This window comes from Felis catus, chromosome D3 (genome assembly GCF_018350175.1).
Source record: "Felis catus isolate Fca126 chromosome D3, F.catus_Fca126_mat1.0, whole genome shotgun sequence".
NCBI lineage: Eukaryota > Metazoa > Chordata > Mammalia > Carnivora > Felidae > Felis > Felis catus.
In genome coordinates, this window is record NC_058379.1 from 35,793,106 (window position 1) to 36,946,538 (window position 1,153,433).

The 1,153,433-nt window shown below is 42.0% G+C and overlaps 2 protein-coding genes and 5 long non-coding RNA genes across 22 annotated transcripts; 4 read left to right on the top strand and 3 right to left on the bottom strand.

The window, feature by feature from the left end:
* Positions 1-97,704: 97,704 nt before the first annotated feature.
* PTPRM (protein tyrosine phosphatase receptor type M) lies at positions 97,705-895,783 on the bottom strand. 10 transcript variants are annotated; one of them, XM_019814992.3, is made up of 35 exons: positions 894,999-895,783; positions 697,199-697,321; positions 593,826-594,097; positions 565,397-565,475; positions 544,657-544,772; positions 520,236-520,410; positions 514,054-514,347; positions 412,611-412,919; positions 403,890-403,999; positions 394,403-394,604; positions 390,826-390,928; positions 366,513-366,786; positions 365,403-365,439; positions 358,830-358,904; positions 328,266-328,398; positions 246,698-246,849; positions 242,177-242,251; positions 241,920-241,946; positions 237,793-237,804; positions 236,895-237,082; positions 198,829-198,916; positions 182,006-182,082; positions 179,223-179,259; positions 155,911-156,008; positions 129,418-129,534; positions 128,647-128,697; positions 124,208-124,362; positions 123,756-123,891; positions 121,683-121,832; positions 120,783-120,956; positions 119,639-119,770; positions 116,106-116,231; positions 114,004-114,167; positions 107,136-107,271; positions 97,705-98,453 (listed from the first exon to the last, which is right to left on the bottom strand). In XM_019814992.3, the coding sequence occupies exons 1-35, from the start codon at positions 895,069-895,071 to the stop codon at positions 98,400-98,402; spliced, it is 4,524 nt and encodes a 1,507-aa protein (XP_019670551.1). In that variant the 5' UTR covers positions 895,072-895,783; the 3' UTR covers positions 97,705-98,399. The 10 variants fall into 10 exon arrangements, with proteins under 10 accessions (XP_019670551.1, XP_019670554.1, XP_019670552.1 ...); XM_019814995.3 differs by lacking the exon at positions 358,830-358,904; XM_019814993.3 differs by lacking the exon at positions 241,920-241,946.
* On the top strand, positions 481,081-497,196 carry LOC123381101. 2 transcript variants are annotated; one of them, XR_006587619.1, is made up of 2 exons: positions 481,081-481,196; positions 494,537-497,196. It is a non-coding gene; the product is annotated as an uncharacterized LOC123381101 (long non-coding RNA). The 2 variants fall into 2 exon arrangements; XR_006587618.1 differs by lacking the exon at positions 481,081-481,196 and adding an exon at positions 486,842-488,195.
* Positions 895,784-906,691: 10,908 nt separating the features above from the next.
* On the bottom strand, positions 906,692-977,066 carry LOC102902579. Of its 5 annotated transcripts, none has more exons than XR_006587942.1 (11): positions 976,354-977,066; positions 958,505-958,560; positions 953,439-953,554; positions 950,234-950,366; positions 934,249-934,310; positions 927,242-929,049; positions 923,490-923,572; positions 921,450-921,510; positions 917,327-917,465; positions 916,775-916,915; positions 906,692-906,878 (listed from the first exon to the last, which is right to left on the bottom strand). It is a non-coding gene; the product is annotated as an uncharacterized LOC102902579 (long non-coding RNA). The 5 variants fall into 5 exon arrangements; XR_006587941.1 differs by having other exon boundaries at positions 921,450-921,557; XR_002737278.2 differs by having other exon boundaries at positions 921,450-921,557; positions 927,242-927,360; positions 976,354-977,030.
* On the top strand, positions 968,878-976,856 carry LOC123381208. 2 transcript variants are annotated; one of them, XR_006587940.1, is made up of 4 exons: positions 968,878-969,441; positions 970,677-970,819; positions 971,035-971,189; positions 973,902-974,040. XR_006587940.1 is itself a non-coding variant. In XM_045041692.1 (3 exons), exon 3 carries the CDS (start codon positions 971,282-971,284, stop codon positions 974,084-974,086), a length of 2,805 nt encoding a protein of 934 aa, XP_044897627.1. In that variant the 5' UTR covers positions 968,878-969,441; positions 970,677-970,819; positions 971,035-971,281; the 3' UTR covers positions 974,087-976,856. The 2 variants fall into 2 exon arrangements, 1 of the variants encoding a protein (XP_044897627.1); XM_045041692.1 differs by having other exon boundaries at positions 971,035-976,856.
* A 2,211-nt stretch (positions 977,067-979,277) lies between the features above and the next one.
* On the bottom strand, positions 979,278-1,007,255 carry LOC123381317. Its single transcript, XR_006588195.1, has 2 exons — positions 1,006,467-1,007,255; positions 979,278-979,798 (listed from the first exon to the last, which is right to left on the bottom strand). It is a non-coding gene; the product is annotated as an uncharacterized LOC123381317 (long non-coding RNA).
* On the top strand, positions 998,241-1,022,676 carry LOC109493330. The gene is made up of 4 exons (XR_002147527.2): positions 998,241-998,455; positions 1,002,175-1,002,374; positions 1,008,684-1,008,790; positions 1,022,148-1,022,676. It is a non-coding gene; the product is annotated as an uncharacterized LOC109493330 (long non-coding RNA).
* A 31,748-nt stretch (positions 1,022,677-1,054,424) lies between these two features.
* Positions 1,054,425-1,056,547, top strand: LOC123381279. Its single transcript, XR_006588110.1, has 2 exons — positions 1,054,425-1,054,796; positions 1,056,103-1,056,547. It is a non-coding gene; the product is annotated as an uncharacterized LOC123381279 (long non-coding RNA).
* Positions 1,056,548-1,153,433: the final 96,886 nt, after the last annotated feature.

Here is a 1,153,433-nt window from a genome sequence, read left to right on the forward strand (position 1 = left end):
TACACAGTTAAGGTTGTGATCAGGTGAGTGGCCTGGGGCACAAAGAGGCAGGAGAAGGGTGGCTGTCCTGAGAGGTCTTCAAGGTGGGGAGTGGGCCACTGGAGCACTTCTGAGTCAGGCAAGACCCCACAATGAATTCGCACAGAGGCAGGAAGAGCTAGTGACAACCACAGGCCCTTATCTCTAGGGCTCGGAAACTCACAGGAAAAATGAGAATTCCAGAACAGAAAGCAGCACGGGGTGACATCAGCCTGTAAACAGGCCAGCAGTGCCTTCAGCCAAGCCAGGGAAAGGGTGGGGTTTCCTGCTCTGTCCCCTGGCCAGTCTGGCGACCCTGCTGCCTTGTTGAGGCAGGAGGTCAGGCACTGTCTGCCCTCACTCCAGGAGACTGCATGCAATGTGCTAAGATCAAGGCCAAACGGAGCTTCTTGGTTCCTGGCAGGATGAGATTACTGGGCTTGGTATCAAAGGTTCCAAGGTTACTGGAGCTGGCAAGCCCCTGCACAATCACTGACCTGTGGTTAGAGCTGGGTCCCTGGGAATCACCACCATCTTGTAATAATGAGTAATAAAGCCGTGAGCACATCACATAAACTGCCTCATTTAACGCAAGCACTGAGACATCTCTGAGGTAGGTATCGTTGCTCCATTTTCTGGAAGCAGAAACTGAGAGCATACAGAAGTTAAGTAACGTGTCTGAGTCTCAGAGACAATAGGTAGTAGTAGTGAGCCCAAGTGTCCGTGTGTAAAAGCTATGCTCTCAACAGCTCACAGACGGGGCCAAAGTTCTGTGCTTCACTTCCTCACGATGTGAATGGAAGTACTGAGATGCTAAAGCAATCCTTGTCCCTGTTTTGAGAACTGCCATCTGGCTTTCTGGCTCCTGAAGGACCCCTGCCCAGGACATTGGCTCTCCCACACATCAATGAACAATTCTGAGGGTCTTTTAAAAATATATATATAACTTCGATTGCTGTCTTTTCCCTACTGGAAAAGTAATTATAATGTTCCTAAACAAAAGAAAAAGGAAAAAAGGAAAAAAAGAAAAAGGTAAGCACTAAGAAGAAAATGTGGATCACCTTCAATACCTACGACTCAGCAATAATGAAAGCTTATCTTTGCTTTAGAGTCAGAAGTGATTTTGTCTCCTAAGTATGTGTATATATTTACAACAATGGATTCACATTATGTTTTGCAATCTTTCTTTTTTAACCTATCTACGTAGAGAACATTTTCTACAATATGCAGTGTTCTACAGCATAAATTTTAAGGCCAGTCTGTATTTTGCCATTATAAGTAATCTCTTATTTGGGGATGGTCAGGTTGCTTTTAACTTTTTCACTATTATGGAAAATTATTTAATGAAGATTCTGTAATGAGATCTATATGCATATTCATGAATATTTTCAGATGATAAATTACCAGATATGGAATTCTGGGTTTAAAAGTGTTTTTAAAAATATGGTTTAAAAAACTTTATATGAAAGCAGCATACTCTCATTGCATATAATGTAGAGAATACAGAAAAGTTGAAAAAAAGATAAAAGTCAGTATTTCCATAGTTACATTTCTTTCTCCCAAACAACCATTAATAATATTTTATTTTCTCTAGAGTTTTTCTATGCATTAAAAACATTATAATCAATTTCTTTACATAATTTTGCATTCAGTAGTTTTCATTTTATGTGTATAGTATTGTATTATAATGATAGTATATATTATAATTATAGTATAGTATTATGCAGTATAATTAATGTGTACTCAAAACTTTTCCCCATACTCCTCAGTCTCAAGGATTTTCCAAAGGAAAAATGAGAAGCTTCTTGAACGTTATGGATATTTATAATAAACAAACCTCCCAGGACCATTTGAGGGGCTTCCTCTGAGCAAGCCTTTGAGTTTGAGTAGGAATATGGCATGCTTATTAAAAGATCATTCTGGAGGCTTTGGCAGGGCAGACGGAGGAAGAAAGTAACCAGGGGCGCCAGTCAGGTGAAAGTGGTCCAGGCAGGTGAAGGTGATGGTCCCATGGGGATGTAGACAAGCTGGGTTGGCTTTGGAAAATCAAACTTGCTAATAACCATAGCCATGGTAGATGTGTGGTGTTGGAAGGGAGACACAGGCAGCAAGGAGTGTAGCTTGAGTTTAGATTTAAATAGCTATATGGGTAGGCTGTCATTTACTGAGATAGGAAAGCTGGGAAAGGAATAATGTTTGGGATATTAGTTTCCTATTAGTCTGGGAAGATGGAGGCTTGCTTTGGATTTAATTTCACTTTAGAACATAAGGAAATGGGTAAGTCTGACCCACCCTCAAAGTCAGCTATGTTTTCTCTCTCTCCCCCTCCTGTCTCCCCTTGTACTTTGGGGCAAATTTATCACATTCTAACTTCTACTGCTATTATTTTAGGACATGCCTATATTATCCCTACTGGAGTTTTAAATTTGTTAGTACAGGTGTGCTTTTAATTTCCCTTACAGTTCTGTATTCCTTTCACTGCATGATACAAAAGTTAAGTGGCTGATTTGATATTTCTTTTTGGTTTTTACTACAAGCATTTATAGCTATAAATTTCCTCTTAGCACTGCTTTTGCTGTGTCCCATAGTGTTAGCATGTGGTGTTTTCATTATTATTTGTCCCTAAGTATTTCGTAATTTCTCCTGTGATTTCTTCTTTGATCAATGGATCAAATGGATCAATGGATCATGGTTAAAAGCATATGTTTGATTTCTACAACTTGGTGAATTTTCTAGTTTTCCTTAGGTTATTGTTTTCTAACTTCATCATGTTGTGGTTGGAGAGGATACTTTGTATGATATCTATCTTTAAAGAAATCTATTGAGACCTAATTTGTGGCTTAACATATGGTCTATCCTGGAAAATATTTCATGTGCACCTGAAAAGAATGTATATGTTGTTGCTGCTGGGTGGTTTTCTGTATCTGATTTGATTTAGTTGATTAAGTAGTTTAAGTCCTCTGTTTCCTCACTTATCTTCTACCTGATTGTTCTATCTATTTTTGTGAGTGGGGATACTGAAGTCTCCATTTGTTCTTCTAAAACTGTCTTTTTCTCCCTTCAATTCTGTCAGATTCTTTGATTTATATATTTTGATGCCCTGTCGTTAGGTGTGTAAATGTTTATAATTTTTATATCTTTTTGTTGTATTGAACCTTTTATTAATATGTAATGTATTTCTTTGTCTCTTATAAACATTTTTTTACATGTAAAATTATTTTGTCTGGTATTGATATAGCTACCCTTGATCTCTTTTGGTTACTATTTTCATGGAATATCTTTTTCCAAACTTTTACTTTCAATCTGTCTGTGTTTTTGTGATCCAAAGCGAGTCTCCTCTAAACAGCGTATGGTTGGATCAGGTGTTTTTATTCATTCTGCCTATCTCTTTGGATTAGAGAGTTTAATCCATTTACATTTAAAGTAATTGCTGATAAAGAGGGACTTACTGTTGTCATTTTGCTATTTGTTTCCTGTATGCCTTATAGTTTTTTTGTCCTTCATTGGTTGCATTACTATCTTCTTTTGTGTCTAGTTGATTTTTGTAATGAAATGTTTAAATTCCATTCTTATTTCCTTTTGTATATATACTATAGCTATTTTCCTTGTAGTTACCATGGGGATTACATTCAACATCCTAAAGTTAAAACACTCTAATTTGAATTTATAGCAGCTTGACTTCTTAATATAAAAAACTCTGCTTCTTTATAGCTCCAGCCCCACCCCTTTGGTGGTTAATGTCACAAATTATATCTTTACACACACTGTGCTCCAAACCATAAACAAATGATTCTTTTAAACGCATTACTTTCATATTATGTGGAAAACAAGATTTAGAATTACAAAGTAAAGTTACAATAACACAAGCTTTGAGACTAATAATTTTTTCTTCAAATGTATTAATCATATAGAAAACAAAAAGTACCACTGCAAATTATTGTTGCAATAATACTAGCTTTTATATTTGCCCATGTATTTACCTTTACTGAGATCTTTAATTCTTTATCTGGATTTGAGCTACTGTCTAATGTCCTTTCATTTCACTTTGAAAAACTCATTTTGGCATTTCTTGCAAGGCACCTCTAGTGGGAATGAACTCTTTTAGCTTTTGTTTATGTCAGAGTGTCTTAATTTCTACCTCACTTTTGAAAAGTTTATTTATTTTGAGAGAGAGAGAACATGTGAGCAGGGGAGAGGCAGAGAGAGAGGGAGAGATGAACCCAAAGCAGGTTCTGTGCTGTCAATGCAGAGCCCAATGCAGGGCTTGAACCTATGAACCATGAGATCATGACCTGAGCTGAAATCAAGAGCCAGACACTTAACCACTGAGCCACCCAGGCACCCCTGTGCCTCACTTTTAAGGACAGTTTTGCCAGATGTGGGATTTTATGTTGACAGGGGTTTGTTTGTTTGTTTAACACTTTGAATACTGCCACTCACTGCCTTCTGGCTTCCAAAGCTTCTGATAAGAAGTCTGCTGATAATCTTATTGAGGCTTCCTTATATGCAATGATTTGATTCTCTCTTGCTGTTTTCAAGATCTCTCCTTGCCTTTGGCCTTTGAAGGATTATAATATGTCTTAGTGTAGATCTCTTTAAGTTCATTTTAGCTGAAGTCAGTTGAGCTTCTTGGATGATTATATGTATATCTTTCATCAAATTTGGAAAGTTTGTAGCTATTATTTCTTCAAATATTCTTATAGCTTCATTGTCTCTCTTCTTCTGGGATGCCCACAATGAGTATGTTGATCTTCTAGATGATGTCCCACAGGTCTCCTCTGTTAACTTTTATTCAATCATTTTCTTTCTCTTCCTCAAACTCAATAATAATTTCCATTGTTCTATTTTTAAGTTTACTGAATCTTTCTCTGCCTGCTTATATTTGCGTTTGAATCCCTTAGTGATTTTTTTTTTTCATTTCAGTTATTGTATTTTCAGCTCCAGAATTTTCTAGTTTCTTTTTAGGGTTTCCATCTCTTTCTTGATATTCCATTTTGTATATTCATCGTTTTCTTGACTTCATATTTTTTTTTTAGTTTTTTTGAGCATCTTTATGACAATTGTTTTAAAGTCTTTGCCTAGTATATCCTCCATCAGGCCTTTTTCAGAGACAGTTTCTCTTGATTTTTTTTCCATTGAATGGGACATACCTTCCTGTTTATTCATATTCCTTGTGATTTTTTGTTGTTGTTGAAAAGTGGACATTTGAACCTGAAATAATATTATTACTCTGGAAATTGCATTCTCTCCTTTCCTCAGGGTTTGCAAGTTTTTTAAACAATCATTCTTATATTTGTTTTTTTTTTTTATTATTGTAGGCTGCCTCTCTGCTGAGGGTAAGCCTGAGCTGTAAACGCAAGGTCCTCCCAGGTCTTTTCTGTACTTTTCCCTGAGTGTGTGTGGCCACTTTCTTTTTTCCTATACATGCAGTTGTTTTTGAGTGTTTTCATCTTTAATGTCTGTTTCCCAAAAGGAGAAAAAGAGATAAATAAAGGGGGATAAAGGCTGCCAACCTTTTAAATCCCCTGGAAGTCACTTCAGCTAGAGGGAGAGAACCTTGCAACAGAAGTGGGTACTGAAACAACAATGGCTGCCCATTTCTTTGTCTGTACCTCTGTGATCAGAAGCAGCAATCAGCAGTCAGAGCACAAATCCTTGATATCTAGAAGATAGTTTTCCTTTTTGCCCATGCTTACTCTCACACATTGGGTGCAAACTGTCCCAGGGACATGTGCACAGCTGTTTGCCACATGGCTGGGGGTGGGGAAATGAGCAGCTACTACTGTGCCAAAAGTTGAAATTAACCAAAACCGACCACAATTTACCATCTAAATCTTGCGCTGGAAGTTGCAAACTTTCAACAGACTCCAGAATTCCAAAATAGTTCTATCACACATATTCCACTAGTAAAATTGTTGTCTAGGTGGAGAAACAGATTCCTGGTACTCCCTAGTCTGCCGTCTTTCCATACCTTACTCTTCTTGACAGATATACATGTTTCCACCCCATGGGTGTACCATGAATATGTATGATCAATCTCATTGCTTTTTAGATTTCATAGTAGACAATGTTGGTTGCCTTCCTAACATCGCTTTCTCCCTTTTTCCATCCTAACATAATCCCAGATCCCTTCAGTTACTTATCCCCTTCACTGCTCTGAAAGGAGATACTGATCATCCTAAGCCCATTGGAACTTGGCTCTATCCTGGTAACAGTTATTGGTCCAGGAACATACATATAACCTAAACTGATCACCCAGATTGAAGATTAGGGCTTAGAGACCATTCTTAGGGGAGAAGGGCCACTCTCTGCCCTGTGTTCTTTCTCTCCCTTGTGAGTAGGTATGAGGGAGCATGTGGCCATCTTGCAAACATGAGAAGAATCAGCTGACCCAAGAAATGGCAGTCCTCAGTGAAGAAAGACCCTGATTCTTGATGACATTTTTGAGTTGCTCCTCATACCATATCAGGGCTTTTCACCTATGGACTTGCAATTATGTGAGAGATGAACTTTCCTATTTTCTTAAGTTGGTGGAGTTACAGTTTCTGAAACTTGTGTATTCTAATTGATACAGGGTTGTTAGGAGGATTGAATCTGTTCATATTTGTAAAGTGCTTAGAATGGTGCTTAGCACATGGCAAGTGCTATATTAGTGTCTGTTGAATAAATAAATAAAATACAAGTTTTCCCACTGTCTTCAATGATAAATAATGATACCACAAACCTCTTTAACATGCATGTATCTTGAAGATTTGGGAGGAAGTAAAACTACTCATTAGGATCCTATAAAAGTGGATACATATCATTATACATTTGTCCAAACTCACTGACTGTACAGCACCAAGAATAAACTCTAATGTGAACTGTGGACTTTGGGTGATAATAACGTATCATTGTAGGTTCATAATTTGGAACAAATGTACCACTCTGGTGCCAGGATATTGATAATGGGGAGGGTGGTGCACGTATGGGGACAGGAGGAATATGGGGAATCTCTGTACCTTCCTTTCAATTTGCTGTGACCCTAAACCTGCCCTAAAAACATTCTTTTAATAAAAAAAATTGTTTGTCATGTGTATAGCATGTTCTCTGATACTATCATTCTGCTTCCAGAAATTTATTCTAAGAAAGTCATCAGAGACGTAAATAATACTTTACATGTACAGATATTCATTGCACCTTTCAATAATATACACCCAGCATTCAATAATCCGGGACTGCTAAGTAAATGTTGGTATAACTATGTGATGGGATAGTATGCAGACATTAAAAATCATGAGCTATTAAATCACAAAGGAAGTTGGTCATGATATACTAAGGAAAAAAAAGATCACAAGGCAGTGTTGACAATGTGATCTCAATTTCATGTATATGGCAAGGAGTGTGTCTACGGTGTGGATTGCAAAAGCACCTGTAGAGAAAAAGATTGGAAGTAGGCACGGGAAATGTTGGCCATAGCTATCTCTAGGTTATACAGTTGCAGTGGCCTGTATTTCCTTTTCTACTTTCCTGTGTGGTTTACATTTTGTTTTAGAACGAGCATGTAAAACATCCTTTCCCACAAATAGTAAACACAGTCAAATTATTCTCTATTAGTAATTTTTATAGAACTTAGGATATTCTAGTTCACAACAAGCCAAAAGGAGTCTAGAAAAATGCTATGCTACAGAAGTTGGATATTCATTTGATTTATTTATTTACTTATTTGTTATTTTTTATTTTAGACACACAGAGAGAACGTGAGGGGGGGAGAGGGGCAGAGGGAGAGAGACATATTAAGAGCGAATCTTAAGCAGGCTCCACACTCAGCATGGAGTCCCACATGGGGCTTGATCCAACGACCCTGGCATCATGACCTGCGCTGAAATCAAGAGTCGTATGTTCAACCGACTAAGCCACTCGGGTGCCCCTGGATATTAGTGTTTAAAAAAGACATCCCAATTCTTTGCATTAGAAGTACACTATACACTGGCTTCTGATACGGTGGCAGGTCTGATAATCCTCATTTTGGAGAGATAAACTATGCACTATTCTCATGGACCTAACACAGCTGAAGTTACTTTTGACTTAAGAATAGCAGCAACACTGAGTAGAGTCTGGACAAAACAAAACAAAACAAAACAAAAAAAACCCACAAATCTCAATTTTAAAGTTTTATTTTTCACAGTCACAAATGACTCATTGACACTTGTAGTGAGAGGATGTTCGTGAGCTGGAAGCCACTGGACTGTTTTTTAGAAACATGTAATTTGAAAATTAAAATGATCTTGTCCATTTTGGTTTAGGTGGCAGTTTGGAAATTAAATGGTTTAAGCTGAAAGTGTGTGTGTAAGCACCATGTCTTCCTTTTAATCCTATTGTAGTTTCTAAATTTACTTCTAATATACAAAGGAGCTGGGAATTAGCCTGATACTCAATGGAGCAGAAGACTTACTTATCTCGATGAGAAAAAGAAAGATGCTGGGGAAGCTGCCCAATTTTGCATTAAAAAAACGACAGCAAATTGCCTTGTGGATGAATTACATACATTTGGACCTGTGCTCACTGTTGTTTGGGTTGACTGTTTTTATTGATGCTTTCCACTTCTCCCTGTATGTGGGCAAAGCCTTGTCGTTAGCCTACGTTTGTCACCCTCTGAAGAATTATAGAAGCCCAAACAACCTTCTGTAATTCCCTCTTTCAGAAGCAATTATGTCTTCTATCATCACCTGTTTCCTTGTGCATCACGAACACATTCCACCATGGAACCACCTGCCAAACCGTTTTAAGTCATATCTTCAGTTTCCAGTGGTTTTAACGAAAAGGGTCTTTCCCTAAAAACCCCTTTCCTTGGGGGCTGGAGACTCTCTAGACCTAACTGGGTCACCACCCTCACAGATAAAGCAACTTCATGGTTGCATTTATGGTTTTAGGTAATAGTCACCGTCTTTGTCTCTATTTTGCAACTAGAGGGAAAATGTGTGCCATTTTAAGTTTTAACGGAATTTCTATTGCTTGCCTACTTTCTTACAGAAATGCTGAAAAACCTGAAGTGATCTCCCTGACCACTTAAGGTGGGGTTCCTCAGGGCTCAGGCAGACCCAGGCACTTCCCAAACCTTTGGGAAGGTTTCTTCCCAACCCTTCTTCCCAGATGATCACAGACGTTCCCTGGACTGTAAGGACAATCTTTATGTCACCGGGTCCCAAATGCATGCCTTTCCCCTAGACTTCCCCTCTGAGATAGAAACTGACAAGTTCCACTGCCAGCTTCCACAGACGGGTACCCTCCTAGACTGCAGTGTTGGAATGGAGGCTGTTTGGAGGTCAGGGGAAGCAATGGAGATCGTATTTACTCTTTTCAGTTCACAGGGGACGAACCTGAGACGCAAAAGGATTCAGGATTATGCACAACTGTCCGAAACACTGCAACATTAACATGTCTTCAAAATCTCTAATTTCCCCTCCAAAACCAACTCCTCACTCCCCAACTTTTCCTAAGACAGTAAATGGCACCAAGATTCCCCCAATTATTTGAGCTGGAATCTAAGAATCAGGCTGGATTCCTCACTTTCATAACCCATCTGCCAGTCCTGTTGGGTGTCCTGGAAAAGCAACTTGCATTTGTCCACTTCTCTCTCTGGCCGCCGTGTCTACCTTGTCCAGCCCACCATCTGCCTGGACCACCACGGAAGCATCCTTTCACTTTTGCTTTGATTCTAACCCGTTCACCAAAAAGCGACAAAAGTAACCATGTTAAAATGCAACTTGGAACCAAAGGGGGCCTGAGAGAATGACATCTCAAAGGCTCCGAGCACAAAGGTGATGGTGACCCAGAAGACCTGAGGGGCCCCAGGGAGCTGGTGGGTGGACTGTAGTTGCTGATGGGGCACGGGGTTGCAGCTGGGGGAGTGGGGATTTTGCCATCTTTCCTATGCCTGAAGCTGTGTGCTGCCAGAGAATACTTGGGCAGTAAGTATCACCTGTCTGCTGGGGGCGCCAATGCCAGGCATTGTTAGTCATCATGCCTCTCTAGGTTCCAGTCACCATGGTGTCACTCATTACATGCAGGAACCTAGACATAGCCCTGGGCCCCTGAGCCTGGCGATGAAAGGGCTGGATGAAAGATCACTGTGGTTCCTTCCAGCTCTGTCTGTCAGTCTGTGATGCAGGTGGGGCTAGGGCTGGGGCTCACACTGTACTCTACTCCCAGAGCCTTTCCTGGCAGCCAGAACATTTGTGAATTAATGTCTTTCAATTTTATTGGCTGGCCTACTGCATCCTTTTAAAGTAACAGTTTTTCTTTGACACTCTCATCTTCCTTCTTTACTGTTCTTTTTCTTCCTGGCAGCCTCTATCCTCAGTGATCCTTGGGTGTTCAGGCTGCTACTTGGCCATCAAGGACTTCCCTGATTTCTGACATTGTTCCCTGTGCCCTGCATGGGCAAAAACTAATGCTGTAAACTTCTCCTCTCCCCCTGATTCCATTAAAACTCTGACTCTTGGGGCATCTGGGTGGCTTAGTTAGGCATCCAACTCTTGGTTTCAGCTCAGGTCATGATCTCATGGTTCTTGAGATCCAGCCCCATGATGGGTGCTGGGCTGATAGCACGGAACCTACTTGGGGCTCTCCCTCTCTCTCCCTCTCTCTCTGCTCCTCTGGTGTGCATATGCTCTATCTCTCAAAATAAATAAACTTAAAAAAAACCTTAATTGTTAAAAAAAAATCCACTTTGACTCTTTGTCATGAAAAGACTCCCATTTTATGTAAAGAGTACAAACAAACAAGAACAGGTCCCTGCCCACACTCTCCCTTTCCACCCCCAGCAAAAATCCACAAGGGAAAGAAAGTCAGGATTGCTGGTGACAAAGCTTTAGAAGGTGGAGAATAGAAGGAAAAGTGCTAACTGACTTAGCAGTCTGGAGAAACGAGAAAACTGTACCCAGACTCGGGGATATGCAGAAGCAGTCTGATTCAGAAAATGAAACAAAACAAAAACAAAATAAGGAAAGTCTCAGGAATTATAAGTGCCAGGGACCTGGGAAAATAGAGGTACAGGTGGAGCTATAGTGGGGCTGTTTGAAAATTTGCTTGGGAAACCATGAGCCCCCACGTGGCCTCCCTGCTCCATGCAGCTGAGGGACTACCTCTCCCCAGCCATGGCAGGAGGACCAGAGTATGACTTGAAGAGAAGTTGGACCAGAGGATGTCTGGAGTTGGGGATACCAGGCATGGCTGAACTCAGGGCTGCAGCGCTGGGAAGAGGTTGGTTAGATAAAAGAATATATGCCAACAGATGAAAGCCTTAGCTTCCTTCCCCATGTGGCCCTAGGGATGTTCACAGCCAGACTCACATCTCCCAGGGTCCCTCCTAGGAGAACCTAATTGCACCAAGAGAAAAGACCAAGAGATGCTGGCAACTGGTGGGGGTGGGAAGGTGCTCAAATGCAGTGACCAACCCAACACATTGCACAGTGAAGCCCAGGGGTCAGTAAATAATACCCCACCCCACCCCAGGGAGCTTCCAATGAATTTTTGACTGTCTTGCCCTCAAAGAAGGCAGCCAAAGATCGCCAGACAGCAACATGAAAGACAGAAATCAAAACAAAGAAAGGAAGGAAAGTCAGAGGATAGTGACAGCAAGGAGAACAGAGTAAAAATTTTTCAGAATTATAACTCATATATTCATAGCTTCACAAAGCAAGAACAGTGGGTCCATCCCTCATCAGGAAATATTAAAACTCTGATAGCAGACATGAAAAATTAAAAAGAGGAATTGGTGATAAAATGATGATAAATCTCCTATAATGTAGAGCAACAACAAAAGATATAATATAGGAGGAAAATAATGAGAAACTTGAGTGACCATTTCAGGAGGTACAACAAACAAATAATAGGCATTCCAGAAATGTAGAATAGAGAAAAGGGGGAAGAAAATGATCACACAAGGGATTCAAGATTTATCGGAATTGAGAGATAAGTAATGGTGTCCAGTCTGAAAAAGCTCATTGAATATTAAACACAATGTAGAGGAAAAGGTCATATGTAAAGGTACAGTAGCATAAGCTTTCAGAAAAAGCTTTTAGGAAAAAGAATTGAGTCTTAAACTTTCCAAATTAAAAAAACAGGTGGCAGAAAAAGGATCAAGAATTGGGATGGCAAGAGACTTCCCAATAGCAACATTGGATGTTAGAAAACCCGTGGAACAATGCTTTTAAAATTCACAGGGAAAATAAATCCTAACTTCAAATTCTATTATCTAGTCAGATTATCAATCAAGAATAAGGGTAAAGGACGGGTGTCTGGGTGGCTAAGTCGGTTAAGCGTCCGACTTCAGCTCAGGTCATGATTTCGCAGTTTGTGTGTTGGAGCCCTGCACTGGGCTCTGTGCTGATGGCTCAGAGCCTGGAGCCTGCTTGGGATTCTGTGTTTCCTCCTCTCTCTGCCCCTCTCATGCTCATGCTCTCTCTCTCTCTTTCTCAAAAATAAATTAACATTAAAAAAAAAAAAGAATAAGGGTAAGGGAGAGAGACTTAAGATGTGAAAGTCTCCCAATTTTATTGTGTATGTATTCTTTCTCAGAAAGCTACTAAATGTCCTTCACCAAAATAAGGGAGTGAGCTCAGAAAAGGAAGCCATGGGGCACATGCAGGCAGTCTGTTCCAGGAAAGGCAGTTGACAGGGAGACACCCAGTTTATAATAAGACAGGATGGTGATCCAAGAAGGAAGTCATATTAAAAAATTAAATTGGGAAGACTATTTGATGTGTTTGAATATACTGAGAGGAGATTATATAAATGACAGAGAATTTGAGGATAAATTAACAAAGGAAACTCAGAAAAAAACCACAACAAAATGAGTTGTAAATGAAGAGAAATGTAACTAGTGAATGCATATGACTCAGCTGTGAATAATACTTAATTATCATAAGAATGTGAGCCTTAGCTAGCGCCCCTGGGCTCCTTCGAGATTGTGTGTGTGTGTGTGTGTGTGTGTGTGTGTGTGTTTATGTGGGTTGGGGTAAAAAAAAGTTGTAGTTTAATCTTCTATAACAGAAATCAATAAGTACTATCTAAAAGTTGAAAGAAAAATCGAGAAATCTCTGTACTCACAGTTTATTTAGAAATATGGAAACAAGTTGGGGGGGGGGGCTCCTGGATGGCTCAGTAGGTTAAGCGTCCGACTTCAGCTCAGGTCATGATCTCACAGTTTGTGAGTTTGAGCCCCACGTTGGGCTCTGTGCCTTCAGATTTTGTGTCTCCCTCTCTCTCTGCCCCGCCCTCACTTGCTCTCTGTCTCTCTCTCTCAAAAGTAAATAAACATTAAAAAAATTTAAGCAAAAAAAAAAAAAAAAGAAAGAAAATATGGAAACAAGAACCAAAGATAAAGCTTAAGAGGTTGCTTTATATGGAGTCAGAGAAGACTGGAGAAGGGGACTTCTCTGTTTTTGTTACAAAATTATTTGACGTTTTAGAGTGCTTATATACATAAAACTTTGCTCAGCGGGGATGGAGAAAAGAAAGGAGGATGAGAGAACAACCTGATAAATTAGTTCATATCAAGATAATTATGATCCATAACAGTTTAATGCATTACTGTTATCAAGAGCAGGTGCATTTTAAAGGTGAAAAAAATTCATTTACACTTTAAGCCAAGGAAATGAATTAAGCCCCATAACGGGTAAGTGGGGGATACATGTGGGTGCCACGTAATCTGAGACTACTCTATGCCTTGCAAATCACAAGTGGGAATGGGTGGAGCTTGGATAGCTGGAAAAAAGAAGGGAACTTACTCCAGAAGGTGAGTGAACCACGAATTAAGCACTGCCCTGTTCATCTCCTAATCTTGAGAGCTTGCCCAGCAAAGCTCCTATGGCACCGATAGATTCGTATCATTGGAATCAGGTAACTTCTTCAAAGATATCCCAAGATTCTAAGTCCCTTCTAATACATTTAGCTTTCATTTCTAAACACCTATTGAATTTTGAAAAGTTAATAAAAAAATTCAATCATCATAATATCTTTCTATTTACAGAAGTTACTATACTCTTCTTTTTAAATGATTTGATAGAGATTTTTATTAGATTTTCTCCAGGCTCGGTAGCAGTTGTAATTAACAAACCCAGCTGTCATTCAAACCAGAATACATCAAACCCAAAGGCCACAGAGCGTGTTCACAGGCAGTGCTGTGCATGTCTCCCTGAGAGTCAGATAATGCCAGGCAAGAGGGAGGCCTATACATATCGCATTCCAGAGCACTGACATTGACCTACACTGTTTGACAGAAACATTAAAACACCCAGACATCTGACACATTCTGCTGAAATTTCTTTTCCCAAAGGTAGGCAGGCTTCGGGGCTTGAGAACTGTTGCAAATTCTGAAATGTCTCCTATCTGTTGTTACTGTTTTCTTGTCACCCAGGAAAGGCTACATGGCTTTTCCTCCTGGCTTTGCCAGTAAACTGGTTGTACAGGAACATGGATAGATGGGCATGTGATTCCTAAAGCTTGAGAGATTTCCCAGACGTCAAGCTTTCGTCCTCCTCCTTGCCTGCTCTTTCCATATTGTTCACATCTCCCTACTCAGAAGGGTCCTACAAACACTTACATGGTGGATTTCACTGATCACCAACAAGGATTTGTCCCGGCTGCCTCTTAGCAGTGCTGATGTACTGAGAAACACTCCCCGCGATGCATTTCCTTGTAACAAATGCCACGCAGAACCACAAGATGGCTCTGTAGCTACAGCAAAGGATTTGCTAAATCTCTGCACCGCCCCCCCCCCCCCCCCAAAAGGTGCCTACTAGGGAATCTTTAGCTGGAAGCAAGTACTTGCCAGGCCTGAGCGTGGTGCTGTAGATAGTGATGACAGGTATGCTCCATCCTGAGTAAGTTCTAGAGAGGTAGTGCTTTTTTTGTTCTTTAATGGTTTTAAAAAAAATTTTTTTTTCAACGTTTATTTATTTTTGCGACAGAGAGAGACAGAGCATGAATGGGGGAGGGGCAGAGAGAGAGGGAGACACAGAATCGGAAGCAGGCTCCAGGCTCTGAGCGATCAGCCCAGAGCCCGACGCGGGGCTCGAACTCACGGACCGCGAGATCGTGACCTGGCTGAAGTCGGACGCTTAACCGACTGCGCCACCCAGGCGCCCCTTTAATGGTTTTTTAATTTACTAGGAACTTTAATGTGTCAAATAGGATACCAACCCCATATAAAAGCACATCTGTATCCAGATATTTTGTACAGGACTGTTCCAGGAGCCACCATTTTTTTTCTTAAAAACATTGTTTAACGTGGGGGGGGGGGGGGAGCATCAGCTGTACTTAAAACAATCTTTGAACAAAGCTGTACTTTCAACAATCTTTGTCCTAGAAATCCCCCCTCACTGCAGTTTTCAAAATGGGTTGGTTTCTGATATAAATAGGCAAGAAACACACCGTTCTTATGACCTGACTCAACTGGAAAGCACTTAATTCAAGGTCTCAAGAGCGAAGGCAGTTTCTGGAGGCTCAGGTAGCTCTTCATTTTCACTATGGAAAACAAGAGTTTTCCTGAAAAAACTAAGTGCAGTGCTGTAGTGACCTAAGAGTCATGTCTGTGTGGGTGGTTTTTGGCAAAGCTACCTTCTCCCTCAGTGGCCATAATGACGTCTATAACACACGTTTACTCGGGCCAGGAGAGTTAGCCGAGCATGAAGCATGAACCCAGGGGTTTCCAGACTGAGCAGGTGGGTGGTCGTCTCTTCAAGTGGGTGTGGCATGAGAGGTTCTGCCAGCTTGGCCCCAGAAACCTGTCACATTCGCCCGCTCCCTAGGCCATTTTTAAGGAATTATACACATGCCCCATTCAAAAAAGCTCTGCTCACAGTAACTGCCATTTAATGTTCTTTTCATCTGCTTACGCCCCTTGTGTACCGAGGCTCCTATACTCTCTATCAAAAGCCCCACATCACCTTAGCGAGCTCACTGTCCCACAACAGTCCAGCTCCCGAGCGTCCCTATGTCCTGAAAGTCAGTGATCTGAGTCTTGATTCCAGGTCAGCCACCCACATCCTGGACCTTTCTAATTCCCAGGTGACTCCAATTCCAAAGATCTTAAACTCTACTCTTCCTATTAAGGTCCTCTAAGCCAGTGGCTTGCAAACTTTAGGGTACATCACACTCTCCCAGAGGCAGACTTGGAACCCAGCGGGCTGGACCCCATCCGCGAAGGTTCTGATTCATCTGGTTTGGGGTGGAGCCCATAAATTTGCATTTCTGGGAAATAGCCAGGGAATGCTAATTGTCCTGATGTGGGGCCACACTTGAGAATCACCACTCTGAGAGTTCTCAGCCCTGACTGCATATTCGAATCACCCAGGGAGCTTTATAAGCCAGCTATGCCCAGGGACCACCTTGGCTAATTAAACCAGAATCTTGAGAGATGGGCATTCCTATGTTTTTTAAAGCTCCCTAGCTGATTTGGAGGCGGAGTCAGGATGGAGATTTACCGCTCTAAGCATCTCGACTCCACGTCTGCTTCCTCAGTGTTCGCCTTGCCCAGCAAAATTGCAGTCCTAGATCAGTCCAACATTCTGCTGTTTCCACTTCTAAACTTGGGCTGCTGAGCACATGTAATCACGCGGATTCGGACCATTACAAGTGTAGAGTTTCCAGTCTCCATTGGGTACTCAACGCTGCTCAGCCAGTCCTCTGATGGGTCCCCTGTCAGCTCTCTCTCCCAGGCTCCACGACAGCACTTTCTTCTCCAGCCTCCTCAAGCCATCTGGCTCAGTCACTGGCGTCTGCCAGGCAATAGAACCTCTGAGCCTCAGTTGTCCTATCTGTCAACAGGCAGTAATAACTGCCTGGTGGAGGATGTCCTCGGGATTAGAGACAGTGGCACAGTGCCAGATGTATGAGGAACTCACCAACAGTATAGTTATTGTCGAGTCATGGTGGTTGTTGCTTACTGTCCGAAGATGGTCCCATCACCAACTGCATAAATGGCCATGGACCCTTCAAACCTTTCTTGTTTGCCTGCTGCCAAATTTTTATTATCTCAAAGTCATTATCTTCTCTTGTCCTTCCTGCTCAGGTCCATTAAATTAGGAATTTTAGCTTTCTGGAAAGATTCAGAAGTTGGGAAGAGGCTCTCTGCCTTTGTCTGCACCTCCTCACTCAGTCCCACCAGGGGGTGAGTTTGGGAGAAGGCATGAGTCCAGGGGTCATGTCCATTTCTCTCTCTCTCTTTCTGGAATGGCCATTCCTGGGAAGCCGGGTATCTCCTCCTTGGTAAGCAGCTTTCTCTGACACGGGATGCTGTGATCTACAGCTTGTCCTGTGCCCTGATGGAGGATGACATAGGTCCTCTTGAGTGTGTGCTGGGTGAGGTGGAGAGCACAGTGGGAGGAAACGTTGAGTCCCCAAATAAACCAAGCTCTCTTAGCATAATAAATCAGATGTGAGTTTCTGGTGTCTCTTGCTCAACCGGTTACAAATAGGGAGGCAAGGAGCATGGGACCGTGATTATCTTCCCCAAACCCTGGTAGGAGTCACATTTTCCCGTACCCCTCCAAGGCTAATTTGTCCATTTGTGCCCCGAATCCTGCACCCTCTCACTTCCTCAGGGACAAAATTCTATCAATCATCCCTTCTCCCAAATGCTTCTTTATCCTCTTCCTTTTTTGTAGATTCTTTCTCTACAGCATTTCTATATATTTAGATTGATTTATGTTATTGATTTATATTAGTTATTTTATCGATTTGTAAAATATAAATTTATTTTTGGGACAGAGAGAGACAGAGCATGAACAGGGGAGGGGCAGAGAGAGAGGGAGATACAGAATCCGAAACAGGCTCCAGGCTCCGAGCCATCAGCCCAGAGCCTGACGCGGGGCTCGAACTCACGGACCGCGAGATCGTGACCTGGCTGAAGTCGGACGCTTAACCGACTGCGCCACCCAGGCGCCCCTGTAAAATATAAATTAAAACCGATTTGCTTATAATTGGTGAGTCGATTTACTTCCTCTTCTGGCTTTCCTCTTGAGAACTGTTTGACCACTCTTTCTCCGACCCTTTTGAAGCCTCCCTTCCCTCTTGCCGCTCTGTCAACGCTGGTGTCCCCTCCCTCTCCCAGCCCGCACTCTTACCTTCCTGGAGCACAGCGTCTCCCATGGCCTGAAACCACCAACAGAACCCTCCCATCTCTCCCTCCCAGAGGGTACTCTGGAGCCCCAGGACCACACACCCTGCTGCTGTGGCCTGGGTGTCCCAGAGGCATCTCAATCCAAGTCCCAAACTGACCTTGCTGTCTTTGGCCCTCACCTTCCCTGAAGTCCCACCATTAATCCCAACAAGGGAGGAAATGCTTCAGTGCTGCCCACCCCTCCGTCAGTGTAGGATGGAACCCGAGGGGCTTCATGACCTTCCATCTCACTGCCTGTGACCTCTTCTCCAGCCACCCCGACTTGAGCCTACATACCCCCCGGAAATAGGGCCCCCATGGTTCACCCAGAGGCCAAGCTGTTTGCACCTGCCCTGCTTTGCTCCTGTGGTTGACCCTGCCCAGCCTGGCCTTTTGCATGTAGTCTGAAGACTCAGTTTGCCATCATTTCCTCTCTGAAGGTTCCCAGGGCCCCATGCTGGCTGGGCTGGGTGCTCCCTTACGTATTCCCCTGACACCAGGTGTGGGGGTCTAGCATATTGCTTAAAGCATTGTGTTGTATGTTTCTTCCCCCCCTCTCTCTCTCACACCCCCCAACCCCCATAGAAGCTGGGAGCCCTTTGAGCTCCTTCGGGATTCTGCATCTCCAGTGCCCAATACAGAGCTTAGTACCGGTAAGTGCTCAACAAACGTTTGGTCTCACAGATGTTCAGGCTCCACTCAAGGGGTCTGAAGGCCAGATGGGAGGATTACATAACCCCAGCTCTGCAACGTAGCAGCTGGGTGACTTTGGTTTTCATTTCTGTATCCAGAAAACGAGGTGGGGATTTTAGCTGAGTTAGTGTTTGTCCCATGATTAACCAGTGGCTGGTACTCAGTAAGCATTGTTACTGATGGGGGTGTAACCAAGATTCCGTGAGGATCTGTTTACCAGGCCATTAAGGAGAAGGGGGGAAATGGCTTTGCTGCATGTCAGAGTAAGGAGAGAAGAGGAGGGAGAGGAAGGGACAGGGAGATGGCAGTATAAGGGGAAGTCTGGGAAAGTGGGTGAATAACATACCTTTTTTCGTCAAGAAAAGCAAAAGCTTCCATTTCTTTTTCCCAGTGCCTTATTGGGGCACATGTATGTGTAAGTGTATGTGTATGTGTGCATGCAGGTGTGGGCTCCTGTGTGTGTGTACGTGTGTGTGTGTGTGTGTGTGTAAATGGCACAGTGTGCTTTTTGATATTGGGAGTTTGAGCATGAGTCTGTAAGAAGATATGTCTTATTATTAAACTACTTCAAATCCTAATCCCTCACTTATTAATCAGGGAATATAATGCTTCCTTTATAGAGATACCACAAGAATTAAGTTGTGCTTTTAAAGGTTTTTTTTTTTTTTCCAACCTCTTTTTGAAGGGTTTTGCATAAGAATAGAGCATTCTAGTGATATCACGAGTCAGGCCTGTAGGCCTCAAACTATGCATCTTGTTGAATTTTTAATATACATTTTTCATTCTTGTCCCCACTGGCTATCACAGATAGAAAAATATACAATAAGCAATAATAAAGACATATGGAAACTGAGTCAAAAATAAGTCAAATAATAAGAGGTGATATCATATGGCTCTATTATAAAATAGATCAGATATCAGTGAATGTGGAAGTTATTTTACTTCATACAGTCATAACTTTGTGAATTATTTTTTCAGATTAAAAGCATTCTCAGTCCAACAAGAACAAAAAAGTCAACACCGTGTTCTCTTTTAGATTTGCTAGACTACCTTTCAAAATAACCTGGCTGTTAGAGTTGGGGCATGGAGTACTGAAATTACTGAAGAGGCACGGACTCCCTTCGATTTCCTTAATAGGACAATTATAGTGACACATCAGGTTCTGCTACCTTTTGCATGAGGCCAGACCACAGATTGGGGTATCCCCAACCTTCAAGGATGATAGCTTGTCTTATCTCACCTAGACAGGTAGGATTTAAGAAGCCACATGCCTCACTCGACCAGTAACCACCTTGGAAGTTTTCGTAGACGCGGCCAAGTCTTAAAGTCTGTTGGCTTCTCTTTTCAATCGCCAGTACTCAATAAAAAAGTAACACACTCTTTCTAACTCCTTAGCATCAGGTGGACATTGGTGATTATCTTGGCTTCCCTCTCTGGTCATGAGTGCCGTCCTGGCCGATAAGGAAAGGAAGATGGCAAGTGGAAACGTATGGAGAAGAGTGACTTAAGTGAATTGCACAAGATGTAAGAAATGGGAGGGCTTTAGCCATCATTAACAATGTTCATCGACGATAAACTTACTATCTAGGCTTGTGGGTCCACCCAGAGAGGCATTTGCTATTCATCTATTTATTCATTATTTTGTCAACATTCCTGAGTACCACACCATATGGATTATCTAGCAAAAACATCAAATCGAATCAGATCAAATCACATCTAAACTCTGGCTGCTTTGGATAAATCCAGATATATTCTTCTTTCCCAGGGCCTTTGGTGTTTTCCCCTGCTGTTATGGCTCTTGCCATCCAAAGGCTCAACCTGGTTTTCCAAGATGATGACAATGGGGTTGGAGATGCAAAAATTCAAAACTAGGTTACCCTAGCTGCCTAACTTGCATATTTGAAGATACAATATCACCACCTCCAGTCCCTGATTAGCTTAATGAATCTGGTCTTCTGATGGCTCTGAAGGAAAACGTATTCCTGAGTACAAAGGGTGGTCAGGGTTTCATTATCTCCTGGAAACTGGGTGCCCAATGAGGAAGGCTTCATCCAACTGAAGAATTCACCAATGAAGAAAAGAGGTTTCAAGGTTTAAATAGCCTGATACCATGTTTTGTCATCAAAGGTGCTAGAAAAAAATTCAATACATAGCCTCATCCTCAAAATATGCCCCCAAATTTACCAGCTTATTCCTGCCCCCTCTTAGGACCCTGAATGGCAAAGTAACTGGCCTTTTATAAACTTGGGTTTATAAACCCAAGTTTTTTCTCTCCTACATATTCTAGCCTTTTTCTCTCTTACATATTCTACTGCTGAAATAGACCTATTGGGATGTATTTGAACAAACTCAAAGTACAAATATCCTTTATCCTAGAATGAAAGCCAATTTCCTAATTTTCTATAGACAACTGTGTGAATTTTGTATTTGTAAAAAAAAGTAAATTTTATTTTATTTTTAGTATTTTTTTCTTTTTTAATGTTTATTTTTGAGAGAGAGAGACAGAGACAGAGAGAGACAGAGTGTGAGCTGGGGAGGGGCAGAGAGAGAGGGAGACACAGAATCCAAAGCAGGCTCCAGGCTCCGAGCTGTCAGCGCAGAGCCCGGTGTGGGGCTCGAACTCACAAATCGTGAGATCGTGACCTGAGCCGAAGTCGGACACTTAACCCACTGAGCCACCCAGGTGGCCCCCAAAAGTAAATTTTAATGTAAAACACTGAATAAAATATTTCCTGATATGCCAAAGCACACCAGACACACTACTTCGATAAGGAACATAAGTGTCCCCTCCAAGAGTCTTAAAATTAGCTCACACTTTTGGTCAACTAGCAGCACTTAAGAGAACAGTGGTGGTTTATGTGCCGGGGAAGCTGCATCAGAGCAGCTGGCCGCTGGAGGCAAGGGGAGGAGAGGGGCATGTACCCATCATGTGTGAGGAGGGTATCAGCTGAGCAGAGACCAACCCAAGTTTTATAAAAGGGCACATTATAGGTTTTTCCTGTTGATCAGTCAGAGACTCAGTAGTGGCTGAGCTTCCTAAGACTTCAAAGCGTGCAGTGACTCATTTGATCCCTCAGTTCTGCTGGTGGGAACTCTCGAGCTGGCCGTCCTCGTCCTGGGAATTATCCATGCGGTCTGTTCAGAGATGGTAAGACTTCCCAAGCGTGGCAAGTCCCAGAAGATGGCACAGATCCACTACAATAGTGGTATTTTTCCTTCTGGGGGAGAACAGGGTGTTTGGCAATCACTATGGTCTGAAGCAGTCTTTAGACTATGGGAACGGGCAGGTCCCATCATGTACATAGACTAACGGACTACCATTTAATGTGACCTGCCCCTGTGCCGGCCACCGTAGCACACGCTTGATGTGTGTTTTCTCACTTAACCCTCCCAGCAAACCTGAGAAACCGGTGTCATTATCTAGATTAACACACGAGGAAACGGGCTTTGAAAAGCTAAGTGGCTGAACCGGTGATGTGCTCATACACGGACACACAAAAATACGCAATAAGATAAGATGACCCTGGTGTGCAGCGTTTGTGGGTTTCCGTGGTACCGTGTACCAATGGTTCACCCGTGGCTCACAAAACTCATGCATACTTAACTATCAGCTCCCCAACCTGGGTGATGCCGGCTCCAGCATCACTCTGGCTGCTGTGTGAAGGCACTTCTGAATAATCCCTAGACCCCGCCACACTTTATAAAAGTAAGCATGTGTTTACTGAGGGCAAGGCCAGTATTTGGAGCAGTTCCCGGCTGGACGTAGGAGTGAAGGATTAACGATTCACTAATTCATACAACAAATATTTATTGGTTCTGCAGGTTCACCTGATAACCAAGGCCAACAGGATTTTATTTCCTGCAAAAGGATTTTGCCTCATGTAAGAGTGATAGGTTTCATTGCTTCCTGGAGGGCACCCCATAGCCAGCTATAATGTTGCAGTTGGCTGCTAAGCACAGGAACACAGGGGAGACCCACTAAGAAGCCATCGCTCCATGCTCTTGTCATCCATGTGTTAATTTCTATGTCACCCTGTCAGTGTCATCCTCCAGTGTCAATGGCTTAGCCCTGTACCAGATCCTTAGTTCCTCGGCAGGACTCAGAGAATCCACCCACTGAGTACCCAACTCAGCATCTTGCACTAAGTACGGGCCCATCAAACTAACGGTTAGGGACCCATCAAACTAAGTATACTCATTTCAAAAAGTGTGCGTCTAGTTTTGATGGTGCCCCAGACAGTTTTGTGTGGGTCTCAATTTTGCAGCTCAGAAGCGTCATGCACAGAAAAACCCATCTCCGTTGTGATTACAGGGCAGATCGCAGTGTGCTGAGATAATAATGGCCATGAGAGAGCTCGGGGTGAGGTGACCTTACCAGTGTTTGCAAGTCCCATGTCCAGCCTGGCTCCCAGAACTCAGATATCCTTCCCAGGGAACTACCCAGCAGAGCAACAGTCAGTCCACAGATCAAAGTACAGTTGTCCCCCTTTATCTGCAGGGGATGTTCCAAGACCCCCAGTGGGTGCCTGGAGCTGCAGAGTGTACAGAACCCTCTATATACTATGTTTTTCCCATACATACACACCTATGATAAAGTTTAATTTATAAATTAGGCACAGTAAGAGATGAACCACAATAAGATCAGCACAATTATAACAATACATTACAATAAAAGTGATGTGAATGCGGTCCCTCTTTCAAAATATCTTATTGCGCTGTATTCACCCTTCTTCTCTGATGATATGAGATGCGAAAATGCTTACACGATGAGACGAAGTGAGGTGAGTGATGTAGGCGTGTGACATAGCGTTAGGCTGCTATTGACTTTCTGACAATCTGTCAGAAGGAGCATCATGTGCTTCTGGATGGAGGTTGATCGTGCGTAACTGAAACCACAGAAAGCAAAACCATGGATAAAGGGGGGACCCCTTTATGAGAGGTACCCCTCATCAGCAGTGGAGAGCAGCATTCTGGAACTTGGAAGAAGGCTGGTATAATGAGGACTCCAAAGCTAGGCAGAGAGCAGAGCTCCCCAGATCCTCTGCCAAATGCTAGATCTAATGAGCGTGGCGTCAAGGTGGGCGCCCCCTTTTAAAAACCACAAATGCCGGCAGCTGGTCTCCGTAGAGATCATGGCAGGAGTTCTGCTCTCGGTTCGGAGGACAGCCCGGGGAAAAGCCCTGTTGTCGCTCAGTTTCTGCACCGGGTTCTATATTGTGGGGTTGATTTCTTTTGTATCTGGCCACAGAATATCACATTCCTTCTTCTTGCCAGGTGACAAGGCTGAACCCACTTTTTTTCTGGTGACAGCTTCCAGAGCGGTGGCCAAAAGTGCAGAGCTGAGCATATGGAAACCAAAGGCTGTTTCGGGGAGACGCTGTGTGCTTTGGGGAGAGTCGGTTGGTATGTGGGCTCTATTGCCAGGTAAAAGTGACAAGAGCTTTGGGATGGCAGCTGGCCACAGATGTGGAAGTGGTTCCTCTTTCCCCAGGTATTTTATTCGGCTCATAACCCAGCAGACAGAAATGTGAGAAGGATAAGTATTAGGTTTGCATTCACACTGAGCATCCTGGGATTCAGCAAATAGGGTGGAGAAAGTGGTTTTGGTGGCTCTTTTTTTTTTTCCCAGAAAGATTCAGGGCAGAGCAGAGCATTTTTCTCCCCCTCCTATTTGCTTGATTTAATGTTAGCCCTGATCCCAACAGACAACTAGGTTGGATAAGAAGACATGTCAAATCTGGTAACAAGGAAAACATGGCTGTGATTCCGTCATATATCAAGATTGGGCCCCACTATCAGGGTCGATATCCTGCCTGCCTCTTTCAGGGACAGCCAGGTGGCGATGTGCTTCTAGAAGCTTCTAATCTTTTCTGGAGACCCCGCACGTTGTCTGTCCAGGCTCTTGTTATCCCTTCTTTTCTTTTGACAGTGTTTGGACCTCACGGAGAGACAAATCACCAGTGTCCCGTTTCCAGTTTATTTGATCCCCTCCCCTTCGAATTAGAAAGAACAAGTTCAGAGGAGAACTTGTCACCAGCTCCTCCCACAATCTGGACTCACCTTAGAACACTAACAAGCATGCAACCAGCGGCCACGAGGCGAATCGTTTCTAAGAATAAAACGTAACTCTGCTCCCTGACGCAGGTTTCCAAGCCTAAAGCTTTGCTTCCGGTGCCTGCGAGCGGAAAGCTGCATCCCAGACCAGTGACTGTCACTCTCCCCGCCTGGTTTCATGGCACCGTGTTCCTAATGTGCAGTCTGGGCAGATAACTGCCTTGTTATTGAGAAGAGGCTATTCTAGCGATAACGCTAATATCGAGTGTGCTGGGAGGAACCATTTAGTTGTTTCCCCGCAGGGCCTCCGTTCACCTGCTGCTCTATTTTACAGTCCACTTCCATCGTATTGCAATCGATAGACACATCAGCATGTTCTGCTGCAACCAGGCACATCGGCAATCCGGGAGGTGGGCTCCCAGAGGTCCCTGCCATGGCACGTTAGGCAGTGGGCCAGTAGGTTCACATCCGAGGAAGCTCTCCATCTCATTAGCTTCTCCCTGTACAGCGAAAAGCATGGTCATCTAGGTTATAGCAATCAGGGCAGAATTGCTTGCAATTGTGATGGCCGATGCACCAGATTGCAGAGACTTTAGACAATGCTGTTCTGTGAACGGTCGAGTTTTAGAGCAGAGCTAACACAGGGATGGGGAGGGGATTTATCTGGCACAGAGGTTTTGGTTCTTGTTACCATGTTCTGAAGGGGAAGCAGAGAAACACTTCCAGGTGTCAGCACTAGACCATCAACAATCCCGAGGAAGCTCTTGGCTTAACAGCAAAACGTGACATGTTCCAAGAAAAAAAAAAAAAACACAGAAAAATGTATTTTGCTCTGCTAGGAATCCTGGTAGGGGCTTTAAAAGTCAAATAGGATCTGAGAGTCAAGAAATCCTTTTATCTGTACGGTTAATAAAGTGACCCTGAGGCTAAGGCCGAAAGGCCTGTGGTGTCTGGGCATATGTGGATGGACAAAGGGTAAATTGTTTCGCCAGGCGATTATCGATCCTGCCGTTGATCTAATTTTCAGTGGATCATTCATATTCTTAACTGAAAGAAAGCCGGGGAACCAAATGAGTAGGTGACAGGCTTGACATTCATGAACACAGGATTTGCTTTCTATGGATACAGTTCAGTTCAACACACTGAGAATCTGCTCAATTTCAGCCACGGTGCTTTGCCAGAGATTGGTCCTTGAAACCTCCCGGTTGGCGAGAAGGGTAGACAGACACTGAGACACGATTTCAATATAATGGGAAGCATGACGGCAGTATGCACAGAGGGCTCCATCAGCCCTCATCCCATTCTGGGGACTAGAGGCAGCATCCTGGGTGGGCGATATCCTCAACTGAAGCTTAGTCTTTACCCACAAAGATTCCCGGCCATGGGCTGGGAACGTTGTTTTCTGGGTGGACTTGGTTCAGCTGGTCCAGTGACATCCCCTGCTGGTGGCAGAGACTCATCACCACTACGTGTTTATAGCAGCGGGTGGAGCGGGGGGTGGGAGGCTTCTGGGATTGGACTTTTACCAGCTGTGAGATCTAGGGCCTGAGGGCTGGGTGAGAGATTTCTGGAGAAATCTGCAGGGGAAAAGTCAACACATCTGCACGAGATACCCACTAGGCTACAAGGAGCCCGTGTTCTTCCTGATAGGAGCTTCCAACCTTGGGGCTACGAGTGAACCATCTACAGCCCGAAGGGCCCCATGCGAAACTTTAGAGGCAGTTTCCCTTTGAGCTTTTGTAAAACATGCAGGGATTCCCAGGACTCCCTCTTTTGCCTTCCTGGCCTCAGGAAGGGGTAGGTTCTGAGCACCCTCTGTGTGAACTGGTTGGCAGGGGGAGACACAGTTCCTCAGTTGTCCTGGTCCAGGTTTGCCTTCCTTCTGTCCCTGTCTTCTCTCTGGATGGGTTTCCTGCAGAGACAGCTTCTGGGATGTAAACCTCGCCCCCGGAGGCCTAAGGAAAGGGCCAGGGCGAGGGCTGGCAATGCCTAAGTCCGGACCCGACTCACTGCACAGCTGAATTGTTGGAGGGTAGCCAGAACCCCACAGGCCCGCTTTCCAACTGATGGCTTATGTCCTCCATTCTTCTCTGCACCACTTCTCTGTCTGGGGGTGCCATGCTGGTGCCCATTTGCTCTTCTCAGAGTGCCCGGTTCTGTTCAGGTTTCCGCCCTGACACCGGACAGGCCCAAACTTCAGGGAAAGCCCCCTAGATGACCAAGGGGCAGGCCGGGAACCTGGACACTGGCATTGGTTCAGGAATGGCCACAGGACTCCCCACAGGGGAAGTTTTGGGGGGCCCCTGAGGAGGACGATTTTCCTTGTTCTAAAGAGTGAGCCACGGGGCGCCTGGGTGGCTCAGTCGGTTGAGCGTCCGACTTCAGCTCAGGTCACGATCTCGCGGTCCGTGAGTTCGAGCCCCGTGTCGGGCTCTGGGCTGATGGCTCAGAGCCTGGAGCCTGCTTCCGATTCTGTGTCTCCCTCTCTCTCTGCCCCTCCCCTGTTCATGCTCTGTCTCTCTCTGCCTCAAAAATAAATAAATGTAGGGGCGCCTGGGTGGCGCAGTCGGTTAAGCATCCGACTTCAGCCAGGTCACAATCTCGCGGTCCGTGAGTTCGAGCCCCGCGTCAGGCTCTGGGCTGATGGCTCGGAGCCTGGAGCTTGTTTCCGATTCTGTGTCTCCCTCTCTCTCTCTGCCCCTCCCCTGTTCATGCTCTGTCTCTCTCTGTCCCAAAAATAAATAAATGTTGAAAAAAAAAATTTAAAAAAAAATGTTAAAAGAAAATTAAAAAAAAAAAAAATAAGAGTGAGCCACTGCAGGGATGTTCATTCCCCCTGGGGATGGGGCGGAGTGGCTGAGGCCCAAACTGGCTATAGCATCGGCATCCCAGCTGCTTAGGTATTGGTGAGGCGGAGGCTGGCAGGAGGGCAGACCAGGAGGACCCCACAGGTAGAAAGAAGCCAGAGCCTCCATTAGCCCCACTTTCCCTGATGTGGGCCAATCAATCGATCGTAACTGTTGTTTCTGCTGATTCCAGCGAGCTTTTGTTTTTTGTTTTTTGTTTTTTTTTTTTTCCCAAAGCATTCCAGTGGAAGTCATCTTTTTCTCACTGAGCCTTCCAGAGCTTCATTTAAGGTGTCACCATCCTGACTTACCTGAAGCAGCCTGGCCTCCCTGGTGCACCTTCCACACATGGCCAGAGGGAGGCGCCAACACGCACGACTGTCCTAGCCCTCTCCTTCTCCCAGTCTCCAGCCATTGTCCACCCCTGAGAGCATGGGCCATCTAGGTTTGTCTCACCTCCTACACCACCTGCCGCTGACCAGCTCCCCCCCAGCTCTCCCCGTGCGGGAAGACTTTGGGATGAACTGTACATTCATCCACTGCTTTCCCTGGAATGCCCTCCTCACTCCACCATTTGCGGGGTGACCAGCCCTCCCTGCGTTCCCTGGTTTGAGTGAGGGACTCAAAGTGCTAACGCCGAGAAAGCCCAGGCTCATCGGGATGAGTTGGTCGCCCTATCTTCCCACTCCGTGGAGTCCTACTGCAAAGTCGACCTGGATGTCCCCTGTTCCATGTAACTAGACAGTGGCCCACCAAACACTCCATCACTCCTCATTCTGATGCCGAAAGCCTTGCGTTTTCTACTCTGTTATGTGACTCCCTAATGACTGCTTGGCCCAGCTGTGAGAACAGAAAAGAATAAAACAGGGTGCTAGAAATAAATATATGTTTAGAAAGTCCCATCCATCGGAAGGTATTCGAAACTCCCCATCGTGAAGTTGTCTTGCTTAAAATGTGAATATGATTTTCACCACATTGGCAAACTTAATCCATTTTCTGTCGGGCTAAGGAAAAAAGTGCTGCTACACATTAAAACTAGCAGAGACCAGGGTGGGTGCTTCTGCAATTTACACGCAGGTACTTCCGTGGGGGGATTGGAAACCATGGTCTGTCCGTAGTTCCTCTACCCCCAATGAGCATAATGGTCACGTCATATTAGCCAGTCTCCTTTGGCACACGCCCCAGTCTGGTGCTGATGTGGATGACTGATGTCTCGGATACAGGTCTATTAAAAAATGCCTAAGCTCTTGGCCAAGAGAATATAAGAACATAAATCACATGTTGCTTTACACAGAAATTGCATGTTAAAAATTTAATAACCACACGGCCCTCCTTCTCCCATTACCTTGGGAGGAGAACGTTCCCACCTACCAACCCTGGGAGGGACTGGAGATTGTTTGTCCGGGTCCCCCAAAGTGATATAAAAATAGTAAAGGCCATCAATAGTGATTGATTGATTTCAATAACATAAATAATGGTTGTAATTGCAATTGAAAGAGAAATGCTTTCCTCTTTGATTAATCTGACCCTCGGGGCCACCATTAACACAAGCACATTAGAATGCTAATCAGGACATAAACCCGGGGAAACAGCTGCAACTCCTCAGGAGTGGACCTCCGCTGGTCTTCCCCACCGCTGCCCCTGCTCTCTGTCCCAACCCTTACGTCTCAGGCACTGTCACCCGGAACACCCCTCAGCCAATCAGGAAACCCCACACTTCATCTTCAAAGCTGGCTCCTCTTTCACTAGAGAAACATCCTGGTTGGTACTTTAAATAACTCTTTTGTTTTAAAGGTTTATTTATTTATTTTGAGAGACAGCAAGAGAGAGAGGGAGGGAGAGAGAACCCCAAGCAGGCTCTGCACTGCCAATACAGGGCCCCATGAGAGGCCCCATCTCAGGAACTGTGACACCATGACCTGGGCCGAAATCGAGAGTTCAGCGCTCAATCAGCTGAGCCATCTGGCACGGCCTGCTTGGTACTTCGAACGTTGCCCTTGGCGATTTTAAAGCTCTGTGCGGCCATCAGTGGCTGGGTGGGTTGGCTATGTGGCTGAATCATAATCCCCAATTTACAGATTCCTGGGTAGAGATGCTGAGGTTAAGGGACATCCCCAAGCAGCCAGCAGGGGGGAGGCAATAACAGAAGCAAATGTGTTCCCCCACACCCTACATTCCAGCTGTGTCGCCCCTCCTGGACTGCTTGCCCTGTTGAGGGACCCTACTATTCCTTCTCCCCCTGTCATCCTCAGGGGGGGATCCTTAGGGATCCCCAGGGCTCCTGGGCCACTCATTGCCTTCTTTTGCCATCGTCCCAGTGGGACCTAGCACGCCCAAGACTGCAGAGTCGCTGCTTTGGATGAACCGTTTGGGTCTCTGCAAGTTCCTTTTCCCTTCTTTCTCTCTCTCTCTCTCTCTCTTTTTTTTTTTTTTTTTTTTTTGAGAGAGAAAGAGAGAAAGGGAGAGAGAGAGAGAGAGAGAGAGATCACGAGCGATTGAGTGCAGAGCCTGACATAGGGCTGGATCCCACAACCTGAGTTGAAACCAAGAGTCAGATGCTCAACTGACTGAGTCACGTGGGTGCCCTGCAAGTTCCTTTTTCTACAGCAGTAGGCGGGCCTTAAAGTCGGGAACTGAATCAAGGGGACTGACCAAGGAGGCCAGCCAGTTTTCATTGCTTGCACTCCCGCTCAGAAACATAGTCACTCCGTCCCTGCTCTTCGAGAAAGCTGGGCCCAAGTGCAGAGTCACGTTAGAGAGGGGAAACAGGCAGAACGCATGCAGGGGAGACCTGTGAGCTGGGTGCCCTCCCAGGTCCTCTCCCAGCTCCCTCACATGTCTGTTCTCAGAGAGTTCCCTCCCGTGTGGCTGACGGTGGGACTCTACTCCTGGTTGGCTGCAATTTGAAATGAGAGGTCTAGGGTGCCTGGGTGGCCCAGTTGGTCAAGCGTCTGACTTCAGCTTAGGTCATGATCTCACAGTCTGTGAGTTCAAGCCCCGCATCAGGCTCTGTATTGACAGCTCAGAGCCTGGAGCCTGGTTCAGATTCTGTGTCTCCCTCTCTTTCTGCCTCTCCCCAATTCATGCTCTCTCTCTCTCAAAAATAAATAAAACTTGAAAAAAAATTTTTTTAATGAGAGGTCTAAGTGGTCTAAGTTGAAAGAAGACATCTCTCAATGAGAACATTCTGGATCTTAAAGGGGAAAGGGCATCCAGAGGGGAAAAGCCAGGGGTTCTATTTTGAACATGGAGGAGTGGGGGCGCCTGGGTGGCGCAGTCGGTTAAGCGTCCGACTTCAGCCAGGTCACGATCTCGCGGTCCGTGAGTTCGAGCCCCGCGTCAGGCTCTGGGCTGATGGCTCAGAGCCTGGAGCCTGTTTCCGATTCTGTGTCTCCCTCTCTCTCTGCCCCTCCCCCGTTCATGCTCTGTCTCTCTCTGTCCCCCCCAAAAAATAAATAAACGTTGAACATGGAGGAGTGGACTGGCCACTGTGGGCTGGTCAGCATGCAGGACCAGGGGAATGTCAGCTCCAGGAACATCTGGGAGCCTATGGCCTTCCAGGCACCCCAGAAATCACATACCCAATGGATCCCGGTCCTCAAAATGCTTTCACAGGATCTAAAAGCACTCTTTGCATAGGTAAACTATTAAAATTCCTTCCTGAGGGAATCCATGCTTGAAATGTCTTCACTTGAGTCCTAGGCACGTTTGTGCACGTGTGGTTTCTTAATCTGTTTACAGAAACTGGAGGCTCCGGATCCTTCTGGAAAAAGAAGGTTAAGGCCACTTGAAAGGAGGAAAGATCTTCCTTTTATCTGATTTTCTTTATATCTACGTACCAGTGCTGTGTCAGTGTCGAAGCTCTCTTTTTATCCCCATGCAGTGAGTAATGACTTCTTTTTGATAATTTGTTCAAAACTTAGCAGCTTATACATTCTGGCACCAACCAACCGTCTTGCCCCTGACGGAGACCCTAACTGGGTTCCAGAGGGTCGGAGAGAGACGGTGGTGCCAGCTTTCCTGCCCTGATGGAGAGAGAAGACTGTCACATCTGTGTCTTCACTGTCAGGACCGAGCGAAACCAGTTTTCGTTTATTTTTGTGGGCAGTAAATTCTGGCAACCCCACTTTTGTGTGCGTCCATCTTCTTCTTTCTGGGTCCCGGTCCGAGTGTTTCTCCGCGTCTGTGTTTACTCCTTTTTTGTTTGTGCTCCTCTCCTGATTTCTCCCTCTCACGACTGTCCTGTTACTTTTCCCTGATCACAGTATGGAGAGGAAACGCATGAAAACTTTTTGCTTCATTTATCGCACGCGTTTTTCTGAAATTACAAAAGTTGAATGGACTATTTCTACTCCTCTTTCTGTCTCTGAAAACGAAACCCAACAACTCGATAATGACCCATCATCATACACGTGGCCCCCGACCGGCTCTCTACTCACAACCCAGCAGCTTTCTGGAGACTGTTTCTTCCATTGCTTAGGGACACTTGCTAAGTTCATCTAACAGGAAGTGGAAAGGCTTGAGATTTTCTCAGACATTATTTCCAAACGGAATGGAGTCGATAATACAGCAAAGAACAGAAGAGCAGTTCGTGGGATGTTTTCATTCTGATGCTTGAGGGTTGCGAGGAGTTTAGAGCACTGTTCAAGGAGCCAAGACAGGATTCAGCTGTCCGCTTTTCGGGCCCGCGTCACAGGAACATACTCATTCAGTGCTTCCTTTCTCGCCAAGCCAGGCTCCAACCCGGCACTGTGGGGAGCTTACTTTCCCAAGAACTGGCTCTGTGCAGGAAAACTGGACAAAAATTTATCTCTTTTGGTCTGATTTATTTCATTTAGTGTAATACTTCCTAAGTCCACCCATGGGGTCGGAAATGGCAGCAGCTTGTCCTTTGTCATGGCACGGAATATCCCAGGGTGTGTGTGTGTGTGTGTGTGTGTGTGTGTGTGTGTGTATACCCCATCTTCCTTCTCCGTTTGTCTATCAGTGGACACTCAGGCTGCCATGTGTGGAATCTAAACAACAAACAAAACGAATCAACGAACAAAAAGCAGAATCAGACCTATAACTATCGAGAACAAACTAATGGTGGCCAGAGGGGAGGCCGTGGGGGGATGGGCAAAATGGGTGAAGGGGAGGGGGCGACCCAGGGGTCCAGTTATGGAATGAATAAGTCACAGGAATAAAAGGCACAGCATAGGAAACATGGGCAATGATATTGTAATCACGTTTTACTGTGACACACGGTAGATATGCTTCTGGTGAGCACAGCACAACCTATAAGAGGAGTTGAATCACCCTGTTGTACACCTGAAACTAATGCAACATTGTGTGTCGACTAAACTCAAATAAAAAAAATTAAAAATAAAATAACACAAAATTTCTTAGCGATAGGAAAAAAAAAAAAACTAGACAGAAACACCCCTTTTCACCACACTCACACGCATAACTACGCTCGCATCAAAGTTCTCCAAGTCTAAAAGGGGATGTTGTGTCCTTTACCTTCAGATCCAGGATGCAGAGAGACCATCCTCAAAGTTGGTTCCTCATCATTCACTTCAGCTCTGAGGTCCAGGGATGCAGGATCAAAAATCATTATTATGTCACCTCTGGAGAATGCCAGTGTATACAGTGACCCTGAACATCAGTAATTTGCATGGGAGAGTTATCAAAGGCAGAAGTTACATTCAGAGATTTGTACTTAGTATTTCCTTAAAAAATTTCTTAAATTGTTCATTTATTTTTGAAGGAGAGAGAGAGACAGAGCGTGAGCTGGGGAGGGGCAGAGAGAGAGAGAGAGAGACACAGAATCCGAAGCAGGCTCCAGGCTCTGAGTTGTCAGCACAGAGCCCAACACGGGGCTTGAACCCCCAAACCGTGAGATCATGACCTGAGCTGAAGTCAGATGTTTAACCGACGGAGCCACTCAGGCGCCCCTGTACTTAGTATGTCCATTGGTAAGTGAAAACTTAAATACACACACACACACACACACACACACACACACACACACACACATATAGTTATTCAAATGTGTTCAGTATTACATGGAGGACAAATGGATTCTTCTTGAAAATAAAACCAGAAAAAGAACACTAATTGGGTAATTTGATATCTTTCATAAAAAGGCAGAATTTTAAGTATGTCAGACCGTGTAATTCATCTTCAGATTTGAAGACATTTGAAATAATTTTCTTTCGAGAAGTGATAACCATGATCTGCCTTACCCGACAGGCAGGTTGGCCACCCCCATCATTTCTAGCAGTCAGCCCCACTTTCCTGTTGTAACAGTGTGGAGAAAGTGGTGTAAGGTTTTCTGCTTCACAGGATGCATTTTCACTAAACCATGGGGAAATGCTTCCAGCATCGACATGACTATTTTTTGTTACCATCAAGCCCACAAAAGACAATTTTTCAAGATCACACTTATCTATGCCTTAGATTTCATGTGTCAAATTGCAGTAATTTCTTAGCAGAGTGAAAAATATTCACTGCTCAAAAATAACATTAGAGTATTTTGTTGTGGGTTGTTTTTTTTTTTTTTTTTTTTTTTTTCCTTTCTGGGCAATCACTAAACTTCAAATAGCCACTGGTGAATAGCTTCCCTCCCTATCCTCCTGTCAGATTAAAAATAAAACAAAAAACAGAAAAACACCTTCAACTAGTAGGAAATATGACAACATACACAGCATTTAAATTCAAGCCAAGAGAAAATCTTATTCTGCTCAGGGCTAAGGAAAATACCTTAGTAAATAAATGTCTCCTATAAGTAAAACATTTTTTTCTTTCTTTTCCAATAGTCTACCTTCTTGAGAAAGGGCATTCCCCCCCCCTCCTAAATTTGGGGTACAGTAAAAAGAAATCAGGCCAGGATATTTCCAGGAAAATCATTCCGGTGAAATGATTTCACAATTCTTTATAGCACAGCATGGCTTTGAAGTTCCCCAAACAAGAGAACTGCCTCTCTCACTCTTAGTCCTGAAGTCCCACAACCAAGAATCTCAAGCAGTCTTACAGTCCTTCCAGCAACTGATAAGTTTCTAGCTGCTCCCAGAATTCCTTGTTGCATTCATGCACTGTCTCCCTTACCTGAAAAATCTTTTCCACTGGTCACTTCCACTTATCTGGGCAAGGAGTTCTGATTTAAGGGAATGATGTAAGGATTCCATGGCAACTGAGGTGTTTTTCTTCTGAGGGACACGGTCAGCACCACTCAAGGCAATGAGTTGAGGGCCGAAGCTGTCCCTCGTGGGCGGGTCATCAGCCATGTGACCATGATGAGGAGAACAAGGAGCAGCTCAGCTTGTCCTGGAGGAATGCCTCGTTCACCGAGAGCGTGGATGGCTGGGAGGGGCAGGGCCCCCAGCTGATCATTTGGAAAATGCTCTCACTCAACTCTGAGACTCCCCTCCGGATCAGTGTCCCAAACTCCGAGGTGCATAAAATCACCCAGGGTCTTGTGAAAATGCAGACTATAGTTCGGTAGGTCTGGTTATTCGCGGTTCTGGCAGGCTTCCGAGTGCAGCTGCTCCTGATTCTTGGACACTTTTTGAGGAGCAAGGTGCCTGAGAACGGAGGGTTGGGGGTGCTCCCTGAGACGTGGACCACAGCATCAACGGGAGCTTGTCAGAAATGCAGATTACTCAGTCTTGCCCAGACCTAGATAGAAGGTTGGAATGTTGGTGTGGGCCCAGCTGTCTGTGTCTAACAAACTGCCTGGGGGAGTCCCATGTGGGCTGAAGTTTGAGAAACTGCTTTAGAGCCATGGCACTCGGAGGTGGTCCTCAGATGGGCAGTGTCTCTGTCACCTAGAAGCTTGATAGAAAAGGAAGTATCTCAGGCTCCAGCCCAGACATTCCCGAGCAAAGTCTGCATTTGCACAGGATCCTCTATGATCGGTCTTTCAGATAAGTTGTGACGAGCCTGAGCATTTAAGGTAGGCACACAGTTGGAATCTGAGGTTTGGCTGTCATCCAACGTGTCTTGGCCCATCTAAAGCCTTGACCCCCGTGTCAGCTGCCTGCAGTCATGACCCCGTGCCAGCCAGGATAGGCTTCTGCCAGAGGCCACAATGCTCAGACCTAAGCCTCTCTGTCAGGCATAACTGGGTCCAAAATGTCACATGCATGCCTGGCCACATGCCTTACACATCACAGCCCCATCAGCACTGGCATCCAGCTAACCAGGCCACCAGGCCATCGGTCAGCAGGCCATGAAGCTTTTCACTATGAAATTTTTTCTTCTTTCTTTCATTAGAAGAATACACGTCCAGGCTGGCTTAGTCGGTGAAGTCGGTTAAGCTGGCTCAGTCGGTTAACTCAGTCATGACTTTGACTCAGGTCATGATCTTGTGGTTCATGGGCTCGAGCCTCGTGTTAGGCTCTGTGCCAACTGCTCAGAGCCTGGAGCCTGTTTCAGATTCTGTGTCTCCCTGTCTCTCTGTCTCTCGTCACCTCACACTCTGTCTCTCTCTGTCTCTCAAAAATATATAAATGTTAAAAAAAAAGAAGAAGAATATCTATTGTGGGAAATATGATGAAGTATAAAGGAACGAAAGTCCCCCCAAAATCCCATCACCCAGAGAGAACCATCATTTACATTTTGCTATATTTTCTTCTGGTCTTTTTGTCCATTTATTGTTAGAACTCCACCTTTTTTCACTTAATATGGTTTTAGGCCTTAAAAGTGTTTTATAAACATAATTTTAATGCCTATAAATACTCAACTGGAATTACAGAAATTAATTTTTCTGTACTAATGTTAGACATTTGGGTCATTAAAAATTTTTCTTTCTATACATGCAAGGATCTCACTTCTCCTTCACAAGCTTTGAATACTACTGTTTCTGGAATATTTGTTAATGTGATGAAAACCAGTATATTGTTCTGTCTTCGTGCTTCTCCACATGGGGACAAACGCTTGTCCATTACTGCAGCCTGCTGCTGTGGGATAGAACTTGTTGGAACCATACCTGCTAAGGTAACTTTACTTTCTTCCCTTGTGTGCCCTTAGAAAGCTCCCCCAGGTTTTGGGCATCCAGTGGCCACATCCAGCCTTTTTCTTTGGGATCTCCTCAACCCTCCAGAGCACACCATTGCCTGAGCCAGGTTCACTATTTGACCTGGACCTGGTCATGGGCAAATAGCTCCTAGCCTATCTCTTCCTGTAGGACTTTAGTCCCAGGTGAGTATGAATGTGAGTGTGCGTGTGTGCATGGGTGTGGCAATTGAGAAGAGGTCTTACCTCCTGGAAGATGCAACTCCTATAGCAGGGTGTGCAAGGCGTAGTGAGGGGACAGGTCTTGATTGTAACTCCTGCTTACTTGTTGACCAGGTGTTTTGGTACAGGTCAACCCACACGAGCATATAAGGCAGCCCTGAACTTAAGCTCTCTAGAGGTTCTTCATGAAAACTAGATGTGAGAGAAGAAAGTACCTCCTCTCTCCCCCCAATGTCTCTTTCCAGGAAACCTTTTTTCTAATCTTTACATTACAACAACTCTTGCTGCATGTGTACTGAGCTAAGGACAGCATGCGTATAGAATTTCTCCCATCTTCTTTTGGAATGAGGAAGTCCCTGAGACCGACACTCACTTTCACTTCCTGTCCCAAATGTTTATCATCTATTTGCCTTTTTCATTCTAAAGCTAGATCTTCCTGGGGCGCCTGGGTGGCTCAGTCGGTTGAGCGTCCGACTTTGGCTCAGGTCATGATCTCGTGGTCCGTGAGTTTGAGCCCCGCGTCAGGCTCTGTGCTGACAGCTCAGAGCCTGGAGCCTGTTTCAGATTCTGTGTCTCCCTCTCTCTCTGACCCTCCCCCCGTTCATGCTGTCTCTCCCTGTCTCAAAAATAAATAAACGTTAAAAAAATTTAAAAAAAAATTAAGCTAGATCTTCCTGTTGACATTGTCTCTGAATGCCCTCCTCCTCCTCCTCCTCCCTCCTCTCAGCTGTTGCTTGTGGCCTTGGAGCTGGACCAACCCACATCTCTCTCGGAAAGGGCACAGCTGCCATAGTATGATGCGTGGAGGTCTTTCACTTTGAACCCAGAAGAAGGATGAGGAGAATGGGGTCGGAGTTCTGGCTTAAGGAGAAGAACCCCAGGTGAAGAGACTCTACGTGCCTTGGAAGAACAACAGGAAAAAGGGAGAAGTCATGAACCACCAGGTCTAAATGACAGTCATCTAGGGGAGAAACTCAGTAGCAGTTTCTTCCTGGCATTAAAGACCATAAGCAATAAACAGAAATGACAGTCAGTGTTCCAAACCCTGCTGCTGTCATACCTCAATGTGAGAGGGGCAGCTCTGAGACCCTGACAAGGATCTAACAGTAGTGATGGCTATTTTACTACCGCTGGTAGCTAAAAACAGTACAGAGGATTGTTAGGATTACGCTTTTGTTCCATAATTTAGTTTCTAAGTGACTCTCCATGCTGTTTATCACCATCACCAAAAGTAATGCCTTTTCAGTATTCAAACTCATCGGTCTTCTGTATACATCTGGGGTAGGGTTGGGGTCTGCAGGACCCCACTAGGAGGAGTGGGGAAGAGCGGCTTCTGGGGGAACAGAACACTCTTCTTCTCTGAGCCACTTTGTGTGCTTTGTTCTAGTTTTCTCTCCCAATGGCACAGGCTTATATGTTGATGATCATATCAGAAAGCTGGGGGGCGGGGGTTGGGGTGGGAAATCTCCCTGTAAACTTCCTTAACACCAAACATACCAGCTCACTCAAGCATCCATGAGCATCAAACACAGGCTCAAGTCCACAGAAGATGCCCAGGGCCATTGATGGGCAGGGTCCAAAAATAAAACCAAACAAACTCTTTTTTTGTTTAATTTTTTTTAAACATTTATTTATTTTTGAGACAGAGAGGGAGCATGAACGGGGGAGGGGCAGAGAGAGAGGGAGACACAGAATCTGAAACAGGCTCCAGGCTCTGAGCTGTCAGCACAGAGCCTGACGTGGGGCTCGAGATCATGACCTGAGCCGAAGTCGGATGCTTAACCTACTGAGCCACCCAGGCGCCCCAACAAACTCTTAATCTGAAGTAGTGCAAGTGACTGGATGGGCTTGATTATTTTGGCCAAAGACAAATGTCTTTCTTTAAGGAGGCAACCTTCAAAGATAAAACCGTTGGGTGGCTCAGGGGGTTAAGCAGTTAAGCGTCATGATCTTGGCTTGATTTCGGCTCAGGCCATGATCTCAGGGTTTGTGAGTTCGAGCCACATACAGGCCTCCATGCTGACAGTGTGGAGCCTGCTTGGGATTCTCTCTCTCTCCTTCTTTCCCTCTCAAAATAAACAAATGAACTTTAGGGGAAAAGAAAAAAGAAAAAACAGTTGAACAAACTGATTAAAAGGAAACTTCAAGCCCTCTTAGTGGCTGAATCATACTTCAATAGGATTTCTGTAGGTGTGAAAATCCTCCACAAACTACCATCCAGTGTTCAGAACACAATACTATGAGTGACAATCATTTTCTCCTAAAGGAGTTTTCCTTGAAGTTATGTTGCTTTTTTTTTTTTTTCTCCAAAATTCTCAACACAGTCTAGGGAGGTGTGTTTTATTTATGTTTCCTATATGGTCAGGTTTATGCTTGACAATTATAATTCTTTTGAATCATTGTATAATTCTTCCTCACCAAAAAGTAACACTGTGTATAACACAGAATTATATTCAAGCATAGTGATACAAGCGAACATAAAAGATTTGTAGATCACCCGGTCACTGAAACTGCCATCACTGAAGAGCGTTGATGAGGTACCGCGCAGAGGTGTTGGGTGGCCTCTTATGAAAAGCAGAGACCCATGGACGGGAGGTCAGGCTGAGTACTACCCTCCTCCTGAGAGGCGAGCCCAAATCCATCCACACCGGGGTAAGTCTGGTGACTTCTGTTTTGCGGAAACCCATGCTGAATGGATTTAGACAAACAAAAGGGGGGATAAACCCTTATAGCACAGCAGCCTATGATGACAGGAACCGCATTTCTGCCTGTAACCAGTGGGGGCGGATTTTACAAGGTTCTCCTATAATTGGGGCGCCTGAGTGGCTCAGTCAGCATTGGACTCTTGAGTTTGGCTCAGGTCACGATCTCACAGTTCGTGAGTTCGAGCTCCATGTCAGGCTCTGTGCTGACCATGTGGAGCCTGCTTGAGATTCTCTCTCCCTCTCTCTTTGCCTCTCCCAGGCGACTTCCCCCTCTCTCTCACTGAGAGAGAGCCTGGGTGGCTCAGTCGCTTAAGTGTCCGACTTGGGCTCAGGTCATGATTTCACTGCTGGTAAGTTTGAGCCCCGCATCGGGCTCTGTGCTGACAGCTTGCAACTCGGAGCCTGGAGCTTGCTTTGGATTCTGTCTCTGTCTCTCTGCCCCTACCTCCCTCAAGCGTGCACGGTCTCTCTCTCTCTCTCTCTCAAATATAAATAAACATTAACAAATTTTAAAAAAATCCCAAAGTTCCCCTATGATTGAAAAGACCAAGATTTCAGCCCAACTTGTCATTTGACATGTGGCCAGACTTCACCTGTGCAATGCAGAAGTTCCCGCTGCCCCAAGACCAAAGGAAGTGGGTGACTAGACATTTTGGCCAAATTTCTTTTCAAGTGCCCGGGGCTTTACACACAATGACTGAATTGTTCACTCAAAGAAGGTCTGAAGCCTCATGTCTCTCTGGAACCCTGGGGTAGGGAAGGGTATCTTTCTCCCCTCTAAGCCAACATCATCCCCAAAGAGGAAATTGCTGCTCTGGGGTTGTCACGTGGACTCTAATGGATTTCTTTCTGTGGTCAGATATTCTATTGTAAGTAACTCTGGATGTCACTGTTCTCTTTCTCTTTTTGACTTAGATTGTTGCTTTTTTTGAAAGATTCTATTCCTTGGCCCTGCAAAATATATGCCTACTTCGTCTTCTTTTCAACTGTTTTCGGAATCTTTGAGGATAACCATAATGTTTAAATATTTGCATGTTCAAGCTTAACATATGGAGCTTTCTCAACTTTCCCTCCGTGGCATAGGTTCTGCTATGTGCATTGCAACCAGACAGTCCTGACTTTGAAGACCTTGGGAAAATTACCAATTTTTTTTGAGCCCAAGTCTTCTGTTCTGTAAACTGGGGATAGCAATGCTGTAAATTGATTATTGATTGTTTTCTAATGTTTATTTATTTTTGAGAGAGAGAGAGAGAAAGAGACAGAGCACAAGCAGAGGAGGGGCAGAGAAAGAGGGAGATAACAGAATCCAAAGCAGGCTCCAGACTCTGAGCTGTCAGCAGAGCCCAACGCGGGATCACGACCTGAGCCAAAGTCAGACGCTTAACCGACTGAGTTACTCACGTGCCTTTATTATTGATTGTTTTTTAATGTCATGGGTGAAAAACCATTTATTTAGGCTCACAATGTTGATGGATGGTTCTTCTGGTTTAGGTTGAATTGGCTAATCTCAGCTGGGCATGTACATGTGTGTAAGGTCAGCTGACAGGTTGTCTGTATGCTGGTTGGCCCAGGATGGCCTCATTCATGTGTGGTGGCCAAATGTGACAGAGGTGACTGGGCTATATGCCTCTCAGACTGGTCAGAGTTTGTTTACATGGGCATAATGTTCTAAGAAGCCTGAGTGCCTCCCCGCTTTTGAAGCCTCTGCTTATATCCCGTTTACTAACATTCCATTTGCCAACGTGAGTAACATGGCTGACCAGATTCAAGGGATGGGGAACTGGACTCTGCTTCCTTACAGGAAGGGTGGAGAATTGTGGAGGTGTTTACAACCTATCCCGTATGTCAACCCCATAGGGATGACACAGGATTAAATGACGGACAAAATGCAAAGGGCTGAGTGCAGAGCCTGGCACGTAGCAGGCATGCAAAGTTGGTTTTCCTCCTCCATGACACTTCATCACCTGGTGAGGGGGGAGGGCCCTGCAGACCCAGTCTCTACAGAATTTACCTGTCAGGGATGATGATAGGATTAATTAGATCTAAAAATTGCCTGGTAAAGCTCCATTAGTTCTATGGAGATACGCAGGATGTAAATTTAAGGTGTTATTACATTATTATGGCTTTCTCATCCTGGCTGGGGCTGCAAAATCAAGACTATCAAATATTATAGGCCCTTCGTTCTATTTTTACTATCAGAGTACCGGCTAATAAATTTAAATGGGAGAGACGGAAAAGTAGGATGACCTCTTTTCTACCAATTGCATCCATTGAGAATTCTGGTCTAAACTTTGAGAAGTCTGTCTTTTTCTACGGGGAGGAAATGACTTGGTAGTTCAGATTCACGGGTAAGGGTTTCTGCAAAGGTGGTAAAAATAGTCTGTCTATGGAGCTGATTTCTCCTTGGTAAATTTTATCGAAGGAAATTTAATGGCGACCAATCTGAGCTGGACTAGATTTTGTTTTTTTCCCTGTCCCTTTCCGTTGTGTCTAAGTACATACATCCCTTTCTTTTTCTCTTCTATTTCAAAACACGATTTTAAAATATTGAAGTAATATTTCTCTTTCCCTTTAAAATGCTTGTTCCAAGCCAACAACTTAAGCCTTCTTTTTTTTTTCTCTCTCAGCGTTTAATCTGTAATTTTGTAGGTTACACTCATTTGCAGATTTTAGAAAGTGCCTTTTATTCTTCTCTAAGTGTTAGAGCAATTTAGATTAATGGGCCTCGGACTCTTTGATACCCATTTTTAAGACATTTCAAAATGTGTAGAAGACGATACCCTTTCATATGTGATAAGTAGAAATCTTGGCAGACAGAAGACTTTTTTTTTTTTTTTTGGTACAAAAGAGATCTTGGGAACTGCAGAAAAATTGCAGAAAAGAGAGAAAAGATCTTCCATATTATAATTTCCTTCTTTTTCCTGTGCTTGGGGAACCCCGCCCTTTGCAGCTTATAGGAAATGGGAAAGGATATAGCATGAGGTCAAGTCCACAGAGAGGGGACAAGGGGGGGCCAGCCTGCTGCTCATCGCGAACCACCCCCACACTCTGTCCCTAATGGTCGCCACTTGTTCCCAATGTTTACAGAGTTTAATTTCTACCTCATACTCCCTTTATCAGTGCAGGATGGCTCCGTGAGGACCAATGTTCTCTTATAAAGAGAGTGGCCCTGGCCCCTGGAGGGTATGTTGGCTGATAGAAGCCCTGAGTGGTCCTGAGGGCCTGACCTTTGTGCAGCTCCGTGAGCAGGAGCTCAGCTCTGTGGGACACAGAAGCGGCACTGACAACTGCCAGTCACTTCCTTTGATGAGGACTGTCAGATCTCAGGTCTCCACTGCCCTTGAGGGGGACTGAAGGGAGAGCCGGCCACACTGCTGGCACAGCTGGAGCTCAGCAAACCTCTGGGTCTGTGTGTCTTTGTGCATGCACTTCTGTCCCTTTGTCTGTCTGGTAGACAAATGTTGCTCTGTTAGTGGTGAGGAGAAAAAGTGGCAAAGAAGTCGCATATTTGTTTGCTGCACTTGGTCACAGACTCAGCGTCTTTCTTTCTTTCATTGGGACAAATGCCAGGATGTCGGTGAATTATAATTTGGTGCCTATGTGAACAGGAACACCCCAGACAGACACCCGGAGAGGGCTGTAAACAGCGGAGACTGGGGGCTCCATGCTGGGTGGGGGAGGCCTCCTGAGGGACCATATTTATTCGCCTTGTTAGCTCCGGTAACACCTTCCATCAGTTTCACTGTGGTGTGATCAGAACGATGTCATTTCAGAGCCAGGAGGGGTCACCCCAGAAGTTCCTGACAATAATACCACCGGGGACACATGGTTTTTCCCTCCAAGGACGTCACTTTTTTTTTTTAAATCATCAATTCCTCTATTTTATTCATTTATTTTTAAGTTTTTTTTTTTAAATTCATGTTTGTTAACATACCGTGTAATATAAGTTTCAGGTGTACAATATAGCAATTCAACACTTCCATACATCACCCGGTGCTCATCACAGCAAGTGCCCTCCTTAACCCCCATCACCTGTTTCACCCATCTCCCCACACCCCTCTGGAACCAACAAATCATGTCCGTTCTCTATAGTTAAGAATTGTTTCTTGGTTTGTCTCTCTCTTTCTCCCCCCTTTGCTTGTCCACTCTGTTTCTTAAATTCCACATAGGAGTGAATTCACATATTTGTCTTTCTCTGATTGACTTATGTCACTTAGCATTATGCTCTCTAGCCCCAACCATGTCATTGAAAATGGGAATTTTATTCTTTTAAAAACATTTTTAAAAATTTTGATTTCAGAGAGAGAGAGAGAGAGAGAGAGAGAGAGTGCAAGTGGGGGAGGGGCAGAGAGGGAGAGAGTGAATCCCAAGCAGGCTCCAAACTCAGCACAGAGCCCAACATGGGGCTCAATCCCATGCCCCTGGGATCATGAACTGAGCTGAAATCAAGAGTCAGATGCTGAACTGACTGAGCCACCCAGGCGCCCAATATTTTCTTCTTTTTTATGGCTGAGAAATATTTATATATATATATGATATATATATATCATATATATGTGTGTATATATTATATACATATATATATGTATTATATATATAATATATACATGTATATAATATATTATATATACGTATTATATATATTGTATATATACATATATATGTATATAATATATATATAATATATATATACTACAACTTCTTTATCCATTCATCAGTCGCTGGATACTTGGACTGTTTCTGTAATTTGGCTATTATAGATAATTCTGCTATAAACATTAGAGTGCATGTATCCCTTTGGATTACTTTTTTATATTCTTTGGGTAAATATGTAGCAGTGTGATTGCTGGATTGTAGGGTACTTCTATTTTTAACTCGTTGAGGAAACTCCACACTGTTTTCCAGAGGGACCGCACCAGTTTGCATTCTTAACAACAGTGCACGCAGGTTCCCCTTTCTCCAGACAAAGATATCACATTTTGAGAGATTTTATTAAATCTGCATAGTTATGTTGGAACTGAAGACAACCCAGAGCCTCCAAAAAGTTGAAAATCATAGTGCATCTCATTTTTGCCGATAGGCTTTTAAACTAAAAAAAGTCAAGTAAATTTTTTTCTTTAATGTTAACTAAAAATATATCAAAGATTCTGGGTGGTTGAAGTAATGGCAGTTGCATAAATCTGAATCTCCCAACATGTCCTCCAAAAGTCAATGGAGAGCAGCCTTCAGAAGAGCAATGCAGGCCAGCTCTCAGCAGAACCGGAGCACAGAGAATTCTAGAACCCGTGAGCAGAAAAGTAAATGTCCAACCTTAGCTACTTTTCATGCTCCCACCTCAAGACGGTGGGAGACAAGAGTACTCTGGGAAAAACAGAATGGAAGAGGGAAGAGGGAACCTAGGGGTAGAATTAAAATTGACCTAAATATCCAAAAAAAAGAGTCCTTCTGAAGAGCAGGAATGCCCAGTGAGCAAACATGACCGGAAGGGACAGTCTTCAAAAAAGCATTGCTTTAGGGGCTGGGGTGGGGGGAAGCTATAAAGGAAGGGAGATGTACCCTTTGGAGAGTGGGTGGCATGGAAGAAAGAAGTCAGAGGAAGAAAAGGTTTTAGGGCTCCGGGCGAGAGGGGAGCAAAGAAACCATCACACAATCCCTCCCCTATTCCCCTTCCAAAAGAGCCATCCATCCACGAAACCATACCGTGGCATAGGCATAGCGACACCAGAGGTGCCCTCCAGCAAGGAGTCTCGTAAGTCGCGCAGCAGAGTGAACTTGGAAAACAGACTGACTATGTGTCACACGACTTGAAGCCAAAGAACCCTTTAGCTGAGAAAAATCTACTTCCCCCAAATGATTACAAAACAGAACATAAAGGTATAACAAAGCCCCTGAAACTGACTTAAATTTCATCAAGCAAGCATTTTAGAATACAAGGTCCCGCCTTGAAGCAGAAATTCAAACGCTAAACCCAGAAGCAGAGAAAAATAAGAAAGGAAAAGAGAGATGATTGATCTCAGGGAAGAAAAGGAAAGAAAAGACAAAATGACCTCGGAAATGAAAAAGAAGCTGTAAGGTATGTAAGGGAGAATAGGCTCAAATGAAAATTTAATAAACAGCATTGAAGAAAGGGAGGAAAGTGGCTGAGAGAATGATAATGGTATACAGAAAAAGGCAAAAAATGCTCAGAGAGAAAGCAACCAGAGTGCAAGGGAGGCGACGAAAAACAACATACGTGATGGGAAACCATGAAGAAGAAAAACAAACAAATAAACAAACAATGGAACAAAGCTAACATTGAAAATTATAATGCAAGAAAACTTTCCAGAAATAAAGGGAACCTTGAATCTACATATTAAAAGGACCCACTTAGTACCTGGGGAAAATGGCCAAGAGTAACCAACCCTGAGACAGTGTCTTAGGGAAATTATTCAAATGTAAGATTAAAAAAAAATCAAGGCTTCTAAGAAAAAGATAGCATAATTTACACAAGCAGGAGAAGAAGACTTGCATCAGAGTTCCCAAAAATGACAAGTAAGGCAACAAGTAAGCAGTATTTTAAAAAAATACTGGAAATACATGTATTATACATGGAAAATATGAATCACAAATCTATCAAGCCAACCCATTCTTCAAGTGTGAAGGACGTGGAAAACGTTTTAAACAAACAAGAACGTAGGGGATGCTCCAGCTGTGAGGCCTTCTGGAAGAATCTATGAGCTGAGGAGCTCCATCCGGTCAAGAACTGGGTGGTGACCATGGGGAGGTATGGGGAGAGTGGCACCCTCAGAGAGCACACCAGCTCTGCCCCATCCCCATACTTGCTCCAGCACCTCTGCCCTCTGGCTGTTCTGGGGTTACTTCCTTTTACAATAAACTGGGAGTCTAGTCTCTGTTTGGATCCAGCAAGTGGCCAAGTTCCCTGCTTCCTGCTAGGAAATTACCATGTGAAAACGTCCAATCCCAAAGAACATCGCAGGACTCTGGCTTCCTTCACGAGCACCAGCCGGACCTCCGAAACCACGACTGCGTGCAACTGCACTGGAAATTCGTCACACACCCCTATGGGCCCGAGCCAGCCTTGGAAAATGTCCATGCAAAAACTACAAGACTCGTGGCACAGGGTGGTGCCTTTGAAGAAGTGACTAGAGTCTTAGGGACAACCCAGAAGGATGTCCAAGGGGCCTGCAGCACCCTCGGAGAATTTGCCTCCCCCTTGCAGTCTCCCCATGTCTGAATGTGCAGCAGTCAGGACTGTATGCGCCAAATGGAAAACAAGGAATATTCCAGGAGTGAGGGAAGGAGAGAAGTGAGGCAGAATTCGAGAGAGAAGGGATCTTCCTCCTGTGGCATCTTGGGGACAGTGAGGCTTGGGGATTTGCTTCTCATAAGACTTGCTCAGGATGTCAACAGCTGCGGCTTGCGTATTTATGCCAGCCGTACTTTTAAATCAGGGCTGGGCTGACAAAAATAACCTCAGGGTGTTTCCATCCGTTGAAATTGGAACCTGTGAAATGCTTTCCTTGTTTACAAGTTGGCCAGGTTGCAGTTTGTCTTTGTTTTTAGTTTAGTTTCGTGTTTTGATGCCTGTGCGGTGTTCCTGATGGTCGCTTTGCAGAGCGGTTGGGTCTCGGGTGACATTGCCTGTCAGCTCCCTTCCTGTCCGTATCAGCAGCTAACCTGGCCTTGGCTTTGCTTCCTCCATCACCTCCCCTCCACCACCGCCGAGGCCGAGTTCCTTTTCTTCTATTTGCAGGTGCTTTAAAGGTTCTTATTGGCAAAGCGTCAAGTTAAAGCAGCACCACTACCCCACCGACCCTCCACCCCTGGCAAAAAAGGAACTGAAGGGAAAAACTTGAACAAAAGGACTTACAGTGAGCACCTCATTTGTATAATTGTAGGTCCGTGACTCCAGTAAGTCGGAATGAGGGCCGGAGAATAGTATTTCCTATGCTATAGGTTATATGTTATGTGTTATACATATCCTATCAAAAGTGGAGGAGAAGGGAGCAGAAAGGAAGAAAGCAAAATAATTTCACTGATTGTCGAATAGGCAATTAGTAGGAGACAAAACAAAATCAAATAACTGGAAACTAGTGGCAGTTAAAAAGGTGTGAATGCAAAAGGCAGCCACTAGTGCAAATGTTAAGCCTTCCTAAATACCAAAAGAAAATTAAAAGCTAAAAGAACAAAGAAGAACATCACACAGGAAAAGAAGCAGAGCCCTTTCAACATAATGTGGTGATTTTAACATAAAAATAATATGAAAGAGTTGAGATCAAACACAGGCTTCTGCCTCCAGAACAAATATTAAGATAACCCTTGTTCTGGGCTTGGACAACTCAGCAATATAAAGCTGTCAGTTCTATTTTAATTTATAAATTTAATACAATCCCAATAAAATACCAACAAGCTTTTCAAACCCAGCCAAGCTGGGGACGCCTGGGTGGCTCAGTCGGTTAAGCGTCTGACTTCTGCTCAAGTCATGATCTCACGGTCCGTGAGTTCGAGCCCCGCATCGGGCTCTGTGCTGACAGCTCAGAGCCTGGAGCCTGCTTCGGATTCGGTGTCTCCCTCTGTCTCTGCCCCTCCCCAGCTTGCACTCTGTCTCTCCTTCTCTCTCAAAAAAGAAAATAAAACATTAAAAAAGTTAAAAATAAAATAAAAAACAAAATCCAGCCAAGTTGACACTAAAGCTTATATGAAAAAATAAACACGCGGGGACAGCCAGAATGTTAAAAAAAGAAATGTATGAAGAGAACCACCCCTATCAGACATTAAAACATTCTATAAAACCTTTATAATTCAAATGATTATACTGGTGCATGAGTGGACCAAAAAAAGCTGTGGAATAGATCAGAAAGACCAGAAATAGACCCAACTATGTGTGAAAAATCTTGTATGTGGTAAGGGTGGCATCTTAAATCACTGGGACAAAGGTGAACTTACTGGTAAATGATGCTGGGACAACTGGTTAACATTTGGAAAAAGACTAAAAAAATGAGATCCATATTTCACACCACCCACAAAAAGAAATGGGGTTAGGGGTCCAAATATCAGCAGTGAAATCACACAATAACCAGAGGAAGACATGGACGAATTCCTCTATAACCTATAACCTGGGTAAAGGGGAAAGCTGTCTATCACTCAAAAGCAAAGTGAACTAAAAGAAAAGATTGGTAAGTTCAAGCACATAAAAATAAAAACGTTTGCATATCCACCGAAAATAAAAACCTGAGAGAAAATATTTTCAACATATATCACAGATGAAGAATTGCTTCTCCATATACATATGATAGAAAAAATGAGCAAAGACATGAATAGTCACAAAAATATGTAATGATGTTCCTTAAATACGGGTAAGACAGTTTAACATAGCTCTTAATAACAGGAGGGCAAATTAAAATGAATTAAAATATACTATTTCCCGGGGCACCTGGGTGGCTTTGTCATTTGAGCATCTCACTTTGGCTCAGGTCATGATCTCAAAGTTTATGAGGTCGAGCTCCATATCAGGCTCACTGCTATAAGCACAGAGCCTGCCTTGGATCCTCTGTCCCCACCCCCCCTCTGCGCCTCCCCCACTCATGCTTTCTCTCTCAAAAATGAATAAACATTAGGGGCGCCTGGGTGGCTCAGGCGGTTGAGCGGCCGACTTCGGCTCAGGTCATGATCTCGTGGTCCGTGAGTTCGAGCCCCGCGTCGGGCTCTGTGCTGACAGCTCGGAGCCTGGAGCCTGTTTCCGATTCTGTGTCTCCCTCTCTCTGACCCTCCCCTGTTCATGCTCTGTCTCTCTCTGTCTCAAAAATAAATAAAAGGTTAAAAAAATTTTTTTTAAAAAATAAAAATAAAAATTAAATAAACATTAATATATATATTAATATATACTGTATACATATATACAATATATACATATATACATACATACATATATATGTACATATATATGTACATACAATAGTACATATATACAATATATATACTATTTCTCACCTATCAGTTTGACAAAGTTAAAGTGTGTACTCTGATTCAAAATTCATATATTAAAACCAACTGCCAGGGTGATGGTCTCAGGAGGTGGGGCTTCTGGGGGATGATTAGCTCATGATGGTGGAACCCTCATGGATGGGGTTAGTACCCTAATATAAGAGACCCCAGAGAGCTCCCTCTCCCGCCCCTGCTGTGAGCACACAACAGGAAGTCTACGACCGGGACAGGGCTCTCTCTTGAGCACACAGGTATCTAATCTTGGACTTTCAGCCTCCAGAACTTGGAGAAATAAATTGTTATTTATAAGTCACCCAGCCTGTGGTATTTTGTTACAGCTGCCTGAACAGACTAGGAAAGTGTATGGACAAATTCTGTTGGCCAGACCGTGGGACTGAAGGATCCACTTCCAAGTTCATGAATGTTTGCAGGCTTCTGTTTCTGCTGGTTTCTCATGGTTCATGAGATCAAGCCCTGATTTGGGCTCTGTGCTGACAACATGGAGCCTGCTTGGGATTTTCTGTCTCCCTCTTTCTGTCCCTCCCCTGCTTATGCACTCTCTCTCTCTGTCTCAAAATAAATAAACTTAAAAATAGCTCTATATCGGTTATAAAGGGGCCAGCTAAAATGTGATTATTATATTTAAGAAGTTTTTAAGAGGCACCTGGGTGGCTCAGTCAGTTGACCGGCCGACTTCGGCTCAGGTCACGATCTCACTGTTCGTGAATTTGAGCCCTGTGTTGGGCTCTGTGCTGACAGCTCAGAGCCTGGAACCTGCTTCGGATTCTGTGTCCCCCTCTCTCTCTGCCTCTCCCCTGCTCGTGCTCTGTCTCTGCCTCTCAAAAGTGAACAAACATTAACAACAACAACAAAAAAAAGAAATAAAATTTTAAACCTATTTTTTGATTTTTATTTATTTTGCAGTTGGGTCAATGGGACTATGCCCTGTAGGATTGCAGGGGGGGAGGGGTGCACGTGTTTTATGATTGCTCAAAGGTCTCTTTCATGGTCATTGTTTGGGGTCTCCACAACCACTCTGAGAAATGCCAGACCACCCCCTCCTCATGTGAGCTCTGCAGGACTGCAGTTGGATTTCTCTCAAACTCCTTCAGATTTTTAGGCCTCAGTTTCCTCATCTGTAAAATGGGTAAGGGAGGGGTGAAACTAAAAAGTCTGAGGCCTTTAAAAATCTGTGATGTCTACATCTGGGCAAAGTGTCAGGACCCTGCCCTCTTCGTCGTAACCGGGCGCCGGGTCTGTCTCTGGGCACAGCCAGAGGGTACACCCTCTCCTACAACCTCACTCCCTCCTTGTCCTTCCATCCATTTATAAGATCTTCCTTGCTCCTCCGTTGTGAGCAAACAGGTAAACATTTTTGTGGCCTGTGGCAAGATTCCGGCCACATATCTGGAGGGGCTGACTGTGGCTCTCCAGGGTGACGTCCGGCTCTCATGTTCATGGCCCATTCACTCTGGCTCTGAGCTGCCCACTGCCTGTGTCAAACATATGTTTCAGGGAGATTGAGGCCTCAGGACAGATTGAATGTTGAGTTTAATCCTTAAACTTGGTTGTACAGAGCCCATCTGTAAATGTGTTTTCAGTGTATCCCTTTTCCTATTTGGATTATAGAAACACACGTCCTATACATGCACTTGTGACGGGATTAATCTGTATCATGCTTGCCTGGGGTGGGTGTGCAGGCTTTTGTCCTAACTGTCACATTTTGTCACATTAGTCTGGGGCAGCACAGCACCCAGGCAGGATTTTGTCCCAGCAGTTCAGCTGGGTTGGTTAAGCCTGCAGCTCTTCAGGGCTTTAGAGAGGCCAGACACCCGAGGCCCTTGGCTTCGGAACTCAGCAACTCCCATAAAGACAGTCAGTCAGGATCCAGACAGGGGACAGGAAAGACACAGAGATTTGAAAGCTGAATGGAAAGAATCATTAACTACTACAGGGGACTGAAGTAATGGGAGAGTGGCTGGGAAGAAGCAAAGAGAACTTCAAAGATCACAGACACAGGAGGCAGCCACACCCCAAGGGCTGAGAAAGAACACCTGTGGAGGAGGCCCTCACCCCGTGGGGAGTTGAGATTCAGCCCTCGTTGGGGGTAGAGGGCATGGTCGCAGCTCACAGGTGGCTGGAGGTGTGACTGAGGTGCTTCCCCAGCAGATGGAAATCTGCCTTCTGAGATACTGGGGAAGCTGTCCCCAACGACGGGCTGCATCTCACAACTTGCAGCAAGGTTGCTCTCCAGCATCCTGAGGATGGCTGCTCTTGCTGGCCTTTGGACTGGCAGAGGCCTGTCCTGGAGAAGCTGCCTGCTCCAGCGGCCTCGCGACCGGTGCACACAGAACCGGAGAGAAAACGCCTTCTTTAGCCCCTTCCCTCCAGCGCCCTCTACGGACAAAGAGTAGCATTGCACCCGCTGACCCTGGAAATATTTTGCAGGTCCCACCTCCATTTTTTGCAGAGTAGGGCAATACATTTCGAATTTGGAACCGAGAGGCAGTAAGTTGATAACTGGTATACAACTAAGTTACTTGAATTCACACAAGTCAAGAGGAGTGAGATATGGGAAAGGCAGAGGCACTCTTCCTCTTCCCGTCCAGGAGGAGGTCAAGATCAGTAGTGGGATCAGGGCTGCTGTGTAGGGCCATCCAGCTTAAGCACCTCATAACTCCGGGGAATCCGTTCACAAAGACCTCACCGGGAATGGCCCCTTGATGTTGCACCTCTTGGAGAAGTCCTAATTTGGAGAAGTAGGCCGTGTTGCCAGACGAGGACCAACGATTCCCAGGGAAGGGACGGAATCAGTGGCAGAGTAAAGACTATTGATCTGGGTTGAACAACACCAGGCCACAGTCGTGATGACATAGGGTAGCCTCACTTCACCTTGCTGAGACCGACGAGCTGTCTGTTCTTGGGAAAGTTACTTCCTCTGGGCTTCAGTTTCTACAACCGTAGACAAAGGAGCTGGGGCTGGGTACTTTTTTAGGTGCTGTGGGCCCGGCAAGTATACACCTTTGCACTTCATTTATTCATTCACCTACTCATTTATTGATTGACTCAGCAGCAGATTCACTGTGAAGCTATTGACGTCAAAGCCTCAGGGTTTCTGGCCTGCATGGGCCCCCTTCCAAAGCCCTTTTTTGTACCTGTAAGTTTCATTCTTTTTCTCCAAGCGAACCCCCCACATTGTATAAGCTTCATGTTGCCAAAAACCTGGATCTGCTCATGCCCTTCAAACCTTTACTGAGCACCCCTTCCACGGTTAGATACTGCACCAGCCCCAGCGATGCCTGCATTAGCTCCTGCCTCTGTCACATAACAGCCGCATTGCCTGGAGCAAGTGCTCGTGTACAAAGCCCAGGTTCTTGTGAGGGAACATGTGCAAAGGCACTGGGCACTGAGCAGGTCCTCTAGCAACAGCAGCTCTGTCCCTACCTGTTGGAGGAAGGGGACGCTCTGAGAAGTTTGGGCAGGAGTCTCAGAGCTGAGATGTATGCCATAGCACACGGGGCTGAAACGGAACCCCTGAGGCACAAGTTGCAGAATCAGTTCCTGGGTAATATGTCCAAGGACCTTTGAATTAGAGAACAAGGGTGAGGGCATATGGGCAACTGGACACCCCTCACTAAGGGAAGCTTTCTGTGGAGGCTAAGATTTGTTCCTGGGAGAGTATAGAAGGAACCCTGGGGGGGGGACCTGGATGTCACTAAGGTGGACAGTAATGCTGCGGTGCAATCTCATTGATGATGAATGAGAACCACATGCCTGGTAGGAGAGGGGACTCGGGGAGGTGGCTGCTAGGACCAAGAGCAGAGGCCAGGCCAGCAGCCGTCTTTCCCAGAAATAACCACCCCTTGGATGGGAGGGTCCTGGGAAAATGTTTTTTATGGGGTCTCTGTCTATATAAATAATTCTACTTAAAACATATTAAAAACTCAAGCCCGTGTGAGGTTTAGTGACTGATTGTTGGACATTTGGATTGATGGGTGGGAGGAAATACTTCCTTATTCGCTGTCTAGTGTTAGGATTCTTTGTGGTGTCCAGGTACTATCTCTTCACATTCTTTCTTGTCAAGTCTCCATTCCCGGCGCATGTCATAGCCCATTTTGAGCAAAAGCAGCCATGCACCCACAAGTCACAATGCCATGGTTCTGGGCACCTGTTTGCTGGCACAATGGAGACCTCCTTGCACTTGTGGCCCCCTAAGATCATTCCTGTGATGCTGCTGCACCGTCCCTTGGAGCCATGTCCCTCCACCACCCATGTGCTATGGGCTGGATTGCGTCCCCCCGCAAATTCGTATGTGGAAGCCCTCACCCCAGCACCTCCGAATATAACCGTATTTGGAGATATGGTATTTACCAAGTTAAAGTGAAGCTACCGTGGCAGGCTGTACCACAACTTGACTGGTGTCCTTAGGAAAAAGGTGGAATTTGGTGACAGATTTGCATACAAAGAGAACGCCACATGAACTTGAAGACAGCCCTTGATGAGCGAACCAAGGAGAGCGGCCCAGAACAGGTTTTCCCCTCGAAACCCTCAGAGGGAGTACCTTGGTCTTGTTCTCCCAGTCTCAAGAATTGTGAGATAATACACTTCTGTTGTTTGAGCCCTTAGACAGTGGCACTTTGTCACGGCAGCTCAAGCTGACTCCTGTACCGAGAATACCGCCTTCCAACCGTGTCTCTCTTGACCTATTCAGGCAGAAATGCTGAATCCCTAGAACGGGATCCCTGCCAATGTTGACTGCTATCTTAGTTCTTAGTCTTTCTGGGGGGCTGCTATAACAAAGTGCCGCAGGCAGTGTGGCTCATAAAAGGCAGACATTTATTCTCACAGTTTGGGAGGCAGGAAATCCGAGAGCAGAGCACCAGTGTGGCCCGGTTCTGGTGAGGGCTCTTTTCTGGGTTGCAGATGTTGACTTCTCCTTGTGTCCTCAAGTGGCGGCAAGAGGGTGGGAGAGCTCTGGGCTCTCCTTCGTAGGAACACTAATCCCATTCATGAGGGCTCCACCTTCCTGACCTAATCACCTCCCAAAGGCTCCACCTCCTAACACCCCCTCGGGGGGACGGGGGACGATTGAAATATATGGATTTAGGGGGAAAACACGCAGTCTGTAACAACCGCACCAGGGATGTTAGCCAGGGACCCCCCCCCCCCAACCCCCAGAGCGAGAAGATCAGTCCCATCCTGCGAGGAACACTTGTCTCTCATGTGGCACACACAGCACAAGACCAAGCAGGAGGGCAAGATGTCACTACATTGATGGGGGCAGGAGAGGACGCAGATCAGATGGGCGCACTGGTTGCACAGTGGCAGTCTCTGAAGTGCCGGGGAGAGGGTGTGGGCACCCAGGGGGCCCCTGCGGCAGTGGGGGTGGGGGCACCTGGGTGCCAGCGGTGGGGGTAGACGGTATGGTGAAAGATGCTTGCAGCTGCCCCTGCCCCTTTGGCTGCTGTAGTCCAGAAGTGGCAGTGCACAGGAAAAGAGTTCAAGGTGAAGTTCAGGCCCAAGGATGGGTGGTAGACTGTCACTGTCCTAGAATTGGAACTCTTCCTGCACCCCATGTGAGAGAGTCGCTCAGAACTAGCTGGCAGCCCGTTCGCACAATCCCACACAAAAATACCATGCAGGCCAGCAGGAGTGATCTCCATTGTTGGCGCAGGCATCTGGCCCAAAGGCATGGGGGAACCCTACAGGCTCCAGTTCTAGAACTCCTTGTGGCACCTGGCGAACCCCCGCATAGGATAGAGGGTCAGAGCGTACCCAGAAAGGGAAGTGGAGATGGGGTCCCAGGGGGCTTGGGCATCCTGCCTGGACGGTCCTGCTGCCCTGACTGGTCCCAGGCACCAGATGGAGACTTAGACGTTTTCCAGGAAGGTGTAGCTACGGGGTCCCTTGTGGAATCTGTTCAGGGTGCACCTGTCCCCCCACAGGGCGTGGATGGCCTCCGCTGGCCGCACCCACCAGAGGAGGCTTAGACAGTTTCTAAGTAGGTACTTTTGGCTGCTGGGACTCAGGTAGGACCCACCAAATCCAGGCTTAGGGAGCCCTGCCCAGACCACACCATCGGCCTTGGCCAGTCCCAGGCACCAGAGAGGGATGGAAATTCTTTTTCTTTAGCTTCTAATTTCAACTGCTTCTTTTATTCCTTCCAGCTTGATTGAGGTATGATTGACAAATAAAAATTGTACATATTTATAGTGCATGACGTGATGCTCTGCTATATGTACACATCATGAAACGATTACCACAATCAAGCTAATTAACATTTCTATCACCTCACATAGTTACCTTTGCGTGTGCATGGTGGGACCCTTTAGGATTAGTCTGTTAGCAAATTTCAAGTAGTAGTATAGTATTATCAGAGACAGAATTTTTAGAAAGTCACTCTAAAGGGTGGGAGGGAGGGGGTGGACAAACCCCCCAAAAGCACAGACCTGGGGAAGGGTTTCAGCTTGCCTAGGTGTACAGGAGGTACAGGCAGGTCTGTCTGGTGACCAGGATGTTCTAGGAAGCTCTTGAATCAGAAATGTAGTGGTCGACAGCACGGTCTTGACATTCAGACACACCTGGATGGGGACCTGACATTTCTACGTAGCTCTGTGACTTCGGGTAAGTTACTCAGTCTCTCTGAACTTCAGTTTCCCAATGTGTTAACCCAAGGGGGCAGAAATCATCCCATTGGCTACTGGGGGCTAAGTGTGCATGGTCTGGCCTTGACTGCCTGAAACCGAACTCTGGCTCTGTTGTCATTGGCTACCCGTGCTCCCTGGGCACATTCCTTAGACTTCCTATGCTCAGTTTCCTCACCTATAAAGTGAGGATAATAAAAGGACCTATGTAATGCGGTTTGTGAAGATTCAATAGTTAGTACAGTAAAGAACTCAGACCCACAGCACATAGCAGGCCTCGCACCAGTGTCAGCCATTGTTACTGTTACCTGGGTAGGCTTGCAGGATTCCAGGCCTTCTTGTCTCAAGGCAGCTTACGCCATGCCTGGCACAGAGCACACACTCAAAGGTCAGCTTCTAAAGGTCTCTCTGCCCATCCCCCAGTCCAACCCAGTCCATCTCCATGGTGGGTGGAGGGATCCCGGGCTGGAGAAGGAACTGGGTCGTCCTCTCAGCCAGGCCGTGTGGGAGATAGGGTTGACCACATGGGGCCTTGCTCCCCTCGCGGCCCACCGGGGGCCCTGAGGTCTTCTCAGCCCAACAGTCTGTGCTTTCATTCCACCCCCCCCCCCCCCACCCCGGGAGTGCCCACGCCAGACCACGTTAGACAACTCCTCCAGAAGTAAAGCTCTGGGAGTGAGCCGCCCAGGAAGGTCGTCAGAAAAGCCAGACGAGCAAAGAACACAAAACTGAAGGTCAGAAATGGCAGCAAGGAAAGAAAAGCACATACAATGACGTGTTCTCAGAAGAGGAGAGGAGATAAAGAACAGAGAGCCGGGACAGGAGCGCCGGGGAAGGAAGATCCAGAACAAAACGACTGACGGAAGCCCTGGGGACCACACTGCGCTGGCATTCTCTGTCCTGCTGGGGAGCATCCACGAGGCCCATTTCTGGCCGCCCAAGGCTGAGGGGAGAGGCCAAGTGTGGTCTCTTGTTCCTCGCTCCCAGTCAGCTGCGGGCGCTTCAGAGAGCACTCGTAGCTGGTCGTGGGCCCCGCACCTTAGAGATGAGGATGTGTGTCCAAACCTGCGCTTGTGGAAACCCAGGGTCTGCTTCTCAGGAGTCACACTAGGGAGCAGAAGGCTGGAAACAGATGCTGGCATTCCTAACACCTGATACAGGACAAAGTATTTTCCTTGCTTCCTTCTTCCTTTAGTGTCATTTAAAATATAATAATCAGATGGGACGCCTGGGTGGCTCAGTTAGTCGAGCACCTGACTTCAGTTCAGGTCAGGATCTCACAGTTCGCGTGGTGGAGCCCCATGTCAGGCTCTGTGCTATCAGCACAGAGCCTGCTTTGGATCCTCTGTCCCCCCCACCTCCCCTGCTTATACTGTCTCTCTCAAAAATAAAATAAACATTAAAAAAATTAAAAAAAATACAATATAACAGTAAGAGCAAATGCATAATGCCAGGCAGAGTTCTTTTATTTTTTATTTTTTATTTTTTATTTTATTTTTTTTCAATATATGAAATTTATTGTCAAATTGGTTTCCATACAACACCCAGTTCTCATCCCAAAAGGTGCCGTCCTCAATAACCATCACCCACCCTCCCTTCCCTCCCACCCCCCATCAACCCTCAGTTTGTTCTCAGTTTTTAAGAGTCTCTTATGCTTTGGCTCTCTCCCTCTCTAACCTCTTTTTTTTTTTCTTCCCCTCCCCCATGGACTTCTGTTAAGTTTCTCAGGATCCACATAAGAGTGAAAACATATGGTATCTGTCTTTTTCTGCCTGATTTATTTCACTTAGCATCACACTCTCCAGTTCCATCCATGTTGCTACAAAGGGCCATATTTCATTCTTTCTCATTGCCACGTAGTACTCCATTGTGTATATAAACCACAATTTCTTTATCCATTCATCAGTTGATAGACATTTAGGCTCTTTCCATAATGTGGCTATTGTTGAGAGTGCTGCTATAAACATTGGGGTACAAGTCCCCTATGCATCAGTACTCCTGTATCCCTTGGGTAAATTCCTAGCAGTGCTATTGCTGGGTCATAGGGTAGGTCTATTTTTAATTTTCTGAGGAACCTCCACACTGTTTTCCAGAGTGGCTGCACCAGTTTGCATTCCCACCAACAGTGCAAGAGGGTTCCCATTTCTCCACATCCTCGCCAGCATCTATAGTCTCCTGATTTGTTCATTTTGGCCACTCTGACTGGCGTGAGGTGATATCTGAGTGTGGTTTTGATTTGTATTTCCCTGATGAGGAGCGACGTTGAGCATCTTTTCATGTGCCTGTTGGCCATCTGGATGTCTTCTTTAGAGAAGTGTCTATTCATGCTTTCTGCCCATTTCTTCACTGGGTTATTTGTTTTTCGGGTGTGGAGTTTGGTGAGCTCTTTATAGATTTTGGATACTAATCCTTTGTCCGATATGTCATTTGCAAATATCTTTTCCCATTCCGTTGGTTGCCTTTAGTTGTTTCCTTTGCTGTGCAGAAGCTTGCCAGGAAGAGTTCTAAATACATGTATTCATTTCACTGAATCCTTTGCACGACCCTGTAAGTTGCATGATGATTATCCCCATTCCGCAGAGGGAGAAACAGAGTTGCAGGGAGGTGGTCTAACTGGTTAAGGTCATTCAGGAAGCAGCGGAGGTAGAATTCAAACCAGGCGCTGCCCCCAAGCCCCCAGCCATGGCAGCACTCCATACGTAAATGCAGGACAACCTAGGCTTTGTTATTGTTGTTCTTTTTAAATTGTATTGGCAGTTCATTTACTTTGCACCACAGTAAACTGCTGCTGTGTGATGAGAAGGGCAGCGGAATTTCTGCGCCTCTGTAGTTGGAGACGTTTACTGGTTTGATTGCGATTTAATGAGTAGAAATAAAAAAAAAATACTTTCAGTGTATATACATTATCAGGTAATATATATTCAAAACAGGACATTCGAGAATTAAACATCTGCTAAGATGCATTAATTTGTGTGGGAAAGTTATTGCCTCATTCCGATATAAATTTCCTGACAAAATCCATCACTCTGTATTTACAAATCGGCTTTCCGCTCTGGGCGGGAGGAGCCTCCCTCTGGATGGATGAAGCGTGTTATGTGGCATCAGTAGGGCTAAAATGTCATTAACCGCGAGGAAGATAGGAATCAGAGCAGAGCCCTGGGTACAGTGATAAAGTTATGAGCACGTTTCGTGCCTGTTGATGGAAGAGTTGATCCTTGCAGCCTGTCCTTGGTTCCTGCTCTTGCCAGGGGACCCCCTCCCCCCACCCCCAGCTCCCTCTTCCCACCCTGAGGAACTGGATTGCAAATCACACCAGTGGTGTTGTGACAACTGGGTGACGCGGACTGTGTTGCTGTAATTAGTCTATCTGAGCAGGCAAGTTTATGACCGAGGAGGGGACCGCTCATGTGTCACCCCCAGGATGGCAGGCTGGGCCAGGAGGCACTGGCTCCTGCTATGGGGATGTCCTGGTGCTTGATGTCTGTTTAGGGGCACAGATGTCTGCCTCTGCCACTCGGCTCGGCCCCCTCGTGGGGAGCACGAGGGCCGAGTAGAGGAAGGAAAAGGGGAAGAAAAGAGGAAGTTTGTGGGAGGTTCTCTCTTTCTAAGGACGACAGACCCCAGGCCAGACAAGGATCACTCCAGAAGTAGGTCTGGAGGCCACACTTCTCCAAGAAGACAACACCTTCCTTTACTGGGGCATAAAGGCCCAGGCTTCTGCTCGTCCAGCCCAAGGACGGCTCGAGGTGTCCAGTTCAGAGTCTGTGGGGCTTCATGGAAGAACAGAGGCTTCCTATTTCTTGTGCTCAGTTTAAGGGATAAATGAGGTTTGGAGCCAGTGTTTTATATTACTATAGAAATATACATAATCATATAAATAGATCTATAGCTACAGGTAGTAGTTCTTCATCTAATATATCTATATATCTAATATGGAGAGTGATATAAAGAGGTTCATTTATTATTTTTTAAATTTTTTTTAACGTTTATTTATTTTTGAGACAGAGAGAGACAGAGCATGAACGGGGGAGGGTCAGAGAGAGGGAGACACAGAATCTGAAACAGGCTCCAGGCTCTGAACTGTCAGCACAGAGCCCGACGTGGGGCTCGAACTCACGGACCGCGAGATCATGACCTGAGCCGAAGTCGGCCGCTTAACCGACTGAGCCACCCAGGCGCCCCAAGAGATTCATTTAATGAGACTCACAATCAATTATCCAAAAGACACCGGGTGCTGGTTATGTGCTAAACATCCTACTAGGCTCTTCGGGAAATTAAAAATGAGGTCAGCACGCCCCCAACTTTAAGGAGTCCCCACAAAGCACCTACATATGGACACCGTGGCAGCAATGCCAGTGATGTGCGAGCAGCACACGGGCGGATGTGGAAACACCTGCCCGATGGCAAGTGCTCTGAGTTGAGAGGAGTCAGAGGTGATGGCCTGAGTGGGCTCGAGGACCCCCTGGAAGAGGTGGGACACATGATCGCCTTGGGTGGCGGGCAGGATTTGTATGGGGACTGGACCCTGCATATGACCTTTCTTCCCTGACCCCAGCCTCGTAGGAAGAGGATGTGCCCTGAGTCACTGACTTCCAGTGTGGAGCCCAGGAGCATTCTGGTTGGCAGAGCAGAGGCTACGGGCCATGTGGTGATGATTTACGGGCAAAATCCTGGAGCAGGCACAGAGGCTCAGCTGCTGTTAGGGAAAGAAGGTTCACTTTGAGTAACAGATATATTGCTGCAGAAAAGTTAGAAGAGAGGACAAGGGAGGGGGAAGGAGTCGGGGAGACTCACCCTCATTCACAGGATCTGTTTTAAGCTCTGAGTTGAGGGGCACCTGCGTGGCTCAGTCAGTTAAGCGTCTGATGTCAGCTCAGGTCATGATTTCAGTGGGTTCGTGAGTTCTAGCCCCACATCGGGCTCTGCATTGTCAGCACAGAGCCCACTTTGGATCCTCTGTCTCTCTGTCTCTCTCTCTCTGTCTCTCTCTCTCTCTCAATCTCTGCTCCTGCCCTGCTTGCTCTGTCTCTCTCAAAATAAATAAATTAAAAAAAAAACCCACAAAACTCTGAGTTGATAACAATAGCTACCATTGATCAAGTACTCTTTAGGTACGTTTCATACCTAAATCTGAATGTTTTTGGTTGCAAATGACAGAAAGCACACTTGAAATTTGTTTAAGATTTTTTTTCATTTTTCGTTTTTATTTTTTTAATTTAATTTTTTATTTTTTAAAATTTACATCCAAATTAGTTAGCATATAGTGAAACGATTTCAGGAGTAGATACCTTAATGCCCCTTACCCATTTCGCCCATCCCCCCTCCCACACCTCCTCCAGCAACCCTCTGTTCTCCATATTTATGAGTCTCTTCTGTTTTGTCTTCCTCCCTGTTTTTTATATTTTGTTTCCCTTCCCTTATGTTCATCTGTTTTGTCTCCTAAAGTCTTCACATGAGTGAAGTCATATGATTTTTGTCTTTCTCTGACTAATTTCATTTAGCATAATACCCTCTAGTTCCATCCACGTAGCTGCAAATGGCAAGATTTCATTCTTTTGGACTGTCAAGTAATACTCCATTGTATATATATATACTACATCTTCTTTATCCATTCATCCACCGATGGACATTTGGGCTCTTTCCATACTTTGGCTATTGTTGATAGTGCTGCTATAAACATGGGGGTGCATGTGTCCCTTTGAAACAGCACACCTGTATCCCTTGGATAAATGCCTAGTAGTGCAATTGCTGGGTCATAGGGTAGTTCTATTTTTAGGTTTTTGGGGGAACTTCCATACTGTTTTCCAGAGTGGCTGCACCAGCTTGCATTCCCACCAACAATGCAAAAGAGACCCTCTTTCTCCACATCCTCGCCAACATCTGTTGTTGCCTGAGTTGTTAATGTGAGCCATTCTGACAGGTGTAAGGTAATATCTCACTGGGTTTTGATTTGTATTTCCCGGATGATGAGTGATGTGGAGCATTTTTTTCATGTGTTGGTTGGCCATCTGGATATCTTCCTTGGAGAAGTGTCTATTCATGTCCTTTGCCTATTTCTTCACTGGATTATTTGTTTTTTGGGTGTTGAAGTTTGATAAGTTCTTTATAGATTTTTAATACTAACCCTCTATCTGATATTTCATTTGTAAATATCTTCTCCCATTCTGTCGGTTGCCTTTTAGTTTTGCTGATTATTTCCTTCACTGTGCAGAAGATTTTTATTTTGATGAGGGCCCAGTAGTTCATTTTTGCTTTTGTTTCCCTTGCCTCAGGAGACGTGTTGACTAAGAAGTTGCTGCGGCCAAGGTCAAAGAGGTTTTTGCCTGCTTTCTCCTCGAGGATTTTCATGGCTTCCTGTCTTACATTGAGGTCTTTCATCCATTTTGAGTTTATTTTTGTGTATGGTGTAAGAAAGTGGTCAGGTTCATTCTTCTGCATGTCGCTGTCCAGTTTTCCCAGCACCACTTGCTGAAGAGACTGTCTTTATTCCATTGGATATTCTTTCCTGCTTTGTCAAAGATTAGTTGGCTGTATGTTTGTGGGTCCATTTCTGCGTTCTCCATTCTGTTCCCTTGATCTGAGTGTCTTTTCTTGTGCCAGTACCGTACTGTCTTGATGATTACAGCTTTGTAGATTAGCTTGAAGTCTGGGATTGTGACGTCTCCTGCTTTGGTTTTCTTTTTCAAGATTGTTTTGGCTATTCAGGGTCTTTTCTCATTCCATACAAATTTTAGGATTATTTGTCCTAGCTCTGTGAAGAATGCTGGTGATATTTTGATAGGGATTGCATTGAATATGTAGATTGCTTTGGGTAGTATCAACATTTTAACAATATTTGTTCTTCCTATCCAGGAGTATGGAATCTTTTCCCATTTTTTTGTGTGTTTTCTTCAATTTCTTTCGTAAGCTTTCTATAGTTTTCAGTGTATAGATTTTTCACCTCTTTTGTTAGATTTATTCCTAGGTATTTTATGGTTTTTTGTGCAACTGTAAATGGGATCGATTCCTTGATTTCTCTTTCTGTCACTTCATTGTTGGTGTATAGGAATGCAACTGATCTCTGTGCGTTGATTTTATATCCTGAAACTTTGCTGAATTCATATATTAATTCTAGCAGTTTTTTGGTGGAATCTTTTGGGTTTTCCATATACAGTATCATGTCATCTGCGAAGAGTGAAAGTTTGACCTCGTCCTGGCTGATTTGGATGCCTTTTATTTCTTTGTGTTGTCTGATCGCAGAGGCTAAGACTTCCAATACTATGTTGAATAACATTGACAAGAGTGGACATCCCTGTCTTGTTCCTGACCTCAGGGGGAAAGGTCTCAGTTTTTCCCCCATTGAGTATGTTATTAGCCTTGGATTGTTCATACATGGCTTTTATGATCTCGAGGTATGATCCTTCCATCCCTACTTTCTTGAGGGTTTTTATCAAGAAAGGATGCTGTATTTTATCTAATGCTTTCTCTGCATCTATTGAGAGGATCATATGATTCTTGTCCTTTCTTTTATTGATATGATAAATCATGTTAATTGTTTTGCGGATATTGAACTAGCCCTGCATTCCAGGTATAAACCCCTCTTGGTCGTGGTGAATATTTTTTTTAATGTATTGTTGGATCCAGTGGCTAATATCTTGTTGAGGATTTTTGCATCCATGTTCAAAAGGGAGATTGGTCTATAGTTCTCCTTTTTAGTGGGGGTCTCTGGTTTGGGAATCAAGGTAATTCTGGCTTCATAGAAAGAGTTTGGAAGTTTTTCTCCATTTCTAGTTTTTGGAACAGGTTCAAGGTGTTAACTCTTCCTTAAATGTTTGGTAGAATTACCCTGGAAAGCAATCTGGTCCTGGACTCTTGTTTTTTGACAGATTTTGATTACTAATTTGATTGCCTTACTGGTTATGGGTCTGTTCAAATTTTCTATTTCTTCCTGTTTCACTTTTGGTAGGGTGTATGTTTCTAGGAATTTGTCCATTTCTTCCAGATTGCCCATTTTATTGGCATATAATTGCTCATAATATTCTCTTAGTATTGTTTTTATTTCTGTTGTGTTGGTTGTGACCTCTCCTCTTTCATTCTTGATTTTATTTATTTGGGTCCTTTCCTTTTTCTTCTTGATAAAACTGGCTAGTGGTTTATCAATTTTGTTAATTCTTTCAAAGAACTAGCTTCTGGTTTCATTGATCTGTTCTACTGGTTTTTGTTTGGTTTCGATAGCATTAATTTCTGCTCTAATCTTTAGTATTTCCTGTCCTCTGCTGGTTTGGGTTTTATTTGCTCTTCTTTTTCCAGATCCTTAAGGCGTAAGGTTAGGTTGTGTATCTGAGACCTTTCTTTCTTCTTTAGGAAGGCCTGGATTGCTATGTACTTTCCTCTTATGACCACCTTTGCTGCATCCCAGAGGTTTGGGGTTGTGGTGTTATCATTTTCACATGCTTCCATATACTTTTTAATTTCCTCTTTAACTTCTTGGTTAGCCCATTCATTCTTTAGTAGGATATTCTTCAGTCTCCAAGTATTTGTTACCTTTCCAAATTTTTCCTTGTGGTTGATTTAGAGTTTCATAGCGTTGTGGTCTGAAAATATGCACAGTATGATCTCAATCTTTTTGTACTTACTTAGGGCTGATTTGTGTCCCAGTATATGGTCTATTATGGAGAACGTTCCATATGCACTGGAGAAGAATGTATATTCCGTTGCTTTAGGATGAAATGTTCTGAGTATATCTGTTAAGTCCATCTGGTCCAGTGTGTCATTCAAAGCCATGTTTCCTTGTTGATTTTTTTGATTAGATGATCTGCCCATTGCTGTGAGTGGGGTGTTGAAGTCTCCTGCTATTATGGTATTACTATTGGTGAGTTTCTTTATGTTTGTGATTAATTGATTTATATATTTGGGTGCTTTCACATTTGGTGCATAAATGTTTACAATTGTTAGGTCTTCTTGGTGGATAGACCCCTTTATTATGATATAATGGTCTTCTGCATCTCTTGATACAGTCTTTATTTTAAAGTCTAGATTGTCTGATATAAGTATCGCTACTCTGGCTTTCTTTTGTTGACCATTAGCATGATAGATGGTTCTCCATCCCCTTACTTTCAATCTGAAGGTGTCTTTAGGTCTAAAGTGGGTCTCTTGTAAACAGCATATAGATGGATTTTGTTTTCTTATCCATTCTGTTACGCTATGTCTTTTGATTGGAGCATTGAGTCTATTGATGTTTAGAGTGAGTACTGAAAGATATGAATTTATTGCCATTATGTGTCTTGTAGAGTTGGAGTTTCTGGTGGTGTTCTCTGGTCCTTCCTAGTCTTTGTTGCTTTTGGTCTTTGTTTATTTGTTTTGTTTTGTTTTTTCATCTTTTCTCCCCTCAGAGAGTCTCCCTCAAAATTTCTTGCAGGGCTGTGTTAGCGGTCACAAACTCATTTAATTTTTGTTTGTCTGAGAAACTTTTCATCTCTCCGTCTATTTTGAATGACAGCCTTGCTGGATAAAAAAGTCTTGGCTGCATATTTTTCTGATTCAGTACACTGAATATATCCTGCCACTCCTTCCTGGCCTGCCAAGTTTCTGCGGATAGGTCTGCTGCAAACCTAATCTGTCTTCCCTTGTAGGTTAGGGAATTTTTCCCCCTGCTGCTTTCATGATTCTCTCCTTGCCTGAGTATTTTCTGAATTTGACTGTGATATGCCTTGTTGATGGTCGGTTTTTGTTGAATCTAATGGGGGTCCTCTGTGCTTCCTGGATTTTGATGTCTGTGTCTTTCCCCAGGTTAGGAAAATTTTCTGCTATGATTTGCTCACGTAACCCTTGTACCCCTATTTCTCTCTCTTCCTCTTCTGGGACCCCTATGATTCTGATGTTGTTCCTTTTTAATGATTTACTGAGTTCTCTAATTCTTAAATCATGCTCTTTTGCCTTAGTCTCCCTCTTTTTGTCTGCTTCGTAATTCTCTGTAAGTTTGTCCTCTATATTGCTGATTTTCTGTTCTGCCTTGTCCATCCTTGCCGCCACTGCATCCATGATTGCAGCTCAGTTATAGCATTTTTAATTTCATTCTGGCTATTTTTTACTTCTTTTATCTCTGCAGAAAGGAATTCTAATCTATTTTGGGCTCCAGCTAGTATTCTTATTATCGTCGTTCTAAATTCTGGTTCAGACGTCTTGCTTGTGTGTGTGTTGGTTAAATCCCTGGCTGTCGTTTCTTCGTGCTCTTTCTTTTGGGGTGGATTCCTTCATTTTGTCATTTTGAATGGAGAAAAGGAAATTAATGAGGTAGAAAAATTGAAATTAAAAAAAATTAAAATTAAAAATTTAACACCCACACACAAAAATCGAATAGATGATGCTAGATCCTAGGTGTGTTTTGGTCTGAGTGTTGAAAGTGGTTTGACAGATTAGAGGAAAAAAGGGGGGGGGTGGAGAAAAAGAAACAAAGGAAATCGTTTGAGAATTTGAAAAAATGAATACACTGAAATAGACTAAAATGAAATGATAGGGGTAAAATAGAATTTGAAAAAATATACACCAAAGTAAAGAATATAGTAGAAAAAAACTAAAGAAAAATATTTTTAATAAAAATTAAAAATGAATATGAATTTTTCATTTTCTGTATTTAAGAAAAAAGAAAAGAGAGAAAAAGAGAAAAAAGATAAAAAAAGAAAAAAAGAAATCGTTTGAAAATTTGAAAAGGTGAATACTTTAAAATAAAATGATGGAAGTAGACTAAAATAAAATGATGGAAGTAAAGCAGAATTTGAAAAAATTACACAAAAGTAAAAAATATAGTAATAAAAATTAAAGAAAGATATTTTTAATAAAAATTGAAAATAAAAATGAATTTTTTCTGTGTTCAAGAAAAAGAAAAGAATTGTAAAAGTGAAAAAGGAAAAGGAAAAAGGAGGAAAGAAAATGGAATAGATGAACCTGTTAACAGATTGAAGTACGACCTAAATTATTTCATTTTCCCCTAGAAGTCAGTCTATGTAGCTCTTTATAGTCCATAAATTAAACCAGCAGTGAGACTTATGTTCTTGAAGAGCAAAGTTGGCCCAGTTGGGTGGGGCTCAGTGTAACAGCTCCGCTCTCCACCAGATGGCGCTGCTAGCCTATTGGGGTGGATTGTTGCGGGGCTCGTAGGTGCGTATGCGCATGCGCGGGATTGGTGAAAATGGCGCCAGTCAGCTACCCAGTCTGTTCTGGATCGGCAATCGTGCACCCGTCCTCCAACTTCAGCTTTCGTCCACTCCCCGCTTTTTCACTCTCCGTGACCAGGCCCCAGGCAGTAGCTCTCTCCCGAGTTTTGTCTCAGATGCGGCTGTTTTCCCCGGCCCCTTACTTCTGAAGGACTGCCGCTTTGACCCATTCCGCGCTTCTGTGGGAGGGTCTCACCGAGCAACGGCCGAATGCTGGCTGCACCCAGGAACGCCTGCTGGACCCTGCTGCTGCTGGTGCCCCGAGACTGCCGCCAGGTACCAGCCCGCCCCAGAAAAAGTTTGGGAGACAGTGTACCAGCCGCATTTCAGGGATTATGGAAAATCACAACACACATCTGGCACCTGGCTTCACCCTTAACGACCTTGCCCCAGCACCAGCGAATGTGGCCGCCTTCCGGGGTCTGCTGGGACCAGGTGGCTTCAACAGTCTCTACCAAATGTCCTTCCAGCAGTGGAACCGCTTTTCCCCGTGTGGCCTGAGAACCTCCCGGACCCCACTCTTCCTGGGGATTCGCCCTTCCCACCAGAGCACTGCCAGGTAGGGAGCTGCAGAGTTGCAGCCTTTGCGCTCCCCTTGTTTACGGTCTTAATGGAATTTAAACCCTCTCCTTTCTCCTTTCTCCCTTTTTAGTTTACTCCCTGCGGCTGTTTCCCATTTTCCACTTTCTCTCCAGCTGCTTTTGCGGAGGGGTGCTTTTCCCGTATTCTCCCCCCTCCCCAGTCTCCGTCCTCTCTATGCCCGCAAAAGCGGTTGCTCCCCAAATTCAGCTCTCCGTGCCGTGTACCTGCTGAATTCTGTGGTTCAGGTGGTGCAGATTGTTGTGTTAATCCTCCAATCAGTTTTCTAGGTGTGTAGGATGGTTTAGTGTTGGTCTGGCTGTATTTCATGGATGTGAGACACACAAAAAACTTCCATGCTGTTCCGCCTTCTTGGCTCCTCCCCACTGTTTAAAAATTTTTTAGTGTTTATTTTTGAGAGAGAGACAGTGAGCAGGGGAGGGGCAGATAGAGAGGGAGGCACAGAATCCAAAGCAGGCTCCAGGCTCTGAGCTGTCAGCACAGAGCCCAATGAGGGGCTTGAACTCACAAACTGTGAGATCATGACCTGAGCCAAAGTCAGATACTTGGCCGGCAGAGCCACCCAGGCACCCTGAAATTTGTTTGAGTAAAAGGAACTTCATGGCTCACATAACTAAAATAGTGTAGGGATCAGATGTGCCTGTAATGGGCTCTTTCCCTACCCTGCCCCCTTCCACGATCAGCCTCTTCTTCAGGAAGGCTTCCTTGGTAGCCAATCGCTCTCAGGGTTACAGGACTCAGAACCTATACCCTCAGAACAAAAGAACATTTCTCTTCCCCAAACCATCCAAGTCCTGAGCTTCACTCTGATTGGACTAATCTAGGTCACCTGTCCTAGGTCCCATGATTGGGATTAAGGCAATCAAGTCCTGACCTGGTCAATCACACCCAGCACCATGGTTGCCACATTTAGAAAAGATGCCGGGGAGCAAGTGTCCTGAAGTGGGCGGGGGGCGGGGAGTCTGCAATGGACACGTGATCTCATTTAATCCCCAGGTGGGCACCATGGCGTGGTGATTAGTTTTCTTCTCTTACAGATGAAGGCAGTCTGGCTGACAGGCAAAGTGAAGTACCACGTGTAAGATCACCGATTTATGAGGGAAGAGCTTGGATTGAATCCATGCTTTCAATCACCGTATCTTACTGTCCCTCATTTTGGAGACAGTTAGGTGCATGGCTGTGTGGTGGGAATAGGCTGGAGTGACTCAGAAAGAGACACTTTAAGAAAGAAACAGCAGGAGGGGTGCCTGGGTGGCTTAGTTGGTTGGGCCTCAATTCTTGGGTTCACACCTCAGGTCATGATCTCAAGGTTTTGTGGGTTCGAGCCCCACTTTGGGCTCTGTGCCAGTGGCATGGGTCCTGCTTGGGGGTTCTCTCTCCCTGCCCCCCCCCCCCCCGTGGTCGGGGCGAGGTGAGATGTACCTGAGAGCAGGAATCGGCTACAGAGAAGATCTCTGAGACCTGACCTGACAAGCTTGGGGAGTGCAGAGGAGAGCCACAGTACTGGAGTCCAGATGGCCGTGCAAATGGCAGGTCAAACCTGAGGGAATTTGTACCTGCTAGTAAAATATCCCATTTCATAAAAACGAAGAAACCATTGATTCTAAGATACACCCATTTTGTGGATCTCTGAGTAAGAAAAACTGCCAATAACAGACACTTGGCTTTTTTAGCACTCCAAATTTTTCTTTATACTTATTCTAAGAGCTCATTTGGACTTCATAGATGTAGTTTTTTTTTTTTTTTTTTTTTTTTTGGTCATATGTCACTCTTGTGCTTAAAATTAGGCAAATCAGTGAAATACATTGGTTAGAGTATTTTTTTATTATTATTTTTAATGGTTATTTATTTTTGAGAGAAAGAGAAAGAGAGACAGAGTGCAAGCAGGGGAGAGCTGGGGTGGAGTGGGCAGAATCCGAAGCAGGTTCCAGGCTCCAAGCTGTCAGCACATAGCCCGATGTGAGGCTCAAGCTCATGGACCTCGAAATCATGACCTGAACCAAAGCTGGACACTTAACTGACTGAGCCACCCAGATGGCCCTGGTTAGAGTGTTTCTAAAACTTCTCCGCATTCAGCATCAACATTCAACATTCAATAACATGGAGTCCCTTTTGGGTTCAGGGCATAGGCTGTGTTTCCCGTGGTGACTAGGCCTTAAAGGGCAGGAGAGAATAACATTTCTGATAAAGGTATTTCTAGGGTTTGGTGATCTCCTGGCCTCCAGCTACATTTTTAATGGGGATCAGCAGTTTGTTCTCACGGATCACCCTTTGAGAGTGCCTTCCTTTGTTAAGTCACTTGGTCATTGCCTTGCAAGAAAACATGAAATTGCAATGTGAAATATTTGCTTCACTAACATCAAATTCACGCCCCACTGCTCTGTGCCCATGCTCATCACATACACGGTATTTTCTCATTTCAAGGCCAAATCACAGCATAATATTTTTGAGAATATTTTTAAATAGCAATTAAACTCACTGGGTGTAGTACCAATAACGCCAATAACTCAAAGTGACGACCACAGGATGAAGGCTGTCATACCTGTCACTTGCCTGACAGTGTTGTGAGAAACATCCCTATCTGAATCCTATAATGTGCATTATCGAATTGGCTCAGTATGACAGTCATATAAGCTTGCATTACCAAAGTCAGGAGAGCTCATGGAAATAAAGGTGGAAAGGCTGTCAATGGGTCTAGCCTCCACATTAGAGTCACCTGGGGACTTGAAAAATGACCTATGCTCAGGCCACATCCCCAGAGATTCTTTTATGTATATATGTAATAGTTCTGGAATGGGGCTCCCTGCATCGGAATGGTTTAGAAGCTCCCCAGAGGTGACTTTGATGTGCCATTAGGGTTCTGTGTTGGTTGACCAAGAGGTTCTAAGGTTTTGGGGAAGGGAGGAGAATGGCTCCTATCACGTCTGCCCCTGCTGCCCGGGTGGGTCCCCCAAGAGCTGGTTTCACCCCTGCCCCAATATGGTGGCCATTTTCTACCAAAGCACAAATCCTTGAAGGGCACATGAGGATATAACCCTCAGGATTCCCCGGCCAAGGAAAAAAGCAGATTGTCCCTGTCACTTGCTCTGTGGAGCATCTAGGAAGAGTGCCACAAGTGTTCCAGGACAAGAGGTCTTTAGGTTTTGTTTTGTCGCCCTGACCTCCATGGGGACCAGACACAAAACACTGTGTGGTCCTCTTTCCACTTCACCCCCCAACACACACACACACACACACACACACACACACACACACACACTCGGCTCTGTCCCAGATATGCACACCTGAGGACCCATTTCTTATGTGCCAATCACCTTCCATAAAGATGCCCGGAAAACAGGGCACAAATCCTCCAGCACGTGTTGGCATTGGTATTGGCTCAGCCACCAGTCGGTGTTAAATCCAGTAGGACCTTGGACTTCCCGTTCAGACACGGCCGATTTTTAGGAGACACCCCCTCCTCAGATCAGATACTGGCTGACTAAGCTGGGAAGTACCTGCAGCCACGGTCTGTTCAGCTGGCTTTGCCCTTAGGGGCACAGTGTTCCATGCCCGCTGAAGCCCCTTCTGGGGGCATGGAAACTGGGAGAGCAGTTGAATTGGAAACTAAGGGCTCCAACTCCCTGCCTGATTCCTTGGGAAAGTGGGAAAATGCTTGTGCCTATGTGGGGGGTCAGCATGGGGCCCTGTGGCCAACGCTGCCGGTGACCAGAAGGGGAGGGGCAGGCATGGGGCAAGACTCCAGTCAGAATGCGTGAGGGGTAAGTTTTCCTCCCCCGCACTTCTTTCTCCATGCCTGCTGTCCCTGACCTCCTCTGTGTCTGGGACGGGAACGTGTGTTCTGCATTCAACCTCCCAGGTCTTGGAGATGAGTTGTAAATCCCCAAGGTCATCTTTCTGCTGTGGTGTTCCATGTTTGGAAAGTTCCAAATACAGACGTTCAGCTTTATATATAATTGTCAAGCCAGAAGTGATTATTTGCTTTACTCAGCATTTCAACCATATAAATCTTTGATGTATAACTTTTGGGGGAAGAAATTAATTATCTGTAGCAGAAATAAACCTGTGGTCTAAGGATGGGCCTCAGGGTGTCCACGGACATGAAAAATGTAATGTTTGTGGGAGTGTGTGTGTGTGTGTTTTGAATGAGAGAGTGTTTAAACTTTTTAGATTCTCAAATGGGTTGGTGACCCCCCCCCCCAAACAGTTAAAAACTCATTTGTATATAGGAAGGCTCATTTGATCTTGTTATCTTCTCTCTGACATTGATGCCAGAACTCTGTGGCTTTGGCAGGTTAACAGAATTTACCGAGGGGCCATGACAGAGTCCACCGTTAGTCACAGGGAAGCATAAACTTCACATGAGGAAGAAAAAGGAAAACATAGGGCTGTAGCATAAAACTAAGACCCGCTAGGCCAATCCCAGCATTATTTACCACAGCTAAAAGGTGGAAACAGCCCAATGTCCATCAACAGAGGGGTGGATGAACAAAATGTGGTCTGTACCTACACGAGGACATTATTCAGCCTTTGAAAGGAGATGGTGACACAGACTCCAACGTGGATGGACCTTGAGGACATTTGCTAAGTGGGATAAGCCAGTCGTGAAAGGACAAATTCTGTATGATTCCGCTTACATGTAGGACCCAGAGTAGCCAAATCCACAGAGACAGAAAGTAGAGTGGTGGGTGTCAGGGGCTGAGGGGAGGGAAATAAGGGGAGTCGGTGTCCTATGGGCGCAGAGTTTCGATATGGGCTGAAAAAATGGATCTGAAGGTGGATAATGGTGATGGTTGCACATAATGTGAATGTACTTAGTGCCACCGAAGTGAACTTAAAATGGTGAAAATGATCAACTTTACATTATGTATATTTTACCACAACAAAAAAAATGAAATAAGAAGGCTCTCGAGGCCAATGTCAAAATGCCAGCATCCTGTATGTGTGTACGTGTTGCAAATCGGACTCCAAGCTTTTCAGCAGCCACGTATCAGGCATCTTTCCTTGGAGAGTGAGGGGCTTGCCTGACTTATGAAGCAAAACACTTTGTTATAATGGCCACTTAAGTACTGACAATTAAAACCAATACCTATTACACGGTCATTTAAACGTGTGACAATTTGCTAATGCTTTTAGAAGCTAATGGGATTGGAAAGAGAAGGTGAGTTATGTTTAAATGGATATGTATAATTTAAAATGAGGGTAATATCCAATAAATTGGTGTTTTATGAAATAGATGGAGGGCTGCATCCAGAAGACGGGGAGACTTGGGCGAGGGGACACCCACCCTCGTTAAAGCCAGCAGGTGAGCGGGACCCCAGCATTCTGTCTCCGGTCAGGGAGGAAGAACCAGCACTTGGGTTGCAAAAACCCTGATCTAATAGGTTTCCAGCACCAGGAGAACCTCTCTTCAGCCCGCCAACCAGCCAGGGGCTATTAGGTCTCAGGATCTGGGATCTGGTGACCCAGATGCAGAAGCCCTCACATGGCCCGCAAGTTGCACACTCCCTTGCCAGGCTGCAGCCGGCCCCCAGGAACTCACAGCTGCCCTTGCTGGCCTGGCTCTGGGTACCAGAGGTACCTGCGGGGTGGAATCCTACCTGGGGTGCTGGGTCTTCTGGCGTTACCTCCTGAGGGAGAACTAGGCTGATCTCTCAGGTTGTCAGCTCATACTCTCTGGGGGTGCCGAGTGGGCCCCAAAAGCCATCCTGAAGCAGCAATCGCCTGCTCACCCAGGGATACCAGGGTGCTCCCTCATGCTAGCTGCACTCTGGGACTGAACTCTCAGAAAAGGACCCCTTGCATGTCCACCTAGAGATGGCTCCCCCAACCCCCACCTCTACACTGGGCCCACCGTCCTCATTCAGTGCATGCATGGGGACCACTTTCTCAAAAGAACCATTCTCAGGTGCCATGGCCAAGGCCAGGGCAGGGATTCCTTGCCTCCCAGGAGCTGCGCTCTTTTGGCCTGTGGGGACGGGGAAGAGGAGGGACCGTCCTCAGCCTCCCCACTGGAGGAGCTTCCGTCCCAGTGCTCCCACAGGACCCCACACTTCCATCCTTTGCCAGGTTCAGGGAGGAACAAGGAGTGGGTGCCGGGCAAGGTGGGTGCGGTGGGAAACCAGGGCACATCAGGTGCAGAAGGTGAAACTGCCAATCAGTCTTTCAAATCCAAGAGGGCCCCTCTGTGCTGCCGGGCTGTGATCTGAGGGGGCAAAGCTGAGCGTCAGAGTGAAGCCTGTTTCTAAGCTCTTCCCAGGTGGCCAGAGAACTTCTGGGTAGATCAGAGGCTCAGGAGCGTGTGGGCACACCTCCGCCTATTGTATGTGTCAGGGTCTGAGCTGGCCCAGAGCGGGCTTTGACTCCGCTCCCACTCAGGGCGCTTCCATCCTTGCATGACTGGGCATGGCCCGGGGAGCCAGGGCTCCCAGGAAGCTTGCAGTCTGGTCTGCTCTCCAAGGCCACTGTCTGACTCAGGCTGCAGTGAAAGCTCTTTCCCTGGCACTCCTCATGTGTTTACAGGCTCGCTGCTCTTAGCTGCCTTTTTCTTCATCCTGTGAATTAGCTGCAAATCCACTGTGTCCCACGTGGGAGCAGGTGAAAGGAGACACCTCTGTGGAAATGCCCTGGGGTAAGACTGCCAAGGCTAGGCTAGTCGTAAGACAGCAGTTCGTGTTCAATGACGGGGGGAAAGAAGGGAAGGAAAGAGCCCACGTAGCTTCTCAAAACACACCAGTTGCCAGGAAGCATCTGATTGAGTTGTCTGGATGCGGAAATTAAGACAGAGAGATCTGCCCAAGATCAAACAGCCAAAGAGCCGAGTGGCCATGGCTTGAACCGAGGAAGCTGGCTCCAGAGCCCCAGACCCTCCAGGGAGGGCCCGGGGGACACATGCATGCAGCTGACCTGAGTTCAAGTCCTGCTATGGCCCCTTGGCGATGGTGCAGCCTCAGGGAAGCCACACCCCTTCCCCACGATCAGTTTCTGCATCTGCAAAACCGGGCTGGTAAAACCAGCTTCCTGGGGGCATTTTTGGGGAATAAAGGTGCTGTCCACCACAGATCTGGTGCAGACAAAGGGCCCCAAATCCAGTCTTTTGTACATCAGGAGCAAGGGGGCAACTTTCAGGGATGTTCTTAATTAAGTTGCTATGGTAATTACATTTTCATTCTATTATTTATATGAACATAGAGGGATAAAGGGGCATCTTAATGTTGCTTTAATGAACCAAGAGAAAGCCTCTACAGACGCCAAGCAGTGCATCTGTGGCTCCATTGTGGTGTTATCTCTGTTTACGGGCCCAGCCGGCTGCTCTCTGAGCTCTCAGGCCTGGGGGGCCCATCTCATTCGTGGGAACAGTTGGAAGAGCCCAGAGTCCATGCTGGATGGCTGTCCAGATGCCGCAATATGTCCGCCCACTGTAGTTAGTTCTGTTAACGAAAATTTTATTTACCGCAACTTTTACTTCTTTCTGTATGAAAATCTTTCTGTAGATCCTTATGTCTGATAACCTTATCAGCTGCGGTTTACATTCACGTGGCTCTTTTTTTTAATGCTTTATTTTTTGTTTATTTATTTGAGAGAGAGTGTGTGCGCACTGCACGCTCAAGCATGAGAGGGGCAGAGAGAAAGTCTTAAGCAGGCTCCACACCCAGCCTGGAGCCCGATGAGGGGCTCGATCTCACAACTGTGAGATCATGACCTCTGCCACTTTGCAGACTGAACCACCTAGGCGCCGCTAGGTGCCTCTTCTAATGTTTACCAAGCCTTCCTATTTCATTTTGTTCCATACCACATCCTTGTGGGAAAAATGGGAAGGACCCTGCCTCCCCGCATGTGGGGGAATGCAGGCCAGGAAGTGGCCAGCCAGGCAGCCCCCAGTGGACGGTGGCAAGTTTAGTTTCATTTCGATCAGACAGGGGGCATGGGGGGCTGTGGAATAGAGTCTCTGCTCTCCTAGGAGAAGAGTAAGTGGTGTGAAAGGCTGTCTTGTTCTTTTTATTATTTATTTATTTATTTATTTATTTATTTGGAGATCAAACCAATTGTTTTTATTTTATTTTATTTTTTAATTTTTAGACTTACATCCAAATTAGTTAGGATATGGTGAAATAATAATTTCAGGAGTAGATTCCTTAGTGCCCCTTACTCATTTAGCCCATCCACCCCTCCCACGACCCCTCCAGCAACCCTCAGTTAGTTCTCCATATTTAAGCCTCTTATGTTTTATCCCCCTCCCTGTTTTTATATTATTTTTGTTTCCCTTCCCTTCTGTTCATCTGTTTTGTCTCTTAAAGTCCTCATATGAGTGAAGTCATATGATTTGTGTCTTTCTCTGACTAATTTCATTTAGCATAATACCCTCTAGTTCCATCCACGTAGTTGCAAATGGCAAGATTTCATTCTTTTGGATTGCCAAGTAATACTCCGTTGTATATAGATACCACATCTTCTTTATCCATTCATCCACCGATGGACATTTGGGCCCTTTCCATACTTTGGCTATTGTTGATAGTGCTGCTATAAACATGGGGGTGCATGTGTCCCTTTGAAACAGCACACCTGTATCCCTTGGATAAATGCCTAGTAGTGCAATTGCTGGGTCATAGGGTAGTTCTGTTTTTAGGTTTTTGGGGAACCTCCATACTGTTTTCCAGAGTGGCTGCACCAGAGAACGGCTCCGTTCTCCACTAGATGGTGCTGCTAGCCTACTGGGGTGGAGTGTTGTGGCGCTCTAAGTGCGTATGCATGGGAGCAGTGAAAATGGCGTTGCCCCCCTACCTAATCTCTAGTATTTGAACTCTGTTCTCCCTGATCAGCAATAGTGCACTCATCGTCTGTCTTCAGCTTTCGTCCACTCCCCACTTTTTCACTCTCCGTGACCAGGCCCCAGGCCATACCTCTCTCCCGAGTTTTGTCTCAGATGCAGCTGTTTTCCCCGGCGCCTTACTTTGAAGGACTGTGGCTTTGACCCATTCCGCCCCTCTGCGGGAGGGTCTTACCGAGCAATTGCTGAATGTTGGCTGCACCGAGGAATGCTTGTGGGACCCTGCTGCTGGTGCCCCAAGACTGTGGCCAGGTGCCAGCCTGCCTCAGAAAAAGTTCAGGAGATAGTGTCGCAGCAGCGTTTCAGGGATTATGGAAAATCACAACACACATCTGGCACCAGGCTTCACCCTTAACGACCTTGTTCCAGCACCAGCGAATGTGGCCATTTTCTGGGGTCTACTGGGACCAGGTGGCTTCAACAGTCTCTACCAAATGTACTTCCACCAGTGGAACCACTTTTCCCCATGTGTCCTGAGAACTTCCAGGACCCCACTCTGCTCCTGGGGATTCGCCCTTCCCACCAGAGCACCGCCAGGTATCAAGCTACAGAGTTGCAGCCTTTGTGCTCCCCTTGTTTATGGTCTTAATGGAATTTAAACCCTCTCCTTTCTCCTTTTTTTAGTTTAGTCCCTGCGACTGTTTCTAATTTTCCACTTTCTCTCCAGCTGCTTTTAGGGAGGGCGCTTTTCCCGTATTCTTCCCCCCCCCCCCCCCCCCGCCATCTCCATCCTCTTTCCACCTGCAAAAGCACCTCCCTGCTCACCACGGCTTCTCGCTCCCCTACTTCAGCTCTCTGCGCCACCTACCTGCTGAATTCTGAGGTTCAGGCTGTGTAGATTGTTGTGTTAAACCTCAGATCAGTTTTCTAGGTATGCAGGATGGCTGAGTGTTGGTCTGGCTGTATTTCATGGATGTGAGACACACAGAAAATTTCCATGTTGTTCCGCCATCTTGGCTCCTCCTGTCTTGTTCTTTTTATAAATACACTCAGCAAACATCCAATGACATTGGGTTTCTAGGATGACTCATGATGTAAATGGTGCATCAGATTCTTACAACTCAATAGCATTGAGGTGGCCACACCATTTCTCTTAAAGAAAAAGGTGAGGGGGTTCAATGGTTCAGTGTTCCCCGCCCCACAGCACATGATTATCCAATCATATTGAAAGGGCTCTGTTAAGCTACATCTATGATTTAGTGGGTTCCAGCTCAGCACTAGCACAGTAGCAAGAGCTGGAGGTTCAAGGCAGGGTCAGAGACAGGCATCTTGTAAAGAGAAGATAGGTGGAAGAGAAGTCCCGGCAGATGGGGAGTATTTGTCATAAGAGCTACTATCTAGCCTCTCTTGGGCTGACATTTCCATATGCTGCCTGACATGGATGTTTCCTGAAGGATGAGATCCCCCTGAGACAGTCAGTGAGGGCCCCAGGGGTGCTGCAGGCTGCGGTGAGCTGGAAGGATCTGGAACTGGTCACGAGGGTCTGGAGGTTTCCACATGCACGTGTCTCAGCCAGGTTCTTACCAGTCATTTGCATTTGTCACTTCATGCTGCTATGAAAAATATAAACACTCTGATTCCTACCTGAAATCCTACAAAGGCAAACCTAAAAACCAATGGGGGCTCCATGCAGAGAGGAAATTCAAGCCCACAGAACCCTCGAGGACCTGCAGAGGCAAAGGCTGTGATTGGCACTGGGACCGAGGGGGCAGTGTGGTGGAGAGGCCAAGAGGGATGGTTTAGTGTGAGCAAGAGGCAGAGTATGAGCCCAGCAGGCTCCCCAGCCTGGGGGACTTCTGTACCTGGAGGCTTTACCTGGAAAGGAAAGAGGAAGAAAAAAATTTTTTGGTATTATTGTGTAAAACTATACCAGACAAAATGTATCATTTTAACCATTTTCTGTTTGGTTGGGTTTTTTTAAAAGTTTATTTATTTTGAGAGAGAGAAAGCACACAGGGGAGGGGCAGAGAGAGAGGGAGAGAGAGAGAGTCTTAAGCAGGTGCTGTCAGCATGGAGCCCTACACGGGCTCCAACCCATGAACTGTAAGATCACGACCTGAGCCGAAACCAAGAGTCATATGCTTAACCGACTGAGCCACCCAGGTGTCCCAGTTGGGTTTTTTTTTTTTTTAACTTCTGTAAATTCAGATAATTTTTTCCTATTGTGCTAAAATTGAAATATAACATTGTATTAGTTGCAGGTGTATCACATAATGATGTATATATTGCAAAATGATCACCATAATAAGTTTAGTTAACGTCCATCACTACGTATAGTTATTATTTTTTTCTTATGATGCATGCTTGTAAGATCTACTCTCTTAGCAACTTTCAATAGTACAATATAGTATTGTTCACTACAGTCACTGTGCTGTATGTTACATCCCCATGACTTACTTAGCTTATCAGCAGAAATTTGTTCTTTTTGACCTCCCTCACCCATTTCGACCACCCTCATCCAGGGTGGTGATGGTTGCACAGCAGTGTAAATGTACTTAATGCCACTAATCTGTACACTTAAAAATGGTTAAGGGGCCCCTGGGTAACTCATTCGGTTAAGTGTCTGACTCTTGATTTTGGCTCAGGTCACGATCTCACGGTTTGTGGGTTCGAGCCCTATGTAGGGATCGTGCTGACAGCACCTGCTTGGGATTCTCTCTCTGCCCCTCCCCTGCTCTCTCTCTCTCTTTTCTCTCTCTCTCTCTCTCTCTCTCTCTCTCTCACACACACACACACACACACACACACACACTCAAAATAAATAAACTTTAAAAAATATTTAAAAGGGTAAAGTTGAGGTTACATATATGCACCAACAAAAAGAAAAGATAAACAATATGTATAAGGAACCAAACCTTGATTTGGGCACAGAGTAGGCAGTTGTACAAATGGTAAAAGAAACAAAAGCAGAGCTGTTGCGGGTCATGGTGTTCACCTTTCTGTACAGGGGCCCAAGATTACTCCCTGGAACAAAATTGGAAAACGGAATTAGCCCAATCTCCTCAATTTACTTACAGTTTAAGAAACTTTACGTCATCAATAAGATCATTCTCCTTTCTTCCAAACTACCTCTCCACTGCCAACTTTAATTCTGATCAACCAACCACCCTTCTGGTTAAGATTGTGCACTGTTGACCATAAGGAACAAGTTTGAGGTCTGTTTGGTGAGCCCTGGGCCCACATGGGGCCATGTGCCCTCTATATTTGGGGCACCAAGTCTCCAGCCTCTAAGTCCTAGCCTCTGCTCTTGGTCACCTTGAGTGAAAGGCCAGGTTAGAATGTTCCTCAGGAGATATCTGAGCTATGCTTCCAGCTAGACCTTTTGCTATGGGTTGACCTGTGTCCCTTGAATGATATGTTGAAGTCATAACCCCTAGGACCTGTGAATGTGACCTTACTTGGAAATAGGGGCCACTGAAGATGTAATGGGTGAAGATGAAGTCATACTGGTATTAGATCGAGCCTTACTCTAATATGAGTAGTATCTTTATAAAAAGAGAGAGGCACACAGACACGCTAGAGAAGATGGCCATGTGGTGTCAGACACAGATCTTGGAATGCTAGAATTGCAAGCCAAGGAGGCAGGGAAGAAACCTTACAGGTTTCATAGGAAGTGTGGCCCTGCCAATACCTTGATTTTTGTACTTCTAGCTCACAGAACTGAGACAATACACATTTATGTTGTTTGAAAGCTCCTGATCTGTGATGCTTCTCTGGGGCAGGCGCACAAGCCTAATCCACTGTGCTGGAGTGGGGAACTCACACGCGGACAGACCAGTGGACAAATTCAGAGCTTCACTCATTCACAATCGACACTCAGGGTGTTTGTCTCATCTCAGTGATATTATTTACAATGTATTTTTTTTAGCTGCCTCAGTTTTTAATGTTGAATATATTTTAAAAGGAAGCTGTATAACCCTGTAGTACATCAATCTTGGGGACAAAGTCTTTTTTTTTTTTAAGTTTATTTATTTATTTTGAGAGACAGAGACAGGATGAGTGGGGGAAGGAGAGGGAGAGAGAGAATTTCAAGCAGGCTTTGTGGAGCCTGTACCCACGAAACCGTGAGATCCTGACCTAAGCTGAAGCTGAGCTGGACACTTAACCGACGGAGCCACCCGGGTGCCCCACAGTCTCGGTGACTGATGGAATCATATGTTATTAGACAGATCAAGTAACATGACAAAACACTAAATTTGGAATCATCATGTGAATGCATGGATTTAAGAAATATCATAGGCAGTTATTTTGGGGAAAATGTCCCAACTACATCAACAGAAACAGCATTTCTTCCAACATTGGCAGGCTCCTGCACACTCGTGGGGCCCAGATTTTGGTTTCTAACACCCTTCTCCAATGAAAAGAAAATGATTAAATTGAGGGTGGCATGCATGTTTTGGAGCAAGGATAAAAAGCATTAGGATAGGTAATATACAGTGTAAAAAAAACAGTTATTCCAAGAAAGGGTGTGTTTAATAGGGAAAGTGTTACCTGTGGTCTCTGTGGATATCCTGTTTTGTTGGGGAGCCTGTGTTTATTTGTCAGATATAGATGTGGACCAGCAGGAAGGAGTGACTTGAAACTGGTGAGTCACTACAATAAGCCCAGTGTAAAAAGGAATCATGCCACGGACAAGAGAGCAAGTGGAAAGTGAAGTAGCCATAGGCCAGCTTTAGTGATCCCACGTAGTAACCAATTAAAGAATATCCAAACATGCATTCCCAGATAACAAATTAGCCAAATGTCCTTAAAAGAAGAAAAAGCGAACCCCAGACTTACTCCCTTTTTTCTCAAGGAATGAAGCCTCTGGATAACTCTGTTAATTATAACGAGATACTAATAAGACATATGTCCCTGAGCTTCCAATTAGGGGTGAGCCCAGACTAACAAATCTTAATTATTGCACAATAAGTAGATGCCACATACAAAACCTAGAGACCAGTTCATCACTGGAAAAGACTTCGAGTCTCAGAGTCAACATTGTCAGGGAAGATAGGAAGCGAAACGTCCCATGATAGAACATGTACAGCTACCTTGCATTAAAAAGAAACTCACTCTGATGACCAGTGGCTCAGGTTTGAATGAACTTGGCCCGTATGACCATGCATTGACCAACAATCAATGGGTTGCCAGCACAATGTCTGCCATCTCCCAGTGGCATCAAAGCCATATTCTCTTACTGTGGGGTCTGGCACATTTTAGAATCCTAGAAAGGTGTAAAATACCAGTTATTGAACTGATAGAGTTATCAGAATCCTAGGACAACGTAAAGCATGTGATGCTGGGAATGTGTAAGGATAAGAGTAAGCATCAACAAAGAAAACAAATTAAAGCCACAGTATCAATATCATTGTAATAACCTCATTTGCTGTAAGGGCATTTGTAAGTTGTGTAGTTTTACATTTCTTGTGTAACGATTTGCATTTAAAGACTCTTTGAGGGGCTCCTGGGTGGCTCAGTTGGTTAAGCGACCGACTTCGGCTCAGGTCATGATCTCTCAGTTTGTGAGTTTGAGGTCCACGTTGGGCTCTGTGCTGATAGCTTGGAGCCTGGAGCCTGCTTTTGATTCTATGTTTCCCTCCCTCTCTTCCCTTCCCCAGCCCATGCTCGCTCACTCTCTCTCTCTCTCTCTCTCTCTCTCTCTCTCAAAAATAAATCAACGTTAAAAAATTAAAAAAAAAAGTCTTCGAATATTAAAGGGAATTAATATGTTAGATTCAAGATTTTAATTAACTGTCTAAAAGTGCTGGGTTAAGTTTGTAATCTAGGTTTTTAATTGATTAGGAACATTCATTTTGCTAAATCCATAATTTTTTATTTGTTAGTAGTAAGTAATTGTAAATATTTAGGGCAATGTTGGTTGTTTAATATCTAAAAGAATGCTAATTGCCTAATAAATTCCTAAGATTAATAGTTGGGCCACTGCCTAAGTTACAATTAGTAGTGGGTATTCCTTTCTGTGCATGATGCCCCTCAGACACTAAGAAATCCATCAGCAATGAAAATGGAAAATCAGTACTTTACTAATACATAGTAAATTCAGAAACGTTATAAAAATAAATGTGTATCTTTACACCAGCTACAATCACCTCATGAACCAGCTATGGTTTCTGTGCCACACTTTGGGATACAACACCTGGGTAGAAGGTTCCAGAACCCAGAGGATAATTAAGAGCATTGACCTAGGTATAGATCTAACCTACATTTCTAGGTTAGACATTTTTCTGGAAGCTTCTATTAGGTACCCAAATTGGAACCTACATCAGAGGTACTGAATTATCCTTAAAAACCTAAGCTAAAAATAACAAATACTTATTATCTTACACAGTTTCTGAGGGTCAGGGATCTGGGGGAGGCTTAGGTGACCGTTTCCAGCTCAGTGTCTCCCATGAGGTATAGGCTGGGGTGCAGTCATCTGAAGCCTTATTTGGGGCTGGAAAATCCTTTTTCCACTTAATCTGGAAATTGTTGGCTGAGGATGCAGTCCTTCACTGCTGTTGGTTGGAGGCCTCTGCTCCTTACCTGCTGGGCTCTCCAAATAGGTGTTCCTTGGGGCAGCTGGCTTCCCCCAAGATGAGTGGTCAGGGAGGGGGTGAGGACCTTGTAGTGCCTTTTCAGGACCTCACCTCAGAAGTCACACTTTCCCTTCCACTTTCTCCCGTTCGTAAGAAACAGTCTCAAGATGAGGGGAATTCGATGCCACCTTTTGCGGGGAGGCTATCAGAGAATCTGATATTTACCTATTTGTAAAGCCACCACAGGGCCCTCTCATCACGACAGCGGGGGACGAAGCCAAGGTTGTTATCTTGGACGTGGAACACGACAGCCTGTGCAGATGTCCCCGCACACCCAGATTTCCTCTCAGAGCGTGTGACGCGGGGCTGAAACATGCTGAATCACCATCGTCATTTACATGCCATTAGCTGGAACTGAAACAGAGTGAAAACAGACACATTGTCTGCTAATTGCCTGAGTTTTAACTTCTCTACTTCAGAACACGCACACTTCTCTCTGCTTTCCCTTTTTCCCCTTCTGTCAGGACCAAGATCGATACCAATGCCTTTCCTTCTAGCGCAGGCAAGCCGGGCTTTCTAGCAGTTTCTCCAGTAAGGGCAAATATTTGTGGGGTTTTGTTTTTGGTTTTGGTTGTTTTTTTTTGTTGTTGTTGTTGTTTTTAATGTTTCAGAGTTTGTCAAGTCCCAAAACATTGTCTCCAAGTATACAGGACTTGCCTGTGTATTCCAAAGGGCGGAGCGACTCCTTTATCTACTACTGATCCTACCAGTCTCATCAAGCATGACGTGGCTTGCCCTGGAGCTCCTGTCTGGTGTGCAATGCACACATCGAATGGGTAGAGAGGGTCACAGAGGGTTACGAAGGAGATGGCAGAGTCCTGAGAGATGGAGCAATCTAGTCTGCAGGGCCAGGGCAGGGCTTTCTGGAATGCGGCAGGATATCTTTTGAATTGGGGTTTCCTTCCTGTTGGAGTTCTGGTTTCTTTCTCTTTCCCCATGGAAGCAGGGACTGAGGTGCTCCAACCCTGGCCACGGGGTATCCTTGTGGGTGGGAGTAGAGTAAAAGTTGCCTGTGAGACCCTCCCAATTGAAGGGATTTGTTCTGGGTGTCCTGAGGGTGGGATGGGGGGTGCAGAGGAACTGGGAGAACCAGCATCCAGAGGAACGATGTCTCAAGACTGGGTGGGGAGAGAGAGCTGGGGATTCTTGGAGATTCAGTGCAGGAGGCTATGCAGCCATCCGTGGTTGCAAACCAAGGTGGTGGCAAGACCCCAGAAGGGCTGGCTGTGTGATACTCCTGGAGATGTGACCCTTGACGTCTGGCTGCCCGCTGTGTCCTATGGTTCAGAGAGGTTGACATGGCCTGATGATCACATGGATTGGATGAGGTCTTCCTGGTTGTCATCTGGGCAAATGGTGGGGGGATCTTGACTACTAAGACTGGGAATTCTGTACAATTTGGGGGGTGGGTAGAATAAAAGCCGCAAGAAAGATTGAGATCTAATTTCTATCTGGTCTGGCATGATGGGGGCTGGAGTCAGATATAAGTTGATTTGAAAACTAGGATGAAGCTTCTTGAATCCCTCGAATTTGTAGTCTGAGCCCTCCGGCTCCATGGAGGGAGAAACATTTAAAACAAAGCTGAAGCTGAAGGTTGGGCCCAGGAGAGGAGTCACAGGAGGGAGTGGCTTTCAAGGCTGAGGGAAGAGCATGTGCGAGCGTTTTGACCTGAGATGTAGGAGGTTGTGAAAGAAGACGGTGGCCCAGAGGACCAGAAAGGCTGCAGGGGTGAGGTGACTAGGTCGCGTGAGGTGGACTGAAGAGCCACAGCTTTACCTCGAATATAATGCAGTGGGTGGGCAGGGAAGTTAAGCAGAGGTGGTGGGGGTGATAGGATCACTTTGGCTTTCTAGAAGATGCTCTGGATGAAGCTTAGGGAGTGGATTGGAAGGGCCATGATCAAACACCAGAGAGGAATTTTTAGGCCATCATAGAGGCCAGAGAAGAGGTGCTTAGAAGAGTGTTGTGTTTGTTTTGGTGGTGGTGGGCAGGGGGATGATGGATATGAGAGATAGTTAGGAGATAGTCTGACAAGCTCATGTTTCCTAATGAAGCACCTGGGGGAACAGGATGTCAGACATGGAGGCAATGAGAAGGAGCTCCCAGGAACGGAGAGGAAGCAAACCCACCATCCATCCGCTGTCCTGAGCCCTCAGAACCTATCTCTTGAAGGATTATTTCTCTGAATTTGGTAAAAAGGAAGCAAGGATGGATGTAGAGATAAATACACTTATGGCTGTGAGGCGGCCCATTTATTTTTCCTGTGAATTAGATTATAACGGCATTGTTGCCCCACAGGTGGCTTGAGTGCAGAAAGTCTCAAACTATCTGCCATGGAGAGTTAGAAGGAAAAGACGGATCCTGAGAATTTATAACAGCAATAATATGCCCATTTGTGTAATTTTTTTTCTGCAGCTTTAGCAGCTTGGGTGTATTACAGAAAGCAGATGGATAGGTTTCTTTGTTTATGTTCAAAGTGGGTTTCTTGTAGGCGGCATATAGTTGGGTCTTGCTTTCTTATCCAGTCTGTGACAATCTCTGACTTTTAATTGGGGCATTTAGCCCATTTACATTTTAATGTGATTATTGATATAGTGTAGTTTAAATCTACCATCTTGCTCTTTGTTTTCTATTTGTCCCATCTGTTCTTTGTTTCAGTTTTTTTGGTCTTGTTCTGCCTTCTTTTGGATTAATTGAGTCTTGTTTATGATTCAATTTTTATCTCCTTCATTGGTTTAGTAGCCATAACTCTTGTTGTGTGATGTTAGTGGTTGCTGCAGGGTTTATAGTAACTTTACTAAAGCATCTTTAACTTACTTATCACTGTTTACCTTTAAGATTCTTGAAGGTAGATATTCTACCACTTTGGGTATTCTAGAAGAATCTTACAGCAGTATACCTCCATTTCTCCCCTCTCTGCCTTTATGTGATTGTTGTCATACCTTAATTTTCTACCCGTTATAAATCACACATTACCTTGTCATTATTAAACAAATGTAAACAGTCCATTATCTTTTAAAGATATTTAAATAATAACAAAAAGAGCTTTTTACGTTTAGCCATTATTCTTTCCAATGTTCTTCATTTCTTTCCATAGATGCAGATTTCCACCTGAGACATTTGCTTCATTTCTTATATTCATGAGTCTTCTGATATGAATATTTTCAGCTTTTGTATGTCAAAAAGTGTCTTTATTTTACCTTTGTTTTGGTAAATAGTCTTGCTGGGTATAGAATTCTAGGTTGACAGTTTTTAAATCCATTCAGTATTTTAAATTATTGCTCTACTATTTTCCGGCTTTTGTTGTGTCCAAAAAGAAGTCTGCTGAAATTCATAACTTTCTCTGCTTGCAGTGTATTTTGTCGCTGGTTACTTTTAAGATTTTCTCTCTGTCATTAGTTTTTAGCAATTTGATTTTGATGTACCGTGGTGTAGTTTTCTTTATGTTTCTACTGCTTGAAGTTTATTGAAGTGTATTCTACTGCTAGAATCTGTGTCTTTATAATTTCCATCAAATTTGGAAAATTTTTGTCCTTATTTCTTCAAATATTTTTTATGTCCCTCTTTTCCCCCACTCTGAGGAGACTCCAATAGTTCATTGATGCACTGTTCATTTTTTTTCAATTTTTTCTTTCTTATTTTATTTTGAACGGTTTCTATTGATGTCTTCAAGTTCACTAATTTCTTCTTCTACATTCTAATCTGATATTAACCCAACTAATCTATTTTTTTTATCCCAGGCTTTGTAGTTTTCATCTCTTGAAGTTCTGTTTGTGTCTTTTTTACATCTTTCATGTTTTTGCTTAAATATGCTAAATATTTTCTCTAGCTTTGTGATAACCTGGAATAATATAAAATAATGGCTTTAATGTACTGGCCTACTAATTCCATCATCTGTTATTTTTGGGTCAGTTTCAACTGATTGATTTTTCCCTCTTTTTGTGTGTGTGTGTGTGTCATGTTTTCCTTCTCTGTCTTCCTAGTAATTTTGGATTGCATGCCAGATACTGTTAATTCTATTTCCTTGGGTGCTGGCTATTTTCGTATTCTAGTAACTATTGTCGAGCTTTGTTCTGTGATGCAGTTAAGTTACTCAGAAAAAGTTTGATCCTTTCAGTTTTTTCTTTGCTAGGCAGGATTACAGCTGTGTTTAGTCTAGAGATAATTTTGCCCCATTTACCGAGGCAAAATCTTTCTGGGTTCTCTATCCAGCGGGAACAGGAGCTAATCTGGCCTTATGTGAACTCTGACTATTGTTACCTCTAATGATTATGGTAGTTCTTTCTTTGGCCTCAGATAATTTTCTTACATGCTTCTCCTGATTAGTACTTAGTGGAAGACTTGATGAGGGAAATCTGCAGATGTTCAGAACTCTATACAGCTCTCTCATCTCTGCTGCCCTGCCCTGCCAACTCTAACCACCTTTGATTTTTTTCAAACTCTCAGCTCAAATTAGAGAACTCTTTTGCAAAGGAAAACCACTGGGCTACACTGGATTCCCCTGCCCTGCACCATTGTCTCGAAATTCTCTTCAGGCTTAAATTGGTACAATTCTAGGGTTCCCTTAATTTATATTCTGTTTCCTTTACTACTTGATGTCCAGTGTCTTGAGAAACATTAAATTTTTTAAATGTTTGTTTGTTTGTTTGTTTATTTATTTTTCAATATGTGAAGTTTATTGTCAAATTGGTTTCCATACAACACCCAGTGCTCATCCCAAAAGGTGCCCTCCTCAATACCCATCACCCACCATCCCCTCCCTCCCACCCCCCATCAACCCTCAGTTTGTTCTCAGTTTTTAAGAGTCTCTTATGCTTTGGCTCTCTCCCACTCTAACCTCTTTTTTTTTTTTCCCCTTCCCCTCCCCCATGGGTTTCTGTTAAGTTTCTCAGGATCCACATAAGAGTGAAACCATATGGGATCTGTCTTTCTCTGTATGGCTTATTTCACTTAGCATCACACTCTCCAGTTCCATCCATGTTGCTACAAAGGGCCATATTTCATTCTTTCTCATTGCCACGTAGTACTCCATTGTGTATATAAACCACAATTTCTTTATCCATTCATCAGTTGATAGACATTTAGGCTCTTTCCATAATTTGGCTATTGTTGAGAGTGCTGCTATAAACATTGGGGTACAAGTCCCCTATGCATCAGTACTCCTGTATCCCTTGGGTAAATTCCTAGCAGTGCTATTGCTGGGTCATAGGGTAGGTCTATTTTTAATTTTTTGAGGAACCTCCACACTGTTTTCCAGAGCGGCTGCACCAATTTGCATTCCCACCAACAGTGCAAGAGGGTTCTCATTTCTCCACATCCTCGCCAGCATCTATAGTCTCCTGATTTGTTCATTTTGGCCACTCTGACTGGCGTGAGGTGATATCTGAGTGTGGTTTTGATTTGTATTTCCCTGATGAAGAGCGACGTTGAGCATCTTTTCATGTGCCTGTTGGCCGTCTGGATGTCTTCTTTAGAGAAGTGTCTATTCATGTTTTCTGCCCATTTCTTCACTGGATTATTTGTTTTTCAGGTGTGGAGTTTGGTGAGCTCTTTATAGATTTTGGATACTAGCCCTTTGTCTGATATGTCATTTGCAAATATCTTTTCCCATTCCGTTGGTCGCCTTTTAGTTTTGTTGGTTGTTTCCTTTGCTGTGAAGAAGCTTTTTATCTTCATAAGGTTCCAGTAGTTCATTTTTGCTTTTAATTCCCTTGCCTTTGGGGATGTGTCAAGTAAGAAATTACTACAGCTGAGGTCAGAGAGGTCTTTTCCTGCTTTCTCCTCTAGGGTTTTGATGGTTTCCTGTCTCACATTCAGGTCCTTTATCCATTTGAGTTTATTTTTGTGAATGGTGTGAGAAAGTGGTCTAGTTTCATCCTTCTGCATGTTGCTGTCCAGTTCTCCCAGCACAATTTGTTAAAGAGACTGTCTTTTTTAAATTGGATATTCTTTCCTGCTTTGTCAAAGATTAGTTGGCCATGCGTTTGTGGGTCTAGTTCTGGGGTTTCTATTCTATCCCGTTGGTGTATGTGTCTGTTTTTGTGCCAATACCATGCTGTCTTGATGATTACAGCTTTGTAGTAGAGGCTAAAGTCTGGGATTGTGATGCCTCCTGCTTTGGTCTTCTTCTTCAAAATTACTTTGGCTATTCGGGGCCTTTGGTGGTTCCGTATGAATTTTAGGATTGCTTGTTCTAGTTTCGAGAAGAATGCTGGTGCAATTTTGATTGGGATTGCATTGAATGCGTAGATAGCTTTGGGTAGTATTGACATTTTGACAATGTTTATTCTTCCAATCCATAAGCACAGAATGTTTTTCCATTTCTTTTTATCTTCTTCAATTTCCTTCATAAGCTTTCTATAGTTTTCAGCATACAGATCTTTTACATCTTTGGTTAGATTTATTGCTAGGTATTTTATGCTTCTTGGTGCAATTGTGAATGGGATCAGTTTCTTTATTTGTCTTTCTGTTGCTTCATTGTTAGTGTATAAGAATGCAACTGATTTCTGTGCATTGATTTTGTATCCTGCAACTTTGCTAAATTCTTGTATCAGTTCTAGCAGACTTCTGGTGAAGTCTATCGGATTTCCCATGTATAATATCATGTCATCTGCAAAAAGTGAAAGCTTAACTTCATCTTTGCCATTTTTGATGCCTTTGATTTCCTTTTGTTGTCTGATTGCTGATGCTAGAACTTCCAACACTATGTTAGACAACAGCGGTGACAGTGGACATCCGTGTCATGTTCCTGATCTCAGGGAAAAAAACTCTCAGTTTTTCCCCATTGAGGATGATGTTAGCTGTGGGCTTTTCATAAATGGCTTTTATGATCTTTAAGTATGTTCCTTCTATCCCGACTTTCTCGAGGGTTTTTATTAAGAAATGTTGCTGAATTTTGTCAAAGGCCTTTTCTGCATCGATTGACAGGATCATATGGTTCTTATCTTTTCTTTTATTAATGTGATATATCACGTTGATTGATTTGCGAATGTTGAACCAGCCCTACATCCCAGGAATGAATCCCACTTGATCATGGTAAATAATTCTTTTTATATGCTGTTGAATTCGATTTGCTAGTATCTTATTGAGAATTTTTGCATCCATATTCATCAGGGATATTGGCCTATAGTTCTCTTTTTTTACTGGGTCTCTGTCTGGTTTAGAAATCAAAGTAATTCTGGCTTCATAGAATGAGTCTGGAAGTTTTCCTTCCCTTTCTATTTTTTGGAATAGCTTGAGAAGGATAGGTATTATCTCTGCTTTAAACGTCTGGTAGAACTCCCCTGGGAAGCCATCTGGTCCTGGACTCTTATTTGTTGGGAAATTTTTGATGACTGATTCAATTTCTTCACTGGTTATGGGTCTGTTCAAGCTTTGTATTTCCTCCTGATTGAGTTTTGGAAGCGTGTGGGTGTTTAGGAATTTGTCCATTTCTTCCAGGTTGTCCAGTTTGTTGGCATATAATTTTTCATAGTATTCCCTGATAATTGCTTGTATCTCTGAGGGATTGGTTGTAATAATTCCATTTTCATTCGTGATTTTATCTATTTGGGTCATCTCCCTTTTCTTTGTGAGAAGCCTGGCTAGAGGTTTATCAATTTTGTTTATTTTTTCAAAAAACCAACTCTTGGTTTCGTTGATCTGCTCTACAGTTTTTTTTTAGATTCTATATTGTTTATTTCTGCCCTCATCTTTATTGTTTCTCTTCTTCTGCTGGAGTTAGGCTGTCTTTGCTGTTCTGCTTCTATTTCCTTTAGGTGTGCTGTTAGATTTTGTATTTGGGATTTTTCTTGTTTCTTGAGATAGGCCTGGATTGCAATGTATTTTCCTCTCAGGACTGCCTTTGCTGCATCCCAAAGCATTTGGATTGTTGTATTTTCATCTTTGTTTGTTTCCATATATTTTTAAATGTTTTCTCTAATTGCCTGGTTGACCCACTCATTCTTTAGTAGGGTGTTCTTTAACCTCCATGCTTTTGGAGGTTTTCCAGACTTTTTCCTGTGGTTGATTTCAAGCTTCATAGCATTGTGGTCTGAAAGTATGCATGGTATGATTTCAATTCTTGTATACTTATCAAGGGCTGTTTTGTGACCCAGTATGTGATCTATCTTGGAGAATGTTCCATGTGCACTCGAGAAGAAAGTATATTCTGTTGCTTTGGGATGCAGAGTTGTAAATATATCTGTCAAGTCCATCTGGTCCAATATATCATTCAGGGCCCTTGTTTCTTTATTGACCGTGTGTCTAGATGATCTATCCATTTCTGTAAGGGGAGTGTTAAAGTCCCCTGCAATTACCACATTCTTATCAATAAGGTTGCTTATGTTTGTGAGTAATTGTTTTATATATTTGGGGGCTCCCGTATTTGGTGCATAGACATTTATAATTGTTAGCTCTTCCTGATGGATAGACCCTGTGATTATTATATAATGCCCTTCTTCATCTTTTGTTACAGCCTGTAAAGTCTAGTTTGTCTGATATAAGTATGGCTACTCCAGCTTTCTTTTGACTTCCAGTGGCATGATAAATAGTTCTCCATCCCCTCACTCTCAATCTGAAGGTGTCCTCAGGTCTAAAACGAGTCTCTTGTAGACAGCAAATAGATGGGTCTTGTTTTTTTATCCATTCTGATACCCTATGTCTTTTGGTTGGCGCATTTAGTCCATTTACACTCAGTGTTATTATAGAAAGATATGGGTTTAGAGTCATTGTGATGTCCATAGGTTTCATGCTTGTAGCGATGTCTCTGGTACTTTGTCTCACAGGATCCCCCTTAAGATCTCTTGTAGGGCTGGTTTAGTGGTGATGAATTCCTTCAGTTTTTGTTTGTTTGGGAAGACCTTTATTTCTCCTTCTATTCTAAGTGACAGACTTGCTGGATAAAGGATTCTCGGCTGCATATTTTTTCTGTTCATCACATGGAAGATCTCCTGCCATTCCTTTCTGGCCTGCCAAGTTTCAGTAGAGAGATCGGTCACGAGTCTTATAGGTCTCCCTTTATATGTTACAGCACGTTTATCTCTAGCTGCTTTCAGAATTTTCTCTTTATCCTTGTATTTTGCCAGTTTCACTATGATATGTCGTGCAGAAGATCGATTCAAGTTCCGTCTAAAGGGTGTTCTCTGTACCTCTTGGATTTCAATGCCTTTTTCCTTCCCCAGATCCGGGAAGTTTTCAGCTATTATTTCTTCAAGTACACCTTCAGCACCTTTCCCTCTTTCTTCCTCCTCTGGAATACCAATTATGCGTATATTATTTCTCTTTAGTGCATCACTTAGTTCTCTAATTTTCCCCTCATACTCCTGGATTTTTTTTTATCTCTCTTTTTCTCAGCTTCTTCTCTTTCCATAATTTTATCTTCTAGTTCACCTATTCTCTCCTCTGCCTCTTCAATCCGAGCCGTAGTTGTCTCCATTTTATTTTGCAGTTCATTGATAGCATTTTTTAGCTCCTCCTGGCTGTTCCTTAGTCCCTTGATCTCTGTAGCAAGAGATTCTCTGCTGTCCTTTATACTGTTTTCAAGCCCAGTGATTAATTTTATGACTGTTATTCTAAATTCACTTTCTGTTATATTGTTTAAATCATTTTTGATCGGTTCATTAGCTGTTATTTCCTAGACGTTCTTCTGAGGGGAATTCTTCTGTTTGGTCATTTTGGATAGTCCCTGGAGTGGTGCGGGACTGCGGGCACTTCCCCTGTGCTGTCTTGAATAACTTGTGTTGGTGGGCAGGGCCGCAGTCAGACCTGATGTCTGCCCCCAGCCACCGCTGGGGCCACAGTTGGACTGGTGTGTGCCTTCTCTTCCCCACTCCTAGAGGTGGGATTCACTGTGGGGTGGTGTGGCCCGTCTGGGCTACTTGCATACTGCCAGGCTTGTGGTGCTGGGGATCTGGCGTATTAGCTGGGGTGGATCGGCAAGGTGCACAGGGGCGGGAGGGGCAGGCTCAGCTCGCTTTTCCTTCTGAGATCCGCTTCAGGAGGGGCCCTGTGGCACTGGGAGGGAGTCAGACCCGCCGGAGGGATGGATCCACAGAAGCACAGCTTGGGTGTTTGCGTGATGCAAGCAAGTTCCCTGGCAGGAACTGGTTCCCTTTGGGATTTTGGCTGGGGGATGGGCGAGGGAGATGGCACTGGCGAGCGCCTTTGTTCCCTGCCAAACTGCGCTCTGTGGTCCCGGGGCTCAGCAACTCTCCCTCCCTTTGTCCTCCAGCCTTCCCGCTTTCCAGCAGAGCTGTTAACTTACGACCTCCCAGATGCTAAGTCCCGCTTGCTGTCGGACCACACTCCATCAGGCCCCTCTGCTTTTGCAAGCCAGACTCGGGGGCTCTGCTTGGCCGGCAGGCTGCCCCTCCGCTCGGGCTCCCTCCTGCCAATCCGTGGAGCGCGCACCACCTCTCCGCCCTTCCTACCCTCTTCTGTGGGCCTCTCGTCTGCGCTTGGCTCCGGAGACTCCGTTCTGCTAGTCTTCTGGCGGTTTTCTGGGTTATTTAGGCAGGTGTAGGTGGAATCTAAGTGATCAGCAGGACGCGGTGAGCCCAGCGTCCTCCTACGCCGCCATCCTATTTTTGAGAGAGAGAGAGAGAGCAAGCAGGGGAGGGGCAGAGAGAAAGGGAGACACAGGATCTGAAGCAGGATCTGGGTTCTGAGCTGTCAGCATAGAGCCTGTTGAGGGGCTCAGACCCATGAACTATGAGATCATGACCCAAAGTCAGACGCTTAACTGACTGAGCCACCCAGGTTCCCCAAAAAACAATACAAATAAGTATATTTCCCCCAGTATTAGTTGTTTAGGAGGGCAGTGCAGTAATCTTTGTTACTTTAGCTTGTCTGGGATTGAAGGTCCTGGATGAGTTTCTCTAAAACCGACCTTTTGTAGGATAGAAATGATTGAACTATAAGGAGTCAAGAGTATTGAGGGTGTTGGCAAAACTGGATGAGGCTTAAGTTGTATTGGGAAAGAAGGTAAGAAGGAGACAGGTCATACTCAGAAAATGGACTGGAGGGCTTCAAAAATTCAAAGCACAAGGATGGTAGGAAGAAGGCAAAGAGAACCTAGCAGTTGAAGATGTTGGGGTCAGAATTTGGCATGTTTATTTAAGATTTCAGAGGGGTAGTTCAAAGTGATAGACCACAGGATGTGGTTATCATTTGGCTCAAGTCAAGTTTGAAGGGCAGTTAGAGAAACTGACCACGTATTTGAAATGTGGAAGAATGACTTACCTCTTCTTGGGAGAGTTTCAGATGGGGCCATTTCCTTGGGAGTGGAGGAAAGAGAGCCTTATGTTAATCCAGGCCATGGGGGGTGTTTACTGACCCTTGAATAAAGGTTCCTTAGAGCAGTGAAAATGACTAGAGGTTATATCAATAGTAGAAGCTGGTGGGACAAAAATGTATAGCTGCATGGAGAGGACAGCATAGGAGAGTAGTGAGCTTGGTTGGCAGGCTAGGCATTCCAGGGATAAGATTTTCTATGTTGCAGCTAACCAGCCTGCATAAGTAGAGGTGCCAGAGGATGTGGGAGGTCTGAAGCAGGCTGGCAGGTGGTGGCCAACCTCTCAGATGGCCCCCAAGGATTCTCACATCCTGGGATTTATGCCCTTGTATATCCCCTTCCTGAGGCTTCCTGCCAGCAACCAGCACCAACTTGCCAGGTGCATGAGTGAGCCATCTTGGAAGTGGGTCCTCTACTCCCCCTGCTTCCAGGATACAAGACTAGGGATGGCAAGGATAGAGAAGGATACTTCCCCTTGTATCTGGGAAGTATCTGCAGCCCTGACTCAACATTTGGACAGTCACTTCATGAGTGACCTTAGAGCCAGAATCATCCAGCTAAGCCACTCCTGAATTTCTGCCCCATAGAAACTGCATGAGATAGTAAGTAGCTATTGGTATTTCTAGCAATGTGTTTGTTCAGCAGTAGATAACTAATGTTGATTTTGGCACCTGGAACTGGGATGTCTTCACAAAACCTAAATATAGGTATGAGTTTGGATCCAAACCATGAGCAAAAGCTAGAAGGACAGCAGGGGGAGTGCTGGTGGGCAGCTCATCCACACTGTCACTTACCTGCTGCTTCACCTTCTTGGCACATGGCAGCAGCTGCTTCTGAGTGTAAATGCTGCCTCATTTCTGCCTTCTGCCTCTTGCACAAAATGACCCCCGAGGCTCGGCTAACTGAGAGTGCATAGAGAATGGCAATCCGGGAAACACAGCACAGTGAAGCCAAGTGAACATAGTGCAAAGCCACCATAACATGCACATGGAAGGCTGTTACGATGTAGTCCCTGAACGGGACCATGTCAGAAGTCCCAGCTGTCACCAGCATTGACGGGTCTGAGAGGCTGAGGATGACTCTGTGGAGGAGGACCCAGAATACTGAGAGAAGAAAGAGAAGGGATGCTTGGCCGGGGGGTTAGCTTCTTTTGTTGGCCAGGGGCAGAGAATTAACTCTGTGTACTGAAAGAAACGATTCTCAGCCATGCTGCAAGGTCTCATGGGAAATCAGAAAAAGCCACAAAATGTCCCTTTTCTTCTATCACTATTTCTGCTAAGAGGTGAAACCAAGGGAAAGATAAAATCCAAGAGATTCAGAAGTCTAGAGGAAACTATTGGCTTCAATAGGAGATCAAGTTTGATGATATAGGGATTGACGAGGAAATGGGTTTTGCGTTGTGAGACTCACAAATCTCAGGCCAGTTCAGTGCCATGTTGAACATCTCTTCTCACCCCACCTAAGCGGTTGAAGACCCAAGCCATGACTTTGTAGAAGAGAACTGAGGGTGCCGCGCTTCCCCTCTTGTCACAGGCCAGCTGGCACACAACGGAGACACCTTTTCGTATGTATTCATCCCTAGTCTTGTATCCTGGAGAAGACATGTTGAAGAGGTACACAAAGAGCAGTTTTTAACATTTTGGGAGCATATCAGACAGAAGTGCACAGGGATGCTGAGAGCACATGGTCTGGGAGAAGCCCAGCAGTGAGGCGTTTGGTCTGGATCCCTAGCTCCGCGCGGACCTGCTCTTCCTGCACATGTGTGGGGTCCACCCCCTTCAGGGGCGCTGGGAAATCCCTCCCGTCGGGACAGTATGGATCGTGTACTTGCAACACAGCAAAGCAGTGCAGGTGTCAAACTCAGTCCTCTTGGTGGACAACCTCTGCTCTTGTCCTTAGTCACGATGGTCCCCCGAGCGGGCAGGAATTACCACCCTCAAGTCTCCCCACTTTCTGGAGTGGGTGATGGCTCCCATCTCCTGGTCTCAGCAGGAGGGGCATTTCCTACACTGTACACTGTAACAAGGGTATCTGTGCTCCTGCTGCTGCCCTCTGCCTCCCCCAGGCCCTGGAGGCACCTGGCACTGGCCACCTGGGGTGACAGTGGACAAATTATTTAATCTCTTCCGACCTTAGTCTCTCCAGCTATAAGATGGCTCTATTACTCTCTTGGGGAACACCTGCTGCTCTTGGGAAGGCACCCTGCACAGTTTTCAGATGTGTAATTGGGTGTTTGGTAAAAGTTCATCCTCATCATCTGTTGGAAATCATTTAACATGGCCTGCAACTCGGTTGGAGCTCCTATTGTAAGTGCACAGCATAGCCTCCTCCTTCAGAGGTCAGGCAGCGCCCTCGAGGAGCGAGGAGCAGGCTGTCCTGTGTGATCTTTCCCTCTGGCAGGAACTGTCTTGTTGAGCTTTGTATCCTGCTTAACTGCGCTCTGATCCCTTTAGCCTTCAAAAAGTGTTCTCTCAGCAAGTTTCAGGTTTAAATGAGGCCTGGAGAGGGCAGAAGTTGCCCCTGCTAAGGTGAAACAGAAAAAGGAAGAGGTTGCCCTGGTCATCAAGTCACAGCCCTAGCATCCACCCAGCACACTCTTCAACAATGTGCCCAGCAGGTTAGGGGTCGGGCTACCCTGTGGCTTGTGTTTCCTAAGCCCCAGGGAGGACCCCAGGATGGGCTAGGATATCTCATTGCCAGAATTTCTCTCTCAAAAATCCCAACTCTACCTGCTCCAGGCCAGCAGACCCCATCTCCGTGCCAGGGGTCTGGGGTGACGGGAGCTGCCCCCACCACCGGGGCGCTGGGACACCAGGAATACAGCAAGACTGGTCACGGGTCTTTATTTATTGAGAAAGAATTCACACAAGGTCACATCATACAGTCAATCCATTCCTGCGCTTCATAAAAATGATTGTCACTCACTGTGCTTCACAAAAATTTCTTTTAATGAATAAATAATTTGATGAAATCAAAAATATTTACAATATAAACAAAGGGGAAAGCTTTGGATCCATGAATCTGATCGTCGAGCTTTGCATTTTTGAATTGACTTCCTCCCAAGCTTTTCCCTTGGAAACAATACAAATCTGATAGAAACAACAACTCATACAACATATCTTTGTTCATTATACGTTTATCTGTTAGTCTTGGAAAGGTACATAAGCTTATATTATGCAACATGTTAAAATACAAATATTAACTAAAATAATATATTATCATAATGCCAGGTAGCATTCTCCACAAAACAAAAATGTACACTCAGCTGTAACAATAACAAAGGGTTCACGGGCCACAAAATAATACCCCAAAGGTACAAATTTCCTTCATAAGAATATAATTGTGCTCTTCGATTTACCAGATGTCTACGCTGCTCTAATAAGCCGATGCCTAAGACAGTATTTGACGACTCTGCTGTGTGTGTGTGTTTCTGTCAGGCAGCAGCATTGCTGGGAATTGGGCAGTGCAAAGCAGTTTTATAAACGCTTTCTTGGGCTCTTAAAAAGAGCCAATTATGCAAAGCAAAATAAGCATAGTGAGAAGTCTTCATCTCATCTACACAAATACCATGGAACGTCTTGGCTTTGTGGGATGAAAGGGTTGGTTTGCAGAACTGTTTATGCCGTCAGCCAGAATTCAAGTATTCCAGGGCCACCTCGTAGCAGAACTTGTACTGATCCTGGAAAGCAGAAGTGAGAAGATGTCAGCTCCTCGATTCCCAAATGCTGGGTCCATTAAAGCAATTATGCCAGATTAGGGTTTTAATGGAAAGAAAACAAACTGGGAAGGATCTGAATCAGACATGAATCAGAAAGTCACGGCTGTGAGCTGCAAACATATCCATTGTCTGGAGATGTTCTGCACAAGCCCTGATGCAAGGTATTTTGACATCTATGTTCACTAGAATTCCTGGAAAGTTCTAGGCAACTGGAACACACATACAGGTTTGTCCCCATATAAACGTTTACAAAGTATGGGAAAATCAAGAGGCAGAAGGAAAAACAAATGAGGTCTGGGGGAAGAAACATCTTTGTGATTTGCTCATACCAGGGGTCTCAACAAATAAATGTGTCTTCACTCCTGGCCCAACTATACCTTCAACTTTCAGTCAGCAGGATGTCTTCCATAGAGAATTTATCAAGCACCTCTTAAGTCCCAAGCACCTTGACCTGGTCCCCTGACTTTGAGAAGTCTATGGTCCAATGAAGAGGTTGAGACTGGTACCCAAGGACAACACATGGCATGGAGCTGAGCAGGGCCTGTGAGTGGTACCCCAACATGGGTGCCGTGGAGGAGGGAACAGAACTTCCCAGGGGAGATCTTCCAAGAGGTAGCAGGTAACAAACTGCTAATTCCCAATGGGGGGTTAAAACAGGCATACCAGGTAGAAGAACAGGATAAGGAAAGACCCAGGGGGCAAGTGTTTGATACCCTCTGGGAACCGCATAGCAGTTGTTAATCAGGCAGTGAAGTCCTTTTTCTGGAGCACAGCTTTCTCACATCATGGACCTTGGCCTGAGGAAGGCCCGCGTGAGGTCCTGGCCCAGGGAGGGTCTCAGGCGGAGGACGCGGCATTCTGCACCCGTGGTTGTATGATGGACGCTCACCCGGGTGTGGCCTCTGAGCCAAGCAGAGGGACACAGGGGTTGAGCATGCTTCCACCTGCCATCCCGCAGCAGTGCAGTGTCTGAGACAGAGAGGCTCAGCAGCTAGAAGGCTCTCTTCCCACCTCAGTAAGGAGATTCACTTTCACAAGTTGTAAGAGGGCACACCACTGTCTCACTGCCTGACACAACGGCTGCAACCAAAGAAATGGATCTCTTATTTTTGGGTTTGCCAAATTAATTCAAACTAAGTCTCCATTTTTTGGATATATGTCTAATTAATTAGTCATGGAAGCTTTGTCTTCACCTGCATTTTGTTCTCTAAAGGCCCCACTCGTCCAACCTATCTGAAGACCAGAGCCATACTTTGTCCCCTTGTGTGTAACACACGAGTCCTTAGCACAGAACCTGACACACAGCTGGGGGTGTCAAATGTTGGCTGTATGTGTAAATGACGACACAATATGGGCTTTAGCAGCACAGTGCACCCCGAAGGCTAGAGACTAGGGATTTTAAGATGCAGCTTCCGTCCTTCAGGAGTTTACAGTCTGAAGGGGAAGACAGGAAGCAAACAGACCATGTCAATATACTGATGGTGCCCCAAGCTTAATACGTCAATCGCAGTAACACCCACCCGGATGGCTATGATTAAAAGAGACGGACAAGAACAAGCGTCAGTGAGGATGGAGACACTGGCATGCTGGTGGGAATGTGAGGTGGTGCAGCCCCTTTGGAGAACCGTCCGGTAGGTCATCAAAAGGTTCAACAGAAGAGTTCCCCTCTGACCCGGCGGTTCCACTCCTAGGTAGATGCCCAAGAGAGCTGGAAATATGGCTGCACCAAAGCTGATTCATATTCCAGGATCTGACACTTTAATTTTCAAAAGAGTTGAAAGAAATCATTCGCGTTTCAAAACTCTAAAAGGCCAGGTGGTCAGATCACTGAGCCGACGTGAGTGCTCAGTCCTGTTCTCCTGTCTCCTTCACAGAGACCATGTTTTTCATGGAAATCTGAGAGATCCAATTACTTATTGCATAAACATGGTTTTGCATAAACCTGGTTGTGCAATTTTAGTGCCCACTAGAAACCATCCTTTTAACATACAAACATGCATTTAGAGGGTAAGGTAGCTCCCGGCCTCAGGCCACGACCCCTTTCGGGTTTTGGGCTTCATCACTAAGGGGCTGCTTTGTCGGAAGCCCTGTCCTAGGCATGACTATAATTTTCAAAATGAATTTGCTATCATCTATCTTGTCCCTCCTAAGCACACTGTCAATCCCAAGAGATTCTGTGATGACTGGTTTCTGAATCAGAAAAATAAGGGGGGCTGAGAAGAAAGACCATAAATTGTTGCATGCCCTCCCCCAAACACCTCAGGAAATGCCTGAAATCCTCCTGTGTTGGAAACTGATTACCCTTGATCGCCAGGTACAGGCCTGTCTTCTGCCGTTTCTTCTCTCAGCTCACTTGCTTCTGAACGGTATAATTAAGCCGCACGAGCTACCCCTGTGCCTCAGGGGGGGAAAAAAAAGAACATTTCTGCCTTGGTCCCAAGTTCTTCTGATTTGAGTGACATTAACTGGCTTTGGGCATGAGGAAGTGACAGGAGCAGGGGTTATCCTCGTGCAGGACCGTAACCTGGGCAGCCAGCTATTCCCTTCCAAAGCCCTTGACCCCACTTTTGTTGCAGACCTACCGTCCTGTTCTCATGCAGAGGGAGAAAGTGAAATCGAAAGGAGCACCTAAGAGTGAGGTTATGTTTTAAAAGCCCCCCATGTCCCCGCTCTGCTCATTCACTGAGGGTGTCATGAGACCATGAGGCCTGCCAAGTGGCTTTGGTGGGGGGGCTCCCTGAAGGGCTCGAGCTGTAGCCGCGTCAGGGCATGCTGCCCTGTGTTGTGTCTGAGGAACTAGGGGCCCTGTGGTCCCTCCGGGAACCTCCAGTGCCCCACGCTGCCTGCCTGAGAAGATTCAGAGAGCAGTCTGAATGCTCTGCATGCAGTCTGCATGCAGGCTCACCTGGGGTAACCCTTCCCCCTCTGATACACTTGCTTTTTGAACCTAAAACAAATTTCACCGTTTCATCTGGGTCCCGTGCTAATAGGTCCTACGGTCTGGAAAAACCCTTTTACCCATGTTCCCGCTTGGAGGGTCAGTTGGTCCCCAGGGTGCCAACAGTCATGGGTGGAGCCGTCTGCTTCAATGTTTCAGGGAGGTTCCCAGCCAAGGAGACCCCTTGAGGAGACAGGGGTGTGTCTGACAACAGGCAGAATGGGCCATTCCTCTCATTTATGCCTTTAAAAATGTAGGGAGAACGTTCTTCCCTCAAAGAACGTTCTTCCCACGCATGGTGGTTTGTGCCTGGTTTGCTGTTGAGACTCATCAGTGGGTAGCCATGGCCTCCCCAGGTTCTAAGAGCAGCGAGGGGAGCTCAGGAGGGGGGAGCGTCCAGGTGCAGGGAAGAAACGTGCTGTCACTCAGCTCTGTCCTGGGCCCCTCCAGGAGTTCTGCTGGTACTGAGGGGGCAGCCAGCCCCTGACTCAAGGAGGTCAGAGTCTAGGGCAGGGGTGGGGAGATTAGTTCCTTGAGACTGCAGGAAGACTTGCCATGGGAGGACTCAGGCAGAGTGGCTGCTTCTCCAGGGGCTGTGTGGCTGGGCCAGGGAAAGTGGAATGCCTCCCAGTGTCTCCAGAGATGGGCCTTGTGCCTCTCTGACTCCCCATCTGGGGCCTACATCCTCCACTCTGACACTGACACCCCCAGCCACACCCACAGACACTTATACTGACATATACCCACCCCCACACCCCTATAAATGCATATACACCTACACCTACACACCCCCCCACGCCCCCCCACATGCACACGCACACCCCCCCATATACATATACCCACATGTATATACCATCATCCTCTTACATATGCACAAACATCTACCCCCTCACACCCCTACACATGCATACAGATCCACACCTCCACACCCCCCACATCCACCCCTACACATGCACACCCACACCTCCACACATGCACACACACCCACATATACATAAATATATCTACCCACCCATACACCCCCTTACACATACACACACATCCACCCTACACATGCATATGCACATGCACACACCCCCACACACCTCTACACATGTGCATACATCCACGCCTACACCCCCTACATGCACACACACCCCTATACATGCACACGCACTCACATATACATACACCCACAGATACATAGCCACCCACACACCTGTACCTGCGACACCCCCCCCACTCACACACACACATATACCTATACACATACCCCTCTCCCCCACTCCCCACACATCCTCCCCCCACCCCTTCAAATAGCCTGTATGTTTCACAGTTCACAGGTAGACCTCTGGAGGCAGTGTATATGCAGAAGTTATTAGACTCATTGTGTCCTCTGCATGAGAGGGAGAGCTGCAGGCCCTAACCGCATGCCATCTTGCAGGGAGTGCCTTATACCGAATATTATTTTAGCATACAGAAGGGGCAGGTGGGGCTGAGTCTAGTAGCCAGCTCTAAATTACAGATGTTGGGAGATGCTGGCAGAGGACTGGGTCTGAGCAGGAGGGCCGGAGGGCTGGAGGTAGGTTTGGAGCTGCCCAGCAGCCGGCATGAGGAAAGGGATGGCCTGTTCACCCTGCTGAGCCCTGGTCTCCCCTGCAGCCCATCGAGCTCACTCGCCTTGGGCTCCATCTGCCATAATTGGTCTGGGGCATGGCCTGGGCCTTGGCATTTGTGACAGCACCTCAGGCGATTCCAATGTGCAGTCCTGGCTGAGAGCCATCCTAGACTGGGCACTAAGTTTCTTAACCTTACTACACATTAAAATTACCTGGGACGCTTTTAACATCCTGCTGCCACAGCCAGACCCCAGATCAACTGAATCATGGTCTCTGGGGTGGGCCCAGGGCTCAGAATTCTTTAAAGCTCTCATTAAAGAAAGTCAAATTTCACTCATGTGAGGGTTTTAAGATACAAAACAGATGAACATAAGGGAAAGGAAGCAAAAATAATGTAAAAACAGGGAGGGGAACAAAATCGTAAGAGACTCTTAAATATGGAGAACAAACAGAGGGTTACTGGAGGGGGTTAGGGGAGGGGGGAATGGGCTAAATGGGTAAGGGGCATTAAGGAATCTACTCCTGAAATCATTGTTGCACTATATGCTAACTTAGATGTCAATTAAAAAATAAAAATTAAAAAAAAAAGTCAATTCATAGAAACAGAATAGAACGGTGACTGCCAGGAGCTGGGGGTGGGGGAATGAGGTGATGTTGGCCAGGGGTACAAATTTTCAGTTATAAGTTCTGAGAATCTAATGTGTAGCACCATGACTATACTTAATGATACGGTATTGTATATTTGAAAGTTGCTGAGAATAGATGTTAAGGATTCTCACTAAAGACACACACAAGTCAAGTATGTTACCTTAGTGGAGCGATGGATGTGTTAATTACCTTGATCTTGGTAACCATTCTACAATGCATATGTATGTCAGATCTCATCACATTGGCCAAAGTTCCCACCACCTCCCAGGGGAGAATATGTTTCTTTAGGAAAGATCTGTTCCCTAAAGGCTGTTTCTCTGTTAAAACAGAGCCCTGGAAACTTCCAAAGCTGACTGAGGACACAGGTGAGAGAGGAGATGTTTGTTGAAGCAGCCTGAATTTTCCTGAAATTTCAAAGGAGCTTAGGGGTTGGGGATTCCATCTGAATCTAACCAGGCAAGTAGAAGGTAGGAGGAAGCCCTTTCCCCCATCCCCCCACCTCACCAACTGAGCACATCCAGTGGGGCCCAGACCAGGGCCCTCCGCAACCCTATCCCCTCTGCCTCCCCAGTCAGGACAGAAGTGCACCCCAGGAGTTTTGGAACCCACTTCATCATTCTAAGAAAAGGCAGCCAGGAAGACTCAGTACTCTTGGGATTTTCAGCTGCTGGTATAACATTTTGTGTTTAGGAGAAACTCAGGTCTCAGATGGTCTTTTATGCCCAATGAAATTATATTGGGTTTAATGTCTCCGACCTGAATTAATTAGCCAACATACACATATGAGTAACAAACTAATAGAAATTGTACTTATAAGCAAAAACAAACAAGTGACAGGAGTCCTTTAATTCAGGAAACTTCAAGCCTACTGAAAAGAGCATGGTGACATTTTTTTCTCCGGTCACCAGATAGTATCTATTATTTTGCTAACAGTCACTGTGACAAATTTATCAGACATTCTTCCAGGAAATTGAAAACTCTCCTTATATTTCTCAGCCACTGACCTTATCCTCAAACTGTGACTGACCCTCAGAAGTTTGGGCATCTGAAGATCCTATTTTCTCTATTAGAGTAACACATCATCACAGAGGCACCTAAATTATTATAGAAGAGAGGGCTCCCTGCTGGTCCAACCACCTAGATGTTCATTCAGTTCACAGAGAATCACCTCCATCGTTTAGTCTGCACCACTGATTTGGAAAAAGCCACATTGTTTCTGCACATAAAAATTCGTGAGTGATGAAAGCTGCAGCCAGGGCCATTAGCGGAAAGGCCTGGAAGGGTCTATTACTAATGACCTGCTTAACTCAGGCTGTAGTGAGAGGGAAATGATATATATTTTTTTCATCAAGGTCAGCTTTGCCCAAGTTCCAACAAAAGTCTAGAAGCTACAAGTCTGTCCCTCAGTCTGGGCGGTTAAGTGCCAATGAGGTCGCACTATTTTAATTTAGGCGTTGGCTTCCATTTTCTGCCAACCTTCTTATCCATCCCAAACTCAGGCCTCCTCTGACTGCCCAACTGCTCTATCTCAGTGGCCCCCAGCCCAGAAGATTGAGAATTCCATGGTGGTGCAACTCTTTAAAATTCCCATGGGTGGTGCCAGGGAGTGAGATAGTTCTCTGCCTCTGGGAGGGGCTGTTTCTAGTGAAGCCTGCACAGGGGACAGGCCAGCCAGTCTGTCAGCCCATCCACATGAAATCTGTGCCTCCGTATAAGGCACCGAGCATGGGGTCTGGCACATATTAAGCACCATGTGAATGCCAGCTGCTCACTGCCCCCTCCCCTCCTCTCCCAACGCTAATACATGCCTGCTGGCTGCGGGATGCCCTGTGGACACCTGCACTCTTGAGAACCACTCTCTCACCTTTGCAGTTTTTGCAGTTTTCCAAAAACACTTTCATATATGTTGGCTCACAGGATCACCTCCATAAGCCCACCTTATCCCTGGTTTCCATAACTTGGGCTCAGGGAAGTTAAGTGACCTGCCCGAGGGGACCTAAATTGCCAAGTTAATTTGTCTGAGGTCCCTTGACTTGAATTAGTAGCAGAGCTGAGATTCGAATTTGGGTGTTCATGGGTCTCCAGTAGGGAGGAGAGGAGAGGGCAGCAGTTTGCGGGACGCAGTCCTTTCTCCACAGAAGCCAAGGTGCTAACTGCTGATGGTTTGGGAGTCTGCACTTGGCCAAACAGGCGCCCCTCTACCAAATTCCTCAGGCAGCAAGTGCTTCTTGGACACGGAACAGCCCATCAAGCAGGACACATGTACCTGCAGGAAGCAGACGCCTCTGCAGAGTGACCTGTGGGAGTCGGATGTGTCCTAGGAGTCAGTTAGCATCAGTCTCTATCATTCCCCAGCCTGGGGCACTGCTGTGATGACCAGGAACCATGGCTACTTCCTCAACGCTACTGATCTATCTATCTAGTTTTTAGTGTTCGTTTTTTGATATAGAATGAGACAGAGTGTGAGCAGGGGAGGAGCAGTGAGAGAGGGAGACCCAGAATCTGAAGCAGGCTCCAGGCTCCGAGCTGTCAGCACAGAACCCAACGCGGGGCTTGAACCTACAAACTGCGGGATCATGACCTGAGCCGAAGTCAGACGCTTAACCAACTGGGCCACCCAGGTGCCCCTACTTCTTCAACTTTACCTTGAATCTCGACTAGCTTTTCGGTGCCTTTATTATATTTTAAAGTTGAAGCCCACTGCTGCAGTACTGTGGGCCGGGAAACGCGGGCTTCCCAGGCATGGCGGCACCAGCCATCCCTTCCTCCCTCTCCGCACCCCAGGCCATTCTCCAACTCTGGGATCAGTCCTACTGTTTCGTTCAGCTCCTCCTTCCACTGACAGAGGTACAAATGACTAATCTAAAAGCTTCTTCCTTGACGTTATTCTACTGTTCTCCAGTCTCGGTGGTTGGCATTTCAATAGCTGCACACAAGAAAGAGATTTCCTGAAATACTCTAAGCAAATAGCTGCACATAGTCCTTTGTTTCTCAGCTCCTTAATCCTCTTCTCATATATGGCCACCAAAATTAACTGCAACATTCTGGGTGCCAAACTGAAATCACAGCTTTGACGAATGTTAGGTGATGAAGCTATTTATAAAATATATAATTTGAAAATCTGGCATTTCGCGTAGTAGGATTCTTCTCCATGAAGACGAAGTGCTTAGGCACGTGGAAGGCACTGCCAGGAACGGGAACTAACAAGGATGTTCGCTTATGAGTTTCAATGACTTCCCCATTTCCAGTGTGTGGAGATGAAGCCTCCCCGTGAAAAGCCCAGGGAGAGAGGAAGAGGGGAGAAAAGCCCTCGCCAGCCCGGAGATCACATTATGTTTCTGAAAACGAGCATCCTCCCCTCCGTGAATCAGTGTCAGCGCAAACTCGGAGGGGGCGAGTTGTCTTGCACTAGCCAACCAGGAAAATACCCCATTCTGCGGGACAGAGGAAGGGTCCTACCAGGAGGTCCACCATGTTGGGCTTGTTGTTCCTCAGCGTCTTCACGGCGTGGAAGACGTCGACCGTCCTCTGGTGCCGGAGCATCTCACAGACGATGCTGATGGCGCAGAACGTCCCGCTACGGCCTCCCCCGTTCCTGCCGGAAGAGAAATCAGATGGTCCAAGAGAAGGTCTGAGAGCATTTGCTCTCACGCTGCATCCTCACGTGCCTCCTGAACCCTGGAGAGCAGGCAATGGTGAAAGTCTCAGAGGCCAGGCGATCACTCCACTAGGGCCAATTATTTTAATTAAAGCAAATGGAGTTAATGAGTCTTAGCACTGGGCCCATGGGTCACCTCACTGGAGGTGATGAGAAACTGGCACATTCTGCTCTCCTAGCTTCACCTCAGATCTCAGTTATACAATCTCATAAAAATTTACCAGTTTTTACTGAAAGGGCCCACTGCAGGAAATTTCCAGCGAACAAACACCTTATCTGCTATCTGCCAGGAAAGCTGGTGATGAGTGTTCAAAGATGGACTTGGCCTTACAGAAGTCCACTAGTATTTCATTATTAATCTCTAAAACACAGGAGCTCTTTCTGAATGAAACTTTTCATTTTGAACTAATTTTAAATGTGCAGAATTATCGTAAAAACAGCACGGAGGGTTCCCTGGCATACCCACCTCCCCTGATGCGAACATCTTACAAAATCATAGTATGGGATCAGAACCAGGAAGTTACCACTGGTGCAATACTATTACCTCAACTACAGGCCTTAGTCAAATGTCACCAATGACCTTTTTCTAGTCCAGGGTCCAATCCCAGACCCCCACTTGCATTGACTTGTCCTGGCTCCTTAGTCTCTGCTACCTGTCCATCAGGTTCTCAATCATTCCTTTTTTTTCTTGGCCTCGACACTTTTGAAGAGTACTGGTCAGTTTTTTTGTAGAATAAAAAAAAAATTAGAATGTAGATGTAGAAAGTGGCCATGGTGCCCAACTACAATTTGAGAAGTCATTACAAAATACAAATTGTGGAATGTGGAAATGTAGAACTATGTCCCCTTCTCATGATTGGGAATGAAGTTACGCATTTTGGCCAGAGAACCACAGAGGGGCTGTTCATCCTTCCAGGGATTCAGGATGCTGAATGGCTTATTTTGCTGGTGATGTTGACCTTCGTCACTTTTTAAGACGGTGCCTGAGAAATGTTTTCCTATGTAGTCGTTATCTTTCTCTTTGTAGTTAATATCTTGGGAGATACTTTGGGATTCTGCAAATATCTCAGTTCTCCTCAAAGTTTCACCCACTGGTTGAGGATCCATTGGTGGATCCTGTCTGCAACAACGATCATTGTGGTTTTGATTTTCTACTTCCCTGTCCCCTTCAACATTCTACTGTGAGAGAGTGCTGTCTCTTCTCCACTATTTGACTAATTTATTTGCTTATATCTTTTATCTTTTTATCTATGTCACTTTATTTTTTCCTTAAATTTTTTTTAATGTTTATTTACTTTTGAGAGAGAAAGAGAGAGAGAGAGAGAGGGAGCAAGTGGAGGAAGGCAGAGAGAGGGAGACACAGAATCTGAAGCAGGCTCCAGGCACTGAGCTGTCAGCACAGAGCCCAACACCGGGCTTGAACTCATGAACTGTAAGATCATGACCTGAGCCAAAGTCGGATGCTTAACTGACTGAGCCACCCAAGTGCCCCTATTTATGTCACTTTAGACTTACACATGTTAATTTTGTTCAATGAGCTAAAATCCAATAGTATCAATATTTATTTTTGTTGCTGAAATTGTTCTGGTTTTGGCCATTAGGAGCTCCATCAGGCCTCCATTATTTTTTGAGTACTTTCTTACTCTCTGGGACCACAAGGTGTTCCAAACTCATCTTACATCTTCCCTGCACCAGCTCTGAGATCAACCACTTCTCCAAGGAGCTAATGGATTGAAAGAAAAATAAACACAGTATCATTATTACACCTAAGATAATATTACTGTGTCAATAGATAATTGAATTTCTAATTATTGTTCCAGTTTCCCAGACTGTTTCACAAATTTTCTTCCAGTTGATTTCTTCAAATACACGTCCAAGCAAAGTAATTGGTTGATATAGCTTGAGAGTTCATTTTAATCTATAGGTCCCTCTTTGTTCTTTTTTTCTGGGGAATTTATTTGTGGAGGAAATGGGTCATCTTTCCAGTAGAGAGCCCCATATTCTCAGTTGTTCTCATTCATTGCATCTCTGTGAATCATTTAACATGTTTCTTTCTAATCCTTATATTCTATAAATTAGGAGTTGGGTCCACAGCTTCCTAAGAATTAATTTTTTTAAAGACAGGATACCTTATAAGCATACTTTTTTAGGAAGCAGGAACAAGATATCACGTTGTTCTTTGTTTTGTGATTTTAAGATGGATCATTGTGTTAGAATGTCAGTTTGGTACATTAAGTTCAAAATCAGTTTTTTTTTTTAAATTAAGTATAACAGACCTACAATTAACAGTAGTTAATGATATGTACCACACATGGTAGTACATATCTTAGTTAATTTCCAAATTCATGTTCCACGTAACCACCACTCAGATCAAGACACAGACCGGGATCAGCGCCACCCCCCCCCCTCCCCCCCAGACCTCCTTCAGACTCCCTCGTCATCAATACCATCAATTCCCCAAAGATGATCTCTGTTCTCACTCCTGGCATTGTAAACGTCTTCGGTCTGTTTTCAGATTTTGTATAAAGGGAATATATAGTATATACTCTTTTGAGTCTGGCTTATTTCACTTAATACTATCTCTGTGAGAATCATCCATGTTGCACCACTGGCTTCTTCTTTTATATTGCTGAGAACAATTCCGCTGAATGGATCTACTACTGTATAATTTTAATCACCTAACAGCTGAGGAATATTTGGGCTGTTTCTAATTTTCAACATTATGAGTCCATCTGCTCTAAAAATGTCTCATGGTGCATAAATGACTCATTTCTGTAGTCGTGTACTTGGGCGGGGAAGAGCTCAGAGAATGTATTTATCTTTAGCATTTGGTATTGCCGTCAAACAGATCCCAATCTCCGTGCCATCTGTCCTTCCTGCCAGCGGTGTAGGGGGTGTTCCATTTGCTCTGCATCGTCACCAACACTTGGTATTATCATTTACTTGTCTTTTATTTTTTATTTTATTATTTTTTCAATTTTTCTTAATGTTTATTTTTGAGAGACAGAGATAGCATGAGCAGGGGAGAGGGCAGAGACGGAGAGAGAGAGGGAGACCCAGAATCGGAAGCAGGCTCCAGGCTCTGAGCTGTTAGCACAGAGCCCAACGCGGGGCTCAAACCCACAAACTGTGAAATCATGACCTGAGCTGAAGTCGGACGCTCAACCGACTGAGCCACCCAGGCGCCCTTGTTTGTCTTTTAAATGTCACCCATTCTGCTGAGTGTGCAGGGGGCGTCTGGTCCTGGTTTTAATATGTATTATCCTGGAAATGAATGATGCTGAGTACCTTTTCTATGTTTATTGGCTATGTGCATATTCTTTGTTTAAAAAAATGAAGCTCTTGTCAAGTCTTTTGCTCAAACAACTGGGTCTATCTTTGCTTCTTTGCTTGCAGTAGTTCTTAGGCATTCTGGCTCCGAGTCCTTTGTCAGATGCATGTATCACAAAACCCTTTGCCCATGCGGTCTTGCTTTTTCAGTCTCCTTGGTGTCTTTTGATGAACCGAAGTGCTTAACTTTAATGAAATCCAATTTTTCAATATTCTCTTTTATGGCTTGTGTTCTGTCTTGGGTATCATCATCTTTGGTTACCTCATGGTCATGAAGATTTTCTCCTGGAAGCTTCATTGTTTTCCTTTTCACATGTTGGTCCATGATCCATCTGGAAATGATTTCTGTATGTAGCATGAGGAGGGAGACCAGGTATGTAGGCTGTTCCCCCCCACCTCCCGTAGTACTGTGGGGTCTTAGTTGTAAATCAGGTGACCCTGAGGTGTGGCTCCATTCCTGGATTTTCTCTTCTGCTCCATTAGCCTACTTTCTGTCTTCGCACTGTTAGCCACACTGCTTTCCCCCCACCAGCTTTTCACCTGATGCTTTCAATAGTTCTTGATGACCATTGTCTACACCCGTATTTTCATGAAGGGTTACAAAATGGTGATATCTTAATTCTATCCGTTTCTTCTGGCTTTATGAGCTGGAAGACGTATGAAGAAAAAACAACAACCCTGTTTGCTCACTGTGAGTATATGCGTGGCTCAAGGAACCATTCCACTTGTAGCATGTGGAGGTCTGTTTCAGGCAGGACTGCTCTGCCCACAGCCATTAGGAAGCACTACGTTATGCTGAATACAACATTCTTACCTCAGAAATGAACAGCAGAGAGCTTTTGTGGTTCAAAGCATTCTTTCCTGGACTATGTTGGAAGATACGAATTAAACTGAACTTTCTCACAACTAAAACAATCATTTAGATTTATAAATCGAAACAGTACACATTCTTCCCAGGCATGGGTCTCATGCCCACCGATGCCAAGAGAGCCAGAGGCAGCCCCATGAGAACCAAGGGGACTTCAGGACTGGGAAGAATGTTTCCCAAGGAAAGATCAAGGTTCTTTGGGTTGGCAAGAGGGCAGAAACAATGGGATGCCTGCCGCCATGCACTGTAAGGAACAGCCTCCCGTAGACATCATGGAGAAGGGCAATGCAATTGCTTAGTTTTGGGGTCACAGCTGGGCCTTGGGAGAGTATAGTGGGTGGCTGTCTATGAGGTGCAGTGATTTAAGGGGTCTTTGTATCTTCCCCTCAGGCCTGTCCTGGTGCCTCAACTTTCCCCGGTGTGACTTAGTCCTTTGGGTTACGGCACTGGCCCCTGTTAGAAAGCTACTAATCAAAGCGGGTGCCATGTACGCATTATACTCCTAGTTCCAGATACTGGCCGACTCCAGACACAGAAATGGGTGTCTGCAGACTGTTTTGAGTTTTTCGAAAAACCTAATGGAAATAATACAAACCCTAACTAAATTGTCAGTTTTCCCTGCTGGGACTGTTATCAACTCACACTGGTGACCCTCTGATCATATTCTGATCAGAAGCTCTATCTGCATTTAGAAGAAATAAATTGGGGGATGTGAGCTGTGACTCAATCCTCCTTGGCATTTTCTTGGTAGAGATGTTTTTTAATGAGCTGGATCCAGGAGAAGGAAGGGAAAAGTAAGCGGGCAGGACAAAGGATTGGAGGCTCTGGTCGAGGGTAAGTGTGAACAGGCTCATAAGACTCTTTCCAAGGGCATATTAGTTTCTGTAGGATGAAACTCTGCCACTTTTTGACTCCTGGGAAGCAGGGCAGAGTTCTGGGGTGTCATGGACCCTCCTGGGCCCTGGGGGGAGGGACACAGCATGAGATACAGGCCTTGAGGGGAGAGTAACCGGGGTCCTTAGGCAAGCTTGTCGTTTTAACTAGGGTTGGTCTTCCCAGAGTTAAACCTTGTTTCCCCTTCCGTTTGGGAGAGATCATACTGTGGGCTTGTAATGATACTCCCTTGAAAAGAGACATAAGCTTATAAGTTTCCACAAATTCTCTAAATACCTTCCCTAACTGCCATGACTTTCTAATTGCCTGCTCCATTAAGCCAATCCCAGCTGGCTGATTAGCTACATATCATCACCAATGAGAAAATGCAGGTGATGGTGCTTTGAAAAGCAAGGCAGTCTCTTTTCAGTGGCTCTCAACCTTGGCCACACACTGAAATAATCTGGCAGTCTGAAAAAACACAGCTGTCTGGGGCCCATCCTTAGGGATTTTGATGTGATTGCTTTGGGTATGGCCTGGGCATGGTTTTTTGTTTGTTTGTTTTTTTCATTGATTAAAAAACTTTTTTTTACATTTATTTATTTTTGACAGAGAGACAGAGCATGAGTGGGGAAGGGGCAGAGAGAGAGGGACACACAGAATTCAAAGCAGGCTCCAGGCTCTGAGCTGTCAGCACAGAGACCGATGCGGGGCTTGAATTCATGAACCCTGAGATCATTACCTAAGCCAAAGTCGGATGCTTAACCGACTGAGCCACCCAGACGTCCCTGTTTTTGTTTTATAAAAGTCTCCCCAAATGATCCTCAATGTGCAGTCACAAATGGTATTCAATGCTCTGTAGCAGAGGTCTTCCCATTTGAGCACCCCCTAGAACTGCTGGTCTAGAGACCACACTTTGGAGATACGGGCTCTAGCCAAATCTTCCCAATATATGTATGTATGTATATATATATACATACATACACATATATATATTTATATTCTCAGGCAAAAACCAAGACATAAACAAAATTCTCTTCAAAGACAATTCCTTTGAAAGACAGTTCCTTCGAAGCCTCTGGCATGATTTCCTATAGAATTACCAGCTAGTGTGCTGATACACCTGCTGTTTGCCACCACCAGTTTTGCCGAATCGGAGCGGGGTGTGGGGGGCCTGATCTGTAACATCTGCTGACGTCAGTGTCATAGATACTTCCACTGGGGTTGATTGCAAGTCACCAGCAGTTTAACTACCAGCTCAGAAAACTCCCTAAACTTACCGATGGACTCTCAGGAGCTGGTAGGAGCCCAGTGAATCCACCCAGGTGTTTCTTTTTAAGTGGGGGGGGGGGGGGCGATGACCACAAGGTCAGGGCTTATTTTTGTAGCAGTGACACCCTATCCCAATGCAAAATGTGCATATTTTGTTTTCTGGAAAGCAAACCGAATTCTTAACGAGGAGGCAGATCATCTCCATTCATCCAGGCCTGCTTATTTCTTCTCTGTTTATAGAGAGGCAAGGGATGGTGAACCATGGGGGGGACAGCGGAACGCTGGCCTGGCCCTTCCTAGGTGCAGAGCCCTCCCTTAGCACTTACAAGCAGTGCACAACCGTGCGGCCTTCGCCCCCGTTGTATTCCTCCTGCCACTTGTCCACCTGGCGAATGAGCTTCAAGAAGGAGCGCTTGGACACCGGCGTGTCCCTGTACATGGGCCAGCCCAGGAACTGGAATTGCTGCACCATCCGGTATCCATCTTGGGGCTGCGGGGAATCAGGCAACAGTCAAGGAGGTGAAAGGACACAGGCATCATTTACTGGTGGGATTCCAGCAGGCTGAGTCCACCTGCTTGGACTTCTCAGCAAAGCAGGCCATTACTAAGGGAAAGGCCGGCCTATAAATAACGAAGGAAGCTTCCACTGGCCTGAAGCGTTAGGCGTTGTAACCCCGAGCCGTTATAAAAAAAACAGGTGTTTTAAATGACAGGCCAGACAAATGAAAGCGAAGCAGAATGGTTACAGTTTTGCAAAAGCCAAGTGACAAATAATGTACAATGTGAACACTGACCTCACTGGGCAGTAAGGGGTAACATGGGTTTACTTTAATTGCAGGTAATTGGAGGGGAGAGAATAATTTATAATCTGGAGGTGTGTGGGAGCTCAGGGTGATAGAGGTTACATGGCGTTTCTTGCAAACACAACATGGTTTTGTGTATTGGTGTGAGTCTTGCTAAGATATCAATAGTCAATTAATCTTTAGTCATAATTAAATGGAACTGGAGTATTCAAAGAAAGTGTTAGAGAAGTGGCAGCGGTTTTAATCTGGCTGCGGTTAAATCACTTGGATCACATCTCCTGCAGCCTTTAGCACCTCTGACACGGGTGACTGGTCTTGCTCGCTGACACTTTCTTCACCCAGCTGGCCTTTCTCCACTCTCTGCCCTCTGTCTCAGTCTCCCTTCCTCCCAGACCTCTTGCTGATGGAAACCCCAGGCTCAGTCCTTGGGCCCCATGTCTTCTCTCCCTCTCACCTGATGAGTTTATGCAGTCTTTCAAAACTCCAGTGAGTTGTCAAAGTCATCAACAAAGTCAACGTCATCAAAGTCACCAACATCTCTGGGTTGGGCCTCTTCTAAATGTCCCCCCTCATAGATCTGGGCCTATTTGACACTTCCTCTTAGGTACCTGATAGTCATCTCAAACCTGGCATGTTTCCTGACCTTCTCTCTAATGCGTGTCCCCCTACCCCAAACAGTCCCATTATCCCCACAGCCTTCCCCAGCTTGGTTAATGTCAGCTCCAGTGGTCCATTTCTCAGGACCCAAATCTTGAGATCCACTCCTTATTCCCTGGGATTCAGCCTATTCCCAAATCCTGTTGGCTCTGCTGTCGGGATATATCGGCATCTCTCCGTCTCGGGTACCTCCAGTGACTGCCTTCATCTTGTTGTCACTTCTTACTTGGATTATGATAATGGCTTCCTGATGGGTCTGTTCTCAACACAGAAGGTACAGTGCTCTTTTTAAAGGTAAATTATATCATGGGATTCTTCTCTACTCAAAACCCTGTAACAGCTCCTTATTTTCTTTAGAGCAAAAGCCCAAATCCTAGAAGTGGCCTGTGAGGCCCTACGCGGTCTCTGTCTCCCGCCGCCCCCCCCCCCCGCCCCCAACACTTGGCCACTTTCCTTCAAGGTGGATAACTCCATCAGCTAGTCTCACCTTGGCTTACTGTGCTTCAGCCATACCAGCCTCCTCACTGTTGCTGGACCTCACCAGACAAGGCCCTACCCCAGGGCCTTTGCACTGACCATCGCTTCTGCCTGTAAAGCAGTCTCCAAAGAGATCCGCATGGCTGCTCCCTCACTTTGGTTGGGTCTTTGCTCACACAGCACCTCTATTTAAAGACAGAGACTTGTTCTACCTCCTGGCCCAAGTGCTTTCTACCTCTCCATTTTTTCCCTATAGCACTTATTGCTTCTAACATACTGTATTATAATATCTGTTATATCTATTATTTATTGTCTGTTTTCTCTCATTAGAATGTAAGCTCCATAATGTCAGGGAGCTTTGTTTTGTTCACAAACACCTAGAATGTATTCCAAACTCCTAAATGGTAACTGACCAAGTGGGCACTCTAAATGTTTGGTGAATGAGAAAATAATGAAACCAGAACATAAGTGAGGTTGGCTGCGATTCTTACTCTGGCTGCATTATAAATACGGAATATCCTGCTGATGATGTCTTCTTCTAAGTCAGCAGAAACAAATTCCACTTGGATGGGGCCATGTCTGTGAACTCCATTCTCTGGCCAGTACTGCGGACACAACTGAATTCAAAACACAGAAACACGAGGTTAATTATAGGAATAAACTGACTCCTAACAGTTCCAATGAAGTCACTATTGACATTCGCTAATTCTTAACACTTCTTTGGTGCACTTTTTCTTTCCTTTCTCTCTTTTCCTCCCAGGAAGTAGACTTGAGGACTTTCTTGTTGGCTGATTCCTCAGCTCCACCTGTCCTCCTAGTACTTCCTTCTTCATTTTCTCAGAAAGTATCTTTAAGCCATGAACCATTCTGCTTTCCAAGGAGGCCACATGGATGCTGTTCAACGCATCCCGTTGTCAGATCTCTTCTGCATTCGTAAAGGAACTTTTGTCAGGCCCTGGGGAGATGGCACTGGCTGCCATTACAAGAGCTAAGATACTTGAGAAGGTGCACACACCTGTTAACACCCATATCTCCATCCTCCCCCATGTGGGCTTGCTTTGTAACTTGTAATCACTTTTGGGAATAGGGCCATTCAGTGACAAGATACTGATAACAGTGTTGGGTTGCATTTTCATGCTCTGGTCCAACCCCTCCCAGCTCAGATCTAGAAAACCTGATATAAGAAGAGTCAATGCTTTGCTGTTTTATCTAGAGGTGGTTTTAGTTAAAATCACAAATTTCCTAGAGTCTCAAGGGCCAAGTATTGGTGACACCAGGTAACTAGAACTTTGTGTGAATGTGGCACACAAGTTAGCATGGAAGGAGTGATGCTGGGAAGGGGAGCTTATGAAAGAGGCACCTTCGTTTGCTATGACCCCACAGAAGTATTAAGCTTGCAGATAGGTGGGGAGACCACCTCCCGTGACGTTTCCCTCTCACAGACCTTTCCTAAAGCTTTGAGACGCTACTAGGCCTTTAAAGTCTGGAATTAAACTTCTTTTGGGACTTGGTATCCAGTGATGTTTCGGGGAGCAGAGTTAAACTTTTGTCTTTCGGATTTACATGAAGGACAAATGGCTTGTGGGGAGCCCAGAGGCAATTACTTCAATATTTTACAAGTGGTTTCTACTGGGCCAAGCGCAGATGAAAAACATATCTCATTTTAAGCAGAATGATGTGCCACAAAAGGAGAATCCACTCATCGAATTTCCTTGTTTGGATGACTTTTACTTTCCAAAGTATCTAAAAGCTCATCGTCAAAGGTTGCGAAGGTTGATGAACGCCCAAGACCGCAAGGTAGTTTTCAGTTCACAGTGGGGCAAATATTACAAATATTACCTTATTACAAATAAGGTGAAGGCCTGAACTTTACGATCGAGAGTGAGCGTCAGTTACCTAAGCGTACTTCCTACCTTAGCTGCGTCTGCAGTATTTTAAAAATCACATTTATTTATTTTAAACTAAGGCTTCTGTAAAATGCCCCCTTCCTCCCCAGCACTTGCTGGTGACAAGTTCTAAAACTGCCGTGTCAGATGATAGCATGCTGATGCTTAGTTTCCCTTTGTACCCAAGGGTAACCACTGTGAAAATTAACGAGTATCGTGATGGGAAGCCGAGATGGTAGTAAAAGTCCTAACATGCACATTTGAACTGTTCTGCCCATTTTTTCCTTCGGACTGAGTTAGCTTTACTTTCTGCTTGCTCTCTCGGTTCAAGCCCTGATCAGAGCTCATCACTCACACCAGAGAAACATGAATGGCCCGGGCCGGCGCGTGGTTCCTGGCACAATACATTCTGCACTCAGCCCAAGTAAACCGTGTAGAAAATGGCTTAAATGGTGCATAACACGTCCATGAACCGGACCTATAAATACTTAAAATAGTTGAGTGCTATTCTCGTACGACTGCAAAGACTTTAAGTTCAAATGCTCAGTTTAGTGTTCTCTAAATGACTATGTCCCAGGAGCCCCTTCTTCTCACTCTGAAAATCAGCTCTGTCTGCTGAGCGGAACTGGACTCTTTGTCTCCCCTACCAGGGTCGGCCGAGGCTTGGTTTGAATCCAGACAGTTCAAGCTTAGCATGCAGCTTCAGAATTCCAATACAGTCGTTCAAGAAGAACTTGAGGAAATCACTCATGTCTGGTTCACTAATAGGAACCCCCCCCCCAAGTTTATCACCACATGTCAGGATTCACATTAGGGGGAAAAGAATGATTCTGAAGAGGGAATAGTCCCTTGTCCTGTAACACTCTTTCACTGAATCTTGAATAGTGAAATTTAAGCCATGGCATTGTGAGTTAGAAGATCAGGATCCCTGGTGCTATTTTGAGTTGGGTCTTTGAAGTTCCCTGAACTGTGGTCTGCTTGTCTTTAAAAAGTGGCTGCATTCTCTCTTTGGGAGGGGATCACTGTGGAAGACTTCTGAAATATTTAAGCTTCTTAAGCAAAAAGGACTAGATAAGGACAAGGATGATCGTTATTATTTCATCCACTAGCTCTCAGGCGAGAACCCTAACAATATAGTGTAGGGCCTCACACACAATTAAAAACATTACAGAATCGAAATGAGTGTCCGTGGAATTTATGGCCGATTGATGACAATAAAATGGATTTTAGGAAGGAAAATTCTTGTCCAGTTTGGATGCCAAAATACTTCTGACCTCTTTTTTTTCTTTTTTAAGCTGGTCTCTACCAGATAGAAAATTAATTCCGTTTCAGAACACGTTTATTCTTAAAACACGAGAAGTCCACAGGTCCCATAATGCCCTCTGTCACTGGTTAAGTGGGAGACTGGTGTCGCTGTACCCAAACAGGATAAATTCAGCTCCTAAAGGGACACTGTGCCAATGCTCGCCTGACAAGTCCCTTTAAGGGAATGTTTCTGACCCCATTACTAGTACCCAGTCGTTACTGTCCTGTTCTTTCTCTTTTGGTGTGTAAGGAAAACAGCTATGGGAAAGCCCCATGTATCATTCTGAGCTTCTCTTATGTTCGAGTCCCGGTTTTGTTTCTTTTTAATATCTTTACCCAAGTGTTGACAAAAGTCATTTTTGTCCCTTAAAATCACCGTCACCCTACCATGACGATCTCTACCTGCAGGCTCCAGGTGAGCCTTGCCAGGAAGTACACGGATCCTCCCGGGGCTAAGAGCTGGGCTCGTGCTGCTGTGCTGTGCTCCCTGCTTTGCTGCCTCCACTTGGTTGCAGGTGTTACGATATCCCCACCCCCAGCAGCTCTGACTCCGCCCATTACCTGTATCTCTCTCTACTTGGAATTTCCATCCTCGGGGAACAGCGAATTTCTGACCCTGTCTTTCCCTGTCACTTCCACCATCTATGATCTCTATCTGGTTTTTCAGTTTCAGACAACTTTTGGCCCCGTCCCTAATTCCGTCTGCTTTTGACGTTTGTGTTTCAGCTCCCGCTCCCAACCCTCACCTGACGTTTGCGAGCTGGCACGGGGGCCTGTGCTTCGCAGTGTGCAAGCAGAACGAACAGAAATTTGACCCTGGGCTTGAGTCTCACCTGGGCAGGATCCACATCATTTAGCATAACCACAGACGTGCAGTGATAATCCAGGACCAGTCTCCAGAAGTCTTTCACCGTGTTTGGCAAAGGATGCTGGGTGACTATAAAAGCCGAAGGCTGTTTATAGCTCTGCAAACGCAAACAAGAAAGATCCAGATATACCCAGGAAAGTGTGAAGGGAGGAAGCTTCCGTTATCTTGTGCACGTGGAGGCTTGTGACACAGGACACCGGACACATTTAACAGCTGCTGAATCCTAGCATCACTGTCAACACCAAAACAGACTAAATATAAACTTATCTGTGGAATGATAATGACAACATATTCTCACTTTGATACCCAGAAAACATAGTAAGTATCTCTTATAATTTTTTTGCTATATCTGCTAGAAAGGCAATATCGGCCCTATCCGTGATTATTTTAATGCAGAACGTTTAACTTTACAAAATATGCACAATTAAAATACTTCTACTTTTCCTAAAATCTGTTCGAGTGTCATTTATACATGTGACGGTGTTACTTATTCCTGCCACAGAAGGGTCCACATGGCTTTTACAGCTCTGGAGAGCTTCAAGTGAGTTTAAGTACCTTTTTACTGCTATCGCACCCGTGGAATTAGAGTTTCCATATTAGCCCCGCAAATATCCATTTACTTTTCCCATCAGTTGAATCGCAAATGTTCATTCAGTTAGAAGTAAACAGACTGACAGGAAGTAATGAGTTGTGTGCTATCTATCCCGACAGACCATTTTTTCCCCATGTTAATTACTGCCTAAATTAGGAGGAAAGGGAATGAAAATAATGCTGCAAACCGTATTATCCCACTTCACTGCCTTAGAGACTTAATAGCTGTCTCTTGCTCTCCGGCCAGCGGGTTAAAAATTTAAGTGCTCAGAGAGTACCTGGGGCATGTTTCATTTGTCAGTACTTCCCGGCTGGTGGTCTCCGAGAGACCGAGAATGTCGCCCCCGACGCAGAAACATACGTGGAATCTGAAATATGCTGTTGGGAAAACAGCGTGTGTCTTACAAGCAAGCAAACGAGGGCCAACGAGTCGAAGGAGAAGACCCAGGCCCCGCTCGGCCATGCTCCCCTTGAGGAACGGCTTCCCGTTTCCTTCGGGGCAGGGCAGGCAGGCTTACGTCCATGAGGGCCGCGTTGATGTAGTTGCTACTCTCCCCGTCGATGGTGATGAGGAAAGGCAGGCAGCGGTCCGGGGGCAGGATGTCCATGCAGCGGTTCTTCTCATGGTTCCGGGGCAGAAGCGCGATGCTGCAGTCTTCCACCCGCAGTGTGGGCGTCACCATGTTCAGGGTCTACACGACAGCACACAGGCACATGGGGAAGCGAACGCTGGACGGCACACCGTCTCACCTTCAGACTTCAAGTTTCCTGCAGCTGACTACCACACAGACGCTCCCTGCCCCCTATTCAGACAGTTTGATGTTTACTTCTCTTCTCTCTCCTTGGATCTGGTCCACAGACAGCACCCATCAGATATAAGGGCCACCATGGATCTGCTGGAATACTGCCGTCTGGTCTGACTAGGGTCGGACATCTGGGTGCTTGGGACTAAGAGGTTGGATACGGTTTGACTTAGAGTCAGGTACACTTGGACTGGACGTGGATATGAGGACGGCCACAAAGAACTCTTGCCCAGCAAGTGCCGCAAGCGCATCTTGCCTGGTTTGGCTGCACCCACGTTACCCTGTAGGACCGCCTGGCAAAGGGGAGAGATCGCTAGACCAGGGGTTCTCAACCGGCTCACTTTGCTCCCAGGGGCCACTAGCAATGTCTGCACACGTTTCTGGTTGTCACGACTGGTGTGGTGGAGGTCTCCTGGCATCCAGTGGGTAGAAGCCATGGGTTCTGCTAAACATCCTATAGGACAGCACCCACAACAAGGAATTACCCGGCCCCAAATGTCCATAATGCTGAGGGTGAGAAGCTCTGTGTTGGCTCAAGGGTCCCAGACTTGACTTTGAGATACTTCTGAAGGAGCAAAGTCATAGGCATCTGCCTCTCCCTTTCGCATGACTTACCCGGAACTCCTCTTTAATCTGGCTGGAGTTAGTCTGTGGATCCAATTTGTTCATGTCATAATACAGAGACCTAACTTGGGAAGCAGGGACGGAGGTGTCTCCACAAAGACAGGCTTCCAGGATGGCATCATGGATAAACACATACTGCTCCTGGAGAAGCAAAGGGGATTAGTTAGGAATGGAGAAACCAAGGTAGGTCAGGAGAACTAGAGAGGAAGGGAGGATAGCCCCCCACGGACAAGATAATGTGACAGCGGTCCATCATGGACAATGCATTCCTGGCACAGGGACACCAGGTGTAAGGACCTGACTGCTCCGTGACCGGGGCGGGGGGGGGGGTCCCGGGACCAGCAGTGCTGATGCCCACGTGGGATGGCCAACATGTTACTGACCGGCCATGTGTGGAGCGTCACAGGAAGAAGAGACACAAGGGCTCAACACAGAAGCATGAAACAGACTGATCAGAGTCGCTCAGACACTGATAAATACCGGAGTAAGCACGATCATGCCAGAGTAGCTGTGGCTTCACTACCTCTGTAATTCTGATTCCACGAGTTTAGAACTCAGTATTTCAGGTGAGCAAATAAGCAGAATCTTAACCTGTATATAATGAAAGGAGGAATTTGCTAACCAAATCAACAGTGCAAAGAAGGTCCAGGACGACTTGGTAGCACTATTGAAAAATAAATAGTTCTGAGCACTTAAAACTACTTGTTTTGAAACAATGTGATAATGACAAAAGTCTTTGTGTGTCCCGAGAAGAGTTTTTGATGTATGTACAAGTCCACAGCTTACAAACTCTAATTCTGAATGGGCACTGACTTTCCCTATAATAAATCAGCAAAGTTTTACAATATTTATTATTCACCTTTAATTATGTGAGATGTGAAAAGAGTTTATTTTTTACTTTAATTTCTATCAAGAACTAGGACTCTTTTTTATGTTTATTTATTTCTGAGAGAGAGAGGGGGGAGAGAGAGAGAGAGCAAGCACACAAGCTGGGAAGGGGCAGAGAGAGAGGGAGACACAGAATCTGAAGCAGGTTCCAGACTCTGAGCTGTCAGTACAGAGGCCAGTGTGGGGCTCGAACCCATGAACCATGAGATCATGACCTGAGCTGAAGTCTGACATTCAACTGACTGAGCCACCTAGGCGCCCCCATAACTAGGACTCTTAATCCTCAAAAACAACACCTCAGAAATGGATCAAGAGAGACAGGGGATGTGGCAACATTTAATCAGTTGTAAAATCCATTAAAAAATACATTATTATCTCTAAAGCTAGGAATCCCTCTACTAAAGAAAAAAAAGACCATGAAAGCATTTAGAGTTTTTCCTATTTTTATTTAGGTTATTTGAAAAAGGAATTAGGTTTTTGTAAACTTTAAACGGGTGGCTTTGTAAACTTTAATGCAATATCTAAATGGAAGGGAATCTTATTTATTCTTCATTCTGCTGGTCTACTGTGGGTGTAATGCCTACTTAAAACAAGCAAGTATCAACTAAGACTATGAATTCTTTCTCTCAAACACTTAAATTCCTGACACACCTTCAATTCTAATTTATTGAAGTCCCAGTCAGTATAGAGTATTTCTACAAAACACGCAAACTCCCATGATGCCAAGCCACCGGGCAGAATTTTTAGGGACAGTAGGAGAGGAACGAAATGTACAGAGATTACCCTTCAGCCATTTGGCAAATGCCTGGCTATTCTCAGGAGTGGTCTTGCTCTGGTTACCAGCTAGTTTAAAAGATATAATAAAAAGAAATAGTACTGAATCCCTGAAGCTTAATGTAGAGACTCTACTGGGGCCCTTGATACAGAAGTAGGGGCTAATTTAGGCTTCTGGCTGCAGATTCTGTTCCCCGGGAGAAGCCCTGGCCTTTTTTGTTTATGAAAGGAGAAGAAAAAGAAGGAAGGGAGGGAGGAAAGAGAGCGCCAGGTGTATGACTTTTTCTCACGGGGACTTCTGGAGACAGAATTGCCGGAGTTTCTTCCCCCCTCGGCTCTGGGAGGTGGGGTGCAGGAGGCACGGGGGACCAGACCCCGAGGATGGGCGGGGCGCAGCCGTACCTCTGTCTGTACCATGTTCACTCTCCGTGACCGCAGCTCCCGGACGCAGTTATAGATGTCTACCACGCCTTCCCTTTCCGCCATGTCCAACATGATATCGATGACGATGAAGCAGCCGGTCCTCCCCGCACCCGCGCTGAGTGAAAAGGGGGCTCTGTCAGCTGAGGAAAAGGGATCCCTGTGCTGCTCCTTCTTTTACATCTTTACTATGGTGGAAGTCACACAACATGAAATGAACCACGGGAAGGAGTACAGATCCGTGGCATTTAGCACCCTCACAATGTATCACCTCTATTCAGTTCCGACCATCGCTTCTCGGCCTTTTGGCTAAGATCAAGTGTAGTTCCGACCACCACCTCTATCGAGTTCCAAAAACGTTGTCATCACCCCAAAGGAGAGCCCACGGGCTGCCCACTGCACTCCCCCGGAGAGGCTCCGGGCGCTCGGCTTACCTGCAGTGCACCACCAACGGGCCTGCGTTGGGCGGGCTCTTGGACTTGACCTGCCGGACGAACCCCAGAAGCCCTGTGGCGTGATAGGGGACCCCGTGATCTGGCCAGCCAGTGAAGTGAAACTGTCTGATCTCTCGGATTTCGTGAACACCTCTCTGCCGTCAGTCGGTCAGCACAGCAAGGAAGAGAACAAAGGAAAACAAATGGTGAGCGACTGGGAGCGTCCGGTACCCTTAAACAGTCAGTGGGCCTAGGGCCAGGAAGCTGTGCCTTGTGGGGAAGAAGGTCATTCTTAGCTGTAACACACACCTGGAAAGCCTTATTGTAGGCAGGGGGGATGCTCGCGGGGGCGAAAGGGAGGTGATGTTTGGGGAAGGCGCTAATTTACAGGTGCAACCACAGCAGATGGCTGCATCTCTGGTTCCTTGAAATTCCTTTCTACAAAGTAGGCTCTGTTCACAGTTTGTGTCACTACGGTGTGCAGTGCAAGTCCACAGGGATAGAGAGGCACAGAGCAGGGACCTGAAGGACACCAAAGGTACTTGTGCGCTCAAGACCAGCTCCTGAATGCAGGAGGTTTGTTTAGCTCTTCCGTGTGCTGGTATGTCTTTGTACCGGGTGCCCGCTGCTGTGGGTGCACAGAGAACGTCACGGGAAGAATGAGCGAGGACCACTTTCCAACTGGATAGGCCAGAGAACTCATTTCCACTTGCACCTCAAGTTTGTGAGGTTTCTGACTGGGGCAAACATTTAATCCACGCATCCAATCACCAACAGTCTGAGTGAATGAAATGCTTCAGGCATGACTCAAGATGCTGGGGTCACAGAGATGTGAAGACAGCGCCTCCTGCCTTCGAGTGGCCATGACAGTTGCTTGTGGGGAAAAGGGAGGGTGTCTGGAAATCAAGAGGCATTTTGGCTGCAATTCTATGTTAGATCAGTAAACTGAAAAAGGTGGGTTGACTCCAAGTGAACTGAAGGGAGACAGAAAGAAAAAGACTCTAAGTGTCTTTTTTTTTTTAATTTACTCTTGTTTTGAAAATAATAAAGTTGATTTACATGCATCAATTTTTTTCTAACTATGAACCTACGTATTAAGGTTCTGTTGTAAAACAAAAATCTGTTTTTTGTGTTTTTTTTTTAATGTTTATTTATTTTTGAGACAGACAGAGACAGAATGTGAGTGGGTTAGGGGCAGAGAGAGAGGGAGACACAGAATCAGAAGCAGGCTCCAGGCTCTGAGCTGCCAGGACAGAACCCGACGCGGGGCTCGAACTCACGAGCCGTGAGATCATGACCTGAGCAGAAGTCAGACGCTCAACCTACGGAGCCACCCAGGCGCCCCCACAAAAATCTGTTTTGAAAACAAAAATTGCTTCCGGAATCAAGGCTGGATTGTAAATCTGGGATCAAATAAGAGACGAGGTCTCTTGATGACCTCGTCTCTTAGTTGATGACCACTTACTGAATACCATCTCTGTGTTGGGCCCTGAGTTTCGTTTTCTTGTATCTTAACGTTAAATACCCACTAACCTTGTCACATTCACCATCGGTCATTGTTCACACATACTTAGCAAGCAGAGAAGAAATTCAGAATTTCTAATGTGTTCGGAAAGACTAGAAGAGGCAAGCAGTTACAGGTTTTACAAGAAGACTTGTATGCCGTCAAGGTGTTCCCATGTCTCAGTTTAATAACCCACAAATGCTGAAGCTTTACTTCTCTTTGAAAATTATGCTATTCTTTAATGGAGTTTAAGCATTAAGGAATTAATTAAACCATCAGGGATTCAGAAATGAAAATCAACAATGTCATCTACTGAATATGCCCTGTGACTTGGAGCGCCTGGGTGGCTCAGCCGGTTGAGCGTCCGACTTCGGCTCAGGTTGTGATCTCGCGGTTCGTGAGTTCGAGCCTCGCGTCGGGCTCTGTGCTGTCAGAGCCTGGATCCTGCTGCAGATTCTGTGTCTCCCTCTCTCTGCCCCTTCCCCGCTCATGTTCTGTCTCTGTCTCTCAAAAATGAATAAACGTTAAAAAAAAAAAACAAACCTAAATATGCCCTGTGGCTCCAGAGTAGTATCACTCGGTGGTTGGGAGCCTACATCTCTTGTTACTGAAACCATGTAATCTGCACCAGTCCCTAAATCTCTACCAGAAGACAAATGGTTGAGCCTGTATCACCCACCAAACCCCTTAGAAAGCCCCCTTGGGCTTTACATGTGACGACTGGGGCAGGGGTGGTCCCATGAAATGGGAAAGCCTATAATATACATGTATTTATTCCAAAGAGGACAAGAGGGCCTTTATTTCTCCCATACACGGTTTATTTTTAGTTTTTGAGATCTTCTCTTCCTAACTTTGCTAAATTTCAGCTCCAGCATCCTCCAAGTCTGGAACCCCAGCCATCAGGAGATGGGCCCCCCACTGATCTATGACTCATTTTCTGAGCCAGGCAAATGCCAGTTTCTTGGATACAGAAAACATTTTCCTTAAATAAACCTCTACCCTCTAATATGTTTACTATTGACGAGATTAGCAAAGGTGATTGCTTCTGAGCCAGCTCTCATTCTTGTTGATCGACGTGGCAATTTCTCCATTTTGCTGCTTTGTAATATATTTTGGGGGGAAAATTACCAAAGGTGATCACTGATGGCAGCCTCAATATCCCAACTTTGTATCAGTTATATTTTTTGTTTACTTTTTGTTGTAACAAGGATTAATGTTACATAAAATATAAATGATATTTACTTCCTTTTCCACGTAAACACAATAGGAAGGAAGAACCCAAGACGTAATAGTGCCTAGCCCAAAGGGGGTGCTTAAGAAATATTTGTGGAATGAATGAATCACCAACTATATGTTCTGCGTGTAGCAGGTCAAACAGCAGGGCAGTATTCCTACTGCCTTCTCTGAGTTCCAGGCATCTCCCGGGTAGAGAGGCTTTGGTGGCCATTGTCAACCTCCTTTCTGCCAGGATGGTCAGGGCAGGGCATAGATTCACCCGGCAGCCTAGATCCATGAGACTTTTGAGCTGTCTTCCTCCTGACAGAATGGCAACTTTGCTATTTAAAATCTATTTAGCTTTGAGTCATCAGCTGCAGGAGAAAGGAAAGATGACAATCCCATGCATAACGAGAACTCTTCAGTTTCAAATTGCAATTGTCTGCTAGTTTTGCAGAGTAGAGCCCAGATCCATTTTTCACCTTGGGTCCCTTGATGCAAAATACTCTCAAAATAGAATCAGAACTGCAGGCCTCTCAAAGTACATGCTTGACTTTTTTTTTTTTTTTCCTTCTTCTTCTTCTTCTTTCTCTTCTAATGAGAAAGTTTAAAATCTACAAGAAATGATCCACAGAAGTACTAATGATTTGTTTTCCTTAACGATTTCAATTGCCCAGTTAGAAAATCACTAACATGTCATTTTGATTTCTCCCAAATCCTTAATAAGCTCCTCATCCTTCCCTTCCTTCCACTGATTCTCCGCTGGTTGTCTGATGACGAAAATAACTGGGTATTTCAGAAACATTTCTGTGCAGCTGGGAATGTAGGGGAGTACAATAAGAGGTTAAAAAAAGAGCAAAGGAACAAACAAACCCTTCCTTTAGCAACAGAGATGCATTTTCAGCTTATTAGAGAGCCCACTATTGTTCAAAGAGCTCCATGTTTAAGTGATGGCTGTGGATGATTTTTTTTTTTAAAGAAAAAAATATCCAGGGTCTTTTATCACTATCTGTTTTAATGCAGTTATTCATGAGTGCTCTTGCCAAGAGCCATACAAAAATCCTCCATGTTTTTTTTTCCGATCCTGCCTAAGAAGGAAAAAAAAAAAAAAAACCCCGACATCAAAGCGTGAGGTTCAGAACTTGAAGAACTGAGTCAACCAGAACTCCACATTCTTTGAAGTCTCCAAGCCTCCTGCCTGCTTATTAAAAAAGACAGGCTAAGGAAAAGAAAATGCTAAATAGTATGAGAAACAGATTAAAATAAACTAAAGTCTTTTCAGCCTTGTGATTCTATGACAAATACGGATTTGAAAACCGGGATGGGTAGTTCAAAACATCAGGGTAAATTAGCCGAAAAGCAGATGTGGCAATTTCCTTGATTTTCCAAAAAGGGCCTCGTTAATCTAAAAAGTGCACTTAGATGCGACGAAAATTAGAGTAAGGAGGAAGGCCAAGGGCCAACTGCCCAGCGGTGTACTTTTAGCCCAGGTCCTCCAAGGCCACCTGCTGTTATTAAATCAGAACAAACTTTCACTGAACAAATCCGCGACAAAACTGTTACTTCCGGCGCAGGGCTCGGTTAGGGACAACCAGCTCTTGATGGAGAAGTCTGCGGACCTCCGAGATAAAACTGTGTGTCCCCTTCACCAAAGGCAAGCTGAGGACTGGAAGGCAGAATGTTTCTCAGCCACATCACCTCCACTCTCCCCACAGCCTACCTGTGCCACTTCTGTGGATGGACTGCAGTTTGCTTCACTTCCGGCCCCTCCCTATGTCAGCAGAAAGAGGGGGAATAAGGAAATTCCCTGTTATGCCCTACAGTGCTTCCCAGAGAAGAGGCCCCATCCATGCACATGGGATGAGGCAGAGTAGAGCCATAGCACAGCATTCACGACCCAACACCAGCAAGTACAAAGGCTAAAACCAGTATGACAGTGAGGATGAATGAAGGGGCTGGTTCATGCAACACGTCCCACATCTACTTATGTTTCCAGGTAGGTCACTTCCGCTTGGAAGATCCAACAGTCCACACGGAACTGTAGGCTTGAAAAGCCTCAAGGAAGCAGGGGGGCGGGGCAGCAGGGGGGGTGGTTCCAGGAGGGGTTAGGACCTGTGTCTCAGCACTGATACTAACTCACTACTGGGAAACCCATATGGACGTACGACATGAAGGACATTTATCAAACTGTGAACAAAGAAAGAGCGATGGGCCGAACAATATCAACCAGGTTAAATGGAAGAGGGAGATAGATCGGCGTTATCTTTTGATTTGGTAGCAAAACATAGATTCTTATGAAATGGGCATGATTCGCTTCAAAGATGGAACTGAGCTATTATAGAATCCAAAGGCAAGATGCAATCTTGAGAAATCACTAGATAGAGCCTACCTGCATTCAGGTGTGACCAGGTATAAATTATCCTAGAGAAGTTAATGAGGCTAGCACCACTAACATCTGACCATAGCTTTTCCAAGTAGTGTGAAAACTTACCTTTTCAACAGCAAACGTTCTTATCACATATTCTGCCAGTAGTTCTGTTTCTATGAGGGTCACTTTAATGTCTTTATATATCTCTGTGTCATCTGGCCAGTATTTGCAGCATTTGACCTTTAGAAAACACAAAGGAAATGAAGGCTTTAGGGTTGTCTTCCTTTTTTTTTTTTTTTTTTCCTGTTCTGTTTTCTTTTTTGGAGTTCCCCAAATGATGGGCCACAGTATGACGTACGGGATAAAATTTGCACAGGAAAACAAAAGTTAAGTTGTCCACCTAAGAACAAGGTTTATTTTTTTTAGATCACCTGTGCTTCTTTTCTTACCCCAGAAGAAAATGAAGTTTGAGTTCTAAGAGTAGTAAAGCCTAGGAAGATCATCTAAAGTTAACAAGTTATATTTATACTGCAAATATCCCAGGTACCGTGGCCATTCATTTCCTGTTTATCTCTATTCAGGGAAGCGCCTGGAAAAATAAACGGTAAAAGGTAGTTTACAACATTTTTTAGCTCCTCTGAATTTAAAATTCCTTCTAGGTCAGAAGCTGAACATTTTTGAGGAGGCGTGCGCAGGAAAGAGCCGACTGTAAAGATTAGAGATTTTTCTTTTTCCTGAAGAAGAAAGTCACTATGTGGTTTTCCCACGTTAAAATTACACATTCATTTTAATCTAAGTAAATTCTATATACAAAACTTGGTAAAATATGAGCCGTCTTCCCGTATTACCAGAAGCCTGTAATCTAAAGATATTTCAGGTGGAAGAAATTTGTTGGACTTGGCCCCTTCTAGAAATTGATTTTTCATCCTGTAGCTCTCCCAGAGCTCATGGAAGCCTGGAAGAAGAGCAGGAGGCTGGGCCAGGCCAAGCGGGCTGTCCCTGGAGCTCTGTCCTTAGCCTTTTGCAATTCTGTCCTGAATTCCCGACAGCTTTTATCCATTCCTGTCGCTGTTCCTTCGTGGATGACTTCTGTACCTCTGGCCCTGTTTCTCCAAGTACTGAATTCAATTTCAAACTTGTTTTGTGGGCATTTCCCATGGAGGTCCTGCCAGCACCGCCACAAAGGCAATGTGTCCAGAAGAGGATCCCTGGTCCCCCATCAGCTGTCCTCCACTGACTCCCCAGGTCAACGACACTATGATTTCTGTAGTTACCCAGGCACAAAACCTGCCTATTCCTTCTCCAAAACCAACGGCCAAGTCTAAGAGGATTTTTGAATTCTCTCTCCAATATGTTTTCTGACTTTTTGTTCCCTCTGTCACAATCTTAGTTCAGGCTCTGGTACTTCCTACGTGGACACTCTCCCCATACCAACCCAGAAGAACCTTTCCAAAGTGTAATCCCAGTGGCATTCACTCGCTCTGCTCAAGAAGCTTCTATTTCCAATGACTGCCCGTGAAATCAGACAGAAATGAAATTTAGCCCGGTATATAAGGACCTTTTATTTATTTGGCCACAATGAACATTTTCTGCTATATCTTTTACTACTGTCCTTTTTACCACCATATATTTGATGTCTAAAGACAAATGGTTTGCCCAGATCGCAGCTACTCATCCCATTCCTTCTGCTTGGACTATTCTCCCATTCGTACCCTCCCAGCTGAAGATTCTATCCGTTCTTCAGAGTACATCTCAAATGCCACACCCCTTCAAAGTGTTTCCTCTAAAGATGTGAGCTCCCGGACCTCTCTCTCTTCTTGATCCTCTGATAAAGCGTGCCTGTTCTGTTAGTAGGACCCCCTTCTTACACTGCCTGGTCCTGCTTATTACTGGTCAGCATGCAAAGGGTGTTCAATTGCTTATTTTTGCAAGTCCTGCAAAATCTGCCATTGTATCCCCTACGTGCTAAACTAGATCCATGTAGAATTGATCTCATGGAGCAAATCATAGGATCAGCGTAGGAAGGAAAATCCCAGATTGGGAGAGTTTACAAGCAGAAGTGTGGGCTGAGATGGCCTTTTCCAGAATGCCAAGCACCTTGGTACACTCATGTTTCAAGTGCGGGACAGGAGTGGTCATTATCTTAGCTGCTTCCTCAGGAAACTTTCTGGCAGCTGATTCAGTTCAGTTCTACGTAAGCTTTATTAGCTTTACTTGGCAAGATGTAAGCCAGACATGTTCGGGGCTGGGGACACAGTGGAGTGTTAAGGCAAAGACAGTCCCTGTCCTCATTAAATTTTTAGTCTCCTTTGGGAGTCTTTTTTTTTTTCCTCCTGGAAACATTATCTGTGACTTTATAAACTATAGATATAAGTATTATGGCTTATATATAATATGCCAAAGATTTACATTATGATGCCTTTGCTGCATTTAAAATACTCCAGAATAACAGGGATAATTTCTCCAGTTCCTCTCCTACACGTAAAGTGGATCTGAGCAGACCATGCATATTTGCGGTGATGTCTAATTTGACAGCAACCCTAATTTCGCATACTGAACACACAATTACTTCACAGTGCTTCACAGTGCTAATGAACAAAGACACTTATAAGGTATGTACGGGGGGGGGTCCCTTCTATATTGGGAGACTTGCTTTACCCTTTTGTGATTCCCGTTACGCAAGCCGAACGCAGTGCATAGCTACAAATGGAGTATATATGTGCACTTCTAAAATTAAAGTTTTCGATGTTATGAACATACAATTAAAAAAAAACCACCTACGTATTTCTCTGAAAATTACAAGAGAATAAAAACACTCACACCTGCATCCTATGTGTACTGGGTATATCTTATCCAATAAAGACGCCTTGTTTGAATGCAATCGATGTAGGACATATCGCAAGGTCATCTTGCATTTTAGTCCCTTATCCTCCCCATCTAAAGATTTTCAACAGATACGGGTGCCAGGGGCTTCAACACCTTAGAGGCGGGGACACCAAAAGCCCCTGCAATGTACTGAAGGCTTAGCGTTTCTTTTTGGGACCGTTCTTCCGATTCCCTCGGGCGAGCTGGGGTTCCACAGGGAATGTCACCCCTATGCGCCCTCCGTGGTGGGCTCTGCCTGCTCTCCCCTCCACATCCCCTGTGCCTCCCATCCCCCTCTCCCCCCGCCCCCACCGGTCAGATGCAGCCGGGGCGCCCCACGCATCTGCGGCAGGAAGCGGTCCTGGGGGCCAGGAGGTGGCCCTGGGGCTCTGGCTACAGCGGCGCCCCCCAGGGACAAGTGCCGCTGCCTTCCAGGTGACCCGCGAGAGACCCCGGCAGCTCTGAGTGCTCCCCACGCTAACTCTGCGCCACATGCATCACACCACCCGTGACTAGCAGAAAGGAAGCCTTGGGGTTGCTTCCTTCCAGAAGGCATTACGGGCAGAGCTTTGTCCTGTGCGGAGCCACCTGGCTGGGCGGGCCCAGAAGAGGCCCACGAGCCATTTCGAATCCCGCCCTCTCCATCTCATCTCCCGCAATATCCTGAAATGGCTTGCCACATCTGTTTTTAGCCTACTAAAAACCTTTCTAAATTGGGTTCCTTTTAGTGTCTTTTTCACTGCTTGGACTGGTGTCAAGTTATTATTTTGCTACCAAAAAAAAAAAAAAAAAAAAAAGCTAAGAGGAAGATAGGCTTTTCTAGATGCAGCCTTTCCATGCCTGGGGAAATCTGGGGCCCGAGTCACCTCCTGGCCTCTAGGGTCTGCATACAGAGATGTTAGGCCCAATGGTTTGAGGGGCACCTGTTGGAGCCCAGGGACCGCAGAACCAGATGCTTCTTTCCTCTGATCTCTCGCCAGGCTTGGCTGCCTTTTGCAGCGGGGGCTACCTGCCCAGCTTCTAGGACAGGCTGTGCCTCCCATGCACTCCGATTATGGAAGGCAACAGTCTCCATCCTGGAAAGCAAGGCTCTGATCAGGCTCGTCTAATTACCTGGGCGCCCCAGGGCTGGTTCCACCGGGTTATCAACCAGGCATCAGCCTCTGGGCGCTGCTGCCCGCCCATCACCAGGGAGAGCTGCGGGGGTGCAGGAGGAAATCTCTGCCTCCAAGATGATGTGGGCGTGTCTTTGTTGGCTTTAAAATTCACAAACATGAAACAGGACAGAAAGCAGAATAGTTCCGGCATTTCTAACTGCCTAAAATAAAGAAAAAAAATCTTCGAAGCTGATCATTTTCAACCAGCAGCCCAGATGATCCCATATACAGTCAAGTCAAAGGACCCCTAGGGGTTTTATGCTCCTTAGGCTGGCAGCGCATTACCATTACCGACGGGGCATCCTGACATCTCTTGAGCAGGTTCTCAAACTTCAGCAGGCAATGGAATGCCCTGGAGGGCTTGTTAAAACAAGCAGGGCGCCACCCCAGTTTCTGATTCAGTGTGGGGCCCCAGAATTTGCATTTCAGACCGGCTCCCAGGTGGTGCTGCCGGCCTGTGGACCACACACCGAGTAGCCGGATTCGGACAACAGGCAAGTTGACTGCCGAGTCTGGCTCTCATTAAGGCTGATATGGGGCTGGGTAAGGACTCAAGTTTGCTCCACCTTTGGCTCTTCGTCTGTAAAGAGGGGATGATTTCAGTTCCTATGTCAGTCATTCGAAGATTAAGGGAGGGATTGCCAAATTTGTCTGCACATTAGAATCACTTTAGAGGGTGGTTATTAAATTCCAGAGCCCAGGCCGTGCTCTGTGCCAATTAAATCATTATTTCTGGGGTGAGACAGAGGTATTAGTTCCTTGTAGCTTCCCAGGCGACTCCCAAGTGCAGAGAAGTTTGGCAACCACTGTATTAAGGGATATAATGTAGTTAAAACATCTGTTCCAGTGATGTTTCATTCAAATAATGGATATTCTTCTTCTTCTTCTCCTTCTTTTAAAGTTTATTTATTTATTTTGGAGAGAGAGAGAAAGAGAGAGAGAGAGAGAGAGAGAGAGAGAGGCGGGGAGAGAGGAGAGACAGAGGATCCCAAGCAGGCTCTGCACGGTCAGCACAGAGCCCAACGTAGGGCTTGAACTCACGAACCGTGAGCCAAAATCAAGAGTCGGACACTCAACTGACTGAGCCACCCAGGCAGCCCTTTTCATTATTAAGTGATAATTTTGTGATCTGGACTACAGGTGATCATGGGACTTCAGAGGGCAAGAAGTCCACAAAAAGTCTAGAGAGGTGAAGTGGGTTCTCCAGAGAAGGAAGAAGGAAAACGCTTTGACATGTGTGCCTGGTTTCTGAGGGGAAAACAAAACCAGTAGAGATTCCAGGGCTTCCTTTACTGTTCTTTCCCTGCAAACAATATTCTGGGGACCAGGAGGATTGGGGAGCAGTCCAGTCTTCCACGAGGGTGGTTTGATGAACTCTCAACAGAATTTAGGAAATGGTGTCTGTGATTTGCAGGGAGGAGATTCCTATCCAATAGAGCTGGGAGGAGTCCCAGAGAGAGCCAGCTTCCAAACACTCATTTTCAAGACCATTACAGCTGCCGCACAGAAGGCTTTCATGCTTGGATTTCAGCACTGGAAATCACTGCGTTCTCCTGACTGCGGCTGCACAGAGTGGCTCAGGGAGGGCAAGCGACTGGCCAGAGAGAGAGAGAGAGCCAGCACGGGTCAGGGCCGGCCTTCCTCCTGTCCTCTTCATTCCTTCCATTTCTCCTGTCCGAAAATAAAGAAACAGAAGAAAGGCAGGCACAGGGAGGGCTAGGGACTTGCTCCAGGAAATGAGCTAGATGGGCGGCGGGCGAGGGAGAGGCTGCAGACCCAGGCGCTGGCCCCAGGTTCAAGGCTCTCTGCGCGGAGGGAACTCAAAGTGGATTATAATTTCTGCCAGGTCTGGCTTCAGGAACCGATACCAAGTGGAAAGCAATAATTTTAGCTACCTTGCCTCATCAGGAGCAAGAGAGGGTATGCTGGGCGGGTGCTGGGGGCTGGAGGGAAGAACAGAAACCATTGCTCATTTTTATCCAGGATCACAAACTGCTGTGTTTCTGCTGGTGCCTTCTGTATCACCAACCCTAGCAGCTGGCAGGAAGGAGCCTGGGGCAGAATGGGAAGGTCTATTTACGTGCACTGTGCATGGGTCCCAGGACTCGTTTTGCTAAGAAACTCATGAGTAAGAAGGCTTACGGAATTGAATGTGAGCTCTTAAACTGGGGGCACCATAGTGTGATCTAATAAACACATCTGTAAAGGGGTAGAAGAGAAGAAAAAGAAAAAGAAAAAGTTACTGTTTAAAGTTTTCATTTGTCAAGAGGTTTTCAACAGCCTTTTTTTAAAAAAAAACAAACAAACAAAAAAAAACAACACAAGAGCCATCCAAAGACAGAACGACCACAGTCCTATGTTCAGGGCCAACTGAGTACAGCTCTGATAGAGATCTGGGGTAGCAAGAGCTAGAACACTGCTACAAGCACAGTTACCAAAAAGAGCCCTAGCCAAGAACAGCTGGCAGCCAAGATCCCAAGAGAACAGATTTATTATGACCCCTCCCCCAATTTTATATAGTGCTCTCGCAGCAATAAAAACATTCATTCATTTAAATACCCTGAAAATACAGATTGCTTAGGTCTCAGTGTGATGGAGTCATATAGACATATAGACAAGCTTTATTTTTCTTGCCAGTGAGCTTGTGGTGTCGTAGCCAGTGACTTACGCTCTGGGAGCCCCAGTTGTCTCCCGCGGAAAAGAAGACAATAGCACTGATTTCTTAGGGAGGTTGGGAAGATCACCTGAGATAATACATATCAATACTTTGCACAAGTACCTGGCTCATAAGAGGGTCTCTAGTTCCTAGTTCCTACTTCCAGACCTGCTTCCTATGGCCCTGGGGCTTCCCTTGGGCAACATCCTTGAAAACCATTTGGAAACTGGCACTAGATCGTGAACTTCTGGAGGTCGGGAAAGTTTGAATTTGAGAAAAGCACTTCACAGCCTGAGTAAATCCCCCTTTCACGCCTTCAAGCTCCTGTTGAACTCCCCTCCCCACCCGCAAAGCTTCTGGCTTTCTATCTGGTTTGCCAACCACACCGATTAATTAATGTTGCATACACTGCCTATAATGACGCACAAGGCCACACCCATGTCCGTAACGTTTGTTTTCACCAACCGCGAAGAAACGCATGGGCTGATGTGACTCTTGTGGCATTTTAAATGTCCACTTGTAGACCACCTGAGGAATCTGTCTTGTCCCTTTTCTCTCTACTTCATGTGGATGAATAGCGTCCTAGACCTAGAGTCCAGCTAGATCAGTAAGCAACAGCTCTACATATATCCAGACGGCTTGTCCTCATTCAGTAGATCTGGCTTTGACTTTTAGCTATTCCCCAAATGTAAGTCCTCCCGCCATAGGAGGGACATTCCCCACTGCTAAGGACAACAGAAAGAGCGAGTCACATACTCTAAAGATCATTCTGAAAGATGAGTTTCAGAAACCTTTTAAGCAATGATAACATCACGTGCATATCTATATCTACATCTGCATCTATATTTATATCTATGTATCTCCTGAGGCGATATTTCTTAGAGCGAAATCTGATATATTTTTTGAGAAAAGAATCCATATTTTTGTCTCTCATTGGGAGTCTTCATTTGTACCAGGGTAACAATTTAGATCTACACGGGACTTCTCAGTTCATAAAGTTTTCTAACTGTTGACTTGGTGCGAGTCGCAAAAAGAGCTCTGGCTAGACCATACGGAGGTTACCATCATTCTAAGTTCTAGAATGATCTGATTGCATGCCACCTTGCACTAATTTTGTGGGGCCGTAGCATTATCTCTATTTTATGAATACATAATCTGAAGCTTGGAGATATGAAAAGATGGACTTAGAAATTTAGGTGGTCGACACTGTGCCTTCGATGTAGCCAAGCCTGTGTCTGAGCTCACGACAGTGGCATCTAGGCTGTCCTGCCAATCATCCAGACAGCCTCAAAAGCCCATGATGAGCAGAACCCAAACCAGGCATCGCTGGGGTAAACAGAGGAATGAGCTATGGTTCTAATGCCTGTGAAGAGATAGGTATGTAAATTACAAATCTGACTCTGGCTCACAGCAGAATGAGAGGCAAGCTTAGTAGTCATGGATACATTCCCCAGAGCCAACTGTTTGGGTTCAAAGCTTGGCCTCTTTTTTCGGCTGTGTAACCATTGGCATGTTACCAAACCTCTCTGTGGCTCCGTTTCTCCCTTTGTAAAATGGGGATAATAATAAAGTTTTATCAAGATTAACTAGATTCTTGTTTGTAAAGCTCTGAGAACATGCTTGGCACAAGTGAGTGTTTGTGAAAACTAACAAATAAAAACTGCTATTGGAAGTCAGAGGAAAGAATATTAATTCTAAAGGAAGAGATTCAAACCTGTACAAGGGAGACTACATCACAGATGAGAACAGAAAGATGAAGTTCAGTTTCCATGGGTGGACGGACTAGGGAAGGCGTTCTAAATGGTGAAAGTTGGCAGAGGCATCTCCAGGAAGCCTGAGCGGTCCGGAGTCCCTGTCGGGCTGGCGGGAGGGGGTGGTGGTGCCCGGAAGGATGGGATTCTCCCAACAGCAGTAAGGACAGTTCCCGTTTCATGGTCTCCAGTTGTTCTGACACTGTCCTGGCTAACTCTGGTGCGATGATTTAAAATAACAGAAATGGTGTAGGGATAGAAGGTGTGTATTCGAGCAGCGGAGGAGAATGCAGAAAATGGATTTCTGCAGGACCCACATTTTTAAAGGGTACTTAGTCCCTTTGTGTGAGCGTGCATAATCACTGGAACCACCTCGGGGCTCTGTGCAGCCGAGCCAGCTGCCGTGCAGGGTGGACTGCTAAGTGCAGAGTGCAAGCCGGACGTTGGGATGTATGTATGAGTGGGTTGGGTACAGGGGAGCTAGGGACAGGCGATTGCCCAGGTTCACGTGTCAGGCATCTCTGTCACCAGCCGCTGGGTAGACAGCGGACAGAGGCCTGCAGAAGCCAGATAGGGTGATCACCATAACGGATGCACCTCAGGGTTCCTAGAGCAGGTGAGCTCAGCAACTTGGCCAGATGCCTCTCCTAGGCTTCCAGGATGTGACCTCTTGGGATTAGTTACAGACCAGAAATGTTCTTGAAAACACACCCATACACACATTCTGTTAGGCAGAGGTATCTAACATTTTATTTTTAAGGACCAGTGATAAAAAAGGCTTTTCTAACCTCTCTTGAAAAATATATTTAATGATGACACAGCAGAGTGTAATGGCAAGAGGCTCGGTTGGCACGCAGGAGGGCTTGGGGCTAATTCTAGCTGTATTACAATCTAGCTGTGTGACCCTGTGAAAGTCACAGGAACATCCTGGTCCTCGGTTTCCTTATTTGCAGAAGAAGGTAAGTAGATTACACGACTGTTAAAATGATCTCAAGTTTGAGAATGATCCAATTACATGACTCTAGAATGAATTTCTTTGGAAGCCACATTGCATTAGTGGTCAAGAGTGTGGTTCTGGAGTTCCAGTCGTGAACTGACAGTTACCAGCTGTGGAACTTTGGGCCAGTTTCTTAACATCTGAAGTCTTTAGTTTATTATCTGGGAAATGGGGACAGCACAATGCCTGTATCACAGAGCCATGGTGAGGGTCTAGAGACCCACCACAGTGGTTAGCCTGTGAGGAATTTCCACTGGCTCTTAGTGGGGGTTGGCATTGTGCCCTCTTACCATTGTGTCAACACCTCTATTACTAAAAAGGGAATAGCTCATAGTCTAACATACCGGGTGCTCTATTGATAACACCAGCTCGCACTCTCTAGTCTATGCCAGGATAAGGAAGACAATGAGTTTTAATTTCAGAAGCATGGATCTGGGGTAAATTCCTCTGAGATACTCTGGGATATACTCTTGTTCCAATGAATCTCTTTGGGAAGGTAAATAGCTCTAAGGGTTAAGGAAGCACGAAAGAGGATCTTCTATGAGTCACCGGCCTCCCTGGGGGCCTCAATATCTTCATCTGTTCCTTTGCACTCTTCCTTAGGTCATCACAGGAATTGCTAAACAGAGCAAGAGACTTTGAAGAATTTAGGCACCTGCCTAATTCTTGACTGTACATTATATAAGTGTATCCTAAGTTTGGGAAATAGGTGATTCAACCAGTTGAATGGATCGAAACGTCTACAAACTCACTCTTGTTTTTGGACTCTCTACCCTGTAACATCAGAAATGAATCTATCATTGGTGAGATGATGAACGTACCATGCTTTTCTAGAAGAAAAATTCTCTGTCCTTCTATAATTTTAAGTGATAAGGGTTCTGTTTCTATTTCAAGGTAGAGAGTCTGAAGCTAAGAGAGGTAAACCCCAAAAGAATGAAGTTGTGCATAGTCACAAAACCATTCACTGAACTATTTCGCGTCTTTGGCCCTCTTCTCTGGGAGGCCCCCAACATTTACTCACATATTTACTTGGCCAGATAACCCCAAGCCGTAAAAGGCAGAGCAAGGCCTCAGAAGATGAAGTTAGCAGGGCGAAAAAGTAGATGTGGGAAAAACTTTTTGCATTCCAGATAGGACACCATTTACTGTGGGTTTCAACAAATTATTCAAGAATAGCATATACCTGCAGTGTGCAAAGTAGGGGAAAAACCAATTTCCGAGTGCTCATGTGAGCAGAACAAAGGTGGAGGCCTATTGCAGCCTTGAGATCATCCCATATTTCATGCAATTACACTGCCAACAAACTACAGCTGTATGCTGTCTATGCAGGTACAAATGTGACCGGGGCTGTGCTATAAAAGCCTCAGACGAGGATGCTCTTGTCCCAGGTGCACTGTCCATCTGCTACACACTCGGGGCCTCCACACTCTTAAGCATTTTATAGACGCCAGGGCAGGTGACCACCGCCATGCACCCCGGAGACAACTGCAGATAAAGTTCGTAACAGAGTGAGACGAGAGAGGGTCTAAGGCCAGCCCGGTAAAACAGGGAATATGGTGGAAGGACCGACACAGATGAACACGAGGATTTTCCAGGACCTGCCAGTTCAGCAAGCGACAGGGCTTGACAGTAATGACCATAAAAGCCAGCACTCCGACAAAGTCATCTCCATGGGTTTGGCCACACGGAAAGAGCTGAACTGCACGCAGCTGACAGTTACCCAGGGAGCCAGGAGAGTGTATTTGGAGAAACACTTGTTATTCAGACCTGCAAATTTGCTTTCATCCTATAATATCCTGCCGCTGTGGCAATATTGGAGATGGCTGATAGGAACGCATCAGATAACTTAGAGCGGGTAAAGCATTGGCTCCAAAGCCTGATTTATAACTCATCATCAGCTGGGTAAAAAAATCACTTCGCCTTTTTTTTTTTTTTTATTGAAAGGGACATAATGGATTAGGACGAACTGTTAAGAACTTAATGCAAAAGGGTTCATTAGGTGGGCTGAATGTGGATTTACTTCTGTCATAACCAACAGAGCTGCAGTGAACTTCATTCACGTCCATAATGAGCGTGTTGTACGCACATGTGTGACTTAAGATTTCAGCCTGTTCTCCCAACATGGAAGAAATCAAGGGAAGGAGATCAATAAAGAGAAATCTCCCTTGTACCAAATAGGTTATTTTGCATTAGCTTGTATTCTTTTGTAACTATTCTTCCACTTCTTCAAAAACATTTACTGACTATTTTCTAGTACTTTCTATGTGTCTGGCCTTTTGGGACTCACAGATGAGATAGGCTAGTCTTTGCTCACAGAGGCCTGGGGTCTGGTGGGGGAGGGCAAAATGGTACCCAAAGGTGTGCTGTTCTCTCTTGTGTGCAACTGTGTGATTTGCCTTTAATATTGGATTGTAAATGTCTTTTTTTAAACCTTTTAAAAAATTTTTTTATTTTTATTTTTAAGAAAGAGAGAGAAAGAGAGAGTGCTAGCGGGGAAGGGACAGAAAGAGGAGACACAGAATCCAAAGCAGGATCCAGGCTCTGAGCTCTCAGCCCAGGGCCGCCCATGCAGGGCTTGAACTCACAAACCGTGAGATCATGACCTGAGCTAAAGTTGGACACTTAACCAGCTGAGCCACCCAGCTGCCCCTGGATTGTAAATGTCTTAAAGGCGGGGATCTTCCCTTCTGTTTTTCTGGCCCTCACCGACAGCAGGTTGAGAGGTCATCTGATACCTGCACGTTAAGGAATTGTCCCAGAAGAGCCACAGGAGAGATGGACAAAGACTCCAAGGGGTTAAGATTTCTGCCGTGGATACCATCAGAGAAACAGGAGGTGTGTGAAAAAGATAGGAGCCTGATCCTGTCTTCCCCACAGGAAATTCATTAATTCGCTGCGACAATGCATACAGAATCCAGAAGACACAATGGTCTGCACTTAGAACGAATGACAGCTGGTTGTTCCCAATAAGGCAGAGAGCATTTCTGAAACTGAGGTAAGGATGTGCAAGTAAGGGAAGGAGGGAGGCAGAGAGAGAGAGAGAGAGAGAGAGAGAGAGAGAGAGAGAGGATGGTAGAAGGAAAGAGAGAGATACGAATATATTTGGGAAGAAACTTGGATCAGGTACAGGGATTGCGGCAGTTCTGAAAGAGGTCTAGTCTAGTTACCCAAGTGAGCAAATGTGGAGGAGGGCAATAGCTAGTCTTAAAAAAAAATGTAGGTATTACACACATACACACACACACGCTCATATAAACACACATATTTATTTACAGGCACGCTATTAGAAATTTTCTGGAAGTTGGGGTTAGCATTAGAGGTATCATATTTTACATAAAAAACTTCATTACTTTAAGCCTTAAAATGCAGTACTTAGAATTTAATTTAAAACATGGGGTGCCTGGGTGGCTCAGTTGGTTAAGTGGCCGACTTCGGCTCAGGTCATGATCTCAACAGTTTGTGACTTCGAGCCCTGCATTGGTCTCTGTGCTGACAGTTCAGAGCCCAGAGCCTGCTTCAGATTCTGTGTCTCCCTCTCTCTCCCCCTCTGCCACTCATGTGTCCTCTTTCTCTTGCTCTCAAAAATAAATTAACATTAAAAAAATTAAAAAAAAATTTTTTTTTTCAACATTTATTTATTTTTGGGACAGAGAGAGACAGAGCATGAATGGGGGAGGGGCAGAGAGAGAGGGAGACACAGAATCGGAAACAGGCTCCAGGCTCTGAGCCATCAGCCCAGAGCCTGACACGGGGCTCGAACTCACGGACCGCAAGATCGTGACCTGGCTGAAGTCGGACGCTTAACCGACTGCGCCACCCAGGCGCCCCTAAAAAAATTTTTAAAAAGGACATAATAAACCTTCACTAAGATTGAAGAATAAAGTTACGTGGTTTTCTCCTTGCTTTATTCTGAGAGTATCTGTTTCCTTTAGTCTCACATTTTTCAAAATTGTCACTCAATTTAGTAGTCAATGAAGTGTCTCCTAGTGAAATGAATTTATTTTATAACTGTATCCATTTTTGCATGTCCTTTATACCACAGTTTACCTTTCAATTAAATAAATTGGCTATCCAAACTGGGTTGATGGGCCTTAAGTAACAATCAGGGTTCTCTAACGGATCTGGGGAGAGTAAGATAACTATTTGCATGCATAAGGAGATAGTTTTCCAGATGCAAAAGTCATACTTGCAGCTACACAGAACATGATGGGGTGTACATAGATATCTCTATTAGATGACTGCAAGAGTTCTCCAAAGGAGCCACATTCTCCCCAAACCCCCTTCCTGCGGCATGCAAGGAGACAGGTGTGGTTCTGCTGGCCAGAAATGTGTGTGGAAGGGAAGACTGCTTGATTGTGCCAGTTGCTAACCCAAGGCATCGTTATAGACATTTTTGAGAACTTTCGAAAAGAGTACCTTCTCTCAAAATCCTAATTTACTGTAGTCAGATTAGATCATTTTGAAAAGAAAGTTTATAAATTATAAACCGAGCATCTTTACGGTCTGCACAAATTAAATATACATAGAACACCGACAGAATTCGTCCCGTTGGTACTTAATCACCCACTGCAGTATTCTGCTCCAGACCTACAAAATTCATGTATACTAGTGCGGAATAAATAGGAGTGGACAGCTCTGTCCTGAGGAAGCGACCCTCCTGTCCTTCTACTGAATTCATTCCCTTTTGAGAATCCAGACTCCACACTTTCCTCCCCGCTGCTGGTGTTCAGAGAGGAGGCAGTGAGCGCCAGGGAGGTCCGGAGGCCACGGGCATTAAAACAGATCTGAGCTGCACATGCCATCTGTTATTCAAATGGGTCTCCAGCCAGAACGTAAACAAGAAACATACAAACGTTCCTCATATAAACACGGAGTTTTAGAGGTCACTGGGCCCATTTCTGTTCATTGCGAGGATGCGTAAACTAAGGCCGGGCGGTGAGAATCCGCTTGGTTTAGTCCCTGAGAGATGCCCCCAAGGCCCTAGTGTTCCCCTCTGTCAGTTCTGCGAGGCCTCTGGCTCCCGGCTGCCCCAGATTCCTGTGCCGCTTGGTCCTGCTGCCACCGACCTCATCTTGCTGACACCTTCCCCGATTCGTACCTTCTTCCTAAGACAGGAACATGCCAGCTCCTACTCTAGGCTGCCCCCCTTCCCCGGCGTTCCTGGGCCTCCCTAAAATAGCGATTTGTCCAACTTCCTTAAGTCTCTCAGCCCAGGGCCTTGCTCCTATCGTCACCGGGGAAAACGGACACCATCAGGAGAGGGTGCTGGTTCAAGTTTTCTCTTTATGTTTTGGTTCCGTTTATCTAAATGCACCCTCGTCTGTCTCTGTTCTCCTGGCTCAGAGGAAACGCTGTCATCTCTCATAAGGATGAACTGAAGACCAGCGCTCTGGATGCCCTGCTTCCTGCCCCCTCGGGGAGAAAACTCCCTTGGCTGTCCACGTGCTGATGTTCAGTTTCTCTCCCTCTCCCGATTCTTTCCTCAACCCATAATACTTTCAAAGGCCTTCCACCTTTAAAATAGCCTTTGATTGTTCAATGGTCCTCTGTGTGCTGCCATATTTCTCTCTCTCCCCTTCTCAGCTAAGCCTCTGACGAGCTCCCACTCCGTCTGTGTGTTCTCGTTTTCTGCCGTGGCCTTGACTCTGCAGACTGCCTTCCGTCCTCCCTGTCTGTTGTGCCTACAGGTCATTAGGTCACTCAACCTCCGTTTCACCCACTCATGCTCTCTAATGTGTTCTTGACTTCCTTCTGGGGAACTTCTTCCTCCCTACGGGGTGGCTTGCCATTTAGGGGCCCTGGCCAGCGAGGGATGAGCATGTGAACCAACCTGGAGGAGTCAGATGCTCTGGTCCCTGTAATGTGAATCCTGAGCACAGTGAAAACGGGCCGGAAGTTGTCGGCATGCGTCCTCTCCGCGCCGGCACCTTGACCAGACTGGCCATGAGGCCCCTCCACTCACTGGCCCTCTGGAGTTGGTGCCTTGTTTCCTGTCTGTTTGCAAGCCGTATTCTTCACATGAACGTGCTGAGCTCCTAATGTTCTTCCAGTAAATTTCCCTTTGGCTTAAATGAGCCTGAGTTGATTTCTGTTGCATATAATTGAAGGGCTCTGATGGGTCTTCCCTCTGAAGCTACTCAGGCAGAAGGTTACCAAAGACTTTTCCTTGTTACATTCAATGGCTATTTTTTTCTGCCTTCCATACTCTCCTTCTGCAGAACCTCCACTATGTCCCCTTTTCCATGTCATTCTGTCACTCAGACCTTCAGGGGCTGGCTCTCTGCTTCCCACTCCTCAAGTGCACACCTAGCTCTCTGTGATAAAGCGTCCATTCTTGCCATGTTCATTTTGAACACATCTCCGCAGTCTCCCCTGGGGAAACTAAGGGAAACTATGTCTCTGCCTAGAGCACCCTTTCTTCCCTTCCTTTCTTCCCTTGCTGATTAAACCCTAGTTGCTGCCCTGCACTGAGCTCCATACACCACATTCCTCCGGGAAGCATTTATTAGCAAACCCCTCCAACGTCACCTTCCAGTCTGACGGGAGGTGACTCTTGTATGAACTACCCGAGCATTCTGAAACCTCTGTCATAGAATTGGGTCCCCATGTTTGCCTCCTCATTCCTGTGGACATGCTTAATGTATCTTTGTAGCTCTGGCCTCTTGTGTCTACATACATTGACAGGTATCCTGCACTGGCTTGTTCCCTGAAGGAACCCTCCCCCCTCCACCTTGTCAGTGATTTTCCTCTGTCCCCTTGCCCCTTTCTTTACCTGTAGCTTTCATCTTTGCTTCCAATTACATCTTCTTTTCAGACTTCCAACTCTGCTCATGTCCACCGCACCACCACCACAACTGCCTGCCCACATGGGTGCTCTCCCCATTATAGTCACATCCTGACCTTTTCTCACCTCTAGGTGCTGTTCCATCTCCTTTCTTTGATTTACGTCTCCAAGAACAAGCTACGTACCAAAGACAGGGAGTGGGGGCCTTGTGGAATTGTGGAGAGAGCATGGCCTTTGGAGTGAGACATTCTAGACATTCCAGCTCTGTGGCCTTAGCCAAATTATTTAACCTCACTGAGCCTTAGTTTGCTAACTTTGAAAATAGAAATCTTTCTATGTATCTCATAGGGTGGCCATGATAATTCAAAGAAATAAGGCTTGTTCAGTCATTTAGCAGAATGCTTGGCACAGAATAGGTGCTCAATATATTTTGCTGACCTACCTTTCCCTAGAGGTACCTGGCCTCTCTGCAGCTTTTGTCAACACTGCTTACCTTCTCCTTCTCGTTGAAACTGTATCATCTCTTAGTCACGATTGTGGAGTCTCTTGGTTCTTACCTTATTTCTCTCATACGTCATTTTCAGTCTCCATTCTGAGTCCCTCTTTCCCTGTCTGCCCCAAGATACAGATATTCACTGGTACTCTGTCTTTAGTCCTTCTCTTCTCCCTGTTTTTCTGCCCACGAATGCCATGCTTCTGTTACAGTGGTTATCACTTTGCATTATAACTTTTTGTTTGCCGGTCTTTCTAGCTCTTAGATCATGTCATCTCTTTCCATCTTGTTATCCTTCGTCTAGTCCAAAGCCTAGCACACAGTAGATACTCCGTAAACGAAGAGAGAATCACACATTTAATAGTCTCTATGTCTTCAGCACATGTATCCCTCCAGAACTTTCTGGAAAGCCCCACATTGTTCATTCAGCATCTCAAAGTCAGCATGTCCAATATGAATCATGCTAGTTTCTTCCTAAACTTGCTTTTCTTTTTGGGGGGCTGAGGCAGAGAGAAGGGATACATACTCATTCTTGGTCAATATTCTTTATAGCATTCCAAGTCACAATGGTAGAAACCTTGTTGCATAATTCAGTTCTTTTCCCTTATTAGCATCCCCAAATCACACCCAAATTGTGTGTCTCCCATAAATTCCCAATGCCACGGCCACAACTCAAGTGCACATCATCTCTCACTGAGAGTCTGAGAGTCTTGCTCCAACCCGACTTTGTCTCCATGCCTTCGGTTACCTTTCTGCAGTGGCTGCTAGAACTACCTTTCAAAAGCACTAATTAGAACACACGATTCACCAGCTCAGTGCCTTCCGTTACAACAAACACAGCACTCACTTGCTGCGTCTACCTTTGCCTCTGCCTTGGAAGGCCGCAACTAGCCCTCCAGACTCAGCTGTACTTCCCCATCAGATCTCACAGCTGTGTCAGACTACTCGCTCCTTCCCATCTTGCCATCTACTCCCTTTCTGTGTTTTCCTTTTTTTAGAAATTCTTTTTAAATGTTTATTTATTTTTGAGAGACAGAGTGCACGCAGGGGAGGGGCAGAGAGGGAGACACAGAATCCAAAGCAGTCTCCAGGCTCCGAGTTGTCAGCACAGATCCCGACATAGGGCTCGAACTCACAGACCGCGAGATCATGACCTGAGCCGAAGTCGAACACTTAACCGACTGAGCCACCCAGGCGCCCCTCGGTGTTTTCTCTACAGTGGTTGCCTGTTCCTTGAGGACAAGTGCATCATAAACATCTTTGTATTTCTTAATGCCATAGATACAGTAAATATATCATTAAATGTTGGAGACCCTGGGCTGAAAAGGGAGTAGAAAGCCAACCTTTGGGTTTAATTTGTGAACAAGACAAACTGGGCTCTTTCATGAATTTTCTAACTTTTAAAGAGGGGAACTGAGAAAATCTTTGGGCAGAGGAAACCTCAAAGGCTCAGTGGGGCAACTAGGGAAGCATCCTTCCTGGACGAGCTGGCTGGCATGGAGGGGTCTATAGAGGGTCCCTCTCCTCCTGCTGATAGCTCAGTCCTTTGCCTCCTGGGTGATACACTGGGGGTAGGTGATGTGAAGTGTGGCAGTGCCTGGGTGGGAATCATCACATACTATAGTGCCAACTACCTCTTTTCCCCCTAGTTTTTGTTAAAGTTACAGAGGGAGGTAAGGCTTGAATCAGCTACATTAATATGATCTTTGACATGGTTGATGGTAAATCGAAATGGAGAGGAAGGTTTGTTGAACAAGTATAAATTAATCAAAGGCTAGTATTATAATTATCCAGGTCATAAAATATCATCTTAAATATCCAGTTCATTAAAAAGATCTATAAAAGGCAATGGTGAGAGTTCAAGACAGAAAAATTTTAGTTATGTCTATAAAAAGAACTTGTCTCTTCCCTTTCAGGTATGAGTTTGATGTCTTGGAAGAACTCCAGAGATTTTATACAAATATTGTTGGTATTTTGTACCTTTAGGCATTACCTATGTTATTCTTACTATTAACCAATATTTCCACATTTTATAAAGGGGCGACCTTGCCTCTCTCTTGCTTCGTTCGTTGATCCTAAATCTGGTGACTTTTGGAGAGAAGCAGATGTTCTTTGTTGTACATGACCGGGGGCACTTGGAATCTTAATATACCTTCCTTGCATGTGAATTAGAAAGTTAATTCTGACATGAAGCGCTCATCTTACACTTCTTTCTTTTGTTATTCTTTTAGTGACAAATGTTACGAAAGAAATCAGAGGTCAGCCTCTTTGGTAACAATCTTTAAAGCATCCATTTAGGTGGTTCTGTGCATCCTCTATATTGAGAGAGGCTAACAACTCTGGCCTTCACTTCCCTTAGTCCCAAGACCCTTTATCACCTGTTATCAGAACTATTCAGAGCAACTCAAAAATAATTTTCCAATATGACTATCAGACCTCATTTGGATTTTTAATAAACAGTCACATTCTAATGAGGTCTTCATAAAACTGACTAAATATGTTTAGAAATCATTAGCTTAAATTACCAGCGCAAAAATCTCCTTTGGGAGTCCCGCAGATTTGGTTATAAGACTTTTGGCAGATGGATTAGCCCAACAGCACAACAGAGTTTCCGAATCTCCACACAAACGATGTAAATGGGAATGCCTGGGAAACAGGCGACTGGATAAAAAGCGAAATGTCCCTCAGGTGGGTTCATTAAAGAGGGAAAACAATCACAGCACATTCCAGAGCAATTGAAATGCCAGGTGTGCAGCCGTCGGCAGGTGCCAGGCAAACTGACAAGGGTCCCTCCCCAGAACACACCGGCTGAAAGGGGATGCATGGCGGTGACAAGGAAGTCTCAGATAATGACAGGTCCTGGCAGATGTACCGGGGACCCCGCTGGAGGGAAGTGCAGCGTAAGTGTCTTCTGCACCAGGTGTGGCAACCGGGAGGGCTTCCCAGAGGCTCCAGCACCGGCAATTACAGCCGCCTAATGCAGAGCGCTTCAGGGCAAAAATCAGGGGAAAGCGGGTTCCCAGCTCTGACTTAATGAATCAGCAGCAAGTCTGTGTAAACAAACAGGCATCCGCTTAGCTCATGCCTAATTCATGAAGGACACACCATGTGCGGTAAACATGTTAAGTAGGTAGTGGTGGCCCTTAAAAACCGTGTCATTTTGATTTCTTCGGTGGTTTGTTGTTGCTGTTTTTAAGCATGGAGAATGGGGAAGTAATCTCTAAACAAATGTGCAGGATTAACAACGGGAAGTGGCTTGGAATAAAGGGCAGTGCCTTTTCCCGGAGGGAATGTGACCTCTTGTCAAAACCCCCGCAAATCACACCTGACATTTCAAGGACAGATGCCATTAAATTCATTACTAACTGAAGACAGACCGATCCACCGGGCTGATGGTAACAAGGTGAGGATTCTTCAGGGCTAACCGCATCCCTACAAACCTGGTAGGGATGTGGAAGGATTTAAAAAAAAAAAAAATAAGCTTACCAGACCTAAAATGATGGGTTTCTTTACTCCTGTGGGCTTCCATTTCTGGGTTAATCTGAAACCTAGTCACCCTCCCCCCTTTTAGCTGCATACTTTTCGCTGGAATTTCCATGGTTACTTGTCCGAAGGAATTGTTTCCAGCAAGAAAACCAACAGTGACTGCCCTGAATGGGATGGGTCCAAGTGCCTGATGGAAGGAACAGACCATCACCTCAGGGCCTTTATTTTTTATTTCTCCAAAGCCAGGTAACTCAGAATGAAAACTAGCTCCCTGCAACATGGGCCATGTCCACGAGACAGTGGGCTTTAGTGCGTGAGTGGTTTTGTTTTGCCTTTTGTCATTGTAGTAATTTCATGGCACGGTCTTCTTTTGACCTTTCCGCCAAAGAACTATACTGTCCTCATCCCTCCTTAAAGTAAAAGGGTTATATGAAACTAGCTCACTTCTTCAGTCACTGTGTCCAGAGGAGAGTAACCTTGGGAATTTCAATTAGGCGAGAAAAGACCATGTATGCCTTTATTTATCATTTTCTTAAAACCCGTAGTACTTGTTATTTTAAAATGATCTACTTTTCAGACTAATTTACCTTGGGATTATTTTCAGTGGGCTCTGATGCAAATATGTAGACTCTGAGGGGGTGAATAACTTTCAAGGCTGTGACAGCAGTCCGCAGATCTTTTCTTATCAGGCACAGGCAGTCAGCAAATATTTGTGAAATGAAGGATTCCGAATCCATCATACATTTCAGGGAAAGAAACCCAAGTTCATGAAAACAGGAAATCTGTAGCTTGGCTGTTTCACATTAACCTAGCATAGGCTAACTGCTCTCCGACACTAAGGTAGAAGAAACCTCCCTCATTCATTTCTTTGGGCAGTTACTCAGTGCCAGAAGGCAGAGACCAAAAATTCTGGTGGCGTTGAACTTTTTTTTTTTTTTTTTAGTAGTCATTACTGCTTTCATAGCAAAAGAATGAGACAAAAAAGGTAAATATAGACATCACTGTAGGTCTTAGGTTTGTTGGTGGAAAGGTAAGGGTGTCAGGAATACCTGTATTTATGAAGTCCTTAGAATGGGGCGGGAAGTTCTCTAACCACCTGACATGTCGAAACTCACTTAATCTTTACAAGAACCCTAGGAAGCAGGTGCTGTGATATCCCCACTGCCCAGGTGAAAGGTGGGTGGCAGAGACATGGGGTGGCCCCTTTTAGGCCAGGTACATGGTGAGCACCAGTCTCTAAGCCAGCTCCCCTGCTCTGTCTACCAGCAGAGGGAACTGAGACAATAAACAGTTTTTGTATTTTCAGTACATAAAATACTGCTTTGTATGTTTTTATACTTTACATAATGGTCTCAGAGCGTCTACCCAGTGTCTTGTCACTTTATATCCTTTACGTAGAGAAAGTTTTACATTTTTATATGGTCAAATTTCCCCATTCTCTTCTTAACACGTTGAGCTTTAGGTATCGTTGAAACATTCTTTTAAAAAAAGGCCATAAATATTTTCCTTCATATTTTCTTCTACAAGGTTTAAAGCTTAATTTAAAGCTACATTTTGGGATTAAAAAAATTTTTTTTAATGTTATTTATTTTTGAGAGAGAGAGACAGAGACGGAGCATGAGCGGGGACGGGCAGAGAGAAAGAGAGACGCACACAGAATCCGAAGCAGGCTCCAGGCTCCGAGCTGTCAGCACAGAGCCCGACGCGGGGCTCGAACTTACAGACCACGAGATCATGACCTGAGATGAAGTCAGACGCTCAACCGACTGAGCCACCCAGGTGCCCCTACATTTTGTTTTTTATTTGGCATTTGTTTTTGGTGTTTTATGATTTTTTTCTTTTGTCCACACCGATGAGCAAATTTCCTAGCTCAGTGTATTGAAAAGCTCGTGTTTTCCCCACTATTTACACATTTTCCTACATATGGCTATAGTCAACATCTGGGCTTTTTGATCTGTTGGTCTATTTCTCTCTTCCCAATCTGTGGTACCTATAGGTTTCTATTTTCCTATGTCCTCGTCTGGTTTTGATATCAAGGTTATACAAGTCTCTTAAAGTGGGGGAGAAGTCTTCCTTTTCTCTTCCCTTCGAATAATTTTCGTAAGATTTGAATTATCTATTCCTTGAATATTTAGTAGAACACACCTGTTAATACTTTGGGGACTGGTGCTTTTCCCTGAGTCAATTTTTAACCAGTGTTTACTTTTTAATTAATGCCTACTCAGACTTTTTAAGAAAAAAAATTTTAACGTTCATTTATTTTTGAGAGAGACAGAGAGACAGAGATGAATGGGGGACAGGCAGAGAGAGACAGGGAGACACAGAATTGTAAACAGGCTCCAGGCTTGGAGCTGTTACCTTGGAGCCCGACACAGGGCTTGAACTCACAAGCCATGAGATCATGACCTGAGCCGAAGTTGGACGCTTAACTGACTGAGCCACCCAGGTGCCCCGTAATTTTTGTCCCATTTTGAATCAGTTTTGGAAAATCATACTTGTGAAGAAAATTACCCAACTTCTCTAATTTTTCAAGTTTGTTAGCTATTCATATTATCTATTATGATAAAAGAATCTTTTTCCTATTTCAAATATTGAGAGTTTTTGGCTTTTTTTCTTGTACTTCAGACTGCCAGATGTTTGTCTATTTTGTGAATCTTTTCACAAAACCCTTTTGATTCTGTTGATTTTCATGATTGTTTCTTTGCTTTTAATTTAATAATTTTCCGTTCTATTATTTCCTTTTTTCTTTAGTTGTATTCTGTTCACGTATTTTTTTTATTAATTTTTTTTTACATTTATATTTATTTTTGAGAAACAGAGTGAGACAAAGCGTGAGCAGGGGAGGGGCAGAGAGAGAAGGAGACACAGAATCCAAAGCAGGCTCCAGGCTCCAAGTCATCAGCACAGAGCCTGACGCGGGGCTCGAACTCACGAACCATGAGATCGTGGGCCGAAGTCGGATGCTTAACCGAATGAGCCACCCAGGTGCCCCAACACGTATCTTTTTGATTTAGATGCTTGCTTGGTCTTTCTTCTTTTCTAATGACACTTAAAAACATATACACCCTTTTAGGTACCATTTTATCTGCATCCTACAAGTTTACTCTATGATACTATGATTCACAGTTCTCAGTAAGTTCTGATTCACATCAGGGCATTTTGCTTTGACCCATGAGTTGGGGGAAATGCTTTCTCATCTAGATCCTCAGTGAAGACTAATTTGTCTCTTTCTCACTTCCCTGTTCCGGTGCCCAGCTGGCTTCCCTCTTCCACCTCCCTCTGCGACCCCCTCCACTGTCCCTTCTCTGAGTGCCTACCTTTTGTGAGCTTAGGTGTCAGGTGGCAATCTCGAGTTCAAATTCCTCGTATTGCACAGGCCTAACACATTATCTCCTGTTTTTGGGTGGGTGTAAAAGCCAAGATCCGAAATCATGAAGTCTGAGGTCCCCCACCCTCCCTCCAAGACTGACGCACCCCACCTGCCCAGCCTCCAAAGAACAGTGGCAGTGTCCGCTCTCCGTCTGGCCTCTAGCTCTCACTCTTCTGGTTTCTAGTAGTTTCCTTTCTCGAAAGCTAAGCCAAATATTTTTAACATACATATTTACATATGATTTACATGTAATATACAGTTATTAAAATACATATTTATATTTTATCTAGAATTTCTAGATGTTTGTAGGAGGAGGGTTTTCAGGTTATTTAGTTTGCTATTTTTGCTAAAATTGAAAGTACCTCCCACTTCTGAATGTCTCTCTTCTTGATTTGCACCTCCTGATACTTCTGAAAATCCTTTTTTTTTTTTTTTTTGGAAACAGCTTTACTGAAGTATAATTGATACATGATTACAATATACAATGTTTATTTTTTAAAAATTATTTTTATTTTTGGGCACCTGGGTGGCGCGGTCGGTTGAGCCTCCGACTTCAGCTCAGGTCATGATCTCACAGCTCATGAGTTCGAGCCCTGCGTCGGGCTCTGTGCTGACAGCTCAGAGCCTGGAGCCTGCTTCGGATTCTGTGTCTCTCTCTGCCCCTCTCCCACTCGCGCTCTCTCTCTCTCTCTCTCTCTCTCTCTCTCTCAGAAATAAAAACATTAAAAAAATAATTATTTTTATTTTTTAAAATGTATTTATTTTTTTGAGAAAGAGTATGAGCAGGGAAGAGAGAGAGAGAGAGAAAGAGAGAGAGAATCTCACGCAGTGTGGAGCCTGATGACACTGAGTGTGGAGCCTGATGACACGAGGCTTGATCCCACAACCCAGGGATCATGACCTCATCTGAAATCAAGAGTGGAATGGTCAACCTACTGAGCCACCCAGGTGCCCCCAATATACAATGTTTATGTGCACAACTTGATGAGTTTCAACATATGCATACACGTGGTATCATCACTATTTCCAAGATAACAGACATATCCAATGCCTCTCCAAGTTTCCTGTGTCCCTTTTTCTTTGTTTTTGTAGTAAGAACACTTAATGTAAGATCTACCATCTGAACAAATTAAGTGCACAAAACTGTATTGTTAACTGTATAAGCACTATTTTGCATAGCAGACCTCCAGAACTTACTTATCTAGCGTAACCAAAACTTTGTACCCATTGAACATCAACTCCCTATTTCTCCCTCTTCCCAGTCCTTGGCAACCACTATGGTATTTCTCTGCTTATATGAATTTGACTATTTTGGATAATTCATAGAAGTAGAATCATGTATTCTGTGACTGGCTTATATGATGTTCTCCAGGTTCATCCATGTTGTAAATGGCAGGGTTTCCTTCTTTTTTAAGCCTGACCAAGAACCTTAAGCAACAACTCCTTTATGGTTTCTGCCCCAGTATTTCACTTCTAGGCTAATCTCCAGGCTACCTTTGCTGCTGAGGGTCAATCTCACAATGTCAACCTTTTCTATGAAGTAATGGGTTGGCTGAGTGGATTAAGCATCTGTCTCTTTCACCTTGGGTTGTGATTCCAGGGTCATGGGATCGAGCCCTGTGTCAGGCTCTGTGCTGGTAGTGTGGAACCTGCTTGGGATTCTCTCTCTCCCTCTCTTTCTGCCCCTCCCTATCCCCTCTCTCAAAATAAATTGAAGGGGCACATGCACCACGATGTTTATAGCAGCACTAGCAACAACAGCCAAGTTATGGAGAGAGCCTAAATGTCCATCCACTGATGAATGGATAAAGAAGATGTGGTTTATATATACAATGGAATACTACTCAGGGATCAAAAAGAATGAAACCTTGCCATTTGCAACAATGTGGATGGAACTAGAGTGTATTATGCTGAGCTAAATAAGTCAGAGGAAGACAAATATAATATGATCTCACTTATGTGGAATTTGAGAAACACAACAGATGAACATAGGGGAAGGGAAGGAAAACTAAGATAAAAACAGAGAGGGTGGCAAACCATAAGACACTCTTGAGTACAGAGAACAAACTGAGGGTTGCTGGAGGGGAGGTGGGTGGGGGGATGGGCTAAATGGGTGATGGCCATTAAGGAGAACACCTGGGATGAGCTCTGGGTGTTACATGTAAGTGACACATCACTGGGTTCTACTGGAACCAATACTATACTGTATGTTAACTACTAACTTGAATTTAAATAAATAAATTTAAAAAAACTAGGAAGTTATACCAACTTACTTCATAAGGTTAAAGTGACAATTAATGAGATGACACATGCAAATCAAAGTACATAATAAATTATAAACTTTTACTTAAAAAAAAAAAGAACTAACAGATTCTTGAGTTGAGCACAGCCATGGAATTGACCCTCTTATAAAACAAAGCAATTGCACCCTGTGTATTTCTCCTTTATAAATTTCACTTTGGAAATAATCCTATAGCGTACCACTACCTAGGTTATAACTGCTTAAGTATTTCCCGCTTTAATAAAAACAGCTCTCGTGACCAGTTCCTACAGATAAAGTCATACAAGACTTCAGGGGGAAGACGACGATCTCTATTTGACAGGTTCAGAAACAGAGAGGCAGGAAAGTAAAATCTAAGCAGGAGGAGATGCTGGAATGCCAAGCTCAGGACTGCATCCAGTGGCTTACCCTGTTTTCAGAGTCAATGTTCCGGAGCTAGGGAAAGCAGTCGCGTCTAATGCAGCACCCATTGTGTTTTGACACCCAGCAACAAGTGTTCTCGCGCTTAGAGGTGTTTTCATGTGCTCAATATAGCCAGATAACAACTGCTTTTAAATCCTGAGTGCCTTGCCTGTCTGTTGCTATCGCAACAAATGAAAGCAATTCAGTCTGTGTTTACTGATAATTTATAAGCAAGTGCAGCAAGCGACAGGAGGAGGTGTCGTAGTTAACGTTTGCTAAAGTACACACAATACTTCAAAAGCCTATTCTGGCCTTACTCCACGTTACCAACTGAGCAAGGAACATGTGGCCGTGGAGGCGGACGGCCGACTTACCCTTCCCACTTCCACGAGGTTGGTCACCATTATGATGCTTGCGGTGTTTTCGTGCCACACCATCCTCCAGAAGTCATAGATGGTCTCTTGCATTGGTCCTGCAGCAAAACAGAACACAGACTTTTTTTTTTTTCCTCTTTGTAAGTTTGCAACTGGCCAATTTCTGGGGCTTGCAAATAAACCTATCAAGGCTCGCATGCAGTCCCCTCACTTTTATAGATGGACTTAGCTCTCCTTTCTAGTACCGATGCTAGTGTTGATGGGTGCCCTTGCTCAAACAGCACCTCCAGAGATACTGAATTTTTCATGCATGGTTGAATTTTCGCCTGTCATCAAACGTCTCTGCATTTGAGCTCTTTTTACCTCTCTTAAACGACTGCTGTGAAAGAAAGTTATTTCTCCATCATTTAGCTATTTATCTCCATAATACTCAAGAGTGAAATTTTAAAAAATGGATAACATCACTCTTCCTGCTAACAATTGGCAGATATCCCAGGGAAATGGTATATAGAATGAAATGAGCCTCTGTAGGAAAAATGGCCTCTTCTTGTTTCTAATATTTTTCTTATTCTGTGCCATCTGTCAAATTAATCCTTTTTTTTTTCACCTGACTTCCAAAAGTGAGAGAGAAATTAGACTTTTAAGCAGATGTACTTCCTGTCACTGAACGTGATCAGTACCTCCTTGCTCAACTCCCGGGATCTGAGTATTCCAAAGCTCTTATGGACCCGGGAAAAAGGGGAGGGGGGAGGCGGGCATTACAAAATGCCAGTTCTATAGAAGCAGGTACAGGAAGTTGGAATATAACATTTCTTCGAAACCAGATTTGCAAAAACCCTAATCTCTACTTGATGCTCATGCATGTCTGAGGGTGTAAGCATAACAGTACAAATCTTTAAAGAACAAGGAGAAATGCAAGGAAATGAGATGAGCACAACCTCAAAGGCACAAGAGCCACATGATACGTGGGGAATCATACAAATGGTCAGGCACATGCTGGGACCAGGACCCGGTTGTACTATAGGATCTTGACAATGCAGATTACTGGATCTGGAACTCAAATATCTGACTTTGAGATCTGCCTCTACCTTTTCACTGGCTGTGTGATTTTGGACAAGTTAGCCACCGTAAGCTTCAGTGTTTTCATCTTTCTTGATCTACATACTGATTTCAATGACACATCTCAGGGTTATTTTGAGGAGTCGTGGAGTTAATGCATACGTAGGCATTTTATAAATAGCAAAGCATGAACACGAAGACAAGGTGTGTTCAAAGATATTTATAAGTGGTCCTTCCTTGGCTAAGGCTTGGACACTGAGTAATGGTGGCACAGCCGGGGCCCCCCTTCAGGTACCTCCCATTCATCTTGACCAATTATCAGCTGGTTCTTGGGTAATTTTTCTTCTCCAGTTTCACCATCAAAACCTCCTTGCCTTCTGTCTACAACACAAGCTTCTATCACTCCTCCTTGCTGCTCTGACTACACGCTCACCCTTCCCGGAAAAGCTGACTCCACCTCCTGATGTCTCTGTGTCTTGTCCCCTGAGGGGTCCAGGCCCGCCACCTCTCATGAAGCTGTGCCCCGCCATTTCAGCCCACGCACGTGCCATTCTCCTGAGGTATGGGCTGAGGATTTCAACGACTTCAATCTAAGGTTACAGAGGGGACACGTAAACACTGGATCCCATCCATCACTACGTTTGTAGCCTGTGGACAGGAGCATTCATTGTGTCCTGAACCGCTTGTCGCTTATTCACAAGAACAAATACACCCTGAGTCTATCTTTGTATACACAGATAGCCTTCCCAACATGACTCCCCTCCCCCTCCGCAAAGAGGTGGCCCAGGCACTTTCTGCTTCCTTCACTAGATACACGGGCCTGAGCCACCTAGTCTGCAAGTTGCGGCAAGAGTCCTGATGACCATGGCTGTGGTGGATGAGTCAGATGTTCCAGCACTGTGGATGGCATATGCCTGCAGAAGAAAAGCCACGTCTCCCTTCCGTGCCCAACAGGAGTCACTCCAGAGCTATTCCAGGCTGTGGGCCAGTTCCCAAGTGCAGCTCACTTCCCCTTTCTGAGCTTTAGACTCCCTTGTGATTATTTAAGAGCCCCCTGGAGGGAAACATGGCTGTGGCTGTGGTTTTACTACAATTTCCTTAGTGCCTTATGGAACACCTGGGACATAGCAGGAGCTCAGTGAATAAGTGAATCAAGAAGTGAGCCTATATGCTTATGTATAAATTGTATTATTTACTATTAAACATACTAAAACATATCTCAGGATTAAGGAATATTAATAGATCATATTTACATGATTTCCTTCCTCGACTTCTATTTTGGAGACTCTCTATAGAAGCTGGAAAGCACATCGGCTTCACTCCTTTCCAGTTCATTGAAAGGGGGCATCTTCTGCAAGGGGCTCTTCGGAATGTGTGAGAGCAGTGATCAGGCAGGCCTCAGAGTGCTGTGACTGGACTACTGCTCCCAACCACCAACCAAGTCCCTCCTCTGTTTCCCAGACTCAAGGCTTTGCCTCTCAACTTAACTCAGTCCATTTCCCTAGGTAACCAGAGTGCCGTCCTGGCCTCCAGTAACTGTTCCCTACCGAGGGCAGTGGTTCTCAACTCTAGCTGCAGGTTACGATTATTGTGTAGCTTTTAAAAAATTCTGAGATCCGAGGTGCCTGGGTGACTCAGTCGGCTGGGCGTCTGACTCTTGATTATTGGCTCAGGTCATAATCTCACGGCTTGTAAGTTTGAGTCCCGTGTTCCCTCTGCACTGACAGCACGGAGCCTGCTTGGGATTCTCTCTCACTTCCTCTCTCTCTGCCCCTCCCTGTGCTCTCTCTCAAAATATTTAAATGTTTAAATTTAATGTTTAAAAATCTGTTTTTATGTTAAAAAACATGTTTAAAAATATGTTAAGAAAACTATGTTTAATGTGAAAAAAATTTTTTTGCTGTTTAAAAATGTTTAAGAAATGTTTAAAAATTTCTGAGCTCTGGGAAGCTTGGGTGGCTCAGTGGGTAAACGTCTGACTTCAGCTCAGGTCATGATCTCACAGCTCGTGGGTTCGAGCCCCGCATTGGGCTCTGTGCTGACAGCTCAGAGCCTGGAGCCTGATTCAATTCTGTGTCTCCCTCTCTCTTTGCCTCTCCCCCACTCATTCTCTGTCTCCCTCTAGCTCAAAAATAAATAAACATTAAAAAAAATTCAAAAAAAATTCTGAGATCCTAACCTGAAAGACTGATTTAATTGGTCTGGGGTGAGGTTAGGTCTGGGTGTATTTTCAAATCTCTCCTGGTGGAGAACCACGGATCCAGAGCATCAGAAACATTCGGCTCTACCTTCTGACCTATCAGGTGGTCTCATATGGAGCAGGTGAATTGCGGAACACCGAAGATTTGTTTTGAATCTACTAATTAGTCTAACTCTGGGTACCAGCAATTTGAATGGAGAAATCCCATTTCTCTCTGATTTAGAAGGAACTTCGTACATAAAATGTCATCTAGGAACATGGCTGTATCACTTCACCAAGGGGGCTCAGAGGCTATGAAGGTGATAGGGGTTTTTAATGTTTACAAAGCTACACATGGGTTAACTTTAAAATCAAGGGCATTTATAAGCATTAGTGGTTCACTTGGGTGATTATATAAATGGTATTCTTGACGATTTTCTTACTTGCTGCCTTAAAAAAAAAAAGATTGGGATAGACTAAAAAAAAAAAACAATTAGGATAGAAAAATTAGACTAAAAAAAAAAAAGACTGGGCTAGAAAAATGAAATAGGTGATGTTCTTTTCAATGCTAAAATTACAATCAGTATCCAGAGGAACTGTAACAGTTTGGGCTAATATCTGAAAATGAGGGGCGCCTGGGTGGCGCAGTCGGTTAAGCGTCCGACTTCAGCCAGGTCACGATCTCGCGGTCCATGAGTTCGAGCCCCGCATCAGGCTCTGGGCTGATGGCTCGGAGCCTGGAGCCTGTTTCCGATTCTGTGTCTCCCTCTCTCTCTGCCCCTCCCCCGTTCATGCTCTGTCTCTCTCTGTCCCAAAAATAAATAAACGTTGAAAAAAAATTTAAAAAAAAAATGAAAATGAATTTGAACACAAAGATTATTCTGAGTTGATCCCAGGAAGAAAAAAACATGCAAGGAGAGGGTCCCCATCTCCCCCGGTGTAGTTTTGGCTTGGTTTCCTGGTCTCTTCTCCCCTTCACGTGTGTGCCACTGTGCTGTCATTTGAGAGCAGCCCCCTTTCTGACACACCACATGACCTCCCTGATCTGGTGACCATGGCGGTTCACCAACAAAACTGTTCGGGGGTGGGCACCGGAGAGTTTTGTCCTCTTGACTAATGATGCAAGATATTTTCGTGAATGTTCATTCAAATCTTGGTTTGTGTTTTCATGCTTTTTTTGGAGGGGAAGGGGACTAAAGGAAGAAGGAAGGCACCTGAATTTAAGGTTTTTAAAAAAAATTTTTTTTAACATTTATTTATTTTTGAGACAGAGAGAGACAGAGCATGAACGGGGGAGGGGCAGAGAGAGAGGGAGACACAGAATCTGAAACAGGTTCCAGGCTCTGAGCTGTCCGCACAGAGCCCGACGCGGGGCTCGAACTCATGGACCGCGAGATCATGACCTGAGCCGAAGTCGGACGCTCAACCGATTGAGCCACCCAGGTGCCCTGGAATTTAAGGTTTTTAATGCAAAATTGATCAGTCCTGTTTTTCTTTTCTTTTTGAAATTATTCCAATTATACTGAATAATGTATTTCAAATTATTTCCCGAGACACGAATAAATTATGACTCAGAGATACATGTCTTCTAACAAAAATCAAAAAGCATGCCAGAGGCCAGCACAGAACAGGCTTTACTGATACCAAGATCCACTCCCTTTGATTTTGGTAGCTCCTGGTGGGGTCTGAGTGACCCTGGTCACCATGAGCCTCCAGATAAATGCCCGGGATACAAGGCGGTTATCCCTGGCACCCGTGCCCTGACAGAGCTGAGATTTAGGGCAGAACACCAGGGGAGAGTCAGTATTCCTCTGCCTTTGTTGTCTGTCTCCCAGAAGCTGGTGTGGCACATGCCCTTACCACGAGGACAAATATAGAGAGGTCACTGGGGATTGCTTCCAGGGTGGACAAACAACTAAACTCCTAAGACAAGGAATCTACAGAGGTAGGCAAAGGACTCCGGAAAACCTCCCTCACTCGAGGGACGGACGGCTGTGACCGACAGCCCTAGGATGATTTCCGCAGTTTGTGTCTGGGTGGGAGCCTCTGAGATTGCTGTGGCTGCATTTTACCGATGTTTGCACAACAGGCAAGAAAGTTCTTCCCAGCAGTTGTCCCCCTAGGGACTCAAGCAAGTGCAAGGGAAGGTCTCAAAATTTCAAGAATACCAGGCCGATAATACATTGTTTCCCTCACAATGCTGGACTCACGTGGACCTCTGCTGAGAAGAAAATGTGTGCAGGGGCCATTCCTACCACCACGGAGCCCGGAAGGAACAACAACAACAACAACAACAACAACAACAACAACAACAATAAAAAGGTCAGGAGGGACTAGAGCACAATAAAAAAAAAATTAAAAGCAATGGCAAGCATCAATGAAAGACATTCAAGGATGGGCTCTATTGAGTAAGGTGAGTTCTTCAGTTCATGGAAAGTGAGCGATATTAAAAAAATCGTAATTTCAAATCTTCAGAGAAGACTTGTATCCCTTTTCTTCATGTTCTAATTTCTATATGGTGTGTTTTCTGTGTTAATCAGAACCGCCAAGAAATCAAGGTCCTTAAGCTCACAGTGGCATATTGGAGTTTTTTGAAGGGAAGAACGATAGTACAAATTCAAAATGTGATCCCGTCATGAACAGGATAATACCTAACCTCTTTTGGGCACCTGCTGTTTCTCAGGTCCCGTTTGAAGTAGTTTAACGTGTAACAACTCGTTAAAAAGTAACTCATTAAAAAGACTGCATTCCAGTGTAACAGGTGCATGTTACTGGAAGGAGAGGGGCCCCGGGGAAGTCAGGCAGATTGTCTGAGGGCACATGGCTCGTGGGTTGCAGAGCTGACATGTGAGGCCTTACCCCACTGTGTGACGCTGCCTCCGTGGCAACGTCAAAAGCGACTCAGAAGGGTTCTAACCGACAGGGGCGTGCGCGCAGTCATCATGATCCCGGCAGGAGGATCACAGAAGAAAACCCACGTCGACCACCTGAAAACACCTCTTCAAACACGCATAATTTTAATCAGGGTGATTCCTGCCTTCCAGCCTCCCATGGGTCCCCCTGCCACAGAATCAAATCCAACTTTTTGAGTATGGCCAGCCGCAGTCCCCTTCTCCACTGTCCCTACTTCTCCTAGGTCCTGAGCTGCCAGCAGTCGGGAGCATTTGCAGTCCAGAAGCCCTCCTCCGATTGCTATCCGTCTCGGCTTGGCCCACTGAAGGTCACCTCCTCAGGCAAGTGTTCCGAGACCCAAACCATGGCTCCCTGTTTCTTCAAACATTTACAGTCAGTTGTGATGCCAGTCTGTTCTTAATGTACGTCTTCCTTGGAGGTCTGTGGACGCGGACCTGCCCATTCGGGTCACAGTTTCTCTGTGCCCAATGGTCTCATACCTAGCTTGCTTCCCTCATTCACACCCCCTTGCTGGCCCCTGGTGGGAATGTGAGCGTGCAGCCTGTATCTATAGGTGAGCACCCAGCCTGCTCTGTGCCAGGCACCCTTTGAGGTGTAGAAGGGGTGCCAAGGTGAATTACAGAAGAATAGCCCCTACTTTCAAGAAGCTTGCAGTTGTAGAAGGTAGAGAAAAGTCAAGGACATATTACATTCTCATTTAAAGGGAAGTAAAGTAAGAATCCTAAGATACTTGCATTTCAAACTGAGCTATGCACACTTCTGGAGACACATGGAGATTTTCCATGGGGTACATGATTAGTTTTAGAAGGATTCATTTCTAGATACTTAAGTCTATACGGACGCCATCAACACTGATCTCCCCGAGAAGGAGCCCCATGCACAACGGGCTTTCTTGCACTTGACAAAACTCTTACCCATCTCAAAGACTACTGTGGGGTGCTGCTCAGGTCTGAAACAAAGCAACTGACTGAAATACTGACTCTGAAAAATCACAGGGCTTCCTGCCTCCTTTGTCTGAAACAAATTTCTTTTTAAAAAAATTTTTTTTAACGTTTATTTATTTTTGAGACAGAGACAGAGCATGAACAGGGGAGGGGCAGAGAGAGAGGGAGACACAGAATCTGAAACAGGCTCCAGGCTCTGAGCTGTCAGCACAAAGCCTGATGTGGGGCTCGAACTCTCGGACTGTGAGATCATGACCTGAGCTGAAGCCAGACGCTTAACCGACCAAGCCACCCAGGCGCCCCTGTCTGAAACAAATTTCTATTATGGGTAAAACTTGATGTTAGAAATGGAGTATTTTTTTTTTAAATAAAGAGAAAACTTTATTTGTTAAACAATGCCATTGAAACCTGTATTTGATCATAGTAGAAGTCGGGGTGGGGCGCCTGGGTGGCCTAGTCGGTTAAGCATCTTGACTTCAGCTCAGGTCATGATCTCATGACTCGTGAAGTCTGAGCCACATGCTAGGCTGTCTGCTGACAGTTCAGAGCCTGGAGCCTGCTTCAGATTCTGTGCCTCCCTCTCTCCCTCTGCCCCTCCCCCATTCTCGCTCGCTCTCTCTCTCTCTCTCTCAAAAATAAACAAACATTTAAAAAATGAAAAAAAAATTGGAGTAATTTGATACACATTGGGATGCTCTGAATTCAGAACACTTGAAAGCAGTAGAGGCTGGTAATACTTATTCTTTTAAATGGAGGTGGAATGTTTGGCTTGAGTGCCATATTTTTCTGGATGAAACCCGTGGTTGGAGGTTTCATGTGTTTTCTTTCAGGTTAGATATGCTTAAGTCTATAAAGCAGTCAAAATATATTTATCACATATCATAAAATGTTTATTCTAATTACATCAGTCCTCATTTCATCTTAGAAAACATTTAATACTATCTCCTTTTAACAAGTAGGGAGTCCAGCTACCAGAAGGTCAAGTCCAGAGGGAGCCGCTCAGCTCTCCTGCAGCAGGCAGACAGATGTGTGCCCATTGTGGAGGGACCTGTTTTATTTACTGAACAAAAATTCTCAAGAAACACGACTATGTCGAATCTGAACAGCAAACAAAGAGTAAATAGAGAGATAACGCAACGAGTAATGAGAAAGGCACATTTTAAATATCTTAGTCTAGGTGTATCAAAAAATGTTGAATTGTTCCAAGGATGGCTCCCTGGACATGTAGGCGGCTGGCAGAGACCAGCAGTGGACATGTCCAGGCAGTGTGGAAATGTCTGGAATCCCTAAGACAGTGGTGGCATGGCTCCACATGGTGATTCCTCCGCAGCATGTGGCGTATGGGGGGAGGGAGGTCAGAACAGTGGTGGGCAGGGTGACTGGCCTCCGGATGGCCTTGCGCAGCTGGCACACTCAAGGTGACCTAGTGCAGAGATGGGGATCCCACCTGAATCAGACCGGGGAGACGGGCTGCCTTTGGAGGGCGGTTGTGGACAACACTGAGCTGGATTCTTGCTCACCCTGGTGCAAAGGAGCTGAGGGCCTTGGGCTGGAAAGTAAAGGGGACTTGGGAAGCAGGATGACAAAGACAGTGAACAATTAAATGAGGGGCAGTGATGAGCCCCTCGGGCCAGGTGTGTCTTATGTGTACTGTCTCGTTTACACATCTCTGCAACTGTGTACTTTACTATTTTAAGATGAGAACCAGACTTAGGAGAATAAGTGCCTATTTGTTTGTTTGTTTTTAGGTATTTTTGAGAGAGAGAGAGAGAGAGAGAGAGAGAGAGAGAGAGAGAGAGACAGAGCATGATAGGGGGGTCGTGGAGAGAGGGAGACACAGAATTGGAAGCAGGCTCCAGGCTCTGAGCTGTCAGCACAAAGCACGACCGGGGCTTGAACTCACGAACCACAAGATCATGACCTGAGCAGAAGTCGGATGCTAACCGACTGAGCCACCTGGGCGCCTTTGAAGCTGGGATTCCAACTCAGGTCAATACAATTGCACTTAAAAAAAAAAAAGTTTATTTATTTTTGACAGAGAGGGAGACAGGGCATGAGTGGGGGAGGGACAGAGAGAGAGAGTGAGAGAGAGAAGACAGAGAGGGGGAGAGAGAGAACCCCAAGCATGCTCCACACGGTCAGCACAGAGCCCAATGTGAGGCTCCATCCCATGAGCCGTGAGACCATGACCTGAGCTAAAATCAAGTACTGGATGCTTAACTGACTGAGCCACCTGGGCGCCCTGCACTTTTTAAATTTCAGAATGACCTCAACAGACCTGAGTGGAAGGCTCGTTTGTGAACATCAGTTCTCCACCTATGTGACATGACTGGTCCTGGGCGTGGGAGGGGGGCTGTGTCTGGTGTGGGGTACACACCGAATGGTGGAAGTACAGAGGGAGAGGGCAGGGAACCTAAGGGCAAAGTGGCTGCAGAAAACCGAGGAGCCCTTGCTTTGGGCACTGGCCTGGCTTGGGCTCGGTCAAGTCCTTCAGCATCCAGTTCATTCCATTAGGACAGACAGCCACCGAAGGTGGAATACGAATGTGGAAAAAGACAAGCCTAGGATTTATGCATTTATTTTAAAGCTCTTGCTCATAAATAAAAGTGGTCCTAAATTTTTGATCCATTATTGTTATTGTTGCTGCTGGCAATAATCTGAATAAGTATTATGGAGTCAGTTATTCAACATTCGGAGCATTAGATGTCCCTTCAGTGGTTTCTGAATAAGTTTTTATTAGAAAACTTTATGTGATTTTTCAGTATGATAGTTCTGTAATACATCTATAATTTTACATTGAGTAGCTTTTCATTTGTAGCCGTAGTGAAATGTAAAAGGTAAAATATGCCACCATGTCTTACGGACTGAATCTGCCTCGTGTATCACAAAAACGATAATGGTGACACAGAAAACAGTCGGCTTCTGCATTAATAATCCTTAACAATACTTACTTGATAGGTGCATTTGCTCTCCCCTGAGGCTACTTATGTTAAAATCATGGAATTTTTATGAATAATTTTTGGTTTCAGCTGCAGAAAGTGGAAACCGAAGTTGAGACGGCTGGGTGCATGAGCTGTGATTTGCTCATTTTCCTGAATTGCTAAGAATATCGCCCCCTCCCAGATATTACCGTTTTAAAGCAACAACAGAAATCAATGAAGAAATTAGGAGCAAACACTGAGGACTGTTGTGTGATGGGGAAAACCTGGGAATACTTTCTTTAACTAAATTCAAAAATATAACTGGTAGCAATGATAAAATAGGATTTCCAAGGATAGCTCTTACGGGAAGCATTCTCTACGCCCAGAATTACAGGGTTCGGAATGTTCACCAGCCTACTGGAATTTTCACTTAGTGACAGCAAAAGAGAAAATTGGCATAAAGTACACCTTTTTAGAAGTAGTGTCAAAAGCGATGACTTAAATCACGCTGTTAAATAGCGTGCGCAGCTACTGATTTCGGTGGTTCTCGCACAAAGATAGATCCCTTCTTACCCTGGAGGAGGCTTCCCCACTGTGGGTCTTTCCCCTTTGCCTGGCCCACTCGGGTTAGCAGCTGCTTGCCAATTACCCTGTTTCTGCTAGATTGGCTCCCAGGTGCGTGCTCCTCTTACAACCTAAAATGAGGCACACGCTTCCTGCCATATCCATGAGCAACCATCCCATTCCCTAAAATTGGCCTTTCAGGCTGAAATCAGAGAGTGTGCCAACATTAACTGTGCAAATATTCGGGGTTTTCCCTAGATGATAAGCGTCGTGGAATGTGGGCTTCCAGGTGCATTACTAGAACATATGCCATCCTGACTGGACCCCAAAAGGTCACGTCGGGTTTAACTAAGAGAAAATTGGTACAAACCAAACCCTAATGGACAGGCCGCACGCAGATTCTAAAACAGCCCGGGAAGCCTCTGTCTGTGGGTCACAAACCTTCCACCATCATCTCTTTATTTTTGGTTAGTAATGTGTCTTTTGTCTTACTCACTCGGTTTAAAGAGTTATGAAATATTTAACGACAAAAAGTATAACGAATGATATAGTAGATACTCTTTGCTATGTCTTAACAAAGAGATACATTTAATCGGTCCCAATTTTCTTCCTAAGAAATACAAGGCACTTGGTATTTTGAAATTCTAATCTCTACCTTCCCATTTTTCATATTCGTATTGTCTAGTATTCTCAGTTCCAGTATGAGTCCACCCTACCTTCTTTGGTCATTATTAGAGTTCCCTTCTTTTCTGTTGTAAATTTTTACATACCTTCACAGTTTTTATTGTGGTTTTCCTTAATTTATCCCTGCTAGGATACATTCCTGCATTTCCACGCCAGTCTTAATTATGTCACAAGTCACAGCAAAAATAAAGAAGCACGTTTTTTTCAAAAAAAGGAAACTGAAAACAAAATGAGTCAGGTATTCTTCTCCCCTACCAGGAATTTTAGGACCTGGAAATAAGGAAATAAATGAAAATAGGGGCTCTGTCACCTAAGTTTGTCATAATATTTTTAGAAGTTTTCTTTCCCTAATAAAAGCCACACGTGTTAAAATTAACCTAAATAAAGCATTTCGAAAAAAAAATCTATCCGATCACCCTTGGGAGTCTTCAAATAAGTTATTTTCGACACACAAGCATGTACACACTTTTAACCATTTAGATAAATTTGTGGAATGATAAGATCCCAAATCAAGTTTAGAGAATAACTTTGGCTTCTCTCATACCACATACGCCATATGATGACTTAAATTACAATCTTGGGTTTTGCTAAAGAAAAAAATACCAACATATTTTTCTCTATGAAAACGCTGGCACACAAACTCAAAACTAAAAAGGTTTCGAAAGTGATCGAAGTGTTCTAAATGTGAAGCAAGCGTAGAAAAAAAATCTGTCTATATGTCAAACCTAAGTGGAATAAGGTTGGTCTGATTGTGTTGCTAGGAATTTTGTTTTGGAAACGTGTTAATACATTATTGGTGAAAAATTTTAATATCCTGTTTGCTTTCCCCTGGGTAAGTAGTGAGGCTTTGGGTGTGGGTCAGGGTAGAAGTCACCTTTACCTGAAGCGATGGGAAGGATTATTTGCGAGTGTAGTATTTATGGTTTCTTGCCTGCATATAAATATTTCACTGGGTATCTCCCTATATTTTAAAGAACATAACCATGGGGTGCCTGGGTGGCTCAGTCGGTTAAGCGTCTTGACTCTTGGTTTTGGCTCAGCTCATGATCTCACGGTTTCATGAGTTCGAGGCCCCCATCAGGCTCTGTGCTGACAGGCTGTACGTTGCTTGGTATTCTCTCTCTCCCTCTCTCTCTGCCCCTCCCCTGCTTACGCGGTCTCTGTCTCTCTCACAAATAAATAAACTTAAAAAATTTTAAAGAGCATAACAATGATACTGTTATATAATTTAAAAAGAACAGTAATTCTTTAAACTCATTGGACACCCATTAACTATGGACTCCTCAGTCCTTTTCCTAAGCTGACACGCAGTGCTTGGGGACACCTGCATTTCCTGGGAATTTGCTGTGTGAAATGGATCTCAGAAGTGGTCTGCAGGAATTCCTTTTGCTTCAGCTCCACACTGCTCCTGGCTCTTCAGTGCAGATTGTAACTGACCACTTTTAGGCATCCGGTTAACCCCTAGCCAAGCAGAAGGTGGTAACCGTCTAACCAGCCCACCCAACGCACAGGTTGAAGGAGGCCAAGAGCACCCATCTTTCCCTTTATTTCCCCCCTCTGCTCCTCTGTCATTATTATTCTCTCTTCCACGAGATCATTTCTCAGCCCCATTGTTCTCCAGGAGTTTCTCAGCCTTACAAAACTCCTCTCTAAAATATCCTTATGTATTCTTATCTCAGAAAGTGGTCTGGACAAAGCCTGTTGCGAAGAAACCTGTCTGGCCTTTGCAATATGGCTGTTTTCACTGATTACAATCTGACCCTCTGTGTGCTTCAGGGAAGCCTTCAGAACACCAAGGCTGGTGTCCTTTGCTGCTATCGGAGCTGCTCAATTTCTGCAAGACTTCAACAATGGAAGGAAAATAGATTTCTCCAAGCTTGTGATACAGCTTATTGTCTTTCCAACCCATGTCTGTCTTTTGTTTAAAGATGATGATACTCTTTGCACTTTGGGGAGGATGCAGGATATTGGTGAAAATATAAGTGGTTCCCTTTGAGACATCCTTCTGGAAGGAAGCATTAATTCATGTAGAATTATTCATTTTTACGAAAACTATATGGGTACACACTATTCCTGGGTTAAACCTGAACTGCCTGTGTGTTACTGAAAATGTGTCTCTTGGAATTCATGTAATGATAATGATAAGATAAGAATCATAGCTCATATTTATTGAATGGTTGCTCGCAAAGCTGGCATCTGAGCCTAGCCAGCCTAACTCTGGTATCCACGCTCGTTAGCCTCTCTTTTCCACTGCCTCTTGGACGGGAGAAGTCTTGTCCTAGTTACTGACATAAAAAGTGTTTGTTAGTATATGGAAGGAATTTTAGGACCCCAGTTTCAAAGATCTGATTGTGGCCATACTGCATAAGCAAAGGAATATGTGTGAATGAAACCAGCAAGGGGGTGACTCTTAGCGTGACTTGTACCTAAAACTAAAATGTTCCAAAGCATTTCTGGAAACTCCATTTACCTAGATGGAACCATTATGTGGATTTTGTTCTTTTGGGATGACAGCCAGCCCTCCTCTAAGAACCATGCCTTCCTAGCAGGTGCATAAACATTTTCGGCTCCCGGTGGTACCACTGTGAATGGGAAGGCAAAGGCTGCTATCATTCCTGACAGGGAAAGCTGAACGCTAAAGGCAGACAAATCAGATCTGAGTGACAGGGGTAAAGATTAGGCCTCCAAAGAGAAACTCTTATATAGAAAAGAATGAAAGGATTGGTAGGCAGCGTGTGGCAATAATGCGCTCTACACTGCAGAGATAGAGGCCCCGCTACCGGAGGGACCTTCGGTCCTTGATCCCTGGGAGGGCTTGTATGGCAATATTGCCTGAAGAGCTGGGAAGAGGCGCATGAGAAAGTGTTTGTAGCCTCAGAAGGGAGGAACATGACAGATGTTCACACCACAAGAGCCTCTTGCTGGCTGAGTCACAGAGCATTCATCAGGCCTGTCTCCAAAGAGAACCCTCATAAACTCATCTTGAGTACTTGTTCATTCTGTGAAGAGGGGAACAGAGAGAAGGCAATCAAGGAGAAAAAAGAAGAATGGCGGCCCTCAGAATGGAGGGGTTTGGTGACCCACAGGATCTGGCTGCCTTCTGTCAAGGAGACATAAAGCAAAGGGAAAAACCTATGTTCATATGCTTCAGGGGCCACTGGCAGAGAAATAAAAGCTTTCATTAGTCTCTAAATCCTTTAATTAAGCTTTTCTCAGTATACAAGTGGGATCTGCTTTTATTTAAGAAAAAAGAGAGTAACTCTAATAAATGAATAAAATAGAGAGAAGTTGATTCCCTAGACATAGCTCAGTGTAGGCAATCTCAAATTTTCAATGGCAGCATGGGGCACTGCATGAAGAAATTTCCAGAAGCATCCTTTTGAGTAAGAAGGCAAGAAACAAAAGCAACTTGCGATGGCCAGAAACTTCCTAAATTGTCTGCTGCACACTTCTTCAAAACTGTGTCGCTGTGTGATACAGGAACCTGATCGTGACAGGAAAGTGGTTCCAGTTCTGCACTGGGTCTCACTTTTTCACCTGCTATGGAGGATGGGTGAGGGAGAAAAATAGCCTAAAGTCGTTCCCAAACCTGGTGTTCTTACAAAATCAGAGTAGCGCCGGTTGTTTATTTATACACCAGCACGATGTAATTCCTGAGGTCACTGCTGTATTCCCAACACGGTTGTGAGGCAGACACTTGGTAGGTTCACAGAAATATTTGTACAATTTTGGATAAATTAGGTCTGAGAGCAATGTCTTTGCTTTGAAAGGGTCCATGATGTTGCAGGCCCAGGAAGGCAGCACCAGGGCTTGCAGCCCTGGGTATTCAGCCAGAGCTCTATATTTTCAAAGGGCTGATCCTGGAAGAGAGATGTGACCTCCTATTGTTTCTTCGCTATTGAACAAAAAGGCCCTCAGGAGATCAGAAACACATTAGGTTTCTCCCATGTTGGACACTGCACGTAAATGTATGCCATCTGCATGTAAATCTGCATGTAAATCTATGTAAATATGAACGTCAATCCACACAGTTTGCAAATACTTTTGTATACATGACTCATTGGGACAATATGGATGAAAGTGACTTACATCAAGTTTTGCTTTAAGGTCTGTTTCAATGACAAAACAGGGGAGCTGGGTTTCAAGACTTTTAGAGTTTCTATCAGCTTGATAAGATTCTAGAATTTTCTACCTCAAATGAACACCTGTAAATTATTCTTATAGATTTAAAAGGCATTTGAAACAATCCAAAACTGAGGGCTTGCTTGACAGCAGCATCATTTTTCTTCAAATTATTCTGTGTTAATTTATGTTCCATTACTCGAGGGACCTGTTTGCAATAAGGCATCTGTAACAATAGGGTGGATGTCACCTACTGCAATCTATTTTTGGTTTTATCTTTTAATTTGCAACCTGTCTTTAAACGTTCTCACTACTAATGAGCGAGTTTATTAAGAGCATAGGGTGAGAAATGTCTATGGTCTGACCTTTTGGCTAATTGGCCAGTCTCTGTTGAAATTAATCTGGTGAAGAAAAATTATAGTTTCAAAGGAAGTTTGTAGATAGGCTGTTAATTGCAATTGTTCATTTTCCCTTGGAAAACTACGCATGGAGAGTAACCTGCAGTGGACCCTGCATGGAGAATTTGGCACTGGGAATATGGAATATGTAGACCTCATGAGGGGTCACTGTTTGCCCAGGTATAAATGACACATTCTCAAAGCCTCCCTATTTCAAGTTGACAACTAGAGAATCCTCCATTTTACCAGGTAATACTTTTAAATCAGCCTCAAAGAGGATATAGTAAGTCTACAACTCATTGGCAATATGGGAACAGCTTAGCTGGGCAGAACAACGTCAGGAAATGTACACACTGGTATTTGAAAGAATAAAAACCAAAGTTGCTTGCTGAAGGCTTAGCTTTTGATTGAAACATTTTTTTTTCCTCTTTCAATGGTATCGCGAAATCATTTCAAGGGTTCATTTCCATCTGGAGGCCAGAATGCAGGAGACGAGAACTTATTCATAGAGTGTGTAGAACTTGCATCAACACTGGGAAGTCTCTGCCCCAAGTATGAGTTGCCAAGGAGAGTTAAGTACACCTATTCTAAGCACCATTACTGACTGCTTCAGAGGCTGGAGGGAGAATTTGGAATTGGGAAAACAGAAACCATATTTATCTTTCTGAGAATCCTTATTTAAAATGTTCAGACCACATGGAGTATGCGGCAGAAATGTAGAAGAAAAACAGATCAACGGCAAACAGAAGGAAGTCACTAGAGCAAAGCTTCAATTGTAGTGTGGTAGTTGAAGATTGGGTGCTGTTTCTGCTATAAACCTTCGTTCTCCACATTTTGGTTATTTTCATGTAGAAGTTTGCTCCTAGCTCAGTCTCTGAAGGACATTATTTTTAGGCTTCTCTTTTTCAAATTATCAGTAAATAATAATCATGGACAAATAAAATTGATTATATAAAGTGCTTATGGGGGGGCGCCTGGGTGGCGCAGTCGGTTAAGCGTCTGACTTCAGCCAGGTCACGATCTCGCGGTCCGTGAGTTCGAGCCCCGCGTCAGGCTCTGGGCTGATGGCTCAGAGCCTGGAGCCTGTTTCTGATGCTGTGTCTCCCTCTCTCTCTGCCCCTCCCCCGTTCATGCTCTGTTTCTCTCTGTCCCAAAAATAAATAAAAAACGTTGAAAAAAAAAATTAAAGTGCTTATGGAAGGTGGGATATGCAGAAGTAGGGTCAGGGCGGAGAGAAGCTAAGTTGTTTAACAGAATGGACTATCTCCAGAAACACTGCCTTGATTGGCTGGCACATCGGAAGAAAAAGTGTTCATGAGAACTGGAGTTGACCAGCTGTAACTCTGGAAAGAAAGAGTCGCGGACGTTGGAGATCATGGTCCCCAAATCCACCCAGGTCAGTAGAAGCTGTGCCAGGCTGACATGAGATGTCCTTCTTGCCTGGTTGGAATGTTCTACTGCCTAACTGGTGTCTGGCCCAGTGACTCCCAATTCATTTGTTCATTCATTCCTTCCCTCACTCACTCATTCTTGTATTCTCACTGGGCATCTGCTTGGTGCCAGCTCTCCAGGCAGTGGTATGTGCCTGTTGAATCAACAAATGAACTCTGCGGCCCTTCTTCTGATGCCAGGACACGAGGTAACCTTCTGCCAAGGCATCTTCCTCTTTAGCTGGCCTGCGACACAGTTCTGTCTGATGGACAGTGGTATCTCTCATAGTAAATAACTATCCGGTAACTGGTTTTCTGTATCAGTTCTTGTGGTCTATGCCAGTGTGACTGGCATCCTGAAATATGACACTGAGCATCCAGAGTCTCTGTGAACAAAAGATGTGCTAACTTCAGGTTGTTAAAATCCATGCATTATACTCTTCTTGAGTATAGGTGCCTTGACCCCCCAGTTTATCATTTATTTTGTCCGGGATTGTGCTAATTTGACAGGCTTGGCTACCCCACTGGAGCTCTGATCTCAGCCTTGATCTTGCTGCCACGTAGAGTCTCTTTCTCTCACCATCAGTGTTAGCTCCTGGGCTAGTGGGTCTTCAAACAGGTGCCCAGAGGCCTGCTGGGGAACAGGGAGACTCTGGACTCTCAGTGTCCTATTTCAGGACATCTAAGAAGACAGTTTTAATGAAGAGATATTTTCAGATATGACTGTATCATAGGAAATTTACTTTTTTGGGGGAGGGGGAGCATCATAACTTGGAAGGAAGGTTCTCGATTATGAGGGGTGAGCTTCAGTACGTGAGAAAGAGCACAAGCCCTGAGCCTCTTCTTGAGGGCAAGAATCACACGGTATTATGCAGTTCGAAAGGGAGGAAAAACAGCCAGGACCCTTGTGGGCTCACTGCAGGCACTCAACTACACGTGAGTTCTGTTTTCAACCCCTGCTTCTCCCCAGGGCCCTCTTTCCTCTATTTGTGAAATGAGACGAGTAATACCCAAATTAGAGGATAGAAAATTAGTTATACCACAAAGCCTATACTTAATAGGCACTTAATATTTATCGAATGAAAGGACAAATGAAAATGCTGAGTTTCTAACTGTATTACATGAAGCAAAACTACTGATATGTATTTATCACTTTTTATTAAATGAGAAGGAACACACTTAAAAGTCAACAGTTTTGACACTACAATATATGTGATATTAGAAAAGATGTTTTAGTTGTATGCAACTTAGACTGTTGACTAAAATAAAAGCTACACTTGCAACACGGCCCTTATTGTTGTCTGAGTCATTTGTTTCTACCCCTAACTGTTCCCTTTGTTTCCAGTTTTCTCTGCAGGCTAATTCCATACTAACTAATCTTAAAGCACTGCTTTCACCCCCACGTGGCTCAGAAACATCCTTCCTTTCCTTTCTCTGCCCTTCATTTCATTACATAATACTCCTCATTCACAGCCTTTTAACCAATGTCCTCACCTTACTTGTCATTCTTTCTTACGCTTGTAACTCAGGGCTTTTTTTAAAATCTCGGGCGTACGGATTTTTTTCAGGCTGGATTTAATGGTTTGTGAACACCTGCATGTCTATGTAAAATTGTGTGTATGTGGGAGTTCTTCCTGAGAGAAGATCCATTTCAAGAAGCGACCAAGGAGACCCAAGATGCCATGGAGGTGAAGACCCTTTCTATCCACGGTCAGGTCTCCCTCGTGCCCTCTGCCAGGGCTCCATGCTCCTCCCTGACCTTGGTAGCCTACCTGTTCATCCTGTCCTCTTCCTCTGACAAAGGAAACTTCTTCAAGTATGACTGAAGACCTGCCTCCCCCACTCACCCCACTGATGCCCTTTCTCCTTTCTCTGGCTCCCAGAAATCCCAGCCAAGTGCTAGTGCACCACCACATGACTAGGAGGTGCTCCCCAGATTTCATGATGCCTGTCGGCTCCCCTGAAGAATTACAGGCAGGTTCCTCTGGCAGGATCCTCTGATATTTGGGTACACCTCCAGCCCACAGAAGAGCCGGGTAGTGAGGAAGAGGGACAGGCCATATCCATCACAGACTGACAGCATTTCCTTCCCCAACTACCTGACACCATCTTTCCTGAGTTTCTAAAGCAAGAGTCTTGAAGTCAGTTTTAAAAATAAAACCAGGGGTGCCTGGGTGGCTCAACTGGTTAAGCGTCTGACTTCGGCTCAGGTCATGATCTCATGGTTTGTGAGTTCGAGCCCCGTGTCAGGCTCTGTGCTGACAGCCCAGAGCCTGAAGCCTGCCTCAGATTCCGTGTCTGCGTCTCTTTCTGCCCCTCCCTTGATTGCGCGCACTCTCTCTCTCTCTCTCAAAAATAAATAAACATGAAAAAAAATTTAAAAATAAAACCAAACAATAATAAAAAGATACTTCTCCAGGCCTCCCTCATTTGCATACCACATAGCTGGCAGGTGTTCTCCTGAATCGTTTTGCAGGAGCAATTCTAAATGTGTAAAGCTTCCTCCAGCTCATGGCCCACACTGTGGTCTCCATGGGGTATCCTTTGATAGTGAAATATGATCAGTTCTGGGTAATCCTACCCACCCGTGTGCTCATCTGCCCCTCACTGACAACCCTGCTTTTGAAATCCCAACTCTGCCTTGGCCTTGAGTACAGACATACAGTAACAGACATGACTTACTCTTCTGATTCCTGGTATGCCAAACCATAGATCCTGAATGTTACAATTATATTAATGGATTGTCAGGCAGATCTGATGAAGTCAATACTGGGTCATTAATATATTAGTAGCAGATGGAAAACAATTAAACAGAGTGGGGACAGGAAGGACATACTGAAAAAAGCCACAGATCTGGCTTTTTTGTGGTCCCTTCACTTTGCAGAAACAATACCGTTATCATCAAAGGTCAAAGTCAGTTACTGGTACAAAAATCAATAAAGTGGAAGCAGGGGAGGAAGAGATCGAAGAGATAAATTCATGACATGTCTTCTAGACTGAAGGGACTTGGTGAAAATCTACATATTTTAAACTCATGGGAATAAAACTGGTTGTCGCTAAATTGGAACATTCATGTAGTTTCATGGGTTCCTGCTATGAACAGGTTTTAAAGAATTATATCAGCACACAATAGGAAAAAAAAGAACAAGGAGAGTTTTTAAAATTGCATCTGCTTGTTAGACTTTATCATCCATTTTGTTGGATTCTTAGAATCAGACGCTTGTGGGCCTTTCTTTCTTTCTTTCTCTCTCTCTCTCTCTCTCTCTCTCTCTCTCTTTCTTTCTTTCTTTCTTTCTTTCTTTCTTTCTTTCTTTTTTTATGAAGGCGATCCATAGGCATGTTCTAACTGTCCTTGCCAATTACTGCAGAGGATCAGAAATCTTTATTACTGGCAATCTGAGGCTATCAGTTACATTATGTTTGTGTAATATACTAGAAGAAAGCCTCTAACTTTCTAACCTAAACATCATGGTCTGAATACATTACTCTTAATATGATGCGTACTGTCTTGATTGAATGTTAGACTAAAAACATTTGCTCATTTCTGCCCCTCGCCCTGAGCCAACAGCAATGATGTAAGTATTGCCAGTTTTCAAAGTGTAATCTGTAGATCACCCCGCACTGGCAAAGGTGCCATGCTCTGGTAAACAGGGCATCATATAGCATCCTTCTCCATTAAGGGCACTTGGGTGGTCTACTGCAAAGCGATTACATTTGCCATTTCTTAGCTGCCAGCAAATATATTTACTCATTAACACTTGATGGGCTGAATGCTCCTGAAGAGGGCTACTGAGCAATTAAGTATGATTCCAACTAATTCCGAAGGTACCAGAAAGTGGCTTCTCTAATGGTAGTTTTCTGCAAGAATGATCTCCCTCAGAGAGAGAGAGGGGCAGAGAGGAAGAGCAAAGGAATGCCAGGTGAGGGGCCACATGTAGGACTTTGGGGGTTTCAATCTCTACTTTGGCTAGCTGTTGAGTAACATTAATGTTGAGGTCCTTGACTTTGAAAATTCAAATAAGATTTAACTTTACATTCACGTTATTTATAGAAACGTGGGCTGAGAATCAAGAACTCAGTAGTATTTTGTATATTTTATGATCAAATTTTTGCATATATTTATAAACACTGTTAGTTCCAAGTTATCAGCACGTTGACTAGATCAGATCTGTTACGATCCTTACTTTGGAATATTCTGGAATCCATTAGTAGGGATTTAAGGAACTAACAAAGGGTTCCTCTAAAAGCATCAATGGACTCAGCTTAAAAGCAGCAGGGTATACAGAAGGCAACCAGGACTGGACTCAGAGCCCCTGGACACACGTTCTTGTTCTGTCCCATCAGGTGGGAGTTTGTGCTAGGTATTGCAACTCCTTAGCAATTCCCATGTAAAGGTCTGTCTCTTGCCAGTTCAAGCTGGCCACTCCCCATGTGACCTTTCTTCTGACTAGCCAAGTGACCTTGGAAGGAGCCATTACTGACTTCATTTCAGGTAAGGAAACATATTGAAGGTTAAGTAGGTCACCTAGACCCAGGCATAGAATCGAAAATGGTGACATGAGACTGCGGACTCTATGTATGGTGCCACCCAGGTACTGGCCAAGGCTGTCGGGATTAGGACAAGGTCCCACAGTGGCTCCATTTCAGCCATACTTGGAGCTTTTCTAAACCAGAGCCCTGCTGTCCAAAACAGCCAGTAGGGAATAGCCAAATGAAGCCATTTAAATCCATATTAAAATCTGAAATTCGGTTCTTCATTCATAGTAGATACTTTTTGAGTATGTATTAGTGGCTACCATATTGACCAGTGCAGATACAGATTTCCAGCAGTAGATAATTTTAGAGTGTCTATTAGCTGCTACCATATAGACCAGCACAAATACAGAAGGTTTCCACCATTACAGAAAGTTATGCTGGATAGTGTTGCCCTAAGTGTTGGAATTCTGCTCACTGGCTACAACCTAGGGCTCATTAACTGAACCTGACCTCAGTCTTTAGCTACTTCTCTCTCCTCATGGTCCATCAGACACCTCCAACTCTCCTGCCTCCAAACCTAGACTTTCCACAATGTTCTTGCCATCCTTTATTCTCTTGATCCTTGATATTCTGTTGGGCACCACCTGCCAATCCCTGACCATTGGCAAGTCATACCCTTGTGATTTCCCGGCTCCTGTTTCTGGGATATGATGCAATACTGGAAACAATGATAAAATAACAAAATGAAGAGAATGCACGCTCTCAACCCTAACTGGGTCCTTCCTGATTCTCGGCTTTTCTTCAGTTCATTCAACAGATGCAATAACTCATCCCTTATGATGCCTCGTTCCCAACAACCTCAGCTCTCTCACAATCCTCATTCTCCATAGTCAGTGTCCTGGAAAGACATCACAAAAGCTCTTGCCATGAGCTTCTCCAACATTTTCCTCTAGGTTTCTTCTTGTTTCCTTTAGCCAAAGTGATCCACCCAGTGCTTTTCACCTGGGAATACTGATTTCCTACTTTCAGATCTTTGCTCATGATGTCTCGGCCATTTAGAAGTTTTCCTCCCAAACTCACCTTTACCACAAAGAAGTTTATGGATCATCCCATCTGAAAGTAACTTCTTTCTTCTCCAAGTTTCCCTAACATTTTCTCTGCCCCTCTCGCATAAATTTCTAACTGGTGTTGCTTGTCATAATGTACAGGTCACCCCGTACCTTCCCCATCAAACCACAACCGATGTGAGAGACAGTAATTGATGAATTCAGCTTGCACTCCCGGCAGCAATTGGCACAGGTCTTTGTATAGACTGTACTCAGCACAGATTTATTTAGTGATTATCTATATGCCTAGTTATGAAGATGTCAGATTCACTCTGAAGGCAGACAGAATTAATCCAATAATGAATTGATGAATACACTTCTAAAGATCACAACATCAGGTTCTAACTAAATGATCACATTCTGATGGGAAAACAAGGGTGTATGTGTTGATGACTAGAACTGCAATAAATGGGGCTAGAGCAGTGGGGAATATCATTCTGGGGCATGACATAGGGACGAAATGACAGAGAGTAGACAAACAACCAAAGAAAGGCATCAAGGCTCTAGCAGACTTACCTTGGGTAGCGATATAATGATTGGGTCGATGATAACCCTAAAAATAAATGAGAAAGAATATTTGACAACCTTAAAACGGTAAGCGGCACAGAAGTCGCCCACTAAGTTTGCCAAAATGAATGCACATACAAATACCAACAACCGCACCAGCTGAAAGTGAAATGGCCAGACCCAGTACCGCTTAGTGCCTCGTAAAAAGCAAAGGGGGATCAAAGCTAACAGTTCTGTGGCTCACACATGGGGTGGGAGTAACGTAATCAGACGCCGGCTATGAGACGATGGGTGAGCAATCAACACTAACAACTTATGGATTCTCTGAAATAACACGACCACGACTCTTATTAGATTGCAAACAGGCTGGGAATGTGCACTAGGATTTCATGTGTGTTCGGGATGCTATTGGCAACATGCCAAGGCTTTAACACACATCCTGTTCTACCGGTATAGGCAGCTACATCAATAGTCATACTGAACATCATTCTTAAACACTGCTAATGCCATGACACGCTGCCGTGGCAAGGGCCAGAAATGCAACGAGGCAGAAATTCTGCAAGGCCCCTTCCTTTTATCGTGACCCTGTGAGGAGGGGTAAAGATGAAAATTGAGACCAAATACAGAAGGGAACAAAGAACGTCACAGGATCAATATCTGGGGAAGATAAAACCAATTTAAAGAAAATTACACACAGGTAACATAATATCGCCACGGACCTTAATATTTTCCATTTCTGTTCCCCGAGATTACCTAATATAGTGTGCCTGAAGCCAGATGGGAAACAGGAGAAACTTGGAGAGGAAATACAGATTTCTCAGACCATTTCAATGGGTATCTGGTAGATTTTTTTTTTTTTTTTTTTGCTTTTAAAACAAGTCATTGATAATGAACAGCAAAAGCAAACACATTCTTTTATACAACTGACCTGCTGTGGGTATAGACTCTCGACAGATATTAAATAGGATTATGAGGATAATCACTCATGTCTTGCCAGCTGATAAGTTTCACAAAGCAAGACCCTGTCTGATGTGCGGCTCCATATGTCCGTTCTAGCAAGGCGCTAGGAGATAGGAGGAGCTCATCTATGAAACAGAAATAATCCACACAGTCCACGAATGACCTATGTTGCTAAACACAGTGGTCATTTCTCAGTCCATTGTTTTTGTTTGTGGTCTGAATCACACACAGTTAACACTCTAATACGTACAACAGCAACTGACATATAATACAACACGTGGCTCAATAAAATCTTATTGACTAAGTGAATAAAAGGGCCCTGAATATTGACTCTTTTCTCTGTTAAAATTAAAACTAATTAATCTGGTATTTTCATTACTTTTATGTCTTCCCTCCTCTGTAGCTCTACCTGCCCATTCTTTAAAGCTAAGTTAAAATCACTTCTGCCACAAAACCTAATCTGATTACATTTACTCCTTCAGGCAGTGATTCATCAAACACTTATTAAGTGCTTACAGAGTTTCAGGGCTGTGCCAGGCGCAGGGGGTACAAGATGCATAGGATACAGCCCCTGTGCTCAAGAGCCCCCAGGGGCTCTAGGAGCTGGGACTGGAGCATGAACAGGATTCCCTTGGAATCTCCCAAGGGAAGGAGTGTTATAGAGAAGACATTTCTTACGTCAGCTTCTAAACTCTGAGGTCTTGGGGGGGAAGGCAACAGGTCTTGGCCACCTCTGAATTCTCCCACAAGGGACTCACTAAACATCTACTGGATAAAGGAATAAGTGCAATGTATTTTAGGAAGGAACTCGGCTTTAACAGAAAAAGATATCTAACTTGGGCCGTGTGTGTTCTGGACCATCATCCAATGTAGCAGTGTAGGGGGCTTCATTCGAGGAATGGGATACGAATTACTCTTCAGACAGTCCTCCTGTAGGCCCTACCCTCAGATCCATCACCAAAGTGTCACAACCTTTCCAAGCAGTACTATAAATAACCTCCTTATGTTTATTTTTTAGGTAACTCTTAGAGATTGTGATGCTAGTACTTTTAGTAGCATCTGAATTATACTCAAGTAAGAAGATGAAAGAACTCACGTGTATGGGTAAAGCCTGTCCGTGGAAGTACTAATGGACTAGAAGGCAGTGTGATGGCCAAGGCAAGCACAGCGTGCCCTGGGAACTGCAAGGCAGCAAAGGTCTGTTTCACGTGAACCTGAGCCTTGAAGGCAACAGTGACTTTCCCTTCATTTTCAGGCTACTTTTGAGTTCATGCATTCTTTCAACTGAAAACATGCTGTCTCCTCAGGAATTTATTCTAATGTAAGACATTAAGTTAACATGATGCAGGATGAACAAAGAAGCAGTCTTCAATAATTAAACAGCCTACATATTTAATGACATGTCTTGTGTGCATTCGATGTCCTGGTTAAACAGCTGCAGACTACTTTGAAGGCAACTTAAAAGTGCAGTAATGACGAGAGATCGCAAATCATCGAATTAGGAATTAAGAGAGTTTTATCTTATTAATATGTAAACGGATTTCTTTTAAAGTGTCAAATAATCTAAGTTGTTGACAAAAACATGGAAACGCTATCCTTGGTCCACAGCAGCACGGAAGACACAGAATGTCACAGAGGAGTTCAGCAGCCAGTAGGCCGACTTGAGAACAGGAGAGGCCATGTCTCCACCGTAAAGTTCTGCAGGCTGTGAAGTAACGTTAATGTGTTTGTTTCTGGATTTGGAGCAGTGAGTGCCCACCAGTACCATGGCAGACACACGATGTGGAATGTGGCAGAACAGTTGGGTTTACTGACGGTTTCAAAATACATACATCGATATAATTTCCATTGATGTAGTCGGAGTTGGTATCTCCTTCTATGGTCTGTAGTCTCACCCGCGAATGATCATCTGCAAAGGGAAAATAAAACAATGATTTTTTTTAAATGTTTTAATGAAAAAAAACCTCCCTGCATGACCAGGGGAAGGGCAGACAGAGAGGGAGACACAGGATCCTTAGCTGGCAGGCTCGAACACATGAACTGTGAGATCATGACCTGAGCCAAAGTTGGATGCTTAAATGACTGAGCCACCCAGGTGCCCCAAGCAAACAATGAATTAAAAGCAATCTGTTGGGCTGCTTAGAGCCCCAGAATGCAAGCACATTACATAGAGATCATTCACATCCATGCTGCTTTACCGATAAACAAAGAATTAAACACTACACACCTATTACACTTCCTATTTTGCTCTTGAAGCTAGGAAGGATTTATAATTATTTGCATTTTGCAGCAAATATCGTGAAGTTATTCTTTGACCATTTACAGACGTGCTGCGTGGGTAGAGGGTTGAAACTTCTACATGGAGTCCTATGAATCACAACAGAATTATTTCTTGGACTGAACGTAGAGCAAGTTCACTAAATCACATACTAACCCTGAGATTTTGAAGGCTTCCTATGGCCCCCACCTTGACAAATGATGGCTATAAACCACGGCCCAGCCCTCTGGAGGTGCGAACATGGACGTAACCTCAGTTGTTGTCCCTGAATTCCCTACACCGCTCTCTGCACCATGTGTGTGAGGTCCAGAGTCAGGCATGTGGGTCAGAATCTCCACTTGTGATTTGGGACAAGGTACTAGCTCTCCCTGTGGTTTAGTTTTCTCATCTGTAGAATGGGGATTAACAGTGCCTGCCTCACGGGATCATTGTGACCATTAAAACAAAATAGAAAAGAAGATTAGAAAACCACCTGGTATATAGTAAGTGATGGATAAATGTCAGTTGTTGCCCTTATCATGTGCTGTGGAACAGACATGCAGACGGTTCTCACGATCTGTACCGCTGATGCCCACACAGATGGTAACAACCCAGAAATGGACCCACATGCAGGCCAAGTTTCCCTCATGGTGACCTGCTCTAAGATCCAATTTCTCAGAGTACATTTTGCTTAAACCAGAGGTCCCCATCCATATTTCTGCAGGTGGCAATGGGGGAGGCGAGTCATTGGGGTGCTGGGTATGTGTGGATTGTCCCGGCTTTTGCATTAGGAGAGCCAGTGCTCACACACAGCTACAGCAGGGCTGTAAGTAATTCAGGCAGTAAAGCCATTTGAGCCTCCCGAATGAAAGATGCTCCAATAGACCTGAATCATGGCTGTTCTACACACATCAGGCTTTAAGTCAGCTCCTCTGAAGGGAGATTAGGTCTGCCTCCCCGTACTGCTTGATTTTCCCTGGGCAGTTTTTTTAAAAAGGCAGGCATCACATTAGAGCCTCCCAATCTTCAGAAGCAGCACTGTCTTAGGATCTATTGTATCTCCTTGTCAGAATCGCCCCTCTTTCACACTTTATTTCTCTTAGAATCTGAGGATGAATGCCGCCCATTCCCTGTGATTTATCACCCCTGGGCCTCTCAAATTGTTCTGGAATGTTCTACATGGGGACTTCAATCTCTGATAAGACTGCACTCTCATCTCCCATAAACAGAGCCTTTGAAATAAAGAGTTTCCCCATCATCTCCTACTGTTCGGTTGGTTACCTCCCTCCTTCCCTCCCTCCCTCACTCTTTTTTATTTTATTTTATTTTATTTTTAACTTGGCAGCTATTTCTCTAGATTTAATCGTTTTACTCTCCTCCTGATGGGGAACCCACAAGACATATGTACAGCGTATTTCCTAGGCAGACTGAGATTGTTTTTATTTCTCTTTATGTGCATGGTAGTATCCTTTCTTCATTCGAAAGTTGATTCTACTAGGTTATGACCTTTAGGGGTCAGAGACCTCATGGTATTCATTCCGAATAACCCTATGAGCACCTTTCCCCGAGGCCACAGTGCCGAGCCCCGGGGCCCCTCTTCACAGCACTGTCTGCAATGCACAACCACATGCAGTGGGCCTAACACACAGCAGGTGAGCATAACGCATGGAACTCTTCACCTTGCTAATGAATACCGTGTCTTGATGGTCACTGCCTCAATGGAAGAAGGGGCAAGTTGTGGTCAGGCGAGGTTCACGGGGGCTGTCTGGAGTACTAGAATGGTCCTGAATGTTTGCTTTACAACCACCTATTAAACTGTATTTGGATGCTGTATGCCCTGTTCTGTACATATATTTCACTATTTAAAACTAAAAGAGTCCAGGGGCACCTGGGTGGCTCAGTCGGTTACGTGTCCGACTTCGGCTCAGGTCATGGTCTCACAATTTGTGAGTTCGAGCCCCGCATCGGGCTCTGTGCTGACAGCTCAGAGCCTGGAGCCTGCTTCAGATTCTGTGTCTCCCTCTCTCTCTGCCCCTCCCCTGCTTGCATTCTGTCTGTCTGTCTCTCTCTCAAAAATAAATAAAAATTAAAAATAAAATAAAATAAAAGAGTCCACCTTGAGGGTATTATGCTATGTGAAATACGCCCAACACAAAAGGGTAAATACTACATGATTCCACTTATATTAGATATTTAACATAGTCAAATTCATAGAGAAAGAAATAACGGTGATTGCCAGGGGGTGCAAGGAGGTGGGGAGTAGGGAGTTAGTGTTGAGTAGGTATAGACTTGCAGTTTGGGAAGATGAAAAAGTTCTGGCAATGGGTGGTGACGGTTGCATAACAATGTGAATGAACTCAGTGCCACTGAACTGGACACTTACAAATGGTTAATATGGTAAATTTCATGTCATGTGTATTTTACCATATTTTTTAAAAAAGGGGGAGTCCACCTTCTCCACCCCTCCCTTGTAGAATATGTCTCCAAGTTCCACTCTAAGCCCGGATGTCCTGAGAAACAGCACCTCCCAAGGTGGGACTTATAGTCTTGAGCCCTTGGGAGTTCCCCTGCTTCTTCCTTTTCCCTGATGAAATAAAGGCGGTGGTGGCCATGCCTCGAGAGCTTGCCGCTAGAGGACAACTGTCAGACATTAATGTGTACTCAGGAGATGGTTTAAGAATTACTGAAATGAGGTTTAGGAGGTATTTTTTCTTTCAGTGATAAAATGTGCAAGTATGGATAAGTCAGTGTATCTTAAGGCAGGGAGAGAGATGTTTTAGCAGTGGGAATGGGCTTAATATCTCAGACGAAGGAGTTGGCTGTGGAGAAGAACAAAAGAACATGAATTCTGCCCAGCCAGATTAGGCTGGGCATGGCATGATTACCCTCTTGGCTATACTGGGTCAGCCCTTATCAAAGTAATCCTTTGCCTTCTGGCATGCCAATGAGAAAATCACCTTCCCTCAACAGCAGCAATAAAATGAGAAGTAAGGTCTCACTATCACTCATACTGAGTCAGTGAAAGTGAAGGCAAAAGAAGAAAGTTGATACGTCCCTCCAGTCAGGAGAGCCTTCCCTAAGCTCCTGCTGGATATCTGAAAATGCCTCCGTGAAAGAGACGGTGATTCTCAGGCATCCTCTTTTAGATCAAGTTCTCAGTTGGCTAGGAAAACAACAAATATAGACTGTTGAGGGGCAAACAAGTCAGTACATGGAGGTTCACTGCCATCTTTTCTTGAAATCTCATTCACTTTAAATCACAAGCCAATTAAGAAGGCTATCATATAGCAAACATTCTTTTAGGAAAACTCAATTCCTTCTCCTAGGGCACTCCTGAGGTGAAATAGTATCAAATGACAATGAGGAAATGCCTATAGGACATTTCCAGCATGTGACAAATATGGGAGGCTCTTAGAAAAGGGATCCACAGAGATAACCACTGACCACTGGTTGAGCCCCTATCCCTACTTTGTTTTGGAGGCTGACCAGCTGGGAGAGGGCCTTTCTCAGTACCAGAAAACTACCATTTGGGTTGAAAGGAAGACGTTTGGAGAATTCACCTGTTTGGGTATAAAAGTTCGAAAAATCCAATGGTATTTGTGGCTGACAAAAGGTCAACTATTCATGAAGGCCAAGGAGTCAAGACTATAAGGACTTGGTATTTCAGGAGACAGAGTCTAGTAAGGTAGAAAAGACCTGAGCTTTAGAGTTATACATTACCATCCTTGTTTCTCTCCTGGTATGGGTGTTTTTTCCTTGGTTATTCCAAAGCCATTTCATGTTGACATTGTGTAGTGTTTAGCTTAGGTGGCCCAGAGACCTTGATGTGAATACTGGATGTACTACTCCCCTGAAGCATGAACTTAGATAAATTCTGAACCTCGCCGCGCTTCATCTGTAAGAAGAGGCTGACGATGGGCTACCTTCACAGGATTGTTAGGAAGACCACGTGAGAAGTACGTGTCCAAGTGCATGGACCACAGGACAGTTCCCATCAAAAAGGAATTATCCCTCTCATGTGAATAAAAGTGACATCGTTATTGCTTAGCAATTCGAACCACAAAGAGCCCAGGATGCTTGTTTGGAGGTCAGCAGAGCAGGGGAAAACTGTGCACTGAAAGCAGCCAATCTTTGGGAAAGATGAGCTTGAACTAGTTTTAAAGAGGAAATAGGAAAAAAGGTTTGGAAACAGGACAGATATGCCTAAACAGCTCCTACAACTTAGTACCCTGGCATCTAGTCAGCAACTTATCTTTTTATTTAAAAAATATTTTCCTAAATCAAGGTATGATTGACTTATAACATACTAGTTTCAGGTGTACAACAGAATGATTTGATATTTGTATATGTTGTAAGACAACCACCACAATAAGTCCAGTTAACATCTGGCACCATACAAAGTTAAACATTTTTTTTTTTTATCGTGATGAAGACTTTAGGATTTACTCTTTTGGCCACTATCATGTATATACGACAATATTGCTGACTGTAATCATCGTGCTTACATTATTACATCCCCAGGCCTTGCTTACTTAATAGTTGGAAGTTTGTATCACTTGACCTTCTTCCTCCACTTCACCTACCTCCACCCCCCCCTCCTTCTAGCAACCCCAATATTGTATTAGTTTCAGGTGTACAATATAGTGATTCGATATTTATATACATTACAACATTCTCGTCATAGTAACTCGAGCTACCATCTCTCATCATAATATTATTGCTTATAGTCCTTAGGCTGTACCTTTTATTCCCAAGTCTTAATTTATTTTATAACTTGAAGACTATATGCCTCATTAATCTCCTTCACCTATTTTGTCTTTCCCCCCACCTCCTCCCCTCTGGTGATTCAGAGTTTGTTCTCTGTATGGGTCAATTTTTGCTTTGTTCTGCTTTGTTTGGTTGTTTTTTAGATTCCAGATATAAGTGAAATCATCATTTGTCTTTCTCTGTATAACTTATTTCACTTGGAATAATATCCTTTAATTCCACCCATGTTGTCACAAATGGCAAGATTTCATTCTTTTTTATGACTGAATAGTATTCCATTATCTATCTATCCTCTATCTAATCTATCTCACATCATCATTATCTATTTATCCACGATGGACACTTAGGTTGTTTTCATATCTTAGCCATTGTAAATAATGCTGCAAGGACATAGGAGGGCATATGTCTTCAAATTAGCATTTTTGTTTTCTTTTTTTTTTTAATGTTTATTTATTTTTGAGAGAGAGAGATAAAGAGCATGAGCAGGGGAGGGGCAGAGAGAGGGAGACACAGAATCCGAAGCAGGCTCCAGGCTCTGAGCTGTCAGCACAGAGCCCAATGTGGGGCTCGAACCCATGAACTGTGAGATCATGACTTGAGCAGAAGTCAGATGCTCAACTGACTGAGCCACCCAGGAGCCCCTAATTTTTTTGTAATGTTTATTTATTATTGAGAGACAGAAAGAGACAGAGCGTGAGCAGGGGAGGGGCAGAGAGAGAGGGAGGCACAGAATCTGAAGCAGGTTCCGGGCTCTGAGCTGTCAGCACAGAGCCCGATGCGGGGCTCGAACTCATGGACTGAGATCACGACCTGAGCCAAAGTTGTACACTTAACCGACTGAGCCACCCAGGTGCCCCTAGTGTTTTTTTTTTTTTTTTCTTTAGATAAATATCCAGTAATGGGATTGCTAGATCATATGGTAGTTCTACTTTTACTTTCTTGAGGAGGCAGGTTCCATAATGTTTCCATAGTGGCTGCTAACTTACATTCCTACCAACAGGACACAAGGGGCCCCCTTTCTCATAGCTTGCCAACACTTGCTATTTCTTGTCTTTTTGATAACAGCTATTCTCACAGGTGTGGGGTGATATCTTATTGTGGTTTTGATTTGCATTTCTCTGATGACTAGTGATGTTGAACATTTTTCATGTGCTTGCTGGCCATCTGTATGTCTTCTTTAGAAGAAATATTTATTCACATCTGCTGCCCATTTTTAAATTGGATTGTTTTATCTGCTGTTGGGTTATGTGAGTTATTTGTATGTTTTGGATATTAACCCCTTATCCGATATATGATTTGCTCATAGTTTCTCTCATTCAATAGGTTGCCTTTTCATTTTGTTGATGGTTTCCTTTGCCATGCAGAAGAGTTTTATTCTGATAGTAGTCCCATTTGCTTACTTTTATGCTTTTGTTGGTTTGGCTTTTAGAGTCAGATCCAAAAAATCATCACCAAGACCAATGTCAAGGAGCTTAGCACCTACGTTTTCTTCTAGGAGTTTAATGGTTTCAGGTATTACATTCAGGTCTTCAGTTCATTTTGAGTTAACTTTTGTATCTTGTGTAACATAGTAGCCTACTTTCATTCTTTGGCATATGGTTGCCAAGTTAATAAATATAAACACCATTTATTGAAGAGACTCTTCTTTTCCCATTGTATATTCTTGCCTCTTTTGTTGTAAATTAATTGGCCATATACATGTGGGCTTATTTCTGGGATCCCTATTCTGTTTCATTGATCTATATGTCTGTTTTTATGCCAATACCATACTGTTTTGATTACTATCACTTTGTAATGTAGTTTGAAATCACGGAGTGTGATGCCTCTAGCTTTTTCTTTCTCAAGACTGCTTTGGCTATTCAAGGTCTTTTGTAGTCTCATACAAATTTTAGAATTATTTGTTCTATTTTTGTAAAGAAATGCCATTGGAATTTTGATAGGCATTGCACTGAATCTATAGGTTGCTTTGGGTAGTATGGACATTTTAACAATAATAATTCTTCTAATCCATGAGCATGGACTATCTTTCCATTTATGTGTGTCTTCAATTTCTTTCATCAATGTATTAGAGTATAGGTGTTTTTCCTCCTTGGTTACATTTATTCCTAGATATTTTAATCTTTTTAATGTAATTATAAATCTGATTGTTCTCTTAATTTCTCTTTCTGAGAGTTTGTTGTTTGTGTACAGAAATGCAAGGGGCAGGTGGGTGGCTCAATTGGTTAGGCATCCGACTTTGGCTCAGGTCACGATCTCACAGCTTATGGGTTTGAGCTCTAGGTTCAGCTCTGTGCTGACAGCTCAGAGCCTGGAGTCTGTTTCAGATTCTGTGTCTCCCTCTGTCTTTGCAACCCCCCTCACTTGTTCATTTTCTCTCTCAAAATGAATAAACATTAAAAAAAAAGAAGTGCTAAAGATTTTTGTATTTTGATTTTGTACCCTGAAAATTGTGTTCATTTATTCTAATGTGTTTTTTGGTGGAATCTTTAGGGTTTTCTATACATGAAATCATGCTATCCACAAACAGAATTTTACTCTTTCCTTTCCAATTTGGATACCTTTTATTTTTATTTCTTTTTCTTGTTAACTGCTGTGGCTTAAACTGTTAATATTTTGTTGAATAAAAGTGGCAAGAGTGGGTGGGCATCTTTGTTTTGTTCCTGATCTTAGAAGAAAATTTTTCACTTTTTCACCATGGCGTGGGCTTTTCACCATTATGTTAGCTGTGGGCTTGTCATATCCGGACTTTATTATGTTGTGGTATGTTCCCTCTATACCCACTTTGTTGAGAGTTTTTATCATAAAAGGACACTGAATATTGTCAAATGCTTTTTCTGTATGTTTTGAGATGATTACATGATTTTCATCCTTCATTTTGTTAATGGGGGGTGTCACACTGATTGATTTGTAGATATGGAGCCATCTTTGCATTCTTGGAATAAACCTCACTTGAGTATGATGTATTTATCCTTCTACTATATTGCTGACTTTGATTTGTTAATATTTTTTGAGGATTTTTGCATCTAAGTTCATCAGGGATAGTAACTTTTGTTTTCCATCCTTGTTTCTGCGCAGTGTAGCATGGGGGTTAGGATCACAGGCTTTGGAGTCAGAATCCCTGGGTTTGAATCCCAATTCTGGCACTTTCTAGTTGTGTGACTTCGGACAAGTTATTTAACCTCTCTGTGTCTTAGTTCCTTTAATTGTAAGATGGAAATAAAAATAGTGTCTACCATGTAGAGTTTTTGTGAGAACTGAGTTAATATCAGTAATGCATTGATAAGTGTTTGGCACATAGTAAGAACTAAGTAAAAGCGAGCTGTCACTTGTATCATTATTGCCGATAATTTAATTCAAGACTTGATAATATTTTACCTGCAATATTTCACTTTTGCCTCCAGACTTTCCTTCTCTAGTGAATTCATGCTGTGAGCTGCTTTTCTAAAACACAATTCATTCTGTCCTCACCTAGTTGAAACCATTCAGGGATATCAACAGGGTCTCTGTTGGGAAAGATCACTGAAAAGATGTGATCAGTGGATGACCCATGAGTTGGGCCTGGGCACTTGAAGTTCCTCACCCATCTCCCACTCGGAATGTGGGTTCTGCTTGTCTTTCCTGCTCCCAGAGGCTACTCCAAGGACATAGCTTTGAGACAGTGATATGGTGCTGAGAACATTTGCTCAGTATATGCAACTAGTAAGGCCTCTTCATAAACCTTTCAGATTTGGCAGAGGGATGCAAGGATCCACTTGCCTTGCTGCCGTCCAAGACGAGCCTTGGAGGTAAGTTCCCTTTACTTGTTAAAACTCCCAGCTACCATACTAGAGTGTCCTTCCTCTTCTGTGGTCGCTCCCTGCCCTCTGTGTATGGGAGTGGTTTCAGATTTACCCAGGAAGCTCCCAAAGGGTTGTGAAGCAACAGTCTTCTAAAACAATGGAATGTGATACAATCATTAAAAAGTATTACTATAGCTTTAATTTCCTTACCTGGAAAGATCTCTGTGACAGACTGTGGAGTGAAGTAGAGTGGGTTACAAAGCAACGTGTCTTGTAAGAGTCTGTTTATATGAAATAATTGCATATGTGTGCAGAAACGCTTGGTGGGATAAGTGAAGGGTGCGTGGGATTTCTGCAGGGTGGGAAAATTTGGAGTGATATTTATTTTCACCTTGATGATTTTGTGTACCCCTTTGTGTACACAGTTTATACTGTCTTTTTATTAGTTTTTTTATGTTTATTTATTTTTGAGAGAGACAGAGACAGAGAAAGAGAGAGAGAGAGAGAGAGAGAGAGACACCAGGGGAGGAGCAGAGAGAGAGGGAGACACAGAATACGAAGCAGGCTCCAGGCTCTGAGCTGTCAGCACAGAGACTGACGTGGGGCTCGAACCCACAAGGGTGGGATCATGACCTGAGCAGAAGTTGGACGCTTAACTGACTGAGCCACCCAGGTGCCCCTATACTGTCTTTATAATCAGCAATGAAACAATAAACTTATTTTTATTTAAAAAATAAAGCCAACGAATTCAAGGCAGAGAATAGAAAGAGATGAAGGAAACAAAATAAAAATATTAGTAGGGTTTGAACTTAGTGGGTGAGGTTCTGAGCAATTTTCCCAACTTTTTGTTACTGTGTAATTTTTCTTGAATGTGTATGAATTGCCTTTCTAATTGGGGAAAAAAAGTACCTATTTAGCCATGGATGACTGGAATATGATCAAAACCCAACTAATGTTTATATTATAATCACAACTCAATGTTAGCCCATCACAAAAGGGAACAAACTGACATTCTGAGAAAGTCTGCATAAAGGCCTTGTTAATTCCTCTCATTCCTTTCAAAAAAGCCTTTACCGTAAGAAATAGGGCAAAAATAATTTTTTTTGGGTAAGAAATAGGCACATAAAGACCTGGTATAAAGCATAACAAACCACTGCTCATTACTGAAAAATTATAATCTGCTGGTGCTTTTCCCCATGTACATACGCTTATGTATACATGTGTGTGTTTACGGATGTGTGTACGCATGCATTTATGTATGTGTGTATTCATACATTAGAGGTGGGGTAATTGACATTTAAAGCAGGTCTCCATGCTTTATTCTAAGCCCCTAAAAGCGGTTAATTATGCCCTTTTGTCACATCGCATTATATTTAAAACACTTCTAAGTAGCTTCAAATATTTTAACATTTTCATTTTAAACACAATGGATATGGGTAATAGCCTTGCAGTTGTAACTCGTATGTAATGAGATATCACTATAGCAGCGGAAGTGGAGTGTGTCATTGATAATATTTCACCTCCAACCACTTCTCTCTTTCTGCTAAATCTTGATGACATATTTAAGGTAAATCAGAATCACAATGATTTAAGTAACATTTGCCCTCTGAGAGGAGACTCAAAATTAACTTTAATTACAACTGATGGCTGCAAATAATGGCTTTGCTCCTCCTGTGGTTACACTCTTGCCAAGGACCGCTGCTGCATTGGTTTCAAGGTGCAAGATGCAGGAGGGACCAGTGACGGATGGGAAGGGCTCAGCGCCCTACCCCTGGGTGACCTGTACGCCAGTCTGGTGTCCCTACTTGTGCCCACCACCTGGACGCTCAGGCCACGCCAGCTCTGAGCACCAAACAAATAAGGAACCTTCGAGTTTAGTGGTAGGTGACTCAATGTGCATCTTTGCTCTTGCTGTTGATTTTATGTGTTACTTAGTCTTGCCCGTGTCCTGTTTTCACCTAGACCCTCTATCAGACATGCTCAGTCTTTAATCTTCAGCATCCTGGTAGGACCCCCCTGACTCTTCTTTTGCCCAATTCTTCTAGATTTTTCTCTCTGCTTTCCTAAACATGGTGTGTCAATTTGTTTCACCCTGATTCTCATCCATCTAAATGTTAATGTCAAAGGCTCTCCATGCCGGCCCATCTTATCCAACTAACCCCTTGTTCCCACCATCCTCTCTTCACCTGCCTTTATTCCTAAACTGGATCATGACAGGAGTGGATTCATCAGAAGCGACTGTGGGAGAGGCTCATCTGGCAGAAAGAAGCACATTACTGTGGAACGAAACCCCGGAAGAGTGGTCTTCAGCATGAGCATCAAGATTGGGTTACTTGTTGAAAGAATTGGGTGGAATAGATGGGGTCACGTTTCACTCTTCTCTCAGATACCCCACTATGAGCCGGGAAAATGGGGCAAGAGGGCACGGGGAACACAGTGAGGATGAGAACCAAAGCTCAGAAGGGACCCCCTTCATGGAGTTGTTGCCCCTCCTGTCATGTCCTCAACTCATTGCCTCCTCACCCCCTGCCCACTCCATTCAAAGCACCGTTTGCTAATTTCATGAGTAATTCTCATGTTGCTACATCAGTCTTCACTGCACTGGAGTCTTCAACAGGACGCTCCTGATACCCTCATTGTCTCTAAAGGAGACAATGCTCCTTTCTACATGTTAGGCAGCCTTGCCTCAGCCTCACTATTTCCCATTATTGAAGCTCCTCCAGGCTGGGTCCTAGGCTCTCCATGTCCTCCCTGCTTGCTCCACAGATAATCTTATCATGCCAGTGGTTTCAGCCACCATTCTATGCTCCAAGATTCACTAGTTTATATTTGGGCCCAGACCCGTCTCCTTTGGGTTCCAGAGCAGTCCATACAACTAGCTACTGGACATCTCATTTGAATGTTTTGCAGGCATCTCAGTGTATCCCCAGATCCCCAGATTCAATTCATACACTTTCCTTGCTACTGCCAACATCATGCCTATTCCTGAGCTCCCCGCCAAATGTGCTTCCCTTTCAGTGTAACCCACTGGAGTAAATGGCCCATCTTTCCACTTGTCCATCTGTCCATCCATCCATCCATCCATCCATCCATCCATCCATCCATCTGTCCATCCAACCATCCATCCATCCTCCTGTGAGTCAGAAACAGAAACATCTCTGACTCCTCTGTCTCCCTCACCCCACATCCTGTCCATTCCATTTGATCAATTACTTCTCTGGAGTCCCTCGATTTCTCTTCTTTCTAGTCCACATTATCATTGCTTCTCACTTGGGCTACCGAGAAAATCTCTTAACCAGGGTCCCCTTCAAATTCATTTTTTACTTTGCAGTCAGATTAAATTTCTCAAATGCAAATTTGATGAACAATCCTCACCCCTCTCCTCAAAACACCCTTTGATGAGGTTTCCCTTTGCTTTTATAACAAACATTAAAATCCTGAATCTTCCCTAGAAGGCCCTGCAGGTCTGGCTTCCATCTCCCTCTACCCCTCACTGGCCTGACCCCCACTCTCACCCTGCCCACCTCCGGCCACCTGCCCTTCCTTTAGGGCCTCAGACTCAAGGGGTCCCCTCGTGTGGAAGATCTGTTCATGTGATGCACCCCCTGTCTGCAACATCCCCTTGCTCTAACCCTTCATTCAGTGGTTCTCCATTTCACATCCTCCGGGAAGCATTTCCCCACTGCTTCAACAAGTCAATCCTCACACGACAGAGTCTCATGGTACCTTGTCCCTCTCCTTCGTGGCCCTTAACTTTATTTCATTAATTTGTATAATCGTTTAATTCCTTTGTATAATCATTTAAGTCTCTCCTCCCCTGCCTTCCCTGGAAAATGCCAGTTCTTCACATTTCTACCTTTCCCCTGGCTCCCCCTGCCCCTGCTCCAGTGACACTGGCCTCCTTGCCATTCCCAGCACCGCACCGCACCACACTGAGGCAGGCCTGCCCCTTCAGGGCCTCTGCCTGTACCTGGCTCCCCTCCTTACCTGTCTCAGGCCCTGGCTTCCATCTTATCCTCTCAGAGAGGTCTTTCTTGACCACAAGGTAAAAACGACAACCTCCGCCCTAACGCGTCTCCTTCCCCTGCCCTACTTCCTCTGTTACACACCTCGCTTTCTATTATTCATATTATACAGTTTACTTAGTGACTTTTTCTGTTGCCCCCATAAGAATGTCAGGTGCTGTACAAGCAAGGAATTTTGTTCTGCTCCCTGCTCTGTCTCTGACACCTAGGATAGTGCCTGGCATGCAACAAGCACTCAATAATATCTGTTGAAAGAGTTCCTTTAGCTTGGCACAGAGCCTGGCCCATGGCAGACCAATACGTCTTTGTTGAAAGGACCACAGAAAGGGAGGAGGGAGCCTCGGAAGGGCCTGCAGATTCTGGCTCCTTATCTTCAACTGCCAGTCCCCAGAAAAGAGGACCCCAGGCTCCAAGGGGCCCCCTTAGCCTGGAGATTTGGTGTGTATCTTAAGCTCAGAGTTAATTATAAGTAGGAACCGTGGAGAAAATTGCCACGGCTGTTTTTGTGGTATGGTGAAAGGGGTATTTGTTTATATTTGAAAAGGACTAGCCCAGCAAATTTACAGTGTAAATAAGGAAAAAGTTTAACTTAAGAGCAAAAGCCAATCAACAGTTTTTAAGCACCATTAAAACCATTTTATATGCAAACGATGTTACAAAACAATGAATGTGATCATTAAGAACACTTCTTATGTTCTCTGAAAAGCACTAACAAGAATTTCTAAGATACGTTGACGGAACCCTCAGTTCCTCATCATAGTCAGTGGTCATTCCCAGGGCCTGGGTGCTAGGAAGCAGACTTCTTTATCCGTAAAACCAACTTTTCAACAATTATATCATTCCTTAGGGTGCAGGGTGGGTGGTAATACTCTTCCCCAAGCCTATAAAGAAACTACTGATATGAGTGCCTATGTAAGCAGGATTTGGGTAAGTACTGATTTTATAGGAGACTATAAATTTTTATTTCAATAATGTTGGGAGGCAGGTTTGTTCTGTTTCCCTTCCCACCCCATATTCCGATGTGCTGGCCAGTGCCCTCCAGCGAGCGGTCCCCTAGACCAGGCAGGATGCGGACAGCCATGTCAGCTACTGCCTTCCTCACACTTGGCCTGTTATTAAATGTCCTCTGACATCCTGTTCCCCTCAGAGCTCATTCAGAGCTAGGTGACAACTAATGAGAATAGACGGACAATGGATACACCCATTAGACCCTGTCCCCACTATCCTTCTTAGACAACAGACATGAAAGCATCAAAAAAGAGCTTCTCAGAAGACCCTCAACAGTGGCAGCTCTGGAATTTCTCTACGGGGTCTGCAGGGGTCAGCCTGGGGGCTGGAGGAACAGCTTGAAACTACCTTTGGACGGCAGGTACCCAGCTTTTACTTAGTTGGTATATTTATTTGGGGTGGCCTGGGGAGACCGGGGAGAGGGGCTAAAGCCTCCTGAAGCTGCCTCTTGTCACCTACACTGGCCCCTTGCAGACCATGATGCTAATGGAGAAAACTTCAAAACAGTAGGAAGCCAGAGGGGACCAACCATCTAACCATGCACCGGACAGTGGTTGTAAGAGATGCTCCTGGACTGGAATCCTGCCTCCACGTGTTATTAACCTAACCTTTCACTCAACTGCCTCATCTGTAAAACAGATACAGTCACATTACCCATTTCATGGTATCGTCACAGGAAGTGAGTTCACATGAGTTAACACATGGGAAGTGCTTAGAGCCGTGTCTAGCACGTAGGAAGTGCTCAATAAGTGTTCGCGTTTATTCTTTTTTTTCATTGATCATTCAAAACTATTCCTTGAATGCCCACCAAGTGCAGGTATTAAGCTCTGCCTCAGGAAGGAGCAGGTTCAAAGTTATACTGGACAGCGGCCAGCTGAGCACCCCTATACTCACACTCACTGACACAGCCTTCTGGATGCACAGCGGGAGGCCCACATCTGGGATATTGTGGGGACGGCAGGACATAGGCTCACTGACACCCCCTTCCACCTGGCATGGAGGGAGGCCCAGAGCATGCTATGAACTCCCTATTTGATCTTGTGACTCCTCCTTGGAGCTTGTTGTAGAGCTGAAGGAATTCCTGGAGAGAACCCCGAGAGCCATTATGAGAAATCTGCATTCTTTGAACAGTACAAAGCTTTAGTGGCTCCCTGAGAATATGAAGGAACTTGGAAGGATCTATAATGTTCAAGCGATTCTTCCCATGGCAAGAAATAATGTTTTTCTTCCCTGAGCCTTGACATCACCACACCCACGGCTCCGGCACATTGCCGTGTCACTGCAGGGTACTGGTGTCACAGGGCTCTTGTTACCTGCCTGGTCTACCCTGTCCTGCGGGCGGGGACATCATCCCTGTCACCTGGGAATCCTCACTGTGGGTCTGGTGTCTGGTGCTCCCTAAGTGTTGACTGAATCCCCTGAAGGGCAATGAAGCCTTGGGTCTATCGGAAACATCTTCTCCCTAAAAAGGACTCTGACAGGACCACTGGAAACACGGAGTAAATGAACAGACAGAACGCTCGAAGCTAGCACGTGTCACCCGCAAAACCGGTGGTTGGGACTTATGAGTGGCCAGAGGGAGAACAGAGCCAGCTCATGCGCACTCAGGATGCTTCGTTCCTATTACGTGTAAACCCCGCCCCCTCCTTTCTCACAATAAAACACACACACCGTTGCTCTGCACTGTCCGATATGGGGGCCGCCAGTCTCGTGTACCATTTAAATTCAAGATGATTAAAGTTAAATACAATTTAAATCTCAGTTCCTCAGTGCCCCCCGCCACATTTCAAGTGCTCATGTGGCGTGTGGCTACTGGTTCATAGAGCGTCGACACAGAAGACTTCTACAGTCACAGAAACTTCTACTGGGCGGTCTCTCCTGTCCTTCCAAGAAACGTTAACTTAGACGCATACAATGTCGCTGTACTTTCACAATCAATAAAGCTAATGCATTGTTCCCTGGACTGTGCAAATGTTTCCAGTTGGTCCTTTCGGTAGCAGCAAGGCACGCGCTACACACTCTCCAGTTCTATTTTCACATCGTTTGTTTGAATTTACGTTATCTTCAGAAATAGCGTTAATCCTGTTAGTACTTGTCAGTACGTTGAGGCGGTCCTGTGTGACTTGGAGCAGTTTAATGCAGGGGATGGATGGCTCCAGCCCTGGGAGAAGGAAACTCATCAATCCACCACGCGTCTCAGCATCGTTACGGCACATTAATGAGGCTGGGCTCCATTTAAACACCGTCCGAGGCATTATGGATTGGCACCATTCAGCTTCACAGGAACTGGGAATTTCTGAGATAGAATCCTCACTCTTTTGCTAATGAGTGTTGCGATATGGGGACTATCATTTAACTTGTGAGTTTCGGTTTCCTGTCCTTAAAACGGGGCTATTACTGACCTACCTAACCCAAGTGTCTGGAGGATTAATGAGTTAATGCTTGCTGAGAACTCTGAGCCCCGTGCATTAAGGCTTGTTGCACATCATTATTTCCATTCATCCTCATGTAGCAGCTGGGAAACATTAGACTATTATGCTTCCTCCTAAAATGCATTTTCTTCCTCAGCATTTTCACATTACCTACATCACCCAAACCTTAAATCTGAAAGTAAAACTAGCCCCACAGCAAGACACATTGACGGAGTGGGGGTATTTAGGTAGTTTTCCCTTTCTTGAATACAAGCATTACACCGGCTTTTCCAGAAGGATGAAGGCGGTAATTGCACTGTAAATTCTCACTGCGTGAGGCTGGTGGTCAATCTTAGCAGATGCGAAAAGAAAGTTATACCACAGCACAATCACGCTGTCAACACTTACATGCAATGATATTCCCATATCTGTTCTTCATTCTGTTCTCATCTTTCTTAGCGGAGTCCCATGGTGCAGACTGCCCTTCAAAGAAGCTCTGGAAGAAAGAGAAAAGTGACACGGAGAATTACAATTTGGTGCAGTAAACACAGGATCTTAATGATGGAGGATGTTCTTAAAAAATGTACAGCAAGGGTCAAGAAGGGAAAAGGATGTTCACAGGAAAGAGAATGGATTAAATACATTAACTTTTTGTTTTCCTTTACTTGCTACATTACAAACATGGATGGGGGCTGAAGTGTGAATTCACAGTTTATCGCACAAGCCTTTAAAATGGTCGAGTTCAGCGGCGCCTGGGTGGCGCAGTCGGTTAAGCGTCCGACTTCAGCCAGGTCACGATCTCGCGGTCCGTGAGTTCGAGCCCCGCGTCAGGCTCTGGGCTGATGGCTCAGAGCCTGGAGCCTGTTTCCGAGTCTGTGTCTCCCTCTCTCTCTGCCCCTCCCGCGTTCATGCTCTGTCTCTCTCTGTCCCAAAAATAAATAAAAACGTTGAAAAAAATAAAATAAAATAAAATGGTCGAGTTCACCCTATCCGACTTTAATCAATTTAATACAGAAAAAGAATGAACATGTCCCTCAATGTCTTAATTATATTACCATTTCTCATTATTCTCTTCAGAGATGCAAAGATGTCGTTTTTCTTCCCAATCGCTAACTGAAAGAAGGTGATTTTTGGTTAAAACTGTCAAGGTGGGTAAGCTGTGACTTCATGCCTTCAAGGCTAAAATCCTGTAATAAATCCTGCCAGAGTTTTCTCTTCCTTTTTAATGGAGCTTAGATGTCCATTTATTTAAGGACTTGGCATTATTATGCCCAGGGTCTTTAATCTTCATGTTATTAGTCAGATATATATTTTTCCTGTTCAAATGATAACGAATATATCCTTTGGTATCAGTTGACAAAGTGAAAAAAAGTCCGAGACTTGTATTTCCACTTCAGTTCACCTTCCCTTTTATCCTTGTGTAGCCAAGTGTATAGAGAGGGAAAGGAAAGAAGGACAGAAGTAAGAAGCGGTTAGTCAAACTGATTTCTTCTCTTTGCCACAGCTACTCTTCCACTTCCTTCTTGGTACCCACTGGGAAAGAAGAGGAGAGGAGGAGGGAGAAGATAGAAAGGTAGAGCGGATGGATGAGAGCACCATTCTGAGATGCTTCAGGGCCAGAGGATGTGGTTTCAGGAACTCACACCCTCAAACATGCCCAGGGTGGCTTTTCAAGTTCTCTCTTTAGAACTGAAACTCCTCATCTGTCCTCCTTACAGTGTTTGGCCATCTTGTCCATTTCCGACCATTACCAATATTTAGTGATCAGTCTGTGGTTCAATGGGACCTACTTAGTATCACTTTCTATGGGTCCAGTTCTGGCTCATTAGTAAAACTGCATTAGTATTGCTGCAGGGGGTAAGACCCACCTGCTCAGAGGCCCCATGAGGGAGCCTCACCTCCTGGCGTGTTGCACAGACCTGACCACGAAGTGGATGGTGTGCAGCTCATCCTACTGTATCTGCCGCCAGACTATAAACTCCCTGAGGGCAGGGACTGCGTGGTTTCATTGCTGTCTGTGCACAACCTCTGCCTCATGGCAGGAATCCAATAATTGGCTATTAAGTGAATGAGCGATCACAGTGTTTGGTGATGGATGAAGCTTTACTTGTGTAGCTTAAGTGTGCGAGGGGCTCAAATACCTGGGAAACCTGCCTATGTACCGTGTGTGAAGTCCACGCCTTTTCCTGATGTGTATTGATCCTGCTGTTAACCAAACAGCTCACTGACCACCGGAGACTGGCTGGAAAAGAGCCCTATCCCAGCACTGAACCACTGGTATCAGTCCCTCCACACAACAAAGAAGCAGGGACACTCCATTCTGTAACACGCAACAGTGAAAAAATAACACTGCGAACATAAGCATTACAGTTTTAAATTGCCTGTCTTAATTTAAGGTACCTTAGTCACGATCATCCTTGACACCTTATTACCGTAATAGTTCTTACATTCTATTTATCATTTTGAAACAACATGGCAGCAGACGAGGATCAGACGTACTATTACCTATAGTTCTATTAACAGAGTCACAGCATACATTGTTAATTGAAGGGTGAATACCACATGATGTAGGACAAATTACAAGGAAAAACATTTTCAGGTTATTAATAAATTAAGTCAATAGAAATACCAGCAATGAAAATCACTAGTTAATTCCCTCAGGAACAAGGCTATCATATGATAAAGGATTTATTCAGACATGTAACTTCTATTCTGCTATGAAATACGCATTTAAAAATAGCTTCAGGGCTTTTAGAGTCAGACTCTTTTTCTGAATAGTGTCTTTGTTACCCTATGAATGACAATTATTTTACAGTTGAGTAATAACTATTATCTGACTGCCCTCATAACAGTTTAATTCTACTTTGAGTTTGTCATGATGTAATTGCCAATTTCAATCCCCTTTGCCTTTTCCGGCCATCTAAAAGTTTTCAGGTTTTGTTTTTTTGTAGGAAGATGAAGAAGGGAAAAGTCTTCCAGGAGAGTCCATGGCCTCTGGTGAACACTATCCTAGGGCATGTGTACGTGTATGTGTGTGCGTGTGTGCGTGTGTGTGTTGGGCACACCCACGTGCACACACATACACAGAGAAAGAGAGAGGAGTATCAGCAGTGTACGAGGGGGACAGGCACTTGTACAACTAGTAAAAATAATGCTCCTAGGTCACCTGAGGCAAAGCCACATGAATCCCTTCCCTTTCTAACAAGAAGATGTTCTCCTGTGGGGAAGGCGGGCACATCACAGCTATTTCTTTAGCATTTGTGACAATCACAGGCCTTCCGATAGCCCTTGCTTTAAAAAACAGTTATTTTAACCTCGTGTTTTCAGGTAACTGGTGGCCAGGAAGCAGACAGAAACAAACAATGAAACGATAACCGATCCCCTTACATTTGATCATGGCATGTAGCTCACGGCATGTTTTCCTAAGGTGGGGCCCAAGTCCAAGCCCACTTGGGGCCCACTTCCAAGCACTTACTATTGTGTACTTATTAAGTGCTTGCAGAATGAACGAGTCCACTGTCTCAACTAAAGCTCAGGAGAGCGGTCAGGCACGGAGGGATGTTTCCCTGCTCTCAAGTTGAGGGACGTGAGATGTAGAAAGAACACAACCAGCTCATAACACACAGGCCTGGGTCAGGCCTCAATGGTTTTTGACTCTTAATCCACGGATTTTTCTGTTCCACACCTCCCCTGACAAGGACTTGAAACCCTCTTTCAGTATATGTGGCCAATGATTGCTTTCTACATCTTGATCACATCTCCTTGTCTCTAAATGAAGGTTTACAACAAGAGAATAGAAGAGATGTCAAGTAAACTTCATTCACTCTTACAAAAACAGAAATTTTCTGATCTTGTTGGATAATGTGATCATGGCAGGGAAGCAGCAGCAGGCGAGCAGAAATGGGAGGGCATTCTTGCAATAAGCCTCTTCACCTTCCTATCCAGGAATTATGTGAATTACTTGTAAGCAGACAAGTGTATTATTTTCTTGAAGGTGAAACAAAACACAACAAAAAGTGCTGCTCCATGAAAAAGATGAGGTGACTAGTGTTATCCACTGCGTCCTGACTCCTTATGGACATTGTGACCAGTCTTGCGTTTTCTGGAAGAGTTCTGATTCCATTTATATAGCCAATCTCCCCCTGAATACATCTGCAATTATTAGAACCACAGGTCCTTGTCTTTGGCTTAGAAAGTAAGAAATATACCTATGGGGAGTACAGAGAGAGGAAAAAAGGGCTTTCTGGATTGACTAACTTGGCTTCTGTTTCCTTTTGTCAATAGTGATGATGATTTTTTATTTCCTAAGATGGACCCAGTTTTAAATGCTATGGCTTTTTGTTAGCATACATCACCTGTTTCAATTTCTAGTTAGAAAATAAAACTTTATCTATAGCTCTAGGGCCATTGGGCGTTCCAAGAAACGGTGACATGATATATAGGTCTTCCACACTGTGAGCCCCTGCTTTCCTGGTTTGGGAATTCTAAGCAAGAATCATAATCAAAGCAGGAATGCAGTTCATCAAGGCTCTAGAATATTGCATCCCATCTGGTCCATAGCGAGGCCTGACACAGACTCCTCATTCTCCCAAGCGCCTGAGCCTTTTTGCCCACTGAGACGCACCCTCTTTTTTTCAGACCATGAGATGGACCAATAGTCCCCAATAAACCTACCAGTGAAATACACCCGAGGAAAATGAAGTAATTTTGCGATGCAATCATTCTATCAAGTCCTATTTCACTTAACTTTTGACTTTTAAATACATTTTCTCCAGTTTTACTGAGATACACTTGACATACAGCACTGTGTAAGTTTAAGGAGTACAGCGTAATGGTGTGAGGTACAAATCTTGTGAAGTGATTCCTGCTGTAAGTTTAGTTAGCGTCCACGAACTCAGAGAGGTACTTAAATATCTTCTAATAAATTAAGCAAATCAACCCACATTTCATTTGATTTTCTTCTGTGGATTTTTTTTTTAATCTGGGCAAGGTTCTTCAGCTATCCTTTTTCTTTTTTTCTCATCTTCAGGACGGTCAAAAGTTATGTGTCCCTTTAAAATTACATAAATTGACTGCTTTGAGAAGACCTCTACTCTATCTTTCGGGACGTGAGTAGTCACCATGTATTTTACGTGGTATCTACTAAGGGCTGCTCCTATCAGATTTGTTGAAAGTAAAGCCAACGAGGTCTTGAACCCTCCTGGTGCTGAGAAAATAGAACTCTGTTCCTTGAAGGAATCAGAGGATTCCTGAGCACATGCCAATGTCTGGTGTCTGTTTGGGGGCGGGGGAGGGGGTTCTCTGCTTACCGCCCCTTATGTTTCCCTGTATCCGAGACCAACTGTTATGTTCAAGTTCAAGTACAAACTCCAACTCCTTGATCTCTCGTCTCATACTATTTGCTTGACGGTTACGAGCAGGTTCATTAAAATCAAATTTAACCAAGGCGCAGGTGTGCTTTTGAAAAAGCGGTCCGGTGAGAGACAGTGGGACAGCCACATAAGGACAAGCTTGGGAGACCGACGATGACGGTCCACATTCCCAGGACACTTTTTTATAGGAGGAATTTAAAATACAGTATGGACATTTAGGCAATATTTAGTGTTTAGCACAGATTTTTAATATGCACATACAATTTAACACGCCAACAATGGACTTTTTATTACGAAAAAACATTTTATGTATTTTGGGGATTTAAGTTAATGGTCTCACTGCACCTTCTGTTAGAATTTTCATAAATATACTTATGCTTTGGCTCTACTTAAAATGTAATTAAAGTGTTTCCTCTGACTACCTTAGCTCATATATACTGAGAAAAAGGCAGCAAACCTGGGAACCACTCTGAAAGAGTAATAAGTCTCAGAAACAATAAAAATGAAACCAGGCAAGCTCCAGTGAATACCAATGACTTCTCCACTCTAAGATGCTGTGCTCTCCATGGGCAGAGAGCAGAAGGAAATTGAACATCCCGCATACAGTCATTTTTTTCTGAATGGGGAACATGTCTTTGTGATTCAATAACCTCCTCCCCCACCCCACATACCACTATCATTTTCCATGAGATATAATTATACATCTCAGTTGCCCACCTCAAGAGAACGTTACTCCAAAATGATGCAGTCTGTTACAAACGCCACAGCTCCCAGATATTAAAAAAGGAGAAAAAAAAATCCTATTCAACTGAAAAGCTGCCAGGAAGAAAGGGATGCAGGTCAAGGCTGTGCATAATGTACAGTATGTTTTCAGGCAGTGCGGGGTCAAGATTTTTTCAGAAAGCTTCTGAAATGGAATTTTTCCTCCCTTTCTCATATGAATAAAACCGGGCACATAAAATGACTAAAGTCGTCACCCTGAAAGAAGGAAGATGAACTTGCTGGGGCATGCAAAGTCTCTGAACTTTCTTTGTTTTCTGCACATGCTTCTTCTGCTTCTTCCAGGCACTGCATTTTATTAGGGCCATGTAAACATGTAAACCATTTATTGCTATCATACGAAAGCAGTTGAAGACACCTAAAATTGCCTGATGGCTCAGAGTGGAGTGGTGATGGGAAGGTGGCCCCAAGATGTGCTCCCGTGTGGTCTGCAGTCACAGCCATTCTCCTGTGTCCTGGACAGAGGCAGCCGGAGGGAGCATGTGATGCATTATGGGCAAATGAGGTTGGGGCAGGGTAAAAGCCCAAATCTAGACACACAAACTGTGTTATGGCTAAACCACCTGAAATCTAAATGTGAACACCACTTGGCATTTTTTTTTTATTTAAAAAAAAATTTTTTTTTTCAACATTTATTTATTTTTGGGACAGAGAGAGACAGAGCGTGAACAGGGGAGGGGCAGAGAGAGAGGGAGACACAGAATCAGAAACAGGCTCCAGGCTCTGAGCCATCAGCCCAGAGCCCGACGCGGGGCTCGAACTCACGGACTGCGAGATCGTGACCTGGCTGAAGTCGGACGCTTAACCGACTGTGCCACCCAGGCGCCCCACCACTTGGCATTTTTAAAGAAGTGGCTAATCACTCTCAGCGCTTCAAATGCCCATGTTTCACTGAAACAGAGTCCAATTCCCAATTTTGCAGAATTTTTCTATTTTGCAAGAGGATCCAGGCATGCAATGATCTTGGCAATAGTCACACTGCCTTTCTTTACCTAACGTCTCTTTCTCTTTTGACAACGGAATTGAGGTTTGCAGCCTGAAAATATTATATGATGTTTCCATGCCCAGAAACAGTCAGCAAGCAGAAGCTAGGACCTGGACCCCAGCTTTGAACCCTGTGATGCCCCTCGCTGGCCACAAAGCTGGCAAGAACACGTGGCTTTGTGCCCACTGCATTGCACTGTGCACACAGCAGTCTGAAGTCACTCTGGTCGTGGGTCATAAGCCACCAAGCATTTCTAGTTTCCGTTCTTTGTGGAATAAGCCTCTTCGATTACACACAGCTCTGCGTCATCCGCGCAGCAATTTCCTCAGGAGATGTGAAGCCATGTGCACTCTGGAGGGATCCTCAGTCTACCTGCTTTTCTTGAAATGGGCCTAATGCCAAAGTCTCCTTTCTTTCCACCTTCAGAATCACTGCGGTAGTAAGCTCCTGCTAATGATGTGACATATCCCTCAAGTGTATGGAAGCAGAAAACAATCTGAACACCACTGATCAGAGAGAAGTACCACTCTTGAATTGAGTGACGGAGGAAAAGTGGGGACAATGTTAGCTGCACAGCAGTGGCTCTTGCTGAACCTTCAGTGGGCGGGGCCAACAGCCCATGGAATTACAGAGACTGAGGCAGGTAACACAGGTTAAAAATTTCTTTTTGAATATTTATTTTTGAGACAGAGACAGAGAGAGAGACAGAGAGAGACAGAGAGAGAGAGAGAGAGAGAGAGAGAGAGAGAGAGAGAGAGTGAGCCAGGGGTGGGGGCAGAGAGAGAGGGAGACACAGAATCTGAAGCAGGCTCCAGGCTCTGAGCTGTCAGCACAGAGCCCGATGAAGCCCAAACCCATGAAGCCATGAGATCATGACCTGAGATGAAGTGTGATGCTTAACCGACTGAGCCACCTAGGCGCCCCATCGTGGCTTTAAAAGGGGGGCTACTTTGATGTATCTAGAGTGAGTTGCTGTTGAGCATTAATTTTAAGAGGCAGAGTGTAGCTGTTTGCGGATGCTCAGCCCTTTTTGTGTCCCGCATCCTTCTCTTTGAACTCTGGAAGAGTGCTTAATGATGAAGTTCTAGGTTCTTAGCAGTGCCCAGCGACCCCTCCAGTGTGGGATGGCTTCTCTGGGATGGACGCCTGTCCTCCCACACACATGACAAAGCTCGCACCCACTGATGATGCAGAGGCCACTTAGAGTTTTGGGGAGTCCCTGATTCCCGGGCACTTGCCCTCAAAATGGCTCTCAAGGGTCAACCACGAGGATGACCTTTCTCAGTTTGAAAACTCCAGGGCTGCTTTTGCACGTAGATTTTTCTAGATGGTCCTGATGGGTGCTCTGCTGCTTACACGCAGGGAGGACAGGCATGGCACACGGATTTTATAGCACTGTTTAATTCAGTATATACAAGTTGGCCAAAGTCTACGTCTTTGAGTTCGGCATTGCCTATCTCTTGGTCATGGGGGACATCATAAGATCAATCAATTTTGCCAAGATTCTGGAACTGGGACCTGGCCCTTTCCTCACTGTATTACCCGCGCAAGTCCAAGGACGCCACGGTAATTGGATGTAGTGTCAAAACAGTGATGCCAGTGAGTGCCCTGTCACAGCAGCACCAACAAGAGGACTGCTTTATTTTAAAAGCCACAGCAGCACCAACAAGAGGACTGCTTTATTTTAAAAGCCGGTGAAAGCACCGGGTTCAACTGTTTTTAAAAAAAAAAATTTTTTTTAACGTTTATTTATTTTTGAGACAGAGAGAGACAGAGCATGAACGGGGCAGGGGCAGAGAGAGAGGGAGACACAGAATCGGAAGCAGGCTCCAGGCCCTGAGCCATCAGCCCAGAGCCCGACGCGGCGCTCGATCTCACGGACCGCGAGATCGTGACCTGAGCTGAAGTCGGAGGCTTAACCGACTGCGCCACCCAGGTGCCCCGGGTTCAACTGTTTTGTAGTTTCTCTAAATCACTCTGGGCCGGAGTCCTTCCTCCAGGATTGCCACCCACAGTTCAGAGAGAGAGCAATTTTCATTTCCTCTCAGATGCAGATCTTGCCAGGGTTTGAGGTGTTAATACCTCTCCAGAACTGCAATTTCCTCTACCTCCGCACCTGCCTTTGTGGTTTGTCAGGAAATCAGAGTGTCAGAGAGAGTGATTTGTCAGGAAGCCTGGGCTAAAGGTACCCAGATCTTCAGAGATGAGTAAGAGCCCCTTTTGGGAAAAAGGAATTTCTAAGACACGGAGAGAACAAATAGCTGCTTCTGGAGAAGTCTAGCTGGCTCCTTTCCTTCTGAGACCGTCAGAAAAGTTGAGCTCGACTTACCTCTTGCCTGCATGATTACAGAAGGAGCGTCTTGCCTGGCTGCTTTTACACACTTCCTCCAGGGTGAGTTTTTAAAACACACTTGGGCACGTGGCACTTTCCTGTTTGAAACCCCAGCCATGTCTCCCTACTGACAACATGGCAGTCATAAGGACTGACAGACTCCACGTGTGCAACACGCTTAATGCACAGTGAACGCTCAATCAGGGTGCTGGCAATTACCGCTCATGTTCTCACATGAAAGCTTCAGGCTTTGATGGCAACAAATCCTTAAACTGACTCCGCCGCTATTTTTGTTACCGTCTCTCTGACAATAATCCTTCCCATTTTTTTTTTCCCTCCAGGGGGTCTGTATTTTTCCTCCATGGATTCTACGAAGTACGCAGAAGTGGGGGGATTACTGTTTTGTTCTTGCCCCCTCTTAAAAAAAAAATTGAACGTCCTTTCCATGGTGTTTCTTGGAGAGCTGTAAGTTTGAAAACGTCCTCACCTCAGAAATCACGGCACGTAAACTCCATCAAATGTGACTGAAAGTCTAAGGATACATTTTTAGATATGACAGATTTGGAAATGAGTAAGCGTAGCAGGGAAAGAAACTTTAATGAGAGGTTTGTGGCTCTTTTTGACATCTATTAATTTACAAAATCTATCAGAACAATTCCCAGGCTCTTCCTGCAGTACCTAAGTCATAGGCGATTAAAGAGAAAAAATTTAGAAGGGAGAATTACTTTAGAACTTTGGAAATCAAGATTAGAAATACCTTTTCAAGTAGTTTAGTGGAGAATAATTGCATTTTAATTTACGCTGTCAAAAGTTCAATTTCTACTCTTAAAAGTGAACATTTTTATTGAAAATTATAACCCATGATGAAATTAGAGTCCTAGCTGTTTTCCTTTACGGGCTGATGTTTTATCAAACATCATTTCTTATCGAAGATTGGGGACACTATCACTTTAGAGGTCCGCAGACTACTGCTGGTGAGGAAAGTCTTAGCTTTCAGCCCTAGTCGATGGGCGTGAGGAGGAGATTCCAAACAGAGTCAAAACAATGAGCCTGCACCAGGCACAGAACAGAGATCCTGGCATGGTAGAAATTTCCAGGGGTTGCTGACCACCACCCCTCACTCTCCTGCCCTGAGAGACGGAGCCACTCATAGCCTCCATGGGGAATCCTCAAATAGCTACTTCATCTTTCAGAACAGATCAAACGTTATTGGTTACAATCATCCTACCATAGACCTTGGGTGGAATTCTTTGTTCATCTGACTGTACTCCCTACAAACTGTTGTCATTTCATCAAGATACTTTGGGATTGGGAAGTTGCAAGTAGGTGAACACAAAGATGAAACAAGACTCTTGGGGCTGCCTGGGTGGCTCAGTCGATTAAGCGTCTGGCTCTTAATCTCGGCTCAGGTCATGATCTCACGGCTCGTGAGTTCGAGCCCCATGTCGGGCTCCACACTGACAGCGGGGAGCCAGCTTAGGATTCTCTCTCTCTCCCTCTTGCCCTGCCCCTCCCCCACTCACTCATGCTCTCTCTCAAAAATAAATAAATAAACATTTATTAAAAAAAAAAAAGAAACAAGAATCTGGAAGGCAAGGGATGCTGGCTAGCCGCAATCCACAAGTTCTTAGCAATTTGAGTCACGGTGTACCACCTTTACGATTTCCCTCGCCCCGATCACTTTCCTCTAATTTATTTAGGGATTTAAATGTAACCCATATATTTAAAGACAGTACACTTATTTGGAAATGAAATTTCCTATCAGTACAGTAAATGGAAAGCCAAGATACTCACTGCAGGTAAAGATAATAGAAAAAGGAAATAGAATAAAAACCAAACAGTGGGGTTAATTTCAGCCTGGCAATACTGCTTGGATGTCTTCTGATTCTTTGTTGGGTTGAGAGAGATGGAGCAGACACTCTAGCTCCAAATCAAAGCTCACTGATAATTCAGGACTGAAGAACTACCTGGACAGGAAATCATTTTCTCACCCTGTAATTCAGTGCTGTGAGTAGACCTCCTAGAAAGGCACCTTGTACACCATTCGTTGCTTGCATCTCATGCCTGGGGAGAAATCTGAACTCACCGTCGATCTTGGCTCACAACACAGGGTATAGAAGAGGAAAGAGTATAGGATCCAAGACTAGAAGACTTGGGTTGAAGTCCCAGCTCTGACTGATTCCTAATGTGATCACAGGTCAGGTACTGAATGTGATTTTCAGTTTATATAGTAGGAATACTATAACAATTTAAATTACTTAACAGGATGGCTTTTAATATTAAAACCAATGAATTTCAAGAAAAAGAACATGTAAGGAGCTTGTACACATGAAGTGCCACACAACTGTCACGTTGCCAGTATAATGTATGTAACATGTAGAGCTTTAACAGAAAAGCACAGAGCACAGGTCTCTAACCTGACCATGAGCCTCACAGGGGAGGACTGAGCCTCTGCATATCCTCAGCATTGAGCATGTCCCTCCCACATAGGAGCAGCTCCATAAGCACTAATGAATCAAGAGGTGACAATTACAAATCAGAAGATTCCTACGTCATAAATTTGAATTTAATATTTTTGAGGCCTGCTTCTTAAAAACGTTTACAAAATTATATGCTCCTAACTAGTTTTAAATAAATTACCATCATGACTGAGAAAGCAATACTGAAAAGGCACAGTTCAGATGGAGGGCACTGTACGAATTTTCAAAATCCCTCTAACGTCCTATAGTATATATAGCTTTTGTTGTTGTTTTTTAGAATTACAATCTGCTGAAAGGACAACAATTAGTTTAAGTGAATCGAGGTCAGATGCTAAAAGGAAGTTGCCAAAAGTTGTATTTAGAATCTGCTGATGCTTTAAAAAATGAAGTCTTGGCCCACATTCAGGGAACCAGATATTAGATTAAAACCTTGGGGGCACATGGTTCAATTTTTTTTTTTTATTTAAGCCTACAAGGTTTGGGATTGAACTAAAAATAAGATGTTTCATGTCATTAGAAGTACTGCCTTAAAGTATTTTAGAGAAGGCAAGAGACTTGAAAGCAAATTAAAGTAAATTTGAGGGTCAGTTTCAAAATGCAAACAACAAAGATCTAATGCCCTCAGAAGACCTGTTACCATCCCCGTCATAAAACAGAATGAACTTTCACACAATATCCAGAGACTGTTGTTGCAGCAAAGGAAATTCTTGAAAGGGAATCTGAATATTTGCCAAGACATGTGACAAGGAAGAAACTTTGGCTTAGAAGATTTTGATTACATAAGTATTCTTCTAGTGAAATCACAATAAACTATCCATTCAGTAGTATTAATAAGAACGGATAATGGTAAGAACAGAATAGATGACATTAATAATAGCACAAGATAGTGCAGCACACTTGCTATGTTCCAAATACTATTGTAGGTTCTTTACCCATAACATCTCAGATGTACTATTGTCCACAAGAATACCGATGTTCTTTAAGACATTGTTGATTCTCGGTTTATGGCTCAGCCAAGCTCCCTGAACAACCCAAAGGGATTCCAAACCTACTGCCCAGTTCCCAGTCACCCTAACCACACCAAGAGTGCTCAATGGCACAAATGGCTAGTGGCCACGGTACTGGATAGTTCAGATTGCTTACAGAAAGTGTCACGCTCAATCGATTTGGCAGTCATGAAGGTAATCTCTGCAGCATGCATTCTACTGTGGGTGAGGCAGACAGAGCGGTTCCGGGGACAGACAGCAGAATGGAGGATATCATTGTGGACCTGCCAGGATGTGCCAGAGCCCAAGTTTGTACTAATGAATGACAGGAAAGGCTGAGAGAGAAACAAGAGAAGCTAAGAAGCTAAGCTAAAAAGGAGGAAACCAAAGCAACGTTAATGCAGGTCCAAGAAGAGGGTACCATAACAGCTGTCGTCAGTGTCTTCCCATGTCCCAATTCTGTGGGATATGATGCTGCTCTAGGAGGGGGTCCTTCCTTTCCTTGTCTTGCCTTGAAAAGTTGATCTGTTGTAACTCAGCTCACACCCACCTCTTCCATGAGTTTTCTTCTCTGGTTCCCAATGATTTTTTTTCCCCTTCCAAAATTCTATTGTAGTTATGAGTATGTGCTACTTAACTTTTCTTTACTGATCTGATATATAACCTTTTATTGTTTTATCACCACAATCAGATTATGTGTTGCCTGAAGAGAGGGTCCATGTCTCCACTTTTAACCTACTTAGCACAGAGCTGGGTACAGAGCAGGTGGCTGTAGGCTGCAGGGTTTCCTTAATGACTACCAAAGCTAGTGAGCAAGGCACTACCAGATGCAGAAGATCATGGTGGTCCCATGATGATGGAAATATTCTACATCCGTGCTATCCAATACAATGGTCACCAGCCACTTGTGGTTATTGAGCACTTGCAACAAGGTGAGGGTGACTGAGGAATTGAATTTTGAATTTTAATTTAAAATAATTTAGATTTAAATAGCCACGTGTGGATAGTAGCCACCATATTGGAGAGCTCAAGTTAGGATTTATAGGGACAAACCAATGGGGCTGATGGGCAGGAGTTGCTGGAGGATTCCTTGGAGGAAACTCTCAAGGGAATCCCCTTGGTTGGGTCTCAAATTTCAAGATCTCTCAGACTTCCTGAATAAGACATGTGATCCTATCAGGGTCATGAGCTGAACTGTGCACCCCTCACCCCCAAGCAATTCACATCTTGAAACTCTAATCCCCAGCACTTCAGAATGTGACTATATTTGGAGGCAGGGCCATTAAAGGAGCAGTTACTTTAAAATGAGGTCATATGGGCGGGCCATAATTCAAGATGCCTGGTGTCCTTATAAGAAGAGGGCATTTTTACAGAGGGATGACCATATGAAGAGGCATCAAGAGGGTGGCTATTTGCAAGCCAAGAAGAGAGGCCTCAGAGGAAAACAAGTCTTCTGGCACCTTGACTTTGGACTTCCAGCCTCCAGAGCTGCGAGAAAATAAATACCTGTTGTTTAAGCCAGTGCTACTTTGTGGTGGCAGCCTTAGCATTCTAAAATACCTGGCACGCTTTGATATGAATTGTTTCCAGTTATGGAGGCAAAGATATCAAAATGAAGTGATTCTGATGTGTAACCCAGAATTCCAGTGTACTAGTTTAAGATGGGGATATTCTCTTTCCAAGTGTCGGCTCCAGCCACGGTGCCATATGTAATGACACTGCCTGGAAAACCACTTGTTACGCTCAGGCTAGCTCGGTGCACACCGGGCTGGAGTAAAGCAAGTGGAATGCTTTGGGAAGATACGTCACCTCAGCGTAGGAAACTGAGAAAATCTGGTTCTGGAAGACAGTTCTCCTTCTGTGGGCTGATGCTGAGTGCTGGACGTGCCCATGCAATTTCTGCTTCTCTGAACATCTTTCCCGGAGTGAGCATGCGTAGTCTTAATTTTTTGGAGGTCTGTTGTCCCTGATTTCTTAGTCAAGCCATAGGGCACGCAAGCAGGGAGACGTCCTGTTCCCAACACCACAATCCTGCGATGTGTTGATTAAAACAGACCTACTCACAGAGGCAGACACACCCCACTGCCACAACCTTCAAAACACAGCATCAAGTGAAAGGCAATGTGGTCCGCTTATCATGGCTCTTAGCCCACTCGTCAGGTGAGGCTTATTTTGTCACGATGGGCAACTCCGGCAGCTAGAGTTAATTAAGAACTATACGGGGATGCCAAAGGGTCCCGGCAGTTAATTAAGCGAGTCAGAAGATGGTCTTCTTGCTTTCTCCAGATCTGCCTGTTACGTCGGGTCTCAAAGCTATGAAGTCTTGCGTGTGCCAACTTTTCCATTTCGTATTCCTAGTGGCAGAAGATGACCCACGAGAGGTCATTACTGCATGGCCATCCTTACAAAATGCTCACATTTAGATCATCCTTGACAGATGAGAACATTTTCCAGGATATATCTTCTTTGAAAAAGGCGATTTCACAACCTTCCTAAAGAGTGTGCCTATGTAGACATGTTTTCAAACGAGGCAGCTGCAAAACCCTTTGAAAAGAGGAGTACGCAGTGTATATCATCTGCATAAATTCGTCTCCGGGTGGAAAAACCAGGTCAAGAAAAGGAGTGAACATCTCAACAGATAGAGTTTGGGACCGATCAAGATAGACAGCTTTGAGCAGGTGCGTCAACAGTAAGCCTGTGCCTTACGTCCCGTACTCGTGTGTGAGGGTTGTATTCAGAGTTCGGCAGGATGTGGTGCGGCATGGCCCTTTTCTTATTTTCAGCGGCTTTTCTGCACGTACCCGAGAACTTCAAACGAACTTCTAAGCAATTACATTTCCAATGAAACGTACAACGTGATCAGGTCTTTCATTTATTTATTTTTTCATTTTGCCTCTGCTCTCACGACAGCAGCAATCCCTCGATCAGAAGTGAAGGTGGAGGTTTAATGACTTTATGTATAATTTAGTTTTCTGCAATATGCCTCTTCACTTTCTGTTTTGCATAAGCTGAGGGAAATATGGCAGTTTATCAGATCTGCAAGGGCATTGAAGATACGCATTTCAGCTCTTCCTTTTTATCCTACAACGTCCTTCATTAGAACTGTGCAGTCAAGTGAAATTAGCTGCTGTAAAATATGACAAAAGTTCAGCCCAGGAGATAGCAGGTGTTTTTGGTTTTGCATTGCTCCCCAAATAAAAATTTTTAGGAAGCTTTGGCTGCTATATAAATATTATCTTTACAAAGACGCCAGGCCTTTCTAACATTAGGTCCACTGGACATTGATTTAGGTGGTTTCTCAGACTGCAGATGGAGTGTGTACTAAGCATATATAAGAGGATGGCCAAAAAAGAGATAATGGGGTCCAACCCATTCAGAATGCCAAAACCAAGTACTTTATATTAAGAAACCAAAATCCCACTGTGCAGACATCTTCACGTTTTTCCATAGTTTTTAATTTGTTTTTAAAGTTTATTTATTTATTTTGAGAGAGAGGGAGAGCATGTGCAGGGGAGAGACAGAAAGAGAAGAGGAGGGAATCCCAAGCAGGCTCGGTCTCGAACCTCAGTCTCGAGGGGCTCGATCTCAGGAACCATGAGATCATGACCTGAGCTGAAATCAAGAGTCAGACACTTAACCAACTAAGCCACCCGGGCGCCCCAGTTTTTTCTTTTCATATCCTACTTTTCTTCCTACTCATGTGAAGTTACAGGCACACAAAATATATTGGCTTTTCCACTTGAATCATTGTTATATGAATACTTTAAAAGCAATTACGGTGCTAGAAACAGAAAAGATTTTAAAAGCTGTAGTTCTTCTAGTAGCATACCTGTGATAATCAGTGGAACACTTTTCAGGTCACCATGCCAAGAGAACTTTAAAAATACAAAAACACGTATGTGTGCACACACACATACACACACACACACACACACACACACAGGTAAAACAGCAAGCTGTTAAAAATCTTGATCAATGAAAGCTTTGCATTTACCCTGGGGAATTTTAATTAGTTAGATTCTGAAAGTTTGTATAATTGGGAGATGGGCTTTTGAAATGTGTTTCTATACTGAACATTGACAAATAATTTCCATGTCTACTTGCCACCATTCCTTTACTTGATCACACATACTGTCTTTACTGGAAAAAGCATTACAGCATTTTGAGTGGGACATGCATCCACCAGCGGCCAGCACCAAAGGATGAACCCGCTTCCCTGTCTTTACCTTTTCCTACATTGCCTCTTCGGTGTTGACTGGGCCAAGTCTACACTCAAGTCTGACTTGCAACACTTTCAAATAAAGTGCAAAGTGTCTACACATAACAAATAAAACAAGATCAGTTTGCAAGATAAAAATTCTTAAATCAATACCCTACAGTCATGCAGTCAGTAAACTTAATTTCTAACATTTCTTGCCTTTTGCTTATATTTTAGGAAATCGCGACCTGCCACTCACAACTGAAAGAAGGTTGCCAAGCGGTGCTTGGATGGCCCAGTCAGTTAAGCGTCTGATTTTTGATTTTGGCTCAGGTTGTGAGCTCACAATTTGTGAGTTTAAGCCCCCAGTGGGCTCTCTGCTGTCAGCACAGAGCCCACTTCAGATCCTCTGTCCCCCTCTCTCACTCTCCGCTCCCCTGTGCTCTCTCAAAAATAAAGACACATTTAAAAAATATTTAAAAAAAATAAAAGAAGGTTGCCAAGTATTCTGGGTATCTGATGCACACAGAATCCCTTTTCTAACTATCTCCTTTTCTCCATCCCTTCAGGTTTTACAGGCCCAGAGTATGTGGGAGATGGTGAAGGAGATTCTACTTCCTTCCTGTAGTCAGAAGCTGGCATGGGCCCTAGGGCAAGCTGTGCTGGCTTCAAATTCCACACTTCTCATGAGTGTTGCAACACGGGTAAGAGATGGAACTCTCTAGGCCTTGGGTTCCCCATGTCCATAGTGAGGAGGGTGTGGGGAGCTCTAAGTAAGATAATACATGGAAATGCCTGGTCGATGCTCAACTAACTTTAGTTGCTATTATGATAAAAGTGTTGATTAGTTTTACCACCACCATGAAGATGCCCACTACCTGGTTCTAATGATTTCTAAAACCATGAAATTATATTGATTAGGTCGCTAAACTTCAGCATCACGGGCCTGTGTTGACAAAAGACGATCGTATGATCGTGAAGAGTTCCTTGCCCTGAACAGTCAACCACTGTGGCTACCAAGTGCTATGCAGAGTGCTGGACACTGCAGACACACACCAAAAAGGAGAGGGCCTCATCCTTGGGGAAGATACAGCTCAGGTGTTAACACTCATGAAACAGAACGAACAGGGCAGAGCAGAAAACAGAGGCTAAATTACAGGGCCCAGACTCTCACTTGTGGTAAGGGTTTGGAGAAAGGAGAGATCTGTGAGGTCTTGATGGGTCGGTGGGGGAAGGCGTCACAGAGATGGGACTCCAGCTGGTCCTCAGAGAACCAACCAGAAGAATCTGGGAAGGGAGAGGGGAGACAGAAGTGGGCTTTAAGCAGAGGCAAGTGATGCCAGCTACGAAGACAGAGCTGCGGCAATGTGGGAAAGGGAGGAGGTGATCTGACCTGAGTGGAAGATTTTTTACTACAGAACAAAGGCTACTAGGACAGGTGGGGCAAAGCTCACTGACGGGGGGTCGGAACCACCTAGCGCCTCAGACACTGGAGGTTGCTAAGCATGAGGGAGTGAATAATATCTCAGCGGGTGACATATTATTCAAGACAGCGAAGACTTGTCAACTAACTCAATTAGGGATGGCGACCAGGTGGTTCTGGAGGTGACCCAAGAATGGAAGGACCCAGTTTTGGAACACAGTAAAAAAAAAATCTATGCTTTCACAGAAATGTGTATACCAAGCACCATTCTCATGACAGCTCTATGATGGAGACATCAATTCCCTTTGTAAATGAGGAGCTGGAGGGTTTGAGGGGTGTGCCAGAAAGACAAACATCGCAGCACCCTCATGTAAAAGGCAGCACCGGAGGATGCCGGGAGATGAGAGGTCTTAAGACATTCTGCCCTCATGTAAGCCTCACCTAAACGTCAGAACCATTTCTCTACTTACCTGCTTTCGTATTTGCTTTCCTGCAAAGGTCTGAACACATGAGAAACTCTTGGAACCATTAGAGTCTTAGTATTAACCTCCTCATAAATCAGGTGGACGTATCTGAAAGAGGATGCTTTGATTTTTATTAGCCACTTAATCACAGTTTTAAAATCTGCTACTAATTTTTTAAGGAGTCACTTTCTTCCAGGGTCTACTGGTTGCAGATTGCAGAAGAAACATGCTTGCCACAATGACTGTGGGCTGAAGGATGATCACGTATGTCCCATAAATTAAGGGGAGACCCTGCAAGTGAGCCTTCAACACGTGATGCTGGAATGGCATCTGATGTCAATCAAAATCCCAACGAATTCTTCCTTGATTAATAATGTATGCAAGCTCTTGCAAGAGTATTTCCTGAGGACAGAGAACTTCTAGACCATTATTTACCCTTGCCTTAAGTTTTCTAACTTTGCTTAACAGGGTGTTCTGGCACTTATAATGGTGCATAAGTTCTGTCCCCAAGGTTCTGAATGTCTACTGGTATTTGTGAGGGTCCTTGTGGGAAAAGTGTTTATAGGTCTAATTATTTACCAAATGCATAGAGGAATGTCACAGTGAAAAATGGCCTTCCGAGAGCAATGCCAGCACAGCTCAAGCACTGATTAGATTGTTTTGACATAATTGCCAGTTCACAAGAATCATGACAGCCACTACTCAAACAATTTTGGAGGGAAACCTATTGGAAAGAATCAAATGGGGAAAGCACTGGAAAAGCAATTATAGAGAATCATTTGTTTATTTTATGGGAAGACTGATGTCAAATATTGGCATTTAAAAAAAAAAGCATTAAAATTATCTGACCAATGCAGTCATCATGGCTGAACTCAAATACATAAATTTAAAATTTTTATTTAGTGCAAAATAGATCAAATTCCATGTTCTCCAACCCACCCTATGCTCTCTAAAATGTTGAAGAGGTCAATAATATTAATAAGATCTGTGCTAAGCTATAAACAAAAATTTGGACAAGCAATCGGACATCGAGACGCTGAACAAAGCATAAACCACGGAAGGCTCCATGAAAGATTTACTCCCCAACGAAGCACGGAGCTGCCTGACAGTGAGCAATGGCAGCCAGCTCCACCTGCCAGTGACACCGGTGCTCAGAGCACAGTGACATTGGTTACAGGCACACTGGGAGTGGGTCAGTCGCCCTGCCGTGCAAGTGCTGGGTGATGAAATGAAACATTACCGGACCTAATGCCAGCAGTCAAAACTAACGTCCGGAGGAATTTCCGAAGGGCGAAGGAAAATGGGCAAACTATACGGGGCTCTTCAGCAAAGTACTTTTCCATTCAGTTTAAATAGTTTATCCAGCTCCATTTTTTCCTCCTAGCTGCTCATCAGACTTAGGGTGCAAGCTGTATTCTGTTTCAATACAGGCAGCCATGGGGCGCCTGGGGGGCTCAGTCGGTTAAGTGCCGACTTCGGCTTGGGTCACGATCTCATGGTTTGTGAGTCTGAGTCCCGCGTCCAGCTCAGAGCCTGGAGCTTGCTTCAGATTCTGTGTCTACCTCTCTCTCTGGCCGCCCCCACTCATGGTCTATTTCCCTCTCTCTCTCAAAAAGAAAAAAGAAATAAAAAAAAAAGAAAGAACCATGAGTGCAGCTTTGTTTAAACACAGGCAGTCATGAGTCGCAAACACGAAGAGTGACAGACCCACGTACACCTGCTATTACTACTGCAGCTGCTGATTCCCTCCAGCCTCTGACCATAAAGATGTTCCCACTAGGACGATTTTGTTAGAAAATGAGAGCTTGTAGACAAGGATCTGAGCAGTGGAAGGAAGAGGTGGAGGGATGGCAGTTGCAGTGGGGGACTGTGGCCCAGGCTGCGGTCCTGGCTGGGGGCAGTGACGAGAGAGAGGAAGATGAATGGTGCGCCTCAGGGAGGCATAAGGGAAAGGGTAACTGAGCACATGGGGTGGAACATATAATCCCTTTTTTCAAAACCCTTGCAACCACAGAGGGAAACTGTGCTGGCAAGGTGCTCACACAAATGATCAAGACAGGAGCGATCCATGCGATAAAGGAAAGTGAGGACCGTTCACTTCGTTTCACACGCATGTCCTACGTGGAAAGGCGAGGAACAAAACCAGCGGGCACAGAGGTCAGGAGTCTTCTCTCGGATGAGAGAAATGCCGTATGAGGCTCCTGCAGAAAGCACCTCTGATAATGGAAAAAAATATACGATGGCGGCCAAGTGTGACAGTTGTCATCAGTACCTAACAGCAAAGGCTAGCAGAGGCCTAGGACGTAAGGGAGGCACGGCCAATATTGCTATGTGCAATTGTCTCGTGCCACCTTGCAACCTGCAGCCATTGGAACTATGTGACAACCAGGCTGAAAACATGGTTGTAGGATATAAGGAAGATATGCAGTCCAGGGTAGGTGCCTGGGTACTCCTAGAGGGAAAAACAAAAAGGAACTGTCTTAAGTACAGAAACCCAGATCTAGTCATCTCTTTCACCCTCGGGGCTAGCTTTGAGGGTCCTTAGTAAACACCTGCTGGGAGCATGAATGCACAAATTAAAGAAATACTACCTGGCGATGCTCCAAATCCCAGGTAATCTTGGTTGTCAGGAATTTCCTTACCATGAGATATTTAGAAAGAGATCGATGAGGATAAGGTTAAACGATTACATGCAACCTAGATTTTGAAACTTAAATATGCATGCTCAAATTTCTATAGTGACTAATAAAACGAGAAGACAGTATGTAATTTTCAAACTAGTAGAGTAAAAATAGAATGAGACAAATAAAATTGCAGTGAATTAAAGCTAGGCAAAGAAAGCTGATGGGGAGGAAGATGTGTAAGACGAAGTACAACAAACGTAACTCACAAAACAAGGTGATGGAAAGGAATTCGCATATAGATCAGGGTGCACAACAAATTAAAGCTGTACTAAGTGGTAAACTGGTTGAGTGTAAAGGTAAAAGCGTAAGGCTGGGTTGACATAATAAAATACAGCTCTATGCTATTTAAATAGAAAGGTTGAAGATATATACAGGAAAATGCTAATTAGAAGGAAGCTGGCATACTTCTATTGAAATCAGACAAAATAAACTGTAAGGACAAATGTATTATGAAAGACAGTAACATCACAGACTAATGATGAAATGTTCAATTCACTTGGAAGAGACTACAGTTCTAAACTTGTATTTATGAGAGAGCTTAGCTGCAAAATACATGCCTTCTTTTACCATGCCTCTTTCAGTAGCTAATAGATTGCACAGGCGAAAAGCAAGTAAGTATACAGAAAATGTGAACAAAATTTCTAAAAGGCTTGACCTGAAGACAGTATGGAGCACTGCACTCAATGCTGTTGTTAAAATACATAAAATAGTTAAGAAAATCAACCACGTGTAACGTTCTAAATAGCATCCACAAATTTCGATGAATTTCCTCCGACCGTAGCGCAATTAAGTTATGAATCATTAATAAAAAGACAACAAAAAAGATTTCCTGTGCACTGATAAATAAAACACATACTCATGCACCCACATGCTCTAAATAACTTACGGGTCAAAGAAAAAATGGTAATGAAAATTAAAAAAAATTAAAGGGATAATACTCGATGATCACAGTACTCAACTCTTCAGGAAAAAATGATAGCCTTAAGTAAATGCTTACATTAGAAAAAAGATAGAAAATTTATGTGTTTCACACTCTGTTTAAGAATAAAAGCAGGGGCGCCTGGGTGGCGCAGTCGGTTAAGCGTCCGACTTCAGCCAGGTCACGATCTCGCGGTCCGTGAGTTCGAGCCCCGCGTCAGGCTCTGGGCTGATGGCTCGGAGCCTGGAGCCTGTTTCCGATTCTGTGTCTCCCTCTCTCTCTGCCCCTCCCCCGTTCATGCTCTGTCTCTCTCTGTCCCAAAAATAAATAAACGTTGAAAAAAAAAAGAATAAAATCAAAATAAACTCAAAGAAAGTAGAAGGAAATTAATAAAGAGCAGGAACAGAGGAAATCCTTAAAAATGCAATATCCAAAATCAACAAAGCCAAAAGTTAGTTCTTTGAAAAGACTAATAATAAAACTAACAAATCTCTGGCAAGAATATTCAAGAAACAAGAAAAACAGAAGGTGCAAATAAACATTAATAATGAAAAAAGGAAAAAAGGAACAAGAGTACAAATTAAAAAGATCATAAAATATTAACAGATACATGCCTCTACATAACAAAGTTAGATAAAATGCACAAATTCCTATGAATGTATTAACTATAACTATTGAAAAGTTAATAAAAATTTTACCAAGAGGAAAGTGCCAAATCTAGTCATTACTACAGGCTACTTCTAAAGATAATTTGGGGACGCCTAGGTGGCTCAGTCGATTAAGCATCCAACTCATGATTTTGGCTCAGGTCACGATCTCCCGGTGTATGAGTTTGAGCCCTATGTTGGGCTCTGCGCGGACAGTGTAGAGCATGCTTGGAATTCTCTCTCTCCCTGTCTCTCTGCCCCTCCCCTGTTCACATTCTCTCTCAAAATAAACAAATAAACTTAAAAAAATATTTTAAAGATAATTTGAATCTTTCAAAAAAAAATACGGAGTGCTAGCCCATTCATTTAAAAAAGTAGCTATACTCTTCATTCTAAAATGTAAAAACGGAAATTGAAGGATAAATAAGGGGTTAGTCTTATTTGTGAACACAGACGCAAAAATCCCTAGTGAACAGTGTTTAGCAATGTTTCATACGTATCATGGCTAAGTTAGATTTATTCCATGAATGAAGAATTGGTTCAATATTAGGATATTGATTATATTAACGAACTCATCACACTAACATATTAAAGAAATCAAGTAATTACTTTAGATCTCAATAAATGCTGAAAGACATTCTATCAAATTCAATATTTATCTATGGTAAATAATGAATCAGGGATGGAAGGCAATATCCTTAACCTAATCACAACTAATTATTAATCATCACAAGAATTTCCTCTTAAAATCAGGACCGAGAAAATGATGCTTACCAACCTAAGCTTTATTCAATGTTGTACTGAATATGCTAGTCAGCTTTATAAACAAGAAAAAAAATAGATAAGATGTATAAGGACTAAGAAGAAACATGGTTATTAATGAGAGTCGGCATGATTTCCGCACAGAAAATTCTGGAATAATCTACAGACAAATGATTCAAATAAAGATAGTTGAAAAATCACAGAAGCAATATACAAAAGGCAATAGCGTGCGCGTGTGTGTGTGTTTGGGTGTGTGTTTGTGTGTGTGTGTTTGTATACATAAACATATATACACACCCACATACACCTCTATATATTTATGCATATACTCTATATACTTGCAATTAAAAGAAAATGTAACTTTAAAAGATATTATACTACTGCCATAACAAAAAAGTACAGACAACTAATAGATGTAAAAGATTTTATGGAGAACTTTTTGAAACTTTACTAAAAAATATAAAAGACCCAAATAAACAGAGATACAAACCATATTAACAAATAGGAAAATCTAGTATTGCCAAGAGTTCAATTCTCCCAAGATCGACAAATAGATCCCATGCAATTCCAAACAAAATTACACAGAGTTCTTCATGAAGCCAACTGTATAAACGTCCACATTTTTCATGGACAAGGTGATTTGCAGATTATGGAAGCACAAAGCCTAAGGATTGCCAACACATTTGTAAAGAAGAACAAGGTAGGCCACAGTAGAGCTCCTACAAGTGAGTAACTAAGACTTGAACACGGTGGTGAAAAAAAGAGGCAAAAGGATATGAACAATTCACAAAAGAAAATTCTCAAATGGCCAGTAAACATACGAAGACATATTTAGTTTCAAATGGAACAATAATGAGATACTCTTTTTTCACTTGTCAAACTGGCAAGGATTAAAAATAAAAACTGACTGGGGTGCCTGGGTGGCTCAGTCAGTTAGATGTCTGCCTTCGGCTCAGGTCATGATCTCGTGGTTCATGGGTTTGAGCCCTGCGTCAAGCCTCCCTGACAGCTCAGAGCCTGGAGACTGCTTCAGATCTGTCTGTCTGTCTCTCTCTCTCTGCCCCTCCCCTGCTCATGCTCGGTCTCTGTCTCTCAATAATGAATAAATATTAAAAAAATTTTGTTTTAAATAAAAACTGATTGGGATGCCTGGGTGGCTCAGTCGGTTAAGCGTCTGATTCTTGATTTCAGCTCAGGTCATGATCTCATGGTTTATGAGTTTGAGCCCCCCACGTCAGGCTCGATAAAATAAAAATAAAATAAAATGAAACTGACTATTGCTCATTGTAGTGCAGGTAGGTTGAAGTAAGCATTCTTCAAGCATTCTTGAAGGAGACTATTGATGATTAATGTGATTTGGCACAAACCTTTCTGGAAAGCAAGTTGTCAATATGTATTAAGAACCTTAAGCACCTTATACACGTTTAAAAAAAATTTAATGTTTATTTATTTTTGAGAGAGAGACAGAGTGTGAGTGGGGGAGGGACAGAGAGAGAGACACACACACACAGAAAGTGAAGCAGGCTCCAGGCTCTGGGCTGTCAGCACACAGACGGACGCAGGGCTTGAACTAACAAACCGTGAGATCATGACCTAAGCTAAAGTCAGAAACTCAACCAACTCAGCCACCCAGGTGCCCCACACCTTATACACTTTTTTTAAGTTTATTTTGAGAAAGAGACAGAGACAGAGTGAGAGAGAGACAGAGAGAGAGCACGCGTGGCGCACTTGGGGGAGGGGCAGAGAGAGAAAGAGAAAGATAATCCCGAAAGAGTAGGCTCTTTCATACCCAGCAAGGAGCCTGGTGCAGAGCTTGATCTCATGAACTGTGAGATCATGACCTGAGCCAAAATCAAGATTCAGATGCTTAACCAAGGGAGCCACCTAGGTGCCCGGCACCTTATACACTTTGAACCAGTAATTCCATTTATGGGAATCTATCTATAGAAAATAATGGCAGTAAATGCACAGAATAACTCAGAGCAGTGTTCAAGACAAAGACATAGGAAACATTTGTAATACAATATTAAGTGGGAAAACATGGTATGAAACTATATAATGATTTTAATGCATTAAAATATTGGATGAAAATGTACTGAAAATTAATAGTGGGTTTATGGGTGATTTTTATTATTTTTTTTTTACATTTCCAAATTTCTTTCAAAAATTATGTGTTGCTTTTAAAGGAAACCAACAATAACAATAAAATCGGGACCTGGAAACCTTTAAAAGCATATTTTGTTCGTGTGTCTCCTCCAAATGTTTTTCATCATTAAAATGGAGAAAAAAATAAAAGCAAGTGTACTCTTTAGGCAGATAAATTACGTTAATTGGATTTATAGTCTATTCTCTTCATGTTTCAAGAAGTAAGCTTAAAATACATGTAGTGATCAGCCAAGTGAAATACTTTGGCCTTAGAACTGGAAAACACATCATTACCCAAAGCACATAAATACAATACATATAAAAACATATACTGCATATTTATAATTAACACTGACTACATTATAATTGTTCAGTATCTCTTGTATAATTTCCTAAAAGTAAACAGATAAAAGGTTTTCCATGTATCCCTAAAGGGAAACAATAAAAGATAAAAGGAGTGAGAAGTTTTTTAAATGCATAAGATACTGAGTAATATGGGCGAATTTCAATATGGATGTAGAACTTCTTTTATTTCAAAAGATTCAAAAGAAGAAACCAGAGAAGTTAGCACTTTTACTTTCTTTTTAGTGATATGGCAGGTCAAAAAGATTATGGGCTCTCATTCAACATTATATTTTGGTCTGAATAATACATGTAACAATAATGTGAGTTTATACCACATGAAATGTGGAATAAATTAAGTAATTCAAAACATTTACTCTGTAGATTTCCTTATTATTCATGATCCTTAAACACTGGGACAGTGGGGATTAAAGATAGATTGGAATTACGACTGTAAACACATTTCAGACATTGTGACGGCTTCATACAAAAATAGTGTACTGATATTATTAGCATACCCTCTCATGTCAGAGTTCTTAGTGTTTTGGAGATGGGATGGGGTTTAGAAGTGAGACTGGGAAGGGGTTGAGTTGGAGGAATGGAGGGGAGGAAAAGATAGAAAGTTCGTATCGGGAAGGTAACCACCCCATTCGGAAATACTGAATAAATTCACCGTTGGCAAGGGAGAGCCAGAGAATGACCTGTGGATCCTGAGTGCTGGCACTCTACACAGCAGTGACCGCCAGGCTGTGGCTCTCAGTGTGCCCGCTGGAAAAAATCCCATCCGTGGAAACATGTCAACCAAGCGGGAAGTCTGGCATCCCTGAGGGGATCACTAATATCACATTAGTGAGCACTTGGTGTTCACAACTGACTGGACTGCTTCAGGGAAGTTGAGTGATTTGCTCAAGGGTCCAGCATTAGGGTCTGTCTCAGTAGACTCTTCAGCGACATGACAGGTTGAAGACTGGGGACCCAAGTCTTCTGCTTGCCAATCTATTGTCCTTTCTACTACACAGCAGTACTGTTTGGAAAAAATGATTGATTTTCCAGCTAGTTATTTTTTGTATCATTCAGTCAAAGCTTAAAGGTGTTGGTTCCGCCTGAAGGTCAGAAATCCAGTTAACAACACTGTCATCCTTGTGTTGTATCATCTCATTGAAAATAAATTTAACACCTTTCAGAAGGGATCTTTTAGAAGACCTTGGGCTTTCACACACAGCTCAAGTTCACACATTCATTTTCTCCCTCCCTTCTTCCCTCTATTGGGTTGGCTGGCAGTAATAATCGAGGGAAGCAGCATATAGAATCCATGCTCTCCAAGGCTGTAGCTTGATTTTAGCTTATAACTGGTCCTGGTGAATTTCCAATGAGCCAGGCTGGCTGGTATCTACAGGATGAGTCTCCTGTATTTTCCCGACAACAAAAAACTAGAGCAGGAGAAGAGCAATGTTGGAGTGACCTCACTCTCAGATCTGGGCACTGAGCGAGATTAATGGGTAGCATCTGCAGCTGCCGAAATGCTGAAACGTATCAGCGTTGGCACTGACAAAGGGACCCCAGGGCTGGATGGGTCCTCTGCCAAAGGACAGAACACTTCAAAGCAAACAAAACCACAGAGAGGAAAAATAACACTCCTGCCATGAAATCACAAGTCATAGCAATAAAGCACAAGGTTAATTTCCATAGGTTTGTAGCTCTGTGGTGTTGCAGGAGGAAGGGATTGGCACAATGGAAAGAACACAGGCTTTAAAGTCAACAGACATGGGATAAATTCTACCATTCAATAGCAGCATGGCCTTTTGACATCATTTCCTCATCTGTACAATGGGTATAATAATGTAATAGCTTTGTGGTTAGAAATATCCCTGTGCACGTGCGCGCATGTGTGTGTGTGTGTGTGTGTGTGTGTGTGTGTGTGTGTGTGTGCACGTGAATCTCTGTATGGTACTGAACACATTAGGTATTAGAGGGAGGTACCGTCAACATCATCATCATCAAAACGCTAAGAGCAAGTAAGACTTTATGAAAAGTCTACCCCTCAAAACCTTGCTCCCAGATGAAATATGTCCATGGAAACACAAATTGCTTTTATGAGCTCTGAAAGTTTGTATGATGATATACAGCATCTCTCCTGGAATAGTAATGTTAAAGTCTCACCTAAATAATCCTACATTGTTTCTATTTATTTATTTTTAATTATTTTTTAATCCTTATTTATTTTTGAGAGAGAGAGAGAGACAGAGTGCGAGCGGAGAAGGAACAGAGAGAGGGAGACACAGAATTGGAAGCCGGCTCCAGGCTCTGAGCTGTCAGCGCAGAGCCCGACGCGGGGCTCGAATCCGCGAACTGTGAGATCATGACTTGAGCTGAAGTCGGACGCTTAATCGACTGAGCCACCCAGGCACCCCAACATTATTTCTATTTAAATTAAATAAGAAATTTAAAGCAAACAAGGGTCACAAATATTCATTCTAAAATTTTTACACACATGGTTGACATTCAGTGAGTGAAATGAACAGATGGAACCATGTCCATTGGTACTAGTTTTAAATAATTGGTTACTGGTACAGTTCTACTTGGTCAGCACAATTTTTTTCTGGTTGGCTGTTGCTAATTCGCTCAATCCTATATGATGATTTAAATCACTGTGAGCATATATGTTGTCATCATTCTTTTTTTTTTTTTTGAGTTTGTTTATTTTGAGAGAGAGAAAGAGGGAGGGAGAGAGAGAGAGCATGAGTGGGAGAGGGGCAGGGAGGGAGACAGAATCCCAAGCAAGCTCCATACTGTCAGCACAGAGCCCGACATGGGGCTTGAACTCACAAACCATGAGATCATGACCTGAGTCGGATGTTTAACTGACTGAGACACCCAGACGCCCCTATTTTGTCATAATTTTATCCACCCTTAATTTAATCTTCCCTTCTAAGGGTGTATGTGTTTAAACACACAGAAATCAATTTAGCAAATATAATGTAACTTCCACTTAGCAGTATTCGTCAACTATCTATTGAATAAGTCAATTAATATATAGCCTGCCACATTATCAGTTAATATATTGCCCACTGTATTATCAGTTAGTATGTTACCTACTATGTTACTTGAGCTCAGAGATAGGCGACTATGGAGGGTCTGGTTGTTTCTGATTGGGAGATCCAGGAAATTGCCAGGAGGAGGTAATATCTGAATTGGGTCTGAGGGCATCAGGTACATGAAGAAGGAGCTGGAAGTCACTCTAAGCAGGGGCCACAAGGTGAAGCACCGCCCAGAGACATGAAAGTACTTGGGAGTGTGAGAAATGATCGTAAGGCACATGGTGGAAAGTGCCTGCAGGTAAAATTAAAGCCTGAAATGCAGGCTGACGTCATGTCGTGGAGGTCCTACTAGTATGCTGAGGAGTTTCTAATTTATGGAAGGAACCCACAGCACAGTTTTGAGCATCAAATGTGATAACACGTGTGTTTTACAAAGAAGATTGACCGCAGAGGAGAGAAGAAGGGAGACAAGTTAGGGGACTCTTGTGATGGCTCACACAAGACATGAGGACCAGGCAGTGGGGTTGGAGAAGAAGGGCTGGATGTCGGAATGGTGGGGAGGGTAAGCATTCATGACTTGTAACCTGCTGATGTGGATGTGAGGGTGAGGGAGTGGGCAGTGACGACCGAGCTAGACCGAGTTAGTGGGTGGTGACTCCATCCAACTGATTCTGACGCCCATGAGGTCAGTGAGAGCTAGGACACATGCACATTTACAGCCCCTTCTGCGACGGGTCCTGTACCTAATGGCATCTGACACTAAAAGCATGTTAACAAGTGGGAAAGGTACTCAACTTCTCCCAGGGTAGAAAAGAAAATTCTAACAACGAGCTTCCAAATGGGAAACCAGACAGTTGACCAGAGGCGCTTCTAACAAAACTGGCAAATGTCTACCACCATCAACGTTCATGGGGGAGCGGTGAGGCAGAATCACAGGAAATAACAATTTTTAGTCAAATTTTCTGACGTTTGAGCTTGTACATGATATTATCAGGGGTACGGGAAAAAGGCAACTGAATTAAAGAAACCAGCTTACACATACGAGGTCCTGAAAGCAAGTGTGGCAACATGAAGCACGCGACAAATAGAACAGACCCTTTTCGAGTCACGGTGTAGAAGAAAATAAACCAAGTACTCCCACTAAAATCAACCCTCCCTATTGCATTATTTAAAAGTACGCAGAAACTTTTATCTATTAAGACAGGATCTATAAACACATGCAGTCCTCTTGTCCCAAATAGCTTGAAGCAGCTTCAGAATTTCAGATAGAAGTTTTTTATCATTTTCTTGTGGACCGGCTGAGCATCACCGTAATAATTAAAGCAAAAAAACATGTCAAAACTCACTTGGCTGCTACAGCCATCGGAGGCACAGCTGTTGTGATTCTTAATGCATTTACAGTGCTTGCCAATGCTTCCCCCGACTCCCCATCCTTAAGCTTTCAATGGTTTTGCTTTGTTTGTTTTGTATCCTGTGGAACAGAAAATAACCTGCACTGATTGTGGCAATTGATTGACTCAGCTGGTGCCTCCGAATATGAAATGGGAACTGAAAAGCACATCTGAAAAGTGCGTGGGCTGGAGGTGAGCGGGGAGGGGGTGCCTCCACCCTGGACCGCGCACAGAAGCACGGACCAGCCGTGCCAGGCAATGGTTCTATCAGCTAAGTAACACACAGCAGCTTTTATTCCACCTGCCCCTGCCTCTGTTTTCAAAACCCAACAAAGACGCTGATGCGCACTGGTCTTAAAACTTTTCTAGAAGTGTGTACAATTCTCCCTATGCCAACCAACCTCCAGCAGGGGAGAGACAGGCACCACCAGGGAGGGCTGTTCTCCCCCACTCTTTGGTTGTCCCCTCAAAGGATCCACATCTGTCTTCCCAGCCAAGGGCACCTCCAATCTAAGGGACATCTAAACCTGATCAAGGAATTATAACCGCAATGTCCACAGGCTGTGGGTGGTTTTCACGGGCTGGTTTTCTTTTAGGTTTCTTTGGCTTCCCTGAGGTGGGAGGCAAGTTAGCAAAAGACGGACTTGGAAGGGCAACTGAGATGTTTAATGAGACTTCCTTCTGAACTTGGCCACAACTTGGAACAAAAGCACCGAATGTTAACGTTGTGCTTCCACGTAACAAAATCAGCTATTTTAGTTAGAAAAAAGGGGGTGGGGGAAGGATGAGAGGGGAAAATATCCAATCCATACATTTCGTTTTTAAGCGTTATAAGGAGATAAATGCATAGGCTGTACTTCAGCCTGTAGATTTTAGCATAACATCTTCAATTTCCCAGTTTCAATTGAGCTGAAAAACATTTTCCATGTTCAATTATAAAATTAAAAACCAGTGCTCGTACACTTGAGAAATATATAGGAGAGAGGTAGGTGGGGTTGAGAGTAATAGTTTCCTAAACAGATTTAGGTATATATGTACACACTGATTTTCATTTCCAGAGCAGGCTGCAAAGAGTTACTTAGGTTTATAAGTTTTAGCTCCAGTAAATGGAAAATAAATTTTGGTGCCCCAGAGCAATATTGATTATTAGCTAACGAAACAGTACCATCTGTGTTTTTTAGGACGCCCTATCTGGGAGTAGTTTTAAATTGCTGTCCTTCCTTTATCTTAATTTTATAATGATAGCAAAATGTGCTCTTTCAGAATTAAATGACTGTGGTCCTCCATAAGGTTAATGTCCTTCCTGCTTGGATCCCCAAAGGGATAGAAATTCGCTCTCCAACCCCACGGGGTCCCCAGGGAGGCTCTCTGTGGCAGTAAGGAGCATGCTGCTAGCTCAGTAAGTGACAGGGCCCAGGAAAGCCATGTCTAGGATGGGGCCTGTAGGTTCAGGGAGGAACAGCAGAGTCACCTTGACTCCAGCTGCTAAAGCCCCACGTCTGCAGGGGCAGGATGGCTCAGTCCTACCTCATGATCCTTGTGCACAGCTATCTCCTTTCTCCTATTTTTGGCACAGAAAACCCACAGATTTTCCCCCGAGGGGTGAGCGCAGACGGCTCTTTGCTTGCTGGGAAAAAGAACAGTTCCTCTTCGGCAGCAATGTAAACAAACTTGCCCTTTCTGCTCGGTCTTTCTCCCGAGATCCCTGATCCGCTCTGTGATGACAACCTGCCATTTTCTGTCCAATTCAGCATGTTTACTTTTTTATTGGGATTCATGTCTGAGTTTCTTTTGAATCAAATTACTGCATTTCCCTGGTGAGATACACCATATGACGATCTTGTTAGAACAAAATCAAATATAAAATTTGCGCTCAGTGCTGCTCGGTCTCATCCCCCACCACATGTTTTCCCTGTTGTTTGGACACACTTCTGTCAGCTACTTGAACAGTAATGAATCCTCCTCATGTTTAGGACGATTTTCAGACATTGCCGTCTTGGAAAAGATAAAGGCGAATTGGTTGAAACAGTGTCAACAGAGAGCATGTCACTATTTCAAAACTATTTTACAACGTACATCGCTGGTCTTCCCCAATATACATGGGTTGAAGAAAACCAGAAAGACAAACGGATTCATTTTGTTGAGTCAAAGCCGCAACTGAACACTTTCTTGACGTTTTATCCCCAGAGAGGTATCGTCATTCATTGCTTCAGTGAGTCCTGAAGCCAAGCATTCCATAGCATCTTTTTGAATGGGAACGGGGCGTTGTAGTTCACGTTACATTTTCTGTAAATAGTTTCCCTCTCTCCTTTACTTTTCCTGGTACTGATTATTATCTTTCAAGCAATTCCTGTGTGCCTCGTACAAATAAGGTTTACAAACTAGGTTGTGCTAAATAGTGCAGAAACGAGTCTCCATCCAAACACCGGAGAGACTCATGTTACCCGAGTGTTTCTTCGCTTCTCACGGCTTTCAGAGTGACGTTCAATCAAGTTTCTTGGTGGGACGCTTTGTGATCAGACCCCTAGCCCTTCCTGGGATTTGGGTTCACGGCACTAATTGCCATTTCTGAGTATGCCACTTTGTCTTGCTTTTGTGTCCACCTGGAGTCTCCCTCTTCCACTTTTTCTTAGTTAACTCTCACTTCTTCCTTCCTTCCTTCCTTCCTTCCTTCCTTCCTTCCTTCCTTCCTTCCTCCCTTCTTTCCTTCCTTCCTTCCTCCCTCCCTTCCTTATTTCCTTCCTCCCTCCCTCCCTCCCTTCCTTCCTTCCTTCCTTCCTTCCTTCCTTCCTTCCTCCCTCCCTCCCTCCCTCCCTCCCTTCCTTCTTTCCTTTCTTCCTTCCTCCCTCCCTCCTTCCCTCCCTTCCTTCCTTCCTTTTAAATTTATTTACTGTCAAGTTAGCTTACACACAGTGTAACCTTGACTTCAGGGGTAGATTCCCGTGATTTATCACTTATATACAACACCCAATGTTCATCCCAACAAATGCCCTCCTCAGTACCCATCACCCATTTCTCCCTCCCCCCCACCCCTCTCCTCCATCAACCCTCAGTGTGTTCTCTGTACTTAAGATTCCCTTATGGTTTGCCTCCATCTCTGTTTGTATCTTATTTTTCCTTCCCTTCCCCTATGGTCTTCTATTAAGTTTCTCAAATTCCACATATGAATGAAATCATGATATCTGTCTTTCTCTGACTTATTTTACTTAGCATAATACTCTCCAGTTCCACCCATGTTGTTGCAGATGGTAAGATTTCATGGTTTTTCATCACCAAGTAGTATTCCATTGTGTATGTATATACACATCTTCTTTATCCATTCATCAGTTGATGGACATTTGGGCTCTTTCCATAATTTTGCTATTGTTGAGAGTGCTGCTATAAACATTGAACTCCCACTTACTTTTTGAAGAAAGAGTCATTCTAGCCCAGCCTGGTACCCCTAGGCTCAGCAGCGTGCCCCCAGTGTCAATGAAAGAACTGTTGCAAATCTATTTTGTGGGGTTTAACCTGATGGCTGCGCCACGGTCCCTGCATGGCTGCTTCCTCCAGCACAGTGAGCTTCCCATTGGCAGGGCAGAAAGTTTTCCACATCCCCAGCACCCAGCAGCAGCAGATTCACAGCACTGGCTTAGTACACGCTGGTGAATTAATGAGTGCAGCAACTTGTTGAATTAACCGCCCCTCTTCCATCTTTGGCTGCCAAAGACACCACCAGAAACTTATTTTAAAAATAAAGAGCATTTTGTGGTCTGTAGTCACACCATTCCCTAGGACTTTCCTAATTTTGATATGAAAATACTCTTTAAGCAACAAAAGGTGACAGCATATATTTTGAAATACTTATTTTCTCAAAGTCTTTGTCCATAGAATCAAACCTACCTACTTCCTTAAGTTACTTTTTAATGGGAACTTTTTTTAAAGTTTATTTGTTTGATCGCTTCTCGGCCTTTTGGCTCAGATCAAGTGTAAAGTTTATTTATTTGAGAGAGACAGAGACAGTGTGAGCAGGGAAGGGGCAGAGAGAGAGGGAAAGAGAGAATCCCAAGCAGGCTCTGCGCTGTCAGCACAGAGCCCATTGTGGGCATTGAACTCAAGAAACCGTGAGATCATGATCTGAGCCGAAACCAGGAGTCGGACACTTAACTGACTGAGCCATCCAAGTGCCCCCATTTAATGGGAACTTTTGATGATACCTCAAACATGATAAGGAATCCACCTAGTGCTATAGATGAAGCGAAAATGTACTGTTGCCATAAAGTGATTGGCTCATTCTATCCTCAGAGTGCTGACCACAAGAAATGACAGAGATGGACTGAAGCCACAAAAATGACACAGTCTCCCTGTAAAGCCCATTGTGTGAAGTCTTCTCTTGGATCCCTTATAAGTTAGTATGTTTCTCTTTTACTAGTTAAACCTTCAACTAAGTGCCCGATTCAATTCTAGTACTTATGATGCTAAATGAGTTAATCCCCACAACAAGCTTATGGGGTTGACACAATAGTTACTCCATTTTATGGATGAGGAAACTAAAGCCCCAGAGAGGTTACGTAGCTTGCCCGAGGTCACACAGCCAAAAAGAGGCAGAGCTGGGCTGGAATACAGGCAGTCCGGCACCAGAGCCTGTGTCCCAAACCATAGCCTCTCAGGACTCGATCTGTGAGAGTTGACACCACACCAGGCAGACAGGGCACTCCTGACTTTCGGAGTCGATAAAACGAAAGAATGCATACTTGACCACGTGGTTCACAGAGGTGTGTTGCATTAGAGTTCTAAAAGCCAAATAAACTCAGAAAAATACACGCTTAAGGGTTTTCCAGGTTCACACTAGAGTAAATGTCCCCTGAGGATTGAGAAAGTAAAGCAAGGTAACTATAACCGGGGCCTTGCCCTGCCCTGTTGATTCCTGTCTGTTCAGTTGTGCCTCTAAAAACATGAGGGCATGGGATTCAGCGATACACCAGGAAGGGTGGCCAGGGCAGGACTTCAGGTGGGACGCCCGGGGGGTGACCCTCGTCCCTGCAGCACCCCGCATATGGGTACCCCTGCACAAGTGTCACATGCCTTGTGCGTGTCCTGCCACAGCCCCCTCTCCTATGTCAGCGCCCCACCCCCACCCCGCGCCGCCCCATGGTGGCAGCGGGAGGTGGGGAGACTTAACCTGAAAGTTACAGAGTGCTAGGATTATCCCCAAGAGAACTCTCCATTTTGCAACTCTCCCCATAATACTTTCCTGTTTGTTCCTGCTTCCCTCGCTAGTGTAGGTTCTTTTAAAATTTTTCCCCTTTCTTCTTCTTTCCTTCTTTAAAAGAACCCAACCAACTGGTAATGGTTTGGGTGTTTAAAAGTATTTGAAAGCATCTCTATCCCCAGTTTATTGAGATATAGTTGACATGTAACATTGTGTAAGTTTAAGGTGTGCAGTGGGATGATCTGGTATACATATACGTTACTTTTCAGCAGTCTTCTCTGATCCACTGAATGTAGAGAAAAAAAAAGTTCTTTGAAATGTAATTAATTAATACAACATTTTATTTCAGAGTGTAGCAATCCTTAATAAATCATCAATTATAATAGGTTTAAAATGAGTATCTGCTGTTTTAGTTTGCACTTATAAATCATATTTCTTCAGGAAATATGAATGGGAAATGATTTTTTTATGCACTTTGAAATAGGCATCATCTATAGTGTGTTACAGGAAGTCTCGAGGTATTTTGATACAGTTCATGAAAAACTGGACTCAGGTTATTTTATGAATTGTTATTTGAGCCTATAACTAATCTCTTTGACATTAACATCTTTAATAAACATTTGAGCAACGTATGCACTCAGAATATTGGAGAGAACTGAGACATTATCTCTGTTTGTTAGGCTTCTATTTTCTCCCTAACCTAATTTTGTCTTTCATAAGATATTAATGCTTTTGGAAGCCTTCTTCTTAATCCTATTAATTCCTAAGCTAGCCTTTAAAAGTGCATGAGGAAATATGCACAGGCAGTCAGTTTCACTGAGTTAGAAGTTACATTGCTAAAGGTAGATGTAAGAATTTCAGGGTTGCTAAAATGCCGAACTTTATCTGAAACTACTGCCTGGACTTAAATCCAACCCTCAAGGCCTGGTTTGCATTAGTCTCTGTGGCTCAGCAGCATTCTGAGCCGAGGTCACTGAGAACACACGAGGATGCCCTTGTCAGTAGAGCAGAGCGTGTGTGTCTGTCCATTTGTCCGCATTGGCCTAAAGAGCCAGCCTTAAAGAAGCAGAGCAGTGGGGCAGCTCTGGCAGCTGTAATGAAATCTTTGGCAACTCAGCTGAGAAACGGAGCTAAACTCAAGACAACGCAGCATCTGGGGCATGAAAGGAAGTATCATGAGGTCCCTGAGAGGAGAAAGAAGCAGAGCTTGAAACTCGTAGGGTAAGAGGCGGGAGGAAGTGATTTTTAAAATACCCTTTTTATTTTTATTTTAGAGAGAGAGAGTGGGAGAGTGAGGGAGAGGGGCAGAGGGGGAAAGAAAGCATCTTAAGCAGGCTCTGTGCTGAACTCCAACGCGGGGCTTGGTCCCATGACTCTGGGATCACGACCCGAGCCAAAATCAAGAGACAGACGCTCAACCCAATGAGCCACCCAGGCGCCCCTAAAATACTCTTAATTCCAGACAAAATGTTTCACAGCTTTGAGGTGGTTAGGTAAAGGCAGTACCGGAAACATATTCTAAAACGTAAAAAGCTGCGATGTATATATAACCTTGTTTTTATTGTATGTATGCGGCTACTTTTTCTTCACCAATGAGTGTGAACTAATTTTACTCACTAAGGTACACAGAGAAGTCCTCCCCCTCACCAGCTCCCCCCCCCCCGCCCTGCCCAACACACACTCCAGTGATGGTACGCCTCTTTGAAACAGACTTCTTCAGATCAGTTCATTGTCTCCGGTTCCTGAATGACTTGCCAACGGAAGGAATTAGCTAACGACGAGGTGGTAAAGACAGCCCTGCATTTCAGGTAAGGTAGGAGCATGTCGCCATGCCTGGAGATGCTCCCAAAAGCTGCCTGCCCTAGATCCCGCTACAGCCACATGCTCTCTGGGCTGGAGGGACAACAGCTGTCACAGCCGTGACACGAGCCAGTGCCTTCACTGTGGTCTCGTCTCCAGCACATGACATCACTGGTTGGCCTGTAATTGTGTTAAGGGGACAGTTTCTTCCCGGACAGCCAGCACAACAGCATTAGGACTTCACATCATTCTTAATCACACAAAAAGCCAAGAAGGATAATCACGAATGGGGGAGAGAGACCCTGGCAGGCCTCTGTTCTTGCTGCGCTTCTGGGGAATAAGGGAAAGGGATCCTCCCTCTTCTCTGCATTTTACGTATGTTACCTTCCCAGCAGTAAGTCTCCTTGCCAGGTCGAAACGGGTGTCTGGATGAAATACAGGGTCCCGTCGCCCCGCTGCAGCAGTAGGGAGCACAGTGCCTGGCAGCAGGCCCGGGGGGCCAAGAAGGAGCCCCGCGCGCGGAGCTGGCTCTCACCTCGTATTCCTCCTTGAAGCCGTAACCCTCGGCACACTTCATCTGCGTGATGTGTTGGAGCAGGTCTGCCACGCGGATGGCGGGGTGAAGCTGCCCGGTCTGGTAGGGCACGTCGGCCGGCTCGCGCTTCTTGTAAGTATGGGACTGCACCAGGCTGCTGGTGTCGCTGGCCATCGTGTGGCTTTCGTCTGGGAAGAGAAGGCCATGAAGGGCGTGAGGGAGGCCCAGCGGGGCCCCCGAGAACGCGAAGAAGCTGCCGGCGCCATCCCTTCCACCTACGGCCACCACAGTCCCTACGGTGGTGGCCCAGCCAAAGAGGAAAGTTAAATGTTTAGAAACCTGAATGGGATTGGCGATTCTGATAGGCATGAGGCAGAGATCTCCGTTTTTACAAAGCAGTCCAAACGATATATCGCTTTCACAAAGCTAGTTGGGAGGAACCCTTCAGCCTTTGGGTGCTGAGGTTTATGGAAGTTTCAGCCTGAAACTTCACCAAGGCCTGGCGCGAAGCCAGCCTTGTATTTATTCTTCCAAAGATCCGTTGACCAGTTTGTATGATGAAGTAAACAAACTCCGTACAAATGTTCCGTGAGCAAAATAAAAGTGCACAGAATGGGTTGGCTTATAAAGCTAGCGATGAAAACATGAACTTGACACATGAAATCCAAGGAAAGCGGAAATCGAAAACGGAACTGGGTCTGATGGGTCCCTTGCATGCGCCAGTGACAGAAAGCTTGACAGAAGACTGTGGACCAGCACATCACACATGGAATGTTCTACAAGAGCTAACATGCAGGCCGGCACGCAGCAGAACCAGCTGGCTTTGTCCGAATCTACAGATAAGACACACACTCCCGATCCCTCCACACCTTTTCCGTGGGTGAATGGGGGAACTTACCATTTATTGGCACTTTTAAGAAGGTACATATCAGGAGAAAAGAGGAGGAGAAAAAGGAAACAGGGCATAAGCAATAGTACTGTGTGAATAATTACAGGTCGTTTTAATTCTGTGCTTTACTTTTATAGTTAAGTTTTCTCTTCGTAGGTGATCAGAGGTCAAAGCCTCAAGTCTCCCATCACGTTAGGATGGGGGTGTCTTATTTAAACACTCAATAACAAAAAGGAGGCTAAAATAGTATCATAATCGCTTTTTTATCCCCCATGAACTAAGTAACGACTAGATAAAAGTCTTATTTGTACTTGACACATTTTCTCATTTAAATTCCTCGAACAGGCCAAACCAAATGGTACGACAAAACTAATGTCAAAATTTGGTCAAATAAGCCTAAAGAGGCTATATTTTAACGGAAGACTCCTAGCAAATTAGATTAATGAACTGCAGAAATTGTAGCTTTGAAAAAAAAAAAAAAAAACGTCTTACGCAGGAAGGTGCTATTAGATTAAGAGTTGGACGTGCTACAGGTTAGCTCATTATAGTGCTGAATCCCTTTAGCCGTTTTGTGACTGAGGATGTGTCTCACAAAAATACAATGCTCCCTTCACTTAAAACGAGAATGTTAAATCAAAATTGAGTTCAGGTATAAAGAATTAAAACATCCATAAAAAACGGGTATGTTCATTTTTTAAAAAAATTACCAGATTGTTTATCCATATAGGGAATTCAGCCATGGGTATTCTTTCTTTCTTTCTTTCTTTCTTTCCTTTTTTATTTTTTTTAACTGAGAGATTCAGCTCCAAAGGAAATTTAGCTCAAGGACACTCGGTTAGCTGGGCCTGGTTTTCAAACCTCAGTACTATCTGCATCGCAAAGCACCTGGGGATGCATGGTATGAAAGGTGGGACACAAGTGTAGTTATGTTGCTGTTGCTGAAATGGCACCTGGGTCACTACAAGGTGGCTAAAGACACAAAGACAAAATAAAAAAGGGTGGTAAGTTGATTTTATGAGTTGGTCTCTCATTTGGATTTGCTTTGAAATGTAGCCACTCGGATGTTCCCATTTTATTAGGACAGCCGCGAGTAAGCCGGGATGTTTTCACATCACATTTGCTTGCTGGCGACTGCCAAGCTCATCAAGGGGGTGCAGGGTCCCTGCTGAAGTACTGAGCCCGTGGAGCTTTTAGCCACTCCAGCAGGAAGTCCTGTTCTTTATACTAAAATAAATGGAACATTAATTAGTTTCCCCCCTGTGCATCTCTCCTTCTCTCAGTTCTGTACCTTTTGGGAGGAACATAATTAAATGGCCTCCATTGTGGACTGACCTTCTAAACTTCCCACACAACTCTAGTCCTAGGGCCAGGCATTCTTGGAAGGTTTAATTCCCAGAGCGACAACCACTGTTACCATTATGCTCGTCACCACCCCGCCCCCACCCCTGCTGCATTATGATCTCGGCCTCATAACTAGCGTGCGGACCCATCTTTATGCATTTAAACGCTACCGAGGCCATCTAAGAAATGAGTGCTATTATCGAGTACATAGATATTGAGGGGGGAATAGAAGGTTTCTCGTGCCATATGTGTTACGAAACTGGGTCACCTACCCTACCCTATTAGAAATTTTTGATTCCACCAAAATTAGTGATTCGTGATTAAAATTAGCAATTTAATTAGTGATTTTTAAAAAGAATGATCACTGATAACATATATATCATTTGTCACTGATTTCCTGTTTGCCTAAAAATTATCCACTAACAATGTTTTTTCAGTTACAAACTTTGCCTAAGAGAAAATCAGGAACACAGAACAGTTCTGATGGTTTTTGAAGAACTGTGAATTAATTCTACCTATATCCTTTAATAGATTATCTTGAATTCTCAACAAACCAGCTGAAAGAACTAGAATTGAAATGAGTGCTATGTTTCTGAGTGCTATTATATCTACTTATCCCGATATCAGTATCTATTAGCATTTATTTACCGAGAAAGACCTATATCTATCAATCTATCTATCTATCTGTCTACATAGCTACCTATCAATCTCTCTCCCTCTCTCTCCCTTTCTCTCTCTCTGTCTCTCTTTTTGTCTTGTCAAGACAATGATGTAAAGGTGTACTAAAACTCTGTGCGTTAAGCTGGGCACCTCAGCACATAAGAATAAAAGGTGGAGATAACAGAGGATCTTAGGGTGCCAAGCTCCAAGTCACAAAAATTTTGTGAGCATTTGCTCGTCTTAATTGTAAATTGCAATAGCGTTGTTCCCCAAATGTGCCAGAGTAGATGGACAGCTTATTTTCTTCCCATGGTGTCAAGGGATAACCTCATTAATGCTTACTATGGGATATACAGACTCACATTTGCACCAAACTCGTGGGGGGAGCAGTTCGCAAGCACTGCCGTGTGCTGCGTTGGTACATATGTAAGCCAGACGTGATCACACTTACTTGTCAATCTGGCTGACTTACTTTTCACAAACGTACATCATGTTTGCTACTTGAATTGTCTGTTCAAGTGATTCCCTTTTGGTAGAGAAGCCTAACCAAGTTTAAAAGATGTCATTAGTGTTTGTAATAACAAAGCAGCGACTTTAAAAAATGATATTTGTTTAATAAGCTTATCTTAATCCTGCTGTGCAATCTGAACGTTTTCTTCCCTCTGAGGGTGCACAGCTCAGCCCTCCCTACTCCAGCTCCCCCAAGGTCAGAACGTCTACTGGAGGAGCTGCAGGATGAATGCCACGGCACACAAAGAAATCGCAAATCTTCGCTTCTCGAAAGATTCTGCAAATGTCATCTGCATGTAGATTACATTGTTCGGGTGCCTAAAATTAGCCTGTGCCCCTTACGTATGAAAAGAATAAAAATGCAGCCTTCTCCCCATATAGCTGGCACTCTAAGGGGGGAAGGGGGGTTGGTGAGCTCTGTTTGTTAGCCCTCAAAATGATGCAAATTCAAAAATTTGCGTTTATGTCCCTTCTTAAACTTCTAAGTTCCTATGGAACTCAGGCCACAAACTTGCTTAAGCCCAGAAAACATCGTAAGGAAAACAAATGACCCTCTATGCGAAAATCGTAACAACTCAGAGAAAAGAGAAGCACAGGGGGAAAAACTGCGTTGCAAAGATATCAACCCTTGTAAAGAGAATTAGGAAGCAGAAAGTCGAACGGCTGTGGATGAAAGTCTTGCTACGGTGAATTGGTATATACCTTGAAGTCGTTTGTGTTGTGCTCCTTTTCGGTAAGGTAAGTAGTAGAAAGAGAACACAGCTGTGATACACTTGGGTTATTTATGCATCTCAAATGCAATAGCAGCTCATGTTGGTTTGGTTACAGCCAGGTAATGCCATTTCTCCAAAACCCTCTTACATGGGACAAACGGGATTTTTTTTTTTTTTTTTTTTTTTTTTTGCAGCTCCTGGCTGGGAACAGCTCATATTTTCACTGCATTCTGCCCCACTGGGCTAACATTTTATTTCATTTCTCGTGACATCTGACACATAATACACCATGTGATTATAAAGTGCCATCTTGTCACTTTGCTGCTGAGAACATCAGCTCCTTTGAAATTCCAGCACGTGACAGACACTTTGGAATGCTGGGGCAGGGGCCGTGAGTGGCGTGGAGGAGGGGTAGGGGGCCAAAACTCGACTGTGATCATTTTTCTGCATAACATTTGGCATAATCAGAAAAAATGCTATTTTTGAAATTGAAGTTTTTAGTGCTTAGTGATAAGTGAAAATAAGAAGTGATTTTTACTTTTACGACCTCACATTACAGAATTCAGCTCTTAGAAATACACAGCTGAGTGATGACATACTGTGTTTTTCCTTGGGATCAAATCTGACTTGAAGTTCTGAACACAGAAAGGGAAAATACTAGAGCTGGGATCGTTCATTTGAGTCTTTTGGTATCATTTCCAACATAACATGAGGCTAACCCTTCTTATCAATGGAGACTGTTTGGAGAAAGTCTTTTTATTATCTCTGCCCTCCCCCCAGGCCACCCGCCACCCCCTTGTCCTGCTTACAATCACTGCATCATATAGACTAGAACTCCAGGCTCCTACAGAGTGGCCACTGTCTTTGTAAATTACTCCTGCAATAAACTGTGATAAAGGGAAATGTTCTCACCTAAAATTGCAGTTGGCACAAATGGGTCTGTCATACATCATAAGCAGGTCAATGCAGAGAAAGTAAAAAGAGAGAGAACAGTAAATGACTGATGAAAGGCCCCCCACTTTTCCCGCAGAAAGCCATAGAAAGCATCGGGTTACAACACATCACACATATTAAGCTCCTAAAGCATCATGGACAGCAAAGTGAGAGCGTGGACTGATACTGATTGCTAAGGGGTTATGCACGGATGCAACAGTGGAAGAATCTGTTACCTGGGTAGTAGGAATTGGGCACCGATGTGCTCAGTGTATTCGTTTTCATTGTGAAGGATGATGGTGAAGACACAGCTGTAAAGGAGAGAAGAACTAGTCAGCAGTTGCAGGAGGCAAAGCCTGAAAACACAGCCCTCCAAGGTCACTCAGAAGGACACCATACTGGTAGAGACTTGACTGAAGAAACGCCAGACATCTACTGAAGCCTATGTGGTCAATCTTATCATTCCCTGCTGTCTCCAGGGAATCACTTGTATTTTAGAGGCAGGTACCCTTTTATCGCTTAAAAGGTTTTCTTACCCCACAAATGAGGAAAAACCCCCATAACCTCTGCCGCCATTTTGAATCGAGAAAGTCATTAGACTTTTATTTTGACTTCTAGCCTTTGCTTGTAGAATTCTAGCATCACACCAAGTTGTTTTTTTTTTTTCTTTTTTTAAACTAAGGGTATGAGAAGGTATCTACACGTGGCTTTTGAAGAATTTTAATGCCAATTTTTGCAGTTTGCTAACTCCTCTCCTTCCTCCTATTTTGGATATTCTGAGAACTTTCCACAAAGTTATGACCTGGCTTATGAAAAATAAAGGTGATGTTTCATGTGCACTATATTTAAGACGAAGGTGCATGCCTGTATATAGCTCTATTAGTCTTTTAAATCTTTATAAAAAATGCTTATTTTTCTTTGAAACTTTCCTCCGAAAGATTGAGGATTTAACTCTTAGACCTCTTCTCTCTCCCTGTTATGGAGAGGGGAAGTCAATCCCATCCAATTTATCTGATTTCATTTAAAGTGGATACTTCCTTTTCTAAAAGTAGTTTGTGAACTCTCTTCAACATCTTAATTGATTAGTGCTTTACAATCACTTTAATTTCATTCAAGTGTAAAGATAAATGATTTGACTGTGCTCAAGTGTTCAAGCTGGTTAAACGTAAATCTAAATCTTAACTTTCTGATGTAGTTGTATGATTTATTTGATGCTAAAGTTTTGGATCAGGACACTAATACCCAATTACATCATTTAATTATGGGAAGAAGTACTAAAAACCTGTGTTTAGGTACTAAACACAGTACTAAATACAGTACTAAAAACCTGTATGTTATCTTTATTCTGCTGACACGTTAATATATTTTAGCTCTCCTAAAGCAGTTCCTTCATGACGGTGTTTTTAAACTTCTGTTTATATTTTTAAAATGTAGAATTAATAAATGACAGACCAAGAACCAGAATCCAGACTGCCTGTCATTTATAAGATATTTTTCTAGGGGCGCCTGGGTGGCGCAGTCAGTTAAGCGTCTGACTTCAGCCAGGTCACGATCTCGCGGTCCGTGAGTTCGAGCCCCGCGTCAGGCTCTGGGCTGATGGCTCAGAGCCTGGAGCCTGTTTCCAATTCTGTGTCTCCCTCTCTCTCTGCCCCTCCCCTGTTCATGCTCTGTCTCTCTCTGTCCCAAAAATAAATAAATGTTGAAAAAAAAATTTTAAGATATTTTTTCTAAATTAAAGAGGTATCATATTTATAATGCATGTTTATGGTAAACTGCTAGGAAAAAAGAGAGCAACTGATGAAAATAAGAACAAAAAACCTGAGTACTTATAAAATGTGCTAGGGTCAGCGAGAAGAACGCCTATTACCTGCAGACATTTTTATGTCATTGGTAAACATGCACAAAGCAGATACAAAATAGCCGTGTTTATTTTCACTTTTTAAAAAAATGTATTTTAAATACTCTTGTCTTTTGTAAAACTTAAGCCCAATCCCACCATACACATTTATTTTCCCCCTGGCATAACATATTAAAAGAAGATGGTACAGGGGCACCTGGGTGACTCAGTTGGTTGAGTGTTCAACTTCAGCTCAGGTCATGATCTCACGGTTTGTGAGTTCAAGCCTGGTGTGGGGCTCTGTGCTGACAGCTCAGAGCCTGGGGCCAGCTTCGGATTCTGTCTCCCTCTCTCTCTCTACCCCTCCCCTGCTCACACTGTTTCCCTCGCTCTCTGCCCCTCCCCCACTCACACTGTACCTGTCTCTCAAAAATAAATAAACACTAAAAAAAAAAAATTAAAAGAAGATGGTACAACTCCCATTTGCTTTGGTGGACAGATCCCCCGTTCTCATAAATATTCTTGTGCTTATTTTTAAATTTTCCAATTTCATTTTTTTTTCAGTGTCTCATTTCTAAGAGCTACTTGCCTCATGACCCTAAAAGATGTCAGACGTACCCAGACTTGCAATTGGTTTGGGGCTGGACGCCTAGGGGTCTAATGAACCCCTCTCTTGCACATTTCCTCCCTCAGCAGCTCGCCTTTTATTTTGAAGGCACTAAGACAGCACTACGATAAAGTCTGCTGTCAGGGTCACTCCTGATGGTTGGGGATTCGATGGCACCTTGTCATTGCTCAAAGAGTGGGGGACAAATGGAACGCCTACTGCTGTGTTTCCTCCTCCACTGGCTTTATTGACAGGAGGCACAAAATAATGGCTCATGGCAGATGAGCCATGGAAGCTGATGCTGGTTTCTGCAGCAACCTCTTTGAGCATTTTTGGATTTCTACAGATACTCTCACTTTTTGAAAAGTAACTGCCAAATTAAATTTCCTGTCCAGAGGCAAATATCCCCTGTTGTTCAAACTTCAAAAGCCTAGAAACTACTCATGTAGGTTTCCACTCTGGGCAGGTAATTCCTAGTAAATTTATGCGTGAGGAGTTTCACCATGAAATAGGAAATTTGGAACATTAATGGGTTATCCTAGAAAGTGAGAACACCTTTCTGCGTGGCCTCTTGCATAATGACATTGAAGAAATGATCACTACTACCAGGATTCTGACCCTGTTGGTGGTAGGCGGGACTCTTCCCATCCCAGCCCACAAGAGTGCATCGCAAATTGTTTTTATTTGGTCACTGAATGCAATATACATACATATACATGCATATACATACATACATATACATACATATATATATGTATACATATATGTATGTATATGTATGTATGTATATGCATGTATATATATGTATATATATGTATGTATATATGTATATATATATGTATGTGTATATATGTGTATATATGTATATATATATGTATGTGTATATATGTATATATATATATGTATGTATATATATATGTATATATATATAAACTATTTGATACAAAAAAAAGAGAAGATTCTATGAAAAAAGGGGGTGTAGTTTGTGGGATACTGGAGTACTATAGATTATGTCACCTGCACTGAAAATGACACCAAAGGGCAAAGAGCAATGACCGAGGGTGAGGAGAGCCACCCTCCTCACTGGGGTGACAGCTGACAGACATGCCTGCTGAACCCTTGCTCCACCGGGCAAGGTGTGCATGTAGAAGAATAAATGTAGTGCCTCTAAGTAGGAAGAGGTAGGCAACTACAGCCACCATAAACAGAAAGCAGTCAGCGGCAGAACTCTCTGGAGCCTCACTGAATGTAGGAGAAAGGCAAAGTGTGGGAGAGGTGGACACTGACCGCACAGTGACTGGAGAAGGGGCTGGGAGATGGGGGGAGGCGCTTGGGAGCTGCAGAAAAAGAACAGGCCAAGTGGGTGGTCAGGGCGCGGCATACATTGTCCACGCTGGTATAAGGCTTCTCCCTGCTCCCCAGCCCCTGAGACCCCAATTCTGTGCTTCCCAGTCACGGTTCCCGCCTTTCTGCACGGTGATAGCTGCATTTTTGTTCCATCCTCTTGCTGAATTTTGCAGCCAGCATCAGCAGCAGTCTGTGGGCATGGATTTCACACAGGAAATAAACCTCTGACCTTGAACCCAGCATGGCCATGCACTACAGAATCAGGCATCCAATGTGGGACTTACTTCTGGTCTCTGAGAAGATCACCAGGGACACAACAACTGCTCCTTTTTGTTCTTCATATACTCAATCTGATTGCTAGCTTTCTAAAATAATGCCTTGTACCTGGATCACAGGTGGTAGTACGGGAAGGTATTAGCTGAAACTCGGTTTACCCACCTGGTGTGAGATGGAAGACTTGTGAAGTGCAAATACAGTTTAACTTATTAATTGCCGCTAATAGCCCTATAATAAAGGCAGAACCTGTCAGCTAAACAAATAAACAACTACCTTGTTACTCAATTTAGCGAACTGTTTTCGAACAGGCTTCACTGTGCAATTCCACACCTGGCTAGCTTACGAACAGGAACTCAACAACAAAAAGGTTGATGAGAAGCAGGTGCCTTCTCCTTCAAGAAAAAAAAAAAGCCTTCTCATTAATGCTCTCTAAGGTTTATAGAAACTTAATTGTGGCTACCTGTGCTCCCTGCTCTGGTCCTACCATCTTCGCAGTATCCTCCGTTCCTAGGCAATCCAGCACTCCCAGAGAAGTTTTCGGAATCACTGAAGGGGATGGTGAAACCAACAGGGCATAAGGATTCTTCAGGGAGTTTTATTTTTTTGTTTGTTTTTTTAATTGCCCAGGACTATCCAGCATCCTGAAGAACCACAGAAATGTATTAGAAGCTAAGAAATGTAGGTACTTACATCTCCCGTTCAGATTGTGTGTGTCCATGAACGAGAACGCCTCGTCGCAGTTGGTGCCTTGCTCGGCATAGCTCTTGTCCATTGAGTTCACCATCACGGTCATCTCCTGCCGGGTGCTGCTCATTGTCTCCTTCCGCTTCTTGGCTAGTTTCCTTAGGACAAAGAGTTCATTATATAGACATGCAATGTGAATGGAAGATGGGGCCTTGACATGTGTATTGAGTGCAGGAATAACTTCTATGGAGTTATTGGTATTCATTCAAAACATCTATTTATGGTGGCTTTTAGATGTCAGGTTCTCTGCCAACTGCACGGACACAGAGATGAAAAACAGCCTCTGCCCGTCCTCAAAAAACCCACAGCGACATCAGGAATATACAGCCTAAAATATTACTTTCTGTGTTCCTGCTATACGCTAAATTAAAATGACCAATGGCCCTAGCACAATACAATCATAATCTATTTTACTGAGAAGCTTCTAGAGTTACTTTTTACTATATTTTTTTCTACATTCAGTGTCAAAGAGTAGATCTCCTAGTAAATATCTGCCAAACAAAACTGAAATAATCCAGGGACGGATCTAGGAGGCGTATTGTAGAACTAAAAAACAAAAGTAGGCAAGGAATGAAGAGAGGAGTGCAACTGGGTGATGTGCAGAAAGGGAGAAGGCATGACACACAGCCTACCCAGGGCAGGGGAGCTCAGGCCTCGGGTGCATCGGATGGCATATCCTGACTTCTCAGATGGCTGTGACATGACTAAATTCCCCATGACTCCAGACTAGTTCCTCACCCAGGCAGGTCAACAGAGCAAAGGGTAATGAAATTTCAAGGTGTTGGCGTCCCGTGGAGAGTTTACCAAAGGAATAAGTCCCTGTGTCCCCTCCCTCCATGGAAGAGAATACAAAAAGGTCAAGGAAGTTAGAGAGATTTCCCATTATTTTAGAGACACAGTTTAATTCTGGCCTCTGCATCCTGCTCAGTGACCGTCAAAAGCTCATAATCTCAAGTTACAGATACCTGGACGAAGCCATAAAAACGTAAGGGAAGTGACACACAAATAAAAAGATGAAGCAAATTTTTTACAACCTCCTTACTACCGGAGGTTGTTTTATGTACCTGGGACAGCCAAGAATAGAATGAGAGATGCTTAAGAGAAAGGTATAAAGTGAGAAGGTTTAAGACTATCGCACCATAATGCCAAAGATATTACGTCCTAAAATATTCTAATTCCGCCAAAGCACTCAGCAGCATTTACAAAAGAAAATGGCAGCTATTTCTAGTAAATCATCTTGACTCTGATTGACCTAGGACACAGCAGAATTTAAAATGAGTCACATAATCAAAATCACGCCCATATTAGGTGATTGCTAATGCAATGTAAGACATTGACAACATTAGACCATATGGATAATCTTTATTGTCATTTCCAAATGCCACATAATCCAAATGCTTTCTTGCCTGTAGTTATAATAATCTTTTAATTTCATACTTTGAAGGCAGAAGGGTTGCATTAATAAGTTGCCCTTTTTATGACTAAAAGTTGTGGGAGAACAAGATCCATTTTAAACAGAAAAATGAAAATCATCTATAACTTCTATGACAGCGTTAAAGTTGTAAAGATTTTAAAAAGCAACCCGGAGTGGCTTCTCTGGGAGCTGGCATTCTTCTCTTGCCAGCGTGCAGACCGTGATGGCCTTCTCTGAAGCCCACCCTACCCCCCACCCCCCGCCTTATTTTCTAGCCTGCCATGCTAGTCTGAGCTTGGTTGTTCTCAACAGGTGTTCTGGACAGAGGCAGCAACCGGGCTCAGGTTCCGCAGCTGCGGGTACAATAACACATTTTCTCTGCACTTCTGAATCTGGCAGCTCATTGGGAAAGCATTCTTAAGCCAGGTCCCCCCAGGAACACTGAAGTGGAGGACTGAGATAATTAGCTCCATAATTCAGGCAAAACATCCCCTTTACAAAACATCCCCTTTATGCCGGAATGTCTTTGATTTGTTTTGGACTGATTTATGCAGATACCTGCCTCAATAGTCTGTTTCGTTCTGCCTATGAAGAAGGGCTTTGCCAAGTTCACCAACCTTCCCGCTTTGTCTTTTCTTGTTTGTGTTCTAACCTAATCCTTATAGGTTAGAAATGACAGCGAATGTGCTTCTGGTGGTGAAGGGGGTTGGGGGATGTGTGCACCAATAAAAGCTAAGCTTTGGACTGGAAAAGATCTATCTCCTTGCTAACCCTCCCTCTGTGTGGATGAATGTCAGTGACGTCAAGCTACGTACTTCATTGCTGATCATCTTTAAGCACAAAAGAAACCCATTAAGGACCCATGAGAGCCAGCTCGAATCAGAGGTCCTGTCAGAGACCCACAGCTTTAAGTTTATATTAAGCACATACTCTGTTCATGAACCTTTTTCAAAACCCGGCTCACAATGCCCTTAAGCTCTAGCAGATGGATCCTCCATGGAGGTCCCAGACACTGTAAATTTCGGGAAAAAACAGAAATCCAGATTTTATGTGGACTCCTTTAATTTTTTAAATGTTGTCAAATCATTCAAATTCGAAAATTAAAGCACAATGTGGCCCCAACAAAAGAATACTTCTGCTCTCCATTAATGTAGGAGCACTTACATACGTATTAGAATGGAAGGGAGTGGAACTAACATATAATGCCCAATAGAAAGTGTGTGACAGTACTTTACAAGTGTTATCTCATCTGATCCTAGTAATCCTGTAAGAGCTCTTACTTCCTAATTTACACATGAAGGAGAGGGGCCTCAGAGAAGTAAGGTGACTTATCCAAATGTCACAGATGGCACCCCAGATTCCTTGACCCCAAAGACACCCATTCCAGAACAATATGTTATTTCTAGTGAAGGATTTCATTACATTTCCTTACAAGTTACATTAAAATTAATACCAACTTGTATGAATACTCTATCTTCTCATAAGTAAATATAATGCTTTGGAAAAGTAAGCTTAACTTACCGGCACCTAGCCAGTTACACAAAGAGATGGTGTTCAATATGCTTGCTAATGGAATTAATCATTTTCGTACCACAGTATTATTTTCTACAACCTACGTATCAAAAGTAGCTTGCTTGGTTATGGAGGTTTTGAATTATTGCTTGGAATTTTCATTTTTTCTTATACACAGACAGCTAAATGCTGTGGTCCATAATTACAGATTGCTGAGGAAGGTTGGATTTAGAACTGAGGCTTGGAAATGACTGTGGATAAATGGAAGTTTTTTTTTCTCTTTTTTCTATTTCTCTTTTAAGCTTTGTGTTTCAGATCTGGATTTTTTTTTAAGTGAAAACTTCTAAAACTGTCAGAAAAACTTTGTGAACATAATGAAATAAAGTGTTTTGTGCAGGGAAACCCCTAAAGTGAAAGGACTTTTCTCTGCAATCTTATTTAAAGACACAAGGAAATTTATTTCCCATTTTGATTTTTAACAGATTGTTGCCTAAAATATTTTTAATCTCCAATCTCCAAATGTAGTTCCATTAATCTCAAAGGCCCATAATAATAATAACAAATTTCTAACAACATCTAAAAATGGATCATAAAAAATTAGAGAGAAGACTTGTTTACAGTCCAACATGTAAAGAGCTTGGAAGTCATCGGTCTGTTCTAACAAGTAAAAAGCTGAACAAACTGAAAATCAAGAACTCTTCTTAGCTTTTTGTCAGATAATTGAGGTTACAGGACAAACTGCGGCTCCCAAAACCACAGAGACAAACAGGTGAATACAAAGAAACCTACCCCACCAGAACAGAAACTGATGAGCAGAGAGCTCTGTGACAACCAGCACCAGAGTAGGAAAGCTTAAGCCATAATTAATGAATTAATGAGGCTCAGGTGGACAAGTCTGAGACTTAAAAACTCTAGAGGGGTGTCTAGTCTTAGGTACCCACACTTTTGTGAGTTGTATCCCTAAGAGCCCTACCAGATCATCAAGGTAAAGATTGGAGGAAAAAACCCCTAAGCTTCCAGCAGAAGGAGACGGAAAGCAGCCACTTTGAAATACACCCAGAGGGGCGCCTGGGTGGCTCAGTCGGTTAAGCGTCCGACTTCAGCTCAGGTCACGATCTCGCTGTCCGTGAGTTCGAGCCCCGCGTCGGGCTCTGGACTGATGGCTTAGAGCCTGGAGCCTGCTTCCGATTCTGTGTCTCCCTCTCTCTCTGCCCCTCCCCCGTTCACGCTCTGTCTCTCTTTGTCTCAAAAATAAATAAAATGTTAAAAAAAAAAAAAAAAGAAATACACCCAGAGCAGAGCATTTCTGTGCTTCTTGAAAAAGATCGCCCTCGAGAAGAAGAATTACTAGAGCCTAACCTGTTGGGGTTTTATCAAAGCCTAACCTATCTGGGGGAAAAGAAATCTCCAATTCCAGCTCCCTACAGCCATCCTGTCCCACCCAGTGGTGGATTACTGAGAAGCACTAGAGAAGGTCACAGCCTAGAAGCACAAATTCACTAAAAGACTAAGACCTAATCATAGATCTATAGAATGCCTTCCCTCCTCCAGTACCCACTATTACATTACTAAAGATCTATCTACAGCAGTTCCTTTTATCCAGTACATCAAGTCTGGATGTCAGTAAAAAATTACAAGGCATATTAAAAGGCAAAAAACACAGAAGAGACAGACCAAGCATTGGACTAAGACTCAGATGGCAGGGATGTTGGAATGATCAGGTAAGGTATTTACAATAACTATGATTAATATGCCAAGGGCTCTAATGGAAAAAGTAGACAACATGCCAGAACAGATGGATAACACAAGCAGAGATGGGAATTCTAAGTAAAAATATAAAAATAAATGCTAGAGATAAAAAAAAATCTGTAACAAATGCAAACAATGCATTTGATGGGATCATTAGGAGAGTAGACATGGCTGAGGAAAGAATCTCTGAGATGAAAGATAGGACACTATAAATTTCTAAAACTGAACAGTAAAGGAAAAAAAGACTGAAAAAAGATAGGATACCCCCAAACTATGGAACAACTACAAAAGGTGTAATATACATGTAGTGAGAAACCAGAATAAGAAGAAAGGAATGGAAACAATATTTGAAGCAACAGTGATGGAGAATTCCCCCAAATTATGTCAGACACTGGAATAAATCAGAGAAGCTCAGAGTATACCAAAAAGGATAAATACCAACAAATCTACACCGAGGCATATCATATTCAAACTGAAAATACTTCAAAGATAGAGAAAAAAATCTTGAAAGAAGACACAGGGGAGAAAACAGCTTACTTACACAGGAGCAAAAATAAGAATTGTATCTGAATTCTCCTCAGAAACCATGAGCCAAGAAGATAGAAAAGTGACATATTTAAAATAGTGAGAGAAAAAAAAACCCCAACAACCTAGAATTCTGTCTGTACCCTGTGAAATTATCCTTTCAAAGTGAAGGAAAAACAAAGATTTTTTCTCAGAAAAAAGTTGAGGGAATTTGTTGTCAGTAGATCTGCCTTGCAAGAATTTTTAAATGGAGTTCTTCAGAAAGAAGGAAAATGGTATAGATCAGAAATTCAGATCAACATGAAAAAGGAAGAGGCCTAGAGAAAGAATGAAAGTAAAATAAAAACTGTTATTTTCTTATTTTTAATTGGTCCAGTAAATAACAGTTTCTCCAACATAATAATGGCAACAATATAATTGATGATAGCTTAAGTAAAATAAACTATATAAAATTACGCTATCTGTGATGCAGAATAATGTCATGTGAAGGTAGAGTTGGATTAGTAGTAAATGTATATTGCTAAGTATAGGGTAACACTAAAAAAGTAAAAAAAAACACAGAAAGGAAAGAAAATGGAACAATATAAAATGCTCAATTAAAACCACAAAGCCAGAAAAAAGACTGAAAAACAAAAATAGGAAGAAGGGCAATGGATAGAAAGCATACAAACATGGTAGAAAATAATTCAACAATATCAATGATCGCTTTATGTATTAATGGTCCCAACACCAGTTAAAAGACAGAAACCATCAGAATGGTCACAAAACAAGACCAAAATAATATGTTGTCTACAAGAAACTCACTTTAAAAATAAAGATACATACAAATTAAAAGTAAACGGATGGAGAAAAATATACAATATTAATATCAATCAAAAGAAAGCAGGGATAGCTACATTAGTTTCAGACAGAGCAACGTCAGAGCAAAGAAAGTTATCGGAAGTAAAGAAGGGCATTACACAATGATAAAGAAGTCACTCATCCAAGAAGACCTAATCCTTAATGTGCCTAACAACAGAGCGTCAACCCACGTGATGCAAAAACTGACAGACTGGCAAAGAGAAATAGATGAATCCACTATCACAGTTGGAGACTTCAACACCCCTCTATCAGAAATGGACAGATCCAGAAGGCAGAAAATCAGTAAGGACATGGTTGAACTCAATAGCATCATCAATCAACTTGATACAACTGACAGCTATTGAATACTTCAGTTGACAATGTTAGAATACACATTCTTCTCAAGTTCACAGAGAACATTCACAAAGATAGAACATATTCTGGGTCATAAAACACACCATGATACATTCAAAAGAATAGAAATTATGCAGTGTTTACTCTGAGACCACAGTGGACCTAAATTAAGAATCAGTAAGAGAAGTTAGCTGGACAGTCCCACAATGAATAGAAATGAAACAACACTCTTTTCAACACATGGCTCAAAGAAGAAATCTCAGGAGACATTAAAAAAAATATTTACCCAAGGGATACAGGAGTGCTGATGCAGAGGGGCACTTGTACCCCAATGTTTATAGCAGCACTCTCAACAATAGCGAAATTATGGAAAGAGCCTAAATGTCCATCAACTGATGAATGGATAAAGAAATTGTGGTTTATATACACAATGGAATACTACGTGGCAATGAGAAAGAATGAAATATGGCCTTTTGTAGCATCGTGGATGGAACTGGAGAGTGTCATGCTAAGTGAAATAAATCATACAGAGAAATACAGATACCATATGTTTTCACTCTTATGTGGATCCTGAGAAACTTAACAGAAGACCACGGGGGAGGGGAAGGAAAAAAAAAAGTTAGAGAGGGAGGGAGCCAAACCATAAGAGACTCCTGAAAACTGGGAACAAACTGAGGGTTGATGGGGGGTGGGAGGGAGGGGAGGGTGGGTGATGGGTATTGAGGAGGGCACCTGTTGGGATGAGCACTGGGTGTTGTATGGAAACCAATTTGGCAATAAATTTCATATTAAAAATAAATAAATAAAAATAAAAAATAAAAAATATTTTAAACTACATGAAAATGTACACACAACTTATCAAAATTTGTTGGATGTAGCAAAAGCAGTGATTAGAGGGAAATTTCTGGCATTGAATGCAAATATTAGAAAGGAATAAAAATCTAAATCTAAATATACAAAGAACCTTAGAAGGCAACAACAAGAAAACAATCTGATTAAAAAATCCTTAAAAGACCTTAACAGATGCCTCACCAAAGAAGACTAACAGATGGCAAATAAGCATATGGAAAGATGCTCTAGGGATGGCTGGGTGGGGTTGAGCTTTCAGCTCAGGTCATGATCTCAGGGCCCATGAGTTCAAGTCCCACACTGGGCCCAGTGCTGACAGCAAACAGCCCACATCAAATCTTCTGCCCACCCCGTCCCTCCCCTACTCGTGTGCTCTGTCTCAAAAATAAGTAAAAAACATTAAAAGAAAAAGAAAAGATGCTCCACATCATACGTCATCAGGGAGTTGCAAATTAAAGTAACAAGATATGATTACGAACCTATTTGAATGGTCAAAACCCAGAACACTGACAACACCAAACGCTGACAGGGATGTGGAGCCACAGGAACTCTCACACATGGCTGGTGGGAGTGCAAACTGGTACAGCCACTTTGGAAGGTAGTTTGGCAGTTTCTAACAAAACTGAAGATACTCTTATCATATGAGCCAGCAATCAGACCCAAAAGAGTTGAAAACTTACGTACACACAAAAATCTGCACACAGATGTTTATAGCAGCTTTACTCATAAATGCCAAAACTTGGCAGCGACCACAATGACTCTCAGTACGCGAAAGGATAAATACATGCTGTGCCACATCCAGACAATGGAATGTTATTCGGCACCAAAAAGACATGAGCTGTCGAGCTATAAAAAGACACGGAGGAAACAAATGAACGTTATGAAGTGAAAGAATTGTCAATCTGGAAAGGCGACGTATTGGCCTTTGTCAATGCAGGTTTATCAGTTGTCTGAAGGGTGCCAACATAGTGCAGGGTGTTGGGAGTGAGGAAGGGTTGTGTATATGGGGCAGAGGGTATAAAGGAACTCTGCACTTACTGCCCAATTTTGCCGTAAACCTAGAAGTGCACTAAAAATAAAAAAATTACAATAATGCCTACAACAAAATCAGAGGGGGGAAAAAGTTATAGCCCTAAATTTCCAAACTTGAATAAAGGTGGGGAAGGAAAGAAGTGCTGAGATGAACTCATATTAAATGTGTGGTACTTCATGTTCATTACATTCCATGATTTCTCTTATGTTTCTTGGTGTAAAAAAACATGGGATGGGGGTGAAAGAAATGGGAGAAAACTTCTTGGCAAGTTATTAACTTTGTGATGGTTATGAATCAGAACTGGTAAAGAAGCATGGTGAAGAATGAACTCTTTAGCATTGGTGTCTTACACAATGGCTGCCAATCAGGACCCAAGTGCAGGATGGTGGGAAAGGAAGCAGGGGCGCCTGGGTGGCTCAGTGGGTTAAGTGTCTGATTTCCATTCAGGCCACGATCTCACAGTTCCTGGGTTCGAGCCCCACACTGGGCTCTGGGCTAACAGTTAAGAGCCTGGAGACTGCTTCAGATTCTATGTCTGCCTTTCTCTCTGCCCCTCCCTTGCTTGTGCTCTGTATCTCAAAAATAAATAAACGTTAAAAAAATTAAAAAAACAAACAAACGAAAGGAAGCAAAAAGAACTCTTCCTCCCCTCTCCTCTCTGAAACTGAACAGAGTGGAAATTGTGAGAGGATCGGGTTGGAAGGACATATTGTCATGAGTACCAAGCAAATTCAAGGGAAAGGAATCCAAGGCTCAACCTCCATAAGGATTCTAGTCATTCTGTTTATCGAGACTCAGGGTGATAGGACGTGGTTCACCAAAGAGCATGGCTGCTGCCTCCTCACCCCTGTTAGGGATCCTGCCATGTTGGGTTATATCAACAAAGATAGTGATTGAGAATTGACTTAGTAGCACTGACCTGAAGATCAGTGGTTGGCTATAGAAAAGGTGTCTTCACTTTAAAATTATTTGTCAGTTAGAAGTCTACTGCGATGGCAAAACTTGAGGATTTTCAAACTGTATATAGACATAAGAATGAAGAGGCAAATGGCTTTCTGGTCCTGGCTTCTACAATTAACTGTGTGCTCTGACTTAATTAAGGACTGGGGCGGAGGCTGGAACCGAGAAGAAGTATTTAATTTTTCTCACAGTAGGGTTGAAATAGATATTGGCTGAGTCGAAGAATGCATACATTATACCAAATTGCTAAGATTCAGCTGAATAAACCTAAGTGAAAAAGGGGCTGTCTCCTTAAAGATGGATCTGAGAGAATTACCAGATAATGTTGTTTTTAAAGGTAAAATTTTAAGGGAAAAAACAACAGTGGTCTGACATTTAATTATTTCAATTCAAAAGAACTAGCACTACAAAGACTAATAGAAAAACAACGATAATAATTATAAAAACTCATGTAGAACTTCAGATACACCGGGAACTTTACGTTCATTAACTTCTGTTTGTGCCTACAACAGCCCAGTGAGGAAATTACTATTATCACTCCTATCTCAGAGAGACGGAAACTGAGGCACAGTGGGATGAAGTTTCCCAAGGTCACATGGCTAGAGAACTCCAGACACCTGTCATTGTTTTCCCATGTTGAGATAAAATCATCTCCATGAGAGTGTCATTGGCATCACTGACGAAAATTTATCAGATGCTTAAATCTGGATGCCAAAAACAATGGCTATTGACCCTGCCGGCTGGGACTTTAATAGTTATTGACTGAGGTAAGAGTGTTCTTTTATCATCACTGCTAACTGTATCATCATTTTAGAAATGCACTCGTTCTGTCTCTTACAGACACATTACTGCAAAACACACTATCTGCCCGGCTGCCTCCTAGTTTTCACTGACCAGTAAATACTGACTAGTAAACATGGTGTGTGTTTATCACAAAGAATACAGTTTCATGGTAAGACAAGTCAAGATTTCGTTGGGTCTCTTTCAGAGTTTACCGCCTGACTGTGTGATGAGATGAAATGATAGGCTGATGTGGCAAAAGGAAGACAGAGGAGGGCTGAGATGCTTGTCTTCCTACCGTGCAACTGAGAAGTGGGGACAAACTGTACTAACACATCCCTTTAGGCCACAGCTTCATTTCAGGTGACCTAGTGATGACGATGTCCTAGAATGCCTCACTGGCAAGTCAGGGCATCTGCAAAGGAACACGCACCAGCAAGAGAAGTGAAAAACAATGGCAATCTTGTAGGCAAGTAGCTGCCAGAATCTCTCTTTGTACACACACACACACACACACACACACACACACACACACGCATAACCCTGTGTATTTCATGTTGAAGAGGCTCAAAGAACAGAGTTCTAGTATACACATTTAATAAAAAAAAATTAGTCTTTCTCTTCCAAATTTAGACATTGAATAGGAAGTATTCGGAAAAAAATGACCTTCCTCTAAACTAACTTGAAATTACATGAATTACAATCTCGGATCACTTCAAAATCATGACATACATCTTTTCTATGACTGTGATGACAGTCATTAGCGTGAGTTATAACAAATAAAGGAATTGGAATTCTAATGTTATTTATTACAACGAAAGGCATTAAAACATGTGGGAACAAAACCAATTTCAATATTCTCACATATTCAACACTATTTTGGGGATTAACAAAGTTATGAATAGAAGAAGCTGCTATTTTCTGAATTGGGCCTGAGTACCTAAAGCTTCTGAACAGTAGAGGTTCAGCTGATGAAAAGTAAAGTTTCCCCCACCCTTGAATTTCAAAGGAACATCTGATGAGAAAGCATCACCCATATATGGTTTGGGAGCCATTGTTTTCATAACTCAGCCAACAGGTATTTTACTATGTTACTTGGCCAATGTTAGTGTCAGCTGCATGAGAACAGGGCTTTGCTCTGTATTTCCTGTCCTAGAACTGTCTCTGACATGGGGTAGGCACTCAACAAATATTTCTACTTGTTCCTAAAATTCTGAGTATCTGATTAATCATGATACCTTATTTCCTGATCATACAAAATACAGGAAGACCATAATTGTGTGTGTGTGTGTGTGTGTGTGTGTGTGTGGTGTGAGAATGATAGAGAGAGAGAGAGAGAGAAACTCTGACACACACGTAAGACTTTGAAGGTACCTTGGTTAGAGCTTGCAGATGACATGTATTTCTCATGGCTTGAAATACACAGCCAGTTCATGTTGCTGCAAATGGCATGATTTCATTCTTTTTCATTGCCAAGTAGTATTCCATTGTATATATAAACCACATCTCTTTTTACCCCTCTCTTATCAGCTTTTTAAATAATTAACTTACATGCACTAAACTGCATCCGTTTAAAGTGTATGATTCAGTGAGGTTTGGCAGCATATTTGCCCTTGAAGCCATCACTCCCAGAAGATGCCTAGTATCCTTTGTCCATAGCCCCAGGCAACCACTGCTCTATATTGGTAATCGCTTACATGGTCACCAACCAGTAGGTTACATTTGATATAAATGGAACCATGCAGATTGTACTCTATAGTGTCTGACTTATACTCTGCGTAATTTTGAGATTCATCCAGATTGGGTTTATCAGCAGTTAACAGCAGCAGTAAAGTGCTGCTATAAACAACTAAAAGGTATTATGCTCAGTGAAGTCAGGCAGTCAGAGAAAGACAGATACCATGTTTTCACTCATATGTAGATCTTGAGAAACTTAACAGAAGACCATGGGGCAAGCGAATGGGAAAAAATAGTTACAAACAGAAAGGGAAGGAGGCAAACCATAAGAGACTCTTAAATACAAAGAACAAACTGAGGGTTGATGGGGGGGTAGGAGAAAGGGAAAAATGGGTGATGGGCATTGAGCAATTGTTGGGATGAGCATTGGGTATTATATGTAAGTGATAAACCATGGGAATCTACTCCAAAAACCTAGAGCACACTTTACACACTGTATGTTAGCCAATCTGACAATAAATTATATTAAAAAAATAAGAAATACACAGCCAGTTTGTGGGTGTAGATGTTTTTACCTTTTTCTAAGTGGTGACAAGGAATTAAAAAAACACAATGTTCCAAAAATAATTTGAATTTAACATTATTCCTATACCCACCTGGGAGGAAAAGGGTCAATCCTGAAATGCACTTTATTATCACTCTCCTCCATTTTCATCTATGTGCTCAGGCACCTTTCTCCCTTCCCTAGGTTTTCTTTCCCACCAAAGAGAAATTCCTTGGGAGCCTCTCAGGCTCCCGTGTGCCCCTCATTCTATATTTGGCTCTTGTGCCTGGACAGTGAGAGCTCTTGTCTTATAATCATTTGACTCATGATTTAAGCTGAATTGCTCTGACCACATGCTGTAGCAAGGACCAGCACGCGTGCGCGCACGCACACGCACACACACACACACACACACACACACACACACACACACACACATTCTTCTCTCCAAAATCCACCTGCAGACAGTGCCCTCTTGACAAACATATCCTCCTCTTGGGAGTAACTCACAGCTCATATGAGCACCTAAGGTAATTTCCCAAACCAGCCCAAGATTTTTAAACACTAAAAAAAGTCAGTAGTAAAAATAATGGATGCAGTATCTGTCATCCTTAGTAATATTTTGTTTAGTTTTATTCCTCATATCAGGGCAATATGGATCCAGAGGGACTGGAACCAGCCACGGCACAGAAAATATGAGACGGGCACAATCCACAATAGAGCAAAATGGGAATAAAGTGACATTAGTGATGGCGGGTCCCTACTCCGAGGCAGCTTATGTTGCCAAATTCCATGTGTGCACATTAACTTGAAATTCAATGGTTTCAAAAATGTCACTCTGCAGCGAGACTAAATTGGTGTCCTGTTGATCCTCTATCAGACTGTAAGTACAAGTGAGAAAGGAATTTTTAATGCATGTCACATTGGAATGATACCTCCAGTTTCTTCTTGATGAAATTTGTTAAGCTCACTAAGAAATTGGAGTGCCTGTGTCTAACAGAAACAGAGCAAGTTGTTGCTGTCCACACATAGGGAGACCGGAGACCAATGAAAAAGAAAACTGCATGTTCTGTATTCTAATTTAAGCAGTGATAATACCATAAAATCCAGATGACCCCTTGGATATGCAGAACTAAGTATCCAAGAAGCTCATAAACAAATAGGATGAAAGTTCTGAACAAAATCATTCTATTTCAAGTTTAAACTATAGCTGCTGGTTAATTTATCTTGGAACAAATACAACCTCTTTCTTTAGGGGCTCTAGCAATCATCATGGAACAGAGCAACTAAAAGAGATTATTCTAGAAGCACTAGCTTTCACCCACAAAAGGATGTCCCCTTGTGCTTGGATCCAGAGGTCATTCACTAGGCAGAATATGGCCCCTTGAAGATTAATCTCTTAATCTCGAGACCTATGAATATGTGTTACACTACATGGCAAAAGAGAATTAAGGTTGCAGATGAAATTGAGGTTGCTAATCAGCTAATTGTAAGATAAAGATATTATCCTAAATTATCTAGGTGGCCTGATGTAATCATGGGGCTTCTTAAGTGGCAGAATAATAGGTCAAAGATGTGGTATGAAAAAGACTCAACCCACCTTTGCTGGCTTTGAAGGAAGGCGTCACAAGCCAAATAATTGAGTGGTTTCTAGAAGTTGAAAAAAGCAAAGAAAGAGATCCTCCCTTAGAGTCTCCAGAGGGAATGCAGTCATGCTAACACCTTGATTTGAGGCCAAGGAAATCTGTCAGACTTCTAACTTACAGAACTAGAGATAATAAATTGTGTTGTTTTAGTCACCAAGCTCGTAGCGATGTGTTATAGCACCAATAGGAGGCTAATATAGCTGCAGTTAATCGGTGCTCAGAATTTTAATATTATAAATATTATTAAATTATTAAATATTCAATATTTAATATTACAGGCATTTATGTGGACATCTGACTGACCGTTTGGCTTTTCTAAAACATATTTATCAATCATTCTTCCCAACCCACGCCTACAGTTTCTCATGAACATATCCGAAATGATCACTTTTTGGTCAAAAATAGTCCTTCCTTCATGAAAAAAATATAAAAATCACACTTAAAAATTTTTACCTGTGATTCTGAATTTGTAAGTTTCTTACAGATAAAGGCAAAACAAAATAGATTTCTTGTAGTATTTTGGTATGCTGGTAGTGCAAAGTTCTTACTCGGTAATAAAAATGTGAAAAGCGGGGCGCCTGGGTGGCGCAGTCGGTTAAGCGTCCGACTTCAGCCAGGTCACGATCTCGCGGTCCGTGAGTTCGAGCCCCGTGTCAGGCTCTGGGCTGATGGCTCGGAGCCTGGAGCCTGTTTCCGATTCTGTGTCTCCCTCTCTCTCTGCCCCTCCCCCGTTCATGCTCTGTCTCTCTCTGTCCCAAAAAAATAAATAAATGTTGAAAAAAAATTAAAAAAAAATGTGAAAAGCAAATAATCTGGCCTTCACATGCTGTGTGTGTATATGTGGAGTGTGTGTGTGTGTGTGTGTGTGTAGGGGGGATAATGGGAAACAAAGGGAATTTTTTTCAAAATTAAAATGAAATCTTCAAAGTATCACCAAAGTTGTTCTGAGTTAGTATTTTTAACAAATTGTGTTTTCCAACATACTTACAAAAGTGTTTGCTAATCTGATGGGTATAAAAATGGTATCTCATATTGTGTTGATTTCCATATACTTGATTGTGTGGGAGGCTGATTATCTTTCAAATATTACTTAGCTATACGTTGCTATCTATAAAATGCCTATGTGTATTTTATATCCATTTTTCTATTTGCGTTGTCTTTTCTTATTGATGTCCAGATGTTTTTTATATTTAGGCCACTAGTACATACTTTGATATATAAATATTAACATTTTTTCCAAATCTATAGCTTATTTTTCAATTTTATTTATGGTGTTTTTGGTTTACAACAGTTTATAATTCTGATATATTCAAGTGTATCAATTATGTCTATTACAGTTTTGAAGTGTTCCCTACCTGAGGTCATAGAGGAGAATATCTATATTTTATTACATACTAAGGACCTTTTTCTTCCTAGTGACAAAGACAAAGGGGATGGGTTAGATGCTGGCTTGTCGCATATGGCAGAAAGATAAGCTGACAACAGGGTAAAAGATGCTGGTGAAAGTAGTTGCTGTAGGTCCAGAAGCATGGCTGTCTTGCTTCAGTGATCACCCTTTGCAGCCAGATTGTGGTCTCTAACTGCCATTTCATACTAAAAGAAACCAGAGTTTCTGGAAGCAATGGCTGGTTCCAGTCATGGGGAAGACAATGCACAAGAAGCACTGAGAACCTTCAGTCGTGCCAGGAAATAGGGAAGCTCTCAAAGATTTCTGGAGTAATGTCAAAAGAACACAAGGACAACCTGAAGGGGCTCCTACTGACCAAAGATTAGATACTTTGAACACCCAAACACGCATTACTGTAAACTATTCCCAAATATCAAACATGTTAACATCTCTGAGCCCATCGTGATATTGTTGGCCAATGTATAAAGTTGTTATGGCACCAATTCATTCTGAAATTGGAAAATAAAGGGAAGAAACAAAACACTTATCTCAAGTTCCTGTATGAACTGTATTTTAAGGTAAGCAAATAGTTAAGTAGAGAATGGTACTTAATAAATACAGATGGAATGAAAGAATTAGGGTGTCACCATTTTGAAATCCCTAATAAAATAATAGATCTAGGCAATCATCATCAGTAGCTTAAAAAACCATTAAGCGACAGGCTGATGTGGAACTTTATAATGGATGGATCCGGTTGACAAAACCACTACCCACTAATCAATCTGAGTATTATGCACTTCCTGATGCAAGGTACTAGGAAGTACAAAGCATCACCTATGAACAACTCTTACCAAAATAAGAAATCTGAATCTAATGAAGAGTCTAGCTCTTGCCCCAGTTAATAGACAATACAGATAATAAAAGGACATGTTAAATGACACTACAAGAATGCATCAGCCAAGTTCACAATGTGAGAAATTCTATAGGATGAATGGTTTACTCAACAAACAAGGTAGAGTACAAAATATTATTCTATGTTCTGAATGAAGAATCATGTATGAGAAGTTAAGTGACCAGGACAAAATCCAGGCCTCCATTACTTTACTTCATTGTTTCTAACACATTTTGACCAAGACCTCTAGCTTGACAAGCTCATAATCAGAATGAACTTTCATACAGGCGTTTTGATTTTTCCATGTTTTAATGGAAATTCATAGAAATAAGAACTGAGATGCACATGCCATATGAAGTCGGTGAATGGACTGCTTCTAACGCAGAGTTCAAAAAGTAACAATAAGCCTGATTTTTGAAATAAGGAAACTAAATTTCCTTTTAATTGAGCATTTTGTCTTGAAAGGGCGTTCTCCTTCTCACTGACTATCTTTCCCCTTTTCCTGTGATTGAAGAGTCACAGGACTTAAGTAAAAAGAGAGAAACTGAACCCTAATCAGGTGAAAGCTGTGTGATTCTTTGGAGCAAATAACACAGACATGAAAGACATTTCCTGCAATGTGTAACAGACTTTCAAATTATCTTTCTCTAACTAATTAGCATTTTAGAAAAATTGGGTTTAATCATTAAAGAAGACATCTGTTTATCTGGGAGCTGTCTCGTGGACAGTGTTGGCAACTTTCAGGGGATATGCACCCAGCAGGTACTGCATTTTCTTTTGATTTCTGATGCAAAGAGAAAAACTCTACCATCCCCCTCTGAACCCCCAACTAATTCAAACATAATGACTTGTCTGTGTCATGCAATGGTGGTCTTCACTCACATCAAAAGAGTTAAAGGGGTACAAACACTGGGTAGAAGGTATTTGAAAACTTCTCTTGCACATACTATATATACAGAGAAGAGACTGGTGACTTTGTTTCATTTCTAAAACAACTGTTTGTTCCCCTCCATATTAAATGGCATGACAGCAGACGTGCATTGACGTTTGACATAATTCCCAATCGTATGAGGCGTTGTCTTGAGCAGTTTGATCATTAAGGCTCCTGGGGGTGGGGGAAACAGCAAAGATGGGGCCCGTCACATGCAGATTTCTTTTTTAGTCACGTAAGTTTGGATTGCTTGGGAGTTGTGCCAGGCCATGTTCTTCTGTGAAGGGTCTCCTCACTGAGGCAAGGAGGATCCTCACTATGTCACTTGCCAATGATGTTTAGAACTACAAAATGTGTGCAAAAAGGATCTGTAGTATTTGACACTCACATATTAAGATTAATAGGGTTAAAAACCTTTTGCTAAACTATCCACTGGAAAGATTGGTTGAATTTCTATCCATCAACTCTAGGCCACTGATACGAAGCCCTGTTGACATTTCATTCTGACAAGATACAATAATCAATTCTCACAATTGCTGCATCTGGCTATGCATGTCAGAGCTTATTCATAATTAGCCAAACGACTTTCAGAAAAAAGATACACAAGGTATGAGCTGCCTATGGTGCAGTCCTGGTGTCACTCTGTGGAAGGCTTGGGAGGTGAAGCTGAGAAGTTGAACAAATAATTCTGAGACAAGAAGAGTTATGCTGAGCAGGAAATAATATATTAGGGATTATATTTTAGGAAAATGAACTTTCCATTTTCTCTTATCACCTCATACTTCCATTACCTCTGCCTCTCCTGTCAGATGAATACTTCTTTTTAAAAAGACTTTTCTTAAGCATTTATTTATTTTTGAGAGACAGGGAGAGACAGAGTGCAAGCAGGGGAGAGGCAGAGAGAAAGAGAGACACAGAATCAGAAGCAGGTCCAGGCTCTGAATGGTCAGCACAGAGCCCAACGTGGGGCTTGAACCCACAAACCGTGAGATCATGACCTGAACTGAAGTCGGGTGCTTAACCAACTGAGCTACCCAGGTGCCCCCAGATGAATACTTCGTATTTCACTGAGCAAAGAGCAGCAACCCTCCTCCCCTCCTCCCCTCCTGCACATACTTGGCCGGAGGCTTTCTGTATGAAAGACAGAGAAATTTTGTCTGGGTCTCCCCATATCCAATGGGAAGAGCATACCACCTCCTTTCCAGGGTGATTAGGGGGGTTAAGTGAGAACACACGTAAAGCACCCTTAGTAATACTTGCTAAAAACTTGATAGATAGGAAGGGAAATGAGACCTCATCCTTTTCTAACAGCTGAATGCTATTTATACAACACTGCTGTTTCTTCTCAGATATCTGGGTATCCATAAGAGATGTCTTTCTCTCTTTCCCAGTATTCATTCATTCAGCATTTTATGGGCAACCTCAGTGAGAGGTGCTAGCAGCTTAGGGTATGTATGGGGTGAAGATGACAGTCCTTGCTTTGGAGAAACTCGCAGCTGCTAGGATAGATGGGCATGTGGGAAAAGCCGAGGCAACAGTCAATAAAGCGTGTTTAATATAGCCTCCAAAAAGTATCAGGGCACACAGGAAAATGAGGGAATACACTCTGGATTATCATTTGGATAAAGCTTTTCTTTGTGTCTATTCCTATCCTACTCTGCTATGACAAATTCTCCTGATAGCAGTTTACACAATAAACATCCTCTCAAATCAGCAATAGCTAAGGGGAGAAAAAAAAACAGAGGAAAAAGAGTTCAAGTTCATGGTAAGCAAAATGCCTCAATTTTCCAAGGGCCATCACTTGACTATTACTTCACCTGATTATTCTCACTTTGTACTACCCTAAGGGTTTGGTGCAGTATTTGATGACTAAACTTTCATTCTGATGGTTCTCATTAATGACTATAAAGGTGATGTAGTGTTTAATAACATCCATCAGCACATAAATGCTTACATTTGATCCAAAATAAAATTAGGTATTAAAAATATTAATGATCTTTGGATAGGTAACTCAAGAGATGATCAAGAAAACACTCCTATTATAAAGTGAACCAGTAATTATGGTCACAGGTGTCAAAAGAGATATCCAAGAGCTAGATTAAGTCTTAGCTCTTCTCCCCAAATGCATCTTATTCAGGAGAAACTATAGCTTTCCTAACTCAAAAAAATGATGTGGATTTAGTGGACCCATTTACTATACTTTGTGTTTTTTTCCCTGATTCTCTGTTGACAGTTACTTCTAATGGGACAGGTCTCCATGGGGAATGTTGCAACGTGGCCAAGGGGAACATTTGGTGTAAATTTCTTAGCTTTTTCAAGAGAAAGTGAAAAATGGATCCCTTTGTGTGTGTGCATGAGTGCACGTGCATGCATGCATGCGTGTGTGTGTGTGTGTGTGTAATGAAAACAGGAGTATTTTATGACTGCCCCGTGCTAGATAAAAGGATTCCGATAAATGGCTTGCATTATGTAATGTCTGAATGGCCAAAAAAGGAAGTTGGTATGCATATTTGAAGGACATGGGTTCAGAAACAGCAGAACCACTTTAAAGTTTCTGAATTCATTACTTTCCCATGCTTTCTTGGTCTTGTTCTTCCCTCCCTCTGCCTTTAATCCACACTGTTTCTTTAATAATTTCATGTTAAGTTTCGCAGTTCTTCTTGATAGCAATCTAATGATCGTACCGTGTAACGCTTCCACAAGCATTGTGAGCTGGTAATGCTCACAAGCTGAGCATCAGAAAATCGGAGTGTGCGTAAAACATTTCAGAGAATGCGTGCCTTCACTGGAAGCAAGGTTGACTTCAAACATCCTGTGAGGCTCCATATTGCTGTGATGAGGGAAGGAGCCCCACTGCTCAGCACTCCTTCCATACTCCTCAGCACGAGAAAGGAAACCCTGGCTTTGATCATTTATGGACAGTTTTTCCTCTTCCTGCATTCTAAGAGCCATGAGTCATTCCTCTTTTCCCAAGGACAGGTTCACAGCGGCCTGAATTTCTATATACTCTCTGGAGGGCATTATGCCACTGTTGCACGCGAGAACAGCCAAGAGAAGTTCCGGGGTGTGTGTTGCTCCTTGATTGCTCCTGTTCTGCTCCTCAACCCTTTTCCTTTAAGCCCACAGAAGGCTCTGACAGCCACTACCGCCGCTTCACGTACAAAATCACGAACACGGAAGACGGAGAAAAAGAAGAATCGGAAAATTTTTCTTTGCATTGAGCACCATACTGCCCCTTTGTCATGGCTCCCCAAGTCCCCCGTAAAAGTGCAGCAGTTAATCTGTTTATTCGCAACCACCCAGAGAAGTTTAATAGACAGTTATGAACTAATTGAGTGCGTCTGTGGTGCTGTCTCCTCATTCATCTTGCTTATTCAATTTAACTCCCTTAGTCTTCCATAAGGCACAGTGTCCCTGCTGCTCAAAACAGTCGCTTGCTGCAAGAAAAGCCCTGGAACAACAGGAAGCTAATAGTTTAACTGTTCCTCTAAATTTGTTTGACAAAACTGACATTTAGTGCATTATGTCACGTTGTCGGTAATCTGCAATTTACCCCTGGGCGTGCAGTGGATGCTCATTTTATTTACCTCTCATAGTTAAAAGCGTAATTAATATTCCACTCTGTAACAAAGATTAGAGATTTGACAAACATTGTAATTTAAATTCTCCATTATAGCAAACATTAAAATCAAACATCTTCCACACGCCCCATTGCATAAAGGACACGTGTAGCTGTAATTTAACTTTTTAGTTTTTAATACCACAAACTAATTTCTGCTGTCAGTTTAATGAGCTGGAAAACACAAATCTTGCTCTCCGTGTGGGCATGGGCTGTGAGAGATGAACCAAAGGCACACCAATTTCTTTCAAAGCATATTTCTAAAAGCACCGAGCAAATTGTGTATGTGTAATCTAGTAAATGCAACGTGATACTATGGATTCCTGAAACCGTTTGGTAGCTTTAAGAAAAGAGCCACAAAAATAAAGCATTTCAAGAGAGAAACAGAGAAATTACTCTGATATTTTCTAAAGTAAAGGTGTGTATGTGTAAAGGATATATGGAAATATATGCAGATACTGACCACATACGAAACCAAACAACAACGAAGCCACCCTTGTGCTTCAGGAGACTCAGGAATGAGCAAGGTGGTCGCTATGATGTCCCTCACCGACACAGAGCCCTTTCCAGAACACCAAAGGTAGAACAAGGTGGCCAGCCTGCCGAAGGAGTTCTCGGAGAAACACTATTCTAATTCATGCTAATTTTCCCTGGGATCTCAGCTTCATAAATTTTATGTGACTGATTAAAATTATTGTATGTAGAATACCTTCAGGCAGCTAAAATGGCTCATTAAACAAGGAAGCTAGCTGGGAATTATCAGTAATGTAACAAATTTGTATACTATGAATTTGATGTCTTTAGAAAGAATGTAGGAGGAATATTTAAGCCCCCCTCCCCCCATCATAGCCCAGCTCAGAGGGAAAGGAAGAAATGCCTGGATCTCCAAGAGGCTCAGGCTTCTCCCGCTCTTCCTCCCTGATATGCGGAAACCCACTGGCTTGCCAACTTCTGCACAAGACTTCATTAGTCACTGCCAACTTCAATCTGCTTCAGTTATTTTACATTCAGATCCCAGGAGGAAGCGTACTCTCTGGTGCAATTTCAGGCTAAACCAAAGATAAACTGATTCACTTTAGAAAACGACAAGCCAGCATGTCCCAACTTATCCTAACATCTCACAACACAGAGTAAAGTATGTGTAAATATTATTAACCTTGCCAAAGTATTAAATGAAAGAGATACATATATTGCCAAGGAAGAAGGTTTCCAAATGGCCTAAGAGTCAAACAGTCCACACAAGGCCGTTTCCATAAACAACTCAGCTCTGGAGCAAAGCACTTCCATTTCCTTTCTCCCAGGGTGTACGTACGCAAGGGCCCTTCTAATCGATTTTCCAGAGAGAAGTCAGTTATTCTCCAAAGCATCCCATCTTCGCTGTATTGAAAGAGTTACTTGATAACTCCTGATGAATATCAACAGCATATTGGTTTATGCATTTAAAATAAAAATCTTTGCCAGCTCTTTGTAAAAAAAGAGACAGAGAGAGAGAGAGAGAGAGAGAGAGAGAGAGAGAGCGAGCAGCCATTTCTATGAAGTGCCTGTAATTTCTTTCAAAGTGCTTAGGCATGCCTGTGGAAATAACATGTCACCTTATGACTCAGGCACAGTTTGTAAACCAGTTGGGCAAAAAATTAAAACATGCTTTGTATCTAAAAACAAAATTTTGAAAGAGAGAAACCAAATGAGAGATTTGGTCTTTCAGGAAAAAATACAACACAAAACAACCTCCCTCACGCACACAAAAAAACCATGAAAAATGAGTGAAAACAAACTAAAACAGGTAGACTATCAACACAATCACACTGAATCAGAGAAAGAGTAGCAGAAAAAAAGGAATCAGCAGGATGTGTTTTCTTCACTGTACAGGATATTGTGAGGTTTTATAGATCGGAACTGTTATTGCTGTTATGTGTAGATATGACCTGTGGTTCTAGAAATAACTTACTTATTTATTGAAATGAATTAAGTGATAGCCTTTCAACCACAAATTCTCTTTATGCAAAATTTTAGTTCACCTAAAATGTCTATCTCCAAATACCTGAGGTCATTGGGAGAATTTACGATACAGTGGATATGAATAGCCAGACAATCCTATTGGGATAAGTTTTTTTTTTTAATTTTTTTTAACGTTTATTTATTTTTGAGACAGAGAGAGACAGAGCATGAACAGGGGAGGGGCAGAGAGAGAGGGAGACACAGAATCTGAAACGGGCTCCAGGCTCCGAGCTGTCAGCACAGAGCCCGACGCGGGGCTCGAACTCACGGACCGTGAGATCATGACCTGAGCCGAAGTCAGATGCCCAACCGACCGAGCCACCCAGGCGCCCCTTGGGATAAGTTTTAAAGAGAGAGAGAGAGAGAGAGAGAGAGAGAGAGAGAGAGAGAGATTGATTGATTGATTTAGGGTCAGAAATAGAAAACCAAGGCAAGGTAAAAATGGAGCAGAAATAGAGGTTTTTGCAATAAAGCCAATCAACATGAAGGAAAATGAGGAAGAAAGCAGGGCCACAGAACTGCGCTCTCTGTGAGGGGGCACCCTGGCATGTGTTTTAGCAGAGGCTAAGTAACCATGGCTATCATTGGTGGGGAGGAGGTCATGGGAACTACGTTGTAGGTTACATAAAGGTTATTCCAAGCTTTTTTCATTCAAAGCAGCCAAGTTACCCTGCATCTCAGGGAACCAGATAACAAGTGGGAGGTAAGGATAGAGGAAAGAATTAAAATGAGGGAATAATTGAGTCTTAAAATCAGAAGGGCTTTGAACAATTGTGTGTAATGCCCAACAATGGGACAATGGCTCTTACTATGCATATTCTCAGGAATTAGGGAAAATACTTTTACAAGCATCTTCATGAAATTTTGGGAGTGGCAGATCCTGAAAAGTTCCTGCCAAAAAAGACATGGTAAATGACAATTATTGCCTAATACTGATTATTACTATTTAAAAATATTTGTGCAATTCATGGCCTGTTTGTGTGGGGCTTCAATCTTTATTGTGTTACAGAATAGAGATGTAACTCTTAAGGATCATAGGTCACCTGTTCCTACTGCTTCTCAATCTTGTTCCTTAACCATAAAGGTATACTTTTAAAGAGCATTAAGTTTCAAATTTCATTCTAGTTGCTAGGGTTAATGAAGTGGTCAAATGGTACTAGTCAAAGAACATCAAGTTTGATCCTACACATGTATCTATTTAAGTCATTAACAAAGATGGTCTGAATTTTGTAGGAAAAGTACAAATAAACCATTGAAGGCTCAACTGGAGTCTGGATTTAAAAGATCAAAAATACAGAGTCACTGAAGATTTAAAAAAAGGATCAACTGAAAGAAAAAGAAAACACAGAGTGCTAAAAAATACAAAATTATCACTTAATGCAGTCTGTATTTTTTTTAATTTATATCCAAATTAGTTAGCATATGGTGCAACAGTGATTTCAGGAGTAGATTCCTTAATGCCCCTTACCCATTTAGCCTGTCCCCCCTCCCACAACCCGTCCAGCAACCCTCTGTTTGTTCTCCAGATTTAAGAGTCTCTTATCTTCTGTCCCCCTCCCTGTTTTTATATTATTTTTGCTTCCTTCCCTTACGTTCATCTGTTTTGTCTCTTAAAGTCCTCATATGAATGAAGTCATATGATATTTGTCTTTCTCTAATTTCCCTTAGCATAATACCCTCCAGTTCCATCCACATAGTTGCAAATGAGAAGATCTCATTCTTTTTGATAGCCGAGTGATACTCCGTTGTATGTATGTATGTATATATATATATATATATATATATATATATATATATATATACCACATCTTCTTTATCCATTCATTCAGCGATGGACATTTGGGCTCTTTCCATACATTGGATATTGTTGGTAGTGCTGCTATAAACATGGGGGTGCATATGTCTCTTCGAAACAGCACACGTATATGCCTTGGATAAACACCTAGTAATGCAATTGCTGGGTCATAGGGTAGTTCTATTTTTAGTTTTTTGAGGAACTTCCATACTGTTTTCTAGAGTGGCTGCACCAGCTTCCACTGCTACCAACAATGCAAAAGAGATTCTTTCTCTGCATCCTCACCAACATCTGTTGTTGCCTGAGTTGTTAATGTTAGCCATTGTGACAGGTGTAAGGTGGTATCTCATTGTGGTTTTGATTTGTATTTCCCTGATGATGAGTGATGAGCATTTTTTCATGTGTCGGTTGGCCATATGAATGTCTTCTTTGGAGAAGTATCTCTTCATAGTCTTTTGTCCATTTCTTCATTGGATTATTTGTTTTTTGGGTGTTGAGTCTGGTAAGTTCTTTAAGGCAATCTATACTTTTGTTGTCATAAAGTTTGGGTAATAACCAAATCTTTTAACCACAGTTTAATAAACAAAATTGGAAACAACTATCACTCCAACTTTCAAGGCTGTGGTTCTGCTACCTAATGTTATTGCTGATTCATGGTGTCACTGTATCCTTACAAATGCACCACCAAACAGAAGTAGACCCCTTCTGGGGCACGTGGGTGGCTCAGTCGGTTAAGAGTCCAGCTTCGGCTCAGGTCATGATCTTGTGGTTTGTGAGTTCGAGCCCCGCGTTGGGCTCTGTGCTGACAGCTCGGAGCCTGGAGCCTGCTTCTGATTCTGTCTCCCTATCTCTCTGCTCCACCCCTGTTCACGCTCTGTCTCTGTCTCTCTCAAAAATAAATAAACATAAAAAAAAGCAGACCCTTTCTTATAGGACTTCAGGGGTTGTAATATCATTCAGTGATCATAGGAAGACCAACTTTCTGAATTACTAAGGGTTTCTGTATGCCTTTCATGAAAGCCAGGCTCATAGGATCCTGGCTCCTGACGGAGAAAGTGCCACCACCACAAACACTCTCTGGGGAGGGGCTGGTATTTTAAATGGGGGAGAATCCCAGTGGCTTTGGGAATTCTTTCGGTCTCCACCATCATCTGGGCCTGGATTTAGAGTGTTACATGACTACTCTCCATTTCAAAGTTTAACCCGGTCAAGAGTAGTACAAATAGCTGAATCCCAGGACTCTTGTTGATGACCTGCCATTTGTGAACTATCAAAAGCATGCTGACCAGGAATCCATTTTATGAAATCTCTTGTCAAAGTCCTGGCCACAGAATGCTAGGTGAGTGTGAATCTGACCGTGCTGAATATTTCATGTTGAACACAGCCTCCTCAGCATTAAAGCTCATATGAGGCCAAGAGTAATCATCAGTCATTTTTTTTTATCCTGTTAATCACCTTTCAGTTTTCTGCATGCTACGTATTTCTTTTACACACTCATTTGTTTTATGTTGCCGCCACTAGAATGCAAGTTTCTCTAACTTGTTCACTACTGCAGTCCCAGCCCCTACGACAGTATAGATGTCCAACAAACGCTAGCTGAGAAAATGAATGAATGAAAAAGGTGGAACTCTGACAACCGTCTCCCTCTGAGTTTCTATAACCTATTTATCATCTTATCAACAGGGTCCTATAAACAACTGCTGCAAACATGCCACTTTGGGTGAACGTGCTCCAGTCATAGAGCACCTGCTCTCTTTGTTTCCCCAAACCCAAACATGGTTCTACCCCAGGAACTGTGTTGAGCCCCCCTTTCCAATAAAACTTTCCCTTGCCCATAGGGGTTTTGATAGGTGGGGTTTCTTTAGGTTTATAATTAGTCAGGGGTAGTGATGACTGGGTACAGCATCCTTTACCACCTTGGGTGTGAGGTTTCAGAACACTGTAATCAGGACGCTATAGATCCCAGAGGACTCGCTCATGTTAAGGTTACCCTCTGCGGCCTGTTGAGCTTTACTATACTGAGGCCTTACCGCATTAGGTCATGTCTCAAGCATTTAAGAAAACATCTATGTTTCAAAAAAACCTCATTTTGCCTAACTGTCTTTGGAATGTCCGTGTCTGTGGACTCTCCATACGTATGAAACTAAATTTGATTTTCTCCTGTTATGCTGTCTCTTGTCAATGTGATTCTTAGTCTGGTTAGAGGGACCTGGAAAGGGACAGGAGATTCTTGCTTGCTGCCATTTGAAACCCAAACTAAACGTAGTAGAGTTTGCGTGTTGTATCTTCAAGTTGGCCTTCTGGAATATTGGCAGACAGAATAGCCTGAAGGCCAGAAGACGAGAGATTGGCCTGAAAGTGGCTAGCAAGAACATTCAGGAGGTCAGAGAAAGGAAGCTGGAATGAAGACAGCGGTTGGACAGAGGGGGAAAGGGAAGCAATGTATTTTTCCTTTGTATTTATAAGATGTGCACGTCAATTAAAAATCTTATATAGAATTCAGACAATAAGTTTTTATCTATAAATTACATATAAGAAACTATACACATAAACACACACATACTAGGGAGTGACAGGAAGCATTACATTTATAATTAAGAAATACAGTAGCTATTATTCGTAATCCTGGAGAGCGAAGAAAGTCGTTCCTAGGTGTGTTAATGAATGCATTACCTGCAGTCCACACAATCATTGTCATCCTGGGGATCACATTTGCACATGACGTTCTCTCCTTGTACCTGCTCGTTCCTCACCCATCCATCTGTCACATTTCCATTCCTTGTTTATAATTTCCTTTCTGAAGTTGTTCCTGGTCTCCCTCCCCTTGGCAGAGGTGACCTTTCCTCCGCTGGGAATGTTCCCATTGCCTCTTCCATGGTCCTCTTTCATAGCACCAATTGTTTTGTTCTTAAGACTCTTTTCTTTACTGGACTGTGATTTGTTTGAGATGACAGTTTCTTTTTTTCTTTAAAAAAATTCTCTACCCGTTCATTCAACAAGGTCTTCCTATCTTCTCATGTCCTCACTTCTTTTCTGACCCAGGTCATATCCCACGGCCAGTCATGACAATGGCTCCCTCATGCACTCAGCCACTAGGCCCCCCACCTTGTCCATCACATCAAAAAACTCAGTACTGGATTGCCACACCACTCCGGTCTCTGCCTCTGTTTTCCCAGGGCCTCCTCCCTGTGTCTGTCCACCTTGTCTTTCCACTATATGTGTCTGTGCCCATAGTTCCCCTTTTTATACAGACGCCAGTCATACTAGATTAGGGCCCACCCCAATGGCCTCATTTTAATTTGATCACCTACACAAGGATCCTATTTCCATGTAAGGTCACATTCTGAGGTATGGGGAGTAAATACTTAGGAGTAAACCTAACAAAGACAGTGAAAGACTTTTATACTGGGAACTACAAAACACTGATGAAAGAAAGGAAAGCAGAGACAAATAAATGGAAAGACATTCCATGTTCATAGACTGGAAGAATTAACATCGTTAAAATGTTCACACTGTCATGATCTATTTATAACATAGCAGCCACATTTAGCTTTTTAAAAGAAACTGAAGACATATCTAGAAAGTGCTTCTGTTTTCAAACAAAAATGGAGTATCACTCCTTTTTTCAAAATTAATAAAAGCTAAGGTCTTTACAACACCTGCTATGTCCTTCATGATTCCATCAGCTTGTGCATTGGCTCTCAGATCTTGTCCCCAAAAATTCTTCCTCTTGCCCCTTCTGTTGCAGCCTCACTGGCCTTCCAGTTCCTTCCTCTGCCTGAACTCTCTTTCCCCTGACATCTGGGCTCACCTACTCTCCCTCTTCAGTCATGTGTTCAAAATGGAGGCCTTCTCTGGCCACTCTCTATGTCTAATCTCTTCCAACTTATCTCCTCTCCCCTCCCCATCTACCTTCCCAGCTTTATGTTCTTGAGAATACAGGTAAGTTACTTATTTTCTTTATGGTCTATTGTCTCTCATCAGAAGGCAAGCTCTACAAGAGAAGAAATTGGTTAGTTCTGTTCTGCAGAGCTTAGAACACTTCCTGGCTCGTTCTAGTTGCTCACTTGCTATTTGTTAAATGAATAAAGAACACATAATTCAGCATCTACACATGTACTTGCCAACGTGAATGTGTTTACTGTAGGATTAAAATGACTCACTTGCACCCCAAATGTACTGTATACTGAATGGCGTAGCTGCACATGTACTTGGGCATGCATGAGGTCAGGAAGGGCATGAGTTTGAAAAGACCCCGGGTCTGTGATTGTGATTGCTGACACTGTCTAACATTTGTTGTACCTTTGGTTTCTAACTCCTTGCTCACTTCCTCTGAACCTGGCATTTCCTGTTTTCCCTCCCACGGACGCTTAAAGACTTTAGACATAATATCTAACTTAAAAATATTTGTTGACCAAATGCATACCTTTCAAATTGCTAAACTTTTTTGTTTTTTGGTTTTTTTTTTTCAAAAATTCCATATATGAGTGAAATCATGGTATCTGTCCTTCTCTGACTTACTTTGCTTAGCTTGGTATATTCTAGTCCCATCCACGTTGCTGCAAATGGCAAGATTTCATTCTTTTTGATTGCTGAGTAGTATTCCATTGCATACCACATCTTTTTTATCCATTTGCCAGGTGATGGACATTGGGGCTCTTCCCATAATTTAGCTATTGTTGATAGTGCTGCTATAAACACTGGGGGAGGAATGTTCCCCTTTGAATTAGCATTTTTGTATCATTTGGATAAATACCCAGGAGTGCAACTGTCGTAGGGTAGTTCTATTTTTAATTTTTTTGAGGAACCTCCATACTGTTTTCCAGAGTGGCTGCAGTAAGTGGTAGAATTTCAACCAAAAGAGCCCCCAAAGGGATTTTCACTTATGTGTCATCTAGGATTTTGCTGATATTTGATGGTAAGTATTTAGAAGCAACCATTGTATCTGAAATATAGGCCTGAATCACTTCACCAGTCACCGATGCTGTCAAACTGATGAGATATGATGGTGTCATGTTGACATATTGGCAGCTCAGGCCAAGTGTGGGGGGGGGGGCAAAAAATGACTCTGAAAAGGGCATTTAGTTCTTGGGAGTCACAAAGTCATTTGAAAATAATTGTGTATAAATGCATGACTGCAAGTTTCTTAGAATAATTTCTCCCCTTACTATACAAGATGGGTGCCATTATAGCTCTCTGTTCTCTATAAAGTTTTCATTATTTTAAACAATGCTGTTTCTTGATAATTGTGTGCATTGATTCTTATGCTATTCCAACCCCCATTCACATTTTTTGCCCTGGGTATGTCAACTCCCTTCTAAGTGCCTCTTTAGCCCCCAAACTGTGGACAATACCCAGACCTTCCTCAACACAGGCCCCATCTGAACACTGTTCTTCACATCAGCACGCGCGCGCGCGCGCGCACGCGCACACACACACACACACACACACACACGCTTTTTATTCAGCAACTTCATTTCATTAGCTGGTCCAGGGATAACACTGGCATTTACTGATTTATCAAATCATCTCTTTGGGACTTTGCCCTAACTATATTATTTGTTCTGTTTCAATAAATTGCTAAAATAGATGAAAGTTTACTATACTTTTTCTAAAGATAATTTTCATTAAACCGGATACAGAAAGTAGAAGATTAAAGAAAATACAAATCACTCATAATTTTACCACTCAGTATAATAACTGCTAACAGTTTGTGAGATTTTAATTCAGTATTTTTTAACATATCTTATGTTATTTTTTTTAAGTTATTTACTTATTCTGAGAGAGAGAGAGAGAAAAAGGGAACAAGTGGGGGAGGGGCAGAAAGAGAGATGGGTTTAGAGGATCCAAAGCAGGCTCTGTGCAGATAACAGAGAGCCTGATGTGGGGCTCAAACTCAAGAACTGTGAGATCATGAGCTGAGCTGAAGTTGGACACTTAACTGACTGAGCCACCCAGGCGCCCCTTAGCATATTTATTAAAAAATGTGTTTTTTTTAATGTTTATTCATTTTTGAGAGAGAGGGGAAGAGAGAGAGGGAGGGAGGGAGGAAGGGAGAGAAAGTGAGAGGAGTGAGTGAGAGAGAAAGAGAGAAGAGAGAGACCCAGCATGAATAGGGGAGGGGCAGAGAGAGAGACACACACACAGAACTCGAAGCAGGCTCCAGGCTTCTCACTATCAACACAGAGCCTGATGCAGGACTCGAACCCACGGACTACGAGATCATGATCTGAGCTGAATTTGGATGTTTAGCCAACTGAGCCAGCCAGGCACCCCTTTTTAAAATAAAATTTGCATATTACTGTTCCAGTTATTTCTATGACTTCCACATGTCACTAAAATTATTTTGAAAGCATAGGTTTTAATGACTTAATGATATTTAATAAAATAACATTCATTCATGCTGTGATTAGAAATTTAAGTAGCTTCCAAATTGTTCACGGTCATATGTAATCCTGTGATGAGCATCTTTATCTCTAACTCTAAAAATTCCCTTGGAAGAAATTCCAAGCAGCATTGGATTAATTGGAATTCCCATTTAAAATAGTACTGATGCAAACTATAAATTACTTTAAAAGACTTTTGTACCAATTTCTACTCTTGCCAGAAAATGAATGAGGATGCTCTTTGCATTATACCCTATTGGATTTTAAAAGTAGCTGTTGGGGCTCTTGGCTGGCTCAGTTGGCTGAGTGTCCAACTCCTGATATTGGCTCAGGTCATGATCTCGTGATTCATGAGGTGGGGCCTCACGTCGGGCTCTGTGCTGATGGTGTGGAACATGCTTGGGATTCCCTCTCTCTCTCTCTCTCTCTGTCCCTCCCCCTCTTGCACACCTATGCTCCTGCTCTCTCCCTCTCTCAAAATAAATGAATAAACAGTAAAAAAAAAATTTCAAGCAGTTGTCAATTTTATATGAAAAATACAGAGGGGCGCCTGGGTGGCTCAGTCGGTTGAGCATCCGACTTCGGCTCAGGTCATGATCTCACAGTTCGTGGGTTCGAGTCCTGTGTCAGGCTCTGTGCTGACAGCTCAGAGCCTGTATCCTGCTTCAGATTCTGTGTCTCCCTTTCTCTCTGCCCTCCCCTACTCACACTCTGTCTCTCTCTGTCTCTCAAAAGTGAATAAACATAAAAATACTAAAAAAAAAATAGAGTATGTTACTTTCTACATTTGTATATCCTTGCTTATTAATGAAGTTGAACAGCTTTTAGTACATATACTAATCACTTGCATTTCCTTTCTATACATCAGTTTCCTATTGAAGTCTAAGTGTGTCACTCATGGATGTGAATGGATGGCAGTAAGAATACCAGCCATTTGTTGCTCACAAAATATTCAGCTTGGAAAGGAGTCTTTGTGGCCTCCACTGCCCTCCCTCCATTCATCTCTTGGAGCATTTGCACTCTACCCCCATAACACCTAATCTCTCCCATCCTTCAAGGCTCAGTGCCCTGCCGGACACATCTAATCTTTTGGTCCCTGGTGACCTCATTTATCTCTGACCTCCAAAGCGACCAGCATCCTCGCCTCATCCTATCTTATTTAATTAATTACCTTTCAATATATAGGATGTCTTCTGAGATCCATGAGGTAAAACACCATTTCTTACACTGCACTGATTTCAGCACATTGACACTCAACAACAGTGAGCCTAATCTCTGGACACTCAAACATAATGTCATGCCAAAAAAAAAAAAAATAGCACTGATTTAAAAAATGTTGTAATTTTCCTCTCACTGAAATATATTTTCCCGAAGAAGGAAAATATCATCAAATAGAAACAACTCTTGGATAATAGAAATTTGTTATGCATCTAGATGAGATTATTTTATGTTACACAGTACAAGCTGACATTATGTCCTGAGATGAACAAGTAAGTAATTATGTATGAAAGCTAGCAATGTGTAAATGGTAATATTTTTGGCAGACATGATATCCACTGAACAGAGTGGATGTGTCAAATTATTTTTATAACTCAGGCATAACATATCATTCCAAATAGAACTATGTATGGATCACAGAAATATAGCATATTGCTGTATTCTAAAATGCCAAAATATTTCAAGTTATAAAAGTACATAACTAATTAAACATATAATAAAGAAATAAAATCCAAAGAACTTAGTGTAGTTTATTCCTAGTAATGGAAACCATATGCGTGTTTGGTAAACATTTCTAAAACTGAAATATAAACATAACCTAAGGCCATTCATGCATGTAGGAAAAACAGGATGTTTAGAGAAAAAAAAAGGTGACCTAATGGAATTTGTATTTAGTATCAAATAGCCAAGCTTGATATATTTTCCTTCATGGACAAGAATCGAATTGGTAGCATTGAGAAATGATGGTTTCTTTGCAGACTAAGTGCATAGTTCTTAAAGCTTTCCACTAAGTCGTTTAATATTTCAGCTTTGAACTTTTGATCGCATTCTTAATTTTTTTTATGATGAACATACAGCTTGTTCCCAAGGCTAGAATGTTGTCTAACTATCAAGCAAATTCAATGAACTCCAATCATTTAGCCATATAATATTTTAGCTGATAACAATGTAAGAGCAGTTCTACAAAAAAAAAAAAAAAAATCTAAACACTTAACCGCAACGTACACAGTAGAATATCACTTAATGTTCACAAATGCCTATGAGACAAATAGAATGCGGACAGAATGCGGCACATGCCGATAGCCCAAATTCTTTCCACACTCTGGGCAGAAGAGTCACAAAACCGGACCCATGAGAGAGAAAACAAGAGGACGTAAAATCTAAAAAAAAAAAAAAAAAAAAAAAATTCTAGTTTCATGATGGGAAGTGTTACTTTTTTTAAAGTTACCACATAAGGATTACTTATGAAGAAGAGCTCTCAATCTAGTCATTTTCTGTATGAGGTCCAAATGCAGCTTTGGACAACTCTTAAGTGAAGCAGAGTACAGGCAAATGGCCCTCCTGCCACAGGCCCTTCACCCTGGCCCATTAGTGCTGCCCTGCACGGAGGCAGTTAGCAGGCTGTGGGCCATTTCCCCGAATTTCCTCCCTAAAGCTGTAACTGACACCAAGACATAAGCTTCAGTTTTCTTCTCTCCCTTTTTTTTTCCTTTGGTGTTTTCTAAGATGGCATTATGCTTCCCAAACGAATCTTCCTTTTGTTTATATACCAGTGAAAAAAATCCAACCGAATTACTTTACTAAACAATTAGGGGAATTTACAAAGAAAACAAGCCAGTTTAATTTCAAAATGTGAAGAGCCCATTCACCTTCCCACACAATAAAACACTCATGGAGAAGGGCAGGCTACACCCCAAAGTATGAAAAGTGATGACAAAGAGTGTCCCGTTTGGGGGGCTGCTCTTCTGAAAGTCCGAGAAAGTAAGGGGCAAACAATAGTGCAGCTCACCCATCCCCCATCCTTTCCACTTAAAGCAAGAGCACGACACGGCAAAAGTTGGCAACTCTTTTCGGAGGATTTGGCATCAAGTGATTTCAATTTCTTGGGTTCATTTTGTTAAGAAATAGAGAAGAACCTCTTACAGTTAGCTGGCAGTTTGGTTTAAGTCTGCATGCACGCAGGGGCGCCTGGGTGGCTCAGTGGGTTAAGTCCCCAACTGTTGATTTCAGCTCAGGTCATGATCTCAAGGTTTGCGGGTTTGAGCCCCACATCGGGCACTGTGCTGACAGCACAGAGCCCACTTGGGATTCTCTCTCCCTCTCTCTGCCCCTTCCCCACTCATGCTCTCTTGCGTGCGTGCTCTCTCTCAAAAATAAATAAACTTAAAAAAAAAAAAGCCTGCAGGGGTGGAATGATCCACAGTATGGAGGATGCAGGAGAAGGCCAGTAGGATGGGTTTTCCACCCACTCCTTGAAAGGGAAGGTCTCAGATATGCTCGCCTCCCCCAGTGCCCATACCCTTTATTCCATACAAAAAAAAAAAATTCTCGTATTTATCATCAGGAAAGTTCACTTAGAAACCTATCTTTCCTTCATTTTAAAAAAATAAAGAATGACAAAAATGTCTGTGTAAGAACATATGTATAAGCACATATGTACACATGTAGGTACATATATACACTTATTTTGCTGAACCATTTGTAAATTGGTTGAAGACATTAGGACAACATACCCTAATACTTCAGCATGTATCACCTAAGAACAAGGAATTTTACAACACTATAGTATCATCACTCTGAAGAGATCTAACAATGATACAAAAATATTATCTAATATATATGCATATTCAAATCTTCCAAATCATCCCACCAACGTACTTTATAGTTGTATTTTTTTGTTTTTGTTTTTTTGCTTAGAATCAATCAAGAATCATGCACCACATTTACTGTCATGTTTCTTTAGTCTCTTTAATCTAGAACAGTCCCTTGAATTTTTTCCTTTCACCACGCTGACCTTTTTGAAGAATACAAATATTTCTTTCTTTAGAACAATTTTTTTCATGTTTATTTATTTTTTTAGAGGGAGAGACAAAGAGTGTAAGCAGCAGAGGGGCAGAGAGAGGGTGACACAGAATCCGAAGCAGGCTCCAGGCTCTGAGCTGTCAGCACAGAGCCCAATGCGGGGCTCGAACTGTTGAACCGTGAGATCATGACCTGAGCCGAAGTCGGACGCATACCCGACTGAGCCACCCAGATGCCCCCAAATCAGTTTGTTTTATAAAAACTTCCTGGAATCTGTTTTTTTTTGAACATGACACATATTGAGGAATTCACTCCATAGAAGTTTGTACCACACTTTTCTTAGTTCCAGTTATTGTAAAGAGCAAAGGAACATTACGAATTGAATATATACAGTAACAGTTACATCATGTGGCCTTCAAGATCTAAGAACAGTGTTATACTAGGCATTGCACCACATAACTGCATCGGATGGGAGTCCCTCTCTGCCTTTCCCTAAAATAATCTAAACTCACGGTAATTACACAGATATGCATTCAGTTTAATTCACTGTAAACAAATACATATATTTCGTATTTGCAAATGAAGTAAGTGCAAACTCATTTTTGGGGGTGATGAATGGGAAAGTAATCACAGCTGCGTGCGGACAGAGGTGAGCAGGTCCCTCAGGCAGGCGGAGGAGCGCGTGCGGGGACCGGTGTACAGGAAGGGAGACAAGGGGCGAGCGAGACGGGGAGGTTTTTCAGATATAAATAGGAAGGCCTCCTGGAATTAGGTGCAGCTTTAGTTCTATTTTATTAAGATAAGGTGATTGCCTAGGAGAAGGGGAACAACAGCACAGCAGAGACAGTGTAAAGGAGAAAAATACTTAAAATAATAGGATGATGCTCTTGAATCCCTGAAGAAATAAAAGGCTGTTAGGAGACAGGGATCTGATACGGTGGACAGGTGACATAAATTACCAGCAGCTTGCTAAACGTAGCGAGTTCAGGAAGAAGTCTGCCGATTTCTTATCATTTCCGAAAAAAATAAGAGGAGAATAAATGAAGGCGTGAAGGAAGAATTCTAAGTTTGACTGAAATGAAACACGCATTTTAAAGGGCAGGGCTATTCAAGATATAGACACGCCTGTGGTTTATGGTGTGTGTGTGTGTGTGTGTGTGTGTGTGTGTGTTCGCATACAGATTCCTGGATATGAGCTAAAAGGTAGGCAAAAGAGTAGACGTGTTTAATTACTGAATGGACATTATTCAGTCTTCTTTGGGCTCATATTGGATCCAGAATAAACAGAATATGGTAAACATAACACAGCACAGAGAGGCATCTCCTCTTTTGAACACGGCTTCAAAATATTTATTGTAAAACACACTTGTATAATATTTAAAATTGTGACCAGTAGGCACTGCATGGGAGGGTTGGAAAAGTGGGATTATCATCATTATTATATAGAAAATAATCAAGAGAGTATGCAGCTGGGGGAGGGAGAGGGTAAGATGGCTGGAACTGGAGCAGGTCCGATCAAACCTCTCTTTCCAATGCTGCCTGACCTCTGGGGGCAGAGGTAGGGCTAGCTTCCTGTTCCTCCGGCAGGTTCTGACACAGGCACCTCAGATCCTCTTTTGCTTACCATCCCTATACAACCCAATAACAATCGGTAAGTTTGGACAAGTCAGTCCAGCCACCCTGGGTAAATACATCAACTTAATGCTGTGTTTATAATTGATTCTGGAATCTGGCATTTTCAGAGGCTGTCAGTATTTCAGCCCACGTAACTGGGCAGGCAGTGTTGTATTCAACAGAGATGATGAGGAAGCAGGCTGTCAAGGTGGTGACAGCCGCAAAGCCAAGGCAGAAAGCACTTGCTTCCTTATCCAGAAGACATAACCCCTCTGGCTACTTAATGTATAGACTGTTGGTCTCACCACTGTTGAACCAGCACTAAGACAGTTCCAAGCCCAAGTAGGTGCTCAGGAAACATCTGCTGAACGAATGATTATTGCAGCTGGTTTATTTTGTTATAAATTGGGGGAATGTCTTTAAGAAGACACAACTTCAGTTTAAAATTAAGATCCAATTTCTAACCATCGGTGGCAAAATTTTCCGTTAATGGAACGAAAGCTCATATCTCCCTAATTTGCAGTCTAACCAAAGGACCTGATCTTCCAGTGGATATCCAGTGACTGAAAATTCCAGAAGCAGAGTACACGTAGAAAAATGGGGGCAAAGAGCAGGGCTGACCTGTTTCCACCCAACGGACTTGGAACGTTCTCGTTCTACCAGGCTTCTTAGGGAATCCCTTAGAGGCTGGAATTGCTGGAATGAGCTTCCAGCAACTGGTGAAGTCCTGCGTGAAGTTTCAATGAGAATGTGTTTGGCAGCCAACCACCTTGGCCCTATTTTCCTGTCCTACAGTTAGAGAACATTATCTTGTTCACCAACCATAACAGAAAAGCTAAACTTCATCTTTAATTATGTCTGAACATTTGCCTGTTAGGACTGCTTACATACTGCTCCGTAAGGCTTTTTGTGTGTGGTGTGAAAAGAGAAAATGCTGATATAACTCAGAACTATATTAGTGAAACCACAGGACAGCATGTGGCCTGATTAATCTTATGAACTCAGCATTAACATATTGCTGGAACATAATGCAGATTATAAATTTATGAATGTTCAGTACCAGCTCCCAACAAACAGAAAAGCTTACTCCTAAGCAACTTCCTAATTCTGCTTCTCTTCACCTTGTCCTATGAACAACACTAAAGTGCCAGAGTAGGGGCTCATGAAATTCCACAAAGTGATAGAAAGCAACAGTTTTTTTTTAGTTCTCCCATCCTTTCATTGTAAATACCTCCTTCCAGCAATTTAAGTGTTGCTGACCACATTACGAGTTGTATGAACAGTCAGCTGAGTGATTATCAGTTATACTCCATAGATGCCTAGCTTAATGGCACAGCATCTGTGGAACACCCTATCTTCCATTGAAACATACGCTGGGTAGGTAGGAGTATTATTATTAAAACAATACATAAGAACCTTGAAGGATTTGCCTTGTTAGATGGAACACTGGCCTGAGCTAACAAAGACCATGAACGCAACGTTATCTACTGCCTTGATATTCACTCGAAGAGTCAACACAGAGGGTTTTTTTTTAATGTTTATTTTTGAGACAGAGGGGAAGGGCAGACAGAGAGAGGGAGAGAGAGGATCTGAAGCGGGCTCTGTGCTGACAGCAGCGAGTTCGACGCAGGGCTCGAACTCACAAACTGCGATATCGTGACCTGGGCCGAAGTCAGATGCTTAACTGACTGAGCCATCCCGGTGCCCCAGTCAACCAATAGTGTTGAGCGCTTGCTGTGGGTACAAACTATTCTAATCTCTTAAAACAAACCAGAATCAAATACTGTCCTTACCTCAAAGCACTTGGCATGGGCATGGGCATTTATTTGCCTCTCTACCTACCATGCTTCCAATCAACTACTTAAAGGCAATCGAAATTTAGAGTTATTAATGGCCCTCCTGTTTGCCTGTTTGCATACACTCAGGTCAGATTGTTGTCCAAGGTGTGAGACAGGTGCCTCGTGCAATTCTGAATCTCTGAGGGCCCGTGGCGGTCCCTGAGTGTTCTCTGAGTGATGTCATGGTTCAGGACAGTGGCTTCTAACCCAAGTTCATGGAAACATGGCAACATCACACACCATTTACAAATATCAGTGCTGGAGTCCCTCCAACGGACAAGTTTCCCCAAACTGCTTTCTGACATAACCTCATGGTCTTTCTCACCATAATTGCTGTCAAAGATGAACAACAGTATGAAAGCCAACTACAGTGAGGATTTTCCTGTCAACCCTCATACTGGGCACGCGTCCTAGATAGCTGAACATTCTAGGCAAACGTCACGTGCAAACTGGACTCTTTCTGAGCACTGCAGAAACCAGTGTGCTGAGGTGTCGTCCCCCCGTGTGACTGACATTCCCTTGTATCGACCGAGCACTTTTCTCCCAGGAGATAAGCACTGCTCATTTCACTTCCTCCTACCGGCACCTGGGCACAGTCAGAGCATTCCAGAACAGAGGGGTGAAGCTTTACCTGAAAAAAGAGATGGGACCTGACGGCTTTGGCTACGTTTGTGGTAAAGACCTTTGACTGAGCCGAGTACCCGAAGGCAGGCTTCCCTACACGCCGTGGGAAGGACTCACATGGAAGGCCTCATCCCAGAGTTCTTAGGAAGTGCTGGTGCAAGGTGATCCCACAAGCCTCCCCGACCACCAGTGCCATCCACCCGAACAACAGAGCGGACTCTGGAGGACAGCTAACTCGATGCAAACAGAGGAGTTTGTAATTCTACGTCCTGAAGTCTTTCCCCCTCGTCTGCCACGGACAAAGTACTTAACTGGAAAGGAACACGAGCAAGTAACACGAAATCGCTCAAGCTTAGGTAAAGACTCAAATGTGCCCTTTTCACTTTTTCTCCTGCGATGTCAAGACGGATTTTACATTTTTCCCCTACCATCGCACGGCCCATTCAGAACAGATAGCTGGTGAGGTGCTGGTAGAGCCTCTCTGTGGCACAACAGCTGCTGAGCCCTGCTCCAGGGCAGTCATCCCTCACTAACTTTACACCGATTTCACGTGTGAGGGAGTCACAAAGCAAAATAGACACTTGTGCCAGAGACCAGAGTCCTGTCCCGGGGCAGCCGGAATCTCAGGTGCCGGAAAGGCGGTCCTCCCAGGAGATCTCTGTCTCCTGAGAAGAAGGATTTGTATGCCTGACCCTCCCTGTGATAAAAAGGGCCCTTGCAGCTCAGATCGGATGAAACCGAGAAACACAGCCCAAGTCTTGGTTTGACCGACACTATTTCATCCTGAGCACGTGGCATTTCCAGACAGGACTGCATTGAACAACACGGTATTTCAAAAGCAAGAAGAATAAAAAAGCAGCACAAACATGTCATTGAGCAGTGGATTTCTACATTTGCTTTGAACAGACAGGATATGTCAGATGAAGGCAGCCGTGGCTGTACTATTTCCTGCTCACATCATTTCCAGAGGCCTACATCATAAATCATGCCGCTAATCCTGCAATCACAACAATAAATACGGCCTAATGAAGGAACACCCATTGCTACCACAGACCGATCAGGACGTTCCTACTGGTAAAGGGCTGGTCTGTTTCCACGCTGGAGCCATCGTGCTCCGCTGTTGCTCATATAGGGCCCTGGTTTCTTTACGAATGAACTTCCACAGACAGAACTTTCTGGAGACGGATAGAACGTTGCTATTTAAATTTTTCTTGTTTTCCGCATGTTATCTCTTTGTTGTGAACAATCTTCTCACACTTCCTCCACCGATGACAAAACACTGTTGGCAAACAGGGTAAGTCTATCACGTTGGTCACCATCGCTTATTGCGTTGGCTGTCTGACTGTTACGGATGCATGCTGCCTCGAAAACAGACAGAAAGTGCCAGAGGAGGTTTGGGGACAAGGCCAGAAAGACGAGGGAAAGGAGAGGACACAGGAGCTTTAGTGCTGAATCGAATATTCTAAACCTATTTTCAACTGTGGTGTTTAGACGTGTAACATAAGGGGGAGAGGTTAGGAGGTGGAATAGCTGGAAATAAAAGTTGTTGCTTGGTTTCACAAATGTCCTTGTGTAACAAAGAGGACCTTTGTAGGGCTGTGACATTACAGAGTGTCCCAAAGAGAAGACTGTTCGCCATCGGTGCAAACCAGATGTACCAGATCAGTATGGCCTGGTGCCTTTTCTTAACATGGCACCCGCGAGAATTCAAAATTTAAGACGTGGTTATGTCTGAAACAATTTAAAAACCAGCACTTTTGTAAGACAGGCCAAGACGCAGAGAGTGGCCACAGGCTGAGGGCCCTGCCCCCACAGCCAACGAGCTTGGAATGGAGTCAGTGCAGGAGCCTCCCTCTACACCTTGGCACGCAGCCCTGGTTTCTAACCCAGGAAGCCCTCTGTCCGTCCCTGCCATCCTGCATCTTAATCAAAGCAGAAGGCTGTGCACTGCTGGTCTCCATTCCCTGCTCCCCACACGCCGGGCCCCATGACAAAAGCACCCGAGTCTGCATAAGAGGACACACTGGGGAGGGCAGCTGGCCATGGGCCCCAGGGCGGGGGTGGGCGTGGGGGTGGGGTGCTGCTTATGCTCATTGCAGCTCCCCATAATTCACCTGGAGAAGGAAACCCTTGTCCTGTCATCTGGTCATATTTTTTAAAGGGGTTTGGGAGGTACACACCTTTTGTTGACTTGACTTTTAGACCGGAAAAGCATAAAACCGGAAAGAATACAAATATTACAAGATCAACTTCTAAGCAACGGGAAGGAAAAATGCAGCTGTATGAATGTACTACTTACGGCCTTCTTCCCCCGCAACTTTTTACCTTGAAAATTCTCACGTCTACAGTAAAGGCAAAAGAATGGTACAATATACATCTGAATATCCTTCACCCAGATTCAATAGTTCTGAACATTTGCTTTCTCTTTTTCAATATCTGTGATCATCTATATATCTTATATGTTTTTTTTTTTCCCAGAAGCATTTGATAGTTTTGGATATTACTTAAATCCCTAAGTACCACTCCAGCATGCATCTCCTATATTAATTACCACAATCCCACTATCACAATTTAGAAAAATACTGATTCTATAATGTCATTTAATACGCAGTCTGTATCATTTCAATATCCCCAACTGTCCCCCAAATGCCTTTTTAGGAAAACTCTGTATCCAGGCTCAAACACTGCTTTTGGTCTTATCTCTTTAGCCTCCTTTAATCTGGAACAGTCTACCTGATGTTTTTTATTTCCCCTTTTAAAAAACACAGTTTTTGAAGCATCCAGGCTGGTTGTATTGCACAATGTCTCTCCTTCTAGAGAGATATTTGATTGTTTCCGGATTAAATGTTTATACCATAACTGCTACACAGGTGATTCTGAGCCCTTCTAATCGCATCACGTTAGGAAGCACGTAATGTTAAATGGTGCCACTACTGTCTTTGCTAAATCTGATGAGTGGGCCATTGATCACCAGATCTTTCCATTGTAGAGGCTCAGTTCCCCCTCATAAGATAATCTACAGGGTGACAATTTAAGATTGTGTGGCTATTCTGACTCCCAGAGTCTCTCTCCTCCAGTCTTTTTAACAAGCACTGATGACTCTCATCTCACTCAATTATCACATTGGGTTTTGTAGAATGGTGATCTTGTAACTCCTCTCACATCCATATTTATTCACAGGTATTACTCTGTAAAGAAAAACTTCCCTTGTCCCTTTCTCTCTACTCCTTTGTATTTTTTTTTAATTTTTAAAACTGTACTAAAGATACATGAATTTTAAAAACTGTGACATAGGGGCGCCTGGGTGGCTCAGTCGGCTGAGCATCCGACTTCGGCTCAGGTCATGACCTCGCGGTTTGTGAGTTCGAGCCCCGCATCGGGCTCTGTGCTCACAGCTCAGAGCCTAGAGCCTGCTTCATATTCTGTGTCTCTGTCTCTCTCTGCCCCATCCCCACTCATGCTCTGTCTCTCTCTGTCTTAAAAGTAAATAAAACATTAAAAAAAATAAAAACTGTGACGTGTTATCATCAATTACTGCCATTATTCTTTCGGATGTTCAGACTGTCCCGAACTTGGCCTATGCCAGGCCTTTCAAACTGGCGCCAGTGTCCTTCTGACATTATCCCATTACTTGTTGAATAGAACCTTGCTTCCTGGCAGAAGATGCTACAGGCTCACCTGGTTTTTCCTTGACCTAGACCTGGAAATAGTCACTTCTCTGAGAAGCCCTAGTTTTTAGGGGGGGAACAGAAGTTAGAAATTAAGATCTCGGTGTTATGGATGGCCATTGCAACTGGAGTTTCGTGGTGACTAGGTCACTTGAGCAAATGGAACGCGTGATATGTTGTATGCATTATAGATTGTATGTATTTAAATTATGACATCATACTAATATGACATCATACTAATATTTCCAACTCAAATTCACAGAGATTTTCCTGTTTTTTTTATTTGCTTCTTTTGTCTTGCAGGGAAAACTTTGGTCCTAATCATATTCATACATTGGCTTCTTTGCTTTATCCTCCTATATATAAAAATTTATAAAATAACAATAGCAGTATTACTATGAAAAATAAATCTACTAAAAAAGCGTAAGATTTCATTTCAGATCTTTTTGTCCTCAGAATATATCTAAGAATATACAGCCACAGTTGCCTTCAAAGTTACTTGAGTTCATTTTTTTCTCTGGATGGTAGAATTATTGATTTGATATATGCTTAGCTCATCTGTTTCCATCTACATTCAATCTCAGGACTAGTTTGTTTCATATTTTTAATTAATTAAGCTTTTTGGACTATGCAAAACAGTTACATGAGTCAAAAGTAAAGACTATATAAAAATTATACTCAGAAAAGTTTCTTGCTCATTACCTTTTATACCCTTTGCGGCATTCCAATTCACCTATCCACACAGGTAACCATTTTCAGGTGTTTTGGGCTTATACTATGTAACAATGATGTGTGCGTGCGTGTGCATGTACACACGGTGTGTGTGTGTGTGTGTGTGTGTGTGTGTGTGTGTGTGTGCTGTGCGCTGTGCTAATACAAACACACACATATATTTACTTACTCCCCTTTCTTTCTTATCAGAATGTATCACTCCATACACAATCACTTGAGCCTCATATTTCACTGACCTTTTCAAAAAGGTGGCATTCTAATCCTATCGTCCCTTCTTCACTTATTAGCTGGAATCCTTCTATAGATTTTCCTTTGTCTCCTTCTCTGGCTGTCACCCCATGGTACTTCTGTTCGGAGCAGTGTTTCTCCATTGCTTTTATAGATGTGTACTGCTGTAGTGGGTGGTTCCATAGTTTCTCAAAGCTTTTCAATAAGATGGGCCATTCAGATGGTTCTAGGGAGTTTCGCCATGAGCGTCTTTGCTGTAAGCAGTTTTTGCTGCATAACTAATTGGCCTTAAAGCAATTTTGCCATAAAAGATAAAAAAACATAACTGGCTGGCAGTTTGCCTTGACTGTTGGTTTCATCAGCCGGTTGACCATTTGCTTTTATTTCACTGTTGATGCAGCACTCCCATTTTTTCCATTACATAAACAGCTATCGTAATGGTCTACACAGCGGCACAGACGTCTGAACCCACGTTTTCCACAGAGCTTGGGGAATGTCTATCAACGGACATGTGACAATACGCCAAGAACAAACAATAGTGAAGAAAGCTTTCGCAGTGCAGTGCAAAGCCCAGTTACAAATATGCATCCTAGCATCTGGAAACTGGTATCTCGTGTAACAAAGGAAGAAATTTCAGTGAAAACAGAAGTGCAATGATGAATGAGGAGATGGACCAGCAAACCAAAAAAACCAAACAAACTGTATAACACCATGAAGGAAAGACTTTGAGGACAAGTGCTAAGGTACAATCCACAAAATAAAATCAGGTATTTGCACAGGATTGCCATGAATCTGTATACATTTCAAACACAAACAGTATTCAAATGTTGTGTATTTTGCCACAGTCTTTTTAGTTTTGTCGTTCATTTTTCTAATTTCATTTAATGAAATGTCCCTCTTTTATTTTTCATGATTTTATCTTACCCTATTTTATTTGTTTGTTTGTTTATTTATTTATTTATTTATTTATTTATTTATTTATTTATTTATTTATTAGATTTTCATTTTTCAGAGAGAGAGAGAGAGAGAGAGAGAGAGAGCGAGCTGGGGAGGGGCCAGAGGATCTGAAGGGGCTCTCTGCTGATAGCACAGAGCCTGATGCAGAGCCTGAACTTAAGAACAGTGAGATCATGACCTGAGTCAAAGTCAGATGCTTCAACTGACTGAACCACCCAGGCGCCCCGATATTATCTTTTACAGCAAAAATGTCTGATGGCCAATCACTTATGTGACGAAAATCCTGGCAGCAAAAATGCTTGCAGCAAAGATGTTTACAGTGAAAACACTGGATATGCATTCGGACATCCCCCTGTGTTCTACCCACCTTAACCTTAAACTCAACCTCCAGGCACACTGGTTCAGTATCAAGAGGCACAGCCTACTCTAAGAGCTATCAACCTGAAGAGCATCCTACCAAAGCCAGGGAGGCAGGTGAACTCGGTGGCCACCGTAGCTGGCTGGCAGAGCTGGAAACAGTCTCAGTCTCACTGCAGCCTCCCTGGTAAGTCCTTCCATGGCAAATGCACACCTCTCCAGAGGCCAGCTTGCTTTCCTAATCCTGTTTTTAGTAGGTGTCCACTTAAGAAGACATTAATTAGTCTTTTAAAAAAATTAAATAAAAAAAAATTAGAAAAAAAATAGGGGCGCCTGGGTGGCTCAGTCAGTTGAGCATCCGACTTCAGCTCAGGTCATGATCTCACGGTCTGTGAGCTCGAGCCCCGCATCGGGCTGTGTGCTGACAGCTCAGAGCCTGGATCCTGCTTCAGATTCTGTGTCTCCCTCTCTCTCTGCCCCTCCCCTGCTCATACTCTGTCTCTCTTTCTCTGTCAAAAATAAATACACATTTAAAAAAATTAAAAAAAAAGAAGGCATTAGTCTTTTCTATGCCAGCCTACAGCAGTTAAGGTACGACTTATTCCATGTGACATTTTCACAACCGCATACAATTTTTTTTTCATGAAGAGGAAATTAAGTCTGGTTGTTAGGAAAAAAAATCTGCCATGACTAAGTAGTTTTCCACATTTTTCCATATATATTCACTGGAAGTAAAACTATCTGCCCTCAATAAAGCCATCATTTTGTATGTTACCTTTGATATCTACATATTTGAAATCTAATTTACCTGTACATTAACTGCATTTTATATGAAATTACTACCTATAAGCAGAACTTGGGTTTATTATTTCCAAACAGACTAAAATATAAGACATTCAAATATATTTTAGTCACGGATTCTTTCTTTTAATGTTTGTTCATTTATTTATTTTGAGAGACAGAGAGAATCTTAAGCAGGCTCCAAGCTTCCAGCACAGAGCCCAACACCGGGCTTGATCTCATGCTTTGTGAAATCATGACCTGAGCTGAAATCAAGAGTTGGTAGCTCAACCGACTGGTTCAATTGACTGAGCCACCCAGGCGCCCCTTAGTTACTGATTCTTAAATATACTGTATTATCTTTGTGTTTTTGAAATGCAAAGAAATCTAGAGCAAAGATTAGAAAAAGCATGTTAGTGGCTGGAACTGTGCTATCACTTGAAAAAAATGAGATAAGGCAAACCTAGTCTAACACAGTATTATGTGTTTCAAATGTGGTATTATTAATTTTAATTTTTAAGTAAATAATTAAAAGTAAAAAAGCAGCTATAAAAGAGGGACATACTCATAACAATTTATAATACAGCCAACTTATATGCCAATAAATTAAGTTTACTAATAATATCTCATTGTGGGGCACCTGGGTGATGGTTAAGCGTTGGTTAAGTGTCCGACTCTGGCTCAGGTCATGATCTCACAGTTTGGGAGTTCGAGCCCCGCACTGGGCTCTGTGCAGACAGCTCAGAACCTGGAGACTGCTTCGGACTCTGTGTCTCCCTCTCTCTCTGCCCCTCCCCTGCTTGTGCTCTCTCAAAAATAAAAACACCGTAAGAAATTTTAAAAAGTAGTATCTCATTGTGTCTTAAAAGATGATTCTTTACACTGTCTTGGTGGGGTGCCCAGGTGGCTCAGTTGGTTAAGCATCTGACTTTTGATTTCGGCTCAGGTCAGGATCTCACGGCTCTTACCTTTGAACACTGCATCAGGGTCTGTGTTGACAGCATGGAGCCTGCTTGGGGTTCTTTCTCCCTCCCTCTCTGTCACTCCCTCCACTCTCTCCCTCTCTCAAAATAAATAAATAAAGATTACGAAAAGTTAAAGTGTCTGGGTGATGAGCCACCCTGTGATCTCTCTGGGGTCAGGGCAGCTGAAGAGGTGACCCATGGGCAGTGACCACCTCCGCACGTCTCATGCAGTGGGTTACATTCCCTCTACTCCACTTCAAGGAAGGAATAAAACGAAGGTTTCACATACCGGCTCTGAAGAATGCCAATCCCAGGCACAGATACATAGTTCTCAAAAATTTCTTTGTCATTGTCTCACTTTGGGCTGAAGGTCCAATAAGAAAACTGGCTGACTTAGCAGAAATAGTTTAGCTTTTCAAGATACTGTCCACACTGATGTGCTGCAGAGTTAGTATGTCCTTGTCTTTACCACTTAGAAATACCAGTAACCACCCCTGATATGAGCTGATCGCTCTAAAAAACAAGAGATGCTTTCTCCATTTCCCTTTGAATCCCTAGGTCTTTGAATGAATAAAACCAAAATGATATAGACCCAGTAATCTTTAGAAAGGCATTTTCTTAAAAATTAGTTGACTGTGGCCACGACTACTTTTATGAATCCAATGACTTTTAACTGGGAGAGGTGTCACTTTTTTTTTATGTTATAAACGTTCAAACACGTTTGTGCAACACCCCGGAAGATTCTTAGTAGGTCTGGGGTGGAGTCTGAATCTTTGGATCGAAGACAAGAAGTTCTCCGGGTGTCTCTGATGCACACTCCCTCATTTAAAAAAAATTTTTTTAACGTTTATTTATTTTTGAGACAGAGAGAGAGACAGAGCATGAACGGGGGAGGGTCAGAGAGAGGGAGACACAGCATCTGAAACAGGCTCCAGGCTCTGAGCTGTCAGCACAGAGCCTGGCGTGGGGCTCGAACTCACGGACTGTGAGATCATGACCCGAGCCGAAGTCGGCCGCTTAACCGACTGAGCCACCCAGGAGTCCCACACTCCCTCATTTTTAAGAAAATTACATGTTGTCCATTAAACTGGCTGTAGTGTAACCAAGAGAAATTGCGCAGTAAAGACCATCTACTTAATGGTCTTTCCTGTGAAATCATTTGTGCTTGCCAAATTTCAACAAATAGAGCATTCCTCGGTCACTGTCTTTCAAGAGCTCAACGCAAACACTATATATGCAAACCGTGACGACCTGGGACAGATCCTGAAGAAGGACATTTTCTTTAACATTATGGTAATGCGCTGTTATACACAGGAAGCATTAGGCACCCTCTTTATTATAGAACAGCATTATTCACTTAAATATCTCCTACAGAGTTTGCTTCAAAATTATGAGTTGGTTCAGTGTTATAGCGGGCAGGAAAATGTTGGCTCCTGTTATAATAAAGGACTGTAAAAATTCCAGCTGTGTGCATCCTTTGTATAAAGCGCAGAAGGAGCCATCCTCTGACTACACAGTATTCAAATTTTATGCACAACCATGGCTAGCTTTATGCTGTAACTGTGTGCCTTCTGGATTTGTTTTGTTCTACCTTTTTAAAAATGAGACACTGTGCTGAACATTTCCTTTCCACCTCTCCGTCAATATCTGAGAAATAATTAATGTTAGCAAGTTTAATTTATTTTTGGATTTAGGAACCTACACTTTCTGACACTGTTTCTTCTGTTTACGGAACGAAATCTATTTTTAGGCTCATGGGATGGAAAGCTTGTATACTTTCAAGAATGGCTGGAAAGACACAGAAAGAAATATTAGATATAAGCATCTGAAATTGCCATCTGCATACAAATCTCCAAGAGGCTAATGGAATGAAGCATGATGTACTGTTCAATGCCCACAGGAGAGATGCTCTTCAAGGGTAAAACAGCTCATAAAGAAATGTGTGTGATTCTCATGACAACCGACCCGAAGTCCACATGCTCTCCAGGTGGGTGCAGATGCCACACCTGGTGTTCGGCTTCAAGTTCAAGCTGCCGTATTCTGGCCAGCTTGGTGCACAGCACTGCCATTCTTTCTGCGAATGCCTCCCCCTAGCTGCCTTCTATCCAACTCCTGTTAATTTCACCTCTTAAATCTGTCCACTCTTCTCCCTCTCCTCATCGCCAACTGGTCTAGGCTTCAGTTTTCTTTTGCAACTGCTTCCCTACACATCTCTTGAAGCCAGCCTGGCCCCACTCCAGTCTGCTCTCCACACTGTCACCAGAGAGCTTTGAAAATACAAACCTGTTCACATCATGCTCTGACTTCAAACACAACAGCAGCTTCTGTTCCTTCTGTTCCTCCCAAACTCTACCCCCTGACCTAGAAGACATCCTGTGGTCTGGTTCCAGCGTGCCTCCCCAGCCTCCTTGCCTGACAAGCTCTGCCTCCCTCCCTGAGAAGCCTTCTCTCCCTGGCCTCTTCCTGATTACTCGGACTTGGCATATTCCCTCTTGACCCAGGGTCCATGGCAGATGTTTCCACCGCTTAGAATGCTCTACCTTTAACTTCATCTAATTAACTCCTTTCAACCTGTAGATTTCACGGGTGTCTCTTCCTGAGAGAAGACTTCTCTGACCATGCTAAGTCACTGCCCCTGTTAAGAGGTTATATAGACAGAATACCCTGTGCCTCGCCTTCTGGTATACCAGTCATAGAGCATTTTCACATTCACTCTGTGAATATTTTATTAATACCTGGTCTTTTCAACTACAGTGTGAGGCCCAGGAAGGTAGGCTTGAGGTTGCCTTAGGTTACCACTGTACTTCACCTTGCATTGTGCCTGGCCCACTGAGTGCAATATGGTGGTGAAACAAACATTTGGAGTTGGCTGGCTTCAGTTCAAATGCTATGGCCATCATTGGTCAACTGTATGACTTTGCACATGTACCTACGTTTCCTCAGCTGTAAAATGGGGTAAAGACAGAGTTTGAGGGGACTAAACATGTTAATTACATAACCACCTTAGAATGGTGCCCAGCAGGGGCGCCTGGGTGGCTCAGTCGGTTAAGCGGCCGACTTCGGCTCAGGTCATGATCTCGCGGTCCGTGGGTCCGAGCCCGGCGTCGGGCTCTGTGCTGACAGCTCAGAGCCTGGAGCCTGTTTCAGATTCTGTGTCTCCCTCTCTCTGCCCCTCCCCCGTTTATGCTCTGTCTCTCTCTGTCTCAAAAATAAACATTAAAAAAAAAAAAAGGATGGTGCCCAGCATACAGTTTTACGGAAGCATTTGCTATTACTGCCCCACTGCAACTTCCCTTACTGTTGTTATCATTAAAGGCACCAAAAATACTGAGTGAGCGATTTTCGAGGGAATTCTAAAGGCCACACATGAGAGTGGTCATCGAGTAAGATCAAACTATTAAATATCAAACTACAAAACAGGGGCACCTGAGTGGCTCAGGCCAACTCTTGATTTTGGCTCATGTCATGATCTCGTAGTTTGTGAGTTTGAGACACACGTCGGGCTCTCTCTCTCTCTCACTATGCCCCTCCTCTCCTTGTGCTCGCTCTCTCTCTCTCTCTGCCTCTCAAAATAAATAAACAAACTCAAAAATTTAATAAATAGATGAAAGATGAAACTGTTAAATACAACCAACTGTTGGTGTGGCAAGATGTTTGTGACCCACCATGAAAATAATGAGCTACACACACACACACGGAAATGTATGAAAAGATGATCATCAGGATGATGATGGGGGGGAAGATAGGAAGTTATTTTCCTGTTTTCTTGGTGCTTTTCTGCTGTGATTGAATATTTTATAATAGACATGGATTAGCTTTCCAAAGACAAGAAAGCTATCAATGCTATCATTTGATTCATTATTTTATTCCTCTAGCATGTCCTTTTGAGTAGAGTAGAGCAGTTTCCAAATAGGATTACCTGTGATGCTTTTTAAAAAATAAAGTTCTCTGCTTATTCTCTATTTGGGGCAGCATAAGGTAGGGGCTAGACATCTGTGCATCGAAAAGTTTCCTCAGATGGTTCTCATTTGGAAGTAAATTTAGCAACAAGGGAGTTCAAGAGAAAAGGGTACTCAAACTGTAACTGTCCAGTGTTCCTAACAGGTCTCTTTACCTCTAAAATATTTAAAATACACTAAAGCTTAGCTAAAACAGTATCTTAGAGCCTTAGCCCTGCCTTGGAGGTGAAAACTTCTTTCAAGTAAATGAGATTGGGGCTCCTGGGTGGCTCAGTTGGTTGGGTGTCTGACTTTGGCTCAGGTCACGATCTCATGGTTTGTGAGTTCGTGCCCCGTGTCGGGCTTTGTGCTGACAGCTCAGAGCCTGAAGCCTGCTTTGGATTCTGTGTCTCCCTCTCTCTCTGCTCCTCCCCTGCTCAAGCTGTCTCTCTCTCTCTCTCTCTCTCTCTCTCAAAAATAAACATTAAAAAAATGAAAAAAAAATAAAAGTGATAAATGTGATTCTTTAATATATTCAGCAACTATAAATACATCCACACCCCCATTCAATTCTGTTCTGCAGTGAACAATCTGAGGGACTTCCTTTCATGATGTAATCACGGCACAGGAAACATAATTAAATTAGAATAAGAACTGAAAATATCAAAGGCAGCTGGTAAGGTGAGCCAGAGACCCATTATAATTAAAGCCCCCAAACTAGTGCTGCTCCTTTTCATTCTAAAACCGAATCAAAACATTTTAAAAGAACAAGCTCCCTTTGATTTGCAGTTTTTTTCTTTTTTAAGAAGTATTAACACACTGAACTACTTTTAGGATGCCCGGCAACAAGAGCTATGTTTGCAACGTTGGCGGCTCTGACGAAGGAGAAGTGGGTCCTGAACTAGTAACCTGGGGAAAAGCCGAGGCGGGTTCACCTTCCCTCAGGGGCCCTGGGTTTGTCTGAGTCAGCCAAAGGTCATGGGGAGTAGCCAATGGAGACATTTCCCAATGCAATTTTACTTTTCTAAGATGCACGAGCAGCAGAAAATAACTAACTCAGGCAGAATCGCAGCTGCCCAAGGCAGTCACCTTTCTTGCACCAGGTCATTTGCCTTCTCCACTTAGTCCGGTTCAGCCTCATTGCCTTTCAGTGCATCAGCCCCGGCTTTCGTGCACTTGGGAAGGACAAAGCGCTCGCTCTGATCCTCTGCGAGGCCCCCACATCTTCTAGTGAGGCACGGCTCCGCTCTGGTCGGTCGTGCTGCTCCTACCTACATCCCTTTCACAGAGGTCTCTGCCTTCTTGTGACAGGCTCAGCAGGGAGCAGCCCTGCCGGAGGACGCCTGCTCCTCCTGTTCCCCCTCTTGGTCCCTGTGTTCCTTCCCAGTCCTCAAGAAGCTCTAATGCGTCTTCGTCTTGGTCACTGCCATGGGTTGGTCTTAGCAGACTGTGATCACTTAACCAACAGCATCCAAAATGAAGAAGATTGGGGTACAGATAGAGAAAGACAAAAGCACTCTTAACTCTTACGCTTTCCTCCCCCAATAACTTGCTCATTATTGCAAAATTCCTGATGCAATTTTTGAATCGCCAGAGAGGTCAAGATTTCCATTTATTTTGCTCACTGCTATATTCCCAATGTCTAGAACAGTGTCCGGCATGCAATGGACTCGCAATTTGTTGAATGAATACATAAATCAAGAGGCATGGAAAACTTTGTAAAGAAATGCTAAAGAAACCGCTTATTTTGTTGAGTGGATGATGGGCTGAGAAGGCAAATACTGTGAGTCTAAGAAAGCTTTTCATGCATTTATTTATTTTTATCTTTTTAAGTAGGCTCCATGCCCAGTGTGAAACCCCAATATGGAGCTTGAACTCACGACCTTGAGATCAAGACCCGAGCGGAGATCAAGAGTCAGATGCTTAATTGACTGAGCCACCCAGGCACCCTGCTTTTCATACTTTTAAAAAGGTAAAAAATACCCCAAAACTTATAATAATTTTGCTTGTTCCCAAAGCATATAGGTACTTGAATGAGTAAAAAGAAAACACAACTCCTCAGAAAGGCGGGAGAATACGGAGTTGGAAGAAAAAACACAAAAAGAAGTAAAAAAAATAATGAAGAAATCACCATATGTACAAAGAAAGGACAGACAGGAGAAAGGGTAAGAAGAAAAGATGGGAAAGAAACAGATGTATTTCTGTTCAATCTGATCCACAAATAATTAGAACTAAAGCCGTCAACAAGGCTTTCCAGCTATAGTGCAGGATATTCTGAATCAATTCTGTGTGGGTTTGCAGTCCTTAGAGATGACAGCAGCTCTTGTTCCTCACTGGGGCTGACTTCCCTTTCGGAAGGTTACTGGCCTTGATCTTTTTTTCCCTGACTGGCCATTGGTATTTTGCTAATCAGAGCAAAATCCTTCTTGAGTAACAATGGGGTATGTCTGAAGCTAATCTTCGCATGACCTTTCTCTCAGCCCTTCATGCAATAGTCATTTGGAAGTTCAAAAGACATCACAAATTACCATCCTGTTGGTGATGATGTGCACTTTGGTTCCCTTTATTATTATTGGTGTTAAGCTTAATAATTGACAGCAACATTCTATAATGGGAGTACTCATTTTGAGATTTTTTTTTTCACACCGTGACAGCTAGAACAAAGAAAATCATGTTGTCTGTATTTATATTTGCAAGAAGAATTATGGGAATTACAAAATGGAAGGGCCTTAAAAAGTCTCCAGATCTAACTCCCTGCCTCCAGGCACATCACTCTGAAATCTCTCAAGATAGATGGTTATCCAACCTATTTTTAGAGACTGCACTGGATAGAGATTACACAGCCTCCCTTGTTAGCTTGTTTCCAAAAAGAACTTCTAGATTATGTCTAACTGTACTCTTTCTCTCTATTATACTGCCATACAAGAAGCAATTCATTAATTGCTCAAAATACGGGATGAATCTGCCCTTAGGAAACTATTAACAATATAAGCTCATAAATTTTTAAATTTCCCAATTTGACCCTGGATGGACTAAATCTTTAATTTTTAAAACGCTGTGAATATTGCCTCTCTTAATTAACATGCAGAGCTCCAAACTCTTAAAAATGCTGCTTCCCCCTTTCTCAGTCATAGAAATAACACATGCTTGTCTTTTTGGTCTTTGGCATTACAGAAACGAGAAGCAAGTAAGAAAACACAGAGCAGCAAGGGCAGACAGCTCACAAATAAATCTGCTTTACATTTTCAGTGAGAAAATGTAATTCTCTGCCTGTGAAACAATCCACACTAAAATATGCAACGTTTCAAAGTGGAAATCCCTGCAATTCTAATTCTAAACTATGTGCAGCCAAAAAAAAAATTACCTTCAGATACCTGTTTCATTCAGCATGCTAAACCAGGCCACCTTGCTTAAGGCTATTAGTTCCTTCACGGAAGCTGAATATAACCAGTCACAGTTCGCTGGCTTTCAACATTTGGCCCAATGTATTAATAGGTCAAGACCTTAAAACAAGAAAATTATACACTAATTAAACTCCCAATTGCAAATGTCACAAGTTGGTGTGGTATGTGGGTATTTACAGATTGCTAGTGTGATTATACTATTATATTGGCATAGTAAAAAACAGCATCTTCCAAAAGCAACACAAAAATAAAGACAGAGTGATTATACATTGAAGTTTTTATAGGAATTCTGGAGGCTTTTTTTAGGGGGGGAGTGTAAAATTTCAAATATATAACTTTTATTTCTAATTTCTCATGGGACAAATATTTATTAACTCCAGTTGTAGAAATCCTGCTTGAGCACAAAACATCACTTCATTACTTCAGATTTTAGGTCACTGAAAAGCCAGAGAATAATATTACAAATTAATTTTTCTTGACGATGGTGTAACAACCGTAATTAGCAGCAAATCCTTTTGCCCTATTTGCATGTGCTGAATTTGCCTTAATTACTCTGCAGTCTAATTACGAAGCTCAATCTAGAGAGGAACGCACAAAAGCCAGTGATGCAGAGAGCCGAAGACTGCTTATTCCACCTCATGGATTTACTGCTTTGGAACCCTACTGCAAACCAGTTGGAACAGACTCTATTTGGGAGGGCATTAACATGTAAACAGTGTCAGGGACAAGATGCATGGCGCAGAGCGGCCATGCTAATGGAAAGTGATATTGAGTTTACTAATTCAGATAAAGGCACCCAGATTGCGTTCTCTCCAAAGCACAGGGCCTGTCAGAGAAACAAATGCGTGGCCCATGTTGCAATTAATTTGATTCTTGTTCTTTTAAGGCTCTCCTTGTAGATTTAATTAAAGCTTTCACACACTGGGCACATTCAAGAAGTATGTGAGTTTAATGGCTTCTTTTGAATGAAAGCAGCAGTTGGAAGTTATGATTCAAACAGTAACAGGCAATCATAAGGACAAACCTATTTTTAATAAGAAAGCACGCTCATTCTTACTCATGTAGCAATTCATTTTTTTTTTTTTTATTTTAAAAAGGGACGGCAAATTGTACTTTCTCCTTAGGTATTTTCCCCCTCTTCTTACCGCCTTACTATTTCTGAACCAAAAGAGTTCTCTACACTCTGTTGGGATCACACTTCTGATAGGTCGATAGCTTCTTCTATCAAGTTAGCTGTATTACCCATTCTTATGTTGCACAATCCCAAACCCACTTGGCTTTGCTTTGATCTTTAAGTTCACTTCCCAAATCACACTCATTTTGCTTGCTTGGTAAATGGATTGACGTCCCCTGATGGAAAGCAATTCTCTTATGACCTGACTTGTTTCGATCACTCTGCACACATACAACATGAAGGAGCAAACTAGGCACTCTGTTACAGCAAGTGCTAAGAAACATTATGAAAATGATAATTATTATTATCATTTGCAAGAGAAAGAGAGAAAGAAAGAGAGAGAGAAAGAGAGAGAGAGAGAGAGCATGAGTGAGCAAGCATGAACGGGGGAGGGGCAGAGACAGAGGGAAAGAGAAATCCAAGCAGGCTCCGCACTGTCAGCACTGAGCCCAACGCAGGGCTTGGACTCATGACCCTGAGATCATGATCTGAGCAGAAATCAAGAGTCGGACGCTTAACTGACTGAGCCACCCAGGTGCCCCGAAAATGATAATTATTAATAATGATAATACTCCAACACATACTGTTTTACATTTTGTAAATCTGAAAATTTCAACCTAATTGCCACTTCCTCCTAAAGTTTTCATAATTCCTGCACCTGAAAGGAAATTCTCCTTCTGAACTTGCAGAGACTTTATCTATATATCCTATGGTGTTTTAACATTTTCAGTCCAATATTATCTTTTTGTATGTGGCTTCTGTTTCCCATCAGATATAATGTTCTTGAGATTCTTGGGTTAGTCTGATATGTGTTGTTCCCACGACCCCTAGCTTAGTGCCTTGAATAAGCACACACTCAAGTATTCACTGAATGAATCCGTGTGTCACCTGACCTCTCTTAAACCCTGAACTGAGCACAATTCCTTAGTAAGAATGATAAAACAAGTATATCATAAACTGAGAAAAAAGTCTGCGTGCTTGTGTGTCCACATACACACATAGCTTTGTTTTCTGTACCATCACACTCAGATACAATTAATGATAGTGTCTGGTGAGTCCATCCAGGCCCCATTCAAGATCAGCAGAGGACAGTCACACAGTACCAGGAAAATCAGAGCCACAGAATAAGGTTCCCTTGAGATTTCCCTTCTGCTCCCATTGGCTATCCTGAGGCTAAGCACCTTGTTCTTGTGGGGTTTAAGCCAACACTCTGACAGAACTTTCCCCACAATTCTTTCACACACAAGGAATATTGGAAGCTGGCTCAACCCTCTAGGGCAGTAAGGATTTCCGTATCACCTGAAAACATGTTATACACTTTCCCTCCACCCTCTATTCTAATCCAGTATGTCAGAGGTTATGACCCAGAAGTATTCACTCTCATAATCTCCAAGGTGAGTCTGAGGCAAAGGTGTCCTCCGGCCACACGTTAAGGAACACAGTTCTGTGCCCTGAAACAGCTCTGATCTGTATAATGCCGAGTTTCCCAATGTGCCAAAGAGCCAGCTACCACTTGGCTGTGAATGGCAGTAAGACCATAAAACAGACTGGATGATCTAGATCTTCCATGTGTTGCAGGAAATGGGTTAACCCGAGGTAAGAACGGGTCTAAACTTGAAATGTTACGCAGGAGTAGTTGGGTTTGTTTCCACTACTTGCCATTATTCATCATGTAAATGAGTGGCGTGAGGGAAAATATCTGAAAATGTATTTGTCAATCTTTATTATTTTATGTTTTCCCTTAAGCCAATGACATGACGTGCATGAGGCTAGAACACTGATGAGTCCTTATTTCTCGAAAAGGAGTAGCTGAGGGCAAGAGCTGGTGCATGGAGAGTATATTCAAGAAGTTCCAAACTTTATTTGTAGCCAAAATGGGGACTTTATAGAACAGGAAACAAGTTTCCCTATTCATTTGTGGCTACAGATCTGACAGACTGGAGTGAGAGTCATGGAAATGAACACAATTGGACTAGAGTTCTCATAGGAGCTATCTGTGTCTTAGTTTGTTTAATCTATTTCTTTGTTGTGAAGATCAGAGCTGCTAATGTTCTCCAATCAGTTATCAGTCGTGCTAAGGAACGAGAAGCATTATCTGCAGTTCTTGACCAGATCCAACAGAGAGCAAAAGAGGTCCTACAATTTGCCAGAGGTCACGGTGACTTAGTGGCCGTGCTGAGACTAAAATCCAGTCCTCTGGACACACATGAATGCCTGTTCATCCAAACCAGGGTGAGCTTAATCATTTTCAGAAGCACCTTAACATTTTTTATCCAGTAGGATTCCCTTGAATGATCCGGAAAGACAACTCCTGTCCTATAATGGGTACAAATAAATCTATGCAGTCTGTGGTTTTAACATGACAAGAAATACCTTCTTTCCCTTAGCTTTCAACCTCTTTTCTAGGATCAACTACTAAGGATTGTCCCGGGACTAGAAAGGATTACATAAACGAGATTTCCCCACGACGTTGTCAACTCCTATCCAAAAAAAAGTATTTAGAGGAAGCCGATGACTTTTAATTTCATTTTGTTAAAAGTTAATCTAGGTTACACGGAACCTTTAGTTATTTAGACAGAGAATGTCCCCATGGACATGAATCTTTGTGGGCTTGACTATCCATCTTTACACACACACATTTTGTTTTAATTGGCACGTACATTTGCAAACTTAACACAGAACTATTCTAGACCCTTCTTATCGCGTGTGGCTCTCTGCGGAGTGCTCTCAGGCGCTGGTTAGGATAGGCAACGCAGAAACAGAAAAGCTCTGTAAAAAAGGACAACTAGAAGGTTGTCTTATTAGGAAAAGGGATACAGAGGTCCAAACCTTCAGTTGTAAAATAAACAAGCCAAGGGGATAAAAAGCACAGCACAGGGAACACAGTCAATAACATCGTAATAACTTTGGTGACAGATGGTAAGTAAATTTACCATGGTGAGCATTTTGTAATGTATATAAATGTCGAATCATTATGCTGTACACCTGAAACATATTTTTTTCTAGAAAAAGAAAAGAAATGAAAAAATAAAATAGGACCACTTCTTCAGTGAAAAAAACTGGATGATGCCCAAAAAAGTGTTTAAAGTTGAAGTAATTACTTGTAGAGAAAAAAATCTCTCTAATAATTGTCTTTTCTAAAGAGAAAAATAAACATTTGAACTCACAAGTTGAAGATTTCTTTTTCTTCTTTTAATTTTTTTTAACGTTCATTTACTTTTTGACAAGGGGGGGAGGGGCAGAGAGGGAGATACAGAATCTGAAGGAGACTCCAGGCTCTGAGCTGTGAGCACAGAGCCCAACGCGGGGCTTGAACCCACGAACTGTGAGATCATGACCTGAGCTGAAGTGGGACGCTTAAACAGCCAAGCCACCCAGGCACCCCAAAGATTTTGTTTTTCTTTGAGAAACAATCTCTTGCTCTGACATTGGTTAAAAAAAAGAAAAAAAAGGTAGGAGTCCTAAAGCATTAAGAAGGAATCTAATTGTCAGGGCCCTCAAAATGACACATAAGAATTTCATTCTAAGGAGACTGTTTCCTTTGCAACACTCTGCTAGTTCAATCCTGATGTCCATTATCTGATAATACTATTGAAAATAGGAATCCAGCAAAAACATATCCAGCGGAATTATAGGGCTATTCAGAGGATTAACACTGGACCACAATAATGACCCAGAAAAACTTCAGCCCCTATTCCCCACCTCCAGATTCAGACAATTTTTCTGGAAAATCCAAAGGGCCCTGGGCTAGACACAGCCTCCTATTATTCTAAACGAGCACAGGACATGGGTGCAGACACATTTATACGAAACCTGCCATGTCTTCTCTTGCCTGCGATTCGCTTTCACTGAGGCCCCAACATATTCCCCCCCTCACAGAGGACTGAGCTGTTTACCAAGCAACATTTCCTCATTTCTCATAGTCTCACATCCATGGCAGACCAGTGGCATCTGGTTCAATATTTCATTAAATCCTCCTGAAAACTAACAGTTCAATCTATTAGAAAACTACAGTCCCTAAGCAACATAAATTACCTAGCAGGCTGGGTTTGCAGCACACCGCACAGCCCGTTTGCTGCAGAGACATTTATAGCTGTAGACTTTCTGCACATTCTAGATGCAGGAAGCATAGCCTTCATAAGCCTCTCTCAGACAGTAAACACTGAAACTTAAAAAAAAAAGTTTTTAGCAAGAAAAGGTTATTTAGGTCTGGAATGAACAGTTTTTGTTTCGCCTTAATTGTCCAGGAATTTCATGTCGAAACTTTTCTTGGGAAGGTGAGTGTTTTGGCCCTCCTGTAGCCCCAGGACCTTCCACTTCTTTCTTAGCCCTGAGCAAAGTGACTGAGTGACTCAGAAGTCAGAATAGATGAGCAGGTTCATTCTGGACCAGTCTTGGCAATCAGCGGCCTGTCCACACCACCTTCAATTGTAGTCGGCCCTTGAAAAGTCTAGAAGCGTGGATGCCTTTGATGGCTGTCGGGAGGGATGGAAAGGCTTTCTACCCCAGTTATAATAGAAATGCCGGGATGGACACGATTGAAGTGCCCAGACCGGCCCAGAGATTAATTTGTCAGGAATCTTCCTGTAATCGTCTGCTTCCATGAGCTTCTCCCCCTTACCCTGGGCCACGAGTCTCAACTTTGATTTGTGATCATGAATGAAAAGGTAGGCAAATCATTGTGTATCACTTTTAAGGGCCCCAAACAAACTAGCGTTAGCCCCAAGACTGCCAGTAGGTACTTTCGAGGGCGGCTACTTTTTTCGTGAGTTTAATGTTAAATGTTTGTCGCACAGAGGAAACGGTCAACCAAAGCTTTGAGAACAACGGATGCTTAGCCCGCATACGAATTTACTGCGTGGTAGTTTGAGGGAGCCGACACTGTAACTGACTGTAATTGTGTGGCTGGCACAGCCATCAATCACCGCTCGAGCTTTTCTGGGCTGAGCACTTTCTCCAGGCATCTGGGGCCTGTCACAGATTAAGACTTCCTGCTTAGTGGAGCTCACCTAGCTGCACTAGAAAAATATAGATGTTTTCAAATTAATCTTGTGGCCCCTGCATTGTCAGTGACATGTCATGAAATTAGCATAGCTGACATCATTCAGTGAAGCAGTCCCCAGAAAAGTCACATTAAAGCAATCTGCAGAAATTGCAAATTGGGATTCACAGCTGTGGATTTCCCTTCCCCCCTACCCACCAAAGCATTTAACTTATCTGAGCTTCTGTTTTTTCATCTATAAAATGAGAGGTTAGGAAGGGATGAGCTCCAAGGCTCCTTGTGGCTCTGGAAATTCTATGCATCATTTAGTTTGAACAATCTTGTGTATTAAATGCATTCCAACTGATAGTAATGTAAAGCGAATACTTGCATACTAAATCATGTTTCCAAATTACTTACACTGTTGTTTCAGGAATAAGCACTTACAGAAAACAAAGAATGGATTCAACAACAAAAAATTCACATTTCAGGGAATTAGTATCCATTCAGCCTATGTGAATATATAAGTTTTGCAGGAAAAAAAAGGCACATTCACAATCAATCCATATCATTCTGCAAGACTAAATAAAAGTACATGCATGTGCCACACTAAATTCCTGCCCTGGGTGAAATTCTTACCAATCCTATAAATTATATGGAATCTCATGATAGCTATAGGTTAGGCAGTTAAGATGTGTTTCTTCTTCGTTGTTGCTAATGTTGTTTCTAGGTCTACATTTCTGCTATGTGGGAAAATTACATGGAGATACACTTTATAAAGTGTTCAGAGAATGCACTCAGCAGCAGGAAGGTAGTTCTAAATAAATCCATTATGTTCACCCTTCCCTCACCCCCTCAACACACGAAAAGTTTTTGTCTTATTAATTTGATAAGCGATAATGGCCTTCTTCAACATGGTATTTTTGCAGATGTGACTTTTGGGGCGGCCACTGCTAACATGTGTCTGTCATATACCACAGCAGGACTTTCTAAATTAATTTTTCTGGGGAAGGGAGAAAAAATAATGAACAGAAAATGGTAGGGGAAAATGGGACACTTGTCTCCTGTGTTTCTCACTGTGATAGGTCAATGACATTTATCCTTCTTAGGCTTCATTTTCCTTCCACATGCTGACAATATTTCTTAAAGGAAACTATCTCTAAGGGGGTTGATGCGATATTTATAGAGAAATTTAATTCCAAAGTCAAACAGGAATGCAATATATTTTATTTAACTTCTTCCATGGAGACTAGGCAGAGCTTACATGTATGATATTGAAGTGAATCTGGATTATGGGTAAGCAAATGTCCCTGTCTATAAACTACCTGTGGTGACAGGGGATCTGTATGACAGTGAGGTGGGAGGTACAACATCAAGCTCTACTTTGGGGGGGGGGTTCCAATGCGATGAGATTTGTCATTATGTAGATTGGTGTTACTATGAGAGGGGTAAGTGGCCCACAGATCAGCTTTGTTCTGTCCAATTCAGCACTTTCCCCTTATATAAACAATTTATGATTATCTATTGTTTTATCTGGATCTTTTCCCTCCTCCATTAACACAAATAATTGAGTGTTGATTCTACTTGTAAAGGGAACTTTAGAAAATAGTTATTTTAAGAAAAATGACTATGGAGCTAACTTATTTTTCTCACTAATGAAGAAGAAACAGTCTGCAAATTACCAAATTCAGCGAATTTGCAAGTGAGAGGGAAAAAAAATTAAAACTAAGAGTACCGCATGCACTAAACGTAGCCTACACATTTGTTTTTGCTAGGTTTAATTTAAAAGAGTTATGATATTTCAAAGTACATTTTGTAAGGATTACAAAACATGTTATGAAGACCTTACCATAGTTTCCTATTACTTAGTCTTGGCTATAAGGCAGTCTGGGGCTGCCAGGTTTAATGTGAAAACCAAACAGTTTAGGGGCGCCTGGGTGGCTCAGTCGGTTAAGCATCCAACTCAGGTCATGATCTCATGGTTCATGAGTTTGAGCCCTGCGTCGGGCTCTGTACTGACAGCTCAGATCCTGGAGCCTGCTTCGGATTCTGTGTCTCCCTCTCTCCCCCTCTGCCCCTCCCCTGCTCATGCTCTGTCTCTCTCTCAAAATAAACAAACATTAAAAAAAAAAACAGTCTGGCATAAAATGGAGATTTAGACGTGATCAAAGATGAAAATATACCCTCATCAAATTCATTTAAAAATAGTTAATAGCGCTCAGGAAATACCTTTCAGACGAAGATAAATACTGTAATACAATGTTGAAATAGATGAGAAAAAAAAAAAAACAACAGCATAGAGATGCCAGTAAATATTTTTAACTGAGTGCTAGAAACATACCCTGCGCTGTCTGGCGCTGGGAACCTGAGACCGTTTCCTGCCCGGCAGAAGAGAATGCAGATGGGAATAGTTACAGCTGGGAACCAGCAAGGAAGGGCAGGAGGGCTGGTAGGAAAATCAGGTTAGAGCCCAGTGCTGCCCAAGGGGCAAGGTGTAAGTCACTTCAAAGGCTTAACATCCCATTTCCCTACATCATTGCAAGGTAACGTTTATCTCAGCGTCAGATGCCACACTAGGTCAAAAAAAATAAATAGGCGCCGCATGGCATCTTTTCGGCCAGGACACTGAACTTGAGGTCACGGGTGCCTCCGCTACCACTGAACTTGAGGTCACGGGTGCCTCCGCTAACACTGAACCTGAGGTCATAGGTGCCTCCGCTACCACTGAACTTGAGGTCACGGGTGCCTCTGCTAACTCAAGCAAGTGAGTCCTGCTCAAGAGGAGGCCCAGCAGAGACGAAACAAAGAAGCCAGAGTATGTTCCGTCCACAGCCCGGCAGCCTTGCCTTCTCCTTTCAAAATCTAACATGTCCACATGTGAGAAAAGGCAAGGGGACTGCTGGAAGTTTCAAGTTCCAGGCTTTTCTATGGGTTGGAAATGGTACAATTATGGACTTCGGAGTCCTAATGGTGAGCCAGCTGATCAGGGCAAGGCTGAGAAGCAGCGAGCCTGGCTCTCTGGGGCAATGTGGTGTATACACGGCAAAAAACAAGCCTTGTTTGTCATGAGTCATGGACTTAATGTCGTATGTATGGGCTGAAGGTGGGTGAATTGTCAGGATTTCCATACCAAGTAGTCCCTGCATTTGGGTGAGACAGACTGCCAAATCACCTTGCATTTTCACAACGTGGGTACCACGGGGCTTGGAAATTAGTTATGCATGAAGAGGGCCATTCGTTGGCTGTGCATTTCAAGGCTGCGGAGATGCCTGATGCATCAAAGGCTTCTGAAGGAGCCTCAGGGGCACGGGTGCCCTCTCTGCTTCCCGACAGGAGCTCACGTCCAGGGGTCCAGGGGCAGCTTCAAGACTGCCCACCTGGCTCTGCAGGGTTCCTCTTTCACATGAGGTGCGATTTTCTTCTGTTGCAAAATGTGTGAGGTGAGAAACATGGGGATACTGGCCAATAAAGGTCATGGGATTCTCTTGTGGCTTCTTTCCAGCTCTATGGGTAGGTACAGGGTCCATCTTTTCCTATCTCTATTCCATTTCGATGAAAGAGCCATCATGGTTCAGAACGGCAGCTCTGGAGACAGGTGGCCTGACTTCGCCTCTTGGTTCTGTGGCTTACTGACCTTGCTACTTTAAACAACTTACTTTTCTCTGTGTCAGCTTCCTGGACTGTAAAAACAGGGTCCCGGTCCATATGTCACAGAGTTGTTACAGGCCTAACGGTGCCAATACTCATAAATAACTTATCACACGTTGGTTAATAATCGTTGCTATCATCACTGTTGTTGTCATTATTATTATGTAAGTAACAATATGGATGGAATAGCTATTTAGAAGGGTTAAGCTACGTTCACTCATGGGTGTGTTACTAGTAATTTACGTATTTGAAGGTAAATTGCTTTTATCTTTCTTGGGGTCATTATCATCTCTTTTGGTTAATAAACTTGTTTCCAGGGAAGATGAGCTGTGTACAAAGTTTCTCACAGATGTCGCATATCATATATACAAACATATAGTGTCTCAAAATAAGATGGTTGAGAAAAATCCCATGGGTAGGGCTCTGTCTTCTTCATGGTGACTCCAGTTACTAAAAGGGGTTCAGGCTAAGGAGTTTTGAAGGAAGAAGAGAGTGGAAAGCAAGAATAGGCTTTGCTCCTTTCCTGAGCAATGGCAGGAAGTGAGTGTAGAGTCCGCCAAGGCTCTTTTAGAAGCTGTGTGGATGGGTCATACGGGTGGGAAGAGGACAAGGGGGCTCATGTATGATAGGACCTGCTGTTACTCACTTTTTCAATGACCCACAAACAGTTCTGTAGGCTGGGTTACAGGAGATAATTAAACCACAGTTCCTGCCCTCAGAGAATCTCCAGTCAACTCAGGGCCACCGGTCTGCTCCATATAAAAAGGCTCTTACAAATAGTCAAACCAGAGGATAACACAGGATCCACGAATTGAGGCTTCATTCAACCAAGAGGAACCCTAGTCGTAAGTTTTAGGCAGCATATACTGAATTGATTTTGTTTTATTTTTTTTAAACCAAATCCATGAGACTGAAATTATACAAAGTCTGAGGCCTGCATGTGGGGTGCAACGTGGGTTTGATTTGAAGCACTGCTAGCTTCTAGAATGCTGGACACAGTCACATTCTGTTTGTAGACGATCTTTGCCGTAGCCACCATCACTCGTAAAGAAAAGGAAACAACTGCCAGTCGTGTAAGCCACCGACCTAGCACTACCTGTATTTCATTCTTTGGTGTCTAAAGATAATGCAGAGGGACAGACTGTTTTCTTCACTTGGGACTATACTCAGTGCATCAGCAGTGATCTGGGCACACGTGTCCTGGCTGGTTCCAGGTTGATGGCCAGCCTGCCTTGCTTCACGGGTATGCTGGTACCAATTCAGGAGGTGGTTTTCAGAGGCACCTATGGTTTTCTCACTGTCACCACTGTTAGTAAAACTTCTGGGATACTTCAGGCTGCACTCTTTGAATATGGCTTGATGTCTTCCTGTGGTCCTCCTAGACTCAGATAGCCATGCACCAGCAGCATCAGTATTCGCTTGGCATGAGCTGCACAAAGAAACGGTCCTGGACAGCCCAGGCCTGACAGCCCACAAGGCCGACAGTCCATTACAAGCCCCGTCTGCAATACTGTAGGCTGGGCTAGTGCTCTGAGGCTGAGCGTTGATTGATGAGGGCAGAGCTGAGTGCAAGACCTGCCTAAACATCATTCTGTCCACCACTGAACAGTAAAACATTTTGTACTGTGGTCAAACATCTATAACACAAAATTTTCTAACTTAACCATTTTCAAGTGCACAGTGCAGTGGTGTCACGTGCCCTTGTATCACTGCGGAACCATCAGCCCCATCCATCTCCAGAACTTTTTCATCGTCCCAAACTTAACTTTGCACCCTTTAAACAGTGACCCCCTTTCCGCCTCCCCTCAGCCCCTGGCAACCACTGTACTAGGAATGTGACCACCCTAGATACCTCATATAACTGGAATCAGACAGTATTTGTCCTTCTGTGACTGGTTAATTTCACTTAGCAAAATGGCGTCAAGGTTCATCCCTGTTTTAGCCTGGATCAGAATTTCCTTCCTTTTTAAGGCTGAATAATATCCCACTGTATGTGTATACCACTGTTTGTTTATCCATTTATCCACTGGTGGACATTTGGGTTGTTTCCACCTATTTGGGTATTGTGAATAATGCTGCTATGAACCATATGGGTGTAAAAATATCTGTTCGATTTCAATTCTTTCAATTATTTTGAGTATATACCAGGAAGATGTTTTTATAAATAAATACAATAAATAAAAGTGCTGCTGCATTTCTGGATCCCAGTGTAGTACATTTTCCATTTCATGCACAACTCAAAAAGGGATTGCCTGTTGCTAGAGAAATCAGTTCAACAGATTGTGTTTGCCAAGTCACAAAATTACCTCAGGAAGAGACTTCGTCGAGTGGGCTCAAGTTATCACAGTAAAAAACATTTCAGAATCCACAAATTTTGTTTTCTAAATTTTTAGTTTCTCTCTCTTTTTAAAAAAATATTTTAAAAATACTTATATTTGAGAGAGAGAGAGAGAGAGAGAGCACGTAGGGGAAGGGCAGAGGGAGAGAGAGAGAATCCCAAGCAGGCTCCACACTCAGTGTGGAGCTGGACGCGAGGGTTGATCCCACACCCTGGAATCATGACCTGAGCCAAAATCAAGAATCAGAGGCTCAATCGACTGAGCCACCCAGGGACCCCTTCTTAGTTTCTCTCTTACTTTATGGGTCTTCATTATGGCTATTTCATTTACCTTAGTTTAACTTGATTTGTTACTTGTTCAGAACTCCAATTTCATTGTTGTGGGTTCTTTACATATTATCGGTAACATTAGCAACGTAAGTTCTGAAAGAGAAATGATTGCTGAGTGCCCTCAATTTAAACTGAAAATGCTAGAGCTAATGCTCTGGTCAGGACACTAATTAAAAGATATTTGAGAATTCAAAACTTCGTAAGCCATAGAACACATGGTATTAAAGTAATTGTTGGTAACGTCCTTTAGCTCTGTTAGCAAAAGGACCTGAACATCAATAAAGAGTGTCACATTGCACATAATCAGATCTATAATTTTGACCTTTGAAACTGAACTTGTTAATGATGTTCATTAATCAGTCACATTCTTCCTCTAATCGGCTTCTCCCTTCACATAATGATTTATCATTTCACTTAGCAACTTACAACTTCAGTTAAATTTTGTTTCCCTGTTGTTCTTCCCAGCAGTGGTGATCAAAAAAGTAAAAGGGTGCACAGAATAAGAACGAATCATTTAGGTTGCATTTCTTTGTTAAAACGTTGTCCGGGCCTCTGTGCTGGGCACACTTCCCTTGGGAGTAATCGCTAAGAATCTGGTATCAGCTGTGGACAGCAGAGGGGCGCTTCAGACCGACGGTGGAGTGACAGAGCCTCGACCTCACCACTGCAATACTGGTAACTATGTCGCGACTTGAGGGGACACTCAATAAGCTAGACTTGCCGAAGTTCCACGTTAAAAAAAAAAATCAGTTTCAGAATTAAGGGAGAAGTTTGGGGACAAGAGTTAGAAACTGTCTGGAGACCTAAAGGGATGTATCATCTGAGTCCATGAACCAGCACAGCAATTAGGGTGTAGAAAATTAAATTGTTCTTGAAGCGAAGCCGGTGGAGTTCAGGTACCTGAGCAATTTCCTGCCAAGGAATGAAAGTGGGTTGGTCCGGCCTGACGAATGAGCCGCATCATGGTCGTGACTTGACTCGTAGGCTGCTGTGGGCTCTTCAGGAGGTGCTAGCTGCTGGCTGAGGATGGGGTGGCAGGGCTGTGGGGCACGTCTGTTAGATGTGCCCCGAGGGCTCTGGAATTTGCCACAGATAAAAGCAGCAGACCATTTTCATAACTGTAGCTTGCTGTCAAGACGAAGCGGGGTCACCATGCTGTGGATTGGACACGCGGGCAGCTCAAAGCTGCAGGGCACTGGAAACTATTTAAATTTGGATTCTCTTTCTTAAAGACAGGTTATAAAGGTGCATGTGTGTGTGTGTGTGTGCGCGCGCGTGCACACGTGTGCTGGGGTGGGGAGAAAGGAAATATAGAGAGATATACTCTTTCTATTCTCAGATTACTACAGATTGGTAAATATTACTCCTCAAGCTCAGCATAAGGAAATCAATAGCCATAGTGTTATAGGGCCACAGAGCCCCTGTTCTCACGTGATCTCCAATTTTTGCTGGCTTTGTCACCCAGGCTAGACTAAGCAGCAGAAGAACCCAAGCGCCCAGGGCACAGTCCATCAGGAAGTCACCTTAGGAAGGAAGGCCTTGCTGGTGTGGGCTGGCTTCCCTCCCGAGAGCCCATCCACAAAGATGAGCATTGCTGAGCGTAGCCTAGTCCCCTCTTCTACACTGGGGGAATTTTTTTTAATGTTTATTTATTTTTGAGAGAGAGAGACAGAGACAGAGCACGAGCTGGACAGGGCAGAGAAAAAGGGAGACACAGAATCCAAAGCAGGCCCCAGGATCTGAGCTGTCAGCACAGAGCCCGATGCGGGGCTTGAACCCATGGACTGTGAGATCATGCCCTGAGCTGAAGTCAGACACTCAACCGACTGAGCCACTCAGACACTCCTGGGGGAATTGTTTTAAAGGAGCAGAAAGATGATTAAGGTGACATCTTATCAGTGAAAACGCTAGAATAGAGATTACTACCGGAAGTTCATCTACAGTCCAAAGATCTCAAACCTGGACTAGAAAGACAGGAGTTAACAGTATCTCTAAGTGAAGAAAGTGGGGACATGCCCCAATTATAAATTGGAGGCACACTTAATCCAAGCCACCTGGCAACATCACCCACAAGCTAAGTGAAGCTCAAGTTGTTGTGTGTTTCCGAGTATGAACCACCAATTTACAAAATGCTTTGCAGGCCAGTTTTGCTATGTGAGGGCATCGCAGGTATTAATGAGAAGCTGGGCAGAGAAGAGGCATGGGTGAGGAGTCTATTGTCCTTGTCTGGTATAAGACAAAACCTATAGCCAGAAACATAGGTGATGGAAAATTGTAAAATGTGGTCCTGTAACTGTGTCTTGCTTGGTTTATCTTAAAATAGAATTAGGAATCACAGATTGGTGACTAGAGACCCATTTTATTTGGCCAAAATTTAAATTTAAAAATTGACTGATGGCCAATAATAAAAAACATTACAAGATTTAATAAAACCAATTGAGATTTCTTGCTTCCCTGAGTGGAGGGGACAGGAAGATCTGTGACAGCATAGTGTACCTGACCGAAACTGAATGGCAGAGGCCTTCTTGAGATACGCTCTCCACCGGGGCCTCACCTTTACTCACCTGGGTCTTTTTTTTTTTTTTTTTAAGTTTATTTACCTATTTTGAGAGAAAGAGAAAGCACGAGTTGGGGAGGGGCAGAGCAAGAGGAGAGAGAGAGAATCCCATGCAGACTCTGCACTACCAGCATGGAGCCAGACGCGGGGCTTAATCTCATGAACCCTGAGATCATGACCTGAGCCGAAGTCAGACACTCAATCCAGTGAGCCATCCAGGCGCCCCTCACCTGGGTCACCTTTACAGGCCCCACAGGCAGTTCTGATTTGACCCTTAAACTGTACGTACTGCCACTTTTAAGACCAGAATTCTGAGTCAACTCTAGCTTGACAAATCAAAAAAGAAAAATCTCAAGTATTCTATCTGCAAAACTATACAACCAACAGATGCAAGTTCAATTAAGCAATTCTCAACAAAGACACCCTCATGAATTTCCAAGTGTCCCCTAAGGGAGTAATACTACTCCCACATGATAGTCACTGAGCAAAGAATTTCAGTTAATACTATGTCAGCACTTCATTTTCAAAATCTTAATATATTTATGGGTCACCTGGGTGGCTCAGTCGATGAAGGGTTTAACTTCAGCTCAGGTCATGATCTCACGGTTTGAGAGTTGAAGCCCCACACTGGGCTCACTGCTGTCAGCGCAGAGCCGACTTTGGATCCTCTCTCTCTCTCTCTCAAAAATAAATAAACATTTAAAAACACATCTTAAATATTTCTGAGATTGCTCTCTCTTCCTTCCTTTTAAGTAAAGGTTAAGGCTGTACCCAAGAATTAGGCACTGATAACTGACCTATTCTCTTAGGAGTGGCTGATTTCTTCAATGACTGAGCTCAGACTCTGGATCCATGACCCAGGCTTTTAGGCAAATCGGGGAAAAAAAATACAGGCCATTTTGATAGTTCCCAGTAACTATATCCTTACACTGAGCTGTTGGGTAAATGGCTTTTTCCTGATTTTGTTTCTGTTAATGTTTTCTTTCTGACATGAGGACAGTGAACCAATGTTTATCATACACTCCAATCAGCACACACTCAAAGGAACAATTTCCTTTGGTGGAAAGAGCTATTAGTGGCCAAAGGGCTGGAAATGAGAAAACCCGAATGAATTTCAGAAAGCCCAGGCGTAGCTACTGAAGACAGGAGTCTGAACATTTCCATCGTAAACCCACCGAAAGGAAGACCTGACAAACTGGATGTTTTCATTTATTTAGGGCCTATGCTCACATGTAAAAAAAAAAAAAACTCATCCTGAGGCTGTTTATTCATTTTTTGAATATGATGATTTTTATCTAAATTGATGTTGGTTGTGAAAACTATCCAAAGGAGTACACACTTTATAAGAAATATTTCAGAGGTGGTTTAAACATAAATAATAATTTAAGTAAATCATAGTTATGAACCCATTTTTCTTTTAATTGAGCTGTATCTCAATTTAAATCTATTCCTATTCATTGAAACTGTTTCAATACATTAAATTAACAATGTAAATACAGTGAAACCTTGGTTTGCGAGTGTAATTCGTTCTAGAAACACATTTGTAATCTAAAGCGTTCCTATATCAAAGCAAATTTCAAGAACTATTGGCTCAGTTGTGATCATGTGACATTTCGCATCATGTACTAGTCGTATTGCAAGACATCACTCATTTATCAAGTTAAAATTTATTAGAAATATTTGCTCACCTTGCAGAACACTTGCAGAACAAGGGACTCATAATCCAAGGTTTTACTGTAATTGTTACACAAACTTTAAAAAATCACGCTATTCAAAATAGGGAATCTGTCCACCAGAAAACTTAAAAAATAATCTTTTTAATTTTTTTTCAACGTTTTTAATTTATTTTTGGGACAGAGAGAGACAGAGCATGAACGGGGGAGGGGCAGAGAGAGAGGGAGACACAGAATCAGAAACAGGCTCCAGGCTCTGAGCCATCAGCCCAGAGCCTGACGCGGGGCTCGAACTCACGGACCACGAGATCGTGACCTGGCTGAAGTCGGACGCTTAACCGACTGCGCCACCCAGGCGCCCCAAAAATAATCTTTAAAAGAATGTTTTATTTATTTATTTTGAGAGAGAAAGAGAGACAGACACACAGACAGACAGACAGACAGACAGACAGGGAGGGGCAAAGGGAGAGGATCCCAGGCAGGCTCTCAGCTGTTAGCATTGAAGCCCAAGGATGCAGGGCTTGATCCCATGAACTGTGAGACCATGACCTGAGCCTGGTCTTAACCAACTGAGCTACTCAGGTGCCCCGCAAAACATCTTATGCTATTATAAAACATACATCTCCCAAATAAATAAGAAGCCAAAGCAATTCAAAGTCCAGCGTTGCAGTGAAGGGCTTGCATTAAAGAAGAGTTTTTGTCTGTAATTGCTAAATAACCTACATGCCTACTACCTGCAAAACACCCTGAAGGGCATGAGAGCAGAGTGCCAGAAATGGTTAGAAAAAAAAAATCACATCACAGCTTTTAAAATGCTGTAATCTAACAGAAAAGAGAGAGGAGACCCAGGTAACTCAAGAGTCTGCATGCAAGGAAATGTATGTGAGTGCTGTAATGAGGGGGTGAGTAACGAGGGCACCAAATCCTAGCGTCCAAATTGGAATTCTGGTGTTCAGGCAGGTGCTGCTTCAAGTCGCCTGGGGAACATAATTAACGTCCGGGAGTTGTGTTCATGCCTGCTCTTACGCCTGAGTGATAAAATGGGCCATTCTTAGACACGATAACCAGGGCTACATTTTTGCCAATTTTATGCTTTGTGTTGTTTTCACAAACAAATAGAAGTATGTTGAATTTAATAAATAAGTCAAGTTTTGCTTGTTGCAGTAAAAGCCATAAAAATAGCTTCACTTCAGTTCTACCACAGCAGTGTCGATGGGGAAACAGCATATATGAAAAAAAACAACAACAACTACTTCCAATGGATCTAGTGAAGCCCTGGGCACCTTAAAGGCAAGGGCATTGGGCAAAACCATGCCTTTCCTATTCACCTCAATACACTGTTTAAAAGACTATTGCATCTGGAATGCTGAGATCTGCTAAGAGAGAGAGAGTGAGAGAGAGAGTTAGAGAGAGAGAGAAGGAGGGAGGGAGGGAGGGAGGGAGGGAGGGAGGGAGGGAGGGAGGGAGGGAGTAGCATAGTGGTCCCTCTCTATCCTCTTTAAAATTTAACTATATGTAATTTTCTATAAATGAACATAAGTCAAAGATTTCAGATATAACTCCTTTCCTTGTTAAAAAGAAATTTAGATCTATGTTAGAAGAAGAGGGATCACAAATGTTGCCTAAAGAAGCAGGTTAGACAACGGCCAATTTTAAACACATATATATGTATATATTTACATGTATATACCTATTTCTCCTATACTCTTTTTCATTACTGTTTCAGTCACCAATATAAAACAAAAACAGAAAGAATTGATTATTTATTTATCTATCTATCTATTTATTTATTTGTAAAAGAGAGAGAGAGAGAGAGAGAGAGAGAGAGAGAGAGAGAGAGGAAGAGGGGCAGAGGGAGTGAGAGAGAGAGAATCTAGAATCTTAAGCAGGCTCCACACTCAGTGGGGAGACCAATGCGGGGCTTGATCCCACGATCCTGGGATCATGACCTGAACTGAAATCAAGAGTTGGATGCTCAACCGACTGAGCTACCCAGGCACCCTGAAGAAATGATCATATCAAGTTTGAAGTCTTGGATTCACTAACCAAGATGACAGACTTAAAGTCATCCTCAGCTTTCACACCCTGGGCACTTCCCACTCTACAAACTGGAAAGTGAAGTCATGTCCACATAAATGGAGACATACACTCTTTATGAAACAGGAGAGCCTGGGTGGGACTGAGCTGGAAATATCAATGCATACAACGCACATCATCTGGGGAGATCGCCTGTGGAGAATGGTCAATTTTGGTGGTAAATATCACCTCCCTCTTAACACCCTCTTAGGTACTGTTAGACTTAAGCTTTAGAGGGAAGACAGACCAAAAAAACAAGTTTTAAGAAGCTATGCTAATGAGTATAGGATAAAAATGAGCTGTGTTAGAAAGTTACAGGCACTAACAACACAAATCAGCAGGACAACTGTACCCTGAGATGGCTGCTAAGAACCCCGCTCAATGTGTGCAGGTGGGGAGCTGGTGCCGAGTAACAAGGCATGAGGGTCCACACTCCAGATAGTTCCAGAGGTTGATCCTGACCTGTGGGAGTTGAGGTAGTTGGCTGAGCAGGATCTAAGGCAGGTGCAGGGACTCCAAATAGATGTGTGACATTGCTGAGCACACCAGAGAGAGAAATGCTGCCCTTTTGTTCTGACCCCGGAGGAGGACTGCTCGGCCCCTTATTGGATCTGGGTCTCATAGGTCTGGATACACAAAGTATTTGTGCTGACTGTCAAGACCATGACCGCTCTGGAGAATTTGGGGCTTAGAGGGAGCTCCCCAAGAGCAGTCGTATCGATGCCCCAGGACTCTGGCTTACTTCCTTCCCTGTAAGCCATAGTTCATCCCTCCCCTTGGCTGAGCAGTGGCCTGTGCAGAAAGCACACTGCTGGGTGAGTTTGGCCCAAGAGTGGTTTTCCCTCGTGCTCGCAGCTGTAGCACCTGCCCCAAAGCCTGGCCTCCAACTACAGGAACCGTGAGCTGCCTTCCTTGTAATAGCTGTGTTCCTTGCTATCCTCACAGTTAAAGACCCATGTTCTCCATGGGCAAAGGAGAGGTGGATTCCCTCTACAGGACAGACAGCCTTTTGTCCTGCCTCGTCTCTTGAGTATGGAAACAAAAACTTTGAGGCATGCGTGCAATGCACATTGAACCTAGGGTCAGCTACGGCTCATATACTGAGGTAGCAGATTATGTATATTGTCAACATAGGTAATATTTATTGGGGCCAGCACTTTGACAGTAGAAACTCATTTTCTTCTCCTAACACTCCTACGAAGTAAGTACTCTTATTTTGCCCTTGGTATACCTGGGGAGACCGAGGGACACAAAGCCAAGCGGCTTGCCCACGGTCACACAGCTTGGAAGCCACAGGGTCAAGGTATGATACAGGTAGGTGGCTGTGCCTAGGGATGGCTGGTAACTCCACTCTGCTCCCAGACTCTAGAGTTGGTCTCTGATGAGGAAGGCCTGGAGTGAAACACTCCCTTCCTTCACGGCTTACTATAAAACTTAACAAAGTTCTCTCAGTCACTAAACCAGACAAGGATACAGCACCCTCAACTATTGTGAGTTACCCGAAGGAAACCTACTGTTCCAAAAAGGACACAAAAGACACACACTTGAAAGGATTTAAAAAACACTTCTATAAAGGAGGAAGTGGAAAAAGCTTTTAGTTAGCTGTTTTCCAAAGCATGCTGGCAGATTTCAAATCTTTGCAGACTTAGAGTGATGGTTAACTGTGGTAAGCTGATGACTACACTGTGTTTCCAACTAATGGATCCGGGCAGTACCTGAGTTTGAACAGAGCAGGAGGCATCTCTGAGTTTAATGCTGTGGCCATAAGCAGTGGAGCAGGGTGGTTAACAACCAGATACATTTGATTTATGCCAGGCTCTGCCCTGTACTACCTGCATCACCTTGAACAATCTCCCAAACTTCTGGGCCCCTATGCTATTATTTATCCAGCACCAGCTATGTATATGAGTTATCTTATTTAATCTTCATGCTCCCCTGTGAAGTACACAGTAGCCTCATCACCACATTTCCCATTGCAAAAGTTCAGAGATGGTAAGTAACTCATCCGCATTTACACTGCTAACCAAGTAGGGGCTGGGATTCAAACCAGATCTGTTAAGGTTCGAAAGTCCAGTGGCTGCCCCTTACCATTCTCTGACACTTTTCTCCTATAAAATAAAAATAAAATAAAAAATTAGTGCCTATATTCCCCACCCTCCTGTTTAAAATAAAATCTTCCGTATAAAGAGCTCCCAAAGAACCCTTAATGGAAGGTAACAGAACATAGTCAAACCATTTAGTTGAGTCCAGAAATAGTGTCTAATATAGGAGCTATTAAAATAATCACATAAAGTCCAGGTTAGAGGAGGCCTTGAGAAAGGTCAGTTTGTTTAACTTACCTCTGTACCACAAGCCCATCCAGTTATCATCTAGAAAACTGAAGGACATTAGCTGATTGACAGATCAGGATGACATACACATCCTTATTTGTGTACCCAGATATCCTGTCTCATGCGTGCCAAAGCTTGTGCTGGAGCAGTAAGTCCCAGCATCTGGTTATTTATACAGCTGCATATCAAGTACACATATTCTAAATAATAATCACAAAGAAACTTTCTCATGTAGTTTCAGAAAGTGTGATTTTGAAACAATAGAGCATCCAGACTTAAGACATTTTCCACATACGACTCACACTGAGCTATAGAGGGAAAGAATTCCTATCTCATATGTAAACAAGTATAGCAGAAGAGCTATAGATAATGTCAACTTGCCTCCAGCCTCATGCTGCAGGCATCCCTTTGAAAATAGAGCTTTCATCAAATTTTCTCTCTTATCTTTTTTGTTTCATGGTGTCTTCAGAAATACTTCCTATTTTTTATTGAGATTTCTTTCTCAGTATCAGTATTGTTTAAATATAATAGAATGGGCTCTAAATATTTAATGGCATGTGCTGCATTTGCAAAATGTACACTTGTTAAAATATGTTCTGGAAAGAGATAGAGATAGAGTGCTTCAGGATTAAAACAGTTACATTTACCTAAAACAGGTGTTGTTGTAGTTGAATAGCTAACATTTGCTACTTTGACTAAGAGTGCATATTTCCTTAATTATTTTCATAGAGCCACAACTTCTGTAATTTCTACTTACCTCAATAGCTGAGACAGGAATATTACCGTAATTAATATAAATGTTCTCAAATTTCTAAAAGATCTATATCAACTTTAGAAACAATAGTAAATATAATTAAGCAGGGTAAAAATGGATGGTGTTTGTATGCTAAATTCTGTCAAACATGTTATTGAGATAAATTATTCCCTATGAAAAATGTTGAAAATGCAGGTATTTTCATTTATAGAAATATATTTAATTATACATGGATGAAAAATGATAAATACTAAGTATCTCCTACTCAACTTATTTCATATTAATTTTGAAAATACAATTGACCTTTGAACAACACAGGGTTGAGTTGTGTGGGTCCACACGGATTGTTTTTTTCAGTACTGTCGTGTAAATGTATATTCTCTTCCTCATGATTTACCAAATAACATTCTTTTCTCGAGCTTACTTTATTGTAAGAATACAGTATATATAGAACATATGACATAAAAAATATGTGTTGATTGACTATGTTGTCAACTGACAGTAGGCTAGCAGTAGTTAAGTTTTGAGGGAGCCCAAAGTTATATAAGTTTTTGACAGCGGGGGGCGGGGGGGAGGGGGGAGGGGTGGTCAGTGCCCCAAACCCCAGTGCTGCTCAAGGGTCACCTCTACATTGTCATATGACTCTGTATGAAACTTTAATTTCATATCCATCTTCTACCCTTTATCAACATTTGCTGCATCAAAACACTGCACCCTCCGAAGAACACACATTTTTGCAAAAGAGAAAATAAGAAATTGCTTTGCTTATAGGATAAAATAAAAAATAAACGTAAAGGTTTTGTGAACAGCTTTCAAGGCAAAGGTGGTTTCATAGTACATTAGTCCAGGTAAGGTTCCAATAAATTAATATTCATAAACAAGTTAACAATTAGTCATTCATTTGTGGTAAGTTTGTAAAACATTATAGCCAAATAAAACTGATGGTTATCTCAGTTTTCAGTCATTATTGCCTCGATGCGAAAGAATTCCATGAGTTAACATGAATCGAATGGATTTTATGTATTAGGGCCTACCTTCAGCAACTACTTTTTTTTTAAGTTTGTTTATTTATTTTGAAAGAGAGGGAGAGAGAGAGAGAGAGAGAGAAAGAGAGAGAGAGAATTGCAAGCAGGCTCTGTGCTGTTAGCGCAGAGCTGGAGGCGGGGTTCGAACTCAGAAACCGTGAGATCATGACCTGGGCTGAAACCAAGAGTTGGAGGCTTAACCAACTGAGCCACCCCGGCGCCCCAGCAACCACTTTTTATAAAAGGCCTACCCTTCAGAAAGCAATATGATCTGAGCTAAGCTTATAATTGGCAATGCCTCCTAATTAAATTTGCTGTCCCCCACCTCCCAGGGCGCTCAGGCCCATCTGGCCTGGAGTGCTGATAAACACAGACGGTAACTACTGACTTTTCCTTAGCAGGACAGACTTCCAATTGTATTTCCAGAAATATTGATGAGTTTGTTTCAGCACCCTTTCTCCTGGGCCCAGTCTGTCTTTATGACCAATGGCACACATTTGCGCGGGCTGTGGCCAAGCGCTGAGGGCAGAAGCAACGTGGACTAACTCGCCCATGCAGGAAGGACTCCGACTCCGATTAGCATCAGGCTTTAACTGCACCTGAGGCAGTTCTTTTCCTTCCCTCTCTCTCCTTCCCCGTTTTCATTCCCCTCCCTGCTCCTTCCTTTTAATTGAGTGCCTGCTGTGTGACAGCAGGACACGGGGCTAAGAGATAAGCTCTTCACCAAGTAACACTTCTAGACTTGAGCCAACTGAACGAAGACAGTCTTTGGAAGAACTATGGAGTATGTTTAAATAATGAAATATGGCAATAAGCCACCCACTGTATTTCCAGAATAGCAAACGTACAGTGTCACCATAGGCCACTACATATGGAACACCTGGCCAATTGACTGGAAGTGGGAGGAACTACAGAGATCATCCCATGTTATGCTCTCAATTCACAAATGAGGACTCCAAGGCCCAGAGAAGCTCAGAATCACAAACTTAAAATAAAGACCTAGGGATTGCAAATCTAAATTCGGCGTTCTTCTGCGTGTGGTGGGAGGTGAGCAGAGCGGGTGAAGGGGGTCAAAAGGTACGCATTTCCAGCTATAGAATAAGTAAGTCGGGGGAAGTAATGTCCAGGCCTAGTGAATAATACTGTAGCATATATTTCAAAGTTGCTGAGAGGAGATCTTGAAAGTCTTTACCACAAGAAAAGAAATTTTATAACAATGTGAGAGGGACATTAACTACATTCATTGTGCTGATCAGTTCACACTATATACAAATGTTGAATCATGATGTTATACACCTGAAACTAATACAATGTCATATGGCAGACCTCAATAAAAAAAAAAATTCAGTGTTCTTCTAACCAAAGAGTGTGGCTTATTCCCTATCAATGATACATCTGCAACTTATCCATTGTTAACATGTTGTTTTAGGGGCGCCTGGGTGGCTCAGTTGGTTAAATGTCTGACGTTTGATTTCGGCTCAAGCCATGATCTTGTTGCAGTTTATGAGACCAAGCCACGCATTGGGCTCATGCTGATAGAGTAGAGCCGGCTTGGGATTCTCTCTCTCTGTCCCTCCCCTGCTCACATGTGTGCTCTCTCTCCCTAGATAGATAGATAAAATATCATGTCTTAACTATTTAAAAATACAACTTAAAATTTAGACTAAAATTTTGGAGAAAAACCCTGAACACTTAGAATTTGTCAGAATTCCTATTAAATATGACATGACTATTCAGGTCTAAATCTTGTAAGTTTTATATTTATAGGAATGATATATTGGTAAATTTACCCCACAGAGAGCATATTCTGTATTTCAGAAAAAACAAATACAAAAGTGGCACATGATATGAAAACAACCTTTTTAAGATCATTACCTAGTAAATAATCATGTAAATTTGATATGAGTTATTGGTATTTAGTCTAATGTTGTATCAAGACCATATGTTACCGGAGGCAATCTCTTCAAATGCATAATTTATAACATAACCTCCATGACTACCTGAGAGACCTAGGTAGAATAATGAATTAATCCAGCAGAAATAGACCCTTGGAGGATGAAATGACATTTAGCTAAGGTCACAAGGGCAACTGGATTAGTAGTTTCAGGCTATTCCTCATAGAGAGCTTGCCAGATGACACAGAAATGCAACATATTCCCTCAACTAAAAATAAATCCCTTCAGAATGTTTAGTTTGAATATCCAGGCATGGAAAGGCCTAGTATTACTTTGATTTTATAGTGAATAATATTAAAAAAAAAAAAACAGGATTAACCACTGGTAGCAAAGAGAAGTCTTCTGAATGAACACTGAGGTGGGGGGGCAATGCAAAACATCTGGGAGAAAAATGCATAAGAGGTGATGGAGAAGTAAGAGAAGAAGAAATAAAAAAAGAGAAAATGGACAGGAGAAAGAAAGAAAGAGATAAATAGCTAGAGAAGAAGGATAAAGAGAAGGAAGTTACAGGGAAGTGAAATGAAAAGAAAAAAGAAAGAATTAAAAATGAGGAGACTTCCATTATAAAACCAATAAGTCATGGGACATAATGTACAACATGGCGACCATAGTTAATAATCCCAGGTTGCATATTTTAAAGTTCCTAAGAGAGTAGCTCTTAAAAGTTCTCATCACAAGACAAAAAAATGGGAAGAAAAATAAGAGGAGAAATTAAATGACGGGTGGAAAAAGAGAGAAAGAAATTGAGGATGTAAAGCAAGTGGGAAAGAACTGGCAAACTATGGGGACTCATTAGTAACGTACAGCTGAGACAGAGTGATGGTTTGTCCTGAGGCCTATGTAGAACAGTAAACATAAGACAAAGGACAGAGCAAGAAAAGATGCATATGTGTGTGTGTGTACAGATAGATAGATAGAGGGGCGCCTGGGTGGCTCAGTCGGTTAAGTGTTCGACTTCGGCTCAGGCCACGATCTCACGGTTCGTGGGTTCTAGTCCCGCATCGGGTTCTGTGCTGAACACTTGCTCAGAGCCTGGAGCCTGCTTCGGAGTTTGTGTCTCCTTCTCTCTCTGCCCCTCCCCCACGCATGCTCTGCCTCACTCTGGCTCTCAAAAATAAATGTAATACAAAATTTTTAAAAAATAGATAGATAGATAGATAGATAGATAGATAGATAGATAGATAGATAAGAACTCACCCCTTAGATACTGGGTTACCCAAGGTTTACCCTTCATCCTTAACTTCCTTCTCACTCTACAATGACACTGAGGGATCTCATCCAAATCCAGGGCTTCAGCCCGGCACAGGGTGCTGACCTGACTATGGAAATTGTTATTCTGAGTCCACACCAGCACAACCAACTGTCCTGCGGACATTTCCACTAACCTTAATAGGAACAGTGAACTGAAAAAGTGACATGCCTACCTCTCCAAACTTCGTGCCTGCCTATGTCTACTTCCCATACTCCGCATTTTCTGACTTGGGAACATCTTCCCTAAGTTGTCTAAGTCAGTAACGAGGCTCTTTCTATAATTGCTCCTTTTCTCTGGGCTTCTGCCTTCAAACTACAACTTACCACCTAATAATTCTACAACTTACCACCTAATAATTCTAAGGCTGCCCCCTCCTCATCCAACTGGTCTTCCTGACTTGAGCTCTTTTCCTTCCTCATGGTGCTCAACCCTAACATCAGAGTGATCTTTCTAAGACAAAAATTACATCACATTACCACCTGCTTAAAGGCCACCAGTGGATCTCAGGACCAAGACCAGCCTCCTTAGATGACAGACAAGATTTTCAAGACCTTGCTTTGCTGACCTCTCCATCCTCACCTCCTACTATCCATGACTTACTTCCAGTCTATACTTGTTTTTAAACTACAGAGAAAAGGATTAAGACCTAGTAGTATCTCTGGAGGGGAAAATTCATGCTACTGCTTACCACATATTTTTATGTTGATAATTTTTGCATAAATTGAACATTGTATCATTAAGTTTTTACACATTTCTATATACAATAGACACAGTATATTTTTTAAGTGTGGGAGGTGAGGATTGCTTATTATAGCCACAACGGCTATAGCCACATTTTCCCCTCCCCCACACGACCCCCCAGCTAGACAGAGCCATGTGACAACATTTAATGAGTTTTAGCTCTTGTTTTCCGTCACACCATGGCCTGGGCTCCTATCAGGCTGTTTTCTAAGAGTCCCTTTGTCATGGGGTGTTGTGCTGATTAAGCCCCTACCATGGTGCCTACACGAAACATGGGCTTGATAAATTCACCATTATCTTCATTATAATGAGAAGGAAATCTCTTCTTTCTCATGTCCTTGAGACCACCCACTACATTAGTACGTCAGTAATCGGTAATAAAAATTCCCTGACGGATAGAGGTTTTTAAAGATTTTTGTAGAGCTTTACGTACCAACGTGTGGGAAGACACGGTCTTAGGTGACCTTGGCATGATATACTTTGCATATTCATACAACTCCACAGCCATTACTCTAAATTTTGCCTCGTAACCTTCAACGCTATATGATGAAAAATACCAACAGAGTCACAGATGTGTCTTAGCCATGAAAACCACCTACACACGCAAAGCAAACTGGCAGACGACGGGGTAGAACCACATCTCTGGCAACAGCTGGGAGCTCACCTTTTCTTCATTACCAACACAACTCCAAGGAAGATAATGACGAACAGCAAGATGCCGGCAATGACTCCAGCAATTTTGACCGTGTGGTCTGTTTCCTTCTCGGGTTCTGGAACTGGCTTCGGGGTGGCAGCTCCTAAAGATGAAAAGGAAATGAAAAAGGACAGACGGTGGGTAAGAGAATAAAGATGTTATGTTTTAAAAACAAAAAAAAAATTGCTGCATTTAACAGGGTAATATGACTTATCAGAGCCAGCAGACAGACAAGCTTTTGATTTTTTTTCAACAGCTTTCATATGCACCGAAAGGAGGGTAATTGTTCATATTGTTCTTCAATATTTTACTAAGCCATAACAGAAGTTGGGTAGCACCCCCAGCGCTGACCCTTTTAGAAGAGACTCTTCTCAAACAGTTTTTTATATTTTTATTATCTCTATTGGCTCCCTGCCCTTTCTGCCGTTTTAAAACTTGCTAACAACACAATAGCTATCCTAAGCCTTTATCCAAATTTGATTTGCTGGAACATTTTCCTCAATTATTTTTCATAAGTGAAGCAGTAATTCTATAACGTATTAGCCCAAACACCTGGAAAAGTGAGATAAGCTCATTTTCCATGCATTTTACCAGCAATTGTTTTTTTTAACACAATAGAGATTTTTCCCCTGCCTTTGGAATTCTAAATCTAGGTCACATCTGGTAGGCAAAAGACTCCTTCTAAGCAATTTATGCACAAAGTGGGAAGCAGCTGATGATCACACTACTGGCACTCACATTTAATATCTGTTTAAATGAGATAACCAGAGCCTTCCAGTGACTACTGTCTTAGCTCGCCTGCTTTCCCATTTCCCAAACGTTTGTCCTGTTTATGGCATAACGCGATGGAATGTCAAATCCACGTCTGATGAAATATCCATTTCCTCAGCTAAACGAGTTCAGGACGAGAAAATACTAGGAATGTAATGTTCAACTCACTACGCAGAATCCATTTTTTTTTAAGGGCTTCTACTCTCTTAATCAGAATGTGACAGTGCTGAGCATCTTAGCCATCAAGCCACTGTCCTCACCACATGGTCAGGACAGATCATTCTGAAAGCAGGAATTTTATGGCCAAGTCTCTCACCTTAGAATTTTCTTCTGATGTTCCTTGGTAAAAAAAAAAAAAATGTAATTGAAACTGAATATTGATATCGCCCCTCTCTACCCTTTCACTGGGTTTCCCGTTCACGCTTCACCTGATTCTTGATAAAACTTAGCCCTCCCTGTGTCTGGTGCATTGCAGGCTGGGCTTATTCTAAGATGAGTCGACACAGGGAACAGGGAGTGTCTAGCTAGAACTTTCCATCTGTTTCCATTGGAAACATATAAACTATGTTTCTTTCAAAAGGTATTCATATTAAGATTTTATAAGAGATTCTGCATCTTGAACCCAGCTGTGGCCATCAGACAGATGAAGCTAGTCAAGACTGGGGACAGGCACAAGGCAGAAGATAAGTTTCCATCCACGCATGCTTTGCGATCAAAGTGACAATTGTAATGAGAGCAGGCATGATGTAAAAATCACTCCTTATCAGATACAAACCCTTCTGCATAGCCTGTTTCAGGTCATTTTTATTTCTGACAACTTCAGGGGGATGTCCTGCTCTCTTGTTTGAATGGATATCCCTCAAAACTAGTTACCCAGATAAACCTTAAAACTAATAATGCTTACTACTTTTTAGTGTAATTACATCTTAAGTATACCCCTCCAATATGTCACTGGAACATACAGCCAAGCAGTGGGTTTGCAGGATATTGTAATATTAAATAAATTGCTAGGAAAGATTTAAAGATAAAATATGTACGTTATAAAAAGATGAAAATTTTTAAAAATCCGTGTAAAAATAAATAACACGTAAAATTCACAAGAGGGAAAAAGGGTGCCATGCTTTTGAATTTTGGCTTTTTTGTTCAATTAAAAAAACTTAACTTTAAAACAATAAAATGAAATTGGTTTATTCTACCAAATGTTGGCATATTGGCATATTGGGAGCCATTCTATTTATCTCAGTAGTTAATAGATTTCAAATGCTCCAAATATATTTTCTAAATAACTGACTGGCTGAGTTTCTTTGTAACTAAATTATGCCAGTAAATACAGCACTTGGGAAAGAGATTTAGAAAAACTTTATTTAGCCTAAAATACTGAAGTATAAAAAACAACACGGATACAACCCATACATTGTAAACAGTAAGGGAAGAGTTTGTCTTGTCAACGGTCATGTTTGTTTCTGTTAATTAAACAACTGGTTGTGTTTGACTTGAGCCAACACTTTGGCCTGCTCCATGAGAACTGGTGAATACTCTACACATCTTTAGGACAGGAAAAGAGTCTCCCTCGCTGCCTTTCATTCCCTTTGGAAAGCAGACAAGCCCATTGCTATGCAGCTAGCATAAGCTCCATATTATCATTCTTTAGCACCTACTTTTAACTCATTTCACATTGCAGGTCAAGAAAATGAAATGTTCCATCTCCGCAGGACACAGTTGCAATGAGATTATGGCGGCAATCACGCAAAATGGGAGAGCAACTCAGAAAAGGAGAGGAGGGCTGCCCCGAGCTGTCTGGGAGCGACCCTCCCTTTGCCCGCAACAGGGCACGGCCACCAGATCATTGTGACAGTGCCAGAGTGAAGGGGATGATTGGAATGTCTGGGTTGGGGACTGATCCGGGAAGCAGCAACGTGCATACAAGTTGGGATGACATAAGTCACCAGGCTGAGGTAATCTCACAGAGGTGTGCATCGTGAATCTCAAGTTCACGCTGGGTGTCTGCCATTCCTGCCTTTGGCTGCCTGCCCTGCCCTTTCGGTCTTTCCTGAAATGGAGATCTTTACGATCCCTTTCCACAGGATGCTCTTTTCTCCACTTTTGTTTTTTTGGAACCATGTGGTTGTGAGCTGTCAGCCTGGGACAGAGAATAATTTGTGACAGAATGTGGTTGCAACGGATAGCTTCTTCCCACCCCCCCCCAAATCTATGAATCTAACAGTATAATTTACAAACTGCTTGGCAAAAGAGTTGTTTTCATAATATTTTCCCCTCTGTCTTGTTATTTTCTTGCCAAGATTCTAATGGTATGAACTTTCATTCTTTTTTTTTTTTTCAGTATCAATTCTAATTCTTCGTGGAAAAGCATTTTTTTCTCTTCCACTGTGTGTTCCCTTTAGAGTTAGTTTACTGCATGTGTAGATCCTTTTGAAGGGAATAAATTCTAATGTATGCATTTAACAGGGGGCATTATCTAGGCTTGAACGTATTCATTAAAATGATGAATAAGCTAAATATTTCAGCGATTGAAGGTGACAGGCTGCTAAAATCGTAGAGCATAATCTTCACAGATGCCCACTCTACTGACTCCTCGTGATAGCTCTGGGTTTTCTGTGTTTTGTTTAATGGCCAAGAAAATGATAAAGGGTGGTATTCCAGTAGACGTGCATTATTTAAGGTTTCAGATAAAACACTTAATGGGAGAAATCTTATAAGAAAGGGGATTATTTTATCCCATGCAGTATTTGGTTGGTTTTCAACTTAGCCGAAAACAGTGAGTCTTGGCCCAGTGTCCGATGTTAAATAACAGCAGCACGCCAGGCTGAGAACACGATGTACTCAGCCACTGGTTTGAGGTTTGGGCCCAATTTGGACTCCGAACTGGCTGCAGAAATTTTTCCAGAAGACCCAAGGATGCCAGCCCAGAAGGCCATGAAAGCCACCACTGCTGCCTGGAGTTACTGATCGCGTGGCCCACAGCACTGGGACTGCCTCACCTTGAGAAAACAGGAAGCCTTCCTCATAGCAAGAGTGAAGAACAGGAATAGCCCAGGGCCAGCTTAGCTCCCCGCAATATCTGCATCATGGGGACTAGTGCTAGGCTGTCCTTCAATGTGGGAGAAAATCAGCAATATCCTTCATTTATTCACTAAGTATTTATTGAGTACCTCAACGGTGCCATGCGCTGTTTTAGGGATGTAACAGTGAACAAATGGGTATGATAAAAGCCTCTGTCCTCATGGAAGTTATACTCTTGTGGGGAAGGGCAGACCCAGATGGAAACAAATACTGTCTGCAGGATGTTAATCGGGGCCAGCCTCCAGAGAAGCATGCTCTTCGAGGTGGGGACTGTGAGGGTCGGGCAGGTGCTACTCGGCTCTGACCGAGACAGGAAATCGGAGAAAGAATGACTGAGAAAACAACATTTGAGCAGAGACTTGAAAGAGGGAAGGGAGTGAGCTCTACTGACAAGCAGGGAGGAGGAGCATTCTAGGCAGGAAGAAAAAGTTAAAAGGTACAAGACGAGACTGTGAAATACCGAGGTGGGTCTGCAGTGGACACACTGGCAGAGTTGGGGGCACCTCCACAGATCCCCGAGGGGACTTGGCTTTTTCTCCGCAAGAGATAGGAGCTATGGGAGGATTGTGAGTGCTGGGGTGATGTGACCTGGCTTGTTTTAACAGGATCATGCTGGGAGAGGGGTTTAGAATAGAGCACAGGGGTCAATGGTGGGCACAGGAAGATCAGTTACGAGGCTATTGCAATGATCCACGCAAGAGATTAGGATGGTTTGGAATAAGACTGTAGCGGTGGAGGTGGTAAGACACGGTCAACCTTGAGGTGTATGTTGACATGGAGCCTTCAGTGTTTGCCCATGAACGTGTGCTGGTAAGACATCCAGGTTTCTGACCCGAGTAAGATGGAGTTGCCCTTGACTGAAATGTAGGAGCCTGAGAGGAGCAGTTTGGAGAGGTAGGTGGGGAAATGAGGGATTTGGTTTGGGGCTAGTTTTGAGGCATCAGCCATCCAAAAGGGACATCACGTAGTCAGCTGGCAACAAAGGGGAGAGAGAGATCCAGGTAGATAAGGGCATAAATGTTGGAGTTGTCAACAAAAAGATGGCATGTAAAGCCATAAGGCTGAATGAGGGCACTTAGGAGGGGAACTGGGGGGACAGGTCACAAGGAGGAACCAGTAATGGAGACGACAAGGAGCAGCCAATTGGCGAGGGATGGAAACCAGCAAGGAAGAGGTCAGTGAGAATTCACACAGAGGGAGCACCAGTGTGGACAAGCCAGAGAAGAATGTAGTTTTTTTTTTTTTTTAATTTTTAATGTTTATTTTTGAGAGAGAGAGAGAGAGAGGGAGAGAGAGAATGAGCAGGAGAGGGGCAGAAAGAGAGGAAGACACAGAATCTGAAGCAGGCTCCAGGCTCTGAGCTATCAGCACAGAGCCCAAAGTGGGGCTCGAACCCACAAACTGTGAGATCATGACCTGAGCCGAAGTCAGACGCTTAACTGACTGAGCCACCCAGGCACCCCTGTTTGTTTTTTAAGACGGGAAAATGTACAGCATTTTTGAATGCTTATGACCCAACAGGGAAATTTTGACGAGGCAGGGGAGAAAGGAAGACCACTGGAGCTTGAAGGGGCAGGAAGGGATGGGCCTCAGTGCCCAAGGGAGGGACTGGCTTCAGCCACCGGGCAGACACTTCACCCAGACAAACAGGAAGAATGGCAAGCACGGGCACAGAGGTCTGGGGGTGAGCGGATGTGGGTGGTCCAGGGGCAGGACATTTGAATGGCCTCTTCTGATTGCTTTGTTTTCCCAGCAGCAGAAGCAAGATGGTCAGGTGTGGCTGCGGATGAGGGAGGAGGTGTAGGTAAAGTGGGGAGAGAGCATACGTTTTGAAATAGTTGCCGGTAGCAGTGGTAAGGAGAACGGATGAGGCTACAGATATATGGGACTGGCCGGTGACTAACCTTGAGTCTCAGAGCACACTGAAGGGTTCTGAAAACAGAGAGAGGAAAGAGGCAGGGATGCACTGAGTGGTATCGGGGTGAAGGTCTAGGGGAAGAAGGGAGAGCTAGATACGTGGGCTTGCTGAGAAAGAGGCATCATGAGATGAATCCTGAGGGTCTCAAGGCAGAGGGTGAGGGGGAGATGTAAGGCTTGGGGTAGAGGCTGTGGGTTTATCCAGGAGCACAGAGCTCTAGGGCTCCCTCCTCATTCCTCATAACTAGAATGAAGAAGAGGAAGAGGAAGAGGAAGAGAAAAACGCAGAGGATGACACTACTCGGAATTATATCCCAAAGGTGGGGAGGGGCAGGACAAGTGGTCAGAAATTCATGGTGGAAACATTCCTGGAATGGACTTGCTGGAGCAATCCAACTCCTGTGATAAAGCTAAACTTGGTTTTCACAATCTGCAAGTTAACAACTCCTTCCTGAGTACCTTTTATGCTCAAAGTACCGTAACTAGGATCTGCAGGGGAATTCAAGGTGAGTAAGAAGGCTGGTACCTCATTCTTCAGCGCACAATACCAGAAGCCTCGTGAAGTGCCATGAGTGAGCTACAGAACCCAACGGGGGGGAGAGTGGATAGGAAGGCTTGGAAAGGCTCCTTGCCAGAGGTTGTAATATGAATGGGCTCAAAGGACAGGTTGGATTCCAAAGAAGGAGGCCTCGTAAGCCAAGACGGAGAGGTGGAGGGCACAAAGATATCTCTGTGATCAGATACGCACTTGGCTGGGCTGAAGCCCGGGTGCAGGTTGGGGAGTAGTGGAGGACAGGCTTGAGAAACTGAGGCTTTATGGTTTGCTTACTGGCTTTGCTTACCGTCTAGAACAGCCTGTACCGAATTTAAGAAACAGGAAGCCGCAGAACATAACAGAGCTGTGCCTTGCGAAGAGGAAGTGGGCTGTTCTACGCAGGCTCATGGAAGAAAGGAAAGGTCGGGCTTTCAGGGACCATTGGAAAGGCTACTGCCTCACACGTCTGAGGTAAAGGGGCGAGTGGAACTGACAGGGCACAAGGGACTCACAGAGGGCACCCTGCTGGCCGCACACTGGTGCGCTCAGGTCTCAGACGCCCAGCACGGGGTGGATGCTGGTGCCATTTATGGAAAATATGCGGTCGGCTTCCTGCCAAGGAAAACGTGTGTGTGGGTTCAATGTTTAAATGGAATCTAAGCCACCAAATGCTCCATTCCCACCACATGTGAATGGTTTCGGTGGCAAACCAAATACCAAATTACCACTCTTGGCATTTGGAGGGAAAGGGGAGAAAAAAGTTGGGGGCAGCAACTATAGGAACCGTTGGCAAGAGAAACCGAGGAGGTGGGGCCGCCTTTCAAGAGGAGACAGGAGGCAAAACAAAAGTAGAAAATAAAACGGCAGCTGTGGAAACATGGGAGATGACTGTCCCCCCAAGCGTGCTTCAGAGCACTCGGGTCCCCAAAGATACTCTAAAATGTCAACTGAGGAAGCCACAGCCACTCTGTGCTGGCACTTTTAGGACTTCACAGACTTCGGAAGCTATTTTAGTTACTTTTCATAGGGGTTTGGTTTTCACCTTTTGTGGAGGTAGATTTCTTTTCTTTTTCTTAAAAATAGCAACATCCCGGCTTTAAACATGACTGCGAGGCAGTTCATTCACGTCTTGTTGCTCAGAGAATTAGAATTCCTTGCAGTCTGTTTTTCATTTTTCTCAGCTGTACCTTAACGTTATACATAATCGCGAAGCATCTCCAAGATTTTTCATTTAAATTACATACCGTTGTTTTTCTTCCTGGGAATATAGAGTCAATCACTACTCTGGAATAATCTCCCTTCACACTTTATGTATTATTTGTAACCTGATTATGCTTTTGAATTTATAACTCTTCCTTTGTCCCTAATTTCTACCGTAGGGCATGCAGAACATGCATGGCTTACGAGTAATACTCAGAAATATAATTTCTCATATAAAACTGAGCTACGGGATTGTTTGATATATATACTCTCTAAAAAATTAATCTACTTTTTTATTTTTGTTCTAATTTCGTGACAGTTACTGCTTTCATTTATTGATGTGGCCAACACCCTGTGGGTAAGATGATCTATCAAAGCCTTATCACTTACTATCTGGGCACTAAAAGTTTCAAAAGAATTATTAGTGCTGTTCCTATTCTGATGAAATAGCTTTATTTTTTCCATTTGCATTTCTCAAACCATGGTCAAGTAATAAAATGAGGACACAACTTGTCAATTATAAGGTATCAACTGTGTTCACTTTTCAGACAAAGTGGATAATCCATAAAGGGAATGTGAGTGGGTGTTTTTGAGGATGCACCTGTTAAGAGCCCGCTTTGGTTGAAATCAAACTTTAAAGGCATTAAAATAAAAATGTGCTGTCCCTCAAATTTTCCTCCAGACGATGTGTCTAGGGTCATGATCTAGCTTATGTTTTTAGCTCTTAAAAATCATTCCTGTGGGAGAAAGAATCCTCATAGCTTCCTGCACAAAGTAGTAGCTGTTTACCCAAACCCTTTGTAGCTTTTGCTGCTGCCTAAAATTGGTCATTCACTATTTTATCAAAAAAATAAGTATACTTAATAAATCCTACGTGGTTGCTAGAAGAAATCATTATTTCTGAGATTCAAAAAATGTACAGAGTCTAGCGCACTGCACGCAGAAACGTGAGGGGCTTTGCACATGGCCAGTAAGCTACCTGCACCAAAGGTGACCCTCAGAAACATAATGAGGATCCTTGGGCTCTTAGGAGAGATTCGGGTCACATAATCCACCCCCCCCATATACTCATTTAGTAAGCATACAACTTTTCCTTAAACAATGAAGTTCTTTAATAAAGGAGGCTTCTATTAATTGTGCCATTCTGTTCAATATTTTCTAGAACAGAAGTTCTCCATGTATAGAGAGTTTAAGAACATTTGGAAGTGTTTCTGAAACATGCAGATGGCTGGATTCTCCAGGGACTCAGGATCAAAGGTCTGGGGTAGGACCTAGGAACCTATATGTACCACCCTAGGTGATTCCCTATACAACATGAAGAAAAATTCCACTTGAGAGCCTCATCGGTCCTAAATATTTGGTGAGGAAGGTATTCACAGACAATGGCAAAAAGGGAAAAATATTTAATTGGGTTTTGATTTTAAAAACACCTCCCAATATATTCATGTCTCGCTTTGTCAGCAACTTTCAGTGCACTATTTTATTTTTTTAAAATTTTTAATGTTTATTTATTCTTGAGGTGAGGGAGGGGCAAAGAGAGGAAGACACAAAATCTCCAGGCTGAGCTGTCAGCACAGAGCCCGATGTGGGGCTCGAACTCACCCTGAGCCATGAGATCATGACCTGAGCCAAAGTCAGAATCTTAACCACCTGAGCCACCAGGCGCCCCAGTGCACTATTTTAAATGATCTTTTGACACAATTAAAAGGCAAACTTACGGAGGCATCTGGGTGGCTCAGTCGGTTAAGGGTCTGACTCTTGATTTTGGCTCAGATCATGATCTCATGATTTGTGAGATCAGGCCCCATGTTGGGCCTTGTGCTGACAGCATGGAGCCTGCTTGGGATTCTGTCTCTCTCTCTCTCTGTCCCTCCCCTGCTTGCTCTCTCTCTCTCTTTCTCAAAATAAATAAGCATTAAAAAGAAAAAGACAAACTCATGGAATCAAACACTAGTCTTAGGAGTAGCCATAGGAAGTAGAGATTGAACGATATTGTTAATTGTAAAGGAATTTAAGGTATGCCAACTGATTGCCCAAGTGCTACGGCTGACCTTTTTGAAGTCCTACTTTATATAAGATATACCAGGTATCTTATATAACTTTATTTAATATTATATCATGAGGTGTAATCAATACCATTTTAAACATGAAGAAACTAAGGCAGCAGGAGCGATCAGGATAAGTAGCTTGTCCTCAGACAGTGAGAAGTGAGGGGCACTGGGTCCAGGCAGGTCTGTGAGACTATGCCTGCTTCACTGCATCGCAACTTTTCCCAGTAACACGGAAAACTTGGGCGACTCCTGCTAACACTCTGAATGATAACACTCAAGTTGAAAATTATCTTGATCAGCTGTAAAGAGGAGAACCTCAGAAAAGAATGAAAACATACTACCGAAGTGCAGAACAATGCAATAAGGAAATTAAAATTCTGCAAGAAGAGGAAGATAAATATATGAGGACATGGGCATCCTGGGCCTAAATGCAGAAAAGAAAGGCATGGTAATACAGTCCGTGTGATTTTGAAAATGCCCCAGAGAAGTGGCAAGCACATGACCCTGCCAGAACACAATGCACTGGTCAAGGTAGAGACGCTAAAAAGGAATCGAAGAAAAGAAGCACCAGTGATCAACAGGGTAGAAAAGAAGGACCATGCAAAAAGAGACAGGGAATTAAGATCATTTATCTAACCAAGGAGGAGACCAGCAGGTGCCCTGATGCAGTCTTCCACTGGAGCTTTTCAAGAGTAAAGGAGTATTTCTTACCCACCTTTGACTTCTAGCGATTAGCACAATGCTTTTAACACAGTGGTCACTTAGTAAGTCTTTACTGAATGAATGTCTTAAAACCAGCCGGTATTTATAAGGAGAGTAGTGACCACATGGGACCTATGTCTGTATGCAGGATATTTTTGAACACGTAGGTTTAAACAAGCATGGGAGCTCTCGTTTTTACAGAGAAAAGCTGTGTCTTTTCTTCTCTATATTCTTAGTGCCTAGAATGTAGCATGTACTCAATAAAAGTCAGAGCCAGTTAAATGACTTTTGGTTTCCATAAAAGGGCATCTGGAGCCTCGGCACATAAAAATGAAATGTATTACAAAGGAGCGTTTATTCATTCCTATCCTTGGGTTGAAGAATAGTTACCTGACATGAGATAGGTCAGTTCTCACCCCCCAACCCAATCTATAAAAAGTAAAAAAAAAAGAAAAAAAAAGTTATACTCTCTTTATCTTTTCTTCATTCCTGTCACCATGAACCTGGCTTATTTCCCTTCTGGACTTTTGTACTTGACTCCCAGGTAGACATCCCTTCCAGTCTCTTTTACACACTGCAGCTATATTGGTCTTCCCAAAGAACTGCTCTAATCAGGTCACTCTTTCATTTAAAAACACAACAAGAAACCCAAGAGTTTCCTAATGCTTCTTTCAAAAGGCAATCAAGGCCTTCCATGAGCTAGCTCCAACCCCCTTTCCTAACTATATACCCTTCTTCTTTTCACTTTCCTTTATCTATGTTCCAACCCAATGGACATGTTCAGTTTTCTCCATACATCCAACATTTCCCCTTCTCAGGGCTCCTGCTGCTCCTTCTCCATGGAAACATCCCCCTATTCACTTTTGATAGGTTCCAACTGTGCCCATTTTTCAAAGGCCACCCAGCCCAAATATTGTTCTCGACTGCTTTGTAGGAAGTACTCCCCATCCTGCGGTACCGCTATAGAACCTTGCTTTACCCTTCTTGCATGGAACTTATTTTTACCCTCAGTTCAGTCATTTTGGCAAATTCCTTCTATCATCTGCTAACATCAGGGCCTTGAGACAAAGCTGTTTTGGCTTTTTGGCCCTCATCTGACCTGGCCCAATATCTTATTATGTATCCACAGTACATGTGAGAATACATGTGCTGAATGAAGACCTGTCGTGATTAATCGCATTCTGAAATTGTGCTCTTTTCATAATCTACCTATTCTTTTCCCATTTATGTTCTTAGGTAGCACGATGGATATAAAAAGAAAGAAACAAGAGACAAAAATGGAAGTATAATTAAGTAAAGATGACAACAGGCCTAATTTTATGGTCTTTCCTCTACTGACCTCCAGCATGTAGCAGGGCGATTAGGAAGATAAAACGCATCTGTAGCGATCTTCAAATAACCTTACACGGGCATCCAGACAATATCCAGAGAAAGAAGGAACATGTCTGAATGCTGGTTCCACTGAGCACACCAAGAAACAGCCAGTACACGGAAGAAGCCAGTAAATTTACTGGCCAAACTATCATCAATGATAAAATGCGATTAATAGAATAAAAAGAGCATGGAAATAAATACTAGTGACAAAATGTTATATTTTCAGCGCCAAAGCAGTGAAATATATATCCATCAATGACGAGAAAGTTAACTGGGTACGTATCAGAGAGACAGGAAATGAGTATCTGTCAAGAATAAAGTGTTATGAACTCAATATTCGTAATGATTAAGTAGCTATAGACCATTTTTCACCATCATATATGGAATTTGTTTTAGAAGTCTTTCAACTGGCCAAAATTTCTGCTGGAGAATAATGACATGGTCTGGGCCTTTTTAGAAAGAAAAAAAAGAGAAGCTTATAATAAGATCATGCTAACATGATTTAAACTGTTAAGAATAATTTGATTTAATAAAATGGTTATGTCATTTCTATGACCATGCTCTGGGAGTATTTTTTAACTTCCTTGTTAAAAAAAAACAAGGAAGAAACAAGGTAGAAATCTGAAAATTCTCTTTATTAATCCCCTAAACTGTCTAAAAGACACATGTAACCCACTTTGACGAGGTCTCTATACGTGTGTGCATGCACGTATTTGTACATAAATATACACCAGTATCTAAACAAATTATTCAAAGACATAAAAGGAGAATCCACTAGATTGGCAATATCAAAGGTAATTTTGTTTATCATGTTTACTGTGAAGTCATATATAATCTTGGGTAGAAAGGTAAAATTAAACCCTGCAAAGACAGGCGAAATCCCAAGTAATAACTGATATGCCAGTATATGTTCTGACCAAGAGCACCAACTGAGGAAGCTGTTATAATTAATAATAAACCACAATTAATAATTGCATCATTAGCAACACCAATAAGTAAATTAGACTGAACATCAATTACATTGCTGAAGTGATGTACTGCTTGAATATTTACTAGGAGTAAATGGAAAAACTCATCAGAGATACTGATAGATGTGCTGAACAGGTGCCATTTATTAACTCCGAGACAAGTGCCAGGCTTACTTACAAAGACTGTTTCTCAGGGATAGTTATTTACTCTCCTAAAGGAAAACAACATGTGGAAGAAAACTCGCATTGCTTCTCATTCGCTTATGAACTACTGTGTATTTTTCCAACTTTATATTCAATGTCTAAAAAAGTTATTCAATGAGATAATCTAGAAGCCTTCTTAATGGAGTGCTATTAAAGTGCATCCTCTCATGCTCCCTTGAGAACTGATGTAACTGAAGGGCAAATCAGAGAAAGGTGTCCACATATACACCAAGGACAGTGAGGAACAAAGGAACTCCAAATGGCCAGGATGACAAAGGGAGCCTGGCATTTTATTCTATGGCACAGGGAAGAGCAGAATAGGTTATACACTGCTTTGGGCTATTCCTGCTTCAAATAAAGTAGTTGTCTTTGAAAATGTGGTAACGTTTTCATCATTATCATCATCACCATTATTGCCAGTAGCAAGATAATAGCCTGGGTCATGCTGATGCAGTTTACATCCCAAAGATAGGCAAAAGGAGAATATCATCTGTGGGGGACTCATTACAAGCCTTGACATATGATAGAATAATAACGTTCCTCTCACGCTCCAGTGCTCCTGGAGACCACAGTATGTGCATGGTGCTCATGTAAATAACACCCTCCGCAGCATCAAGAAATCCATTCATTTTCCCATAAGTTCACATTTGCACCTTTCAGAAGGGCTGCAGCCCTCAAATTTGGGAGTGGCGGTGGCCCAGGTTAATGACCTAGTTCTCCTGGAAGATCAGAGAGCCATAAAACAATCTTCTATTGGGATAAGAGCAAAGCTACCAAAGAAGTTGCTAGCAATGGCCAATTCCTCCTCTTTACCCTGAGCCAGCTTTGTGCAGGTCCTTTCTATCTGTCATTGTATTCATTCTCCCAAAACCTACCAAGAAGCTAAGAAAAGTAATCTCTCTGTTATGCAGATAGGGAAGCTGAGATTTAGAGTTTAAGAGATTTGTCCAGGAAACCTGGACTTTGGATTCATTAACTTCTATCTAAAGTAAGTGTAACAGACAAATAAGCAGAAAATAAAACAAATTCTTTCTAAATTATGTGCATTGAGATCCAGAGTTCCTGGGTGAACCACTCTACTAAAATCCGATACAGAGACTCGTTAGGCCCAGATTCCTGTCGGATATGTTTGAAAACTGCCCTAGGAAATCATGTGATTTTGAAAATGATCTTGGAATCTAAACCTGAGGGCCCTCAACTCACTGTTCCCCATGAGCTGGTCAAAGGGACGCGTAATTCTTACACCTTTCTCTCACTTGTACTCACTGGTCAGACGAGAGAGGACAAGGACCATTGCAAACCGGAGGTTTATCCTAAGCAGCCCTACTACTGGCATGAAATTTCTTTGAAGTCTGTTGTTCAATCTTTTCAAAAAATAAAGATAAAAAAGCATGCAAATGTTGCATTTTACTTCATGGCATGTTGATTTTTAACAAAAATATTGTTTTGAATGATTTATCAAGTAAAGTGAGACTCCCTTGGCCCTATATCTTCATGATGTCATAGATTCACATTCGACAAGCACATGAGATGGGAAAGCGGCCAGACAAATACAATTCTGTAAAGGAGAGCAACCTCTTTTCCCCCTGTCCTTAGGACAGCTTTCCTGGAGAGAGGATGGCCACATGGTTAAGAATATATGATGGTTACACTAAAGGAGGCTGACCAGGCATGAAAACCAAATGACATAACTGACCTACCTAGACTAGATCCTATAGTGGAGGAGGGAAATGTACAAAGGGCATGTTAGGTTAACTGACAAATGGGAATAAGAACAGTAAAGTACTGAATTAATGTGAATTCATCAAGTTGATCACTGTATTATGATTACATAATAGAATATGCCTATCCTTAGGAAATATGCACTGAGATATATATTTTTTTTTTAATTTTTTTCTTCAACGCCTATCCATTCTTGGGACAGAGAGAGACAGAGCATGAACGGGGGAGGGGCAGAGAGAGAGGGAGACACAGAATCGGAAACAGGCTCCAGGCTCTGAGCCATCAGTCCAGAGCCCGACGCGGGGCTCGAACTCACGGACCGCGAGATCGCGACCTGGCTGAAGTCAGACGCCCAACCGACTGCGCCACCCAGGCGCCCCTGCACTGAGATATTTAGGAGGTGAAGGGTCATGACATATGTCAGTTGTCCTTGAATCCTTCAGAAAAAAAAAAAACTGATGTATGTGCGTGTGTGCAGGCACACACACATGCAGAGAGAGCAAATGATACAGCAAATAGGGTAAAATGTTTATAAGAGGGAAATCTGATAAAGGATATACCAGTATTCTCTGTGATATTTTTATTTTTGCAACTTAAAGTTTGACATTATTTCCAAATAAAAAGTAAATGTGTTCTGTGTTTAAAAAAAAAAAAAGTAAAAGAAAAGAAAAAAGAATATATGGTGGCTAAGCTAGAAATGCCATGGTTTGAGTATGAATCAGATTATTACCCAAGATCCTTTCACCTTGGTAATGAAGATGACAATTCTAAAAGTAGCGTGAGTGTTGGGGTGAGGTGGGGGGGCGGATTTTAACATGTTGGAATTTTAAGAAGCCTCCCTCTCAGGGGTGCCTGCATAGCTCAGTTGATTAGGCCTCTGATTTCGTCTCAGGTCATGATCTTGGTTCAGGTCATGATCTCGGGGTTCGTGGGTTCGAGCCCCACGTTGGGGTCTGTGCTGACAGCTCAGAGCCTGGAGCCTGCTTTGGATTCTGTATCTCCCTCCCTCTCTGCCCTTCCCCTGCTCGTGCTCTGTCTCTCAAAAATAAATAAACATTTGGGGCGCCTGGGTGGCTCAGTCGGTTGGGCGGCCGACTTCGGCTCAGGTCATGATCTCACAGTCCGTGAGTTCGAGCCCCGCGTCAGGCTCTGTGCTGACCGCTCAGAGCCTGGAGCCTGTTTCAGATTCTGTGTCTCCCTCTCTCTCTGAACCTCCCCCGTTCATGCTCTGTCTCTGTCTCAAAAATAAATAAACGTTAAAAAAAAAAAATTAAAAAAAAATAAATAAATAAACATTTTAAAAAATGAAAAAAAAAAAATAAAAAGAGGCCTCCCTCTCAGTCCACTAGAGTCGCTGAGGACCCTGTCTGGCATTGACTGATACTGTCAAGAGGGCAGATGAAATGAGGCAATCTCGTTGAAGGGACTGTGCTTTTTCTCTTTTCACTTGCCCATCCTGACTGTCCCCTGACTCATTTACAAGGTCAGTAAAGCAAGTGAAATAAGAATTCTTTCTCTAAAAGGGGAAATTTGTTTATTCTAGATCTATCCTTGATATTTTCTTGATCTGTTGATTCTTCTACATCCTGCTGGGTCACAGTCATGAAGGAATTTCTGACTCCTTCCCATCCCGATTACGTATATGGGATCATACCCATAAATACTTAAAAAAAAAAAAAAAGAAAAGAAAGTCTCTCACAAATACTAAGTATTTCACAGGATTCTAAAAATACTCATTTATGAAGGAGACTAGTTTAAAGCCAACCAAAACAGCAGAGCATGGCCCTTTGCCTACAAATTTTTGAATGAAATTGAAGGATTTCTTAGACATAAAACTGTCACAATTAATCTTGATGCCTTATATTCTAAATTGTAGTGACTTTTTTCTTTTTTTTTAATTTTTAGAAACGTTTTTCATTTATTTTTGGGGGAGGGGAGGAGCAGAGAGAGAGAGGACGACACAAAATCTGAAACAGGCTCCAGGCTCTGAGCTGTCAGCAGAGCCTGACGTGGGTCTCAAACTCATGAACCATGAGATTATGACCAGAGCTGAAGCTGGTGCTTAACCGATTGAGTCACCCAGGCGCCCCTGTAGTGACATTTTTTTTTAAAGCAAGGGATGAAAGGAAGGATGTCATGAAGGAAGGTATCTACCAACAAGTAGATACCTCTGAATAGCTACTATGTATCCAGGTCCATGCTGGGCACTAGGGTGAAGAGAATGACCTAGAGAAACAGATAAGTGCCATTCAATTTTGATAAATATTTTAAAAATATCCAGGTCCTTTCCACATTTACTACTATCAAGGATGAACTAACTTAATTTTACTATAAAATTTAAATAACATCTTCCCATACTTAAAAAGGTAAGAATAATTTAATGGATAAACATAATATCTTTCACGCAAAAATCTTATTTTTCCCCCACTATGCTGAATCTTTTCCCAAAAACTTGGTTTCTTTTGAGCTTGAAACTTCACTTGCAGCATCCATGTTGGCCATGTACAATGCACCAGATTAACAGTGAAATTAAAAGGTAGATTTCCTAAAATATAACATTTTTCAATTTGTGCTTTTCAGGCCAGAAAGCTCTATGCCTTAAGCAAATAAAAGTTAAATACATTGTTTTATTTTCCTTTATCATCCTGCTGATAGAAGGGAAAATGCAAAAGGATATTTAAAACTGAAGTTCTTTTATATTGAAAACCGTTACACAGAAATAATCTTAAGTTTATGTAGCAAAAATGGAAAACAATACCGTTTTGGTGCAATATACATCTTTTAAAATGTATTATTTCTGAAATTAAATGCTTGACATTTGACTCAGTATTTCCTTCCCCAAATGACAAGGAAAAAGGAACAGACTGTCCCATGGCAGTCCTGTATCCCCTCACCATTTTCTTGTAACTATACTGTTTTATAGATGAAACTGCCATAGCAAAATGACAAATATAACACATAAAAGAACAAAAAGGGGTAATAAATCACCAGTGACACTACAGCCCATTAAAATGCATTCAGTTGGTGTTGCAGAGAGAATAAAAATTTCCCCTCACTTTACATCCTTTGTAGCTAAAAGGGAAATTTTTAGAATCCTCAAGCAACCCTTTTAAGAGATGCCGAAATTCCAACCAAATTCTCCTCTTGCTAACTTTCTCTGTTGGCCTCCATGGCCAAAATATATAGCGCTGATGCGTCCTTCATTGTTTAAGAAAAATTGCCTAACATGAGGCAGCCTGTGAATTACTAATCACCCATATTGATATGATAATGCGCCTGAAAAATCAGGATATGTAATTAATTGGAAAATGTTTGTTCTAATTCAGCCACTGTTTCCTATAAATAGATTATCAGCTTAAATGAAGAGGTTGGCTATTTTTATTTACGAGGAAGCCTAATGGAGGCATTATCTTCCCTTTATTTTTACCCCAAATTCTCTCAAGATATTTATTCGAAGCTCCGGACACTGAGAAGGACTCTGGTATCATATAGATAGTATGTTTTTAGAGCACAACTGAATATATGCTAACTTACTTCATTACGCATTTATCATTGTTACAAATGGTTCAAGAAATTGGTGGATTTTGTTGACGCAGAATATTTAGTCAACTGTTGATGTTGGTTTTAACAAAGATCCTTTCTTGAGAGCAAAGAGTACACATAACACTTCTCTGAATTCTCTGCATCTCTTAACACAGAGGTAATTACACAGCCAGCTTCCTGAGGGGCAAAGGAGATCTTCATGTAAGGGATGAATGGGTGACACTTCTCTCCTAAAGTATGGACAGTGAACATGTTTGGAGCAGTGCAGAGCCTATGTCCCTAAAGCTGAATATTTCAATGATGGCAAAGCTGTAACAGTTCCATTGGGATGGACCTGCATGTCTGAACACAGAATGTCTATGTGACCCTGGTCTATGACCATGAACGTCTATGTGACCCTGGTCTATGACCACGAACGTCTACGTGACCACGGGACGTCCATGCGACCGGTCTAGCCCACACCTCCCTGAGTCACAGGTGGGAGCTCCTCTGTGATGCAGATACTATTTTTCTTAAAAAAAAAAAAAAGGGGGGTGTGGAAATCAGTTCACGCCTTTAAGGGAATTTTATCTTAGTCTACAAATGAATTCATTCCATCTGACATTTATAGCTGGTCTCTGAGGGTCTTTCAGGTGCCCAGCACTGAGTGGCAGGTTGTAGAAGATACCAAGATAAATGAAATACAGCCCCTGTAGTAGTAGATAAAAACATTTCTGCACATATTTCCTAGTAGACAAAATGAACTCTCTCCAAGACAACACTTTATGAATCTAATGACTGAACTCTTAAAAGGGCAAAATATAACTGTCTGCAGCTAACAGTGGTGAGATATATTCAAACAGCATTGCTGAGTTTTATTACCCTTTATGTTCTTTGTCAGTTTTAATTCATACGAATACCCTGGTAAATAGCTCTCAAAATGAATAAAGTGGATCACTCAGGCAAGAGGCTGAATGAAAGCATTCCATCTCTAAGGTACTTAAAGTGTTCCTTTGATATGTTTGAACCTGTCCCTTAAATTCCCTATCGTGCACTCTTCGATGCCGATCGAGGATCATCAGGACCCCAGAGCTGGCACTTAGGCTGCACCAATTTTCTGGCATTTAGCTCTTCTATGCATGCTCAATCCATTTCTACTCACTATCCTTTTTTCTCTAGGCTGGCAGACGTTCCTCCATTTCTTAGAGTTTTACTCCAGTCTTTTGGCCTAATTTCATCTGCCCTCCAACGTTTCTAGTGTGCCTAGCCAGAGGAGCGTGGCCTCTGATTGTCTGTACGACCTGACCGCTCACCACACATTCGTCTCACTCTCTGCTCTCCCGCCATGATGGCCTTTTTGGCAATGTTTCAATTTTGGTCATGCTACCTCTCACCACAGGACCTTTGCACTCGCTGTTTCTGCCCCAGATTAAGCTCAAGTTCAGTAAACAAACACACCATCTTCAAGCTGCATCTGGTCCTCTGTGCTACTCATTGCAGCTGAAATGTGATTTTAGTTATGTCTTCATTTTATAAATAGAGAACCTGGGTCCACAGAAGGGCAGATGATGTCTACTTGCACTGAGGCCTGTCCCAGCTTATTGCTCCTAAAGATTACCCAAGACCTACTGGATGGGTCTGACAGGTGGAGGTAGAAAAGTGGTCAGATGAGGTCTGGGGAGCTGGAAGAAACAGATGATGCTGGTGCGAGTGAGTAGGCCACTCTCGAAAACAATAAAATGAACATTAAAACTTTCTTATGGTTCTTGCTAAAATAAATGGTTGGTTAAAATTGTGCTTTTTCAAAATGGGTTGAGGGGCACCTGCGTGGCTCAGTAAGTTAAGCATCTCTGGACTTCAGCTCAAGTCATGATTTGATGTTTGTGGGTTCAAGCTCTGTGGTGTTAGTGGAGAGCCTGCTTGGGATTCTCTCTCTCTCTCTCTCTCTCTCTCTCTCTCTCTCTCTCTCTCTGCTCCTTCCCCATACACACACATGGCCTTGCGCTCTCTCTCTCAAAATAAATAAACACAAAAAAAAAAACCCAAAAATAAAAATGGGTTGAAAAACCATGGGTTTGTTTTATTTGCAGTATAATGGTCTACTGACTCAAATATATACACATATATATGTATATATTCTAAAGAAGACATGAATTTTGCAACTAACATAAAATCAGTCAAGAGTAGGCAAAATAAAAAGATTCTAAAAATTCGTATCCTCATCAAAATTTTTCAAAATTTACTGATGATATAATGAAAGCTACAGAACACCTGGGAATAAGTTTAACAAGAAAGGTCACCAACTGTTCAGTCATCTGGTAAATACAGTGGACCACCCGCTAGGTGCCCGGGCGGCTACATCGGGAACAAGACAGAGAGATGAAGCCCTGCCTGCCTGGGCTCCGGGAGGAGACACACAGTCATCAGGGCACTTCAAAAAGAAGCAGAGGGGCGCCTGAGTGGCTCAGTCGACTGGGCCTCCGACTTCGGCTCAGGTCGTGATCTTGCTGTCTGCGGGTTCGAGCCCCACATCAGGCTCTGTGCTGACAGCTCAGAACCTGGAGCCTGCTTCGGATTCTGTGTCTCCCTCTCTCTCTGCCCGTCCCCTGCTCACACTCTGTCTGCCTCTCTCTCAAAAATAAACATTAAAAAATTAAAAATAAAGCAGAGTGATGAGTGGGACAGTGGTCTGGGGGCCAACAAGGCACTGACTTCAAGACGCTGGTCTAGGGAGACTTTTGGGGGGAAAATATGTCTACACTGAATCCTGAATGTTGCGAAGAAGCTGAAAATACGAAGACTAGGGGAAGAGTTTCAGCAGAGGGTGGAGGGAATGCAAACTACCAGAGCAGGATCTGGCATGCTGCTTTGAAGAGAAAGGAGACCAGCACTGAGCGTGGGAAGCGACAGAAGATGAGGGCCAGGTTTGAGAGGGGCCAGACCGTGCGGGACCCTTTGCTGGGCGACAACTTCTGAAGTTGATGCTAGTGCAGTAGGAAGCTATCCAAGGGCATTAAGAAGAGAAGTGATGGAAAGGGACTTCAATTTCCAAAAGTCAGTCCGGCTGCCATGTGGCAAATGAGTCAACAGGGAGCCATGAGAGTAGTTAAGACACGTTTGCACTGGCCCCGGCTGGTGTGGTGGCCATGAGAAGGTGAGACATCATCGAACCTAGAATACATTTTAGAGGGAGACCTGACAAGGCTGGCCCTTACAGAAAACTCCAAATTTGTATTACCAGTCTTATAACAAGATTTGCAATTGATGGAGAAATCGATCATATTCCTAAAGTTGTGGTAACACATAGATTCGATAAGATTCCAATGAGAAGTTCAGTGGCATTTTTGGAACCCAACTGCCTGGGGTGCACTGGAATATAAATCAGAACACGGCAGATGAAGATGTCTGCCCTTAGGGGGCTTATATTGTAGGGGGGGGGGAAGACAGAGCATGTAAGGTGAGAAGTGCTGGAAAAAGGAAGAAAGCAGCAGCCTAAGTGGGGGAAGATTGCATGGAAAGGATGGGGAAAGGTCTCATGGAAGGCTGCAGCATGAAGACAGGTTAAGTATTCACGGCAGACCTCGTGGAGAAGGTAGATTTGAGCCAGGACTACAGGAGGTAGGGTCAAGTGGATATGTGGAGAAGAATATTCCCAAGCAAGGGGAAACTGGGAGCAAAAGGTCAAGGAAAGGAGCGTGGCTGATGTGGCCAAAGAACCACAGGGAGGTCAGGGTAGCTGGTGTGGAATAAGGCAGAGGAAAGAAGGTAGAGAGTGAATCAGAGGAGTGGGGCCATCATTTAAGGCTGTAAGGACTCCAGGCCATTGGAAGGAAGGACTGATAAGCAGACAAGGAGGGATGTGAGGGATTCTTGACAAAGAAGATGGAGAGAATTCCAGTTTTATCACATAGGAAACTATCCAAAAAAATCAGTATAATAAAAAAAAGTTATGCTAATAATGTAGGAAGACCCAAAGAGGACCATAACATAGTGCATATACGTGTATCGTAATATATGACAATACGGCATTTCACTGCTGTGAGAAAATAATTGTTTATTTAATAATGAGAGCTGGTCTAGCTGTTGTCTATCTGGAAAAGCTAGCCCTCTCCATTGGCAATACACCACACCATATCGGTGGTAGTTTCTAGACGGATTCAAGAGCTAAAATTCAGGTGAATGGCTGAATAATCAGAGATGTGAATACCTTCTCCAGCAAAACAAAAACCTTGGAGAAATAGAAGAAAACGGGAACATATTCATTATCTGAAAATGAGAATTTCTTTATGCCAAAAGACACAGTAAAGTCAAAAGAACAGTGATTGCAGGGCGCCTGGGTGGCTCTGCCCAGGCGAAGCATCGGTTAAGCGTCTGACTTCAGCTCAGGCCATAACCTCACGATTTGTGAGTTCGAGCCCCGCGTCAGGCTCTGTGCGGACAGCTCAGAGCCTGGAGCCTGCTTCAGAGTCTGTGTCCCCCATTCTCTCCACCCAACTCCCCTGCTTGCACTCTGTCTCTCTCCCTCTCAAAAATAAATAAACATTAAAAATATTAAAAAAAAAAAAAAAGAACGGTGACTGACAGGAACAAGTATGAACAGATGCAGAAGAAATGCACGTGGCCAGTAAACACAGGCGAAGATAACCAGCTTCAGGAAACGTCAGGAGACGTTAGCGCACCATACAGGAAACATGGCGTGGTAGACATCCAGTGCAGGGGGAGCACTTAGCAGGCACTTAGCGGGAGAATGGGGGAATGAATTGCTACTATTGGGAAGGAAAGGAATATGGCCCTACATATAAAATAAACTTGCCCTTTGACCCGTATTTGAGAGTCATTATGAAATAAAGTTACAGGGGCCCCCCGGGGGGCTCAGCCAGTTAAGTGTCTGATTTCGGCTCAGGTGGCGATCTCGCGGTTTGTGAGTTTGAGCCCTGCGTCGGGCTCTGCGCTGACGGCGTGGAGCTTGCTTGGGATTCTCTCTCCCTCTCTCTGTCTCTGCCCCTCCTCAGCTCTCTCTCTCTCTCTCTCTCTCTCAAAATAAATAAATACACATTAAAAAAAGCAATAAAGTGACAATGGAAAGAACACGTACAGAAGGTTATGTATTCCAGTTTCTGGTGGTTGTTGCTGTGAGTAGGAAAAAATCTAAAAGTGGTGAAAATCTGAATGCCCATTAACAAGGGACTGGGTGAACAGATCTTCACCTGTCCCTACAGAGGAACAACTAGGTAAGAGAATGTCCTAGATTGATATATATTGGCCTGAAGGAGAAGCCTAATAAGTGTACTTTACTTAGTAAGTGCAAAATGCAAGTGACAGAGTTAAGTAAATACACGGTAGTGGGAAAAAAAAATCTGTATATATTTGTATATATTTACATAGAGAGAAAGACGGCTATCATAGGGGCTGGGGATGAGGTCAGTCTAGACTTAGAGTAAACGTTTTCAGTACATCTGAGTTTTTATATGCTTTGTTCACTGACATATCTCAAGAGCCTCACTCAGTGCCTGACATATAGCAGTTACTCAGGAAATACATGCTCGGTGCATCAGTGAAGGAATAAAAGGGTGTACATCATTCCCATACTTTAAAACAATGTGTTAAGGTAGAGAAACGATAATAGCTAACATTTACAGAGTGTGTACTAAGTACTTTACTTGTGGACGTAATTCTGACAACTTTACTGTGGGTAAAGCTGTGGCTCCCACTTTACAGATGAGCAAACTGAGGTACAGAGATTCAAAGTAACTTGCCTAAGGTCAATCTGCTGGTAGGCAACACAGCTGAGATGTGAACCCGAGCAGTTTAATTCTTCACCTGCCCAACAGTTATGCTACCCATAATGGTTTAAGAAAAAAAAAATTTTTTTTACATTTTTATTTATTTTTGAGAGACAGAGCACACGTTGGGGAGGGGCAGAGAGAGAATGAGACGCAGAATCCAAAGGAGGCTCCAGGCTCTGAGCTGTCAGCACAGAGCCCGATGCAGGGCTCGAACTCACAAACTGTGAGATCATGACCCGAGCCGAAGTCGGACGCTTAACTGACTGAGCCACCCAGGCGCCCCTATGCATAACGGTTTTTAAATAAGTTGCTGCCCAGCCCAGAGGCCTGCATGTGAAGTAGCTCCCTGAGGCTTTCCCGTGGAACCCCACAGAGCACTGTTTGAGAACCATTTGACCAGATAATTTATAAGGTTTCCACCCCTGATGGTCTCTGGCAACCAATTAATGAGCATTTGTGGAACGGGGGATTTGAGATCGTCACCTTTTTTTCCCATTGTACCTCCCCCCACACAGTCACCACCAAACTTAGGTCCTCACTTAGGCTTCCATCTGAGTCAGCCCTTGACTCCAGCTCAAAACCCATAGGCTGAGACATACAGAATTTAGCACCCTCCTTCATTCTTTGTAAAGATGGAGGGACACGCTTGTGTTCTGCAAAGATGGTATTTGCCATAGGCCTGCTCCTCAGCGAGAGTCTGAGAAATTTCCTTGGGCTGTTGCTGGTGAACCTCAGTTTTGGTTTCTATTCCTAAGGAAAAGGTGTCCTTCTCTGTGACCCAATGGCTAGGACCCCCAGGGGTAAAGGGCAGGCCTAAAGTGCCATGGTTGGCAAAGAGCTGCCCACCCAAGGGGCGCCTGGGTGGCGCAGTCGGTTAAGCGTCCGACTTCAGCCAGGTCACGATCTCGCGGTCCGTGAGTTCGAGCCCCGTGTCAGGCTCTGGGCTGATGGCTCGGAGCCTGGAGCCTGTTTCCGATTCTGTGTCTCCCTCTCTCTCTGCCCCTCCCCCGTTCATGCTCTGTCTCTCTCTGTCCCAAAAATAAATAAAAAACGTTGAAAAAAAATTAAAAAAAAAAAAAGAGCTGCCCACCCAGGAGAGTGGGCACAGCAATGGGAGGGGAGGCCTGACCAAGCCAGCTTAGGGCTCAGGCTGAGGGAACCGCTGGGTGGGAGCACTACCATTGCGTGTGCAGGGGACATTCACTGATCAGCAGAACATATCAAGGCGGGATTCAACATACCTCTAGTTGAAGTAACCTCTGCTGGTTGTCAAATAACACCCGGAAGTATGAAACCAGGAGCCAAGAAAGCAGACAATGAGATTTTCTCAGGCTGGGGTTAGTGTGATGTGTGGTGGGGACAAGGGAGCAAGGGGCCAGGAAGGCCCAGGTGTCAGTGAGAACCCAACTTAAAGGGCTGCATGGGGTGTCAGGGCTGGGGGTGGGGGAGCAGGTAAGGCCTGAAGGGCTCAGGAGGGGAGAGACGAGAACACGGGGCGAAAAGGGAGAAGTTCAAACAGACACTGAGGTCAAAGGAGCCCAGGGCTCAAGTCACAAAGGCTGGGATCAGAGTTCTGTCCCTGACTTCCCTGCGTATCAGTGCTCTGAGGCCTGTGTACTTGAATCTAATGCCTTTGAGCTTCCTTTTCTCAACTGAAAAGTGTGATGATGTTCTCTCAGGTGGCCATTGTGAGGACTTAGCGAAATAATGCCTGTGGAGGTTTCTAGCACAGGGTCTAAACCACAGGAGCTTCTCTGAATATGCTCAGTTGCTTGACTTCCTCAGCGGGGATCTAGTTCAGTGACTTCCATGTTTTATATTTTACATTAAAAAAAAAAACTCTATTTGCTTTAATTTTTTTTATGTTGTATATATTTTTGAGACAGAAAGAGACAAAGCATGAGCAGGGAAAGGTCCAAGAGAGAGGGAGACACAGAATACAAAACAGGCTCCAGGCTCTGAGCAAGCTGTCAGCACAGAGCCCAACACAGGGCTCGAACCCACAAACTGTGAGATCATGACCTGAGCCGAAGTTGGCCGCTTAACTGACTGAGCCACCCAGGCACCCCTAAAACTCTTGCTTTAAGAGCCACATTAGGGAGAAAAAGAAATTCCTTGGGATTTATTTCATGATCGCTTTGCAAAGATTCTCTCTGTGACCAAATTGGCAAAGATGACATTGGCAAAGATTCTCTCTCTGACCAAATGCCAGCCAGGGTCCTCTGAGCCCTTCCTCCCCTAGGCCTCACCTTGGCCTGTAAGACTTGAGCAAACACTGATGGTTTTCTAACTGCTCAAGGCTGCATACCTAGGTGACCCATGTCCCTTAAAGTGCCTGCCTGAGAAAACTGAAGGCTGCCCGAAGAAATGATGGTTTGTTCCAGTGACACCTGAACACAGGGCTCCTGTGTCCCAGCCCCGGGGGTGGAGGAGAGGGAAGCAGCTTGACATTGATAAGTGCCAGTTGGCCAACCAGATGGGTGCCTCCTGGACCAATACACCCTTCCTGCTTTTTATAATTTTTCACTACACTGACTCTACTGAGCCCCTGCTCACATCCCCCCTTCATTCTCCCTTTAAAATGCCAGCCCCTCAGGGAGCCTGGGTGGCTCAGTTGGTTAAGCGTCCGACTCTTGATTTCCACTCAGGTCATGATCTCATGGTTCATAAGTTTGAGCCCCACTTCAGCTCTGCACTGACAGAACAGAGCCTGTTTGGCATTCTCTCTCCCTCTCTCTCTCTCTCTGCCTCTCTTCTGCTTGCTCCCCCCTCGACTCTCTCTCTCTCTCTCAAAATAAATAAACTTAAAAAAAAAAAGTCAGTCCACTCTGCACAAATCAAAATGGAGCCCACCTCTATCCCCTATAGTCAGGAGTTACTGAATATAATCTGTTTTTACAGCTTCAATGTCCAGCTGTATTTATCTCTGACAATACAGATATGCTACATATATCTTTTTTAAAACTTGGAATTTTGTGGGAATAGTCTTTGGCTAGTTCTCTACTTTTTTTAGTACTAATTATATCTAGCAAGTAATTCTACATGCTCTGATATATCTGATTTGTACTTGAATCCCAGAAGCCACTTTGTTTATAAATATTCTAGGATACAGATCTTATCATATTAGATGTATGGGTTAACCAAATGGGATGATAAAAAAATTTGTTTAAGGAAAACATTCTCCACAGCATTTCAGAGCTAGCTGGGTTATTAAATCATAAACAGAAATATCTTAATATAAAATAAACAGCCTAGAGATATTTATAAAATTAACTAAAAAATCTTAAAGAGAAATTTCTAGCATGTACAGCTTTTAATTTTCTTCCTAAAGCACTTCTATTATTACAGACAATTAATCACATAGTAAAGGGAACAAAGTAGAAACCAGAACCATTTCCAATTTCTAGAACTTTTTCTATGTGCGCTCTTTAGAGTGCTTTTGAGGTAGATGGGACCTTTATTCCAGTTATATATCGTTTCCTTTCATAATCTCCTATATCCAGTGGTTTAATAAAGCATTTTTTAAAATCTGTGGGTTGCAACCCAATAGTGGGACATGAAATCAGTTTAGTAGGTAGTGACTGGAATTTTTTAAAGAATGAAATAGAATGAAATGGAACAGAATGGAACGAATCAGAGAGCGTCTTATTCAGCATGTAGTCTTGGCAGTGAGGTTTCCAATGCTTTCTCTTCAGTTAAACTTCTGTGTATGTGTATGTGTGTATATTGGATAATGATGTAGTTCACCGTTGATTGAAGACAAAAAATTTCAGAAACACTCCCCAGTGCAATGGCAGGCCTGCTCATCAGACACCCCAGCATTCTGCCGCCTGATCTGCCTTCGTTCAGTGAATCAGATCAGCTAGTATTCACGAGCATTTTGCTGTGTCCGGAAGTCCTGGCATGGACACCAGGTCACCAGGATGCTTGTTCACTTTGGTGTTTGACGAGCGAGTGAGGTCCCATCTGGGCCAAGGAAAGCCCAAGCGGCATGTGCCACATTCTGGGACAAAGGAACTATGCTGCGGAGGACAATCTCATCAGAGCTTCCTAGTGTAAGTACAGCCTTGAACAGCACTTGTAGGAGTAGGAGGTCAGCACAATTAAAACAAAATGAACAAAAACACTGCTGAGGGCACTTCACAATGTATCCCTCATGCATCTCCTGTTGGCTTCTGGAAGGCACCATATTGATCTAATAAACAAAACCACAACTGGCCAATCGGTCACAGATGTGCAATGTTCAGAATCGTCCCACTGACCATTTCCTAAGCTGCTGCACACGATGAGAAAGGTTTTGAAATACATGTCCTGTCTGCCCATTAGTTCCCAAACTATTGTCCTTTCCTAACTGCTAAATGACCAGCATGATAGTGATTTTTCATTCCTAAGAACATGTGGGTACGTAGGTTTTGATGTGACTGATGCAAAATGCCTGATGCCAAGAGCCTGGGCAACCACACAAAGTAAAACTCTTTATAAGACTTAGTAGATCTATATCTTGGCACACAGAGGGTGCTCAATAAATGTCAGCTAAGTGATTGAATGCATTAAGTCTCAAGCTTGCAGTATGACTCATGAATAAATCTATTAAAAAAGACAGTGTTACTGCTATCACAGTTGATGGCTGATGCAAATGGAAAATGCAAAAGAAATATTACTTGATTTTGAATTTATCTGGGTAAGATTACCCATCATTAAAACAAGCAGTAAATACTAAAAAAAGATCAGGAGTAGTTTTTTGGTTTTTTTTTTTTTTTTTTTACTTTTTTTTTTTTTTGAGGCTTATTCTAACACTCCATCATTTTAATCCCTAATAAACCAAAGTAAATGATGGAGCTCGCCTGCAGCCCTTAAAAGAATGGCGGCCATACACTCGAGCAATGTATGTGTCCTTCACAGACTAGTTCCCAAATAACAAGATACCCGGGATCTGAAAGCACCGTGAAGGAGGCTGACTTATGAGCTATCTTCTTACTTATGCAAGTTTTGGAGAGAAATCTATGTTCAGAAGTTTCACTTACTTCACTGCCTAGTAAACAGCATGCTTAATATGAAGGTTGTAGATACAGCTAAAGCCTTAGAAGGGGGCTATTGAACTACATTGCCCATAAGCACTTGTTTTCGGATAGTGGGGCCATTTTTATTGGTTTGCTACAACCATAGGGCCAGTTCAGACTCAGCTGGTAGTCAGACTTGAAGGTTACTTTCAAGATGGACACCTAACCCGACCATGGGCCATGGGCCAGTCCTTAAATACGAAGGTTTTAAAACAGAGGACTTAAGAAAGATGCTACACTACTCCGTAAGTACTTCTACTGTTGGGAAGAGAACTTCAGAAGTTCAGGATAAGAAAGGGTCTGTAACAAGCAGAACTTCAACCCGTAAAAGCAATATGCTTAGAAGAACCTTGAAAACAAAGAGAAGCAGAACTATCAACAATAACCTTATAGCTTTTAGGCCCCGAAACAGAGGACTGAAAATATGTGTGGAATTCCAGTAGGGAAAGAAGTAGAATTAGCCTCCATTTCGTTACCTTCCAAAAATGAGTCTGTAAATTTGCTGAGTCTCAGTTGCTTTTATTTTTCCAAAATAACAAGCTCACAGGACAACGTAAACATTTGTAAATTCTTACCATGAGTTAAGCTATACTTTTTTATTTTCTTAAATGTTAGGGTATATTCCCTTGTTTCATACACTCAAAACAATTGCTGGAGTGGAAATTCTATGGAAAACAGCTGAGTTTTAACCATGCCTATACTACATGCCATAAACTACAATGTTGATGATGTCTCTGAAACCAGAATTTGAATCCTGCCCACGCAATTATGTTAGAAATCTTGACAATGGCTTGTCAAAAATTTGTCTTCTGGGGTTCTCTGACCACTCACCTTCCATCTGGAGTCATTTACTGGACTCTTTTCCTATAGGAGTTTATGCTGATGTCCATACACCTTTAGAGAGAGTACGGAACGGACAAGCTAATTTCTCTTGGCTACGTTCTCTTTCTGTGTGCTGCTTCTTCTATATAGAAGCACACAGTTTAACTCCATGACTCTAAGCCATTCGATTTTCTAAAAACTTCCCTAAGTTATTCAATGCATTTGACTGGCAGATGCACCACTGCTCTATATAAACACTTCGAAACAAGGCTCTATAAGGAATGTAGACAGCTCTGCTCCAGTTGTACGTACACGCAAAGCTGTTTGAACAGCGTCACCCCAAACGGCTCTGGGTGGCTTCATCTCAGGACTGTGTATGGCTCCGTGCGCGTGCACACGAGACCCTACGAGGTGGGAAGTAAAGCTCGCTCACCCTGACACCACAGGGCCTTTCTAGGTGAATCTGCATAACTGGGCATACATCTTTATGTACTCTGATGGAAATCCTGTTTGATGGCATTGCTATCGCAAGTCCAGCAAATTTCATTCTGTACAACATTAGGCTGGAAAGGAACACACCGACAGACAAACACACAATGAGAACATGCAGTGGCGTTGTGCTTAATGCATGGGTATCAATGTGCACACACAGAAGAGGCCAAGCACATCACTTCATTTAATGCGGGCACAGGTCTGTACCAAGAGCCTGACACATTGTAAACAAGCCTTAAGCAGAGGAGGAAATGTAGAGGGGAAACAAAGCTGAGAAAAATGAGCAGGAAATGGGCAAGATGACTCATCTATACTTGAACATCTGACCTGTCAGCTGGTCGTCGCCTGCGGCAGGGGCGATGCGAATGTAAGGTGTTGTAAGCTGAGTCACGATTATCGCAGCTATGGCAAAGGAAGATTCCCAGGTCAGCATGCATGAGGGAAGAAAAAGCCAGACTGAAGCTAGGCTAGCAAGGAGAATCTCGATCAGTATATCACATTGTCTCAACTTTGTTCCAACAACAACAAAAAGAGAAGAAAAGAAAAAAGAAAAAAAAAACATAGCAAAGTGTTGAATTTTCTGGATTCTTTTCCCTTAAACAAGTTTTTGTCAGGCAGTTAGATTTCTAACTATGACACAGTTGCAAGCTTTGGCTGATATTTTGGGTAGGTCAACCGAAGATGTGGGGGGGGGGGGCGGGTAGTAAAAACAAAACATACGCTCTAAATAAGGCTCTAGACTGAACAGTGTTTCCAAGTGCTGTTGAGTGTGGTGTATAAGTGATTCGCTGCTAATTCTGATGATCCAAACTTTAGGCTTTTAAAATTTATTAGGTTACTTGAAATTCTGCTGCTGAAGTCACAATATTTTCTCTTCTTGCTAAAATCACCTTTGTGGAGAACATGATCTTCTTTCATTAAAGACATTTTTCTACAGAGGGATTTCTCTGATAACTAAATTTCGCGGAGAATGTTTCCATTTAGGAACCTTATTTTGTCACATTAAGGGACTGGGGAAAAATGCACCTCAAAGCATTGGTCGGTTCAAAAAACAAAAACTAATAACTGCCTTTGCTGTAGTCGTCATGGTTAACATGTGACCACAGACACGATTAAGATTCTGGAGGCAGACCAGTCGAGCTTCTTGGTTTGGCTGCACAGCTCAGCAGTTGTGTTTAAATGGTTAACATTCATGACACACAGATATCGGGGAAAAAAATAGAAAATTAAAACGTCATTTCTAACATGATACAGCTGGAAAATGATGCAAAGAAAAAATATTGGAAAATTAAGGACAGGCTTACATGAAAGATTACTAATTTACATGGAACAGCCTGGGTGCTATTAGAAATGTGGCAGCGAGTAAGGAAAATAGATCATCTACCATCTGCAGACAATTAAACCCAAAACTGCTGCTGCATAATATTTTGAAACATCCCTCTGCACCATTCAAACGGTGCTGCTTCTTGTAACTAGACAATTGTAGCAACTGGGTTCAAGAGTGGGATAATCGTCTTTCACACGTTATTAATGAAAACTTTCTAGTCTTGCTAAGTGAGATGAATAAACTACCAGTTGGGTCAGAAAGTGGAGAAACCCCAGGGTACTACGGAGATAATTTTCTCGATAGGATAGAGTATGCAGTTTTGCATACTGAGATGGCAAACTGTAAACAGTAAAATGTTATTTCTAAGCCTTGTTACAGGGTCGGTACCAAGTTTATACATAAAACATTTGCTGGGTCACAGACTGTTGTTCAACCAAAGTTCCTGTGTGGTGTCCTGTTACTCACAGGAGAATGTGACCTACTCTGCTTTTTGAGAAAAAACTATATTGTCTTATCAGAAACAGAGCACCTATCCAATACTGAAAAAGGTAAACAACATGGATGCAAAGTTACTTGAAAATGGCGAGGTTGGGCAGCCATGTCTTCACAACTAAATGAAGGGCAAATTGCAGTCAGAGGCTCAAAGCCCCCATAGAAAAAGTACATGATAGGTATCAGGAGGGATTTTTATATGATCTCTAGGTTCTGCATGGTAAAGTGTCCATTTGTGACTATTATTTTTAGTTACAAGGACAAAACTTGAGTCTGCTACAAATTTTCTTAAAATAGGAGTCAGCCAGGCCACCGCCTACTTTTGCAAATAAAGTTTTATTGGAACACAGTCAGACTTAACTGTGCACACATCACCCACGGCTGCTCTTGCACAGCAATGGTAGAGCTGAGTAGCTGTGGCAGAAATCACATGGCTCACAGAGCCTAACATATTTACCATCTTCCCTTTACATAAAAATTTGCCACCCTCTGTCTTAAAAGGTCAATTACATTGTTTTACGAAAGAGAATATTGCGAAATTTGGTAAAATAAAGTCAGATATTCCAATCCTATGCTATGAAGACAGTATCTAATAGTTGATAAATTCAGGGTCTCTTTTGGGTCCAAAAGTATGTATGGAAGAGTAAAAAGTATATCAGACTTACAAAGTACCATTTCAGTTGCATGCAGTGGGGTCTTGTGGAATCTGATGAACCAGTATTTACCAAACTCTTTTGCGTGACTTTCGTGTTCCTTGGAAAATTGAGTTTGGGTCAAATATTTGGGAAACATAGCGTTGAACAAAGTTAAACAGGTTTCTTTTCCTTGGTAACTTCTCAGGGGCCTGGCTATATTCATGATGTATATTAGGAAGACCATTTCAGATCAAGCAAAGAAAATACTTTCTCTCTAAAATGTTGAATGACAAATGTAGATCATATCTATATTTCTATTTCTAAATCCATAGCTAAATGATAGCAGATTTGCATAGATGAGTGGTCTTACTATATAATTTGTTTTCTCGTGTATTGAATATGAACAATTAAAAGGAATCTTAATTAGCTGTGCATGTCAACATTCTTTTCAGCTCTTTTATCGGTGTGCTTTCGTTCTGTGAGCATTGTGGCCTAGAAACGATGGTATTTCTTTGAACAAAACCGTGAACAGGAAAACAGTGTAGAGAAACTTCTCAAAGAGCCTAGTGATTAAAAAAAGAAACATTCAAATTTCTGAGTCTAGTTAGAAACTGTATTGGGACAATGGAAGTCCTTCAAAGTTTTCTGAAGGTCTTCCAGCAAAGTATATGCATGCGCATTGGAGTACAAATGTAAGTTAAATAAATTACTGAGCTTAAAAACAGTGAAGCGTATTTTGCACAAAAAATTCACCTTAAAATATGACACTAGAATAATAGTTTGTATTCTTTCTGTTTAAGACTTACAGTGTAACTCCTATAATGCTTTTGGAAAGAATTTAGCATGTGTTTTCATGAGGTTTTTGTTTTGATTTCTAGTTACCCTACCGTCAGCCAAATCATAGCAAACAAAGGAATAAGTACACACATCTGACTCCAGCCCCCATGCACTAAAAACAAACAAACAACAAGTGATATATTTATGTACCTAAGAAGTCTCACAGATTATACTATGCCTAACTTTTAGTAGGCGCTCACAAATGTTTTAAAATGAATGTGTAACAAGGAAGATGCCAAATGACTACACTGTCTAGGAGAAAGATTACTGGCATCGTGTTATGGAAAATATTATTGTATGGAAGATCGATGCAAAATATGCCGTTTAAATTGATTACTGTATCAATTAGAAAGAATGTGCCTCATTTAATATGAGAAATCTAATTTACTAACAAGAAAGGTTTTGATATTTTAGTGTATCCTGTCCATTTAGAATTGATAATCAACAAGGCCTTCCAGAACTAGCATAAAAGGAATTTTAGCCCTTCTACTGACCGCGAGGCAGCCGTTAGGTATGCAAAAGTCAAAGAAAACCCATATACTAACTGCTAAGACACAGTCGGACCAGGTGGTCTTGAAAAGAATCCAACTATAAAAATGTGAATGTGATTAAAAATCAAAATAAAACTAAGAGGATCTAAAAACAGTTAAAAGCTATTCTGTTAACTCCACCATACAGGTTGAGGGTAACATCCAAACATTATGCATATCCTATAGCTGTATGGTGTCTTTATCTTTTAACTGAAGAGACAGAATATTCTGTGATGAGTTTGCCTATAGCCAACAATCAAAATACAGTCACATATACCTATGAGGAATCTAGATATATAAATGAAAGGATACAGGAAAATACAGGCAATCCCCCACACATTTGGAGATAGGTAAGAACATACCTTAGGTTTTTTCCCCCATGTCTAATTTTTATAAGGCTTTATATTAGTGTCAAAATATACCCTTGGAATAGGATTAAAATAATCACAACATTAAATTTATAAAGAGTATGAAATATATCTTTAAGAGACATACCCATACTTGAAATTACAAACTAGCTTCCTGTGAAAACAAATCCACCTCCATACTTTCTCTATAAAGATACTTGTCAACAGTTGTTTCATGAGAACATCAACATCTCTGTAAATTCAAAACGCTGCTTAGGAGTGTGGCTTCGTGCCTGAAAATGCAATTAAGCCACCACACTGTCAGCAATATGTGGCCAAAACACAGAAAGTTTGAACTTTTTTCAATTGCAAGCATCCTTCCTGCAGGGAACCAATAAAGTTATTAGAACTGCCTATTTCTCTGTTTTTGACTACGTAGTCAAGATGGAATGGCTTCCTGCACCACTGAAAGAGCTTTTAGCATGAATAAAGAAAAATTATCTGACTGTAGCAGTGGTGAAACATTAGACTGCGCTATAAAGGAAGTTCACTGAATCTGTACACGTAGACCATAATAGAATAAAATAAGACCAGACAGTGCAGATTTAACCTGCAAGGAGAATATCTCCCAAGGTTACCTCCTATACTAAGCTTTTACGAATGGAAGGACAATGTTACATAATGACTATTAACACTGGTTTCCCTCTTTCCCCAATAGAGTTTATTTGGATAGAGTTTGTGGCTAAATAAACGTTTGCAAATGACTTAGAAAATATGAGTGGGGAATATTCAGTCAATCAGGTCATCTGATTGCCTAATCATCCTTTGGTGAATTGAAAAACAAATTACAATATTGATTAAATCTAGCTGATGGAAGAAAATGATCCAAATCACCATCTAATTCAATCTATTGTGAAAACAGCCAACGTCAGATTTCCATATCTACGAGGGTGTTATTTATATAATTATTTAGCTATGTAAATGAACGTGATGACAAATTTCATTGCTTTCAGAGTGAATTAGGCAGGGACTCAATTTTAATAAAGGGGAGAGCAGATACTTATACAATGCAATACTACAGTTGGTCTGAGGCTCTGCTGGGTGAAAAGCCGTGAAATACAGAGGAAACTCTGTGGGTAGGAGTTCAAAGGTTCGGGATTAAGCCTTGACCCACAAATTATCAGCTGAGTGACCCTGGTAAGTCAATTCACCTCTAAAAATATGCATTTTCTTCATTTAGAAAATAAAAACAGAAATACCTGCCTCCTTTCTCACAGTAATGTTGAAGAACTAGGTGAGACAGGTATGAAAGTGCTTTCAAACATTTTAGCTGCGATTTCAGTGGAAGGCATTATAAATTAGGCACTGCGGAAGCGGATTTACTCTTTCAGACCTTGAGGGTAAGGCAAATTCAGTACAACAACTGGAGCACGGGTGGTGGTCTGGATGGAGGCCTAAGAACATTGCTACCTCATTCAAGGGCTTCATAATCCTTAGTAATTAATAGCTAAGATCGTATTACAGTTTATGAAATACACCAATCTCTGTAATTTCATTTATTGTTAATTTATCCCTAGAAATAAAGGCACTTAATCAAGAAAAATATGATACTACAAAACCAAATGTTTCAAAATCAATACAAACAGATTCTTAGAACTAGAACATGAGCCCATGAGCACCTGGCAGTGTTTGGCACAGACCATGAAACCAAGAAATATTTGTGGAGCTAATGGAATAAAAAGGTCCTGGATCGTCATGAAATTAGAATTCAATGTGAATTTTGAACATGCAGATGGATGTCCATGATATATCAAACTATACTCCCTGCAAGGGAAACAATGAAATAACAAGGTATTTCTACCCAACAGAACTCAGGTGACTGTCTCTGGCCTGACTACATCTAGTGTGACAGACCCAAGGATGCCTTCGTGCCATCATTTCTAAATTGAGTCACACATGATAAGTTCATGGTCATGGGTCACTTGTGATGGTCTGAGAGGGTATACTTAACTACAGGTGTTAATTTATAATGCCTCATTTTAATGTGGGATTTTATATTTCTCAAAGCATTGTCTCATACATTTCCCATGCCCTGGTTAAGATCACACTCCAAGGTGAACAAGATGACATCACAGCTCGTGTGTGCACATACAACCGTACTTGGTTCTTTAGGAGGCTGTGTGTGGTGAGCTTATGAAGGTTCAACCCCAGCCACTTCTACATCTTGTCCTTGATCACATTTTCCCAGGATTTTAACCAGGCCTGGGAAACAGAAATTCCACTAAAATCACCCAGTTACTGGGTTTAATTGCCCCGTGTTCCGTGAAAAAAGCCCATGCAGACTCCATTTGGGAGAGCTCTTATCACTAGGTACTTGCTTAAAAACAGCAGGCAGTATTTTCCTACTTTGCATACGAAGATTCATTAGTCACAGGACTACTGCATATGCTACTATGGTTTAAAAAACATGTACTGAAAGCACATAAACATTAATTTTATTTTAAAGAATTTTGAAAAGGCTAACCACTGAAAACTCCTTGGAACGCAGTAACACGACTCCTTATTTAAAAAAAGTATTGGCATGAAATAGTATTAACTGCTAAGACTCTAATACATGCACCCACAGATATACACGCTTATTTCAACGAAGTTAACCTTACAAGAAGTTCTGAAATACCATCTAAAAATTTAAAGGACATAAACTGGGAGAGCATCCCACAATTTCAACCTACCTTTTGTGGCCACTCGGACACAGTCTATTTTGGTTTCCTGTGTCAAATAAAGAGGGGGGAAAAATTACTATTTGTGCTTTATTTAAAACAAATAAAAATATCTGTAGTTCTATTTAAATGCTGATAAGAAAAGAGCTCATTGTTCCGAGTGTGGTGTTAATCACACAATGATGAACTGCACTTAGATACATGCTCACACGATGATCACACCTTGTACCATGCTCAGATACATTTTCTGGCTCTGGAGCTGGTGGCCATGGGCATTTCTGGAGCGGGTGACAAATGAGGAGCTACACATACAATGTCTCTGCCTGGGGGCCCTGTCTTCTCCAGACCCTTGCTCACTCTGTGCAGATACTACTGGAGAAGAACTCTGGGTCCTGGATTTCCCCCCTTTTCACTGGCAAAAGTCAAGTCAATGATACTTAGACCCATGCTGTGAAGGAGGGAAACCATCATGGTGTCCAGAAAACTCCCATTTCTTTCTAAGGAGATTTTAATATCTTACCAGAGTTCTGGGTCGGTCTGAACAGAAAGGGGGAAAGAATTCAGGAACGACTCCATAGTTTTTATTTTGCTTTCATCTAATCTTTCTAAAGCTGCTTTCTTTCTCTCTCTCTCTCTCTCTCTCTCTCTCTCTCTCTCAAAAAAAAAAAAAAAAAAGATACCTAATTTAGTTACAGCTATAGGAAGCATAAACTCTTCTGAAACCAAAGAAATGGGACAGAATATGCTAGAAAGACAGATGTTGTGTATCTCACAAAATTTTAAATGAGCTGAATGTATGTGTTGTAGCTATACTACTTCCCTGTAAAATAGTAAGCGAAGCAGAATTGCTAGCCAACTTTTGGTACCAAGTAAAAACTGAAAATAAAAACCATCACGCTGACAACATATTCTCCCTACCAAAACAAATACCAATTTATTCATTTCTTTCCATAAATTTCTCTAGGTGAAAATAAGTTTACAAAGAAAAAAAACCACGTACATTTGTTCCAAGTAAACACACACACAAAAGCATGACTTTATTTCTTACCACTATCGTCCTTAATCTATGTTCACATTAATAACCCTAAATAGCCCAGGTAAACAGCCAGCTATAAAACTTACCCCATTGGCTCTACTAGCAGCTTGGAAATAAATTCTGTAGCTTTTATGGGGGAGAAGGGGAGTGTTCCAGTATCCGTTGTATGTCTTATTATCACCAATAGTAAAAGGCTGAGCAGCTTGGAGACTGTTTGCTGGGAATTCTGCAGCAAAGTAATACTGTGAATTCAGTATTGATGCATTCTGGAAGTGAATTGGCACGGGGTAACACTTTAAGATTTCGGTTGTCTTTTTAGTTCTTCGAGGTCGTTCTTCCTCAACAACTACTTGATAGACACTAGGGAGGAAAAAAAGTATTGTCAGTGATATTTTATGATGATTGAGCTGATTCCCTTTGATTTCAACTGCATGGACCCGCAGGATATCCAAAATAAAGAATGCACTGGATTTAGTCAGTAAGAAGTACTAAGTACATAACAGATCCTCCCTTAACACTTGCTCAATGAAAGAGAAGGAAGGGGCTTAATATTCTCCCACAGAACTCTCTCACTCCAGGGGCGCCTGGATGGCTCGGTCAGTTGAGCGTCTGACTCTTGATTTCGGCTCAGGTCAAGATCCCAGGGTGGTGGGATTGAGCCCCACATCGGGCTCCGCGCTGGGTGTAGAGCCTGCTTAAGATTCTCATTCATTCTCTCTCTCTCTCTCTCTCTCTCTCTCTCTCTCTCTCTCTCTCTCTCTCCCTCTACCCCTCCCCTGCCTGTGAGCATGCTTTCTCTCTCAAAAATAAAAAAGTTAAAAATCTTTAAAAAAATAGCTCTCTCACCCCCCAATAATACAATGTGGTTGAGGGGAAACAAAGTTCACCAAAACTACAATTTATACACATGTATAACAATCTCTGCTGTTTATGTGAGGCAGACACTAAAATAATGTTTTTCTCACATATAACTGAAAATGAATTTATAGAAAATTAACTCAGTTTACCTAACAAATGAAATTATATTAACTGTAAGCTTATTTTTAAAAAGGCAATGTAGGGGCGCCTGGGTGGCTCAGTCGGTTGAGCATCTGACTTCAGCTCAGGTTATGATCTCATGCTTCGTGAGTTCGAGCCACATGGAGGGCTCTGTGCTGATAGCTCAGAGCCTGCTTCGGATTTTGTGTCTCCCCCTCCCTCTGCCCCTCCCCTGCTCTAGCTTGTTTTTGCACGCGCTCTCTCTCTCTCAAAACCAAGTAAACATTAAAAAATTAAAAAAAAATTAAAAAGCCAATGTATTATTTTCTTCAATGACATCTGAAGGGATGCATGTGACGTTTTAACAAGTCACAAAACACAGTATATAACAATTCACGTTAAGCAAGGTTTAATGACCCATATTCTCCTACATTCTTTTGCCCCTCACCATATCAGATCAGTGGAAAGAGAGGACATAAGAAGATCTGAGAACACAGACTGGAATTTTAGATGCCAAGGCCTTGGATCCTGAACTGGGTTATTTGAATTACATATAAAGATTAGATGGGGATGGCATCCTCTGTAGATGCCTGTATGGACAGGAGTTCCAGCACCTACCCGCCTTCCTCCCTGCCCCCTACCAATGTCTGAATTTCGAAGTAACCACAGGAGAATGAGACCAACTTTGAAGAGACGGGTGTTTCTGTGAAGATATATACTTTAAGGGCATGATGAACATTTGTGTAGTTTGGGTGGGGAAAAAGAGTTTCTGACAATGAGAAAAACTAACTCTTGCCAGCAGCTTTCAAGAACTGAATCCAGAATAGATTGGCAAGGAAATGCATCTTTTTCTCACTGTATCAGAAAAGCACCAGGACTCTCTCTGGAACAATGTTGCAATCCTAGAGTTGCTCACACTGGGACTCCTTAATGCTGAAGAAGAACCGGTGAGAGGAGCCTACCATCCCCAGCGGCCTGGGGAGGCCCCTCTTTGGGTCTCGCCCTTGTGTCCTCTGAATGTGCATTCAGTGAAATCACCTATTTCTGGGAGTACAAGCACTTAGCACGTTCTACTACAGGCATGCAATCCAGCAGCTGCTGTTCGGTTTGTAATCTTGCCCAAAGAAAAATCAATTGTTGTAGAACATCAGAATGATTGCTCAGTAGACAGGTGGTACAGTAGGTTCACAGTGTAATGATAATGCGAATTCTGAGTGTGGTGTAAACATAAATAAATAAAAACAAGAAATAAGACTCTTGCTTCCTAACCTCCTAACATCAGAGACTTTCTATTGGTTATGTTAAGTTGCTCCACCAAATCTGATGTAATTCTCAGTGCATGATGGGTCTGACATGAAAGGACGCACGTAGGAAGCATCTTCCTCTAGGGAAGACAAGAACACATATGGAGATAAAGTGGACTCGGATTTCTTGCCCCCTTCTCCCTGACTTCTTACATGTATAGTTAGATGTGGTGAATTTAAAATATATCTGCAAATTCTGACACTTCTCCCATCTAGAATGAAATCATGCCATTTGCAGCAACATGGATGGAACTGGAAGGTATTATTCCGAGTGAAATAAGTCAGTCAGAGAAGGACAGATATCATGTTTTCACACACATGTGGAACTTGAGAAACTTAACAGAAGACCATGAGGGAAGGGAAGGGGAAAAAATAGTTACAGAGAGGGAGGGAGACAAATCATAAGAGACTCTTAAATACAGAGAACAAACTGAGGGTGGATGGGGGGTGGGGGGGAGGGGAAAATGGGTGATGGGCATTGAGGAGGGCATTTGCTGGGATGAGCACTGGGTGTTGTATGTAAGTGATGAACCATGGGAAACTACCCCAGAATCCATGAGCATACTTTACACATTGTATGTTAGCCAATTGGACAATAAATTATATTAAAAAATAAAAATAAAAAAATAAAGTGCTTAGGTGTCCAACGACAACAACAACAAAAGAATGGGCTTGGCCAACCTTAATGACTACATACAACGAAAAGAATATAACAAAGGGGTCATCGGTAACTCTCAAGGTGCTGGTCAGAGAAGGCTATGCATCTTCAGCCAGGTTCCCCAGGAGAGCTAGCTTTCTGGGAGAAGAAGCCAGCCACCACGTAAATGGTCCAATGACCCTGAACCTGCCACACCGGAGAGGCCACCTGCAGGCACTCTGCCCTGCAGTCCCGAAGAACTCCCAGGCAACAACTGGCATCACTGACAGCCATGTGCGTGGACCATCTTGGAAGGCTCTGAAGGCGGAGCCTTCAGATGATGGCCATCCTGAGACGCCAAGCAGGAACTGCCCAGCCAACCCTCTGCTGGCCCACACAATCGCCGCAAAATAGAAATGTTCTTCTAAGCCGCTGAGTTTTGGAGTAATTGGATATGTAGCAAATATTAAAGCAGGTCATACAATAGCAAGAGTAAGGGGTCAAGGTCAAAGCAAAAGACAGCACAATGCAGACAACAGTTGATTCACGAAGAAGTTTAACCTAGTCTGCCACTAAATACATACAGCACTGAGAAAATGTGACTGTTCTCTTGAAACGCCTTTTGTAGGGCTGGGGGGAGAGTGGCATGTGCATTGATCTATGCTCTTATCTGAATTCTGCTAACAACTGGGGTTTTAAATTAACTCCTTTGGGTCTTAATTTGTTTTTTTTTTCCCAATGAAATAAAAGAGTTAGAGGGATCTATAAGGTGCATTTTATACTTTTATTCATCATTTTAGTCAGCATGCAAGAGCTACTCTCAAAAAAATGGATAAAGCAAAGGAATAATTAACTACTTTCCAAAGGGACTCTCCATTAAATAAAATGATGTTTAACACTGGCTCCCTTTTATCAGCTTTTCCAAATTGTTTGCTACATGACACTATTTTCAAAATTTCACCTTACAAACAACTCTGGAAAACCTGTATACCAGACAAAGTGGAAATGCGAAGATACACATGAAGAAAAAAAAGTTGCAGAAACTATTCCATACAGGAAGTGCTAGGTGGGGAGTCTGGCACACGCAGGCTTTGTTTTCCCCTTTTGATGATGCAAGAACTGAGGTTCGGAGGTGAAGCGCCCATTCCATCCGGGGCTCACAGCTGATGAGGTCGCAGACGTGGTCTCATGACCATCAGACAAGGCAGTAGTAGTAGCACGACCTGTTACAAGTCCTGGTTAAGGTGCTCATTTGAACCGTCTATGCCACAGGCATCTTGCCCCGCTTTTGCGGTTACAACCAACACACAAACTGGTTCCCACCTACTTCCCATCATCAATTTCAGTACTGTTAGAGAGATTCTTTCTCTTTTATCACATCAATGGGGCTACAGATGGAAAATACACCTTTGACCTCAATTCATTCTCCCATCCCTCTCCGAGTCATTAATAACTTCCAGGGAAGACATCCCTGGACCTTGCAGGGAGGCCAGCACCTGACTCGTGTCCTGTTCAGCTCTCGATCCCAACCAGGAACCTCGGTGCCATCGGTGACAGTGATCACTCATTTTTCATGTCTAACTCCTCTGAAAGACTAGCACCGTCGCTTCCAGACTGTCCGAGTCCCACCATGTTGAATTCTATCACAAACACCTTGTCCTCTCTTCCTTTGCCCCGGCCTGGACCCAAGTTTGTTACTGAAATGGTGTTCTCCCCAACACCCTGAAATACTCTGCTGCTCTCAGCAGATGACCCTAATTCATAAAAGGACTGACCCTACCTCATAAAAAGAGTGAGTCCCTCTCATGAACCCTCTGTCGGGGGCTCATGATCTGCTCCCCGATTGTGATGTACTCTTGCTCTGCTCACACTCACCAAAACATACTTCTTGTAAAGACTAATAATCATTTGTGTCTATCAACACTTCCAAAAACCTCAAGTTCCTGGAGGAAAAGGTCTACAGTTTAGTCATCTCTGTGTCTCAGCACGCTTGGAATGAAGTGGGCCATGAGATACATATTTTTGGAGCATGATATAATCCAGAAGTAATTTCTAGTTTATATGCATTATATATAGTAGTAGGGAAGAAATACACCGGTAAGCACAAATATGCTCTGTTTTACTAAAATTTAATACTAAGTTTACTTTGCGTTCATTTCTCAAATACCCAAGAGCTAACAGAAGAAGAAATGATCAAGAAACAGGTTTTACGATGAGAGAATGCGGGGTAGATTGTAAGTTTATTCAGGATAACTCAGAATTGAATAATGAGCCCTGAGAGAATCAAAAGCTGCCTCTCTGTTTTCCTACCCTCTTCTCAAACCTTCACCTCTCACTTCCCATCCATCTTTTCCCCAACTCTGCTGTGCGTGTGTTGTGTTGTGAGTGTTGTGTGTGCATTTACTCATTTATTAACTCAAGGAATGTTCTTGAGCACCTACTATGTGCCTGGCAGTACTTTAACTTGAACAATTCAATGTTTCACGTTCCCTAAGGAGAGAAAATTTTGTTTTGTAATTTAAATACCCTCTAAGTGAATACGGGCAAAAAAAAAAATTTGATTTTTCCAAGCAGGAATTTTATGAGGGTTAGATGAAAACTTGAGAATTAAATGATTATTTAGTGGACCCCCATTTTTTTTCAATATATGAAATTTATTGTCAAATTGGTTTCCATACAACACCCAGTGCTCATCCCAAAAGGTGCCCTCCTCAATACCCATCACCCACCCTCCCCTCCCTCCCACCCCCCATCAACCCTCAGTTTGTTCTCAGTTTTTAACAGTCTCTTATGCTTTGGCTCTCTCCCACTCAAACCTCTTTTTTTTTTTCCTTCCCCTCCCCCATGGGTTTCTGTTAAGTTTCTCAGGATCCACATAAGAGTGAAACCATATGGTATCTGTCTTTCTCTGTATGGCTTATTTCACTTAGCATCACACTCTTCAGTTAGTGGACCCCCATTTTAGCCAATAGCCAATAGATCTGTTATGTTATATACTCTACTCCACTCATATTACTTTTTAAATGGTTACCATCTAGTCATCTTCAGATATATTAAAGGAAGAACTAAGTTGACTAGAGCAATTTCAAACCCAAAATGTCTTTTCATCCTGGCTCCACAAGAGAAATTAGATTTGCAAGCATCCAGACCTCAAATCTATTTGCTCTTTAATAATTTAAGCACTGAAAGGTCAAGCAGCTCTTTTCTATTCCCCTTTATCAACGTCCAAGCGCTAATGAAAAATAGCTAAATCCTATCTGCTGCCCAATTGCCACACATTGCTGTCTCGCTGATGGAAATTAACACATTATTGGCACCTAGGTCAATGGCACCTCAACAGAACTCTCTGGCTGATAGGCTTTTCATCGGTGCCAATACCATCATTTCACTAGTGAATTTCATAAAATCTGTGCAACCCCAATTGTAATCTCAAAGAGTAGCTTTGAAAATCTTACTCTTTGAATGGTTTTTCTAAAAAGATTTAACAAAGCAAGTTCTCAAGGATCGAAAACCAAGCAGAAGTTTCTCGCTTAGTGGGCTGACTTAAAATTCTATTATCCTTTTAATGTATTACTCATGCTCCTTTTGTTTATTAAAGTCACACCATGCCTATCCTTATCCCACTCTTCTGGAATTTAAAGTTACATAAAATCTTCCTATCGCTTTTGCAATCTGAAGGCATGATCCACAGTGAAGATGATTCTGCCAAAAATGTGGCATCACTAGATCATAACTTTCTTCTGGAATGAAATTTAATTTAAAGTTTCATTTATGCGAGGCTTTTCTACAACAACACTCTAAGGCTTTTATAAGGAGAATAAGGAATCTGCATTTATACAGACTGGCACACGACGACGTATAACCTAGAAAAGAACATCAGAACATCTTTCGTGTATTCTGTTAAACCTGAAAGTTCAAATGTGATGAGATACATTTGGTGTTTTCTAACTTTGAAGACGTTGAGGAGAAGCCTGCTGTAGAGTTGAAATTGACTTTAAAATTTGGGTCTTAATTCATTTCAAGATTAAACCCTTAGCTGTAAGTCCATTTTTCTTATCCACTTATTCTATTTCTTATCAGCATAAAATATTGGAGGGTTATACAACTGGATAACAGAACAGAGGGTGAGGGAAAGGGGAGAGAGGGAGAGAAGTTAACGATCCATTTCATTGTTGCTTTTGCTAATCTTTTAAAGTCTGCACTTCTGATCATTTCAGACTTAGACTTCGAATATTGTTCATTTCATGGTACCTCATAGTGCCTTTTAGTTTAATTTGCAATTTTTGGTAAAACCATCTCTTCTGTATGTACAAAAAAAGAATACAGACTAGCAGTACTATCTTCCTGAAGATTATTTTTTTTGAGGGTGGGAGGGCGATGGAAAAGGAAAGTATAAATTCTATGCAAAGCACGTAATATAAATGTGTGATTAAAGTTTATTGCCACGCAATAACACAGAATTTATTTTCTCCCTGTTCTTGGTTTGGTCCTTCTCTTTTCGTAAACCTGTCAGCACTTAACTGGAATGACACCCTAATCAAACAGCCTAGTACAACTAAACTAAGTTTTAAAAATACTGTCATCAGTTAAAAGTTAGGGGGAAAAAAGGTCAGTTCACTATGTCCCATGTGTTGATCATCATGACTAGGATTCTTCAGAGATCTTCACATAACACTCGTAATGCAAGTAGCTGACCTAACACGGCGCTGTTCACTGAATCAGAAATGCCGACTGGCACCCAGTTGTGCACAGACGGTGGGCACTGTGCAACATGCCTCGCAGCCTCAATAGATCTGGGGGTTGAGTATTCTACGTCAGCGACTTTAATTTCTCTTTGTCCTGCTCTCTTCTAGGTAAGATTGGCCATAAATTGCTTTGGAATATTTGCGGGCACCACAAATATGTTTTATGTTCTCAGCCAAGATTCATCATAAGGAGCGAGCCTCGCATCCGCAAGTTACCGTCGTTCTGTGGGTGCGTGTGCGCGTGTGTGCATGCGTGTATCGTGCGTGTGCAAGTGTGCCTGAGCATGCGTCCAGGACCCTGCTGCTCTGCCAGTCAGTGATAAAATCTGATACAATAAAATATTAATTACAGCTGAAAGGTTGGGTGAGAAATATGAAGTCGATTACAGTTCCATATCGTGCACAAAGGACAGGAAGAAAAAATCGTTTAGTTATGGAGGTTTGGGATAATAAAGTAAAAACTAAAACATTAGACTCAGGCTGAGCAGCTCTGTAAAAGGCCACCTGTTATTAATCTTCACAACAGGCACCACATTTCAAGTAAATGAGTCCTAGATGGAACCTCTTTAAGACAGAATTCTCCCCGTTTTAACAAATGAAGCCGTTTTCCTTTGCAGATTTTATTTCCCCTAAGCTAATCATAATCGAATCATCGCAATTTCATAACAAACATATGATTATAAAAATTATAATTCAAGGTCAGCTACTACTATTAAAGTGTGTTTTCTTAAAGAGCACTAGTGATTTGAATAAAAATGGAAACTGAATGCCACCAAAGCCACACTAAATGTTTTCATTACTGCATGTTTGTATTATACTCAATTCGGAATCTTTCAGTCCCTTGAAGTCCTAAGACTGCAGGCTAGGTAAGCTGGAACAGAAATGTCACCATCAACGAGGCAGGTGAACCAAAGGGGGTACCCTTGAGAGAACAATGAACTGAGAGTCTCCATACCACAGGCAACTGGGTCCAGCGTTGCCACTAAATCACCGACTGACCAGGAAGGTCCTTTCAAGTTCTGACATCTTATGACCCCTGGCACAAGATCAGGCGACTCTCCACATCAATACATGAGAAGAAAATTATTTCATTTCCATGCCCTCCACCCTCCATTTTCACAATATTTATCATGTGTCAAGCACTGTGCCAGGCACAGGGTAAGAAGAAAAGGAGGAACTGGTCACTCACTGCCCTTGTCCTTGAAGACCAGCCTAAGGGCGTCAGAAATAGGTCGCTCCAACAAAGAACTGCTGTGACAGGCACCTGACATGGGTTTGTACGTAACACACACACACACATAGCACGTACACAAACCCTAGCGTAACGGGACACAGGGAAGGAGTGACAATGTTTATGCCCAGCTCTTAGAGCATCTGCTTCATGGAGGACATCTGGGCTGGACCTAGGGCCCAAACACTCCCACCGCTAACACCCAAATACGGCGGTACTGCCTAGGGCCACCAGCTGTCTCCCAAATTAAACATAAAGGGATGGGAACAGAAAAGCTAATGTCTTTAGATTCCCTACACAGTCCCCATTCTCTCCAACCACTTGTGCAAACAAAGTTCCCACAAGCTTTCCCAGCACACTCACTAATGACTGCCTGCAACAGCTTCCAAGAGCCCACAAGGACTCTACATCCAGAGTACAGAAGACTGCAGGGAGTGGGCTATGCCCAGCCCCGATACCTCCTGAAGTCCTGGCCGGTGTGCCCCAAGGGTTCCCCAAGTTACCTCAAGAGCAACCCCCAGAGTGACAGGGCTTTCCTTACAATTTCAGTACTGCCCAGCTCCTGGCAAAAGTGCACCTTAGGGTGTGACGACGAGCAGGGTTCCTCATCTTGACTCCCACAGCTTCCAGTGATGCCTGAGGTGAGGGCCAAGCACCTAGCGGTCTCTGCTCTCTGGGGGCGGGAGGGTGAAGACGCCCATGGGCACACAGTCCTACGCTCTGTTCCATTCTACCTCTCTCCAAATCACTGTCAGGCAAATTTGCAAGTACTCTTCCTGCCCTGTATAATCACTCCTCAGGTCACAAGATGCACAATGTCTTAAATTTAGGACTGCAATTGATATCCATTTTCATCACGCAGGTCAAATCAACGTAACTCCAGGTGGGCATTGCTGTGCTTTGGCGGGGGGCGCGGCTGCAGAGTTTGGGCCTGAGAACCGTCTCCGGCTGTTCCTGTCCACAGGCTGCCTCTCTCTGCAGAAGGCCTAGCTGAGCATGGGGGCGGGGCACAATGGTGCACCTGCCCTGGAGGCCCCGGTAATAAGACTGGCGCTCTGATCTAATACACAGAATCCTTCAGAGGAGATTATGTTGAGGAAAAGAACATTTGAAAAATAGGGGGAGGAAAGCTGCGCACTATATTTTCATGCACAAAAGCAAGTTTGAAATGGAGTTTGAGGGAAAGTTAAATTAAGTTTCATTGTATAAACGCTCAAATTCATCTACTCTATTATTATTATCTTCCCCTGCCATTTTTAAAGCTTCTTTTCAAGGGTTCTTGAAGAACAAACTTAGTTTCCAAAATGAATTTTCAAAGAGATGACTGACATTGTCATCCTAGAAGCAACATTAATAAAAATGATCTTTGTTTCCCGGCAGTAAAGGAATCCAGAGTATTATTTTTTAATACAATAAAATTCACCTAAAATCATGTGGGGGAAGGATGGTAGTGGTGGTAATAAGAGATTTAGCACCTTTTGTTAACACACAGTGTTGCAACTCAGCTATAATAAGTAATAAAAAAAAAAAACCCAAGCCAATATAGTAATAAAAAATTGAAGTTTTACCAGTGAATGACATTTTGGTCTTTGTGACTATGGGTATCCCGATGAAAAAAGAAAAAACAAATTAGGTAGGAAGTCAGATATTTAGAACTCTTTTTCTAAAACAATTTTAGCACCAGATAGAGTCTTTCAAAAAGTTCAAACACTGGCAAAAGAACATTTAGCCCAGAGGGTTTATGATGGTCCTGCAGTTCTCATTTCTTCAATAAATAAAAGGGAACAATTAAAAAAACACTAATAAGCATTTTAAAAGAAATGGTATATTTTTTCTTGATTCTCTGGAGACTATTAAGAATGGGGAACTGAAGAAGAACATGCACATCAACAAAAAAAGACTGATTAATTTGATTACAATGATCCAAACCACTAAAGCAAATTTGTTTAATCCATGCCCTTCGAGTGTTTGAAACTGTACCATTAAACACTGCGTAAATCAAGGGCGCCTGGGTGGCTCAGCTGGTTAAGCGTCCGACTTCAGCTCAAGTCACAATCTCACAACTTGTGAGTTCGAGCCCCGCATGGGGCTCTTTGCTGATGGCTCAGAGCCTGGAGCCTGCTTCAGATTCTGTGTCTCCCTCTCACTTGCTGCCCCTCCCTCACTCATGCTCTGTCTCTGTCTCTCTCTCAAGAATAAATAAACATTAAAAAAAATTAAACACTGAGTAAATTGTAATGGCATTGGGCTTCACCAAAAGAAGAAGAAGAAGAAGAAGAAGAAGAAGAAGAAGAAGAAGAAGAAGAAGAAGAAGAAGAAAACAATAAGAAAAAAGACCCTCCTAAAATTAAGTAACAGGGATAAACCCCAAAGATTCTGATGATCATAATTTAAAGTTAAAGGTGTAATTAATATGTTTCTTAACGCTAGAAGAGACAATGAAGACAGGATATTAATTTGTGGAGTGGTTCATCCATGCAAAGGAAGGTGTAACCAGTCTGGTTCCAGAAACAATCTGCAGGGAAGATGTCTGAGGGCTGACGAGGGGACGGGGCGGGGGGGGACTCCTGGGAGGAAGCAGGTGCCTGAAGTTCACATGGCTTCGCAGGTCATGTGATGCTGTGCAGGGGAGAGTGCTGGCTGTTCACCTCCACAGACCTCACTTCCTCCCGTGCACAAGGATGCTGGCATCTGACAAAAAGTCTGCTCTTGACGATTAGGAATCACCTCATAAAGGACCAAGCATCGGCCTGATGCATTAGAGCTACTCATTCCAAGTCTCAATGATTATTCGTTTTTTATTATCATAATTATTTTTCCTGTAGGACATACTGCTCAGATCATAACTGAGGTTCAGGAATATCATAGTAGGACCTGGCAAATTTCCCAAGATGTGGGCAGAAGAAAAGGGGCCACCAGGTTATCTAGTTATTGTTATCGCCATCAGTAGAGGCCAGAATCACATCAATAATAAATAAGTAAAGCTTTCCTATGTTGAGCAGATAACATCTGTGCTGATACCACCCTGAGTGCTTTTGCTGACTGTCATTAATTCTCTCATGTCCTCTGAGGTAGGTTCTTACTCACATCTAATTGATGAGGAAGGAGCATGAGACTCAAAAAAGTTACATCAACTTGTCTAAGGTTACGGCACAAATAAGCACCGGGATGTAAACCCAGGACCATCAAACTGCACACTGTGGTTGGCGGCATTGTTTACGATTCTGAAAACCTTTGTGCCCTCCTTCCCAGGAAAGAGCTATTATTTGTAACTACTCTAACCAATAGTGGTTGATGGAACCAAGGGTCTTCTGAAACTTCGATGCTTTTACAGAATGAATGTGTATTATTAATACCACACACACAGTTCTTACAGCTTCCATAAAATTACTGTCAGAATATGGGTTACCTTTAGAACATAGATCCTATTCAAGTGATAATCACAGTATATGGGCATTGAAGTTAAAGGGAAGTGATGCTTAGAAATTTGAAGTTTATGGGGCGCCTGGGTGCCTCAGTCAGTTGAGCGTCTGACTGTTGATTTCAACTCAGGTCATGATCCCAGGGTCATGGGATCGAGCCCCATGTTGGGCTCTGAGCTGAGAATGGAGCCTGCTTAAGATTCTCCCTTTCTGTCCCTCTGCCCCTCTCCCGCACTTGTGTGCATGCTCTCTCAAAAATATAAGCACATACATACATAGATTTGAAGTTTTATTACTAAAAGCATGATATAAAGGAAACAAGACTAAATAGCAATCTAGCCAACATGCTTTGTTAAGCAAATACTGATATCATAGTTTTTACCCCTTTATTTTATTTTTTTTAATTTATTCTTGAGAGAGAGAGAGAGACAGACCATGAGCGGGGGAGGGGCAGAGGGAGAGAGGGACACAGAATTGGAAGCAGGTTCCAGGCTCTGAGCTGTCAGCAGAGTCTGACGTGGGGCTCGAACGCACAAGCTGTGACATCATGACCTGAGCCAAAGTCGGACACTTTACTGACTGAGCCACCCAGGCACTCCAGCTTTACCCCTTTAAAACAAAATTTTTTTGATGTTAGTTTTGAGAGAGAGAGAGAGAGAGAGCAAGCACACATACACCAGTAGGGGAGGGGCAGAGAGAGGGAAACAGAGGCTATGAAGTGGGCTTTGCACTGACAGCAGACAGCCCCACGTGGGGCCCAAACTCACAAACTGAGAGGTCATCACCTGAGTTGAAGTCAGGTACTTAACGGAATGAGCCACCAAGGTGCCCCCATAGTTTTATCCTTTTTGAGCACTTAAGTTTACAAAGAGCTGTTGCCTGTATCAGTCTTCATGACAATGCTGTGAGATAGGCGGAGCATGTGATGGACTCCAATGTTAGAACCGAAGAAAGATTCGAAAGTTCACAGGATGCCCCAAGCTCACAGACCCAAGGCTTCTGGTCCATGCTGAATGTTCTTTTAATTAAAAAAGAAAACATTTTTTAACGTTTATTTTTGAGAGAAAGACATAGTGCAAGCAGGGGAGGGGCAGAGAAAGTGAGGGAGACACAGAATCGGAAGCAGGCTCCAGGCTCCGAGCTGTCAGCGCAGAGCCCGATGCAGGGCTCGAACCCACAAACCGCGAAATCATGACTGAGCCGAGGTTGGACGCTTATCCAACGGAGCCACCCGGGTGCCCCTGAGTGTTCTTTTAATTAGATGAAGTCCTATGAATGATTTACATTTAGAAATACCAGATTCCACTCACTCTAAGTAAAACTTCGGTCATTTGGAGAAAAGTGCGCGTGTAGGCACCTGCCAGCCTCCTTCCACCCAATAACCTCTGCGTTTGGTGGGAGTCATGGCGCCGAAACACCCACCCGGGTGACCTGGTAACTTTCTGCCAGGATGCCTCATGGGCCCATTTTCCTTCCTCTGTGGCCAAATGTGCAAATGCAATCATATCTCTGCCCCGTGATTTACGTGTGTTGAGGGTGGCAGGTGGGCAGAAGAGGGAAGAAGGAAGAAGATTCTTCGCTAAAAATACATCAAAGCTACCTGGCATATTCTCAGTGCTGAGCGTATATTTACATCTTTTCAGCCAGAGGATAGCCTGAAGGGGAGGCTGACCCAGGAAGGGACTGGATGATAGACACCTTCCACATTAAACAAAGTCTGGAACTATCCTGAGGGCAGTGGCGAAACCCTGATAGATTCTGAAGCCAAAGAGCCAAAGACCCCTGCAGCCACACTGTGCAGTGGGAACTGGAGAGCCAAGAAAGGCAAAAGTATGAGCTGAGGCAGTGATGAGTAAAAGAGAAAAGGGGGTGTCAGTGACCTTGAGAAGTGATGGCAGGATAGCGTCCAAAGGAGTCAGTGCAGATGTGCAAGATTATAGGGACCGTCCTGATGGAATGTGAATTTGGAGTAATGGCTTATTTGAAAGTGGCTTTTCTGAATTTCTCTTCTAGTTAAAAAAAAAAACCAACAACGAATTGATTCAAGGGTAAAGATAGGGTATTCTTTCATGCTTCTGTGCTATACGGATGGGACATGGTATTTAACTTTTATTTAGGGATGAAAATATAAATTTAAAATCCTTCTCCTTCCTGATACGTCCAACCAGTTAAAAGGAGATTTCAGTCCTTTGGCTTCTTATCTGTGAAAGTTTCAGTGATAATTACTTTTGCTCAACAAGAAGAAGATGAGGTTCAATTCAATAAACATTTATTGCACACTTAATTAGGTTTGAGGTACTGAATGATATTCAGGAACTAAATTATGAAAATCATTTTGTGATCATTTTGCATTTTCTATTACATTTACATATATTTTACATAATGATTACCCTAGGAAAATGCTCACTTTCAGCATTAAATGCATAAATCTAATTAATACTCCTGAGTGCTGGTCAAACCTCATTTTTCTATATGTGTGTGTTTTTAATTGTGTTTACTAAGATGACCACTGTTTACATCTCTTTACTTTCCCATGTTCCAGGCTTCTCTACAGGTTGTTCCTCTTCTGGGTGGACCTACACCTGTATCTAACCCCCCACTGGCCACCTCCTACTTCTCTTTTGCGTTTCAGCTTAAAGAGCATATCCTGATCCCCTGTTGAGATTTTGTCCTCTGTTTGATGCTCTTTGAGTACTCTGGACTTTTCTATCCGGCTTGATCAGTAGATATTCGGTGAAAGAAGGAAGAATGAACAAATAATGGCCAAAGGTCAACTGTGAGATTTCCTGTAACACTTTGCAAGGCTAGAACTGGCAAGAATTTTAACTCGAGACGAATAATTGCAGAGAACGCTTATCACTTCTCATTGAGCAGAAAGCACAGCATTGACACTGGTCAGGAAAACACTTTCAGGGCAAAGCAGAGAAGCTGAATGCCTGAGACACAGAACAACACCAAAGGGATGTGGTGATACGGGAAAACTCACATTGCTCCCTATCATTCTGCTACCAAACAGGTTGAGGAACTGAGTGGTAATTAAGTAGCTGAAAACCAAATACAGGTGACCTTCGGGCACCATATAATAATACACTTAATAAAATCATTTTTGATGCAACAGAAGGCATGTCAATATTTTTGTGTGCTTTGATGTTCTCATCATACACAATTATAGTGAAGGTATTTATAAGTGCTGGTTGATGAAATGTTTCTGCTGAAGAGGATGATGCAAGACATTGTTCCTTATATGGCTATGCTCCCAAAATAGGAAGTGCTGTCACATGAGGAAAGTGGTCAGATGGTCTCTGGGTCCCTCCTCAGCTCTGAAAGCAAGGGGGCTATAAGCAGCACTCCTGGTTGGCTTTCTCTCTCTGCCCCATACGTGACTCGATCAGCCTCTTCGAGAACCTGGGATCTTCTCTCTCAACTATATGTGATTTTAGCACCTTCAAAAAGCAAAAGGGAGGCATCTATATTCAAATCAATTAGTCTTTGTCAGAGTTTCCAAGATCCTCACTCCCCAAGGCTATCAGTCTTAGCTCGCAACACCTGTAGAAATTCATCCCTTAAATTCCCTGGAATCAGTAACTGTGATTAGGAAGACCAGCAGCTCCTGAGAGCAAATGGCATGGCAGCTTTGTGATTCATAACTAAGGGGATGCAGTGTTCCGTTCAAGGCATTTGCAACCTTTTGGTGTTCTGCGTATGCAACTAAGACTACTTGTCAATGATTTCACTGTTAACATTTAGATGGACCAGATAGATGGGGGAAAGACACATCATGTCCCTTTCTCAACGGTCAGTGGAAGATGAGATCAACCTGTATGCCTGCCTCTGTCACCCTGATGGATGGTTTCCAGGCGGGTGGTCAGTCTGGAGCGGGGAATGTGCTCAACTACTTCCTCTCACCTTTGGGAGACAGCATGAATAGCTTTTGGCCACTACTGTACGTGACATTCAAAGGCTTTCATGTAATCTGTAGTTCCGATCTCAGACACCTATCTTTTGAGAGACAAGCATGGGTTCCTTTGGGCATAGCAGAAACGAGTTATCACATGATCAAACATTCGGGTCTTCCCTGTTCCCAGCCGAGAACTAGCCATGGCCACCCACTAAGAAAGATCTAGAAGCTTCTCAGCAACTGGGATTAATAATGCCACATTCTACTGCTTATGAAAATCGGTATTTAAAAATATTCATACAATTAGCAATTTCCAGGAAGTTACTAGATAGTCACTGCCAAGATTGGCTTTAAATTTCTAGTATTCTAGTGTCTACTTTAACAATACTCTAAACAGTTCATATCACCAATTGCTTTGGCTAGTTAATAACGCTTTTTCCTCTAAAAAGGACTAAATGTTTTTGATTCCTTTAAATCCTGTCTCTCATAAAAATTGGCACGTGGCACTTACCAGACCCCTTCCCTTCATGCCTAAAGGTGAGCTATGTCTTAACTGGGCCCAGTCAAAGGAACAGTGGGAGGGCTCAGCACATCCACCAGCTACACTTGCTGGGAAGCTCTCCTATGTTCCTTCCCTGGCTAATCCCATCCCCCATTGCAGGGCTGATCTTCCTTACATTTTTCTCCTTTGCCACTCACTGCCTGAAGGCTACATCTCTACTCCTGGGCGTGGAGCATAAGGGTGCCCAATCTAGCCCCGATCTCCCTTGTGGCTCCCCAACCTCCCCATCCTCCACTGTAGCTGTAACACCCTTCCCATTCCCAGATGAGGCCAACTTGCTCAGTCCTCCCTGGCCTTGTGGAATTCATCTGTCTTGTCCCTTATTTATTCCCTGCCATACACTTATCCTGCCCTGCAAATACCTCCCCATGACATACATACATGACCAACCTTGGGCAATATCCAGCTGCAAGATTCAGCTGCTGGGCTCCAGAGCTCGCTCCTCTGAAGCCTTACCTGACCCTCCTGTGTACAACCCCTCCCCTTGGGCTCACTGTGCCAGTACTTATCCCTGCAATAGGGGGAGAGAGGACACACTGGTCGCAGCTAGATTGCTAACTCCTGAAGAAAAGAGCCCCTAACAGGCTCCTCTGTGTTCCCAGTACTCAGTAAAGTGCCTGGAACCTAGTGAGCGCTTAATAACTATAATCCTAACAACTCCCTGAGATAAGGTGATATTACTTTGCTCTGCAATGATGAGAGACCTGAGGCTCACAGATGTTAAGAAATGTAGTCACATAGTCATAGTCACGTAGTCACATAGTCACACAGGTAGTTGTTAAGAGAGCTGGGATTTGAAATTACGTTTATTTAACTTCAGAGTATGTCCTTTCCCTATATCCTGCGGCTCATTTTAAAAGTTAGGTCCACGATTTATGTGACACATAAAACAGAGTAATTACTTGAATATTACTCTTTCTTTTTTAGAATATGCCAGAGGAGGAAAGAGTGATTCTGCCTGCCTAACAGGCATGACACCTGAAACTATCTTATGTTTTCGTCCACAATGATCTTGATCAATTATTGATAGATCCAGTAGTTTCTAATTAATGTAGGGCAAAGCGTTGTTTAGATATGGAAATTATACATGGATTTATAATAGGCTAATTTAATATGAAGCTACTTTTAAATTTATATTACAGAAGCTTTGGAACTTAAGGTAAACTGCATTGTGAGGTTTTACATTATAGTTTTTCCTTTCTCAAAATAATAGTCATTCCAACAAGAAAAGGGATACAATTTGGGGGAATAAATAATTAAAAAAATGTATCTGCAAATCACTATTGAACTGGTTCCTCTGACCCAAGATCAAATTCTTGGACAACTCTATTCTGAATAAAAAGATAAGTTTTAGAATCTAGGGAATAAATTCTAACATATTCTAACATAATCCTAATGATTGTACCATAAAATGGTACTTGAATCACAAGTATTTTTTTCTTTTTTTAAGGAAGGGGAAGAAGAATCAGATTCTTCAAAGGTGAACAGAACATTAGACACCATTGGGCCAAGCAAGTTCCATGTCTCAATGACTCTCCATTGGTGCCATATTGTGAATTTCACTTTCAGGATGGTTGTAAATAGAAGACCCATTTCCTTTTGTTCTATAGTTAACTTTATTCAGTAGAGCTGGCCATAACCATAATTAGGTAATGATTCAGGGGCCAACAGGGAAACATATAACCTTTTTAAAGACTTGTACGACAGAACTGGAGCAGGGAAGAGTTCATTACCTATTTATAATATCAATTCCCAAAGACTTGCAAATGCATACATAAATAGGTAGCCAGATATAACCAAAATTTAACATGTAGTAGAGATACCAGGATTTATTGTAATGCTATTATTTATGACTTTATTGATAGAGACAATTGTTAAATCCTTAATTTATTTTTCATGTAAAATTAAGATATTAGATTTGAAAAAAAAATGACACAAAGGAAAAGCTGGCGAACCAGAGTTTGTCCTATGTGGGTATGTGGGGGGGGGGCAGGGGACACACCACAAACCATCTACTGACACAGTTTGGAAGTACTGCAGTAGAAAAACACTTGTATGGCATTAGTATGTGTGAAATACAGTTTGGAGTGTTGTTTTTTTTAAACACTACTTCCATTAATCCTCACAAGAACATCATTCATCATGTTGATTTGCTCAAAGGCTCCTTGCATGAAGCAGAAGAAAACGAGATGCCCAAGCAGGTGGTGTTCATAGAGTAAAACTGTCTTTCCTCGGACTTACTGATGGCAGACAATCAAATGGATTGTTGCTATCTTAAAAAAAGTCTTTTTTTTTTTAATTGGTCTTTGGTCTTTACATCCTAATATAAAACTTTCTAAACTATAATTAATTGTATGCCAACAAGTATAATTTCTAATAGAGGAAACATCTTTTTTTTTTTTTTTAAAGTTTATTTATTTATTTTGAGTGAGAGAGAGAGAGAAAGTGCATGAGAGCTGGGGAGGGCAGACAGAGAGAAAATCCCAAGCAGGATCTGTTCTGTCAGCATGGAGCCTGACACGGGGCTCAAACTCACAAGCCGTGTGATCATGACCGGAGCCGCAATCAAGAGCTCGACACTTAACTGACTAAGCCACCCAGGTGCCGCTCTAAGATAAGAAACTTCTTAAAACAAAATGCATGATTATCTCCTATCATTCATTAGTCATAATGATCTCTTTCCCTGCTTTTACTGTCGAAAGATCCGTGTCTCTGTCCATCTGAGGTGGCAGTTTTCACAGACTCCCTGACACTCTCTTGCCGAATCCCTTTAAGAAAAACTTCTATGTGACAACCAGCTGGGAACATGAGTGCAAGCTGATGGCCACAAAGAAGAATAAATCTCATTTTCCATACAGCTCGAGGATCAAATCAGACATTTCTAGGAAGTGTAACAAATTTTCTTAAAACCCATACAATTGCTTTACTATTTATCCTCAATGGAATGAAAACCTGTCCTTCACCTTGTTCTAAGAACACAGCACAGAGTTTTCAAGGAAAAAAAGCTCAGTTATGAGAAAAAATAGCATCCTTTAATACATTTTTAATTATCTGTCTGATTTGTTTCAAAAGAATATTTGATGAATAGTTTGGGTAAATCAAGCAATACTAGAAGTTAACAATGAAGCACTAAGATCCGTGCACGTTTTGCTGGCTAACTACCTAAGACAAAGCAGCATCAGGAAAAAATGACAGGAGATAAATGAAAACATCACATATTGGTAAAGTCTCCCAGGGTAATGAATTCAAGGTGAAATCTAGTTAATGAAAATCTGGCCACATTATATAAAAGTAAATAAATTCTCGATTTATATATGAAGCTGAAGTTTTCATATGGTACGTTTTTTTTTTTTTTTTTCAAAAAAAAATCACAAGTATTGTGGATGAATAAAACATGTATGCCTGTCTTCTACTAGCAGAAACTATTTCCTATCTCATTTGAATCTTACTTGCCAGGACCCATGCTTTAAAAAAATAAGGCAAAATATTTCTTTCATTCCTTCCTTATGCCCTCATCTCTTCCCCATTCATAATGCAGTGAAGTTCCTATTTGCTTTAAGATTGTGGCCCTGATTCTCAGCAATGGGAACTCGTCACAAATTGCTTTTTGTTCTTATTTATTTTTATTTATTATTTGTTATTATTTTTTTTACAAATTGCTTTTTAGCTATAACTGTCGAGGAAGCGTTCATTGCAAAGACCACCATAGTATAAGAAGTTACCAATGACAAGAAAATTACAGCATTAAAATAATTAGGACTAGCTTTGTTAGAAGAACAAGGTGTGTATTCGCATGTTTCAGCCATCAGTTTTAATGTTTTGGTTGTTGCTGCGATGACTGCCCACCTCTCATCCCCATGGACAGACAACTGTAATAGATGTTTTCCCCACTTGGTAGTTTCTCCTGAATGAATGAATCAAAGAATGAGTACTTACAATGGCAATTTTCTAACATTTTACTGAAATGAATATCCGAACGTTTAATTAACATATTCAAGCGCTGAGTTTTAATTAAGAAGACATATAGCTCCCACACATTTATGAATAAATTGAAGCAACAATGCCTAAAGAACAAAAATGAGAGTCATTTGAAAACACCATCACCCAAGGCTCAACCATGTGATGGAGTCTCATGCTGTAGACCATTAGAACGTATAAAACATCATTAATGAGGGATATTGCACATAGCAGATATATATCACAAGAGTAAAATCACAGAGAGCGTATTTGTTAGTGCAAGAAAAGCACACAGTTTGTGTAAAACTCATCCTTTATTTAGGGCTGCTATTTTGCTGGCAAATTACGAGGATTTTCTCTGTTGGATTGTGTCTGCATGTAATGAACGGTGGAGAGAAGTGAGAGAAATGAGGTGATTCTAAATGAGTCAAAGAAAATTAAGCTTTTCCTTGTCTTATTAAAGAAAAAAAAAATTGAATCCATGAACAGACATTAAAATTCTGTCCCAGGTGCTAGTTTACTAGTTGGAATGATGGAATTTGTGCTCTTCCTGGCCATCTCGGGATTTAAATAATTTTATGTGACAGAGCTGATGTGTTGATCAATAAAAAGACAACAATCGTTTACATGGAGAGTTTAGTGCAATTTTAAGAATCTGCATTAAGCAAAACGAGTGCTTGTAGTGGAATTAATGCAGAACCATCTTACTTAGTGAAGTGCATAAATGAAGTAGGACTGAATTTTTAACACCAATGATTATGGATTAAAGAAAACTCAAATCAATTGAAAGAATTGGTTTTGGAAATCGCACAATGACAGTATTTTTGAGCACATAATACTGTGCAAAATCCAGGAAAGCAAACAGATGTTCACTTTCATTTCCCTCCTTCTTCTAGTATTTATCTTATCATTTGGGAAAAGCTTTCTTGTATTGCAGTTTGATTACATGTGCATTTTGCAAATTTCCAGATGTGTTCAAATGTTTTAATCTACATTATGGCTTTATATTTTAGGTCCCTATGATTCCCTAATCAGAGTTCTTATTTCTCTAAGCATTAAATGAAATTGAAAATTTTCATATACCCCATTTAGTTTGAGAGTATTATGGATATTTTTTCCAAACTAGTCTTTCTAGATATTGGTCTTGCATCGACTCAATAGATAATCAGTCCCATTATGTTGTACTATAATACCAAATCCCTTGGAGAGAATATTCACTTTTCTGCAACAAAACAAAACAAAACAAACAACTTTTTGACAGGTGAGGTCGAGATAATTTCCCTTCTCAAATTTGTGCCAATCAGACTAACCCATTTAAGATAAGAGAAGCATCCTTTCACTTAAGGTCGTATCTGTAGTGGGTTTGCCTGTAATGTTTACTTAATAGTATCCCATAAGAACTGATTCTGAATCTAGCATAGATTTAGATGATGAACATAGACAGTACATTTATTAATTTCAAGATGCTAATGTTGTGGAAGAAGATATAATAGAGACAGAATGAAAAGTGACCCTGGCAAATTCAAGGAATGTTTAGCCAATAACAAGATGATGTCTAATCAATGATGAGCTTGGAAATAGAGCATCAAGACAGCTGTGGAGGAGGGTGTGCTAACATAAACTGAAATCTCAGCCGAGTCAGAGACTGGCCCTCATGAAATGATATAAAACTGTGGTGAAGCCAGATATTTTGGACACTTGGATAAGCATTTGAATGTGCATTTTTATAACATAATAAAAAAGAGCCTGAGGATATCTCCAATTAACTATTTAGGGCTCCAGAGTCTCCAAAAACAACTAGAAAGGTGTGAACGAAAACAACAAGGTATATGATAGAAAACACGAATAGTAGTTTGGAATGCAAGAAGCACTTTAAAAAAAAAATAAGGAAAGGAGAATTGGGGAGGGGGCTGATATAGATTGCCCAAAGGAATATTATTTGAAAATTCAGAAAGATCAACAGAGAGACGTGGATGAAAATCTGACTGAAAGGGTTTGAAGGAAAGAGGCGAGAAGAATAGAAAATGAAAAGGAGTTTGTGTGAGAATAAAGTAGAATCGGAAATAACTAGCTGTTTTGGAGAAATGGTTAGGATTTCAGATTCCTTCCATTTGGAGGCATTGAAAGTGAGTGGCCTCTACCCTTTCATTTTATCATGATGTTTCTGGAGAACATTGACCCCTGACCTAAAAGCCCACAGTACTGAGTCTGGGCCCCTGTTAAATTGGTCACAAGAAAATGACGCTCTCAAGGCCATGGCCAGAGCATCAATTTATCATTTAATAACACTTCAGCTTTCCGGAGTGAAACCAAGTCTGACTCACAGCCATATGTACACCTGGATCTCAGCCAACCATCTAATGAGCATGTGGCTTGGGTCATTCAGAATAGGGCACGCAGCAACACTGCACTCAAGTCAACCCAAAGGGCCAAGGTAGTGTCGGTGGCTATACTTTTCTAGCAGTAATAGTATCTTAAATTCGTAAGAAAGCATTCACTTACTTCAAGGTGTTCTCACAAACTGCACTTAGGAGTGGTAGTCCTAAATCCCTTACGTGAACTACTACTATGTTGAGTAACTCAACAACAGAATAGACTAAAATTATGTAGATTTTCAAATGCAAATTTCTGTGGTTCTACCCTAATCTGACTTTACCATCAATTAACGCTATTCTGTTTTTACTCTTGACTCCGTGAATTGAAACCTGCACATATCTGATCAGGTAGAAAGAAGTCCAACTGATTGTCCTCTGATATTGTAGTGAAAACGTGATCCAAAACAGCTGGGTTTCAAAAGGGTAATGGACTAAAACTCTACAAAAAGACTATGGCAAATAATCCCTACATAGCCTTAAATGGGAATGTAAATGTTTCCTTGGAGTATGTTCTTCAAAATAATAGGTTATTTTGAAGGGGATCTATTCTGATAGTACAGAATATCTAAATCCCTCCGAAACAAGTAGAAATTTCTTTTATATAGATTAATGAGCTTATGACAAGTTCATACTCAAGAGTTATTCAGGCATTCCTTTGCTCCCTCCTAGGAAGAATAAATTTATTTTATTCATTCACTGTACAAGTTACACTTGGTAATATCTCAGCTGTATAAATCATCATGGAATGAGAAATGGGGCCTACCTGTTGGTAATAAATATGTTCAAATAAAGACTTCACAATGCTTTTTCCAATCATCTGCTTCTTTTAAAAAACAACTATATACCACTTATCCAATGGACAAATTAGCCCATTTACCATAAGTTAAGTGACTTAAAACCCCAAGTAAACAAACAAACAAGCAGAAAACCCACAAATGTCCATTTAAGGAGTAGAGCTCAGGATAAAAATGTCATCGGCCCTTGGGGAACTAAATTTCAGCGAGCAATTACTTTTTAGAAGTACAGCCACCTCTCCACAGACTAAGGCTTTTGTTCCTTATCTTCAAAGAACAATGCACTTGCATCTGAATCAAACTCCATACACAATACTTGGTCACCCCAGTTCAAAGCACTTTCCCTTTCTAATCTAATTAGAGCTAATAAAGATACTGGCTTTACAAGCTGACTGATGTTTGTAGCAAAACCCCAGAAAACACGTTCAAGAAAGTAATCAATTTGATTTTAGTTCCTAACTCTCTAGAGCCAGCCCACCCCTCCTCTGCTCAGTACCTGACAGGTGCGCCCCGGCTGTGTGCAGGTTTCAGCATGACTGTCACTGTGTTGTCCGTTTGATTCAAAGGGGTCTCCAGTTCATAAGCCGGCATAGAGGGTGCTGGGGGAAGAATGTGTGAGATGGGAGACTCATTATATTTCTGGTTGATCTTTTCAGTTTCCTTCCTAGTTCCATTTCCAAAGAACATGAAGAGCACAGTGCACTTAAATTGCAGCTACAAACCAACGACGGGCAGCCTTTACATACATGCCCTACACAGAATACGAGGAAGCACTTCTAGAACCAATATATGTTGACTTCTTTCATGTTGCGTTTAAGTTGGGCGGGAGCGTGAGGGGGCTCGGGCGGTGTTAGTTAAATTTTTTTTTTCAACGTTTATTTATTTTTGGGACAGAGAGAGACAGAGCATGAACGGGGGAGGGGCAGAGAGAGAGGGAGACACAGAATCGGAAACAGGCTCCAGGCTCTGAGCCATCAGCCCAGAGCCCGACGCGGGGCTCGAACTCACGGACCGCGAGATCGTGACCTGGCTGAAGTCGGACGCTTAACTGACTGTGCCACCCAGGCGCCCCTCGGGCGGTGTTAGTTAATATTATGTCTTGATTTGCATTCTCGCTGAATGGATGTAGTCAGCGAGCTGTGGGCTTAGAATCTGTGTACTTGTTGGTAGGAATGCTTTTCTTTAAAAATGACTTTAAATGCAAATTTAAGAAACAATCACTAGGATCATAAGACTGAACATTATAGCTCTCCCATCTGAGTCAAGGTGGAAGGCTGTGTGGGCCAGAGATCCATTTAGGGATCTGCAGAGGACCACAGGAGACACGGAGGCTTGCTGAAATCAGTGACCACTAGTGGGCTCTCAGGGAGAGCAGCAGGTGGAGAAGACACGGGAACTGAAGTAAGAGAGGCCTCGGTTGGACTTTTTGCTGTTTTGCTTTAATCAGCACAAGAGCTGAGGCACATCAATTATCTCTGGAGCTTCAGTTTACTCTTCTTTCAAAACAGGAGAAATTACCCTCTAGGGTTATCATGGGAATTCAAAGAGATAATAAAGAGAGCCAGGCAAATATAATTCTACAAATGTTAGTTCTTTTTCTCCACTCCACGTGAATCCTATTTCCATTTCCTGGCATTCTTTGTTTTCTAGATTGTTCAGTCTTATTATGAGAAGATAACGACAGAGCTCTTCAGTAATTTTGTCATCGCCATGGACAAGAGAAATCATTTCATGAAGCCTGTGATGTGGGAGGGCACACAGTCTTTTTAAGACCCACAGGTGTAGGTACCTGATGAGAACGCTAGAGATCAATTTTTTTTAAATACAGTTTTAAAAATCTCTTACATATAAAAAGCTTTTATGTAAAAGACATGGGTTATATCTCATTTCCATTTATTGGATTTTCTCAGCATTAAAAATTAACTCCAATTCTATTAAAAATTAACTCCGATTCATAACACAGAATTACATTTTGTATAGAGAATAGTTCTCTATTTGAGGTCCACGAAAGTAGAAAATTGGGGCCCATAAACTGTAATTTTCTTTGAACTATAAAAATCAAATAGTTATTCTTGATGAGTCTGCAGGCTAACTAAAATGTCAACTGCCTTTGTTTCTGGATAGAACTGTATGAACTTGCTGGGCTAACAGCGGTCAGACTCGTATCAACCAGAATTTTTATATAACAAAAGTAGCAAAAAATGAATTATTTTTTCTAAAAGAACATCCTCTTTAAGATAATGATCTTTAAGGGGTGCCTGGGTGACTCAGTTGGTTAAGTGTCCAACTTTGGCTCAGGTCATGATGTCACAGTTTTTGGGTTCGAGCCCCACGTCAGGCCCTGTACTGACAGCTCGGAGCCTGGAGCCTGCTTCAGATTCTGTGTCTCCCTCTCTGCCTCTCCCCTCCTCACACTCTGTCTCTCTCTCTGTCTCTGTCTCTCTCTCTCAAAAAATAAACATTAAAAAAAGTTAATAATCTTTGAAATACAGTTTCCATAGGGGAAAATTACCAAAAGGGGGGGGGCAGGGGCCTGGAGATACATATATTTGCACACATTCCCACCTTATTCTCCATCATAAATTCAAGCAGCAGTGATATCATCTTAATTACATCCAAGTATCAATGCATTTAATCAAGATCAGAGAAGGAGCACATGGAAAATTACAACCAGAAACCATATTTTCTGATTCCAAATCTAGTGGTTTCTCTACTTGCTCAGCTCTATACACTATGCCATTTTCCTAACCTCCCAAAGACTTCTTCCTCTTCTTCCAACTCCCCATATTGTTATCACCTGATGCTTTCTATGAAATATCAACATATATTAAACTTCAAGTCAAGTTTGTGCTTAGAAATAAAATCTTACACGATCAAAAATTTCCCCATAAGTTATAGCTGCTTAAAACCAATGTCCAGGGGTGCCTGGGTGGCACAGTCGGTTAAGCATCCGACTTCACCCAGGTCACGATCTCGCCGTCCGTGAGTTCGAGCCCCGCGTCAGGCTCTGGGCTGATGGCTCGGAGCCTGGAGCCTGTTTCCGATTCTGTGTCTCCCTCTCTCTCTGCCCCTCCCCCGTTCATGCTCTGTCTCTCTCTGTCCCAAAAATAAATAAAAACGTTGAAAAAAAAATTAAAAAAAAAAAAAAAACCAATGTCCAAACCTAATAATGCTTATAGTACTCGAGCTGTAAGCAATTCCCTGTCTCCGATTCTAAGCAAAAAACTTTCCAAGAACTAGAAATGAGGGACAGTATATGTGAAAATCAGGCTAAATATTATTTAGCTAACACTGACTGACTGAAAGAGTTACTTCCCTCACCTGCCCCCTGCTCATCTACCCCCAACCAAAACAGGCAAAGCCAAAACTCAAATACTTCCCCCACTCATACCCAAAGGGGAAAAGAATGGAAAAAGGGAATGTCCGTGGAATTGTGTTTATTGCTGTTACAAATCCCAGAGCAGATGGCAACTCCATTTCCTCTAGTCTGAAGCACAAAGACATTTTCTGCACAGTTGCACATGCCCAGAAATTCTTCTCAAATTATGTCTTTGGTTGGATGGTGTAATTGAGTCTCTACCAGCAAAAAGCTGGAGGCTGTAAGTGCCTGGTGCCACCCCTCTGTCGTTGCAAAGGATGGGCAACTACTAATGGTGAAGGTCCCAAGGAAGGTCCCTTCTGGAAGCAGACTCCATATAATGCTGTCTATCTGCTGAGCGCTCAGTCGTTCACAGCTCATTGCAGAGATCTTTCCACCACTGCTGCTCTGGTAACTTGTACTGTGAAGGGGGTAGGAGCATACAGACCAGAACCATCGCCCATGCTCCCGTTCTCTGATGTAAACTGATAAAACATGGCTGCTTCCTAATGCAGGAGGATCTTAAGCTCCCAAATTGTAAGTATTTGCAGTATTTCATTCAATTCCAGGAATCTGATTTTCATACATACCAAAGTGGGAATCTGAATACAATGTGTAAGATGGTATGAGCTTTGTGTCCTTGACAATGGGAATGAAAAAGTACAAAAATGCTACTTCCGATAAAAGACATAACTCATGAATGTATATATAATACCTGATATTTTGGTGGTAAACTGATTTGTTGCTGGAGGTCCAAATCCCTTAGCTGTGCTAGCTCGGATAGTAAAGGAGTATGTGGTCCCCGGATACAGTCCAAAGAATAGAAAATGGGTTTCATTTCCCAGTTTCGAAACTCTTCCACTTTGATTGGATAAGTCTATTTCTGGGTCAAAGGAACTGACAGCTTTGTAGGTGATCTGCAAGAGAATAAGAATGTGATAACATATCTGGAGCAGATGGACCGGGATCACATCTTTATCCAGTAAACCCTTGTGATGTATGCACTGTCAGATGCTTTATGATAAGCTCTTCTACTCACTCAGACTCTTCAAATCCTGGATCCGGTGAAGGGGCGCAGGAATTCAGCCAAAACTGTTATGAGTTATTACTTTTATAGACAGAGGAACTGAACGCCAGTAGATTAGAACATAAAGGATGAGTTCAGGTTTAAGCTAATACCTTGAAGTTGTTTGCTTTCAAAATGTCACTTTGGAAAACTACATTACAGTTGGCTTCAAACAACATCACAAAATGTACAACTAGCTCAAACAGATAAGGACCTTACAAGGGGAAGGCCTCCTCTCTCAGCCAGTGGCCAGTTTGATTTAGCACTGAATAGGATTATTGTCTACTGGAAACTAAGGGCACTTTTAAATGTGTTCATCAATGTGGGCAAAGATATCTGCTCTCAAAATAAATCCCAGACACACGTCAGCAGCTCTTGATGGTATGACTGTGGTGCTCGTGACGGGTCTTATTTACTTCTTTTCTTTAGAGCAACCCTGTCCAAGAGAACTTTCTGCATGATAGGGAAGTTTTATTCTGCACTATTCAGGACAGTAGCCACCGGTCACAGGTGGCTTGAAATGTGGCTAGTGAGACTGAGGACCTGAAAATTTGATCTTAATCTTAATTAACTAAAATTTAAATTTAAATCACCATGCACGACTAGGAGCTGCCATTTCAGGCTGAGCCACTCTAAAAGCTTTCATATCTTTGCCACGTAACTAACAGCTGTTCAAAGCACATTGGATGAGTCTGGAATGCATGAAAATAAATATGACATAGGTGTCTTTAAATCTGTCCTTTCAAGTGATTTTTAAAAGAATTTCACTATAAGTAGTTCATCACCTATTCACGAACATGCATTTTAGTGGTGATTACTAACTTCTACTGGTTATAATGACATAATTTTTAAATGTGGCATACTCAAAAGTTTTAAATTGCAAAACCGAGCACTTTTCCTTGCTTTTAAATAGGTAAACTTACTTATAATTTATGTGCATGAACACTAACACTGTTATTATACGAAGTGATAATTGACATTCTTTCTTCTTATATTTATACCATGTCATTATAATTAAGGAGACCTCTCTGGAAGAATATTTAGATTGAATCATCTCAGCTTTGGCAAGAAAATGTTTGCTGTATATATTAATCACCGCGGTGCATGCCAGTCTCAGAGTCAGGTGGCATATCTGTTGTTAACCCTTTAGCAGACTTCCCTTATAAGAGACAAGACCCTGTCTACCACCAGCTGCTGTGGGAGGGACTTTAGCGCTGTCACCCCTGTGTGCTTAGTTGCTTACTTGGTCCTTGTTCTGACACTTCTCGAGAAAAAGGTAGTTCAGAGAGGGCAGCTCTAAGCTCTGATGGCATATTCACTCCCCAAAGTTCATTCATTCATTCACCCATTCAAAACCTATTCATTGTACGTCTCTGGTGCACCAAGCCCTGTGCTCTGAGCTGGGATCTCACTGGGTGATTGGGACACGGTACCTGACCCGGGGGAGGTAACAGTCTGGTAGACAAGTAGAGAAGCAATTTAACAATTAAGATACAGTATAATTAAAACGAGGACTAGCACCACCCATCAGGGCTAGGTACATCTCCTTGTTCATTTCATTGCCTTACCAAAGAGTTTAGTGGTACACAATCATATATGGGACAAAGTCCAAACTCCCTACCTTTGGGTTTAAGACCCACCAACATCTTCTTCTTCAAACTTATTTCTGCATACTTGACACCATGGTATTATATTACCTTCTGTCCTGGTCGGGGGATAAAGATTTACTGTACCACAAACACTGGGCTTTTCTGACGCTGTTTTTCTTCATAAACTTTCACCTGCCTGGAATGTGACAGGGCTATCTGTGACCCATTTTCTCTACCTACTCTGATTCACTCATTCCATTCCAATATTGATGGAATAGCACTAACATCGTGAGCACCACGGTCAGCAGGTGGACACAGGTCCTGCCCTCAGATGGTTAAGAAACTGGACTTCAGTGGGTGGAGCAGGGAGAGATGCAGTATGTAAATTAATAATTTAAAAAAAACTGCAATTCAGTAGATGAGACAAACACGGAGCTAAGATAAAGAATATTGGGGGCAGGGACGGATACATGCACAGCCACCAAGAACCACTGGGGAAGGGACCACTGAGGGGATGACAGTTAATCTGAGGGGACTTGAACTTGTGAGAGAGCCAGCTGTGCCAAGAGTTTGGGAAAGAATAGCATGAACTAAGGCCGTGAAGCAGGAGCATTCTGTGCACAGTCAATGGACAGAAAGAAGGTCCGTGTGGCTGTGGCCCAGCAGGTGAGGTGAGCGTGGTCCCTCAATCAGTGGCTGGAGGAGTGGGCAGGTGCCATAACATGCAGCGCTCTGTACCCTAAGATAAGAAGGATGGATGCACACACGGGGGAGCCTTTGAACATTTTTAAGCGTGCAAACAAAATGATCTGACTGCCCTTAGGAGAAGACCGTGTTAGCGGCCAAGGGGAGAAGTGGTTTGCTGGAAGGAAGCAGTAATGGTAGTAGGGAGGCCACTGGGAGCTTCCGCAGAGACTGTGAGGGAAACCTCTAGTTCCTGTGCTAGTGCAGTGGCCGGGACTAAGGTGAGCACTGTGAAGAGTGCAGTGAATGAAGATAACTGGCATACTGGAGAGTGAAAATGGGCAGAACTCCGTGACAGACTGGATGCGGACACTATGAAGGATAGTGTCAAGGATAGTGTCCACGTTTTGGGCTTAAGCAAAAGATGGCCCCGCCTTTACTGAAATGGGATGGAATGAATGAGGGGAAACGAACTGCTGGCTTGTGGCCATACCATGCATTGTATAAGCTGGGATTTGAGACGTTTGGCCTGGAAATAGAGATGTGGGGGTGATCAGCATTGAAATAGTATTATTTAGGAAGGGATGAGGTCGTTGGGGAAAGGATTTTAGGGAGAACACTGATATTCAATGTAATCAATGGTGGAGGAGGAGAAACCAACAAATGAGCCAGAAAGGCCAACAGAGAGAGCTGTTATTGAAATCAAAAGGAAAAAAAAGGGGGAGGGGGAAAGGGGTCTTAAGAAAGAAATGCTTTCAAAGACACTGGGAGTTCAGGCGAGACTGGAGCAAAACATGTCTGCCCGCCCATGGTTAAAGTTAAAGTTCCCATTTTACTTCTCTGGAAAGCCTTCCAAAATCTGGCCTAACGATCATTGGACCAGCTGAATGCCTGATGTTGTCACTGCATTCGTAAGTTCATTTGGCCATACATCATGGAGCACTGTCACAGCTCTTCTGTAGTATTAAATCATGATTTAAATATGCCAACGGAATTGGAACTTTTCATGTAATTGTATCTTCTTTCTGAGGAGTGATTGATGTCTTCTTCTTTCTGAGCCCATGGTGATGAGTAAATATTTGGCACTCAGTAGATATTTTCCTAAGAAGACTCCTGGGGAGAAGAGGTGTGTGCATGCACTCACATAAATGCTCACATGACCGCAAGTAGGATGTGGCCGCCCCCACACTGACTACAGCGCAGAAAGTAAATGCTTTATCAAAGGACCCATCGTTCCACTGTACTCACCTATGGCCATGGTCAACAGGATAAGCTAGATGGGGCTTAGTAACAGTCTTTCAGGCACAGCCATTTGAGAAATTGCTAAGACTGATAGATCCTCTCTCCCCCACCCATGCACACTAACTCATGCATGCACTCCTAAAAATTATGGATCCTCTCCCTAACAAGTAAGTATGTTGTATATATGCGGACACAAAATGTCAGAAAGGTCATCGATCCCCCTCAAAGCCATCCAGAGCTCTGGGAGTTCGAATACCAGGAATAAAAAACCGGCTCTTCAGGAACAGGAGCAGTCAACTCTAGAATCCACTCCTACCATAGAGTGGAGGCTCCATATACATTTATCCAAGCAATTACTTTAACGGACGCCAAAAAAACAACTCTACACTCACACCCAAAAGTATCATACCATGTCCTTTTGGCATGTGTTTTTTTTTTAATTTGTTTATTGTTTATTCAACTCATGTTTATGAAGTTCTATTAAGTAGCAGGCTGTAGTAAAGCAGCAGGAAACTCCCAGAAGGAATGCCTGGGATTGCTTCCACACTTGCACTGTGGCTGAGGGATAAGGCAATTTTCGTGCAGCCTCTATGAAAAACACTGATGTTCCATGTTGGGTCTAGGCAATTTTATACAATTTCCCCAAGTCAAAAGGGAATGCAAATAACACAGGTGGGGGGTTAGAGTTAGGTGAGATGGGGGTCAACAGCAGCTTGTATTGGATGATTTCCGATTTGTATGTAGGTGCCTGAAATATTCCCAAATTGTCTTCCCCTCCTCTACTTGTGGTCTCAGGTCCTAAACTACAAGATTCATAGAAAAACAAAATGGAATAACATGCCATCTTTGACCAGGAGGGGATTCAAAATCTTCTAGGAAGGGTGAGTTGATTGGAATTTCAGCCAGGGTTAAATACAGTCTTTTAATGGAGAGACAAGCAATCGGAGGAAGGAATAATTAAATCTGATTTGGGCGGGGGGGGCGGGGGGGGGAGAAAAGAACCTAGAATATTTCAGGGAAAAGTATAATATTTGGATGAAAAACTGAAATATAAGCAGAAGTCCCAGAGGAGGAGAGAAGAGGGGACAGTATCAAGAAGAAAGAAGGAAATGATAGAAAGAAGGTGTGATGGATTAAAATTCCATATACATAGCTCATTAAATTCCAGAAATTCCAGGAAAAAAATAATGGGAGATATGGTAATAAATGTAAATTGGAATTAGATCATGGAAGGCCTTGAATATTAAAACCAAACTTCTTAACAGGGCCCTTAAATTCTACTTCTTTCTATTCTATTACCTATCTTAGTCAGTAGGGATTAGTTGAGCCCAGTTATCCAGGCTAGGGATCTGGACATGTCTTCAACTCTTGATTCATCAATACTTCAATCATTTGACAAGCCCAGACCATTCTACTTTGTTTGCTACATACCCATACAACACTGCACTTTATACTCTTCACACATTAGATTGGTTTATGGCCTCAGGTTCTAAATACACATACACACACGCGCGGGCGTGTGTATTGGAATTAAGTTTTTATCTTAATTCTAGTTAGTTACTAAACAGTGTAATATTACTTTCAGGTGTAGAATTTAGTGATTCATAATTCCATACATCACCCTGTGCTCATCACAAGTGCCTTCCTTAATCCCCATCAGCTATTTCACCCATCCCCCTTCCCATGTCCCCTGCGGTAACCATCTGCTTGTTCTCTACAGTTAAGAGTCCTTTTCTTGGTTCACCTTTCTCTATGGAAAGAGAGAGAAATGTGTGTGTGTGTGTGTGTGTGTGTGAGAAAAAGAAAATATCCAGGACAAGAACAGTATGTCAATGATACATATATTTTTTGATATATATATATATATATATATATATATATATATATATATATATATATATATATGAGCTGTGTATCTCCAGAGAGATAGAAAGATATGTATGAGTGTGTTTGTGTGTGTGTGAGAAAAAGAAAATATCCAGGACAAATACAGTATGTCAATGATATATATATTTTTTGATTATATATATATATATATATATATATATATATATATATATAGGCTGTGTATCTCCAGAGAGATAGAAAGATATGTATGTGTGAGTGTGTTTGTATGTGTGTGTATGTGTGTGTGTGTGTGTATGTGTGTGTGTGTGTGTGTGTGTGTGTGTGTGTGTGTGTGTATATATATATATATATATATATATATATATATATATATATATTTCAAAGTTTGTAGATGCGTTACTCTCATGACCAGGAGTCTGGAGTTTACTTACTAGGCAATTGAGAGCCATTTAAAGAAAATGCTTGGACATGTATATATCCCCGAGTACTGTGTACTTGGGAGTATTACTGGCTGAAAGTTCTAGAAATAGACTTGATATGCAATGTTTACATTTTGAAAGGTTCTCCCAAATTATCTACGTAAGAGATGCATGTTCCCGCCAACAGTCTAAACACATATGCATTTCCCCGCATCACTGTTTAACCCTTGATATTATACAGACTTAAACTTTTTGTAGCACTTATTTCATTTCTGAATCATTAGTAAGATTGGGTAGGTACCTTTTCACAAGCTTACATGCTACTTGGATTTTTTTTTCCTATGAGTTGTCTCCTCTTATTCTTTGTCCAGTTTTTCTAATGGAATGCTTTGTCTATTTCTTATCAATCTGTATCAAGTCTATACATTGCAGCCAACAGCCCATCGACTGTTATAAATGTTGAAAATAATTTCCTCAAGTCTTCTGTCTGTATAACCACTTTCCGAGTGGTTATCTTTTGTCATTTACAAGTTTAAATATTTATATAGGTAAATCTGTCAATCTTTTAAAATAGAACTTTCTGGTTTTATTGTCAAGCACAGTAAGATATATTATAGAAATGTCCTTATTTTTCCTAACGTGTTCTGGTAGTTTAACTTTTGTGTTTAGAACATGACTCCATTTGGTAGGAGTTTTTTTTGTAGGGTGTGAGGTAGATGTCTTATATGGCATACTATTCTTGTAAAAAATGCTGGATTTGTGAATATTTATTAAATTTTATTGATCTCTATTCATAAGTGAATTTGCACCATAATTTCTACCTCATAACATTTTGGAAGGACATGATCTAGTTAACAGTTGTCACCTCTGTAAAGTGCAAGGAAGAAGCAAGGATATTATTTTGAATACTTCTGTACTTAAAATATTCCTTCAGAGAGTGATATTACATTTCTAATTTAATAAAATAAAAATTTTGATTGCTGTTGAGGAAGGCTGTAAATGTCAGTCTAGGTCTCAGGCAGATGACTGATAAAAATAAAGGGCCGATCAAAAAGTAAGGGATGTGAAGGGCTAAAGCCTAAACAAAGGTGGGGAGAAGAGAGAGGAAAGGCTATTTCGAGATGGACCTTAGGGGAATAAAACGGAGAGGCAAAGAGTAAGATCAGAAGAGTGCTTTCATGCTGTCAATTGCCAAAACATCTGGCAGAAAACAATGATGTTGACATTTTCTGATCATTAATGGTATGGTGTATCTTTCATAAGAGGTAAGGAGAGAACCTGAAAATAACCTGAACCCACAGCATATTCATGTACAACATGTACTGCATTCAACCTGTTTTCTCTTCTTTTCTGCAAAAAGGATCCAGCATACTCCCTGCCCTACGGAAACATCTGTATCATTTGTTACTAAGTTTTTTCCAATGAGGATAATTTACCTTGCCCTCTGGTTTTTACCTATAGTCAAATGTGTTTCTATGACAGAACGTACTGTTCCTAAGATTGCTGGGTTTTTTTGTTTGTTTTTGTTTTTGTTTTTCTGGACAACTGTTCCATTTCCTTAGCATGATGTCAGTCCCCAGAGCCTCTGGTCCTCCGAGGAACATTCAACAACAGTCCTTGGCTCCAGGAGGAAGCCGTGCCTATCATTGACTCTGGCACAGGCAGTACATCTTGACTAAAGAAGAGCTTCCTCATGAGACACCATGTAAGCCCTATTTTGAGAACAGAAACCCCCTTTCCTACTTCTGGAAAGCATGGGGGAAAGACAGAGAAAGATTTGGTGGTCAGAAAACGTACACATTTGACATTTTCCCTTTGGTACCTAGAAAAATGAACCAGCCTGTGCTACTTAACTATATCTGATGTTCAAAACCCTGATTTATGACACATTCACGTATCCCCATTATAACAGCATTTAGATCCGTGTTCAGCTGGGAGACCCTGGCTGCTGAATTCAGAGAGATTAATAGCTTCTTCTTTTGAATTATTTTTCCTATTGTTTTCATGTTAAAGTTACTTTTTACACAAAGATGTATGCTCAGTGGGATCAGAAAGAAAGGATCTGGCTATTATTTTCTGTTTGTCTAGATAGGAACATGTGGCTTCTGGGACAGATAGACTTATTTCTTGGAACTTAACATTGATTCAAAGGCTGTTATCTTTTCTCATAAAATATTCTGTTACTCTTAGGTAGGAATTTCCAAAGCTGAGGCCAGAAAATGGTCCTGGGGCCAAAAAATATTAACTGAAAGATTCTGATCATTGAGAAAAAAAAATATGAACTTGTTTGATTTGATTATAAAACTTAGCTCTCAAAAGGCTGAGCCATCGATGTTCCTAACGCTGAATTCTTTCACAACGAAGCAACCAATGAACAGCATCAATAACTTAACATGAAAATCTACTTTTTCTTTTCTCTTACTTTGTTTAGCTTTCAATTAAAAACATTATTATTGTTATTAATTTTTGCATTTCAATACCAATTTTCAAAAGGTATAAGGCAACATAAATGTGAGGCTCGTTGGGTCAGGGAGGGGTTTACCAGTGATTACTGTCTGACAGCTAATCTGCTCAGGCTTTTGTCAGGAGTTCTGATAGGTATTCAAGCAGAGGCTCCACCAGAGGAATAGTCGCGATTTTTAGAAACCTAACAACATATAATTTTGTTACATTTGCATTCAAATACATGCTAGCTTAAAAAAAATGCACCTGCTTGTTTCTATGACAATAGGCACAGCGAAATGATGCTCGTACAGATGTGATGATGACTGTCACCCCATCACTGCTGTTATTTTTTTCTTGAACAATTCATCAAATTCTTCTCTGCTCTCTACCATTCAACCATTTGATATGCCTCAGTAGACAAAACTGTGCCACGGAAGCCGAAAGGATGTTTTGCTAATACTAAGAACCAAAAGACATTATTCAATTGTTATCCCTGAGACAATGTCTATTGACTTTGCTAATTGGATAATCACCGTTCTTCTATAATTCAGTAGTAAAATATTTTATAGCTAGCAAGATGGGGTTGCCTCCTAATCAATGCTCGTTACAAAATACTTATTGTTTTTAATACAGGTTATTTTTTAAAAATATTATGTTGTGTCTTTACATATAATAGCATATAGTCCAGAAACATCCAAAGCATTATAAATATACACCCTGAAATGATACATTATTTGAAAAAAATCAGTGTTTTTTTTTTTTTGCTTCTATGCAGTAACCATTATAACTATCAAAGACAATAAACTTCTTAAAAGACATGATGCCATTATGCGTTTTTAAAAATACTAGACAGTCTAGCTACATGGAAATTATAATAAAAATTAAATTACTAATGAATGTGTATACTACCTCATATAATGTGATGACACCATATGTTTGAATCGGTTCCCGCCACTGAAGAAATATCTTCTCTTCAAAAGTACTTCCTTGGATGGATTCAGTGGGAACAGCGCCTGGCACTAGAAGCGGGGGGAAATCAATAAAAGTTTGAGTGACCCCCCTCAAAATTAGATTTTTCTAGATTTATTAGATTTTTAACTCTCAATTGAGACATAAGATTTAATAGGCCACAGATACATTCAGTTTTCTTTTAAAAATACAAAATTTAAAACCATTTAAATGGTTTTAGCACTGTCTTTATAAAGAAAATAATTCCATCATTTTTTTTTCTTTAAAACATGAATCAATTACACAAAGATCAGTAATTACCTTTGAAATGAACTTTTGTATCCTTCAGAAATAAGGAAAAATACAGAGCAATAATAATTCCCACACACTGCTTGTGAGAGTGGAAATTGGTACAGCCACTTTGGAAAACAATTTGGTAATGGTAGTACTTAGTAAAGTTAAAGAGGCATGTATCATGTGACCCACTTCTAGGTATATTTCCGAGTAATATTCTTGCACATATACACCAGGAGACATACAGTTATTGTCAATACAGCATTTTTAAAATGTTTATTTTATTTCTTTTGAGAGAGAGGGGGAGAGAGGGAGAGAGAGAAAGAGAAAGAGTGAGAGCGAGAGCGAGAGCGCTCATGCGTGCAGAGCAGGAAAGAAGACAGAGAGAGGAGAGATAGAATCCCAAGCAGGCTCCGCCTTGTCAGCAGAGTCCAACTCAGGGCTCAATCTCACGAATTCTGAGATCATGACCTGAGCCAAAATCAAGAGTCAGGAGCTTAACCGACTGAGCCACCCTGGTGCCCAACAGAGCATTTTTTAATAAAAATAATAAATTGGAGACAAACCAAATGGTAGGAAAGAAAGTTTTAGTCATACAATATGGTACAAAAAAAGACTGAAAATAAATGGCAGCTATGTACATTATCATGGATGGATTTTATATTTATAATTTTATATTTTTATATATTTTATATTATTGAGGAACAAAAGCATGTGAAAGAAAAATAGATATGAACTGTTGCACTGATCTTTAATGTGTTACATATGCACAAAATACATGTTTTAAAACGATGTGATATAGATGAAATAATATGTAATAAATATTTTTTAAAAATATTTTATGTATTAATGATTACAAAAACTGGGAATTTTGATGCCATTGTAAAAAATGTTTATTTATTTTGAGAGAGAGAGAGAGAAAGAGAGAGAGAGAGAGAGAGGAGAAGGGACAGAGAGAGAGGGGGAGAATCCCAAGCAGGCTCCACACTGTCAGCACAGAGCCCAAAATGAGGTTTAATATCACAAACTGTGAGATGATGACCGAGTTGAAATCAAGAGCAGGACACTTAACCAACTAAGCCATCCAGGTGCCCCTTTGGTGTGACTTTTTTAAAAACCTGAACTCGTTTCCAAAAAATAAATCTAATGGGCATAAGGGAAGGTGGAAATTTACCTGCCAATTTTCTATAAAATAACATTTAATATTGCTTAAAATATTATTTATCTCCTCTTCATTTAAATTCCTTTTTTGCACATATGCTTTATATTATATATAATTTAGTGTATTGGTGTGTTTATCCTATTTAAAAACTAGTATACGTGTAGTATTTCTACATATACTTGAAGGTGCATGATCAAATTTTTTGGTGACAGTGTGAGTAATCAAAGAGTGGTAGGAGAGGCCTCACACTTCTCAAAACTTATTACAAAGCTATTATATCACGACAGTGTGGTATTGACATAAAGATAAGCGTACAGATTAGTGGAAGAGAACTGAGAATACAACAACAAATCTCTACATTTGCAGTCAGGTGGTATTCATGAAGGGTGCCAGGAAAATTTAATTGGGAGATAATAACCTTTTCAACAAATGGTGCTGGGACAACTGGATATCCGTATGCAAAAAAATGAAGTTGGATTCTTACCTCACACCATATATAAAGTTTACATCAAAATAGATTAAAGAGATAAATGTATGCGCTAAAACTACAAAACTCTTAGAATGAAACACAGGTGTCAATATTCATGACCTTGGATTAGGCCACAGTTTCTTGGACATGACACCAAAAGCACACATACACAAAAAAAGTAGATAAAGTACATCATCAGAATGAAAGCCTTTGTGCTTCAAGTGGCATTATCAAGAAAGTGAAAAGGCAACACACAGAATAGGAGAAAATTTTTGCAAATCGTTTATCTGGCAAGAGACTTGTATCTTAAATACATAAAGAACTATTAAAACCCAGTAAGAAAACAAATAATCCAATTAAAAATGGGCAAAGGGTCTGTATAAATACTTTGCCAAAAAAGATACACAACTGGCCAATAAGCACATGAAAAGATGCTCAACATCAGTAGCCAGCCAGAAAATGCAAATCAAAACCACAATGACATAGTATTTCACACCATTAAAATGGGATAATCCAAAGGCAAATAATAAACATTGCTGAGAATATGAAGAAACTGAAACCCTCATGTTGAAGGGAAGGAATATAAAATCATACAGCTCCTTTGAAAACAACCTAGCAGCTCTTCAAACAGATACACACAGATAAATGTACCGTGTGAATTCCACTCCTAGGTACATACTCAAGAGAACTGAAAACATATATTACTCAAAAAATTATACATGAATATTAAATATTCATGTATATTAATATATACATAAATATTTATATTTATTTCATAAATAAAATCATGAATATTAATATATAAATATTAATAGCATTTTATATTATATATTAATATATATTATATATTAACATATTAATATATAATATATAATATATACTTATATATTAAATATATTTATATATTTATATATTAATATATAAATATTAATAGCATTTTCATAATAGCTCAAGTGGAAACAACCCAAATGTTCATCAACTCATGAATGGATAAACACATCTCAATACAGTTTAAAAAGGGGGTTAGAGAATGCTTTAGATTCTGGGAGGATACGAATAGACCTTTAAGAGTTGGTAAGATGTCCGAGGTTGGAAAGGCTGCCTAGAATTTCAGAAGGACTCATAGGTAGTACACATTTTTTTAGTTGAGGGGCTACTGAGGCAGATGTAAGATTTTATAGTTATTTTAAACACAGCTAAGTATAGCGTGGCAGAAAAAAAAAGATACAGATTCAGATTCAGACGTGAGGACTGGGTTATGATTTAAGACTTTTCAGTAATTATTTATTTATGTATTATTTTTGAGGGGGGGAGGGGCAGAGGAAGAGGGAGAGAGAGAATCTCAAGCAGATTCCACATCCAGCACAGAGCCCAATGTGGGACTCAATCTCATAACTCTGGGATCCCGACCTGAGCCAAAATCAAAAGTCAGACACTTAACCGACTGAGCCACCCAGGCACCCCAAGACTTTTCAGTAATTAAAGTGTACAATTTTGGACAATTCACTGAACCTCTTTGGGTCTCAGTTTCCTCATATCTAAAATGAGGAAGTTGGACTAAGTTCACCTCTACCATCCAAACTCTAAATAATACATAAATATGAAAATAATTGTTTATCTCAGGTTGAAGGAACTGATGTGAAACTATGCAGAAATAAAGAAAACCAACACATTTAAGAAGTTATAACACTGATAGGTTCTAAGAAAATTCAGAGTCCAGAATTTAAGATGGTAATATTCATCAATCAGAAGCTGAAGTAAAATGGGCCATGCCAGAGAAAACTCTACTTAGTCTCTTCCTCTTGACCTTGAAAGTGTTTATTATGACATCATCATCAGTATTCTCGTGGTATCAAGGCAAATATGAGTGGTTCTATTATTCTGAGATGATATTTCCTAATTGAGAATACTTACTAATCTATGTATGTGCAGATGTAAAGAGGAGAAGACTTAGAAAAAAATATATCTTTGGTTTCATTCAGTTAGTTTAAATCATAGTAAAATAAAATGGGAAAGTCAAAATTATGCTGAAGAGAGGACAACTTAAAGGGGTAAACTTATTAAAATGTACTAGAGATCCTGTACTTGATGGCACTGTGGACATGTTAACAAGAAAACCTAACTGAGATTCGTATATATATCATATATATGGATATTATATAAATATACATGTACACTATATTTATAGATAATTATATATATAATATATGTACATATACATGCATATATAATATATAAATGAATATATATAAATGATTAAATAATAATAAATAATATATAAATGAATGTATATACATAATATACATATATATTTTTAAGGTCAGGAGCAGACAAAGTAAACTAAAATAAAATACCGGAAGAGTTGAATAAATTAGGAATAACAGTGTCTCACAGGAACTTAGGTCTACTACCTGTTTTCAGAAGTTCTTAGAAATTCAGGATTTAGGATAAATAAGCTTTAGTTTCTAAGTTTGTGGAACTGGGCTCTATTCTTGTGATACCTTTAACAGTGATAAAGAGGTAATTTTTTCCATGTACTTTCTCATGAAATAAATACTCAATAAAAATATTTTACCAGAGTAAAATTCATAATGTTCAATGAACTGTACAGCCTTTTATAATGGTAGACACATAAAGTGACCACCCCATTTTTTTCAAACTCAGAAATGACAATTATTCTATTTTTGTCTTTTTTCTCTTTCTCTGTTTTCGAAGTCTTTGTTGTTAGGAAATAAAATTTGAAATAAAAGCTTTTCTAATTAACTGCATGCCCGTGTGCTACGGACACAGTAGAATTTTTTTTGGAAGTCATGCATGCCCCAACTTCTGGGACTAGCAAGGTAATTTACACAAAAAGGTAAGTTATTCTTACGTCATGTTCTGATGGAACTTAACAGAACTCCCATCTCCTGTCCTTTCTCAATTCGAAACCCAAAAGTAGTGACTGGGTTCGCTCACGTGGCTTTGGGTAAGACACACCTGCTCGTCTCTAGAAAGGACTACATATCATCTTCCCTCTCCTTGGTTAAAACATTACTGTTGATGAAAACCTCAATGAGGTGATGATCAGCAAACTTTACTGTTTTATCTAAAGACGAATAGAACACTTCTGAGTGTTTTATTTCGCAATCTGTATCGTGCCTATTGTTACAGAAGAAGAATAGAAGGCTTCTTCTCTCCAGTTTGTAGTTAAGAGATGAAAAGATTAAATATAACAAAAAGAGGAAGGAAAGGTCACAAGGAGTTGCTTTGAATCACTGCAACAATAATGATCGCTCATTAAAGGCCTCTCTCTGTCAGCTACAAATGGCTCTCTATGTAAATTTCCTCTAACTCTAATATGCTTGACAACTCTTATTATTCTCACTTTTCAGATGAGGGAATTAAAGCCCATAGATTAAAAGATTCTTATCAGGTGCAAAGGAGGTCAGAGGGGTGAGAGTGCTACAGGCTGGAGGAGTTGGAGGCAGCTTTGTGAAGGACCTGAAGCCTGAGGAGCCCTTTGGAGGGCAGCAGAGGAAACGGAAGCGAGATGCAGCCAGGTGGACGGCAGGCGGCGCTGGAGAGCAGACCTGGAGGAAGAGCGTGGAATGGAAAGGACATGGCCTACCAGACCTGCTGCTTGGGTGACATTCTGGGCAGAATGATCTGCACTGGAGGAAGAGTCACTAGTTCTAGAGTATGAGCCAGGAAAGCAGAAGACCTTGGAAGCCAAGATTTAAACAAAGTCAATGACAGCTCTGTGGAGAGAGTGACACGATACAAATGTATTTTTATATTGTGATTAAAACGTTTTTATTTCAAGTATAATTAGCATACAGTGTTATATTAGTGTTAGGTGTACCATATGATTCCATGATTCTATACATTTCTCAGTGCTCATCAGCGTAAGTGTACTTCTAATCCCTTTTATCTATTCCACCCATCCCCACCCCCCCCCACCTCTCCTCTGGCAACTACCAGTTTGTCCTCTGTATTTAAGTCTGTTTTTTGGTTTCTCTCTTTTTTTTTCCCCTTTGTTCATTTGTTTTGTTTCTTAAATTCCACATATGAGTGATTTGATATGGTGTTTGTCTTTCTCTAACTTATTTCACTTTGCATTATACTCTCTAGGGTCCATCCATGCCATGTGGCAAGATTTCATTCTTTTTTACAGCTGAATAATGTTCCATATATTGTCCATCTATATGTGGACACCTGGGTTGCTTCTATATCTTGATTATTGTAAACAATGTCACAATAAAAATAGGGGTGCACATACCTTTTTTAATTAGTGTTTTCAATTTTTTGGATTAATACTCAGTAGATTTACTGGATCATATGTTAATTCTATTTTTAATTTCTTGAGGAAACCCCATAATGTTTTCCACAGTGGCTGTACCAGTATATGTTCCCACCAACAGCGCACAGAGTTCCTTTTTCTCCATATCCTTACCAACACTTGTTATTTCTTGTGTTTTTGATTTTAGTCATTTTGACAGGTATAAGGTGACATCTCATTGTGGTTTTAACTTGCATTTCTCTGATGATGAGTGATGTTGAGCATCTCTTCATGTGTCTATTGGCCATCTGTGTGTCTTCTTTGGAAAAATGTCTCTTCAGGTCTTTTGCCTGTTTTTATATTGAATTATTTGTTTTCTTGGCACTGAATTGTATATGTTCTTTGTATATGTTTGATATTAACCTCTGTCAGCTATATCATCTGCAAATATCTTCTCCCATTCAGTAGGTTGCTTTTTTGATGTTTTGATTATTTCCTTTGCTACGCAAAAGCTGTTTATTTTGATGCAGTCCCAACAGTTCAATTTTCCTTTTCTTTTACCTTGCCAGAGGACACATACCTAGAAAAATTTCTCCACAGCTGATGTCAAAGAGAGAGGACTCAACTAAATAAAATCAGAAACGAAGGAGGAGAAATAACAGAAATGCAGGAGTATTTTAAACATGTTCTGTGGCTGAGTAGGCAACATTAGAATGGGCAAAAGCTGGAACCACCAAGGAAGGTTAGAAATTTCAGCATGCAGGGGCGCCTGGGTGACTCAGTCGGTTAAGCCTCCGACTTCAGCTCAGGTCATGATCTCACAGTCCATGAGTTCAAGCCCCACGTCGGGCTCTGTGCTGACAGCTCAGAGCCTGGAACCTGCTTTAGATTCTGTGCCTCCCTCTCTCTCTGCCCCTCCCCTGCTTATGCTCTGTCTCTCTCTGTCTCTCAATAATAAATAAACATTAAAAAAAAAATTAGGGGCCCCTGGGTGGCTCAGTCAGTTAAGTGTCTGACTTCTGCTCAGGTCATGATCTCACAGCTCGTGGGTTCGAGCCCTGTATTGGGTTCTGTGCTGACAGCTCGGAGCCTGGAGCCTGCTTTGGAATCTGGGTCTCCCTCTCTCTCTGCCCCTCCCCTGATCATGCTCTGTCTCTCTCTGTCTCAAAAATAAAACAAAAACATTAAAAAAAATTAAAAAAGAAAAGAAATTCCAGCATGCAATAACGAGGATCCGGATATAGGTAGTGGAAATTGAGAGAAAAGAACAAGTTAGTATTTTGGAAGTAGAAACAACAGGAGTTAGAACCAAATTAAGCATAGAAATATGGAGGTGGGGGTCAGAGGTGGCCAACTGATAATGTTGACATCTTATTCCACTTTTCTGGAAGATGGCCAAGAACTTGGAGAAACAGAGACGGGGCCCCAAGTCTCAGCCCTGATTGGGTGACCTGAAGGAAGCTAACATTCCTGACAAAAATAACTGCAGTGAGACAACTATCTGAAAGCAACCAGCACAGGCAGGGCTTGATGGGGCTACAGAAAAGAAAAGAGAAATCTGTGGGATGAGCTCATCATTTACTCTGGCCGGTTCCCATAATCGGTGATCAAGGATCACTGCATAATCAGTTGCGTGAAGAAAAAGGAAAAAAGTGAAATATCTTTTGCCCAGGAATAAGTAAGTGTATTCACTTAATGGGCTTCTCAAGTTCCTTGCCATCTTATTCTGATGCCTGGCAAAGAAATTTTAGGCCAAATATATGATATGCTACCACCATATTTTATGTGCCATATGTACATGTTATTGTGCGCGAGGGTCCCCTGTATAATCAATGTAAAAGCTCATTTGTGTCCATGCTCTGGGATTCAATGGATAATTTTACTATGTTAAATTATTTTAGAGGTTTACTGCAACTCTGTATTTGCTTTCTTTGATGAGTTGCTAGTGACATGCACTGCCTATTTGTTAAATCCTTGTTTATTGAGGTAATATCCAATTATAATATTGGTCCCATGGGAAAGTATCATCTATTCCATGGCCAGCAACCTAATGAGGTAATTTCTCAGCACTGTGCTGAAAAGCAAGGGCAGCCTCTATTTTGTGAATTTTTATCTGAACTATGAAATATGTTTCAGAATGCCATGTAAATATATTTAAATAAGCATTTCATATAATCTCCTACCCAAACAACAACTCTTAAGTCTAGCATGATAATAAAATTTGAATGAAGAACTATTTAGAGCAATGTAGGATAATTACATATAGAAAGGCAACTGTACGATGCATAAAGAATTAAAATAAACTTCTGTATCTTTACTCCTTTACCCTTTTACATCGGTGCTTAAATTCAGAGGCACAGATACACATTTATATTTTTCAACACAGTAACTCATTCCTTCGCTTTCATTACAGAGATCTCAACCTAAAAGAAGTAACGGGCTGTTTCTTTGAAAGAATATGTATTTGATGTAAACATATCATTTAAAAGTACTTACAGTCTTCATCTGTCTGTACTATGAGTTCTTGACTTTCTTTCCGTCCCTCGGGATTCATGAGGATGAGTTTCACGCTGACGTTGGTGTATGGTGAGAGGTTAGTGATCGTATGTTGAGGGTGTGAATTATCTGTGTCCCAGCTTACTTCTTCTCGCACTTGCTCCTGCCCTCCCACTTGGTAACAGTAGTGGACCGTGAGATTATAGCTATGGCAGCGTGTTACATTATATCCGAATGGCTCCCAGCGGATGGTGATTTGTCGAGACTTGACTTCCACCACTTCCAGTTTTCTTGGGCCACGCATGGGATCTAATACAGAAAAGAAAAGGAGGAACAAGAAAACAGAAGAGAAATGAATTGTAAGAGGTCGGTGAAGCCCAGATGTCACACATAGTCTTAGTTGTCCCGAATATCTGGTCTCTTCCATGATAACGAAATCCCTAAATCGTAACTGGGCATAAAGCCACCCAGAATAAAGAGCAGAATCTTCAGTGGCTTCTGCTGTGAGGTGTGGCTCTGTGTCTAAATTCTGGTGATTGGCATACAAGATGAGATCAAGAACGGTTTCTGGGAGGTGTCCTTAAAAGGAGCTCACCATCTTTTCTCCTTCTTCCTTCCTGTTTGCTGGATTGAGGATATGATGTTTTTCGCTCATGCCAACAGGATGGGCCATGAGGCACATAAACATTAACCATTCGAAGCAATGATGAAGGACCCAGAGTTTCTACTAATCACTGAGTTACCATTCTATCCCTGAACTGACAACTTCCAAAACTTTCATTAGAGGGAAATACAGTGCTTTTCTTTAAGGCTCTTCTCCTCTGAGGCTCTGACACATGAAACCAATCTCGATGTGAATTGACAAATATGTTTTATCTTTTGAAATTAATTTACAATTACGTAATTGGAAAACATAAGAGAAAAAGCTTGAGAACTCAGCATGAAATAACCTAACGATTAGAGAGCATAAACCTCTGAGCAGGACTCCAGGCCTTTTCTGCGTTTTGATTTGCGTAGAATTTTATGCAATTACTCTACAAGTAGTTCTTTCCTATCCCTGACAACGTCTTCGTATTACTGCTGAGCCCAAGCTCCAGATACAGAGTTTCAAACTTAGAAATCTAAATGATTTGCAGGGACTATATACGTATTTTAAAAGTTTTAAAAGAAAGAATATATACAGAGAAAGCTTTAACTTGTTCATGGGATGATGATGAAAACCACAGTACTAAATACATAATATTTGGGGTGCCTGGGTGGCTCAGATGGTTAAACATCTAACTCTTGATTTCTTATGGTTCAAGAGATCAAGCCCCATGTCAGGCTCCTTGCTGTTAGCTTGGGATTCTCTCTCTCCCTCCCTCTCTGCCCCTCCCCTGCTCATGTGCACGCTCTCTCTCTCTCTCTCTCTCTCTCGTCTCTCTCTCTCAAAAAAACAAACTTTAAAAAATAAACATGGGGTCCCTGGGTGGCTCATTCCATTAAGCATCCGACTTCGGCTCAGGTCATGAGCTCATGGTTTGTAGGTTCAAGCCCTGTGTTGGGCTCTGTGCTGGCAGCTCAGAACCTGGAGCCTGCTTCAGATTCTGTGTCTCCCTCTCTCTCTCTCTGCCCCTCCCTCCCCTGCTTGTGTTCTCCCTCTGTCTCTCAATAAAATGAATACATGTAAAAAAGATACATAACATTTATTGAGCACTTACTATTTGCTATACACTTTTCTAAGCAGTTTACCTTTCGTGGATTTGCTCATCTAAAATGCTCTGTTTTGGACTATCCATAAATATACTTACTCCATATATTCTGACTTTTTGTTTTCCTGAATTGTGGTCATCACACATGAATGTAAAGAGATCCATGATTGGTAAGGGAAAATCAGCATGAAAACTTGAGAAATAATAGCTATTTACTGTATGTGCACTTATTCTGTGTGACTTGCTTTCTATACTGTCTCTATTCCTCAAAGCAAACCTGTGAATCAAGTGCTATTCTTCCCAATATACAGCTGAAAAAAATTGCAGCCAAGGTGGGTCCAAGAACTTGGTTCAAGGTTTCACTATGGCTCTTGAATTCATATACGTCTGACAACGAACCATGTTGCTTTAACTCTCTACTGCAGAGTATCTACCAAAATAAAGAAATTATTAGATTTAAATTAGAATGTTCAAGATATCCCCAAACCCACCTAAAACATGACCACAGACTGTAAAATATAATAAAGATCGCATGCATTTAATCTTTGAACAAAAGTGCTTGTGAAGATTCTTTCCTCTTCTCTTTCTAATTCCATAGAAGAGGGGTCTATGCCATGTTCCCCATTTCAGCTTTGTCAGAAAACTCTATCTATACTTTGTGGCTACTGGAGATTTGTCTGGACTGACATTGAAGTTCATTTCTTGATTTCCGTTTGTGCACAAATTCCTTGTTTTCTCCATCACTTAGGACGTAGGGAGAACCTAGAACTACTAACTACTTCCTTTCCGGTGACCTCCAACAAATGAAAACAACAGAAATGATACCTTGGTTTTATATGTGCAAGATGGGATTTATCAGCCAGATATCTGCTCAAACCATAAAATGAGGTTAATAATGATCATCATGCTACTCTGTCCTATAGTAATTCTAGGAACCAAGGACGAGTGAGACAAAAACTCCCCCAGAGAATCCTGAGTGGCATCCTCATGGAATGCACCTTATTACTAAATCAATGTCTTATATTTAAATTGCTAGTATTAGGGGAAATATCATAAATAAGTTATTTGTAAATAACATTGACAGTTTTTTCCAGTCTCATGACGTTTTGCAATGTAAAGGAAATGTCTAATTTTATATAATGCTTTGTTAGTTGAATGTTTACAAAACTTTTAATATGCTCCAGATCCCTTATACATAAACGGGTTAACAAACATCTCTTTGCCCCTTTCCTTATTAATCACAGGTATCCAAGAGAACTGTTCTAAAGCATTTTCCCAAGGTTTTCATCAATTCTACTTACTAATAAAATGACTAAATGTTTCAGATATTAGTTTAAACAATGCAGTTCTAACTTAATTTCCATTAAAAAAACTACTTTCTATTACATAAACAGGCCTGCATCATTTCTTAGTCAAGAAAATACACACATGGACCAAGTTCTTAGTCAAGAAAATACAGGCGTGGACTAAGTTCCAGGAATAAAAAAGCCAAGGGTTCAGTCTATTTACTGGTCAAGTTTTCTTGAAATGCATGCTGGCTTCCCCTCTGTTAATACCTCTAAAAATTCCATCATGGTAAAATCATGTCTCAAACTTGCCATAAATTTGTCAAAGAAAACAGCTAAGCCTAGCACAAAACAACCACATCTGTGGCCAAGGTTCCAGAGTTGCTACTGTCAAAAGGGGTAACTAGCAGACTAGAGACAGAGGCTGTTTGAGGTCTAAACCTTAGATGCAAAGAGGCGTGTGCTCATTGGCTTGAATCTTCAAGATTCTGGTCCACCACCAGAACAACACTATCTTACAGAAGCTGTTACAAACAAGATATCACCATTTATGTTCTCTTGGGCCTTTGCCTCGAGCATAATGCTGTTGTGTCTCCTAATATGTCCATGTCAAAATGGCAGGGGCACATCATATCAATGGGGGCCAGGGATGAATGTCACTTTATCGCTCCATTCCAGCCATCCCCTGACTTCTCCAGGAGTGGAAAACTTAAGAGAGAAATTGAATCAATACCATGATGCAGAGGCTCCTGGGTAGCTCAGTCAGTTGAGTGCCCAACTCTTGATCTTGGCTCAGGTCATGATCTCGTGGTTTGTGGGATCAAAATCTCCTGCACTGATGGTGTGGAGCCTGACTGAGACGTCCCCTCTCTCTCTCTCTCTCTGCCTCCTGCCCACCCTGCTCACACACACACTCTCTCAAAATAAATAAGTAAACTTAGAAAAAAATACCACAACGCAGGCAACGAGGTCCACCTTAGATGGAGAGCTGTCATTTCTCTCACCAGGGCCAGAAGGTAAGAATTAGTTAAGTGAGACGGGAAAATGGGAGCTGGTAACATAAACTGAACGCTGTGAGTTGCCAACTACCTGTGATGACATTCTTTTTTGAGGGTAACGTTGACAGGATAAGTACAAGGACTAAGGGAATCTGACAATCCTTTCAAGTCATGCTAAGCAAATGGCCTGATTTTATTGCTTTTTTTCGTTTCTTCTGCCATTCTGAAAATCAAGCTCTGATCCAGAAATGGTGTATAATGGTTACATCTTAAGTTAGTGTTTTATAGAACCTTTATCTTCAATGCGTCTGCTGGAACCATTTCGATTAGCGCGCTGCTAAGTGTGAATGAGGCATTCCATGGGGACATTTACTCCAGTGAGTTATACTGATGATCGCTGCAGACTTTGAAGGGCATTGTTGTAGAAATATATCACACCGTAGGCAGTAAATGGCAACTTCATAACCAGAAATGTGTAATTTCAGTCGGCTAATTACAACTCATACTGCATTTCTAGGAGCAGAATGTGAGCACTGCCAAAAGCACTTGGAATATATTACTACCATTATATGTGCACAAAATAAATCTCTTAGGGTTAGATACCAGGGTAATTAATTATATTCACAGGACCACTAGGCAGATATTTGCTTCTGTTTCCTCATGATCCTGGAGGTGCTACTGGGGATGCGAGTCGCTTCCAAGGCCGTTCTTCTTCACACTCACACCCTTGGCCCACACTGGAATGGGTCTCATGACAGGCCCCACTGGCGTGAATCATGAGGCCAGGCAGCCCAACCTGGGCCCAGTGACTCACGATAAGAGACTAGAACAGCCTCCCTGAGGAGAGCAATGGCTGTCATGCCTGAAGCTTAGTCAGGGAGTTCTTACCGCTTCCCAGGCTGGCGGCAGCATTTTTCATTCTGTTCTCTTTCTGCCAGTTCCAGCCAGGTTTCATGCAGAGAAGTCTGACAGTCACAGTCCTGACCTGGGGGACCAGCAAGCCCAGTACTAGCCTCCGGCACTTTAGCATCCTATTTAATCAGTGATCCTGGCTCCTTCTGCACTCAGTCCTGTTTTCCTACGAATAAGGGCAGAAACTGACTGGGAGGATCAATTTCCACTGCGGGTTCAATTCACAGCTCATTTCTCTGGAACTCTGCTCTTTACTTCTATTACAACTACGGTGCTTTTTCAGAAACTCAATTTCAGAACCTGTGAGAGATATTTGGGTGTAATTTTAGGATCCTGTCATTGACAATCAAATACATAGATTACAACCAATGCTCCCGCTAACAGGTTTCTCTTTTCTTCCTCTCCATGAACTATCCAGAGGTCTATTACAATAAAAGCGGTAACAACCGGAATGGCATGGTAGGTCCCCTTTGGCACCTTCAGCTACTGTGTTTCTGCCTTGTCAGTCACACAAAGGGAGACAAAATAATAATGCAACAGCTTTCTTTACTAGCCAGTTAAATCAGAGCAAATACCTGTTTAATTAATATTATATTGGCTTACCCAAGCACTCGATATTCCTCAGAAGCAAAGATTCCAGGCACACGGCACTGTTTTCAAGTGACGTAAATATAGTCTTTGAGTCAGTCAATGTTTTCCAGGGTTTAAAAAGTGTCCCTTGTCAGTGAAGTTGAAAATTTAATTCATAAAATTTATTAAATTTAATTTATGCTACCTTGCAGGCATCTATATATCTGGGATGTAATTGTAGAAGTTAAAAGTCACCATATGAATAGTCTTTTCCCCCATAAAACTTTTCACAGGTATCATGTGAATTGTTTTTGGATTGTATCATAATTAAAATCAAGAAATGTACTTGAAAATTGTCTATTTTTCTGAAATATTTCACACAATGCTACATAGAAAGAATAGTTTCTTGCCAAACACAAAAAAAACCCTAAATTTCAAACATCATACTGATTTAAGAGATGAAAAAACAGGCTCACTGAACAAATGAATGGAAGTATAGCAGTGCTAAGGCTCGCACATAATCAAACATTCTCCTTGCTTCCTTGGTCGAGGACGGACATATTCTTCACAGTGTCCCATGTGCTTTCCAAGTGTGGGTTTGAACTTGGCCTAAATGATAAAGGTATGTAATCGACTGGCCCATGTTGCTGGAAAATGTACTATCCACCTACCACTTTTATTGATAGTTTTCATTTCCCTCCCAGGAGAAAGCCGAAATTCCTATTCACATTGTAAGGAAAATGTGAAGGATTCTTGCATGACAAAGTGACTACTCTAAGGTGAGACCCTCAGGAAGGAGCCTGAGGCTGCATACACACACTCTAACTAGAAGCAACCACTTACAGCCAGGGGGAGAATTCTCTAGTGGTGTCAGGCGATACTTGAAAGAGCAGAGTGGGAAGATGCTTTGCTTAGTGTTTGGTTTGCACACTAAAAAAAAAAAAAATCTATCTACCTATCATCTATCTATCTCAGGTGTTTGGTTAATCACCCAACGTGCATGCTTTGAGGATAATTTCACCAAATCTTTCAGGGTAATATTTTTTAAACAATTTTTTTTTTAGTGTAACGTTCTTAAGCAAAGTTTGTTGAAAGGCAGGTGGAAAAAAGAGGCAGTGAACAATTTACTGTTGACAACTTCTGAAGAAAAGAAATTTATGCATTGACAAGGCACTCAATAGCAATAGCCTTTGTCATATTTTATTCTGCCTGCATTGATTAACTGCACAGAATAAGGCCAGAAGTCCCACAATGCTTGAAAGACATTATTCTGTTAAGCATGAGTATTCTTTTCATTGGCGTTAATTTAAGGTCGTTGAAATTTTAAGTAATAAAACCTTGGAAAAGCATTGAAAAGTCCTAAGTAAAACAATCACCTGTGCACCTACTAACATCAAATGTGTTTTTGTGTTTTGCCTCAGATCAGTTTTGACGAAAGAAATAAAATACTACTGATATAAATTCTTGCCACTTTCCTGCAAGCAATCCCAAGGTTATTATGTTTCATTCCCAGACATGTTTTTATACTTTCCTTACATATATCTGAGATGATTACAATTTTACATAAATGCTACCATTCTTTGCAACTTGAAAATTCATTCAATGTTAGCCAAGTTTAAAAATATAAATCTAGTTATAATTTTAACTGGTGTATAGAATTCTATTAAACAAGCCATAGCTTACTTATAGGTCCCTCCATTGAGAACAGATAGGGTGAGTCTACTTTTTCTCTGTTACAAGCACCGTACAAGGAACATCCTCACACACATGTTCCTTAGCCACCATTTCCCTTGAGTAAACATAAAATGTGGGACTCTTGGCCTGTAGAGTTTGTACATCTTCAAGTGTACTAGATAATGCCGAATTGCCCTCCAAAAGGAAAACAACATTCAGACGTTCCTTTCCCCTCAGCGAGATTCTATTTCAAGGCTAAAAAGCTAAAGCCCCTTCCTGAGGCGAGATCTTGAATTATCGGTATTGGTTCCAGTAAAATGTAAATAAGCAAAGTCTACTATGGGACCATTTTAGGAGCTGTCTCATTTATATGATATAATCTTTGAAATGGAAATGTATTATGTACAGAACTATCTTCCTTCAGTGATAGCAACTCTGCATGGCACGTGTTTATGTTAAGAGTCTCTCCCAATAACCATTCATCACATCATTATTATGTGGATCTGCCCAAAGCAAAATAAAAAATTCAAACTCACCACATAGAGAACTAGATAAATTAATGAACTGATGGATAATATATCCATAAAATAATTGTTAATTTTTCTGATGACAACAAAATGGCACATCATTTACTATGAAGGACTCTTTCACTTCCACACAACTAGATCCAGCATATGTATTTTTTTAATTGCAAAGAATGTAGTGTATCTCCAGTGGCACCTCACACCGTGTTCCCTGTCGACAATAAAATAACATGATAGCTGCCTACCTCCTCTCTGCAATCTAAAGAATAACCCTTGGGCCAGGGGCAGCATAGGGAAGCTAAACCTGAGGGCTCCAGGTTAATCTCAGATACTTGGAAGTAGCTCAAGTCAACAGTAGTAGTCGATAGTCAGTACTACCACTTGGATTCCAGGAGACAAAAACATAAATGTTCTCGGAACAAAATCATTCCTCAATACGGTTTTCAAAGATAAAGACCAGCCAAATATGAGCTCATTAGTGGAGATCACCAAAATTCCCCAGAAAACTGCCACAGTGAGTCAGCAGAAACAGGAAACAACAGATGTCGATGTAGACGAAGAGTATAAAATGGGAGTACCACTTCCAAATTTAAAAATGTAATCACAAAAATAAGCATGCCACCATGAAAAGCAACCAGCTGGATTGTGAAAACAACTAAAGATAACTTTTAGAAATAAAAGATTAAAATACAACAAAAACTCAAAGGATGAATAAAACAACAAGATTGGACACAGCTTAAGAGAAAGTTAATGAACTAGAAGATATATCAGAGAAGAATATCCAGAGTGCAGCACAGAGAACCAGAAACAGGAAAGCAGTAGAAACTAGGAAAGAGAGATGCAGAACAGAATATGAGAGGCTGACTCATTTCTAATCTCGCCGGGAGGAGAACAGAGAGGATAGAAGGAGAGGCACACTACCTGAAGATATAATGTCAGAAATTTCCAGAACTGACAGAAGACATCAATGAAAATATAAAGAAAGTATAACATGTACAAATTAGGTGCACACTTAGACATCATATAGTTTGACTACAGACACCAAAATCAAAGAGAAGATCTTAAAAATATCTGGAGAGAAAAGACGTATCACTTACAAAGTAATAGCAATTAGGTTGACAGGAGGTTTCTCAACACATCCATGGAAGGCAGAAAATGGGAACAATATGTCCAAAGTGCTGAGAGAAAACATGCCAACTTACAACTGTATATCTAGCAAAACTGTCTTTCAATAAGTAAAGGTCAAAGGATGATTTCAAAGAATCAAAACTGAGTAAGTTTACTACAAATAACCTACATTCAAGGATAAACTTCAAGAAGAAAAAAAATGATGTTTGAAGGAAAGTCTGAGATGCTAGGAGAAATGAGGTGAGGAAAAATATCTAAATTTGTATTTGTAAACTAATAATAATGTCTAATGTGAGAGGTTTTAAAAATAGCATGGAATTAAACTACTAACAATAAGAGTAGTGTAGACAGAGAAGGCAATGCTCAGCGTCGAAATAGTACAAGATCCTTACATCACTGGGAACGTGGGGGTTTAAGTTATTAATTATAGGCTTTTTTAAAGTATGCAGGATAAATTTTCTACAGTCAACCACAACAAAAATAGCAGTAGGTAACCTTTTGCAACTATAAAGAATAATAATTTTTAAAAACCTCATACATTCATAGGAAAAACAAATAAGTCAAATACCTATACGAGCAATTCTACTTGTTGGTAGAAACATGTCCAGATACATCACAAATCACAGTAAATGTAAATGGAAACTTGTCAATTAAAACATCCAAAGAGTTACACTCAATGTAAAATCAATACCTCGCTATATGTTGTTTAGAAGGAATAAATCTAAGACACTTGTACATGGAAATCTGAAAGTAAAATCCTATTAAAAAAAAAGGTGATTGGCAAATACTGACCATAAGAATCACAGAATAGGTGCAGTAAGGGACACAGAGAATCATTACATAATGACAAAAGTTTTAATTCATCAAAAGAAGAAAACATTCATCAAAAAGATAAAAAGAACTGTAAATTCTTACGCAGCCATAAGATAGATAGTCTTAGAATGTATGAAGCATTTGATATCTTAATACAAAACCAAACAAGGATAATGTGTATGAGCAACATATTTCATTCATGCATCGATGAGTAAATTATGGACAAAATATTCAAATCCACCGTATACGTAAAAATGATAATACTGCATGACCAAGTTAGATTAATTAGGATGGTTTAACATAAAATGTCTATAAATGTAATTCATCACATTAACAAATTCAGGAAGAAAGACCATACGATAGTTTTAACAAATGCAGAGAAGTGTATTTGTCAAAATGTCCACTCACTAGAAGGAAAATTAGCAAATTAAGAACAGAATGAAATTTCACATGCCTGCATCAGCAAGTATTGTTCTGAATGGTAACACACAAAGGAACCACACAAAGATGCAAGCTATCGCTGAGTCTCCTGAATATTTTCCTGAAGGTTCTAGCCAATGTAGTAAGAAATAAAAGGTATAGGGGTGTCTGGGTGGCTCAGTCAGTTGAGCGTCCGACTTCAGCTCAGGTCATGATCTCATGGTCTGTGGGTTCGAGCCCCGCGTCGGGCTCTGTGCTGACAGCTCAGAGCCTGGAGCCTGCTTCTGATCCTGTGTCTCCCTCTCTCTCTGCCCCTCCCCCACTCTCACTTTGTCTCACTCTGTCTCTCAAAAATAAATAAATGTAAAAAAATTAAAAAAAAAAAGAAATAAAAGGTATAAAATTTGAAAGGGAGCGTGCCTGGGTGGTTCAGTCAGTTGAATGTCCGGCTCCTGATTTCAGCTCAGGTCATGATTCGGGGGTCGTGGGATTGAGCCCTGCATCAACGGCATCAAACCCTGCGCTCTGCACAGCGTGGAGCCTGCTTAAGATTCTCTCTCTCTTTTAATAATAAAAATAAAATAGAATTTGAAAAGGAAGAAAACAAAACTCAAGTTATACACAACGTAAATGTCAGCACACACGTAAGATCTACAAATTATAAGCAGCAGCAAATGTTTAGCAAGGTGTGTAAATATACAATTAGAGTTAAAATCCTTCATAGGGGCACCTGGGTGGCTCAGTTGCTTGAGTGTGCGACTTTGGCTCAGGTCATGATCTGGAGGTTCATGAGTTCGAGCCCCACATTGGGCTCGCTACTGGCAACCTCTCAGGGCAGAGTCCACCTCAGATCCTCTGTCTCCCTCTCTCTGTTCCTTCCCCACTTGTGCTCTCCCCAAAAATAAGTAAATATTAAAAAAATCCTTTGTATTTCTACATATTAATAACAAACTGAATCACCAATTTTACAAAAGACAATATTCACAAAAGGACCAAAATATATAGGTGACTCAGGAACAAATCTTGCAAGAGAACAATAATAAAAATCCAAAATTCTGTTGAAAAGCATTCATGGGACTCAAAATAACCGCAGAGCTAGATCATGTTCATGAACAGGCAGACTCAACATTGTAAAAGTATCAGCTCTCCCTGACGTACTCACTGGAATCCGTGCAATTCCGATCAAAACCTAATTAGGGTTTTGAGAAACTTGATGAGTTGATTCAAAACCAAATACACAGCCAAGGCCCCCAAAGAGCCATAACACTCCTGACCAAGAACGGAGTAGAGAAACTTGTCCAATTAGATGGCAAGAGTTATTTAAGCAGAGTGGTATTGCCGAAAGAACAGGCAATATTCTGCATTCTGCCTAGAAGGCAGCTGATAGGACAGAGGTAGAAAAAGTTGTTTAATGTTTGTTTGTTTGTTTGTTTGTTTATTCTGAAAGAGAGGAGGGAGAGAGAGAGAGAGAGAGAGAGAGAGAGAGAGAGAAAGAGAGAGAGAGAGAGAGAGAGAGAGAGAGAGAGATAGGGGCAGAGCAGGTGGGGGGATCCCAAGCAGGCTCTGTGTTGTCAGCGCAGATCCCGACATGGGGCTCGAACCCACAAACCATGAGATTGCGCTGAAATCAAGAGTTGGAAGCTCAACTGGCTTAGCCACCCAGGTGCCTTGATAGAGGCAGAAATCCTTATTCTGACTCCTGGAATAAGGACAGTTAGTACTGGGGAACCTGTGTATCCACATCAGAAAAAAAAAAAATAATGAAAGGAGATTCCTATTCTTCACCCCACACCACACAAAAATCAATTCTTCCTGAAATTAAAAGCTTAAAGATGAAAAACCAAATGTAAAATGTATGCTAAAGTATGTGGGTAGTTATCCTTCTGATCTCAGGGTGAGGAGATGTTTTTAAAATAATAAACAAGAAAGCACCAAGTGTCAATGAAAAGCTTAATTGTTTATACCACATTAAAATCAAGAACGTATGTTTATTAAGCTGTACCATAAAAAAGCTAAGATCATCTTATTCTTGTAAAAAAAAAAAAAAGAAAGAAAAGAAAACCAACCAAATAGACCAAGGACAAAAGATATAAATAGGCATTTCATAGAAAAGTGAAAAGGTACGCCACTGGGCAGAAGATCTTGGCAACCATTTAACAAAGGACATATATCCAGGATACAGACAGAATGTCCAGAGATCACAAGAAAAGGTGGTAACTCAAAAGAAAAACGGGTGGAAACTAAGAACACGAGTTTCACAGAAGAGGAAAAAATAGACCATTACCATAAAAATATGTTCAAGCTTCAGGGGCGCCTGGGTGGCTCAGTGGGTTAAGCATCGGACTCTTGGTTTCGGCTCAGGTCATGATCTCACAGTTTCATGAGTTCGAGCCCCACGCAGGTCTCTGGGATGACAGCATGAACCCTGCTGGGGATCCTATGTCTCCCTTTCTCTCTCTGCCCTCCCCTGACTCGTGCTGTGTTCTGTCTCTCTCAAAATAAATAAACAAACTTGAAATAAAATGTTTAAAATATGTTCAAGCTTCATATTATCCTGAGAAAAGCAAATTATTGAAGGTTGTAGCAAGGTTCCATTTTATACCAAGCAGATTAGCAGAAATTGAGAAGTCTAGTCATACTAACTATTGGCAAGATATAGGTTTACACACATACCACTAATGAGAATGTGACACGGGACAGCTACAGAATGCCTGGTATCATCTCATAAGATAGATATTTGAATGCCCTGCATTCAACCTAGCAGTTACAGATTCAGGTATACGTCCCAGAGTAACACTTTAAAACTTCTCTGATAATAAGAACATTCTGGAACACTTTTAAAATATCAGGCTTCTTAAGTCTTTCCTCAGAGATTCTGATTTGGTGCTCTTGTATTGAACCTACACAATCTGCATCTTGATGAAGCAGCCCAGGTGAGTCTTATCCCCAGAGAAGTCTGGGAAATAGGCCTAGAACCCTGCTACCGAAAGTATGGTTCTCACACCAGCAAACAGGGCCACAACATGGAGGCTCATTAGAAACACAGATGTCCAGGCCCACCTCTCACCTCCCAGAGTGGAATCTGCCTTTGCATGATACAGTTTAAGAAGCTCTTATTTAGATTATTTTTCAGAGTGAAGGCTGGGTCCGTAGGTCTTATACTCAAACTCACATTTGTTTTAAAGAAAGAGAATAGGGAAGAAAACCAAAGAACGAATTTCAGGTCCAAAGGTGAGGGCTGTATTGTGCAAATTTTTTGTTGCAAATTCACAGGAGTCTGTGTAACTGCAATACAATGTAAAATCCATTTGACATTGTAGCAAAAGAGTTTGAAAGACACATCCCTGGAGTCATTGTTCCCTATGGGCACCAGGAAACGCCTACAGAAAAGGGTTTTTTAGCAGCACTGTTAACAAAGGAAGAAGAAAGGAAAGTGTGGAAACCCAATTATCTACTGACCAGAAAACAGTCAAATACTCATACAATGGAAAATTACATGGTGGGGCACCTCGGTGGCTCAGTCGGTTAAGCGTCAGACTTTTAGCCCAGGTCATGATCTCACGGTTCGTGAGTTTGAGCCCCGCGTCGGACTCTGTGCTGACAGCTCAGAGCCTGGAGGCTGCTTCGGATTCTGTGTCTCCCTCTCTCTCTGCCTCTCCCCTGCTCATGCTCTGTCTCTCTCTGTCTCAAAAATAAATTTTAAAAAAAGTTAAAACAATTAAAAAGAAAAAAAGAAAGTTACAGGGTAGAGAAAATGAAAAAAAGCAAAAATGAACCTTAGAAGTACAGAACTGGTACAAAACTCAAGTCACAGAAGACCACTGGGATATAGTTTTATAAAACTGAAAAAAAAGCAAAATACAATTGTTTAAGCATACATACAGATGTGATAAAACAACCAAGTAAGACATGAGCAAAGGAAGACTTGACGTGAAAACTCAGGACACCAGTCACCTCTGACTTGGAGGCAGATGGATGCAACGGGAAGAAGCATGCAGTTAGATTAGATGCAGTTTCTAGGGATGTTCTGCTTTTAAGCTGAGGTGTCCATTGTTCTTATGCCACACAATTTATGCAGGTTGCATATATTCTTTGGTTTCTATCAAATATTATATTATAACTTCAAAAAAGATTACTATAGAGAAGCCATGAATATTCTGGAAACGTTGTTGGCTCTCTGAAATTTCCTTTCTGGAGAATAGTGGATCTTTGGTTCATGGGAGGAAGACTATGGTTATTACTAAGCAGACTTGAGAGAGGCAAGATAATATCTCATTAAAGGTTTAGCCATTCTGGGGGTGCATGAGTAGCTCATTTGGTTGAGCATCTGACTCTTGATGTTGGCTCAGGTCATGGTCTCACAGTTGGTAAGTTCGAGCCCCTTCTCTGCCTCTCTCTCTCTCTGTTCCTGCCTCTCTCTCTCTCTCTCTCTCTCTCTCTGTCTCTCTCTCTCTCTCAAAATTACTAAATAAACCTGAAAAAATATTTAACCATCCTGTATAGACACCCTGGCACCCTGGATGGGGACCTCTGACTTGAGAAGCATCACAAAGCCTTCTTCCCACAAAGTGTCATCAGCTTCACAGCAGAAGGCCTTCATCCCTGAAACCTGACCTTTGGGTCCTGCAAGCTGTGTCTCAATCCTGTGCTCACCGCGCTCTGACACTCATGGTTCAGGTGTTACATTCATTCCCCCTGCCCAAACTTCTGAACCTCACTCTCTTTCATTCTCGGATACTCACAGGGAGGTTTAAAACTGAATTTGGGACTGCCACAGTAAGGGAGAGCACCGGGGAAGGTAACTGCCCAAGGCCATGGCTAGCCCATATGGTATCTTTGTGAAAATTAGAGAGAGAGCCTCTTCCTCAAAGCACTTTTTGTCATCAGCCGGAAAGCTGCCACAAAAAAATGCGCACATTTATGCAGCTTATGCTATGAATTGGCACCGTGTGTTTACACAATTCAGGACTTGCACAACTGTATGCTGTGGCCTTGTTTGAATCAGTGTGTGTGTGTGTGTGTGTGTGCGCGCGCGTGGTAGTCAAAATGTGCAAGTTACGTGATCAAAAAGATATGCTTTCTACCTGATATTTATCTATATACGTATACATGTCAGATGCTACACATATTAAAAGTTCTTAGAGAAGACATTTTAGTGAAAAATTTCAAAACTTATGATACACCAGGTCTACAGAAATAAATGTGCTGTGAGGTAGCATATTGACAGAGGTATGTGGATTTTTTTTCAGCCAATTAATACCACTGATGCCTTTATCAGTGATAAAGGCATATCAATATTCATATATACACGTAAAGCACTACAATTGCATCTTCACAAAGGTACGATTCTAGTTATTTCTCCCTAATCTTATCTGCTCCTCATACACTGCCAGGATGCCTTTCATATGTGACAGTTCATCTGAATCAATCAGAGGACTTCTAATTGCTGCTCTCTTCTCATATGAGTCAAAATCAAAATGTTTTCATTAGTCACTCACAACTATCAGATTCCCACTTTCTGGGGCACCTAGGTGGCTCAGACAGTCAAGCATCCAACTCTTGATTTTGGCTCAGGTCATGATCTCATGGTTCATGAGTTCAAGCCCCACATCAGGCTCCATACTGACAGTGCAGAGCCTGCTTGGGATTCTCTCTCTCCCTGTCTGCCTTTCTGTAAAAAAACAAACAAATAAACTTAAAAGAATCATTCCTGCTTTATGCACCATTCAGGCAAATCTATATGCTGTAATCCAAATAGGTTCTCCCTCCAAAATTAAATATCTCTGTCCTCAGTAATAGTCACCTTTTTATCTGCCAAAAAGTATCCTTCCAAACTTAATTCTTTTCAAACGTGTTGAAAATCAATCCCTTTTACCCTTTTACGACTATTTCTTCTTAGTTAAAATAAAAACTCACAGACATTCATAGACCCACACGGTCAAAACTCTACCATTCATATGTTGATTATGTTTTATTGTGTTCCATAACAACCAAGTTTGTTCAATACTGCTCTCATATCTAGTAAGAATGCTTTATCCTTATAAGATGCCTATTTGCTAATCAACACATTTGATAAAAGGATACTAACACAGAATTGTAAATGACAGGCATCCAGCTCAGTTACTTTGTTTTCCTAAGTCAATCCAGGGAACAGCTCCCTCCCTTAAGTATTTACTGATGTTCTACAAAAAAGCCCTTCCAAGTTCTGTGTGTTGACTTGCATCTCTGTTTCACTTTATTGCTTTAAGAAGTCATGCCATAAATATGGCTTCCACTAATCCCTGACCTTGTCAATATTTTGGCCTGAGCTCCCTGGTGACATTTCCAAAGTGTCAAGTTCATCCCGATAGAAGGAACATTATAACTCTACAGCAAAATTAGAATCTTCAATTGTTTTGATGCAGCTGGAATGAACAAACTACAATTCATCCTATAGATGAACTTTACAAGAACACTCTTGTATGAAATAAAAATGAATCTGCAGTAAAAGACTTCCTTGGTATTTATTTCAGACTACATAAAATAGGAGGAGGCAAAATTATTTCCACAGAGTTTTACAGAACTGTCAAAAATTGGTTTGGAATGGGTTTTGACCTCTTCTGACCCTTATCAATCTGTGAGACCCACAAAAAGCTCTGGGAGTTTAGATGTGCTGTTTTACCCAGAGCAAAAGAGTACCCCAACCATTCACTCTTGGTTACAGAAATAATGTGACTCGTGTTGGAAAAAAGTCAATCATATACAATTTTAGTTCCACCAATAGGAACCATCCTCTCTAGTTACTACTAAGCAGATACATATTATTTAAAACATTTTTACCTGTTCTGAGACTCCTATTTGGTGTTTCTGATTGTTTATGATTGCATAGTTTTCTGTTTGAGGTTGTTTATTAGTCTGGGCAAATGGTTCCACAAAAGACCACTCCACCATGCTAGATTGATCACTATCCTAGGATTCGTCTTAGCTTTTACCAAAAACTTGTTTGGGGGAAAAAAAAAGCTTTCTCCAATTTAGAGTCACATATGATTGACAAGGTTGTAATTAAAAATCTGTTTTCCATCCTTCTAATCTTCTACGGACACCTGGAATAACGAGAAGGTAGAACACACAGTTCTAGAAGGACTGCAGGTTGCCAACATCCTACTCAGGATTATAAATGCAGGGTAGGCAGAGGAACTACCATGAAAAGAAATGAACCAGTTTCTTTTATTTTAAAGAGGTAAGAAGAAAGAAACCAAATAACCTAATTGGAAATGATTTCTGTTCCCTTAAACAACAAAAAACTTAAAAAAAGTGTTCTTTTTATAAAATGTAGTTTACTTTTCTGCTGAAATCTCTCCAGATTTTGCTCTCTTATTAGCACCACTTTAGCTACCCTAGAAGTTTTTGTGTGGGGTTATGCCATTTTCCCACCTTTATGACTTTGCAATGCTATTTTTCTAAACTTTTCACATAGTAAGGATCAGGGAATATGAGAAAGCTCAATTTTCTGATTTAAAAAATGGAAAGGCATCATCCATGTCGTTGCAAATGGCAAGGTTTCATTCTTTTTTATGGCTGAGTACTATTCCATAACACACACACACACACACACACACACACACACACACACACACCCCCCACATCTTCTTTATCCATTCATCAGTCAATGGGCACTTGGGTAGTTTGGCTATTATAGATAATGCTGCTATAAACATAGGGATGCATGTATCCCTTTGAATTAGTATGTTTTGCATTCTTTGAGTAAATATCTAGTCATGTAATTTCTGCACCATAGGGTAATTCTATTTTTAACTTTTTGAGGAACCTCCCTACTGTTTTCCAGAGTGGCTATATGTTAACTGGAATTTAAATAAATAAGAATAAAAGATGTGTTTTGTGTGTGTGTGTGTGTGTGTGTGTGTGTGTGTGTGTGTATACATGTATATACACCTTTTTATTTTACCTTTTTCTTACAGCAATGAAGTAGTATCTCATATGGTTTTGGTTCTCATTTTTCTATTGGCTAATGATGTTAAGCACTTTTTCTTGTGCTTACTGGTGATCTGTATATACTCTTTAGAGAAATATCTGTGCAAATCTTTGGGCCATTTTTAAGTGGCTTGTCTTCTTATTGAGTTCTAAGAGTTCCTTATATATTCTAGATGCCAGTCTTTTATCAGACATGATTTACAAAAAGTTTCTCCCTTTCTGCACATTGTCTTTTCATTTTCTTGATGGTGCCCTTTAAAACACAAACATTTTAAATTTCATGATGTCCAGTACATTTTTTCTTTCATCACTTGTGCTTTCACTGTCATATCAAAAAAACCTCACTGACAACATGGGCCCTCCTTGGGATTCTCTCTCTCCCTCTCTTTCTCTGTCCCTCCCCTGCTCATGTGCTTGCTCTCTCTCTCTCTCTCTCTCTCAATAATAAATAAATAGACCTAAAAAAATGAAGTATTAAAAAAAAGAAAATAAACTGACTATAAATGTAACAACGGTTTATCTAAACTCTCAATTCCATCACAATGATCTGTCTTTCCTTATGCCAATGCCACACTGTCTTGATTACTGCAGTTGTGTACCGAACCCATTCTTTTTTTTTTCATTGAAGTACAATTAACAGAGTGTGATATTAGTTTCAGATGTGCATTATAATGATTCAACAATTCTATACAATTCTCAGTGTTCATCAAGATAAATGTTCTCTTGATCCCCTTTATCTATTTCATCCATCCCACCAACCGTCTCCCCTCTGGCAACCACCGGTTTGTTCTCTGTAGCTAGGAGTCTGCTTTGTGAATTAAATTCACACATCCCCCTTCCATCCCTGGGAGATCCAAACACTCTTAACCCCAACCTAGGGGAGGTCAGTTCATCGGTGGTTGTAGAAAAGAATATCTGTGTCCTCAGGACCACATCCAGAAGAAGTTGACCAAATATTCTCACTTCCTTTTTCAAAAGTCCTCATTCTGAGTCACCTCTTCTCACATGGGAAGGAGTGAGACGGACAAAGATTTTGTGACCAAACTCCAGCCAGGCTCCCCTGAGCTCTTCCTCCCCTAGGCCTCACCTTGGCCTGTAAAGACTTGAACAAACACTCAAGGCTGCATCCCTAGGTGACCTGTCTCCCTTAAAGTGCCTGCCTGAGAAGACTCAAGGCTGCCCAAAGAACTGATGGTTGTTCCAGTGACACCTGAAGACAGGACTCCTGTGTCCCAGCCTCTGGGGGAGGGGACCAACCTAACCTGGATAAGTACCAGTTGGCAAACCGTATGGGTGCCATATGGACCAACATACCCTTCCAGATTTTTGTAAATGTTTGCTTCCCTGACTCAACTAAACCCCTGCTCAACCCCTTCCATTCTCCCTTTAAAGGCACAATTATCTTGAAGCAAATCCAAATTGAGTTTAATTCATGCCGGATTCTTTTCCCTATTGCAATAGTACATGTATGATTAAAATCTGTCTTTACCACTTTAGTGTCTGGATTTATCTTTGCTAAAAGGAAGGACAGGCAAGGGCCAGGGACCAAGTCCTTTCCCCTCTATGGAAGCATCAGGAGTAGAGAATAGCCATTCCCCAAACATAGATAATGTAAAATAAATAAATAAATAAACAAACAAACAAACTAAATATATAACATAACTAAAAAAAAAAGGAAAAAAGAAAATCAACATACTATACACAGAGCTTATTTCTAATGTAAAACACAATAGCAAGCATATTTTATCAAGACATTAGTATAGGACCAAATAATAGAAAGCAGAGATAATCCAGGTAGAGGGGACCACAGATAAATGAAGACACAATGTCAGGTGATCACATGCCATGTCTATATTGGAGACTAAAACAGAAGTGTCAAGTTAACATTAGGAAATTCTATCATTGACTAGCAAAGTCCTGGGTACAGAATGGGATCCAGGAAAATATGAGGCATATTAATAAGAGACAGGGTCAGGCACTGCAGTAAGACAGGCATCCAGTTGCTTGACATGTAGTATAAGTTGAGATCCGATCTGCTCACTTATCACTAGGGTAGAACAAGTTGATAAAGCAGCCTGAACAAAGTGACGAGGTGATGAGCTGCATGTCCTAGCCATGAGGTCAGTCAAGGTCCTGGAGACGGTGAAGAATAAGGGGCCCTGCTACAGGGAGTGGAGCTCTGATGAGCCTGTGAAGCAGACATGGGTGACCAGCCTGTGGCCAGTGGAGGATGGACTCGAGGGGGAAGGGTGCAAGGTCAGAGGTCCCACAGGCGGACTTTATTGGCAATGGTAAGCTCAGCCTGTACCAGGAGAATGGCCACCTGAGAAACACGTCTTGGAAACACAAACCATGAAATGTAGTTGATTAGATGGTCAGGGATGGGAAAGAAGGATGGGACAAGAGACAGGAAATACACAAATAAGAAAATCACTGAAACCGAAGGCAGTCTTTCCAGGACAGTGACAAAGGGGGAAGGGCTTGGGTCGTGATGCATCTGTTTTCTGCATGTGCAGTGTCCACAGAAGTCCACAGTGTCCACAGCATGGCACTTAGGATAAACCTGAAGTTCAAGGTCAAGGTTAAAGGGCAGGAGGTATGTGACTGTTCAAGCCAGTAACATAGATGGCGGTTCCAAGGAAAAGCATTTACAAGGACGAGAGAAATAAAGGAAAAGACCCCATTAGCTGAACTTCATTTTGTTTTGATTTTAGGTTTTTCTTTGAAGATACCTCAAGGCATTTACACTCCCATATGAAACCCACAGTAATAAGATATTAAGAGTTATAATTTTTAAACCATTCATTCTTTGATACATGTCCTTTTCAATATATTAGTTTACAATAGGTTTTACTTGAGTTTGAAAAGAAGGTAAGTTTTTAATCGAGCGAAGAATTTTCAGCTCTGAACTAGAGTCAACTGGTATTTGGATTTTTATATTTGGTACATACTTAATAGTTACACATTTTAGAGAATGCCTCATTTAAATTCTAATGTATTTTAATAAGGAATGAAAGGAAATATCACCCAGTATATTTTTTTTCTTAAATTACCCCTAGTGCTTGATTACTCCTCCACAATCAAAATCATGTCTTAAATATGAATGATACAAAACAAGACTACATACAGCCTGAATGTCTAACAGAGGGATTTTAGCTGCTTGTTTAAAATGACATACCTAGCTATTCAGTAATCACTTTATAATAACCCCTTTCATTTCCAAATCTACTTAGCCATCAGGCAGTAGTGAGCGAAAAGCTGGCAGCAGTTTTTACAACTGCACATTAGTTTTACATTTCATGACAAGCTAATTCTAGAGAGTTCTAAAGAGAGACAAGCATGGGTTCTTGTGATTTTCTTTCCTTTGCATGAAGGAAACATGTGTCTAGCTGCTAAACGAAAGATAAAAGACTACAGACATATACTTTTCACTTCACCCTTATGTCAGAGACAATTTGCCTCAATTATACCCCAGGTACTGTGGTACATATCTCAGTCAACAAAAAGTAACGAGGCTGACAATTACCCTTCGACTCAAGCCAGAGACTTGCAGGGGTGCAGAATACCAGCCAAAACTGAACTTAATAACGGCACAATGACAGGGTCTTCATAAGAGGTCCTGGGCTGAAGGGGCACCTGGGTGGCTCAGTCAGTTAAGTGTCTCACCTCGACTCAGGTCATGATCTCACGTTCGTGGGTTCAAGCCCCGTGTCAGGCTCTGCACTGACAGCTCGGAGCCTGGAGCCTGCTTTCGGTTGGGTGTCTCCCTCTCTCTCTGCCCCTCCCCTGCTCACACTCCGTCTCTCAAAAATAAACATTAAAAAAAAAAGAGGTCCTGGGCTTAAGAGGTGCATAAACATAAATGAAGAACTTCAACCTACACATTTCAGAAGGCAAAAAACATAACCACACTGTATTAAAAATGATATATATGCCGGGCCACTTTTAAGTTGGTCACAGCAAAGGCATTTCAATGTAGGCTATTTAACTTAAGGTCATACCCTAAGATGCCCCTAAGTAAATTCAAAGACCCATCTAGTGTCGTATGTGTGTTCGTATCGCCCCAAATGGCTAAAAGAGTAAACTGATTTCCAAGGCATTAGTTAAGCCAATCCATGAGCCACACCTGAGCAATACTTTAAGCTCCTGGCTTAAGCTTTGAAGGTTGCCATGAAAATCACCTGGTAAGATGATAAACCACCGTATAAATCTTCTCAGGTTTCAGCTGCTCCAGCCTTGCCAGGAGAGCAGAGGCACAGATGTGGTTTATAATGTTGCACACAAATAAATGGGATATGCTATTTCATACATCAGTCTGAAGAAGATGTAGCAGGACAGTCAGTTTCCAGCCGCTAACACAACTGCATTAATTCAAAGTCATTATCCCCAGCAATGTTAGCTAAGTCGAGAAGACAAGATTGCACTGAACCAAAGTGACAAGACTACAAGGCCATATAAATCTATGCTAAAGAAATGTTATCGATTAATGGTTCATGGCCGCCTAGCGGAGTTAATGTTTTTCTAAATGGATATATTCTGATATGTAGAATCAAGCTGAGCCAAGGGATGTAGAATGAAATCAGCAATGGCAAATTAACTCTCAGATGCGGGAATTGATAAACGAACGATATTCGTCAGATCAACTGGTGAAAGAAACTTTGAACCGCTCATTGCATTCAGGCCCAGAATGAACAGAAATAGCTCTCTCGCCACACAATTGTGGTTCACCGTTTTAAACATCTGGCAACAGGGCAGAGCAGAGCACAGCGGTGAAAACTGAAAAACTTAAGATTAAAAGGTAACACATGAAAAGAAATTCGCTTTTACTTTTTGACTGACTCTTAACTCTTTTCCTGCCTCCCCCTATGAAAACCTGTATCACTCAAAACAACCTGTGGTTCTTTTCCGGTGGGGGGATGGGTGAAAAAGGGAATGGGGATTAAGGAGGGCACTTGTGATGAGCACTGGGTGTTGTCTATGTGTGGAATCACTATATTGTACACCTGAAATTAAAACTACACTGTATGTTAACTGGAATTTAAATAAAAACTTAAAAGAAAAAAAAATGACCTGTGGTTCTTTTCTTTCAAATTCTATCACTACCAATGACCATGATGTATATCCTGTCAACTCCAAGTCAGCTCTTGGTTGACTTCCTAAACCATTTTAATGGTAGCACAGACTGCTAGCCCGAGGCAACCTTATACCTATTTGTACCCAATCATAGTACAGGAAGTAGGAGTGGCTGGCTCTCCCTTTGGGGAATCACCCAACTACCAAAAAGTAATTACGAATGCAAACACTATCTGGCCGAAAATGAGGCGAGCAAGTTCATGCCTGGCTGCCACACATCCAAACACATGGTACAGATTCAGAGAAAGTATGCCAGACAGCATACCTCTCATGGGCGAACATGCACCCTCCCAGAGGTCCTGCTGCAGTCCTGAAGCTTGGGATGGGTTACCCATGAGGCCAAAGCTAAAAGAAGGGATTGCAGTGGGTAGGAATGATACTACCACCTCGCTCCCTAGGGTGCTAAGGACAAGAGGAAGTTGCCCTGAGTTGGAGAGGTGGGAGGCATGTCAGAGCCCGGGGAAGATGTACATGGGAAAGAAATGGTCAGTGAGGGAGAGGCACCCACACTCTATGCACCCAACCCTCAACTTATGAGGAAATTATCCACTAAAGCTTTCAATTTTGGCCATCTCATGAAAATTCTTACTTCTTCGGTAAAGCTATGAATGAAAAAAGATTCAATTATTAACCCTAACTTCTTCTATCCCCTTGTAATATGTCCAGTTGACAATATATCCAAAATATTTTTCTTCTTCTATTGGGGCCTTCATTTTGCTTTGTTTTTTTCAAATGTTCATTTATTTTTTTGAAGGAAAGAGAGAGAGTGTGAGTAGGGGAGGGGCAGAGAGAGAGGGAGACAGAGAATCTGAAGCAGACTCCAGGCTCTGAGCTGTCAGCACACAGCCCCACGTGGGGCTAGAACTCACAAGCTGTGAGATCATGACCCAAGCTGAAGTCAGACGCTTAACCGACTGAGTCACCCAGGTGCCCCTGTTTTTTTTTTTTATTTTTTGACCAGAGTATGGGTATCCACAACTCTAGGAAATCTCAAGGCCTCCTCTAGATTTTATTTATTTTTTCTTAAAAATTAATTTACTTACTTTGGGAGAGAGGGAGAAGCAGAGAGAGAAAGAAAGAGAGGGGATGTTGAGCAAGCTCCGTGTTGTCAGTATGGAGCCGATGTGGGGCTCGAACTCATGAACCTTGAGATTATGACCTGAGCCAAGATCAAGAGTTGGACTCTCAACCAACGGAGCCACCCAGGCACCCCTTCTTTTATTTCTTAAGTTTATTTATTTATTTTGAGAGAGAGAGAGAGAGAGAGAGAGAGAGACAGAGAGAGAGACAGAGAGAGAGATTGAGAGATAGTGCAAGTGTGGGAGGGGCAGAGAGAGAGGGAGAAAGAGAAAATCCCAAGCAGGCTCTGCACTGTCAGTGCAGAGTCCCTTGTGGAGCTTAAACTCATGAACCTTGACGTCATAACCTGAGCTGAAATCAAGAGTCAGATGCTTAACCAACTGAGCCACCCAGGCTCAGCTCTTCCAGCTTTTTCTAAACTGCACACTACCTCTGAATATCTACCGTGGAAAACAATATAGATCTAACCATGTTTAAATACGTGCCAAGTACCACAGTTTAAATAACAGTGTTAAAAAGAATGTCAACCTTTTTCGAATATTTATGTTCTAAGCAGTATTCCAAGCAGTTTATACATACATACATATATATATATATATATATATATATATATATATATAAGCAAAACTATTAATTAAATATTAAAGAAGTAATTCTAAAATTGTACTTGAAACTTTGTGGAAATAAAAGATTAAGATCAACCCTCCTTTAATGTAAATAAGGAAGCAGAATTGGACAAGTATCAAATTGTTGAGGAGAGAAATACAGTAATCTTTAAAAGTTCCCGGAATTTCTGATGAAGCTTCATTTCCTCATGAATGGTTTATATGCATACAAAATAATATACAAGATTTAACGGGTATTTGCAACACTGACAACTGCATTTTATTAACTTCAAAGGTTGGCTTCTAGACAATAAATCCAGTATGTTCTAATAATACAGGTATTAAAAATCTGCTACTCACAGAATTATGAATTTGGTAATTACTTCTGAGTTGCATGAAATCATAAAATGTATCCGGTTTTCTCTAACATAATTCTGGTAAAAAAATAAACTAAGGAAGGTAGTTGCAGCTCTTTATTAATATTAAGACCTTTTCAAGGTGTTACAAGGACGTGTTTTACCACCGATTACATTGTTAGAACTAACTCTAGCAAATACCCTAATTCTGGCTATGTGTATAACTGTAATCACTTTCCAGTTTCACAGAATTAAAAGGGGGGAAACAGGGAGACTCTCCTGATTAAAAAAAAAAGACTTGGTTGAGTAAATGAACACTGGAAAACCTACTAATAGTGTGACAATATTATGATTAGAAATATGGTTACCTGCTAAAAATTCGAGAAGCTAACTGCAGAAGGGGGAAAATCCCAGAAAGCCAGTATATATTTTTAAAACTGTAGGCTTCCCACATTCATCAACCCATGCAGCTGTTTCCCTCCTCCTCAAACCAATGAAAATTTGATTAACGTGACAACAAACCTCATTCTAAATTACAGAGATGTTATTAGAGTCAGGGGGAAGGCAGAGGTAGCTACACCTCTCATTCTGTCTGAAGATTCACAAGCAGCATTTGGGGGAAATCTTCAGTCATTCAACAAACGGCATATGAGTATATGTGTCATGAATCATAAGGAGCTCAGAGTCCATTACATCAGTCATACATAAATAGTTTCAGTACAGAGTAAGAATCTCAAGAGTACAAATTCTTTTCGTGTTCTTTCAATGGCAACACATGAGAGGGGGAAGAAAAGTGCAAAAGTATTAAGAGTAAACATCAGTGACCCAGAGCTAACATAAAACAATGCAGCTCTAACTCAGGACTGTTCCAGATAACCTTTTGGGTAGGTGGGCTTTTCTAGCAGGTGCAGTCGCTCTTCCAGACCTCCTCTCGCTTAGATTGGAAGTGCACTGCTACAGTAGTTCACACTCAGCTTTTAAAAAGCACTGCAGGGGGCGCCTGAATGGCTCAGTCAGTTGAGCATCCATCTTCGGCTCAGGTCATGACCTGACAGTCTGTGAGTTCGAGCTCCGCATCGGGCTCTGTGCTGGCAGCTCAGAACCTGGAGCCTGCTTCGGATTCTGTGTCTCCCGCCCTCTCTGCCCCTCCCCTGCTTATGCTCTGTCTCTCTGTCTCAAAAATAAATAAAAACATTAAAAAATTTTTAAAAAGAATAAAAAGCACCACAGACTTAACCGAAGAAAATATCGTTCATTTAAAAGTTTTGCCACTCTGAATTGGATTGAGAAAAAAGTCATCAGAGAATTAGAACCTAGAAAGATCTGCAATACTATTATAGGAGGCACACTGACCGTCCCTGACTTAATGATGGTTTGACCTAAGATGTTTCAACTTTACCATGCGGGAAAGCTATACACATTCAGTAAAAACCTTACTTTGAACTTGGAATTTTAATTTCTTCCTAAGCTTGGGATATGCAGTAGATACTCTCCCGTGATGTTGGGCAGTGGCGTCAGCTCCCAGTCAGCCATGAGATCACCAGGGTTAAACACTGATAGACTTACGGCCCTTCTGTTTGTCACTTTCAGTGCAGTATTCAATCAATTACATGAGCTATTCAACACTTGATTGTAAAAATAGGCTTTGTGTCAGAGGACTTTGCCCAGCTGTAGGCTAGTGTAAGCATTCTGAGCACGTTTAAGGTAGGCGAGGCTAAACTGTGATATTCAGTAGCTTAGGCGTATTAAATGCATTTTCTATTTATGGTATTTTCAAACGATGACAGGTTTATCTGGACATGACTCCCATTGTAAGTTGAGGAAGATCTATGTCTATAAGAGTGGAGAATTCAGACTGCTTTATTTACATATACACTTAACTCATTTCTCAAAATGAGAAATGTAGTAAATCAAGTGAAATGGGTATTTTTTAAAGTTTTTTACATCTATTTATTTTTGAGAGACAGAGCACAAGTGGGGGAGGGGCAGAGATAGATGGAGACACAGAATCCAAAGCAGGCTCCAGGCTCTGAATTGTCAGCACAGAGCCTGATGTGGGGCTCGAACTCAACGAACTGTGAGATCATGACCTGAGCCGAAGTTGGATGCTTAACCGACTGAGCCACCCAGATGCCCCTGAAATGGGTATTTTTTAATAACTTCGGTTGACTAAACATAGTCTCACACTTGAGATGTTCAATCAGCAACAGAAAATGATGGGATGCTGCCTCAGTAATAAACATCAAAATTGTATCTGAAAAGAAGAAATCCTCAAACATCTTGAAGAAGCCATTATCTGAGGCACAAAAGATTTTTCCTCATAAGTACATTCTGAGAGCCTGCAAAATTAGTAAAGATTTAAGAAATTTATTTAGATTTGAAATGCTACTTTCATAAATTTAATATGTTTGTACTTCCTAGTTTTTGTCCCACTGAAATGTAATTATTTTTATTACAATACCTATATAACATGTTTTAATACGTGTGGGTCATATCACTCTCTCATGAATGCTTCTGTTTCAAAATTTTTTGGATGTGTTTCCTATGTCTATAATCCTCCAGATAAACTTTAGAAGTATTTTGCAAGTCCCTACAAGCTATTGGGATTTTAGCTGAAATTATATTAAATTTAAAAGTTACTTTTGGGAGAACTGACATCTTTAAAATATGAAGATTTCCTCCATTTATTACAGCATTTCTTGTTAGCTTTTGTCCTAGGCATTGCATACTTTTTAGTAGGGCTGTAAATGGCATCTTCTTTATTACATTTTATTCCAAGATTATGGGAAAGCTGGGAATCGCAGTGAAAACGACAGTAAAAGCAAACATTTATATTGTACTAATCATGTGGCAGGCACTGTTCCAAGGCTTTAAATATAATAATGTATTCACAGATGAGGAAACTGAAGTGTGAATATTAAGTGACTTGTCCAAGATTATATAACCAACAGATAAACATCGGAGCCACGATTTGAATTCAGGCAATGTAGCTCCAGAGTTCGTGATTTTTATAGATTTTATTTTGTAACTATGTATTTTACTGGTCTCTCATAATCATTTTAATTAATTTTAGTTATTTATTATTTTTAATATTTTTGAATGTTTATTTTTCAGAGGGAGAGAGAGCGACCGCACAAGTGGGGGAGGGGCAGAGGGAGAGAAGGAGACACAGAATCCGAAGCAGGCTCCAGGCTCTGAGCTGTCAGCACTGAGCCGGACATGGTCTCGAACTCTCGGACCATGAGATCATGACCTGAGCCACATCGGACACTTAACCGACTGAGCCACCAGGTGCCCCAGTTTTAATTATTTTTCAAGGGCTGCTTCTACATTTTCCAATAAGAGAATACTATGAAGAAAAGTAACAATTTTATTCTTTTAAAAATATTAAAATTTTCCCCTTCATTTATCAAATTGATAAACAGTTCCTTAATACTGAATAGCTGAATCTTTTTTTTTCCCTTTTTTTTTCCTTTTACTGCAGGACATCAATGATTATGTAGCTGGTGTGTTTCGTACGTAATAAACGTGTCATCAGTCATTTCTCTCTCGCTCCTTCTACCTTCTTGGCTAACTCAGGCCCTCATCATCTCCCGAATGAGACCAAGACTGGTTAGCCTAGAAAAGACTAGAAAAGAAAAAGACCTGCAACTCCTGAATTCAACCACGGCACTCTGTTAACTTCACTGTCCACATCTCCACACACCTGCCAGATGCTTGTGACAGTCCCTTTGATGGTAAGGCCCACCTCTTCCTCCTCTGCCTAATTTTCCTCTTTGTATCAGAGCCTGCAGCACCGCAAATGTGCCTCCCCTGTAACTCTCCTACATCGTCTTTCTCGAACGTGCTCACTACGGATGCAAGAGGAAGACTTTTTTTTTGCCCTGACTTTTTGCAGAACCGGCTTGCTGTCCAGACTGCTTTGTTTCTGGCATTTTCATTAATTCCACGCATATTGTATCTGACAGAATTACTGCTGTGTTTGTTGACAGGACCCTCTGGCCTCCAAACATCAAATGCATGATGTTCCTATCAAACTTGACACCTGTTTTTCATTCCCAGGCATTGATTTTCTACCCACTAGCCAACATATTTCATAGGAAAAACTGTTAGCACTATCTGCAAAGTATTGATTGCAGCAACACTGAAATCCCTACCTGAAAATTTACAGCCTTAATTTCCAGTAGGTTATATCAGTTATCTCCAAGTGGGTGAGGATTTAAGAGTGTGATCAACATGTGCTAACTAGAATGTTGACTACTGGACAGCCTACACTGCTTGAAACTTACTAAAAAATTGGGAAGACAGAAATACATGCTAAGCAATTGTTTAAGTTCCTCAAAGATCTGATGAAATGGCCGCTGTTATCCAAGGAAAGGATGAAAATACGTACAAAGCATAAACTCTTTCAAAAGAAAAGAAAGGAAAAGAACCCAAAAATAGGAAATGCAAGTTTCCTTATTGCAATATAGGAACGAAAGACTGGGTAGTTTGCAGGTAACCTATTCCAACGTTAGAAGTAGAAAGTCTGTGTTTTGAAAAAGGGTGACACAGAATTTATTACATTGTATATAAAACATACACAGATTTACCAAGATTTAATCATTTCATTCACCATTCAACAATTATATTGAGGACCTACTATGTGTTGTTATTAGATTAAGAATTTTCTCTGAATCACCTCATCTTGTCCTCATCTTATTCATAAGGTTGAAACTATTTTTCATACTTTTGGGGAAGGGACACCTCACTTAGGAATTCCCTCTGTGTTCTATCGAGAGGAGACAGAAGAGGTTTTCAATAATGGAATTAAAAGGACCTACTTTTTCAAAATTTATTATTTTAAAATAGACATATAACCTTTAACAGAACCCCAGGGTCAGCATGCTAACCTATTACTACAGGTATGTGTGGTACAGAAACACCATGGACACTCATATACAGTATTCTGTACATGAGGTTTTGAGTAAATTCTCACTTTAAGGAAACGTGGCAAGGGGAGAATTATTAAACAGTTATTTTTTTTTAACGTTTATTTATTTTTGAGACAGAGAGAGACAGAGCATGAACGGGGGAGGGTCAGAGAGAGGGAGACACAGAATCTGAAACAGGCTCCAGGCTCCGAGCTGTCAGCACAGAGCCCGACGCGGGGCTCGAACTCACGGACTGCGAGATCTTGACCTGAGCCGAAGTCGGCCGCCCAACCGACTGAGCCACCCAGGCGCCCCTAAACAGTTATTTAGAAGTGACTTTGGGTAGTCAATGGATCAGGTTCTAGGCCCGCAAATCACTTTCCATTCTATTCTACATACAGCAATAATTACTGAATACCTAACCATTAGACCCACCACTGTGTTCAGTGCTGCTAGGAATATAAAACTTTGTGTGTTTTTGTGGTCGGTATGAATCTAATATACATGGAACACGTGGCTGAAGATGGTACATAATGTCCACATTGTACTATTCTAAGAAGACAGACATAATACAGGCTGGAACTGGCTTTACAGCTTACAAAGATGATTGGTATCTTGGCTCTCACTTAAAGGAAGAGATGGTCTGAACTGGTTATTCGAAGAAAGAAGGCATTCTAGGTAAGGACAACATCACTGGCAAAAGCTTGATGTGAGATTAGCATGTCTGGGTCAAGGACCAGGACCAGGTATACAGACTGCCTCAATCACGGGGAAGATCAGATTACCCAGGGCTGCACTCAAACTTGAACTTCATCCCTTGGATATCAGGAACCCACGGGAGGAAAACATTTAATTCAAGAACTATTTACTGAAGCTTTACTGTGTGTCAGGCACTATGTGGATGCTCGAGACACAAAATGGAGGAAGACATAATCCCTACTTTCAAGGAGCTCACATTCAGTGGTGGAAAGGGACATTTAAACCTGTAAGAGTTACAAAACAACATATCAGGGCAATGACAAGTATATTCAAGGTACGAAAGAGTGCAGAGAAGGAAGAATGAATTCTGAAATGGGACATGAGGGAAGAGTGGTAGGGGGTCAATGCAAGGAAGGCTTCCCAAAGAAGGTCACATGGGAGCCAAGAGTAGAACAATAGACAGATGGTGGCCAAGCAAGCAAAGCTGGGAGGGACACTCCGAGCCTGACAAAAACATCAAGGAGGTCAAGGTGGACTTGGGGTGAAGGAAACTAAAAAACTGAAATCAGAGAGGAAGGTACTGCAGACTCCATTTAGGAAACACATGCACAATCCTTTGTATAAGGAAGCCCAGCCCAGAGCTTCGGAGGAAAAGAGAATACAGAATCTGCAATTTCATTTTTCTGGAGCGTTGAGGTGGATCACAATGTTCTAGAACTAAAAATCAACGGGCCTGAATTGAAATGTTTCACCACGGGAGATGTTACTGCCAAATTATTAAAAGGCCTAATGAAGGGGGCTCATTTTCAAGACTGAACTCATAACCTTTGCACACTTTGTCTCCCTCCATTATACACTCTTGGTAAAAACTATTGGCATTCAGTTAGTTGAATATGCTAGAAATAAAGAAGTCAACTTTCATACCTCACTTATTCCCTCTCCCTTCCCCATGTATGCAATTCAAGTTCTGTGTTTTCTTTCCTAAGAAAGAAATGTCCATTCCATGGATGGACGTCTATTCCAACATCACAAAGCTACTATCTTTTACCTAGACTATTACAATGAGTAACTCCAGTGTCTGATATAGTAGGTACTATATAAATACTAGTTTAATTAATGAATAATTTATTGAATAAAGGAACTGATAAGTAGGGGTCTAGGAGGCAGCACAGATAATAGCGTATTATGTGGTTTTAATGGACAAGTTGATCATGCCCATAAATTAAAAACACGTTGAAGGAACTATCTATAAATATAAAAATGCACATGTTGTATCTATATTTATGAATACATTTTTCTATAGTGATACTAAGTGCCAAATATTATGCTAGGATCTACTGGGTGCTCTCCAAAAACCAAACCAAAACAAAACAAAAAGACAAGATTATCAGATTAGGGATTTCTCCATCTAAGAATGATAATCAGAAGAGATAATCAGATTGGAATCTGTTTAGAAAGAAAGAAAAAATGGCCTTATCAAGCAGGATGAAGACAACCAAGCAGTGGGCAGTGGTACAAGGACACATAGAAGGATGAGGGGGTCGCCTGGGGGGCTCCGTCAGTTAACTGTCCAACTGCGACTCAGGTCATGATCTCATGGTTCGTGAGTTTGAGCTCTGCATCGGGCTCTGTGCTGACAGCTCAGAGCCTAGAGCCTGCTTCAGATACTGTGTCTCCCTCTCTGTCCCTCACCCCCCTCTCTTTCTCTCTCTCTCTCAAAAATAAATAAATATTTTAAAAAATTAAAAACAAAACAGAGAAGGAAGAGGAAGGAATGGGAGTTGGGAAAGAGAGAGAGGGGAACAAATGGGACTGGAAGAAGAGCAAGTGGTGGACAGATGGAAAGAAACCCTAATATTTCCTAAGATTTTTTTTAAGAGAGAAAGAGCACAAGGGGGGAAGAGGAAGAGAGAGAGAGCGAGAGAGAGAGAGAGAGAGAGAGAGAGAGAGAGAGAGAGAGAGAATCTTAAGCAGGCTCCATGCTCAGCACAGAGCAGGATGTAGGGCTTGATCCCATGACCCTGGGAACATAACTTGAGCTGAAATCCAGAGTTGGACACTCAACCAAATGAGCCACCCAGGTGCTCGAAAGCCCAAAGATTTTTTTTATTAACAATCTTTCCAAATAGAAGAACTTTCTTTGTGTCTAATCAACTGTCCCCCTAAAACTATAGTAAACCTATCACTTTACCCTTGGTTCCATTTGTCAAGTTTTCCATACTAATTCAGAAATTAATTCCTCTTTTAAATCCAAATTTTTAAAACTTAAGCTCCTTCCATTTTTTTAAGATTCAATTTTAAAGTAATATCCACACCCGACGTGGGCTTCAAATTTACAACCCCCAAATCAAGAGTCTCACGCTCCACTGACTGAGCCAGTCAGGCGCCCCAATCTCCTTCCAGTTTTACGTTGATTTGTGTTTTTGTTTTTCTATTTTGATATTATTATTTATTTTGCTATGTGGCAAGTCTCTTTAATGTCTAATAAACAGATATTTTTATACATGTATATATTTGGCTATGAAATATGTTAGCAGAAATGAGCAGAATCTGAATAAATAGAAATTTATTTGACTCACAAAATGACTCACAAAGGTTATTACCTCACAAATGTACATATTTCCATACAAAATATATTCCAGAGGAATATAAAATCCTAATAACTCTCATATGCCAAAGATGTAGCGACCTCCATTTTCTGAAGGGATAAATTTCTTATTTTAGATTATAAGATAATTATCAAGCCACCTCTCTCTACATAAAAACTGAATATAACCAGGAACACAAAATAAGTCCGTCCAATGTATTTATATTAAGATCATAAAACAGATTAAATTCTATGTCACTCAAATTCTAAAAGACTAATCCATAAATGGATAGATCAAGACTTGATCAACTTTAACAATATTGTACAACGTTTTGTTAGAAGAGAATTTTGTGTTTTTTTATAAAATTTTTTTTTTCAACGTTTATTTATTTTTGGGACAGAGAGAGACAGAGCATGAACGGGGGAGGGGCAGAGAGAGAGGGAGACACAGAATCCGAAACAGGCTCCAGGCTCCGAGCCATCAGCCCAGAGCCTGACGTGGGGCTCGAGCTCACAGACCGCGAGATCGTGACCTGGCTGAAGTCGGACGCTTAAACGACTGCGCCACCCAGGCACCCCGAGAATTTTGTTTTTTGATGAAGAAATTTAGTATTATCAAACTCAGACAAAGGCCTTCTATTTCATAATCATAATACAAAAGATGGTAAGTTAGTACCAATGAAAATTTGTGTACCATTAAATATCAATAATTTGGGGGATTTGGCATCCATATTTTTAGAAGATTATTATTTTTAAAATATTTATTATTTATTCTTGAGACAGAGAGAGAGAGCACAAGTAGGGAAGGCGCAGAGAGAGGGAGGCACAGAATCTGAAGCAGGCTCCAGGCTCTGAGCTGTCAGCACAAAGCCTGATGTGGGGCTTGAACACACAGACTGCGGAATCATGACCTGAGCTGAAGTTGGATGCTTAACCAGCCAAGCCACCCAGGTGCCCCTTAAAAGATTATTTGATGGGGAAATAGTTTGCTTCTAAATATATCACCAGGTAGCTTGTAATACAAGCTCTTTATTCGGCAAAGACCACATAAGTCATATTTTAAATGACATACTTTCATTTATTTTAAGCATACCAAAATTTGCAAATATTAGAACTAAAATAAAACACTAAGAAGCTAGAATGAAATTAAGTAAACATAACTACTGTTATTGTTCATTTTACTTTTCTTGAGACTCTTAATAATGTGTGTGATCTTGAATCCTAAGTTTTTTGTGCTTAGCATATTCTTATTTCACCACTCAGTACTCCCAAGTATTGTTTTAATTCCTCTATACCATACAACTTAGAGTTCTAACACACATCAGGTATTGGGAAAAGACTCAAAGACTTGGCTATGTCTAAGCAAATGGAAAAAGAAGCTGATGTTTGATACCATCTGGTTTCTCTTCCCTAAATCTCCCCATCTCTTGGTATACCATTCCCAGAATGTACCTACCGTACAAGGAAGCAAAAATAACGTTACAAACTTGTAACCCGGAGGTGTGCCGAGAGACCCTGCCTCTGCAATACCAAAGAAATGTTCTTCAACACAGTACTCTAGTCTAAGGGGGCCCTGTGTCTGTTGTTAGCAATTTCTCTGAAGATTCTTGAGTAGGTAGGAATATATTTTCTCTTCGTTTTGGCTCTGAGCTCTTGGTAAATTCCTTCTGTCAATGAATCTTGTGATTGTTTCCAAGGGCACTGGTGCTGACAGATACTCACTAAACAAACACCTTTTCTCCTGTGCTCTCTGCTGAAAATCTTTTTCACACAGGCATTTACATGGATAACGGGTCTTGTGGAAGTTCTCGGGGGAATAAAAAGGAACGATTTTATAAAAGACCCATGTAGTAGAGAAATAAATATTAATAAGGATACATCCTTTGGTTCTTTATTATCCTGAACCTCATCCCTGTCTCTCCTCCCTCCTCCCATCTCAAATCCCTGTTTTTACTTGGAATGGGTTAGCTATCATTTCCTTGGCACCTGAAAACCCACGGCCTTGGGTTCCATGCCCAACCAGGCAGTTTACCAAGGTGTTTTCCCCAATGAAGTCCCTTCCCTAGTCTGGGGCCAGCTATTGGAATAATTAATTTCTTATGTTTATGCAGTTGTAAAATACTTTATATCATATGATACCCAGACACAGCAAATACGTACACAAAAGTATTTGTTGAAAGAATCAACGAATACCTTCTCTGAGTGTTTCCTTTTGCAGAAACTTAAAGAAAATGGCAATGATTAACTCAAAAGAGGAAACTTCTTGTTGCGTATTAGACAGAGTTTCAAGAGAGAGTTTCAAGAGGTGGTCTTCCCATCCCTCCAGTTACAACCTTTATGGCCCTAGTAGAGGTTAAAGGAGATCCAGAAGTGTCCAGGTGTTTTCAGAACAGTTTTTCTCATCTTCGAAATTTGAGATCACTTAAGTCAGTTCTTTTCAAACATTTAGACAAAAGTACTGCTCACAAAGGAAAAAAGAACAGAGAGATCTGAGGAGGCTGGAAGAACCAACTTGTCGCAAACACGGTGCTTCCCTGGACTCAAAATTTTATCTTAAAAATATACAGACTTGGGATTCTATTCCATAAAAAAATATATTTAAAGTTTATTTATTTGGATACAGACAGAAACAGCACAAGTGGAGGAGGGGCAGAGAGAGAGGGAGAGAGAGACAACCCCAAGCAGGCGGTGCACTCCCAGCACAGAGCTGGACACAGGGCTCGAACTCACGAAACCCCGTGAGATCATGAGCTGAGCCAAAATCAAGAGTCAGATGCTTAACTGAGCCACCCCGTCTCCCCTCCATAAAAGTATTTTGAATATAAGATAGAATTATTACTTATCATTGGTTAAAATCACTATGTTAGCAAGGTGCCACTTGTACCCCATAGTTTTGCATGTGAAGTAGGACACAGGTCTCCAAGTTTGTCCAGTGCAGTCTTAAGTACAAAAGTGACTTGCTGAAACATAGTTACCTGTTAAGTAGAGCGCCCATATGTCCTGGTTTACAATGGATGGTCCCAGGTTTGAGCCTGTTATTCTGGAGTAATTATTAGTAGCCACACATATCTGAGTCTGGATTACAAAGTCAATGGCTACCTTGTCTATCAGTGAGGAAACTGCCACCATATTCTAGTCTGATAGCTGTCTTTGGCAGAATGACCATACGCCATGGGACAACGAGAATGACAGCCAAGAATGACAGTAAGGCTGTCAGGAATTTGACATCTGAATATTTAATTGAAATAGTCACCTAAAATGAAAGGGAAAATCAACTAATAAAGTTCAAATCAATGGATAGGGTCACTAATACTAAAAAAAGCTGGAAATTAACAATGAGGAAATAAAGATAAAAACAGAGCTTATCTCATAGCAGATATGTAAAATCACTTCTGCCCTCATAATCCACAGATGAGACTTCCTAATGCACATACAGCAGCTTCTACTATTTTTTTTATATGAACCCATAGGGCCAATATAAAGGCATGCATCTAGGCCACTGATCAATAAACACATGATAAGTTGAAGCAGTCATATTGATTACTGACTTTGCTCTCAATCTATTGATTAAAATAATAGAAAAATGCCTTCACCAAAGAGGATAAACCCAAAGTCAGAAAACTTCACTTGTAGCAGATTCACACCTGTGTGCATATGTATGTATGCATGTATGTATGCTGATAATTTACCATTATAAACTGGTAAATAATTAATTACCCATTTTTCACTTTGCACATTATCCACTACAATTTTTAAAATCTCCAACTCCAGGGGCTCCGGGGTGGCTCAGTCGGTTAAGCATCCGACTCTTGATTTAGGCTCAGGTCACGATCTCATGGTTTGTGAAATCGAGCCCTGTGTGGGGCTCTGCGCTGACAGTGTGGAGCCTGCTTGGAATTCTCTCCCTCCCTCTCTCTCTCTGCCTCTCCCCTACTCGAATGGGCACTCACCTTCTCTCTCTCTCTTTCTCTCAAAAATAAATAAGCATTAAAAACTGTTCAATTCCAGCCGTTCTTAATAAACTTAAAGCCTTCTTCTTTGAGGATAACAAAACTTGCCTAACACTGAACTTTTTTCCACCTTTATTGTTGATACAACTGACATATAATGCTGTGTAAATTGAAGGGGTACTGTGTGATGATGTGATAGAAATATATATTGCCAAGTGATTACTTTAATAAAATTAGTCAACACATCCATCACCTCACGCGGTTACTACTTTAGGGTGTGTGGTAAGAACTTTTACATTTACTCTCTTAGCAACTTTCCAGTACACAGGACAGCACTGTTAACTATAGTCACCATGCTGTACATTAAATCTCCAGAACTAAGTCATGTTTGAGTCAGAAGTTTGTACGCTTTGACCACCTTCAACTATCCCCCACCTCCAAACTTCCCTGCACCTAGTAACCGACAATCTACTATTTCTATGAGTTGTTTTTCTTTTTTTTTTTTTAGATTTCACATATAAGTAACATGATGCATTGTTTGTCTTTCTTTCTCGGTCTGACCTATTTCACTTAGCTTAACGGCCTCGGGGTTCATCCATGTTGTTGCAAATAACAGGATTTCCTTCATTTTAATGGGAGAATAATATTCCATCATATATATATATACATATATATATACATACATATACATATATATATACATATACATATACACACACACACACACACACACACACACACACACATATGCCATGGCTTCTTTATCTATTCATCCACAGGTGGACATTTAGGTTGTATCTGGGTCTTGGTTAGTGCAAATTATGCTGCGATGCACACAAGAATGTAGATATCTCTTCGGGATCCTGATTTAATTTCCTTCAAATATATACCCAGCAGTGGGACTGCTGGATCATATGGTTGTTGTTTTTAAAAATTTGGTGGAACCTTTCTACTGTTTTCCACAGTGGCTGTACCAATTTACAACCCCACCAACAGTGCACGAGAGTTCCCTTTTCTCCACTGTGCTGCCAGCAAGTGATAGCTCTTGTCTTTTTGATAACAGCCATTCGAACAGGTAAGAAGTGATATTTCATGATGGTTTTGACTTATATTTCCCTGATGACTAGTGTTGTGGATCATCTTTTCCTGTACGTGTTGACCATTTGTATATCTTCTTTGGAAAAATGTCTATTCAGGTCTTTTGCCCATTTTTTATTTTGTTTTTTTTTTCTAATTTTTTTTAACGTTTCCTTATCCATTTTGGGAGAGAGAGAGAGCACATACTGGCAGGGAAGGCACAGACAGAGAGGCAGAGAGAGAATCCCAAGCAGGCTCCACGCTGCCAGCATGAAGTCCCATGTGGGGCTCCATCCCAGCAAACTGTGAGATCATGACCTGAGCAAAATCAAGAATCAGACCTTTTACCAACTGAGCCCCCCAGGCACCCCTGCCCATTTTTAAATAATATTATTTGTATTTTTGCTATTACGTGGTGAGTTCCTTATATATTTTGGATATTAATCCCTTATCAGATACTTGCAAATATTTGCTCGTATTCCATAGGGTTGTGTTTTCATTTTATCGATGGCCCTTTTTTCTGTGCAGAAGCTTTTTAGTTTGATGTAGTTCTTTTTTTTAATTTTTTTTTTCAACGTTTATTTATTTTTGGGACAGAGAGAGAAAGAGCATGAACGGGCGAGGGGCAGAGAGAGAGGGAGACACAGAATCGGAAACAGGCTCCAGGTTCTGAGCCATTAGCCCAGAGCCCGACGCGGGGCTCGAACTCTCGGACAGCGAGATCGTGACCTGGCTGAAGTCGGACGCTTAAGTGACTGCGCCACCCAGGCGCCCCTAGTTTGATGTAGTTCTACTTACTTGTTTTTCATTGCTTTTGCCTTTGGTGTCATTCCAAAAAATAAAACAAAACAAAACAAAAACATTTTTGAAACCAAAGTCAAGGAGCTTTTGCAATATGCTTTTTCCTAGGAATTTTATGGTTCCGGTGTTACTTAAGTCTTTAATCCATTTCTAGTTAATTTTTGTTAGTGGCATAAGAAAGGAGCCCAATTTCATTCTTTTGCATGTGAACTCTAGCTCTTCCAACACCATTTATTAAAAGACACAACCTTTAATCCATTGAGTACTCTTGGCTCTCTTGTCAAACATTAACTGACCACATTTGTGGTGGTTTATTTCTGGGCTCTTGATTCTGCTCTATTGGTCTACGTGTCTATTTTTATGCCAGTACCATGCTGTTTTGATTACTGTAGTTTTTTAAACATAGTATGAAATCAGGAAATGTGAGGCCTTCAGTTTTGTTCTTCTTTCTCAAGATTGCTTTGGCTGCTCACAGTTGTTCGTAGTTCTATATGAATTTTAGGATTGCTTCTCCTATGTCTGTAAAAGATGCCATTGGAATTTTGACAGCAGTTGAACTGAACCTACAGATGGCTCTGGGTATAGTATGGATATCATATCAATATTATTTCTTCTAATTCACAAAAACAGTATATATTTCTATTTACTTATGTCTTCTTCAAGTTCTTCCATTAATATCGTATAGTTTTGGGGACACCTGGGTGGCTCAATTGGTTAAGTGCCCAACTCTTGACTTTAGCTCCGGTCATGATCTCACACTCGTGAGATGGAGTCCTGCATCAGGCTTTGTGCTGGGTATGCAGCCTGCTCTTCAAGATTCTGTCCCTCTCCCTCTGCTCCTCCCCTGTTGCACACACGCTCTGTTTCTCTCCCCCCCCCAAAAAAAAAACCCCACAAAACTTTGTATGTTTTCACAAATTTATCCATTACTTCTAGATTGTCCAATATGTTGGCATATTAGTGTTCACAGTGGTCTCCGGTGAACCTTTGTATTTCCGTCATATTGTTTGTTATGTCTACTCTTTCATTTCTGAATTCACTTATTTGACTCTTTATTTTTTCTTGTTTAGTCAAGCTAAAGGTTTGTCAGTTTTGCTTATCTTTTCAAAAAATCAACGCTCAATTTTGTTAATCTTTTCTATTTTTTTACTATTCTCTGTTTCATTTATTCCTGCTCTCATCTATTTTTTTCCTTCCTTCTCATAATTTTGGGCTTAGTTTGTTCTTCTTTTTCTAGTCCCTTGGGGCATAATGTTAGGTTATTCATTTGAGATCTTTCTTTTTTCTTGATGTATGAGTTTTTAACTATAGACTTTCCTCTTAGAACTGCTTTTGCTATCCCATAAGTTTTGCCATGTTGTGTTTTTGTCTCAAAATAGTATTTTCTTACCTTTGATTTCTTCCTCTTTCATCCACTGGTTGTTCTGGAATGTGTTGTTGAATTTCTACATACTGGTGAATTTTCTATCATTCCTTCAATCATTGATTTCCACTGTGGCTGGAAAAGATACTTTATATAATTTCTATCTTCTTGCATTTGTTGACTCTTGTTTTGTGGGCTAAAATATGATTGGAGAAAGAGTTCTGTGTGCACTTGAGAAGAAAGGGTATTATGCTTTTAGATGGAAGGTTCTGTATATGTCTGTTGGGTCCATTGTTTATAGTGTTGTGCAAATCTGTTTTTTCCTTGTTGAATCTCTATATGATCCACTCATTATTGAGAGTAGGGTACTGACAATTTCAACTATTATTGTATTGGCATTCATTTTTCCTATTAATTCTGTTAGTATTTGCTTTACATATTTAGGTGCTCCAATGCTGGGTGCATTGATACTTACCATAAATATCTTCTTGATATATTAGTTACTTCATCATTATATAATGATATTCTTTGTCTCTTGTGATCATTTTTAGTATAAAGTCTAAATATAGCTATTTTTGCTTTCTTTTGGTTACCATTTGTTTGGAATGTCTTTGTCCATCACTTCTTTCTCAGTCTATATATTCCTTAAAGCCTAACTCATGTAGGCAATATGTCTTTGGATCTTGTTTCTTTAAATCCATTTAGCCATTCTGTCTTGTGTTTCAAGAATTTAATTCATTTATGTTTAAAGTGATTATTGACAGGAAAGTACTTGCTATTATCGTTTTATTAACTGTTTTCTGAATATTTTGTAGATCTTTGGCTCCTCACTTCCTGTCTTTGTCTTCCTCTGTGATTTGAGGACTTTTATGACATTATGCTTTGACTCCTTATTCATAATCTGTTATACGGTTCACAGATGTCCATTTCTTTAGAGTCGATTATCACAGCATTATTAGTTTCTTTTGGAGACATCATATTTACCTGACTATGATCCTTGTTTCCTTGCTTTGGTATCTGCCCATTTGGGGAGTGGTTTTCTTTTCTAGACTTCATAGGTTCACGTCAACAAAGAAAGATCTTCATAGGTCAGCTGAGCTTGGGGTACTAGAAGGACCAGCTGGTATCATCCATTAAGTAGGAAGGCTTGTGATTGATATCTTTAGTTGAATGAGGCCATTGTCCATGCTCCAAGGTCATGGGGTGATGGTGTCACTGGCAGGGCTCTGTGGTTGGGTGGGTCTGCTGGTTCTGCTCCACATTCAAGTGGGGCTGCTGAGTCGCTGTGGGTGGGGCTCCCATGGGTCAGGTGGGGCTGCTAGCTGGACTCTGAAATCACTTCTGTTTGGGCAGGTTTACAGGCTGTGTTCCCTGGCAGGACAATGCCTCTAGATGGACTCCATGATGGGGCAGGACTGTGGGCCGTACTTCATAATTGCTTGTGGGCATATGGGGCCTCAGGCTGTGATTTCCAACCAAATGGTGCCACTGGCTGGAATTGTGTTCATGTAGAACTACAAGCCAGGTTTTGAAGTCAGACAGTAACTCAGGCTGTGGTCTATAATAAGGCCATGCTGAGGTCGGGTGGGGTTGCAGGCTGGACTTTGTGATTGGGTAGGCCACTGGCTGTGCTCCATTGTTGGGTGAGGTCACTAGCTGTGCTCTCTTTTCAAGAGCGGCCTTTTGTATTCCCTGTAGTTGGGTGAGTCTGGAGACTGTGGTCTGCAGTCAGTTGGGGTCCCTGTCCAGGTTGTCTGGTTGGGCTGGGCCACAGGTTATGCTCCATGTTTGTGTGGGGTCACTGGCTGGGATCCTGCCTGTGTGAGGTTCCAGGCTATATTCAGCAATTGGGGGAGCCCCAGGATGGGCTCTGGTACTGGGTGGTGTTGTGGGCTGTGCTCCATGGCTGGGTAGTACTATAGGCTAGGCTAGTACTATAGTACTACTGTACTGCGGTCGGTAAGAAGGCAGGGCCATAGGCTGTGGTCCACATTTCCTGTGGCCATGCTTCCCAGAGAGAATACCAAGCTCAACCGTAAGTTTACTTCTCTACCTTGGAACATAGGATGGGCTCCACAGCCAGTATGGCCCATTGGCTGGGGATCCAAACCAGGCAGCACTTCCAAGTGGGTCCCTTGGCCAGACAGGGCCACCAGCTCAATTCTATAGACGGCTGTAGCCACTGGCTGGGATTTCTGCATGGGTGCTGCTGCAAGCAGGGATGCGGTCCGCCAAGAACTGAGTGCTGGTTGCTGTAAGCTCCATCTGATCCCCAGCAGATGAGCTCTGCAGATGCACCCAGTGATCCCTGATATCCAAATTGGCCTACCAGGGAGCATCTCATAATGCTGGGAAAGCTACATGTCCATCTTGGTTCTCTTTTTTCCACTGAAGAAACCATATGCCCAGGGAGGCCCTCTTGGTGAGGGTCTGTGCTGGCCTGGGGCAGGGGTATTTGGTCAGACTATCATCTTTCTTCCATGTGATCCTTCTCAGTATTGTGGTCTGGGGGAGGGGGGTGCTTCAGTTTCACACCCAGGTTCTAAGATTTTCAAAATGGTGTCTTGTCTATGAATAGTTGATAGCTGGTCTTCTCATGAGGGGGACTGAAGTCATGAATGGCCTATGTCCCCATCTTGATGTCACACTGCTGAAGTTTTTCATTTAATTTTCTAATTTTCTAAGATTCTTCACATCATTTAGTTTAATTCTGAGGAAAAACAGCAGACAGCTCTAAAACTGTTCGTTTATATACCAATTTACTGCAATGAACTATAAAAACAAATTTAGTGGGTTCTTAGAATAAAATCCTTTGTGTCAAATTGTGAATGCAAACTCACATATACCAACCGTACTTAAAATAAAAACTATACCTATTATTATCTTAAGTTAAATATAGATAATATGATAAGTGTGGTCTGTTTTAAAATCGATCAGATGATACTACAGATCTTTTACATTAGTATATGATTTCAGCAATCCATGTTCCTAGGAACACATAAGTACATTTTTATTACCTGGAATTAACATATCCTCCAAATTCGACCTGGATAGAATCTTCAGTTTCTTCTGTTTGTCCATTTCTCTCAGGCTCTTCGCCCCTTTCCTTCCTTCCTTTTTCTTCTTTCCCTTCTAGATGGGGGGTGGGGGGTGGGGTGGGGGTCTGTTCATCCCATGAATGACTGTCACTGTTAACTCACAACCCCTTGACCCTTGTCTTCTCATTACCTTCAAACAGCAGGCCCTGGTTCCTGTGTCAGCCTCCCATCTTCTGACTTCTCATTCCTGTGTTGCAGACTTTGTAAACTGCTGGGTAGCTCTAAATAACGATGATACCCTATCATCTGGGGCTGAGACCGCATTCAGAAGCTTCTACTTCTCTTCTATCTTCTCCCACTCCCTCAGGAGCTTGCCCAGTTTCTAAGTTAAACGTTCACCAAGCATTTCATATCCACAGCACTTACACGATGCCCAGGAAAGGTTAGGCACTTAAACATCTTTAGATGAACGGCAGCGGGATTTCTTACATATTAAGGAATTGGGAGATCATTCCTATGGCTGAAGGATACAACTGATTTTACATTGTTACACATGGAGAATGTGAACCTTGGGAGGAAGCTATAGAGAGACAGACTTGGGATCTAGAGGAGGGCAGCTCAGAGCCACCTGCTACTAACATAAGGTGCAAACGTCTCACCCATTTGTGTACTTTAGTAACGGTGGATGGACTCCGTCGTGGTTTCTGCACAGAAGGCTGTGGCTGAGGTGAGAGGAGGATGTCTAAAAATCCCTCCAAGATTCAGATTCAAGAGAGATGTGCCATGAGCCGTAAAATGAGAGGAACTACGTGCGGAGTATAATGAGCAAAACTCAGGCCTCACAGAAATTTTTTTAAAAAATGCTTCCCAAGATTCCTTTTTCTCCCTTTGCACGGCATACCCCAGACAGTTCAGTACCACGCTCTTGCCAATGTATAGTGATAGAAAGAGAAATGCTAGGAACAACATATCAGCATATGCGGATGGCTTTAGGGGTTTTTGCCAAGTTTACGATTAGTCTTTCTAACGGGTCCTCTCTACCACAGAGGTAAGTCGCAGACTTAACTTTATTGAAAGCACCCTTGTCCCTGGGGGCACAATTTGGGAGCTATGGACAGTCTCTTAATCTTCTATAAGACCTCCAGGAAAGGAGACAATGGCCCTCAGAGAGAAGAAAAATGAAGACAGGAAGCAGAGATGCATGACAGAGGGAGAGAGTATTAATTTACATTCCACACAGGTTACGGGTCCTGGATCAGTCTTCCCTGTGGGGCATGTCTGTATTCTTACCATCTATGTCTCTTCTCTGCTTAAGCACTTATCATTTGGGTTTTGTAACTCAGAGCCAAAGTAGCTTAACTAGTATTCCACAGCTCCTGTAAGACTGCGTGAAGCAGCCACCTCAAATGAACCAAGGCCTAGATCAAGGACTGTCACCATGGACAGAAAGGTTTTTTTTTTTATTTTTTTTAACATTTATTTACTTTTGAGAGACAGAGCTTGAGCAGGAGAGGGGCAGAGAGGGAGACACAGAATCCGAAGCAGGCTCCAGGCCCTGAGCTGTCAGCACAGAGCCTGACGCGGGACTTAAACCCATGAACTGTGACATCATGACCGGAGCCGAAGGCGGATGCTTAACCGACTGAGCCACCCAGGGGCCCCAGAAAATAAATATTTCTTATTGCCCAGTGCAGTTTTCCAACACAGCATGGAGCAGGATGGACATGAGGTATTGCTACTTAGAAGACTGCCATAACATAACAACTTTTCTCTAAGCCCTCCTGACAGGTGTTTCTGGCCAGGATAGCCACATATTTATTAGCAGAATTTACTTAGTTATTACCAAGTCCCATTACTGCAATGGAAACGAAAGCTCAGAGAACACCACTGGAATGATGCCCAGGAAGCTTCGGTGATCACAAGTACCAGAGCTTTAAAAAAAATCATAGTCCTGTACAGAACTAGTCCAAATAATACTTTGCTGAGCACATTCGGATTCTGTGCTCATCTGCTACACAGAAACAATATGCAAAATCGGTGTTTACCGCGTTGGATGATTGTCATCTTTTTCTTTTAATACCACCAATGAACAAATCTGTCCAACAAAAGTGGAAGAAAAAATTCTGGAAGAATAGCTTGCAGCACAATATAAATATACCATAATTGGGCTGGAAATGCACTAAGAGACCAAGAAGTGGTTCAGCTGATTAAGCAAAGATACCCACAATCCTATGTAGCACAGAGAATGCTTCGTGTTCCATAATGGTCCTTAAAATTCTCAGGGGATCTAGAAATATTTTCAAAAGTATTTTCACCTTGCTTAAATGTCATTAAAAAAAAACCAACCAATAATATGGAGCATTGCTTAACTCTTCCAGTTTTTTTCTTCCCCTCGAAGTTTGAATATTCACAGGACCAGAAAAATTCTTTTTGATCACATGCATTATCCTTCAGACATAGTTCATAGTAATGCTAAAAAGACTGTGCCTTGGCTCTCTCTTTCTCTCTTCCCTCAAACCACAAAGCCACGTGAACCCACACACAATGAGAATCCTACAAATGTGATTCAAATTAAATGAACGGTTACTTGGACAGAGGACTGGGACGACTTTGGCATAGGCACATAAAAAAGATGGGTAGGATGTGGCTTAGTGACGTGGAGAGTAATGAACACAGATACTTCAGACATTTTTTTCCAGAAAGACTTCAATGAAAAAAGCTAACAGGGGCGCCTGGGTGGCTCAGTCTGTTAAGTGTCCGACTTCAGCTCAGGTCATGATCTCACAGTTCGTGGGTTCGAGCCCTGCATCAGGCTCTGTCCTGAGAGCTCAGAGCCTGGAGCCTGCTTCTGATTCTGTTCTCCCTCTCTCTCTCTGCCCCTCCCCCTGCTTACCCTCTCTCTCTGCCTCTCAAAAATGAATGTTAAAATTTTTTTTTAAAAACTAATGAGGGTTAGTATCAACAGTTAATTATAAATTATTCCTATATATTAAAACTCATCTTTAAGGCTTCTCCTTGGTAAGATTTTCATAGCATTAATTCTCATTACCCTAGATTATTGGAAAAAAGTAATAGTGTTCCCTTATTAAATAATAATCAAGTCTCTTGAGAGAATCTTTTCTTCAGTGACTTTGAGTCACAGGGATTTAAGTCACAAGAACAATCTCAACAGCTCAATGTTTAGATATATAATAAACTTCAAGTCGGCCTTCCAAAAGTAAAACATGATCTCTAATCCTCCTTATTTAATTCCATGACAGTCAACAAGGGATAAGAAAAAGCAGAGGGGATAAAATGTGTTTTCTTTTCCACTGCTGCATAGCTTAAAAATATTGAATAAGGTACAGAGGGATGGAGAAACCACAGACAAAAAGGGCCAAATTCAAGCACAACCAAATCACACTATGGTCTACCATTTTGTTAACTGTGAAGGATAGTATCTTTTATGTGTTTTCCCATATGGATCCAAACTGAAGAGAGAAATTTAGGTAGAGTTTTCTGATTGAGAATGGTACTAAATATAACAAATTAATTAACCTCATTTACTTCTTCTAAGTCTGAGTGATGCATGTTATCTCTAGTCATAGAGGATGAAAACAGGCGCCACCAAATTAAGTCACTTGTCCCAAGTCATGCAAAGAACGAGTCACAAATTCACTCCAAAGGCAAACCTTTGCCTTCTACCGCACTTCCTTCCCTCATTCATTTTTACAGAGGGAATTTATACTGTACAGTCAAGAGTAAGTGTGCTTCTCCTATAAAGAATGAAGAGGACTGATGATATGCTCCCCGGAAGGCTTTTTTCTGTTGTGTTTTTATTCAGTACTTTTCTACGAAGTTTAAAGCCTGTCACGGACGTTACCTTATTAATCTTCACCATTTATCTGGGTACGCTAGTTTTGGATGTTGTAACCGTTGTTATTACGAGCGAGAAAATTAAAATGAGCAGTGGTGAGCAGAATGTCAGCGTGTGAGTGGCGGTTTGGATGGGAAGTCTTGCCACCTAATACATAATCCAGAGCCCTAGCCACTAAATCTGGCTTTTTGTGATACGCATACAAGGCCAAGCGACTATTAATCTTTAATGAAACCAAATGTCAACTATACCATTCTGAGTCATCAGTTTCCAGCATAATATTCAGTATATATTCAATCTGATGACCACACACTCATACATTACAGTTGAAAGAAAATCCAATTTCCTCCTATAATTACATAAATTATTTTTAACATGTCACAACAATTTTACATGAGAAAGGAAAATAAATTTATCCAGCAATTGACCCTCAAATATTTTGTCCCTCTTTAAGGAGTCGATCCCCTGATATGGTAGTTAATTATTTTTCCTTTCCTTAAAGAATTCTTAGGAAGAATGAAGTTATTTTGATAAATGTCTCCATTCCTGTTTATCAGGAGCAGATGTCTGTGTCTGCCTGGAGGATAAGTCTAATGCTCTGTGACAGTGAGAGAAGCAAGCAAATGACCACAAAACAACCTGTGTCTCTGCTCAAACTGGGTTCACGATATCGTTTCCTCTTTTTACAAATTCATGGAAAACAAAAAACTGCCATTTAGAAAAGTTCCTATAGATTCCCCAATGACTCCTAGCATTACTGACAATCAGGCTCCTATTTTAGTTGGATTTTGATCAAGAAACCAATATTTAAGGTGGGCCCTTAGTAAAAATAACAATTATTTAAGAAAAACACACACATCAAGGTCAGGCTGTAAGCTCTCAATATATGACACATCCATTTCACTTAATGGATTCACCTCGATACTTCAAAACAAAAATAAAACGTACGTTAACCCCTCTATGCCTCTGTGAAGTTCATTTCTTCAGGCTGGAATACGCACCCACTTTTCTTATTTATCAAGAACACAATCTTAATCATGCTTTAAGGCTTGGCAGAAAGACATCCTTCCTCCTCAGGTCAGTCTTTGCTGCCACACTATGGGCTTGGGCATTGGCTCCGCTTGGGTCATGTCATGTTTTAGTAGTTCCTCTACTTTTTTTTAACGTTTATTTATTTTTGAGACAGAGAGAGACAGAGCATGAATGGGGAAGGGTCAGAGAGAAGGAGACACAGAATCCGAAACAGGCTCCAGGCTCCGAGCTGCCAGCACAGAGCCCGAAGCGGGGCTCGAACTCACGGACCGTGAGATCATGACCTGAGCTGAAGTCGGCCACCCAACCGACTGAGCCACCCAGGCGTCCCTAGTAGTTCATCTATTGAGCAAGCATTTTTCATTTGCTCCCTGGTAATTTATATGTCTATCCTTCCTAAGGTTGTATACCCCTTGAGAGGTGGGACCAGGCATATTTTATCTCGGTACACACACCCCCTCCCCCAGCACACTTCCCTCTTTGTTTCTCAGATAGGTTAGCTACGGATGCATGGCAAATGCAGTACAGTGACCCCTTGAGCTGCAAGATTCTTGGGTCTAGTCAGGGCTCCAATGGCCATGTAAAGGTGTTATATGCACCTCAGGCATGTCACCGTAAAATGGGCCAATGATACTGGTTTCTGGTAAACTGTTTTCCTGACGCCAGAGCATAACTGAAAATACACTTTGAAAATTATGTTTTGCTATATTAGTATAAAGAATCCTACGTGTGTGTGTGTGTGTGTGTGTGTGTGTGTGTGTTTTGGAAGATGAAATGTTGTATACTGTGTGAAACACTGGAAATGATAAGTACATGGTCTGTATAATCACTTATTTGCTCCACTTTAATTACAAACATGCTTGAAGAGAATACTCTCAGAAATCAGCAGGAAACAGGGGCGCCTGGGTGGCTCAGTCGGTTAAGCGTCCAACTTCAGCTCAGGTCATGATCTCACAGGTCATGAGTTTAAGCCCCGAGTCAGGCTCTGTGCTGATGGCTCAGAGTTTGGGGCCTTCTTCCAGTTCTGTGTCTCCCTCTCTCTCTGCCACTTCCCCACTCATACTCTGTCTCTCTCTCTCTCTCTCTCTCTCTCTCTCTCTCAAAAATAAGCATTCCAAAAAAATTTTTTTAATTAAAAAAATAATAATAATCAGCAGGAAACAGAATGTACCCAACTGGTGTCTAATTTATAGATGAACAGAGTAGGAAAAAAATTCATTAGAGATGAATGTACCCATTCACAAAAGTAACATACAAAATCTTCACCATGACTATGGTAGCAACCGTGTAACCATGAGTAGCAGGGAAGTAACCATATCTACTTATGCATGAATACTGGCCAGCGACATAGATGGAGGAAAGTTAAGAGAAGCAGGATCCTAACCTAAAACCCTCACTTGCACTCTTGGTTTAAAATGTGTGATTGGCGGGGCACCTGGGTGGCTCACAGTTGGTTAAGCCTGACTCTTGGTTTCGGCTCAGGTCATGATCGCACTACTCACTGTGTTCGAGTCCCGCATCTGGCTCTGTGCTGACAGCACAGAGCCTCCTTGGGATTCTGTCTCCCTCTCTCTCTGCCCCTCTCCTGACTGCTGTCTCTCAAAATAAATAAAACTTAAAAAAAAAAAGTAAATGTGTGATTGGGGCACCTGGGTGGCTCAGTCGTTAAATATCTAACACGTGATTTAGGCTCAGGTCATGATCTCAGGGTCCTAAGATCCAGCCCCATGGTGAGCTCCACATCTCAGCATCTCCGCATCAGCCTCCATGTGGAGCATGGAGCCTGCTTAAGATTCTCTCTCTCCCTCTCCCTCTGCCTTTCCAGCCCCACTCTCTCAAAAAAAAAAAAAAAAAAAGAAATAAACAAACAAAAGAAATGTGTCATTGTTTTCAGATTATTTATATGGACAAAGATGTTGTTTTATTTTAATTTTATTTATTTTTAAAGTTTCTTTATGTTGACAGAAAGAAAGAGAGACAGAGAGAGAGAAGAGAGGATCCCAAGCAGGCTCTGTGTTGTGAGTGTGGAACCCAATACGGGGCTCGAACTCACAAACTGTGAGATAATGACCTGAGTTGAAATCAAGAGTTGAATAGATACTTAACACCCAGGAGCCCCAGAAATGTTGTTTTAAAAATAAGTGTCCCTTTCTAGTGATGAAATGGTATCAACAGCTGCATTAATTATATGCTGTTGTCAACTCTGCTCTCGTCAGAAATCATTACCTTTTGAATGCACCAGAAAGAATCTGCTTATAGAGGGAACTGATAATGCTCTAACACTTTCCTTAAAGTGTTTTTTTTTTTAATTGAGGGAAATTAGGGTGTTTACATCAAACACTCAAGGGCAAAAACCCAACCGTCTCTTTACTTCAATCAATCAGCAGAATTCTAGTTCTCTCCTCTTTCCCTGTCCAACCATCTAGCCCCTCCACCGATGAGTTCTTCTCATAGTAACAGTACTTCAGGACCACCTCAGATTTGCTCTGATATCTCATTTCAGTGTTCACACACACACACACACACACACACACACACACACACACACACAGGATCCTAGTTAATAGGCTATTCTTCTTTTTTTTTTTTCCTAATTGTAGAGAAAGAGAAAGGGAGAGCATGTGCATGTGTGAGCAGCAGGGGGTTGAGGGAGAGAGAGGGAGAATCTTAAGCAGGCTCCACACTCAGTGCAGAGCCCAATGTGGGGCTCGATACCTGGAATCATGACCTGAGCCGAAATCAAGAGTCCTTTTGGACTTTCAACCGACTGGGCCATCCAGGCAACCCCAGGCTACACATCTTAGAAGATATTTTACCCACTATCTTTTGTTAATTGATTATACTTATCTACCTTAGGAGATTTTACAACTAGCTTTAGTATTCATTGCAAGGCTGGTTGTGGTAAATTCAAATTCTTCCTATCTCGAGGCACCTAAAAAGTTATGGGGATTTTGGAAAAATGGGGGTGGCATTTTCAACTATAATTCCAATTTAAAAGGCTTTAAGATGATGCATGTTCAAGTATATATTATCTTGAAAATAATTAGTAATAATCTTCTTTCAAAGCTTAGGAGCATCTACATAAAGATCATTTCCTTTTCTGCCACTTAAGTATTTAAACATTCTTGTCACAAATCCCATGGAAGGGATTTGCTCTAAATCACTTTTAGAAGTATCATACTAAGTCAAGTACAGATCCTCCTTTTCCATGATTTTGCTTTTTGTGGTTTCAGTTCCCCGTGGTCAGCCGAGGTCCAAAAGATGATCCTCCTTTTGACGTATTGCCAGAAGGTCAGTGTTAGCCTAATGCTGTGTTACATGCTTATGTCATTTGCCTCACTTTATCACAATCATGTAGGCATTTAATCATCTCACAACAACATCATAAGAAGGATGAGTACAATACAGTGAGTTATTTAGAAAGAGAAACCATATGACATAACTTTTATGACAGTGTATTGTTGTAATTGTTCTATTACTGTTGTTATTAACTTCTTAGTGTGCTTAATTTATAAATTAAACTTACTCATAAATATGTAAGTATAGAAAAAAAACAGCATACACTGGGTTTCAGACATTCACTGGAGGACTTGGAACACATTCCCTGTGGATAAAGGGGGCTACCATGAACTCGATCAAAGTAAGCTAGGTTGTCAATTACAGTGATTAGGTTGCCAGAGATTCAAGTCCTAATGAGTTATTCAAAGCATTAGGGACATTTTTCTTTGTTGAATTTGAAGCTATGTTTCACATTTTGAATTAAGTATTAAACATTAAAAAAATGAGAAAATCCCGGGGCGCCTGGGTGGTGCAGTCGGTTAAGCGTCCGACTTCAGCCAGGTCACGATCTCGCGTTCCGTGAGTTCGAGCCCCACGTCAGGCTCTGGGCTGATGGCTCGGAGCCTGGAGCCTGTTTCCGATTCTGTGTCCCCCTCTCTCTCTGCCCCTCCCCCGTTCATGCTCTGTCTCTCTCTGTCCTAAAAATAAATAAACGTTGAAAAAAAAATTTTTTTTTAAAAAAATGAGAAAATCCCATTTAATACAAAAACAAAAAACAAAAAGCAAAAAACAAAAAACAACCAGGGCTTGGAAAGCATATTTATTCTGTCAGCTTTAAAATAAAATAAAATAAATTACAGAAATACTGTGAGCAGCAATTTTTCATTTTGTCTTATACCTGTTCTTTGGAGAGGACCTTTGTGTTAGGCAAGAAATTGGGGTCAATGTTGAATGATCGGTACCCGCCCCTGTATTTGTCGTCATGCAGAAGTGTTGTGCCCTTTCTTACTTTGGCTGAGTCAGCAGTAGGCTCACTGAACTACACGCACAAGTGTGGATTCACTAATTTCTGAAATTCAGTGAGCCTGTTAAGAATAAGTTCTGCTGATGAACACAGACAACACTCCCAGACATCGAAAGTGAGGGGCCGAGATGAGCAGAGCCCTTTTCTCTGAGGCACCAGTTAAGTAGTGGAGCTTGAAAAATACATTCTGTAATTGACAAACTCCTCTGGATTCACAGCAATGCATTACTGGAAAGCAGTGGAAAGGACACTGCACACTGGCACTAACAGTCCCCCCGTGGATCTTGGGACAGAATTAAGGACTGAGGATTTCCACCCAAAAAGCTGGGAATTGCAGACTGAAAAGCCAATCAGATCAGGAACTCAACTCAAAGGGAGGAGAGCTCAGAACCTACAGGGAACTTACTATGACCCATTACAAAGGATTGCTAAAAAGGAGATGGTGGGCCCAAAAGGGAGTCACTTACACGAAACCCCACAAAGACTTAACCTAACTGCAGCTTTAGTTTCTCCCAGAAATGTAACCTTTAACCTGCCCACCTGGAGTTTCCTGGTTAGACCCCCTTTTGTTTCCCTTAGGAAGACGGCCTTGCCCAAAACAATTCATCTTTTGCTAATAATTTCCTTGTTTCCATTCCTTCTTTGTCTTTAAAAATCTCTTTCTTTCTGTAGCCCTCTGGAGCTCCTTCCTATTTGCTAGAGGGGGTGGCTGCTGTCAGATTTATGAATCATTCAATAGTGCCAATCAGATCTTTAAAATATACTCAGCTAAATTGTTGATATTTAACAGATTTGGTGGCAGTGATGGGACCAAAGGAGACTTCCAACAGCTTTAAAGACAAGGAGAAACACTGGTGTGGGGAGTTCACTGTCTTCCTCACTGTTCTCTAGGGTCCTGGTAAGTTCCCTCTAGGTTCTGAGCTCTGCTCCCTTTGAGTTGAGCTCCTGATCTAACTGGCTTTTCAGTCTGCAATTCCCGGCTTTTTGGGTGGAAATCCTCAGTCCTTAATTATGTCCCAAGATCCACGGGGAGACCGTTAGTGGCAGTGTGCAGTTCCCCATCCATGTGACCACTCCCCACCCCCTCACCCCCCGGCTCTAGCTGTAGTCCGTGTTTGTTCAGGTCTGCTGGCTCAACCCTTTCCACAGTCCAAGATTCCGTGGGGATCGCTGGTGGTGAGTACACAGCCGACCACTGGCCATTCTGCAGTTAACTCCTAAATCCCACGCCTTGGTTCTGTCCTCAGATTCCAGGCTTTGAACTGCTGCTGGCAGCTGCAGTTCTCCATGTATGTGGAATAAGTCCATGTGCTGTGATGTCTGCTGGTTCAATCCCTTCCCCAGCCCTTAGCTGGTGTCCCCAGTTTTCTTTCCTCGGTTACTGCTGGTTGTAATCATCATGCACATGGCTCTAGGCTAACTGCTAATGGAAACCTCAGAGGCTTTGCCACAGAAATCGATGGGCACGGGCTGAGTGTTTAAGAGCTGCTGGAGTACTTGCCACCTAACCTAAGACTCTGTCCGGTGTTAGGATAAGTTGGTCATGGGATCGGTTAGATGGACACAAGGTCACCCACCAACCTTAAAAAAAAATTTCTATACAGTGAGGTACACCATGAATAAATAAATAAAATAAAGTAAAATAAAATAAAATAAAATAAAATAAAATAAAATAAAATAAAATAGATCTTTAATTTCTAAAGAGTCAAGCACACCACCTTCTGGCACATCTGCTTATTTTATGTCTAAGAACTACAGTCCAGGAAGCCATAAATATCTATTAAAATGGTAAAATCTTACAGTGTCCTGAAAGCCTGGCTTGGGAACCATCAGGTTGTGGGCCCCCACACACGGCAGAACAAAATACGGGCTAACTCCGGCTAAGGGTCCTACTAAACTGCTGCCAACCCTCAGGGAAATGACAACGGCCGGTATGAGGAATGTTCCAATTACATGAGATCATTTAAAAAGTGCGCTTAAAAAGTCAGGGTTCCCAAATTAAACAGAATGGGATACCTGTTTTCATTGGTATGCAGAAACTTCTAAAAGGGTTTCAAATTTCCAAAATAGCTTCATTGGAAGATTTGTCATAAAGGGCTAATGACAAATTAAAGACAAGAGGACTCCATAACAAGAGACTCTAAGACTGAAGCTGTTCCAACCACTTCCTCCGGCCTTTATCTGAGCACTCGTTCTAGTTATCTTCAGTTGAATCTTTATGTAACTGTGCACAGAAGTCAGCCAAGGTAATGGCCTCGCAGACACCCCCATATCTGCCTTCAAAGGAGGATGTTTGAGCCCCTCTCAGATATGATGAGATTCTAAGGAACTTTCTGGTAAACTGCTATGTTAGTCTCTTAAACAGCCAGGGGGAAGACTAAAGTTTAAAAAACAAACAAATAAAAACTTTGCCAAATCCTAGTAAGTATCAGAGGTATGGTCTCCCCTTCAAACCCTCCTCAGGACCTTCCAATGGGGTCCTGAAAAAAACTGATGGAAGCCAAAGAAAGGCCAACTAAAGGCCTTCTCTGCTAAGTTAAATGCACCTGAGGAAAAGAAAAACATTCCAATATAGTAAGTCCTTAGATACCCACGCTATATCCTAATGCTTTGAGAAATTAAAAGCAACTGCCCTTATCTTACAAATCATGGCAAAACCAGAGATGCAGTTCTAGAGGTAATTCAAAGTTCACGCATTCATTCTACCAACCCCCAAACCTCCCCTCTTTATCTCTAATCCCTTGTTAATTACTGGCCTTAAGAAACCAAAATCCTTCTTGGGGGAACTTGCTTTCTTTCCCAGTGCCTTTGAGATGAAAATATTAGAAGTACAAACCTCAGGGAGGTAACTGTTATCTAAAATAGAACTATAGGGCGAAAGTTTATTTGAAATTTACACAAATGAAAAATCATGTGTCTTCTCCACGCACATTAGTAGAAAATACTTTAGTCATCTGAGCAGGTAACCTTAACTTGTTCCATCTGCCAGAAAAACAGTATGGACCTAACTGTTCCTTAATAAATGGGTGAATTTTATGTTATCATATCCATCTTAATTTTATGTTATCATATCCATCTTATGGCTAAAAATTTTAAAACAAAAGCTATAAGGTCTGTATTCCTATGTTTATGCATGTATATATCGATTATAAATGTGTGGCATTTTCTACCTCTGAATGGTATTGCTAAGATTAATTTGTTATGAGCACCATTTAATTTACTTAAAAAATAAGCACATGATAAATTAAGCATTTCTCAATCTCAGAAATATAACAGACATTAACCAAAATGCTATTCAGATTCAGATGATCTGGGAGGATATTCAGTATTACAGCTAAATTAGGCTTGTTGATTTAGTAAAAACAGGTATATCTTTACAGTTTCCCCCTACCTGGGCTTACTAATCAAATAAATTCATGCTATCTCTGTTACAAAAGGTCAACACAATAATAGGTTGGGATTATTTGGCTGATTTCACCTCATGAAGCTTTTGTGGGTAATCTAAAAGTAATTAAGAACAAACAAAATGAACAAAGAAAAAAAGAAAAAAGAACAAATACACTGAATAGATGTAAGCAGGATAAAAATTTTTAAGCAAACTTTTTAAATAGTTTTCCCAAATCTTTTTGGTAACCTGGAACCGAAAAGTTTTGCTAAGTGATGAGTTACGTTAAATTTACTAAACATCAGATAATTTCCACATATGATAAAATACTGAAACATTAATTACTGAACATGGATTTATGCATCTTTGGCTTCCTTTTACAGAGGAACTAAAGACATGTAAGTCTATCAGTAAACAAGTTTTATGCCACACTGAGAAATTTTCTGTGAACACATTTTAGAGGTCATATTTATAAGTCTGCCAATTCACACAGCGGTACTATAAAAGGCAGTTCTCAATTGTTTACTTCTTAGTTTCTAAGGGCTATGAATTCTAATCAACATATGTGATTAAAGCTACTAGAAATAATAAGGAAAACATCTCCATATGTAAGAAGAGGTGTGTGCTTCTTTAAAAAAAATTTTTTTTAATGTTCATTTGTTTTTGAGAGAGAAAATGTGAATGGGAAAGGGGCAGAGAGAGGTGGGGACAGAGGATCCGAAGCTGACTCTGCACTGACAGCACAGAACCCAATGTGGGGCTCGAACTCACAAACCATTTGATCACGACCTGAGCCAAAGTCAGACATTCAACCAACCGAGCCACGCAGGTGCCCCAGTGTTTTTGGTAGAAGGCAGGAGAAATGAAATGCGAGGATGATTATTTTGAGGGAAAGCATAAAACAAAATCTGAATGTAAAAAAAAAGAAAAAAGAAAGGTAGGAGAAATGAAATGCGAGGATGATTATTTTGAGGCAAAGCATAAAACAAAATCTGAATGTAAAAAAAAAAAGAAAAAAGAAAGGTAGGAGAAATGAAATGCAAGGATGATTATTTTGAGGCAAAGCATAAAACAAAATCTGAATGTAAAAAAAAAAAAGAAAAAAGAAAGGTAGGAGATTTTGAGGGAAAGCATAAAACAAAATTGGAATGTAAAAAAAAAAAGAAAGGTAGGAGAAATGAAATGCAAGGATGATTATTTTGAGGCAAAGCATAAAACAAAATCTGAATGTAAAAAAAAAGCATAAAAACAAAAGAATGTAAAAAAAGAAACCTTTGTAGAAGGTTTGGTTTGTGAAAAAGGAATCATTGAAAAGGATTTCTGAAGTGTGGTTAAACTGGCTAAGATTAAAATGAATTTATTTAAGAATGAGATTTATCCTAAAGTATACTGGTGCAAAACTAGAATTTTTTTTTTCTTTCTTAAAAGTACAAACTTTTATTAGATTACTGGTCTGCTCTTAATAAGAAACTGTAAGAAAAGGTTTTTCCTTACCTTTAATGTTATCTGCCTAGAAACACAAAAATTCTATGTTTTGTCTTTATTAGGTCTTTGATTACTTTAAAGAAAAAACACAGTCTTTTCAAAGTTAAAAAAAGCTAAGGGTTTTTACAACTATTTCACTTTCTGTATTTGCTGCAAAGTCTTAATGTCACTTTGGTTAAATGGAAAACTAAGCATTTTTTTCACAATGACCTGTGATCCAATCTGATCAAGTGTCCACACCTTTTGATATTTTTGACAAACTTCCCCCAAATCAAATTCTAAATGAAGTCTTTCTGACCTTGAACTAACATTGAAATTTCCTGAAAGGACCCTGTAATATCTCAAAGGATTTGTTCTCTCTCTTTATAAAAAGGGAGATGTGAAACTGATCAGGGGCATTAGGTATGTTAAATTACATGACAGACACTGTTGAAAAGTAATGCTAAGCTTTCTTTATGTTGTATAGATGTGTGTTCTAAGTGTTCCAGAAATTATGCGAAATTCCTGGAAATCTGATATGTCCTGGTATAATGTGAAATCAGTTAAGATTCCAGTTACTATCTTACAATGCTGTATGCTATGGAAATAACCAAATTTCCTTGTCAATTCTATTATAATGAACTCTTATCAGAACTCTAATGATAAACATTGGTTACAAAAGTGTCTGCAAAAATTACTTCATCCTCAGGGAGATTCACGGACAAGACTTTTGACAAATGCAGGTTTCTGGTTACCTTAAGATAATAAAAGTGAACTGGGTGAGAATTTCTGGAGCCAGTGGAAAAAGTGGACTCAAGCAGAACACAAATAACATGGGACTGAATAAACTGAGGAGGACAATTATAATTTTTATGACTTCTTGTTTGAACTCTGGTTTTCTAACGTCTGCTTTTCCAGATTTAAGGAGGCCTTTTTTCTTAGGCTATCTGTAACTTACGGCAATTCGGTAAAATACACCATTGTAAACAAAGATGAAACATTTACTTTTTTTCCCTACCTATCCCTCCAAAATTTAGAAACTCTTGCGTATTCTTTTCATGGCAACACACTTAGCTATTTGCATAAGTTTAGAGAGAATCTGTTCTCCTTGTAACAGGACACAATTGGAGATACAAGTTATATTACCAATGTTTTAGCTGGATTGTCATAGCTGAGCGAGACGTACCTAGACTCAGATGTGATCACACAGCTTTAAAACTGCTTAGAAAAAACTAGCCTGGTAATTTGTTTACAGGTCTTGAAAAGAGTTTATATGGTCAATCACTATTCTTGCCAGTTTTGTAAATAATCAGCCAAGTTTAATACAAATGAATTAGTTTTACTGTGACTATCTTTAGTAAAAAATGGAGATGATGTGTAGAGACAAAAATTGTGTTTGCACCTTTGTCTACATTAGATTCTGATCCTGTTAATTGCCTCTTTGAGGTTTTGTTATAAACCTGTAAACTGGGCTGAGTCCTGAATTCTTCTTGTTTCCTCAAGTATGCAACTACAACTCTCCCAACTAACATTTCCAATTTTCTCCTACCCTTCTGATTTGGAATCACTAAGAACAAAGGCTACAATTGAATCTCCTTAAAAGGGACTGTCCCAGGTCATCATCTTCATGACCCAGATGGCAGCCAAACTTCAAGGACTTGAACCTTGGATGTATATCTCACAGCTAAAAGAGGTCCCACCTGACATCTGGTCTTACACAATTGCTAGACACTTCCATATCAAATTGACAAGGGAGAGAAGTAGCTGATATCAAGATAGACTGCTTGCTCTTAAGACACTGGATTAACATTCCACACTCCAGCATGAAACCCTTTCTTCTTCCTTTTCCTACCTTTGTTCTGGCACTGGCTTGCAAATGTAACATCATTATTCATATATTACAGGCCATTACTAATGGGGATAACCTCTGGACTTTAAAACAACTTTTTATTTCAGGCTCAGAGTAAACCTAACTGATCCCTGGCTTGAGTGGGAAAATGCAACAATTCCTGAGAATGAATCCACCCACAGGGCCACCTTAATAGGAAGAGGTCTGTGCCTTCACAGGGCTTGTCTGTCTGATGGGTTTCACTCTCCTGGGGCCTATACATGCCTGGAGAGTTGTTGCCCCGCTGGGCAATGCTGAGGTTACCCACCTGTGCCCCTGATATTGCACAAGCAAAATCAGACATCTCACTGGTTGGCTCCCCTGGATTTACAGGACACGGTCACGTGACTCAGGATTTGCTTTCTTTGGCAGGGCCATACTTCCAAGATATTGCAAATTCCATGGGTAAGACAGTAGCTGCCCTACAAAGATTCTTAGACTCTTGCCAAAGTTGTTCTTGATGACAGGCTAGCCCTTGATTACCATTCAGCTGAGCAAGGTGTCTGTGCTGTGGCCACCACCGCCTGCCGTACTTGGATCAACACTTCCGGGGAGTATGAAACTCAGTTCCATAAGATCACTGAGCATGCCTCTTGGCTTAAAAAGGAGACTCCTCCACTGGCGTCTTTACCACCAAGCATGCAATCCACCACGCGAATAATCTCCCTCTTTAGAGAAGAACATCAGAAAAGGAACAAAGAGAATGAATGACCTGGAGAGTGTGAACCTGAAGTCGTGGTCTGTGAAGCTCACAGGGATTAAAGAAAAAAAAAGACATGACCTAGGAATACCACACAAAGGATCAACAACATTTCACAAAAAGTTACAGGTACTGCAGAGCAGTAGCTGAGAGCAACGCTAAGGTCTTAACGTTTTGATCACACTTCTCAGGGTGAGAGTCTGATCATAATGGGAGAGTTGTTAAAAAGGAGACAGCGGCCAGCACCCGGGTGGCTGAGTCAGTTAGGTGTCTGACTCTGGATTTCTGCTCAGGTCATGATGTTACAGTTCGTGAGATCGAGCCCCACGTCGGTCTCGGCTATGACAACAAGTGGAGCCTGCTTGGGATTCTCTCTCTCCCTCTCCTTCACTCTACCCCTTCCCCCCTTGTGCTAAATCCCACCAAAAACTTAATATCTGACCTGCCCTGGCTATGACTTCAGCTTCTCCCAGAAATGTGACCTTTAACACGGGAATGTGGAGTTTCCTGGTCAGCACTAAGGGTTACCAGCTGATAACCACCTTTCCCCTCAGAAGGGGGACTTTGCCCAAAACGACGTGTTTCTGTTTCTCTTCCCTCTCAGCCTTCGAAAACCTTTCCCTTTCTGTAACCCTTTGGAGCTCCTCTCTATCTGCTAGAGTCTCCGGATGTTGCCTGATTCATGAGCCATTCAATAATGCCAATCAGATCTTTAAAATACACTCAATTGAAGTTATGTTACTTAACAAAGTAACACATTTGTTATTTTGTTTTCTACCACTAAGTTTTGACACTAAGTATAGACTTGTTTCAGTGTATTTGCTGAATGCATATAAATGCATGTGTTATATATATATATATATATATATATATATATATATATATATATATATATATTCATTCTGTTATACATATTCTTATATATATATTCTTAATATATATTAATATAATATACATATTCTTAATTCTTAATTTAGACCTGTCTACAAATTTTCAAACAAAACACAATGTCTTTGTATTTAGATGTATTCTGTGCATTATTCTTTAGTCTAGTACCCACTTTAACATTTCATTTAGCAGTAAACAACTGAAGCATAATGTGTCCATAAAAGGCAATTATCCTAACAGTTCTAATTATGTTGTAACACTTGCTCTTTTTTCCTTAAGTGTGTGTGTATACAAATGTTTGCTTTCTTCAAGAAACCAACTAAAAAAAATGTAGACAGAAAATATGTTTTTAAATAATTCACTCATTCAGGAGAATGTCAATTTTTCAAAACAAAACAAAAAATCTTTGGAATCACAAATAATAAAAAATAAAATTTCCAGTCAAGAGATAGCTTAATTATTAAAATAAGTGAATCCTTGGCTTTCTTAATTAAAAATTATATACATATATAATTTATCTATCACCAGGAATTTACATAATCAAGCTTTGAAAATATCATGTAATAGTATGTATATATGTATATATAATATATATATATTATATATACATACACATATATAATATATATATTATATATACATATATACATATATGTACATGGTCCCTTATTAATTTCTTATATTCTAACAGGTAAAAAGTTACTGAATGTCCTCAAAATCCAATTAAATAATCTACACCAAAATAAAATATCATCCTTCTTACATTGCCTATGTTAAAGAAGAGGAAAACTAGAACTGATACTAAAACCTCTGTTTTTTCTTTTTCATTTTAAATTGAATTTGTTGTTTATGACAAAACCTTGAATTTCGAGATGGCATGTGTAAACATAATTTTCACTAATGGATGTAAAAGAACTCTGTGCCTATAACATATATGCACCTTTCCCTAAAAAGACCGACATTCTTAATGCTAAGAAGTATTATCTCTATAAGCAAAGTGATATAACTCCTACAGTTTGATATTTTTGAAACTGTAGAAAAACCTTGTAGAAGCCCAAGTAGATTTTCTTCCCTGAAAGGACATGTGGGCATTGAACTAGTGGCTGGAACAAATGGCATTCCTCTGTCAGGGACGTAAACAAAGGGAGGTACATAAGGGGCAGGTGTTTTCTTTCTTTCTTTCTTTTTTTATTATTTTTTTAATGTTTATTCATTTTTGAGAGAGAGAGAGACCTAGCATGAGTGGGGGAGGGGCAGAAAAAGGGGGAGACACAGAATCTGAAACAGGCTCCAGGCTCCGAGCTGTCAGCACAGAGCCCAACACGGGGCTCAAACCAATGAACCGCGAGATCATGACCTGAGCTGAAATCAGATGCTTAATGGACTGAGCCACCCAGGGGCAGGTATTTTCTAAACTAAGGAGACTAAAATCTAGAATTTTGGTTCCTACAAATTAAAAAAAAACCAGTTGTTATTTAATATTATTTTCATACTGCTTTCTGAAAGTTTTCATGCTGTTGAAAACTGAACCAGTCCTTCTAAACATGAATGTACTAAGAATAGTGCTTATATCAAGGTATGCATCAAGGTATGCCCTGCAGGGAAGGGCTATGACTGGTGAATGCTTCCACTCTTAGTCCTTCACCCGCCCCACCCCCAAAGAGCAGGCTGGAGCCTTCCACCAATCGCCCTTGAGTGGTCTAGCTCTTTCCCTGCATTTCCCACTCATCCATACTCTGGGTGAAACAAAAACATACTTCCTATTTGAGAGCCACAATATTCAATGAATTGCGATTCCCTTTGTCAACAGAGAGTATTTCCAAATACAACAGAGGTGTTCATGCAAAGAACACAAATGATATCATTGGAAGGCTGTGGAATGCCAGAGGACATCTTGGTAGAAGCAAAGTAACCATTCTCAAGAAATTCTCCACAACTCGTCAATTTATCACAGAAACATATCCTTTAGAGCTTCAAGAAACAAACAAAAAGATTTCTATAATAACCCTTAAGTTTGAAATAAAAACAGATGTACTATTTCCCAGAGTTGTATGGAATCAATAAAGAAAACTTGGTGTCTAAAACAATAAACTACCAGAGGTCTAATTACCATTTTGAAAGAGATGAGAACTTGCTATCGTGCTGCGAGTTTCACAGATTAACGTTACCTTACGGTCATATCTCTTCACTCAAGGCAACTGTGATCCCACAGACTGATCCACTAGAGAGTAGCCAGAAATACAGAAAAGAAAATACAGCAACAACAAATACTGATTTTCTTCTCTAAGAGAGGGAAGGTGAAATATGAGAAAGAAAAAAAATGTACAAGAATATCTTTCATTTCATACTTATTCTTGTAACTATAATTTGGTCATTTTACTAGAAATGATTTTAAGATGAGTTACTCATAAATGTAAATTTCTGCTTTTAATGGTGAAGGAGGTATGTCTGCAAAGACCAATAGTTAAACATTAAATTGTTGTTAGTTGTGTTACAAACGTAATACCTTATTTTTATTTTTTTTAATTATTTTTTTAAAGTTTATTTGTTTTGGAGAGAGAGAGGGCACCAGTTGGGGAAAGTCAGAGAGTGGGGGAGAAAGAATCCCAAGCAAGCTAGCTCCACACTGTCAGCATGGAGCCCAACGTAAGGTTCGAACTCACAAACTGTGAGATCATGACCCGAAATCAAGAGTCAGATGCTTAAACGATTGAGCTACCCAGTGGTCCCATAAACATAATAGTTTAAACTTTGTTCTTGGTATTCCCGTTTAGTTCATTAGTCACCACAAGTCCTGCATATCACCTGAAACAATTTCCTGAAGCAATTATTTACTAATGGTTAAGCAGGCCTTCGCATTTGAAAGTTAAGGTAGAAGGAGCATATAAGGGGATTGTTGAAACAGGTTTCATAATTCTGCAAAAGTCCCTCCAGGTTACAATAGTTGGCTTTGGGCAAAGAGTGACTCGGACCAAAGCATTAGAAGCACAACTCACTGGAAATTACTGGATCTTTCATTGAGTCTAAAAATGGGTTAAAAGAAACTTACTGGTATAAAGTGAAACCATGCAAGAGTTGTTTTTTTGTTTTGTTTTGTTTTGTTTTTTTACTGGGGCTAAAAGCTGCAGATGGTTGGCCGTGAAGAACTGATCATCAGAAAATGTGTCCCAGACAGTCTCTCCCGTATAAGGAAAGACTTGCCTGCTTCCCAGTGGCCTGCCAGCAGGCAAGCCCAAGTCCAGGGGTTTGGATCATCGATGTTCCTGCTGCGGTTTTCTGCTGCCAACATTTGTCTATCTCCCTTCCAGCCTGAAGTGGACATGATCTGCTCTTTTCCATCTTTCCTCGTATAGCTTCAACCCGATGAAGCCCTACACTGCTCTGCAAGCCCCAATATTCCCCTATTTTGCTCAATATTCTAGTCCTTTCTGGAAAACCTGTTTCTTTGGAAGCAGGCACTCCCTTTATTCTAATTTGGATTTTCCTAAATCAAAATACTTTCCTCTTCCTAAGTATCCTGCATTATGGGAAAGGATCCTAGGTTGGGCACTATAGGGCCTCTCTCTTCTGGATCTTTCTTTTTTTAATACCAGCTTTCTCACATTGAAGATAATGTTGACAAATTACTCCCATGGCATCAAACATCTTCCCAGTAGAGTCTCACCTCCAGCTCACAGCTTTCCCCTGCCCTTCATCTCCTCCAGCCTATAATCTCTGTATGCGTATGAGCCACATGAAAGGTTAATCTGGCTCAGAGATCCCCAATCCCCTCCCTCTCTCTATTTTTTGATCTTTGATTCCAGAGACATCTTTAGCCTCAAATTATGCTCCACCCAACATCTTTAGTTCTTTTTTTTCATTTATTTTTTCAATAGATTTTATTGTCAAATTGGTTTCCATACAACACCCAGTGCTCATCCCAACAAGTGCCCTCCTCAATGCCCATCACCCACTTTCCCCTCTCCCCTACCCCTCCATCAACCCTCAGTTTGTTCTCGGTATTTAAGAGTCTCTTATGGTTTGCCTCCCTCCCTCTCTGTAACTTGTTTTTCCTCCTTCCCTTCCCCCATGGTCTTCTGTTAAGTTTCTCAAGATCCACATGAGTGAAAACATATGGTATCTTTCTCTGCCTGACTTATTTCACTTAGCATAACACCCTCCAGTTCCATCCATGTTGCTGCAAATGGCCAGATTTCATTCTTTCACCAAACTCCACACCCAAAACACAAATAATCCAACATCTTTAGTTTGGATCCTATCCTCCCCAGTCCCAACCTCTCTCCATCTCCAATGAGTCTACAATTTCTTTGACCCTCAGTGTTTGCCTGCCCCTTCTGCCTACTGTCATATACCCTAGGGAGAAGCAGAATATGAACATTTCAATATTTCCTTCTCCACTCCTGCTCTTTTCAACATGGCGAATCCTCTTTCTGGAGCTGAGTCTTTTGTGATGCAAAGAGTCTGGCTCGGCTGGGAGCCTGCTGCCAACAAAGCCAGAATGGTATGAAAAAGTCAGAACATATTTGAGGTCTGTGTGTTAATGATGCCGGTAGGAACAGAAATTCCATAAAGGAAAATAGTAAGAGATAACACTTAAAAGAAGGTGAACCCAGATAAGAAAGCCCATTACTTTGTACTTAACCTGTGACACAAAAGTTACTGAAGACTTTCGAGCAGGGAACTGACTTGACCAAAGAGATTTTAGGAAAACAAATTTGGTAATAGCATCAAAAAAAGGGAAGAGAACAGGAATCATCTTAAGAACAATAAAACCCTATAAAGTCACTTAGTCTAGAATGTCCTCTAGTCTCCGCATTACATGCAATTACACATCTGCCATAAAACATTCCTCAGAATAGACAGTCTCTGATTTTCCACTTTTGTGGGTTTCAGGATACAACAGATATTTATGTGTAAGAAATGCCCAACAAACACTCATCCGTATACCTGTTCTTGAAATTTCATTCCCAAATAATTTAGTGCTTTACTATTAGTAGGAGTGCAAAGTGAGTTTACATTCAAATAGGTATTACAGTTCAAGTGAAAGATAGAAGTCAGGAAACTGGCCACATAGTTTAACTCTCCTGTCCCCAGTCCCAGTTTCCCTCATTCGTTACAGCAAAGTGAATTGCTCTGTTTCAAAGTGGAAGGTGCAGTGATGTCATTCAGTCCAAATGACATGCTTTCCGTAGCAAAAAAGTAAAGCTTAAAGCCAGGGGGATTGATTTGATTTCTTAGCTATTTGGTGGCTAACCGGGATTCTAACTAGAGCAGGTAAGGGACCCTACTACCTAGTGACCCTAGGTTCCAGGGATGATGATGATGGTGATGATGATGATAAACAATAAAAGTTACAGAAGCCGAAGAAATATAGCTGCTTCATTTATGGTCTCATGATGCCTCATCTTTTAACCAGAATCTTTCAAAATGACAGTTAATACTCACTGAGCACCTTACATGCCAGATATCATTCTCTATGCTTTACATACTTTGCCATGAAAACCCACCTAGGACACAAGATCCATTTATAAATGAGGAAGGCTGTTGTAGATGTTGCCTTGTGTGGGAAGGTCCTTGCTCTCCCCACCCCCCCATTTATCGGATACCTCTCCACATATCGCCTGCCTTTCCAAGCTCAAAGCCTTCTCCTGGGACCACTGCTAACCCAAACATCGCCTCTGCGGGGCTAGAGTGCAAACCCGTGGGACCTATGGGTGGTACACTGCCATTCATCCCTGGCTTGAAGCCTCCTGACATTCTTATTAAGCATTTAATTTTTAGCCTTTGCTTTTCCCTCCAGACTTTTTTTTTTCAACGTTTTTATTTATTTTTGGGACAGAGAGAGACAGAGCATGAACGGGGGAGGGGCAGAGAGAGAGGGAGACACAGAATTGGAAACAGGCTCCAGGCTCTGAGCCATCAGCCCAGAGCCTGACGCAGGGCTCGAACTCACGGACCGCGAGATCATGACCTGGCTGAAGTCAGACGCTTAACTGACTGCGCCACCCAGGCGCCCGCCCTCCAGACTTTAAACTCTGAGTGGGTAGGATTTAACTCTGCTACCTTTTTGTATTCCCAGTGCCTGCTGAATAACACACACAAAAACTAAGGCAGAAGAAGGGAGTGACAGCAGCATGGATCTCTAAGCACTTGCTGGTTTCCATGGAGTTGAGCATGAACAAGTCGGGGCATTTGGCAATAATGCTTTTGTTTTAGCAAGCCTCCAAAACTTCAGGGGAAAGCAAAAAAAAAAAAAAAAAAAAAAATCACGTCCAAAGCTACATGAAATCAAAGAGAACAATCTGTTATTTTTTTTTTCTGTCAACCAACCACATTATTAAACCCTAAATCACCCCCAATACAAAGAAATAACATTACCAGTTATTTAAGTTTTGAACCAAGGCATTCGAGTGCTAGGATAGGCAACCCTTTCTTCTCTTATTCTCTAATTATCTATCCCTAAAAACAATAAGTAAAGACATTTTAGTTAAAATTCTAAATCAAAAAGGGGGCTTTTCTCTTAAGATTTTTAAGCTGAAAGATCTAACCTTTCACCAACCTTCTTCGTCAGCCTGTAATTTTTCCATAGTTAGTCCTGTCAGCGGCTGTTTATCGATTTTGCCGAAATTTATTCTGTATAGCAGAGCACTGAACTGCCGACCTCCCACTGCACACGTACTCTGCAATTTCAGGGCGAGGAGGAGGAGGAGGGCCTGAGATTGCCTAGAAGCAGAGTAACCACATTATCATGTGATTAAGCAGGCACTGTCTCTAATACAAAGCCACTTCAGTTGATTTTCCATTCTTCAGACAAAGCCACCTGCTAATCCCTCATATGTAGTGCAGCGATAATTCCCACAGACATGTTTCTTAGATATTACACAGACTCTAATAAAGAAGCAAAGATGTGCTGTCACTTTAAAAGTGAGGACATCCACACATGGGGGAAGGCACCCAGCAGCTTAGGCATCAGAAGGCTATTACTGAGGGGGATTCAAATTAATAAAAAGAACCAGGATCGATTCCTCTTCTAACAAATCCCTAACAATCTAACACCAGAAACAATCACACTGTATGAAATCACGTTATCTACAGTTTTCCACTCAGTGGTAACTTTCAATGGTTACAACTAAGATTCCTGGTGGTCAATGACAATTTCACGTTGAATCTCAAACACTGGGGCCCACACCACTATTCTATACTGTTAGCTCTCTTCATGCTCCACAATACAGGACCTCAAACACGGCATCCAAACATTTGACTAATTCCAGTTTTTCCTTATCTATGAAATCAGAATGAGCATAGGTCACAAAGGCCCTCTTGGTTCCATTCTCACCTGATGGCTTCCAGGGGACCCTGAGGTAAGTCACTTGACTTTGCTGTGTTTTCATTTTGCCTGAAAAAGAGATCGGCTATTTACCTGACTCACTCAAGGATGTTCCGGTAATAGAGACAGAATTCTGCATCAAGTGCTTTTCAGCGTAAGTTAGTAGGGAAAATGAAAGGTAGTATTTGTGTAATAAGTATTTGTCCATGAAATTAGTCCCATGGTCCAAACTTGCCCGGTCATAAGAATTACTCTCTCGTGAAAATGCAGAATCCTAGGTCCTGCGCCTGAGATTTGGAGTCAGCACATTGGTTGTGGTCAAGGGTAATCGTGCAGAGGACAGAAGGGCAAATACGTTTTTGTTCAGTGTCCTGGTTCTTATGGAATTTAATACACAGTCATCTGGTTAGAGTGACATTATTTAATTTTTGGAGGGAAGGGTTGGGATCCAGTTTTTCCACTGGGGTGAAGTTCACAAATACCCTGCAAAGAACTGAAATAGAAATTAAACTCATAAAGTGTTTCGAGAACAAAATAATGTAAGTTAACTAACTGGGATGTGTTTCCTGAAATAAGGCTTCAGACCCTCTGGACTGGAGAAGAGAGTCCAGGGGCACCTGGGTGGCTCAGTGGGTTAAGCACCTGACATTGGCGCAGGTCATGATCTCATGGTTCATGGGTTCGAGCCCCGCATTGGGCTCTGTGCTGACAGCTCAGAGCCTGGAGCCTGCTTCAGATTCTGTCTCCCTCTCTCTGTGCCCTCCTCTGCTCACAGTCTGTCTCTGTCTCTCTCTCTCTCTCTCAAAATTAAATAAACATTAAAAACATTTTTAAAAGTAATTTAAAGGAATACAAGTTCTTACTAGATTTAGCTCTCATCTTTTGAAAACAGGGCCAGGAACATACCAGTTTCCACTATCAGAAAAACCAACAGATAAGAGAAGCAGGACAGGAACTTGCCTTCACCACATGCACTTTTGCCCTCCCTACCACGATCTCTTTGATGCAAGGACTTTCTAAAATATTTGTGATTAATCAAGAATAGGAAGGCCAGACAGGGAGCCTCATAATGTAATATGCCAATGTTTTCTGCTAAACATTCATTGTGCCGACAGGACCACGGCAACTCACGAGGGCCTCACTCACAAAAACACCGATCAGGGCTATGAGCTCTCCCCACACAACACGCACAGTTATTATAGAGTTTATATTCTTTGTAAAATAAACTTTCGTAAAGAAGTTGAAATTTCTCTGGCATCTCTTCAAAGTGTTTATAAATGTTTACATGGCACAGAGGGCATGGGCTAGGAATTCACACAGTGGTAGTGATTAGCCGCGCAAAAACAGAGTTTTCTAATTGATAATCAAACCACATGTAAACCTGTGCCAGTTGGCAGCAGGCCAGCAGGAGCTGGTTCGCAAGGTCTCAAGTTCATCCTTCCAACAAACCCTCATTCGGGCCTTCAACGGCCACAGGCAAGCATCAGAAGAGGAAGAGATCACAATCCTTCGTATGTTTTGCACATTTAAGTCACCTTAAAACCAAGTAAACTCGGTTCCCACTTACAGGTAGAGCTCCACAGATCCATTGGAGGGAGGGACACTCAGAAAGATATCCCCATCTCCAGTAGAGGTTTGCCTGTTGGAGCTCCTGAAATCACTTTGGTAAGGAAAAAAAGCCACTTGTCTCAAAATTAGAAATTAAAGGGGCGCCTGGGTGGCTCAGTCGGGTTAAGCGTCTGACTTCGGCTCAGGTCATAATCTCGTGGTTCATGAGTTTGAGCTGTGTATCAGGCTCTCTGCTGTCAGCGCAGAGCCTGAAGCCTGCTCTGGATCCTCTCTCCCACTCCCTCTCTCTCTAAAATAAACATTAAAAAATTAAAAAGAGAAATTAAAAGGCTTATAATATAAAAGATGGATTGAGGCAGTGCTTAAGTATAAATGAGTTCCAGCTGCACAATAATTATAATACAATAATGTCAATACAACTTGATAACTGTAATCAGGGGGTGCAAAAAAGCAGGCACCCCGGGAACTACTAGGCTTCTAAAACAGGCAAGGCTAGACCTGATGTAACAAAAACTCACTTTTCTACAATGACAAATACCATTGACAGTCGTGGCAGGAATTCTGGATGCAAATCTATGTCCCCCATTCATTAGTAAAATTCAGGGGTAGTCTTCAATTTGCGGAACCACACTTTATCCATCTATACAATGGGAATTATACCAACCACGACCATTTCTCCGGGAACTGGATGGAATGACTTCTGTAAAAGCATCTGAAATGTATACAGCCATGTATCAAGGTAAAGCAGTATTTGTGCGTGAGGAGGCTAGAGCCAGAGAGGAAAAACCTCCCAGATATGACTTTGTCCAAAGTGAGCCTGTTTGCTTTAACAAGATAAAGATTCAGTACAGGAAGCTCTTTTAGTTACGCAGCTATTAAACTGGTAGCTCCTCCTGAGAGGATTTTGTTTATTTGTAACATAGTTGATACGGCTATCAAAGGGGATTCCTTAATTGAGGTGTTCCTGTTCCACAGCTTTGTTACCCTGCCTTTAGGTATATTGTCCCGCAACTCACCAGCCATACCCAATAGACCATCCTTTTAAGAAGCTCTGAAATAAATTTAACATTCAGCTATACAAGTCGCAAACATGATTTTGGAAAATACAATACAGTGTATGCTCATCATTTACATAACCAGACAGCTGGAGTCTACCGAAATGCAAATTTTGCCATTACTTAAATGCACCGCGAAAATATTCTTCACTGAAAAGCAAGGCTAAGGGGGAACCAGTTAAGGGAAAAGCATCATCAATGCGTACAATCCTTGAGTAAACAAAAACAAATTCATGCTTCCTGTAAAAGTAGGCTGAGTTTTTTCATATGATTCTGGGTTTATTCTGACTTATGCCATTGAGTCATGACCTTTCCTCACTGTTCCTTCTGGATTTGTGAAATCTATGGCAATTAGTGGTTAAGGTGTCTCGTCTTGCCCTGGTGCTATAAGTTTCTCTTCCCCTCATTCTGACTTTCTTCTGTCATGTTGGAAGTCAGCCATCTTCTAAACTGAATTACTGGGGGTTGGAAAGGACACTAACTCAGACTCACACCCACCCCATCTTTGTAGTACTCAGTTCCAAGCCTGTGAAGACATCTTTTACTGACTTACTGTGTTTTTTAAGTCCACTGGCTACGCAGGCAAACAGCCAGTCAAAATATGCTAACTAGTGCCAAATGTTATCAATACGAATTGCCTGAGCAATTTTTCTATCCAATTCCCTACAAGATAGACACTACTCCCATGCAGAGACACACACACACACACACACACACACACACACACACACACACACACACACACAATTTACATAAGAACAGGGAAAATCCACGAACTACAAAATTACAGTGATTCTATGCATCTCCTTCATTATTTTAAAACAAGAGGCTTATATAACATGCACCCTCTCAACCCTCACTGTAAATGACAGGCTGTTTCCAATTTAAAGCTCAAATCACTTTTAGCCTTCAAAACAATTCTCAATTCACCGTCAAATCGGACAAACTGATTTGGATTAGAGAAATTCAATGCACAGCTGAGACTCCCCCACTGTCACTCGCTCTTCAGGCAACATGGGGCTCACGGAGGTTAACAGGTCAGTCCCTGAAGAAAGAATTTCCATTTTCCAGAGGTATGCAACTTCTATACAGGCAACACCTGGCCATCAGAAAAGTTAAAGGAAGTGCTTTTCAAGTCTGGAAGAATTCACTCAGCTCCCATTTGCCAAGAACTATTATTGTAGCCTCGGAGCTTCTGGCAGGAAATGAGTGGCTGAACTTGGTGTTCCCATGGGGAAGAAAAGGAAAGTGAATATTTCTTTTTTTTTTTTCCCCATAAGTTTCCTTAAATAGAATGGTCATAGGCAAAAGGCCAAGAGGCAGCACAAGGAGAACATAATCAAGGTCACCTTGTATGTCATAGGTCCTCAAATGTGTACTGAATAAAGCCGTGGAACTAACTCCCAGAGATTTAGTTTAGAGCTCTGAGCCACAGCTCTGACAGTTTAGCGGAAGTTTACCTCTCGCTTCGCCTCTGTAATCTTCAAGATGGCAGGAGGGAAGGGTCTGGTCTGTCCCTCATTGAGCAGATGTAAGAAGCTCAGAGGAGACCTTCTGCAAGTGTAGAAACCATGTGCTTCCACCCGGGAGTGTTCCTCCCTCTATAACCTGGAGAACGCTGGTTCTGTTGTCTAGAAATGGGAGGCCCACTCTGCCTGCTCACTTTCTCAGCCATGGCAAAGTGAGAAGCACTCTGAATAATCAATGCTCCAAAGCAAATGTCAGACTATTTTGCACATTTTTTTTAGGTTTAAAAGAAAATTTTAGGGGCGCCTGGGTGGCTCAGTCGGTTAAGCGTCCGACTTTGGCTCGGGTCATGATCTCACGGTTCGTGGGTTCGAGCCCCACACCGGGCTCTGTGCTGGCAGCTCAGAGCCTGGAGCCTGTTTCAGATTCTGTGTCTCCCTCTCTCTCTGCCCCTCCCCCACTCGTGCTCTGTCTCCGTCTCAAAAAGAAACATTAAAAAATTTTTTTTTAATTTAATGTTTATTTATTTTTGAGAGAGTGGCAGAGTTTATTTATTTTTGAGAGAGTGGGGGAGGGGCAGAGAGAGGGGGAGACACAAAATCTGAATCAGGCTCCAGGCTCCCAGCTGTCAGCAGAGAGCCCGATGCGGGGCTCAAACACATGCACCGTGAGATCATGACCTGAGCCGAAGTCGGATGCTCCACCGACTGAGCCACCCAGGTGCCCCAATTTTTACTTTTTGATCCCAGTAGACAACTTTTAGAGGATAGTCCTTCGTATTTTGGTTTTTAATAGAAGAGGAAAATTTGGAATTAAAACACACTCCCCAAACCCAACAGTCTCCGGAGTTGCTGGTAGTGTTGGCGAGCAGGGAGGCATGAACATTTTTTACCCCTCACAACAGCCTGAGGATTGCGATCATGGAAAGATGAAATTCACTTCATCTCACCTATTTCGGGAAGTGCTTACTTACTGGGTCTCAAACGTTAGAACATCTCAGAATCACGGTAAGGACTTGCTAGTACAAGACTGGTGGGCACGATCGCCCAGAGTTTCTGAGTCAATGCCTCTGTGCCGGGGGCCTGAGAATATGCATTTCTAGTAAGTTCTCACATTATGCTACAGCTGCTGGTCACGGGACCACACTTTGAGAACCCCTACATAGTATTCTAGGGCTGGTCCTCACAAGAACAGAGAAAGCTACACCCAGCGCCTCCCAGCCACATCTCTTTCTTACCAGCACTTTTTATCCCGCATCAGGCATCCGATGACCTAATGTTGTGTCATTTCTGCCACTGGCTCCAATTCCTACCAATCAACAGCAGGTGCTGGTGGGTGCTAAGGAGGCAGTCTATGTTTAGGTCAAGGTCACATCTGCTAAGGAACTGCCTGCTCTGCTCCCTGAATGTATCACTCTGAAGGCAGGATATTCATTCCCTTCTCCATGCTTGCTTTTCAGTGTTCCCAAGGTTTTTAGAAACCAAGCTCACATAAGAAAAGAAGACAGAGGGGCGCCTGGGTGGCTTGGTCGGTTAAGTGTCCGACTTCGGCTCAGGTCATGATCTCACGGTCCGTGGGTTCGAGCCCCACGTCGGGCTCTGTGCTGACAGCTCAGAGCCTGGAGCCTGTTTCAGATTCTGTGTCTCCCTCTCTCTGTGACCCTCCCCCGTTCATGCTCTGTCTCTCTCTGTCTCAAAAATAAATAAACATTAAAAAAAAATTTTAAAAGAAAAGAAGACAGAAACTATATGTGTATATGTGTACCCAGCACTCAGACACCTAAATATCTATTAGCCACACATCCTAGGTGTGTGGTTTTATTGCCTTGGGGTAGGGCCTCATAAATCTAAATAGAACTTGAATCTGAGTGGACAGATGACCTGAAATTTTCCTATTATCCATCCCATGTGGTCTACTGATGGCCAAAGTAATCAAGAGTAGTTTTCAACATTTAACAATAACTCTTTTTAAATTCTGAACCTTGATGACATTAGCTGAGACAGCAGTGCTCGAGGAAAGGAAAACATCAATTATAATGCACAATAGGCACTGACAGTGACCTCTGAGCTAGAGACGGAAATGTATGTGTTAACATTAGTAGATACTATTTGTTCAGGAAGGCCATCCTTAAAGCCTTCTGCCTACAGGTTTTCCACATGTCTGACAGTTACCTGACATCAGCGACCTCATCAGGCCAACTTGCCGCTGGGGTTCAGGCAGGGACCCTGCCTGGCTTTTCACTGAGAAAAGGTCCGTGTGGAGAAAGGGGTGTGTGGCTCTTGAGCAATGCAGACTTGACTATGGGCTTCTTGGAATAGTGTCTTAATGATTTCTAATTCTGGAATATATATCTGAGGATAGCCCTCTGAAGTCACAAGTCAGTGTGTGTGAAGACTGGTAGAGAGGCAAATCAAAAACCACATCTTTCATCCAGACTTCTGTCAGCACAGGAAGTATTGCCTGAGTCGAGTCTCTCAGGTGATTATTGTTCATTTCCAGTAGAACTTCCAGAAAACCGTTCAGGTCAGGCACACACACGCTCACACACACTCCGCTATCACTATGGTTCTGGTCATTCAAAGTCGAGGAGGTGGGCAAGGGAAGTTGAGCAAGGGAACCGGCACCCCAGGCGGAACCAGAGCTCCAGCCTGGAGTTCCTGGGAGGCTTACAACTTTGTCCCCTCAGAGAGGACGTGGGAATGAAAATTGCCAGCCCTACTCAGCAGACAGTTGTGATGGCTCATTCCGGCGCCAACGCCGTCACGGGAAGTCCGGACGGATGCGGCTATAGGGCTGTTGAGCTCAGGGCACGTGCTGAATCAAGCATACCACGCGGCTCTCTAAAGCTTCCATCGCTCACTCTTCTGCCTCAGATCGGACACTTTCAGCTTGCTTTGAAATGTCAGTTTTCACTGAAGAGCTTGGAAAAGGTGTTCCGTTTCTGTGGGGCCCACCACATGGCTCTCCAAAGTATTCCAGCCACCATTCTTCGGGTGTCTTGAAGCCATTTGCTGCGTCCTGACTCGAGACGTTGATTCAAGTGCCTGCCACCCCTGAAGAAGGTGAGTAAGTCTTCGGAAAAGCAACGCGAAATGTTAGCTGTCGTGAAAGCCGACTGCTCTGTTGACTTCATACACTGGAACATGTAGTGTATGCTGCCATCCAGAATGGATTGTTTTCTTCTCTCTTCCTATGGCTCCATGATGTATAGTTTGCAATGAGTGAGACAGCCTTTGTAAGGTACGCCTCTATGTTTCTGTCAAACTTGGTCTTAAAAGGCAGGTCAAAGATCCTTAGACGAATGCCCATAAAGATAAATGTTTATTTGTAAGCATCCTATTTCCAGCTGAGTTATACAGGGTGATTATATCTTTGCCTAACTAAGGCTCTGTCCCAGACTGATGATTATTATTGCATAAAAATGTGAATTGGGGCTCTCATAAGAAATAGGAATCCTGTTATTCAAATATACTTGTAAAAATCCAAACACATTTTTTAATCGATGCATAGTAAGGCTATAACAAATCAGAGAGAGTGGCACAAACAAATGGATTTGATTAATAACATACATATGTCACTTTAATAAATATATTTACTCATATAGATTTTTGCCTAAAATCTGCACAATTTTCAACTATTTACAAATTGAATATGTGTTTCTGGCATTCATGATTGTCATGGTAATTTCACGTGTCAAACTTGACCGGACCGCAGGATGCCCAGACATTTGGCCAAACATACTTCTAAAGAGTTTGTTCATCTTGAGAACCTGAAACATCACCTATATATCTGGTGGGTTATTTCCTACATAATTTCTGTTAAGTTATGGGCTTCCTATACACGAGCCTTTATAACATTCACTGCTCATGTTTTCCTGGGAGTCAGGAACCACGTGGATCATCAGCAAAAAATATTAGTGTCAAATAGTTATTAATGGAAACAAGATCTCCTGAGTTAGGCATCTAACATCTCATTAGTTTACAACAGAACCAAACCAAAGACAGTCTATGTGAAGTTGCTAGAACTGGTTGCTACTGAGAAATAGAAATCCACGTGGGGCAGCTAGTTCCTTTCCTTAAGGAAAAGTCTTTGCCACAAGGATGTTAATGAAAGCAAGACCCTGGGTTCGATTATGTGCTACTGCCTTGCAAACAAGTATTTGTTTCACTTTACAGTTACTTCTGAAGACTGCCTTAGATTTGTTTTTGTCCCCTCCCTCCCTTCCATTCTTCCTTCGGTCCTTCCTTTCTTTTCTTCCCTCCCCAATCATGAGCTATTTTCCAGTCACAAACAACAGCAATTGCATTAACATTACCACCAAAGTCACCACAGTCCTCAAGCACTTTAAAAGCACAGCATCGCTGGAATAAAGTCTACAGCTTCTATGTGCTTTACTTGTCAATTACAGAACGGTGACGAACAGACTTTAAAAGAGGGTAGGGTGAGGGTCGCCTGGGTGGCTCAGTCGGTTCAGCATCCGACTTCAGCTCAGGTCACGATCTCACAGCTCGTGAGTTTGAGCCCCGTGTCAGGCTCTGTGCTGACAGCTCAGAGCCTGGAGCCTGCTTCGGATTCTGTGTTGCCCTCTCTCTCTGCCCCTAACCCACTTGCATTCTGTCTCCGTCTCTCTCAAAAATAAATAAACATAAAAAAAAAAAAAGAGGGCAGGGTGAGAAGGGTTTGTAAAGAGAATTTTTTTCACTATCCCCAACTCTTTCATAATACTTCCCTAGAAGTCAGGGCATATGTAGAAAAGCAAATTAGGAACACCATTCATGGTTTTTGTCATTCTCAATTTCAGTACATTATATTAACTGTAAGAATATAAATTCACCGATTCCACTGAAGTACACTCAATTATACTGGGTCAGTAAGCTTCAAGCAGACTATGAGCTTTATCTGAATCATTTCCATGAGGTCTCCATTAGCTGCAACAATCATTCATATAAGAAACCATTAAAAACACCGTCACCTGTAAAACCTGGCACACCGAGACAAGCTTCCTGCAGTCCACCCGTACCCCTGCCCCAAGGCCCCTCCATCATTTATTTATACACATGGAAATGGGCTGACATGAACATAGAGCATATTCTTGAGAGGAAAAAGACAACTTATAAAAAAGTGTGTGTAGGAGAAAGGTACCCCTCTGTCTAGGTGATCACTGTGTAGACTGCCTACACGTGAGCCTCCTATGTTAGACTATAATCTCAGATAAACTGGCTGCAATGAAACACCTAGACAACCAAACACGGTACATACTTAGCCCACACACAACCACACACATGCAAACCCAATAAATATCAATTGGATATATATGAATGCAGTAGGCAAGGCATATATAAACATCTAGAAAAGGTACCATGTTCTCTAACCTTCATTATGTTCGCAATAGTTATTTACTCTGTGGTTGAACTTCCCCATGCCTCCACTGAACTCAGCCTAAAATTTCATGGGGCCTAAAGCCAACTCGTCTCAAAACTCCTTAGAATCTGAACAGACTCTTATACATGAATGTTCAGGGCAGTGTTGGAAAGAACCCAAATGCCCATCAACAGGTGAACAGATAAACAACGGAATATTGAATACAACGCAATACAATGAATTATGAATACAATGAATACAATGAACTATGAATACAACGGAATATTATTTAACCATAAAATGAGCAAAATTTTGGTATGTGGCACAACACAGACGGACCTTTCAAACACTATGCTGAAATAAGTCAGACATGAAAGAATAAGTACTGTATGATCCCATTCATATGAAGGATCGAACAGGCACAATCAAAGGGTCAGAAAATAGAATGGAGGTTACCAGTGGCTGTGAGAAGAGAGAAGTAGAAATTAGCTGGGGATGATGAAAATGTTTTGGGGATGATGAAAATGTGTTGGGGATGATAGCAGTATTGTAGGTATAGACAGTGGTGACAATTAGGCAATATTGTGAATGTATTTAATGCCACTGAGTTGTAAACTTGAGGATAGTTAAAATGGTAAAAATTATGTTATGTGTGTATTACCACAATAAAAAAAATTAATAGCCCTTACTAGGGATTCCTAGGACTTTTAATCAAATCTAGAAAAGTTTTATTCAGTCTATTCAAACTACAAACTTATAAAAGGATTACATCTATTTCACCAAAATTTTTAGGTTATTGGAAGGATCTCTAAATAATTTTACTTTCAAATATGTATTTGCTTTTGAGGACATCAAAGGAGAGTAAAAGGTTTTTTTTTTTTTACTTAAAACTTCAAAAATAATAAGCATTGTGAACGAAAATAAATGAATCCTAATAAAACACTTTAATCTTTAATGATATGTTTTAAAAATTAGCATGATATTAACAAGAGCATTAAATGCAACCGCTTTTCATGGGTTTTTCTTTTTTTCTTCTTAAATGTTTACTTACTTATCTTGAGAGAGACACAGAATGCAAGTAGGGGAGGGGCAGAGAGACAGGGAGACAGAGAATCCCAAGCAGGCTCTGCACCATCAGCGTAGAGACCGATGTGGGGCTTGAACTCACAAACCATAAGATCACTACTGAGCTGAAATCAAGAGTTGGACACTTAACCTACTAAGCCACCCAGGTGCCACTTTGTGGGTTTTTCTAGACCAGGTACAATAGAAATCAAAACATCACCCAGGTCCATTTCGACATCAGCCCTCACTCTGTCCTGGAGACCGGGAGTCCCCACTCCCTGCCCGTGTGTCCAGAATCACGGACAGCCGCTGGCTGCAGGTCTGCCCTTTGCTCACTGCAAATTGGTTACACAGTGGAATGACAAGAACACTGCCAAGAAATACTCAGGACTGTTCTTCCCCGTCACTGATTTTCACGTCTGTTACATATTAAGTATTTTGAAGTGACAGCTTATGCTATTAAAAATTTAAGAACAATTAGACATAGTAAATATTTCTCCCCTTGTTTCTTTACCAGTGGCTTAGACAGCTTCACCCGGCTCACATAATCACAAGGGAGTCACCCTTCTTCTAATTATAATGTAAGAATAATCCTTATAAACCCGTCTTCAAACACAACCTAACAAGGGCTTAGTAAACTTTTACACACGTTTCTCCAGAGGTACACTGTGGCAAGTAGGGAAATATAGATTTGGGGATGTAGTTACAGCTTAAAAGTTGTGTTTAACTGACTGTCTGAATGTTGGAGTTATCTACCATATCAGTTTCCTAGGGCTATCATAGCCAATTCCCCCAGACTGGGTGGTCTGAACAACAGGAATTGATTTTCTCACAGTCCTGGAGCCTGGAAACCGGAAATGCCTGCTAAGATCAGGGTATCAACAGAATTGGTTTCTTCTGAAGGCTCTGTCTCTGGCTTGCAGACGGCCGTCTCCCACACCCCGCATGTTTGTGTCCTAATGGCCTCTTCTTATAAGGACACCAGTCATATTGGATTAGGACCCAACCTAATGATCTCACTTTAACTTAATTACTTCTTTAAAATCCCCATCTCCCAAAACAGTCACATTCTGAAAACGGGAAGTTAGGACTTCCATATATGAATGTGGGGGGAAGGCGATTCAGCCCAAACACCTATTCAGAACAACACTAGTAATTACTGTGTATGAAGGTATTATCCAAGTTCAGAAATGTTTGCTCAATTTTGACCATCCCACTCCACACTTAACCCCCTTTGCTTACTGATGCAGGGTAAACGCTAACCCCCGCCCGGTTGCTGAATCTCTAACAAACCACAGCTCCTTCACGCAGGGGGCCTTGGCTGGAGATGTGCGTCCCCTGCTCCCAGTGGTGGGTTTGAGCTTCCAATCTGCACTGAGACAATACCGGCTCTTTCTGGCACACAGAAGAATCGGGAAACACTGCCAGGTGATGGCTGGCAATGACAGATTTGAATAAGTGCCATTGTGTTTCTCTGTTGCTCTAAGAATGGGCCAGAACCACTGAATAGAAAATATTCCTAGGCAACCAGGTGCAAAAAAGTCAGGAATCTGCTTTTCTCTTTCCAGAGAGAATGAAAACGCATTTCAAAAACCCTACAAAAGGCTTTGATTCTGTGTGTGTCAGACTGAGCTAAGCTGCTTTAAACCCTGTTACACAGTACTGAGGACTTGAACTATAGGGGATCTGTTATCACCTTCATTTCAAATTCTGATAAGCTCTCCAGAATTTTTTAAAATGTTTGTAGCCCCTCTATTTGAGCATTGGGCCTCAGACAGCTCTCCTTTTATCTTCCAACTTCAAAGAATAATTTTGAAATAAAGGTTTACTTTCCTGTGAATTCTGAAAGTTTCAGACCATCAGGGACAATGGAATGACGTTTCTAGAAATGTATCCCCGACTCTGAAAGAACTCACATCTGTATTCCAATTCCTTTTCCTGCATGGTGGTTAGGACAACTATTCCAGAGTTCACCTAGTCCAAACACTATGTCAAGTTACTCTTCGCGATGGTAGATTTTCTACATATTTTCTAAATTTGTTTCAATCTGGGGGCACCCGGGTGGCTCAGTCGGTTAAGCATCTGACTTCAGCTCAGGCCATGATCTCAGCGTGAGTTCAAGCCCCCACGTCAGGCTCTGTGCTGACAGATCGGAGCCTGGAGCCAGCTTCTGATTCTGTGTCTCCCTCTCTCTCTCTCTCTTTCTCTCTGCCCCTCCACTGCTCACGCTCTGTGTGTGTCTCTCTCTCTCTCTCTTTCAAAAAAAAAAAAACATTAAAAAAAATTAAATTTGTTTCAATCTGAAAATTTTAGTTCCCTAGCAGTGAAGTAGCTATGCCCTAATAGATAAGAACCCTCTTTGGAGCCAGACACATAGGGAACCGTATCCAAGTTTTGTGTGGCCTCTGAATATCACTTAACCTCTTGAGACATCAGCTTCCTGATTTGAAGAATAAGGACACTGTTACTACCTCACAGTCATTTGGGGGATCAGGCAAAAAAATGGATGTACCGTGCCTTATAAATTATAATGCACTAGTGACGGGTACTGAGGGGGTGGCATTTTTCTTGATTCTTCCATGACTGTGATTGCAGTCCTCACTGCCCTTTAAAACCACGACGTGGCCTCATGGCATGGAGCTTCTTCATACCTGGCTTTATTTGGAGACTATTCCATAAGGACTGCTGAAACACACTGCTTGCTAGGCCACGCTATAACAATTTACATTTTTATTCGTCAAGTTAACAGTATTTCAAGGCAAATTGATCACCTACCAACCTTGATAATGCCGATTTACTATTATGGGTGGATATCTCAAATGTCTCTTGCTCTTTAGCATTAAATATTGAGTGGAAGTGGAGCTTTTATTGACAGCTTTATTACTTTATTTTACTACCACACGTTTTTATGTGACAGTAAAGCAGCTAAACACACATTAAATACGTGCTGATAGAACTTGATAATGACCTTCCACAGATTATTTTCTCCAAAAAAGCTGGTGGCAAGGAAGACAGGAAAATGTGTGAAAAGGAGAAAGTGGCCTGACCTAGACAGAACTAAATGTCCCACACGTTCTTGAGCACCTTGTGCGTGCCGGGGAACTGAGACGATATGGAGACATGAGACGGAGACACGTAAGCCTATGTTTTTGTCTTCTTTATCCTACAGACTAATGAAGGAGCCAGGGACAGGAAACATATCTGGAGTACAGGAGACTCAAGCGCCCTAATAAAGATAGGTTCAAAGTATGACACAGGACAGGGGCAGGGTGCTGGTTTGTGTGGTAGAAATGACAAGGCCTCATAGTCTCTTTATATAAAGGATATGCTAAGTGTTCGGCAAGCAGAGGAGAAAGGAATTTCTGGAAAAGGGAATGGCACGTGAAATGGTGTAGAGATGTGACAGAGAACCACTGTGCTCTGGGAAGCGGTAAAGGTCCAATGTGACTGACACAGAAGCTGTCGGGGAGGGGCTGGTCAGGTGCCTGGAGTCCTGAGTGCGAAGTCCCTCGCAGGCCTTGCTAAAGCTCCCGGCTCCAACCACCTCTGGAGAAAATTCCATACATGCAACATCCCTTTGGGCACAGGTGCTATATCACGTGGCAGCCACCCCTCAGGAGGCAGCCTGGGGGTCACAGGCATCAACTGGGAGATCAGTTCAGGCAGAGAAAGGTTGGTGGGGACCTGGGTATTGGCCCGCCTGCCCTCCACTTTGACGGATGTAAGTGGCTCCTCCGAGGAAAAAAACTCATCACTCACCACTCGTTAGATGCTAATCCAGACTCTAAATGACACGGATTCATTCACTAAGTATTTGCTGAACGTGCACACTGGGCAGGTGCTGCGTGTACATCAGTGAATACGACAGATACTGTTCTTGAAACCTGGAGGCTTCTCGTGTAGCAGAGAGATTGGAGGTTTGAAAACTGGCTGTGGGGGAATGCATGTCTCCCTCCCCCAGAGAGAGCTTAGGGAAAGCCCCCCTGAGGAAGGGATCCGTGAACAGAGGTCTGAGGGGCAGATACATAGGGGCAACAGTGGGGGAGCCTGGCAGTGGGGGCACCACCTTCACGGTGCTTCTCAGGCAGGAAAGAGCAGCTTGAATGGAGAGAAGGAAGTACTATAAATGGGAAGGGGAGACCGCAGAGGGGCCACTAGGGAGGGCTGAGGGCCAGGGAAGGCCAGAGCCGGATGGCGGGGACCTAGGCCAGCTGTTCACTCCCGTTCCTCACGTGCCTTCGATGCCCCAAGCACTGCAAGATGATTAAAAAAAAAAAAAAAAAAAAAAAGCCCTGGCCTCCCCGCGCTTACACTCTGGTGGACGGAGACAGACCAATACACGAAGCCAGCACCCGGTGTGTTGGCCTGTGAGGACAGGAATGGAGAGACTAAAGCACTGGAGGGGACAGGAGCGCTCAGGGCCGCAGCATGGTGAGGAGTCTGTACTTACTTTCCTGTCTTTCTGTGTAGACCTGGTATCGTTACATTTGCAGCTTTATTTTTATTTTTAAAGTTGACTTATTTATTTTGAGATAAATGGGGGAGGGGGCAGAGAGAAAGGGAGAGACAGAGAATCCCAACCAGGCTCTGCACTGTCAGCACAGAGCCCCACGCAGGGCTTGAACTCACAAACCGTGAGATCATGACCTGAGCGGAAACCAAGAGTCGGACACTTAACCGACTGAGCCACCCAGGCGCCCCTACATTTGCAGTTTTAAAGAGCTCTGATTACAGGAGAGAGAAACTCCGGAGGGGAACAAAAGGAGCTTGTGATGCTGAAGTGGAGGGAAACACTGTGAGCCAGGGGTGTGGCTGAGGCCGCACAGTGGCATTGCAGATAAACTGCGCGAACACCCACATTTTTAGGAAAAAGAATGGGGGTGGGGGGATTTGGCAATTGATTCCACATAGGAGGCAGAGCAGTGGAAAGAGTCAAGGGTGAGTCATACTTTTCTGGCCAGAACGAGTGGGTATGCAGGATTACTACTGAGCCGAGAGACACTGGCAGTAAAATATTTGCCTGGGAGGAGAAGGCTGCCGGGCAAGAGGGAGATGCTTGGTTGCACTTCGGGGATGAGGAGTTGCAGATACGCAGGTAATGCAAGCAGGGTGTCCAGCACCCGTGGAGGCAGCAGTGTGTCCAGCAGGCAGTGTCTGGAGCCCCTCCGGGCTGGGCTGAGGACAGGGCGGGGGACCTGCACGCACCCTGGGACTGACCAAACCCACATGTGGATGAGCTGGCCCTGCCCTGAAGTCCCTCTCAGGTGGGAAGAGGAAATGGGTCCAAAGCAGCTTCAACTGACAGGCCAGCGCAACCCATCCCACACCCTGCTGAGACCCCCTCCCGGCCTCCCCTGTGTACCCTCTCTGTGCGCTGCCGGCCGAAGTCGCCATGACAAGGGACCAGGAGTCACAGCACCAAGACGCCGGAGCCTGTGCCTTCCCATCCTCATTTTTTACTTCATACTTCATTTCTGCTATTAATTATTCAAAGCAATACCACTTTCTGAGCATAAACTGCTAGAAAAAAGAGAAGTAACGGACATGTATTAAGGGCTCTATGTTCTCTTTGGGAGAAGAAGGTTTCATCTAAACGTTTTTCATTTGGACTAATAAATACTTTATGTAACATGTTAACTATTCATCTCAAATGGAACACCTCGATTCATAATCTTTCCAAAAGAGTAACTCAGGTATACTTTTCCAAACCTATTATTAAAATGCTTCCAAGGTGTCCAACTGATGACCTTATCAGAAGGAATTATAAATTGCTAACTGCTGGATATTTCTGCTTCCCAATCTCCAATAATTTTGTATACAGAGTACTCTATGTTGCTGATTTGTTTTAAAGTCATTCTGAGAAACTGCAGGATGCTATCCTAGAATAGAATATATGTATGTTTTATATGCTTAGGCGGGTTAGACAAAGGTGGTCAGGAAAGAAAACTACAACAGAGGGTCATTGATTTCTTCTGATGGCTGGACACAGATCATCTGCAGAAATCACTGCTCTGCCCTCACTTCTGTTTTCACCTTGGCTACATTGAGAGCTTCGATAGTCACAATGAAATTAAAGACCGAGCTTACAGATAGGTCACCCAGGCAACATTCAATTTTCTTTGCCACAGGCCTATGGCTCAGTGAAAACACAGGGGTAGTACCTACAGCCATGTTCTGTCAGCCTCACATAGTGAAGCATTGCTTTTTAAAAGGTGCTATAGCCCATTTGGAGAGAAGGATGTGCCTTTGTTTTTAAAAAATTATGAAGCAGTATTGGAATTGATATGAAAGATTCCTCTGTCCCCTGCTTACAGACCCTTCATGATAGTTAATATCTCAACCTTACCCTTATGATATAAACCTTTTAAATAATTAAAGCTGAGATTTGATCAGGATGCTCTACAGGTAAGATATAATATTGATGAGATATAGAACAAGAGTTATGATTTCATAGTGCTATAAAGAAATTCTTTTTAAAGCACAAAAGATACATACTGATATTTCAAAACAATCCCCCCCCAAAAAAAAAGAAGTATTACCAATGTACACCTAATAAATGAGCAGGTCAAGTTTGCTAATGTGAGGATGAGACATTTAATGTGATCACCTATAGATCCTTTAGGCTAGAAGACATGTGTAATACCTGATGGTCAGAGTTCCACTTTATAAATTAAAACAAACTGACACCCGGCCTCAGAATTGCAGCAACAAGCAAACACACAAATTGAGAAGTAATAGAGAAGGTCGCCTAATCTTGCATTGTAGTTCTTAGATTTACAGCTCAATGACCCTGGCAGATAATTATCTTTTATTCCTTCAAGTAGCTCTTAGTGCTGAATAATCCTGTCAGTTTCTATCTGTATGCTATATACAACTAACTACCCCACACAGTTTATGTCAATTTCATCTGCTTCTATCTTGAAATGAGAGATTTTTATGTCCTATCACATCTTTAAATCAACTCTGAACCAGGGCTGTAGGCTTGACTCTGGAGCCGGGTTTTGTAGTGAGGCAAAAGGCAGAGTGCACCTCAAGCCACAAGCTTGCTTCTGCAGCCACAGATTTGCTGTGCACTTGCACAAACGGGCTCACTGTGCACTTGTGTAAATAGACTTGCTGTGCACTTATTAAATAGACTTGCTTTGCACTTGAGCAAACAGACCCACTGTGCGCTTGTGCAAAAAGACTTGCACGTGTGCAAGGAGACTCACTGCACTTGTGCAAACAGGCTCTCTGTGTACTTTTGTAAATAGAATCAGTGCGCACTTATGTAAACAGACTCATTGCAGTTGTGAAACAGACTCACTGTGCACTTGTGCAAATAGACTGATGTGTACCTGTGCAAACAGACTCGCTTCACTTGTGCAAACAGGCTCGCTGTGCACTTTTGTGAACAGAATCCATGTGCACTTGTGCAAACAGACTCGTGCACGTGTGCAAGTTGCTTCAGATATCCAGGTTTCAACTTCCCACTCAACAAAATGTAGGAGTCAAATGAGTTACTAAGAATTCAATCTTTTTTTCTTCTTAGGTACATTCTGTCAGGAACTGCAAAGGGAGTGAGATTTTACCCAACTTCCAAATTAACAAGTTACCTGTCCCAGTTCTATAGACAGAAGATGTGAGATTCCTAGGTCAGAGACAAAGGACTTTATTACGAATGGCACAGGAAGTGACATGAGCTTCTGGCTCCTGTGGGTTCCCCATGCCCCCAAAGTCCCAGGGTCCAAGTCATGCTACACTTGCAATAGGTTTTTGTTACATCTGAAGAACCATGGTGTAGGGAATCCAAATCTTTTATTACGTGTGTAAGGAAACGTGTCTGCCCTTTGCTCCAGAGAGAGATATTATCTTTATTATACTGAACAGTAATATAGCGTGTTCTCTGCTCCAGCGGGAGGCACTAATTCTGTCTTTCAAGGCTGTTCCCTGTCCAAACATCCTTGAAAATACAGCCCAGGACAAAGGGCACTGGTGCCTCTGCTGGGAAGATATGGAGAAGCATGAGAGGCCCAGGGCAAATTGCATCCCAACATCTTCTAAACAATTCAGGTAATATAAATTTCTCCCATTATAACTGACCTCAAGGTTAGATCCACACTGAGTATAAAGAATGGATTTCCAATTAATCCCTATAGTAAACTTTTCTAGCATCCCTAGTAAAATCAAGGTGTTTTTTTAAATTAAAAGCAAGGTTCTCTGCAGATATCAATTCTGATTCACAGATTGTACTTAATATTTATTCAAGATAAGAAATAAACCTTGCCGAATTTCTCAATAGTAATTTGACTATAAATACCGCATTCAATTCATCAACTTGCATAAAGTACCCTGTTGGTTCTTATCCAGCATTTATTCTCCTTCATCCTTCCCACTAGCTCCCCAAATCTCTAATTTCATTCAGCTTTTGTTCTCCATGGCCTGTGGCTCAGGGAGAGCTCATCCCATCTCCAGACCCAAGAATATACCTTTTTTATTTTTAAACCAGTTTTAGGTTTATAGCCAAAACTGAGCAGATTTCCCATATATGCCTGCCTCCCCACACATGTGCGGTTTCCCCCAATATCTCCTTCCCCCACCACAGTGGTATGTTTGTCACAACTGGTGATCCTACGTTGACACAACATTATCAGCCAGAGTCCATAGTATACATCAGGGTTCACTCTCTGTGTGGTACATTCTCTGGGTTTGGAAAACGTATAATAACATGTACTCACCATTACAGAATCATGCAGAGTATTTTCACTGCCCTAAAAATCCTCTGCGCCCCACCTATTTATCCATCCCTCCCCTTTAAACCTTGGCAACCACTGAACTTTTCGCCGTCTCCACAATTTTGCCTTTTCCAGAATGTCATATACTTGGAAGTATACACACATAGCCTTTACAATTGGACTTTTCACTTAGTAATATGCGTTTACATTTCCTCCATGTCTTTTCATGGCTTGATAGCTCATTTCTTTTCAGCAACGAATAATATTCCATTGTCTTGATGTGCCAGTTTCTTTAGTGTCTTCCTGAAGAACATCTTGGTAGCCTCCAAGTTTTGGCAATTATAAACAAAGCTACTGTAAACATCCAGGTGAGGGTTTGGGGGCGGTTATAAGTTTTCAACTCCTCTGAGTAAATACCAAGAAGACCTATTGCTGGATTGCACGACAGGAGTGTATTTCATTTTGTAAGAAGTTGCCAAGCTGTCTTGCAAAGTGGCTGTACTGTTCTGCATTCCCACTGGCAATGACTGAGAGTTTCTCTTGCTCTACATCCGCACCAGCGAGAGGTTTTGTCAGTGTCCTGAGTTTTAACAGGTGTGTGATACAAGGGTATATCTGCATTCCTCCAAATCAGCAATTCTCAACCGGCAACATTAGCACCCTCTGGGAATCTGTTAGAAACATACATTGCTGAGCCTGACCCCAAACCTACTGAATCATAAACTATGGGATGGGACCTGGAGATCTGCCTTTTAACAAGGCTTCCAGGTGATTCTGATATACATTAACATCACTAAACTACATTAAAGTTTGAGAATAAGGACACTAAGCCAACTATTTCACAAAAATCTCCTGGCAATTATTATTAGTCCTTACTGGCCTAATAGATTGAAAGAAAGGAATGATATTCTAAATTTGGGGAAATGTTTCTCTTCCCCTTCTGACAGATTTGAATAAAGCATATTTTCCTAGTTGCTTCTAAAGGCCTTCTTATGACCATGAAGAAGACCAGCCTTGGGGTGAAACCAATGCAAGGGAGATTTGGAAAGAACTCATGTCCCGGGTAATACTACTGAGAAATCAAATCAACAACCTGTAAAGTGTGACTGATTTATCTATGGATTTCCTGTTACTACAAGTTCATAAGTTTCCTTATTAATTTATATGAACTGGCTTTATGTTACTTGCAGCACAAAGCACCCCGATAAAAAAGATTTATTTGTAAAGTCTGCCCTAATGTTTATGGTTACTGTCAGAACCTCCTCCCTACACTGTTCGGGTAATCTATGCAAGCCTTGCTTCACTTAAATATGTGCATGCATTGAAAACCAATGGCAGATTTTATTTTTATTTTTAAATGTTTATTTACTTTTGAGAAAGAGAGAGAGAGAGAGAGAGAGAGAGAGAGAGAGAGAGAGAGAGACAGACAGAGCATGAGCAGGGAAGGGACAGAGAGAGACGGAGACACAGAATCCAAAGCAGACTCCAGGCTCTGAGCTGTCAGCACAGATCCCAACCAAGGTCTCAAACTCAAGAACCATGAGATCATGACCTGAGCTGAAGTTGGACGCTCAACTGACTGAGCCACCCAGGGACCCCCAAAAACCAATGGAAGACTTTCTGAATTAGAAAGTTACATCCATGAGGGCAATGTATTCATTTGTTTTTCTCATCATTTTGGGCTTCTCCCAAAGCCTAGAGGATACCTGTCAAATCATGGAGTCTTAGTAAGTATTTGTCAAATTAATAAATGAATAAATAAAGGAAACAAACTAAAATGAGGGATGGAGAGTATTTTGATTATGTCTACTCAGCTTTCCTACTCAGTATCCTTTCAGCTGATGTCCTGGTGGTCAATTGATACCTGCTGCATTCCTGGATACCACATCATATAGCATCTCATAGCAAAGGTGAGAAAAGATCATTTTTCCTTGTACATAATTAAAGAGCAAAGGAACCCTTCCCAGAAGACTCCCCAGTCCTGTAGTCTTCCCCGCAAGACTTTCTGACCAGAATTTCACAGACTGAAGATCTAAGTGTAAAAACTCTTTAAAATATTCAAAGACAATGTGGGAAAATAACTTCTAAAACAAGACTGGAAAGTGAGTAGCCACAGGGAAAAATAAGAGTTTAATTAGCAAATGTTACTTCATATCTGGCTATCTACTGATAATAAATTCACTTCCATTTGGATTGATTTAAATTCTAATGACAGTTTTATCATATATTAAAGTATATGGATAGCCCTGGAGGGTAAGACTGATAGATTTAACTACATAAATTTAAACATTTCTCTTTAATAAAATATACCATGAATAAAGTCAAAAGGCAAATAGTAGAATGAGGGAAAATATTCAAAAAACATAGGACAAATGGTTAACAATCCTACTATATAAAACACTCCTACTAAATGAAAAGGGAACAATTGGAAAAGTATCCTAAGGATAGAAATAGGTAAGTTCATAATGAAGTAATATAAAAAGTCAATTAGAAACACGAGAAAAAGTGAAATGCAAATTAAAATAGTGATGTGCCATATCTGAGCTAATAAAAACAAAATTTAAGAGATTAATATTCACTGCTCAAAAGTACATTCAGAAATCAACTGTCATACATTGCTGATGCTAGAACCTTCTGGACAGTAATCTGACAACATCTCCTAAAATCTTCAATGCATCTATCTTTGTCCCACCAGTCCTACCTTAAAACTGTAACCTACAGAAATAAAAATATTTTAATATAAGGAAATATATGTACAAATATTTATTGACATATTCATTTTAATAGAAAACAATGACCTCCCTACCCATCAAAAAAAGGAGAGCTGAGGGGTGTCTGGCTGGATCAGTGGGTACAGCATGCAATTCTTGATCTCGTGATCGTGAGTTCAAGTAGGCGTAGAGCTCACATAAAAAAAGAAAAGGGAGGAGAGCTGAGTAATTAAAGTACCCATATTCCAGAAAAATAAATAGCTACTCCTCAGAATTAAATTATATATATATATATAGTACTAGACTCTAGCAACTGGAGAGATGTTTAGTAACTATTGACAAATGTGAAATAAAATTGCAGAATACCATGTACAATATGATCTCATTCTGGTAGAATGAGCAGTAAGGAACAGATCTGGGACATATACTGATATTTATATGCCTATACGGGCATAAAGAGAGATGTGCAAGGAAAACACTTATGTATTATCCCCAGGAAAGAAACTGAAAGAAAGATGTGAGCATCTATTAACTTCTGTATTGTTTGCCGCCTTATATGGCACTTATTACTTCAGTAATTAAAATAGACAAAAAGATACAGACATTAACAAATAAAATGTTACTTTTGATGATTCATGATCCAACTTAAAAGCAATATAGTCTCACGAATAGTGAAATAGCAATATATAATATTTAGCAGAAATATATATTAACATCTGTATCTTTTCTATTGCTAATTTAAGCTAGAGAGGGTTTTCAATGCCCACTGGAAATCTGTGTCTACAGTCACTTTTCTAGATCTATATAGAAGAAGAGCTGCTACTTGGTCAATAGAAATATTTTATCTGAATAGTTCTATTACTTATATTATTCCTTCTACAAGTGTAATAACATGGTTGGAAGATCAGCAATTTTGATATCAAACAGTTCTATTATCATTCTTATTTTAAGAAAAGGTATAACGATACTTCCTAATAAAATTTCTTGTATTTATGGTTTTAATCTAGTTGATATGCATTATTCATTTTTAAAGTTATCTATTCCCTCACAATTTATTCTAATATGTGATGTAATTACCAGTTCTTTATATTCTTAAGATTTATAAAAAATATTTATAAAAAAACAAGCAAAGGAGCATGGTTGACCCTCGTAAACTAAAATCTTGACATATCATCAAGGTTTCATAATTGTTGTTATGACTGTGCAGGTCTTAGTTCTCACGTATTTTACTTATTAACTTAGCTTTTAACCACACGAACAGCCTTATCCTTACAGAACAGAGCAGGCAAGTTCTAATTGGAGGCCAAATGCCATAGAATGTACTCTGATGAGTTATCTGTCCACATCAACGGGGACAAATATGCTGACAGCTGGTTCGATAAGAGAGGAATGAATCTGGGCATGCCTAGGGAAGGATGGGTAGAGGCACACAGGAGTATGAGGTCAAAGATGAAATCCATCTACTGTATTTCCCAACGCCTGACCTTGGTTTTGGACATGCTGCATCTGAGGGCTCAGGTACAAACACGTGGTATACCTGGGAAGTTAAGAATGAGTGAACTTTTCCTAGGATGTTCTGAAGATAAAAGCCATTCTGAGACTAGATCTTTCTGCTCTTGGGTCAGGGGCATAGAACACAGGTTAGCCTGTCTCAGAAAGTTTTCACAGTGGAAGATTTTTCCTGTGTACCTGAGTTATGGAATTCCATCCAGAGCATCAGAACCCTCATCTCTGATCTCATTCAATAAGGATCCCCAAACTACCTGAGGTCTGTGGCTCAAGGGCAAAAGGAAAGACGTCCCCCCAAAACACTCATACTCCACAGGCTGCCTTGTTGCTCTAATCAAACTGTGGTTGTCAAGCTTGGCGTGTTCTGGGCCAACTTAGAGGTGACAGGGTCGGGGGCAGTACTCTTCAAAGGTTTAAAGTGTCAGAACATTCCTCAAGTCACGACTAATAATAGCAACACACCGACTATCACAGAATAACGATGTCTCGCACGTGAAGTTCAAAGTTACCCTATTTTCTTTGCTACCCTCCAGTGACTCTGGGCCGTATGCGGTTTTCTACCCTGACGACACTTGAAAGAGTCCAAACGCAACATTCTCCCAGATTCCAGTGAACGTGTAATCATTTTTTGACATTAGCTTGAGGACATACATGCATGTTTTGTGTTACTTACAGCAAACTGCAACTTGATGTAGGTGTGCCAAATAAACCCCAATCTGCTCGGCTTAACAGTCCTACTGGAGGGTTCTGCCATGGTAGTACTATCCTCAGGTGGTGACAAGTTTATGAATTTTATAAACTGATCAGAATCCGCTAGCAAGCCTACTTCGAATTCAGGGCGTGCCATGTGACCGAAGTATTCGGCTAGTCGTTTTTCATGCATTAGCCCATTTCGTTCCCCTGGCAGTGCTATGAAGAAGAAGGTGCCAGGGACTAGAATTACCTGGAAGGTTAGGTCCAGAACAGAGAAGTAATTTGTTGAGCTGTTTTTAGCTATTAGTATCAGAACTACCCGAGTCAGTCAGACTTTAAGGTGAAAGAGGGGTGCCTGGGTGGCGATGCCACATGCCCGTGGGTTCACACACAGGGAAAGTGCTGACCCAGTCTTTAAAGGCAGCAGGATCTGAGGTGGAGGTTACTATGCAGCCTCTGGGCATAAAGACGTGTACACACCTGCTGATTATATTATAATAAAAAAAAAAAAAAGAAGATGCAGCATTGCCACGATGAGTCTGTCCTCTGCCCAAATGCAAGGATGCTACTTAATGCAATGTATTTACATCTAGAGCCTCATAGGGAAACTACTTCGTATGCCCTTTTAATGTTTATAATTAAAAAAGGTTCTTAATGGTTTCATGTGTTGGAAATGCATTAAAAACATGATGCCCTTTGGCAGAGCTGTTTCAGAAGTAGAACTAGAACACTACTTTTTCCCCTAGTAAATAAATTTAAATTAAAAATTAATTATGTTCCATTCAGTGAGGTCTCTGGCCTGTATTTCCCATGAATAGCAGCCATTGTTAGATCTTAGAGAGGCTCCCTCCTGCTCATCAGGGCCCATGGGTCAACCGTGTAAGTCCAAATTCCTATTTGTGACAGTTTTGTATGGAAAAGACAAATTAGGCTATCCTTGATACAGGAAGAAAACAAATCAGGTTTTGGCAGGGGTATTATTATTATTATTGAGAGAGAGCACAAGCAGAGGAGGGGCAGAGAGAAAATCTCAAGCAGGCTCCACACTAGCCCATTGTGGAGCTCGAACTCATGAGCCGTGAGGTGAGATCAGGACCTGAGCTGAAATCAAGTGTCAACGCTTAACCAACTGAGCCACCCAGGCAACCCTTGGCAGGGTATAATTTCAGATCAGCCCCACTGCAACCAGAATGATTCTTTTTCTCCCACAAGTAGAACTAAGACACAGAGATGCTGGCCTTCAGTGGAATGCAAGTATCACACAGTCTGGGCATCATGTAAGGCCCGCTTGCTGAGAAGCTATCACTCCTCTTTTCCCATATGTGAATCTCATTCAGGTGTATTTAAAACCAGTCTTGGGGTGCCTGGTGGCTCAGTTAAGCGTCTGACTCTTGATTTTGGTTCAGGTCATCTCATGGTTTATGAGTTCGAGCCCTGCATCGGGCTCTGCACTGACAGTATGGAGCCTGCTTGAGATACTCTCTCTCTCCCTCTCTCTCTGACCCTCCCCTGCTCTCAAAATAAATAAACTTTGAAAAAATTAAAAATGAATAAAAATAAAACCACTCTCTCCAGTGTCACATTTAGCAAACCTGGGGATTAACATTTCAAAACCAATATTAACCAAAATCTCGTGAGATTTAGACAAGAGCAGGTAGGACAGAAGGTACTACTACAAAAGTACACTAAGAGACGTCCTCAGGGTGTGTGTTGAAAAACCACATGAAACTCCAGCCCTGTAGTTCCACAGAGCATTTCCATGGTCAGGGCCTCTGAGCCCTTGCTCACGTATACATGTGTTCATCAAAGCCCATGGCAAGGACACACGAGAACAAATATACACAAATATATTTGTTCTCGTGCAACAGAACAACTTCTGTCACAAAGAACAGGAGATACATGAAAATATTCCACAATGGGTTGGGCACAAACTCAAACTGTCCCAGACCATAGAGTATCTGAAGGGGTAGGGACCCAAAAGCACATGGGAAACATGGCCCACGTCTCGTGTCACTGAAGATAAGAGGGCTTTAATTACATGTTATGGAAGTAACTGAGCAGACCAAAAAGAAATTTTAATGTAACATATGTTTGGAGTTTCTTTTTTTTTTTTAATGTTTATTTATTTTTGTTTTTTTTTTTAATTTTTTTTTTAACGTTAATTTATTTTTGAGACAGAGAGACAGAGCATGAACAGGGGAGGAGCAGAGAGAGAGGGAGGCACAGAATCTGAAACAGGCTCCAGGCTCTGAGCTGTCAGCACAGAGCCCGACGCGGGGCTCGAACTCATGGACCGTGAGATCATGACCTGAGCCGAAGTCGGACGCTTAACCGACCAAGCCACCCAGGCGCTCCAATGTTTATTTATTTTTGAGAGAGACAGAGCAAGCAAGCGGGGAAGGGGCAGAGAGAGAGAGAGAGAGAGAGGAAGACAGAAGATCCCAAGTGGGCTCCATGCTGACAGCAGAGAGCCCAATTCAGGGCTCGAACTCACGAACTGTGAGATCATTACCTGAGCCGAAGTGGGACACTCAACAGACTGAGCCACCCAGGCGCTCTGAAGTTTCTATTACAATGATGTAAAGGTTCCAATGAGGTATACATAGAACAAATATACACCTCTATGCAAATAGGCATAAAATGTACCCACCTTTACTAGTTTAAAAGAATGGTACATTGTAAAAAACAATCTAAAATTTCTTGTATCACTCTATTCTTGACAAACAGAAGGTCAACAGCTGACAGGATGGCTGTACCATCTGCGACAGTACTTCTAGAGTACTTATTTGTACTTTGACTCTCTGGAAGCACAACAGTACTACCTGCTTTAGTAGGCAAGGCTTCCATGAGTCATAAAGATGAAGTGTTTTTAATACATTGAGCACTCAGGTCATGATCTTGCGGTTCATGGGTTCGAGCCCCACGATGAGCTCTGTGCTGACAGCTCAGAGCCTGGAGCCTGCTTCATGTGTGTCTCTCCCTCTCTCTCTCTGTCCTTCCCCCACTCATGCTTGGTCTCTCTCTCAAAAAAAATAAACACTAAAAAATTAATACACTGAGCATTACGAATTTCATTAAAAGCCCAAGTTGGTGCTTAAAGTCTCAAAATAGTTTACAAAAAGTCACATAAACTAAGTATAAACAATATAATTATCAGATTAATTAAAAAGGTCCAATCACACCTGCTATAATATGAATGAACCTTAAGGACATAACGCCAATGGAATAAGCCAGTAACAAAAGGGCAAATTTTACACGATTCCACTTACAAGAGGCACCTAGTAGTTACATTCATGGAGGTAGGAAGTAGAGTGGTAGTTGGTGGGGCCTGGCGAGGGGGGTTGGGGAATTTGTATGGTTACAGAGTTCCAGTTTTGCAAAAGGAATCAGTTCTAGAGAACTGAATGTACTCAGCATTATTGAACCGTACACTTAGAGATGGTTAAGATGGCAAATTTTATGGAATGTGATTTTACCACAATTAAAAATAAAAGATACTCTAATAAAAAAATCTCCTGCTTCCCTCCATTCTCTAGCTCCTCTGTCTTTCTGTGCAGCATTTACGATAGTATATATGTATGTATATATATTTGTTTATTGACTGCACATTTCCTCCCTCACATACCCCAAAGAGATCAGCTCGGAGGGTAGACCTTGTCCAGTTGCTCTACCCTCAGAGCCTTGTAAATTTGGGTGTTCAATAAATATTTCATGAATACATTTTTTTTTAAGGCGCATTCTTTTTTCCAGATGCTTCGTTACGTTAATTCTAAAGAACATATTTCGGTTCAGCTTGTTTTTGCTTTTGCTTTTTTCCCACTCTTACCGATCTTAATTGTTAGGTCATTAGTTTACCACCATCCTTCTTTAACTCCTGGGGCCAGCTATTAGCAAGTCACTCAGCCACAGTTAAACAATAACCAGGATACATAAAATCAAGATCCCAAAATAAAACATAAAAAGTCCACTGTGAAAATTAATCTAACAGCATCTCCCATTTCTCTTCTTCAAGGAGCTACCAATTAATGGCTTGTGGGATCTAGCTGTACATAATTATAAGAATACAAGATATAGTAGAAAACACAAACTAAATTATATTTTGCTTAACTGGATATACTGAAGTAATTTCAATTCTCCGAGGTTACCCAACTATAGCTGAACAGCAAAATTGGAAGATATGTGGGTATGTGTATAAATCTTGAAACTTGCTCCTTATCGTAATCATTTTTTAAAAAATACCCTACATGCATAAGCAGAATATATTTATCATTTGTAAAATACCTTTACAGATAAGATCTAACCTGATTTTCATAAACACCTCGGATACAGTCAGAGCAGGTGTCATGGCCCTTATTTAAAGATAAGGAGACAGAACCAGAGAAGCTAAGTGATTTGATCGAGGTCACACGCACAGAGCCTGTGCATATATTTGAAAATAATTCTGAGAAACACAAGGAGCAAGAGCTCTAGAAGCGTGCTACAATTCTTGAAAGAAATCTGACCAGGTAATGAGATTGTGTCTACTAGCCGCACATGAAAATCAATTCCATTGCCCAGAGAAGGACAATAAATACTGATCATGCCGTTTTAATGCAAGAAGTCAAATACATTTTCATGGGTGTCACCAAAACACGACAGGACAGGTCTCAGTGGTGTGGCACAGAAATGAAAACCGAAAACTTGTCGAAAAGAAACAGATCTCATAGAAGAAATGAGAGAAATGACGTTTGTCATGAATGCAGTGCTCTAAGGCTGAGAATTCTATGAGCTGTTATATAAAACGGGTCCTCAGATTTTCAATTTACCAGGTAAGTAATTATTTGTAAAACATCCAGGGCAACAAAATCAGGTTGTTAACATCTAATTATTTTGATTGGAAATGTTTAAAGACTTTTATTTTAAATGGCAGTTGACTTTTATTGACCATTTGCTATATGTAAGCTTCTACTCTAGATACCTTAGACACATTAGCTTGTGAAGGCTTCATGGCCATACTACAAGATATATATTTAAAATTTTTTTTAATGTTTATGTATTTTTTGAGAGAGAGAGACTGAGCGTGAGCAGGGGAGGGGCAGAGAGACAGGGATACACAGAATCAGAAGCTGTCAGCACAGAGCCTGATGCGGGGCTCGAACTTACAGGCTGTGAGATCATGACCTGAGCTGAAGTTGGACGCTTAACCGACTGAGCCACCCAGGCACCCCCAAGATATATATTTTTATTATCATCCCCATTTGATGGATAAGGCAGTGAAAGTCCACAGAAGGTAAGCAGTTTTCCCACAGTCACATGTATAGCTCCGGGCAGAGCCAGGACTCAAACCCTGGCAGCCTGGTCCCAGAGCCTCCATTTTCGACTACTACCTATGGCTTGAGTAACTTCCAGCATTATCATTTCATAAAAAGGATATTTTAACACAAAAACCAGGTGCCGTATCTCAAAATAAGAGTCATCTCTTCAAATTTAATTTACTTAGCACTAAAAATGCAGTATTTTCCCCCTTTGAGCTTAGATTTTTGTAAATGTCATCACAGACCTCCACTAGTCTGCAGAACAGGACTTGACAAGCACGAGAAGGGAATATCTGGACACAGATAAAATAAAAGTGAAAGTCAAAGACTTTCAGGGTAAAAACATATGATGGACCATCTCATTAGAAAGAGAACAATGCAAGAATCACAGAATCTTCATGTTGAAGAGATCTGCAGGGTCAACCAGTTCAATCCTTTTCTGAATACAGAAATCACCTTCTACAATGTCAGGTTCTGCTTGAAGGGATCAGCCATTGCAAACTCACCATTCATGATTCAGTTCTTCTCAAATTTGCACAGGCCCTCTGTTCTTCTCCACCACCTTTCTAAATTCTTTCCATCATTCCTCATTGGTAGAGCAAGGTTCCAGAAACTTTCCTAACCTGGGTGCTATCCCTGGAGTACAGTCCATTTCGTGCTCTCTTGCTTAAAACTCAGGGATCAGAAATAAGTGTGATAATTACAGTGAGGCAACCTAGCACCGGTACGTTAAGATTATCACCTCCTTCAACATGGGTGTTTGGCTTTCTTAATGCAGCCTAAAATTATAGTAGGTTTTGTTTTGTTTTGTTTTGTTTTGTTTTGTTTTTGGTGGGGCATAGGGCTGAGGAAATAGCATTATAGAGTGGTATGGGTCATATTATGGATTCCCACACATTTAAGCCAAATCCTCAATCTCTTTTTTGTATATTCTGCTGCTAAATTTTATTATTCTAATTCTACAGTAGTACTGTTGGGATTTAAACCATACAGGATGAAATGTGCAACTATTCCTACCACACATCACCCTATCAGATTCATTCGGTGTTCATGTTCAAGCCCGGCCACGGACATTTTCCATCTACTTGGCGGCACGCTTAAAGCCTCCCCACCCCACCCCCGCTTATAAGCTCCATGACTCGCTCCTTGGGAGCCCCAAACGCCCACAAACCATCTGAGTGACAGTCTGGGACCGTACCACACTTTTCAGTCTATAGTCTGCAGCACCTGTATCCTGCCTTGTAACTCAGTCCTGCCTTCCACGACGTCCCACTGCTTATCAGCCACGGCCACCAGCCTTTTCTTCCCATTTTCTCAAAAGCCTCAGGTCAAGAAAGGGTGAACCTGTATTTCTTCATACAGTAAAGAGAAATTGGACTTCACTTTCCTCGCCCACCTATCATGCCTCCCCCTCTCATTTCTAGCTTTGACTCTCTGACCTAACATACTTCTATTTCCCAAGACCGACTTGTCCAACTGCAGGTCTTTCAACCATGTTCAACACCAGCCCATGACATTGACAGAGTAGTTCAACCTGAGGTTGCAAACAGTAAGATGAAAAAGCGTGCTTTATCATCAGGCTTCCTTGCTTAAGTGCGGTTTAAAGCCTTTTAAGGCAGAGTGTTGGTGTGCACATATCAATTCAAAATTGGTTTTAATCTCTTCAAAAGGACTGACAAGGTGTTCTAAAAGGCACGCCGTCTCTTTGAGAGTTATACATGTACACATCAGGCAGCAGTAAAAAAAAAAAAATACAAGCACTATATTCAGGGGAAATGTACAGAACAATTGTGTCAATAGCTGAAACAGGCAGAAAACCAAGAGAAAAGACAAAATCTGGAAGGAAGAACAGGACTGGAAACATTACGTAGGCGGGGTTGTCAGTGACGAGAATGGAACAGATGGTATCATCTCTCCGGTCTAGACAATGGAATTCTACCCTTTATTTTGGACAGAGAGGGAGACTATATATTGCCATGCTCAAAATAGGATTCCTTAAAATCACACTGAGGTGAAATCATACTAAACGTACTGCGAACGGAGCATGCTTGGAGGGGAGCGGGTCCTTGTGGGCTCCCATTGTCCCACCCGTGACAGTATCTGCCCTGGAGACTTCACAAGGCAGTTATCAAATCAATAACAGATTTGAGAGCAATGCCTCTACTGCGAAATGATATAGACAGTGTTATACATGGCCACTGGTTGCCCTGCAACAGATGATAAGACAATACAAGAAATTGTTTCACAAAAAAAAGAAGGGCAGTTTTATTCAACTAAAAAGAGGAGACGCCATCATTCGGAGAAGTGAGGAAGAGAATGGGTTTTCAAACTCCTTTCTCCTTGGAGCCATCAGCCAGGGCTGTGTGAAGGGCCCGTCCAGAACTGCTGTTTACTCCAGAGACCCTGCATGGCAGGTGACTTGAGCACCCGATGGGGGACACCCATTTGGCTAGAACAGGCCCATCATGTATCCCCGGGGAGGGGGGTGGGGAAGTAGCTGTTCCCTTTTCTAATGGGATTTTAAAAAACCACCACAACAACACAAATACAGAATTCTTCCATAAAGTTTTGAACTTGTGGAAACAGTACCCACTCCACAGTATAAAGAAAAAACACTGAAACATCTACACCTGTTCAGATTTAATCATTTCTCCTACCAGCCAGGGTCAGACTGTGCTGAGTACCTTCAAAAGTTAAAAAAAGAAACGAAACATACTGATGTGTCTACTTAAAGAATGTTAGCTGAGGACTCAATTAATTCCATAAAAATTTATTGCATTTCCTCACCACAACCCACAGTTCAATATAGGGATTCTTCATCTAAATGAGGAAAGAACACTTGAGTATCCCCATGTATTATTTCTCTCCCCTTCCCTGGCAGAAAGTAGCCACACAGAAAGCACTACACCTTCTCACGGGAGCTTTCTTCAGGTTTTGATTTTTCTAAGACTCTACATCTCTCCCTCCATCCACCCCACTTTAGTTAAGCTGCAGAATGGGCTTGTCAATTAGAACAGTCAATTAGAACTTTATAATCTAATCTTGAAGAGTGCACGCAGCCCACAAATCACCCTTGCTTATTTTACAAATGGGCCCCACGTCATTGGCAAGCAGCCCCTCCATTAAATATCCATCAATAAAAACACAGCTTTAAAGCTATCACTAAGATGGAATCTATTATTCCGGTGCCCCTCCAGGCTAAAAGCGCATTAACTGTAAACATAAAACAAGGGGGCCAGGGTGAGAGGATGTGACCTATGAGCAGACATCATCAAAGCAGACAGTTTACGTCAACCTTAGGGAGAATTCCTATACAAACTAGATGATACTCACAGGAAGGTGTAAATAAAAAAAAATAGGGAAAAGGAAAGAAAGGAGGTGAAGGCTGCCTGGAAATACCAAGCCTTGAGGTCCCAAAGTCCTGTTGGGTTACTGTTCCCGGGCGAAGGGAATTATTTGTTCCTGCGGAGGATGCTGACAGAGCTGGGGAGCAGGTTAATACCTGATAAACACCGTGCTGTAGGTCAACGCCAGAAAGGCAGTAACAAGGAGTCCCAGGTCTCCCTTACTCACCGGCACACTTTGTTCTTGTCCGGAGAGCTGGCCCAGGAGACCCAGTGCCGCCCTCCCCGGGTCTGGTGAGCAGCACGCTGATCTCATACTCGGTATCCGGGTCCAGGTGCCCGATTTTGTAACTCGTGGAATCCACTGGCTGCCGGTCGTTCCAGCTCCCGCTTGCCGTGCAGTATTCCACCTCTCGGGCAACAATGGGCCCGTCCCCATTGATGGAGTTGGCATTGAGTTGGATCCACAGGTAGGTTGCCCCCACGGAGGCGAGCTGGGGAGGAGCGATGGGAACAGGTGGTTCTGAAAGGCAAACCACAGAGCTATCTTTCAGACACTTGGCTCTTCAGTTTTAAAAGAGCTAAATGTGTGCGGCGCCTCGCCGGCTCAGTCGCTTGAGCCCGTGACTCTTGGTTTCGGCTCAGATCATGACCTCACCCTTTGTAAGATGGAGCCCCCTGTCGAGCTCTGCGCTGACAGCGTGGAACCTGCTTGGGATTCTCTCTCTCCCTGTCCTCTGTCCCTCCCCCGCTTGCTCTCTCTCTCACTCAAAATAAATAAGCTTAAAAAAACTTTAAGTAGCTAAACGTGCATCATGTATTAACGTACAGAAGCCATGAATACTTCGGGAGTGAACTGATGAGAATAGTTTGGTTTAGGTTATTTTTAAGAAGTGTACTGGTGCAGCTTTTCATAATGTTCAAATTTGTGAAGTAAACCATCTTTAAAACCTAAGATCGCTCAAGGAGGTATACCCCCAGGTTGTTTTAGGACACAACTCATTTTTCTCATACACCTACAAAGGTGCCAAAGGGTTTTTTCCCCACTAAAAGTAACTTGCTAAAAAGCTCTCTCAGTGGTAGTACTTAAGCTCCACGAGGCACTCTACTGCCAACTTCCTTACTGAGAATGTCTTTGAAATCATCAAAGGTGCCAGTTATCTAGAATATTAAATTCAGTTTCCCTATATTTATATCCCAAAGATATCATCAGTTTGAAAACACGGCCGAAATTATAGTTTATCTCGGCATAAATGCATTTCCAGGGTGACCTGTTTCCCAAAAATCCACCACAATGGACTCATTCAGCTACAGGAGGAGTAAGAAGTCTGGGCAATAAAGCCTGCCTGCCACTGCTGCTGTTCAAGGAACCTTCAGGAATGAGTCTGATTCAAGCAGAGAGTAGAAAGAAAAGCTCTAAGGCAAAGTGCAAGCTGTGCTCAATTTGGTAAAATTCTAGGCAGTCAATAGTTAATACTCTTTAAAGCCAAAAAAAAAATCTCGTTCATTCTTTAAAATCAGAGATGGACTCTTTCTAGATCATTGTCTGAAAAGGGAGAAGTAGGTAATTTTTTTTTAATAGCATTCCGAGTTTATTAGTGAGGTGCTGGTTGAGTGGCTTGCCAGGCACCAAATGAAGGCATCCTGTGTGCCCAATGTCACTAGAAGTGGTGCCACACATGATACTGAGAAAGGAGGTAATGTACAAAATAATGTATTTCTATCTTAGTGAATCTCTATCCAAGAAGAAATGTAAGATCTAATTTTGTTTTCAAGAATGTTTCCACAGGTGGTTTGTGCCTGTGTGTATGTGTGTGTGTGTGTGAGTGTGTGTATTTCAACTCCTCATTTAGCTCATGAGTGCACAAAAAATAAAGTCTGCTATATTCCACTACTGGCTTATGCTAGCTTGCATGATGCAAATTCTGTCATCTCCAACAGCAGACACAGCCAATTGACCATGATCATATTTCCTGCTGAAAGGGATCTCAGGGCAGCCAGGACCACCTGACCTTGGCCCTTGAGATGACACCTGGTAGATGCCTAAACTAATCTAATATAAACAGCAACATCAGTTCTCTTTGGTGGATGGAGTGTGATGAGTCATATCGGCTTTCTAAAATACCTGGGAAATCTCATTACACCGAGTCAAAATAGACACTAAAGGATGAATCGTATTTGGAGGCCTATAAAATTCATGTAAACTTACTAAACTATGTTCCTATTGTTCATAAACTACAACTTTGTGCTAGCTCTTCATTTCTTTAAACAGTTCTTACTCAACTCATCGTGATTTAACATCAATTTATATCATTAGGCGATTCCTTGAACCGAGACATGAAATGGGCCTTTTATAGCATATCCTAAGGCAGTGATGTAGCCAGGCTGAAAGAGCAGTTAATTACTTTGAAGTTACAAATGCTAGCAAGGGTTGCTGAGCTGCCATTCAAACTACAACTCAGGGGCAAGGCCACGAAGGTTAGTTGAGCACACCCATTCATTTAGGATATTGTTAATAGTGTCCTAAAATAGACAAAACTTTAGTGCTTGTTTGACCTGAGAATATTTTCTCTATTAATTCCCCATGAAGAAAAGTACCAAATATGTGAAATCAAATGAAAGATTCAACTAGAACCTGCAAACAATTGCAACAGACATCCCAAAATACTTGTGGGTTTGCTGGAAGAATCAGTCCCAGAATAAGTCAATGTATAAATTTTGAATACATTTTCCCAAAGGGAAGGAAGGAAGGAAAGGAGAAAGGGAGGGAGGGAGGAAGGAATTCAATCTATACCAAGTGATAAAAAGCAATTTAAAATACATGACCAATTGACAGTGAAAATTATGATCAAAAGAGTTGAGCCTTGACGAACACAGTGTGAACTGCATAAGCCCACTTATATGCGGATTTTTTCCAGTCCTGTAAATGTATTTTCTCTTCCTTGTGATTTTCTTAATAACATTTTCTTTTCTCTAGGTTACTTTATTGTAAGAATACAGATATAATACATATACGAAATGTGTGTTAATTGACTGTTTATGTTATGGGTAAGGCTTCCAGTCAACAACAGACTATTGGTTAAGTTTCTGGGAAGTCAAAAGTTATATGTAGATTTTCAACTATGCAGGGATCCGTGCCTCTAACTCTTGATTCTTCAAGGGTCAACTGTAATTCCGAACCAAGCCAGCAATGAAAGAATTTATGCACATACAGATACATAAACATACAGCTAATAGATATGCATGTGAATCCCTAATATATCTCTCACATAATTAAATAATATTGATATAGATGCATACACACAAATTATGGAGACTCTATTAAATATTTCTTTTTCATGTTCCAGATTTCAAAAGCAGTGGCAGGCATGAATAAGATAGGAAAGAAGATAAAAAATGACTTGGGTTTCATTTGGGGGGTTGGTGCCAAATCAGCGCATGATCTCAAGAAAGTTACAAACTCAAAAAAAATTAAGAGAGAGAAAGAGAGACAGAAAGAGAGACAGAGAGAGAGAAGAAAAGAAAGAAAGAAAGAAAGGAAGGAAGAAAGACAGAAAGAAAGAAACGAACTCTATGGACTTTAGTTTTTCCCATTTTTAGGAAATCACTACTCCAAATATTACATGCATATAAAAAAGTTAAATTATATACTGGTGGCCTAAAAATGTCATTGCATTATTTCAAAGTAATTATCTCAAGTGAATACTTTATTAAGTGTAACATGCTAGTAAAATTCAGCATGTTATCTCATTAAAAAATAAAATATATGAAAAATATGGCTGTAAAATTATAAATGGAGGGGCAACTAGGTGGCTCAATTGGGTAAGCGTCCAGCTCTTGATTAGTCTTGATTTCAGCTCAGGTCATGATCTCATGGTTCATGGGACTGAGCCCTGTGTTGGGCTCTGTGCTGACAGCGCAGAGGCTGCCTAGGATGCTCTCTCTCCTTCTCTCTCTGCCCCTACCCCACTCATGTGCACTCTCTCTCTCTCTCTCTCTCTCTCTCTCTCTCTCTCTCTCTCTCTCTCTCTCCCTCTCTCAAAACAGAAAAATAAACATTTAAAAAATTACAAATGGAGGAAAAGTCAATTTCAGATTTGAGCCACAACTGCAAGCCAATAATCCCTGGCTTTGACCGTGTGCAGAGATAGAAAGAGGTGTCTGGACATTTTTATCACAATGAGCCAAGCTACCGCTCCTCGTCCTGACAGGAAAATGTGATGCATCAATATGAATAAGAACCCATCCATTTTTTGTGTTCATGTTTGCTCTGGAAGACTAGAAATTTATGATTTACTTATGCCACCAAACAAATGAACTTTTCCACAGGGGCAATTTTTAGGGAGGTTACTAGATTTATGTTATACTGTTGATAAAGCAGATGCCTCAAGAACATGGCTGGTCATAGTGAAGCGCGGCAGCAACTGTCAATAAGAAAACGGAACATAGTCACGAAGAGCTAAGCCCAGATGAACATTAAGTAATAATAATGATGATAAAGAGCTCAGCCATGGAACACTGAGGCTGCTGCTTTACTGGATTTGTTGGTAAATGGTGTCCATTTCTACATTGTGACTCCTCGCTTCTCAAAGAGCCTTCTACAAAGTAGGGTGTGCATTACTCTGAAGAATTTGTTTTCTTACAGCTATTAAGCCTAAACTCAGGGTCGCCTGGGTGACTTGGTTGGTTAAATGTCTGACTTTGGCTCAGGTCACGATCTCATGGTTTATGATTTCAAGCCCCGCATCGGGCTCTCTGTTGTCAGAGCAGAGCCTGGAGCCTGCTTTGGGTCCGGTCTTCCTCTCTCTCTGCCCTTCCCCCACTCGTGCTGTCTCTCTCTCTCTCTCTCCCCCCAAAATAAATAGACATTCAAATAAATAAATAAACATACAAACAAATAAATAAATAAAATAAACTTAAACTCAAATACTAGCCAGATCAGCCAAAGTTTCACCATAAACCAAAATTCGTAAGAATCTGACATGGCAAAATATATTAGTGGAGTAGATATTTCGATGTGCAGAACATTAGTCGTTGCTGCAGATTAATACTGCCTGGGGGGAGCCTCGCCAATAAACATTTCTCTCATAAGCCAGGAGTGACTAATATTGGCAGCAGTGATTTTACAACGGAAGCATATGCCAAAATCATGCACAGATTTTATAACAGAGGCTATGTCCCCAGAGATTTTCATTCAATATGGGTGTGGTGGGGGGGGGGGAGAATAGCTGGGCAGACATTTATATGTTCTAAAATTCAGAAAGGTGGTAATGACAAGCATCTCTAAACATGCATCACTGACATATAGGAGCAGAGGGTAAGAATCACCTTGCCCTCCTCCTCCTCCCCGTCAAGGCCCTAACAGGTGCTGGCTTCTCACTATGTACCTGTTCTAAGTGCCATTCATATGCTTTTTGCACTTGACCTTCCTAATCGCCATATGATGCAGGTGACATTATTGATGTCTATTTTATACATGAGGCAACAGAAACACAGAGAGGCTAAGCCACTGGCCCATGCCCGCATAGCTAGTTCTGGGGTTTGAACCCTATAGTCTTTAAAACCGCTTGCACAGAGAAATTTGCTGATAAAAAGTACTAACCCATCCAAAAGAGATCAGTTTTATGTTTCATATTTAACAAATGCAGGGGAAAAAATGTCAAAAGCGGGCATCATTCTGTTCTCCTAGGACAAAACAGCAATGGCCAGCCAGAAATTATCTAAAAATGCCTTGTAGTACCTCTAGAACTCCAAATTATTCTGTCTGAGACCAAGAACAGCCCCAGCAACTTTAATATCGTAAACTCCCCAGCCCACGAAAAAAGCATTAGACCAGCAGAAGAAACTTACTTCCCCTCTTTCCCCCCTCCTCAGACTGCCCTTTCCTGAATATAATGACTCAATTTTTCAGTCACGCAAAATATAGTAATGGAACGTAACTGCAACATTATGAATGTTAACTCAGTATTATCAATATGGCTTGTGCGATATGACTGAGCATTTTTATACTGGCATTGCTTCATTTTATTAACCACCCTGCTATCATAAACACGCTGGCTGGTGAATATTTGCATTTTAAGTGATTTTCTATCAGTAAAAAAAATTTCATTCCTTAAAAAAAAAATTTATAGGTTGTAATCTCTGTATACAGAGTCGGCAGAAGAACTTGCCAAGAGCACAGTCACTGCTTTGTATGCAACTAAACCAACATAAATAAAATGCATTTTTCAAAAATATTGTGCACGTGCAAAATTTGTACTTAAAATGCAATCCATCAATGTAACCCGTCACCAAGCTACTGTTTGGAAACAGACAAGGAGAAGTTTGAGCTTTAAACAAATAATGAACTCACAACCATCTGACATGTCTATTTTAATAGACTATTCAGGGGTATAAAAAGACGTTAAATACCTTTAACTACCAATTCTGCGTAGTTTGATATTCCAACACCTCCTTCGGTGCGAATCATGCAGCGATACTTTCCAGCGTCCCGTTTTGTTGTATTCACGACATTAAATGAAGCTATGAATCGCCGGGAACTAGTCACCTTTATTTCCTTGAGAGGAGCATCTCGTACATCGATGCCCTGTATAATTGGGGGAGGGGGGACAAAAAGAAACAATATCAGCTGTCATATGGAAACACGAAGACACCTGATAGCATATTATCCATGTCATTTCCATGTGGATCTTGGTTTAGTTGTTTATTACCCATGGGCCCTAGTTCCAGGAAAACACCCGGCCAGGAAACTGAAATTCTGCCATGGTCAACACTTTTGAGATTGAGGGATGCAAAATGAAGTGTGCAGAGATGTCTTACATTTGCCCCTTCAAGATATTAATTATGTTGAATGAAGTCACCAGGAGGAGAAAAAAATGCATATGGAAAAATTCTTTGTTTCACTCCCAAACGATCACCACTTGGACTTTGCATAACACTTTATCCTATGTTTTTATGCTTGGCTAGAAAATGAAATTAATTCACACACCACCCTATTGCTGACCTCATTTTATACACGAACAAATAAACAATTTATTAAGAAGGACATTAAAAACATAAGTAGGTATTAGCATATTGCTTACCGAACAGGTCTGATGGACTATTCTAAGCTTTATTATGTTCTTCAAGGACATACAAAAACCAAATACATGCTTAATATTACCTGAGTGCTACAAGACAAGCTTCTCCCTTTATCCCATAGTCTCAAAACCACATAAAGCATGTTCCCTTAGTGCACCAACCTTGTCTTACGCCATCCCCAGCACATTAAGCACATCTTTAGTTACGCACCTTTGGAAATCCATTCTATGCTTCCTATAGTTTAAAGCTTCAAAAGAAGGCTACAGTATTTCGGTTCTTTTTTTTAAATGTTTTTATTTATTTTTGAAAGAGACTGAGAGCACGAGCCAGGGAGGTGCAGAGGAAGAGACAGAAGATCTGAAGCAGGTTCTAACAGCTGATAGCCCAACGTGGGGCCTGAACTCATGAACCATGAGATCATGAACTGAGCTGAAGTCGGATGTGTAACTGACTGAGCCACCCAGGCACGCCAAGCATTTCAGTTCTATAACAGTGAGTTACAATTATCAGGAAAGAGGCTATCTCGAATATGTTATTTGCAAAGATTGAGTAAAAAACAGTGGGCACAGACGTCACAGCTAAAGCATGATGCCAAGCACTCTGTCCATCTGTTTACCCAGAACTCATTTTGGGTGCCAACCAGGTGCTATCAACTGTGTGAAGACACTAGGCTCACAGTGGTGAGTGACAGAAGAGTGGCTGGTGATGCCCACAGCAGTTTAGTTAGAGGGAAGTAGAAGAGACTGGAAATGAACACAGAATCACGAATGATGGCCAGTGGTGGGTAAGGGACAGATCAGATGACTGGCAGAAATCACCATCTTTAGATATGGTGGTTGTGGGAGGCCAGTCTGAAGAAGTGAGCTGAGATGTGAAGGGAAAGGAGGAGCTAACCAGGCAAAGGGGGATGGTGGGAGAGAGAAAGCATTCTAGTCAGAGGAAACTATGCAGGAAGCCCGAGATGGTTAGAAAGAAATGAAAGCTTTGGATGAGGTTAAGGCAGCCAGTGGAACAGGGGAGGGAAGGAAACCCCCGTGCATTCAGGGACTTGCAGGCTATATTAAAGTGTTTTTATGCAGGAGTATGAAAATGCTAGGCTACACATAATAAAACTCATCTATATTACTCTGTGATTTATATTATGCAAAGTCTTTTAAAGGCTTTTAGCTATGATTTTTTTCTTTGGCAGTATGCCCTAATGGATATGAATTTGGAAGTTAGACTGACCAGGGTGCCCTGGCTACCTTTAAAGTGATTTACCTTCTCAGAGCTTCCCTTCCCTCATCTGCAACAAGATGATACAACTCACTTGCAGGGCAGTTGTGAGACTCCAAAGATATATACAAGGACACTGGCTTCATGACTGGCATCACACATCCCCACCCGAATTCTGGACTAATTGAGTGATGAGTTCAAGGAGGAAGGTGGACAGGCTGTCAAAATACCACTTTTATTACTAATGAACCTGGTATTGCAGAATATGGCTGATGTGCAGTTAACAATGGGCTTGCTAATAGTGAAGCACAGAATTAAACAGACTCACTCACCCAGCCACAGGCCACCTTAGAAAACCACAAGGCCTCCCGTATGTTGGGTGCTGCTGTAAAACTCACAGGATGGAAGAACAGGGCTCCTACAGGGGTTTAGCTCCCAAAGAAGGGGCTGGGCTCTGCATGCTCACAGCTTCCTTCCCAGGCAGCTCTTGCTTGGGCAGGGAAAAGGCATCAGAGTGCTGCACTGGTACAGTTCCTGCCATTGGGAAGGAAACATCAGGAGTGGGGAAGAAGAGTTCCACCAACCTCACCTTTCGTATTACCTGTCAAAACAGCTTTGTTAATAGCTTAAAAAGTTATAAATCAGAATATGAAGTTCCATATATATGTTACATGTTTTATGCATGTCCTGGCTTTTACTAATCCCCTGAATTTGGTCTGATGGAGGGCACCAAGAAGTTAGGAAAACAAAACACAGTAAAATCGATCTAGCATTATTAATTAATATAACGGGGGAAGGCATTCCTCTCTGTATTCTATACAGCCTCCCATCCTTCCTCGCAAAGAAATAATCACATTCTACCACTAGGATTACCCTTAGATCTACTAACTCTATAAAATTCAGTTTGTCTTTTTCCAAACCAAAACCCAAACCAAACAAAATCTAATCTCCAGTTTTGAAAAAAAAAAAAAAATTAAGCCCTAAAGAAAGGCAGAGTTCCTATCTGTATTTATTAATAACAGCAACAAAAAGGGCTATCTACTTATTTATTTCCTCGCTTGTGGCATGAATCTTGTCAGAATACACCTCGATGGTAATCCTGGAGTACTTTTCCTACTAGAATAAGCCTCTTTCAAAAGAAGGTTCATTCAAAAGAATTTTAAAGTATATACTTATTGATCACTCGCAGCTATTCAAGGCTATACTGAGAGCGCTCAAGTTTAGGAAAACCTCCTTTTTGGATTTATACACATGTCGAGAAGAGTTTTACTTCCTAGTTGTCTTCACGCCACAGATTTATTCTTTAATATAAACAGCTTCAAACGAACAACCTTACAACTCTAATACATGAATTCTCAGGACGGGGGCTTTCTTTTTGAATCCCACATCCTGAAGTCATACAGAAACAGATTTAGTTTCTTCAAGAGAAATAGTACATAGCAAGGAGAAACCGAGTGCTAACTAGTAATCATTTTAGCTTAGGATCCGTATCAAATCATCTCTCTTGCTCAAATCTGCAGGTCATCTCGTATTAAATACTTCAAATGTATATGGATCCAAGCACCCATTCAACCAACACTTAGTAAAACTCTTTTATGAGGCAGGCACTGTATTGTATAGGGGGAGCATGGAGTTAAAAGAAGAGTCCTTTACCTAACTGAATTTACAGTCTGGCTAGAAAAACAGACAAGCAAGGCAATGATTCTAGTAAAGAGCAACGAACAGCAAAACACAGCAAACTCAGAAAAAGGGAACCACACTGGTGAAGGCTGTGAAGGTTGGGTCAGCATTCTAGAAAGCACTACCAGAGGCCAGGCTAGAGTATGCACAGGAGTTTCTCAGGAAGGAAAGGAGGAGAAATGGAGCCCAGTGAGTGAGAAGAGCTTTGCAAAAGTCAACAGCCAAGAGAGCAGGGCACAACAGAGGAAGTACAACTGATCCCATGCAGCTAGAAAAAATGCAGCTGGAATGACAGGTGATGAAGCCAGAAAGATGAGCACAACACAGGCCATACCAAAGAATTGAGGATTATAGTTCATCCTGATGCCAGAAATGGAAAGATTTTAGGTAAAGGGGTGACATGAACACATCTATGGGTACAGTAACAGACTGAAGGAAAGAATGTGGGGCCCCAACTGATGTCAAGGGAAATTGGTAATTCTGTTTAGAAATCACAGTAACAAATGACAAAAAAGAGGGATGAGAGAGAGGAAGGAAGGATTCTAAAGACATTGAGGAAATCAAATCGACAAATAGTGTGTTATTATACTTTAGTAACATCTTCCTCTTCTAGGAGAATATAATGTCCTCAAGGTCAAGAAACAGATCTCATTCATTTGGTGTACATGAGCGCACGAGAAATACAACTCAATAAATATTTGCTGACTCTAAAAATCATAACCCCAGTGGAAAAAAATGTTCCATAGGCAGAATAGAAATATGAGGTTGCTAAACTAACAGATTTATATCCCAGATCCTAAAACTGGACAACTAGTCTTTATTTACAAGGGAGACCAATACGGAAAATAAAGATATTTTAGAGATTCTGTGTGTCCCTCAGTCAGCAACACTGACCATTCATCATGACTGTGGTAGGCAGAGTAATTGTCCCCAAAGAGGTCTACTGCCTAGTTCTCAGAATGTGTGAATATGCTCTCTACACATCACAAAAGGAAGTTTGCAGATGTAATTAAAATAAGAATCTGGAGATGGGACTATTATACTAAATTATCCAGATGGGCCCAATGGAATTACAAGGCAGGAGGAAGGTAGGGCCGAATGCAGAAGAAGGAAATGTGACCACAGAAACAAAGGCTGGAGTGATGGGCTTTGAAGATGGAGGAAGGGATCATGAGCCAAAACCTGAAGCTACACAAGAAAGGGAACAGATTCTCCACCCTCCAGGAGAAACCAGTCTTGCTGTCACTTTATATTAGGACTTTTGACCTCCAGAACCGTAAGATAAATACAGCCATTACATCTGTGGTAATTTGTTAGAGAAGCAATAGGGCATGAATACAGTGACCATCAGGATAATGAAAAAAAAAAACCTGTGGCTTTTCGAAGATGTACAATAGTCATGCATCCTGATTTCTCAGAGCTATAAGCAAATCCTTTAGATAGGTTTAGGTCTTAGGGGCTAGCAAAAGCTCCATTCACAAGTCATTACCGTAGACAAAACAAAATAAGTTAAAAGACTCACACTTCTCAACTTCAAAACTTAGGACAAAGCTACAATAATCAAAAGCATAGTGTGGCGCTGGCATAAGGACAGACACAGACCAATGAAATAGAGAGCCCAGAAACAAACCCGTACACATACAGTCAGTGGATTTTCGACGAGGGTGCCAAGACCACTCAAAGGGGAAACAATAGTTTTCTTAATAATTGGTGTTAGGAAAACTGGGTATCCACAAGACAAAAGACTAAGGCTGGACTGGTATCTTTCCCTGCATAAAAAAATTAAATAGATCAAATACTTAAAATTAAGATCTAAAACTGTAAGTATCTTATTAGAAAACATGGGGGGGGGGATGCTTCATGATGTTAGATTCAGAATAGATTTCTTAAATATAATACCGAAATCACAGGCAACAAAAGGAAAAATGAACTAGACTGTATCAAAATTAAAAACAAAAAACTTTTGTACGTCAAAGGACACTATTAAGAGATTAAAACAATATGGAATGGGAGAAAATATTTACAAATCATACATAAGATAGGGATTAAGATCTTGAATATGTAAAGAAGTGCTTTAACTCAACAGCAACAACAAGAAACAAACAATCCGATTAAAAAAGGGCAAGGCATTTGCAATAGCATGGACAGACCTAGAGGGTATTATGCTAAGTGAAATAAGTCAGATAGAGAAAGACAAATATCATATGATTTCACTCATGTGTGGGATCTAAAAATTATATTCTTAAAGATGATAAAAAGAGAAATGAATTTTTAAAATCTAATATTTGTAACTATTTTGGGGGGAGAGGGGATAATGGGTGATGGGCACTGAGGAGGGCACTTGTTGTGGTATGTAAGCCACTTTGACAATAAATATTTAAAAAAAATTAAAGATAGCTTTAAAAAAATAAAAATAAAACCTAATGCTTACTACAGAAACTTTTTTAAATACAAAAAATAAACAGACATTTAAAAACTATAGATAATCTAATCACTTAAAGATAAATATTGTACATATTTCAGGGTATTTTAGTTTACTTTTTCCGACACATTATTTTAATTTAAATAAAATACGAAATGGTGGTCATATGTGTGTGGTTTATCTCTGTGATATCTACAGAAATTTTTACACCCTTAGACGGCTTCAAAAACATGCCTTTTAATGTTTCCCACTTTATGGGTATAGCTATTATTTATTTATATATTTCTTTATCACTATACATTTAAATTATTCACATATTTCACTATTACAAATGATGTTTAGGCAATCTCTATTCCCAAAATTGTAGGTTTAAAGAGAATGAAAAATTTTAAGCTTTTTTTTTTATATAAATAACACGGAAGGCTTTACAGAGAGTTAATATCTATTTACAAGAATTGTTTTTTAATGAGAGTGAGTTCAAATGGTTCCTAAAATCAAGTTATTTTCTATCTCCTTTCAGATATTACAAACAGATCAAACAGGACAGAAAACTGGCCTGAATCCCTGATCTTTTCTTACAATATTTCCAAAACAGTATAAAGTAGGGGGGAAAAGAACCTCTCCGCTTATCTTGGGTAAAAGATCAAATATTCAGAAAAAAATCACATTTATTTTTGTGGTACTGCAGGCTTTCCACAGTACAAATTCAGTTACTCTCTTCCTAGATAGCATTGTAAAATTAAAATGAATCCCATTTTTAATATTTTCAAGAATGATAAATTCTCTGTAATATTCTGAGGTGCAGTGTATACTGACCTCTTTCCACAAGGCAACGATATTCCTTGAAATTCACATCTTCAATATCCACAAGTGGATATTTCTAAAAATGGAACAAATAAACCAGACTAAATAAGATTAAGTGTGCTTAAGATAATTTAACTGAAGAGCATGTAGAACTACTAAAATGTATACTTAGAATTAGGGATGCATGGCAATATTTAAATATCTTTAAGATTAATCACTCAGATTGATGCATCTCATTTAAATTTGTGGCATCATCAGTAATTTCACACAAGCAGAAAATTCCACTGCGAAAATGTCTGGAACAGCTGCCTGAAGTCTGGCAAATATTCAGGCATCACGTAACGTGAACCAAATGAGCAGAAAACAGACCACAAAAGCCTAAATGAGGCAGGGGAGCAAGAGGAGAAAAAGGTGTGAAGATGGAAACAATACAAGTAAAAAAGAAGGAAAAGTGAGATGTACAAGGGAGAGAAGGCGGGGGCATTCAGTCATCCCCCCTCATCTCCAGGGGGCGTGTTCCAAGAACCCAGCACAGGCCGGAAACCCGGGTAGGTGCTGAACCCTGTAAACACTATCTTTCCCCTACACATACATACACACCCATAATAAAGTCTGGCTTATAAATTAGGCACAGTACGAGATTAACAACAATGACTAATAACAGAACAATTATAGCAATATACTGGAGTGAAAACGTGAATACGGTCTAATGTTGTGCCGTACTCACCCTTCTTGTGAGGTTGTGAGGTGACAAAATGCCCACGTGATGGGATGAGGGGAGGGGAATGACAGGGGCATGTGACACAGCATTAGGCTGCTACTGACCTCAGTGTATGTCAGGAGGAGGAGCATCTGTTTCTGGACCACGGTTGACTACAGGTAACTGAAACTGTGAATAAGGGGGGTGGGGAGTGCTGTAGTGTAAACACAGACAGTCAAAAAGAGTAGAGAGGGGTGCCTGCATAGCTCAGACGGTTAAGTGTCCAACTCTGGATTTCGGCTCAGGTCATGAGATCTGGGTCACAGCTCATGAGATCGGGCCCCACGGCAGGCTCTACATTGACGGCCCAGAGCCCGCTTGAGATTCTCTCTCTCCCTCTCTCTCTGCCCCTCCCCTACTCCCTCTCTCTCTCTCTCTCTCTCTCTCTCTCTCTCTCTCTCTCTCTCAAAATAAATAAACATTTAAAAATAAAGGAGTGAGGGGCGCCTGGGTGGCGCAGTCGGTTAAGCGTCCGACTTCAGCCAGGTCACGATCTCGCGGTCCGTGAGTTCGAGCCCCACGTCAGGCTCTGGGCTGATGGCTCAGAGCCTGGAGCCTGTTTCCGATTCTGTGCCTCCCTCTCTCTCTGCCCCTCCCCCGTTCATGCTCTGTCTCTCTCTGTCCCAAAAATAAAATAAAAATAAAATGTTGAAAAAAAAATAAAAATAAAAATAAAGGAGTGTTGGGGCACCTGGGTGGCTCAGTCGGTTAACTGTCCAGCTTCAGCTCAGATCATGATCTCACAGTCTGTGAGTTTGAGGCCCGCGTCGGGCTCTGTGCTGACAGCTCAGAGCCCGCTTCGGATTCTATGTCTCCCTCTCTCTCTGTCCCTCCCCTGCTCATGATCTGTCTCTCTGTGTCTCAAAAATAAATAAAACCATTTAAAAAAATTAAAAATAAGATAAAAATAAAGGAGTGGAGAGAAGCTGGGTGAGGTGACAGAAGAAAGAGGGCACACAGCAGAAGAAAGGATCAAAGATGGCGGGGACAGAGGCAGCAGGGGCACAGAAATGAGAGCAGACCAAACGCCCACACTGGAGAAAGAGTTGTAACTCACACAGGAAGGAAAGACCCACTTCCTGGACGATATTTATTTGTCTCCTTTGAAATTCTGACACTTACATTTTAATAACAGTCTCCTTGTTTCCTGAAGCTGAAAAAACTCTGTCAGGTCCCACCGTAACTTTAGGTTCTATATTAGCTCAATGATTGATAACATGCATGAAGAAGCAATTCACAGCTGGGTTGATGGAGGAGACATGAGAGAATGTCCTGAGATATCGGGGATGGGGGGAGGAGGAGACAGTAGTCACCCTTCACTTTGTTAGTGTCAAATCCTATTTCTTGGGTTGTTAGAAAGGAGGAAGACAGAATGTTTACAGCTGTTGGCAAGGCACCAGGCGGCATCGCCTGTGACATCTCTGTAGACAAGAGGAGAGCGATGTGGGACAGATGCCAAGAGGGCTGGATGGACTAGAAGCCTGTGAATGGCCGGAGTCTTTGGCTGCTTGTCAGCATGGGTGCTGAAGCGTGTTTCTGGAGCCTTGGCACAGGTTACATCCTTGACTCCTCCTCCTCCAACACGTCTATTAATGTCGTTGACAGAGTCACAGGTATCTTTGTCACATGCACAGGTGACAACTAACCAGCACGTGAATGAATAAAATGGGATAAAGGAAAAAGATATCTACAAAGCCTAGCAATGAATTTAAATTAACAAGACAAATATCAATCAAAATAAATGTAAGCCAATCTTGTACATCCTTGACTCTACAAGTGGGTAATTAGAGACGTGATTTTGGACCACCTTCATCACTGTATGATGTATATGAAGACTGTGAAGTAGATTTTTGTCAAACTTAATTCCGCTCTCAGTCGTATTAATAGAAATAAAGCGTCTGGAGAGGCGGTGCCAGGAGACAGCATTCTGGGCACCCCGTTTTCTGGAGCATACGAGAAGTAGGCTTACGCAGAGGAAGGTACAGCACTTATCTCCACAGGTAAGGAGCTGGTGAGCACCTGGAAACAGAGGACCCAAGAGGAAGAGGACAGCCGCCTTCCAAAATTGAAAGCCCAGACATGCAACGCAGGCACTGCCTTGGAATGTCACGGCCATGGGGCTCTACGACCTATCTGAAACTCTTTGGGTAAAATGTGGTCCAGAATTCAGATTTTTCATTTGTTTCATTTTTTAATGTTTATTTCTTTTTGAGAGAGACAGAGGGTGAGTGGGGGAGGGGCAGAGAGAGGAGGAGACACAGAATCCAAAGCAGACTCCAGGCTCTGAGCTGTCAGCACAGAGCCCAATGCGGATCTCGAACCCACAAACTGTGAGATCATGACCTGAGCTGAAGTCTGGAGCTTAACTGACTGTGCCAGCCAGGCACCCCATATTTATTTTTAATTTTAAAAAGGTTTCTATACTGTATATTATGGGATGCCCAGAAGAGTCGTATGTGATGCTGCAGGGACATTGATATTTCTTCATCAAAACATGTGACTATAAGGACCAAAAACAAACCATTAAAAAGTTTCAGGTCAGGGGCGCCTGGGTGGCTCAGTCGGTTAAGCGTCCGACTTCGGCTCAGGTCATGATCTTGCAGTCCATGAGTTTGAGCCCCGCGTTAGGCTCTGTGCTGACCGCTCAGAGCCTGGAGCCTGTTTCGGATTCTGTGTCTCCCTCTCTCTCTGACCCTCCCCCATTCATGCTCTGTCTCTCTCTGTCTCAAAAATAAATAAACGTTAAAAACAATTTTTAAAAAGTTTCAGGTCAGGTTTCATCAGCAAGCAAATTACAAAACTGGGCAAGTTTTGCTACTAAATTAGATATGGAGAACTTTGCATTTTAGATTTTGGAATAACAGTGACCTCCAAGAATGTACACAACCAGTCCTACCCACCCCCCCACACACACTCTGATACCACTCTGCCATGACTCCCCACAAGTCTGCTGGATACCTGGGCTCCAGCCACACCGGGCTCCGTGCTCTTTCCCACCCAGGCGCGCTCCTCCCTGAGGTCTCTCTGCCTTGGTCCTCCTGAAGGCCCTCCCCAACTTATTCCCATAGCCCACACCTTCATCTCCTTCTAGTCCTGCTCAAGTACATTTCAAAGGAGGCCTACCTGGGCCCCAGATTTAAAACTGAAACCTCTCCTGCATGGCACGGCTGATGCCCTATATCCTGCTTAGCTGCTTCTATTAATGCTACTGAGCACTTTCTTACATACTACATAGCTTATCACGGTCATTGTCTATCTCTCCCTACTAGAATACAAGTCCCATGGTGGCAGGGATCATTGTCTCCCCCTACCCCCACCAGAATACAAGTCCTACAGAGGCAGAAATCACTATCTTCATCCCCTACTAGAATACAAGTCCCACAGAGGCAGAGATCATTGTTTTCACCCCCTACTACAATACAAGCCCCACAGAGGCAGAGATCTTAATTCTATAATATCTCTAGCACAAAAAACATGCCTGGTGCATCCAAGGGAAGGTTGATGGCTATATCAAAGGGACTTAGGCATTGAATGGGTGACTGAAAAAGTTGATTTTTAAGATGCTTTTTGATCCACAGATACGCTTCCTCAGGTCAGAAATAAACAGGGAAGAATGGGGAATAACGGCCCTCTTTTCTCTGATATAGAGTGACAGAAAAAGGCATGGGATTCCTTTTCCCATGTGTCTTTCTCCATGACAGGAATGGCCAGATAGGACAATGTGTTCACAACCTCCGGTAATTCTAAGCATCTCAGAGCCTATGGGAAACTTTCTGCTATTCTGCAGACTGCAATGATGAAAATGTACACTAGGTAGAGACAGAAAATTTGCCAGAAGTTTTCTCTGAATTCTCCCCGAGTTAGGAAGAGGCTACCCTACCAAGGACTGGCCCTCCATGTTCTCAAAAGCATTACAGCAGGACAATGTGGCATCACCAAGATGGGAATCCAGATTGCTCTGTAGAATATTAGAGCTCGTAGCGAAAGAGAACCTTGGACATGATTGTCAGGAACAAAGGCCCATACCTAATGCACAGCCTGGCACCTACACGTCCAGGGTTATTAAGGAAATAGCCGACCCATCTTTTGTTACCTTAATGAAACAACCATAATGGCCATGTCTGAGAGGAAATGATCTTAGGGGGTTAAATCCAGCTTTGTATAAAAGCAAGAGTATCTTTAAACTTGCGTGTATTTCAATTTGAGCATGCTACAGAAAAAAAAGTACTGACAGTCCTTTAAATTAGGCTTACAACCTTCTTTATGCAAGGGACTCACTGTAGGACTTCTAAATGAGCAGTAATTTACCATCAAAAAGATACATATTAAGTCTCTTGGAAATAGTTTTGCCATAATCAGAGCAATGATTGAAAGAAATTGAGGTCTGGGACGTTAGCAGCATTTGGATCAGATTATTCAATCCCAGGCATTCTGAAGGCGTTCTGAGCGCACAAGCCTGGAGGAGATACTGGCCAGTCACCCTTCCTTAGCCATACATGTGGGGATGAAATGCACCTTCATTTATCCAACAGGGAAAATTATATTATCCCACTTGCAAATGTGCTCATTTGTATGATACTGACTGAAATTCTTACCACTGGGTTCATAATACTATCAGCAGGGCCCAGGATAATTGTGTTGAAAACATTTTATGTAATCTAAATCCAATAATAATTGAGTAACTCAAAAATTCTACCTTCTGGAGCCCATTTTTTTTTAATTTTAATAACTAAGATACTGTTGACCTTTGATTTCTAGGCCATAACCAAGCTAACCCAAATATTTACCAATTTGGAATAGGAGAACCATAAGTTCTTACTTTTATTACCATATACTATGAATATACATCGACAAGTATACTTAAATTGGCTAAAAAAAATATACGGATAGCCAAAGTAACATGGAGATATCCAAAGCTGCATATTCTTCCAACATGTGATAGTCTTATAGTCATTTTCAAGTAAAAATTTGATTACGGAAATTTATAATCTCATTCTGATAGATGTAGTCCATTTCATTATATATTTGTAATATTTCAATAATGTTACTTAAATTTTATAGAGAAGTTCATCCAAATAATATAGGATATATACAGTAACTGCAGTAGTTAGAAACCAATGAAATTACAAGTCGTAAAGTCAAATATCCAGCTGTTGCCTGGATTAACCCAGCCACGGGAAACTAAGAGGCATGACACTGACTGACATTTCCTGTTAGTTTCAAGGTTTGGGTTTGCAAGGCATGGGATTGACTTTTAATTCTAAAGCTGTAATAATGGCTCTGTAATATGAGAAAGACGGCAGGGCCTGCATCATCATTCATGATCTAAAAGACGGGGCTAGTCCTCAATATGGATGGCTAAGAACATTACTTTTCCCAATCAATATGCCGTACGGTACACAACTCTTTCTGAAAACATAGCTGAAAGAAGCTAAAGATGCAAGATAAAGGAGGCTAAAAGCCTCATGGGTTTGGAATTTCAATTGAAATTGTCAATACGATCTCAGGACAAGTTCTTAAGTGTATGTATGTGTGCATATGTATATACCCAAGCTGAGCCCAATGCGAAGATCCAGAAACAAAAGAGTGTGATAATGAGTACCTCTTATGCTCAGATTGTAATTTCTAATGATCAGTTCCCAGTAAACAAGAACCAAGGATCCCTGGAGAAATAGCTAATTCTAGGTCATCGAGGTGGAAAATGTGAAATATAGGCCTGGAATATATTGTCAGAAAGTAAGAAAGCCATCTGACATGGCCCACAACAGGGGTCACCTACCCTGAGTAAGCCCTACTTCTTTGAGCAGCAATAAAGATAATACGTAAGATAGATCAGAACACATCGAATATGTTTAAATCCGTAAGTTCAGGACAATGGCAGCGACGACAATGGTGGTGATGACAATGCCCATGACGTTGGTGACAGCAACAATATTACTAATAACCCCCTTGGTCACTTTTTGGTGATGCCAGTGAACTGCATCATTATTTTTGAAAGCTTGCTGGAAAAAGACAAAATATCAAGCGTTTATACCATCTTCCCTTTATCATTTACATAGTAGGGTAACCAAATATTTGATATGGGAGAGCTTTTCTTTTTAGAAGTGTTCTAGCTACTGAACCAAGAAGGGAGGATATCACAGAACCAGTCTGCAACCCTTGGTGAACTAATGAATGTAGAAATGGTCATCGTTGGCTGATAACATCACAAAAAGGGACCTAATTTGCAAGAAACACAACTGAAGAACACATTAGCTGTCACTCCCAGAGGGCAGCAAGCAAAACCCAAAATATGGGAAACTGTATAGGACCAACACAGTTTCAGCAACAACCACTACCATCACAAACAGGGAAATGGATGGAGAACCTAAAGATAAAATGGACTTAAGAGACTCATCGTGCCGTTGTAAAGTGTCAACTATACTGCTATCACGATGCAAACAGATTGCTAAAAGAAATAAGGTTATAAGACAGTCAAGGAAATCTGAACACTGGCTGTTTTTCCAGGGCACACTCGGTGTCTATCATTATTATTTTAAGGGCTCTTATCTTTAAGAGCAGGGGTCTGAGGCTAAACCCTGCCTGTTACCTGTTTTGTACAGCTTTAAAGCTAAGAATGGTTTGTACATTTTTTAATGATTAAAAACACAAAAGCAAGAATAATATTTTCTGACAACGAAAATCACACGAAATGCAAATTCCAATGTCTGTACAGAGAGCTGCACTGAAAACAGCCACCCTCGTTCATGGACGTGTTGTCTGTGGTTGCCTTCCTGCTACAAGAGCAGAGCTGAGCAGCTGTACCAAAGACTGGCTGGCTGGCTGGCAAAAATTGCTATCTGGCCCTTTACAGAAAACGTTTGCCAGCCCCTGTTTTAGAGAAACATTTACAAGTTAAATGATACAATGACTGGGATTGCTTCAAAACAATCAGAAGGGGAGCAGGTGGAAACAGAAAGTCAGCAATTGGCCACCTATTGTTAGGTGGTGAAGCTGGACGCTGAGTGTATTAAGTTTGCTACATTATCTCTCTACCTCTATACATATTCACAGTATCTACAATAAAAGTAAAAATAAACTTTTCTTCAAAGAAGCAATTAGAAAATAATCTCTCATTTCTGTATTTCTGAACAACTAGTTTAACCATGATTATTTCCCCAGGAAAACAGATGATTTTGCTGCCGGCTCATAAATATTCCAGTGCTGTAGAACTATTTTGTCTAGATGCCATCCACCTCCTGCAAATGCATCAAGCCATTTATACGATCAAGGTACCACCAACAGTAGAAGAGAAAATGCACTTTGACAAAGGGGAGCCATAACCCAGATCAGGCTGGCCTATTTGCATAACTAATGAGCATATGCCCAGCACATGGAAAGTGTGTAATATACATTTCTTGAGGGAAAGTAATCATGGGTTTCCAAATCTTAAGAATAAACAGAAACTCCATTAATTAGTCACTTGTCCTTTGTGTTTAGTGGACACCACTTCTTATAACAGAGACAAACAATTTTACTACTCTTGGACAATAGCCAATCTCTTTTCTTTTGAATGAAGGGAAGAAGGATGGCAGTTTTATAAGTAGGAGAGAGACAGAAGAGAGTAACAATCTGCGCTACGATTTCAAAGTTCACCCTCTGTAGGAACTGCCTGGCTGCCACTGTGCCGGTCAGAGATGTCGTGGTCTTGTCTCACACTGAGTCACAACTAGACTAAATGCAGCATGCTCTGTTCTGTTTCCCTTCTACAGTCCGAAAGAAGTTTTTCAAATCAAAGCCCACCCAAAGTTGCCAAATTTTCTTTCCATCTCAAGGAAGGAGTTAAGGAAACTTCTCTCTTTCTTTCCTCTGTACATGATTCCAGATTACAAGACTGGAATCTTCTAGGACTTTCCAGAAGGCCACCTAAGGCAGATGTATAAACCTCCTACATAAAACATTTCCATGTTTCCCACTCCTTCCAAAAGAGACAGAATAGGAAAAAACTAGAGATCCTAATAGTGTCCAAACTCTCCAGGACCCTCAGTCCAAGGCCTGGATCAGTAAAAACGAGATAGAAAGGCAGGACATTAGTATTCTCAGCCCTCAATCACAGAAATTCTGGAGCACAGCCATTCCTGTCTTCTCATGACAGAGCTGTGGATTCTTAGAAGCAAGAGAAACAAATGACCCATTTGATGAATATGAGAAAAGCAACAGAAAATTGCTTTCATGGGATTTATGGCTCTTGAGTCCAAAGTAGGCAATCCTTAAGGGGACCAGCTGATGCCTTTCTTTTCTGCCCTCCAAACTGAACCATCCTGACCTGCAGTTTTCACAGCACAACTTCCCATCCTGGCCCGGAGACCTTTGGATTGCAGTGGAAGACAAAGCTCTCCAACTGCTTTTTCTGGGGCATCCTTCTCAAGGCAACAGCAGTTTACATCTCTTTTCATTGAGTTGGGTAATATCACAAAATAAAATGTATTAATTAATGCCTCCTGGAATCGATCTAGGTAAGTCATACTGTTTTAATGTAAAATAAGCCTTTACCTTTAAATTCAGCTAATCCCAAATCACACTAAATTAAAACATAGGGCATATGCTTTGAAGGTTTTTGGTGGTCTCAGGCTGAATGTTCCGTATTGTACTATATATATATATGTATGTATACATATATATACATATATGGATATATGGATATTCAACTAACTAAAACAATAATGGATATAATTTCAACCACTCAAAGTTTTAAGGAGCAAATGGTTCCTATAGCAACTGAAGATAGTCATCTTTGTGCATTCCTGTTATTTTCTATGATGGTAAGTGATGTGAAATTTATGCTTTAATATATATGGTATAAAATAGCCAAGTTAAGCTTGCCAAGGGAACCATAATTTTACTTCTTTTCAAATCATTTTATGGCTTTTATATATAACAGCAAAATTGGTCTGATACACAGTTCCGATTTTTTCCCTCACGATTTATAAAGGAAACTAAAAGCCACCAAGAAAGGTTGACCAAACATACACATTCCCTAACACAAAAGTGAAGGTAACATCCACACACATGAATACAATTTTAATTGTAAATTCTGATAAAAGCCATCACTTGAATTACCACATGATGCTTATGAATCCACAAGGAAATGTTTGGGTCTTTGTACTATGCAAGAAACATTATAGTTAAAGATGTACATTCTGGAATTAGATGGTCTGTTTCAAATCCTAGCTCTTGTTACTACCAATGTGCTACTGGAAAAATTACTAAAACTTCCCAATCCTGTTTCTTCTTCTATGAGCATGTAAGAGAGCGCTCCCAGGGAACAGTTCAGAGAAAAAAAAGTACATGTACATAGCCTAGCAGAGTACTTGCACACAGCAATGTTCACTCAGTAAATGGAGTTGTAATTCCTTTATTTCAAACACATCCGTTGAGGGGCTCTGGGTGGCTCATGCAGTTAAGTGTCTGACTTTGGCTCAGGTCATGATCTTGCAGTCTGTGAGTTCAATCCCTGCATCAGGCTCTGTGCTGACAGCTCAGAGCCTGTAATCTGCTTCAGATTCTGTGTCTCCCTCTCTCTCTGCCCCTTCCCTGCTTGCAGTCTCTCTCTTTCTCTCTCAAAAATAAACATTAAAAAAATCAAACACATCTGTTGAAGTCAGTAATATAAATGCTAGTAATATAGTTTACAATTTATTCATTATCAAATCAAATTCTGTAGGTCAGAGGACGTATCCTCTTGAAAACCATTTTAAATTACAAAAATCTAGATTTTCTCTTTTCTCTCAAAACAAAATAACAAAAACAAACAAACAAAACCCAAAGGTCTAACAATCTAGCTGAGCAAAATGTGACAAATTTATTAAGCTGGTGAAAAACACTATTTTCACAACTGGGTAACTCATACCCAGTTAAGTGGAATTATGTATCAAACTCTCAAAAGAAAAAAAAAATCTCTAGGCCAACAACTAAAAAAGTTTTAATCCTAAGTGAACATTATTTTTAGAAATTCAGTCTTCCCAAATTTAGAGCTCACACTGAATTACATTCCACACCAAAAAAAGAAAAAAGAAGGAAACAAAGAAAGAAAAGAGGGCGGTGGGTTCATCCATCAATTTCTATGACACAGCTCTATTGTCATAGTGAGGGCTCAAACACATTATCCTTGAGAGGTATATTTCTATTACCTTTAACTAAGGTCTTGGGACAAGGCTTTTTTTTTCCTAAGGGGTGAATCAGAAAACAAAATTTTACAACAGAATAAAAAAACACGTATAAGAAAACGTATAAGAAATGAAAACGTATAAGAAATGAAGGTTTAGGAAAGATGATATATTAACCACATTTGTTTCCAAAATTACTCTAATGCTGCATGATAATTGAAGCATACTCTGAAAAATCAGCAAAAGGGACACCACTAGGTTCTATATGTCCCTTCTCTTTTCAAAACCATCCCTTGGAGACGAATCATTCCCATATAACAAGCATCTCAGAAAGAACGATTTTGCGCCTGTTTTTTGTGCCTGTTTTGCTGGTCCAGCGATGGATCTCTTAGACTCACCTGGAGGAGACACATGATTTGTTCAGGCAGCCAGTAAGCCAAGTGCCATGAGCAGGTTTCTACTGAGCATTTGTTATATGATAGGTACAATTCTAGGTGCTACCTTGCAACCGATGTTTTTAATATAGTACATCATAGTAACACCATCCAATTTCCTTTTATATTTCTACGAACAGGTGTGTCTTTTTTTAAAACTCGTATTTTTGTGTTTTTTTAAATGTTTACTTATTTTGAGAGAGAGAGAGGGAGAAGTGGAAAGGGCAGAGAGAGAGGGGGAGACAGAGAGTCCCAAGCAGGGTCCGCATTGTCAGCACAGAGCCTGACGCAGGGCTTGATCCCACAAACTGCGACATCATGACCTGAGCCAAAATCAAGGGTTGGATGCTTAACCAACTGACCCTACCTATGCACCCCTGAACAGATGTTATTTTATGAAATCATTTAAAAATGTTATTCTGGTGCCTTACTTCTAACAAACACTAAGTTCTATGTGCTAAAAAAGTAAAACTCAATTATGTTGCACTATGATGGTCCCAAAGTTAACACAGATATTTTTCACAGTTAACCTGAACATATTTGGTTAAAGCAAAACAAAACAAAACACTATTATTAGAAAGACAAGTACTCAATGAAGAAAAATGTCCACATGATGAAACTTACTAATTTGTAAATATTTTTAGGTTTATAATTGACCTTTACCAGCAAGTGAAATTGTATTTAATACACTTCATAATAAATACCTAATATATGATAGTGGTAAAGTTTCCTACCTTTTCTGAGTTTTCATTTTCTCATTTATAAAATAAGGAATTTAATTTGAAGACTGTTCCACATTCTGATGTTAATGTAATTCTGTGATTCTAAAAAGTAAGCTCCTGAAAAAGGATAGGGGCCCCTAAGATCTGTTGACAGAGAATTATGATTTTCCAGGTTTCCTTTGCCAGGGACTATTCACCTAACGTGTACATGTCAGTTCCTGGCTTGATCAGAGCTGCCATATTATCTACTGTTAAGAAGACATCTACACTGCCTCCCTGATTTCTGCCATTTGTCCTAGAGGCTGAACCGCTTTCATTTCCCACCCACTTCTGAGTTTGATGTGGGAGCCAAAGGCTACAGACCAAACGTTTGCGTCTCTCCAAAATTTATAGGCTGAAACCTAATCACCAATGTGATGCTACTGAGGTGGGGTCACGGGGAAGTGATTAGGTTTGGATGAGGTCATCAGAGTGAAGTCTCCATGATGGAAGTGGTGTCCAGAAAAGGGGATGCTGAGAGCTTTCTCTCCACATGTGAGGATGTAGTAAGAAGGATGTCTGTAAACCAGGGAGCCAGCCCTCACTGAAACTTTACCATGATGGTCCCCTAATCTTGGACTTCTTGTCTCTAGACGTGGGAGAAATGTTTGTCGGTTAAACCACCCAGCCGGTGGTAGTTTGTTACAACAGCCCAAACCAACGAAGACACTGAGTAAGAAGGGGAAGGAATTTGGAGGAACCTCCATAATGTATCAAAAATGAATTAAATAACAAAAATTACAAAAATGCCCAAACTACAGAGATTCAGGGGAAGAGGGCAAGGTGGTCTGTGTTCCCTAGAAAAGAAGGTGCACAAGCCATCTTCACATTTGTGACCATCAATATTAGCCTTGGTGATCATCTTTATCTATTTATTGACAATTTTAAAAAGGTTATAAACACTAATCTCAGGAGAAACAGTATTATGTAGGAAAATAAAAATTTAAATATCTAAGGGGCACCTGGGTGGCTCAGTCGGTTAATCAGACCCCTGATTTCGGCTCAGGTTATGATCTCACAGTTCCTGAGATCGAGACCCATGCTGGGCTCCTGCTGACAGAGCAGAGCCTGCTTGGGATTCTCTCTCTCTCTCTCTCTCTCTCTCTCTCTCTCTCTCTCACTCTGTCCCTCCCCCATGCCATTCTCTTTTCTCTCTCAAAATAAATAAAGAAAATAAAGAAAAATCAATTAAAATAAAATACTTAAGAAAGAACAACAGTAATCTTAATACAATCATAAAGGTTTTTTTAGGACTACATAAAAAACACGTATGTCAGAAATTGCCTATCAGCATAACATGTAACTAAAACAGAAGAACATCTAGGGGCACCTGGGTGGCTCATTTGGTTGAGCAGCAAGCTCTTGATTTCAGCTCAGGTCATGATCTCATTGCTCACGTTGGGCTCCCTGCTGTCAGACCCTGCTTGCTATTCTCTGTCCCCCTCTTTCTCTGCCCCTCCCCTGTTTGTGCACGCGTGCTCTCGCTCTCTCTCTCTCTAAATAAATAAACTTAAAAAAAGAACATATAAAATCCCATTTTCTCTTCTCTGTATTCTATATCGACATATACTCCATGATATGTTCAAACGGTAGGCTCCGCAGTGATCAGAATGTTGACAGTAACGGGCAATACTGTCGTGTTTGGGTGCTTGAATGATTTTACACATACATTTCATCTGAGCATCTCCCACAGTTACGGTCCCTGCTGTATGCATAGATTGCTGTATCTGATAGCATATAGCAAGCATCTTCGACAAATGCACTGCACATCACTTTTGAACTACAAAAAAAAAAAAACAGTTTTGTAGATGCGGTCTTCCTACTGTTCATTGTCTGGAAAGTAGGAAGTCTTTTGCTTCTATACTAATTGATGCTTGTGAACTGTGCTTTACTTTGCTATTCTGTATTCTAGAACACCCAATTCTATGATGACAATAACCTGTAGCCCACAGTTGAGATGGGAGAAAATGTAAGCAGATGGGACACATCTGTTAATCATAAACATTTCTTCATTAGTGTCATCATCAGATTTATGTGTACCGTGTTTTTGTGAAAGGCTCTGACAGTGATCATATTTAATCTGTATTTTAAACAATCAAGCCACTGGCCATTTTTCATAGAGGTGGATCGATATGGACATGTAATACATATGCATTTTGGGCGGGGGGGAGGTCACGGTGGCTCCCTGATGTTAATCATGCAAGGTCAGTCACATCCAAATTCTTCCAACAGGGTGCTAAGTACATATTACCTATTCACCTAGCACTGGGATAAGGGAAGATGGCATAGCATGGTGGAATCAAGCATCGGTGAGGTAAAAGAAACAGAGGTACTAGCCCCAGCCATGCCACTTACTTTGGTGACCCTGCACAATCCTGTACCCCAAACCCATCTATAAAAGAAGTCGAAGACCATGGGATACAAGGATGAAATTCTATGCAAATGCCTGTGGTAGAACTCAAAATATGGTAATACAAGTAAACCAAATTATTACAAATGATTATACTCCAAAATATCAACGTTCCCCGGTGAAAAATGTATTATTCAGTTCAAAACCTTGACTTACCATTGAGAAGATTCAAATTACAGGAGAAAAGAGCTAAAAATATTTTTCTCATTCATTTTTCTGCCTGGATCTCAGCGTTTCTTTGAGGATGTGAGTGACTTTGTATGCAGACAAGCATTTTTGAAACTGTTATAGCAATGGGGTAATGAAGACATGCCCATATTCGTACCTCTAGACTAGAAAGACCTGGTCCATGATTCCAGGTTTGCTTCTCCCCACAATTTCTACTGAATGACCCGAGGCAAAGGCCAGGGCATGGGCAAGAGGAGGGCAGGAGGGCTCCGTGAAACCATCACGTGCTGTAAATCCTCCTTACCGCTGGAAGCCACTCTGCACAAATACAGTTTAATAGAAACCATTCTTGCAAGTGAAGGACACTGGTCTTATTTCCTCAGTTATTAATAAACACCTCCCTACAAGATGCCTATGCAACGAGAGGAAATAAATCATTCAGCAGTAAAATTATTCTCACATCACAAAGATTCACAAACCAAATAGCATGCCATGTCCAGGAGAGACTAAGATTCACTGAGAAATTTCAAAGTCACAACACCTCTGTGTGTATCATGCCCTTTAGGGCATGACCATGTGGAAAGCCGCAGGGCAACAGGTGGTCACCGATGCCAAGAAGGGCAAGGAAAGACTGGGTAACAGATGATGGAAGGCATTAGTGGATGGATTGTAAAAACAATTTATCAACACTAATGATCAAATTTAATAGAACAAAAACAAGAGTCTGGGGACATGGGAAATTCAACATGACAGTCAGCTCGAGGCGACTGAATACAGATACCAGTTATACAACATTAGGTTTTGGCTTTTTCTTTCCTAATTTGGAACATGTGTTGCGCTTTGCTTCAGACTGGTGATCGTCAACCCCGGGCACACACTGGAATCACCTGGGGAGCCCCAAATGCAGGGCCCTACCACAGACCAATTAAATCAGAATCCTGATGTAGATCAGGAAGTTTTTAAAAACTCCCCATGTGACTCTCATGGAGTGAGGGCTCAGACGCTGCATTTAGACCTGTTTTTCAAAACAACAGCTAGCTCTCTCCCTATTATGTGACAGATTCTCTTTTAAAAAGTCTCCCACTCTGTAGAAGAAAGTAGTTACAGATCCCCAATGCCCAAGGCAATGCTGAAGTTGAACCAAGGGCATCCCAAACCCAGGACATTTGCAAAAACAAAAAAAGTAAATTGTATCCTCAATGTGCCTGTAAATTCTTAGGAATATCTAAGACTCTGTTGAGGCCAGAGCTTAGATTTTATATTGTGTTCTCTGAAGTAACATTAACACAAATATCAGGAGCCCCAAACTATTTTCCATGAAAAATTAAGATTTCTAGAGATTAATCAAAGATGACAGGATAGTGTCATTTTTAGGAGCCAGCTAATGCATTGTGGAAAATGCCAATTAAAAATGTCTGTCTCATCAATTACCATACACAGACCATCTTGATGGAGTTAAATACCAAACAACCGCTAACTAAGAAAAATAATTTTCAGTCTCTCACATCAAGATTCTAAAAGAACTGGGAAGTGGGATATAAAGGAAGAAGCAAAGTCAAATACTGATGATCAGGGTTGAGCACAGTTCTCATGGGCTGCAACATCTCTTACAGTAGCGAGTACAAACTTTTAGAGAGAAGAAAATGGTAAAGATGAATTTGGTGCATGCAATCTCAGTCCTCTGCTTACATTCCTCCTTCCTGGCCAGGGATGTTCTCGCAGGGAGAGTAGCAGATGAGAAAACAATGACATCAAGGTAGAAGGGTGAGGAATCACGCAGAGGGTCCAAGACTATTGAAGAATCCTCCAGAACATATTCCCCAGTTGTCACCATGTTGTTGAATACGGGGAGAGGACATGTGGCCATCTTCCATCTTCCCCAGAAGTGGAGGAATAAAAACGACCATTTACTTCACTTGTGATGACAAAAAGGTAAGAGGGATTTCAAAGTTATAGAGTGTCATGCAAATGTGACATGGCACAGTCACTGTGACACTGAAGAAGAGGGAAGAGAGGAGGAGAGGTTATACACACAGAGGAAAGGTCGGCATGCGTGAAGTGGAAGCCATGATGGAATGGAACAGATACACAAAGGGGTTAAATCATGAAGTTAGCTCAGCAGCAAACTAAAATAAGTATATAATTAATCAAACCAAAACAAAGTCAACTACAGGATCCATAAGGAAAGAGGGGTGGGTGGGAATCAACACTAGTCCCGGTAAAGAGTGAGCATCCTGCAGATCAGTGCATAAAAGGAAGAAACAAGAATGAAACTGGAGAATGCCACAGGTTAAGGGAATCAAACTCAGAGCCTAAAGAAGCGGGTGGCATTCTGGCTAGAGGGGACAAGTCACTTAATCCCACGCATTCTCTCAGAATTCCCACGACCGTGGACAATTCCATGAAACCATCTGCCACGCAAAATATGAATGGGGGAATTTGAAGGATTGGAAAACAAGACACACAAGTTATGACTACGCTAAAAACGTATGCTTAAACACTTAAAAGTAGAAGATATGTTGTTAATTTCTAAGCTGAGGCTTTTCCCCTTGTGGAAATTCAAATTATAAAAAGGCCTACAAGCGTGTGTGTGCACTCGCACATGTAAGCGATGCTCTGGGTATTTCTCCAGAGGAAAGGTAGGGAAGAGCTCTGTATCTGGTACTTTAATATCCTGCTCTGAAAGTACTTTGACAACCAGATCTTCAAAGCAAGATGGCTAAGCAGAAGTGAAGGGAAAAAAAAACAGAAAAATGTTTTAAAGGTCTATGAAGAACAGTTCGGTTATCTAGAATTCTTAGTAATCTGATAACTTATTAATAAAGAAGGAAAGGAACAGAGACAACTCAGGGCATCAACCTTCTATCAGCAACGTGACACTGACCCGGACCCCCGGGCCCCTTCCCAGAGGGCGTGTACTCCTGCCTCTGGAGGAGACAGAGAGTTACCATACCTGCAACCAGAGCCTGTCGCCCGCCACAGTCCGGCCGATGGCACTGCACTGGAAGGTGGCAAACTGGCCGGCATTGACTTCCACGTTCTGAATCCGCAGGAAGTGGGGAGTTCGGGCTACATGAACAGAGAGAATTAAAGGCATTAAAAGAGGACATTTGTAACTTATCTGTGACTTTTTGAATCTATTTGCAATTTTGGGCCTTCCCATTTTGTTTACCTTTGAAAACACACGGCTTTTGCTTATAAGAATGCTTCTGAGATTTCATTATGATTGTAAAGGGTATCATGGAAGGTTTTGGTGTGCTCTGAAAGAACAGAGAAGCCAAGCATTCTGGGATAGAACCAAGAAGACAGAGGATATTTTATTGTTCCTGCTGTGCAAATTATCACAACTCAGCAGTCTTCTTGTAATAACAAATCTGTATTAATAAAGATTACACTGAAGCCTAGTTGATGTTTTGAACAAAAACATATTAGATATTTATACTAGCAACATGAAAAGAACAGTAAGAAGTTAAATGATGTTGTCAAGGAAACTTTTTGAGCCGAGTACAAAGCTGTGCGTAATATATATTTTAATACAACTAATTGGTATGCAGTATTCCCTATGTCATACTTCCCAACTACCAAAAATACTATCCCCATAGACGGACTCTGTGGAATTAGGTTGGGACTGCCACAGCACAGCAGTTTCTGCTGATTCTTACTCCCAATTCAAGAGAAAAGAATGATTCCAAATGCTAAACAACGTCAAGTCTCATACAGTGTCCATGGGGGACAGCCCTCTGAATAAAGGATAATTCTATTTGATCTGAGAAGCCCAGACCAAATTTCTGCAACACACTGAACGCGTGTGTTAAGGAACTGCTATGACAGGCCAGGAATTGCATTTTATGGTATCTTCTATTTTTGTTAGGAAAAAGTCTCTTATCACAGCAATGACAGTATAAAAGCAAGGGTCTGGGAAGGGGGAGGTTAGGGGGTAGAAAAGGAAGAGAACAGGATGCTGGTATTTCTGGGAGGGATGGATAAATATTCTGGACAATAACCAGAATAAACTTATTATGCCAGCTTTTCCCCACGGTCAATGTGTCTTTAGGCCATGTCTAGACACATTCAAAGAGTCATGCCCCACTACTGAGAGCCCAAACGTGATAAACTAGCACTAATATTAGCCTGTGCAGAACAAAATTAAGAATGGAAGTGGGTTACTACTCAAGAACAAAGAGAAATGCATTTTAATATCAATAACGCACAAGGAAAAAGCCCATTTTACTAATGTGGAGGCCACCAGTAATTCGAAAACTGCATTCATGCTGCTTAGCATGCAAAATGTCCTAAATAACTTCTAAAAGAGCAGTATAACCATGGGTCATTGTTTCTAGTACAAATGCATTAATTTAACGTCCTCTGACCTATTTTTCACTACCTTAAATTATCCTTGGCCAAGAATAACACGATGTCATGGTTTTTAAAGACCTCTGTAAAAAGTCCCTAAGACAAATTTCTCTTCTAGTCTCTGTTCCCAAAAAGCTGAAAGAACTTTGGTTTTAGCAAATGGAAAAAGGTAACATGTTTTGAGCATCACGGACCAGAACATTTCCCACGGAATATGCACAAGCGTTCCGTGAGGTAGGTATTCTTTTCCATTTTGCAGATGGGAGATCTCATGGGTACTTGCCTACCGAGTGTCAGAACCAGAGAGCGAACAGTTCCAAAGCCCACGCACAGCCCACTACGGCACTGCCTCTGCGAGCCTCCCACCTGCGTCTGCGTCCCCCATGCTCTCCCACTGAGAGTGCCTCCCTGCCTTACTGTTGACACGTTGCCTTCTTTCATATTATCTAAATTGAGTTTGTATTATTCAGTGAAACTGAATTTACATTCTTTAAAATTGTTTACGTGCGGGGCGCCAGGGTGGCTCAGTCAGTTAAGCGTGCAACTCTGTCACGATCAGCTCAGTCACGATCTCACAGTTCCTGAGTTTGAGCCCCGTGTCAGGCACGGCGCTGACAGCGTGGAACCTGTTAGGGGTTCTCTCTCCCTTCCTCTCTGCCCCTCCCCTATTTTCTCTCTCTCTTTCTCTCAAAATAAATAGACTTTAAAACATACAAACATAAAATAAAATTATTTACTTGCGATTTCAACTTCTGTAGAATTCTCTCCCAACCTCACCTCTGACACAAACGAACAAACTTTGCTACACAAAATTGTAACAATTATTTTCGATTTACCTACACTAGCGGTTCCCAATATTAACAGGGATCATTAAGAATTTGAGATCTGACTAAATTAATAGGACTACATTGAAAGCCAGAAAGCTCTTTGCTTGTCAAGAAATCATATAAGCAAATGGAATATTCTACTTCGAAGCCAACACAACACATCCATTATGATACATCTGTCCTCACCTGGAAACTTTTTGAACTGTTTTTCGCCTGTAAAATAATTCTAAGCACATTGCCCCTAGCTACATGGACATCAAACTACACCACGTACAAAGCATTCGAAAAAAAGAAGAAAAATACGGAAGTAGTAACTCTTCTGTTCGCTGGTGTGTGTAGAGCAGATTTTAGCTACTTCACAGGGTTTCGAAGGTAGCTCATCGGAAAGGGTTATGCTTTGCAGCCTTTAATGACACACACACACACACACACACACACACACACACACACACACACACACACAAACTGCCCTGCCCTGCTGGCTCCTGAGGGAGCTGTTAGATCCATTTCCTGTCAACCTTCCTGAGACATTGGTGGAGCCCTTTGTTCAAGGGGTCTGCCAGTCACGCAGCCTCGGCCTGTCTATAGAAACTGCTCTCCTCAGTTTATCAGCAGGCCCCTAAGAGGCCCAACAGCCTTCTTTCCTTCCTCTTCCTGACTCGTCTCCCAAGGGAAAATGCTTTCGGCCACAGTGATTTTTTTCCAAAACTTCCCCAAAAAACTTTCAAAATTCTACTTTCAAAACCCTTTCCTTGAGCTTTTTCCTTTGTTCATTCTTCTTTGGGCTCTACTCTAAATGTCGATTTGTCTCAGATTTAGAACTCTGTCACTCCCCTTTTCCGAGCGTATGTACTGGTAGGTGCCCCCTGCTCCGATGGAGTTAACGTGAGGCTTTTCAAAACGAGGAACCTGTGACCAGATCACTGAGCTACACTCCTGTTAGCCACAAAGAAAAGTTCTCCATTTTGGGGAGCCTGGGAGCCACTCCAGTTAATTGGGTGCCCCCACAAGGGCAGGCAGGCCCCTCCAGAGTCAAACCTGACCACACCCCAGATGGAGGGCATCCACACCAAGGAAAACAACAACAGCCATGTACTCCTCCTCGGTCAGCTGAGTGTTGGAGCCAGATCCACTGATGGGGTCACACCAACATGAAAACTCACAAGCCACGTGTGCACAGAGGCTAAGAAATACTACAGGGAACTATTGTCCTAGGAACAGATTGTGTGTGTGTGTGTGTGTGTGTGTGTGTGTGTGTGTGTGTGTGTGTGTGTTTTAAATCAGAACCTTCAGTCCAGTGACTGAAAAACTGGGTCACAGGAGAAGTAGGGGCAATTGAGAATGATAGCTGACTTCCGATTTTATGAGATGGACCCAGTATGCAGAAACTCCGGACAGCCATGCTCCCTAAGAGTAAAGAAGAGTTTTCTAACACTGAGACTGACAGAACATGGTATGAGCTGGCTAGTGTGGGAGCCATATGTGAAGACAGAGTTTGCAGTTGGCTGGGCAGAGAGGTAGGTAGACTGAGCACCCCATTTGCGACTGGCGTCTTACAGTCGCCATTGTAACCTCTTCCCCCATTGCCCTAGTAGGGCTTCACCTGCAGCAACGGGGACCTTGCTTTCTTTGTCCTTGGATATTTTGGGTATGAGGGCTGCATCTTCTGTGCCCTCTTTGGAGACAACAACTCTTGCGTCCATGGATAAACTGTAAAAAGGCTTATGGTTTGAATCATATTTAGAATGAGTATACTCCCTGAACCTGGGTTAGAATCCCAGGCTTCCTTGTTTGGAAGGTGCCTCTTGGGCTGGAAGTTCTTCTGTCCAGTTTTGGTTTTGGCCTCTCTCCTCTTCCTATTTGATCCCTCCTCTCACTGGAATTGTTCAGTCAGCTGACATGCCCCTTTTCAAATCTCTGATGCCTACATGCCCCACCAGTGTGGGGCTCACTCTGTCTGCTTCCTTTCTTGTGGGCATGCCTTTACGAAGGATAATTTAGAACTGTGATGGCTCCTTTGAGAAAATCTCCGAAGCTGGCTCCCACATACACTGAGCACCCCCACTTTCATATTCCTGTGGATTGTTAAAGACACTATGTTGCACATTCGGATAGCAGGACGTCTCACTAATATTGCCCTCTCCTGTCCCTCTCATGGTCTCCTAGTCTGCTCACCTTTTGCTGCAGGCCACTGTGGTAAGTTGGGTCCCTAAGACAAGGTTTTTGAGTGTGTCGCCATCTTTCACGATAACTTGCATTAAAGGGATACTACACCTGAACTGCTCTTCTGTAGTTTTACCCCCCACCCTCTAGGATCAGTTTCAAGCCTGTCCTGAAAGTCTGCGAAGTATTTTGAGTACCATTGCTGGTATATCTTTGCATGGGTAAGCTACTAAAAATTAAACATTTAAAATGTCCATTGCAAAATCTCCACGTGTTACTCATATATGTCCTAGACCTTGGATTCTCACCCTGCACCCTACCTATGACTCCTTCCTCTCTCCTTTTTGTCCCTCCCCACTCCCCAATGCCTCCAAATTTCTCCAAATCTCTCTGGTTTTTCTCATGCACTACAAGTGAGTGCACTACAATTTCTCAACCAGAAGGGCCAGTCAAGGTGTGTGGGACCAACAGAGCCCACTGCCCACTTTTTAAAAAAATTTTTTCTTGTTTTATTTATTTTTGAGAGAGAAAGAGAGATAGACAGCAAGCAGGGGAGAGGCAGAAAGAGAAGGAGACGGAATCTGAAGCAGGCTCCAGGCTCTGAGCTATCTGCACAGAACCTGATGCGGGGCTAGAACTAACAAGCCGTGAGATTATGACCTAAGCTGAAGTCAGACGCTTAACCGACTGAGCTACCCAGGCACCCACCACCACCCACTTTTCTTCCTACAGATGTAGAAATGCAAGGAAGAGTCTCTTTCACATAGTAACGTTTCTCTTCCTGCTATAATCATTACAGATTTTCAGCCCTTCAAAGGCTTCTATACCTTCTGAGTGGTGCAAGGGGAAAGATAAAATACACTAAGTTTGAATATACATTTAGTTTGAAGAGTAGGTTTCCCATGAACTAAAATAATTTTCAGAGAATGAATTTCAAATCTTGAAATTTTGAATTTTATTCCTTATTTAGCATGGCAGGAGAGTTCTTTTGGAACACCAAGGGTGGGATATCATACAGTTTTCTTTTTCCTTTTTTAAACACATAATATGTTTCCAAACTGCCTGAGAAATAATATAACTCATTCTTCCCCAAATCTGAATGGCCTCCAAAAACACCTAACCTGGACCAACTTAATTTACATATTCTGCCTCCTAATATGGCTAATATATTTAAAGAATGTCCAATATATTGGCAATCAATTCAATTTCTTCCTAGGATTTGTGATTTAAATAACTTATTTTTCACTTTTAGGAAATATTTTGAACAATAAATATTAAAAATAGAAAAGTATTTAATTTTTTAATCATACATAAATTTATCTCTAAGAAGCAACTTTTAAAATATGCATGCATTTCTGCACACTAGTGTTTTGTTTTTGTTTTTGTTTTTTTAATGTAACGTGTCCAGTAACTTGTTGAGGAGACATATAGCATGTTGACCCAAAGCCTGGGCAATCTGAGGAAGGCTGGAAACTGATTGACCCAGGCTAAGAGTGAATTCAGGAAGGTTCATAAAGATTATTTATTGCACTGGGGAAAAAGACAAATTAAAAGCCAAATCATGAGAACGGTTAAAAATGGGGTAGGAGTGGGGCGCCTGGGTGGCTCAGTCGGTTAAGCGGCCGACTTCGGCTCAGGTCACGATCTCACGGTCCGTGAGTTCGAGCCCCGTATCGGGCTCTGTGCTGACCGCTCAGAGCCTGGAGCCTGTTTCAGATTCTGTGTCTCCCTCTTTCTCTGACCCTCCCCCATTCATGCTCTGTCTCTCTCTGTCTCAAAAATAAATAAACGTTAAAAAAAAAAAAGTTTTAAAAAAAAATTTAAAAAATGGGGTAGGAGTGGTGAGGGGGTTAAATGAAAGTTAAAAAAAAAATTCCATTGGAACCAAAAAGGAAGCTTCTAGCACCTGATAGAATCCTGGGAGCATATTATGAGCAGCTATGTTATTCATGGGTTGCTCTGAGGTCTCTGGTGGGAACTTTGGCTTTGCATTTCACTATCAGAACAACCCCTTGCCATTATGAAAACTGAACTCCATCTAATATGGTCTATTGGTCTCTTTCTCCCCTTTTGAAGCAAACATACACTTAAAAAATTAATAAAATGTCATCAGCATTTTCCCTTGTTAAATATTCATCTAAAACTATTTGAAATTCTGCCTGATATACATCAATCATTCTCAACTGGGGCAATCCCACCCCCCACCCGCCAGGGAACATCTGATAATGTCCAGAGACATTCTGTTTGTCACAACAGAGATCAAGATGGTAGGGGTACTACAGGTATCTAGTGAAAAGAGGCCATGGATGGTGTTGAACATCCTGTGATGCACAAAACAACCCCCACAAAAAAGGTCAATATTGACCACAAGGTCAATATGGTCAAGGCTGAGAAGTCCTGATACATACGGCCCAGACAGACAAAAGCTTACTGGATCATCCTGTACTGTTGAACATTTTGGTTTCCTATACATAATGCCAAGATAAAACTTTTCATAATTAAATCATCATATATACTTTCTGTTTCTCCCTTAGCATAAATTTTTAGAAACTGAATTTAATAAGACAAAAGAAATGCAGTTTAAAAAGGCTTTTGACACAAATTGCCAAACCGCTTTCCTTAAAGCATATAACAATTTGCATCTCTACCAGAAGGGTACACAAAAGTGCTCTTTTCGCCGCCCCCTCAAAAATACTAAGTGTTAGTTTCTGTAATCTGTCTTGAGAAACTTATGAACTATATGTACTCTGCTCTATCAGTTAACTTCATAGTAATAATCTGAATATCACAATTGTCACTAGTTCTGCCATTGATCTGTTCATCCACTGGAAGTCCACACTTGGAAACCTACTTTCCTAAGGGCCCTGTTTCCAGCAATGGCTAACTGCGCCAAAAACAAAAACACAGAAAAACTCATTTATCAACACAATCTGCTAATACTTACTGCCTCCAGTGGGCTGTTTGTTAGGATATAACTTACATTTTTAATTTGGGGGCCAAAGATATGATCTTTGGATCAAAGGTTATCACTTTTCCTTTAGAATTGTTTTGGTCTTCAAAACAGCTTTCTGAAAGACTGCCAGTGCATATTACTCACATGGTAAGGTTAAAAGTCCAAGGAATTTATGCCTCTGTCCAAACTGTATTTGGGGAGGGCCCTTCTCTGGAATGGGTTGACTGTCTTTAGTTTGGGAAAGAGCATTGCTTGGTTGAGAAGAGGACTGCCAGAAAAAATAATCTGGCTAAGATAATAAAAGCCACAACTCAAATGGAAACCAGATGAACACATGCAAACTCATTAAGCATAAACACTTTTATAAGAAACTTATCCTTCTCAGATTAAACATAATTAATTGACCTAAATGGAAGATAGTAACTCATCCAACAGGGTGCACAAGACAAAGGAACTGTGGAATTCTATTTTCCAGATCAGTTCTTCCAAGAACATAAAAGTCAAAATTTCTAATAATGGCATTTTTTATTTTTTCAATAAATGTTAAAGGCTTATATAATATTTCCAAAGTTTTAAGATGTCTGGATTCTCCCTGTCCAGTGATATGAATTCTAGAACTGTTTTCGATTGGGAAGGCCAATCTTTCTTAAGTTTTGGATTTATGCCATGTGTGTTCAAGCATTCAAGCATCATTATTTTAGCCCCTTATTACCTCTGAACAGAAGCAAAAGTTCCTCAACCCAAGCCTTAATGGGGACGGACACACACACACACACACACACACACACACACACATAATTTTTAAAACAGGGATTTTATTTTTAAAAAGTACCTATTACATAAGGTTGGGGAAAAGATTAAACAAGATGATGCCAGGAAGGTATTCCGTGTGCCTGGTACCCTCAAAAATGTTCATTACTGTTTAAAATAACTAATCTACCACTGGAAACTGGAAAAGATCCCAAGAAAAAAGTCTCTGCAGCCAGAGAAGTTTTGCTCCCATGCTGAGCTGTATGCTCTGAATCCTGCCAAACTATCTTAATTGTAACACCAGGTATAGCACCATTAGAGTAGAAATTTTCAATGTATCCCATATTCAAAAAGAAAAATTCTCTCTCTCTCCCCAAATTTATAGGCCCATTCGTCTCCCGGATACCCTTTCAAAATGCTATGCCAGCTTTCTTCTAAAATCTGCAGGATTTCTAGAAACGAAATATCTTCCATGAATATCAAACAGGAGTTTTACTACAACTCTCCTATTTTCTCATCTCTGCCATATTCTGTTGCTTATTATTAAGAAAGCAGTTTTTAAAAGAACAGAGGTTTTCATGTATTAATTGACCTCAAATCAGCCTTTGATCTCAAAGCCAGAAATTATTGACCAAGATGCAACTCTTTTTGTAGATGTTTCATATTATTGATCCTTCAAAGTCTGCACCAAAATGCTAACAACAAAATCAAAGAACGGTAATTTTCGAGATCAAAGTGCAAACTGAAGTGGGGCAAAAGAGGACTGGGTCCTAACCCTTTTTTATTTTCATTTGCATTTTAATGTAATGACATAGGTTGAAATGAACTGGAGGCATTCCCAAAATGCCAAAGTAGTCAGCTGCTTTCTCTGTGTACTTGTCCTCAAACAAGGAAGCTAGTGCTAAGAACAGAATGGTACTGCCCACACTGAAAAACAGTACATTCTACAAACATTTTTCTTCTTTTAGTTTTAAGACAGACATTGATAAATTGTAAGAAATCAATGATTTTAGCATTTAATCTGCAGCTAATGTATTCTAGTGGGCCCATCAGGATGCAGTGCCTAAAAACAGGAACGATAATAACAGCTAACTTTCATTGGTCTCTTAGGATGTGCAACACTGTCCTAGGTTCATTATATTCACTTCATGTAATACATGGCAGGTGGGTTTTTGTTTTCAATCTTTTCATTATATTATTATGTTTTTGAATTGGAAGAAAAATAATGGAGCACGATTCTGTGTAATTTTTAGAATTTAGAATTCAAGGTATCATATATGCAAATCACTTTGCACTTAATGTGTTATATGACAACATATGAAAAAGACCATACACCATAACCAAGTGAGATTTATCCTAGGAATTCTAGGTTGATATAACATCCAAAAATCAATCAGTATAAGGCACCCTACCAACCAAATAAAAGACAAAACCACATGATAATCTAATGGATGACAGAGTTCATGAAATGGCGTATTGATATTTTAAGATGAAAAAGTATATGAAAATGGCAGTAGTAAAGAGATCACTCTGATCTTCCCACACCCTTTGCCCCTGAAATAGGCCATAAAATTCTACTGTGAGAGGTACCTCCCTATACCAGAGGACAGGAGCTTCCTTATAAAGTAGATTCTACCATACATTAGAAATAAGTGACCTATAGAATAAGACATTGAAATTACACAATTAGAGGGGAAAAAAAAGAGTGAAGAAAGCTACAGGGCTTATAGGGCACAATGAAAAAACAATATTCATATCATGGGAATTTTAGAAGGGAAAGAAAAGAGAAAGAGACAGAAAGTGTATTTAAAGCAGTAATGGCTGTCAACTTCCCAAACCCGGGATAAGAAAAAAACATTTAGATGCATGAAGTCCAAGAGATACCAAATAGGTTGAACTCAAATAGGCTACACCAAGACCTATTAAAACTTACTGTAAAGATTAAAAAACAATTAAAAACATTAAGAACAGCAAGAGAAAAGTCAGAAGTCACATACAAGGAAACCCCCATAAGACTAGTGGATGATTTCTCAACATGAACTTTTGAGGCCAAAAGAACATGGTTGATATACTCAAAATATTGAAAGAAAATAACCTCCAATCCAGAATTCTATGCCTGGTGAAGCTGTCTTTCAGAAATGAAGGAGGGATAAAAGACTTCCCTGAACAACAAAAAGCTGCGAGAGTTCATTATCACCAGAACTACCTCACAATAATACCAAATGGACCACATCAAACTAAAAAAACTTTTGTACAGCAAAGGAGACCACCAAAAGAACTAAAAGTTAACCTACTAAATGAAAGAAGATATTTGAAAACATTATATCGAATAAGGGTTGTATTCAAAATATGTAAGAAAGTCATACAACTCAACACCAAAACAAAACAAAACAAAACAAAACAAACTAATAATCTGATTTAAAAATAGGCAGAGGACCTGAATAAGCATTTTTCATAGAAGACATATAGATGGCCAACAAACACATGAAAATATGTTCAACATAACTCATCATCAGGGAAACACAAATCAAAACCACAGTGAGATACTATCTCACATCAGTCAGAATGGCTAGTATCAATAAGACAAAAAATAACAAGGGTTGGCAAGGATGTGGAGGAAAGGCAACCCTTGTGCATTATTGTTGGGAATGTTAATTGGTGGAGACATTATGGGAAGAAGTATGGAGTTTCCTCAAAAATTAAAATAGAAATACCATAAAATCCAGTAATGTCACTGTTGGGTATTGACCTAAAGAAAACAAAAACATAAATCTGTAAAGACAGAGGCACCTTATGTTTACTGTACCATTATTTACAATAGCCAAGATATGGAAGCAAAGTAAGTGTCTATAGATAGATGCGTGGATAAAGAAAATGTTCTATTCCATAATGGAACAGAATATTACTCAGCCATAAAAAAAATGAAATATTGCCATCTGTGACAATACACATTGGTACATAGAGTATTATGCTAAGTGAAATAAGTCCGACAAAAAAAAGACAAATTCCATATGATTTCACATATTATGTGGAATCAAAAAAAAAAAATAAATAAACATACAAAATAGAAACAGACTCATAAATACAGAAAACAAACTGGTGGTTGCTAAAGGAGAGTGGGGGGATGAGTGAAACAGATTAAGAGGTACAAACTTGCAGTTATAAAATAAAATCATAGCAATGAAAAAATAAAGTCATAGGAATGAAAAGTACAGCATTAGGAATATCATCAATAATATTTTTAAATAATTTTGTATGGCTACAGATGGTAACTACGCCTTACTGTGAGCACTACATAATGTACAGAATTATCAAATCACTATGTTGTACACCTGAAACTAACACACCATTGTATGTCAACTATACTGTAATAAAAAAAAGAAAAGAAAAGAAAAAGAAATGTGAAAGGGTGTTCTTTGAATGGAAGTAAAAAAAGGCTAATTAACATCATAAAAACATAAATGGTAGAGTAAATCTCACTGATAATGGTAAATTTATACTCATTGTTAGATTCTGCAATATGGTAATAGTAGTACATAATTCACTTACAACTCTAAAAGTTATGAAAAAATGAACATAGTAAAAACAACTGTAAATAGAATGATCTTTTATTAGTTACACGATATAAAAATATACAAATTGTAACAACAATAACCTAAAATGTGAGGGGGAGGAGAAGTAAAAGTGTAAAGTTTCAAAATTCCATTAAAGTTAAGTTGTTATCAATATAAAATAGGGTGTTATAAGTTTAAGATATTTTATGTAAGCCTCATGGGAATTATATAGAAAAAAATGTTAGCAGTTTCATGAAAGAACAAGATAAAGAAGTCAAAATATACTGAAACCAAAAACATCAACACACACACACACACACACACACACACACACACACAAGACACCAAAATCAGAAAAAAAGAACAATGGATCTACAACCAGAAAGACATTAACAAAAAGGAAATAGTGAGTCCTTTCCTATCCATAGTTGCTTTATATGTAAATGGCTCAAAAGACACAGAACATCCGAAGAAAGAAAGAAAGAAAGAAAGAAAGAAAGAAAGAAAGAAAGAAAGAAAGAACCAACAATGTGCTGCCTCCAAGAGATGCACCTTAGCCTTAAAGACACACATAGGCTGAGAGTGAGGGGATGAAAAAAGACATTTCAACGAAATGGCAACCACAAAAACAAAAACAAAAACAAAACAAAAATGCAGCAGAGGTGGCTATACTTAGACAAAATAGACTTTAAACTAAAAATGGTAAAAAGAGACAAAGAAAGTCATTATGTAATGACAAAGGGGTCTAACACATCAAGAAGATACAACAATTTACATACATAGTGGTGAAGCACCCAATGGCAGACTTGAACGACACTCTAGACCAAATGGACCTAATGAACACATATAAAAAACTCTAGCCAACAACAGCAGAATGCACATTCTTCCCAAGCACACATGGAATACTTTCTAGGAGAGACCACAAAACAAGTTGGCCACAAAACAAGTCTTAGCAAATTTAAGAAGACTGAAATGGTGCCAAAAATCTTTCTGACCACAAAAACATGAAATTAGAGATCAATAACAAGAGGAAAACTGGAAAATTTATGAACACGTGGAAATTAAACGACTCTCTCCTAAATAACAAATGGACCAAAGAAGACATTAAAGAAGAAAAAAAAAGTTTCTTTAGACAAAAAGGTAAACACAAAATACCAGAACTTGTGGGATGCGGCAAAAGTCATTCTAAGAGGAAAGTTCACAGCAATAAATACCTACATTAAGATGCAATAAAGATCCTAAATATACAACCTAACTCTACATCTTAAAGAACTAAAAAAGAACAAACTGAGCCCAAAGTTAGGAGAAAAACGGAAATAACAAAGATTAGAGTAGAAGTAAAGGACAGAAAACATTAGAAAAGATTAGCTAAACTAAGAGCAGCTTCTTTCAAAATATAAAATTGACAAACCCTTAGGTAGACTAACCAAGGCGGGGCGGGGGGGCGGGAGGAAGACCCAAATCAACAAATTATAAATGAAATAGGAGACCTTATAACTGATATGGTAGAAATTCAAAGGGTCTTAGGAGGCTAGTAAGAGCAACTACCTGCCAACAAACCAAATAACTTTTAAGAAACTGAAAAATTCTTAGACAGCTTATCGAGAGAAAGTCAGGAAGAAATAGAAAATCTGAATAGACCAATTATGAGTAAGGAGATGAATCAGTAATCAAAAAATCCCCCAACCCAGTAACAGGACCAGATGACTTCACCAGTGAATTTTGCCAAACATTTAAAGAAGAATTAGCATCAATCCTTCTCAAACTCTTCCACAAAATTGAAGAGGAAGAAATACTCCCAAACTCATTTTATGAGTCCAGCATTATTCTGATACTGAAACTAGAAAATAACACTAGTAACAAACAAACAAACAAACAAAACAAAGTAGGCCCATATTCCTGATGAATATAGATGTAAAAATCCTCAATAAAATACTAGCAAACCAATTCAGCAGCACATTAAAAGGATCATGCATCACGATCAAGCAGAATTTATTCCTGGGATGCAAGGATGGTTCAACATAGGCAAATCAATGATTGTACCACATTAATATATCACATTAATAGAATGAAAAGAATCATATAACCATCTCAAGAGATGCAGATAAAGCACTGCACAAAATCCAGTATCCATCCATGATAAAAACTATGAATAAATTATACACAGAAGGAACATAGCACAGTAAAAGTCACAAATGACAAATCCACACATACTACCACACTGAATAGTAAAATGTTGAAAGCTTTTCCTCTAAAATCAGAACAAGACAAGGTTGCCACTTTTGCCACTCCTATTCAACATTGTTCTAGAAGTCCTAGCTAGGGCAGTCAGACAAGAAAAATAAATAGAAGTTATCAGAATTGGAAAGAAAGAAACAAAATTACCTCTGTTTGCAGGTAACATAATTTTATATAGAAAAAAATCTAAAGACTCAACCAGAAAACTATTATATCTAATCAAAGAATTCTGTAAAGTCCCAGATTACAAAATAAACATATAAAGATGAGGAGAACTTCCATGTACTGACAGCAAATTTCTAAAAAATAAATAAAGCGATCAATCTCACTTATGATAGCATCAATACTTGGGAATAAGTTTAGGTAGGGAGGTAAAAGATCTATGTGCTGAAAACAAAACATTGATTAAAAAAAAACTTAAAAGACACAAATAGGGGCACCTGGGTGGCTCAGTCTGACTTCAGCTCAGGTCATGATCTCACAGCTACGAGTTCGAGCCCCGCATCGAGCTCTGTGCTGACAGCTCAGAGCCTGGAGCCTGCTTCAGATTCTGTGTCTCCCTCTGTCTCTGCCCCTAACCCATTCTCATTCTGTCTCTGTCTCTCTCAAAAATAAACATTAAAAAAAAGACACAAATAAATGGAAATTTCATGTACATGGATTGAAAGAATTAATATTTTTAAAATGCCAATACTACCAACAGTCATCTATAGATTCAACGCAATCCCTACTGAGATTCCAATGGCATCTTTTACAGGAGTAGAAAAAACACTCCTAAAACGTTTATGGAATCACAAAGGACCCTGAATATCCAAAGAAATCCTAAGAAAGAACAAAGCAAGAGGCACCATGTCTCCTGATTTCAAGCTAAACTATGAACCATAGTCATCAAAACAGCATGATACTGGCATAGAAATGGACAAACAGACCAATGGAACAGAATCAAGAGCCCAGAAAAATACCCCAGCATACACAATCAACTAATTTTTACAAAGGAAGTCAAGCATACTCAATGGAAAAAAAGACAGTCTTTTCAACTCAATGAAGAAAAGACAGTCTTTTCAACAAATGGAGCTGGGATAAGTGGATATTCATATGTAAAAGAATGAAATTGGACCCATATCTTACACCACTCACAAAAATTAACTTGAAATGGGTTAAAGATTGAAATGTGAGATGAAACCATGAAACTCCTGGAAGGAAACAAAGGAATACAGCTCCTCGGCATGGGTCTTGGTAATAATTTCTCAAATATGACTCCCGAAGTACAGGTAAAAGAATAAAAAGTTAACAAGTGGGTCTATATCAAACTAAAATCTTCCGCACAGCAAAATAAACTATCAACAAAGTGAAATGAGAAACTTGTAGAATGGGAAATATGTGTGTAAACCTTCTATCTGACAAGGGTTTAATATCCTAAATATATAAAAAATTCATATAACTTAAGAGCAAAACAAAAACAAAAACAAAAACAAAAAACAAAAACAAAAGAAAACAAAAACAAAAAAAAACCACCTAATTAAAAAATGGGCTAAGGACCTGAATAGACATTTCTCCAAAAAAGACATACTGAAGGTCAACAGGTACATGAAAAGATGCTCATCATCATTAGCCATTGGGGAAATGCAAATTAAAACCATAATGAGGTATCACCTCACACCTGTTAGAATGACCATCATCAAAAAGGTAAAAGATAACAAATACTGGGGAGGATATCTGGGGAAAAGGAAACCCTTGTGCACTGCTGATGGGACTGTGAACTGGAGCAGCCACTGTGGAAAACAGTATGGAAGATCCTCAAAAAATTAAAAATAGAACTCTCACATGATCCAGAATCTCACTTCTACCAGTTTATCCAAAGGTACTGAAAACACTAATGGAAAAGGCATCTGCACCTCCACGTTCAGAGCAGTTTTCTTTACAACAGCCATGACATGGAAACAACTTGAGTATTTATCAATTGAAGGTGTAGAATATATGTACAATAGAATGCTATTCAGCCATTAAAAAACAACAACAACAACAACAACAACAACAACAACAAACCAAGGAAATTCCTCATTTGCAACAACACAGATGGACCCTAAGGGCATTATGCTAAGTGAAATAGGTCAGACAGAGAAAGACAAATACCTTGTGATTTCACTTACATGCGGAATCTAAAACAAAACAAACAAGAAAACAAACTCATGGGAAAGGAGATCAGAGGGAAATGGAGCAAGGTGTTCAAAAGGCACAGACTTCCAGTTATAGGTAAGTACTTGGAATGTAATGGACAACAGGAATACACACTGTGTGAGACAGCAAAGTTGTTAAAAGAGTAGATCCTGAGAGTTCTCATCACAAGGAGGAAATATTGGGGGTTTTTTTCTTTCTTCTTTTTGTATTTATATGCAATGATGGATGTTAACCAAACTTATTATGGTAATCATGTGATGATATATGTAAACCAAACCACCATGCTGATACCTTAAACTTTTATAGTAATGTATCTCCCATTATTTCTCAATAAAATAAGAAAAAAGATAAGTCAATTAGAAATGGCAAAGAATCTAAGTTGTCATTTCTTTAAAAAGGTATATAAGTGGCCAATAAACACCCAAAAAGATGCTTAACAAGATTAGCCATTAAAGAATCAAAACCATAAAGAATTATCACCCCAAAGTCACCAGGGTGAAAAATAAAACACAAATAACAGATATTGGCAAGAATTCACTGCTCCTCGGACTGTAAAATGGTGCAGCCAATTTGATAAACAATTTCACTGTTATCCACAATGCTAACCATAGAGTTATTACATGACCCAGTAATCCTCATCTTAAATATATAGCCAAAAGAATTGAAAAGCCTGTAACAGAAATGTTTGCCACGGTATTATTCCCAATAGCCCAAAATTAGAAAGTCAAATGTGCCTCCATTGAGGAATAGGTACAGAACATACGGTATGTCATACAATGGAAAGTTTCTCAGCTTTAAGAAGGAGAAGTACTGAAATGTTCTGTAACACACAGGCACCATGAAATGTTGTGCTAAGTGAAAGAAGCCAGACAAAAAAGACCATGCATTGTATGATTCCACTTAAATGAAATACGGGAAAGCAAGCAAATCTATAGAGACAGAAAGTAGATTAGTAACTGCCTAGGGCTGGGGGTAGAGGCCAAGGAAAATGGAGACTGACTTAACAGTGGGTGCAAGGTTTCTTTCTGGGTGATGAAAATACCCTAAAATTGATTGTGGTGATGGTTACACAACTCTGTGGATTTACTAAAAACACTGAACATACACTTTAAGCAGATGAATTGTAGGACAGGTGAAATATATCTCAATAAACCTGTTAAAATGCAGCATGGCTCGTAAAGGCATAAAAATATATACGGGCACTACAAGGTAATAACAGAAATACCCAGACATGCAGAGCTTATAACTTACTTAAAAACAGGAGACAACATTATGAAGCTGATAGGTGCTCCTACTAGGATTATTGAACCAAATTCGAAATATATTTTTAGCATGAATACCAAATACAAAAATTATCTGTGTTCATTAGAAGTGGTCTTAAGCCATCGAGCTGCTGATTCTGCACAGCCATATCCACATTTCATGCTGAGCCTGCATTTTATTGTCACTACATTAAAATCAATTTTATGAGCAACTGTATACTCTTAACAGAACAAGTACTTTTAAAAAATGTTGAAATGCCTACTCATAAACCTATATGAATCCAAACAGGAGCCTTTAGAGTGAAGTAAATAAATAAAGTTCAGCAGTTTTGCATCTCTTTGGAAAGCATAATTTTGGATATGAAATATTTATGCTCCTTTGTGATTTAAATCTAATGACCACCACGATTTCAAAAAAATTGATTATTATTTAGAAATCTTGATAGGAAAGCCCTTAAAATATTATCTGCAAAGCTTTACATTTTAAGACCAAACTATTGCCTTCTTTAAAATCTTTATTTGCATGTTTTCCCCATAAACCTAGAGATTCAGGAAAAAATAACTACAGAAGAGCCATCATCAAAACCATTTAAACTTACAGTTCAAAATGCTGTTGTACCATACATCACCTTGGTACAGAGCCCGTTTTGCAATTCTGTGTCTCTTAAGAGCAGTTTGCAAAGCCAATTAGGTATTAGCACCAGTATTCTCCAAAGGCGAGACCATAAACACCATTTCTACGACTACAGGCACCTGGGCTCGGAAGGAATGAACGAAACTGCAGGAAACACATTTGGGGAAGGTTCTGATAGAAGGACAAGCATTGAGACTTTCTATCTTACTGAAGACAGTGAGTGATTCGTTTTCTGCAGAATGGGAGCTTTTTGCTGGCCAATGGCCAGATGTAGAACAAACCCCAAGATAGAACAAGACAGACCCCTGCAAACTTGGCCTCATCCACTGCACCTGCAACAGGGCAGCAATAACATCTGCCTTGGGGTGAAGTTTGCCCTGAGTGACAGGGAGTGCTCAGCACATAGTAGGTGTGCAGCATTACTGTATCTATTTTCTTTAACCTCCTGGTAAGAGGTGAATCTGAGACAGGATCAACTGTGCACATTAGAAGATCCCATGGCATTTTTCTAAGCCCAAGGCTATTACTCCATGGACCTGGCTAAGTTCCAACTCAGGTAATTATATTCCACTTCCTAAATTTTCCCTGCTGTTCCAATCAGGTACAGCATCATTCGTTTTCCTGCCTTTTCAGAAAAAAAAAAGGGGGGGGTGGGGAAATTCTTCTTGAACTCACCAATCTTGCTGACGGAAGAAAGGCAAATGCAATGTGTCACAAAAGTAATGTCTGCTTCAGTAAGGAACGACGTGACTGCAGTGTTTGAACTCTGGTGTTGTGGCATGCTCTGAGCACCAGGATAAAGATCTCAGAGAGAGCAAATCCCTCTGGATGAAATCAGATGACTGTGTTCCGATACCCTCATCAGATAACAACCATGAAGGGCTCTCTGTAACTACTACAGGGAATGATCTCATGATCTCTTCAATCCACGCAATAAAAGCAGAGACACTCCTGCAAGTGTTTATATCTTTAATGTCATTGTAGATATAACCATTTTCTCATGAGTTTGGGTAAGGACCATCAGCAGAAATCCAAGAATGTATGAACCAGCCAGTCTCTCTTTAATGCTGGGGAGACCCTAAAAATAAAGCAGGCTGCCATCCCTCACATAGCCAAAAGATTTAAAGTCTGACAAGATCAATTTTGGGCAAGGACAGAGGGAAAATAAAACTCCCATGCACTGCTGGTGGGAATATAAACTGGTGCAGACTTTTCATAGCAATTTGGCAGCATCGAGTAAAACTAAAAGTGTTTCTATTCTACATTCCAGGAATTCTGCTTCTAAGAATGTATCCTACCAAGGGTCTTGCACGTTGTACCCAGAGGCACATACATGGATCTTCACTGCAGCCATGTTTGTCGGAGAAAAAAACGGGAGCAAAGAAACTAAATGTTCATGGAAAAACAGAAAAACAGAGCGCAGTATATTCATCTGATAGAGTATCACAGGTTCACCTAAAGAACATAATGCTAAGTGGGGAAAAAATACAGAGTAATTTATATGGTTGGATATGATTCATTAGAATTTACAAAAGGGCAAACATTACTTTCTTACTTTTTATGAACTATACACTGACTGTGGGAAAAAGCACACCCACATGCATGCACACACACAGAGGTTTTCAGCATTTTGGATCCTCAGCTCTGAAACCACTCATCTGGGAGTGGAAAAGTCTCCATTGTAGGTTTCTTCGTAGGAGTCTTGGCCTGACCCCCAGGATAGAAGGTGAAAAAGCCACAGTGTGCTTTCCTAGATGACCCTGATTTCCAGCAAGGGAATGAGCACATGATCTAGCTGGCCAACTTTGACAGTCCCACTCAGGGTTTTGAGACCAAGGCTGAGGGGAGAAAGGCGTAGAGACAGTGACAAATGTTGAGGCAGGTGGCAATGGTCAGAGAGCAGGTTGCAGCACCCTAACCCCCATGGATGGCCCCTCAGACATAGGTGCCAGCATGGCTCTGGCTACAGAGCCTCCCTTTGAATCTCTACCCACTCCTGGAGCCTAGATCCATGTTCCCCGTGATTCTATTTGCCACCAATTCCCTTTCTTTGCAAAGCTTTTCTGCTTCAATCAGCTACATCTGTTTCTGCTGCTGGTGGAATATGAACCTTAGAGATGGAGGGGGCAGCAGCTCGTCCCTGTGACACCCCCCTCCCCCCAAGGAGAGACAAGGGAGAAACGGGACTGGCTATGTGCCATATTTTATTGATTTAAGGACAACAGTTCAGACATAAATATGACAGCCTGTTAATAGCTGTTCATACTGAGCGGTAAAAGGAAAAGTGTGTGTTTGTCACCCATGGGACTTTTTTAAAGTATTAATTTTTAAAAGATGAGGACCAGACTATTTCTGGGGTCCCCAAATGGTTTAGGTAGATTTCTTGCATTTGACGGGTCCCAGGCCTTTTTGGAGCCATATTGTTTAAAAGTATACGAGTAATGCACTAGACATAGAAACAAAATGCACAGATTCTCAATCTTTAACCTTGTGCTACCGTCTAAAAGGGAAATCTAAAAATCTTTACAACGATGTCTGAGTCGACCAAAGTGGCCCATTAGCCTCCAGTCCTGATCGTCATTTCAGAGGCGCTTAGATTCAATGAATGACACACAAAATGGATGTTTTTGGACTTCTGGGCTGGCAAAGCAATGCCTGAAGACTTGTTAGGGAACTCGTTTCGCATCACGTCTCCTCAGGTTTTAGTGTCTTCTCTTAATCTGGAGCATAAAAGTAGCCCCCAACGTTGAACCCAAACGTGCAAGAGTTGAGGCAACTTACTACATGGATGTCCTAACACCTTCACTTCATCAATAGCGAGGTAGCCTTGATGTCCAGAAGTTATCACTTCAAAAATCACCTGGAAAATTAAGCAAGATTTATATTATTCACACATTTGGTCAGAGTTTTACCAAGTGTGCTGACACGTAAGACACGTAGTCTGTCTGTCTGTCTTTCTTTCTTTCTTTCTTTCTTTCTTTCTTTCTTTCTTTCTTTCTTTCCTCCATTCTTTCTCTCTTTATTTTCTTTTCCTTCCTTCCTTCCTTCCTTCCTTCCTTCCTTCCTTCCTTCCACCCATCCATCCATCCATCCATCCATCCATCCATTCATCTATCCATCCACCCATGCTTCCAACAAATATTAGTGGAGCACCTAATATCTGCCAGGCAACACTTCAGGTTCTAAGATGACAAAGATAAATAAGACACAAACCCAGTTTTCAGGGGGGTTATTGAGAAGGGATGGGACAGACAGCATCCCACATCAAGGATTCACCTCGTAAGGGAGGTAATACCACGGTTAAGAGCTGATGTTTAGAAGACAGAGGCTTAAAGTCATTTACCAGAGACAATGTTAAGATTTAAATTGCTTTGGGGTGCCTGGGTGGCTCAGTTGGTTAAGCGTCCAACTTCGGCTCAGGTCATGATCTCGCGGTCTGTGAGTTCAAGCCCCACGTCGGGCTCTGTGCTGACCGCTCAGAGACTGGAGCCTGTTTCGGATTCTGTGTCTCCCTTTCTCTCTGACCCTCCCCCGTTCATGCTCTCTCTCTGTCTCAAAAATAAACATTAAAAAAAATTTTTTTAAAGATTTAAATTGCTTTAAGATAACACATTTTCTGGTCAACTCCTTTGAGGGGATTCTATGACTACACTGAACCGTGTGGGGCCCTAGGTTTTATACATCTAAAATGAAAAAACCACTGTAAGTGCTGTGAAAAAAAAAAGTACAGGGTATTAGAGTAACATGTACCAAGAGGACCTCCCATGAGGAGGTAGCACTTCAGCTAAGATCTGAATATGAGTGAAGAAAGACAGTAAGGCTTTTTCCAGGGTATGTGCAAAGGCCCTGAGCTGGACATGACCAGAACCATGAAGAGGAGCATTAGGACCTATAGCTATAAAGATGAGCTGTGACTGGGTTACAAAAGCTCCACTCACAGAGCAGAGATTCAAAAGAAGACACTATATTAATAATATAAAGATGCTTGGGCCCCTGGGTGGCTCAGTCAGTTACGCATCCATTTAGGCTCAGGTGATGATCTCACAGTCCGTGGGATCGGGCCCCGCATCAGGCTCTGCACTGACAGCACAGAACCTGCTTGGGATTCTTTTCCCCTCTCTCTCTGTCCTCCTCCCTCCCCCTTCTCAAAAATAAATAAATAAGCATCAAAAATAACACCATTAAGAGGTTACACCTACTGAAATTCAGATGGCAGAGGTATGAATTAAGAGGACAATGATATAAAAATCTCTATAGTAGTCAAACCAAGAGGTCTTTGGCAACTTTTTGATTGTGGGAAAGGTGAGGCAAGAAAAGAAGGGCAACATGCTGTTAAGTTTTCAGAACGAATGACATTTTTGAGATGGTAGAACCACTTCAGAGAAATTGAGGCTAAAGGAGCAAGAAAGGACTGGTAAGAAGCTATCGATGTTCTTACTACGATTGTTTAAAGTTGTCTGTTGTCAGCCTCTGATTAAAAAGGTCCACATGACATCACTTAAACCTCCATTTACACATACCTGCATCAGCGAAGAAACCGTGGCTCATGCAAGGTACATATGCTAAGTCTTAAAACATCCCAGTAACTGCACTTCTTGGAAAATTTAAAATTTTCATTCTCATAAAAACCAATACAAAATGAGAAGCTTTATTCATAGTAACCAAAAACTGGACACAGCCCAGATGCAGTCAAATGGTACGTGATAAAACAGACAGTGGTACATCCACAGCATGGAATATTACTCAACAATAACAAGGAAATAACTACTGATGCACCCAAAACTTGGATGAATCTAATAATGCTGATGAGTCCATGTATGTAACATTGTGTAAGGTAAAAGTTTTTGAAGGGAGGGCAGATTAGTGGTGGCCAGGGCTGAGGGATGGTGGGAGAAGGGATGGGAGAGTCGTTACAAAAGGACAATGTGAGTAATCCCTGTGATGTTGTGACCTTTAAGGTCTTCACTGTGGTGGCAGATGCAGAAACCTACTTAGGCAATAAAACTGTATATAGTTCAGGGGCACCTGTGTCCAACTTCAGCTCGGGTCATGATCTCACAGCTCATGAGTTTGAGCCCTACATCAGGCTCTGTGCTGTCAGTGCAGAGCCTGCTTCGGATCCTCTGTCTCCCTCCCTCCCTCCCTCCCTCTCTCTCTCCCCCCAAGCTCCCTCTCTGCCCCTCCCCCACTCAAACGTGTGCTCTTTCTCTCTCAAAAATAAACATTACAAATAACTGTACAGCGCATAGCAGCTTTATTTGCAATAGCTAAAACATGGAAGCCACCAAGTATCCATTGACAGATGAATGGATAAGCAAAACGGGGTAAATACATACAATGGAGTATTACTCAATCCTACAAATGAAGGAAATTCCTGTACATGTTATGACACGGAGAAACCTGGAGAACATTATGGAGGTGAAATGAGTCGGCCGCAGAAGGACAGATACCGTAAGATCCCACGTACGAGTTACCTGGAAGTAGACAGGAAGTAGAATGGTAGTTGTCAGGGCTGGGAGAGAGGGATGGGAAGTGACTGTTTCGTGGGTGCACAAGCGGAAAAGAGTTCTGGAGATGGATGGTGGTGTTGGCTGCACAACATCGAGAAGGTATTTAATACCCCTGACCTATACACTTCAACATGATTAAAATGATAAATTTTGTTACTTGCATTTTACTAAAACAGTGAAAAAATGTACAGAACTACACACACATGCATGTCCAAGTCCATGTAAAAGAAGAAATCTGGAAAAGCTCTGTAGATTTCAACAATGTCACCATCCTGGTTGTGATATCATACTTTTTGGTTTGCAAAATGTTACCATTGGAGGAAACTGGGTACTACGTATACAGGAATCTGTATCATTTCTTGTTTTGTTTTTTTTCATAAAAATTTGTAATGTTTATTATTTATTTTTGAGAGAGAGAGACAGACACAGCATGAGCAGGGGAGGGGCAGAGATGGAGGGAGACACAGAATCGGAAGCAGGATCCACGCTCCGAACTGTCAGCACCGAGCCCAACACGGGGCTCAAACTCACGGACCACGAAATCACGACCCGAGCTGAAGTCGGACGCTTAACTAACTGACTGAGCCATCCAGGAGCCCCATGTATTATTTCTTGTTATCGCATATGATTCCACAATGATCTCCACAAAAATTTCAACTTAAAAAAAGTAAATGTAAATTACACAGGATGTGTTACATACACTGAATAGCTACCACTCCGTTCTCTTATTTGTTAGTTCGTGTGAAAATTCTTTAAGGAAGAACTAAGAGATTCAGATAAAAGATAATTGTTAAAAACTCAGTCTTTCTGATTCCGGACATCATGTATCATGCTGCTTTTGCTACTACACATTGCCTGAACAAACACTTCCACCCTACGACTGCATTATTTATGTGTGTGCGATGGATGTGAAAATGGAGAAAGCCATCAGCAGAGCCCCAAATGGAAAGGCTCGAGGGGCTCCCTAGACAAGAAGTCATCCCAGAAACACCCGCGAGACTAGACGACACTGGGCTACAATGCCAACGCACTGAAATACAAAACACACGGGAGAGGAGAGGCCCAAAGTAGAACAGAAATGAAATAAAACGTTGTCCTGTTCGTAAGTGTATCTTTTTTCCACTGATGACCTGGAGAGAGGCAGAGATGTATGCACATTATTACAATGGGATCTGGCCTACTTCTCTCTGTGCTAAAGTCTAGACGACAATCGAGGGAACAAAAAGCAGATCAACACTGAGAGCAAGTAGGGGAGAAAGCCCTCCGGACGCCCTCAAAGCTGGGCCCCTGTGAAATGGTCCTATCCTGCCTGGCAGGAGGCAGCAACAGCAGGCAGTACTGAAGCAGCCAGCTGCTCTGCTCAGAACGGCCACTGCACAGACCAATGTCCCTGACCATCAGCTACCCAAGAACTCCATAGCTCTGGTCACGAAAAGGGTATTTTGAAAGCCCAAACCAGAAATGTTCATCCAGGGGCACCTGGGTGGCTCATTTGGTTGACTGACTGACTTTGACTCAGGTCATGAACCCACAGCTCATGGGTTCAAGACCCACACAGGGCTCTGTGCTGACAGCTCGGAGCCTAGAGCCTGCTTCCGATTCTGTGTCTCCCTCTCTCTCTGCCCCTCCCCGGCTCACACTCTGTGTCTTTCCCTCAAAAACAAATAAAAAATTTTTTAAAATTAAAAAAAAAAGAACTGTTCATCCAGCCTTCCCTTCTCCCAGCTGATCCCCCTTCCCTCTTCCCTCCCTCCCTCTCACTCATTCATTCACTCACTCATTCAAGTCTCCACTGAGTGTCCTTTTTACTCCAGGCACTGGCATAAGTACTGTGATAAGCACCATGAACAGAACAGATGCAAAATTGTCCTTCTTACCAAAAACTGTATTTTCACATTATCAACTATAAGAGTTGAAGCTTCTTATAAAAAGAGAATGATCTGTATTTTTAAAGGGATATGTTAACTCTCAGAATAGACTGTACATGTAAAACATGCTCATGTGGATCTATTTTTGAAGTTTATGTGCTAAAATTTAATGCACAATATTTCATTTAAACCAATACAGCACCATGGCCCTAAGAAAGGAAGGAGGAGAAGAAATTAGACATCTCAATAAGTCACCCTAAAACCTCTGAATCTGGTTTCTCACCCATCACTTCAATAGAATTTATGATGACCCTCAAAAGTTTTACACTCAATGATTCAGAGTCTTACTGTCCAACTATTAATAGGATATTTACTGTAAGCTCTGAGAGGGATCCAAAAAAAAAAACCAAACTAGACAATTTTATGGAATTCAAGCTTTAGTTCCACAAAAAATAAGGAACACAGACAAGAACAAGACAGGAGCCAACTAACAGGTGGGAACAATAAGGGGCTATTAGGACTGTGATCTTTCTCCACCATAGAACTGTCACCTCCTCATTACCAAACCAACCAGGATGCCTCGGATCCAGCCAAGGCAACCTTCCACCCAATTTTTCAGCCTGCTCGTTAAACTCACAGCTGCCCCAGAAAGGACTTACAAGTGTCTCTGCTAGACCCGAGGCGGTGAGTGAGTGTTCAGCAGCAAGCGAGATTCCCGGCAAGACGACTTGCCAGGGGAGGCCACAACAAAAGAATCTTCGGCTTATTTCTGAAACTTTATTTGCCCCCCTTGGTCTTCTAGCTGGAGTACCACAAAGCATCCAAGTGCAAATATACCAAGAGAACAATGGACTTCTCCTTTCAGTTAATGAGAAGTTCTGGAAGGTAAACCTCTAAAACTTGGCAGGTTCCCACACTGACTTAATAGTTCTCTAAAAATAACCTTCATAGGGGGCGCCTGGGTGGCTCAGTTGGTTAGGACTCTGACTTCGGCTCAGGTTATGATCACCAGAACACCATTCCCAAGTTTGAGCCCCACTTTGGGCCATGTGCTGACAGCTCAGAGCCTGGAGCCTGCTTTGGATTCTGTGTCTCCCTCTGTCTCTGCCCTCCCTGCTCACACTCTGTCTCTCTGTCTCTCTGTCTCTCTCTCTCTCTCTCTCTAAAAAAATAAACATTAAAAAAATTAAAAAAGGAAAAAAAAACAGATTCACTCTGTGGTTTCTAACAAACAAGAGGGTTCAAACACACAGCTAAACACCCAAGGCGTCTTTTAAATAGGTTTCTTAAAAACAGACTTTAGAATCTCATGAAAAGGTTTCCTTGTCTTGAAGTCTTGCTACCTGGCAAGTTTCCCATTTTGTACTTTTTTTCTAACCAGTGCCCTTACCAAGAAACCTTCAGAAGGAAAAATATTTTTGTCTGTTTTTGTTAAATGAGGAAGCATGCTATTGAAAGTACAGGTATAGCTCTAGTGAAGTATAACAAGTGTAGGCAGAACCCAGAAGGAGTCCCTGGGATGTCTGAAGATGCCAGCACACTGGGCCAAAAAGACTGAGGTCCGAGGAAGGAAGTGACATGAGAAGGCCAATGGCGCCACTGGAAAAGGAAGTAAGAGAGGCGGGTACAGCTGTGCCCACGCTTACTTTTATCAAACACAACAAACTACCTTGACAATCTCTATTATAAGTGAGGTTTGGGTCTCTTTAAGAAACACACAAAGCCTTTTCTTTTTGAAAAAATTTAAAAACAAACTTCATATACTGTGCATGTCTATGTCCCAAGTATCTTCTGTGCATATTATATAATTTTCCCCAGTCACCCATACAAGGTAAGTAAGTACATTCCCTTTTAAAGATGGGGAGGCTGACTCAGAAAGTAATTAAGTAATTTTTCTGAGGTTACAAAATTAGTATATTGCAGAGTCAGGGTGTAATTCTAGGTCTATTTTACTTTGCAGTCTGGACACTTCCTGTTACTGAATGCCTTAACTAGCAGGCATGGGAGACTACATATATGTAGAATATACACACATATACATATGCCTAACCTATACATACATACATACATACATACATACATGCCTCTCTCTACACACACACACACACACACACACGCACGCACACACACATACTACATAATCATGCATTCACACACACATAAATATATACATCTTTAATGTGTGTGTGTGTGTATGTTCTAAAATTTTTACTTCCAGATTTAAGTAAGGAATCTTGTAATCATCTATTTGACCTAGAAATGTAGATGCAAGGAATGGTTATAAGACATAGCTTTAACAACATAAATCTTAAGACAGAGGTCAGCAAACTATAGTCAACAGGCCAAATCGGCCCCAACCTAGTAAGGATGGTTTTTATAGTCTTCAACTGCGGGTGAAAGTCAAAAGAAGAATAATATTTAGCAATACATGAGAATTATGTGAAATAGAAATTTCTGTGTCCAAAAATAAAGTTTTACCGTAACACAGTCATGCTCATTCAATTGTGTATCGTCTATGGCAACTTCACACAAAAACAGCAGAGTTGAGTAGATGCCACAGAGACCATCTGGCCCACAAGGCCTGAAATATTTACAACTACCCAACTTCCGGATTTAAGAGAAAACTTTCCCGCTTGGCTCCCCAACAACTGCCATTACCCTGGATAACAAGAAAACATGCATCAATGCATGCTTGTCATGGACTGCAACACAATGCATAGCTTGTCACGGCCCAACACAACATGCCCTGCACTTTGTGTGGGAGCAATGCATTCCAGCTGTGTGGCAAGGGAGAAACCCTCTCCTGGCTTGACTTGCTTCAACTGTATTACATGGGTATTGATTTCAATGCCGACTCAAGCTGATAGTACCATTTCAATTATTTATTTATTCATCATTTATCTATTTATTTTTAACAGGGGCTGGGAACACGAGTGGGGGAGAGAGGCAGAGGGAGAGAGAGGGAGAGCGGGATAAAGAGAGTGAGAGAGGGAGAGAGAATCTTAAGCAGTCTCCCCTCTCAGCACAGAGCCTGACCCGGGGCTCAATCCCAAGATCCTGGGATCATGATCTGAGCTGAAACCAAGAGCTGGACGTTCAACTGACTGAGCCACCCAGGCGTACTCATTACCAATTTTTTTTTAAAAAGCGTAATTGCAACATAACAAAACAAGACCATAGACACTGATTAAGGGGCACCTGGGTGGCTCAGGTGGTTGGGCATCCGACTTTGGCTCAGGTCATGATCCCACGGCTCATGAGTTCGAGCCCCGTGTCAGGCCCTTTGCTGACAGCTCAGAGCCTGGAGTCTGCTTCAGATTCTGTGTCCTTCTCTCTCTCTGTCCCTCCCCTGGTCATGCACACGTGCTCTCTTGCTCTCTCTCTCTCACTCTCTCTCAAGAATAAACATTAATGGGGCGCCTGGGTGGCTCAGTCGGTTGAGCGTCCAACTTCGGCTCAGGTCACAATCTCATAGTTTGTGAGTTCGAGCCCCATGTCGGGCTCTGGGCTGACAGCTCAGAGCCTGGAGCCTGCTTCGGATTCTGTGTCTCCCTCTCTCTCTGCCCCTAACCCACTCGCATTCTGTCTCTGTCTTTCAAAAATACATAAACATTAAGAAAAAAAATTTTAAAAAAAGAATAAACATTAAACAAATTTTTAAAAATTGATTACTTTATAGACCTCAAAACACTGAATAAAAAATTAAATCAAATTAAAAATAAAATAAAACCCAACTATTTTAGCAGTCAAATCTCCTACAAAGCAACTGAACTACTGAGAATGTAGAACACTTTCATATTAAAACCTGACCCTCAGCATTCTATACAATGTTCTTTGGCATGAGCTATATTTTGGTGAAATGTCTTTGTATTTACTGAGATACATACAATTTTAGGAAAAATGTCTTTTCCATCTAAACTGTGATTATTTGAAAAGCTGAAAGTTAAAGTGGTTGATCACAAAGTCATCCTAGCTTATTCTGGAAGAATTTTACCAGCACACAGTATTTAATCTTATATCTCTGTCCTCCTCTTTTTTGGATTTGGTTGGACAAAAAATATAATTAATCCCCCTTATTTGCAGATTCCGTACTTGTGAATTTGCCTACTCACGAATTTATTTGAAACCCCCAAATCAATACTTGCAAAGCTTTCTTGGTCATTTGTGGATATGCACACAGTGACAAAAATTTGAATGGCTCAAGCCCCACATCCCAGCTGAGGTCAATCAAGGCAATGCTCTGCTTTTTGATTCGGTTCTCACACCACAAACAAGTGTCCTTGTCCCAATCTACTTAGTGCCACTTTTTTCATATTTTTGTGCCTTTTATTGGTGATGTTGCTATTTATAACGGTGCCCAAGCGCAGTGCTGAGGGGTCGTCTAGCATTCCTATGCACACAAGGCTTAAGCTGACTTACTGTGAAAATACATGTGTTAGGGAACTTTCATCTGGGCATAAGTCATCATTTTGGCTGTTCAGTGTTAAAAACCAACAATGAGGGGCACCTGGGTGGCTCAGTTGGTTAAGCGTCCGACTTCGGCTCAGGTCATGATCTCACAGTTTGTGAGTTCGAGCCCCACGTCAGGCTCTGTGCTGACAGGTCAGAGCCCGGAGCTTGCTTTGGATTCTGTGTCTCCCTCTCTCTCTGCCCCTCCCCTGCTCATGCTCTGCCTCTCTCTGTCTCAAAAATAAATAAAACATTAAAATTTCTTTTTAAAAACCCAACAATGTACATTAAGTAAGGAGTCTTTAACAGAAAGACTCCTAATACAAGGTTATGTGTTGATCAGTTGATGCAAATGCTGTGACCAGAGGGTCTCAGGACTAATCCCTTATTTCCCATGGAAGCAACCAAGAGTTGAGTGTTCACTAATTCAGTACTCACTCACTGTGACTTCACAGAACATAACAACCATGAATGGAAATCAACTGCATTAGCGTGCCTGGATTCACATTGTGCCCTCATTTCTATTAACGTACTCGGGCACAGGAAGGACAAAATGCTCATTTTTACCGATGCTTCCCAAATGGTAAAGAAATGTAGATGTAAGAAATGGGATGTAAAGAAATGTAGAATAAAGAGAATGGATATCTGTTCGATACCTCAACAAATAACCTCTCAGGAGACATGGTGTTGGATCCCCATTGTTTTTGGAGCCTTTGGGAAAAGCCATTTGCTCTAAGGTAGGAAACTGTCAGTTAAACCACTAACTAAGGCTCTTTCACTGGCTCATGAAAAGCCATCCTGGAGGGTGGCCTGCGAGGGGCTTGACATGAGGCTATCCTTCAGATGCCTTCCAAACAAGAGACGAAAGCAGTTTAACACCGCAGCCTCCCCTATCCTCCCTGCTTCAGTGAAGGGCAAAATTAGATTTCCATGCTGCCACTTTTCCTTGCTATGTGTGAGCAAAGAAAAGGGGTTTGCTTACCAACACAAACACTCACCACGGAAAATGTGTTGGTGGAAGCCATTTGTCAATTCCCCAGGACAAACGGGATGAAACACTGTACGTCTGTCCTCCCACCCAGAACCTGGGAGATCCTTTCTGTCTTCGATTTAAATAAAAAGCAAAGGTGGACCATCCTCATTCACTAAAACATACATAATAAAACTCTCCATAACGACAAAGAGTCAAAGCCAAACTGCAACGTATGTGACCTTAAAAAATCAGGAACAAAATAGTGAAATACTTGTTTATTTGGACATATTATCAGAGTAAAGTAAAAGCCCACTTTCCCAAAGCTAAAGGTATTCAAAGGACAGCAGGGGTCTCACTGGAGTGAATTATTGGGGGCTTTGTCATGCTAATTTAAGTCATTCTTACATGACTTCATCTGCTTTTCAACCAATAAACATGGCTTTCCTCACTTTTTGTTTTCCCTTTCACATTTAAAAGTACTAGTGTTCTTTTCAAATCTTTTCTAATCATAGCTCAAGTACTCATTCTATAAAACAAGATGTGGAAGAAAACTAAGGTTGAGGGGGAAAAATAGGAAAGTTATAAGGAAAAGGGCAAGATGAACAAGAAGCAACAGACCACAAAGAAGTTTGAGATGGGGACCCAGAACAAGTACCTATCCTTGATCATCAAATCATAAGTACAAGCTGAGAATGAAACAGCGATATAGTAAGTTTTGAACACACGTGAATTGCTACACTTCCCAAATGCAGCTCTAGGTCCCTACTAAAGTGACAGCCAAGTGTGCTCCCACTGATTTCTTGTAACACACTGTTCATCTTTAAGCAAAAAATGCAGAGGACAGGGACCTCCAATAAAGGCAGCAGAGTAGGAGGACCATAAGGTCACTTTGTCCCACAGATACAACTAGATAACACCCTCATCAGTATAAATATCCCAGAAAACAACAGAAGACTGGCAGAACAGACATTCCACAGCTACATATAAAGAAGAGGACATACAAGAGGTAGGAAGGATGGAGGGGGGTGTTGCTAAATACACCATCATCATGCTCTCTATGTGCAAGGTGCAATGTATCCACCCCTGTAAAACCCTCCATATCCACCTTGCTGGGGAGAAGTGGATTGTTAATGCCTGAGCCTGCTACCACCCCAGCTGCCAGCACCCTAGGGTTTTCCAAACTCTTCTCTCCTGAACTATCTGCTCCTCTTGCGGCCAGTTTACCTGAGTTTGTGCGGGAACAATGTGGGCGCACCCAACTAGGAGCTGTGCTTCCAGCTGTTCAATTTCCTGGGGATTCCTCCGGTGGGGTGGGAGGAGTTGGCCAGGGCGGCCACGAGGGCTCACGCATTCTTTCCTGAGTTAGGGGCTGTGACAGGTGGATAACAGTTTTTGGCAAGCCAGCCAAGAAGGGCATGCAGCTTCAGCACGTGATTGTCTTCACAGACTCCTGACCAGGCAGGTGCCTCGGCCCCTGCCGCTGCTTAGACTGCCTTGGAAGGGTAGAAAAGGTAAAGTCCCAGCAGCTGTTGGGGCCACTTGCAGGGAAAGGTCCCTATCCTACCCTTGCTGACCGGTATTCTGCTTCATGTGCGGTTTGAAAAGAGAAGTAAGTTTGGGAAGCACCGAGCTTCAGTATTCTGGGTAAGTTGCAGCAGTACTGATCAGTTTCCCATTTCTATTTGGGAGCAAAACTGTCTAACACTTGGTACCCAGTGGTGCAAAAACGTGGTTATAAGTCTAGGAGTCCCAACTTCATCTCACCAAGGAATTTGGCTCCCCTATGCAGGAATACGGAAGAGTACGCTGTTTGGTTCGGTTTCTTTCACTTCCCATTCCTTCCTTTCTTCTCTTTTGGGGGTGGGAAATGCTACTTCCATCCCCCCTGACAGTCCCTTGTGGTGCACTTTGGCGGCACGGTCCACATATGGCTATAAGCCGATGAGTAGGAAGATGATTTTCTTACTGCATCACTGCATGGCTCACGTACGTACATACTAGAATCAGAAAAAAGATCGGCCTTTGAGTGGGTCTGAAAATTACCATACTATCCTCCAATTAGAATTATTTTATCAAAGATCTGGGAAATGAAATGACATTCTTATATGTTCAGGCTTTTATGCTGGTAGGTAACAGAGATTCAGCACATAAAGCTCATGATGCAAAGAAAGACAGGTTAAAGTGTGTGAGGACAGCAGGTCAAATGAGGAAAAAGAGAATGAGGAACACACCTTGTTACAATCTTTGGACCCCTGCCCTGGAATTCTACCTACCCCAAATGTGCATGGAGCCCCCTCTGCCCTAGTTTCTCCTCCTCCTACTTATGCCCTCAAGGGGAAAGAATGGCCCTCCTTTTTAAGACCTGCTAAGACACCAAATGTGGTCAGGAGACCCCCCCAATATGGAACAGGACGTTTCCTTTGCAGCCTTATCCTGTAGGGATGAATCCCCAGAGACAGTCTGCCAGATATTATTGGACATACAGTCCTTTCTCTACTTCAGACCTTTTAAATTGGAAAAATTCAAACCATACTTGTAGAGAGGATCCTCAGAAAATGTCTGAAATCGTTTGCCACTATTTTTGTCATTGATAAGCCTCCTTAGGCAGATATGCAGACCCTTTTTTAAAAATTTATTTATTTTGAGAGAGAGAGAGAGTGAGTGAGCATGAGTTGGGAGGGGCAGAGAGAGAGGGAGACACAGAATCCCCAAGCAGGCTCCGCATTATCAGTGCAGAGCCCGACGCGGGGCTCGAACTCACGGCCGTGAGATCATGACCTGAGCTGACATCAAGACTTGGACGCTTAACTGACTGAGCCACCCAGGTACCCCAGATACGCAGACTCTTAAGTATTCTATAGACAATGAGCAACCCGCAGTGACTGATTAATAAAGCCCATGAGGAGGCTCAGCATCTGACTGATGAAAATCCAGGTATTACCCCCTTACCAGCAGGGGCAATCCTGGTGGCCAAACCTGGCTGGGACCCGAATGTTGCTGAAGGAATGGTTCTTCTGAACCACTGCTAAGATATATGTTTACGGAACTAAAGTGAAGGGTCCCAAAGCAAAAATGTCTTAATAAAGTCAAGGAAATTCAACAGAAATTAAATGCTGATCCATCTGAGTTTCTGGAGAGGATTTATCAAGCCTATCAAAAATATTCCCAGTGAGGATCCTGGGGCTTTTGAAAATTTGAAAATGGTTAATCTGACCTTTATGGGACGAAGTGCCCCTAATATAGGAAAGAAGCTGCAAAAGGTCGAGGGAGCGGTAGGGGTGAACTCTTCTTGGCTGGTGCACATTGCTTTTAAGGTGTTTAGCATTAGGGAGGAAAAGCATATGAAACAAGGAAGTCCATTTCTCACAGCCCATAGTCAATGGGAAAAAATGGAGAAAATGAACCATACTTTGAAAAGGACCATCACAAAGCTGTGTCAAGAAACTCACTTAACATGAGATAGGGTACTGCCGCTTGCCCTCTCCGCATGAGGGCACCTCAAAGTGGGCTTGGATTGAGCGCCTATGAAATTGGATACGGGAGACCATTCCTGGCCTCTTGAGTTTCGCCCCCTCTACCCAGAAGGGGGCCAAAGAAAAATTAAACAAAATTTAACGCTTGAACCAAATATTAACCATGATTCATTAGTTTACTTCCACTAGGACAGCCTTCTTGCTTCAAGAACCACTGCATCTGTCTCAACCTGAGGATAAGATCTTATTAAAGACTTGGAATGAACATGGACCTGACCAAGAATTAACTGAAAAATGGACTGGACCTTATGATGTCCTACTAGTCCCCCATTCCCCTTGAAATGGGACAAAGTGAAGCTATGGATACATCACACTAGAGTTAAATGGTGCCTGTACAATGATAAGAAGGGGGACCTGGGTGGCTCAGTCGGTTAAGCGTCCAGCTTCGGCTCAGGTCATGACATCACAGTTCATGAGTTCAAGCCCCGCATCAGGCTCTGGGCTGACAGCTCAGAGCCTGGAACCTGCTTCAGATTCTGTGTCTCCCTCTCTCTCTGCCCCTGCCCTGCTCAAGTTCATTTTCTTTCTTTCTCTCTCTCTCTCTCTCTCTCTCTCTCTCTCTCTCTCTCAAAAATAAATAAACATTAGGGAAAAAAAAGAAAAGGAGAAGACAGAAGAGATCACCAAGCTGTTCCACTGGGAAAGTCACCCTATTCAAGACTTAAAATATCTCTTTAGAGAAAAGAACCCATAACAACATGTTTCTTCTGTGCTCTGTATGAACCATGTCATCTTTCTCCCTAGGTTGGAAAAATAATGGACTAGTTGGGGTAACCCAGGCTTTGGCCTCAACTACATGTGCTGTCAATTGTTGGATGTGTCTAAAAGCCCAATCAGTATTGGACCATGGAGACCCGTTGGTCCCCCCTGTTTACAATACCTCAGGAGTCCATGAAGGCAACTGGTTTCCAATCGTTAAGGCCTGGACAATAATGTATAGGGTTAGAATAATTAGATTTTTCTCAAGATGATCAAAAGGTACCCCCATGTCTTACAGTCCCTCTAATTAATGTACTAAAGGAAGTAATTTTCAAAGGACAAAACCGGGAGTATACTTCCCAATTAGATACCACATGAAGGACCAACTCTCTATGTGTAAACAATGCTGTGTTTCTTTTCCAGCTATGGATGACATTCACAGCCAAGGTCGGCTGGGCAGAGGCTGGATGGGACAAGTTGCCCTTTGGGTGAGCCGATTCTCCCACTTTTTGTCATCGTGCTCTGGCTGGATTTGTTTTTATTTGAAAATTAAATGGAGTCCCCTGGGCCATGGACTGTGTTACAAATTCTTCTACCATTATACATTATCTTCTGGCCACCTTGGTGACTGCCTTCTCCTTTCATCCTGCTCAAGAAACTTAAGCATTGGGCCAGTTCCCCACAGGTATTTACCAGACTAGATCATGACCTCCCAGGCAAAATCCCTGATGGAGATGAGATACTTCCTTGGCTATACATTGTTGCCATGGTGGCAAGTGGGGGGAAGGTTGCTGTGCATCATCATGTGCTTTACGACTTGTCTCAGATTCTAACCACCGTGGCTAATGATCTTAAATCATCAGATTCCTGTACTAAAGTCATCCTGGATAACTGTATATCCTAGCTGAGCAAGGGGGAATTTATGTCATTGTTCATCCATCTTGCTGTGCCTGTATTAATGCTTCATCAGAGGTGGAAACAAGCATCAAGAAAATTAGACAGCAAGGTACATGGTTACAATAACCATGGGCCAGCACACCCTTTCCTTGGATGGAATAGGGGAAAGAATCAGAGATTGTTTTTCACGTTGATTTTCATGGATACCGACAGGTATAGAATCTGTCCTCAAAGAAATAACCAAAATGGGCTTGACCACTGTGCTCTCAAGTAGCAGGGTTCTATTTGGGATTCAGACTTCTTGTGATGTGTACCTGTGCTACATTCTTTCAATTCACACTCTTGAATGAGTCAGAAACAACACAGAAACAGGTACATTTCTTCCACTGAAACAAAAACAAAAACAAAAACACTTCATCTCCCTTATCCGGCAGGAAGTAGCCAGTTGGAGAATGGCGGTCATACTCCCATAAAAATGGAAGGAAATATTGACGGTGGAGATCTGTTAGCAAGCCCTCTTGCTTAACTTTACATCCCAACAGTTAAACCCAGAAACAGACCTCCTGACTCATGCTCTAACTGAATCCCACTGTTCTTATTTTTTAAATTTATATTATTTTTGATTCCAGTATAATTAACATACATTGTTATATTAGTTTCAGGTGTACATTATAGTGAGTGATTAAAAAATCTGATATATTACTCATGTTAAGTGTACCTCTTCATTCCCCTCACCTATTGCACCCATCCCTACACTGACTCCTCCTTTGGCAACTACCAGTTTGTTCTCTATAGTTAAGAGTCTGCTTTTTTAATTAAATGAATACCAATTCGACATATTAATGAAATCATATGGTATTTGTCTTTCTCTGACTTACTTTACTTTGCTTAGCGTTATACCCTCTTGATTCACCCATGTTGTTGCAAATGGCAAGATTTCATTCTTTTTGAAGGATAAGTAATATTCCAGTATGTATATGTGTATGTGTGTGTGTGTGTGTGTGTGTGTGTGTATACACATACACATACACATACACATATACATATACTTCCCACACTTAGCGCAGAGCCTAATGCAGGGCTCAAACCCACAAGTGAGATCATGACCTGGGCTGAAACCAAGAGTCAGATGCTTAACTGACTGAGTCACCCAAGTGCCCCTTCTGTTTATTTTTTAATTAGATTATTTGTTTTTTGTGTGTGTTGGGTTGTATAGTTTTTTTTTTTAAATAGGTTTTGGATATTAACCTCTTATTGGATATATATATATATATGCATGCCACATCTTCTTTATCCATTCATCAATGGATGGACACTTGGGTTGCTTCTGTATCTTGGCTATTGTAAATAATGCTGCAATAAACATAGAGGTGAATACATCTTTATGAATTAGTTTTTTGTTTGTTTCTTTTGTGTAAATACCTGGCAGTGGAATTACTGGATTGTATGGTCATTCTATTTTTAATTTTTTAAGGAAACTACATACTGTTCTCTACAGTGACTATATCATTCTATATTTCCACCAGCAGTGCATGAGGGTTCCTTTTTCTCCACATCGTCACCAACACTCGTTGTTTCTTGTGTTTTTGATCTTAGCCATTCTGACAGGTGGGTCTGATTTGCATTTCCCTGATGGATGGTGGTGATGTTGAGCATCTTTTCATGTCTGTTGGCTATCTGGATATCTTCTTTGGAGAAACGTCTCTTCATGTCTTATGCTCATTTTTTTTTAAAAGTTTATTTATTTTGAGAGAGAGAGAGAGAGAGAGAGAGAGAGGGAGGGAGGGAGGGAGGGAGGGAGGGAGGGAGTAGGGGAGGGGAAGGGCAGAGAGAGAATCCCAAGCAGACTCCACACCTAGCACAGAGCCTAATGCGGGGCTCAAACCCATGAGTGAGATCATGACCTGAGCTGAAACCAAGAGTCAGATGCTTAACTGACTGAGCCACCCAGATGCCCCTTGTTTATTTTTTAATTAGATTATTTGGGGTGTGTGTGTGTGTGTGTGTGTGTGTGTGTGTGTGTGTGAGAGAGAGAGAGAGAGAGAGAGAGAGAGAGAGAGAGAATTGCATAAGTTTTTAATATATTTCTGATATTAACCTCTTATTGGATATATCACTTGCAATTATCTTCTCCCAATTCAGTAGATTGTCTTTGGGTTTATTTTTGTTGTTGTTGTTCCTTTCCTTTGCTGTGCAAGATTTTATTTAGTTTATTTTTGCTTTTGTTTCCTTTGTCTTGGGAGACAGATCTAAAAAAATGTTTTTATGGCCAATGTAAGAGAAATCATTGTGCTCTCTTCTACGACTTTTATGGTTTTAGGTCTCACATTTAGGTCCTTAATCCATTTTGAATTTATTTTTGTGACTGGTGTAAGAAAGTGGTCCAGTTTCATTTTTTTGCATGTAGCTGTCAAGTTTTCCCAACACCATTTGTTGAAGAGACTTTTTTCCTATTGCATATTCTTGCCTCCTTTGTCAAAGATTAATTGACCATATAATCATGGGTTTTTTTTTTTTTTCTGGGCTTTCTATTCTTTTCTATTGACCTATGTGTCTATTTTTGTGCCAGTACCATACTGTTTTGATTACTACAGCTTTGTAGCATAACTTGAAATCTGGGATTATGATAACTCCAGCTTTGGTTTTCTGTTTCAAGATTGCTTTGGCTGTTTGGGGTCTTTTGTAGTTCCACACAAATTTTATGATTGTTTGTTCTAGTTCTGTGAAAAACACTGTTGCCATTTTGATAGGGACTGCATTAAATCTGTAGATTGCTGAGGGCAATATGGACATTTTAACAATATTAATTCTTCCAATCCAAGCGCACAGAATCCTAGTCTCACTTTTTATCTATTTTCTTTCTACTGTTCAGTTTGATTGCCTTCCATTCCAGCTCACTGATGTGTTCTTCTGCTTCCTCTAGTCTACCATTTATTCCTTCTAGCATATTTTTAATTTCAGTCATTGATTTCTTCATCTCTGATTGGTTCTTTTTTATATTTTCTATCCCCTTGTTGAGGGTCTTACTGAGTTTCACCACTCCTTTCTCAAAGAGAGAGTATCTTTAAGATCATTCCTTGAAATTTTCTCTATCAGGCATACCACATATCTCCATTTCATTTAGCTGTCTCGCAATTTTGTCCTGATCTTTCATTTGGGAGATGTTTCTCTGACTCCTCATTTTGTCCAACTCTGTGTCTGTTTTCAGAAAGTCAGCTATGTCTCCTGTTCTTGAAAATGGTGGCTTTATAAAAAAGAAGCCCTGTAGTGCTCTTCAGTGCAATATCCCCTGTTCACCAGAACTTGGCACATTAGGAACGTCTCCTATTTGTGTTGCGTGTGCCCTACTGTTGCGACTGAGCTGCGTTTGTTTTCAGTCCAGTCATCTGCAATGGCTTTCTTTGCCTGCTGTGGGCAGGGTTTGGTGTCTGCTTTGTTAAGGGGCCAGTCTGGGGCCTCCTCGGACTTGAGTCGGGTCAGATCAGACGTTTGCCAGAGCTACAGTTGTACCAAATGCCAAGGTGTTCTCCCCTGCACTGTCCCCTGAAAGGATTTCATTGGTGGGCAGGACCTGCAGTCAAACCACGTCTGCCCTTGGCCCACTGCTGGGGCCACGGCTGAATTGGTGTGTGTCTGGTTATCTTCCCCTCTCCCCAGGTCAGGAATCACTTTGGAGTAGCATGAGCCCCTGCCAGGGCTACCTGCACAATGCCATGCTTATGGCATTGCTTAGGATGGACTCCTGCCAAGGGCAGGTTAGAGGGAGAATGCAAGAGTCCACAGGAGAACGCAAGGGTGGGGCACACGGTGCTAGCAAGGTTTGTGCAAGGGTGCTTTTGGGAGACCAGAGCCAATTTGGAGAACTCTGTTTTTGATGTGCTCTTCTCCACAGTTAGCTATGGAGAGCCTGTTCTGCCAGTTGTCAAGTCATTTTCTGGGTTATTTACACTAATTTAGGTTTTATTTAGCTGTACCCATACGCCATGGTGAGCTTAGAATCCTCCTACTCCACCATCTTCCCCAGAATCGACTTCTTTTGGTCTACCCTACTCTTCTTATTTCTTATCAAACTTTTTTGAGGCACTGACGAAAACATTTTGCAATGACTGGAATATTCCAACTGCCACACCAGAAAAACCTTGATAGTAGCAGAATGCTAGAAAACCACATCCCACCTGTCCCCTTCCTTGGCCACGATCACACACTGAACACATACCGACCCCCACCCGTGATCACATGCTCTTTCCCTGCTCTCTTGCATGGAGCCCCAGATTTCCTCCCTGTAAAACTCTAGGTGTCCGTCTTGTGAGCAGATAGGTGCGTTGTTAAGGTTTGAGCCTGCCACTTCCCCAGGACGCAAGCCCCTGAACTAAATTTCTCCCTTTCTCTTTTCCAAGTCTTTGTCTCTTGAGTTACTGGCTTCTCTCGTAAGGAGTTTATCCAAGTTTGTCGGGCAACAGCACTGGCAAACCCAGCCAGGGACTATGCTCTCAATTTGTCCAGCCCCTTCGGGGTTTCCTGGGATAGAGCAGCTGGCCACAGCAGTGCTCCAGCGCTCACCCATTCATTTCCTGAGTTAGTGTCTGTGACAGATCGATGAGTAACATGTGCAATAAACGTAGACAGAGCCGATGCTACTCAGAGTCGCTTTCTGCGACTTTCTAGCAAAATAAGTGGGCTGAAGGCAAACACAGCAAATAATCCAAGGCAGCTGGGTAGGAAACAGAGGTTGGAGTTCAGTGTGAAAAAGATGAAATGATCCAGTCATTCCTACTCCCTCAGCTCCTCATTTACCACGAAAGATGTCTGACTGGTAAAGGGCCAATCTTGGATTAGCCTCTCCCAAAGTGCAAGATACTTTGTGTCCTCACTGCACAGAGAATTTAGAGCTGGTCTTAGATGGAATCCATGCATCATCTTCTCCCGGGACCCTTCAGTATATCTCAGAATTTGTTTTAACTGGGAGGCTCTAGACAAACAGTAGGACTCTCATCATTCTGACTTGGTCCCCACATTACCTCTTGTCACCACCCACCTGCCCCCACCCCTTTATTGAGAGGCATGGGGAAGGGGACTTCAAAGCCATCTATGCTTTTTTTTTTCTCTTCAAAGCAACCATTTGTCTTAAAGATCACTGCTTTTGTTGCCTCTGACTGGATTCATTATCACTGTATTCTAAAAGTAGGGAGAAGGTGGTGAGTAGGTGATTCCCCAGGCATCTCTGGGTGCAGGCAGGGGTTAGGAACCCCGAGAAATCAATACATAGCCTCCAGAAATTTGAAGGGTGGGAAAGAGAAGACAGAAGAGAAAGATACAGAATCAAAGGGAAATCCTTCCCCACCCCCTTCTCTCTCTCTCTCTCTCTCTCTCTCTCTCTCTCTCTCTCTCTGTTTTTTTCATTAGCACAATAAAGCAAGAGGGTGCTTGTGAGAGGAAAATACTATTCTTAACATGGCAGGAAGTCAATGTCTAAATCAAAGGAAGTGGTCCTAGCTGGCAGTCCTTACCTGCTGCCACCCACCCAACACAGGAGCACGTTGCAAGTAGCAGCAATGAGGACAAACAGTAATTAAGAAATTAAATATGTGTTAATCACCAAATACTTGACAATTCATGTTTTCATGAACAGCAATTAACCTACAATTAGCTGTATTCCATGCAGCTTACCATTGTGATCTGTACCTGTAGAATACTACTCTCCTTTAAATAGGAAAAGGCACATGTGATGAGCGCTATGGTGAGGATACTTTGCTAGGAAACATTTTGAAACTCTATAAACACCTAGTAAAGATAATGTTAGGGGAAAGACTAGGAAAGCAAGGGATGCCCACGGAAATTTACTGTTTAGCAAAAGGAAAAAGGGCAGCTGTGTCTAGTTTTAGCGAAAACCTCCCCAAAACTCAGACTCTGACCAAGCTGAGAAATGACTAGTACGGAGTGGCCAAAGCCCAGTGAGAAATGGGCATTCTTGACAACAAGGAGAGTAAAGGATGGGACAGAGGGAAGGAGCCCAGTGGAGCAGTCCCCAAGATGGTCATCTGGAGCATGGGACAGATTCCAGAGCAGGCTGATGCCAGTAACACTCAGGAAGCCTCACCTTGCATTTTTGTATGACAGCAAGTTCTGGAATGTTCTGGGGGAAAGAAACCTGGTTCATTTTATTTCACCTAGTTTCATGGAAGGATTTGTTCCTGTAACCCTTCTTTGAGTACCTTCTGCCATTCCACTTAACACATGTAAGGAGTGACTTAGCAGGGAGAAAGCACTCAAATATTAGCTGTTTCCGTTTTTCTGTCTACCACAATTCTTAATCTCAACAAACTACCACCATTTATGGAAAGGCTAGCACATCCTCAATGTGCTCTTCCATTCATCTTCACTCTCTGCACAGTCTTTATATTGAGTCTCATCATTAGTGAGGTTCTAAAAGTTTAAGTCACTTGCCCAAACTTACAAGTAAACAGGGCTGGTATTCAAATGCAGTTCTGTTTGACCCAAAGCATACGTTCTTTTACTACACTCTATGATGCTGCCCATTCCTAAGCACTATGAAATTCCTTTAAAAGTTAATTCATCGATCTTAACTCATTATATCAAAACTACTTAATACAGTGGGAAAAAAGCAACTTTTAGAAATAAAGTGCTGTAGGAATATAAAATATTTTAATATGCTAACATTTCAAGTATATGTTCACTTTATACCAACGTTTTAGATCTCTGTAACGTATTCCTGCAGCCTAAATTCTCTAACATAGAAATGATGTCTGGGGAAAGCTGAGTCCCTGTGCACTGAGAGAGGGTCTCTCAGGGGGTACCCCTTTCTTCAGAAAAGATAGGGTACTATCTTGTCCTCAGCTTTTGGGCCCAGAAATGGCCTATCTGTACCCTAAGAATGCATCATTTGGATACTGACTCTTACAAACCATGTACATAAGCAAACTGTCAGACACATGCATGTACACGACACCAGAAAAATATTTCTCATACTTTGCGATTAAAAACGTAATACAGTTGACCCCTGAACAACACAGGTATGACCTGTGTGAGTCTGCTTACACCTGCATTTTTTTCAAGAACTATGAAACAGCACTACAAACCTACTTCCTTTCTAAAGTGAAATCCTGCACTCTGAAAACTAGAAGACACCGATGAAAAAAACTGAAGATGCCCCAAACAAATGGAAAGATATCCCATGCTCATGGATTGTTGGAATTAATATTGTTAAAATGTCCTTATTACCCAAAGCAGTCTACAGATCAATGCAGTCCTTATCAAAGGACTTATGCAGTCCTTATCAAAGTACCAGCAGCATTTTTCACAAAACTAATACAAATAATACTAAAATTCATATGGGACCACAAAAGACCCCATAAAGCAATCTTGAGAAAGATCAAAGCTGGAGGTACCACAATCCCAGATTTCAAGCTGTATTACAAAGCTATAGTAACGAAAACAGTATGGTACTGGCACAAAAACAGAGACAGAGATCAATGGAATGGGATAGAAAGTCCAGAAATAAACCATGCCTATGTGGTCAATTAATCTACAGCAAAGTAGGGAAGAATATATAATGGTGAAAGTCTTTTTTTTTTTCAACGTTTTTTATTTATTTTTGGGACAGAGACAGAGCATGAACGGGGGAGGGGCAGAGAGAGAGGGAGACACAGAATCGGAAACAGGCTCCAGGCTCCGAGCCTTCAGCCCAGAGCCCGACGCGGGGCTCGAACTCACGGACCGCGAGATCGTGACCTGGCTGAAGTCGGACGCTTAACCGACTGCGCCACCCAGGCGCCCCTATGGTGAAAGTCTTTTTAACGAATGGTGCCAGGAAAGCTGGAAAGCTACATGCAAAAATAAACAAGTAAAACTGGTCCCCTTTCTAATACCATATACCAAAAAACCCCTCAAAATGGATTAAAGACCTAAATGTGAGACCTGAAATCTTTATTATTTTCTTAATAACATTTTCTCTAGCTTATTGTATTGTAAGAATCGAGCTTATATTACATATAACATGCAAAATACGTGCCAATCAACTGTTTACATTATTGGTAAGGCTTCTGATCAAGAATTGGTTATTAGAGAAGTTTTGAAGGAGTCAAAAGTTATACATGAATTTTCCAGTGCATGGGAGGTTGGCGTCCCTAACCTCCATGTCATTCAAGGGTCAACTATAGTCACACAGAGCATACATCCTCAGACCAGCACAGAACTTCTTATAGATAAATATATCTGGGAAATTAGTCCAAAAGCAGATGAGCTGATGCATGATTCCCATTTTTAAGAGCATCAGGGTATGACAGCCATCTCCTCAATGAATGTGTGCTGTCCAGTGGACTGGGGACCATAATGTGCCAGGAAGCTCCTCCTCTGGGCAATGCTGCCAGCACGGACAGCTTCTTCCTCTAGTTTTTTTCTGATCGTCTCCAGTTAAGCTGACACCTTGGGCCACCAGGGGTGGAAAAAGGATTTGGTAGGTGTTTTCCTTCTTATTCACCTTTGTTACACAGTTTGTCTTTCTCGTCTCAACTGGGAAACATCATTCAGGTCTCACAGGGTGATTGTAAGGCCTAATGCTCTGTGTTTGGGAAGTTTCCTGCTGATATCTCTCTTGGATCACCTACAGAGTACCACTTACCTGATAGCTTGTGTTGCTATCACAGTAATGATTCCAGTGTGTTTACTGCCCAGCAGATAAAGGAGAAATACGAAGGAAGTACTACTTTCACTATGCCTTTAAAACTTTAAAAACTAATGCTTGGTTGGAGTGCTTAGAAATTAAATCAACAAGTGTACTTTCAGTGGCTCTAAACCCTTTACAGATGTTGATCAGCTGATTCTTAAAAAGTTAGCAATGCCGTATTAAAGAACCTTTACAGGGTCACCTGGGTGGCTCAGTTGGTTGAGCATCTGACTTCAGCTCAGGTCATGATCTCCTGGTTCATGAGTTGGAGCTCCGCATCAGGCTCTGTGTTGACAGCTCAGAGACTGGAGCCTGCTTTGGATTCTGTGTCTCCCTCTCTCTCTGCCCCTCCCCCACTAGTTCTCTGTGTCTCTCTCTCTGTCTCTGTCTCTCAAAAATAAACATTAAAAAAAATCTTTACAAATCCACTTGTAAATGTATTTTATTTTTATTTTTTTTAATTTTAGAGAGCAAGCAGGGGAGAGGGGCAGATGGAGAGGAAGAGAAAATCTTAAGCAAGCTCCATGCTCAGTGCAGAGCCTGATGCAGGGCTTGATCCCATGGCTCTGAGATCATGACCTAAGTCAAAATCAAGAGTCAGATGCTCAACTGATGGAGCCACCTGGGCGCCACTACCAGTCCACTTTTAAATCCAAAGCAGAAAGCTATTCCTGATTAATCAACCAGTGAACCAAAGAGCTAGAGTGAGAATTAGGTTCTGATTGGATTTGGTACGTTAGGTACTGCTCAGTAATGTAAGAGAGGTGACAGTGGAAAGTAGATAGACTTGGGGGGTGGGGTCGGAGGTTCACAACTGGGGAGGTGACGTATTTTACTTAAAAGAACTCAAGAAAGGAAGAATCCATTGAAAATCACAATGGCCTGATATATAGGACCACCTCACTTTCACTATAGTTCCATAATCCTTTTTTAAGGGCTGATCTTCCAAGACCATTAAACTCAATAATTCCTTTAATTCCAACTGTCTGCACCAAGGCTGTTATGGACTGAATGTTGTGTCTACCCCCTGCCCCACCATTTCATCTGTTGAAGCCCTGATCCCAACATGATGGCATTTGGACATGGAGCTTTAGAGAGGTAATTAGGTTCAGATGAGGTCATGAAGGTGGAGCCCCAATAATTAGTGTCCTAATAAGAATAAGGGAGACAAGAGCTCTTTCTCTCCAGATGCACACACAGAGGAAAGGCCACTGAGCACACCATGAGAAGACAAGAAGGCACCATCTATAAGGCAGGAAAAGGGCCCTCACCAGGAACTGAATCCATGAGAATCCTACAGGACTTCCAGGCCCCGCAACTCTGAGAAAAGAATGTCTATCATTGGCGGCACCAGTCTATATTTGTCATAGCTGCCCAAGCTTAGATAAAGACAAAATAAAACTTTAATATATGCATTGCAGCCCATGTCCAAACTATAGCAATGCATTGGATTCTGGAGGCTGTCAGGGGCCCAAGAGAGTTCACTCCTAGAGATTCTGGGTGGCAGTGCTGACATGAAAGAGAAGAAGACCAGAGCACAGATGAGCAGAATACCTTCTGGTCTTGCCTGGAAGATTGTCCTCTGGCCCCAGTCCAGCAGATGCCTGGAGACTAAGTCAGAAACTAGTGCAGGTTCCAGGGAGGCAGTGGGAACATCACAGACCTATACTTATCTACTTTGGGAAGGTCTCCTACAAAAGAAATTTCTAACAACATGTAGCCTCCTAGCCTAGTCCATTATATAAAAAGTCTTTTGAAGCCTAGCTTAGCCAAACCCACTTCCCCTGCTTCCATTTTATGTATTTATTTTTTAATAATTTTTTAAATGTTTATGTATTCATCTTTGAGAGAGAAAGAGAGAGCACAAGTAGGGGAGGGGCAGAGAAAGAGGGAGACAGAATCTGAAGCAAGCTCTAGACCCTACGCGGTCAGGGCAGACACGGGGCTTGAATTCATGAACTATGAGATTATGACCTGAGCCAAACTTGGATGCTTAACGGACTGAGCCCCCCCCACTCTGTTTCGATTTTAATACTATGCAAGAAGAAACTTTGTCCCAGAGGCCATATTTTGTTAATTATATGACTGAGTGCTCATATATTTATAAACAAAATTTTATTTGTTAAATAGGATATTTTCCCTATGGAAGAAAAACTATATTTTATTCTTTGGGGTTTTATAAATAAAGGCAGTAAAATATACATTGAAGAAAATTTAGAATATGACAGATAGTAGAAAGAAAAAAAGTTCAAATCACCTGTTACCCTACTAGCCAAGGAGATACCACTTTTTAATATATTTATTTCAGCATATACTTTAGTCTTTATTTTATATATGTATAATTATATATATATGTATTTAAACATATATATAAGTATTATATAGAATATATAAATAAGTATATAACATATAAACATATATATATTTTATTATATATTTTTAAAATTAAAAAATATATAGGGGCGCCTGGGTGGCGCAGTCGGTTAAGCGTCCGACTTCAGCCAGGTCATGATCTCGCGGTCGGTGAGTTCGAGCCCCGCGTCAGGCTCTGGGCTGATGGCTCGGAGCCTGGAGCCTGTTTCTGATTCTGTGTCTCCCTCTCTCTCTGCCCCTCCCCTGTTCATGCTCTGTCTCTCTCTGTCCCAAAAATAAATAAACGTTGAAAAAAAAATTTTTTTTAATTAAAAAATATATAATATATAAAATTTAAACTGTGAAATTTACTGTTTTATACCACTTTTCCCACTTAACAACATAGGCTTAAATAGGTCACTATATGGTTTTCCATAACATTATTCTTAATTGTTGCAAAATGCATTTTAGTACTGAGGCAACATAAATTAACTAACCATCTAATGTTGGAAATAATACTGTTTCTGAGTTTTCATTATTATAAATAAACTGCCATGAGTATTCTTGTAATTAATAATTTGCAACCATTCTCTGTTATTTCCTTCGGATGAATTCCTAACAGTAGATTGCCAAATTTAGATCTTTCTAAATTGTGTTTTAATTTTTTTTTAATGTTCATTTTTGAGAGCAAGAAAGAGAGAGAGAGACAGAGTGCAAATGGGGGAGGGGCAGAGAGAGAGGGAGACATAGAATCTGAAGCAGATTCCAGGCTCTGAACTGTCAGCGCAGAGCCCAACACGGGGCTCGAACTCACGAACCATGAGATCATGACCTGAGCCAAAGTCAGATGCTTAACTGATTGAGCTACCCAGGTGCCCCAGATCTATCTAAATTTTTAACTTTTATAATGTATTGCTTAAGTGTCCTTTTAAAAGATTTTTAACAATTTACCTGTGTACTATTTAACAATTTACATGCATACTACTCAAAACACATTTATTTATCATTCATTAAATTCTAGAAATTATTGTAGGTAAAGGGTACAGAGACACATTAGGCACAACATTGAAAGCCATTCGGAAGACAAGCAGACCTGGAGAGGACTCAGTTTTCCCTTCCCTGAGTCTAGCCAAGCACCTCAATTAAATATGAGAGAGGACCTTGGATACATGTTCCAGCTGGCTCTTGAGCAAGCCAAAGGAATTAAGAAAGAGAAAAGCAAAATATCTCAATCCTCTTAATGAATCTTCTTAGCGTGAAATTGAGTGTTCTCAATATCAAGTTATTTTTTAAAAATTTGTTAATGTTTATTCACTTTTGAGAGACAGAGTGCAAGCAGGGGAGGGGCAGAGAGAGAGGGAGACACAGAATCTGAAGCAGGCTCTAGGCTCGCGGAGCTCAAACCCAAGAACTGCAAGATCATGACCTGAGCCCAATTCGGATGCTCAACTGATTGAGCTGCCCAGGAACCCCAAGTTATTTTTTGAAGGTGCTATGGACAAAAGGGGAAAAAAAAAAAAAGGAGCACCAATGTCCTTGTCACTAATTTCCCACCTTTAATCCTGAGTCAGGATGCTCTTGTGACACAAGTCACTCTCTGACAGCAGGGACATGACATCAGGTCCACTTTGGTACCACTTTTTAACTGTCTCTGCCTCCACCATGTACTTACTTTAACTGAGAATTCCAAGTGGGTCATGTGGGTCTTAACAGAACATCCCAAATAACAGGACAGCAGCTGCTCCATGACAGGACTGAGCCTACACACGTTATCTTCTTCCCGTTGCTTACAGGGATGGGAACAGGAAGCTGCCCCCTGCTAGCTGGCCCATGAGGCTCACTTCTCAATGACTCGTTTGCTCCTGACAGTAACTCATGAGCAATAGGGCTTCCTCTTCTAGAATCAAGTGCTACGTCTCCATGGGTCAGATATGGCTAACTTAATATAGTGCTTGCAGATAGTGCTTCCTGCCCTGCTGCAGGCCACTAAAAACCACTTTTTTGCCTTGATTTTGCTTTTAATTTCTTAAAATATCTGCATAAACAAGTTGAAAGGTGTTTTTTTACTCATTTCTCAAGGTCATGTACAAAGACTGAATACACTCCCTTATCAAATAGCACAAGCTTTCCTAACATTGGTATAAAAAATACCTACACTTCTTATACATTCTTTGTTTATACGAATATAAAAAAAAAAACTATTTCAGAAGATGCATCAAAACAGGAAATGCAAACAAAGAGCATACCTGATAAAAATTCGGCCAGAAAGTACTAATGGCCAGTTCTGCCCTGTTCCATGTGCGGGTAGGGTCTCCAGATATATTCCAGATAGGATTCCCCAAAGCTCCGTTGTTGACCTTCACGTAGACATTGAGTAACCCAGGAGCAGCATTACTCTTGCTGGATACAAAATAGTGAAAATCAATACAGTGGGTGTCATTTTCTTTGAGTTGAGGTAAGAGAAGGTGGGCCCTCTGCCCCTCAGGTCTCCCAGATGTGTTCACCAACATGAAAGAACCTGCAAAAAGAAAATCAAAGGAGAGTTACAACCTGAAATACTACTTTCTGGCCATTTCTCCAAGCCACTGTCATTTACATGGGTTGACACTGCGATGCCATGTGTCTTACTTACGCTTTGAGAGTCCCATCCCTTTCATATCTTTTCACCCTAAAGCAGTCTCAAGATCCGTGAATGGCGGTGGGTGGGGCACCTGGGTGGCTCAGTAGGTTAAGCAGCAGACTTCAGCTCAGGTCATGATCACATAATTTGTGAGTTCAAGCCCCACATCAGGCTTCATGCTAACAGCTCCGAGCCTGGAGCCTGCTTCAGATTCTGTGTCTCCCTCCCTCTCAGCCCCTCCCCTGCTCGCGCTCTGTCTCTCCCTGTCTCTCCCTCTCAAAAATAAATAAACATTTAAAACAAACAACAACAAAAAAATGATGAGTGAATGGGAAGTTTCCTTGAAGTTACTGCAGTTAGCCTTCTAAGTAACAAAACTAGGCATTAATTTGCTGACCTGCACTGATCATCTGGTAGTCACTAGCCACAGATGGCTATTTACATTAAAATTAACTTAAATTCCATAATATTAAAAGCTTAGATCCATTGAAAAAAAATTTAAAAAAAAAAAAAATGGGGGGCGCCTGGGTGGCGCAGTCGGTTGAGCGTCCGACTTCAGCCAGGTCACGATCTCGCGGTCCGTGAGTTCGAGCCCCACGTCGGGCTCTGGACTGATGGCTCAGAGCCTGGGGCCTGTTTCAGATTCTGTGTCTCCCTCTCTCTCTGCCCCTCCCCCGTTCATGCTCTGTCTCTCTCTGTCCCAAAAGTGGATAAACATTGAAAAAAAATTTAAAAAAAAAAAAAAGCTTAGATCCTTGGCCACACTAGCCACGTCTCAAGTGCTGAATAGGCACATCTGGCTGGTTGCTACCACGTTGGGAAGCACAGATACTGAGCTTTTCCACCATCTCAGAAGGTGCTATGGGACAACGCTATTCTAGAATGGTGCCACCATTTGGTGATTGCAGCCACTTTAATATTCTCGTGCAACCTACAGAAGCAGATTGGTCCGATATGCGGAATCTTAGAAAACTTTACTGGCCCTGTGACACTCCTTGCCATCAATGTAACTCTCTTCCAGTTCAGCACCACCACCCCTGCCCCGTTGCTATAACAGCTGACTCCTTGATGGGGGCGGTGTTTTCATGACCGGTATGACTGAGCATACGGATGTAATCATCATTGCAATCGGAGGATGGTCATTCTCAGACATCTCCATGAGCAATTCGTACCTTTATAAATACAGCACTAGCCTGCCCATGACTGCTGAAGAGTTTCCACATGGATTCAAGCTATTCAGATACCCTGGCATCAACTGTGTCACATGGCCCGCCCCATGTCTAAGGTCAACAGAAATGGCAATTAAAATAATTATATGAATATTATATAGTACATAAAGAAAAATAAAAGCAAAATGTTCTAGGATAAAAGGGAAAACATGGCATTATAAAGCCTTTTAGGCAGGGAGGAAAACTGTATTGAAACTCTGAGGGGAAAGAACACCTAAATCTGGAGCATAAGGATGAAAAAAGAAATACTAGTCACATGTGACTGGACTCATGATTTCTACTGAGTAAGAAGACTATTCCCACCCTCCCCCCCCCCCCCCCCCCCGTTGAGTATACCTTTTAAGAACTTCCCTCACTGTGAATCATAATTTTCAAGAAGATGTGTGTTTGTATGTTTGTGTGGGTTTACTTTAATATATACCCAGCAGATATCTATAAACATACATCCACTACTAGAGAAAGTGTGAAATTTTTATCTTGTCTACAAGCTGTGATTTCCTAAACAGCAAATGGAGAAGACCACCTTTCCAAGAGAATTATTTTAAGGACTGAATAAAAAACATACATGTAGATATATCCTTTATAAATTAATAGGCTAGTTAAGGGATCAATATTGGACAATGGTTGCTGATGGCTGTTACCCTAACCTCGCCACCCCATAAAGGGAGTTAGGTAGGGTTAATGGTATTAATGATAAACAGAAACTGAGTGACAGAGAGATTAGGAAGTAGTTTTATCCAGGTTTCAGGATGAGTTAGTGGCCAAACCAAAACTTTGAGCCTCTGAGTTTCCAACCCATTATTCACCCTGTTACACTCCAATAAGCCCATGTTTCTTCATGTGCCGTTTGAGCATATATGAAGAAAACAAACCCCTTCACGACAGTGAAGGAAAATTATAGTCGCTCTTTGAAAACAGAGCAATTTTTCAGGAGATGAATGTTACGCACCTGGAAATATGAAAGCCAGGCCACAAGGGAAGGGTTATCTATGGAACATACATTCCAGTATTAAGGAAGAGCTGCAAATGTGATTTAAGAATGAGTTGGGGGTGCAGAAAAGGAACAAGTGGCAAGAGAATATCATTGAAATGATCTGGGTTAGCTATATTCTACAAAATGTACAAAAAAAAAATCTTCAAAATACGCAGGGCTGACCAACCCCATCACAAATCTAAAGCTGGCTGTTGGGGTTTATAACATAAGTTAAAAATCTGGGGCACCTGGGTGGCGCAGTCGGTTAAGCGTCCGACTTCAGCCAGGTCACGATCTCGCGGTCCGTGAGTTCGAGCCCCGCGTCGGGCTCTGGGCTGATGGCTCAGAGCCTGGAGCCTGTTTCCGATTCTGTGTCTCCCTCTCTCTCTCTGCCCCTCCCCTGTTCATGCTCTGTCTCTCTCTGTCCCAAAAATAAATAAACGTTGAAAAAAAAAATTTAAAAAAAAAATCGTACTTTTCTCCTCTAATAAATAGAAGCAGATTGATTCCATATTTTATCACGCCGGGCTCTGTTGCCTGCAACACAGTTGCTATGTATATTTCTACTGACAGGGCTGACCGTGACCTGGCCTTAAGGCCAATGCTGAATCACTCAAACCTTTAGTACTGCCACACGGCCAAGAAAATTGTTGCTTGCAGAGTTACCATCAGTGAAATTTGGGTGGCCATGGGTGGTAAACATGGCAACAGGCAAAGAATGGCAAAAGTGTGTGTGCCTCCGTATCCTGCAACATCTAGCTTGTGTGCCTGGATGAAGCTGAAACAGAGAAGTCTCTTTTTTACACGTTGGTATAAACTGGTTAATTTTCTACCATTAGCGTTCAGGGACTCACCTGGAATCCCCCAAATACTATCTTCCTCGCTGTGCAGCCCAGCTCCCATCATACTCCATTCCAGCACAAAATGTGCCATCAGCTTTTGGAGCTGTCTAATGTATATAGAACTTTTTAACTTGAGGTCGAGGTGAAATTCAGGTGTTTTAAGTTACAAATACTCAAATGATCCTAACTTTTATATCCCTTTCTTCTTTTTAATCTTTCTGAGCCAGAAAATAGTGTGTTTTGTTACACAGTGTGCTTCTGTAGTGCAGATGAGCTCAAACAGGATTAGCAAATAGAGGAATGACATCCATGTAACACAGAAGTCCTTTGGATTCCTGTGTGACTTTCTGCAGGATATTAAGGTTTTAGAGGGATCTAAATAAAGGCCTCCATGATGACCTTTAAACAGAGCTACAACCCCACACAAGTGCCTTCACTCAGGGGAAGAAATGGCAAGAAGTTCAGTGGTTTCAAGAGCCATTCTCCACTCTGTGAAGCTTTTGATAAATCTGCAAAGAGCAAAAGAAGAAACTGTGAAGCTTCTGCTCCCATCTTGAGTTTGAAAAGGAAATAACACTGACTGATGAAGAAGACAATCGGACCACAAAAAGAAATAAGAGGCATCCAAATCAGCAAAGAAGAAGTCAACTTTCACTCTTCACAGATGACATGACACTCTATGCGGGAAACCCGGAAGACTCCACCAAAAAACTGCTAGAACTGATACATAAATACACCGAAATCGCAGGACATAAAATCAACGTACAGAAATCGGTTGCATTTCTATACACCAATAATGAAACAGCATAAAGCGAAATCAATCCCATTTACAACTGCACCAAAAACCATCAGATTCCTAGGAATAAACCTAATCAAAGAGGTAAGATTAGAAATCTTATGCAAGAAATTAAAGAAGACACAAAGAAATGGAGAAACATTCCATGCTCACGGATGGAAAGAACAAATATTGTTAAAATGTCTATACCACCCAAAGCAAATTACACATTCTATGCAATCCCTATCAAAATAACACCAGCATTCTTCACAGAGCTAGAACAAACAATCCTGAAATTTGTGTGGACCCACAAAAGACCCCAAACAGCCAAAGTGAAGTTGGAAAAGAAAACCAAAGCTGGAGGCACCACAGTTCCAGACTTCAAGCTGTACTACAAAGCTGTAATCATCAAGCAGTATAGTACTGGCACAAGAACAGACACACAGACCAATGGAACAGAATACAGAACCCCAAAATGGACCCACAAATGTAGGGCAAACTAATCTTCGACAAAGCAGGAAAGAGTATCCAATGGAAAAAAAGTCTCTTCAGCAAATGTCACTGGGAAAACTGGACAGCAACATGCAGAAGAGTGAAACTGGACCACTTTCTTACACCATATACAAAAATAAACTCAAAATGGATGAAACACCTAAATATGACACCCAAAACCATCAAAATCCCAGAGGAGAACACAGGCAGCAACCTCTTTAACCTTGGCCACAGCAACTTCTTACTAGACAGGTCTCCAGAGGCAAGGGAAACAAAAGCAAAAATGAACTAATGGAACCTCATCAAGATAAAAAGCTTCTTCTGCACAGGAAAGGAAACAATCAGCAAAACTAAAAGGCAACCAACAGAATGGGAGAAGATATTTGCAAATGATGTATCAGATAAAGGGTCAGCATCCAAAATCTATAAAGAACTTATCAAACTCAATACCCATAAAACATAATCCACTGAAGAAATGGGTAAAAGACATGAATAGATACTTTTCCAAAGAAGACATACGGATGGCTAACAGACACATGAAAGGATGCTCGACATCACTCATCATCAGGGAAATACAAATCAAAACCACAGTAAGATACTATCTCATACCTGTCAGAATGGCTAAAATCAACAACTCAGGAAACAACAGATGCCAGAGAGGATGCAGAGAAAGGGGAACACTTTTGCACTGTTGGTGGGAATGCAAACTGGTGCAGCCACTCTGGAAAACAGTATGGAAGTTTCTCAAAAAATTAAAAATAGAGCTACCCTACGACCCAGCAATTGCACTACTAGGTATCTATCCAAAGAACACAAAATTGTTGATGCAAAGGGACACATGTACCCCGATGTTTATAGCAGCGTAATCAACAATAGCTCAATTATGGAAAGAGCCCAAATGTCCACAGACTGATGAGGAGATAAAAAAGATGTGGTGTAATTGTACAATAGAATATTACTCGGTGATCAAAAAGAATGAAGTAGAGAAGATAACATTTTAGCAACACAAGCATTTCCTGACAGTGCTGCCCTATTGTCTTCTGAATTTACTGAAGAAAGTACCAACACTCAGGTTTAGCACAATCTGGAAAACCCAGAATCCTAGGGGTAAATTCACACTTGTACATACAGAAAATGGCAGGCGGGAGGGATGAGATGCCTTTTAAGTGTTGGAATTTATCACCTATCATATCTGAAAGTCAAGTCAACTCGCCCACGTTTAAAGGATCCAGAGCATTTATATTCAATTTTAGGCTATTAAGCCTGTTTCGAAAAATATCCCTCTATGGCTGAATGTTTAATTTTCACCTCCTGCTTCAATGTTTTGACTGTGAGGAAATGCATTTTCAAAGACTAATTGGGTCTCCCTCTGTAGGTACTTTCTTACTTCATTTTTTCCCCTACAAAAAACACTCCAACTGGGCAAATAAATAAAAGAAATCAGAATTCAAATTAGCATAGGAGTTCTGTTTGTGTTCGAATAACAAAACACCCTTAAGTCACAAGTGTGGAAGCAGAGAACATAACATCGCCTGCAAATGGAAAGAGTTCCACATAAGGGAGCCAGCTTCAAAAGGGGCAGTTTTTAAAGCACGCTTTGAAAGTCTTTAAGAGTAAGGATTTTGGTTTCTCTGAAAAGGAAAACTCTGTTATGAGAACATACGATATTCTTGAATCCTTGGGTGAATTAAATTTAGCTTAATCACAACCACCGGCAAATGCTTTTGATTGGACTATCTTCCATCATTGTTTGTGACAGCAGCAAAAGCTACATATAATTAGTTATTCCTTTCTACCCCATCATTAAAATTTGCACTGGTGTGGTAGAGGCTCTAGAGTTTTAAAGGCTGAGGAAGCCGCGCGAATTCTCTTACGTTTCAGAAACTTTGTGCGTCAACAAAAAAGGGAGCGGTTTCCGTCGTCCAGCAGGAAGAGAATTATTAAATACTTTGGCTGGCAGAGAAGCAGTGTTTTATGAACCTGATAGGGAGCAGATTTTCCCCCTTAAAATGTGTCTCTTTGGCATGGGGATTATTTTGAGCTGGTTCTTCTTAAGAAACAGCACCCACGGGGGGGAAGCTCTCAAAACTGAGTAGGAGTTACCCTGGTGCAAAAGACACTTACAAGGGGAAGGTCCATTTGTAACAGTGTGTCCCCTTTCTGTATCAAGAAGAGGGGGGTGACAAAATTTCTGGAAACTCTTGTCAATGAAGAAGGCAAAGACTTAACATTTTACATAACAACCTTACCCTTGTTGACTATGCTTTTCCTTCCCAGACTTGCCACCTCCAACATCCTCGGACTTTAGCTGAAGATAGTATTTAAGACGATGGCTTCAGCCATTTCCTTTCAAGGGTCTCGCCCATGTACAAAGGAAGTATACATGATATTAAAGTTCTGTTGGTTTTCTCCTGTTAATCTGTTTTATATTAATCTAATTATTAGACCAGCCAAAGAACCTAGAAGGTTCTGTGGAGGAGCAAAACTTGCCACCACAAAGTGTGTCCCTATGACATATGGATTATTTTTGGCTGATTATTTTTAAGAAATGGAAGGCTCAGGAAGAGACTCTGACTTTTCCTCTAACTGCCTAAAAGAATTTAGATAGATGAGCTTCTCCAGGAAGGGAGACATCACCACAGATGGTTATACTATAATATGAAGTAGGTGTGGTAGAAAGGGAAGCCCTTAGAAAAGTCTATTTCTTAAAATTCCTCGCTATGTCTCATTGTTTCTGCATGACCCCGCAAACATTCATCTTCCTGTGAATTGTCTTTCTTCCCTTTGACTTCTCACATGCCTACCCCTTTCTCCTCAGCTCTGGAGAGCATATAAGCCTCAGTTTCCTGACTGCCTGTGACCCTCAAATTCATAATGGAACCCCCCGTGCACATGTAATTAAGTTTTATTTTCTCCTGCTAATCTGTCTCATGTCAATTTAGTTCTTAGGCCAGCCAAAAAAAACACTTGAAGGGCAGGAGAAAAATCTTTCTTCCCCAATGAAGGCAAGAAAGAAAAACCGTCCGCTCTTGCAAACTTAAAAGCCATTATAAGATTCACTTCTTAAACCTCTTAATTTTAGTAAAAAGACACAGACCATTGGCCTCTCTCTTCCTCTGGCTGTTTTGTCTTCATTTTTTTTTTCTCTATGGTATCTTCAAATTTATAGGCTTAAAATCCAAAAGCTAAATAGAAAGTTTACAAGTTCCACCTTTGCTAGTACACATACTGACTCTAGTTTACAAGGCCATTATCTCATTATCTTCTTCCGACCTATGATACATACCAGTTGTAACAATTCAGTTATCTAGAGCAGTGCTTCTCAAATAACCCATGACGAAGGGTCATTTTTTTTTTAGATACCTGATGCAGCTCAGATCAAATGTATCTAAAATGCAATAAATATGGTTTTCTAAAAAAGAAGAAATAAAAAACATGCAAAATGCAAACCCAAATTTGTTGCTGGGTTAAATAAATGTGAAATCACTCTGTCAAATTCCTATAAAATTTTCTAAAGACTTACTCTCAATTTCCATATTGGTCATGGGCAGGAACACTACATGGCCTAGCTCTGATGTGTAGACCCACCAAGTGGCATAGGCTTAAAGTTTGAACGGTATAACATTCTGGGTACCCAAGTACCAAAGTGTACATTTTATTCTCAACAGGGAAGAAAAAGACTGAGAACAGACAACCTGAGAGAATAGAAGAAAAAGAAAATTTTCTGATCTCTTAACTCAAAGATAAAGGCGATCAAGCCCAGCCCTTTGGCTATGAAAGACATTGGTAGAAGAAAACACAAAGGGAGAAGGAGAAGCAAGTGGAGAAGCGAACAGACAAACAGGATCATGGGAAATGGAAAGACACCCTAAGGCTGAATTGAGAAAAGAGCCAGCTTTGAGGCAAGGAGGAGAGGAAGAGAACGCCTCCAAGAACATATTTTGGCGGTTCTTAAGGAGAACGGGAGAATGCAAGGACATAAAATGTGCCACCCAGTGCCTAGGCCAGGTGCTACGTCTATTCCACCGCATTAAATCCTCACAACAGTAAACACCCGCAGCAACACAGAGAACAGTGAACTTGCCAAAGGGTCCGCCAACAGCATCTGATTGAGCTAAAGGGCATCTGAATTTTTTACATTCAAGCACTAAATGCAATGCTCTAAAGCCAATATTCTTCAAGCATATTGACTCATCATAGTACCAAATACACTGCATCTGATGCTACGTGTGCCTACATAAGTTTACCTACATACACACACACACACACACACACACACACACACACACAAAACTTCCACGAAGAAATGTGTGTCACTGTCTTTCTTATCGTGTGTGTGTATTATACTCATCTTTCCTGTCCTCCTCTGCTTCATTCTGCAATGTACATGAGTAAATGAATGCTGGGTGCAGCCCACAGCTGACTTCACGGCGTGCGGACGCTTCAAGGTCACACCGCACACAACTCTTCTCCCAATAACCAAAACCAACAAGATCTCAACTGTGCTCCGCCTCCTTCGTAAGGCAGCTTTTCAGTTTTCATTTGCGATTTTAAATTTGACCTCGTCCTTCAAGTATCAAAATACCAGCTGACATCCCCCTCCTGCTCCCTCAGCCAGTACTAACAATGGTCGTAAAGAATATATCTTTTCCGGTGAGAAACCTCGTGAAATAAGGAAGCTGAAAGCCTGTGGAGAAGTAAATGAACTCAGGGAGCAAAGCTCAAAGGGAACAAAGCCTCTGTGGGGAGGTGCCACCGTCACTTGAAAAATACTTATTAGCACTCATTTCGGCCTGAAGAAACCACAGCCGCAGCCACATCCATAGTCTATGGACCGGATGCCAAGCAGCGTTCTTCAGCTCCTGCCTCTTCTGTGTCCCTTTCAAAGACTCCATCCTGGTACAAACGTGAAATACTTATCTCGCAACTACTGGAGAATAAGCTTTTAATTGAAAAATAATCGTCTTTTCACCAAATGTCATAGCTGCCTTTCTATTTTGCCCTCTCTCGCCTTGCCTTTCTCTTGGATTCTCAAGTATTACAAATGGCAAACCATTTGTTAGCCGCACGAATTTTTGCCACGGACCGCATGGGCTGGTGAAAATACGGAAAGATGGTAAGGAAGTAACATCCGACGACAGGGAAGTCCCAGCAAACCTGCGGACCGACTACCCTACTTCTTCACCTCCCTGGAGTCCAGCGGTGCTCTCGCTGGGAGAGGAGGTGACAGGCTCGTGTGGCAGGGGCCTTCTTACGAGTCAGACCGGCTAGCACACGGCCCTCTCTATCCCCCCGCCAAGGGAATCCCACATCAATCTAGGTGCTATAAAGTTAACAATAAGCATAGCTAAAGCATAGCATGCTCTTGCATAATAAGCAGAATTACAAGCATAGCATATAGTGAAAATGTGCATAGAACACTTGCTTCAAGATATTTATTTTAAATTTGTTAATTATTCTTTTAATGTTTTATTTTAGTTTTGAGAGAGATAGAGTGTGAATGGGGGAGGGGCAGAGAGGGAGAGAGACGCAAAATCCGAAGTGGGCTGCAGGCTCCCAGCTGTCAGCACAGAGCCCAACATGGGCTTGAACTCACGAACCACAAGGCCATGACCTGAGCTGAAGTCGGATGCTTAACCGACTGAGCCACCCAGGCCCCCCTTCAAGATATTTATTTTAAATACCCAAAAGATATACAATTGTCAGTTAAGCGATTCACAGCATAATGAATGGGTATTATTATGATTGATTATTCATAAAAATACTGATCTGATCAAAATAAATTCATTTGCCTTACCTGGTCACTTTCAGCCATAGTGGGATACACATGAGCGCCCACTATAGACTGGGCATTTTGAGGACTATGAACAATAACAATTCCTCCAGCAAGAACCTCACAGCTTAGCTGTAATCTAAAATATTTTAGATATTCTGTAGTTAGCACAGACAGACAAAAATCCCACAGAATTCACAAATCTGATCCATTAAACTTACCAATATCTACATAACCATAACCCCAAGGGTCTGTAAGATTTGTGGACTTAGAACTGTGAAACAAGAGTTTTGAGACACAGTTACCATACGAGGCAAAGCAGGGAGGAAGAGGCTCATGGGAAATGGAAGAAACCCTGGGGGTTCCATCCAGAGGAGTAATGTGGTCTCTTTTCGTAAGAAGAGTGAAGTTTTATTGAGAACTAACTCATGTTACAGTATGTCATCCAAACGGCTTCAGCGACTTAGCTGGAAAATACTATGTGAGTGCTTTATAATTTGTAAGTAAAAAACAAACACAGAGTAAAGCAAACACAACCTTTTTACTAGCTGCCGACGCTAATGACTGTATCTTAGAAAACGAGCCACAAGTACAATGGAGAAGTGACAGGTATACTTACCGTTGAGAACTTTCTTAAGAGACTGCTTAATTCCCCATTCGTCACGTTTTTTATTGATTGACATCTTTAGAAACCAGTTCATTTTTGTTCTAAATCTCAGAATGACACAAATCATCACAATGTAAGCTTCTGCTTGTTTTTTGCCCCTAAATTACTGCTGATTTTGAGACAACTTTTTCTTCACATGTGTATCTGGTGACAGGCTAGCAGCTAAACGGTCTTGCTTTAAGAAGAAATGCTACAGTTAGCTTCTCTATTAAATATGAACCAAACTTAACTTTTAAAAATTCATCACCTTTGACATTTTTGATTTAACAGAAACCTGCTAGGGGTGCTCAGAAGAAGTTAGCTAAACCATTGTTTGCCGTAGAAAATATTTCTGCAAAACACTCCAAGGGTTCTGTTAGCATGGATGATTGAGAATTCCCCATAATCCGGAAGAAGAAACCAAAGATTTTGCTCAAGATGTTTCATTGCTCAAGATGTTTCTGGCCAGAAGCCAGAGCCAAGCAGTGACACGCACTGCCTGATCAGAGGGCAGAGAGAAGGAGTTATCAAAACTGGACAAGGTTAGTCAGTAGAGGAAATGAAATTGACCTCCACATTAAACGGCTGATAGAATATCGAATTTATAAATGATCTAAATAGAAGCCTGGAATTTAAAGAATCTGTGGGATCAATTAATCAGACACAACATCAAGATACGAATAAATAAATAGCAAACGATATGAAAAGGCAACTTGCATTAGCAAAAATATAATTAGTGAAGAGATGTCTTGGGAAAACAGTCATCCTCACGATTAAATCAAGAAACTTAAAGCAAATGTCGGACATAATTTTAAACGTAGGCGTCTTGGACATATAAAACTTTCAAAACCAAACGTTTGTAAGGTTCGGGTGAAGCCCCTGCAGGTGTTCAGAAAGGAAACACTGTCATTTATTATAAAATTCCAACAGGAAAGACCGCAAAGAGAGTCGTGCTCTTTGCCCCTCTAAGATCAGGCTAGAAGAGAAATCTCACCTACACATCTTACTTAGCCTTACGTGACCTTATGGAAAGTACTCTAAACCTGAGATGATTCGTGTATAATGTAAAAAAGGAAGACGTTTGAGGGCCAGGTGGGCCAGTGTGGGTGAAGTGCTCATATCGTGCAGGACAGCACACAGGGGCTCCCTGAGCTCGGTGGGAAGAACTGAGCTCTACAGCCACAGAGTCTACACTTGGATCTTGACTCAGCCATGTCCTCGATGCCACTGAGCAAGTTAGCTAACTCCACTATGCCTCAGTTTCGTAGTCTAGGAAGTAAGGATAAAACTGTACCCATTTCAAAGAAGCTGTTCAGTGATTCAATGAGATAGTTGACATAGAATCCTTCTGAGCAGAGCGCCTGGCGCATAGCAGGCATGTGCCAAAATCTGGCCTTGCCTCCAGTTTTCATCCCAATGTATCTGGCCTTAGCTTAGGAAGATGAGACAGCTGAAGGCCTACTTCAAGGTAATTGCTGGCACCCCTGTAGTTACACGTATCAACAACCGCGTGATTGCACAGTCCGCCACCATCCATATCTGTTCAACATAACAAGGTCAGCAATACAAACCCGCTATGGCATTCGGATTTATTTTCAATATCTAAACATTAATTTTCAAATATACATAGTCATTCCAGATTTAACTCAAGGTGAAAAATCTAATGTGATTAAATGTTAGCGTTTTACCAAGTCCACTGAGTTATAAATGTACGTTTTTTTATTACAAGAGTAAAATGCTACCTACAATAATTAGCGGTGATTGCAGAAGCGGTCGATTGCATTTACGAAATTAATTATTAAAAACTTTCAAATAGTTACGTGGGTATATATATTAGCTATTAATAGGAGTAATAAGAGCTGACATACATATACTATTTACTACGTACCAGGCATTCTTCTAAGTGCTGTACATACATTAACTCTGAAGATAAGATAGCTGAGGTGTACAGAGGTTAAGTAACTTGTTCAAGGTCATGCAGCTAGTTAAATGGTAGATGGGAGATGTGACCCAAAGCAAAGTGACTCAAACTCTGTGCTCTTGAGCATGGTACCATGCTGCCTCTCAGTTTATGAATCAGTCCCTTAGTTATTTTTTTATTTATTTTATCTTTTTTATTTTAAGTTAGATAATTTTAGGAAGAACATTATATCCCCTTGAGTCAATGCATCTATATATCATATGTAATATATATATAGTATGTGCATATACATTGTGTGTGTGTGTGTGTGTGTGTGTGTATGTGTGTATAAAGAAGTAAAGCCCAATTCTGAGAAACTTAAGGATCTAAGGGAAAAGGAAAATTTGCTCACTACCGGGTGAACAAGTCCCAGCAAGCCTGCTGGAGGAGAGGGACCCTGGAAGCAGACATACGTTTTCCCACCCAGGTCCCAGTTAACCTTACAGCTTACTGCTGATGCGTAAAGGAGCCCAGCCAAGAACAGCCACGCACAGCCCCCAGATCAGCAGAACCACTCAACCACGCCAAGCCCAAATTGTTGACCCACAGAATCGTCAGCTACAGGTATTATTTTAAGATACCAAGTTTGGAGACAGTGTATTATGCAGCAAAAGCTAACAAAGCTGGTTGTTAGGTGAGGACTACACAGAAATATGATTTCTGCCCTGTGTATTATGAACATTTTCATCTTTAAAGTTTTAAATGATAAAAAAAGTTTAAAAGAAAAAGCTCACAATATCTTAAAAAAAATTTTTTTTTCAACGTTTATTTATTTTTGGGACAGACAGAGACAGAGCATGAACGGGGGAGGGGCAGAGAGAGAGGGAGACACAGAATCGGAAACAGGCTCCAGGCTCTGAGCCATCAGCCCAGAGCCTGACGCGGGGCTCGAACTCCCGGACCGCGAGATCGTGACCTGGCTGAAGTCGGACGCTTAACCAACTGCGCCACCCAGGCGCCCCAAGCTCACAATATCTTAAATGGCCACACACTTATCCCACTAAGATAATGGTATATTTCCTTCAAAACTCTATTTTATACATACAAACATATATTTACATACCGGAGGTGAGTATTTTCTTTAGCCTTTTCCTATGTTTTTCAAAGATAGTAACCTGACATGTTCCCCTGCAGTTGGCTTTGTCCTTTAGTCAATAATATAACATGGGCCGCTCTTTAGGCCAATATGGACATATGGACCCTGCTCCATGTTTTTAGTACCCAATGCTACAAAGTATACTCCAATAGCCATCCATATGAATCCATATGAATTAATTTCTGTAGAATAGGATCCTGCTGGCCCAAGTTGCTGGCCAAATGGAATTATACTTTTTAAATTTTTTTAAAAAAGTTTTAAATGTTTATTTATTTTTGAGAGAGAAAGAGCGTGTGTGGGGAAGGGGCAGAAAGAGACAGAGACACAGAATCCTGAGCAGTCTCCAGGCTCTGAGCTGTCAGCGTGGAGCCCAATGCGGGACTCGAACCCACGAACCATGAGATCATGACCTGAGCCAAAATTGGACACTTAACCGACTAGGCCATCCAGGCACCCCTAATTTTCCAATGTTTTGATTTATTGGATATAAATACTAAACAATTGTTCCAGACGTGACAATAGGAATGTTTTATTTATTAATAATAATGGTCAGTGGTTTACATAAAGTGGCCCTGTTACTTCAGACTAACAGTAGACTCACTAATGGCACAGAGGGTTTGAGCCCAGAGGAAGCGGTCTCCTGGCCTTCTCTGTTCTAAGTGAGACAGCGATCCTGACTTCGTCTTCCCATTAGAACTGCTGTTGTCTCTGAATCTCTACTGCATGTGTGCTATGTGTCACTCACTCTACTAAGTTCTCCATACCTGTTCTTTTATTTGATTCCCTCAACAACACATTGAGGAGAGTATTATCATTATTTTACATTCAGAAGGGCTAAAATCTTCCCCAGGCCGCACAGAAAAATCAGGATTTTAATCCAATCAGTCTGATTCTAGGGCTGATGTATGCAAGATTTCATAGCACGTTGCAAAGTCAGGTAACCAAATATCTGTGGTGCCTGCTCTCTGGAGAAAATTACAAATAGAGGAACAACAACTTCAAAATACACTAGAAGCTACTAGGAATTGTAACTTTTAAAACATAAAATGAGTTGACTCTCAAACCACAGGAACTATTCTCTCACTTAAGAACAGAAATTAAAACCCACCATGCTTAAGATGACAGTTTGGAGCCAAAACTAGTTCTGTTATTTTTTTCTCAAGTAACCAAAGAGGTAAGCACCATATGCAAAATAAGGAGATAAGAATAAAATCTATTTCTTTGAAAACTACCAAGGTTTACTGGAAAATATGAATTTTAAATAAGACATTTAATATAGTATAAACAATTAGATCAACCCCTGGAGCTCTTCAGAAACCCAGAGGATACTGTTTATTCTTGTTGCTTCCTAATGCAATAAAAGGATGCAATAACACTCATGTGGCTTTACTTAAAAGTGTGATTTAAGGTCAAATCATTCGAAACAGATGTCCACTTTCCTTCTTTTACACAACCCTAGAGAAGGCAAACATCACCTGCTAAGTGCGGAAAGAGTCTGGGGGGTCAGAATCCTAAAGGTACTTGATGGTCCTAAGTACACTCCATCGTCTTCTTCAACAAAGAGTCCCCCATTCACATGTTATGTCAAAAGTCACCATGAGAATCATTCCCAGCATTTATCACTGTACAAGTAATACATTCACGGGGTGCTGCTAATGACATGGAAAGAAATCTTGATTATCTTAGGTATTTGTATTCAAGACCAAGGTCTCTTTCACTTAACCAATATTTTTGTGAATAACTCACACAGGCATTGCTCTTAATCCAGATGAAGAAACAGACCACGCAGACATAAACACACTGAATAGAATTACAAAGTAAAATGAATGTAAGTGCACAATACTATAACTTTTTTATGTTAACATATAGGTGAAACATTAGGAGTAGTAGACCAATGATATTGGAGAAGGGGAAGGATAAAAGGGACATTTCAAGTTACAACCACAGATTTTTTATGTGTGAGTGGATACCGAGAGGCTAAGAAGCTGAGGGTTTCCAGTATGATTCTCAGCCAAAATGAGGTAGATGAACAGATTCCATACTGTGCTGACAACTGAATGCTACCTGACAAAAAGTAAAATAGCACATTTTATACTTCTATATCCCCAACCTTGTGTATTACCTGGTATAAGGAACGCACTCTGTTAGCTGCTGAATTAACTTCTGGAATACATTAGAACCAAAAATTCAATGGATTTATTTTAATTTCTTTTTTAATGTTTTATTTATTATTGAGAAAGAGACAGAGTGTGAGTGGGGGAGGGGCAGAGAAAGAGGGAGACACAGAATCCGAAGCAGGATCCGGGCTCTCAGCGGTCAGCACAGCAGGCCTCGAACCCACGAACCGTGAGATCATGACCTGAGCTCAAGTCAGACGCTTAACCAACTGAGCCACCCAGGCGCCCTGAAATGGATGTATTTTAAAATCAATCCCTGTATCTTACCAGTAGGAATATTTTTTTCTTTAATTTTTCCTTCATGTGTGTTTATCATGTATATAATTAACATGCTAGGAAGAAGCACCACATTTTTGGCATTTTGCAAGTACCTTGATTCTCTTCTGAATTTCTGAGGAAGGCGTTCAAGGTCTTACCAGTCTATAATTACAAGCTTATCTTCTTTCACTTCTGAAATCTATTAACATGTCCTGAGTAACTACTACGTGCGAGGCACTGTAGTAGGCATCATGGAATTCAAAGTTGAGTAATGACTGAAGCCCCATTCTTAAGTCCAGCAGGGTGGGCCAAGAATTAGGTCTGGCAATGGTGTCAGCAGTGATGGAGCTATTCCAACAATCATTCGGGGCACAGAGAAAAGGGGTGTAAAGTGAACTCAGAGAGGTGGGTGTTATTGATGGCTCTCACGAGCGAGCTGAGTCTCCCTGGATGTACAGTTAGCCAGAGCACTGGAGGAAAGAAAATGGTATAGGGGCTCTGCGTTAGTTCATTCAACAAACATTTGTGAGGCCCCTACAGATAACTGGCACTGATACTGAGTATGAGGAAGACATGTCCATGGCCCTTTGGAAGCATCAAGTCTAAAAGAGTAGGCAGCCACATAAGCAAATAATCCGAATGCAAAGTCACAAGTGTATGTCAGAGATACACTCCAAGTACTAAGCAGTAGAGAAGCCGCTACAGAAAAGAATGGCTAATGTAACTTGAGCATTACTGTCAGGGTCGTTTAAGAACTAAACTGGACCGTCACCGGGAAATTTTAAAGCACCACAAAAACAGAAATAACAGTCTTCCTTATCTTGAAAGATGGAAGGATCCTTGCAATTCACTTTCTTGGCTGTGCAGACTGTGCAAGGATTAACCAGCATTCAACAACTGAAATCAAGATGCGATTTTTGACCCCACGAGGAGCAGCATTTCTGCAGTGGTTTTAGAAATCACAGTGTGTCTTTCCAGGACAGCAACCGAGCTCTTCCAGAAGTAATAGTGGCTCACATTAAACGCTTTGTTCTTTACACCTTGGTGCTTTGCTTTTATAAAACTTCTTTCAAGAGCTGCATTGCTGCCTTAAGTGGTCTTCCAGGGAGTTGAACTCCCACCTGGCACACAAACAGGTCAGATACTTTCAAACTAAACATCACTGTGAGGGGTTTGAAAGGTACTTTACCCCCATGAGAGTTAACTGCCAGAGAGGCAGTTCTTTCGGAGAGCATTTTAGAGAGCATCTTTAAACCTTTTCATTAGGCAGAATGACTTCCCACACCCAGAGGAGAAAACTGAACTAAAGGAAAGAATACTTAAAAATGCTTCAGGAAAAAAAAAAAAAAAAAAACCAACTTAAATGGTTTTATAATACATTCAAATAAAAATCACTCTGTTGGTTTTATATTTAAAATGATCTATCTGACTTTATGGCAGTGAAATGAAAAGCACCAAGTTATTTATCAGCAACGCGAAAAATTAAGTCCTAGGGAGTGAGGATACCAAAACAGAAACCCTGAATGGATAAACAAATGCCCTCCAGGCCACTCACTGATTCTATCAGGTATCTGTGAGATTTGAACTAAAAGAGATTCTAGATCTGTAACCATGAAATGTTACCCGTGGTAGGATAACCAAACTGTTGGCTGCACTTAAACCACAGAAAGCATCCAATAAATGTTTGCATTAGAACATGCTCAGAGAAATCAGCACTCCTAAAAAAGCCTTTGGTTTAATACCTGCCACTTATGGGCTACTTTAGGACCAACAAGATCATTTCTTTCCTAAGGAAGCTTAAAATCTAAAACATGTAAATCCTCATCATTTATCTACCCACATGAAGCCACCAAACTGAGGTCAATTAAATCAAACCTGTAATTTATATTACCTTTTTATACCTTAAAAAAAAAAAAAAAAGGCAAGCACTGAAGTGAAAGGGTGGTGAGATTCTGATGACTAATGCTGTCGCCAAATTTTTCCCATCCAAACCTAATGGCGGAAAGATAAGTATGACTATGGGAAGCTCTGCAGAGTTTCTATAGAAATTTCCCTCCCTCCTCCATAGAAATGAACAGGTATGTACATGTTGGAATTTTTTTCTGGCCAAAGTTTCTCCGGTGATTTCTGAAACCTAATCGACTTAAGAGAGGTCATAGGGTCTGCCTCTCTAATCCCCAGGTAATTTACCCCAGCAGGCTGCATAGGGAGACCTGCTGATGGGGATAACATGATTCTGTATCAATGAAAGGGGGTGATTTCCTCTTAAATGCGAATGAAGGTGCAATGATCCAGAGACTTGGTCCCATTACTGAGGAACTGCACTTAGCTTCTTCAAGAGCACAGGGATATCATTGATAGTCTTAGCACAACGAAGCCCAACAGAAGTGTCAAGTTCACCTTCCTCACCCCATTTTACATCTCCTACCCTCCACCTCCATGTCCCTCCATTCATTTACTTAAGAATTTCTTCAACTAGGGGCACCTGGGCGACTCAGTCAGTTAAGTGTCCGACTTTGGCTCAGGTCAAGATCTCACTATTTGTGAATTCGAACCCTTCATTGGGCTCTGCACTGACAGTGTGGAGCCTGCTTGGGACTCTCTCTCTCTCTCCTTTCTCTCTGCCCCTCCCCCATGTTCTCTCTCTCTCTCTCTCTCTCTCTCTCTCTCTCTCTCTCTCTCTCCCTCTCAAAATAAATAAACTTAAAAAAATTTCTTCAACTAAAATCAGAGTCATCCTTGGGAGGAGTCTATGGCTAAAATTCAGAGGGTCCTTGCACTTGCATGAGAACAAAATTACATTTTAATATTTAATACTTCTGATTTTGGCATTTCCTTTAAACATAGTATAGGCAATAAACCATAATCATATTAGCAGCACTGTGACTTTATCATCAGATAGAAAAGCATGGAGATTTCTCCTATCATATGACCAAAGTAGTTATACTAACTACTTTGAAATTACCAGAGTTGATAGGTGTATTCAGATCAGTGCAATGATATATAAAGACATTCTTATTATACCACAGGATGTTTTTAAGGATTTGGATTCGTTCATTTCAATTTAATTGGTTCCATTGTAACCATACAGATTTATTTGATGCATTCGGAACTGTGAGAAGGGGCTCACCAGCTGCTGAGGCTGTCCACAGCATAGAAGCAATTACAAACTCATGTTCTAAGCGTTCACCTCTTTGTGATTCCCCTTCCCTTAAGACCATCTGCACTTTAAAGATGTTTTCCAAAAACATAGCATTTCAGGCCCCTAAACATAATATAAACCTGGAGGAGAGTTTTTTCTCCCCAGTATTCAATCAGACATATAGCCTACAAATTCCTGTCTGCTTTGTTTTTTGGTTTGTTTTTTCCTGGTAGGTACTGCTGTCTCCAACAACACTTGAGCTTCCTGGATATATGAAGGTTCTCTCTCTCTCACTAACACAGATACAGATACACACACACACACACACACACACACACACACACACACACTAGATCTGTATGCCCAGCTGAGTCTTGACCTCCCAAAACAGACCACATCCTCAGAAGGAGAATCCACTATTCCCTCCACACAGCAGTTAAACAGAAGCCTTCAACGTGTGACGATTTTTAGAGTTGCTCTGCGTATATTTTGTAGTTTTAAGCTCATTTCAATTTTTCCAAAATAAGCTGTGGAAAATGCTTATTAGGTGCAAGTATAAATATTTTAAAATATTACACTGTCACTTGCGAAAGCCTGCTGCAATAAGCCAGACTGCATTCAAATATTAAAGACATGAAAATCCTCAGTGAAAAATGGTTAGCCTCACTTAGTTTTCACATTACTATAAATACTGAGTGTGTTTCGTTTTAATCATGATTCTGTTTACTTAGAAACTTAAAAGCACAAAGCAGAAAAAATTTTAGGGCATTTACTGAACTTCCAACTTCCAGTTAAAAAAAGAAAACCTTGCAGGGAAGGCTGAGAGGCCGAGAAATCATATATTCAGTCACTCTGAATACATTTACTAATGGTCTAGACATTGAGCGAGGAGCCAGACTCACTGCAGACTGGATGAGACCCTGGGTCTCAGGGAGCCCTGTGTCATCCTGTAGCAAAATGCAGATGTGTTTGAGGCATACTAGGAATATGGCATGCATGTAGGATGTTCAGGGTAAGCACAAAGGGGTAGGACAAAGATACAGGGTAAGTAGGAGGGATGGGGTAGGTAGGAGGTCAGATGAGAAATGGCTTCTTTCTCAGAGGAGGACTTTTTTTTAAGTTTATTTTATTCATTTTGAGAGAGAGACAGAGAGACAGAGACAGAGACAGAGACAGAGACAGAGAGAGAGAGAATATGAATCCCAAGCAGGCTCCACACTGTAAGCACAGAAACCCCACACAGGGCTCAAACCCATGCGAGATCATGATCCAAGCCGAAATCAGGAGTTGGATGCTTAACCGACTGAGCCACCCAGGCACCTTTCAGAGGAAGACTTTTTTTTTTTAAATAATTTATTGTCACGTTACCTAACATACAATGTATACCATGTAGTCTTGGCTTCAAGAGTAGATTCCTGTGATTCATCACTTACCTACCACACCCAGTGCTCATCCCAACAAGTGCCCTCCTCAATGCCCATCTCCCATTTTCTCTGCCCCACAACTCCCCACCCCTATCAACCCTCAGTTTGTTCCCTGTATTTTAGTTTGCCTCCATCTCTGTTTAAAAGTTGTGTTTGCCATCTGACCTAGAGAATCACAAGAATAAGGAATCCAGTGGGAGGCAACTGAGAGCACTGATTGGTATACCTCCTTGGAAATGGCAGGGGCAGTAACCAAAGGGCAGGAACCAGAGGGCAGGTGATGGCCTATAAAATAAAGACTGACAAGTTGAGATCCAGTCAACAGTACGCTTACTGTGCTGAAGGGCATCACAATCCTGGGGTAAATTTGGTGCAAATCCTTACATGTGAAATAAAATTATTCCTCTTTAACATATATCTCAAATAATTTCCCTGCAAGGTAAGTAAACCTTGTTTCTGCTACACACGAGTATTCTAGAAGGACAACACAGACAAGCCAAAAAAGTGAGGGGAGAGGCTGAGCAGTTGATTCTCATGTGGCAAAGCCAGGCATTCTCTGATTTTAGCGGCAGGGTTTCCCAAATCGTATGTACCGGGTCTTTGCCTAGAATCCATGGCTGAAGGAGACAGACCTGACCACATAAACCCGTCTGTTTATCTAAATCTGTTTTATCCCTCCCAAATTAAAAGAGGAAAAATGAAGAAATCTGGTAGAAATACAGTTCAGCAAAGATGAGAAAATTCTCCACAAGCTTTCTCAAATATGAACCCCCAACCCACTGGTCCTCCACCTCTACTTCAGCCAGCCTGACGTCCCCAAACACAGGGCCTTAGAAGGCTTGCTGGCTTGTATGGGAAGGCAGTGAGGAAGGCAGGAGTGAGAGGGAAAGACAGGGGGGAGAGCAAGAGAAGGGAGCTGGCTGGTCATGGGCCTAGACAGTTTGCACGCGCTCCACAGGCCCAATAGCTGTAAAAACCCCTGAATCTGCAGAAGACAGCCTGTCATGGGGAGAGAATTTCCTCCCTAGCTCTGGTCTCCTCCAATGGTCAACGTCTGCCTGATGGGCACCAACCCCCCATATTTCGAATTGGTCCCCTGCTCCTCTTGTGGCTGATGCCCACTGCAGAAGTGGCATCTACTATGAGACTCAGGGGTGCAGGGAGCATCAGTGGGTCACAGGGAACATTGAACCTTAGAGGCACAGGCAAGCCCAGATGCGTGAGGTGAAAGTGGTGGCTCGTGATCACGAGTGACATCGGACAGGCATGGCAGCAGGCCAGGCTGGCCCAGGGAGTCACCATGATGGCATGGCTGCCACTATGAAGCATCAGGTGGAATCTGTCCTCTGTGTCTAGAGAATGCAGCAGATACCAGGCAATCTCCCTGGAGGGATATCAGTGAAGTGTATCAGAAAAGCGGGACCAGGAGGTGCCTGGAAGATGGCAAAACCCGGGTCCAGCACAACGTGTACATTAACATACATATCAAATACCTGTACATAGATGCATATCTAATGTAGACATTAAACATTTGGCTTCAGGGGCGCCTGGGTGGCTCAGTAAGTTAAGCATCTGACTTCGGCTCAGGTCATGATCTCATGGTTCGTGGGTTCGAGCCCCATGTCGGGCTCTGTGCTGATAGCTCAGAGCCTGAAGGCTGCTTCAGATTCTCTCTCTCTCTCTCTCTCTCTCTCTCTCTCTCTCTCCCTCCCTCCCTCCCTCCCTCTGTCCCCCACTCATGTGTATGCTTGCTCTCTCTCTCTCTCTCTCTCTCTCTCAAATATAAATAAATAAAACATAAAAAAATAAACATTTGGCTTCAGCTTCAGTTTTTATTAAATACCCACACATGAACCACTTAGAATTCGCACTGCAGAGGCTTACACAGGACATGGAACCTCAGTGGAGGTGTTCTCCCTTGATTAGTGCTATTCCAGTTGTGAGTTAGGTGAAACTGTTCAAATCTCACCTGGAAGCCCGGATTTCACATTTCCTGCACTTTGGAGAGGGCTTCAGCAATTATATACCCCAGGGACTCCCTTCTCTAATCAAATGATGCAGTATTTTAAAGTAGTCACATGATTAGCACAAGTAAATTAAATCCCAAATTGTTCCTCTCTTGATTGAAGATTGATTGGCCACTTGTCCACTGGAATGTCAGCTCCAGGAGGACTTGTTCAGAGGTATCCTCCGCATCTCAACACACCACCTAGCACCTCGCAGGTGCCTAGCTAACCATGTCACAAGCTTTATCTAGTGTGTGGAATGCATGAAGCTAGCCTACAAGGATCGCGTGATTCCCCATTATAATAACTATAGTTCCTTTTCTTACACCACGATTTCCCTCTAAAACATTTCTAGGCATTGTGCTAAGTATTTTACATGTATCAACAGTTTTATTAAAATAAACTAGATCAGGGGTACCTGGGTGGTTCAGTCGGTTAAGCACCCGACTTTGGCTCAGGTCATGATCTTGAGGTCCATGAGTTCGAGCCCTCCGTCGGGCTCTGTGCTGACAGCTCAGAGCCTAGAGCCTGCTTTGGATTCTGTGTGTGTGTGTGTGTGTGTGTGTGTGTGTGTGTGTTTCTGCACCCTACCCCCCCACCTCAAAAATAAATAAACTTAAAAAAAATTATAAATAAATAGATAGATAAGATCACGTTATATTGGTAACTCCCATCACCATAATAAAAACAGGCCACCACAAGGTCTTAATTTTGCAGTTGCTAAGTGTCACAGGTCAAACTGGCATTGGTGACATAATCTGTACTGTGACCTTCTCTTGTACCTCATCTTTATTTACCATATTTGATAAGAAAAGTAAAGCCGACATCAAATTCATAATAAACTCTAAGATGAACTAAGCCTAATGGGATTTGATTTAATATTTGGAGTACTAAGAACCAAGGAGAAGAAGCCCTATAATGTGAAAAGTCAGAAAGAGTCAAATGGAAGATTCACCCTCTCTTTCTCTTCTAGAAGCAGTTTTACAAAAGAGAGAGAGAGATTAAAATAAGTAAGCCCCTTCTCTCTGCTCCATGTTTGTAAGGATCCCGTCATCTGCTTCTCTATTTCTGTCTGCAGCTTTAAAGAATGCACAGTATGATGTAATCTTAGCTTGACTCCTGCCCACACCCCCAATGTCTGTGTTCAAGGGCATTGTTCTAGTGCTATATTGACGCACACAAGTCGACTGTGGAAGCAGCTATATGCAAGCCAAAGAGTAGGCCTACTATTTGAAAGGTAATGTGACGGAGTCCCAGGAGGAGGGTGAACAGCCCAGAGGAGAGCGGGCAGTGAGGTCACCTGCCTGAAGACCAAATGGGGGAGACGGAGCTTTCCTGCCAAAGGCCCATGTTTCCAGCCACAGGTACCCCAAAGTGAAATGCAAACACACATAGAACCTCATTCCTCTTTCAGCAAATTAACTGTGCATTTGTTGTAATACTTCTTTTTTTATATAATGTTTATTTATTTTGAGAGACAGTGTGCGAGCGGGGAGAGGGGGAGAGAGAGAGGGAGAGAGAGAGAATCCCAAGCAGGCTCCACGCTGTCAGCAGAGTCTGACATGGGCCTCGAGCCCACAAACTATGAGACCATGACCTGAGCCAAAATCAAGTCGGACACTTAACCAACTGAGCCACCTGGGTGCCCCCTGTAATAATTCTTTCCTATAATTTTCAGCCCTTGCATGAACATTTTCCTACATGCAGATTCCCTGAAGTTGCTGTCCCAGCTGTATAGCAAGACTACCTATTAGCACACCTATTAGATCACAGTGCCAATGTCTCCTGGGCTGCTTATTTTAACACAATTTTTAAACACTGCATCTGGTTACTTTATTGCAAGGCTTAAAAACCTGGTCTCCCAGCTGCTTGTGAGATAAAGCCCAACATCTTTATCGTGGCACAAAGGACCCTTCAAACGGGGCCCAGCCTACCTGTTAAGAACTGCCATCTGTCAACCTGCCTGCCATGTGCCTCTACTCACTCACCACGGAGGCCTCCCATAGTTGTCTCAGAGCACAGAGAAGCCATAAACTCGTTCTCTCTGCAGAAGTCAAGAAGGGTTTCCTAAAAGAGAGGGCATCTGAGCTTGAAAAGTGAAAAGGAAAGAAAGAGGAGAGAATTGTGAAAGTTATCTGGACCCACAGGTTTTCCAAAAAGTGGCCTTAGGAGCAAAGGCAAGGGGAGGTCTGCTGGAGATAATGCTCCTCTTTGTGAGTTACTTACATATCAGACTTGTTTGAGATAAGTGTTGCCTATGCAGGAATAGATATTGCCCTTGCTCCCCGGAAAATGTAACAGCTGGCTGCAGTTTGGACAGATAAATGACACTTGAATGACTTTTTAAATTGGTCCAATACTTAATGGGCATTACTTAACAGACTTATTAATTTCCACTTTTAGACTCATTACTACTGCTGTATCACATACCTCTAAGTGTGTATGTATAACATATGACGATGTTTTCTTGATAAACCTTTGTTATCAGGACAAATATATTGTTTTCAAGACCAGCATGATATAAACAGACACAAATAAGAACAGAACAGGGACCCGGAAACTTTTCCATTCCTGTGGAAAGTAAAAGGGAATCCAGAATATTGGATTATATTAACTTCGCTAATCATGTATCCACTATGACTCAATATTTGAAAGCAGGATGAGGATGTGTAGCACCTGTAGGGCTTTACACACACTGAACGATTTAATAATTAAACCAAGCCAATGAGCGGTATTACACCCCTTTTGCAGAAGCTGAGAACTGGTGAATAACTTACTCTGGCTCACCAAGGCCAGCAGTACCCACATCCAGGTATATCGGATTCCCAAGTCTGTGACTGTTCCATTGCGCCCTACTCACTGTGAGGATGACGCTTTCAGCCACATTCCCAGGCAACGTTAAACATCTGAATTATGCCATTAATTCTTACTCTGATTCTGTGTTTGCTAGATTACCCAAATGTCCCTCCAGGTAGTTAGTGTGCTAGCCGGAGGAAACTAGTGTCCTCTCTGATTGATGGTTATCTTTTTTTCATTGCAAAATAATAAATTGGAATTCAACTTGATACAAGTCTTTTGGGAGCTCAGTTACTAAGAAGCTGATCCATTCTTGTTTACAGACCAAAAAACCTCACATAGTCAGAAGACGCTGCAAGGTGAGTTTGGTATTACTTCCATTTCACAAATGATATTGTAAGATTTAGTGAGAAGAACATTGCCCCAAATTATTCAGCCACAAAGGGGTAGAGATGGGATCCAAGGGCAAGTCGGTTTTTGAGTCTTTGTGTCTATTGTATCATGGCTGGTCACCTTCCATCTTTATGTGGGTCCCATGCCCTAAGCATGGAAGGGATGAAAGAAAAGGCGCAGGGAGAAGCTTGGTAGGTGGGAAGGAATCCCCTAAGACAGGGGCGTGCTAAGTACAGATGTGGATCAGGCAATGTTTCCGAAGCCACAAAACCTCAGTCCCATGCCGACAACACTGTATGACACCATGTCTCATTAATCACTGTTTGCTACACACATCACATAATGTCTGGGACACTGCTCAGTACAGCTGAACTATTTTTTCCCTTGTGATGAGAACTTTAATATTCACTCTCTTACCAACTTTCCCATACATCACACAACAGTGTTACCTACAGTCATCATTCTGTATATTTCATCCCTAGTATTTGTCTCACACCCCAAGTTTGTATCTTTCAACCACCTTTCTCCATTTCTTCTTCCCCCTACCCTCCGCCTCAGGTAACCACAAGTTTGATCTCTTTTTCTTGAGTTTGTTTTTAGTGGGTTTTTTTTTTCAGATTCCACACAGAAGTGAGATCATACAGTATTTGTCTGCATCTGACTTTTTTCACTTAGCAAAATGCCTTCAAGTTCCATCCATGCTGTTGCAAATGGTATAATTTCCCTGTTTTTTTTTTTTTTTATTGCTGAGTAATATTCCATTGTACCACAACCTCTTTATCCATTCATCCATTGATGGACACTTAGGTCACTTTCATATCTTGGCTATTGTAGATAATGCTGCTATGAACATGGGAGTGCATATACCTTTTCAAGTTCATGTTTTTGTTTCCATCTGGAATTCTAATATTGCAAATATTATTCCTCTGCATTGTGTCCTGAAATTCCTATAGGCTTTCTTCATTCTTTTTGTTTCTTTTTTCTTTTTGCTCCTCATATTTGTAATTTAAAATGTCGTGTCCTCCAGTCACTGGTTCTCTCTTCTGCAAGGTGAAGTCTACTTTTGAAATTCTCCATTGAATTTCCCAGTTCAGTTATTGTTTTTCTTTTTAACTGTAAGATTTTTGTTTGCTTTTCATGGTTGCTATCTGCTGATCAAACTTCTTATTTTCTTCATGTGTTTTTCCCCTAATTTAATTTCATTGTCTGTGTCTGTTGTCTTGTAGTTCACTAAACTTCCTCAAGGGGATTATTCTGAAGTCTTTGTCTGACAGTTCATAGATCTCCATTTCTTTAAGGTCAGTTATTGGAGCTTTATTAGTTTCCTTTAGTGATACCGTTTTTACCTAATTTTTTTTGTGATCTTTGATTCTTTACATTGGTATCTGTGCTTTGGGTAATCAGGTTCATCTTCCAGACTTTATAGTTTTTCTTTGGCAGAGACAGTTCTTCACCAGTCAGCTCAGCCTGGGTTTCTGAGTGTGTCTGTTGGTAAAGTCCTTGGGCAGGTGGGACCTGCTATTTTATGGTATAGTTTTGGGTGAGGCAACTGTCTGAGCTCTAAGGATGGGAATAGGGGGATGTGCTGCAGGCTGAGAACAGCTGGACAGGACTGCTGGCTTAGTGCCTTTCCCAAGTGAGGCTACAATGCCCAGAGTTTCTGGTCAGGCTTACTAGTTGGTTGGGACTGGGTACTCCATTTAGTAATAGATGGAGCCAGGAATTAGCTTCCCTGTCCTGGCAGAGTGGCAGACCAGGCCCCAGGGGCTGTATAGTTCAGTGGGGACCTGAATCAGACCAGAGTATATGAATTTGCTGGTCAGGTGAGGCCACTGGTTTTGCTCTATGGATGGGGCAAGCCACAAACTATGCTGCCTGTTCAAGTGTCAGTGCACATTGTAGGGCTCTTGAACAGGCTACACAGCTTCTCCTGTACTCTGGTTAGGTTTCCTGGTGAGACTGGCTATATTCAGAGAGGAACAGGTATACAAATTAGATTCCCTGCCCAAGTGCAGCAGGAAAAGCAACTCTAAAGCTACTGAAGCTCTTTGTGTCTGTCTTAAGTCAAACAGACCACCAGCCTAAGTTCTCTGACCAAACAGGGTCACAGCTTTGCCCCGCAAACTACTGGCTGTGCCCGAGCTTCTCTCTGCCCAAATGCCACAGGCCGCATAGGGTTTTCAATAGCCCTTCTGGTCAGGTGGGCCAGGGACCCACAGCAGGTGGTGCTCTGTCTCAGCCCCCCTGCCTGGGCCAGAAGGAGAGGGGTCTGCCCTGAACTACTCTCAATTTCCCAATTCTCAATTTCCTGTTGGGAAGGGCTAGGAGCTACCCTAAGCCTTGACTACCCCTTCCTTTGCATTGTAGGGTAAGCCTCCGCACCCAGCACAATCTTTGTTCTGGAGACCAGCTCTGCCTTCCTGCCTATTAGCTCAAGTACCACTGGGCCAGGCCACACAGTTTCTAGAAGTTGTCACCAGCCCCTTCACAGGGGGTGGGGCTATGATTCAGCCCTTCGCATGCGCATGGGCAACCAAGCTCTAGGGCCGGCAAAACTCATCACTGGAGATCCAAATAAGACAGATCTATACCCCAACAAGTTCCCTGGTCACAACGCACTCCTGATTTGCTTCTGCTAGGTGAACAAATTTGTTGGTTAGAACTACCACTGGGGCCTACAGGTATGAACTTGGTGTGCCATGATCTGTATGCTGGTGGTGGCACAGCGCCCCCCCCCACTTCTTTATCACAGTCAGATACCAGTGGTTGAGCCCCCCAGGTTCCCTTGCAATTCCTGTGGGGCCAGATCAGAGTAGATGCTTCTATAATGCTGGCAGGGGGCTGATTGTCTCGCTGAGTTCTTTCTTCTCACTAGAGAAGCCTCAGGCTCAGGGGAGACTTCTGTGCGTGGTGCTCATTGTCCCGGGGAAGGAGTAATATGATGAATGTGTAGCCGCTGCTTTTATTCTTCTAATGCAGCCTGTCTTGGTCTCTGTGGTGCAAGGTGCTCCAGTCTCACCCCTGTGTTCTTGGATTCTCTCATTGGTGCCTTGTCCTTGAACAGTTGTTAGTTGCTCTTCTTACGGGGGGGGGGGGGGGGGGAGGGAAGTCAGGAATGAGCTATTTTGCCTTCTTGGTGACATCACTCCTTATGCTTATATTTTAATTGCAATCAGAGATTTCAGGAGAGAAGAGGCAGTACAGCTGAACTTTAAGCGAAGACCCTGATATACAGCATTTTAACAACTTAAGAGGCCATGTACATAGAGGCTAATAATTTTCTCCACTGGGGAGAGAGAAAGGAAATGAACATTGTAGCATGAGTCTGTTAAAATATATGTATGTGTGTGTGTGTGTGTGTGTGTATACATATATATACATATACGTTAAATGTATATATACGTAAGATAAATATATATCTTACATATATATATACATATATATAATATATAATATATAATATATAATATATAATATATAATATATATATGATATATATGTATATATATATGTAAGAATATCCTCATAGCAAATAAAGCCATAAATTTTCCCCTGGCAACTTTTCAACATAAAGTCGTCATCTGTCTACAAGGTTGGGGGGTGGGCTAATGCCTGAAGACAGGGGATATTACTACCTACCCTCCAGGTATATGTATGTAAAATGGTTCCCTAGTGAAACTTATTTCCCAGGAGACAAATCTGTCCAATAAAGATCAAAATCTGGTCTTCTGAACAAAGTAAAAGAAAATGAAGCTTCTCTTCCACACTCCTTATATAATGTTTATACCAAAAATGTCTCAGTCATTAAGAATCCAATCTTTTTTTTTTTTAATTTATTTATTTTGAGAGAGTGCACACACAGGAGGGGCAGAGAGAGAGGGAGAGACAGAATCCCAAGCAGGCTCCGCACTGCCACCATGGAGCTCAACATGGGGCTCAAACCCACGAACAGGGTGACCATGACCTGAGCTGAAACCAAGAGTCAGATGCTTACAGAACAGACGAACACAAGGGAAGGGAAGCAAAAATAATATAAAAACAGGGAAGGGGACAGAACATAAGAGACTCTTAAATATGGAGAACAGAGAGTTACTGGAGGGGTTGTGGGAGTGGGGGTGAGCTAACTGGGTAAGGGGCATTAAAGAATTTACCCCTGAAATCATTGTTGGACTATAAGCTAACTTGGGGTTTAAATTAAATTAAAAAAAAAGAGTCAGTTGCTTAACCAACTGAGCCACCCAAGAGCCCCAAAAACCCCTTCTTAAAAATAACACATCAGGGTACAAAATTCTAACACTTCTAAAGTGTAAAAAGTAAAACTAAAAAGTCTTTCACTCTCTTAAACCTTTAACTCCATGCCTCAGACATGACCAAATGCTAAGAAACTCGTATGTGTACTCCTAGATATTAGATTCATCTTTAAGTAGTATTTTAAGTTTGGGAGGCAAGCAAAAGAACAGTTCTGGTGTGGTACCTGAATTTTCAAGTAGTGGCCAGTGTCTCATACCACAAATTTTCCTTCCGTAATGGAGTTTCAAGTAAAATGAAATTAGGCTCCATTACATTTTCCACACTACATTTTTTGGACAAGACCTGTCAAAATTTTACATAGAAAATTCACTTGATTCCTACAAAAGTTAAGAGGGACCTTTGCAGAAATGTAAAGGAGTAACATACCGGATCCTCATTATTTCTGCTTTAGCTGAGATTGGATAAAAAGAGGTACGAGACCAGAACTGGAAGTTCATAGAATTCTTTCCCTAATATGCTCTTATTTCTCCTATATTTCAGCAATAAGAAAACCAGAGGTCACATGGTAAAAAAAAGAATGACATTTACTGGAAAATGGTAGACGATTTCTTTAAAAAGCAACTACATCTATCATCTCCTTTAGCTAAAGGAATTATTTTCTTTCATTCTCTTATGGTATATAAAAACTAATATTGCTTCAAATTTCTGTTCTGTAGAACTTCAGGGGGAAATCCTGAAATGCATCTCAACAAATAGCCAATTCAGCAGTCTAGGTCCAACAGATAGAGAAAGATAATTTTATGGCTCATTTTCTCTCCAACACCTGCTCTCATTAGCCAGGCTTCTTTGAACGAAGAGACAACCAGACTGAAAACGTAATCCCACTGACTGACAATTTAGAAAATCAGTTTTCATTGAAGTTCAAAGCTGTAAACCTGATTAGAAAAAACTGCTCCCTGATTGAAGCTGTTTATCTTGGTGGACAACAGCAGTTCTAATGAGAATCAGCTTGGTAAAGAATATTATTTTAAGCTCTTTCAAGAATACTTTTTTTTTCAATTTCTATATTTCCCTTCCAAAGGCACACACATGCCTCCATCATTTCTAGTCAATGAGGATGCTTTCTTTAGGCAATGATTAACAGGAATATGGGAAACAAAACGAAGAAGAGATTCAAAAACCTACTGTGATTTTCTTTACATTCACATTTCTGATGCACTGTGTAATACCAAATAATAGGGAATGTGGGCTTCTCACTCTTCCTGGATTCTTTCATTTTATCCAGCTACTTCTGGAGCCAATGTACGTCTAGTAAGATTTCCACTAACGCACAAAAGCAAACAGTCATACTACCAATTTTGGACGTTACCTGGCACTCACGGGTGTGGCCCGTGGAGCACCAAGTTTGACCCCTGGGAGAAGCAGGCCAAGTCTGTTCTCCCTCACCTTACATCAAGCCCTATGTCCCATTTCCTCAGCTACACACCTGAGGTGACAGACAACTAGCCCTAGGTGTCCAAGTCCAATGACACGGACTTAAAGCTTCATAAAGATGGAGTCAGTGTCAGTATCTCCCAATGCCCAGCCAGCTATCTGCTCTGCCTTGGACAAATCCTATTCTTTACAGTCAAGCTGCCAGAAGACTAGGTAATACGCTTTCATAAATTTTGAAGTTGAACTACTAGGTAGATAACATTTAAAAGGGTTCTATTTCCTGGTTACGTTCAATCTTCCATCACCGTGGAATTTCCTATTGCTACTAATGCCTCTTGCCTTAAGTCAACTTGTTTTCTGATTTCAAGTTAGTACGTCAGCTTTTCTTTGGTTTAGAGGATGCACATTTATTTTCGCCCTTTCTTTACCTTTTTATGTAACATATGGCATTTGTAAGTGGCAAATAGGCTTCTTCTTACCCCTGTCCTTTTTATCCAGGCTGACAAACTTTGCCTTGGCAGAGAACTACTTTGTGCATATTAATATGATTTGAACTGTTTGGGGGCTTGAACTTTCATTGAGCCATGTGTTCTTTGTTCCTTTTTCTCCCTTTCATTTCCCCTTTCTGGATTTAGGGTTTTTATTATTGGAGTGTCCAGTCTGGTAGCTTTTATTTACATATTTTTTTTCTCTATGCTTTTCATGATTACCCCAGAGATTACAATATGGCGCCCTGAACTACTGAGGCTCAACATCAATTTGTACTGACACCACTTCCCAAAAATGCCAGAAGTTTAAAATACTTCTAATTCCATTGTATTTTTCCTGACTTATATGCTGTAGCCGCCATGCATTTTAAATCTCTAGGTGAGACCCAGAAAGGTACAATTATTTTTGTTTTTCACATCCGTTTTTACTCAGATTTAAGCTCACATTTACCCTTGCCATGATTCCTCATTGCTTTGTGCACCTTCCTGCTTCACCTAGGATCATTTTTCTTTTGCCTAAAGAACCCTCCTCCCCCTTAGCATACCTTTAGTGCCATTGTGCTGGTAACTAATTTCCTCAGCCTTCTATTCTATGCTTTGCATAAAAATAACTTGGTTTCACCTTCCTTAGAAGGAGAATTTCATGTTTGTAGATATTTTCTCTCAGTACCTTACAGGTGCCATTTCACGGACTTTTAGCTCTTCTCATTTCTGTTGGGAGGCAGCTGTCAGTTCTACTACTGCTCTTTTGAAGGGGACGCATCTTTCTTCTCTGGGTGCTTTAAAGACCTTCTCTTGTCTTTGGTTTTTAGCAGTTTGACTAACACGTGCTTAAATTTTCTTAGCATTTCTCATGCTAGGTTTGTAATTCTACATTTGTGGCTTGATGTTGTTTGTCAGTCTTGGAAAAACTTCTGTTGTTACCTACTTAAATATTATTTTTGCCCCTGTTTGTGTCCGTCCTTTCTGGGATCCAATGATGCATACTAGACCTTCTATTTGCCATGTCTTGTGTTTCCTTCCTTTTTTTCTTCTCTGAACTCCAGGCTAAATATTTTCTCTGTCCAAATTTTGGGTCATTGGTTCTTTCGGCTATGAACGATCTTCTGTTAAATCAGCCCACTGGGTTTTTATTATGAATTTTATAAATTTATTTATAAAATTAAACTTTATTTATAAAATTTATAAAATTATTTATAAATTTATAAGATTAAATTTTATCTATAAAATTTATACAATTATTTATAAATTTATAAAATGTATTATAAAATTATTTATAAATTTTCAGGGTAGAATCCCCATGTGATGGGCTTTTTATAGAATCAGTTCTCTGACATTTTTCCATATTGCCATTCAAGTCCTTCAATAATTTAATCAGTATTATTTTAAAGTCCTTTGATTAATGCCATATTTAAGTTAAATAACCCTAATATCTAGGTTACCCAATGGTTTCTACCTCTATGATTCCTGCCTTATTGATTTCTAGTTGAATCCTACGTTTTGGGGTACCTGGCTATTTTTAATTGAATAGCACTGTAAATGACAGATTACAGAGAAAATTTGAGAGTCCAGTGGATGGTCCCTTTCTCCAGAGAGCATTTACTTTTGCTTCTGGCAGATGGATGGTTTAGGAACAGATTATATCATTCCAAGACTGCAGTCACCCTGAAAACTAGCCTTCTTCAGGTTCATCCCTATTCTCTCAGCAAAACCTATTGGGACCCCAACTCAAAGTCGGGCTGTTTATCAGGCAGGACCTGAATTCCAAAGCTTCTTAGTTTTCCACAGGCTCCAATCTACTCCTCAGCCTCCAGATGACATTTTTAATTCCACAAATGCCTGAATGAGGAAAGTGGCACCAAATACTAGGCTCACCTTTTGGGGGCACCTTTCCTGGAATGTCAGCCCCACAAATCCTTGTGGTCTTACAAATCTCAACGCTTTCGTGGAGCCTGGGTGGCTCAGTCGGTTAAGCGGCCAACTTTGGCTCAGGTCATGATCTCACGCTCTGTGAGTTAGAGCCCCGCGGCGGGCCCTGTGCTGACAGCTCGGAGCCTGGAGCCGGCTTCTGTTTCTGTGTCTCCCTCTCTCTATGCCCCTCCCCCACTGGCGCTCTGTCTCTCTCTGCCTTTCAAAAATGTATAAATGTTTTAAAAATTTTTTTTTTTTTTTTTTTTTTTTTTTTTACAAATCTCAACGCTTTCAAATGAATATCCTTCAATCCTTCCAGAGTGTCCAGCTGTTCTAGATGAAGAATAGGCCAAACAAGCTGACTGCCACTGCTGGAAATAGAATTCCTACACTGTCACTTAAAAGCTCAAGAACAAAGGCCAGAATCTTAAGTTCTCACTTCATTTTCTCCCAAACTGCGTATCTTTTAAAATACACCTTGCGACAAACTGTTGTAAACAGGCATATATAATGTAAGACCTTATTCCAGATGATGCAAGGGTATGTGAACTACTCACATCTGCAGATTGCCTGGGATCAAACCTCAGGCCCTGGAGAAGTTACTGCAAGTGTATATCCATTTCACTATTTGCCAAATAGGGATGATTTTACTCCCTGGAACACAGGTAGCTGTGAGGATATAAAGAAAGCACTTGGAAATATTTAAGAAAGTACATTCCATCATATGTAGTAAAAACTTAAGAGACATCAGCAAACTTACAATTATTATTATTAAAACAAATATTAACATAAGTAGCATCTTTCTTTCATACGATGCATTTGTAAAGGCAGTTCCTTGGTTTTTACTGGAAGTTTCTCTCTTAAGTTGGCTACTTCTGATGGCTCCCTTTTGCTTCCATATTTGGCTCCCAACGTTTGCTGAGTAAAGTCACATTGCATTGCGATTTCTGCAGCCTGGCCTCTCTGTTCTTTTAAGTTATTCCCCCACAGTTTCCACCTGTACTTCACTATTTTAAGATGTTTTCAAAAAGTCTACATTTCTTAGGCACAAAGGAACACATTAACAGCCCAATTCCATTCATTTCACTTAAACTGAGATACAGACTAAAAGCTCGAAACCCACCTTGTAGTTGGTGACAGGCGGCCCAGAGGAATGCATCAGTCAGCATCTTCCCTCATTTCCTACTCAAGAATTGGAGCTATATTTTTACATTTTTAGAGATTTACCAGATCTGAATATTTCAACTGTGCTTTTCATGTCTACAGCTCTAAAACAGACAAATCTAGGATTCCTTCTCTTTGCTTAATAAAGATGGCAAGGGCAGGAATGAGCATGGGGTGCATGAGGGAGGCACAGGGAGAACGTCATTAAAACACACATCAGACTTTTTCTGAGAGGAGCACTTTTTTGATAACCTGAAACACTTTGGATCCCCACTGAAATCGACGAGACTTTCTGCCCACAATCACAGACATATGGATTTCACCCAAAGTGAAATGAGCAAAACATCACAGTCGGCCACTGGAGGAAAATCTATTTCCCAGTAAGAGGGAAAGTCAGAATCATTCTGGGTGCAATATATTCCACAAAGAATGTATATATACATATTAATGAGGCAGATGCCACCTAAGAACCAGCCAAATCAGCCATATGCTCCCTGTGACACTGGAGAGGAAAAGAACTGAGAACTTTCAAATTCCTAAACCAGAACTGAGGCTGAAATATACTTGAGAGTTTATTTGTAAGGAAATTTGCCACATTTACAATGAAAGCGATATAACTTCCAGAAGTTAATGTGCTACTTCATATAATAAATTATCACCGTTTTAAACGAAAACGAAAATATTTCATTTCAGAAGCAGTGGGTTTATCCTCTTTATTTTTTGTTTTTAAGCAACTCCTTGTAATTCAGAACTTAGTGAAAACAAAGGCATTCAATAACAGTAAACTGCATCTTTTTTCCATGCGAAATATGGAGGTTTGCCTGTTACTGAAGAAGAAAAGGTGATCAGCATCATGACAACCCGCATGATGAAACTACATCAAGCATTTTTCTCAATGGTTCATCTGACCACAGAAACATACAATCTCTCAGAGCTGCCAGGCCAGTCTGACTCTGAAAGAGTCTACTTATTTAAGTACGGATGCAAATTAAAACTTGATCCCCAGTCCAGTGTATCCAGCAGATGACTATGTGGTACCTCGTATAGGCGGGGCACAGTGCCAAGTGGGGAGGGGGTGCAAGCAGTAGACAAACTCCTGTAAAAAGAGGTAAATGTAAAAATACAAGCGAGGGAAACCCATGGCTACAATTTTTGAAAAGTAATGTATTTGAAATCCTGATTCATTAAGTCATCAACGTGAGGGACTTGTGATATGAAACGCTTGTCTATTTTCACTTCGTCCATTTCTTGCTTGAAAGAACTCTCTCTATGTGAGTAGCCACTCTCCCTCTTTGGTGACAGATGACACGTGTGTTTGCCCATCATGCCCTCCTTGGAGAAGACTCTCCAAATGCACATAGTCTGTGTCAGTCTGTCCATCAAGATGACCAGATGCCTCAGGCTGGCAAATAAGAATTCTCCATCGCCTAGTAACACTGAGGGCATTGTTTGGATTTGGGTATGTGATCCTCTCCGTGCAATGTGTAATATGAACGCCGAGAGGAAGAAAGGTGGCCCCTTTCGTTTTTCAATCTTGAGTTTTACAGAGATAAGCTTGAGGTCATCATTAGTCGTCTCTCATACCACAGAGAGAAACTCTGCCAGAGAATAAAGCCACAGCATCGGGGGAGTTGAACTGAGCTACAGAAAAGGAGAGAGAGCCTGGCTGGCATTGTTTGAGCTTCTGAATCCAACTGTGCCTGAGGCCATTCTCTACCTCCCCCACTCTCAACTATATAAACCAATAAATTCCCCTTTAGGATTAAGCTAGATTTGAGATTGGAAAACTACAATCAAGCAAGGAGACTGGAATACCCTTCTACATCCAACACTAAATACCACTCTGCCAGTCAAGAAGCAACAACTAGATAAATAGCTACAAATTAAATCCTTCTGAGACTCATCGACCTGCTTGGTGTTCTGTCCATGAAAATAAAGTGAGACTCTGAAATTGGTAGAGAGATTGCACAGAGAAGGCAGATTAATTCCAGATATATTAGAGAGCAGAGGAAATAGAGTTGAAATAAGGGAAAAGGCAAGTGTTCAGAAGAGGAACCAACATCAGCTACAGGCCCAGAAACCCTTGTAAGATTAGGGATTAGAATTAGGAGCAGACAGCAACTACTCAGAATGGCTGAGTGGAGTTTCAAAGGCAAGATGGAAAGTGAGACAATGCCTTATGGCAGCTACAGCATGCAGGACTCAGTCAGGAAGCATTTGAGTGCCTTCGAGTGCTGGGCACCTGGCTAGGCAGATGAGACAAGGTTAATAAAACATGGCCCAAGCCTTCCAATCCACTGTGGGACAATGACACAGAAACCAGTAATAGCAACGCTGTAACTAAGCATTATAATCACGTTACACACCAGTTATTGCTATGTATGTAGACGCGTGGGGTGGGGGTGGGGGTCCCGTGGTCCCAGATAAGGAAGAGGGCACAGCATAGACTGTTGCTATAATGATACCCTAACATCCTAGAGAAAACAGTTTTTACTAGTTGTAGGAATGATGGGAGACCATCAAAGGTGCTTCCCGTTACCTATAATTCCTGTGGAAAGTAAGTCATTGTTTTCTTTGCTGCACAATGATGTAAGAATAATTCTTGATTTAGTAATAAAACCAAACAAATCAACATTGAACACATCATGTGTTCTATCTCATGAGAGATCTACGACTACCAAATACAAATAATTCATCTGGCCTTCCCCCACCTCATTCTGTTTCAAGTGTGTATAGTAGGCACGGATAGGCTGCCCAGATCCCTCCTCACCCCTAGGACTGAATACTGAACACTGCTGGCCATTAGCTGTTGGTCTCTAATACTGCCTTGGATGGAGAAGAGTTACCCTGTCCAAGGTGACCCACAACCAATGACTGGTCAACACTAGGGTATAAAGATTCAGCCTCCTTGCCCCCAACTCAGGACCACTCTGAAAGGCCATGAGAGCTTCAGGGGTTAAAGATGGGTTTGGCTGAGGCTTCAGAGCTTCAGAGCTTCAGAGCTTCAGACGGGATCCGCTGAGACCTCTGCTGAGAATGCATTGCAGGACTGGGCAGGGAGAGAAGTAAAGCTGCTTTTTCCTTTCCCTTCCCCAGACTCGGATCCCAACAGCACCTCTTAAGGGATATGCGTCACGCTAATATGGATCCCAAGGAGCCCAGTCTGCAACAGTAGGCCGTGTCTACAGACACTGGGAACACCACAGGGAGTCTAGAAAGAAGGAAAAGAAACTTTTGTTTCTAAATTTCCACTATGGAAAGATGAGGGGCAGATATAAAAAGGTCCAGCCAAATTTCCAGTAAAAGAGAGTTTTGCTTACAACTGTAAAAAAGAGAAATCAAGAGCAATAGAAAGATATTGCTAATCAGGCTATTTCATTTATCCCATAGATATTTAGGTTATAGGGTACTGAAAATTTTTCACAAAAGAAAAGCGTTGATAAGAAAATCCTGCAGGACCCGTGTGGTCATGAGAAGATGAGATGCTTTACACATGAATGAGAATACAAGTCAAAGTCCATCATTTCATAAAAAAGTGATGGAATACACCACCTAACGTAGGTGAAAGCATCCAGGTCTGGGCATTTGTCATGTTTTCATAAAGTTCACAGAAGTACTGCACATTCATCTGAAACGTACACAGTGCAAGGTCCTACAACAATTCTGAACATGGCTGGTCACATTCTAATTGCAGTTTCAAGAAAGAGCAATTTCCGAAGCTCACACTTTTCTAGGATAATGCTCTTCTAGGATGGACGATAATGAATTCCACCCAGCAAACAACTTTCAGTAATGAAGCCAAGGGTGCACCTGTCCTTAAATAGAAGCTCAGAGAGAGTAATCCAGGGCCGCAGAGAACTGTGCCATTCTACAAGAGGCTAAGGCTCTTAATGGCATGCCTCATGGATCCTGTCCATTTCAGAGTGCCATCCGTCTCTAAATGTCCGGAGGGTGACATTCCTCATCAGAAGCTCGAGGGCTTAGCTCAAAGTGATGGGTGTGTTTTTTCCTCCAAATAAGTGAACCTTAATTAAATTCAGGGGAAACCCACCAGGTTTTTTTTTAAGAAAATAGGACTGATAGAAACGCTGACAGCTCAGATTAAAATAGAGACAGTTCTAATGAAAAAGAGACCACTGAATACTCCATCTACTCCAAGCAGATATCAGGTTGGGAAACATACTCCAAAAAGTTGGCCACTTCTTATGGAAGAGGAAGAATGACTGAGACAGAAGCCAAAAGTCATGGAGAATCATTTCTAGATGGTAGGACTGAGTCCTAATCAAGGAGCTGCATGGCACGCCAGGCTGTGTTTCTGAATTTCTGTGAATTGGCAACTCCTGTGTGTTTTTCCTTCCAGCCCTTTTTCAACAGAAGGCCCTCTATGGCAGTTCCCCCGTGGCTGCCCACTGTTGCATGTTGAGGGTGGGAGGGGATGCAGATAACTTGTCTTCTTAGTTCACAGATCTTCAGTCTGAAGAGATCTGGATTTGAGGAGCTATACGAAACCTCACCAGAGGCGGTTCCTCTGCACCTGAGCCTGATTTAGAGGGTGAGATCTTGGACTTGGAGCCTATGCTTTTATGAAATGAGATTTTAGTTCCTGGCAGTGGAGGTGAGTGTACTGTGCATGTGGGAGGGACGTGATAGGGATGGTTATGGTCAGAGGATGCTGGGCAGACTGCATTTTCCAATGACGGCTACACCAGTATATATCCTGTTTCACGCACTCTTCCTAAAAGGTGATGTTGACACGCCTCTGCTGAAAGGTGGGGTCTATGTTCCCTCCATTTCAACTTGGAAGGCCTTTGCAGCTGTGGTGGAAGTGATTCTGTGTGACGTAATAAAGCGCAGTGCAGTCCCCACCTTTCCCCCCAAAAGATGCTCGCCTGTCCAACCTGGTCACCATGTGGTGAGGAATCCCAGGTCATGTGAGGAGGCCATACGTGGGTGCCCTAGCCAGCAGCCACAGCAAGGTCCCCAGCTGACCACCATCGACTGCTAGACACGTGAGTGAGCAAACCTCCAGCTGATTCCAGGCCCTGGCCTTTGAGACTTCCCACTGAAGCCCCAGACATTGTGGAGCAGAGATCAGCCATTCCTACTGTGCCCTGCCTGAATTCCTGACACACAGAACCTCTGAAAGATAATAACGATTGTTGTTTTGAGCCATGCATATTCCTGTGACTCAAACTATGAATGTTGATTGTAAATTCCATATGAAAATGTGCCTCTCAATGTAATATAAAAATAAAAGTTTCAGTATTTTTTATGCCTAGCACGGTATTAATTTCAGAGAGTTCCTCATTCTCACAGGCTTAAAAAATGCCAGCCTATGTCTGAATTAGCACAAATTAATGATGACAGGGACAATCTATTGATAGGTGTGGAGGAAGCCTTCTGCTCAAACACTTATCATAAATTCAAAAAATGCACAGGGATATTCTTTCATAGGCCCAGACCAAACTTTGCAGGACAGCAACTGAAGAAGGCATAGTCTAGACCAGAAGTACCAGTGCCCAAGGGTCATACCAATACAAAACTATCACCAAGGCTTGGATTGATAAGAGGCAACAGGGCTTAATGGTAAAGAGCTTGAGCCCTGGAATCCAAAAACCTAGATTCAAAATCTCATCTTTTCCATTTATGAGCTGTGCGACTTGCCTCTCGATAAGTTAATTAACCTCCCCGTGCCTTTGTTTCACCTGTAAATCAGGATTGTAGGAGTCAGGGTTCTCTAGAGAAACGAAACCAATACTACATATCAGTTATATGATAGAGTATGTCAGAGAGACAGAGATTTTAAGGAATTGTCTCAGGCAATTGCTAAGGACAGCAAGTCCAAATTCCACATGGCAGCAGGCTGGAAACTCAGGCAAGGTTTCTAGGTTACAGTCTTGAGGTAAATTCCTTCTTCAAGAAACTCCAGTCTTTTATTACAATTTAATTTTAATGTTTGTTTATTTTTGAGAGAGAGAGAGAGAGAGAGAGAGAGTGAGTGAGCACGCACGTGCGCCCGAGTATGAGCGGGGGAGAGGCAGAGAGAGAGGGAGAGAGAGGATCCGAAGCAGGCTCTGTACTGACAGCAGACAGCCCGAAGCTAGGCTCAACCTCATGAACCCAGAGATCATGACCTGAGCTGAAGTCATAAGCTCACTGGACTAAGCCACACGGGGCCCTTAAACTCAGTCTTTTAAAACCTTCAATTGATGGGATGATGCCCACCCATCTTATGAAAGGTTATCTGCTTTACTCAAATTCCACTGATTTAACTGCTAATCCTTATTGGAAGTCCTCTGATTTAAACGTGAATCACATCTAAAAATACCTTCAGAGCAACATCTAGGCCTGAGTTCAACCAAACAACTGGGTACCCGGGTCTAGCCAAGTTGGCATACCACATTAACCACCACAGAGATAAAATATAGTACCTACCTGATTGGGTTTCTCACTGGGGTTCAGTGAGATAATACCCATAGGTCCCTAGCACAATGCTGGGCAGATCACAAAGGCTCAATGCATGCTAATTAGTACTGGGATAACCATGGCATGGCCTGGTCAGCCCTGGTTTATACCCGTTGTTCTTACATAATTATAAAGAGCACCCCTGTGTCCCTTGGTTATTACTTACAAATTACTCTTGCAAACCAGGGGATCAGTAGCCTCATGCTTCACCCCATCTTTATGTGAAAGTGTCTCTAAAGGAAAAAAGAAAGGGACGTTTCTGCTGGACATTTCTGAGGAAGCAGGACCAGATCATCATCCTCTTCAGCCCTGGGTGCCCTCATCTGCTCGGAAACTAGACCCTACATTCACGCTTGTCACAGCAACTCACTCTCTGAATTAGGACTCAGCAAGAAAAGCCAATTTATGTTTATCATAACTCCATTTTGAACATTAGGAGAGTACACCATTCAAGGGAAAAGCAGGGGGGGGGGGTCTTAAAGGTAAGCCCAAAGTGTCGGCACTTAAATGGGTCAAATACTTATTACGGTGACTCTTCCTCGGGTTCTACAAAGATTAAATAGTACATACTCCGGTAACATCAGAAATAGTTTAAATTGACCTAGGGTAGTAAAGAGAGAAAAAAACAAAAACAATGCACTGCAAATATCCTTCTATGCCCACAGGATAGGAATTTCAAAGTGTAAGTTAAATAGTTTTATTTTTCTAACCCCATCTCTCACTCCCAAGCCAAAGGGCTCATTTTTCAAACTTTCTGAATCTAAAGTTCAATTTGGCATCCTTAGAATTCTCAAATCACCCAGCAAAGGCCATTCACGGCATCAACAGCATTAAGTCACTTTCTTTTCATGATTATATTCCTGTCAGAGTATTTCACCCAACTCTGGTGCCAGATAATCTGCAAATTGCTCTCTGAATAATCGAGTGCTGACCAGGCCTCTCGTTAAGCAATGACTTGAGCCCAAGTATCCTAATCTGACTGACCTAAAGTTAAAAATACAACTATTCTGTTCTTGTAAAGAAGCATTAAGCAGAAGAGAGGCTCCAGAATAATCCCTAGGTCTTTCTGAATTACACAGTCTGAGTTATATTATGATCACTTACAATTCAACCTGAGCTTCAGCATTGATAGAAATCCCTTCTATATGATCGGCTTTTTCACTCAAGAAACTTAAACTAATGCCATGTGACTATAAAATAACAAGCCTGATTTCTGCATGTAGCTTCTCCAATTACTTTCCTTGTACTTTACAAACTGGATCTTGTCCTTTCACCTCAGATCAACATGAAATTAAAAACAAAGAAGTGAAGCCTGTCTTACACAGCAGAAGTCCCAATAAAATTTATATGAAGTTTAATGCAACGAACACATTGACCAAAGCATCTTGAATTTTCAAGGGCATGTCAAAGCCAAACAGTAGCAGCTTCTGGAATTACAACAAAACAAACAAATTCTGCAGCCAACTGTTGTACCATATGTTTCTAATGGCTTTTAGTCTACATAAAGCCAATTCATCGTTTGAACAAAACACATCACAGAGGCTCGTCACTGAAGGCATATTTCTGACCATTTGTCAATTTCTTGCTGCAGCAAGGTCTGAAGTCTGAACGGAAAGCTGAATCATGCCTGGAAAGAATGGACACATTGCCAATGGCTTTTCCAGCCTAGACTCTGCCAGAACAGTGAAAAATGCAGATTATCTTCCCTGTTGACTTTTGGAGGTAGACCTACGAAGTGATTCTCCTAGACCCCAGATGTCTTTCCCAAAAGCTTCAAGATACACCTTCAAAGGAAGGATTTGCTTGATGACTATATATGCACATGCCCTCTAACAAGTAATATAACTTATTTCTTGACTAATCACATGTAAATTTCTTTTTTCCTTGTAAATTGTACAGGACAAAATTCAAAACTCAGGAAGCCTTCTTCCGCCAATCAGTAATCCTGCCTGGAATGTTAATTGGTATGTTCAGAAAATAAATACACTTTTGTGTTGGTATAAGACCGGCACGAGAAGGAGGGCAGAGTCGCTCCCCAAGGGTTTTATTATAAAGTAAAATATAAATAACCTTTGGCAATATTTAAGACCACAGCCCCACTTCCTAGAACAGATAATCAATAGTTGACCACTGCAATCCAGCCCTTGTTGAAAATGAAAGGGATATGTATTTTCCTCAAAAGTAAGTGCAGTAAGATTGAAGATTGTTATTTTCTAGAACCTTCAAGAAACTTAAACTCTCCCCCACCTCATCCCACAATTTTGCCTAAACACTATTCTGGAACAATCAAGTCAATCCCTTACAAATCCTATCGCTGTCGTTGAAATTTTTAAGTAGAGAGCTGAAAGATTCAGGATATACTCCACATCTTACCTGAAAAACAAACAAAATGCAGTGTCTACTCTGCTCAGGAGTGACAGAACCCAAATCAATACATAGGTTCATGTAACTAACAGATGCAAGGATAAAAATGCTCCCAGATGCTGGGTGAAAAGGACTCAAACACTTCAAATGACGCCTCCGGCTGAAATCTCTGTTCTAGTCTCAGTCAGAACAACTGGCAAGCACAATGGGCCTATATCTTACCTACTCAAGGATTCCACTGGTTCCACTTCCAGTTCTCCCACAACTATGTGGGAAACAGCCTGTCTTCCAACAACTATGACATAAGTCTCATGATTCACTCTAACCGAATGAACTCTGTCTCTAAATAAGTGGTAGTTGTCGAGATGCGATTACATTGACTTGCAATACTGAAGTTGGATCCCCACGTCTCAAGCGACCTTTATGGCTGGGGGAAACTGAGGCTGTGGCCAGCCCTGTGTGACATGTCCCACTCCTGCAGCTGGAGCGGAGCCCCACTAGAAGTACACGGTCAGCAGTAAGACAGTTGGGGGCCAAAGGACATGTGGGTTGCGTTACCGAAAAGAAGGGAAATGGATACAGGGAAGCAAAACACATCATTTGCTACATTCTGTACCATTACACTTATCAGATCCACAAAGCAGATCAAACTATGTTACGAGATTTAACTCACAACATTTGAAAAAAATGGAGGCATCCCATTTAGGTCCAGAATAACCAGAACATCCATTCTACAAGGTACAAGACAGTATTTGTTAAATGATTATTTAATTACCACCTGAACGTAAATAATAAAGATAATCAATACTCAAAATGTCCCACACCAAAATGAAGACAGAAGAGATAAATACAAAGATAAATAAACAGAAAGAAGATTAATATGAATTCTCAAGGGGGAAAGAATGATGGCTGGGTAATTCTCTCCCAAGAAGGAGCAATCTAGTTCCACTAAAAATTTTTTAAAAAAGAATTTCTAAGTACCACATGGAAGTCTCTACTCTTCCTCTCTATGACCCACTGAAAGACGTCCGTGTCATAAGACCCGCAATTACATATACTCAAGGGTCTTGCAAATGCTCTTGTAGATCCTTTATGAGTTTGAGATTTACGTGTCACACTGACATGTCTTTAAGAGTGATCTCACAGCCAACATTTTAACATTTCAATAACATAATACAAACATGTGTTTTGGCTACTTATACATATAATTTTTCAATTGATATTCTATGTATCTACACACCTACACTATAAAAATGCCACTTTACATTAGAAATCTAGTTTTGGCCACCCACCTCTGGAATACAAATACCTTCATTAGCTAAGGTGGAATATACTAGCATTTTCCTCGAAATAAAATATGCATCTATTGTTATCTTGAATGTGAAGAGAGTGTCATCTTGAATTCTAAGGCAGGCAAATATATAATTATTATGTACTCATGTTTTCAGGTGTCCTGAAAATATTATTCACAAAGCTGTCTAACATTTATATATATTATTTTGTTTGTTCCTCTCCACACAGAAGAGCTTTGAACCATACACATCATTGCAAAGATATCGCTATTATTATCATCACCTATATTCAGGTTTTCATTATTTATAATAAAAATGGTACAGATAATCCAAATGCAGATAATATGAAAGTTATTTCAGTTTGATTTCAAAATACAGTTTGGCCTTGACAGTCCACGCACGTCTTTGGTATCGTGGGACTGCGCAGCACTGAATGAGGATTGCTGGAATTTACTGGAGCCAGACAGAAAAGAGAAGAAAAGTGCTTCCTTATTGCAGTACTCCTAGAATTCCATCATTCATTTACGTAATTGTTGTTCCTTTTACAAATATTCTTCGTGCCTGTTACTTCATTTATCTTTTCAAAACACGAACTACAAGGAGCATGTATTAGATCAACTATAGTACCAGAACGGCCGGTTCCTAGATGGCTTCCACAGCACTATTTCTCCATTGCACTGGAATAATCTTTTCACTCCCATCATCCTGCTTATTTCTTATTTCAGCCTACAACAACATAGCATCTTCCCCACCACATGTATGGCACGATACACTTCTATCACCCTCAACCCAGCTCCAAAGAACTCATGAATGAAGTGCCTTCCCAGCTACAGGAGGGGATCCAGGCCAGATGCTACACATATGAGTAAACATCTGACACGGCCCTGCTCTAAGGGCTTTACAGTTTTGTTGCAGGTTTGTTTCAGGTTTCAATTTCCCCTGTCACAAAATTTTCTTGGTGTTACGGATTCTAACTCAGTAGTCCCTAAACCTTGTTGCTCATTACAACCACGGGAGAAGCTTTAAAATTCCAGATCCCTGCAGCTATTTGATTTGAGTAAGCATGAAGTGGGATCAAGTGTAAATGTTATAGACACATACACATACTTCCACAAGCACAATTTTCTTAAGACTTCCCAAATGATTCAGATCATCTGCCAGGATGTGCCAGCCATTGTCACACTGCTCTGGATTATAAATGGCCTGTGGTCATAGAATCTATCTGGCTCCTCTCTATAACCCTGACGCATCTGGAAAAGCACCCTGTATAACACAAGTGGATTATGTCTATTGATCTGTTGGCAGGTGACTGATCCGCAATCAGTATCCACAATCAGAAGGAAACCATGTTTCCTGATAATCTCAGGACACGTGTGTCCATTATGGATAAGCATGCACTGCCATGGACACATGTACAACCATGCAGATGGGCCCTGATAAGAAGGCATGCAGATTCCCTGGAGGTTCAGTGAGGGGTTGGTTCCCCTTTGGTTTCTGTCATAAAAGTTTACGCGATCCTTCGTATTCAGTGATTGTGCCCAATCAAGACCACTGATGCCCTAGGGCAAGGCTCTAGCAGAAAGGAGATGAGTACATTTATTGTTCAACACTTACCACTTTCCAAGGATAAAGAGATGGGATAAGCCATAGTCTCTAAACTCAAATAATTCGCTCTAGAGGACAGAGATTTGTAAGCCAGAGCACAGCTATAGGAAGTATTATAGCAAAGGGGTAAAGACACGACACGTTTTCTTTTGCCTCTGACATTAGGTGACTTTCAATGAAAATTTGAGAAGGGCTATAAGCCATAGCTATCTTTAATGAAATCACATTCATGGCTGTGAGGAAAAAAGGAGGGGGGTGTGTGGTTGAGGAGAAGTATTGGGTTTGTTTGTTTTTAAGATTGGGTCTATTTGTTTTAATAATTTGCATTTCTTTATATCTATATTAATGGGGAACACATACTTATGCACCCAAATGTAACCATGATGCCCTGCATCCAGTCAATGCGCAATAAGCTTGTATGAAAGGAAGCATATCATGGCTGAGAAAAAAAAAAAAGTAAAAGAAAATATGCCAAAAGTAATGTTTGGATGTTTTCTTTGGATGACATGGTTGGAGTTACTCCTATTTTGCCATAAAACTTTCTGTATTTTCAAAGAGGAGCAAGTCACATTTTCATTATGGGAAAGAGAACAACAGCTTAAGCTTTGTTTGTTTCATGGAAATCTCATTTGATGTCACCATCAACTCTCCAACCTCCTTAACTTCTTAGTTTCTGCTGACTTCTGCTTTTCAAGGGAACAACTGACGGAGCGCAGCAACATATGGAAAGAAACCATTGTAGAACTTCCAGTTTATGTTTCTGGAGTCACGGCGCTGGACTTCACCAGGTTAACAACTGACAAGTAAGACACTCATCGTCCTGATCAGAAGTAGAAGCTTGGGTAGAAGCTTGGACGTGGGTTTTACGTCCACCCCAGAATGCTGTGTTTAGAGTAAGCCCTAGAAAGGCACATGAACAGGGGACGTGCCCACGAAGAGGCTTAATATTTTGCTAATGCAGCTTCCATTAAGTGTGAACTGTAAGTGTCACACATGCAGAGGAGGATACACTCAGAACGTTTTCGGGCCAGTGTAAAGTGTATAGTTTGCTGTAAGGCAATACCGAGCATCCCACGGTGATACATGTGAACAGGTTGATGGACCAGGTTTCATTCTGGTTCTCGATGCTGTTGTTTAGCCTGACTGCCACCAAGTTAGTGACGATGGAGTCCAATGAGGAAGAGGGGCAAAGCGGTCTGAGAGTCACCCTTACGCCACCCACGTGTAAATGGCAACAGTAATTACACTTTTGAAACGAGTTTTGTGAGGATTAAATGAGTTAATGTATGCAAATCTTTTAGAACAATGCCTGGCTCATGGTAAGCACCAATAACATCCTATTAAATATTATCCCAGAAAAATGTAAGCTTCAAGACATCAGGGATTCCCATCTGTTCCGCGCTTACTGTTATCGCCCCACATAGGTAGTAGCTAATAAATACTTAGTGAGTGAACAAATGCTGGGCTAAGAATAAAGAGGTGAAGTGTTTGGTCTGAGGGGTTTAGGGTAGCAGTGACCAGCAGGGACAGAAGTATCAGGTTTCAGACACAGCAGACACAGCGTAAAGAGGCTCCAGTCCAGACCACTATACCTATCAGTGGTCACCAGCCAACCAGAAAGCCTTTTAAATTAGAGTCATTTTGACCCAATTACTCAACTTCCAAATCTGCATTTTCTCCTCTTCCCTCATCCTCCTTCCGATCACTCTGCCATCCCTCTCAACACCTGGCTCTAAAGGGCCTCGGGGCCTCCATGGTTCCCAAGATTTCTCAGTTTGTGGTGCTCTTGGTATTTCCGTGATTTCCTTTTCATGGTACCCTTTGGCCAAAAGAACTACCTTGTTTGCATGGTGTCCAACTGATCTTATTGTGTTTCTCTTGACAATGTAAACATCCCACCATACCCCTTTATATTTGTCGCAGTGCTCCACGATGCCTTGGCACACAGTTTGGGAACCAGGGCTTTAGCGATCGGTTCCTATTCTGTTCGGGATAAACTGCAACGAAATTAGAAAAGAAAAGCCATTTATTTCAGTATCTGTCTCTTTGCCACCCCCTCCTAGCCAATTTCCTCTTTTAATAGCTGGGCAGAGACCCCTGCTCCCAGCAGTACTGCTAAACACTGCATGTGAAATGGCACTAAGCCTTATATCAACTGAAGCAAGAGAAGATCAATATCTCTGTATCTTTCAAACAGACAGACAGACACGTTTAAGCATTTGGCAATACTCCATGAAGAAAAACTCAAGTCTGGAAAGCACAGCAGCGATCTGTTTCACCCGGGAGCCCCAGCAGGCAACCAGAGCCTGCTTCAGTAGCATAGTCCTCCCCAAAAGCTCCTGGGCCGGGGTCCGTTCACCTGAAAGCAGGTACCTAACATGTCCTCAGCCAGTTTGGGCAAAACATGCTGATAGAATGAGGTCTTTCTCCTTTCACCACCTCCCAAGAGACAGGGAGATCCACATCTGAGGTTGTGTTTTGTTTTATAATAAATAGCAAGGCAAAGCTGTTAACTTTAGTTAAGGAAAATATAACGTACAAGTGAATTTTAAAATGTACCTTGAGGGGCGCCTGGGTGGCTCAGTCGGATACGCATCCGACTTCAGCTCAGGTCATGACCGTGCGGTTTGTGAGTTCGAGCCCTGCGTCAGGCTCTGTGCTGACAGCTCGGAGCCTGAAGCCTGCTTCGGATTCTATGTCTCCCTCTCTCTCTGTTCCTCCTCCGCTCGCACCCTGTCTCTGTCTGTGTCTCGGTCTCTCTCAAAAATAAGATTAAAAAAACAAAAAAAACTGTACCTTGCTAACAGGACTGGTCTTACTAGTTACTGAAAGGAAAGGGGAAAAAAGGAAATGAGAAGAAACCCTGAAAATTATGCAGAAAAACACAAACGATAAAGTAAACTTTTTTTAAAAAAGTACTAAAGAATCTCTTCTCTGAAATAAAGAGAATGCTATTGGGCAAAAATCAAAACAAAATAATCACCACCAAAAAACTGCAACAGCTTCCAACTGCTGTTGGACTGGTTAGGAAGGACCATCAGACCACCATGGTTGTTCATATGTTTCCACCGTGACTGGTGAGCAGTCCTCCAGACTGGCAATGCCTTACACATCAGTGAGAAATCATACTTCCTCTAGAGAGCTTATTCTGTAAACTGACATTGTGCACGTAAGTGCTGCACAGGAAAGTGGGGCCAACCCACAGCAGGGTCTAGGTCATGCTCATAGCTATGGCCTGACCTCAGGGAAGCAGAATGGGGAACCACTGTGACACGTACACAAAGACGGGAATTTGTCTGATGGGTGACATGGAAGTGGTCACGAGTGTGGATGGCAGATGTCATAGAGGGAGGGCTCGGGGACATTTACTGCTGAGACTCTCCTGCAGACCAGTGGGTGAAGCCAATGCAAAATGATCAGCCAGCAGGCCTGACTGGGGGGTCTGGGCTCAGGGCCCCTTTGCTCCAAGCTTGAATTTAGCCTGCTGGGGGCCACCCCCATGGACATCTGTCTTAGTCAGCTCAGGCTGCTGTCACACAAATACCATAGACTGGATGACTTAAACAACAGGCATTTATTTCTTACAGTTCTGAAGGCTGGGAAGTCCAAGATCAAGATGCTGGCCAATTTAGTTCCTGGTGAGGTCTTCTTCCTAGTTTGCAGAGGGACACTTTCCTCCTATATTCTCACATGGCAGTAGGGGGGTGTGGTGATTTCTGCTCCCTTCATCTCCTTATAAGTGCACTAATCCCATCACGGGGGCTCTACCTTCATGACCTCATCTAAACCTAATTACCTCCCAAAGCCCCATCTCCAAATACCATCACTGTGGATTATAGTAGCAGCATATGAGTCTGGGGGTAGGAGGGACACAGACTTTCCATAGCAGCACCCTTCTGTCCATGGAACTGAACGTATGTGAAACACAGTTATTATCCTTCTTCTGCTCCTACAGGAGATGCTTCTGTTTTCTTAGTCTGTATTCATGAAGTTTCCATACTGTCTTCAAGTGGGTAAACATTACCCTGTAAGCTTCCTCCATTCTGTGTCTTTGCAGAGAAGGGAGGCAAGCGTGGTTCTGTGCAGGGGGAGCTTTGGGTGCTCCCGTCAAAATATCAAAGCCTGAATAAGGTATCAAAAATGGAATGGATACTACAAATGTGAGGGACAGAGGACAGTGGTCCTTAACCAGGGGCCGTTTTATCACCCAGTGGACATTGGACAAAGTCTACAGAATTTCTTGATTACCTTGGGGGTTATACATCTGCATGCATCTGGTGGGTAGAAGCCAGAGATGCAGCTAGACAATCTACGTTGCAACAGGACGGCCCAGAGACGCACACGCACAACTGTCTCTGTCAAGTCAAGTCTGGACCACAGCACAGAACTGCAGCAGGAAAGAGTGTGAGAGGTGGTGTGAAAACAACCTAGGATACAAGTTCTGGAAAATTCTTTTTTATTTATTTATTTTTTTTAATGTTTATTTTTGAGAGAGAGAGAGAGAGAGAGAGAGAGAGAGAGAGAGAGATACAGAGGAGCAGAGCGATAGGGAAACACAGAATCAGAAGCAGGCTCCAGGCTCCAAACTGTCAGAACAGAGCCTGATGCAAGGGCTCGAACTCACAAACCGCGAGATCATGACCTGAGCCTAAACTGGACGCTTAACCGACTGAGCCACCCAGGAGCCCCACGAGTTCTGGAAACTTCTATGTGCTGAGGGCAGGTGAGGGAAAAGGAGCCTGAAGAGACTTGAGAAGGATGCCAAAACACAAGCTCAAGAGTGCAATGTCAGGGAAGCCTCAGGAGGCCGAGCATTTCAGGCGGGGCCTGAAAATTAAGAGATGGAGTTGGATTTGGCCATTTTATTTATTTACATCCTTCTTCAGTGCAAAAGGGATTTGAGGCCGTTACAATTGACAGTTTGAGGTTCATAGCCTGGAGAGACTTAGATGTAAGGGTAATGACAAAAGGCATCCCATGAAGACTTTGTTCATTTTTTTAAAACATGACAATAAAGAATAAGCTGGAGGTGACGATTCTATCTCGCCCATAGACCACATCAAATCATCAGCTTCAGCTACTTACCCTCACCTAGAAATACTTACTTGTGTATGCCTTTATGTCACAGGCAACATTCTTCGGCTAACCTATCTATTGGCAAAATTATAGATATAGTTCTGTAAGTACACAGCATATAAAGTAGCATTCAGAACGGAAACTGTTAAGTCAAACACAATTACTAATGTTGCTTTTTTTGGTCACTATAAATCAAAGTGTTAGGGTTTCTTTTTTTTTTTTTTAATTTTTCTAATTTTTATTCTTTATTTTTGAGAGAGACAGAGCACGAGCGGGGGAGGGGAAGAGAGAGAGGGAGACACAGAATCTGAAGCAGGCTCCAGGCTCCGAGCTGTCAGCACAGAGTTCAATGTGGGTATCGAACCCATGAACCATGAGATCACGACCTGAGCCAAAGTCAGATGCTTAACTGACTGAGCCACCCAAGCGTACCTAGAAGTCAAAATGTTATAGCTAGAGATTACTATGACTCAAACCCATCTCGATGAAAGAAGAGAATACTTCCGTATTATAGCCCAGGACAGGCATTCTGAAGCACTCTTTTTTGTTTGCTTGTCTGTTTGCCTCAATAGCTCTAGATATATATGCCTACAATGAAACTGGATGGGGATTAAAAAAATTATATTAAAATTCATAGAGAAAATATAGTTTAAATATGATCATATGGATAGGGTGTTACCATTAAATATAAGTGAAACAAATTACTTGATGAAGAAAGGAAATACAAGTAGAATCCCATCTCAAACAGATACATTTATGAAATGCTAACACTCCATCTCATCTCTATCCATCTGTCCCATAAATAAGGAAAGGACTGCTTTACACAGCCACCTCACATAGGCTGCTTTAACACATTAACCCACTGAATAACAAGAAGGCCTTCTTTGTATGTCATATGGCATTTTCCCTAAATTCTAAGTGATACAGTATGAAAAAGAAAAGTCCAACTTGTAGCTAGACTGTTGTATATTTCACATATACTGTGAACACTGCGTTTAATACTGTGTTGTTGAACTCCAAAGAATCTATACTGTAGGTAGTTTGTCCATAGCTGAGTTATCATGGAATTGCCCTGCTGGGGCCACAAAGTCAGACCACGGTCCCAGGGGAGAAGGCGGTTACTACTGCATGGGTTTTCTGCCCATCGTATAGACTGAGATCAGTCCTAGCAGGAAATGTAGAGATAGAAGACCTTCTCTTTTCTAGAGTCAATAATCCCCTCAGTCGGGACCGAGAGGAGGTAAGCTGATTCATGGAGGGCTCGCAGTTGTGGGAGGGAAGCTGGCCACTGTCACTAAAGGCAGGCTAGAGCCAGAAGGAGCCTGCCACAAGTAGGTCTTGACCTGCTGCATGCCCCCCATGTTGCACATCCCTCCACCGAAGCAGAACCTCCGGCAAAGTCATGTTGTAAATGGCAGCCTGGTCTCCGTGCCACCAAGAAACAACAGGAAGAGTGAACCAATACCCAAGACAGAGGAGCCAAGGGGAAAGCATTTGCCCTTCCCCCCAGGCCGCAGGGAACCTGCAGCAAGAACCACAGATGGAAGAGGCTATGCACAGTGGATCAGCAGCCTGGCAGCATGAGAAGACTGGAGTCTTTGATGGGAATGTTTCTGCTCAGTGGGGCTTCCCAGGGCAAGAGTTCTGGGGAATGCCTTGCAGGGGCCAGTTTCTAGCAGGAGACCTGGGGGCTCTGTCATCATAATTTCCTCTACATTCAAGATCAGTATCTGTTGCAGACAGACTCTAAGTATTCTTCCCCCAGGAATCGCACAAAAATAAAAGCGAAGCACGTTTAACTGTATAGTGAGCAGCTTTGGGGGTTCCTGTCTGAATTCTAAGGCCGCATTCTAACATAACTACTTTGGGTTTGGCTGGTGACACCAACTGACAGGAGTGAACTGAAGTAGCTAGAATCCAGACACAACATTTCATTTTTTCCTGGAGCAGATCCTGCACAGTCAGGGCTCAGGAAACACAGCAGGGAGCTCATCCGGGTGGATGTGGCTAATGTGGGGGGAAATGGTAGTGGACATACCAAAGGAGATCCACCCACTTTTTCTCCAGGAAGATCCTGTACTGCCTCATGCTAGTTTAAGGTGCAGCAGCAAGTATAAATCAGCAATATATTTCACCAACAGAGTTGGGGGCTCATCTGGTATTAATTTTTCATAAATTAATATCTGACCATGAACTACCACACTTCATAAAACTCTTCTGCAGCTCCTGGCTGCCTTTTGTGGAGGGGCTTGCTTCCCTCTTTCCTCCCCTCTCCCCTTTCCTTTTTTTTTTTTTAAGTTTTTTTATTTATTTTGTGGGATACAGAGAGAGAAAGGATGAGTTGGGGTGCGGCAGAGAGAGAGGGGGGAGAGAGAGAATGCCAAGTAGGCTCCACACTGTCAGTGCACAGCCGACACGTGGCTCGAACTCACGAACTGTGACCTGAGCTGAAGTCAGGACGCTTAACCGACTGAGCCACCCAGGTGCGCCCCATCTCCCCTTTCCAATGTCACCCCCTAAATCGCTAAACCACTTGAAATCCCTCAAGCTTATGATCTCTGCTCTGCCTCACTGACCGTCTAGAAAACTTTGATATTCTTTCCTCAGATCACTGCCCAGGCCTGATCTCTCCAGAGAAACTTTCTTAACCCTAACCTTAAAAAGAAATAAGCCTTTTGCTCCTCAGTCTTCCTGGGCTCCTAATAAAACCCTTCCACCAGCTGTGATTCCCCCACGAGTTGCATGTGTCACTCTCCTGGACTGTGAATTCCCCGTGGCAGGAGCCGGCTCACTCTCTGCGTACCTGGCACAGAAGTCAGGACCGTAGTCGCAGGCATTCCCGCCCTCAACACCATCCCTAACACTGAGGATGGCAGTTCATGTTAAGGGCATTCACAGGCACACACACGGAGTAAGTGCTTCTTGGACATTTCATTTTGACCACAACTCTTGTGTGCAGAGTTTATGATTATTATTTCCATTGTGAGGTGGAGAAACCTGCTCCAGAGAGGTAGGTAACTGCCCCCAAGGTATCACACCTACAAAGTGCAAGCAAGGATTCAGAGGTGCTTAGGGCCTCTTCATTTATTCGCTCCCAGAATCCACTATGTGCCAAGCTCTATGGTAGATGCAAAGATAAATAAAACCCCAGAGTCCCCAAGATACATTACAGTTCAATTAAGTGTCCTAGGCACTAAGATGTCAGTCTGTGCCTGGGAAGATGAGGCACAAAGAAGGGAGGGATGAATTTTACCTTAGGAAGGAGTCAAAATCGCTCTCCAAGGACGGAATGAAGAAAGTGAACGCGGTTAGATAAACTTTAAAGTTCTCATTGAGAAGCAATATCTGAACTACTTTTCACCCCGAGTCTCTTAAAAAAAACAACAACCCAAGTTAGTTTAGGAGAAACAGTGCTGTTGTACAGAATCCTATGCCCCCAGAAATTAAGTTACATCTTTCCCTGACAACATTAGATGAAAACTTCCTCCCAAGAGGGTGTTGGCCAAGATAAAAGTAAACTAATTTCATCCTGCGGGAAGGGGGAAAGAACTTGTAAAATTCCTAGGCCAATCTGACCTGCCAGTATGAGGTTAAGAACAGACACCATTTTCCACCTGTAACATCTGCTCGGTAGACCATTCCTTTCCAGCTTGAAGCCTTTTTCATCCTTAAGCGTTCAGATAGAGAGGTCAGTAGCCTCAGTCCCTGCCGGCTTCCCTGCAACTCATTCCAAGTGAACACCAGCAGGGAGATTAACGCCGCTCAGAGAAGCGCGTGACAGGTTGCCCTGGACCTGTGCTCGAATTCCATGACTTCTAAGAATCACATGGTGCAAAGACAAGTCCAATTTTACAGTGTGACCCCAATCATCCTACCAGAGATGGTTCTATCCATCATACTGTTACAGGACAACAGAACAGCCAAAGTGCATCCCTACAGAGGTATGCATTATATCACAGAGTAGATATGAAAAACAGCAGAGAAATCATTTTGTAAATTGAGTCATTTAAAATCCTTCACAAAGCTAGGAATCCTTTTGTTGCAATAAAAGCCGTAGCTTACATTTTAGCTATTGTGTGAGTTTTAGGTGCATATAGTGGTCAAACTGTCAATTACTACCAAAGAGCAATACAAAAGTAGCCCAACGTGGTACCAACTGCCACTGTATACCCACCCCCCATGCAAAAATTACAGTTGCCTCCGAAATTTACAAAACTTGAAATGCATGATGTATAGAAGTGATATGTCATTATATTTATACCCACTTATTTCATACAATATGTGAATATTTCAGGAGTTACCACTGCATGTGTCTGTAATGTTAAATTTACCTTGGATTGTCAATACGATCTATTGGCCTGATTGTATTCCATCAATAAGCAATTATTGTCCAAGTAAATAAACTAGAAAAAATAAAAGACCCTCTCTTCTCAAAGAGATGATGCATGTCAAATAAAATTTCAGTCATTATGCTGAAATGTTATTTATCAGTCCTTTATATATTTATGTTGTTTGGATCAATTGTGTGCTACAGATCATTGTAATGACAACTGAATCCAGAAGAATTGGGTTTTAAAACATAGAACTTGAATGTCATGAGAAATTATTTTACAACGTTTATTTAATTTTTATGTTTATTTTAGATACAAATAAAGGAGAATGATCCATAAATGTGTTACAGAAGCAAACACACATAATTTAAAACAAATTCGGTGGGGAAAGTGGAATAAAAATATGATGACAACAAGAAAGAAGACTGATGTAAAATTTTCGGTGTTATAAGAGAACTTCATGATTTAAAATGAAAATAATGGGTTTAAAATTACTATGGTATTTAGATTCCAGGTGATATATCTAAAAGAATAATTAAAACATTTTATCTGAACATCAATTTTATAATTTATTGGAATTACATCCATTACCCATATTGCAACTTATGATGAAAAACTTTGCATGCCAATTTATAAATGCACAAAGGGAGTACATTATTGTTTAAAAACCTTTCTCTAGTTTGAAGACAACTAGACTGGAGAATCTTTATGTCAACTCTTTATGCTAACACTGAGACTCCAGCTTCTAAGGATTACCACTCCAGAGAAATATTGCTTACTTAACAGGAAATAACCTTCTCTCTTATTACAGTGGCATTTTCTAAAGGCAATGCTAGTCCAATTAAAGACTCTTTGGAAAAAGGGTTCCATGTTCAAAATCTGAAACACACCACAAATGGAAGGAACTCCGCTTGCCACAGAGATGAAGTAATGGGGTCCAAATTAACCATCTCATGTGAAACAAATAAAATGTATACAAAATATACAAAACAACAGCTTATAAGACATAAGACTCCAGGGAATCAAGGACAACTATGCTTGAAAGATGGGAAGCAAATGAGATGAAGTCTAAAATTACCCCAATTTATTCCCTTGAGAGAGACTCCAGGATGTACACAGGTAGAAGGAATTCAGGCAGAGCCTAGCAGATTCCCTGGACTGAAGGGACTAAGAAGAGAGAGTTCAGAGAGGTCAAGGTGGCTAGAGTTCGTAAGACAAAATATCAGAGAAAAGAGAGCTGCACAGAAAGAGAGTAAGCTCTGGGGATCCACATTCTCTTCGAGTATTTTAGTTGAGCACTTGTCAACACAAACCCATAAGGAAACAACCCAAGTATGGAAAATGAATTATCCAAAAGGATTAGAGCTGACGATGTCCATACTGGTCCAGGAATAGTGCATGTTCCCCCTGGCCATTCTGAAAAACCTCTTAATTCACAGAGTATTGTCCAGACTCAGGAGGTTCTTGCCTTACTAATGTAGAATAATTAACCCTAGACAGCACACTGCTCCAGTTCTGCCTAACAAGTCTTAAGGGCAAGATTTTAAAAAATCAAATTGTTGGGGCACCTGGGTGGCTCAGTCGGTTAAGGATCCAACTACAGCTCAGGTCACGATCTCATGGTTCATGAGTTCAAGTCCCATGTTGGGCTCTGTGCTAACAGCTCAAAGCGTGGAGCCTGCTCCAGAGTCTGTGTCTCCTTCTCTCTCTCTCTGCTCCTCCCTCAACTCGTGCTCTGTCTCTCTCTCTCTCTTTCTCAAAAATAAACACTAAAAACATCATTTAAAAAATGAAATTGTTGCCAAATAACTTAACATATCCCACAACAAAGCAGAGCAATATTTATAGGAATACAAATATATCTAGTACCTAACAATGTAAGGTTCACGGTGTCTGGCATTCAATCAAGTTATCAAGTATCCAAAGAACAGGAAAATAGGACCCATCATGAGGTGATAAATTAATCAACTCATATGAACCTAAAACTTAGATATTAGAACTGGTAGACAAGGACATTAAAATACTTATTATAACTATATTCTATGTGTTTAAAAAGTTAAGTAAAGACATGGAAGACATTAAAAAAAAGAAATTCTAGAGATGAAACTCACAATGTATGAGATGGAAACTACACTGGGTTGGAATGACTATGAATTAGACATTTCAGAATAAAAGATGAGTGAACTTGAAGACATGGCAACAGAACACAAAAGGCATAATAAATATATAATTGGTATTCCCAAGAAAAGGAGAAAGAAGAGCAGAGAGAAAAAGTATTTCAAGGAATAATAGAAAAAGTTTCCAAGTCTGATGAAAACTGTAAACGCACAGATCCAACAAGCTCATGAAGCTCAAGCACAAGAAATCTGACAAAAATAATCATAAACTATGTCAAGGTACATCATCAACAAATTGTAACAAAATAGTGATAAACATAAAAATCTTAAAAGCAGCCAGAGGAGAAAAAAATATATAATATTTACAGTAGAGAACCAAAGGTCAAGATGAAAGCTGATTTCCCATCAAACATGGCACAAGAGAAAGTGCAGCAGCATCTTTAAAATATTGAGAGTAAAACTGTCAAACTAGAATTCTATATCCAGCAAAAACATCTTTAAAAAATAATGAAGGTAAAATAAAGACATTTTCAGACATATGAAAGCTGAAATAACTCATTACCCATGAATACACACTGTAATAAGTGAATACAGTACTCTAGGCAGAAAAAAAAAGATACCAGATGGGAATATGGTTCTATACACAGGAATGAAGAACACCAGAAATGATAACTACATGAATAAATACATAACATTTTTTACTTATCATTTTAAATCTCTTCAAAATAAAAGATTATATAAAGTAAGAAACTGTATAAAGTTACAGGTAAAACAAGGTATTTGTGGGGTTTATAAAATATGTAAAAGAAAATGTACGATGATGACAGTATAAAGACTCGGTGTCAAGAAATGGAAATTCACTATTGAAGGCTCTTACACTGTACTTAAGGTGGTATAAGGTCACTTGAAGGCAGTCTGTGATGTTAAATTCATATACTATATGAGTACTATTATAGTTATGGCTAAGAAGCTTCAAAGAAGATAAAATAGAATTGTAAAAAAATAATATAAAAGAAGGCAGAACAAGACAGGAAAATCAACAAAAACAAATATGATAAACATAATACAAATAACAAGATCACAGATTTAAGCCTAGCCATATCAATAATTACATTACATGTAAATGGTCTAAATATGCCGATTAAAAGACTGTATACTATATGGTGCCAACCCTATGGTGCCTACAAGAAAGGCACTTCGAATACAAAGATACAGGTAGGCTAAAAGTAAAATGGTGGAAAAAACACGCACCTATGGGATGGCTACAAGATAGATTTCAAAATATGAAATATTACTAAGGATAAAGAAAGTCATTTCACAATTATAAAATGACCAACTCACCGAGAGAATATAAAAATTTGAAACATTTGTGCACACCATAATAGAGCTTCCACATATATAAAGAAAAAAATGACAGAACTACAAGAAGAAATAAACAAATCCACAATTATAATCAGGGATTTCAATATCTCTTGCTCAGTAATTAACAGAACAGGTAGACAGAAAATCAGTAAAGGTAAGATTTGAAAACCATTATTAACCAACTTGACCTAATTTTCATTTATAGAACATTATATCCAAACAGCAAAACACTTATTCTTTCCAAATGCATTTTCCAAGGCAGTACATATTCTGGACTAGAAATAAACTTCAATACATGTAAAAAGGACTCAAATAATACTGACAATTTTTTCTGACCACGGTGGAGTTAAATTTTTAACTAATAACATAAAAATATAAGGAAAATCTCCAAATATTTGTATGTTTCTATCACACTAACACACTTCAAAAATAACCCATGGTTCGGGGCGCTTAGGTGGCTCAGTCGGTTAAGCATCCGGCTTTGGCTCAAGTCATGATCTCACGGTTCGTGATTTCGAGCCCCACATCGGGCTCTGTGCTGACAGCTCAGAGCCTGGAGCCTGCTTTGGATTCTGTGTCTCCCTCTCTCTCTGACCCTCCCCCATTCATGCACTGTCTCTGTCTCAAAAATAAACATTAAAAAAATTTTTTTTAAATAACCCATGGTTAAAGAAGAAATCAAAAAGGAAACAATATATATCATTCACTTGGCACTCTGTTCTATACTTGTCAGCATTAGTGATAACATCCAGTATGAATTTTGAAAGAAAACATAGAAAGTAACAGAAAAGACCAACGAAATAATAGAAGAAAAATGTGCAGAGTTGAAGGCACATGTCCTCAGTCAAGAGGGCTCATGAAATTCCAAACAGGATTAAGGGAACAATGGCTCATATCTGGATAAGAAGCTCCCTGGAGCCAGGTCCTCTGTCTTAAACACCTGAATATTTGATGTGTGGCTACCAAAAATGTTGTATTTAAACTACAGCATGGTGGGGTGCCTGGGTGGCACAGTCGGTTAAGCGTCTGACTTCAGCCAGGTCACGATCTCGCGGTCCGTGAGTTTGAGCCCCGCATCAGGCTCTGGGCTGATGGCTCAGAGCCTGGAGCCTGTTTCCGATTCTGTGTCTCCCTCTCTCTCTCTGCCCCTCCCCCGTTCATGCTCTGTCTCTCTCTGTCCCAAAAATAAATAAACGTTGAAAAAAAAATTTTTAAACTACAGCATGGAAGGAGAGCCCAGAAATGAATGACTGATTCTATCTTTGAGAAATGGTCTTACTGGCTACTGAATCCAAGCTTTTTACCTTTGTCAATCTCTGTAAAGTTTCTGCTGCAATATTCCACTTTGAAGTCATCACATGCTAACGTGTTTCTACTGTATTCTAATTCACATTCCTCTCTTTTTCTCTCTCTCCTTCTCTCTCTGTTGCCTCACCCTCACTGGTCCTTACTCTATCCTACTTTCATTCTCAAGCAAAACTATAGGAATGGAGTCTTGGCATATGTTTATCTTAACAGGAAATTCTCTAAAAGGCCCTCTTGAAGGGAAACCTCACCAAAATGAATATAATCTGCAGTCATATATAAGTCACAGGGGTTAGTTCATCAGCACAATGTCTAACAGGAGAGGTGGCTAAAGCAGTGTTAGTTGCACTCTACAGAAACAGTGTAAACAAGCGACAACAGAGCAATGCCCTTCTCTCTGCTCTAGTCCCACCTCAGACTGACAAGTTTTACTACACATCCCTGTGCTCCTGCTACTCCTTATCATTTCACACCCCCTTTACACACCATGTAGTGGTACTTAGGGCTCACTCTCCAAAGGGCTAGACCATCGACACCCAACTCCTCCTTCATAAGCAGATGTACTTTGAATAAGTATCACTGTAAATGAAAAAAAAAATATTTTCCAAGTCCTGGTTTTCTACATTCAGGGGTAAAGTTGGCAGCTGGAACTTTTAAATTCCGGACTGCATACACAGCTCTCCAATACTACTTTGTAGAGTCTTATTTTCATACAGTGCTGTGACAGTCCATCATAGTCTGTCCCCTAAGGAAAGAGTACACCTTTTTATAAATAGGTGCAGGAGATGCCTGGGGCAGATTATGCCCCTCCTGAACTAAACCCATGGAGCTTAAGATTTAAGAGTCTCACTTCCCACTGTGAATGAGCGTTCTTCTCTTTCAGTCCCACATACACTAATGGGGCTGTCTCTAGGTACTTGGGCTGGAAAAAGAAAAGCAGCTTATAAGAAATACTCCTGCTTATGGAAGGGGAAAGATTAAAAAAAAGGGGGGCCCAATAACAGCACAAAATAGACCCAATAGAACCTACAGCCTTATTGACATAATTTAAAAAATGTTCCAAGTCACCTGAAAAGCTCAAATAAGGGAAAAAGCAAGCCTTAAAGAAAGTGAGTGATGGCCACAGAGGAGCTGGGGACTGGAGGAGTAAGTGACAGTCACTCAACAATATCTCATTTTTCTAATAATGGCATCACAGAGATAGGTTTACTAATGAAAATACATTAAACTGAAAGTGGATTCGATTTACTTTTTCTTGATTAGGAATTAGTGGGGCAAGGGCCTTGACGGACATGAACTATCATACAAAAGGTTACAGAACCAGGGTTCACATTCAGCCCAAAGACATAAGTTGGATATAAATTTTGCAAAAAGGAATCCATGAGATGAAGCTATCTGGGACCTCTCTACCACAGATGTGCAAAATCACCCTGCTTGCATAAACTCTTTCAAGTGTTCAGGATACAGATCCTGACTGACCCACTGTACCTCCCACATGAAGCTCCCAGATGCCTGTCTGGCTGGTATAACATCATCGTAGAGAAGCCAGACCCTGTGCCCCTCCCTTCGGTGCCCCGCTCATACACTGCAGCCCCAACCTGGTTGCAACCATCATGCAGACATTGATTTTTGAGTCTTCCCAGCATCCTGTGCAAAGCCAATGTACAGGATTCTGCTTTGGATTCTGTCTCCCTCTCTCTCTCTGTACCTCCTCGGCTCACGCTCCATCTGTCTGTCTCTCTCAAAAATAAATAAACATTAAAAAAAAAATATATATATATACACACACACACACACACACACACACACACACACACACACACACAAAGAAGACGGGGCCTAGTAACCGTGGGAGAGCAGTGGCCACAACAAAGACAGAAGAGCTGCAGGTACAGGGTTACCCCTCTCTGTGCACCCTGCCCCAACCCAGGAAGGGCGACAATGAGTCTGAGAGCAGGTGTGCACAGAGCAGGGCCAGCAGCTGTCCACAGAAGGGAGCGGGAAGGAAGAGAAAGGGCAAACTTGCCGAGCACTTCATCAGTGCCCTCAGTGCCCACACCTGCCAGTTCCGCGGGCTGACACCAGCTTTCGCGCCTCTTCTAAGTCTAGGGTCCCTAACTGCCCAACATGGGCAATGATTACTAAGAGTTTACTGCACATGAAAACTTAGCACCACAGCAGACTTAGAGCAGGGGACTCTAATTGGTCACTATTATAATTATATTATATACATACATTTATTATTTAAGTCTGGGATTCTCTGTATTGCTTCTATTCCTTCCAATCAGGAAAAATACTACAAATTAGAGGTGAATATCTTCCTTCTCAGTCTATTCCCTTTTAATTTATAGTACATTAGAGATTTACATTTTGGAGGAAATTCAGGAGACAGTTATAATGGAATACTGGAAAAAAGCTAACCAAATGTTAGTTATTCAAAAAATTCTTCATTTCTCATATTCAGAGCTTAATTGTACATCCAAAAACTTTCTTCAAGGGTAGCTGAAATCTTCCAATACTGCCCATGCAATTTCAACAATTCAACCTTGGTCCTTCCTCAAACAGTAAGACTGAGCACAGCAGGAAAAAGTCTAAAGGACGTCACCAAATTCAGGTTCACTTTCTACCTGACTCCAGTGAAGAATTTAAAACTTAGCACAACTCTTTGCTGTAAACCTCATAAAGGTAGAACTGCCTTAAAAGATGCAGGCTATGCTTTTGTATGTGGTTTGCTTCATCCATTTCAACGAAGTAAGACACAGACTTTGTCCAGGAACCATTGCCCAGAGAACCATTGCCCAGAGAACCATCGCCCAGAGTCTCCGGAGGAGTAAAATCTGTCCCCCACCCCACCAACCCTGTCACGCAACTGCGTCTCTGTGGTCAAGGACAGGGGTCCACCAAGGCCGGCACCCCCACCCCCACTGCCCCTCTCTGCCTTCGGCTGACAGCTTTTCAGCCACTTTATCACACTTCTCTGTTTCTTCAAAAGAGTGTGTGAAGTCATAAGAAGGGGAAATTAAATTCTACTCTGTCAATTTTGTTTCTAGATCACAGATTTGATGAAACAGAGAGAAAGAAAGAAATACTGTCACATGTGAGGTTTGGGAAATGCCTTCAGTATGTTCACAGAAGCTCCTCCCAACCCGCAATGACAGACAGACGGCAGAATTTTATTAACATGCCTAAGACAATGGGACACAGGAAAACGTGTCTTTTCCTGGGATAACTGCAAAGATTTACTACTTTATTTTCAAGCTTGGAAAATAATGTTAAGAATCTGAGAGCAAAAATAAGTAAATAAAAGGCTACGTCTGTGCCTCCAGAGTAATCATGTGAGGCATACCCTACACCCATGTAATAAATGGTAAAATTGCATAGACTCTACCCACAGAATCAAGTATAAAAATAAAGTAAAACATTACATATATTCATATATGCCTATTTCCTCAAACACATAAAACCACCAAAAATCAATGATCGGTCCTAGCAGATTACGCTATATTTATTTTTTCATTTATCAACATGGTGGTGCACTCATTTGTACAGGAAGCTTCTTGGGTTTTAAATATGACAAAAATAAGATTACAATGGCAAAGAAGAAATGCAAGCAACCACTTTGCAGGCACAGATAACTTTTTATTTTTCAGGTGCCTTTCTGATGTTTGAGTCATAATTTAATTAGACATCAAAAAATTCTTGATGGTGCAATACATAACACAGGAGGGGAGAACAGACACATGGATATGTGGATGGGTAGCAAACAAGCTTTTTAAAAACCTATAGTTATCAGGTGTTGTTGTTGATGCTTTTAAGGTGACAATGAAAGAGTCATATGACCTCCTAATACCATGTATTAACGTTAGGTTAACTTTAGTCAAGTAAACTTATAAAAAGTTTAATTTTTGTTTCCCATTTCTTTTTGTAAAATTTTTTTAATGTTTATTTATTTTTGAGAGAGACATAGAGACAGAGCATGAGCAGGGAAGGGGGAGGAGTAGAGAAAGAGACACACACAGAATCTGAAACAGGCTCCAGGCTCTGAGCTGTGAGCACGGAGCCCAATGCGGGGCTTGAACCCATGAACCATGAGATCATGACCTGAGCTGAAGTCGGACGCCCAACCGACGGAGCTCTCCAGGCGCCCCAAGTGTTCTGATTCCCATTTCTGCTACCAACATTCCATAGTCAGGATAAAAGGAAATCATCTTTCCTAAAGAAGACATTTCAGCAGGTTTTTAAAAAAAATCTACTCTATGTCAGCACCACAAGAAAAATAATGACACCACTCACAATTTTGACTCTGAAAACTGGAATCTGTGGGAAAAAATATGAATACTTGGAAGGTTTATCAAAGGAGAAAAAGCTGGGAATACAGAAAGAAAATTGCTTATCTCGTGATGCGCATGCCTCCCAAAGCAAGACCTCCCAGAAGAAGGAGCACTGCCCAGGTATCCACGGTGGGTTACATTCTACTTGCAGCTATCTCAAGCGGGGTGGGGGGGGGGAGGGGGGTCGTGAGGACAATAAATACCTGGCAGAGAACACTGCAGCTGGGAAAAAGGAGAAAAGAAGAAGAAAGAAGTGTTCCATCCTCCAGAAGGCAACCCTGTTCATGTAGGTGCTCTCCCCTCAATCACTGGAACAATTTTACGTACCATATCGTCTTACCAATGTGGTAGCCCCATTCCTCATGAACAAGGGTTACCACTTCCACCTCCACAGACACAAGTAAACAAACATAAGATCACCTTAACTTGAAGGAAAGGGGGCAAAAAAAAGCAATGAAGCATGGAGTTCTGGACCTGTGACCCATGCCCACTGAAAAGGGGGCAAATGAGTGAAGAATGATTAACCCTGAGCAGCGCCATCTATGGATTGAGCAGCCACAGTGTCTGGTCACAGCCCAGCTCTACACAAATCAACAGTGATGGGGCCTCAGACCCATCTCCAGTATGCTAATCTTCTCCTTGCTGTGTTTGGCCCATTCATGAACCAATATATTGAGGATTTTTAAAAACTAAATGGCTCTATCTTTATTTCTAGATTATCCTTCCCCAAAGTAGCCTGTGATTTCTGTTTAAACACTTTCATTGTGCCTCACAGATTGTATTCCTTTAGTGTTTATTATCTGTAACTGATTAGTTTTTTTTTATTATGAAATTTATTGTCAAATTGGTTTCCATACAACACCCAGTGCTCATCCCAACAGGTGCCCTCAATACCCATCACCCACCCACCCCTCCCTCCCACCCCCCATCAACCCTCAGTTTGTTCTCAGTTTCTAGGAGTCTCTTATGTTTTGGCTCCCTCCCTCTCTAACCATTTTTTTTCTTCCCCTCCCCCATGGTCTTCTGTTAAGTTTCTCAGGATCTACACAGGAGTGAAAACCTATGCAGTCTGTCCTTCTTGTATGACTTATTTCACTTAGCATAACACTCTCCAGTTCCATCCATGTTGCTACAAAAGGCCACATTTCATTCTTTCTCATTGCCACGTAGTTTTCCATTGTGTATATAAACCACAATTTCTTTATCCATTCATCAGTTGATGGACATTTAGGCTCTTTCCATAATTTAGCTATTGTTGAGAGTGCTGCTATAAACATTGGGGTACAAGTGCCCCTATGCATCAGTACTCCTGTATCCCTTGGGTAAATTCCTAGCAGTGCTACTGCTGGGTCATAGGGTAGATCTATTTTTAATTTTCTGAGGAACCTCCACACTGTTTTCCAGAGCAGCTGCACCAGTTTGCATTCCCACCAACAGTGCAAGAGGGTTCCCGTTTCTCCACATCCTCTCCAGCATCTACAGTCTCCTGTTTTGTTCATTTTAGCCACTCTGACCGGCATGAGGTGATATCTGAGTGCGGTTTTGATTTGTATTTCCCTGATGAGGAGCAACGTTGACCATCTTTTCATGTGCCTGTTGGCCATCTGGATGTCTTCTTTAGAGATGTGCCTATGCATGTTTTCTGCCCATTTCTTCACTGGATTATTTGTGTTTCGGGTATGGAGTTTGGTGAGCTCTTTATATAATTGATTAGTTTGATCTTATTTGCTGTACCTGCTGGCTGTACCTCATGACAGTGGATTTTCAGATATGTTTATGATATTCACCTGTGAGCCTGTAATAATTAAGAATTTGTTTCCCCATGGAGGTCCCATGGTGTTCTTAGGTTATAGAGGTATCCCTGCTGGGGTTCTACAGGTTCACTGATTTGCAGACCAAATTTCACGTTCATTCCTGAGCTTGGAGCTTCCATATGATGAAAACTTTGCTCACCAAACATGAAAGGACAATGTGGGGGTCCAATTTCCAGCATGGATTGAGTTAAGGGTTTTTCCACTGGGACTTCCCTGCCCATGTCTAAGCCCATTTCCTAAATCTGAAGCTTCCACCAAAAATTCTAGACCCTAAAGCACACATCTGCTCAAGTCCTCCCTTGCAGTTCAATGCTGTGGCTCTTCTCTTCATTCACAGCACCTAAGATACCACTTTTCCAAGACTAACCTTGAGAATGTATTTTTAAAATCTTTTGAATATGAAAAATTTCATGTATTTCTAGAACTTCCTTTGCTTTAGGAGTGGAGAAGCCTACTCCCATCAACTGGTTCTGCCATCTTGAAGAAAGACAAGTCTCTCAACTAACCTCAAAACTCTCTTTTATTTTTTTTTTATTTTTATTTTTTGGTGTTTATTTAGTTTTGAGAGAGAGAAGACAGACAGACAGACACGGGGGAGGGGCAGAGAGAGAGAGAGACAGAATCTGAAGCAGGCTTCAGGTTCCACACTGTCAGCACAGAGCCCTACATGGGGCTCAAGCTCACGAGTCGTGAGATCATGACCTGAGCTGAAGTCGGACACTTAACCAACTGAGCCACCCAGGCACCCCATCAAAACTCTCTTTTATAATCTTATTATAAAATTTACTGAGCATCAACCTTTTACAAAGATCAGTACTTGGTTCTGTACATACGTTACACCACAAAGCATTAACTATGCTTTCTGCCCTCTGAGAACTTACAGTCCACACTGAAAGATAAGACAGCCAGCCGCACATAGAACAAATAAGTATCAAACAAACAACTCAATCCCCAAGGGTTAGGAAGGTAAGAAAAATTGCTTCTAAACCTGCTGGCAAAAGCGCCTTTCAATTCTCAAAACTCCTTGAACTTTAACAGTTTTTAAGAAAGTTTTTATCTCAATCGTACCAAGATTGAAGTGAAAGAAACAGAGACGGAAGTAGTTCACATTACTGAGGAGGTTCAGAAATCTTATGAGAAACTGAATAGGTCGGTAACATTCATTCTGGAAAGAAATGAACAGAAACTGAAGGAAAAAACGGCAAGCCTCAGGGATTTCGACAGAGCGAGTTCGACAGCGAAATCGGAGAGAAGGAGGTCAGTTTTAGAGATGTTAGGTTTATACAAAAGTGGTACCCACAGATAAATGTTAAGAACAAAGCTGGATGTGGAGGATGGTGTCGGATTTGGAGATATGTTTTTCTAAGTCATCTTCATAGAAACGTTGGTGAAGACTGAGTCGGGAATGGCAGTGCCTGAGAACAGAAGATAATAAAGACGGCGAGCGATTTCAAGCGTTTCTGTCACTTTTAACATAAAGAAAACCAATCAGAGAAATAACCACACTCTAATATATTTCCCATTTGCTCAATATAAAATTGCGCCCTTAACAAAGTAGAGATAGCCCATTTACAAATGTTAAAGCACAAATGACAGAAATGCTGGGAGCTGGATGTCATTACATGCTCGACGTATAAAGAACATGGGAATTATCCTAAAGCACATCTGTATTTAAATGAAGATAATGTGACTGAAAAGGATTTACTGGAAGTGAGATTAAATCTGCTGACAGAGACTGAAAGAGACAGTCAGTTGCTTAAGGGAAGAAAGTGATCTAAAATAAAAGCATGATTTTATTTCATTTTTGTATGAAGTTTAATTAAATATTTCCATTTTCAAAGTCAGGCAAATGATGTCAATTACCAAACGCCTTTGTGCTGATTTTAAATCCTAATTCTGCAGAACACAGACATGTACATCTTTCTTAAGATCTCAAATCCAGGTCCAGCTATACAGAGCAATCAGACACTAGCAAAAATATAATAGATTTCGGAGCCATACTGATGATAACATGTGACAAAGACATTTAGACGAGGCACCCATCTGAGCAGTTTTAATCGAAATTTGGTTACAAAGCTCAGCACAACTCTCAAAACATACTGTTACTTTCAGAAGCAAACTTTCTAAATACCATTGCCTAAATATCAGAGAAGACAACTGTTTACCTGGTCTGCTCAGTTCATATTTCACATCTTCCAGGCCAGAGTGATTAGTTCAGGAATGAGCACAGAACTCGAACTGGTCCAATGAGACTCAATTCTAGAACTTTCACCTGAATCCTTGGCCAACCCTTAGTGTTGTGGTGACTGATCCAGTGGTGTTACAGCCTGGAGCTCTCATTAGACTTCTTGTCTCCACAAGGCAAGAGCCTACTCTGATGGATGAGGAAGCCAACACAGAGGGGAGCAGGAATGGTGTTATTTGAGCTCCTGGACCCAGCTATGCCTGAAGAAGTATCCTTGGAAATTTCACTTACTTAACTCAGTAATCTTCCTGTGTACTTTGGGTCCACCTGTGTTGAATATTCACTAGATGAAAAAGTCCTGATCCGAATACTGATCAGTGTTTTGAAGAGACTGTCATCTTGCCTTTTCAGAACTGTGGTTTCAGTGTTCTGATAGTACACATTTTTTCTACTATTTCAGATTTCAGATTAAGCTTTGATAATTTTAAATTAATTAGTTTCAATTTATAGTCCATGAAGTAGGCATGTGTTGTGTATGAGTTAAGAGGCTCCGCATGTAGACAGAGAAAGTTTTCAATCACTCAAATCTGATTATGTCATTCTTTAATGGTTCCTCATTTTCCTTAGGGTGAGATTCAATCATGTTTCATGACTTTCTTCTCCAGTCCTTTCTCTTGTTCTTTGCTCCCTCACAGAGGTAAGTAAGCTTTTAGTCATTCTGACTTTCTTTTGGCTCTTCAAATATGCCATGTTCTTTTCTTTCCTATAATAGAATAACACCTTCCCCACACCTCCAATAATGTCCATGCCCTAATCCCCAGATCCCCTAATCCCCTAACCCCCAGACTGTGGGAATATTTAAATTACATGGAAAATGGGAATTGAGGTTGCAGATGGAATTAAGGTTGCTAATAAACTGGCCTAGACATAGGGAGGTGATCCTGGATGATCGGAAAGGCCCAAGGTAATCACAGGAGTCCTTTCTTACAAATGGCAGGGCAGACAGGAAGTCAGAGTTAGGTATGCAAAAATGCTAGGCTGCTAACTTTGAAGACAGAAGACGACCCACAAGCCCCCCCCCCACACCCCTCCCCCCCCAAAAAAAAAGCAGGCAGCCTTGAGAAGCTAGAAAAAGCGAGGAAACAGATTCTCCTCTAGAACCTCCAAGAAGGAATGCAGGGCTGCTGACCCTTGATTTTATCCCAGGGAGATCCATTCCTGGACTTCCAGCCTCCAGAACTAGAAGATAATTTTTCCTTTTTTAATTTACAGAATTTGCAGTAATTTGTTATAGCAACAACGGGAAACTAATTTATCTGTCTAGAACATTCTGCCTCCCCACACTCTCTCACTGTAAATCTTTACCACCCTTCCAGTCTCAAATTAGACACCCCCTGCTTTCTTAAGCACTGTCTAAACAACCCACTATTAGGTATCCTTCTTCTGTGCCTCCGTAACACCTGGTATTCCCGTCACTGGTTTTCCATAATTCTAACTGCCAATAACAACTGGAATTACCTCCGTACTTGTCTATATCCCTCAATAAACTGTAATTCCCTTGAGCATTTGTTTACTCTTGAATATACACTGCCTAGTAGAGTGCCTGATACATGATAGCTTTTCAATAATTATCTGAGCTAATGATGTAATCAAGGAATGAATCAATGAAGAGATGTAGTATTTTCTCTAGAATTCAAACAGACCAGCTTTCTGATTACTGACAAATGCAATGTACCGGGAGGTTGGTTTCAAAAGTGACATCAGTGGTCACCAAGTGCTCAGATTAGTCCACAAATCTTTTCAAATTGCGATATATATTAAATGCTGTACATCTGTGATAATAGCAGTGGGCTGTTATATACAAATGTCAGAAAACCAGGCAGAAATGATGAACTCTGATGCTGCTGCTAAAGAATATACGGGGTCTCTCTTGCACCGAGTTTGCCCCTTCGTCCCTATCATCTCAGTGGTAATCCTCAGTGGCCAATGCTATGTCCAACCTTTGTAGCTTCAATGATTCACCCAGGTGATGTGAGCTCATCTCCACCGTCCCCATGCCCTTTGAAAATTCTGAAATACTTTACTGGGTGAATAACACAATTCCCTAATCCAGTGGCCCTGAGGACAGAGACAGCACACTTAATCCCTTCTGCAGGTAATACCATGAGGAAGCAGCAGGATCCCAAATAAGCCGAGTAAGAAAAAGAAATGCGTGGCCAGGACATGCTACCCACTGCAAGGATCCTCAGGAAACGAGGCCAAAAAAGGAGGCTTAAAAGCTGCCTAAAGCTAGAGAAGGTAAAAGAAAGTCTCAGAAAGATGAGAGCGGGAGAAATAAGAAGTTTTTTCTGGCCAAAAGCTGCCAAATTTAAGAGAAGAAAAACAATGTTTCTAAATGTGTGTTCTCTTCTGCACAGTCCCATAGTTACCATTAGCTACATCTGGCTATCTAAATTTAAATTTTAATTAATGAAAAAACCAATCAGTTCTCCAGTTGCACTAGCCAAGTTTCAAGTGCTCAGCAGCCATATGTGGCTAGTGGCTAGACATAAAACAATTCCACCATCACAGAAAGTTCTACTGGACAATGCCATATAAATGTGGTTTATGATCTTGGGTTCACCTGCTTACAGAAAGTAACTGCTGGAATTTGCGGGGGGAGGGATATTTAATGCTTTCAATTTGGGATTTAAATAGCTTATCGTCATAGTAATAGGATGCACAATTAATTTTAAGGATTTGGGATAACTGAGATGAATTTATCAGTTTGGGATTAGGTTAGACTCATATTTGTAAAAAGCACAAGTCCAAATATCTCATACTCCTTAAGAGATTTGGGGCAGGGTAGCATCATCCCACATTCACAGCTACTTCCATGGAATGTTCCCCAATCACAGATGAGGACAGCACTAGGGGAGTCTCCACAAACACCACTGATTTAATCATGGATTAATAAAGATACATTGCAATCCTTCCTTTTTAAGATCAGGAATGAGATAAGGATGCTATGTATATAGAAAATCCAAAAGAATATACAGAAAAACTTCTAGAATTAATAAGTGAATTTAACAAAGGAGATAGACACCAGGTCAACATATGGAAAAGAAATATATTTCTATGTGCCAGCAACAGTTAAAAAGTAAAAATTTTAAATATAACATTTATAACAGCATCAAAAAAAATATCAGGTACCAAGAATAACTCTAACCAAAGCTGTTCAAGGTCTCTCCAAGGTTATTATAAAACTCCACTGAGCAAAAATAAGACCTAACTAAGTGAAGATATCACATCATGCTTTTTGATTAAAAGAAATTATTTATTTGAGACAATAAATCTCTCCCAAACTGATCTATAGATTTCACACAACTCCAATCAAAATCTCAACAAGTATTTTTGTAGAACTTGACAAGCTGGTATTAAAATATGAATGGAAATGCCAATGGTATCTAAAATATCCTTAAAGTACTTGAAAAGAGACAAAGTAGGACTTGGTCCAGCAGATATGAAAACACAGCACACAATCATAGGAGTCAAGCCTATAGTCATTGGTACAGGAATGGACAAGCTGACCAGTGGAACAGAATAGAAAGCCTGGATACACAACTACAGATATGTGGATAGTTACACTCTGATGTTAATTTATGACAAAGGTAGCAGTGCAGAACAGAGAAGAAAGAACGGTCTTTTAAATAATGGTGTTGGAGAAAGTGGGTTTCCATATTGGAAGCCAGCAGGAAGGAAAGAAGAGAAAGAGAGAGGAAGGGAGGAAACAATAGAATTTGACCCTTACCTCAAATCATGCACAAAAATAAAGTCTATGTAGATTAAACAACAAAAGAACAAAATAAATACATGTTTTTAAACATAATATAGAATACCCTATAGACCTTGTTATACCGAAGGATTTCTTAAATAGTACACAAAACGTCTTTTTCCTTATGAAAGAAAGAATGAGTAAGTTTGACTAAGGAAAGATTTCTATCCACTAAAGGACACCATGAAGAGAGTGAAAAGCCATAGAATGAGAGGAGATGGCTAACACACAACTAACAGAGGATTTACACAGAATATTTAGGAAAATAGTATAAACCAGTGAGAAAAGAGATTCACAAAAGAGGAACTCCAAATGGCTGCAAGTATAAAATTGTGAATGTAACTGGTAATAAGAGAAATACAAGTTTTAACCACAGTAAAATTCTGTCGCATACCTATCATCTTGGCCATTAAAGCTGACAATTTAAATGGACAATATCCACCATTAGAAAGATGTGGCCCAAGAGGAACTCTCATAGGTTGTTACTGAGAGGGTGTATTCATACAGTCATGCTGAAAAAAGTGTGTCAGTCATGAAAATAAAGAAAAAGTCACACATCCTGTATACTTAATTTCAGTCTCCGTGTGATTTTGTTCATTAGGACATATACACAAGAATATTCATGGCAGCACTGTTTCATGGCAGCCTGAAAACAGAAAAAAAACCCAAAGGTCCAGGAGGAGTAAAACAGACAAGCAGAATGAGGTACAGTCACACACTATGCAATGTAAGGGAATTAACACAGTTACACACAACAATCATGAATTTTGAACAATACTGAGAAAAAGAATGAAGATGCAAGCTAATACAGAGAGTATGATTCCATTTTGACCAAGTTCAAAAGCTGGTGAAACTAAAATTGGGCATGGCATATGAGTAAGTGTGAAAATTATTTTTATAAAAGCAATGAAGTCATTAATATAAAACAAAGGGTATTGGTTACATCTGGGGGGAGGAAAGCACTATGGTGGGGAAGGGGTAATTGGGGGCTTCTTTTTAATTTTCTTTTTAATTTCTAAACGCTTATTTTTAAGAGACAGAGACAAAGTATGAGTACGGGAAGGGCAGAGAGAGGGAGACACAGAATCCCAAGCAGGTGCCAGGCTCTGAGCTGTCAGCACAGAGCCCGAGGTGGGGCTCAAACTCACGAACCCCGAGATCACGACCTGATCCAAAGTTGGATGCTTAACCGACTGAGTCACCCAAGTGCTCAGGAGCAAATTCTTAAACTTTTACCAGAATCGAGCATTAAAGGCAATAAAACATCCTTTTGGAAGGCTAATGGTAAAGCTCCATTCCAGAGACTCAATGTGAGTGAAACCAAGTAACTCTAATCTGACATAGTGTGTAATAGAAGTGCAAATATTCCAAAGGAGGAAAAGCAAGTAAGGATAAGTGGAAAGCGAGGAGAGGACTACTTCCTGCCCAAAGCACCTCCCAAGACCCAAGAATCAGAACAATTTCCTAACACTTCCAGAAGACACTAGAAATCTGAAGGGCTCAGATGACCCTTCCAGGTGAAGACAAATCTGGCCTTGCCCAGGTTTGTAAAGACAGTGGCAAAACCAAACTTAAAAATCAGTGCCCTGCCTCCCACTCCAGCACTCTCTACCCTGTGCCAAGATGCTTTTATTCCATGAAGGACCACGATTCCAGACCTGAGAAAGTCCATGTCTCTTGCGTTCCTGGATCTCCCCAGTGCCCTTCTTATAACAAAGTCTGGGGAGTGACCACAGAAAGCACAAGTGTAGGCCCTGGATGTACAAAGGTAACTGTTCCTACGCTCAAATTACATCCAATGGAGTAAGAATTGTAAGGAAGGTGCCAAGGATGCTCACAGGAAAAGCTTTAAGTTCTGCCTGGAGAAGCCCAGAAAGACCAGCAGATCTGAACTGAGGAAGCACGAATACGAATTCCTGCAGTGGCCACCCCACAAATGCCGATGCACCATTTCCCCACCCCATGCCGCCCTGAAGTGGTGATGAGAATGGTCCTCGCAGAATATATAAACGCGTGGCAGGTGCTCAACCAACACTGAAGTACATCCTTCTCTACCTTCAATTTCTGACTTTGTAAGGCGCGCCCTAAGCGCCCAGGACTTGCAACGTGCCAGACCTAGCAAACAACTAGGTTCAGGGACCACCCAACACAGGGCTGTTTTTTCTGATTCCGTCCCTGAATCCCCACTACAACCCCACACAATCCGGAAGACAGTTAATTCTATTTCCCAAACAAGGAAACAGTTTAGGTGCCCGGCCTGCAACTGCTCAAGAAGCTGGTGGGGTAGAGAGAAGCCACATCAGACTAGGGTCCCCAGTCCTTCCCAAACATGCTGTGCAGCCCCTTAAACGGAAGGGTGGTGGTAATGTGGAGCGAGGGCCTTCAGGGCTATAGCCACACTCACCCCTGCTTCATAAACTCCTCCTTGAGGCAAGACCGCCGCCTTCTGAGCCCTGGCGTGAACCTGAGTCTGGGGTCTGCCGGCCGCGCCCCCTCACCTGGCACCTGACTCAGCTTCTGCGGAAACATCCCAGTCCCGCGCCCCCGACCCCAATGGGTCTCCTTGCCTCAGGATGTCATTTGATTGAACCCTGGGGGCTTCTTTGATACGGACAGTGTTCTGCTTCTTGACCTGGGTAATGGTTAAGCAGATGTCAGCATCAAAACTATTTAATTGTACACTCATATTTTACTCACTTTCTGGTATGTATGTTATAGTTCACAATAGAAATGCTTTACAAAAACCAAAACTTCAACGAAGCACATAAATATGGAAGATCCTACACCCAGTCATACCAAATACTGCGTACTTTTCCTTGAATTTCCTTAGAAATTGCAAGTGGTTAAAATACACATAAAATAACCATGAATGATCATCACGTATCATGGGAAACACATGGTCAAAAACTGTCTGAAGTGCAGGTGTTTAGAAAGGCAAACCAGAGGCACAGAATGTGAAGCTATGAAAAGCCTGAAATATGTCCGATCTTATTAATGATTGCCAAGTATTATATAATGAAAACGATTCACATTAGAACATGGCAATTTAAACTAGTCTAAGACACGGTTATAATTTCTTCTATACCCTGATGTGTAGAGGATCTGAGAACATCTATCATAAGCTTAAAGCCAAATAATGGACATGAGCAGTTCTAGACTAAAACTGATGATTTCATCTTAAATATATCTCTGAAAAGATGCTGCATTCTCCATCACAATAACTTAAAGGGATCATTTAATAGGCTAGTCTTTCTTTTAATTCAATCATTTTGCCAGGTTTATGACTACTGCACAAGGCATATATTTAGATGCTTTTTTTACAGCTACAAGAACGGGTAACATGGGCACTAAAATCACTATACCACATAACTGCAGGATGAAAGGGCTTTGAAATATCTCGTCTAACTCCTTTATTTTACCGCTTGGTTGAGTTGTCTGCCCTTTTCTGGGAATTACATTAGTTGAGCTAATCTATAGAGCTCTCTTAAAAACGTTTTTAAAAATTCAAACACTGATTTTGGCACAACTGCATTCTGTGATGATAGGCTAAAGGATCCAATACTAATGCACTTGCAATATTTTCATTTTCAAAATTGTAGGGGCAATGAATTTGTGTCTAGTGTAATTGATTAAAAGAACATTAACACACTTTGGTTAGATTTTTAAAATACTAAGAAGTCTTACACTCATCATTTTAGTGCTGATTAAGGTAACAGATAAGCCATTATTTCTCATTTAAGTCAATGTTCACACAAATCAAAAAATAAGGACCTATGGAAAGGTCATAAAGAAAACTCAAACCATCTACTTCAGCTATCATTGTCAATACCCTGGTTATATCCTTCTAGATGCTGTCTTTGGTCCTGTCATTTTATAGAATGCAATCACACCACATAATTTTGTAATCTGATTTTTCCCTTAGTTCATATTATATGCAGTTTTAATGTCAGTAAGTAGATATCTATAGCCTCCTTTAATGGCTTTAGAGTCTTCTAACATAGGAATGCCTCCTACAGAGTACAGCCAACCCAAGGCTGCTAGACATTCAGATTTTTTAAAAATATCACTGGGGCTCCGTCAGTTAAACATCGACTCTTGGTTTCGGCTCAGGTCATGATCTCACGGTTTCATAGGTTTGAGCCCCGCATCAGGAGCCATGCTGACAGTGAAGAGCCTGCCCGGGATTCTCTGTCTCCCTCTCTCTCTGCCCCTCCCCCATTTGTGCTATCTCTGTCTCTCAAAATAAATAAACTTAACAAAAAAAAGATTTGTTTTAAATATCACAATCACATAACACACACACACACACACACACACACACACACACACAAAATAGAGAACAGGTTTAACTATGTTAAGACTAATTTAAATTTTGTTGCAAAAGTAATATTATCTATTTGTGTGAAATGGCCGGAATAGGCAAATCGTTAGTGACAGAAAGGAAATAAGTGGTTTCCAGGGGCAGGGGTTGGTAGGGGTTTGGGGAGGAGGATGCAAAGTGACAATAAACAGTGTTTCCATCTGGGGTATTGAGAATGTTCTGGAACTATAAAGTTGTGATGGTTGTGCAACACTGTGAATATATTTTACCACAATAAAAATTTTTAAAAAGTACTAGAACTTAAGCACAAGCAAGGAAGTTCTTTAAACACGCCTATTAAAACAAAATATTGCCAAATGCTCTATGTTCACTCACATTCCACTAATTTTATAAATAAAATGGGTACTTGAAATATTCACTTTTAACACTTTGTTTTCTTGAGCAGGAGGCGTTTTTGGTAAATTTACTAGAGATTGGCAAAATCAAGCCATAAACATAAATGCAATATTGACCATCCTGAGTCTGAAGTATCTGTCTAGTAGGCTACTAAAAATAGAAGTCTGATTGCAAAGAAAAATATACCCTAAATATTTATAACTAGAGGCCAAAAGCTTACTGATGATAAAAGAACAATATTTATGAAATACTGTATTATTTCATAAATTCTTACTAACAAAAAATATCAAAATTATTATGAGCAAATGGTAGAAAAATTGAACTGTTAAAATGCATATTGGTTGCCTGGGCTTAGAGAAGCAGATTTTAGCCTACTGAGAAGATTAATAAATATGTTTCTGGATTCTAATTCATCCCTAATCACTGAAAGCCTGGAAAAGACTTTGATTTTTTTTTACATAATTAAGATTTTTAATTGTGATAAATTATACATACATGAAATTTACCATCTTAGCCATTTTTAAGTATACAGTTCAGTGGTGTTAAATACATCCACATTGCTGTGCAATCAATCTCTGATTTTTTTTTAAACTATCAATCTTCGTGGGTATTTTATTTGCCCTCTTATGCTAAGACAGCACATCACAAACTCACGCACTTCTGTCACTCAAGGGAGTTCTAAGCCTAGGCTAACTATAACCAGCAGACAATAGGACGAGTCTAATTCGAGTCTTAAATTGAATGGGAGATCCTCCTCTGCTTTAATAAAAGGAGCATAGGACATCTGAAGGCAAATCAAGACCAAAATCAAATCCCAGAGGCAGAGCTAAGATTCCTCAGTGTGAAGGAGGGGTCAGCGGCAGGGGCAGCTATAGTGACAGCAGCAATACACCTTGAACTTGAGATTAGCCCCTTCCAAGACTGTGGCTAAAGAACCCTCTGGACTGCCCAGACCACCGCTGAAGCCACCAGGCCCTTGCCAGGAAAAAGGCAGGCTTCTGGGGCCAGGAAAAAGCTTGCTTCTGGGGGCTTAGTTCCCAGGGTTTCTGCTGCTCCTGGGATCACATGCGCTCTCCTTGATGGTGTTCCCACAGATGGGGAGACCAGAGAAAAGTGAGGGTTATGCTCAATTAAGTACTTTCCAAGGCACCAGACAATAGCCTAAAAACCTACAATAGTTCACATGCATCTAAGTAGCTGTTAAGCCACAGCGCACAATCTGCATAATTAATTCTTCTCAAAGCTGTCATCTTCAATTACAGAGGGCCACTGCATGTTAAACAAACAAACCTAAAGGCCAAAGATGGGACTGCTCTGAGTGGGGGCACACCCTGGGTCTTAGGGAGAGAGCACTACACACGAGCGAAAGAGGAGCAGTACCCCAGAAATTTCAGCAGGAAGCAGCAGAAGCACACAGCACGGGGAGCAAACACCAGAGGGACATCAGGGGAGGAGCGTGTCTTGAGCAGCAAAGGTACTGGAGACAAGCAAGGCCAGGGACAGGCAAGTGGTTCAGGACAGCAAGGAGGGCAGAGGCCACCTGCACTGGTTTTCAAGCCCACACCCAACACTCTACTAGAATAGAAGGCATTTCCATCTTCTTTTTAGAGACCTAGAAGCCTAGTGACTCCACGGAAAAGAAACAGAGATGAGTGGTGGCAACTGTCTCCTTCACAGTCAGCCTCATAAAACATTTAACTCTATCTGGTGATCTCCAGTGGGTGGTCCACCAAAGGGGTCCCCGGGCAATATGGCAATTGCAGAGGAAAGGGGGCTGAAGCCATTTTATTTACACACATTCCACAGATTTGAAATAGAAGAATAAGGATGTTGTTCACAGTCATCCTGTTAGGATACTAATCACTGTCTGGCTCCTAAAAGTTATATACACACTATACAGGTGTACCCAGCAGGGGAGCACAAGAACATTCCCCTTGAGGGTGGCATTCTCAGGCTCTGTAACAAAGACCCCTGGAGATGGTCACCAGGTGGAAACCTGTGATCACAGGTTATGGTGATAACAGAAGTTTAGCTTTGGATACTTTGACTTGACAGGAGGTTGACGACAGCACCAGAGACGCCTAGGCTCTGCTGAAATAAAAGTAACTAACTACACCCATTAGCCCCATGAGAGGCAATGGCCTTTGGTCTGACCCTCTCTCCTAGGAATGATCCAGTGTATCAGAAACACTCCATTTGGCCGGTGACCCTACCCACTGTCCTTGCTGAGACCTCCAGGGGTAAGTGAAGTGAGCTCTGACTTCCCTTCACCTAGATTAGTCAGCTCCCATCTGCCCTTCCTGAGCCATGTAGTCAAGGTACACGCAGGCATGGAAGCCTTTTTGCTAAATCTAAAAGGTTATGCATGCATATGTTCCTCTTCCCTCTCAACTCAGAGGGACCTGATCCATAGCCTGTGACTTGAATGATGATCACATGCACCTGTCACCCACAAGCGCTAAGCTGGCTCATCTCTGCCAAGTTCAGCGAGGTTTGCAGGTCATGGTGGTTGATGTGCATTTATACCATTGTCTTGCTACTAATTGCACCTGTTAAGTCTAACATCTTTCTTACTACTGGGTGGCGCTTTAGCTCGAATTTGCAATCACAATTTCAGTTTTCAAAAGTGGTTTATTAAAATGAAAAGTAATGACAAAAGTAGTAGCAAATTTGACAGTTCAAAATAATAATATCTTGGTGGAAAAAGAAAACACAATGCGGGGCGCCTGGGTGGCTCAGTCGGTTAAGCATCCGACTTCAGCTCAAGTCATGATCTTACAGTTTGTGAGTTTGAGCTCCACATCAGGCTCTGTGCTGACAGCTCAGAGCCTGGAACCTACTTCAGATTCTGTCTGTCTGTCTGTCTGTCTGTCTCTCTCTCTCTCTTAAAAATAATTAAACATTAAAAAATAAAAATAAAAACCCACAATGCAAATATACAACACAAGTTAGTATGTACTGGTACCAGAGTACCTAAAAGAGTGATGGTATCATACAATTTGCCAATATAGATCAAGTGCAAATAGGGGGAAAGATGGGAAGTATGTCAACGTAGACTCAACTGGTCCTGTGTGCAATGCATTTGCCCCAGTTCTCAGTAAACGGACCGTCCCAAAACTCTCACGAACAGTGGCTCAACAAAAAGTTGGCAACATTTTCAAAGTGGCAACTCTGGGTAATCCAATAGGGATTTTCCAAAACAAGCACATTAATTTCCTCTACAAACCTAAAGAATGTTGTCATGAAAGAAAAGGAAGACCCTCAATTACAGAGGCACCATTCAAAACTGTTCTCAAAGGGAACAAAAAATACATGTACAAATCACACTTTGAGAGCCTCCTGAAGCCAGCTGCAAGGTTGATGAACCATATTATGTGCAGAGAGAAAGCAGAAGAGTCTCCTGGCAGAAATCCTGCATCAAATGACACTGCTGGCCACCAATCTAATAACAAAATACAATGGCAACAGAAAATCAAAGTCATACAATAGAAAATGACAATTGCTTTCCACAGCATCTCCCAGGAGAGAACCACTGAATGTAGTCTGTGAATCAGCTCTTAGAACATGTGGGGCTAGAAGGGAGAACTGCCCTACATTTTTGGTGTTTTGACAGGAGTAGAGCATTTCGCTTCATGTTTGAAAGGCATGATGGAGACTTGGAAAAGTGCTCTGAGGTCACCCTACTGGAGCTCTAGCCAGGCTTCCATCAGAGGAGCTCAGAGCCGCACCTGGCTACCACCCCACACCCTGATTTATTCCTGGGCAACAGTTGGCACAGGGCAACTGGGGGTCAAGGAGTCTCATGCCAATGCTATTTTTGAAATCGCTGGCACATTAAAAATGCAGAGATGCCAACATACAACTTTAAAGGGTGTTGTTTTAAATATTTAACATAGGAACACTTTAAAGACTCAAAATATTATAATGCAATAGAGTTACACTATTCATCATACAATAAAATAGATCGAAAATACTAACTTCTGGTACATCATACGCAGTGTGATCCAGCAGTGAGACACAGACTTGGCCATATGATCAACACATTCTACTTTCCACCTTGTGTCTCTGTGCCTGAAACCTTATCCTTTTTGAGGATAATGTTGAGAGTCTAAGTGTGAGGCTTGGGCCGATGGCCCTCCTGTCCTGCCTGTCCCTCCACCCTCACGCCATGACACTTACCGCACTCAGGTGGACTCAAATCATAAGCCTCCTGATATTCACTATTGAATAAAAGAAACAAATGGGGAAATGACCACACTTTAGCTAAATTTCCAGCACACTATGCATGGAGAAAGAGAAAGAGAATCGCTTGCTGCAATGAAATGTCTGAGATGGTCACAGACAATGTCAAGAAAAGTAGTCTATGAGTTCATATGGCCAACTCAAGTTGTGTATTTCAGCAACACATTCAATATTTTGAACAGCTCCTCACTCTACAAATGGGAGATAAAAATAAACCCACATAGGTACCAAGATAATTCGATGGAGAAAGAATGGTATATTAGTTTGCTAATGCTGCCATAAAAAAAACAAACAAAAACAACAACAACAACAACAAACATAGCTTCCACAAAAAAATACCACAGCAAAAATGTACTTTCTCATTGTTCCAGGATTTGGATGTCTAACATGAAGGTGCAGCAGGGTGCTTTATTCTGAGTCCTCTCCCTGGTTGCAAATAGCTCTCTTCTCACTGTATCTTCTCACATATCTTCATATGGCCTTTCCTCTGTGTACTCACATTGCCGGTATATTTTCCTCTTCTTTCCAGACCACCAGTCACAGTGGACTAAAGCTCACCCTAACGGGCCTCATATTAACCTAATCACCTCTTTAAAGACCTAATCTCCAAGTACAGTTACATTTGGGGGTTAGGCCTTCAACACATGGATTTGGGGGAACAACTAAATTTATAACAGATGGTCTTTTCAACAAATGGGACTGGGACTTTTGGATTTACATGTGCAAATAATCATAATCATAATCCACATAGACCCTTACCTCACACCATTATTACCCTGCATACATACTAAACTTAAGTGTAAGACATTTAGGAGGAAAGTAAGTCTAAAACTTTTAAAAGAAAACATAAAAGGAAATCTGCCTGATCTTGAGGCACAACAACAAAAGCATCCTCCATGAAAGAAGAAAATGAGTAACTGAACTCTGCACTAGACATTGTTCTAAGCTCTGTACATATTCTCTCACGTTTCTTTTTTTAATTTTTTTAATGTTTTATTTTTATTTTTTGAGAGACAAGAAAATGAGCAGGGGAGGGACAGAGACAGAGAGGGAGACACAGAATCCAAAGCAGCTCCAGGCTCTGAGCTGTCAGCACAGGGCCCAACATGGGTCTCGAACCCATGAATGTGAGATCATGACCTGAGCCGAAATCGGATGCTCACCTGACAGAGCCACCCAGGCACCCCTCTCACATTTAATTCTTACAACATTATGACATGAGTTTTCATTTCTACATTTTACAGATGAAAAAACTGAGGTTCACAGAGGCCAAGTAATTTCAACAAGGTCACACAGTTAGAAGGTGCTAAAGTCAGAAAGCTTGAAGTAATAAGCTAACAGTAATTTTCCTATTGGGCATATAATAGAACAGAATGAAAACCCAAGCCTAATATTTCAGTAAAGTAAAACAAATATTTTCTAAAGCTTAATACAGCTAAATTGTGGTGTGGGAGCCTATTTATTATCATCTCCAAGTTAAAATATCCAAATTTCCATCTTTTAGTTGTGGATGTTCCTTTAACGTCGTCCTTGTATAGCCTGCAGGGCGAAATCTCAAGGTCCAGCAATGTAGATATCTTGAAAATAATGTTAAAAAATTCTCTCTTGGGAAAGAAACTGTTTTTATTTTTCTCAATTTAAAATACGACCTTTCAAAATTTATTTTAAAATTTGCAATTGATCTTTCTTTAAAAATATGTATTATGTGTCAGCCATATAATCAGTAGGCACCAGAAGTTTGAGAAATACATGTTTCATATAATGAGAGGTATGAGCCCCAGAAAGATGAGCACGGATGTCAGAGGGACAGTAGGAGAAGCCAAACCACACAGCACTGAACAGAACAAAACAGAATGGAAGACAGTATAAGTGCTGTGTGCTCTTCCCCTCTAGAGTTTTCCTACCTAGAAAGAGAAGCCAGAGTGGTCTTCACATGCCTCTACAATAAACCACTTCTCCCAGGCCCAAGGTTAAAACTGAGTTTAATATATTGCATCAGACCACCATGAAGAATAATCTATACAAATTATGATGATGTCATCTGTAAATACCTATTGGTATCAATAGCTTTAAATTATGGGTTGGCATTCTGGTTTATTAGGAAGCTCCTTAAGATGTATTAAAAATCTGTTTACCCTTAGTATTGATTTTTTGATAAATATATTATCCAGAGAGGTTATATGCAGTGATTTCCCTGGAAAAGCTGACATTTATTCAATGATATTTACTTTACTGAATTAAGTAGCAATATATGCTCATATATCTTGGCTATATCTGGAAAATTATCTTCTCAGAGTTAAGGTAAAAGAATATCTGTTTTATAGAAATATTAGGGCATGGTTTAGTGACAGAAAGCTTAGGAAAGGCTCTAGGTGTACAATATCTACGAGTTACAGATTAATTCTTCCCTGGCTTTTATATCAGCACACCACAAATTAAAGTGAATTCTCAAAACTTATTTTGGTCAATTAACTGGATTTTTAAAGATGGCTTTCATGTTAAAGAAAAAAATCATCATTATTTTCAATTTCAAGTAATTTTCTCTTGTAATAATTCACCAGGACTTTGGGCTTTTGTTAAATAAAATCCTCTAAGGACAAGAATGGCAGAGGCCGCGAGCCAGTCACTAAATGTTCTTTTCTTCTTCCTCCGGGGCATCCAACCAAACTCTACTCCCTGCAACCTGCACGTGACTTTGTTCTCTCTACTTCTGAATCTGGTCCACGGCAGCCTCCCACATCAATCCTCCACGGACTTTCTCCTTTGCCACCAAGATGTGCACTTGAGGGTAATCCTGGAGAACACATGCTAAAGATGGCAGCGTCCTTTGCAACACGGACGTCTGTGGGGAGGGGCATTCCCAGCCCGGAGACTTCCGACCTGGAACCACCCTAGACTGCTACACGAATGGAAAATCGGGGTCTACAGTGTTAAGGCACTGAAATTTGGGGATTTATATGTCCCAATGTCTAGTACATTTTTTGTCCTCAATGAATTCTTAGCAAAAAACAAAGAGCTTCATTTTCTTTAGAAAGCTCTTTAATCTCAAAATAAGGATCTAGATCACAGGACCTATTGAGTTTGGATGTATCCTATTCTCAGAATTCATTCAATAAGTCAATAGACATTTGTGGAATAATCATTTCATTTGCTCTTACAAAGACTTACAAAGTAAGTGAAAATGTCTCCCATGAATGTAATTAATTACTTAGCTTGGAAAACAACCTATTTATAAACTGCATCTTCAAATTACAGAGAAAGCCTAATATTACAAAAATATGATAAATTACTAGCTCCTTAAAGAACAATGCTTTTGGTGACAATTGGGTTTTGTTGGGTTTTTTTTAATTACCATTCGGTTGGTTGGTGAGTTGTTTTCTGTGTTTATTTTTTGGGAACCAATTTTCATTGCCATTTCTTAAGGGTGAGCAGCTATCCTATGAATTCCCTCAGGGTGTTACCTTTCTTTTTTGTTAATGAATTGGAAGAATGTTCATCAAGTTAGAAAGTACCGGTCTTAGAACTTGAAAAACAGTAATTTCCCCCATTATTAGTAGAAATAGCAAGAAAGGCAGGAAATGCAACAAATGGAGACTCTAAAGGGCTTCAAGATAATTAATATATTTTTGAAAGGTTTTGCTGAATTTGTCAAGAATGAAGTCTTAGAGATCTCTTCTTTGACCCACCTGAACTAAACGGGTAAGTTAATTAAGGAAGAAAGAGGAAAAAAAAAATCACTTAAATCAGAAGATCCCTTGAAACTAACACTGTTTCAAAATTCCTCTCTTTGGGCGAGTGGGTATGTAGAGGCAAATGAGGACAGCCTCTCTCTACCCTCTACGCTGCCCTCAGAAAATCTGGAACCAAAGTTTACCCTGCTGCCTGAAAAAAGATCTGACCTCTGGGATTTACTCTGAATCAAAACACGGGGTAGGCTGTGGTGTGAAAGGATCACAGAGGATTTAAATCTGCTCCCCTGAAGCTCTGGGGGCTCTCTGCTCTTTGCTTTGCCATGGACATGTCATTAAAGGCCACTGGGGAAGGTCAGTAATGATAAAGATCTTATGAAATGCAAAAATAAATAAGAACTCTTAACCGGGCCAAAGGAGGGGAGGAAGAGAAGTGCAGAGGGCGTATTCATTAGTTCATTTGCAAAATCTAACCCTGCATCTTAAGCAGAGAAGTGGAGCAATGTCACCTGGGGCAAGAGCAGCCCATCCAATTAAAAAAGCAACGAATTACACGTCTCCATCTGCTGGAGGACATAAGGAATTACCCAAATTAGATGTGTGACTTGACTTGAAAATGCTTACTGAAAATCTTATCAGACAAATTAAATAAGAAAAGAAAATACTATCCTGTGGCAGGCGCAAGAAAGTGTGACTGGTCACACCAATCACAACTATATACTTCTGTTACTTAAAGGTTGAATTGAAACAACATGCCATTTCTCTTTTCAGTGGCAGGGAAAACAAGGCATGAGCCAAATGCAGGCATTTAATAAAGACATTCTCTCTGTGAAGGGCTCAGTGAAGGCAGCCCCTCCCTTCATACAATTCTACTGAAGGAAGAAGACTGCATCTTCAACCTAATGGGGGCGGCTATGGATGCCAGCTACAACAAGCGGGCAGATAGCCACTTCCGGCTCTTGATTACATCTATCAAATCTTCTCAGGAAGCCTTGTTGAAGTGTTCCCAGCCTGTGGGGGACTCCAAAGAATAGGGACTTTCTAGAGTCCCAGGCTTCAGAAGGCACGATAACGGGTAGGCAATTAGTAGGTGAAATTAATCCTTAGTGAGTCTTTGCCACTTCATAAATTTAATTTTCTTTTCTTCTGGTCAGTGCTTTATTCTATTTTAATACTTAGTCTTTCAAGTAAACCATCGCCTCCTTGATCTCTTTTGCACTGCCAGTGGGAATGCAAACTGGTGCAGCCACTCTGGAAAACAGTATGGAGGTTCCTCAAAAAATTAAAAATAGAACTACCCTATGACCCAGCAATTGCACTACTAGGCATTTATCCAAGGGATACAGGTATGCTGTTTCAAAGGGGCACATGCACCCCCATGTTTATAGCAGCACTATCAACAATAGCCAAAGTATGGAAAGAGCCCAAATGTCCATCAATGGATGAATGGATAAAGAAGATGTGGTATATATATGCAATGGAGTATTACTCGGCAATCAAAAAGAATGAAATCTTGCCATTTGCAACTATGTGGATGGAACTAGAGGGTATTATGCTAAGCGAAAGTAGTCAGAGAAAGACAAATAGCATATGACTTCACTCATATGAGGACTTTAAGGCACAGAACATATGAACACAAGGGAAGGGAAGCAAAAAGAATATAAAAACAGGGAGGGGGACAAAACATATGAGACTCTTAAATATGGAGAACAAACAGAGGGTTACTGGAGGGGTTGTGGGAGGGGGAATGGGCTAAATGGGTAAGGGGCATTAAGGAATCTACCCTGAAATCATTGTTGCACTATATGCTAACTAACTTGGATGTAAATTTAAAAAATAAAAATTAAAAAATAAAAAAGAACATCGCCTCCTTGCTCTTAGGTCATCCATGATGGTCTTGATCTTCTAGGATACAAAAACAGTGCCTGCCCACAGCAGGTGCTTCACGAGTATTTACTGGAACAAGAAAAGGTCCTAGGGCTAGAAAGAGCCAGTAAGGTCATCTGTTTCTGTCTTCTTCCTAAAGCTTAAGTATTAACTATCTATAATAGATGAACAAATCTATAAAGATCACCGAATTCCCCTGATAACTATTCCCATGGCTATGTTAACACTCAACTCAGAAAATGTTTATCTATCATGCCTTTTAAATGTTAGCAAATGCTGTGAGAATTCATATCTTTGGAAATAAATGTGTTATCTTACATAAATGTGGGTACTGATATCAGGGAGATATATGACTGGTAGGTTCACCTGCAGGATTTGTTATCAGTTCATATGTAGTTTCTATCAAGCACAATTTCCAAGTATCCCTGAATAATGTTCAGCCATCTTGATATCACTTTGTCACTGCACATTTCATAATAAAAGGAGTTGAAATTATTTTATCATGACAATAAATATGACAGTTCCACAGTTACAAATCTCAGAAGTAGCATTACCAATGATTTTATATAACTTCCCTACATACAATTAAGTTTAAATAATTCACTTTATCCAACCTTCTGTGGTCCAGAATGCCTCCACCCAAACAATTTCAAATATATGAATATTAATCCTACTTTCAAATTTTTCTAGAGCATGACATTTCAGAAACTAGACCTTCAGAGAACTTGTAAGACTCACAGTTACGTGGCTTTGTACAATGTGATTTGGGGGGGGAGTATTTTATTTTAAATGGGTATTTTTTTGGTATAACGAATAAATGCCTTGCAGTAATAAGGATGAAGTACTTATACTGTCTTTATTCAGAAAGAAAAAGTGAGTTTTAACACTCAGAGATATCTTTTTGGCAATATTTCCACAATCATTTTCCCTTCTTGTTTTCCTCCCAGAGTCCTCTGAGCCTTTAATTATAAATTGCCAAGGCAGGCATTTCACTTAAGATGGTCTAGGCCAATGATTCTCAAAGTGTCTTCCAGGGACCCTGAAATCCCTGAGATCCTCCCAAGGAATCCACAAGGTCAAAGCAGCTTTCACAATAATAATATGACATTATTTGACTTCACTATCCTCATTTCGTTCTCAATTACTAACACATGTCCATCACTGCTCTGATGGCTAAAGGAATGTATGCTTATGCACTGTTGTCAAAATTTCTAATCCAGCTTTAATCTCTAATCCAGAAAATATAAACAGAAAATACCCACATGAACAAAAGCTCTTCAAATACTTCAAAAAAAAATATTATGTAAGAGTGTCAAGGGTCCCTAAGACCAGAGAGGTTGAGAACCACTCAACACACAACTCCAAAATCTCAGTGGCAGAACACAAAGAAGTTTCTGTCTCCCTCAGGCACATGCCCCCTGGAGTCAGCTGAGTGTGTGCGTGCACGTATATGTGGGGAGGAGAAGTCACTGCTACATTTCCTCCCTCAGGCACCCAGGCTAAAAGCATCTCAATGCTTCCACAATTAGCAAGGCAGGATAAAGGAAAGAGAACATGGGGAATCTCATACTGGCTGCTGAAGCTCTGCCTGAAAGTGACACATGTCACTTCTACTCACATTTCACCAGCCAAATCAGGTGTAGCCACATCTAAATCAAAGGGGACAGAAACACACAACCCTCCCATGTATCTAGAGGGTAAAAGCCGAAAGCAGTTATTCAACAACACTACCACAAGGCTATCTCTTCGGGCAGCTAATACCTTCCCGGCATCTTTTCCCGAAATTATTCAGCCTCACGACTATGTACTGATGGGGCCTCATGAAACACGTTTCAGGAAACACATGGAAAAAGAGTATTTAAATATGACACATATGAGTTCACATATTTAAGATTTTCTTTCAAGACAACCAAGAAACATCAAATCCAAACAAAACATATTATGGTATATTTGCCTAAGCTGGTATACGATGCCATTGTGTAAAACAGGCTTTCCAAAAGTCTTTGACTGATGTGTAAAACCAATTATTTTTAAGAATTCGTGCCACTAACAAATGCCCAACACTGTTTCATAAGAGCAAGACCAAGATCAATTCAAATAAATTAACATTCCTGTCTGAACTGACTCACCCAGCCCAAGTAACAAATCCACATGTCAATGGTGGGCTGACCCAATGACCCATCTCCTGAAAAATACAAACTGTATCATCTTGTTTTCCAAATAACAAGCATTGATTGCAGTGTTAGAAAGGTCACTTGTCATCAGCTCAGTCGCTGACCTGCTGGCAAATTGCAGCCTGTCACTCCACAGTGAGCCAGGACCATCAGGAGGAACTAAGGCACGTTGTGTTTATAAAGCACAACTGGGGAGGTGACTCCATTTCCATTTCCACAAGATGTGTGTTTAACAGGATGAGCATCACAGTCAACAGAGATGGAAGGAGAAAACAGCATGAAAAGGAATGGCTATAAGAGGTATTTCATAATTTCCCAGAATGACTACCAGAAACGTCACTGGTGTCTATCTGCTTTAAAATGCACTGAATCGAACCCCGTCTATGTCTCCAAGTCTGATGCCAAGAATTCCAATATTTTGCACGTTGTCTATGGGTAATGGAGTAAATACAAAAGATGTCTCTTTCAAGTTCCCTAAAAGGAACGAGGGAAAATAAAATTAAGAAACAAACCCATATCAGACAACCTAAAGCATACGAATAAGGACGGGCCATTTGAAAGACTCATTTCCAGTGATGTCCTATTTAAGACTACTGCTATAGTCGTGTGCTACCCCACATAGCCGATTCAGACATTATCAGTTGTCTCCATCTGTCCACCCACCAGAGAGAGGTATCATGATTGTCCAGCAGACAATGAATTAAATAGCCATATTTATTTCTCTGTCAACAATTAAGCTTTTAAATATCACTTTAAGATATAATTTATCACAATCTCCAGAATAAAGTATCAGCCAACTATGCATTAAAGGCCACTTATTTAAAATAATGATCTGCACAATCATTTCATGGAATTTGCCAAGAAAATGCTGTATGATTTTTTCTGTATTCAGCCCTATATTATGGACAGGATACAAATGAATGCAGGCATGTATCCAAAAATAAAATTAATAATTCCTTGTGCATCTTCTTGCAAAGTTTCAGCTAGCCACCAAAATATCTACCAATAGGATAAAGATCTTTATACTTAGTACACTCACTGAGGCATAAGACCACAGCGTAGAGCGTGTGTCCTATTTTAGAGAGTCCTAAAATTACATCCCTGAAGTTAGTCACTCTCAATCAGTGCATCAGCTCCTCTAAACCTCTCCAATAGAGACCAAGGAATCATCCTGATAAGCTCCGAAAGGGAAGACATAGGTCAACTTAGTTTTCTAAAATACAAATATAAATATCTTCAATGTGATTTGACAGGACAGCATTCTGCCTAAATTGCATCTGTACAATGATGGCTTTGGCATGGCACCGAGTTGGGGTACTTCACGCCGATGCCCCTTGTGTCCCCACATATACAGCAATCTTTCCTTAGAAAACTGCAGAACGGTTGAAAAAGTAGTACAGTAAATACTTACATACACTGGACACAGACTTAACGACTGTTAACATGTTCCCACATTTGCACACTCTACCAACACACACACGTGTGCACACGCACATTCAACAATCAACAAACTGCCTCTCTGCTTCGCATCTTCACCAGCTCGGGACAGCCTTTGAGTGCCTTTCTCCCTCCAGGCTATGATGTAGGTTGTTCCCTGATGCTCTGAAGCTTCCTGAGCAGCCTCCTGAGTGCATTTGCTGCCTAAACTCCACTCACTGCCTCAGCACAGGATGTTCCTTCTGCCCAGCATGCCCACCTGCTCTGGCCTCACTCCTCATGCTCTCATGGCCCCTCTCGGAGCACCTCCTCCTGGGGGCCTTCTGCTCGTCCTCACCCACCAGGCTCTGTCTGGGCAGTGGCCCGGCCCCACCAGAGCACTGGCCACGCCACTTCGACGCCTCCTGGAGCACTGGGCATTGTTCACGACTGTACCCTCAGGGCCCAGAACATACAGCTCAGGGCCTCAGACACAGCTGTGGCTCCAAAAGAGGCCTTCCATTTCTTCCTGGTCTTCAGGTAAAAGGAATAATTCAGGCTCAACCATTTCTTATTTAAATGTATTCATCTCTTCGGGGCACCTGGCTGGCTCAGTCTGTTAAGCTTCTGACTCTTGGTTTCGGCTCAGGTCACGATCTCACGAACTGTGAGCCGCAGTGGGCCCTGTGTTGACAGAGCAGAGATTGCCTGGGATTCTCTCTCCCCCTTTCTCTCTTCCCCTTCCCGCCTCTCTCTCAAAATACATAAATACACTTTAAAAAAAAAATGAGAATTTATTCCTCTATTTGATTCCTTCGATCATGGAAGGTCTCGGAGGCACTTCACGGGAGCCTGTGTCTGTGACTCCATAAGCAAGAGGAGACTGGGGGGAACCAGGGCGGTTGGGCCACACAGAATTTCCAAGCCTCTCGCTCCCCCCCCCACCATGCTGCACAAGGGCAACCTTAACCTACCAGTGGCTATGCAGGCTAGTATATCAGTGGCCCACACCCAACCCATATGACCCAAAGTTCCCGCCCTCCGTAAAGCAGAGCGGCTGCTTGGCAGCCCCAGACCCAGTGGCCAGTCTCCCTCAGGCCTCAGGCTCTCAGGTCTCTAGAGAAACCGTTTGCAAATCAGCCCAGCCCTACCCCACCACCCCCCGCAGGCCAGTGAGGAAGGTGTGCTCCAAAGACCTACAGGGTCCCAGAGTCTCACATCAAAGCCCCCTGGCCCGCCTTTTGGCTCTTCTGCCACAGCGAACTCTTTTCCAACAATTCAGCCGTGCCCAGCTCCAGGGGCCCTTGCACACAGAACACATGATGCGTGACAGATGACCACCTCCTCGCTATGACTTTCTCAGGCTGGCTGTAGTAACTGCCCCATCGCGCTACTGCCCCATGTGAACCTCACTTCTTGAATCCCTCCTCTACTCAGATTCTCAGAGATTTTCTTTTTTCATTTTTTTGTAAATGTTTATTTACTTTTGAGAGACAGAGCATGAGCAGGGGAGGGGCAGAGAGAGAGGGAGACACAGAATCCGAAGCAGGCTCCAGGCTCCGAGCTGTCAGCACGGAGACCGAGGCGGGGCTGGAACTCACCGTGAGACATGACCTGAGCCAAAGTCAGTCGCTTAACCGAATGAGCCGCGCAGGCGCCCCCAGATTCTGAGAGATTTACAATGCCTCTCATGACTGGCCTGCCTATTCATGCCATTACTCAGCTTCACATAACTCTTATGATGTCATCTTGTACAATTTTATGGGAAATCGGGCAAGAAGTAAACGTATTTTGAAAACATATTTATAAATACAGGTTCCTTTGTATCTTTTTCAGCAAATACTAAAAAAAAAAAAAAATAGCTAGCCACTGTTCTTGTTTTTGTAGCAGTTTCCAATCAGCCAAGACAAGAATTTAGAACAAATTTAAAGGAGAACATTTGTTGAACACTGAATATAAGTGATTGAAATTAGCGATCATACATAATACAATGGCCCCTGGCCCTCATGAAACGCTCATTAAAAATCAAGACACTTAGGGGCGCCTGGGTGGCTCAGTCGGTTGGGCATCTGACTTCGGCTCAGGTCATGATATTGCAGTCCATGGGTTCGAGCCCCGCATCGGGCTCTGTGCTCAGAGCCTGGAGCCTGTTTCCGATTCTGTGTCTCCCTCTCTCTCTGACCCTCCCCTGTTCATGCTCTGTCTCTCTCTGTCTCAAAAATAAATAAACGTAAAAAAAAAAAAATCAGGGGGCGCCTGGGTGGCGCAGTCGGTTAAGCGTCCGACTTCAGCCAGGTCACGATCTCGCGGTCCGTGAGTTCGAGCCCCGCGTCGGGCTCTGGGCTGATGGCTCAGAGCCTGGAGCCTGTTTCCGATTCTGTGTCTCCCTCTCTCTCTGCCCCTCCCCTGTTCACGCTCTGTCTCTCTCTGTCCCAAAAATAAATAAATGTCAAAAAAAAAAAATTTTTAAAAAAAAAAATCAAAAAAAAAATTAAGACACTTAAAAAAGAAAAAAAAAAAAAAAAAGACCGCCCTGAACTTGAAAGTCTTTGCATATAAAAACAGAATCACTGAAAACAGTACATCAAGCAACGTAAGCCAAGACACAAAAGGACAAATACTATATGATTCCAATTATATGAGGGACCCGAAGTAGTCAAATTCAGAGACAGGAAATATAGTGGTAGCCAGGGCCTGGGCAGAGGAGGGAATGGGGAGGGAGTGTTTAATGGGTGCAGAGTCTTGGTCTGGGAAGATGAAAAAAAAAAAAAAAGGTTCTGGCGATGGAGGGAGGAGATAGTTGTACAACAAGGTGAGTGTACTTAATGCCAAGGAACCCTTAAAAATGGTTGACATGGTAAATTTTATGTTGTTTGCACCCATGTTAAAGTGAGGCTACCCAGAGCCCCATCCTGTTTAACTAAGAACTCTCCATTCAGATCACTGATCTGAAAGGAGTATTTTTTTATTACATTCTAAAGTCATTTTTTCTAGGGGCGCCTGGGTGGCGCAGTCGGTTAAGCATCCGACTTCAGCCAGGTCACGATCTTGCAGTCTGGGAGTTTGAGCCCCGCGTCAGGCTCTGGGCTGATGGCTCAGAGCCTGGAGCCTGTTTCCGATTCTGTGTCTCCGTCTCTCTCTGCCCCTCCCCCGTTCATGCTCTGTCTCTCTCTGTCCCAAAAATAAATAAACGTTGGAAAAAAATAAATAAATAAAGTCATTTTTTCTAAATTTTATAATTTAGAAACTACTGCGAGAATACAAGTCCAGTCCAATTTCTCTCACTGTGTCTCATCATTTACTGTTTAAAAGCTAACTGGGTGCCTTGGGTGGCTCACTCGGTTGAAGTGTCCGACTTCAGCCCAGGTCATGATCTTGTATTGTAGTCTGTGAGTTCGAGTGCCGTATTGGTCTCTGTGCTGATGGCTCTGAGCCTGGAGCCTGCTTCAGGTTGTGTGTCTCCCCCTCTCTGTGCCCCTCCCCCACTCATGTTCTGTTTCTCTCTGTCTCTCAAAAATAAATAAACATTAAGAAAACTTAAAAAAAAAAAAAAAAAGCTCACCGGAAACCCATCCCAAGCTTCACCAAGGCAATCTGAGTAAAATGTAGGAAGGACTGTCCATCATTGACTATCTTACATCTGGATGGCAGGCAGGCACCTCTCTATGGGGCATTTGAATCAGGTTCCCAAGGACAGCAAAACTGTTTTTCTTTTCTGAGTTCTGTGACTGGAAATACTCAGAATCAACTCAAAGGATGCCAATTCAATGACCACCCCTAAAAAAAATTAGAAACGTAAGGCAATTACCCCCATCCTCCCATCCTGAAATAAATACTGACAATATTTTAATGGATTTCTTTCAGCTTGCTTTTTTAATTCAGTCAAAAATTATATGGGGGCGGGGTGGGGTGGCTCAGTTGCTTAAGCATCTGACTCTTGATTTCAGCTCAGTTCATGATCTCACGGTTATGAGATCAAGCCCAGTGTCAGGCTCTGTGCCGGCTGTGGAGCCTGCTTAAGATTCTCTCTCTCTCTCTCAAAAAAAAAAAAAAAAGATTATATGAAGGTGTATATCTACTGCTTCTTATTCGATACCATTTAGAAGAGAAAATAAAAACTTGGTCTGATTGCCCACTTTGCTCAGAAATCCAAATTAAGCTACGGGATGAATTCATACCAAATTGCTCCTGAAGAATTACTTAACAATCATAAAAGAAGGAAATTTCTTTCATGTCGTGCTAGGCCAGATACGAGACTAAGTTCGTAAAGTGGGTCATCTTGTCTCACCTGGTCAACAACCCTACGAAGCAGGTTCTAAACACCTTTCCACAGCCTTCGGGATCCTGTAAGACTGACCACCCCGCTCCATCCAGCAGAGCTCACCTCTGCCCCCAGTCATGGCTCCTGCTCTTCTCTCTGCCCAGATCAGTCAGCCTCCATGTTCTCCTTGTCCTCAAAAGGATCCCAGTCTCTGCTTCCAGATCAGCCCCCGCAGAGAGGCTGGTCCTGTCAGCTGCTCCCATCAATTGGAAGACCCTGATCCTAGGGTAGCTTTTCTCTCCAGCCCTTAGCACGTGCCCACATCAGTGTGTGTCTCTATTTATTAGCTCCTGCCTTCCTCCTCCACAGGACACAATCAGTAAGGGGACAGCTGTCCTGCAGCTCCAGCTCAGACAGCCAGGCCCGTGGCAGTCACTCTACAAACACATATTGCTACGAGTTTACAAATGAGGAGGCTGGGAAATTGAGAGCTTAAGAACGTGCCCAAGGTCAGGAACTACAAAGTGACGGAAGTGACATCTGACCCGGTGCGGCTGGCAGCCCTCACATTGGATAAGCCTTCATGTCCATTTTCAGAAGATCCAGAAAGTTTCCATCTGGGATGAAGACCATCTATCCCCTCACTAGATGCATGTGCTCATGTGGGAAGACTGCTCCACGGTGCGCAGGAGAGCAAAACGGGGGGCTGGCTCTCTGATCTGTAAGCCTGCAGCAGGTTTAACTTCTCTGAACTTCAGGGGCGCCCGGAGGGCTCAGTCTGTTAAGTGTCCGAATTCAGCTTGGGTCATGATCCCACAGTTTGTGGGTCCGAGCGCCGCAACGGGCTGTGTTGACAGTGTGGAGACTGCTTGGGATTCTCTCTCCCCCTCTCTCTCTCAACTTGGGCTTTCTCTCTCTCAAAAATAAATAAACTTTAAAAAACAAAAACAAATAAGCAAAAATGTCTTCTCTGAATTGCAGTCTCCTAAGGTATAAAATAGAGATAAATGCTTCTGGATCTTCCAAGGTCATCATGAGGATCAAAGACAGACAGCAAGGAAGCAAACTTTGTCAACTGCTGAGTCATTCACAGGTACGTGATTTCTTTGTTTGATAAAGGAGAATGATCAGAGGGTACTGCCTGCCCCTTGCCTCCAATACAGATTTCTTTTTTGCTTTTGTTTTTATTTTTTCTAAGGGACAAAGTATACAAGAAAGCTAAATTTGATGCTATATAATGTGCCGAGTCTGACGAACTGAATTCTGTATTACCTTTTAAGCATTCAATTCCAGAAAGTCATTAATAAATGAGGGAAAACGTGGTCTTATAGGATATAATCTTTGAGCAATCCAAGAAGGATCTTACCAGACTGAGGCTGAAAGGGACACCAGGGAGGGGTCTTTACTTGGCTTGCTGAGTGATGAATCCCGACGTGATGAATAACAATGCCTAGCACATCGCAGGTGTTAAGTAAATATTTGTTGAATGTTGACAGATTCAAAGAATGAATGAGATAATTAGACAACTGTCTGAATATTCTGTGCCAAAAATACTACTCACTAGATACACACTGAAATTTAAGGAGGAAAAATGCCTTTTCAACCCCACAGTCTCCTCTTCATCACTCACTAAACCTTGCATAAGCCCTGAAGTGCGAATACGTGCGGAAGTCTTCCCTAGCAAGAGGTAAATATGCCTGATGAATGCACCCAAAGAGGAAACTTCACTTCCTTTGTCTGTCAATCCGTCATCTTTCCCAAATGTGAAACTGACTCCACATAAACAGATGTAGTCATTTTTTCTATTTTCTGGGTCATCACACTAGAAGTGCATACTGCCCCTCCGTCCAGCACTTCCGTCTCTGCCTTTCACAGGGGCACCCGCAGGAATGACGCAATCCTTAGTCACAGCATCTCCACGAAGATCAGAAACACCACCATTCCCAGTGTGCAATATATAAACTAAGTGTGGAAGGCTATATGAGCTTCCCCTGGTCACGTGCTACACCACCTGGAAAATGTGTCAAGTTTTCCTGGCACTGGAAACCAAATTCACTTAATTACAGCCCTGGTAGAGTTATGGTTTTTCTTAAGTTTATTTATTTATTTTGATAGAGATGGAGACAGTGAGAGCAGGGGAGGGGCAGAGAAAGAGAAAGAGAAAGAGAGAGAGAGGGAGAGGGAGAGGGAGAGGGAGAGGGAGAGGGAGAGGGAGAGGGAGAGGGAGAGGGAGAGGGAGAGGGAGAGGGAGAGAATCCCAAGCAGGCTACACACTGTCAGCACAGAGCCCGATGCAGGGCTTGAACCCGCAAAGCCAGGACATCATGACCTGAGCAGAAACCAAGAGTCAGATACTTAACCGAATTAGCCACCCAGGAGCCCCTAGAGTTATGATTTCTTAAAGGGACCAAGTCAGGTATAAATAAACATCAATATTATTAGTATCAAATGGCCATGTTTACAAGCTATGATTACATTTTTCATATTACGGATAGATTGGTTGTTTTAATGCTTTATATGAAATAAAGTTGTATTTTCTTAGACATCAGATATAGAACTTGTTAAATATCCATTTTATAGAACTGGAGCATGAAGGTGCAACTATTATCCTTTAATAAAATATAAACACATCAAATACTGTCAAACTGTGCAGGCATTTTTATATGAAAAAAAACACTTCTTAATCAATACGTCTTAATCTACTCTGATAATACAATGTGCCACAGTACAGAGAGTGACAGAATACAACAGGGCTAACAAAATGTACCAGGTTATTATTTGGTTACTGAATCAAAGGTTCTTGCACTCAAAGCAGTAATCCTTATGATAAAGTTGAAGAAAGTTGCCCATTGCCAGTGGAGACCAATCGATAGGAAATGGACCTCACACTCACCAGTAAAGAGAACCTATGAGTGGCATAGTTTCACCATCAAACAAATTGGCTCAGAGCTAGCTGCAAAAGTATAATCTGTAACGTAAACATTAGCTTCAAATATAAAAAGTTAAATGGCATTTGGTATTTATTTGCCCTAAATATGTATTTCCAGGACCAATGTCACAGCCTTAGAGTAGTTATCAAGTCAGCTTATATAAAGCTCCAGACTATATTTAAATTTTTTTTAATATGGCTAAAAATAACCTCACATGTGAAGATTCAGAGAAACAAACCCTACATACACTGAAGTATCAATGTCAAAAAAAGACCCAGAAAAAGTAAAATTTTAACTAGAGCAAATTTAAAGTACAAATTGTAGCCTTTTGTGGTCATAATTTTAAAAACCAGCTTGATGGATTATTTGTTTATTAGAATCACAATAGGCCCACAAGGATGATGAGATTAAACAATAAAGAAAATCTCAAAGGTTTTTAAACAGAAAGCAAATCTACGAGAAAGATAGAGAAAACCCCTCATCATGATAGGTTTTTTTCTGACTGATTCTAATGGCCCAATATTTGGAAACTATATCATCTGAAAGTAAAAGAAAATGTGAAATAGTACTTGGTTGTGAATAATTATAACAGGAACACAGAAAACAGTAACAATATAAACTGAGTCCAAAGCAACAATTACAGGCTGATGTCAAAATGGTCTGAGACAGGGGTCAGCAAAATTCTTCCATAATGAACCAGACAGACAGTAAACACCTAGGCTTTGTGAGCCCTACAGTCAGTGTCTGTCACAGTGTCCGTTCTGGGCTCTGCCATTGTCGCTTGAAACCAGTCACACACTATATGTAACAAGTAGGCAAGGCTGCGTGCCAGTAAAACTTTGTTTATGGATGCGGAAATTTGAATTTCACATGTCACAAAATATTATTATTATCTTGATCTTTTTTTCAACCATTGAAAAAAATAAAAACCATTCTCAGCCTTCGAGCCATGCAAAAATTGGCAGGAAGCTGGATCCGGCCTGTGGGACATAGTATGGCCAACCTCCGGTCTAAGGCATCACAGAACCAGGCTATGCACAAGGGAACACACGCAAATACACATGTGAGAAAAAACCCAATAATATTTTTTTTAATCTTTTTTTTTGAAAGTTTATTTTTATTTGTTTTGAGACAGAAATAGAGAGCAAGTAGGAGGGGGTAAAGGCAGAGAGAGAGGGAGAGAGAATCTGTCAGTGCAGAGCCCGCACTGTCAGTGCAGAGCCCGACATGGAGCTTGAACTCAGGAACCGTGAGATCGTGACCTGGGCCGAAAGCAAGTCAGATGCTTAACCGACCGAGCCACCCAGGTGCCCCCCCAGCCCAATAATATTTTGAGTCAAAGGTTTAAAGAAATTAACCCTCAGGAAGCTTTGGTTGTATCTGATTTTGCCACCCATTTACACTGACAAATTCATAAAACTAATTTTGTTTTAGTGTAAGAGAGCCAGCCTTGGAATTTGTTTTTGAAATAGATAAGTCAGGGGCGCCTGGGTGGCGCAGTCGGTTAAGCGTCCGACTTCAGCCAGGTCACGATCTCGCGGTCCGTGAGTTCGAGCCCCGCGTCAGGCTCTGGGCTGATGGCTCAGAGCCTGGAGCCTGTTTCCGATTCTGTGTCTCCCTCTCTCTCTGCCCCTCCCTCGTTCATGCTCTGTCTCTCTCTGTCCCAAAAATAAATAAACGTTGAAAAAAAAAATTGAAATAGATAAGTCATGTTATACACATTAAAGCAAAAGGAGGAGAAGAAAACCCTTGCAACTTAAATAGCATTTAAAGCAGGTCATGGCTGTAAGGTCTAAACACATGGGAAACTCTGTTTTAAAATCCATACCTTAGGATACTATATGCAAAGTCTGTAAGATGATGTTTCCTAATTTCTAACGATAAAATTTCATTAAGAACTTAACTTCTCACCTTAGGCAGATAGGTCAGCGGAGCACCAGTCCATAAGGGCTTGCTGCTCTTAAAACGCTGCGAGTCTATACAACACTCAATTATATAAAAATACAATTAGATTGTTCCCTAATTGTATTTTTGTAACTCTCTTTCCCAACCACCTAAGTTCCTAGAGAGAAAGACTCATTTCTTATAATCTCTCATCCCCCACGGTAATCAGCATCATGATTAGCATATACTCAAAGTGCTCAAAGGAATTTTTTTTAATGGCTAAAGTTCATTTAATGAATAGGAGGGAAAAAGTACCATCCTATGTTATAGCAAAAATTTAGCTAGCCTGATGGAACAACTACCAATGTTCAAAAATCTCATCTGGACCCATGCCCACTGACATTGTCAGAGGCCCACAGACACCCAACCACCCAAGTATCGCCACAGTGACCTGCACTCTGTTTGGGGATGGCCGTTGAGGGCACACATTTGTAACTATCAAAAATCAGATGGAACTGACAAACAAGTTGGAAGGCATAACCTTCAGAGATCTCAAGTGACAAAGGACTAAGTATTCCATTAGTCAGTGGAAGCAGAATAAATTCAAGCAGAATGTATAAATGCCCCCACTTCATTCTTCCAAAGGCAGAAGAGCTTTCAAAAGCCAGAAGTTTGCAAAGTTGCTTCCTCTTTGTTCTTTCATTTATCCAACCAATTGTTCCAGGATACAACTGGTCTTTGATCTTTATTACCATTTTTATAATGGCCTAGGCTAGGAACCCATCCTTTCTACATTTAGAACTTGGACATCTTGGCCTGCGATTCTACTGTGGGAAATCAGAAAGAAGTGAAGGACAAGATGTTGGCAAGAAATGATACCTCTCCCTCCCTTTATAGAAGGGTGTAGGTCATCATGTGACAAAAACAGAACCAGTGAAGGCTGAAAGAGATACTGCAATATTGGGGCTCCTTTGTAAAAGTCAATTTTTCCAAGACCATCTTCAAACTAAAGGACCACAACAATTACCTCTACTGCCTAATGTGAAAAATTACAACTTTTTTTAAAACCATATTAGAAGATAATGAGAAAAGCCCGAGTCACTCTTGTGGAGAACTCTCCCAGGACTAAATCTGAGCACCCTCTCATGGCCTCAGCCATCCCCCAACTCTCTGGACACAGGCTAGATCCTCAAGAGAGAACAGGCAATGCCCAAAAGGCCTTCTGGGGTGAAAAGCCTGTTTAGGGAAGGCCATCCCTGCACACGAAGTGCTATCTCCCCACTCACTGGCCAGCATGAGAGCAAAAGCTGAAATTTGTAAAAACAAATCAAGTACCACTGTTTCAAACACACGTCATATTCAAAAGCATACACACGTACAAGAGAAAAAGAGACACAGGAAAGGAGAATGTCAGCGGAAGGGACATAACCAAGAGCTAGAATCGTTTGAAGTCCAGCAAAGCCGTAGAGCTGAGGAGCTCAGTGTCCCCTTCTTTGAAGTTATAAGAAGTTAAACATGGGAAGGAGAGGGCAAGAACATGGTGGGCATCCTAACTGTTAATGCGTAATGGAGAACAACATGGAACTCTACTTCCTGTTGAAAAGCTACCTTTATAAGATGACCTACTCAATGCAATTATTGCTACATCGGGGTGTATTACTGAAGAACTTTACAGTTACCAAGAGTTCAAAAATGTGTTTTATCTAAAATCCAAATCAGAACAATGTTTTGCATTTTGAATCCTGAATCCAGCATACTCATCACCCCTTTGTAACATAAATCAGCAAATCTAACCTTTTAGAAGGATGTCCAACACACCACCTGAAAAGGGTGGTCATTAAAATGATCAAGTTCAATGTGATTAACATTCACTCGTCACCAACTCCCTACTCTTCCTTCAAAACAGGAAGTTGAATTCTTGTTGGTGTTCCATGGAACAAATGTCTTTCACTCATGGGAAAATTTATTAAGCACTTCTTCCAGAGAAAAAGTATCCACATGTGTGCATCACCATTTTATCTTTCGTGCCAAGTGAGCCCCTGAGGCGACAAGATTTAAGTTATTCCCCAAGGTCTCCCATTTGTGAAGGAGACTTTGTTGTTTGGATTTCCCAGCTAGAGTTCCATCCACTAGATACATTTGCCAGAAGAGGCATCCATCTATTTCCCATATCTACTTCTTGGAAAAGGATCAACTGGGGAATTCCCATTAATCTAGCTCAGGTGCATCCAAAGATAAAGGAAGTAAACCTTAATTAAACTTGAAAGGAAGAGATACAAAGGTAAACTCTTTGTACATCATCACTGGTCCTCTTAATTGGACTATGGTACAATGGGAATGTACCAGTTAATCACCTTGAAGTGCCACACTCAAAGACCAACATCCCCACTCATTCCACCAATACCCAAGGAATATTTACTGTGACTAAGACTCCTGTGAAGCTTTGATTTTAAAAAGAAAATTTAATTTCTCAGTTTTAAAAAAGAAAATTTAAAACTACATGCAAACCTGAGGGCATCCACGGATCAGAAGTTGGTTTGGTCAAGGTGTTCACCTGCTCCCAGTTGAAGTCATCATCTTCGGCCTGACTATATCCACATGCGCTATGTGGCTCATCAAAGAGGCAACCACCTAAAATGTAAAAGAATGAAAAGCGATGTGAGCACCAAACAGACCTCTGGAACAAGCTATGATGATTGCAGGTCACTGTAAACCTACTTGATACTGAACCAAATTTGATTTGACCTTTGTGCTCAGGTACAATGGAACTTGACCCTACTGTGCCCTAAGTGCTGACTGTTAATCGAGAATATTAACCATGCCTTGCCAGTACTGCTACACTGTACTGTTCCCCCTCCAAAGAATCCAGTGTTCATATAATCCAATTGAAAGTTTAGACCTGAGCAAATTCATAATTCATATTTTCCAGATTTGCAGGAATTTGGAATAATTGATCTTATGTTCAAAACTTTAATAGGGTTGCCCTAGGCATTCAATGTGTTTTCAATAAAAACACATCATGATGTGTCCAAAAAAAATGAAAAGAGAAAGGCTTTCACCGCAATACTGGCACAATGTCAGGGGGAAAAAATACAGTAGAGACCATGAACATAGCTTGCAAAACATACTCTCTAAGGATTATTCTAAACCTAAGGTAAAAAGAGGTTTCACTTTAACACTTTGGAGATTTGAGGCCTCAAAAGTAAAACAGATTATAAATTTGCTTACAGTCCACACGCTTTTTAACAGCAAGAATAAGTTCAAAACTAACCATGCGGTAAACATCTGCTTACTTCTGGTGCTAGAAATGAAGCTACTTAAAGAAAGAAAGAATAAAAGCAAATGCAATTTTACAAAGCAGTTCAGCTCTTTCAGCATCGTGGGGCACACTGATGATTTTCAGTCCCGCCCACATCCTCTTCAATGTCTCCTGTTACTTTGAATTGGTATGGTATCAAATCTTTTCGCCAATGTTTCACGTTGCAAAAGGGAGTGATTTTACTGGTCATATTAATTACTATAAAAATTCTAATGTTCATTATATAACGCTATTAGTTATATTCATTAAAAGTATTACTTACAATTACTTGCCAATGAGGAGAATTAGGGCTCTGGTCAAGACAACACAAAAATAAGAACATTATTGCACTATGTCTGCAGTGCAATAATACTATGTCTGGCAGCAAGACGATAAATAAAATAGCAATTGTACAAACTCAGAGGTAAAGACAGATGTTAGAGGTCACCTGGGGCCAACTTCCATCCAAATGCTTATGTCAAGTCTACAAGCTTCTAGACAGATCGACAGCTTTGAACCGGTGAGGCACTCAGGAAATTTAGAAAAGCATCCCTACCTTGTAGACAAGCCCCCCCGCCCTTTAAAAAGGCCCAAACTCTGCTTCTTCAAATGTATACTCATTGATCTTAGCTGTACCCTATGAAGAAATAGGAAAAAAAGGTCTTCGCTCTCACACAGGAAAGCTGATTATTTGAAAAGAGCTGTCATGTTCTAAGTCTTCACTTCTCCAGGCAAAACATGTTTTGCTCCCCTCAGTTCCTCCTACCAGAAGGCTTTCAGATTTTCACTGCCCTGGCCGGTGTTCTCTGGCTAGTCCCAGGGTTATCAGCACTCATCCAGAACAATGACTCCCAGTACTGGAGCCAGAATTCAACTGGCTGCTTCCCTGGACCTCATGCTCTTTCAACAGTCAAGGCAGAGTGGCGGTCCATTCCGAGCTTCTGCAAGCCTAAAGTCCCGTATGTTTTTTTCATACCACTGCTGTTGAGCTATTTCCCCTCTCTTGCAATAAGACTTCCCGAATTTGAACTCAGGGCTGTACATGGATCCTTACTAAATCCCATCTCATTGTTTTCCATGCCTCACTCCAGCCTGTTAAGAGCTTTTAGAATCCTGATTTTACCATTCGGGTATTAGTCATCCTACCTAGACTGGGATTATCTGCAAACTTGATAAGCACACACGTTCTATGTCTGCCTCCAAATCACTGATTAAAAAATGTTAAACAGGGCAGAGTCAAGGGACCTCAGACTGCTTTAGGTCTCTCCCAGCTTTCTAGCTTTGTCTTAGTTGTTAGCTTCAGGCATGACAGTGAAATTAGTGACCCTGGAAACTGTCTTCTGTGAAACTTTCACAGAACTGGTCAATTAAACATTCCACTGAAAACAGAAACTCATTACAAAGATACAGCACTAACTTAATATTTCACCTTGACAACAACTGGTAATTTATACTTCCCTCCTACTCAGCTTTAACAAGTTCAGAAACAAAGTGGATTTGGTTAAAAGCACATAATACTAACAACTTTCCAATTTGGGGTAAGAAATGTTAGAAGACTATGCAAACATCTAGGAGAAATATTTTCCCTTGGTTGCAAACCCTAATTCTGATGTAGAAAATAGCTTCAGTACTGTAGGAATAAGCTCACACAGCAGTAACACTAATAATATTCAGACAGAAAGAAACCACCATGAATTTTGACAGAAACGGGGTCCCCCCCATGGAAACACAGACAGCACTTTGATGAAAGTCCTGCAGTGCAATCTTGAACAGTGAAACATAGCTATCGGCATCCACAAAACAACTCGAAGCTGGTTAAAGACCTGGTTTACAAAACCACCATTGGCACTGAAGATATAACCAAATATAAAGGCAAAAGCATGCATGGCTGATAGCAAACCCCAAAGGCTGATACAAAAACCTGGTGCAAAGATATACTTTCCCATTACATAAAGCTGTTTTTATCACTTGAAAGGAAACATAAAATGTATGATATGGTTCTTTCTGGACCCATGTACGATTATCAAACCATTGGAAAATGGGATACAGTATGAATTTCCTATTGCCCCAAGATATATCCCCCCACACACCAATTTTCAGAGCCACCACTGGCCTCATCCAACAGATTTGAGACCCTAAAAATAGCAAAGGTAGTTTATTGAGCTAAAATGAGATGAGATTAAGGTGTTTACATCTGAATTAAACTAATCAATTAAGGAGACAACAATTAAATCTTGGTTTTCAAGGCAGCTCTGTGCAGTGGGGAAGCAAACGGGGTCAAACATCTGGCCCATCCCTCTTCTTACACTACTAGATTTGTGACTGTAGACAAATCACTTAGAGAAATCTCTGAATCCTGGTTTCTCCACCTATAAAATGCAGATGACACATCTTTCACATGGCATTTCTGGTGATTCAATAAGACAGCAAATGTGTATCATGCGGTCAGGCATGTTCAACCAGTACCTGTTTATCATTGTTCTGAAGTCCTTCTTATAACAATGACCCTCATGGGTTCATTTCATTGCAAATAACTGGAATATTTAATTGGAAATTAAGAAGTGTGTGTCCTTGGAAGGTGAAGAGCCGTGAACATTCATGCAGGCACACTCCTGTGGGCTCCTCCGTGAAGCCATGTAAGAGCAAAGAAGAGAGAGCTGATAGATTTTTCAAGTAAGTGCTCTGGGTCCAATGAAGAATGTGATAAGGAAGCAACGTCTCCCAAAATGCAATGAAATGAAGCTCTTCCAAAAATAAATATCCTCGATTTTCAGAAAAACACGGTTTCTGTACAGGAACGTAGGAGGATGTGGCCAGCAAGGGACTTGCCAAGGTCTCCCGGGAACTGTCTTTACTTGGACTAATGCCCAAAAGCTCATGGCTGGACCATATTCCTCTATCAGATCAAATTAAATCGTTTTCCTTTTGCAGAGGGAAATCAGTACTAAACCAAAAGTCATGTACAAGATGGAGGAAAGGTGATGCAAGCCAGGTGGGGTGTTGGTTGTCATCATTCACACTCTGTCTCTCTCTCCATCTCCCTCTTCCTCTCTCCCTCTCCCTTCCCCTCTCTGTCCCTTCCCCCCTCTCTGTTCCTTCCTCTTCTTCTCAAGCTCTCCCAGATCTTTCCCTCCTTCTCTCTCTCTCTCTCTAAAAGAAAGGTGCATGAAAGCCTATAGGCAGTAGGAATTCTGCTGAAAAGTAATTTTGGTTGTAACTCTTAGTCATCTTGGTAATCTCTAGAACTGGCACATGGTAGGCACCCAATAAATGCTTTTTAGAAAAATGGGTAATGAATTCCCCAAAATTCTATGCAGAATTTGGCTGCAACAATTTTGGCTGGACACATTTAAAAGAAGCACAAGGTAATATCCACTTAATCAATGAAAACAATCTCAGTATAGCCCCACAAAGCACCCAGCCCCATCCTGGTGTATTCCAAGATGAATAAGCTACAAATATGACTAAATCAGTGAACATGTTCATTTTTTATTATGGCTGAAAACTATAAGTTGGTTAAATGTTAATTAAGTCTCCACAAATTATGGTTTTTGCTTTAGAAAAGTCGAACTCTTTTGGGGGCAATAATTAGATAGCAAGACTAGTTGTCTATAAAGGTCATTCTTGATCTATGAAAATAAAATACTGTGTTTGCATATTGAAGGGAATTTATCTTTCTTCTTTCCTTTGGAGTAATAAAGAATTACTCAATAGATCCAAGAATAGTATGATATCATTAAGACATAAGCTATAAAGGAGAGGATGGTCCACTTTTTCCCCAAAGGAAACCTCAAAAGATCTCTCATATGACCACCTATGTCCTACAAAAGTGCCAGGCCTGGAGAGCAGACAAAAGAAAATAAATTGACAAGAGTTAGTGCCCATCGTTTAGAGCAGTATTTTATAATTGAAGAATAGTTAGCATACAGTATTATATTAGTTTCACATGTACAATATAATGATTCCACAATTCTATACAGTGACCCACATGGGTCATGACATGTTGACCCAGCACACATACATGTACATTTTGCAAACCAAATTTATCTCTGAGGTACATTGATACATATCATCTCTGTTCTATCCGGTTTTGTAAAAGGCTGGTCCAGATCTACTAACCTGACTTCAAGGTCTTCAAAGGTTGCTACCTGGCGTCTTTAAAGTTTGGGAAGGAGAACCATTACCTAGGACTATTTATTTTGCTTGAAGTTACTAATCAACACCACCACGTGAGAACCCTACTAAGGCAGAGTACAACCTGTGATCTACAAAGTTCTCTGGTATTAACAGCTACCATTTTGTGGACATCTGCCATGCCAGTCAGATTCTGCATAAGGCAATACACAGTCATTATCTCATTTGCTCTGCACAATCACTAGGAGACATTTGTCTCAATTCAAAGAAACTGTTACGTAACAAAACCATGCATATGTTTACATGTATTACTTAATCTTAAAACCCCTAAAGGCAAGCATTGATATCCTTTATGCCAGCTATCAATCTAATACCTCTCAGTTCTAAATTCACTTCTCATCTCTTGCTCTGCAGAACTATATCCAAGCTCTCTAACTACATTCCTATCCCTGTGGGTAAGACAGAGAGCTTTAACAGTAGAGGGATCTGAAGAGGCACTCTGAGAGGAAGGCGGGGCAGCGGGGGGGGGGGGGGGGCGGGGGCTTGCAGGGCTCCAGGGAAGGCCCCTCAGCACACAAGGTTTCTCCAGCACCAGGCCCACGATGCAGGAGGCTTCCCAGTGTCCAGCTCCACTGGTGCACGGTGGTAGGCAGTACCCTGCAGATAGGAACTTACCCCAGCACCCTGCTGTAGTTCTGAGGGGAGTGCCCCCCCAGAAGAATGCCCCCATGAACAGCTTCCCCTGCTACTCTAGAGGACCCATTTTTTCCAGGTTTCATCCGTGTGGCCCCACAGCAACTTCCCTACCATCCACTGAGCCCTGGATATCAGCTCTAGAAGGATCTCCTCCTTGACTCCTCTCTTACTTCCCTGGACCAGTGCCTGCCTCTCGTATCTACTATTCCTTTATTCTTAAGGCTCACTTTACTTCATACTAGCCAATCTCCTATATTCCAATCCACTGTTATAGTTAACTATTCTTTTTTTTTAAAGCTTATTTATTTTTTGAGAGAGAGAGAGAGCATAGGCAGGAGAGAAGCAGAGAGAGAAAGAATCCCAAGCAGGCTCCATACTGTCCGCTCAGAGCCCGATTCAGGGCTGGATCTCATGAATCGTGAGATCATGACCTGAACGGAAATCAAGAGTCTGGCACTCAACCAACTGAGCCACCCAGGTGCCCCTACTTAATTATTCTTTATATGAGACTCTTCCTGTTCAAATTACTGTGTGGTTTCTGTCTCCTGCCTGGAAATTCATTGATACATCCCAGTTTTTACAAATGGGAGTTTGGAGTGGTCAATTATCTTGCCCAAAGTCACACAGAGTTCAATGTAAGGCCAGCAGTTCACCCAATGTCTGAGTCCAAAGGTCATATTCTTTCCAATCTGCAAATTTTTACTCTGAATGCACCTCAATAAGTAAACAATGTGTAATATTTATATAATGATTGTTGCATGAACTGCATTGCAAATAAGCTCCTCTAAGAAGCCAGTAGAGGACAATCAAATGTTAATTTCATTAACTTACTTCTAAGATATACACACATTTTGAATTGTTCTGCCTTTAACAGGTTAAATTGACTCATATATTCTAGCAATCAAGTTCTTGTATAATTACAGTCCATTTAAAGTTATTTTGTGAAAAGATGGCAATACTCCTTGAGGAGATTTCTGGAACATTTTTCTCATTTGTTCTAAATACAGAATGACCCCATTTAAGGCAGCCTTTACCAAATGCGTAAAGTATTAAATGGGTCTCTCTACAGAGCGGGCGAATCGAAAACTAGTGCTAATGCACCCCACAAAGAAAATTAATGTTATATGTTCTATTTTCCTAAAATACGTGTAATCTCAGGTGGTCCTATCCACTTATTTCAAATTTAAAACTGTCAGGTAAATGGCTAGAAATTAATACACTTCAAACGATAAACAGAAAGTGAGCTGTAATATACATAATTGTTTTAAGAGTTAAAGAAACAAACCTGCAGCAACATAGTGAAGCCACTGCTTTCTTCTTATAAATCAATCCCAGTGACATCTACATTTAATTGCCTGCCAAACAATACAAGTATATAAAGCCTCTTAAACTTTGAGTGCCCCGGTGACGGTTAGTGAATCAGACACTAAGCATTATAGAAATGCTCTTCTACATAATTTAATCCAGCAAGTAGTTTTTACACGTTGCACAGGCATTTAAATGGCTAATGCTAAGCTCTATTGTAAAAAGTGCTATTTGCCAATGGATATATTTTATATAATTCAAAGGAAATGAGCTGTCTTGTTCTTAAAGTGTCTATGGCTTATTATACTTACTGTATACTTCATTTCATATCCATCTATTGATTCCTAATTTTTAAAAAGGCCTGATCGCAACAAACAACCAAGCATTTTTCTTATTGATCTTAAAATTTTTTTTTTACCCCAATGGGTACCAGTATCATTTCTATTCCCAAATATTGTATAGACGCATCCAAATCATTAGGGATCTGTCTCAGTTTCCCACTTATCAATGAATAACTTTATAGAGTTGCTACAGGATTTAATTAAACCACTCCCTATGAATCCAAGTTTACCTGAATCTAACACTGGTCCTCTTACTGTCCACACCAATATTGAAAACTATAGTGTGAAAAACAGCTGTCTGCCTCTATCATAGCAACAGCAGTAAGAGGAAAGAGAAAGAAAGAAAGAAAGAAAGAAAGAAAGAAAGAAAGAAAGAAAGAAAGAAAGAAAGAAAGAAAGAAAGAAAGAAAGAAAGGGGGAGAGAGAGAGAGAGAGAGAGAGAGAGAGAGAGAGAGAGGGAGGGAGGGAGGGAGGGAAGAAAGAAAGAGAGAGAGAGAGAGGGAGGGAGGGAGGGAGGGAGGGAGGGAAGAAAGAAAGAAAGAAAGAAAGAAAGAAAGAAAGAAAGAAAGAAAGAAAGAAAGAAAGAAAGAAAGAAAGAAAGAAAGAAAGAAAGAAAGAAAGAAAGAAAGAAAGAAAGAAAGAAAGAAAGAAAACAAAACAAAATGATAGGGTATCTGCAGGAACCATCTAGGGGAGAAGACGGTCAAATCTAGACCAGTATTTATCACTTCATCTTTGGAGTTGCATGGGTCCTGAGTCCCACACTGGAGCAATGGTTCTCAGAGTGGCCCCTGGACCAGCAGTACCACCCGGGATCCTGTTAGAAATGCAGATTCTTAGGCCCTGCCCCCAACCTACTAAATGAGAAACTTTGGGGTGGAGTCCTGTGATTTTTTTTGTTTTTAAGTGTATTTATTTATTTCGAAAGAGACAGCATGAGTGTGGGAGGGGAAGAGAGAGAGGGAGGGAGAGAGAGGGAGAGGAAGGAGAGGGAGAGGAAGAAGGAGAGGGAGAGGAAGAAGGGGAGGGAGAGGAAGAAGGAGAGGGAGAGGAAGAAGGAGAGGGAGAGGAAGAAGGAGAGAGACAAACAGAGAATCCCAAGCAGGCTCCACACTGCCAGCACAGAGCTCTGGGGCTTGAACCCATGAAACCACGAGTTCCTGACCTGAGCTGAAACCAAGAGTCTGATGCTTAACCAACTGAGCCACCCAGGTGCCCCTGGAGTCTTGTGTTTTAACAAGCCAGACCTCCAGGTGATTCTGGTGCCTACTAATGTCTGATGATAACCACTGTTCCAGACCGACCTATTTAACCAGACTCTTCTGGGAGCAGCCCTGGGAATCGGCACTTTTAAAAAAATTCCCAGAATAATCTAATCATTGGCCCATTTTTAGAAAACTGCTTCAGATCAGTGGCTTCAAACATTTTTAAGACGGTATTATCAGTTTTTTAAAAAGGCACAACCATCCTATGTTTTCCTATTTATAAATTATATAATGTAGATTATTATGGACACACACATAACTGACCTTTTCAAGTGCAAACTACAAAGTAAATATAAATTGAAGTTCAAATATTTTCTTCCATGCACCAAGGGATTGTACTATACACCTCAAAGGGTGGAGAGAAAGCCTTTTGGAGATCACTGCTCTAAATAACTCCTTTTAGTCATAAATATCTCTCAGGTGAATAAGGGCAACAGAATAACACTGCTTGATCAAAGTGCTGAATTCCATGCTCTAATTTCATGCTAAGAAACCCCCGATCTGTAATTTTTCTCCTAAGTGTAACTGCTCAACAGAAGCAGATATCCTAAGTAGAAAATGATCCTGGTTGTTGGTCAGAGAAACCCAGGAAATTAATAAAAAAACAGCATTTCATTTTATGCCCAGTAGCGCTCCTGCCAGTTTAGTATGATTTATAAATCCATCTCTTGATGATTTTATTAGCACAAAATCATTATCTGGGAAAGCCGATAAAATAAATTCCCGAATTCACCCAAATGCACTATAGCCAAGCCATGTTATTCAGCTTAAAACAGGCAACCAATTGTTTATTTTCACTGGATGCTGATTAACCTAAACTCAACTAAACGTATTTCCCTCAATGAACATTTTTTTCTACATATCACGCTCATTGGGTAGAATCAAATTATAAGGAAAAAGTAAATATAATTTCCTATATCCTCTTGGCAAAACATCATTCCAATTTCCTATCATTAGGAGTAATTATTCTAAAACAAAAATTGGTAACTTGTAAGACTGACTCTATTTAATTGGAATCTGAGACCCAGGATACGTTAAGCCCTGGATCTGTCAACTACTTGTTCTAGCTTCAGACAAGTCACAGACTGTGTGTCATACTCTATGTATGAAAAAGGGAGATGCAAATCTCACATCGTGGGAGCAATTAATGTGTATGATGTCAATGATGAAAATGGGGGGATTTAAATAGAGAAGTTTTCTATTTAGTTCGAGGGCCTAACACTCATATGCCAATGAGTGTGAAGAAAGAACTAGGAACTGGCACCCCCCACCCCACCTGCCAGCCACTGTTCCTTCATTCCTCATGTCTTTCTTAGAGGGCACATCACAATGGGTTTGGCATAATTCTCTTGTCCAAAGGTTTGCATTTTTTGATACAACAGGAGTCCAAATTCCAAGTCTCCTCCAATTTGGTGCTCAAGTGAGGAAACAGCATCTATTCCCGTGGCAAAGGTTGGAGACTGGCTCTGTTAGGCTTACTGAGAAAGAGTACAACAGTCTTCAACTCAGAAGTTCCCTATAGGATTCTCGAGGGTAAATTCTGACCTTAGGCAACTCCCTGAGGATTTATGTCCTACAGAAGATATGACTCTTCTGAACAATTTATTACTTATCTCCTAGGGAAACGGTGCAGGTTGAACTCGGTGGGGCACTTGAAAGCATAGTCACTGTTAACAAGATGATGTACCTCAAAGAAAGCCATGGCCAAGTTTGGTATGTGCTGGCTGAAACAGGAAATTAAGGTGCCAGACATCTTTTTGTGGATACTGCCTATGGGGGCTGATGTCACCACAAATCAGAGGCTCAAGCCAAGAATGTGACTCAACCACCTCTCTGCCCAATACCTTACCCCCCCCCCCAAACACCTTCTCAGATCTTTTTCTTGCCAATTCCGCTACTCCCATCACACTGCAACCTTAGTTTCAGCTCATGTCCTCACTGACCTTGACTCATCCCCTCACATTTAGACTCTAACCTGTCCCGGTATATCCCACACATGACCAGCAAGCTGACCTTTTATAAAACACACAGCCAAAAAATGGTCTCTCCCTACTTAAAATTATTCATGGGCCCCTGACTGCCCATGGGATACTATTCAAATGTTATCAGGTGACATATGAGATTTCCTGGATTTGAACTGTGTGTGTGTGTGTGTACTTCTTTATCTTCATTTTTTGCCACCATTTCCCTGCAATAGTATGCTCCAGTAATTCCTGACCATCTGTAGATTCACTCTAAGGACCGTGTTGCCCACATGTCGCATGTCTGGGACACCATCTCTGCACCTATTCCAGAGTCTGGCTGGCACACTCCTCTTCCCTTTTCAAATGCCAGCTCAGACGCTACCTCTCCCGGGTACCTGTTTCGGATTCCTTTTCACAGATAAAATCAAGCACTCCTTCCAATGTACCACGACTGCAAAATATGTAAGTCTTCTAGGTATCTTCATTACCCCACACGGCAACACGACTGTGGGCAAGTTTGTTGTCTCTGCTGTGTTCTGAGCTCCGTGGGTCTGGGCAATGTTCTCTTCACCTCTGTATCCTCAGTCCTAGAGAGATGCCTGATACTCATTAAATACCTGCTGGATTTAACGGAATTTTTGTGGAGTTTTCTATAACAAAGGTAAGCACAAAAACCATTTACCGCTGTATTTTTATTGGAAAGGGACACTGAAGAAAAAAAAATACTAATGGATTCTATTCACTCAACATTCTCACTGCACCAGGGGAAGAAGAAATTCTGATTCTAGAGCTCTTTCTTGACTTTTTGATCTTACTCACGGCATCTCCTTCTCTCCCTCCTCCCTCCCTCCCTGTCAGCCCAATTCCTCTCAACAGACGACTCATGTGCCAGGCAGAGGAAGAGAGGAAGGGAGAGGGTGTTAAAAACAAGTACAAAGCGGATGAAAAAGAAGCTCTTGTCCTCAGGGAAGGCAACTTGGGGGACAGGAAGTTGTTAAAAAGGAGAAATATGAAAAATGCTACAGGAGCCAAGAGAAAGACCAAAAACTCATCCTGAAGGCCTCCTGTCCCTAAATGGTCCAGATAAAAAGAAAACCAGAGAGTCAGCAACTAGATGTGAGAATCTAAAATATCCATGGCCTGTTATTCTGAGAATCTGCATAATAAGGCTGTTATTTGGCAGACCTCAGCATAAGTCAACAAAAAGCATACGGATTTTCTGTGTATCATACTGGAACTCTGGTTTAATGCCTCAGTCGGTTGTTTTTGATTTTATGTTTCAAACATAAAAAGAATGCTAATGATTACATGCCATATATCTTTCACACTTATGAAATGTAACAGTAGTGAATAAGGACTCAATATCAAACTTCAATTCGCAGGCCATGATGAAAGTAAACTTTGAAGAATAGTTCATTGTGTCATTTTTTAAACTAGGAAGCTGCATTCTCTAAGCTAAGAGCAACACTTATATAATGCAAAAATGGCTATGAATCAGCTTTCCTTCCAGTCATTTTATGTGACCAATTAGTTGCTAAAATATAGGGAACTAAGAATATTAACCCTTCTGAAGGACAAAACAATTGAAGCGCCTTTCTTTCTAACATTTTTTATTTACTCAATATTCTATTTCCCTTTTTAGCAGGTATTATTTTTGCCACTGACTAAAGGCAACAAGCGGTCTGAGGAAATAACCCTGGACCAGGAAGCAGAATGTCTGGGTCCCAGTCCCGCCCTGGCCTGTGTGTGGTTTTGAGCGAGGCAACCAGCTGGCAATGTGGAGATACAACGGGCAGAATGTAGATTAACCACCAAAAAGACCTGAGGTAAGTAACAACCCTATCCATTTAGAAGCTTTCCTCCTCGGTTCATATGTAAAACCATCTACTTTCTGGAATATTATGAGAATTAAGCTTTGTATATATGTGCGTGTTTATACATATACACATCTATACCATCTATTTGCCTACCTACCAACCTATCCAGTTACGTATCCTACTTATTATCTGTCCAGTAAATCAGTAAATACTGGCTCTCTTTCCTTTCTGGTCCTCACTTCTGATCTATATAAAATAGCACAGATAAACCAGATCATTGGTTCTTCAGTGTGCCTCTCAGAACCCTTAGACTCCCTTAGATTGCAAAGGTGAGTCCACAGCCGGCCTTCCTAAAACCCTGCTTCAACCTGATATATTCAACATTCCTTTACTTTAAATGTTGGTGTTCCATGGGCAATAAGAGAACTGTACCATAAAAAGTTAATATTTAACAGTATTTGACAACTTCAGATTTAAATGATCTCTAAGGTAAGATTTTCAAATTCTAAGATTATACATTCTATTATTTTTTTTCTCTCTTCTCCTAAATCTAATACTTCTTTATCAGGAACATGATGGAGGTTAAAATCTGTTGGTGTGTATTTAGGTATGTGGTTGGGAAGGGGTCTGATTATAATATAAAACCTAAGAAAAATAATGTTACACAATATAGGCAAAAAGGATAGCAGAGCTCAACTTTAAAGAGAGAAGAGAAGGTTCAAGGTAGAGGTGGTGAAGAAGTAAAAAGGTATGAACATCTACATGATGACTGGCCAGGTTCCCGGCCTAGGAAAAGCAGAGAACACAAATTCACAGGACCAGGCACCTGCTCTTCTCAAATCTGTGTGAGCTGGAACTGATGTGGGGGGGGGGGGGATCACTGACATCCAAATCAAACCCAAAAAGATCTACATCCCATCTGTCAGGAGGATATTAGAATATCTAACAGAAATTCTTCTCAACCTGCCCCACTCCTCAGCAGCTGCTTACTCATGTCTAAAAGTATCTGAATCAAGGAGCACCTAGGTGGCTCAGGTCATGATCTCATGGCTCGTGAGTTCGAGCCCCACGTAAGGCTCTGTGCTGACAGCTCAGAGCCTAGCGCCTGCTTCGGATTCTGTGTCTCCCTCTCTCTCTGCCCCTCCCCCACTCACACTCTGTCTCCCTCCCTCAAGAATAAACATTAAAAAATATTTTTTAAAGTATCTGAATCAGTTTATGTTTTTTTCAAAGTCTATAAGAAAGAGGCTCAAAATCTAAAACTCAAACAAAAGCTATACGGGAATGGATTCACACCACCAGCCCTGTAACCACATCTACTCCAATAAAAATATTTATTTAGACCATGTTCGGGCCCATGCAAACAATCCACACATACAAATAACTAGATGTTAAATATTTCCAATTTGGTAGAGATCACTTAAGGGCATTAAACACAGGAAAAGTCAAAGGGGAATAGGTTCAAAAAAAGCTAATATCAAATTCAGTGACTCCATAATATGGAGAAACTATTCATTGGCCTAACTGCAATATAAAGCCAAGAAACTAGAGAACTCTGCTTCTCAGGAAGATTTTTTTAAATATTTTTTAGTGTTTATTTATTTTTGAGACAGAGCACAAGCGGGGAAAGGAACAGAGAGAAGGCGGGACACAGAATATCAAGCAGGCTCCAGGCTCTGAGCTGTCAGCACAGAGCCCGATGCAGGGCTTGAACTCACGGACCGTGAGATCATGACCAGAGCTGAAGTCACTCAACCAACTGAGCCACCCAGGTGCCCCTCAGGAAGGTCTTTTTAATTTATTATTATTTTGTATAAGACGCTTGTTATAAGAAGCCATGGTTGCTGGGATTAATCAAAGTGTCAGTATATAGTTGGTTTTAAGCATCTGAGTGTGTAATTTTACACTTGGTTAAACCTAGCCTGGATCTTTCTTAGGGGACTCTCCTTCAGTAAGCTTATTGTTGTTGGCCTTTGGCCATATTGGACACATACGTTTAACAACATCTAACCTAGCACTGGGCACCCCGTAAATTGAGAAAAAACTTTGTGGATCAATAGAATATTGACTAGGCTTAAGAATTAGTAACCCTTCATAGCGGCAGAAATTTGCCTAGAGGAAAGTTCACAGTTTATCTCTTCCAACTTTATCTCTGTAATATTTAAGCCAATGATCAAATGTGGGCTCTGGGACCCAAACCACACTGCTAACAACAAGCTGTAGTTACCAGTGCCTTGCCCAGCCTCAGCCCTCGCTGGGAAGCCTATCTCTGATCAGAGCCCCCCGCCAGAGTCATTGCGTCCCTTTGCAGTACTGATCTTGGCAGGATAAACAGTATTCCCAACTCACCACTGGTTTAGGAGGAAATGAGGGAGAGGGCAACATTTTTAGCAGCACGCCTTACTGACACAAAGCTTGGGTGAACAGTAAAATCCAAGCGCATCAGTATCCATTTTTTCTCATATGCTCCATAAATTTCAAAAAGATGTTTATCTTAGAAATGCAGATAGGACTTTAACCACAGGAGAGCAAAGTTGGCACCATTACTAATAATTCTCAATAAAGACCTTCATTATACTGAACTTTATATACTGCTAACTTCAAAATTAAAAAATAAAACCCAGGGGAAACCAGAAGATTTAATTAGGTCAGAAAAAAAAAAGTCTTTTGAAAAAAAACCCTATTACAGATAAACTGTTAAATCTCTGGATCGACCAAACACTATCTTCTTGAGACACTGAGATATTAATCCAAACATAAGTCCCAATTTGCAAATTGGGCAAGTCTGCACTTTCCCCCATGTGTTTACAGTAGGGCTCCTGAAAATACCAACTATCCCTGTATCACAAAACATTTTTTTAAGGGGTACCGATCTCTAGTATCTCTGCCATAGCATTGTTCTCATTTTGTACCAGGTTAAGAAAAGCACATAAGCTTTCCTCCTAGCTCGGTGATTCTTAAACGTTTGGGAGTTTATGGATCCTTTCGAGAATCTGAACAAAGCTATTCATGATCTGTCCTCCAGAACAAGTGTGTGTGTGTGTGTGTGTGTGTGTGTGTGTGTGTGTGTGTGCGCGCGCGTGCGTGTGCACGCATGCAAATTTTATAATTCCTTGAGTTTACAAGGTTCTTAAGAACAATTCATTTACTCGAAAGGCAGTTCGATGACTACCTATATCAGAATCACCAGATTATTTCTTAAAACACAGGTCTTGAGCCCTGCCCTAGACCTATGGAAGCAATTGCTGAGGGAGAGGCTGGGGCTCTATTTAGGTGCTTCCCGGTGATTCTGTTGCTGGTTGAAGACAAGTCCCGTCCTCTACTCTGGTCACTTTCCTCTCCTCTCATGTTATCAACTGGTTCTGAAACAGATCCTCCCCAGCACTCGCTTGCCTGTCTCCTGAGGAGCCCAGCCTCTGCCATCTCCCCCTGACCAAAGGGCATCTCCACCAGCATCCACACCCGCTCTGCACGCTCCGCTCACAGCCACCCCCGCTTCCATGCACACCAGGCTCCTGGGCTCTTGTGTACATCTGCAATCCACTTCCTGGCCAACTGCCCAGAAAACTCTTGTTCACCTGTCCATAAGACCCACTGCCACAGAATGGACTAGGTGTCCTCTCTGTTCCTGTGTTATCAGCTCATAATTCTCCCATGAATGAGATCATCCCTCTTCTCACTCAGTATGGGGTTCAGTGGTCTCACAGACTACATGGTGAGCACCCTGGGCTTAATGCAGAAGTGGTGCCTGGCCATCCAGGGTGGCTGCTCCTTAGCCACTTGTAGTATGTGACTTACACTGCTATACCTGAGCCATGTCCAAGGCCAATGCCAAAAAAAAACTGGAGATCCTCCAAAGCGTTATGCAATGAGGAGGATAAGGCAGACAATGGTGGGGGCTGCCTGATTCATCAAAAGCACTCCAGTCACCATCCAGTAAGTCAGGACCCATACACTGTTCAGTGTAATAAAAGATGGATGAAAGAAAAGAGAAAAGAAAGAAAAGAGAAAAGAAAGAAAGAAAGAAAGAAAGGAAGGAAGAAAGGAAGGAAGGAAGGAAGGAAGGAAGGAAGGAAGGAAGGAAGGAAGGAAGGAGGGAAGGAGGGAAGGGGGAAGGGGGAAGGGGGAAGGGGGAAGGGGGAAGGGGGAAGGGGGAAGGGGGAAGGGGGAAGGGGGAAGGGGGAAGGGGGAAGGGGGAAGGGGGAAGGGGGAAGGGGGAAGGGGGAAGGGAAGGAAAAAGAAAAAGGAACAGAGGGTCCCAATCCTCAATTTTAGTATACTTAGCAACACATATGTAACCAACTCTAGTTCAGCCCTGTGATGAGGACACGTGGTACCAGAGATTACTAAAAGACTATTTCAGATTAGGAAGAAAAAGGGTGAATTCACAGGGGAGAAGATATTTCAGGTGTGGCTGGGAGGACTGGTCAAGTTTTGAGGGTGCAGACAGACAGAGATTCGAGAGAGCATCAACACAAAGGGGAGAAGGGGAGAAACATGCACCATAAGAAGGCATGCAATCAAAGCTCATTTCAGCATGAATAATATGAAGAAGGGCTGAATTAGGCTGCAAAGGCAAACCAGAGCAGGATACTGCCGGGAATGAGATTATCACATTGCGACATTCACGCTCCGATATGGTCACCCACAGCAGCCTGGTGACGAAGGAGGGCAAAAAAGGCATCCCATGTTACAGACAAGGGAAGAGGTCAGAATACTGATCTGACTTGCTTACAGTGAAGAAGTGGATAATGGCAAGACGCAGGCTTTCCTTACCGTAAAATTGTTGTACACAATTACAGTAAAGTGACTATTCCATGGATGCTCCTTCCGCATTTACTACATAAGTAAATTGCATCTTTACTACAACGGACACGTTGGATGTCATCCTTGAATTTTATCCCCAAACAGCGTTGACACCTTAACACCACCGAAGATCCTTTACATACCTATTAAATAAAGATTTGATGGCAACAATATGGAGTTAATGAAGGGAAGGCAAAAGAGAAGTGAGATTTATTTCCTCAAGTAGATACCAGAGAAAATTCACTCCCACCAACAACTACCAATAATTCTGCCGAACAAATCGATCCTTTACAAACTGAAGCATGTTAAGCAGGAGCGCTTAGAGAAGCAATACACTGAGGTAGGCATGTTTACAGCAAAATACAGGGGCATGCAAAATTAACTGCTTGTTTGCTTTTCCATTTACATCAGAAACCTGCCCTTACAAGTAAAGCAGCCACAATGAACCATCACTAAAGCGTAGACACTGAAGCAGGGTGCTGAGAGATCAAATCTCCCTTCAAAATTGAAAAGAAATGCTAATGCACTCCAGCTCAGAAGTACCATACCAGAAAGGAAATTAATACTGAAACTGGAACAGCATCTACTGTTCCACCCAGCAGGAAGAAAACAATGGTGTTTGGTCAAGAAGTTCAAGGAAACATAGGGATCTGATAGGAACAGAGGAAATGAAGATGGACCTTACGAAGAATCCAAACTGGAACAAAGTTGCCCAAATGAAACTCCAGAGGGAGGGCAAGGCTTGTGTTGAAAAGGCTACGATCAGAGCAAAACTCCATGTTCTTGAAACTCCTACCTTGCCTCTTACTCTTGCCTCCCACATAGAGAGCAGCAGACAATTGAAAAGGGACCACAAAATAAAAAAATAAATATGTAGAAGAGCGCAAACATAATTAATTGTATCGCATCACTTTTTGAAGGCAGGACTTTCTATATAAAAGGTCCGGTCACACGCTGGACCAACAGTATTTAAGAAAACGAAGAAATGAGGGCAGACTGTTCTCATCTCATTTTATTTCACCTCAGTTTAAAACCCAAGTGACATACAGGGCACAAAACTCTTGCACTGTCTTCACATCCTATTTTTGCTTTGGACCCAAATTCAATCAGCTACTAAGCATTCCAATTACTCCTCCGTGTGGACCAGACATGTTCCCCTTGCTGCAGGGGGCAGACGATCCTTGTCCGTGCCCTAAACGGGTGTGTTGCCATTTCTTTATTCCTCTCATTTCTGGTCCTTCTTCTCACTATGAAAAGAACCATGTGGACGGAACAGACTACAACATCCAGCTCCTCGAAGGACCTAGGAGATGAAAACCATACTTGTTTGTTTCTTTGCTAAGTTCTCTGATGTTCAGCCACAACTTTCCATTCTCACCACTAATAGAGCCACCTTGGCTCCTTCTGGCTGGTCCTTTTATTGTCAGTCCAATTTTCACTGATCATTCTTCTTTTGTTGTTTTTAATGTTTGTTTGCTTAGTTAGTTAGTTAGTTTTGAGAGAGAGAGAGAGAGAGAGAGAGAGAGAGAGAGAGAGAGAGAGAGAGAGAGAGAACACAAGCAGGGGCAGACAGGGGCAGAGAGAGAAGGAGACACAGAATCTGAAGCAGGCTCCAGGCTTTGAGCTGTCAGCGCAGAGCCCGACGCAGGGCTCAAATTGACAAACCATAAGATCACGACCTCAGCCAAAGTCAGATGCTCAATGGACTGAGCCACCCAGATGCCCCTGATCATTCTACCCCTTCCTGTAGTGGGGACATGTCCCTCTACTACACTAGTTGTTTGATCTGTCTGATGATTATGTTCAGATTCTTGGCTCCAAATATCATGAAGCCTGGGTAATCTAAATAGAAGAGCAATTCATCAGAAGGGTAAATAATAAATGGTAGATTGGAGAAACATGCTTTGCAGGGATCTAGGGAGGAGAGAAAGAGAGAGACAGAGAGAGAGAGAGAGAGAGAGAGAGAGAGAGAGAGAGACAGAGAGAGAGTCTTCTCAGGAATACTGGACTCTCATGTTACTCTGCTCTGCAAAAGCCACACAGTGAATCATCACTCACTGGTCCCACTGGTCATTGCCTTAAAGTTCACATTTCCTGCATTTAAGCTCCTCGTTGGCTGCGTGTGGTCACTGAACCACATTCCAGCTACTAGAGAGAAGACAGAGGGACTCCCCATCTCCCTTTGGCCCCTTCAGAGGGAGGTGGGTCCTGTATCCGACTTGTCCGGAGATCCCCCCCAACCCTTGCTATCTACCCCCTGCTGCTTATCTCTCAAGAGAACAGATCATGAAGAGAATAAAGCAGCAGTGCTAGAAAGATGCCATCACAAGCAGTGCAACTGCCAGTCCAATTAAAGGACCTGTTACCTCATTTCCAAGTGGCACAACTGCCTAGCAATTATTCGAGGTGATGTGGAAGGGAGCCTGACACCTCAACAGTGAGAGAAAATGAAGACAGTGAAGGCGGGTAACGTCTTGGGAGCCAGAAGTCTGGTCTACAGTAAATGACGCTTGTATCTACTTGTTTACTGTTTACACATACCTTCATTCAAATATTTGCTTGGACTACGCGTCCATGTTTGTTTTAGATTGAAGCACCTCGAAGATGACAATTCGTATTCTCTGAAATTCTTCATAAAATAAGAACACACGGAATGGAGGGTGACTGTACAGGGTCTCTTTACACTTGCTCCATGCAAGATCCAGCACAGGGCTACAAACTCGAGGATTCTCAATAATCCTTTGTTGATGACAGAAACTAGGAGGTACATGACGAAAAGGGCAGAGAAGAAACAGAAAACTAAAACCCAACTCTACAACAGTGGTTAACATTTAAAATGTCAACTAATCTATATTCAACAAGAAGTTCTAGAGCATTTTCACACACTTGAAATACAAGCTTGTCATTTTGAAAAATAAAAAAGAATAAAAAGGAATACTGCACCATTAAAGATGTGTTGGGCAGAATGACAGCATACGCGTGAACGGTTATGTCAGCGATGCCAAAATGAAATAGGAGGAGATGGGCCAAAGAGGAGAAAGGGGGAAAAAGGTGAGTGAAGCCAAAAATCCAACAGTGTAATGGGTCCCGAAATGAAATAGTATGCATACAGCCAAAAAGAAAATAGAGTTATAAATTAAGCCAACAGAAAATGGTATGATTCCACCAAAAACATTAGCAAAGAGGGCCAAAACCAAATTATAGGAACAAGAATAAAAAATGGCATTTTTAAAAAGAAGCAAATTTAACCATTTGAAACTTCTCAAAGGTAGTATGGCAAAGCTACTCTGCAGTCATTTATGAAATGGCTCGTTTTGTTGACTCAAACCCTGGTTACATTACATATACGGAATGACAAGAAAATCTGATACTTAACTGATCACCTACTATGTAGCCCTTACTTATCATACCATACTTAGTATTCATACTCAACAACCTTACCAGGAATTATTGTGCTCATGTAACTGATGAGCAAACTACAGCTCGCAGAGATAAGCTTCTTGAGATTAGATAAGCAAGTTAACAGTAGCATCAAAACAAGATGTGCCTGCCTTCAAAACTTAACCACCTCAAATTTTTTTCCCCTCACAAATACAGGATGGGATACAGAGATCACTGGTTACCTCTCAAGAGATGTTTTACAAAATTACTGATTTTTCCGAACGGTTTCAATCAAATTTATATGGCTAGAAAAATATCTGTATCCCCTTCCAAACTGGCTTAGGTACTCTACTCACCCAAAGATTTGTAATCTATTCTTCTATGTCTTGGTCATTTACTTATTTATGGAGAGAGAGAGAGAACACAAGCAGGGCAGAGGGTATAGGGAGAGCGAGAGCGAGAGCAAGAGAGAGAGAGAGACCCAAGCAGGCTCCACACTCAGTGTGGAGCCCAACGTGGGGCTCGATCCCAGTCCCTGGGATCATGACCGGAGCCAAAATCAAGAGTCAGACGCTCAACTGACTGAGCCACCCAAGTGCCCCATGGCTTTTTCCTTTAAATAGCAGTTAGAAATTTAAGACTATTTACTCCCCCCACACAAAAAAAATAATAAGCAAAATAGATTTTAAGCCAAGAGCATCCATCAAAGTAACTAATGAACTGAGAAAACACATTCTTTGCCAAGTGGCCACAACTAAGAAACCAAAAGAAATCTGAGCTGAGAAGGTAGTTTTCTAGAGTGCTGTTTCCATGGCTCATAAGTTCATGTCCAACATTAATAAATCCTAAAATCAACCATTACCTTCATGTTTCCCACTTGTAGAAATCACAGAAATATTTTTTCTAAAGAAGTATTCATGGCCTATCATATGTACTTTCCTAGAATGTCTCATAGTCCAAGCATAAGTGGCGTCAAAGTCACACCACAAATCTTACAAGATCCAGAAAATACAAAAATGCATTCAGCAGAATTCAACTGCGTTTACTAACTTAGGCAGGAAACTTGGCTAATCCTTACAAGATGAGATTTTCAATAGGAGTCAACACCAAAAACATTGAATTCATTTGAGTGTGTGTGTGAGTGTGTGTGTGTGTGTGTGTGTGTGTGTGTGTGTGTGTGTGTGTGTTGGAGGGGGAACTGGAGGGAGGAAAACAATCCAAAAAAAGATGCTATTAGGCTTGGTAAATACCAGATGGAAAAGTCATTCATTCTACAAATATGCACAGGCCCCTGGTATGTGCTGGGCTGTGTACTCTGCGATATGGTGGTAAACACAATGGAAGCAGTATCTGCCCTCATGGAGCTCAATGGTTAATAGCGAGAACCTACCGCCTAGTGAACAAGACTTGCCTTTTCTTTAAAGGTCTCTGTTTGAGAGATTCATGATCCTGTGAAGAAACAAAATAAAACAGAGGTGATGCTCTGGGCAAAGGATAATCCATACCAGAGGAGTTCAAAGAAGGGAGAGAACACCACCTCCCTCCTGATTCTTCCCCTCTGGAGGCAGCCATAGTGGCTATGATGGTTTATCTTGTGTCAACTTGTCTGGATCACGAGGCACCCAGGTATTTGGCTACACATTCCATCTGGGTACATCTGTGATGGTGTTTCCAGTAGAAACTTGCATTTGAATCAGTCGACTGAGTAATGCAGACGGCTTTCCCCAGAATGGATGGGCATCATCCAATCCATTGAGGGCCTGAATAGAACAAGAAGGAGGAAGAATGGAAAACTTGCTCTCTCTGGCTCACTGCATGAGCTGAAATAAAAGTCTTCTCCTGCCCTTGGACTGAGACTTACATCATTAGCCTCTGGTACTCAGGACTACACCACCAATTCTCCTGTGTCTCCAGCTTATTGGTGACAAATCATGGGATGTGTCAGCCTCCATAATCATGTGAGCCAATTCCATATAATAAATTGCCATATAGTCAGAGTTCTCCAGAGAAACAGAACCAATAGGATACATACATACAGGCTCAGTAGGTTAGCTGGGGACAGACTGATATTGGTTTTTACCGTAGGGCACCCTGTCTTCCTTACGTCACAGCACATACAGAAAACAAATATGTATACATCTCACTCTCTGTCCTTCTGCAGGGAAAGTTACACCCCAAACCCTTTGGGGTACACAGGCTGGCAAACTCTGCTCCACCCTAAGAACCAAGAAGAAACTATCTTTGTTTCTATCCCAAAGGGACTTGCTTCTATCTTGATCACTTCTGGCTGTGCATGCTCAACCCTGGACACCGAAAGGTTCAGTTATGCTGGGAGTTCAGCTGGAGTTCAGCTTTATTGCGAGCAGAGACTGTGAAGGAGGTAATTCTAGGTGGACATGTACTTGTCCAAAAATGAAGAAATCGGATTGAAATAAACTGGTCATGGCACACATTTTATCCGGATTTGTGGAGAAAAGAACTGTTCCAGAAGTGACCAAGAGGTGGGTAGGATAAAATGAGGGTGTGGCACAGTTGAGGTAAGAATGTCAGGTGTTAGGGTACTAGGGGGGGTCCTACATGTCAAACAGAAAAGTTGTATTTACTGTAATGGCCAGGGACAAGCCATTTTGGACACCTGAGCAGAGACTGGTGTGACAAATAGTACTCCATCAGGAGCTGCACAGTATGAACCAGAACAAAAGAGAGAGGAGCCATCACCAATGAGCACACGGGCGGCTTCAAAATGAAGAAATGCTTAAATCCACCAAATGTTTTGGAGTTAGATTTGGCATGTAAAAGATGGTCTGTTAAAAAATAGACTGTAACAAGCTCATTTCACTAAGAGGCTTAGAAATCATTTGAATTTTTTTTAAAAAAAGTTGGGGGGCAAAACAACAGGGGCACCTGGGTGGTTCAGTCAGTTAAGGGTCCAACTCTGGATTTCAGGTCAGGTCATGATCTCACGGCTCCTGAGTTCGAGCCCTGCATCGGTCCAGAGCCTGCTTGGGATTCTCTCTCTCTCTCAGTCTCTCTCAAAATAAAAAATAAACATTTTTAAAAAATTAAAAAAATAAAACAACAGAATTTAAAAGCAAACAAAAGATATAAATTTAAATTTAGCCCATCAGAACTAAACGTATCCCCATGGTATTTCCTTTTACAGTTATTAAAATGATAACAGAGAAAAAATATCCTTTGGTCACAAAACTATCCTGTAATTCCAATTTTCTTGGCAAAACCTTGAAAGAGATTATGTATTGGGGGATTTATGTGGAAACCCTTATCAAGTCGAATACCAGGTCTTAAAAGCTAAAGGGAACACGAACCTTGCTTAAGAAGTCAAAAAAGCAGCAGTTAACCGACATTAATTGACATTATAACACTAGATACCAGCCTTCTTAAGCCATCTGCAAACAGAGGCTCTTATCCGACTTGCTTTAAATGAAATTTTTCAGTGCTTGACCAAGCAAAGACAGATCTGGCCTCACCAGACAAACAGCTTCACTTAAAAACAGGATCGTTTAACCATAGGGATTTCTGCAAAGGTTTTCATGGTTGTTGTTGTTGTTGTTGTTGTTGTTGTTGTTGTTGTCGTCATCACTGTTGTTAATATCCCTAACATGGAGACTGAGACTATATATCTATGCTTTATAAACCACAAAGCACGAGCTTCAGGTAAATCATCGTTAAAGTAAGTGACTCCCAGCAAGCCCCATCTTCCTGCCTGTGACCCTGTAAGCACAAACCATATGCCAGCCCATTACGACAGCTCAGGCTATTAGGAGCAAATGGGGTCAGACTGTAATTACACTTAAATAGGGCTCAAAGTCCTACCGCAGGCAAGACATGCATTTCCCACGTGGTCCCAAGGAATTTTCTTCAAACACACCCAGAATCTCAGTTAAAATAAAATTATTATTGGCTTACATCTCTGGATATGCCAAAGTATACAAGGAGACCAGGCAGGTTGTGGATTGTAGGGGGAAATGCAATTAATGAGCAATTACTATTTAAAGACCGAATCCCTGTCAAAACAGCTTGACAAAAAAAATGGTGGTTTTTAGCACACACAGCTTGCAGTAGTGCTGTCAACAAAAACAGTGGGTGGTGATCCTGCCAGCTAAAATGGTGCTTTAATGGGGGTAAGGGAGAAAAGAACTGTTCTGCCCCCTCCCATGGACCCCCTTTAAACAGTGGTTCACTTGGCCATATCCCAGTCCTGTTCCTGAAGAGCTCCCTGGTTCTTAACAAGGCCATCTGGGCAAGGTAACCCCAAAGGCAAACCTTACAGCAGCTAGTAGACCTTCAAAGCATGTCACACGAAGTAAGATTGCTCCTCAGATGCAAGCGGTCTCACCCTGAGCAAACTTAGACCACTTAGGCTATAATCAGGAAATATCAACGGAGGAATTCTAAAACTATCCTAGAGTGAAACACGGGCAAATTGCTTTAAACTTTTCACTGAACAGAAGTTTCCAAGATGTCTCATCAATGTTGGAGGTTAATTCTGACAGGGGAGGGAAGAAAGGGACATCCTTAATGGCACCCTCTCCAATCATGGGAACAGAAGGCTAGGGGTCTTGAGGTCAAGAACTCTGCCTCCTGTTTGGAAGGGGGTTCATTTTAATGGTGACAGCAAGGATTTCGGGTGGCATAAAATATTAAGCTATCACCATCACTAATGAGGCTGGGAAGCTATACTTGGCTTTTGCCTCCTTGTATCAATTAGGATTTGATTCATCAAAAAGGGCAGGAAATCCAAATGGCAGTGGGTTAAACAAGACCCCAGAATATTTCCTTCCCAAACAGATGAAGTCTGTGTGAGTAGTCTAGGGTTGATATGGGAACTGTGCTCTATAATGTCCCCAGAGACGCTGAATTCCCTCCAGCCTGTGATTTCACAGTCTGAAGGGATAGTCTAGATCTGCACTGTTGGGACGGGGCCCCACCCAGCACATTCACAGTCCATGAAGGAGGATGGAGGGGAGATAAGGGCACTTCCCTCCCCTAAAGACAACTAAGTGGAATTTGTGCACAGCATTTCCACACATAGCCACTGTGTGGAGTGGGGGCATTCAATTCAGAACTACTAGCCACATGTGACTATTTCAATTGAGGGTTCATGCCTGTAAGAGACCCTGGAGTCACAGAGGTCTTCATGATCTTCTCTCTGTCCCTTGAAGACGCATATACAGCCCCTAATGCCTTTCCACCCCCCTTCTCACTCCCTTGCTAGAACAAGCTCTCCATGGAAATAGCCATTAGATATTCACCAGAAATGTGGGGAGGGAGCCTCGCCCTACTGTCAAGGCTATAATGGGGTGAAAAGGCAGAGGGAAGAGGTGTTCTAGGTATCCCAAGTTGGAACTCGGCACACTGTTTTACGCAAAGACCACAGTATGTGGTGGTGAGGTTCTATGATTTAAAATACTGCTCTGTGGACCCATTTTAGGGTCTAAAGAATGTAGTGAGCTGATAAAAATTTATGTCTGAAAATATCTGAATTATGCCCTCGCTTTTGAAGCCTGTCATCACTGAATACAGAACTCTAGATTGGCAGAATTATTTCAGGATTTCAAAAATATCATGTTACCATCTTCTGGATGCCACTGTTTCTGTTGAGAAATCAACTCAAATTCTTATTGTTGCTTCTTTGAAGATCTTATGTCTTTCTTCCTCTGGCTGCTTCTAGCATTTTCTCTTTGTCTTTGATTTTCAGCAATTTGACCTTGATGCCCCTAGATATAGTGTCCCTTGTGTTTACCTTGTTGAGGTAATTTCCCCCAATCTTTATGAGATATCTTTTACCAATTTGAGAAATTCCCAAGCATCATCTCTTCAGACGTTGCTTCTATTCCATTCTTCTTTCCGCTTTTTCTGGGCCTCTAGTTCCATCTAAGTCATATGTATCCACCACGTCCATATATCTCTTAGGTTCTTTTCTGTATCTTTTATCTTTTGTCTCTCTTTTCATCAGTCTGGCTATTTTATTCTGTCTTTTAACTACTTTTTCATTCATGTATTTAATCTACTGGGTTTTTAATTTTAGCTATTACCCTTTTCAACTTTAGAATCTTGTGTAACTGATGTCAGTTCCGAAACTTGTCTTTTAATTCTTCTAACATATAAAACCATAGTTCTTTTAAAACACATATACCTCAACTCCTATTTTGATTTGAGATACCCTGTAGATCTGTTTCTACTGTCTTTATTTGCTCTTGGTTTTCGGTCATCGGTTTGCCCTCTCTTCACATGCCTGCTTATTTCTGATGGGCTTCTGACGGAAGATAGGTTTGGGGTACTAGCCATTCCAGACCACCTGGATTAAGATTAAGATGACTTGAGCTGGGGCGCCTGGGTGGCTCAGTCGGTTAAGTGTCTGACTTTGGCTCAGGTCATGATCTTGCAGTTTGTGAGTTCGAGCCCTGCGTCCAGCACTGTGCTGACAGCTCAGAGCCTGGAGCTCGCTTCAGATTCTGTGTCTCCCTCTCTCTCTGCCCGTCCTCAGCTCGCACTCTTTCTCAAAAATAAATAAGCATTAAAAAACATTTAAAACAAAAAGATTTTGAGCTGGTCTACTTCCTACTCACCCTAACACCTAGGATGTAGCTTTTGGGATCTCAAAGCCTGGTGTATTTACCTTTTCTTTGGCAGGCCCTAAGTTTCAATCTAGTTGCCCTATCCCAACTGTCAGTCTCCTGTAAGCTATACTCTTTAATATCTATTGTCAATTACGAAAGCACAGTCTGAGAGTCTGTGACACTCAGTCTTGAGGAGAAAAGTGGCCCTAAATGCTGGGCTCACAGATCTAGGCCTCCTGAATCATACAACTACTCTTTAGCAGACCTTTGCTAATGCCAAAAAGATAGCTGTATATATACATATAGTCCAGTTCTCTAATTGTTCTTAGCAAAAGGGTTGGCCTAAAACAATTTAGTTCTATTGCCACTAACTTATGGGGTGATAAACTTTTATTTCCATCCTTACAACAACTATAGAAAGTACTACTTATTACTGGCATTTTCTATCAGAGAAGATGAATGTTTAAACAGTTTTGATAATTTACCCAGGCTCATCAGCTACCAAAAGACTAAGTCAGGATTTGAGAACAGTTTAGTAGAACTTTAGAGCTGAGTCTCTCTCTCTTTTTTTAATGAGTTTATTTATGAACTTATAAATAAACAGAGACCGCGCACGAACAAGGAACGGGCAGAAAGAGAGACACAGAATCTGAAGCAGGCTCCAGGCTCTGAGCTTTCAGCACAGAGCCTGACACCGGGATTGAACCCACCAACTGTGAGATCAGAACCACAGCCAAGGCTGGATGCTCAACTGACTGAGCCACCCAGCTGCCCCATAGAGCTGAGTCTCTTAACCACTACTTACTTATTGTACTTTCTCTGATTTGATCCTTAATATGATTTAAGCAATAAAGAAACTCAGAAAATGGCATGGTGGGGTTCTGAGCTAGTCTTCTGACTTCAAAATCCCACCCTCCTGATGCTCTTTCTACTGGAGTTCAGAATCTAAATACATTGGGTTTTGTTTTTTTCCTATGGCAAAGTAAATTCGAACTTCAAACAAATGACATTTTGAGATACCATCACATTTCAGTTGAAACTAAGGTACTGTCTGTGATCAGAGCTATCCTCATAGTTTCTCTGGGAAAATGTCTGGAGGTGGCCAATATTGTTCTCATTTTTTAGACAGATAAACTGAGGACTGTGAAGATAAAGACCCTAGCAATTGGTTCATTTATTCATTCAAAAAATATTGAATTAGGGGCGCCTGGGTGGCTCAGTCTGTTAAGCAGCCAACTTCAGCTCAGGTCCTGATCTAATGCTCCGTGAGTTCGAGCCCTGCACTGGGCTCTGTGCTGACAGCTCAGAGCCTGGAGCCTGCTTCGGATTCTGTGTCTCCTTCTCTCTCTGCCTGTCCCCCACTTTCTTTCTCTCTCTCTCTCGCTCTCTCTCTCTCTCTCTCTCTCTCTTTCTCAAAAATGAATAAAGATTAAAAAAAATTAGAAATTAAGTTGCACAGATTTATATAGGAGAAGATGTGCTTACTACCGGGATACCAGTCACAATGCTATATGTGATTTTTCTGATATAATTCTGATGACAATGCGGTGAAACCAGTGATCATATTCCCATTTGACTGATGAGAAAAGAGAGGGGCAAAAATGTTAACCGACATGTTCCTTAACTGTAATCATTAAAATCTAGGTTGGAATGATTAGAGTCCAGTGCTTAGTTCTTAAGTTGTTCAGAGTAGAAAGGAAAAGAGTACAAATATCCAATTCAGTATTACCTCCTGTGTGACCATGAATTGTCACTTAAGTATTCCTTGCCTAATTTTTATCACCGACAACAATGGGAATTGTAATACCTGTCTTATCAAACATACTACACCATTGTGAAGATATCATGGAATAATGCATGTAAAAAATGGTTTGGTGCAATGCATCATACTACATAAATGACTGTAAATATTCTTATATTTAGCTCCATTGCATTTTTATTTATCTATTTTTTATTATTTTATTTTAGAGAGAGCGAGCAAGTTGGGGGAGAGGGGCAGGAAGAGAGCGAGAGTGAGAGTGACACAGGACTCAGTCCCACGACCCTGGGATCATGACCTGAGCCAAAATCAAGAATCAGAAGCTCAACTGACTGAGCCACCCAGGTGCCCCTCCACTGCATTTTTAAATGGAATCTTTGACATCAGTCTAAGAAATTCTTCTGTCCTAACTAATGTCATTGAGTTGTCAATTTGTTCCTAAATATTTACTGAGTGATTGCTATGAGTACCAGAGCGGTAGAAATAGAGACAATTACATGATGAATTTTGAATAATATTATATTCATAAAATAAAAAGGGAAAGGCTGGCTAAAATCCAGTATTTAAACGAACTAGACAAACAGAACTCCTGCCTTATTTAGGAGGTGGACAGGGCTTTCCCTCTATAGGATTAAATGTGCAGCTGGCTAATGTCAGTGAATTTTCCCTTAAATATTTTGGACATCAAACAAAAAGGGAATTTATACGTACTATAAATTATTACATACGTTCTGGTTTGTAAACTCATTTATATAGAAATGTAGGTTCCTCTTTTAAGTTGTAGATTAAGAATATCCATAGAAGCTATCAAAATTAATATACTTTTGTTTACATAAAAGCAGGAATACATTATTCAATAGCTCTTATTCTGGGCTTAGTGTGTTCTTATCTGAGAGGCTTCGTGGGTATTCTGAAATAACTGTAAAATTCATCAAACAAATGGCAATGATTACCATGAAATCAGGCTTCTGACTTAGATTTTTCTGCAATTAGGGAGAAAGCATCACACTTGGATTTATGTTATTTAGACTGACTGGGGAAATCCTTTTTAAAGCCTAAGCTAGACTATATATTTTCAAGAATTACTCAGTAGAGCTTCTTTAAAAGGCTTTGTTTAAAAAAATAAGTTAAATCAGGTTTGAAAAATCGGACCATATTTCTCTGCAGCTTTTGGGCTCATAAAGGCCACAGTGTGGAGGATACCGGATTCTGTTGCAAAGGAATAATTAGTCTATTTGTTTTCCTGTACATTGTAATCCTGAGTGCTGAGGTTTTTGTTTGAAGCATTTAAAGATGTCAGGAAACTGAATTTGCGGGTGAAAAAAGGCTCAATTAGTCTGTAAAGCATGTCCTTATGATGAATAGAGGGGGAGTGAGGTGGAGTAATTATCAACTGTACTTTGGATAGTCTTATGTAAAAGTGAAGTCCTGTAGTCTGCTCCCTATTTCTCGTCCTGTTCCCTCAGTCCTTTCACACAGGTCTGTTTCCTCCCATAGAACTTAGATCTACATAGTTGGCTTATTTGTAATGTTTATGTTTCTACTTTGTTTCCCCTATTAAAATATATCCCAAAGGCCTAGAACATTGCCTAGTATGTAGTAGGTAATAATTCAATATTTTTTAATGTTTTTTTAATTTATTATTGAGAGAGACAGAGATAGAGCATGAGCATGGGAGGGGCAAAGAGAGGGAGAGACACCGAACCTGAAGCAGGCTCCAGGCTCTGAGCTGTCAGCACAGAGCCCGACGCAGGGCTTGAACTCATGAACTGTGAGATCATGACCTGAGCCGAGTCAGACACCTAACTGACTTGAGTCACCCAGGCACCCCGTATACAAATTAATTTCTAATTTTCTGGTTAAATTTGTACTTTAAGCAGAAATTATTAACAGTTTTATAATTTTAAGCTTACCATAATCTATCTCTATCTATTTTTTACACTCCCATCTGATAGAATTCTACTTGGCAATGAGAAAGAATAAAATCATGCCATTTGCAGCAACATGGATGGAACTGGAGGGTATTGTGCTAAGTGAAATAAGTCAGAGAAAGATATCATATGTTTTCACTCATATGTGGATCTTGAGAAACTTAACAGAAGACCGTGGGGGAAGCGAAAGGAAAAAAAATAGTTACAAATAGAGAGGGAGGGAGGCAAACCACAAGAGACTCTTAAATACAGAGAACAAACTGAGGGTTGATGGGGGTGGGGGAGAGGGGAAAGTGGGTGATGGGCATTGAGGAGGGCACCTGTTGGGATGAGCACTGCGTGTTGTATATAGGCCAATTTGACAATAAATTATATTTTAAAAAAATTCAATTATGCCTCAGAGTCTTGTTCAGTGCTTAAACTCAGATCTGCTACACAGAATCCCAGGGTCTCCTTCAAACCAAAGCAGCTCTTTATTTTTTTAATAGTTGTTTTTTAATTCAAGTATAATTAACATGCAGTGTTATATTAGTTTCAGGTGTACAATAAAATGATTCAACAATTCTATACATCACTCGGTGCTCATCATGATACATGTACTCTTTTTTTTTTTTAATCTTTATTTATTTTTGAGAGAAAGACAGAGTGTGAGCAGGGGAGGGGCAGAGAGAGGGAGACACAGAATCCAAAGCAGGCTCCAGGCCCTTGAGCTGTTAGCACAGAGCCCTATGCAGGGCTCGAACTCAGGAACCGTGAGATCATGACCTGAGCCGAAGTCAGATGCTCAACAGACTGAGCCACCCAGGCGCCCCGACACATGTATTCTTCTTAATCCCCATCCTACCCCCTCCCCTCTGGTAACCATCTGTTTGTTCTCTATATTTGAGTCTGTTTTCCAAAGCAGTTCTTTAAAAAAGATCAAACTTTGTTTCCCAAATATGCATTTTTTTATCCATCTAATCTCCTAATACAGTATCTTAAACACAAATGATGAGCAGAGAGTTGGGTGAATGAATGTGAAAGAGGTCTTCCAGTACCTCCATCTGGACCTCAGTCTGTACTTTCTAACTGATAAAATTCTTCTGTCCAGATTATCTCTTAACTCAGCAAAAGACCCTGCAGGCAAACATCCCCTGAAGGGAACCTATAGTAACCCCTCCTGTAATAGGGGCTGCTGAGCCAGCAGACCACGTGTAATTGATCTTAAGACAATGACCGATTTGACAGACCTTCACTCCCTACCTGCCTGTGCCCACCCACCTCTGTCCACATTTCACTTATATAAATCTGGAAGTACTTTCGGCACTTTGGAGACAGCTTTGAGACGCTAGTCTGCTACCTTCCTGATGTTGGCCTCACTGAAATAAATTCCTTTCTTGTTCTACCACCACTCATTTCTCTGCCTTTGGATTTTGTCAGCAGCGAGTAGCTGAACTTGGTCTGTTTGGAACCCCACAGTCAGGTGCTCTAGCACTCCTGTGCCCCGGCTACAGATGACCAATGAATGGAAAGACCCATCGCTGGACAGGAAAAATCCAGGCACTCAACCATTTTACACAATCAGTGGGAAAATCCCAGGACCTTAGGCACCACATAAGAACATAAATTCAAAGCCCATTTTTACATCCATTTACCCACAATTCTGATTATTTTTTGAAGTTGTTAGAAATATCCAACTTATTTCTCACTCACTGCAACTTACATTCTGCCATTTTAAATGTACATAATGCTTTAAAAATGGACAGATGAAAACTGTATGTAGGATTCACATGTGCTATCACGTATCACCTTCTTCCAGAAACTTCCAAGTTGATCACCTTTAGTTTTAGATATTGGAAAACATCCTTCCATCGCTTCCTACATGCCCATATCTGGTCTTCCTTCAAACTCTAGGAAGCTACAGAGGGGAATAACGTGTTAATGACATAAGTCATCAGGCTGTAAAGGATGTCATGTTTTTTTTTATAGAGCAGGGAAGAATAGAATGTGGCACATCAGAATAACAATAGCTCTTGACAAATGGGGGCACAGCCATTCCAGTAAACAGGAACTTCCCTGCAGGAAAACTTCCTCCCCTGGGATCTGTAATTTGGCTGTTGCCTTTGAGAACTGATGAAAGCAATTACAGGACTGAGAGGCTGATTTCCCCTGCATCTGTTCAGGGGAAGCCAGGGATAAGGTTTCATTTATACTAAAGGAATTCACGGTTTCTTTCAAAGTAGAGCCCTGAAAGATGAAACCAATCTCATCAGAGGCACAGGCACCTTGGTGAGATGAAAACCCCTTAAGATTTAGTTTCCCAGGCCTCAAAGGTCAAGCCACTTATTAAGAGTTATAACATTCTGGTCAAAAATGACCACCTTGAGCGCTTCACAGAAGCCATACAGGAAACACAGAGCCATTTTTGTGTGTTTTCATTAACTGAAAGTATTAGTGACCGACAAATACAATGTTTTATTAAAAAGCACAAAGGAAATGGTGCACGGCAGAATTAATTTCTTGCTGTCAGTGTTTTATTTTTTTTTTATTTTTTTTTTAATTTTTTTTTCAACGTTTTTTATTTTATTTTTGGGACAGAGAGAGACCGAGCATGAACGGGGGAGGGGCAGAGAGAGAGGGAGACACTGAATCGGAAACAGGCTCCAGGCTCCGAGCCATCAGCCCAGAGCCTGACGCGGGGCTCGAACTCACGGACCGCGAGATCGTGACCTGGCCGAAGTCGGACGCTTAACCGACTGCGCCACCCAGGCGCCCCAACTGTCAGTGTTTTAAAATGCTCTGGTCTGGGAGACCTGGTTCTGTGGCAGTGACAAACATTCCCTTTGGAGTAAGGCAGGCACGGCAGCAGGTAGAACGGGGTCTCCCCATCTTCAGTAAAACTGATGCCACCCCTCAGCTGCAGATGGCTGTCCACCTTGCTGCTGCTTGAGCATGGCCAAAATGGGGAGGTATGAGCTCTTGGGAGTCATGCCCACTGAACACGTCCTGTATGCAAAAAACATTCACAGAACACCTACTATATGGCCACCGCTAGGCTAAGAGCTTTTCATGAAGCATCTCATTTTGTATTCAAGACAACACAACGCATTCTATGTATTATGAGTATTTCCATTTACCAATGAAGAAAGTGAGGCTACGAGAGGTTAGCACCTCGCTTCAGTTCACAAAGCCAGGTAGTTCAACACCAGTCTACACACTTAGCAATACCCCACACTGCTTCCCCTGCAACCCCAGTAAAAAGAGGGATGGCCGCAGACATGATACTTCATGGCTGGAGCTGCGGGTGGGGTGGAGAAAACCAGACAAAGCTCTCAAAGAGTTGAGAGCGGCCTTGTTTCTATCGAAACTTCTCTGAAGTTGAAAGTGTTCCAAACTGTCCCAACACTGGATTCACCAGCCACATGTGGCTAGGGAGCACTTGAAATGTGGCTAGTGTCACTGAGGAAGTGAATTTTTAATTTTACTTTTTATTCATTTAAATTTGAATACCAAATGTAGCAGCTAACATATTCGACAAGGCAGCCTTAGAATTTAGGAAAGACCAAAGACTTTCTCCTAAGTGTCAATACAGGACAGGCAACATAGAGTAATAAATTCTCTGAGACATTCAGATGAACCCTCTTCCTTTAAAAATTCAAGGAAGAAGACATTACTTCATAGTTGTAGAAAATCAAAGCAGAACTGACTACACCAGCATAGGTGGTAGAAGCAAGAAGAACATTCTAAGCAGAAGTGTGCATTCCCCACATTATCGTAAGGTTGAGGAGACAGCAAAAGGAAAATGGTCTACGAATCAAGAGAAAAGCATCATTAATATAAAGGGATGAAAACCAGAAATATGTGTCCAAGGAAAAAGATTATTCTAAATGAAAGGCAAAATACACTGAGAAAGCTTTTTATGAGAACTCTGAATTGTTGATGAACATGGTCACTGGGGAAGCCACAGCACCCACAACAGGCCACAAAGGGCTACACTGGGGTATGCCAACAGCCATCACCTGGGGCTGGGGAAGCAAAGGGCCTATTGGGCACCAGGTATCTGCTTTTCAGTGCATCTAATCATCAACCCACTGGAAATGCCACATCCCCCCACCTGGGTCTACATTGGCCTAAAGGGTACACTGGATGGGGGCGAGGGAAGAGAAATTATCCGGGACAGGCTGGACCCACAAGGGGCTGGTACAGGACCCCATGTCAATCACACACAAAGCTCCCCAGGAGCATCAGGTTACAGCTCCCTATCAACAAATCCACAGATATGGTACCATTTTAGACATTAGCTGTATATTGGCTGAATATGAGGTCTGGAGTCTTATCTAATCTGTGGGATCAAATTAAACTTTCCACCACAGGACAGCGTAAAAGCAAACGGATGGCCTAAAGGCCACATTCAGGTCTGACTTTGCTCACAACGTGTTGAATACCCAGTGCTCTTTATTTCATTTCATTTGAATTACTTGGTCAGCACAGAGAGATCAGGAAATTTCAGTTTAAAAATGCCACACGTGGGGCTTTTATGAAAACTCAGAAGATCTGGCAAACCTAGACCTATGTACCCACCTGGAGCTGAGCAGGGGTGGCCCCTCTTACATCTGGCCTGCTTCACTCACTAATGTCACTTGTCTCTTGCCTGAGGAGTCATCTGGGTTTGTGGCCCTTGCCATGGAACATGAGCTGTCCATGCTATAAAGTGGCAATGCAGCTAAGACAGGAGCTCAAGCTGAGGCAAAAATAAATACCCAGAGGAAGACAGGTAATCTTATGTTCTAATGAGTTTGGAACCATCAGTCTTCAGAGAATTAAGGTGTTTTTTTTTTCCCCAGTATGCCAATGGGGCGACCATAGACTATTTTTAATTGAACTTGAGCAATGTCACAATACCTCCTAAAACACTGATACCAGCAAGGCTTTTTCAAGCAGTAGGAGAATTCCATCCCATTTTCTCCCCTTTTCTAATTCACAGATACAGTGCATCTGGAGTCTGTTTTAATTCTTAAGAAAAAAAGTACAACTCTGATAAATTTCAAGTATCAACTCTACTAGAATCCAGATTTGTGTGCCCTTGCCCCCCAAATTTTTATCTGTTTACAGAAATACACGATACTCCTGATTTAGTAGAACGCTATTAGCAACTTAACTATAAAATTTAACTCTTAAGTATACATAAAATCACAATTATATAAACATATTCCAGATTTATGAGATAAGCCAAAACCTAATTTAAAGCGAATGGGTGAATGGGATGTATTTCTACTGCAAACTCATTTAATTTGTACAGAAACAATGTACTACCTTGTTTCTTCTTTTCCTATTAACTCCTTTCCCAACACCTCCCCAAACCATGCTGCCCCGACACATGCCAATTTGGGGCACCCACGTTGTGTCCTTGTCCATGGTGCCTGACATCAATACTAATCATTTCTCCTCTGAGCCCATCAGCTGGACTGTGCTTCATTTGGGTTTGGATAGAAGTGTGGAACATACGATTGGGAATTTCAAGCCTTTCATAGGTATCAATGTTTACTGGGGATAGCATTTTTCTTTTGGGGGAGGAGGTTTATGTCTAATGCCTTTGTTGTAGCGCAAAGGTCCCTAAACACACAGCAGGAAGCTGGCTGCCTAAGGAGCCCTGGAAAAGCTTTGGAAACTAACCTACAAGCTTTATACCCGGAGATTCTGATTCAGTGGTTCAGATATGGGACCCAAGAGTACACACTGTGTATATGTTCCCCACGAGTTTCTGTAGATGAGGCAGATTAAAGAAGCAATTGTCCCCTACTGGTTTGAGCTGCTCTGAACCTCCTCTCTCAAGGATATAGCAAGGTGAAGCCTATGGGGGAGGCTGAAGAAGGCATTCAGAAGGTGGTGCATGAGTCCAGAGGAAGAAGAACCAAGGGTCTAGCTGGGGAGAAAAGAAGTCTGCAAATATACTTTACAACAAATCAAAGCTTCAAAGAGACTCTTCCTCTATGTCGATAGCCCTATACCTTGTATGCATATAGGTCTATTAGTGATGGGCTGTTACTACTGGGAGGGCATGGACATAGAAATCCTTCCCAGGATCTGACTTTTCATTGAGTTGTACTACTCATTTCAAGTAAGAGACAATCAAAGACAACTGAAAAATACATGTGTTCCCCCAAAAGAGCCTTGATAGAAGGTTCTCGGGCATTTACAAAGTACTTTTCATTTTTTATGCTCATGAAACAAAGATGGACTGGCCAAGATGAATTGCCTCTGAACATGGACTCTATCGACAGAATGTGAGATGGAGAACTTTAAATGGCACCACTGGACACCAATGGCAAAGTCTCCACATAGCACTCTAAACTTAAGCCAATAAAAAAAAAAAAAAAATGGCAGACCGAACTGCCAAATTCAAATATTGTAATTTACCAAAACCGAGTACAGTAACGCAATCCTGATGGAGCCGGACTTCTTGCCCCCTAGAATTTTCCAAAACCAGTCTAAATTTTCCGGTTCTCCTCGCAGGAGAACGTATTCTTATATCGGTTCTGACTAATGAAAATGAATATAAGTGGAAGTATTATGTGGCTGCTCCCAGAAATCAACTTATAACCTGCCTCACATTGGCCCTTTCCCGCTCTCCCTGCTTCTCTTCCTCATGACCTACTCCTTCATGCTACCTAAAATTTGCATGTGATGACTAGAGCCTGAGCAGTCATTTTGAGCCCTGAGTTGCCATGTTAGGCTCGTAGAGGGAAGAGAACGGAGGAGGCTGCCATACCAGGCACAGTCTACTTATTTCTGCATTCCTTCCACTTAAAAGATAAAATATAGTTGTATGTGCTCACATCATGCTTATTCTGTGTTTTCCATCACCTTGAGTTAGATCCAATCCTAACTAAAACAATGTTTTCTACCAATACTTTCCATCAAGATGTTAGAAAATGTTTTCTTATTGGATTTGCTTGTTCTTTAAAAGGAACACTTAAGTATTTGGTCTTTGCCTCTGCAATGTAGAAATCCTCCAAGAGGCCAACACACAACTCCATTAGCAAAGTCCATAAATTTTTCATCGGCTCACAAGTGTTAATTAGATAAGCTGGACAGAATCAAGAACAAGGAGTTTTCTCCCTTCCCTTTCTTTACCCCACATCTTTCCTCTTTAACTCAACGTTCATGGCACCAAGTTTTTAGTCAGTTACATAACTTCTCACCACGATCCTCCTTCCACTCGCCCTTAAATCCCCAAGGATACCGATAAGACTTGAGGTTCACAGAATCCATGGAGACTCAATAAATGAAGATGTATGGGGGGTGGGGGATGAAAAGAAAATCTATCCCTGGAAATTGGAAAATCTGCATCCATATCCCAGCACTACTGCAGATGATCTAGACAAGCCTGTGACACTATTTACCTCCCAGTCTTCTTAACTGTGAACTAAAGGCACTGGATGAGATCGTTAGGTGCTCTTTAAACTCTAGCTCTCTGTGGTCCTGAAATGATACCTCTTAAAGTTTCTTTAAGGGCTCCAAATTAATACTTGCAATACCAACCAAGCTTATTCCAATTCAGAGCAATGCTATTTAAGAATAAGTGACTATTTTTATACCATTGTAGCCTAAGAATGCATTTTGATCGCTGTTCTACTAAATTGATACTCTGTTAAAAACAGAATTGGGGGGGAAAATTGAGGGCCATAAAGACTTTGAAAAGAATTTACTAGATTTTGAATGTTTTGGAACAAATTTCAAACTCTCCCAGTGATAAAACAGAAAGCAAAACCATGATGAAGAAGTGTTAGTCCCTTTTGGAGTGCGTAAATCCTGTAAGATAAAAGTTGTTAAATACAATTTAATCCACTCTGGAGTACAGTTAAATAGATATGATGGATGGCAGGTTGTCTTGATCTTTTCCATTTGTTAAATTATGATAGATGAGTGATGTTCGCAGCTGAATCTCCAGGCAGAGCCTGTGTTTGAACTCCCTGTCTTCATCAAGAGCTTCCAATCAACAACTGTTCTGAATCTATCTCCATCAGACCAATGTGACACAACACAATTATGATAAAGGGGAAGGCCAGAAACCTTACAGAATCAGTCCCTCGGTATTTTGTGTGATGTGAAGTGCAATCAAGATGTCAGTGAAGCGAAACTGTCTCAACACATTGGCAGGATTTTGAACTTCTAAGTAAGCTTTCCAAGCAACCCTAGCCCTGCCCCAAGGGCAAAAAAAAAAAAAAAAAAAAAAAAAAAATGTTTCTCATTCCATGATTATTCACCTTTAGGGAAAGAATTTACTATGAGGTACGGGTACAGAAATTTTGCACTTTATGTTTCCTGAGTAATACAACAATAACAGATAAATGACTTTTAATAACCTGGTCTAAATTTAAAGGAAGGGGACTATAGAACTAAATAGTATATAATCCAAAAAATAATCATTTGGACTTTCAGTAACAATACGGGTGTTTATTTAGTTGGTAGGTACTAAGCACATTTACATTTCAAATTTGCATGGTGTAAGGGAATACAGATACTTCTCTGCCATATAAAAACATGAATTTATAATGTGGGAAGGTAATGTAGGAACTAACATAGAAATGACTGGCAGTTTAATACTCAAACAGCTCAAGAAAATAATTTATGTACCAAATTTCTCAAAAAAATTTGTTTTCAATGCTCAACAGAGGGGGCACCTAGGTGACTCAGTCAGTTAAGCATCCGATTCTTGGTTTCTGTTCAGGTCATGATCTCACAGTTTGTGAGATCAAGCCCCACACTGGGCTCTGTGCTGACACAATGGAGTCTGCTTAGGATTCTCTCTCTCCCTCCCTCTCTCTTTGCCCTTCCCCCCACTCTCTCAATCTCAAAATAAGTAAACATTAAAAAAAATTTTAAATAAATGCTCAACAGAAGAAATGTGACCATGACATGGTTAATTTCTAGCATCGATCATCCTGTGGTGACATACTCTCAAAAACTTGGGAATAATCCTTAAAGTTACGTGTTTCAGCATAATACTGAGTCGACTTTTTTGGTACTTACAAAACAGATCTTACTACATAAATGCCAAATATTTATAATAATGAGACCCTCCACAACTATGTATGTATGTATGTATGTATGTATACACACACACACACACACACACACACACACACAAACTTTAACCTAATGTTACAGTGAGGTTGTAGGCATAGTAAAGATTTACAGTCAAAGCAGAATATTCTTCCATAAATATTTGACACTTGACAGGCATTTAATATAAGCATTAAAGTATGTTTAGAGTATCTATTTTTCACTAAGTACACAAGAGATAACTTCAAGGTCCAAAGCTTGATTTTAGTTCACTATTTTATCATTAAGATAAAAAAGAGACTAGGATATAAAATCAGATGAGCTTTATATGACTCTTTATGATTAGAGGTTTTAAAAACCTGCAAAGTTACAGGTTATCTAAAAAAAATCAAAGCAGCTGCTTGGCATAATAATTTAAATAACAAATTCAAATGTGTGCTTTGGGACAATAAGGAGAAAACACCTAGAACAGTTTTAGAACAAACAGTAGGGAAAGTAAAACTAAGAGTCCCAAGGTCATTTTTAATTGCTTTACTTCAATGTATGGTACAACTTGCTTCTGGCGGGAACTGCACCTTGACCATATTCTTTTGAAACTTTTTTACTGTTTGCTTTTCCTTCAGACTTACTACAAAATAGATGTTCTTTCAAGTACAATAGAAGTTCTGCTTATAGCAGAAAATTAAAGAATAATTGTAATTATTCAGATAATGAACTTAATTACAGGTAACAGTACACCCAGGGCCTAGCCTCGAGCATAATTCTGTAACCTACCCTGTGTTGATCATCTACTTCTTAGAATCAGGGACACACAAGCATCCTTGCAAAGTCCTCTGAGGAAAAGTTAAGCCATATTAAGTTCCTCCATTTCTCTGCTGTACAACAAAGGTTAAGGCATCCCATTCAAGAATACCCCATATAGAAACCTGAAGGGAAATTATCTTTCAAAAACAATCAATGGGTAGTTTCTTGATGATCCTTTGGGTTTTTTTTTACCTATGAATATACATTTAAATTGAGGTGGCATTCAGAAGCAGTTCAGGGTACAGAAAAATTATTCCTGTTTTCATCAACTGAAATAGAGAAATGCTGCTATTCCGGATGCTAAATAGTCATGAAAAAAAAAACAGAATAATTAAACCCACTAAAATACTGTAATATAATTCAGAAGTAATATTTTTAAATATCAAAATATCTGAATGTTGGGGCGCCTGGGTGGCGCAGTCGGTTAAGCGTCCGACTTCAGCCAGGTCACGATCTTGCGGTCCGTGAGTTCGAGCCCCGCGTCAGGCTCTGGGCTGATGGCTCAGAGCCTGGAGCCTGTTTCCAATTCTGTGTCTCCCTCTCTCTCTGCCCCTCCCCTGTTCATGCTCTATCTCTCTCTGTCCCAAAAATAAATAAACGTTGAAAAAAAAAATTTTTTTTAAAAAACAAAATATCTGAATGTTAAAGATCACCTCCTATTATGAACTGAAACTGGAAGAATGTGGAGAAGTCTCAAAACAAAAGACACCAGTCTTTGGATTCTAATCCCCAATAGTCACTCATGCTTACTGATACTGTGACCTTGACCAAACTACCCTAACCTGATGCCCTTGATTTAAGCACCCATAACCAAAATGATTCTAATGCCTACAGTGCTATTTCAAGGATTACATTTGTAAAAGACAGCATTTGTAAAACACTTGGCACACAGTAGATGAACTTAAGTAATAGATATTTTTCAACCACTTAACATAATTCTTGGGGTTAAATTTCTCACATTTGGGTTTGCTGCAGAATTGCAAATGTTTAACAGCACACAGGAAAACCTATTTATCCATTCTCAAGTTATTCTAGAAATAAAAGCCAAACACATACTCACTTTCCCACATCCAAATTGGGGAGAAATGGTAATTTGGCTGTTTATTTGGACTTCTGTGCCTGCAAAACAGCTTTCCAACATAAATTCAAATTTGACATGCTATTGGCTTGCTACAAAAAAAAATCAGCTACTTGGCTGTCTCTCAAAAGACTATACTAAATACAGCTGTGAAACTTAACAAAAAAAAAGTAAGAATACCCAACTAAGCAAAATTTATCCGAGTACACACGTAAATTCATTAAGGATTAGTACCAAAGACAGAATATCTTCCTTATAAGCCTAAAGATTTTAGAAGGAAAACAAAAGCAATTTTTTGAGGCTAAAAGTGTCCAATGAAAAAATAAATTGAAAATACAATCTCAGAATTCACACAAACACAAAACGAATTGAACTTTCTCATAAGTATCTTTGATGTGTAACAGAATTAGAGGAGAAAGAGGCTTGTCTTAAAAGTTACTCAGTTCATAGTCCCTTCTGTTCAAGAGTTCATTCTATCATATTCCTGGCCAATGTGTATCCAGCCTCTGCTCACATACTGTCAACAACAGCGAACTCTGTATTTTTCAAATAACTCATTCCATTTTTTGATAGCTCTAGCTGATATGAAGCTCTTCATTAAAAATAAAACCAACAACAACAAAACAAAATAAAACCAAAGCAAAGCTTTGTCCTACCAATAGATTATAGCTAATGGGTTAACTGAAAAACCCAGGTCTTGTCATATGAAATGCAACCAAGGCTGATGCCCTCTGTTCGTTACTCATATACTGATTCTTCTTAACCTAAAGGCATAGCTTTGCATCCTGTAGATCTGCTATTTCAAGGTAGACTATTACAGCTCATTTATTTGCAATAATAATAATAATAATAATAATAATAACAGAGTTGCATTAAAAAGTAGAAAATAGAAAACAGAAATAGAAAAGTGGTGTCAGCTTCAAAGGAGGTCATGGTCCCAGTGTACCTTCACCAGTGATGCTGCATTAGAAATCTGGTTCAGCTAGGACACCTGGGTGGCTCAGTCAGTTAAGCATCTGACTTCGCCGAGGTCATGATCTCACAGTTCAGGAGTTCAAGCCCCACATGAGGCTCTGCGCTAACAGCTTAGAGCCTGAAACCCGCTTCAGATTCTCTCTCTCTCTCTCTCTCTCTCTCTCTGTCCCTCCCCAGATTGCTCTCTGTCTCTCTCTCAAAAAATAAAAGAACAATTAAAAAAACAATAAAAAAAATTAGAAATCTGGCTCAGAGCATCACTCTTCAGTCAGGGACAAGGACAAATTAGCAGACTTCCAGAGAATGGCTATCCCCATGCTTCGTGAGAGATGGCAGGATTCTGAGACTCAACTGAGGAAATGAAGTACATTTAGTGTGGTGAGAGGGCTGACAAGGGAAGTGAAGATACATGATTTACTCATAAGCCTCAGCTGAAACCTTTTAGGTGTCAGCACTGTGCAAGTCACAGATTAGTAATCTTTAAGTATTTGAAAGGCTATGGGGGCTAAAAAATTAAAAACAAAATGATACTCTCAACAGCCCACAGAATGGGAGAAAATATTTTCAAATCATGTATCTAATAAGAGACTGATATCCAGAATACATAAAGAACTCTTAAAACTCAAGAAGAAATAAACAACCCAAGTAAAAATGGGCAAAAGATCTGAAGAGACAATTCTCAAAAGATATACAGGGGTGCCTGGGTGGCTCAGTCGGTTAAGCGTTCAACTTCAGCTCAGGTCATGATCTCACAGTTCCTGAGTTCAAGCCCCACATTGGGCTCTTTGCTGTCAGTGCATAGCCCACTTCATGTCCTCTGTCTCCCTCTCTCTCTGTCCCTCCCCTGCTTGTGAGCACACTTTCCCATTCTTTCGCAAAATAAACGGATGTTTTAAAAAAAGATATACAAATGGCTAACAAGTACATGAAAAGACACTCAACATTATTAGCTGTGGGAAATGCAACTCAAATGCACAGTGAGTACCATTTCTCACCCATTAGGATAGCAAAAATCAAAAATATGGACAATAGCAAGCACTGGAGAAGATGTGGAGAAAATGGAGCCCTCATGCCCTGAAGGTGGGAGTGAAAATGGTGCAGTTTCTTTGGAAAAGTTGGGCAGTTTTTTAAAAATATAAACACAGAGTTATCACAGGACCAAGAAATTCTGCTTCTAGGCAAATAACTGAGAGAAATGAAAACATACATGCATACAAAATCTTATATGCCAGTATTCATAGCAATATTATTCATGAAGAGCCAAAAAGAGAGAATAACCCAGAAGTCTATCAATTGATAAATGGATATATAAAATGTGGCATATCCACACAAGGAATTTTTAAGCCATAAAAAGGAATAAAATACTGATATATACTACAATATGGATGAAACTAGAAAACATTATACTAAGTAAAAGAAAGGAGTCACAAAAGACTGTGTATTATAGGATTCCATTTACATGAAATGTCCGAAATAAGCAAAGTACATTAGTAATTGCCGAGGACTGAGGTTGAGGGGTGGAAATGGGGTTTCACTGCTAATGGGTGATGAAAATGCTCTAAAATAAGATCACAGTGATGGTTTTACAAGTCTTTCTATATACAAAAACCAATGAATTGTATACTTTAAAATCAGTAAATTGTATGGTGTGTGAATTATATGTCAATAAAGCTGTTTTGAAAAAAAAAAAGAAAGAAAAGAAAGAAATGACACTCTGTATCATTTCAGAAAGCAGACCTAGGGGCGCCTGGGTGGCGCAGTCGGTTGAGCGTCCGACTTCAGCCAGGTCACGATCTCGCGGTCCGTGAGTTCGAGCCCCGCGTCGGGCTCTGGGCTGATGGCTCAGAGCCTGGAGCCTGTTTCCGATTCTGTGTCTCTCTCTCTCTCTGCCCCTCCCCCGTTCATGCTCTGTCTCTCTCTGTCCCAAAAATAAATAAACGTTGAAAAAAAAATTTTTTTAAAAAAAAGAAAGCAGACCTAAACATCAATGCTCAGAAGAATGAGACAGAATGAAGTATGACAGTCCATCATTTAGATGTAGTCAATAATCAGAACGGTCTATCTCACTGCTAAAGACAGCAAGTTCAGAGAGGAGCTGAGTAAACTTCCGAAGTAGCTACCACAGAATGCCCACAACTGAGAAAAATCATCTGGATCTGTTTAAATCTAGAGTGAAACACAACTCTAAAATACTACCAGCCAATGTAATGAATAAGAACCGAATATTTTAATTCAACACTTACTCTTCAATAACACTACAATAGCAGTAAGTAGTTTAAAATAAGAGCTAGAGTCCCATTACCCTAAAAATTTTTAAGTTTACTTCAAATATATGTATATACCAGGAACAGCCAACAAACATTTAATACCACTTTCTTTATTTTTGCTAGTCTCTCTGTCTTCAAATTAAACAGCTGCCTTCACTCTTACTATTAACTTGACCTCAGTGTATGTGCTCTGGCCATGGGGGATTGTATAAATACTGTGTACCCATAATGGAGTTCAAATATAATAAAAGTGCACAGCTGGATTCTGAAAAATTGTTACAGTCAAGATCAAGTCATTGATCAAAATCAATATCAAAAAAACCTGTGACAGGGATAATGCAATGTACCAGCATCAACAGGTGTAATGATGACGTAAGTGAATCCAACTCCCTTTTACAACAGTCACGACATGTAGAGGGGCAGGTTTCTTGTCGGCTTGGTCTAATTTAAATTCGGCTTTACTGGGTCAGTATTTCCACTATTTTTTTTATTTTAAAATTTAAGTGGGAAAAAAAGTTAAAGCCACACTTCTCCAACAATAGAAACTATCATGATTGTCATTTTATCTGTAATTCCTAACATAATAGCTCCTTAACAACAACAAATATATACACACGTATGTGTATATGTATATATGTACATGTATATATACACATACACATACATACACACACACACACACACACACACACACACACACACACACACGGATATATCCATTCAACAGATATGTACTGAGTAACAGCTATGTGCAAGGAACAATACCTGACTCTGAATGGTCCCACTTTTCGTAAACTCCAAGAGTTTATAAAAAAAAATACATATATTTTGTACACATATGTACAAAAAAACACATATTTTTTAAAAGAGGACATTACTAGAGTACATCAATACCACTAAGGAGAGTTCAAGATCTCTTTGCAGTTAGGTGGTTTTTCCTGTAGAGAAATATAGCATTTGGATCCCAAAGTTAAATAATTTTCACTTTCAAATTCACCTTTTGTGTGTTTATGTCATCATCAGGTTCATTTGTCTGATCTTAATTTTCTGGTTCACTCTTATTATTCCTTTGAACTTAACTTTGAATTTGAATATTTAAAACATTACATCTTTCCAAAATCAAAACTACATAAACACTCCTATACCCTTCCATAATTTGTTCTGGAAAGAGTTTCTTGCATTAATGATTTGTGTTAAATGTGTCTAAAATGGACCTCAGTCTAGGTTTAATGTTTCCCCACTTCTGAGTCCAGAAGGTTTCTCTGTCTGGTTGAGGAGGACAAGCGCTGCTCCCGGCGCTGTGTGGGCACCTAGGCACTGTTCCTACCAATCCTTCCTGATGGTTCCTTTACCAGACTGGACAAGTTTCCTTACCTGCATGCACTGGTCTGATGCACAGTGGAAGGGCACACGGTGTATCTTCCGGGTGCCCTCTCTGGGTGGCTCTCTCCTGTCCAATGCTCTGTGCTATGAACACCAGCCACCTTGGTCTCTGCAGACTCCTATCCCTGTCTCCTCAAGGACTCCATCGGGTTCCAGACTGCCATTCCCTGCACTGTGGTCTGGAAATTCTCCCCATAAGTCAGGAGAGACCATGAGAAGGCTTGCCTCCAGTGTTCAGTCCCGTCAGGGATCACTGTCCTTTGTTGCCTCATGCCCATGTTTTGAGAAACACTGTTCCACTTTTTTTTTATTTGTACTTTTTCTACAAAAGTCAGCAAATACACGTCTTTCTTGCATAAAAGGTAGCATAATCTACATATTCTCTTTACTTTTTCTTTTCCCTCATCTATATTTCCTGAAAACCACTCCATAGCAGTCCAGAGAGACCTTCAGCTTTACTTCTAATGACTCCAGAATATTCCATTTCATATATGTACCGTGGTTCATTCAGTCAGACTTCCAGGGTTGGGCATTTAATTTGTTAATACAAATAATGCCATAGTGAGTAATCTTGAGTGTATGTTTTTCACTTTGAGGAGATTCATTTTCAGGGTGAACTCTAAGGCCTGGGATTGCTGGGTCCAAGGGCAGCTGCACGTACGTAATACAGTCTTTCTTTGGGTTCTTCAGAAGCAGATCTTGTGACCAGGAAACAAATGCAGGCAAGCAGGGATGCTCTGTTGAGCCTGCTGTCCTAGCAGAGACAGGTGCTTAATCCTGAAGGGAAATGCTGGGAAATGGTGCATAGAACAGGCTGCAAAATAATCTCACCTGAGGAATTACATCAGTGCTCGGGACACACCGGTTGATAGCCTGTCCCAGAGAATATTAATTCCCAGGCATTTCCATCCAGCCTGCCATGACAGTAGGCAGAGGAAACCAACAAAGTCCAAGGGTGAGGGGAGGGGGAATTCCACAGTATATTGTAACATAAGTGGGCAGGAGGGAAGAGGCAAGGACAGAGCCAGGAATGCGATTCTCTTAGACTTTAGCAAATATCTCTCCGCAAAGTGGGCACCATCTTGCACTCACACCAGAGCCTGTTTTAGCTCAGCTCCACTGATAGAATTTGTTCAAGATTTTGAATTTTTGCCAGTCTGTTGGATAAGAAACGGTATTTCAGTGTAAATGTTGCTTTAATTTGCATTTCTCTTTTTCTGAGTGAACTTGAACATCTTCACATAGGCACAAGCCATTTCCATAACCATTTACATGAACTGTCTGTTCATGTCTTTTATCCATTTATCTCCTGAGTTTTGGTCTCTTCTTTGACTTTTAAAAAAAATTCTTTAATATGATGGAGACTGTTCCTTTATTTCTGACATGTTGCAAGTATTTCTTTCCCAGTGTGTCATTTCTCTTTTGATTTTGCTTATAGTGGTTTTTATCATGCAAATTTTTAATTTTTTTATGTTGTTATAAATTTATCAATCTTTTCTTTTCCTCCATCTGGCTTCTGAGTCATAGAAAGGCTTTCCTTATATACAATTTATAAATGAATTCACCCATGTTTCATCTTAGTATTTGTCCGGCTTCATTTTTTCCCCTTGATTTTTCTTTCTTTTTCCTTTTTTAAATTTTTCCTACAATTAGATCCCTGATCCAACTGAAATGTATTCTGCTGTATGCTGTGTAATATGAACCCTATTCTATGTATTCTAGATGATTATCCATTTGTCACAACACCACTTATTAAAACTCTATCTTTTCCAATAAAAAGAAATGAACTATCAAACCACCAAAAGACGTGGAAGAACTTCAAATGCATATACTGCTAAATGAAACAAGCCAATTTGAAGAGGCTATATGCTAGATGATTCCAACTACACGACATTCTAAAAATGGAAACACCATGGAGATGACAAAAATGAGTGATTGCCAGTGGGGAGGCAAGGAAGGGAGGGATTAATAGGTACAGCACAGGAGATTTTTAGGGCAGATAAACCATTATTCTATAGGCTACTACTATGCAGGACCCACGTCATTGTACATTTGTCACAACCTATAAAATGTACAACACAAAGTGTGGATCTTAATGTGAACAATGGACTTAAGTTAATAGTAATCTACCATATTGGCTCATCAACTACAACAAATGTACCACACTGATATAAAATGTGAAAAACAGGGGAAACTAGGGGGAGAGAGGATATATGGGCACTCTCTGTACTTTTTGTTCAATTATTTCTATAAACCTAAACTACACAAAAAAATAAGGTCTATACAACAATGGAATAGAATAAACAGCCCAGAAATCAACTTTCACATATAGAATCAAATGATTTTTGACAAGAGGGACAAGAGTGACTGTTGCTTAAAACAATATGATAGGTCCTCAAAAAAATAAAAATAGAATTACTATATGATCCTTCAATTCCACTTCTAGGTATACACCCCCAAAAAACTGAAATCAGGGTCTCAAATAAATGTTTTGCACCCATGTTCATTGCAGCATTATTCACAATAGCCAAAAGGTGGAAGCAACCCAAGGGTCCAAAGATGGATGTATAAACAAAATGTGGTCTATACATACAATAAAATACCATTCATCTTTAAAAGGAAAGGAAATTCTCATACATGCTATAACATGGATGAACCTTGAGGCCATTATGCTAAGTGAAGTAAGCCAGTTATGAAAGGACAAATACTGAATAATTCCACTTATATAAGGTACCCAGAGTAGTCAAATTCATAGAGATAAAAAAGAAAAATGATGGTTACAGGGGCTGGGGGGACGAGGAGATGTTGCTTAATAGGTATAGAGTTTCAATTTTGCAAGATGACAGGAGTTCTAGAGATTGGTTGCACAACAATGTGAATATACTTTACATTACTGAATTGTATATATAAAAATGGCTAAGATGGTAAATTGTATATATATTTTACCACTACTAAAAATGAAAACAGTAAATAAAATCTATTTTTTTATACTCTATCTTTTCCCACTGGTTGGAGAATGTACTTTCATTGTACTGGATTTCTGTATGCCCTTCGGTCTATTTCTGGATTTTTTCCCCCTAACGGCCACCTGATGCGTTAGCATGGCACTATTTCCTTCCTGAGGATATGCGAATAGCAGAAAAAGCAACCCCTCCCCCCGTGATTCTTCTTTCATGTTTTTCTAAATATTCTCGCATGTTTACTTTCTGTATGAACACGAGAATCAAATTGTTAAGCTCAAACTAAAAATCCATCACTTTTACTGATTGCATTAAATGGATTAACCTAAAGATAAATGACATCTTTATCACGTTGAGTAATCAAATCCAAGAACACAGTTATGACTACCTATTTGTTGCTCAAGTCCACTTTAAACCTTCCAAGACAGTTTTGCAGTTTTCCTTATATAGATTTGTGTGTGTGTGTGTGTACACACACACACACACACACACACACACACACACACATACTTAATTTTACTACCAAGTATTTTATTTCCTTGTTATTGTTGTTGCTGTCATAAATAGGATAGTCTCTATCATTTTACCTTCTGGTCAGTTAATGTTTGATTTTCGTAAGCTAATCTTATATCCTGGTACCTTCCTGAATTCTTTATTGTTTGTGTTAGTTTCCTCACTGATTCTTTTGGACTTTCCGGGTATCACCTGCAAAGAAATAGTCTTCATTCCTTCTTGTACAATTCTTATGCCTCTAATTATCTTTCCTGTCTGATTTCATTGACTAATCCCCCCAATATAAAGTTAAACAGAGTGAACGATGCTGTAATCCTCGTCTTGTTTGGGGGCTACTGGGAATGATTCTCACATTTCAATTTTAATAAAGATGCTGATCTAAATATTTTAGCTAATGTTTAACTAACATTATAGAATGGTCTACCACTTCCTCTTTTATTGAGTTGTGGGTGTTTTTTTTTTTCTTAATGTTTTTGTAAAGTCAGGAACAGGTGCTGAATTTTGTTAAAAGCCCTCAGCATCTATAAAGATAATAAAAATAAACGTCTTGACTAAAATCCCAAAGTCTCTGTGAAGGCAGAAACCTTGGCTGCATTTTTAACACTCTATTTACAGGATGTTCACCCACAAAGTTTAGTATTATTTTTGATAAATGCATAAATGAGCAATTTTAAGCTCCTGCTCCTTCCATATACCAATTATTACATTGTTTTCTGCTGTTTATAATACACAATGAGTAAATTATAATTGTCAGAGTATTCATATTTGCTCATCTAATAAGTGAACTCAAGAAATAAACAGAAAGCAACAGTGGGAAGCTACAGGCTTCATCTGCACAATTTAAGCTTTAAAGCATTTGACAACAATTCCATCTCTGTACTAAAGGGCTTGTTTCTTTTCTTTCTGGGTAGGTCAAGAGCAGCAATAGAGAGCTAATCTAAGGCTATTTTAAATAATCTATGCCAGTTTCAACATTCATTATGCTCTCATTGTAAAAATGTTCAGGTGAGAAGCTCAGGGCATCTAGCAGCAGGTTGAAAGCTTTAATTCAGTGGGAGTAGGGGACACCATAAGCCAATAATAGAAAAGCCTTCTTAACAAAGGATGTTATTTTCTTAAAGTAGTAATCTATAGCAAATTACACAGAAAGAACTTGATTATAGTTTTCAGTCTTTTAGAAAAGGATAATTTAATATGAGTTAAAAGCTGATTCATTTTTGCAAGGGTTTTACCAGCTGTCAATTATACTCTTTATGAATCGTCCACTGAGTTGATGTATAGTTAAACACAGACTGGAAAACATTATTTGGTTACAATTAAGGCTTTCAATATGATATTGTAAAAGTCAGATATACTACCAAAAATATATATTCTTAATCCCCTGTTTAATGTATATTTCTATAGTCCGATATTCATTTTCTTTAAAAACCTTTCTGTATGCTTTCTGAAAGCCAAATCACGAGCTGAATAAAGCAGTTGAGTATAAATAATCGAAAACACTTTTAAATAGCAGATTCTGCAATATTCTAGTGCTAAAGTAATTCTTGCTAGAATGCTGGAAAAGTCAACAGATAGAGTATCAACTTTTGGAATCACTGTGTCTGAACACACAAATAGAATACTGTAGTAGCAAGGACTTTGAAGATCACCTGCTAATACATTCAACCCTCTCACATAATAGACAGAAAAATTGAACTCATGGAGATTAAATGATTTTCTAAGCCACACATCCAGTTATTGGTAGAGCCAGAAATAGTTTTGGCTTTCCCAATCAAGTTTGAACTCCACTTGCGGCACCTGGGTGGCTCAGTGGGTTAAGCGTCCAACTTTGGCTCAGGCCATGATCTCACGGTTCGTGGGTTCGCACCCCGTGTCAGGCTCTGTGTTGTCAGCTCAGAGCCTAGAGCCTGCTTCGGATTCTGGGTGTCCCATTCATGCTCTGTCTCTCTCTCTCAAAAATAAATAAACGTTAAAAAAATTTTTTTTTTAATGTATGAACTCCACCTGTTCTGTTCTCTCTCTAAACCACAGCTAACACAAGAGAATGTGGGACACATCTTGTAAAGAATTACACAATATATTTTTAGGTAGCTGGCACTGGATGTTCATTTACATTTTGCTTAAAGACCCAGGGGAAAAGTTCCCTTAAGTCATTTAAAAAGAGCCTGCAGGTGATTAATAAAATATTTTTTTCTTTCCTTCATGATTTTAAGTTGCATAATACAAAGTTAAAAGGAAAGGGCCTCAAGTAACTAATAATGCTTTATATTCTTCTATAATGAGCTTACAAATGCTGTCTCAGATATGAGGTACGTTTTTAAAACTGATTCCACAATTATCTCCAAAAGGAATTCAGGCATCAAGAGTCACCAAATATCAATGATTTAAAACTCGCTGCTGTAAAGGTCAAATTTTTTGTCTTTGTTCAACTCCCTTCCTCCCCCACTCCCAAATCTTGAAGGATTTTTACATGGCTAGCCTCAAAAATTTCCCAGGAAAAGTTTAAAAGCTAGATGGCTAATAATTCATACAATTTTTTTCTGTTTCCACTCATGTCTCATCCCCGGTACTCTCAAAATTCTCAGTATGTGCAGTATCTATTTTCAGGATAATCTCTTTTACATAGGTGGAAGCAACTTTCCTTTTGGCAAGAACAAGGGTATAGTTTGCATTGTGTTCCACTGGGACAGTCTGTTCTTCCGTATCAGAATCTTGGCTTCCAATCCTTTTAAAGTTATCTTCTATTTGAAAAGGCACCTCTCTTAAGCTATTTTTAAATCTCAATGAAAAAGTTTTGGCACACACAAACCCTCATTATTGCCTTATTCTTGACATCTCTCACACCCTCTTGCCTGTAACAGATGATCACTATGTGTCATTCGCAGATGATCTGAACCCAAAGTAATGTCCTTTGGCTATCTAGACAGAAAAAGAAAATGTATAAAAACAATTACAGGAGTAGAGAATCGTGAAGAGAACTACTGAACAAAATAAGAAAAATAATATTCATACACTCTCTGTATGTTAAATAATACGGTGTCCCTTTATCCTTTGAGTTTTTAAAGAAATTTTAATGTAAAAAATTATTCAATCTTTATTTATCTTTGAGAGAGAGACAGAGTGTGAACAGGGGAGGAGCAGAGAGAGAGGGAGACACAGAAGCTGAAGCAGGTTTCAGGCTCTGAGCTGTCAGCATAGAGCCCGACACAGGGCTCGAACCCACGAACCATGAGATCATGACCTGAGCTGAAGTCAGACATTCAACTGACTGAGCCACCCAGGCACCCCAAAGAAATTTTAATTTAAAAAATTAAAACTATTTACTGGAATTTAAAATGCAGAAATAACTTCATCTTAATCCTTATCATCAATGAAAAAACTATGAACTGGCCACAGCTCATTGGACTCTGATGATCACCAGTTCTATGAAGCTGCTGTGTATGTTAATTATTACATTATAATGCTCATGATGTTTTTTGTGTGTTTCCTCCAAAGTGAAATTTCTTTCTTCTTTTCCTTCTACAAAATAATCTCTGAAAAGTTATTAAAACAGAGACAAATGAAGACTGTTTTAAAACTACACAATACTAAAAACCAAAGTACAACCACTGTTAAAACTTTGAGTGATAAGGCACCTGGGTGGCTCAGTCGGTGAAGTGTCCGATATCGGCTCAGGTCACAGGTTGGTGAGTTTGTGTCCCACGTCAGGTCTATGCTGACAGCTCAGAGCCTGGAGCCCACTTTGGATTCTGTGTCTCCCTCTCCCTCTACCCCTCCCCCACTCATGCTTTCTCTCTCTCTCTCTCAAAAATAAAAAATAAATGTTAAAAAAAAACTTTTGAGCGACATATAGAAGTAAATATACATGTCGATATATTGATGTATCTTCAAATATTTTAGGTGTAAATTATATGCATTTATAAAAAGAGATCATGCTATTAACATTTTATAGTTTTTTCATTTAGTGTATTTATTTTAATGTATTTTTATCTCAGTTGCCATATCACTGAAATGTTGTTTTTAGTGATTATACAGTATTCTGTTATTACAGATTTAATAATCATCCCATGTTGGACATTTATTTCCAACCCTGAACTCTTAAGAACACTGGTATGAAAACTATGTAGCTAAATAAATGTGATTTAAATGACTTCCTTAGAATATATTCCTAAAGTAAAACTGCAGGTTAAAAGACCTTGTACAATTTAAGGTCTTTGCTGTCTTGTTCTCTAAAAAATGTAGCAATGTAAACTTATCAGTGAAGTGTGAGGGAGTTAAATGTCCCGAGAGCCTTGTCAACATGATTCTTCTCTATCTCAGTTTGATGGACTGAGTAGGTAAAAAATTGTTAGTTTAATATTTATCTCTGTAATTATGAGTAACATTAATTGTTTTCATTCCCTATTTGTATTTTTTTAATTATCTTGTATTCCTGTTCAAGTCAAAAATGTATTAATTTCATCCTTAAGTCTGAGTGATAATTTAGCTGGGTATAAAATTATAGGTTAACACATTTTCTCTTAGCACTTTCAATTCCAATGTCTGGTATAATCTATTATTATTCAATCTATAGTCACTCTTCTATTCCTTTGCCAATAATCTGCCCATTCTCTTTGAAAGCCCTTAACATTCTCCATTTCTACCTGAAAAGCTTTGTATAGTTTTACCATCTTAATTACAAATTATTTTCTCTTACAGTCCTGAGAAGCATTCCTGTGGAATGATCCCGTGGTCACTTTTAGCTCAGCTCAATGTCACAAAAGAGTACTTAGTTAGATTTCATATGGGTTTCTTAGTTCAAGGCTTCACCAGAGTCATTAGAAGAAGAATTCCGTTTCAAATGCATGTATTGCACAATCTAGAATATCTAATCCCCATAACTTGTCTTGTTTACATCTGTTGTCTTAAGACTTCAGTTTCTATGCCTCATCCTTTAGCCAGCAGGTAGAATTTTGCCACCCTTTCCAGGCTGTTCAGTTTATGCAGGAAGCCTAATTCTTGCTCATATTCACTTGGTTCTGTCAGACATTGAAACTCGAACACATAGGGGTGCCTGGGTGGCTCAGTCGGTTCAGCGTCCACCTTCAGTTCAGGTCATGATATCATAGTTCTTGGGTTCAAGTCCCACATTAGGTTCTGTGCTGACAGCTCGGAGCCTGGAGCCTGCTTCGGACTCTGGGTCTCCCTCTCTCTCTCTCTCTGCCCCTCCCCCACTTGTGCGCGCTTGAGCGCTCTCTCTCTCTCTCTCTCAAAAATAAACAAACAGTTAAAAACAAAAAAGCCTCCAGCATTTAAAGGGTTTATCTGGTCTAGTTATCTTTATCAGTCATGTAGATTATTTTCACCACCAAGATTCCTTACTTCATTTTTGGCACCTCCAGACTGTCTTTCCTTATTTTCAATCTCAGAAAAACATTTATCTTTATAAAATATTTTTACTTTTTTCTATTAGCAAGGAAATATAAGGGACCTTCCACATCAACTCCCTCTGATGGCATATCGTAACATACAGATGTTCATAAACAAACTTGTGAAAGGTACAAAATTCTACAAGTCCTTATAGTATTCCACAATGAAAGCAACACAATAGAGTGATTTATCACAATGACACTTCAGTGCAATGGGGAAAAGGATTGTCTTGTTTCAATAAATGGTGCTGTGTCAACTGGATATGGAAGAAAGGTAGATTGACTTTCCCTCACTCAATTCATAAAAATCAATTCTATAAGAACTAAAATATAAATGTGAAAGATAATAACATATTTAAAGGAAAACATAGGAGAATATCTTAGTGACTTTTGTACAGGCAAGAAAAATTTTAAAAAGGCCACTGAAAATGTTAACTATTAAAGAAACAACTTTAATAATTAGACTTTTAAAATCAAAAGCTTCTGTTTATCAAAAGACATCATTAAGAAAGGATGAAACACAGCAAATGAAAAAATATATTTTCATTAAATATATCCAATACAGCACTTAGAGAATTTAGAAAAACTACTACAAAGTAGTATTTAGAAGACAGGATATTCAAAGGAAATATGGGCAAAAGACTTGAACAGACCCTTCATACAAAGATATTCAAATGGCTAAAATGGCTAATTATACATTAAAAGGTGATAAACTTCCTCAGTCATCAAGGAATTGTAAGCCAGCACCACAACATGACAATAGCCACAGTCACCAGAATGTATAAAATAAAAATGACAGACCAAGTATTGGTGAGCATGTGGAAAAACCAAAACACTCTAACACTCTTGAAGGACTGGAAATTGACACATTAACATTGGAAAACTATTTTATTGTGTCTACTGAAGCTTAGCACATACATACTGTATGACTCATTAATCCTACTCCTGGATATATACCTACCAGAAAATAATGATGGTACTAAGATGTTAGTAGTCTGATATAGGTAATATATTTTCAGCAATATTCCCATAAAATAGTTAAAATGTAAAATTTTGTATTTAATAAGTTTCAATCATCCAAGAAAATTTTACTGATGTTATAATATCTTTCCTTCTATCATCATGCTGGATGGATAAGGTATTTGTATGAATTATAAGATTTACTGCATAGAACTAGGTAAAACAGGAAAATCCTGGGATTAGGATAATGAGTAATTTGAGCTAGAATGTATGTCTCTGGAAAGCGATTACAGAAAAAAAGCAATGCAAAACCAAACCAACACAAAACAAAATAAAACACCAAGTAAACAAAATGTCACCTCCAGGGCCATTTAAGAGGAAGGGTGGACTCATGCTATTAATATTCAGTAGAAACAGGAAAAACAGAATATAGAGATATTTTCCACCTCAGCTCTGAAGCTGACTTCTAAACATCAACAAGGCAGGATGCTCAGAAATTGAAAGATCCCTATTTTATTCTCAACTCTCCCCAGCAACATCTTGCTCCAGCCATCTCATGTAGCTAGATACAAGGGATACGCCAGGTATCCCTACAGATACAAGGGATACGCCAAGTAAATAGTTCTTTGTCAGGAATCCTAATGCTTTTTCTGTTAGTAAAACGAAAGCAGACACACAGAAAAATGGGCAAATGGTATTAAAAAGAAGGAATACAAATGAACAATAAATGTTCAGCTGATGTTCAAATTCACTATTAAACCCAAAACTGCAAGTAAACTCCCTTCCACCCACCTACCTCAAGAACAAAAATTCAGTGGTAGACACGGTCGTGAGTCAGTGCTCTGGACACATTTGTACATTCCACAACTTTGAGCCTCAATAAGTGAGCCTCCTAACGTCCTCCTGCATATAAGATTGTGTCATAGCATCATTTCTGGCCTGACTTGTCTGCTTACCAGGAGTCTTCTCAACTAGGAGCTCACCAGGAAGCAATAAACAGTATGTGCGTGTTGGAGGGGGTGAGGGAAGTCACTAGCAAGGACAAGCAAAGGCAAGAGCAGAGGTAGAGAAAAGGTGGGGAAGGAAGCAGCAGACAGCAAGAAAAGAAGACAGAAAAGATGGCCAGTATTAGGAATGGCGAAATGCCCACAACAACTGCAGACACTCGCATTACCAGAGGCTGTAATTCCCAAGTTGGTGCCTCTTCAATTGTGCGTATTTACCAATGGTGTACCTCTGTCTTCAGGGTGACATATGGGATCAGAGGACCTTAGCAACCTTCTCCAGCTACAGATGTATGTTGTGCATATGTGTGTTGTGCATGTGGGCGTGCACATGTGCACACACATGGGAGCCACTAAGGCACTGGTGATTGGTACCTTCTAAAGCTGCAAAATCGCAATTCAGAAATAAGAATGACTGGAAATCAAATAAGCCAAATATCTAAGAAATGGGTTAAAAGCTTCAAATCAACACTGCTATGTAGCTGATTATTTAAAACTGCACACATTTAAGACATAGACTTGTAATGTCACAGAAACACAACAGTGGCAAATGCCCCATCTCTCCCTGCAGGCTTCATGCAGGCCTTTCAATATCCCTCCAGGATGTCTATGCTGCTAAAACACATTTTTAAAAGTGAGGTATCTGCCTGAGTTTGTCTAATGGTGAATGCATATTAATCCGTATTCCTCACTGACAAATTTTACTCCTTCAAGGGCACGTTCAATTAGCACCTCAGTCAGGTTTACTCCAAAACACCGGTTGTACACCTACAGTGTGTGAGGCCCTGGGAATGCACAGTTGACTAAGACAAATCCCTACCCTCGAGCAGCTCACAGAATACGGAGGAGACAGAAAGTTGAAATGCTATGGGAGATGTGCATCCCTGGGGTATCGAAGGGGCACGAGACCCTGAAGGAGGAAGCTCCATCACTTAGAAGCGAAAATGTGAAGGCCTGACCTTCCTTTTGAAGGCCGACAAGGAATCCACAGGACAAAGGGGGAAGAGCCCTTTGCGTAGAATAAAAGGCAGAGTGAAAGCCTCAGAAGAGTGAACATCACAGCCTGCTGTGAGAATGTGGGAAGAATGGAAGAAGGCCATGGGGTCTTCCCAAGAAGTCTGGTGTTTATGGAAGGGATGACATACGCACTGCATGAATGACAGCAAGATGGCAGATGGCATGGGGCAAAGGGAGACCGATAGCAAAAGACCAGTTAGAGCCGACTTCAAAGTCCCAGCTAGGAAGGGGGCTGCCCTGGGGCTGCAGCCGTAGGGTTCTAGAGAAGAGAGACCCAGACGGGGGAGGGTGGGGAGGTGAGAGCAGCAGAAGGACTTCTGTGGGGAGAGGAACTCCTATTCAATGCAAACTGTAAACAGTAGCTGCACAGGGTGAGGGAATGACAGACCACATGGGCGGTTTGGGAGGGCATTTGCTGTGCTTCTTTCAAGGAGAGGTGATGAGATTTTGCGAGAGACTAAGTTTGTCCAACGAGCACATTAAACCACTCGTCTCTCCCACAGTGCTCCCTCCATACTTGCGAGCACCTCCACCATACAACTCATGAACTATCTGCACATCTTATTTACTAACACAATCACCCCGATTACGATGGAACCAAAAGATGGCGATGTTCTCGCTCACTTCTCTTCCGGTCTTCGGCAGCACCTAGCAGTGACTGGAACAAACGGGAAACCCTTTCTGGGGAACAACGTTTTCTCCATTCTAAGAAAAACTATCCAAATACGAGTCTTGAAGATCTGCATCGTCTCCCTCCATTCCCACGGACAGAATGTAGATGGCCTTAATACCCTCTACTAGGCCTAATGAGGATATTACCACGCCAGATTAGGGTAGCCTCCCTAGATTATTATTTAAATAAAACTGACTCGCCAGATTATTAGTATTTATAAGAACTGAACCTTTTATAGTTTGATAAGGACCAACCCACTGACTTAATACCCTCTATTCAGCTACAGAGCTACGCGATAATGAAAAAAGTGAAGAGGAAGTCAGTATGACTCCAAGAAACTTGGCAATGGCACCACAGTGCTCTTCCTTGACCCCCCTGGACAAGGTCCCTATTAAACTCCTTCAGTGTGTGTACCAAGCTTCCAATAAGACTGAACATGTAGTAGGTCCTCAATATCTGCTAATTTTATGTATTTGTAAATGATAATCTTTCATTCTTTTTAGAATTTGGAGGACATTTATAGAACAAGAACTCAGCAGGAGTTCAATGAAGGGGTACATTTTAATTCAGGCAAGATCAAGTAACCAAGTACCTGTATGTTTAGAACCCCTCCAGATAAGTGATGGTCAGGATCTTAAAAATCTCTGGCAAACTGCTCTGACGAGCTAAACCAAAATCAGCTCTGGAAAGATAATGTGTTAGTAGTGATACTTTGCTGGATTGAATTCGTTTTCCCTTCATACTAACACACCCCAACGTTCAATAGTGATGAAATGGCACATATGGATAGTGCTGTTTGGTATATGCTAACAATCTTGGCAGGTTTCCCTTTAATAAACCACTCCAGATGTTAGTCACAGTCATTATGCCTGCCATCATTCAGCTTTAGGAATGAAATACTGCTGTTACAATTCCTTGTTTGTGTTTCTATGGATCATCTGCAAGTATAAAGCCTGCGCAGTAAAGACAGCCCCATGAATGGGCTCTGCATAGAAACGTGCATAAACAAAGACCCCAGTGATAGGATGACCAGTGTGAACTGGTAACTATGAAAACACACATGCCATTAGAAGTTTTTGATGATTCTTTTTTTTTTAATTTTTTTTTAACGTTTATTTACTTTTGAGACAGAGAGAGAGCATGAACAGGGGAGGGGCAGAGAGAAATGGAGACACAGAATCTGAAACAGGTTCCAGGCTGAGCTGTCAGCACAGAGCCCGATGCAGGGCTCGAACTCACGACTGCGAGATCATGACCTGAGCCGAAGTCGGTCGCCCAACCGACTGAGCCACCCAGGCGCCCCTTGATGATTCTTACATAGCACACTTGAACATCTATAATAATGAAACATTTACACATTCCTATGTCAGTAAAGTGATAAACCTGATTCCAACAATTATCTGTGGCACAGGTAAAACAGGCTATTGTACGTGAAAAGATATCTACTTTGCAAACCTGTTCCTAGGAAAACTTAAATTGAGATACTGTGTGCTAAACTTTTAAGAGTACTGCTAGAATCGGGGGGGGGGGGGAAACATGAGATTGTTTTCATTTTCTGACGGCTTAATTTGCAAAAAAAGCCTTTTTGTGATCCTATTAAGAAATGAAGTAAGTCAAAATAGATCTATAACTCAGTGTCAGAACAATAAATTAGAATGATTTAAAGAAAAATCCCTGAAAAGGTATGTCTGATGTTGTAAGTAATGTGATTTTCTTGACTTTAAAATGAATCTACTTGGTGAGGAATAATAAACCCAATCTTTTGGGACATTTAAATGATCATGCTAAAAAGCCAACATTAACCATTAAAATGATTAAATTGATATTAAATGGCTGCCGACATTAGAATATTGAAAAGTATTAATAAGGCTGTCAGTGTCACTGAGGCACAGAGAAAGGAACTTTTATAACGAACTAATTTTACATTAAGAAGTTTAAGCAAAAATTTTATCTACTTATCCTCAAACCATCATGGGGGGAATGTCAATACTCCTGTCAAAGCCCATTAGCTTCACTGAAGATAGTATAAAGAGAAAACTGCATTCAGATGGGAGGTTGGCCACAAATTGTGAGCCACACCAGCCACACCACCTGAACTACCTTACTAAGCAGCATGGCATCAGACACTTCTGTCTAGGTATGTCAAAGATAGACAAGGACATTTTTAAAGCTTAAAACTTACACGATGGTGTGCAGAAACCTCAAGTAAACTGTCCTAAACCTCCTGAGTAGCATGGACTGCTGATTGCACTCAAAACTTTCAGAGGCGACTGCAAGGCAGGGTACCCACCCACCAGCCCTCGCACAGCCCCTGTAAGCATTAAGTGCCATCGACTGACTGGTGCATGGTGGCGTAGCACAAAAGACTGTGTGGCAGCCTATCGGGAACCATGCCCAATGCATCACTGCACTTATGTAAACATGGCCAACGACAGTAAGGGGCAAAGTGTTATCAAAATCAATCTGACATTTAAAAATTACCTTTTTTGGGGGGTGGTGCCCAGGTATCTCAGACTTAAGGGGAAGCATCTGACTTCAGGTCATGATCTCGCTGTTTGCGAGCTGGAGCGCCACACTGGGCTCTGTGCTGACAGCTCAGAGCCTGGAGCCTGCTTCGGATTCTGGGTCTCCCTCTCTCTGCCGCTCCCACACTCATGGTCTGTCTGTCTGTCTGTCTGTCTCTCTCTCCAAAATACATAAACATTTAAAAATATTACCTTTGTCTTTCAGTTTATTTATTCATTTTGAGAGAGACAAAGAGAGCAAGTGAGAGAGGTGCAGAGAGAGACAGGGAGAGAGAGAATCCCAAGGAGGCTTTGCACTGACAACACAGAACCCAATGCAGGGCTCGAACTCACGAACCGTGAGATCATGACCTGAGCCGAAACCAAGAGTCAGACACTTAACCAACTGAGCCATCCAGGCACCCCTAAAAATTACCTTTTTATACCAGGAATAACTCAAGGACCTGGGACTCATTTTTGGTTTGTATGCTTTGCTAGAGGATTTTACTGCTGTGATGAGCAGCTCTGACTGTCCATCTATAGGGAAGGTTAGCTAGAGAACAGCAACTTCTGGAGGAAGGTTACCTTGGGTTCAAGCCCCATCTCTGCCACGTGTTAGCACTTCCAGCACATTGGTCAAGTCAACCAAACTCTAAGCTTCTGTTTTCTCATCTGCAAAATGGGGATAACAACAGCCCTTCCAGCTCAGGGCTACTGTCAGAATTGCATGAGACAAAGCCTGAGAAAAACTCAGCACAGGGCTACTCTCCATAGGCCTTCAAAAAAGCTTTGCAGCGATTTCTTTTTTCTTTAAGCTATTTTTTAAAGTTATGTATGTATGCATATATGTATGTATGTATTTTGAGAGAGACAGAGAGACCAGAAGCGGCTGAGGGTCAGAGAGAAGGAGAGACAGAATCCCAAGCAGGCTCCACATCATCAGCGCAGAGCCAGATGCAGGGCTTGAACCCAAGAACCGTGAGATCATGACCCAAGCCGAGATCGAGAATCAGTCGCTCAACTACTTGAGCCACCCAGGCACCCCTCTTTAAAGCTGTTCTTTAACCTCAGTTTTTAAAATACTGTCTTAAACGTATACATTCTGACCTTTAAAACTTACCACATCCATGTAACATTTCATGAACACATTCTTATATCCTGTTCCTTCTCCTTATATTTAATACTGTTATGGAAAGGAGTTTCCCATGCTTGCCACTATTAACTGTCCACACCTAATCAAAATCAAAGTTAAGTGTCTCCCAAAGCAGTCTCCATCATGAGGAACAACTGTCATTAACGACCATCCTTTTCTCGTATTTCACAGAATGGAAAGTGACTACAGAAACATGCGACACATGGAATTATTAAGACTAGAACACACATCCTTCCTATGTTCTGGGGCTGGGGAGTCCTCAAATTTAAGGGAAGTTGACAACAGAAAGGGAAAATGATATAAACAGAGGGGTCATTACAAGCCCCGGGAATACCGGACCCCCCAGAAGCAAGCTATCAGGCTTCCGGGATCACTTGGGCTACTCTCGATCTCGATCACGAGTCTCGATCACGAGACTGGCACAGCGGGGACCAGCCACGCCTAAAACAAATCAACGCCAAGGCTTTCTGTGATACTGCGCTGCCTCTGAACGCCAACCTGGGGTCCTACGGCTTTCTAAGACCGGTACCACCAAATCTCTCTCTACAATGCACTACACTTCAAGCTACACTTCCCACTTCTGAAAATACCAGTCCCATCTCTCCCTTCCCTGTATTTATTCATACTTGTCCCACCTTCTGTAGGCCCACCCTGCACCCCACAGCCCTAGGCTGCATCTGTGACAGCCCACCTGTCACAGATCCAGAATCCAGTGCAAATTCATCTGTGACAGCCCACCTGTCACAGATCCAGAATCCAGTGCAAATTCCACTTCCTCCACAACACCTTTCTGGATTCTCCATAAGCACAATTACTCTCTCATTATAGCCTTTAAAAAGCATGTATTTTCCACTTTGAATTAGAGTTCTTTAGTGATTTTCTAGATTGCCTCTATTATGCCCTACTCCCTCCCTGAACAAAGAGCCTGTGGGGGATTCGTCTTCATGTTTTCCACACAACATCACACATGGTGGAGAGTCAATACGTTTTTTTGGGAGAAGGAGTGGATTAAGTTAAATGTTACAGATATAGTGCTGGCTACCAATGTGCCGTGTGTGTTTCTGTTTATTTCTGTTCATTAGCCTTTTAACAGTCCTAAAACAGGAGGTCATGAGAAAACAGTAGGATGGTTTAGTCTCTGGGATCTAACTGCCTAGTTTCCAATCTTAGTTCTGCCACATATTGGCTGTGGGACTGTAGACGAGTTACTCCCAAAAACTGAGGTGTATGTCAAAGTGGAAGATGAAGCTCCTGCCTTCAAAGGATGGGCAGGAATTGGAACAGATCGTGCAGATGGGGTGCTCAGCAAGTAGTAACCCCTCCAGTGTTAGCTATTAAAACGGTTATGGAAACACATTCATAAAACAACAACAAAAACCCCGCATTCATGTAAGTCACGTGTAAATTCATGTAAGTTTCCCTCACAGCAGAATACAAGAAGCAAGGTCAAGGCAAGCTGGTCTGCAGCCCATGTCAGCCCGCCACACAGTCATCTTCAGAGTGAGCCCCGACAGTATTTGTACTCGTTCTGGGCAATGCATACTTGATAAGACACTGGTGTGAACTCAAGGCCCCAGAAAAACTACTCCCCGAGTGTAAGCAAACCAATTCCAGGAAATCATTATTCTTCATATTCCTCTGTAACATTCATGATTTTGTTCTCCAACTCTCTTTCTTGCTGAAAAGTTAACGGAGGAAGGAAAAATCTACCTTCTCCCACCCCATTCTCTCATGCATATATACTATGCAATAATGTCACTTCTAGAGGATCATGGCATTTTTCCTCTTACCAGGTAATTCATGTCTTCAGGTGGACACAGGGATAGCATGCTCCCAGCATGATTAGAAAACCGAAGATAATTTGGTTTTCACCAGCAATACTAGAGAAAGCTAGGACTTTATGACTAGTGGCACTCATCCATGAAATCCAAGGATAATCATGGCTGGCTTCCCAATCACTTAAAAGTTTCTAATTACCCAATTTTCCCACATAATGATTCAAAATGAATATGCTGGTGGTCCTTAATAATGCCATTATAGAAATACATTTTCTGCTCCAATTAAAACATTCTGCTATCCATACTCTGACTTTTTAAAGCTATTTAATACTTCTTAGGCTTAATCAAAGGTAGTATCAGAGATTTTGATATAACGTTGGAACTGCATGAAGTATAGTTTCCCAGAGAGAGAAGGCAAAATAATACTTAATGTATAGTTTAAAACAAGCCTGAGTCAGTTTTTCATAATTTGTTCATTCTACAAACATCAAATTATGTTATTACAAACATCCTATTATGTGCCTGGCTCTGTGTAAGTCATTTTGGATAAAAAGAAAACTTAAGACAGGATCTCTCCTCCAGGGGCTTGCAGTCAGAAAGGGGTCCAGTCCAATAGAGACTTAAATTTCAAAATATAAGCATATAACCCAATTCAAGTTCTTATTTAAGGCACTGTTCAAAAACTTCCATATTGTTCCCATATGTTCAACACAAAATTTGTTTAAATTTTTGCTTCCAATATTTCCAAATATAAAAGCACCCTGATTTTCATATTTTCCCAAATATGGCCAAAGTAATTAAAGGTCTTAAAATACAAAAATGTACAATCAAAACATCTATACTAAACAATTATCTTTTAAAATTACTTAATTCAGAGGGCATCTAGGAAATACCCATCCCAAAGTGAAAAAAAGGTAAGTATTTTTCTGGGTCATAGGGCCAGGCTTTTGAGATCTATCGTAAATAGCATTATTCACATTCCATTAAAATTCCAGAAAACAAAGAACCCAACATATAATCATAACTTAATTTCCCTTTGGATTAGAAAAGAATTACAGATTTAAACAAAGCCTGTCCTAAAGCTCAGTACTAACCCTTCATTTCTTTTTTTTTTTTTTTAATTTTTTTTTCAACGTTTTTTATTTATTTTTGGGACAGAGAGAGACAGAGCATGAACGGGGGAGGGGCAGAGAGAGAGGGAGACACAGAATCGGAAACAGGCTCCAGGCTCTGAGCTGTCAGCACAGAGCCTGTCGCGGGGCTCGAACTCACGGACCGGGAGATCGTGACCTGAGCCGAAGTCGGACGCTCAACCGACTGCGCCACCCAGGCGCCCCTAACCCTTCATTTCTGATCACAGTGCAGCTGAAGAAATGTTAGGCCTCTCCTGAAGGGTTTATCAAGGTAGTCAGAATTAATGAAGCTTAGGTAACAACGGTAATTTTAAAATACTGAACTATATTTCTTGGAGATAATCTCAATTCACCTATTCCAGGAGTACTGTGTGGCTTCCAGACTTGAATTCTGAATAGATTTCTCTCTTGAAAACATTTATACATGTAGTTCACTGGAACTTTATAAAATGCCAGACTTGCAATCAGTTCAAAAAAAAAAAAAATCATAATGAATCATATGTGTCAGGAATAGGCCTGAGCACTTTCTGAGACAAACTGTCCCTGCTCATAGGGAACTCTGAGCCCAGTAAGCAATACAGACAAAGAAAAGCAGGTATAAAATAATGCACCAAATGTCATAATATAAATAATATATAATATTATATAATATATAAATAATACTAATATGGAAGAATACACAGTCGTTAAATATGAGCTCTGGAGCTGCCCTCGGAACCCAACCATGGTTTAAAGTAAAATTTTTCGGGGCACTTGGGTGGCTCAGTCAGTTGAGTGTCCAACTTCAGCTCAGGTCATGATCTCACAGTCTGTGAGTTCGAGCCCCGCGTCAGGCTCTGTGCTGACAGCTCGGAGCCTGGAGCCTGCTTCACATTCTGTGTGTCTCCCCATCTCTAGGCCCCTCCCCTGCTCATGCTCTCTCTCTCTGTCTCTCAATAATAAATAAACGTTAAAAAAAATTTTTAAGTACAATTTTTCTACAGAAACCACTCCAAACAACAAGTTAATTATAGAAATGCAGCCTTCTGCTCCATGCTGGGAGCCACCTGTGACCTGAAGGCCACTGTGAATCTGTATCTACTTCCATGTGCTTTCCAGAGAGGAATCATAACAGAGATGTCTGACCTCTGGGAGCTTATGTCATAGAGAGTTCACCTATCACAGTTCAGGATTTGCTACTGAATGACATTAATTTCTAAAGCTATTAATAAAAGAGATCTTGACTGTACCCAAGTGGCATATGGATCCTTCTCTGATTTCTGCTCATCCATGACCATCAAACAAAGTATCAATACAATCATCTCTTCATACAGTACATATGCCTAAGTTAAGATACCTGAATGTGAAAGACAGCTAAGTAGAGCTATTTGACAATGATTTAATTGGGCTCGTTGTGGTGCAATGATAAAAGATAATACATTTATCAGCTTCAAGGTAAATAAGCCCCCTTTTTTTAATAAGCCCTTTTTAGGAATGTACATTATTCAGTAAATGCACTGAGTATAAAGCACTGATATGAACTATGAAAATTATTTAAAAAAAAATTAAAATAGACTTACTACTAATTACAACTTTAATGAGTGAAATACATAAGAATCAAGCCAGGGGGTGCCTGGGTGGCTCAGTCGGTTGAGTGTCTGACTTTGGCTCGAGTCATGATCTCACGGTTCGTGAGTTCGAGCCCCGCATCGGGCTCTGTGCTGACAGTTCAGAGCCTGGGAGTCTGCTTCGGATTCTGTGTCTCCCTCTCTCTCTGCCCCTCCCCTGCTCACATTCTGTCTGTCTGTCGCTCTCTCTCTCAAAACTAAATAAACATTAAAAAAATTAAAAAAAAAAAAAAAGAATAAAGCCAGGAACGTCAACTGACAAAGAAAGTAAATTCATGCAGCAGGTCTCACTGCTTGCTTCTTTTCTGACATTTGCCTATGAAGTTTTCAGCAGATCATTGTTAAATGTCAACTTCACGTGTGTATTGCTCACTCAACTCGCTCAGGTACGGATACCACACAACACGGCTGCTGGTCTGTGCCAGTCCCCTTCGCTCCTCGCAACTACACGGAAACAACACACAGCAGTGTGTGGTCACGGAGCGTGGGGTGAAGCGCCACGCTGCACTGGAATTGTTGGCTGCACTGTGGGAGGGCTAGGTGAGGCGCTGACACCTTTTAACCCAGGACAAATTGTTTCCTTATCTCTACAATATGGACTGTTGTGAAGCTTAGGTGAGCACATAAGTGATTTGCTTAGCACAAAGTCTGGTGCTTAGAAATGCAATGAAAGTGTGCTTGTATTTCAGTGCTCCTGCTCCATAAGTTCTGTGTCATGACCTCTCAGGTTCTGCACTCTGTACAAAAAACTGCCACCTCATCACTTACCGTGAACCCTCAGGCATGTCACGATCTCTCACAGTAGCTGTGTCAACTCTCAACTAAGCTCAGTAGCATCACCTGCCCCAGAGGTAGGTTGTTGGAGGAATCAAAGGGGATAATTTATGAGAAAAGGCTTTGCAGTCTGCAAAGGACAGTCATACCGCTGGTGGTGGCATCCCTGTGCTGTCAGGTAGCCCAAACATAAGTTAACATAAATGTTCTCCACGCCGTCCAGCCGGGTGACACATAGTTACAAACCAGGAAATCACAAAGTCCCAAGGGACTGACCAATAACTCCAGAAGACCTGCCCAGAGAAATAATCCACAAAATGAACAGATCTGCCTGGTTATTTTCAGATCTAAGATCAAGTCAATGAAAAAGGGTGTGGGAGGTCATAAGGAGAGCCAGAGGAGGGAGGATTTGGATTTTATAAGTGTTTGTGGAGCATTTCCCCTGTAGGAGGAGACTAGCAGTTTTCCTGGGTGGGGAAAAAAAGTCCAAAAAGCTGCCTCAAAGAGAAGGATAAGCGGATTGGGAGAAGGTTGCTGCCGTAGGTCGAAGGGCCAGGTGGATCTGTGGCACTGCAGCAGCGGGGGGGGGGGGGGGGGGTGCACAGGCACTCCATATGGTTGGGCGTGAGACCTCTTTCCAGCAGCGGGACTCCAATCTTTCATGGTCAGAGGTCATTCTGCCCAGAGCTCAGGTACACGTACCACTCAGCTCCCTCTTATTTAACTTCTCCTCAATGCACCAATTCCATGGTCCAACCTGTTTTCAGATTGATCTTACTCAGATTGAGTCACTGCTTAAAAGCTTCCAGTAGCTCCTCATTGCCTTTAAAGTCTGAATTCCTTACTATGGTTATTTCCCCCTTCTTTCTTCCAAAATGTGACCCTAAGCAACTTTTCTGAATACCTGTCCAGGCCTTCTTTAGGCATTTCCTACCCCAAGCATACTTAACAACTTCCTTGTCCTCTGCGTTCCTCCCATCCCAGCTATCTTGCCCATGTAATTGGCTACTGCAATCCGTGCGCCGTGGAATTTGGCACCTTTCCTTTCCTACACTCCCTACGCAGGCGCTGAGGGATGAGCTCGCCTAAGGTCACCCATCATGTCTCATTTTCTCAAAACCTTTTATATAGCCTTTTAGATGATTACTGTATGTCTAGTACAGTGTTTACACCTAATAAATTCTCATTAGGTGTGTTCAGTGAGTGAATGCATCTTTAACTCTTTTCTGGAATTTATTACTTTAAATTATAAAATCTTACTACTTAGTCTACCTCACATGCTAGGTGTAAGCTACAAAAGAACAGAATATCAGTCCAATTCATTCTTTATCCCTCATGGTACCTAACAAAATAGCCTGCCAATTATAAGCACTGAGGAAATAGCTTTTTAGTCAGTGTTGAATGCGGACTAGACTGAGAAACTAATTTCAGCTTCATACACAAAAAGTTTGGTTACTTTAGATCAAACCTCTTACAGTGTTAATTTATTGAATATTATATGCTTATTAAATTTATATCAAAGTACAACAGAAAAACAAAATTATCTTCAAAGATTTAAAATCAATTTAAGTTATACAGCATTTGTAATTTTTGAAAATGTATATTTTAAATCTAAAAATAGAATAGAATGAACATTCAACACTAAAGAAAACATTCACTTGTTAGCAAGTAAACCTAAAAAAAAAATCACAGGATATTATTAATTTGTGGTTTCAGTTGCAAAATATCTCAGGATATTATCAACTTATACCTTCGATTGTGTCATTTTAGGGTTATGTCATTTCATAACTGGTGCTTATGAATTATTCAAGTAAGACTATAATAAGAATAAAAAGTGGAAACTGGTCAGTCTCTGATGAGCAAGAACAGAGAGAGCTGAATGTAAGCACTTTCTGATTCCCACTGAAAGTCTGAGTGAACTCAGTCATGCTGGGTCCATCACTGGAATGAACTGGAGAAACGATTTTTCTCCCTCTAAAAATTATACCGATTCTCTTTCATTTTGCCATTCTCTTTTAAAAATCTATTATTTTTCAATGATTAGTTCTCCCAGAAGCTTACCACACACACACACACACACACACACACACACACACACACACACACACGTTAATTTAATAACATATTGGCTCATTTAAGCCTGATTCTAGCAAACATACTTAGGTGAAAATCTACACCACATTTATTACTTACCTATGATTAGGAAAGTTACTATTATCGTGATATTTTATTCATACTACCTGAGAATTATAAACCAGTGTTTTGTATTTAAAGAAGAGGACAGCATGATAGTTCACATCATACTCCACGGTAAAACTCAAAGCCTTTTCTCTAAGATCAGGAACAAGATAAGGATGCCCACTTTTACCATTTTTATTAAATATAGTACTGTAAGTCCTAGCCACAGCAATTAAGCAAGAAAAATAAATAAGAGGCACCCAGATTGGAAAGGAAGAAGTAAAACTCTATTTGCATATGACATACTACATATAGAAAATCCTAAATACTCTACCAAACAGCTATTAAAACTAATAAATAAATTCACTAAAGTCACAGGATACAACATTAACATAGAGAAATTGCTCATGTTTCCATACCATAATAATGAGCTATCAGCTACAGAAATTTTCAAACTCCCATTCTACCTGCATCAAAAGGAATAAAATACCCAGGAATAAATTCAACCAAGGAGGTAAAAGACCTGTACTCTGAAAACTATACAATATTCTTGAAAGAAACTGGAGACAACACAAGTAAGTGGAAAGATATTCCATGATCATGGACTGGAAGAATTAATGCTGTCAAAATCTCCATACTTCCCAAAGCAACCTATATATTCATTGCAATCCCCATCAAAATACCAATGGCATTTTTCAGAGAAAGAAAACAAAGAATCCTAAAATGTATGGGACCACGAAAGACCCCAAATAACCAAAGCAATCTTGAGGAAAAAATAACAAAGTTGAAGACATCATGCTCCCTGATTTCAATCTACACTATAAATCTATAGTAATCAAAACAGTATGGCAATGGCACAAAAACAGACACATAGATCAATGGAATAGAACAGAGAGCCCAGAAGTAAACCCATACATATTTGGTCAATTAATGTTTGACAAAGGAGGCAAGAATATATGATGGGGGAGATAGTCTCTTTAATAAATGATGTTGAGAAAACTGAACAGCTACATGCAAAAGAACTGGACCCCTATCTTATAGCATATACAAATGTAAATATTCAAAATGGATTAAAGACCTGAATATAAGACTTGAAACCATAATATTAGAAGAAAACACAAGCAGTAAATTCTTTGACATCAATCTTAGCAATATCTTTTTGGACCAGTTTCCTCATGCAAGGGCAACAAACACTAAAATAAACAAATGGGATTATATCAAACAGCTTTTTTTCTATCACAGCTTTTGTACAGTGATGGAAACTACCAACAAAACAAAAAGGCAACCTGATGAATAGAAGAAGATATCTGTAAATCATGCATCAGATAAGGGGTTAATATCAAAGTATATAAAAAAAACAGACATAATTAAATATCAAAGAAACAAGCAATTAGATTTAAAAATGGGCCAAAGACTTGAATAGACATTTTTCCAAAGAAGACATACAGGTGGCCAAAAGACACATGAAAAGATGCTCAATATCACTCGTTAACAGGAAAATGCAAATCAAAACTACAATGAGAAATCACCGCCTCACACCTATTAGATTGGCTATTATCAAAACAACATGAAAAAAACAAGTGTTAGTAAGGATGTGGAAAAAATAGAACCCTTGTATACTGTTGGGGAATGTCAACTGATACAGTCACTATGAAAAGTAGTATGCAGTTTCCTCAAAAAAAATTTAAAATATAACTACCATATGATCCAGCAACTCCAATTCTGGGTATTTATCTAAAGAAGATGAAAACATCAATTTGAAGAAATATTATGTGCCTCTATGTTAATTGAAGCATTATTTACAATAGCTAAGACATGGAAGCAACCTAAGTGTGATAAATGGATAAAGAAGATGTAATGTATATAAATATATACATAGTGGAATATTAGTCATAAGAAAATAATGAAATCTTGCCATCTTGCCTCTAGGATGGACATAGAGGGTATCGTGCTAAGTGAAATAAATAAGAAAAAAACAGGTTCACATGACTTCACTTTATATGAGCAATCTAAAAAACAAGACAAAAATAAATTAATTAAACTATACAGGCTCATAGATGCAGGCTCATAGATGCAGGCTCATAGATGCAGGACACAAACTATTCGTTACCAAGGTGGGTAGGGAGTTTGGGGATGGGCAAAATAGGTGAAAGGGATTAAGAGGTACAAAATTCCAGTCACGAAATAAATAAGTCACAGGAATGTAATTTACAGCATGGGAAATATAGTCAATAATATTATAATAATCTTGTATGGTGATAGATGGTAACAAGACTTACAGTGGGGATCATTTCACAGTGTATAAAACATTAAATCACTATGATATACACCTGAAACTAACAGGATATTGATGTCAATTATATTTCAAAAAAATACAACGGCATGAACAATTTAGAAAGGGAGTTTCAGTGTTTTATATTTTTCTCCAGAAACTTTTTCCCCCATTCACCATCTGCAATATATGAATTAGATGATTATGACCCTCAGTGCACTTAATATGTGATCTCTACTCACCTGGACCTCCCAAGGGAAGTAAAATGAGATCAAGATAATATATGACTCCCTCACTGTGTGTTTACAATTATCAAGAAAAGTCTGATACAAGTGGACTGTAAGGAAAGTATTAAAAGTACAAACACTATTACTGCACTTGCTTTGACTTAAGATGAAAGTCAAAATAGCCTCCAAGGAAACCACATCAGCCTCGCTTTGATAAAACACACACACTCAAACAAACACACACACACACCTTTTTTTAAACAATTATTTAACAACTTATCCAACATGTATGGCACAAGTTTGTGCCCTTTAATATATTTTACATCTCTCTGCAGCAAAGGAAGAGGACTCCTAGATCTCAGATGTTGAACACACTCTACTTTTACCTACAATTACCCAAATTAATGCAACGCAAGAATTCATCTTCAGATTACCACGATTTAAGAAGCTGAACAGCATATGCATTTTCCTTTAAAATTTCTCTACTTAGCTTCAATATCAGATTTAGCACACAAATTATATTTGAGTTAAATTAAAAGCATATTTTATAACATTTTCTTTTTAGGATAAAGATAACATATGGTCCCCATCTTCTGTAATAGTCTTTACTCCTAAAATAGTAACTATATTTATTAGCATATGGTATTAGTATTTTTGATTCACTCCACATGCAGTACAAGACTTTCCTGCATAATTCCTCACTAGCTTTGTTACCTTTGTAACATATTTTAAGGGTCATATTTTTATTATCGCATATTTAAAAGACACATATAAAATTTTATTATTCAGGAGTTATTCTGCATGACAAAAATGTTCTTCTAGAACTTTAATACCATTCTATCATGTCCTGAGTTGTTTTCTTATAATAGCTAAATAATTTTCCTAAGAACGTTTCTCCCTTGCGCTATGTTGGGCACACTTGCTATCTTGTTTCTCAAATTAAAAATGCTTCTCTAGAGCACCTGTGAAATTTGAAGTAATCCAGAATATTCTGAGCAATATGTGAAAATGTTGAGTTAGCAATATGCCCATGAATACTAGAGGCAAGAAATACTCTACAGATGAACAAGATACAAAGCAAACAATCAGGGTCACCACACAAAAAGAGGAGAGGTAGGTAGCATCATCTTGAGCCCCAGATATGGGGTTTATATCTATCTCCCCCTCAAAGGCTTCAGTTCTCCACTCAAAACTTCATGTTATGGTCCTAGATTGTTTACAAAATTCCTTTTCATTTATAAAGCCTCTGATGGCACAAATTCTAGTAACTTCCTATCTTTTAAAAATATAATGCCCATAAGAGATCTTAAATACAGAGAACAAAATGAGGGTGGAAGGGGGTGGGAAAGTGGGTGATGGTCATTGAGGAAGGCCCTTGTTGGGATGAGCACTGGGTATTGTACGTAAGTGATGAATCGCGGGAATCTACTCCCGAAGCCAAGAGCACACTGCATACACTGTATGTTAGCTAACTTGAAAATAAATTATTTAAAATATATATATACACATATATACGTATACATATATATACGTATACGCATGTATATGAATATATATATGTATATATACATATGTGTGTGTGTGTGTATATATATACATATATATATATATATATATATATATATATATATATATATATGATGCCAGAAAAGGAAGATGAAAAGTTATCATGGCTCAGTGTCTCCATGGTTAGGTAAGTAACCACTCCTCTTCTCTACAGAGAGGAGTATCGACAGACTTCTACCCCTGTGTTTAGATTCTGTGTTTTCGGTATCCTTACACCTCTGGAAGTACTTTGGAGTGTCAAGAAAAATAGCATATGAATTCCTCTGTTTACCCACCCACATGCAGAAGAATAAGAAACAAGATTGAGGTTTTATAAACTAAATATTATCTGTAAACTTCATGTATAATTCATCATGCTTTAAACTATTCATCATAACACGGAATAGTAGGTAAATTTGCACACTTCCCACTTTTACATACAGTCTGTGCTCCATATTCTCCACTGTCTACTAAACCTACCCCCCACCTTCTCTACCCTTCTACCGTGCTCAGGGGGCAACCTACGTGGGCTCTGCCTTTGGTTGGGTTCCATCAACATGGGTTGGCACCACTTGAATACATGTATGAAAGTCACAGTTCTTGCGAGCAATTCCCTCCAATGATTATTGCCTGCCCTGGTGCTCCAATACAAGTAAAAAGCACAGGGAAAGATGCCCAAGGGGCAACTGTTATCACCCTACAACAAATCCTCATGGCTTGAAAGTGTTTGGATTGCTGTCTTCCTTAAGTCTGGAAGCATCTGCTTCAGTTGATACCTCAGGCATAAAGTCTTCTCAACCTTCCTCTACAACTCACATTGCTTCATCACACATGAACACTGGGATTCTCCTGAATGCCATCATCTGGGATTTATTTTTCCCCAACACCCTGCAATCAACATTTGCAGGAACTAAGCTAGAAGTGTCAGGCCTTCAATGATTGGCAGAAGACACTCAGCAGCCTCAGAAGCTTGAGGGAAAGCATCCCCAGAGATCTTCTGGAAAGAGTATCTCTGTATTTCCATTACCATTTTTCCTTTGGAGAGTCTCCATCATTCCCTCACCTTCCTTCTAGTGATGGTACATTCAAAGATTTCTCTAGCATTTCCTCCCTGTGGAATAAAGCACCCTGCGGGGGAGCCATTGTTATGGGCCAGAGAGGGTAGCGTCTCTCAGGTGTGAGGCACAGATTTGGAAACATGGCATCATGGCTTCTGAGAAAGAACCAGTTCTGTCCATCTTTCCAGGAAAGAACCAGACATAGGTCTTCAAAAGTGCTACCAGGCTGGGGAAGTAGCTTTAGCTGGAGTATATGCAAGGGCTAATAAAATATGATGTCATAATATGAGAGTGCCTCCACAAACACCCTTCTAGGGAATTTCTTTTAATGTTTTCAAATCTTATAGTTCCTTTGTTATGCTACATACAAACATAGAAGGTACATGTAATAAAAAGTAGTTTTAGTCCACCTCCATTCCCATAAAATATGAAGCATAGTATTGCTTGTTGTCCTTAATGGAAATTATCATTCTACATGAACATAAACATCTTCTGTTGCCAATACACACTTTATCGTGTTTAGATGTGCATTTTAAATGGAAAGTTAAATTATTCTAGGGAATAAAATTATCATTAGGAAGGTTTCCTAAAGCAATTACGGTAGCAGCGGATTTTTAAATTATCATCTAACAGGCTGCTGATATCAGATAAATTAGAGTAAATCAAAATAAAATTAAATGTGTAAATAATGTGCGGCTTCAATTACACGATAGGTATAAGTCATTACATGGAAAGGCTTTTATTTAAAATACAGAACATTCACCAAAGTGATTTTTTTTTAATTTACATTGGTAGTTTTTTGCCATTATTTTATTTCCTCGTCAGAACACAATTAAATCTTGGGTTTTATCTAACTCACCAATGAACCCTCTCTTGCCTATTTATCCATTTAGAAATTTCATACTTCAAGTATAAAAATTCTATGCTATCAAAAGTAATGATTTGCTCTTGTCAAAATTACATTATCAATATTTAAAAGTTTTTGCAATATAATAGTAAAACTGGTCAGTTTGTGCATTCCCAATGCACACATTAAAATTTTACTTTAAAACATTTATCACAAGATTAGTTGAGGCTATAAACTAGAAAAAATCATTTTGAATAAGTCAGAAGCAATAACCTTATTTTTACACCATTTCTGCCTATAGCAGCTTATATTTGTTTCATAAAACAGTCAAAATCTTTGAAACTATTACTTCTTTCAGGAGCTTTCTCTTTGATGTCATTAACTTTGGCCTCTTTTTTTATCTTCAATCTTAAATTAATTCCCTAGGAAGCATGTAGCTTGTTGGCTGGTTGGAGGGATTAAATATAAGGGTTTATAAAGAAAAGCAGCTTTTGATACAATGCTATTACAACATGATCACTTACCCATAAATTGTCAGACACAGAGGGTTTTTTATGTTAGACACAAATGTTGTTCATTTTAAAAGCTATTATCAGGCAACAAATAGAACGGGGATTATTTTTGTAGTTTGTATTCATTTTACAAATAAATAATCAGTTAACATGACTCCAGGACAACAAACACTGATTTTTTGTTTCTGTGTTATTTGCTTGCAGATTTTGTGGGTTTTTTTGCCACAGGTTTTCATTGTCATATGCTAAATGGTCCTTTCTTATCTACCTAGTCAAAGGATTTCATTGATATTATGCAAATAAAGGAATTTGCCTGAAATATTCTAATTTAACATTAGCTTTTGGGGGCTTTTGGGTTTTTATGATTTAAGACAGCAATTGTGTAGCAATAAAAGGCTGTCTTGTTTAAAGCAGAAGTGTGTGTTTTTTAATCACTACTCAAAAAATTTTTTTAGAATAGTTTTTGAGAAGGCATTTTAAGAAAACAGATTTGAGTAAAAGGTCTGCTTTTTGTTTTAGGATTTTTCCCCAGCATCTCCTCCCTTCATGCCTCGTAACTGCACCCTGAGTCCCTTTAAGGTATGCCTCCCTCCATCAGTGGGAGCAGACTTGGGAGTCCCAGCCTTTCTGAAGAAAGGTCCATGGAACATTCTCTTCAGTGCTTTGAGTCTTGATTAGTGTGGTGCCTAGAGAGAGAAAAGGACTCCATCTTGTTGTCTGCAGCAATGCCCTGAAAAGACAGGGCAGTAGTTAGGTAATAAATCTTGCTCCCTAAAACTACTCGGGATTGCTCCTGACAGCCATCATCTTGAGCCCAGCTTTTTGGCCTGCCACTGGATTCTGTGAGCTTCCCGATGTCCTTACAATAAATTCCTTTTCTGCTTTAAATTAACTGTGGTCCAAGTTTATTGCTTGCAACCAAAGAATTCTGATACAGGTGCTCTTTTGTGAGATTATCTCTATGATAAAGTAATGGATGCTGACTCGATTTTAGCCATCAGGTGCCCCTCCAAGAGATGAATTATTGCCTGACCTTGCTCGGTGGCCCTGAGGAGGCCTTAGGAGGTAAATTAAAAAAAATCAATAGACTTAGGAGAACTGCTTCTAAGGGCTTTGCTGTTGCCAAGTTGCCTCAGGACTTGGTAACTGATCAACACAGTAATGCTACATTTGCCCGTTTATATAATGGGCCTTCCAACTTATGACCTATTATTATCTCAATTATATTGGTAAAAACCACAAGTGACCTAGTTCTGCAGACTCATTCGCACAATAAAGCGAGCAGTGAACTGACCTATAATACATCTCTGTCTCACCTATAAAACACATTAAGAGTCTGGATATAAACAGTTTGGAAAGACTTGAACAATACTCTCTCTTCTTCTAACACCTTCACAATCATTGTTAGGGATCTCTAATGCCCTTTGAGGCATCAAGAGAACGATCATACTTTAGCTGAAAATTCTGCCCACAAACCCCTTAAAGTCAAATGAAATTAGCCAGTCCTACTGATAGAAGATGCTTGCTGGGCCACACAGGCTTGTTCCAGCAGGGTTCAGACAGAGCTAGGAGCACTTGGAGGCATTCTGAGATACCCCTTATGGTGGGTGGGTTTCTAAAAATGCACCCCTAGATTCCATACCTTGTAGAACTTGTGAAAATGGCATACCACTCCTGTGATTTCTTCATTATTATGCTTATCATTATGTGCATACTTATAATTATGGTGACGTGTTTATGCCATATTATTATATGGCATAGTGTACCTTAAGAGTGAGACATTCTCACCTCCAGGGCTGATCTAATCTTGAGCTCTCAAAAGTGGGAGCTGTCTCAGGCTGATAGCCAAAGGGGGAACTCAGAAAGATTTGACTGGATGCACCCTTGCTGGCCCTAAAGATGGAGGGGCCATGAGAAGGATGCAAATAGCTTTAGACAAGCTGAGAACAACCTCCTGCTGAACACCAGCAAGGATATGGGGTCCTCGGACCATAGCCACAAGCAACTGGGCTCCACCAGCAATGAACACAGAAGTGAATTCTCCCCCACAGCCTCCAGATAAGCACTCAGCCAGGGACACCTTGATTTTGGCCTTGTGGTGTCCCAAGCATACAAAGCCAGCCCAGCCTTCTGACTTCTAGAAATGTGAGCTACTCAGTACATGTTGTCTTAATCTGCTACATCTATGGCCACTTGTCATGCAACAATAGAAAGTGAATAGATCTCTCAATCAGGAAACTCTTGATCAGCTGAAATTACTTCTCGCACCAGGGCTTCTGGTGTTTTCCCAGAGAAAATAAAGTGTCTCTGGGCAATTATCCTCCAAGTTCCTTTGCCAACCTCCCATGCCCAATAAGATCCTCTACCAACCTCCCATGCCCAATAAGTCACCAAAGGGGAAGATGGAAGGGAAAGGACAGCCACAATTAACAAGTGACAATTCAGTGCAGGGGGTGTCACAAGGGGTCTTCAATGAATTTGCAGGATAGTCCTAATGGCAGAGGGTGCATCCTCATTTCACACAAAAAGAAAGTTGGCCCCACAAATATTAGGTTGCATAGAAGTTCAAAGCTACAGAACAGGAGGTGAAAGCACACAAGAAACAAAGTGTTCTCCAAACTGGATTTTGAAGGTTAAATGCATCCCAAATTATGCTCACCCAAAAACTACTGCAGGAAACTAAATCACAAGGACACTAAAGAAACCCAAGAGGAGGCTTCAGTCCCAGGGCCCCCTGGCCAACAACACTCACACCTCACAAACCCTGAGACAGAAGGAAAAGATATCTTCACAAAGGTACTACTTAAAATTAAAACTCCTAAACAATCCCCCAACTAATCCCCTGAGCAAATTATTTGTGAAAAAAGTATTTGTGATTTCTTAAAAATAATGTTTGATTTGTAAGATGCATTTGAGAAGTAACTTGAAGAGGTCATATATCTCATCAACCCTACAATTACACCACCATGGGTGTTTTATGGTTTTGTCTTTTGGCACCTTACAAACAGAGCTGGTTAAATACTTTCTACTGTCACATGCAAGCCAAAAAGACAGTGTACTAGTCATATAACAATTGTCCCATATCCTGAGAAAGCTGGAATAAATCAAGTCCAGCCTAATAAAAGTCAGGGAACAAAACTGAGTAAAATTTAAGATGCTACAAGCTTTTCTTTATTCCTGTTTTTTCAGGAAACTTTGTAATGTTGATGACATACACCCCCACAGCTCAATGATTCTAAATAAAATTGCCACTTAGGGGCACCTAGGTGGCTCAGTTGGTTAAACATCTGACTTCAGCTCAGATCATGATCTCACAGCTTTTGAGTTCAAGCCCCACATCGGGCTCTGTGCTGACGATGCAGAGCCTGCTTGGGATTCTCGATCTCCCTCACTCTCTTATGCACTCTTGCGCTCTTTCTCTCAAAATAAATAAATAAACTTTTTAAAAAAACTGCCAGTTAGTATGCTTTTAATGCCACTTTATAAAGGTATTTCATGTATCTTCTTAGGTATTCCCTTGATATAGCTCTACCTGAGATACTCTCCAGCCAGAATATTTAAATACATGTGAACCAGGATAAGGCTAAAATCCAACCTATGAGTTATGAACTGGAACTCATGAATCTGACCAACTGCATTGGAATCCCAGCCCTTCCTAGTTGAGTGGTCTTGAGAATGGTATATAATTTCTGGAAAATGGGGATCACAGTACCACTCATAAGATGGTAGAGGTGAAATAAATTAACACTCACAAAGCACTTACATAGCGCTCACTAGGTGTCAAGCACAATTATAAATACCAGTTCTGATGAACATTTTGCTCTGTTATTTTTACACACTCCCCTCTACGGCCATTGCCAGTGCATGATGAACAACAAGAAGAGACTTCTAGGGTCTTCTCTTCTAGGGTCCTCCATCTGTACATATGCCCACGTAAACCAGAAATATACTCACCTCCAGCCATACGTATGAGAGGACCACGTTTTTAGTACCTAATTAAAAATGTAAAATTACTGTTAAATGAATGTAAAAACTTCATAGTTGTTATTAAAAGAAAAGTTACCAACAATCAAGCAGGTAACGTGGCTAGTGAAGTGGTTCCAGTCATCTGGAAGGCAATGAAAATTAACAATATTTAGTAGGTAAACCAGTAGTGCGTTTGGGAGCACTTCTGGATGTGAATAAGATTTCTTTTTAAGAATATAACACTATTTTAATTTCCAAACACAGTAGGTGAGAGAGTTACTGAGCAGAGAGAGAGGCATCAAATTGATGCTAAACACAAAATTATAAGGAGAAAACTTGATGGCACATGCCAATAGGCTCCACTTGCCCATTAACCAATAATTGCAAACTTGCTCATTAAGAAAAAATGCTTTCCGCAAAGTCCTATAAAATGGGGGCTTTGTAGGCAGACAGACCCTCTACTTTCTAGTGGTGATTAACTGTGGCAAGCTACTTTCATTTTTTATTGAAGTATAATTGATATACAATATCCTATTAGTTTTAGGTGTATATCATAGTGATTTGATATTTTTACCCATTACAAAATGATCCCCATGATAAGTGTGGTTGCCATCTGTCACTATACAAAATTATTACAATATTACTGACTGCATTCCCTATGCTGTACTACATCCTCATGACTTATTTATTTTATAACTGGAAGTTCATACCTCTTAATCCCTTCCACCAATTATACCAACCCCTACCCCTCCAAAGCCATCTGTATGTTTTCTATGGAAATAATCCAAGTCCGGTGCTGATGTTTTAATTGAGTTGTTTGGGGGTTTTTATATTAAGTTGTACAGGTTATTAAAATACTTTGGGTATTGATCCCTATCAGATATCCAATTTGCAAATATCTTCTCCTATTCAGTAGGTTGCCTTTTTGTTTTGTTGATAGTTTCCTTTACTGTGCAAAAGCTTTTTAGTTTGATGTAAACCCATTTGTTTATTTTAGCTTCTGTTGCCCATGGCTGAGCCTGAGGAAACTGGTCCAAAGAATAAAATATATATATATACATATATATATATATATATATTTGTATATATATACACACACACATACCCACACACATAAATATAAATACACACACCACTGATGTCAAAGAGTTCACTGCCTATAAGTTCTTTATCCATTTTGAATTTATTTCTTTTTATGGTGTAAAGCAGTTGTGTAAGTATTACAGGATTTTGGTTTGTGGTTACCCTGAAGTTACTGTCTATCTAGATAGATAGATAGACAGACAGACAGACAGACAGCAGTCTATTTTAAGCTGATAGTCACTTAACTTCAAATATATTCTAAAAACATTACATTTCTACTCCCTTGTCTTGTTTTGTTTGTGATGTCATACATTACACCTCCTTTTGAGAGAGAAACAGAGCATGAATGGGGGAGGGGCAAAGAGAGAAGAAGAGAAAGAGAGACAGAGAGAGAGAAAGAGAGAGACAGAAGCCCAAGCAGGCTCCACATTGTCAGTGTGCAGAGCCTGATGTGGGGCTTGAACTCGCAAAGCATGAGATCATGACCTGAGCCAAAACCAACAGTAGGACACTTAACCAACTGAGCTATGCAGGCACCCTATATCTTTTTATTTTGTGTACCCCTTGCCTACTTTTAGGTAAGTTATAGTTGATTTCACTATTTTTGTCTTTTAACCTTCGTATTAGCTTTTTAAGTGGCTAATCCCTGCCTTACTATGTATTTTCCTTTACCAGTGAGATTTTCTTCTTTCATATATTTTCTTATTTCTAGTAATGGCCCTTGTTTTTCTGCTTAAAGAAGACAATTTAACATTTTTGTTTCTTTTGTGTTTTCTGTAAGGCTAATCTAGTGGTGATGAATTCCTTCTAGTTTTGCTTGTCTGGCAAACTCTTTATCTCTCCTCCAAATGTGAATGATAATCTTGCTGGGTAGAGTATTCTTGGTTCTAAGTTTTTCCTCTTCAGTGCTATAAATATCCTGCCAGTCCCTTCTGGCCTGGAAAGTTTCTTCTTAAAAATCAGCTGATAGTCTTACAGTGTTTCCCATGTATGTGACTATTTTTCTCTTTCTGCTTTTAAGGTTCTCTCTTTCTCTTTAATTTATGTCATTTTAATTATAATATGTCTTGGTGTGGATTTCTTAGGGTTAATCTTGTTTGGGGCTCTCTGCAATTCCTTCCCCAGGTTAGGGAAGTTTTCAGCCATTATTTCTTCAAATAAATGTTCTGCCCCCTTTCTCTCTTCTCTTTCTGGGATCCCAATAATGTGAATGTTAGTACACCTGATGTTCTAGAGGTACCTTAAACTACCCTCATATTTTTAATTTCTTTTTTTATTTTTGCTGTTCTGGATTGGATCATTTCTGTTATTCTGTCATGAAGGTTGCTGATCCATTCTTCTGTATTATCTAATCTACTGCTGATTCCCTCTAGTGTATTTTTCATTCTAGTCATTGTATACTTCATCTCTTAAGTCTCGCTCTTATATTTTCTCTTTAAGTTCTCACTGTGTTTTTTTTTCATTTTCCTCCATTTTTCTCCCAAGTTTGGTGAGCATCTTTATGACCATGGCTTTGAACTCTTTATCAGATAGATTACTTATCTCCATTTCATTAGGGGTTTTTTGGCCTGGGGTTTTTTTCTTGTTCTTTCATTTGGAATATATTCCTGTTTCTTCACTTTGTTTGACTTTCTGTGTTTGTTGCTATGAATAAGCTACCTCTCCCAGTCTTGAAGTTGGGGCCTTATACAGGAGTATCCATTGTATACACTGCATGTTCCTGGTGGTTTTGGCAGTCCAATTGGAATGGTATTGGACACAAGCCATGCAGGTGACAGTGAGGGGTAAGGTCTCAGAACCTGCCGCCTGAGGCTGCCTCAGGATGGCTGGAACTGGAGCAGACAGAGCATGGGGCCTTGGGTGCACTGGGGTTGCCCTAACAGCCCAGCTAGAACACCTGGACCCTGTTCCCATTGGCGCTATCAAGGTGGAGAGGGAACATAAAAAATGGCACTCACCAGAGCCTTTAACCCCAGAGACAGTTCCAGCAGTTACTCTCCAATTTGGCAAATACTGTAGAGTTACTGGATTTCCTGTACTTAAATTCTAGTTGCCCTTTACGCCACTGTTTTTTCTCTATGTCCCAGGTTGGGCAAGTCTGCAGTGAGCCCTTCGGTGATATTCCTCCTTACCAAAGGTTGCCATGTCAGGGGTAGGGTTCCCATCATTATCATTATTATCATTTCTCCATCTTTCCTACTCTTCTCTATGTGGTCCCTCTGTCATTTGTTATGCAGAAGCTATTCAATTAGCCCTTGGTTCTTCTTCAGGAGGAGCTGCTGTATATGTAGATGCAGATTCTGTGTCTAGGGGAAGAAGTGAGTTCAGAGTCTCCCCATGCCACCATCTTGGACTGCCCTATTGGTGAGATACTTTAAACACCACTAAATCTCAATTTCTTCAACAACAAAAAGGATAACCTGAGACCCTTCTCAGAATTATCTGAGGATTAAATGAGATAATGCATAACAGTTGATAAGAAGGACTCATTAAGGTTATCCATCATTATTGAGCCAATTCTGAGATGCACATTTTAAGAAGAACTACATTACAAAAAGGGGGAAAAACCTCAAGACAAATTACTGCTTTTCTATGCATGTTAACCTTAATAAAGTTAAAGATTTCCTAAGCACAGTGTCCTCTTTCCTCTGAGCTGAAAGATGACCTCTGCATTCAGTTCACTCGTATTTCCCCTTGACCCAAACATTCCATGTTGGAATCCAAGATTCAAGTATGTCTGCAACCACTTGAGAACAGGGGAAATGATTACCTCCCAGGGGCTGGGAGGGTTCACTATGGATTGAGCCAAATGCTGAACCAGCCACCCAGAGCAGACATGGAATTCTGCGGGGGTAAAAGAAGGAACTGCACGGCACATAGTCAGGTGAGGTCATGGCTAGCACAAGTTATGAGGACCAAAAAGAAGGATACAATCCATTATTTTCAAGGAGTACTTATACCATAAAGCTGTAAGACAATAGATATTTGTTCATTTTTCTCTACGCGAGCAAAAAATGCCCAGTTTCCCAGGTAACACCGTAAAGAAGCATTTCCCAATGTATTAGTCCCTTGTCTATCTGCATTTGGACAGAGGAAATATACAACAGTTCTAACATGTAGGAATATTTTTCCTATGTCTCCTCGAAAATGTCATCCCTCACAAGCATGATGTGCAGTAACACAATTCCCTTCATCACTACCAGACAACAATATATTATATTTGTTGTGCGGCAACAATTCAAGCGTCAATCGATGAAGTTTTCACAATACAACAAGGCCCTTGGAGACAGAAACCCGCCACCTTGAATATAGCACGCTGCTGTAAGCAAGCTGCTATTCACATAGTTGCCTTTGGTTTAAGGGATAGAAATTCCACCATAGCGTGGCTCATTAACCTCTTCCTCTTCATCACATTTGATTCCTTTACATTTGAAATATTTAGAATGCATAGCTTCCACTAAATTACACGTCGATAATGGGTAAATAAAGCCCATTGCCAGAGTTAACTATTAAGTTAAAAATTACATGACAAATTAATGGATCACAGTTCTCCATGTGTTTTTAATTAAAGATTTTATTTTTTTAGAGCAATTTTAGGTTTACAGCAAAATTGAGAGGAAGGTACAAAAATCTCTCATATATTTCCTGATGCCCCACATGTGCATATTATTAACATCCCCTGCCAGAGTGCTACATATTTTCTCCAGGATGAACCCACACTGACAAATCATAATCACCCAAAGTCTATAGGTTACATTACAATTCACTCTCGGGTGTTGTAAATTCTATGGGTTTGGGCAAAGTATAATAATATGTGTCCACCATTGTAATATCATAAAGAATATTTTCACTGACCTAAAAATCCTCTGTGTTCTGCCTATTCATCCCTCCCTCCACCCTCCAACTCTGGGAAATACTATGATCCCTCCATAGTTTTGCCTTTAGCAGAATGTCATATAGTTGGAACCGTATAGTAATATGGCCTTTTTAGATTGGCTTCTTTCATTTAGTAATATATATTTAAGTTTCCCACCTGTCACTTCATGGCTTCATAGTTCATTTCTTTTTAGCTCTGAATAATAATCCACTGTCTGGATGCACCATAGTTTATTTATGCACTCATCTACTGAAGGACATCTTGGTTACTTCTAAGTTTTGGCAATTATGAATAAAGCTGCTATAAACATCCAAGCACGGGTTTTTATGTGGACCTAAGTTTTCAAATCCTTTCACAAGGGGTGTGATTGCTAGATGGTTCAGTAAGAGTATATTTAGTTTTGTAAGAAACCCCCAAATTGTCTTCCAAAGTACCAGTACCATTTTGCTTTCCCATGTGCACTGAATAGGAGTTCCTGTTACTCTACATTCGCATCAGCATTTGATGCTGTTAGACTTTTGGATTTTGACCATTTTAATAGGTATACAGTGGCATCTCATTGTTATTTTCATTTACATTTCCCTGATGACATATGATGTTAAGCATCTTTTCAGATGTTTATTTCCCATCTGTGTATCTTCTTTGGTGAAATGTCTGTTATGATATGTGACCATATCATTTCCGGCTCATAAAGTCTAATGCAGTCATCTTGGAGATACAGAAAGCAACACTTGACTATATGATAAAACACATACTCAAAAATAAAGAGCAAAAGTAAAGATAATCTTAGTTTCTACCTGAAGGATTAGAAAAAATAAAAAAAATGTGAGCATCTACTGCTGGCAAAAGTAGGAAAAAACAGGTATGACCCCTATTGCTACTGGGAGGATGAATTATACATCCTTTGGGGAAGTACCTGGTGATGGCAGTTAAAATTTAAAATGCACATACCCTCTGACTCAGCAATCCTGCTCTCAGGAGTCTAGTCCATAGAAATAAAAGCATCAGCATTTAAGGACAGATACAGATAGGTATCTTTTGTTTAAAAAGTATTCATAACAGCAAACAAAGAAATAGCTTGAAAGTACATCACAGGGGCATGATTGAATCAATGATGATATATCCATATATAGAATATTAAGCTACAATTAAAAAAGAATGGAGGAGATCGATATGTATTGACCTGCAAAGATGTTTTGAAATGTTAAGTGAAAAAGACTTTGATAAGTATTGGGTGTGACATAATTCCACATCTTTGAAATAAAACAGAGAAGTGTTCTTTATATATGTACATTTTTATATACTTTTGCCTAAGCACAGAAAATATGTAAAGAGATATAAGCCCAAGTGTTCACACTGAAAACCTCAAAAAACTCAGTTTTAAAGAGAAAGATGACTTAACTGTTTTAATAGCAAGTCTAAATTATTTTGTAATAAAAATCAGAAGAGTTGAAAGGTTTAGGATAAAGTTTAGATTGATACACTGCATACACTATATGGGGACATATACAAATATAATGTTTTAGTTAAGTATTAACTGCTACCTACAAAAATGTTGCCCATGTGATATTCTTTTTAAATAACTTCCTGGTATCGACTGTTCACCAAACTCAGAATGTACCCCTAATCATACTGTTAGTTTCTTCCTTTAATGGCACAATCTTCCTATCAGCAGGCTACCACCACCACCAAATTATTCCAGTCTCCTAGAGGTAAAAGCTGGCCAGGGTGGGGGCTTTCAGGATGGCAGGGGGCGGGGGAGTGAGAGGGTTGGGGAGTTGGGGGTGGTTGGCTTGCATGGACCACGTGGACAGCTACAATCAACTCAGATCACTACTGTTCTTGAGTCACTGCTGACTCGACTTCTACAGGACCTCACAGACAACGTGATAGCATTTGCTGGTGCAGAACTGCACAGGATCAGTGGTTCTTTGAAGGAAAACCTTGTCACTCCCCCAGGGCCTTCTTCAGTCAAGGATGAAACCTGCTTGTGTCCCCAGTGTTGCTTCTCTTACTGCTTCCCACTTTTGTGTTCTCATCTACAGAACCGCATCCCTGAATGCAATCAAATCTCTCAAGTAGGATGACCCATATAGATCTTCCTTGATCTACGATGTGCTAACATCCCAATAAACCCATCTTAAGTTGTTAATAGCATAGGTAAAAAAAAAAAAAATGCATGTAAAACACATAACCTACTGAACATCACAGATCAGCCTAGCCCACCTTAAATGTGCTCAGAACACCTAGCACATCTGGCACAAAGTCTATTTTATAATAAAGCATTGAACATCCCCTGTAATTAACTGAACACTGAACTGAAAGTGACAAACAGAATGGATGTATGGGTACAGAATAGTGGTAGGTGTATCGGTTGTTTATCCTCACGATAGCATGGCTAACTGGGAGCCGAGGTTCCCTGCCACTGCCCAGCACACGAAAATGTCATCCTGCATACAGATAGCCTGGGGAAAGATCAAAGTTCCAAATTCAAGGTACAGTTTCTACTGAATATGTATCACTTTCACACCATCATAAAGTCAAAAAAAATCATAAGTGGAACCATCATAAGTCAGGGAACATCTGTGTATCTTATAATCCAACCAGGAAAACTTCTGAGAATGAAAAAGGGTGCTATGAAATATTGCTAGAAAAATAGGTGTAGGCCAAGATTCTCCCAAGAAAAAAGATGTACAGTCACCTTGCCCATGACCATTGAACCATGACTGGCTAACCACCCCTTTTCCTCAAGAGGACCCCTCTTCAGGGATGGGAATCTTCCTCCACCCAGCACAATCACCACCTGCTTTCTAAGGGACAATGTCTGAAGTCCTTCCCCACTCATGTGCCATAAGCACCACTTCCTCCTCACTCAGTTGTCCATTCCCCAAATCCACACTGAGAACCTCGACTCCCTCATTCTCTCCTTCAGCTAATAACCAAGTACACATGGACCCTATCTGTTTGGAGGTCACGTTCTGCTTGGGCTGGACGCACAGTAAAGACAGATACGTAATAGGTTGAGTGATAAGCCCCCTCAGAGAAAAATAAGTCAGAGTAGGGCACAGGGAATGTCGATTGATGGGAGAAGGAGCTGCTTTGTTTTATATGGGAGGTGGGGCTGTCCTCTCTGAAAAGGTAGCATTTGAGCAGAGATCTAAGGAAGAGGGAGCAGAGCATTTCAGGCAGGAGAAATGGCAGCAGAGGACTCCCAAAGAAGACCATGGTGCTCAAAGAGTAGGCATGAGGCAGGCAGTGGGCCTGCTCATGCAGCAGAGGACTTTGCGTTTTACTCCAAGAAATGAGCCAAGTCACATGTCCCAGGAACTCTGCCACATGGTGATCAGAAACAGAGCAGCCTCTGTCTTAATGGAATTAGTGTCGGGGGGGGGGGGGTGGAGAGAGATATTAATCAACCAGAGAGAGAGAAAGGCCTTCTAAAAAAGGCACGCCTCTCATCAACTCCCTTTTCAACTGGGGTCCATCTGCTTGTCTTGCTCAAGGTAAGTTCTGGTGGGTCCCATCCCTACACGTAGATCTTAAAACTTACTGTTTTGCTATACCTGCCTAAACACACAGCTCTTAAGCCAGTAACCACTAGTCATTTTTGGTTGCAAGCGTCCAACATTCCTGCTGAAAAAGTAAAGTAGTTCCCTTGCACAAGGGAACTTATTAGCTTCCAAACAATTCCAAAAGCCTGTCTTGGGGGAAGAATCCAGTGGGGTTTTACAAACTGTAAGGAATGTGTAATCATTGGCTGCCTTGGGGCAATTCTAGAAACAACATGCGGGTTTTACACAACTGGTTTCTCAAACTGGAAAGAGAAAGATCATAGTAAAAGAGGACAGTATTTGGGATGAATAGGATATTAAATGTAGTCTGTCTAGAAAAGTATCAGCTTTTTAAGTAAAGAGAAAATGCCGGTCATTAAATTCCAAATTAAATTCCCGAATCATTTCTACAGCTGTCCCTACACTTGACTTATCAGTGAATTCACAGGCAAAACTGTGCAAAGCCCAAAAATAATAATAACAATAATAATCAGTTCAAGGACCTTTAAGTGCCTGTCAAAGAACTAAAAAAGCACTTTTTAAAAAATATTTTCATATTCTCAGGACTTAACAAAAATCATCTCATTCATATTGTTTTAAATAATTGGCCACATTCCAGTCTGTAAAACACTTGTCAGTAAGAATTACGCAGTTAAATCTTTAGATTTGGGGGGATCCTCTTAACATTCTAACCCTACACACACACACACACACACACACACACACACACACACACACACACACACACACACATATATATACACAAGGCTAGAATCACCCTCCAGCTGATGGAAAACTTGCCCAGATGGGACATCAACTATTTTGAGACATAAAATTTTCATGAGGGGTGGGAAGATGACACTCTAGATATGAAAGCCAGTAATGCTGATTTCGGCTACATATTAATCCTTTATAGCTGACCTTTGCAAACTAGATACAGTGTAAGTCTGGGCTAAAGCACAAGGATGAGATATGAAGTTCAAATTCACCAAAACACAGAACACAGGGAAGACTATGGCCCCACAGATGGAACTGTGAGCAGGCACCAAACTTCTATTTTCTTTTTTTTTTTTTAATTTTTTATTTATTTTTGAGAGAGAGAGAGAGAGAGAGAGAGAGCGAGCGAGCATAAGCAGGGGAGGAGCAGAGAGAGAGGGAGACAGAGAATCTGAAGCAGGCTCTGTGTTGACAGTAGGGAGCCCAACATGAGGCTCAAACTCAACAGACCGCAAGATCATGACCTGAGCCAAAGTAGGACATTCAACCAACTGAGCCATCCAGGAGCCCCCAAACTTTTATTTTCTTAATGCCAGGGTTCTGAGGTAACTAAGAGGTTATCTGTCTACTAACCTGTCACTAAAGAAGATAATCAGGAGACACGAGAATTTTTCCAACAATCCCAGCAATAAATGATTTCGGTTTTCTAACAGCCAAGAATGCTATGGAAACACTGAAAAAGTAAGCCAAAGAAAATGTCCCTGCTTCCCTGGGCTTCTAGAAGCTTACACTAAACTTCTTGAGAACATGAGCCAAGTCTGAATTATGTCTTCCTCCCTTGATGCCTCACGTCGATAGCAATTTCACAATTTAAAAAAAATCTAGTGAATGTAAGAGTAAACAAAAGTTTTTTTCCATCACCCGCCGAGTTTCATGTAATCCTGGGTATCTGCAAAAGTTAGCATGTGGAGAAGGGTCAGACGCAGGGTAAACAGTATCTGTATTCTTCACCAAGTGATAAGAGGATCAGGAAACTGTTCTGCAAACATGTCCAAGCAGTCAATGTTCATTCTGTCCTCAACAGTGGAATGAAAAGAAGCTGTGACATCAGTAAACTTCCAGAGATGTTTTAGACTGTATGCTCCGAATTTAATTTTTACGTACACTTTTATTTTCTTCATAATGCATGGGGCTCTCCATGGGCTCTTCATGAACGTCAGCCCCAGTGTTCTTTCAGTATGCTCTGTGGATGAGGGCACTCACACATCCAGTGTTTTTCAGTTTTCCTTTAAAATGTCACAATGTCCTCAGCATCGAGGACAACTTCTAGCAAGTTATGTGAGATGATTTAAAATGCAAACTACCTGCACAACTGAAATAGTGTTTTAAAACACTAAAAGAATGAAGGCCTTAAGGTAAAATAAAAATCTGTACTCTAAGGACCCCGCCAGCAACACCTAACAAGAACACATTTCAATTTGCGGTATTTACAAAGCAAGATGGTTTTATTAAAACTGATTTATGTCTTCTGCCAAGTTCACTAAAAGCGAATTTCTAGATACAGCTTGAGTATGCACATTGTTTCAACACTTAATTACTATAGTTCCAACACGCTCTCTACTGCAAACCACACATTAGGTTCTAGAACGAAAGTGTCACTCTAGGGAGAAGGTAAGGACCTTCAGCACTTCCTACTTGTGTTTCTGAACCACTAGAACGAAAAGTCATTTCTTTCCATTTAACTGATCAAAATGATGTTTTCCTTCATTTCTGTGGTATCCACAGAAACAGAATGAAAAGCCTCCTGAAGGGCATTTAGACGGAATTTAATCTAATACATTGTTTTTCTTTATTTATTTTACTTCCACCGGTGTCTGATGCTCTATGTTATGCAGAAAATTAGAAAACCTCCGGAGTAACTAACTTCTCTACTCTTTGCTAGAAAACTTACTGCTCCATCATCTGTGTTCTGCCTTACGTGTGCCTAGGAAAGAGAAGGAAGTGCCTGTGTAAGTCTATGACCTCGAACTTCAGCCTCTCAACACTGTTGGCCAAGGGCTTGGGTGCCCCGTCCCCCCCACCGTGTTCTCTCCTGCTCTCCATAACACTGCTGCACATTTGCTCCTCCCCTCAGAACCTTCCCATCTTCCTCCCAGCATGCTTCCCCACCTTCTGCCCCTTCACAGAGAAAACAGAAGCCAGAGCTGAAATCCCATTAGCTCCCATCTGACTGAAAGTGCTTCCACCATTTCCTGCAGCCACAATAGAAGAGGAAATTCTACTCTTATTTGGGGATAATTCCTCTACCAAGCTTAGGATCAATTTCCCTCCCATCTTCTTGGGACACTGTTTCAACTTTCATGAGAATAGTTTTCAAATTCAGCTACTCCTTAGAATCACCTGGGCAGCTTTTAAAAATCTCAACATCAGGGGCGCCTGGGTGGCTCAGCTGGTTAAGTGTCAGACTTCTTTCTGCTCACGTCATGATCATGAGTTTGAGCCCCGTGTCGGGCTCTGCACGGCCAGCTCAGAGCCTGCCTCAGATCTTCGGTCTCCCTTTCTCTTTGCCCTTCCCTGGCTCTTGCTCGCTGGCTCTCTCTCTGTCAAAAATAAATAAACATTTTTTTTAACCCCAAGGTCAGCCATGCCCCATACCAATCACAGGGGAGCCTCTGTGGGTGCGACCCAACATCCGTATTTTTTGGAAGATTCCACATGCCTCCCGTGTGCAAAGCTGAAAACCGCTTTCCTCTGTCCTCTAAGAGTATTTAAATATTTGCAAGCCTCTCCCATCTTAAAAACACCCTCCCTCAATCCCACGTCCCTTGTAGGTACATTCATATTCCCTTTTCCTTCATGATGAATTTCTTAAAAGATGGGCCTATGTTCTTCGCTTCCTCACCTTCAGCTCCCTACTCCCCCCAGCTTATTCCAGCTTCTGCCAAACTGCCCTCCTGGTACCTGGTACCGCTTTCACCACAGCCCTCGGTGATGCCAATGCCAGCAGTCTCCCCAGTCCCACTCTCCATAATGTCCTTGACCACTCAGAGGTACGTTTCTTCTCATCCATGTTTCCTAGGTTTTTTCCTGGGAAACAGCATGCCCTTCTGGCTTCCACATACAATCTTTCTGTTTTACCAGTGACATCTTCTCTTATTATGCCTTTGAATATTTTTTGTTCCCATTTTTATTCACCTTTGAAAAATAAGCAAATATGTGAATATGTGATCATCTTTTGTCTTTCAGTGTTTTATCTTCAGGGAAATCATTTTTATCTCAGCTTTTTCCTTTACTTTTTGTGTTTTGTTTTTTTTGTTTTGTTTTTTGGTGGGAGGCTCTCAAGTCTGACCAGTATATCCCTTGATTTTACTGGTGTTTATTATGTTTTGTGGTTTCTAATGTGACTTTCATCTTTCAAATGGTTTAATTTTTCTCTCTCATTTCTTTACCAAGGCTGATCAGCTCAGTTTCTGTCTCCTTTCTTCCATTCTAGGTATCTTTTCCTTAAATGTTTTGTTTGTTTTGTAGAAAACCCAGTTATTATTCTTCCTTGAGACCAAGAAGGACTAGGAGTCAGAATGTGTCTTCTGTTTGCAAGATAATTTGCCTTCTGATATATACTCTTCCTCTGCCTTTGTCTGTGGTCCTTTCTTCTACAAGTTTGTACTCTCTTGCCAACGTGTGGTACTAACCAGAAAGCATCTGTGCTGAGATGAAGACAACCAGCTTGCCAAACAGTAACAGAAAAGAGGAGCAAGCTTCAAATCCAGAATGGACTTCCAAAACTCTCCCCCTCTGCTAACAACATCTTTGTACCCTGGGAGTACTTCATACTCAAGCTTTAGACATGACCCTCTTCAGCTTAGGCAAGAGAGTCATTGTAAATTAGAGAGAAGCCCCTCACGTCACAGGCTCTCTGTGTGGTGATCTCATGACCACCACTACCTGACCCCTCTTCCAGCCTCACACTGAGCAGTCCCCCACTTTTAGGATACTACACATTAAGGTGACACATGGGCACCATGGTGACCAAAGTAGGCACGCAGTTTGGGCACTCACCCCAACAGACTCGGTTCACCTAGACTTTGATGTTAATGGAGTCCCTAGAATTGTTCAGTGTACAACGTGCCTAATGCTACCTATTGGCTCTTCTCCTCAATCAGCTTCAACAAAGCTGCTACCTCAAGAGTCCCATCTCTCCTATCTTATCATTTTAGTGAAGCCATTTAATTGTATAGGCCCGAGTCTTTGAGAAATCTGTATCCTGCCCAAAATTTGAGGATTATGTAAGCTCACACCAGCTTCTCTTCTTTGGTCCAAATTTTGCTACATTTGGCAGATAGTCCTTATAGGTTGTGATTGGGGGTTGTAGCTATTTAGCAGGAGACAGCATTTTCTTATTTGTTTTTCCATTCTCTTTGTTCCTTTTGGGAGCTTCACACAGAAAAATGGAATAAAAATGCCTCTGCTCCACCATCTTTAACTAAGTCTTTGTTTAATTTTTAAACAGTTTAAACTAAGCCCAAATAAACATTTTTTAGTAAAGCAAACCAAATCCTAACTATCTCAAAAGTCTTATTAAGTTGATCAAATCATGAAAAAAAAAATGCTTAGCCTTCAATTCTGAATATTCAGAATATTTCCAAAGCCTGAACTCATTTCTAAAAGACAAATTATTTTTGCTATATTTTACTATGTTACCTTATATGCAAGTCATAAATATACATTTTGCTTTCTACTCAATAACAATCCCCATGAGAAAAGGCTCCCCCCATTTCAGTGACCACAGATTCCAATACTTATTGAACCTGAACTTCATTTTACAAAATGGATTCTTGAAAGATATGCTTGGGAAATTATGATCCTTACCAATGCCATGGATTAACTTTCATTTAACTTAATCCTGAATAAATTCAGGCTGAGTGCTTTATGGAGGGTAGGTTCTTCCCTGAGAAATTACATCTAAAACTTAACAGTGATGATTACAGATGACGACCTTCCTCTCTTCACCTTGCCAGGTACGAATGAAGCTTTTACAATCTCCGCTATTTGTGTATTTTGGAATACCAGCCAATATAAAATTCTAAGCTTGTCTCCATTTATGTTGTAAGTTTTTTATTTATTTGTTCCTTTTTTTAAAATCAGAACAAAATTAAACTACAGCAATCATAAGGACTTTCAAATGTCTAGCTTTATCTTCCACTCAGCTAGTACAACCTCAAATGTAAAAACCATGATCTAGCACAACGGCCAACCACATAGCATCCACTTAGAAATGGTCACTGAGTTTCTCTAAACCCATTACTTTCTTTTGGGAGAATACTTTAGAAATAATTGCTATATATTCCATATTATGATATACCTCATTTACACAACAGTGAAACATTCCTCTATTTCATAATGTAAACATTTACTTTGTACAAAGACAGCTGTCTAGGTATAAAAACATTCAGATAGGCTATCATATATTTTTTTCTAATTGAGAGTGACAAAATGAAGAGCTGCTAAATTATGACCCCTCAGAAGCCAGAGTTACATAGTCAGAAGGAAGGGGCGAGGTGGTGGGGGGGAGGTCTGGGCAAAGCAGCTCTCTCAGGACCAAAGCACATGTCCTGCTAATGGAGGCAAGGCAGGAAATGCAACCTGACAAGTGTTCAGAGACTGAAGCAATATTCCATCAAGTGGTTTTAAATTCAGTTCCACGCAAGTCAACTCAGTTTTTCCCGGAGATTCTACCAGACATTTAGCTAGTGTGTATATAATTACCTGTCTCTCTGAATCGGGGGTGGGGAGAGGCAAACAGCACAAGTAGGGGCAAAGTGATTACAGAAGAGAACCAACTAGAGGACCTGATGTAATAGGGAGCTAAGACCCAGAGATCCACTCCAACACTGAAGATTTTCTATTGCATTTTAACATCTTCGAGCAACAGATGTTTTGTTTCAAATCTAAAGGGCATCCCCTTTGGTTTTCTCAGAAGATTGAGAGCAAATATGTAATGTCCTTATTCCTGATGGAAGATTTCCCTTCTTCATCATCTTTCTCAAGATCACTGTAGGATTCTCAGTGTGTATTACAATAACCAATCAAGTTACTCGTCATACCACGACGCATCCTTAGAATACAATCTTCAGAATTCATTTAGGGTGCTTAATAGCTAAAATTCCTTGGAAGAGGTCCAAGATAGAACTATTCTATACAAGCTTCAGCTCAGTCTTGAAATGATAACGATATTGCCATATGCAAAGAATAGCACATGATTTCTTCAGCCAGACCTCTATAAAGTCTCATGTACCCAAACAGAAACACAGACCAGACTGCTACATGAATGTTACACGAATGCTTTTATAGATCACAGTTCTTGCTTTCTCTGCTTCTACTGGATATATCTTTGCTACTTGATTCACCAATCGATTAAGGTGAAAGACAATTGCTAATAACTATGTTCATGATCAGCTACAGAGAAATACACATCTTCTCTGTTCCACAGTTTGACTTCATAACATCAAGCATGCTACAACATAATTCTTTCCAGAGGCTGAAAATATAGCTTGAGCAAAGTTTTTAAAGAGAGAAAGTGGGAGAGTGAGAGAAAAATCTATACATAGTAAGCTATTTATCTTATCGCAAACTTTTTTTTAAATTATTTTTTAATGTTTATTTATTTTTGAGAGAGACAGAGACAGAGCATGAGTAGGAGAGGGGCAGAGAGAGAGAGAGAGAGAGAGAGACAAAGAATCTGAAGCAGGCTCCAGGCTCCAAGCCGTTGGCACAGAGCCCGACACGGGGCTGGAACCCACAAGCCATGAGATTACGACCTGAGCCGAAGTCAGACGCCCAAGTGACTGAGCCATCCAGGCGCCCCTTATCACAAACTCTTTACAGGTACACCATCCAATATAATAGCCTCCAGCCACACATGTCTCTTGATACCTGAAGGGTGGCTAGTCCACACTGAGATATAAATATAAAATACACACCACATTTTGAAAGCTTAGTTAACATTAATCAATTTTATAATGATGACAGGTTCAAATTATCATATTTTGGACATTCAGGTTAAATAAAACATTAAAATATATGATTAAACTACAGTAAAGCTTTTAACTTTTTTAAATGTGACTACTAGAAAATGTTACCTTTTAATTGTGGTTCACATTATATTTCTACTGGACAGTGTGGGTTTTATAGACTAATGTTGAAGTAGTCAATGAGACAATTCAACCATCTATTAGATCAAAAGAAGGTAGGGGCGCCTGGGTGGCGCAGTCGGTTAAGCGTCCGACTTCAGCCAGGTCACGATCTCGCGGTCTGTGAGTTCGAGCCCCGCATCAGGCTCTGGGCTGATGGCTCAGAGCCTGGAGCCTGCTTCCGATTCTGTGTCTCCTTCTCTCTCTGCCCCTCCCCCATTCATGCTCTGTCTCTCTCTGTCTCAAAAATAAATAAATGTTAAAAAAAAAAAATTAAAAAAAAAAAAAGAAGGTATAAGATAACGTGCATGGTCTCCCTAACTCTCCTGTGGGTGTTGCAGCGGGAAGAAACAGCACAGCTGTCCATCAGGAAGGTTTTACTGGAACAAAAGATTCAGCTCCTCTCCTTCAGCCTCATTTCTGACATTTAACTCTTGCAAAAATGTCCTCCACTTTGCTGCTTCCTGCTGGGAAACTTTCTAGGCAAACAGTGATCCAGTGTTCTGGGAAGCAAGCACAGACTTCATAGATCAGGGGAGCTATGGCAATCACCACTGCTCTACAAACGCTGGGATCCAAACAGGTATGGGAATGGCAGACACCTGAGGAATTCATGAAATTCTCTCAGGTTGAATGCAAACAGGACATTGGCACAAATCAGGCCACCCACGCAACACCCAAGCTACACGTGTGGTTCTCATCCTACAGGACTGCGGCCAAACAGAGGCCTTCTTTCCATGGGATTAGTTACCACAAAGGGGTGGGGAAATGGGCTATGCTAAATTCTAGCACTAAGCCTACTCAAGCTGTCCACTGCTTCCATTGCTTCCCATCTTCCTGCCCTGGCTTCCCGAGATTTCTACAACTAGAAACTCCTGTAGGTCATAGGGCACTCACAACATGGCGCTTGGGCACTCTCCAAAATACGTTGGGGGCAGCAGATGTGGCATTTTCATGGAAGAGTTTCAGGATACACATACATTCATTCATCCAACAAATACTTAAAGAGCAGAGCTCCTAATGTGTGCCAGGCATTGTTCTAAGACATCTGGCACAAATGATCAAACGAGAGAGACGGAGATCCTCTGTTTAACCAGGTAGACAGATAATAAACAAGGAATGTAACAAGAGTTAATTGTGTAGACTTCTAGAAGCTAATGAATGGTAAGCAGAAAAGACGCAGAGTGGGTTAAAGATCAGGAAGGCTTGGGACTGAGGGTGCAGTAGCTATACTGAGAGGCTCAGAAGGTGGGGTTTACATAAAGCCCTCTAAACATAAGGAAGCGAGTGGAGGGCGCATACGTGGGGGTGGGGGGGGGTAGTTAGAGACAGCCATGTGGGGAAGTGCGGCTGACGTGTCCACATACGGAAAGGAGGCCAGTGTGGCAGCTGTCAGCTGGGTGGGAGGCTGAGTGACAGGGCACAGAGGGAACAGGGACAGACCAGGCAGGATTTGGGAGCCACTGGGAGGACTTCAGTTTTCATTCTGAGATGCGAATCTGCCGGAAGAGTCTAAGCAAAAGAATGATTTGCTCTGAGTCCTCTCTGAACCAACCACCCTGTCTATTATTCTGGATGTTGTAGGGGTCAAGGGTAGTAGAAGCAGAGACTATTCAACAAGTACTGTGGCAATTAGAAGCCAAATACCAGCAACTAAGACAACGAAAAATAAGAATCATGCTTTCTGATCTGGTCTGAGGGAGGAGAGCCATAGAGTGGGAGACGTGGGGGAAAGCCCATCTTGCCCAGGACAGAAAATGGTGTCGTTCTGACTCACAGGTGGTGAGTTCGAGCCCCGCGTCAGGCTCTGTGCTGACAGCTCAGGGCCGGGAGCCTGCTTCGGATTCCGTGTCTCTCTCTAGCCCTCCCCAAGTCATGCTCGCCCTCTCTTTCTCCTTCTCTCTTAAAAATACACAAACGTAAAAAAAAAAAAAAAGATGCTTTAAGGACAGTTTTATTTTCCCTTTTTTAGGAAACAAAAATTTTCTCCAAAGGCAAACAAATGATAACAACAATAGAAACAGAAAAAGATGAACACAAATGACCCTGGGAATTCCAACCAGATTTAACATTTTGTGTGGATTGCCTTTAGATTACCTCTAGCAGGAAAATGTGACCATGTAAAGAAAAAAAAAATTATCTGTATAAATAAACATTAATACAGAACTAATTTTCTTAGTTCTCATTTCACTGAATAATTATACCTTTGGGCTAACATGAATAATTTATTAAGTAGCATGCAGTTTATATGTAGCCCTGCAACTTTTTGCCCTCATTATACAATCATTCGAAATCATTCTAGGGTAAACTATGGCTGAAAAGTGACTTTCATGCAAATGTCCTTTTCCTATTAGTCTAGGGATAGTTAACTAAGTGTCTCTTTAGGTTAACAAGAGATATTCAAAAAGCTATTTAAAATTGTCTGAAATATGTTCGAGAATTCATTAAAGTTCTAAAATACCAAATTTCCTTCTTTTGGTTAGATTATGCACACTAATCCTTAGCTCAATTAAGCTTATCAGGAAGGTGAAACCATATATGTGCTTCCTGGTTTCTCTACAGCTATCAAAAGTAACCTACTAAAACCATTGTTACAATAATGTCCTCCTAAAACAATTCAGTCTTGGCGGCTTGGGATGAAAGGACCTCAGAGAGTTCCACTTCCCATTAAAATTGTCTCCATTTTTAGCTGTGACAATAAGCCCAGGTGGAATGAAACACCAATACATTAATCCTCAGAGGTGACCTGTTTTTAGATAAGTTTCCCATAGCGAAGAATACTGAGTGGTCCTTCTCTTTTCTCCTTCACATACTCTGTTACATTACAGCGCATCACAAAATGGTAATCTAATTACGACAACTATTAATTATGCTCGTGATTAATTTGAAATACCTGACACCAAATGTAAATGGTACGGTGAGAGACAACACATAGTCTTAATGAAATTCTAACACCTGAAAATGCTCGGCATCATTATCAGTCAAGTGGCTGCTAAATTCCCTCTCAGCTGAGCATATTAATAGAGTTGGCCCCTGGTATTGTTTACTAAAAATGTGCTTCAATAACAAAACAATTAGTGTGTACCTGAACTGTGGCCTGGAACGGCAGACTCATTTCCCCTAGGAGTCTCTCAGGCCACCCCTAAAATAAAATAATTAGTCCCTGGCTTTTGACTTGCTCTGAATACCTTCTCACCTACCCCCACCCCAACACCCACCCACTCCCTCAAAAAGTCTACCAATTGCCTTGGAATCTCCAAATACAATAAGGTTTAGCAGCCTTTAGAAAACCGCCATGCAAATTGTTTATATTGGTTATAGTGGTGGGGGGGGGGGGGGGAGGAGTTGGTTGAGTGGTTGAGGAAGATAAATAAAAACAAGAAAGAAGGCTTAGCCCAAAACACCAGGGCCCTGGTCTGAAGACCATATTCCCAAGATAAAAGATGGATGAGTGTAGGATCAGAGAAAAACCATCTGCTGGGTATCCAGAAGATTCAGCCTAGGACTACAGAGGATGGAATTAAATCTGTATGACAATCCTGAGAGCTAGGACAAAGTGTTCTGAAGATTATGTGGGCACAGGAGCCTCTCCCTTAATTAAACTAAAATAGAATTATTGACCAAAGCGCAAGGCTGCCCCAGTGTTTATCCTAGCAAGAACACACCCTGGTAACCCTAGCCTGTTCGGGTAGTTACAGGGGAAGGCACAGGCAATACAGATAGGAGCAGTATTATTGGTCTCGCTTGGGTTTTCCCTCCCACCTACTTTTCCATTTCCCCTGTGCAAGCAAGAATCCAGTTTTTGTTCTGGGAAGGGAAGGGACCAGAAGGTAAAGAAAGGGAAAAGAAACAAGAAATCAAAGGGGAGGAAGGGAATATACATACTCAGGGGCAAAGGGTGAAAGAGAGACAAAAGGAATGTTGAATCCAGGAATAAGCATTTTTTAACCAAACTTTCATTAGTAGCTTTGCCTCTTCAGGTGTTTTAAATCAAAACACTCTTGATTTAATGAAATGTATCTTAATGATATATATTTGAAATATCTTATGGCATGTCTTTCTCCTAAGATCAAAACACACCATTTCCATCAACTAACCTCATTGTTTGAATCTAGTAGAATATTTGCCACCTATGTTCACAATTAGCAAAAGTTAAATAAATCTGCTCTATAAAACCCTGATTCGAGTATGGGAAGGCTAAGCATACGCATCCAAGGAAAAACTACAAAGATCCTAATTTCAATGCACTTTTAAATTATGATACCTTCAAAAAGCAGCAGATTGCTGGAAGACAGCAGGAGGGATAATTTGGTCTCCCAACTTTGAAACACTATTAAGGCAGAAGCCAAGTTCTCTACATAGTATGTCTGATCAAATGTACAAGTTAGTAAATAAAATGCAAACAAATAACTATTAAAATGAAACTCTAAACATCTTAAAAATCTAGATCAGCTAAAATAAATTCATAAATGTCCAATATCTCAAAGGAAAGCTCATTGGTTGAGATTCTGAGAATGTAATACATATACATACATACATGGGAACACCAACAATTAGTTGGAAAATTAGTTGGGAAAATTAGCTGGCTGACTGAAAGTCTTTTCTATCCAAACATAGAGGTTGAGGAAAGGTGATAATAGCACCTACTTACTCATCAGTCTAAAGGTATAAAGAGGGAACCCTGGGTGGCTCAGTCGGTTGGGCGTCCGACTTCAGCTCAGGTCATGATCTCGCGGTCCATGAGTTTGAGATCCACGAGTTCAAGCCCCGCATCAGGCTCTGTGCTGACAGCTCAGAGCCTGGAGCCTGCTTCGGATTCTGTGTCTCCCTCTCTCTGGCCCTTCCCCTCTCACATTCTGTCTCACTCTCTCTCTCAAAAATAAACATTAAAAAAAAATTTAAAGGTAAAAAGAAAATCCACCTTCAATGGCAAAGTAGCTACATGCATGAGGGGACTCCTCCCAGGAAATACATTCACTCTCTTATTGCTATCTTGGTGAAGCTACAAAATTTTTATCTCCAACTTAGACCTCTCTCACAGACACCAGCCTATAGGTCTAATTGCATACTCAGTGTCTCCACTTAAATACCTGTTTGACCTGTCAAATTTAAAATGCCCAAGCCAAACTCTTAATATTCCCCATCACACATCATCTCCCAAACCTGTTCTTCCCATGGTCTTCCACAGCTCAGTTAATGGCAACAACATCAATCTACCTGCTCACGCCAGACAATGGAGTCACTCTTGACCTCGTCTACTCCTAAGTGAAATCAGCCATCTGTCACCAAGTTCTACTGTTTCTACCTTTAAATATATATCCAGAGACTGATCACTCCTTTTTACCTCCATTGTTACCAGCTAATTCAAGCAACTATCAACTCTTGCATTGAACATTTCAATAGTTTCCTAATGGGTCACTCTGTTTCCACCTTTGTCCCGGTACAGTCTAGTCTATAAAAAGCAGCCAGACTGACAGAGTGGTTCTTTTAAAAAGTAAGTCAGACCATATGACACCATGGCTCAAAACTCTTCAATGGCTTCCCATGTGCAAGTAAAAGCCATACCATGTCCTACAAGACTGGAAATGATTTGTCCCTGTTCCATTTCTGAACCCCCCTCCTGCTACTCTCCTCCACCCTCACTTTGATTCTGCCTCTCTGCTTTCATAATTCACCCTAGCCAGGTTCTCTCTTCTGTCTGGCATATTCTTTCCCCAGACAATCTACATGGATCCATCTCTAACTTTGTTCAAAGGTCAGGGAGGCCTTACCTGACCACACTATTTACTGGTACAAACCACCCACCCCCACCAATGCTCCTTTGCTGCCTTTCTCTGCCTTACTATTTTTTTTCCACAGCATTTCTCCCCATCTCACATACAATCTTACTGTGGCAGGTTGTCTTCTAAAAATACAGCTCCAACAATACATCCAGACCCACATGTTCCTGTAGAACCCTGGCATTCCCCTATCAAGAGGTGGAGTCTATATGCTCTCCCTTGAACCTGGGTGGGCCTTTGCGATGGCCTCCACTAACACAGTGTGGTAGAAGCGGCTCTCTGTGATTTCCAAAACTAGACCATAAAATGCAATGTAGCTTCCGCCTGGCTCTCTTGGGATACTTGTTCTTGGATTCCAGCCACCATGCTGCAAAGAAGGCCAAGCCACATGAAGAAGGCTCATATGGAGAAAGTCCAGCTGAGAGCCAGCACCAACTCGTCCACCAGGAGTGAGTCACCTGAAAGCACCTACTGGGGCCCAAGCCTGTGGATGTGGTGCCCACACAGTCACACAGGGACCTGCGCTCACCAGGGCTTGCACTTGGGGTTTAACGCTCTGGGCTCAGTCTTGAACTTCCTAACAATTTTACTTTTGAATCTGTATTCTGCATGTGAAACCTGATGGGACAATGGAACATGAGCTGGGGACCTGGAGCCTTGACCCCTTTGGGGTCCTTCATCTGTGGGACAAGTTCACGGTTGACCGTTTCCCCAACCACTGGCTCACCTGCCCACTCCCACCCAGTGACCGCTGCCTCCTGTGCCCCAGGCAGGGCCCTGGGTGCAAACACAGGGAGGGCATCCTGTGATGTTTCAAGGTACAGCACGGCAGAAGCCATCCCCATCCTGAGCTGGTGGCCGTGGTGGCTATGACAAGTGACTTGATGTGGACAAGCCCTCTTCCACCCTCGATCCAGGGACCAAGCACATCCTGCATGGAGGCTAAACTCCCCTGAGCACCACCAGTGCACCACAGGTTGCGATCGGTGGGCCCAAGAGAAGGGGGAAAGCCTGCCTTGACTTCCCCACCGTGGGCTGGGACATGAGGCACCCATCCCAGAGCTGGAAGCTGGTGGGCTGCATGTGCTGAGTGACAAGGCAAGGCCCCCAGCTGCTGGTGAGGGTTTGCACTGCTCAGCAAGTATTCCCAAGTCCGAGGGAACTCATCATCACAAAGCAAATAGAGAACACCATGACATGTTCAGAAAGAGTCCAGAGAAAGGAGGAAAAAATGTTCTGTATTTTAATACCTTTAACAGCCCTTTTTTCTGTTCTTCCAACAAGGGGCTCCTGGTTTTCATTATGCCTTGGGCCTGCTGCAGCCTTCATGTGAACTGCCCCAACAGATGCCCCCTGGAGCCGAGACGAGCCTTCCCCAAGGGCCCCCACCCAAACTGCAGATTCCAGAGCAAGAGAAATGGCTGTTAGGCTTTTTAGTTGCTGAGTCTGAGGGTGACAGTTGTGCAGCAAAAGCTAACTGGAACACTCTCGTTTGGCTGTCTACCTCCTGACTCCTGCCCCTGCCACAGGCATGCACACACATGCTCTGTGAAGGAAGTGATTTTGAGAGTGTATTCCTCACGGCTGTGTCCCCAGTACCTAGAGCAGTGCCTCACACCTAGCAGTTGCCCGAGTAAATACTTGCTTGCTCAATGAACTGAGATCCATTCTGAGCAAATTTTATCTTTAGATGGGGCCATACATAAGCAGGTGACCAGTACAGGAAAACTTTACTAGCTTAAAACACTGAGGGAGTAGTTGGAAGGTGTGCAGTGCATGCCTACTGATGGCCAGTGTGCCTGGGAAGGCTGTGGTCCTTCCCCATGGCCATTAGTGGCGTGGTGGTTCTGGGAAGAGGGCACCAGGTCAGCACCCCGCAGACCACACTGCCTTTCCTCACGCTCACCATTCACTTACCCCCCAGAATACAGCGTCCTGGCCTGTGATCACCCTGCCCGTTGCACAGTCCCACAGGGAGGAGCAGAGGACATAATGCATTTATTTTGCAAACACGGACAACACGTCTACCAAATGCAAAGTATTCCTGGCCATTAAAGGAAGTGAAAACATGAATAAGACATGGTCCTTAGCATTAACCTTTTATTAAGATTATATACGTTAACATGCTTGGCAAAGTATATATTGCCACTTGATAACAAAACCATTAACGACAGTAATGAGCATCATTCACACGTTTTCTATGACGCCACATTGCCCCTCATCCTCAGACGCCACTCAGTATTTATCCAACTAGAACAAAGAAGGTATACAGCAGGAGTCTACCAGGAGTACCAGATGCTGGCAGTGTAAGTGGTTTTCCATGTAGCAGGAGCTACAAATCTGCAGTAGGAACACGCTCACCTTTCCACAGGATGATGGGATCTTTCTGGACCACCCAGCTCAATTCTATCCATGACTTCATTCTCATGAATGGTTGGGTGAAAGACATTCTTCTGACCAAGTATGGGTTATGTTTCCATTTACTAGCCTGGAAACTGGCGAGAGACACATTTCTCCCTCTTCTTGGCACATTCGTTGTCACTGCCTTTCCAAGGACTCTTCCCGACCTTTCCCTACTGAGAACTCAGTCCGGGCCAAGATCTTTAGAGCAGCAAACTCGTTGGCAAGAATCCCACATGAGCGTCATGAATGGCCCACAGATGTAGCTGATGCAAGAGACAGAACCAACTGCCAATCTCGGGTCTTCTTTTCTCTTGGAGGAATTCAGAAACTGAACCACATCTGTAATGAGAGCTTCGAAAAGCCACATTGGTGCCACATCTTTTCATTTCTCATGAAAAGAAAAACAGCTTTTTAAAAATAAAACCATTGCAAAAGCACCAATCGTTTCTGGAACAGATCTCTCCCTTTGCCTCCTCGTGCCTCTGCCCTGTGCAAAGACCGTCTGTTTTCCTGTACAGATTTTCTCCTGTTGCCCCAGTGATTCATCCCACCATGAAGCTGACTTGGGCATGTTAGAAAATGACTCTTCTGTGGTCTCAGCAAAGCCAGCGGGCTCTCCTCAAGGGTAGGACAGAACTCAGGCTCTCCTTGAGCTGTGTACCTGGCAAGGTTAGGTTTCCAGGTGTTTGGATAAATCTAACATTGTGCTTAAGAATTCTGCCTGAACTGGGGCACCTGGGTGGCTGAGTCGGTTAAGCATCTGACTTCAGCTCAGGTCATGATCTTGCAGTTCATGAGTTCGAGCCCTGCGTTGGGCTCTGTGCTGACATCCCAGAGCCTGGAACCTGCTTCAGATTCTCTGTCTACCTCTCTCTCTCTGCCCCTCCCCTACTCACACTCTGTCTCTCTCTCTCTCTCTCTCAAAAATAAACAGTAAAAAGAAAAGAAAAAAAAAAAAGAATTCTGCCTATCCCTGGACATCCCTGCGAAAGCTCTGGGGCTTCTCCTTATAAGCCTACCTTCTATGGGCTCTCTGTTATCTGCTCTCTTGCATCCAAGTGCAGCACCTTCTGGGGTCTACTGGCACCCTCTAGAAAGCTGGGTGGAGAAAAAACTCTTCCAGCCACGCTGTCTAAAGACCCCTCTGAACCCCACAAAATGAGGAAACGTGACAGACAACTTTAAAATGAGGCAAAAGAGTCAAAATCATTGACCTTCTGGAACAATCTAAGGCTTCTTCCTGAGAATAAGGCAGTCTGCAAAGACTGAGTCATTTTCTTTGGTACAGGGCGTCTCCACTCGCCTATCCACACCTGGGTTTTCACTGTCCACAGAGTACCACAAGGTCAGAAAAAAATCCACGCGTCCCAAATGTGAAAAAGATTATTCCACGAGGCTGCTCTGTGAAGAACGGACGTGTAAGTGCCACACGAGGAAGATGGGAGAACAGGAAGAATAACCGATCGGTGACCTGCCTGCCATTTACTGAGTAGCTACTGACTGCCAAGCACTACTGTAGGTTCTGGAATGTCAGCTAAGTAACCAAGGCCCTTCCTCACTTGGAAATTTCTCTCCACTTAGAGGAAGGAGAGACAGGTGACAGGTAAGGAAACAAATAAACAAGAAACTTCAGGTCATAGGCAGAAAACACATGGAGGTAAGGGAAATGATGCTGTAGACAGCGCGGTCAGGGAGGGCCACCATGTATTCACTCAGTCAATAAATATTTATTAGTTTCCTCAGTGCCAAGCATTGTTCTAGACCCTGAGAATTTAGAAGTCAGTTTGGAGAAGGCAAAGAGCAGAGATGCCTGAATTCGTGGACTCACATTCTACCAAGAGACAAACAAAATAAAGAAAATATTTAATACGTAAGATGGAAAAGAGGCTGTGGAAAAAGTAAAGCAAAGGAGGGGATAGGGAGTATGTGTGTACTTGCAATTTTAAATAAGGTCACCTTTAAATAAGGTCACCTCATTAGCAACCAAGTGCCATTTGAATGGAGATTTGTGTATAGAAACACTGGCCATCTGAAGAGCTATAGGCAAAGCTCCAAGCAGAAAGACAGGAAGTACAAAGGCCCTGAGGCAGACACAAAATTAGAGGGTTAAAGACTAGAAATGTCATCATGGTAACCGAAGCACAGAGAATAAGAAGGGAAGGAGACAAAGCCAGAGAGGTAACCAATGCAAAAACTCCTGGAAACCAAAGCAAGGTAGCCAAAAGGGAGAGAAGATACAGCTTCTGCAGATATTCGCTGTTCCACCTATTTAGAGGAAAACTTCACATGAGATAAACAGCACATTCTCATGCCTTCAGCTCTTCGTTAAGTGAATCAAATAAGAAACTGAGGACCCACAATGAGTAAGACACTGTGTGCTCCACTTTTCCTGGAAGTCTTCTCATACTTCAGGTCCAACCTCCCATCCTACCAATATAAAGTCTTTACAAGGGAGGAGAAAACAAGCACTCGAGACAACAGTAAGTGTGCAAACCTACTAAAACTGGTGATGGGGATGTCAGAAATAAGGAAGTAGATTGGGGTGCCTGGGTGGCTCAGTTGGTTAAGCGTCTGACTCTTGATCTCGGCTCCGGTCATGATCTCACAGTTCGTGGATTTGAGCCCCAGTCAGGCTCCATGCTGACATCCTGGAGCCTGCCTGGGATTCTCTCCCTCCCTCTCTCTCTGCCCCTTCCCTGTTGGCTCTCTATTCCTCTCTCTCTCAAAATAAATAAACATTAAAAAAATTTTTAAAGAAATAGGGAAGTAGAGAGGCCCATTGATTCAATCCAAGTCTGAAACATAAATCCCTGAAAAACATCTGCCTAAATCACTGAGCATTTCTGCCATCCTCTGCACTAAGCTGATGTACTTTTTAAGTGTATATGTTTAAGAAAGCAAGCTACCTTTTTCAGAAGGTCTCAAAGTTTTAAATAGACACTCAGGCCTCCTAGGAATCGTTCTGGAGATAAAGAGGCAAATCCTGTGTAGCTACATTTGAGTCACCCCGCAGCTCAGTACAGCATTCAAGGATAAACAGCAGCCATCAGGGTCCTCTTCCCAAAGGAATACGACTAAAAATCGTCATTGTTCTTTCCTGGGAAAGAGGCTTCCTGATAAACACGCAAGCCCAAGCTGGCGTGAACAAAACACAAATGCAACACCTTTTTGTTTCATGGCTGCTTTTTTGAGGACTGCTTCATGAAAATTTCAGTCCATCGTGAAGGATAGCCTGCACAAGGCCAGCATATAATTAAAACTGTAATGCTCCTGTCACGGCCAAGCTCATGTAAAACCCACTGTGTAATCTGACCAGAACCTAGCATATGAAATGAGTAATGGAGCTCATATGTGTATTCTGTCATTCTGTATTACTGCTGTGTAAAGAAAAGAAGATGCAAACAGTTAGTGATGAGCGGGGTGAAAGAGGGAAATGAAAATGTCAAGAGCAGGAAGAAACTGTTAAATGGCACCAAATGCCCAGGCGGGGTGTTTGTCTGCCCATGTGCTGCCTGTCTCCCTCAATCCATCACCAGAAAGGACAAGCCACCTCAGGAGGAATGAATGTCCTAAGTCGGAAGGATGGAGAGGGCTGCCTTCTCTGACTGCCTACGGCAACAGCATGCCTGCCCTAAACTGTCAGTTTATGGGTTTCACTATCATCTGGATGCTGTCAATGGGAGATCCAGAAATAGCGCACAAGGACCCTGGCCTTCAAACCGAGCCGACAATTTGGGAGGCGCTCAGAGGGTAAGAAGGGTAATTTTCAGCATCTTTTAATGGAACGGTAAATGGACAGGGATGCAACTATCTCCTAGAAATCTTTCGTTCGATTAAGAATCCTAATGTTAAGAATTCATGAATTAACTAGTCAGCTCTTGTTTTAAAACAACAACAAAAACCTCTCTGTTATATGATTTATATGAAACAAGAGGAATGGAAATTGAAGGCTTCCAGAATCATCCATAAAATCTATGTTTCAAAAATAAACAAAATTTACAACAATAAGGTGGTTTAAAAAAAAAGGTTAAAAATCAAACCTTTGGCAGAAAGGGCCACCCCGTAGGGGCGTCTGGGTAACTCAGTCAGTTAAGCATCCTACTTCGGCTCAGGTCATGATCTCACGGTTCGTGGGTTCAAGCCCCGCATCGGGCTCTGTGTTGACAGCTCAGGGCCTGGAGCCTGCTTCACGTTCTGTGTCTCCCTCTCTGTCTGCCCCTGTCCTGCTCATTCTCTCTCTCTCTCTCTCTCTCTCTCTCTCTCTCTCAAAAATAAACATTAAAAAATTTAAGAAAAGAAAAGAAAAGAAAGAAAAGAAAAGAAAAGAAAAGAAAAGAAAGAAGGAAGGAAGGAAGGAAGGAAGGAAGGAAGGAAGGAAGGAAGGAAGGAAGGAAGGAAGGAAGGAAGGAAGGAAGGGCAGGCCACCCTGTGACAGAAAAAGCAGAAAAAGTCGGGCCAGTAAGAAGCAGAAAGATTCCCAATGGAAATGGAAGGAACACGGAGGTAGGACAGTCCACATTCTCTGGGGAGTAGTCAAAGCCCGGGGCAAGACCACAAGATGCCCCACAAGATAAAGCTGTTGCTACCACAATCAGACTACTCCCCTCACAAGGAGAAAAAGTGCTGGACAGAAGAGAAAACTTCTTTCACAAGGGAATCCCCTCCCTGACTAAGGAAACAGGAAAAAACCAAAACCTTTTCCTCCTTCTCTCAGAGAAGAAGGAATACAGAAGAACCCAATCATCTGGGGGTGGGGGGCGGGCAGGGAGAAGGCAGATGACCAAATGGCCAGAGAACAGAATGAGTACACCTCCAAAAAGGTTCTTAATGTATGTTAAGGTATTTTCATCAATCATGTTCCTGATTAGCACTTCTGCTAGCAAAACAAAGAATTTGTTCTCTTTCCACTGTAGCACTGAATTCTTCAATGTGGTAATGGGGCTGGTGGGGAAGGGAAACGAGAAGGGAGGATATTTAATAATACCCCATATTAATGATTCAATTATCTCAGGTAGCTGGTTTTACTCAGATTACTTCCAGTATGTGAGTTATTTCAAAAACTAGCCTAACTGTACTATTTTGTTCTTTAGGCCCACGTGATTTTTTTTCAGTGTGTTTATTGCTGTTTTAATTAATAGACTTTACTTTTTACAGCAGGTTTAGGGTTACAGATTGAGCAGAAAATACAGAGAATATGTACCTGTTTCCTCTCCCATCCTCCACCCTGAGTTTCCCCCCATTATTACACCTTGCACTGGTGTGGTACATTTGTTACAACTGAGGAACTAATACTGATACACTATTATTAACTGAGTCCATAGTTAACCCTAGCATTCACTTTGTGTTACACAGGTCTGTGGGTTTTGTCACATGCATAATGTCATACATCCACCATTAGGACAGTCTCACTGTCCTAAAAATCCCCAGTCATTTCTCCCCCCATTCCCAACCCCTAGTAACCACTGATCTTTTTGTCTTTGTTTAAATTATGATCAAATATACATAATATAACCCCAGAATTCTTTTCACTTTACAAAACTGAGACTCTACACCCATTAAGCAATAACTTCCCATTCCTTCCCTTCTCCCCCTAGGCCCTGGCAACTACTATTCTACTTTTTTTTTTTTTTGAAAGAGAGAGAGAGAGAGAGAGAGAGAGCGAGAGAGCAAGCGGGGGGAGGGGGGCAGGGAGAGGGAAAGACAGAATCACAAGCAGGCTCCACACCCAACATGGCATGACCTCATGAAAGGCTTGACCTCATGACGCTGGGATCATGACCTGAGCTGAAATCAAAGTCAGATGCTTAACCAAGCCACTCAGGAGCCTCACTATTCTACCTTTTGTCTCTATGAATCTGACTACTCTACGTCTCTCATATAGGTGGAATTATATAGTATTTTTCTTTTTGTGTCTGGCTTATTTCACCTAGTATAATGCTTTCAAGGTCTATCCATGTTGTAGCATGTGTTAGAATTTCCTTCCCTTTTTAAAACTGATGATTTCATTTTATGTATATACCATTCTGTTTACCCATTCATCTATCAACGGGCACTTGAGTTGCTTCTACCTTTTTATGTATTTTGAATAATGCTGCTATGAACAATAGTGTACAAATATCTCTTCAACACCCTAATCAACTCTTTTAGGTATATACCCAGAAGTGGGATTCCTGCATCATATAGTAATTCTACTTTTAGCTTTTTGAGGAACCTCCATACTGTTTTTCATAGTAGTCACACCATTTTATATCCACACCAATAGTGCACAAGGGCTCCAATTTCTTCACATTCTTACCAACACTTGCTATTTTATTTTGATTTGTTTTTATTTTTTTGGACAGTCATTGTCTTAATGGACATAAGGTAATATTAATTGTTTTACTGCCTCTATAAGGTTGCCTCTTCCAGAATGTCAAATAATTGGAATTATATGGAACGTAGAGTCATATGCACTTAAGGAACATGCATTTATTGCTGAATAGTATTATGTTATATAAATCACAACAGTTTCTTTATCCATTCATCTACTGAAGGATACCTTGGTTGTTTCCAATTTCCATAATTCAGCAATTATGAATAATAAAGCTGGTATGAACAGTCATGCATGAGTTTGTACGGCCGTAAGTTGCCAACTCACGCCGAGGGGCACAACTGTGGAGTCATTTGATACGACTGTTCAGCTTTGTAAGGAACTGCCACACTGGCTTCCACAGTGGTTGCACCATTTTGCATTCCTGCCAGCAACGTAGGAGATTTCCTGTTGTTCCACAACCCTGATAGCCTTTGGCATTATTTTGTACCTGAGCCATTCCGATAGGCGTGTGATGGTACCTCTGCTATTTGCAATCCCCTAGTGACATATTATATTGTCCAAGCATCTTTTCAAATACTCATTTTCCATCTTAGTATCTTCCATGGTCAGGTGTCAATTCAGATCTTTTCCCACTTTTCCACTGGATTGTTTGTTTTCTTCTGGTTGAGTTTTTAGAGTTCTTTGTATACTTTGGATGCTAGTCCTTTATCAGATATGTGTTTTGCAAATACCTGCCCCTAGTCTGTAGCTTGTCTTTTCATTCTCTTAAAAGAATGTTGTTCTGCAGAACAGAAGTTTTTAATTTGAAAAGAAGACCAACTTATCAACCTTTCATTTCGTGGATCGTTTTTCTGTTATTGTATCTAAAAAGGTATCACCAAATCCAAGGTCACCTACATTTTCTCCAATGGGATCTTCTAGGAGTTTTATAGTTTGCATTTTACATTTAGGTCTATGACCCACAGTGAGTTCATTACTATGAAAGGTATAAAGTCAGTATCTAGATTCGTTTTTTGGCATGTGGATGTCTGATTTTTTCAGTACCACTTACTGAAAAGACCCAAGTGTTGTTTATAAAGTTCCTTCAACTTTTTATGGTTCAAATGTTGAATGAATAAATGGGATGTTGTCAGGTGTTTTAGTCTTGTCTGGATCATGGATCTCTTTATCACTGTAGTACTATACACAAAGAGCTTCTGTTTGGTAATGAGCGTATATGGGTCAGTCACAGACAAGGGTAAAGAAAAATATCACTGCCCATTTCAGATAAACTGTTAAAGATCTTTAATCCAAAAATTAAAGATTTTTAAACTAAGACCTCTAAGCTTCCTATTAATTTTTAAGTTTTCCTGCCAAAAACCATAATAAATTACAGTTTGGGGAAAATCTGTAATGTCTATGCCATTTCAGCAAGGGACCAAATACACAATCAAGATGTTGTTTGTTTTTGTTTTTTTTTTCATTAAGAATTTCAGCAAACAAAACACTCACTGCCTTTAGACACAGTGAATGATATGTTTTAAACATTTTTATCCCTTTATTTATAGAAAAAAAGTGTATAGGGCTAATTTAAGGAGATTGAAATCCACCTTTTATTCCAAGAGTATCATCGAATTAGCTTCCAAAACATTCAGACATACCTATCTATCTTAGAGAATCAATGGTTCTCTAAGTGTGGGCGAGAGACCACCACCACCACCTGAGAACCTGTTAGAAATGTAAATTATTAAGTCCTACCCTAAGTTTGGGGGTTTGGGGGTAGGCCCAGGAATCTGTGTTTTAACAAGTCCTCCTAGTAATTGTGGTGCACTCTGAAGTCTGAAAACACCTGGTCTATTCTATATGACCACCTCTATCGCCACACTTTGACTTCAAAGTCAAAGAAGCCAGTGTGCTTAATCACCACTTGCCAGATTCCAATGTAATAAGAGGCTCCAAGGGGCTTCCTCAAGAAATGAATGTTGGAACTACCCTACAGTCTAGTAACTGCATTATTATTTACCCAAAAAGTACAAAAACACTACCTCATTATTTAAAATAGCCAAACTATGGAAGCAGCCCAAGTGTCTATCGACTAATGAATGGATAAAGAAGATGTGCCATATATATATATACATATTTTATATATATATATACATATATATGTATATATATATATATACATATATTATTATGTATGTAGATATTATTCAGCCATAAAAAAGAATGAAATCTTGCCATTTGCAATCTTGCTAGAGAGTATAATGCTAAACGAAATAAGTCAGAAAAGGACAAATACCATATGACTTCACTCATATGTGGAATTTAAGAAACAAAAGAGATGAACATAGAAGGAAAAAACAAAACAAAACAAAAAAACCAGAGAGGCAAACCAGAAAACAGACTCTTAACTATAGAGATCTGATGGTTCCCAGAAATGGGGGGGGGGGGGGGGGAAATAGGGGATGAGGATTAACGAGTAAACTTATTACGATGAAAAACATAAAATTAAAAAAAAAAGAAACAGGGGCGCCTGGGTGGCTCAGTCGGTTGAGCGGCCAACTTAGGCTCAGGTCACAATCTCGTGGTCTGTGAGTTCAAGCCCCGCGTCGGGCTCTGTGCTGACAGCTCGGAGCCTGAAGCCTGTTTCGGATTCTGTGTCTCCCTCTCTCTGACCCTCCCCCGTTCATGCTCTGTCTCTCTCTGTCTCAAAAATAAATAAACGTTAAAAAAAAAAAAAAAAGAAACAAAAAATAAGGATCTTACAGGGAGGCTGAAGACAGCAGTGCCACCTCCCTCATCAGAACAGGGAGACACTTCTCAGAACCACGACAGAGCTGCTGAAACCTGCCTCCCGCTTCAGATTCCCACTCACAGCCAAGTTCTATGCAGAGGAGATCCAAGTGTGAAAAAACAATGACCATGTCACTGACAACTGTGGCCACCAACATTGCTGAACGGGATCCCCTCTAATGAAAGTGACAGCAGAAGGAAGATGGCAGTCCTCAGTCGGGCACAGGGGACAGCCATGGAGGAAGTGGGGGCACCCAGCAGGCAGTGAGGCAGGGCCAGGGTCACCCAGGTGGACAGTGGATGCTGGCTCTGAAGCCCCCTGGCTCCCCCTTCCTGAACTCACCTCACTCGCAGCACTGTCCTTCTCCCACTTTCCTTGGAGCTCCCTCTCTCCCCAACTCAGGGCCTCTGTACACAGGGTTTTCTCTCCCTCCTGTGCTCTTTGCCCTTCATTCCATGCGAGTAAGCCCTCATTTCTTCTGGTCTCAGATGGCTGTCAGGTCCTCAAGGCCCCCCAGACATGGTTTGATCCCTGCATCTCACACGCTCACTGTCTCGGGATGTATTCAAGATGGCTTCCCCCAGACGGCAAGCTCTGTAAGGAAAGGACTCGAGCCTGCACAGCTTATCAGCAAGTGTAGGATGCAGGAGGGGACAAGAATGCATTACTGTCAACGTTAATTTGCCCCCAGTTTAAAAGCTGGGCGTATGTTTACAAAAGAAACCTAAGCCTTCCAGTACGTTCCATTCCCTGCTTCCAGGCCCACCGAGAACAGTGTGATTTAAAGGGTTCCCCACAGAGCTCACCAACAAAGAAAGGCTGTCCTGGTTAAAGGCTGTGAGTGCCCAGTTCTTTATAAATAATAAAATACCAGTATGACTCTAGTTTGGGTAAGACTCAATCCTGGTGAAATGAGAAAACCTGGCATCTGCTTCTCCAAAGACCAAAGGCCAGGCTCTGGATCTTAGCAAATTCACAAAAGAGACACTGCCCTCTCAGGCTTATCTGGGCAGCTAAACAGTCTATTCCTCTACAATGTCGCTCACTAAATGGACTTTTTCTTTTAATTTCCGCAGGCGTTATAAATCCAGAACAGAACAGCACTGTGGGATGGTCTTTATCTATGTTGTATATTGAATTATTATTGTACTGACAGCCAAAATGAGCAGGATTCCTTAGCGGCACAGAAGAAATCTCATGCATGTATTGCCTTTGAGACTATACAGCTGGTATTAGCATTTGTGCTTTTAAAGCTTTGTAACAACCAAGATGTATTTCAGCATTCTACCACTAACATGGCTTTAACTTTTACTTCATAGGCCCTCTCAAAGTATCTTTTATTTTTTAATGACTAGACATGATCCAATCAAACGAAAAGCAAAGCTTAACCACTTTGATAAAATAGGTGGGTCACGGGTCAATTTCATTTCTCAATACTAAGGATTCTCCTTGAATTGTGGACATGGTTACACAATTAGAACTGAAACACAATTGAATCATAGGCATGCAAGTGCACGTGACACTGAACTACTCCCTAACAAATAGTGGCAAATGAGGCTGCTGACTTAACATTCGATTTTACAGAATTAGATTAAAAACTGGCTTTCATTTTAATTAAATACTTTCTGGGTTTCTCTTAAAAACAGAACCTTTCTGCAAAACTACTCCAAAGTTTAATCATGTAAGTATTTGAAGAGTTTTAGGGAGTAACAAAATCTTTTTTCTACTTAACCACCGTAATGTGACAGAAGATACACACCAGTTTAAAAGAGTTGACAAAAGTTTTATGTGGACACATTAACTGAAAGAAAGCAAACGTATACTGGATATTTAATAGACAATCATTAGTGTGGAAAGCCTCTTGTTCAACCCAAAGGAATGATTAGTTCTTTTAGTTAATTGGAAAGCAGTTTCAAAACGAGATTTAAAAAATTATAAATTAATTAAACAATGTATTTCAAACTTGAATGCTATAAATGCATATAATTCTCTAATCTCGTGTATGGCCAGTATTTTCTCAGAGTATGGATCTGCTGGTCAGAGTTCCCCACTCCTCTCTCTTGCACTGACCTCAACCATGAATGCTCCTTCTCAGATTTCCAGTTTAGATTTCCGCCAATCCTTTTTCTAATTTTTTTTCAGCTGACTTGCTTACCTTAGTGCAATAGCATTTTTTTTTCTTTTTCTAAAGCAGCTTGCCTTTAGTGTTTCCCAAAAAAATCCATCTAAATGTTTGTAGGTCAACTCTCTCTCCATCCCCGACTCAACTTTCATCAACTTCCTTGACAGGGTAATTTTGCCAATTAATTAAATTGCAAACACAATTGGCATAAACAGGATTGAGAACATATACAGCTGATTCTTCTAGATATACAATGCTATGTACATGGCCCAGAGTGGACATTATTTAGGAAGTTTTACTGAAGTAAGAGAGAGTATTAGTTGGTCAACTGTGTTATTTTTAAATGTTTTCATAGTAAATAAAGATTTTCTGATTTGGAAATAAAATGAATACAAGGGTACTTCACTCTAAGAAAGGATAATCTAGTATATAACTATCGAAATCTATAAACACAAGTAACAGGGTTATTTATTTTTAAAGCTCATTCATTACTTTGCAAAAGAAGTGATCTCAGAGCATCTTTAGTAAGTAAAAACCCCAAAGTGTCACAAAATATTCTATTTATGGCATTTCAATTATATGAAACTTTTAAGAGAAAAACATTATTATTATAATAAGTTATACTTGTGTGCAGGAAATTTGTCTAAAAACAAATTCCTATGCAATTATTACATTTAAATCGGTGCTGCATATTTATGGTTACTACTAGCTTTCTTGGCTTTTAACTTTTTTTTAACTTGATCTTATCAATATTAAAATTTTTTCATAATAGAATGATATTTTGAAACTAATCCATAGATTATCCATTCATGAATTTTGCTTAGATATACAGATGCAATGGCAGACAAAGAGATAATCTGACGAAAAATGTAAAACTTTTCTTTGAGCTGCCAAAAAAAATGCTCAGATTATTTTAAAATTACATATTTGCTTTACTATTTAAAGAAACTGTAATTTGGATTTCACAGTTCGTTGAAATAACCTGAAAAATATGGATTCACACTAAAAATAAAGAAATGTAGCTTTGAATCATGTAAAGAAACAGAGGTTTTCCAATAATGCCTTTTACCTCGTGCCATGCCAATATATAAAGTTTCATTTTACAAAGTATTATACTAAAGGGGGAAAAAAGCACGAGTAATGGAAAGGGAACACCCTGCCAATACCCCCGTGAGAGGACATGAGTTTTCGTGTCATGATCACCCCCATCTCATGGTTTCAAAAAGGAATCTGACTTTGCTCTTACAACAAAGCCTAAAGAATATCTATTTTAAGAGAAGCCTCTATTTAAATTTTATAGGATACTATATTAAATATATTCCAAAATATTGTCAAAGAGTAAGTTTTATCATATCAGCAAGTGAAGTTCATTCCCCACATGTTGTCATCCCAGATATGGAAAAAAATCAGTATCTCAATAACAGAAGATAGATAATACAAAGATGGAAGGTTTGTTGTTGTTGTTGTTGTTAAGTAATAAAACAGTGGAATGAGAGGCTATGCCTGAAGTCTCAAGTCCCTTTTGCTTTCAAATGTTGGCAAGATCATGTGGCCACAGGTAATTAATCCAGAAGGGCAAAAATCACCCAGTTTTCATAATAAATGTTCACATTAGCACGTACAGTGACCACATACCAGGGACTCTCACAAATAAAGTCAACATTTAAACACTCTGTTATCCAGACTTGATGCTGCTATGAACAAAAACGTACAAACTGGAAAAAGAAGGGAAAAAAACAAAACAAAACAGAAGCTCATTGCTGTCTTTTATTTCCCACTCTGTGGAATAACTTTTTCCATTCCCAAGATGATTTAAGTTGACAAATTGGTTCTTCTGGTTGCTTAGCTTCCTGACCTCGAAAAGTCCATTTTCCAACTTCTGTCTCATCCAGCTGTTGACAGGCTAATGCCACCAACCACTGTAATAAAAGCTCTAAGGGGTTTAGGACTAGGATAGGGAATTGTAACAACAGTAGAATAATTAGATGTGAAGTCTGCCCAACTTTTAAGACCTGATCTTGTCTCTAAAAGGGAACAAATAAGTTCTCTGGAAGGAGGTTAATGTATATTCCATTCCTCCCAGGGCACAACACTGTGGAGCATTTCTCGGGGAAAAACAAAAACAAAAACAAAAAAACGGGTACCTCTCCCTGCCTAAAACACTTCTTGAAAGTCGATACAATTTAAAGGCACTCTCTACTTTGGTACAACTTTCCTCCGAAACAAATGTCCAATTTTCTTTTTTTCGCAGAACCATAAGTCAATAAGCCTCATACAGCTACTTGCTTTTAAGTTCTAGGATATTTGGGGAAATGTCTGCCACGGACATTCTTCTGCAGGCAGAAGAACGAACGGGTGGCTGGGAAGTCAGACGTCTGCCCTTCCATACGAATCTCATGTAGACAGTGCTCCAGCGTGTATCCTCCACACCCCATGGTACCCAAGGGCATGTGGTCAGACCTGGACCCGCCTTAGATGATTTACTGACCTATCAAAGCCCTAGTTTCCTCATCTCTAAAGTGGAGTATTATCTGTAATAGTACTCACTTCATGGACAGAAGGGAAGATGAATCAGAATCTATATAAGGCATAGTACTGGACCCACAGTCAGTATTCAATAAAATTTTCACCTATTTTTTACTGCCCTGTTCTCGGATTCTAATCGAAGCCTATAAATAAAAGTCTTCCATTCTACAGTTACCTTTGATTAATCATTATGTCCTCAGTATCATAACAAATCCTGTAAGAAAGAGTAGTGATTACAGTTATCCATCCAATACAGAAATACAGGGTTGGGTAATTACCCTCTTCTTAGGATTCATGCTATCCCTCTGGTTTTACATATGGGGTATAATTAAAGGATATACATTTTTTGTCATTAATATCTGGAAGATATGAACACAGTATTAAGTGAGAGAAACATTCTGTTATGTGACAGCAATCATATCTTGATATCTTATGCAGTTTTGAATGAAATAAACCTTTTCTGGTCTCTTCCTTTCTTTCCTGATACTATGGAACATTTATGATCATATTTATAAAAACTCACCAAGGATAATTAGGAAAAATCAAATGTAAAACTTCAATACATACACATAATAAGCACGTACCTACTTACTATTTAATATAAAAAGACAAAATCTACTGGCTGAGAGGAAACTTACCTATCTATTATACTTAGGCAACCTCTCTCCCATGCAATTCTTATTTCTCTGTGGGTTAATAGCATAGGAACTTTTATATGACTAAGGAAATGAAGAAATAGTTAAATATAATTAAGCCTAGCATAGGCCCTTGAATGTAAAAGATGCTTCCAACAACAAATCAAATCGAAAATGCAACAAATATTCACGAACCTCCTACTTCATACTCAGCACTATCCTTGGGAAAACAGGAACACAGAAAACCTCAAGATGGGCCCTGCTCTCAAGGCACTTAAAATCTGGCAAGGGAAAAAAGAGCATCTACTGAAATGAACAGAAAGTGGTCCAGACGATGACAACAGGCCCCCAGAAAAGGAAGGCATGCGTTGGCCGGAGCAAGTAAGGATGTGTTCCGTGAAAGGGCCAGGACCACAGCCCCAGGTGGGACACACAGAGCCATGGTCAGGTTTGCTCTGAGATGAGGAGGGAGAGGCTAAAGAAAACTTCATGTGGAACAGATCATGATTTACATGCTCTCAGAAGTTATTTCATTCTCGTTAAAACACACACACACATATATAACTTCTAACCGTTTTAATAGATTTATGCTTTAATCTGGTCTACACTTATCCCATTATTGACAATGAATTTTTTTTAATTTTTTAATGTTTATTTTTGAGAGAGAGAGAGCGCGCGCACAAGCAGGGGAGGGGCAGAGAGAGAGGGAGACACAGAATCGGAAACGGGCTCCAGGCTCTGAGCTGTCAGCACAGAGCCCGACGCGGGGCTCGAACCCACGACCCGTGAGATCATGACCTGAGCTGAAGTCGGACGCTTACCCGACTGAGCCACCCAGGCGCCCCGACAACAAATTTGTTTCATAAATGCCCTGACCTCCAAAAGTCTGTAGCTATACACTTCTATTGGCTTAAAGTCAAGGCTTTGGAACCCACACTTCTGGGTGAGAAAAAGTAGACAATCTTCTCAACTAAGGGTTAGGTATCCTTCTAATCCATCCATCCACCCTAGATCAACGTATTAAGGTTTTGATGGAAATGACGCTAGCTTGGAAGTCCAAAGGCCAGACTCCACCAGCAACTGTACGATTATTCTAGGTCACCTGATTCCTTTTCCAGAGACCTGCTTGTCCCCTTCCATGTGGTTCCAGTGGAGCTGTCACCACATGTCCCCCCCCCCCTCCCCATCACATCCTCAGGCATGGGGCCATGACCTTAAAGTGTGATACCGAACACCCAGCCACAGCAATGGGCTAGGAGAGCTGCACATGACCCAAGGCAGGAAAATCAGGTTGTTTCCTTCCATTTTAAATACAGCCACAATATTAGGAGAAAACTGCACTCCTTTCTTATTGGGATGGCTAATCTGAACAGGCTCCATTGCCACCCTTAACAAAATTCACAACTGGCTCAGGGACCTGGTGTAGGAAACACAAAGAAGATGCACAATTGTGTACTAGTTTGTAATGCCCCTTTGTCATTGAGGGAATTGAGCAAACACCTGCATGAATGGAAGCATGCATCCTGGCAATGCTGCTTAGGCCCCAAACCCACTTCTCGGCTTCTCAGTCACATAAATCAATGCCTCCTTTTTATTTTAAAGTTTGCTTAAGCTAGTTTCAACTGGAGATCCTGTCCTTGCAACTGAAAGCATCCTAATACATGACAATCTATGTAATTAAGCTTTCTTGAACCTCTACTTTTCTTCATTCTCCCAAAACTCCTCCCAATGAGATCATCTCTAAAGCTCCTTTCATGTAATTATTTGTTTCAAATTATGTAATTATCTGATACTTTGGACTAGTATAGATATTTGTAATTAATTAGTTCTTCAGGTGGACAGGGGAAAAGTTGCTTTCTGTAGCAAGTTCTGGTTTCCAAACTGCCTGCCTGTGCTGATGCAGAAGATAGACCCCAAGTGCTACTTGTCGATACAATAAAGTGTATGACATTTTTTTTGACCTTCTAAAATAGAGGAAACTTCTTTTAAGTATCATTCTCCTTTTCTTAGGGCAATATCTGTCCCGGCCAATTATTACTCCATTCTATCATCCATCCTTCACTATAGACCACCTCTGTCACCACTATTCACACCACTATTCACACCAAATAAATTACTCGGAAAAGCCTAGTTATTCACTTCCTTTGAACGACTTAGTAGCTTGTATTTGGTTACAAGTAAAATAAAGCAGAGTAACAAGGCTGTTTCCCTACTCTGCCTGTTAAGGTGTAGCAGCCTTCTCAGGGTAAGTTGGCAAGCACAGATATATTCTTGCTGGACAAGAAAACTTATGTAAAGCCATTCTATTTGTTCACAGGAAATGAGTCGATGGAAATAGCAAGAAACAGCATGTTCCAAAACATAAGGACAGTATATCTGCTTGCTCAACATACGTAAGAACAAAAAGCATTTAGAATAGTAAAAGTCGATCAAATCAGAAAAACATGCTTTGAAAGTGGAAATAAGGGGCACCTGGATGGCTAAGTCAGTTGAGCGTCTGACTTCAGCTCAGGCCATGGTCTCACAGTTCGTGAGTTCGAGCCCTGCATCTGGCTCTGTGCTAACAAACAGCTCAGAGCCTGGAGCCTGCTTCAAATTCTGTCTCTGTCTCTCTCTCTCTCTCTCTCTCTCTCTCTCTCTCTCTCTCCTCCCCCCCCCCCCATCCTCTGCTCACGCTCTGCCCCTCTGTGTCTCTCAAAAAAAATAAATAAATAAATGCTAAAAAAAAAAAGGTATTAAAAAGTGGAAATGAGATACCTAGTTTAAATGCATCACCTGGAAACCAAGAAAACTTAATACAAGGTAAAATACTACAGTTTTAGAGAAACAAACATGGTTAACTTTATTTAAGAAGATCAACTTTTCTGCTGTGAGAAAAGAGTTTATAACGATCATTGCCTGTAGAAGAGTTTCATATTTAATTAACTATAAAGTGTTATTAATGAAATATGTCTTGTACCAAGTGATTAAATCTAAAGAAAATCATTTTCTAAAAGACTATGAGAAATGCATATGCATTTTGGACTACACAAATTATTGCTGAATCAAGAAAAAAATTAATAATTGGCAGACACAAGCATATCTGTTAATAAATCTAAAATTAACATAAGAATCAACCTAATAATACTCACATAACAAATGGATTAAAACTACAATTCTAATTTAAATGACTTAATACTGTAATGTAGCACTTCGTGATTTTGCCTCCAAGGACAATCTACATAACATTGTCAACCAATAAAAATGAACTTAAAATCATTAAAAGACTGGAATAGACACAAAAGGTGGATGCTGGCAAACACCTATCATTGGAACAATGTTTAGGAAATCATAACACCTCTGAGAACTTTATACAACACAGGGCAGGCAGAAACATAGATAGTTCTCTTTAACAGACTTTGAAACTGTTAATTGTACTCACACACAGTCTTTCTCCAATTCCAAGAAGCTCAAGCCCTAGCCCAAACTATTAAGCATAAATTTTTAAATGAAGCGATTAGATTAATCACATAAAGCCAAAATTATTAACCTGCAACTTCTGTCTTCCAAAAGAGTTTCCGCTTATAGATATAATGCTCTTCACGAGACATTTTACTCTGGACCTTGTTTGACTAATCCGGCTTTGCTGGGTCTCTGCAATGAATGTGATTAACTGGGTGTTTAGGGGTAGAGTAGAAGGAACACATATCCTGTGAGGTTTTAACTAATCAATATTTAGTTTTCTGTTTGGTTGACTGACTTGTTTTCCACTTATCTTCAAATCAGAGAAGAGCTAAAATGGGGTAAAGACATTTTAGCATTAACAAATGTGTAAAGAACTTTAAATATCTGTTCTCCTGGTTAAAAACAAAAAAACCACCACCAACAACAAAAAAGTCCTTCATGGTTAAATAACTACCAAAACCCCATTCGATGGTGAGGCTGGGTCAAAACACAAAACTATATTTTTGAACACTGCTCTGCTTCACTTATGGACTCGAGCTAAATTAATGCAAAGCAAAAGCAGTGAATGCATTCCCTTCTAGCAAAGCTCTATGAAACACAGTACTTAATATTTGCACTCCAGTCCCAAAACTGTAATGGCATTTTCAACAAGTCCATCTGGTTCATCAATGTCCTAATTCCCTTCTGAGACTTCTCAATATGCACTTATTTGATGATTATTAAGAATCTACTATACTCCCCAAGGAAAGGTTAATGGAGTAGAATAAAGAAAAAGAATATAAAATGTACTATAAGGCAGGCAAGCTCTAGATAGTGCCTGACACACAGCAGGTGCTTAATAAATATTTGATGAATGAATAAGTGAATGAGGACAAGAGGTGGTGCATACTCATAAACAGTAAATTTCAACTTCCTCACCTCTATCAGGGACATTGCCCAACATAACATTTGTCCAACATAGCACAACAGGAGATTATGTTTCCTTTTTTATTTTGATTACCAACAACCCCAATACTTAAAAAAAATAAAATAGTAAAAGTACAAAAAAAAAAACTAAACAAAATTTTCATTCTGAAATATGTCCTATATCAAAAGAAGATAAAAGGGGGAGAATCAAATTTATCTTCAATTTGACAAAGCACATTGTTTCCTTCCATACATACACATAAGCAAATACATGAAACCTTTAATCCCATAACTTCATAGACATGATCACACAGTTACTAACTACTATGCCTGTGACTATCTCTCACCACAATGCCCTTTCCATAAATCTCCGACCTCATCCATTTCTTTACATCCAAAGTCTCCTTCAAAGCCTTGTTCAAAAAGCAAGTTCTCTGAAGTTCTTCGGATTTCTCCAGCTGTACATCATGCCTCCCTCCTCCTAAGGCCCTCAGCAGGTAGCAGGCCTTCTGTCCCATCGGGACGCCGATGTGAGCAGCCCTCGTCTCCTCCGAGGCTGTAAGCATCTCAAGAAAATGCATCTCATGTAGGTTAGTCCCACCACTGCCCAGAAGAATGACCTCCAACTCTCTGAGACACACACAGTTTTAGCATCATTGAGGGAATAAATAAGATGAATATAATCATGACAAGGAAGACTTGTTTTGTTTGAAAGTAAATGGTATCATACAATGATGATGTAATGATCAATTCCATTCATTGATCTGAAAATGATTTAACCTTCCGGCAAAACACAGAGCCTTGGGAGATCCAAATGAGGCTTAAAATTGAGCCATCTCCAAAGTGTGAGACAACTTCCTCCACCTGTGACCCAGCCATCCAAATATTCCTTGAATGCCTACTCCATTCCAAGTCCTACCATATTCCAAGTCCTACTATATTCCAAGTCCTGCAGACTTTACCACAAAGCAGAACATGTCACAAGCAAGGTCCCAGCTCTTAAAGACCAACTGCTCTCATCCTAAATGCGAGTACACCAGGGCTTTTGAAAGGCCCTCTTTCTCGTGTGACTACACAGTCAGAAAATAGAAGCACTTGTCTGCTGTGCACAGTCCCCAACATTCTCTCCATTGCCTTTCCTACCTCTCTTTAACAAATGGAAACCAAATGAGTCATTAACCATAAATAAACTGAGTAACTAATCTTAACCAAATGGGTAACTCTATCAAATTTAGTTGAAGTGGGCATTCTATGGGTTTTACGGTGCCTTAGAGGTCTCTGAACACTGTAATATATCCCCTGTTAATTTAGCAGAACTGCCTCAGCAAGGAAGCCATAGACAGGCAAATGTGACTTCTGGTTAGTCCCCAGGGGCTCCTTCTGTCTCCAGTGGCTTTTCTGGGATCATTTAGGAATTAACTTGTCTGTGCTGTAGCATTTCCACCATGTTTGGGCTCAATGTTATGGAACATCAAACAATCAAAGCTACTTACATTTTAAAAGAATGTTCACAAGTTCATTATTTATTCAGTGGATAAATAATTTATCAATCCCTTACAATGTACAAAATCCTCTACAATCTTAAAATACAGTTAGCTAGAAAAGACATATAAAAATAAGTATGACATAAGGCAATGTATGATGAATGACAAGTCAAGAAGGTGTCCGAAAAGGGAAGGTCAGTTCTTTATGAATAATAAAAGCTAACTTTTCTTAAGTGTTTACTATGTATTAAGCATAGAGTACCATGCTAAGCCCTTTACACAAAATATTAGTGCATTAAATCATGAAGTACTACTTATCTGGAGCAAGGGGTGTGGGGGGAAACAACAGACAGGAAGAAAATGAGATTTGAGCCCTGCACTGTCAAATTGTCTTAGACATTAAAGTCAGAATAACGTTAACTATTGGAACATAAATAAATGTTGATCTTCAGATAAACAGAAGTCCCTTTTATATTTCTACAATTTGTAAACATATTTAAAACTCTAACATGTATACAACATTCACTCCAATATTCTTTCTTAAAAATTTTTTAATGTTTCATTTATCTTTGAGACAGAGAGACAGAGACAGAGACAGAGGGCAATTGTGGGAGGGGCAGAGAGCGAGGGAGACACAGAATCTGAAACAGGCTTCAGGCTCCGAGCTGTCAGCACAGAGCCCAATGTGGGGCTTGACCCACAAACTGTGAGATCCTGACCTGAGATGAAGTTGGACGCTTAACCGACTGAGCCAGCCAGGGGCCCCACTCCAATATTCGTTAGGAGCATACGTTTCAAATACATACATGGCAAAATTTTAGAGGGCTCAATGCAATGTAAAGTTTTTTTCTTTTTAATTACTGATTCTGTTTTAATTAAAAATACTCATTTTCCCTGAAATCCTAAAAACACCCTAATAGGACCCTATTAAGACCAATTTAGCTTTTTTTTTTTTTACATTTTAAAAACAAAAAAATAGAATAAGACATATGCCTGTGTGCACATTAATAATTCATTGTTTATTATCTTAGAGGCATTTAGTATGAAAATAACACATTCCAATTTATTATATGCATGTTATTTCTTGTTCAAGTAAATAATTCATACAATTCCCACACTAATTGAGATCATTTGAAATATGAACTTGGAGCTGTTTCAGTAAGTAAGCTGGATAAACACAGCGTATAAGGTGATAAGCAGGAATACAACAATCAAAAACGAAATGAAAATAAATCCATCATCAAGGAGTTTTCAAGGATAATGAGGAGAAAGGTTCAAAACAGCTTATGCAAGGCCCAATGTGATCTATGCTATGTAAGTGGCAGCCAAATTCAGAGGAGCGAGAGAGAGACATTTTTATCGGGAAGAATCTAAGACATTTTTCAATGGGTGGCAAGTGAGTTCAGCCTTAAAGATAAGGGATAAGCCATTCACAGGTAAAAATGAGGAGAGAACTTTCCTGCATCTGCTGTCCTCACTCAAGGCAAAGGCAGACAAGCAAACCTGGGGGCAGGTGAACCTTCAGGTATAATGAGGGTTCCTGTGGATGTCCTAACAGTAATGGCCTGACTTAAATAGGGAACCAGGCCCTGTGGAGAAGACTGAATGCCACCATAAGGAGTTGGGACTCTGTTTTACTGGTCTGCATCTCTCAAACTGGAGAGGGGACACACGGGGAGGGGGACAGTAGAGACAGATGTAGCAGCAAACAAAATGGGAATAAAATGCTGTTCTTTATGGCACAAACATTCTCATGGAGGACAGACATCTAAAAAATAAATAAGGGTATAAGGGTAGTATTTTAATATGGGTTGACATTTGGCCCGAAGGAATTGGGGAAAGTGGAGGATGTGGATTCCAGGCAGGGAACAGCAAGAACAGGCTCGAAGGACGAAGTGTGTGAGGGCCATGTGACAGAGTAGGTAGGGCCATGTGACAGAGAAGGGATTGAGGGCTAAGCCTCAGAGATGAAATCAGGGAAGTGCTGGGAGCAGGTCATATGGCTCTTATGGGGCCTTGACAAGGATTCTGTAATTTGCCAAGTGAAATGGGAAGTCATCGAAGGTTCCATAAATGGATTCACGTTTCGAAAGTATCTAAGACCATCATGAGGGCAACATGGAGACTAGAAGGTCAGTGAGTAATGTAATAATCCAGGAGAAGAATCACACCAAGAAGACCCACCTAACGTCAGGGGAGGAGGTTGGGAACATTCCAAAGGTACAGTCAACTGGATTTGCTAACAGGTTGAAGGTGGGTATGAGAGAAACAAAGGAAACAAGGATGACTGCAACCTGCTTATTTAGCCTGCGAACCAGACGAAGGGCATCGTCATTTACTGAGATGAGAGAGAAACAGGACAACCATCTAGAAAGAAAGATGGGAGAATCCAGAGTTCCACGTGCGTGGCATCTGCTCACTCTGCCAGCACAATATACAGCAGGTCGGATTTGTCAAACTCCAATGCCCACACGCTCTACTCAGCTTTGATGGAGGCTGAGACGCAGGAACAAACAGGGCACGATACGAGCAGTTCTGAGCAGAGCGAAGGGAGGCGGGGGAGAGTTGACAAGAAAAGGAAAGTCAAGTAGAAGGTAAAGCGCCATGCCAGGAACAAGGGTGGGGACTCAAGAAACCAGAAAAGAGGTAGAATATTTGCTGAGTTATTCTCATACACAGTCCACCAAAAAGGGATGAAAGTAAGAACAAGAACGTGGACGATGCCGCTAAAATAGAACATGTTCGTGAAATACGTGACAGAAAGCCCGTGTCAGCAAGTAATAGTGGCACCATCTGAACCGCTCTGCATTTAGCAGCAATACTGCTCTTTCCAGGAGGCACTTGGAATGTCTTGTTTTTACAAGCATGTCTCATGAAGACAACAAGAAGCCCACTCACCTGCACAGAGTGTAAGAGTTCACCATACAGACTACTGCTTAGTCATCGCCATGTTATGTCGCACTCGGAACTGAATGAAGAAAAGGAACGCACTGCTGCTTTCAGAGAATTACTGCCTCCCCCATTTTTCTGCTTCCAAGTGCTGTCTCAACACCACCGCTGTAATGACACACTGTAGTGTGATGCATCGATGGCTAATCCTGAGGATTCTCTATTATCTCCTGCTTTGGGATGTGCAGCATCAGAAATCTGATGGATTAATGAAAGACTGTTAATGCTAATTGCTGACATAAGACTATTTAGGGCACCAAGGCAATTGCTGAATTTTTTTAGATGTTTTCACAGCTTTTCAGAGCACTGTACTAATCAGTCACGCTAATTCCAACAGTAAACAGCACATAGCTGTGGTGAGAGACCATTAAAACTCTCTTTCATCTCTACAACTCCTTCCCAAATACCATACTTAAATCCGGATAATTTGCCCAAGACCATTTATCTGCTGTATTCACCCCATCCAGACTTCAGACAGAGTTGATGGCTAGATTTCACACGTCCCTAATTAGAACAGATGTGGCCACCCCGTCTTAGAAATGCCTCAGCAAAGTGAACCAGATGCTTTGGTCATGAAAAGGCCATCCAGCGCTGACACATGGGTGTTTCTTGGATTTGTGCCACTTAAGACCTAAGGGCCACCCAAATGTTAACGGTATGAGCACAGTGAGTAGAAACACAGCCACTGGAATTAAACATGAGATCCAGTTATAATTATGACCACTGTTATTGTTACAATTTTTTTTTGAGAGAGAGACAGAGTGTGTGAGGCAGAGACAGAGAGAGGATCTTAAGCAGACTCCATGGGCAGTGCACAGCCCAACGTGGGGCTCGATCTCATGACCATGAGATCATGACCTGAGCCGAAATCAAGAGTCAGACACATAACGGACTAAGCCACCCAGGTGCTCCATCAGTGCAACTTTTAAGCCAATTAGACAACCTCCCTGAGCTTCACTTGGCTCTTCTATAAAATAAGGCTATCACTTCACGCCTTTGCATATAAAATGTCTAGTGGAGCACTGCTAGAAAAACAGAACAGCCACGGATTCAGAAAACACCACGGTCTGGTTCCTGCCGTAAGCGCGTCACTACAGTGGAAACGGATACGCTAGTCAAATAGTTTGATGACAACTGGCCATTGACATTATGCCTCCATGTTATACACAACCAACCTTCTGACTTGGCTTCCCCTTAGGTTGTTTAGATCTGGGTACGATGTGCCTTTCAGAGAATGCTATATACTGCATTCTCGTCGTAAACTGATAGATTCGCATTTGACATTTGGGTTTTTACCAAATGCACCTTGTGACTTTGTGTAACTGGAGTGAGCACAATCAGCACAGGATATATTGACAATCAAATTTCATTAACATCCAGAACCTGGAGGACATTATCCTAAGTGAAATAAGCCAGGCACGGAAAGACAAAAGACTGCATGATCTCATTTATATGTGGAATCTGGAAAAGGCAAACTCACAGAGGCAGAGAGGACAATGGTGGTTGCCCAAAGCTGGAGGGGGGGGGGGGTGGTGGTGGAAATGGAGACGTATGAGTCAAAGGGTACAAAATTTCAGTTAGGAAAGATGCGTAGGTTACAGACATCTAACGCACAGCATGATGACTATAATTCATAATACTGCATGGCACACTTGGACTTCGTTGAGAATAGATTTTAAACATTCTCACCACACAAAAAAATAAATAGGAACTATGTGAGGTGATAGATGTATTATAATTAGCTTGATTGTGGTAATCATTTCACGATGAACATGTATATCGAATGCGCATATATATGTATGCTCTAAGTATACGCAATGCTTATTTGTCAATTACACCTTAATAAAATTGGGAAAAATGTCATTAAGATCCACAGCTACTATTACTACCTCACCCCTGATGGGTATGCGGAACCAGAACAATCCCCAGGAAAAGTCCAGGGAAAGGTGTCAGGGAAATCACCCATCGGCTTAGGAAATGGTTCCATATCTCTGGACCATTATCTAACTCCCAAACTGGACTCGATAATCCTCCAAAGCACCCCAACGAATCCCCTGGTGTATTATGAAATTTAAAAGTCAGCTTTGTGTTAGTTAATTCCCTGTCCATTTGAATACAAATGTGCAATTACAGCCAAGTTAGTAGGAAGAAATATATCGTATCACAGTTACTAAAGTTGAGAAATCACTGCTGTAGAAAATCAAGTTTATTGATTATTTAAGAAAGGAAGGGTAAAAATAAAGAAGGAAATTAGCACAGGTTCTGATGAGACTGGGTTATATTTTCTCGGTGGGATTCAGTTTCAATTTAAAGCTGAAAGGCCTCTGAGCTTAAAGATATTGGGTGATTTGGTTAAAATTCCAGAGGATTGGATTCAAGATTACTTTGTAATCTCATGACTTTAAAACCTTCTTAATTAAAGACTTACATTTGTTTTAAATGAAATGGGACATGGACTTGTAGACCAGAAATGCAAATCGGTATGAGGGAAAATGGTTCTGAATGGTGGTCCCTGAGGCTCCCAAATTTAATGTGATACCCAATTAAAGAGGAAAATCAGGTCCTGGATGTGGGCTCCCACCTCCACGCAGCACGTAAAGTGGGCTGACCTCGGGCCCCGGCACAAAACCACTGGCTCATATTAATGCTGCAGCATACATCTGGAACCATCCTTCCCTTCCTAGATAAAACAAAATGTGGCATTAACAGTGTTTTTATCTTATCTCAAGGAGAGAAAAACAAAGCCTGTCTCGAAAAAGTCCCTCCACAAGGGTCACTTGTGTTAAGAGACTGGCCATGGAAATCCATCATCCTCTCAAGGATTTCTCCAGAGTTCACGATAGAAAACATTTTTAAAATAACAAAGACGAAACTTGAAAAGCATCACTCCAAATTTTTTTCTCTCATCCCCTCACATCCAATTCTAAAATAAATCAGCCAACAAGTTACAAGTCTGTTCCACTTTTTTAAATGTCTCAAAACTCCCTTCCACATTTCCTCCGAGCAACTGTCCTACTTCTCCGCTGCTCCTTGCAACCCCACCTCTCAGGAGAATCATCTGCCATTGCTGTGGGTCCCTCGCCCCTGCAGCTGACTACATCCTCCAGCACAGCAAAATTCCTGGCCGCTCCAGGCCAGTTGCCAAAGGCTGTTCCTCTCAAGCCCCGTCTTCCCTCCTGACTGGACCACCTCGCCATCTTGGAACGTCCTCTCTTCCCTGGGCTTCCTGTATTTCCTCTTCCTCCACCAGGCGTCCAACGTCAGGAGGGTCTACACCTCTCCCTGGATCCTCTCCTACCACTCTCCTTGCTCCTTAGACATTTCATCCACCCCCTGGCTTCAGTCACCTGGCCTCCCCTCCTGAGTTCCCAGTGGCCATCTCAGAGTGGCTGTCTCCCACGCCTCGACTTCCATGCATTCAAAACATTCCCACGGCCCTGGTCTTCCTCCCGTGTTCCCTCAGTGAGTACATGGCATCTCCCTCCACCCTGAATTCTCCCCTTTCCCTCACCGATGTTATCCAATCTATCACCAAATCCTGCGGATTTTAGCTCCATTGTCACTCACCTGGAATACTGACATCGCCCATGAACCTATCTACCACAGTCCACCGTTGCCCTCTCCACCACACTTCTAAATCCATTCTCTTCACAGCCTGAGTGATCTTTAAAAACATTGTGTGTATGTGTGCACGCACGCACGCACGCACACACACACACACACACAATCTTGTTAGCCTATGTTGCTCTTGGCGCAAGTGGTTTCCGATTACGCCTGAGATATTTCACATGGCTCAGCAGACTCCCCCACTTCTGGGCTCCCCCCTACATCTCCACAATTTCTGATACAGCTCACTTTATTCTCTCTGTGTTACAGACAGGCTGGCCTTTTAGTTTCTAAAATATTCCATACACTCTCCCCAAAAAAGGGCTCTCATACATCAGTGCCCTTTGCTACAGCACCACCACCACCACCACTCCTTACCCCGCAAATGGATCATCTGTTACATTGATTAAGAATACGGATGATCAGGGGGCACCTGGGTGGCTCAGCTGGTTAAGCATCCAACTCTTGATTTTGGCTCAGGTCACGATCTCACGGTTCATGGGTTCAAGCCCCGCATCAGGCTTTGTGCTGACATTGTAGAGCCTGCTTGGGATTCTCTCTCTCCCTCCTTCTCTCACTGCCCTTCCCCTGTTTCTGCACTCTCCTCCCGCCCATCAAAATAAATAAACATTAAAAAAAACTTCAGATGATCGGGCCCTACCCTAAGCCTAAGGAACCCAAACATCTCAAGAGTAGCCAGAATACAAGTTTTCAACAACAGCCATGTGATTCTATTGAGCAGGTACAGGGACCTGATATGAACAATTATCCCTGGAAACACCTGACTCCTCCTGACCACATCCATGGGGCCAAGATCACCATTAATGAGGCAAGCCACTCCTCCTATGGACACGTTAGACAGCTCTTCCTTATGTTGGCCTGAAACCTGCCTCCTTGAACCTTCTACCCATTGGTCTAGTTCAGTAATTCCTTAAAATCTCCTCCTAGGACATGCTAGCACTCCACCATCTTGATGGTTTCCTTGTGAAGCTGCTTCCATGCAGCTACTATTTTTTTAAAGACTTTAAATTGTTAGAGCACTTTTAGTTTCATAGCAAAATTGCAGGGAAGTTTCAGAGATTTCCCATGTACCCCCTCTGCCTCCATACATAGATAACCTCTCCCATATCAACATCCCCCACCAGAGTGGTACGCTGGATCCAACTGATGAACTCATTGGCACATTACAGCCCAGAGTCCATAGTCTACTCCCATTTTTATTTTTTTAACGTCTATTCATTTTTGTTAGAGAGAGACGCAAACTGCGAGCAGGGGAGGGGCAGAGAGAGAGGAAGACACAGAATCAGAAGCAGGCTCCAGGCTCTGAACTGTCAGCACAAAGCCTAATGCAGGGCTCGAACCCACAGAACCGTGAGATCATGGCCTGAGCCGACGTTGGACACTTAACTGACTGAGCCACCCAGGTGCCCCTACCCCCATTTTTAAGTATAGTTCCTAAAGCCAAATTAAAATGGTTCCAGGTCATCTTCCCATGGAAGCTAACTCAGAGGTTCAAAAGGTCTCTTTCAACCACACATTGGTCATGAAACCAGCAGTGGGGAAAACGGACACATGCTAGAAACCTAGCCCGTCACTTATGAGGCTCAAGATTGCAAACCGCACCAAGTCTCAGCTTCCTCATATGTTAAATTGAAATGGCAGCAGTGCCTTCCTCTTTGGGTCAATATAAAGATTAAAATAGCTCATGCAAGGAAAGCACCGAGCCCGCTGCCTGTCACACAGAAACGTACATAAATAGAATGTGAGCTCCCTGAAGACAGGGCTCGTGTCAATTTTGTTTAGCACTGCTAGCTTTCAGAACTGCACCTGACACAGAGTGGGCATTCAATTGTTTCTTGAATGACTGAACCATTAACAGTCGTGGGCAAAAGCAGAATTTAAAAGAAGAAAATATGTAATTTTGAAGATAGCTGAAAAAAACAACAGACAGAAGATGGAAAAGAATTCTAATGTAGTGTCCTTTTAGTTTAAATTAAAGTATATTGTTTAAGTGACGCTTAAAATGGCAACTAATGGTTTTGACGTATCATACAGTGATTCAAATGTCTCATGCGTTTAAATAAAATAGAATAAGAAATATATGATTTAGAATCAAGATTCTGTACCTTATTTGCAATGCTCAGAAAGCTATATTATCTTTTTCAAATCTCATTTCCAAGACAGTATCCACCATGCAGCAATGGGACACTAGGGAATAGCGGAAATACATTAAATCGGTTGCATTAATTTTAAATCGAATCATTAAACTACTTAACATTTTTTGTTTCTGAATTATCTCCATGTTTTAATACTAAGGTGAAAAACAGCAACTGCCTCAGACACTTAAGAAAATCCAATTTGGTATACAGAAACCTAATAGTGGCTCATAGAATATGTATCCCAACATATATATTTTTTATATCACTACTGAAATATATACTAAGTATATTTAGTACATTTATCATATGGCCATTTGAAAATTCTCCAAACTATTTTAGGAAAAATAAGATGGCTTTTTTGTTTTCAAAAGGAGAGCTACCCAGACTAGGATTTCCATTTCCACAGGGCCCCTTATTAGGAATAAACAGAACTCTGCTCAAGCATGGCCACAAACAACCTGCTTCCTAACTAATCTGTTCTGTTGGTCACCTTGCTGGTCCTTTCAGAGGGAAAATAACTGGGCTCACGTTCAGTTCTACTCCATACCACAAAAACTTCCCACCTGAACTATTTAGAATAGCATTTAAGGTAAGCATGGCCCAAGTACCTGGACTCTGGTGCCCCTGGTATACACCAGAGGCCCCATCTTCATATTACCTTAGGATCTAGCATGGGGCTGGGCAGGGAGCGGGTACTTCCTAGATACTTGCTGGAGTGGACTGAACATCACCACAGGCCCCTTGGGTTATCTGTCTCCTGAAGATGTCCACAGAAGCATGATACCCCAAAGCCCACAGTACAGCCCTAAAACACTAAGACAAAGACCATCACCCAACAGATGGCTGTGCGGTGGAAGAGGCCATTGCTCTAGGCAGACAGAATCTCCCTCCAGGGGCTAGGAGGCCAAAGACAGGATGGCCTAGGACAGGACACCTGGCCCACATTAGTGAAATGTAAGCGACTATCCTGCTCAGCTTCTTGGCTTAACCAAGTCTTCCAGGGAGGGAGCCATGACGCTGATGAGGGAGAGGCCAATGTCTGAGGCCCAAGAGCACCGTGATGTTTGGTGTTCAAAACCTGAAAAGAGAACACATCCTGCCCAAAGTGAGGACGGAGTGACTCACCAATCAGTGAGTGGGGTCAGGAGGTGGGCACAAACAGCATCAGATGGAGACAACAGCTTCCAAAAGGAATTCTAATTCCACCACCATTTTATTGTGCATCATCTTGGAGCCACCAGAATAAGAGGAGACCAGGGAATTTCCTCTGTAGACAAGAAGGACACTAAGCCACCAACACAGAGTTATGAGGCCTACCCCAAGTAAGGGGCAGCCTTCCTAATGGGAGATATAATCAGACTGAGATAAGAGCTTGTCCAAAACCTCACAAGTATAACCCACGTGTGAAAGCTGCAGTAACACAGGTCAGGCTTAGACCCTGGGCGAGCATGCCACAACTTCATCACTAGCGGGCCTCTTCTGTTCATGAAGTCACCAGCTTCATTACAGGGATGGGGGTCCTGTGGGGGTTGTGCTAGTAGAAGTTACCTCTATGCTTGCTCCCATTCTCTGAGCAAATTCTGGCCCCAACATGTGCTTCTGGCCATCCACCCACAGACTGACAGGTGAACTCACCGAAGACAATTCTGATAGCGGTTTTTAGGTCGCTATGTACAAGACAGTGAAACATACTTTTCTCTCCACCTGAAGTCTCTATGTCAGGCCTGTATGGACCCTGCCAGAGTCCAAAGATTAAACCTTTTAAATGGAGGCGGGAACAAAGATCTTTCCCAAAGAGGAGTGCTTGTCCCACAGAGGGCATGCCATTTCCTATGTAATAGCACCTGATCAGCCAGTATCAGAAAATAATCTATTTTTAAAAACAAATCTAGGACACAGTCCTGATAAGAATTAAGCTTGATCTATGTGCAGCCTTTCCTTTGGCTACCCCTAGTGAACATTATCAGAGTAAAAGGGTGTGAAATCAGGGGAGCCTCTGCATTAAGCTATCTCACAAATATTAACCCGTTCAATCTTTGCAGTACGAAGTATTTTCTCTATGTTACAGGAAAAAAAAAATGAGAGAAGAAAAGAAAAGAAAGACAAGATGAAGCTGGGAGGCATGGAGGTGACCTGTCCCAGGTCCCTCAGCTGCACACTTGTGGATATGGGTTTCAAACCCAGGCCTGTGACTGCCAGTGACCTTCACACTGACCATTGTGGCCTCACCATAACCTCTCCAGTGACTGACAAGGACAGACTAAGTGCATCTTGATGATTGTGGAACCTCTGCTACTTCCCAATGTTTTCATTCAAGAAGGCACAAAAAGTAATAATGGAAGCTGGATTTTCTATTCTCTTACCTCACAATATAATTTCACCACAGGGCAAGTATTAGGCCCTATTCCTTCTTCATTGTTAAGACAAAAATAGCAAAACCGATTTAAGTAGTGTGGGACTTTTAAAAACATCTATTTGGGGGCACCTGGGTGGCTCAGTCGGTTAAGCGTCCAACTTTGGCTCAGGTCATGATCTCCCGGTCTGTGACTTTGAGCCCCGCGTCGGGCTCTGTGCTGTCATAACAGCTCAGAGCCTGGAGCCTGCTTCAGAATCTGTGTCTCCCTCTCTCTCTGCCCCTTCCTGACTCATGCGCTCTAGCTCTCTCTCTAAGAATAAACATTAAAAAAAATAAATAAAAACATCTATTTGCATTCACTGTGATAAGAGCTGGAAAATAACTAGTAGGTGAAAACAAATCACAAAATCTGAAATTCTCTGACTTGTGGACATGCTATTAGGTTGTTTTTAATTTTTTTCCCAATAACTTGCAAATAAGGAAACAAAGGAAACATAGTTGAGATTACATTCTACTGCCTGCTTAAAAAGGTATTTGAACTTGGGAGTTTTCTTAGCCTTCTAAAGCTTTTTTCACACACTTTTACCTCATTACTCCCCTTAAATATATACTCTTACTGGCAGCTATAGGTATATTGCAAGCTCCTATAAAGTTTCTATAAATATTTTTAGAGGCAAAAAAAAAGATTCCATCTAGACCCTTGAAAATCTCAGCCGAATGGGGCACCGGGGTGGCTCAGTCAGTTAAGCGCCTGACTTCAGCTCAGGTCATAATCTCTCACAGTTTATGAGTTCGAGCCCCGCATCAGGCTCTGCGCTGACAGCTCAGAGCCTGGAGCCTGCTTTGAGTTTTATCTCCCTCTCTCTTTGCTCCTTCCCCACTCCTGCTCACCCTCCTTCTCGCTCTCACTCTCTCAAAAATAAACATTAAAAAAAATTTTTTTAAAAGAAAAGAAAATCTTAGCCAAAGGAGGTTATGGCATAGGCATCATCATGGCTGGTTCCTCAGACAGCAGCCGTTCACCTGCACACAGTGCTCACTGGGCACCGGCCAGTTCTAGGAGCCCTGCATACGCTCTCTCGTGTCATCGTCAAAACAACCCTGTGTAGTAGATACTATTCTTGTCTCCACTTTACAGAAGAGGAAATGGAGGCACAGAGAAGTCAGTAACTTGCCCAAGCCACACAGCTGGGAAATGTCAGAGCTGGGATTCCAACCTAGCAGGTCAACAGTACTGCTACCCTTGTACTTCAATAGATACTGGCTGCTTTCAAACTGGGAACATGGGCAAAAGTCGCTTGCAAGATGCAATCTGACCTCCTCATGAATAGACAATTAGGACTCCTAGCTCGTCATTCTTTAGGGCCCAGAGAGTCTCGGGCAGTGCAAGGGAAGAATGTGGGAGACCAATGGGAGAGGGTATGGTCCTGCTCACACCTATAAATACTTGTGTGGTCTCAGAAAAATCACAAGGCCTTGTTTTTTTAATCTGAAATGCCAGAAGCTAGGGAAGGAGGGTTGGTAGGATACTTTCCAGTACATTCATGTCTGAGCCGGTTTCAGATCTTCCAACATTGGCAGGTTTTTGTTTAATCATGATATTTCCCATAAAATCCTCATCACTCTTCTCTCGCCTCTTGGTCCCCCTGTTCCCCAGGCATGCCCAAGCGGGGACAGAGGAGCACTGAAGAGTTGGGGCTTCACCTGGGAAGTCCTGGGTGCATGTCTGTGGCCTACCATCTGTGGGCACTGGATTGGTCTGACTAGGCCTTTGGGAGAAACAATGCCATTCACTTCGTATCGTTGTCCCTGAGGCCCATAAAGGGTCTAGTGCATGTTGGCTGTGAGGAACTTACGAATAGGAGCTATTTTTATTACTCTAGGCCTTAATTGTCTCTTACCTAAACTCTTAAGCCTCACAAAAACATGGAAACAAAGACCCTCGATGTAGCACTGTTGATAGTGAAATACTGCTAACAACCCAAATGCCCAATACTAAAAGAAGGGAGAATACATAAGCTGCAGAATATTATTAAAGTCACATGCAGCTATTAAACATCGTATTTTCAGGGCGCCCAGGTGGCTCAGTCTGTTGAGCGTCTGACTCCTGATTTCAGCTCAGGTCACGATCTCACGATTTGTGAGACTGAGAACACTGACAGCACAGAGCCTGCTTGGGATTCTCTCTCTCCCTCTTCTGCCCCACCTTCCCCCTACCTCTTTCTCTAATATAAATAAATAAACCTTAAAAAAAGTTTAATAATATTTTCCAGAATGATTTCTCAGCATGGAAAAGTAGTGATGACTTCACCTCTGAAAAAAATAAGCTGCAAAAATCGCATCCATAACATATTCACTATTGTGCACGGGAGCACACATGGATGGACACACACACACACACACACACACACACACACACAAATCCAGAAAAAATACAACAAACTGTTAATCCTGCTTCTTTGAGTCATTCGATTATGTTTTATTTTATTGTTGATACTTTCTGGCATCTTCTAGTTTTTCCTAGACCAACAATACAGGATTCATACAGTCAGGAAAAAGGTTAAAAATACAAAGTGATTTCTGACAAAATATACATTTTTCCAAAAAAGTTAAGATTTACACTAAAAGCAAAACCATTTTAAAGTCCCTAAATTGTAAAATAACACCCCAATAAAATATCCCCTTACATCAAAAAGAAAAATGGAAAAACAATAATTTCCAGAAATTCAAATAGCATTAAAAATAAGCAAGCCTAACATACTGAGGATTTAAAAAAAAAATGTTAAAGGTATAAAAATTTTATACAAGTGACTGCCCAGAATCACAGAAAAATCAGAAATGGAAAGTTTTACAAAATGATTTTTCCTCTTATGCCTGGAAAAAATATCTTGGAGGGATTTGGGGTTCAGAGAAGAAGTTGGCCGAACTTAGGCTTGTTTCAACAACCCTTTTTTTTTTTTTTTTGCTCTCTTTTTCTCTCTCTCAACACACACAGATACACACAAAGCCAGGCCTCCTCAAGCATTTAACTCTTGACTCGCTCAGGGTAAAGCGTCCAGCTTTCGCTAAGGGCCTCACCCACCACTGGGAGCGCGCCCTCCTACTCAATACTGAGGTGGGGGCCTGCTCTCTCTCTTGCCCCCGGCTCGTGGGCTGCCAGCCCCTCTTGGGCTTGCCTCTCTGTAACCACCCTATTTATCTCAGGCGCAGCGGCAGTGCAGCCCCCAGGGGACACGTCAGCCAGGCCTATCTCGGCAATCTGTGCCCCATCAGATGCCACCAGACAGCACATCACAGACTGACAAAGCTCAGGCACAGTCCCATGAGAGTTCACTGGGGGTCTTCTCCTCCAACTGGTAGAGGGAAGAAGAAGAACAAGATCGTTGGAGGAGACCCATGACAGGGGGGAAAAAAAAGAAACTAAAGAGAAAGGCCAATTCCCCCCATGGAAGCTGTTCTTGTGCAGGAAGCAAGGTTTGTCTGTTCCTCACTTACCACTCAACATGTCAGCACGGGCCTTGCTTTACTCACTGCCATTGAAATACTAACAGGCCCTTGAGCCCCGTCTCGTCCTCAAGAAGAATCTAGTACCTTGTGGTGTATGTTAGTCAGGGTAGGCTGAGTTCCAGTGCAGTAACAATCACAAAATACCAGGGGTCACTTCTCGCTCACTGCAGGTCGGCTGGGGGCTCTTTCCAAGTCACCCTCACCTTAGAGCCAATGTAGGGTAAGATGCCATAGCAGCGGGCACAGAGAATGGTGAAACGCACACTGGCTCTTAGTGCTTCTGCCCAGAAGTTGACATTGAATTGGCCAGTCAGTCACATGGCCACATATGGTCAAATGGACAGAAAATACAGTCTTCCAGGCCAAGAGAGAGCGTCAGAATATCTGTGAACATCCATGCTTCCAGGAGGTCCCCAAGACCTGCTTTCCACCTGTTCAGTAGAAAATATATTCGAGAAACGTTGCCACCATGGTCCCTGGCTGGGGAACAGAATGACTAGAGAGTGCGAGGCAGAAGCTTTGACTGGCTACCACTAGACAAACGGTGACTCTCTCCCACCTCTTCAACAACTGTTTTCTGAAAGCTAACCCTTAAATAGCACAGAGCTTAAACAGTTACTTAAGACTCCAAGTAATCGTCGCTATCTTGTATTTTAAACACACACACACATGCATACAAACACAAGCAGTAACTGCCAACCATCTGTACTGAAAATAAAATATTCTTTTTTTATGAATAACACTTTTCCAGGATTGGAGTCCCCAGTGAAATGTTTCTTTACAAAGCTCAGTCAATCCCAAGTGAAAATTCTTTCTTCCTTAGAAAATGTCATCGTCTGTAAATGTTCCCTGGGGCCAAGCTCAAGTAGGCGCTGAGCTTCTCCCAGAACTAAACCTTCCGTGAATCAAGCTTTTAGATACTCTCAACACTTTTGGCATCCAGACATTCATGCAACCCTGAATTATTTATTCACCAATTTTGCACAACTTCCTAAACACCAATGGAGACCAGGATGGTTGCCGCTATTTGATGTTACATCTTCTCAAGTGGCTAAAGACGCTATAAAGCACCCCATTGCTTAAGCCTGCCATCTCAGTTCCATTAGCGGTAAAGACCTCTCTATTCAAACTGCTAAGTAAATCCTCCGAGAGCCGAGGGACTGTTTCATGCTTGAAAGCAACTGTTAAGAATTTGACAACAACCAAACTGTTCCTATTTAATCCTTCTCCCAAGGTAAAAAGAATTATAGGTAAACATATGCCTTCATTATTTGCTTTGCTGCATTTCAATACCCAATCCCACACAAAATTGCCAGCCAAGGATTTAATGCAATCACTTCTGTATTGCAGAGCTATTGCCTCTGCAGAACGGAAAAGGCTTAACAAGGTCTATGGAGCTGGTTAGCCAGCTACCGTATTTTGGGGAGCATCCATTTTAATGGCACAGGGGTGACGTCTGATCACAACGATGCCTTACACGAGCTTTTCTGAAGGGATTCAAAATGAACAGTTCCAGGTCCGTTTGTTTTAGCTGGCACCAAACATTTAGTTTGAATGTAAATCAAAGGTTACACTAAACTATGAAAAGAAAAATGAAAAGAGATGTTGTAGAACTGACATCCTTACTGTCTGATTTTGAGACATCATTGATGTGGAGTATAAAGGTTTGGGATTGATTTTTGGATTGGTTTTTTCACGTTGTTTTGTTTTCAGCCTTTGGTAATTTATGTGCTTGTAAAACTTCTCAGAACCAACCTACCTACTTCAGTAGAGAGCTATTTGGAAAACCGGTACATTTGCTCTATAATGTCCAATGCTTCCTTCACCATGATCATGACCCACCAACACACGTGTGCACACATCAAGATAACAGTTCCTTCATGGAAAACCTTGGAACAAGATTATCAAGTGAACCACCAATGATGAATCTCCCAAGTTATGTTCCTACATTTTGGGACCCGCTAACCAAGCTCTTCTCTACTGGCGACGTTACCTTGGTATCACTCCCCACAAAATCAGTTTCTTTTGTCAGTCATTTGGAGGAATAGCTTCTATATTTCTTCTGTTGTGAAGTAAAACATAGTTGGTACCTCCTGGGCTCTTGACTTAAAAAAAAAAAAAAAAACAGCGGGACGCCTGGGTGGCTCAGTCGGTTAAGCGGCCGACTTCAGCTCAGGTCACGATCTTGCACTCCGTGAGTTCGAGCCCCGCGTCGGGCTCTGGGTTGATGGCTCAGAGCCTGGAGCCTGGTTCCGATTCTGTGTCTCCCTCTTTCTCTGCCCCTCCCCCATTCATGCTCTGTCTCTCTCTGTCTCAAAAATAAATAAAAAACATTAAAAAAATTTAAAAAATAAAAAATAAAAAAAAAAACAGTAATGACACATTGTCTATTTAATAATGGTTCCTTCTGTGCAAACCTCCATATACCTCTTATGATACCAGGACACTATTTTCTCCAAACGTACATCCGTTATTCTTTTTATTTTAATGTTTATTTTTGAGAGAGAGAGAGAGAGAGAGAGAGAGAGAGAGAGAGAGAGACAGCGAGAGTGTGCTCATGTTTGCGGGGAAGGGGCAGAGAGAGAGGGAAACAGAATCCCAAGCAGTCTCCGCACCGTCAGCGCAGAGCCCAATGCCGGGCTTGAACTCAAGCCCACCAACTGCGAGATCATGACCTGAGCCAAAATCAAGAGTCGGATGCTCAACTGACTGAGCCACCTAGGTGTCTCCATCCTCTATTCTTGACTGGTGCTTTAAAGATGGCTTATGTTAGGACACACCTGTTGCCCAGCCAACAACTGGAAGGCATCCTTCAGAAGTCCATACATATTAGTGTGAAAAAGAGAGCATTTTCAAATCATGTTAGAGCAAGTACTTTTGTGTTTTTTACTTCCAGGTATTCTGTAGGTCAACAATCAAATACACATCATAACTTCCTTTTTCTTTTACAGCCTTTTATATTGGGTTTGCTTCTAACAGTTTAGCATTTTACTACAGAAGGGCACCTTCTAGCTTTGCTATTGAGGGCAATGAAAATATGAAGTGAGTGCTTATTATTCCTGACCAAAAGATTCAGAAGCACCCTAATAAAAACCTGAGACTTTGTCAATAATATCCTAACTACAGAGACTTCCTATTCGATAAGGTCACCTCATTATTCAAGATATATTTTTAATCCTGATCTGGTTTTTCCTACTGATTTACCACATTTGGGGACTCTTCTCCCCTTAATCTATTTTAATGTGGCAAACTAATTCGGACATTAGGCCAAACTAAACTAACTGAGAAGGTAAATGAGCTTCTGAAGTTAAAGAGCTGCGACTGTCATTATTTAAACTGTATTATCCTTGTCGCTGAGAATTGATCTTTCCGCTAGGAAACACGCCTTCTCCAAGCTAGCCGATCCTCTCCTGTTGACTCTTTGCTATCCAACGTGCTGTACAGAAGCGAAGGGGTGAAGGTCCGTGCGTGGGCACAGTGCACTTGACAGGTGCCAGCAAAGAGGATATGTTTTCAGGTAAAAGAACCTGAGAAGGATAATCAAAAGCAAAAACACCAATGCCCCAGGCACACCCCTAGCCAACTTGATCACTCAATCTAGGTGTTACAGCCCAGATTTAGGACTCCTACTAAAACTAATTTTATTAATATGTTAAACAGAGGTTCTAAAAATGTGTTAAATCAGAGTGAAGGTGGGGGGGGGGGACGCCCTAAACATGCATTATTCAAGTAGCATGAATAGTCAATAAATCAGGAAAAGAGAAGGGGCAGTAATGGGAAAAGGGAAGGGAAAGACAGAGGCATGAAAACATACTTGATGGCAATACCCTTCTATATTTAAACTTGTTAGCCCGCCTCTCTTCCCTCAGGGAAAGAAAGATAACATTTTCTTTACCGTAGTGTTTTGCTCAACTGTCTATGAAATGTGAACTATTAAGTAATCACTTCCAGAAAGCTCTTGTGGGTTGTTTTTGTTTTGTTTTGTTCTGTGGCAGGGGGAGGGGGAGCAGGGGGAGGTTGTGATTTGTTTTAGGATTTGGGGCTACATTATTAGCAAGCTGCATGTGAAAATAAAACATTTTTATTAGCAGTGGAAGAATATTTCCAGTGCAGGGCTGTCAGCAACCAGTCAGACTCAAGGCAACATCTTGGAACACAGATTCCAGTCCACTGACTTCTCGTGATCCCTGAAACTCATAATTCCTGCAGCTACTTCTAACATTCCTCCTCCTCCGAGCCAATTCACACAGAACCAAAAGTCCAGGGCGGCGTTCCAGATCTTGCAGACCAAGAGTAGGTAAACCAAATTGAAACCAGAAATGTTCACAATTTATTCAACGAGGCAGCATTCCTGAACCTCCCACTTCCCAGACATTCCGCCACACTAACTCATGTGGTTAACGATTATTGTCTTCTCACGAAAGGCTTATAGTGAAATACATATTATGTATTTCTGTCTATTCCCAGTGCTCAAGCTCGATGCAAACCCTCTTTAAAATTAGTTTTCTGATTAAGGCCTCTCTTTTTGCATGTAAGCAAACAACTTCTAAATTTACTCGGGAAAACTACATCTTTTTCCGCAAAACAGAAAGAGAAATACTATCTGATAGATTTTGATTCCATTCAATAAATCTTTGTTGAGTGTCTAATTTTTCTCCAGGGAAACAGAACGGAAAAAGGGAAGTTATGCCTTCGAAGAGCTTACAGACTCATGGAGGAGAAAGTCATTTAAACAAAAGCAGTAAGTTCTGCAGTGCGCGGCGGTCATATATTTTGGGGCACTGGAAAATCATCGAGCAAAGCAATATTCATTCGAGTCAGGAAGAATCCAGGGAGGCTTCAGGGAAGAGGTGACATTTAAGCAAGGACTTGAAGGTAGAGGATTTTAATTTTTCAACCTACAAATAAAAATATGTGTCCCATCACTTCAAGGTTCCCACATTTCCTTTTCCAAACTCACCTGAAAACTGTAACATCCCCCTTTGAAGACCTGTGCCGGGAACCATAACCTCCACACGCCCACCGACACGGCTGGGTGCCTTTCAAACCAGTCCCACCTGATGTGGGACAGAGTCCTACTTACACTGGAGAGAGGCCCCATTCAGCTGTGAACTATTTCTAAAGCATCTACTCAAATACATTAAGTTCCCATCTGCTTTTTGTGAATACCGAACCTCCCTCTCTGCACTTCTTTTGATCAAGAAGGTGCCGATGGCGAGAACAAAGTCAGACAGCCCAAGACAGCCCAGCCACTCACATGTGGAAACACTAAGAAGTCCGCGTCTTGGGCACCGGCCAGGAAAGCAGGCCAGACAAACAAGAGACACCGGGAACAACTTGGCCATGTGAGTGGTGAGAACGGGCGGGTCGCCTTGGGCCTCCCGTAAGTCCTCTCTCTCCCCAGAAGCCACCAGCAGCTCTGCTGTCCTGGGACGGCAGGCAGGAGGGGACAGCGGGAGGAGACCAAGCACAAACTGGCCGCTGGCTCTAGAGCACGTCCAGGAGGCCAGCCCCGGGACCGGAGAAAAGAGGAAAGGGGACCCGAGGTGGGAGGGACCCGCCACCACGCACTGCTCAGGCTGGCACGCGGGGAGGGGACCCGAAGCTCTGCAGAGCCTCACGGGGCCTTCCTGAGAACCAGAATCGAAGGTGGTTCTTCAGCTGAACTCAGCCAGAGTCTAGAAAACCAAAAGACATCAGCAAACAATCCCCGAGGCTCTGGGGCTGTTAGCGTGGGTCAGGCCTGTGGATATGTACCGTGCGAGGAAGGGTGTTACTAGGCAGGCTTGTAGCAGAAGCCACAGCCCTACACAGGAATCCCCGGAGGGTTTCACGAAGTCCCTTCCTGCCAGGGGCTTGTAAGGGAAAGCTTCCTGCAAAGAAGAGAGAACTGGCCCCGCTCCTTCATCCTCTGGCTGCGCTGGACAGGACGGCAGGCGCGGGCCTTCTGCTCTCTTCCTCGTCCCCTCGGATGTGAGACACGGCTCTTCGGGTCCAGCACGGAGGCTCTACTTCCGCCAAGCCTCACTGCATTGAGATGGCAAGATGCAAATGGTGACACGGTTTGGGCCTCGGTCCAAAACCCTGCTTCATTCTGTTACATAAAGTCTTCCTTTGGCTCCCTGTTTCATCAAAACACACGCCTGGCTTTAAGAAAAGGCTCCAGGGGGGCGTCTGTGTGGCTCAGTCGGTCAAACGTCCGACCGACTTCGGCTCAGGTCATGATCTCACAGTCCTTGAGTTCGAGCCCGGTGTCGGGCTCTGGGCTGCTGGCTCAGAGCCCAGAGCCCGCTTCGGATTCTGGGTCTCCTCTCTGCCCCTCCCCCACTTGTGCTCTGTCTCTATCAAAAGTAAGTAACAAAAAAAAATTTTTTTTTTAAAGAAAAGGCTCCAGGGCTCACCCCCTCCATGCACACAACACGAGGGCCCACGAGGCTTGCCTGTGGACGGCAACTGGCAGCAGGCACCTATCCATCTGTCACTCCGGCACACTCCGAAGTGCGTCCCAAGGGACACCAGGGCTCCATGGGGGAGTGTGTTTGGGATATTCTGTAAACCATCACAATCTTAGAGGGTCAAGGTACACATCCGGCATCCAGGACTTCAATAAAGCAACCTTTTCAGGCCTGTTTCAAACACGTCTCTCACGACAACAATCAACTTTTTTCTCATGTAAAACCTGTTACCACATCCCACATAACGGATAAGAGAAACCAGCCCATTCCACCGATGGAATGCGCTGCAAGAAAATTCCTTGCTGCTTTGGACACAGGCCTGCCCCTTCATCACCTTCCCCCAGGGAACACTGCTGTCCCTCCTGCAGCCACACACATCAGAGACTCCTCTTTAAAATGCCCACCTTGGGGCGCCTGGGTGGCGCAGTCGGTTAAGCGTCCGACTTCAGCCAGGTCACGATCTCACGGTCCGGGAGTTCGAGCCCCGCGTCTGGCTCTGGGCTGATGGCTCAGAGCCTGGAGCCTGTTTCAGATTCTGTGTCTCCCTCTCTCTCTGCCCCTCCCCCGTTCATGCTCTGTCTCTCTCTGTCCCAAAAATAAATAAACGTTGAAAAAAAATTTTTAAATAAAAATAAAATAAAATAAAATAAAATAAAATGTCCACCTGGAGGGGCACCTGGGTGGCTCAGTCGGTTGGGCGTCCGACTTCAGCTCAGGTCACGATCTCACATTCTGTGGGTTCGAGCCCTGCGTCGGGCTCTGTGCTGACAGCTCGGAGCCTGGAGCCTGTTTCAGATTCTGTGTCTCCCTCTCTCTCTGCCCCTCCCCTGCTCATGCTCTGTCTCTCTGTGTCTCAAAAATAAATTTAAAAAACTTTAAAATAAAAAAAATAAAATGCCCACCTGGAAAACTCTGAGTGTCCTCTTACTTTTTACTGTGGCGGTGCTGTTGGTGGATTTTAATTTGTGCTGTAAGCAATTTCACCGACTAGAAGCTTCTTAAGGACAGAGACTTTTCTAGTACATTTAATGGCAGGTCTTCAATGAACTGCAGTTTTCCAATGCTAGCTGAAATAAAGGGACGAGGCTTGAAGAATAAAGGCTGATTCTAAAAGGATCAGGTCATCTCAAACTACTTCCTGCTCCTCAAATAAGCAACCTGTGGAGAGTTTTGTTTATCAGAGGAGTGCAGAGATCCTTCAAAGGAAGGTCCCTCTGCTTCGCAGGAAGGGAAGCAGTCAAAGCCTTTCTGAAAGATACTCTGAGCTGGACAAGGGAATCCGTTTCAGATCAGCCCTTCCTAATGCTGGCCTATCTCTGCCACGTCTGCCCATGGTCTGCACTCCCCCACCCCCTTCCCCCCACTCTGCTCATACCTTCTCTCACTGCAACCCAACTGCTCCCCAAAACAGGCTCTCCTGCACCCTCAACTTACAGCAGTGCCTGTCTCCTCATCACCGCCCCCCCCCCATGACACCTGTGGGATGTCACTGGAGCGCAAAGGAAAGAGAACATCAGAGACGGAGGGGGCAGAATGTGCTCACAGAGTCCCCAGGCTCCTTTTCTATTTCAGAATCAGAATGCACACCTGAGAGCGTGGACAGAGGCATCTCTGATGTGAAAAAAAACAAAGTCAGAACTTCTCCGAAGAAAGCGAACTCATATTTGGCTGACCTGGTTTGACGGTGAGGCCTGGCTATGCCAATTAGGTTTTACAGCTGCAAGGTTTTCACAGAAAACATACACATGGAAAATATCAATACATAGGTGGCATTTTAGGCATACAGTGAAATGGTTACAAGTCAAGATTACTTGATGCAAACAAATCTCCCAAGAGCACCGCCACAGGAAAAAGAATCCTTCAGAGCACTTCACGCAGTGACGATGCCTTGGGGGAGGGCCACCTGTTCCCGAGTGGTCTTACATTTTTGGCCCCTCACCCTTGCACATTAGAAGGGCTGGCCTCTCTCCCCCTGTACCAGCTCCTGACCCTCAAAGCCAAGACAGTCACTCTGTCTGTATGTGAAGGGACAGTCACAGACAACCAGCAGGGCCAGGGTCACCTCTCTGCACTTGACTCCCACTCGCTAAGTGTTGAACAGGCACATGAAGAACAAATAAAAGGGAAGAACGGAGTATGCGAAACAAACTGTGCTCAAAAAAAAAAAAAAAAAAAAAAAAACCAGAACGAAAGTAACTCACGATCGCTGCACTTCTATTAGTGATAAGAGCATGGGTGAATCTTTCCCCCTTCGAGTTCCCAAATTATTTCTACTGTTGCAATGAAATGATAATTAGGTGTATTTAAAATGAGGAGGTTGTTTTTTTCTTTAAAGTGACATCAAACCAATTGCCCACACTGAAAAATTATTAGAGTTAAGCAACGAGGAATTTTGAAGATAACCTTCCCTAAAATACTCAGTGTTAACCTCCTGGAACATCAACCCGAAATTTTAAAATGGAGAAATAGGCAATTTGTTAATTTTATTATAATGCTGTGTGTTGGCAAGGGCGGGTAGACAAGTACTGTTTGAGTTAAAGCCTCAACTCGCCTCATCACAAAGTGCAAAACAGTGAAAAACTGATCAACCCTCTTAAATATTTGAATGAACTTCTAAAAACAGTTGTTAAAATGAGTTTATCTATGTGTTCCCATGCATGCAGACGCCACATTATGGGATAAACGCGACTGATGCAATATTGATCCTGTGTCAAGCTCATTATCTGTTTGTCAACAGCAGCTGACAATTTCTAAATGAAAAATGAGAGGTATACTGAACTAGTCTTTCACACTAGGCAAGGGAAGGCAGGAAAAATTCATCCAGATGATTTGGCTGGGTCTGATAAAATTCAGATTATTAACCGGATCAATTGCCGATAAGTGATCCAATTTTCTCTAAACAGGAAGGAAGACAACCCTTCAGAGTAACAACAAGCTATTTTGTTCTTTTTAGGATCACTTACCATGCGCTCCCTACTTCTAAGCTTACAAGAAGCCCTAATCACCTCAAACGCGAACATCCCGGGTTCTTTAATATTCCTTCAGTTCCTTAGCTTTGAAATGATCTTTGATCACACAGAATCAAACTTCTAGCATCTTTTTCTGTTTCTGAAACCAGCATTCCAGATGTGTTTTAACTATCGCCTTGCATATCCCACAGGCTCATTACCCTGTGTGTACTTTATTACTATGGCAACGCCAGTTTTGCCTCATGTTTGTGCTGTTTTACGCTGAGTCGGCAGTTTACGTAAATTTCCGCAATAACCCTTAAATCATTTGCACAATTAGGAGGTTTGATTTGGATCTACTGAACACACATTCTCTGGTTCTGCATCTTACCCTAAACTTTTCTAGGACGGGTAGAGGTTTTTCTCCACTGCTGCTTTCACCGCTGGAGAGCTGGGTCCAGCAGACTCCCACGAAAGCACACATGCGTTGCCTTCTTTTTTCCAACAACCATGCAGCAATCCAAATAAAGCTATCGATGTTACCAGGGAAAATTCAGATTTCCACTCCACAGGGCCTGTTCCACCTAAGCAACACTACAATTTATCTACCTGCTTCAAGTGAAAAAATTATGGGTTAGCCCTGTGGGAGCTGACAATGGTAATCGTCCATCCCAGGAGATTAATCAAATAGGGTCACCTCTTTGTTACACTGAAAGCAACCAAGCATTTATTTCCTAATCAATAACTGCACGGGCAACATGGTCCCAGCTCTCGGGGGAGATTCAACCTCTTGGAAGACACAAGGTGGCTAGGTCAGCATCAGCTGCAAGCATTGTTTATTGAGTGCCTCCTGAATGAAACAGAAGTGAGTAGGACAATATATAATTGAGGGTTAAACTGCGTCTAACCCTTAAGAGCTTATCTTAATTTATAGATTACATATAGACCCAATATTTATACACTTACTTATTTAACTTATAGGTTTTTATACAGAGATCCAATATATACATTAGATATAGATTATCTTATAGACCCAACTTTGAGACTCCTTAATTGTCCCTTGAGGCCATAAGTAAAGTTACTTTCTTACGTATTTGGGATGACAGCTCCCCTAAAGAGCATAAATATTATAGTGGCCACCACTAGCAAAAAAGGTAACATCATAGAGAGGACGCCGGTTTCCTTAGCCAGATGGGAAAGCAATGTCTGTCACCGTCCAGGGCCTACTCTCTTGAGGACAGATATGGCGGCAGGGCGGAAGTCTGAGAGCCAAACACACTTGAAGGGAACCTCCCAGTTGAGCTGAGTAAATTCTAATTTGTTAACCTAATTAACTAGTTGCATGTTATTTTATTAAGCATTTTTGAGGTGGTCCAGCCTCGTCCATACCACACTGGAAGAATTAAAGCACCCCCGAGGTCACAACGGAAGGGACAATGGAAATGAGTGAGGGCCACAAGAAGGGTCGCATGAGCATCTCCTCCTCGCGTATCCAATTCTGCAGGACCTGGCATGAACGTGACGATTACATCGTAGCCTCTCTCCCACTCATCACAGAGCTACGGGTTGGTACAAACATCAAGGTGTGGTCGGGATTTGGATGGAAGAGGAGACATTTTAAATGAGGGGTTTGATAGGAACCAAGGTTCCAAGGTAGACAGAATCAAGGTGGTTTTGTGGGACAGGCCTGACAGGCACGGTTTAGAGAAGCTGGGAAATAGTGGAAAGTGCAATGGACCAGAAAGATTAAAGGCCAGAACCCAGACATGAATTATCCAATGCAGTGCAAAGGGAGTCAGTGAGGACTTTCCAAGCAGCATAAGGATCGCCTGTCCTTAAGGTCCCTGCAGTCTGACCAGCACTTCAACTATAGATTCCATATATGTTTTGGACATTTCCTCAGAACAAAAAGCAAAAGTAAATTGTAGCACAGAGTAGACCATTCTGTGACTGAGACACACACACACACACACACACACACACACACAGTGCACATTAGTTCCCTTTACTTTCTGTCTCCTGAAAAAAAGAGACAAAGAAAGAAAGAAAGAAAGAAAGAAAGAAAGAAAGAAAGAAAGAGAAAGAAAGAGGCAATTCCAAACAGATACGAGAGAAATCCACATAATCTGTGGCATTAGTTACCTCAAAATATCCCTCAAAGTCAGTGCTTCTGAAATTTGAATAGGGTTTAGAAACCTTCTGAAGATAACAAGGACCCAAAAAATGTCCTAATAAAGGGTTCCTGGGAACCCTGGCTTGAGAAACACTGACCTAAAAAACTAGAAAAACTTTAAGACTTTACCACTGATAAAATACACTTTTAGAGCATCAATATAAAGTTTACAAATCATGTTGAACTTTCACAGAGACCTATCACAGGAACTCAAGCTTGGGAACCCCATTTAGAATGACTGTGCAAAGCCCCATAATTTCTATCAAACTTGTCAGTTTGCCCTAATTTCTAGGTTAGTATAAGAAATTCTTGAGTTCAAGGAGTCTTTATGAGACACTCCCTAAGATGACCATCTACCTTATCAAGGTTTCCAACTGTCCTACAGAATGTGTCTCACGCCTTCCATGTCCCTCTATGTCCCTCTAAGGGGTCTCCCTGTTGATGTCTGTAATCATCACTTGCATGAAAATGTCTCCCAACCCCCAATACTAACAAAGAAGTGTAAGCCATTTGTGTAGGGCCTCCCCAGGGAAACAAAGTCGTCATCATTCTCCCACAAGCACCATGGGAAGTATCCTGCTAACAGTCATTCTTAGTAAAATTCTCACCATCTGGTGAGGCCAGTTTCCCCCAAACCACTAGAAATGCCCCAGAACTACTTTTCTACTTGTGAGGAAGTATTTTCCCTAATTGAAGGCTAATGGCCACATCTGGGTGATAATTAGAAATCCCAGAAATCCCCCGGGGTTGGGGCAGGAGGGAGCGGGGACCTCTGATTCCAAAAGATCAAAAATTGGGTTTTCCTTCAACCGGAGGTAGGGCCTGAGGGACCACGATAAGAACAGAGGGAAGGTGACACACAATGACTACTAGTTCCATGTACACACATTTTTCTAAACTGAGCTTCCATATAAAACTGAAGACAGCACATCCTCCACTATTGAAGGCGGAGGGCAGTTTTTTGGCCTGCACTGCTATTCCACCATCATTCTACCAGAGTATGCTGAGTCTCCGCAAGGGGAGACAGTGGCCCAAGGTAACCGGCAGCCAATGGCAGCAGTAGGAGGCAACGCATCACCCAGGACCTACTTGGGCACCGGTCCCCACACAGGTTGTGGCTTCTTCGTGAGCTGAGAAGTCCATTTCATCATCAAGAATCTCTCATCATTTACACCAAGTGGAAAAAAGGACGTGAGGTCAACATTCACTACATTTCTGGAAGACCAAAATCTTAGAAGAGAGTGGGGCAGAAAAATCTCAGGAACTCTAAGGACTACAGACTTATTTTTAGCTTTCAACGGCATTAGCCAGAAAATATACGCTAAGAAGGAATGAACAAGTATGTGTGTAATCATTTAATAATAGCATAAACATACCCTGGGGGAGAGAACAGGAATGACAAAGGGCATCCCAGACAGCTAACCTTGACATCTGTCTCCACTGCTTCTGATAGGCCGACTTTCCAGGGTGCATGGGGACGAGTCTGCACTTCAGCATTTTCCAGATGTTACTGGAGTTGCTCTCTTTCTTTACATCTTACATCTGTTCTAACTGGGAGAGGCTCCTCTTTAATCAGACCACCCCCACTCCCACACCCCTACCCTGGTTCCCAAGGGAGTTCATCTAAAAGTTTTCAAAGCTGTTTCAGAGCAGATAACATTACTGCAATTTTTCACCTCGTCCAAGATAGTTGAAAGCAGCTGAATGCAACTGCTTCAGTTCATCCCCAAACCTGCAATGGCTCAAGAACGGGCCACAAAAAAGGGAACAGCCCCACAGGGGAAAATTTAGTGCTTTGTTCCCAAAGCTTAAGGGGTTACGTGGAAAATCCAAAGGAAATTTGGACTCCAGATAACCACACACCAACTTCAGTCACCTAATTGGGGATGACAAAGAGCCAGGTCCTTCCCACTCTCATTTTAGAAACCTCAAAAGCTCATTGACATTAATTCCAGAGATCACTGTGGAGCTTCAATGGGGGGGAAAAAAATCAGATAACCAGCACAGCAGTTTCTTACTGTAATCTCACAAATCAACAAGGGCGCCTTTTGCCTAGAACTCTAAAATTTTTCATAAAAATGGAATGTAAAAAAAAAAATAGTAGAAACCTTTCTTATCTGAAACAAGCTGTATTTAAATGGGTATGATGTCGGGAGTGTGCAGAAGCATGCCAGCCTGAAATAAAACTTGAATCAGGAAAAATGATTCTTCGTCTCTCCGGACTATCCCTGCCTCTCACTTCCATTTTATCTCAATATTCTCACGGTTCTCCTACCCTGCCGTCTCTAAAACATACTACTCAGAAGCAAAGGGGATGCTCATTCCTTTGATGTGAGTATCAGCTGATGTGATGCCTGTCTCAGGAGCTCTGTGCAAGGCTTGATGGTTTCATTCATTACCGGAACAGGTGGGAGAGAGATCCTGCAGAGCAAGAGGGTCCAATGTCCCTAAAAGGCCAGCATATGGGCAGCCGGTAAGGCTAGCAGGGAAATAAGCCAGTTACTAAGCTGCTTTCCACCCCTCTACCCTCAGGCCATTCGGGATTAAATATCAGACTGCGGGCAGAAGAAAATCACGTTTGAGGTTGTGGCGGGGGTGGGTGGGGGCGCTGCTGTGGCATCTTCAGGACTCTGCTATATGTAGAGGGGATGACCAGTTCTCTGAGGACTGCTGGGAGAGGAACAGGCAGCTTACCTATGGCATCTGGGATTCCTATTTTAGGAAAGTGACCTCTTAGCATTCAGCAGGCAGTCAGCAACTTGAAACTTCACAGCCCAGAGGCGATCACAGAGAAGGCCCCACAACCCTATCCTCTACCAGATCAAGCCGGTACATGCAGAAGGGATGTTTGCTCACTTTCTGGTAGGAGACTATTAGGATAGTATTCAAATGCTTCATTTATTTAACCACTATCCCTAATTGTGAGGCACAGAGAGGTTGGACAATTTGCATGACACCACACAACAATTCGGGGGACCAGAAATCTGGCTCCAGAGAGTAAGCTGTGGCTTACGCCCCACGACAGGCTGCCTCCCCCAGCTGGAAGATGCACCCAGAGGAGACAGCTCGGCACACTGGAGCCCATCACTCTCACCACGATTTATCCCCAGGCTCTTCCACGTGCAATGAGCAAAGAAAGGAAGCATCAACTGGTTGCAGCGAGAATTTCTGTAGGAAATACGAGTAAGGGATCCTCACTCCTTGCAGCTCCAAACCTCAGTTTCTGCAGCCATACAGTGGTGGGAACGGCAGCGTCTCCCCTCAGGAGCTGGTGTGAACACTGAATGCAACGGCACCTGTGCGACACTGCACCGAGGGCTGGTACACACTCAGCCCCCTCTCCACCTGCCAGAGGCCCCTGGTGAAGTCCAAGTGGAAGACTCCAGGTGTGGGTTAGGAACCCCCAAGGGAAGCCACCTGAGTGTCTGCGAGCAGCAGAAAGGGAGGTCAGGGACAGAGGTGAAGTTAAACTCAGAGAGTCACTGGATGAGCTGGCAGGTTAGGGGACCTCCGGCAGAGAAGTTTCAATCAAAAGGGGGTGAAGGGAGTATGCAGAGACACCAAGGCCAAGGTCACAAAAATCTGCTTCTGAGGGAATCCAGGGATCAGAAACTAACAAGGGAGCTTCCTCCAGCATCCCTGGGGCAGATTGAAAATCTTAAAAACAAAACAGGGGCACCTGGGTGGCTCAGTGGGTTAAGCACCCAACTCTTCACTTCAGCTCAGAGCGTGGTCTTGTGGTTTGTGAGTTCGAGCCCCACGTCAGGCCCTGCGTTGACAACGCAAAGCCTGCTTGGGATTCTCTGTCTCCTCTCTCTCTCCTCTCTCCTCTCTCTCTCTCAAAATAAATACATAAGCTTTAAAAAAGATAAAAACAAAACACCCATCCCTCAACTAAAGCCAGGGTCTGGGTCTAGAGAAAAAGCTTAGGAACTAGAAAGATATGGAAGGGGAGGAGCATCCAAATAGCCAATTCATGCTCTAAACCAATACAAACTTGCCCGTGTCCACAAAGTAGGTACTGTAAAATATTACCACACTCTGCTAGCGTGTGGTATGCATGACTGTGTGCCTGAAGGATGCATAGGAATTGTAACCCTTGGGTGAACTCAACAATTCAAAAAAGGGGAAAAAGAAAAAAAGAGTGGGGCTGATCTGTGTCCTTCAAGGAAGGTGGGTGATGGACCCCGAGGCAACCACGGAGAGAGGGCCTCTTCTTTCTGAAGCTGTGTGGACCCAAAAGGCCCCCTAAATCAACTGTGTGCAGGAACCAGGGATGGCAACCACTGAATTCTCCAGCCCCAACACCATTACCCAGAAGAGCCTTCTCCGAAACATCCAGTGCAGGCCATTATATCCTTGAGAATTTTAGGGACAGTCTCAGTCTCAGTCCAGAGAGAGGGCAAGTAGCTAGGTAGCAACAAGGCTAGGAAGGTGGCAAGGTAGGTAGCAAGGGCAGGTAGCAGGTAGCAAGGTGGCCACCCTGCAGTCGTGGGAGGCGCTAAGGGCCCACCCCCTCCCTCCCTGCCTTGCTCCATCCAGAGGACAGGTGAAGAGAATGACTGTTCTGGGGGGCTCCAGAAGCACTTCCTGCCTTCCTCACTTCCCGGGCCTTGCTCATCCCCAGGAGCACTCCCCTGGTTCCAAACCCTATCTATTCTGTTCTGCAAAGGCTCATCCCAGGATGAGAACCAGACCCAACACACCGACTGAGCTCACATGATCCCTCTGTCTGTAGCCAGGTAAGCCCTGGGGAGCTGGGCTGGCAACACAGTGGACCCTTCCCCAAATCACTGCCACAGGCCTCAGAGCTGATACACGATGGCTCGTACGTCACAACCTATGCAAAACTGAAGCTGTCCAGGAGAGAGGACATCAGAATGAGCTATATGCAACGTTAACCTCAATACAGTCCACACAACTGACTTCTGCAGAGTAACCGAGGAACCAATCCTTAGAAGAACCACGAAGATTTGGCTCGATCCACGGCAAAGTCTTGAAAAGACAAACCGTCACCCTGCCTCCCTTAGGATTCTACTGGAGAAAACAACATTGATGTGCGACGAAGAAAAACATCTCCTCTTTTTCTAAGACTTTTTGCTACGAAGCACACTACCAAAATAAGGGGTGTGGGGGAGGGTGGTATGTGTGACATTTTTGCTGATTTCCAAAAAATAAAAAATAAATGAGAAGGTGATGAATATAGCTAATTTCTGAGACGTTACCACTGAAATTTTATATAAGCACAAGCCTTTTGGCTACATAATATTTATTAATACTGTAGTGAGTAAAAAATGACTTAGCTGATCACATTAAAAATTAATCTGTGTTGCACTGGAAGTTTTTCTCAATAGTCCAAATTGCACCAAAGTGTCAGCACCCAAAGAGAAAAGCCAAAACTCTATGTTAGGGGCCTAGGAAAGCTTTAATGTAATGTAAATTGAACACTGAAAATTTACATTCCTGGGTAGTGTGTGTTACTGGGTATTTCCACCGAGAAGTATGAGACTATTAGGACTGTTTTATCATTCCAACCAAAACAAACGTGGAAGAAATATGTGTCTCCCAACTACAGCTGAAGGAAGCTGTGCCTGCTTGCTAAGCTGCCATCCCCCCGCCCCATATTCCCAGGGAAATGTATGTGGCAACAGGTGAACCAGCCACCGCTTGGGCATCTTACAGGAACCAAACCCTCTACTGCCTCTATCTTCATTTACAGTTACTGCCAGACCACGCATTTCACAGGATGGTGAGGTCAAAATAAAATTTTTAAATCCTTTTATTTCCTCCTCCTGAGTGCACACATTCCTTCAATATTCATACATTTGGCATCCCCATCAACACCTCACATCTCCCTAAACAAACACCACTTGCAAATTTCCCCCTGTGGCCCCTAAGGAGCCTACTTCAGAATAATGTGAATTGAAACGAGTATTTCCAGGTGCTACCTCTAAAGCCGGGCACTCCAAGGGATTTCCCACACCAGAGAACCTTGGTTTTCTAGATTTTAGCACATATGCCACTTGAATCAAGTTGGGGTGGTTTTGTTCGTTCTGTTCTAACAGAGCAGCAGCGATGCCCAGACCCCTTCAGGAACCTCCATCTAGCCTTACCTCTTGGTATCTGGCATTCGGCCAGGCAGCTACCATGTCTCACTCTTAACTCTCCGGATCCTAAATCTGTCTCCTGAGGTCCCAAATTTAGCATGGCGACTTGCTCGGCATGAAAAGAATTGGAACAACTCATTGGCAACCTGGATCATTCTTCAGTTCCCCCCCCCCCCACCTCCCCAACAGAGAGGCAATTTTAGTAATCTCAAAAAAGAGAAGAAATGGATCGGGCTCAATTCACAGCAACTACACTGATCAATACATCAACTGGAAATCACTTATTGGATGAGGGAAAAAACAATCAGCGCATCGGATGATGATTTCATAAATGGTTATATTGGCATCGAAAATCTCTACGGCAGCTAGTCACCACATCATAAAGCGTGGGGGTGAAGGGGAAGCAAGCCTCTGGTTTAGCCAGAAACAAAAGCCAACGTGTCAGATCTAAACACCCACTGACGGTACTTTCTGCCCGGAGCTCGCACTGAGCTGCACAAGTGTGCGTGCCGCTCAGCCACGGGGATCAATGCTTCATTGTGAGCCCGCGGGCTCGGCAGAAACTCAACAGGCCACTGTGTGTTTCCCAGCAAGATCCCTTAAAGGATAAAAACCACTGATTCTGAACCAGGGGAGCAGGAGGTTTGTCCATTTTAAAGCCGAAGCTACTAACGGGCAGTAGAAATAAATAGAGCCGGAGGAACAGAGAGAATGGGTAGATTTCATACAGACTGTCCTACAGCCAAGCAGGGAGGGAGAGGGAACTCCGAGGTTCTGCCCTGCTCAGGGCCCGTCCAGCAGACTCTCCAGAGCTCACTGATTCCCATCCAGGCTGGGAAGAAAAGCCAGTGCCAGAGAGCCAAAGGCCTGGCAGATGTTAACAGGCAGGAGCCCCCAGCAAAAGTTAGCTCAACAGTCAACCAGACACATCCAGAAAGATGCCAAGCGATTCTCCTATATATTGGAGCAGCGAGAAGGTATTTTCGGAGTTTTGTGGTGGATTGAGACTAAACGAATTCTACAGTTAAGGGAAACTCCAGTTATTTCTTTACCATAAAGTTAAAAGTCAACAAAGATTATAAAAATCATTCCAAAGAAATCGTTCTTAAATATTCTCCTAATACCTTATCATTTTCTCCTCATATGTTTAATGTCAAATATTGACGTATATATTTAAACTCACTGAAGCGTTAACAAGCATTTTTTTATTCCAACAAGTTCATTTGAAGGTGCCAAGGTCACAGTACAAGGGGAAATGGGGCTAACTGAATAACAGTATCATTTAACATTTATACAGTGCCTAATAGTTTATACAGTGCTTTTTGCAGAAGCTTTGTCACAAATTTCCCAGATAACCCAAACATCTAATGTTCAGCTCAACCTAAGCCAATAAAGCCTTTCTCCAAAGCCTCTCACTGGCTTTCTTTTGATTTTTTCCCCCTTTATTAGTTCCCTATTCAAAGTCCTTTTACTGGGGAAGACTGAAAATCAAGTTCCTAAAGGTGGAGTAACTTGCTCGTGGTCCTATCGCCATATTAATGGTGGAAACTAGGACATGAAGCCCCTCTCCCCAGCCCTGACATGCAGCCACCTCTCTGCAGCTCCGGCAGTCTTTGAAAGCAAACTCTGAAGGTGGCCACCAGGAGTATACTGCTGTCTCTGCTACCAACTAGAAAAGCAGACGTTAGCAAGTTACTGAACCAACCCACATGTCTGTCACCTCATCAGGGAAAACAGGGATACTGGTAGAACCTTTCTCCCAGGGCAGTGTAAGCTGGTGCATATCACAGTACTTGGCACGACACGGCAAGGGCTCAAAAACTCTTCTGTTTCTGTAATTGTTATTATTCTCTCTCCCTCAACTGTGAAAATTTCAGGGCAGCAACCAGATTACCAAAATTACAAATAGCTTAGGAAACCGGTATAACACGTGATCATGTCAACACTTATCACCCGGTATGTTCTAGGCTGATTAATGGCCACCCAAAGATAGCAAATCCTAAACCCTGGACCTTGTAAATATTGCCTTGCTTGAAAAAAAGGGTCTTTTCTGATATAATTAAAGATCTTGAGATGGAAGCGTAACTAGATTGCTCAGGTGGGCCCTATATCCAATAATGAAGGTCCTTAAGAGCGATTCGCAGGAGAGAAGAAACACAGAAGAGGAGGCCGGGTGAAGAGGCAGGGGCAGGGACAGGAGCGATGCCAAGCCAAGGACTGTCACAGCACAGAGCGAGGGGACAGGCCTGGATGAAACAGCCCGTCCTCCAGGGCCCCTGGAAGGAGCCTGACCCTGCTGAATTGAGGCAGCCACCTCGAACTCAGACCTCTGGCCTCCAGAACAAAGAGAGTAAGTTTCTGTTGTCTCAAATCACCAAATTTGTGGGAATTTGTCACAAGAGCCTCAGGAAACTAACACACCCAAGAATACACAGTGATTTGTTTAGCAAGAAGTAAAAGGGGGGAAGAGAAATTTCCACAATGAGAATTATACTTCTTGCAGAAAATGCCGAGGGGGAGGAAGAGCTGATTGCAATGTGGGCCCAAGATCTGTGAAACCATGTACAACCTCTACAGTCCTGGAAAATGATCATTTGGCCACTTTGGGAAGTTTTTTTGAAGAGGGAGGAATGTGACATCTGTTCCCTTGCAAGGCAGAGCCAGGTAACTCAGGAGTAGAGGCTCTGTCGATGCAGAGGGGCTCTTCACGGCTCCCCTCCTGTGGACGACTACTGCCTTTTCCAGATGTGCAGTTAGGCTCTGGTTCCTGGGATGAGCTCATTCCTAGGCAAGCCGTGCTCACTGCAGATGGAGGTACAGTTTTCTCTGAGGCAGCACCAGGAGGCCCCAGGAGAGTCAAGTGCAGCTTGTGGAAGCTGCAGGCACATGTCAGGGGAGCAGGAAGAGCGTCCTGGGTGTAGACACAGTGTACCTGGCCGGCAGCTGCCACAGGTGCTCAGCCCTGCAGCTTATGAGGACCCAGAGGAAGGGCAGGGCTTGGCACGGAGACTGCTTTAGGAACAAGGGAATTAATGTCCTTTAGAGAGGCTCCAAGGGGGTCCTGAAGACATGTGTTCTACAGCCACAGGCTGCTAAGGTCTGACCTCGGTCAAGCCAGGAACGGTATTTGCATTTGAAATAACATTAGAGACCATCAGGAAGACAATGCGTGACCTTTGCTGCATGCTTCTTACTTAACAGTCCATGTCCTGAGTCCTACATACTCATTATTTCATTTGATCCTCACCATGGACAGTGAGGTGGCCACTATTCTCCCACAATGCATGGGAGGAGTCTAAGGGCCAGAGAGGTTAAGTAACTTACCCTTCATCAAACAGCTAGAAGGGAGGAACCAGGTTTTAAACCCAGGCACTCAAGCCCCGAAGTCCTGCTTTTAGCCACTGCGACAAATGTCAAAGGGGACAGGAGATGTGGCTAAAGCACAATGTGAACACACATGAGAGGGTGGCTGATGTCACACCCAGGTATGGTGTATCTTGGGAGAAAAGTACAGTACAGAGAAGCAGTGACATGAAATTAGACTGTGGACGGGGAGGTGATGGCCAGGAGGGAGGTGGGGTGGACCTCACACCAGAACTTGGGTGAGAGAACAGGCTGAGAGGTGGAAGCCAAAGGCACATCAGGAACAGCACAGCCATCTTTCGGAGTGCCCAGTGAAATTCACCAAAGGTGATGGGAAAGGAGGCCAAACCAACCTTGGATCACAAAAAGGCCTTTGCTTTCTCTTAAGAGGGCTTTAAGAGCACCTGAAATGCTCTTTCTTTTTAATTGCAGATTTCTAGGTCCCATTCCAGCATCCTGAATCAAAACCGTTCAGCATGGCCCAGCTCTCCGTGCTTCAGCTATCCCCGCCCCCACCAGAGGATACTGTGAACCCTAAGGTTGGAGAAACTCAGCTGTGGCAAATGGGGCCACTGTAGCCATGGTCCAGGCACAGGATGGAAGGGCCCTTATTAAACAGTGGAATTTCCATATTGCACTGCTTATTAAACTTGCAGTTGTACAAACTGCAGAATCATTTGAAACTAAGTAGGCTTGCATTAATTCTCCTAGTACAATCTACGCTCTATAACACGTCAGCTCTTAATTACACATTTGATCTGCCTAGGAGTAGAGCCATTTTTTTTTATTTCAAGTTTGAACACTGCCCTGTGGCAATTAAAAATATGTATCTTGGTACTGGCACAAGAACAGACACTCAGATCAATGGAACAGAATAGAGAATCCAGAAATGGGCCCACAAACATATGGTCAACTAATCTTTGATGAAGCAGGAAAGAATATCCAATGGAATAAAGACAGTCTCTTCAGCAAGTGATACTGGGAAAAAATGGATGGGGACATGCAGAAAAATGAACCTGGACCACTTTCTTACACCATACACAAAAATAAACTCAAAGTGGATGAAAGACCTCAATGTAAGACAGGAAGCCATCAAAATCCTCAAGGAGAAAGCAGGCAAAAACCTCTTTGATCTTGCCCACAGCAATTTCTTACTCAACATGTCTTCGGAGGCAAGTGAAACAAAAGCAAAAATGAACTACTGGGACCTCATCAAAATAAAAAGCTTCTGCACAGCAAAGGAAACCATCAGCAAAACTAAAAGGCAACCGACAGATTGGGAGAAGATATTTGCCAACGACATATCAGATAAGAGGTTAGTATCCAAAATCTATAAAGAACTTCTCAAACTCAACACCCGAAAAATAAATAATCCAGTGAAGAAATGGGCAAAAGACATGAATAGACACTTCCCCAAAGACGACATCCAGATGGCCAACCAACACATGAAAAAATGCTCCACTTCACTCATCATCAGGGAAATACAAATCAAAACCACAATGAGATACCACCTCACACCTGTCAGAATGGCTAACATTAACAACTCAGGCAACAACAGATGTTGGTGAGGATGTGGAGAAAGAGGATCTCTTTTGCACTGCTGGTGGGAATGCAAGCTGGTGCAGCCACTCTGGAAAATAGTCTGGAGGTTCCTCAAAAAATTAAAAATAGAACTACCCTATGACCCAGCAACTGCACTACTAGGCATTTATCCAAGGGATATGGGTGTGCTGTTTCGAAGGGACACATGCACCCCAATGTTTATAGCAGCACTCTCAACAATAGCCAAAGCATGGAAAGAGCCCAAATGTCCATCGATGGATGAATGGATGAAGAAGATGTGGTATGTATATACAATGGAGTATTACTCGGCAATCAAAAAGAATGAAATCTTGGCATTTGCAACTACGTGGATGGAACTGGAGGGTATTATGCTAAGTGAAATTAGTCAGAGAAAGACAAAAATCATATGACTTCACTCATACGAGGACTTTAAGAGACAAAACAGATGAACATAAAGGAAAGGAAACAAAAAGTAATATAAAAACGGGGAGGGGGACAAAACAGAAGAGACTCATAAATATGGAGACCAAACTGGAGGAGCTGTGGGAGGGGGGATGGGCTAAATGGGTAAGGGACATCAAGGAATCTACTTCTGAAATCATTGTTGCACTATATGCTAATTTAGATGTAAATTTTAAAAAATGGAAAATTAAATTAAAAAATAAAAATAAAATAATATAAAAACATGGAGGGGGACAAAACATAAGAGACTCTTAAATATGGAGAACAAACACAGGGTTGCTGGAGAGGGTATGAAAGGGTGGATGGGCTAAATGGGTAAGGGGCACTAAGGAATCTACTCCTGAAATCATTGTTGCACTATATGCTAACTAATTTGGATGTAAATTTAAAAAAATAAAAAATGAGACAAGTTAATAAATAAACAAATAAATAAATATATGTATCTTAGCTAGATCTCAAAAAAAAAACACAATGAGTACATCTAATTTGCTAATTAAGGCATCAAAGTTCTTTTTTCCTCAACAGCTCTTAACAAAACTTAATAGCAGCAGCAGAATGACCTCCCTCAACAATAGCTGAGTTAAACTCCTCAGGTTGCAACCAAGAAACTCTAAACACTTGATTAAACTACACAAGGTATGGAAGGCCACTGCATTTTGGAATGGCAAAAATTAGAACGAGCAGAATATTTTTATTTGGTCTAAAATTTGGGAACACTTTAACATGTACAGAGTTCCAACAAATCAAGTGACCCTACAAGGAATATAAGGTTTATATCCTTAAGGAATAAGACTTTACTGCTAAGTAAGTATGTATAAATCACATTAAATTAGCTACTGTGCCAAGGGACACATGGTTGCTTATTTACTCTTCTATGCTGCTTTAAAACAAAACAAAACAAAACAAAACCAAAGAAAGAAAGGAGAAAGAAAACATTCAAAATTGGATTTTCAGGCCAAAAAGCCATTCATCATCATCATCAACAACAACAACAACAACAACAACACTAAGATAACACAATGTTTAGCAGAAAAAAAATCTAACACGAGGCAAAGGTTGAATAAGCAAAAAACACTTCTCCCAAGAAAGTGCTGACATCAACAATGCTATTAATACAGCAAAACTCAACAATGGCTGGTTACCCTGTTATAAAAGGACACAAGATTAGCACTATTTTATATCCGCTTAAAAGATAATGTTACTTAATTCTGGAAAATTCTGAGTACCTAATTTCTTCCCGCCTCACCCCAAAGAACTAAGCAACTGAATTGAGCATATAGTGGATGATCCATAAACACACGTAGACATGATCAGTAGAGATAATCTAATGAATACCACACACATTTATCTTAACTTCAGAATTATGCTTTGTGTTCATTCCTATGAAAGTATGTGTAAGTTCAAATACAATCACAAGCACTTAACTCAGACTTCAGTTAGTTAAACATAAGATCATAATTTGGAACTACACTGTTTACCAGAAGATATTACTTAGCTGTCAATAATAAACATTTTGAATTTTGGGAAACCAAAGATTTTTCTGGGTAATTCTGGGCTCAAACACAAGAAATGCCAACCAATCTATATATTCTGATCAAGTTCAAAAGGATTTAATTTTGTTTTAGTTTTATATAAGTAGAATTTTTAAAAAGAGGAGCCTTTGTATCATTGAAGAGTCTGATCTAATGTTATCTAAAGTTTCTTGTTAATTTCAAAGGGCTCCTTCTATAAAGGCCATCTTCAAAATGTAAAATACCCCATTTTGAGAAATGCAATGCATGGTTCCAGGTTTTGAGCATTTCGGTATGTGTTTATTATAAATATTCTTGACACATAATCCTAAAGTAGCCATATCTGGACAGTTTTAGGGAAGAAACTTTTCTCCCATCATCACCTTTTTATTCTTTGCAAATCTGCATTCTTTTTTAAATAGTGTGGTTTCTGAAATCTTTGCAGAAAATCTAGTGCTTATGTACATCTAAACCAGCATTTTATAAAACATCTGTAATACAGGCTAATACTAGAAACTTGGATTATGCATCATTTAGGCCCACCGGACACACTGTAATCCACTGATGGTCCTCCCCTTCCTGTCTGGCCACTGCAGTGTAGTGGAGAAAGGACTGGGAGAGGAAGCCGGAAACGTGAGCACAAAAAAATAACTAACCCTCTAAGAAACTTCAGATGACCTCTGGGTTATGACAGCAGCCAGTGCCCTGCATCTAATTTCATCCTACCTGCATTGTCCCACCAAAAAAGCCTAACAACCGACTAGAGTAACTTATTAGTCTGCCCATTTGGGACAAAAATTACCTCCAATTACAATAATCATAGGAGGGATGAAGAAATGATTAGCATCCACATCTGAGACAGAGGAAATGGCCAAGAAAGGAAAGACAGCTTCCTGCCAGCCCACTTCACGCCTCTCCATCAGTGACCCCAGGCCTCTGCTACTGACCACAAAGCAGTTCTTCACCCTCCCTTGACCACACATGCACACAGTTCAGTTTCTCTGTGTTAAGAAAAGCTATGAATCCAGGGCACCTGGGTGGCTCAGTCAGTTAAGCATCCGACTCTTGGTTTTAGCTCAGGGCATCGTCTCACAGTTTCATGAGTTTGAGCCCCACGTTGGGCTCCGTGCTGGAGCCTGCTTGGGATTCTCTTTCTCTCCCTCCCCCTCTGCCCCTCCCCAACTCTCAAGTCTCTCTCTCTCTCTCTCAAAACAAATAAAACTTAAAAAAAGAAAGAAAAGAAAATGCTATGAATTAAATGAAAAAAACAGGGGAAACTACAGTTGACTCTAACAACAGGAGACGTGGGGTGCTGACCCCCTCCCAGGCAGTCGAGAATCATGTATAACTTTCAACATCCCAACAACTTAACTACAAGCCTTGCTAATAGCGTAAACAAGTTGAGTAACAGATATTGTGTGTATTACATGTATTATATACTATATTCTTACAACAAAGGAGGCTAGAGAAAAATTGGTAATAAGGAAATCATAAGCAAAAGAAAATACATTTACAGTACTGAACAGTATTCATCAAAAACTCTGTGTATAAGTAACCCCACACAGTTCGAACCCAAGTTGTTCAAGGGCCAAATGTACTTTGTAGAGAAAGGTAAGTGACATTCCAGAAAGAATTTTAACAAAACAATAAGATGATGACACCAGTAGAAAAAAAACCAAAGGACAAGTCAATAAATAAACACAAGTGGCCAATAAAACTTACCAATATTTTTTTTCAAATACATTTCCAAAGAACGCCATCTTTGGGCAAACATTTGGCAAAGACTAAAATACTTCTGGGGTGTTTGGGGGCTGTAAAGAGAAGGGGAGACAACCTTTCTGGAGGACAGTGTGTCAAGAAATCTATGAATACATTAATGGTCACTATCCCATGTAAAAAATAAGGCACGTGCAAAGAGTAGACATGTGCACAAAAATGTTAACCACAGCACAAGTTACCATTGTACGTAACATCTGTAGCTTGGAAACAATATTCAGCCCACAAAAAAAACTGTGTCGCAAGCATGTTCTTCTCTAGCAAGGAGGATTAGGCAGCCAAGGAAATATGCTCTCAATTGTCTTCTTAACATTTTATGGATGAAGGAAAATACAGTTTAAGATTATTTACGGTTAATTTAATTTAAGGTAACAATTTAAGACTAAGTTTAAGAAAGAAAAAGAGGGAATTCTATACACAGGACTTACAGTTTTTTAAACACGCATGAATTACAAATAAACAGGAAATAGACTGAAGTATAGTAATGATGAGTGGCAGCATGATGAACTCACTTTTCTTCTTTATATTGTTACTATTCTCCAAACTGTCTCCATGAAAAAATAAATAAATAAATAACATTTTTTTTTTAAATGAGCTTAAGGAAGAAACTATACAATAAATAAAAAATAAACTGTAAAGAAGTGTTTCTACTAAAATCTTCCTAGAAGATTTGAATTCAAAATATATGCCCAAATTCATTTAAAAGGTTATCTGTACAAGGCATTTCTGCTAAAGAGGTTTTAGGGATAAAAAGTAAGCTACACAATGCTGTAACTTATGAAACTCACTTATCAGAGAAATGAGTGTCTGACAGGCCCCATATCCATTGGGGACACAGAATGACCAAGTTTAACTTAAAACAACTATATTATAAACTAGGCACCTGAATGGCAAGAACCTTCACTGGACTGATTAAGGAACACCCTCCTACTTAATTGGCGAGAGGACATAACACCTTGAAAACAGTTTATGGATAGAGAAAAACACAGTAATCTAGCAGTTACCTCCAAAATAAATTAGGTCATTGTCTAAAAATGGCAAATGAGATTTTAACCGAGCAACATTTACCAGTAGTTTTTTTTGGGTTTTGTTTTTTTTTTTTTTAACAAACTCACCCACATTAATCAAGTTTATATATTTAGTCCCAATTTGGGGCTAAATATTCACTGAAAATGCATTCAATAATGAGAAACCTAGAACGAACATATATATATATTTTTTTAAGTAACTCTAAAACTAATTTATTACATTTCAATTTGCCTTGTTCACTTTTAGGTCTCCATTTCAATATCTTTAATCCTTTTAAAAGTAAAAAAAAAGTTGATTTTGGCATTTTACCATGTATTTATTCTCCTAGTCTCTATCAAACAGACAAGTGGGGGAAATTTTTCTGTGATATTTTCTTTGATGCATTCTCATTATGGCAATAAGAATAATCATCGCAAAAGTCACTTTTTCAATGAAGCCTTCCCTGATTAGCTCAAGCCTTTCCCATTTTATAAGCTCCCAGTTTCCTGTGTGACGTTCTCTGTAGCAATCATCTTGCTATGGCATTTGACCTACACTTGTGTGCCCCCCTCCACTGGCCAGGCCTGTCTGCTCACCCTTTAATCCCCAATACTTAGCAAGTATTAGCATTCATGGACTAAAAGGAAAGGTAAGTAAAAGCCATGGAGTTCTGGGTATGAGAAGACAGATTGCTCATTAAAACATAAGGATAATTAAGTCTCAATTTTCTCACGAGTTAGATTCATTCAAAGAAACATACTACTCTCTTGCTCAGACCACCTCCAAAACAGGCATGAAGAATCACATATTCCAGGACACCTGAGGGCCGAGTCCGTTGAGTGTTCGGCTCTTGATTTCGGCTCAGGTCACGATCCCAGGGTTGTGGGATCGAGCCCCGCCTTGGGCTCTGTGCCGAGCGTGAAGCCTGCTTAAGATTCATTCATTCATTCATTCATTCATTCATTCATTCTCTCTCTCTCCCTCTCTCCCTCCCTCTCCCTCCCTACCCCTCTCCCCCAGCTCACACTCTCTAAAATACAAACAATTGGGTTTGTTGTTTTTTTTTAATGAATCACATACTCCTATTCCAGGTGGTGCCCCTGTGGATCCATGGGAAGAAGACTGAATGTGGACCCTAAAAGCCAGTGTTCACATCCTGGCATATGCTAGTTACTAGCCACGCCAGGCCTAACCATATTTCCCTATTTCTAAAATGTGAGCGCTATTACCAATCTCGTGGGATTAATTTTTTAGGACAGAATTAATTTGGGGGGAAAAGGAAAAAACAAAAACTGCAAAACTTCAGAAATGTTTTATTCTTATATTGATGTGAAGACTATACTGTGCTTCAGCCTCAAGGGGCCTCGGGACAGAAGACGTACACCAAATCCAAATTTTCACAGATGAACAGCAGAGCAAGACAAAGACCTGAATACGGACCAGGAGGAGTCATAAAATAATCCAGGAAAAGATCTCCATCTGCTACTGACAGTATACATATTAAAAAGGGGGACAGAGCCACATTGTTACTTAAGTGTCTGGGCTACCAGCACATTCTTCTATTAATGTAACCACCTGAGACTGTATAAAATGTATCTGACGTGCCAAGCCTCCCTTGCAAGGCTGCATTTTCCCAAGATGAGGCTATCATGAACTGATGTTCCTTCCCTTAATTACTGTCCCCCCAAAAGCGGATGAACATTAACTAGACCAGAACAGAAATCACAGCTTGACAGACACTTAAGTACCCAATAAAAATGCCATTCCATACTCAGGTCAATCTGCTTCACTCCTAAAGGGGCTCTTGGCAGCCAATTTCCTCCTCAGAGGCGCATCAGGAAGGCACCAACGTTGCTTAGGTTTCAACACTTGATGGGCATCTTCCTGAGGTTTTCCTACAGCCATGGTGACTGCCAGGGCACCACCTGCTCCAAAATCCTCCAGGCAAAAACCATCTCTGCCATCATCACCCATGGGGAGCTCTGGGATCACAACCAAGTCCTGGCTGCGCCTGAAGAGAACCCTGGCTCCCGCCCATGTCCAGCCTGGCTGATGTCCTTGAACAAGCCATTCAGACAGTGGAAAGACCCTAGAACTCCAAGGCACCGTGACAGGACTGCTGTGCCCGGGACTGTCAAAATTCGGTTCAGAGAAGTGGGCTTCAAGGATGACAATGTGAGAAACAAGCACTTTTTTCCCCCTGCTAGGTGTGGACACTGATTTCTGTCCTTAAATCAAAGTAGCTATATAGCATCTTCACTCCCATAGAGTTGCCTTCACTGAGCTGTTTCAGTTTGGAGGTTTTCTTTCAATTTGGAGGTCAGATGGAAAAAAAAACAAAACAGCTGCATGTACTTTGCGGCTACAAAGACACCAAAACTGTTCATGGGCAGAACATCCCCCATCACATCATTCAACCTGCTGACATAGAGCCTTCGGAGGAAACCTAGGAGCAGCAAATAGGAATTCTTTTTCCCTCTTCCCGTAACTGACAGGTAGCTTAAAACCGGGATCTAATGGTATATACACCTTTCTTTTATACTCTTGTTTTAGTATTTCTCTTACCCTTTTATGCCTCACTTCAAGTAATTTAAATGAAACTGGGTTTACTCTTTCTTCTATACATTTGATTTTTTTTTTCTTTTGCCAATCAAAAATGTCTACTGGATCTCTTTTGCACTGCTGGTGGGAATGTAAACTGGTGCAGCCACTCTGGAAAACAGTATCTCCATACTCAAAAAATTAAAAATAGAACTACCCTATGACCCAGCAATTGCACTACTAGGTATTTATCCAAGGGATACAGGTGTGCTGTTTTGAAGGGGCACATGCACCCCCCAATGTTTACAGCAGCACTATCAACAATAGCCAAAGTATGGAAAGAGGCCAAATTTTCATCTATGGATGAGTGAATAAAAATGTGATACACACACACACACACACACACACACACACACACACACACAAAATGGAGTATTACTCAGCAATCAAAAAGAATGAAATCTTGCCATTTGCAAATACATGGATGGAACTGGAGGGTATCATGCTAAGTGAAATTAGTCAGAGAAAGACAAAAATCATATGACTTCACTCATAGGAGGACTTTAAGAGACAAAACAGATAAACATAAGGGAAGGGAAACAAAAAGGATATAAAAACAGGGAGGGGGACAAAAGATAAGAGACTCTTAAATATGGAGAACAAACAGAGGGTTACTGGAGGGGTTGTGGGAGGGGGGACAGGCTAAATGGGTAAGGGGCATTAAGGAATCTAGTCCTGAAACCATTGTGGCACTACATGCTAACTTGGATGTAAATTACAAAAATAAAGTTAAAAAATTAAAATGTCTACTGATTCCCTAACATCCACCTAAAATAAAAAACTGAGGAAAAGGTGGGAGGGGGTGTTACAGAGAGATGAAGTTAATGGGGCACACACCTGGGTAGCTCAGCTGGTTAAAGGGCTGACTTTGGCTCAGGTCATGACCTCGCGGTTTGAGAGTTCGAGCCCCGTGTCGAACTGTGCTGATGACCTCGAGCCTGCTTCAGATTCTGTGTCTCCCTCTCTCTCGGCCCTGCCCTCCCACTCATGTTCTATCTCTGTCTCTCAAAAACAAGTAAACGTTTAAAAAAAAACTTTAAGGCTTGCCCTAAAAAAAAAAGAGAGAGAGAGAGAGACAAAGTTAAGACTTAATGCTATCCTCAAGGAGCTCTGGAAAAAGGAAAAAGATTAGTACACCCGACTGAAGAAGGTCTGTGTTCAAATCCCAGCTCCACTCTCACTTACCAGGAATCCCTAGATAAGCTACATAGGTACCTAGGTAGGTTCTCTGAATCTTGATCTCCAAGATTTGTGAGTATATGGCCTTCCTCGCCAAGCTGTTAAGATTCACAACCAGTAGAACAGGCACAAGCAAGTTATTATGTGTAAAGCACTGTATCTGAGTAAGCTCTTTATGTCATTAATACAAAGGTTCAAGGTGAAAGGCTTGCAAAGTAAAATTCCTGCAATGTGGTTTCCTCCAGCAGGGAACGAGTGGGTAGAAAGTGGACTTTAGTGATTGCTAATGCATTAATGACTGACATGTGGCAGCGACAATGAGACACACAGATGCAATTTGACATTAATGGAGAGATTTGCCTGTGGTCATGTACATGGCGGTGGGGGGTGGGGGAGACCCTCTGCCTCTTGCCTTCAACTTGGGCACGAAATGTAACGTCAGCCAAGATCAATTAGAAGCCTGGAGTTTCATTCTCCGCTGTTGATAGGAAAAGTACATTTCTATAATGTGAGGAAACGTTTACGTGGGACGCAAATCTGGCTGACATTGAGGGAAGGGCTGCTTCGCTGTGAATGCCGCCTGTGTGGTGCCTGTCAGGGCAATTAGTTTCTGCTCAAGTGGCTTGCTTTTTAACATTTTATTATCTTAACAACAAAAAACTCTGGAAGCAATAATTATTTATTATGTTAATTCCTTAGCTTTCTTCCCGAAATTTCTGTAACACCATTAAAAACTAGCTGTGCCCTTGAAACAAACCATGAGTTTATTAATACTCAACCAATTAAGGGGAGAAAAGCAAAGTAACAGAACACTCCACGCCAGCAATTATTAACTAAGCAGTCAGTTGCCACTTTCCTTGCCACAGATTTTATTCCAGGAAGCATCCTATCTACTTAACTGGCTGAAAAATTATATGAAATGTGTTTACATCATTACAAGGACCTAGAAAACCTGCACGGAGAAGGAACCTGCTGCATCTGTCTAGAAAATGGTCAAGTCCGGGTGATGATAGAAGCCATATTCCTCTCTCACCTCTCACAAATATGGAGAGCCATCTAGAAGGTTCCAAAGCAAAGGGCAATTTTATCTCACTTCAATTCCCTTTGCCCCCCCCCACACACACACACATTTTACCACCTTTTACTTATTAACTAAACCCCTGTTTTATACCACGCACTCCAATCTTTAGACTCCCCCATTCTAGGCCCCCATTGACTATAAAGGTCAGGCCAATTCACCAACAGCCCCAGTGAAGGGGCCTGTGAGGTGTCTGACCCAGTGAAGGCCCCTGTGGGCCAGGAACTGGGTGTGGGGCTCCCCACCTTAGGGGGGCAGCAGCCTGCCAGCTCGGGAGCAGGAAACACCACAACAGGTGGGACATTACAAGAGGAGAGGAGCAGGGCCAGGCCACCACACTGGTCTGTGCCTGTGGCAATAAGGGGCAGGGCCACCCACACAGCATTCAAGGCAGCCAAAACAGCAGACCCGGCTCAGAAGAGGACAGGAAAGTTGGGGGACACCCTTGGGATACCTCCACAAATTGCCCGATGCGGCATGTGGAATCCATGATGAAGTGAAGCTCTCCGAGAGTAGAGAAGGCAATTATCACCTACTCCACTCTTTCCCTCCTATCTTACCGACCCTTCAGGCCCACGTTGCTTGCACAAACACAATTGTGTAAAAGCTCAAAAATTAATTACAGCCTTTATTTTTCTATTTCCCAGGTGCCTCTTAAAACCCATGGAACTGTATGATCTAAAACAATGACAACAAAAAAGACAATCTTAGGCGAGGTATAGCAGAACTATTAACAAAGTAAAAATTCTGAGTGCTTCAGGGCTTGAATAGTTTTTTATCCTTAATGGTCTATCAGTAGTTCTTACTCCAAAAGTGCTAACATACACAATATAAGGAATCAGTAACTTTAATTTTTTTTTAATGTTTATTTTTGACAGAGAAAGAAACAGAGTGTGAGCAGGGGAGGAGCAGAGAGAGAGGGAGACACAGAATCCGAAGCAGGCTCCAGGCTCTGAGCTGTCAGCACAGAGCCCGACGCAGGGCTCGAACCCACAAATGGTGAGATCATGACCTGAGCTGAAGTTGGACGCTCAAGAACCATGAGATCATGACCTGAGCCAAAGTCAGATGCTTCAACGAATGAGCCACCCAGGCACCCTAGGAATCAGTAACTTTGAATCAAACAACAGGCTGCTAAAATTCTTCACTTCCAGTTCCATTATGGTTGCAATAATGCTGAGTAATAAACTGTAAACATTTCTGGGAAAGAAACACCCGTAAGTACATATAAGCAATGGGACACACAGAGCCCCCAGAGGTCAGTGTTAATGCTTCCTCATCCACTCTCCATCCTCACTGCTGGAAGGTACGGTAAGCACTTGTGGGCGGGGGCGGCGGGGCTGAATTCATGCACCCTACTTGCAGAAGAAAGCAGCAGCCAGCAGTGGTTTTTAAAACTCAGTACGTTTCAGGCTATTATCTTTAGTTTTCGAAACAGACATGGTACAACTATATTTTCTGACATTGTTTCTCTCTCTAAGCACAAATACCTGTGGCCTGGTGTCTAAATATAAACACAGGCCACCAGAATTTAAATCTAGCTCCCTTGAGATTTTTGTTACTTCTTGATCATTTCTTTTCCCCCAAAGTACATCCTAACAGATCTAAATGAAAACAAGTTGGCTCTCCCTTTCTCAGTGTCTATTTCTCTCTCTCTGTCATTAATGGTGTTTAAACATACAGCAAGAAAGCTGTTTTATGTGCTTTAGAATACTTCCGAACTTTCAGCAGTGGGGTTTTCAATCTGTGTTGTTTTATTTTTTAGGGGGGTGCTCAGAGCACAGATACACTTGTTAGCCTCCCTCAGCCCTCCCTCCTTCCCTCCCTTCCCTCAACCACTGGCACGCTGCTTCCCTAAGCTCTCTGATCTAATTCTGCACAAATGCTTAATAAGGTTGTAGAGATTTAATACAATTAGGAGTGTTGCTCACAAATTAACCAATCCATTAACACTCTAGCAAAGAAACAATTCCAGAGGAAGAGCCAGCCAAATGAGGATTAGAAGACAACTGGCTAAGGGTACAAGCTGTTTTTAAAAAATCACACTGTGGCACAAGCGTTTTCACATCTACATTTATGTGTTTTGTGTTTTATACCTCTCAGAGCAAAGACGAATGGAGGTAAATTGTGCCAACCTGAGAACTTTCCTCTTTTCCTGTTCGGTTTCTAGAAGTGGGGGATGATCATCACTCTCACAAAATCATCACAGTGCTTTAGTGAGTTAAATACCCATGGATTCAACTCTTACACAACAACTATTGTAAGTCACTTTCTCTCATCATACATAAGATCGAACACACAGAAGGAAATCTGGCAAATGTAGAAAAATTAAAATAAAGCAAAAATATCAATAAATCTGCTATCCAAAAATAACTACTATTAATATTTTGGCTTGTATTTTACACATTTCCATAGATTTTTTTTAATAAACATTTAAAAATCATTAAATTGGCATCCTCCTATACACATGATTTTTGTCACTCATTTTTCTCCCATGTCACCATATTGTGATCATCTGACGTCCTTAAATACTCTTTGTCATCATTCTTGGTGGCTGTATGGCATTCTATTACATGAAGACACCATGACTTACTCCACTCACTCTCTCTTGTTGGATACTCAGGTTTTTCCCATTTTTCGCTACCGTAGATAATATAGATATCTCTGCATGCAGGGGATTCTCTGCATGCCCACTTTTATTTCCTTAGTATGGATTTATCACATTTTTAAAAGGCTCCATGTTTTCTGCATCCCAAGGCATCATCTTTCCACACTCCAGGTGTGCACGCTCTACTACAGATGACCCATCACTCTGGACACAACTGCAGGCCGGTGGGTTGACCTTGGATAACCCACCATCTTGCCATCTTTTTCAGTCCCACTCAAAGCACATTCTAAATATCCTTATGTATGACAATTGCTCAAATGCTCACAAGGTGCTAGTGTTGTACTGTCTGAAAGAAATTTAAAGGAGAAATGTCACTGAATATTAGTAAAGGGATAATAATGTGCTTCATCATTTTCCTAAGTAGTACATTACAAAAGATTGCCTCGCTTTAGAACTCACAGGGGAACCTGAGCTCTGGCTTTCTCTGGGGCCTGAAGAAACCATTTAACCTGTGCTTCAAGATCCATGTAATAAGATAATTGTCACCCACTTCCCATTAAAGAAACCATCAGAAAGACCACACCGAGTGTACAGAAAATCTCAAATAATAAAGTGCCTTGGAGACCATTTTAAGCATCTCTACAACTCTCTGTGCTGCTTGTTTCCTCAGATTCTGCTTCCTGAAACAAGGCAAGGATTCAGCTGGAAAGTCCCGATCGTCTGGAAGACTTAGTTACATAACGGGAAACAAATTTTCTTGTTTTCTTGTGTTTTGTTGTTGTTGTTGTTTTGTTTTGTTTTTTGTTTTTTTGCAAGAGTCTTTCAGGTCACATTGATTCCTTCAGGGCAAATGAGGAGTTTATTCCATCGCCTGGTTTTCATAGGATTATTTTTTTTATTTTTTTATTGTTTATTTATTTTTGAGAGTGCGAGAGACAGAGTGTGAGCGGGAGAGGGGCAAAAAGAGAGGGAGACACAGAATCTGACGCAGGCTCCAGGCTCTAAGCTGTCAGCACAGAGCCGGATGCAGGGCTCAAACCTACGGACTGTGAGATCATGACCTGAGCCGAAGTGGGATGCTTAACCGATTGAGCCACCCAGGCACCCCAGTTTTCATATCACTATTAATGATTCCTAACATCTAAATTATTTTTAAGTCCTAATGACCCGTTTCGACCTCAGAAGGGGTAGTTGAGGCAGAGACACATAAGATATTTGTCAAAGTCACAGACTGATTCAAAACCAGAACTGAGTTATTATAAAGCAGAGTTTACCAGCTTGCTTTCTGCCTTTTCGTGTTGGGGGAGAAGGGAGAGTTAAACAGGCTGAGCACAGAGGATTTTTAGGGCAGTAAAAACACTCTGCATGACACTCTAATGGTGGATAGATGTCATTATACATTTGTCCAACCCACAGAATGTACAACACTAAGAGGGAACTCTAATATACACTATGGACCTTGAGTGATAATAAACTGTCAGTACAGGTTCATCGATTGTAACAAATGTACCGAGTGGTGGGGGATGTTGATTATGAGAGAGGCTATGCATGCGTGGGGGTAGGGGCGTATGGGAAATCTCTGGTACCTTCCTCTTCATAATTTGGCCAGGAACCTAAAAATGCTCTAAAAAATTAACTTTTTTTCTTTTTTAATGTAGGTCTCTATCTGGAAAGAATAAGCCTACAGACCCCTGGCCATAGGGGCCCACTCAGTTCCACGGTCGGTGTAAAAGTCCCAACAGAGCCACCCAGCAGCCACAGGAAGGGAAAAGGGCACCAATTTCCATCCTAGCTTCAGATAGGTTCTCTTTTCCTGTCTGCCCTTTCCCAACAGACCTCACACCTTACAAAAGGAAGGCGTGCCCCGAGAGTGTAAAAAACATCCATGGCATCAAAGATACAACGTGAGCTATTGCTCTCAAGGAAGCATTCTTTAATGATTAATCAAACACCAGACACTCACTGTGGGGCTTCGTGCCTTTCCCTGTCATATCCATATTTCATTTAAGGGCGAAACAATGTACTAGAGATAGAATATTTTAGCCCTTGTGGAATGTTATAAAATCAGATATATTACACAAGTTAACAACCACACATCTTCCTTCCCTTGACCGTAAAGAACTCATTTCACAGCTGAAGAATTGGTGAAATTATAAGAAGGATGACATTGGTAAATATTAAATGCCCCAAAATCACTTTTAAATGTACCTAAATGTAATGATTCTTTTTTTAGCATATACACTCACACTCAAACATGACATCAGCTGGAAATAAAAGAAGCATCCAACAACTGAAAATACGGATGTACTGACACGGATTCTCTTAAAAAGAATGGCACTGCTTTCCAAAATGTTCACATTCTACAGGACAAAATTCATAACTAAAAATATGTGAGGCTTACTTTAGATTCAGTGTGCACTTTACAGTAATATAATTAAAATCCACTTTATCAAACATTCATTTATGGGTAATGTGTCCAATGAAAATCAACCTTCATCTTATAAAATATTTAATATTCTCTATCTCATGTTAACAAAAATGTCCTAGGTCAATCTGCTGCTGTGCGCATTTACTTTGAGTAGCATTTCTTTTATTAAAGACATAGGAAAAGTTGGATTCTGCGCTCTTTAGAAACTGATATAGTTATTTCTGGAAGTATGTCCGTGATTCTTATTTAATTGTTCCCAGAAGTCAAACACGAAGTTCAATACAGACCTTCACACATATTTACCAGAAAACCAGCAGGTGTCTTCATTATAATCCTCACTCTGTAATACCTTATAATTTTAGGTGCCCATGATATTACATTCCTGTAAGTTAATGTGAAACAGAATAGATTTGCCATGGTTCAAGCAACATACCTACTATAAAATATAATTAACTCCATTGAATCTGCATCATTTTAAACTTGACTAAACTGCTTTTAATAACCTGTCATATTTCTTTTTACTGTTTTTTAAATTTTTCCTCAAAATGCAAATTAACACTTATTTGAAATTAAAAACTAAGACCTTTTCTCATAAAAAGTAAAGCTGATGTGACTGACAGCTTTGATGAGGACCGCTGTGCAAACCAAATCATATAATAGATATTTTTCACTTAGTGATTAGCCTAAATCTTCACCTCTAAGGTTTGACAAAAATGTGTGTGTATATATGTATATATGTATATGTGTATTTATATATATATATATATATATATATGTCTACGTACATAAGGTATGTAAGTGTATGTATATGTATATTTAAAGCATACATTGGCTAAAATACGTTAAAATTTATATTAATTTTTATTTTCACAACATTTCTGGATAGTTCTGTATTTCTGGGTTAAACAAGGTGGCTTTAGGTTAAAAATAACAGGTATGGGGCACCTGGGTGGCTCAGTCGGCTCAGCGTCCAACTTCGGCTCAGGTCATGATCTCTCAGTCCGTGAGTTCGAGCCCCGCGTCGGGCTCTGTGCTGACAGCTCAGAGCCTGGAGCCTGTTTCAGATTCTGTGTCTCCCTCTCTCTGACCCTCCCCTGTTCATGCTCTGTCTCTGTCTCAAAAATAAATAATTAAATTGTTAAAAAAAATTTTTTTTAAATAAAAATAACAGGTGTAATTAATAGGTAGTGATAAATCTTGGTTTGGGCGGTCTGCTTGGATTACTCACCAGCAAAGGAGAAGGTGCATAACTGGAAAAAAAATCCCTTACTGAATAATTGGTTTCCAATTTTTTGCTTTGAATATGGTCAAGAATGAAAGTAATCACACTGGTCATTACAAATAATTTCTAATGCTATAACTCAATGGGGATCTTGGCATATAACTTGAAAAGAATTCAAAGTGGAACAGGTAGAGCAATTCTCTAGTCCTTTCTACCTATTTATATGAAAGAATTCTCAACACAGATTTATAAAAATGAAAACTGAAAATAGAATTTAGGTTTAACCCCATTTAATGGTAAATAATGTCTATCCACAGCTACATTAACTGTTTTTTAAAACCCAGCTGATATCTAAAATACTATTCCAATAAATTTCAACCATGATTCAATTGTATCCAAATAATTTGAGAGTGACAATTCAACTAGATAAAATTTAGCACTTACTGCTTTATGGTCCCATAAAATTAAAGACAGAATTAAAATCTCAATTTATACACATTTTTGTTGCAGAGAAGTTTGATAAGTAATCACTAAAAGACTCTCAAGCTTAAACATGTTGTAATAGGATAAGATTCTATGGGGAAATAAAATGTAAATAGCAGTTAAAGAAGAAAAATTAAGCATGTAAAATGTCTCTCAATTAAATACAAGCTTGTTCATGTATTTTTAAATGGACAATGGAGAGAATCAAATCTCTTTGGTATTCTGATGCTGTTTCTGAAGGATGCTTTAAAAGATTGTTGTTTTATATTAAAATGTCAATATTTACCATAGAGCCTAAATTCCCTCCTTCTCAATTGTATAAATTTATGATGAAAAATTTCAGATGTGAACTTATCAATTTTCAAGGAATTGCCCAATTTCTTTAAGTCACTTGACTGGAGACACAAGCGTGAAGTTAGAAGACTACCCAGGGTCAGTGGCCCACAGATCTTGGAACTTACCAGCATCGGCTCCTGGCTCAAGGAAATCATTTCTCTAGACCAAGATCTCAGTAAGCAGTACCTATTCCCTCTTTTGTTCCTGACTCTAACAGTTCTGTTGGCTATGTTTTAACATAGTCTCCATAATGAGTAAACCCATCTGTTGACTCTGTTTTGAGTCATCCTCCCACTTGGGGCCAGCCTAAGTGTCCCAAGAGTTGGCATTTTCCTCTGTCCGTTCACTCTGCAATTCAGGGCCTAATGCCCTGTTCATCTGGAGCATCCATCCTTCAACCCTGGGTCATGAAAAGAAGCATTTCAAGTTCATGGTGTGTGCAGAGTGCTTCTGTGTCTGATGCAAAGAACTGGCGGTCACTGTGGCTTAGCAGCTTCAGGTTCAGGCTCCAGCTTTGCCCTTGCAGTTTGTCTGAGCTCGGGCACTTTGCTTAGCCTCTGAGTTTATTTCCTGGCTTGTAAAATGGGGTAATTTAGGTGGTTATCAGTATTAAATTAGGTAATACTTATAAAAAAGTACATAAGGGGCACCTGGGTGGTGCAGTCGGTTAAGCGTCCGACTTCAGCCAGGTCACGATCTCGCGGTCCGGGAGTTCGAGCCCCGCATCAGGCTCTGGGCTGATGGCTCAGAGCCTGGAGCCTGTTTCCGTATCTGTGTCTCCCTCTCTCTCTGCCCCTCCCCCGTTCATGCTGTGTCTCTCTCTGTCCCAAAAATAAATAAATGTTGAAAAAAAAAATTAAAAAAAAAAAGTACATAAAATAATGCCTAGACATTTAGTCAATAAGCATTACTTTTCCTTTTGTTCTAATACTTCTACCCTTAAGTACTGCTGTGCTGAGTAGAAATGAAGTACATAGAGCACCAACCAATGCCTGACACAGACATGGTAGTGGTTAAACTTTCACTTACCATTTCTTTCTGTCAATAGTCACTGTCCCGCCCACACCCTTCAGAAGAGAAGTAGGATGCCAAGTACCTGTCCTCTGATAATTCCAATACAGCAGGAGTGGTGACGGTGCAGTGGGATATGGATACCTGTTTAGTTCACCACTGTCTCTTAAAACCCACCTACTATACGAGATGAATATGGAGGACGGGGAACAAGAAAAAGAGAAAGCCTGGGGCCATGACATCAGGCATGGGAATAACAAGCCAAATTTTCCCCCAACACCCCACACTTTTCCTACTTCTGGCCAAATTCTCATCCTATACAAGCTCATCCTTAAATACAGCAGCAAATAAGATCTACTGCATGGAGACTGAAGGGAAAGATGCCAAGTCACCAACAACATGATCTTCTAATTCAAAGAAAAAACAAAAAACAACAACTATGAAGCCTGTTCCTCTTTCCAATTTCCCAGGCCTCTCCCCTTCTGCATCTCCACTACCTCAAAAACTCATTTGCAGGCGATAACTAGACTTATTTTGGTCGTCACTGCATAATGTATATAAATGTCAAAGCACTATACATTGTACACCTGAAACTAATGAAATATTGTATGTCAATTACACTTCAATTAAAAACAAAAAAAAACACCTGCTTAGGAGGTGTCCCATCTAAGAGAAAAAAAACTTCAAAACCTTTAAAGACAATACTTAGAGGTCACCCCTCTCCCATCCCTCTGAATAGCACCCTGAATAGTACCCTCTCCCATCCCTCTGAACAGTACCCTGAATAGTGCCCGCAGGCCTCTGGGGCAGTGCCTGGTTTCCACTGGAAACCTGCAACCCTGGACCGTGTGAGCTGACCACTGGAGAGCTCTTGCTCAAGGTCCTTCCTTCTTTCTGCACGCTCAGCTGTGAGCTCCCTTGCCAGGCCTGCCTTCAACTTGCCTGTGTGCCCCTCGAGCTTTCCTGTAAGCTCCTGTGAGCCAACCCTCATCTTGGACATGCTCATATCCTCAGTACCTAGCACATCCCAGGGCCCCAACACGGAGCTCACCCATCAGTCCTCTGGCACAGAAGGCACAGCCACTTGCTATGGTAGGAAGACTTCATCCTGCCTCATTCTCACTCTTAGTCCTAGGTAATTATTTATATATCGTAGTTATTCTTTGGAAAAGAATGCACCCTGCAAATACCTCCAGTCTTTGAGGATTTTTCACCCCTGTGCTTGATTTTAATCTATAGAACTGAAGCATGAAAGAATAACCTTGGGTCCAGCACAGAAAAAACAATATGCGTTCCGAAAGCATCCCAGGAGGAAAAAACAAAAAGCCAACTTAATAGCAATTTCCCATTTATAAAGAGACAGAGAACAATCACCTGGTGGCTGGTAGCTTTTCTGTTTCACCAAAAGCAGGCCTAGCAGGAGGGCCACAGGGGCAGGGGGAGGAACACAGGTCAGCCCCACACAGCGTCCCAACTCCAGCGGAAACTCGGAAACAAAGCCAAACAAGGGTGTGTCTGGCAAAGGCAGCTGGCCGTGGCCAGGACTTCACGGGTGAGAAAGCAGGTTTTTAAATTATTTCATTGGATCTTCGCAATCTCTGTAGGCACTTTAAGCAGTTTTTTTTTATTGTTTATTTATTTTTGAGACAGAGAGAGACACAGCATGAACGAGGGAGGGTCAGAGAGAGAGGGACACACAGAATCTGAAACAGGCTCCAGGCTCTGAGTTGTCAGCACAGAGCCCGATACGGGGCTCAAACCCACAAACTGCGAGATCATGACCTGAGCCGAAGTCGGATGCTCAACCGACTGAGCCACCCAGGCGCCCCTAAGCAGTTATTTTAATATCCATTTTATTCTACTGTGACTTGAGTCACAATTAGAAGACCAGACCCAAATCACATGCCACACGAGAGCAGGAGCCAACATTAGAGCCCCGAGGTCCGTTCCCAGGATCTCTCTCATCCTTAACAATGACCACACCACCTCATTTCACCTCCAGCTGCTCAGAGAGCTGCCCAAAGTAAGAATAAAATGAAATAAATATGCATCTGTTACAGTCATCAGCATTTCACAAATGATTTTGGTGAAAAATCTAAATCCAGAATTGTTTAATATTTTTAGAATTTTTTTAATGTTTATTCATTTCTGAGAGAATCAGAAAAGGCCAGAGCATGAGTGGGGGAGGGGCAGAGAGAGAGAGGGAGACACAGAACCTGAAGCAGGCTCCAGGCTCTGAGCTGTCGGCAAAGAGCTGGACGCAGGACTCAAACCCATGAACCGTGAGCCCAAGTTGGATGCTTAACTGACTGAGCCACCCAGGCGCCCCAGAACTTTTTTAAATCACTGTGAAGGATGCTAATATCTTTTAATATTTAGTCACTCTATTTTGGTGTAATTATCTCTAACAATGTTGAAAAAAAAAGTGATTTAAGCAATACACATAATCATTATAAAATGTTATATACCAAAGAGTTCTTTCTCATGGTGACTACAGTAAGACCCAACTCATTAGATGCTTTTACATCTTTCAAATACTGGGGTGCCTGGGTGGTTCAGTCCATTAAGCATCTCACTTCAGCTCAGGTCATGATTTCATGGTTCCTGAGTTTGAGCCCCTCATCGGGCTCTGAGCTGATAGTGCAGAGCCTGCTTGGGATTCTCTCTCTCTCCCTCTCTCTCTGCCCCCGCCGCACTCATATTCTGCCTCTCTCAGATTAAAAAAAAAAAAAGGTCCTTCAAATATGGATCTACTTGCTTCTTTTGTCTTTGTCCAACCTCAAAAGAAAATGCAATTTGTTCCACAGAAGGTAATTAACATCAATCTCCAAAGGCCGGCCCACCTCCACTTGCAGGGAAAGGTCTAAAAATAAATTGTCGCTGACCTTGGTGGCACTTTGCCCCTGAGACTGCTAACACACACAGATGAGATTTACAAAGGATTTAACACTCCTCCCCACAAAACACAAAAAAAAATTATAAAAACATAATTCAGAGGATTTGAAACCCCAGAGAAGACAACATTCTGCCCTCCTCTGCTGGTGAAAAATATGGATAGTGTCTCTAATCAATTGGTTTCATTCCAGTTACTTAGGAGCCAAGTACTTTTTCTTCTAATTTACTATTTCAGAGGGCTGAAAAATAGCCACAGTGCACTTCAAGCTAAGCCAACTTCACAATTGTTTTTAAGATCAAAATGAGAAATTGTACCAAACAGGTTAAGCACACTTGGAAATTATGCCACGTGCTTTGGGCCCAGCAGGCGAGGAGAAGAGCACAAGGTTTGGTCTTAAGAGGCACTGGAGGAATGGAGCCCTTTGGGGTCCACAGTGCTGTATCCACCTTAACACATGTTAGGGCCGCAGTTCCATAAACCGCAGTATGACAGTGCCACCATTTGCACCTTAGAGGACTGCTTTGGTAGCAAATAACATGTAAAGGACCCCCACGTAGGTGGCATGCGATGTTCCTATTTTCTTTGCCCTGGCCCTTGGGAAGCCAGAGGAAATAGCTGCTTTATGAGTTGGATTACAAATGGAAGAAAACCTGGAGCTGGGGGAACCACACCCTTTGGGGTTTGCAGACAGAAAGGAAACACACAAGACAATGACTGAAGGTTATTCTGTGGCCGTAGGGCTCTAAGGACAATGACAACAGCTCTTTACAGACCAGGCACTATGTTTTCCAAAGGATGACCAAGGAGGCAGATGTCATCCCCTCTTTACAGATAAAGAAACTGGCTCCGAGAGGCACTGTGACTTTCGCAACTGGTAAATGACACAGCCAGGATGAGAACTCAGGCTTAATCGGTCTATGATCACCTTCAGAATACCCCGAGGTACAACAGTTTGTAAAAGTTTCTTTTTTTTTAATCTTTTTTTTCAACGTTTATTTATTTTTGGGACAGAGAGAGACAGAGCATGAACGGGGTAGGGGCAGAGAGAGAGGGAGACACAGAATCGGAAACAGGCTCCAGGCTCTGAGCCATCAGACCAGAGCCTGACGCGGGGCTCGAACTCACGGACCACGAGATCGTGACCTGGCTGAAGTCGGACGCTTAACCGACTGCGCCACCCAGGCGCCCCTAAAAGTTTCTTTTTATACAGCCCATTATCATATTTGATCTTAGAGGCAAACCTATGAATCAGAATGCCACTGAATGACCCTAATTACAGACAAGGAACTGAGTTCACTGGGATTAAACAGCTTCCCTTTCAGATGACAGTGTCAGGGTGGACCCTGAATACAGATCTTTCAGTCTTAAATTCCTTTTTTCTCATGCTGCCAGTGATTTCCCAACTATGCTCTACAAAGCAGAGGCATCTCAAAGCACAGGCACTGGGGCCTGGCAGACCCTATGTGGGGCCTAATTCTCCACCTCTCCTTGTATCCACCCTATTTACAATGTGGTCCTGCAGCCCCATACACCAACGATTGAGGTCTATTTCCCGACCCTTGCTCTAGGCTGGCCTGGCTTTGACCAGAAGAACAAGGTAAAACGGACAACGTGCCCTTCCCAAGCATAAGCCAAAAGGCCTTGGCACATTTCCACTCTCTTTGGAAACTCTGCGTGCTGGAAAATAAAGGAGGAGAGGGCAGTTGCTTCAGCCAAGGCTATCCTACAGCAGCCTACAGTCAACCAACCCCAAAACAGCAAGAAAGCCCAGCCAAGGTCACCTAAGGAAAGACATTTACATAAAGTATACCAATCCCAGTTTAGTTCACCAGACTTTCCCCCCATAAAACATAAAAAACAGAAAAAAAAAAAAACCAGAAAACTTGTTGCTTTAAGCTACCAAGTTTTGGGGAGCTTTGTTACACAGCAATAACCACCCTTTATACCTTGCTTCCCAAGTTGGGGAATCTTTTGTTTCAATCTTCTCATATAAAATTTTGTGTAACCAAAATACTGTTATGCTTTTCCACCTATGTAAAATTTTGCTTAATGGGAATATTCTGATGCTTTAGAAAATAAGTTGGAGAAGTACTACACTGGGCTATAATAACCACCCCTACCATCTTCCTACCTGTGTTCTTCAGTGAGTGAGCTTTGAATGTGTTCTATGGTGTCACTAGGAAGTAAAAGAAATGCACACACACCAAAGCTGCATTTGAACTGACCCTGATGTTAAGATTTGGAACTCATTTACTTTGTTACCATCACTTAGTTCCAAAGATTTAGTGCATTTATAATGGCACATAAAATACAGCAAGATACATTAGAATGAAGTAAGAAAAGTGAACAGGAGATTAAGTATCAGGTCAGAAAAAGAAATCGGATACAGGGTTCTATTGCACAGAATGTCACTCTGGGCATTTTACCGCTTTTGCCCACCCAGCATCCACTCTCTTCAACTGGTCACAGAACCCATTTCTCCATGGAGAAACTTCCATTTCCTCACTCTTGGTCTATGTGGTCCATGTGAGCTGGCCACATGCCTGGTCCAGTGGGCAGGTCAAACAGAGCATGAGGTTAAAGTGGAAACAGGTGATATGAGCTGACTCAGTGAGCCCACTAGCAGAAGTGGTCTGTACTTTGGGGGGACAGAATCTCTCTTCCCACTAGGCTTAGAGCTGGAGGATTCAGCCTATAACCCCTTAGAAACACCACATAAAGAGGAAAGATGTTTACAGAAGAAGGCTCAGAACCCCAATGGCTGTGTTGAGCCTTCACACAGCCTTCTCTGTCACGAGGGCCAACAAATTCCCCGTTTGATGAAGGCCAGCTTTTTTTTTTTTTTTGAACGTTTATTTACTTTTGAGACAGAGAGAGACAGAGCATGAACGGGGAGGGGCAGAGAGAGAGGGAGACACAGAATCCGAAACAGGCTCCAGGCCCCGAGCTGCCAGCACAGAGCCCGACGCGGGGCTCAAACCCACGGACCGTGAGATCATGACCCGAGCCGAAGTCAGACACTCAACCGACCGAGCCACCCAGGTGCCCCGATGAAGGCCAGCTTTAACTGAGGTTTTCCCGTTCAAAAATGTCCTTACCATCACAGAACACACATTTGAATCTGGCTTTCTAACAGCCAACATAAAGAGGAAAACTTGATGGGTTATACAATTCTATGTCCACAAGAAGAAACTAAGTGCACAGAAGAGTCACACCTTTTCCTGGAACTAAGACCCAGGAGGAAATATCCCCAGAAGGCCATTATAAAGATTCCACAGCACGTCCTGAAACATCAGAACATGTTGAAACGACACTCCATCAGAAACACTTTTGCATAGAGCACACCTTGCTACAGATGGATAGCATCAAATCAAAGCGTAAATCAGGAAAAGGCCACTCTGCACCTGTGTGTATGGGGAGGGAGGATGTATGGTGCACATACCCTATGCCCAGATGACCCCGCTCTGTTAGAAACGGAGACGGCTTTACCTCCCAAAGCTCTCATCCCTGCTCTCAGCCAAGCTTTTATTAGCTACTGTGCAGCAATGGGTTTGAAAATATCATATTCTCTCGACACAGTACCTAGCACATAATTAGTGCTCAATACACGACTATCACTTATTACTATCAATTCCAAGTCCCCGAAATGAGGCTTATCTCTGTTGCCACAATTTAAGCAGAAAATCACAGACTTCAGTCTGGTTGCAGCAAAGCCTTTGGCGGCACCTAGGAATGGCAAATACATTCTCTGCATGGAGGAAAAGAATGAGCTTCATTTGTGCAGAGGCAGCTACAGCAAATGTGGGAAGCATCTAAAATCATTCAGACATTCCTCCAACTTCCTTCTAACAAGCAACTTCATGCTGTATCAGGTACTCTTTTAGATTGGACCCAATGTTCTAGACATTTCTCCCATCCTCATCTACCAAAAATACCCCATTGATCCAGGTCTCACTCTTTTAACACCATGCTATCTGACAAATTAATGTGAACTAAGATGACAATCCTCATAGTCTAAGTGATTGGAGAGACCTTATAGATCCTTGAATCGAATGTCTTCATTTAACGAGTAAGAAATCTGACATCTAAGGATGTCAACTTATCAAGGTGACAGCTAGTTGGGGATGTCATATTAAGATGACTTAATGAGCCACCTCTCCCAGACATGACATTTCAACAAGCACCTTTCTTCCTTGGTCAAAATGATGAGCTGGTAGAAATTTCAAGTGCCTTTAGCAGACTGGTATTCCCATTTTGAGGTTTGTGAGTCTTTTAGGAACTACTACAATCAAAATGCCAAGCTTTTGGCCCCCTTATGGGGCCCCTAAGACCAATTATTCTACAGTGTCCATGTTTCAATGAACATGATATAAAGGAATAAGTGCTGGAAAATATTATTCCCAATGCCATCTTGTCTCATTCTCTTCTATGAGTGAGTCATCTCAAAATGCGGCTCAGAGCTGCAAATCTGAAGATGTAAAGTCACTGTGTTCTGATTACCCTGAAATGTCTTTATTCTTTTATTATATCCTAAAAATTCCAGACTGACAGCACATTTACTAGAGGTCACCAAGTTGAAAGAAGGGTACAAAACAGCCAAGTTTCTATAAAATGCCTTGTTTCATAATTCATGTTTTCTTCTGACACCAGAAAGCCTCTGCTTCATAAAAGAAATACTCTTCAGTCAATTGATAATTTGGTCTAAAAATCCATGTGATGATCTTTAGATGATTTCTTAACACGAACTGGAGAAGATGTGAAAAGTTCTCCAAAGGGCATGGTCTGTGAGCCACTGCTATTTTCTTACTAGTAGTCTTTCGACTTTTACAAGCATCAAGATTATCGGAGATGTTTCTCCACCAGTTTCTGTGGCCCCATTCCACAGATTCTGACTCAGTGGGTCTGTGGGGACAGGAATATGAGTCTAGGAGCCTCATGTGACTTGAACACAGGTGGAGTACCACCTTCCATGCTATTGAGTAGTGTTGGCTTTGCATGGTTCCAATTCGAGGTGATCACTTTGCTACTTTCAGCTTTTTTTTTCCTTTTAAAACACAATATTGGCCACGTATTTATAACATATATATGTGTATAACCACACTGACATACATGTCACTTTTACAGCTTCCAGGTATGACCACTATCAACCCCTTGGACCCAGAAAGGGAACCTATTAGTTTGAACTATATGAAACTGTCAATAGTCGACCGTTTCTGACTTACAAGAAGAGTGGGTTCACATGGTTAAACCCACAATGGTCATGGACGGTGCAGAACTGACCAATCTCCTCTCTTCCTCATAACTAAACAGACACAACCCTGTCACCTCAAGAGCCCTCCTAATGTCATGGCATTGGTTAGTCTTTATGATAATCCTGCAAGGTACTTTTCCAGAAAGAAAACTAAGACTCCGAAAAATTCAACAGCATACCCAAGGCCACAAGGCAATTCAGAAGCCTTGTTCCAAAATCAGGAACACCTGATCTGCCGGGCCGGGGGGGAGGGAGAACTGCCCTTCTTTCCAAATCCCAAGGAACCCACAGCTGACGTCAAAGCCTCAACATCCTCCAGCTGTCAAAGGCCCTCCACAGCCAGGCAGGGCCCCCACACCCCCCCCCACTCCAAACCTTCTGAGGGTCAGCAACACAGGACATGCTTGCACAGCGACCCCCTGCTGGAAGACAAGGAGGGGCTCCCTGAAAACCCAGGCAAATAGGACGAAAATGGTAACTGACTGAGAAAATAGGGCAAGAACTCCCATAACACACACACAGGCCATAATGCCAGTGGATAATTGTGGAGATCTCACACCATATTCAGTGGTCTAGATTTCAAAAGTCAAGGAAGCAGAGAACACAGTTTATGAGACTGTTGTCAAGGTGACCTCGTTTTATGAAGTTTCATCACCTGAGTGTATACCATACCGAATGAAAAAGGAACCAGAGCATGCCGGCTCTACTGAAGATGAGCTGGATGTTAATGTGCGAAAGTGGGCTCTGTCTAAGTATAATTAATTTCATTCGGTACCAGAAATAAAACCAGCAGAGATAATATACATGACACCCTGTTATGGAACCTTCTTACTGGTGAGACCACGGTTCTTTTAATTTACCAGTGACTAAAATCAAATCCTCCTAGAGTCATGATAAACCTACCATATGATAAATTCCATTTTTAGCAAACTTCTGCTGTAGAACAGTACCTGATTAATACATTTATATTATACATGATAAAATTACAGTTTAACTTTCATATATTCAGGTAACAAAAAGTAACACTTTCTCCTCTAAACTTAGCAACTAAATACTATCTACATGCCTATAAATTGCTAAGGGGGGGCGCCTGGGTGGCGCAGTCGGTTAAGCGTCCGACTTCAGCCAGGTCACGATCTCGTGGTCCGTGGGTTCGAGCCCCGCGTCGGGCTCTGGGCTGATGGCTCAGAGCCTGGAGCCTGTTTCCGATTCTGTGTCTCCCTCTCTCTCTGCCCCTCCCCCGCTCATGCTCTGTCTCTCTCTGTCCCAAAAATAAATAAACGTTGAAAAAAAAATTTTTTTAATTAAAAAAAAAAAATTGCTAAGGGTACCAAACACAAAATCCATAGCCTGGGCCTATTATTAAAGTTATGCCAGATGCTCAAAAAAGCTAAACTTGATAGGAAAAAAAAAAAAAAACCACGTAGTAAGTATAAGTCATTTTATATTTTTCTTCCCCAAGAGAATTTAATTCATTTCCATATTCATTCCACAAATATATTAAGTGATTGATACACATTAATACATGCTAACCATTGCTCAGTGATTTGATTTTTATTTTATATATTATCAGTATAATTTATTTTAAAGGTAATGCTTTAGGCTACTTTATAACTTTGTATCCAGAGAACGTACAATGAGTTCATCTCAAGCATGTGGTTGGGACATGATTTAAAGTAGCTCAAGACACTCCAACTGAGAAAAGAGATCTAATAGGATCCATGGAACACCGACTGCCAATTGGGTGTGGTCCAGTTCCCTGTCACCTGCTGTCAGCAGCCTTCCTGTGAACCTGCTTGGATTCCACAGCTAGAAGCTGGGGAGAAGGAACGGGGTCTCTGCCTTCCACGGTGATGCAAACTAAAACACATTCTCCTCCTTCAGTGCAATAAATCTGCTTTCTGCATATTGACTAGGAAAGAGATCAAAATGAATATTCACCCATCTGAAAACAAACTGATGCTCTATAAGCTTTTATGCTTTGCCGCCCATAAAAAGTAAATGCTTTGCTTCTGCTTAGGCTGTTGCATTTTGAAATAAATCACTCTGTTAAACGGTGGCCTTTTCCTCCAAGGGAGATGCCAAAAACTCATCTGTTCTGACAAGTCCCTGACAACTCTGCTCTCATTCATCTTCTCCCTCACATGCTGCAATCACTGCTCTCTGGCCTTCGAGGTCACGGCCCCCCCCATCAGCCCCAGATATAAAGTGAGTGACCCTGCCTTCCATCACATCCTCCGCCTTCCCCTTGCTTCCAACACTTGCGCTTCATATAAAAAGTGTTTAATGACTCATTAGTCTTCCGCGTTGTAAGCAGGAAAATTAACTGGATCAGATTTCCAGTGCAAACTGTAAGGACTTCCCCAACTATAAACCTAAACCGCAATGCCACAGAAGTAATCTCTCGCAGGCTAAGTAAGCAACAGCCCACAGCCACTTCCCACTGATGATACACACCTGCCCCTGGCTCTACACCCCACTGCCTCTTTCTGGGCTACTGCTCAAAGGCCTGATGGAGCACAGCCACAGGTGAAGACAAACTCTTACTTGGCAGACATACACTACTTCTTCTAGCCCCGCTGCTATATATAGAATAGCAGCAACATATGATACAGCAAAAGAGAAAAACGAGAAAGAGGATCACAGACCAGTTTAAAGTTGCCTTTGGGTCAGGGCTGCACCACAACAAACTAAAGATTACAACTACTGGAACCAAAACTTCCGTGAAAGAGTTTAACCTTACAGAAAAGAGTAAGACGCGCGGACAGGCAGAGGAAGGTGCACTAAACAGCATCCTTCCTTCAGCTGTAAGTAAATGAGAACAGGAAGCCTCAGGTGGGTAAGGCTGGGCCTCTCCCGGCTCAGGCAGGTGGGTCTAAGGATGTAGCTACACCTAGTGATCAGCTCCGGATCACAAGCAGGAGCAGGAAGCAGGAGGCCAGCCCGCCTTGTGGGGAGCACTCGGCACCTTGATTCTCGGAAAGTCTGGTGACAACATTGTCAAGATAAATCTGTTAAGTAACGTGCCGAGCGCTTTTAGTTACCTGGGGTGTTAAATGACAGAGACGGCGATGTCTGTCTTTTGCGGAAAACAGAAATCAGCTCTATTTTCGGATGTGCACTGGCGGTACCCTGAAGAGAAGCGTAATGAAAACCCTTTTTCTATCTGGAAGTTGAGTTCATTTCCAAAGGCACAGTTTCCTTTGATTTCCACATTGAAACTCCAGATTTCATGTACATTAATTTCCAGTGCTCTCCAAAGACAGAACTGTTTCTATTCTATTTCAGTGGGTTTGGAAACTTCTCATAAATGGACAAAGCATCATAACTGTATGTTTCTTATCTTTGCCCACTACCACCCCTCCCAATGCTCCCCTGTCAAGGGGCTTTACAAACAGGAAGTGCTCAATATTTACTTGAACGAAAGGCATTATTTTACAGACACACTAGGCTGTGCACTTATTACAACAAACCAACAAATACCTTCTATACACAATATCCACCCAGAAAAATTTCCAGTGGCTAATCATTACCACAAGTTTTAATTAAAACTTTATGTTGGGGTAAGTAAAATTACAGAAAACTTTTTCATTTAAGTTTTAACAACCGGCTGGCTCCAAGATCTTCCCCTGATAAGACTATCATTTGAAATGTCACACTGGCGGTTTCACCTAAGAGGCTGAGAATCATAGCGCAGTCACGTCAGCCTGTTCATAATTTTGGCTGTGTTCATCAGGAGGCCAATAAGTGCATGAACGTGACTTCTATTTTTACCCATGGTTCTCTTTCAACTCTTGTCAAGGTAGGCTGACATTGCAAAAGGAGGATCCTGGCTCTTCGGGAAAAGTAGTTCTTACAAGCATCTGAATGCTCTCAAGGGCTTCCTGCAACACAGACAGCAGCCTGAAACCCTCCTCCAGTTTCAGATTCAGCAGGTCTGGGTGGGGCCAAGAGTCGGGCATGTTTCACAAGTTCCAAAGGGATGCTCTCACGCTGCTGGTCCAAGGACAGCACTTTAAGAACTGCTTTTTTAGATCAACATGTCCCAAAACGTGGCCATAAACCAGGATTACGTGGTGAGATGCTGTGAGACCCTCCATGAACCTTCCACCTTACAATCGCCATAGCTCAGCCCTAGAAATTAACACTGGGAAGGGCCACTGCAGATGCTCCTGGGGCACACCAAGTTTTAAGAAGTGCAGATTTAAACTCGGCTTGCCATCAACACTTGGCTCAATACCCCCAGGTCCTCCCCAAGGCCACCTAAAGCTGCTGAGGTGCAGGATGTAAGAACGACCTACCTGTCACTCTTTTGATTACCTTTCCTTTCCTTTCTTTTCCATAAGTTCCATCCTTAAGAGCAAGGAGGGTGTAAGGGCAGCGACCCTCCTCTGCTAGGACCTCCAGAACTAATGTCACTGATGCCTGAGCACACAACACTTTCCTTCTCACGCCCGTTTTCTTCTTTCATTTGTCTCTTACACACTTCTACTCAATGGCGGGGGCACTACAGACTCCCAAGGTTGGTGACTAACGCCTTCCTGCTCCCCGTCCAACACCAGCCCCTACTTACTTTTCTCTGTTGGGTTTTTCAGAGCCACAAAAGAAGCTCGGGTTTTCTGGCCACTACACTGGAAACCACAGCAAGATTTTAGGAACCCGAGAAGCTGCACCCTCTTATGATGGGAGGCTTCTATTATTTTGGATCTTTTTAAATGTTTCACTACTGAGTCTGAAACACGTTAGTAATGAAACCTTTACTTACAAAATGAGCTTATTAATGTGTTACGTTCGTGGAGATAATAAGCAACTGAGAGACGAAACTGTAAGAAAGTTGGTGGGAAAGTTGGTCTTCAAAGCCAAGAAGCTCAAGATTAAACTAAAAAGCCTGGGATTGTAGACACCACCCTCAAGAAAAATGTTATACTGCTGAACAAATATGTAACTACTTATCAGCGTGCCTGACCCCTCGCCGAAAGCTAAGTTTTAGGAGATTCAGATAATACATGCTCATTCTAGAAAACTTGATAAAACCTGAAATGAAAACTGAAAGGAAACAATACTTAATCCAAAACACGATTCCTCTACCAAAACAGACACATACAACCTATCGGTTCTTAGAATGTTACTAAAATTGTTATGGAACCATCGTGGAAAATTTTGAATAAGCCATCAACTTTTACAGAATTGCCACAGAAATATTTAAATTCTAAAACCAACTTTTGCCAAAAGTAAAGGCTTTGCTTCTTTCATCCAGTGTTTATATAATCTGAAGACACAAATTGGATTATTTGTCCATTAAGGAAAGTTCTTTCAGAACTTTTATTATTACTCAAGTTATATACATACTTACCCATACATCATGATATGTAAGTAACTTCACTTCTGAAAAACTGTATAATAACCCGTTGGAAACATGAAAGACTAAAACCTGTAATTTTCCAGATCGGCACAATTTATTACGCTCAAGCAGTAAATACTTCTTTACATACACATAACACTAAAAATGTTATAGTAATTTTCTACGCATATTTCTTTCATGCTCACTGATCTAAATTTGAAGTATTTCCATCACATGAATTATCAATCTAGTTAAAGCACCATAAAAATATAAAGTGTCATGACTATAGTTACCTGAAAAAGAAAAATAAGTCACAGTGCTCAACAAATCTATTCCCACTCTTTATAAAGTGTACCTTAATATTTTGTATTTTAAAATAAGCTTAGACTTACAAGAAAGCTGCAAAAGATAGTACAGCTTCCAAGTACAACGCTTCACCTGCCTCTCCTAATGTTTACATCTGACATAACCCTCACCAAAGTCCAAAACTAAGAAATGAAACATTGGTACAGGACTGCCGACTAAACTATAGACTTTTTATTCAGATGTTGGCTGTTTTTCCCACAAATAGCCTTTAAAGAGTATTTTTAAAATAAACTTTTCCACAAGAGTCCCAAATTCACAAGGATATGGTAAGGTTTAATTTATTCTAAATACTGTGGTAGCAACAAAGGGCCAGATCTGCTTGTATTTCTATCTCTGCAAACCAGAGTTTTAAGAGAACTTAACACACCAGTCCCATTATAATGTAAAACTAAATACTCTGTTGTATTAAATATATTACAATTCGGCTTTTAAGAAATTGGGTCAAAGAAGAATGACCTGCCAGCTACTTGGCTTCTCACATGAAAAAGGAGAATTTCAAACAAAAGTAAAATGACTTAACTTTCTTGAGGCTGACTTGTGTTCCTTTTTACAATAGTTTTTTTTTTTTTTAAGTTTATTTATTTTTGACAGAGACAGTGCAAGCATGAGCTGGGAGGTGCAGAGAGAGAGAGAGAGAGAGAGAGAGAGAGACACAGAATCCAAAGCAGGCCAGGCTCCAAGCTGTCAGCACAGAGCCTGATGCAGGGCTCGATCTCACGAACTGTGAGATCATGACCCAGGCCGAATGACCCAGGCCGAAGTCGGACGCTTAACCAACTGAGCCACCCAGGCGCCCCAACAAGTTATTTTTAATGACCATTAAAAGCCTAGAAGGCAGGAGAGTGAGCCTCCAACAAGAATACTGGCATTAGAAATTCCAAGAATATTAACAAATTAGAAATTGTAAAGATGGAAAACCATTTTTTAAATGGCATGTTTCTAGTACATAAAGCCCACATGAACCACACACTGAATTCTTTTTTTCTTCCAGTAAGTTTAGCATTCGATTTCTGATCTCTGGACTCCAAATTCCCTATAGTCCGCCTCTAGAAATGATTAATTAATAAATATATAAATTCCAGTCCTTCCTGAAGAGGACACGAGATTATGAGCACTGCAGAAAGGGAAGAGCAACGTCCCGTGTGTATAAATCTTAGTCACACAAAAAACCCGCCACCATTCACACAAAATCTCGTCATTTAAGCCATTGGGTGAGCTAAGGAGAACCCCTTCTGGAAAATACTCATTTCAAAGGCAGAGAAATGTCAGTCAAGTCTAACTTCCTACAATCATTCCTCTCCCTCCCTTCTGTGTCAGTTAATTCAGATACAAAGCGACTGTTTGCAAATGGTCAGCGTTCACATTAGTGTTCTAGTCTAAAAATTGTGATTGCCTGTCAGATCTAAGGCTTCATGTTAAGGGTTTTATGGGGAACCAAGAAGGAAAAAAATACTGACTTTGCCTTCAAGGAGCTTACAATCTATCTCCTCTACCTCTAAAACTGATTATCACATAAGGTGTGTCAGGGGAAAAAAGCAGCCAATTATTACAATTTCCAGAAGAATCCTAAAAAGAAATAAGAATCATTGTCGCTCATAACTTTCCCAGCATACACAAAGAAACTCACTTTTCCAAAGCATTAAGTGCCTCATGCCTATACTACCTAAAATGCAAAGTGGAGAGAAAAAACCATAATGCGTGGCAACATACCTGATCGCCGCACACACAAAATTTACCAACTTCAAATATTTAGAATTTCAACATTTCCAAGCAGTCTCTCGGATACTGCCCTTCCTTTCCCCTTTAGCCATTAACACACTAGAATAACTCTGGCTTTCCAAACAAAAGGTAAGCACACCCACAAACAGAATGATATTATTTCCTCTGAAAAAAAAAATATGGCTAAATTTTAGTCAAAGTTTCTTGGGGTTTGACAGTTTAAATCAGCCTTAACAAGGACACAGGCCAGTACTATCTAATGCTGAAGTCCTTTTTTAATGATGAATGAGTGAGGCTTGAAATAAGCTACATAAATATTTGTTTCCATCCCCTTGCACACAACTTAAAAATCCACCCAAACGCTATTCGACAGGCTTAACTTTTAACAAATCCCAGGCAGGGACTTATGAATCTTAATAAGGAGAAAACCATCACTAAGGCCCTCATATTTGGCTTCTAACACTAATGAGTTACAAGGCTCTAAAACTGGTGAGTCTAACTCCATAATTCGCTAATAAGGCCAAAATCTGCATCAATTTTATATCAGACAGCAGTGTATCATTTTAAGCCCTCTGGAGCACGTGCAATTACTAGACAGTTAAGGAAATATTAAACTTAGGGCAAGGGTACTTCTTTATTGAAGTTGACAGTTTGGATTTCACAGCACTGAGCAATCTGCCAACCACGATCTCATTCTCATCTCTCCGGCCAACTGTGGTCAAGGGTCCTGTAGCTCAGCAACACACGGGACACAGGCGTCTGTGCCTCTGTGAACCCAGGACTCCAAAAAAAGTAAAACTGTACGTTTCCACAGACTAGACAGCCAAACCTCTCCGATGGTTAGAATACGCGTTTTACTGTCAGTGAAAAGCTCCTTCACCAAAAATTTTAAAAGGTCCAACTTATTCATTCCTCCCTAATAATGATACAAACCTATTATGCAACCCAAGTTCACGCTCAAATAGCGGGGTTTTTATTTAACTAAAAACAAGAAGCCCAGCGCCACCATTGTACGTGGACCTTAATGAAACTAATACACATGAGAAAGTGTGCAAATGTGCACGAGTCTGGCCCATCCACCCACGTGTGTGCTCCAGGTATTGATGGCAACCTAGAGATAAACCTCCTAACACTGCGCGGCGTTGGGCCCCACGTCTGACCACCGCCCCCCCCCCCCCCCCCGCCACACACACACACACACACACACACACACACACGCCTGGAGTCTACAGGTCCTCTCGGCGAGGGGCCCCTCCCGGCTCGGCACGCCCCCGGCCGCGCTAGGAGACCCACGCGCGCGCACACTCACACACACACTTGCACGCACAGTCCCTTTCCTTCCCACCTGGGACCCTCGGCGGCGCGGCTGGGTTAACAAGTTGCCACTGGCCTCAGCGCTCCGCTGGGGGCCGAAGGCGGGTAGATGGGGCCCTGAGGGCGCAAGGCCGCGTTGGCCCGGGGCCTGGGATCCTGGCCTCTCCCTCCCGGGCTGCCGGGTCCTCCCGCTGGGACCGACAAGGAACGCCCGCCTAGGCTCTCCGGAGCTGCTGCGCAACCGCCTGGATGAGCCAGGGGTCACCGGCCGAGAGGGGCTTGGGGGGCGGCAGCAGGGACCGCAGGGCGCCGGGCGGTCGCCACCACCGGAGCTGCTACCGGGTCTGGACGATCGCCACGGGCGCAGCCGGGGACCGGCAATCAGGCCCGGCCGCTGCTCCGGGTCGTAGGGATCGCGCAGCGCCCACGCCCGGCGGCCCCGGGCTGCAGCGCCGAACTTCAAGCAAAGTTTTCTGCTGTTCTTTTACGAGCCGGCCAGGGACTCGCAGTGGCAGCGGTTCGCCAGAGCACGAGCCCAGGCCCCGGAGGGGTGAGGGCGAGGAGGGGGTCCCCGCTTCGAGGCTAGTGCTCGGGGCACGCTCTCTCCGGCCGTCCGAATCGCCGATGCCTGCGATCCCCGCCGGCCCCTCGCCCAGCGCCGGCTAACGGGCAGCAGCTGTGTCTGCCCACCGCGCCCCCAACCCGGACCCGCCGCCCGCCTCGGGCTCTCCCCGCCGGGAGCTGCCGGCGTCCCGGGCCCCCGCTCCGGCCCGCGCGTCCCCGGCGGCGGCACAAACGGTCCCGCTTACCTGAAAATGTCTCCCCTGCCGCAGTTAGCAAAAGTCCGGCCAAAGTCGCCAGGCAAGTCCCAAGTCTCCTCATGTTGCCGAGTGTGCGCCGGGCCGCTCCCAGGCGGCGCTGGGTGGGCGCGCGAGGGCGGAGGGCGGACGGGAGCTTGGGTTTCCAGGCAGCCAGAAGAGAAAGGTAAACAGCCAAAAACAGAGCCGGAGCCCCGAAGTGCCAACAGTTGCAGAAGTCCGAACTCCAGCGGCTCCGGGGGTCGGGGTCCTGGGTCCTCCTCCGCCGCCGCCTGCCCCACTCGGCGTCCAGCGCGGCTGAGAGAGGGAGCGGAGGGCGCGCCCGCGGAGCCAAAATCCGCCCTCCGTTCCGGCGCCTGCACCCGCCGCCGCTCCGCTTCCCCTGCTCGGGACCTGAGCCGCCGGCCGCGGCCGTGGCGGTGGGCGCGTGCGTCCTGCCCGCCCCCTCTCCGCCGCCAGCCACGAGCCCAGCGCCGGGGGCGGCGGTGCGCGGATGGCCGAGCCCGCGCCGGCTCCGCGCGGGGCTCTTGCTCCCCGACTGACTGGCGGTGCCCCGCAGGCCGGCTGAAGGGAGCGCCCACGTCACGGCCGCCCGGCGCCGCCGCGGCCCGCTAGAGGGCGTGAGCGCCCAGCCCCGCCGGCCCGCGCCCCTGCGCTCGGCGGCCGCGGCGCCTCCGGGAGGGAGCTCGGCTGGGGGCGGCCGCCGCCGCCGCCGGTGCAGCGTCACCCGCGCGGAGAGGAGCGACGACACTGTTTCCACCCTCTCTCTCTCTCCCTCCTCTCCCCAGCCGCGTCTTGTGCTCTGTGCCTGGCTTCCGGAAGGGTGACCGACTGTGCGAGGGTTGCGCCTCAGCCAGAAGTTTGTCCCGGGTCGTGAGCCGCTAGTAGTTTGTGCGAGCGGCGGGCGGGACTAGCGGCCTGCGGCCCCGCGGGCGCGGCGAGGCAAGCTCCGTCCCCGCCGCCCGGGGCCGGACGGCAGCAGTGTCGCCGAGCGGGGCCGGCTGCGCCCCGGCGTCGCAGGGCCCGCGCTCCCGGCCGCCGCGGGGGGGGAAGACGAGCGAGCCGGCAGTCCGGGAGGCTCCGAGGGGCCGCGGACGGAGGGAAGTTGGCGGGCTCTGGGCGCGGAGCGGGAGCCGCGAGCGCCGCGAGCCTGCCGCGCGCCAGCCAGCCCGGCCCGCCTCGCGGGACACGCGCGCCCGTCCCCGGAGCCCCCGCAGCCGCTAGGCAGCCCCGCGTGGGCCGGAGCGAGCCGCGGGCGATGCACCGAAGGCGGGGGTCTCGCCGAAACGAGGCTTTGGACATAACCTGTGGTTTCTGATGGAGGTGCAGAGTGTTTGGGAACGGGTGAGGAGGAGGCGTGGGTAAATTAATCACACCGTGTCTTGGAATATTTCACTCACCATTTTGTGCCTGGGATGACTATTTTATTAATCCCAAAGCTTTCGGTTTTTCAGTCAAGAGGTTCGCTTTGTAACATTACCAAGGGGGGCGGGGGGAATGTGGTTCTTGTATCTCCCTCAGAACAAGCACGCTGAGCCAGCAGCACCAAGCAGCTGGAGACGCCACTCCTTGCTAAGTAAACGCAGTAAAGGGGCTTGGGACGAGGTTGCATTAGAAACCAAAGTAACTAAGGAAAGTAACGCGGTGTTCTAGCAAGGGCAATGACACTGGCAAAAAGGCAAACCCATGAGGCAGGTGCGCCTCGGAGCGCCCCTGCGCTGCTTCCACCTGGTGCGTGTTTATAAAGGCCCCAAAAGTACATCGACCCCATGCAGACCTCCACTTGGCCTCCCATGGACCCCATCGACAGACAAGGACCTCTTCGGGGTAAATTTAGGGAGGAGAGGACTTTTGCTTTTGGTGCCCCAACCCAAAACTCCCCTTTCTTCAGGAACTCCACTTAGTGGATCCTTATCAGGAGTGCTCTTTAAAAGGCTCTGTGTTAATCATTTACTTCTTAATATGACTTCACATCATCTTGCTACCTCTCACGAATAGGCACTTGTTGAGCCTTATCTTTATTGCAAAATGAACGGTGAAGTATCAAGGGAGTCGCATACCTCAGAGGATCAGCAAGTGAGGATGGCCCAGTCTGCAACCTGGGCTTTCCGTTTACTGAGGTCATGTGTGCATGTGAGGGAGCCCAAATTTGCCGGTTTTGAATGGTAATGTGCTTTCCAATGGAACTTTTCTGCTAGTAGATACGTGGAGCTTCCAAATAAGGAGGTAAAAGCCAATCTAGTTGCTTTCCTTCTGAGTAACTTCTTTAAAGTGGGTGAAGTTAATATTCGTGTAGGATTTCATTTGCAAACTATGTTAATTCTTTCTGCAAATATCTATTAAGGCCATACTGTATGCCAGGCACTCTGGTGCATGCTGGAGGTTGTCCTTCCTTAGGCTGGGCTCCCCCAGAAACAGACCTTGGAGGTAAGGATGTACGTACAAATGGTACCTACTGGGAAAGTCATCCCAGGAAGCAGTCCAAAAGGAATTGGAAAGTGAGATAAGAGGGAAAAATAAAGTAAAATAAGCCAATGCCGGTGTATTAATGAGCAGGGTACTACTGTGGGCAAGTGGGACTCAACGGCCTGGAGACCTCAGGAGGAAAGTGTGGAACAGCCTCAGAGTGGAACACCCCCAAGGGGCAAGAAATGTGGAAGATGGCTTGGTGGTGGACTGGAAGGCAGCTGCACTTACAACTTTTCCTTGTACCAGAAGAGAGAAAACCCTGCAGAGATTCCAGCTGCTTCTACCCTGGTAACCTGAGGACACCGTGTCCCTTCTTCCTGTTCCTTAAAGCTTAGTGGGAGGGTCAGTGAAGTTCCATTATGTCTGTTTCCTAAACATTACAATGATACTCTGATTCTATCCTTATTAGCCTGCAATCCACATGGCAAACAGCTGACAGGGGTTTTACACCAGCTGCTCCTTCCCTTTCCAATTCTTGACAACAGGTTATTTGCTCCCTCTTAGGGATAGGTAACTCGCCAAAGCAACTTTGAGCCCAAATAGAAGGCCTCTGTTGGAAATGAATGGATTAGATTTTCCCCGAGGAAGGGATGCTGTAGGAATCCTCCCAGTGGGACATTTGCTTTCACTTTTTTCAGCAGGAGAGATTTTTTATTTTAGTCAAGCCACAGGATACTCACGGCTCTCTGGGGACAGTAGTGACATTTGCAGAACGGCTGGTCTAGAGTTAGGGCTTTCAAGCCAGCCCCTAATATTCCTAGGCTTGGAGCAAAAGTATAAATGGAGACACATCATACTAAATATTGCAAAGCTATTAATCTAGCTAGCACGTAATTATATATATGTCGTATCTTCCTATCCTGAGAAATTCAACAACAGTATTGAAAGATAAGAAAATCTATAGTTTTTATATGACAAAAGTCAGCAAAATGATTATCAAAGACATCTAAATATGTCATTGTGTATATCTAGATTTTCTGGTGATTGTATGGATAAGTGGTAAAAGCATAGGTGATTCATACATTATTATATGTTTACCTTATAAAATTGATTTTCCCCTTTATTTTAGTAAAATCACTAATATGTTGCTATAATCAAGATTGTCACAGGGGCACTTGGGTGGCTCAGTTGGATAAGTGTCCCACTTAGGCTCAGGTCATGATCTCGCAGCCCGTGAGTTCAAGCCCAGTGTCGGGCTCTGTGCTGACAGCTTGGAGCCTGGAGCCTGCTTCGAATTCTGTGTCTCCCCCTCTCTCTCTGACTCTCCCCTACTTGTACTCTCTCTCTCTCTCTCTCTCTTTAAAAAATAAATAAACATTAAAAAACAAACAAAAGGATTTTCACATAAGTTGTGTTCCAGTGTCAGCAATGATCTGATATTATGCTGTTCTGTATGTAGAACCTAGCCACATCTCAGTTTTGTTCTTCAGTGACACAAGTGCTCAGTGGCCACATATGGCTAGTGGCCACTGAATTGGATAGCACCGATATAGAACATTTTCATTATCACAGAAAGGTCTATTAGACAACAATGCTAAAAGATTAGTGTATTTGAATTATACAAAATTTGAGTATATATTTTCATCAAAAGTGTAAATTAAAATTTCCAAATCAGAAAAATAAAATTACTGTCGTGTAATTGTTGAAAGTTCTTTTCTTCCAAATGGCTCAAAGTTATGAGAATTAAAATACAAAGTAGAGATTCTGATCAGAATGCTGATATTTAAATAAAAATTTATCAGAAAAAGCTTAAAATTTTTACTTCATATTTAAAAATGCAATTATACCTTATTAAATTTCTTACTAAAATGGAAAACTTGTGGCAACTCTAGCATTCAACATCCCCCATTTGTCAATGTAAAGAATCAGTATCATGTTTCACATATGTTATAACTACATGTCTACCATTTTAATAGCAATATTATTTAATTTTGCGACACGTTCCTCAATCACCATGTTCAACTATTTGCAAATACTATGCTAATGTGTGAGTCTTTCCAGAACCGTGGATTAGAACATGAGAAGAAGCAAGAAAATTGATGGCTGGCACTCCCTGGAAATGCTACTCATTATTTTAGATGAATGTACTTGCTATCTGAAAGAAAGGACTTGATTTGGAATTAATTTGACTTTTAACTAAATGTCTCCACCACTAGGACTGTCCATCTGCCATGTTAGGGCACACCAAAAACCTTCACAGTGCTGTTTCAAGGCCTGGGACACAGTTGTGAAGTTTTTCTGGGGCCTGAACAGAAGTTCATTTTGAGATTGGATGTTTAGGGTTTTGTTTTATGCTCTCTCAGCACAAGCACCAGATCCCTAGCAACCGAGGTGACCATGTGTCCCTTAATAAATTCATTTGTACACGTTGTGATACTCAGGGCCCTGTGAGGTGCACACCCCGGGGCAGGAGCTCACTTTGCCGGGTCTGCGGGGAGAACGGCCAACCATCCTTACACAGTGATGATGTCTTTAGCAGCGATAACATGAGACGTGTCCAAACTCCACCAAATTCAAGACGTATATTTAAAAAAAGAAAACTTATCTGGTCCCAACTCATGCCTACCTATCTGAAATGTTATGCTGAATTTGGAGGTCAACCACATGCAGAAAGTTCCTAATCCATCCAAAGTGGCCACACTGGCCAAAAATCCTGGACAGAATCATTTAAATACTCCCCAGGGTCACTTAACTGGGGCTATCAGACCTCACAGAAAAGAAGAAGACTGACACTGTTTCTATTACTCATATTCTCATTTGTGGGCCTTACTACAATGATTTAATTCCCATTTTTAGAGATGCGTTTAGATTACGAAAGTATTTTGAAATAATAGGAAATGTAAATAAGCATGCTTGTATAGGTTTCCACAATGGTGTGCTGTGTTCTCCTTCATTGATCAAAGATAGCATGTCCTCGGAAAAAAAATGAAAAGAAGGAAAGAGGGAGGGATGGAAGAAGGGAGGGAGGAAGAATGGACGGAGGGAAGGAAGGTGGAAGAGAGGGACTCAGAGAAGGAGAAAGCAGCTCAGAATTTGGAGTCCACTTTCATGGAGGCCCACCTGCGTGATTTAAATTAGTTACTTTCTGTCTCCTGGCTCGTAGAAATGGTATTACGTGTGAAAGCTCTGTGTGAACTCGGAGGCACTGACCCTGATCACTTATTGCATTGATCTCTGGTTAAACAAGGCTTGAAGTGAGCATCACATTGCAGAGCCCTGTGCTGCATACACTCTACTTCTTTTCAGACGGGAGAGGAGCAGACACAACTTTTCACCCGGGACTTCACTTCGCAGGTGTGCTCACTTATGAATGTATATACAGAAGTCCCCCCTTATCCCTGATTTCTCTCCATCATTCCAGTTGTCGCGGTCAAACCCCCACCCCCCCACCCCACGGCCCCAGCAGAAGCAGATGATCCTTCTTCTGACATACGGTCAGATGGTCAGTAGCAGCCTAACACTGCACCACATTCCCATGCCCTTTCCTCACTTCATTCCGTCACGCAGGCATTTTCTCATCTCACAGCATCACAAGAAGGGTGGCACCATAAGGCATTTTGAGAGGGGCGCCTGGGTGGCTCAGTCGGTTAAGCGTCCCACTTCGGCTTAGGTCATGATTTCACAGTCTGTGAGTTGGAGCCCCATGTCGGGCTCTGTGCTGACGGCTCAGAGCCTGGAGCCTGCTTCAGATTCTGTGTCTCCCTTTCTCTCTGTCCCTCCCTCACTTGTGCACTCTCTCTTTCTCTCTCTCTCTCAAAAATAAATAAACATTAAAAATATTTTTTAAAAAGATACTTTGAGACAGAGACCACATTCACATAACTTTTATGACAGTATATTGTTATAGCTGTTCCCTGCTATTATTGGGTTTTGTTGTTAATCTCTTACTATGCCTAATTTATAAATGGATTTTTAAAATTTTTTGAAGTCTATTTACTTATTCTGAGAGACACAGTGACAGCATGAGCAAGGCAGGAGCAGAGAGAGAAGGAGAGAATCCAAAGGCTCCATGCTGCCAGCACACAGCCTGACGTGGGGCTCGAACCCACAAAACCATGAGATCATGACCTGAGCTGAAACCAAGAGTCAGAAGCCCAACTGGCTGAACCACCCAGGCACCCCTATAAATGGAATTTTTAACATAGGTATGTAGACATAGAGAAAAAAAAACATGGTATACGTAGGGTTCAGGACCAACTGTGGCTTCAGGCATGCACTGGGGGTTCTTGGAAGGTATTCCCATTTCCAGAAGATAAGGGGCCAGCGGTGGGGGGGGGGTGCTGCTGTACCCGAAACCGGAGAGAATAGGATGAAAATCATTAGTTTTTCGCAGGGGTCAGAAGAAACCAGGTCATTTAAACTTTCACCAGTGAAGCCCTGTTCTCACCTGAACAGAAGAAAAAAGAACGAGGGCAGGTGCCCTTTTTTGTAGCTGTTTATATCCCACCTGAGGTCAGAACCTGTCACTGACAAAAGGCAAAGCTCATCCAAGCATAGTTCAAAGCCACTTTTGTATAAAGGCTTAAATCACTAGGATGAATTTTTAGATGCCCCAGGAATTCCTTCTCATGGCCTAATTAAAAGGGGAGAAGTAATAGGTTTTCATTCTTTGCTTTGCCCACAATACCCTCGGAATATAAATTAATCTCCTGAAATGTTGATACTAGGGCAGTACATTTGCATATTCTTTTTAAAAATCTTAACCCTCACATTGTTAGTCTGTGTGACATTGAGCAAGTCATTTAACCTCTCTGTGTTTCCGCTTCCTTATCGGTAAAATGAAGGTAATAATTGTGCCCATTTCGCAGAGTTATAAGAATTCAATGGTATAATAATGTGAAGTGTTTAATACAGTCCCTGCCGCCTTATTAGTGACGTATATGATGTTGTTAATAACCACTGACTTTTAAGATCAAATACTAAAGAGAGTCTAGTAGGCAGGGAGTTCTATGCTGGGGTTCTGTGCAGGTGGAGATAGGGTAGAAGCATCTAACCAGGCCCAGAGACCAGTTAGCTGGGAAGACCTTCAACAGATATTCCTGTCCCTGCTTATCAGAGTCTTCTTTGAGCTTCCTAGCTGATAGATCCAAGAGCTGACTATGTACAATAAAACTACTCCGTGTACCATGGCAGGCCCTTCCTGTGTGCTTATCCACAAAATGAGAACAGTTTCTGTCCTGACCACCCTACTGCACTGTAAGGGAGTAAATGTCAGTGTGCACAAACATCCTTTATAAACGGGTCCCTCCGTGACTGGGCTTAAAGTCTCGTTGGTAGCCCTTCTACTCTGTTTTACCACCTGAGGCCGAAAGTTCACGATTTGCAAATAAGTCATATTTTTTTTAACCTATTTCTGATTGGAATGTTTACCTTTTCACTATTTTATGTCAAAGAGGTCGGCAGGTTGATATTCTCGACAAACTCCTCCCTCCTTTGTCATGGGGTCCGTAGAGAGGTGGGCCCTCCATGGCCGTCTCAATGTTCTAGAAGATAGCATTTTTTTTTTAACGTTTATTTATTTTTGAGACAGAGAGAGACAGAGCATGAACGGGGGAGGGTCAGAGAGAGGGAGACACAGAATCCGAAACATGCTCCAGGCTCCGAGCTGTCAGCACAGAGCCCGACGCGGGGCTTGAACTCACGGACCGTGAGATCATGACCTGAGCCGAAGTCGGCCGCTCAACCGACTGAGCCACCCAGGCACCCCTAGAAGATAGCATTTTTACAGCCAGGGCCAACCTGGAAGTCCCAGGAATAGCAGATACAGGAAGGGGCCCGCTGGAGAATCCCTGGGACAGTCTGGTCTCTGTGGCCTCTGCGGGTTGTTTTGTATACGGTGTGGGACACAGCTCAGGGCGACTTTCCTGCCCTGTGCAGGCAGGACACTAGGGCTACTTTACCCTGAGGCACACTCTGGGGAAACAGGTCATGCGGTACCCTTTCCTTCCAGTCCTGCATCCTGCTTGAGGGGAGACAACTGTCTGCCCACGAAGCACTCCTCTGACCAGAATAGCCTGTCAGCCCTGCCCCTCCCTCCGGGACAAGGGAGCCAGCCCCTGGCTTTTTCCTGTCTGGTAGCTGGGCTCTACAGACCGGCGGCACAGACAACATTACAAACACAGTAACCACCCTCCCACCCACACATCAGGGGTGGTTGTCAGGCTGGTTCCTTAGATATGGAAAAAGACAAAGAAGGAAACTGATCTGCAAAGATTTCATCGCAGTCCCCTGGTGGTCACTCGACAGTCACTCTACTTCTTATGTGTAAGTCAAGAAGTCCTGGAAGAAAATGCTTTCTGTAATCTCTTCTCGGAGCTGAGAAGTTTCAGAGGTCTGCTAGCTCACTCGGAGAGTGTGAAATGACACTTTGCTGTCTGAATCACGGTCAGTTCAAAGGCACAGGCACCAGCTCACCCGCAGCAGCTACTTTCCACGTGGGGGTTCGTTAAAGGAGAGAGTGACTGTCTTTGTGTCCCTCTTTTTTTTTCCCCCAGAGGCTTTGAACTAATGTGTTATATTAGTTCTTGTGCCTTCGTATAAAACAACTGTTTGTCTCAGAACACAGTTTGGAGGTTAGTGAGATTTTCCAAAACTTGGGGTGGCAATCATGGTCCTGTGTCCTGTCCCCGTGGATTCTTATTTCCTTTTTATTTCGCTTTCTTTAAAACAAATCCTTTGAAGTCAATAGGTATGTTCCTTAAAGCTCTGCTTGACTAATACTATTAAGAAATGTTACGCTACGTTGTCAGTCCTACCTCAGATTAAATTATTGCAACAATGGAGTCCTAGGCCCTGTGATCTGTAACAAGGCTGAGTTTCCCGTAGAATATGAAAAAAACATTTCACTGCGAACATCAAAGAAAAGATCATCTTTTCTTTCTCTTCATCTTAGATATTTTAAAGTTTCCAAATGTTGCATTTGAATTGAAGATTTCTAGACAGTCATTACTGTCAAGTTGAGACAAGCCTTAGAGGAAAACATTCAAACTTATTTCAGTGTGATTTGGGGGCTAACATTTACTGGAGGCTTACTATGAAAAAAGTATTTTGCCAGGGCATCGAAACTCTGAAACACATGTATGTTTGTTATGCCCGTTGTGGAGATGAGGAAGCTGAGCATTAGAAATGGAATGATTAGGGGTGCCTGGGTGGCTCAGTCAGTTGAGCGTCCAACCTCAGCTCGGGTCATGATCTTGGAGTTCGTGACTTTGAGCTCACGACTGGCTCGGTGCTGACAGCTCAGAGCCTGGAGCCTGCTTCAGATTCTCTGTCTCCCTCTCTCTGCTCCTCCCCTGCTCACTCTGTCTCTCTCTCAAAAATAAATATTTAAAAAAAAATTTTTTTTTAACCAGAATGACTTAGGGGCACCTGAGTGGCTCAGTCTGTTAAACATCCATCCAACTCCTGCTCAGGTCATGATCTCGAGGTTCATGAGTTCAAGCCCACATTGGGCTCGGTACTAAAAATAGCTCAGAGCCTGAAGCTGCTTCAGATTCTGTGTCTCCCTCGAGCTCTACCCCATCCCTGATGGCACTCGGCCTCCGTCTCTCAAAAATAAATAAAATGTTAAAAAAAATTTTTTTAAACATAGAATGACTTAGATCTCATGCAGATAAGACAATACGAGTAGACTACGGTTGTTCAGCTACTAACTGGCAGTGCTGCGATTTGTAGGCAAATATTCTGATTTCCTGAGGTCCTTCTCCTGACCACTCTGTTGCATTTCCATCTTCATCTGTGTCTCTTTTCCTACCATAAATTCATTATCGAAAATAAATAAATAAATAAATAAATAAATAAATAAATAAATTCATCATCAAACTGTTGTCTAACTTGCCATTCTTTGGCTGCTGTACCCATCTTTGTTTATATGATGATCTAAAAGCTTCCGTCTAAGTGTCATCTCTTCCTCAAAGATAATAAATAGAGTCAGGATTGCAATCATCGGTAGGTAACAGAGAACCCAGCCAACACTGGCATATAGAACAATGGCTAAAGGTAGAGGTTTGAGTAGCACACTGCCTGAGGTCAAGTCCAACTTCTGCACTCACTGAGTATCTTGGGTATATTTTTCAACCTTTCTATGGTTCAGTGTGCTCATCTGAAAGCTGAAATAACAATGGTGCTCACTTTTTTAAGCTCTTAAGAGGATTAACTATAAATTCAAGTCAACCTCTTAGAAAATGCTAATAAAATAAGTTGCCATTGTATAGTTTCTCACATGGGGGTAGACAGCTCCGGTGGTACAGCCACATCACCATGCCATCGAGGACCCAGATTCCTCCTGTCTTTCCTGCTCATTCTCAGCCTTGCAAAACATAAGTGGCCCCCTCTGCATTCCAGGCAGAAAGAAAGGAAAGGCACCAGATCAGATGGCTTCTTCTTGTGGACTTTTGGATTTTATTTGGGAAGGCCGGGCCCCCTAAATGACTTCCTCCTATAGCCTGTCAGTAAAAATGATGTTATATGGCCAGCCCTCACTTCCATGGTGGCTGGGAATTTTAGCTTTGAGTTTTCCAGGCTCTCTGGTGGAGGAAGGCAGGGTAGAATGTTTGGGAATGGTTGTTGAGTGGACTGACCCCTGATACCACCCAAAAGTCCCAGCTCATGCCCCACCTGCACATCTATCCTAATTAACAGCTTCAAGGACATGACTTATACTATTCCTTTGGAATTATTTTATGGTTCTTTCTGCCTGGGAACCGTACTTTTATATGGTTGGTTTTACCTGTGCCTTCAGGTTCCAGTTACCGCCTTCTCTGTGGAAAACAATTCTCTAACCACCCCGATAAATACAGGTCTCTCCTCTTATCTTTTTACGTAGCACGTTGTTTGTTTCCTTCAAAATGCTTCATTCATTTGGCAAGGTTAGAGGGATGATATTCTTTATACTCCCAATAAGCAGAGTTTTCTCCTTGCCTTTTCTCCTTGCCACACCACTACAAACCCTACTAAGAGGGCAGAATGGTGTCACCTCAGAGAGGAGGAAGATATACTGTGAAAATTCATGTCAAAGAGAACAGGAGGTGGAGAGCCAACCCCTTCCTGCCCCAGCTCTGCTCTGAGAGCAGAGACGCCCCAAATTTAACATGGCACTAATCTAAGTGGGTCAGCCATAGTCACTGAGTAGCTACCCAGGAAAGTACTTCAATTTTGTTGAGGGAGTGAATGAATGAATGAATGAATGGTTTTGAATAACAAATTTTGACAGGATGTGAATATCCCATATTTTATTGGGTTTGAGAGCTTGAGCTCACTACAGTATAACTATGACATGATGTTTTGTTTCCTCAAAAGATGACGACTCCTTCAGGGCAAAGATTGTGTTTTTCTTCTTTGCATCTTCTTTGGGGCCCCCACCGGGGTACTCCATGGGTCTTTGTTAGTTGATTGAATAAGGGGCTGAAGATAAAAAATAACAGAATTAGAAAGCGACGAAGGATGATAGATTCCAAAGTTACCTGTATTTTTTTCCTCAGCAGAAAAGAGAGATCCTAGTTGATGTTGTCTGTTCACTTCAGGTTTCGGTGCTACTTTAATATAGAAGAATGGTCATGAAGGTACTAAGATTCCCAGAGGACAACTAAGATAAGGAAATCAGTATTTAACCTTAAGAAATAAGGCTTTGTGCGTAGATAACGGCTTATGTCATATGCATCCTCACCAGGGAATCCAATTGGATGTCTTGAAATCTTGATTAAATTTCCAGGCTTCATTCTGTTTCCCTAACCATCGATTTACCTGGAATTTTTTAAACTGTTGGCTTGACAGAAGCTGGGATCTCTTATTCTTGTCAAATACTGTCATTTTTGTCAAATTATGTGGACATTTTCAGTTTCCAGAATAACTCTGGTGCTCCCTTGCTCTCCTTGTCCTCTATTCATTCAAACAGCTCCGTTAGACCCTGTGGCACACAGAAGCTCTGCATCTAATGCCACCCCTTGCTGGCAGGGTGACCCCTGGGCACGTGCACCTCCACCATCCTCGGTTTCTGGGTTTTTTTTTTTTAATGTTTATTTTTATTTTGAGAGAGAAACAGAGAGAGTGTGAGTAAGGGGAGGGGCAGAGAGGTGGGGGGGGGGGGGGAGAGAGGGGGAGAGAGAGAGAGAATCCCAAGCAGTCTCCACACAGTCAGCACAGAGCCCAATGTGGGGTTCGATCCCACAAACCACGACGTCATGACCTGAGCCGGAATCAAGCCGAATCAACCGACTGAGCCACCCAGGAGCCCCAATCCTAGGTTTCCATTTAGATAAAAGGACCAACAATATCTGCCTTAACTGACTCATGAAAGTATCAGGCGAATGAAGTGAGATTCACGTGAAAACTTTATATGGTGTAAAGTGGTATACAGATGAAAATTATTGTATCTTATAAATGGTATCATGAGCCTATATCTCACTTCCTTTTTATAGGAAAAGATATTGAGAGCAGAAAGGCCAACAAATTTATCAGTGCTTTGGGTCAAAGCTGTTACATCAAACTCACACTTTTACTTTTGCCTCTTCCCGAAAGCCCCAAATAATGATACTCATTATAATAGACATAGGCAAAAGGGAAAGAAAATGGGATTAAGCCACAAAGACAATAAATGGGAGAACAAGCAATGGCAACTAAATTTTGAAAGTGGGGAGGCAGGAAGAAGGCCGGCAACTTAGCCAGCGGGACAAGGGAAAACAAATCGTAAGCTGGCATTTGAGAACCCAAGAACCACCCCAATCTGTACCACTAAAGACCCAATGGCTTCAGGAAGTGGGGTAAAGTGGGCTGCAAACAGAAGGATTGGTTAAGTTGGTTTAAATGGAGCTGACAGCCACCTACCCACATCATCCTTTCTTCACGTAGCCAGCTGATCTGCTCTGGCTAAAGGCTAGAGGTTAATGCTCTGGCAAAGTCATGACAGTCAGTATCTGCACTGCTTGGGGACATCAGGTACAGCTAAGGGTGGGAATTACCATGTTGAAGACAGAGCTTATGTGGCAGTGTAGGGCATGAATTTTGAAACCCATTTTTCCCATTCAGCTTCCAGAACATGGACAACCAGGCTTTTACTCTCCAGATAGAAGGTGGGAAGATTCTTTGAGGACTCTGACCAGACCAAGAGATAATTCCTGGGGTTATTCTGACTTTGGGGTTCCCACAATGAAACCATACAGTAGCTAACTAAAGGTGACAAGCTTCACCTGCATTCTTGGAACTTCCTGTCAGCTTCATAACCCCCCTTCTTTTTCTTTTGCCAGTTTAGAGCTCTACTGAGGTACAGTTTGCAATCATAAAATAATGCCCCACTTTTATTTATTTATTTTTCTCCCAGGATTTATGCGGTTCATTTCACTGTCAGTCTTACAAGTAAGTCACTGAGGTTGGGCAAAGCCAGGGGATAATAACTTTTAAATCCCAAGCACTTTTATCCAGTGACAACCCAATTAGCAAGACCCTGTTGCTGAGTGGAGGGCTGTGAGGCCACCCCAGGACCCACAGCACATGTACTGATGTTAAAAATCCTTTCCCAGAGGCACTAAGGGGGAATCAAATGCCCCACTTTTTTTTTTTTTTTTGGCTGAAAATAACTAAAATTTATTTAAATATTAAGGTAAAAAAAAAAAAAAGGTGAGGAAGATTCATGAGATTTAGTTTGGCCAGTCTACGGCCATACCACCCTGAACGCGCCCGATCTCGTCTGATCTCGGAAGCTAAGCAGGGTCGGACCTGGTTAGTACTTGGATGGGAGATTTAGTTTGGCCAAGTCATCCAGATGGTGCTGCAGAGCCGTTTTCGGGTTTTGTGATGAAAGGGGGTAGGGGGAAGGCTTTCCACCACGCAACAAAGGAGCACATTTGTTACAAGGCTGAGACTACCCCCCCACCCCCCACCCCCACTGCAGCTAAAGGCCCACAAAGCAGTGAATCGAATGCCGGCTTTTAAATATGAGCAGAGAACCAGAGACTACCAGAAAGCTGAGGAAAATCTCTAATATGAAACATCATATTAACCGAAAACAATAATAAACAGAAAACACCAACACGAGTTATCGGAGAAAGACATGAAAACTTAAAAAGAAGCGACTGCTAACATTCTTAGAGCAATGAGATAGAGCCTCTTTCAAATAAGAACAGGATGCTACCGTATAAAAGGAATATCCAGAGGACAAAAATGAATTCCTGGAAATTAAAACTACAATAGCCGAAATTAAAGATTCAATAAGAAGGATGGGAAATAAAGCTGAGGAACTCACTTGTGAAAGGAGAACAGATTTAATTCCTATGGAAGAACGACAGAAAGACAAAGAGAGGAAATAAAGGAAATGTATTAGGTGAGGAACATTTATCATCCAGAAAATGAAGTTCCAAAGGGAAAGAAAGGAGAAAGGGAAATGAAGTTCCAAAGGGAAAGAAATCCTCGGCAAATAAAGCCAGAAAGTTTCTCAGAAATGAAGGACACAGCTCTCCAGATTCAAAGAGCCCTTTGAGTGCCAAGCATAATGGAGGAAAATAGACCTAGACAAAGGCACATGGTGGTGCAATTCCAGAACAGTGAGACAAAGAACAGATACCACAAGCTTCCAGAGAAGGAAAAAATGGCTTCAGGAAATGGATTGTGAAATAGAATGACTTCAACCTCTCAGTAAGCACTCAAAAGGCTAGAAAACAATAGAACAAAGCTGTCAAAATTCTGCAAGGGAATTATTTCCTGTCTGGAACTGCGTTCCTGGCCATACTACAATGAAGTGTGAGGGTGAAATTAAAATTTTTTCAAAAATGCAAAGTTTCAGAACAATAAACTCCTTCTAAGGAAACTACTGACAGCAAACCAAGCATCAAAAGGGCATAGCATTTGAGATACACGAGATTCAACACAAGAAAGAGAATTCTCAGGATTATAATGTAGGGAGATCTCAGGATGACAGCTGTGAGGAAGACCAAGGAAGACTGGATGGAGTCAGCAGGTCCGTAAGAGGTGTCTCCAAGAAGATGAAATTAATAGAATAATGTGTTTAAACATACTGAGAGGAGATTTAGATATTGGTAGGTAGGGTTTGGAATAAACTAGCGATAGAAATTAGATGATCAGAACAATAAACACTTACCTGACCAAAATGAGGACATAAGTGTGTTGAGAGAATGGGAGCACAGAAGTGTAGTGGTTCCACCGTGTAGGGGTAAAGGGGTGGTGGTTGTGAGAGGTAATGATGACAGAGAGCTGAATGTTTATCTTCCAAGGCAGACAATCAATAGCAAAGTCTTAAATTAGCAGTATGTAAACATGATATTTAGATATGTGAAGATCAATATCAAAAGAAATGGCCAAGAGTTGAACGCAATTGCCCCTAAGAATAGGAAGTGTGCGTGTGTGTGTGTGTGTGTGTGTTGTCATAATGTGCTCATCATTATAGATTTTGTGCATATGGAACTATAACACAACTATAAACTCAATTCCTTAAAAAGCTAAATTGCCGAACTATATTTTTGTTATGGGGAAAACATTATAGTTTCTCAACCCTAATTTGTTCTTGTTCATTGGAATATACAATTTGCCCCATTTCTAAGCATTTGAGACACTGAATTTACAAATGGGCAGTGGCCAGACCAAATATAAAAACAGAACTCTGACCCACAACCTGCAGCAGCCAGTCTAGGAAACCAACCCATGACCTACAGTAACCAGCCCAGGGAGCCAACCTGCTATAATTCAGCCTTGTAGAAAATCAGACTGTTACCCCATATAACAATTGGCTCCAAATGGCCAGAACTTGGTTAATAACTGACAGCTGTTCTAGTTTTTATTCCTGCTTCCAACTAGGACCAACCAGTGAAAGCCAAATTCGCACTCCTAACCAATCACAAAGGATGCCTCTCTTCTAGTTAGTCTGCTTATGGCTCCCCCATGCCATGATTCTCCAAGCAGGGCAAACCTGAAGCCATGTCTTCTTCCCACCATAAAGCTTTCCCTGTCCTCTACCCGCCTTTGCGTCCTGGGCAAACACAAGTGATGGTACCTGCCACTCTTGCTACAGCAAGATCTTAATAAATACCCTTTATTCTCATTTGGTTGTTCTTCATTTGTTTCCACGCACTATTTTGAGGCATTGCAAATTTTCAAAGACTGAAAAGCATTTCATTTGTCACGAATTGATGCCAGCTTGACATTGGCCTTAGCAACATGTTTCTGATATGTCTTTTCAGGCAAGGGAAACAAAGACAAAGAGAAACTAGTGGGACTATACCAAAATAACAAGCACAGCAAAGGAAACCATTAACAAAATAAAAAGGTAACCTAGTGAATGGGAGAAGATATTTATAAATGATGTATCTGATAAGGATTTGTATCCAAAATATATAAATAACACCAAAAAAAACACTAATAATCTGGTTGAAAATGGGTAGAGGATCTGAATAGACTTTTTTTCCAAAGAAGATATACAAATGCCAAAAGATACATGAAAAGATGCTCAATATCACTAGTCATCAGAGAAATGCAGATCGAAACCACAATGAGATATCACCTTACACCTGTCAGAATGGCTGGAATCAAAAAGACAAGAAATAACAAGTGTTGGAGAGGATGTGGAGAAAACGGAACCCTCAGGCACCATTGGTAGGAATGTAGATTAATACAGCCACTGTGAAAAAACAGTATGGAGATTCCTCAAAAAATTAAAAACAGAAATACCATATAATCCAGTATTTCCACTATTGGGTGTTTATCCGAAGAAAATGAAAACTCTAACTCAAAAAGATATAGGGGCGCCTGGGTGGCTAAGTCGGTTGAGCTTCCAACTTTGGCTCAGGTCATGATCTCATGGTCTGTGAGTTCGAGCCCCGCGTCGGGCTCTGTGCTGACAGCTCAGAGCCTGGAGCCTGCTTCGGATTCTGTGTCTCCCTCTCTCTCTGCCCCTCCCCTGCTCATGCTCTGTCTCTCTCTGTCTCAAAAATAAATAAAAACATTAAAAAAAAAAAAGATATATACACCCTTATGTTTACTGCAGCATTTTTAAAAATAGCCAAGATATGGAAGCAACACAAGTATCCACTGACAGAAGAGTAGATAAAGAAGATGTGCTGTATATATATACTATGGAATATTACTCAGCCATAAAAAAAAATGAGAGCTTGTCATTTGGGACAACACAAAGAACCTAGAGGGTATTATGCTAAGTGAAATAAGTCAGACAGAGAAGGACAAAGAGCATATGATTTCACTTATATGTGGAATCTAAAAAATGAACAAAGAGAAACAGACTCATAAATACAGAGAACAAACTGGTGGTTGCCAGAGGGGCAGGCGTGGTGGGGGAGGGGATGGGTAAAATGGGAAGGGGCCTAAGAGACACAAACTTCCAGTAATAAAATAAGTAAGTTGTGGAGATGAAAAGTACAGCCTAGGAAATATAATAAATTGAGGGCGGATGATGGTGACACTTGTGGTAGGCATGGAATGACATGTGGAGTTGTTGGGTCACTGTGTTGTGCACTTGAAGCTAATGTGGCATTGTGTGTCAACTACACTTCAATATTAATTAACCAATTAATGAATAATCCTAGGAAAAACAGTAAGTCTCTGCTGTATCCTAAACACCTATAATGAGTATTCAATCAGTACGTATTGAATTAAATAAATTAAAAAATAAAGGGTCATTGTCTCAATGAAAAAAAAAAGAATGTCAGCTAAACCTACCATCCAAGTTCAAAAAGTCTTAACTTTTTGACAAGTTCTTACATTTATTCACTCATATATTGTACTCTGTCTCCACATGTCAAGAACTGCACTGTGTGTTATGTGTTCTGAAAGATACGAATTAGATAAGTTGAGTATGTCCCTTAATTGGATTTAGTAATTTTCGAGTTTCTTAAATTCAGATAAAGTTATCTCAGGCTTGGATAAGTCACTTTAAATTGTATTTATGCTTTTGAACAAATGAACATAATTTTAAAGAGCCAGTTGCCAAAAACAGAGATCAAGTTAGTCTTACACTGTTATACTTTCTTATTTTACTTTTTTTTTTTTCTTAAATTGCCCAATGTAAAATTTCTGACTGAACTGTCCTGGCATGTGTCTAAAGTGTGCTTTTTTAATTTTAACCCCCTTGAAGAAATCTTCTCTTATGTTTACTAATATAAATATAAATGTTAAGTGTATTTCATTTACACACATTATCCTCTTTGTGCTTTAGAATTGAATTCCAGATGTCCTATTAAGGGGCACATATATGATTATGGAAAATTATTCTATTGAAAATAACAGTAGTTTTTATAATGATGTAAATCTGAGAAAGCAAAAGAAATTGAGGTTGGAAAACAGATGTAGTCACTAAAAAACTGTGTGCACATGGTAAACTGGTTTTTAGCAAGATTCAAATAATGCAATCAGTGGGAATTTGACTAGTCCGTGGAGTTGTCAAAGGCATGTGGGATGTACGAATAATAGCTAGAAATTTGTTGTGGACACGAGGCTATTAAGCTTGTCTCCTGCTGCATTCAATATGGTAGTAAAAACTATTATTAAATAACTGATTTTATAGCAACTGTTAAAATTATTTGGCCAAAGTATAAATTAAAGTTTATGACGGATGCAAATGTATGTCTTAAGATGTAAAATACTAATTTAGGTTCCTTTCCCATTTTAAAATAACCACTCAGACGAAAGAACAGTGATTACCAAAATAAGAGCAAATTAATAAGGCTGCCAGGAAGGCTTCACAAAAGTCTGAAACAGTAAATGTGACTTTGCTTTTCAAACACAGAATCCCACAATTATCAAGGATCTCTTCCCTAGCTGAGTGCATATAACTCACATCAGCAGTAATGGGGTTGACACACGTGAAATCCTGAGGACCAACTAAAGGGCACAAATGATAGATCTGATCCCCCAGACCCTTCTGTGCCACATGCAGATGTGTAGAGGGTCGGTGGACACCCACCACGTATGGAAAGGTGGAACTGATTTGGGCCGCCTGGGTGGCTCAGTTGGTTGAGCTTCGGCTCAGGTCGTGATCTTGCAGTTGGTGAGTTCCAGCCCCGCTTCGGGCTCTGTGCTGACAGCTCAGAGCCTGGAGCCTGCTTTGGATTCTGTGTCTCCCCCTCTCTCTCTGCCCCTCCCCCACTCAAGCTCTCTCTCACTCTCAAAAATAAAATAAACATTTAAAAAAATGAAAAAAAAAAAAAAAAAAAGAACTGTAACTCATTAACCAAATGGTGTTGGTTAACCTTTTAGCCTTTGTTTACACCTAAGCAGGGCCTGAAATAAAACCTGTCCATTTACAAAAGACAAAGTTCTTTAGCAAATGAAAGGGCTCACTGAATGTGACATTCTATGTATCATTGAAGCTTTCTGGAAACGACAGATTCTCAGGCCCCACCTTGTATTTTCAGTCTCCAGGGCTGCGTGCTGAGTGTGGTATTTTCTAAAGTTCCCCAAGTGAGTAGAGGCTTGGGGGTCCGGGCAGGGTGTGAGAAACTGTAGCAATCCCCTGGAATCTAACTTGGTATTTGGCAAAAAGTAAACACATTATGTATATTTAAGGAGAAATCCATTGTAAGGAATATTTCTAAGGACATGTACAGTTCAGGAAGCGAAAATTCTTAGGAGCATAAAGGAAGTTGGAAGATACTCCAGAAGTCCTAGAATCTGAGTTTTAATAATTAATCTGTCTGATTGTTGCCTGGGAGAGGTTTGAAAAGATTCGTGAAGGCTCTCACCTCACTACTGAATCCAAATTTCTGAGAACGGGGCCTGGAAACCCGTATAGTTTAAAATTTTGAAAACACACTTTAAGATTTGAGAATTCTAATTTTTCTCACTAAACGTCCTTGTTCTTTCAGTACTGCCTCAAATGGCATGGTTTCCTGCCGTTCATCACCAGGTCACTGTTTTTTTGGACCAAACATCGTTTACTTGAGTCTCACTGCAAGTACAGTGACCACTCTGGAGATGAGGTCCAAGGTCCTTCCTGCAGGCCTGGACTCTGCTCATCTGTCCAAGAACCATGATTCAGTTAACTCTCGTGGTAACTTTTTCACATTTTTGGCTCATGTCGATCAAGAAATTAACCAAAATTGTTTGTTTGCTTGTTTTTTGAGAAAGTGCCGTTAGTCCATAGTTTCCTCATCTTGGGTTTGTGAAGCTAAATGTTAATCTACAATAGAGGCCACTTCAAATTGGTTTCATTAGATTTAGTTCAAGATCCAGCTTGTCGGTTTCATTTTGGATTCGGTCATTCAATATATAATCTTTGTTTCTCCCAGTTCATGTTGTTAGGATGTCCTTGGAACCACAGTAGAGGGGACGGCCATCTTGCCAGAGCAAACCAATGAAAAGCCCCTAGTAGCGTGCCAGAACAAACTGGAGGTCAACCAATCACCCAGGGACAGCACGACCTGACAGGAAAAAGGCCCACCCGGACCTAAACCCGGAACCGCTGCAGCTTAAAAACCCCACCCCACCATACCTGGGGGCGACTTCCCTGACTCCTCTCTCTCTCCCTGAGTCACGGAACCTTGCCCCAGACCTTAGTTCCCAAATAAAGCCTTTGACTGCTAAAATTTTTTAGCCTCTGACTCCTATCTTTACCCTGCCTTACACCTGACCCTAACACATGTCACACTTGAACTTGACAAATATACCATTCTAGCCTGATTTAAGTTATTAACAAACACATCAAATGAAAAACAGCCTAGCGATCCCCCTCTGGATAAACACTGGTGGTGAGCCCCCTTAATCTAGTTTTCACCTGGTCACAAACCTGCCACTCGTCTACCTGCCTAGCCCAGATTCCTCCATCTTGTCAATAGAAATGCTGGAAGAAACTTTTTATTTTTTTTTATTTTTTTTTTTAATTTTTTTTTCAACGTTTATTTATTTTTGGGACAGAGAGAGACAGAGCATGAACGGGGGAGGGGCAGAGAGAGAGGGAGACACAGAATCGGAAGCAGGCTCCAGGCTCTGAGCCATCAGCCCAGAGCCTGACGCGGGGCTCGAACTCCCGGACCGCAAGATTGTGACCTGGCTGAAGTCGGACGCTTAACCGACTGCGCCACCCAGGCGCCCCTGGAAGAAACTTTTTAAAGGCCATCTTCTAAAAATTAAATCTTGAAAGCTACATTGCTTCACATTATTCCAAATCTCTGTCCCTGCAACATATATTTTACCGTATATGCTCAGAATATTTTATATCACAAATATTCATTGTCAATAGGTAGAACAAATACAAAAGGTAAATTAAGTCGTCGATGGATAATTTTTTAATTTTTTAAAAATTATCTTCTTATCCTATAGAACTTTACCAGTGTGAAATTACTTACGATTCTTTTTTCTAAACTTTCACCAACGTACACGGTCTCCTCTCACGACAAGATTCTAGCTGGTCGAAAGGTTACGGTGTCTGACAGTAATTCACTGAGGTACCACATTTCAATTGCTTCGGCACATTTCAATTAGGAAACCTTTGAAGTGAGAAAGGAAAAGAAATCGAGTGGGAGTCAGGTGATGTGGAAAGAAAAACAGCATGAAAGGAGAGAATAAGAAGCATTTCTGAACAATGGAAAAAGTAAAAAAAAAACAAAAACAAAACACCCGACAGCACTCAGGAACAACTTGATTCTACCTTCCGCTCAGAGTCAGTGTTCCTAAAAGGCACACACATGTATTCCAAAATATTGGGTTTAAGTAGAAATTTTCCAATCCCCTGTGATTATGAAATGGGCCTAATGCGAGGTATTTTTCTGGAAGATACACTTTAATAGTGGAGATGTAATTTATGCTAGTCCTTTTCTAGGCAAAATTTTACAAAATCTGGCTTAAGCAAAAAGGGAATTTACTAGCTCAAATAACTTGATGTCGAGAGGCTGGCCTACCTGAGACCCTGAGAGACACCAGAAAGTATATCGTTAGGTCCCCACTCCTTCTGTATTAGGCTCCACTTTCTCCTTCTGGTCCTTCTCAGGCAGGTATTCCCTTGGAGGCAATATGTCTGCAGGATCATACGCTCAGCGCCTGAGTCCAGAATAAAAATGACGTTTCCTTTCATTACTTCTGCCCAGCTGTAGTAGGCTGAACAATGGCCACCCAAAGATAAAAGGTCCTAATTCCTGAGACCAGGAAATACTATTTTATAATGGAAAAAAAGTCTTTGCAGATATGATTATGTTAAAATTTCTTGGGGCGCCTGGGTGGCTCAGTCGGTTGAGCGTCCGACTTCGGCTCAGGTCATGATCTCACAGTTCGTGGGTTCGAGCCCCGCGTCGGGCTCTGTGCTGACCGCTTGCTCAGAGCCTGGAGCCTGCTTCAGATTCTGTGTCTCCTCCTTTCTCTGCCCCTTCCCCGCTCATGCATTGTCTCACTCTGTTTCTCAAAAATAAATAAATGTAAAAAAAATTTTTTTTTAAATAAATAAAATTTCTTTCTTTTTTTTTTTTTGAGAGAGTGCACACACACACACACACACACAAGCAAGTGGGGTTGGAGCAGAGAGAGAGGGAAAGAGAGCATCCCAAAAAGGCTCCACGCTCAGTGTGGAGCCTGATTCCAGGCTCAATCCCATGACTGTGAGATCATGACCTGAGCTGAAATCAAGACATGGATACTTAGCCAACTGAGCCACCCAGGTGTCCCACGAATCTTGACATGGGAAATTACCCTGAATTTTCCAGGTGCACTTTAAATGCAACCACAAGTGTCCTTATAAGAAGAAGGTAGAGGGAGACTTTGCACACACAGAAGAGGAAAAGTAATGTGACCATGGAGGTAGAAATGGAGGTGATGTGACCACACGTCGAGGAATGTCGGCAGCCGCCAGAAGCTGGAAGAGGCAAGGAGCAGATTCTCCCCTAGAGCCTCCAGAGAGAGCATTGCCCAGCTGACACCTTAATTTTGGCCTTAGTGAGATAGATTTCAGAGGAACTGTGAGTGAGTTTTCTGTTGTTTTCACCAGGTTTGTGGGAATCCTTTAGAGCGGATGCAGGAAACCAATACAACAGGTTCACTTTGATTTGACCATCCTGAATCACACGACAAACGGAGCCAATCACTGAGAATGGACAAGTCAGTCCGGGTCATCCCTTTTGTTCTTAGAACATGGGCAAATGAACTCCAAGTGCAGGAGGAGGGGAAGACTGCTCAAAAGCAAAGCATATCTGCAAATAGACACTGGTTGGGGAAAGGAGGCCAAAAACATCAGATATCCATTTCATGTTTGAAAAGAGAAGACAGAAGGAGGTGCAAATTAATATTTATATGAAAGACTATTATAACAGTGCCCTTGAACTTGTTTTGTTGCTGTGATTATGTTGTTAAGCAGCATACAATCACAGATACACTTAGTTGAACAGACATCACTTCCTAAGAGCAGATTTGTTTTTGCTGCCAATCACTGGACCTTCTCCAGCTCCAATGTATCTTTTTTGGAAGAGATGTGCATTACGATCACACATATTATACTCCATATAGAAAAATACTATGATATTAAGATTAAGATTTATTTGCTTTCAAATATTCCTTCAGATTGTGTCTAAAAAACTGTATCAACAGTGTTTGCTAGAGTAGGAGCTTGTTCCAGAGTGTGTGGTGTGAAGTCTATGATACTTTCCACACCTCTTTGGGGATTAAAACTGACAGGCCTATGAAGACAGTTCAAGGATGGCTGGGCCTCTTATTAGCTCTCTGACCTTGGCTACATGACTTACACTGTCCTAATCCCAATTTCTTTATATGTAAAATGAGAATACATAATTGTGCAGGATCTATTTTGAGAATTATTTTTAAAATAATGTGTGAAAACATCTAACAGGGTGCACAGCACGGAATAAGATGCTAATAGAGTTCCCTGATAAATCTGTAACCTGAGCAGCACAGTTTAGGTCACTATTCCTATAATTTGTCCTTCCTCACCCAGACTGAAGCTCTCCCAATGACTCATTTCAGCTTCAAAAGATCTACCTCTCATTTCCATTTGGCTTAGCAAGTTGATTCATAGGAGAGCCTGATGTCAAGTGCACCTTTAGACATTTTACCATATTTCCACCTTTTTGAAACTTTGTAAAATTTAAAGTAAGATCAGTTTCAGTGCTGAACCATGCAGAGCTCTGCCAGCTTATTTATTCCCAAACTGTTTTCAACGCTGACGAAATTTCTTTGCTAGGACGGAATATCAGTCTCCCCAACCCGAGATGGCTCATTTGCCTTTCTTTTGAAACAGCCAGATTTTATTTTGAAGGTTTAAATTAACTGAATCTATTAATTTTCCCTTAGCCTTTTCATTATTTACTCTCAAAAACTCTTGTGGATAAGTCAGGCATAATTTCCCTTTATGTAATTTTGCTGGAGGGCAGAGGAAAACTGACATTGTTTGATCCATGGGGAAGAAATGTCCTCACTTAGGGCACAGATTAGCCCCTGCGTTCATTTGTTCCTCTGCCTGTGAGCCAGCGTCTCCCCTACTGAGCAATACTATGGCAACTCTGAATTTGCCCTTGGGCCATTTGGGGAAATTGTGGCCAGCCTGGGCAAGTTTGGGGGTTCGTATTACTACATCTTTGCCCAGGAACTTTTAGGAATTAATTGCCAGGCCCTCATAAGCATTTGATTGCCAACCACTGTTAGCTGATGAATATCTGTTTGTATTCAGAGGCGTCGTCATTTCAAACATAAACCATATCTAAAATGACTACATTTTACTGGGCTTTAGGGACTTAGGGAGACACAGAGGTGGAATACAGAAAGAAGACTTTTATAGACATAATTTAAATGTTTGCTAAAATTCAAATAATGGAAGCCAGAAACTCCTTAATGAGAAATGTTATCTACCTAATATTTATAATTTGCACCCTGTTGAGTATCACGATGTTTCAAATGTGAATACCATGCATTCTGGAAATAAATAGGCCAGCACCCCAAATTTTACAAGTGACGGGATTGTGAGCAACTGTCTTTTATGAGCAGTTTTCAATTTCTTCTTTTTCCCTAAGCATAGTCCCTAACATTTTCATATTTAACAAATATATTCACAATATGAAAAACAGGCATACCTCATTTCTTGTGCTTTGCCTTTCTATGCTTTGCAGATATTGTGTTTTTTACAGACTGAAGGCTTGTGGGAACCCTGACTCCAGCAAGTCTGTTTGCAGCATTTTTTTGCCCGGATAGCATTTGCTCACTTTGTGTGTCTGTGTCACGTTTTGGTAGTTCTCATACCTCAAACTTTTTCATCATTATTATATTTGTTGTGGGTGATCTGTGAGCAGTGATTATGGCTTACTGAGAGCTCAGATTATGGTTTGCACTTTTAACAATAAAGTATTATAAAGTTTTATATTCATACAATAAATGCAATTGTCCCTTACTTAACTAACATTTGCAGCATTTATTTTTTTGGTGGGAGGGGAGACACTACCTTAGAAATTTATACCCATTTTCCCAATCATCTTTTTTTTTTTTTTTTTCATCGTTTGGCCAACAGGCCGTCCTTTTGACTCACTTCCAGTCCTCACCAAAAACTGTTGTATTCTAGTACCCAGATGGAAGGCTTACATCAATGGGAAGCAAGAATGATGTTAACTAAAAGAACACCAATTTACATTTTCACTTGGCTCTTCTAAGAGTCTGACTTTACTGCTAAGAGCCCAGTTGAGACCGAGATGAAAGAGCCCTTTGAATGGTGAGGAATTAATATCATGGACATAGAGACATTCCAACCGTAGCCCAAAGTGTCTGTAATTCACAAGTGAATGTGAGTTTGAGAGGGTAGAATATTCATAAGTATGTTATCTCTAAGGTTAAATAATACAAATATGGTTCAAAGGGGAAAAGGGCAGGGCAAAACTCCCTTAGATAAAAAGGGATTCTGTAAAGCACTGTGAATGATTGTAAAATATGGGAACTTAGGATTTAACAAAGCAATTGCCATGGTTAAGTCCGTTTCCAGTGAATAAGTGATACACTCATATGGTTACCAAGTAAGCAAGCCAAGCAGAAGGACAGTACCATTTCCATGGAGGGATCTTGGGGTTGTTGCCTTCTTAGCTGGGTAGAAAAATTCCAAGCCCTAGAAGAGAAGATATCCAATGTCTTCTGAATGTCAGCCAGTGTCATCTGAGACCATGACAAGAAGGACAAGATTAGCCAGTGGCAAGCACAGATAAGAAACCACGCACAGTAATTAAAGTTAGCAGATAAAATAGGCTTTGTTACTTGAAGGCACAATAGACCAAAATGACAATTTTTTTTCTTTTTATTTATTTAAAAAAATTTTTTTTAAGTTTACTCATTTTTGAGAGAGACAGAGAGACAGAGCCCGAGCAAGGGAGGGGCAGAGAGGGAGGGAGACACAGAATCTGAAACAGGCTCCAGGCTCTGAGCCGTCAGCACAGAGCCCGATGTGGGGCTCAAACCCACAAACTGTGAGATCATGAACTGAGCTGAAGTCAGATGCTTAACTGACTGAGTCACCCATGTGCCCCCAAAGTGACAATTGTTTATATCCTATCGCTCTAAAGTCTTCCAGTGTATGTAATGACTGAGCAGAATGGAAAACTTTTTTTATTTTTAAGTTTATTTATTTTTGACAGAGACAGAGACAGAGAGAAAGGCAGAGACAGAATCCCAAGCAGGCTCCACACTATCAGGGCAGAGCCCAATTCGGGGCTTGAACTCACAAACCATGATCATGACCTGAGCTTAAATCAACAGTCAGAAGCTTAACCATCTGAGCCACCCAGGTGCCCTGAAAGGTTCTGAGCAAAAATGGAAACTCAAACTGATTGGAAAGTTTATTTTCTATTTAGTCATGATGAGAAAAATAAATTTCTATTAAATGTATTGATCAAAGTTTGATGATTATAAAATTTACTCTGCCTTGGTGTGAGTATTTTTTAATGTTTTCCCACTTTTATTCCAATAAATTAATATAAATGAGTATACATATTTATATCATTATTTTCATAGAGTTACATACATAAAGAAAGATCACAATTAGATACATCATGTACATTATTCTTGCTTATTCTTACCTGTCCACACCTGAAAAATCTTAATCAGTGATCTTTGTAACCAAAGCCTGACTCCATCATTCACCCAAAGGGAGTCTGGGCCACATATCAGAAATGGAGTGTAGTTAATCTTCCTGGTTTTATCAGTGTGGTCTCTAAGCTAGCAAGCCCCTTAGGAAGGGATCTAAGTAATTCATTCTCTGTGATCTTTTTAATCAAAACTAAAAGACTTAGACTTGAAGAGAACGGCATAGAATTTTTAACCCACTTTGGCCATTTTTTTACATTGTTCTTACATCCTTTATATTCTGACTCAGAATCTATTCCTTTCCATTCGATCGGGCTGCAAACCAGTAGACCTCTAATGTGAAATAAGAGTTCACCGCAGCATGGAGATAAAGCTCCAAGTGTGGCATGGTTCCAAAGAGAAACTTCTATTCAGTTTAAATATCAAAAGAGACTAAACTTGGCTTCCACATATACCACATCTATAAAAGACACACTTCCATATTAAGTCATCTTTTGTAATTTTAGGTGAAATTCTTTGTTACCGAAATAGGCTCAGAGTTCTAAGACTGGCCTTACAGAGGGCCTTTGTTTCTTCCCAGGAGCTGAGTCTATAACCCATATGGGTGCCCTTGACTGCAGAATGATGCCTCCTTTAGGATGCACACACTGTCAAGGCCTGCTCTGGCCATGGGTAACAGGGAGGACCACTAATGTACCACCTACAGATCTACTTAATCATGCTTCAGGTTTTTCGTTTTTCCCTGTCCACACTTCTTTACCTCCTTTTCCTTTCTCCCTTTGTCCAACTGGCTAGGAGTAAGTCTTTACATAGTAGGCATACCTAAATTAGGCCTCATTTCCAGGAATGCTTAAACCAACCCTCTACTACTGAGCGGTCTTCTTACCATATGGTTTCTTCATAGAGACAGAGCTGTAAAAACATTATCATCAAAATAAATAGATAAATAAATAAATAAATAAATAAATAAATAAATAAATAAATAAAATCAGAAGGGTTTCCTCTTACCTTATTATTGAATGTTATCACTTTTTGGAGGTGATTGTGTCCATTTGCTCCTTTCTTTTTTGTTCCTACAATATGTGCAAATACTGGGAAGACACATACAAATAAGAGTAACACAGGTTGAAAAGTGATATGAAAAGGGCATGACCAAGCAAAAGGAAGGAGAATTTAAATTAGCAGAGGGAAGACAGAATTGATGAGAAAACCAAAAGGGGTCACTTGAGGTAGGCCTTAACAAATGGATAGGGATATTTAAGTCACCATCTGTCTTTGTATTTTTCTGATGTCAATGTTGGAAACATAAACGGGGTGTGTGTGTGTGTGTGTGTCAGGGTATAAACGGTCAGACTTTAAATTCAAAAGCTGAACTGTGTTGTTCTTTCATCTCCCCAACTCCACAATAACATCAAAAACGAGCTGCCTTATAGGCCCCAGGGGAGGCACACTGGATTTGAAGCCCCTCATAAAGTCCTATTCTCATAGTTTTCTCCCTTTTTGACTTGTCTCTCAGCTTCCTGGAAAAGCCCTATTCACAGGGTGTTGCCATTATTTTACCTGACACAGAACCCCAAGAGCAATTTTCAAAAATAACCATCAGTAATTGTCTAATATCACCTCTACTTGAGGCTGTGATACTTCACAGTTGGGGCAGACAAGAGGTGGCAAAAAAGTGAAAAGGCCGTTCTGGGGAATGAGATGTCCAAAGGGGCTTTGAAACACTTTGTCATGCCCTTGGGGATGTTGAAGGCCACACACAGGGGTAGGGCTGTGAGCATGTCTACCAAAGATCTGAGAGAATGGTAGTCTCTAGTCTGTGGTTCTTGAGGCTTTGCATAAGCAGAAGAACAAGGCTAAGGCAGACTGGTGGAGGTGTTCCCAAAACACACACACACACACACACACACACACAGAGCCCCTCATGAAAGGGTGGAAAATCTGTTGGTGCAAACCAATTGTTTCAAGCCAATTGGCTGAGAAAGTCTCTGACCAACATCACCTGAGCACTAAACTAATTGAGCAGAGATTTCAGTGGCTGTGCCTCACAAGGAATACAGAATTAGTCCAGGAAAGTCATTAAACAAACAAGTAGAAAAAACAACAATGACAAGTACAACAAAAAACACTTTGTAACAATATGAAATTCTGCTGGGAGTGGGGGGGATAGCTTATTTCCAGAGTTACCAGATTATAGTATATAAAATGTGCAGGTGTTGATAGAAAATTATAAAACAGGAAAAGAAACAGGAAGGTGTGGCTGTACATAGAAAATAAAGCAGTCAACAGAACTGCCCCTGAGAGGGCCTAGATGTTGGCCTTACTAGACAAAGACTTTAAATCAGTTACATTAAGTATGTTCAAAGAACTAAAGGAAACAAAATCTAAAGAATTAATGTAATATGACAACTATATGTCAGTACATAGATAATAACAATACAAAGAAATTATCAAAAGAACCAAATAGAAACCCTGGAGTTTAAAAATACAACAAATAAAATTAAAAATCCATTAGAGGGTTTCTACAGTAAATTTGAACTGGAAGAAGAATCAGTGAACCTGAAGATATGTCTATTGATATTGTACAGTCTGAGGGACAGACAGAAAATAGAAGGCAGAAAAGTTAACAGAGCTTGAGAGACCTGTGATACAGCAAGAAATGTACTACAATGCACAATAAGAATCTCAGAAAGAGAAGAAAGAGAAACGGGGCAGAAAGAATATTTGAAGAACTAATTGCTGAAAATTTCCAAAGTTTGATTTAAAAGCCAACCTTCACATCAATAAAGCTCAGTAAATTCAGACTTGATAAATTCAAGGAGCTCTATACATAGATACCTGGTCAAATTGTTGAAAGACAAAGACAAACGTGAGAATCGCGAAAAGAGCCAGAGAAAAATGACTCATAATGTACGACAGATCCTCAATGCAATTAAGGGCTGTCTTCTCATCAGAAACTATAGAAACCAGAAAGCCCTTGGAAAATATATTTATGTGCTGATAGAAAAAGATTGTCAATGCAGTCTTATATCCAGCAACACTATGCATCAAAAATGAAGGTGAAATTAACATATCTTCAGACAAACAAAAACCGAAAATTTGTTGCTAGTAGACAACTTCCTGCCCTGCAAGAAATAATAAAGGATGCCATACAGGCTGAAGTGGAAAGGCACTCAACGTTTATTTGAATCCACACGAAGAAGTAAAGAGCGTGAGTAAGTGTAATTGTATAGGTAAATATAAGAGGCAATATAAGTGTATTTTTTGTAACTATTTTCTTCTATCTGATTCAAAAAACAACTCCATAAACAATATTTACAAAATTGTGTTGCTGGATTTATAATGCATAAAGATGTAATTTATATGCCAATTATAGCAAAAAGGAAGGGAAAAGGAATACAGATATATTTGAGCCAGTTTCTCTCAATTTTATTGAAACTTAGTGTTAAAACTAACTTGATTTAAGTTAACATTGAACTTATGGCATATAGTCAAAACAGTGCTTAAAGAGAAATTTATAGCTGTAAACACCTATATTTGAAACAAAAGAAAGACTTCAAATCAATGACCTAAGTTTTCACCTTAAGAAACTGGAAAAAGAAGAAAAAACTATACCCAAAACAAATACAAGGAAGAAAATAATAAAGATTAGCACAGAAATGAATGAAATAGAATATAGAAGAATAATTATGAAAATCAACAAATCAATAGTTACTTTTTTGAAAAGATCAATAAAATTGACAAACCTTTATCAAGACTGACAAAAAAAGGAAGGAAGGAAGAAGAAAAGAAAGAAAGAAAGAAAGAAAGAAAGAAAGAAAGAAAAGAAAGAAAGAAAGAGAGAAAGAAAGAAAGAAAGAAAGACTTAAACTACCAAAATTAGTAATGAAAAAAGGGACATCACTGCTGTCCTTACAGAAATAAAAAGGGTTATAAGAAGGGGTGCCTGGGTGGCTCAGTTAGTTAAGCATCCAGCTCTTGGTTTCAACTCAGGTCATGATCTCACATTTTGTGAGTTCAAGCCCCACATTCGGCTCCACACTGACAGTGCAGAGCCTGCTTGGGATTCTCTCTCTCCCTCTCTCTCTGCCTGTCACCCACTCATGCTTTCTGTCTCTCTCTCAAAATAAATAAATAAACTTTAATTTTTTGGGAAAAAAAAAGGTTTTTTTGTGGTTTTTTTTAATTCTAGTAACTATGGGGTGGGTGACAATGGATGACACACATGGAAACAGCGTGGACAGAAAACTGCATGATGATGGGGGGCCCTCCTCTACACACACACACATATATACACATTTACGTAGCATAAGGCTCAGAAGCTTGATTCAACATGGGGGTTGCTTCAGACTATTTGAGGTAGAGCCCGTGCTAGATAGGGCTGATGCTTCTATTAGAGTATACGAGAAAATAAAGAATTATATTATTTCTTCCACATTTGAGACCCACACATATTCCATTATTTTAACAAATGAAAATTCCAAACAATAAAGTCAATATCACTCATAATGATAACACCTAGAGTGATAGCTACCATCACTGTTATAGAATTATATCTACTTCCAGTCTTTGTCTGTTCATGTATTGTGTGTAGAAATCTCAGATATGCAAGAAATGCAATTTATTTTCCATAATTCACCTTAATTTTTATTTCTCATTCTACTGGCAGCAGAAACTAATCTCAGTCAATTCATGATTTTTCCCTGCCCTAGGATTGCATCTAAAAGTTCCAGGGAGCTTGCATAGAATTATACTCCTACCTGCCAGGTTCTCAATTGTTGGTCCTTGTAGGAATCATGACGACAAAGTCTCTCCCGGTCTGACTTCTCCCTCAGGAAACTTGGGCAGGTTGCCTGTGATGTTCTGGAGTTTTCAAGACCTGTTACGGTCCAAGGTCTTTCACCACAACTATGTCCCACCAGGGATAAGGGAAATTATGCTTCTTGATTTATACTAGAACTTGGCCCAGATTCACCATGTAGATATTTCTTCTTTTGTTTATTGGGCAAGGAAAAATTTGGGCCCTATCTAGCTCTCCCAGGTTTGGCCTGATTTGGGGACACAGGTTCCCTGTGAAGTCAGATCTCCAAACCTGTCAACGAGTTTTGTCATAAAACATCATTTCACTGTATGGAAGAAGCATAATTTGTAACCATTTTCATATATATTTATATCATTATTTTTTTACTTTACATTCATATATGTTCATTTGACTATATTTGTAGTGAAAGCTTTATCCATAGCTACTGTTATTTCTTTTTTTTAAATATATGTTCTTAAGATTTTTTATCTTTTAAGTAATCTCTACACCCAATATGGGGCTTGAACTCAAGACCCTGAGATCAAGAGTCACACATTCTACTGAGACAGCCAGGTGCCCCTCCATTGTTGTTTCTTTCAGAGAAATTCCTGGAATGACAATTTATGTGTTAAAGACTATACATATTTGGGGGCTTTTCTATATGTTGCCAAATCACACTCCAGAAATTTACCTTTCAGTAGCAGTGTATGAGAATCCCCACTTCCACACAAGGTAGAAGATTTAGCAATAAATTAGTTACACAAGTCATATCCTTATTATATATTTGTGTGCAATTTCTGCCGACTATTTATGATTCTATAAGCTAAAAAATACACTTTGATAATTTTTTAAATAACCAGTAGAAAACTACTAACATAGTTCAGGGTTGGAAATGAGTTTTGTTTTTTGTTTTGTTTTGTTTTGTTTTTTTAATGGCTAAAATGTGAGGTTGTTCATGAAACCTGTGGCTAAGAGGTCACTTCTTGGCAGGGCTTCGACAAGGTTACTGAGCAGCCCTCCTCCTCCATTCATTGATATAGAATTTACTGAAAATAGAAAAGGTCCATAGCAACAATAATTACTGTTGGCTTTGGTAAGCAGAATGGCACTCCAGAGAAGTTCACACCCTGGATGTGAATGTGTTACATTCACAGGGACTTTGCAGATATAATGCAGATTATGAACCCTAAGATGGTGTGGACCATTTCCTGAATTATCCTGGTAACAGGAAGTCGGAGAGATTCCAAGTATGAGAAGGATGACTGCCCAGTTGTTGGTTCCTATATGTAGAAGGCCATAAGCAAGGATCAGAGACAGATATCTAGGAGCTAAGGGAAATCTCCAGCTGGCCGTGAGAAAGAAAGTGAAAACCTCACTTTACATCTGTAAGGAACTGGATTCTGGCAACAACTTGAATGGGTTTATAAGTTTACAAGATTCTTTTATGAGCTTCCACATGAGATCCTAGGCAGGTGATACTTTGATTTTCACCTGTACTTCTAACCTACATAATTGTAAGGTACTATATGTGTGTTATATTAAAATACTAAATTTGTGATATTGGTTACTGTCGTGGTAGAAAACTAATACATAGGCTGGATAAATAGATGAAAGAATATACATAAATGTATACAAATGAATGAATGAATAAATGAAACAAATGTTGTGGATTCCCAGATTCCCTTTGAATCATTCCTTTCACTCTGCAGATCCATGTCAAAGTTTTGTCCCATCAGTGGCTTCCAAGAGGAGACAATTATTTCTGACCTGTTATGATAAGATTTATTAAAATTTCTAGTGTGTAGTAGGTATTTTGTGCTTGTGATTTCTCATAATTATCATTTGAAGAATGTGAGCATTTCTCATCCAGTACACAAACCATTACTAGTCTCACCCAGTGAATTCAGAATTAAGCACCTGCATACATTCATTTTTTCTTCCCCAACAGGTATTTACTAGATTCCTGTTCTAAGTATAATTTTCTGCTAGGCTCTGAAGCCATTACAAAAGAAATATAGATAGCTTCCAAATGAAAAAGTGACTTATGTTCTAGAAGTCTATTTCTAAGGACTTTGGCACTCAGAACATATTTCCACATAGAAACTATTCTAAAAACATTGATTCTGCACCTAAATCAGCCTACAAAAGCTCATTCAACTCAAAAGTTACTTGAACTAAACCTAAAATAATTTAGCCGGTATTTATTTTTTCCATGGGGGGAAAAAGTTTCAATTCTTCAATTTGTCACGTTAGGAGCCCAACATTCTTCCCAGAAGAACTGACTCTGTCAGCAGTGATATTGTGCATCACAAGTTCTATTGAATAATTCACTTAGAAAAATCTTTGTTACATGTTTGCACCATCTTATTTTGTTTTGTTTGTTTTAGTTTTCTGTATCTACATAACCAGTTATCCTCATGTTGGATCACCTTGTTCTCTCTTCCATGTCCACTATCTTCTCTCTAGTTGCTTTTATTACCTCCAGATTCTGTAATTATCATTGTTAATTCTGACTATCTATACAGCTGACACCTTAGATATTTCATTTCCTAGAAATTCTAAATGAGAAATAAATGACAATTAGTGCTACTGAGAGGTCAGTGCTCAGACACAGATTCCAAGTTTCCTTTACTTTTCATGTATTATCATTGGTTAAGGTGGTGATACTCATCAGAAATTATCTGTGATAAGACATCCCAAACATGCCAAGCAATGTTTTCCTACTTGGAGACAAGTTATGTATGTGTACCTGGACATTCCAATAGGTAGGTTGATACATAACCTACAAAATGTGGTATATGGAGAGAAGTGATATGGTATAGACAGAGATATCAGTTACATACAAAACTTGTGGAACGGACAATAAATATTTTAGGAGTTAAGAAAATAACTTTTAGGAGTTAAGAAAATCAAGCTCGTGCTTGATTCAACCACTCAACAATCCCCAAATGTATGGAAAATATCTTTGCCTATAATTTTATCTCTTCCTATAGATTGCTTTTCCCCCATCTTTGCCATCCCTATATATATAAATTTTACATGCCTTTATGACCCAACATATATGCACACTTTCTAGGAAGCATTCTCTGACAACCCCATCTTGAGGGATTCCTCTCATTTCCCCTGGCAACCCATCACTACTTTTCTTACCATGTAGTGGAATGCAAATGGATAGGTGTGTTCAGAAAACTGCAAGGATGGACTGTAAAAACAATTGTTTAAGCAAATTATGAAGTAAGTTGAGATTTCTATAAAAGAAGCAGGGAGAACACTTTAGATGTGATGAAGGTGGTAAGAGAAGATGTTGAACAAAGGCATTGAGGCTGGAAGTCAGAGGGATGGCTTTCTGGGAACAGAGGATTCCTACTGAAAATGGCAGGAGGTAAAATGTTCAAAAGTAGTTGGGGAGCAGATGGTGTGGGGCCTTTCACAAGGCCTCAGGGATGAAGAGCTTGGACTTCATCCTGAAAGCAATAGGAAGTCATCAAGTGCACTGTTAAAGTAGGCATTTAGGAAGATTAATTTGACAGTGGTATGTAAGATAGAGGCAGGGAACTTATTAAAAAGATATTTTAGTAATATGAAAGTAGCAGGTACAAATTCTAAAGGTCTTAGTCAAGTGTGCAACAACAAAAACAAGACCCATAACTGTCTTCATTTTCTATAATTCATTTTAACTTCTGGAGCTCAGCTCCACTTTTCTTGCTGGATAAAATTTACTCGAGTCACTTCCAGGTAAAACAAGTCTTATTCTGTGTTTTTTTTTTCAGGGTGTTTAACTCCATCATTTCAAGATAGGGTGAAAGGAGTGGGAAGATAGACAAAAGAGATGTTCCATTTAACTTTCTCCACACTATGGTGAAGCCTGTTCATGATTTCACTCATCTTGTGGTCCTCTGCATAGGCATGGGACAGACACTGGGAGCAGAGACTGTCCACACAGAATCTTCCTTCTGAGATGTGCCCTTATTCAGATGGTGAGGACTTTGCAGGTCCCTGTCTTAGACGATCTCAGTGTTCAGAACTAGAGGGCCATGGGAGATTTCCGATACCATCCACACCACTCCAGCTCATGACACTAGGTAGACTGTCTCTGGCTAGCATCTAAATGCATCCATGTTACCATTTTCACCTGGCAGGTTCTTCTTAATGATGGCAGCATGAGAGGAGGAAGAGGGGAATTTGTCCCCACTCTTACTGTCTGCTAGCTCCCAGCCCTGCTCCAACAGAACAACTTTCTTTGCATGGGTCCCCAAACATAAATAAGAGGATTGGCAGTGTCCTCTCTCAGGCCTCGTCATGAGGGGGCAGAAGCAGGGCACCACTCTTACACTTGTATTTATTTCTTTTTTTCTGGCAGCCCCTCCCTTGATTGCCCTCTTTTCCAGCTTGGAGATTCTTTCTTTAGACTAGGTGGGAAAGTCACACATGTGGATTGAATCTATCAGTATCACCTCTAAGATTTTGAAATTAAGAATAATGACTTTCCACTTTTGCTGGTTCTGCATGAAGTCCACAGTGGCAATGGGTGCCTGTCTAACGCTCATCTGGAGGGGGGGCTCTTAGGGAGTAAATGAGTGACTTAGGTGGAATAGGAGTGGGGCGTGTGTAATCACATCAATTTGTACTTGGAAATACTTTGTCACCACATAATTGTGATATCTTCAAGGCCCAGACTTAGGTGAAAGGAAGAATAAGAAGGAAAAATTAATTGGATGGGATTATTGTTAGCCTATGATGGAGATAATTCAAAGAAAGTTTTTATGATTTCAGGCCTGAGTGGATGGAAAATGAACAAAGTTGAGGGGATTAGGAAAAGAATGACAGACAGACAGACATACTAGTTGTTTATGTCTCTTGGCTAATATCCCTGAATCTGAATGACAGCAACACATGTAGAATGTACATTAATTTTATTAGTGATCTAAGATGAGCAGGCTCTAGAGTCTTAGTGAGTCCCCTAAATCCAACTCACTAAGTGGTTTAACCATGAGCATATCCATTCATTAATTTACCTTGAGGATAATATCTAACAGGATGACCATTAGTAGTCATTTGTGCCTGACTACTGGGCCAGTTCAATGGGAGTTTGTGCTTGGCCAACAGTTGGATCAGCAAGTTAATTAGTGAACATAGAATAAAGAACAGACTCAGCTGCAATTAGGGGTTATCCAACTACCAAATGAGACAAATTGCTCTCCTCGGTCCTAGGAATATTGCTAAGATATCCCTTACTAGCCTTTAGAATCAGCAAGATTCCTTCCCTAGAGATTGTGAGGACACACTGACAAATTCTACTATACTATTCATTTTCATACTTTTTATCTGTCATCCAAATCTTCTATCATTTCCTTATGACAGTTTGCAATTTCTTAAATTACTACTAATCTTCTACTAGTTACATTTTAAATTGATGGCTTCCCTTTTAGGGAAGCATGCTAAGACCCCTGGTGATATGTAGAAAACACCCTTGAATTGCTAGCAATACATTTGTGAATCATCTCTTAGGTGGCTTATTTCCTGCCATGATTCCTGCAGATGGCTAATCGTACCCATTTTGTGTTGATTCCTGTTCGCACTAACCTCTAAGCATGATAATATCTGACTCTGTCCTAATTTTAGGTAAAGCTTTTGGGGTTTTGTTGTTGTTTTTGCTGTTACCCTTAGTCTTCCTTTCTAAATTTCTGTATTTCTCGCATTTGCCAGAATTTTAAAAAGAAGGTGGTAGGGATTACTGCTTTCAGTTAAGGGTATATTGAGAATTTGATATGTATTCCATATTGAACTACTTAAAATAAGAATATGCTAATTACAGTCCTGTTTCTGCTCATACCACACTATCCATCAGTTATAATGTATTGAATGTACTTGCTGGTGTTTCTTTTTTCCCTACTAGACTTGGAGCTTCACAAAGACTGTTGTTCATCTCAGTGACTTACTTATCACAGGGACTCAATATATATTGAATAAACAAATATTAATCAATTCTACATTAAACAAAGGATATGTTAATTGTAGAGGCTTAAGGGGTTCAATACATAATGCATTGAACATTTTTCTTTCCTTCCCCAGTTTTGTTTTCCTTCCCTAATGAAGCATTAATACCCAGGAACTGGACAGATAGAGATAAAAATAATAGCTTCATCACTCTGTCCCAAGTGCTCAGAAGAGTTGGAACACATAAGTAGTCAATGACTATTTGGCTAATGAACAAATTTGTAAAAGCTAGGTTGAAGAGGGAAGCCTGGGTGGCTCAGTCAGTTAAGTGTCCGACTTCGGCTCACATCATGATCTCAGGGTTCATGGGTTTGAGCCCTGCGTCGGGCTCTGTGCTGACAGCTCAGAGCCTGAAGCCTGCTTCTGATTCTGTGTCTCCCTCTCTCTCTGCCCCTCCCGTGCTCACGCTCTGTCTCTCGAAAATAAATAAATGTAACAAAAAAATTAAAAGAAAAAAAAAGCTAGGTTGAAGAATGCAGCATAATAGACAATCCAATTGGCTTCCTGGTATTTCATTTTAGAATTCAAGTAACCCATCCAGTTCAAGGAAAATCTGGACACCCTGAAACATCTCCTGTAGAGATGGAAAGACTTCCACAGGAGCCTTCTCTAGGCCAGCTGGATCTGAGGGTGAGTGAGAGCTCGCCTAGCAGGGAAAGTCATCTTTCCTCTCAAGGAAAGGAGTGGGTGAGAAAGTGGGGAGAAGTCCCCTCATAGAATAAAAATAACTTAAAAAAAGAATAGAAGTCCCCTCATCAAAGGGGGATGAAGTGTCCTTTGTAACATTTCCAGCTTCTGGTTCCTGTAAGTCACTGAAAGTTAAGTGTATGATGTGTCCAGTCCTGGGGGACATAGGCAAAGAAACTGGAAGGAACTTGTTTTTTCCATTTATTTTACTGTGTTAAAATATATAACATAACATAAACATAACAAAATACATAATACAAAATACACATAAAATTTACCTACCTAAGTGCATTCATTTTGTTGTGCAGCCATTACAATCAGCCATCTCTAGAATCCATTTCATCCTGCAAACCCAAAACCACATATCCATTAAACAATAACTTCATATTCGCCCTCAGGCACAGGCCTTAGCCGCCACCATTCTACTTCCTATCTCTATGGATTTGACTGTGGCAGGAGATTTTAAAAAATCAGTATTATCACAAATAAATACTGGATTGGAGGGGTTAAGGGGCTATGGAGATGCCACTTAGATGTGTGCCTACAACAGGCTTCTTAACTCTAAATAACCCCAGAATTAAACTCACTCAAGCACCTGCCAACCACAGGTCCCTCCCATGCTCTTGGCCTCCCCGAAAGAAGCAGAGCAGCCTGGGATGTGAAGGTGCAGGTTAACCCATTCAGTGGACAGGCAGACCCTGAAGGGCGTCCAGAGGGGCCTGACCTGAGCATGTCAATCTTTCCCTCAAGTTATCCAGCGAGGTGTGACAAGTCTTCCCATGGAGGTGAAGGTGGGAGAGGCCAGGAGCCCAACTCTGATGGAAGTCCCTCCATGGGTCCATAAGGCCAAAGAATGTCAGGAAATGTGGACAAGAGACCTGGGAACATGATCCTACCCTCACTCTAATCTTTGTCCAACCAGAAAGAGGAAGCCAAAGCCGAAGCTAGGATGAGTTGGGAGGACAATGACAATTAGCTGGAAGTTACATCACACTATGTTCATCCATCTAATGCTATAAATTTAAAAAAACAAAAACAAAAACAAAACTGACCACCTTTGAAGTTTATTACTGACAACTTTCACATATGTTTGTTTCTAAGTTGACTTTTTTTTTTTTTTGGTGTTACAGAAGGAGTGAGTCACAATTCTACAATCACAGACTAAAGAGATTACTATCCTCAAGAGGTCACTTTTTCAACCCAGAGTGAATCAGTGGCCCGTGTCAGCTGCTGTCTAGATAAGCAATGGTAAAGCATTTGCAGAAAACAGCGACAGAGCTGGGAGAGGGAGGGAAGAAGCCAAGCAGACTTTCCTTGTCTATTTTCAGGCCTTCCTTTCCCACCAAGAGTAATGGATACCTGAAACACTCCCTCGCACATCTTCAAAGTTATTCAAGATTGCGGCTGGAAGCTGAAGCCAAGAGAAGACATGCTCGGGAAAGGCATTTTGTATGGACTCTAATGAAGCAGGCATCTCTTTGTTTTAGAAAAGCTGATTGCTTCTGTTACCAACACACTGAGAACGGATAACCTAGGCCTTTATTTGAGTTTTGCTTAACTTTAACAGGCTGTCACTTTTCTCCGAAAGCTTTTAGGGTCTTAAAGATTTTTTTACACTTGCATTAGTTGGAATTCTCTAAAAGTCTAAGGTTGGGAATCTGACGAGCCAGCAGTGGGAGGGCTGACTTTTCTGGGAAAATGCCCAATGACCCTATATCTCTCAGACAATACTTGCACAGGTATTTAATCAGCTCTCCTGAGGTTTTTCTCGCCTCTTCTCAAAAGATTGTATTGCATTTGGCATTCCAAGAATCTTAAAGAGAATAAGTACCTTGTTGAGTCAATGATGTAAAAAAATATTTTGCATACGAGGAAGGCTGCTCCCACAAAATCTACTTTTGCAGGCCACCCATGGTGTCACAAAAAGATTTTCCTGACTGGTGGTCCTTAAATATAGTTCTTACACTCTTCTATCGAAACAGAGGATATTTCATCTTTACACAGAAACCAATGCTTTTATACCTTGAACATAACCCTGGGACAATAAGAATTCTTGCCTAAGACCTACTTTAAGCAAAACCAAGTAGAGTTTGCAGCTTCTCTGCTGTTCCATGCAGGTTTTCTGTCCTCTTCCTAGAGGATTCAGCTCTGTCAGCCTCTTTGTTCATTTCTCAGGCTGGGGAGGGAGGAGGGAGTATAATCTGATGAAGAAGCCCCTGCTGGATATCCTTCCTCCTATCCCAGAAGTAGTTTCCTGTTGCCCATCACCCGCTTATTTTCCAAGCCTTAGGCCCTGCTTATCGTTCTTTGGGCCCTTCTTAGGAAAACTCTAGAAAGCTGCAAGGATGCTGACCTGGTGGGTCCTGCTGGCAGATGCGTGTTGGCTCGGTAGGCCTGAATTTCAAAACTCTCGGAAGACAAATCTTCTTAGAAAGCATTTTATTCTCTTTAGAAGTACTGATTTTGTACAATTCCCTTATTCCCAATAAGGGATTATTTCACCCTTAGTGGACTTTTGAAGTGATCTGTAATTCAGCTAAATAAATAAGTGGTGATAGAAAGCAGGCTTAACACACGTGACTCTAGAATCACGTTAGTCATTTGAAAACTGTGGCTTTTAGGAGCGTGGCCTTTGCATTGATGTGGCCTATCAAGCCGAGACCAAAACTCATAAATAAGTAAATTGAGTAAATAAATAAAATGATGTCACTGATGACATCGTTTTAACTGTATAAGGTATATATTTTTTTCTAGGCTTGGATCTATTCTTTCTTTTGCAGGTAACTAAAAGTTGTCATTTAATATGAACATTATGCTCAGAGGGTTGGTATATTTGGGTCTCAGCCACTTTCTGCTGACTGTCATGGAGGCAGGTGACTTTTTGCTCTGATGAGCTGGAATAAGCATGGCAATTTCAGTAAAAAGAACGGCTTTGAAATTTTGCCAGTTTACATACTTTCTGTGGATATCAGTTTCCCTATTACTAAAATGAGGAAAGCAGGTTTTTCAAGAGTTAAATGGTTTAATACAGGCAAAAGCAGTTACTTCACTTCATAATCAAATCCAGTAAATATCAATTCCAACAGTGAACTGGGAGTCAGTTTTCCTGTTCTACTGGCCTCTCTTCTACTTCCTCACAGTGTGACTTTCAGACTTAAACATATTAAGCCTCCGTTTCCTCACCTGAGAAATGGGAACCTAGAAATGAGATAGTTAGGCACAAATTGTTAGTGTAGGGGCGCCTGCGTGGCTCAGTTGGTTAAGAGTCTGACTTTGGCCCAGGTCACTATCTCACGGTTCGTGTGTTCAAGCCCCGTGTCAGGCTCTGTGCTGACAGCTTGGAGCCTGGAGCCTGCTTCGGATTCTGGGTCTCCCTCTCTCTCTGCCCCTTCCCAGCTCATGTATTCTCTTATCCTTATGCTCTGTCCTCAGCAATCCCTAATCTACTGCCTGTGCCTACAGATCTTCCTGTTCTGGACATTTCTTAAGAATGGAATCATGTAATATGTGGTCTTTTTTGTGTCTCTGTATTCTTCCACTTAGCATAGTTTAATCAAGATGCATCTAAATTACAGCACGTATGGGTACTTTAATCAGGCAAAAGAATATTTCATTGTATGGATATACCACATGTTGTTTAACTGTTCTCCATGTATCCATTCAAATGTTGGGTTGTTTCTACCTCTTGGCTATGATGAGTAACACTACCATAAACACTGTGTAAAAGTTTTTTTGTGGACATATGCTTTATTTCTCTTAGATATATACCTAAGGAGTGGGATGGCTGGGTCTTACGCTAACTCTACGTTGAATAGTTGAAAAAAACTGCCTAGCCACTTTCCAAAAAGGTCGTACCGCTTCACATTCTCACTGGCAATATGCAAACGTTCTTAAGGGGTTTGGAACAAGTCGCCCAAGAATGTGCCACTTTGGCATGTGGATTATTTTGAGCAGAAGACAATCAAGGCCCAAAGGGCTCAGGAAGAGCTTTTAACCTCCCTTTTAATTGCCTCAGAGAATTTAGATAGAGGGCTTTGTTCAGGAAGAGAGCTATCACCGCAGGTAACTGCAAAGAGTATATGCTAGGGGTGCCTTGGTATATTAAGCATCTGACTTCAGCTGAGGTCATGATCTCATGGTTTGTGGGTTTGAGCCCCACCTCAGGCTCTGTACTGATAGCTCGCAGCCTAGAGCCTGTTTCGGATTCTGTGTCTCCTTCTCTCTGCTCCTCCCCCACTCGTGCTCTGTCTCTCTCTCCTTCTAAAAAATAAATAAACATTAAAAAAGAAAAAAAAAAAAGAGTACCTTAAGCTGGAGGAGCTCCATAGGGCCTGTTTGTTAAATTCCTTTCTGGGGCGCCTGGGTGGCGCAGTCGGTTAAGCGTCCGACTCCGTCACGATCTCACAGCCCGTGAGTTCGAGCCCCGCGTCAGGCTCTGGGCTGATGGCTCAGAGCCTGGAGCCTGTTTCCGATTCTGTGTCTCCCTCTCTCTCTGCCCCTCTCCCATTCATGCTCTGTCTCTCTCTGTCCCAAAAATAAATAAAAACGTTGAAAAAAATTAAAAAAAAAATTCCTTTCTGTGTCCCATTGTCTCTGCAGGGCACGGCAAATATTCACTTGCCAAACATTTGCCCTTCCCATCTTCCTGTGAATTGTCTTCCTTGCCTTTGAAGCCCCAGACCTCTTTACCCTTCCCCTTAGCTCAGGATGGCCTATAAACCTTAATTGCCTCATTGTCTTTGAACCCCTCATGTCTATGTGAGGCTCCCATACTTACAAAATTAAATTTGTTTTTCTCCTCTGTTAATTGGTCTTGTGTCAATTTAATTAATAGGCCAGCCAAAAGAATCTACAAGGGGAGAGAAAAATTTTTCCTCCCCCACAGCTCCAATATCTTCACATCCTTGTCACCACTTGTTATCTGACTTTTGATTCCAGCCAATTAGTGGGTTCAGAGGGGTCTCTCATTGTATGTACTCTTAATTTGCATTTCCCTGATGATCAATACATCAAATATCTTTCTATGTGCTTACTGGCCATTCTTCCTTGAAAAAATGTCCATTCAGATACTTTGTCCATTTTTAAATAGGGTTATTTGTCTTTTTGTTATTGAATTATAAGGATTAATCATATATCCTGGATATAAGTTCTTTATCAGATATATACTTTGTAAATATTTTCTTCCATTTTGTTGGTTTTCTTTTCACTTTTTTGCTAAAATCCTTTGAAGCACGAAACTTTTTGTATTTGATGAAGCCCAATTGATTTATGTTTTTGTTTGCTGCTCATGTTTTTGGTGTCATATCTAAGAATCGTCTGCCAATCTAAGGTCATGAAGATCTGTCCCTATGTTTTCTTCTGAGAGTTTTATAGTTTTAGCTCTTACAATTAGTCTTTTGATCCATTTTGAGTTAATCCCTATATATGGTGTGATGTAAAGGTCCAATTTCATCCTTTTTATATGAGTATCCAGTGTCCCTAGCATCATTTGTAAAAAGACATCTTTTTCCTCATCAGATTATCTTGGCACCCTTGTTGAAAATCAATTGACAACAAATGTATGGGTTTACTTCTAGACTCTCATTTTTACCCCGTTAATCTATGTGTTTACTCCTGTGTTAGTACCATACTAGCTTGATTAACGTTGCCTTGTAGTAAGTTTTGAAATTGGAAAGTGTGAGCCTTCTTAATTTGTTTTTCTTTTTCCAGGTGTTTGTTTGTTTGTTTGTTTTGCTATTCTGAGTCTCTTGCAATTCCATATCAATTTTAGAATCATCTTGTCAATTTCTACTAAGAAGTCACCTGAGATTCTGATTGGGATTGCACTGAATTTGCAGATCAGTTTGAGGAGAGTTGTCATCTGACAATATTGTCTTCCAATCCATGAACACAGGGTGTTTGTCCAAGTATTTAGATTTTTAATTTCTTTCAACAACATTTTATAGTTTTCAGAATATAACTCTTGCTTTTCTTTTGTTAAATTTATCCCTAAATATTTTTTTATAACGCTGTTATAAGTGGAATTGTTTTCTTCGTTTCATTTCAGATTGGTTAAGTGAACAGAAATACAATCAATGTTTGTATATTGCTCTTGAATCCTGAAACCTTGCAGAACCATTTCACTGTTTTTTTGTTTTATTGTGTTTTTTAGTGGATTTCTTAGGATTTGTTTTTTGTATACAAGATTATGTTGACTCCAAGTAAAGACAGTTTATGTCTTCCTTTTCAATCTAGATTATTTCTTTCTTTCTCTTACCTAATGAGAATTTCAGGTATAATGTTGAATAGAAGTGGCGAGAGCAGACATCTCGTCCTATTACTGACATAGGAGAAAAGATCCAATCTTTCACCATTAAGGATGATGTGGGTTTTTCATATATGGTCTTTATCATGTTGAGAAAATTCCCTTCTATTCCTAGTTTATCAAGTATTTTTATCGTAAAATGGTGCTGAATTTCTGTCAAATGCTTTTTCTGCAACTATTGACATGATCATGTGAGTTTTTAATTTTTACTGATACGATGTATCATGTCAACTGATTCTCAGATGTTAAATCAACCTCACATCCTTGGGTTAAATCCCACTTGGTCATGGTGTATAATTCTTTTTATGTGCTGCTGTATTCAGTTTGCTAGGATTTTTGTGTCCATATTCATAAGACATATAGGTTTTTTGTTTTCCTGTGATTCCTTAGCTTGGTTTTGGTATCAGGTAATATTGGCCTCATAATATGATTTGGGAAGTGTTCTCTACTTTTGAGAAGAGTTTGTTGAGAATTCATAATAATTCTTTAAATGTTTGGTAGAATTCAGCAGTGAGGTTGCTGCTGGGTATGAGCCTTTCTTTGTGGGTAGTATTTAATCATCAATTAAATCCCTTCACTTGCAATAGGTTTATTCAAATTGTCTTTTTTTAAAGTCAGTTTGAGTAGTTTGTATCTTTCAAGGAATTTGTCCAAATTTGTCCAAATTTAGTTGTTTTATCTAATTTGTTGCCATACTACCATTCATAGTATTACTTTATGATCCATTAAAACAATTCTGTAAGGTCAATAGTAGTGTCTTCTCTTTTATTTCTGATTCTAATAATTTGAGTGCTTGCTTTTTTTTTTCTTGGTTAATCTACCTAAATGTTTGTCAATTTTGTTAACCTTTTCAAAGAACCAGCTTTTTGCTTTCATTGATTTTCCCCTTTGTTTTTCTACTCTCCATTTTGTTAATTTCTGCTTTAATTTCTATTATTTCCTCTTTGCTTTAGTTTTCTCTTTTTTTCCCCAGTGTCTTAAGGTGAAGGTTAAGGTCATGATTTGAAATCTGTTTTCTTTTTTACTATAAGCATTTGCAACTATAAATTTCCCTTTAAACTGTGCTCTAGATGCATTCTGTTAGTTCTGATATGTTGTATCTCCATTTCCATTAATCTCAAAGTGTTTTCTGATTTTCCTTGTGATTTCTTCTTTGGCCCATTGGTTATTTAGAAGTGTGTTGCTTAATTTCCACATATTTGTGAGTTTCCCTAATATTTTCCTGCTATTACTTTCAATATTATTTCATTGTGATTGGATTGTGATTGGATTGTGATTCTTTGCATTTTATTACATTTATATACTTTGTATTATTTCTATCCTTCAATTTGCCTTGTTTTTACTTCAGAATACTATCTGAGATTGTGAACTGTTGAATCTTATGTCCCAAATGATTACAGTACCTGTTTTATAGCCTAGCATATAGTTCATCTTGGAGAATATCTTATGTGCACTTGAGAAGAATGCATATTTTGTTGTTATTGGGTGGGATTATGAAAAATGTCCATTAGGTCTAGTTAGTTTATAGTATTCTATAAAGAAGTCTTGTTCAAGATTTCTTGACATGAACAAGACATGTTCAAGTCTTCTATCTCCTTGTTGATCTTCAGTCTAATTTCCTATCCATTATTGAAAGTAAGATATTAAAATCTCCAACTATTGCTGTTGAATTGTCTCTTTTTTCAATTATGTCAATTGTTGGTTCATATATTTTGGGTCTCTGTTTTATATATATATATATATATATATATATATATATATATATATATAATTTATATTTCTTCCTGATTCATACATATCATTATAAAATGTCCACGTTTATCTCTAGCAACATTGTTCTTATTTTAAAGTTAATTGCTCAGTATTGTCACTCCATCTTTCTTGTGATTGTTTTTTGCATGGTATTTCTTTTTCTATCCTTTTACTTCAATTTATTTGTATCTTTGAGTCTAAAATGTACATCCTAGGGGCACCCGGGTGGCTTGGTCAGTCCAACTCTTGATTTTGGCTCAGGTCATGATCTTGCACTTTGTGAGATCAAGCTCCATGTCAGGTTCTGTGCTGACAGTGCAGATCCTGCTTTGGAGTCTCTCTCTCTTCCTCTCTCTGCCCTCCCCTGCTCATGCTCACTCTCTCTCTCTCTCAAAATAACTAAACTAAACTAAACTAAAATTTATATCTTATGGTTAACATATAGTTTGATCATGCTTTTTAATTTTTTTTTAAATTTTGTTTTAACATTTGTTTATTTTTGAGAGACAGAGAGAGACAGAGCATGAGCAAGGGAAGGGTAGAGAGAGAGGAAGGTACAGAATCCGAAGTAGGCTCCAGGCTCTGAGCTGTCAGCACAGAGCCCTATACAGGGTTCAAACCCATGAACCATGAGATAATGACCTGAGACGAAGTCAGGCACTTAACTGACTGAGCCACCCAGGTGCTCCTGATCATACTTTTTAAAATTGAGTCTGGCAATCTCTGACTTTTGATTGGATTCTTTAATCCATTTACATTTAACATTATTATTGATATAAATGGATTCATGTCTGCCATTTTTTTTTTTTTTGTTTTTATGTTTTGTGTCTTTTTCTTCCTCTAGCCCTCCTCTACTGCTTCCTTTCATTTTGTAGTGTAGCACTTTCATTTGTCACTATATTTCTTGAGTTTCAGGAGTTGCTCCAGGGTTTACCATATACATCTTAATTTATAAAGTGACACTAGAATTGCAGTGGTTTTGATAAGGCTCTATTACCCATTTCCCTGACCACACCCAGTTGTTTACCTTTAGTAATTGCTGATTCATTGCTATTGTGCTTTCAACAATGCCCTATGGCATAACAATTTTGCTAGTAGTTTGAATCTTCTTTCCAGTGTCTTTTACTACAACTTCCACTGTTCCTGGGAGCAGTTTAGGCTTAAACTTTTCCATCTTTGTTGCAAATGAAGTCAATATATTTAGGAAGAGATTGAGACATATGGGTTTTACAGCCTGCTTTTCTCCCCCCTACGTAAAATCCCTAAAATAGGGTTCTGAAACTTGAAGTGGGGATTACGACAATCTTCTCTCTGATTCTGCTGCTCCAGGAGCTGAGTGCTGGGTGAACTGAGAAGTGTGCAGAGAGGAGCAGCGGCCTGAACTTCTCTTGGCTTGTTTCTTCTTTCATGGAGCCACAAGGTGAAGCAAGAGCTATCAGGGCTCCAGAATTCTCAGTGAGCTGTGACTAAGATACAGCTTCCATCCCATGCGTTAGAGCTGTGAACAGGAAGGGAATCCCTACTTCCTGACCACACTTGTCTAGGATCTAGCCTCAGCAGCAGGCAGTGAGAGGATGGGGAATGAGAAATACTGAGGTTCTGCTCCTCTTGGTAAGAAAACTCTCCTACTGGGAGCTTCCGGGAGAGACAGCCCTGCATTCTTGGCTGCAGCAGACTAGAGTGAAGTCGCCTTGCTAAGCAGGGAGACAGAAGGGAGAAGAGTCTTGGTTCACACAGCACAGACTCTCATCTTTCTTAGCAAAGTTTCATAGATTTTCTTGCATCGATGTTTTGTTCATTTGCTCTTTGCCCTTAGGACCATTTGCAGAGGCTTTAAATGGTTGTCTTTTCATGGTAAGTGTTTAATAAATGATAGTTAGCCTTCCCTTTACCCCTGTTTCCTCACAAAAGACAGAAAGGATCTTGGAAGCTTCTTCTAGCCAACAACTTTTATTTTAGTCTTTTGTAATTATTAACTGCTTTATAAAGACTTTTTTGATCATACCTTATTTTCCTGTGATGCCACCAGGGATCAGCTTCCTCCTTTATACCAGGTAGAATCAAGAACACGGCAACAGATGATGAGGAGAGCTGATTGAATACTATCTTTTTCCTGTGGTCCAGAATCCTCACTATCCTCTTATCCTTTTCATTTTACCCAACTCCTGGGGGTATTTTTAAATAAATAATGACTCACTGTTGCTCCTGGGTCCTCTCAAAAACAATGCTGGTTGGTTATTTATTCATAATGGCAAATTCTCAAGAATCTTTGTGAACCATAATAACACTCCATAAGTGCCTTTTGCTTACTCCAGTGTCACCAGATTGTTTTTTTCCAACAGTACAATTATTACCACTTCTTTCCCACCAATTCAGGTTCCTGCTGATGTTATACCAACATCTAAAGTTTGTACTTTGGTGTATTCGAACTGCTGATACAATTTTCCTACTCTGGCTGGGTGGTTTCAAGTTCTACTCATGCTCTAGTCCTCATATCCACTTTCTGCATAAACGTGGGGTCCCATTATTATGTGAGGAAGCCATAGCTCTGAGCAATGGTACGGCTCATGTAAAATCACATCACTGGCATTCCGTGTTGGGGGTATCTTTGGATTCCTGCAGAACACTTTGAAGTCTGTAACAGCTCAAATGGGGCTATTGCAAGTATTCCCTTTCTCACCTCCAGATTTGACAATTTGTCATGTGTTTGCTTCAGGATATCATGAAGACTACTTGAGATTATGGACCGTTGAATCTTATTTCCCAAAGGGCTACAATTCAAGGATCCATTACAATTGAGAATGGGGAGAAACATAGAAAGTAGATTTATACATGGTTGGTAGAGATCCAGTCTCAGCAAACAAGTGTAGTTCAGAGAATAAAAAAAGAAGAAAGGAAGAAAGCTCATGAATAATAGAGAAAGAAAATATTATATCAGCTGAAAAGCTAAAATTAAAAACAAAAAACCTCTGAAATTTTATAATGATTTTTAAAATATTGCAAAACCAAACCTCCTGTCAGATCAAAATGAAATCCCTTGTAATATATACTGCATGATCACTAATGTTTGTTTATGGTATTTATCTTTATGAATTCATTGAGTTCATAAGGGAGGAAGGCTAAAATAGTATTGGCTTTATCTTACTTCTCTTCATGAAGAAAAATGTCAATGTCATAATAAAGACGCTGCTTTTATATTATATTATGAAATTATACATTTTTAAAAAATCAGCTAGGTTTTAAAATGTTCTGATTAACAAATGCATAAGGAAAAATATCTTTATTTTTATTGAAAGATAATAGCATGGATATTAAAGATTATTTCTATTTGGGTTTGGAAAATAAATTTTGAATTGCAATATGAAGCTGGATATATTTATTATTCAGGAAATTCATATCAAATGAAATACTGAGGTCATGTTATGAAGATCTACTCAGGAGGCATTAATATTAAGTCTTCAAGTTTTACTTCCGGTTCTCTGATAGGCTTCAGTCTGCGTTTCCGCATGTGCAAAACGTGCCATCACCTTTCCCTCTTAGGCGAAGCACATTTGCCTTTTAAGCTTGCTTGGCTGTCAAACTCTCAGTTTTCCCTGGGGTTTGAAGAGATAAATAAGTGTTTTTTGTTTTGAAAAGACTTTTCTGGTCGTTGGAACAAGTAAGAGACTGGACGATCATTCGTTCTAGGTTCTGCAGGCTGCATATGTAATCAGGGACAGTGACAAGTTGATAAAAGAGTTCAAAAGAGAATAGGGCTAGTGGGAAAGAGCTTAATGCTTTTCTAGGAACGAATAGTGGATCATTGCTCTCCAAGCTGGCCTGTGACATTTGTTAAGGCGCTCTTATATGTACACTCACATTTCTGGTTATGTGTTCATTTCTTCATTTCGGATAGTTTATGCCTTCTACAGCCATGGATGCTCCTCACAGCAATGGGAGAAACAGAAAGATACAGACACAGTGACCTGCAAAGAACGGCAGAATCCTTCACCATGAGGCTGCCTTCTAGGGGCATTCTTGCCGAAGAGCTGTTCTGACTTCAGCTAGCTGAATCTCTCACTGCTTATGAATGACCCAAATCAAAGATATTTCCCATTTGGAGTGAGAACTCCAAAGTCATCGTCTCAAGGACAAATTCTAGGATTCTGTGGAAAGCTGAGTATTGTCATGATATCAAAACAACGAGAATACTGTTACTAAGTTTGATTTTCCTACTGATGGGTATCTTGCCATGTTTTTTTCCAGGCTATTTCCCGCAAGCATATGCTTTTCATTTGCATCAGAAATTCCCTCATTAAGATGATCGTGTCCAGTGTTCACTCCAGCTGGTGTTGAGCAACAGACCCACTGACTAACTGCATGAATGAGGCTTCACTCAGGGAGAAAGATGAGTTCCTTGTTATTTTCTCTTTGCTTTTGTAACTAAAGGAGGAAAACAGTGATATGCAGCTTATGTTCCTGGTGATTTGAAATTGAAGCACATAACACAGACAGAAGTTGAGTACAAGAACAGAGACAAAGGGTCTATAAAGCATACATGGATCAAAGGAGAATGTCAGCGTGAAATAGATCGAGAGTAAAGAAGAAAAGGGAGAAGTGGGAAGAAGAGGCACCAAAGGAGATCGGCAGCAGCCTGCCTGCGGCTGGGGAGGGCAAAACAGTGGGGGCAGTGAGTATTGCTAGTCGGAGGTACATTTAGACTTGGAGCAATCAGACAGAGGCGTGGGGTAACAGACCATTCCTCCATTTTACTAGCCCATTGAGCGAATAGTTAGTCCATTGACTTAGACTTGCAAAATGAACACCGTGTATAAGATTATAATAAGAACGGAAATGACTGTATTAAAACTAAGACTGGGTCTACGAGACAGAGGGGGAAATACTTAAGATTGTAGAGATCTAGATTAGCTCCGGGAGACAGAGCATGAATCAGTGTTTCCTGACTTTGTCACTTTCAGAACTTGTCCACATGAAGTCAAGATGGGGAATGTTTTGTCTCCTAACAAATGTGGGGAAGTGATTTACCATCTTCAGTTCCTGAGAACAGATGGTTGTAGATCATGCACAGCAGGCATCACGAGGAGATAAAGTGAGTGGTACCTGCATAGTTCAGTTTGAGAAACCTAATGGGTACCCTATTTCAAAATACCAACTTGAAGCCTTTCCATTCTTAAAGCTGCACTACTCTGGTTCGTGATGTATTTTCCTTTGCTGTTCACAGGAAGTGATGGACAGTCCAGTAGAATAAAGCGCCAGGTAGTAGGAAAGGATGGGGGTGGGGAGGGGATGGGGAAATGGGGAGAAAGCCACTTAGAAAAGCGTAGGGGACTTCTTATGACTTAGGAAGGGTTCCAAGTGTCAAACATTTTCCTTCTTTCCTTGACCTCAATTAGGTCACTGCCACTATCCTTTTATAAATATTTTACACGAAAACCTGGGAAGTTAATGTTCAAGTATCTCAACCAGGGTCATGCTCTACCTTCCCCCTCCAGCCCCCCGAGGCAATGTCTGAAAACATTTCTGGTTGTCACACTGGGAAGGCGGTGCCACTGGCACCTAGCGAGTGGAGGCCAGAGATGTCGCTAAACATCCAACAACATATAGGACAGCCCTCACCACAGGGAATTATCTGACCTAAGATGTCAAACGTGCCAAGGGTGAAAAATCCTGGTGTACTGACACCATCATATACACGAAAGACAGACAGTTCCAGGCAAATTCATGGGTTCATCCATTCACTCATCAGCAAACATTCAGCGAGTGTGTTCAAGGCAGCAGGCCAGGGGCTAGGGGACAATGATGAGGTGCACACAGTTCTAGCCTTTTGGAATCTGCCACTCTCAACAAGACCATCTTAGAAACATTCAGAGCAAAGAGAGATTCATCCCAGGTGCACCATCAGAGGAGGCTTAGGGACACAGCCGGGTTCACATGGGTGGGTGGTGGACACTCGGGAGGAGGAGGACACACTCTCTGAAGGAAGAAAAGGAGGAAGCATATTGCAGAACAGGAAGCAAACTCATGGGACAATATCGGAGCAAACTGGAGTGGAAAAGGGAAACACAGCATTGGAAGGCAGGGAGCCAGACTGCATGAAGTCTTGAAAGTCAGGCTGAAGTTTTGTTGTTGTTTGTTTATTTGTTTTTACTGCACCTTGTTGGAAAGAGAATCCACTGAATGGTTTCAAGCAGGGGTGTGCCATGATCGGAGACCTGGAGTTGAAACACTCTCCTAGCAGAAGTGCATGAGTGGTGGCCTTTGAAAAGCTCCTTGAATGTCCTCACTGCTCCCTGCGCTCCTGGTCCAGTGAAAGAGCTCAGCAAACGCCCTGTTCGCAGCCTTGGGGCTGGCAGGCCTCCTCTGCCTTTCCCAGACTCTGATCTCAACACGTGTCTCCCATTTCCTTCCTTTCCTCACTGTTAGGATTTCATCTTTATTACTATTTTTTGAGCCATAACTCTAGGTCCTTTTCATAACAGAATTTGTTTCACATTCCCTGTGGTTCTCACATGTCAGCATCAGAACCACAGGGGGATAGTGATGGGGGGCCGGGGGACAGAAGGGAGGGATTACCAAGGGGTGATGAAGATGTTCATTATTGATTGATCTGGTAATGGTTTGATGACGTGTGCCTATGTCAAAACTTACCAAATTTTAGATTTTAAATAGGTGCGATTTACTTTATGTCAGTTATACTTCCGCAAAGGTATTGAAATAAAAGAATCCCCTGGAGGGCACGAGATTTTGCATTTCTAACACTCTTTGAGAGGCACTATTCTATACTGACCTTGGATAAACCAATTTCCTTCCCCTTTCTGCACGATTTCCAGATCTTCCTGTCATGATTCCTCTTGAAGGGCTGTCTGGCACATGATGACCTTACTCCATCAACTACCATTTATCTTTGATCATGGCAGTCTGACTTCTGCCTTCTACTACTCTAACAACATTGCTCCTTCAAGGGTCATGGATGATAATGATAATCAGCATGGAGATAGTTGTCACATGCCCATTTTGTTCCAAATATTTTACATGTATATTAATTCATGTATCCTTGTAACAAGCTAATGAGATAGACACTATTACAGTTTCTACTCTAAGGGGGGAAAATTAAAGTACACGGAGGAGGTTTACCAATGGACCTGGGTGACAGAGCTAGTAAGCGGTGAAGTCCAGACTTGAATCCGGGCAGTCTGGTTCCAGAGCCATGTTCTTAACCACTGCTTGTCTTCCCCTGACATTCTGAAGCTGGCTGGGCACTCATGGCTAGGTCATGTTATCCTCCTATTGGACATAAATGGTCTTAGAGAACAGTAACCTCATACAAGGCCACCCTTAGACCATGGTAAAATGAGCCCCAACAAGGCCACGTCATAATTTTCAGAAGAGACAATAGCAAGGTAAGTGTGCCACCACAAAATGCCAACCATCCCCTTTCTCAGCCAAAATGAGTGATGGTTTCTTGACCGATTACAACTTTATCCTCCTTCTAGTTCTTCCTCCCTGTAGATAAGACTTGTTGAGATATATGATTATAGAATTGACCCTACTCTCTGACAGCACCCAGTCCACAGGGAGCCCCTGCTTCCTTAGACTCCCCCCACCCCAATCATTCATCCGAAGTCCAGATCCAATATAGCTTCTAACAACATTTTGCTGAGACAACCAATGGTTCCCCATGGTGTGTGCCTTCCCTCCTGCAACAAGTAATACACCCAATTTGTTCGACTACAAGTAGGTTCTTGGCAGGCTTTGGCTAGAGAGCATTGACACCTCTATGCTATGTATGACTTCCTACTTTTTGAAATCTTCTTCTTGGATTCTGGACACTATGGTCTCCTGTTTCCCTTCTTATTTTTTTTATGAGTTCCAGTGATTTCCACCTCTTGGTGTTCATGTCCTTGTGTAATCCTTTCCCTTTGAGGAGAGTTTGGACCTAGTGACTTCCTACTGATGAACAGAACACATCAAAAATAACATGATATCCCTTCTGAGATTAGGTTGCAAAAAGAGAACAAGTCTTACTTGTTCTCTCAGTTTCTCATGCTGAGGGAGCCAGTTGCCATATTTTGAGGTGCTCTGTGGAGAAACCCACAGAAAGTGGGTATCCCATAGAAAAACCCAGATAGAAGTGTCAAGGAACTAAGGTAGGCCCCCAAGCAATAGCCAGCCAGTGAGGAATTGAGTCCTCCAAACAACCACTTGAGTTACCTTGGAATTGGATCCTCCCCTCGTTGAGCCTTGAGAAGGCTGCCATCCTGGCTGACCCCTTGATTGCAGCCTTGGGAGAGACTCTGAAGAGAGGCATTCAGTCAGGCTGGGCTGGATTCCTCACCCACGGAAACTATAAAATAGCAAATTTTTTGTTATGTTCAGTCTCTACATCTTGGAATGATTTGTTAATATGCAACCACAAATAACTATTAGAGACCTCGTTAATACAGAGATTATTCTACAGTATCGACCTAGTTATGTCACTGGCAGGGAATCTGTCATGACTGACCTCTGCCTGTAGGATAAAGGTTCACAGTCTGACCCATGTTGCACATATCCTTTGCTTCAGCCACAGTAAACTGCTCATAGGTCTCAGAACATACCAAGTGACTATATTATCCTGTTTCCCGTTTCCTCTCCCTAGAATATTACACATTCTGTTAGAATTAATTGCTCCTCTCCTAGGTAGGAACAGGCCCAAAGGAATGGGTAGGAATGGGCAGGAAAGATAGAGAAAGCACACAGACATGAGGAAGCAAAGAAAAGTAAATATAATAACGCAGGAGACGGCCGCTGTAAGAATGATAACAGAAATTCATTGGCTCCAAAGAGAACAGACCGTGCACTATAGCAAAATGTGGACTTGCCCATGAAGGGGATGGAAGACGTTCCCTGTAAGAGAAATCACTTTGATCCTTGGGTTGGGAGTAACATTTGTAGCTGGGGGGAATGATGGTAGAAACCTAGGTGAAAACTTGCTGTTGCTATTTCTGGTCAATCAACATAAGCAGCCGGAGGCACAGGCAGATGCCTAGGGCCCTGCTCCTATGGGTGCCCATCACGCCATAGCCTCCGGGTACATTTACAAATATGATTTTTAGATGTCATTTTTGGCTCTCAGAACTTGCGGCTCTCAGAGTGACTTCACTCTCTGCCTTTAAATTAGGTTTCCCTGAGGAATGTCAGGCATTCTATGACGAAACCCGATCAACCCGGCTGAAAATTTCTATTAAATCTTTCCAGAATCTTGTTTTTATTTTTCCTGGCTGAGTGGCCCTTTGCTCTGAGCAAGTTTGTAGGGGAGAAACCTTTGCTAAAGGCAGCAAAGCTGAGAAATATTTAACAGTGTGCGAATCCAGCAGACAGCTCCGGGACCGCGAGGGAAGGGAGGGGGCCGTTCTACTCTTATGAAGACGGAAATGTATTAAAATGCAGTCATTAACTGGTGGAATCTTCTAGAATTGGTGGTTCCCTACTGGGAATTTGGGTTAAGTTTCTCGGGGGGTGGGGGGGGGCGTGTAACAAAACCGTGCATCCTCATGGGAAGCCAGAAAAGAGGACTCAAAGCAGTAGAGCGTGGTCTTCTCCGCGCAATGGGGCTGACACAGAAGCAATGCCTTCCCCCATCATTATTCGGATGGAAGGTGGGAAAGGTTGCCTGTGGCTGAGACAGGTAGAAGTTGTAGTTAACAGCGGGAAAGCAGTTCTGCCAGGGCTAGCCAGCGGCCATGTGTTACTCATTTATCCTGCAAGAGTTCTGACACAGTTAAGAGTCTGGGTAGGTTTTAAAAGAGCACCCTAATCACTGTCTAGGGCTCCAGGTAGTTGATTAGAGGGATAATAGATTAAAGGAGAGTAAGATACACGTTGTATCTTGCTGTCACTGAGCCATGGATCTTTTAGGTCCTGGAAGAGGTCCTAGCACTGATGATAATAAGATTCCTTACTTTGATTGTCTCAGGTCATAAAGAGACTTTTTAATATGAAATCCATGCCAGCTAGCATTTGATCTGGCTTATGAATTTCTAGAACTAATAGATGTAACCCAGAGTTGTCATTTTAACTTTTATTTATATGGCTAGTTGGTGTGCCTGCCTGCTTTGCTTGCGTGCTCTTTCTGTCTCTCTCTCTCTTTCCCTCTCTCCTTCCTTCCACCCCTTCCTCTGTGTTCCAGGAACACGTTCAGGAATTTGGTAGTGCCTGTGCTGTGCGGGATGACCCCAGATCAGATGCTAGCAAGCCCAGAGCCCAGAGATGTTTACTGCTGCGGGCTCCCAAGCATCAGCTGAAGGCAAATCAAGCTTCCAAGGTCTTCAGTGGCTGCAGGCTCCCAGAGCTGCTTCAGCACCTCCATGCATGGGAGGTCCCCAGCCTGGGGTGTGCTGGAGATCCAGCTCATCGCACCTTCTCACCTCCCTGGCTGCCTCAGTCACCATCCGAAGCCTAAGCCTCAAGATCACCATCCCTGGCCAGGTTGCCCTAAAATGCCCTCATCTGACCTCATCTTCCACCTTTCTCCCTCCTCCTAAATCATTCCCAAAGTTCCCTTTGAAATTCATAGTCCATTATCAACAAAGTCCTAGTGTACCAGAACATTCCATTCCTCTTCTTGCTCTAACTCAAACATTTCCTGTGTAGGGCCAGGAAGTACCTATTTTAGGCTTTGCGGGCCATACAGTCTTTGTTGCAACTACTTAACTTTGCCATTCTAGTGCAAAAGTAGTCGGAGAAAATACGTCAACAAAGTGTTCCAATAAAACTTTATGTACAAAGCCAGGGGCAGGCCAGACTTGGCCCAAGGGTGGTAGCTTTCCAATCCCTGATCTAACAAAAACCTGGCTACCCCCCACAGGACTCCTGTTTGCCTCAGCTTTCAGGCGAAGGTGGTTTCTCCCTCTTGCGGTAGTCCTAAATCACAGCTATGAATTGCCAATCTCTCTGTTATGTGCCTTATTCTTCAGTGGCTTGAACACTTAAGTCACTTCTCTCTCAACCCTCTCACCATTCTTGGAGACTTCAGAATTTCAGACACCATCCACCCAACACACTGGTCTCTCGGTTCCTGACTCTTTCGCAGCCACTGATCTCTTATTCCACCTCATCTCAGCCACCCAATCACAAAGCCACGTCCTAGACCTTGTTATCACCCAGCGCATTTCCACCACCTCAGTTTCAAACGCCACCTCTCCAAACATCACCTCCTAGTCTCCTGCATATCTAGTAATCCCAGCCCAGGAATTCCCAGATTTTAATGAAACCTCAAATTACACACCACTTCCTGAATGTCCCTCCTTCCCTCCTACGCTTGATCTTGTAGCGTCACCGTTCCTCAGAAAACACACAGCCTGTCTGCCCTGCTGCCCTTCTGTCTTCTCATCATACGCCAACCCTGGCTAAACCCAGATATGTTCTAAATCTGTACCTTTCGCAGAGTGAGTTAGCGTGGCAGAAAGGAATCACACCACCACACACACTGGATTCGCTGTGGGGTGAATATAGCAAAACCACAAAGATCCCAGTCCTCGTGGAGCTATCGTTCTAGGGAGAGAGAAAAAACAGTAAGTAGGATGAAGCATTAAAGTATAGAGTAAGGTACAGCATGGAGTTACAGATGAATTCCAAGGAGAAAACATAAAGTAGGGAAGGAAGTTACGGGATGAGGGAAGGTTGTAAAGTTTTAGATAAGCTGGCCTACTGAGAAGATGGCTTTTATGTGAAAACAAGAAGTGTGTGAGGACAAAGAGCTATGTGTACATCTTAGGGAAGAACATCCCAAGCTGAGGAACACTTCACATGCAAAGGTCTTGTGATGGGCATGTACCTGGCTCATGAGAGACACAACAAAGAAGCCTAAGTAGCTCAAGCAGAGTGTATGATGGGGACAGTAGGAGGGGATGTGTTCAGAAAAGTTAACAGGACTATGTTTGTTACCTGTTGCTAACAAATGACCACAGACTTTGAGGCTCAAAACAACACCCATTTATTAGCTTACAGTTTTCTTGGGCCAGGAGTCCATTCTCAGCCTAACGTCCTCTACTGAGGTCTCACAAGGCTCTAGTCAAGGTGGCAGTGGGGCCGTGTTCTCATCTGGAGACTCAACTAGGGAGGGATCCACTTTCAAGCTCACTCAGGTTGTTGGAATTCATTCCCTTGCAGCTGTAAGACTGAGAGCTGTAGGGGTTTTTTGTTGGGCCTCAGCAGAGCCCACTCTCAGTTTTGGAAGCTGCATAGAATTCTCTACCAGATGGCCTACTCTATAGACAGGTCACAACATGGCAGCTTGCTTATTTAAGGCCAGCAGGAGAGTGAGAGAGTCTGCTAGCAGAGGAGTGCTACATAAAGTTACATAAATGTAATCACGGGAGTGACATCTCACACCTTTGCTGTATTCTGTTGGGGGGAAGCCAGTCACAGCTCCCACCAACAGTCAAAGGGAGGGGATCACACAAAGGCATGGACACACAAAGGCATGAGGACCCCTGGGAGTCTGTCTGCCACAGAGACTCAGATCACATAGGGAATACATGGGCCCTTGTAAGGACTTTGACTTTTTCTCTGATTGAGACTGGGAGCCGTTGGAAAGTTTTGAACTGAGGAATGACATAATATGATTGTGTTTTAACAGGGTTGATTGGGTTGAGATGACACGTTGAGAATAGACTTCGTGGGGCTAGAAACAGAAGCAGGAAGACCAGTTAAGGACTATTCCAATAATCCAGATAAAAGTTGACAGAGGTAAATTTGGAGTGGGAGGTAAAAATGGGGAAGGAGAAGCCATATTCTGGATATATTCTGAAAGCTGAGCCAACATGATTTGCTAGTGCATCAGCAGTAGAATGTGAGAAAAAGAGAGGAGTCCAGGGTGTTCCCAAAGTTTTTAGCCTGAACAACCAGAAGGATAGAGTTGCCATAAGTTACCATGGGGAAAATCAAGGAAAAGCAGGTTTGAGAGAGAATATCAGGAGCTCTATTTTTGATATGTTTGAATGGCCAGCCACTTGACAGCAAGTAAATTACACTGGACACAGTCCATTCTGGAAGGAGGAGCGATCTTTTCCTATTGGAACTGACAGCAATCCTGGATATGGGTTTCCACTCCACACCTGCTGTGCGTCTGTGAGTGCAGTGGTCTGAGTGCTTACAGAGTGCTTCATTTATAGGCATGGGACCCCAGATTAACATTGTCTTGCACCAAAAGACCCATTTTATGGCAAAGGAAGTATGACAAAGGGCACCCATTGTCCCACCCATACAGTGGGTTCTCCCATTACCTGGAAGCAGTAAGAACGTTGGGATGGCTTATTCAAGGTTTCAAAAAGGCATGAGCTTGGGGATTCTGTCCTTCAGGATGGAACTGCTGGCTGGTGCAGAGTGCTGTGTCTCTAATAGCCGGACTTCATGGGTCCAGGGACGAAGGGATAAAAGTAGGATTGCCCTTCTCACCACCACCATCAGCACCCGTCAGTCCTGTGACTCTAAGTTCTAATGGATTGAAAATTCTGGTTCCAGACGATTGCTTTGACCTGAGCACAGTAAAGCTTCCATGGAAGCTAAACTGTAGCAAGTCGGCAGCCTGGGCATTTTGGTCTCAAGATGGGAGACTACCAGGCAAGGAAGGAGTTCCCGTACCGGCAGGAGAAATCAGTTCTGATTATCATGAAAAGCTGCTTGTTGCTGCTGCAATGTGACAGGGAGACGCATATCTGGAATTCAGGGAATTCACTGGGGCATCACGTAAGTGCTCCAGGATGGGCGCGTCCGACTCAGTGGGTCCACTGTGGACATGACGAGATCTGACAGCTGCAAGAGATTGGCCAGCAGACATGAGTGGTGCTCGTTATCATACCCCACCTCTTGCCTCCGATTCTCGCCACAGGAGCGGTGGACAGTTCGATCTATGCTGCAGGGTCCTGTCTCAAGCACCTTTTAGAACTCTCTCTACCTCAGAACTCCCTCTGAAGCTGCGCGAGCTCACTCAGGTGGGGACGTCGTAGCTGGAAAACTCGAGGGATTTAATGCCTTCAGAAGCCACCCCAGAGTAACAGAAGATAGAACCTAATTGATAATGCCCAGCCTCCTATGTTTGCTTTTCTTCAACTTTTATTGAGATATAAAGGACATGTAACATTATAGTGGTTTTAGATTTACAACATAATGATTTGAGATACAACACAATGATTTGATTTCACATGTAGTGAAATGATTACCACAATAAGTTTAACATCCATCACCGAACATACACTTTTTTTTTCTTGTGATAAAAAATTTTTAAGATTGATTCTCTTAGCAACTTTCAAATACGCAATACAGTATTGTTAACTATAGCCACCAGGCTATACGTTACATGCCCAGGACTTATTTATCTTATAATTGGAAGTTTGTACCTTTTTCCCACTTTCATCCATTTCTCTCACCTTCCCCCCAAACCCCTGCCCATTTCCGGCCACCACCAATCTGTTTCTATATTTATTTTTTTAAGGTTCATGTGTTTGTGAGATCATGCCATATTTACCTTTCTCTGACATTTCATTTAGCATAATGCTCTCAAGGCCCATCCATGTTGTTGCAAATGAATTTCCTCCTTTTTATGGCTGCATAATATTCCACTGTCTGTATATGTGTGTGTGTGTGTGTGTGTGTGTGTGTGTGTGTGTGTGACATCTTCATTATTCCTCCATTGATAGATTCTTAGGTTATTTCCGTATCTTGGCTGTCGTAAATAACACTGCAATGAACACAGGAGTGCAGATATCTCTTTGAGGCTCTGTTTTCATTTCCTTCAGGTATATACCCAGAAGTGAACTCCTGCATCATTTGATAGTTCTATTTTCAATTTCTTTGAGAAACCTTCATACTGTTTTCCATAGTGGCTGCCTCAGTTTACATCCCCACCAACAGTGCTCCTGGGCTCCATTTTCTCCAACTCTTGTTATCTCTTGTTTTTGGCTGTAGCCATTCTAACAGGTATGAAGTAATACTGTCATTTTGATTTGCATTTCCCCGGTGATTAGTGATGTTGAGCATCTTTTCTTGTGTCTGTTGGCCATCTGTATGTCTTCTTTGGAAAACATCTATTCACTTCCTCAGTTGAATTATTTGGGTTTTATTTTGTTTTGTTTTGCTTTTTGACTATTGAGTTGTATGAGTGCTATATGCATTTTGAATATTAACCCCTTATCAGGTATATGATTTGCAAATATTTTCTCCTATTCAGTAGTTTGCCTTTCATTTTGTTGATAATTAAATTTGCTGTGTAGAAGCTTTTTAGTTTGAAGTAATCCTTTTTTTTTTTTTTTTTTTTTTGCTTTTGTTGTTTTGGCTTTTGGTGTCAAATTCCTAAGATCATTTCCAAGATCCATATCAAGGAGTTTACCTCCTATGTTTTCTCTGGAAGTTTTATGGTTTCAGGTCTTACCGTTCAAGTCTGTAATTCATTTTGAGTTTATTTCTGTGTATGGTGTAAGATGGTCCAGTTTTGGCTTTTTGCCATGTGGCCCTTCAGTTTTCCCAGCACCATTTTTTAATGCTTATTTATTTTTTGAGGGACAGAGAGACAGAGCACAAGTGGGGAAGGGGCAGAGAGAGAAAGGAAGACACGGAATCTGAAGCAGGCTCCAGATGAAGCATGGAAGTGTGGGGCTCAAACTCGTGAACTGCGAGATCATGACCTGAGCGGAAGCTGGACGCTCAACCAACTGAGCCACCCAGGCAGCCCTAACTTTTTTTTGACGTTTATTTGGTTTTGAGAGAGAAAGAGAGCATAAGCAGGGGAGGGGAAGGTAGATAGGGGGACAGAGGATCCAAGGCAGGCTCCGTGCTCCCAACACCATTTATCGAAGAGACTATCATTTCTATTGTGTATTCTTGGCTTCTTTGTCGTAAATGAATAGACCAGCCTCCCATCTTTGGGTGCTATGACTTAGAGTTACTTTCCGCATGGGGCTTCAGGGCATTTCCTACAATAAGGCTGAGCCTTAAAAGTCCAGAGAAGCAATCAATAGCACACACCATAGTGGCTTGCTCCTCCTGTCTTGCCCACTTTTTTCCCCTCACTTCTGCTTCTGAGGGTCACCCCCAGAGTAAACTACTGTGCCCAAATCCAGTCTAAGACACTGAAAGCCTCAGGCTTTCAGCCTCGGGTCTGTGAGTACACACAGGTGAGTTCCCCACGTGCAAGAGTAGGCCCTCTCTGAGCAAAAGAAGGGGACTCTGTCTTCTCTTTGACTCTAAGAAGAAATTATGATGACCCTTTTCTCGGGTCATCATTTCGAATCATAGTTTGCTGTTTTAGGTACACAGTCAAGGAAAATTCTGTATTGATTATAAAGAGTTTAAAACTTCTCCCTCTTGACTAGAATTGAAATTGTACCCCCAAGCTCCCCAGTCCTACCCCAGATAGACTGCTATTCATATTCCCTATCTTTAAATCATTTTTGACTTAGAGTTGATGTAAATAAGGCACTGCATATTCATGAATTGGTTTATTACCTTTATGCCAAAGTTCCTGTTTCATTTACATGATTTCCTCTCAGAATGGGCAGCTCCTCAAAGACAAGAAACAAGATGTGTAAGTCTCTTTGATATGCAGTTAGGTGCTTACCAAATATACAGCTTTTTTGCTAATGGTGAAAATATTTCTTTCCTCACTTGATGACGAACGCCCTCTCTTCTTCTCATTCAGTTATGACGATGGATAAATACATCATGCATGATAAAAGAAATTGTTTAAAATTATATGCATTCTTTCTTATCTAAATCAGTTCAGAACTATCATTAGGACAAATGTCCCAAAGTATTAACGGACCTAATTTTCCAGAGGTCAGAATGTGGCAGAAAGAGGAATGAACTGGAGGACATTGGGCTAATGGCTGCACAGGCTCGCGTGGGAAAATGGAGGGCCTCGTAGGCAGCGATGACCCAGAGGTGTTTGTCTTCTCACACTCCATCCCCGCTCAGATATCATAAAAGATGCCAACTTTTATTTGATCTCTAATGGATTGTTAGGAGTTCGAGCAAGGGAGTGTCCCTTGTCATGGTCTTTCGTTCAAAGAGTACATTTCTTTTCTTTCTAACTAATTGCCCCACCTCGTAAGAATGAAGTCGAGTCAGTGGTTCACAGAGCAGTGTATCTCCTGACCAAAATAAATCAACAAAGAATCAGAAGATTTCATTAGGGCATTCCAATAGCGTCTCCAACTAAAATAACTCCTTCTGATAACTGACAATGCTTGTACAATTTTAAGAGCAGAGTCCTCAATTCTAGCTCGGCACGTTTTCTCACGTCTTTGACATATCACGCTGGCTCGCTGGATGTGAGAAGTGAGAATAGTACCAGGCAGCATACCCAGACAGTCCTTTTGTCCACTTAAAAGCACAGATTCTCTGAACTAAGAATGCTGTCCAGCTAACTGAGACGTATTTTTTTTTTTTTTATTACGCGACACCCTGATTAGGGTAAAAGAATTGTTAAAGTACTGTTTCTGGGGCCGCCTGGCAGGCTCAGTCGGTAGAGCACGTGACTCTTGATCTTGGGGTTGTAAGTTTAAGCCCCACATTGGGTAGAGAGATTACTTAAAAATTTCCTGTTTCTGTTTCTCCCCCTAATTTAATGCTACAGTTTATTAGTTGGTAGGCAGATATGTACCAGGTTAGGCATATAAATACTAGGTTCATTTATGAATCAGTATAAGAATGTGCTATTGGGCTTTTCCCAGTTTTGACTAGGAACATTTAAAAACAACAAAGATTAAGTCAATGAAGAAGGCACTGACTTTTATTATAGGTGACATCAAAGCAAACAGATGAATTGAGTTTCTCTGACTACATAAGTGAGAAAAGTCTTATTAGAGATGAGGGCTCTGTAGCCTTGCTGAGATTAGGTCAGATTTGCACTGGAGACAAGCTCTCTTATGTGGAGCCCAGGGCTGGGAAAGCAACAGTAGTTGTTTGAATGGATGGATCAAGGAGGGAAGAATGAATGAGGGAGACTGAGAAATGGGATGGCATAGTTTTGTGGCAGTTTAGCCAGTTCAAGGTCTTTTCTTCTCAGATGAGTTGCCCTGGGAATGGTCGAGAGGGCTCCGTGCTCTGAGGCCATTGGTCGTTAGGAAGATACTACCCAGCAGATGGTTAATTGTCTATTATTGTATTAAAGGGACCTGCATTCAGCATGTTTTCAAAATGAAATCTAAGTAATCATCAAAGGAAACAGACCAATTCAATTTCTTTTTCCAATTTGGAAAATTCAAATAATATGCATGATAACTTTTCCTATTGTATTCCTCGTATTTATAAAAGATAAAATAAAATTCAGAAGAGCAAGAGTTCAGACATTAGCACTAACTTTATCCTCAGCCATCATAGCACACTTGGAAATGTTCAGTGAATGGTCCTGTTATCCTGTTATCATTGGTTCATGAATTCAAAGTGTCTATTGTTTGGGAATCACATTGGTTTCAAAAATTCAGTGCTTTAGAGATTAGTTCTTGCTCTCAAATTCCTATGACTCTTTGCTTATCCTAGGGAAATAAATTTGGCTTAAATTGCATACATCACTCTAATTATTTCTTAAATTATTTTTAATTATTTTATTAAAATATGGGGAAAAGATCTGCAACAAATAAATGTGATCAAATGAAATATTTACATAGCAGTTACTGGATTTTCATTTTTAAAAGATGATGTGATTTTTTTTTTCTTTTTTATTGAAGTATAATTAACATACAGTGTTATGTTAGTTTTGGGTGTACAATATAGTGATCGAACAATTCTATACGTTACTCAGGGCTTATTACAGTAAGTGTACTCTTAATTCCTTTTACCTACTTCACCCATCCCCCCATCGCCCCACTCCCTCTCTGGTAACTACCACTTTGTTCTCTGTATTTAAGAGTCTGGGTTTTTGCTTGTCTTTGTTTTTTCTGTTTGTTTGTGTCTTTGTTTTGTATGGAATTTCAGAAAGAAAACAAATGAACAAAACAGATGAGATGAGTTTTTAATTAAACCTTGGTCTCCTCCATGTCCGGTTTTGGTTCCATTTCCTCCAACATTACTAACTAAAACAGCAGGAGTTTAAGGGCGCTAATGAACATTTTTAGGGGATCTTACATATTTTGAGTTTGAACTACTTGAGGCGGCACATCAGGTATTCAGCATGTTACTAGGATTAAAACTTTTATCGAAAAATAGCACTTTGCCATATTACTCAGGTTTCAGTCAGGTCTTACTTAGCCTACATTCATTCTGGATCCACAAACCAAGGGCCACTGGCCAAATCTGGCTCATGGTCTCTTTTGGTAGGACATATGGGTTAAGAATGACTTTTACAGTTTTAAATGATTAAAAAGAATCTAAATAATAATATTTTGTGACACATGAAAATTAAATGAAATTCAAATTTCAGTGTCCTCAAAGAAAGTTTTATTGGAACACATCCGCACTCATCCCTTTATACGTTGTTTATGGCTGCTTTCACACTACAAACACAAAGTTGAGTAATTGCCACCAGAGACTGTAGGGCCCATGAAGCTTGGAATCTTTTCTATCCAGACCTTTCCACAAGAAGTTTGACAACTTCTACTGTATTCTGTTAGCTCTTTTCATGCCTGTAGCCCTGTCCACCTCCCCTCATTTGGCAGCCCCTAGCATTGGTTACCTTTGAGCCTGAGCTTAGCTCCTAACACTGTGAAGCTTTTGTTCGTGTATTAAGTCCACTCTGAGTTTTTCTCCTTTGACACCATAAAAAGCTATCCCCAAACAGATAGGCTGCAGCATGGGACTTCTGGCAGCCAACCCTTAAGATGGTCCCAGCGATCCTGGCCTTCACACCCCCATGTGGTTCTCTTTCTGTTGTACTGGGGTTGGTGTTTGTGACCAGAACAATATGGCGGAAGTGATTGTCTGCCATTTCTGACATTACATTATTAAGACACTACTGTTTCATTTTGATCTCTTTCTTGCCCTCTGACTGGGCATCTGACTCAGATCACTTGGCTTGGGGGAATCCTGTTGTAAGAAACCCCATGGAGAAGCCCAGGTGGAGAGGAAGCCACCTGCCAATGCCATGTGAGTGAGCCTGGAAGTGGATCCTCTGGCCCTGGTCAAGAATTCAGAGAATTCAGAGACTGTAGTCCCAGACAACAGTTTGATTGCAACCTCATGAAAGACCCTGAGCCACAAAATCCAGCTAAGTCATTTTAGCTCCCTGACCCTGAGAAGGCATATGAGAAGATAAATGTTTGTTGTTTCAAGCAGCTAATTTTAGGGTAATTTGTTATATAGCAATAGATAACCAGTATAGAATGTGAAAAGCCTCATATGGTCCACCATGACACTATCTTTATTCCCACTCTGATACCCAGTCTATTTCTGCTCATTTTTGAAACATGACTTTCTCTCCCTTTTATGGCCTCGCCTCCTCTGCGGAACTTGACTTTTGACAAATTTTTCTTGACTTTGAACTTTTGCTTCTCTTCTCAAACTGGAATCCAGTCTGCCCCTTGGTTGTTGTCCTCTCAGTGACTTGTCCTCTCAGACTCCTTGGTTCACTCTGACCTCAGCATAGGAATCATTTCTAGATTGTTGATGTCAAGATCTCTTGATCAATATTTTCAATAGGGAAACAAAGTGAAAATTCCTTAGGGAAAAATACATGCTATGTTTTTATAAATTATTGTTACCAATATCATTATCTTATTTTCAGCCTCTCATTTGAGCTAAGTAAAGGACATAAAAGAATTTTAGAAGCAGGGAGAAAATTTAGAAATGGCATCCTATGACTACCTGATTTATTTATACATAATAAATTTTTTTTTAATGTTTCTTTACTTTTTGAGAGAGGCAGAGCATGAGTGGGGAAAGGGCAGAGAGAGAGAGAGACATAGAATCTGAAGCAGGCTCCAGGCTCTGACCCCAATGCGGGGCTCGAACTCACAAACTGTGAGATCATGACCTGAGCCAAAGTCAGATGCTTAGCTGACTGAGCCACCCAAGTGTCCCTATTTGTACATAATAAAATGAGGCCCCCAAGGTTAGGTGATGCTCCCAAAGTCACTCAGCTAGTTAATGGAGAGAAACACTGTTTCAATGAAGTGAAGGGTAATTGAAGCTAAATCGTGCTTTTTGAGGGGTGGGGGGCTAAGGTGGGGTTTTGCTAAGGATATCTACCAAGCTCTTCTGTCTGAGTCCTGGTTCAATTATCAGAGACTGGACACTGAAGACAGTGGACCATTGGTATGACTCAGCATGGCTGGGTCAAATAACAGCTACTAGATGTGAGTATCCAGCCTCCATGGGAGGACATAAAAACCTTTTATCTACTGATGATGAACTGTATTTTGATTCTATAGATCTGTATTCTACTGTTATACAGACAGAGAAAATAAATCCTGCTTGAGTCTTAGGAGGAAAAAATCAAAACAGGCTGACAATGTGTAGGAACTGGGTGGAAAGTATAGACAGTAAATGGCTTAGGAAATCAATGTGGTGAGAGGAAGTGTATCTTCTACGGTAAGAATGTATTTGTGTATTTCTTGTGGAATTTTTACAAGGTTTACAAATTTTTACCAGCAATTTCAGAAATTGGGCTTGGAAGTAGAATTTGTGGTTATGTGTTTACAAGCACACGACTCCAACAGTTGTTTCTGTCAAACAAATAAACACAAGTGGATTACAGGCAAGGAAAAGCCAAAATAGTCCAGAAACTTAGACAAATGCCCAGACAGAAGTGAAAGTCACAGGCAATAGATTCAAATACATTTGATTCCCACAAGAAATGGGGTGAAGATGTGGCTTAAGAGATTTAAATGAACTGTAATGAAAAGCTTCTTCATGGTAGAGCTATTCAGGGCAGGAAGGAAATACAGTAACAGATTATTTGGGCAAAGTAGGAATGTTTTCCCTTGCTTATTTTATAAATGGAATTAAAACTCACTTGCTTCTGACTAACTGGGTATAGTTCAGCCTATAGGATGAATTAGTCAACATCTTTATTTGGTTAGTAGAGGAAAAAAATAGTAGCAACTTTGATGATAACAGTCAACATGAAATCATATTATTTATTAATATTTTTAAAAATTTTAAGTAACTCCATGCCACCCGTGGGGCTTGAACTCACAACCCCGAGATCAAGAGTCATAGGCTCCACTGACGGAGCCAGCCAGCCGCCCCTACATTAAATCATTTTAAAGTAAAATAAAGGTGTCTGATAAATCTGTGCATTCTAAATACCTAAGTCTTGGTAAATTAACTCAAATTTCATTTTAATATCTCTGTTAGATATCTTCACTTTATTTCTCACCTCTGGCTCAAGTTCAGACCTCCAAATCTTATAAATATTTTAAAACAGAGCTACTTTTCCCATTTTTTCCCCTACAATGGACACATACCGTGTGTAATTAAAAATGTATATAAGAACTACAAGGAAAAAAAAGGCAAATTCCTGGAATACTGGATGCAGTAAAAATCTCACTATTTTGGACTGGTTGGGAGAAAACCCAGAATATTTCATTTGAAACGATGTGAAAGCGTTCAGGTCATTATTATGCATAACATAAACACGGATTAAAAAAATAGTTGTTTATAGTGAACAAATAAGAGTTATCTGACTCCAAAAAATAAGTGAGGCCGGCTTGTTATTATAAATGTTCACAACATTTTGTCTTGATTGAGCTATTAAGTTAGAGTAGCTGTAAAAGACGACTGAGTTGTTTGGAAAACCAGCCCCTAGCCACACGTAGTCACGGTCCTCACACAGAATCTGAATTACCCTGGCGGCTTGACTTCCTTGTCTTCCCTCTCTCTGTGAAGTGACAATCTTAGTTTCTGATTTGTCTAATAGAAAGAGGCTGAGTCAAAGAAAGAAAGGCGGGGCAAGCATCTTGTCTAACTTCTACAAAGGAGCTCAGCAAACCACATGCCGACAATGCAATGAGACTAGGCTTCACATATGATAATTATTTGGCACAGCTGATGTGCTTTAAAATTCAACCCTCAAGGAGTATATTTATCACTCCCAAATGCTTCCATCCTGGTCAAGAAAGGACGCGGGGTAAGGGAATCTTGAGTTAGCCCAAATATCACATTAGAATCTTGCTTATTAAAATGACTAAAATAATGGCTATTCTCATTTGAGACATTTTCACCGCCCTCTTCTTTGTATTGTGACTTTGAGATGTGGTGTAAACTCTCCTGTTTTGTTTGCTTTAGTATCTTTTCAATTAGTAGCTCAGTAGCCATAAAATATTTAAAAATGAACCCCAATTCTATAAATGGTAGAATTTACACATATTCAGACATTTATTTTTATTTTTCATATTGTGATATGTTTTCTGCCAGTTTTTTAAATGAGTGAGCATTTATTACTTTTACAATAAGAAAAAAACTCCACTTTAAGGGTTGATAAAAGAACAATGGATTCAGAACTTTGTATCTTTTAGGGGAGGAGGGTTCACTGGCTGTGCCACCCTGAAATCCTGTCTGGAGAGGACGTGGAGGAGATTTGTGGCTAGCAATCACCCCCAAATCATAAAGGAGGGATGATCTGGGAAGGCCCCAGGCTAGAGCGAGCAGCCACTCCTTTTTAGACTGTGCCTGGGGAAGCCAAAGATCTCTCCTGAATTTCTCAAAGATTCATGAGAAGGCAAAGGAAAGAACTGGTCAGATATAGTAGTCATGCTTAGCTGCAGGGGGTCCATCCCTTGACCTCCAGGAGACGACTGAAACTGCAGATGGTACCAAACCCCATTCAGTTGACCCTTCACCAACATGGGGGATCAGGAGGGCTGACCCCTGCACAGTTGGAAATCTGCATATAACTTTAGACTCCCCAAAAACTTAACTAGGAATAGCCTACTCTTGACTGGAAGCCTAGCCAACAACATAAAGGTCTTAACACACGTTGTCTACTTTATACATATTATTTACTGTATTCTTATAACAAAGTAAGCTAGAAAAAAGAAAATGGGATTAAGAAATTCAGAAGGAAGAGAAAATACATTTATATGTACTGGACTGTATTTACTGAAAAAAAAATCTGTGTATAAGTGGACCCACAGAGGTCAAGCTGGCATTGTTCAAGGGTTAATTGTACATATCTATGATAAAGTTTAATTTATAGATTAGGCGCAGTAAGAGGTTAACCGCAACAATGTAAAACAGAGCAACTATAACAATATACAACAATAATATGTGAATGTGGTCCTCTCTCTCTTTCAAAATAACTTATTGTCCTGTATTCATCCTTCTTCTTGTGATGATGTGAGATGACAACATGCCTTCATGATGACAGGAAGTGAGGTGAATGATGTGGGCGTGTGACACAGCGTTAGGCTGCTATTGACCTGGTGATATGTCAGAAGGAGGATCATCTGCTTCTGGACTGTGGTTGACCGTGGGTAAATGAAACTGCTTCCTCTGCCCTCTCCATGAAGAAATGAGTGTGATTTAAAAAAAAAATTCATTAGGCACAGCGAAGGAAACCATCAACAACAACAAATTTCTGCCTACCAAATGGGAGAAGATATTTGTAAATCATACATCCAATAAAGACTAATATTCAAAATATATAAGGAATTTATACAACTTACTATCAAAAAAAATGAACAACCTGATTAAAATTGTGCAGAAGACTTGAACAGACATTTTGTCAAAGAAGACATCCAGATGGCTAACAGACACATGGAAAGCTGCTCAACATCACTCATCATCAGGGAAAAGCAAATCAAAACCACAATGAGACATCACCTTACACCCATCAGAATGGCTAGAAACAAAAAGGTAAGAAATAACAAGGGTTGACAAGGATGTAGAGAAAGAAGAACACTTGTGCTCTGGTGGTGGGAATATAAGTCAGTGCAGACACTTTGGAAAATAGTGTGGAGGTTCCTCAAAAAATTAAAAATAGAAATGTCATATGATTCAACAATTCCACTTCTGGGTATTTAGCCAAATGAAAATGAAAACACCAGTTTGAAGAGACAGATGTACCTCTATGTTTACTGCAGCATTATTTATAATCGCCAAGACATGGAAGCAATATATATTATATATTACAATATATACATGATATACATTCTATGTATATAAAGGAAAATTACTCAGCCATAAAAAAGAATGAAATCTTTCTATTTGCAACAACATTTATGGACCTAGAGGGTGTTCCACTAAGTGAAATAAGTCAGACAGAGAAAGACAAATACCATATGATTTCACTTACATATGGAATTTACAAAAAACAAAACAAACCAACCAAAACAGAAACAAACTCATAGACCCAGAGAACAAACTGGTGGTTACCAGAAAGGGGGGAAGAGTTGTGGGGCTGGGCAAAATAGGTGAAGGGGCTTGAGAGGTACAAATTTTCAGTTATAAAGTAAGTCATGGGATGAAATTCACAACACAGGGAAAGTAGTTAATAATATTGTAGTAATTTTGTGACAGATGGTAACAGATGGTAACCAGACTTATTGTGAAGACCATTTTGTAATGTATGAAAATATCTAATCACTATGATGTGCACCTGAAACCTGAAGTATGTTAATTATACTTCAATTTTAAAAATCCATTAGGACGGGGCACCTGGGTGGTTCAGTTGGTAGAACAGCTAACTCTTAATTTCAGATCGGGTCACGATCTCATGGTTTTTGGGATTGAGCTGTGCGTAGGGCTTTGCGCTGATACATGGAGCCTGCTTAGGATTCTCTCTCTCCCTCTTTCTCTGCCCCTCCCCTGTTCATTCTCTCTCTCTCTCTCTCTCTCTCTTTCAAAATAAATAAAATAAACATTAAAAAAATCCATTAGGAAAGTATTAGAAGCAAAAAAGTGTATTCATTCATTCACTCACTTATTCATTCGTTCATATCTGTTCCCTCCGGAGAGGAGAACTGGGTGGTGGCTGGAGAGGGAGAGAGACTTACCTCCCAGTGTAGACAGACCCTGTTGTACCTTTTGACTTTTCGACTGTGTGCCTTTAATACCTAGTCAAAAGGTAATTTCCTGAAGAAAATGTGAAAGAAAAAGTACTTTCTAGTTTTTCTTTTTTCCTGAATCACAACACAAGGAAACTAAGATAAAGGTATAAGTAAATACATAAAGTACCACAATGAGATATAATTATTTCTAGGTAAAGGGACTGAAATCTTTTTTTTGGTCCTTTTTGCTTAGTTGAGATTTACTTCTTTTCTAAAGTGAACGTATTTTGCTTATATTATTAAAATAAAAATAAAATAGAGAAAGCATTACAATGGTAAACACAGAGAACTGTTGTGAACGTTTCCTCTGCACAGGGAGACTTCCTTAATTTTGTGAGGTAGATATTGTTCATAGCAAATAGGAAATTGAAGAAACGAAGTACGTGCCCAAGGTCAGAGTAAGTCCAGTGGACACAGGCAGTCAGGCCCCAGAGTCTGTCCTCTTATCTACTTATCTTATCTAGATAGTATACTATCGCTCAGCAATGTACTATAGTAATTGATAATTGAAAATTATGTAAGAAGAAAAAAAAAGAACGTAATGTGACTTTACAAAATGATTAAAGGGGGCTTGTAAAATAGACGAGACCAATATATATATTTTTTGTAAGAGGAGAGAAAACCCAAAGTGTACTGCGCTCAAAGAGAGAGGAAATTTTTCTTTTACTGATTGCACTAATTGTGTATAAGTGACCGACGATCATTATAAACAACTCAAATAATGTGGGGAAAGTATGAAGGTGAAATGTAAAATGCTATCTTAAGTCCTAAAAGTACTGCTGAATGCCATTCAGTGAACATTGTTGTAGACACCTGTCCATGCGTGTGCTCAGAATGGTGGGCAGTTGGAAAAATGTTGTTAATACAAATAGTACTCTTAATTTTGTTAGGATGTCCCTGGAAGGGGACGGCCCTCTCGCCAGCGCGCAGGAAGAAACATCGCCAGCGCAGGGGAAGAAACTGAAGGGCAACCAATCACCGAGCGCCAGCACAACCCAATGGAGAGCCCTAAGCAGCGCACGGGAACAAACTCAAGGTCAACCAATCACTGAGCGCCAGCACAATCCAAAGGAAAGCCCCGATCGGCTCTCCAGAACGAACTGAAGGTCAACCAATTACCGAGCGACAGCACAACATGGCACAAGAGAAAGACCCACCCGAGCCTAAACCCGGAACTGCTACAGCTTAAATACCCTACCCCACCATACCCGGACACGATTTCTCTGACTCCCTCCTTGAGTCACGGAACCTCGCCCAGAACCTTAGTTCCCAATAAAGCCTTAAACTGTAAAAATTCTTTTTGACTCTAACTCCTGTCTTTACCCCGCACAACGCCTGACACTAACATTTGGTGCCGAAACCCGGGAGGAGGTGATAGCTCGCCTCCCTTGGCTGAACTCCCCACTCCTCACCAAGCCAGATGCCAACCACCCTACTCTCAAGAGCCTACAGGAGCCGGTAAGTAGGACAGACCCCTCCTTCCCCCCTTCCAACTACGGCTGACACCCACGAGAGACGTCTCGCAAGTCAGTCTCCTCTCCTCCGCACGCCACAAGGCCCGCACACCACAAGGCCCCTTATCGCAACGCGTGGGACTCCTCGCCTTGCCACGCCAATGGGGAGTAACGAGTCTAAACCACCTAGATCTCTTACCCCCCATCCAATGTCTGTTAAAAAACTTCCGGCTCCTAGGCTTACAAGGCGAACTTCGTGGTAACCGACTCATCCCCCTTTGCACTGTAGTCTGGCCTCAGTACAAATTAGATAATGATTCTCAATGGCCACCTGAGGGGTCTTTACAATACCAAATCTTAACCGATCTGGATAATTTCTGCCATCGGCTGGGAAAATGGGGAGAAATACCCTATGTTATGGCCTTTTGGGACCTCAGTTCTCGCCCCCACCTATGTTCCTCCTGCCCCTCTGCATGTGTGCTCCTTGCCCGCCCACAACCCCCCATGACCCCACCTCACCAACTTCCCTGACCCGTTAGAGGATCTAGCCACGCCACCCACCGGCCCTCGCCCCCCTCCGTACCCCGAACTTCCAGCCGTACCGCCCTCGCCTCCCAAATCATCCTGAACTCATGCTCAGGCCCCTCCCAGCGAACAGACCCAGCGGCCATCTTACCTCTCCACGAGGTGGCAGGGCCTGAAGGCCTGGTTCGCATTCACGTCCCTTTCTCCCTCCAAGACTTGTCCACCATGGAAAAGTGACTAGGGTCATTCTCAGCAGACCCCACCCAATACATTAAGGAATTCCAATCCCTCGCCCAAGCCTACAGTCTCACATGGCATGACATTCATGTGATCCTCACCTCTACCCTCACCCCTGAGGAGAGGGAGCGCATCCAGGCCGCAGCCAGAGAACATGCAGACCAAACCCACGTGACCGACCCCACTATGCCCGTAGGAGCTGATGCCTCCCGGCAGCCGATCCCAATTGGAACGACCAACATGCAGGCAATGGTCACCGGCGCTGGGACCAGATGATCCAATGCCTACTAGCAGACATGAGGGCAACCTCAAACAAATCAGTAAATTTTAACAAACTTTAATAATACAAGACCCCCCATGAAAGCCCCGCAGCCTTCCTTAGCCAGCTCACAGAGGCACTTACCCAATATACCAGACTAGACCTTACCACCTCTGCCGGGGCCACGGTATTGGCCACCTATTTTATTTCCCAATCAGCCCCTGATATTCGAAGAAGACTAAAAAGGGCCAAAGACGGCCCTCAAACCCCTATGGCCGACCTGGTAAAGATGGCTTTTAAAGTTTTTAATGGCCGAGAGGAAGCTCAAGAACAACAGCGACAGGCCCGTCTCCAACAAAAGGTACAATTACAAACCCAAGCCTTGGTAGCTGCCCTGAGGCCAGCCGCAGTAAAGCCCTCTGGACCACGCCCCCCCCCCCCCCCCCCCCCGCCTTGTTTTAAATGTGGCCAAGACGGCCATTGGTCTCGTCAGTGTCCCCATCCCAAAAAGCCTACCAGTCCATGCCCATTGTGCCAACAAATGGGCCACTGGAAATCTGATTGTCCTAACCCAAGGGACGACAGACTCGCAATGCCTCCACGTGACGAGGCTTCACCCGGATTGGACTCTGCCTTCCAACTGCTGGAGATGGAGGATGACAACTGACGAGGCCCAGACTCAGTAACTCCGGTGACCCACGCTGAGCCCAGGGTAAAACTCCAGGTACCGGGTAAGTTCATCTCCTTTCTGTTGGGCACGGGGGCTACCTATTCCGTCCTGCCGAGCTATTCCAGCCCCAACACACCATCCTCCATTTCGGTCATGGGCATAAATGGCACCCCCTCCATTCCCCCATGCACACCAGTACTCACCTGCTGCCTGGATGGCCTCCACTTCTCCCACTCCTTCCTAGTCATCCCCTCCTGCCCCATCCCCCTGTTGGGCCGAGACATCCTCCGTAAATTAGGAGCCTCTATACATTTACCAGCTATTTGCTCCTCCCCCAACCCCACTCATCTCCTACTGGCTGTTATCACGGACGACATAGACCACAGCCTTAACCCACACCCAGACCTCCCAATAGACCCAATCGTATGGGATACATCCACCCCAACAACCGCCACCCATCACCAACCTGTCCTCATTAGACTCAAAAATCCATCACAAGTCCCATCTAGACCCCAATACTCAATCTCCCACACCCACCGACTAGGCCTGAAGCCCATCATCGATCCCCTACTCAAGGAGGGCCTCCTAATCCCATGTCATTCCCCCTGCAACACCCCAATCTTGCCTGTACAAAAGCCAAATGGCTCATATAGACTAGTTCGAGACCTCCGAATAAGCAATGAAGCTGTAATTCCCATCCATCCAGTAGTGCCGAACCCATATACCCTCCTCTCCCAAATCCCCCCATCCACGACCCATTTTACAATGCTTGATCTCAAAGATGCCTTTTTCACCATTCCCTTACATCCTGAATCCCAATTCCTCTTCGCCTTCACATGGCAAGATCCAGTCACTTCTCTGGCCTGCCAACTCACATGGACGGTACTTCCCCAAGGATTTCATGATAGTCCCCATCTCTTTGGGCAGGCTTTGGCCAGGGATCACCTCAAAGCCCCACTCTCCAGTCACTGTACTCTACTACAGTACGTAGATGACCTTCTATTATGTGGAACCTCTTTCGACCACACCAAACAAGATACAGTCCAAATCCTAAATTTCCTGGCTAACCTGGGGTATCGAGTCTCCCCACACAAAGCCCAAATCTGTACTACTGCAGTCACATTCCTGGGAGTCTCACTCACACCTACTACCAAGGCCCTAATCCAAGATCGCCTCCAAGCCCTCCAGACCCTGTCCCCACCTACCAATGCAGACGAAATCCTCTCCTTCCTGGGTCTAGTAGGCTTCTTCCGACACTGGATCCCTAACTTTGCTATACACGCAGCTCCCCTATACAAAGCAGCCAAAGAAACCCCCCAAGGCCCACTCTCCAGCCCAGGATCGGTTGCAAGGGCCTTTCAACGGCTGGTCACATCTCTAGTCACTCAACCGGTCCTTTCCCTCCCTAATGTTTCAAAGCCTTTCCTCTTATACACAGATGAGAGGGCTGGAATTGCAACAGGGCTCCTAACCCAACCGTGTGGCCCTAAGTTACAAGCTGTCGTCTACCTTTCTAAACAACCGGACCCTACCATCAGGGGGTGGCAACCCTGCCTCAGAGCACTTGCAGCAGCAGCCACCCTAACCCAAGACGCACTCAAACTCACCCTACACTGCCCCCTAATGGCACTTTCATCGCACCGTCTATCTGATCTCCTTACACATAAGGCCCTGGCACACCTCTCCCCATCATGCGTACAATTGTTCCATCTGCTCTTTATTGAAAATCCTGAAATATCTCTCCAACTGTCCCCCAGACTCAATCCTGCCACGCTACTTCCACAAATCAACCCTAAAGACACTTCACAGCCACCCTTCCACTCCTGCACTGAACTTATAGATATTCTCTCCAAACCCTCATCTAACTTAAAGGCCCTTCCCCTCACTTCCCCTGATCTCACTCTATTTGTAGACGGCAGCTCACTAGTTGACTGCAAGGGCCACCGACGAGCAGTGTATGCTGTAGTTACATTAAACCAAACTCTAGAGACCCAGACACTACCCACAGGAACCACATCCCAGAAGGCTGAACTCAGAGCCCTCATTAGGGCTCCCCAATTGTCCAGAAACAAAAGGGTCACAATATACACAGACTCAAAATACGCTTTCCTTATTGCACACACACACTCCCACTTATGGGAAGAAAGAGGATTCCTCACAACGAAGGGTACCCCCGTCATCAACGGGCCACTCATGGCGAAACTCCTTGAGGCCCTCAAACTCCCACAGGAAGTGGCCATTGTCCACTGCAAGGGCCATCAACCCCTAACCACAGAGATAGCTATAGGAATTCACAAGGCAGACAACACTGCCAGACAAACAGCTCTCTCTCTTGACCCAGTTCCTATGGGCATCCTCACCGAAGCTACAACTCCCGATTATACCCCAGATGAACAAAAACAATACATGGCCCATCCCGATGCCCACACCAACGCAGGCTGGATCATGCTGGGCCCCCAACTGGCCCTCCCAAATAGTCTAGTCCCTTCCCTACTAACAAAAATCCACAAAACCCTACACATTGGGCCGGAGGCCACCTTCCACTTCCTTGAGCCCATTATGTACCACCCCCACCTACGACAGCTGATGGCCAAAACACACGAACAATGCACCACATGCGCCGCAGTCAGTCCCCAAGGGAGAATGAGGCGCCCAGGCCCCACTCATCAGATGCGGGGCCATCTCCCGGGCGAAGACTGGCAACTAGATTTCACTCACATGCCAAAACACAAAAAATTACGGTATCTCCTTACTATAATTGACACCTTTACAGGGTGGATAGAAGCCTTCCCCACCTCATCTGAAGGGGCCTCCACAGTGGCTGAGATCCCACTCAAGGACATCATTCCCTGCTTTGGTCTACCAAGAAGGATACAGTCTGACAATGGGCCCGCTTTCATCTCAGCAGTCACCCAACAGGTCTCCAAAGCTTTGGGTATTACTTGGAAACTCCACTAACCACACCACCCCCAGTCCTCGGGTAAGGTTGAAAGGGCCAATGGCCTCATAAAAGACCATCTCACTAAACTCCCCATAGAGACTCGGCTTTCTTGGCCTCAACTCCTACCTATAGCACTCACCTGACTCCGAGCCGCTCCCTGAGGACCCACAGGCCTCAGCCCATTTGAACTCCTATACGGGCGACCCTTCCTGTTACCCCAACCCCTACCAAAAGATCCTCCTCCTTTGGCTGCCAATCTCCCTTACCTCAGCCTGCTCTGACACCTGATTCGCCAGTACGCTGACCTCACTCTACCAGCTCCCATCAATCTCTCCTCTCCCTCACTACCTGTAAACCCAGGAGACTCAGTGCTCCTTCGAGTAAGACAAAAACCAACCCTTGCCCCCCTGGCGGGAGGGTCCCTACACACTCATACTCACAACCCCCACGGCTGCTAAATTACTGGGCCACACCCCGTGGGTTCACACCTCCGACCTCAAACGGGCCCCTCCTTTACCCCCTATACCAGAAGAGTCGTGGACCTCCCAACCAACCGGCCCCCTCACCCTCTAACCCGACAGGCCCCTTCATGACGGACCCTTCGCCTCGGTTTTCCACCTTCACACTCACAATATTACACGAGCCACAACTCTCCCACTCATCCGACCCCATCACCCTCCCCTTATTTCTCTCCTGGGTCTCCGACTGTTGGCTTCAGGGAACTCTCCAATTTCTCCCCCGCCGAAATCTCCTTTACCTTTTTACTAACCATACTTATATATCATGATGATACTTCCCTTGTTACTCCTTGTTAATATCATCCCCCTTATGCCCTCACAACCCTCCTATAGGTGGGCTTTTTTACCTATCCGAAACTTTAATGGACACAGCTCTATCATATCCTCTACCCCTTGCCCCATTGTTGGGTGCCTAAATCAAGTCACCTTTAAATTCCCCTCTTTCAACACCCTCCAAGCCTCTACGCGGATTACTCCCACCATTTGCTTTTTATATGACCGAACCCACAAAATATGCTCCCAAACCTCCCCCAACCAATATGGAGGATGCCCCTATCACTATTGTAACATACACTGGCTCAACCTATACTGCTTCACAGGACCAAGGACAGTCTGCTTCTGCTTAAAAAATGGCAACTTTACCCTTACTGTCCCTGATCCATGGGATACCCGCTGGCAAACCGGAATAAAGGGCAAACTGTATCAGAACGGCCATTTCTCTAACCCCATCTCCTCTTTAACCATCTATCGAACCTATGAGCCCTCTATGTCTCCTTCCCTCTCCAACCTTAAAGATCTTACCCAAGTAATCACGGACCAAGAAGACCAGCTCAACACACAACTACAGACACCCCCTGCACAACATCCCTTCTCATGGCTTACATTAATCAGACAAGGAGCGATCCTGCTTAACCACTCAGGCTTAACCAACCTGTCATACTGCTTTCTTTGTGCATCCCTTCAGCGGGATCCAGTAATAGCCGTCCCATTACCCATCCCCTTTCCCAACACCACTAACTCCATCAACCACCCCAGAAGTCAAATCTCTCTACAGATTCCCATCCTCACTGAGACCCCTCAAAGCAACACGTCTCACCCAATATGCTACTCCTCTCATGCCTCCCCAACTTGCCCCTCCCCCCTGCCTATGCCTAGCCACGACCCTCCCCCAGGGGGATTCTATTGGTGTAATGGCACAGCTTATAAACAAATGCCCCAAAATGCTTTTATCTGTCTCCCAGTCACCATTATCCCCCAACTCACCCTATACAGACAGGAAGAACTCCATCAACTCCTCGAATTCTGTCTCCGAAAACGAGCCGTTTTCCTCCCACTAATGGTCGGACTATCCCTAGCCACGTCCCTATGGGGTTGGGACGAGCTCCCTTGCACACTCCATTACCTCCTCCAGGGACGTGTCAGATAGGCTCCAAATCACAATAGAAGCCTCAGCAACCTCCCTATCTGCATTACAAAGGAAGATCAAGTCCCTATCACAGGTCACTCTACAAAACCAACGAGCCTTAGATCTCCTAACAGCAGAAAAAGGGGGAACATGCCTGTTCCTGAGGGAAGAATGTTGCTACTACCTCAATGAATCAGGCTTAGTTGAAACCAATATAGAACACCTAAAGGAAATCCAAAAAACTCTATCCACCCGCCCAGGATCCTCAGACCCCCTAACCTCCTGGTGGCAATCACCCCTCTTAACTTGGCTCCTCCCCATAGTCACCCCACTAGTTGCTATCTGTATAATATGTTCTTACCTTGTTTTCTCCGTTTCGTATGGAAACGAATTCATGAAGTTTCCCAGGTCGCATTTCATCAGATGGTGGTCCGGCCCTATTCCGCATTCCAACCTCAGACCCCACATACTATGGCCTCGCCTTTACACCGCAGGAAGCAGCCAGATCAGATCCATCGCCCATTATCACCAATAAGAGGTTGGAATGTTAGGATGTCCCTGGAAGGGGGCGGCCCTCTCGCCAGCGCGCGGAGCAAACTGAAGGTAAACCAATCACCGAGCGCCAGCACAATCCAAGGGAAAGCCCCGAGCGGCTCTCCAGAGCGAACTGAAGGTCAACCAATTACCGAGCGACAGCGCAACATGGCACGAGAGAAAGACCCACCCCGAGCCTAAACCCGGAACTGCTACAGCTTAAAAACCCTATCCCACCATACCCGGGCGCGATTTCCCTGACTCCCTCCTTGAGTCATGGAACCTCGCCCGGAACCTTAGTTCCCAATAAAGCCTTAAACTGCAAAAATTCTTTTTGACTCTAACTCCTGTCTTCACCCCACACAACGCCTGACACTAACAAATTTTACCTGAATATAATAGAACAAAGGAACTGCAGTGAACCCGCAAAGAATCGTTAGCTTTTCTATAAATATGTCTTTGTCTCAACATACATTGTTTTAGAAAATTTTTCTCTGGAATTTAGAAAAGTAATGATGCTAACCATTCAGCATCATTATGCTATTAAAAAAACCATGTTTCAGATTTAGGACTTTCCCCTACTATGTATCAGGCTGAGGATTAGCATTGTCCCATGTCCTCCCATGTCTGCTCCACATCTGCCAATTTCATCCCAGCAGGTGTTTTAGTAATTCTTCAGTCAAAAAAAAAAAAAAAAAATAATTTATGATACTGTTTCCTTCTCTCTAGATCTGGAGACATTTGTGAGACTTTTCAGGGATTTACTGACTTTTCAGTGTGGTTTCGGGTGTATTGGGCAGGATTGCAAGCCTGGTTCCACCTCTCTTCCTTCCTCTTCTGGCCAATAGATTTTAAAAGTTTTGCATTAGTGTGTGATAATGCATGCATGTATGCGTGCGTATATGATTATATGTATGAGTATATATGCATATATAAAGTATGTATGCATATATGATTATATGCATAATGTGATTATGTGTGCATATATGCATACTCATGGTTTACTTACGTGTGTGTGTGGGTGGGTGGGTGGGTGGGTGTTTAGTAAGTGGCTACCATTGAACTACTTTCCCATTGATTCCATTTAAAATTGCCAATTGAGGGGCACCTGGGTGGCTCAGTCGGTTAAGCGTCGGACTTCAGCTCAGGTCACGATCTTGCGGTCCGTGAGTTCAAGCCCCCTGTCGGGCTGTGTACTAAAGCTCAGAGCCTGGAGCCTGTTTCAGATTCTGTGTCTCCCTCTCTCTCTGACCCTCCCCCATTCATGCTCTGTCTCTCTCAGTCTCAAAAATAAATAAAACGTTTTAAAAAAATAAATAAATAAATAAAAATAAAATTGCCAATTGATGTTCATTTTATCACAAATGTACAGGTCTTTGCCTTCTTTTTTAATGTTTGTATATTTAATTGCTTTAAATTTTTTGTATTATGCTGGCTAGAGCCTCCAGAACCCCCAGAACATGCTTAAGCAAGTAACTATTGTTTTCCAGTCTTTAAAGAAATCTTTTAGTAGTAGTGTAAAACATCTGAAGGTTGCAGTGAAAAATTAAGGTTCCCTTAACATCCTCCCATCCTAGAGGTAGCTGTTATCTTCACGGGTCTTTCTTACATATATACATGCACAGATAAACATGCTTCTAGTTACTTTTTACAAAGATGAAAACTCACAAGATATAGTTCTAGGATTTGCTTTTCTTACCCGATATTCCATGGAGATCTATATCCCTCTACAAAAATTGTCATTCTTTTTAAAAACTACACAGTATTTTACCATATAGATGTTCTATAAATTACCTGTTTCTATATAGATGGGCATTTCAGTTGTGCTTAATACCTAGCTGCTAAAGGCAATGATGCAATGGGCACCTGTATACAAGAACCTTTGTGTATACCCATCAATATTTGTGTAGGGGAGTGTCCTAGAAATGGAAATTTTGTGTTACAAAATATACATTTGAAGTTTATACGCACACATAATTTTGCTATTGCCAAATAGTCCTTGAAACTGGTTGCATCAGTTTACGCCTTCTCTGATTTTGCAGAAGTAGGCCTGTTTCTTCATCGCTTACCAATACTTCCATATTTTAACCACTGAATAAATAAAAATTAACCAAGTGCTATTAGACATTAACCCTCTCAAGGGGGGAAAAAAAAGAGTAGTTAAATTGACTTACTCATGATTTACCTGAAGGTTCCTACTGACAATCCAATAACGACGTTAACAGTTAATGAAATCATCAGTGACAAGTTACTCAAATAGTTGGTGAAGGATAAGAGACAAAGCATGGGTAACAAGCCACTACCACCATTCATAGGAGAGTGTGTCAGGGAACATTAGGGCTGTCACTCACCACTTAGGTGCTATCACAGCATATGTCTTTCCTTTATAGCTCTCCCACTGGTCTGATATTTTGTTTGTGTGTATGATTCCTGGATTTGTAAGTCTTTGAATGTAAATGTCTGTGTCTTCCACTGCAGCGTAAGCTCCATGAGAACAGAGACATTCTCATCTTGCTCATTATTTTCCCCCAGCATCCTTCCCAGTGACTGTCACAGGGAAGATGGATGAAAGAGTTTGGACTTTATTCTGTGTATCAATTAGAACCTTTTATTGTTATTATCATCCCAATAACAGAGTTAGGCATCACATAGTTTGAGAAAAGGTTAAAGCCTGAACACACCAAGAGCCTTGGGTGTTAAACTTCTTGGACAGAATTATGATTCCTTTGCCCAGGGTGTTCATCAGCATTATAAAACGAGCTCTCCAAGTTGATTGCCTTCTATTCAAAATCACACACTTTGCTATGTTATGACCCTTTGCCATAATGAGCTATTCTTAGGAGTTACTATGACCGAAAAACCTATTGCCCTTCACCACTACTCACCTCCCGCCACACTTGTGAATATAGACTTCTAATCTAACAGCCAGTCAAGGAAATAGAGGGTAATGGTCTCCTTGGGTCTGCCTGGAGAAGGCTTCCTCCTGCCCTCTGGCATTCAGCTGTTGGTAAATGACAAAATCTTACTCTATACTTTGAGTCTGTACTTGTTTCTTTATTTCCCTCAAGACATAGGTAATAGAAAATCCAACTCATATGGGCTAAAACAATGAAAATTAATTCTTATAACTGACTTAAATGTTGGCTTGATCCTAGTAACTCAAACGTGTCATCATAGATCTGGTTCCTTCCTACCTCTCTTCGGTCTTTCTCAGCTTTTTCTTAAGATTGACTCCCCTTATGGATTCAAGGTGACTTCCAGATGCTTTCTTCCTAAAAGAGAAAGAGAGAGCTAGAAGTAGAATTAGTACTATCAAAACAACATGGTTTCTCCCCAGTGGGAAAGAGTTGGAATGAATGTCCTATAAGTCGATAACAGCTGGCCTAATATTGCATTCGGTGAGCACCTACCTTTGGTCAGGGAAGTATTACTACCCCCATCTTACAAATGAGGAAATTGGAATATGTCCGAAGTTGTACAACCAAGATTGGAAGAGGCATTGGTAGATAAACTGAGGAGTTTCACAATTAAAACAAAACCATTACATACTGACAGTGACTGAGGTTTTTTAAGGTGGTGTGGTATGTGTAAAGCAATGTTTTGGCTTCCTTGGAAGCACTCCACTAGACAACTAGATCAATCATCCAATTTCTATATATCACCAATCAAAGGACGTTGATATCCCTGAAAAGTGTTCTTCACTCTCCCACATCATCTCCCCACCACTATTCTAAAACAGGCATTCTAAAGCATTTAAAACATTAAATTTTTTCATCATAGTTGCCAACAAGAAGCATAGATACAAATTCAGCTTAGTCAAAAATAGAAAGTAGAGATAACATTCAGAGACTCCATTATTAACTTGACACAGGAAACAAATAAAACTGAAATAATCCCTCAAATTATAAGATAAAATTGTCTTCTTTAACACGACCTCCAGTAGTTCTTTGGATCCTATTGCCTTCTACCTATTCAAGGAGTTTTCTGCTGTAATTATTTCTTCTTACTCTTGTGCTGTCAAATTTCCTTCTCTAGTAGACCACGCCTATCAGTATAAAAGAATGCTATCATATTTCTCATTAAATTGTCCTGTAAACCCCACATTCCCTCCAAGGAATGGCTTGTGGGGGGTACTGACTATGTATTTGATGATGAATAAATGAATGAATGAATGAATGAATGAATGACTTGATAGTCACCCTTCTTCTTGCATCTGCTAAGTCACTAATATCTATAGATTCTTCATGATGACTTTCATGTCTTGTCTTGCCTTCTATTTTCATTACCATAACCCCAGGGAACCTTCTCCCAACTTCTAGGTGGGAGTCCAGTCCAGTCCTCACATCTGCCCTGAACGTTAATGTCAGTTTAAGCTCCTAAATTTCACTTACCATTGAAAGTGAACCCCACTCTCTCTCTCACTCTCTCTGTTTTCAGCTTAATATTTGAAAAGCCAAATATTCTCTGTTGCCTTTAATATAAATACAAAATCCTTAGCTCAGTTTTCAGTGGGCTTCACATTATGATATTAAAATATCTTCAAACATTATTTCCAGTTATTCTTCTAACAGAAGCTCTCTTTCCACTCTCTTTGGGCTACTGCAGGTCCGTTTTTTTTTTTTTAATTTTTTAAATGTTTAATTAGTTTTGAGGGAGAGAGAGACAGAGTAGGAGTGGGGGAGAGGCAGAGAGAGGGAAACACAGAATCTGAAGCAGGTTCCAGGCTCTGAGCTGTCAGCACAGAGCCCAACGTGGGGCTCGAGCTCATGAACCATAATATCATGACCTGAGCCGAAGTCAGATGCTCAGCCTACCGAGCCACTGAGGGGCCCCTGAAGGTCCACGCTTAACTGCAGATCCTTACTCACATTCTTGCTCCAGCCTCTCCAAATTTAGCCTAAATTACAAGGCTTACCTTAAAGCCCACCTTATTTTATTAATCTTACTCCAGCCCTGCAGCCCAGTGACACCTCTTTTGAACTTGGAGCCCTTACTCACTCACAGTTCACTTAGTCACCTCAAGAATTTTTTCTTCTGTATTATTTAAAATTTATTTATTTTTGAGAGTGAGATAGAGAGAGAGAGAGAGAGAGAGACAGAGACAGAGAGAGACAGAGAGAGCAAAGGAGGGGCAGAGAGAGAGAGAGAGAGAGAGAGAGAGAGAGAGAGGGAATCCCAAGCAGGCTCCTTACTGTCAGTGAGGAGTCTCATGCAGGGCTCAAACCCACGAACTGTGAGATCATGACCTGAGTCCAAATCAAGAGTTGGAAGCTGAACCAACTGGGCCACTCAGGGCCCCCTCTTCTGTATTTTTTAAAATATTGTCGCTTAACTTTCCAATGCCAGTTATCTTTTAAATTTTGTTTTGTTTCTCCCAAGATGGGATAAATTAGGTTATTTGTTAATTACGCCATTCAATTTGAATATTAGTCAGTATAGACCAGGTTATGCTGCAATAATCAAATATCCCTCATATCTCGGTATCTTAACAGAACAGGGGTTTCTTTCTCATCCACCCTCCTTACCCAGTGAGGAGCTTGCCCGTCATGGTTTCTCAGAGACCCAGGCTGACAGATGCTCTAATGACTCACAGGTGAGCTCCATACAACAGGTCTTAAGTTCCTTAGATCAGATGTGACTCTCATCACTCCTACTCACAGCCTTTTGACCAGAAAAACTGGTTCTGCCTAATTGCAAGGAACTGGGATATTGGAACAGCACATAGATATTGAAGCAAACTATTTATATCATGAATAATATGACAGATAGTTACATAAATGGGGACTTTACCTCGTATGGGACCTCACAGAAGATAGTTTTAAGACAGTAGCTGTTGCATACAGCTGAAAGATGTCCTACAATTTATTTGCATATTGAGAATAGGGACCTTATCGCTATGATTTAATTTAAGATGAAACCTCGATTCAGTGCCAAACCATAAGAAGCTTATTTTTATGCCTTGGCATTAAGTATCAACCAGTGGTGATTCTTGTGTACACAAAGCCATTATTTTTAAAACTTCTCTGCAAAGTCTTAAAAGATTTTCATCGATCCCAAGATGACTATGGACGTCATTTCCTTATTGAATATGTGTTTAATGTCTGGTTAGAAAAAAATGTCACTTTTTTAGCATCTCTTACTAGCAACCCATTGTGACACTTGCTCCCCCCCTGCACCACCCCCCCCCCCACTGAAGCGACAAGATCTACCATCAGTTAATGAAATGTTTTCATGAATCATGACTAGAGTGTCTCTCTCAGATGTAACTGAAATAGCACAGCCTATTCGGGTTTGAAAAGATAAAGCTGTGTGTGAACTTATTATGCAATAAACAATAGCTTCATGTTCATTATGTTCAAATCAGGGTTGGTAGACTTGCATTTGGACACATCAAAGAGTAACAGCTGGGTTACTTTTTAAGATGTAGATTTGTGGGAAGTTAGGCAGGCTTTTGATAGGCACTGCTAAAGTCCAAATAGCTGTTCTTTTTATGGGGGGGGGGGTTTAAATGTAATTTTTATTAATCAAGAAAAAGTGTTTTAATCTGAAAAGTCTGACCCTCTCCCAATCTTTATCCATCCATGGTACCTTCTTCTCAGTCAGGCTGCATCTTTTACAGCAAATAGCTGTTCCTAATTAGGGTTCAAATAATATTCCTGTTGCCTTTTAAAGCCAGAATTGCTAATGGAAACTTTGAAAATACTTTTTCTTGTTCTGTGAAATAAGATTTTAGAAAGAATCTCTGTAATTTGTATGTGTGGCAGATACCTGGAGTATCCAGAACTCTTTCTTCCTTCTTACCTCCTCCTTCTTCCTCTTCTTCTCTTCTTTCCCTTCTTTTTTTTTTTTTTTTTCTTCTTTTTTACCTTGGGCACAGATTGGTGATGTAAACACTCATTAAGCATTAATGTTCAGGGACATCATTATCATTGGCCCTCAAATGGCTTTTGTCTCATTTGTTGGTGAGCAGGACTTCCATTGATGCGTGGACTTCCATTGATTCTGTCACACAGTAGACCATGGTGCATATCTGCTGTGAATTGCCTTCCCAGCAACGGGAACCAGGTCACCTCCAACACCCTGCCCCCACAAACAATGCTTCAGCGAAGATCCTCATGCATGTCTCCTAATGGCCATGCATCAGAATTCCCGTGGCATTAGTTCTAGAGTAAAAATGTAGGACTTCTCCGTGGCATATTACTCTCTGAAGTTGGTGTCCAGCTCTGTATTGCAACCCCCCCTCCCCATCCTTCTGAATGCTGAGGCGGCCATCGTCTTAGCACCACTGGATCTTGTCTCCTGGCCTCGGTTGGTTTGATCAGGAGCCAACATTGACTTCATGATGGGCCAATGAGTGCCATCCCAGGGCATTAAGACTCAGTTAAGGAGGGATTCATTTGAGGGAAGAAGGAATTTCAGTGCAAGTCAGAGCAGCAAGATAAAAGCCCAGCTCTACAGACAGAACACCCTTGTCGAAAATTAGGAAGACGAAGAAATGTGATGAATATGAGGATGCCCTGGGCTCAGTGGATTCCTGGCTTAGAAGCCTGCAGACAGGCCTCCCCCATTTCGAAACCCCCTGTGCCACAGCAGTTGGTACCAGAGCCATGTGGCGAGCAATGATCCAGTTTCAGCAAAACATCATCATCTCTCGCATGAAATTAATGATGTTAATTTGAATGTTATTGCTTTTGTAGTTCTCCTTGTAATTAATTTGTAAATTTGTTTTGGTTCCATAACTGTAAACGAGCCATGATCATAAGGACTTCATACCTAATTTTATGTTTCTTTATATTTGAGTAGCAACGCAATAACAAAACAAAACAAAACAAAACAAAACAAAACAAAACAAAAAACAACTAAGATCAACCCTGAAGGGGGTCCCTTTGTTTCCTAAAAGTGTATTTTCCAACTCAGGCCAGAGAAGTACTGCTCAAATCTGATCTCAGAGTTGGCTCTTGGGTCCAACGTTAGGGCACATGCATTTATTCCTGTTTGAGATCACCCTTTTAGGTTTCAGTCCCGACGATCTTTTTAATCTTCATTCTGTCATCCAATAGATTGCTTTCCTTCCAGCTTCATGCCTTTGGCAGATTTAGAAAGCATGCTACCAGCCAATGTTCTCAGTTGCGAGCAACAAAGTCAACTCTGGCTGAGGTAAGTAGAGAAATGGTTGATTGCCAAGATGGAGGGTGGCTCACAGGTTCACTGGGAAGGCCACAGAACCTGGGGCCATGGCAGAGAAAGAGTAGTCTGAGCACCAGGAAAGATGCCGTCACAAACCAGGGGGCAAAACCCGACTATGGAGGATGTCACTGTTCTTATGCCTGGATGGCCCAGCCTGCCTGGCCCGTGGCCTTGGATCGTGGACACAGGCCCCGTGGTGTGCCAGTGCTGCCCAGAAACCCAGAGGCTGCTGCCACGGCCCATCTCCTGCCACCAGAAAGGATTTGCCTCTGTCACTTCTCTGAGTTCCCATGCTCTGGCTCAGAACTAGGGGTGCATTAGCCTGAGTGGCTCGGCCTAGCTTACCTACCTGCACCCAAGATGGGAATGCAAGTATCTGGTACTTTCAGGATCTAGTATTGGAGGTGAGATCTGCCCCCCATCAGGGCTTGTTATGGAAGCAATTCCCCTAATATAAGAAGGGGGTTCAGATGCCAGGCAGGGAAAGCAGGAAATTTACACTCTCCATGCCTATTATATCTTTATCCAGGTAATTGTCAAAAATGGAACATAGGACCGGGGCGAGACAGGACAGCTAGAGTTGGCAAGAGGCCTTCCTCCTGCCACTCCGTCCGTATTGATGACCAGCAGGATGAATCCAGGGGTGGGACCAGGCAGCATCTGATGTTTGCCCGGTGCCATCAGCCTTATGCGCAAATCATAATTTTGGGTTTTCTCCCAAACTCACATTCCCGAAAGGAGGAGGAGTGAGGAGATAGGGGGGAGAGCGCATTAGTTCTTGTTTTGTTTGAGTTCTTTCATCTGGCTAGATGCATTTCCAGTATCATGTAAATCAATGGCTTTTTTCATTACTGCAATAAAATTTGCCTTTGTACCTGACTCCCCAAGGAGTTGGAACATAAGCAGAGTTCCAAAATTCACACTTCACCACACTCGGGCGCAATGTCTTTGTTAAGACTCTGTTTGATCATTTTGCTTTTGATCTGCCTGCTTGGATGGGAAGAACCATCCAAGTCTGCCGAGGGCCCTTCTATAGCAAACTCTCTGAGAGGGTCCTCTTAGGACCCATACAAGTTCCCCCTGGAAGTATTTCTTGTTAACGTTGGCTCATCACTCAATCATGCCTTGCTCTACGGCAAAACTGCCAGACTTTGCAAAGCTGGAATGCATGGGAAGTTCAGGGTGTGCTTCAGCACACCTGTCTTTGAGCAATGAGGTGTAGGGTGAGGTGGGAGGTAGTTGGTTGATGAGGGGTTTGGGAATTACATCAGCTGGTAGCTGGTAGCTGGTCAACTAAAGACAAGTTCTTCCCCCCTCTGGAGAGCAAGAGAGAGAAGGGAGCCCAGGGAACACTATTTTCCTTCACTTTCACGAGGGAATGCTAAAGTAACAGACGTGAAGGGAGCCCAGCAGATGTTAATCAAATACATGTATCTAAACTAGTTATCTATATATTTACAGACAATAATGGATCACCGAGATTTATAACAGCAAATGTAATCTCAGACCAAAATGCAGGCAATTGCTCGGCTTTCACTTGGAATGAATTATAGAAGCCAAAGTCTAAATATGGTGGGGGAAGATCCCAAGAGAGCTGGATAGTATCATAAACATGCTTGAATTATAGTTCCTCCGGGGCTGCTTACCCGGCGGTCCTGCAGGCCAGCAAGAACCTTTATACGGTAAGAGGCAGCCGCCAGCACTCAGGGCTTGGGCGAGTCCAGCCTGGCATCCTTCCCTCTCGAAGAGGTGGTCCCATCCCCTCGGGCTGCATTGCAGTTTGGAGCAGCCCACAGAGCCCCCTTCAGGCTGAGATGCTCTAGTTCCCAAACACTGAATTAAAAAGGATCCGACCCATCCTCCCTCTACCCCATCCACTTTTTTCCCCCCATATGGATAACCATTTATTGAATTGCCCATTCTTTCTCCAGTGATCTGCAATACTGTCATATATCAGTTTCTATACATTTGAGGCTGTTTCTAGGCACTTTCGTTCTGTTAGTCAATTTTGCTATCCTTAAGAAAATAAAATATGTATGGAAGGGTAAAGTCCCAAGAACAGTAGAGGAACACTAAAAAGAGACTGGAGTGGGAGTGGGGGATTGACTTTTCCATTAGATTAGCAAGGACGTCTTACAAAACGATGGTAATTAAGATCGTATGATACTGGTACACGGATAGAAAAATTGACTAACACCCCAACCCCTTCTACTCAACTTGAAAAGGAAGATGGGTCACCTGAAAATGAACATGCCTGTGTTTATTCAGTGGATAACTGAGGCATCTTCTAAGATGAAGTGGACCACAATCGGTAGAGAGATGTCCAGGCAGTTGTTAGCATTTAATTATTTTTGAATGATAAAAAGTTGCCCCCAAATATGATTTCTTAATTATGTTGTAGAAGCTGCACTTGGATTAGGCCTTTACATGTGGATAGAAGTTTCCCTGGAAAATTTCTTGCCTTTTAAGCTGGAAACAAAAGCGGTTCAGCATTTGTTTGTTGCATTCACCATCAAATACTAAGGTACTTTGATAAGAAATCCTTTTATCCGTCCATGTTTAATAGAATTGGAAGTGGAGAGATAGGAGAACTGAGCCTGCTCAGGGTTGCAACTATCTCGTGTCAGAATACTTGGATAATCAGAATGATTATTATTACATATGCGATAAACAAATTAATCACGTGTAAGGGAAAACACATTTGTTCTCTCTTCAACAGTAGATGATAAGAAGCCAGGTCAGAAATGTTTCTTCTAGTTATTTGGGTAGCCATCTGTCCTGGGTCTTTTTTTTTTTTTTTTTTAAATGTTTATTAGTTTTGAGAGAGACAGACAGACAGAGCATGAATGGGGGAGGGGCAGAGAGAGAGGGAGACACAGAATCCGAAGCAGGCTCCAGGCTCTGAGCTGTCAGCACAGAGCCCGACCCAGGGCACAAACCCATGAACTGAGAGACAATGACCTGAGCTGAAGTCCGACTCTCAACCCACTGAGCCACCCAGGCTCCCCTGTCCTGGGTCTTTGTGTGCGTGCCTTTGGTTCACTCTCATTCATTCTAGGCAGTGGAGAAGGAGCTCAGAAGGGTTTTCTGGGTATAAGGTTGGTGAGAACGGGATCCTCTCTCTGAGATTTTCTTAACTCCACCTTTAACTTGTAGTCAGGTCATTTACACTCTGCTGCCGACTACATGGAGTCATAGCTAAGCAGTCAGTCTCAGACAGGAGTCCCATTTATTACTGAGGGGCTGTGGACCCAGAGAAGTTAGCCCCCACATTTCATCTATTTATTGTATAATGAGAGCATAAGTGGCACCTTACCCATAGTTCACTAATCTAGAACGCATGGCACATACTAAATTCTCAGTAAACATCCTTTATTATTATTTAATCCTCCGTTACTTGGCACAACGATTAAGAAGACACATATATTAGCGATCATTCATTTCTGTTATAAATATGAAAAGACTCTCAGATGTTTAATAAAAATAATTTTCAGTATTGTTTTTTATGCCTTAATTTAGGAATAAGTAGTGTATTCTTAGATCATGCTTAGTGCAAGAAGGGTGAGAACTCTTTTTTTTTTTTTTTAAAGTTTATTTATTTTTGAGACAGAGAGAGACAGAGCATAAACGGGGGAGGAGCAGAGAGAGAGGGAGACACAGAATCGGAAGCAGGCTCCAGGCTCTGAGCCATCAGCCCAGAGCCCGACGCGGGGCTCGAACTCACGAACCGTGAGATCGTGACCTGAGCTGAAGTCGGACACTCAACCGACTGAGCCACCCAGGCGCCCCGGGTGAGAACTCTTTTAATGCAACAGTTTTAGAAGCATTCAAAAACATTTTTAACCAGAACAACAAACCCTCTGCTTAAAACCCAAGTGATATATTTTCACTTTTCAGTCTTCAGAACATTGGAGTTGATAAATTCAGGCACGCTGATTTCTTTTCGGTTTTTGCTATATTCCAGAAATATGTATCTATCAAACTTCCAAATCTAAGGTCAAGTCTGCTTACAACACAGTTTTGTAAGGCTATCTTCCCAACATATGGATTCTCTTAGCATGGACTTCGGGTTATGCCTTTCAAATATACATATTTCAAATATACATATTTCAAATATACATATACATATGCTTATGTATTTGAGGGCTTGGAGGTTCTAAACATTTATTTCCCCCACCTAACAAAATAATTTATTCCAATTCCTATTCATTCCCCCAAATATTTTGATGGTTTGAAAAGAGCTTTTATTAGAGATACAACTAGGAAAGAGGAATGAATACCATCAAATGCAACCTAACTGCTTATAATGTTACTGCTTTGAGCCTCCTTGCAGTGAAACGAAAAGGAAAATGAGATTAGTTACAATCTTCACATTGTTTTAAAACCTAAATGCCCACTAGCTGTTTACGAGGAGCACATTTTGTCCTGGTCCTGAGGCCGGAGAGAAACTTCCCCATTGGGTCTCATAAAGATAAAATTATGTAATATAATTTTTAAATATTAAAAAATATCCCTGAAATGAATGCAGTATTGAATTTTATATGATTGTCCTTACATAAGTGGAAGACATGATACAAAACCACAGTTCAATAAAACTAATGCTATAAAAAGCCAATGCAGAAACAAGTGATCTAGGACCCATGTGCCATGTGAGGCTGCCCTTCTTCTATCATGAACCAAAATCTAGTTCCAGAAAGCATTAAGTAAGGAGATGACTTACCCCAATCCACAGCCAGATTGGTGACAGAGTCAGAACAGATAGGGCTTTCTTCCATTGAGACCAACCTAGCAGCACTCCTTACCCAAAATCATCAGCTGTAGGACATATAATACTTTCTGTCCACGAGGACTTTCTGCAATGACTGAGATGACCTGCTCTTCTATGATCTTCTGCGTGGAGCTACTTGATACTATTCAATATGGCAGCCACTAGCCCCGCATGACCATAGACTATGTGGAATAGTAAGACTGAGGAACTGAGTTTTAAGTTTTATCTATATTTAATTACTTTAAATTTGAAAAACCACAGTGGCTAGTGGCTACTTTATCAGAGAGTGCAGCTCTAGAGCACCATGAGGTGGCCACAAAGCTTAGCTTATTCCTGCTCTGACTCTAGGCCCCTTGTGTTGCAAGGATGATGGGGAATGAGAAATGTTGGGGCACATGAGTGAGATGCCTTAATTGGTCCAAACATCTGCACTGGTCATGGGTCATAGGGCCCTCAGAGCCCTTCAAGCCCTCAAAAAGCGTTGCTTCTGCTGTACCCATCCTGATGGCTATGCTTGGAGAGAGGAGATGAGATCAATCTGGGATTGAGGGGCTTGACAAGAGCCGGCTAGGGTCCACAATGGCACCTCTGAGCTCCAGGCTCAGCTTCCTCCTTGTTTCCCTTTGTCCTTCTCAGGCATGAGACATGGAGTTCCTCAGCTGAGGAATAATACCTCCTATTTCATTTTTGTTAGGCTGCTTACACTACAATTCATAAGCTTACAATTTTTCAGAAATTTAAAAATAATATTTTAAATAATAGTTTCCAAAATTTTAAGTTAACAAAAAATAATGGTAAGAGGTAATAAGCAAACGTCATTTCATAATACAGTTCCAGTTAAGGGAAGTAAAAATAAACCAAATTCCATAGTGTCTTACTCAACAACAAAATGTGTTTAAAGGGCAACAAATGACAAGTTGCTCCAGAACATACCAGTAATTTCTGAAATCTTAACTCCCAAAAGGATATTGTTTGGTGATGCAGAAGTAATGAGAGAATATTTGGGTACAGTGGCAAATATTGCATCATTATTTGAAAATATATAAATTTAAAATGCTTGTAACATTTTTTTTTCAAAAATATTTTTTGTCGTGCAGAAAAATGACTTGCTCAGAAATGGACCAGTGTAATGCAGCTCAGGTAAAAACCTTTTTTATACACTGGCTGAAACCAGGGATTTCCCTAAATATAATTACGTGATTTTTCATAATGATCGTAAATATTAAAGTGAATGAAAAACCATTACTCTCCCTTTTGTACTAATGTATTGTGTTAGCTAAAGAAAGGGATGTCAGATTCAAGTCTAATTACTTCTATTTCATTTCTGCTATATTTCTGTTTTCTTTATTGTTTTGTTGTCTGGGCTCCCAACCATTTCCTAAAAGATGCAATATTTCTTTATCAACTAGCAACAGAAACGATGTAAATAAATAATTCCTTATAAATTAAATGAAGTCAGTCATGAGAGGAGAGTGAAAGAAATTATTGCTTTCTTCTAACAGCAAGCACGTGGGGTGAGGGAAAAGATGTATTAAATAAGAATATTTAGTACAGGTCTTTCTGACTGCAAAGTCCTCCTGCTGAGAATTTCACACGCATCTGGGAAATAGTCAGTTAGGGCAATAGTTTCCTCAATTTGTCCAAAGAGCTTTCCCCTATATATATTTCCTGCCACTCTCACTTTTTGGGTAAGGGTTATACAGGTTTATCATGGACTGTTGAGTACCGCCCCTCTTTTTTGTTTTACGTTGAAATAGAATTGACATTTACCAGTGTGTAAGTTTACAGTGCACAACATGTTGATTTGGTACGATTCCCACCATAGCATTAGTAGCACCTTTATCAGGTCACAGAATTATTTGCTGTTTTGTGTGTGTGTGTGTGTGTGTGTGTGTGTGTGTGTGTGTGTGGTAGGAATACTTAAGATTTAGTCTTTTAGGTACTTTGAAGTTTAAAATATAGTATTCTTGACTATAACTGACTATATCACTGTATCTCATTTGTTCTCAAGTTTTAACCTGCATCAACTTTATCTACGACACTTACAACATTTAAAATTATGTTCATGAGGGGCGCCTGGGTGGCTCAGTCGGTTAAGCGTCCGACTTCAGCTCAGGTCACGATCTCGCGGTCCGTGAGTTCGAGCCCCGCGTGGGGCTCTGGGCTGATGGCTCAGAGCCTGGAGCCTGCTTCCGATTCTGTGTCTCCCTCTCTCTCTGCCCCTCCCCCATTCATGTTCTGTCTCTCTCTGTCTCAAAAATAAATAAACGTTAAAAAAAAATTTTAAATTATGTTCATGAGGTCCTGTGTTCGTATTTTGTTTTCTGGATGGGAAGTCCTAATCCTCTCCGTATTATTTCTGAGAAGGGATTCTGCTTTCTTACATTTTCTTGAGCAGTTTGAAATTGAAGAAGTAGATATTTGGAATCTATTTTTGCACGATGGGGGTCTCAGCTTTATGAGGAGGCCAGAAGGTAGTGTCCACCCCAAAGTTTGGTGGGTACAAGGTTAGTTTTGATAATGCTATGTAGCACTGAATCCTGGTTCTGCTACTGCATACCCTGGGGGGATAGCTTCACCCCTCTCTGCTTTGGGTTTCTCATGTATCAAACGGGGCTATCTTTCTCATAAATGAGAGTGTGAGGTTTTCATTGGGTAGGAAGTCCCAGTGAAACGTCCTGACCCATAGCAATCACTCACTCAATAAATGATAGCCCTGGAGTCCCAGGCTAGAGTGATACAACCACTCTAAGGGAACAGAGACATCACCGAGCAAACAATGTGGTCTTTCCTTCCTACGTGCAATTCTCAACAGACTAGTTCAGACAGTGGTGGCTGACAGGCCCAAAACGGTGTCACTGAGACTGACTTCTCAAGCCAGGGCTTAATATATCAGCTAATTGCAGTCTGGACCTCCCTCAGAAATGTGGTCTTAATTGATCGGTCAGGAATTTTTCAACCAATGCCAATGAGTCTGCCACTTGGGTCCTCTCCATCTGCCCCCCACGAAAGATGAGGTCATCGGCATGATAAGACCCTTTGCCTTTCCCTTAAGAGAAAGCAGCCTTGTCCGAAACAGTCCTTTCCTTTTGCTAATAGCTTCCTTGCCCCACCCTCCTTCTATAAAAACCTTCCATTTTGTACAAGTCCTTGGAGCACCACTCTACTCGCTAGATGGGATGCTGCCCAATTCATGAATCGTTTAATGAAGCCAATTAGATATGTTTTTTAAAAAGAAAGAAAAGAAAGTGATGGCCAGGCCGTTCCAGTTCCTGTGGGTTCTTGGCTGGTTAAGAGAGTGCACTGCCTTTATACACAAAGAACAACGTGGCTTCTTGTACAATACGGGTGCCGTGCTCTCTCTGCTTCAGAATGCAGGAGGCATTGCCCACTCTGCTGGCACTGATGGTGGGGGAAAAAGCCGATGTTCCTCTTCTCTCCTTCTCCTCCCCCGTAATGTGTTTTCTTCTCCTGCCTGGATCTCCATAGGATTCTTTTTGAAGTTGGGGTTCTGTAAACTTATCAAAATGTGTCTCAGTGTTGTCCATTCTGTATCATTTTTCCCCCAGGATGCAGGTTTGTTGAATGAATGAATGCATTCATTCACGAGTAGATATTAAGCACCTACTGTGTGCTGTGGATATGTCAGTGAACAAAACAGACACACACACACACACACACACACACACACACACACACATCCTTACAGAGATGATATTCTCATGGAGAAAGCCGATCAGTAAACATAATATAAAGAGGGTATAATAGTGTTTTGAAGGGGCATCAGTGCTCTGGAAGAGTGTAAAGGGCCTGCAGGATAGAGGTGGGCTGCAATTTTAAATAGGTTGGTTCAGGTAGGCCTGACTGGAAGGCCACATTTGAGCTAAGACTTGAAGGAGATGAAGGTGAGAGCCATGTTGTTATCCTGGAGGATGACAGGCCAAGCAGAGGGAGAGGGAGAGTGGAGGGGAAGCATCAAGGAGGCCTTCCTGGTGGCAGTGGCAAAGAGGGGAGGGGAGGAGAGAGAGGGGATGTTAAAGAGTCTTGGAGGCTCTATCCCACAGGACCCTGGGGTTAGTTTGATATGAGTGACATGAAAGCCACTGCAGGATTTTGAGTCAAAGAAGAGCCTGATCTGCCTTGTGCTGTAAGAGGAACATTCCAGCAGCTGTGTTAAGAATAGACTAGGATACAGGAAGATTCATCTCCTCCTTTTCTTCAGAAACACTTTTTAAAAATTCATTATATCTTTCATTGCTTTTGTTCAATTTATCCTGGCATGTTCTTCAGAAGTAAGAGTTACACATATCTTGGGTCTCTTGGTCAGTACCTCATATCTATCATCTATCACTTCTACAGACCCCTGCTTTCCCAATTTTTTGGTAAGGATTTCTCACATGTCTTCTCTGTTTATTTACTCACTGACAGGTAGTTCTCCAGAGATTTGAGTATGTTAGTCACTGCACTATGATTGAAGGTACAGAGGGGAGCAGATGACAAAGCCCCTGTGGTATAGACGCTCACCTACCAGCGGGGCCGACAGACAACTCACCACGGAGATAAATACGGTGATTTCATCCTCAACAGTGCCGTAGAAAACATAAAATGGGAGGAATGTTCTAGAAGGAGATGGCAGAGGAGCTTTAGACCCTTGGGTCAAAGGGGGTCTCCCTGAGGTGATCTCCAAACCGAGACCCAAGTGATAAGAAGAAACCAGCCATGTTCCTTGGCAGGCAGAGATCCATGGAGGCAACCGGAAGTAAAAAGAAGGGAGAAACGGGAATGGGCTTGCCATGTTTGAGGAGCAAAGAGAAGGCAGCAAGGACGGAGCAAGGGAGCGGTGGGGCGGCAACGTCAGAGAAGTAGGCAAGGAGGGAAATTGGACTTCATATTCATGGTGAGGGTGGTCAGTGGGGGATTTTGAGCAGGACATCAATGTGATATGATTTACATTTGGCAAAAGGCCAGGGAAGGGCAGGCTTTCTTAAACAAGACACGAAAAGCAAATCATACCAGAGAAGATGTATAAATCGCACCGCATTAAAATTTTTAAAAAAATCCATTATCAAAAAACATAATTTAAAAAATGAGTCTACACCCATAAAACCAACCGGTGATGAGTATGTAGAATATAGAAATATTTTTCCTAAAAATCAACAGGAAGGAGAAAAGTCAATAGAAAAATGGGTTGAAGATATGAAAAGGAAAATAGAAGTTAATAAGCAGGGAAAAGATGCTTCCCTGTGGCTGGTACTTAGATTTAAAAAGGTACAAGAAACTACTTCACACCCATCCGACTGTTAAAAATTATTAGACTTACAATATAAAGTGTTGGAAAGGATATAGAGCAATAGGAACTCACACGCTGCTGGGGGATAATAAACTGGGGAAACGTATTTTGGAGAATTGTTTGGTAAGATCAAGAAAAGCTAAAGATTTTGATTCTCTTCAATCCAGAAATTCCACCATAGAAGATGTACCTTAGATAAATTCTCGCATGTGATGCAGGGAAAATCTTAAGTACGTTCACAGCAGGTGCCTCAGGTTTGGCTGACATAAGAAAGCAGGAGAGGATGTTTGGGCCACTGTAACAAAGCATCCTAGACATTGTGACTTGTAAACAGGTACTTATTTTTCACAGTTCTGGAGGCCGGAAGTTGGAGCTCAGGGTGCCTGCCCGGTCAGGTTCTGGCGAGACCTTTTCTGGTTGCAGACACTGACTTCTTGCTGTATCTTTACATGGAAGAAGGGACGGGGAGCTCCCTGGGGTCTTTTTTAAAAGAATATTAATCACATTCATGATGACTCCACCCTTATGACCTAGTCATCTACCAAAGGCCCCACCTCCAAATAACATCACCTTGGGGATTAGCTTTCCACATACGGATACTGGGCGAGACATTCAGTCAATAGCAATAGATAGGATTGTTTGAAATAATGTAAAAGAAACGAATATCCACAGAAAAATGGATAAATTATCTTATATATTTGGAATGCTATACAGTGGTAAAAAATGAATAAATAAGAGTTATCAGTATCAAAATGTCAAAATGGCTTAATCTCATAAGCATACTGTGGAAAGAAAGAAACTGTAGAAAAATATAGCTAATATGATACTTATAAATAAAGTTTAAATATATACAATTTTTAAAAAAATTTTATTTAATGTTTATTTTATTTCTGAGAGAGAAAGAGACAGAGCATGAGTGGGGGAAGGGGAAGAGAGAAAGGGAGACACAGATTCCAAAGCGGGCTCCAGGCTCTGAGCTGTCAGCACAGAGCCCGATGCGGGGCTTGAACTCACAAACGGTGAGATCATGACCTGAGCTGAAGTCGGACGCTCAGCCGACTGAGCCACTAAGGCGTCCCAAAATATACAAAAAATTTATGTTGTTTAGAAAATCAAACACAGGAAGCCTGGGTGGCTCAGTAGGTTTAGGCTCAGGTCATGATCCTGGGGTTGTGGGATCGAACCCCACCGCACTCAGCGTGGAACCTACTTGAGATTCTCCCTCTCTCCCTTTGCCCCTCTCCCCCACTTGCATGCTTTCTCTCTCTCTCTCTAAAAAAAGAAAAAGAAAAGAAAATCAAAAACAAAGATAACAACATATAGAACTACATGTGAATGATAAACACAAAATTCAGCTGAACGCTTACCTTTGATGGTGAGGAAAGGGAGAAAAATGAGGGAGGACTATCCAAAGGCTTTCACTTGTTTGAAATATTCTATCTTTTAAGCTGCTCTGTGGGTATATGGGTATAGATGTGGGGGTTTGGGGGTTGCTGTTGGTTTTACATTACAGAATGTTATTATGAAATATTTAATATCCACAGACAGTCATAAACAAAAATTATTCCTTAATCTGCTTGTGGAGAGTGGCAAGCAAGCAAGAGGGAAAGCAGAGATAACCAGTGGAGGGTTGACTAATGCAATCCAGACAAGAAATGGTGGAGACGGGGAAAAGTTAAGGTGGTGCCAACCAGACTTGGTGATGCATTGGTGGAGTGAGTTGAAGAGAGGAATCAAGTACGACCCCTTGACATGAAGAATGGAATGACATAGGGGCACGTATGAGATCAAGAACACCAGGAGATAAAGAGGTTTGGGGGTGCATGCTCTTCCTGAAGTTCAGTTCAAAATACATTAAGTTTGAGATACTTAGTAAACATCCAAGTCAGAATGTCAGGTTGATAGCAGATACGAGTGAAGAGCTCAAGGAAAGACGTATGCCCTGGGAGGCATTAACATGTAGATGGCATGAGAATACTTGGAGATACATGCTAGGTAAAGTAGAAGAAAGCCAGGAATGATGAATGGGCATCTACTGTTGGCTGAGGGGCTAAGACGGAAGCTTGAAAAAGAATCAAGTAATATCAGAAGTCAAGTGACAGAATGATATCAAGAAGGGAGGGGTTTGGGGAGCCTGGGTGACTCAGTCGGTTAGACATCCAACTTCAGCTCACGTCATGATCTCGTGTTTCATGAGTTCGAGCCCCGCATTGGGCTCTGTGCTGACAGCTCAGAGCCTGGAGCCTGCTTCGGATTCTGTGTCTCCCTCTCTGTCTGCCCCTCCCCTGCTCACACTCTGTCTCTCTCTCTCAAAAATAAATATTTTTAAAAAATGTGTAAAAAGAAGAGAGGAGTCAATCCTGCTGAAGTCCAGTAAAATTCAAACAGAAATGTCAACACAGAAGTGATTGGATATCTTCACAAGAGCTGTTTCAGGGTTATGGTCAGGGCAAAATATGGATTGAATTGAGCTCAAGAGTAGATGGGAGGAAACAGGGATGGATTAACCCACGTATTAAAAACTAAACAGAATACAAATACACCTGAGGGCCTTCACCTGAGGGCCTGAGGGACCTTACCTTTCTCATTTCCCTCCCATCTCAGAGTGAATCACTGTTTCAAAGTTGGTGAATATCCTTTCCACCACAGTTTTGTATTCCACCACATAAGCATATTTATATATTTAAAATGCTTTGTGTTTCTAAAGTTTTTACAAATGCTATCATATTTGACATGTTCATGTGCAACGTGACTTTTTCACTCCATAATACGGTCACATAATACCTGCAGATTAGGAGATTAGCTATTTCTTACTGCTTTATGGTATGATACTGTATTAGTGTAAGACAATTTATTCCTTTATTCCTCTATTTATGAATAATTAGTTGGATTTCCATTTTGACACGACTCCTTGGATTTCTTGAATTTCTGAGTTTCTATATTAGAGGTGTCTTAGTCTGCTCAGCCTGTCATAATAAAATACTGCAGACTGGGAGAGGCCCAAACAGTGGAAATTTATTTTCTCGCAGTTCTGGAGACTGGAATTAGGAGATCAGGCCAGCATGGTCACTTTCCGGTCAGAGCTCTCTTCCTGCCTTGCAGATAGCCACCTTCTTGCTGTGTTTTCACAGGAGAGAGATCTCTCAGTCTCCCTCTTCTTCTCTTAGAAGGCCATGTCAGTCACCTCCCGAAGACCCTATCTCCAGCTACAATCACATTAGGGGTTAGAGCCTCAACATATGAATTTGGAAGTGGTTGCAGACACAATTCAGTCCATAGCAAAATGTTATGGGCATTTTCAAATTCACGAAATACCACCAAATTGCTCTCCGGAGTGGTTTACCCATTTACGCGCTCATAAACAGGCTACGTAGTTACCATTTCAAATAGGAAATCAAAGAAATCAAAATGTTACACTTCTGTAACATTGTGGGGACACAAATTGATACCTGAAATTAGAAACTCATAAGACATGAATGTGAATGGGATTCCAGATTCTAGAAACCCTTAAATCATAGACCATAAGGAACCACACCCCTGGAAGTCACCTGAAGTGATGTGCGAGCAATGTCATAATCAGGCAGAGAGACTACACAAACACCACACGACTGATGGGCATACAGCATTTCCCAGACATCTGCACGGAAATGAGTTCAGTTGGAGCACCTATATCATCTCATGAAGGTACTGTTCTGTGGAATGCAAGCTGGGAATTACTAGACCAGAGCAAAAGCAGACAGCAGTGTGGTGTTTCAGATAGTCACTTTCTCAGCTCCTGGGGCAAACACCACCTCTTACTGATGGCGTAGCGTAAGGCGGCCTTGGTCAAGAACTCATGAGGTTCAGAGTGCGTTGAACAGAGGGGTTGATCCTTTTCTGATCTGACATTTTGGTTTCTATGACTGGTTTCTTGCTAAGGTTCCAACTAAATGGTACCTTGTAGCCTTCTTTTCAGTAATTGCGTCCCTTGGGTGCGTATCTGTTGCTCCAACCCTCTAGAACGGGGCCTACTTTGATCTTGCCTTCTTTTCACGGGATGGTCTTGCCCATCGAGCTTGATCTTCTGTCAGCTCCCTCATACAGCACGCACACACCTGCCTCAGTTTCCTCCTTTTGCCATCAATGCGTTCTGGCTACCCTTGGTCTGACCCACACTGCTGATGAGAAGACTGGGGACAGGGGCTGAAGGACAGACCCAGCACCAGGTGCTACCAAAAAAAAAAAAAAAAGCATAGATATAGCAGGTTAGAATGCATCCACAGAGTTGCTGTAATATTGGTGGCAACTGAAGGAAATGCAGTGCCCAGTCGAGAGGACTCTGGTTTGAGATGACATACACAACACAGCAAAGGGTCCCAAGAAGCAGAGAAAAACAGTAACGGCGGGACGCAGGGCACGTCATCCTCAAGGAGGTGAGGCAGCAAAGTCAACGGCATCGAGCAGGTCTGTATGAGGGGAGCGGTCTCCACCACCCAGCTGGGGCTCAGGAAAGAGAGATTCAGGCCTTGGAAGGGGAGGTGGGAAAGACAAGGTCCTTTCAGGAGTCAGAGGCAATGAGACAGCTCACCGGGAACCCAGCATCCACGTATAAGAGTGGGAGGTGGGGTAAGAGCCCTGGGACCTGGGCCAAGTCGAACCTCAGTATCAGAACCAGAGCACCCTGGCAGGAGTACGACTACTGTGTAGTCCCCAAAGATGGACTTACGTGTCATTGTAGATTTGGATGGTCCTGGGGAGATGAGGGTGGCCTTCCCTGCAGGGGGAGACCAGTGGGGTCAGCCATGGCTGGGAAGAGATGCCATGGCGGCAATGAGCCAAATGGTATGATGGGAACCAGCTCCACTCGGGGGTCTCACAGACCTCCACCCGGGATCCTCAGTCCTCCCATGAAGGGAGCTACGTTTGCAGTTGAGAGAAGCAGAAGGAGACAGATGTCAGCAAGAAGAGAAAACACATTGATCAACAGACTTAAAAGCAGCTAAATGGAAAATGTTGGAAGCCGAATTGTTTTCAAAAGCAGTTTGCAATGTTTATATACGCTGCCACAGTCTTATGGTTGTTTTCCAAACGTTGTGCCCTGACCAACGTAGATCTAAGTAGGAATCATATGTTGTATTTCTTAAACTACAAAAGCAGGGGCATTATGTGGGATCTGTTGACAATTGCACAAATGTAATGAAATACTGACAAGTTCTTTGTTCGTGTCAGCATGCTGGGCTGCCTTGCACGGTCATTTCAAGACTTCAATTGACCTTAGAGTAAACTAAATTGAGAGCACTTAAAAAAAAAAAAAAAAGCTTACTAAAGAAATACTGTCTTCGGGTTATATCAACCACAAACTTCTATGAGATTCTGGTAGCTTCTTTTATCAGCACCTCTCACAAAGGGTGGAATAGATGTCACATGAAACAGGGGGGTGTTTACTGGGGACCATAATAGGGCTTTTGACATATATGAGCCTCTTTGCTCTTTTCTGCAAGTCAGGAGGTTCAGTGACTTTAAATAATAATAGTAATTATCGTCTATGTCTAGACTGCAGCCTTCCCCCTTTGTATGATGAGAGCTGCGAAAGTCTTTTGACTCGCATGCTCACGATTGCTCTGGAAACAAGAGGAAATATTGGTTGCCATGCAGAGGTTCTCATATCTTTGGGTGGGGGGTGGGGGAGGCAGCATAGCTCCTTGACTCCACAGCTATGTTCGGGTCTGGATGCTCTGTCCCAGGGATACGGGGTGCTGCCCCTGTGCCCAGGCACTACTTTGCATCTACAGATGGGCTGTATTTGATTAAATCGAAGATGCCACTAATTGTAGAATGTGCCATTATCCTACGTACCACTAATTTTATTTATTTTTTAATATGAAATTTATTGTCAAGTTGGTTTCCATACAACACCCAGTGCTCATCCCAAAAGGTGCCCTCCTCAATGCCCATCACCCACCCCCCTCCCTCCCACCCCACATCAACCCTCAGTTTATTCTCAGTTTTTAAGAGTCTCTTATGGTTTGGCTCTCTCCCTCTCTGTTTTTTCCCCTTCCCCTCCCCCATGGTCTTCTGTTAAGTTTCTCAGGATCCACATAAGAATGAAAACATATGGTATCTGTCTTTCTCTGTATGGCTTATTTCACTTAGCATCACACTCTCCAGTTCCATCCACATTGCTACAAAAGACCATATTTCATTCTTTCTCATTGCCACGTAGTATTCCATTGTGTATATAAACCACAATTTCTTTATCCATTCATCAGTTGATGGACATTTAGGCTCTTTCCATAATTTGGCTATTGTTGAGAGTGCTGCTATAAACATTGGGGTACAAGTGCCCCTCTGCATCAGCACTCCTGTATCCCTTGGGTAAATTCCTAGCAGTGCTATTGCTGGGTCATAGGGTAGATCTATTTTTAATTTTTTGAGGAACCTCACATTGTTTTCCAGAGCGGCTGCACCAGTTTGCATTCCCACCAACAGTGCAAGAGGGTTCCCGTTTCTCCACATCCTCGCCAGCACCTATAGTCTCCTGATTTGTTCACTTTAGCCACTCTGACCGGCGTGAGGTGATAATCTGAGTGTGGTTTTGATTTGTATTTCCCTGATGAGGAGCGACACGTACCACTGATTTTAAAAGTTGCCGAGTTCGAATTGTAAAACTGCTATCAACCTAGGCACGTCCTGCTTTTGGAGATGTGAATACATGAACATGGGAGGAGGTGGAGAAGTATCTTAGAGTAGACGAGGAAAAGTACTTATGCTATCCTGTGCAGCTTCCCGGAGGAAAATGAGCGGGAAGCTTAGCAGAGCCTTGAACTTTTAAAGGCAAAAATAACATTGCAGGAAAAGCTACCTTTCAGTAAAAGTCTATAGGAGCCTGCAGAAAGGACTCCGCAGGTAGGATGAAGGGGTTTCTAGGGATGTGCCCTAGGAAGGCCCCAGGGTCAGTGTGTACCGGGGTCTCTCCATGATGTGGAGGATGGGCCTGCACGAGGGTGGGTGGGGAGGTGTCTGGGCCCTAGCTTGCAATCAGATGGCAGCAGGCGGTCTGCTCCTGGGAGCAGTGATCTTCAGGCTGGGCTTAGGCTGGGCCCCTGTGGCCCGTCTCATCACCTGCCATCTCTCCAGGAACCTGTTTCCAGTTCTTCCTCCCTACAACCGCTCCAGTCAGAAGCCATCTCTCCTTATAAATTTCAGACACTTTTGAAAAACACTTTGCAAAATTCTTTCTCGCTTATTTCTCACGGCATCTGACCCCTTCTCTCCCCGGATGTATTGATGTAAGTCCCTCATGAGCTTCCTCACTCGGGCACCTCTGTTCTTAGCTCTCGCTCTACGCAGGGCAGGGGCTCAATAAGAGTCTAGTGTGTTGAACTAATGTTTTCTTTGCAACCTTCCTATATCTTTCTTTACAGGACTTGCCATCAGGCTGACCCATCTAGGAGTCCAATGAGTAAATAAACCAACGGGACTGACCTTCAAAGGGAAAGAACCAGAAACCTCTCTCCATGTCAAGGACATTATAATCATGGCCTTGGAAATCTTCCTTCTCCATGATTGGAGCTGCTGGTGCTTCCAGTCAAGGCCAGGAAGAGGAAATGAATTCGTGGGAAAGGTGAGGCTGTTCCATTCAGGGTACTAATCTCACGCCCAGGGAACTGCCAGCTTGCAGACCCCCTGTTTGTGCTGACTCTCTCCAGAGATAAGTCTCATATTCGGAAAGCCTGTTAGCAGGTGACCTTGTCCATGGTCTTTCTGATACAGGGGCTGTGTGTTCTCATTTAGGGCCAAGGCCTGGCCCGTCTGTTAGCTTTTTTTTTTTTTTTTTTTAATTTTTTTTTTTCAACGTTTATTTATTTTTGGGACAGAGAGAGACAGAGCATGAACGGGGGAGGGGCAGAGAGAGAGGGAGACACAGAATCGGAAACAGGCTCCAGGCTCTGAGCCATCAGCCCAGAGCCCGACGCGGGGCTCGAACTCACGGACCGCGAGATCGTGACCTGGCTGAAGTCGGACGCTTAACCGACTGCGCCACCCAGGCGCCCCAGCTTTTTTTTTTTTTTTAATGTTTATTTATTTTTGAGAGAGATGGCACACTGCTTAGTTCATGCCCTGCATTGGTCAAAACAAACAGAACCAGAAAACACAAAAGCTAGGTTTCTATGTGGAAAAGACAGTCCAGCTCCAAGTGTAATAATTTAGAGCTTCTTCGGGGAGAAAAAAAACCCAGCAACCTAAAACCTAACCCCCAAAGAAGAGGCTGCCTGCCCCCAATATGAAAATCGCTGGCCTCTATCTGCAGGAGTTTCCATCAAGTTCTTTTTCAAGAAGGCGCACTGAGTCTGGAAAGCAGCGGCGTGAATACCTGAAAAAGATGAGAAAGGGCCCGCAGCCCTCAGGGAGCAAGGCTCCAGGGGTTCAGAGCTCTGGCTTTGGGCTCAGAAAGGATTGGATCCCGTCTAAACTCTGCTGACTACTGCCTGAGCAGTTTTCGGAAGTGCCTTAGTCCCTCTGAACTGCAGTTTCCCCTTCTGTGGTGACTAGATTACTTATTCTGAGAGCAGACTGTGCGAGGCCCTAGGCTGAGTGGACAGGTTTCATCAAAGCCTAGGAGGTAGGTACCATCGTCGCCCTCATTTCACAGAGAAGGTGAATAACAGGCCAGGTCATCCTGCCTCAAACGTAGTCAGTCCACGCTTTGGGGGTTATGACTACCACCCCGTTGAGCTGCAGCAAATCGATCTAAAGCACCTAGATCCCACTGGACGCTTGACCAACGGTGGCCGTGACCCACCAGCTAACGCTTGTCCCCAGCTCTGCCACTGGCCAGTCCCGTCTTTTGACCGATCGTGGCATTTGAAGAAAATGAGGAGCTATGAATCCGTTAGCACTGATAATCAGAGGAGCTTCCTCTTGATTATCTATAATGAATCAAAGGTGTCACTGATTTATTGCATGCAGTTTAAATTCCATTTAGGCCGCCGAAAATTAAGCATCGTGAAGCCGTTCCCAATCACATTGTCTCTTGTGTGGCTAAGAAGTTATTAATTTCCTAATCCCGTCTGATATTTCAAACACGGGATGTAGCTACTTTGTCCACACAGAGAGCATCTTTGAGAGGCAGGTATTTCCTTCTTCTGATGGAAGATGACACTCTGTTTTGTCTTCAAAAAGGATGTTCCTGGTAAGTAGCTCTTAAGAGTGTATTGTGAAATGAAGCCAAGGTAGCAGGTAGACTGGCAGCCCAGATGTCTGTGGAGAATTAACTTGTCAAAATACAATCCCATTATTAGACACACTGCTTTTGTTTCTCTCCTTTGTCTTTATACCGTTCCAAATTTAGACCAAGTCAGGAAACAAGAAAGGGGGCTGACGGGTGACATGAAGAAGTTGGTAAGTGAAAGTCTATCCTACCGTTGCCGAACATTCTGAAACTCTCCTTTTTAAAATTAAATCATTAGGGGCGCTTCGGTGGCTCAGTCGGTTAAGCAACCGACTTCAGCTCAGGTCATGATCTCACGGTCTGTGAGTTTGAGCCCCGCGTTGGGCTCTGTGAGGACAGCTCAGAGCCTGGAGCCAGTTTTGGATTCTGTGTCTCCCTCTCTCTCTGCCCCTTCCCCGCTCATGCTCTGTCTCTCTTTCTCCTTCAAAAGTAAATAAACATCAAAAACAATTATAAAAAATAAAATTAAAATTAAATCATTAGGGGGCGCCTGGGTGGCTCAGTCGGTTAAGCGTCTGACTTTGGCTCAGGTCCTGATCTCATGGCTCATGAGTCTGAACCCCACATCGGGCTCTGTGCTGACAGCTCAGAGCCTGGAGCCTGCTTTGGATTCAGTGTCTCTGTCTCCCCCCCCCCCCCCCCCCCCGCTCTGCCTCTCTCTCTCTCAAAAATAAATAAACATTAAAAAAAAAAAGCTAGAAAATTACATCATTAGAACAAACTGTATTCTGGGTGTATGTGCTCTGCCCACACCTGTAAGAACACAACAAAATGATACAAGCACACAGAAGGCATAAGACACTTAACTGTGTAGTACTGTTTGTTATTCCGGTTGTTTTGACAACACACAAAAGAAGACTTGCTGAATTTTAAAAACTGTAACAAACTACGCTACGATTACACCTTCAAATAAACAATTGGATGATTTCAGTTTGATTTCTGTGAGTTTAAGAACTTAAAATTATCCCAGCTTCCAGGTGTTCGTTCTTGTAAGTCAAACATCATTTAGCCTTTACATATTTCTATTCTGTTATCATTCTGTTATCATTTTTCTTATTGAAGTATAATTGGTACATAATTGAAGCTCTTAACTCTTGCTGCAAATTGTACCTTGACGCCCTCTGAGCTTGTCTCCAGGCCCTGATGGAGGCTCCATGTTCAGCCAAGCAAAGCTGCCGTTTAAAACAGCATTTAAACATTTCTTTTTAATGCTTACTTATTTTGAGAGAGACAGAAAGCATGTGAGCAGGGGAGGGGCAGAGAGAGAGAGGGAGAGAGAGAGAGAATCCCAAGCAGGCTCCACGCTGTCAGCATAGAGCCCAACGCCGGGCTTGAACTCCCCGTGAGATCATGACCTGAGTTGAAACCAAGCTGGATCCTCAAATGACTGAGCCACCCAGGCACCCTGAGAATGTTCATTTCCAAGCTCTGAAGAGTCCAACTCACTAACTGGGCACGCTATAATATGCACTAGGCCAGAGAGCTAACTGTGCACAGCGATATGGCCATGAAATGTGAATGGCTACGATTTCCTGGGTTAGAAACAATGCCCTTTACTAAACTGCCTAGAAAAAACCATGTTTATTTAACTACATGCTTTCCATCTGGCAACATTCGTACCACTAGTTTCATCCAATTACTTAAATGTTGATCATTTGTTAAATTTGAAAAATTTTAAGTCAATCTTAAAAAGTGACACCATTCTCTAACACATTTATTATTAGTACCGTATAGAGACAAAGATAACAAGTGGAATATGCTACAATAATGGAGATCGCCACAACCACGTGGCTTTAGAAAATAGGTGTTTGGGTTTTGTTTCTCTTTTTGTTTTCATATTCAAACCCTTTGTCCAAAATGCAAGTTCCTGCTTTACTTCCTGGAGGCATGGATACATACTTCCTTAGAGCTGTTTCCTTGGGAGTACAGAAACTAGCCAGAGTCCAACCAAAATATAAAATAATAAGGATTTAAGATCAGAAAGGATTTGTGCGCCATCCTGGCTGGGTAGCAAAGATGACAAAGAAGGAAAGAGCCCTGGCCAGCCCCTCCCTTCCAGAGACGCCTGCAAAAAGCCACGTGTCCCAGCCTTTGATGCTCCGTTCCCCAAAAAGCAAATAACAGAAGTTATTCTGCACTGCAAGACCGACAGACAAGCGAGCTCCAAAAAAGGAGGCTTCGTCCTGCAATCCAGGTTTTGCTCCCAAACCACAGGACAGGAAGCAACATGTTTCCGCAAACCACTTCCCCAGGAAGAGCTTTCTCCCTCCTTCCTGCCGGGGCTCAGTCCCCCGAATATCACTTGCTTTTATCACAACATGTTTGGATCATATATGTTCCGTTTCCATGTGCATGTCTTTCCACGCACGCTGCAGACAAGCACCGGAGATTTGAGTACACAGATTCTTTCAAAGGAGACAGAGAAACAAGCTTGTATAGATTTGGGAGGTCACCCCCTTTTTGCCCACATGGGAGACTGATTACCTGTTTCCAAGTGAGATCTGTGCGGAGCATTCTTCACTGTAGAACAGGCAGTTGACGTGATGTTGCTGGTGTTTGCGGAGCCAAAGAGCACGAAGGCAGTAAAGACAGGGACTGTCACATCAGACAGAAGATGTAATCTGCTCTTACATTCTTCCTCTTGGCGTGAGCGTACACATCTTATAAGCAGGGGGAAATCCTGCTAAAAGCCCTCTCCATGCCGTTTTAAAAACACTGAATAATGGCATGTCTGCGACTCTTTGTACCATTTTCTGTAGTTGAATCCAGTTTGTATTATCTCGCAACCTGTTCTAAACGCGAGTGAAACCTGACGTTGCCAAGCTCGAAATTTCGCTCCCGCAAAGTGTTCTAAAACTTGTGTTTCTTTCTCTTGTTTCTAAAACACGGCTTGAATGTCTTTGCAGGAGCTTTAGTATTTGGGGTCTGGCTGAAGCGGAATGAAACGGCTTCATGCTGGCTGGAGTTCAGCAGTTAACATTTTAGAAACCGTCTAAATGAGGGAGGGAGGAAGCGCAGCTGAAATAGACAGGAATCTACATTCACGTGGCCATCAAAGGAACAGAGAGAGCCGGCTGGCTGCGAGGGCCCCCGTGAGCTGCGGCAGGCCTCAGAAGAAATATCCGCGATCCGCAGGAACATTGGCAGGGGCGAGGGGAAAGAAAAGCTTTTCTCGGGGCTACTGTTCGAGGATTTTTCACTGATATACAAAGGGACAAGAGAAACCCATCTCTGACAAGGACATTGCTACATCAAACCCAGCTTCAAGAGACTGCTTAAAAACGAGTCTGCTGCTCCGCTGCTCCCAGCGGGGTGGGGGGTGGGGGCGCTGATTTACATGCAGGGGGTGGGAGGGGAGCCACGGGGATGGCTCCAGCCCAGCACCCAGCCCTCATGCCTGGAACGGAGCAAGCAGATGTCTAGGGCCTTCGAGAGGAAAGCCATGCCTATGTGGTCTATGCCACTGAAATGCCAGGACGGCCTGGCACGTCTGTGAGCACCGAGAACGGGCTCGAGGAGTTCTATCAAAGCGCCAAGGTTGCTGCAGGCTGTGAGGTCAGTTCACCTGTTGCCAGTCCATGGTAAGGGCTGGTGCTTGAGCCCCGCAGCTCTGCAAAGGCTAATGAGGAGCAAACTTCCCTGCAGCTGTGCTATTATTGATGTCTCTTCCAGGCCTGGGGCTGTCGCGCTGAGGAAGGGCACAGAGGCCACAGGCCAATTACACAGGAAATTTTCAGTTCCCTCACACACCTGGAGGGACGCAGGTGAGGCCGGAAGAACACGGGCTGCCCACGATGAGGGCAAAGGTGCCGCCATCTCCCCAGTGGGATGACAGAGAACAGTTGCCTCCTGGACAACAGATTAAGGACATTTTCACCTAAGTGCTCAAGATGAGATTTGACAATTTCCTGGCAAGTAACTAAACAGTAAAGAAAATAGGGGATTTAAATATCAATGGTTTTAATAGGTAAAATTAGCTGACCTCTCAGAAAAGAATTGAAATGAGATGGGAAGATGCCTACCTATTTCGAGAACTTGCTGGAAAAGATTTCAAAGGGTTATTGTTGTGTTTTTGTTTCCAGTAATAACAGCTCTACAAAAGCAATGTAAACTATGAATAGAAATAATAATATGTAGTATAATCCAGTCACAGGGAGAATGCTGAAAGCTCATAGTCCCGTTTCCTTTCGGTCCAATTTTAGATTTTCCTATACAAGAGAAATAACAAAGATTATGGCGAAAATTCTTTTTCTCTCCCTTTTGAAAAAACATTCACTCCATAATTAGAATTTTTGATTCCATACTAATGAAGTGATACGGATGCAGGGATATTTGAAATTCACAGCTAATTCATAAATATTATCTTGCCAAGAATTTCAGCTCCCACCCCAGGAGACCTCTCTATATGGAGCACAGGACTGAAGCAAACGTGCTTTGGGCTTGGCTAGTTTAGCTTTTTTGCACCTGATGGGGGGTGAACTGACACAGAGGTGAATCCAGCCGAGTCATGGCTGTTCTGCCAGAGGAAGGCTCTGTTGGGGCCCCTTGTGGGTGTCAGGAGACCTTGGTGGGCATTGCTAGAAGCCAAGCCCTGGTGCCAGTGGCTAGGAAATTTGGGGGCGTGGGGGTGTAATCAGGTCTGGAGAGGTAGGCTAAATTCTCATTCAATTGTAGTAAACAGCTATTTCCCTATTTCCAAAGGAGGTCGTGATCATATCGCCCCTGCCCTGAGTTACTCCAGGACCAGAAAACTAGAAATCACCCCTGCATAGCCCAGAGCCCGTTGGAATTATTCAAACTCTCCAACTGTAAGTTGACTCAGTCTACCTACCCTGCCTTGCCCATTCCCTTCCTGGAAAACCCCACACAGGCTCTATAGGTCACGCTCTCCCCTCTTCATTTCTGTCTCCTGATGGACCTGGTACTTCTCATGTGGCCCTGCCTGGCTCAGTGTGTGTGCTGGCTCCAGGCCTCTGGGAGTTGAAACTTCTTCCTTCATGACAGATCATTTCTGTGTCTTATGTCCAGTTCTACCTGATCGAAACAAATCCCCAGTACTTTTAACCCAACAGGGTGACCGTGTGAGGCTGGGTGGTGGGCTCACGACCGTCCTGTTCCTGTGCAATGCCTGTGATGGGGGTGGGGCATCCAGGAATCTGCATGTAATTCTGCTGAGGGGAGTCTGAGCATCAGAGCTGCAAACACAGGATGAGGAACACCCAGGCCTGGGAAGCAGGACTGGTAGAATCAGGTCAAGAAGAGAGCCCTCATTTAAAACGTACTTACTTTTGGGGCGCCTGGGTGGCGCAGTCGGTTAAGCGTCCGATCTCGCAGTCCGTGAGTTCGAGCCCCGTGTCGGGCTCTGGGCTGATGGCTCAGAGCCTGGAGCCTGTTTCCGATTCTGTGTCTCCCTCTCTCTCTGCCTCTCCCCTGTTCATGCTCTGTCTCTCTCTGTCCCCAAAATAAATAAACGAAAAAAAATTAAAAAAAAAATAAATAAAATGTACTTACTTTTTCATGCAGCAATTCCCCTTCTGGAAATACATCGTTGGGAAATAACTAGACGTGCACAAATATCCTTGATAATTTTTTTATATTGCATGCTCTTTGTAATAAAAAAAGAAATCAGCCTAAGCAGGCTGCGGTAGGAGATGTGTTAAGGATGTAAGGATACCGTCACATGATGCACAACTTAGCAGTCACCTGGCATCGTGTTTCATGTCATGTGAAAATAATAATAAGATATGTTAATTAAAAATCAGTTAATAAAACAGTATTATGATACAATCCCTTTTCATAAAATAGACATAGGCATATATACAGAGATTGAAAACGGGGGTTATCGCCGGGTCATGCCATTACACTGATTTCGTGTGTGTGTTTATTCCTGCATTTTCCAAATTCTGTATAGTGAACATGTATTACTAATTTAACTTAATTATCCTCTGGCATACAGGCTGGGCTATCCCTAGAGCAGGACAGCAAAGCACTGAGTACCCAGGAGATTCCTGTAGAAGGAGTATGGACAATGAGATACCCTTCCCCCACAAAGACTGGAGAAGTTCTGCACTGAGGGCTTTGTAAACAGCGAATGTTCAAAAACCCCAGGCAGTGTGGTCTTAGGACAAAGCATGACACAAGTTTATTTCCAAACCCCACCCGCTAGTGGGGAAGAGGTGCCAATACTGCGGTCCCTGGCTCTGAGATGAGGTCTGGAGGCATCGCTGATGGGAGGCTCCCCTGGCCACAGGGGTGTTATTGAGCCTGGGCAGACAGGTGATGCTGTGGCAACGCTCCAGTTGGTGTAGAGAACTCATAATTAGCAACAGCGGGGTTGCGAAGCAAGGAGCCCAAAAAAGAAAGAAAGGAGGAAACATAACCCGCCAGCCAAGGGCAAGAATAATCCACCCACTAGATCATCAATCCCTTAATAACCAAGGGATGATGATACTTACATTAAATACACTTTAAAAGGAATGAATGCAGTGACCATAAGAATACAATAATTTGTGGAAAGGGCAAACCTCAGAGCATAGGGTAGTTAATCCATCTACAAGGAAAGGAAATCAATATCGATCAATTCATTTCAAGTTAAGATCTCTATTTTCATTAGGAAACCATTCTTTCTTTCTCAAATTTAAGGACGTGGGTAGCAGTGGCTGTCTCTTTTCAATCCCTCCAGGATGCTCAAGGGAACAAACAGACCTGAGAAACTCAGGTGCGTTTGAAATCAATGCTCAGAGAATACTTGCTTGTTGCATGTAATTGAAGTCCTGTGGTATTTTTACAATTGCAAAGAATTGTTATTAAAATGTGGGCACCCCGAATTTTAAGTCTGCTAGATTCATGAGGCAGCCGCTTCCTGACAAATAACCTGTGACAATTTCATAACATCAGGTTCAGAAACCTCATTAGACTACGCACGAGGTGCAGCTGAAGCGCTCACTGGTTTCTGAGGGTTTGTGAAAATGTAATTAGGCAAACCACAGGCGTCTGCAAATGTGGTGCTTTTGCTCCAGACGGGTGGGTCTCAGGGTGCTCCAGAGCTCTCACGGGGACGGTTTACTCTCAGTGTCAGCAACTCGCACACACACCTAAGATGGTCTTTTTGCTCTTGGAGGAGAAAGTACTGCCAAATGGATGGATTAAATGATAGATGGCTGCTCGGTTCCGTTAGAGTCCTGTGTGTGTCATCAGATGCTGGGACGCTTTGGGGGATACAAAATGGATGCACGGTCATGGTCACTGATGCCTGTGCCCTTGCAAGATCTGTCTATCAGATTGGCTATAGGTTCTAAGCAGAAAATACCATCCGATCCCTGTAGAGCTAATGGCCACTGCTCCTCTGTGTGCATGCAGTCAAGGCCCTTCCCTGGAAGCTGCTGTTGGCCATGCCTCCGTAGCGAATCTGTTTTAATGGGTGTTACATCTCCATGTTGGTGAAGCAAATGGTAGTGGGACAGGCAGACGAGATGCCAACACACTGTCCAGACCGTGGATGAAAAGTTCCTGGATAAAGGGAACCACTGCAGCGTGCTATGATGAATGAAACAGCAGGCTTTGGAATCTGACAGAGTTGGGTTGAGCTCCAGATACACCATCTAGCACCTTTCGATCGTTTAGATGCGATATATTTACATGCTATTTAGTATCTGTGAGCCTCCGTTTCTCTCCTATCAAATTATAAGTATTTCCCTTACGGTGTTTTAGTGAGGATTAAATACTATGATATATATGGGGTGCCTGGGTGGCTCAGTCAGTTAAGCATCTGACTTCAGCTCGGGTCATGATTTCGCCGTTCGTGGGTTCGGGCCCTAGGTCAGGCTCTGTGCTGACAGCTCGGAGCATGGATCCTTCATGGATGCTTCATGAGGCATCTAAAATAATCAAAATTATTGCCTGCGTGGACATGAATTATATGCCTGCATGGATGCTTCAAGATTCTGTGTCTCCCTCTCTCTCTGCCCCTTCCCTGCTAACACTCTATCTCTCTCCGTCTCTAAAAAATAAACATTAAATTTTTTTTAATTAAATAAATGCTACGATATATGGTGAGATTATTTTCAGAAGAATTAACTGATGTGTACCCCCAAATTTTCTCTCTCTCTCTCTCTCTCCCTCACACACACACACACATTGCCTTTTACCTTCTCCATGTTTTAATGATCTGCTAATCCTGAGGCCTTTTAATCCCAAGTGAAAGTTGAACCAGAAAAAAGAAAAAGGCACATTCCCAGCTTTTAACGCAGACAAAGCAAATCGCAACAAAACAAAACAACCCTCATTCTCCCAGGAAAATGTGAGAATACTTGTTCTGTTAGATCTCTTAGTCCTGCCCTGAACCTTCCCCGTACACTATACTGCAGAAGGGGAGCAGACCCGGGGGCATGTACAACCAAAGAAGGTCCACTGGTCCACTAGGAACCCAGTCTCAGGGGACAAAAATTTCCCCTCTCAAAGAGCAGAGGCCAGGCAAGAACTGAGAAAATTACTTGTCCCTTTAGCAATACTAGCTTTTCTCTTTCTCAGCCACGGGATTTTATGCCTCAGCCCAGCCCATGCCCCTCCGAGTGGGCATTTAGCATTGCCTGACAGTTTTGATTGTCACAACCCGGTGGTGGTAGAGGGAGGGTTCTTCGAATATCAAGCGGGCACAAGCCAGGGATGCTGTTCAATATCCTCCACGCACAGGACAGCCTGCTTCCTCCACAACAAAGAATTATTGGATCCAGCATGGTAATAGTGCCACGCTGAGAAATCCTGCTCTCAACCAGTACTTTGCAACCTTACTTGTATGTCATGATCGTGTCGGGGAGCTTTAACAAAATGCATAGGCCCTGTCCTCTGGAGTTCTGATGTGATGGTTTTCAGGTGGCCCCACGGTTTCGTTTTTTGTTTGTTTTTCCAATTCCGTGTGGATGTGCGATAAAATCCACAAGACAATAAAATTTGCCGTCTTGACTGTTTTAAGTCTACAGTTCAGTGGTAGGAAGTCCATTCACAGAGTTGTGCCGCCATAATTCCCATCCATTTCCAGAACTCTTTTCGCCTTGTTCAACTGAAACTGTGCCTATTAAGCAGTAATTCCCCATTCCCCTCTCCCTCCACCCCATGGTAACCACCCTTCTCCTTGCTGTCCCTATAATTTTGACTATTTTAGATGCCTCATATACGTGGAACCGTATAGCATCTGTCTTTTTATGTCTGACTTACTACTTTTGGCATAATGTCTGCCACGGTCATCTACGTTGCAGCATGTCTCAGAGGTACCTTCCTTTTAAAGTTCGTTGTGTAGACATACATTTGGTGTGTCCATTCATCCATAGACAGAGGGGTCACAGGAGTTGGGACCAGGAAGAGCGAGGGTAGTGCCGAGAGAAAAAAATTAATTCTCACCCTCCTCTGCTTTGCTCTAGTGTGCAGGACAGGGTCAGAATGACACCTGGAGATACCTCTGAGGGGGACCTGCTCATCAAGTGAGCGAAATCAACTTTTTTTAGGGCCACAACCATTTTTCTTCTGTGGGCTTAACAACGCCCTGAAAAGTTTACTTGCGTTGCCTTGTTTGGTATTATTTTACTCCCACGGTGTAGCTCACCCCGGTTCTAGGTCTGACTCTCACTGGAAGAAGTTGGAGGCACTGCTAGAATCTAAACATCACATTCAGACATCCCAGCCAGATGCCTCACAGGTAAATGTTGTCATAGCATGAAAGATTCAACACTTTGCTAGAGCAATGATTCCTAAGCTAATATATTATAACCGTCCAGGCAAGCCTGATGAAGTTATGGACCCTCTCCTCAGAAAACCACTCAGGTGCCCCCCACACATCTAATACTGCCTTTTCAAGACAGCCTATCCTCTCGGGTCCACCAACAATCACATCTTGATTAGAGCTCACACATGATTGTCTGTCCCTGTATCCTGTAATATTTATTTCATGAGGCCATGAATAAACTTTAGCCCTTCTCTAGCTTAACTTTCTAAATTACTCTCCTGAATTTTTTGACCGTTGGGTGAAATAAGATAGAGGAGAATAGTTCAGGCTGACTTTCAGACAGAGTACTTTGTTTTAATGGTTATGGATTGGTAAATTGTAATACATTTTTCTTCTCTAATCTCTATGCATTGGACGTGTCCAAAATACAAATAGCTGGTGCTGGTGTGAGTGCCCAGTTCATATTGTTTCCAGTGGGGCATGAATTCTGTAGGTGAAAATAACCTGTTCCTCTTTCTGTATATCTTGACTATTACTTTCAAAAGCCCTGAGAGGGAGAGAGCCAAAGCATAAGAGACTCTTAAAAACTGAGAACAAACTGAGGGTTGATAGGGGGTGGGAGGGAGGGGAAGGTGGGTGATGGGCATTGAGGACGGCACCTGTTGGGATGAGCACTGGGTGTTGTATGAAAACCAATTTGACAATAAATTTCATATTAAAAAAATAAATAAAAAGCCCTGGAGGTAGATTATAATCCTTTCCTTCTTTGGTACTCTGCGTTATTTTGCTTGCAAATCCAAGCGTCACTCCCAGAACATAAATGAAGTTTACTGCAAATGAGACTGTTATAAAACTTTTGAAGAAGACAATCTTCATGTGAAGGTAATCCTTTAAGAAAAAAAAATTTGTAAAGCTAATCATACCCTCATATGGAAAATGGATAAAATTGAGAAGCACTCATGGGTTATAGAGTTTATCACTTGTGGCTCACATGGCCCAGTCCTATCATAGCCAGAAGTAATCACATTGCTTTATAGCCACTCTGCTGCCCATATGGTCTCAGTCCAGCTCCTAATTCAAGTGCCTGGTGATACAAAAGCTATTGTCCGCCACCATAGGCTCAGGAGGAAGCAGCCATGGGAGCCCCGGCCATTCGCCCTTTCTTCCAGTGAGCACTCCCGGGTAGGGTTTGGGCTCATTAGTTGTAACTGACTATGGCCCCGGCCACACGGTCCCCATGTGAGAACAAACGGAAGAAACTTGTTTCTCCAGGGCTTCCAATCTAGCATTTGCCTTCAGAGCCAGCCCCATTCAAAGACTCTGAAAGAAAAGTGACTCGTCTTCTGTCATTAGTACAAGTCTGTGATCCAGGTAAGAGTAAGGACTCCCCACAGCATGGAAAATTTGGCCATCTCTGAAGTCTGTCATTACTTGCCTTTTATAAGCTAACTTCCTCACATTGGTCAATTCAAACTTCACTGGAGACCCAGACAAAGACAGTTAAAAGGGCAGGCAGAGAAGAAAGGCATACCTGAACGGCGATATTTCTGATGGGTCAGAACATTTATAGTAAACATTCCAGATACAGAGAAACCAGTCTAGTCATGAAATATCGGGGGCAGAATAAGGTTGGTTATGTTTTGGTATAAAATAAATGTCACATATGACTTACTAAGATGAGAGCCGATGTACCTATGTTTGTGAGTCCATACTCCGCAAACACTCTTCTAGGGCTTGAATTCTAAGGCTCTCGTCTCTGGTTGTAGGATCTTGGGCAAATTAACTTCTCTGTGGCGAGTTTTCACATCTGTAAACTGGAGTGTACGTAATATCTGTGTAATTTGACTTGTTGAAATTTAAGCAAAATAATGTACGTAAAGTATTAGAGACCATAGACAGTGTTTCAAACGATCACTCGTTCAACACGTATTTACTGAACGCCAGTGACAGGCCAGGTGTTGTGCAACATACACCCTGCCCCCCCCCCTGCAAAAAAAAAAAGCTCATGGAGATCGCACTTTATACTGAGTACTCAATAAATATTCACATTTTATAGCATACACTCAATAAACAGTTCTACAAAGAATCTAATCAATTTGCGTCATCATGGATGGAACATGGTTTCCAGGAGGCTGAAATTCTGTTTGTCCAGGCACACTGTTCAGAGGAGGTGACCACCTCAGGATAAGTTTCCTGATGTGTAATGAATCCCTGCTCTTTCTTGACATTAATTCTAAAGTTTATTTATTTGTTTTGAGAAAGCGAGAGAGAGAGAGAGAGAGAGAGAGAGAGAGAGAGAGAGAGGATCGTCAGAGAGAGGAGAGAGAGAGAATCTCAAGCAGGCTCCTCACTGTCAGTGTAGAACTTGACTCGGGCTCGATCTCACGAACCGTGAGATCATGACCCCAGCCGAAATCAAGAGTCCAACGCTTAACCAACTGCGACTCCCAAGCTTAAAATAATATCGCTTCAAATATTCATCCCCCATGGCCAAGGACCTGATGGACTGAGATTGTGTCTAGAACCTTACAGTCTTCAACGCCGCTCGCCGTGGCCCCACAGCACAGAGACTGTCACAGCAGGGCAGGAAGGCCCCGCCAGTGAGATGATCCGTCCTGATCACTGCTGTTGTGGCGGCTACAAGTTTTTGGCTTCAGTGTGGCACTCGAGCCCATCTGTCTTGATAGCTACAGCCCCTCTTGACCTTTAGTGTGTCTTTGCCCCTACTTAGTGTGTAGAAGCCGTGAATAAAGGCATTGTTGGTATTTCTGCTCCCGGACTTGGAGCATGCTGGCTGGTGCGGGCTGAGCCCATTGTCTGCCTCCAACAAATCACAGCGATAAGAGGTGTGAGTTAGAGACCCGACACCTGAGACATCGCCTTCCCACATCCCGTGGGTAATGAACCAACCAAAGTTGCTGACCCCTCTTCCAGTAAGTTCCAATTCACTACTGTTAATCTTTTTCACATTTAAGATTGCATGAACAGCTATGCAAATTAGCAGAGGCTTATAAACTCAGGATTTGAAAGAAATTGAGCTCCTCTAAAATGAATTGATGGACAAGTAAGAATTTAACCAAAAATTTCCAATATACTCCACAGTCCTGGAGAAATAGTTCTGCCTACCACCAGGGAGAGATTTCAAAAAGCACACAAAAGAATGTATATACACCATTAAAATGTCTTTGTATGAAACTTTATAAGCTCTATGTAGGGTGTATATATATATATATATATATATATATATATATATATATAGCAACATTACATTATATCCATATACACACATACATTACACATACCTGTTTGAGTCTCTGAATTAATATACAACTTTGTGGCATGAGCATAATTTACACCAATATGACTCTTTAAAAATAAAACCATAGAGTTAGCTTTAAAGGATGATATATCCATGAACTTTTAAATGAGATAATAACAAAATAAAATCTGTAGATTTGTATAAATGATGTGTAAATCAAATGAGTATCATTTTCGTTGAGGTTCAGAAATTATTTTCATGTTCCAAAATGATGTTAGAAAATATTCAACTTTGGGGCGCCTGGGTGGCTCAGTTGGTTAAGTGTCCAGCTTCGCTCGGGTCATGATCTCACGGTTCGTGGGTTCGAGCCCCGTGTCAGGCTCCGTGCTGACAGCTCAGAGCTTGGATCCTGCTTCAGATTCTGTGTCTCCCTCTCTCTGCCCCTTCCCCGCTCATGCTCTGTCTCTCAAAAATGAATAAATGTTAAAAAAAAATTTAAAAGAAAATATTTAACTTTGCCATTAAAATAGATTTTTGTCATTGTCATCAGTTTGCTGAATGATTTAAAATTTAAAAATATATATGTCATTTAGATTTGATTTAGACTGAGGCTCTGAAAAATTCCTGTGTCTTCTTTTGGCTCCATTAAAGTTGCTGCCAAAAATCCACGAATTTCATCACAGTTAAAAGATTCAAGTTTCATTCCATTAAATATTTTATAACAGTGAGTGGCAAAGTGGACTTCCTTGAGTTTTCATGTGAGATAGCAGAGGATAACCATAAAGAGAAGACAAAAGTGATATAATTCACAGACTGGGTCAGAAGCCCCCAGTCGAGTTGTACATTTGCAAGATTTACGTCTCCAAAGTTAGAAACTGCAAGAATTAAAAAATAATGTAGGAATATCTCTGAAAAGGCAGAAAAGTGCTTTTCAAGTTTGAATCGCCCCTTCTCTGAATATTTTTTCTTATTAAAAGAAAACAGGTGCTATAACTTAAGTTATAACTTTAGTTATATACTCTCTTGAAACAGTATTACAATTGCTTCTATGGGTCATCTGTTTGCTGTTGGATATTCTGAAAGGGTTTAAATCTATTTTATATATTTTTCTTCTAGTTGCTAAAATAAGTCTTAGAAAATTGTAATTTTTTTTGGTATTAATTGGTTTCAAAGCCTCTTGAAATAAAAGTGACCCAGCAGCAGAGTTAAAATATTGCAGCCTTACAGAAAAACTAAACATAATACTTCCTTCAGGAAAAAATAGGATTTTCAACAAGATACAGAGACATTAATGTTGTTTACTTTTTATGCATTTTCCTCTTAATTTTCAAAGCAAGGTCATAGTGATAGAATCATTAAAATAAAGGTTAAAAAGAGCCAAGAAAGACAATTGAACTAATGTTTGTCCCAGGCAGCCCCAGTTAAGGGAGAATTTCTCCAAGACATAAGGAATGCTAACAAATATTTCTTAAGCAAAATTTCCATTCTCTGCGTTCATTCCAATTGCTTAAATTGACTTATAACAATCCACAGTCACTGGTGTTTTAAAGGCCTGTTGACAATGGAACATGGATTTGTCGATCAAAATTATTTTACAAAATCTGGGGGAATGTCCTCTTAGTAAGCTGCTTTATCCTATCACCATCATCCCAACCATTGAAAAGGTTTACAACAATTTATATAGAAATAGTTTCAAGGTGCTTAAGAGTAGTGATTGTTCTCTGGGTATACAAATTGGCCCTGTCTGTCTGACTTAGCATTAGGAAAATTAAAAAGACACAGTATCTGTTCTCTGGGATATTTATCGAAGGCCTATACAATGTCTGTACAGGTGGTATACACCGGGGCAGAAGTTCCATTGCTGGGATATGACTTTCTAGGGAGAGAATGACACAGGAATGTTTAGAGATCGTTCGGTCCTTACCTCCTCACTTTACTGGTAAAGTGAAAGAGACTGGGGAAGTGGAATCACTTATCTGAAACCACACGGGTAGAAACCACCTGACGTAGCCCAGCGTTCTTCCCCACCCCCTAGAACACACACTTATGCTAACACATGCAGCTATCAAATTTTCACTGACTGGTGTATCAGAGAGAAAAGAGGGTGGGTCTGGTCTCCCCACAGTAGCTCTTTCCTCAGAGGCCCAGAGCTACTGCTTGACTTCTGCCCTATCTGTCCAACCCGGCATTATGAAAACACAAAGTATCTGGAGCTCTCCCCAACCTTTACTGAATCAGCACTTGTGAACGACGTAGGCACTAGAAGCCTTTCACAATAATCCCCAAAGTTCTTTATGGCCCTGTGTCCATTTTGTACTCCTCACCGGAAGTGGGTACCAATGCCTGGCTTAAAAATAATTGTGGGGGAAACAAGCGGCCGTGTTTGGCTGTTGGGGGAGGGAGGGAGAAACAATAAAGGGGCAGGAAGAATCTTTTGGAGGTGACAGAAATGGTCTGTATCTTCCTTGTGATGGTGGCTTCTCAGGTGTACGTAACCATCAAAACTCGTGGAATTGCACATTTAGACTCCGTTTTTGTACATGTATACTTTATTCATAAAGTTAAGTTTAAGAAAACTGTGCTAGGGATCCTCTGAGAAAAGCTTCTACCTTATTATTTCTCTTGTTATGTAATGAGTAAAATAGACTCTATTACTGTTTGTAAGATTATCCTAAGGTAGGGGGCACCCACGGAGCTCAGTTGGTTAAATGCCTGAGTCTTGGTTTCAGCTCAGGTCATGATCTCTCGGTTTGTGGCATCGAGCCCCAAGTCTGGCTTTGCACTGACATGGCAGAGCCTGCTTGGAATTCTCTCTCTCCCTCTCTCTCTGCCCCTCCTCCACTCATACTCTCTCTTTCTCTCTCCCTCCCTCTCTCAAAATAAATAAAAAGAACTTTAAAAAAAGATTATCGTAGGTAGTTTTAAGAGAGGAAAACCACCTATCTCCGTGACATGGGAAATGAATGATTTCTGAGTATCAGTACATTTAAAACTGTAAGACGGTGTGAGAAAGGTGAATTTAATTCAAGACTCTTCCCTTTCCTACCCTGGAAAGGACTGGAAACTTATCTCCACTGATGTGAGAAGGAAGGAGCCCTATCCTTTTACCTCTTTGCTGACCAGAGTGTCCACCTCAGTCCATAGGAACAAAAAAGAAATAACTTTTAAGAGCTTACTACTTTCCTTTACTTATTTTCCATTTGACCTGATATCTAAAAATACACAGCTATCCAGTAGTCTCCCTTTCTCCCTCACACCAGATAATTAATCTACAGTCCTGGTCAACTATCTCAAGTTCGTCAATTAACGTCTATCTTTAGGCATGCCATTTCACATCCCTCTCCAGCGTCTCCGGGGACAACGTCTAAATGTAGTGCCCTATTTTCATGCAACCTGATGCTCCTAAACCTGATACTATCTCTTGAATCTTGGATTGGGCTGGTGTGGAAGGCACAGAGTCAAAGCAGCGCAAAGACTGAAATATTTCTCTTGAAATGCCATGGAAATTGTGTGGTGCTGCTCCTGTGATACACAAGGAAAGAATTACAGGTTTAAGACATTGAATGGAATGGGTGGACTTGCACATGGGGAAGAGTAAGTCAGACCAATTAGGCCTTTCGCTCAGTCTGTTGGGTCCTTAAATAACAGAATTTCCTCTGGGACAGATGCTGCCCACACGCAGAAACAGTGCTGGAATGGGCTGGGCCAGCAAGAGGGTCTCACTCACCTGGCATATACTGACCAGGGCACCCATCCCTTCTGCCCCCCCAAGACGTCTTTCCTTCTGTCCTCGCTCACCTGTTGTCTTTCTCTGTAGAAGCTGTCCTATTTATAAGTATGACACATGAGAATCCAGGACAGTAAGTAATTAAATGATCAGAAATTAGGCAAACAAGCTAGATTTTTCTCTCTCTGAAGCCCTTCCTCTGGGATTATCACTGATTCTTTGTGCGGTGGTTTAGGTTTCCCTTTGATCTTGTATATTTCCATAATATAAGGTAATATTGTATGTAATTCCCCCATACGTATATTTCAGCTGCGTACATAAAGAAGGAAAGTAAGTAGGGATGTGCCTGAGAGTGGAATGGAGATCGGAAAGGGGACAAATGTTACAGACTGTGGCAAACGTCCTAACACAGCACTGTGTTGTGTGTGCCGGTGTTTAAGAGAGGCAGAATGGGGTTGAGAACTCTGAAGTCAGACGCACGTGGATACGCATCAAACTCTGCTACCTATCTGACCTTGGGCACACATGTTGCCTTTACTCAAACTGTTTCCTCATCCTTAGGGGAGAATATTACCTACCTCGTGAAGTTATTAAGACAATACAATATATGTAAAGCTCATAGTCAATAAGGAATGATGTAAAAGCCTCATTAATAGGAAACTTGCTGGGTTGACATTTCGGTCCTTGACTTCTAGAGACGCCACCCACTTTTAAATTCCATGATCCTGCTAGCTTGAATAAAATCTTATTCTCTTATTATGGGAATAAACATATCACACTGTGGACATGAGCAAATGCCCCTTTGGGAACTGTAGAGCATTGCTCAGGGAAGGAGTGGAGCCTGGAGGAAATAGCATGTCTTTGGACTCGAAGGACCTGGTCAAGGCCAAAATCCGTGCCATTAGTGGTAGGACTGTGAAATGATGTTTTGTTTTGTTTTTAATAATAAAATTATGTGTTCCTAACCCCCTCTGAAAAAAAAACTCAGAAAAACAAAACAAAACAAAAAAACAACAGAGTTTTGTCGTACAGATCTGGTTTTAAGAGACCACTAACACCGAACAGAGTAAGAGCAGGTGCTAACATTTCAGCGACATCTCAGTTGACAACAAATCAGAATCAGACTCTCACATCTGGAGGTGTAAAGAGGGATGAAAAGTTATAGGAGGAACTTAGAGATTTAACCTGGAGAAGGAAAGAAGTAGAAAAAGCGCTCATCACTGAGAAAGAAAAACCATGCGCGAGGCATTTGTAATAAGAGGTTGGGTTCAAGTCAATAAGGATTCTTCAGAGGCACAATTAAGGTGTGTCACTGATTCAGGGCAGCAGTGAGGCCCAGGGACCTGGGTCCCACGCACCACTCCGAAAATTCACTAACAGGAGACATGATTTTTTAATATCCCCTCGGAAAAAAATCACAAACTGGCCAAGTGTTTGAAATTTTTAATTTTTGCTTCCCAGTTGAAAACCAAACCCCGTAATATTTAGTAGCTGCAAATGGATCCCAGGGGACACCAAACGAATGCACGATGGAGAGACATGGAGGAAAGACCCAGAAAACAGTCTGTCAGGGTACTCAGCGTGGCTGCCTTCGGTAAGCTTGTGTGCCCAGAGTGGTAGTTTTGTATTAACTACGTGTAATAGAATCACATTTTTCTGCTAAGGGGGCTAGAGTGGTGCCATTTGGTGAATGTTCACTGTATGCCCTGAATTTAGAGAGGAATATATATTGAGTGGCTGAGTGGTCAGGCAACATACCCCAGGTCACAGAACTAGCTGGTGCTTGGAGTTTGAATGCATGCTTCTGCCTCCAAACGCTGGCTCTTCGTGTCTCTCTGCCCAGCTCCTCACGGCTCTGCTTGTCTCCTTTAACCAGCAGGGTTTGGGGGAAAGGATGTAAAAGGAGATATGGGGGAATGCAACATAAAACAAGTGACCTTGCCAATGGACTTCAAGAGCTGACTGAGGGCTTATCCCAGGCTAGCTGAAAACAATTTAAAACCTTTCGGAGGGGCGCCTGGGTGGCTCAGTCGGTTAAATGTCCTGCTTTGGCTCAGGTCATGATCTCACGATTTGTGAGTTCGCGTCTGCTTCAGATTTTGAGTCTCCCTCTCTCTGCCCCTCCCCCACTCGCGCTCTGTCTCTCAAAAATAAATAGAAACATTAAAAAAAAATAAAGTCTTTTGGAGATTTGAACACATTATCGTTTTTAATATTAATTAAAACATTGCAATTCTTTTTTATAGACTTAAGAGAGCTTATTTAAACTGAGTAAATAACTAACTTTGATAAAGTGTGAGTGTTTACCCATGGGGATGGATGTTAAAGACATACTGTTAAGCGAAAAAAAAAAAAAAGCAAACTGTAGAATGCTACATACTATTTTTTTTGCCATTTGTTTAAATGTTTGAAACATAAAGTGGTGCCATATATTATATATATGGATAAATGCACATTTAGTAAAATTATGAAACCATGGATCATGTTGAAATTCATAGAAGGCCAGCTGCTCTAACAGATAAGCCCTGAAATTTTGATGGCTTTAACACAATCAATGTTTATTTATTCTAGTTAATGTCACAATCTACTGCTGTTATTCCTAGTTCCTCACGGCCATTCAAGAACACTGGCCGTTTCCATCTTGTGGCTCTTGGTCCCTTCATCTTCAGGTGACAGGTAGGGAAAAGGACCATGTGCAAGGCACATCTTCAAGTCACGACCTGGGCCTCGAAGTGACATAATCACTGACACCCAGGTTCCAGTGTCCAGAATGCAGTCACGTGCTCACACCTAACTGCATGGAAGTCTGGGGACTGTATTTAACCTCAGGTCCAAGAAGAAAACGTCACCGATTTTGGTGACTTGCCACAGATGGGGAGGGTACACAGTAACTTGTGAGTATTGCTCCGTGTGGTCAGGAAAAGAGGAAAAGCAAAGTAAATATCCATAACTTAACATTTATATTACTGGATGAAGAGTACATGAGTATCATGTTTCTCTCCTTACTTTTCTTTACGTTTAACTGTTTGTACAGGTTTGACAAGAATGAAAAGGGTGCGTGCACAGTGCACATGGAATCTTTTCTTTGCATGTTACCTATGTGTGGTCTTTAACTGAAACAGAGTCGCCAGGCTAAGGCTCACAGCCAACTTTTCCATTTCTAAAGGATAGTAGTAAAAAAAAAAAAAAAAAAAAAAAAAAAGGAAAACGTATGACAGAGATTGTATATGGTCCACAAAGCCTGAACTATTTACCATCCGGCCTTGTTGTGGAAAAAGAAGAGGTTATCGGGGCACCTGGCTGGCTCCATTGGTAGAGCATGTGACTCTTGATCTTGGGGTCGTGAGTTTGAGCCCCATGTTAGGTGTAGAGATTACTTAAAAATAAAATCTTAAAAAAAATAAGAGGTTGTCAACATTGCTAAAACAAAAGAAAATATGATTTAGTGTCAAAACATACATTGAAACTCACATTATGCCAGGCATACGTAAATATGTTGTTTTTGTTTTTTAGTGTTTATTTACTTTTGAGAGAGAGGCCGGCAGAAAGAGAGGGGAACAGCGGATCCAAAGCAGGCTCTGTGCTGACAGCACAGAGCCCAATGTGGGGCTCGAACTCACGAATAGTGAGAACATAACCTGAGCCAAAGTTGGACACTTAACCTACTGATCCACCGAGGCGCCCCATAAATGTTTTTTTTTTTTAATTTGCTTCTTACAAAGCTCTTTCAAGTAGGTAAACAGGAAATCGAGGTGCAGAAACGTTAAGCAACTTGCATAAGACCACATAGCTATTAAAATAAAATTTATGGAATTCAAACCCTGGCAGTCTGGTTCCAGAGCTCTTGTTCTTCACTACTATACTATTGATTTTTTTTAATGTCTTATTTTATTTTTGAGACAGAGAAAGACAGAGCATGAACAGGGGAGGGGCAGAGAGAGAGGGAGACACAGAATCCGAAGCAGGCTCCAGTCTCCGAGCTATCAGCACAGAGCCCGACACGGGGCTTGAACCCACAGATCATGAAATCACAACCTGAGCTGAAGTTGGATGCTTAACCGACTAAGCCACCCAGGCACCCCACTACCATACTATTTTTAATTTCTAATTTACATTTTGGTTTCTCATATTTCAAAGCATTTTCTAAAAACATATTTTCTGAATCTCTAAAAAAAATTTTAGGTGTTTGTTGATTTTTGGGAGAGAGAGAGAGCAGGGCAGGGGCAGAGAGAGGGAGATAGAAGATCAGAAGCAGGCTCTGCACTGGCAGCGGGGAGCCCGATACGGAGCTCGAACTCAGTGAGATCATGGCCTGAGCTGAAGTCAGAGGCTTAACTGACTGAGTCACCCAGGTGCCCCCAAAGTATTTTCTGAATTTTGATAAGGAACTGGTAAAATTACATTTACATTCAAGTCATATGTTTACATTCAGATCTTATTTGACATTTACTTACGCTTATATGCACACACATACACACACACACACACACACACACAGTTGCACTTATCAGCAAATGGGACTTGTAGAAGGCAGTGATGTTATCTATGAACTTTGCTTCAGGATAGTAAAGGCAGTGATATGAAATGGTTGCTATTTAGATAGGGGGTCAGGTCTGCTGGTTTGGGGACCACTGCTGTGGTGTGAGAGAAGGGGAGGGTTCAGCCTGCCACTATAAGAGACACTAAGGATTAAGGGACATGGGGCAGGAGGGGAACTCAGAAACAAGGAAGTCCATGCAGCAGAGATTTGCAAGGCACGAGGTGTCTTAGTTGATTCTCTCGCAACAGCCTGAGGTGGAGATTCTTGGGCTTGTGATTTGTTGAAGGATTGTTTTTAGAGAAAACCTATAAGAAGTGAGGGGCAAAGGACCAGCAGGGGAAGCAACAAAGGGTAGATGGGGGGTTAGTTAGCATCTGGCCTCAACCTGACCCCATATGACACTCTGGAGCATGACCAGCCCCCACAGCATCAGCCAGGGGTCACCTGTGCGTTCCCATCAGCTCAGGGCTGTTCTCTGGAGCGAACTTTGCTCTGAGCCCTTAGCAGTCAGTGTGGGGAATCCATAGTGGATGGGTGTATAGCCTGAGGAAGGGGGTCCCAGGGGGCCATCAGTAGGATTACCTTGGCGTCTGCGGCAGCCCCAGCGACTGGTACGATAGAGACCAGTTCCTTGGGAAAATCAAACACAGGGTCAGGTTGAGGACCAACACAACCAGAGCAGTTTGTGCAGAGGTATTGGGAGGGAAACCTGATTGAATCAGGTTGAAGACTGGAGCTGGGACCAGCAAGTTTAGACCACTCTTTTTAAAAACTGGGAATGAAAAGGGAATCTGAAAATAGAGTATCAGCTAGAGGGACGTGTGTAGATAAACCTGTTAGCTTCTGAACATGTCCTAACCCACAGCTTCTTCTAAGCAGTTACATATCTGTAGGGTGCCGCCTCTTGTCCCTCTTCTGGCCACACCTAATTCAATCTGGAATGGGTGGGTGTCTAATCTATACAAGCTGTCATTAGCCTGGCAAAAGGGTCTTCCTGATGGCACAGGTAGTGACTGGCCGAACTGATTTTATCTTTACTCTTAGAGATCTTGAATGTGAGGCCGACTTTCTAGAAGAAGAGACAGGGCAGCTGAATCATGAGCTGGCACCAGGGCTGCTTCTGGACCATCTGCGCTGTCTTGAATCATTAGAGTACCTGCTGTTCGCCAATGAGCCACAACCTTCCAGTGCTCCTGGCTGGCGCACTGCTGGGATTATTTCCTCTGTCTATGGCGCCTTATACTAAATCCTCATTAACTAAGATATCCAAAGGATACCCAAAGGACCGTCTCAAAGAGCCTAACCCAAGGCAGGTGTTATGAGGGGACCAAGAAGGGCTTTGTGCATCCGATTTAAAATGTCATCAGTTGTAAGGCGCATCCCCATTTTATGTTCCAAGAAAGAAAAAAAAATCCTTCTTAAGAACTGTAAGAGTCCTTCATTGTAAGAAACATTCTGATTTCAGAGATGTTAAATGTGAAAAATGTATGTCTTAGAATTGATGAAATACAGCATATTCAGAAAGTGAGAGCTGGGATGTTTATAGATTGAGTAGAGGGAACTGTTCGACAGACAGTTGATAAAGATGAAGATACATCAGGAGGGAGAGTGGGATAAATAATAAAGCAAGGTCTCTGCAGAGGCAGGAGGGAGCTGGCTCAAGGACACAGGGGAAAGTCTCCATCCTTAGGAAACGTATGATGGGGTGTGCAGACGTGTGTGGGAATACACTTGCACGGGAGAGTAGGGACATTTCGAAAGCTCGGGCCTTGGCCCTCTCTTTTCTCAGGAGTTAGGAGCAATTTTATATTTCATTTTGGAATTATTTCAGCATGTTTTTTATGAGTTCTTTTATAAGCTCAGACTTGTGTGTCTGAGCGTTAACTACATTTTGCCAGAGATTTTAAGAGATGGCTGAGAGCACAAAGGTGTAGAATTTAGTGTTTCATAAAGGACGGACAAGCTCCAATACAAGGGTGCTGCCTATATGATCACACTGTACTTCGGCAGAATTGCAAACAGTAAATTTCATATGATATTACCAAATGACGTGATCTCAGATTATGATGTTTTACAAAACTATTGCGAGCTCAGAAGTAAAATGTGAGAAAAGCCTTTGTACTCGTAAGGTGTTGATTACATCTACAAAGGCCAGAAAGTTCAGCTGAACCCATCACTTGATTTACAGGTGAGAAAATGAGGCCAGCAGGTGACACAACTTGTTCAGAGTCACAGAGAGGGTGGAACCAGGATTTCAGGGCTTCTCCTCCGGACAAGGGGGCTTTGCTCCAGGCCACTCTTCACTCACCTGGAAGTTTTATAAATTCTGTCTTCGGATGAAGTATTGTCATTCATTTCTTAAAAAATAATTTTGCTTATTTATTTATTTTTTACATTTTAGTTTGTGCATATACAATGCAACATTGGTTTCAGGAGTAGAATTCAGTGATTCATCACTTACATACAATGCCTAGGGCTCATCACAACAAGTGCCCTCCATAATACCCATCACCCATCTAGCCCATCCCCCACCCACCTCCCTCCATCAACCCCTTAGTTTGTTCTCTATCATTCAGAGTCTCTTGTGGTTTGTTTCCCTTTTTTCTCTTTTCCCATCCCTTCCTATATATTCATCTGTATTGTCTTAAATTCCATATATGAGTGAAATCATGTGATATTTGTCTTTCTCTGACTTATTTCACTTAGCATGATACATTCTAGCTCCATCCATGTCCTTGCAAATGGCAAGATTTCATTATTTTGATGGCTGAGAATATTCCATTGTATATATACATATACACACCATATCTTCATTATCCATTAATCGGTCAATGGACATTTGGTCTCTCTCCATAGTTTGGCCATTGTTGATAGTGCTGCTATAAACATTGGGGTGCATGTACCCCTTAAACTCTGTATTTTATATCTTTTGGGTAAATACCTGATGGTATAATTGCTAGATAATAGGGTGGTTCTATTTTTAATTTTTTTTTCAACGTTTATTTATTTTTGGGACAGAGAGAGACAGAGCATGAATGGGGGAGGGGCAGAGAGAGAGGGAGACACAGAATCGGAAACAGTCTCCAGGCTCTGAGCCATCAGCCCAGAGCCCGACGCGGGGCTCGAACTCACGGACCGCGAGATCGTGACCTGGCTGAAGTCGGACGCTTAACCGACTGCGCCACCCAGGCGCCCCTCTATTTTTAGTTTTTTTAAGGAACTTTCATACCGTTCTCCAGAGCGGCTGCACCAGTTTGCATTCCTTCCAGCAGTGCAAGAGGGTTTCCCTTTCTCCACACCCTAACACCTGTTGTTTCTTGTGTGGTTAATTTTAGCCATTCTGACAGGTGTGAAGTACTGTCTCATTATGGTTTTGATTTGTATTTCCCTGATGATGAGTGATGTTGAGCATCTTTTCATGTTTGTTAGCCATCTGGATGTCTTCTTTGGAAAAGTGTCTGTTCATGTCTTCTGCCCATTTCTTAACTGGGTTCTTTGTTGTTGTTTTTTTTTTGGGGGGTGCTGAGTTCGATAAGTTCTTTATAGATATTGGATACTATCCCTTTATCAGATATGTTGTTTGCAAATATCTTCTCTCATTCTGTAGGCTGCATTTTAATTTCGTAGACTGCTTCCTTCGGTGTGCTTTTTATCTTGATGAAGTCCCAATAGTTCATGTTTGCTTTTGTTTCCCTTGCTTTTGGTGATGTGTCTAATAAGAAGTTGCTCCAGCCGAGGTCAAAGAGGTTGCTGCCTGTGTCCTCCTCTAGGATTTTGATGGTTTCCTTTCTCACATTGAAGTATTTCATCCATTTTGAATTTATTTTTGTGGATGGTGTAAGAAAGTGGTCCAGGTTCATTCTTCTGCATGTCACCATCCAGTTTTCCCAACACCATTTGTTGAAGAGTCTGTATTTTTTCCACTGGATATTCTTTCCTGCTTTGTCAAATATGAGTTGACAATATAGTCTGTTATTTCTGTTACTTCTGTGGGTCCATTTCTGGGTTTTTAGTTCTGTTCCACTGATCTATGTGTCTGTTTTTTGCTAGTAGACACTGTTTTGATGACTACAGTTTTGTAATGTAGCTTAAACACCAGAATCATGATGCCTCCCCTTTTGTTTTTCTTTTTCCAGATTGTTCTGGTTATTATGGGTCTTTTGTGGTTCCATACAAATTTTAGGCTTGTTTGATCTAGCTCTGCAAAGAATGCTGGTATTCATTTATTTTTGAATAGAGTTATGTGTGTTCATGGCTTACTTTTCATAAAGATAGCCATTTTACTAATATTTGGCTCAAAGGAAAGAGATTCTTGAGTTGGGGAGTTTGACATTCAGTGCATCATGACTTGGTACATGACATTGATTTATCCTTGGTGGACATCAGCTCACCAAGGACAGAGATTGCAAGTGTGCTCTGCATTCTGTGCAGCTGGGTCTTAACTCAGGGCCATACCTGAGTTTGGATTTCACCTTTGTGCAACTTTACAGATGAATGCACATTCAGATGTCACACGATCTCAGAGAAAACCATCCTCCCAGCAGCTGTTGAGGATCTCACAAACTGAGATTGAGACAGAGTTTCCAGCCATGTTCTCTAGTGGCCATACCCAAGGTTCAGGTTACCATGTGTCATGGCATTGACCCCTCTCTCTGTCTTCTTGCTAATGTCTCAGGCTGGAAGCAGTTCTACCTGCCAACCTCTTCAACTGCCTGTCCGGTTGCAGAACGGCCCAGTATTTAGCAGATACCTGCTGCATACAGGGGCCGAGGTGGGCATGGGCTTCCCATAGGACACCAAAACAAACTGGTCTCTGCCATCATACATTTCACAGTCCAGAGGGAGGGAAATAAAGCTGATGCACAAACACATGGAAATCCGTACATCACAAAGAGCTGAAAACGATGTTCTGACATGGAATAGGAGGGGAACATGATAGAGAAAAATCTGTTACACGATGGTCAACAGGACTGATAGGGAAACTCAGTCCCTGCCTGAAGACTCCCCTTCTGGGTTCTTCTTCCCACCCTGCTTGTCGCGAAACAAATGAGGAATGCGGAAGTAACAGACTATAAATTGTTCCTTCTGTTTATGCTCTGGTCTCAGCCCTCTGGAGAATGATCTCCTCTGAGCCCACCGGTGTAAAATAAACCTACTGCCTTCCAAGATCTCCGAGTGCCACTTGGTTCTTCTGCCGGGTGATCCAGACCAGTTTCCGTAACAAACTGACTTAAATGGCTTGGTGGTTGGAAAGGCACCTGTGAGAATTTAACACTTAAGATGATACCTGAAAACCCTTTAAGCTCCAGCAACGTCCACATCTTCATCATTTCCAGCAAAAACCTTGGCTTTTCCTGCTTGGGACCTTTTCTTTATGGTATTTCCTTCAAGAACCTCCTTATTCAGCCACACCACCCCCTCCAAGTGTTTTCCTTCTTCATCCTGACCTGTTCCTATTGTACTCTGATGCTCAACTTTAATGCCGCCTCTTCTTTCAACACCTGGGTTTGGTACCTCCTTCTGTGAGACCATTGCACCTTGCGCAAACTGCTGTCACAGCACCTGGCACATGGTGCTGACATGGCGTGTTCAGTCTCCATCTCCACAACTATATTCTTCAAAAACAGGGAACAATTTACCCTTGTAGGCCCAGCCTCTAGACTAGCATATGGCACGTAAAAGGCACATTGCTAATCTTCTTGAGAATCCATAATTTATTTATCCAAATGGTCTGAAGTATACTGGAAAGTTATGTTCTCAGTTGTTGAAACACACAAGTATAGGAGGACATACATTTTGGGTGGAAATTAGCATTGACAAGACATTTGGAACTTGTTTTAACACTTGTCTGTGTTAAAGATTTCAAGCCTCAGGAGACATTTCTGAGTTTGGGAAATCAGACTGTAAGGCAAGGGGGTGAACGATGCAGGAAGGCAGCCGCTCGATATGCGGTCACGTGGTCTGGGCTCAGTATCAAGCTCTTGTCCTTTCCAGCTGTGGGCCTCTGGCAAGTGACTCCACTCCTTGGATGCCTCATACTAATCATCTGTAACAGGGGAAACATATCATCACCTACCTTATCCAGCTGTCTGGGGATTAAAGGAGGCAACATATGTAGTCGTGGTTTATCATGGGGATACTTATTGTGTATGGAAGCACTATTACAGCGGCTGTGAAAATAAGTTTTTTCAAAAGCCATGAACCCCTCAACTCTCTTTGTTTTATAGCCTCCAAGATGCAGAGGCTAACAAGTATTTGTTTTTTGTCATCTGGCTTGAATTTTGATAGCCATTAAGTAAATATGCAGGTACGTCAATGGAGCCTGGGTTCCATGTTTTATGGGGAAACATTAGAGATATAAAGGGCCAGTCATTCATTTAGATGCCGTTCCTTTGTAAATTGTAACATAAATTTAAGAACTGTGTTTAATAACCGGAAAGTACTATTTAAAGTCTCACAGTGCAGAGACAGCCAGAGGAACTTCAGAGATTACCTAAAAAAAAAAAGGGATTTCAAACTGGGTTCCTTGGAACCCTGGTTCTGTGCCCATAACCCAGAGATCATGGGTCTTTGTGGCTTCAGTGTCATTGCTGTGGTCCCATATAAGTTCTTCCATCCTTCTGTGTGCCACCAGCACCTCAGGTTCCAGAAAAGACTATTTCTTGTCTGTTGGGAATGGCCTCTTCTTATCTTAAAGCCCTCATGACTATGTATGCCTATGCATTTCCTTGACATTCCAATGAACTTACCTGAAGTTTTGGCTTGGATATGCACTACAAAATACTGATTGCCTCCTTAACTTATTACCCCCATCTGTATTGTTCAACCTCTGCCTAGCCCTCTCCAGCAGAGTCCCTTTATGTTCTTGTGTTATGCAGGGTGGTCTCAGCTAGATAAACACTCTGGAGGTTTGGAGAACCTTTAGAACTCCATTTGTGAAAGTTCCATGGCTGAACTAGAATCTAAGCTGAAAATGACCAGGGCATGTGTGGGTATAGGTACGTCTCCAACTGTGATGGCTCAGTGTGAGGGTGGCTCCAGTTCAGCCATGCCATGCCGAGTGACCAGTAGGCCACAGGAAGACACTCGAACATCATTCAATTCATCAAGTTGGAATTTGGCTGCCTTTATTTTTCTAACATTATATACAGTTAGGTTGTGAGTTCTGGTAAATGTTAAGCATGTGGTAATTAATGGCAAATATTTTTCTCAGAGATTCTCAACAGATCATTTGTGATTAATCAGTTGATTCTGAAGGTTAAACAAATAAAACACCAGTTTTTCATTGATAATACTATCGGCACATGCACACACACACACACACACACACCTCATGTGCACACACTGACATTTCACATCTTTGGCCTGAACCAGGATAATTTCCTCCCAAGTTTGCCACTTCAAATGTTTCTTGAAAATATAATTCATTTCTACCTTCTCCGTGCCCCATTTCCAAATTCCCCATCTCTCCTCTTATCAAAGATCAAATACATATAGATCTGAAAATAGTTCTTTGCCAAAAGTAGCTTTTACTTACAAGGTGCACATTCCTTGGTGACCAAGGGGATTAGAGGCACCAACTGGATTCAAATGTTTGAATGATTAAAATACCAGGATCCATTTTAATCCAACTGCTTTTGCTGTGCCATAAACTCGCAACCGTAAACTCACAATCCTGAGATTAGTTTGCTAATGCATTAGACTCAGAAATAAAAATGAGTAAATTGGTCTTCTAACTTTAATCTCCCATGCTGAGGAAAATTCAGAAAGTCTACCTGAAAGCCTTTTTTGAGAAATAGCCTCATAAATTTTAGCAAATTTAGCAAATAGGAGACGTCCTCCCCTGTTGTAGGACATCTAGAGAATAAAACAAAATGGCGACACTTATGCTTATTTTGAAGCTTGTAAGGACAGCCTCAGAACTCCAGGGGGCTGGCAGGTCTGTCAGCAGTGGTCTCTATGGAACAAAAAGCCCCCCACTCTCCCTCTCTGCTTCCCCCTTCAGCCTGGCCCCTGACGTAGCCTCTCCAAACCCATGGGGCCACTTACAAGTCAAGCCTTCTCAGACTTCTAATCATCTTTAAGGTTTCTGTAAAACTTTCACGAGTTTGTGGCTGCTTTCAGAAAGTGGGCTTTCAAAATAAGTCAAAAAATAATCTTCTTTGGAGCTTTTAAGTAGCTTTGAAATCAAATATAAATTCTCAGCTTTGAACAAATTATCTGTGGCAAAAATGACAAATACAAAGCTCTCCACCATTATCCATTTGTTCTGGAGAATTTCTGAAGCATCATCAACCATTTTTACCTTACATAATATCCTTTCAGTATAATTTAACCTCTTATACAGTGAATCCAAAACAAAGATGATAATAGTAATCAAAAACTAGAAGTAGACTCAAGGTGTAAAGTAGTATTTTTAATCCATCACATAGTTGCCCTCTACCTTGCCTACATAACTTACAAATTCTCATTAGGATCCTGTAAGATAGTGTAAAATCATAGTGAGTTGTGAAAAGGGATATAAATGTAAGGGACTAATTGCATGTTATAGTTCTGATTGTTTTATTATTATTATTATTATTATTATTATTATTATTATTATTATGGGTAGGAGGTTGGTGTGAGTGTGTAATCAGCCAGAGAATCTTTTGGAAGACACGACAGATAACTACCTAGAACTGACGAGGAAAACATCAACCATTTCCTTCATGCCTTCCCCAGCTTTCCTGGAGCCTGTCAGATAGCACCATGCTTCTAGGAGTTCCATCTGATTATTATAGTGCTTTATTTACACCTTACCAGGCAGGAAGGCTTCTGGCAAACATTGTTCAGCAATTCATGCAACAAATATTCCTGAGTAGCTGCTTGTGTGCTAGGGCCAGATCTATGTGAACAAAGCAAAAATCTCTGCTTTTATGAAATTTATAATCCAGTGGAGACAGACTATAATCAACACAGATTGAAAATGGATTAGTCAGTTAGAAAATGATACATAGGTGTCAAAAAAAAAAATACAGAACAGGTTGAAGAGGTGTGGGAAAGTGGGGAGTGACCAGGATAAGCCTCACTGAGCTGGTGACATTTAAGCAGAGACTAGAAAGACTTGAGGGGGAACCACACAGTTTCCAGGCAGAGGCACAGCCAGTGCAAAGGGCCTGAGGTGAGCACTTGCGCAGCCTGCTCGAGGAGCAGTGACAAGGCCAATTTGGCTGGAACAAAATGAGTAAGCAGGTGAGTGTAAGGAGATGTTAGGTCACAGAGGCTGAGCTGGATGAACTGGGGTTGGTTACCAGGTCTTGAGGGCCTTATAGGCCATTTTAAGGACTCAATTTTTTTTTTTTTCCATCTTGGTGAGCTAAGATGCTTCAGAGTATAGAGAAAGGGAGCAGTGTGATCTCATTTGTCCTTTAAAAGAATCCTCCTGATCATAGTGCTGAAAATAAATATGGAAGCATGTGTGTAACTTCATAAAACACAGTGATCCGCCAGAAGGGTATCACAATAATTCAGGTGATATATCATAGTACCTGGACCAGTGTGGAAGAGGAGGAAGTGGTGGGACGTGGGACGATTCTGGGTATAATTGGAAGGTAGAAGTAACATGACTTCCTTTCAGATTGGATGCTGCATGTTGCACAGGGAGTAGTCAGGGACCACACCAAGCTGATGTGACAGTACTTCTCCTCCATGAGGCTTCTGGGGAAGTATGATAGTGATCGAAACACCTTGAGGTTATCTTGTTAAAGTGCCTTTAGAAAATTGTGTCACGTTACACTCCCATCAACGGTTTTAATTTGTATCTGCTTCGTTAGTACTGACTTTGAACTTTTTTCATGTGTTTATTGGATATATATTGTTTTTCTTTACTGTATAATCAAATATTCTCCCATTAATACAGATGTCAACTAGGCAGTACACTATATTCCCACATATCCTGGCTAACCACTACCTCTTATTTTCAGACATTTTATGCTTAACTTCATGCATTTATTTTTTCCGCTAAAATAAGGAACCATCTTGTTCAATAATGTCATCCTGTTTGGAAGTATACGGGAATTATACATATTGAATTTAGAGATTAAGCTAGGGAGAATTGACATCATTCCTTTTAATATCTTATTTTTCAATATTTTTTTGTAAGTCAGCACCTTACAAGGTTTCTTATTCTTCCCAATTTTTGTTCATATGTTGATCCCAGGTTTTCAATATGTAAAAGTGTGTCATCAAAAAATAACAACAGTTTTGCTTCCTTCTTTCCATTGTTAATACCTCTTATTTCATTTTTTTTGTCAGCATGTTTATTTTTTTTTTAATGTCTATTTATTTTTGAGACAGAGAGAGACAGAGCATGAACGGGGGAGGGTCAGAGAGAGAGACACACAGAATCCGAAGTAGGCTCCAGGCTCCGAGCTGTCAGTACAGAGCCCGACGCGGGCTCGAACCCACAGACCGCGAGATCATGACCTGAGCCGAAGTTGGACGCTCAACCGACTGAGCCACCCAGGTGCCCCTTTGTTAGCATGTTTAAATTAATGTCAAAAGAAATCTGCAAATCCTAAATTGATTCTCACTGTAATTCAAAGGGTGTTTTTTTCTTACCATTATGCTTGCTGTTTCTAATTTTTATATGTGTACATGTAACTACAATGTTTCAAAAAAGGAAGAATTTAGGAGCTGGCTTCTTGGCATCTGTTAACAGGTCATTTCTGTCTTTTGTCTCTAACATGATGAATTGTACTAATGGTTTCTATTATACTGAACACCTTTGCATTTGGCACTTTAGGAATGAACCCCATTTGGCTGATTGTTAGTTTTAAAATATAATTATTATCTTTCAATTAATGCTTTAAAGAGTAGTCACTTAGCAAATCAGGGCAACAACACATGATTGCAGTCTTGCTTCCAGTGGTTCCCATTTGTTAAATTAATAATGAAAACTAACTACAGACAAAACTCTGTGTTAGGAAGTTCATAATATCATGGACTTACATCTTTGGATAATTCTGAAAACATAAGACACAATTGGCAGCAAGAGCTCCATATTTCAGCTTTCCGGCATCAACTAAAAAAGGAGATGAAATCTATTCGGGGCTTTAGATGTAGTCACAAATAATTACTAAGTTTCTGCTAAGAGGATGAAAGCAAAGGCACGTTCCAGCCTTGATTCCTATTGAAAAAGGCCAGCGACCAGGAGCCGCTTGGCATGCCTTCCTTTCCCAAAGAGATATGAATAACTGGAAAATTCAACATATGAACTAGTAAGTTGTTTGGCATTAAGTTGCTTTATCCTTCAACCTCAAAAGAAGAAAAAAAATCTCTAGAGGACCTATTTTTGTAGGGGACAAACTAAGTTTACTCTCTCTCATGTGTGGTTAATTAGATCAACGTTGGGACTCTAGTTTTGATTAGAGGAAGAAAAGGCCAGGTCTGGGAAAAGGATGTACAGTGGGGCACAGAGATGGTTAGGGTAGTGTAAACGTTGAAGGGTGGATGCATGGCATACGTTTGTCCAAACCCATAGACTGAATGTGCGACTCCGGGAGCGAACCCTGACGTGAAGTGAAAATGGGTCCATGTATGTTCATCATGTGCAACACGTGCACCACTCTGGTGGGGGATGTTGATAACGAGAGAGGCTGTGTATGTGAGGAGGGGACGGGGTGGGAAGTTATATGAGAAATTGCTGCACCTTCTTTTTTTTAACTTAAAAAAAAAATGTTTATTTTTGAGAGAGAGAGACAGAGCATGAGCAGGGGAGGGACAGAGAGAGAGGGAGACACAAAATCCGAAGCAGGCTCCAGGCTCCGAGCTGTCACCACAGAGCCCGATGCGGGCCTCGATCCCACAAACCGTGAGATCATGACCTGAGCTGAAGTCGGAGCTTAAACGACTGAGCCACCCAGGCGCCCCGAGAAATTGCTGTACCTTCTGCTCAATTTTGCTCTGAACCTAAAACTGTGGGGTTTTGTTTTTGTTTTGTTTTGTTTTGTTTTTGTCTTAATAAAACAAACCACGACAAGCAGGCTGGTGAGGAGAGCATCTCCCTTCATGCCTGTCACGTCTGGCTTCCTTCGTCTCACTCTCAGCCTCTTTTGGCCCCGATGTCTCCCTGAGTGTCTCAAACCTACACAGGCAGCTTTCCTAACATTCCTAATCCTGCTTTCCTAAGATTCTCTAACTTTAAACCTCCCTTTTCCCAGAAGCACTTATTTTGTGTGAACTTGTGTACCGCCTTCGGGACTGCCTCTCTAGTCTTCATGGAAGAAACCAGGGACAATCCTTCATGTAGAAACACACAGACCAATTGGAGAGGGACGCGGATGAAGGAGATCTCAGGTTCTATTAAAAACTGCATTTTAATATTTATAAGGCCAGAAAATGAATTCAATTTTTCAACCCTGAGTCCTAAACCCTGATCAAGACAAAGAGGAGATGTTGCACCTGCTATCTCAAGGCCTCTGGCCTCATGCATATATTCAGGTCCACAGTTTATAGCAAATCTTCCTAGAAAGGGGGCTACCGAGACTATTATCAAAGTGCAATAGCAAATTTTGTTTACCAGGTACTAAAAAAATTATTTTCCCTCCAGAATATGTATTTTTTATCTTCCAATTCTAAATAATTCTTGCAAAGGCTCTTGTTGGAGCATTTCCTCAGCATTTTTCACGTACAGTAAATCATTCCATCTCTCTGCTGCCTGACATTTTCTAATAAGAACTTCCCTTAGGCCTCAAGATGACTCTCCTGGTGAGAAGTTGTGACACGTCTATTCATCTTCTGTCTTTCCAGAATCTCAGGGACACCAGGTTTGCTGTAAAGGGGTACAAGTCTTGTACTTTCTGTCTCCACCAGAGTGACACAATGAAAGGTCTGAGAAATGCCATGAGCACAGTCCTAGTAGATGGAGCTTTTCACGGTGAAAGGGACAAACCTCTCTAAGCCTGCGGGGCCCAGGTGGGGAGGGTTTCCACAGTGGACATGCGGGCACGTGCAGCTCCTCTTTGTAGTACAAAAAAGGGATTTAAAAAAAAATTTTTTTTAACGTTTATTTATTTTTGAGACAGAGAGAGACAAAGCATGAACGGGGGAGGGGCAGAGAGAGAGGGAGACACAGAATCGGAAGCAGGCTCCAGGCTCTGAGCCATCAGCCCAGAGCCTGACGCGGGGCTCGAACTCACGGACTGCGAGATCGTGACCTGAGCTGAAGTCAGACGCTCAACCGACTGAGCCACCCAGGCGCCCCCAAAAAAGGGATTTTATATGGAGTTTGGGTGATGGTGTGGTTCCCTGAACACCATTTCTAGGGATGATTTGTTCTTTATTTTACTCTGCTCCCTCTCTGTCTCCTTCCCTCCCTCATTACCTTCACTCCTACTCTCCCCTCTTCCCCTTCTCCCTCCTTCTTTTCATGGGACGCTTCCCCAGAGCCTTCCACATGCCAGGCACCATGCGTCTTTGGATACAATGGTGAGCGAAGCTACCGTGTCTCTGTTCTCTTGGAGCTTACAGTCTAATGAAGCAATAGTAATTGACCAAATGATTACACAAATCAGTGTGTAATCACAAACATAATAACTGCCGAGAAAAAAAAATAGAGAGAGAGAGAGCTGCCTAAGGCCTAAACTGGGAAATCAGGAGAGATTCCACTGCAATGTTGCTGTTTGAACTAAGACCATGAGAACAAGGAGGAGAAGCAAGTAAGTGGGTAAAGAAGGGAGTAAGGAAGTGGACCCTGAGAGCCCAGCATGTGTGAAGGACAGAGGTAGGAGCAACATTAGCAGAGAAGAGCCTGGTGACGTAGGCAGGGACCAGATTGTGCAGAGCTAAAACCAAATGAAGGAATTTAGTGCAGAGCGAGGGCAACAAGAAACTACTGAATGGTTCTTTCTGGTGGTTGCTGCGTGTATGCATGTTGCAGGGGGCATTGAAAGGAACGGGTGTGCATTTTTAGAGATGGGTTTTGTCGGCATTTGGGGAATGGACTAGGGAAGAGCAAGCATGCTCATGAGAGGCCAGCATGGGGTGCATGGTAGGGTGCTACTCCCTCGTAGCCGTGGAAATGGGGAGGAGATGCTGGATTGAGTGGCATTTAGAATGTAAGGTCCATGGTCCTCCATAACAGCTTAGATTTGGAGGAACATAAGAAAAGGAGCTCTTCAAAGAGGACTCCTACGTTTCTGGCCTGCCCTGGAGGATGGGTGCTCATGCTGTTCACTGCGAGAGGTGACCGCAAGAAGATAGAGGTTGCAGTAGTGGTATAGATTTCGTCATTCATTCAGTCTTAGAATGAATTTGAGACACTTTTGAGAATCCAAAGAGAGACACAGAATAGATCAGATTGCTAGGTCTGGGGCAAAGAAGAGAGGTCTTGCCCGAAGACCTATAGAGCTGTGGGTCATTGGTGGAGAGTTGCTACTAATATCAAAGTTATTGATGAGATGGCCCCAGAGTAGAGACTGCATATACAGTGAAGGGGAAAGCCCAGCCTTGAGGAACTCCTACATTAATAGCTGGGTGATGGGCAGTGAGTGGGCGAAAGGGATTGAGAAAAAGGTATGGCCTCATGGAAGCCGGAAAAGGAGGGAGTGGCCCAGACTGGAAAATACAGGAGACAGGCCATGCAAAATGAGGACTCTGAAAACATCCGGTGGATTTATGACCACGGAGCTCACTGTGGATGTCAGCAAGCTTTGTGGCCTTCAGCTTACCCCAAAGCACAAAAGCACTCATCGCTCCATGGGCCACTGAGAAGAGCAGGTCTGGAGTACAGACGGAGAGACTTAAGGTAGTTTTCTAACAGATGGGGTTTATTTCACAATGACTTCTTGAAACAAAGCAAAATAAATGAAGAATAAAAAAATAACACATTGCAATGATTGAAATCTGAGGAGATGCAAATGCAGATATGCGTTTTTTTAATCTACTTTTTATTTCGGTTTTATACTAACACGCTATTTTTTTTTTCCTAACAAAGGTATTAAGAGGCCTCAAAAAGCCAGGGCTCTTATTGAAAATTGCAGCAGAATACATTCAGTAGCGGCTATAAAACAACTAGCCAACCAACCAAACAAAAATAAATAGAAAACAAAACAAAAAAAATTTCAAGTGTGCAGGCTTAGAAAAGATTCTGGTCAATGACTAGTGTCTTCAGCCAAAATAATCCAGGTTGATATCAAATGATTCAATGGCAGTATTCTTTTAACAATGCATAAAAGCATGTTCGTAGTGACTTACTTGTGGTTCCTGCCCAAAGATATTTTTCTCCTAAAAGCAATTGAGATCCTATTTCTCCTACTTTCTGACAGATGGGATTTCAGTGAACATCCTTCTTTCATCCATTATGCTTGGCCCTAGGAATGCTATTTAATCAATACCTTCAAAAGTGTAATCAACGATTGCTCAATATTCCTTTGCCCCAAATGACCCCTTTGTACAAGTTCTAAAACTGTTCTTCCCATGAAGTCATTGGAATTCCCAATTTTCATGTCCATATCTTTAAATGACCCTTGAGAGAGACTTTGCTATTCTAGAGATCTGATCAGTAACAGGGGAATTCCTTTAGAACAGAGATTAGCAAACTATGGCCCATGGGCCGACCCAGTCTTCCACCTGCTTTTGTATGACTTTCCCCCTAGGAGTTTTTTTTTGTTGCAGTTTTTGAATGTTCAAAAAGAAATCAAATGAGAAATAACATTTTATGACCTGTGAACACTGTATGAAATTCAAATTTCAGTGAGTATGAATGAATAAAGTTATATTGGAAAACAGCCATACTCATTCATTTATGTATTGTCTATGACTGCTTCCATGCTACAACAGCAGAGTTGAATAGTTGTAACCCACCCAGCCCAAAATATTAACTGCAGGCCCCTTACTGGATCAGTTTGATGAACCTACCTAAAAATGATCACCCGAGGACCCCGACTCTTGAAAAGTTGGCATGAGGACTAAAGACCATAATGCTGTTTCTCATTTGTCCGGAGTTCTATGATCCAAAGTGTTCCCTTTGGAGAACTCACCCAAGCGGGTTAGGAGGGGTGGGCATAATTAACTCCATTTTACAGATAGAGAAATTAGGGTCTTGAAATACTGACCAAGTTCAGCTCGTAACAACCACATAAATAGATACTCATTGTTTCCATTTTAAAGATGGGAAGATGCAGACTCAAAGAGGTCACACAAGATCACGCACTGTGTCAGAACAGGACTTGGAACTTGGATCTTCTGAGATCTAATAAATACCTAATTTCCTCATATCACTATTGCCTGCTCCCTGGACAGAGCAGCTGGTGGCTTTTGGAGCTGTCATTTTTATACAGAGGGTTATCTTTGGCATTAATACTGACACCACCCTGAAGAGAAAGCCCTTTGTTCTTGGTCCTAATCTGATGTAGGTCAGGAAGCAGTGGAGTGCTTTGAGGTGTCTTCATATCCCCGCTGCAGACCTTGGCTATCCCTCGTTTCCATCACTGTTCCAAGATGGCAGCTGATACGTTGCAGAGGAGGACAGAGTACAAAATTGTGCAGAGCACTGAAGTTGTGGCTAAGGGAGAGCAGACCTCTGGCAAAACTTTTTTCTTTCAAAGCTTCTTTGAACAAAAAGGAAATGATAAAAGACAGGAACGTGGAACAAGAAGAAAGAAGAGTAGAAAACATAAACATGAGGGTAAATATTACAAATTATACTTCTCTCAAATTCTCTAAATTATGTTAGACGACTGAAGCAAAAAATTGTAACAGTGTCTCATGTTGTTCTCAATATATATAGAGGACATGTTAAAGTATCCTAGGCAGGAGAGGAAATTAACATGAGATGAAACAGACTTTAGAGCAAAGAAAACTTTAAGGGACAGAGAGTGCACACATACATGCAAAATTGGAGACATCTGAATAAGGTCTGTGGGTTGTACCAATGTTAATTTCCTGGCTTTGATATTGTTGCTATCACTATGTTTCTATTGATGTCAACATTGGGGTAAAGGACCTCTCTGTACTATTTTTGCAACTTCCTGTGGATCTAGAATTCTTTCAAAACAAAAAGCTACAGAAACACTGAACAGAAAACATAATAAAATACAAATTCTCTTCTCCCTAATACTCAGCTCTCACTCTGACTTAGATTTTTTGCCTTATCATCTTTTTGCGTGTGTGTGTAAATGTGAGCATATTTGCGAAAAGGACTTATGATGATCACACTTCTTTTTTTTTTTTACTGGTTTTGAATTTAACAATATGTCATGAATAGGTTTCCTTGTTTGAAAATATTTTTCCTGTTATATCCTTTAATGTCTAATTGGTATTAAATAGATGAAAATAACCCAGTTGTTTTCGAACTCTTTTAAATAGCACAACACATCTTTCTTAAACTCTGGGATTAAGAGGGGGAGATATCCTGGGGAGATAAATGTGGAGCTGCTCTTTTGAAAATGGCAAGCGGGAGACCCAGGGACAATTTGTGTGCTCTCCCCAGCTGCGTCCTGGAATGGCCCCTGACACATCTGTAGCAGACCTTAAGTCTCAGGGAAGGTAGGTGACAAAGTGTGTCATTTTTTAAGAGCAGTGACAAAAATGCTGTATCAGATACACTTAGTGCTACACTTTTAATTGTGAACTCCATTGCTATCCTTTACCAGATGTGGTAATCACCTTGGCCTCGTATTTCACTTTATAAGGAAACGAGAAACATAAACGTTTGAGATATAGTCGCTATGGTGATAAACAGAGTCGGGGGAATGAGTTAGTTGACCTTGTTCGTGTCTTCCAGAACTTTTCATGCAAAATTCCTACTTTTCTAAGTAAGCCGTGTCGTTACAGACTCAAACCATCCATCTTGACAGCTGAGTGTTACGTAGCAATATATTTTCATCTAAAGAAATTAGTTATTGGCATAACACTCCTAGCAATGTGGAGTTTTTCTTATTGAAATTGAAAATATGTCAAGACCTCCAGAATCTTTCTGGTAGTAATTAACCTAAGCATGCCCTGTATGGTTTTTGCTAGTACAGATAATTTGTAAACATGGCACAATTTCTTTAAAAGTTTGCGCATTTAATAAAATAGTGAACTATGATCTATAGATCCAGCTACATAAAATGCCTCTTACAAAGGCACGTACTAAAAATTATATTTAGACTGCAGCTTCCCAAGAAAACAATTAATGCTCCATATCTAGCAACACATACTTCTGCTGTAACCGAATGGAAAGGCAATGTTCTCTCAGCAAGACACGCCTTTGGCAATTCATCCCATTTACAGAAGTCTCAGGTGCCAAATTTGCTGCTAATCAGGTTTTCTATCTCAGCTGACAGTCCTGGTGGAGTGCCACGCTTGTATTTTATTGTGCTATTTAACCTCATGATTCAGAACTTGAGAAAAGGTGGGGATCGTCTCTATTGGGCGCACAGTGTGAAAGGACAACCAGGCTTGCAATGCCGCCTGTTTTCTGGGGAAAACTGTCATTGATATAAACTTTAAAAATCACTCCAAGACAACTCTGGCAATCATGCAAAGGCCAGCCTGTAATCACTTCAAGACCACCTCTCCTACAGCTTATGGGAGCCCGCAAGCGCTCATCTCATGCCATTCTTCGTGCAAAGCTCTATTACTGTGCTGTCTGGACAAACACGAAGTTCCAGGGGGTCTCAGAATTTCAGTATGGATGCAAAGGCATCTCGACCTCGTTAATGTTTCTTGTGACTTTCCATTAATTGTGTTCCATTTCAAGGACTGTTGCAAATTCTTCTGAAAAGCAGCCCGATGAAGCAATTAACAAGACTGAACCATTAACACATTCCTGTGAGATCTTGATTAGCGAAAGCAAGCGAACTACGAAAAAAGGCTGGAGGAAGAGAATAACGTCCATGTGCTGGGGCTTTGCTGGATTTCCAGGTGCCTTTGTTATTTCTCATGTGGAAATGACACGTTTTTCTTTGGAGCTGGGGGACAGGCATTGTACCCGCCTGTAGGAAGTCCAAGTTTATTCATGTGGTGTTTGAAGTTTCCCTCTTAATGCCCTGGCACCTTTGTTTCCCCATAAGACTGGCAGATAATGGAGCAATTCCTCATTTGTGAGATCGGGGTTCTTAATATGGAGTTTGATTCATAAGCAAGACTCATGACAAAGTGAAAAAGGGTCTGTGTGTTCTTAGTGAAATCAAAAAATGGATGGAGATGATGTGCCCAGTAACTTGGATTACCCTAAGAAACCCTGACCACTCAAACTGGGATTTGCATACCAAGGCCAGGCTATATAACATGAATTTGAGTCACACTGTTGTCTCCTTCTTCCAAGCTCCCCATGATCTACAATATATGGTCATCAATTTACAACCGGCACATCACGTATTCTGAGCAGTTCACACTGGCTGCAACACAACGCACATACTTATTAGTGACATAAATCAAGAGTTTCTGTGCCTGAATAAAAATTGATCTGTAATCCACACCCAGAAAAGGAGAACCAGGAAACAATGTTGGCTATCCCCATTGGAAAATACTAACAACTCCCTTCCCTGCTGCACACTGTGGATTCTGTTTCCAAGGGAAGAAAAGGGAGACAGTAAAGTCTACCCGTGGTTTAAATCAGGACCTCAGAGGACTCCAGATGCAGGAACCTTCTTTTTCTAAACTCTGATACATTTTTGTCATGGAGAAGGACGCCTGGAAAAAGAAGAGTTGTGACCAGCAGAAAGAGAACAGAGGGGCCTTCTGTACAAATAAAACCTGTGTCTGCCAGATCTCTGCTGGTGATAGGGCTGTGATTTGTCTCTGCACGAGACAGGCATGATCCAGGTGAGAAACTTTGGCTTGAAAATGGCTGCCTCCTGGGCAGCAAATGGGTTAATTAAAGGTTAAATGACTTGTAAGACCCAGGTGAGTCAATTAGAATTTGAATGTCAAATATTCACACGAGGGAAGGGAAGAAATGCTCACAGAGCATCTGAAAAGCAGGTAAGTTCTTGGAAGTGGTGGGGGGATTCACTGGATGAGGAAAGCTGTCGCCCGTGTCACTGCCCGTAGACCCTTGGCTGGGTGAGTTGGATGGAGAACAGCACTGATGACGCCCACCTTCCCCCAAAGATCTCTGGGAAAATCAGCAGGTAGCACCATGGCCCACGGTGCCCAGGGCATGTGGCCAGATGCACCCGCAGCACTGGACAGGCAGCTCTCAAAGATTATCTTTACAGGCAGTGGGAGCACATTAGGATTTCTCATAGGCTCTGAATCTCATCATCTCCATGAATTCTACCCCACCTACTTAGAGGATCCCATTACAAACACGGGGAAAAAAGAAAAAAAAAATAGGTGTCTTTGGGCACTGTTTGACAGCTGATGAGTAAATTGCCTTTATTTATAAGAGGAAAGCAGAGGACATGTCATTGTGACTGGCACATAACAACTGCAAGGTCAAAAGCATAAGCTGCCTGAATAAAGTCATCCCCGTCCCAGGAACGTAATTCCCAAGACTGTGATCTGTCAGGGATTTGAGAGGTTAAGCATGTTAAGTACAGAGGGTATGTGTGCATGTGTATCTTCCTCCTAAACCACTTCTTAGGAACTCCCTGGGAGGCTGTTAAGCTTTTCCTGATGTAGTCAAGTGCTGAATCCACAGTTTTTTATTTTTGGGTTTTTTTTTCCTCCCATTTTACCTTTAGAATATTCTGGGAAGTAACTAACTTTCGGCTTATGGCAAGAAGCATTAAAATGTTTATGGTTATCACATCCAGATCTTTCTCTTCCCACATACACTTGTTCACAAGATGTATGAGCAGTTTAATCAGGATTGTACTTGTCTAGTTTATGTTGCTGTATTTCTAGGTCTGCATTTCTTCCTTTCAATTTCTTTCTTTTACAATGCCATGCCAACAATAAAGAAAGGAGATGGGATATCTGTCTCACTCCAAATGAATCCCATGCAGTTAAGGAAGACCATCAAATCAGCATCAGGGAAAAGAACAAGCTTCCAGCTAATCATGGTGACACTGAGAAAGCAGAAGCCACAAGAAGCATACTGCATCTTCATAGTGGCCGCCAGCTGGCCTGTGTGCCCCTCCTTACCCTGTCCCTACCGCTAAACTGTCCATGCTCCCATCCAAGGCTGGACCCTCCTCTTGGGCCTCTCTTGTCTATGTGGGGGCAAAGCGCCAGGATCTTCCTTCTCCTGTTCCTTTAATCACATGCAGTTTTCCTTCCCATATGAAAGAAAGAAAGAAAGAAAGAAAGAAAGAAAGAAAGAAAGAAAGAAAGAAAGAAAGAAAGAAAGACAAAGAAAAGAAACAGAATGAAAGAAAAAAAGAGAGAGAAAGAGAGAGAAAGAAAAAAGAAAGAAGAAAGAAAGAAAGAAAGAAAGAAAGAAAGAAAGAAAGAAAGAAAGAAAGAAAGAAAGAAAGAAAGAAAGAAAAAGAAAGAAAGAAAGGAATTTCTATTGACCCCACTCCAGGCTCTACTTCATTTCTGTGTTCCTTTACAGAAAAACACCACAAAAGAGTGACAGATACTCTGTCTCCCTCCCTCCCTCCTATTCTCTCTTAAATCTGATTCATTTGAGCTTTTGTCCTCACTGCTACACCAGAACTGCCCTTGCAAATGTCAATGACCCCCCCTGTTTACTTGGACTATCAGAAGCGTTTGGCACAGTTTCTCACTCCCTCCTCCTAGAAACTATTCACTTGACTTTTGGATACCACATTCTGCTGGTTTCTCTTCAAACTCTCTGCTGGCTTCTTTTTTTCTCTTTTATCAGTGTTCTTAGCTAGACCCTTTTCATCTTGCTGACCTCTTGTGCAGCGTGCCCAGGGCTCCAACCCTTTGTGATCTTTTCCACTCTCAGGACTTTAAATGTTGTTAATAATAATCATGGTTTTTATTTTCTGCATGCTGCTGCTTTGACATCTAGGACCTTGCTGGCCCTGAAGGGTCTGCTCCTCTCATGGCTAGCCAAGTCCTAGAGATAGTAAACAATTCGCCTGCCCATGAGCTTGCCTTTTAATACAAACTAACCAATCCAGAGCCACTATCCACCCACCCTAATCATCCCAGGGGCAGGTGCCCAGACCCACAGCTACAGCTCCCATGCTCGGAGCCTGCTGAAATAATTCAACTAGCTGGTGCTATCTTACCCTGCTTACCCTGTCTTATCCATCCCTTTCCATGAAAATCACAATAAATGTTCTTTTTTTTAATTTATTTTTTATTTAAAAAAATTGTTTTAGTGTGTATCTATTTTTGAGAGGGAGCAAGAGAGTGCAGAGAGAGAGAGGGAGACACAGAATCCGAAGCAGGCTCCCGGCTCCAAGCTGTCAGCACAGAGCCCTACACAGGGCTTCAACCCACATACCGTGAGATTGTGACCTGAGCTGAAGTTGGACATTTATCCGACTGAGCCACCCAGACGCCCCCACAACAAAGGTTCTTGCCTGCAATTTCTCTCTCTCTCTCTCTCTCTCTCTCTCTCTCTCTCTCTCTGCGCCTCCATCTCAGCTTGGTTCTTCCCCATGGTGCTGTGCCTCCTGATTCTAGAGAGTTGTGAGTATAACAAATTTCTTCCTTGGTGATAGTAATTTCCACACCTGCATGTCTCACCATACCTGATTTAAACAAATCCTGGGTACCTTTAAAATAGTTATAATCAAACACGTGCACACACACACACACACACACACACACACTCCAAATTTATGTTTCTACCCCAGACTTCCCCCATAAATGCCTGACTCATACGTCCATCCACCTTGTGAACATTGCCCCTAGATGTCAAATAGTACCTCACACTTAATACATCCAGATGCTGATCTTCTATTCTCCCCAGTCCTGTTCTTCCCATGGTCTTCCCCATGTTAGTTAATAACTCAGTCCTCCTGTTGCTCAGGTCCACCCCGGTGGCATCATCATATATATGTGTGTGTGTGTGTGTGTGTGTGTGTATAATTTATATTTAAATATAAATATTTATATATTTCATATATTATATATTATAAAAATATATAAATAAAAATATTTATTTTTATGGTCTGATGAATTGATAAATTAATGTACGTTCTACATTGTTACAAATGGGATAATATAATTCTTTGTTATTTATTTTTATTTTTTAGAGGGAGAAAGAGCACCCAAGTGGGGGTGGGGAGGGCAGAGAGAAAGAGAGAGGGAGGGAGAGAGAGAGAGAGAGAGAGAGAGAGAGAGAGAGAATCTCAAGCAGGCTCCACGCTTAGCAAGGAGTCCAATGCAGGGCTTGATCCCATGACCCTGGGATCGTGACTTGAGCCAAATTCAAGAGTCAGACGCTTAACTGACTGAACCACACAGATGCCCCAATACAGCACTTTATTTCAATTTTCTGAGACTTCAGGAAAGATTCAGTTTTATTGCCCCAACGCAAGCTGAGCCCCTGAGATTTAGATGAGATTGCGTCAAGTCAGATTCCATTCTCCGTAGAAGTTCAAAGCCTTTCCAAAGGTTTCCATGAATTCTCAAGGATCTTGATTCTCATGATCACCCCTGGCTCCAGCTTCCATGAAATGGGCAAGTCTATGGGCAGCCCCATTGACTCTTTCTACAACATAGAAGTTGACACTGGACTCATTTTTCACCCTCACAAGCCATTTTGAGTAGAGCACAACTTGCTGAATGGCTGTGTTTCATAGAGGAGGGAGTTATATTTCAGAAACATGAACGTTTTCAAATGCAATGCCAAAGTCATTGTTCGCTCAACACTGGGGACTTTTTAGTGGCCCCTTCACTTCATGCGGTCTTTAGCCTGCAACTTTTCTCTCCCAGCCTCCCCCAGCCCTTTCCTACTAGATTGCTACTCCACCACCTTTACAATTCGTCTCATTCTTTTCAGGAGCAGAAAAAAATGGACCTTCCATGTCACATGATCTTCCACCCGTGGTAGCTGCGGGTCTGTTTGTTTGTTTTTATTATGAATTGCTTATATAAAAAACGTTCCAAACATCTAAAAATATAAAGACTAGGGCAATGAACATCCGTGTATCACACCATCCGGATCTAATAATTGTTGATATTTTGTCATACTTGCTTCATCTATATTTTTTGTGGAATCATTTTAAAGCAGTTTGCAGATATTATGGGATTTTGTACCGTTAGCACCATCTTCCAGAAAATGACATTCTCCTACATAACCACGATGCAATTTCCACATCTAACATATGAACAATATTCCTGAATATTATTTAATGCCTGATACATTTTCAAATATTTCCACTTGCCCCCAAACATTTGTGCTCTGAAATAGCTATTTTATTTATTTATTTATTTATTTGGTCAGTCAAACCCATATTTGGTTTGTATTGCCTTCCATTGTAATGAAACATTTTAATATGGTTGCATGCTTTTCCTAACACTTTTCTTTGAACAAAGCGGGGACAAATACCAGTGGCCAAATGCTCTTTATTAAATTACCTGTTGGAGTAAACCAGTGCCATTAAAGTCGGGTCTCTATTTTACACAGCAGTTTAATGGCGTAAGATGTATGAACTCATTTGTTAAATTGGGATCTGTAAACAAAAACAAATGGGAAGAAGAGCGACAGAGACAATGAGTAATGGAAACAGTTTCCAGACTGCAGAAGCCGGGGCTTCAGTAGAAAATATATACAGCCCCGAGGAAATGCTTTCTGGGGTCCCTGTGTCTGTTACCTAGCAACAAGCCCATTACATAGGGGCACACTGGAGTCCACTTAACAGGGCTCAGGGGGAGCACGTGGGTAAAAGGACCAAATTCCTTCTTTTATGCTATGTTAATAACTCGGGTCTCCCGCAGTCTCTGACAGGGGTGAGTGTCTGAAGAAATCATCCCTGTATGATGCTTTACCCACATTAAATCCCTAAAGGAAGAAAATGACTTTAGCTTAATTTACTGTGCACATGTCATTACTTATTTGGCCATATATCCATCTGATAAGAGTTAAATACACCATATGAGAAAGAAAACCATCCAAACTCAAATTAGTTTTGATTTATGGTAGAAGGCTCCAAGACCCATCCAAATTCACTCCTAATAGCAAATGAAGTCTGTGTCACAGATTTACTGCTATTATTATTATTTTTTGCTTTTAAAATTGCTTTTAAGTAAATTACTGCCATTTTCAGGTTTGCCCTCTTTCTTCTATTAGGGTGTTAATCTGAACCAGCAGGATAGCCTCTCTATCATCTGTTTTTGCCTAAAACCCGTCAAGGAAAAAAAACATTTGTCTTGATAGTACAGTGTTTCAATAATGTAATTATGCTGATGATCGTTAATAACAATACCATCTTTTTAAAAAATGTTCCAAATGCTTTTCTAATACTGCTTCTCACATGTTTTAGCTAAGGCATGCACTAAGCAAAGTCAGGATAGGGACTCAAATCTCCTGATACCCGGTCTAGCTTTCTATCCCTGTATTTTTCAGTTTTGTGTGTGTTTTAAAGCTTTTAAATAAAAAACACATAACATAAAGCTTATCACCTTAACCATTTTTTAACTGAACAGCTCCATAGGGTTAAGTATATACATATCACTGTAAAAATAATGTCTAGAACTTTCTTCATCTTCCCAAACTTAAACTCTAGTCCCATTAAATAACAACTCCCAATTCCCCACTGCCTTTGGCCCCTGGCACCCGCCCTTCTACCTTCTGTCTCTGAATTTGACCTCTCTAGGTACCTCATATAAATGGAATCGTAAAGTATTCATCTTTTTGTGACTGGCTTATTTCGCTTAGTACAGTGTCCTCCAGACTCATCCATGTTGTAGCATGAGTTAGACTTTCCTTCCTTTTTTTAAAAAAAAAATTTTTTTTAACATTTATTTATTTTTGAGACAGAGAGAGACAGAGCACGAACGGGGGAGGGGCAGAGAGAGAGAGGGAGACACAGAATCGGAAGCAGGCTCCAGGCTCTGAGCCTTCAGCCCAGAGCCCGACCGGGGCTCGAAGTCACGGACCGCGAGATCGTGACCTGAGTTGAAGTCGGACGCTTAGCCGACTGAGCCACCCAGGCGCCCCCTTTCCTTCCTTTTTAAGGCTGAATAATAATCTGTTGTGCATGTAGACTACATTTTGTTTATCCATTCACCAATCAATGGATACTTGGGTTCCTTCTATCTTTTCAGTATTGTGAATAATGCTATGAACATAGTTGTACAGATAATCTCTTCAAGAATGTTTTCAATTACTTGGGGTATCTACTCAGAACTGGAATTTATGGATCATATGATAATTCTATGCTTAGTTTTTTGGGTTTTTTTTGAGGATCTGCCATATTGTTTCCCATACCATTTTACATTCCCACCAGCAGCGCATAAGGGTTTCATTTTCTCTACATTCTCCCCAAACCTTGTTATTTTCTGTCTTTTTAAATTTTTGATGGTAATCATCCTAATGGGTATGAGGTGGCATCTCATTGAGGTTTGGGTTTGCACTTGCTAATTACTAATAATGTCAAGCATCTTTTCATGTATTTATTGACCATCTGTGTATCTTTTTTGGAGAAATGTCTGTTCAAGTTATTTGCCCACTTTTAAATTAAGTTATTTGAGTTTTTGTTGTTGCTGTTTGTTGTAGGAGTTCTTTATATATTCTGTATATTAGTCTCTTATCACATGTATGATTTGTAAATATTTCCTCCCTTTCCACAGGTTGCCTTTTCACTCTTGATTGCTACCTTTGAGGCATAGATGTTCTTAATTTAGATATAGTCCAATGTATTACATTTTACTTTTGTTGACTGTGCTTTTGGTGTCATATCCAAGAAATGACTGTGAAATTCAATATTTGAAGCTTTTCTCCTACATTTTCTTCTAAGAGTTTTATAACTTTAGCTCTCATGTTTACGTGTTTGATCCATTTTGAGTTAATTTTTATATATCGCATAAGGTAAGGGACCAACTTTGTTCTTCTACATGTGGATGTCTAGTTTTGCCAACAGCATTTCTTGAAAAGACCATCCTTTCCCCCATTGAATGACACCTTCCTCAAAAATCATTTGACCATATATGAAAGGATTTATTTCTGGGCTCTCCATTTTATTCCATTGGACTGTCTGTCTTTATGCCAGCACCACACAGCTTTGATTACTGTAAGCTTGTAATAAGTTTTAAAATCAGGAAATGTGAGGCCCCAACTTTGTTCTTTTTCAAAATTGTCTTAGCTACTCAGGGTCCCTTAAAATTTGTATGACTTTTGGAATGGATTTTTCCTATTTCTGAAAAAAAGCCATTGGGATTTTGATAAGGGTTGCATTTTTCAAATGTTTTGAAGTTGCAGAAACTCATTTGCCTAGGGTTCTGCTCTGAAATCTCAAAGTTCTGCAGAAGATAAAAGTAGGACTTAGAATTTATTAAGGCAATGGCCACATTGGTCATATTTTCATTTTTGGGAAAATAATTCTTGGTGTTCAGGAGGCTGTGATCTTCCATAATAACAACCAACTTCTTATGAGGCTTACTATTCTCTAGACACTGTTCTAAATGCTTTAAATGCATTAAATAATTTAATCCTTACAACAGTCCTGTGGGATAGATACTACAGTTGACTTCATTTATAGAAGGGGAAAGTAAGGCGCCAAGAATTTAAATATTCTGCTCAAAATCATGGAGCTAGGAAGGGACAGAGGTGGGATTTGAACCCAGGCAACCTAACTCCCACATCTGCACTCTTGGCACCCACACCATCCTGTGACTTCACATCGGTTGTTCATTCATTCATTCATTTCATCCAACAAACCTGATTGCAAGACCCTAGAAAGTCAATGGTGAGCAAGGTCAACATTACCCCCACCCTCACAGGCTTGTCCTCGTGACTGATGGACATAATAGCCCAATGCTAATGGTTGTTGCTATCCTATGTCACCCTGGTTATACCAAACTACCATAAACCTCCAGGTAAGTCACTGCCAAATTGTCAAGGACTAGGCTTTTCATTAGAGAGATATGACTCAGTACTCATTCATTGATTCACTTACCAATCATTTATTGGATACACTTAACTATTCGCCAAATACCGGTTCAAAGTGTGTTGAGAAGAAAGGGATGTGCAAGAATGAATGTACATGCAATTGGTAAGTGGCTCTTTTTCTGTAGGACCTATGGAATAATGCACAGGAACAGGAACACTTATACTCAAAGCCCCTCTCAGGTGAGGCTCTCCCCTCCGTGGACCATTCAACCACTAAATCTTCTTTTTTTTAAATTAATTAATTAATTTATTTATTATTTATTTATTTATTGAGAGAGTGAGAGTGCAAGTAGGGGAGGGACAGAGAAAGAGAGAGGTGGACAGAGGAACTGAAGCAGGCTCTGTGCTGGCAGCAGAGAGCCTGACTCGGGGCTTGAACTCACCTACCGTGAGATCATGACCTAAGTCAAAGTCGGAAGTTTAGCTGACTGAGCCACCGAGGCGCCCCAGCGACTAAATCTTATAAATTCTGAGTATTCCCCATCTCCATAATTTGGGATCACCATTTACAATCATTGCCAACCAAAGAGCCACATGACTCTAGATTTTATTTAATAAGTTGTTGTAACAAAGAAATTAGAAATTACGAGGGACAATCTCAGGCTGTGGCAGGGCTGCCAGTGCCCCGCCCACACCTACCACCCTCAAAACTTGGGTGGGCAGGGCTTCCAGCTGCCTGCAGCTACACATCTTGTCCTAAAGGCATTCACTGACCTCCAGAGTGACCTTTGTTCATCCAGAATAGAAGCCAAAGTGTCATGGGATACATATGTCCTTGGAGCCCTTGGAGCCTATTGGGTGCATCCACAAGTGCATTTTCTTTCTTTCTTTTTTTTATTAAAAAAAAATTTTTTTAACGTTTATTTATTTTGGAGAGACAGAGGCAGAGCACAAGCAGGGGAGGGGCAGAGAGACAGAGGGAGACACAGACTCTGAAGCAGGCTCCAGGCTCTGAGCTATCAGCGCAGAGCCTGATGTGTGGCTCGAACCCACGAACTGTGAGATCATGACCTGAGCCGAAGCCAGAGCTCAACCGACTGAGCCACCTAGGCGCCCCTAGAAGTGCATTTTCTACCCTGGTTCCTGCATTTCCACAGCAAGGTGGAGTCCAAGGCACCCACTGTGGGAACTACGTTGCCCTCTGTTTGCTACCTTTCCTTTCTGTCCTGCTTCCTGTCCTATAGGTGCTTCCTGGGTACCATCCCAGATAAGCTAATTGCACTTGAATCTTTGTCCCGGAGATTATTTGTGGCATGCCCAAACTAAGGGCATAGTCTGCGAATTCCTCTCCTAGAGGCTTGACAAGGTCCTGGAACTGTTTCCATCAGGCCCTTCTCATCTACATGTGCATCACAGACACTGCTATTCTGTGAAAGATCTTCGTGTAGAAGCATCATGTCCTATCTCGAGACCAAGAGTCTCAACCAAGTGTAGATATGCCTTTGGAAGCTTTCATTCTCAATCCCTCCCACCATCCTCGGCCTTCCTATTTACTTGTTAATTCATTTCATTCCAGACGCATCGTTTGGAGAGTCCAGTGTGTGGTGGTTGTGAAGGAGCCCAGCAGCTTTGTTGTCGGTGCCTCTGTTCTTCAGGTTATAACAGCTTGGGAGGCAAGGTCCACACAGTGTTATTGTTTTGCGATTTTTATCACAGCTGAAATCTTGAAGTGATGCTCCCTGATGTGCCAGCAGTCTGCAGATGCGTTTCTCCCTATATGTCTCTATATCTTCTAAGATGGAGAAAAATTCTGCTGGCTTTAGAGAGACATCATAACATCCCAGTGTACATTTATATAGAGATATAGATACAGATATGGATATATAGATTGATATATCTATAACTATAATATCTATATCAATAGATCTATAGATATATCTATAGATAGATATAGATCTATAGATATAGAGATCTATAGAGATCTATAGATATAGAGATCTATAGAGATCTATAGATATAGAGATCTATAGAGATCTATAGATATAGAGATCTATAGAGATCTATAGATATAGAGATCTATAGAGATCTATAGATATAGAGATCTATAGAGATCTATAGATATAGAGATCTATAGAGATCTATAGATATAGAGATCTATAGGTATAGATATAGAGATCTATAGATATAGATCTATTGATATAGATATTATAGTTATAGATATATCAATGTATATATAGTTATCTATATAACTATAGATCTATAGATCTATAGATATCTATATCTATATCAATAGATATTATAGTTATAGATATATCAATCTATATATAGTTATAGATATATCAATCTATATATCTAAATCTCTATCTACATCTATATTTTATTTAGCCAGAACATCATCAGTCCAGAGAAAAGCTGAGATATATACTATGTTAGTAAATCAAGAAGAAAGGCAAACATCTGAAGACAGGAATGACTGAAAGGTGGGAGGGGGAGGTAAAATTTACAGAGAGTAAGAGGGAAATCGACAAAGGGGGGGCAGGAAGGAGAGAGACAAGCAGGGGATAGGATCCCCCCCCCCAAACTGAAACATGTGTTTTTTGCCTGCTTTGCTGCTCTGCATTTGACCTCTATGTTTGGAAAACAAAAGAGAAAGAGGGAAAAACACTGATGATCCAACAGCCTCCAGCACGGCAGTGGACAGCCGCCCAAGACTCCTTACAGGGCTTCTGAATCATTCTTACAGAACTTCAAATGTTTCTATAATTACTGCCCTAATAGCTTTGCTATGATTTCTGTTTCTCATCACTTTCCACACAAATTGACAGTGTCAAAATCAGAGTCTATTTTAGACTCTGGGTTTATTAAGTGGCTGCTTGAAGTTTCCTTAGAAAATGGGAGGTAGCCAAGACCAGCATTTGGGCTCTTACTATTGCATTATTTTACATATTTTGCTACCCCTTTCTTTCTTTTCTTTTTTCCCTCAGGACTGGAAAATGACAAAATGAGTTTTAACTCCCTACCTCTTTGAATACTATTTAACCAAAAAGTGAATTGCAGCAAAGCAAAATGCTTTCCTGTTTTCAAATTTGGAGGCGTCCTACCATCCAGGGAAGTCAATTTCATCAGCACGATGGGAAAACACCAAGTCCTTTTCAAATGGAATCGTCCTCTCTGAAACCAAAGTTCCACAGAAGCAAATTACCAGCTGGCGCCGGTGTGGGATTCAAGATGAGGATCCTACTTTGTGTTTCTGCCACCCCCTCATCATTTCTAAGCCACCGACCCACAGAAGCCACCTGATCTGCTTCTCATCCGGGTCTCTTCGAGGGTGGGAGAGTAATGGCCAGGAACACACAGAGCACACAGCCCCTGCACATCTGTAAAAGGAACATCCAGCCTGGGCCTGGAATAAACTGTTCTCTGCGGAAATCACCCCGAGATATTAAATGTCCACAAAGAGCAGATGGGAACCCTGACTCTCCGAGGTCTGCTTCCAAGGACCCCTTCAGCCCAGCAGAAGCAGGAGCCCTGGGGTGAGTCCCAGCCCCCTCCGAAGCAGGAAAGGAAGGAAAGGCTGAGTTGACTTTGCTCCTGTTCCAGTCTGAGGTTTTGGCTCCAACTCACTCAGAAGAGAGGGAAGCAGTCTGCGTCCGGGGAGGGGGAGGAGATGTTCTATTCAGAGCTCTCCTGCTGGTGTGGCTGCTCTTGTCACTCACAGGGCCTCCATGCCCATCTGTGAAATGGGGTGAGGATGCTGACCTCGGATGACGCTCCAGGTTTCATTAATAACGTGCAGAGCTTTGAAATCTGGAACAAAAGGTGTAATTTGAACGTAAAGCATTGTGTTCCTTTCTCCCCCACTTCTGCCAGCGCCCTGCTCTTCCTCGCCATCAACTGTTCTCCAGGATTTCGTTCGGAAACCATTGCTGCCCCCCAGACAACACCCTCACCTCCAAGCCTCTGGCTTCGTGTGCCTCACAGCGGGTGGCCGTCCTTTTGACATGGGGACGCTCTCCGCCCCCCCCCCCCCCCCCCCCGCCCCATGAGCGGATCTGAAATTTTTGCTCTTTAATTAAATGAAAACTTTAGAACACCCACAACAATGGTAATTTCCCATAAACTCGGGGCAGCTTTCTGCTTTAGGACGAAAGCAAAAGACCTCTTTCATTTTCTGTTTCAATGCAATGAATGCATGCTGGGCCTTTCTGTGAGGAACCCACGGCCCGGAGGAGCAGGCCATGTGCTGGGAACTCAGCAGTGCTTGGAGTTTACGAGGATGGAGGGTTGCCAGTTATTCAGGACCACAGAGCTCTGGGACTGACGAGGGGGAGGGAGTCTCTTCACTATTACCTCTCATACATTGCCTCCATAAATATCTTTTTATTATATTTCTGCTGTTTTTAGATTTAGTTTATGGATGCGGTTAATGCCGGATCCGAATGTGAAGGGAATTACCACCCTTGTTAAGATTCTGACCACTTGGGGAGAATTGCTTAGGCTTCTCTTCCTCCTGCAATAAACACATCTGGTGGATGGCAAGGGACTTCTTTTTCCCCTGGACTCCTGGAGCGTGCTTGGTGGGAGTGAGCTTTAAGCAGCAAAGAGATCATTCCCTCAAACATTTAACATGCTTTAATGCTGGCTGAGGAAGCTAATCAGCCCGGGCTGCAGTTATGGGGGATCGTACGGGGAGCCCTACTGGAGCTGATTCATCCCTTAAAGACAAAGAAGGAGCAGCCAGGACTGAGGGGGGGGTCTGTCCCACGTGGGGTCACCTACTGCCGGAACGCGTCACCACTGGGCACTGGTGGTGTCCCCATCCTGTCCCAGAAGGGCAGTTCTCTGCTTTGAACGGTGACTAGTTGTGGGATGATAGCTTTACGAACTATGGGGCTGTCCATCAGATGGGTATGGGGATAAGAAACCGGATCCCTGAGAAAGACTATCCATCCTCTGGACCACCATAGTCCCTTTGAAGAAGTGGTTTTGGAAGGAAGAGGTACTCACCCAACAATCAAAATCCCAACTGATTTCTCCCAATGGCCTTGATGACAACATTTCATGGAGACATGGGAACAAAGCCATGCGTGTGTGTGTGTGTGTGTGTTTGTGTGTGTGTGTGAGATTTCTCAGAACTCTCGCACTTCAGAGTCATATATCCAATGGCTCATCTCTCCTTGGATGTCCATAAGCGCTTGTAGAACATCCTCGAAACCCATATTGTTTCCCTCCAAGTCTGTTCTTTCTTTTTCCTTATTTGAGAAAGCCATCTGCTCATCTGCCAAGGCTACCTAAGGCTGCCTGCCTTAGCCCTTCGTTTTCCTTTGCTCCCAGTCCATCTCCATTAAGTTGCCAGGTCTTTTTGGTTCTGCCTTATAAACATCCTCTCAGATCACTCCATCATTCTCCATTCTGACTCCATCACCATGTGGCAGGCTACCATTCTCCGCTAACCTGGACTGCTGCAGGAGGCCTCCGTCTGGCGCCTCACATCCATTCTCCCAGAGCAATAAAGTGACATTTAAATGTCACACCACCTTCGTTGGGTCCCTACCACTTTCAAACAAGAGTCAAGCTATATGACATGGCTTAGAAGACCCTTGGTGGAGGGCGCCTCAAGGGCTCAGTCTGCTGAGTAACCACTCGATTTCGGCTCAGCTCATGATCCCAGGGTCGTGGGATAGAGTCCCATGTCAAGCTCTGTGCTGAGTGTGGAGTCTGCTTAAGATTCTCTGTCTCCCTCTGCCCCTTTCTCCTGCTCATGCATTCTCCCTCTCTCTCTCAAATTAAAAGAAAAATTTTTATTAAAAAAAAAAAAGGAGACCCTTGGTGGTCTGATTCTTCTCATTAATCCTTGCAGCTCCAACCACCTGACCATACTGAACCACTCACAGTTCCTTAAACCACCCTGTCTCTTGTTGGCCATCTGCATAGATTTCTTTCCCTGCCCAGAAAAATCTTCCCCACTCTACGCCTAATTCAAATTCACCTTCGATTTGTGGCTTAGATGCCATTTCCTTTAAGAAGCTCTTTCTCCTCAAAGATTGTTCAAAATACCTTTCCAGGATACTGCTCATACAATGCTTACACAGCATTCCTGAACCAGAGGTAAAATCCATCATAGACTTAGAGATAGAGGGAGGAACTTCCTACAAGTGAGAACTTTCCCTGATGCCCTCCTACAGCTGAGCACCGCCCCCAACCCGAAAGGAGCTGAGATATCATTGTTCACAAGCTGGCACCTCCCATTTTATACCACATAATAGCAATGGCATATTGTGCTGTGCTTTAATGGCCCATTTACCCGTGAATCTCCATATGAGGTGATGAGCTTCTGGAGGGAAGCAGACCCTGCGTTTTGTTCATCTTTTCATTCCCAGCATAGCTTGAAATCCCCAGTTTTAAGCACCCAGTCAACATATTTGTTCTCTAAACACATGCATGCATCTTTTGAATCCAGTTCAGGGGTTTTCAACGGCATTATAGGTCCCTTTCCTCTATCTTTTCTATTTTACTTTAAACTCCATATTTTGCTGCTCAAGCCAATACCTCTATATAGACCCACAGTTTTAAGCCCTATGCAAACCGGTTCACCTTACTCAAATAAAAAATAGAAAATGGGAGCTGTGGCAGCAACAATAGCGATAGGCAACACTTAAGGAGCACCTGCTGTGTGCCAGGCACTGCCATAAGCTTATGTTTGTATGTCTGTTGTTTCGTGTAATTATCACCAGCATCTTATATCGGAGGTACTATTAATGTCTTTATTCCAAAGATAAAGGACCAAGGTATAGAAGAGGGAAGTTTATTCGCTATTAAAATGTGGTAGAGCCATCATGCAACTCCAGGCAGACTGACTTAAAATCCAGGCTTTGCATCAACATGCTTTGTAGAGTTGACACTGAGTTAAACTTTGATATTATGAATGCTTTCTCCTGGGAATTTTCTCCAACGTGAATGAAATGGTCCCACTGGATTTGTATTATTAACGCATTGGAGGGACTGAATTGCAGGGATCCTTTCCTTTCCCGGAAATGATCACTTTTCCTCTGAGGATCTGGAACTAGAAGGCCAGTTGTGTCTTGTGAATAAAAGGCTTCTTGGGTCCTTTCAAGATTGGGGGTCAGTGGTGGCAGGAAGGTTTTTAGGAAAAGGCCTCCCTTTCATAAGAGATCCCTCCCTGTCCCTAGCCAAAACCCCTTTTGATTGACTTTGCCTCTGGTTCAGGAGTGCTGTGCAAGCATTTAAGGATTGACTATTGAGTATGAAGATTAGAAGTGAGACCTGTATTTCTGTTTGCTACCAAATATGTTAGCGGAGAAAGTCATTGGCTCAAAATGTTATGCATAATTTGGGGCCTGAAACAGTGCCCGGAGGAAAACTGCCTGCAATCCTGGGGCATGGGGGGTGGGGGTGGGGGTGGAGTCACCCCATGGGAAGCTGGAGAAGACATAGCAGGTATTCTAGTCTTCTGGTGACCACTGCCCATATCACAGCTATACCCGTGTGAGCACACAAAGGCTTTGAGACGATGGAGCCACTCCATGCATGGCTTCCCCCAAGAGGTTGACTAGTCCTACTGCCTACCCATCTTGTTAAGAGCCAAAAGCCTTGGGGCGCCTGAGTGGCTCAATTGGTTAAACATCTCACTCTTGATTTCAGCTCAGCTCATGATCTCTCAGGTCATGAGATCGAGCCCCATGTCAGACTCTGCTCTGACAGCAGGGAGCCTGCTTGGGATTCTCTCTCTCTCCCTCTCCCTCTCCCCTTTTTCTACGTTCTCTCTCTCTCTCTCTCTCTCTCTCTCTCTCTCTCTCTCTCTCAATAAATAAACAAACCTTTTTTTTAAGAAGAGCCAAAAGCCTTGCTCAGAGATGTCCTGCCTCCTCTGATAATTCCTTTCTTCACTAATACCAAGTGTCCTTGTAGCAAATCTGCTTTTTCTCTCTCTCACCTCTTCCTACCTTTCTTCAGTTCTCAGAGACAAAAGGAATGAGAAAAGGGAGAAGTAATAAGGCTTCTAAAGAAGCCACAGTCTTCTGCCTGTGCTCAAGGTTCCGACCTTTCTGTTCCTAAGGTAACCACTCCGGCTGCTATGGAGGAAAGATTAAAAGCCTTGATTAGAGCTTCAAGGTTTTAACCAGTGGGCCAGGCTCAAATAGAAATACTAAACTGATTTCTGGGGCTTTAATGCCAAAGGGTTGGGCCGACATTTCTACCAGGGGAAGACGGTTTCCAGATGAAGCATCTGGCATTTGAGCTCGCATGAGCATATGTGTTTACTATGTCCAGATAAGTCAACACTTTCATTGAGCACCTACCCTGTGCCCAGAACTGGACTGAGTCAACTCTGAGTGTCTGGCCGTGGCAGTGCACATATTTGCGTTTAGCCTCGTGACAGAGGAACAACAGAAGGGAAGAGAAGGCAGTCATGTTGGGAAGAGTGAGTTCTGAAGATTCCTTCCTGTGTGTACACTTTTCCAGCTCATTGGAAAAGTTGCTTCCGTCACTGTATTTTTTATCGCAAGTCTTTCTTCTGCCCCCTCCATAGATCAGCTAGGTCAAGCTGACGGAACGATGCGAATGAGCAACATGGAAACCTGGGAAGGACAGGTCAAAAGTGGGCAACTCCTGGATATGCGACTGGCGGAGATTTGCGTATTTATTTTTTAATTGTCAACGCACATAGTGCTTATCATTGCCTAGTCCCTGTTGAATGTTAAATATATACTCATGTTTGTCATAAGAGCCCTATGAAGTAGTATTATTATTAGCCTCATCTGATGGATAAAGAAATGGAACCACCGAGAGGTTAAGTAAACTACACGTGGTTATACCGATGTGGATTTTATTCAGCTAACAACATGGGCTGAATTCACTTGCCAATGTTTACCAACTTGGAGATATGCACAAAAATCCAGCTTTGTGGTGTTTCTTGAAAATCTGGACGATTTGGGGTGCCTGGGTGGCTCAGTCGGTTAAGCGTCCGACTTCAGCCAGGTCACGATCTCGCGGTCCGTGAGTTCGAGCCCCGCGTCGGGCTCTGTGCTGATGGCTCAGAGCCTGGAGACTGTTTCGGATTCTGTGTCTCCCTCTCTCTCTGACCCTCCCCTGTTCATGCTCTGTCTCTCTCTGTCTCAAAAATAGATAAACGTTAATTTTTTTTTTTTTAAATCTGGAAGATTTGATGACACTGGACCCTATGGTAAGCAAAACTAAGCTGTAAAATGTAAACATTGATTAGTGAGCATGCACGAGGTTCCCACTCTTTTCTCTGAGGCACTCTGAAACCAAAATGACACAGCATTCTAATAGTAGATTCACCTCCCCTTCTGATGAGCTTAGGCAAGATTGTAACTCAATAAATTATGAGGCAAAGAATCAAACAGATGCAGACGGAAGGTATTACCCCTAAAATGTTGGGCTATAGGGCTTGTGAGATTCTGTAAGCCCATTCACGGAAGGACGGAAGAGCATGCATACCATTTACTCATTACAGTTATAAGATTATTTGTAAGAAATAATAATAAGAAGAAGAAGATCAGGGTAATAACAAAATTTACTGTCTAAACTAGGACTCTTGCAAGTGTGAAAGTGATTGTTCCATTTCTCAGTTTATTGAAACTTGTCTTCAAATCCACCCTTCCCTGCCTGCTTTTCTAGAATACAGGTGAACCTTGTGAATGTTTCTCCTTAGTCAGCTGCGGTGCGGTGATGCTTTGTCAGTACATAACGCTGGAGGGACACTGGGGGAGGAGGCGTGTCCTCTCCAGGGTTTTGCACATGGAATTTCTCCAGAAGCTGGGTCAGTGGCACATGGTGGCCAGCAATGCCCAGTGGCCAGCAACTTCCCCAAGTTGCCTTGAGCAACTGTGTAGTTGAGTGTCACCGGGGAGTCACCTCTCTGTGCGTGGCTGCCCTAAAGAATCCCCTCCCAGCTTGTAGCAAAGTTCTGAGGCAAAACAGCTCCTCATGGACAGCTTCCCCCAGCATGTGCAGAATTCCAGCAAGTTCCATTGACATGGCACCACAGTGATTGCTTGCTCAGACATCAGTGAACCACTGCCACATCCTTTCCTTCAAGGAGGCCTGGAACTCAAGCCTGGGACGTGAGAGGCTATGTCTCTTTCCTGGGTGCTACATCTCAGCCTTAGGGTCAGGGCTGCACCAAATACCTGCAATTCTGCAGTTCTTTGGAATTTTCCTTAACTCTCACCAATTCCCGTTGTCCTAGTCTCCTGTGACTAATTCTTTATATTAAACTTTTCCTATACAAATTACTGTGTGTTTAGTAATGGGAGATGCAATGCTAGTAAGCCGTATGGCACATAGTATGGCCCAGGGAGAAATAGGTTATACGCCAAAAGGATTGCAATACTCTTCTAATGTATATCCATGGAAACCTGAGGAACAAATGTGAGAGTGCATTCCAAGGACAATAGGCTAGGCAGGGAGGAATATAACAGCAGACAGAAACAGACCCATTGCTATCGGCACATTTACTGGTTTTTGGATTTCATGTGTTGGTTCCTGCCTTTGGAGGTGGCTGTAACAATGGACTTCTTTGGTGAACTGAAGCTGGGACTCAACAGTGGCCTGCATTTAATGAAGTTGAGATGCCAGAGTATCCCTGGCATAATGTAGAAGAGGGAATCCAAGGATTTAGAGAGATAGGAATTTGGTACTGGATTTACCACATGTGAGCTGCACATCAGCCCATACCCACAGCTACCGCAGGAGGGTCGGAAGACACTCCCTTCACCATGGCATTGAGAAGTATGAAGGGAGTGCCTGCATCTGCGGAAAGCTCTAGAGTTGCTCTCATTTGCAGGCCAGGCATGACTACAGGGGATATGGTCATGCAAACGGGGCCCCTGAATCAGTGGTGCTGATGGGATCCTGGAGTTGCAGAGGCCAAGATGGGAACACGCACCGTGTGCAATCATGCCCGAACATCAGCTGTAAACCAGCGACACCAGGAGGTAGAGTCACCTTAGGATTATTCGTGAACCATGTGGTGCGGACTCGAATAGCAATACTTGAAGTGTTTGTGTCTGGAATATAGACCTCTGATTAGGGTCTTTCAAATGGTAACTAACCAGCCCTGGAGTACGGATTTCTAATTTGAAGGGCACTTCAAATGTTAACTAACTGCACCTAAGGCATAGATTGAAATTAAATTGTATACACATATGTATCACGCAGAATGTGCTGAAGTGTTTCCGAGTAAATTATAGGCAATATAATCAACGCTCTTTCTCACCCGATAATAATCAGCCACAGCTGAGTGCCCACCGCTCTGGTAGGGGGGACACGCACACGTCACTTCACCACAGTCCCTACTACTCCCTAGAATCTCCCTGTAATCGTTTTATTTGCCATTTGTCGTCGTGTTTGCTCTGTCATTTTTTTTATCCTAGATGTGTTGAAGAAAAAAGTGGAATATTTATTGAACTACCTCTCTATCAAAAGAAGGAAAAGAAGAAACTAGACACGGAGGTTGTGTATTTCAAGAAAAGTAAGAGTACAGTTCTTATTTGTACAAAATACGTCGATGCAGTTGATGTGCAAAGCAAGGTGAATTCACTTGGAAAGAATACAATTTCGCCAAAGATGGCCTCTGTGGCATTGTCTTCCCGAAGGCTTTTCTGTCACATGACCTGTCAACCCTTGACAATGGTTGGGGTTTACAGATGAGCAAACCCAGGTGAAATGTCTTGCTGGGAGGCCACCCCGATGATCTACAGCCCAATCTGGCCACAGACTCAGTTTTTCTGATCCCAGTACGATGCTCACAGAAAAGTAAAAGCAAGCTGAGGAACAGGGGGTCCTGGGAGCTAGTTGTCTTCATAGAGTGGTGCCTGGCTGGTGAATGCAAGCTTGGAGAGAGAGAGAGAGAGAGAGAGAGAGAGAGAGAGAGAGAGATTGGACATCAAGAAAAGAAGTTCAGATGCAAGCATGCAGAGAGTAAGAAACAAAGATAGTGTCGTTGAATCTGAGGCTGAACTTAGTGATTTGCTTGACCAGTAAAATAAGGAAGTAACATCCTGGGACTTTGAGTCAAGTCAACCCATGGAAATAGGAGAGATAATAATAAACCATCACTTTAAGTCTTTAAGCCCTGGGTGTGGTTTGCTATGCGGCAATTGATAACCAAAATAGACTCCTTATGAAATAAGCCTGTTTTCTACTTATTATTTCTGCCTAGTTCCAAGTAGGCATGGGAGTTTGAGACCTTCCACTTTAGAGTTCTGTCATCGTTGGAGACTGATTTCACATACCTATCTCAGCTAGGATTTATCCATCATGAATATTCATGGGGCATAAACACATATTCAGCTGGCTTCTGTTGAGCAAATGTTTTTTTCCTAGGGGAAGAAGAATAATCCCCTAATCATTCTCCACCTCACAGATCAGCTCCTGGGCCCTTCAGGTGCCCCTTCAGACAGGTATGCAATTTATATAGGAATAGTAGGTAATTTGTTTTTTACTTTAACAACTGGATTTGCTTCACGTCTCCAACAGTCTTTTACAAAGAGGTTAAATGATGCTGTTCCACAATGGGCTACAGTGCCCTCACCGTGGCCATCCGTGACGGGATAGAATCTAGGCCTGTCACTCAGGTGATAACCTCAGGCGACCCACTATGAACCAGCATGCTGCCAGCCCCCTCCTCCCAGCCCTGTGCCCTCTCTGACCTCTCCTGACTTCGTTCCTTATCCTCACACTCTTCCAGTTGATCTCCTCGTCTTCACCTCCGATGAACCTTCACAATTGGACCACCGATTCGGTCTCCCCCCTCCCCCACCTCCTCTCTTTCACCAAGCTTGCCCACACCAACGAGGCACAACCCTGGGAACAGAACCAGCCTTCAAGAACCCCTGTTCCTCGACTTTTCCCTGAACACAGTACTGTGAGTGAGAAGTGGGCCTGGGACCTGGCTGGGCCTGGATAAGCTTGGTGGCCTTGGGGCCAGACCTTTCACCTCTGTTTCCTCATTTGGAAAAATGAAGGACTGCTCTCACTCCCGGGCTCCTTCTATAGCTACGTTCTTACTCCCACATTTGTCTTCCTGTTCAGCTTTTTGGCCTGGCTCAGCAGGCAATGTGTTCTGCCTGCATACACCTGTGGGCTGCTGGGGCCCTTCCTATGCGAGCTGTTTTGCGGATATAGAGGGATGAGGTTCTCGTCCACAAATTTATTTTATCCCTCTCTTCTTAATATATTATCTTGCACTTTGACCTCAACTGTTTCAGAAATCCCAGCAAATGCCTGCAAAGATTAAATCCAAGCTGGTTGTAATTTCGGTGTTGCAGAAAAGCAATTGCTTCATCTATCACTTAGCTCAGTTCCACACTAATCAGATCAGGATCACATAATAACCCTTCTCATAACGCGACAAAATAGTTGAGTTCAAATAATGCCTTTACCAAGACTCTAATCTATTGTTCCAAACAATTAAACAGCATTCCTATCAGAGAAGGCCATCTTTTTCCTGCCCCCGGGGCCAGCAGGCCCTACTTTGGGAGAGATACGCAGAGACGGGAAACCACTCCTCTTCCTCTTCCTCCACCTGGCCTCAGTGCCAGGACCTGGCTCCGGAAAAGGCCTTGGTGGTCGCAGCTTCCCTGGCCCCTGGCTCAGCGGGACCGTGGGGGCAGCCTGGAGTTGCAGGGTCGCTCGAGGTCTCGCCTCTGCACTAAATCCGGTCACTGAGTTGGGGTGGGGGGTGGGGGTGGCGCCCTCCCACTCCAGCATTGATCTCATTCTTTTCCTGAGACCCAGCCCAGCCAACACAGCTCACAAATGCTATCAGCATTCTGCTTCTTCCCCTGCAGATAAGCTTGGGAACAACTTCTGAATATAAAGACTTTAAACAATGAACAGCGTTTGAGATAGAATTAGGGCTAAGTCCTGAGCAAACAGCTGGATGAAATATGTCTTTATCTGTGACTGTCTCTAATTTAAACAAGCCATAAGATGTTTGTTCTAAACGCTGGCCATGTCTGGCTGTGCCTGTCTTTCTGAATCCCTCCCCCCACCCCGCACACATACCCCAGCTGCTGGGAGAAAATGTCGTCTTTTCCCGAAAGTCCATGACTTTTCCCTGTTGTCGGGATGCACTCCCACCAGAGTCGGCGCTGGGTCACTTTTCTGGGGGGTGTTGCTGTGCCCTGATGGAGGCTGGCCTGGCAGCAGCTACCAGGCCCCGCTGGCACCCAAAGGCCGGCATTTCCGGGTGGCACAGCGTGGGGTACGCTGCTTCCCACCCCCACCCCCCCCCACGCCCCCGTGACAACAATTTGCTGTTTAGCTGCCTGTCTGCCCAGGCCTTTCCCATCTCAGTTCAGCTTTAATTGACTCCTTTGCAGTGTTTGCTGGGGAACAAATCACGTGGAGAAAGTGGTCAGTGTGATATTTACGTGACATTAATGAGGTGGATGAGGGAGCCCAGGTGGAAAGCCCTCCAAGGGGAAGCAGACAGGAGGGTCGCCTGATGCACAGACAAGGGCTGGGAGCACAGCCCAGGGCAGGTGCGAACTTGACCCTCAGGTTTCCCTGGAGTGAGCTGGACACTCCCTCTGGAGGAGGATGGAGTTCCTGCTGGCCAGTCTCCTCCCCTGTTTGTCCCCCTCCTCCCTCCACACCCTGAGATTCTCCACGCTCTCACTGACCTTAATGCTTCCTTGCATCTCCTCATTAAAGGAGAAGGTGTGCCTGCGTTTGTGTGCCTGTGTGTGATTATCTGTCATCTTCACAGCCTCGCCGGACACCTAGATCAACGCATCGCTACAAAGGTGTTCTCACAGCCTACCTGCGTCTCCCTGGCCTCAGTGGAAGCCGCACCCAACGCCTGTCTGAAAATGCCTTAACAGGGACAAAATGAGAACCTGTTGATGCGTCCTGCACAGCCAGGGACAAGGCTGGCCATGAGAGACACTGTAATGGCCTCACAGGCCTCCTTTTGACCCTAGTGGACTTGTTTCCAAATGCCGTCTTTTTTAGGACTGGTATGTGAAGAGACCCGACAGGTAGCCCATGGCCTCCACGCAGCGTGGTGTCTAAGGCTTGCAAACCTCTCTGAGGGTTGCTTCCCAAGAGATAAAAGGATCCAGCTTTACTCCAGCTTCTTCCCTCCGCCCCCCCCTGCCTCCTAGATTCAGAAATATTTCAGGGAAATGGAGTTTGACCGGTGACACAGAAGAACAAGTGCATAAATATAAGGGACATAAGATGTCAGCATGGAAAATACGCCAAGTGCCCTTTCATGCCACTGACTTACGAGCTTTCCTGCCTGCCTGTCATGGTAACATAGCTAAACTTGATGAGCAAGTCATACAGGGCAGCTATTTTGTAGGAATAGGTGCTTGGCTCTATACAAACCGCTGTAATTATCAAGCGCCTGATCACAATGCGGTGGTGCTGCACGAATATTTAAGTTCCATTCAGAGAGCACCCTGAAAATCATCACATTGCTAATTATAAATGTGGCTGCCAAGACCCCAGCTTCCTTCTATTCTTCTTACATCCTGCAGATGGCCAAACTTAGGAACTAATCACCAGATTCCCCTGGAATGGCAGCTGGTGGCTTGATAAGGCAGTGTTTGGGGTTTGGGCTCCAGCAGAGTCTGTGAGAGACCGAGTCCGTACAACAGCATGGGTTCCATCTCTAAATGGTTGGGACACTGCGAAAGCACATCCCTATGCCTCGGCATGGAGCCCCATACTGGAGCACTCCAGTGGATGAACACACCAGCCTTCTTGATCCCTGGCCATCCCTAGCCCTGCTATAACTTTGTCCCAAAGGACCTGCCCTCCTTTGAATATACCTCCCCAGGCTTGGGAAGGTGGCGGAGAAAGTGCATCATTTCATCAGCCCAGAGGCAAGATCATATGTAAGTATGTAGACTTGATCTAGAGCAGCCTGTTTTAAAAGTAGAGCTTGAGATCACCTTTCAAGAAATATGGCGATTGGCTCCATTCAACACACACATGACGACGTCGAACTCAACCTCTCCCCTCCTCCTCCTCTCTGGGTATGGAGCCTTATCATTGTGTCTTCCAGCCCTGGGGCTCATAGGAGTTAGTGGTTCTGGATTTTTCCTTCATTATTATTTTTAATATGGCTGTAAATCTGCCTGGCTGTTTGTGTCCAGCAGAGAATCAAAATGAGAAAACATATTATATTATTGGTCCAGGTGTCTGGGAGCAGTGAAAGGGAGCAAGGGAATTGGAATCAAATATGTGCATTAGAGGCTGTTCAGCACCCTCGCCCCCCCATGCTGTGTGACCTTGGGCAGGTCACTTCATCATTCTGGGCTGCAGCTCTTTCTTCCTGCAAAATGAAGAATGTACTAGGAGCTTTTTCATTCATTGATATTTAATATTAAATCCTTTAAGAGCTATTGGCCGTCCCCTTGGCTCAGGCAATGTGCTGGTTGTTGAAGACAAAACAGCATTAAGTCACTGCCCTCATTCTCTCCCTGCACGTCGGGGTACAGACCAGTCCACGAGTAAACAACACCATCCTGCAGTGTGGCAGATGGGGAGATGGCCACCAGGTCCCCGCTCTGGGAAGAATTTGCTTCCCAGTGGCAGACAGCCCCACATCCAAGGTCATGCCCTTCCCATGACTCAGAGAGCCTGGGGGGGTAAAGGTCCAATGCAGGACGACTCAATTGTTTGCTGCAGAGCCTGCTGGCTGGAGCCAGGCTTTGTAGGGGCTGAATTACACTGGTCCCCAGTCCTGCTCTGCCCTTCCTTTCACAGATGCCCATTCACAATCCACATCTTGTCCTCCGCACTCCATCTTAGCATGTATGTTCAGGGGACCCACCTGCAGAGCGGCTGCAGGGGTTGCATGGGGTCCTGGAGGCGACTGTGCAGGGAGCAGGTTGGACCCCATTCTTGTGATTTCTTCACTGTGTTTGTGACAGTGGAACGGCTGTATCCTTAGTACCTCTGGGCTTAGCTGGGGTGCAGGGAGTTTGTTGGGTGATGTCAGGAACAGGATTAAGAAGTGGGGAGAGTACTGTGGGGGCAAATGAAAGCTGCACGGTGACCACTGTCGAGGTGCCTAACCTGCGGGTAATGGGTTGGTCTCCCAGGGATCTACTAAAGAACATACAGAACATTCTACAGAATCTTCCTTCTATTTCCTTCTTTCTGCTCACTGATTTCCTATCTTGTTGGGTAAAGGCTGCCTCAACCTCCCACCACCCGCCCCCCACTTCTGGGCTGCCTTGTTCTTTGGAGAAAACCCTGAGAATGGAGGAGGGGAACGATGCGATGGCCCCACCAACAGCATCAGAAAAAAAAAACCCATCACCCACAGCAGCAGCTGAAATGAGGGGGCTGAGTGCCATGGCATGTGGCCCAGTAGCACCACAGCCTGTTAGGTCGTGCCCTTCTTGGGTCGCTGCCCTTCCTACCTGGGGGCTAACCTAATCTCCCCAAGGGACCCACAGATGAAAGACCGAGGCCACGCTGGGCCATGGAGAGGCCTGCTCCAACACAGCACAGGGAGGGCAGGGCCCTCTGGCCTGACAACCTGGCACCCGGTCCCCGCAGCCCGGGCCTGTGGCTCTGTGTTTAGGCTCAAACGACATGTCTCAGGCCCCCTCTTTGCCACTTAGGAGCTGACCTACCATTTCCCTATCTGTGGGATGCGAACAATCAAAGCGCCCACCCTTGAGGGTGGTGGCGGGGCTTATGTGACATCACGCTGGAAAGCACTTTGCAGCAAGCCTCACATGGAGACTAAGGTCAGTACTTGTTAGCAGTTCGTGTGATGAGATCTTTAACTGAGTGTCTCTCTTGTCCCGGAAGTCTGAACACTGCTTGCTCAACCACAGCACAGCTGTGGGGTGTTGCTCTATTGTCCTTATAATAACCCCCAACGCAGCAGGCAGAGGAATGCAGACGTAAGGAGTAGCTCTAGACGTTTTTCCTTCTCTTCCAGTGCGGAAAAGGGCAAAGGAGCATTGTGGTCGAAAAGAATAGACTGTGCCCTCCACACCTCAAGCTTCTTGGGCAAAGTCCGCTGCTAACTTGAGCCTCTCTGAGGTCACTTACGTCTATCATTGCTTCAGGATAGCAGTTTTCATGCTTGCCCCCAAATCACCCTTTATGCCCCATGAAACAAACTGCTTTAAAGTCATCTTTCAGCAGCTTTGTTTTGTGTTTACTAAATTACTGATTCTGCAATAAACCCGATGAGAGGCATGCTTCATTATTCTTGAATGCTACCCTCGCAGAAGTCGAATAATCGCGGATTCAAGCACTTCTGGGTTGTTTCTGTCTCATTCATGCTTTCCATCCCTGCCTCCCCATCACATCTTGTGTTACCCTCGACACTGGCCCTGCCTGTCCAGCCGACCACCCTGCCGCACCTGGGGTCAGTTTGTAGGAGGAAAGCCTTCTGGTCTTGGTGGCTTTCATCAACTCTGAGAGAAACAAAATCTGGACAGCAGAGAAGCAAATAGTAGCACAGGGCAGTTACAAGTGACTCTGAACTCAGGCTACAGATCAAGGACTGATTGTGTCACTTGGGAAGGAATTTCACTGGTGTTAATAACAGCCAGCCCATCGTGTGAAGCATATAGCACGACATCTGACGCATACTGACCTAAAGGCAAGTCCTGTTTCAACTGTAACGTGGTATATTGGAACACGCAGACGTTTTGTATTTGGACACATGCGGGTGAAATCCCCAGTGGATATATATAGCACGTCTTAGGTTTGAACTTCAAAACCCTAATTAAAGCTTTTAAACTTTCCTTTGTAACAGGTGTGTTCTCCCCAGGGGTATTTAAGGGTAAATCTAGAACCTGATCAAAGGCCTTTTAAAATACCGTTTAATACTTTGGGGGCACCTGGGTGGCTCAGTCAGTTAAGTGTCCGACTTCGGCCCAGGTCATGACCTCACAGTTCGTGGGTTCGAGACCAGCATCAGGTTCTGTGCTGAGCGCTCAGAGCCTGGAGCCTGCTTTAGATTCCGTGTCTCCCTCTATCTCTGCCTCTCCCCCTCCCAAAATAAATAAACATTAAAAACATAATAATACATTAATAAAATAAAATATTGTTTAATACTATTATAATCGTTGATTACTGCATCCAGGCACGACAAAGGGGAGAGAAAGAGAAATGGGTGTATTGAATGAGAGTCGGGTGGGTGGGTAGCAGAGAGGGCAGGGCCCACACTTCTTTGCTGGCTGTGGCTCAGTCTGGATCATGGAAAGAACCTCCCTCAGGAGAAAGAACACTCTGGACAGTCCTCTGAGCACAGACCAGATGAATATAGGTGCTCCTCGAAGCCCAAGCAAAACAGGCAAGCAAACACCAAATTTGGAGGTACTAGTTTGGGAGTGTGCTCCATTTTGATTTTGGAGGGCCTTGCTCAAAGTTGGTATCCACTCCGTTGAGTTCATTCATCATTGAATCAAAGCCAGGGGTTTGGAATATTGGTCCTCTCTCAGGCCCTCAGACTACAATGGCGGCTGCACGCTCCTCACTTTAATCATGGAAACTCCCGGCCTACCTTCTCACACTTGGGGGTCCAGTGCTTTGACACAGTTCTTACTTGGAGCATTATTTAGGGTAGGTGAGGTTTTACCGTGTGGGTTAGGTGATTTCCAAGGACAGCACCTTCCAGTTTCTCCTTAAATGATAATCCACAGATTGGGTTACTGAGTCCTTATATCTGGGCCTCACGAATGGGAAAGAGAGAAGAAAGCAAGAAAGGTCACTCATGATATTCTTTGACTAGCCTGGAAGGTAAGGATACTGTTCTGCCCACATTCCATCAGCCAGAACTCAGTCACACACTCCCAGCCCCCCTGCCAGTCAGGCTAGGAAATGTTTTCTTGAGGGCCAGGAGAAGTAAATGGTACTGATGAGTGTCCAGCCAGTCTCTGCCACCCTGGACATGATTTCAGACGGTCGCTCTCCCTAAGAGTTAGCTAACGCTCTGCTCTGCAATGATCTTAACTAGTTTGTAAATTTACATTTATATTCAGAGGAAGCAAGTGAAGGGTTCAAGTCCACAGAACTATTTTAAAAGGTAGAACCTAGTTTTTCAACACTCAGGATACATAGGTAATGTTTACAGCAACAGCCTCCAAGTCTTAATGGCTTGAGACACAAAGGTCTCTTTCTTACTCCAGATCCCACTGTGATCTGGAAAATGATCTGGGGCACCATTCTTCTCTCAGTGACCTCTAATTTCAGCCCATTTTGATATCTCTCTCTCTTTTTTTTTTTTTCCATGTACTTTAAACATAACTTTTTATTTATTTATTTATTTAATTTTATTTTTAAAATTTATATCCAAATTAGCACATAGTGCAACAATGATTTCAGGAGTAGATTCCTTAATGCCCCTTACTCATTTAGCCCATCCCCCCCCACAGCCCCTCCAGTAACCCTCTGTTTGTTCTCCATATTTAAGAGTCTCTTATCTTTTGCCCCCCTCCCTGTTTTTATATTATTTTTGCTTCCCTTCCCTTATGTTCATCTGGTCTGTGTCTTAAGGTCCTCATATGAGTGAAGTCATATGATATTTGTCTTTCTCTGACTGACTAATTTTGCTTAGCATAATACCCTCCAGTTCCATCCACATAATTGCAAATGGCAAGATTTCATTCTTTTGGATTGCCGAGTAATATAATACCCCATTGTGTGTGTGTATATATACATATATATATATATATATATATATATATATATATGTATATATACCACATCTTCTTTATCCATTCATCCATTGATGGACACTTGGGCTCTTTCCATACTTTGGCTATTGTTGATAGTGCTGATATAAACATTGGGGTGCACGTGTCCCTTCAAAACAGCACACCTGTATCCCTTGGATAAATACCTAGTAGAGCAATTGCTGGGTCGTAGGGTAGTTCTATTTTTAATTTTTTGAGAAACCTCCAGACTATTTTCCAGAGTGGCTGCACCAGCTTGCATTCCCACCAGCAGTGCAAAAGAGATCCTCTTTCTCCGCATCCTTGCCAACATCTGTTGTTGCCTGAGTTGTTAATGTTAGCCATTCTGACAGGTGTAAAGTGGTATCTCATTGTGGTTTTGACTTATATTTCCCTGATGATGAGTGATGTTGAACATTTTTTCATGTGTTGGTTGGCCATCTGGATATCTTCTTTGGAGAAGTGTCTATGGATGTCTTTTTCCCATTTCTTCACTGGATTCTTTGTTTTTTGGGTGTTGAGTTTGATAAGTTCTGTATAGATTTTGGATACTAACCCTTTGTCTGATATGTCGTTTGCAAATATCTTCTCCTATTCTGTTGGTTGCCTTTTACTTTTGCTGATTGTTTCCTTTGCTGTGCAAAATCTTTTTATTTTGATGAGGTCCCAATAATTCATTTTTGCCTTTGTTTTCCTTGCCTCTGGAAACGTGTTGAGTAAGAAGTTGCTTCGGCCAAGATCAAAGAGGTTTTTGCCTGCTTTCTCCCCGAGGATTTTGATGGCTTCCTGTCTTACATTGAAGTCTTTTGTTCATTTTGAGTTTATTTTTGTGTATGGTGTAAGAAAGTGGTCCAGGTTCATTCTTCTGCAGGTCACAGTCCAGTTTTCCCAGCACCACTTGCTGAAGAGACTATCTTTATTCCATTGGATATTCTTTCCTGGTTTATCAAAGATTAGTTGGCCATATGTTTGTGGGTCAATTTCTGGGTTCTGTATTATGTTCCATTGATCTGAGTGTCTGTTCTTGTGCCAGTACCATACTGTCCTGATGATTATAGCTTTGTAGTATAGCTTGAAGTCCGGGATTGTGATGCCTCCTGCTTTGGTTTTCTTTTTCAGGATTGCTTTGGCTATTCGGGGTCTTTTCTGTTTCCATACAAATTTTAGGATTATTTGTTCTAGCTCTGTGAAGAATGCTGGTGTTATTTTGATACGGATTGTATTGAATATGTAGATTGCTTTGGGTAGTATCGAAATTTTAACCATATTTGTTCTTCCTATTCAGGAGCATGGAATCTTTTTCCATTTTTTTGTGTCTTCTTCAATTTCTTTCATAAGCTTTCTATAGTTTTCAGTGTATAGATTTTTTACCTCTTTGGTTAGATTTATTCCTAGGTATTTTATGGGTTTTTGTGCAACTGGGAATAGGATTGACTCCTTGATTTCTCTTTCTGTTGCTTCATTGTTGGTATATAGGAATGCAACCGATTTCTGTGCATTGATTTTATATCCTGCAACTTTGCTGAATTCATGAATCCGTTCTAGCAGTTTTTTGGTGGAATCTTTTGGGTTTTCCATACAGAATATCATGTCATCTGCAAAGAGTGAAAGTTTGACCTCCTCTTGGCTGATCTGGATGCCTTTTATTTCTTTGTGTTGTCTGATTGCAGAGGCTAAGACTTCCAATATATGTTGAATAACAGTGGTGAGAGTGGACATCCCTGTCTTGTTCCTGACCTTTGGGGAAAGTTCTCAGTTTTTCCCCATTGAGGATGATATTAGCCTTGGGTCTTTTGTATATGGCTTTTATGATCTCAAGGTATGATCCTCTATCCCTACTTTCCTGAGGGTTTTTATCAAGAAAGGATGCTGTATTTTGTCAGATGCTTTCTCTGCATCTATTGAGAGTATCATATGGTTCTTGTCCTTTCTTTTATTGATGTGATGAATTACATTGATTGTTTTGTGGATATTGAACCAGCCCTATGACCCAGGTATAAATCCCACTTGGTCGTGGTGAATAATTTTTTTAATGTATTGTTGGATCCAGTTGGCTAATATCTTGTTGAGGATTTTTGCATCCATGTTCATCAGGGAAACTGGTCTATAGCTCTCCTTTTTAGTGGGGTCTCTGTCTAGTTTTGGAATCAAGGTAATGCTGGCTTCATAGAAAGAGTTTCGAAGATTTCCTTCCATTTCTATTCTTTGGAATAGCTTCAAGAGAACAGGTGTTAACTCTTCCTTAAATGTTTGGTAGAATTGCCCTGAAAAGCCATCTGGCCCTGGACTCTTGTTTTTTGGGAGATTTTTGATTACTAATTCGATTTACTGGTTATGGGTGTGTTCAAATTTTCTATTTCTTCCTGTTTCAGTTTTGATAATGTATATGTTTCTAGGCATTTGTCCATTTCTTCCAGATTGCCCATTTTATTGGCATATAATTGCTCATAATATTCTCTTATTATTGTTTGTATTTTTGCTGTGTTGGTTGTGATCTCTCCTCTTTCATTCTTGATTTTATTTTATTTATTTGGGTCATTTCCTTTTTCTTCTTGATAAAACTGGCTAGTGGTTTATCAATTTTGTTAATTCTTTCAAAGAACCAGCTTCTGGTTTCATTGATCTGTTCTACTGTTTTTGTTGTTGTTGTTGTTGTTGTTGTTGTTGTTGTTGTTTTGATAGCATTAATTTCTGCTCTAATCTTTATATTTCCTGTCTTCTGCTGGCTTTGGGTTTTATTTGCTGTTCTTTTTCTAGCTCCTTAAGGCATAAGGTTAGGTTGTGTATCTGAGATCTTTCTTCCTTTTGAAAGAAGGCCTAGATTGCTATATACTTTCTTCCTATGACTGCCTTTCCTGTGTCCCAGAGGTTTTGGGTTGTAGTGTTATCATTTTCATTGGTTTCCATGAACTTTTTAATTTCCTCTTTAACTTCTTGGTTAGCCCATTCATCCTTTAGTAGAATGTTCTTTAGTCTCCAAGTATTTGTTACTTTTCCAAATTTTTTCTTGTGGTTGATTTCGAGTTTCAATAGCGTTGTGGTCTGAAAATATGCACAGTATGATCTTGATCTTTTTGTACTTGTTGAGGGCTGATTTGTGTCCCAGTATGTGGTCTATTCTGGAGAACATTCCATGTGCACTGGAGAAGAATGTATATTCTTCTGCTTTAGGATGAAATGTTCTGAGTATATCTGTTAAGTCCATCTGGTCCAGTATGTCATTCAAAGCCATTGTTTCCTTGTTGATTTTTTGATTAGATGATCTGTCCATTGCTGTGAGTGGGGTGTTGAAGTCCCCTACTACTATGGTGTTACTATCAATGAGTTTCTTTATGTTTGTGATTAATTGATTTATATATTTGGGTGCTCTCACATTTGGCGCATAAATGTTTACAATTGTTAGGTCTTCTTGGTGGATAGACCCCTTGATTATGATATAATGCCCTTCTGCATCTCTTGATACAGTCTTTATTTTAAAGTCTAGATTGTCTGATATAAGGATGACTACCCCAGATTTCTTTTGTTGACCATTAGCATGATAGATGGTTCTCCATCCCCTTATTTTCAATCTGAAGGTGTCTTTAGGTCTAAAGTGGGTCTCTTGTACACAGCATATAGATGGATCTTGTTTTCTTATCCATTCCATTACCCTATGTCTTTTGATTGGAGCATTGAGTCCATTGACGTTTAGAGTGAGTACTGAAAGATATGAATTTATTGCCATTATTTTGTTTGTAGATTTGAAGTTTCTGGTGGTGTTCTCTGGTCCTTTCTAGTCTTTGTTGCTTTTGGTATTTATTTATTTATTTATTTGTTTGTTTGTTTTTTTCATCTTTCTCCCCTCAGAGAGTCCCCCTTAAAATTTCTTGCAGGGCTGGTTTAGTGGTCACAAACTCCTTTAATTTTTGTTTGTCTGGGAAACTTTTTATCTTTCCTTCTATTTTGAATGACAGCCTTGTTGGGTAAAGAATTCTTGGCTGCATATTTTTCTGATTCAGCACATTGAATATATCCTGCCACTCCATTCTGGCCTACCACCTTTCTGTGGATAGGTCTGCTGTAAACCTGATCTGTCTTCCCTTGTAGGTTAAGGACTTTTTTTCCCTTGCTGCTTTCATGATTCTCTCCTTGCGTGAATATTTTGTGAATTTGACTATGGTATGCCTTGTTGATGGTCGGTATTTGTTGAATCTAATGGGGGTCCTCTGTGGTTCCTGAATTTTGATGTCTGTGTCTTTCCCCAGGTTAGGAAAGTTTTCTACTATGATTTGCTCACATAACCCTTCTACCCCTGTTTTCTCTCTCTTCCTCTTCTGGGACCCCTATGAGTCTGATGTTGTTCCTTTTTAATGAGTGACTAATTTCTCTAATTCTTAAATTGTGCTCTTTTGCCTTAATCTCCCTCTTTTTTTCTGCTTTATTATTCTTCATAAGTTTGTTCTCTATATCACTGATTCTCTGTTCTGCCTCAACCATCCTTGCTGCTGTGGCATCCACTTGAGATTGCAGCTCAGTTATTTTTATTTCATCCTGACTAGTTTTACTTCTTTTATCTCCACAGAAAGGAATTCTAATCTATTTTCAATCCCAGCTAGTATTCTTATTATTGTGATTCTAAATTCTGGTTCAGACATCTTGCTTGTATCTGTGTTGGTTAAATCTCTGGCTGTCCTTTCTTCCTGCTCTTTATTTTGGGGTGAATTCCTTCATTTCATCATTTTGAAGGGATAAAAGGAATTAATGAGTAAAAAAATGAAAATTAAAAAAAATCCAAATTAAAAAATTAAAAACATACACACACAAAAAAATCAAATACATGATGCTAGATCCTAGGTGTGTTTTGGTCTGGGTGTTAAAAGGGGCTTGATAGAGAAAAAAGGGGAAAGGAAAAAAAGAAAAAAAAGGAAATCGTTTGAAAATTTCAAAAAATGAATACACTGAAGTAGACTAAAATGAAATGATGGATGTAAAATAGAATTTGAAAAAATTTACACAAAAGTAGAAAATTAATTAAAGAAAAATTAATTAAAGAAAAAAGAAAACAGTAGAAAAAAATTAAAGAAAAATATTTTTAATAAAAATGAAAATTTTCTCCTTCTGTATTCGAGAAAAAGAAAAGAAACAAAAAAGAGGAAAAGAGAAAGAAAAGAAAGAAAGAAAATTGAATAGATGGACCGGCGAACAGACTGAAATGCTACTGAAATTACTTCGTTTTCCCCTAGAAGTCAAACTATGAAGCACTTTATAGTCTGTAAACTAAGCAGGCAGAGAGATTTGTGTTCCTCAAGAGCCAGGTTGGCCCAGTTAAGTGGGACTTAGCGTAATGGCTCCGTTCTCCACTAGATGGCGCCACTAGCCTACTGGGGTGGATTGCTGTGGCGGGCGTAGGTGCGTATGTGCATGCGCGGGAGCGGTGAAAATGCGTCACCCAGCTCTCCAGCCTCTAATATTGGAGCTCTGTTCTCCCCGACCAGCAGTCGTGCACCCGTCTTTTATCTTCGCCTTCCGTCCACTCCTTGCTTTTACACGGTCCGTGACCAAGCCCCAGGCAACACCTCCCTCCTGAGTTTTGTCTCCAATATGGCTGTTTTTCCCGGCCCCTTACTTCAGAGAGACTGCGGCTTTGACCTAATCTGCCCGTCTGCGGGAGGGTCTCACCTAGCAATGGCCGGGTGCCCGCCGCTCCCAGGAAAGTTCGCGGGCCGTGCTGCTGCGGACGCCCAGAGACTGCGGCCGGGTGCCAGCCCGCCCCGGAAAAAGTTCGTGAGACAGCGTAGCAGCAGCGTTTCAGGGACTATGGAAAATCACAAGGCACGTCTGGCACCAGGCTTCACCCTTAACGACCTTGTTCCAGCACCAGCGAATGTGGTTGTTCTCCCAGGTCCACTGGGGCCTTGCCTTTGGGGGACCCACACAGCCTCCACCAGGTGTCCTCCCAGCAGGGGAACCGCCTCTCCCCGTGTGGCCTGAACAACCCTGGACTCCACTCTGCTCCTGGGGATTCGCCCATCTTACCAGAGCACCACCAGGTATGGAGCTGCGGAGTTTCAGACTCTGCCCTCCCCCTGTTTATGGTCTTAATGGAATTTAAACCCTCTCCTTTCTGCTTTCTCCCTTTTTAGTTCAGTCCCTGTGGCTGTTTCCACTTTTCCACTTTCTCTCCAGCTGCTTTTGGGGGGGGTGCTTTTCCCATATTCCCCCACCCCCCATCTCCATCCTTTTCCCCCACCCCCCATCTCCATCCTCTCTCTGCACAAAAAAGCAGCTCCCTGCCCTTTGCGGCTTCTCTCTCCCCCAGTTCACTTCTCTGCGCCGCGTACCTGCTGAATTCCGTGGTTCAGGTTGTGCAGATTGTTGCGTTAATCCTCAGATCAGTTTTCTAGGTGTGCAGGATGGTTTAGTGTTGGTCTGGCTGTATTTCATGGACACAAGACACCTTCCATGCTGTTCTGCCATCATGGCTCCTCCCCTGCCCGTTTTGATCTTTTAATTCCTTCTTCTAACCATAAGAATTCCTTCCTGATTGTGGCTGCCCTGGAAGAAAATGTGGGAAATTGCACACTGAATCCTGAGTACTTCCCCTTGTGAGCGGCCCACAGCACTTCTCCTATTTTCTTACTCCAAGTAAACCAAGTGGCCATAGTTCATTCAAGGAGGCGGGCAGTGGGCTCTTCCCCGACATCCAGGAAAGGAGAATAGTAACCTCACTGAACACTAATAACATCGTCCATCCTGATAGGTACTGAGAAAAGGGGCTCAGGAAAGTTCATTGGGCCTGATTTCAGATGCTCACTTATGCTGCCTTTTATTGCTATCGTTATTTTTTCAGAGTATAGAACCTTGAGTGCCTTGGGCCCTAAGCTATCTGGTGCTTTTCATCCACCCAGTACCTTCTTTCTATTCTAGACCCTCTTTATCTCAACCCCTAATGGCTCTGGTGGGATTGTCTGTGATGAGTTCTTGAATTCATGTTAATTCAATCAGGGCTGGTTTCAGTTTCTATAGGATTATGAACTGAAAGGAACAGGCTTGAGCTGACAACAGCCACTTTCTCAACACCCGTCGGTGGCAGGGAAGAATGAGGACCACAGGCGATGGGAAGCAAAGCTAAGTTAGACAGACAGACTCACACACAGAGGGTGTGGAGGGCCTGGTCTAAGTATATAGTTGGGACCCTGGATTCAGCCACATCTGATTCCACATGCCCTTTGGCCTTAAGAGTTATAGGGCCCAGGAAAGCCCCAGCCCATGCTGGTTTCCCCTTGGCTGGTTTAAGTTGAATTTCATTCACTTACAAACAAACCGACAAATCCTCTTAATGTTCTCAGATATACAGAATTTCTTAAATAGTCTTAGGGAGAACTGCATCTCTGGAACCTGACTGGAGGAACAAGCAGGTGCAGTGTTGTAAATATGAGAGATAAGCTGGGCATTGATCCAGATAAGGCGCAACATGAAGGAAATGGACACATGTCTGGATCTTTGGTTAAGAGCTGGGACAGGGTTAGAAGCAGGAGGACCAGACGCCATGGTTTTCCAGAGAGCCTGAAGCCATTTAGGGAGAGGAGGCTGACGGGTGCACCCTGAAGTCCAAGTCTGAGCAGTTATAGACGACTTCAGAAGCTTGGCACTGGAGTGATTGTTTTCTGTTGTCTCTGTCATGAGGTATAATCCAGGACTGAGTCTAAACAGTGAATTATCTTTCCTTTAGTTTTTATTATAATTTTTCTAGTTAAAGTTTAAGAAACAAGAGAGGCCCTTTCTAAAGAGAGGTATGAGGACGCAAGCGTATTTAGCTCCCAGCCCCTCTGGATACTTGGGAGAAGAGGAAGTCAGGTCTTATCTGTATGTGAACAGAACTCCAAGGAGAATAAGCCCAGGAGAAAGGAAATGAGAAAATGAACAAATCTTTAGTTATTTATTCTGCTCTAGGTGCCTGCTTTCTGCATATGTAATATACTTAATCCTGTAAGATCCTGAAAGGAAGTTTACTTTTTAAATGAGATGTAGTCTGAGAGAGGGTAAGTAACTTGCTACTGAGAGCGAGCGTGCCTCAAGGTGGGATGGGAGTTGGCTTTCTCTGATCCCAACACCCTTGCACTTTTCAAGGAGCAATGATACCCCACCAAAGACCTGACCGCCACCGCTCCACCCCCAACTCTTGTTTGCAGAAGACTGAAGTTCTGTGATAGAAACTAAAACATTAAACAAAGCCTTTCATTTGTGATAAGAAGCAAAACTCCTTTAAATTTTAAATGAGAGAAAGAGTCCAAAACTCAGGCTTGTGTTCCCGATGACAAACTGTAGACACTTCATAACTTTGTGTCTGATGGAAGCAAGTCATGAGGTCAAGGGCCAGATGCCAGAGTTGCTGGAGTCAGAGTAAAGTATGAATCAGCCTGGGAACTCTACAGCCCTGATGGTAGCTGAACACTCAGCTGTATACAAATGAGGGAACAGTGATAAGACTTTGGGCTTCCAGAAAAAACAGTTTCCATTTCATCGCTACCTCCACGATAGAGGACAAGGAGGAGGTAAAAGCAGATAAAGCAAAAGGGTAAAATAATCGCAACAAAACCCGTAGGCATTGAACAGTATTTTGAAAGGTTAACATTGGAGGAGGTGTTTCCTCTCTTGAAATGGTCTGAAATCATGAGGGTGGAAATGAATGGGGGACACTGAACATCTCCTGGCTTTATAAAGGAAAATTAATGTGGGAGACAAGTTTCAAGGCCAGCGAGTTGAGTGGGAAGTCGTAATGGAATACTATACAGCAGCGACAGAAATGAACTGGAGCTGTAAGCAGCCATACGGATAAATCTCAACAACATAATGTTGAGTCTAAAAGTGACATATGCGATTGTATTGTTTACATACCCTTCAAAGAATAAGCAAACCAGTTAGTTCTGTATATCGTTTAAAGGTATGTGCACACGTAACAAAAGTCTAGTCAAGTATGGGATCACTAGGTGCCAAATCCAGGATTGCTGTTACCACTGGGTGGGGAGGGGACAGGATATTTGGGATGAAGAACAATACAAGGAGTTCCCACTGCATTTGTGATATTCATCGGTTCAGTTGAACAGGGACAAATTGATATTTGCTGAATTTGTCCCCGTGGGCTTTTGATGTGTGAAGTATTCCCTAACAAATAAGACAAAGATGGATGACAAAGACTAATTTAGCATAGGAACGGAAAGGGCAAAGGGTCCATGGGACTGGGGAAGGATTCGAAGATTCCCTTAGAATGGTTTCTTCAAAGTGCGGGGTCCTGCTGCGTTACATATTTGGCTAACGGTTAAGGACAGCATAAATACGACATTTGGAAATTGTTTTTGCTGATGAATCAAACACTTCACATGTCCTAACCTCTCACTTAATGCAAATATAATGCCAGTCACACAGCAGAAAAATCTCTTGTGGGTGATTCATTGTGGCAACCTGATCTGTTTTCTTTTCTAGTCTTTTTATCTTGGCCAAATTATGAAAATTTTAAATATCAAAGAGGAGGAAGAACAACGCCATGTGCAGTCCTTTGGGGGAGGTAGCTCATTCAACAATGGAAGGCCACGTTCAGGATGAAGAGAGTATTACATTCAGTTGTAGCCAATTTCCACCCTTGCAAACCGACAAAAGTAGAAACTTGTGTTATTATAAAATAAGAAAATGAAGCCTCTTTATTTATATCTATGATTTGATTTATACCTATATCATATCTATGATATGATTTTATCCATTGATTAAAATATCATAATAACCTTTACCATACAAAGAGCTTTTATAAGTCCAAAAGAAGACAAGCACCCCTTTTTAAAAAGTTTATTCTATGTATTACGAGAGAAAGAGCGAGAGAGATAGAGAGAGCACAAGTGGGGGAGGGGCAGGGAGAGGGCGAGAGAGAGAACCTCAGGCAGGCTCCACACCCAGCATGGAGCCCCTACCTGGGGCTCCATCTCATAACCATGAGATCATGACCTGAGCCAAAACAAGAGTTGAATGCTTAACCGACTGAGCCACCCAGGCGCCCCCAAAGGCAAACGCCTGTGAAAACAACGGACAAGGAATATGAGATGAGAATTTACAAAACGAAACATAGAGGGCCAAAGACATATTAAAATGTTGAATTCTAGGGCGCCTGGGTGGCTCAGTCGGTTATCCCTCCGACTTCAGCTCAGGTCATGATCTCGCGGTCCGTGAGTTCGAGCCCTGTGTCAGGCTCTGTGCTCACCGCTCAGAACCTGGAGCCTGTTTCGGATTCTGTGTCTCCCTCTCTCTCTGACCCTCCCCCGTTCATGCTCTGTCTCTCTCTGTCTCAAAAATAAATAAACATTAAAAAAAATTTTTTTAAATAAAATGTTGAATTGCATTAAAGATATGCAAGGTAAAAGCATTGAGGCTTCATTTCCATTTTTCACCTATCAAATTGCAAAACGTAAAAATTGAAAAGGCTGCTTTTTTATTGCAAGCTTCACTGGCATGCTATAATCATTGTTTTCCTTAGGACAAGCACGAGATCCATATGAATAGGGAAATATGTCCGAATTGTCTTTGCAGCATGGCTTGAAGTGTACTGAAAAATCCTACAACATTTCTTCAAGGTAGCCTAACATAGATAATTAAATTTCTTCTCCTGCTCAATCTTTAGATAAGCAGCTGGAAGGTTTTTATTAAAATGCAGTTTATTATCTGGGTGTGGCAAGTCCTTAGCCACCATGAACTATTTGGTCCATTGCTAAAATTAGTTTATCAGATTAGCTGTTAATGAGCCACTGGAAAATTCTTTTTCTTCTAAATGTTTATAGTTTTGAGCAGAGAATACAACGGCACTATCAGAACACCCGATACATATATGACAAACTATAGCAAACATGTATGTGTGTATATATATATATATATATATATATATATATATATATATATACATTTATATTATGTATATATAGTGCAGCATAGTAGAAATCATTAACTTTAGGTCCCTTTCGATAATAAATACTCCTTTAATTTTAGGAATGAAATGAAACTTATGATAAAGTTAATATGGCACATTCAGTGAAATACATGGTTATTTTTGTGTTATGCAGTAGGTAGGCGCAATTGGTGGGAAGCCCATAAAAAAAAACAAAAACAAACCAATGAATCAAAACTTTAATCTTCTTCTTTCTTTCCTTGTTAGTTTCAAATATCTGTAATTAGTATCAAGTTAACATTTTTAATGCAATCAATCAAAGAATATTTATCTTTGACCTTCATACACATAATGTCATTCATTCTTATTAAGATACAAAGGTTTTCAATGAGGCTTCCTAACCCTACCAGTTCCCTGGCTTTTGACAAGGTCTGGAAGCAGGTTTTCAACATTACCAGGTGTCGTGGTGTGGCAGAGCTTGATGCAAAAGTAATCTTGGCTTACAAAGTTATAGATTGCAGGTTTAGGGGTGAGAGGGAAGATCTAATTAAGGCTTGGTGGCATGGAGGAAGAGAAGGACCACAGGCAGAAGAGAGGCTGAGTCCTCCAAAATGATGTATTTTGATAGACACGAAGGAATAGAAGGGACAAGCCAAGAAAAGGAAGAAGATAGACCCACAGACATATCTTCCCATTGATGCCGACTCAGCACTGGAAGACAACCTAAAAAGCCTACAACACATTTACACTCAAACCTGAGCTTAGATGTCACTTGGCATCAGGGCACGCCACAGCCTGAGCCTGTTGCCTCCACACTGCTCCTGCTCCCATCTTCTCCCCATGGGCCAGCTTTCCTTTAGTTTCAGGCAGAGCCGAATGATGGGGATTAAAATTCAAATAAATGGAAGAATATACGCTCTATGGGAATGATGCAGAATTGAGCTCCAATTCACTCATTGGAATATCTTGTTAGAGAGGAGGACAGGGCCTGAATCAGTGGGGGAGGTGGTCAAGAAGACGGAGCAAGTTCCTGCAGAAAGCAACATTTCACCTCAAACACAAAGCTATAAGAAATAAAATAATTTTGGGGCACCTGGGTGGCTGAAGCGTCCAACTTCGGCCTGGGTCATGATCTCCTGATCTGTGAGTTCAAGCCTCTGTGCTGACAGCTCAGAGTCTGGAGCCTGCTTCAGGTTCCGTCTCCCTCTCTCTCTCTCTGCCCCTCCCCTACTCACACTCTGTCTCTCAAAAATGAATAAACGTTAAAAAAAAAATTAACAGTAAAAGAAATAAAGTAATTTTAAGAGCACATTTGCTTACTTTGGTAAAGGATCAACTGAAAAAAATCAACAACAACCTCAGTCCTCAAGAAACAGCATAATCATCTACATAACCCAGGAATAAAGTGGGAACACAGAACCATTGGCAGGGACAAAGTCTCAGGCCTGGAAACCAGGAGCAGAATAGGCAGAGGTGGTCAGGAGTTCATCCCCAAAGGGAGAAAGGGGTTCCCCCTCACAAACAGGCAAGGATGCTCCAGGGCTCCCTGTTTAAGAACACAGGCTGAAATGAGTTCCAGCTAGGAGCTGTGGTGGAAACTAGCTTTTTGCTTAGGTAGAAGAAAAGAAACAGCAACAGCTCTCCAATATTCAACTACATATTGGCAAAGGGATTAGGTTTGCATGTAAGGGCTCAAGCTGTCAGCATAAGACTTAATTATAACTAGGCAGTGGGCAGTGTTGGGAAGTGGCAACCTCAATGTTAGACATGAGGAGGGGATACAAGAGAAGAACTCATACTCAACATTTCAAAACAGATGAGGAAAATTAAAGTTACAAAAGGAAGCCCCAAATCTCAACAACTGGAGAATTCATTCCTGAAGAAATGAAAATAATAGAGAAATCTAAAAGACTTTTAATTTTAATTTTATTTTTTATTTTTAAAAATTTACATCCAAACTAGTTAGCATATAGTGCAACAATGATTTCAGAAGTAGATTCCTTAGTGCCCCTTACCCATTTAGCCCATCCCCCCTCCCACAACCCTTCCAGTAACCCTCAGTTTGTTCTCCATATTTATGAATCTCTTCTGCTTTGTCCCCCTCCCTGTTTTTATATTATTTTTGTTTCCCTTCCCTCATGTTCATCTGTTTTGTCTCTTAAAGTCCTCATATGAGTGAAGTCGTATGATAGTTGTCTTTCTCTGACTGACTAATTTCACTTAGCATAATACCCTCCAGTTCCATTCACGTAGTTGCAACTGGCAAGATTTCATTCTTTTTGATTGCTGAGTAATACTCCATTGTGTATGTGTGATTGTGTGTGTGTGTGTGTGTGTGTGTGTGTGTGTGTGTGTGTGTGTATACATACATACATACATACATACATACCACATCTTCTTTATCCATTCATCCATCAATGGACATTTGGGCTCTTTCCATACTTTGGCTATTGTCGAGAGTACTGCTATAAACATGGGGGTGCATGTGTCCCTTCGAAACAGCACACCTGTATCCCTTGAATAAATACCTAGTAGTGCAACTGCTGGGTCATAGGGTAGTTCTATTTTTAGTTTTTTGAGGAAACTCCACACTTTTCCAGAGTGGCTGCACCAGCTTGCATTCCCATGAAAGAATTTTTTTAATGTTCATTTTATTTATTTTGAGAGTGAGAGATAAAGCATGGGCTGGGGAGGGGCAGAGAGAGGGGGAGATAAAGAAACCCAAGCAAGTTCTGTGCTGCCAGCATAGAGCCTGACACAGGACCTGAACTCAAAAACCATGAGATCATGACCTGAGCCCAAAACGAGTCAGATGCTCAACTGACTGAGCTACCCAGGTGCCCCAGAAATCTGAAAGAATTTAAAGTAGGTATGGTAGTATCTTCAGTATGAAAAGGAGAAACTTTTAAAAAAAAAATACAAATGCTGACAGATAGTAGTCACCAGTAAGTAGACATGGAAAAGCACCAATTAGGATCCAGGAAGTAAAACACATAGTTACCAAAATGGAAAAGAAAAACTCAACAAATACCATCAAGTCTACATAAGACACAACAGAAACGAAGATGTAATACAATGAATTAAATGTTGAGGAATCCACCCAGAATAAACACAAGGAGATTAAGAGATGAAATAAAAAGGAAAAACGTTGGGATGTGTGAGAGAGAAGCACCACCATACATCGATAAGTAATTCCAGAAGTGGGAGAATTACTTATCGGGGAAGAAGAGGGGAGTGGAGGAGGGCCAATATTCAAAGACCTAATGCCTGAGGATCCTCAGAATAAAGAGATATACAATTCTTCAAACAAAAAGAACACAGAATACTGTATAAGGTACAGTATCCTGTATAAGGATATAATTGTCCTATATAAGGATAATCAAAATATAACTGCAGATCATCAAGAAAAAGAGAAATTATTAGAAGATACCAGAGAGGCGGGAAAAAACCTAAACCCACAAAGGGATAACAGCTAGATTGAGAGCATACTTTTGCCATCAGATATAGTAGGGACTATATGGAGACAATGTCATCCATATGCTCAAGGAAGACACTGTCAACCTAGAATTCCACACAGAACTAAATTATCACTCAAGAACAAGGGCAAGATAACTTCTAAGCTACAAAGATGAAGGATGTACATCTTCAAAAAGAGAAATAAATCTAGAAGGAAGCAGTGAGATGCACACAGCAATGGTCACTATAAATAATGCAACAAAGACCAAACTCTCACGTTGACAATGCCAGTATCCCAGGAAAATGCCCAACATGTGACATGGCCCACGGGGATGAAATTAGACATTAGAGATGTGGTAATTGAAAGTAGAAACCAACTTCCAATTAAGCAAACTTCATTACTGTGTAAGGAAGGAGGGGAGGCAGAAAAGGGTGGAGGGAGGGAAAAGGAGGGCAGGGAGGGAGGAGTCCGTCCTGCTGTCCCTAGATTTCTCAGAAAACAGAGAAAGGAGGTGCTCCTGAAGAGATGTGATTGCAAATGTGGGCACAAGGGAATTGAGTTCTGTTGCCTTTACCCATCCTGGGGTATGTGGGGTGTGGGGGTCAGGGGACCCATGGAGAGTTTCTGACCATGTGGGAATCCATGCTGTCTGCGTCCTGAGAGATTGAGCCTAAGAAACATTGCCGTGCTGTGAAATTAATTACTTTCAGGAAATAAAGCCTCCAGTGATTTCACTCTCTTGACAAGGAGAGAAGGTCAGCAAGAGTGGGGCTCCATAGGAGGGGCTATGCAGGGCATGGGTGGGACCCACACCTCCAGGGGACCCAGGCTGGGAACCCAGCAGAGATGTCCCAGAGCAAGAGGAAGGCACTGAATTTGGAGGCTTCTGCTCTGAATCAAGCCAGCCTGCATTTGAGGGTACCTTTCAGGCTAGACTGGAAGCGTAAATGTAGCTCGTTGCCTCCACCCCTCCTCTGGCAGGAGCTTGAGAAGTCAAGTGAGGCAGCTGCTGTGCTGTAGAGTGGGGCTTTTGGGGGGGATACATGGTGAAGAGGATTTGTAACAACTTTGCTCAAATTTTATGAGTGAAATCCCTTCTTGGTCCTCTTTGAAAATGTATTAGGATGTTAAAATTGCTTTTAATTGCTTCTTTTGCTATGTGATCAGTGTTCCTTTGGAATGAACGCTGTACTGAGAACTTGAAAGTTCCACTTTATTTGGGTTGTTTACATGGAATGAAACTCTTCCTTCTGGTGGAGAAATAAACCATCTCATCTGTCTGCCTCTTGGTTGTGGCCTGCCCAGGCACCTAGGCTAAAATCCACCAACCTAGGACCCTTGGGCTTGAAGAAGCCAGATGCTAGACCAACGCTGACCAGAGAGCTTTCCCAGTGACTCACAATTTCTCATATTCTAGACGTTCTCCTCAGCAGACCCTGCATTGGGCGTTTCCCCTGGGGAACGCATTCATCAGTGGCCAAGAGCTCTGCACGCTGGAGAGTTAGGTCAGAGGCCTGTCTTTAGCTGTGGTACAGCACTGAAAGTCAGCCTCAGCCAGAGGAAGGCTCATGGCTACATGTGAAGGCCACATTTCCAATGCCTAGAATCATGCCCAAATATTTAAGTGAAACTGCATGGATGGGGGATATGCCTTGACATCCTAGCTTTTGTATTGGCTCTTTCATAAATACCTTCCAGAACATGCATTACGTCATAATAGAGATGAAAAAAAAGTTGGGATTGGCAAACCTAAATGTTGCATAGGGCTCAAACTAGCCAGGAAAAAATGGTTTTGAGAAATAGGTTCCTGAGTGCATTTTTTTTCCTGAGTGCATTTTAAGTAGAGGAGAAAAGGAATCCATGCTGTCTGCTGTCTGAGAGATTTAGTCTAAGAAATATTGCTGTGCTGTGAAATTAATTCCTATCAGAAAAGAAAGCCTCCAGTGATTTAAAATTATATTGCATATATCTATGTAGTATATTACATACAGTACATTAAGAAAGTTAAAGTAAATTAAAAGCCCTAAAACAATCCACATATTATTTCAAGATCCCAGTGGCATATTAATTATGCCTTCTGCTCTATTCATTTTGTCTCTTTTGTAAATATAGGCAGTCTCAGAATTAAACCGCTTGGCTAATAAGAGGCCTTTGCATAGAAACAGCCATTAATTCTCTGCCCCTGACATTGTCACAGGGCTGTGGCCACCAAAGGTCCTGGCTACTTCTCACCCTACCAACACCCCAGAGCTATTGCTTAAGGAGCCCCGAGGGCTGCCTGCCAATTTCCACTTCTCCTTTTTATGCCTTAAGGCCCCCAGCACTCAGGTCTTTGGAATACCCTGAGTAGTAGTCCAACTGTGTCCATTCCAACTGTGATAAATTAGGCTGTTGAGGCTAGCCTGTGAATCTGTCCACCAGTGAGAACATTGGGATCAATGGTGAGTCCGTACAGCATAATTATTAAGAATGTGGTTCTGGAGGAGTCAGACCACCTCAGTTAATTTCCTGGCTCTGACATTTGTTGAGGGTGTAAACTTAAACAATTCAACTGCTCTTTGCCTCAGTTTTTCTCATCAGTAAAATAAGAACAATAATTGTAGTGGAACTCATAGGGACTATTATGGGCTGAATTATGTCTTCTCAGAATTCTTATGTGGAAGTCATAACTCCCAGGATCTCAGAATGTGACTGTATTTGGAGAGAGGCCCTTTAATGGGGTAGTTGAGTAAAATGAGCTCCTATGGGTGGGCCCTAATTCCGTATAACTGGTGTCCTTATAAGAAGAGGAAATCAGAACAGAGACACGCACGGAGGGAAGTCTATGTGAAGACACAGGGAGCTGATTGCGATCTGCCAGCCAAGGAGAGAGGCCCCAGAAGAAACAGTCTCTGCCTACACCTTGATCTTGGACTTCTAGCCTCCAGAGTGGTGCAAAAATAAGTATCTGTTGTTTAAGCCACCCAGCGTGTGGTACTTTGTTACAGCAGCCCTAGCAAATGAATGCAGGTGCTTTTGAAGATTCTGTGAGATAATGCATGAGGCAAGTGCTTAGAAAGGTGCCTACCGTAGTGGACATGTGGTAAATGTTAGCTCTCATTATGATGTAGGCAAATATGTCACTAATTCTAAATAGCTGTTTTTTTTTTTTTGTTTTTTTTTTTTTTTGTTTTTTTTTTAGGATAGGAGTTTGAGTGGGGGAGGAGTAGAGAGAGAGGGAGAGAGAGAGTCCCAAGTAGGCTCCATGCCCTGTGTGGACCCTGATGCAGGGCTCGATCTCATGACCAAGAGAACACAAGAGTCAGACACTCAACCAACTGAGCCACTCAGACACCCCTAAGTAACTTTCTGAAGAATTAAGATTTAGATCATAACCTGTTCATACTGTGGATACTATTACATTCGAATTACCTTGAAATGTGTCTTCTTCATGGTAAACATTCACCTGTTCATTCGTTCATAAAATAAACATTTATTCACTGCCGACCTTGAGCCAGGAACTACATTTGGTGCTAGGAGTACAAGATGGGTAGGACACAGCTCATAACCCTTCCTTGAAGAGCTTGTCGGTATCTGGCAGTGATCCAGTATGGCGCTTGGCATCATTAGAATGACAGAGTGGTGGCTGGATGCCAGGAGGGTTGAACATAGCAGTAAAGGAGAACAACTGTGTGTCTGCAGGGCGGGCAGAAGGGGGGCTCTCTGGACCCGTTGAAGCCCAGCCCAGCTGTTACAATGATGTGGGCTTTCTGGGGAAATTCCGCAGTCACCGGTGCTAACCTGCAACATCCAGAGAAAGATGGCTCTGCATGCTGGGCTGAAGGTTGAAAGGTTGCGAACAAGGGCCAGTTCTGCTACTGCAATCCCGGTCAGGGCACTGGGGTCTGGCAGGTGTGTAATCTAACGGGACAAAAAGTCCTGATGCCAGCCCCTCGGCGCTGCCACACTTTCTGGCAGAGAAAGACTGGAATAGTCGCTTAGGTGTTTCTTAGGGAGGCTGCTCACATAGCCAGGTCAAATTTCTTTAAAATTATATCATTAATGAGTTTCACAATTTATCTTCTCAAACCACCTTATTCAGGTATAACTCATATACAATAAAATATACATATTTAAAGTGTAATATTTGATGTTTTGACATATGTATCTGTTAGTGAAACATACGCCATGATAAAGACAGTAAGCATATCCCTCCTTCCCTAGAGTATCCTTGGGCCTCAGTGAGCCCGCCCACCCCCCACTGCCTGCACCCAACCATTGATCTGCTGTCTTTTTAAAAAACTTTTTTAATGTTTATTTATTTTTGAGAGACAGAGACAGACAGCATGAGTGGGGGAGGGGCAGAGAGCGAGGAGACATAGAACATGAAGCAGGCTCCAGGCTCCAAGCTGTCAGCACAGAGCCCAACGCAGGGCTCAAACTCAGGAGCCATGAGATCATGACCTCAGCTGGAGTCAGATGCTTAACCAACTGAGCCACCCAGTCGCCCCTGATCTGCTTTCTTTCACTATAAATTAGTTGGCAGTTCTTATAATTTTATGTAAGTAGAATCAAACAGTATGTGCTTTTTCACCTGTTTTTTTTTATTCAACATAACTACTTTGAGATTTGCCCATATTGTTGGTATATCAATGGTTCCTTCCTTTTTTGTTGCTGAGTAGTATTCCATTGTAGAAATATACTGTTGTTTTGTTTATCCATTCACCAGTTGATGGACACATAGGGTCATTTAGTGGTTTGGGCTTTTGCATATAAAGCTACAAAGAACAGGGGCACCTGGGTGGCTCAGTCAGTTAAGTGTCCGATTTTGGCTTAGGTCATGAATCTTGTGGTTTGTGAGTTCGAGCCCTGTGTTGGGCTCTGAGTGGGCTCTGTGCTGAAAACTCAGAGCCTGGAAACTGCTTCAGATTCTATGTCTCCCTCTCTGTCTGCTCCTCCCCTGCTCACACTTTGTCTCTCTCTCTCTCTAAAAAATAAACATTAAAGAATTTTTAAAAAATTTAATAAATAAAGCTACAGATGAACATTGGTATACAATTCTATGGAGGGTGTATGCTTTCTTTCTCTTGGGTAAATACCTAGGTGTGGAATGGCTGGATCCTACACCAGGTATGTGGATACCTTTTTAAGAAACCAAAACTGCTTTCCAAAATGCTTGTATCATTTTACATTCTTACAAGCAGTGAATGAGATTTCTAGTTTCTCCGTATCTTCTTCAATATGTTCAATCTCTTCTCATTTTTGTCATTCAGTGGTTGTGTAGTGGCATACCACTGAAGTTCTAACTTGCATTTCTACAATGACTAATGATAACATGTTCCCTTAGATCTTTTGCTGATTTTTTTTTATGGGTTGTTAGTTTTCTTATTATTGCTTGGAAGGTTTCTTATATTTTCTGGATGCAAGTCCTTTGTCAGACACGCTTTGCAAATATTTTCTCTCCATCTGTGGCTTCGTTTTTCATTCTGTAAACTGTGTCATTCGAAGAGCAGAAGTCAGTTGTAGTAAAGGCTAATTAATCAATTTGTTCTTTCATGGCTCATGCTTTAGGTGTCATATATGGGGAATATTTGTCTTACTCAAGTCTAGCTTTTTTCCTCTCTTCTAGAATTTCTATAGCTTTAGGTTTTATCTTTAGATATACATCTATTTTCAATTAATGTCAGTTGGGTAAAGTTGGTTCATGATTGTATTCAAGTCTTTTGTGTTCTTACTGATTTTTTATTTAATTGTTCTATCAATTACTGAAAGAGGGATACTGAAATCTTTGCAATTGTGGATTTGTTTTTCCCTCCTTGTACTTTTAACAGTTGTTGTTTCATGTACTTTGAAGCTCTATTATAAGGTGCATATTGAAGATTGTCTTATTGATGTTTGACCCCTTTATCAATATGAAATGACCTTTTTTATCCTTGGTAATATTCTTTGTTCTGAAATCTACTTCGTCTGAAATTAATATAGGTACTACAAATTTCTTTTGATTAATGCTAGCATGGGAAATATTTTTTCTTTTATTTATTTTTAATCTACTTGTTTATATTTAAATTGTGTTTCTTGTAACCAGCATATAGTTGTGTCTCACTTTTTTAATCCAATCTGGCAATTGTAGGCTTCCAAGTGAGGCATTTAGACCATTAATGTTTACTGTGCATATGGATGTCTTTAGGTCTATGTCCATCATCTTGCTGTTTATTTTCTATTTGTCTTTTGTTTTTTCCTTTTTTCCTTTTTTCCTTGTTTCCCTTTTTCTTATGACTTCTTTTGGGTTAAAATATATAAAAATAAAAATATTTTTATTATTCCATTTTATCTCCTTTGTTGGATTATTAGCCCTAACTCCTTATTTTGTTATTTGGGTGGTTGTTCTAGGGCTTAGAGTATACATCATTAGCCTATCCTCCTTGGCCTTCAGGTGACTTTACACTACTTCACATTTTGTTGTAGATCATTTGGGCTTCTATAACCAGGATTCCTTATAGACTAGGTGGGCTGAAGCAACAAACACTTATTTCTCACAATTATGGAGCCTGGGAAGTCCAAGATCAAGATGTTAGTGTAGCCAGTGTCTAGTAAGGACACTCTTCCTGATTTGCCAATGGCCTTCTTGTTGTGCTCCTCCATGGTGGAAAGGAAGGAGAGAGACAAACTCACCTGTCTCTTCTTATAAGGGCACTAATCTCATTCATGAGGACAGACCCACAAGACCTAATTATTTCCCAAAGGCCCTGTCTCCTAATATCATCACACTGGGGCTTAAGGTCTCAACATATGAATTTCAGGGGGACACAAATATTCAGTCCATAATACATGTATTATAAGAGCCGTGATTTGTATTCCAGTGACCCCTGCCTGCCTTTGTGCTGTTGCTCTCACTATTTTACCTTTACATGTTATAAAACCTACAACACATTGTTATGATATTTGCTTAAAAATCAAGTATATTTTAGGGGCGCCTGGGTGGCGCAGTTGGTTAAGCGTCCGACTTCAGCCAGGTCATGATCTCGCGGTCCGTGAGTTCGAGCCCCGCATCAGGCTCTGGACTGATGGCTCAGAGCCTGGAGCCTGTTTCTGATTCTGTGTCTCCCTCTCTCTCTGCCCCTCCCCCGTTCATGCTCTGTCTTTCTCTGTCCCAAAAATAAATAAACGTTGAAAAAAAAAATTAAAAAATCAAGTATATTTTAAACATGTTTAAATAATAAGAAAAATGATCACGTATTTCATCATTACCATTTCTGGTGTTCCTCATTCCATTGAGTAGATCCAGATTTCCATCTGGCATTATTTTCCCTCTGTCTGAAGAACTTCCTTAATTCTTATAGTTTGGGGCTCCCAGGGTGATGGATTTTTTCAGCTTTTGTGTGTCTAAAAATTTCTTTGTTTTGTCTTCATTTTTAAAAGATATTTTAATTAGGTATAGAATTTAGGTTGACTTTTCCTTTATGGCTAATGCCCAGTGTCTTGAAAGCTAGTGCATCATATATTTCATTCACAAAAAGTATGATGTCTTAACACCTAGTTCCAGAAATTACACTTCATCATTTCCACAGTAACCTGCTGGTTTGAGAAAGTTGCCCTCTCCAACATGTGTATGCTGGGAAGGGGGGCCAAGGATAGGCCATAGGACATGAATATCTGAAGTCAAGGATCACCACCCACAGGAAGTGAGTGAATCCACCAACTTGGGGGAGTAGGAAAATTAGATTGGATAGGCAGGGTAAAGCCAGATGATAGCACATCAGAAAGAGTTTTGACAGAAATAATTCCTTTCTACTTTGTATTCTATAAAAACCTCTGTCTCAACTGGTCATTCATCACATTTTCACTATTATTTGTTAGCCTCTTCTACTAAACTGAAAATTTGTGTAAGGCAGGTACTATGTCTTATTCATACTGGGTCCCCCAAGCTCCTTGTATCATCCCTGGGTTGTAGCAGGAGCTCAAGCATGGTCTCTTGAGTAGAATCAAATTGAATGAGCTGGAACAATAAATTTACCAATATCTATTACATGGCCCTAAATGTTAGGCAGGTTAAGCTAGAAAGTGGCACACTGAAAATGGTGCTTTAGGAAAGCTGGTTAGAATCAAGGGCTCAGGGACAGCAGTCAAGAAGTTCTATTCAAAGGCTAATGTGACAGTTCAGACATAAAATGGCACTTGGAATAGCTGGGAGTAAGAATTAGCAATAAAGTAGAAGACTTGAATCACAGGTGCATATGAAGAAAATAATTGCTAGGACTTATTGACAATTGGGTTTAAAGGGAAGAGCTAAGAGTCTAGGGTTTCAAGCCAAGGACACCCAAAAATTGTGGTGTCACCAGTTAAGACAGCTGTCACTTGGGCTGGATACATCACTTCCCTTCCAAAATTCTTCTTCTTCCTTTATATCCTATCTGAGAGAACTAGGCTTGAAGTCTTGGAATTGTCCTCGACTTTTTTCTCTGCCTTTTCTATGAATCAAGTCACAGTGTGGGTTCTGCAGAAAGCGGACTCAGATGGAGTTTAGTGTGTCGGCTGGGTTCCTGGGAACAGCCCCATGAAAGCGAGGAGAATGAAGCAGGAGCAGACAGAGGGAGAAGTCAAGCTGCACGCCACCTTGGATGATTCCGCAGGGAGCCCTGGACACAGAACAGCCCTGAGAGTGACCCCAAACTGGACCAAGCTGGCCAAGCCCTTATGCCTTGATTCACTCAGTCATTGGATAGACCTGGATGGGAAGTGGCCTCAGGCAAGGGGCTCTGGGCAACCTCCACCATCTCTGAAGGATTGGCAGCTGGAGACGATCTGCTCACAGCATTTCCAGTAACCAGGGCAGCAAGTCCTTCATTGACAGAACATTTGGGTGGCATATGACAGCATCCGCCCACAGCCTACCACTCCCAAGTCTCCATCCTAAGCCTCACAAGTCAGTTATTTGAGGTTCTTATTACTTGTTTTCCTGAATTGCTTCAGCTGGGTCCTAGTTTATCTCTCTGCTGTCTTCACCTCTCTCCAATCCATTTCCACACTGCTGCTGCAATGATCTTTCTAAACACAGACATAAACCATGCCACTCTTCATCGTAATACCATTCAAGGGCTTCTCATCACCTGTGGGATCCAGTCTGGACATCCACCCAAGCTGTACTCTGATCCCGAAAAACTCCATAGACTTGGTGCCGGGATTTCACACATCTTCACATTCTTTCTCTGTCCAACACCTTCCTACTCTGACCTGATTTTTTGCTTAGCTAATTGCTCCTACCCTGTCCTTCCAAACTCATCCCCTCTATGAAAACTCCATGACTCTGCTAGCCTGGTTTAATTTTGATACGTTAGTACAGTTCCCACTATTTGCCTCTTTGTAGTATTTATTGCTCCAAATATCTGTTACCAGAGACTCATCTCATTGAAAGCACAGACAGTTCTCTGTTTTTAACCCAGCACTTAGCATATGACCCGCTCCCATGAGTGGGGGCTTTCAAATGTTTGGGCAGTTAAATGAATTCATAAAATAAAATAGTTTAGAAAATACACTTACTCAATTTTATTCTCCTGATTACCTTCTTTGGACATCTGGAACAGAGGTTTTCAAAAGCAGGAATAAGTCTATTAAATAAGACTTATTTATGGATCAGCTCTGAATTTCCAGTAAAAAACTATTGCCGTCTACGAAGTTTAGTCAAGGAGCTACTTTGGCTCATCACTGAAGAGTTTCCCTGTGGCTGCTGCTGGAGGTCTTTCAGGAAGGGGACTGCCAACTGCTTCAAGCCCCTTCTTTGACTTTCCTATGACCTCTTCCTCTCATTCCCATGGAGAAAACCCAGGAGCAGAAGTAGGAGAGGGATGTATGCCCCTCCCCAGGAAGCCGCAGAGCTATATGGATGTCTTCTGCCATTGGTTTCCGGGTTCCAGACTTCTAAACTAGATGACAAGACCTGATGTCACAGGAAGAAACTCTTCTGTCCCCACCCTTAGCCCAGTGTTGTCCAGACTCCACTCTCTCACTTGTCTTCTTCCCTGAAGTCAGAGAGAATCCAGACTCCTGCAGGCCACTCTTGTCATTAACAGACATTTAGTGCACACCTCAGCTACATGACACTGGGCTCTAGATGGGACTGACACCATTGAATAGAGGTAACTCTGCTCTCATGGAGCCTTTTGGTTTTCCTGAGACACTTAAGTGCAGGAGCTTAGCAATGGTTGTGTGGACGACAATGATCTTTCGATAAATTCTCACACCTTGTTGACTACTTTTTTTTTTTATTTTTAAAAATATTTATTTATTTTTGAGAGAGACAGAGACAGAATGCGAGTGGGTTAGGGGTAGATAGAGAGGGAGACCCAGAATCCAAAGCAGGCTCCAGGCTCCAAGTTGTCAGCACAGAGCCCGACGCAGGGCTCGAACTCACGAGCCGTGAGATCATGACCTGAGCCGAAGTCGGACGCTTAACCGACCAAGCCACCCAGGCGCCCCTAACTACTTCTAAAAGGACCCTTGAATAGGATCCCATTTTGCCTCAGACACATTGGCTTTTCAGAAGTCATGAAAACGTTTGGGAAACTTTAATGATTTTTACAAGGCCATCTCCTGTCCTGGGAGGTTTTCATGTTGAATTCTATTAACAGCTTTTGTCTTTTGCTAAAATGCATATATTAACAATTAAAAGCCATTTTAAATAATTGATTCAATTCACTAAAGCCAACAAATTAATTAACTGATGCATAATTAATCAGAGCAGCAAGGCATTCCTTCTTAAGGGACCAGATAGGAAAGCCGTGATTTGTGTGTTCATGAACAGAGTAGATACAGTCAGCCATGCTCTTGAACCACATACTGATACAATCAGGGTCATCATTTAAGAGCTGAAGGTTGTTCAGCCACAGAAGGAGAACTTGTCCTCCACTGCTCTGCTCAATGTGAAGTAATAGTCTACACTTGGGCTGGGTCTTAAGATAGACACAGCACAATTGGATGTCAGATCGGGGCAGGGTAGGGGGTGGTTCTTGGGAAGCATCATGGTCCATTGCCCAGCACATACCAATATACTCAATTGCAGTGTGAGGAAGGGACCTGTCGGTAATTTGTCTCTGATCCATGAGGAGGCCAGTCCAGAAATTGAGAGTAAGCATTCAGAAATATTTGTAGCAATCTGACAGAGTTATTTTATTTCTGTTCAATCTAATATTTTAAATTTGGGGCTTATGCTTTTATGTCCTTTTTTGTTTAATTTTTCTAGTAAGTCATTTTTATTGTATTTAAAATAAGTATCAGTATGCAATAGATTATAAGTTATTTTAAAAACTGATATATAAACACATATAATTCTAGAAGCACTTCCTTGGATGATTCCAGAAATTCTTAAGCCCAAATCTTGCAAAATACTGTCTGGCCTGAACATGTTCTCAGGGAGATAACATGAGCTGTAATATCCCTTTGCAACTGAGTTGGAAAACAGGATTTGAGTGCCTCGCATTTGTCTCTGGAGGTACTCCTGTACTCAGCAGAGTCAATGCTATCTGGAAAACAAGATGAACAAAGACATATCAAAGCCGTGTAAGCTGTAAATAATATAGCTGCACTGATACTTATTTTGAGCATATGCCTACTGAGAGGGTCATGAGTTAACTGTGAAAAGTAATATTATTTTACAATCACCAGCCACAGCTGTGCATTAGAGTATACCACAGTGAATTAATGGCTCCAACTCCCACAACAAAAGTGGCAGGGACTGCGGACTCATATCTCTATATGACTGTAAGAGTCGTCCTCTGGGATAGGGTGATATTGATGAACAGGTTAGAAGAGAGGTAGTTAGATAGCCTTATGCAAACTTTACTAATAAAAATAGAGCAAGTACCACCACTTACTTGAAACGGAATGGGCCTGACTCAGTTGTCCTTGGGTTACAGTAATCAGAACACCTTCTAAAGCCTTTTTTGTACTAAAGTGGCTATAATAGCTTTTGTAGCTTCTTGGGTGGGCTTCAAGGTGACCCTGTCCTTGCGATTTATAGGTTGTTCTCTGTGCACATACAGACCACCAGGATGACTCCCCTCAAATGCATCACTTTCCATTCCTTTAACTCCTACCATGTGCAAGAGCTCTGACTTGGGAATGAACAGGGCTTGTGGTTCAGTTTTTTGCATGAATGGTCTTCGAAATATGATCTCAAGATTTTGAAAGGTGAAATTGCTATTGTGAAAATACAAGTGTTTTTTATGGCAAAACAGCTACCATATTGCCTTATCAGAATCGAAGGGAAAATTCCTCACCTGAGATCGTACAAGAGATCCAACCAATGAGCTGCTTAACAATGTACCAAATAGACATGGTCAATGTCAGTAGTAGAGAAAATCAGATATTTATGGGTTCAAATCCTAACTTCTCTACTTTCTAGCTATATAATCTTGGACACTTGACTTCTCTGCCCTGGGTTCCAAACTTACAAAATGGAGATATCAACACCTACTCGGAAAGGCTAATACTTACGAAACACTTTTTTTTTTTTTTTAATTTTATCTATTTTTGAGACAGAGAGACAGAGCATGAGTCAGGGAGGGGCAGAGAGAGAGAGAGAGAGAGAGAGAGAAGCCGAAACAGGCTCCAGGCTGTGAGCTGTCAACACAGATCCCAATGAGGGATTCAAGCCCACAAACTGTGAGATCATGACCTGAGCCAAAGTCGGACGCTTAACTGACAGAGCCACCCAGATGCCCCTAGAACACTTCTTATATACTAGTCCCTGTGCCAAGTGTTTACACATACACATACTTTTTCACTTATTCTCGTAGCAAATATTTAAGTTATATAATAACTGATACCCAAGTACAAACACTCAACCGTTACAGCTTTGGAGATAAGGTACATCACAGACTGAGGATAGTGCCCAACACACAATAGGTACTTAATAAACGGAATCACTAGTCTATGATCATTGCTACCACTGCTCAGGGAGACAAATGTAACACGGGAAGTGAAGACGGACACTTGCTTGTGCTGTGCCTTCTCCCTGTGCTGGAAGGATCCATGGTTGCCCTGCTTTAATGGTGCTGAGAGGCAGTCCAGGCTCTTGTCTCCCAGGTCCCAGCCCTAGCCCCCAGGTGTGCCAGTAAGGAAAGTGGGTTTACCTTCAGGGCAAGCCTTAGGCAGAGGATAATTTTAGGGCTAACTGGAGGGCTCCATGACCACCCAAATATCTCCCCTCAGGCCTGAATGTTGCCGAGGACTCATTTCAGGGGAGTTACACCAGTCATTCTGCTGGGATAGCAAGAAAGCTCAAATATGCAAAATCCCCGGGAGAGGTTACACGAAAGTGTGAATAAATTTCAGGCAAGCAATATAAAATGATATCAGGTCTTAATAGCTGTGACAGAAGAGACTTTAAAATGTAGAAAAACAATGGTCACCTGCTATAGGTTAGAAGAAGATGGTACTGAGAGAAAAGCAAGGCTGGGAACAATTTGAGGAGTGTCCCAGTTTCACAACTGACTGGCCCTGCTTATCTGTGGGTATGTGCAGAAATGACATACTGTGAACAAAAGGGAGAATCTTCTGGAGGGAGTGTGCCTATACCTCAATGCACTTCGGAGAGGTGAGTGTGCTTGCCGCTTAGGCCTAGCCAGGCTCTCCTCTTGGGCCGTGGGCCCGGGCCTGCACGGTCAGCAACTTTCTCTCCAGCTTCTCAGTGCAGATGGCATACTGGCTATTAAAATTAGGTTGCCTGGGTTCATATCCCAAATCCCCTCTTACCAGCTGCCTGCCTTGGGGCAAGTACTTAATCTCTTCCAACAGGGAGCTTGTGAGTTGTTCGAGGACAAAACACTCTGCTCTGTGCCTGGCCTGGGGTAAGCAATCCCCCCACTCCTGTTTGTGACCCACGGGAAGTGACCAGCCAGCCAGTCCAGCACGTGCCAGCGGGCCCCTGTCTTCTCAGACCAACCGTGCCAGTCACAGCTGTGCTTGAGGAACAGTCATTCATTTACAGAGATTATATAGTTTCCAAATGTTTTCTTTCTGCTTCACATCGATGCAAAGCAGTGACTCATCTCTTTTACCTGAATGTTGGTCTTTAAAGATACAAACGATCTAGGGCAGGAGCCAGGGGTTCTCACTGTCACACGTTCTCTGTGACCCTGGGGGAGTCCTCTCACCTCTTGGTGCCATCAAGTTTTCCTCTGAGGTAAAAGGGAGGGGGCGGATGAGAAAACCTTTCAGAGCCTCAGCAATAGCTCCCCGGATGTGGTCGGCACAGCTGTGCAAAGCCATATTATACTTTCCAAGCCTTAGTTGCCTATCTGGCAACAAAACTGTCACTACCTCAGGACAATTTACTTAAATAAATATCAGTGAGTTTCTCTTTCCAGTGTTCTCGAAGCACCTCATAGGCCATGCTCCCTTACCCCTGCCCCCTAAGGTAAAAAAAAGGGACGAGACCTTTAATTGCTTTTCTGGGGACTGCAGTCTGTGGGAACTACCTAATAACAAAACCACTAAGGAAACTGAGTAACTGTACTTTTACAAGCAGGCAATACAAAATATTCAAAAAAGCCTATGGAAGTATCACATAGTCAACAACTATCTGATGAGCATCTGTCAAGCGCCAAGTTCCTTGGATAAATGGAATTCACCTCCTTGTTCTGAAGGAATTTACGGCCTATTAAGGGGAGATAAATGCATGAATCTAGATAATCATAATTGGGAGGGGATAAGTGCCACAAAAGAGATATAAATTAAGTATCCTTTCAGCTCCGAGAAGAGACAGTTACCTGTAGCTAGGAAATCAGACCCCTTTACATGCTAAATGCTTGTAGGAGGGCTTTGTGGAGAACCTGGGGGAGATGAGTTCTGAGGGTGGATAAGGCATGGCTTCAGGAAGGGGAGGAGAGGAACATTCCAGAGCAAAGGCATGGAAAGGGAAGGGGAAGTTCAGGATGGATCTATGGGCCACTAGTGGATGGTGCTATTTGATTGGCCTCGTTCTAAGCAATAAGGTCATAAGTGTTGGCTGAGATCCCAGAAAGCCTTGAACTCTAAGCTAAGTAATTTATGCCCTATTCTTTTTTAAATTTATTTTTTATTTTTTAATGCTTATTTATATTTTAGAGGGAGGGAGAGGGAGGGAGAGAGTAGGGGAGGGGCAGAGAGAGAGGGAGACAGAATCTGAAGCAGGCTCCAGGCTCTGAGCTGTCAGCACAGAGCTGGACGCGGGGCTCGAACTCATTAACCACGAGATCATGACCTGAGCCAAAGTCTGATGCTTAACTGACTGAGCCCCCCAATGTCCTATTCTTTAAGACATTAGAAAACATTGAAAGTTTTGAAAGGGAAGGACACACAGGATAAAATGGAAGGGGAGAGTAGGAAAGAGGGAGCTCTGTGAGGAGAATAGTGTACTAATCCAAATTAGAGGGAGTGGTGATCTGGATTAAGTCCCCACTAGTGGGGAGAGAAGAGGTTTAGAGACAGAAGACCCACACACCCCTCCAGTTTCCCAGGGACAGTTGTGGCTTCAGCCTGTCACTCTGGTATAATTATGAATAACACTCTCTTTACAAGTGTACCAATTTAGACAATAAATGGTGCGATCACCCTAAAGGTTATGTTGAGTTGAGTGCCTGGAAGGGTGGACAGAGAAAAATAAAAAGGTTTGGAAGAACATAAGTCTGGTTGTGTGTATAAGTTTAAGGCAGTGTTAGGGTTTCTTACTGGGAAAAGAGAAGAGTGATAATAATGGCCAACATGTTCTGAATGCTAACTCTATGCCAAGTATTAACTCATTTATTCTTCATGATAAACCTATGAGGTAGGCACTATTATTATCCTCATTTTATCTGATGAAACTGGGCAGAGGGAGTCATATGACCAGTAAACAGCTGAAAATTCAGGCCTCGACCTCAAGAGAGAATTCAGAATGCAGACAATCATCCAGGAATTATCTTCCAGGAAGAGGTGGTGGTGGCCAAGAGGTTCCGGTGGGTTCTAGAGAGTGAAGGAAAGGATGAGGATCAGGACCAAAAGTGGGAATAGCAGGAGGAAGAGGAAGAGGTCAGGAAGACCAAAAGGGAGCATTCAGTTAGACCAAAATGACAGAATCATGAAAACCAGGACAAGAATGACCAGCTCATGAGGGCACAATGCTGTAAGGGGGGATGGAAAAGAATGTTAGATTGGTGACCTCTGACCCATGTAAATTTCTCCATTGTCAAAAAGGTTTCACTTGTACCAGATTGTTTTGCAACTACATAAGGAGAGACACCAAGCTCTGTGGGTGTGGAGATTGCTTCCTAGCCTCGTATTCTTGGGTGCAGGAAGCCCATTTGGAGGCCGCTGCAGGTTCTGGAAGGCCAGAGGGCTGAAGCAAGGCATGGGAAAGGCCATGTGTGTGCAGGAGTCATTTCTTTCTGCCTGGAGCTACAATGAAACCGGGCTTTTTAGAGGAAAAGTAATCAATCAACTCCCTCAGAATCTGAGCAGTATGTAGAGGTAAATGAGAAAGAGCCATAAAGTGTATCTCACCTTTGACTATTGGAAGGAACTCCCTAACCTCCAAGAATAGAATTTCACTAATCTGTAAGTCTAACAAGGCCTGACTCTGGACAAATTTAACAGACAAAGTATTTGTTGTGCATGCCAGGTGGGGATGAAACAAATTTTTAGTGGGCCTATTGTATTGTGTGCCTGGCGGTAGCTTGAGTATTTGTTTTGTGTACTGTTGAAAGTAGGGTGCAATTAGCCATGAACTTCTTGCTTCTCTTGGTTAGATATAAGAACTTACTGTGCTGAAACTCACACTCACCAAAATCTGGAGTGGACTAAAATTTATATCTTTCTCTCTCTTTCTGAGTTTATATCCTTTGTCCATCTGCACTACCTTCGTCCCTGAGGAATTCAGTCATTTTATGATGAACCTATCTTTTGATTCAGTAAAGAAATTAAGAGCTTCAAAGCCTCAGCACTATTGACATTTGGGGACGGATCATTCTTTGTGGTAGAGATCTTGCCTGTGCACTGAAGCATGTTCAGCAGCCGCCCTGGTCTCTTCTCACTAGATATCTATCAGTAGGAACCAACCCCTGTCCCTGAGCTGTGACAATTGAAAATGTCTCCAGGCATTGCCAGATGTCCCCCGGGAGCAAAGTCTCCCATGTGTGAGAACCACTGTCACAAGCTGATTCATACTAAGATGTTAGTGACTTAATGTGTTCTTTCTTCAAAGAATATTTCCACTTTGCAAGAAGAACGAAAGAGAAGTGAAGCAGGCGGGCAGAAGTATTGATTTCTCTCCTTTTCTGTAACCTGATTAATTTTGTAATGAAGAGACTTGGTCATCCGGAGGCTTGGATTCAGTCAGTTCAGTTCAGGGTTGCTCACTCAGTAGAGGGGTATTTGCACAGGACTGTGATGTCCATTAGGAGGGAGCTGTAGTAGATGCTGGGACTTGACTTGCATTTTGCTGGTAGTCGCTATATCATGCAGTGTCCTCTCTGGTACTCTGACGGCGTGATCCCTTCAGGCATCCACTGGAGTTCTATCATCCCCTCTAACAGGCTGTCTCCACTCTGCGTCTTTCTTGTCCTGACCATAGGCATCTGTAAAGACACAGGAAACTTGTGAAAGCTCTCCCTGGCTTTTCTGAGCCCGAGACGGACTCTCCTGGTCTGAACCCATCTTGCCACATTCCTGATCTATGGCTGCCATCTCCTGCTGGTGTGATCTCCATTTGTCCCTGGGTCCTCGTTTCCATGTGGGCCAGAGGGGGAAGCAGCCAGTGTTCGCCTCTCTCTTTCCCTCTTCCCAAGCTTGAAGGAGGGACATGGCAAGAGAAGTCTCTAGAACTTAAAATCCAAGAATTTACTGCCTTTGTTTGATTCTGCAAGGCAACTTCCTCCGAGGACAGTGATGAATTATTGCTAGCTGCCTGGGCTGGAGGAAGGCCCTTGGGACTTAATAGAGAAATTGACTGGAAAGAGAACACATGGCTTAATATCCTCCTTACCCTCCTTTCTTGGCACTCCTCCGTCCACAGGTACCACAGCTCTGAAGGTACACACAAGGTGGCCTTTTCCAGTCACTTCCTTCATAAACCAAATGACATTGCATAGAGCAACTTAATTTATCTCATTCCACCAGGCTCTTTGATGGGTAACTATAGGCCAGAGGTATGGAACCTTAGAAAACCCATTTCTCATCATCTGTCATCAAAATTACATTAGCGCACACATTATAAAGCAATGTCTCTCAACATGTCTATAGACCTGAAGAGTACAATGGGAAATCTGGAAAGGTGTCAATAGGAAGACAAATACTGCTGAATGTGTGCATATGACCTGTAGAGAATAATAATCCCTTTATGCTGGGGACGCATAAGACACAGTGAAAAATAGCGTTGCCTTCCCACGTCTCCAGTTAAGAATAAGTAGCATCAAACATTTGCCCAGCACAAAAGAATATCATGTGGTCTTACAATTACCAAGATAACTATCTCACATATTCTTTCTTTAAGAATCACCCTCTACCATATCTGTACTCTCGGTGATGCACTTGCTTCTGATTTCTCTGAGGGAATAGAAGGGAGAGAATGGAATTTGTACACCGTCCATTCCCCTGCACCTGTGTCTGTTCTCTCTCTCCCTCCTGGAGCTCTGGACAAGGTCAGCTACTGCACCTCTCACCACACCCCATCCCCTCCCTTTCTAAGAATTCCCTCCTGTAATTAAAATTAACATCCTCCAGACTCTTTCTGGTCTCGTCAAAACCTGTGTTTCTACTTCTTTTACCTCATCAGGAAAGTGAATATACCTTTCCCCCTTCAATATCAAACAAAAAAATAAATTAAAAGCCCTCTCTGGTCTATGCTTTCCCTCCACCACCCCCTGACTACTCTCCTTCCCATAACAGCAAACTCCACAGAATTGTCTGTCCTCACCTCCCCCATTCTTCCACCTTCTGACTCCAGTCACCCAACCCACCTGCAGAAACTGCTCTCATCAAAGGCACCCAGAATCCATAGTTGTGAACTTCAAAGTCAGTACTCACTGCTCAAGGTTATGGCCCACTTTCCCTTCTTGACACACCTGGAATCCACAGCCCTTCTCTCTCTCCCATTCCTTCTCAGACCCCTTTGTAATTATTTTCTCTTCTCTCCTATCTCTGTATGTTGCAGCATCTTTGGATGCCTCCCTTTGTCTATCCATACTATAGACATAGATCCGTGTCTATCCCAGAGAGCACTTAGCCAGTTGTGTGACTTTAAATTAATCTGTATGCTGGTAACACCCCAAATTTATATTTCTAGGCTGGACCCCTCTCTGGAACCTCAGACTTACATGTACATCTACCTACTTGAAATTTCGGGCACCTGAGTGGCTCAGTCAATTAAGCGTCTGACTCTTGGTTTTGGCTCAGGTCGATCTCATGGCTTGTGGGTTTGAGCCCCACATTGGGATCTGTGCTGGCAGCATAGAGCCTACTTGGGATTCTCTCTCTCTCTCTCTCTCTCTCTCTCTCTCTCTCTCTCTCTCTCTGTCTCTCTGCCCCTCCCTCACTCACTCACTCTCTCTCAAAATAAATAAACAAAACTTAAAAAAAAAAAGAAATCTCTATCTACATACATCTAAAATTAATCATGTCCAACATGGAGTTCCTGATCTCCCCCAACTCCTTCCCAACCTACCCCCTGAAGCCTGCTTCCCTCTGTCCTCTTCACTGCAGTGAGTGACAATTCTGTCCTTTTGGTTGATCAGATCAAAACCAAGAAGTACTTGTTGACTCTTTCTTTCAAATCTGCATAAGGTCCATCAGCAGTTTGTCAGTTTCACCTTCAAAATATATCCAGAATCTAAACACTTCTCCGTTTCTCCACCTGCCCCCCCATCCTAGTCAACGCACCATACTATTCTCAATACTGCTCCACCAATCTCCACTCAACACGTGATGTCCTGTTCAAACCTGTGTTAGACCAGTGGTTCTCATACATTTGGTCTCAAAACACTTTATGTCCTTAGAAACAATGGAGGACCCCAAAAACCTTTTGATGGGTGTGCTATATATATTTACCGTTTTATAAACTAAGGCTGAAAACTTAAAATAATTCATTTAAAAATAATAATAAACCTGTTGCATGTTACCATAAGTAAAATAATTTTATGAAAAGTAACTCTTTCCTAAAATAAAGTGAGAAAAGTAACAGTATACATTTTGAAAGTATATTCTGCCAATCTCATTAATGTCTATCTTAATGGAATATAAAAGTAAATGGATTCTCCTACCTGCTCCTACTTTCACTTGGTTCTGTCATGTAGCCTCTAGAAAAGTCCACTGTATACTGATGAGAAGATGAGAATGAAAAGGACACATTATCTCTTGCATTACTATGAAAATATTTTGAATTCGAGAGGGTCCCTGGAAAGGTCTCAGGAACTCCCAAGAGTCCTTATACCAAACTTCGAAAAATGCTAAGTTAGACCATATCACGCCTCTGCTTGGAACCTGGTAAAGCCTTCCAGACACAGGGAGAATAATAGGCAAAGTCTTTACAATGGTATTAAAGGGCGCACATCAACTGCCCCCCGTTACCTGCCCAGCTGTAGCCCCCTCACTCGCTCTGTTCCTGCCATGCTGGTTTCCTTTTCATTCCTAAAACATTCTGGGCATGGTCCTGCCTTTGTACTTACTGTTTGCTCATTCCAGAATTCTCTTCCTCCTGATATCCCAATGGCTTGCTCCCTCATCTCCTCTGGGATTTTACTCAAATGTCAACTTTTTGGTGAGGTCTTACCTGGCTACCTCTGGCTACCTGCAACACTGTCTCTTCTCTCACTGTCTCACCGCTCCTTTGTTACTCCATATCTCCTCCCTCCCACTTTATATTTTCCCTAGCATTTATCTCCATCTAACGTATTACTTATTTTACAATTGATTTTTGTTTGCTTCTCTACCCCCAAACACATCTATAATAGCTTAGGATTTTTAAAACATCTAAATGAATGATAAGTTATATAAAAGACATGGGGGACCTGGGCGGCTCAGTTGGGTAAGCATCTGACTCTTGATTTCAGCTCATGTCATGATCTCATGTTTGCAAGACTGAGCCCTGCATTGGGCTCTATGTTGACAGCATGGAGCCTGCCTGCTTGGGATTCTCTCTCCCTCTTCTTCACCCCCTCCTCTGCGCTCTCTCTCTCTCTCAAAATAAATAAATAATTGTTTAAAAATTAAAAAAAAAAAAGTGACATCTGATCTCTGCATCCCCACAAGAACACAGGCAGGGACTTTGGTTCTTCTGTTCACTACTGTCCTTTCAGCAACTAGGACAGTTGCATTTAGTTCATTCAATGAATTAACTGAGTACACAAATAAATAAATGAAGAACCCTGTGATGCAGGCATTGTTGTGTCTATATTCCAGTTGAGGGAGCAGAAGCTTAGTGAGAGGAAGAATTTCTCTGAGTCACTGAGTTAGTGAATAACGAGTCTTAAACATAGGTTGGCTGACTAAAGCCTATGCTTTCAACCACACAAACCAAAATACATAAACAGGTGTGTGACTATTCCATTGTATAATCAGGCTCAAGCCAGCTTGGAGATCAGGCATTTTCAGGTTCTAGATGTGTTTTCCTCACTGGGCTATGCTCAAGGATGGCAGAATCCAATGCCCTAGTTCCACAGGTGAGGACACTGGGTCCAGAGATGTGACACGACTTGCCAAGACTCACAGGGTGCAGAGCAGGAGTTAATATCCGTGTGGTGCTCAACCAAGGAACTGCAATCATGGGTGATGCAATTTAACCAACTATAGTTTTGTCAGATGAACTGCCTTTGGAGTCATTCGTAGTTAACTTCCCCATTTGGCATGGACTGATGATATCACAGTCACACTGATGGTGTGGCATGGCTTTACTATACAGACACTCAATATTTTCATGGCTTGGTGACAAGTGAGGACACATGCTGGTGCTGCAGAGTCACTGTCTTCATGGTCAAGGCTCAGGTGCCCAGAGCCTCTGCTTGACCTGCTTTCCTAAGGGAAAGGGATTAACACTGATTGCACACTTTCTTGTTCAAGCCTATCACTGCACTTGGTTTTTTGCTCACATTTATGATCACATTCATTTCCCAATACAATCTTGTGAGCTAGTTATTATAATTCCAATCTTTGAGCTCAGAATTCTAAGTAACTTGGTTAAATTCAAGAAGCCAGTGAGTGAGGAAACCAAGAGTGGAACATACATCTTTCTGATTCCACAGTTTGTGTCAATGCACAACACACCTGCTGCTTTAATTTTATAAGAAAAGAAAGGATACACACTCAGCTTCCCCCCGCCCAGCACCCTTCAAAGAGGTGGGCAAGACAGAGGGGAGGAAGGAAGGCAGTCTTATCTGGTGGTCTTTTCTTATACATCTCTTCAAAAGAATTTAGGAAGTGTTAGATCTGTTTTATGTACTCCAGGAAAAAAAAGAGAGGGGTGTGTGTGTGTGTGTGTGTGTGTGTGTGTGTGTGTGTGTTGGTAGAAGGAAGATAAATGAAACAAGGCTGACAAGGTATTGATAATTTTGAAACTTGGAAATGTATATGTGAGGTTTCGTTATACTATTATCCTTAGTTTTGTATGTTTCACATTTCCCATAGCAAAAAGGAATAAAAGATTCAACTAAAAGGATGCTCATCCTACTATTATTTATGATGGCAAAATATAGGAAACATTCTAATATCAAACAATGAAAGATGTGTTAAATAAATGATTCTATATCTGATCTGTGCATCCACAATGATGTAGGTGTAGTTTGCTGATGGGGAAAATATCCGCAGTGTGCTAAATAAAAAAATAAATATCAATTTCCAGAAAAAGATGTATATTACAATTTCATTTTGACTTTTGAAGAGTGTATTTATATTTTAATGCTTGTGTTTATATCTACATTGCAAATAGTCTGGAAATACTCTTTGAAGACTTAACTTCATATATTTAGGCGATATATAAACTTACAAAATAAAGATGTAGCACCACTGCAGTTAGAATTTTTACATTTTGTGGGGAGCCTCCATGGCTCAGTCAGTTAAGTGTCTGACTTTGGCTCAGGTCATAATCTCACAATTCCTGGGTTCGAGCCCCATGTCGGGCTCTGTGCTGGCAGCTCAGAGCCTGGAGCCTGCTTCAGATTCTGAGTCTCCCTCTCTCTCTCTGCTCTTTCCTCACTCGTGTGCTCTCTCTTCCTCAAAAATAAATAAACATTAAAAACTTTTTTTTTAATTTTTACATTTTTAAAAAGAAGATCATAAAACCACATGCATAACTGGGTCATATTTTTATTTTGGAAAAAGAAAGGACTCAGAACTAGAGACTGGATGTAGGATGCAGATTATATCTCAAACTTACAGGACTGGAGGGAAAGTTTGGGAGGAAAACCTTGGAGCAGACACATTGCTGGTCACACACACCATGATTCTAAAGACTGAGTAGGAGTCATTAGTGCCCAAAGCAATGCAGGGCTCAGCTAATACTTACTAAATTTAAAAAGCTCCTCTCTGCTCTGCTCTGGGAAAGTGCATTCCCTGAACGGAGGGGGGGTATTGAGCACATTATTTCTAAGGCTGAAAAGTTTTGATGAAAGAAAGTCTCCTTTAAAGAGAGAAAGGCAGCGATGAGCACAACAGCAGAGCAAGTCACTCCCAAGAGTACCACAGGCATCTGTCCAGTGACAGCTCTGCTGAGTGTCAAGAAATGAGGCACGGCACCTTCCAGGGGTGAGGAAGCAGGCGCTTTTACTTGAAGGGAAAGCCAGAGGCTAAAATAAACAAGTGCATTAGAATGCTGTGGGCACTCAAGGGAGTTGTAATTGTAGACATAATCGTGGCAGCAGATTCATGTTGTCCAGCTAAATGGAAAATCTGTAATTCAGACCGTGAAGTAGGCAGCTGGGTTTGTTGCTTTAGATAACATAAATCTAAGGTCAGAAATCTTACCCTGGATGTGCTACAGTACAAGGCTCTCATCCGTATCCTCTTGCCATCAAGTACAAAGATAAGCTAATATGTCAATGTAATACTAATGGGACTCCGTGGATTCTATTACTCAAGTGCTCCAATCAGTTAGGGGTTTTAACTTAGTCATCCCAACATAAATATCCTTTAATACCAATTAAGACCATTGTTCATCATCGTGATGGCTTTATCATGGTGTGTGAGGTTTTTTGCTGCTGAAATTTTAACAGACAGGGAGACAAGGCACTCGGGACTGAGTAGAAGATTCCCCAGCCCTTTCACCCACACTGGTATCCGGGAATACGGATCACGTTCATGCAGTAGGCCCTCCATATAAGGCTCCTTGAGCCGGGGGATGGGAGGCATTCACTGGGACAGGTATTTTAAGATAACCCATTGTGAGTGAGAAACCCTGCTAGGCCCTCGACTCCATTTGCTACGCTGAATAAATAAATGAATTGAAAGCATATCATCTTTGGCCAAGGTTCTTAAAGTAAAATAATGTCAGAAATAAATGCTAAAGAAATGCCGATCGGTGTTAAACATTACAACCTGTGATTTAGGATTGAATTGCATTTATGGCAAAGAGAAAACACAATTCCCCAATCGTTTTCGTGTTGTTCCTATTTCTCCCTCATATAAAAATCTCCAGTTCAGGGGGCTGCTTTTCTGTTCCAGTTGTCCTGCAGTGGCACAATCTTGCTACATGAATGGTCATCATAATCCATAAATATTACCTGGAGAATAAAATGCCTTTAAGCCCATTTGATTACATTAGCTGGTAAAAACTTCCCTAAAAATTTCCCCCAATATTTATTTCACCAGTGGTTTTTAGTCTTCTAGGGGTATGTTCTGTGTAGTTTCAAAGGGTTCTGAGAATCCCTGGCACTCATGCATGGACCTCCTGTAGGTCCATCCTCCACCTCGTCACCTACCTGTTCACCTAGAGAATTCATGTTTACCCATCTTAGGAAGAGGAAATTGCCCAGAGACTGGAAAGAACCATTGGCAAATCACAACTGACATCATACATGTATTTAGATGCTTATTAATACTCCTTCATACAATTCAGATGTTGAATATAAATATTCAGATCCACACTTCCCAAACATTTGTATCACACCTGCCTTCATAATAAATGTTAAGCATCCTCAATAGATACACATATATTCTATATTATTTACATGTCCCATTGTGGTAAAAGATTATGAACATTATAAAATATACATGTTTAACAGCTGATGTTAAGTTAAATAGAAAATCCTGATCCTTTCTTCTCTCACCCAGTGATCATGTTGTATGTCTTAGGTGTACCCATTGCATTGTAGAGGCATTGGGTTAGATGTAAGTTTGTGTTCCTTGCTTGCGTGAGTGGCAAATCCCATATTCCATCCTTGAGCAGATAGAAGAAACAAACATGGCGGCTCTATTTTCTCATGGAATCTTTTTGAGGAAATGATACTTCCTTTGTCCTTCATAGGAGCCGGCAGTGCTTCTCTGAGATGAATGGGTGTGTTCAACCTTTTCTGTGTCCATAAGGTTAGTTTTACAGTGCTGCAAGCATCACAGTCAATAGGACAGTGGCCCTGTACTTATGGGGCCCAGAGGCTGATCGGGAGACAGACACATGAAGGTGTAGCTAGTGCCACGTGCTGAGTGCTATGTACCCTGAGGGGACAGGTCTGCCACCTCCATCCTTCCCTGGGATCACTGGTCGAGACCCAAGGCCACAACCTTGATACGCAGTCAATGCACCTCTATGGATCGTGGCTTCTTTGTAAACTTGAGTTGAATCCCAAATTAAACTTCAACACCAAAACTCCTATGTCACATTCTCTGGCCATCTTGAGAAATGAATACGTGCACAGGGCATGACGTATCCACTGAGCTACAGTCCTTCAATTCTTCTATCCATTCACTTATTTTCACCATTATAATCCACAGCACATCTCTTTCTACACTGGAGAGCAGCTCCAGACCACTGTATCAATCAGAAATGAGAAATAGAGACCACCAGTGACTTTTAATAAAGCAGAACAGTGGGGGAGACCTTTGTTATCTCCAGGGAGAAAAAGATACTGTGACTCATTTTATTTCACCTCACCTAGCACAGCGCTGGGCACAAACTGGAATTTCTGTAAACGTTGAATGAGGGCATATAGACATCAGTAGGCCTCCAGGATGCAAATTAAGACAGAAGTGAAAAATTAGGTCGAGGACATTTAGAGATAGTGGTATAGCTTGGAATACGATACAGCTGAATGAAGACCTTGAAATGATGACGAGTTTTTGAAGCAAAAGTGGGAAATAATAAAAATGGCCTTTGAGAAAAATAGTAATATTATCAATTACCTTTACTGGTTGTTAATCATGACCCAAGCACCTAATTGCTTCATCTTGATTAGTTCCATCAATCTTCATAGCAGCCTTGTTAACTTTCATTACTTCATAGATGGGGAAAGGAAGGCACAAAAAGATTAGGAACTCAGACACTAATAAAGGGCACTATACTCTTCCATACTAGGCCCCAGACCCTGCCACTCCTGTCAACCTTACTATCTGGGTGGATGAAGTCAAGTAGCAATTAAGGTTGGGGAAAAGCCAAGCAAATGGGTTCCTAAGCCATGGGTTCCTAAGCCACCGTGATGGTGGGGAACAGAGAATGCTTGGCAGGGGATGCTAAGAAAACAACAAAAGACACAAAAAATTCCCCCTTATGCATGAGTCCATTTTTGCTATATGCTTAAGCAGACTTTGTGCAGATTTTCCTAGATTCTCTGCACGTCGCAGGAAGTCAGGATGGCGTAAACACACAGTAGATTCCCCTCTGCTCAGCATGAATGCCTAGTAAACCCACAAATCCAAACCTGGGCCCATCACATTTCCCTGGAATGCTTCAGCCTCAGGACAACAAGCAGGGCTTCTCCTGGAAGGTCTTCTGAATACAAATTGATCTGATTGCATCTAAACATGTTTTATCCAATCTGACCTTAGCAATGCTCAGTAGTAGAAATATTTGCAGGTGTTAAATGACATAGCAAACAGTCTATATAGAGAGCAAGCAAATCATCCCTTCTTTGGGGAGATTTTATTCTCCTTCAGTTTTTCTGGAGTGAACCAACATGATTTTTGCAGCTGCTGATGGATGGATTTAAAACCACCTTTGTATGGCATTTTAAACACTGGTGGTGAGTTTTTTTATTTTTGAGAAAATGAAAATAATCTAAATCTTTTTGTTGCCTTTTCAAGGGCTCTGGGGTCTAAAACCCAGCTTTTTTTCTTTTACTTCTTCACTCACTTTGTGTTCACAGGGTATGATACAAATGGGGCCACGGCAGAGAGCTGGGTCCCATCTTCCTTCCTCTGGTGAAGAGTGCTCAGCATACAGAGAAATGATCAAGGGAGGTCAGCATGGTGCTTCGCTGCCTTTCAAGCCCATAGAAGCCCCAACACACACCGCTTAGAGAAAAGCTTTGCAGGAAATTTTAAGGAGCCCGGTGTATCTTGCCTCCTGTAAGCCATGTCATCTGAGATGCAGGGTGCTGGCAGATTCCTCTTTCCTACCATAGATCCCTATCACCCCTGCCCCCACTTCTATGCCTCTGTTATTTTATTCACCAGTTTTCCAAGATGGTATAATTTTCCTACAGAGCAGACATGATTTGCTGGGACAGAAGCTGAGAGCTGTCCCCAGGAGGGTTAGAAGGCCATGGTGTTGAGAGCAGGGGCTGTGAGCAAACACCAGGTCCCAGTCTGGCTCTGACCCACATCAGAGTGGGGCCTTTGGCAAATACTTGGTCTCTCTGAGCTTGAGTGTTTTCATCTGCAAAATGGACAAAATAATAACAGCTCCATGTACTAGTTGGGTTCCCTTCCTCTGTTCAAGTTTGCTTAAGCAGAAATGGGGGCATTGTCTCACATGCTATAAGGCAGAGGTAGAGCTGGGGACACATGAACCAGGGCTTGAATCTCTGGCCTTCCTGCTCCCTCTTTATGTCTCCCTGTTCTCTCCTACTGCACCTTGCACACTGGCGGGGCCAAGGCACAGAGAGCTCACACCCCTACCAGCTGTGGGTCCGAGAGGTAGAACAGAGGGGTCCTGCCAGCACCAGTCACAAGTGCCCGGAGGGAGGCTGTCATCAGGCTAGCTTGGGCCCCAAGGTCACCCCTGAACCAAACATGGATCAGGGCTGTGACATAATTTGATGGTCCCACATGCTGCCAGGTGCCCCATTCAGAGTTAGGGGGCTGCAGGAAGAAGGCGTGCTTGGTTGGCAGAGATGACAGCCACCATATTACCTTGCTAGTGAGGTAGAATGACATGTACAGAAAGTCCCCGAGCATATTATCCGGAACAGAGTGATCAGCCAGGGTTGATCACAGTTATTAAAGGAGCAGGTACAGGCCTCAAGGGACCACCACTGGGGAGCCATGGGAGGCAGAAGAGAGGGTTTCCAGTTGGTGGGAGTAGCCCTGGAGGGTGTGGCCCCACAACAGCTTGGGCAGGCCATGAGGGGGTATTGGGGCTTGACAGGACTGCCTGGAAATCCTACCAACTTACTGCTGTGGGAGTGTGTGGACACACCCACACACACTCTCATGCTGGCTCACATACATTCCCACACACTTGTACACACAGTCCCACACACTCGCACACTCATACCCACACATGTACTCATGCTTGCTTATGCACGCACACACTCACACTTGCACACCCATGCCGACACCCCAGCTCACACACTCACACTGGTACACACTCATGCCCAGCCCTTCCCAGAATGCACTGCAACTGCATTAGGTTGCCAGGACAGGGAAATGGTCCCCTGGGAGTTGCCAGCCTCCTCCTGAAGGCATCCAGAATATAGGTTCGTATCTGTCAGCATTTTGCCGGAAAAGAGGCATCACACTCTAAATGGGGACTCAGGGGACTTCCCTGACCAGATGATTTACAATAGAGAGCCCAATTTCAGGAAACCAGGAAGAGGTGCTGAGGCACCCGGGACCAGCAACAGCAGACAGGAGCGCCACCCTCAGGCCTAAGGGTCACAGGAGGGAGTGGGCCCCAGCCTGCAGAGGGACTGGCGGCTGCAGGAGTGGGCTGGCCCGCAGGAACTGGGCCTTTGGTAATAGAACTGAGAAAAGAAGGGCCCCTTGAGCTCACTTTCCTCCCACTCTCCAATCTCCTGCCTCTGCCGCCCACTGGCCCAAACCTACAGCCCCCAGAAGGTCAGCCCTCAGAGCTCTGAGCAGGTGGTGAAAGTGGAGAAGGGAGAAATACCCAGCACCAAACCACAGGGGGCGCTTCAAGGAAAGGGAGCCTCTCCTACAGTTCCTGAGATCAGATGGACATCCTGATGCCACTACAAGCTAATTCTCAGGGCCTCAGATACGCAGCTAGCTCAGGACACTGATCACCCCCATCACCCTGGAGCTGGCATTAAGGGTCTGGGCTTGTCCTGGCTCCACCCACCCAGGAGGCAGTGGGTGGAGGGGTAGGGGTGGCCGTGGTCAAGGGTTAGAGGCTTGAGACCAGCTGTGCTGGAATCCTCCTCTGTTGTGTGACTTTGGGTAAGCCAATTAACTTTAGGAGACTCATTTTCTTCTCCACGAAATGGGATAACCCTATCTCCTGGGATTATTATAGGGGATTAGATCACAAGTCCAGCTCCTAGCACAGCACCGTGTTGCAGTCATTATTAGGTTTAAAGGGAAGAGTTGCTTGCCCAGAAAAAATGTAACCAGGGCACAAGGTGCAAAGGCACCTGGGCCCTGGGGTCCCAAGTGGACCAGGTTTGGTCTCAGAATGATGAGTGGTTGTGGAACAAGATTTTATTTCAATGAGGCCCACACGGGGAAGACAGCAGACTAGTGTTGTAAAGCCTGTCTCCAAAGTGCTGAAAATACTTTCAGGTTTGTATCAGGAAAATGCGGGACACAGGTCGGTGGGCATGTGCAACTGGGCAGTAAAGGTCAGGTCGATCATTGTCTTGGGATGAACCACACGGTCTCCTTCCCGGGATGTTTTGAGGCGGGGTCTTTTGCCTGAGTTGAAAAATAGGCTGGAAAGAGGAACTTCCTCAGTTATAAAGTACAGAGTGAGATCAAAATGGAGGTAGATAAGGCAAAAACTGGGTCCTCCTTCAAATACGTGTTGGACATTTTTATGATGTCAAGGATGCAGGGGACACCTTCCTCTGTGGCATAATGCCTGTGAGCATCCACTTCACACCTTGACTATAGAGCTAGCACCTTATCAGGAGTGCCTGAAACTGTAACCAAAGGAACGTGAGTCCTCTCCTTGGTGAGTTACAGGCAGACACCAGCAGGAGTTGTTGCACCAAAGGAATTTTATCTGCAGCGAAGATTACGAGGAATAACTTTCAAAGCCAGGACTCCCTGGGCAGGAGCGAGTGGGTTCCTGTTATGTAGGGTCAGGCTGAATTTTCAGAAAGGGGAGTTTTGTCATCCCAGGTAAAGGCTGCCAGAAGGTTGTGCACACAGACTTAGAAAATTTGCCTATACACGTCTCCTGTGTTATGTGAATGCTGCTTGGGTTCCTCCCTGGGTGGAGATTAGAACACTTATTATGAGGCCGAGGTACCTGTCAAGCAACGGGCTCTGGGCATGCTCTGGGAACTGGTATAAACTGGATGGTTTCTTGGGCTCCATCAATCTCTAGTAAGGAACTCAGGGCCTTGCTTGTTCATAGGCTGGAACCACATCAGTTGACCTTGAGCCCAGGCTTCCGCAGAGCCAACTAGCGGATTTGTTAGTACGGTCTGAAAAGACATAATAGCTGATGAGGGGGAAATCATCCTCTGAAAAACCAGCTTTAAACTTTCTGCTAGTTTTAACTTCATTAACCCTTTGGGGCACAGTTTTAAACTATCCCACTGACTTTATTCGCTCCTATTTCCACTGGACTTATAAAATTCTTTTGGTGCTTTTGTGTTCTATCATGGAGTCCAGCATGCATAGAGTAATGCAAATATTTCTACTTCCATAGGGAATCCCATTATCATAGAACTGAGAGCTGAAAAGGATGCAAAGCAGAAACAGGCTAATCGGAGTTTAAGTTAAATGTAGACAGTGCAGTTCAGTACCCGATCTCTCTAGCCCTCCAGTCTCACAGCCTCCCCTGACAGACTTCTTGACCACAGCTCCTCTAGAATGTTCCCTGGTGGTGCAAGGGCTCCCACTTCTAACCAACCATCAGAATCACCTGGGATCCTTGTTAAAGATCCCTGAGCTCACCTGCGAAGATTTGGATTCTCTACATCTGGGGTCTAGCCTGGGAAGTTGGATTTTGGACAATTTCCCAGGTGTCTCTGATCCTCAACCAGGTGCATAAACCACCATATGATGCCTACTTAGGACACAGAAGGACTGTGTCCACATAGGATAATGGAACGGATACTCAGATCCTCATTGATTCAGAGCAGGAAGACTGGCTGGCATCTCAGATGGCTGTTATAGTCTAGCATCTTTTCCTGGTCCAAACTGAGGGCATTTGGTACGTGCTTCATGTGCTTCACATCACTTTCCAGAACTCTTTGGTTTGACCATCAGCCTTTTTGATGTGGATGGATGTCCTGGGCCAGTTGTCTACCAAGAACAATTGTGGCTTCGTGACTTTGGCAAAACTTGAGGTTGTTATTCTTCATTATGGCTTTAGGTTGATGTTACAGGTTACCTAGTTTAAGAGATGATGGTGTCATTCTTTAACTCAGTACTTCTGCCCTCTTTGGAGAAGTTGGAAGATTTTCTTCTTTTCCAGCCTGTGTTAAACCCATCTTTTTCCTTGCACCTAACAGGGAAATAGCAAGCAGCACATTCTGGCCCCTACCTCCTCTCCCCCTCCAGGCTGTTTTTCTTCTGTCCCATCCAGGGGAATGAGTGTTAAGCATCCTCTTTTTTTTTTAAATGCAAATGAGATTTTATCACCTCACTGCATAAACCCTGAGATAGCTTCCCCTACAAATTCCTAAAGGATCTGCCCTCTAAATTCACCTCTCTTCCCTTCCCCCTCAGCTCACTGGGCTTCTTTAAACACAAACTTGCCAAGTGTTCTTTTGCCTAGAGCAGAGACTGCCTCAATTCTCCTACATTGGTTCTCCAGGGGATTATTCCAGACCATTCTTGGTAATTGTATTCCCCTTGTCAGGGATTGGATCAGATCAGACAAGCCTAAACCAAATTGGATTAATGAGAAGGGAGGGGAATTCAGCAGAGGGACATCTGGGAAGAAGGTCCTCACTTCTAAGAGAGCCAATGGAAGAGATGGATAAGGCTGCTGGCAGCTGTTTTTACAGTCCTATGGGATGGCAGGCTGGGGATGAAATCCATGCTGAACACGAGGGAAAGGATCTCATCATATTGTTAAACTGCTGAATCAACCATCCCCAATGTTGGGAATGTCTCTAGACTTGCTGTTATGTGAGAGATTTCCTTATTACTGAAGACATTTTTTTTCTGAGATTTTTTTTGAGAGAGAGACAGAGAGACAGAGAGAGAGAGAGAGAGAGCGAGCATGTGCGGGGCAGAGGGAGGGAGGAAGAGAATCCCAAGCAAGCTCCACACTCAGCATGGAGCCAGACACAGGGCTTGATCTCATCACCATGAGATCATGACCGGAGCCGAAATCAACAGTCAGATAGATGCTCAACCCACTGAGCCACCTGGGCATGGGTGAGAAGAAATTTTTGCCTATAACCAAAATTATCCTAAATGTTCAACGCTATTCTCTCTGCCTTGGATCTTCCCATTGCCCATCTATTACCATGATTATAATTCTCTTTTTCAGACAGGCCATCACCATCTGTCTTATTTAAAAACAACCACTCCTACCTCATACAGGAATTGCTCTGTGACTTCTCTTTATGCCCTTCATCAGGCACACCTATTACCATCTTAAATTACATTATTTAGTGTTTACTTAGCATCTGTCTTCTCCACTACATCTATCTCCACCAGGGTAGACACTGTCTCCTGTTTGCTGTCATACCGTGCCCACAGTGTGTGCTCAATAAATATCTGATAGGTCTTTTCCAAACAACACTCTTCTGTGAGCAGAGCCTTCTGCCCGGTGCCCATGGAGGTCAGGCCAGAAAGGAACACAGCAAGCATGGGAAGTATTTCCTTCCTATTCTGGAAAGTATTTGGAAGGTTGATTGGATGTTTAATAGATACCTGTTGGAAAAAAAAAATCCAGAGCAGTGGGCTATAAAATGTTTCTATTGTATATATGTTGCTCAAATTTTAAATCCATGTTTTCTTTAATTAACATAGAAATCTCCCAGCAGTACCCTCTCTGGGACACATCGCGTGCACACACACACACACACACACACACACACACACACCACACACATTGGAGATGGGGTTCCTTCTTAGGAAACCCCCAACCTCAAGAACAATCAGTTGAGGTTCGTTTCTGCTTGTTTGTATTATAAATCTGAGAGATCTCCTTCTCTCTTTCCTTTCCTTGCTCTAGATACATAATGTGGTGGAGAATCACTGGCTTTCCAGCTAGCCAGGATTCGGGTGCACGTTAGGAACAAACGTTTTTCCAGTTTGCTGCAGGAGCAAGACTGTCTTCGCTTTGCAGAGAACTTGGTCATTAAGTGCCAGGTTGGCAGTGACTGTTTATGGATCGCTTATGACGTGCTAGGCACTGTTTTTGGCTCTTCAGCTGCCTGATTGGATTTCATCCTCCTATGAATCAAATGAGGTAGGTAACAGTATTCTAGATGTGGATGTCAGGCTCAGACAGAAGCTAACTAATTCAACCAAAGCCAGGCCTGCACCAGTCCTGAACCTACCCTGTGAGCCATTTCTCTGTTGCTTAAGTGTCGTATCAGAGTCCATGTGGCCTCGGTGTCCCCTGGGGCAGAGCAAGCATTCTCTGGAGGGGCAGGAACACCGGGGCGTCTGTTCTGCATCTCGCCCTCGATGCACAGCCCATCTGGGGAGGTGGCTGCAGTCGGCCTCACAACCTTGCAGGGGGAGGTCTCTAGGGAGCCATGCAGCAGGCCCACTTGGAAAGTGACAGCAGTGTCGTTGAGATAAGAAATAATGCAATTCTCCAGGCAGAGCTGCAGTCTTCCAGCCCATATAAATGATTCCTTTAGTAATTTTGCCAAGGATTATGTGTTATGTGTGCTTGGGGAACCAACACAGCCTGAGAATCCGTCAATATTTCTAGAGAAGGGTGCATGCAATCAGTCAAGCATTCCAAAAAAAAAATGTAGTCAATGATTTTAACAGCAAGTGGTTTTGAGTATGAAAAGATTCAACCAGTTTTCACTCTAACCACCCCCCCGCCTTCCAAGATTCACCCTGAGCAATTTCTTAGAGAATTAAAATGAAATGTTTTCCGAGGTAACAAATCATCCAGTCTTATGGCTTAGAGCTTTATCACTTTCCAGCTAATGAGTCTGAAGAGAGATTTCAGAAGATTCTCGAGACTGCCATAGAGACCCTGCAGACAGAAACACAGGGAGCTGCTGTCAGAACATAAATGTTTGGGTTACAAGTTAGCCTCTTCGTAACGCTGTGGGAACAGCAAAGAGCGGGCTGACGGTAAGGAGGGCATGCAGGGAAGGGGCAGTTCAGTGCAAGTGGGGCATGAGGGCTGAGGTCTCCAGGGCAGAGCTCAGAGAGGAGGGGCTGGCATTCACTAACCAGAGGCTGGTAACTCACTAATCTCTCCCTCTATTATGCATCAAGATCTGTCTTGGTTTATGTAATGGCTGTCTTAGCATGGGGCCATTCATCATTTTGTGAACAACCAAAAGTGGCTATGTCTCCTGGAAGTGGCATTTTCTTTGGAAAAGAGGATATGATGATTTATTACCAGGCTACTGTATTTTGGAGCCTGTAGTTTTGTATTTGCAGTCCTACCGGAGACATTACTGACAGAGCCTTAACAGTTTCTGGAAAGTGTCCATTAACACCTTTGCTACCAGAATTATCTTTGAAGGGGGAAAGAAAGAAGTGTAACGGAAGGCTAAGAACAGAGCCAAATGACGTCCTCGGGGACCAAGATGAGGTTATTACAAACCCAGCAAGTTTTGAAAGGAGGAACAAGATGGCTTTGATCTTGATTGAATGTCTCAGGCATCCCTGAGAAGGTCACCCATTGTGAGCCCTGCTGGGAGTGGGTTCTGGCTTCCACAGCTCCTCAGTGACCTGTCTCTTCTCCATCTGTCTGGGGTCTTGTCATACCTGTCACAACTCACATCAGAAATCAACACTCAGGTCCAAATTCTTATCCTCCCACGGGGCCTCAGCCTTCTCATACTAAACATGTGGACCCCTGTGTGCCATTGGCCATTTTCCTCTTCATTCCTTCCTTCTCCAGCCTAGACCCCATGGCTGATTATATAACCATTCTTACATCAAGTCCACCACCTGCTTTCCCTATCATACCAGCTGAGATTGCCTTTAGTTGTATGTAATAGAATCTGACATCAGTGGCTTCATTAAACACAGGTTTCACTTTTTCCTCCATAGAAGAAATCTACAGGACTGATACGCACATGAACAGTGCTCCCAACAGGCTCTTTCTTCCTCATTCAGTCATTGTTAACATGGGGCTTTTGCCCTCATGCTGGTTGCCTCTTGGTCACAACATGGCTGCTCTACATCCAGCACTGTGACTGCATCCCAGGCAGGAAAAGGGGAAGGATATAGGGCAAAGGGCATGTGCAAGTTGGGTGTGCTCACAAACAAATTTGTAAAAAGCCCTTTCTTAAAAGGACCACCCAGGGATTTGAGCTTAAATCTCATTGGCCAGTCATAGGCCACCCCTGGATAAGGGAGGCTGATTCATCTAAGTGCTTTCGCTAGTCACATTGCCTCTCTAAGCAGAGCAGGGCTCTATTAGTAAGGAGAGTGAGAAATAGAATCTGGGCTAGACAACCCACGGTCTCTTCCCTCTGCACCCCCAGGCTCTTTCAGAGGGGGCCACTGCAAACAGATGGTCTCCTGCTCAGCATCTCCCTCTCTGTCCTCAGAGGCTGTCCCATATCTCAGCACTCTCTGCAAGCCCTTCACCCAACCCCATCTCCTTTGTTGTCCCTCTTTTGACAGGGACATGCCAACCATAAGGCAAGTCTTCATATATGTAAACACACAGACATTTTTCTTTTATTAAGTCTCTGCAGATAAGTTCTCCTTGCCACCCTCTCTGTCTGCTTTTACATTCTACCTCCTTGTCCACTTGGCCTCACTAAGCTCTCAACTTCTTCCTCTGTCCTGGCTGCCTTCCCACAGCCTCTCAAGATGCTAGTATGAACTGTATCATATGGTGAGGCCCACGTGCGTTTATATATGTATGAAGTACTTAAAATAGTGCCTGACCTGTAGAAATAGCTCTACAAGGCTTAGCTGTTATGATGATTATTCTAAAAAACAAAATGAAACAAAACAAACAAAAACAAAAAGAAAAGAAAGAAAAGATGGGGAGCCTGGGGGGCTCAGTTGGTTAAGCTTCGGCTCAGGTCATGATCTCTCAGTTTGTGAGTTCAAGTCCTGCATCAGGCTCTGTGCCAACAGCTCAGAGCCTGGAACCTGCTTCAGATTCCGTGTCTCCCTCTCTCTCTCTGCCCTTCCCTTGCGGGTGCTCTGTCTCTCTCTCTCTGTCTCAAAAATAAATAAACGTTAAATTTTTTTTAATTTAAAAAAAAGAAAAGAAAAACAATACAAATACCAAATACCTTTTGTTCTTTCCCTCTCTCTTTATAGATCTATACCTATATCTATATCTATCTATCTGCTTGTAGAACCCAAGCACTTGAATATTCAAGAAATACCATGGGGCGCCTGGGTGGCGCAGTCGGTTAAGCGTCCGACTTCAGCCAGGTCACGATCTCGCGGTCTGGGAGTTCGAGCCCCGCGTCAGGCTCTGGGCTGATAGCTCAGAGCCTGGAGCCTGTTTCCGATTCTGTGTCTCCCTCTCTGTCTGCCCCTCCCCCGTTCATGCTCTGTCTCTCTCTGTCACAAAAATAAATAAACGTTGAAAAAAAAAATTAAAAAAAAAAAAAAAGAAATACCAGCTTCCGCATAGCCTAACCAAGATCACCTTCCTCCTCAGGCTTGTTCACTGTCTCAGTAAATGGGACCAACACCCGGTTAGTCAAAGCAGAGCCCAGGGGCCATCCTTAGTTCCCTTCTCCCACTTTGCCCCACACCCAGAAATCACGAAGTCAGTCAAGTAAACCTCCTAAACGCGGCATGCTCCTTCCACTCCATGCTGTGTTCACAGCCCAGGTGAATCCAGCAGCATCCCGGGTGACCCGCCTTGGCTTGGAGCACAGTCCCCTCGAAGCTGTCCCCCACGCCCCACCTGTGCACCACACAGAATGCAGGCCTGCTCATGGCACTCTGCCTAGCGGTGCTGGCAGCTCACGGGGCCGGGCTAATGAGCCGCCCTCCTAGACAGCTTCCTTGAGGGTTAAGCAAAATTTAAGCAGGAATTTTCTTTTTAAACATGGGCTATTTTCTCATGGAAAAAATAAAAGGAGACTGCATTTCTCCCATGTGGTTCTAAAGGGCTGCATCTAGTTCTAGAATACAAGCCTGGTCTGTGTGGTGTAAGTGTTGGAGCACCAGGGCAGCAGTGCTGGGGCCACTTCCCCCACCTCTGTCCTTTCCTACCACCTGCCGCAGCCGGCCCCCTCCGCCGTCTGGACTGAAGTCTTAATAACAGGGCATTCCTTCCCCCTCTGGAAGGTCAGGACAGAGCTGCAGAGTCCAGAGCCGGAACTCATGATATTTATAAATCTTTGTTAAGCCAGAAACCATCCTTGCAGGGATGAGGCGAGAGCCTTGTCTTTAAGTGGGAACATTTTGTCAAAGAGCTTAAAGCTTTGTGATCCCAAGTCATTTTTTAAAAGTCTGCATTAGGTCAGAAAGGGGCTGGGGTCATCATTGCTATCTGATAAGAGAAGGAGCTGTGATACCAGATGGGAAGGGTGGGAGTAACTTGCTCACAGGGGTGGATCAGACGGATTTGAGCCAGATTTGATCCCCACACAAGGTTCTCTTCACAGCTTGCATGTCTCAGGTGAAATGCCCTTTGTCAAAAATCTGCTCATCTGGACTGTGGCTTGTTGCTGGAGGGTGAAGGCCAGACCGTGGAGTGGTCATGCTATCAATATCAAATTAAGAATTTTTAGAACTCATGGGAAGAAAATAAAAGGAAGGGAAAGGCATAATATAGAAGTAGCTTCTTCCGGCTCTCATACACCGATGGCTCCTTATTTTTCTGTTTGTAATCTTGTTGCTTCCATCAGTATACCTAATACAACATCTTTATGTTTGCCCAGAGAAAGCACACTCTGGTTTCAGGCAGAAATGGCATTCTGAGGCAAGGCGTGAGGATCAGACTCCTCCCAGGGGTCAGCCCAAGGCTGTGGGGCCCAGGTCTACATAGTGCTCCCTTGTTCCTGAGGAAGAGAACATAGGCAGGTGTCAGGTTGTGATGTATAGAGCCCAAGGGCTGAGGAACGGGTAGGCAACTGGAGATATATAGCTAACAAAGGAATAATTATTCTGAAACTGCAGCTTTTCCCTATTACGATCTAAAAATCCTAAATTTTAAAAACCAGAGGTAAATAATCTGGATAGAAAGCACTTGTATTTTGGCCACTGCCTGAATTCTCACTCTCATTTTCCCAAAGCTTTCCTAAGGAAACCCCCTGTTTTCAACCATACCAAACAGCTCTTCATGGATCATAGTCTTGTGTGCTGCCAGCCCTACTTCCTGGAACACTCTTAATTGCCTTCTCTGCGTGCTTGACTTCTACTAACATCACAGGATTCAATTCTTCAGGGCCATAGAATAAGGACTCCTATAAATCCACTCCTCCAAAAAAGCAATGAGAACACTTGCAATAGCTGCCAAAAATCAACTTTTTCAGAATTCTGGAGGGGTGCCTGGGTGGCTCAGTCGATTGGGCATCCAGCATCCAGCTCTTGATTTTGGCTCAGGTCATGATGTCATGTTCATGAGTTCGAGTCTCACATCGGGCTCTGTGCTGGCAGTGAAGAGCCTGCTTGGGATTCTCTCTCTTCCCTCTCTCTCTCTGCTCCTACCCCACTCATGCTCTCTCTCTTTCAAACAAATAAACTTAAAAATTTTTTAAAAGGGGTCCCTGGGTGGCTCAGTCAGTGAAGCCTCTGACTTTGATTCAGGTCATGATCTCACAGTTCCGTCTGTGAGTTCAAGCCTCGCATCAGGCTCTGTGTTGACAGTGCGGAGTTGGCTTCAGATCCTCAGTCTCTGTCTCTCTCTGCCCCTTGCATGCACTCTCTCTCAAAAATAAATACAAACATTAAAAAAAAAAGAATTCTGGAAATTAACCAGAGGCTTACAACAGCCTGAAGAGAGTTTATTCAAGAAAACTAAATCTAAGTGAGAACATAAAGATTTGTAGCGTTTTTACTTGCCTTCATCCTATCTCCCTCTCACTACCATCATGATAATATTAAAGACCAACAGCCTCACAACTATGATAGCTGCAAAATCAGCACCCTAGCAGCCACTAGAAGGGCAGATCAGATGTGGAGATCCCTCGAAGCCCCATCCTTAGAAAATTATTACTATTTGACCTATTTGGCCAGTCACTGAAAAACCCCATTCTCATTGCTTGACTTTATTTTATCTGACTGAGAATTCCATGTGTATGAACAGCACTATCTTCAGGTAAGTTGCTGAAAACAATTAAAAGCAACTGTTTAACATTGCAACTGCCTGTAGCATTGTTAGCACTCTGGGTAAACAAGAAGCTGACAAAAAAAATTAAAAAGAACTGAGTATGGGAGGTCTGTGGTGGGCTTTGAAAAGTTCCAGCAAATTTTGTGGTGTCTAAAAGACGATACACATATGAGGGTTATGTGCCTGCCCATAAAAAGTAGAAGGTTTTAAACTCTCACCTCTGACTCACCTTGAGGCTCTAGGCAAGCAGGAAGTAAAGGCTAAAGCACAGTTGTAAACATTGGATCTTTGAAGCCATGTCTCAACATGTACATAGAGTCCTTCAGCTAAAGTTGAGGAAACATATTGGTTCAAGACGTTCAAGAAAATCTCTATCCAATCATTAGCTAAAAAACTAAGTTAACCAAGCAAAGAATTCAGTGGCAACACACAACAGAGAATACAAATTTTATAGAATTAATCCAGGAAAGTCACTAGGCAAACAAACAGCAACAGCAGCAGCAACAACACCTGGAAAAGAGAGAGGGGTCTGATCTCTAGAGTTGCCACATTATACTATTTTAAATGTCTTATTTTCAGCAACACCAATTACAACATAAGTGAGACAGGTAGATAAATTAAAAGGTACGGCTCTTACAGAGGTGAAAAAAAGCAGCCAATACAAATTTTACTTGGGGAAGTCCAGGCAACAGACTTACTAGAAAAATACTTTAAATCAGTTAGTATAAATAGGTTCAAAAAACTAAAGGAACCCATGTTTAAAGAATTAAAGGAATTTATGACATTGATGTCTCACCAAATATAGACTATCACTAAAGAGAAAAAATTATAAAAAGAACTAAATAGAAATTCTGGGATTAAAAAGTGAAATAATTAAATGAAAAATCCATGATTTCATTCAGTAGTAGATTTGAACTGACAGGAGAAATAATCAATGAATTTAAAGACAAGTGAATTGAGATTATTCAGTCTGAGAAACAGAAAGAAAAAAAGAATGAAGATAAATGAATAGCCTCACAGACCTGTCAGACACCATCAAGTGTAGCAACACATGCATAATGGAAACCCCAGAAGGATACGAGAGAAAAGGGCAGAAAGAATTTTTGCAGAAATAATGACTGAAAACTTCCCAAACTTGATAAAAAAAAAACAACAATCTACACATTCAAGAATTTTAATAAATTTCACGCAGAATGAACACAAAGAGATCCATACCTGGTCACAGTATAGTCTAACTATCACAAGCCAAGGCATGATACCAATATTCATATCAGCACTATTCACAGTAGCCAAAAGGTGGAAGCAATCTAAATGTCCATTGATGAATGAATGGATAAACAAGATGTATATATAAACAATGGAAAATTTTTTTAGCTTTAAAAGGAATGAAATTCCGACACATGCAATAGCATGGGCAAGCCTTGAGAACATTGTGCTAAGTGAAACCAGCAAGACAAAAAAATGACAAATATTATGTCCATTTACATGAGGTACCTGGAATAGTCAATGTTATAGAGACAGAAAGTAGAATGGAGGTTTCCATGGGCTGAGGAGATGGGAAGTTGGGAATTATTATTTAATGGGTACAGAATTTCAGTTTAGGAAGATGAAAAGTTCTGGAGATGTATGATGGTGATGGTTGCACAGCAATGTGAATGCACTTAATGCCACAGAACTATACACTTAAAAAATGGTTAAAATGATAAATCGTACATTATGTATATTTTGCCACAGTTGTAAAAAAAAAAAAAAAGAATCTTGAATGCAGTGGGAGAGAAATGATTCATCACATACAAGGGATTTTTAGAAGTTTAAAAGCTGACTTCTCTCTGGAAACCATGGAGACCAAAAGTCAATGAAATGATATACTCAGGTACTGAAGAGAAAAAAAACTGTTAACCAAGAATTCTAGGTCCAGGAAAACTATCATTTAAAAACAAACGAGAAGTTAAGACATTCTCAGAAAACAAAAACAGAACATTTGTCTCCAGTTGACCTCCTTTGCAAGAAATACTAAAGGAATTTTACAAACTAAAATAAAAGAACACTAGAGAGAAAATCAAATCTATGCAAAGAAATAAAAAACACTGGTAAGCCTCAAAATATAGTTAAATATAAAAGACAGTATAGGGGCACCTGGGTGGCTCAGTCAGTTAAGCATCCAACTTTGGCTCAGGTCATGATCTCGCCGTTCCCGAGTTTGAGGCCCACGTAGAGCTCTGTGTTGACAGCTCGGAGCCTGGAGCCTGCTTCGGATTCTGTGTCTCCTTCTCTCTCTGCCCTTCTCCCACTCTCACTCTGTCTCTGTATCTCTTAAAAATAAATAAACGTTAACAAAATTTTAAAGACAGTATAAATGTATTTTTGTTTGTAACTCTTTTTTCTCCTTTCTGATGTAAAAGAAAACTACTTAAGTCAATATTTATAAAAATGCCTGAATTGGTTTATAAGGTAGTATAAAGATGTAATTTGTTTGACAATAATAACAAGTAGGAGGGAAAGGAATGGAGCTATATCGGAGCATATTTTGTGTACTATTGAAATTAAGTAAGTATTAGTTTGAGCTATGCTGTGCAACCACTAACAAAATAATTGAAAAGTATCTAGTAAACTAGACAGCAAGGGAATCAAAATGATACCACTAGAAAATGTCTGTTTAACACAAAAGAAGGCAGTAATGGAGGATTAAAAAGACATAAACACACAGAAGCCAAATATCAAAATGACAGACATAATCTTATTTTATAGTAATTATATTAAATGTAAATGGCAGAAACACTTCAAACAAATAGCAAAGATTGGCAAAATGGAAATAAAAACCTCATCTAACTGTATATGATCTCCAAGAGACACACTTTAAATTCGAAACCACAAATGCTGAATTTGAGAGGTAAAAAGCTGGAAAAATATACCATAAAACAGTACACAGAAGAGAGCTGGAGCTACTGTCAGGCAAAGTAGACTTTAAGACAAAAACTATGATATAGAGAAAAAGGAAGACATTTTATAATAATAAAAATGTCAATTCATCAGGAAGGTAGAACAATTATATCCAACTAACAACAAGCCCCAAAATACATGAAACAAAACTAGCAGAGCTGAAGAGATAAATAAACAATTCAGCAATAATAGTTTGAGATTTCAATGCCCTATTTTCAATAGTGGACAGAACAACTTGGGAGAAGATCAACAAAGAAATAGGAGACTTGAAAAACACTCTAAACCAACTAGACTAACAAATATATCACTACTTCACCCAACAAAAGCAGAATTCCACATTGTTGCCAAGTGCACATAAAACATTCCCTAGGACAGACCATATTACAGGCTAAAAAAGAGGCCTCAATAAATTGAAAACTATTGGAATCATAAACTGAGTTCTCCAACAATGGAATAAAATTAGAAATCATTCATAGAAGGAAATTTGGAGAATGCATGAATATGTGGAAATTAAATAACAGATCCTTAATAATGGACGAGTCAAAGAAGAAATCACAGCAGAAATTAATTAGAAAATACTTTAAGTTGAATGAAAATGAAAACACAATATATAAAAATTTGTTGAATTCAGTGAAGTGCTAAGAGGGAAATTTATAGCTGCAAATATCTATGTGAAAAACAAAGAATCACCAGATCATTAACCTAACCTTATACTTTAATAAACTATAAAAATAAGAGTCACCTAAATCCAAATCAAACAGACATGAGGAAATAAAGATTAGACTGAAAATAAATTAAAAGAAGAATAGAGAATCAGTAGAATGAATCATTGAAACTAAAAGTTTTTTTTTTTTTTAATTTTTTTTTCAACGTTTATTTATTTTTGGGACAGAGAGAGACAGAGCATGAACGGGGGAGGGGCAGAGAGAGGGAGACACAGAATCGGAGACAGGCTCCAGGCTCTGAGCCATCAGCCCAGAGCCTGACGCGGGGCTCGAACTCACGGACCGCGAGATTGTGACCTGGCTGAAGTCGGACGCTTAACCGACTGCGCCACCCAGGCGCCCCTAAAAGTTAGTTCTTTGAAAAAAAAAATCAACAAAATCGGCACAACTTCAGTTAGAATGACAAAAAAGGAGAGAAGACTCAAAATGTTAAAATCAGAAATGAAAAATGAGACATCACTATCAACCTTATGGAAATAAAACCAGTTATAAGAGAATCCTATGAACAATAGTAATCAACAAATTAGGTATCCTACATTAAATTAAAAAAATCCTAGAGGGGTGCCTGGGTGGCTCGGTCTGTTAAGAGTGTGTCTCTTGATCTCAGCTCAGGTCTTGATCTCACAGTTGCTAGTTAAAGCCCCACATTGGGCTCTGTGTTGGGTATGAAGCCTACTTAAAATTAATTAATTTATTACTTGATTGAAATAAAATAAATAAATAAATAAAATAAGTAAATAATAAATAAATAAATAAAAATTCCTAAGAGGACAAACTACCAAAAGAGATTTAAGAAGAAACAGATGTGAATAGGTCTATAACAAGTAAAAAGACTGAATGGGTAATCAAAAATTTTCCCATAAAGAAAATAGCATACTAGATGGCTTTACTGTTGAACTCTACCAAACATTTAAAAAAGAACAGATACCACTCCTTCACAAGCTCTTCCAAAAAATAGAAGAGGAGGGGCATTTCCCAATACATCCCTTAACTCAAACCAGACACAGCATAACTCAAACCAGACACAGACATCACAAGAAAAAAAAAAAAAACAAAAAAAACCAACAACTATAAACCAGTATATCATACAATAGAGATGCAAAATCCCCAACAAAATACTAGCAAATCTTATTTAGCAACATATAAAAAAGGATTATGCACTATGACCAAGCGAAATTTATCCTAGGAATACAAGTTTGTTCGCCATACAAAAATCAATCAGTGTAATGCATCATATTAATAAAGGACAATAAAATACATTATTATCTCAATATATTCAGAGGAAACATTTTTACAAAATCCAATATCCTTTCCCATTAAAAACATCAACCAATTAAGAACATAAGAGAACCTCTTCAACTTGATAAAACCCATAGCTAACAAAATTATGAAATCATAACCATGGTGATTATACTAAATGCTTCCTCCCTAAGATTAGGAACATGATATGAATGTCCACTCTCACCCCTTCTATTTGGCATTATATTTGAGGTTCTATCCAGGGAAATTAGGTAAGAACAAGAAAGAAACATCAAGATTGGAAAAAAAGAAGTAAAACTATCTGTATTCACTGATGACGTGATCTTGTATATAGAAAATCCTAAAGAATCCACAAAAAATCTATTAACGCTAATAAATATATTTAGCAAGATTGCAGGATATAAGATCAACACACAAAAATCAACTATTTCTAGATGATAGCAATAAACAATTCAAAAGTAAAATTAAGAAAATCTCATTCACCATTGCATCAAAAAGAATACATCTTTAAAGAAGTGCAGGACTTATACATAAATGGAAAACTACATTATTCAGAGAAATTCAAGTATACCTAAATAAATAGAAAGATGCCCCATGTTTATGAATTGGAAGACTTAATTTTGAGAAGATGGCAATACTTCTCAAAATGACCTACGGATACAAGCCATCTCAATCATAATTCCAACTGCCTTTCTGCAGAAATTGATAAGCTGCTCCTAAAATTCATATGGAAATGCAAGGAACCCAGAATTACCAAAGCAATCTTGAAAAAGAAGAACAAAGTTGAAGACTCACATTGCCCAATTTCAAACTTACTACAAAGCTGCAGTAATGAAGATGTGTGATACTGGCACAACAATAGACAGACATGAAGGTAAATGAAGTAGAATTCAAAGTCTAGAAATAAACCTGCCTATTCACGGTCAATTGATTTTCAACAAGGTTCAACAAGCACACCAAAGAATGAAGGGGGGACCACTACTAGAAAGTTAAATTCAAAGTGGATCATAGACTTGGGGCACCTGGGTGGCTCAGTAGGTTAAGTGTGCACGTCAGCTCAAATCATGATCTCATGGTACATGAATGACCCCTGTGTGGGGCTCTGTGCTAACAGCTCAGAGCCTGGAGCCTGTTTCAGATGCTGTGTCTCCCTCTCTCTCTGCCCCTCCCCCACTTGCACTCTGTCTCTCTCTCAAAAATAAATAAACATTAAACATTTTTTTAAATGGATCATAGACTTAATTTTAATAGCCCAAATTATGAAACTCATGGAAGAAAACATAGGCATAAATCACTGTGTCCTTGCATTAGACAACAGTTACTTAGACATGACTCCAAAAGCATGAGCAGCAAAAGAAAATATAAACAAATTAAAATAAAACTTTTGGCTTCAAATCATACCATCAAGAAAGTGAAAACACAATTCACAGGATGAGCGAAAATACTTGTAAATCATGTATGTGATAAGGGACTTGTAAGTATAAAAATACTCATAAACATAAAAAGACCACCCAATTTAAAAATGGGCAAAGGATTTGAAAAGACATTTCAAGAAGATATAAAATGGCCAATAAGCACATGAAAAATGCTAAACATCATCCGGGAAACGCAAATCAAAATCACAGTGAGATACCATTGCACACCTACTTAGCATGGCTTCTTCCCTCTTCCCAGCCCATATGTCAGGCTCCCCCAGATGACATCAGATGCTCTGGAAATCTCTCCAGGTTCTGCTTCCTGCCCTCCACTCAAACCTTCTTGCTCTGGGATTGTCTCACTCCTCTTGGTCTCGGGTCCCCAGGCCACACAACCTGCTGTATCTCTGGGCATTCTCTCTGCCTAGCCTGTCACCTGGGGCTTCTGTTCTGTTTTCATGACTGGCTGTTGCTTGTGGTAGATCATCTTTTTCTTGGAAGGAGTGACCCTTGCTCCCTCAGCCAGCCCAGACTCTCAAACCCCAACCCTGAGACTGGAGTGGGAATCAGTGGTGGGGGAGGAGGGCAAAAGATGCAGAGAGAAGAATCCTAATGACTCAGTTGGAGGAGGGACCTTCAAGGGGACAAGAATGTAAGAATGTTTGCCATGTACCTGGCATGATGTTAGGCATGTTCCATGAATTCCTCATTTAATTCTTATAACAACCCTATAAGATAGGTGCAATTAATTATATTACCATTTTTGAGATGAGAGAATCGGGGCTGAGAAAGGTTAAGTGACTAGTGACTCCACTAGTAGGTACAGAGCTGAGAGACACAGACCAAGTACCACTCACGAAGGAAGGAATCTTCTCAGGGGCCGGCAACAGAGGGTCCCTCTCTTGACAGGATAAGTGCTGGGTTATGGGAAGTACATATAAGAAGAGTGACAGCACCACACTCATTCTTGCATCTCCATTGGTTTGGATTTTGAGTTTCATTCTTTCCAGCCTCAAGTTCAGATTTGCTAAGGGCAGAGAGAAAGTGGGGTTGGAGAGGGCATGGCATGAAGTTTCTTTCACCGTGATTAAGACAGAAAATAATAGCCCAGAAGAAGTCTGTTGTGAAAATTCAAAGTTTTTGCCCGTCCACAAAGGCCGAGCTTTGAAATTCAAAACAACGCATTGAATTAAATGTCTTAGAACCAAAATGGAGAAAATTAATCAGCTTATAATACAATATATACCAAGGCACATGCAATCTACAAAGGAAGGAAAAAAAACCCCGACAGATAGAATGGATCCTACATTCCCTGTGATTCTGATAGATGTGTATTGTCTGAAATGAATTATTTGGGGGTTTGTTTTGCCTTTTTGCCTTTTATGCCGAGAGAGAGAGAGAGAGAGAGAGAGAGAGAGAGAGAGAGAGAGAGAGAGGAACCATAGTCATATATGTGTCAAAGCTGCTGCTTTGGGATGATGGGAGGCAGAGGCCCATTTTCCTTGTGTTTATCTCACCAAAGCCTACATGGGTGACGGAGCAAGGGCTGGGGGACATCTGGGATGCTGAAGTGATTTCTTTATAATCTTTCCCAAAGCACGTATCACTGTTCATGATCTCAAACTAAAAGCATGTAATCCGTTCTATATTGATGTTTATATTAAAGGCACCACAATTTGGGCACTAATGTGGACTGGATACATAACTCGATGATTAAATGATACGGATTTCACAGTGGAGAATTTATTTCCAGATTCTAATTAGGACCAAAATGAGCTGTGTGGATTCATGTTAACTCACGTGGATTATCTTGTACATTATAATATTAATAAAATTCCATTTTCATGTCATTTCCAAAGGAGTCAGGGAGCCAAAGCTGGCTACCCGAAAGAATGGCTTTCTCCCGTGAGATCCTAGGGCCTCAGGACAGACCGGTGCATGTGAACACAGCTCAGGAACCCTCACCGCAGCCACGGGAGACGCCCATGGGATGCTGGGACCAGGCATCAGATGGGAACCAGACAGGCAAGCTTAAACTCCCTTCTTGCTCCATGATGGTTCTTGAAGAGGTTGTTCTATAATCTTCCACACAGGACACCCCCCTGCTCCACAAGGCAGAGGAGAGACAGGACTTGCTGTTCGTGCCTAGGGAGAGGATCCTTTCGTGATGCTGAAAATACGCAATCATCAGAATTGCTACTTACTTAGGTAATCTTCAGCCCGGGCACAAAGATTTCCTGGCTTACTATTCGTACACTTTTACTTAAGCTCTTAAATTTCCCTGTGCCGGCACAAACAGGTGCCCTCGCTTAACTGAGTGAGTAGATTTAACCAGTTCACCTGAGTCATTGGTGCTAACCAGTCTCAGTCCCTCTTAGGTTCCTGCCTCTGAGGAAGGGAGAGGCCTGTGAATCAGAAAGATGGGTGGGCCTCATCCACCTTCCTCTGGGACTTTGAGCAAGACATAACTCTTCACTTCACCCAGGGGAAGAAAGAAGAGAGAAGGGAAGTAGTCCTTTTTTCTACCAGTTCTACTGGGACCTGTGCCTCTTGTCTTCTCGTTTAATTCTCCCCAAATCCCCAAAACGTGGGTTATGCTGCCTCCACTCAATGGAAACTGAGCCCAGAGAGGTGAAGCGATGGGTGCGTGATCACACAGCTCTCATGCAGAGTTGATTTAGAGAACTGATGTCCTTCCGCAAGGCAATGTGGCTTCTATAGCCATCACCTTCTTCCAAATGCCCTGAGAAAAACAGCTCCCCAAGTCCCACAGAGGGGGCCACTCACGCTGTGCTGGAGAAAAGCTCCAGCCAAAAGCACCCGTCATAGACCCCCAGGAACTGGGACGCTGCCGGGCCTGTGAGGCGGACCTTCCCTGTCCCCCCACCCCCTTTCCCACCCCCTTCTCTTTGTCCACTGCATCTAGATGTAAAGAAACAATTGAGAAAACAAATCTGTCTCCTGAAGTTTGCTCACTCTGCTGTCCCGGTGGACTGCGGGAACACATGCTTTGTTCTTCTCTGCTGAAGGCAGTTTTCATATAAATAAGGGATTCAGTGTGACTCCTTTCACCAATGTTAAAATTCCATTTAAAAGTAAATTGACTTCCTGAAATATATGTATTGGCAGCGGTGGCCACCACAGCTCGTATTACATTTTACATTTAACATAGTGCTGTTTGCCTTGACAGATTCCATATTTTTTCATACATAAATCAATAGAATGATGTTTGAAGAGCTCAAATCTATCTTTTGTCGTTTCCACCCCCCCCCCCCCCCAACCTGCATTCTGAAACCCATAAAGAAGTAACTTTCTAGCAGGTGTCATTTAGTTGGAGACTCTTATTTATAGCATTTGACTGTAACACCATCCGCTGTAAACTCAAACAGAAATGCCACGGGGAAGAGCCAGGAATTTGCTTCTGAAAGGAAGCATCCCTAATGATGTTTTTTTAAATCATATTTTTGTGTGTATGTGTATGTTTGTGTGTGTGTGCTGGCACGTGCACGTGCGTCGTAAGACCATTACGTGTAGTCTTTGCATGACCCTCTGACCTGACCATGGTGGACGTGGGTATGCAGTCAGCCAAAGCAAGAAGCATCAGGATGAAAGGCTGTGGGAAAAGCAGGGACTGAGCAATGGTGGGAAATGGGCGGGTGGGTGGAAGTCAGAGAACATGTGCTGGGAAATAAAGGCATAGGTGGAAAGCTCAGAGAAAGTATGACTCTTCCCTTCCCTTGTCCAGTGGCTTTGACATTGGCACTTGGCTTCGGAGAAGAAGAAAACCACTCAGGCATCTAGCTCCCGCTAAGTTCCTGCACTCAGCCCTCAAGGAGGGCAGTGCTGATCAGACATACCCATCCTAAGCTGGGGATTTGGTGCATTTTCTAGTGGGCAGAGCTTAGAGCTATCCAGAAACTTGTGCAGAAAAATGCAAGTCTTGCTGGTTCTGTTTTTGTTCGTTTGTTTTGTTTGTTTGTTTTTAATGTAGCAGGAAAATAAAATTTTGGCTAGAATCTTTTTTTTTTTTAAGGACTAAGAACCCATAATTTGTTGTTACCATAGAATGACATGATGGGTAGCCTTATTTTCTAGAATTGGTTGATGGATTTAAAACAAAGAGTAAGTCAGGAATTCTCTGGGACCTTTCACTATTTAACATTGTAGACAAAGCAGAGATGCTGAGTCATAATAGTGGGGGATGAGGGCTGTACGTGATAGGGAAAGCACAAAGGGCAGAGAGGAGGCATTTCAAGCTAGGGGCTGACCCAGTTGTCCATATTTGCATGGCCCAAAGGACAAAGCCTAGTACTGAGCTATTGTAGTAATTCTGGTATTTTGGGAGGTCTCTGCTCTTCCCCTCCCCAATTTGTTTCTGAAGAAAAGAGTTTTCTATTTTATCTTAACCTGAAACATTCTGATTGCTTACATATATGAAAATTTACAGACTATTTTACCTCTTTCCCTGGTCTTTGTAGTGCCTCGATTTTTAAATCATTTATTCTTTTCAATAAATGATATTCATTTGAAAGAGCACCTTATGTGATTTTAGTTTTATTCCTTGGCCAGTCTGTGTATTCTCATTTGGGTGTTAGAAATGAGGGTCACTCCTGGGACTCTCTAGGGGAGAGGCATCTCTGTGCCCTTGACTTCACTGTCAAGAAGGAAACCTGCTGGCCCAGTGGATAAAGCCACTTCTTAAGTTGGGTTGAGCTTGAAGATAGGAATAAGCTTTTACTAGGAAATGCAAACTCTCTGTTCCAGTCCTTATCTGTCAGAAATGTATATATTTGCCCTGTCTTTTGAAGCAGTAAAATCTGAAATTGAGGTTTAGGCTAGAGAGAAAACTGGCTACGTAGACCTCAGTCCTGGACAAATGAGTGTTTACCAGGATCCAGCCCAGCCCTATTAGAGCTCTGCACTGGGATTTGGCCACAGACCTAGGCAACATAAATATTCCTCAGATCTCAATTTGCTAATCCTTGTCCTTGATCCTCGGAGTCTTAGGAGGGAGTTGTCATCAATGGTGGGGTTTTAAGAGTCCTGGCCCCTTGAGCAAGTGCTCTCAAAGTACCATTTGGTAGCTTCCAATCTGACCCTATAACAGCTCTACCAGTAGGTTCCATGATATGGATGATTAGAGCATAAAGAGAATTTAGTCAGCCAGGATGCATGGCTAAGAATTGAATCAGAAGATCCACACTGAGATTCTTCAGCCAGATGATTGCAGAGAGAAGCTTGGTGTAGGCAGAGAAAACTAAATCAAACTACTCCTTTGTTCATCTAGGTGGATTCCCTGATGGAGGTGGGGTGGGGAAGTGGGTAAAGCAGCCCACTGACTCCAGGGGGGGTCTCTGATGAGTTTCCGTATCTGAGCACTGTGCTCTTCCTCTGCTGGTGGAGCACAGAACACCCACCACCATTCTCCAGATCCTGCCCTATCACAAGGCCAAATTCAAGTCCAAAGACCCTGCTGTGGTACCAGGCCCTCCATATTGGAATACAATATGACTACCTGTTCTGATTCTTAAGTTTTTATTGTTACCCTGTGTGATTTCTCTTCTCAGCTAAGTTACAGACAGCTAAGTTATAAGGGCTTTTACTATCTTTTATATTTCTTTGTGCCCCCCACAGGCCCTAGCACAAGGACTTCTATGCAGCATGTGCTCAGATGCTATTAATGGGTTTTTGAATGGATACTCAAAAAGGCCCAGGAATGGGAAGATCTGCTTGGACTTTTGATAAAAAAGGAAAACCAACTCCTCAAATCTTCATCTGCAGGGCTACTCCTGAATTGCCATGAGAGCTTCTTTTGACACCTTCTTGGCCTGACTCTTACCTACTTATTTCCAACTGCAGTTAGTTACAAAATAATCTAATTTTGGAAAGGATGTGCCTACCGTATTCCATGAATTCTAGAATGCACATTTTTCCCCTTTTTAACACTGATGGCTCTTGGGATTGGCAGTATTTTTCCCTTTTTTTTGGTGTTATGTGAAATAATAGTGCTTCTTATAATGGATGATGACTTAAAGCTAATGGAGTACAGTGTATATTGTATCTATCATTTGTCATGTGTCTATCCAGTAACTCATCTATAACTCCACGCAGTGGCCTTTACTTGATGAATGAATGCGGACAGAGTTCATAACTTATATCAAACGTGACACACCCTTACCCTGCTGCCACTGTCATGCAGGTTCTTAGATGTCTCCTAAGAGCTTTGACACTGTGAGTGGACCCAGAATTGGGGGAAGTGAAGGTCGCATAAATAGAAGGCACAATAAGGCAGGTGTATGTGGAGGAAGACACCCAGGCCTGCTGGTCTGCTTGTCATCTCTACTTCCAGTTAATCGTCCCTTTATTATTTCTTTCTGGTTATAGGGCCCGAAATTTCACCGATCTGTGATTAATTGGGGCATTGGGGGTAGAAATAATCATGTATTCTAAAAACACAAATATCTGAGTCATTGTCCTATCAGTCCAGCATGTCTTAATCTATCAAGCTCCTTCTTGCGGTCAACTGGCAAGAGTAACACCAGTGTGGAGGATCATGGGAGAGAGGAACGCATGGTGTGAAGAACTCGGGGGAGCTGGATGGCTTATTCTGCACTAGTCTTCAAAACATGGGTTTCAGTGTGGCCCCAGTGAAAACGTGGGTGTGCTGAAGAGCAGGACACAGGAAGGAGGAAGTTAGAGGTTTCGAGGCTGGTCTTCTAAGGAAAATGGAGAGAAGACATTGCATTTTCTTGCTTGTTTCTCGAGAACTTGAGTGGTGAATAGGAGTGCTGTTCTCAGCCATCCAGCCTCCATCCTCCCTTCCTTTTCCTTTTTAATTGAGTTATCAGCCCTTGCCCCTAGTCTGCTAGGTCCAGGGAGACCTTACTCTACCCGCCTCCTGAGCAGCTGAAGTCAATGAGCACATCCCATCCCAGAGAAAGTGTTTAAAAGTGGACACATGACCTAACTGGGAACAATGAGATGTGTGTGTCTGAGAAAGAAGCTTCTACTTGCTTTGGAAAGGATGGTGTAAAGCTGTGATATCCCATCTCTTCTCGGGCTAAATAGATTTCTGCAGGTTGACCCAGAAACCTAACCAACATGTATATCGTTCCTACAATAAGAATTCTTGCATCTTGGGAAAAACAGCTGACTTCAAACAGAGCTTTTGGAAGCCAACCTGTTCATCAATTCTAGAGTAATACTGGCAATTTTTAAATAATAAGTCATCGATATGAACCAAAGAAGTGAAGAACCTTTTCTATAATATTTCAAAAATTTGAGAGTGACATTGTATCCTGAAGTGATATATTAGATTAAAAGGGAATATGACACACTGGTATATAAAAATGCAAGACACTGAAGTAATTTATGAAGTGCCAGCAGCTAGCTTCATGTTAAATCTCACCGTATGGGCATTAAATTACTTTGGACGCTGTGGTGAGACGTTTCAGTACGTCGTGTTAGGAAAGCATCAGGTTCAAGGTCCAATAGTCAAAGTGGCCTCCAGCCCAGTTCTGGGCCTGCCCAGCATATGTGGAGAGTGAGTCTATTTCAGCCTAGTCTGGCCCGAGGAGGGGGCCCCAGGACATCCAAAGGTTGAAATCCATTTGGATCCAGGATGGTTCTAAAGAATCTGTGGGTAGTCTTCACATTCACATAATAAATACATAAAATAATGATAACAGCCAATGATTTTAGAGAATTCTCCAGTTTGCAAGATGTTTGTAAACACGTATCTTAGTTGTACTCAGGAGAGATAGCATTCCTGTTGTAGAGAGAGGCAAACAGGTAAGGGAGATCTCACGGTCTCATAGCAGAGCTGGTACTCCAACAGCTTATATCTGACTCTCAAACATAAAACTTGAGTTTATTCACTGATCCAGATGTTTTCAGAACATTTTGCCTTGAGCTTTACCAAAAAAAGTTAGACCACTAGTTGTGAGTTCCCTTGTTGTCCATCCTCTACATTTAATGGATCTCTGGAATCATCTGTGCTGTCTCCATTTTCTCTTGTAACTAAAAGGAAAAGATAACCCCTAAAGTGTCTGGAGCGAATTCTCTTTTGCTTGTGTTAATCTCTCTGCTATGCCTCCCTACATCATCTTTGGCTTCTTTGTCTCCCCTCTTCTCCCCCTTTGTCTCCAAATGTGCTGAACTCTGCTCTACACAAAAAACAAAGTTTTTATCTGTGGTCACTATCCTTATTCATTTTCTTCCTTTCCTTCCAGCCCTTATCTTTTAGAAAAAGCAATCTCTACCAAGCATCCTTCTTCCTTCTGCACACACCCAACCTCTCATCCAGAGTTATTAGTTCTACTTTCCTCTGGGCTCTACATTTATTTCTCCTTCTCTGTGCCAAAGGAAGCCATCCCAGTTCTAGCCCCTGTTGCCTATGTTATGAGCTGAATTGAGTACTCCCTCCGCAAATTCATATGGTGAAGTCCATACTTCCATTCCTGAAGAATGTGACTTTTTGGAAGAAGGGCCTCTAAAGGGATAATTAAGGTAAAATGAGGTCATTAGGATGGCCCTAACCCAATATGACTCTTCCTCATAAGAAGAGATAAGGACACAGACACACAGAGGAAAGAGCACATGAAGACAGAGGGAGAAGACGACCATCTACAAGCCAAGAAGAAAGGCTTCAGAAGAAACCAACTCTGCTGATGCCATGACCTCAGACTTCCAGTCTCCAAAACTGAGAGAAAATAAATATCTGTTGTTTAAGCCCCCCAGTCTGTGGGTAATTTTTTATGGCAGTCCTAGCAAACTAACACAACCTCCAAGTTCAAATCAGTTTGCTAACCACTTCCCATGGCCCAGACTCTTCTCTTCCAATGACAATGTCCTTCTGTATGACCAAGAATAATTTTCCTAAATCACTACACTGATGATAGCACTTTCCTTCTCAAACAATTCCAATGGACCCCTTCTCCCTCTTGAGTAAGTTTGAAAATCATCCTAACATTCAGGCTCCCACAATTTTACCATCTCCCTTTCTACCTCCTTCTTCCTTAACTTCCCACCTGAATTTTCTCCTTCTTTATACTCAGTTGTTTGTCATACACCACCGTGATTTTTCCTGTGCATACCCTCCCCTGCAGTCCCTTCATATCTCCATTAATGGAATCCCCATTTAGAGGCCAGGGCCAATTGGCCCCTCCAAAAAAGGCATACCTTCATTTCTTTTTCTCCTAAATTCCAGGGGAAAATGGTGTCTATTCATAGGACACAGAACCCACCTCACTTAATTTTATAATTACGTGTGCACTTGACACAATCTTACTTCTCGACTAGACTCTATTCTCCTTGAGGACAGGGATTCATGCTTCATACTTTTTTTTTTGTATTCTTTATACTTCTTCCCAAAAGGATGTTTTAAACATAGCAAGCAATCAGTAACTATTACTAATAAATTAACAAAGTACAGGTTAAGATGATTACCTATTGTGTCTCATTCCTTGGTAATAAAAATGATATTTTGAGGTGTAGAGAAGTGTGGGATCTAGCTCCATGTTCTACAATGAATTTTATCCATTTTTAGGCACTTATTGTCTTGCTCTTTATTTCTCTATTTCTTGTGTCTCACCTGTGAATATTTTGTTTTTCTATCTGGCTCTGAAGAAGCATTGGTATAGAATACCGCTTCACTTCACTGGGGTTCTCACTTAATTACTTTTGTAATGTATTCGTTGCATTATTTGTAGTAAGCAGTTTCTGTATAACTTCCAAGATTGAGTGTATTCATTTCATGAAGATTAAAAATGGATAGCAAACCATTTTTATTAGTATATATGTGTTATTAAGGAAAGTATGCTATTGCTTTGGAACTTTTGATTCAGAGAGAATTGCCTTTTGTTTACTGTGTTGCGGAATAATTCCCCTGCTACCTACCCTGACTCCTCTCCAGAATAGCTATGGCTTTGGCAGTGCTTGCTGGCTAGACAAATATATCACTGCGATTGGAAAAATATCACAAGAGGGACAGTTCCAGGTTTGAAAATAGGGCAATTAGCTCTCAGCATGAAAAGGTGTGTCAGATGTTCCTGAAACTGAGTGACAGATCGCGTTGGCTTCAATCAGGCATAATACCAAGGGCTGAAATGGTCACGTTGGATGCCTCCCTATGTGTTTCTGTCAAAGAGGATGGCTTCTGAACTGACTTCCACTACTCACCCTGGCAGAATTTTGCCAGTAGGGAGCGGCGCAGAGGGGTGTATCCATGTGGGGTCAAGTAATTCCTTCTCTTCATCATCTCCTTCATGAGCAGGAAGAATTCTGCTGCACCAGTGCGTTGATGCTTCAGGAAAACCATGCTCCATGTGGATGTCAACAGCAGCCCCTTCCTTTGGAAAACTCCTTTGCCTCGGTTCCTGTTCCTGGCGGGGCCACCAATCGTGGTTCCAGATAGCCTGGCCAGAGAATCACAGCACCAGCGCCACACCCAGTGATTGGTCATGGTAGTGAGTATGTCACCCACCTTAGAGCAGACCCTGCACTAACTCTGACTTTTCACCAAGCTGAATCACCGAGCTCTCACAGCTACAGGGAAAAGTGCATCTCCCATGTGGTCAAATGGGGGCATGCTACTAACTGTTCTAACTACCTCACAGTATTATCGAGGCCAACCGATAAGATAACCTGGTGATAACACCCAAGGAAAGAAAAGCAGAAAGCTGCCTGAGTGGCTCAGTTGGTTAAGCACTGACTTCGGCTCAGGCCGTGATCTCATGGTTCATGGGTTCGAGCCCCCCATTAGGCTCTGTGCTGACAGCTCAGAGCCTGGGGCCTGTTTCTGATTCTGTGTCTCCTCTCTCTCTGTCCTATCCCCTCCTCCCAGATAAATAAAAACACTAAAACAAAAAGAAAGAAAGAAGAACAGACACTAAGTATTATCAGTCAGTACCTCTCAGCTCTGACACCAACTATATTACCCAAATGAAAAGACCATAGCCTTGAAGATTTGATCTGCATGGTTCAGTATGGTCCTTGCTCCAGAAATGCCATGACCAGATACACTAGGTGGCCTCCATCCAGACTGTTACTGTGAATGATGCTCACGGGCCCTTTTACTTCTCAGTATTTACAAGGGAAGAACTTGCTCAAGAAATTGTGAATGGGAAATGATACTAAAGCACGCATACAACCGTCTGCAGTTTATAAAATAATGTTATTCTTCTAAACTCATAAAATGATGCATATTTAAGACAAATTAAAACCTTTTTTAAAAGATAAAGAGTGGGAATAGAGAAAAGAGAAGAAATACATTTGCGACAAGTACTGTTCAAAACAATTTAAAGTTTCCGAGACTAAATTCTCTTCCTACAGATCAAGAGCCCCTGGGAAGACAGAATTGATGTAACCATCTCAATCCATCCCATGTGAGTATTAACACCTCGAGTGAGATAGTGAACAGCTTTTAAAGAGATGAATCTTCATTCCAAGGGTGAATATTAAATTTCACATTTCATAAAGGACTTGAGTCAGATCTACTGCATAAAAAGTGACTCTCAGTTAATGTCATCTGCAGGCAAAAAACACCCTCTCCTTGCCTCTGACGTGGATTGCCTGGCTCACACCCGCAGAAAAAGGCACTTATTTCTTCTTCCCAGTCACCTCAGCCGTCCCCTGGGTATTAAAGATACCAGAAGGATATTTTATTTCTGTACCAGGGCCAAGAGGTTTCTGAATCTATCAGATTTGTCTGAACCTAATTTTGGTTAGGAAGAAATGTAGAGAATATAATCTCTTGAGCCTCTTGAAAGTTGCCTAGCTGGTGAACATGGTGAAATAAGACGAACTTATTGGGGGAAAATGACTGTATGGTAGAATGTGCCTAGTGATGGGCCGGTACTCCCCCCACACCTCTGAACCAGTATGTGTTTGCTCAGGCAGCAGAGACCCCTCTAGGAGGTCAAGCAGGAAGGGATCAGATAGAGGGAAGTCGGTGCTTATAAAACCAGTGGAATCCAAGGGAGAGAAAATCCGGGGTCACCACACCTATCGGGTTTGCTGTCAGAGTCATTGCTCTCAGATGTGGCCCCGAGTCAAGAACCCACAGACAACTTGGGGCACCTGGGTGGCTGACTTCGGCTCAGGTCATGATCTCACAGCTTGTGGGTTCGAGCCCCACATCAGGCTGTGTGCTGACAGCTCCGAGCCTGGAGCCTGCTTCGGATTCTGTGTCTCCCTCTCTCTCTCTGCCCCTCCCCCACTCGCACTCTGTCTCTCTCTCTCAAAAAATAAATATACATTAAGAAAAAAAAAAAGAACCCACAGACAACTGCTGCTGGTGTCATAGAGGATCCTCCATAGGTAGGAGGCCAAAAAGATGTCCGGGCTGAAGCTGCTAATAACTCATGTCTGGCAACACCACAACCATGACTTCCAACGGTAGACAAGAAATGGCTCCTGTCACCCTTCCACTTTCCAAATATCATGTGAGCTCATCTCGTTGGTGGAACTTAAAGCGTATGGAGAATACTTCTTGCAAGGGGGAAGGGGAAATGTAGTTTCCAAGTTTCTGGCCTGTGAAACTTGAGAAAAAACATAGGAGGAGACGTATTGTTCAGAGATATTACTCAGTCCAACCTCCACCTTAAGTATTTCTAGTTTAGTATCTTTCCTTCACCAACCACCTGCCTTCCTAACTTCCAGCCACCGCACAGTTCTGATTAGTGCTTATTGTCCTAAATAAATGCATTTCCTAGATGAACATCAGTGAGCAAATAGTCTTCAAAATGATTCTCCACCCACTTCTATTTTCTCTCCTTTGGACCCAAACCTCCCTAGTCCCTTCCACCTCTACTTTTCTTTTCCTTTTTTTCCTCTACTTTTCTTGATTAAAAAAAATATTGCATAAGTCAACATCCTAACAAAGAATGGGAATGCCAATGTTTGTCAAATTTATTAGATCTGACAACAGAGACGTTACCATCATAATGAAAGCCCTTGAATGTAGTAGCTCTGTCTAGTTTAAAAGTGCATTAATTCAGGGGCGCCTGGGTGGTTCAGTCGGTTAAACATCTGACTTCAGCTCAGGTCATGATGTCACAGCTTGTGAGTTCAAGCCCTGTGTCGGGCTCTGTGCTGACAGCTCAGAGCCTGGAGCCTGCTTCGGATTCTGTCTCCCTCTCTCTCTGCTCCTCCCCTGTTCTCTCTCTCTCTCTCTCTCTCTCTCTCTCTCTCTCTCTCTCTCTCTCTCTCTCAAAAATGAATAAACATTGAAATAAATTTTTTTTAAAAAGTGCATTAATTCAATTCAGCATTTCCATTTCTGTTTAACAAAAGACCGGCGATGACATTTTGACATACTTTTCCGACTCTTGTATCCAATTTTCATGAAAAGTGAAACCATGCTAAAAAACACAAGGAGATAATGGTGGGGGCGGGGTGGAGGGAATTTTACTTGAATCTCCAAACAAAAAAAAGTTCATAAGCTATGCTACTTTTTGTGAACTTTTATGTCACATTGGAGCAATAAAAAGAAATGAGTCAACTGACCACATTCTCCCCACTGGACTGGAGCCCCAGGACAGAGAACCAATACCTCGGTCCCTGGTACTTCCTGCTCACGTCTGGTGAGTCCATGGGGTGGGGGAATGAAGTTCTGTGCGTGTGCCAGTGGCTCAGCTGTTGTCTCTACACCCTGCCCAGTGGGGCAGGTTCTGGGAATGCAAGTGTCCCTGCTCCCGCCAGGCTCTGCCAGTGGGAAGCGCTAGAGAGACAGCGAGCTGGCAAAGAGGTAGTGGAGGCTCCTGTCTGCTCCCCCTTCCTCTGAGTGTTCCTCAGCAACACTTCCTCCCAGGATGGCAATTTCTCTCTGTCTCAGTGGCTGAATCCAGTTTTTGGTTCTTATAACACTTGCAGAACCACCCTCCTCACATCAGCTCAGAGACCAGCATCAACCGAGCAGAATTTTCTCCCCAAAGACTTAGACACAGCACGGGGTGCCTCTGAGCCTTCGGGGGGATACCGCAGCCATCGGGCTGGCAACCGCCACCTCTGATGTCTGCTCTTCTCCCTTTGTCTGTTTAGTTATCTTGTTAACGCCCTTATGCATAGTTTACAACTTTTTATATTACATTTTCTCTTTTAAAATAACTGGTGTGGTTTCTGTCTCCTGACTAGACGCTGGTTGATGCTATGACGAAGTAGCACTTTTGGAATATAGGAGTTCTTGCATTTGCTGAATGAGTGAATGAATGAATGAATGAATGAACCAGTGCTCCTAAGTGCTGTTCTATAATTGACCAAAGGCTATGCTGATGCATGCTTGGTGGGAGTGAACAAAAGTGCTTCCCTGGAAAGCCAAGGGGGTACCCCTGGGAAATGTTCCCAGGATGCTTTCTTGCCTGTCAGTCACCCCAACCCCACCAGGTTTCTGGGAAAACTCTTTTCCCAGCTCCCTCCTCTGGGCTCCCTTACCTCAGACAGGGACAAGCAGCAATCTCTACCCCCAAGGTAAACAAGTCCCTGGCCAAGGAGGTGTCTGCACAAAGCCACTTGGAGCTATTAGCAGGGACAACCAGCTTTCCACGTGCATACAGCATTTCTGTCTATGCCAGACCTGCACTCTCAACTCCCAAACTGGTAAATCTCAAACCTCATACTCTGTTCTAGGAAAGAACATAGCCAGGGGAAATGTCAGGTTGACTATTACCCAATTGAAGTAACACAGTAGGAAGCAAATAAACCTGATTAAAGAAAATGGAGTACATTTCTGGCTTGGCAGACAAAAAAATATATAAATAAATTTTCAAACGCACCTGAAATTTCCCCTTGTTTCTGCCTTGCTTACGAGCTGGAATCCTAAATCGAGAGCGCCACCTGCTGTCCATTGTCAGACCTGGCCGTCGTGGGTATTTTGAGGCGGACCGATGCCCAAAGTTGTACAATTGTGGACAAAACATTCTATGTCAACGTGATGTGAAGGCTTATTTGCGTGACTGCCCAAGTCATAGTTTCCACAAGATTTTTTGGCCCTGCTAAGAGCAGGTGGACTTACCACGTGTCCAGAGGGATGCTGGGGTGTGTGTGTGGCGGCGGGGGGGGGGGGGGGTCCTATTCTCCGGCATCCAGGTCTTTGGCAGATGAAATTGAAACTGAACAGTTCATGCATGCAAATAAGTAGTTTGGGTTGTGGATTAGATGGAATACGGTCACGGGAACCTGTTCCATGGAATCAGTGACCCGTAGGATGCCGAAAACAAGGAGGGATCTCAGAATAGTTTTTATAAGAGCCTCCAAAGTAGGGGAAGTGGTTGACAGCTTATAGATGCCATCTTAGGCCATTTCGTAGGCGGTGCCTATGAAAGAGCTTTGAAAGTGTGTAGTGGGGATGGGTGATGAATATTATTTGTTACCCCCTCCCAGGTTGAGGAAAAAAGACCACCTTTCCCAATTAGTTTCCAAAAACTTTTAACAAGAGACCGTAGCTCTTCTAAACAAGATGAAAGGTGAGGATTGAAATGCAAATACCCCAGAAAACAAGAAAACACAGACTCACCTGTGTCACTCCAAAGAGCAGAGGGTTTTAAATCAAGTTCTTTCCTGAAACAGTTTTGGAAGGCACATGTGTGTGAGGGGATGCGTCTGGCATGGGTCAACTAGAGATAGCAAAAAGTATTGGCAACGGCGATCAAGTCAAGGGGTCAGAAGGAAACACCGAAGACTGGGCCGGCGTCAGGACAAGGTCACCTCACTATCATGTGATCAGGACGGGTGATCTCAGATATCCACAGTCAGAAGGGGCCCTGCCTCTTCGTTTTCCTGCCAGCTCAGCCCCTCTGCACCATGGCTCAGGAAGGCATAAGGAGGGGACCATGGTAGCCACAATCCTGCTTACAAAGTCAATGATGCATATAACCCCCAGGATAACATGATACCGTGGTAAGAAAGTAGGCCTTGTGTTTTCTCTTTTCAACTTTTTACCGCTTCATTTTTATTTCCCGGGGAACTGATTTCGCAACTTTGGTAGATAACGGGATTCATCCCCTGTCCTACCACCAATAGAATTCCCCCTTATGGTCCACATGCGTTCGTGTCCTCTCTCTGCTGTCTACCGTGTAATTCATCATGACGCTCTACTCCCTGGCACATGACTGGAGTCCAGTCGTACTCACAGAGACCCGCCACAAGGTGCTTCTGAATCGTCCATGACTGGACAATGTTCAGTGAAATTTTAGGGTCAAGTATATTTTCTTATGACCCAATTTCCTAACATCGAACACCAGCATTGCTACGCGTGACACTGGCTGACTCACCGTTAACCAGAATTCCCCTTCCACGTATGCGTCTACCTCATTTACAATAGAAGCCAATAAAGTCAAATTAGCATCTACGCTGATAAAACATTTTCATTACCATGATAATTGGAGGCTTTCTGGGTGACAGAAATGTACCTTAAGGTAAATCTCAAGTAATTATTAAGGAATATCAAAGTGTGTCAGTCCTAATAGATAGTTTCATGACAGTGATAACGCGGACTTGGTGAAATTATCTGCAGAGCCTATAGTGCCTCCCACTTGGTCCTCAGCACTGTGGGAGAGAAAGAGCAAAAAAGATGTGGCCTCGTCTTCTCCGAATACTTTGTCGAAAATTGCCCCCTTCTGCAACCCCTCCACGCTGAATTACTATCTACACCATTAACCTGGCTTTATTTTTCTTCATAGTTGTTAATACTATACGGAATAATATATAGTGGAGATACAGCAAAATAACATAATGAACTCCCATGAACGCACCACTGTTAGGCATTTCTTTTCTTGTCGGCTCTGTCTCTGTCCCTGGAGGAGGTGAGGTCCGTGAGGGGAAGACTTGGTCTCATTCGCTACTGAATCCTCGGTGACTAGAAGCCTACTTGTTCAATAATTATTTGCCAAGCCAGGACTAATGGTCAAACAGATCTATGTCAATATATATGTTGGGTTTTTTTTTTAATCCCGGCTTCCTTTTTCCATTTTAAGTAAACCCAGATGTTTCTGGCTTATACAAAATGACACTTGTTAATTTAGTCGGTGCCGTAACTGCTATGCATGGTGTATTTATTTATTTATTTATTTATTTATTTTTTAATTTTTTTTTTTAACATTTATTTATTTTTGAGACAGAGAGAGACAGAGCATGAACGGGGGAGGGGCAGACAGAGAGGGAGACACAGAATCTGAAGCAGGCTCCAAGCTCTGAGCTGTCAGCACGGAGCCCGATGTGGGGCTCGAACTCATGGACCATGAGATCGTGACCTGAGCGAAGTCAGACGCTCAACCGACTGAGCCACCCAGGCACCCCTGCATGGTGTATTTATAAAAATGAAACATGTTAAGCCATATACACCTTCCTAACTCTTCACTTCCTGCCAAATTGTGTGTCTCACATTATTGAACACATCCTTTGGACGAGTGCTTCTTACCTTCTAGTAACTGCAGCCTTTCAAATTAAAGTGTATAGACTCCAGAGCTGCAGTCAGCCCAAGAGTGCTGTGATTTCAGGCGTGCTGTGGGTTCACAGATGCTAGGAGCTGAGTGCCGTGAGCTCAGGGTGCCATGAGTTTAGTGATCTATGAGCCGAGGGGAGCTGTTAGTTCAGGGGTGCAGTGAACTCAGGGTGCTGTGATTTCGTGACAGGCCTGCATTATGACTTCCAGGAACCCTGGACATTTTTGCCTCCAAGTGCCTCTTCCTCCATAAAAAAATATTTAAAATAATATTGTACGTTTGTGCTGGTAAAAAGACAAAGGTCATACTGGCTGGATCCGTTATTATATGTTTGTTATTATATTCAGATTCGCTTCTGCTTTTAAAAGAAGTCACAATTTAAACATTTCCACGGGCCCCTAAGCTTTAGTGGGCCCAAGCACAGTGCCTGCTGCACCAAATGGGGAGGTGAGCCCGGGTTCAGAGGGTTAAGCAGGGTGCTCCACGCAAGTGTTTTTTTCTGTTTCCTGGATGCCCACCGTTAGAAAGTTATTCATTTAAATTGTATACCTATTAAGGCATACATATCATTGGAAGAATAGAAGTTAAGTCAGCATCTTATATACAATTTAAATCTACAGGAGCAAAGACCGGAGTCCAAGCTCTCTGACAAAGAAATGAGAAGCTGGGAGCAGAGGCTGGTGGTAACAGACCTGCCCACTCACGAAGCCCTTTGCAAAAACCCTGCACCCATCGGCCACCTCCAGGTGACCAAGGCTTTGGCCTGGCCACGTCCTGGGTGCCTGTCTACATCTTGGCCCACTTTTTCTTTTGTTGTTTTTGTTCTTCTTATATTATTGGTTTTCTCTAAATGCAAAAACAATGTATGTTCTTCTAGAAACTAACAAATGTTAGCCTGACCTCCACCCACACAGGTGCACACACGTAGTAAGGTTAGAACTGCACTGTGTCTATAGATTAAGTTCTGCATATCTTCCCTCATGTTTAAAAATTTACTGTTTTGTATGGCTTTTTGCTTAGTCTTGTGTTTTCAGTTTTTTGTTAATACACTGGGTTTTGCCTGCTTACATTATTTCCAAAGATCTGGAAGTCATACCCTATTTTAAATCTAACAAGGGCTTTCTTTTAAGCTATCAAAGTATTACTTTATGTGTACTTCCCTAAGTTCCAGAGCAAAACAGTGACATGGCAGCTTTTCTGAACCCCATATCCCATATAAGATGATGTATTTAGCATTGCTTTAATTCAGTATCACCTCCTATATCCCAGACTTTTTTAATTAAATCTGGGATTTTAGACCAGTTCACTCTTATTAAATTATTACCTTTCTATCAAATATAATTCTACATTAAATTAGAAATTTCCAGAATGCTTTCAAGCTACATTTATAACAAATGTATAGATTCTATTCTCTATGTAACAGATTTCATGGTTCATTATTAGTTTTTTTATATCACAATATAGTAGTTAATTTCTTGGTTGGCCAGAGGACATCTAAAGCAGTAGATCTTTGGGGCGCCTGGGCGGTTCAGTCTGTTAAACGTCCAACTTCAGCTCAGGTCATGATCTTATGGTCCATGGGTTTGAGCCTCGCATCGGGCTCTGTGCTGACAGCTCAGAGCCTGGAACCTGCTTCAGATTCTGTGTCTCCCTCTCTCTGTGCCCTTCCCCCACCCATGCTCTGTCTCTCTCCATCTCTCAAAAATGAATAATCGTTAAAAAAATTAAAAAAACAAAGCAGTAGTTCATTAATGCCTATTTCCTAAACTTTAAATATTCAGAAA

Coding starts and splice junctions, on each gene's coding strand:
- PTPRM (XM_019814992.3), bottom strand. CDS start 895,071: ATGAGGAGACTTGGGACTTGCCTGGCGACTTTGGCCGGACTTTTGCTA. Junction 544,773..565,396: donor GGTGTTAGGACATCCATGTA/GTAAGTTGCCTC, acceptor CTGTTCATGTAG/CCCGAACTCCCCACTTCCTG. Junction 156,009..179,222: donor TCATTATATCGCTACCCAAG/GTAAGTCTGCTA, acceptor GTTTTGCTGCAG/GACCAATGCAAGAGACCATC.
- LOC123381208 (XM_045041692.1), top strand. CDS start 971,282: ATGGGCATAAATGGCACCCCCTCCATTCCCCCATGCACACCAGTACTC.